General features: G+C 41.3%; 2 protein-coding genes and 5 long non-coding RNA genes across 40 annotated transcripts; 5 read left to right on the top strand and 2 right to left on the bottom strand.

The window, feature by feature from the left end:
• Positions 1 to 209,371: 209,371 nt before the first annotated feature.
• Positions 209,372 to 524,784, bottom strand: RUNX2 (RUNX family transcription factor 2). Of its 7 annotated transcripts, XM_070586104.1 has the most exons (9): positions 524,602 to 524,784; positions 524,278 to 524,401; positions 434,784 to 435,145; positions 425,956 to 426,112; positions 420,059 to 420,163; positions 367,799 to 367,972; positions 348,767 to 348,928; positions 319,405 to 319,470; positions 313,538 to 317,821 (listed from the first exon to the last, which is right to left on the bottom strand). In XM_070586104.1, exons 1-9 carry the CDS (start codon positions 524,737 to 524,739, stop codon positions 317,343 to 317,345), a joined length of 1,767 nt encoding a protein of 588 aa, XP_070442205.1. In that variant the 5' UTR covers positions 524,740 to 524,784; the 3' UTR covers positions 313,538 to 317,342. The 7 variants fall into 7 exon arrangements, with proteins under 7 accessions (XP_070442204.1, XP_070442207.1, XP_070442205.1 ...); XM_070586103.1 differs by lacking the exons at positions 313,538 to 317,821; positions 319,405 to 319,470 and adding an exon at positions 209,372 to 210,640; XM_070586105.1 differs by lacking the exon at positions 319,405 to 319,470.
• Positions 421,155 to 424,630, top strand: LOC139077511 (uncharacterized). Its single transcript, XR_011530107.1, has 3 exons — positions 421,155 to 422,230; positions 423,213 to 423,456; positions 423,934 to 424,630. It is a non-coding gene; the product is annotated as an uncharacterized lncRNA (long non-coding RNA).
• On the top strand, positions 472,824 to 938,570 carry SUPT3H (SPT3 homolog, SAGA and STAGA complex component). Of its 27 annotated transcripts, none has more exons than XM_070586115.1 (14): positions 472,854 to 473,157; positions 486,324 to 486,424; positions 491,939 to 492,004; positions 708,803 to 708,887; positions 783,930 to 784,016; positions 787,315 to 787,405; positions 796,425 to 796,564; positions 833,459 to 833,534; positions 838,914 to 839,026; positions 839,808 to 839,915; positions 843,739 to 843,897; positions 854,161 to 854,271; positions 927,936 to 928,021; positions 937,051 to 937,419. In XM_070586115.1, exons 2-13 carry the CDS (start codon positions 486,324 to 486,326, stop codon positions 927,975 to 927,977), a joined length of 1,179 nt encoding a protein of 392 aa, XP_070442216.1. In that variant the 5' UTR covers positions 472,854 to 473,157; the 3' UTR covers positions 927,978 to 928,021; positions 937,051 to 937,419. The 27 variants fall into 27 exon arrangements, with proteins under 27 accessions (XP_070442222.1, XP_070442221.1, XP_070442220.1 ...); XM_070586114.1 differs by lacking the exon at positions 937,051 to 937,419 and adding an exon at positions 929,842 to 931,323; XM_070586113.1 differs by lacking the exon at positions 937,051 to 937,419 and adding an exon at positions 928,676 to 929,296.
• Positions 938,571 to 997,764: 59,194 nt separating this feature from the next.
• On the top strand, positions 997,765 to 1,000,134 carry LOC139077176 (uncharacterized). Its single transcript, XR_011529503.1, has 2 exons — positions 997,765 to 998,438; positions 999,225 to 1,000,134. It is a non-coding gene; the product is annotated as an uncharacterized lncRNA (long non-coding RNA).
• A 69,192-nt stretch (positions 1,000,135 to 1,069,326) lies between these two features.
• Positions 1,069,327 to 1,071,515, bottom strand: LOC139077348 (uncharacterized). Its single transcript, XR_011529777.1, has 2 exons — positions 1,071,332 to 1,071,515; positions 1,069,327 to 1,069,936 (listed from the first exon to the last, which is right to left on the bottom strand). It is a non-coding gene; the product is annotated as an uncharacterized lncRNA (long non-coding RNA).
• A 1,310-nt stretch (positions 1,071,516 to 1,072,825) lies between these two features.
• On the top strand, positions 1,072,826 to 1,080,297 carry LOC139077211 (uncharacterized). The gene is made up of 3 exons (XR_011529530.1): positions 1,072,826 to 1,072,935; positions 1,076,510 to 1,076,573; positions 1,080,162 to 1,080,297. It is a non-coding gene; the product is annotated as an uncharacterized lncRNA (long non-coding RNA).
• Positions 1,080,298 to 1,103,554: 23,257 nt separating this feature from the next.
• On the top strand, positions 1,103,555 to 1,106,411 carry LOC103561831 (uncharacterized). Of its 2 annotated transcripts, XR_011529776.1 has the most exons (5): positions 1,103,555 to 1,103,866; positions 1,104,380 to 1,104,467; positions 1,104,761 to 1,104,798; positions 1,105,349 to 1,105,465; positions 1,105,759 to 1,105,888. It is a non-coding gene; the product is annotated as an uncharacterized lncRNA (long non-coding RNA). The 2 variants fall into 2 exon arrangements; XR_011529775.1 differs by lacking the exon at positions 1,104,761 to 1,104,798 and having other exon boundaries at positions 1,103,564 to 1,103,866; positions 1,105,759 to 1,106,411.
• Positions 1,106,412 to 1,116,212: the final 9,801 nt, after the last annotated feature.

Raw genomic sequence — 1,116,212 nt, 5'->3', positions numbered from 1 at the left:
GACACCTGACTCAGATGGGGAAGGCAGCCTGTTGCTCAGAGCACATGTAGGAGACGCTGTTGATGGTCATCTCTCCATTCCAACCACCCCCATCTTCCTCTGGCTGAGTTCTGATTGGGTCGGGACTCTCTGCCTCCCCACTCCTCCCTACTCTCCACCCTCTCACTCCCTCCCTTCCATCACTCTCTCCTCACCTTCCACTCCCTCCCCACCCTCACATGACTCACAGGAAAGTGGTTCCAACCCCAGTTACAGGGGGGAATCACAAATGGCTGTGCCCATCCTCCCAGCTACGGTAGGTGACAGACTGCTCTTGACCAGGTTTCACCCGGTATTATGAGGGGAGATTTATTCAGGAACTTCTAATAGAGATCCTCTTGTTCTTAAGAAAGTGACTCAAGTCAGTGCCTCTGGTGCTGCCTCTGGATATGGGTTTGAGGCCTGGCAGTGCTGCCACCCTCTGGAGCCCATGAGGCTCAAGCCCCAGGGCAAAGGCAGTACATTGCAAAATTCCACGAGAATGCAGAGGCTGGCTCCTTGATGGGACACCGACCTACTGAGTCAGCAAACCCTGAAAATGGTTTGAACTCTGCCTTCCCTGTTCTGTAGTACATCCTATATTGTTTGAGGGAGTCTTTTTGTTTGTTTATTATTATGAGCGGCCAAAGGTATCTTAAGTGGTGTATTAGCCAAGTTGGTTGCTGGTTTTTTTTTAAAGATTTTATTTTTCCTTTTTCCTCCCAAAGCCCCCCCAGTGCATAGGTGTGTATTTTTAGTTGTGGGTCCTTCCAGTTGTGGCACGTGGGACGCCGCCTCAGCATGGCTTGGTGAGCGGTGCCATGTCTGCGCCCAGGATTCGAACCAGCAAAACCCTGGGCCACCGAAGCGGATCATGTGAACTTAATCACTTGGCCACGGGGCTGGGGCTGGCCCCCGATGCTTCCTGTTTTTAATAGCCAGTTAGAGCATCAGATTGCTCAGCTGGGAGATGTTCCGTGTTTCCATTATTTGAAAGTCGAGGGGCTGCTGTACAGGCTGGCCCAGGGCTGGGGAGACGGAGACTTCATCTGTCTGCATCTTGGTTTCCTTAATTGTGCTATGATGAAACCAAGGGGTGTAACAGTGGCAACGCCTGTGTCTGGCATTGAGGAGAACTGAGTCCCGTTCCAGAGAAGCTTCCTAAAAGTGGACTTGGAAATGAGAACATCTCACTGTACACAAAGGTGTTGTGAGCTGTGTCTCTTTTATTTTACCTCTTGTAGCTTAGTTCCCCAGAGTCCCCAGTAAGTTTTGGCTTGTAGGGAACTGCCTGGGGTATCGGACTGGAGAGGCAGGAAGCTCAGGATCGAAAACAAGGAGAACAGAATTCTAATCCTAGGTCCATCACTAAGTGACTATGTGAACTTGAGCAAGGCCCCTTTCTGGGCCTCCGTTTCCTCAAGGGGGTTACTAAGGCCCCTTGTCTTGAGATGATGAGATCCCTGATGAAGAGTAGTGATTGATAATAAAGGGTTATTTCAAGTCGAATGACATTTCAACCAATCAGAACCTTCAATCTATTGGACGGTCTCACTGGGGTCCTCTTTAAGAGAAAGAAGCTGATCACCAAAAAAATATATAGATATTAGGAATTGGGGGGGGGGGCTTCTTTTAAAGTAAATTTCAAGCTATCTTGGAATCAATTCACATCCATGTTAGTCTCTCACCTTTCCAGTCTACATTCAATGAATCTACATCTATATGCAATGAAAATGACCCTGGGGTCCTGAAATTTGGTTCATTAAGCTACAGTTATTTATATAGAAGGTAAAGCAGACTCAAATGTTGGAAAGATTTTCAAGAACAGGTATGGAAATCAAAAAAAGTTTGAGTTTAACCTCTTTTACCTAGACTATCTCAACATCCCAAACCTCCTTATCTCCACATTTACGTAGGACTTGGAGTCTATCTAGACCACACAAGACCACTAATACAAATATCATAATGGAGATGAGCATAGAGTCAAGCACTGGTCCACCTGTGGAGCAAGTCTTGGTTGCAGGCCATTTGTATCCACCTGGAATTGTCCCTGTGTGTTAGTCATTCCTCACCACCCTTTTTCTGATTAAAAACTAAGCTCCTTTAAGGGATAGAGTGTAAGTTATCCAATTTTTGTGCCATGCCTCCCCTTGTCTAGCACTCAGTCAATATTAGATGCTCACAAATATTTATTAGCAGTTGCCTGGAGAGGTCACGAGACAGTAGTCTCTACTTCTGGGCTCACCTGGGATCTCATTCTCCATTTCCCTGGAGTCCCTGACACTGGCTGCACCGTAATTCTGGAGTGATAAGAGAGAGTCGAGGGAAGAAACGGGTGTCTGTGTTAATTAAATATGCTTCCAAATATGCTTCTGAAGAATGGATCCTTCTAAAACAGGCTGTGCAGCATCTATCTGTCTGTCTGAAAAGATGAAAAGCTGCCTAATGCTTATGGGATCATGTGGTTGTGACTAGGTAATTATTTAGACAGTTCCTCAAGTTGGCCGCAAAAATTCTGCCTAGGTTGTTGGTTATTTTTAGAAATAGATTAGAAGCTTCGAGGTGAGGGTGACTCTGGGTACTGTAGTCCTGGATTTATCTGGCTAAATATGGGTTTAAAAATGCATCTTTTTTTCCAAATATATGCTCATTAGAGAAAATGTAGAAAATACAGATAAGCAAAAAAGAAGAGATTAGAGAACACCTGTAATCCTTCCACCCAGTGATAACCACTTTTAATTTGTAAATAATCATCTGCCTAGACTTTTTCTAGTGAAATAGAAATATGATAGTTTTTTAATAAAAGGAGAGCTATTATTGAGAACTGAAATTAACAGACTTTCCTGTCCCTATGATAAACAATTATGGGCAAAGAATATTTTCCTCTTTCTGTGCCAAACAATACTGGGACTAGACAAACATAACTTGCTGCTTGCTCCAGAAAATACTTGCTGACTTATCAAGACCAATAGCTTGCTCAGCAATATTTACTTAAGACCTCACCTTGCTGCGCCCACCAATCCAAAGCTACCATGTCATGAACTGCCCAATCCCAGCCAATTCCCTACCTGGTAAGACCTGCCTTATAATCTCTCAGCTCTGGCCCTAAAACCCTGTAAATATTCTCTCCCAACATCCTCTTCTGCTATACAACTGAGCCTCTGTCAGGGAGGTGTTCTTCTTTATTGAAATAAATCTAATAAACTTAGTTTTTCTATATCAACAAGTATTTCTAGTAGTTTTCTTCTTTTTGCTAATTGTCAGCTATCACTCTATGTACTGTTTTTAATGTTTCTTTTTTTACTCATATAGCATGAACATCTTCCATGTCCTTTTTCATCTATAACATCATTCTTATGTATCATAATCCATTTAGCCAGTTCTCTATTATTTGGTCTTTAGGGTGTTTCTAGTTTTTTACTCTTACAATCAATGCTGTAATGAAGTTCCAATGAGCTAGATTCTTCGTTATCTCTATCTCCCCCTTAGAATAAATCTATTCTGGAAGTGAAATCACTAAATTAAAAGGCATGGAAATTGTAAGGTTCCTGCTAGGTATTGCTAAATTTGCCTACAGATTGGTCCAAGTTACTTTCTTACCAGAAGAGTATGAGTGCTTATTTTCTTCCATTATTGCCAGTAACGGGTTGTATCATTTTTCAATTCTTCTCAATTTGATAAGTGAAATATACCTGACGGCTATCTATTTATCCACTTGTTGAGGATCTCTCCTAAGTGCACAGTTCCGTTTCTTTACTGTCTTTTGATTTTCTCCGTCATAGAGGGAAATGTGCTAGCTTCTGCCTCTGCAATTTAACTACTACAAATCCACGAAGCTGCCATATCATGGAATGAGTTGAGTATAAACTGGTTCTTATGGCAGTTATTGTTCTGTTTGGACTTCTTGGTTTATTTTTAAGTAGAAGAAAAAAATGTAGAATTCCTTCTTTAAATAAAACATGAGACAATTAAAAAAGAAAAAATTCCTGGGCCTGGCCTGGGGGCATAATGGTTAAGTTCACGTGCTCCATTTCGGTGGCCTGGGGTTCTCAGCTTCAGATCCCAGGTGTGGGCCTACACCCCACTCATCAAGCCATGCTGTGGCGGCATCCCACAAATAAAACAGAGGACGATTGGCACGGATGTTAGCTCAGGGCCAATCTTCCTCACAAAAAGACAAAAGAAAAAAATTCCTTATTTTAGGCCATATAAGGATTGCTATCCTACATCAAACCCAGTGTACCCCCTGCCAGTATAGTCTCAGGGGTATCAGGAACATATTAGGAGAAGGTGTGTGTAGTGTGTGGCTGGGGAGGGGCAGGACGTCTTCTCTGACATAGCTCTGGAAACATTAGTATTGGACTTATGAAGAGCTATTTTCTACCAGAAATTTTCACCAGAAACTCTCACAATTCATTAAGCTTTTGGCCTTCAGAGTAAGATCAGGCCTGTCCTTAGGGAAGATGAGTGTGGATAAAGTGAAGGGAGAGAAAAATGGCAAGGTGGCAGGCCCTGCACTGGGATTTGTGAAAGGGCGATAGGAAAGTGAAGAAGGAGAACCTGAAAGCCAAATCTGTATTTCCAGGGTAATGGTCTCCAAAGTGCTGTGGCCTCTAAAATAAGACCCAAGACAGGCAGATCTCCAGTCTTAAATCCTAGATTATTAATGGGGAAAGGAGACTTCATATTCACCTGGAACCAAAGGACCTCTGAACAACGGGAGTCTTCAGTCTTTCCCTTTTCCCCTATCCCATTCTCAGGCTCACACAACTCCTCGACCGTCATCTCTTATCGCAGTGTCAGTGATTCTCAGCAGAATTCTCAAAAACCTAAACCAAGATGGCACAACCTATCTGGGCCTTAATTTATCAAGATGCCACATCACCTGAAAATAAAAACTAGGGGAAAGGTGTTGAATGGGAAAGAGCATGAGACTAACTGAACCACTATGTAATAAAGACCACAACAGGCCCAAGTTCAACATACAAAAGAGACATGGAGCCCAAAAGCTATCATGTGGTTATTCAATTCTGGAAAAGGGAACTATATGAGGGTATTGAGGGGGCTAATGAAAGGAGCAGTTAAAATGTAAATTGCCCACTAGAGACTATTTTAAAATGCTTTCTTGCAGTACCTTGCAAGGAGCTCCAAAGTCAATAATAAAAGACCCAATAAATGCATCAAGGCAGAAAGCCAACTAGATAGTCAGCGGGACCACTTGACCCAGAGCTACACTGGGAGATGAAATGGAGAGAACACAGAGAGGCAGTTCTTTTTCTTTTTAACCCTGTAAAAATGAAGAAAGCCAACATGGACATCCTCACTTCCTCTTCTGAAAGACACCGTCATAAATATGCACTCAAACACAAATAGGCCTAATGGACTGAGGGCAACAGATGGCAGCAGAAAGCATCTCGAGGGGGAAGCCTCTGGATAAAATTCATGTTAAAAGATGAGACTAAGTTTCCATAAGAGGAGCTGTAAAATGCCCCAAATAGGCAAGAACCCAGCCCTCATTGCACTCACAGAACATTGATTCTCTGCGTTACTGGGCCAAGTCCACCGTGGCCAAACAGACCAGCCAAATGCTGGGCTTCCTCTGGTACAGCCATGGCCATGATACACAAAGCCTTGCACTTTTCCAGTGCAAAACCAGGGTGTGGTCACTTTCTGCAGTTCTGATGGCCATATCCCAAGGAATATTAATGGTGGTAACAGCCACCGCATTGAGTGCCTACCCTTGTGTCCTCAGGTGCTAAATAGTATGTATTTGCATTATCTGAAATTCTTACAACATTCCCATACACATGGGGAATCTGAGGCCCACAGCAGTTTAAGCAAGTTGCTCATGGTCAGAAGCCAGTAGCAGCTAGGATTTCAACCCAAAAGACTAACATCAAGTCTTAGAGGTGAGAAAGACAGACTGAAACAAAAAATAGTCTTCCTCAATCTGAAAGGCAGAGCCATAATATGATCAAACCCAAAGTAATGAGAAGTCTTGTGAGTTGACCACCAGGTAGAAGGGTGAACCACGTAACACACTGTATGGGAAACCGTGAAATAGCTAGAGTTAAAAATACAAATTGCTTAACGCTGTATCTTGGAGGCTGTTCTGTATGAGGACATAAACAGCATCCTCAGCTGTTTGCTTAAGAGGTCCACAGTCTTCATTGTATGGCTGTGCCTTTATTTATTGATTTATTTATAAACATTTTTAATTGAAAAAAACCCATGCACACAGTAAAAGAAAAATCGCATGGCTCAAAAGTCATTACAGTGAAAAGTAGGTGACCTTCCCATTGCAAACACTCTCTCCTTCCCAGAGGCCACCACTGTTAACAATTTCTCGTATTCCAGAAATTTTCCATGTGTACATACACACCCACACGTACATCCCATTGCACATGCATGTTCTTTTTTAATAAGAATACAGGATGTGTGGGTATATATACATGCATCATAGTTATTTTATCAAAAATGGGAGCGTGATGTTTTTTATGTTGCATTTTTTTACTTACATCTTGAAGAACTTTCCATAACAGTAGGTGTTTTACATACTTGGTAAAATCTTTATAGTGTTTCACTATTTGAATATAACTTAATTCACTTAACCAGCCTACGTTTAATAGACATTTAGGGCATTTCCAGTCCTTTGCTGTTGGAATAATGCTGCTTAACATCCCTGTAGGTATCTTTCAATGTGTGAGAAAATATTTGTAGGATAAGTTCCTGGTGGTATGATTATCAAATCCTGGGGATGTGTATTTAATTAATTCATTTTATTTTTTATTTTAAATAGGAAATACATTTGCATGGTTCAAAAATGAAAATATTATAACAAAATAAATATGGGAAAGTCTCACCTCTCTCCCTGTCCCTCATCATTATACTTCCTTCACCATCTGTAAGTAAAAACTTCATTAGTTTCTTGTGAACCTTTCCAGATTGTTCTTTGTTCAGATGCAAGAAAATGCAAATATTCTTATCTCCTTCTTTCTCACCCCAAAAGTACATATTATATATATTGTTCTGCATCATATGTTTTTTACCTAATGTATCCTAATGTATCACAGATCTTTCCATATAAATACATAGGGCTCATGCCCATTTTTTTTTATAGCTGTGTACTACTTTTTTACAGTTATAGATATTCCATAACTCAATTAGTCCCCTTTCGATGGACACTAAAGTTATTACCAAATTTTTGCTGTTGCAAACTGCTGTAATTAATAAATGTGTACATAGTTCATTTCACACTCATGTGAACAGATGCAGGAAAATGCATATAGCCTGCTACCATTTGTGTAAAAAATTAAGGGAAAATAGACTTATGTATCTGTGTTGGCTGACAAATTTGTAATAATTCCTTGGAAGGATAAACAAAAGACTAACAATAATGTGCTTTGCTGGGGAGGCTGGGGACTGAATGGGAGGGAACAAGATAGGAAGGAGGTTTTTCTCTGTACACCTTTGTGTGTTTTATTATTTGAATCATGTGGCTATGCTACAGCGCTATATACCTATTTTGAAAGTTATGGAATATGTGTCAAAATCTATTTATGACAGGTTCAGATGAACTCATAGGGATAATTTTTTTTTAAATAGGCTGTTCAGGGCATCTTTAGGCTCTTGAAGCAAAGTTATAAATGGCCATGATGCTTCTCTTCCAAATTCATCCATTGGTGCTCTCCTTGACTTGTAGCACAACCTTCAGCATCAATTTCCATGAATTTTCTTCCCCAGGTGGTAAATGTAAAATTTCTTGCATTATCCCCTTTTCCTGAAACTCTAGGAACATTAGAAATACCAGTTAACAGACCCTTCCTACAAATTCAGTTAAGAAATGTCTGTGATAGAAAACGCGCTCTATCATATATAGATCAAACGTCAGGCGAAGAGACACCATGAGGCTGTGGGGAATCCCTGGGCAGCCTGGGTTTGCAAAGCCCTGTTCTCAGGTCCATGTGTGAAATGAAACCACACACTGCTCTGTGCTTCAAGCCCCATGATTCATTCCCCAGGGGTGAATCCTCTGAAGCTGCTCTCACTTCAGTCCTCTTCTCTCAACCACTACTTATGCGAACACCCAACAGTCTCCCACCGCTTGGACTTTCTGGAGATCTTAGGACCGCACAGTGTATTCTGGTGCTGCCTTGTTAGTGTTTCCTTAACCAGGCACCCTCTTCAACCAGTCTTACTAGGATCAGCAGGAGGCTTGGGGTAATTCAGTCCATTACGATTCATTGATCATGGGGCGGCCCTGGGGCCAAGTGGTTAAGTTCGCCTGCTTTGCTTTGGTGGCCCAGGGTTTCACTGGTTCAGATCCTAGGCAGACATGGCACCACTCATCTGGCCATCCTGAGGTGGCATCTCACATAGCACAACAGAGGCACTTACAACTAGAATCTACAACTATCACTGGGGGAGCTTTGGGGAGAGGAAGAAGAAAAAAAAAAAAGATTGGCAATATATGTTAGCTCAGGTGCCAATCTAAAAAATTAAACAAAATTTTTAAGATTCATTGATCATTCTTCTCTCTCCTCCCAATCCATTTTTCCCTCTCTCTCTTCTAAGAGAGCTTCCTGTGACAATTAGGTCCCCGTGGCTTTCCTTCTCCTTCTATATTTGCATTATAGTTTTATTACATGTCAGTTGATTATACACTATATTACATTATACCAGGTTATTTCTTTTTAGAATTAGAACATTAAAAAGCCATTGCCTCTTTTAGAGGGTGAACCCAAAGCTGAAGTGACAATAGATCCAAGACTCCACACATTATTGGTATTCATAGGATAAATCACGTGAATAGTAAATTTGTTTTTTCACACATTTGTGTGTTATGGGTTGAATTATGTCCCCCTAAAAGATATGTTGGAGTCTTAATCCCTGGTACTTCTGAATGTGACCATGTTTGGAGATAGAGTCTTTGAAAATGTAACCAGGTTGAGATCAGGTCACACTCAATTAGGGTGGGCTCTAATCCAATGTGCCTGGCGTCCTCATAAGAAGCTGAAAATTTGAACACAGAGAGACACAGAGGGAACGTGGTCATGTGAAGACAGAGACTGAGACTAGAGTTACATTCCCACAAGGCAAGGAACACCTGGAGCCACGAGAGGCTGGATGAGACAAGGAAGGATTCTCCCCTGAAGGCTCTGGAAAGCATACCCCTTACCAACACTTTGGTTGTGGGCTTCCGGCCTCCAGAACTGTGAGAGAACAGATTTCTGTTGTTGTAAGTCGCTGATTGTGGTCCTTCGTTACAGAAGCCCTAGGAAACTAATACACCATGTAGTCATTCATTTCTAAAAATGTCCTGCATGCGACCCTTCCTAGATCTGTTTCCACATATTCCTAGCCAAAATGCAATGTCACTCCAACATCTTCAGAGAGGCCGTCCACTGCATCAAAGGTGGGATTTCAGCATCCCATGCCCTGAAGTCTGAGAGCAAGTGGCCTGTTTTTGCCCCCTCCTGGGCATCCTTGAGAGCCTCTGCACGGAACGGGACAGGTGATGTCCCGCCCAGGAAGGAGTGCGCAGGAAAGCAGAGGTCTGGCTCCACGTCATTCCTCTGCACATCATCCCACATCCAAAAGGCTCCCCAACTGTCTTGTCCTGGCTCCAGGCATTTGGAAAACATGTCTTCCTTTGCTTCCCTCCACCTCATCGTGCAAGGAGCCAGCCACCAGCTTTGTCCACTCGAAAAGCCTTCATGCTCTGCAGTGACGAGAAAAGGGCAGAAAAGGCCGATTTTCAAAGCCATTTGCCTGAAGAGCCCCTGGAGGACTTATTTGGCAGGTTCTTCCTTCAGATTTCCTTTCAGGGGATCACAGATTTGGCAGGGAGGCACTTGGCTACTCCTCAAAGAACACAAATCAAAACGCCCTGTTCTCTGCCCCGTAATTATGTTATCCCGTTACTCCTCGAGCTAGTGATAAAAGGAAATCTACTGAGTGGGTGCTCGACAGGTGGCCTAAAGAGGTTTAAATTGCCACTTGAAGCTGGGCTGATGAAAGGGGTCTGTGCAGGTGTGACTTAGGCAGACAAGGACAGGACACACTTATTCAGCGTGGGGCCACTCAGAGCACACCCAATGGTGGAGGGTTAGGTGAGTGTCTTCCCTGTGGTTCACCTTCGGTTACTGACCCAGATGCCTGGTCAGTGTCAGGACTGTGGGTTTCCCCTGGGAGAGGTGGTAAGGATTCTGCTTCCTCTTGCCTCGTGGGACTGGCCGAGACCACAGACCAACCCATTTCAGGACCTACTCTGAGGAGACCCAGAGGTCTCTCTTACAGAAGTGTTAGAACGTTAATGGGCTCTGCTCATTTGGGATTTAATCTCTCAGATCCTATTCTAGCCAATTGGTCCCACTCTTTAGCATCCATCTACAGTTATGTTCCCCTGCTTTCATCCCTTGGGGATTTTCTGAAGAAGTTCCCGTGCCACATTGGTTACTTTAGCCGGGGAGCTCTGCTTCCTCATTAAGTTCATATTTTTATTATATTTTCAGAATTTTCGCAGCCTCCCATTCCTCTTGGGCCATCTCACACTTGAAGCATCTTGACATGGCACCATATTTACTTTTCTCTGAACTTCTTCAATATCTTACTAAAGCCTCTACAGGCATCCCCAAGGGCACACTGTCCCCTTAGCTTTAGGAGCTCTTGGAGGACAGGGACACTTTCTCCCTGGGTTTCCATGACTTTCATTTCATCAACCATCCTTTTGCTTGAAACTAGATTCAGAGGATGTCCAGAGAGTTCCGCATCCCCTCATCTTTTCCTGTCAGATTTGTATCCACAACAGAGAAGTGTCTTCCACACGCCTCCACTTTGGGGGACTGACTATTCCCCACCCTTTCAATCACATCTGTTTCTTTGAGGAAACAAATGATGTTCTGTTGACATCATGGGCACAATATGACTAAAATATTTAGAGAAGGGTAATCCTTGAGTCAGGTAACGGGCAGGGGTGAAGTGGGGATGCTCTCAATTCGATTTCTCGATGGAATTGTTTTTGTTTCCTTACTCTTACTGAAAATGTTGGGATTTTTAAAATTTATTTCAGGAGAAACACTGCATTTTTCATGTACTTTTGGTAGTTTATCACATTTTGGGCAGTTACAAATCATTATTTACCTCTGGAGAGAGGAAAGACTAAGGAGTACATGATCCCCAAAATGCCCCCTCTGCCAAAAATTGTGGTTGCCATAGGTCAGCCTTAAATCTCATTCCTCATACACAAGGCCATCTTCTCTTTCTATCGGGCATTGGGATCCATATATATTAGAAAAAGTAGTCTAACTGCTATAACCAATAATCACCAACAATCAGTGACAAGATTGACTTCTCACTTGAGTCACAGCCCAGCCCAGCCCACTTGAGTGACTGACTCCTCAGCGGTCTCAATGATATTGCATTCCCCTTTGCCAGAGACTCAATTTCTCAGGCTTCCCTGTGCTGGGGTGGCCATGTGACCCGGTCAACGAGACAGAAGGTGAGTCTTTGGGGCTGCCTAGGAGAATGGTCTCCCATGGTAAAAGGAAAGCATTTTTCTCCTGCCTCCTTCCAGGTCCTGCTGGGGATCTGGTGTCGGCATGTAAGACTTCCTTGCTAGATAATTTCAATTCTAGACCGTCTCCTGCCTCCAATCTCTCTTCTCCCACTCCTGCTTTTACACTGTAGTCAGTTGTCTCATAAAAACACCAGTCTGATCATATCACTTCTTTCGGTAAAGAAGCCAGGCTTCCCTTCCCCATAGGATACTTCCGAATGCCTTCACTGAAGGATCAAGTGTATCATCCATGAGAAATACACTGGTTCTGTGGCAGCCATGTATTGACATGGGCCAAGAAGCACGTGGATGAAAAGCCAACATGCTGAGGACTAGCCAAACAGAGGGACGCAGGGAGCCTAGGCTGCTGGAGCGTCACTGAGCTCCTGAGCCAGTTCTAGACCCTCTCCTTACGGACCTCCAGACGCCTTCTTATGGGAGATAATTAAGTCTCCTCTTTTTGTTGTTGTTGGTGTTATCTGCTGAGTTAGACCCTTCATGGTCTGGTCCCAACCTAACTAGTCGGCCTCAGTTTCCTCCCTTCATCACGATGCATCTTGCCCTCCAGCCAGTACAAGTTACTTAAACATTCTCGTGCCTTTTCCTCTTTATCTATGCTCCTTTTCCTGCCTACAATGCTCTCCTTCTGCTTCTGTTCCAGGCACATAGATATTCATACCCCTCCTTCTAGATCCGGTTCTGACGGGTTCCTCCTCCATGAAGCCTTCACTGCCTTCCTCCAGGAGTGCTCGGTGTCCTTTGGTGCACTTTGGTCCTCCACAGTGACAAGCCAAGTACACATTCTACCCTGACTATTTGTTAACATTCCATCTTCTCCCTGATTAGGAGCCACTTGAGGTCAGGGCAGTGTTTTCCTTATTTCTGAGTTCCCGGGACAGTACACTATATTTATTACACTACATGCTATTGTTAAATTGTAGTATATTTATTGAACTCTATTCATTAAGTACACTATAAGTACTTAATCAATGTTTCTTGATCACTCACTTGGTAAAGACTTTCTTCTCGGCGATGACGCCCCTTGCCAGGAGCCCATCCCATGGTAACCATAGCTCGAATCTCTCCTCTTAGGCTTTCTTCTCCCCACGTGTTCCAGCTCCATGTTGTCTCATGAATTCCTGGAATGTTAGAGTTGGAAGAGACTTTAGAGTTTTCCTAAGGTTTATTACAGCAATAGCTATTGAGTGAAATAAAGGATTCCAGAAACAAATATACTTGGGAAGCATTGAGTTAAACAAAATTTAAACAAGTCCTTCACTGCAGAACTTCTCAGAGCCCATAATATGCTAATATGTGCTGGAAATTTCTGAGAAAGGAATATGGTGACACTTCTCAGTGCCTCCTCTGACCCCCACTGTGGAAGCCTTTTCTCTCAAAGCATTCCCTTGGACTCAGCTCTGTAGAACACACTGTGGGAGACTCTCACCCAGGACAAGCCCCTCAGTCTACAGGTGAGAATTCACTTCCTTGGGTCAGAGAGCCGAGCCATCAGTGAGGCTGCCTGCCTCCTGGCTCAGAGTCTCTCCATCTCCCTCTGGCTCCATCTTGATTTTCTGCACCACTTTCTGGCCACACCACTAATTTAGCACTTTGCTTGGTTGGTCATGTATGCACTTATGTCTAGAACTAAATTATAACTTTCTGAAAGTGAGGGGCCATTTCAACCCTTTCTAACCTCCTTCTCACTCTGCATAGAGCCAGCCCTGAGGTCAATATACTCTTACTGAAGAGTGAATGGTGAGTGAAGGAGTGAGAGAGGTAAAAGTTTATCGCAGTGTTCTGAGAAGTGGTCACATATCTTTTTGGGGACTAGGATAGATGCATCATTATTCTATGTGCCACTAAAAACGGAAATGCTTTCCGTGACCTCACCACAATACTTTCTCATCATCAGTTATAAGCAATATCCTAATTTCAGGGGCATTGAAACAAAAACAAATGTGTACCTTAAAATTAATGAAATACAGCAATGACACTTAAAGTAAAATAGTTCTAAGGTTAACCTTATTCCGCTAGAAACTCATTTCAAAATTGCCAAAGGACTCAGTGGGAGAGGAGGGGGCAAGGAGTGGGCAGGGGGGAAAGGCCTGGAGTCACAGGGGTAAAGAAGAGCAGCTAAGAGAATTCTGCCAAGGGCCAAAGTTCTGAGTGCCTTGAGGTTTTCGAGGGCGGTGGCCATTGCTGTTGGGTGGGCTCCAGCTGAAACCCAACAGGCAGGGCACACAAATGGCATCAATTAATCTGAGATTGGTAATGACATGTTTGTTTTGGATTGAAGGAATGCCATTGTGGCTTCAATGCAGTGGTTGGGTTGTTGTGGATGGAGGGTGGGGAAATTTGTGTCCTGGACACGGTCATGCCATGGCTGTTGGGAGCCATCCAAAAGGGTTCCAGGGTGGTTTTGGTAGCTGGGAGCTTCTTAGGTAGTTGGGAGTCTCTGGATAAAAGCATTTTCTCAAAGAACCTCCAAGAAAAGCAGCAGTGGTGCATTCTGCACCTGTGACCAGAGGCTAACTCTCACCTGCCGATGGCCATGAGGCATTTCCAAGGGGCCTGCGTGGTTGGTTGGCAGGAATGGCAATGCTCTCGAGTTGATCGGCACTTCTTCACATTTTTTTTTTTTTTTGGAAGGCTTCATTCTCTGACTCTGTAAACACTGGGGCCAGGGGAAGTCATTTCCCCACTGTCAGAATACGGTCCAAATTCACAAGTTTGACATTTCAAACCAGTCCCATGCCCTTGGTGGTCAGGTTGGTTTTCCTTTGGCCAAACACAACCTTCTGCAGTTGGAGAGGGCAGGCTGGGGTGGAAGGGCACTCACTGGGCTTATTCAAAAGGGCACCAAAGTCTTCTGGAAGAGAAAATAGCTCTTTCCAGAGAGATTTTCATGATTAAGTGCAAATGAATCTGAAACACATGGATCAAATTTCCCTGAAATTACACACAGTTTTAAAAATTAAGGGGGAAAGAGAATGGTTTTTCTGGTAACCCCAAAACATCTGAAGAAGAAACACACACTCTCGTGCACACAAAAAGAAACCCAACGATGGTGTCTGAGGCCTCCTATAAATGCAAGATCCAGCTGAGCTTGTCCTTCCTTGGTGAGTATGACTGAGGTCTCTCCTCTCATCAGAAAACGGGAGAATCTGCAGCTGGGAGCCGTTCTCAGCTGAGATGCACTGCAATTTTGAAGAGGGAGGCAGGGCAGCTGGGGAAAAAGCCCATTTTCTGTCGGTTAAGCCTCTCCATTAGTTACCTTTACCTTTATGAATGCTGTTAAGATTTGGGCTTTAACATACATAACTTTAAATCAGTAATATCCTTCATGGTTCTATGATTTGTTGGCTCCATATGTAACCTCTTGGCCCATTAAATTGGCTCCAACTCAAATCCTGTGGTTCCCTTACTTTCAGCTTTCCTTTTGCTGGGACGGGGCATGGAGTGGAGGAGGGCGCAGGCAGAAGAAATGAGAGGAAGGTAGAGAAAGGAGAAAAAGCGGAATGCTTTCTACTGAAATTTCTAAATGTGGAACTCATTGTCTGTCCTGGCTTTGAGGCAGAATGAAAAACTAAGAGTTTAAATATTTGTTGAAGTCTGGATTTCTCCCTGCACCCGTCCCCCCACCCCTTCTTGTAAAATTAAAGCTGAAGCTAGCAGTTCACATCTAGCTCTTGAAATGTCACCAGCAACACTGCTATTATTCTGATTTTCTGGGCTACGCCCGTCGGTTCCCTGCTGCAGCTCAATTAAGCTAACTCCGCTTCTCGCGGATCTGGCCTGACAGCTGCATTGAATTTGGGTTCATTGGGTGATTTATCGGGCCTGCTGATGTACAGCCGCATGATTTAGGAGTGCAAAAAATCCTGGAATGCACCAAAAAGCAATATAGGCATTATTATTAATAATAATAATAAAGATAAATGTCAGCCCCAGGTGACTCTGGTGGCCCTTGCCACTCCATTTAACATTTTAACGGTGGCATGTGGCCCCTGCGTGGCACTTGGTTCTGTCTGGTGCCTTCAAGGAGGCTAAGAAAAGGTTATTTGTCAAATGCTGGGTTGGAGTTCGAGGGGGTATTTTTAAAGCTCTAGGTCAGACCAGCCCAGCTGCATTCCTGTCCCTGTCATTGAAGGAGCTGAACTTTGTCACATTATTAAGCTGTCAGCAACGCCAGGGCGTTGTTTAGATTTCTGGTGGGAACTCCTCACACATGCTCCAGGGCTCCATGGGGATTTTATCAACACCATTGTAAAACATGCACAAATGAACTGTGCTGGAATTGCCCTGGGAAGCCCAAGCTCCCTCGGCCTCATCAGGCAGGAATGGAAATACCAGAGGCGGGCTCTTGTGCCACCCACACGCACCCTCCCCAGTGCCCTCTGCACACACCCACGGCGCGGCAGGTCCTTTTGCTCTGCCGTGTCACTTCCCCCTCAGTGTTGGTGGCTGAGAATCCTGCGTTGGCCCCATCCAGACTGGACGCTGAGAAGCTCTGAGTTCAGATTCAGGCAGAGCTGATGTGGCCCTAAGGGCCTGTGGTTGAAGTCCAAGTTCAGTCCTTCAGCCTCCTCGTTTATCCCTTTCCCCCCACAGTCCAGTTCCTCCCTTACCTCTGAGAGCCAAACGTTCTCGTATTGTTAGTCTTCCAGGCTGGGAGCTGGGAAACTCTGGATACAAATTAGAGAAGTTGAACTGTCAAGAATTATGGGGTGCACTGTCTCCGTAAGGAAGGGCGGTGTTCAAAGGGCACTGGCATCAAGAACCGGGCTTCAGATTTTAGCTCTTAGCAACAAGACTCCAGGGAAGGGATTCAGGGCTGGGGGTTTCCAGCAGCCCTCACATCACACCACTGCATGCAGCCCACACTTCATGCCACGTGGAGCTGCCTCCAAACAGTGTGTGGGGAGGGGGGCGGGGGCAGACTTGAGTGGTAATGGGACACCGACAATGTGTCCAGGACCCCTCAGGTCTTTGAAAATATAGGTAGGAAAGCTGCCATCCCACCACAGCCAGCCCCACCGCTGGAAGGAAAGAGGTGAGCCCCAGGACAGCCTGGAACCCTGGACCTGTCCAAATATCAAGCTGGCCTTGAGCAGTGTGAAAAAAACTCTGTCCCCCACTGGCTCTGTGACCTCGGGCCACGACCATCTGTACAGCGCATAGAACGGCAGCATGTGCCTTGTAGGCTGACATGAGGACCAGGCAGGATAACACAAATAATGCTGAGTCTACTCCTGAAGGTGGTAGGCAGCTCTGCCACTCTCTTCTCTAAAGAAAGCAGAATCGGAGCCTGGGTACTCCTCGGCACTCCGGGCTCTTTCTGCTCTGACCTGTGGCTGCTCCGGGTTCTGGGCCTGGCTGTGCCACTAACCAGCTGTGTGAACTTGGGAGATGCACTCCACCCCCTGGCCAGTAAGGAAGGTGCGCTAATGACTCAGGTCTCCTCTAACTTCTGTGAGTCTTTCTCAACTTGCGTGATCAAAAACAGAGCAAAGGAGTCAGAGCCACTGTTCAGAATCCAGGGGCTGGACAGGGCTGAAGCAATGTAGGCAGTGACACTTAACCCAATTGAGCGACCCACACCTAAGTAAAAACACATGGCTGCTTCCCCTCTCCGTTCCAGGGCACTCCACATGTGGGTGGTCCCCACAGGGAAGTGGAAAATATCGTGTACCTGCTAAGAGGATTTTTTCCATATAAGAAGAGCCCCAGATCTTTCTCCAGACCTCCCACTGCCAACAATTTGGTCCATCACCCTGCAAAGAACTCCTTAGGGATGGGAAACTTCTCCTAACAAAGCCCCTGTTACCGCCATGGGGAGCTGGCTAGCAACCTCATTAAATCGGGTCCATCCAGGTCTTCAGATGGATGCTGTGGGCACAGCAGGTGGAAGCCACAGGCCTCTCCCAAGACACATAAGGCATTACAATTTCTCCTCCTTCAGAGTTTATGGGGGTATATATTTTTAATAACAATCACAGATGCTATCATTTCTGTTAACAAGCACAGCCAGCGGAAAGGCAAGTTGTCACCCTTGGGCACAAGACACCGGGATACTGGCACAGGACACTGACATGTCATGGCTCAGAGTCAGGATTTAGATTGAGGGAACCAGAACCCAGTTCTGCCATCATGTAGCCCTCAGCAATCCACTTCCAGTCACTGCACTGCCTCCTCCATTCAGAAGGGGAAGAATGGCGATTGAACCTCTTCTCCCTACTCCTCAAAGGGCTCTGGGGATTAAGAACAAGTGGAAATGGGATTTTAACAAGGCCAATCTCCAAGAAGATTAAATAAGACAGCATGCCTAAAGTTCTTGATACAGAGGCAGGCATGCTGTAAGAGCTCATAATTATTTGCTATTATCATCATTGTCGATCTGTCTACCTTCTAGATGAGTTAGTGCTAGATGCTGAGCTGGATGCCATGAAAATATTTCATTTAATCCTCACAACTTGAAGGGGACAATATTATTTTGCGCATTTTACAGATGAGCAAACTGAGGCTCAAGAGGATGGTTTCTCTCAGGTCCTCTAGTCGGGGCAGAGATTCATACCCAGGATCTCTAACTCCAAAGCTGGTGATCTTTCGTTTCTAACTAAATGAAATCATGTGCGTGGAAGCACAATCCTGTCAATAACTCTTATTAATATTATTTCACTAAAGACCCTGGCTTCCTGTATAATCTCTATCAATTAGGATTTGTTTGGCTGCATGCAACTGGACACTCAGCTATCAGTGGTCCGGATGATAAAGGCATTACCTTATCTTACATATAAACGCAAGAATGGAGGAAAGTGGTTCTAGGTCCAGTAGCTCTGTGAAGTTAGAACGCTGAGGAGTTCCATGGATTCTATAAGAATAGAATTCTAGCAGTTCTATGGAATCATTTTCATGATTCTCTAGTCTTCCCCTCATTGCTGCAAGATGGCTGCCAAAGGCCCAAACATCACGTCTTCACACCACAGCATCCCAAGGAGGAAGGAAGGGAGGAGTCAGAAAAGTTTTTTCTCATGCATCTCCCTTTTTTAATTATAGACAAAAATCTTTTCCAGTGGGCCCTAGCAGAGTTCTACTTATGTTTTATTGGCTGAATTGAGTCACTGGTTAAGGGGAAGACAGTGGCTATAATTAAAGCAGAACAATCATATGCATCCCCGGGGATTGCAAGAAGAAAATTGGAGTTCTGGTTAGTAAGGGGGAAGGGGAAATGCTGTTGGGGAGTTAACAATTCCTCTACACGGTATTCAAGCCCCGGCTCCTGTCCCCACCTCATAGCCCACTCTCCCTCTGCAGCCCCACCTTTCATTGCTCTCCCATTGGACCTTGCTCTGGGCAGCCAGTCTCCTCATTACCTGACCCATAAGCCACCCTCAGGCCTACTTCCCTGGTTCGTCTCTTGGGGTTGCCTCTGTTTACAATATCTTTCTCTCATGTCTTTTGCCACTGATATTCCATAATAAAGGACAGTCGTAACTCGTACTCATGCCCAATAAGTGCAGTCTGCACCAGTATTGCTTTTTGGTAAACTTGGGAACACTTACAATTTGAAAGAGAGTTGGTCTAGCATGGTAGTTAAAACAGGGAGCCACCCTGTCAATATTTGAATCCTGCCTATACTATCTACTAGTATAGTGGTAAACCTGTGTGACCTTGGACAAGTCACTTGGTCTTTCTGGGCCTCAGTTTCCTCATCTGTAAAATGAAATTAGGAATGGCACCTACTTCATGGGATTGTTCTAAGGGCTAAAGGGGTTCATGCAGAACAGCTTCGGAGCAGTGTCTGACAATGGGAAATGCCACTGGTGTACTCTCCCTTTATTACTAAACTATCCCTTTCATTACTTAAATCCTAGATCATAGGACTGAAGGAAAATATCTAAATCAGTCAATTCATATGGAAGTTATGAATATTGAGATGTAGAGAGTTGAAAAACTGACTTTTTCAGAGTCACAAGGGCAATTACATACTGTTGTTAATGATATATGGACATTTTGATGTCAAAGATCCTCTTTGGGAAACTTTGAAAAATGTTTCTGAGCTTTCAGATCAGGGTTTCTCAAAATCTGGGACTTCATTACCACCATCAGAGTCCCCTGGGAGCTTGCTAAAAATTATAATTCCTGGACCCCATTTCAGATTCCGTGAAACAAGCTCTCAATGAGTAAGGCTCAAATCTGCTATTTGAACAAACTTCCCAGATGATTTATGGACGAAAGATTGATTCCCACTGCTGGAGGGGTTGGCATCTCTTTCTGCCATATGGTTCACATGGACAAGCCCTAGGACGGGGAGAAGCACATCTCTAAGGACCAAGGCAGAACTCCATGGAGACATAAAAGTAGTCTTAGGAAGGCACAGGATAAGGATCTCTTGGGTCTGGTTCTGTCATTGTCGGTCAGAACCATATAGGATTTTAGAGACTGAGAAGTTTGGCCAATGCTATGAATTTTCATGAAGGAGTCACGTTGCAGAAGGAGACAAGATGGGAAGAAGCAACTCTCCAAGGCCTGGCCTATCCCTCAGCTCTCAATCTTTGGAATTTTTCCCAGTGATAATTCCTTTTAAAATGTCACTGGCGGGGCGCAGCCCTGTGGCCAAGTGGTTAAGTTTGTGCGCTCCACTTCAGCGGCCCAGGGCTTCACCGGTTCTAATCCTGGGCTGGGACATGGCACCGCTCATCAAGCCATGCTGAGGCGGCATCCCACATGCCACAACTAGAAGGACCTACAACTAAAAATACACAACTATGTACCGGGGGGCTTTGGGGAGAAAAAGGAAAAATAAAATCTTTAAAAAAATATGTCATTGGGAAAGTCTGACAACTTGGAAAATGGGATAAGAGACCCCTGCATTAGTTTTCTATTGCTACATAACAGGTCACCACAAACTTAGCAGCTTAAAACAACACACATTGATTATCTCACAGCTCCTGTGGGTCAGAAGTCTGGGCACAGTCTAGCTGGAGCCTCTGCCACAGGATCTCTCACAAGGCTGCAATCAAGATGTCATCTGGGGCTGAGGTCTAATCTAAAGTTATGACTGGGGAAGAATCTGCTTCCAGGCTTACACGGTTGTTGGCAGCATTCAGCTCCTTACAAGTTGTTGGGTTGAGAAGGTACTTTCTTTTTGGCTATTACATGGAAGCTGCTCTCAGTTCCTGGCCATATGGGCCTCTTCAACGTGGCGACTCACTTCATCAAAGCTAGAAGGAAGTGACAAAAGTGCTTTTGTAACCTAATAATAGAAGTGTAACTTGACCACATAACCAAACCAACATTGCCATATTCTAATGGCTAGAAGCAAGAGAAGCTACTCAAGAGAAGGGGATTACACAAGGCCATGAATACCAGGACATGGGGATCAATGGGAACCTCCATATTGAAAATGTTCTCTCTCAACCAAAGTGGTTGAAACCATTGAAGAGAACTGTGGAAGATGTAAATACATTACGTGGGCAGGATTATATTAATCCATATACATCACCTCTTGAATTATTTTATTATATTAGCTAGTCACCTCATATTTATTCCTGAAATACTATTGATGATTGACTAGAGGTAGGTGTTTCCAGGAATACTAGATGTATAAAACAGGGGACTGCCCTCAAGAGGATTTTAGTCCAAAAGGAGAGACAAATTATTGTAATATCTGCTGTTAAATTCCTATTGCCAAAGTCCTCACTCTGAAGCTACCTCTGGGAGGGAGAGCACAGGATCTCCTAAAGGCTCCTATTAAATGCAAAACTAGTATCCCAGGAGAGAGAATGCAAGTGATGCATTATATTTCAGCAGGATTTGGCTGAGAGTCACAGAACAGGTGTAAGTAGAAACACAAACTCAGACATGGTAGCAGGCTGGTGGGGGCAATGCTGTCCAGCTCTTGGTGAGCTGTAGAAGGACCACTCCATGACAGAGAGGGAGCTGTGGCAGAAAGTGCTGGAAGGGCATAGGCAGGCAGTACCAAATGGACATTCTTCACCAATACTTCTGTCAGGGGTGGATTTAGGTTTCGGCCAACAAAAAGTTAGCAAAGAAAGGTGCTTGGTAAAATAACAACTCCTTTAGCCAACATCCTCACCTCCAAACAATATTAATGCAAGAGGAAGTATAAAAGGAGGGTCATTAATTGATTTTATGCATCCAACAAGTAGTTATTAAATGTTTTCTATGTGAAAAGCTTTGGATCTGTCTTTGCTTCTGTGCAACTTGTGGGACCACAAGCAAGATAACTCCACGCCCCCCTTGTAATACATGGGGAGAATCATTCTACAGCTCACACGGGAACCCTGCCAAGCAGGATAAAATATGGCCTCAATCCTCCTTTCATGGAGCACTCTGAGAGAGAACAATGAGAGAAGCCAGGCTGACATTTATAAAGCGGGAGCCTCAAGTGAGAAGTGCTTCTTGGAAAGAGAGAGGCCGAGAGGTTTGGAAACAGCGTTTGATAACAATGCTGAAGAGACTGCTTCTTTGGGGGATTTAAACACGTTCCCTGAACTCTCATTGGTGTGGGAAATGCTAGGATGCAGAGATGAACAAACCAGCCATACTTGCCTCCCAGGGACAGGACTCCAGGCTCACTGTGGGCCAGGGAGGTGGGAGCAACGGGTCTCTAGTTGAGGCTCCTGAGCAGAGTCAACTGCTTTATGATCTCAAAAATCACAGTTGGAGCAAGAGAGGAGAGGATGTTTGCCCTGAGCCACCTAATTCTTCTTCTATTTTAAGTAGCTAAATTTCTTTAGTAACACTACAAGGCATCTATCCCATATCCAATCATTTTTTAACTTGGTCTACATCGGTCCCTCAAACTCATGAGAGCTCATGGAAACCCCTCATGGGCATAAAGAGTGCCCAACCAGTGTCTTTGCTCTACACCAGCCTCCCAAGCTTGGGGCCATTCTCTTTGGTTTTCAAGGGCTCTTGAAATTCAGCTCACACTGTGGAGCCAGCATGGTGGAAATGCTTAAAGATGGACAGCTGTACCTCTGGCATTCAGAGCTTCTTGAGAATTGCATCTAGAATGGACATTAATCCCAAGTGCTCTGGAGGGGAAAATTTGAAACCTCAGCAGAGTTTAGAAACCTTGAGACTCTCATTACAATACAAAAATCGGGACCCAAGGAGGTGAGAAAGTGTTTTTCTATTAGCGGCAGAACAAGGTGTCTCTCTTGGGACGAATACCACCATCTTATGGAGATGCTGAGTGACGAAAATGTGTGGGGGTGGGCGGAGAGACACAATCTTACTTGGTGTGCGTGTGTGGGGGGGTCTCTTCCTGAGACTGTGCTCATGATTTTCCTTTATTTTTTAGTTTCTCTCTTGGCTTTAATATTTGTGATCTTTACACTGTCAGAGAACAAAGACATTTATAACGCATGTCACAATTTACTGTGCTGAGTTTATGTGATATTATGATTTGTTTTCTTTCACATTTCTAACATTCAGCTCCCTCACCCCAATAGTTTTCCTTCTGGAACATGAGGACACCACATTAAAAATTGTCAGAGTGGCATGCTACAATACATGGGTACTGGGAGGGAGAATGGAGGGTAAGATGAAAAGATGATATACACCCACTTCAAGTCCGCCATGCTACCTTGAAGCTATACTTATGACCTGGAGCAAATCTACCAGATTTGTAGAAAAGTTACTAGAAAATGAGGAATCTCTGAATTTTAGAATAACAAGCAACTTGGAGATCCTCTGCTACAATCCATTCATCTCAGAAACCTAGAAAGGGTAGGTAAGTTGCCCATGTGACAAGAAACAGGGAGCAAAATTAAGATACAATACCAGGGGTGTCCAGCTCCCAAGCCTGGATTTCTTCCCCATGCTGGGCCGCCCCTGGGAAGCTCAGACATTGATGCCATTGAGAGATCCAAACATCAAACACATTTCTTCTCAGGCCTTTCGAAAAGACCACTTTCTCCAGTGGGTAGTATGTCCCAGCTCCTGTTGTGTCTCTTCTCTGGTGTCCACCCCATAGGCCCAGCCATCTCCTGGGCCCCAGTAGACAAGAAGATGCTTGTCCAGTTGAATTGAATCCTTTGGCGGTGGAGTACCCATCCCTCGCTCTGTAGTAGCTTTCCCTATGGTAATCCTATGACAACTTCTTATAACACAAAGAAGTTATACTTCTTATACACAAACAGAAACTAACAATAGTTAACAATAAGAATCTCAACTGAAGGAAATGTGGATATTTAAAAAGCAAAGAGTATATTTTAGTTCGAAGAGCCGAGCTGATCTGGAAATAATCTGGTTTCGATATGCCTCTAGTGTAACCCTTCGAACATAAGACCCTTGCAGGACTCACTATCTCTAATTTCTTTTGTTGCAATTTTCCAATAAAACCTGGCAGTGGCCCAAGTTCTCAGAGGACTAATAAGGCTAAGAATGTCCCTGATTTTCCTTTAAAATGAGAAATCATTTCAACGTGAAGAGTCCAGCCACAACTGGCACAATCCCCACGGGTCTCTGGATTTCAGGAAAGGGACCGGGGCCTCTCTCTGGCCATCCCAACAGCCTCCCAGACTCATAATTATTTAGTCAGCAGCCCAGAATTGTGGCCTACTTAGTTTTCTCTAAAAGCACTTAAGGACAGTTTAATGAAAGGAAAGAGCAGCAAAGAAAGGGGAAAAATGCTTTTTTTAGGAACAGAACAAAATATCATGTTTTCTGCTCTCTCTCTCTCCTTTTTCCCTTTTTGCAATATTTCTCCTCAGAGAAAATTATAGTCTTTAAAGCCAGCAATGTGCTCTGTATGTTTTGCTTATTACAGTGGTTAAAACGAGAACCATGGGTGATGCAGTATCATTATAACATTCTTGCTACCCCTGATATATTTGTGCAAACATAGTTGTGGGCAATGCACACACAACGATGAGCCCCTGTTGTCTGGAGAAGTTTCCCCTTGTCTTTGTTTACTTGCACGGCCTCTTGCCTTTCTCTGGAATCCAGATTTTGTATTCCTTTTTACAGTTTCTGCCTCTTCAAACTCCATTTTTCTCTGACTTCTTTTCCACCTCCCTTAAGCAGCACTGAAGTGTTTCCATGCCAAACAATTTGCAAAAGAAATGGTTCAAGTTAGAAATGGAATAAAATGGAGGCTGTAATCACAGCGTAGGGTTTCTCGTCCTTACCACTTCATTCGCTTTGGTTTGTATCTGTGTCTTTCTCTATTTTCTGTTCCTGTCCGTAGGATCCCAGCAAGAGGCCCCCTTTTCCTATACAGGGGGCCCAAGAGCCAAAAAATAAAATAACAAAATCACAATAATATTCAATGACCATGCTGTATAGCACTGAACCAAAAGCTGTTGGTACACAAAGGAATGACACCCTTTTCCATTCCATCCTCTGCTCTAAAAATGCTTACAGTGCACATAAAAGAAAGACGTGAGCCATTAATAAGCCAGATGGGTAAAGGCCACAGGAGTTCAGAGGAGTAAGGGCCCTCTGAGGGCTAGAGAAATCTGGGAAGGCTCCATGGAGGAGGTAGGCCCTGAAGGGTGGATGGAGCCCCAGAAAAGCAGTGAAAAGTGAGGAGAACTTTCCAGACAGAAGAAGCAGTAAACTATAAAGGTAGGTCAGGCAAGTGACTGTTGTTCCGTGGGTCAGTTGGACACTGGGATGCCCGTTGGAGTCTCCATAAGGGAATCTTCTAAGTAGACATAACTTACATTCTGTACCGACTAATTTGCCCACTTTGTTGGCTTCTGGGACTAATAATGCAAATTTTGTGAGTTTGAGCCCTCTTCTTAAAATTTTGTTTCTACTTAGTCATTGAATTCTAGCTATTTGGGGACACAAATGCTGGGATTCTGACAAAAGTTCTGGACTCTCTCAGAAAAATTAACATAAACATGAAATTATGCTTGTAATTTCAGGGTCCCCTGAAGCCTGAAGCCTTCGCTAACTGTCCCCGAGGCAGAGATTGATTTCTATTCACCTTAGTAGCCCAATGCCCAGACCGGAGCAGTTGGCGAGTGAAGGCTCAGTGAATGATATAAGAATGAATTCTGTGTCTCCCTCACTTTTTGGGCCCCAGAGACTTCCATCAATCTGCTCTTCTCGGGCCACAGACTCAAGTTACCTGCTGACCTTGGTACTCTCAGAGACTTGCTCGTTATGGTTTCTGCCCCTACCCTGGTATCTGAGAACTTGTTCTTTTCTTGAACCACCCTTCTCATTGTTATTTGCCCATCTTGCAACTTATCTCCTGAGGGCTGGGCCCTGTCTGCCATCTAAGACGACAGTCAATCAGTTAAAGAGCTCCGTGTCAACGTGCTGAAGGAAGAGAAGTGGACAAGTCTCTCATTCCTCTCCTCTCTGTCCCGGGTTAACCCCACGCATCTCATGGTTGCTTTCTGGAGACAACGCCTCAGTCTTGTTTTCTGATCCCAAAGTATCTGCAATGAGGGGAATCGAAGCCTAGTGGAATGGGATGTGTGTCCTGGGACAGTTGGAGGAGAAGAGGCTTTGTGGCAGGAGGAAGCTGGCAGCACCCCTCTGGTCATACTCCATGTTAAGAAAGATTATCCAAATTTGGAAATAACACAAAAGATTACTGAGCTCCCTCTCGGAGTCACACTAGAGCCCTGTCTCGCAAGCCTTCCTGAGAGCCATCTGATTCTGTCCTGGGGATATAGCCTTTTTGACTTACTATTTAATATTAAGAGCCCAGACTTTGTAAAGTTAGATGTTAATTTATAGGAGATTGATAGATTGCATATAATTTTATCTGGTAGAAATGCTAGCAATGTCTGCCTAACAGAAAAGATGACTTCGAATGTTACGGTTTTATTGTCCTGTAAGATATTAACTAATCTTGTACATGTAAAGTTTCTATCTTTTTTCAGCATTCTTCTTCTATTGACTATACTGCTGTCTCTTCTATTCTCTTTTAAATTAGTTTTAGCATCTTGCGGATTTCTTGATTGAGCTCAATAAATCCTCGACTCGTGTTCACTCTACAGTTGTATGGGAATTATGATTTTAATTTTTAATTTTTCAACACCCCGAGCGCTGTAGAGTGGCACTCCTCAGACTCTAGCACACACACGAATCACCTGGGGGTCTAGTTAAAATGCAGAGCCTGAGTCGGTCGTTCTGGAGCGGGGCACTTCTCACACCTCCACGTGTTGTCAGCCATGCTGGTCCACGGCCAGCCCTTCAGTGAGTCTGTAGGATGCCAACAGGATTCGAAAGCCTGAATGAATCTGTGAATTCATGTCTCCTTCCTGTCCCCTGCTCCCCTGTCGGCACAGCGGGACCAACCCAAGACACAGTCCTCACTACCAAAGAACTGGGATGGTGGGGAGTTTCTGGGAACTTTTTTGGGAGGTTTAAGAGTGTGTAGAGGGGTGTGGGTAGGAGGGTGGGACAACATAAAGGAAATGAAGTGATTCATGCTCAGCAGTGATTGCCTGAGCAGTAAATACTGTCAGAGAAACCCAATCTCCCCACTGCAAAGGGGAGCATCCAACTCAGAGCGCTGCTCTCCAAGCAACACAGCCTCCACCCTCTCCTGACGGGACCCACCCGGGCTCTTCCCCAAGGAGCTCTCCAGGGCTGTCAAGTGCATGGGCAGTTCTCAGACTTTGTGTTTTCTATGGCAGTTGAGCTGTTTGCACCTCCTTTGGGAAGAGGAGAGGTGGGTCCCTTTTGTTTTCAGTGGGCACGTTTCAACACTTTGGTGGCCTGACTCTGCTGCTCCGCACGCTTTTTTATATCATGGTGCACCAGTATTTTTAATCCTTCACATTTCTTGGAAACACACAGATCTCAGTGACTCCAAGAAACACACAATTGGTTTAATTCACTCCTGCTCAGGGGCCTCTACCAAAATGAAGAGGCGTGTGTTCCCAGGGAGAATGGGAAGCTTTGGTTCTGGCTCTCAAAGTGATGCTCATGGACTGGGTTGCACTGAGATGAGAAGGAAAGAGAGAGAAGGAGGGAGGAAGGGAGGCAGAGAGAGAGGAAGGAAGGAAGGAAGGAAGGAGGGAAGGAAGGAAGACAGGGAGGGAATTGTTCACAAAGCTAGATTGATTCCATGAAAGAGCTGTCCTACGCTGCGAGTATGTTCCATCTTTTTGGAGGTGATATTAAAAGTCTTCACTGAAAGGGTATTGGTAGTAGATGACAGGTTTTTTTGTTGTTTCGTTTTTGTTTTCTATGTCTTCATTGAGTAAAATAAAAAGTTGGCAATCCCATGTTATTCTTCCAATGTGAGGGAAATTGTTCTGCTCTGGAAAGACACACACCCAAGAACCACTCACCCTGGACTCTCAGGCTACAGACGAGCTGCCTTGAGTAACTGGTCCTCTCTTCCACCTGTCTGGAAAACCAGCCCGCAACTCCTGGGGCTGGCAGTGTGGGAGCAGGTAACCTTCCAGACATAGGGGAGCCCCTCTCCCCATCTCATCACCAGTCTGCTTAGAGGGAGGAAACAGTTGACAAAACAGATAACAGAGCATCTCTACAGTGGTTTAATAAGAAGTTTGGAGACTGGGAAGGAGTTAGAGTTTGAAGACCTGGGGGAGAGTCTTGGTTCTTCCATGGAAAAACTGTGTGAACTTTTACAAGTGGTGTAATCTTTTTGAAGCTGAAAAAACTTTCAGAGTTGCCAAGAGAATAAAATCAGTAACACATATGAAGAGCCCTATAAAAGGTAATACAAAAGAGCTGTGAAAATATAATCTATTGTTACAAGAGCCCTCCCTCCTACCAAATTTCCACATACAAACGAAACACTGTTGGGTTGATAGCTAAGATTTCTCGCTCACTTGTGCCCACTTTTGGTGTGAGGACAGTTAAATGGTCTCAGAGACAAGCAATCTGATTTTCAATTATTTTTCAGATTTTATTGATCTGGGGTCTCTCAGGGCATCGAGAGCTATCCAAGTAAGTCAAATGTGTATTCAAGGGGAATAAACACTGTTTACAGAAACTGAGATAGAGAAAAGATATCTAACCTAACTAGGTAAGTCACAGCTTATCAAGGGCTCTGACATAATAATCTCATTTAATTCTAAAAGAAATCGAGTATTACTCTTCCCAATCATACATGAAAAACAGGGATTCTAGAGGTAAAATTACTACCCAAATTCACACCATCAGAGTGGTAAGGACAGGATGCTAACCTGGATCAGGCTGACGCAGAAGCCCTCTCTTTGTCCACACTCACCCACACTATTGGAGAACCAACACTGACCCCTGACTCCCTCGCCATGGGGGAACTTCTTTGGACAGTGTCCCAAGGCTCAGACTATCCCAACTTTACCACCTACCAAAAGTGCAACTTTGGACCCGCCCCTTCTGATAGATCCTATTATAAAACACAAAATAAAATACTTTGCAACTGTAAAAATTATAATCACTAACTTTTTCTAATGAACTAACTCATCCTTAGCCAAGATTTGCTCTTTTTTTTGCTGTCATTGAAATATAAATTTAATGTTATTTATTTTTCTTGGAAGGGCTGGTAAATGGAACTGCTCTTACTTGAAGGGTTAAATAAAATATTTTTGTACAATTTATGTGGAGCATTAGCTAACTCCCTGCACTAATATTGGACATTATCCCTTCAATGTACATTAGACGTAGCATATGCATCTGTTACTGATGCTAAGCATCTAATTGGGGGAGTGGAAATATAATATAATAAAGAGAATGTATATATGAGGGAAACTGAACTCAAAAATGCTTTAAATTACATCATGATGCCTTCTACTTTATTTAATCAAGTCCTTTCTTATAACTCAGTTAAAATGAGAAGGAAGAGAAGAGAGAGAGAGAAAGTAATGCTAAAATTTATTCCTAATTTTAACTCTGAAGTATACAATAATCACAGTGATTTGGTGAAATAGTTTGAAGTTTCCAAAGCAGAAAAGAATAGTTCTGTGTCTTTCCTGTAAGGCCTCTCTTCAAGAAGATAAAGACAGAAACTTTACCTTAATCATTCTAATATTCCAACCCAGGAAAATTAAGATGTTGGTAATTTTAAAATATCTGCTATAGAAATAGACACGGACCAACCGTGGTGGGTCTGGATGACAAGGGTCAGTGCCAGAAGGTTTACTGGTATTCTCAAAAACTCATAGATAAAAACAAATTCCACTGACCAGTTATTTCAGTTACGTCCAATGAGGTGACTCATGTTAGACTCAAGCACCACATGTCTGCTTCTGCATGTTAGACTTAAAGTGGTAGGAGGAAGCAGAAAATAAAATCTGTGTACCTAAAAAGTCCTAGATCTTGTTCATCTCATAAGCCAGCTCTCTTTCTTCCTTCATATCCATCCTGACCCAAAGTCACCAAAAGATGGTGGACACCAGAAATGACTCTGCCTCACATGGCAGTGGCAGAAGCCATACTCCTTCCTTGAGGGCATCCCTGTCCTCAATACAGGGAACTTCCAGCTCACAGGAGATCTCCCAGAACTGGGGTCAGCAAACGGCCCGTGTTTTTTGAAATGAAGTTATATTGGAATGTAGCCATGCTGTTTGTCTCTGTGTTGTCCAGGGCTGCTCTTGCACTACAAAGGCAGAGTTATGAGTAGTGCCATTGAGACCACATGGCCCACGAAGGGTAAAATATTTACTATCTGGTCCTTTCCAGAAAAGTTTGCCAACCCTTATACTAAAAAAAGCGCCCGCTAAGGAGCACCACGATCGGTATTTTATAAACTCCAAAACCCTGATTCTCAACCCTTCTACAACCCCAGCACACCTGAGGGAAGAAACATATTCCCATCGGTTATAGCGTCTTACTCCTGTAGTAGAGATGCTCCCAGGACACACATACAGAACAAAAGGATTTTCCACGAAGCTAGTGAAATTTAAGCTCCAGGGTCGCTCACTTGCACAAGGCCTTGGGAGCAGCCCCAGGGATGTGTTCACATGGTTATATGTTTTTATAATATTTGAAAAAATAAGAAATAGAGACCACTGTGTCTTTCCGTTCCAGCTTTCCCTCCACAATCTTCTCCATGTCTTGGGTGGTGCTAGAAGGAATATAGGAATTTTGTGGATCCAATTAAACAGAAGTTGAGTTGGGGAGCTGGGGATCCATCTAGTTTGGGTTTAATGGGGCATAGATAGAGACAGAGAGAAGCTACCTCATAGCCACTTCTCTTTATGGTGAAGTTATTGCCAACCCTCCCAGGATAGGAATGACTAGCAGGAATAATCCTATTGCACACAGCACTGATCCATTGGTGTAGTGACACAAAAGTGCAGGTTTAGTTGTCCTAGCTCTGTATGAACATGTCCTATGGCACCCATCATTGTGTGGTTGTGAGAGAATATGTGTTGAAATGCGAAGCTGGAAGCTAGTCTATGGGACATTCTACCCAGCCTTATGGTTCATCTATGAAAAGAAACTTGATTGATTTTCCCAAACCTGACTACAGTCTTAAAATGTTGAATGACACTATTAATTACAAGTTGTGACGCTGAAAAAAGTTATCTATCAATAATAAGACATTTTTTCAACCAACCACACTAAAGAAAGTTCAAATTATCTATTTCTTTCTGTAGAAAATATTACAACATTGCAATTATACAGAGATCATCAAAGAGTAGGCAGCCTACATATGTAGGAAAACAAGTATTATAGAGCATATCAAACCATTAATTAATAAAAATAACATGTTTTCTGGATTTTGTGATGTGTGTGGTCAGCTTTTTAAAATTAGTAATGTCTCGTGATTTTATCTTCATTCTAAAAGCATTGTATATCCTTTTTCACAAACAGGGCCCCCCAAATCAGCTTTAGGCCCGCAAAACCTGGCATACTCACATGCTTACACAAACTGGTATTTTATTAAAACACAAATTTTCTTTCTTTTCTTTTTTTTTAATGCTGGTCATCATAACCCCCTACACTGATACTATGGCCTAGTAATGAGTTAGGATTCCCAGTTGAAAAACATTTCCTTAGAAGTCTATAAAAATGAATTCTTATAAGTGAATCCATAACTAAATGGATTGTGTCTTCTTCCAAGCTACATTGCTACGATGGTCCAGATGGGATGGAAGGAGCATAAATTTTAGAGCTCATTTGACCTGGATCTGAATCCTGACCTCACCTTTTTGGCCCCGAACATAATTTTTAACTTGCCTGAGCCTCAGTTTCTTTATCCCTCAAACCGTGGGAATGGTGTCAATTTTGCAGGTTGTGAGGCTGAAATGAAGAAACCTGTGCTCAAGGTAGAGTTCAGAACCTGGCACGCAGCAGGCCTTCCGTGCTGGCGCTTCCTTCACTTCACCATCTGCGTCTCTCTGGGAGCCCCCAGCGGCTCCCGAGCAGAGAACACAGCTGGCAAAGAGACACTCAGAGGAAAGCCTCTATAATTAATGTCATATTCACTCAATTTCAGGTCTAGACAATATTTTTCTAAAACAATTGCTTCCAAGGGCCAGTAATAAAAACAGAACAATGTCAGTCATCAGAACTCGGAAAGGGGAGGGTAAATACTGCCTGACGGGTCCATTCTAACTTTGATCCGAAACTCTGCATTCCTCAGGGAGACTTGTAGTAAATGATTTCCACACTTCTCCATGGCTGTGGGTCCTTGCTGTGCATGGCCCTGTGTCTGAGAAACAAAAGACAGGAATGCGGGGAGAAGACGACTTTAAGACAGCCCTTTATAGGGTCTAGAAGGCACAGTGACTGCGGCGGCAGATATTAATTGCCCTCCAGAGATGATTGTCCTGGATATAGTGTGAGATGGGTACTCTGAAAGCTATGGGCAGCCCAAATATCTGACCTGCTGTGTTTCCCCCACCATCATTCCAGGGGTCTGAAATCCCACCCATCTGCTCCCTGAGGCAGCTGCCTATTGCCCTGGGGCAGCAGAGGATGACGTAGAAGGGAATTGCAATTTTCCCTGGTGTTGGGTCTATTGAAGGGGGTCTCTACTCTTCCTCATTCCATCTCTGCTCTCCCCACATCCTCATTCTTCCAAAACAGGAACAGGGACAATGGAAGTCACCGGCCAGAGCCCCCAAAGTATCTCAACCCTGAGACGGTGCCCTTTTGGTGGAATTCCATGCAAATGGCACCTCCCATAAATGGGTAAAGTTGTAGTCCAAGCACTGGCAATTTAAATCCATCCAGAGAGGTTTTTTCACATTTCCCTCCATGGAGAGAGAGACTGAGACTAGAAACAGAGAGAAGCAGAGAGGCAAACGAGAGCAAAAAGAAAGAGATGCAGAGTGAGGAAGCTGGAGAGAAAGGCTGAGTGGTCTTTGTTACAGTCTGAGGGAATAAACCTAAGGTTCTTTAGTAAATAGAATTCAGCAAAGGAGCAGGCAGATGTTCCCACGAACCCAGGGCACAGACCACCCAGCGCTCAGACTCCTTCGCCAGATCCTGGCATTTTGTAACCCGAAGGAACTTTCTCAGTCCGCAGGGGCCCTGGGAGTCATTCACATCTGCCCCACCACCTTAGATTCCCATACTTGAAGGAGGACGAGCCTTTGTGATCCGAAGGGAACATCCGCATTGCCCTCCCCCTCCCTCACCCCACCCAGGTTCCGTAGCTAGTGATCTTTAGGACAATGCTTCTCACAGCGAGAAGCAGCAGCCCAACCCAAAGTGGCATGCCCCCTCTTGGGCACACTCACCAGGCACCCAGCAACCCACTTTAAAGTTCCCCACCATCCTCCACAAACAGGTCCTCCTCCTTCAGTTTCTCAAGTCAATCAAAAACTGTCTTCTCTTGTGAGTATTCTCAGCTAACTACAAAGGGGACGCGGATTTAACTAAATCTTACTCACATGTGAGTGACTGACCATCTTCCTCAATACTTTCCGGAGTATTTACATTGTAAAAAAGCAACTTACGATAAAAACAAACAAATGAAAAACTACACTGAGTCTCTCATTGGTAGGGTTACAGGTAAGGTGGCAAAGGGGAGGGAGGGATTTCAGAAAGGGTGGGAGCCTTCATGGAAGGCTGAGCTCGTCTCCCAGTGCTCCTTACTCCTTAAGTCACATCATGAAGGCAACTGCTTACTCCTAGGGCTAAAGCTGCTTCAGCATGCAGCACGTGGCACCTCTCCTCGGCTCAGAAACCTGACACACCTGTTTCTGCCATAGCCCCTCACAGGAGAGCCAGGGGATGTGAGGCGGCAGTTCTCAAAGTGTGACCCCAGGCCAGCAACATGGGCATTACCTGGGAGCTCATGAGAAATGCAAAATCTTGGGCCCCTCCTCAGACCTAATGAATCAGAAATACAGGGGGTGGGGCCAGAAATCTCTGGGTCAACAAGGCCTCCAGGGAATGCTGATGGACCACGAGACTGAGAAACACCTACACAGAGCCTGGTGAAGCGGGAGCCTCACCCTTCCTCCAGCTAGTTGAAACCTTGAACAACTCAGTTAACTTCTGTGAATGTCAGTTTCCCCAAACATAAAGTAGTATGACGGGATTTGATCAGTGTCCTGTAGAAAAGTGGCTTTATCAGATGCTCCGTAAAAAAATTACTTTTTAGCCAGATTATTCTGTGAAATCCCTTCTTGGAAATCTGTAATACATATTAGCCTATTAAAGACTCCAAATGTCCAGCCACGAACAAAGAAGCCCATTTAACTGTGTTTAACTCTGTGCTTGGGAAACACGTTTGAGCACGGATGCTCTTTCTCAGTCACGTCCATCAACGTCTGGACCGCGAGGGTGTAGGGATCACCAGGGTCTCTTCCAGCTGTGATATCCTGCAGACCCACGTCGTGCTGTTCCAGAGAGGCTGCTCCCTCTGCTCCCGCCCCACGTGTCTGCTGCAGCATAAGTGAAATCAGCTCCACGTGTCTGCTGCAGCATAAGTGAAATCAGCTCCAATGAGTAGACGCTCCGCTCCCATTTATCTACGTTCCGATTTACGTGCATTCACTGATTTTGTTAGTGCCTTGTACAATCTTACCCTTCTCTGCCGCCTAGAGAAAAAGCATAAGGTGGAGAGGGGCATTAAACAGCTTTCAGGGCAAGAGGTGAGGCGTGTGCGGACCAGCAGAAGAGGCGAGGAAGACGTCCTGGGAGGAGGCCTGGGGTGGTGGAGAGTGAAGCTCTGCAGAGAACAGCAGGACCGAGAGCAGGGTTAAGTCAACAACAGTCCCCAGGCATCTGCAAGACTGCCAGTGTCAGGCCCCAGTTTCTCGTTTCTTAGCCCCCACCTCTCAGAGGGCAGAGAAGATGAGTTACGTGCATGGAACAGCCTGATCTCTGAAAGCAGGTGATGCCACTAATAATAATTACTAATAGTCATTAGAATGTTCTGCGATTTACAGAGGATTTCTACATATATTCTTCCTTAATCTTGGCAAGAAAAAAGCTGTGAAATAGAAATTACTTTTATCCCCATTTTGCAGATAAGAAAACAGAGACTAGGTGGGGAAGTTTTTCCCGAAGTCTAATAGCCTGTAACAAGGAATAACTGGGTTGGGTACTGGGGCTCTTCCACCAGCCCAAGTGACAGTGGTCTCCAAGGGCAGATAGTCTGCTCTTCTAAATCAGTTTCCAGCCAAAAGCCCTTACTGGTTTGTGCAATGTTGAACTAACTTCAAGCCGGCCCACTGCAGCCCTGACGTCAGTACGTTTCTAGTAGAGTAATGGTTAAGAACATGGCTCTAGAATCTGCTACCTGGGAGTGAACCCCAGCTCCTCACACTAGTTGTGTGATTTGGGGTTTTGTGGGACTAATTGTGTGAAGTTTTCAGCACAGTGCCTGGCATAGAGAGTGCTCCCTGAGTGTTTACTGCACATCTGCCACCTTGTGAAGACAAATCTCAGCTGAGTTCTGGCACCAAGACAGATCAGAGTAAGCAGTAGAGGGGTGAAAAGTCACTGACTGTGCCAAGAGCAAGGAGACTGGTCATGCAAAGGACACCGGACTCGAGACTCATGACCGCTTGTGGCAGACACTATTGGTTGCCTATGTCAGAGCCACTCACCCCGACTTCTCGATAAAGGGAACTCCAGCTTTGTTAAGGTATCTACCTCTTCCCCACAGTCATGCTCTTTAGCGGAGTGTTCTGGTTGGCCTCAGCTCTTAAAGGCCACTCCATTCCCCCTGTCAGTGACTGGTGGAAGTCAAGACGTGTAACACAATTCTGACCACCGGAATGTGAGATGAGGTCCTCTAGGGGCCTGGGGAAAATTTTCCTTGATTTTCAAAAGAGGCATAAGGAAGAATGGGCTCTCCTTCCCCTGGACGTGGCCATATCCGGGCACATGGTTCTGGGCCTGCTGCTGCAGACGTCTTGCTATCATCCTTTGGGACACACTTGAGCATAAAGCCAACTCTCTGAGGATGGCAGAGCAGAAGGATGGAAAGAACCTGGGTCTCTAATGATGTCATTGAGCCACCAAATTAACCAATCCTAAGACGCCCTATCTTTGAAACTGTCATGTGAAATAGTAAATGTATTCTCTGCTTAAGGCCATGGGGTCAGGGTACTGTGCTGCTTGCTGCTGAAAGCACCGTAATATACCTGGTGATATATCACTGTAAAGTGCCATTTTACGTGTATATGGAACTATTATTTGTATGGAATGCTCAAACTGTCTACTTAAGCAGGAGAATATTAATAAATTATCAAGAAAAGCCAGAGTGGGTTGTAGTACTCAGGTGACAAGGCATAGGTTAGTGACACAGAATAGAAGCTAGGCACCAAACTGAGCCTGAGGATCACAGTTTATTGCCCTTTAATGACGCTCAGAAGTCTGCCTCCCTGACGCCCATTTTCTTTGCTTTATGGTCAACAAATGATGGGTGTCCTAAGGAAATAACATGTAATAAAGGCACAAATTCTGCCACTTTTCCAAATCCACGTGTGCTCTCCTTTGACATCCAGATTTCCAAAGCTCACATCTATTGTGGATCAGAGCACAGGCAAACCAACTGCACGAAATAACCTGGAAGTCACAAGTCCATTACTTCCTTTTTTTTTTAAGTGAAATGGAGAGATGCTGGCTGCACCAAGTGTTCCGTTTTCTAAATAGAATGCTTTATTTGGCCAGGCCAGATATGACCTCATGACAGAGATTCAATTGCATCTGAAAGGAAGAGAAATTAAAATACAAGTAGTAAAATTGCATAATTTTACTAAACTGAGCATATGACAGGATTTTTTTTCTTCTAATAGCTGTTCCTTCTTACTATTCTCTCTGGTTTGGTGGCAAATGTCTTCCAATTTTTTATAATAGTGGGATTGTGTTTGTTTTAAATTTTGGATTGGGAAGGCAGGCAACTGTTCCTGGTAAAGAAACTGGTAAAGTCACAGAGACAATGTTTTGATCAGACTTGTGGCTCTCAGTAATGCCAAAGCCCACATTCATCCCTGACAGATAGTACATGCTCAAAAAACATGTTTTAAAGAACCAGAGCACAATATTCTGTTTATTCCAAGCAGCAGACTCTGAGTGTCATCTAAAGGTGGCAGTTTAATATCATATGAACAGGTTTGAGATGTAAATTGCAAGAAATTACTGAAATCAATGTCTTAGTCATCGGAAAACCTATACTTTTTCAAAACATATGACAATGATAATTGATATCCATCATGAGCCACTGGGCTTCACAGCCTCAGCACCTTAAAGGGAAGCATTATTATTAAAAGCATGGACTTTGGAGTCTACCCAACTGGGATTCTGTCCCCAACTCCTCCACTCAGTAGTTGCATGGCCACAGGTGAGAAACTCAACCTCTACACCATAGCTTCTTTATTGGCCAAATGGACGATGAGAATAGTGCCTGCTTTGTAACGTGGTTGCAAGGATTGACCCAAGTAATGTATGAAAAGTACTTGTCAAGGTGTCTGGCATATTAGTCCTTGTCAGAATCACCCAAAATATAATACATGGCTGAATGAATGAATGAGTAAGCTATACAGCTGATCGCTTTCAAATCCAATCTATGATATATAGCCTTGTTCTATATGACCAATTCATGGATATACACATGGGAACTCCACTAACTAGATTCTTTGATTAACCAGGGTGTGCTTCTATTATTATGCTTACCTTATTGTGTCACCATTATTTGTTTGCAGATTTCTCTATAGCTTGACAGTAAAGGTCAAGCAGGCACAAGTAATAGTCATTCTTTTTATTTCTAATATACAGCTCAGTGTTTGACACATAATAAGCCCTTAATAAACGTTTGGAAAACAAATGAGTGAGTGAGTGAATAAAAAATTTTGCCTTGGGCCAGACCTGTTTTCTGTAAAATATTAACTGATTGACAGGGAATGCATTGGTAGTTACGAAGACAAATCAGGATGAAGCCACTACAGAGAGCCCTCTCTGAAGGCTAAAAACTATAGGCTCCCATTGCTGGCTCTGCTGCCAGATGAAAACCACATCATGTGGCAATTTACATTGTGTTCTTCTAACATCAAGAGATTCAAGACAGCCTGGCTCCTGCCATCTTATGAACAATTCTGCCCCAACACACTGGCTACTGTTCTCTCTATTGAATTGCAACTTCTTTTTCCTTGGGTATCCATAAACAGCTGCAGAGTCAAATTAGTACTGTTTACTGTCAAATTAAGATGGAAAACGATCCTTTCTGTTCTTTGTTTACAGCGCCTGTACTTCTTGTCCCAAACCTCCAGAGTAACTAAATGCGAACGGACGGCTTCTGACGGTGGATGCTGTCCCAGATCAAACAGAAGTCAGATTTTGTTTGTCTTCTAAAATAAACTATCTTTTCAGGTTCATGGGCTCAGAATAACAGCTATCATATTTCGCCAGCTGTTTTTTATTCCTTTGCTAATTTTACAGCTTGGTCTTTTAGAAGGAGGGCGCTGTCTTTGTTCCATTCCTATGGTGCTGGTTCAGTGCCAGGGGAACAGAATATTCACAGGAGTTTAGGAAGCCAAGAGAGAGGGGAGAGTGTGTTTGTGATTTGGATGCATGGATAATAGTGTTCTGAAAACTCATCATGAAATAAATAGTGTTTATCGTCAAAACCTAAATACTGTAGCAATCTCTAAATAATAGAGGTTTTAAAATCCTGGTCTCATTACTTAACATCTTATTTTGCCTCCAGGCTCTTTGCCATTTGCATATTTGATAGGCAGCCCTTCTATATATACCTCTAAGTTCTTTTCTTAAAATGTTGAACAAGATCAGTAGCATGCCACTGAGAAAAGACGGACACCACTCTGATTGATTCCACCATTTTGGGGCCATGTTTTAAAACCAGCCAAATGCATTGTCTTGCTTATACTCTTCTATCTTGTTCCTCAGCCTGTTCTTAAGAATCTTGCAAGTTGCCTCACTGAAATCCAGACATGCTACTTCTGTTGCATTTCCTAGATGAGTCAAGCAACCCTCACAACAAAGGGAATCATTCTGGGCTCACAGAAAGAGTCCAGAGAACCTGTGCTGGCTCCTGGTGATGACAATTTCTTTTATGCTGGCGAACCAATTTCTCAGTAGCTTGATCTAGAATCTCACCCAAGAACCCCATCTTGTTGATTGTTCTACAGTTACTAGAACCTATCTTCTTACCCTTTTTGAAAATAGGACCAATAATTTGCAAAATTCATTTACCACCCATTTCACAAAGAGTAATTTCATACATACTACGTAATTTAATCTTCACGATGATTTTATAAGGAAAGCACTCTATCACCACTTTATAAATAAACTGTCACACAGAGAGGTTGAGTTCTGGAGCAAGAGGTGAAACCTGTTTGCCATCCCTCGTCCGGACTCTTCTGCCATCACACCCTGCCTTCCTTTCCCTGGAATTCAAGGTCTTGGACCTGGCTTCCACGTCATCGCTAATGTGACCCTACGCTTTCATTTCAAATTTCTACTCTTCTTGCATCTGAAGCTCCAGTCAGACTGGGTCACTCCCTGAGCCTACCTGTCTCTGTAATCCTGCCACCATGATTATGCCTCTCTCCAGTCTTCGTCACATAGCCAGGCTCCAGTTAAAATATCACAGCTTCCACAAACCCGTCTCACATGAACACACATACAGACACACTCAGAGCTGTTACAATGGCTAGACTGTCATTTGACAGTGACTAGAAAGAGCACCCTCCTGGGAGGGCCTTGGGCTTTGAAGTCTTCAAAGCCAATGGGCTCAAGACTCCAGCTGAGGAAAGAACTTAGAGGACCCCGGGGCCAGGTGCAGACTATCCTGCAATATGGGCCGAGCAGACACAAGGCTTCGAACACCTTGCGCCACCTTCCTCCTCTCATGGGTGCTACACCTGGGGTGCAATTCCTTCCACCTTACTTAGTGCATCAGGAACAGGAGAAAACACCGAATTCACATGGTTCCTGGCAAAGTGACAGTCCTCTCCTGCCAGAATCAAGTGGGGAACTGCAGCTGCGACCTTTGCTGTTAACACAGTATGCTGGTAGTTTCCTTAATCCGTGAGAAGCTGGAGCTTCTTGTCCAATCTACCATTCATTCCATCATTCCTTCAATAAGAAAATGGGAACCACCTATCATTGAAAAACACTGAAGAGGACAAGACATGGATAAAAAATTGTCCTTAAGCTCAAGCGTTTATAATTTGGTTTGGAAGATAACCTCAAAGATACAAAACAAAACTGTTGTACACAAGGGTCTGAATCAAGCATAAAAAACAAAGCACAACACCCTCAAAGTTCAGAAGGAGGGGAGACCTTCCCCCTGGTTTTAGAGACAACTGGAAATTAAGGAATAGGAAGGATTTTAGGAGTAAAGACAAATGTGTGAAGGCGGAAGTTGCAAGATGAGTTCAGACGATGGCAAGCGGGTGTAGGCTATAGCGCATATTCCACGCAAATAATGGGAACCTGTCAGGGTAAGAATAAAGACATCTATGAGCACTGGGCTAATGAACTTCTACCCTTTGTTTTCTTCTGGATGGGTGATGGAGAGCCATTGAAGGTTTTTGAGCAGAGGAGTGACATGATGAACACAATGTTTAGGAAGGTTAATCTGGTCATTCTACGTGAAATGAAAGAAGTGCACATGCCGTATGCTCTAATTTCATCACAGTTGGAAATCCTTCTGAATATTCTGTGTATCTTCTCACTTCTTATTCATCACAAATTATAAGGAAGCTTGGAATGGAGTCCAAACATCTTTTTTTTCTTGCTGTTTTCTTTATTTCTTTTTAAGAACAATATATCTGTGCTAGTTCTAGTAATGAAAAAAATGGCTATGGTTGAGTCAGACAAGCTCCTCAAAATTGGAAGGAACTCAGGGCAGGCCCCATGGCCAAGTGGTTAAGTTTTCATGCTCTGCTTCTGCAGCCCAGGGTTTCACTGGTTCAGATCCTGGGTGTGGACATGGCACCGCTCATCAAGCGACGCTGAGGAGGTGGCCCACATAGCCCAACCAGAAGAACCTACAACAAGAATTTACAACTACATACTGCGGTGCTTTGGGAAGTAGAAGAAAAAAAGAGAGAGAAGATTGGCAACAGATGTTAGCTCAGGTGCCAATCTTTAAAAAAAAAGTTCCTAAAAAAAAAAATTGGGAGGCACTTCAAGCTGAGGACCTGGATCTGGTGTAGCACAAAGTTCATCATCGTCATCATCCTCATCATCATCATCATCATTATCACTGCTAACAACTATTGATCACTCACTCTCCACGAGGTACTTGCTATGGATTCATTTATTCCTTATAATACTACAATACTAGAGAAAAGTGTCTGACTTTTACCGTGATCAACCCAACATTTTGATTCTAGAGTCTCTTTGGTGTATGCAGAGTCCAGGCCCAGAATGGAATTTCCAACCTACATCTTGGGAACCAACTCAGGGCTCATGCTGGGTATAATCTGGAATTTTGGTTTGGTTCGGTCTTTGGAGCTGATCAATATCCAAATCTGGATTTCTTTCTTTCATTCTTCCAGTACTTCTTGAGCATCTGCTATGTGCCCAGCACTTTGGTGAACAAGACAGACATATTTCCTGCCATCATGGATGATTTTTGCTTGGAATGCCTGAAGGTAGAAACCTTCACCACCACCCCCACCCCCACTCATGGTAACAAGGAAACCAGGGTCCTTGGCTGAGATGCTAATTGTTCTGGGACCTTGGCCAAGCCTCTAAACCTCCCTGAGCCTCAGTTTCCTTGTGGTTAGAAAGACAGAATTCACCTGGAGAATCTCAGCTCTTCATCAGAGAATGTGAAGTCATGCTGCAATCAGATGCCTTCGTCTCCTCATCTCAGCCTTTCTGCTCTCCAGGGCTGAATGGTTTAGGCTTCAGTGGAGCGAGCCTGCCCCACTGCCAGCCCCTTCGCACTGAAGTTAATTGGAGTTATTCTCATCCAGGCACAACCACGTCCCACGAGGGGCTGATAGGTCCAGGCTGGCTATTTGCTCAGTGTCACCCTGAATCTAAACTTGTTCCATTTTAACTCGACATTGTTTCTCTGTTTACTTTACCTAATAAGCGAATCATTTACCTCATAAAAAACTCATTTTGGAGATGAAGTGGGATTCAGGAGCGGGTGATGCTGGTCGTTATTCCTGACCTCCTCCATTAGCAGAAGTATACTTGATGAGAGGTGAGGTCATTCCCCGAGACGGAGGCTAGACACAGGGGGATAAACAAAATTGCTATTCTCCTCTCATTGGAAGACATATGACAGAGGAGTCATGCTGTGTTCTTCAGAAAAGAGAACCCAGGAACCCAACTCCAGTCTCATTAAGCAGACACCACAAAGTCTCTTTGAATGTAGGACTCTGTTGACCTGGAGTGTGCTGTTAAATTGGAGACAGGATTAAGTAAGGCAGTTACAAATCACAAAGCATTTGAGCCATCATTCATTTTCACTGTCCTCTTCTCCAAATGAGTACGCAACTTCCTTTGTTCAATGACATTTGGTATCTGCCAACCCCAAACCATTTTGATTTTTCCTATTCATCTGTGGTTTTAGCCATGCATCAGAGGCCTATCTTTTTCCTTTTTTTCCTCATATAAAAATATTTATGAAAGAACCAAGAAGTTGATGGAAAGACTGGAACTCTGTCACTAGGAAGCAGTGGGAAAAAGTATGAAGAAGGCAAAGAAGTTAACACCTTGGGCCAGCTATTGTTTGTCTTGAGTCTCAGTCTCCTCCTTCAGAAAATGGGAGTGAGAGCTGCTTCTAGAGAGCTGGGAGACTTCAATACGATGCTTTGTTTAAAACACGTAGCTCTCTTTCCTTCATGTGTTTATTCGTTCATTCCACAACTAGCAAGTGCCTACTCTGTTTACACAGGGACCACTTTCAACCCCCTCAAAAATATGAGAGCGCAGACCTAACTACTAATCCTGTTAAAACACACACAAGAATTTGTTGCAGAAACTCAGTGTTTAATAGTCACTTGATCTGAGTAATCCCTTTCTCTTTATCTCCCCCCACGTCCCTGCCCTCAGACCAAACTTCAATGTGGAGAAAAATGTTCTTCTCTCAATGGCCCCAACTCTACTCCCTTCTCTATAAATCTTTTCTTGAATCCAGGAAATCAGACTGGGAAAAAGTGTCTGGAGAAAAGACACACGAGAAAGAATGGATGACTTTTGATTGATTTGGTTCCCAGTAATCGAAGGGTAACTTCATTTTATCCCACAAACATCTAGTCAGGGCCTATTAGATACACTGTGTGGTGTGGTAGCTCAGAAAGAGCTGGGTTCTAGTCCCCTCTCCACCACTAACTGGCTCGCCAACACAGCCGCCTCCATTGCCTCTCTGGGCCTCCTCCTCTATTAAGGGAGGCTGGCAAAGACGGTCACTAACGACCCTTCCAGCACTAACATTTTATGACGCCGATGAGCGCAGGAAAAGAAACCAAAAACTAGCTCCTGCAAAAAGGGAACAGCTTTGCCATTTCTGTTCTTTATTTGACCACAGTTCCTTAAATTATTTAGAACATATTTCCATGTTGAGGTCTAATTACAGAATTTTCTTTTTTTGCTGTTGTTGTTGCCGTTTTAATCCAACTTGTGTTGTTCGTTTCCTGGGGTGGAAACTTTCGGCGCTGAGTGCATTTTTATGAGCGCCTTTAAAAGAGAGATTTAGATGCAGTCTCTCTGCCTTGGTATGGAGTTCCCTGAAATTTACAGGGAAAAAAAATATCTAGTCACTTTGAATCTAGGTCAAACCAAATTTTAATATCCAAAGAATTTAATCAGAAGTCTGGAGTCTACATTACTGTTTTAAGATACCAGATTTGGCAAGCGTTCTGTTTCGTTACGAAGGACCCTACCCATCTCAAGGCTAATGCAGTACATATTAGCATTCAAGACCTCAGGAAATCTCATTTTGCTTTAAATTTAACTCTATATGTCCTAGCGTTTGTTAGATAAAGGAGTCTCTGCTGCCGATGGAGTCTCGTAGGTCCTCTCGGATTCAGTTCTCCAGTTTAGAGTGATTCAAGAGTTATCAAACAAATGGTTCAACACGTTCCAAAAGTAAATATGATAACGTCTCATCATTTCAGACCTCACCAATTTAGAATTTATGCACCTCAAGGGTACATGGCAAATCTAAACAAATTTGTATTGTAGATGACATTTAAGGAATTTTTAACATTCTTAGGCAGACATTAAGTGCATTAAAAAATCTTTCGCGTTAAAACAAAGATGCCAAATACAAATGACCCTAAGTCGATCTCCAAACGTGACACGGTAGCCCCTCATCTGTGATACCGTTTATAATATAAATTATTTTTTATATATTCTACAATTCTAGCAATTTTCCCTTTGGATGTACTGGTGCCACAACTTAATAGAAATTAATAGTATTGCTGCTGTCTAAGATCCCATGTTGGAAAATGTGACGTGTTGGATCGCAGTGTGAGATTTGCTCCGTCTGACTCATCCCAGGGTGATGATGAAAGCATTTGTGGTGGCAAGAATATTTGAGGTGAGTTTGGATAGACGCAGAAGGAAAGCATGTCCTCCAAGAATTGACCCAATCATCCGATTATGAGGACCATCAGGCCCAGAGAGGCCAACTGATTTGCCCGAGGTTCCTGAGTTCAGCAGGAAGTGGAGCAACACTTAGAAAGCGTGGCTCTCGATTCTTGGGGCAGACTTTTCCACTACCCCGTCTTTACTTTATGAAAGGAGCAGCCCTCACTCCAGGGCCACCTTGCTCTTCCATAAATGCTCTTATGCTGGCCCAGTGCCTTAACATCAAGCGGCCACAGAATCACTTGTTTAAGGGACTTTGAGAGCCTGCCTACAAAATTGTTCAACTTCCCCCCAAAACCATGTACTTAGCCTGTAGGATTTGTTTTTGTTCCAAGGCTTCTGACTCAGTGGTGGCCCCATATAGACACAATTATTGGGCGGAGATGGGGGAACGTGGGAGTTTACATTTATATATATGTTCTGCCTCATTATTTAGCCTGACCCTTCTGCCCGGATCCACTTCTTGCTCACTGGTAAACCAAGGGTAAGCGGGTGTTTTAAGGAAAATGTCCTGGGAGATCACCAAAGCAACCCGAATTTTCTTCCAGTTGAGCTGAGGCCACAGGCCACAGTAACCTGATTCCTGAAATGTTCACCACTGATCTTGGCAGCTGTTTTTTTTTTCTGGTTTGCGATTTTCAATAAGATCCCAAACAACCAAAGGAAAAAAAAAAGAACAAGCCGAGAGAGAAAAATCCCTAACCTTCCAAAACCAGCCATTTATCACAGTCATTCACACAATGACCTCAAGGGAGGTCACTGCTACTTAAGACCTGGCGACAGTGCTGTGGTGAGCACCAAACGGCGTTTTTGGCCTAACAAACCAATTAGCCAATGACCATATCCACTTCCTTGCTCCTTCCTGAATTTCTTAAACATGTGTTTCTTGGAATCCACCTCTTTTGCCACATAGACCCAAGTGACAAATCATCATCCCCAGAGAGCCAATGCTCTACAGCAAACCACCAGCATATGTTGCAATTGCCAGAGGGCAGGAGGGAGCGATAAGCCAGACTACCAAATTAGGAAAAAAAAAAAAAAAGAAAAAAAAAAACAACTGTTTGTCCTGGCTAAGTAATATATTCCAAAGTGCAGAGATGGCACTTATTTGTAAAATGTTCTAAGATCTGTTACAGTTAAGAGGAAGGTTGGGAGAGGGAGGGTGTCATCAGGGCAGGCCGGCCGGCTCCCAGGGAAGCAGGAGCTTGATGAAGTTTCCGCAGTCCCCACCATGGTCCTCAGCCTGGCGGGTCCAGCAGTTAGATTTTACCTACTCGCGTGCAGAGATGAAAGATCAGTTTCTTACAGACAGGTGTTTGACAGCCAAACACATAGGGGCTGATGTCTAAACCAGAGGCTAATCTATTAAGGAACAGTGAGGCTGACCCTCTCCTGGAGCTGGCATGCTCTCTCCTCTCCCATCCCTGTCTGGAATGCTGTTCCCAAGACACCTAGGAAACCATCTTAAGAAGCTGAAGGTGGCAAGCCAGAGAGCATGGACTCAACAAAAGCGGCAAGGTGCCCTTGGAGGACCTTTCAACGCAGCCAAAGTGTCCCTCTTCCCTTACTGGGCCTGGTTGACCCCCGCACATTTCTGCCTTTCTACAATTCCAAGCTGCCTGCTTCCCTTGTGTTCTCACTCTTTCCTGAAGCTCCTGGAACCTGTAAGTGGCTGAGCCAGTACTGGAAGGCCCTCACGTCTCTCTCCAAAGCCCATGTACTCGGTACTTCACGGATGTCCTTGGTATCTTCCGATATTCTGGATTTCCTCCCTTCCTTGGGTCATTTATTTCTTAACTGAGAAAGTGAAGGGTACGGCTCTTGCTAACCATGGCAGAAACAAGAGGGAGAAGCGAGGAGGAAGGAGCGTCCCTGCACACTGGGAAATAACAAGACTCTGACCAACCGCAACGGTTGAGAGGACAGAGAATCCTGAGAACCAGCTTTTTTATCAGTTAAAATAACAAAAAAAAAATGACAACAACAACAAAAGTCTGCCTTTGAGATGCTAGTCTTCCTAAAACGCTGTTGTTGGTTTCCTACCTTAGTCACTAAAGCCTAATAAACTTAACTGAGCCTTTTTTAGATTATTGAATGTACAATGACTGTAGAACATTATAGAGATAGCGGCAGTCAGTATAAAAGGTTGTACCGAAATGTGAGGGGTTTTCCCTGTCCCTTTTCCCCAACGTGAACCTGTTTTCTTGTGATTTCTCCTTAAAGCTGAGCTGAAGTAAGAGAAAGTCTAGTTCTGTGAAGACTATAAGTAGTTCAGCTCTGTTTAATTAGAATTTCCCAAGCACAGTGATTTATAGAGCGGTGATAATTTATAGCTCTGGGGACGGTGGAGATCGTATCATCCACCTGCCTCATTTTATGAATGAGGAAATAAGGCCGAGAGAGAAGTGGCTTGCCTAAGGACGCGCCATCAATTCATAGCAGATGAAGCTAATGCAACTAGATTTTAAGGAAAAAAAATTCAAAGTTATGTTACAAATAACAAATTTTACTGCAAATTATGTGACAAATGTGAATTTTTATTTAGAATGAGAAATCACAAGATATTATGAAAGTTGAAAGAAAGCCATCCAATATCACAAACATCACAAAATCCAAACAAATAACTACAATATTTTTATTGATTAACCCTCTGAGACACCTCTATACTAGTGGAGTTTTTCCTATACTTTTGTCTGCATATTCTTTTTGATGCATCATTCTTTAGGTAACGATTTTTAAGTACTATCTTCTATCTTTTGGGGAGAAGGCAATTCAAGCTTTCTTCTAGCATGGGCGATCGAAATTTGTTTTCTGGTATTCTCGGGGAATGGTTTTGATTAGGCATTGATGAGATGACTAAATCTTCCACCTACAGTTTTAGACACCTGATGATGGGGCGAACTTTCCACACTGAGCACAGCTTCTGGCTCCACACATTCATATCTTGCTTCTCCTCCACTATTCTCACAATGCCAGTGCCAGGTGCCTCAGGACACACAGTCAAAATGAGAGATGACTTTGACCCTGTGCCTTTATGCCGTGATGTGGGGTGAGTCCACCCAGGGGGTCTGAAGAATATTCCTGCCATTTCTACACCAAGAGAGTTTGCAATGGCCTAACCACAGGGGGTAAAGGATGACAAACCACGCTGATAGACCCCAAGAAACCTGAACTTACGTATCCGCAACTCAGTTGCCCTTTATCCAGATCCTCCAAATGCCCTCGGCCACTCCAATGTCACCTGACAGGAAGGGAGGTGTTGGCGGGAAGGTGGGGGAAAAAAGACCTCGGTCTTAACCGACTGCATTAAAACAGCTTACTTTTGGAAATTTTACGATGACGTATGAGCCCGAGGGCCCCTCCCGTGCAAATGGAGGAGAGAGGTCCTGCAACTTAAGCCTCATCAGCTTCTTAGTAAATCCAGGCGTTAAATCTAGAAATGCCAGACCTGTTGATAAAGCTCAATACACCCCCACTCCCGCAGCAGGCAGACTCACCTAATGTCTGGATTGAGGAGCTGATCTTCTTAGGTCTGTAGCTAGGGGATGGTTGGGGGCAGTGTCCCAGATAATCCTTAAAAGGAACCCATATGTGGCTGGGTTTGTCTGATGAGTGGGGAGCAGGGGGCGGAACTAAGACCAGCAGACATCTCTCTTCATGGGCTGATGAGCATCGTGAGGAAGGAGAGTAAGGAGCAGCCTGGGGTGTAGTGTGGGAAGCAAGGGGGGAGAAGGGGGACGGCACAGAGTCACACGCACACACACGCCCCCCCACACGCACACCAGCTGATTCCAAAGGAGGGTCTGAGCACTCACTGTGGAGACAGGGGCTGCAGTGTGAGGCTGGAGGAGAGGATTTCTAAAGCACCTGATGGGTCATCGGGCACTCGTGTCATCACCTGGCCAAGCCCCAGGTGACTGAAGTGTGTGACACAGAGCGGGGTGGTAGCCCTTTCACATCTGAACAGAACACAGAATGGCTTGCCACCTTGAGGGCTGGCCCCTCGCAGAGGAGACGGCCCTGAACATGGACAACCATCTTCTCTCGTGGGTGCGGGCATCAGGGGCAGAGGAGGAGACACCACCAGGAGGGCCTCGAGTGGGAGATGAGGAAGCAGAGGACACCACATGTTAACCACCACTGGCGCTTGTGACATATTCTCCCTGGACCCCCAAAATGGCCAGGCGGCGCTCTGCAGAGGACTGAGGCCTGTGTGAGCCAGGGTAAAACCTAGTGAGGAATGTGCTGTTGCCATCAAGGCCTGGGGAGATGCGAGTTCTATTTCTTGTACGTTAGCGTCCCAGCCTGGTTTCTAAGAAGCCCATTGAAGCCATATTCTTGATCTGATTTTGAAGGTTGAGGAAGGATGGGGACACCCTCCCCAGGCCCATCAGTTAGGGGCGAGAGGGTCAGATTAGAATGAGAGTCTACTTATTCATTTATTCCTTCATTCACTAAACATTTATGGTGCTTCTACTGTGTGCCAGGCATGGTTGTGGGGTAAAATAGAGAGTTCTAGCCAATAGACTGAGTAAGCAATTGCTCCATCCCATGGGAGCTGGTGTGCATACCAAGACAAGGACGCAACACCAGGTTCTGGACTCTGCAGCCAAACTGACCTGGGTTTGAACACATAGTCACCTTTTCCCAGCTGTGAGAATTTAAGCCAGCTACTTAATCTCCCTGAGCCTCCGATGGTGTGGTCCTCACCTGTAAAATGGGAGTAATGCTTGCATCCAGCGTCAGCGTGAGGATTAAAATGTATAATCCACAGACGTGTTTAGCCCTGTTCCTGGTGCACAGGAAAGGCTTGGTGAGTGTGAGCTATTCACGGCCTGTTCATATAATTATTCTCTTGTTGTCCCCACTTGGGAGTTGTGCTGAGCCAGACCAGCGCACATGTGGCTGCAGGAAAGAAAGCACAGCCGTCCGCAGGCAGCTGCAGGAGCCAGTGCTGTGGCCTCAGTGACACCAGAGCATGCCGACAGCAGCTGTGGGACGTGGCAGCCTGCTCCTCCACAGTAGAGCAGGGAACTGACAGGTGCCACGAGGGAGATAGACACACAAGCACACAGATGACACCTGCTGGAGACTCACAGGAAACCTGGAGGCGGGGGCATGTGAAGGATGGCTGGGGTGCCCGTAGCCACAGGTGGGGCCAGACCTGGAGAAGTGAGCTTTGCTGAATTGTTTCTCCCTCCAGGCTGGAGGCTGGGGAGCTGTGGGCTCCAGCAGAAGTGCCCTCCTCTAATTCGGTTTGGTAAGGAGGTAGCACTGACTGGGTCCTGAAGGATGAATAGGAGTTTTCCAGGTAGGACACCAGTTTCAGGAGCCGCTGCAGTCGTGTATGGGAAGAGGAAGAAGCAAAAGAGATGAAGTTGGAAAGCTAAGTTGGCGCCAAATTGTGAAGCACCTCCCATGCCAAACTCTACTCAATTTTGTGGGTTTAGGGAGCCCAGGGGAGGTTTATAGGCAAGAAGTAAGAAGCAGATAGAACATGCAGGTGTGCATTTTATTACAGGGTCCCTGTGGCCGTGTGGAAAGTAGACTGGGCAGGTGCGAGGGCGTGCAGGCAGCAATCTGAATGGGTCAAAGGGAACTACCCTCTCTCCCGAGAGCTGCCCAGGGGGCGCATAGGAGGCAGCTTTTTCCTCTCTGCAGGTTTTCTTTTTCTTTTTAAAGATTGGCACCTGAGCTAACATCTGTTGCCAACCTTTTTGTTTGTTTGTTTTTCCTGCTTTTCCTCCCCAAATCCCCCCAGTACGTAGTTGTATATTCTAGCTGTGGGTCCTTCTAGTTGAGGTGTGTGGGATGCTGCCTCAACGTGGCCTGACGAGCGATGCCATGTCCGCACCCAGGATCTGAACCGGTGAAACCCTGGGCCACAGAAGCAGAGTGCACGAACTTAACCACTCGGCCATGGGACCGGCCCCTCTCTGCAGGTTTTCTGACCAGTCTTTCTCCAAGGCTGGCGTGTGCTAACAACTCATCACTGTCAGCCTCTGGCAGGGAGCTTCCATTTCCTCTGATTCTGCATCCTAAGGACACATGAGGCACCAGCTTGGCATCTAGACTTTCTAGAAGTCCAACAAGGCCATTCCTGAAACACCTATGTTTTCGAGAATAAAGGAGCATTCGAACTAAATAAGATGAAAGAACACTGTATTCTGAGGCCATCTTTCAAGTATCTTAGATATCAGACTAAGCTAGATGCGAGCACCTGGGATCCAAGCTATGTTTTTATGCACAGAATGATCTAAGACATGAAGAGATGATCCGAGAACATTAAGAAAGTCGCTTACGCTCAGGTCGATTCTCGCTACCAGAATGATTGTCTCTTAGACGAGAAACAAGAAAAAACTATGACCTGTGCTCTGCGCCTCATAATTTTTATGCGGCCACAGCATTAGAATGACATGAGAAGGGGGTGGGGGAAGACGGATGCCTTCTGTTGGAAGCTCAGCTCTTGGGTCTCCCCTCATCCATGAGCCCCCCACCCAGCAGTCTTAGTCCTCAGCCTTCCCATCTCCTCACTTCCCCAGACCACACTGTGCTCCTTCTTGCTTCTCCACCTTGCCTTACACCTTCAGCCACATCCAAACTACCCTCCTTCCACATCCTCCTCTTCCCATCCACCCCTCCAGGTCCAGAGCACGCTCCACATCTCTCCCTGGTCACCTGTAATCAGCCAGTCCTCACAAAAACAATAGCAGTAAGGACAGTCACCATGCTGAGCCCCCACCAGCCAGACACTGCGAGCACTTTACTGAGCGGTGCCTCATTCTACAAAGAGTCAGGAGCAGCTGCCACCTGCCAGGAGGACCAGCGGCAGCAAGGATGCAGCAGAGCACAGGACAGACTGGGGTCCCTGCCCTCCTGGGTCCCTATAGTCCTTCACATCAGCACAGGGACCTGGGAGGAGGCTGTCCTGTCCATTCGAGATGAGATACCTGAGGCTCAGCCGGCTAGAGCATCTTCTCCAAGGCTGTCCAACTGGCCAGTAGGGGAGAAAGCTCTAGACACTGGGCAGCGTGATGCATGCTCTCCAGCCCTGTGACCCATGGGTCACCTCCAACAGCGTTTGCAGTGGCACTGTGTCAGATCCTCAGTGCCTACAATGTTTGCATATTGTTCAGTGTGTGTTGGACTGAGCTCCTTAACTGAGGTCACTCAAGGCACGAGCCCAATCATCTGTGTCATCATTTCCCACAGCACCTGGTGCCATGCTGAACCCAAACTACTTGGGGAGTGAGGCAAGGCAGGCCCTATCCGGCTCCTGAGCTCCCATCTCACTTTTCACCCATAAATTTGGCAGCAGAAGGAGAGCCTGCAGGGCTCCTGGACACTGAAACGCGTCCAGGCTGCCCTCCTGGTCTCCAGTCCCCACCGTCTTCCAATCCTCCCACAGGCTTTCAAACGATGCGGGGGGCCTAGCTAATCCACTGCTATCAAGAATCTTCTACATGTGCTACTGAATGGTGCCATGTATTCCAAAGATACTGTGGCATTTTAACTCCCAAGTAAACACTGTATCACGAGTAAGTCATATAGTACCCGTCCCGTGCCAGACATTGTTCTAAAGAAGGGATTCTCCGTCAGATGGCACTGGGGTCACCTGGGCACCTGTCAGGAATGCAGACTGAAGGGATGCTCCAGGCTGGGCCCAGCCACCTGTGTTTGAACATGCCCTCCAGCGGGGTCTGAGGCCCCAAAGTTAAGAACCTCTGTCCTGAGGACTTTTCATGTAGAAACTAATTCACTCAATTCCCATTCCAACCCTCTGAGGTAGGTTCTATTGTTAATCCCACTTTGGCACTGGGGAATGGAGGAACAGAGAGGTTAGGTAACCTGCTCAAAGTCACACAGCCATTGAGGGTGGAGCCAGGATTCAAACTTGGGTAGATGTTCTTCCAATCCTTCACTGGGAGAAAACGCTGACCTCAGGGACTTTGGGTAGCTCGTGGTGGAATCTGCCTTATCCCTAGAAAAATGTCTAGAGACAAGAGGCTGGTGGGCACAGGACAGGACTATAGGACTTTGGTGGGCTAGGGCTATGCCCGTTTTCCTGGAGGGCGTGTGAACCTGTGAACTGTCGCTGGCCCAAAGGCAGTGAAGAACAATTTGCCCAAGTGTGTTTGAAAGTGGTGCTGGAGAAAAAAACAAAGCTGTTTAAAAACCATTGTCTGCCAGGCCCTGATTGTTCCATAATGTGCTTTGCTCAGGGCCTGACACAGTAATTTTCCAGCCTACACTTACATAAGCCCCGTGGTGAGGAGCTCAGTAGAGTGCTGCCACAGCCCCTGGCCAGGGCAGGGTGGCGTCCATGCTGGACCAGGGGCCTAATTTGTCACATAACTATGGGATCAATTTATCTAACGGGAAATGACTGAGAGGACAGAAAGAGCATCCAGGAGCAGCCATCCCCCCCAGCTCTTGTGCCAGCTGAGACTGTCCATCTGGGGTCCTGGGAGAGAGCTGTGGATGGCCACCGTGAAACGGTAGCACATTCCTGTGGCTAATACCATGCAATTTTCTTCCAAAGTATGCTTAAAGATTTTACCAGCTTTGGGGATTAGGGTAGGAGAGGGGAAGAGACAGGGAAATAAATAGACAGAAATACAGAATAAAGATGTGAAACTGGCTACCATAAATTAAGCAAAGCTGGTATAAATATCCTTCATCTTTCTTCTGTGCTGGTCCATCTTGTGGCCTCTAAGGGATGCAGATAAACATTGCCCAAGAACCACACTGTGTCTGATGCTTTCCATGTATCACTTGGTTCACTGCTCCCCGCCGCCTACCAGGCGATATGATTGTACCCACTTTGCAGAAGGTTTAAGAGCCAAAACTGGGTTTCAAACTTCCTTCTGTTTACCGCCAAGCCAACACTTTCTGCTACAATTATCTCAACGAGTCTTGATTCTTTTGCCTTCAAAACAAGTCCCCAGATATAACAATAATTGGTACTTAAAAATAAATTATTAAATGCTCCTTTCATTCTTCCCCTCTTTCCCGTAACTTGCTGCTGTACGTTTTTCTCTGTTCTCACCTCATGAACACACGAACTTATCAAGTTAGTCCAGGTGAGAATATTCATCTATCAGGACATGAAATGGCACTGTTGTTACGATGCAAGCGCAGGTTCTCCAACCCCACCAAAAACCCACGAATAGTATCTCCTCCCCCGAAACACAAAGTCTCCTGGTTGTTCATCGAAGGAATATTTATTCATTTCAAAATTTTCATATTAAATGCTGAAGTTCAAATTGTAGATGGGGCCTACTTTACCTCCCCTCCCTCCCGAATCCCACGGAAATAACAGTCAATAAATGCAAAAGAACAAATTCGTAACAAACACCAAAGGGTCCCAGCAGCAATCCAGAAAATTTCACAAATGCCTGGAACACAAAGATGGGATCATATCGATGGATAAAGCTGAGCGGAAAGTTGACGCCCAAAAAACACACACAGGAGGAGAACTGGCCTGGAGGTAGAGGGCCATTCCCAGCAAAGCCCTGGAGAGACCCCCAGATCAGAGCCCCAGCTATAAAGAATGGGAGGGGGCGGCTGTCAGGTCATTAATTAAAGGCCTTTCCGAGTTTTACAGCCCCAACGCGCCTCCACAGGGCAACTGGCTGCAACAGCATTTGCCTGGGTAAAAAAAAAAAAAAAAAAAAAGAGAATCCATGTAGCCTTGGCTTCTGGAACATTCTCCCCCGAGGGCCCCAGTTAAGTGATGCAGATTTGGTCCTACTACTTGGTTCCGCAGCATATAATACTTTCACAATCACAATACTTTACACTCTGTGCATTGCCTTTCAGTTTCTTAAATCAACCTACAGACAAAACTTAGAACACCTAGACTGTGAATCTTATAAACCTTGAAAAGATAAAGTAACTGCTGGAAGTCAGAGAAGGGAGGGGGGAGGGTGGAGAGAGGAGGGCGCGCAGGTGAGCTCTTGTCTCCTGTTACAGTTGTCCAGGCAACAAGTGGGAAGTAAGCACCTACGCCGTGTCTGGACTGTTCTGGGTCCTGGGAGGCATCGAGGAACCAAAGGGACACACATCCTCACCTCTGTGTCACTTCTATTTGAGTGACAAGTCAATGCATACCGCCTAAAAGTTAATGAATCACGAAAGAGGGCTTAGGTGTATTATTTAGAACTATGAAAGTGACCACAAGAGTGATTGAAGATAACCTTATTATGTGCAAAGATCCGTGGAAGAGGAGGGCGAGTGCAAATGTGCTGAAGTCCCTGTCGTCGCCCGGCGGGAATGGACGCAGGTTTAATTGGACAAACTCAAGAAACAGATGGAGACAGGAGGATCTGTTTGTGGTGGGAATTCCCAGAACAAGAAACTGACGTGGTTAGGGAGTAACATCCGGGGCACCGACCACGGCAGGAGGCAGAAGGAGAGAGACTGCCTCTCCACTAGCCATGGATGCTTATTGGGGATCAGCGGGGGAGATGTTTTTGTTATATAAATGTTTGCATACAAATAAAGATTGTATTATAGATAAATAAAATGATAAGAAGCAACTTCACAAACCCCAGGAGAGATGCAAAGTGGATATCCTCCTTCCTGTTTTCTAGGTGAAGAAGCAGAAGCCAGCCCTTGGTCCCCTACTTGTGGTTAGAAACCAGGTCTGCTACTCCCGGCTCCCGATTCCCCCCGCTTCCCTGGGCCGTCTCGTTTCGGATGGAGACTGACAAGGGTTGGAATCCTTTACTCCCTGCAGCAACTCTGGGCAGCGCACTGTTCACGTTTGAAAACAGGGAGAGTCTGACCAGCACCCCGTGGGCTGGTGCACAGCAGGCCTTCAGAAAACGTCAGCTTCCTTCCTTTCTATTTCTTTTCTAACTTGTCCCACATTCGGAGTATTAATACTGTTTATCAACCATGTTGTCTTCTTATCATTTGATGTGATTTATCACTAATTCGGACTAAATGAGTCTGGCAGTTCATTCTAATGTGCAGCCTCGGCTGATATCAAAGGGCTTAGGGAAGGAGACAACGTCAAGTTTAAAACATGTGGCAGGAAGATATGACTCCACAGACACGTCCAACCAATGCTCCAAGTGGATGAGTTGATGGGAGGATGGTGTGAGGGGTACGGGGAAGACTTTTCCCTTGATCCCCCGAGATGTCCCTTTCTCACTTACCATGCTGAGATGTCACCCTCAGGACACTCCTCGGGACCCTGAAGAACTTTGGATTTCTCTGGTCCCCTGTGAAAGTGTTCCTGCCACAATCACCTGGAAGGGGTGGCTGTCCAGCTGGGAGTACAGTCTCCTGGGGCTAGACGGCTGGGGAGGGGCCTGGGAAGGGATGGAGAAGAAAGACGGAGGGAAGCAGAGAAACACTGAAGGGGGAGGCACCGAGGACAATTCCGCCAGCCCCCCAGGTTTCTTCTGCCTGTTATACCCAGGGAGAAGCAGCACCTCCTCCCGAAGGACGCTGGATGGTAACACACAAGAGCGCACAGGATTAAGTACCAACTCTGTGCTAGGGAGGCTTTGGGCTAATGCTTCACAGGTGTCAGCTCATTTAATCCTCAGCAACACCATGAGGGTGTCAGCATTATTATTCCCATTTTACAGATGGAGAAACTGAGGCACAGAGAGGCTAAGTGTCATACCCAACTCACACAGCTGTGTGAGAGCCAGGAGCTGAGCCTGGGCAGCTCGACTCCAATGCCACGCTCTGCACCATCACTCTAGAAACACGGTCCCCACCCTGGATGCGCACACATGCATCCTGGGAGGGCCGTCAGGTAACTCTTGCTTCAAGAACTGTTAGTTGCCAACTCTGCCTTTTCAAGCCAGTGAAACGATGAGAACCTGTTGCTGTGTGAGAGTGCTTATCTGATGCCAACATAGTAAATGTATCCTCTGTCACCCCAGAGGACAGAACTAGAACTGAAGGGTGGGACTTACAGGAGGCACACTGTACCTCAAAATAAGCAGTATAATGAAAAAAATGGGTGGCTGCGGTAGGTAATGAGCTCCCTGTCAGTGGAGGTGTTACAGGTTGGGCAGCTGCAGGCCAAGGCTGGGCTGATGTTCTACGCCCTAAGGACAATGTTGGAAGAGACGAGAATCAAAGCCCCTCCCAACCCTGGCAGTCAATTCAAACACGCTTCTCCAGATCTGCCCCGGGGAAGCAGTGTGCTGAACCAGCAGGAGATGCGTGATGAAGAAGACTCGCCCCAGCCTCTCACGAGTTTACAGTGTGATTCTCAGGTTTTCTAATAGCATCTTCATAGCGTTTCTGGGAGGAATTTAATAAAGACCAGTGAGGATCCATTCCTTTCATCTCCTGGGGGTAAGTCCGTTCTGACCTGCCCAGTCATCCTTTCTGTTCTCTGTCTGCTTCCGGAGAGCGCTATGAGGATTCAGGCTTACTTTTAAAAAAAAAACAAAACACATGTATAATATGTTCTATGTCTTTGCCTCCGCAGAGGAAATGCTCTGTGTTACTGTAAATAATAATTTGTAGGTCAGTGAAGGTTGTTAAATGTTCCTGACGCTTTTTCTCACTTCCCTCCAGACTCTCGTAATTACTACTGCTCTGAACCCAGCGGGCAGAGATGCATATTTCTCTGTCCAGGAAATGATGGTGGCGTGGTACCCACTTCCCACTTTGGGTGGAAGCCTGTATGTCTGCGTGTCAAGCCCGTCCTGAACCCATAACAGAGCCGTTCACGTCCCTGCATGGAAGTAGCCACATGGGAACTCGGCAAGTTGTTGCCCAAAAGACCTAAGGCTGCAGGTCATAGTACCTGGGTTCTAAAGCAAAGTCTACCACAGTCTGCGTGACCTCTCACCCAACCTCTTGGGGTTCTGTTTCTTCATCTGGAAAGCCAAGATCACAATCCAGTCATGCGTTGCCTAACATTCTGAGAAATGTGTTGTTAGGCAGTTTCACCGTGGGAATGTCATAGAGTGTATTATATAAACCTAGATGGTGTAGCCTGCTACACACCCGGGCTATGTGGTACTTATCTTATGGGACCACCATTGTATATGCGGTCCGTCATTGACCAAAACGTAATTGTGCAGTGCATGACTGACTTACCCTGACTAATACACATTGCTTTGAGAAGTCATGCTTCTACTCAATACTTTATTCTAAATATTTATGGATCATCGCTAAAGGCCAGGCACTCTTGTAGTCTCTGGAGAGAGAAGGATGCAGTTATAAACAAAACAGGTAAAAGTCACTCTCTCCCTGGAGCTCGACTGGGGAAAGCAGAAAACACGTGAATAAGCCAAACATGCAGAATCTCTATTGGAGATTGGCACTTTGGCAAAAAGTAAAGCAGGAAGGGGAACAGAGTGCTGAGGAGTGATCAGGGAGGGCACCTCTAAGAGAGCACTGTTGGGACTTAGGCCCAAAGGAGGTAAGGAAGGGAGCCCGGAGAACACTTAGGGGAAAAGCATCCCAGGTGGCATGGCCGGAACAGCAAATGCAAAGGCCCTGAGGCAAGGTTGAGACAGCACATTCACAGACCAGCAAGGCTGGAGCAGAGCAAGGACCAGCGCAGTAACTCTGAGATCCCACTGCAGTGAGACCAGACAGGGTGGGGCCCTGTAAGCCTCTGACTTCGACTACCAGTGATGAGAGCTCATGGAGGGTTTTCAGCAGAGGAGTGACACAGTCTGACTTGGGTTTTAAAAGACTCTTTCCAGCTGCTGTGTTTAGAAAAAAAGAATCAAGTGAAATAATATTTCCCGTGGTATTTTGAAAAGCACAAAGTGCAACGCGAAAATGAAGTACAGGAGAAAAGTCAGCCCTCCAGACCCCAGGGAGCAAGTTGTTCTGGAAACCTGGCATGGCGCATTAAGTATGACTACACATTCACTGCCACTTTCCCCCTGGAGAGGGGGAGTTCATTTCCCCTCCCCTCAAATCTGGTTGGTCCTGGGACAACTTATCAAATGGGATACAGCGGGAGTGACGGGGGCCAGGTCCAAGCCCAGCCTTTCAAAGGACCTGAGAGCAGGAGGGAACCCAGGCTCCACCTCCTGGGCCAGCGTTCTCGCAGCGCTTGTTCAAGCACAGCTCTCTTGTGATCCCTAAGTCCCCAGTGAGGCCAGCAAGCCCTAGAAACACCTTCCGAGGAGAGACGGTAAAGCACAATGGCAAATGCCTTGCTCAGCTCCACCACCTATGAGCCATAGGATATGCGGCAAGTTGCTCAGGCCTTCTGAGCCTAATTTATTCAGGATGATAAGTTCCACTATCCAGGACTGCTGTGAAAAATAAATAAGATAACACATGTTGAGTACGTAGCAGTGTATCTGGCACCCGGTTAATTATCATCATTCTTTTGCGGTGCCCTATACCAGGCTTAACCCTAACACAGAGTGTGAGGCCCCCCGTGTGGTCTGATTAAAGCCTTTCTTGCTTCCTGTAACTGTACCTTCTTGATCCGAATGTTCCACCTCTACACCCTCCCCTCTGGGCATGAGATCACAAAGCGAGGAGACTGTCCAGGGAGAGCGTCTCAGATGTGTCCAGCTTGTGGGCGGGGCTGTTGAGGGAGCCCGGCTTTGCCTATTCCTGTTTATGGGACCCTCTGCTGGGCAAGGGCTCCCCCGGAGATGGGGAAGTCTAGGCGTTTGCCAGAAAGCGAATGTCTGAAGAAGGGAGGCAACCCTAGAAGCCAGAGATGAGATGCAAACCCCTCCTGTCCTGTGCCCTCCCCCCAGCAGTTCCCCGAGGACTGTGAGGCCCCCAATACTTGTTTTGAAGAGAATTTCAGTCAGTTCTCAGAGGAAAGAGGGGGAAAAAAAAATAAGGCCAGTAAATCAATAACAGATTTTTCTTCCCATCAGTTGGTTTAAAGTATTGAGCCAATGTCAACCAATCTAGAATTTCTAAGTTGTAAATAAAAAATTGAATGGTAAGATTTTTATCTGAGCCCCTTCATGAAAGCCACTATTCAGAGTGCTGGTTTATCACACTCCTCACGTAGTCTGAGCTAAGGTATGGGGGCAACACCTCACGCCAGGCCAGGAAATTCAGTGGAAAGTTTGCATTTCTACCTGGCTCGGGCTACGGTGCTTGCATATGGCACTCCTACTGGGTCTTCTTGTTTCTCCTCCAACTCATTTCCCTCGACAGATTTCTTGCACCCTAATGCATCAATCTGACCATACAGAAACAGTCAGACCAAGGAAGGACACTACGGGACATTGAACAACCTCGTTGTTCAGGATTAAACAGTCAAGGTGCCTAGCCCCATACTAGATACTGTGGAGAATGCCATAACAACAACAATAATAGTAATGGCGGTCGCTATTTATTGAGCATCTACTAATGCCAGGCACTGAGCTAGCCACTTTTCCTATATCATTTCTGATTCTTCCAAAAAATTGACAAGTGCTTATCCTATCTCTGTTTTATACACAAATAAACTGACTTAAAGAAGTTAGGTAAGTTGCTCAAAGTTGCAAAACTTGTGAGAATAAAGAACTATACGATCATTTCCTTGTTCCCAAAGAGTTTTAAGAAACACCGTCTCTAATCAGGAATGTTCTCTTGCTTCTAGCCGTATGTTGACAGTCATTCATCCAATAAATATGTTTAAAGTGCTGACTGTGTATATCTGCAAGTACAACATGGACGACAGAGAGAAAATATGTAGAACAATTATTTATTCAACTTCGGGGAACACAGTGGAAGTCAGAGAAAGAGGACAGTGTGGGTCAGAGAAGCTGGGGAAAGTTTCACGGAGAGAGTGAGACCTGAGTTGGGTCTTGAAAGACCAAAAAAAGTTATTCAAAGTCCTTTCCTAGTCAGGGGACCAGGACAGGCAAAGGCACTGAGGCACGAATAAGCATGCCGGGAGGTAGCAGGTGGAAGGAAGTGGAAATGTGCCATGTGGAAGAATGAGACTGTTCCCACCGCCTACAGGGATGGGGCCGGGGGTGGCATTTGTCCAGGAATTTAATTAGATTGTTGCAAACGATAATTCCGGTGCTTCAAATCTCTTATTCTCAGAAGGTTTGAGAGTACTTTTAAAAGTCAAAGATGAATGGAAAAAAAAAAACCCCAAACAACTAACATTACTCTGCATTAATACTTAAATCACTAATACGATGATGAGAGCAGCAGGCTACCAAATGATGTGGTGGCGAGGACAGTGTTTCTGCTCCTCTTTGTGGGTTGAAACTGGAATTTCTCTGAGAATTAATCTTCGTTCTCAGAAGGTTCAACTGTGTGTGTCTATCTGTTCCAACAATACTCCAGAAAACTGGAAAATTAAGCAAGTATAACTGCCGCTTTTCTTGATGTGGAAAGCTCCACAGGGACCAGACTGATTGTGCCCACGTCCCCAGTGGATTAGTCTGAAGGTGCTGGGATGTCAAAGACTATCACGGAATGCCCTACTGTCCTGCTTTCCCCCCAACAACCTCCCAGGTGGGTGGATTATTCCAGACTGAATACATTTATTTAGGGGAAAACTCATGTAGGGTGAGGGATGGATCCCATGGGGAGAGAAACTCCTGCAGGTGGAGTGGCGCTTCTCAAAATGTAGACACTTCACAATGAAAGTGAAAAGAAGGAGGTGCTCTTGCAAAGAGGCAGCGACCCGTGAACAGAGACAGACGGGGCGAGATTCGGAACAGGGAACGCTTTCAAGGGGACCGTCCCGGGATGGTTTAACTTCTTGGATACGGTTGCACTGGGGAAAACGGATAATTAGGTACAGTTCTAAATTGTCGTCTTTTGTGGCAGAGCCTGTTAGCTGTCCTCCTTGTGCTGCCCTGCCATTGTACAAAGTCATTTCTGGGACGGAAGTGCTCCATCAGAGGCCTCATTTCCCAGCTCCCTTTGCACCCAAGTAGAGCCATGCAGAACGTCATGTGACGTCTTCCAGGGCCCACCCACTGCCCTAGGCGTGGAAAGATCTTATTCCTTCAAATCCTCCCCGGCTTCGTTATCAGGAATCTATTGCTAAGAATATTTCAATCATCAGGATAATAATGACACACTACAATTAAACACTTACACTTTAGAGTGTTTGTCTACATGGATGACCTCATTTGACATCAACAAGAACCCTACGATGTGACTATGGCACTGACTATTGTCCCCATGTTAGAAATGAGGAAACTAAGATTCACATCTTATCAAAACCTAAGTTGTAGGGCCATAACTGAACTGACACGCAGCTGAACAGACGCTCTGTCAGAGGGAGTTGGTGGGTCAACCCCAGCGAAATTGCTTCCTTTTGCTTCTCACCACTGCTACTCTCATGGTATCCAGCTTCATTACCTTCAGAGCAATGACACAATTCTCCCATTTTCACACTCAAATAAGCAAGACCAAGGAGACGTCTCTGATGCCTCTGGTTTTACTTTGAACCTCAAATCAAAATGATAACTGGGGGGCTGGTCCTGTCACCTAGTGGTTAAGTTTGGTGTACTCCACTTCAGCCGCCTGGGTTTGGTTCCTGGGCGTGGACCTACACCACACGTCAGTGGCCATGCTGTGGCAGCAAGCCACATACAAAATAGAGGAAGATTGGCACAGATGTTAGCTCAGGGTGAATCTTCCTCAGCAAAAAAAAAAAAAAAAAAAAAGCACAACTGGAAATGTAGAGACCAGTTTAAACTGAAGTCAAAATGTTATGGCAGTTGGCTAAATCTCTGAATACAGGAGTCTTTGCTCATGTTAGTTGTCCAGCTCTAGAAAATGGGGCCATGAAGCACCATCTCTTACCAATTATCCAGGAATATTACATTGCCTCTAGCCCATACATTACATTCATTCAGTCAGTCAATAAATATGTACTAACAACATTTCTCAAACTTTTTTTCATTATGAGTCTCCTGAGGAGACTTTTAGACATTTTTTGCCCAATCTCCTCATGAAAACTTAATGCCACAGATAGATTGTATATCTATTTATATACTGTGGCCCTTTGAAGGGCTCTAAACCATTTGTAGGATTTTTTTCATGCCCCTCCACCCAGACCATTTTCACCACTTGGGGCACTGTCACCTCCACTGAGAACATGGTTTAGAGCGCTTACTATGTGCGAAAGATATAAAAGTGAGGAAAACAGACTTATTTCCTGCCCGCAAGAGCTTACAGTCCAGCATGAAACAGGCTCTGTCTCGCATCAACAACCCCAGTAAAGGAGAGAAACCAGAGGCCCTGTGTCAATTTCTGTCGAAACCACCAAAGGCGATTTTAAGACCCTTCCCAATCCAGGAGTTTAGTAGCATTAGATCAGGTTTCAGTTCTGAGCCATCATCGGTGGGGGCTCTACAACCAAAAAAATTGCAAAGACCTGTGGTCTATGTGGAAATATGGTTAGGAGGAATTCACCGCACATTCATGGCACAAGGAATAATTTTTGCTAAAAAAAAAAAAAAAAGAACTGTTTATAATGAAACACAAGACAGAATGGAACAAATTCCTCCAAAAAATAAAAAACCTTTTTTTCAATCACTTCCATTGAAAAATCATTCAGTAGGATTTCAATAGTCGACCCTACTCAAGATAATGTTTCACCTTCCTTAACAAGGGAAAGAATTCGAAGCTGAAAAGCCAACTGCGACTTCATTACTTTAATGGAAATCCCCTTGAATTCTGTGATCTACTCAATCATAGGCTCACAGGTTGAGTCACAAAAAGGTAACAAATGCTCAGAAAGGGACTGAATGTGAAAGTCATTCCATTTCCCTTTAGCACCTTCAAGCGTGTTATTTTAAATGCTTCTGGTGGGGGTGGGGGGAAAATTAAACACGTGCTATGCTCCTTCATTCAGCAAATATTTATTAAGTGCTGCTATGTGCCAGGCACCATGTTAGGTGTTTAAAATAAGAAGTCCATTCGGGAAAGAAGTGGTCCTTCTCTAGCATCTGTGGCGTGCCTGGTCTTGTACTTTATACGTGGGAAGTTCGAAATGCATTATTGGAAAATTATTTGTTTTGCCTCCATTGCTTCCGGTTCCTGTTTGAGCATATTTGCGCTTTCCTTCCTCCTTTCCCTCATTACCATCTGTTTCCTGACTCCCTTTCTCTCCTGACCCACTAAAGTATAGTGCCTGCTATACATTTCTTGGTAAAACGCATAGTAGCATTCACTTGCAGCTAAAGCAGAACTTATCTCAAGAGTCACTGCTTTCAGGAAGGATGACCTAGAACGGTCAAATGAAAGACCCTAAATCCCCTAAGAAAGCAAATGCAGGCCTCAGCAAATAGGTTGGGACGCTGCTGAAATCAGGAGCAAGGCTGAAATCAAACCCTGGAGAACGGTACCTTCCCCGGCCTTGTGAAGAAGGCACACGCCCTTGACCCCCAGTGGAAAATGAGACAAGATTTCTCCAGGATTTAACCTAAAGGCTAAGAAATTTGGAACAAATTGAGAAGTCTTCTGGTCAAACACTTCTCCCCACTGCTCAGCCTCCCAGGCCCGTCCAAGACACTTTTTACTTCATGTGTTCCAATTTGTGGATATTTCTTTTAAAAAAGTGGAAATTCCGTTAAATGAAAATGTCTTTTTAAAGATGTCCATACACTGGAAACTCCAGGTGTCTCTGTAAAGTTTACTTGTTTTATTTCCCTGAAGACATCGATATTGAGCTGTCTAAGTTACATCCACAATAGCATGTTCCCTTTTCCTTCTTATGAAAGAAGTAGTCCTACATTGTAGTTAAAGTGGGGCATTTTTCCTCAATGTCTTTTTTTCAGGCGCCAAACCAAAAATGCTTCCTGGGAAGGTAAACGCTCCCATTTAACTTTTACTCTCTATCAATTAGCAGAGTGTTTGGCACCTGAATGAATGAATGAATGAATGAACATCTCCTATGGAGGCTTCTTCTGCAATTTTTCTCTTGCACAAACCATTTTCCCTTCCTTATTCCCAAAACTACACTAGTTGCTATCACAAGAAGACAGACTACTTCAAGATTAAGAGACCCTATGGCCGTGCCTAAACGCCAACCACACCATTTGTACTGTGACCAAATGGCACCCTCACTGCCCTTGTCGTGTACCCCAGGAAGATGCTGCCCACGATGGTGGTGTAGGACCCTATGACACCCTATAAAGAACTTTCTACTCTGCCTCTCCCATCCGGCCCCACGAGAGCACTCTGAAGTCTCAGTTAAGAGAAGTTGAGTTAGTCATTCAGACCACAATCACTAAACTATTTTTTGTTTCATTTTGCAATAATAAAAATATATTCACAAGGAGTTGCAAAAATGTACAGAGAGGTCCCACATACCCTTCACTGAATTTCTCCAGTTCGCCAAACCAGTTTGCAGTTTGGCGGAATAACTTCTATCAGGTATGTTTATGTGAGGGAATGGGACAGAGGGTGACCAGCTGTCCTGGTTTGCCCACAACCCAGCGGGTTCCCAGATGATGGGATTTTCAGTTTTAAAGCCAGGACAATCCCAGGCAAACTGGGATGAGTTGGTCACCCTAAAAATATCCATAAAAAACTGCCCAGCAGGCAAAATTGGGGGGAATATATCCCACTGCTCTTTTTTACCTCTTCTAGAGCTGGTTATCCACACCCCTGCTCCGCTCTCTGGCTATTTCATTTTTCCTGCTTGCAGGCTCTCACCTCGTCCTAACTGGATCTATCTTTCCTCCCAGACCTGTGTTTTAGAATTAGCCCCTCAGATATTTTTGAGTCTCCCTGTGGCTATCAAAATTTGTATTTTCTCAGTTCACACTGCTGGTCTCACCAAGATATTGGGAGAAAAGCCTTTCACCCTAGGGCAGTGAAAAGAGCCCTGGACTGGGAGGTGGGGCAAGAGTTCTAATCCCTCTCCTGCCACAAGTTGGCTGAGTGACTTTGTGCAAATCGTTTTCCAGCTCTGGACTCCTTACGCCGAAAATAAGGGAATTGGTCTAAAACAGGCTTTCTCACCCTACTGACACTAATGACGTTTGGGGCCAATAGTTCCTTGCTGTGGGGGCAGTCCTGTGCACTTTAGCAGCATGCCTGGCCTCTACCTTCTAGATGCCAGGAGCATCCCTGAGCTATGACAACCAAACATGTCTCCAGACATTAGCAAATATCCCCTGGGGAGTAAAATCACCCCTGGGTGAGGACTGGTCTAGAATATTTTCAAGTCACTTCCAGTTCTGAAAGCATTTGATATAAATTAATCCCCAGTGGGTAACAGTTTCCCCTCAACCTCCCAAGAATATTTGCATTTTCAAAGTATTACCTACTTGGAAAAAAGTCTAGAAGCATCCTCACCGAAATATTAAAAGCAGCTCCCTCTATGCTGTGGCTGTGGAGGTTTAAGCTTTCTTTCTTTTTTCATCCTCCTCCTCTTCTTTTTCTTATTCTTCTTCTTTTTACTTTGTTTAATATCTATATGTATTACTATCCAGATGTATCTCATTTATTACCTGAGTTATTTAAAAAAAAAAAACTAGATGTTTTCCAATCCAAATGAAATCGGTTGGTAGATTTCCAAGCTAAGAGAGCACCAGGGAGCATGATTTAAACAGGAGAGATCACAGTAAAACAGAATCGCACTGTCACATCGTTTTGAGCTATTAGAACTTTTCATACAGTTGTATTTACTTAGAAATTGGTATCACGTATTTATCCAAATCAGATTTTTCTGGCAAACAAAGAAGATTTTCAAAATACTTTTCACACCAAAAGCAGCCCTCCAGTTCAGGCTTCCTCAGCTGGAAAGAAGGGAACCTCGTCAACTCTCACCTCCCAGGAGCACAGTCAGCCAAAACCCGTCAGCCTCCGACACCCGGCCTGCCTGGCTGAGGGAGAGGACGGATTTCTTGTAAAAACCTAAAACACTTCCAAAAGAGTTTGGATTATCCACTTCATAGAAATATGCTAAAATTTGATTGAATCTCATGAAATTTTTTTTTTTTTTTTGTGGAAGATTAGCCCTGAGCTGACATCTCCTGCCAATCCTCCTCTTTTTGCTGAGGAAGACTGGCCCTGAGCTAACATCCGTGCCCATCTTCGTCTACTTTATATGTGGGACGCCTACCACAGCATGGCTTGTCAAGCAGTGCCATGTCCACACCCAGGATCCAAAACAGCGAACGCTGGGCCGCTGAAGTGGAACATGCAAACTTAATCGCTGCACCAACGGGCCGGCCACCGTGTGAAATTATTGATAGCTGACTATTTCTGACCTACGAAAACTACAATTTCATCCAGTTTTCTCTTAATAATATTCAGTAGCTGTCAAAGAGGTGAAGAATCACACCCATCAGCACTGGTCCTCCCGCCAGGAGCCTTGGCATAGGAAGCAGGTGGAAAGGCAGAGAGAAGGGGGTGGCATTGAGGCTTGCAGGGAGAAGAGTCAGGAACCTCAGCCCGTAAATGAGTGGTAGGGGACCACTGTGGATGATGGCGACGCCATAACTGACTTCATCCATGATGTCACCAAGAGGAAAAGGCCGAGAATAGTGGCTCTGCCCTGTGCTGTGTGTAAGCTCCTGGAGGGCAGGAACCATCTGCTGTTACACACATCTGTCTGTCTCACTCTGTGCCTCTCACGCTGCGCTACACACAGCAACAGCCCAGTCGTCCCTGCTGACTGGGTATGTGAGTCAGAACATCTAAGCCATATTCTAGGATGAAATGAGTCAGTGTGACCATTCATTCATGGACCCCTTCATCCAAAATGTATTTATTACATACTATCCTCAAAGATGAATGGTAGACAATGGGGATGGTTCGACAATTCTGTCCCAGCTCTCAAGATATTTCTAGCCTATGCAAATTGGGCCTAAAGAAGTGGTTTCAACACTAGAATCCAAGCGCAATGTGGTTCCGTGTGAATGACTTTATCATTGAAATAAGTGAAGCGGGGGAGTCCCCTCGAAGCTACGGTCATGACCCCAGTCTCTCTGACAAATGACAGTCCCCAGTTAAAGTGAAGGAACACGTCTGCTCGGAAGAAAAAAGTCTATTTACTTCACTAGTGACTAAATCTTCTCATGCTCAGCAACTCATTTTTGAATTCTCAAAAGTCATGAATTTGCCTCTATTGTCAAAAATACCCTTTAGCAGCAAATGCTCCAAAAATACTCCAATCCACCAAAGTGCGATTGAAGCGTGAGGGGACTAATTCTAAATCTTTTGGATTATTTTGGGGGCACTTTTCCCGTTTTATAGTGTTTATGGTTTTTGAGCAGAACTGACGTGGATCCAGCCTTCCCGTTGATGGGAAGCCCATTAGATTCATTCCGAATGGTTAGAGCTACTAGTTCTGATTTGAGGTCAATAGAATAATAAATCGTTATTCAAGGGGAAGCTGTCTTTCCATTTTCTATAAGAATCTCGGGGCCGGCTCTGTGGCCGAGAGGTTAAGTTCGCGCGCTCCGCTGCGGCAGCCCAGGGTTGGGATCCTGGATGCGGACATGGCACCGCTCGTCAGGCCATGTTGAGGCGGCGTCCCACATCCCACAACTAGAAGGACCTGCAACTAAGATACACAACTGTGTATGGGGGGGGAAGGGGGGGGTTGGGGAGATAAGGCAGGAAAAAAAAAAGACTCTCAACAACATTCTCAAAGTCCGAAAACCTTGTACGTTTTGGTCGTTTTCCTGTTTTTCCCTGACACTTGCCTTACTAACAGTTTCTTCCAATATTGCTTTGACCGGCGTTAACCGTCGGTGAAATAAATAACTGTCAGAAATTGGGCAGGATCATACATAGGAGGCACAACCACGTATCAGCAGCGTGTGGGCCTGCTCCCTGGGACTCACCGACTCTCTTGGTTACCATGATGGAAAAACTTGTAACTTCAGCTTTGTTCCATTATCTCTTCCCAAGAGAAACTGGCCTATCATATCTTGCTTTTCTAACCTCTTCTTTAGGCAACCAAGATCTCCAGAGAAAAAGAAGACCGCTGGAGGACAGAAGGAATTTCAGTCCAGGGAAAAGTCAACAGGAGTTGGCGGTCCTGAGTTCACATCCCACCCTTCTGCCTCCTGTGGTAGCTAGAGCCAGTCACACAACCTGTAGAGGCTGAATGAGATAACCCTGACATTGCTTCAAGTTCTCATTCTCTGTAAGTCTATGGCCACTCATGAAAAAATTATGCCTCTTTTCTTCCGCCCGCTCCTTCCCTTCCTTCTAATATTTCTCTGCTCTCTCTGTCTCTTTCTCTCTCCTCCTCCTCTCTCCCTTTCCCTCTGTTTCTCTTTCTCACTCTCCTTCGCTCGCCCTCTCTCTTTCTCCCTCTCTCCCTCTTTCTCTTTCTCTCCTTTCCATACAGCTTGCTAAAGGCTGGCAAATACTTCCCAGCAGCCAAATAGAAGTCATTACCAGAAGCACCGCAGCTAAACAGAGGGAAATGTTTAGGTAAGCATTATAATGGGCATGGAAATAAAGAGACCACAATTCAAAGCATAAGTCATCGTAGATGAGAATGCACATGTTTGGGGCTCGGTTTATGAGAAACGAACGGGATGATGCTGTGCTGGCGAATCCCCGGGCTTGTGTTTTCTTAATGCCAGGAGTGATTTATTTTCTGGTAAACAGTTTTGCTCAAGTAGGGCATCCAATTACTACAAACCTTGTTTGGTATAAAAACTAACTGCATAGAAAAATATTGCCTTAGCAAGGTTTAACTGCTTGTTAATCCAAACATGTGGCAGGGCCCGAATTCCAGCGCTCAAAATATCCTCCTGATTCTCAGCAGCATCCAAACGTCCAGAGGAGATCACAATCATCACTCTCAATGAGGCGTGACTCAGGGGTAGCGTATGGAAAGAGGACATTTCCAGAAAAACCATGGTATGGAAACCAAGCCCGCTGGGGAAGGCAAGGCCTGCCTTAGGTAGACGTTCTGCTCAGCTCCTTTGAAGTCCGAGGTTGGGCTGCTTTGGGAAGATGAAAAAAAGTTTTTTTAAATCCTTCTTTCCACACACATCTCTTCACATACGGCTCTGTTCGCTGGGATGTTTCATCACCTTCAGAAATATATTTAAAACAGACACAAGTAAGAGTATCGTTTTATAAGTAAAGCAAAGCTCGAGGCTTTTATTTTTTCTAACCAAAAAAATTTAATTGCCTCCTTCAAATTCTCTGGGTTTGCCTCTCAGCATCCATGAGACTTAATTGTCATACTTTAAATATTTTTTGTAAGTAAAACAAGCTTGAAAGAACTCAAGAGAGAAAGAAAAATGAAAAGGAGAAAGAGAGGGAGAAAGAAATCTGGTCATCAAGAAACATTAGCTTCTACGTCTGAAAAAGGTTTTAAAAAGAGAAAGAGAGGAGATAAGTTTAATGTCCGAATCTTCCCCTTTCCCACATGTCTGCCGCGGGGTTTCCCGCCGTGCGAATAGTTCTCAGTTGCCTCTGTGAGGTGTCCGGTGACCGTGTATTCGGCCGCACGTCCTGGAGGATTTGTTTAAAATACTTTTCCTATTTCAAGGTGGCAGTCGGCAGTCAGAAAGATCCTAAACGACTTTGGAGCCATTTGAGTTGAAAGGAACGTGAAGTGTCAGCTTACCCCAGCACACAGGCAAGCCGCTTTGCCGCAAGGCAGCAGGCTCCTGGCTCGGGCGCTGGGTTCCCTGCCACGGGCTGGCGATGCGCTCAACTCAGAGAGTCATGGCGCACCAGGGGGACTTGGCCACAGAAATCCCTGCTCCGCCGACCCTCCCCAGCTAGCAGGCCGATAACTGAACCACTCCACCCTGTTGATTCACGCAGATCACGTTAATTTAAGAATTCCAAAGATGGGCATTTCATAATCTTCCTGGGTCGTTCATTCTGATGTCTCACAACCCTTCCACCAGGACCTGCTTCTTCATCTCTAGTCTCTAATCTCCCCTGATGCAATTCCAGCGTCTCCATTTTTTTCTGTCTTCACTAGAAATGAAAAACAGCTGGACATCATCTTCTGCATAATAACCTTCCATAAACTGGGAGACCATTATTAAATCAACTGGGTCCTGGTCTTCTCCAGGTTCAATGACGCCAGTGCCTTCAGCCTTCTCTCAGACTTGCTGGTTTCTCTTTTTATGTGCTTGACTGTCTGTGTCACTCAAATTGTTGAGGCCCGTAATAGAAATTTTATGAGGATTTGACTAATACTAACTAATGTGTGTGTGTGTGTGCGTGTGTTTGTGTGCGCGTGTGTGCGTACAGAGAGGTTTAGCTCATAGTCCCAAGTTAATTTTTTACACTATTTATTGTGAAATATGTGAAAAAGAGTTTATGTAACATACATGCACAGTGTACAAAACAAAAAATGAGAACTCACGCACCCATCACAAGTTACTTTTTCAATGAACACTGACCTTGTGTTTAATTTTGCTTAATTTGAGAGGAGGCAGAGCATAATTTCCCACTGATTACATTTTAAATTACACTTATGTTTACACCCCACTGACTACATTTTAAACCAATGATGCAAGTTGAACTCTTACACACATTTGTTATAGCCTCTTTCAAAGCTGACAATATTTAGCCTCAGAAGTTTTATAAGATGACCCATTCTAAAAAGGCTGAACCCAAAGCAGAAAGTCTTCAAATGGAGAGCGTTTTCAATGAGCCAAGTTTACTAACAGTCTAGTTCTCTATTATTGAAATATTCATGTCGGAGCGAAAATGCAATGTTTTCATCAGGAAATGTCAGGAAACAGGCCATTGAGTCATGTTTCTATCAGATGATATTTGATGGTACCGTTTCCGTCATCCTAACCGATCATCGAGAATCCGACGTGCGGAGCGTTCGAGTTAAAGATTGAAGCCCTGTAGATTTATTATCATGAATTTTCTACTTCTGATCAGTCAAAGAGATGCTGCTTCATGAAAACATTTGAGATTAAGCAACCTTAACAAAGCACTATCATTTTGTATATTTTAGGGGAAAAATGTGTCAACAAGGTATCCTTTATCATTGATCCTCGGCTCTTCATTTATAGTCAACCTGAATTTCTGCTTGAGTCAAAAGCCCAGAAGCTTCCTGAACATGAAGCCACAGCTTTCAGATCAGCCGACACGAAAGCATGTGCAAATGCTTGTTCTCAAGAGGCAGCTCTGATGGCCTGTCATCCACAGGTGGCCAGTGCCTTCATCACAGAAGCAGCCTCAGTTTTCCTTCTCAACTCTACTCCTTTCAGAACTCTCCGGGGCTAACTTTTCATGTCGTAGAAAAGAATCAGCAGAACAAGCTGTGCTCCCACCACTCTCATATCTATCTTTCCTCAGACACACTGAGCTCTTTCTTGTTTTTATGTTTTGCTTTGGTTTTTCGTTTCCCTCTGCTGCCAACTGATTCACTCCTGTGGCTGGGACCACACCTAACCTGTTTGTGTTTACAGGTCCTCCTCTCGTGACTTGATTAAGGCTTGTGGCTTGGTGACAAACTTACTTTTGTCTCTTTCAAGATTCCGGATCCAAAATTTGAAACTGTTTTTGGACACAGACCTCAGCTGGCTTCATCACACATTCACAAGAAGCTGTGCAGAGGTTGCTTCCTGTGTCCAGGCCCTTTCTCCAATACCAGCCCTTTCCCTTGGCTTCAGGCAAAATGTTTTTAAACCATCTCCACGCTCCCTGAGAATTTATAAAGACTATTCGCTTCCATTTTTTTTTTCCTAGCTAATGCCCACATTTTATTTCAGTTCCTCTTGCTAAACTTGAGAAACATGTAGGATTTTTTTTTTCTCTTTAGTAGCAACTTCACCCTGTGCACTTCTTGTAAGGATTTCTCTCTACCTGTCAGAACCAAGGCCAGACTATTTCCCATCCTTACAGCTGTTCCAGGCTCCAGAACGAGGCTAGACCCACCTGGCAGGCTCTGTGCAGGATCCAAGGTAGGGACGAGCTGGGCCTACCTGTCTTGGAAAAGAGAAGGGTCATGCAACTGACACCATTCTGGAACTTCGGGCTGGCCTTGTAAGAGGGAAAGGGAGAAAAAGAGAAAAAATAACAGAGCAAACTGATCTTAGCACTACCCGTGGAGTCATTAATGTGGTTTCTAGCAAACTGCTCATAAAATTCATGGCAGCAGCTAATTGCTACCATGTTCTTCCTCATATACTCTCATATTAAATTTGAAAGAAAGAAAGAAAAGCCCTTTCAAAGCCATATTAATCCATGCACAGCAGTGGAATGCGTGATCTAAAGTGAGCCTCTCGCGTCACCACAGCTATGTGGGCTGGCTGTCAAATGGTGGGTTTCATGTCACTCACAGTACAATGAACAATGCCTGTGCCCGCCACTGGCTTTGCCTTGGCCCAGTTCCCCTGAACCCCAACAGCACTAATCAGCACGGAGTGCAGTGTGAGTGCACACATGTGAGCGACGGCACATGTGCATGAGAGTGCATATCAGCCTCCAAGCCGTCTCCAGGGAATTCAAGCTCAATCTTGGCGTGTGTCTTTTCTGCCTCCAGCTTCCCCACATACATTTGCTTGAAAGTTTTCAGCAGAAGAGTGGTGGCCAGTGGCCAAACTCTGGCTGCCGCCTTACCCTCATGAAGTTGTTTCACTACACATGCCATGCGATGTGCTAAGAAGACCAGCCTTGCCTCAGAGCAGCTCTTGCAAGGATTTAAAGAACCACAAACTCAACAAACCTATCACACTTTCCAAAATTCTCACTGGTAGAAGGCTCCTATTGGCATTAATTATTCCAAGCACTCATCTGGACTGGGCTGCCCCTCAGCTCGTCTGCGCTGGTGTGGCTTTGTCAGTTGCTTAGGGTCAGCTTCCAGCTTAATTGGTCATGACATCCATTCTGATTGGGTGTGGCATCCATCCAAATGGTTTTGGCCTCCTTTCTGATTGTTCAAGCCAGTGTCAAACAGATTGTTACATATTGTAAATGCATTAAATGCAATAAATCTCCCCAAGAAACCAATACGTTCAAACAATATATCAGAATAACTGGGTGACAACTAGCCAAAGGCATGGCTGTGTCTACAATGAGCGGTTCGTCTGAGAATTTCTTGCTGCTGTGTGAGAATATGACCCTCTCCCAAGTATACCAGAGATGTCACTGCAAAATTGCTACAGATTAATGCTTCTTTTCTCAATCCTGCCACAGGGCTGAGCAGGTAAGCTAAAGAGGGTTGATGTCAGTCCCCCTGGTGGGGAAAGACTGAGCCTGCGCCATTTTATTGCTGACTACTTTATCTCTCCCTCCTGCCCCACCCTCATCTCCCGTAGGACCTGAACACTTTTCCTTGCCACAGACCCATTCTGGCCCCCAGCCAGCCCTAACTAAGCCAGGCAGTAAATTAGAAGCCCCATCCCAATCAATGGGCATGTTTGAAATTAGTTTAAAATTAACCGTATAAGCTGATGGCTCACAGGAGCAAGGTGAGCATTCTGTGTCCACCAAGCGTCTAGCCTTAGCCTCATCCTCTCAGTCTTTGGTCCTCAATATCTCATTATTTCCACGGAGATAGATTCCTTGCTCTGAACCACAGCCCACTGGCCAGAGTTTCTACCCTAACATAATATTAGTGATACCCTCTCACCTCTAGAAGTGGCTCAAGCTTTCTCCTCCTCTCCAGGTGGCTTCTTCAATCCCCTCGTCCTTGTGCTGCTTCCAAGAGGAAGAGTTTTAAAATCAGGGAGCCTTGGGACAGAGTTAGAGCTCAGTCCTGGGCAGTGAAGCTGTGGATGGGAGAAGATGAAATGGGCATGAAGGTGGCGAGTGTTCTCTTTCTCTTGGGTTCTTCATTTTATTCACATCCTCACTAACAGAGTAGTGAGTAAAACCAGAGATAGGCCTGGGGAGGAAGCCAAAGAGACCTGACGAGTTCTCGGATTAGAGGAGAAAAATGGGGTTCTTACAGTTCACACTTGACCCAGTCCAGTCCTCAGGGATAACACCAGATAAGGATATGGGGCTGAAGTCTGAGTCAGAAATAAAGCATGAGGGGCAGCCCCGGGGCCGAGTGGTTGAGTATGCATACTCCACTTTGGTAGCCCAGGGTTTCGCTGGTTTGGATCCTGGGCACAGACATGGCACCACTCATCAAGCCATGCTGAGGTGGCATCCCACATAGTACAACCAGAGGCACTCACAACTAGAATATACAACTATGTACTGGGGGCGCTTTGGGGAGAAGAACAAGAAGAAGAAAAAAGATCGGCAACAGATGTTAGTTCAGGTACCAATCTTTAAAAAAAAATAAAAATAAAAAATAAAGCATGTTCCTTTTGCCTCTTTTCTTGGGAGCTTGCAGCAATAATCAGTAGCTAGTGGAGTATTAGAAGTTCATAATCTTGGACAAATTCATTTCCATGAGCACATCTTTCTAGTCAGGCCTCTTTCCTTAGGTTTAGGAGCCCATTCACCATCCTTTTCCCCATTGGCTGGGCTTGTGCTTCTAACAGACAAACATTCCTGGGTGCATAGGGCACCCATCCTCCAGACAAAGAATATTGCCTCTGCCCAAATACTTGCTGCTGAGCTCCATCGTATGCAACCCAAATTCAGGCATTGACATTGTGATACACACTCAGCCATCCTCCTTGAGGGCCAGTCCTAGAGTCACCTTCACAACAAGAGAAGTGCTTGGTTTGTGTCCAAGAGCGGAATTATTATCCCTGAACGCTGCTGCATATCTGTGACCATGTCAGAGGAAAGTAGCAAAAACGAAAAAGTTATTATGCAAATTAAATTCCCAGTGGACTGGGGTCCAAGCAATAGTGTTTATGAAAATCTGTTGAGAGACTTGCTGTCTTCCCCAAAGATTTTAGGTTGTCTGCTATCCATAAAGAAGGGTCCTCATAAATAATATAACTCAAGTGATCCAAGATCTACAGTCTTCGTGTGTTTTCTGTTTAATATTCACATAAAATCACTCAAGTCTTCATCCTCTGTAACTGGGGAATCCAGTGTCTTTCCAGTATTTCTTAGGATTTCTATAAGGTGTTTACAATCTTCTGGAGCTTGCCTATACCCATCAGCCCTAAACTTTTGTTCCTGGTTTTTCCCTACTCATCTCTAATTTCAGTCTGTGCTCTTCTCACCCACACCATTGCCCCTAAGTACAGATCAGCCTCTTTTTATCCTCCAAGGCAAACCCAACACTTGCCTTGGTGGAACAGACATTGAAGGTTTGGGGATAACACGGCGGGATTACAACAGAGGACAAGAAAAACTTAAAATTGGGTATCAGATACTAACGTTAATAAAGTTGATGGTCTAAGCCCTTCATGAAGAACCTCTACTGGCTGTCTCTCTCCTTGGGCCTTGATGCCAGCCATGTGGCTCCAGATCTTTCACAAATCAGAGTTCCTCTCTCATCACATTTCTTCCCCAAGCCTCTGACTACCACTACTTCGTTTTACCCAATGGTGAACACTTAGGCTTACTCACAGGACTGACATTTTCATAAAAATTTTGCAAAGCCATCTTAGGACTCTCTTTGACTCAAATGCATCCATATAGATAAAACATGATGCCTAATCAAATGCTCACTAAAGTTTTTTCTTAAAAAAAGAGCAGCTCCCTATTTAATAGGTCTGCCTTCCTTCTTGGAGGTGGCATGACTGTAACTTTGAAAAGCGGCACCTTTCTTTTCTTGATTCCACTGTGATAGGTTAATCCTAGGGTTTATCCCAATCGCTGTGGAGGGCTTTTAGTGGTCTTAGTTTTCATAAGCCTTTCCAGGTGGAGTTTAAAGTTGTCCTTGTATCTGGAGGAGAGAAGGGAGACCTCACTTACAAACCAAGATAGACTTATTTTTGATGCATAAATGAAGAGAAGTGAAGACGATACCATGGTCCATGTTCTCCTAGGTATTCTCAAGTCTTAGTGGGATGGGTCTTAAAACTGGAATTCAAAAGAAGAGGACTATTTTTTAGAAAGGGAGCCTGCATAACACAAGTCAAGGAGATAGCTACGTTAAAATTCACAAACCTATTATTGAAAGATTGCTGGAGAACACATGAGGGAGGGGACAAGGACAGGAAGAAAGATGTGCTGTGGTGGGAGAAGGCTATGGTCAGCTGGAGAGCATGGATGATGCCACCCAGATGCAGATGATGGGAGATGCCAAGAGCAGAGTGCCTGGCAAATGCTAGAATTCAAAGACATTATTCCATGACCTAGCAGGTCAGGCAGGGACCATGTCTCACGGGGGCTGGGTCAGATCTTAAAAAGGAGCAGGAGGCAGTTATTACTGTGATAGAAAATTATCTATTGATCTCAAGCGAGAGAAAGAAGGGAAATACGTCAAGTAGGCCAGTGGTTTATTTGGGGTTTTATTTATTTTTAGCCCATGGTGCTGATTCCTCTACCCGTTTCTAATAACAGGGGACCTGGTGTAACTTTAAAGAAAATTAAAAGTTGATCTGACTTGAACTAATTTTTGAGAACTTCATTATGCATTTGAAGCCGAAGAATCACAGAGGAGACAGAGAGTGTAATGTCCCAAGTCTGTTACAAATGTGTGCATTCTGACTAAGACTAATACAGATCTCAAGAAATCCCCTCTCTTAACTCAGTATGACACAGTCTTCTTGTGGTTACAAAATAACAAAATAACATTAGAACCACCCACATCAGTGGGTGGAAGCAAGAGGTGCAGGGTGGGGGGATGTTAGCAGAAGGCATGGGATCAACTTGGAGATATTTGGGTATCCTTGTCAGTGCCAGGGGCTTGTTAAGCTCCACTTTCGTACCAGTTGGCTTGATACTTGGGCTCTTTTCCTATTTGCAGATGAATCCTAAACCATACAGATCCCACCTTTGACTAAGAGAATGACGCAAAGGATCTAAGACACCAAGAGGATGACCCTACTCAATAAATATGGAAAGCAAGCCAGCTGATATGTCACTCAATGCAGAAAGGCAGGAGGCTAAAGCACAGCCAGTTCCTGGAGGCTCTCTGATTCCACAGCTGGAATGCTTAAGTGGGAAGTCCCAAGCACCCCTTCATTCAACAAAAGTCAAGTGACATCTCCATCTGGTTTTAAAAAAAAAGGTAATGCAATTGAAATAAACCAGTATTCTTACACAGAAAGCTTTCAGAAGAGTATTTAAGAAATAGGGACAAAAGATGAACATTTAATCCAACATGAATATGACATGAAGATACAAGTTTGTTTTAACTGGAAGAAGAGTGTCAAGAAGGTCAATGTCCTGAGAGAGTGACCAGCCATTCTGGTTTGCCTGGGACTAATGAGTTCCCAGAACATGGAACTTTCAGTGCTAAAACTGGGAGAGTTCTAAATAAATCGGAACAGTTGGTCATCCTAGTCCACAATGAGGCTAGTGACAATGCAAGAGTCAAAAGAGATTCTGTGCGTGTGCGTGTGCGTGTGTGTGTAGCAGGCTTGGACTGACTACACAGTAGAGAGACGTCTAGGGGCTGATTTCAATGCTGTATATTTGAAGGATGATATCATGAAAACAGAGCTCTCCGACTCCTGCTTTGCTTTTGTTCTGTCTGGAAAGAAGAATGATCTTTGGGGCAAGAAGAATAAAATCAAAACTGGTTAAGGGTCTACCAGAGCCCAAGATGGATGTAGAGCTAATAGGGGTTGATCCAGCTGCTCAAAATGAAATCAAGAGTGCGAGCCCAGGAACTTTCAACCTGAGAGAAAGGGCAGTAGAATCGACCAAACCCTTGCAGACAGTATTCAAGGAAGTGTTCCCAACCTCGAGTGCTTGTTGTCCTGCTGGGAAGCTTGTTGAAGGTGCAGGTCCCAGGGTCCCACGTTCAGAAAGCCTCATTTGATAGGTTACAACGGTGGGGGTCAGCATTTTCAAGAAACACTCCAAGTTATTCTCTTAAAGATAGATCTTCAATGGTCCACCCTTTGAGAAACACTCTTTTAAAGAATGTTGCTGAACAACGAGTTGATGAGCAAATAATTGGTTAACATCAACAATTGGTGAAAGAACAAATAAACAAACAAAAAGATTAGAGATTAAAAAAGAATAAATACATATATATGGATGTCTCTGTGTGTGTGTGTGCACATATACAGATTTTAATTTTCAAATAAGAAATTTCTAAGATGGATTTCACAAAATATGGCCTAATGAACCGCTTGCCAGTTCTGTCCGATGCAGGGTGATACCCCTCAGGGAGGACAATGCAGCTCATGATGACAGAGGCCAAGTTTGGTCCTCTGATGTCCTGACTCCCTATCAACCTTTGGGCTCAGCACTATTCTGAACCATCTATTTGGAGTCATTGCCTCTACCAAAAGAATGATCTTTAAGGTAAAGATCTAACACACGCTGGCAAAGCGAAGTGTAATAAATATCATTTGGGTGTATTTTTGTCATCAGTGGGCTAGACAGTTCCAGGCACTCAAATCAGAGTCCTGGAAACCACACCACTAAAAACGCCTCGGCTAGAACCTCCCTGCCACCCAGACAGCTTGTGTTCTAATAATGGCATTTCCTTCCTATCTGGTTGCTAATTCTCCGACATGCAAACAAAGAAGAAATGAGAAAAAAAGCAATGGCCTGCCAACTAGCTCTGCAGAAAAAATACCTCCCAGATTAAGATTTTTATCTCTTCTTAAGTTTGGTTTCTGAAATAATAATGAACATGTGCATAGCGCTTTATTCCTTAACAAAGCCTTTTCTTGTATATTATTACCTCATGTCATCCTCCCACCAGCCCTGTGAAGTAGGTGGGACAAATGGTGTGATGACACCTGGGCCCTACAGGCTGGGAAGGGGCAGAGCTCAAATAGTCATAGCAGGGACTTGAATGCAGTCTCCTGATTGCAAATCTGAAACCACAGCCCTCAAACCAGACAATCATCTCCTAAATCCTTTGTGGAAAACAGGGCAGTGCAAATTACTTAATGCGCTAATTCCTCCATTGAAGAAATGGCTCAGACAGTTGTGGCTGCTCTCCTGATCACCGTTATATTTGTGTTTACTTTTTCTTAAAATTAACTTCATTAGGATCCTGAGTGGCAGGCAGATGCCAACATGGATCTGTAGGGAATTACAGTTCTGGGCTGGAGGGAAGTTCCGTCTTGGACGTCTTGCAAGACCCATCAAGGAACCTGATGGAAATTGAGCCTGTCATTAATGAGACAGGGCAATTTGGCACAGAGAAAACAATCTCCTAAAACGACTGTGTCAGCAACCTCGTGGCACTTCCCGCTGAAACAGAGCAGGGACGAGTGCCCAGAGGGCAGGTGCCACGTGGTGAAACATTTATATGCTCCGCGGTGCCTTGCATGGTGTCACAGGCAAATGGGTGCTAGGAATGTCTATGGAATGAACAATTCAGGATGGCTACATGTTTTGTGAGATAAAAAGAGGTGCAGAGAACAGAGTCGAATAATAAATTAGAGTCTAAGGTCTTCATCTCAGCTCGAGCCTTGTCATGAGAGCGCTTTACTTTTCTTTCTCGTGGATGAAGCACTGTAATGAAAAAGAGGACATGCTAAGCATCTTATTTCTCAATAACCTATACAAAATCCACCAGAGGAAAGTAGGCAACAAAGCAATTAAACCAAAGTAGGTTAACAACAGAGGGAACGCAGTCCAAATTCAAAACTGAGAATCCTAGCTAGGAGAAAAAGCAGTTCAGATCACTTCTCTTTGTAAAATGATCCTCTTGGCTCACATGAGGTTGACTGGATGCTTAAGGGTTAAATGCATTACCAGCTGGCAAATGACCTTCTTGAGAGAGAAAGGGGAAGCAAGAGAGGCCAAGTCTTCAGAAGTAACTTGTTTAATAAAAATAATCTCCCCCTCGCATTTCTGACACCACCGGGCAGTCACACCATCCTGCCTCGGGTCACCAGACGCGGCTCCGTGAAGTCAGAGGAAATTATAGAAATCCATCATGGCTGAGTTTTCTGAACTGGTTATTACTCGCTGCTTTTTATCTTCCAAACAGTCCCTAAATTTAATTGCTTCGTTGTAATGGATTAACCTCTGAGGTCCACAGTAGCATTTATATTGTGTTCAAAGGAAAGTTGCAAGTTCTGAGCCTGTTTTTTGGAGCATGTTTTATCAGACCAAAGCGTCCCTTCTCAGTTCTGGGTAACTCCAGAGAACACTTGTCGGTGAAGGTCACAGGGTGTCCAGACAAAGAGAAACACAAGGAGACTCTCATTTGATCAGAAGGAATCAACGCATGCCCTCCAAGCTGATTTCAAGAAGAAAGAGGAGTGGGCAATGACCATGGGGATCATCGCTCTGCAAATAGACATTAAAAGTATGGGTCTTAGAGGAGGGACAGACATGGGTCTTACTCTCCTGCCTCATTTATCGCTCTATCTCTTCTTATAAGGAAAACAATAAAGGGTGAGAGTAGTAGGCAGGTGTCTGAGCAATGTGGAACACTACCAAGGCCTTAGGTTGAGTTCTGGCTCTGACACTACCTGCAGAAACCAGCTTGGGGACAATCGTGGTAGTCCAGGAGAAAGGATGACTCCCTGGGCCAGGGGTATGGAGAGAAGCTGACGGATCTGAGAAATATTTTTGAGATATAATTGAGAATACTTGGTGATATTTGTATGTGGAAGATGGGGTAGGAGTTGAGGGTAACTCCCAGGTTTCTGACATGGGAACTTGAGTGGATAGTAACATCCTTTACTGAGATGGAAAAGACCAGAAAAGAACCAAATTTGGAGGAGAAGCCTAAGAGTTCCTTTCTGGACATGATAATTTTGGGATGCTTGAGAGGTGCCTAAACCAAGAGTCAAGTAGGTACTTAGCGGTGGGGTTGGATTGCAGGAGAGAGGTCTGAGTATTTCCAGGTCTGCAGTAGGTACCTTGAGATTGAGAGTTGTCAGCATAAACGGTATTTAACATCATGAGAATGGAGGAAGTTGTCTAGGGAAGGGATATACAGTGAGAAGAGGACCAGGATAAAGGTTTGAGACACTCCAGCATTTAGAGGTAGTATGAAAGATCTTAGTCCAACAAAAGAGATGAGCAGGAATGGCCAGAGAGAATAACGGATCAGAAATCCTAGGAAAAGGCCAAGAGAAGAGAGTTTTGAGAAGCCAAGAGTGATCAATTATGTCAAACACTGCAGAGATGATCAGGAAAGAAGTGTCCCTTGGATTTTGCACTGCTGAGGCCATTTCTGGCTTAAGCAAGAGCAGGTCTGAGCTAGTGGTGGGCAAATACAGACTCAGGTTGACTCATGAGAAATACAGGCAGACTTTGTAAGCAATGCTTTCACGAAGCTTGGCTGTGATGGTAACCAGGACAGGGTGGAAGCTAGTGAAGGAGATGGTGTCAAAAGAGGGTTTTAGTTTCCTTTTGTTTGGGGAACCATTTGCACAAGTGGGAAGCTAACAGAATGATCCAGACAGAGGGAAAAGTTGAAAATATAGGAGAGAAATGAGGTGATCAGAAGAGTGATGTCCCTGAGGCCCTGGGGAATGTTGGGTCTAGAGCATAATGCAAGCCACATATGTGATTTTAAATTTCCTAGTAACCACAGTAGCAAAAGTAAAAAAGAAAGAAGTAAAATTAATTTCAATAATATATTTCATTGTACACAACATATTCAAAATATTATGATTTCAACATGCAATGGATAGAAGAAATTATTAGGGAACTATTTTACATTCCTTTTTCATACTAAGTTTGTTACACTTACAGCACATTTCAATTCAGACTAGATGTATTCCAAGTTCTCAATAGCCACTTGTGGCTGGTGGCTACCATGTTAGATAGCCCAGGCCTAGAAGATAAGTAGAGGGATTGGCCTTTGATGAAAAACACTTTCTCCACTGAAAGATAGAAAGGAATAAGAGCACAGGTTCAGGAGTGTTTGAACATTTGGAGGTGAATAGATGAGGGAGAATGGGAGGAATATTAAGACCATTTAGTATAACCACCAATACATTACTTAATCTTTCCATCAATATATCTCTTCTCTCTTGAAATTTCCTTTGACTTCCATACTGCTTTGGGAAGTCACTGAGCTTCCAGAGTCATGGAAGGTAGGTAATTTTGACACTGGAAAGCCTCCCATAATATCTGAAACAAATACCTTTTTAAGCAAAGTAAGGACTCGTTTACACGTTCTCTTCTCATCCATTTGGAGAGACAAGGCCTCATTCTGTAGTAAAAAAGTTCCATGTTGTGGGGGATCAGAATTTTCTACCCCAAAATGTGTGTCTTTGGCTTGATTATTTTTAAGAACGAAGACTCAGAAAGAAGCTTTGACCTTCCCTCTCTAGCTGCCTAAAAGAATTTAAGATAGAAGGCCAGTTCCAGGAAGGAGCTATCACCATAGATAACTTTAGGTGTGGTACACAGGAAAACAGGAAGGCACCTAGCAAGGCCCATTTTTCATCAAAGTTCTCTCTTGTCCCACTGTCTGTAGATGGCCCAGCAAAGATTTGTTTACCAAACATTTGCTTTTCTGCTGTCTTCGTGTGAATTGCCTTCCACCCCTTTGAAGTCCCATACCACTATCCACAACATCCTCCTTTGTCTTTAACTAAAGATGGTATTTAAGGTGGTGGCTTCAGCCATTTTGGTGAGTTTCTCAGTTTTCCTGGGTTTCTCCCATGTATACGTGTTATTAAATTTTGTTTGATTTTTCTCCTCTTAGTCTGTCTCATGTCAATTTAATTGTTAGACAAGACAGAAGAACCTAAAGTCTAGAGGAATAGTTCTTCCCCCCTTACAGCGTCCTAAACCCAGTCCTGCCACTGACCCTTCATCCTGCTGGGCAGTTCATAGGGATGGTCTGAGCAACAAGCATAAGAAAGAAAAAGAAACACTATAAAATACCTAAATGTCCACAAGCACATCAATAATATTAATAACAACAACAATGACAACAAAACACGTAGGATCAACCACATCCTCCCAGTGTTGGCAGCTGATGACCCCTCAAACCTATTTTTCACTCGTATAGGGATCAGTGAAACCCCAAGTGTGACTCTGCCTGAGTCTTTTCCTCCTTTCCCTTCAAACCCACGTGGACTTTGAGGTAAATCTAATCCACATGTTTCTGATTCATTTACACTTAACTCATCTACATGTTGTTTTCTAACAGCTATTTGATGGCCAAGAACTTCTTAAAGCTCCTTTCTTAGAAATAGGATGTTGTGGTTTGCCAAGAGGAAAAAAAGCTGAGCCCCAAAAGGTTTGAATTCAACTTGAAACTAAGAAATCGTGAAGTTGGACCAAATTTGGCCCGATGCTTTCTCATTATTCCTAATAACCTTTCTCTCCCAGGTAATTTTTCAACTCTTGGTTCAGTGATGCACAGAGTGAAAATGCTTGGGCTAGGCAGCGTTGCTGGTCTAGGATCACATTTGAGACAGCTAAACTAGAAAATGGGATGCATTGGGAAAGGATGCTTTTCTGTCAATTTCATTTTCCCTCTCTTGAAATTCCCTTTACCTCCATGGTTTACAATAAGCCTCTTGTCAGCTAAAGGGCCGCTCCTCTACTCCCCGCAGGGCTCTTTCCGTGCTCACGAACTGCTCCCCCTAGGGTGGGGCTATTCATGATCCTTGGAACCACCACTTCTTTCTTCATTTCCCCTTCTCAATGAAAGCTCTGTTTCAAAGGGTTCAGGAAAACAAAACTCCCAGAGCATGAAGAATTTCATGGCCCTGCAAAGAAACAGAAGATACGTTAGATCAGATGTTAGGCTGATAAACTCACCAACTCCCTTTAACTTAAGACTTTAATTAAAATGACCCTTGTAATGGGGATTAAAAATAAACACTCATTCATGGTTTTGCTCTGGAATCCCATAAAACCTACATGAATACACTACTTCTGGTTTAATGTAACTTCCTAAGACCCCCTGCCCAGATGGATTTTATTCCTGCCGTTTGGAATTAAGACAAATCCTGAGCAGCCCTCGCAGGCATGGAGACTCTGATCTTCCTCCATGTTTGTTTCTCTTTCGGCAGCTTCCAGACACGGGCCATTGGATGCGCGGTACACTACAAGATGAGTTTATGCATTCTCTCCGGTGAAGGAGCAAACTGTGTAGTCTGGCAGAGGTAACTAGGACACAATAAATGTCAAAAAATATATGTGTTGAATTAATCTACATCAACAAAACTCAGGAGTCTATGGACCTAGTGGAATAAAGAAGAAGAACCATATTCGTAGTTTGCAAAGCAAAAGAAGAAATTGAAGCGGTAAGGAGTGGAACGGAATGAGGAGAAATGCAGAGAGAAGGTACCTAGTAAAGTCATTTTGTATAACCAACCATTGGCTCATTTCCCAGTGAACAATGAATGACCATTTCTAGAAAGTTTTACCAAGGTGACAATGGACACGACAGGATAACCCAGGCTTTGTGAAATATACCAACAGAGGACTATTTTATTATTATCCTTCTGGAACAATGGGAGAAGATCACACTTTGGCGTGTACAAGTGGAATTTTTCTCCAGATGATCTGATACTTTCACCAGAAAGAAGTTAAGATAATGGAAAAAAACAAGGCACAATCTTTGGACTGGGAAAAAGGGCTTTCCTACTTTTTCTCAGAGGTCCAGTGCTCACTGGATCCAGACTTTAAGACGTAGATTCTCTGGATCCATTCCAGTAGTGGGAATCAGCTGTCCCTGGGAAAGAGGAAGGAGGAAGCAGCAACAGCGATGGAGAGAGGTGGCCCATCCCTGTGCAGCCAGGATGCAGGGCACAGCCGTGATGCCCTACAGGCTGAACAAGGTACGCCTGGGGCTCCAGGATCACTAGTAAAGACCAAGAGCAAGCTTTCACGTCCCTGTGAATTTGAGGTGAGCAGTGAGTGCCCCATCCTGAGGCTGCAGTGGGGTCATCAACAGCAGACACCCAGATGAGACAGCAGAGAGGCAATCTCAGAGTATTCACTCTGAGCCAGATGCAAGATGAGATGATGGAACTTCAGCCTTTGTTCAGAGCACAGCCTCCTGGAAGACTCTCAGAAACGTCTGAGGGACATTTTGGAGGTGACTTCTGTCCAGCAAGTGTACATGTTCTTAACTGTTCATGTTCTGAAGTGTTCATGTTCTAAGAATTTGGACGTTTCAAAAGTGGTACTCATTTCTTTAGAAAGCCTGAGAACATATATAGGTGACACAAATAGTGCCTTCCCGAAGAGGCCCCAGCTGACTGCTTAGTTACCTTGCGGGTGTCTTACGCTTTAGAAGGATTCCGCTACATTTAAAACCACCTCTCTGCCTTCTTCTGCCATGACACAGAATCTTTTCCTAAAGTAAAAGGTTGATTTGTATTTTAAAAAATGCGAAAAAGGCAAAGCTTGTGTAATTCAAGTTATACTCCTGGGTATCTCCAGATTCTCCAGCCTGATGGGGTGATCCTTCGCCGAATTAAGCAACCATCTGAGATCCTATTCCACGTTCAAGAGGAATGCAGCTCCCTCCCCTGGGGTCTGCCTCTAGGACGCACCCCAGGTGCCCCCTCCTGCTCTGGCCAGCCCCTGACGGTCTATTTCTTGTTCACTCTTCATGGTGGGCAGTTTAGCTCTTCAATCTCATCCCTTACTCTTTGGGGATAGATACTCTCCCAACAGCCCCTTCAACGACGCTCTGAAACGTCAGCCGCTGCTCAGTAACCGATGGACTACAACAAAATGAAAAGCTTCTGCACAGCAAAAGAAACAACCAACAAAATGAAAAGACAACCTATAAAATGGGAAAAAATATTTGCAAATCATATATCTTATAAGGAGTTAATATCCAAGATATATAAAGAACTCACACAACTCAATAGCAGAAAAACAACCAATCTGATTAAAAAATAGGCAGAGGAACTGTATAGACATTTTTCCAAAGAAGACATACAGACGGCCAACAGGTACATGAAAAGATGCTCTACACCACCAATCTTCAGGGGAACGCAAATCAAAACCACAATGAGATACCACCCCACGCCTGTTAGAAGGGTGTGAGATAACAAGTGTGGGCAAGGATGTGGAGGAAAGGGAACACTTGTGCACTGTTGGTGGGAGTGTAAATTGGTGCAGCCACTACGGAAAACAGTATGGAGGTTCCTCAAAAAATCAAAAATAGAACCCATGTGATCCAGCAATTCTGCTTCTGGGTTTGTATTTGAAGGAAACAAAATCACTATGTTGAAGAGATATCTACACTCCCATGTTCATTGCAGCATTATTTACAGTAGCCAAGACACAGAAACAAGCTAAATGTCCATCAATGGATGAATACATATACATCACATAATGGAGTACTAATCAGCCATAAAAAAGAAGGAAATCTTTCCATTTGTGACAACATGGATGGGCCTTGAGGACATTATGCTGAGTGAAACAAGTCAGACAAAGACAAGTACTGTATCATCTCACTTATATGTGGAATCTAAAAAACAAACAAACAAAACCCCACCAAACTCACAGAAAAACAGGTCAGATTTGTGGTGACCAGAGGCAGGAGGTAGGAGGTGCAGAAATTGGATAAAAGCGGTCAAAAGGTACAAATGTCCAGTTTTAAGATAAATAAGTCCTCGGAATGTAATGTACAATAATATGACTATAGTTAACACTGCTGTATGGTATATTTGAAAAATTGCTATTCGAGTAGATCCTAAAAGTTCTTGCCACAAGGAAAAAACTTTTTTTTTCTGTTTTTTTTTTTTTTTGTATCTATATGAGCTGATGGATGTTAACTAAACTTATTGTGGTAAACATTTCAGGATATATGTAAGTCAAGTCATTCTGCTGTACACTTGAAACTTCTCCAGTGCTGCATGTTACTTATATCTCAATAAAACTGAAAGAAAAATAAATGAAAGCCGACAGTTACAAAATTTTAAGCAAACGTATTTTTATGTGAGGTAAAAATTTTTGTTTTTCACTAATACTGATAAATGTAGATTGGAGAAATAAAGTTAAAATTAGTGATAAAAGAATGGGGGAAATATCAGTTGTTTAAATGGGGCAAAAGTTTGAATCTAAATCTATCAATAAACTCATGAAATTTTATACATTTATGTATTCCTCATGGTCATACTATTTGCATAATCAGAGCATTATGTTAAACCTCGTCTCTGTAAAAAAAAAATATGTATATATATTTATGCATCCACACACACATACATATACACACACCCCTGTACTGAGATTAATGCCTCATTTATCTGACATTATTGTTAGTACATTTCCCAGATAAATAAAGCTCACCCGTTTAAAGTTACATATTTTAATTGAGATCACAAAACTTTCTAAAAGAAAATATACATTATTCTAACTTCTTAAACAGAAAATTCTCAACATAATGTAAATGATAAACAATGAGTCCCGATGGTTCTAATTATGCGCATCAGTCATTTTCTGGGCTCTCAGATTCTGCTGAGGATCTTTCAGCAATCACCAGGCGATTTATTATTATTAACTGGCATTCTAAACAGCTGAGGCTGTGCGACCGCCCCCGCCTCCCCCCAACAACACCTTACAGCTGGTGGCAACTTTTGCCCCCAGAATAAAACCTGAGATTTGGTGTCTGAAGACAATAGGTATTCTGCCTGGAAAGGATCCAGGTGTGGGCTGAGTCTGAGACCATATTAAAATAAATCATTCTGTAACTCTAGCCTTCGTTCCCATTAGATTTTTAGGGAAACGAAAAGGCAACCTCACCCAGGAGTCTAACACACCGAGGGGCAATATCCCCAAAGGGAAGCCCTCTTTATTTTGCCTCTCGTGGGTTCTTCAGCCTGCTCCACGCTCATCCCACGTGGAAGCGGGCACCCTGCCCACGTACACAGCACTCTGTGTCCTGTTGATGTGAGAGGCCTCTCAGGCAACAGCCCCGGACAAAAGCAGGGGCCCTGCATCCAAGGATCATCCAACGCTGAGGACAAGCCGATTCCGTAAAAGAGAAGAATCAGGTGAATAAAGAGATCAGTCTTAATTCAGAGAACAGAAGGAACATTTTTAAAAAATATAATTAGTATTTGCAGAGCTTTAAGAAAATGCATTCAGAAATCAAGAACAGGCTGCTGCCAAAAAAGAGACATTCAAGGAATGAGAAAGAGTTTCTGGAAATTAAAAAATAATTTTCAAAATAAAACTGTCAGGGCCTGCCTGGTGGTATAGTGGTTGGGTTCCCACGCTCTGGTTGGGAGGCCAGGGTCGTGGATTTGGATCCCCAACCGGAACTATGTACCACTCATCAAATCATGCTGAGGCAGCGTCCCACAGGCAAAGTGGAGGGAGACCTGCACAGATGTTAGCTCAACAACGATCTTCCTCAAGCAAAAGAAAGGAATATTGACAACTGATGTTAGCTCAGGGCCAGTCTTCCTCACCAAAAAAATGAATAAATAAAAATAAATAAAAAAATAAAACTGTCATATCAATAATAGAACAAAGTAGGCTAAAGACCAAGATGGTGTCTGGAATCTATTACTGAGGAAACTTCCTGTAACATAAAGCAACAAGTCAAAGAGATGGAAAATGTGATAGGAAAGTTAAGAGACACAGAAGAAAAATCTACCAAATCCAGTATCCGTCCAATAAGAGTTTTAAAAGGAGGAACAGAGACAAGGGAGAGGAGAGAACCATCAAAGAAAGGAGGGAAAATCCTTTCCTGAACTGAGGAATAAGAATCTTCAGATTCTAAGGGGCCCATAAAGTCTCAGAAGAATGCCTAAAAAGATCCCACTTAGGGCTGGGAGAGATTTCAGAATTTTAAAAAATAAAGAGAAAAGCTTAAAAGCTTCTGAGACAAAAAGTAATTTTTTACGAAGGAATTTGAATCAGACTACTTCTTGCTTATAGTAGATGCCAGAAGTCAGTCAAACAGTGCAAATACACACCATTGGCGACAAGTAGGGACCCAGAAGATGCACCTGTGTGGCCTGTAAGTAACCTGGGGGCAAACACCGCTGGTTTCTTGCCTAATATTTCTATTACCTTCTTCTTTACTAACAGAATCTCAGTTTCTTGGGGGGGAGACATCAATGTACCCAGCTGAAATTATTCGCGTCGCTAGACTCCCTTGAACCTAAGAATGGCACAGACCCAGTTCTGGCTAATGAGGGTAAGCAGAAGTTGATAAATAGAACTTTCTGGATAGCTTTTTCAAAGGAACAAACTCAACAGCCTGACTTTTTCATCCATTTGTCCCTTTGCTCTTCCCCCTGCCTGCTTCTCAGAATGCAGACTTGCTACGTGGAGGCTTACAACCATCTTGTGACCGAAAGGACCAAAGTCAACATAAGGATGCTAAGAGAGAAGGGTGGAAAGAGCCTGGATCCCTGAGGAAAAATCAAGGCATAAAAGTTAAAGGAAATGTGGGGAAATTTTAAAAAATAACTTTAGAGAAGAAAGGGCCATTCTAAGTGTGACACAAAATGCAGAAGCCATAAAAAGAAAGATTAATAAATTTGACAAATTGAAATTTAAAAATTTCTGCATAGGAAAAATAACCCCGCAAAAGTCAAATAATTAAAGACAAACTGTGAAAAACAAACATAACTGTAACTCATATCATAAGAAGCTAATATCCTCAATATATAACGAAATCTCTGCAAATTGCTATAGAAAAAAGAAAGACGATTCAAATGGAAAAAATAGGCTAAAATAGGAAGAGTTCACAGGGAAAAGATACAATCACCATTACATGTAAGGGTGTTCAATTCATAATAAGATTAATGCAAACTAAAACTACAGTGAAATTATATATGTTCTTGTACGAGCTTGTATATTAATAAAATATTCTGGACAGATACATAGGAAAATTGCCCCTGGAGAGAGAAATCAACTGAGAAAATGATAGATGAAACATTTTTCACCATATAACTCCTTTTTTAAACTAAACATTGTATTTTGAGATAATTGTCGGTTCAAAGGCAGTTGTAAGAAATAACACAGAGAGATCCCTTGTACCCTTTACCCGGTTTCCTCCAGTAGCAACAATTTGCAAAACGATGGGACAATATCACAACTAGAATATTGGCATTGATAGAGTCAAGACACAGAACAGTCTCATCACCACAGGATTCCTCATGTTGAGCTCTTATAGCCACATCCACTTCCCTCTCACCCTCAATGGCTCCTCAACCCTTAGCAATCACTGATGGACATTTCAAGAATGTTACACAAATGGAATCATACAGTATATAGCCTTTTCTAATTGGCTTTTTTCACCCAGCAAAATTCTCTGGAGATTCATCCAGGTTGTTGCATGTATCACTAGTTTGCTGCTTTTATTGCTGAATAAGTTCCATGGTATAGGTACATATCACAATTTATTCCCTCATTGAACGATATAGGGTTGTTTCCAGTTTGGGGCTATTTTGAATAAAGCTGCTATAAACATTCATGTAAAGGTTTTTGTGTGAATATAAGTTTTTCTTTCTGTGGGATAAATGCTCAAGAGGGTCATTGATGGGTGGTATAGTAGTTGCATGCTTAGTTTTTAAAGAAATTGCCAAACTTGTGTCTGCACCATTTTACATTCCCACCCGCAACGTGAGAGTGATCTGGTTTCTCCACATCCTCTCTAGCATTCGGTGGTGTCACTATTTTTTCTTTACCATTCTGGTATGTGTCTAGTAATAGCTCATTGTGGTTTTACTTTGCATTTTCCTAATAGCTAATGCTTGTTCAACAACTCTTCATGTGCTTATTTGCCATTTTTATATCCTCACTGGTCAAATGTCTCTTCATCGTTTTTGCACGTTTTAACTGGATTTTTTTTTTTTGAGTTTGGAGAGTTATTTCTATAGTCCAGATACCAGGCCTATGTCACATATGTAGTTTGCAAATATTTTCCCTGTCTGTAGCTTTTCTTTTTATCCTCTTAACAGGGTCTTTTGCTGAGCAAATGTTTTGAATTTTAATGAAGTCCGATTTATCATTTTTCCTTTGACGAATCACGCCTTTGGTGTCAAGGCTAAGAGCTCTCTGCCTACCCCTAGATCCTGAGCTTTACTTCTATGTTTTTCTCTAAAAGTTTTGTAATTGTAAGTTTTATGTTAAGTCCATTACCCATTTGAGATATTTTTTGTGTAAAATGTGAGGTTTAGGTCAAGGTTCTTTTTTTTGGAGGAGCTAAGGATGTGCAATTGTTCCAGCACCATTTGTTAAACAGGCTACCATTCCTCTGTCAAGTTGTTTTTGTACGTTTGTGAAAAATCAGTTGGGCATATTTGTGTGGGTCTATTTCTGGATTCCCTATTATCTTCCATGAGTGTATGTGTCCATCACTCCACTAATACTACACAGTCTAGATTACTACAGCCATAAAATAAAGTCTTTAAATCAGATAGACCGATTGTTCTCTGTTTATTTTTCAAAAGTGTTTAGCTGTTCTAATTTCTTTGCCCTTCCACATAAATTTTGTACTTGATCTTAGCCAAAAGACCAAGAAGTAATTTCATATAAATTTTAGAATAATCTTGTCTATATCTACAAAAAAACCTTGCTAGGATTTTGATAGAGATTGAGTGAAGCCTGCATATCAATTTGGGAAGAATCTACATGTTTGCTATGTTGTCTTCTAATATATGAACATGTATTTCTCCATTTATTTAGATCATCTTTTTTTTTTTTCTGCTTTATCTCCCCAACCCCCCCGTACACAGTTGTATATCTTAGTTGCAGGTCCTCCTAGTTGTGGGATGTGGGACACCGCCTCAACGTGGCCTGACGAGCAGTGCCATGTCTGCGTCCAGGATCTGAACCCTGGGCTGCTGCAGCAGAGCGCGCGAACTTAACCACTCGGCCACAGAGCCAGCCCCGTAGATCATCTTTGATTTCTTTAATTAGTATCTTGTAGTTTTCAGCATACAAGTCCTGAACATATTTTGTTAGCTTTACATCTAAGTATTTCCTTTAGTTTGAGTTACTTCAATGGTATTATATTTTTTTATTTTGGTGTTCATGTACTCATTGCTAATATATAGGAATACACATGGTGTTTGTATGCTTGTCTTGTATCCTGCAACCTTGCTGGAATCATGTATTAGTTCTAAGAGGTGGTTTTTTTTTTTAAGATTCCTTAGGATTTTCTACATAAATAATTATGTCATCTGCAAATAAGGACAGTTTTATTACTTCCCTTCCAATCCACATGCCTTTAATTTCATATTCTTGCCTCATTGCACCGGCTAGCACTTCCAGCACCATGTTGAATAAGAGTGGTAAGAATGGATGTTCTTGCCTTGTTCTCAATCTTAGGGGGAAAATATTCAGTCTTTCACCATTAAGTATAATGTCAACTCTAGAGTTTTTGAAGATGGTCTTTATTAATTTGAAGAAGTTCCCTCTATTCCTATTTTACTGAGCATTTTTATAATGAATGGGTGTTGTAGTCCAAATGCTTTTTCTGGATCAACTGATATGATCATGTGATTTTTTTTCTTTAGCCTGTTATTATGGTGAATTACATTAATTAATTTCTAAATATTGAAACAGCTTTGCATCCCTGGAAGGTACAAATGACAGGGATTATTAATGCAAATTGGTTGTGGCATCTTTGAGCCTCACCCAAACCATCCTTTCTCTGGACTCCACCACACATCCTCACCTGCTGGAGATGTTGCCAAGGCCGGCTGCAGTGGACATTGGCCGAGGCAAAGATCAGCAGGCCATGATTCTGGCAAGAACCACAGGGCGCCAGCACGCCAAAAAAGAGAGTACTGTGGACACATCAGGCTGAGCGGAGGAGGAGAGAGGAGATGTGTCCACTGTGCCAAGCTTGCTGCCTACAGGGCCCAGTGAGGTCCCAGCCTTTAGTTGGTCAACAATTCCTACTTGAGAACAATGCTGCTGATTAATTCTGACTAACTTTGCCCATAAGCACGCAAAGCATGAAGGGAGAATGCATCCAGCTATTGTTGGAATGTAGTGCTCATACAGAGAAACTCACATCACCTTATTTTGCCTTGCTATGTTCTAAGAATTCATTTTACATTTTTATTTGTGTGGAATAAATTGTCCTCAAAAAAATCCCAGACTGTGTCATATTAATCAAGTGCTAAATCATAAAAATACCCATGGACCTCAAACATTGCTCATAGGCTAGCGGAACACATCACAATGCACTTCTAGCTCAAAGTCTGGATAAACATTTAAGCTGCCGGGAAAAAACAGGCAAGATTTGGTGTGCAGGAGATCTCTCTCTGTGCCTAAGACCCCCAGGGAAGTCAGAAAACAGAGGCAAATCTCCATTTAGAAGCAGAGGCCATCTATAAATCTAATTCTCTCACATGAGTCAGCTAGAGAGGAATTTATATATGTCTAATCAAAGTGGAAAAACATTGTCTAGTATTTTAGATTGAAAGGACTTTGTTTTCTATTTTTCTTCCCTAGATCAGTGTTTTTCAAACTTTTCTGTTTATATCTCCCCCTAAGGAGCCTTTTTAGACATTTCTTTCCTAACTGACCCCTACCCCCATGAAATCTGGATACAGACATATTGTATATCTGTTTATATTGATGGGTATGGTTGAGCTTTGGAGGCCATAAACTGTAGTAATACCTAATTCCTCCCTTAACAAAGTTTTGCCCCCTTGGGAGCAATATTACCCCTGTTAAGTATGCATGTCAAAGACAAATGGGTGTTTTAAATTCTTCGCAAAAGGAAAAGAAAGGAAGAAAGCTTGCTCCCATGTCTTATCCTCAGAATTGCAATGACAATTGTTCTCCTTTATCTGGGTGCAACTATTGGTATACTTCAGTTTAGAATCAAGCAAAAAGAAATTTCTTACAATCAAGGAAATGTCAGGGAAGTCAGTTTCAAGAAGTCTTAAAAGGCCTAGAAAGTCATAATCAGGCAGCTACATTCTCCTCGTCTCCAGTCTCTTCTGGGAACATGAGTTGCCTGCAGAGTAGGTTCTAGGTGGAGGTTCTCACCTGTTCCTGCCCAGCACTGAATGTCTCTTGCACAAATCCAGATGCCTAAATCCCTCCACACAACCCCCCAAAGTTCCTTCACCATTATGATAAGGAAGACGAGAAAGAGAGGGTGAGTTGTATGGCACCATTTGTTACAATCTTTGATGGCTGGACTCAGATGCCATTTTTAAGTGAACCAGCTTAATTTAAGACGTTGCATAAAACTTGGTGTTATGTCTTGGGGTCAGAGTCCAACAGATTTTTCCTACGTGAACCATGACCTACTTATCAAGGGTGGTAACTGCAATGTATTGGTAAAGTTGGGTATCTGCCTGACCCACATTAGAGGCTTCTTTGATTCATTTCCATTGGACTTGGGCAGCCATAACCATGATGTCATGTAGCAAGGAAACTGGCAGCTGAGCATGCTGGGGCACCAAGGTTTGCCAGGGAAGACAGCTGCTGAACTTGAGGGAGCCTCTAGCATGCTCTCCACAAATTGGTTTAATGAGGAGTCTCAACTCGTTTCAGGATAAACATGAGACAGTTTCCTTTATTGAGTATCTGCTACCAACTGGGATCTGCTGACCTGCCCTTTTCCCCTGGGTGAGGCACTCTTAACCATAGCTAAGCTGAGACACACATTTCCCATCTCCTTTATTATCATAGCAGTCTCATGTCCATGCTGCAAGAGTCAGTGCCTTCAATTTTAAATCTCCAATTCCATATCCAAGGGGAGGCTCTTCTCTTTCCACCTTCCCCAGCTCAGGGTAGGCCATACTGGGGGAATGGAGAGTGAGACACAGTCTGCTCACACGCTGCCTCCTTTCTCTTCTCCACTCTTGTCTTGGGACGGAGAGCAGAGGGATAGAAAGTATGTATCTTCTAATGTGGCTGTTCACAGTGAGCTTTCAGATTTTTTTCAGGCTTCACCTTGGTTGGTCATAATTGCTGACTTGGCTTATTATCTATCAACTCAAAATGGTCAGGTGGTGGTTCCTACAGCCTTGCTGATAAGCGACTCAATTTAGAGACACTCCCCTAGGCATAGGTGGTCTCTTGGGAGACTAGGCCACCTCTTTCAGTTGTCCTCCAGCCAATGTATTCACCCACTTGCCCTGATGTTCCAAAACTGCCTTGGTCTCTGGCAAGACTATGGTCTCAAATCCCAATTACCCCTCCCAACCCCGAACCTGGGGTGCATGACATGCACAGGGTCTATTTCCCATACTCTCAGGAACTATAGAGGAGCAGTCCTTGTCCCCTCCCCTGGCGGCACACTGCACCATCTCTCCCCAGGGTTCTTTCTGCTTCCCTGGTCAAGATGGTATGGGTTCTCAAGCCTGGTGACTTGATGTCACAATCAGGGAATAAAACGTTCAACTTTTTCTACTTGCTGGATTCACTCTCAAGGGGTCTAAGTGAAAACTTATGAATGATTCTCTTGAGATCTCCATCCTTTGATTTCAGAGGCCAGAAGCCTTCTGGGAAGGGGAACAGAGGATGGTTTGAGGGGTTCATGGCACTCCCTCAAGTAGTCTCATTCCACTCCAAGTTACCCTCTGAGATCTACTGGGAGAAGGGATGGAGAGTAGTAGAAGCCATGCTTCTTGGTAAGCCCAGTGGAGGAGTCTGACCCATTAATGACAAGAAGACAGGACCCCACCCCCTAACCCCCATTGCATGGCTCCTTTCTAAGACTCTTGTTTCTTTTCCCCCATAATGATAGTTTGCAAATATTGCTTTGGGATGTTATGGTAACAGCTCTGGCGACCACTCCACCTGATCTCAACTACACTGCTCAGTTCCATCTGGCTTGACCTCTGGGTCTCAGTGCAAATTTTCAAAAGGGGAATCTGATTGATTCTGCTTTGGATAGATGTTCAGTCAGAGAATAAAAGGCAAGAAGATACCCAAAGACAGGAGTGAGGCTATCACCGGGAAAGAACCGAGAACGACCTCTGAACGTCATCTCTGAGGGATTCCAGATAGGTGGTACCTCACGCTGCCTGTGAAAGCCCACCAACTCCCAGCTCCCCTCCCTCTCAGGGATTCCCAGCTCCCTTCCCAGTCTAGGCTTTGCTCAGCATCTGCAGCCATTTCCATATACCTGTCAGAAGCCATCTCCAAGAACAACATCTTTGGAACCAGCAGAGGCACCACGTGAAGCTGGGTTGACCACCTTGCCCCTCTTCCCTCCAATAATCAGAGTGTCACTCTTCTTACAGCTCTGTTAATATAGCCATAGGCCTGTAGCTCTGTTCTAAAAGACATCTCTGACTCCAGAGGTAATAAAAAAAATAATAACTATCGATTCTATGCGAGAAAATTTTTCTTCTTTATTTTAGAGGTGAGACCATTATTCTCTTATTCATTATGTTGTTTTAAAACGGGTTTATATTTGATGATTTTCTACAAAAATAAGGTATGATTTGTATAACTAGGGAAATGGAAAAGATATATAAAGAAAAAATTATATCACCTACTCCCCATCTCTCCTTTTACATTTTGAAGTTACATTTTTAAATTTCTTTAAATTGTCATAGATACTGTATTTTGCTGCTGATTCCTGTACTTATGAACATTCATATTGCTCTATCTTTTTTTCCTCTTAAGACTATATTATTTTAATTAAAATGTTGGCTGAGTGACGTCCATTTCTGTGGGAGGAAAGCCCGCCCCTTCCCCATTCCCCAGCTCTTGTTCTGTGGGAGAAGCTCGAATGCCGGGTATTTCCCCTCTCTGGGTGGCTGCTGCCTGAATCAAAGACATAAAGCCTCAGAGTATTTAACTTGGCTTCAGAGAGTCTCCTTGCCAACTCAGACTTAATGAGGACAGGAAAATTACTACAGAGGTGTTCTTGACGGCCTGCAGGGTGAGGCATATTCGCATCGGTCAGTGACAACAGTGTATACCCCACTATGAGTCGCTGCCAACCTCAGGATCCCATCATTTCCCTGAGGCCTAGTTGCCTCAAAAACCCAATAAACAGTCCAGTTGTTTATTGGATAGGGGTTCTGTCTCTCACCCACCATTCACCATTGCCCTGGGTGGCCTGACCACCTTGCTTTCAGGTTGGGAAAATGGCAAAATCAGGGCCATGTTTATGCAACGCACTGAATTGTCACCTGTAAGAACTAAAAACAGAGAGAGAGAATGAGCCTCAAGAAGTCAGTTAGTCTGGGCGTGAAAACATGAATGCATCTGTATTATAAAGAAAATAGAGGGGTTACAGGTTTGGTTTTGTTTTTAAGATTTCTGAATGTTTTGTGATGATTTAAGCCCATATAATACCATTTTTTAGACCACGGGTTGGCAAACTCTGGCCTGTGGGCCAAATCTGGCCAGCCATCTGTTTTTGTAAATAAAGTTTTATTGGAACACAGCCACGCCCACTTGTTTACATATTGTCTATGGCTGCTTTTGTGCTACGAGGCAGAGCTGAATAATTGTAACAGAGACCATATGTGACCCACAAAGCCTAAAATATTTACCATCTGGCCCTTTACAGAAAAAGTTTGCCAATGCCTGTTTTGGACCAACATTGACACACAGTTCCATCTTCCTCACTAATTTAACAGGAGGATGATTATATATCAACGCAAAATGAGAACACATGAACCTCCCTCGTAGCTTATAAACCTGCCACATTTTTTGCACCTACAAGCGTTTCCTAGAGTGGTGGTGAAGAGCAGAGAGTTTGAATCCTGCCTCCATGCTCTCCAGCTGTGTAACTTTGGGCCGGTCCCTTAACCTCTCGAGCCTCAGCTTTCTCATCGACATCTGGGCATTGTGATGGTGCCTCAGTCACAAGGCTGCAATGAGGATTCAGTGAATAAGTACATGTAAAGAGAGAAGGACAGTGCCTGGCCATCAAGCAGACTCAGGGAACACTGGCTGCTAAGTGGTTGCTTTTCATTGCATAGCCATTTGCCTATACCTAACATCCCATGAACCACACATTTATCAGAAAAGGGGAAAGAAGGAGAACACAGAATAGAGGGTAGCAACCCATTTGCAATTTAGCAGGATCTAAGTACCTCCCTCTAATTTGTCTTCCCTAAAAATCATTCACAACAATCCATGAAGTGGATTTATTAGAACATGGCCATGTACATAGTGTGGCTCCTTGTAAAATCCAGACCAACAGTCGAAGAGAATGACAACACTTCATTGCGCTGGGACCTGCTCAGTTCACTCTTTCTGGATCCAGTTATTATAACTCGCTCTCATGCTTCAGTGAGCTAATTGTTTCTTGGGTAGAATTACCCGGCCAGGCTCAGCACCCAGCTCTTTTCAAAGCGCTTAATAAATTAGTGGCTCTCCACATGTACTTACCCAAGTGCCGCAAAATCAGACACACAGGAGTGGGACGACCTGGGTTTGAAAACAGGAAAGCTAATCAGGTCATTGCTCAAAGCCAGTCCAAGAAGCACCGGAGTAATTTGCCCCAAGCACCCAGTGCTGCGTTGCCCCTTGACAGAACTGCCGAATCAATTAGTCTAATTAAATGAGGTGGAAAATTACTCCCGCAAATAAGTTGCCGTGAATGGCAAGTCTTAATTTGGCCTAAGGGACAGCAAACAACTCTCCCCTGTGTCTTGCCAGAGTCTATGAATGGGGAATAATTGGCAATTTATGTGTGTGTGTGTTTTAAGGCCATGGTACAAATATGTTTTCATTGACAAGCAGCTGAGGCTTTCCCTGGGATAAAGAAAGGGTTCTAATTAAGGGATACTATAATTGTGTGTGTTGGCTGAAATGCCGCGTGTGCACCGTGGCTGCAAATTTGGGGACCTGGGACCCACCCCACTTCTAGAAGTGGGGGCTCGGACCGAGATGGAGCCCTGGGAGTGGCACCCAACAACAGCCCAGTCAGCCTCTGCTTCCCTCACGGGGGCTGCTTCCTTCACGGGGGCTGCTTCCTTCACGGGGGCTGCTCCCCGGCTTGCTAAACCATGCAGAGGGGTCTGAGGACGCCATTGCAAGCAACCTAGAAAGACCAGCTGTGAAGTTAAAAATTCAAAAGGGCACCTTCATTCCATGGAATCCACTGCAGGCCTTAAGAATGATGTTGAAGAAGTATATTTCTGAGTATAGGAAGGTGATTGAAATTACTTGATAAGAAAACAACAGTTTCCTGATGGTCTATGTCAGCACGGAATGTAGCTGCCTTGCTCTTCCACAAGCCAGCATCCAGCCTCTGGCACCGTCCTCGCCCTCCGACTGCCCCCAGCCCCAGCCCCAACTGTAGGGAGGACTCGGAGACCCCTGCATGGCTGAGGAGGCCACGGGTCTCTGGGATCCTCAGAAAGGGACATCTACAAACCCAGCAAAGCTTTCTCTCACCCATGGTGGCCTCCTCAGGCAGTGTGACTTTGATAAGTTCTTTTTGCCGAAGAGTCTCTTTGGGATGTCTTTCTCAAAGACCTCATCCCCAACAGGGATAAGGGCTCCAAAGAAAGCAGGCTGTGGGGAGGAAGAAAATCGCTGCTATACTTGGGTAATTTAAAGATGAAAGTATTTAAATAATCACAGGACGTGAACTTCTCCCGACACCCTTTTCCTAGGTGCCGGGTGGGACCCAGAGCAAGGTGGTTCCGAGCCCAAGGGGCAGTGCAGATGAGCAAGGTCGACACGGGATTCTCCACTTGCATTCCTCTCCCCGTTTTCCTGGCCCCTCCCTTAAGCCCCTACTCTTGCCAACGTTTCCTTGTGAGCCCAGCTCATCTCCACTGTGGGCTCCTGGAACCCCGGGCAGGGTCTTACACTCTCCTTGCATCTGGTGGGGGACAGATGAATGATGAGCTAATGACCCTGAATGGAGGACAATCAATAGACCTAAAGGGTCCTGGAGAAGAAGGTATTTGAGGTGGGAGGGGCTCAACAAACACCATCTTTTAATTGACTGAGGACTACGGTTGCATGCCCTGCAGACACCAGGAAAGTTAGTAGCAGTCCCTCTGTGCCATGACAGGGCTCAGTTTTGAGGTATTAAGTTTAAGAAGCAATACAGCTTGGAGTGAAGAGCACTGGCTCTGAAACCAGCCAGAGAGATGGAGGGAGGGAGGACGGAAGTGTGAAAGAGGGAATGGGGAAAGAGTGCCGACACTAACTCGGTACCTGCCACCTGCTGGGCCTTTCACAGACATTATCTCATTTAAACCTCCCCAAAACCTACGGAATTCATCATCCAAAGAAGGGCATTTTAAAGAGAGCCTTCTTGATAAAGCTCAAAAGTCATACAATTAAATGTTCCATTTGATGGAACCCTCAGCCCGTCTCCAACCCCCACTCCCATCTCTGAGCGTATTCCATCCTCAAACCCCCTCTTATCCCTAAGATGAGGCTCAGGGTTGGGTGGGAGACAAGAAGGCATCTGCTATTTGATAATTTTTTAAAGCTAACATTTTGATGATGTTTTTTTAGCGTCGTAAAATTTAGTGTGAATGCCAAAATGTCTACTGTGGTTACAAAAATGCCAAGTCAAATTGCCATGTTACCCACTATTATTCCCATTTTACAGATGAAGGTGTAGAGACACTAAATAACCGGCCCACATTTACCGAGCTAGATAGTGATGGATGCACGGCTCCAAAGCCACACATGTTGGTTGGTTGGAGTGCTTGCTCTTCACTCCATGCACTGCCTCACATTCCTCAGGACTTGAGGTTGAGCGGCACAGCCCAGAGGTCATCCGTTGACCCATCTCTCTACCCCACACCAGGACTCAGATCGCCTTTGAGTGTTCGGGCTCATGAATCAGTTTGAACAAGTTCCTTAAGACCTCATGCCTTAATTTCCCTGTTAATGTCCCAGTAGTTTATTGTGCGGAATTAGTCTGAGGAATGTCTGGAGAACAAGGGGATCTTGTGAAATGAAAAAAATGAAGCCAGAAAAGATACTAGAAGAAAAAGCTTCTTTACTGACAGCTGCCATTTTTCTCAAACCCACATGGATTTCAAGTAGGCCACATGTTGCCTTTTTTAGCATCACACGAGGATCAGGCAAATGGATCCACGGTACCAATTTCTATTTTCAATTTCCTTTTAAATTATGTAAATAATGTAGGCATGGTCAGTTGTTTAGGGGATGGGAGTAAGTCTTGAGACTGGGCCCACAAGAAGATGCAGAGAGGCGAGTCTCTGAGAAGAGCTGAGCCAGACTTTGGGGATATGCTCGGGCTGCAAAGTTTTCACTCGGGCTTATGGGCCCTGATTATTTTCATTTCTTTTCATTGGGGAAGTTTTCGTTTGAAACCTGAAACACACAAAGATACAGATCCTTCCATCCAGACTCAGGAAGAGGGCCACAATGAACCAGAATTGACTCTCCCCGTTCAACATTTTAGAAATGGGAAGGGGGAGGGTGCAGCAAGGAATTTATTTTATTTTATCAAAGGACAACAAGCTTCCACAGTTAGTCACAGCCCCATGTGATAAGCACACAAGTGACTGGATAGAATGGATGGGCATCTCATTGCCCGAGCCCTGAGGTTACTCATGGACCAAAGGATTCTACCGCTGTCTCTCCCTCTTCAAGTCTGACAAGCATTGGTTGTCCCTCATTTCTTAGTGTCAGTCAAGATTTTTTTCAACTTGAAACGTGTACCTGAATTTGAAAACGGATGGGTTTTCTGTAAAGAAATAATATTTGCCACCTTTTAAAGAGGTCCATTGTGTCCCCGGCTAAGACACAGTAGCCAGAGGTCTGGATGGAGATGCGTGGAAATGGGCTGGCTGAAAGTCCTCTCTCTGGACCCAGAGCATCTCGACTGTGACACAGGCTGTGAGCCTTGGCCACCATGGATTCAGAGACACTTCTACCAAAGAATCAGGAAGAACACGTAATTCTCATCCTGCCTGGTGATCAGCAAGACAGACAGAGAGAGGCAAAACAAAAAAGCATGAAAGACACAAGAAATATTTTCAAGCCAGAAAACTACCCCATTCCCGACTAAAGACAGCAAGGATTCAACAGCCGTACGTACACCTTCACCACACTGCAGAGTAAGTCAAGCCCCCCCCAAATTGTGCCCCAAAAGGACGGTGCTGCTCTGGGGAGCAGCCCTCCCAGCAGCCTCCACACAAGGCTGTGGGAGCTGTTGTTCCCTCATCCCAGGAACCCAGCGGCGGCCCCAAGGGTTGAGGAGTTTCCCCAAATAGCATTCTGGGGTCCTTTTTTAACCTGTGTATCTCTGCTAAATCTGCAAGGCTCTGTGGGGTTGGGTTGGAGCCAGTATGGAATTAAGTGGAATTGTAGAAGTTTTCCGAATAAGCAGTTCCCTACTATTAGCAACTTCACACCTCCAGCTAAGGCTCCACTTTCCCCCTCTCTTTCTTCGCCAAGAAGGATATATAATAATTCTGCTGTGTGAGATAAATAGCGTGTGTGTGTAGCAGGCCGCATATGTATATGCACATCTACACGTAAGAACTGCACGGTCTTGTCCTTTTCTTTACCGTACTGCAGAGTTGGCCGAGCCCCAAAGAAAACACGCATTGTGGATACTTATACCAGTGTTTTCAGCATGCATGCATGCGTGTAGGTCTGTGTGTGTATATAAATATATATAAATATGTATCTTTTTTCTTCTTACTGATTCTCTTCCAAAGATTTCACCAAATCTGATGACCACTCTTCTCCGTTCCTATTCAAACCAGGTTTTCTGTTCTGTCTGCTTCAAGCATCACAAAACAAAGGTTAATTTTTTCTAACAGCCTCGGTCACAGGACCTCGAGCTGCCGTTTCCAGCTTTCCTTGCTGGCCTTGACCTCTCTGGGACGTCTCCCACCAGAATTCCCCAGGAACACGCCATCCTCCAGGATGCCTGGCCAGGCATCTCAAGTGTTCCTTCTGGGTTATGTTATAAATTTTGGCTGAGACATTAACACATGTCAGCATGTTACTTTCAGTGACATGTTTGTCTTTTCTTTGTTAGCTTTGGTTCAAGGCCGTGAATCCATTTGGAGAAGCAGTGTTTCCAAGCCTCAGCAAAAGTCGTCTCACGTGCTTCACGGGCTTTGGGTCTCTCCACGCCTGCCTCCTCCTTCCATCACTCTCCCGCCCCCCTTATTTTTCTTAGAAACCCAAGTGAAAAGGATATTTCGTGATCAAAGTGAATTCAACCGGCAGGGCATGAATGAACACAAACCAGTGAGCTCGCTGTGACCTCTATCCTTGGTTGGGTCTTGATGAGATCCATCCCCGGGACCCACATTTGCTGCCTCTGGGGGGATCGCAGCCATCTCTCCCCATCTCCATCTGCGTTCTGCAATTCTCCTTTCATCCGTTCAATGACAGCAGCGGTCGACGCTCATGTTTTAACTCTGCTTTGTCGAGTCTCTCCTCTCCTTCTTCGTTATTCAAAATATCTTTGATCTGCTTGAAGTGGGACTCTGGGGTACCTGCAGCATCTGTCCAGGAGCTCTGAGAGCTCCAAAGCCATCTCCCTTGACCCCAGGGGGGCTGCTTTTCTGCTCACTTCCTTTTGCCCTTGAGAGAGAAATTTCCCTTGGCTGTGCTTTCATTACCTGTTGTAGAAAAGGAGACACACAGCAGCCCAGCTCAAAGATGTGGCTTATCCAAAGTGACCTTAAAGTGAAGATGCATTATGCCTTCCCCGGGGCCAGCTGAAGGGGGCCAGCAGGAAGCCACTCTACAAGTAGCAAAAGAAACATGGTTTTATTGCCGCTTTCTTAAAAAACTTTTTTCTCAGGTTTTGAACAAACAGTATTAATATATAGCTTGTATACACATCTTAATCATCAACCTTAGATCTAAATCAGCTTTGGTTGTCTTAGAAACCCAGTCAGAAAGGAGAAAGGATTACCACCATTAGCATATCCTGAAGAATCAGTCACAGACGCTGAAGAAATCTGCAGGAGGAGACGGCACGCAGCTGGCATATAAACCAGAAGTCAGGCAGCTGGGATTCTAACCCCAGAACTGCTTCTGTGTGACCGTGGGCAAGCTATTTAATGACTTTAGGCTTCAGTTTCCTCATCTGTAAGAGGGGAGGGGGTGGACTTCAACCTCTAAATTCCTCTGGGTCCCAAATATGTTCTGATCAAGCCAGCAATATTAGAATGAGCACGTATTCTCCCAAGGAAACTACTTTGAAGGAAAAATATATTTATTTGGATATACAAGTTCTGGTATTTGTTAAAAAAAAAATTTCATTGCTTTATAGTCACACCTCGTATATTCCAGCTTCTGTTAGAAGCCTTTTATGACTCTGTCATTCATAAATTTGTCCAAACTCTTTTTTAATCCATTTACATTTCCTGTCTGTACTGCCTCTCAGGGTAATGAGTTCCATAACTTTATTACGTGCTAGGAGAAGTATTATTTCCTTGTTTGCCCTAAACTTACCTCAAGCTTCCAAACTGCCTGCTTGCCCTATATTTCAGAATTTGATGAACAAGTCCAGCCATAGTCTTTGCTTTATAAACTGGAGTTGAAATCATTTTAGGCTGCCATATAAAGCAGTGGCCCATCCCACATGGTTCCCTTAATCATTATAGGTATTTTGACAATAAATGTGGGTGCTGATGGAGCAAGGAAGTCCTAGCTCCAAATGACTTAGCGTCACAAGAGCCTGGAGGTCTAATGTATAGGCTTTAGGGTCAGACAAACCAAGGCTCTGATCCCAGCTCTGCCGCTTGCTGTATTGTCTCTCTGAGTTTTATTTCTTCATCTGGAAAATAGAAAATGGTACCTACTTTAGAAGTTCTTCTAAGAGTTGACTAGTATAATTTTTATAATGTGCCTAACACAGGACCAGGTCTATTGTAAATATCTCCCCCAATATAGAAGTGGTTAGGTGATAGTTAATGAACGCCACGAGACTAGACAGACTTTAATGTACAAGGTCTTCTAGAATCATTGCTCATATCATGAGCAGGGCCCAGATAAGCGATTGACAGAGAACAATCTAAGCTTCAATGCATGTGATGATGGAAAGGGATGGGTGGGGAGTGATGTTCTGGACACTAGCAAGTGAGTAGAGTTTAAGGTGAGATCTTTGGCAACAAATCGATGGGAAATGTGATCTCAGCTGGAAATAAAGAGGCACCTGATCATGAACAGTAAATATTTACAAGGTGGGAGGTAGAAGAGATTTTAAACCAAAAGAAGGAAGGGGAAGCCAATGTGCTTTTCCCAAGGCAATGGCCTGAGTCTCAGGGGGTGGAAATTCAATTTCTTGCTCTTACTAACAAACTGTGTGACCTTGAGCAAGTCAAAGCTATCTCTAGCTCTACGTTTCTTTGCACATAGATTGGAATTGGTCTAATTCACTGACTTATAAACCATGCTCCTTGGAACCTGTATTAGGGAGGAGAGGAAAGAGGTAGGGATATGAGTCATTCCTAATTCAATTCAAGTAGTTATACTTGTAAGGTTCTAAGATTGGATCATAAAGGAAAATTGCACACAGCCAAAATTTACTCTTTAAAAACCCTTAAATCACTCAAATGTACCCTGCGAAAAGTTCAAAGGAACCAAAACTAAGTGAAGAAAAGCAGATCCATCTCTCCCATCTCACATTACTCTGGGGTATGCCATCACTGAGCCACGTGGCAGGATGAGTCTCTCTCTCTCTCTCTCACACACACACAAATATATACAGTTAATAAATATATGAACTAATGGTACTACAATGAGCTTCCATTTAAGATTTAAAACGTAGTTTGTAAAAATGCTTCCCCAGCTATAAAGAAAAATAATTGACACCACTAGATTAGATGCTGAGGTAACTTCTACTCTAACAAAATGGGATTCCAACAAGAAGAATGTCAACCTTGGATTCAAGAGTCTTATTAGAGGGATTTGGAGGGAATCCATTCTCATAAGGGGAAATTGGGACAATTTACTTGCACACCTAATCAGACAACCAACAGGTGTGGGAAGTGGATGGAAAATAAGCCAAAATATGTAAGCGTTTCTGCATGAATGCTGGAACCCAACAACAACAACAACAAAAAACACTTGGCATCCAGTGGATCCATAACTCAACTGGTGTCCCCACAAGCAACTGGTTATGAGAAAGGAATGCAGAAGACTCTACAGGCTGTTCCCTGAAGACATCATCCCAGTGTGTAGCCAGGGCCAAAAAGACCAATAAAATTCTAGGCACATCATCAGCATGATTGCTTTTTTAAAAATATATAGATAGTTTATGCAACTCCTGAATAAAAGCATGGCGTAACCCAACTAGAGTAATTTGTGTTATTCTCATTCTCTTACTTTGGAAAGCCATAATGAGCCAGGTGAGGCAACTCAGAAAAGAAAGAAAGAAATTAAAGCAGAAGAAGCAAGAGGAAGAGAGTGGAGGAGAGAGAAATGAAGGACAGACTGAGGTATTTCAAAGAGGAGGATTGAAATAATTAAAGTGATAGGAGATTCTTCGACAGGGAACACTTGGAAGGGATGTTACCAATATCTGCAAAATATCTGCAAAATAACAAAGGAGAAGACAAGGTGGCCATGGTCTGTCCCTGATGGCTCCCTTTCTTCCTCCCACTCATAGGAGCTTAGAGAAAGTAGTACAGGGACTAACAAAAAGCATACTCTATCCAATAAAGCAACATGTATTTAAAGGATATCTCACAGGTATAGTGTTCACATTGATCCACGGGAAATGCTTGGAGCTTTTTATTAGCAGAATCTGACAGATATTGTAAATAATTCAAGAAAGATTAGAAAAAATTATAGATAAATTTGAGATCTTGATTTAGGGAGAATGCGGCTTTTTATACATCTTTGACCAAAGAACAGTCAGTTTCTTAAAGGGAAAGTTGTCCTCTTCAACCAGAAGCATGATTCTGGAGAACATGGTGCACGTGCCTTCACATTTCCCCTTTAGTTTGCTGGGACCTGGAGCCAAGGACCGGGTCTTGTACTCCTTTATGTCCATCTAGTGCTCCAGTCTAGCACATTGCCTTCTACAGATTCAGCAGTTGTTAATGTTTGCTGAAACAAACTTAATTGCATCAATTCATTGCAAGAGTTGGTAAATACGGTCTCTCTACAAGCCTTCTTGGTACTTTCAATGTTCCCTTTGGATCCATAAGATCAGCCCCTAATAATCATTATATTTCTTGTCGCCTGGAAAACATTTTCCTGTTTTTTTTTTAACTTTTTCGAAAGATCCAACCTATCTGATTTCCCAGGCTTTCCATCTAATAAGCCTTTTATGAAAGTGTGCAATTTGAATGGCAAGAGAACAAATTCAGCCTTAGCCTATTGTGATACTAGGAAATAACACCAATCAATTTCAATACAAATCCCAGGGTTAGTGCATCCAAATGAAACGGCAGTGAACTGACAGTTTTCTTCAGGCCTGTTGGTGCTGAGCCTACACAGGAAAAGGAGTATCCCTGAGCGATTGGGATTTGTTATCATCCTCTTTGAGGAGCAACCAACTAGGATGCAGGAGATGGCAACTCCAAGTCCAATTCTATCATGAAAGCACCTGTGGCCTCAGGTGAATGAGCAGCTTCTCTGGACCTCAGTTTCTTCATCTGTAAAATGCAGAGGTTGCTGACTAAGGTCGTAACACCCAAATCCCAGAATTCTATCCTCTTAAATCTATGGGTTAACAAAAATTTCTGATTCCAGAAAATGAGATTTGATTTCTATATTTGGGATGATAGATTCTCTAACTTACTCTCACTTAATTATTACTCCATATAAGATATTCGGAAGCCCAGAAAAGACAGTGTGTGGGAGGAGGTGGTAAGGAGGGTTGAATAAGGCAAGAGTTTAATAATAAACCCCTCATAAACCCCCGTGATTCTAGACAAAAACTGATTTCCTGTGTGATGTGACCATACTTCATATCCCATTTCCATGTTCATATGTATCAATGAGACAGCCCTCCAAGAGGAAATAGTCCTTCTGGGAATCTTCTTAAGGCCCATGCTCTATTCCACTATTGGACGAAATGCTCCTGGAGAGCAGAGGCCTTAGGCCACAGTTCTGAAATGTTTCAAGAGGCAGAAAAGCAGAGTCCTATGTGAAAAGAATGGGGCTAAGAGAGCTGTAAAAAGAAACGGGCTGTGGAGAAACTCTAGAAGTCTTGCCGGAAAAGTCAGAGAGGTGTGCTCATTCTACACAGCTGCCAGCCCACAGCAAGAGAGAAGCCTGTCCCGGAAAATTCTACAATCCTTTCAGAATTCCAGTTCTTTACCAGCACACAGAACTGAAATCAGTGAATGATATGCCATACAGGGCCATACCAATGGGCCAAAGCAAAGAAAATGAGAACAAGAAAGGGCATGCTCTTTAAAGCCTCGTGGACCAGAATGGCTAGTGCTTGGCTCACAATAAATGCTATACGAGTGTTTGTAAATAAAGAAAATAAAAATAAATGCCCTTGTTGTTCAAAACCCATGTGAAATATGAGCCTGCCCCAGACATCTTGAAATGTTTTCGGCGTTGTTATCGACAAGACTTTTTCGTGCACATAAACAATAGGCCTGAGCTGTGACTGTTGTAACAAGAATGGATCGTGAAAGGTTTTGTTCACTTGCAGCCAACTTCACATGAATTGAAGGCATGCTTTGCCCTGTGGCAAAAGACGATATAACAAAGTAGAATGTGTGGCCTCTGCCCACAAGAAGATCACAATCCAAAGGTCAATTATTCACGTGCCTGAAGTTAAATATGTACCCAAGAGATACCATCAGACAATGTAAGAAATACCAAACGACTGATAGAGACAGGATGTGCAATAAGCAAGGAAAGTATGGAGGAGAAAGTCAGGGAAGGTTTCACAGAGAAGGGCTTTGAATTGTGAGTATGAGAGGCACAGTGGAGAGGAAAGGAGACATGTCCAAAAAGCTGGAAGAGTGAGTATAGGCACCAACGTTGGAGGAGAGTGAGCAATTCAAGCAGGCTAGCATGGCAAATCACCATTTGGCAGCAGTAAGAAATGACGTTGCAATGACTGGCTAGGGCAGTTGGCCAGGCTAAGCAACATGGACTTTACCCTATGAGTAGCAGAGAATCCTTAAAGATGAACTATAAGATAGGCTCTTAGTCATCCAAAATTCCCTAAGTGAGTCTAAGATATTGATCATTTCTGTCAGTGGTAGTGCTTGCTTCTAGTAGCTAGGGAAACACCATTCAGAGGTGCCCTCATCCCATGAGGTTTTAAGAGATCTTTTTCCTAAGTTACAGGTACCCTTGCAACCTGGAAGAAGATCCTAGAATTAGAAGAAATCTAAAAAGTTACCAAACTCTATTTCTCAATCAATGCAGAAATTTTTTCTACAAGACCCTCAAGAGCAATGTATTCCCCGGCTGGCACAGCTCACTGCATGTAGGAGGAACTCAAGAAGGCCGAGTGAGTGAACAAACGAATCCAAACATTTCTTGGTCATTTGGATCTCATCTTCAGGGTTGGGCAGCATTTACTCCTTAGAAAGTTCTTTCTTACTTTGAGTTAAGTTTGTCTCCCTATTTCTACCACCCATCGGTTCTAGTTCTGTCATCCAAAAAAATAACAAATCTACTCGTTCTTCCATGTCACTGTTTTTTTGGAGACATTTATTGGGTCCCCATAACATCTTCAGTTCCTTCACAGAGCTCAAAGGAACTAGCCCACTATTGTGAATAATGCTGGATTCCCTTGTCTCTCTTTTAATTCACTAAGAAAGATGAGTTGCATAAAGGGTTGCATTATAGATTCTGGGGGGGAGGGGAGTGTCTCCCAGACACTAGACTCATGAGTCCCTGAACTTTCGCATATTCGCCATGTTTCCCTGGAGTGTGTGCTCTGTCCCTGCTGCAGCCACGGCCACGTGCCACTTTCCAACGAGCCTAATCCGTTCTCCCCACAAGCCCCTAAACTCCCATTCTGTCGGGTCTATGGGACCCGTCATCCTCCCGCTGCTTCCACTTCCATCAGGTGGCATTTCCCCAGGGAGGAGATTTCGCAACATTCTGCTGGCAGCCTTTGCCATCAGCCTCTCTGTCTGTTCTAAATCTCAGCCATTACCATTTAAGCCCACTTCCTCCAGCTCGGTCCCCAGCGCCTCAAGCAAGCAAAAGCAGCTGGTTCCTCATCCTCCACACCATAATCCTTCAAATCCTCGAAAGCCTTCATTAAATCACAATTTCACCAATGTCACCACACCCCTAAGCTTCGGGGAATGCTCAGCTACAAACCAATCCTTCACCTTCTAAGGCAGAGGATCATGATCAGCATTTCTAAAAGACAAAACAGAAAATGTCTGAGCTCATCTCACTTAATAAACATAAATATTGTTTCTGGAACTTTTTTATATACAGTAATAGTTTTTTAAGTTATATACATATATGTCCTATATCTATATACATAAATATTCTTCATGCACTGAAATGAAATGTTAAGTGTCTTTGTTATTGTGGGTTTTTGTCAAAAGAGTTTGATAAACACAGTTTTCCACCAGCCCAGAGCTCTGGCTGTCCCTAACTAATGTCTGAGCCTACTAGGGTTTGCAACAGAAAGAGGGGTTCTGAAGGTGGACACAGTATCTGTCTTATTCACCACAGCATCCTGGTCAGTATCTGTATAAAGTAGATGTCTAATAAATATTTGCTGAATGAATGAAAACCACTCACTGGCTGGGTGACCTCCGGGTCTTAGTCCCTCTATCTACAAAATGAGTTTTCAGCACTTCTTGATGAACTCTGATCCTCTCAAACCCTACCCTAAGAATCCATGACCAGCTCCAGGTCCTGGAAGATGCTTTTGCAATGGCGAAGATGGGCTCTGGTAACTCCTCTCTTCCCCCAAGCTCATGCTGTACAAATAACCACCTCTGGGTAGGAAGTGTGAGGATAAGCTGGTGCTGAAAATGAGCTAAGAAAAAAAATAAAGTAAATCCTGCCCAGTGTATGTCAGGCTGTGGTTTGTTCTAGATTAATGAAAGCCCCACATGGCATAATTGTGTTTACAGTGAGCTTATAGGAGTTTTCCCTCAAGGTAGGGAAAGGGGATTGGGTTAAACAAATTATTTAGCTTTTCCTGACCCGAACTGGCAACAGTGATGGGGAGCCGTAGCTGAGGAATGGCCTTCCCAGTTTCAGCCCAGATTATACTCACCTTGAGTTCCTTTGCAACCAGATGCTGGTCTTCCAGCAGGGAGGCAGAAGGCAATTCCTAGGCACGATCCAAGCAGGTCTAAAGCCCTAAATTGCTTCCTGTGGGCAAACTGTACCTTGTTCAATTGTGTAGAAGCGACTTCCAGCTACAAGACAGCAAGCAGCTGGTATTACAGAAATTAAAGGTTCTGCTTGCAAGTAGCAAATTTGATGGCCCAGAACCAGAATCCTGTTATCTTTATTGCTATCATCCAGCTCTTCTTCCTGAAACAGAAACAATTCATGGAGCTACGTGCAGCCCACATTTACAGGAGGGTAATACCCTGCAGTTCTGTTAAACAGAAAACAGAAATCCTATCTGCTGAATCTACACAGCACCAAAAATCTAGTTTGAGTTAACATTTTACTGAATGGATTCAATGAACGACATGTTGCGCTGGCATATTTGACTTTGGTCTAAAAGCAAATTAATTTTAACTACAGCTTGGGGAGTGTGGATATAATTTTGCTTAGTTTTTATGGCTGATGTTTTTTAAGTCAATCCATAGCCATTGCCAGTTTCCCTTTAGTCTCTGAAGATATTTTTAGGTATGAGACTGTACTAACAGGATGTATGTAATTTATTGGCAGAAATTTTCTGTCAACCCGTCAGTCATTTTTGATTCCAAATTACATGCGTCCAACCCAGGTCTGGGATGCATTCATATTAAATGATTGCGCATCGTTTATTTCAGAAATGATAGGTTGGAGAAAATGTGCTTTGCACATGAGAAATGAAATCCCACAGCACATCAGGTTTCCTGTTTCCTTGAGATCCTCATTTTTCCATTTAGCCTCTATTTTAACTTTTCCTCCCTCTTTCTTAAAGGGCTTGAGAGGATCCAAAAACACACTAGGAAAGGTCCAGCCACCCACTCCTCCGTGCCGGGTTGAGTAAGACCACACTCCTGAAGGGTAGGAAGGAAGTAATCACAAGCCAACTGACATTTTGTATCACCCTTGGGAGTTCAGCAAGGTAATGAGAGGAGGTGTGATGACCCACATTTTGCAGGCTCACCTGGATTAGGTGCCTTGGCCAAGGCCACACAGGAAGGAAAAGGGGAGCCAGAAGACAAACGTGCTCTCACGACCCTGTACTCTTCCTAGTATGGTTCCCACTGTTTGTGAGCCCACTCATGGGTCCTATTGCCCAGCACTGCACCTGCACCAATATACCAAATTCCATACCCGTCAGGGCTCAGTCGAAGAAGCACAGCCTCTCTGGGTGCTGTAGAGGATGGGATCTGTTCTGTGTGCAGGGCTCACAGTCATGGAAGCGGGTTACGCAGCTTCTCTATGTCTTTTGCCTGCCATGAGGGTGGGCTGTTGGGAGGTGAAGAAGGAGATGCAGTGAGAGAGGTCAAAACAAGCAGGACCAGCGTACAGCTCTCACCATCTCCAGTCTTGATGGCGTGGGGCCCTTCCCCGTGGAGCTGGAGAAGCTGAAGAAGGAGGTATTCGGGCCTGGAAGCCACCCTGGGCCAGTGAAGCCAGCCAGCAGAATGGCCCCAAGAGTGCCTGCTCAAACTTTGGTAAACAAAGCTGGCAGGAAAACAATTATACAGATTTGACTTTGTCACAATTCTTAGATACAGCCATATACCACATAATGACATTTTGGTCAACGATGGACCACATCTATGACTGTGGTCCCATTAGATTAGTATCATAGCCTAGATGTGTAGCAGGCGACACCATCCAGGTTTGTGTAAGTCACCTATGATGTTCACACAACGACGAAATCGCCTAACGACACAATTCTCAGAACATACCCTACTGTTAAGCAACACATGACTGATTCTTGTTACTATTTAGATATTTATTTACTTAAGTTTTTAGTAGAGGTATAATGTACATATTGTGAATCTTATGTGTAACTGTGATTGGTCCCAACAGATGCATACATCCACGTAACACACACCCTATCAAGATACGGCATTCTTCCATTACGCCAGAAAGTTCTCTCTCAGTCAACACCCTTCCCCTGACCACCACCAGAAGTAGCCACTGTTCTGATTTCTTTGGCAATAGATTTGCTTTGCCTGTATTAGAGCTCTGAATAAATGGAATCATACGGTATTTGCCCTTTTGTGACATGGATCCTTTTACTTTACGTATTATTTGCAAGATTGTCCATGTTGTTACATGTATCAGTAGAGCATCCCTTTTTATTGCTGAGTAGTATTTCATTATATGAATATCGTGTAATTTACCCGTTCACCTGCTAGTGGACATTGGCTTGTTTTCACTTTGAAGCTGTTATGAAAATTTTTGTACCAGCCATTTGGTTGGGAGGCCATGTGAGTTCACTTGGGTGTGTACTTAAGAGTGAAATTACTAAGTCATAGGCCAGTGGGATGTTTAAGTTTATTAGAAATTGTTAAAATATTTTTAAAGCAAGATGTTACAGGCTGAATTGCAGCCCTCCAAAATTCATGTGTTGAAGTCTTAACCTCCAGTACAGAATGTGATTATGTTTGGAGATAGAGTCTTAAAGAAGTAATTAAGTTAAAATGAGGTCATTAGAATGGGTCCTAATCCAATACAATTGATGTCTTTATAAGAAGAGATGATTAGAGGCCAGCCCCTGGGGCCTAGTGGTTAAGTTCAATGCACTCTGCGTCAGCAGCCCAGGTTCGGTTCCTGGGCATGGACCTACACTGCTCTATTATTGGCCACATTGTGCTGGCAGCCCACATACTAAAAAATAGAGGAAGATTGGGACAGATACTAGCTCAAGGTGAATCTTCCTCAGCAAAAAAAAAAAAAAAAAAGAGGAGATTAAGATACACACAGAGGGAAGATCACGTGAAGACACAAGAAGACGACCATCTGTAAGCCAAGGACAGAGGCCTCAGAAGAAACCAATCCTGCCAACACCTTGATCTTAGGCTTCTAGCCTCTAGAATTGTGAGAAAATAAATATCTATTGTTTAAGCTACACAGTCTGCGGTACTTATAAGTATAGCCCTAGCAGACTAAAACATTTTTATACTCCCAACAGCAATGTGTATGAGTTCTAGTTGCTCCACATCCTCACCAACACTTACTGTCGACAGAATGTGTATTTTTAGCCCTTCTAGTGGTGGAATAATGCACATCATTGTGATTTGCATTTGCATTTCTCTAACGACTAGCGATGTTCAGCACTATTTTGTATGTTCATTGGCCATTCATTTATCTTCTTTTGAGAAGTGTCTATTCAAGTTTTGTCTTTTTACTATTGAGTTGTAGAAGTACTTTACATATTCTGAACACAAGTCCTATCATAAATAATGGAATACAAACATTTTCTCCCGATCTAAGTCTTGCCTATTCATTTCCTTAACAGTAGTTTTTGAAGAGTAGACATTTTTAATTTTTTTTTTTTAAAGATTTCATTTTTTCCTTTTTCTCCCCAAAGCCCCCTGGTACATAGTTGTATATTCTTTGTTGTGGGTCCTTCTAGTTGTGGTATGTGGGACGCTGCCTCAGGGTGGTTTGATGAGCAGTGCCATGTCGGCGCCCGGGATTCGAACCAACGAAACACTGGGCCGCCTGTAGCGGAGTGCGTGAACTTAACCACTCAGCCACGGGGCCAGCCCCAAGACATTTTTAATTTTAATAAACTCTGATATATCATCTTTTTATAATTGTTGTTATATATGCACTCTCTAAGAAATCTTTGCCTATTCCAAGGTCAATAAGACCTTCTAAAAACTTAATAGTTTTAACTTTCATGTTCGTATCTATGATCCATTTCAAATGAATTTATGTGTATGGTATGAGGTGTGGAATAAGGTTCATTTTTTCCCATATATTTTCCAGCATAATTTGTTGAAAAAGCAATTTTTGCCCTTGGATTTCTTTGGCAACTTTGTGAAAAATCAATCAATCATCTACACATGAGGTTTACTTCTGGAGTTTATTCCATTTCATTGAATTACAAGAACAGAGAAAGCCAGTCAGATGGGTTGACACGCCAGGACAATGCTCTCTCTCCAAGGCCCTCCATCTCAGTGAAGGTCACCAACACTCATCCAGTTGCACCAGCTAGTGAAAGGCATCATTATTGCTCACCTATAGGAACATCTACCTGCCCAGGGGCAACCTGCATCCTCACTGGCCTCTTTCCAAACCATTTTCTACACAAACATCTGATTCTGTTACCACTTAAAACCCCTCAGTGACTTCCCATTTTTCTTAAGATAGATCCAGAATTCTTTCCCAAGGCTTGTAACAAGACGCCTCGTGGTCTCCGTGATTTGCACAGTGGACTCCTTCAGTCCCTTGCCTTCGCCTGCCATCAGGATTTTTCATACTGTTCCCTCTATGGCTTCTCTTCCTTCCCCAGACAGCTCCTACTCCCCCTGTAGCTCAGGCATCCCTTCTTCAGAGAACCCTCCTTTCACCTCTGTAATTAGATCACTCCCTCTCGCACAGGCTCCTGAAGCACCTCTCCTTTATAGCGTTCATCACAGTGGAGAGTTTCATTTTATATTTTTTGTTATTTGACTAACTTCTCTCTTCCTCACTGTCCTCTACACACCATGAGGACGAGGATTGTGTCTGGATTTTGCTCACCAACATCCCAGTACCTAGCTCAGTGCCTGACATGTAGAAGTTGTTCGATAAATATTTGTTGGGTGAAAGAATGAAAAGCAAAAAATCTAAGAAAGAGGGAGAACATGAACTTGCCTCATTTTCTCTTAGACCCCAATCCCCTCACTCCTTGCCACCACCACCATGTGCAATCCACCCTCAAAATGTGGATTCTGCCTAAGTCTGATCACTTCTCCCCATCACAGGCCACCAGCCTGGGCCAAGCCACCATCAGTCTCAATTGGACCCCTGTAAGAGCTTCCCTACTGGCTTTCCTTGTACCCTGTCCTAGTCCATTCAGGCTGTTGTAACAAAATGCCAAAGATTAAATGGTTTATAAACAACAGAAATTTATTTCTCACCATTCTGGAAGCTGGAAGTCCAAGATCAGGATGCCAGCATGATCAGGTTTCAGTTAAGGTCCTTTTCTAGGTTGCAGAGGCCCAGCTTTTTGCTTTATCATCACATGGTGGAAGAGACTAGGGAGCTTTCTATAGCTGCTTTCATAAGGGCACGAATCTCATTCATGAGGGTGGAGCCAAAGGCCCCACCTCCTAAAACCATCACCTGAGGGATTACGTTTCAACCTATGAATTTGGGGAGGCCTCAAACGTTCAGACCATAGCCTACCCTAAGTTCATTTCACAACAGACAGTGTGAACCTTTGAAAATAGACAGCCCACTTGACACCATCCAGTGGGTCGTCACAACAATGAGGGAACGTTCAAACTTTTAGTTAGGCATCTAAGTTGCTTGCTACCATTTCCAACTCATCGTCTGCTACTGTGGCCTTCAGTCATCCTGCTTCAGCCACCCTGGACATTTTTCCATTTTCTCAACGTGCCAAACCCACTCCTGACTCAGGGACTTGGCTGTTGATACACTTTGCCTAGAACTCACTTCCCCCACGTTGCTGTCTCCTCTTTCAGGCCTCAGCTCAATGTCACCTCCTCAGAGAGGGCTTCTCTTACCATCCTAGTGAAAACATCCCCATCCCACCCTCATCCATTTCCATCACCTGGTAATGTTTTTTACTTCATAGGAACTTTGACTTTCTAACATATTACATCTGTTTTGTCTTATCTTCCAAGGTAGATTGTAAGCCCCACACAGAAGACACAGAATCGTTCAACACTCTATATTTAGAGCCCAGAAAGGAGCACATAGAAGGTGCTTCATAGTTATTTATTGACTAGATAACTGAAAAAAGAATGAGCATCCAGGCATAGCCAGTCATACAGCAGTTGCTCAACAAATAATGTTACTATATTTCTAAAGATATGTAATTATTAAAACCATAGTAAAGTGATCTTCAGGTGATTACACTTCTCAGTTGAAGACACTTGAAATTGGAATTTAAAAAACAAGTTAAATTATGAGTATGTTAAAAACATTTTCAGGCATTAATTAGATTTCTCAAGTTAAGCTATGGTTTTCCTTTCCATTCTTTATTAAAGTTTCTAAACTGGTTTTTTATTGGAATCTAAACCCTGAAATTTTTCTGCAAAACAAAAGCTAAGTGGTTGAAAGTCTCCGAATGAAATAATTTAAAGTAACGCCTGTGAGTTTGGTACTTCCTGTGTGCCCAGGGTCTGATGGCCTCTGCACGCCTGATGCCTGCTCCTGGGATGTCTTGCTGCTCTGCAGCTCCTACCCCTGAATTTCTGTGCGTATTCCTTTGTGGCTAAAATACTCACCTGATTTAATTGGACTAAAAAGATCCTCCTGTTTAACAGAACTCCTTCACTGAGTGTCTATACATTGCAATCAATCATAAAAACGTGAAAAGAACAGGTCTTCTGTTTGGTAAACTTTTTTCACTCAGTTGCATCGTGTGAAAATCTTCTCATGTCGGTTGACAAAGATCTGAGTAATTTTAAATGGCTGCATACTATTCCATCGAGCGCTTACACATAAAATCTGGCCAGTCTTCTATGATTTGACTTTTAAGTTTCAGGGCATTGCTGTTCTCTCCATTTTACTGGGTTTTTTTTTTTTTTCCTTCCGTTTTTGATTGAAATCTCCAACTGGATTTTGATTAGAAGACAAAACCTGTAAGTTTTCCCTTGGAAAAACAGAAAATTTGAAAAGCAAAAGACAGAATGAATTGATTCAAAGTAGTATTGGGGCATTTTATAGGTTCGTGGTGTCTATAATATACTGAACAGAGAAAGGGCTTCGGAAATGTGTGAAAAGAAAGCTGATGTCACAGGGAGCTGATGTCACACAGCCTGTGTCCTGTCCAGTGTACGAATGGAGGTGAGCTGTGCCCGTCCATACTGCTGGCTTTGGCAGAAGACTGCGCTTTTAAGAGCCCCATCTTAAAACTCAAGATACTAGTTATCCCTAACGAGGATAATTGGGTCTCTCTCAAATCATAGGTTTGAGAAATCCCTTACTAAAGTGTGTTTTCCCTGAAATTAATTTTATTTTTAACTTTCTTTTACAGCTGGCGCTCATGCGGCTCTGGGTACTGAACTCAGGTAAGCGTGCCTCACAGGGCATTGCTCATGTTTCTCTCAGCTTGCTTTTCCCCAGTTGTTACTAAGCCTTTGAACGGAATGGCTTTTAATGGCTCAGAGTGTTCGCTTAACCACATCAACTATACCAGATCAATGGAATTTCCAGGAGTTTAGTCATTTGGGCGGGAGGATGGCAGGCAGAGGTCTGTGGTCTATAAGAAAGACAGAATGAAGACCGAGGGGCTCCTGGGGCGTCAGGACAAGTCCCCACACTGCTCTGAGCCTATTGAAAGGGTGGGGGTCGGTGCTCTCCAGTATCTCCCTAAATTCTGAGATTTTGTGCCCAGATGTCTGTGGGAGAATTCAGACGTCTTTCCTGAAGGACTTAATCACTTATTAAGTTAATTTGGAAATTCTCACTTTCGTCGGACACAATGTTTTAAAAAAAAGTCACACCTTTATGACTTCTTCGAAACCCCTGCGCCATGAGTTCATTTTCCTGGGACTTCCAGCGCTCGTGAGGAGGATGTTCTCAGCATGGGGGCTTTATGAATCAGCATAGCCTGGCTGTCATTTTAATAACTCAATTGAGTTTAACAGCGAGTGCTTAATTCAACACACTGACTGAGATTCACCAGTCCAGGGCACCGAGACTAAGGAGGCTGTGGGAGATAACGGAACTGAATGAGCTTCTGTCTTGATTCATTTAGATGACTAGCTGAATTCATCTCCCTTGCCCGAGTTCCCTTGCCTCTCTAGATTGTCTCTCTCTTCTCACTCCCGGTTGCCTTGGCACATGCGTGCATATGTGATGTGTGCTAGGCCTAAGGAAGAGCTTAGCTCATTGAAGACCCAGCAGGACATCAGACAAGGAAGTGAAGGTCAGACTACAGAGAATTAACCTAAAGATCTTTTCAAAATGTTGCTCACTATTTCTATAGCAAAAGAGCAATTTTAATGCAAAAAAATTAATAATGAGATGGAGGATCTGTGACATCTCTTGTGTCATAAAAATTTAGGAAAAGGAATCTTCAAAGATGGGAGAGACCTGCATGATTGAAGCGGTCGTACTGACATTTTACGTAAGAGAAGCCTATTGGAAGACAGATCCCAGAGCCTAGGGTATGAGGTTTGCTGGAATTGTTCCTAGATATCAGCTAAACCCTGAGGCCTGCAAGGCCTTGTTGGGCAGTGAAGGGGGCGTAAGGTGATAATGCGGTAATGGGTTTGCAATTTTCCTGTCTTGACTTAACCTGATTTCACACTTAGAACAATGCTGATTTCACACAAAGTGTTGAATAGGAACTTGGGAAAGAGGCAGAGAGATATAATTTAGGGCTGATGTCCCGTAGTAAGATTGGTCCTAGGTTCTAACTTTTAGAGGACACCTCCTGAGGAATCGTCATAAATAGCCATAGGGAAAAAACACTCAAATCTAATGCTTTGTCTGCGTCCCCAGAGTTTTGTAAAAAGATATTGAAAGCAATGACATCGGTACTCAATCCATGCAACTCAATTTAGAAAAATGTCGTCCTGGGAGAATCTGCTCTTTTTCTTAAATCTCCATTGGTCATGTGGCCCTAGAGAACAATCATCTGTCACCCGGGCAGAAGCCGATTCCCACAATCTCTCGCTGCGATCCAGTTTTGTGAAGAATGTAAATTCTATGCGGAGCTTAATTGCTTCCATCAATGTTTTTGTGAAAGAAGCAAAAACAAGAGAAAATATAACCTGGGAATATTGCCCATGAATATCTTATAACCTGCATTTTGTTTTACCAGTAGGATTTTTTAGCCTTTAATTACATAGAGTTTATATTGTTTATACACATTTCAATAAATTTTCCATATGGATAATATCCTCTTTGCTTCTAGTACTTTTTTCTTAGTGGGAGATATCCTTTACGTTACTACATACTTCACATATTTACATAATTACATACTTTGGAACTTTAGGCACTGAGCTTGCAACATTATGATGCTATAAAATGACACTTAGAATAGAAAATTAAAGAGAGGTTGTAAAAAATTTAATGAGAGTGGATGTTATTTTGTTAAATGCCTAGGATTTAAGAGTAAAAACATTTGAAAACTAAGTTTAGCTTGCAGCTTCCCAGCAGCCTAGGCAAAAAAGGAAACATGATATTTGCTAACGAGACAAAGTCTTTCCCTGGTGTTAAAATATACCCATAATATTACACAGAGCTCTCTGGAAATACGAGACCTTGAAAATACAATGGATGTCCTCAGCTTGAGCTTCACAGCAGACACAAAATGTGTCTTCAATATGGCCATAAAATAAATATAAGGGCACATTATCCATCAAGATGGACAGGAAACTTGACCACTAGCTTTGCTCTGATGGTGTGGGCTTGTAATAAACGAGGTCCTAGCATGATGCTGGGCAAACAGCTCTTCCCATGGCAGTTGCCAGGGCAACAGCAATAACAAAAACAGTAAAGGTAAGATTTCCCCAGAGAAAGATGAAGGTACCAGAACCAGACCCTGATACAGAGATGAGTCGTGAGCTAAGTAAAGATGACTAATAGGCTTACATGGTCAGTGATATGGGTTTCTCTCTACTACCAAGACGCAAATTTGCAAATCTCAAGGTATTTGTGCCTGAAGGCAGAGAGAAGAGGGTAGTGCAACCACCCAACCCAGGTGGTCAGATGATCACTTGGCGAAATAACTGAACTTGGTTAAAGCTTTATGATTGTGAATCATAATTTTCAACACAGGGAAAACAAGCCCCTCCCTGCAAGGCAGGTTTTATCACAAAATTCAGCTCACTCTTCTAAACTACTTACTCTTTCTAACTACTAACTAAAAACTATTTTCTCATCTACTGCCTGTCTTTGTCCCATTTGTGACACATACTCCCAATAACCGTTACCCCCAAAACTCCTGAATAGTTACTAAATATGGATTGTCCCTGAGGTATCATTTATCTAATCTACCCATCTCTGTCTTTTAATTAGTATGTATAGACCACTTATATTTAATGTAATTATTAATACGGTTGGATTTAGAGCTACCATTTTATTATTTTCTATTTGTCTCTGTTTTTTTCTCTTTTTCCTGCTTTCTTTTGGATTATTTGAATAATTTGTCTATTCGCTTTTTGGCTATATTTCATTGTATTGTTTTAGTGGTCATTCTAGGTATTACGCAGCTGACTTTCATTGACTAAATAAAGTTAATATTTTGCTTAAAGTGAGATATAAAAGACTTCAAGTAAAATTTAGAAGGCTTACCACCACATATGTCCCTTTACACATCCCATTTTTGTTATAAATGACATATATATTGCATCTGCATACATTGAAACTCCACCAATGTTATCATTTTTTTCAACAGCCATACATATTTTGGGGAATATAGGAGAAAAATAGGCTACAGTACTCACCTGTATATCTACCATTTCCATTGCTCTTCCTTCATTCCTAAAATACAAAGTCTTCCTCTGATATTTTCTTCTTCTTGAAGAAATTTCTTTAGCATATCTTTTAGAATAGATTTGCTGGCAAAAATTCTCCTAGTTTTCTATCACCTGAGAATGTATTCTTCAGGAATATGTTTTTTTAATATAGAATTCTGCATTGATAATTCTTTTCTTTCAGCACTTTGAAGATATCATTCCACTGTCTTTTGGCCTCCTGTTAGTTCTGATGATAAATTTACTGTCATTCACATTTTTATTTTCCTATATGTAATGTTGTGTTTTTCTCTAGAAACCTTAGAGATTTTTTCCGCTTATTTTCAGTTTTTGGCAACTAATTAGATATATTTGGGTTAGGTTTTCTTTGGGTATACGTTGTTTGGGGTTTGCAGAGATTCTCGAATCTATATATTTGTGTTTTCACCAAATTATGAAAGTATTCAGAATTTGTTTCCTCAAATTTTTCATACCAATCTCTATGGTATCATTTCAAAACTTCATTGATATAAATGTTAAACATTTTCATATTGTCCTAGAGGTCCCTGAGATTCTTTTCATTTTTTCAATCTTTTTTCTCTGTTCTTCAGATTGGATAATTTCTAGTAATTTACACTCAAGTTCACTCACTCTTTTCTCTGTCATCCCTATTTAGCTGTTGAGCCCATTCAATGAAATTTTACTTTGGCTATTGTACTTTGAAAATGTCTATTGTTTTAGTTTCTGTTTCCGGTTGATAATATCTCTCTTTCCATTCATTTCAAAATGTTTACCTTTATCCCAAGGAACATAGCTTTAATAGTTGCTTTAATGTCTTTGCCTGATAATTCCAACATCTAGATCACCTTTAGTTTGGCATCTGTGAACTGTCCTTTCCCTTGAAATTGGTCCCATTTTTGTGTGGGTTTTTTTGGTATGTCAACTAATTTTCCATCTCATCTTGGAAATTTGAATATTGTGTTATGATACTCTGGGTCATGTTAAAATACTCTGGAAATGTTTCATATTCTGATTACTATACAATCAACCAGTTTAGGCTGACACCACTAGTACTGCCTTGCTTCTTGTGAGCGTTGGTTCCTAAGGCACTTCAGTGTTCTAGCCTTTGTTCTGCTTTGGTTTGTACCACTCAGAAGCTAATCTGGTACTTGAGCAGTTTATATCTCAGTTGATTTATTGAAGACTTTGCTATGCTTCTTTGGCTCTGACTTACACATGCATAGCTGAGGGGTGAGCCCAGGACTTTTGTTCATTGGGGATTTTCTCTTCCAGCATTCTCCTCTCAAGCATTTCCTTCATATCTTCTACTTCCTGGTGACTCCTCTCCCAAGTTCTTCTGTCACCAGATATGGGTTTCTCTCAGAAGCTTTAGACTCCTGTACTGTTATGTATTTCTGCATGACTGAGGCTGCCTCAGGGGAAAGTACAAAAGAAAAGAGAAAAAAATGGATTTCTTCCACATGTTTTGGATCACAGGAGCCCATTTTCCCATTTTTTATGAACAAAGATACGCCTTTTTCTCTTGAGATTTTAGGTGCCCCATCCATCAGCACAGTGGTAGTGCAGTTCCACAGCAGAGGCCAACCTTGGGGTAGGGCCGGGAGAAAGAGAAGCCAATAAAAGAAAGAAAGAACTAGGGATTCCCCCAAACTCTTATGCTCACTAAGGTCCCTTTTCCTGGTCCTCTGGAAAGAAAGAGTTGTTGTCAGAGATTTTGCTGTTATTGTCCACTGAGCAGTTCCTCATGACTCAGGTCACTCTCACTCTCAAATCAGGGCCATGAGATTGGTGGAAGGCAGGGTCTTCAAGCTTTATCTCTTTGTCCAATATGCCTACTATTTTATTCTCTTTCCCTTAGCTTTACTGAGATATAATTGACATACAACAGTGTATAAATTTAAGACATACGATGTGATGATTTGATATACATATATATTGCAAAATGTTTACCACAATAAAGTTAGTTAATACATCCATCACTTCACATACAGTTATATGCATAACGACATATGCATAACGACATACATAACAACATAACATTACATAACGACACTTCAGTCGATGACACATTGCATATACAATTCTGGTCCCATAAGATTAGTACCATATAGCCTAAGTGTTTAGTAGGCTATATATACCATCTAGGTTCGTGTAAGTAGACTCTATGGTGTTCACCCAATGAAATCACCTAACACTGCATTTCTAAGAACACACCCCTGCCATTAAGCAATGCATGACTGTTATCTCTTTTTTCTTTGATGTTGTGAGAACTTTTAAGATCTATTCTTAACAACTTTCAAATATACAATACAGTATTGTTAACTATAGTTACCCTCCTGTACCTTAGATCCCCAGAACTTATTCTTAAAACTGGAAGTTTATGTCCTTTGACCATCTTCCCCCACTTCCCCCACTCCCTGCCCCTAGTAACCACCAACCTATACTCTGTTTCTATGCCTTTGATTTTTTTAGATATCACATGTAAGTGATATCATACAGTATTTGTCTTCTTCAGTCTGACTTATTTTGCTTAGCATAATGCCCTCAAGGTTTGTCGCAAACAGAAGGATTTTCTACTTTCTTTAGCTGAAAAATATTCTGCTGTATAGATACACTACATTTTTTTAATCCATTCACCCATTGATAGATACATAGGTTGCTTCGTGTCGTGACCATTGTAAATAATTCTGCAATGAACATGGGGTTGCAGATATCTCTTCAACATAGTGATTTTACTTCCTTTGGGTGTATACCCCAAAGGGAAATTGCTGGATCGTATGGTAGTTCTATTTTGAATTTTTTGAGGAACCTCCATACTGTTTTCCACAATGGTTGTACCCACTTACAGCCCTACCGACAGTGCACATCCTCACCAACACTTGTTATCTCTTGTCTTTTTGATAATAGCTATTCCAACAGGTGTGACGTGACATCCCATTGTGGTTTTGATGTGCATTTCCCTGATGATTAGTGATGTTGAGCCCCTTTCCATGTACCTGTTGGCCTTTTGTATATCTTTTTTGGAAAAATGTCTACTCAGGTCCTTTGACCATTTTTTAATCAGACTGTTTGGGTTTTTGCTACTCAGTTGTTTGAGTTCCTTATATATTTTGGATATTAACCTCTTATCAGATGTATGATTTGCAAATATTTGTTCTCATCCTCAGGTTGCCTTTTCATTTTGTTGGTGATTTCTTTTGCTGTGCAGAAACTTTTTAGTTTGATGTAGCCCCACTTGTTTATTTTTGCTTTTCTTGCTTGTGCTTTTGGTATCATGTCCAAAAAATCATTACCAAGACCAATGACAAAGAGCCTTTTCCCTATGTTTTCTTCTAGGAGTTTTGTGGTTTCAAGTCTTACATTTACGTCTTTAATCCATTTTGAGTTAATTTTTGTGGGTGGTGTAAGTCATCTAGTTTCATTCTTTTGCATGTGGCTGTCCAGTTTTCCAAACACTATTTATTGAAAAGATTATCCTTCCCGCATTTTATACTCTCGGCTCCTTTGTTGTAAATTAATTGACCATATATGTGTAGGTTTATTTCAAGGCTCTCTACTCTGTTCCATTGATCTATGTTTCTGCTTTTATGTCAATACCATATTGTTTCATTTAATATAGCTTGAATAACCAAATTATTTGGCTATTCAGGTTCTTTGGTGGTTCCATACAAATTTTTGGATAGTTTTTTCTATTTCTGTAAAAAAATTCATTGGAATTTTGATAGGGATCTCACTGAATCTGTAGATAGCTTTGGGTAGTATGGACATTTTAACTCTATTAATTTTTCCAGTCCTTGAATGTGGAATATCTTTTCACTTCTTTGTACCTTCTTCAGTTTCCTTCATCAGTGTCTTATAGTTTTCAGTGTACAGATGTTTCGCGTCCTCAGTTAAGTTTATTTTGAAGTATTTTATTACTTTTTATGCTATGTGAATGGAATTGTTTTTGGTTTTTTTTTCTTTTTTAGATGTTTTGTTATGTGTATTGAAATGCAACAGATTTTTGTATGTTGATTTTGTATCCTGCAACTTTACTGAATTCATTGATTAGTTCCAACAGTTTTTTGATGGCGTCTTTAGGGTATTCTGTATATAATATCATGTCATCTGCAAATACAGTTTTACTTTTCCATTCCGATTCGGATGCCTTTTATTTCTTTTTCCTTCCTAATTGCTCGGGCTAGGACTTCCAGGAGTGTGTTGAGTGAAAGTGGCAAGAGTGGGCATCTTTGTTTTGTTCCTGATCATAGAGGAAAATCTTTCAGCTTTCTGCCATTGAGCATGATGTTAGCTGTGAGCTTGTCATATATGGCCTTTATTATGTTAAGGTACGTTCCATCTATACTCACTTTTTGAGTTTTTATCATGAACAGATGTTGAACTTTGTCAAATGTTCTTTCTGCATCTATTGAGATGATCATGAGTTTTAGCCCTTACTTTGTTAATGTCGTTTATCACATTGTTTGGTTTGTGTCTTGTCTGTGAATAGTTACTAGTTGGTCTTCTTGTGAAGGGGACTGAAGTCAGAAACATCCCATGTTGCCATCTTGATGACCCCTGCTATTGTTTTCTTTTCAGAGTCCCCAGGAAGTCACATTTTGTATTTTGTTCAGAGTTTGTCTTTGTCTTTAATGGGAAGGATGTGCTATGGTAGGCTTACTCTATCTTGGTCAGCAGTAGAAGTCCTATGGGAAATTTTTAAATATGAAAGACATTGAACTATTTGGATTTCCTAGTTCTTCCTATATCTGTTTGGGTGATTGTATCTTGCATGTATCTGTTTAATTTTAATCATCAAATTTATTGACATAAAGATGTTCATAATATTTCTTTATTATCCTTTTAGTGTCTTGGAATCTACAGTAATAAATTCCTTTTCATATCTGTTAGTAATTTATGATTTTTCTCCTTTTATCTTGATCAGTCTAAATCTAAGTGTTTAATAATTTTGATGACACTTTCAAGAACCGGTATTTAGTTTAGTATTTTTGATATTCTATATGAGTGTCCAATTACCTATTTCACTGATTTTTGTTCTTTATTATTTCTTTCATTTCACTTATTTTGGATTAAAATTACTCTTTCTCCAGCTTCTTAAGGTGAAAGTTTAGATCAGTGATTTCACCCCTCCTTCTTTTCTCAGATAAGCATTTAAAGGTACAAATTCTCTCTAAGCATTACTTGGCTACATCTCACAAATTTTGATGATGTGTTTTCATAATAATACAGGTCAAAATATTTTCTCATTCCTCTTGTAATTTTTTCTGTCATCTATAGATTACCCTATGGATCAATTTCCAAGTATTTGGGGAATTTTCTAGACATGTTTTTATAATTTATTTCTAATTTAATTCCACAGTGGTCAGAATACATACTCTGTATGATGTCAGTCCTTTTATATTTATTGAAACCTGTTTTGTGGCCTGGAATAGGATCAAGTTTAATTAAAATTTCAGTTATTTCAAAAGAGTTTGTACTCTGCAGCTGTTGGGTGGGGTATTCCACAAATGTCAATGAGATCAAGTTAACTGATGATGTTAATAAAATCTTCTGTGCTTTAACTAAGTTTTTAAATTACTGAAAGAGAGTATCAAAGTCTCCAGTTATAATTGTGGAATTGCCTTTTACTTTCTTAGTTCTGTAAGTTTTTTGCCTTATATATTCTGAAGTCTTGTTATTATGTTCACATATATTTTAAATTATTATGTTTTCTTTATTAATTAATCCTGTTATCATTTTTAAATGTCCCTGTTTGCCTCTGGAAACACTCCTTATCCTGACTCTATGTTGTCTGATATTAATATAGTCATGCTAACTTTTTGATGGTTAGTGTGTACCTGGTATATCTTTTTACATCCTTTTACTCTTTACTGTTCACATACTTTTAACCTGTGTATGTTTTACATTTAGCATCAGTTTTTCTTTTTTGTTTCTTTTTTTTTTTTAAAGATTGGCACCTGAGCTAACAACTGTTGCCAATCTTTTTTTTCTTTTTCTGCTTTATCTCCCCAAATCCCCCCTGGTACGTAGTTGTATATCTTAGTTGCAGGTCCTTCTAGTTGTGGCACATGGGACGCCGCCTCAGTGTGGCCTGATGAGCAGTGCCATGTCCGCACCCAGGATCCGAACCAGCAAAACCCTGGGCCACTGCAGCGGAGCGCGTGGACTTAACCGATCGGCCACGGGGCCGGCCCCGCGTCAGTTTTTCATGAACAGCATATATTTGGGTCTTTTCAATTCAATCTGATAAATTCTACCTTTTTATTGAAGGCTTTAGTCAATTTACATTTAGTGTAACCACTGATTTGGTGGGATTTAAGTCTATCATCTTTTCTTTTTATTTGTCCTATCTGCTCCTTATCCTTTTCTCTTTTCCTGCTTTCTTTTAGATTGAGTATATTTTAGTATTTCCTATTATCTTATCAGTTGGCTGTTTATACCACTTTGTTTTTTGTTTTGTTTTCTAAGATTTATAATATGTAACTTTAGCTTATCACAGTCTACCAAAAAATATCTTATCATTTCACACATTATGTAAGAGACTGACAAAATTACGCTTCCATTTTCTCACCTCCTCTACTTTGTATTATTGTTGCCCTATATTTTACTCCTACATACGTCATCATCTCAAAACACATTATTATGCTTTTTGCCTTGACGATCTACTAGCTCTTAAGGAAATCGGGGGTGGGGGTAGTCTTTTACATTTATCCTATATTTAGCATTTCCAGATCTTTTTATTCTTTCTTATAGATCTGTGAGTCTATCTAGTATCATTTTCCTTCTGACTGCAGATTACCTTTCCTTCTAGTGATAGTCTGGGGATGACAAATTCTCTGAGCTTTTGTTTATGTAAAATGTCATTTCTTTAATCTTAATCTTTGAAAGTTATTTTTGTAGGATACAAAATTCTTGGCTGCATTTTTTTCTTTCAGCATTCTAAAGATGCTTTTCTCTCATGTTCTGGATTGTGTTTTTTCTAACGAGAGCTCAGCAGACAAATTTATCATTGTTCCCTTGTTTGTAGGGTGTCTTTTTTCTTTCATGATTTTTCTCTTTATCTTTGGTTTTCAGCATTTTGATTACAATACACCGAGGTTTGTGTTTATCCTGCGCCAGGTTCGTTGAGTTTTTGCATCTATAGAATTATATTTTTATCATTTTTTTTAAACTCAGTCTTTAATTCTTCAAATATTTTTCTCTCCCATTCTTTCTGTCTTTTCTTTCTGGGATTCCAATTACACATATGTTAAAGATTATTGTCCCACAGATTGCTGATGCTCTGTTCTCTTTTTGTTTGTCTCTTTTGTGTGTGTGCTCATTTTAGATTGTTTATTTTCCTATCTTCAGGCTCATTGGTCTTTTATTCTGCAGTGCTCAATCTTTTATTAAGCCCATGTATTGAATTTATCATTTCTAATATTATATTTTTAACTCCAGAATTTCCATGTGGTTCCTCTTTTATATGCAATTTCCATTCTCTGTTGATATTTACTATCTATTTTCTCATTATTTTCATATTTTCCTTTAACTCTTTGACCATATTTAAAATAGGAGTTTTAAAATTCTTGTCTGTCAGTTTCAACTTCTTTGTCATCTAGGCTTATTTATATTGACTAATTTTTCTCCTAGTTATGGATCACACCTGCTGAATGCCTACCAGAGGAGCAAGAAAGGAAAAGAAGGGAACAAAGTTCTCTCAGAGAGGAACTTAATGTCTAGTGGAAACAAGAAGACCACAGAGGTGTAAAAAGCTTCCAAAGGCAAACCTTTCCCCTCTTCATATTATTGCCAGTGATTAGCCCTTATGAGAAGCTGAATGCATAATGGGATCAGCAAAACGAAGGTCTTCCATATATCCTCAGTGTTAACATAAGCACTGCCAGCTACTCTTTTGACTTAAAACATATTCATGGAGAGAAACCGAGAGGAGTATCATTTTCGAAAGTGGGACAAACAAGAGGTAGCCTAGAATCCTAAATCTTGTTCCTCAAAACCTGGAGAATTTACCTGAAAGGTAGATTCTACTTATCCTGTTGGTCAGTTGGTCAGCTTTATTTGTTGAGTGTCCACTACAGGAAGTGCATGATTTGGTTCTTGAAAAGTCACACAGACAAATGAGATTCAGAAACAACTTAACATCTGATGTTTCCATCAATAGGAAATCGTGAGCATCATTTCTCATATAGAACCACACACTCTCAGAGTAGGAAGTAACTAACCTCTGAGTTGACAAAGGAGAATCTTAAGACATGAGGCATTGTCCCATGTGTTGCCATTTAAATATGACTGGTCTCCAACAGGCAATGTATCAGGCACATAAAAACCAGTTTGGATGGACACAGCTGTTCTATCCTTAACTGTTCCAATTTCAAATTGTCCCCTGGGACCAGTGCTTGATCACTCTTGACTTGTTGCTGCTTCTTGATCACCACATGGTGCTGTACTCAAACTCTTAACAGCTGCCTTTGGCTCTTTGATTTCTGTACTTACCTTGGGAGAAGAAATAGCTCTGGCTTCATAGATCTCCCACCCAGACCAGCACAATTCTCTGTCTCTCCCTACTTTCACCAGGGTTCATGCACTGAGAAGGGATTTGCCCAAGGCTAACCAGTGAGTTAATGGTAAAGATGCATCCAGAATCAGGGCAAGTCTTTCTCCAGACACTTAGTCCTTCCCTCCTCCAAGACTGAAGCACTTTAGCACACAAAAATTATCAACTTCTCCTACTGTTTTGGAGAGAAAGAAAGGTGTCTCTAGTTCACTAGTGTTTTGAAACATCATGAGTTTTCAAGGTACAAATCACTACATTTTTATTTACTTACAGCCTAGAACATACAGGGGAAAGACAAACAGCATAAAATAACTCAAGAAAATGAAACATTTAACCTCACACTCTATCAGCCCCATCACCATCATAGCCACCACGACCACTGTCAACAACAGCAACCAATTAGATGATAAAGCTTTTTTAAGAATCATATCTGCTCTCCGGCATCTTACAATTTTACCTGAAAGAGTAAGTATTTTTTTTTAAATCCATAAATAATCTAATCATAAATTATTTTCAAGAGTCATTCAATTCTCTACATTTTTAAGCTCTTGTTAAAAGCATTAAAATTCTAATTCTCTTAGAATGAATTTGGAACATCTAAGGTTGCATTTTGTTAAGATGAACACACCATATTATTTTGGTCAATTTTGTCTACCAGGGAAGAAGGAAAGCAGTCAAACCACTGATTTAGAATTGTGTAGATACCGCCCAAAAAGGAAAGCAATCAAACCGATTATTTAAGGTTGCGTGGATACTCCCAAAAGTATAATTGGCAAAATTGTCTACTTTGAACGATTACATAAATGAAGGCTTATTAAGAAAGTCTTCAGAAAAAAAAAAAAAAAGTCTTCCTTTGTATCCCTCTCCTTCCTTGTACCAGAGGTCTGGTTAATAAGAATCTCAGATGAGAAGAGAAATATCTATTAAAAAATTGAATTCCTGTCTACACAAGGCCAAAACATCTAGTAAGTCTGGTTAAAAAAATGTCAACCCAGATGTTTGGCACTGCATACACAAAACATCCAGATGACTGGCTGAACTTGTGAATAAACTGCTGAAATGGACCAGATGTTCTGGCTTCTTGGGGCTTCAGGGCTCAGGGGTCCTTGGGAGCATCAGGAGAAAGTAAATGTCCCTCCTGGACCTTCACCACCTGCATGCCTTCCCTAGAAACTGCAGCGGCTGTGTAACCCGGTGGGGCTTAAATTAAAAACGTCAACGATCGCCTTAGAAAAATCAAGTGAAAAGGACAAGAAGGATGTATTTATCTGAAATCCATGTTTTGGGAAGTCACTGAGTCACATCTATCTTGAGGCATTGTGGTTGCATTTCTAAATATTCTCCCCCTCGAGACTTTCTCTTTCAACCCAACTTCTGAGCTACCCTTTCCCAGCCCAGGACCAGTGGTTTTTTACAGGCAACAGTTAAAGCTGAAATCTAGAACTTTCTCTTTCCCCCATCACTTTGCCCCTTCCATGCTCCCTTCTTCGTATTTCCTTTTATAGCTTTCCTTTCCTACGGTGAGCAAAGTGGGAAAGGGAGAATAAGAATCATGCCAGGGATTCTTCTGGTACAGCCCAAGCAATGGATAGCTTTGGCAGAAAGGCCCAATGCCAGAACTGACAGGGCAAACAGGGGAAACGGCGGGCACAGGAAGGAACAGGGCTGCCGCGGAGAGGAGGAGCCCCGTGGAGCTGCCAGCCAGCCGAGGCTCAGAGCAGCGGCGGGAGGACAGGCACTGACAGGGTGGGACAGAGCCACAGAACCTGGAGTCCCCTCCAGCGGATCTGCCTAAAATGGTGCCTTGCAGGAAACTAAGGGCAGCAGGAAGCGAAGAGTTTCAAAACACACCATGTGATTGCTAAGTTCCCAACAGTATTTAGACAACAGCTTTGGCTTCTGTCAGAAAGTTCTGATGTGCCTTTAATCCGTTATATAATTTTTGTTTTCAGAGAGGGGTTTGTTTTGTTTCTTTTTAAAAACGTCATTTCAAGGTTTTCTTGGTGTCGGTCCTTTCTGAAGCCTTCCCTGGGACCCTTTTTGCTGCTCTGTAAAAGAAAAAGAAAAGCCGTCACAGCTTTCTTGTTCCCTCCAGAGAGACTTATTAAAACGGTCTTCCAACTGCCACTGGAGGAGTAGTTACGGCCTCTCTCATCAGGATATAATTAATGCAACAAATGAAGTGATGTGGGAAAGAAAATAGGAGTGATGCCCAGCGTCCCATGAAGTTGGCCCTACCCTCCGCTGGCCTGAAGGAAATCAGAACAGCAAACTTGAAACTTGAAAGAACGTCAGCTCCACTCCTACCACCACCCCAGGACACCCAGGACACACCCCGATTTTGCTAATACCAAGAGATGGCAGAGACAGACAGGAAAATTTAAATACAAAAAAAAAAGAGTATTACTTTCCTCTCTTTGGATTAAAAAAAAAAAAAGATCCCTTCTCCCATTTCTAACCACCCCCAGCCCCTCCTCGCCATCCCCTCCCCTTGCCCCCTCCTCTCTCAGGGATTGGCTTTATTTAAAAAACTATATTTCTGCCCAGGCATTCAAAAATGCTGAGTGCCTCAAGCAAAGTAGTAGAATAAGCATGTTTCTTACTGCTTCTTGGCAACTCTGCAGCCCAAGACCTGCTTCCAATTAGAGATCATGTGGCTTCAGTTTAGTATTATCATGAAAATGAAATTACCACTTTAGAAAAGTCAAGTTATTTTGGAAGTGAAAACTGTAGGTCAGAGCCCACCAAAATTCCAAAAAATTTGCTCAAGAAACTTCTTGTCAAAGGGTCAAAGTGGCCTGGCTGATCAACATCCTGGGGTTGTGATGTGCGCCACTCCTCTGGCAGCCCGCCCCAGGCCCTGTCGTGAAGGTCAGGCTCTGCGTCCTCCCTCAGGAATATGCATCCTCTGATGGCAGAGCCAAGCTCTCGTTCTGCGTGCAGAGAAATGGCCCGGGCTTCTCTGGTCCTCTGACGTGCTCGGGCTCGCTGACCTCAACCACTCACCTGGCTGGAGCAAAGTCCGCTTCAGCTGGCTCCTCCTCTAGGAAGACTTCGCTCTTCCCTCCCCAGCGAGATTGCAAATTCCTGACAGCAAGGACCGTGTCTTTACTTTTCCGTAGCTTCATAAATTCTTAGAACAGGAAGGAAGCTAGTCCAATCGCTTCATTTTAAAGATAAGGCCTGTTAACTTGTTCCTGGCGGACACGCTATGAGGACTGAGTCCTCTGGCCACATCCAGGTCAGCCCCGAATCCACAGAGTGCCCCCACACCAGCATGCCCTTCCAAAGTGCTGTTGACCAGACCCGGGAAACCTGGTGGACCATCACAGTGCGTAAAGCCCTGGAGAGTCAGAAGGACTGGGTTCATCCTGGGGCCTTCGTTGTTGAGCTCTGTGACTTGAGACAAATTGCTTTATCTATCTGAGCCTTCATTTATTCGTCCATAAAGCTGGGAAAATATAAATTTCTACCTCGTGGTTTGCTTAGGATTAAATATGATAATACGTGTAAAGTATTTAGTCCATATGCACATAGTCAGTAAGCACCAAGCAAATGGATGTTGTTTTGTTATCATTATTATTTGGCATGTTTGATGGCCTCCAAACAGAGGCTTTCTTTTATAGAAAGCTCCACAGCTTGTCATATGAAAACATGGGTTTCTTTGAAGGAAATGGCCTGTATCCATTTTCTGGAACCATCTTTGTTATTACAAAATTCCAGGAACTGGAATAAAATAAAAAGAGTGTGGGAGAGGGGGTAAGTGGGTTCTTCACAAGGCAGCTTGGACCAACCAGCCAGCAGATCAACAATTTACTGAACACAGTTTGTGTGTCAGGCACTCTGTGTGGTGCAAGGAAATTCAGGAAATGTTAAACACGGGCTCAGTCTTCAAATGTTTGCAATCTAGTTGGAGACGTAAAATGCATGGGAAGGAAACCAAATTCCAGCTGTTTGTAGTGTGTCTCACAGGGTCCACCGATGGCAAGTACGACCAAAGTTCAGAAGAAACAGTGATGGCTTCCAGGTGGTGTGGGCAGGGAGAATGTCAGAGAAGGTGCAACTCAAGGTAGATTTTGAAGGACTGGGAAGACTCAGCTAGGTGGAGATGAGGAAGCAGTGCTCCTCATGCTAAGGGAAGAGTCTATGCGAGGGCTCAGACATAGGAATTTCAAGGTGTGTTGAAAGGCAGGGAGACCAGACAGGCTAAAGTTAAAAGTACACCTATAGGCTCAGGGAACATAAATTAGAAAAGTTTCTTGGAAATGGACGATGAAGAGCCTTGAATACTTTGCTTATTACAGGGCCTCAGTATGGTTGTTCAGAGTATCGTGCGCCTTAGCATTGTGCAGTGTACAACCTAAACAACTGTACCTAGCAGCTTGGCTATCTTTTAGGACTCCATCCTACAGGTAACCATGAGGCACTGAAGTTTTTGAGTAAGATATCAGGATTTGACTTTTATATACGTTGTTGAGGACAATGCACCCAACTTGGAAGAGTTTTAGAAATGGACAGCAAGTCCATGAAACAACTGACCAACAGTTTGGATGTGAAGAACAGAAGCTGTGGTGCTTTAAAGCTCTGACTCTTTGCGTTCACAATCTTAGCTCCTTTCAAGTCCAAATTAACAGATTTTCTGAGCTGACTAGGGGGAAAAAAATCTCAGAATAAAACATATCACCGTTGTCTAACCTTTATCGTGGGCTGGTCTAAAATTCTCCTAATCTAATAGCACAATGTCTGAGGGAGTTTAGGGGAAGCAGGCAGCCTATGGGGCCAAGGGAGGGGATGAAGGAGCAGGTGGAAGCGAGGATCCAGTCGAGGTTACTGCATTTTCCCTTTTACCGTCTTTGGGAACAATTGTTCTGTGACCTATGTCAAAAATAGAGACAAATCCACAGTTGTGCCAAGAAAAACTCCCCTGGATGTAGCACAGCGGCATCTAACATGCGGCGGGGGGCTAAGAGGGAGGGTATCACGAAAGAAAACAGCCGTGTGTGGTCCTCCTCACAGACGTGGGCTGTTGGTGGTGGGTTTGGGTATCACAGTTTGCTTCCAGTGCCATTCAGCCCTGAGCCTTTAACCCCGCTGCCTCTGGCAGACAACCTCAGGCACCCTGAGGCTCCCAGGCACCCCCAGCTCTGGGTTCCACGTGTCATGGCTCCAGAGAAGACTGAAACTCGAAGAGGACGAAATTTTCTGCAAGCTCGCAAGGTGTGGAGCAGATGCTAGTGGGGGGTGGGGGTGGGAGGGTGCCAAAGGGATGGAAACAGATGCCTGAGAGTTTCTGCCATCAACACCTACTTGGAGATTCGAGTTTGAGCCGTCGTTTGCAAATGCCTGTGTAAAACAATCCTTCTCCCATGACCTCAACGGAACATGCCTTGGCCGGTGGGACCAGGCGAACTGAGGAGAAGAGCAGCTTGCCCAGATCTTCACGGAAAACTGAAAAGATCCCAGCACGGGCCCCACTGTTCCAAGGCAAGAGGATTGGGTAGAGGTCAGGAGTCCCATAGCCACACAGAAAGAGCCTCTTCACACCCCCTGCTGTTGGCCACAGGAGAGAGGAGGAAGGGAGGGAGAGAGCAAGGATGGAGGATGGCTCTTCCACAACTCTTCCTGGGCTGCTAGAAAGCACCAGGGACTGGGGATGCCCCGTCCCCCTCCATCCGCCACACTCAGACACACCCCAGAAGGGTCATCAGTCTCCTCAGGAGACAGCAGGCCCAGGCAAACGTCCCTGATCACAGCTTTCCGCCCTCCAGCCACCCCGGGCCTGGGCAGACCCCTAATGGATGGGCCCCAGTGCCCCAGGATGCCCAGCCTCGAAACCAGATGCAAAAGAAAATGCCTGGGAACTGCTGACAGGCAGACCCGTGTCTGTGGACTACACACACGGGGGAAACGTACAGACACAGACGTGGCAGCTCCCAGAGCGGGTCGCGGTGGCAGCCTGTCGTGGGGACCAGCAGCGGTTCCCCAGTTTTCTCCACATCTTGTAAGGGCTGCTGGGTCATTTCAGCCAGAACCTGCAGAGTGCTGCACACTCAGGGTACGGTCAGTTCAGAGTGAGGGAGGCGTGTCACCAGGCTCCTGCCGATGGTCACCGCTGCTCGACGTGACATCCGGACGTCCCCATCGTCCTCTCTCCTTGCCTCCTCCGGTCCGCTGTCTTTTTCTTACACACATAGGACATGTGTGTGTTCGTACGTATATACATGTATAATATAAGCTATAACACAACACAACGTGTACAATATGATGTATCCTTGCGTACCAGCACAGAGGTCCAGACCCTTGAGACTGCCTTTCTGGCAATGCTCTGTCTTCCCAGCCCAGCGCTTTGATCAGCAATCAGAGACCCCTGCCCCTCCACCAGGTGTATTTCTTGACAGTGTCCCACACGTTCTTTGTGGGTCGATTCTTTTACTCAGGTCACAAAACCAGAAGCTTCCATGACTGTCACGTGTACAGTCAATCATCGACAGGCTTCCCAGGTTGGGAAAACAGTTGGCCCCAGATCACGACTTGCATCCAGCAGAGGCCGGCTCACGGGTGGTGACGGTGGAAGGGTCTGCTCTGAGTTCCACGGCCCATCTGCCTCCCTCTCTTGACTCCTCCTCCCCTCCTCACCTCTCCTGTCTGCCCACAGGGTTTTAAGAATGAGCTGTTCCTCCCCACAGAATTAGCTGCAGGTGGGTCTCTAGATGGGTGTCAGCAGGAGCAGACCCCACCCTGGTGAGTCGCCGATGCCCGACTCTCCTGGTCTTTTGTATCATTAGACATTTAGAGATAAAGTTCTGATAAAAGGCCTCAAATATCATTCTGAATTTGTGGATCACCCAAGTTGTCACCACACCTCTGAGTCACCTCCTCCTCCTCCTATTGCCACTACATCTCCTGGTGGGCTTGCCTTGGCCAAATTCCCTCAGGAGTTTCCGTGTTTTTTCACTCATCAGCAAAGGCGTGTTGAACGTGCACCACGAGCCAGGCACTGTTCATTCTAGGCCCTGGGAATAAGGCCGTGAGCAAGGCTGCCAAAGTCTCTGCCCTCATGAATCTTACATTCAAATGGAGGAGAAAGGAAATGAACACTTCATAACACCACAGGGGGTGATAAATGCAAACGATAACACTAGAACCGGCTAAGAGGATTGAGAGTGGACTGGTTAAGGCGCTTGGGGAGCACCGTAGCTGGTGAGGGGCTGGTCAGCAAGGCCTCTCTGAAGGCGAGAGCCTTGCAGAGATGGAAGCACAACGAGAGAGCGCGCCTGAGGACATTGCTCACCTGTTCAAAAAAAACAACTCTCGATTCTCCATGGCGATGGAAGGTGGGAATCCAAATTACACTCCCTTACGTTACTGCAGGACTTAATCATTTATCGTGTGCTTTACACTTGCTGTTTCGTTCGCTTTCACAAGAGTTCTTTGAGGTGTTAGTCACAGTTTAAAGATGCTAAAATGGAGGCCCAGAGAGGGGAAGGGAAGTTCACAAGGCCATTCAAACAAAATTCACGGGCAGGTCTGGATTAGAACCCAGTTCTAATTCCCAGCCAAATGCTTCCTAGGAGAATAGATCTTGTTGGATAATCCTAATATCAGACGTATTTTGCTTAAGACTTCAATCAAAATTACATGCCTCTGAACTTAAAATAAGTCTAGTCAGATATACAGCACCGGCCATGTGCAGCCCTGATTCACTTCTAGCTTGACCTGGAACACATCCACGTGGTTACGAATGGGCAAATGAGTCACTGAATTACCGTAGGTATCCCACTCTTGGATAAATAGGAGCTGACTACGTTTAATTGGAAACTCAACAAAAACGAGATTAAGAACAGAGAGCACACATTATGCCTACTCCATCTGCTGGAACTACTATACATACATGCACATTCGCTCACTGGTTCATGTTAATAAGCAGATTTCTTCTGGATTTTTGACACACAGGTCCCAACTTTCCCTATATATGAATGGACAGTAAGGTGGAAAATCGCCAGGCCTGTGTGACTTTGGACAAATCTTTTTCCCTCTATGGCCTCAGTTTCCTCTTTTGTAAAATAAGCACTTTGAATTAGATGGTCACTACATTTCTTTCCCCTTCTGGCATCTTACAATTCTGTACAAACATGCATTTTTGAACAATAAATATAGATTTGGTTAAGGATCTTAAGTAAGCCCTTTTTTCCAACAAAAATTGGAAAAAATTCCCAACTTTTCCCACCAAAGATGCTCTTTCCAGCTAAAAATCTTCCTGGGCTTCCCTGAGGTGAGGTACAGGGTGTGCTCATTTTTTTCTGAGTCACTGTCAGTTGCTGACTAAGAAATGGAGGCAGGGTAAAGACCTAGGGGATGAGTATGGCAATAAAAGGAAAGAAGAGGAAAGGGCCAGAAAACAAGAAAAGGAGAAGGAAGAAAGAGAAGGTGAAGAAGAAGGAAAAGAAGTGGTGGGTGGTAGGTGCTGGAGTGGTGGGGGCAGGGACAGGAAATGTCCTAGAAAAGTATTTCCAGAGCTTTGTGATCTGTTTCTTGTGTATGGCATACGGGCTTCATTAATAAGGAAGAGTGTGAGCGCGCGTGTCCTGAAACATCTATTAATCACGCTGGTGACGAGCAGATGAAATCGTTGATTCCTGAAACTTCCTCTGAAATCAACTGGAGAGACCGCGTACGTGATGTTTCCTCAAACTGGCACCAGCGTATTCATCCTTCATGGGCTGGTGTCCAGGACTCTTTCGTCTTATGCTTACCCTCGCTCTGGGATGCACCCCCAATTCTCTTTCCTTATCCAACATCATTGCTGGTTTTCTCCTGGAAGAGGAAGATTTTCGTCATCTCCCTAGCCAGCCTCAGCCAAGGAAAGATTTTACCCCTCAAACCTCCACATGTGCTTTGAATGTTTTACTCCACTTTCTTCTTTCTTGTTCTTTTTTCACTGAGGTCCTTCCATTTACATCACCTTTACCTACACGTAGAGCGTCCCGTGTCTTACAGAAACAACGTTCAAACAGGGTGTGTGTACTCCTACAGGGCCCAAGGAATTCCCAGGGGGTACACAGGCATGACTAACTTAAGAGAATCATTTTCCAGATCCTCGACATCTGTAAATACTCTTAGAACCAGCACCTCCGATCCGCCATGTCTGTTCTTCACTTCCCCTTTCACAGTCACTGTTTTCCTACCTGACAAAATATGGCTTATTTCTTGCCCGTCCAAGTGTTACCTTGGAGCATTACCTTGGTGAGTCAAAATCTCTCGGCTGCCAAACAAGAGGACAATTCAATAATGAGGTGTTCCAAAAGGAACTCTTTGACAGCAAAACAATAGGACTTTAGTAAAAATTATTGAAGGAGCAGAACCTTGTTTCTTCCAGGAAACCAATTAATGGCAGAGCTCTACGCCTTTAACTGTGCGACTATCTACCTATCTACGAACTAGAAATGAATAGATGCCATAGGAACATATCCACAAGTGTATTTGAATTGAAATTTTGTCAGATTTTTTTCTAGCAAAAAACAAGGCTGATCTGACTGATTCATTTGAACATGTGAACCACCTTTGCCAAGGGGGCTTATAGGACTGGAAATTTTCACAAACTGAATGAGCTTGAAGGTTTTGACAAAAATACATATATATGTAAAGCACATACACAATATGCCAGAAATTATACAATTTGCAATTATTAAACTTATGATTAAAAATTTTAGATGTTGTGATAGATTGTATTTTTGTTTTCAATTATTCGCTGCCTCATTCTTATAAGAGGAATGTATTTGAGTCAGGCTTGGCCAGGTGACCTGCTCTGTCTCATGGAATGTGAGCAGAAGTGATAGATGCTATAGCTGGACAGAAGCTTTCAAGCACACCCTGTGGTTCTGAGAGCTCTCTTTTCCCTCTGTGACAAGAATGGCATGTCCAAAGCACAGTTGCTACTTCAGCCTGGATCCTGGAAGGAAGAAGGCATATGGAACAGAGCCATAAACATCCTGCAGCCAGAGTCTCAAGTAAGCAGGAAATAAAACTGCTCTTATAAGCCACTAAGATTTGGGGTACATTTGTTATAGCAGCATAATCTAATAAAAACCTACTAGTATAGATATCAACTAAAAAATATCTGAAAGGGTAAATACATTTTCAAAATGTTTTGAATAAGAGAAGGTTGCAGACCTCCATTCTCCAGGTTTACTTATCAAATGTTATATCTGAGCACTGGAGATAGAAAAATGAAGAACACATATTCTCAATCTCAAAGAATTACAGTCTAATGCAGCTGAGGTATACAAGCAAGGTACCCCATTTCCTGAGGAGCATGACCATAGACATGAGTCCAGAGAAGAGAGGTGTCACAGAAAAGGGAATGATTGAATTTCTCTAAGGTAGAAGACATTCGAGAAGAATTGCTGGAGGAGATGAAATAGGGGAGGACATTTTAGTCAGATACAAATGCATATGTAAATTCCTAGAGACGTAAAAGGAGGCGGTAAGTTTACAGAAGTAGAAACATCTGGTATTGCTGGAGTCTGCTTTTCAGAAGCAGTGGAGGGAGATACAGCCTGTGGCAGACAGAGCCTAGACCTCCACCTCCAAGGTTCAAACCCTTACATAGTCCTCTCCCTTTGGGAATAGAAATGTCCCATGACTTGCTTCTAACCCATAACATACGGCAAAAGTGACAGCAGCGACTCTATTCCTTTACTTAAGACTCCTAGTGGGACTTGCCCTTGAGTCTCTCCTTCCCTTGTTCCTATGAGAAAGTAAGTTGCCAGCAAGTAAGCAGAAGCCCACTTGTCAAGAAACTGCAGGAGGCCTCAAGGAGCCAAAGGGGGACTCAGTCCTGCAACCACAAGGGAAAAAAATCTGCTAACAATCAGAGTGAGCTTAGAGATCAATTCCTCCACAATTGGGCCTCATGATGAGACCAGAGCCACAGCTGAGAGCTTTACTGCAGCTTGGCTGAGACTTTGAAGCAGAGAACCAAGCTAAGTCATACCCAGACTCTTGACACACAGAAACCGTGAGCTAATAAACACGAGTCGTTTCGAGTTGCTAAGTTCACGGTAATTTGTTACACAGCAGTAGAAAATTGAAACCCAGCTAGAGATGCAGGAAGGGTCTGTTCTAAGGAGCTCAGATGTTATTATGCAGCCAAGGAGGAGCCTGTAAGGAGGGAAATGACACAGAGGTAAGTTTTAGGACACTCACTCTGACAACACGATGGGAGAAGACTTCAAGGGACCATGTTAGAAGCTCTCAGCTTCCACAAAGCCAGGCACGCAAATGAGCGTGTGACCTCAGATCAAAATATCAAGAAATATCAAGAAATGTGTGTATTGAACAACTTCAGGATGCTGTATTAGTGAAGAGGAATATAGCAACGGTCACAAGGCATGGTCCCCGCCCCTGAGAAACTTTATGTCAGGTTAGGAAGCGTGATGGATATGCAGGCAGAGGTTTGTTTGTTTGTTTTACTTTGTCTTATTAACTAACAATAATCAACAAGTGGCTAATACTTGAGAGGAGGGATGGATCAAGGTCTCTTCCCACAGCAGTGGTCAGGGAGGGTTCCCGTGAGAAGTGATTCTGAGGGTCATCTTGAAGGATGAGCAGGATTTGGATGAGCAAGGGTAGTATTTAATGGCCTGCAGACAACTTCTTGTTTAGAGAGAATACATGTTTTGGAGAGAAGGCCTAGGGCTGAGATTTTTGGAAAGGACTGTACGGGAAAAAATCTAGGTAAGCAGGAGAACTTTGTCCTTTCCCCTTGTTGTTTGCCTATAGTGTCGACTACAGTTTGTAATTTGATGAAGGGCCACTCTTCGTGCAAGGCTTCATGGAAGACGTGCGGCATGAGCTGATCCTAAAGGAGGGCAGGACTTAGATAAGTACTGAGGAAGAAAGAGAACTTGCTTATGGGGAGGAGGGGATTGCCAGAGGTGTGGCAATGGAGTGGGGGTTCAAGGGTCATAGAGAAGCCCCATCTGTTAGAGGGAAGAGTTGGAGAATGTCAGGAAATAGGGGATGAGAAAGATGAGAAAGTTGGTTGGGGCCAAATCCTTGCCTCAAAAACATTCAGATCAATCAATATCCTTTTTTTTTTTTTTTTAAGATTGACACCTGGGCTAACAACTGTTGCCAATCTTTTTTTTTTTTCTGCTTTATTTCCCAAACCACCCCCCCCACCCCCCCGCCCCAGTACATAGTTGTATATCTTAGTTGCAAGTCCTTCTAGTTGTGGGATGTGGGACGCTGCCTCAACGTGGCCTAACGAGCGGTGCCATGTCCGCGCCCAGGATCCGAACCCTGAGCTACCACAGTGGAGCGCACGAACTTAACCACTCGGCCACGGAGCCGGCCCCAGTCGATATCGTTTTGAGCCCATATGTTCCTAGCCCATCCGTGATCTCATCATTCCTCATTTATCACCTTTTAACAGCTTTCTGTTATCCTTGGGGTAAAATCAATACTCCCTCCCATCACCTACAAGGCACCACCTCATCTGGCCTCTACCTATCTCTCTGGCCTCAACTCATACCCCCAAAACCCCAAGCCCTGTTGGCTCATTTCCTCAGAACACCCAACTTCTTCTGTCCTCAGGTCCTTTACCCAGCCAGGGCTGGTGGGTGGAGGAGAGTGATGGCACGCACGTTCTAGGTGAGACCTCCCTGAACTCTCTTTCCCTCCCTTTGGGGCCCATCTTTGTTGTAAGCTCTCTTGGCACCTGCTTGCTTCACAATACTTATCACTCAGTGAGGAGCTGGTGAGTCTCTGTGACTCTCAATAGAGTATAGGTGACCTGGTCTGTGTTGTTCACCACCACATTCCCCAGGCCCAGGGTCATGCCTGCAACAGAGCTGGCACACAATAAATATTGGTCCAGTGAGGGGGCAGATTCATGGACCCACCCTCTGCTGGAGTTTCACTCAGCACAGACGACAAGGACTGAAGCTTGAACGTGATGCCCTCCCACTCACCCTGTCCCAGGATCTGTATCCAGAGCATGAGATGAAGCCGTGTCCCACGGCTTTCTAGTCATTCACCCAGGACAGAACAGCAACCAGACACAAGTCCACACCACTAACTCACAGCGAGTGAGACACTTTTACAGCCATCCCTCAAAACAAGGAAAGGAAAAAGGAATAAGGTCTGGCGTGGCATCGCGGCACTGCGTATCCCCATGGCTGCATAATGCTTTTACTGGCAATCCTCACAACAAACCTATGGGTTGCCTTTTGTTTAAATCACCATCGATAGATAAGAAGCCAAGAGATTTTGATAAGCCTAGCGTCACATGGCAAAGGAACACTGGAACTAAAGGTTCAAGATCAAAACCACAGGATAGTCCACGTATTTATTGAACAGGCATTGTTCAAATGTGAGCTCTTTGGTTTCATCTGGTGACTTCATTCCAATTGTATGTAGACTGAGAGAAACCCCAGGCTGGCAGGGGACTTATTAGTCAGGATGCAAGAGGATTTAGGACTTGCTGGGGTTGATGCCAAACTCAACCCTAAGGACAGACAGTGAGTTAAGAGGAAATGAATGCCTGTGAAGGGTGACCTTTTTGAGAGAGGGAGAGGAGGGGAGGAGAGGGTGGAGGACCCCAGCTGGGACGCCGGGAGCCCCCGGAGGCCTCCCTGCAGGGAGAGGTGGGTCGGTGTTTGACACTTTCAGAAACTCAGAAAGGTGATTTAAAAATGGGGCCAGTAGACTGAGTCTGAATCTTGACTTTAGTGCATCCTGTCTCCATGACCTCAGGAAAGTGTCTTAATCTGGTTAACCAGAACCTAGCTCCTGAGATTTTTATACAAATTAAATGAGGCAATTCATATAAAACAAGGGTGGCAGACTAGCCTGTGGGCCAGATTGAGTACACTGCCTGTTTTTATAAATAAAGTTTTATTGGAACACAGCCACACCCGTTTGTTTACTTATTGTCTACGGCTATTTTCACACTACAATGGCGGAGCCGAATAACTGCCACAGAGAGCGTATGGCCTGCAAAGCTGTGAATATTTGCTCTCTGGCCCTTTACAGAAAGAGCTTTGCTGACCCCTGATATAAAGCATTTATTACTCCTTTAGTGTACTCGTTTAGTACGAAATGTGCACGCATTTAGTAAAATACATTTAGGACACAGCCTGGCACAGTATAAATGCTCAATAAATACTAACTCTGAGTATGTAAACCCTCCTGTCAGATGAAGGTTCAGAACTGCTTGGCTCAGTAGTAGGAAAGAAATGGGGTTCAAAACGAAGGTTAGGTGCCAAACTAGAGCTGTAAGGAAACCTGACCCCAGATGAATGTGTCCCCAGGACACAGGAAGTTCAAGTCAAGGAAATCTGTGTGTCAAATCCAGGGTCGTGAGTTGAGGTGGATATAGAACCAATGTTGACTGCAGTCAAGAATGGAAAGCTAAAGACAGTTACTTTCCTCATTTTTGTGAGAAAATCTAGGAGGAGAGGTCTGGAGAGAAAAGCTTTCCAGAAAGGATGCCCTTGACCTTCGGGTGATGGTTGTGACAAGTTACCCAAAAGTGATAAAAACCAGCTAGCAAATCTTTTTGTTGTTGCTGTTGGGTTTTTTGGTGAGGAAGATTGGCCCTAAGATAACTTCTGGTGCCAATTTTCCTCTTTTTGTTTAAGGAAAATTGTCCCTGAGCTAACATCTGTGCCAATCTTCCTCTTTTTTGTATGTGGGATGTCGCCACAGCATGGCCTGATGAGCGGTGTGTAGGTCCATGCCCGGGATCCAAACCTGCAAACCCTGGGCCACGAAAGCAGAGTGCGCAAACTTAACCATCACGCCACTGGGCTGGCCCTGCACATCTTCATTTTAATTAAGGCTGAGGACTGTCTACTCATTGCAGTCCATGATTTACATTTTAGGAAAGTAGATTTAAAACTTTCCATTTAATTTGTGTTCTGTAACCCAGCAAATACCATCTAGAATGTAAATAATGAGAATCAGGTCAGTGATACTTCTGTATAGTCAAATAACAATTTGGGTGTGTCTGAGGGGTGGTAGTTATCTTATAACAGAGGCTTTTGAGCAAGCATGCAGTTTTAACATGAAGTAGCAAAAATAATCTTGTTACTAGAATTTTTTCATCTTATTTTTTTTGCTCACTCAGGGGCGTCTAACACAGGGATGGCAGATAGTGGGCCTCTGTCTATGGTAGACAGCACTAACTGATCACAGTACATTTTCCCACTGACCTCAGACTGCTTCAGAATTCTCTGCAATGCCATGCTCTAGGAATCTGCTAGGTGGCATGCAAGATGAAATAAGATTGCCACCTCTAGATGCATGGCGCATGGTAGGTGCTTATTACATTTCTATGAATGATGAATAAATATGCGAATTAATGAAAGGACGAACAGGTAGGTGATTCAATAAGGGACCTTTCTAAATACAGCAAGCCGCTTTGTTTGTTCATATCTTCGATCACAAGAGAAACCAAGTAAGGGTGGGGTTGAAGCAGATTGTGGGTTTTCACTGGAGAAAAACAACTTCAGCACCTCCTTGGAGCCTTGAAATGATGGTGACAACCACATCTCTAAAGAACCAAATATGGAAGGAAATGGCTCTGGAACCGACTTCTTGCAATTATCCAGAAGCGTGGGTCACTACAGCAAAGCCTCATTCATTTGTTCACCGTGTAAATCTTCGTTTCATCAGTCAGGACCCCAGCAGGATATAGGTATTGGAGGAAACAGGTAACCTCAAATGAAGTCATTTTATGAGTTTAACGCAGAGACTGTTGCAAGGGCCAGTGCGGTGCCCTGGGACTAGAAGGAGGGGGCCGTTATCGTCCCTGGGCCCGACAGGAGCTGCAGCTACGGTTGAGGGACCCAGTCAGCCTGTAGGCTGATGTACCCTGGTGCCCACATAGGCTGTATCCAAAGGGAGGCTGGAGAGCCAGGGAAGCTGTGTCAGGCAGGTTTCTCCAGAGAAACAGAACCACGTGGATATATAGAGACATATATGAGGAGATTTATTCTAGGAATTGGCTCATGCGGTTACAGAGTTCAAGAAGTCCCATAATCTGCCATCTGTAAGCTGGAGAGTCAGGAAAGCCGGGGGTATAAGGCCGAAGAACTGGGGGCTGCTGGTGTCAATCCTGGAGTCCACAGGCCTGAGAACCAGGAGCTCCGATGTCTGGGGGCAAGAAGAGATGGATGTCCCAGCTCGCTCGAGAAGAGAAAGAGAATTCACCCTTTCTTGGCCTTTTTTTTCCATTAGGGCCCCCAATGGATGGGATGATGACTGCCCACATTGGAGAAGGTGCATCTCTACTCAGTCTGCTGAACCAAATGCTAATCTCTTCCGGAAGGACTCTCAGGGACACCCCCGGAGCAATGTTTCACCAGCTATCTGGGCATCCCTTGGCCCAGTCAAGTTGACACACAAATTTAACCCTCACAGAGCCCGTTGACACGGTTCATATAAGCCGGCTCCAGGGCACAGAGCAAGGTGGAGAAGTGTACAGAGTACATCTGGAGGGGCACGCAGATACCCAACTTGAAGCTGGGCAGCACGTTGGTGAGACCTTATTCTAGACGTTAGCAACTCAACAGTGAGCAAAACAGACAAGGTCCTTGCTCACAGGAAGCTGACAGTCTAATTGTGGGAAGAGAAGCATTGAACTAATGAATATGTTAAAATAAGATGATTTCGCATATTTTTGAAAACCCGAACCTGGTGATATTTTCCCAATACTGTTTGTATTTCTTTTACCTAAGTCGAAAGATGAGCCATCCCCAGCGGATAATACAAATGCAAGAGAAAGCACTCTGCCTAATTGGCTGTTTATTCTTAAAAAAGAAAGGAGGCACAATTTTCCTATCTTCTCTTTTTATCACGTCCTCACTTCCAGAGTTATTCTCTCTTTGATAGTTTGAGAAAACAGATTTTTGGTTTTGGAATGGATGCCTTGTTTAATCCTGGTTTCTGCAATCTTGGTAAATCAAGGAGAAAGATATGTCCAGTGGGCAACACAAGAATGTTTTATTTGCGTAAGAAAAAGAAAATAGATATATTTTTTTCTGAGTTGCAAGAATAGAGTCTTGACCATACTTTGGTGTTTAACATCCGTTCATCTCAAGAAACTTTTTATTTCCAATCTGTTCTGGATTCTGTCCAAAGAGAACTATGACATTTCTCTTCTCCAATAATATTTTAAAGCTGTTTACCCTGCAGGATCTTTCTGAAAGATTGTAAAAGGAGACAGGCTTTGGCCAGAGGTTTTGAAACTTTTCTTGGGGGAATCTACGACAGGGGTTGGCAAGTGGGAAAGGGGAGAGATCCTTTTTTTTATTCTGGAGGGTTTTTTACCAAGATACCAAGTTCTGATCCCAAAATGGACCAGCCTTGCCTGAAGTTACGAACGTGGAGAAGGGCTGGCTGAACCTCAGAAAAACTTGCAAACAAATTCACAGTATGATGGGTTCACGATATGAAATTAAGTCCTCAGCAATCACAAATCTCACAACACATTCCAGAACAATGAAAAGAGAGAGAGAGAAAGAAAGACCCTGAAACCAGCTGAGCCAGTATTTAAAGCCTTTTTAATTTAACAGAACCCATTTTTTATGGTGTCCAGGATATGTTTCTGGCTTTTTAAGCTGTCACATGATCTCTTGTCCAGATGTGCGGGTGTATATCTGGGATTGGACCAGCCAAAAACCACAGCGCTTTCCTTCGGCTTGTAGCTTGTTACTGTAACTCAAGCATTCTCGTCTCAGCTACAGAAGCACCACATTAATATGTGGTGTAACAACAACAAGACAGGACAGGATAAAGTTAACCAAAACGTTCACACGGATCTGGAGAAGAGGAGAGGCAGGGGTGAGGTGGGAGGAGAAGGGGAGCCAGCTCAGATAGGTTTATTTGTCAGCTCCTCACAACACTGAAAGCGAAACCTCCAAGTGTGGGGTGGTCTGAAAACTTCCCTTTTTCTCACCTACCGTGAACAGCTTTTACCCGCGGACAAGACTTCCTGGAGCTTTCTTCAGGAAATTAGCAAATGCCTCTGTTTGGAACGTCAGGTTGCGGGAACCCACAGCAAGGCCAGAAAGTGCCTCAGGAACCGCAGGGTACAGGGTTTCTCCTTCAAAGAAATTTCTGGAAGCCCAGCCTTCACCACAGAAGGGGCAGGAACAGGGCGCCAGGGAGCAACCACCTGCCTGGTGCATCTTGGCCGGTAACCTGTGGGGGACTAACCTGTCAAGTTGCTCAGACAGCTTCTGGCAATCCGTTGAATTCGTTAGTCTTGTTTTTTTCGTGTGTGAAGTGGGGACAGTAACTGAAGCTGCCCTGAGGAGGTGTTTCAGGACTCGATGGAATCACCATGAAAGAACTCAGCATGGTGCCTGTCACATAGTGAGGGCTTGGGTTCATTCTTGAGTCCAGAAATATCGATGGAGCACCGACTGCACACCTTCTGAGCTAGAGGCTTGGGGACATCTGCAAACAAAACAAAGATCCTGGCCACCAGGACCTTACCTGTGAGCAGGGGACATAAGCATACTAGATAAGCCAATGAAAGCAAGCGTGCGAAGGTGACACTGGCTATGGCAAAAAGGGCCATGTCAGCCTGCAGGGTGGGGAGAGAGAGTCAGGCACAGTTTAATAAGGTGATACGGGCAGGCCCTGTGGAGAAGGCAACTAAAATTAATGAAATAGAATAAATGTTATTTACAATCTTAATTCTCGAAGGATGTCAATCCACCTGGCTGGCTCTTCCCCCAGATTTCTAGCCCGAATGGCTGAGAACAAGCAGCTTTGTCAGAATGAGTGTGAACAGCCGGAGAGTGTGGGGTGTCTCAAAGACCCCTCATCTAAGATCCTGCCTCCGGTCACCTGGGCCCACCACAGTGGCCCCCCAGGCCGAGAGCGCGGCCTGTGACTGCTCATGGCGTTGGAGTGGGGACTTGCCTGGCTCCCGTGCGCCTGTGGGCTTTCTCTCATCCGTACCGCTGAGGGTTAAGACCTGTAGGGCCCCGCGTCCCCTTTTACACTGTTGACTCTCTGCTAAAGGGGCATGAAAGGTAAGAGCTAAAGATTTATTAAGGGGAGGCTTTCTACCCTTTTTTGCCCTAACTCCCACCCTCACCGTGCCACACAACAGTTGCCAGAAGGGAATTCTAGGCCGGGCCTCCCCCAGCCTCTTCCGCTTTCAGGACACTTCCCTTTCTTCCTCGGAGCGTCAATCCTTTCAAAGCCCTGTGCTCTACTCGGTTTGACTTCAGCTCGAGTGGTGAGAGCGAAGATTTATTTCCACCACTTTCTGTGCAGAGTGTTTCACAGAAGACGTATTGTTCCGAGCAAGATTTTCACCGAGGCGGTGGAAGAGACGAGAACTCTCCCCCCCAAGAAAGAATGTCACATTTCTTCGAAATCATTGACTTTGACAAAGAAATAAGGAAAAACCTACAATCATTTCAGTTCAGTCGCATGCAGATATCTATATTTTATGTATAAATATATGTGGTGTGTGACATAAGACACATTAAATCATATAATCTCAGGGTCAGGAGGGCATGTATAGTGGAATTCCTTCTCTCACCGTAATGCACTCTGAGTTACGCCTGCGTTAAGTGTGACATGGGTTACAGCCAAGGAGAAACATCTGTACATCTGCAATCCAGTAGGTCGACTGAAATTCTGCAGATGGCACCCGACAAAGCCAGGAGCTTAATCCACAGACTAAATTATGATAATTAAGTGACTTTAAAAACACTTTTATTCAGTTTGGTGAGTTTCGAGGCAAAGAAGTTAATAAAAGGACTTTTATTGAGTTTTAGCAGTGGTTCTGAGTTCTGGCTACACGTTAGAATCACTCGACGTGGTGTTTTTAATGCATACCTATAGAGAATCTATTCACAAAGTATCCAGCATTCGCTATGCTAGGTTTATTTTTACAACAGTAAGAAATATTCTGCTTATAAAATAAGGAAAACTTGTGGCAAGAATTTTCCTGTATAATTTCCCCCGATAACGTCTAAAATATAACTCACTCTTCTCTCTGCCCCGTAGTCACACTCTGATATTTTTAACCAGCCTTTGCAAAGAGCCTTTTAGTTCTCCTTGATGCAATTGTGTGGTGTAGTTGAAAGAATTGTGGTCTAGGAATCAACAAACATGGTCTTCCCCTGCTTAGACACCACCTAGCGATGGGACTATAGTGGAGCTGTTTACCTTCCTGGCCTCAGTTTGCTGTTAAATAAAATGGAAAGATTGTCCTAGGCGGTCTTGAAAATCCTTTCCTTTAGAAACGAATGATTGAAGTTATGGAAGGAGTCAGAGAGACGGGAGCATGGATCCCAGCTCAGCCACTTCCTAAACAGTTGAGCTTGGGCTTGTCTCTTGTTTCAGAACAGCCATCGGTAAACAAGTAATGAGATCATGAATTGAGATGACATACGTGACAGCATCTTTGCAAAACAGACACGATTAAATACTCACTTCCATTCCACTTGGCTCCCTTCCTCCCCTCAGGTCCCTGCTCTTTGCCCTTGAGTTGACAGAGGACTCAAGTAAAGTACAAAGTGGTTAAGAAACCCACCCAATGACAAAGGAATTTCTCCTTGGCACATTTTTCTGTCGGGTAAAATTATTCTTTCCTACCCATGTCGCTCAAAGGAGACAGAGTTGCTATGCTATCAGAAGGCCTCCTACGTTCACTTCACTTACTGGAGTTGATGACCCCCTTTGCAACCCCAATGGTAGGCATTTGTGGCTATGAGGGAGACATTTTGGAGGCATCCCTTGCCCTTTGAACAGCTGTCTTTGGATAAGTCTTATGTCCCAGACTTTTCATGAGAGGGAAGAGACAAGAGATGGCAGGAGGGAAGACAGACATTTGCTTGCCATCCCTGAAAGCCCTTCCAATCGCCCAGGTGTCCTGGGAATCTGCCCACCCTCTGTAGAGGGCTTTCTGCCCTGAATGGAATGATCTTTCTGATGAGCCCAACATGTCAAACCCAGGGGTAGACGAGCCAAGCATAGCTCCTCGTCGCTTTTAGCCGACTTAAAATTATAGAAAATAACTTCGGTGCGTCGATGGGTTTGTGAGCCTGGCAATTGGAAAAACATCTAAATCTGACTTGTTCCCTGAATGAATATGATTTGGGGGTGTGGGGGTGGATAGGAGAAGAGAAAAATGAACTGGAGCTGTGTGAAATTCAACAGTTTCAGTTCACAGGGCTTTGCGTTAACTTATTTCAGTTTCAGTTCATGCAGGTTTCCCTCCTTTGGAGAGAAGCTTTGACTTTCAGGTTGAAAGAAGCTAGACGGAGCTAAAACCACATTATTTGACGTACTCTCAGGTTGAGTGGAGGAGAAGAAAGAGGCGGAAAGGTTGCCCGGCCTCATTCCAATTTCTCCTACAAAAACGTGCCCCCGGTTCACCTCCAGAGCTCTTTGATTCCTGGTCACCTTTTCTCCCAGCTAGAGTCAAGTTGAATCGTGAACCCAAACTCTCATATATTTAGCTTATTCTGGAGGCCCACTCTCTGAGCCCAGGCCCAACCTGGGAGAGCAGAGCCAGTCTGTGAGGGAGGGGCCAGGTCTATCTTGAAAGGCCCATCAGCCCCCAAATGTCACCCTGTTGACCTTTCTGAAACCCCCCTTGGGGCCAGGGATAGTGATCAGCAGAGAATCTGGATCTGAACCCCACCTCTGCAACTTACTATCTCTCTGATCATAGGTGGGTTAATCACCAAACTCTTGATACAAACATTAATGATTTTTTAAAAATTCCTAACATTTGTCTTATTAGCCCAAGTCACATTGTTTCTCCAAGGTTGGTTAATCAGTCAACACTTTTTGTAGAGACCCATTCACCTATTACTAGCTCTGTTGCCTAAAAGTGCTAAGTGGAAGTTAGTAAAAATGCCAAGTTGGAGAAGTTAGTAATGGAGTAGTTAAGAAACATTTAGGAGAATGGAAAACTGTTAGGCCCTTGAGTGGGATGATGACGGGCAGAGCAAGAAGCAGCTGGGTTTAGGGGAGCCCCGGAGGAAGCAGAAGGTTTATGAAGCTGGAGGATGTTGAGACCAGCCCCTCTTATGCCACGATTTGGCCACAGACAGGAGATACCCTCATCCAAATGTGCTCAGCTCCTTGGAAAAACAAAGGGCCCCTCCCCAGAGGCCATGACTGCAGCAGTCTCTCTCAGTTCCACCCTTTGTCTGACTGAGGCCATCTTTCACTCCCAATTATACCCTGTCCCCTCTGAGGTCTCTGCCTGAGGAAATGGGTCACAAGGTGGCCAATATCCCTGCACCATGTTACACGGCATTACCAAATAGAAAGAATGAGGGAAAGAGGGAGACGTGGAGAGAAAGAGAGAGCGAGAATCCTCCATCTAGGGAGAGTATCTGCTTCCAAGGTCGCTTTGACTTCCAGAAATTGCTTAGCATGAAGCCAGACAACGTTCCTGCTGCAGGTGGAACTCCCTTAGATGCTGGTCGCTTGTTGGAACGAGAAGGAGAGATGGGATCCAGAACCAGAGGAAGCCCTCTAACGAATGCAGAGGCCCCGATCCATGAGAATGTGATCTCCCGGACATTTTAAGTAACCAGCAAGTCTACATTGCCTGGTGCGATGAAGAGCCTTAGAGAGATCTTCTCAGCGATGGTTTTCTCTCTAGAAGAAGAGCAGCTAAAATTTTCAAGTTCTGACCCGGGCTCAGTATGGAGTCCAGCTGATCTTTGATGACGTAAGTCATGTGAGCTGATCCCACAAACCACACACAATGCGCAGATCTTCCAAGCTCATCTCAGACTACTACAACCCGAGGGCTAAGCCACCAAGGCGTGCACCCCCCACCACGGGGAGGGACAATCTTTACCCCACTGCAATGGCCTGTCGGACCAGGACTCAGAGAGGAAATGGATTGGAGAGAAGAAGGTGAGGCGTGGATCCCAAACTCTTAGCTTGGACCCAAAGACTCTGCCTTACCAAAGCCAAGGTTGCCGGGCTGCCTCTCCCCAAATTCCCTGAACTCCCTGTAGCAGTGATTACGGACTGTCCCCCAAAACCTATTCTCTCCTTCTTCCACAGCACTTAGAGCCATGATTTTTGTGGGGCAGTTGGCTGCGGGATGAAAGACCACACTTCCCAGCCTTCCTTGCACTTGTGTGACCACGTAACTCAGCCCTGGCTGGTGGGGTTAGAGTGTGATCCCAGAGGTGCCACTGCAACCTGTGCAACTCTAGGAGAGTGGTTTAACCTCTCTGTGCCTCAACTGCCTCATCTGTAAAATGGGGATGTAATAAGAAGAGTAGTGAAGGTTGAATGATTCTCTGACCTTTTGCTCATGTACTGATACATTCGCTTCCAAATCTCTCCACTTACACTCGGCACCTTCCTTGAGGATGGGTCTGTGCTTGGGTCGAAGGAGCATTGAAGCCTGTCTCCCTTTGCCTGTTCTTCCTTTCATTCGTGGAGGTCTGGTGTCCACACCTGCTGCGATGGCCCAAAACCGCAAAGGAAAAGGATGTCATAACAGGTACATTGTTTCCTCAGCCCCGGGCCAGAATCTCAGGCTGCGAGCTCAGCCAGTGCAGAGAATTTCCACCTCTGAACAAGGAGGGGAAGAATCCGCTGAACCCCAGAGGCAAAGTGGGAAGGAGGGATCCAATCCCAACTGCTCAGGCTCGGCTCTTGCCGTGTAAATGCTCCCTGGCTGCACACAGACCCCCAGGGGCCGCGCTGGTGTATGCATTTACCCTGGGATGAAGCAGATGAATTGGCTCAATTCACTAACACTTGTTTAATTTGGAGCCTTGAGCGCCCAACTGCCAAGTGAAATGGCTGCCTCAGAAAGTGCCTGTGGATTGTACAGGAACATTGCATGCATTTTAAGCAGAGATTTCCTCTGTGTGTTTATTTCCAATAGCACAAGTGCCAAAGGGTGTAAGTTTGCTGCGTCTCCTCTGTGTTTGTTGGGACAAGATGACCAGCCGCCCGAAGACATTGAATGGTGGGCTACAAGGAGTGAACAGGAAATCAGTGGGGCTCCTCTGCTCCCCATTGTTCAACAAGTAGGGAGAAGTGGGGCTAGTTTTATGCAAGGAGGAGAGGTTGGAAAATCCAAAGTGCAGAGTGCCTGCTAAGGGTATATTTTAGCTGAGCCATCATTGGAAAGCCTGTTTGAATATTGCGTTGCAGGTTAGAATTCTTTCATATACATGCTGTCAGTCACGAGAGAGCAGGAAGGCTACTGGCCTTGTCATCTGCTTACATCCTAGAGCATGTGTAACGTGACGCTATGCTCAGGTTGTGTGCACAGCCTGACACTGGCAGGAGCCTCCACCTTACTTAACCGATTCCACGTCCCAGGTGAGTGATCTTGGTTACTTAACCACTCTGTGTGTCTCTTTCCTCTTGTCCTTATTTATGAGGTTGTGAGGATTAAATGAGTTAGTGCGTGTAAAGGACACATAGTGAGCACTCGATAAATACTAGTGATGATGATGATGGTGATGATGGTGATGATGCTAAGGATGGTGGTGATTATGGTGAGGATGCTTCTCTCTCCACGTTTTTGGTGCAATAACAATAAGAATAGATTCCAGTCACTTGAGGTCCATGCCATGACGCCACCCTGATGGGCACTTCATATACATTATGTCCAATCTTTGACAACCTCTTTATTATAATTGGGAAAATTGAGGCTCAGTTTGGTGAAGAAACTGGCCTAAGTTTGCAGCCCTAGTAAAAGGCAGAGATGTGGATCTGTCAACCTTCAACCAGGCCTTTTCCTCCACACCACACGGCCCACATCTCCGCTTCACCTCCTGGGCACTTTAGTCATTTTAAATACCTTCTAGAAAAGGTGGTGTACAATATAAATAAATGAACATACAAACAGATCTTTTCAAAGCTTAGTTCTTGACTGTTTTTCTTTCCTCTCTGTGTTTGGTTTCATTTCTGTCTTTACTTCCATACCACCTCCCACCAGCCTATGTTTCCAAGTTTCCTGTTTACAATGTCCCGCGTGAGGAAAGGGTTTTGTGAAATTTAGAAGTTTTTTTCTGAAGACCCCAGGCTATTTCAACACTAGTTTGGAAATCCTGGATTCAGCGGCCAAGTTATTGATTGGAAATGACAAAGTTCCATGACTCATTCAGTGGCCCTGTGGGTATCGAGCACAAGGAATGTGCCAGAAACCGTCCTACATGTAGGAACAAAGCCCATGCACTCACAGACCTGCCTCGGCAGAATGATACATGCAGCTCCAACACACAAAAGAGACATCACTCTATCTTCCCTTCTTCACTAAAGCTGCTTTCTTTATAAGGAAAGCCGTCCATTTAAAAGCATTCCTGTTTTCAGCCCAGTCTGGAGTCCAGAATGTCAGAATCCAGCCCCAGTTGGGAGAGACAAGGAGTTGGAAGACCCAGATTCAAGTTTGGGGTCTACTTCCTCTTCTGTAAGCTTGAGGAAGGATAGCCCCTCCTACCTTCGGGGTGTTCCTTTTCAAGAAAGATGGTGCCCAATCTCTCCATCGCAATGGCTTATTTGCCCGATACTTTTCACCATCAGATAAGTTTTGTGTCAGCATCTCATTTAATCCTTCTGAGTCTGGCCACCCAGTTCTTATGGAGCATGGAAACCCTGGATCTCTCTGGAACACAACGAACCCGTAGCCGACCACCATGCCCTGAAGATTCAGTGACCCCAGCCTATTGTGCAGCTCAGGGCAGAGAATTCTGAGACAGGATCACCACCACCAGCAAGAGCGCTGATTGAGGAGTGGCGGCCGAGGCCATGAGAGGGGACTGGCTGGTCCCACACAAGGTACCACATGCCTCCCAGTCCCTCTGGCTTGCGCACAGTTGCTGCTTTGCTTGTTGATAGAAATAAATTAGCCAGAGCTGTTTAACCCAAGTGGTGTTTGTGTGCAGTTTCTCTTGGTTTGCTCATCAACATCCTGAACGTGATCCTTGTTTTGGCCTTTGGTGTAGTTCCTCAAAATAAAACATTGGTCTTCCAAAAACCACTGAAGGTCAGGCTGCTGCCTCACTTGGTCCCGCTCCTGGATGGGGTAGTTCAACTTAGTCTCTGGTGTACACACCTTAGAGTGCTGAATTCAAATCTTACCTCTTCACTCACCAGCTGTGTGACCTTGGGAAAGTTACTTGACTTGCCTGTGCCTTGGTTTTTTTCACCTCTAAAACGGGGATGATAATATTTGGGGTTGTTTTAAAGATCCAATCAAATAATGTATGTAAAGAACTGAGGACAGCAAGAACTTAAAAATTGGCCAAAAATACACATAAATAAAAACCACAGTAGCTAATCTTATCAAGCAGAGTCAGGAAGCAGAAGGGAGGGGGCTCAGAAGCAACAGCAGCCTCCAACACACCTTGAGCACCGGCCCTGCGTAAAAACACATGGTAATCCAGCCTTGTTTCAAGTGCCCTGTTACCTGGCACGTGATTGTTTCTCTGCCTGCCTCACCGGGCAGCATGTCCCTCCCAGATGACCCATGTCTGGGCGGCAGGAGGTAAGATGATGCCTCAGCAAGTGGGCGTGGCAACTAAGAGAGAGCAAAGTTGTTAAAAACCCTAATTATCAGACTGCTTCTCTGTCCTTCTGGCCTGCTCTAGGACATGAAACCCCTCAGGCTTTTAAAAGGACAGGCCAGACACCAGCTCTTTTGTGAGGCTCTGAGGCAGGCCCACCTGCCTCCCCGTTAAGAAGGAAGTGTCACTACCATGCAGGTGTCCAGACAGCCTCCCTCTGGTGCATAAGGGCTCCTCCCTCGCCACCAGCAGGAATAAGGCCTAATGCACGCCTGCAGGCTTCTGCCTCTGACTCACCTCTTATTGTCACCTCAACTCCCATCCAGTCACACTCCTAGTGGGAACCTTTCTTGCACCTGAAATTTCCTCCTTTTCCCTTAATCTCAGGGATTAAGACTGATGGCCCCTAACAGGCATCACTTCTTGGCCAAATCTTGTTCCAACCCAGGGCATTGCTCTCCCCCTTCCCACACCCCTCCCCTTTTCTCACCTCACCCTCCAGGCCCCACCCCTGGACACTTCCTGAAGGGTGAGGAGGTTGAAGACAGGCCTCTGAGTTGGAAGTCGCCTCACCCAAACCGAAGCCATATGGTTACAGGGGACCTTAGATACAGCCACAATGGACAATAGTGGAAGGCAGTGACAGAGGGGCACAAACGGATGGAGCTGACATTGCAGAAAGGACAGAGGCGGTCTGGGGAAGGTCTCATGGCGGAGGGGCCATGTGAGCTCGGTCAGACAGGTTGGATTTTCACAGGCTTAACTGGATGTAGAAGGAGATGCCCCACTGAGAAAACTTGAACCAACTGTTTAACCTGAAAAAGGACTGGGGGATGCCGCACTAGCCTGGTAACGGTGATACAGACCCAGAGCTTCTGTCACGGTGTGCGACAGCTCCCCAGGCTACCTGGAATCTTGGAAAACACATGGGTTTTGAAGCCAGATAGGCATGGGTTCTCGTCCTGCCTCTGCCTTCCTGAGCTACGACACCTGGAGCAAGTCATTTAACCACCCCAAGCCTCAGCCTCCTTCCCTGTAAAATGGGACTGTCACCATCTATCTCAACAGGGTTGATGGGAGGATTAAGTGGCAAAACCTGTGTAAATCACGGAGCCCTGAGCTACATAAATGATTCTCCAATGCCCTCAGGATCAAGTGTGAACCCCTCACTCTCCACCAGGCCTGAGAGCCTTAATACAAACATAACCATTATTGTCATTTAATTTTACATTCAGAACTTGATTTTTGAAAATTATTTTCAAAATCCACATCACAAGATATAAAGTTCAACAAAACCTTGGCTGGTAGGGATGCTAATAAAAATAGGCCCAGGGCTGACCATAGCAGGGTCAGAATGAGGTCAGCACGAATCGCCATGCTTATCAGTAGAGGGCGAGGGTATTTAAGGCTACAAACCCTGGGCTCAGGGTCTCCTCAAGGTCCAGGCCACCCTGGGACAGGAGGAGGCATATAAAGGGAGTAGGGGGGCTGGAGTGGGGGAGAGCAGCAGGTTCTAGAAGCTGAATGCTTTCTGCCAGCCCCTTCGCAATAGGGTTACATGCTGGAGTCTAAGTGACCATCAGTATTCCAGGACACTCCAGAGTCTTCACGGAAGTTCTCAAGCCGTCAGCCAAGCTAAAACACTCTCAAACATTTGCAGCGGGCGGGGAATGTTGCCATCTTTGCTTCCAGATTACACGCTACAAATTTCAGGACCGGTCTTCCACCTGCCTTCTATCTGTCCTCCCACTTGAGCCAAGCATGCAGAGGATTCTGGGTGGCTTCTGCATCCCTCACACCAAGTTCTAGCCTTCTGAAGAACCAAGTGCCAGCCACCACAGCTTCCACTGGCTGGACTGCTAAGGGACATCCTTGTCTTGCTTAGGACGCGATTGAGAAGCTGCAGAGACTGAGAAGCGGTCAGGCCCCAGCTCTCCCTTGCCCTGCCCAGAGCATCTGTCCCCTGTCACATCTGCTTTCTGACTGACTACAGGCCCATTTTTGCAAGGGTAGGTTAAGGCTGAGCCAAGACAAAGGCAGGAAGAAGCTAAATTGCTTGCGGATCCCACGTGGGCTGCCAGCACACTCTGATCCTGGCGATGCCTGGACCCTAGTTGGGCATCCATGATGCTGGCACCAGAACTCAGCTGGCCTCCAACGAAATTAGGCCCCAGGAAAATCTGAGCTTCCGCCTCTTTGGAGCTATGTTGACTCTCTGTACACCTGTCCTATTCACCTTTGTGCCTCCTGAGGAGCATATGAAAATGTGGAAGAGGTGCCCCAGGCCAGCGTGGGGAGGAGCCCAGAAAATCGGTGCCAAATGCATATAAGATGCTATGCTCACAAAGCCAAGTGTGGGAATATTGGGTGGCCCAGGTAGGTTGTAGCCTTGAACCATGGACACATCCTCCACCTGCCTGAAATCTGAGCCAGCTGTGCTAATAATGCCTGTGTGTAGACAGGAAGGAAGCCAAGTGAGAGTGTGGATGGCTCGAGGAAACTTGTCCCCGCTACTACAGAAAGAACGCCACCCAGGCCTGGGGGTGGAGATAGACTTGCATCATCTTTAAATGCAGAAAGACTTCACTTCTCAGTAGCTCCATCACTATGGGTACCAAACACCGTCTCTGTCCACTCAAGTAGTGGCCAGGATGGTAAATGATCACTCAGAGTTGGAGAAACCGTTTGGGCAGGAGTTCTGATCCCAGACCTGAAGGCCACATAGGGATTTCCCAGAGTACAAGGCTCTGTGCCCGAGAGCTCCCACTCCAGCCTCTCCCCTCTGGTCCTGAGGCTTCTGAGATGGCAGCCCGACAGCAGTTTCTAAGGCAGAACTGATTTGGGAGAAGAACCTTCTGCCTCCAGACTGTTTGGGCCCAGGTTTCCACCCGTCAGGTCGTTGCGCTGACCGACTGGGAGAAGTAAGTGCTCCCAGGATCAGCTGGCTAAGGCTTAGGCTGAGCCTTGGATGGTCTAGGTGGAGAAAGACCTTTCCTTTTCAAATCCAATTGAATGATGTTTTGTACTGTTACCGCTCTAACTATTTTTATAACACACAATGCACATGGACCAAGATTCACGTTGACCACAAACAAGAATCTCGTAGAAGACAGTGAGGTACGACCCCCCCCCCCAACTTGGTACCTACTTAAAGGACCCCAAGTGCCCCTTTAGACCCCACATCCGAAAACCTCTCTTGTCACCATCCAAGGAATTGCCATCTTCAGAGTTTCATTCCTTTGGGTTTAGATAGTGTCCCCTGTCAAAATACAAAATTCCTGGGCGGGATAACACACTGAGTATCAGTCTCCAGCATCTTAGGACTCATTTATCATGCTTTCATCACCCTCGCCCGACCGTCACAGCAGCCCCCTCCCTGGCTGCCCTGCCGCCGTTCTCTGCTCCCTCGCATTCGTCTTCTCCTCTTCTGCCAGCAGTTGCTTTCGTAAAGAAACCACATCAGTCCTTGTCGCTTCCTTGCCTGAAAACCTTTGTTAACTGCCCTTTTCCTACAGAACTTGAACTCCTTAGGATTCAAGGCCTCTAGTGCTTGGGCCCCTGCCTGGAGATGGCAGCCCTTGGCCTCCCTCCCCCACACCCCGAGCATTTCCCAAAAGAACCAGGCCCTTCCACATCTCTCTTTCCTACGCTGTACCACTGGGCTTCCTCCAACTCTTCGCCTGAAGAACCCTACCCCACCCTTCGAAATCCACCTGAAGTTTTATATCTCCATCGTGCTGGCTTTTCAGGTCCCACCTCACTCCCTCCATACACACTCTGTCCTGCCTTTCTCTTCATCTCAAAGACTCGTTATGGAGACGTCTACAAAGACACTCAGCACGCAGCCCCATGCATATGATAAATATTATATTCCTTCATATATATGCGAATACAACGAGTATAGTAATATTCCTTTCCCCCTTTCAATGGTGAGCTTTCATGGGCCAGAACTGTGTCTCATTCATCTGTATGCCCCAAGTCCCACTTGATGCATAGCCTTTCTTCAACAGATATGTGTTCTCTTCCGCCCCTGACGTCAGCTGGGAGATTTTTGTACGGGAAAAGGGAGTGGTGGGCGGAGGGAGGCGGGTGGTCTGAGGACAACAGGCAGCCACTGGCAACCTGGACGAAGGAGAAGAATCGTAAAAGGCAAGGACCCAGGACAGGCATCGGCCCCCGAGTCATGTTCTCCAGGCCAGCCCGAGCTCGGCAAAGAGTGCTAGCCACTTACAGCATTCCAACTCTCTCCTCCAGAGCTTATATCATTTTATCTTGATCTCAAAGTTATTTATAAGTATGTTTAAATTTCCCAATGTGTGTATTTTTATCTTTTTGTTATTATTTTCTAGCTTAATTGCATTATAGTCAGAAAATATGGTCTATGTGCTTCAGATTTTTTGAAATTTGGCAACTTTTCTTTAATGTTTTATATATGGTCAATTTCTACAAACATCTACATAGCAAAGAATATGTCAGCCCCAACTTGGGGTGCAGGGCTCCCTGTATGTCCACCAATAGATCTTCTTCGGTGAGCTGTTGAATCCTCTGCGGCTGTTTTAACTCGTGTGTGCTTGAGCTGGCAGCTTTTCCCACCGCGATAGTAGGAGTCACAGTCTCTCCCTCGAGCCCACTCATCCTCTACAAACTTATCTGCTCTCATTTGCTTCAAAGAATCATCAGCTCCGGGGAAGAGAGGGTTTGCAAACCACAAAGCTCCACATGCAGGTTAATTATTGTTGCTGAAAATTTTCACAACACCTATCATCATCCTGAGAAGAATAAAAGCATTTTCAGTAGCTCTCACAGGTCTGCTTCTCACCTTCATCCTCATTTCCCTCTGGTGCTGAGCACCTACTGTGTGCAGCTCTTTTCATTTCCCTCCTGGATTTCCCCTCAGATGCCCATGAGGAGGTGTCATTAGTCACAGAGGGAAGAGCCTTGCTCAGATCCCAAGTTAATAAAGCAGCGGAGCCTGGAGTGGAGCCCAGGCTGGCTTGCCTCCAAAACCTATGCTTTTATTATGTTTTGTTGCACTGCTTAAATTGTTTTTCTAATGATGAAATATTTCATATATATACATAATAATATACATAACATTATGCAGAAGGTATAAAGAATAACAAAACAAAAATCCATGTCCCCACCACACAGCCTGAAACATGGTATGTTCTGAATTCTTTGAAGCCACCTGTGCGCCAACGCAGTTCCCATTCCCTCCACTCCTTCTGCAGGGTAACCACTCTCCTGAATGAATTTTACGGCTATATTTTCACTTCGTTTTTTTTCTCAATAGTTTTACTGTGCATGTCTATACATACATATGTGTAATGATGTATTATTGAGTTGTGTATAATTCTGAACTTTATTTAAATGAATTCAGACTACACATATTCTTCCTCAACCTGGGAGATTCATCTGTACAGATATGACTAGAGGAACCCATTTCATCTTCACTGCTGTATAGTATTCCACTGTATGAATATATCACCATTTATTTATTTCTTCTACTATTAGTGGACAAATAGTTTGTCTCTCCTTTTTGCTATAAGAATGATGCTGTAAATCTACTTATCTTTTGGTGTACACATGCCAGAGTTTCTCTAGAGTGTAAATACTAGGAGTGTGTCTTATAGTCAGCTTGGGTTGCTATAAGAAAATACCATAGTCTGGGTGGCTTAAAAAGCAGAAGTTTATTTCTTATGGTTCTGGAGGCTAAAAGTCCGAAAGCAAGGTGCCAGCATGGTTGTATCTGGTGAGAACTCTCTTTCTGGCTCATAGGCAGCCAGCTTCTCACTGTGTCTTCACATGGAGGAGAGAGAGAGACAGCAAGCTCTGTCAGAAGGGCACTAACCCCACTATGAGGGTCCTACCCTCATGGCCTCCTGTAAACCTAATTGTCTCTCCAAGGCCCCATCTCCAAACCATTGCACTGTGGATTAGGGCTTCGACCAACGATTTCGGGAGCGGGAGCACAATTCAGTTCATAGCAGAATGGAATTGCTGGGCCATAGTTTACTCATATCTTCAACTTTACTAGATATTGCCAAACTGTTGTTTAAAGAAATCAATTCAAAATTCATGCTCCTGACCAGCTTCCTAACTCAGCCATCTGCCTCCCTCAGTCTGCCTGCCATTAACATCCTACAGTCAGATTCCAAATTTTTTCTCTCCAAGAGTTTAAGAATCTTTTATGTGTCATGACCCGTTTCTCTTCCCTGCCCCCTCCCCGGGCCAGCCTGCCTCGTTCGTTCCCCCCGCACCTTCCCGGTGACGACACTGGCGGACACACACCCACACCCCACCTGTGCTCCAGGAATCTGGAGCGATTCCAGAGGCGGAGCACAAAGGAGTATTTGTGTCTCAAAGGCACCTGAAGAAATCGTGCTCCCTCCCCCCTACAGGGAACCCCTGAGAATGAGCCAAACAGTTACAGAATTGGTGGGCACCGAAGATCTTAGGGGTGGAAGATGTCCGAAGAGTCGTCATCTAGTCCCCCTTAACACAGAAGGAAATGAAGGCTCAGAGGGGGAAGAGTTTTCCTCAAGGTCACCCAGCCAGTGAGGGGCAGCTGTGCTGGACCCTGAGTCCTGTGTTGTAAGTAGAAGCTCCTATCCAGGCGGTCTGTAAAGATGGTGGTGATATTATCCTATCTCTGGGCTTTGGATGCAAGCAGCTAGTCTCATCGTAGTCTGAAGAAAAACATCAAAATTGTCCAAGGGGCCAGCCTGGTGGCACAGCTGTTAAGTTCGCAGGTTCCATGTCGGCGGCCCAGGATTTGCCGGTTCAGATCCCAGGTGCAGACATACACACGGCTTGTCAAGCCATGCTGTGGCAGGCGTCCCACACATAAAGTAGAGAAAGATGGGCACGGATGTTAGCTCAGGGCCAGTCTTCCTTAGCAAAAAGAGGAGGGTTGGCAGCAGATGTTAGCTCAGGGCTAATCTTTCTTCCTCAAAAATAAATAAGAATCACCTGTTGGGGGAATTTTTTGTTGCAGGTTAATTTCACGTCCAGCCGAAGCCAACAATTATCAGTATATTATAGCAAGAGGTTTGTCTGTAGCATATGACAATTAGTAGCTTGTTACCTACTTTTTCTTCATTCATTCAGTATTTATTGAGCAGCTGCTATGTGCCATGTTCTAGGCACTGGGCACATACCATAGGAAAAAAATAGGAAAATCCCTGTCTTCTTGGAGCTTACTTTCTAGTGGGTAATGACAGACAATAAACAAACAAAAACACAAAAAAACAACAAACACATTGAAACATGGGTGTGTGTGGGTCTGTGTGTGTCAGGTGGCAGCCAGCACTGTGAAGAGCAAAGCCGGGTAGGAGGGAGGATGGAGAATGACAGCCAGCAGTGGGCGCTGGTTTTAATAACGGTGTTGAGGGGTGGCCTTGGGGCCAGGCGGTGTTTGAGTTTAGAGCAGAGGCTGAATGGTGAGAGACGAGGCCGTGTGGTTATCAGGAGGAGTACTCCAGGCTGGGGACACAGCCTGCTTGGCATTCAGAGAAAGTGGGGGAGACCCATGAGCCTGGAGAGGGGTGAGCCAAGCAGAAGGAGACGAAGTCAGAGAGATGACAGGACCAGATCACACCGGGCCTTACGGGCCATGGCGAAACCTTTGTGGGATGAGCAACTCTGTTAGTTTCCCATTGCTGCTTTAACAAATCGCTGTAAACAAACAACCTTAGTGGCTTCAAACAACACAAATTTATTATATTGCAGTTCTGGAGGTCAGAAGTCCAACATGGGCCTCACTGGGCAGAAACCAGGGTGTCAGCGGGGCTGGGTTCCCTTCTGCAGGCTCCAGGGGACAACACTTTCCTCACCTTTTCTAGCTTCCAGAGGCTCACCTCATTCTCCGGCTCGTGGCACCCTTTCTCCACCTTCAAAGCCAGCAACAGGGGGTCAGCTCCTTCTCCCAGGACATCTCCCTTCCGTCCTCACAAATCTCCATCTTGCCCTCAGCGCGGCAAGGTTCTCCACTCTTAGGGACTGGAGTGATTGGGTTGGGCCCATCTGGATAATCCAGGGTACTTTCCTCACGTCAAGGCCTGTACCCTTAACCACATCTGCAAAGTCCCTTTTCCACATGAGCTAACACGTTCACAGGCTCCAGGCATTAGGCCACAGACATCTTGTGGGCCATTATTAGTCAGCCAACCACCAAAACCACTGGAGGGTTCTGCGTAGAAGAGTGTCCTGCTTTCTAAAGGGCTGCTGGGCGGGGAACAGACCCTGGGAGGCAAAGGTGGAGACAGGGAGGCCAGTGAGGGAGTCATTGCCATTCCCCGGGGTGGGGAGGGGAAGGAGAGGTGGACAGGGGCAGTGGCAGTTATGAGAGGTGGTCTGACTGCAGGTGTATTTTAAAGGTAGAGCCAATCGGATTTCCTGACAGTCTAGACGTAGAGGGCAACAGGAAGAGAAGGGTCGGGGTGATTCCAAGGATTTTGTTCAGAGCATCAGAGAACGGAGTTGCTGTTGGACGGGAAGACTCTGGGAGAAAGTAGGGATGGCGAGGGATGAAATCAAGTCAAACTTCCAGCAACAAAAGTTAAGCTACACATCTGCTCTGGCTCCCAGCTTTCAGGATCTTATATTTCAGCTGGGAAATCAAGACACACGAGATAACACAGCTGATGACTTACTGATACATCAGAACTTATTCCTACAAATGAGCACTACTATCCCCAAAGCTGTCATCTCTGGAAGCCATAGACATTTATTCCAAGGCTGCTGCCCAAATATTCTTGGAATTCCTTTCTAGAAACTGGATTGATATAGGGACCGTACGAGAAAATCGTCATTGTCATTTCTCCTTTAGAAGGTCAGTTTAACATTTTCTTTATTCATTGGACCTGACTCGACTTCTAAAAAATGGAAACCATTTTTCCCAGGATCGCCATCTGCCACCACTGAGGATATTCAAATTGCCAGCTGTGGCGGTGTCACTGGAAAAGCCAGCAACTATCTCCAGGGAGGACGAAATTCCTTGTATACCCCAGTACTCCCTTCATGGAAGGGAGAGCCACCTCCTTCCTGGAGCTCCACTTATTATGCCGTTAATATTGGGGAGTTGGGGGGGTGGTCTTCTCAACAGTTCAGCACTCATCTGGATGTCTAGATTCAGGTATCATATGGTTTAAAAATTGTGTTACTTTATGATGGTAGATCATTCATAAATTTCACAAGAGACATTTTTCTCTGCTTTCAATACCAGGCATATTTCTGTTTCTCCTAAGCTACTGGATTGCTCAGATCCTGTGGTCCCAGTGAACATGTCATATTTCTTGCTTCATTCTAGGAGCTAGAAAATCCTCTGGACCCAGTTTGCTCAACTGTAAAATGTGAGTGCTAATCGCATCTTCTTAGGGTAGTTTGGAGGAGGAAGTCAGGTATTTCATAGAAAGCATTTCACACATGGCCTAAGAAACTCTTGAGAAATCTTGGCCGAGATTGTTAACCTCGACCCACGTGCGTGATCCCATTTCCTAGATCGCTGCTCATCTTTTGTTTTACCCCCGGAAGAACCTACTGCTTTCAGGCTCCAACTGATTTTATTGCTTTCTTCTGATTCTTGTCTGGTTTTCCTAAAATTCCCCTTGAGTAACTTGGCTGCCCAGTTGGTCGTGGGGAGGGGATGAGCAAGCAATGGTCTTCTCCTCCCCTCTCTTCCCTGCTCTCCTCTGACTGCCGGCCATCTCAGAGACAGCATCCTATAAATTATCAGCCTCCCGGATTTCCTTCATGACTGACACACAGATGTCAGCTGTTGCCTGAGCTTTACCTGCATAAAACAACACAAAGATTTTACAGGCTCCAGGTGGTAAACTTTGTCTTTGCTGGTACCTAGATGTACCTAGATGCTAAGGGAGAGAGGAGAGATTGCTCTCTGTGTAAAACTGGGGGTGTTCATCCCTTTCAACTAAACCAATGCCCAAGTTTTCCATTAACCTGAGAAATATCCACATGCTCATTCCAAGAGGGCTTTTCTTCTCCCGCAGGGAGCTTTAGGGACCTTTTAACAGAGGGCTCCTGGAGTCCGTGGCTCACACTTCACGTCTGATTCACTAGTGCTCAGTTGTTTGGAATTTTAGCCCAATAAGGGAGACAGTTTCGACCAGAATATCTTTGAGACGCACCCAGCCCTTGAAGTGACTGAATAATTGTCCTTCTGCTCTGTTTGGCCATGGGTTCGAGTGGGCCCTAAGGGCAGCCAGAGGTCCCATTAATTCCCCCCTCTCCTGCCCTTTTCTCCTCCTCCCCCGATCCCACTCTTTCCTTAAAGAGGAGTCATGACCCATAGTTGATGAGGTCATTGTCCACATTAGATGAGAAAATAGATTTAAAAGTGTCTCGCTCTATGCCTGGCACATAATAGGCATTTTATCAATGTCGGGTTAATTGTTGTTTCCATCCCCCTGTTTGCCCACCAAAACCATAAAGTTCAGACCCCAACAGACCATATGCCAACACTCAACTGGCTAGGAAGGTCCCCATCCTCCGGAGCCTTCTCCAGCCCACTTTCAACGTCGCAGTCTCAGAACAGCTGCCGATGGACCAGCCATGCCTGTCTTTCTTTCCGAGGCTCCTGGACTTTGTAGAAACTTCCAACCGCTTGATTTGACAAATGACTTTCTGAGTGGAAGGGGGTTTTACATTTAATACATATCATAAGAGACATCAGAGCTATGCTCAGGAGATCAAATAGTTTCTTCAGCTAAGAATGTAAGCATGATCCCCATTAATATCTTTCCAACAAAGGCCCTGGGCTCCCCACCCCGCCACTCTATGATCTCAGTTTATTAATGCTGCAGTCCCCTCCCTCTGGTTAAGCTGCGCTCACCGCAGGCTCTCATTCCAGTCTGATGTATACCCTCAATCGAACACACCTCCTTGGCAAGCATTTAATGTAAAAAAGAAAAAAAAATCCTCCATCATCATAAATCGTAAAATCAAACAACTGAACACCATCTCCTGGGAAATAAAATCTGAAAAGTTAAGAAGGAAAAAGAGAGGGCTCTGATTATTTTAATCCTATGCCAGATGCTCAAGCACTCTCCCCAAACAAAACCCAAATTAAACATGAGCCCCATTCAAAGGGATGATGACTGTGCAAGCGTGTAAGACAATGTTTGGCAAATAGTAGCTGCTCAGTTAATGTTTATTTAAAAATAAATAAGTGCATAGAAACAAGCAGCCCTGTGGCTCATGCTCAGCCAAGCCCCAGCCTGAATGGACAAGGTGAGTTCTGGTTACTAATGTTCCCGCACCGACCCAGGGGGCTGCGATTTTCAAAACCACCTTCATGCTCATTAGCTGGTTTGACTAATGCCGCATATCGAAGCTTGCACCTGGCCTGGAGCGATTATACCTCTCTGAGGTCCCTCAAAGAAGGGTTGAATGCAGACACCCCACACAGACACACACAAACACTGAGAAAATCCTGTTCTCACAAGATTTTGCAACCATCTAAAGATTTTGGCATCTCTGTCAACACTACTAAAATCGCTGAGATTGGGAGCGCTGATTCTTTATCAAAACTGGAGAAGATAAAACTTCTTCTTTATCACCACCACCAGCAAAACAAGTGTCAGAAGGATACTCACATTGTAGGATGGATCCTTTGGCCCCAGAGAAGGTCAAAAGGGCAAATGTACCAGCCAAAAAAGCTCCCTCTCATTTAGCCAATCCAATCGTGAAATCAATGGCAAAGTCGTATAATTCTTAGGCGTCAGTTTACGCATCTATAAAATGTGAACAGAGAGGTTGGCTCCATCTACCTGCCAGCATTCTTGGGAGAATAAAATTAGACAGTGTGAGAAAGATTTTTGAAAAATAGAAACTTGTGCACACAAACCAACAGCAATAGGTGAAGGATGGATGACTGAGAACCAAGGAGAGATGGTTCTTGGTGTTGAGCTAAAGAGGGCGTTCCTTGCCAACATGGTATTAGGTGACAGGAGTAAGAAAGATCAGGCTGTCACAGGTTGTGTGCTCTCCTTAAAAGGCTCTGTCATATTAACTAAGTTCAGACCCTTGGCTGTCCTGGGTGTGAATCCCAGAGCTGCCATCTGCCAGCCAAGTAACCTCGAGCTGATCCCTCGGCCTCTGGGGCCCTTTGCCTCCTTACACACAGGGCGAACTAACATCTCGTCCCTCATAGAGAACCACGGTAGGAATCCACTGAGGGGTGGAGGCCAGGCGCACAGAGGGGCTGCACATCTGTTAGCTCGACCTCAAAGTGTGTCCTTCAAAGAAACCATTCCACTCTCAGAGCCCCTCAGAGGGGAGAAGGGGCTTCCTGACAGCTTCCTGTGTAAATTTGTCTCAAGTTCTGCCTCATTGCTCTGGGTTTCCTCCCACCACCCTCTCTGTGGCACTTTCATGAGCCTTGGAGAGTCTCGTGCTGCGAAGCAAATGGCCCTTTGCCTCATGGCCTGTCCCCTGCAGTGGAGGCAGTGCCCAGAGGGGAGGGAGGACGGCCTGACATGGTAGCTGGTGGCAGCCCTGGACAGACAGCTCTGGCATCTCCCAGCGGCCCCACACAGGGCCCCACACAGAAGGGGGCAGCAGGCAAAACGCTCCTGCATGGTTTTCCCGTCTGCATTTCAGCACCGTCCCGCAACCTGCCTGCCCCTCCAGCCACATGCTCCCGTCACAGCTCCCTAGACTCAGAACTCCCAGATCCAGGTGGGGCTCAGAGATCATGTCATCTGGATCCTAACCTGGGTCCGTGAGCCCCCTAAATGTCCTAGCAGGCAACAATGAGGTACTAGAGACATTCTCAATATTTTAAAACGCCTTTCATCAAACATCTGCCTCGTCTGAGACTGGACGGGCTCACGGTGCCTCAGGTCTCCTTGGGATGGAATTCTATCAATTTAGCATGATCACTCTGGTTAGCTGGTGCTGTGAAAATTCTGCTTGGTAATTTGTAATTTAAAAGTGGCAGCAATTATTGTTTAGTGAATGCTGTTTGTAGCATAGACAAACTTTTTTTCCAAACAAGGAGTCCATTGGGGAAAAAAAATAATGAAAGGGCTCTTCCGCGGCAAAAAAGCCAAAAATCACCAATCTCTCCCATTTTACAGGGGAAGAAATAGAGTTCCAGGAGTTAGGTCTCTGCCTAACCTGAGCAGCTTCTCTGGGGCAGAAGCGAGATTGCAAATTACAGCCTCGGCATTCTGCTCCCAGTGCTGTCTGTACAAGCCGCTCAGCCACACCCTGGGTCCCATCCTCTCCACTCAGCCCAGCTAATGACCAGGTGACACCTAATAAAGAAACTGGATCTTGTTGGCCAAGTGATACACATATGTCAACAGGTCCTTCTAGAACACTGCTATCCATTCATTAAGATCCATGTGGATATTCAATTTTAAATTAATTAAAATTAAATAAAATTTAAAATTCAGTTTCTTAGCCATGCTAGCCACATTTCAAGTGCTAAGTCATCACATGTGTCCGTACTGGACAGTGCAGATAAAGACATTTCCATCATTGCAAAAAGTCCTACTGGGCAGCGCTGGCCTAGAAGCAGTGACTCTAATATGAAAGAGTCTGGACCCTATGGTTGGGCAGGGCATGGAGGCACTTTGCACGTCACCCAGGCCCTGCCTGGACTGGTCTGTGGGTCACTGAGGACCTGGGGACCCTGAGAGAGAAACAGCCTGAAGGACCATCTCCCTCCTAGACTGGCCCTGTGGTTTCCATGACCAGAACCCTTCCTCCATTTGCAACCACCCTGAATGTTTAAGAGTCACTCTGTCACAGGAGAAAGAGCACTGCAGCAGGAGTCAGTAGAAGGGAGTTTCGGCCCCAGTGTTGATTTTACTAGCTGTGTGTCTTCAGCAAGTAGCTCGCCCTCTCTGGTCTTCAATTCCCCACTAGAGAAACAACCCTGTCTTCTGAAGTCCTATAATTCCACGCTGCCCCATCATCATTTCCTTCATCTCTCATGGGGATGTGTTTTATCGTTCTTGGGTGTGAGTACATTTAGAGAATTTTTCATCCGGATCAAGGGAGTAGAGGGGAGGCCGGAGGATCTCGCCTTGGCCAACACCAAAATATGTTTTAACATACAGAAAAACCTCTGAAGAGATTCTAAGGCAGCGGAGGGCCTTTGCGGCACTGTTTTCCACGCAAGAATCCAGTAGAGGGGGGTATTGCATAGAGGCGAGTTCCTAAAAGGCTTTGCCGTAAGCTCTTCGTTGCAAGTGGCCAAGCTGGAAGGGCGGGCAGTGTGTCTTTTTCATCCTTGCAGGACCCCAGATCTGTTCTCCATACCCCGAGACTTGATGAGTCGCCACCAGAAGCCTCTGTCCAGGCCCAGGGAAGCCCCTGTGCTCTTTCTGTGCATTGAGCCCTGATGAATTTTCCCTTCCCGTTTCCAAATTATAAAAGTGAAGCTATTTTCTCAGGTGCCTTATTTAGCAGCTGTCAAAAGTTGGAACCTGGCAAGATCAACAACTTTTTAACAGCTCAAAATTCACTCACGTCCCAGATGGGTTTTCCCCTTCTCTGCCCTCTCTCCCCTTCCTCAGAGCAGACTCAGGGGCCAGCACGGTTGCCTGAGACCCTGGCACTGTGCCTCCTCTGAGGAAGAAGACTTCTAAGGAAAGAAAATTCCATTCCCCATTCACTTTTTCCTAACTGCCTCATTTTCCTTCTCACCTCAACAAGGGGACTTAAATCCTCCTCCCCAGATGAAGATTGGTCGGCAGCCACCATCCACAATCTCTCACCATCTTCTGAGAATGAAGCTCACCGGTCTCAGCAGACAACCGAGAGCAAAGGGTTCGTGGGAATTTCCTCCTCCTGTGATTTCTCCCTTCAGTTCTTCAGAGGTAAAGATGAGAGTAAGAGATGTCAGTCGAGAAGGCCCCTGGCTGTGAGTGCCCACGGTGGGGGTGGAGGGGGCCAGCGAGGCACGCATCCTTTCCAACTTCACCGTGAGAGTTCCACCTAAGGGCTCTTTTCCTTGTAAATGTCTCATTTAAGGCTTAAGGTTTAAGAAGGTACCTGGATCCAGCCTCACCAGCATCGCCATGCCTGGGGCTTTCCAGCACTGTGAGGACGGGGAGCAGGGGTGCTGAAGACAGCGACCTCTGGCAGTGACACCTCTGTTTAAACCAAATGCACCTGTCCTGGTGTGTGAAGCTGCATATGGCAGTTCAGCCGCTGTCTTAAAGCAATCAGAGAGAACATGTGTTGCAGGGCCTGCCCCATGGCCTAGAGGTTAAGTTCAGCGCACTCCGCTTTGGCGGCCCCCGGTTCTGATCTCAGGTGTGGACCTACACCACGTGTCAGCAGCCATGCAGTGGCAGCGACCCACAAACAAAATAGAGGAAGTTTGGCACAGGGCTCAGGGCGAATCCTCTTCAGCAAAAAAAAAAAAAAAAAAAAACCGAGAGAAAACATATGTCGTAGGTGGAGGGAGATTACATTCCCCGAGTTTGGTCTCTAAGCTGAATAGAAAAAGGAACAAAAAAATGGGGAAATTCTCCAGCAAAATAAGGTATATTTGCTGGTCCATCTGAGTGGGAATTCTCAAAATATTTTCTAAAGCTCTGAACTGTTCAGAGAACACAGTCATTTATATACAGAAATAAATGCCCCATGTTCATTAGGAGAGCCTGTGTGCATAAGGGGAGGAAGTGTCAGGGCTTTGGGGCCAGATGTTGTTGCAAACCCCAGCCGCATGACCTTCTGCTTGGATAAGCTTGGAGAAGTCACCTCCACCCTGAACCTCCTGGACCACCTGAGCCTCCATTTTCTCATCTGCAGAATACAGTGGGACCTACTTTATAGACTTATTATTGCAAGGAATCCATGAAATAATCTGTGTGAAAGCATGCACCACCATGTCTGGCATGTAGTAAGCACGCACCAGTTGTTAGCTCCTATCATTACTTTGTTAATAAAATAATACCTAATGTTCTTCTGAGTTAGAGATAGAGACGAGAAAACCCTCTCCTCCCACAAGCTATGGTAATTTCTTTAGGATTAACATTCTGATGCCTGTGCGACTTAAGACTGACCCACAAAGAAATGTCATGGGGGATTTTGATAGATGTTCCCTAAAATTTGCTTCCCATTCTACCCACTAGCCCTTGTGTCTTTGTTCTACAAGTGAAGCCATGTGGTCAGTATAAATGGCAGAGAATTAATCAACCAAAAAAACAAATATTTCTGGATCCAAGGGCAATAAAGCCCTCTGAAAACACCCCACCCTCCTCACGTAAATCAAAATCAGACACAAAAAGATCGGGTCTGTCCTCATTCTAGCCCTCACTATAATATAAAGACTCTACATTTCATGCTATGGGATACTTTGGACCCCACTTAGAGCACTGCAGTGGAGTTTGGCTTACGTGGGGCATTGTGCCAACAGCCCTGCATTGGGCGGGGCATGGCCCCAATGGTGTTAAGTGACGTGGACTGCAATTCTCATCCTTGTCCCTGAGCCACGCTCAAGGTGGTGTTGGCCAAGCAACCCCACAGCAGCATAATTCTCGTGGGTTCTGGCCCCGGCCTGGCAGCCCCTGCAAATAAGAGTTACAGTATGATGCAAAAAGAACCTTGAGTCCACACAAACCAAAAGATAAATAAATAAGTAAAGGAAGGAAGAAAGAGCATCGTTTCCAAGTTTGAAGAGCTCAAGATTGGTTAGAAATTCCCTACGACACTTGTCCATGTGATTAATCACATGTTGCCACCCATAATTGAAAAGAGGGTGGGCTGGTTTATTCATTGATCACACAAACTTTTATGAGGCACCTACTATGTGCCAGGCCCCATGCCAGACCCTGGAGGATCAAGAATGAACCGGACACAGGCCTCACCTTCAGAGACCTCACAGGGGTGTGTGGGGGGAGACGGACGATTCAGGGTGACTAGTGCCAGGTGAGGTAAGCTCGGGGCGCTGTGGGGCCCACGGGAGGGCGATATGCCTCAGACTGTCAGCAATGAACAGTTCTGCCAGAACCAGGAGGCTGAGGTCCTGAGATGGCAGAGTCAGCGGGACTTGCTCCCGGGGACGTGCAAGAGGAGGCAGGCTCAGGTAAGAGCGTCTGAGGCCAGCAAAGATCAGAGGGGTCAGGTGCAAGGTCTCCAAGGTGGGAGCCCCTGAAGGAGTGTGGCAGCCAGTGGCGGGGGAGCCTAATTTCAGAGCCTTCGTTCTCCCTCCACGCCCATGATCTCCCTGAGTGATAGTTGCACCCGGATTCACAAGGCGCAAGGTGGGAGCACAGTTAGCACTGAATTTGAGGGAACGGCATTTAGATGCTTATTCTGGAACCAAGAAAGCCCTGCAGGCATCCTGCCAAGTTCACCTACTCGACCCTCACACACGGAACTGGGGCCACGTGCGGGTTCAGAAGCTCGCTAACACAGCCCATGGCCAGCTTGCTTTGATAATTGTATCTGACCTCCCTTCTGGAGAGTCAGGAAACCTTTCTTCTCACGGCCCCTGTCACAGTGGGAGCCAACGGCCTCTTACTTGGCATGTGTCATGAATAGAGCCTACTATTACATATTAGCTTAACAAGAACGACTTTAAAGGAAAACCTCGTCGGATAATAGAAAGTGTAAAATGCCCCAGACGTTGCCCTTAACCCCTCTCGCTAAGTCAGCAGCTACGAATGTAACTGCTGGTTGTGAGCTGGTGGAGCTGGGCTACGTGCAGACCCAAAGCCAGCTCAGCCCCACACTTAGGTAGGATTTGAGAGGCGCCAAGAAACCTGCCCTCGGTGGCAGAATTCCAATAAGTTATTCATATTTTGAGTGAAGGTAGTGAGAGTTTGGGGTTTTGTTTGTTTGTTCTACTTTTTTTTTTTTAAGCAGTGGAAAACTTCTTTCAAGTGAAATCTTGCAGAGTACCCCATATAAATCGTAACAGCAAATTCTAAAATAGTGTTTACTGTGTGCCAGATGTTTTAACTCATTTAGTCCAACAATTACCCTATAAAGATAGATACAGTGTGCTGTTATTGTTAATATTTTGCAGATGACAAAACTGAGGCCCAGAGAGGTTAAATGCCCTGCCCAGCATCACACAGCTGATAGGTGGTGGAGCTGGGTTGAAACCTGGGTGGTCTGGCTCCAGAACCCACCCTTTACTGACCCCATTGTGTGGCCCCAATGGAGGAGGCATATAAAAATAACATGGCCCTGGTTTCCAGACTCCATGGTGACCCTCAGGCACACCCACGGAAGCTTAGGACTCCGTGAAACACAGTCCTAAAGCCACAAGACTGAGATGTTATCTACCAAGGGTCTCTTTAAGATAACACCTCCTCCTGGAAGGAGTAACTAATTAGTGCATTAGTAGGAATTGCTTTTCAACAACCAGGTTCTTAAGAGAATGGTACTGAGAACAGATAAGTGGTGACTGGGCAGATCCCAGCTGCGGGGCAGGGACGCTGGCCGGCAGAAGTGGGAGAAGGACGGCTGGGCTCCAGAGTCTGCAGAGCATGTGGGGAGGGTGATGGGAGGGATCGTGCCTCCAGGACAACAAGCTCCCTGCCTTGCAGAAGAGCTGGACATGAGGCCAACGGCAAGGTGCTTGTGAGGCGCATTTGAATGGGCCTCGGGCCAGGCTATTTTCTGGGTGCTGAGCCCTCAGCAGGGGGAACCTCCCTGGCAGAAGCATAGCGTGACTAGCATAATGAGGGTGGGTGAGAAGGACAGTCTGACGTGAGAGCGTCAGGGCTCCCCATGAAGTGACATTCAGAGTTTTCAGTTTCTACTTGATAGCAATTTTCACAACTGCAGAACAAATAGAACCATGACTCATATTTCACCATTTGCCTGGCAAATTTACTGTATTATCATGATTCCGACAATTGCATGCGCTTTTCAGGGGTGATGGGTTAGACTACCTGGCACAAGGGGCGTGTTGTAATGGGGATGGCGGAACACATGGTGCCCGCACCTCGTGTCTTATGTTCAATACCAGAAACCAATGACTTCTGTGGGTTATGAGTCGCAGGGCACCAGGGAGCACATTTTGAGTTTTGATGTACCCGTGTGTATATTTTCTGGCTTTTAATCATCTCTGAGCCACATCTTCGTCCTCCGTAACTTCACGAGATGAATTACTGGAGGTTCATCATTGAAAAGAAAAGGTTTTGAAATTTGAATGTTTAAATGTTAGGAGTTTGAGTAAGACCTTTCAGGATAATGCAATTTAAGAGCTGATGATACACACAATTAAATCTTGATGCATTAAAGGAACAATTAAAATACCTAGTGAAAGTGAAAACCAGAGTTTTGCCATTTGGTTTCTAACTGAGGAATCGAGTCAGAATGTGTATAATCGCTTGTGGAAGAAGTGGACACGGGGCCCATCTCGTCAGTGACAGATCATACCTGACATCATGTCAGCAATGTAAGAGATAATCAATTATTGTTTGTTGAATGAATGAATGATAAACGCATGTATGCAAACATTCAAGCCAACCGTCCATACAAGTTGAAATAGAGGGCCCGATCTTACCATACTTAGGGACCATTTCTCCTCTTAAAATTTTGATGGTATTTGCTCCATTTTAAACATGCGTTTGTTAATCTTAGAAATGAGTTTCTACAAAAAGAGAAAGTACTTTAACCTTCCCATGGTTTTATCGCACGTTGGGCCAGCACCGTCGCTCTAATTCCTTCACATTGTCCGTATTTTCAATTCTCAGAGCTCCGGGGGGCTGTTAGGCCCGAGCTAAAGGTCATGGGCTCCCGTATCTCACGCCATCACGTTTTTCACTCTCTCTCAGGTGCTTTTGTGGAATAGAAACTTGATTTCAAGCGACGAGTTCTCATTAGAAGATGATTCATTCGGATAGTCTGAAACCAGCCTTTGCGGAGGTCCCTGCCCGTACAGGTGTTGGGGCAGACCCTGAATCGTTGTTATTTCGCTTAATCCTCCCAAGTGTCATTTTGCCCATTTCAAGAGATGAGGAACTGTGGTTAGAGAGCCTTGCTCAAGCCACAGAGACAGGAAGGGGCAGACTTGGGATCCCAAGTCAGGCTGAGTCCAACGCCTGTGATGTTTACGCCGAGGGCTAACGGCATTAATTTGGATGGGGATGGACAGAAGTAAACACCTTAACAGGCCCGAAAGCCAAACAAGGGATGCCAGCCAGGAGGGCTCTTAGGCTAGTGGGAGGGGGTGATATTTTGGGGGACCCTCCTGTTGCGTCTCAATTCTCACTGTGTAGCAATTTGACCAGCCAGGTGCCGCAGGGACTGCCCAGCAGGTCATGAGCCCACTCTGGTCGCCCTCCAGGCCACCCTCCACACCCAGCCAGAGTGACTGAATGCAAGTCTGATGAGGTCACTCCCTTGTTGAAAGCCTTTTAGCACTGCCCATTGCGCTCAGAATAAAGGCCCCAAGCCCCACGTGCTGGAAAGTCCCACTTGACGGCCCTGCCCACCCTTCTGCCTGGGCTCTCTGCTCTCTGGGCACAGGGCAGTCACCTTCTCCTTCCTGCCACAGGGCCTTTGCATGTGTCCCTTTCCCTGAGGGCCCTTTCCCACCTTACTCTCCGCCAGGTCGCCTTCTTCCCCCTTTTTCCTGTCTCCGCTTAAATGTTCCTTCCTCAGAGAAGCCCCTGGCAATGACCAGGGGAGGCCCTCTGCAGCGCATTCCAGAGTCCCCTGCACTCATCTTTCATTTCACTTATCACTGTTAGAAGCGGATCGTTATTGGCATACATGTGTATTGAATGTCATCTCACATCCCACCCAGAGGAGGAGATTTGGATAAAACGACGCCTGTGAGGCAGGAACCCATCAGTCTTGCTCATGACTCTATCCCCAGCCTCTGCCTTAGCACCTGACACAGTGGAGATGCTCAGCACAAGCTAAGGCTTTCCATAAGGCAATTCATCATGAAATCAGAAACTCGCTGATTTAGTTTCAGGCCTGAGGCCTAGGAATCCGCAATCACATTTGCTCTCTGATTTCCCCGAGTTTTATCAGAGCCTCTGTGTGAGGAGCAAGCGTGCAGCACACGTGTTACAGGAAACCGTTTACCCCTCTGTGATCCCCACCACACTCAATAAGCTCAATAGTAGCAACAGCGAACATTTATTAAGTGCTATGTTCTCACCAGTGTGTGAAGAGATTTTCATACACCCTAAGTCTACACGGCGTGATCCCCTTTAACGTAGGTCAGATCCTGTCCCTCTCTGTTCACCTCAAGGAGCCCCATCTCACTTACAGTAAAAGCCCCAATTCTAGGCAGGGCCTGTAAGGCAGGGAGGACTGGCTCCTCTCTGACCTTCTCGCCTGCCACTCTCGCTTGGCTCCAGCCACTACGGCCTCCTTGCAGCTCTGAGAACACACCTGGCATGCAGCCTTCGGGCCTGGGTGCCTGCTGTTCCCTCCACCTGGACCCCACTTCCCCCAGACAGACAGACACAGCTCTGGTTCTCTTAAGTGCTGCCTTCTCTGATCACTCTTCTGCCTCCCTCCGCCCCTCTCTTGCTGCGTTTTTCTCCATCACGTACCAACATCTCATGTGCAGTTACTGCTATGCTGATCGATTTATTTCTCGCCTGCCTCACCCCACTGGAATGAAAGCACCACGAGAGTAGAATTTTTGCCTGTTTTGTCCCCCACTGTGCCCCACGGCCTGGCACATACAAGGAACCCAACAAATGGTCCCTCCGCGCGTGAATGCTCTCATTTTGTCCTTATGTTAATCCCAAGGGATGCATGCGCCACCCTGACACCTTCCTTACCACCTGTTTCTGCCAAGGCTACCACCGCCCCAGCACCCCTCTGTCAGGTGGGAAAGAGAGGGAGCCAGGAAAGTCAGCCTCTGGACATTCTGGGTTCACATCACAGTTCCCAACGCCTGATCTGAAACAGGGCCCCCCTTTTGATTACCCTCTTCTTTAGTCCAGGCTACAGTGGGTTTCCTTATGTATCAGTCACTCCTTTGCGGGTTGTTTTAGCGGCCGCCGCCATTTGGGGAGGATGGAGGCCCGAGGTGAGCGGGGAGGGTGGCCGTGGCTGAGCTCAGGGTTAGAAAGCCACCCCCAACGGCCACGTTAGCGTCTTTCTGCTGAACTGTTTTGCTGCTCGTTTATTTTCTAATCTCAAATATAGATTTTGTTACCTTTCAAAATATGGGGCATTGAAGAAAAGCAATATTTTGAAATGGGCTCATGGCTAGAATGGAGAGAGGTTCCTTCATACCTCCTGGTTGCAACTCCCAGGAGTAAAAGGGGTGCAGCCTGGTCCCAGATAGAAAACGTAGCATTTTTTTAAACCAGGCAAGGGTTGTGTTTCTGCACCTAGGACAGGTTCTGGGCCCTTGGGTAGGAGTGAACTTGGTCATTTTTCATTTCAGATGCCATTTCCCTGAATTCTTGCCCCCGACCCGTAACTGCTCAGCGTTGCTCTCAGTTGCTCCAAAGATGTTGCTCATGTTCAAGGCCTTACAGTTATCTCACAATAAATACCCAAAACGTGCCTCCTCCTTGCCCCCCACTTCCAGCCTGGCGTCTGCTTTTCCCTCCTGTCCACTAGCCTCACAGCTGCGCTGTTTTCAAAATTGCCCCCTGTACTTAGGACAACCAATTTCTCCTGCTCCATCTAACCACTCTGCTTTCAAAACCCTGCCTTTCTTTAAATCCCTCTTCACTCATCAGTGAGCCTTCTGCTGCAGTCTCCCAAGGGGGCCCCTCCCTCCCGACACCCTGCCCGGAGAATCTGCAAAGGAAGGAGTGATAGTAGAACTGAAATTAAATGTTGGTTTCGGCTAACCGGAGCAAGGCACACTTTCACCAGATGTTTCACATCTTGCCTCCCGAGGTGGATGAGGATCTCAAACACCAAGGGCGAGGACCTTTAGCCCCCTACACTCACAGCCTAGACTGTCAGAGTCAGCCCCTGCTCCTGAACAGAGCATGGACTTGCCTACCCTCTCTGATCAGAGGAACTGTCAGGGCTCTGTGTCCCCATTAATTCATTAATGCAGTCCCTCGGTGATGCAGCAAATAGTGATTGAGAGGTTTATTGCTTTGACTGCTGAAGGTTTTACAATCTTCAAGAATGCCCTATTGCATTGCCAATATTTTTGCTAGGCATTATATGTTACTGAATGGAATTCAATTTGATAAAATTCAGTTCCTTTATTTGAACTCCCACGGTTTTCTCATTGTGGTAAAAGAACATTGGACTAGGGTGAAGGAGACGGGGAGAGGAATCCTGTCCATGCTACTGACTGGAAGATTAGCCATAGGAAGGTCACATGACCCCTGCAAGCCTCAGTCTCCCTTCTCCATCAAATGGGTGTTGATACCAACTGCCATACCTACATCACGGGAGGTACTGTATCTTATTAATCTCAGCAGCCTCAGCAATCGACACAATGTCTGGCATATGGTAGCCTTTCCAAAAGCATTGATGGAATGAAAAGATTATAGTTAAACTGAGAAGGTAGTGACAATGGACCTTTTTGTTGAATCAAGCATTACAGAGATGAAAGCTTCATCTCTACTTAACAAAATTCTGTGCATTTTTCAAGGCCTAATTCAAATGCAGTTTTATTCGTGAAGTGTTCCATCCCCCCCCAAGTCCAAAATAGACGAGAGTCAAAGAGGTTAGGTGGCATCTGGGACACTAGGCCATACCTAGGAGATATAGCCCACTGGAGCAGAGCTCTTGGGAGTTTCCATGAGAGAAGACTCAGTGCAGGGACTGGAGTCTGGAAACCGAGGTCCTGCCAGGAAGGAAGGAAAAACGAAGGACCCAGAGCAAAAAAGGACTCCGAGCTGTGGTGAGCAGGAATGGAGCAGGTAGGACATCAGAGAACAAAGCTGGGAGTTTTTGTGGAGCAAGTCGAGATGGTATCATGGGGCAAGTGGACAAGGACAGACTCACACTCAGAGTGTCTGAAATGTTCCCATGTAGCTGACTCACGCTGGACAGAGACCTTTTCTCAAGTCCCATAGTGCTTTGCACCTCTCAGAGCACTGCCCACACTGCCGGTCTTTGTGGTTCTTTGAGGAAATGCAAACCTCCCCTCCCCTACCAAAATACAAACTCTGTGAAGGCAAGTCCGGGTCTTACTCACCTCTGTACCCCCGTCCCAGCCCACACCTAATGACTCGCCCAGTGTCTTGTATATAATCATATAATAAATAATTGTTTGATGGATTAATGAAAACATTGTACTCATTGGTTTCAAATATGGCCAAATAAAACATGGTTCAAAATACTATCGAATCTTTCAAACTAGTTTACTCATCTAGTTTTTTCTCCCGGGTGTTGAATTTTCTCCCTGATTCTTCAGCATTTTACATCATGCTTAGTCTTCTTCTACAACAAAAATCACGGCTAACTTGACTGTGTGTTTCATACCAAATAAAGTAAAAATGGCTACCCTTTACTGAGAATTGTGGCAAAATGGCAAGCTGTTGATCAGAAACATTTGGCACCCCTTCCAGAGTGTAGAGTTATCGCTAAGAGGTGGCTGGTAAGCAGGGACTACTTTTCCCAGCTCTCCTGGAGCCCAGGTGAGCCCACGTGACTAGTTTTCATCAAAGCGATGTGAAGAAAAGTGGATGAGCCTCCCCTCTGAGGCCAGGGCTCTTAAGAAGTAGATAGAGCTACTCCACTCTGTCTTTCCCCTTTCCCTCCTGGAAGCAGAGGACTTTGATGTTCTAGGGGGTGGGGGAGTCACCAGGTGGAAGCTTGAATCCCTGAATGACCACGTGGCCGAAAGCCTCCTGCTTTCCCCATTTAGATGGGCAAGGGGATATCACAGTACGGAAGCCTGGATCCCTGAGTCAACACGTGGAGGAAAGTCTCCCGCTTTCCCCGTTCAATCTATCAGATGAGCAAGAAATAAATTTTAATTATACTAAACCATTGGAATTTGGCATTTAGCTCTCCAACAGCTAGTGTTACCTTAACTAATACAAGTATTACGCCAGGTGCTTCACACGAATCGTTTCACTGGATGCTTGTAATATCCCCACATGGTAGGTATTGTCACTATCCCTCTTTTTATTTTCCAAAGGAGTAAACGAAGACACAGAGGGGTTAAGTTACTTAGACATAGCGTCACAGCTAATTAAGTGTTGGAGCTGGAATTTGGCCCAGATTTACCTGGTTCCAAATGCTCTGTTCCTCCACCTCTTCCACTGCGTCATCCCGTCTCCCACCCATCAGTGATCTTGGATGCTGTCTCTGACATCATTTTTAAATTAGGGGTTTCTGCCCTGATTCTGACCTACACTTTTTAAAAGCAGTTGAGATGTATGTCTCCCCTTTCCTCCACAAGACTCGTTCTGTCACCTGGAAGAATTCTGTGTCCCAAGCCCAGAAGCGCTCTACAAACACCTTAATTTCTTCCTCACCTGTTTTGACACAATTTTTTTGTTGTTGCTACCAAAATGGAATTCTTTCTCTAAGGAAATATTTAAGCTTATTACTGCTTGGGCTTCTGTTTTTTCGCCAGTTCTGAAGAATAAAAAGAGTTCATTATGGGTTTTGAATCAGGGACAGGAAAGAGAAAGGGGAAAAAAGAGAAATTCTATGGATTCTTCAAATCCCACCTGGTCCTTGCTTGCTCCAGAAAGCTCTCTCAAAGCCTTTGTACTAATTCTCAGGCACTTTGTTGATAAAATTTACGCCACCCACGGATATGTCTGTGTTAGTTCTGGTTTCTTTTTCACCTTCTGACTGAGGCATAGAAAAGTTCAAATGACTTAGCCAGAGTCATATAGTATCAAGGGACAGAACTGGAAAGCAAATTATAGCAGCATGAAAAGGAAGAGAAAGAAAGGTCAGTATAAACTCATCTGCAAAAAAGGAGCTTATAAAATGACAGGGGTTTCTGTTTTTTGACCTTTTACATATAAAATGACAGTTATCCAACTTAGAAAGAACAAAAAAAAGAGTGGGCAACCCAGAATTTTTTTTTGAATAATTGAAACTAGCTCCTCTAGCTACTTAGTAACCTTTCTAAAATATATATACTTGTTGCCCTTTTAAAGTATATTAACTATCCTTGATGACTCAAGATAAATATCAATTATTGAATTGCATTGTTAACTGTTGGATGCCTTCAGAGAATATTGAAGAAAACGAGGCTGCTGGTCAAATGCCCTCAAAGTGGTGGTTATTACTGGTTCAGTACACAGAGATGTGGGTCTCTTTTGTTCAGTAACGTAGTTCAAGCACTACACCAGTGCCTGGCATGTAATAGTTGCTCAATAAACATTTGCGTCATGATTGAATAAGTGGATAAGTGTTTTGCTTTCGAATCCTTCCATCTCCCCTTTTTATACCAGGTCATTTGTTGCCATCATTCCCTTTGCCCTTAATTTGCTATTTGTAATCTGCCATGGGTTGGAAAACTTTAAAAAAAATATTATACAGATAAAAGATATTGTCATATAACTCAACAGAACTTTAAGAACTTTCTGCAATGATGAAAATTTCTCTGTGCACCGTCTACTTATCTCTGTGGAGCACTTGAAGTGTGGCTAGTTCCACTAAGGAACTGAATTTTAAATTTTATCAAATTGTAATTGATTTAAATTAAATTAAAATGGTCCTGTGTGGCTAGCAGCAATGTACTGGACAGTACAGGTTTTAAACAAGGTGCTAAGTAAGAGTCCGGAAGACTTTTCTGACGGGGGACAGATATTGTGAAAACTCAGGAACCTTATTTTTTTTTTAAGTTGACTTCTGCCCTGTTCTGAATGAATAACGAAGCCAGTCAAAGGCTCTTCAGTAGACCTAGACACAGGAGCGGAGCTGGACGGCGATTGGCTCAAGGAGGACCGCTCAGCCTTAGGGACGATATTAAGAAGGGCAAAGGTGGCTGACGGTGGAGAAGCTGAAAAGCTCTGTCAGGGATGCTCCCGAGGCCAGGCAAGCCTGGAGACCAAAGCTGGTCTTTTCAGGGAGAAACACAGCGTGGTCTGAGCCCTTCCATCCTGGTCACTCACGGCCAGGAGCAAGGCTGGCAGACCCTCCTGAGACACCAGGACCAGCTCAGCAAAGAGTCCCCTCAGGCGTAGAGCACACACCTGCCACCACCCTGGGCAAGGATGGCACGTTGATGTGGGGTTTGGGGTCTTTTTTTTTCTAATCCCCAGACTTGCTCACAATTTTTTCCAACACAGGGCTTCAAGCAACCAGAATTGGCATAAAAATGTTTCTCTGTGCCTAGCCTAGCAGGCAAGGATCACTCTAATTTAGCGGGGAAGCTTCAGGGTCTACTATCTGACTAGGTGTGGGGCTCTTCTGGGGCGTCTGTGTCCTGCAGGGGTGACTTGCCGGCCTTCTGAGTAGGTGAGTAGGACGGAGGTGGCTCTGCTCGCTGGAGGGAGTCCACCCTTGGTGTCTTTGTCCGAGGTAGTCCCTGGAGCTGGCACAACCCCAGCAATTTAGACACCAAGGATCCCACACCAAATTCAAGGTCCACAGTGTCCAGAATGGCCTCTGCCTATCTCTATGCAGGGAGAGACAGCCTCACTGCGGGACACTGATACATACGGACCTCTTTCCTGGTCAAGGACAACATTGCTTCTATGTGACCTGCAGGCACACGCCACTGACCACACCCCTAATCCCAGTGAAAGGGACAGGCTTGGCCCCAACCACCCACACTGTGGCACCAGGTCCTATTTCATAACCAAATCTATGCAATTCTTTTGTTTTTAAAATATAGATATACCTATATCTATGCATAGATATAGAGCCATGTGTGTATGTAATATGATATAAAAGCAATAACTGATCGTTAAAGAAAATGTGAAAAATATACAAACAAAGCATCCAAAGACCCTCATCCAAAGACAACCTCAGTGAACATTTTGTTGTATTTCATACCTGCCATTTCTTTATGCACAGAGAGATTTTCCCCTCTTAACCTAGTTGTAAGCATTTCATAACCAGTATCTCGCTTGTTGTCATATCATGAACCTTTCTTATATAACCATACAGATTTAGGAACTTCATTTGGGATGTCAACTTCATTTGGGATGTCAACAGTGTTGAGTTGAGAGGAATGCCGTATTCACTGAATGGTTCCCCTCTTGAAAGGCATTTGCTGTCTAACATTGCTCTTTCCTCAATTATGATAGCAAATCACTCTCTGTGCAAAGGCTTGCCCGCCCCACCCACCCCACACACACACACACACACACCAGTTTGGGTAAACTGTCCTTAGAATAAAAGCATAGAAGAGGAATTTCTGAGTCCAGGGTCATGAAGATGGGAAGCCAAGCTTCAGGGTGGACCAGCAGAGCCGAGTGTATGGGACATTAATCTTGACCTTTTGGGTGTTCCAGCTCCCAGACACAAGACCTGGGCATTTATTTAGAACCCAGATTCCTAGGACCCACCCCAGACTTGCTGAATCAGAATCTCCTGGGTGGAGCCTGAGCATCTGGATTTCTAACAGTCACTAGGTAACTGCTTGATAACCACACTTCTGAACAACAGAACTTCCGGGCGGGAGCACATTTTGGGGAACGCCTTCCTAAGTTTTCTGTTTATCCGTTGCTATTAAAACTACAGACAACAGGCCTATTCCTATCCCCAGCACTTGGCAGGGGGCAAAACTCATAACAATCAGTTCATTTCGTAGTTCCATCTGAACTATCCACTTAAAAAAAAATGTTTTTAATCATCCCACATAAAGATATGGAAATTGAGATCCCACTGATCAAAAACCCCTCCTTTACCTTACACGCTCTTTGAAAGTTAGCCCTTCCCTGTGCGGATTTTTGTTCTTTTTCTCAATATTTCCCTTGCTGAGCCTGTCTACAATTTCCTCTGCCAGGATGCTGGAGTCATTTTCTCTTTACTGGAGGATGGGGAGAGCATCTCATCAATTCTAATTATAAACCTCAAGGACTCAGCTGGAGTCTCAGCAATATAACGTTACACTTCCGCCAAAGGAAAAGTGTTTGGAACCACTGAAGGGGTTCTCCACGGAGGAAAAGTGAGCCTGGCTCAAACCCAGGACGTGCAAGAACACGCACAACCGCCCCCGTCTCCCGGAACCCAAGAATGCTCCCCGGTTTTCCTTTATCAGGGAACAAGGAGTTCACACAAAGCAGAACTGAGAAATAAAGACAGAGATAGATACCAAGTCAAAAGCAGAGACCAATTTTGGAGCACACAGGACTTCCGGCTAGACTGAGTGTGATCCCAGAGGCCGCCACCCAATGGGGTTGGAGGGAAGCATCTTGCCTCCCACATCTTGGCCCCGGGTCAAAACCTCTTTCTCAAAGGAGGCGCTGAAAAGGCGTCTGAGTATTAATTTGTCTGTTGTGAGAGGTTTTAGTGCTGCTATAAATCGCCCCAGATCACAAACCGGGCCTCCATGGAGGTGTCCCTAAGCTGCTTGAACTTGGCGAGACCTGAAAAGAAGAAACTTCCACCGACGTCAGGAGGAGGGGGAGCCAGAGGACGGGCCATTTTTAATCACCTGAAGTGGTTAAGAGGCAATGGCTGTGGTCCCACAAAATCACTCGACCTGGCACAGGTGGTGTCCTGGTAGCTGAGAGATTTTTAAGGAAACGTTTCTCAAAAGTAGGTTGTGTTGAGACCCAGAGTCTGTAGTTCAAGGTTAAAGGGCCCGAATCGGGGAAGGACAATATTCAGTTGTCTGTAAGAGGCTTCCTTTTAATATGAGACAAGCAGTCAGCTGAATCCAGAGGAGAAAGGTATAAAGTTGAGAGGATGGCCAGCACAACTGGTGACCTGGCCAGGTCATGGATCTAACTTCAAAGTAAGAAAGTTCCCTGGAGTTTGAAGTTGCTTCACCCACGTCTCCAACAATACTCAGGCTGGTGCACGGCCTGCTACAATGAACCCAGTGTCCAATCTATGCATCCTCCCAGATGAAGAGAAAACAGCCCATGGTGGAGCAGCCAGGAGCAGGTTCCTGTGATACAGCTCATTTTCTAACTTTGTGTCATTAAGATGCCCGTTCTCTGCAGAGTACATGAAAAAGGCAGGGAGGAGTCTGCTGCTCAATGGCCAAAGATTCCTACAGTAGTCCAGGATTCTGTGATGTTCCTGCCCCTTTCCCCACTAAGAGTTTCCGAGACTGGTGGTCAAAGGACCTCTTTGACTGAGACCCTCTCCCAGAGCACCAAGCCTGGCTCCATCATGAGCCCCAAACATCACACTTTCAGTCAGGGTTGAGCAACCCTGAGATAAACTCTGTGCTCCCAGGGTGAAAAGGCCATGGTTTCTTGGCCCTTCTTTTGGAATGAATCACAGAAGGAGGACTGTGCATTTTTTCTTTGTGCCTACAAGCCAGTGACTCAATTCTGGCAGCCGTGTTCTTGTAAGATGACCCTTGCCGGGCCCCATGAGCAAAAGAGATAGTCGAGTGCACTAATTTTGCGAGCTGACTACGGCCACACCTCCCTTCAGAGTGACCTTTATAGATTATATTATTGTTCCCAAATAGTCATGCTCCCCTCCCCACTCCACCAAAGCTGCAGCCAAGTGATATAATATAAACAAGTACCATAAGTGAGACATGCGAGAAATAAATGTTAATTGTTTCAAACAATTGAGTTATTGGGAGTGTCTCTTACTGCAGCAAAAGCTGCTTAGCACGGCCCTGTTCCTTAAAACGCACAGGAATGTAGGACATTCTTGCCTCCAGCATACTTCTTTTAAACACCTACTATGTGCAAGGCATCCTTCAGGGATAAAGGTCCAAACCTTACAAATACAGAATCTGACCACACCCCACCGTTCAGCCTTATCCCTTCTGCCATGGAAACAAATCATGTCACTCTTCTACTCAGACCCTTAGTGGTCCTCCAGCCAACTCACAGTTAAAGCCCAAGTCCTTCGCAATGGCCTGGGGGCCCCAGGGCGTCTGGCTCTTGTGTCCTCCATGACCGCATTTTCTACCCCCCATCACCCATTCCCCAGGTCACCCTGGCCTCCTCGCTCTTCCTTAAATATGCCAAGTGTGTTTCCCCTTAGAGCCTTCGTATTTACTCTTCTTTCTTCCTTGACTGCTGTTCCCCAAGATGCCACAGCGCTCACTCCCTCACCTCCTTTAAGCCTTTTCTCAAATTTCACCTCCTCAGTGAAGCCTGCCCTGACCACCCAGTTCAAATTGCACCCCTCGCCCATTGCTCCTCCGGCATCTCTTCCCCCCGTAATTCTCTCCGTTGCGCTTATCACCAGTCCACGTGGTAAATAATCTGCATGGGCAGTTCTCAGAGCATGGGGCGCAAACCCTAAAGGCCTCCAAGACACCTTCAAACTCTTTTCCTAAGAAGACTAAGATGTTATTTGCCCTTTTCACTGTCTTGACATTTGCACAGATGGTACCAAGGTGATGCTGACTAAAACTGCTGGCACCTTTGCATGAATCAAGTCAGTGGCACCAAAATGTACTATTGATCATTGCATCCCTCACTGACACTCATAAGAAAAAAGGTGCTCGTTTCACTTAAGAATGTCCCTGAGAAACTAAGTTATTAATTTTTTTTAATCTTGATCCTTGAGTACATGTCTTTTTAATATTCTAAGAAATATACACAAAGCCCGTCTGTCACCTGCCAAAGTATGAGAGTCGTCTCAAGGAAGAGGGCTTGTGTGATTGTTGGAGTTGCGAGCTCAACCAGCTGCTTTTCTCATGGAAGATATTTTCTCTTAACAGAATGGCTGACAAACCAATTATGGTCATTCAGACCTGGGTATTTGACAGACATTTTCTAGAAAATGACTGATGGTGTTTGCTGCCAACAACAAAATAGAGGCTTTCAAGGAAAGATTAAAATTTTTGAAAACTTGTATCTGCCCCTTCCCAACGCTTAAAGAGTTTTCCGATGAGATTGATGACGATGCTAACAAATGTGATTTCAGTGTTGGATAATGAAAGATGTTAACATTTGGAAGAGCTGCATAACTTGGTGAACCGATGCTTTCCAGAAGGTCGATTCACGCTGCGTGGGTAAAAAGACACACTCAAAGTGCGGGATGGACCAAAGGATGGTAATGAAACAGCGTCAGAGTCGTCTTGGCAACTAACCTTTAAGAAACTACTACTTGCTGAGTTCTGGGTAGTATCAAAGACGAATATGCAGAATTAAAAGGCTATTAAATTACTCCCTCCTTTTCCAACTACATATCTGTGTGAGGCCAGATTTTCTTCATCTACTTCAGCCAAAACAACATATCAGCCCAGATTGAATGCAGAAGTCGACACAAGGATCCAGCCGTCTTCTCTTTCAAAATAAAGAGCTCTGCAAAAATGTGAAAAATGCCACTCTTTAAATTTTTGTTTGGGAAAATATAGTAATTTTTCACAATATATGTTACTTACACTAGAACATATTGAATATATTGTTATTTTTAAATTTATTTTTTTTCTGCTTTATCTCCCCAGCACCGCCCCCCCCCCCACCCCGTACACAGTTGTATGTCTTAGTTGCATGTCCTTCTAGTTGTGGGATGTGGGACGCCACCTCAACGTGGCCTGACGAGCGGTACCATATCCGTGCCCAGGATCCGAACCCTGGGCCGCCGCAGCGGAGCACACGAACTTAACCACTCGGCCACGGAGCCGGCCCCTAAATGTTTATATGTAAATATTTTTAATTTCTCAGTTTTAATTTCTAGTATTATAAGTATCAATAGCTATAACCTACATAAACAAAAGCTCTTTGAGGTTCTCAATAATTTTTAACAATGTGAAGGGGTTCTAAGACCAAAACGTTTGAGAACTGCTGCCATGTATAACTTGTTGGTTATTTTTCGTCTTCCTCTTTTAGAATGCTAACGACAATAAGGCAGGGGTTGTTTCTGTCTTGTTCACTGCAGCATCCTCAGGGTTCAGAAGAATAACTGGCTATAGCAGGCACTCAGGAAAGATCTGTTGAATGAATGAATGCCCCCAACCACACCGTCTGCTCATCCAGCCTGTCGGCTCACTCTCCCATGAACATCCCTCAGGCACAGCACACAAAGCTGAGCTAGGGCCCCACGTCCATCCAACATCCATCCATCCATCCATCCATCTGCTCTGACGTACTTTCCAGCTTCCTGCCCTCTCCATACCAAATCATCCTCATCCATTCTGAATTCCCCCTGCATTGACCTGTTCCACTCATCCTGGCCCTTAGGGCCACCACTCTCCTTCTTTGTGTACATTTCCTTTTCTTCCCACCAGACTTCAAGATCCCAGAGTGCTTTGGGTCATCATCTTTAGTCTCTTCCTCAGCTCCAACCACAGTGCCTAGCACTGAATAAATGCTTTGTAAAGGAATGAATGCTTTTTAAATAAGTGAATGATATGCAAAATGAACATCCATTCACATGAATGGCATACATACACACATTCAGAAGAATTGTTTCCAGCAGCCTATCAAAACCTTTCTCCAATGACAACCTGCATCCCACACATTTCTCTACCAAAAGCTAAGCTCTTTACTCGCTCCCGAAGGTTCTCTAGCCAACCCTCATTGGCCAGCGCACAGGCTTCTGCCTTGTGGCCGCAGGTCCAGGAGCTCAGCGCAGGCATTGTTCCCTTGCCTTGGTGACAACAGTAGCATTTCTTGAGCATCTACTATGTGTCAGTCAGCACGATCATATATATAATCCCCAGACCTCCCAGTAACATAATAGGGAAGATCCATAAGGAACTAGAGGCCATATCTAATTAATTTGTTGTGTCTCCAGCCCCTGGCACAGTGCCTGGCACATGGTATGTACTCAGTCAATGTTTAGAGAATAAAATGTATGAATGAATGAATTCTACAAGATGAGTGTTCATATTCCATTTTACAGAGGAGCAAACTGAGCCTCACAGAGGTGAGCCAGCCCATCCCTCACATTACTACCCTTCCACATAGTCAGGGCCACTGAGGGTGTACACCTGGGTTTGGCCCCACAAGCCTCTCCTCCCAGTTGGACAAACTCAGTTTTCAGCTCATAGACCCTCCTGGTCTTGGTTCATTCCTCTCTTCATTCAGCAACAATCTCTCAGTTGCAGACACCTGAGACAGGGCACCTCGGCCGTTCCACCCCCGCCAACCTCAGCAGAACAAGCAGGCACGTTTTCCACATGCTGTAAACATCTTACATTAAACTTCTTGATTTCAGCTGGTTGGTCTAGACCAGGGACTAACACCACCAGGGCAGGTGGCAACCCAGAGGGCAGCGCATCCAGGCGGAAGGAAGCCGCGCTGCCTGCGATGAGCGTGCAGCTAAGGGGACTTCCTTCAGTCCCCCTCCTCTACTGTCACTGGGGGAAGAAGAGTGAAGGAGGTCGGCCAAAGGCAGGCTGAGCTACACACTCAGACTGCAGCCAGCCTCCCCACCCTGTGGCTACCGTTTTTGCTGGAAGGTAGTAGACTTGTGGCCTGGGGAAGTCTACAGTGGCTGACGCTTTGCTTCCTGAGTGCTTCCAAGAGGTGCCCTGAACCGGAGCAAAGGGAGCTGGGAAGGAGCTAGGAAGACCCAGGTCTGCTTCTTTGCCCAAAGCCCTTGCCCGATGGCCTGGCCACAACCATCCTTTGCTCTTTTATTGCCACTTACAGCACAGGGAGCAAGCGGCACCTCGTGCAAGATAACCATGTGCCGGAGAAGGAGCGCCGGGGCCCCAGGCAGGATTGGAAGGCCCTGGCCATGGGCATTCTCGAGCTCTCGGTGGGCAAGGGACAGCACCTACATGGCAATGGGAGAAGAGATGGCAAGAGGGACGGGCCCTTCCCTGGAGCCTCCTCATAGAACAGAATGGCTGTGCTGCCTTCACGAAAAAAAAAACTTTTTTAAATGATACATTTCAAAAGTAGAAAATTTGCATAATACATAAAAGCACTAAGAAGAAAATTAAAATTACCTGTGACCCCACCCATTACCTAGAAATGACTATTGTGGATATTTTGTACAAGTCCTCCAGCCTTTCTTCTGCACGCATCTCCACTTTGTTACATATTCATCTCATAGAGTTCACAGTGTTTTGGAGACAGATTTTCCACCAAACACTACATGGTAAACATTTTCTTCATCACAGTAAATAAGATTTTGTTGTTTTAAAAGCACACACAGTATTCTGTCATCATCTGGAATTTATTGAAGCATTAATTGTTTTTAACTATGCCCTCTTATTGAACTTTTTCACCATACTAAACACTGTGCCGAAGATCTTGAACATAAATTGCGCACTTCAATTATTTCCTTTAGGAGGGTGACTAAAAACGGAATTATGCACACAAGTCAAAATGCACACAAGTTTTTTAAAAAAGTTAAGCAGCCTTATTAAGGTATAATTGACATACAATAAATTGCACATATTTAAAGTGCCTGACTTCATAATTTTTGACATATGTGTACGTCCGTGAAACAATGTCATGATCAACATAATGACTATATCCATCACCCTCAGAAGTTTCTCTGTGCCCCTTTAGAATTCCTCTCTCTCCCAGCTCTCCCCCTCCCTAGCAACCGCTGCTCTGCTTTCTGTTACTATAGATTAGTTAGCATTTTCTGGGGTTATACACAAATGGAATCATATCGTATGTACTCTTTTTCCGCTGGCTTCTTTTACTTAGCCTAATTATTTTGGGATTCACTCACATCGTTGCACCTATCAATAGCTCATTCCTTTTTATTACTGAGTGGTATTCCACGGTATGGATGGAAATGTGCACACATTTCTCACGTTCTTGATGCATCCTGCCAATTGCCTGGGGGTGCTTCTTGAGGCTCTTTATCCTAAAAGCATGGTGACCTGGCATGGACCACCCCCAAAAAGCTGGGATTGAAATTCCCCTCATTCCCTGTGGACAATTCTGCCTCGCGAACTGCACAGCCTCCAACGTGGATTACCAGGAAAAACTGCAAGTGACCGAGAAGAGACAGAGGAGAAGAGGAGCCGGTGAGGGCAGCAGTGGGGTCATTGGAGCCCTGATGGATGGGATGGTTCATGCCTCAGCCCTCCAAGCCCCAAAGGAGCCTGCCTCCCTGACGCTCTGCTGCTGGCAAAGGAGCCTGCACAAAGTCAGCTTTCAGTCACCGGAACGGGCGTGAAGGAGCAGGGGCCTGGGACAATGTGGTGCTCAGACCACAGAGACAAGCGTGTGTGAGGTTCATCTGCTCTCCTTGCATCCATACGTGAACCCCGTATTGATACAGACATATGCAACTATAAAATACCAAAAGAAAAGCTGCATTTGCTTTGTTACTAGACCGTAAAACCACTTGAGGGTAGAATCTGTAGCCGACTCATCTTCCTACCCAGCCTCTCACGCTGGTAAATTCTCAATACACTTTTCTTGAAAGCTGTCGACTACATTTTCTTTGAAATAGCTCAGCTCCTGCCGGGCACCATGGAGACAGAAATCAGGTGACCACAGGGAAGATTGGCTGGGGGCTGGGGCCTGCTACAATCGGGGAGCGATACGTCGTTCCGAGGAAGAGGAACATGAGAGCAGAGGTGATAGTTAAGTTTACATGTCACACACGAAGATGTTTATAACAAACTCAGGAGGAATACTCGTGACAGTTAGTCTTCATTTCTGTAGCTGGTCACCTGGTCATCGCTGGATTAATAACTACCTTCTCCCACTACCCCTTCTCTATTGCTTTGCCCTCAGCAAGCGCATCAGCTGCTCGTGGTTCTTCACATGGTGACCAAACCTTCACTCCTGAAGGGTCTGGGCCATTACGAGTCCTGCCAGAATTGGGTTGTTGTTTTCCAGTGACCTTCGTCACAGGGCACGGTCACACTAAGAGACACCCTAAGGGCTCTCCTGTTTTCCACGCATACTCTTCCTCCCGTCCACTGTGGAGGCCCGGTCCAGTCAGGACCAACCACCTCAGCAACACTGTAATTCCCTTCTTTGCCTGTTGACTCAGAGGAATGAGGAGCATACAGTGGCCAGGAGGTGGTCTTAACTCAATGGATCACGATTGTGTCTCCTGGGGGAAGCATTCCTCCCTCTGGAAGGAAGACCTCTAGGCCAGAAGAGCAGAAAGTCACAGGCACAGGGAGCAAAAATGTTGCTAGCGAGTCACTAGGAGTGTAGCCTTCCCCCACTCCCCTCCCACACCTCCTCTGCTTTCTTCAACATGCAGCCCTGTGTGTTCTCTTTAAAGCCACTTCCAAACTCCCCAGCTGGAGCCACTCATTCTCTTGAGCCGCCCCCACCCCTCAACCTTGTTTTCCATTGTATCTAAACTATTTGTTTATTCATTCAATAAGTTTATTGGAGGCTACTGTGTGCCAAGTACCCTGGTCCTTCCCCTCATGGAGTCCAGAGTCTAGTGAGGCAAAGACGCTGAAGACAACTGTCAGTGCATGTGGTAGGAGCAATGATGGAGATGTGGAAGGGAGACCACGGGCCCACTGAGGAAAGGCGCCTGTCTCTCACAGAGCGGTCAGGGAAGTAACAAAGGCTTTCTGGAGGCGTTGGGCCCTAAAATGAACCTTGAAGAATGAATAGGAGATGCCGGAGTTACAAAGGAGGCAGGGAGCAGGGAGCAAAGGCAGAGAGAAAGTGGGGCCGGGGAGAGATGTGCAGAAGGGAGAGTCAAAACGCCTACCCACCAGGAGGACTGGAGGTCAGCCAGAACAAAATGGCTCAGTCTGGGGGTCAGGAGAATCTACTGAAGGGCAAAACTGGGGAGGCAGGTACAAGGTAAGGTACCAAGGACTTTGTGTTTCATGTTAAGTGGGCAAAATGGAGCCACTTGAAAGTTTGAGTGACTTAGATGTGTGTTTTAGGTGAATCACTTCCTCTACAATGTGGGAGGGTGATTCAGGAGGATGAGACCAGATCAGATAGACTCGTTACGAGGGAACTGCAATGATCAACAAAAGAGGTATGAAAGACTTTAAGTAGGGGAGTGTTGGGTGGAATGCAGAAGAAGAGATGAGTATGATGAATATTTTGAAGGTAATATTGGTAAAACTTGGCGTTTGATTGCAATGGACAGGGTAAAGGGGGAGGAAGAGTCAACTGAGACTCCTGCGTTTCCAAAGTGACTCCCATGTGAATGGTATGTCACTGTCAACTAGGACAGACCTAACTTATTCACCTCTCCATCCTCAGAGACCAATAGAGTTTCTAAGATATGGCCAGTGTTTCATAATATTTCTGAAGGAATGAATGAACGAGTCAGTCAAGAATAGGGCCACAGCCTGGCCTCAATGCCCATCTCCAAGGAGACAGCTACACAGAGTGCAAAGTGAACGGTGCCCTGGAGCTGGGCAGCTGGAGGCCCCGCAGGGAAACCCTTGGTTTGAGGATGGTCCCCTGTCTCAGTAGCCTGAGCTTCACAGGGGAGAGTGGTCAATGAGGACTCACCCATGGCAAGCAATGAAGGATGCCAAATCAGCACCAGCAGAGGTGACTTGGATCCTTGTCACATCTAGGCTATTGACAGTTCGTAAGTCTATGGAAGAAGAATTCCAGGAGCTTGACCCAGTGAGAGAGAAAAGATCTGGAGACTTTAGTCAGCAAAAGAGACTGAACATGGGCAAAATCAACGTTTACAAAGTCATGACGAAGATGCCTGAACAAGGAGATTCCAGATCTCTTCGCAGTATAAAGAGGTTACTGGAGGGCAATTAAATGGAAACTCTACTTCCTATAAAAGGGACCACAATAGAATTGTGATCTCCTTCTGTTGAGAGGAGGTAAGATCAAAGACTAGAATAGATTTTAACTACTGTTAAACTGATTATGGCTGATAAAGTTACTAGAAGTTACTTGGGTATTTGGGACACATGCCTTGTACAGGATGGTATAATTGAGCATTTTACCCTCCACCCTTGTCCTTTTATGTCTTTGTTGAGCACTCCTCTGTGGGTTTTAGAGATCCCCACCGGGAGCCTTCCTAGCTGAGTGTCTTTGAACAAATTTTTCCCCACTGTAGAAGAGACACGGTAATACCAACCTTGGAGGACTGTTGTAGGGTTGAATGAAATAATCACTTAGTATGTGCTCAATAAGTGTCAAATTTTATTCTCAGAGGCAGAACCCTGTCATTATCTTAGAAGAACTCAAACTTCCTGAGTTTCCCTGCAAAAAAAAAACACATGACCACATTTTGTAAGAATTAAGTGAGATAATAGAGAGTGATGAAGTGTTTTGTCCACTGTGAAGAATTCTCTAAAAAATAAAATGATTGTTGTCGTGTGGGGGTGAGGAAGGAAAATCAGGCCCCCAATTCTCCCGGAGATATTGAGGATTTTCTGCCAGAGCCTGCAACTTTTTGTCTTGAATTTGAAGCCTGTGCTTCAGACTGAAGATCTGCACTCTGGACTGTTCAAGAGCCGGGGTCCGGACGCCCCACCAGGACCACCCAGGAGTCTACGAGCCACAGGACGCCTGCAGCTTGTTGACTTAAGAATGAGAGCCGGTGGAATGTCCTACACCTGTCTCTGCTGGCTACCTAGCCTTTCAGTCCCTCAAGGTGTTTAATTTAATCCACAGAACTCTGTACAATGGGACCCTCACTCCCTCTGAGGTTATTGCTTGCTTTTATAACATCAAGCTAGGAAGTTATAAAATTGCAGAGTGTGGGAAAAATACCAGGGGCCGAACCTTGGTTTGATCACCTACCAGCTGTGTGGTCTTGAAGAAATCATTTCACATCTCTAAGGCTCAGTTTCCTGGCCTATAAAATGGGGCTTATTAGCCCTGCTTATCTCTCAAGGTTATTATGAGGATCAAGGAAATATTTTGTGCAGTATAAACAAATCTGTAAAATAAAGATACAAACTTATTCCTATCATTTCTGCTTATTAGCTGGCTTAGGCTACACTATACTCCAAGAACACAAGAAAGAGTCACTTGTGTTCCACATAAAGTCAAATACGGGTTGAGTGGCTCTTGTGGGCAGCTCTCCTCCACACAGTGATGCAGGGATCCAGGCTCCCTGCATCTTGAGATGCCAATATCTCAACATCTGTCTTCCAGGTCCCTGTGGCAGAGGAAGAGAGGGACGGTGATTCACCCAGGATGTTATTAAAGGGTTAACCAATGACTGGCAGTGGTTGTACATCACTTCTGCCCACGTCCCATTGACAGAACCCGATCATGTGGCCCCAACCTAAATATAAGTGAAGGTGGGAAACCTAGGGGACCCCGTGGACTAATTGGCGAATACCACTGTCTTTGCCACACCTGCACTAAGGACAAAGAATTCGCACGTTTAGGAAATGCAGGACAAAGTACAATGACCTTAGAATCAGACAAACCTGGATTCAAATCCAAGCTTTGCTGTTTACCGGCTGTACGAGCAGTTTGCTTAACTTTTCAGAACGCCACTTTCTTCATCTTTGAAATGGGAACATCAATAGAACCTATCTTTTAGTTTTGTTGTAAGAATATATGAGGGCATGAACGTAAAGTGCTTTTTATCTGACTCATAATAGATACTTAACAACTGGTGACTGTTTATTTTATTTTACTTAACTTTATTGTGCATGTGTGAGGAAGATTGGCCCTGAGCTAACATCTGTTGCGAATCTTCCTCTATTTCGAACGTGGGATGCTGCCACAGCGTGGCTTTTAGGTCCATGCCTGGGATCCAAACCCGCAAACCCCAGGCCACAGAAGCAGAGCATGGGAACTCCACCACCACACCACCAGGTTGGCCTCTGTTTATTTTTATTCTAATCTCTGAACCTTGAAACTGCTGCTCCACTCCTGTGAGTATTTGCGGCAACTTGAGAAGGAAAAAATCTTAAGCGTCTATTGCACTCACCAACTTCCACCCTAGAAACACTTTATTGCTAATAAAACCTGATCAAAATGATTCTTCAGAAAGAAGCAATCATCTGGGGGTTATTCATTTATCGAATAAGTACCTTGCACTGTGTTCCAGGTGCCAAGCACTAGGGCTCCCACTATTCCATAGAGTTCCATAGCGCAAATTAGAAAAAAGCACTTCCTCCCAGTGCATCACAATCCCATGGGCCCACTGCCTGATGAGTGTGGATTTTATTCACTCCTCAGCCAGACACCCTTGTGTAGTGACCAACCTGCACAACTGTACCCAGCAACCCTGCCAGTGATACACAAAAAATAACATCTAGTCCTACTCTTGAGGAAGTCACTAAGCAGCTGTGGGAAGACAGATTCACAACCAATTGACTCTACTCCACGGTGCAGCAGAGAGGAGGGAGCAAATAATTTTGTGGACACAAAAGGCAACAAGTTGCCCTTTCTTCCTTCTCTCTCTTCCTGTAGATGAGCCTGTCTTGGACTGCAGTGATTTTCGGTCTTTGATGGTCCATGCAGAGTTAAAAGGATCCAGCGCCTTTGATTATCCTGCATGGAGGCCAGTCACAGCCCAGGATACGTAAGCCCAAGCACTCTAGTTTGACCTAATGGAGAAGGACGTCTGTCTTTCCTCAGGAAGCCCCAGGAACCTGTTTTCAAGTCTCTCCCCAGCTCTTTTACTAACGGTTGTTTTACTTTGAAGAACTCACTTAACCTCCCCATGCCTCAGTTTCCCCTAGCAGAGGATGGACTTGGATAATAATCACGAGTATATTAAAGAGAATCAAGTAAGAAGTGATGAACTTTGAAAATTATTAACAAATATAAATGCATAGAGGTTATGATGTGTATAATTGGTGAGCCTTTGTAGTAATTAGCAATCCTATTTTCTGTGAGATATCTTAGAACAGACCTTTACTGGTTTGTTCTTAGGACTTTCTTCAAACAAAGACAAAGTGGATGCCAGACTGTGATATTAAGAATTACCATAACCTACAAGTGAGAGAAGCCGGTAAATAATGTCGAAGTCTTTATTTTGTCCTGTAACTAGAAGTCCATAAGAAGGCCTTCTAGTCCTGGTACAGTGGCCATACTATCAGAGACCCAAGCTCTGGCTGTCTTTCCTCTCAGCCATCCTTAGCTTATGCTGTCACCTCGGGGTCATGATACCCTCCAGCGTTGCATTCTCACTTCGGCCAGGAAGAATGAGAAGGGCAAAGGGAATCCCCACCCCCTGCTTCAAGGAGCTCCACTCAATACTTCATTTGCTTCTCATTGGCCAAACGAGTGTCACATGACAACTCCTTTCTGCAAGGGAAGCTGGGAAATGTAGGTTTTTAGCTGGACACATGGTTCTGTTAGGAAGGAAGAAGGGAAGAATGGACACTGGGTAGACACCTGATAGTACAGACCAGATGGTGTGTGTGACCAGTTGATTGAAACAAAGAATAAAGGAGAGATGAGGAAGGATACGGGGTAACTCCCCATATGCTTCATCTACACTCACAATAACGCCGCCTTACCATCAAGAAGCCTCAGCGACATGCAACAATGAACATCTGGGGTCAGCTGGGCTCAGCTAAGCGTCTCTGCTAATCTTGGCCGGGCTCACTCACGTGCCTGGGGCTTGGCTGGCTGTTGGCTGATGTAGATTGGCCTCGGTTGGGACAACTGGGATGACTCGGCTCTGTTCCTCAGTGTCTCCTCCTCCAACGGGCTAGCGTGAGCATGTTGTCATGGCAACGATAGATGCACAAGAGAGCAAGAGGAAACCCAGGAGTCCTCAAGATCTAGGATTAGAACCGACGCACATCACTTCCACTTTATCCTGTTGGTCAAAACAAATGCATGACTCAGCCCAGACACAGCCTTGGAGGGCAATACAAGGTTACAGGGCAACGGGCATGGATTCAGGACAGGAGAAGAATGAGGGTCAGTTTAACAGTCTTCGCCATGCCCTCTTTGGGCCCTCAGACCCAGGGGCTAAAAGAGGCATTCAACGGCTAAAAAGGATTCTCCGGGCACAGGACTCATCACATCACCCTCGCTCATGGGTCTGCTGATGGAAGCAGCACCATCCCATTATTTCTTACATCTTTTGGGCGTTGAATGTTTTCTCAGAACTGGAGGGATAACGTTAGAATTTTTCAAAGGTGGAAGAGCGAGGATGCTAAAGGCTGCGTCGGCGTGGGGAGGAGGAACACGAATCCTTCAGCCGCACAAATGGCGCTTGACCTGAACTCGGCTATTCACCTCAACTTGGAACTAACGTAAAACTAAACCTGTTTCAAAGCCGCCTTCTCTGCACAGTGCCGCTATTGTGCGGTGGGTGGTACAGATTTTGCTAACCCTACAAAATCCATTTCCCTGGACACATCCTGCAAGGTTTCTGTAACCACTGGTGGTAAAACACCAAAATGGAGCTCATTCGTCAAATAACGCCGTCGTTCAGCCCCATTCCTCCCAGAGGCACATACTGGAAGAGAGAATTGTTCCTCTGGGCTCTTGGGCTTGTCTGTTCGTGGCCTTGTAAGTCACAGCAAGGAGAGAGGAAAGCTTGGGAGAAAATGAAAGTGTTCGAAGGAAACAGCTAACTGTACAGAAATGGTGCGTTAAGAGCAGCTTCAGAAGAACGAGGATGCAGTCGCCGTAAGGCTCGTGCTAGGGTGAAGGGGAATGCAAGAGGCCTGAATTCTACTTAGGTAAGTGAACATCCCTTCCTGGGCCTCAGTTTCCCCCAAATGAGCAGGTGGAATGGGGTGGGGCTGAGCTCCCTTCAAGCCCTTGGAGTCTGAATTTGGGGAAAAGCCAAAGGTCACCACCTCAAGGAATTTGTATGGGGCCATATGTATGTCCTCCCCAAAGGGGCGAAGGTGGCAGGCAATCTCGGCATTGGGACGACTGGGGCACGGTGAGGGCTCCCAGCCCAGGAGAGCAGGCCCCTAACACTGCACCCTTAGGAGGGGGCGGAGGAGTGTGCATGGTGTGTCCCCAAAATGGGGCTGTCAAAGAGACAGGGACAGGGTGCCGTGAGAGTGTGTTTTGGAGAAGGGGGATTCAGAACACAAGCTTTGCTTTAGAACTCGAGAGGAACTGAGACACAGAACGCTCTCCGCGTGGGTGCGGGCAGCATTCACAGCAGGCAGCCTGAGCTCCCAGATGCAGAGAGGGCGACCACATCCAACAGGATAGCAAGTTGGCATTTTTGAACCTAAATTGCCGCTCTAAGAGGAGAATGGATTGTTATATTTAGTAATGCAACGTAGGAGCTCAGAGCCCTTACATTAATTGGATCCAAACATCCACTCACTGACCAAACAAGAGATGATCACTCACTGTGTGCCAGTCACACGTGGGACATCTTCTTCCCTTCCTGTCTCTACACCCTGGATGACAAACACTGCCACCTCTCAACCACAGGTGGAGACCCAGCCCAGGAGACATGACAGAGCTGTGGATCAGTCCTGACCGGAAACACAACAGGACAGGTTCTTGTTTCCCCAGCCTAGCTTCTAGACCCAATTTCCTGCCCTGAAACGCTGTCGATGGCCAGGCCAAGGAGCAAAAATAAAAGCCTTTTAAAATTAGCGTACAAGGCTTATGGAGCTGGAGGGAGGAGGGGGTGAAAGGAAGAATCTTGGAAGAACTCCAGCTACTTGAGTCCAGCTTTTTCTTTCCAGGTCGGAGATCTGGGACACATTGATTCACAATTTTATAGTTCTTATTCAGCCTTGATTTATGGGTTGACCAATCTGGGCCTAATCAGTTGGAGAAGGATTGGGTTTTCTGTCCAATAATGTTATATTTATGAGCCCATGAAGTGCACCGTGGCTGCAGCCTTGCCTGGAGTCGATAGAAGAGAACTTCTAAGATCTCGAAGAGGGGAGTTCACAGACCATTTTCTGCTCGCAGATCGTGCTTAAAGCTCCACCGTACATTAAGGGCTTCTGGTGTCATCTTGCATTTAACCTCCAGACTGCCTGCCTATAAATCTTGAACAACTGTGAACGGCTCTGACAGTTTTGAATGTTCCTGGTTTCGTCTGCCTGTCGCCTTTTTTTCCCCTTTTTCTTTCTCGACGGTGGAAGTCACCAGCCCCAGGCCAGAGCTTCAGAGGCCGCTGGGTCCTCACTGGATGACGCTCCGCAGCTGCGGAAGCCGGGGAAGCGTTCGAATGCGTGCTCGGAGGAGCCCGGCCAGGGCCAGGCAGCACCAAGCGGGTCATCGCTCGCTTCCAGCCCGATTTGTGGTTATTCTGGTTCAGTAACTATAAAGAAATGAGCAGCCTGGGCAGACCGGAACTAGTGTGAAGTCTGCCCTGGTGGGAAGGAAACAGAGGCACGTACATGGCAAGCGTCTTTAGTTTTTCTTTGATGGGAAAGACATTTTCCTTGTCACTCTTGGCGGTTGTCTGTTCTCAGACCCATCTCCGGTCAGCCCTGGCTGACTCATTTGCAGGGTACCTGCGGGCACCAGTGTCCTGCCTCCCAGCCCCATGATAGGTGCCAGTAGCAAATGTCCACTGCCAGCCTTGACCCCCTAATTTGCCTTTGGAAGTCTCCTGAGAAGGAGTTCAATGCACCATTTACCCTGAGAAGAGAAAACTCTAGCAACAGCAAGATACCACTTACAAGCCACAAGCACCTGATGGATGAAGGAAGAAAGCTGCAAATTCTAGATTTCAGAGTCCAAGCCCCATAAAAGTGGCAGATCTACGTACACAGAGGGCGTTTTCAGTGTCCTGGGAAGACCGTTTACCATCATTGGATGAATAATCGAATGGGTCTTCCGGACCAGGGATCGGCAAACTCTTCCTGCAAAGGGTCAAGCAGTAAACATTTTTGGCTTTGTGGGTCACATACAGTCTCTATCACGTATTCTTCTTTTGCACAATGATTTAAAAACAGAAAAATCGTTCTTAGTTCCCAGGCTGAACAAGAACAGGTTACAGGCCATACTTTGCAGACCTCTGGTTTAGAAAATTGAAAAATGCCATTGCCATTTAAAATTTTCAGTCTATCCTCTGTGTGTGTGCTGAGTGTGTGTGTCCACTCTCAGGAGCCAAGGCTGTGTTGGAGGGGGCGGACTGACAGCTCCAGGCAGTCCCATCCCACCAGCAGAAGGACTCACTCAAGGGGAGCCAGGAAGTGCTACAACTGAAAGAAGCTGAGACTCAGGAGACGCGCTTCCATCCCAGCTCCACGCTCTATCTGCACCCTGAGCGAGTCAAGACCTTTGTAACCCTTCCCACACGATCTGCACGGTGAAGGGCATCGGGCCAGAGGCTGCCCAAGCTCCCCTCCAAAGGGGATAGTCCACGTAGCCATCGCAAACACTTTTTGGAACAAAGTGGGATGTAAGAGAAAGGAACGGATAAAATCTGTTAGATCCGTTCGCTTCGGCTCAAAGCACAGCCAAGTTTGAGGCGACTTGAGGTGACCACTCCCCACTCGAAAACCCCGCTTCGGAAGCAGAGTGGCTGGGCGCAAGCCCTGCTCCGGGAGACCCGGGAGGAATGCTGGGCCTGGGAGCGCTGGCCATCCCTGCCATGCTCACCATGGAAACGAGCTATGCGGCCCGCGCACCACGCCAAGAATCCGGGCAGCTGAACGAGCCATGCCATTGTGGGCAGACACCGAGGCACCCAGAAAACAAGCAAAGGCGAGGCCTGGAAGAGCTGAGGAGGCAGGTCGGCATGACCTTCCCTCCCAAGCCAGCGCCGGACTGGCCGACCAACAGGTCTTCATCTCCATCCAGGCAGCCCCAGCAGCCCTCGGGAAGCAAGAACTGGAGCCCAGCACTGCAGCCTGGACCTCAGGGACTGGGGTGCCTCAACGTGTACTGGGCACCAGCTCCGATGGTGCTGGGCAGACTGGGGATGGGGTGAACAGGATACAGGGCCTGCTCCGTGAGGGATGGCTGGGCCAGAGAGCTAGTGCCCTCCAGACAGCACGTGGACGATGGAAGCGGTACTTGCTGCCTTTTAGGGGAAGAAGCTGGAGCCACAGCCTTGGAAGATGCTCCTGATGGCCTCCCATCAGAGGCTTTGCACATTTGCTTTGTGGAAACAGTTTGAGCCCACTGGGTACCTGGCCAGACTCTTCCATGGAAGCCAAGTTTAGAATCAGCCTGCATGCTGCTCGCTGTTTTATAGGAAGCTTAGCAAATGCCCCTGGGACTTAGGATTCTAATCCCAGTGCCACAGAGACCTGCAGAAATCCTTGCATTTTCTTGTTCTCTAAGCAGAGTTGGTTAAGTCAGGTGGCCTGAGGAGGCAAGGAGTGAGGGAAACAAAATACAATTATGGCCAAGTCACGTTGTATGTGTAACGTGGTTAATGACATTGACCTTAAAGGACCTGGAAGTTATTGGCACTTCGGAACCGCCAAGTTGGCACGACCGTCCTGGCCTCTCTCCGCACCCGCTCTTTCCTATACCTTGTCTTGTCTTCCAGCATCTCCTTACGTCCTAATGCCCAACATGCACAACAGCACTGATGCTGTGGGCAGGGGTGGGGGGGAGTCCCCTATTTTCTGGTTTATTGTTCCAGTTCCCTGGCATTTTCTTATTTTTCAGAAATCTGTTACTTCCAGAGAGGAACTCTGCCACCACCCTGGGGGAGAATCACTGGGCACAGGCTCAGCTGTCCCGGGTCTTTGACCAGCTTCTGAAAGGAAGAAGTCCAACGTCAGAGGCAGCATCCGGTGGGCCTCGGAGGCAGATGGATCCAGGCTCCGTCAGTTATCAGCTGTGTGGCACGACCTCCTGTGCCTCGATTTCCTGATCAATGAAATGGGCATTAGAGGACGTAGCTCCCACCCTCACTTAAGGGGTCACCGTGAGAGATAAATGAGATCCCATATATGGAGCACAGAGCACAGGGCCAGACACCTGACAGGAGCTGGATAAATGGTAGCGCAACATCCTTTAGACAGAGGAGCAGGGGCAGGTCCCAGGGCTGGTTTCCAGCTTCCCAGAGTGACAACACCCTCCAGTTACCTTACTCTTCTCCAGGCCTTAACGGCCCACCAAGAAGGCCCAGAAACCCAGCCCGTCTACACTCAGCAGCAAAGCCACCTCTTGAGGACAGTCTCCCAGGGCCACAACTCTCAACCGTTGAATGGCATCAGCTAAGAGAGCCAGGATGCCTATGTTCATCTGTGCTTAGGTCCAAAGGGTCCTGCTCTCCTCTGCCGGCATGGGCACTGAGCATGTCAGTCTCCACAGGGCCTGCTCTTCAGTACTCCCATGGCTGAACAAGCTGCCTCTCTGACAGACAGCCACTTTCTTTAGATAGACCATTGCTTTGACCCAAGTTACTGCTGGCACTGGTCATTTGCCTATTTTCTGTCAATTGCATTCCCAGACTAGTTTGCTCTGTTCTGTGTCACAGTGGCTGGGACCCCACAAACTGCATTTCCCACACTCCCTCCAACCAGCTTCCAGCTGGGTTCTGGGAAAGGGAGGCACTGATGGAGCTGGAAAGTGGAAAGAGGAAAAAACAACTCTCTCCCTTCCTCCCTCTGGTGGGGTCTCAGGCAGTAGTGACAGCCCTGGTGATATCTGAGGGTGACAGTGGCAGTGGCTGCAGTGGCAGGGGCTGTGGCCTGGCAGTGTCGCTCCTGCTGAAACAGCTCAGCTCTACAGCCAGGACTTTGGCAACACACTGGTCCTGGGTCCCCCTGGCCACCCCAGCCCAGGGCTAGCAACACTTCCCTGCCGTTCCTTGTCTTCAGGTACCCTTCCCTTCCCCTCCATCCTTCGTCCAGCCCTTCCGACCTGCTTCTTTCCAATTCCCCAATGAGATCCCGTCTGAGTGAAAAACCTAACGGCTTGTTTCCTGACCAGACTCCAGACTAACGCGCCGTTTGAGCAACCATCCACGATTCAGCTCTTCAGAGTGGCTTTGCACATCTCTGTCCCGGCCACTGTGCACTGATTTTAAAGTTCATCCTTCAGAAGGCAGCCTTGTTTTATTCCAGGTCTTTGAATGGAACCGCCCCACCTTCCTCCTATCATTCACTCACTTCCCTTTCTTGAACTTTGATCAAGTCACAGCAGCGACCTAAAACAAGAAGTAGGAGCGAATGCCCTTTGACCCAGCAATCACCCCTCTAGGACTTTACCTAACAAACAACATAAATCCAGAAGAGCAAAAACATGCATACCCTAGACAGAGTCATCACAGCACCACTCATCACCGTGGAAAGCTGGAAGCGTAAATAGAAGATGGGTTAAGTAAATTTTGCTTCATATGTAACATCTATTTTTTTAAGTGGAAAGATTTCCATCTATTATCAAGTTCAAAAACAAAACAGGCTCCAGAAGAGCAGGCCTAGTGCGATCACAGGCAAGCAGAATTGCACACACACGGGTGCGTTTGTACAGACCCAGATGTTTCAAATAGCAGTTGCCAAAATACTGACAGTGCTGATCTCTTGGGGGTGGAATCTGGGGTGGGTTTTATACTCTTCTTTGTTCTCCTCTGCATTGTCTGCATTGTTACAATTGATGTGACCCTTTCACAAAACACCATTTTATTTGTTTAATAAGGCAGGATGCCGTGATAACAGCAGTGGACAAAAGAGGCAAAAATTCCTTCCCTCATGAAGGTGATATTCTAACGACAGAAAATAAAGTAAGACATATAGGGTGTGGGGTGGTGGTTAGTGTCAGGCAAAAAACCAGGAAAGGAGAATAAGAAATGTCTCTGGGGAGTCGAGGGTTGGGGTTACGGAGGATGAAGGTGTTTGAGCAAAGACCTGAAGGAGGTAAGGGAGCGAGCCATGAAATGTGTCTGGGAGAAGAGTGGTCCAGTTCGAATGGCCAGTGCAAAGGCCCTGAGGGGGGAATACACCCAGTACATGGGAGAAGCAGCAAGGAGGATTGTGTGACTGGAATGGAGGAGAGTGATAAGAGATGCAGTCAGGTGGATAATAGGAAACCAGATTATGTAAAACTTTGGCTCTTACTCTGAGTGAGATGGAAGCCACTGGAAAGTCTTGTGCAGAGTAACACAACCAGAAATATTTTTAAAAGACCGCTCTGGCTGCTCTGTGAGAATAGGGAAGGAGCAGCGAGGCCAGTTAGGAGGCGGCTGCGGTAACTCAGGTGAGAGAGGACGGTGGCTTGGGCTAGGTGGTAGCACTGGAGGTGGTGAGAAGTGGTTGGCTAACGGAACTCTTTAGAAAGTCAAACCAACATGATTTGCTGTTGGATTGGATGTGGGTACGAAAGATAGAGAAGAGCCAAAGATTCCTTCAAAGTTAGAGTGAGAGGTCCTTAAATCACGACCACACCCAGTGTGGAATCTCTTCTGCTGCAGCATCAGCAGTTCCCCATCTGGTCTCCGCTTGAATGCCTTCAGAAACAGGCCCCTCACTACCTCACAAAGAGGAGCTGCTGTAACTGCTGGTAAATTCCTCCTTGGCTTAAGCCCTCTCAGCCTCAGGTCTGATGCCAACTTCCAACTTGCCTCCTTGAACCGTCGTGAGCTTGTCTTATGCTGGGCCAACGCTAAAGACAGCAGAAGCCTTGGGAAAAGCAGGTATTGGGACAGTCGTGTCATTCAGAGAAGTTTCAATCTAGAAGCTACAAAACTAGATTTCCTTTTTGGTGCCCAGTCCCTTCAAACTGATATTTTGTTTGAACTCAATTCCACCCTCACCCCGACACTCAAATTTCCCCCAGCGGTACCTTCTGTGAGGTGAAGGCCAGCCCTGCTCCTCTCATGCCCCTGCAGCCCCCTCCCCCGAAGCCCCAGACTAGGCCCAGTTTCTGAGCCCCCCACCCCCACGCCAGGACGGGAGCTCAGACTTCCCTCTGCTCCTCTAGCTGGAACGAGTATTATATCAGCTCCTTCCTCTGATCCCCTGAGTCTGAACCTCATTTGTATATATTTACACTGGGATTCTGACCAAAGCACTCGGCCACTGTGTCTGAATTTAGGACTTCTATGCCAGTCTCCCCTTGTTTTTGAAAGATTTCAGTTTCTTGGTTGTTGTTTTTAATCTAATGCAAAAGGAGTCAGTTAAAATTAGAACAAAAGTCTGTCCGAATGAGCAAATGAGTCAAAACCCGAGGCTGCCAGTTGCTGCAGCTGAATCCACTTTAGCTATTTCTTCAGCTAAAGAGCAGAACAAAGACGGTCACTTTGAGCCATGGATTCTCTTCCTGGAAAAAAAGAAGGGGGTCGGGTTTAGTCCCTCAGAGACGGCAGGGCAGCTCAGACCTGCGCGTGAGACCCTCCCTCCCCCGGGTGCCTCCTGACGCAGGCCCAGGAGGAGGAAGTAACAATACCCCGTAACCGCAAAAGGGTATCTGGACAGCATTTTCTGAGCGCACAGTCCCCATCACGGCCTCATCGGATCCTCGCAGGCCCTGGCAGGGCATCATCCCCGTTTGACACAGATTGGGAGAGTGAGGCTCAGAGGGGTTCAATAACCCTCCCATAGTCAAACTCCAAGGAGGCTGGTCTCCATGTGACTGCCATTCTCCCCACCCCCTTCAGAATGTTTGCACGCCAGAAGCTGATAATCCCTCTCTGTGAGACACTAGTCTGGGAGCCCTGGGGGGAGGGCCCTTATTCTGTTCATCTTCATGTCCTCTTGGGCACCAGCATTGTAGACACTCAATTAGCGTTGGATGAATTAGTTTGAACTCCACTGAAGCTTCTTTAGAAGTGGGTGGCCAGACCTAATTCACCTTGGCTTTAAAAATAAAAGTCCCCACAAGCTGCATTGAAAGTTTTGGCAAGAGGGTGAGGAATCCAGGCCACTGTCGTGCAAAGACAAGCAGCAGCTCCTGGGGCGCAGTGGCAACCGGAATCCAAAGCAGACAACCCCCTGGCACCCCTCAGTTACCACTCAGAGTGTGTCTTGGGCCAGTAGCATCAGCATCCCCCACAGCGGATTAGAAGTGCAGAGTCTCAGGTCCCACCCCCAGAGCCACTGAAGCAGAATCTGCATCTTAGCAAGCTCTCCAGGTGGTTCCTGCACACCGAGTGAGAGAGGCAGTGGGGGTGCCAGAAACTGCAGAGACCAGGCAGCCACCAGCCCCGGCGCACCAGCTGGGAGCCCAGCAAACGCTCAGGGGTGGGATTCTACTCTGGGCAATGTGGTTTCCGACCCTTGGTTTGTTTCTGGAAAAAGAACAGCACATTTGCTTCCGGCAAGTGAGCACACTTTGTTAAAATTCTAGTTCAGATCAGAGGTGGGAAGAGCTCTACCTCATTATGGGAGGTCAGGTCCTGGAGGCCAGGGACTATTCTAGACTTCTGGTCCATCTGGGTCTCAGCCAGGGGACATTGGCAAAGTCTGGAGACATGTTTGGTTGTCAGGATTAGGGAGGGTGGTTTCCTGGCACCTGTTGAGTGGAGGTCAGGGTCGCTGGCCTCCTCCATATTGCCTAGTCACTCTGTGACTCGATTTCTGCTCCAATCCAGAGAAAAGGTGTGCATTTACCAAGCTGAGGGAGATCTGGGAGTTTTAGTGAGGAATCCTGAGAACCTTTAGAAGCTTTTTCTTTGGAAGCATGAGAAAAGTTGAAATATGACTCAAGGAGTAAAGGAGAGCTGGGACAAGTAACAAGAAGAGAAGGAGGGGGAGCCCACGCACAGGAAGAAATGTGGCATAGAGGGGCCGACACCCAGGAAGTACATATGAAAATTTTGTTTATTTCACAAAATACTTTCTTATTCATAAGAAAGACTTAAATACCCCCCTCTTCTCCAAATAAGTCAGATTTTTTTCACTGCTCTATTTTCCAAACTTGTTGAAGTGTGGTCGTAATAAGGAAAAAACAAATTTATTTTCCCAAAAATATCTTTTGAAAGAAACATGTAAAAGTCACCAGATACAAGATACACCATCAACAACTCGCGAGAGGAAAGCCGGCGCTGCCCTTGAACTTTTGCTTTCCTAAGATGCTTTGCACTCTCCTTCCCTCCACATCACTCGGAAGTCGCTGACGTGGCATGGGAGAGGGTGGTTTTCTGGGCATCTTTCCCAGGGCCCCACCACCGTCTCAGAGCACTTTTTCTGCCAGGAGCTCAAAGCCTTTTCCAAAACAAGAGAAGGCCATTTGAAGGGCCAGGAGAGCCCAGAGGAGTGGGGCAGGTGGGAGAGACTGAGAAAGCCTCGCAAGGGAGAGAGCGTGAGACTCCCCATCATTTCAGACTGAAATGCTGGGGGAGGTCCATTCTGCTAAGTGGCTCGAGCAGAGTCGTCCAGAGTCGTCCCCTCTTCTGCTGGGTTTGCTTGGCTCCTGGGTGATGAACAGGCAGGGATGCCTGGCGCCCTGGGGCCCCCTTTACTGAGCATGGCTCGGATGCACGGTCCACGGGCAGCTCCATTAGTTGGCGTCTGGGGCATCGGGCGGGGGCTGGGGCTGAGGCCCCAGGGACGAGGCCAGTTTGGTGAGGGCCCTCGCTATGGTGTCCAGATGGCCGTTCATCGTCCGCAACTCCACCAGGATGTCCCCAACATTGGCTTCCAAGCTGGAAGAGGCGGGCCGGGCGCTGGGCAGCGGGGAGGTACCCGGGTCCTCGTCCCTGCCCGCTGCGCCCGGGCGCGGGGCGCGGCCCCTCTCGGGACCCTGGGTGGGGGCCAGCCGCTCCTGTTCATCCCCTCGGACGCCAGGTGGGGTGGCCGAGGGACAGCCGGGCAGCCAGTCGACCAGGCGCGGACCAGCGTCCGGAGAGGAGGCGACAACAGAGTAGAGGCCTGTGCGCCGGGGCGCGCTGGAGCCAGGGGGCGCAGCGGCTGCGGGGAGCGGGGTCAGCGCCGAGGGGCCAGGGGACAAGGCCTGGGGCTCGCAGGAGGACGAGGGAGACGATGGCAGGGCGGTGGTGGAGGGGCCTGGCTCCTCCGAGGAGAGGAACAAGGTGGTGGAAGACTGGGAGTCCAAGGTACTGGGCTCTGAATCTGTCAAGGAAGAAACAAGAAATGTCACTTAGGCATCTATTGAGTGTCAACTGTATGCTCTGCTACGTGATTCGGACTAAAGGAACTGAATGAGAAGGTGGAAATGCATTTCCTACGCCCAGACTGGCAATCGAGTAAGGAAGCAGGTCATATGAGCAGTTAATGAACCAAGGACAAAGTGGGAGGGGGTGGTGCCCACGCAGGAATTCAGAGGCAGGGAGGGTGGGCCTGGAGGGTGAGGGTCTGTGCTGAGGTCTGGGGAGGGGACACTCCTGGAAAGGTGTTCAGAGGCGTAGGAGCTCCAGACGAGGCCAAGGTTGCAGCCTCCTTGGGGGCAATCTTGCCAGGGACAGTAGGTGAGGACTGTGAAAGGAGGGACCTCCCCGCTATTCTCAGAAGCAGAAGTGTGTTCAACAGATGCCCCTCCGCTGCCCTGGCAAAGCCAAGCTCTCAGCCCAGAGTTGGAAGAGTCTGAGGCCAGGAGCCAGAAGACCTTTGCGCTGTCTCGCTTGCTCTGCCAGAAAATGCCGTGGAACCTTGGGCCGGTCCCATTCCCCCTTGGGGACTTGGTTTCATCTCCCCATCTGTAGGAGAAGGTTGGGCCCAGGGACGCTCCCCACCCCAGGACCCTTCCAGGACTCATCATTCTGCCTTCAAAGGGCTTCAACTTGAAGCATTGATCTGAGTTCACGGTGGGCCGCCCTCTAAGACCTGGAAGCATCTTACAAACCTACCTGTGTTAGTTCTCTCCTAATCCTTTGAGCCTCTGGGTAGAAAGGAGCGGCCGCACCTTGTGACTGGGTATGCTAACAAGGGTTATTGACCTCAGATCAAAGGATCCACATCAATGTGCGGGACCTTAACTCAGTTGTCTCAGCCACCCTGCTCATCGCCTTTGGGGAGATGGTCCCGGCTCATCCTGGACGCAGTTCCGAGTCTTACTACAGCCCAGCCTCCGAGGCCTCCTCCCCATTCCAGCTAGAGTGTCTGCTCCTGGCTCTCTGCACGGCCTGTTTGGGTGCCCACCTTTATGCCCTGCCCTGCAGGGATGCGGAGCATTTCAAAGGCAGAGCTTGCTGGATTACCTCAGTTTATAGTGGGGGGGAGTGGCGTGATGAAAAAGCCCGTGAGCAAACACACCACCAGCTGCATGTGAACAGGTGTGCTCTTGCCACCCGTCATGGGTGAGCGGTTCCTTCATCTGCGTCTGGCTGACGCTCAGAGGAGCCCTGATCACCTGGCGAGAGCTGTTCCCTCGGCCTTCAGCGCCCAGCACCTTCTCACGGGGCCCACGGGCCCCAGATGTTCCGCCAGCCACGTCGTGTGGTTGGGAATTACGTCTGCCTGGAACGAGGAGACAACTGTTCCGCGGGGGAGAACACTTAAGGGGAAGCCCCCAGGGTGCCTGAAAGCTTCTCTGATGGAAATTTCCTGGGTGCTTTCTGCTGTCAGCTTGCACAGAACTACCTCTCCTCCCCCAGAAATGAATTTCCTCAGGTTTCCATGAAGATCCCTAAACCAAGAGTCGGGAACACTTCTAAGTGCGTAACTCCTGTGAGTTGAAAACGATCAAAGGGAAACTCTCCAAACCGTTTGCTCTGGTTTTACGTGAGAAAGATGTTAATGAACTTCACACATCCAACTCTTGTAGTGGACAAGAGGCCTATATATTAAATCAAATAGAGACTGACATGTAAGATTCGATGGGCGAGCACACAGATGTTCCAGGTCAGCGCTTCTCAAATGTTAATGTGCATGGCATTCCCCTGGGACATGGCTCCAAGGGGGGTTGTGATTCAGTGGGTCAGGAGTGGGGCCCAGACCTGGCATTTCTAGCCAGCTCCTGGGTGATGTGGAAGCTGCTGGTCTGGGGGGCATGCTTTGCATAGCAAAGGTGTAGACCAAATAGACAAGCTTGGTGATAAAGCACAGGACTCATAGAAACTGGAGTAACCAGGTGTCGAGATGCAACCTGCGAGCCTATGGCGATAGTAACAGTGCTGCTCACGACCATTCTGGGCTGCCAGGGGAATAAGGGAGGTGGCCCCACCTGCTGTTAGCTTAATAGTCTCCAGCAAAGCCTTGAAGCGAAGAGCCCCAGCTGGAGGGGGTGGGGGGCAAAGATTTCTTCTAGAGGAAAGCCCTTCACTGTTGTTTCAGCTAAAACTTCAAAAGACATCAGGTTGTCAGGACTCAGCCCCACCTGGCTGAATTAAAGAACAGAAGCACCTTTGTAACAAGTCCGTCCCTTCCCAGAACTTCCCCCTGGCTGTTGGTTCCAGCCCCACTTAGCTAAAAGCTGAGCTAAGCGATATGTAGGTCTCTCCCGTCGGAGCAACTGAGCATTTTATCCCTGATTTGGGACATAAGCTTTTGAATCAATGACTTGGTTTTATGCAGCTTCAGTGATCACTGCAAAATAATATCAGGGTCTTGCTGATACAAACAAGAGGATGCAAGTTAAAATAATAATGGATTATGAATTGCAGTAATCATGAACAATGAACTGCTATTTTTCACCTGTAAAATTTTCATGGTGTTCTCATGCTAGCGCTCGCTGCTGACAAGATCGCCAGGAGAGAGTCATTCGAATCCACGGTCTGCAGTAGAGCTGACCGGCACATCCTCTCCGGAAAGCAATTTAGAAACATGTGCTCTGGTGTCTCGTGAGAAAAGGAAATGCCAAATCGTGTCCCATGGATGAGTTCAACTTCTTTTAGGAAAGTGTGTAAAAAAAAGATGGGGAGAAAATGCATGAAGATGTTAGGCATGTGATGGAATGATGCTTTCCCGAATTTTCAAGGATTTCTGCAGTGACCGTGCATGGATATACTGTTCCTAGTCACTGACCTTTAGCAGGAAGTGGCTGCTCCCTACCAAGCCCGTGGGTCAAGATCTCCTGACCACTTTCCATTCAATCTTAATCCTGAGTCAGGCTGAATCATTTCTTGGCTGGCAGCTGGGCACCTTGAAAGGCCAAGCTTTCTGATCTTTGTTACACCCACTTGGCACTCCCTGTCACCACCACGTACACCCACCAGCCTGGGGCTTTGGCTTTCTCTGGCGGATGCATGTGGAAGAGCTGAAGTGTGCGGCTGGCTATGGGGACCTGTGATTCATTTGAAATAAGCCCTTCAGAGCATCTCCCTAAAACCTGTTTCTTTTCCCCTTCTCAGTAAATGACCTTCCATTTGTTCAGCCAAACACCCAAGATTAATCCTGGATGCCTCTCTTTCCCTCACCCCCCACATCCAATCTGCCAGCAACGGTTGTGGGCTCCACCTTCAAACTATATCAAGCATCCGACTGCTTCTCACTGTCTCCAGGCAGCAGCCCAGCTCTTGGTGGCTGAGCTGAGACCAGAAAACAGGTCTCCTGAGTTCCAGGTCAGGGTTTTCTCTGCCACCCCGAAAGCCTGCTCGATCTGAATGAATCATTTAGAACTCTCCCCAGCCCTCCTGGCCACCCGCCACCATTTGCCCATGGAAACTGTTCGCTGAGTCCTAGCATCTTTTTTTATGTATACTAGATAATAGCTAAATGTATTCATTAATTCATGCAACAAATATTTACTGAGCACCTAGTAAGCCCATCAGAATGCTGCAAGGTTTGCAAAGCCAGACCTAAACCCTGACCTCACTGTGGTCAACGAGAAAATAATGAAATAATTGCATAAACAAATGTGGGATTGCAACAGTGATGTGCTCTACATGCTGTAAGCATCTAAAATAGGAGGGTTTGACCTAATCAACGAAGATTCCCTGAGGAAGTGCTGCTTGAGCAGAGTTCTGAAGGGTGAGTAGTTACGTAGGAAGAGAGGGGAGACTGCTGAAGCAAGAGCAAGGGCTTGTGGCTGGAGGGAGTGTCACAAAGCTGTGGGACTCCTAAAGAAAGCCAGCATGACAGGAGTGGAGAGGGCTAGGGGAGGGAAGCTCAAGAGGAGAATGGGGCCAGGAGATGTAATGTATGATATACATACACTGCCAGTGTCACCCAATCCTCATTCTCTTCTTCCTCCCAATTTTAGCTGGTCCATGAACACTTAGAATAAAGATTACATTTTCCGGCCTCTCTTCCAACTAGCTGTAGCCATGTAACTAAATTCTGGACAGAAAGATGCCAGTAAAAGAGCTGTGTGCAATTCCTCCTTCCTGTGTCTGGGATTTAGTTGCAATGGCTGGTGCTCAAGCAGCCCTATTGGACCATGAAGTGGAAACCATATGCTAAGGAGGACAGAGCAGAGAACTGGGTCCCTGATAATTCTGACGAACTGCTGTACCAATCCTGGGTGGTTCAACTGCAGACTTTTTAAAGTCTTATCCATTCAGACCCCTGTCAAACCAAATCCTGATATACATGGCCTTGTTGAACTTAAGGAATTTTGCTATTATCCTAAGAGCAGTGGAAAACTTTGAAAAAGTTTTAAGCTTGAGGGTGTGTGTTATACGATCAATTTTGTATTTTGAAAAGCTCACCTGGCTGTGTTGGGCAGGGAGTAGACAGAGTGGGAGCAGGGAGGCCAGGTAAGAGTTTGCAGTTGCAGGTGAGAAATTACAGAATGACAGTGGCTCTTTTTTTTTTTTTTTTTTTTTGGTGAGGAAGATTCACCCTGAGCTAACATCTGTTGCCAATCCTCCTCTTTTTTTCGCTTAAGGAAGATTAGCCCTGAGCTAACATCCATGCCATTCTTCCTCCACTTTGTATGTGGGATGCCTCCACAGCATGGCTGATGAGTGGAGCAGGTCTGTACCAGGGATCTGAACCCACAAACCCCAGGCTGCCAAAGCGGAGTACATGGAATTTTAACCACTCAGCCACGGGGCCAGCCCCAACCATGGCTTTTTATAGTGTGGTAGCTCTGGAGTGGCAGAGGAGTAGACAGATTCTAGACACAGCTGGGACATGGGAATGTTATATCGTCAGGGATGTGGGGTGTGGGGAAAGGAGGCATCAGAGAAATGAGGGCCCTACCGGCTGCCGCTTCAATGCAAGTTTCCAGAAACACGGGCACTTTCCCTTTCTTGTTCTCTAGAGTCTGGGTGGCCCCTTCCCAGCGCACACCTGGCCCTCCAGCATAGCTCAGCTGGGACACACCTCACCAGGGGCGGCCCTCAGGACCATTTTCCCAGGAGCCCGGAGGGAGGAGACACTGGGCAGCCTCGGGGGCCCAGAAAGCAGAAGGCTGCGGGATGAGGATGAAACCTGTCTGCGGGAGAAGCACCATCTCTCAGGGCTGCGGCTGGGCGCTCGCTCTGACGATGGTGCAGACTCGGCTGGGTTGCAGCCTGTTCCTTTCAGAATACCGGGCCCGCAAGAGGGAGGGTGAGTGTCTGATGAACTCAAGCCGATAATATTCACTTCTTTTATTTTCCAGGAACGTCATGAGACCCACAGGGCAATCTTCTGGTTTTAAGACCTGGTGAGTCAAGTCTACACATACCTCTGACTCAGTCTGCTCCTGAGTTCCCACCAGGCATCTCCCAGGAACGCAGCTCGGCAGGAGAGCTGGGGCTGGACAACCCTGGGGAGGGCGTGGGAGGGGCTGGCTGCAGGGGAGACCGGCGGATTGCTGGCTTGACCCTGACCACGCTCGCAATGCGAGCCAACACTCCGTGAGCGCTCACTGTCTCCAAACCACACGCCACGCTATCACTTCTAATCTTCGAGGAAAACGATAAAGTGGACTCTTAATCCCATTTGACGGTTGAGGAAACTGAGGCTCTGCTCTGTGATGTCCCCTGCTCATGGTCACAGGGCCTGGATGTGAATCGAGGCAGCTGATGCCACGGGCTGTTCCACGTGGAGGAGGGAGTGCGCTTTACAGAGTTTCAGCAGGCCCGAGAGGCAGGCCGGGAAGGAAGGCCGAGGCTCTGGGAGGGTCGGCACACTCTAAGCCAGTGACTTGCCACTTCGACTTATATTAAAATCTCCTGGGGAGCTTTGCAAACACTGCTCATGGCCCCAACCAATTAAATCAGCATCTTTGAGGACGCTGCCCTATGATTTAAAACGCCCCAGGTTATTCTAACACTAATATCCCAACAATGACTCTCTACCCGTCTGCAAATGCAGAAACTGAGGCTCGCAGAATTTGCATGGTTTGGACAAAGCCCACAGCTGGCAAGAGCCACGTCCTGCCTGGTCTGTGGCCCACTGCCATGCCAGTGCTTGGTCAGGTTGATTCCCTTCTCTGCCACATCTGGGCCTCTTCTATTCTGAAAGTGTGTGAACTTTTTTAATGTAAATTTCTTTTGCCGTTTGCACCTTTTTTGTTCAAGTTGAAGTGCTGCTTAGGCCGGCTGCGTGCGGAGGGTGGAATGGCAGCCTATAGCCAGAGTGGGACGGGCTGGCCCAAGGGCCACCGACAGCATGGCCTTGGCTGTCTTTCCCCAGGCTCTGCTACAGCCACAGACCAGGCCCTCTGCAGACATGCCCAGCAGCCCTGGCCAGGATGCGCCCTTTGACTCCCAGGAAAAACACTGCCCATCGCTGTAGTCCCCAGCCTCTGAGGATCAGAAGGCTCAGCCCAGGGGGAACCCTTGGTCTCCTTTTCCAGCAGCATTAGTGACTTCCCAAGGAGTGACATGGGAAAAGTCACCACCCTTTACTTCTGTGTGAATTATCCAGGCTCTAACTTCCTAGCGGCTGAGAGTTGAGCTATGAGAAAGGAGTGTCCACCATCCATGGAGCTAATTAAGCAAAGCAGCAGGGAAGGGAGAAGGGCAGCCACAGAGACGGACTCAAGAAGCCAAAAGGTGCTCCTGCCCAGGGAGGACCTTTCAAGTGGGGGAGAAAAGGAAGGGAGAGCAGACATCTGTACAACCGTGTTCACAGCAGCGTCATTCACAACAGCCAAAAGGTGGAAGCAGCCCAAGTGTCTGGGGAGGAATGGATGGATACACAAAATATATACGTATATTGGCCTTAAAAGGAAAAAAGCCTGAAAAAGGAAGGAAGTTTTGACACACGCTACGTGGACGAACCTTGAAGACATTATACTAAGTGAAATAAGCCAGTCACAAAAGCCAATACACAAAATATTGTATGGTTCCCCCTGTGTGAGGTTCCTGGGGAAGTGAAATTCACAGAGACGGAAGGAAGAGGGGGGTTGCCCGGGGCTGGGGTGGGGGGCAGCGGGGAGTTACTGTTTAATGAGTACAGCGTCCTGGTTGGGGAGGAGGGGGATGTCCTGGAGATGGACGATGGTGACAATCACCCAACAGTGTGAGGACACTTAATGCCACAGAACTGGACACCTAACAGTGGGTAAAATGTCAGTGTTACGTGATGAACATTTTACCACCATAAATGCGGGTGGGGGAAGGTACGACACCTCAATTCAGAACTTTATCCGAACGTTTGAGAGAAGGTCGACATATGACATTTCTGGGACTGTTTGTAAGATAGGAAGAAGGAAGAACTGATAAACGGCTGTTGAGAAGCCTGCAGATCCGATGTGGGTTAACATGCCCAGGAGGCCCCTAAGGATGAGGATCGCCCACCCAGGCCTGGACCTAAACATCACCCCGTGTCATCAGAGATGTCTCCTCGTTCAGTCACGAGGGGGAAAAACTCTCAGAGAGCTTTGCTGAGGCTGTGTGGACACAGACTGGAAGAAAGTAAAGAGCCTGACACTTTTAGACCCATTCTCCTTTCAGAAGCACACTGATTTCAACCCTCCAAGCATTTCACAGCCCAGCTAGCTCCTCAGAGTCACACCTTCTCACCAGCTCCACTAGCCACAGAAAAAAGGTGGAAATTGTTTCAGTTCAAGAGCCCCATGGTCCTCAGCCAGGCTACTAGCCGCCCCAGCCCTTCCTCATTTGCTCTGTTCCAACTATTCCCTCAAGGTACTAGGCACATTCCCACCTCAGGGCCTTTGCACTTGCTGTTTGTTCTCCCTGGAATGCTCCTCCTTTGGATATCTGCATGGCTCCCTCCCTCACCTCCTTCAGCCTTTGCTCCAAGTCACCTTCTCAAGAGGCCTTTTCTGCACACGCTAGTTGGAAGGGCAACCCCCACCCCACCACATCAGCTTTCTGACTCCCATGCCCTGTGCAGCAGATGCTGTCGCTGTCCCACTCATATCACCAGAGCACTCCAGGTGGGGGGAATTATATGTGCAAATGCATGACGCTTGGGAGATTGTGGCCTGAAAGACAGCTGGAAATAGCTGGAGGGTGGGGTGCAGGGCGCTGGAAGCCTTGCATGAAGTGGCTTAAAAGGTAGCGAGGACAGACGGCTGAGGAGCTTGTCTGCTGAGCTAAGGAATTTGAACTTTAGCAGGCAATGGGGAGCCACCGAAGGGTTTAAGTAGGAGAGTGATAGAATTGATTTGCACTTTTAAAGGATTACTCTGGCAGCCAGCCCTGTGGAGGCCGAACTGGAGGGGTTGAGGCTGGAGGCAAGAAGACCAAATGTAAAAGTAACATCTTGGACATTGAAGGAGCTAAAATGATATTAGAGAAGAAAGCGACACAAGAGTGGAGCCCAGCCAACCAGTATGAGAAGCGATTTTTTTTTCTAGGAATAGATTGAATTTCAACAAAAAGAAACTTTCCTGCCACCCTGGGTGGACAATGCTGTGAATGTTGGCTCCTGCCCTCCTTCGAGTTGGCCACCCTGGGTCTTTCGTGCATCATCATTCAATAAAAGCAAGCGTGGGTTTTACAGGATTGTTTGTTGAGCCTCAAGCCAAGCTTTTCCACTCACTCAGGCAGGGCTGCTCTGCCAATTTCTAAATGGACTGTTTTCTACATATAGGGTGTGAAGGATATCTCTATGTGTGTCTCTGAGCAGGAGACATGTGTGACTATATATAATATCTTTATGTGAATTTTTGAAGAGATGTTTATCCAACCTGTATATGCCTTGGCACGGATATTTTTGTAGTATGGAGAAAGGGAGACGGGGGAGGAAAAAGACATTCCCACACCGTAACCGACTTTGGCTCGTGGAGGAAAATTCGAATAGGTTGTGTTCCTGAGCCGTGCCTCCAGGGTTGAGCAGTTCCCAAGTCAACCCATTTAATCCTTCCTCCTGGAGGGTCACTCACCTTTGAACTCCATCTTTTAAAACTGTTATTAAAATAGTAATAATAAGACCCTGCTGAAGGCCAGGCCCCCCCGCCCTGTCCCCCAAGAGAGAGCTCACCAAGGGGGCATCTCCCTTATAAAAAGCGGGCTGCTGATGCACTTGATGGAAAGAGCTGGCTTGTAAAATACAGCATTTTGGCTTTCACAAGGCCAGGAAGCCCGCAGCAGAGCCAGCCGGGTAGTCTGAGCGAACCCAAGCATATTAGAACCCGGGGTCACAGGGAGCTGGGGCGCCACCAGGAATGCATGCAGGGAGGAGGGACAGTCTGGCGGGTGGCTGGGGGAACAAGTGGAGCCCTGTGCTGCCAGCTCGCCCCACGTGAGCCAACAGGCGGAGCGGGAGGTGGCCAGGACAGCTGTGCCCACCCCACAAGGCTGGCTTAGGCCCCCTTCGCACGACAAGGCTCCAGGACCTCTGGGGTGTGGCAGGTGGACACATGCAAGTCTACTTACCAGCTCAGCTGGGGCAGCACTCAGAGACGAAGACTCCCGGGCCTGTTCGCCATGCCCCCTTGCCAAGCCATCCACCCACATTGAGGAAGGAAGCAGTGGGCCACCCTACCCAGAGAGCAGGAGCGGCCATGGCCCATTTCCCACGGCAGTAAGCAGCCAGGTTCTAGACAATGGTGTTCCCTAGTCAGGGGCAGAGCAGAGGAAAGGACCCAGGACCCTCCGTCGTCGTAGGGACCGAAGCAGCAAAGCCCAGCTCCAGACATGCCTGATAAACATATTCAGCGGATGACCCTGTCTGTCAGCCTTCCAGGCAGCCTGGGCACAGACCCTGGCTCTGAACAACCGAGGCCTCTGGTGTCCGTCGCCACTATTACCACAACCCACCCTGCGCTTAGAAGCAAACGATCCCGAGAGACGGCAGGGCCATGTTAGGTCCCCCAATTGCCCATCCGGGCACTTTCAGCATCCAGTCCTTTCTCTGAAGAACTCCTCGGAGATTAGACCTCCCAGCCTTGCCACTGTGTCTGTCCTGTGGAAGTGTTTCCTAATTTGGGTCCCAGCTCTCCCTTTTCTTCATTTCATGCCATTCCTCCTAATGATAACCCTTTGTGCCAGCCTCAATTATATATGAAGCTCGAAGGAGCAACCCCAACTCTAAATCTGGCTCCATCCATTGGAAGGGGAGGTCTTGGGCATCTTGCTTGGCCCAGAAGGAAGGATGCTGCTCCCCAAGGGGAAGCAAAGCCAAGGAGGGGGAAGGAAAGATCTTTTAGCAAAATAAGAGTCTAGAATGAAGAAACAGACCAGCGCTGGCTGCCCCGGGTCACCGGGGCTCGAGGCCGATTCTGCATCTTCAGCCAGGCCTGTTAGGAATCTGCCCTGCCACAGGCATGCAGAAGCAACAGAAGTGCTTTGATTTTTCCTTTTTTAAAACCGTCCTCCAGCCTGACCCTACCTATGTTCTCACAACATAGGGTCAACAGAGGGTGAAATGAGAGCATTCGCTGGGAATTTCCTGACTTCTGTGAATTTTTCTCAAGATCTGGCCATGAGTCAATGTGATGCACTGTGACCCAGGGTATGACTCGCAGTGGTACCCCTCCCTTCTGGAACACCATGAAAAGCATCTCCCTGCTGAGCAACTGAGGATGAAAATCTACAAGGCCCCCACCGCCCCAACTTTCCCTCCATATGGTCCCCAAATTAGGGGAGATAAGGGAACCACACCACATTTAATCAGGATAGTAACATTCTCCAGACGTACAGAAAGATCTTTATTTATGCTCTTCACCTCCCATCAGAATTAAGCCCTCTTGTATAATTTTTGTCGATCTTTGTATTTGGGGTATTTAGAGAATGGAAGGGGGGGATGAGAAGAGGAATGGAGAAGAGACAAAAGAGGGTAGCTTAGATGGACAATGTCCTGACAAGATCTGGGAACCCAGCACATCGCCTGGAAGTAAACTGGATTAGGTAGGTGGGTAGAATTATCGGTTCAATTTTATCGATGTTGACAACCAATCTGAAACAGTCAAACAAAGCAGATTAATTACAGTTTTGTGTGTGAACGGTCTGACTACCAGGACTGGATGTCACTTGCCAGTGGACACCAGCTACGACCAGTCTCAGCTAGTGATGGTTTGTGATTACCCCAAGAGTTTGGGGGGAAGCGCTTGGATCAATGACATCCTTCGAAAGATCCTGGAATTAAAACAAAGGGAGCGTTAAAACGAGACTGGCGGCCGTCTGTGGAGCCTGGCGTCACACGGGGGTGTTGGGAACACATGTGGAAGCATTCTGCAAACTGTCAGATACGCTGCAAACAGCAAGGGGTTGTCGGTATCACCATGATTAGGGACACGTATCACTGTGGGGCCAAAGAAGATGAAAGCCTTTTCTAATGATAGCTTAGAATTTCTAATGCCCTCCTGAGTTTAGGAACAAATATCTTTAGCCCTCTCATTCAAATGCAGAAAATGAAGGGCAGACACCAGGTGAGGTGCATAGGCATTGATGACAATGAGACCTGGTACCCTCAAGTCAGCACCCCTCTGCCCACTTAGCCCCCTTCTCTTCATTCTAGCCCGAGACCCTGAGGAAGAGCCCAGCATCCTCCGCTGTTGAAAGCCTAACTTGGGAAGGAAAATCCCAATTGGAGGCAAAGCTCCCATCGCTGTTACACCTTCTGCTGTCCCGAGGAAAACGTCAGAGAAATATTTCCTGGGGCTCTTTCAACCAGGATGAGGAAGGTAATTCCTCCCCCATCTCCCTTTCTTCCCCTTCCCCCGAACTGCCTCCCTTCTCGTCATCTCACCACCATCGAAGACGACTCTTCACTTTTCTTCTCCTTCTGGAAAAAAACTGTTTTTCTAAATTCCTGCCTTTTCACTTACTTATGAAGGCAAGAGAATAAAATGAGGCCACTGGGTAAAAAGGAATCAAATCTCAGCTGTGCTTTTTAAATTTTTGTTATTAAATTTTTATTCTATGTATTTATTATTTCTATTATAATTTTTAAATATATATATATTTTAAAACTAACAGAACCTTTCCTTTTCCTAGCTGACCATCTCCCGACTTTGCTGTTCGCTTGTGGAGACGCGGCAGGCCCGCAGGAGGGACGGGGGGCCGTTGGAACCCGGGGTTTCTCTGAGCCCCGGGCAGGCCTCTCTTTCTGGCAGGCTCGGGAAATACTTTCAAACTCTCCGAGCTGTAGTTCACCTATATATAAAACGAGCAAAACAACACTCCTCCTTCCCACAGGCATGTGAGGAGGTTTAATTATCGCAAATTTGTGAAGTGTGTTAAGGCCCTTGGATTAAAGAAGTTACACGAGAAAAAAAATATTATTGCAGAGTGGAATTCTGCTTAGTTGTCATGTTTGCTGTGACTGCCCTCCGCGGTGTCTTACATTACTTGGAACAAGTACCGTGAGCTATGAGGTCTTGAGAAAGCCTTTAAGTAATTTCCTGGCCTGCTTTTCTTTACCTTTTAAAAAAGTCTTCTTCCACTTCTGCCTTTTCGCTTCTTAATGCAGCCAAAAGCTTTTCCCTCCTAATGCGTCGTGTCAGAACGGGAGCCAGCTGGCTGGAGATGGACCCTTTCCACCTTGATATTTTCTCTTCGTCTCTCCTGCCTGCCACTCCTTTGCTCCCCGCCTGCATCTCGTGTTTTTAAGATGTCATACATTTTAATAACTTAAAATAAATTTGACTCTGAGCCCTGGGCTGTAAAATTTGCTTCTGCCTCTCGGATCGGTGGCTGAAACAAGGTACTGAGTCCCCTCACTGAAACGGAGGCTGGTTCCGCCTCGGGGTCTAGGTCACTGCCATGGTGACAGAGCAGAGCCCTGCCACCCAGGGAGGCGGTTCCCCACTCAGGGCTTCCGGGCATCAGCCGCACACTTGGAATGTGGGAAAACACCAGGCAGCTGCTGGGGTGGCCGGCAGGCAGCGGCCAAGAAGGCCCCTTGCCCTGGCCACAGCTGTGTCCGTCAACAGGTGCGGCCTGGCGCCTGGGCATGCCGCATGTGTCACATCTTCCTCAGGGCACACAGAAACACATCCAGATCAGGGACACACTCGTGGACTCTCTCCCACTCCCCCTGCCAGTCCCGAGGCCACAGAGACAGAGGACAGTCCCCAGGTGACAAAAAGGACCCTGAGCCACTTTTCCTCCACTTTCCACCCTCAGCGTGGGGCTAACTGGACAAACTAGGGTGGCCCCTCAGTGCAGGGCAGGCGGGCTCTCCAGAGGAGGACGTGGCTGACCCTGCACTGGCCGGCTCTGCGTGCAGGGCCCCGGACAGCCGCTGCCACCCCCCCATGGTCCTCATCCAGGAATTCTGTCAGGGCCCAATCTCTCTGCTCCCCCCAAAGTGGAAGAGCAAGTGAGGGAGAGGGAAAGTGGGGCTGAGCCTGGGGACAGACAGCAGCAGGCGCCTTCCTCCTGCCCCGGCCCCCTCTGCCACTGCGTCCTGCCTTACTGCTTCACCTGCACCTCCCCAGCCTCAGCAACACTGGCTCCTCCCTCCGCTCCTGCTGGTCTCCATTCCCACTCAGCCGCCCTGGCTTCGCCCCTCCAGCATCCTGCTCTCCTCTTGCGGACAGTGAGTCATCTTGGGGTGTGTCTGTGTGCATGTTGCCTCCTCAACAAGACGAGTGTCGGGACCGTGTCTCATACAGTTACACAGCAGCCCCCAACAGGTTTCAGTCTTCTCTGCAGAAATGGAAACCAAACCAGAAAACACCACATGTTAAACCCTGCGTGTGTCCATGATGAAATCTCACTCAATCCCTTGTGCTTTGGGGAAAACCTTTGTCACTTGTCTCTCTCACCTGTATTTCATTCCTTACTTTATTTTACCACGTTTTACTTTACGTTTCCCACGGGCTGTTAGATGGAGCTCCGTGACAATTCAGTTCCACGATCAAGTAAAGCGGGTACATTCTGAGCGGACAAAGTTAAATGGTTTCCTTGCTGTGGGACTTCTGAGAACTGTAACACGATAAAGGGCACAGCAATCATCCGGGATGCAGAATTCTGAGTTTTCCAAATCTACTTAACCTCGAACCCCCTTTTGGAGGAATATTTTGAGGGACTGACATCCCTTTGGCCCGTGCTGCCGTAGGCGTCAGCTCCTCTCTTGAATTTTGCACAGCACCCAGCACTCGTGGACAGGCCGACGCTTAATAAAGTCCAACGCCTCTGCCTTCCTTCAAGCCAGAATTAGCCTCGTCTTCCAGAACCTTGGACTGTCCCAAGCAGAAGAAGCCCTTTGGCAAATGAGCCACTTGCTCAAGTCCGCTCCCGTGTGTGTTTCAGCCTGGGATAATAAGGGGGTATTCAAGGCTGTTCTTTCCACAACAAGGCCTTCATAAAAAGCCACACACCTCAGTGGTCCTCCGCCAGCAGTACCAGCATCAGGGCAACCAAGGCATCAAAGCCAAAAAAAGTACAGATGCAGCACTGGGCTCCAATGACTCTTAATTACAACTCTTACCCCTGCTGCCGGCCTTCTTGCACCTGGTCTAACTTCTTTGGAGCCCCTCATTGGTAACTCTCACCTCTTGGCTCCCTGGGGCTCACTTTGGTGGCCCAGGTGACAAGGATCTGGGACCTGTGCCCCTGTCCTGGAAGCCTCCGAACTGCTCTATGGACCTGGTCCATGGGCCAGTTTTGTTTTCTTCAAATCAGGGGGAAGAGAGAAGAGGTCTTCTAGCTTCCCGGGAATGTTGGCAATGTTGGGTGGGGGGAGGCGAGGAGCAGGGGACACTGTCAGGGCCAAGCCAAGGAGAGGGCCAGGGAGTCTAGAGACGCCAGGCAGGTTCCCACAGGGCACCACCAGCAGGCGAGCTTTGAGAAACAGAGCCCGCTTGGAAAAGGACCTTGACACCCACTGCCGTCCACAGCAGCATCGCTGGTGGCAGAGTGTTTACTCCCGTCATTTCATCCTCATTTCCCCCTGACATCATCCCTACAAAGAGGGGCAGGATTCTTCAAGAATCAGGCACATGATATGGCTCTGGACAACCATCCGAGTTTCTAAGAATCACAACGAGTGTCTGCAGGCCAACTCAGGTTTCTCTCCACAGTGAGAGTACTGGTGGGGTGGTGAAGAAAGTACAGCTCAGGGGCCACCGACCCCCTGTGTGACGCAGCAGTCCCTCTGCAGCGGAACCTGTGTGTTCGCCTGTTACAGGAGCATGGTGGTTCCCTCCTGGGTTGTCTCACAGGCGGCCTCTGAGATTCATGGCGGGGAGGAGGAGCTGAGAGAACTAAGGACCAGTCTCTCCTTTTCCCCAAAGCTTTCCATTCCTGCTGCCCAGCATCTCTTCCCCGTGCAGATCAAATTCAGACTCCCTCTCTGCTAACACACGAGGGGGCAGGAGACCCAAAGTTCCCGCCTGATTAGATTCCAATTACAGTCACATGGTGAGAGTTCTCTGAACTGCCTCACCCGGGACAAAGTGTATCACAGAAAAGAGAGCCTCCCACCTCCTTCACGCACCGCTTACCGCCTCTAACTATGCCTGAGCTCTCATCACCTCTGCAAGCCCTTTCCTGGAAAGCTCTCAGAGACCATGGCGGAGCAGATGTTACTATGACCCTGTCGAGATTTAACCCAAGGCGACCATACCTCCGTCTTCCTAATCAGTCCATACGGAGTGAGAGGGTAGGACCACGGAGGAGAAGGCAGGGATGGGGAGAGAAGCGGACGGCTTCATTCCTGCCCCTTGCCCACTCCCCCAAGCCAAGTGCCAGGCCACTGCTTCCCATCACAGACACTCAGAAGCCAGTTCCCAGCATTTGCCCAGCGTAAGTCAAATGGTAGCCCAAATTAGGAGATGCCTTTCCCCAGACAGAAGAGCCTTCCAGAGCACCAGCGCGTTGACAAACGGCTCGAGATGAGCACTTCCTGCGACTGTGCTGGGCCCCTTATTCTCCTGATTGTAACTCACAAAGCTGTCATCAGCCCAGTCTCAGACTTTAGGATGTGTAAAGTCCCAGCCCTTACACCCCCTCTGTCTGCAGGGACCTGACTGTGGTCCTTGTTCCTCCTCCTTGTACTCTGAAGTCCCAGCACAGGGGAGGCCCCAGAAGAACCCGAACGTGGAATGCGTGGGAGTCAGGACACACTATTCAAGGACAAGCAAGAGGCGGGCATATGGAAAAGGGACAGAGACAGGGTGGGGAGAGGAGAGAAAGAAGAGAAGAGGGAAAAAAAGAAAGGAAAAGAGAAGAAGAGAGGAAGGGGAGGAACATGAGGCCAGGAAACCTTCAAAACTGAACTTTCTCTTCCCAAACAGAGGGATGTGACGGGGGAGGCATGCCACAAAAAGGAGCTCATACAAGTAAATATCCATCTAGTTATTTTAGGACTCGGCGGAGAATGGATGCTGGTGGTCTCCCCCTTCTTCCTGGTGGGTCGGCGTTCATCCCAGGGAGGAAAACTGGGCCATCACATGTCTGGCCCTGCGGCCCGCCAGGGCAGCCAGCGTCGAACCGCAGTGGGCGGCCACACGGGCGGCGGCTGGGGCCACACCTTGAGGCGGTCGGTGCGTATGTGTGAGCAGCACTTTGATATCTGGCCACGAAAGGGCCCGTTCTCAAAGCCCCCATTCATGGACCCTACACACAGGAGCAGCAAACAGAAAAAAATTGTTTCCCTGTCGGTCTAGAAAGGTGGGTTCCTGTTTATTAATCGAAGACCACATAAAGAATGCATGGTCACAAATGTTCTTTCTGAGGAGCACAGAAGTTCGTGGCTGGATGTAAAAAAAAAATTCTGTCCGGTGATGACCTGGGACAAAAAGCTGCCCCTGCAGCCCCTGCCCCTGCGTTAGCGTTAGAAAGAAACTCCTACAGAAGGCCGGGGGCCCGTTTTCAGCAGGCCGCCCTCATTTAGGGCGCTGCTGCTTTCCACAGGGCGTGCTGCACACAGGCCTCCTGCTGGTGGCCCTGGGATGCGGGGTCAGCATCCCCCGCCACAGCTCCCCCTTCTTCCTGCTAGCGCCACCCCCCCTCCCCTTTTTTCTTCCTTTGAGTTTGGAACAGCGAGAAACACCCAAGGGGGTTTTTTAAAAGGTCACTGGCAATTAGCTCCCTGTGGAAACGGGGGAAAGTGGAAAGGAGGCCCTTGAAGGAGCTTCAGAGAAACTCATGCATCAGGCAGCGAGGGCTCGGCCGGGGAGGGTGCCGCTCTCCATCCGAGCCAGGGGCTGCGCTTCCCACCCACAGCAGGGACCCACCGTGGAAAGGGAATTAAGGAGCAAACTCAAGATAAGATGGAGACTCCGGCTCTCCTTTGAAGCTTTAATTAAAGCAAACCCGATCAGCGTTACACTGCGCATGCCGCAGACTGCCCAAATGGCGGAGATAATGGTTAACAGCGAGCCATGTTATTCCAGAGTCGAGGGCGAAGAGGAAGCTGGGCCAGGCTTCCAGCGCGGTAGAGAAAAATCTGAACTGTGATAATTCAATACAAATCATGCCTGGGGGCAAGAAAATTCTTGGTCTCCCCAGATAAGGGGGAAAGAGACCAGCAAGAGAAATGGATTCAGGGCTGTCTCCTTTTAATTTATTTCTCTGGCAGATCCTCACTGGTTTCTGGGTACCGGGATCAGACAGGCCTGTCACCAGATCACAAAGTCGTGTGCACTATGTGCAGAGTGCATCCCATCCAGCTCCCGGACCACCAGCACGTTTTATGATTTCTTTACACTACAATATTTGGCAGTGCTGAAATCACCCAATAAAATCAACCTGGAGCTTCATCGGCAGTTCGGAGGCCTCTCCAAGTGTTTGCTGGAGCCCTGCCCAAAGGAACCGCTGCTCGTCTTATTCTAAGATCACACGAAAGTGTGTTCTCCTCCCCCTGCCTGCCCACCACCATCTGTGAGTGAAGGGAGGGTCTCCGTTGGGGGTGTGTGCTTGTCACTCCTGCTGTTGACGTGGTTGCTGTTTTCTGTGCACACGGCCTCAGTTGCGGTCAATATGAACTGCCTGTGGGTGACAGCCAGGTCCCCTGAGCAGACTACGGGCTGGGGGGGGGGGGGGGCAGATTCCTGACCTTCCGCAGACGAAGTGAGTCCAGGCCAGCCACCAAGACAGAGGCCACGCCTGCCACTTTGGGCAGCCACGAGGCAACCTAGTGGTTTGAGTCACCAGACCTTCCTCTCCAGCCCTTCCACCTCAGGCCCTTCCTGCCTGGAGGAGGAGGCCAGTGCCAGTCCAGGCAGATGAGCCACAGGAGCACAGGGGACAGAGGCATGTCTGGGAAGGGGCAGAAGCCGAGGCTCAGAGGGGTCTGCCTGAGGAGGGGTCGTGCAGGGTGAGCCGGGGAAGGGAAGCCAAGCAGGAGGCAGCCGTGGCCATCATTCCGCAAGCTACACAGGGACACCAGGCAGGCAGGCGCCACCATCAGCAAGGCCACTGTTCGTTTCTGGCCATGGAATAAGAGTTCACCCCATGTTAAGATGTTGACGCGTGCCTGCATCATCTTTCTCTTTGAAGTTAAAGGTTCTTGGAAAATACAATGTAGGTTCCACTCCAAGCCATCCTGGCTTTACTTAGAGCAGGTAGTACAAGTTCCCCTCTCCACGGATGAGAAAACAGAGCTACGGAGAGAAAGAAGTGAATCAGGAGGAATCCAGGCGGGATTCCTCAGACGGGACCTAAAGCTCGACAGTCCCGCACTGCCCAGTGTCTACAAGAAGGGGTCCTGGACACCTTTCAGGAGGCCAGGAGGAGCATGCACTTGCTTGCTCAGCACCTGTCCCCAAACCCTCCATGCCAGGGCTTGGGGACCTGAACCATGGAACTCAAGCAGTTTCCTCCACAAGCCACAAACAAGCTTCCAACCATGCCATGAAGGGTGGAGTCCTGGACAGCGGCTAAAGCACCATGCGTTCCATCCTTACACCCCCCAACCCCCACCCCCACCCCCACCCCCATTCTCACCCCCACCCCCGGCCGCACCAGCAGGCTCCATCAGACCCCTCTCCCAAGTACCCCTCTGCATGAATGGCAGGTAGCCCTGGGCCCCAGGGAATGAAAACATGAAAATCAGCCCTGCTCATCATCAGACAAGACAACCCAAAAAGACTCAGATGAGGCCTCAGGGCAAAGCCAACAAAAATCAGTGTTTCTCCCAAGGCCACGTCATGCTACAGAGTGACTAAGAACCCTCGCTCCGTTCCGCAGCTGGCCTGCCCGTGACTTCCCCAGCCCTGCTGCTTCCTCCTGCCTTAGAGATTGCTGACACACCCGGTTACCACCAGTCCTCACTTTGTGTTGCCGTGCAATTCAGAGGAGATTCCTGTTCCCCGGTCCCTCCTTCCAGTCGTTCAGTATGAGCCCAAATCTTATAAAAAGCCCCTCCCCACCCCTTCCTCCCGAGATGCCCATGGCTCTTTGGGGTATTTTCTCCCTTGCTGTAGCAAATTAATAAGCCTGACTTTATTTGACATGTCAATTGGTGGTTGTCAGCTGTTGGAAATAGGAATGTGGGGTGAAGTGGCTGAGGCCACGCCTTGCCTCTGACCACAGGGGCCTCTGCAAGCCCAGCTTCCACAGGGGTGACACAGAGGTTCTGCTGAGACATCCACCTTGTAATCAACGACTAGTTTTCCGGAGAGGGATCACAGGCCCCAACCATGGGATAAATGACACACGTCCTATCTCTTCTTCCCATTTCTCCTGGAGGCCACATCTCCAGTAGGCGGCCAGGGTCCCATGGGAGAAAAGAGGCGAGGGACACCCTGAGCTCTGAAATGCAGCTGCTGTCTTTGTCTTGTTGCTATTTTTGTTTCCTGTTGAAAATCACTTTATTTCTGTTTTCTGATTAATAAACAGGGAAAAAAATTCAAACTCTAGAAAAATGTAAGAAAGAAACTAAAACTAACCTGACATCCACTAACCTGTTCATCGCCATTAAGATTTTGGTGACCCATCTCTATATAGCTCTGTGTGTGAACACACGTAACACTTTCGACATAAATGGGAGGTCGTGCATCCTGGTGTTTTTATATAGCGTACACCTTTTTCTCGTTTACAGTCTTTTATTCTTGTCTCCCACCACCCCCTCTGCAGTGCTCCCCCTGCAGGGGATCGACACGACCTTGTGCGCCTCCTTCCACAGTGGTCCCCACTCTGCTTTCTGCACACAGTAGCGGAGCGTGACACAAGCTCTGCTTCTGTGGAGGCCTGGATTCTGACGGTGGATCCTGGGGCGAGACAGAGATGGAGATCCACGTGTGCAATTAAGGAACCTCTGACTAGAAGTCAGAAGACCTGAACCCATAGATGCTGCATGTGGTGCTAGAATTTTAAAGGTTGTCGGAGCCAGTTGCTGGGCCATAACCGAGTTCTGTTCAGAATATACTGGGAGGAGAAGCAGTGCAGCCCCAGAGCCTTTTCCTCCTCCCAAACTAAGCTAGATAAGGTGAAGGGGGCTCTGTGTGGATTTCGACATACCCCGGTATTTCCAGTTGGTTCTTTGTGTGTGTCAGTGATTCGGGCAGGCTGGTACCAAAGCAGGTCCTTTCCAGCCTTCTTGCTGGCTCCACTCCCCAAACACAAACCTCTCCCCAGTTGGAAAAAACTCCTCAGCCTTCCAGAGCAGAATTCCTCTCTGCGCCCACAGAGCAGCTTCTTCCTTTCTCTCTTTCTGTCATCCTATTATTTAAGATCTTCATTCTCTTGCCCTTCATCTGAATGGATTCTCCAAGTTCTGCACTAGCTCTTCATGCCTGTGCATACATTCATGCCACTTGTTCACTGTCTTGCATGACATCTTCAAGACACCAAATATGATCAATGCCCACTTCATAATGTGCTGCACTCTACAGCATGTGATAAAGATGAATGCATTGTCCTTTTTTTTTTTTTTTGATGAGGAAGATTGGCCCTGAGTTAGCATCTATTGCCAATCTTCCTTTTCTTGCTTGAGGAAGATTGGCCCTGAGCTAACGTCTGTGCCTATCTTCCTCTATTTTGTACGGAGGATGCCACCACAAGCATGATTTGATGGGAGGTGTGTAGGTCCACACCCAGGATCTGAACCCACAAACCCCAGGCCACCAAAGCAGAGCATGTGAACTTAACCACTATGCCACCGGGGTGGCCCTAAGATGGATGTCATTTCAATCAAATCTATCTTTTGAAAATTCATACGTACACTAAAGATGAAGTAGATGGTAATTATTTGTTTATAAAACAATCCATCACATAAGAAAAGAATACCCTATTTGGGGTTACAAAAATGTGATTGGTCCCGAACATTTCAGCATATTTATTGCATTAAAGAGAGGGGGGCAGGCACATCTGGGTCCCTGTCTGTGTGGGCGTGTTTCTGCATCGTAAGCCAGAGCCTCTGGTCTCTGGCCTTTTAAATCAGGACCAGGTTGCCTGCCACATACCTCCCTCACGCCTGTCACTCACCAGGAGCCGCCCCTACCAGGCCAGAGCTCTGTTGTGCAAACAGGTGCTGCGGAGTTCACCCAAAAGATTTTTTGAAAAACCCAAAAACAAAAACTTTCCATTCAGAGCAGGCAAGCTTTACTTTTTTAAAGTAAGTGTTACTTAGTAGAAGGCCTTGTAAATCTCATAAAACCCTGGAACAGCTGCTAAACGGTGTCAGTTTTACACGTTCTCCAGCGCCGGGTACATGACTCTTGTTTCCACTGGCGTAACTCAAGGATGCTGGTGCGTCTCCGGGCAGCCTGCCCATCCTGATTTCCATGGGATGGTCCCAAGCCAGCAGGTCTGTCTCTACCTTCCACCAGCCCAGCAACAGACAACAGACGACCTCAGAGCCCAGATCCAAGAGGCAGGGGAGGTGGTGGGGAGAGTGGAGTCAGCCAAGGACGTCACTCCTGCTGTGACCGGCATGCACTGCATGCTGGGAGCCGGGGGGAGGGGCGCAGACTAGGGTGCTGCGTGTGATGGGCAGACTGCCTTTTTTGGGTACCTTTAAAATACCATGAGAAACTGGTTTTAATATTCAGTCATTTATCCTAGATGTTAAACACACTGCCTTTTGCCTGGGTTGGGTGCCAGGAGCAGGGAAGAATTACTCAAAAACATTTAATATCAACATTTCCAAAGTTGCCTGGAAATGAAGTCAGAGTCCCATCGGCAGATGCTATTTTCTATACCTGTTTTCATGTCCTGGCAAGAAAGGCCCCTGAAGCCTCCACTGTGAGATTCTGACTCTGCTCTCAGAAGACGTCCTTCTTCCCAGTCGGCCTGCCTTCCCACCGTGTGCCTCTCAACCCTGGCTTAGCCACAGGAAAACATCAGACAACCTAGATTTGGGGACCCCAAGCAAACACCTCAGAAAGCAAACCTTCCCTTTTTGCAAACCCTCACACGCTGGCACGTCCCTTTGGGATGCACTGCATTCAGGGCTCAGGATTGTCCCACTCTCCAAAACCCAGTGGACACAGGCCAGTGAGAGCACCCAGCAAGGAGCTGAGAACCCCTGGCCGAAGGGAGACTGACTGTGTGGCCATGGGCAAGTTCCTCACTTGGGCCTCCATGTCTTCATCTGAGAAATTGCTCTGTCTTTCTCACAAGATCCATGTGAGAATCAAATGACAATACACATTAACGTGGTTTGTAAGACATTTCGCAATGTTACTTACAGTTACGCATATGTAGTTTCTGTCTAGTTTGCCTTTTCTATAGCCTTCATTTAAAAACCCAGTTCTGGCTAATGAAATTAACAGAAAAGTCTGCTGAAAGATTTCTGGGAAAGAAATTTTGCTGCTAATGAAAGACATTTGTATTAGAGAGAGAAGTCGCTGGTATACCCCCTCTTCCCTATGCTTCCTGTCTCTGAAAGTGGAGCTGCAGCAGCCACTCTGTAATCATGAGGCTACAAGCTCAGGAATGAAAAGTCCCTATGTTGAAAAGGGCAGGGAGGAGGCATAGAAAGGGCCTGGATCCTTGACATCGCTGAACCAATGCCAGCAATTGCCTGCTTTTGGACTTCTTGTTATGGGAAAAAAATAAACCCTGTTTATGTTAGCCATTGTTGATTAAGTTTCTGTTACTTGCAGCAGAATGCATTCTAACAGATTTAGTCCCTCTGTTATCTGTTTTCATAGGACCTTGTATTTTCCTCTGAAGAGCTTATCACAATTGTAATTACATAATGAATTATTTAATTATTACAGTAATTATTTGTTTAATGTCTCTATCCCCAACTTGATTTTAAATTCTATGAGGGTAGGAACCACAGCGGTCGGGTTCATCATTGTCTCTCCAGCTCCCAGCTCCCAGCATATAGCAGATGCCCAGTAAGTATTGGTTGGGTAAACGAATAGCCCTTGTGCTGAATGGACGCTGGACACTTCGCTTCTTATTCCCAGTAGCACTAATGTGGTGAGCGCTCAAATTAGTGTTTAGGTTCTGGCAACAGGGAGTGGCCTCTTCACCATTTTGCTTCCAAAGCTAACCTGAGTCAGAGTTTTCATGCCAATCAAGCCACCTCTTTCATGGAGAACAACGCCCAACACTGACTCCTTGAAGGACCCTCAGTAGATACTCAGTGAACAGAATTGGCAGCCTCTGAGATTTTTTTCCAATAAGATGAATGCATTCTGCTTTCTAAAGGCAATTTGAACCCTCTCTTTGGAACGTCAGGCCTCATCCACAGCTTTGAGAGCAGGACACCTCAATAAGTAATATCCCCCAGACGGTTTCCTGATTTTGCTTCCAGAAGAACGAAGAAAATTTTCTCAGCGAAAAACCTTCTTCCTTTTCTTGTCTCTCTCTGGACTGTGTGTTACCACTTCTAGTCTCAGCTGGAACTAGTAACCCAAAAGCAGCCCCAGAAAAGAGAAGGAAAAAGAATGAAATCACACCACCCACAAGGAATCAGGGGTTTACAAAATACATAGTTGGCCCGTGGTTGGCTGCGAACACAGTGTGGAGGGAGGTCTCACCCTCCGTCGCTTGTCCCTGGTCCTCCGGGTGCGAGGGGTGTGTATTACCTTCCCCTTCTGTCAAATGCCAACACGCAAACTCCTGGAAAGGGTCCATTGGCAATTCGAAGACAGGATCTCCCGCGTCGGGCAGGAGGATCCTGAGTTTCAGCTTCCTGTCTCCATTCACAGCGTACCTTCCAAATGGAGGGAGACTGCCTCCCTTGGGGCCGTAAAGCATCACAGTCAAGAACCAGGATTCCAGACCTGGGAACTCTGCCACTTCCTGGTTATATAATCTTGGCATTTTATCAAATCTCCATAAAACTCACTCTCTGCATTACTAAAATTGGGAAATAAACGAGATAACCCAGGTAAAGCACAAGCTTGCCACACAGTAAGGCTCAAAAGACTTCAGATATTTTTATCCAGGCTCAACCAGAGTCACACTGATTAAACCATGTTCCAGGAGTTGTTAAATAGCCTCTGAGACTTTTCCTCCTGACTGGCCAGTTCCCCCAACCCTCTTTTGTCCTGCCTGTGTAGCCTCTCCTAGCTCTCTCTCTCTAAATGAGCTACTCCAATTTCAGAGATGCCTCTTCCTGCATTTAGATGGTGGAGCCCAGCGCTGGGCCATCTCAGCTCCAACCTCGGTGACCCTGAATTTTGCTCTCCGGTTCTCGGTCAGACAAGTTACCTCCTCTCGGCCTGTTTTCATTGTCTGAAAATTAGGGATCATAATTTCTGTTTTGCAGAACGGTTATAAGATTGAAAAATTAAATAACACTTGTAAATTGCCAGGCACACACTGGGCAGTTAAATCATACTTAATATTGCTATTATTGTCCAAGATACAATTTAGCACATGCCTAAGTTAACCCAAACAAACAAACAAACCAGAAGCAAGGGCAAAAAAATGTTTTTCTTTTCTTAAGGCTGAGATGCAACCTGGCAATCAGCTGGGGCCTGGAAAGGGAGCTGGCCAGCCACCCAAGGTGCTGTTGCTGCCTGGGAAGACCCCCCTTTGAAGTCAAAGCTCCCCTGGGCAGGGTCCAGCGATGCCTGACACATTACTGGCACCACCATGCAAATCAAGAAGAATGTGGGGTTGCAAATACATATACAGATTTGGATTAAAAATGAAGTCCCCTGATGGACCCACCAAGCTTATATTTCAGAAGGATTTCTCTCTCTCTTTCTGTCCCTCCATGTTTCTCTCTCCCGCTCTCTCTCTTTCTCTCTGGCAATATTCTGGACTTTTGAAAATAGAGGTTTATTATGGAAATGCTGACAGACCCTTAAATAGAGTGCTGTATTTGCAACACTGTAATTATGCCTCCATTGAAAAGCTCCAAAGAAAACATGATTTGCCTGTGCAAATAAATCATGTATGGCTTTAAAGGCTCAGATTTAAATCATTCGAACCATAAAGAATCGTCGTCTTCCATGTATAAATGGATTACAAATAATAATGACTTAAAAAAAACTAGGCCTATACCAGGGAAATGTAGACAGACTCTTATGGCATTCTTGAAATTGGACCCACATCTCCCTACAGTCCTACTGCATAAGTCGGCAGCAGATTAGCTTTATTACAGTGTTGATTTGATTGCCCTAGAAATGGCCCCTGGGTAAATAAAAGATCCGTATCTTCTCCCATTCACGCCTAGCACAGGACTCAGCTCTCTCTCTCTCTCTCTCTCCTTCTCCATTTTCTTCCACCCCACCCATCCCGCCTCTAACATATTTGCTCTGTGGCATTCCTCAGCCAGGTTAGACCCTGCAAATGGCCTCAAGGTGACACAGTGGCTCAGATGTGTCCAGTGACTACAGACATGCTCTCGCTCCCCACAGAAAATGACTTGTGCACTTTTCCATGCTCTCAACAGACTCATTGCAGACGTGAGGCCACCAGTCCTTCAGAACTGCACCTTGCCAGGCACCATGTGTGTGACATACAACGTGCGTATGCAGCCTCGGCGAAATTTGCTCCAGACTTCACGGCCACTGCACCAACGCACGGGATAAAGGGCCATTATGTGAATCTGCAGCGGCTCCCCGCAGTAATCAGAGAAGCCAGAACACGGTATTGGAGGACGGGCTTTTTTTTCCATCCAGATTGCGGTTTGCTTATTTTCAAACAGTTATTGATACTTCCAAATGGCAGTCACTAAATGACAGGTTTCATTTAGATGATTATCAAAAATGAAACTAGCAGAGTTGAGGCTATAATTCTTTTTCTTAATAGCAAAGGAAAATCTGCATTATAGCTGTATAGACCTACATGTGGTTATAAATATTTATTTGTACCTACAAAAACTAAAAGTGTTATAGGATGTTAGCTTTTTCAAAAACATAAATATATCTAGATTTTTTTCACAGATGTAATTTTCACACGGGGGTAAGTTCACTCTTACGAGGTCTTTCAAATTACAAATGAGAGGTTAAATTACGTTCCTTCTGATTTTCTTATCAAGTCTATTTTATTACATCCTAATTCTTTGAATATTGGGTAACCTAAATTTAGTTACCTAAATCTACATATGACCCCTATGGACCCAGGGTCCTGTACCCCGTCTTAGTTCAGTACTGTATTAAAAGCGGTCCAACAGAAAACATAAATATAATTGAATCAATTTAACTCTTAAAGCAATCCAACAGAAAGCATAAATATAATTGAAATCAATTTAAATCTTTTTTCTTCCTTTTAGAAAATGCCAAATTGGGTAGGAGAGGAGAGGAGACACATATTTAACACAATAAAACAACTTTAAACCCCTTGTTATGGACAGAATTGTGTCCCCCTCAAATCCATATGTTGAAGCTGTGCCCCCCAGTGTGACTGCATTTGGAGATGGGACCTTTAAGAGGTGATTAAGGTTAAATGATGTCTTGGGGGTGGGCCCTAATCCCATATGACAGGTGTCCTTATAAGAAGGGGACGAGACTCCAGGGCTGCATGAACACAGAGAAAAGGCCAGGTGAGGACACAGCAAGAAGATGTCCCTCTGCCAGCCAAGGAGGGAGACCTCAGGAGAAACCAAACCTGCCAGCACCTTGATCTTGGCCTTCAAGCTTCCAGAACTGTGAGAAAATAAATTTCAGTTGTTTAAACCACCCAGTCTGTGGCGTTTGTTATGGCGGCCCTAGCAAACGAACACGGCTCTCTTTAGGTATCTTTCATGCTTCCTCCCTCTCTTACACCTATCAGTGGCTCTCCCCCAAAATCTATTTACTCCTTCTCCCCCTATGGCCCTCAAACTCTCCCAAATGCTCTCTTGCTGCCCCCCTCTATGGCTCAGCTCTTTATTATGTGTATCCATGGGGCCCCCCTGGCTACTTCAGCCATTTGTCTTCCTCTTTTCTCATCTCCAATATTGGAGACTCCCCAAAGTTAAAAGCCTTCCTCCGAGAGGTAGATGGGGAGAGAGGCTGTGAGTATTATCACAATCTGTTGTCCTTGTTACATACTTCAAGATCATAACGTAGAAGCAACTGGAACAAGAAAGAAAGAGATGAAGGTCAAAAAGACAGAAATGCAAACAGCAGCACTGCCCATATGACATCAAAAGTTTAGTAGAAAAGGCCAATTATTTCTTGTCATTAAAGAAAAAGAATCCAAACATTTGACTAATGTGTTTGCCATGCTGACAAAATTGACCGAAAGCTTTGACATCCTGTCCATCTGGCTGGTGAGGAGTGTGAGGGTGGACTGGTTGGAACAGTGCATTCCAGGCTCATCACAGGCTCTTCCCCAGGTGGAGGCAGAGCGAAGTGAACCTCACTTGGCCATCCCTAACAGAAAGGGGAGAGAAGGAGGGAAACCGGAAATGCTTGATGGAACAAGGACAATTTTAAAAGCACCAATAGAAAGTCTGATTTTTGTTTCGGAATGAGCTTGTTTACAATTGGCAACCAAAATATTTAGAAATGTAATGGGGAGGAAAGGTCACCACCAACTCCAAACGAATTCTAGATTAGTCAGCAAAGTGCCTGCAAGTCTGGATGCCAGCATCTGTGTGCAATTATGACAGTATTTACAACACACCCTTCACCTTCGAAGCCCTTTCCCCAGCGTGAACTAATGGATCCTCACGACACCCTTGTTGGGGAGGTGTGGTTCTATCTGTTTTAGAGAGAGGGGATGGGGTGGCCCAAAGAGGGCGCCCCCTTGCCCAGGCCTGGGAGCTCGGCCTCCTGGAGACACCAATCCCTGGCAGACCCTGGTCTGCTAGAGCTTGCCCAGCTCTCCAAGGACGTCAGATTTCCCGGCTTCCCCAGGGTGCAGGACCCATCTAGAGAGGAGGCCACCAGCTTTTGGCTGCCACTCCCCAAGAATTGAGAGACACATTTCCCCTCTCTCAGGGGTGATGAATGCTCATTTCTGCATCCAAACGGGGATCTCTCCTCCAACCACTAGTTTTCAGAGTCTTCTTACAACATGTGCTGGCTTTCTCCAGTGTTGATTTAGCTAAGCTGTAACTGGGATTCCCAGAATTCCCTCCCCTCTGTGCATCTAGGTTAGGGTTGGTCACAAGAGAACTTGGAGTGGGATCTGGGAGGTGGACATGAAGCAGCCTCCATTGCTCTGGGAAAGTGGTGAGGGCTCCGCGCACCTCTGTGGCTTGCACCCGCTGCCGCTGGTCCACGGCCCACCTTGGTGAGGACAGCAGAGCTGGGTCTGCAGCTCTTACAGTCCATGTGGGATCTCCTCCATCAGCTCCTCTGAGCCCTGAGCCAGGCACGCATGCAGTTCCGTGGAAAATGGCACCTGCTTCTGCAGGTCATCTGTACTGTTAAGGTTAGTGATGAGTGACACACACAAGTTCCTGTCTATCTTCATGAACTTATTGAAGGTGTGTTCCAATTTGTTCTTAGCTCTTCCCTGTTATACAGCCAAGCTTTTCTTCCCAGTTTCTGGCCCTGTCAAACTGCAGTAACTTCAGGCCCACCACCAGACCAGAAGCAACAGCCTTCCATAGACTTCTTCACCAGCTCCCACAAATGTATATGGTCTAATCCCTATAGAAAATCCCTTATTTACCGTATCACTCATAGTGGTTTGGTTTCCTTGCTCAAACCTTAACTGACACAGAGAATTTGACTGCTTATGTGATCACAGAACCTCCAAACAAAATGGGGCCCCAATCAGAAGTCTCGTCCCCTGGAAGTCTACAAGGCTTGTAAGATGGTGTCCACAACCTGGATGGGCCTCCCAGTTTCCCCCACGTCTCTCTTATAGATCTGCTCGGCCTCATTGCCTGTGAACCAGAACCCAGACGATGTGTGAATCTGAACTGTAATTCAAGAGCACACTTCCAGTCCTCCCCTCCCTCCCAATCACTCTCATCCTACTGGCGTGGGTAAATGAAGGAACAAAGACTGGGCAACACAGTGCACCGGCCTGTGCTCTTACAGGTCAAGTGTTTATTTAATGAGGAGCCACCTGAAAGGTGCTCCGCCCGTGTAAATTTCAGTTTCAAGTGTGAGGCTGGTTTAGAGGTGCAGTGGCTTCACTAAGCAGTCTACGTATTTTCCAAGAGGGGCCAAATGTGAAAGAAAGAGAAAAATGGTTCAGTACAACCCTCCCAAGGGGCCACCATTTAGCGAAGGTGAGCACAGCCATAATCCCTCAAATCTACACCATAAGGAATGTTGGGGAGGCTATGGATCGATGGATGCTGTACTGGCCATTTGCCTGTATCCTCAGATCCAGTGCCCCCTCCCCACCCCATTTCTTGTTCTTCTCTGTATTCAAAGGGAATGGCCCTGGGAAACTACCAAGTCTCGCTTGTCCACTGCTTCCTGCTTGGTTCGACTAATGAGAAGCACAGGCAGCAGACTGGAGGATGGGCTGGAGAGAGGAGCCAGGTGTTCACCTTCACTCCACCCTGTATTTGGGGCTGAGTCTTCCACATCCAGCGCAACACCAGTTGGACTTCCCCTAGAACCGGATGCCAACAGGTAGCCCAGGCTCTTGGGCTCAAGCAATGCCTCTCTTCCTCCAGCCCGAAGAGGAGGAGTGGCTTTTTGCAATTGCTAATCTTGGGGTTCTCTTGCCTTTCGTGGCTGCTCTTGCAACTCTTCTAAAAACCTTTGTAACTGATTTCTCATATTAAATTTCTTCTATTAAATTACTGCACATGGGTTTTGTTTTTTCTTGAGATACACTGGCTGATACAGATGCTTTCAACCCTGGGGATTAGAATTTGCCAAAACTGACTTCCTTCCAAGATTTCTCAGCTCCCTGGGCTAGCATCATTTTTTTTTTAATTACTTGTAGACAACAATACTTAAAGTGTTGCAGAAGAGGAGAATTGAATGGGAGCTCTGCATCCAGCCTTTGTGGGGGGGGGGGGGGAGAGTGGAAAATTGATTCAACTCTTGCTACTAGCCCAGTAACAGCAGACAAGTACTAGAGGAGTTTCTCAAGAGATAGCAATGGATTTCTACTCATAGTAACCGGTTTCCACACCACGTTACCCAAATTTCACATCTTTCGTATATTCAGAAACATACATCAAGCATCTGCTAGGACCTGGAGATATAAGATGGACAAAAATGCTAATGACCTCAAGGAACTTCCAGTCTACTGGTCAAGTGTGAATATGTGTAGGCTTATTCTAGGATTAGCCCTTGCCATTAGAATAAAGGGAAGTTAACTGGCCCCACTGGACTGAATCTATGGTACTGGCTTAGAATGACTTTCTCCCAGCAAACCAGTCAGATAAATTCATCATAGATTAAAATCTTTGAAGTCACTTGGATAGTGGTGTTCATAAACATAAGGCCGTGCTTTTCAAGTTCATCTTCACAGTGATATCTATTGTTAGGGCCATTCAGATAGGAAGGGCAGTGACAGGCCCGCCCAGGGAGGAGAGCATATTCTCCTTCTCAAAGTGCAGAGCCCAGTCTGCTCCAGGGTTGGGCATTCCAGTCATTCATTTCACTGCCCTGTGTGCTCTGACCATGAATCAGTCTAATCTACTAAACCTCCAAGGGTTGCCTTGTCCTACATGTTCCAAAGATCTCCTTATCTTCCTTCTTCCTCTTTCTCCAAGCCAGGAATGGTGCCTGCTACTCTTCAAGTCCCTTCAGCTTATACCTCCACCTCTTCCTTCTTAATCAGTTGTGTGTCTTTCCTCAGCGCCTAGTAGGTTCTGCCAAATAGGAGGCCTTCAATAATGTTTGCTTGTTAAATGAATGATTGCCTGGATTCATGGACGATTAGTCTGCAGTGGGAAGCGACCAGTGACGTGTCAACTAGGAATTGTCTACAAAGCACTGGTTTAGAAACCTTGTTTTAAATGCAGTGGTACATCCACCCACGATCATCGTTGGAGCTATCAGCCAGAAGTAAGACTTACAAGGAATGACACTGAAACCCCATCCCTGGGCACAGACCAGGACCAGGGTGTGCAAAGGCAGGCTGACTGCTGTGACCAGACCTGCAAAACGAGTTTCGTCCTAAGATTCAGCCAAAATCAAGATTTCTAAGGAAATGTTTGAAGCATTCATTTCCCAGAGTCCCCCCCACGAAGTTGGCTCAGTGTGGGTCCAATATTTTAAAATCTTCCACTGGCATTTCTAGTGCAGAAAATGTGGATCACAACAGACTACAGGCAGACGGCTCCTTCATTTCCCCTTGCCAAAGTGGCCTGCAAACCCCACACCCACGGACAAAGCCCTCTACAGAGCATAAGTCAGAGACCGCAGGAAGGTGTCTGTTAATAGCTGTAAGACTCTCCCTTTTTCCAGACCTCAAACCTTGGTCTCTAGCTCATTAAAGATAGAAGGTAGACTCCCCTGGGGCCCAGACTTGTGCTCAGCCTACTAGAAATAATCAGGAAGCCAGAGGTGACTCAGCTCCTGCTTTAGACGCAGGACGACTTTTCTACCAGCCAGCGCTGTTGTTTTGAGGTACCAAACCATCTGGGTTCCTCACCCTGCTTGCCCTGACCTCCAAGACGTGTTTGCCCTGTCCTGCCATGACTAATCCACTGGCTGGGCCTCAGGCTTGCCCTTGGCCTCACAGAGCATCAAGCTCATCACTCCTGGCCTGCACACTCCTAGTCTCAATTCCTGCTCCATCTCTGCATGGCCAGTCCTGACAGGAGCCACCCACACCCCAACCTGTGAGTGGCTCTCCCCCAGGAGGAAAAAACAAAGCAAAACATAAATCAATAAAAACTGTGGCTAAAGATTGGATAGCAGATTTGCAGAGACTTGGGCGCCATGCTGAATTAACACGGAATGCCTTGTGCCCTGAGATGAAATCACAACGCCCAAAGACGAGCCAAAGGATGGCCTCCAACCGTCCCCCTACCTTGCTGAGACAGGGTGGCAAAGGCTTGCCCTCTCTCTGCCTTCTAGGCAGGAAGTCTTATATGGCTCTTGCATTCCATCCAAAAGACAAAAGAGGGGGTGGATTTCTCTGAACCCTCGCCAGGTCGCATTGAGGTGGGTGTTGGGTCTTTTGAAACCGTCAGAATGAGTATGCTTCTGATTATGGGGTTCCCAAGACTCTGAGCCAGCTTTTTTTTTTTTAAGCACATACATTTTCTTTCTGGACCACAGCCATGTTGCTCTGGCTATGTTAATCCCCCCAGTAGTCACAGTGCTTCCCAGGGCATCCAGGGAGTTGCTTGTTTTAGGGAAATCCTGTTAGTTTGAACTCTGTTCAAGAATGTGCCCAGTGTGTTTCAACCCAGGAGCCAAGTGAATTTCGCCTGGAGAGTTAAAAGTGGTTGGATAGTTGGGGGCCAAGGCAGAGATGATAGTATGTAAATCTGAGGGGTCAGTTAGCTCAGCCCGGCAGTGTTCTGACCTACGGTCTTGGAGAGGAACTTGCTACTGGAAGACCCTCAGGATGAGCCAATTAACGAAAGGGCCCGTTACTACTGACCTGGTGTGGGCTGCCGTGCAGACATTCCTCTCCCGCCAGGTTCTCTGGGCCGCTCTGAGTCTGAGAGCCCCAGGAATTCTCAAGGCAATGTCTTTGCCAACAGGGAAATATGTTGCCCTTTCTAGACTTTTACCTCTTATTTTCCCGACCCACCAAAACTGGCCTGTCCTGTGTCTCTCCGTTGATAACGGAAGATGCTCATCATTCCCTGTTAATGTGTTTTCCAGGGTTACCCTTAAAAGTATCTGGAATTGGCCATTCCTATACGATGGGAATTGAAAAGCACCACTTATTTGCCTCCCTCATCCAAGACCTCTCCACCTCTGAGTCCAGGCCACTTGACGTGCGGTTCACATGATGTATATTTTGGTGATAAGCAGATTGAAGAGGTAGTATAAAATGTAGTGGCAGAACAGTGCCACGGAGAATCAGGAACTTCTATCCCCCTCCTGGCTCTGCCATTTTCTAGTTATGTGATCCCAGGCAGTCACTTCACCTCTCTGGGGGTTCCTTGCGCCAGTAGTCTATAAAGTCCTGGGGAATAATGGCAATTTACTGGTTCAATCAAGTTACGCAGCCCTGAGGACTGCCTGTAGGGGGCGCTCTCTAAATAGTTGATGAACAGATGTGTTCCTTTCATACACCAGCCTGAAGGAGAGTTAAGACCTCTGATCACTAATACTTATACGTTCATTGGATTCTTTCCCAATATTGAATTTTGTTTAGTGGGGGGAGGGAGAGGGAGAAAATAAGAGAAAGAGAGAGAGGGACAGAGAGAAAATGAGTGAGAACATAAATCATGCCACCAAGAAAAAAGAAAGAAGCAGAAAGGGAAAGCGAAGACAGAGGTGCTGAGGAGAAAATGAGCCTCCTTCACAGTTTGCTCAACCTTTCTCAGAACCCAGTGAAAATGTACCACAGGGCCTGGGGCCCAGGAGTTCATCAAGCTGATAGAGAATGCTCTGAATTTGAATCCAGACTCTACTTCTCCTTTTAGAAAAGTTATTTAGCCTTTCTATGCCTTGATTTCCTCCTCTATAGATGGAGGTTAACATTACTACCTACCTCAACAAGTTGTTTTGAGGACTAAAAGCACTAACACATGTTAAGCCTTCCTGGCTGAAGACTCACGATAGTCGGCTGGCGTTTGAATTAGGGAGGAACATGGTGACCTGCCTCCAGGCAGGCGTCCAGGGGAGGAAGGATTCTCTAAATAGGAGGACAAGGGCAGTGAGGGTTGCAAGGCCTCTTACATCACACCACATAAAACAGGAAAATGAGCTCTGCTCAACGAACTACGTTAAGGACATGCACGAGACCTATTTATAAACCCCACGTAATCCACAGGCACCGAGTCACCAGCGCTCTGAGTGCATCCCCCGCCAAATGTGGGGTCAGACTCATCATAGCGTGCGACTCGCCTCTGTAGGCGAGATGTGATCCCTACGCTGCATTCTGAAATGTCATGGTTCTCCACCAATGAGTTATTTTCAGCTAAGAATGAACGGCTAGACCAAAGCCCTTCACAAGTTAAACGGCCATCTAGAGACAAGGTCAGCTGAGGCCTGGGGATACCACTCTGCTCAGAGGGAATGAGGATGGACGAGTAGGGGTGTCTTCTTCTCAAGCTACGACTTGGGATTTTTATCACCAAAGATGAGGATGTGGACTCAGCTACAGCAGCTCACTGAGCGACTAGGGCAAAAAGAAGTTTGAGTGTGAAAGAAAAATGATCGAACCAAGGTTTTTCTGAAATATTCTGTAGAGATCTTGTCTAAAACACTAATTAAATACAATCCCAGGTCCTCACAAGGGCTTCAGTGTCCTACGTGATGGAGCCCCTTCTCTGACCTCCTCTCCCACCACTCTTGTCCTGGCTCCCACACAGTCGCCACCAACCTCACTCACTCCTGTTTAACTGGCTCTACCCTGTTTTTGGATAATTCCCATCAGATATCCACAGGGCTTGCTCCCTCGCTTCACTTAGGTCTCTGCCCGGACATCACCTTATCTGCAAACCCTCCCTGACCATGTAATTTACAACAGCACCCCAACCATCTTTTCTCCTTATTTTTCTCCATAGCACTTAGCACCATCTTACATATTGATATGAGAGTGGGGACTTTTAAAAATCTTCTTATACTCATTGTGGTATATACATACAGTGCCTGGTACACAGTAGGCACTCAAAAACTATTTCTTGAATGAATGTATGAGTGAATTTGTTGAGAAGGTGAATGAATGAATGGAGATGCAGTAGGTGGCAGAACCACTAAGTGGCTTTTAGAGAAAGCTGCATGTTCATCATCCTACACATTTTTTTGGAGGGTTTTTTTTGTTTGTTTTTGCTGAGGAAGATTTGCCCTGAGCTAACATCTGTGCCAATCTTCCTCTGTTTCTTAGTATGTGGGCTGGCAGCACAGCATGGCCACTAACAGAGCAGTGTAGGTTTTCGCCCAGGAACTGAACCTGGGCTGCCGAAGCAGAGAGCACTGAACTTAATCAGTAGGCCACTGGGGCTGGCCCCTACACATTTTTTTATGAAAGACAGAATAAAACAGAAGATTTGGCCATGGCTATAATCCATTTGTATTCTTATTTAGTCCTAAAAACCTGAACTCCTCTTTCAGCTCATTGTTGTGTGCAGCAGAGCCCAGGATCAAGATGAGGAGAGTGACAGCCAGTCCTCATTCACTCACTTCCAGGCCCTTGATCTGGGACAAGACAGATGATGACTCTGAATCCGAATCTCCTCCTTTGTAAAGTAAAGCTGGAGATAACAGATAACACCTTCTTCAGAGGGTGGTGGGTGGCGAGAATTAAGGGAGATGCTGTGTGCCAGAGTGCTTGGAATTGTAAAGTGCAGCGTAATGGGGGTGCTGGGTGCTGATGTTATACTGTAAAACGTTGAAGGCAGCCTCCTTTCGAAAATTTGATATTCATTGAATTGGAGAGGCTACAGTCAGGACTATCTCTAGAAGAGTGTTTGTTAAAACTATGGGTCTTCACTCATTAGTGGGTCATGAAATCAACTTGAAAGATTAAAATAAAGTTTTTCATGCAATAAATGAGTACAGAAGAGAAAATAGAGTATTTTAGAAAACGTTTATTTTCATTTTGTGGATATGTTTGTCGTGTCATGACATAAACTAAATTTTTCCATGTAGATCATGGTTAAAAAGATTGAAAATTACTGATTTGGAAGAAAATATTATACTCCTGATTTTGGGTAATCAAGGCCTGAATTGAAGTGGACGCTATGAAAGAAAAAACAGCAACAATAATAACTATTATTGTTATCTCATGTAATCCTCACAATAACCCTATGGGGTAGGTTCTCTGTGATCCTGATTTTTCAGAGACTGAACAACAGGTCTTAAGCCACACAGCAAATAGGTGGGAGAGCCTGGTTCCAACCCAATTTACGTTCTTGATTTCTCTGTCTACTCCAGATCCTACAGCCCTATCACTAAGCTGTCTGCCTCATCTCCAAGGGGTGTTAGGGAGGTGGAAAGCCAAGGAAATGAGGAGTCAGCATTGACATGAAGGCTTCAGTCCTGAGTGGCTGAGAGAATACTTGTACAAAAGTCCAAAATGGGCACTTTCGCAGAGTGAATTAGTTTGGACAAGGGAGTGGGAAAAACCTGAATCTGAAGTGACGGGAGGACACCAAAGTGTCCAATTTTCAAGTCAAAAGAGAACTTCAAGCCCCTGGTAGAGATCACCGGGATCTGGGTTTGCACATCTTGGGGTCAGAGCCAGCGCCTGTCCTTCCCAGGCAAAGGAGCACTTCTTAGACCCTGGAGGGGCTGGCTGGCTCATGATCACTGCCCTCACCTCATCAGGGTGCCAACCTCCTGTTGACACACCTGGATTGTGAGGGGTCATCAGCCCTTGCCTGTGGGGACATCTCCTCACCTCCTCTAAATTGTAGGCCTCCACTCCGAGGTCCTAGACCCTGCTACAGAGTCATCTCCTGTTCTGCAGCTTCAGCCTCTGAGGGTCTCTCAAACCTCCTCCGACTCCACCCGCCGTCAGGTTGAGAAGCACTCACTGAACCTCTCACTTGCCTCCATGACCAGCTTCTCTGCATATCTCACCCAGCTTTCTCTTGCTACCATGGGAGCCTCGTCCTTTCAGAAGATGTGGGCACGAGACAGGCCATAGGCTTCTGGAAAAGTGCTGATCAAGGGCAACCGAAGGTTGAGGATCTAAACTGAATGTCAACCTCATGCCAAAAGCAAAAATGAAGGCTACTATGTCAAATAAGGAGTCAACAACATGTAACAAACACATTTTAAAAATTGAAAACGCTAGTATGAAGCAACGTAAGCTGTTGAGTGACTCCTCTCCCTCGTCAGTCCAGGTGGCCCTCAAAGGTGAGGCACATGGCTAATGGTTAAGGCTGTGGGAACTGGAGTCAGAAAAATAAATAACAACAACAAAATATATAAATGGCTGAGCTGTTAGCCTAGGCCATCCCTTAACTTTTACAATTAGTCTGTGTGGGAGGCTGAAGAATGGTCCCCCCTAAAGACATCCATGTCCTAGTTCCCAGAACCTGTGACAATTACCTTATATGGCAAAAAATGACTTTACAGATGTTAAAGATTCTTGAGATGGGGAGATTATCCCAGATTATCTGAGTGGGTCCTTTATAATCTCGTGTCCTTATAAAGAGAGAGGCTAAGAGAGATCTGACACACACAGAAGAGGAGAAGGCAATGTGACCACAGAGGCAGAGGTTGGAGTGATGTGGTAAAGCCAAGGAATGTTGGCAGCCACCGGAAGCGAGAAGAGGTCAGGAAGACGTCCTCCCCAGAGGCTCCAGAGAGAGCGGGGCCCTGCTGACATCTTGACTTTGGTCCAGCAGTACTGATTTCAGACTTCTGGCCTCCAGAACTGTAAGCGAATACATTCCTGTTGTTTAAGCCACTAAGTTTGTGATAATTCATCACAGCAGCCGTAGGAAACTAACACGGTCTGGAACACGAGACGTGCAAATGCCTAGCACAATAAATGGTACATAATAGACTCTCAATAAATGTTTGTTTCTTGCTTGCGTGCCTTTCTCCATCCCTTTCTGCCTTCATGCGCCTTCTATTTTCTTATCCTCCTTTTAAAAACCATCCAGTCTACAGGGCATAGGAAAAGGAGCACAGGCTTTGGAGTCTGAGTTCAAATTCCACCACTACTCATTAGCTGAGCTTAGGCTAGTCGTGTAAGCTCCCTCGGTTTTTGCATCTGCAAAATGGGGATGATGCCACTTACTATGTAGAGCTCCTGTGAAAAGCAAAGGAGATACCATACGTCAATCTTTATACAGTCTATTTGCTTGGGATGCCCATTTATCTTGCGGATTCAACCTCCTATAATTGGGGAAAACAGAAAATGACAGAAAGGTAGTAACAGCAAAAATAACTATTTAACTCATGCTGGTAATTCAGCAGATATTTTTCTCTATGGACATTTGCCACAGGGAGCAGATGAGATGAAGGATATGAATCCACTCTTCCTTCTGCTCAGGTGTTTCTGCTGAGTGTGTGTTCTGAGTGCATGTCCAACATTAAAGACATATTTTTTATAGAGCATGGTCCCTAAACACAAGCCCACTTCTTCATCTGGTGCCCAACCCAAAACAGCAATGTGATCCACGATAGAGGGAAAATCACCCAAATGCATGCCAGTTTCCAATGTGGAGCCTTTCTATGGGATTTTTTAGCAACAATTTTAAGTATGTGTGGCATACACCGTATAGCTGACTTGGGAATGTGGACCCAGGTAAGGTGCGACTCCGCTGTACTGAGTCATAATCCCCCCACACACGGATGCACTTGGCTTGCCAGCCCTTTCCTTTCATTCCACCCCTGAACCAACCCTCACCAAGCTCCCATAGGAAACAAAGCCTACTGGCTTTCCGGTGTTTTGGCACCACCGTAGTTCTGGAACAATTATCCTGCTTGCTTCTTGTCTTCATACATAATTTTAATGCAAAGTAGCAAAGAAGCCATCAAGGGGCATAAAGATTCCCTAAAGTTTGGGAAATGGATAAAGCACTAAAAATTCATGAGATTCATCAAATACCAAGTTACCGCTCCCTGCCCTCAGCAATTCCCTCAAGAAAGACATACATATTTATAGAACACAGGTCTTCCTACAGCATCTCCCACTTCAAAGTTATTTTTTAAATTGCAGCAGAACTTATTGCTAAACAGCCATGTCTGCCTTCCATAGCTTTCTTGGGAGTTTATAAAACAGATAAGCAGCTCAATTGGAGTCATAACATAGCAAAAACCTAGTCATACCACTGAAAAAGAGAAAACCTTAAATTTATCCTACTCGCCTTAAAATGGGAGTCTCTCAGGGATAAAAAATAAAGTCTCTGGCTTCTTGAAATATCTCCCTGTATTTAATTTCACTGCAAACCACGCTTCTGGCCCCACTGTGCCTGCAGCCTCCTCATTACCTCCAGCAATTTACATCGCATCTTTTTTGAACTCTGAATTCCCGGACAGAGTTGAGTGCGGTGCAGCAAATTAGTGAATCATAAAAATTAGAGCTGGAAAAGGCCTCTGGGGTCATAGGGTTATCCTCTGCCAATTCTAGATGGTTCTCTGTGGTTTATTCCTGAGTGCTTTGTTCAAACTGGTTTTAAGTCAACAGTACATCCCACAGGGAGGGGAGAAAAGAGCAACAACAACAGAAATGTCTCTTGCTCATCCATTTCCCTAGCCAGCCCAACCCAGGAGAGGGTAGCCGGGGGCCACCGGGCAAGGAGGCATGAATCATGGGATATGAGGGCTGGAAGGGACTTCAGAGGGCATCAAGTGCAACATCAAATTTCACAAATCAGGAAAATGAAGTTCAGGGAGTTTAGTGCACAAGCCCACAAGGATTACATGAGACCCGGGACAAGGAAAGCAAGCCCTGGCACTTCAAAGGGACTCCACAAATATTGGTTCCACGTCCTTCACCAGATCGTCTTCTGCCTTGTATTCATGTTGTAGGCACACATTAAACTGTGGCTTATGAACTCCTTGAGGGTGGAGCCTCTAGTTTATTTATCTTTGTATCTCCCACAGTGCCTGCATCGGTCCTTGTACATACAAGATGGCTCAGAGAGGACAGGTCATGTTAAATCAAGTTATTACAAAAATGGTCTTTCTTCATTACACAAATCTCACAAGCTTGTATCCGTGTGTGCCCCTGCCCCATCTTCCAGACCTGGGAACAATGAGTGCACGTTACAAGAAGGTGGGTTTGGGGTTAACGTAAGCGGAGTTTTCTATGCACTACCCCTGAAATGAACCGGGCTGCCATGGGAGGTGTGCTAGAAAAAGCTGGGGACTGGGCAGAGACATAAAGGAGGGGACTCAGGCATCCGATTTAGGTTTAGAGTATTGACCTCTGGAGTCCCATCCCACCGTCAAGCTTTTAGACTCTATGATATAAAAGAGCTTTATTTCTAAATGCACATAAGGTTTCAACTAGTTCAATCCCTTAAAAGTCAAAGCCCTCTCGAGACAGATCCCCATAGACTTCACCCTTATAAATCAAAGACATCAAAATACGGCTCCAGCCGTAGGTATGGGGAAGAGTTGTCCCCAAAGTTTTCTCCCAAGTGCACCCCTTGATCTAGCTTAGAGACTTCAAAAGTTATCCTCTAATACACTTTTTAAAACCTCATTTAACAAAGTCTAAAGTGGAATTAGTTCTGTGAGTTAGTTTGGCAGAGAGATGAAATCACATCAAATCCTTATTCATTATAGACATCCCATATGTCATCTGCAAGGATGAATGGGGGCTCTCATGTGGAGGAAGGGGACCTCAGCAGAAACACTCCAGGGTTTACAGAGACCTGTCTGCTGCCTTCCTGTTTCACCTCCTTTTAATTGATTCATCCCCAAACGCTGGGCAGCCGGGGAGACTTGTCCATTCCAGCTGAAATCCTTTCATGCTTAATACCTCTCTTCCACACTTCGCACCACCTAGTGATGCCTAAGTGGCCTTTGAAGACATTTTAAAATTCTTGTGTTGGTTTTAAAATTAACTCATTTAAAACTGGGAGTGTCATTGTAGAAAGAGGATAAAGGCAGATAAGCAAAAGAAAAACTCCCACCTCCTGGGGAGAATGGCTATGAATATCTAGTTGTGAGCTGTGGAGCCTCCTTTCTCCCTCTGGCCCCTAGAGCAATGGGGAAGGGGGTAGTTAGCGAATAACTTGATTACCAAGGCTCCACTGAGAGGCAGCTGGAACTTCTGGGTCTTAATCTCACCACTGAACACTCAGGGGTGAGTGGCGAAAACTTTAAAGAAATGAGACAGGCTGTTTCAAACAAAAACATCCTCCCGGCTCTTGGGAGTTGGGGAGGGGGAAGGGCAGGATGGCCTTTTGTCCTAAATTATTCAGATTTCCAATCAATATAATCATAGCTACCATTTATTGAGCATTTGCAATGTGCCAGGCACCCTTCATCTCCTTAAGCCGACATCTTCTAGAGCCTTCCCAGGGGTGTGCTGGTAAAGTTTTAACCATTGGCAAATTTGGGGGGAAAGCGTGGACTTGAGCAATCGCCATTTTCTGTGGAGTAAATACTCCTACCAATTTCAGGCTATGGAAAGAGATGCTGAGGAGCAGAGCATCATATGGTGCTTCTGCCATTCAGATGTAATAGGCATAGCAACCTCAAGAACACGGGGAGCAGTGAAATGTAATAACATAATTAGGAAGTGGTGATTTTTTTGTGTATTTATTACTTACGTTTTTAATATAATTTATTCAATAGAAAGTTTATATAGCTTACTTTTTATTAATTACCGAGTTTAACAACTGGCTCGCACAATTCCTGAAAAGTAATCAGCTGGTTCTCTTGAGCCAGCACGAGCTAACTCCTGTGCACCACAGAGACTTCCTTACCACCTCCCCTCCACCTTGCCGTGTAAAGAGAACCGACTCGTGAGCTTTTGTATGACATGGATCTAGGTCTCGTTTTTATATCTTCCATCTTCAAGATAATCTCCTCCTCCTCTGATCTTGGCTTCTAGCAACAAGAGAGGTCGGAGTGGAGAACGGAAGTTAGTCTCCAGAGGGAAGGGCTTTCCATCGAATAAAGATTTGAAGAAAGAGAGAGCAGTAAAGCAAGAAATGTAAGGTCTGTTCAAAAGCCATGCTGTCCAACATGGTAGCCACTAGCCACATGCGGCTACTGAGCACTTGAAATGTGGGTAGTTAGAATTGAGATGTGCCATCATTGTAAAATACACACCAGATTTTGAAGACTTTGTTCAAAAAAATATAAAATATCTCATCGACAATTTCGTGTTGATTAGATGTTGGATGACAATATTTTATATATGTTGAGTTAAAATATATTTTAAAATTAATTTCTCCTGCTTCTTTTTACTTTTTAAAATACATGTACTAGAAAAATCTTAAATTATATATGTGGCTTACATCCTCTTTCTATTGGACACCACCGCTCTAGAGAGTTACCAAGAATCAAGGATAACCTTTGCTGGAGATGGTATTTTGGATGATTTGGTCCCGAGGTTCTCAAACTGCAGGCACAGTCTCTGAAACCTGCTGGCTTGGTGGGAAGGCTGATTCCCTTAGAGTCTTTCAGGATCTCAGGCTGACCCTGACTCATTTAGTGCTGACTGTGAAGTGCAGTGTGAACATGAGCCAGCATGCACTAGTGCGGCACCAATGGCACGCTGCTGCGCCTTCACACCATCTGACCTCCTACTGCATTACTGTCCCCCAGCCCAGCAACATCCAATTGGGTCTAACGAGAAAGCCCGGAAGACAGCTGGAGTCAAGTTACATCCCTGAGCCATTATTAAGTGCTTGCCATGTGCCAGCCCCGAGCCTGGGCTATGACAGAGTGGGGCTCAGGAGTACGAAAGAAATAGACCCACAAATACGTGGCCAATTGATTTCTGACACAGGTGCAAAGACATTCCAGGGAGAAAGGAAATTCTTTTCAACAAATGTTGCTGGAATAATTAGATATTCATATGCCCCAGAGTGAACCTTAATCCATACTTCACACTACCTACAAAAATTAACTCAAAATGGATCATAGACCTAATACCTAAAACTTCTGAAGAAAATGTGGTGGGAAAATATTTCTAACCTTGGATTAGGCACAGATTTTTTAAATACGACACCAAAAGTACACCTATAAACAAAAGAAAAATTATAAAGTGGACTTTATGAAGATTAAGAACTTCTGCTCTTCAAAAGACACCATTAAGAAAATGGAAAAGACAAGCCATAGACTGGGAGAAAAGATTTGCGAATCATATATCTGATAAAAGACTTATATCTAGACTCTATAAAGAACTCTCAAAATTCAATAGTAACGAAGCACACAACCAAGTACAAGGACAGGCAAACGACTCGAACAGACACTTCAGCAGAGAGGATATACAGATGAAAAGGCGCTCAACATCATTAGTTATCAGGAAAATGCAAATTTAAACCACAACGAGATACCACTAACCACCACATACCTATTAGAATCTAAATAATACCTATTAGAATTTCTAAAATAAAAGGACTGACCATAACTAGCGTTGGCAAGAATATGGAACAACCAGAACTCTCATACAATGCTGACGGGAAGGTAAAATGATACGACCCCTTTGGAAAACAGTTTCGCACTTTCTTAAAAAGTTAAACATATACCTACTTAATAACCCATCCCACACCTAGGCATTTACCCAAGAAAAATGAAAGTCTATGTCTGTACAAAGACTTGTACACAAATGTTTACTGTAGCTTTATCTGTAACAGCCAAAAACTGAAAACAACCTAAATGTTCATCAATAGATGAATGAATAAACAGACGTCTAATATACATGCAATGGAATACTACTCAGCGTTAAAAAGGAATTAACTAGACATATGCACGCAACCGCTTGGTTGGATCTCTGAATAAATACACTGAATGAAAGAAACCAGACAAAAAATGAGAGTACATATTGTATTATTCCATTTATATAAAATTCTAGAAAAATGCAAACTAATCTATAGTGACAGAAGGCAGATCAGGGGGTACTTGGGGATGAGGAGGAGGGGAGGGCAGGAGGAAGGAAAGACAAAGGGCACAAGGAAACTTTTTTGGGGAGATGGATATGTTCATGAGCTTGACTGTGCTGATGGTTTCACGGATGTATCCATATGTTAAAACTTATCAAATGGTACACATTAAATATGTGGTTTATTGTCAATCATACCTAAAAAGAAGGAGGAGGAGGAGGAGGAGGAGGAAGATGTAAGACATGGTCCCTGCCCTTGGGGAGCTTGCAGTAGAAATTGTATAATCAAGATTCACAGGCTTTCCCTGTAAACCAATGAACGGACGGTGGCTCTAGAGTTTATACAGCACGGGGGCTTAAGGACGACATTAACGGATGAAAATTGTGCGATGTTTCTAGTAACCTATACTGAAGCAGAGTTTGTATAGAAAGTGGCTGGGTTTTTGATTGTTTATTGGGGTGCTTTGTGGATGCTTATGGAGATTATGAGAGCAAGGCTGAGGTCCCTCGTGCCACCCCATTAGGCTCTGCTGCTGCAGTTAACTCTCTGCTAAGCATCCTAACAAGTAAACAAGACGGATTCCCTTTAGCATCTGGGCTCACATGTCCCAACCCCAGGGCCCGCCCCCAGCAGCCTTCCCCCTCTCTCTAGCACCTTCTCCTACCCCATCCTGTCTGCATTCCCTTCCTGCTGCCTTGTCCAAGGGTCCGGTGAGGAGCTCTTGCTGAGGGATTAGCGCCTGGAGGGTGCTTGTGTTATTTCTCTCAATAGGACCTACGCTTTCATAGATCTGCAGAATAAAAGGATTCATCCTTAGAGGGGGTTTTTAGACTCTACCGAGGATTGAGGGACCTTCCCGCCACATTGGCCTACAGTCACCGATCACCCTCTGCAGTGACACGTCAAGGGACCCTTCCGCCCCCGTTACTGGTCTGCTGGTAGAGGGAAGCAGAGCTCATCTCCGACCCCCCTTCACATCAAGCACTCAGGGAGGAGCAGGGGGTGGGGAAGCCCAGAGCCTTGCTGCCTGTTGGAAACCCCATGGCTCTGGCTGCCCCTGCAGTTCCACCTGCGATGGTGAACTCCAGGCTGAGACGTGGGGAACAAACCCCACGTCCTACGAAGGACACACCCTACTGAGACTCTGCCTGCCAAAGAGGGGCTTGGAATCTCTCTGGAACGGAATCCTTTTTCCCTCTAGGTAGCAATGATGGGGCCAGGGCAGCCCTAGATGGAGCTAGAGGATGAGCTGGGCCCTTGACTCAGAGCCCCTGCATTTTGAGGTGGCACAGGCAAGCCCTGCAGGCCAGCCCCTCTGGAGGCTGACTCACCCAGGGCCGGCTGAGCCCAAGTCAGAAGCCAGTTTGAGACACAGAACAGCAATGTGGTTTCTAGAGGTGTTTTAACTGTGCTTTAATTCTTTAGAAAACTGAGCATGGGATCAGGAAATCTCAGCCTGGAACAGTAGAAGTAGGCTAGCCCAGCCACCTCTCTGACTCATTCATCTCTGCTCCTCCATCCCTGAGAGGTAGCCATCTCGTCTTCACTGAACGCTTCCAGTGACAGGGTTTTATTTTAAAACAAGCTCTAATTGTTAGAAAGTTCTTCCTTATATGTGCAGCTGTGAAGAAGAATGAGGAAGTTCTCTTTGTACCAGTGTGGAAAAATCTCCAAGATATACTATCAAGTCGAAAAACAAACAAACTGAACAATGCTGCCCAGTGTACTAACGTTGAGATTTTTAAAAATGAGAAGAATAAGAATTGATCTTCATATCTGCTTATCTGTGCATTAAGAAACTCTGAAAGAATACACGAGAAACTTTAAAAAATAATAGTTACTTATGGGGGAAAGGGAAAAACGAAGCAGAGAATAACGACAGTAATGAGAGCCGACACAGGTGTGAAATTTACTGCGTCCCAGGAACTATTCCAAGTCCTTCGCATGTATGAACTCATTTAATCCTCACAACAACCCTACATCAGGATCCCCCTTTTTCAGATGAGGAAGCTGAGGCTCAGAGAGGTTAAGTAACTTGCCTACCATCACACAGTATGCAGCAGGGCCAAGATACAAACCCAGGAGGCATGGCTGCAGAGACTGCGCTCTTAAAGACGGTGACAAACTGTCCCAACCAGAGTCTAAGGAGGGGAGGTAGGCTTTCGCTTGTATTTGTGTGCGTTTTTATACTTTTTGTTAGTTAGTTTGGTTGGTTGGTTGGTTGGTTGCTTGGTTATTTATTTATTTATTTACTTATTTATTTACTTGGTTGAGTAGTTGGTTGGTGGGCTGGTTAGTTTTGGAGCCATGTAAATATATTATATACTAAATAAAGTTTTCTCTGGTTGCTATGAAGAGGCGATGTTAGAACCTGGGGAGCCAGTTTGAAAAAAAGAAAGAAAAAGAAATGAAAGTTCTTCTTTAAGCCAAGCCAAAAACCTGCTTTCCTGAAGCTATTTTGCCTCTTTGTCCTAGGTTGGTTCTCTGGGCAATGAGGTCCTGCTACATGGACTCCTTCCCAGGAACGGAGAAGAACATTCTGGATTCTTTCCGCTGATCCCTAGATGTCCTGGGCTTCCGTACCCTTCCCCATGCTGGTTAGTCTTCCCCAAATACATGCCATGATATCATGGGCCTCTTAAGGGTGAGGCCCCAACAGAACTCGGTTCTCCAGCACTGGCCTAGCCAATTGATTATCGCCTCCCTAGTTCTGAGAACTGTATTTCGACTAATACAGCCTACATTTACATATGTTTTTTTGGAATCCTCATTTCTCTGTTGCAATTAATTAAAACATCCAACATTGATTCCCATGTGCTTCTGCTTATTCAGCTCTTCCCTGTTCCTGACTGGTACAGTCGTTTTCTGAGCCCACGTCTGAGATGTTAAATCTCTAGCCATTAAACTTTATCTTGTTAGTTTGTTTGACTCATTGGTCCTGCCTGCATCAGTTGGATCCTGGCTCAGTTTCCCAAAAGAGTCAAGACCCTTCCCAACCTCATGTAAGACGAGTTTCCGTTTGGCAGATAAGGAAACTTACTCCGAAAGACTTGCTTAAGATCTAACAAACTGTTGGTGCCGGAGGGAGAAATGAATCAGGGGCCCTTGACCTCCACTCAATGCCCATTCCAGGAAGTCCTGGTGTCACAGCCCGGTGCCCCTGGATGAACTCCATCCTGCAGGCATTACGTAGGCCCCAGACTGCCTCCCCAGCGTCCAGCTTCACAGCTTTCACTGGGAATCGGGAGAGTGCCCTAAGGTAGTCCCATGATTGAGAGCTGCATCTGAGAAGAGAAGGCCGTCATGTGCATGGCACATGTTCAAAGTTGGCTGGTGATTATAGCGGCTTAAAGCATCATGTTCTAGATTAGCTGCTTGGGGTTTTCTGAAGCTCGTGCCGAAATCAGGGATGCCGTGGGGATGACATCTTCCTTATCTGTGAAGTGATGTGATGTGGAGTTATTCAACAAGCAATCCCCAGAGACCACAAACCAAGGAAGAGATCCAGGAATTCCACTCTCCACCGCCCACCCGCCTGCCAGATGTGCAGGTTGAAGTGCGTTTCTACGCTCCGCATGTCTTCTCTCCAAGAGACGAAATCAGGCAGCTACTTCAAAGATGAGTCAAAAAGGGCAGGGGGGAGGGGTGCTACCTAATCCTTATGCTGATAGTATGTCTGATTTGGCAAAGTGGATGGAAAAAGTGAAAGCAGGGAAATTCCCCGGGATAAATTAATCTGTGGTCAGGAAGACCCTAGAAAACATGGCAGGGGAGACAGAAACCATGACTGGGCTGGGCCAAGCGCTCCAGCACCACCATCCACGGGAAAAGTCAGGAAAGCACAAGGAGCAAGGAGTGGACCCTCAAGAACTGAAAGTGCCTTTGAGATGAGGTGACGCCAATCAGACGTGAAGGCCAGCCTTCTGTCAAGGTCATGGCAGGTTTGTCCAGTGGGACACACTCCTACATCTAGAATTAAGCCTCAGGTGCCCTCAGGAACTTTGGCTTTACTGGGTGCAGTGGAACTTATAATGAAAGCTTACTAACCTAGACTCCAAGATTGTGCTCTCCAATCCTGACCCTGCCTTACCGGAGGGGCTTTTGACGATTATGTAGCCCTCCTGTTCCTCTCTTTCTCCATTTGGATGGTGACTGTTGGGAGGGTAAGAGGCAGTATAAGAGAGATGATTAATAATCTCCACCCTGCCTGAGTAGCTGATGTCCTATAAATGCAGAGATGATAACATCAGGAAATTCTTCAGAATTACTTCAAGAATGACAACGAATAAATAGGAAACTTGGTTACTGCTACTATAATGAAATTCATAAAACTGCCTATGGGAGTATGTTTTCTGAACTCCTGAAACACAGTTTTTTTCTCAACTATGTAACCGTCTTCACCTTGTCAAAACACTTAACAGAAAGTCCCCAGGAAGCCATCATGGGAAATTAAATCCCTGGAAAAAATAGAAAAGCCTCTAAAATATGCCCTTCTGACCCCAAACCAGGAGCAGGTTAACGAGGGAAGACATCTCAGGCATGTTCAGTTGCGAACTGGGTGCAGCTGGCACCCCGTAACAGATAAAACTGGTTCCAAGAATGAGTCATCCTGATTATACCCTTGGGACATCATTCATAAATATCATCTGTCCCCAAAGACTTCCAAAACACAGGAGTCATGGCAAAACACACACATATATACATGTAAGCAAGGTTTCTAACAATCAGGGCATTGTTCACAGCAGAACAACCAGGCACACCCTCCATCTAAGATAAAAGGAAAATGCAGAAAGCAATCAAAGGAAATCTATGTTGCCTAACCTGAAAAACAACAGTTGGATTAGAACATCGTCTGCGACCCACTTTCTGGGAGCGTTTCAGCCAACAGAAAACTTTTCTGGGCCAGCCTTCCCCTAAATAAGGAAGTGTTCCCTGCCACCTGTCCCCACGTCCCCTTTTGTGGCTGTCCACCAATCAGCCTAATCAAGGAGCCCAACACCTGGTTAATTAAACTTTCTTCTTTGCTTTCACATGGGTTCTCAGAAAAATAGCTCTCACTTTTTAAATATGGAATAAAACTTTAGAAGTGTTCATTTCAGCATTTCAGCATTTCAGGCCCCTGCAAGCTCCTGGAGAAGGGGGGAGGGGAAGGGAGGGGTTCCGGATAATCTTCTCCCAACTCCTCAGGGAAAAGTCTGCAGTTCCTAACTTCGAGGGATTCCCTCCCACCTTCCCCTTCATTCCTGCACAGAACAGGAAGTCTCGAAAGGCCCAGCCCCATGCAATGGCCACTTGGTCCCACTGTGGCATCTTACCCAAAACAAAACTCCCCCAAGGATGCCTTTCTACAGGAAGACTTGGGAGGAGTCAACAGTCCACACAGTGCAAGGCCAGGTGGAGAGTAGTGCGGTAGCAGTTGAGAGGTTTCAGACTGTCCCCAACCCCTTGGTGTCCTTGGTAGGGTTCAGGAGCCTTCTGCGTGCACACCATAGAGAGATGTACATAGAACTCTGCCCCCACAGCCCTTCCCCACTGCTCCTCTCTCCACTGTAGTTCGGGAGTTAGGAACTAATTAGAACCCTACCCCCTCACACGAAAACCAAAATGTGGCCATGACCCTTACACCCACACTCTGTTAGAGCACCAGTCTTAAAAGAGAAATGATGCCCTACACACCCACCCTTTAGAGAGCATTAGACAAACTTCCCATTGGACACACATCTTCAAATTTTGTCCACCCAAAAGTTGTCACCCCAACTGGAAAAAATTCCAGCACTGAGTCTGCATGTTCAAAATACGCAAAAGAGAGAGGAGGAGAGAGGAAGAAAAAGAAGGAGAAGGAGATGGAGGGAGAGAGAGAGAGGGAGGGAGGGAGATTCTCATAGACCCCCAGGGCCGGAAGACACCTCCTTAGAATAAGCCAGGCCAACCCACTAATTCTTTTTCTTCTAATTCTTCAATGGTTATAGATCTATTCGTTTTTGTATTTATTGAGTCAATTTTAGCAATATACTTTAATAGGAAATTGTCCATTTAAATTTTTTAATTTATGGCATAAAATCATTCAAGATAGTCCTATATTTATAGTCGTGTTCTTGTTTTCATGGTTTGTTCATGCCTTCTATTCTTTCTTGCTTAATTTTGCCGCAGATTTGTCCTTCCAAAGGACCAGCTTTAACCTTGTCCATCTGCTCTTGAATCGTTGTTTCTATTTCTTTAATCCCTGCTCATACTATTATTTTCCCTTCCTTCCACTTTCTTTACCTTTACTCTTGGACTTCTCCTAAATTCCTAAGTTAGACGCTTAGCTCATTGATGTAAAGATTCTTTTCTTGTCTAGTTGTCGTGCTGACTGTCACCCGGATGAGTGCATGGCCACAGCCGGCCTCCCTCGGACCAGCTTCACATACAAGAAGGCCAGGCATAGACCTGTCTCTTCTGAGGGGTCCTCATGGTAATCCAAGGGCTGGTCTCTCATTTTTTAAATGACAGCATTGAGGCCAGAGAGAAAAGAGAGTTTGATAAAGATCAACAGCAAATTCGTGGCAGAGCGCAACCTAGACCCTAGGTCCTGTCTCTCTTTTCCATGCTGTCTTAATTAGAAAAGCAAGTGGCAAATGTTTAAGCATTAACTCTGCCTCCATAGTATTATAGTATCTTTGGTTCTCTAGTTTCTTCAAGTATCAACTGGAAATATGATCCTTCTTTTGACCATCCCAGATCCCAATCTTTGGAAGAAAAGAGCTGCCCATATTTACGTTGTGTGTGTATGTGTGTGTAGTATTCTTGGGGATCATCATTAAAGACTGTCCTTGGTCATGATGGAGTCTGATTGAGTCAAGATGTCTTGGTTTGCCTGATCTATGATCTCAGTATTTATCACCCAAAACGAGTCCAAAGGTGAGTTTCTCACTGATAAGTGACTTTTACTTCTTCAAATCATGTCAGTGGATACAGTATGTTTCCATAGGATTTGATGGAGGAGAGAATTTTGCTAGGGTTTTGATACTTTGTCAGGAAGGACCAGAGCAAATGGACTTCCATTTATTTGGGGCCAACTCAATGCCAATACTTTCAGAGGCATTTCCCATAGTATATATCTTTATGGAAAGATTTTTAGTTATCACTTTAATTTATTTGCCTGTTACAGATCTATTCAGATTTTCTACTTCTTCTTGAGTTGGTTTTGGTATTGTTTCTTTCTAAGAATTTACCCATTTCATTGTAGTTGTCTAATTTATTGGTATAACATTGTTCATAGTATCCTCCTTAATCCTTTTACTTTCTGTAGGGTCATTATAAATTTTGGTAATTTGTGTCTTCTGTCCCTTAATTCCTTGGTCATTAGCTACAGGTTTGTCAATGTTATTGACCTTTCAAAGAACCAACTTTTTGTTTCATTAAATTTCTCTATCGTTTTTCTGTTTTCTATTTTATTCATTTCCACTCTAATCTTTATTATTTCCTTCCCTCTGCTTGTTTCAAGTTTAGTTTACTCTTCATTTTCTAGTCTCTTAAGGTAAAAGCTAAGGTTATTTATTTGAGATCTTTCTTCTTTTCAGATGTAGATGCTTGTAGCTATAAATGTCCCTCTAGAAGCACTTATGGAATGGTGCAGTAAGGACTTCTGAAACTCAATGCCTCCATAAAAGCAACACGGACACTGGCAAAAATGTCAAAATCTTTTTTTTCCAGAACTCCTAACAATCCAAGGAACATTTATGACTTTTAAGTTCAGCTTTTCCATTTCTGCAAGAAAGATACTTGGAATTTTGGTAGAGATTGCATTGACTCTGTAGATTAATTTGGGGAATATTCCATCTTAACAATATTAAGTTTTCCATTCCATGAACCCGGGATCTCTTTCCATTTATTTGAGTCTTCCTAAATTTCCTTCAACAATGTTTTGTAATTTTCAGTATATAAGTCTTGCATTTCCTTGGTGAAATTTATTCCTAAGTACTTCCTTCTTCTTCTTCTTCTTCTTTTTTTCTTTTTTTGCTGAGGAAGATTAGCCCTGAGCTAACATCTGTGCCAACTTTCCTCTGTTTTGCATATAGGTTGCTGCCACAGCATGGCCGCCAAGCAGTGGTGTAGGTCTGCACCCAGCGACTGAACCTGGGCCACCGAAGCAGAGCACGCTGAACTTAACCACTAGGCCATGAGGCTGGCCCCAGTGCTTTCTACTTTTTGATTCTATTGTAAAGGGAATTATTTTCTTAACTTCATTTTGGATTGTTCACAGATAGTATACAGAAATACAATTGATTTTTGTATACTGATACTATATCCTGCAACCTTGCTGGACTACTTTATTAGCTCTGAAAGGTTTTCCTGTGGATTCTTTAGGATTTCCTATATACAGGAGCATGTCATCTGCAAATAGTGACAGTTTTATTTCTTCCTTTCCAAACTAGTTGTCTTTCATTTCTTTTTCTTGCCTAATTGTCCTGGCTAAAACTTCCAGTGCAATACTGAATAGGAGTGGTGAGAACTGACATCTTTGTCTTGGTCCTGACTTTAGGGGTAAAGCTTTCAGTCTGTCACCATTAAGTTTTATTTTAGCTCTGAGTTTTCCATAGATGCCCTTATCACTGGCGGGAATGTAAAATGCTGAAGCTGCTTTGGAAAACTATTTGACAGTTCCTCAAAAAGTTAAATATAGAGTTACTATTCTATTCTTAGATTCTACTCTTAGATGTATACCCCCAAATAATTGACAACACATGTCCACACCAAAACCTGTACATGAATGTTCATAGCAGCATTATTCATAATAGCCAAAAAGTAGAAACATCCCAAATGTCCATGAATGGATAATAAACAAAATGTGGTATATCCATACAATGCATTATTCAGCCATAAAAAGGAATGAAATACTGATGCATGCTACATGACAAATCTTAGAAACATGCAAAGTGAAAGAAGGCAGACACAAAAGGCCACGTATAATATGATTTCATTTGCATGAAATGTCCAAAATAGATAGTCCATAGAGACTTAAAATTACATTACTAATTAAAATTACTAATGTAAAAATTACATTAGTGTTTGCAAGGGAGAGGGCAAAGGGGACAATATGGGGCGACTGGTCATGGGGATGAGGCTTCTCTCTAGAATGAAGAAACGTTCTGAAATTAGTGGTGAGAGTTGCAAAACTCTGTGAATACACTAAAAGCAACCGAATTGTGCATTTTAAAAAGGTAAATTTTGTGGTATGTGAAGTATAGCTCAATAAAGCTGTTATTCAAACAAATTTCCTTCTAAGCACTTGTACCGCATCATATAAATTTTGATGATGTGTTTCTGTTTTCATTCAGTTACAAATATTTTCTAATTTCTCTTGTGATTTCTTGTTTGACTTACAGGTTACTCAGACATGTGTTGCTTAATTTCCAAATATTTGGAGGTGACCCATATTTATTTCTGTTAATTTCTAGTGTAACTACATTGTGCTCAGAGAAATACTTTGTATTATTTAAATGCTTTTAAATTTATTGACATTTTGCTTTATGACCTAGCATGTTTGGTACTCTCTCCTTAGGTGTGCATAAGTTTATAACTTTTATATCTTCCTGGTAAATTGACCCAGTTATCGTTATGAAATATCCCTCCATGTCTCTAATAATATTTCTTGTCTTAAAGTCTATTTTGTCTGACATTAATATAGCTCTCTTATGGTTACTGTTTCTATGGCATAGCTTTTTCCATCCTTTATTTTTAACCTATTTGTGTCTTTGAATCTAAGATGCATCTCCTGTATATAGCACACGATTGGATCTTGTTTTTTATCCAATCTGAAAATTTCTGCCTTTTTTTTTTTTAAAGGTTGACACCTGAGCTAAACTGTTGCCAATCTTCTTTTTTTGTTTCTTTCCTCTTCTTCTCCCCAAAGCCCTCCAGTACACTGTTATATATTCTAGTTGTGAGTGCCTCTGGTTGTAGCATATGGGATGCCCCCTCAGCATGGCCTGATGAGCAGTGCCATGTCTGCGCCCAGGAGCCGAACCGGCAAAACCCTGGGCCACCGAAGCGGAACATGCAAACTTAACCACTAAGCCACAGGGCCAGCCGCAATCTCTGCCTTTTGATTGGAGTGTTTAATCCATTAACTTTTAATACAATTATTGATATGCTTGGATTTATGTCTGCCATGTTCTTTTTGTTTTCTATATGTCTCATGTTCTTTTTAATTTTCTCTCTTTCTCCTTTACTACTTTCCTTTGTGTCAAACAGCTATTTTCTAGTGTGCCATTTTAATTCCTTTGCTGGATTTTTAAATTATTTTCTTAGTGGTTACTCTAGGAATTATAGTTTATATCTTAATTTATCACAATCCACTTTGGATTAATACTGACTTAATTCCAGTACAATATTGAACATTTATTCCAATAAAACTCCATTATATCTCCCCTCCTTTTTGCTATTCTTGTCATATATGTTATGTCTTTATATGTTATGGGCCCCAAAATAGAGTCTTATAAATATTATTTTATGTAATCATCTTTTAAATCTGATAAGAGAAGAAAAGTGAAATATATATAATACAGTATTTTATATTTACCTACTTAGTTACCTTTTCCAATGTTCTTTATTTCTTCATGTGGATTTAAGTTACTCTCTGGTGTCATTTCCTTTCAGCCCAAAGGATTTCCTTTAACATCTCTTGTAAGGCAGGTCTGCTAGCAATGAACACTCTCAGTATTTGTTTACCTGGGGAGGTGTTTAACTCAACTTCACTTTCGAAGGTCAGTTTTCTTGGATATAGTATTCTTGGTTAACTTTTTTTCTTTCGATGCTTTAAATATGTCATTCATTGTCTTCTGACTTTCAATGTTTCTGATGGAAATTCAACTTTAATCATTGTTTTTCCTGTGTACATGATGCATTGTTTTCTCTTGCTGCTTTCAAATTTTTCTTTTTGTCTTTCAACAGTTGTACTATGATGTATCCAGGTGTAAGTCTTTTTTCTTATACTACTTGAGTCTGTTGAGCATCTTGGACATTTGAATTAATGTTTTCATCAAATTTCTGGATTTTACAACCATTATTTCTTTAAAGTTTTGTTTGTTTGGGGGTTTTTGTGAGGAAGATTGGCCCTGAGCTAACATCTGTGCCAATCTTCCTCTATATTATGTGGGATGCTGCCACAGCATGGCTTGACGAGCAGCGCTAGGTCTGCGCCTGGGTGCTGAACCAGCGAACCGCGGGCCATCAAAGTGGAGCATGTGAACTTAACCACTATGCCACCTCGCTGGTCCCCTTTAAATGCTTTTTATGCCTCTTCTCTCTTGCTTCTTCTGGGACTCACATTATACATATGTTGGTATTCTTAATGATGTCCCACAGATCTCTGAGGCCTGTTCATTTTTTGTCACACTGTATCCTTTCTATACTTCAGATTGGTTTATTTATGTTGACCTATCTTCAAGTTCACTGATTCTTTCTACTGCTATATGGAATACACTTTTGAGGGACTCCAGTGAACTCCTTCTTTCATTTATTGTAATTTTCAACTCTAGAATTTCAATTTAGTTCTTTTATGTAATTTGTATCTTTATTGATATTCTCTATTTGATTGTCATCTTCATACTTTCCTTCAATTCTTTAAACATGGTTTCTTTCAGTTCTTTGAACATCTTAATAATATTTACTTCTAAGTCTTTGCTAAGTCCAAAACCTGAGTTTCCTCAAAGACAGCTTATTTTGGCTGCTTTAATTATTTTTCTGTGCAGGTGTCATACTTTCCTGCTTCTTTGCATGTCTTGCAATTTATTTTTTGCAAACTGAACATTTCATTTAATATATTATAGCAACTCTGTATTCTGATTTCCTTTCCCCAAGGGTTATTGTTGCTGCTTTGTTCGCTGGCTTGCTTGCTTACCTACTTGGTAAGTGACTTCCTTGGACTAATTCTATAAAGTCTGTCTCCCTGCTGTATGTAGCCACTGATGTATCTGCTCAGGTGTTTGAGGGGGGTTTTTTCTCCTTTTTTTTAAAGTCTGGCTTCTTACACCTCAAGTTCAGCCAAAGATGTATGGATAGTTGGTCACTCCTGAGTATGCGCACAGCTTTGCAGATCTCCAAGATGCTATAAATGTACACTATGGTTGTCTCACTCCTTGAAATTCCCTGTTCATTTTTGGCAAGGCTTGCTGTCTGTTGCTTGCCCCATTCAGGATTGCAACCTCAGGATGGCTGAAGTGTTGGCCTTCCCTGTTCATAGGGTTTTTCTGCACTCCACTCCAAAACAATTCAGCTTCCTCCAGCAGCAAACTTGCCGATTTTCATGGCTTGCCCTTCCTGGTATAACTGCTGTGCTGATGGAACTGGGGTGGGCTTGGGAGCAGTCCCAGGTTAAAACACCATAGATTCCCTTTGTTATTAACCAGGGTCAGCAGTCTGTGTCGAATAAATACTTCTCAGTATGCTGTATCTCTTTAGTTGATTTTTCAGAGTCCTAAAATGGTTGTTTTTAATCATTTTTCTTCCAGTTTTATTTTGTATTTGGGGAAAGTGTTTGACAGGTTTCTCATTCCACCATCCGAAAGTTCCATACAATATCTTGTTTAACAGTCACAATACTGTGAGGTAATTTTATCATTATTTCCAGTTTATTGATGGGGAAAGTGGGTTGTGGAGAAGTTAAATAAGTTGCTGAAAGTCATGACTCATATTTCCCAAAGGTAGTGCAGCGTTTTGAGGGCTCAACGCCTGGATCTGAGTCTTTCCTGATTCCTTGAAGACACTCTTTCTAGAGATGCCATCTTGAAGAATCTTGTACATCTTGACACATAAGGTTAGGAATTAACACTATTGTCTTGATAGTTCAGGTGAGGTCATCTATTTTGGCCATGATGTAGATACAAATCATTTTTATCATGTACAACTCATGTTCCAGGTGCCAAGCAAAGTGCTACCATATTTCAAATTTAAGCCTTGTAACAATTTCGGGAGGGAGGGAGGCCTTGTCACACTCATTCTGAAGATGTAGAAGGTGAGGCTCAGAAACATCTCAGTTTCTAAGTGGTAGAGGTAGGATTCAAACACAGACTTCAGACTCTAAGGCCTAGTGTTGAACATAGTTCAATGTTCCCCTTCATTTGGGATGTCATCCAGCTAGAATAAAGTGGAGAAGGTGGAAAGAGCCCTGAGAAAATTGATAAGAATAATGAAAGATTTAGAAATATAAATACAGACAAAACTTTAATATTTGGGATTATTTGGTCTAGGAAGAAGCTAAAATATTTAATATATATTGCTATTGATATATATTGATAGGAAGTTATGTCGATGTTTGCTGGTAAGCACTAGACGATTATTTTCACTGAAGGAAAAAAGCAAAAGAAAACAATAGGACGTGCATTTCTATTTCATCAGGAAAATCTTCCTTCTTTCAAGGGTTCATGAGATGTTAAAGTTTGTTGCCCAAAAGGTTATCTCATTCTGCAGTAACTAATGGTTTTTCAAGTCTCCTTATAGTAGACAGCTTAGGCAAAGGCGAGGGGTGACTTCCTGAGACTCTTTCTGACCTGCCTGCACTTTCCAAATTACAATGACCGGCTCCCCATCCAACCTCTGCACTGCTGAGCTCTATATACTGTTCATTTCTGGTGTTTCCACATCTCTCTCTGGTTCATGGAACTAATTAAATCAAGGTTCTTGAATGATACATCCCTCCAGGCAGGGCCAGATCCTTATTTAGAAGAAATAGGCCACTGCCACGTGAGTTCTTACACGGAGGTGTGTGAAAGCCCCACTTGTTCCAGCACGTCTGCCTGACCAACTGCCGTGAAAATCCCCCACTTGGTTGAATATTTTCAGGTAAGGCATAGTCTCCAGAATATGACTGACAAAACATAGGCATCACGTTGGGCACATCTCTTTAAATAGATGCGCATATCAGATTGGCTAACCAACCCCTTTGGAAAAAGGAATGATTCTGAGAAAATAACAACTCAGATCAGGGGAAATTCAATTTGTGGACAAAAAGACAGAGAGGTTGAGATTTTGCCCTGGTGCAGAAGTGAGTCAATGGGGACCGAGAAAGGCAAAGCTGGTGAGAGAGGAGGGCTGGTTCTCATTCGGAGAGCACTCGTGTAGGCCAGCGGCATGACACATTTGTCCTTCACAGTTGTCCTTCAGCCCAGCGTTGACTCAGATCATCCAAAGTGTATTCCTTGGGGCTAAGAGTCTGAAGTGGGGACCTAAATCCTGTGCAACCTTGACTGCACCTCCACCAGCCAGCTGGAACCACGAGCATATGTTTTTACATTCACTTTTATATTAACTTCATTTTGCTAGAGATTTCATTAAAACCCACTTCCAGTGTTGATATGTGCAACATGAAATCCTCCAGATGAATTGGTTCTGTAGATGGTGACAACACTCTCGCCACACTCCATGGATCAAATTGCCCTTTATCCACTTGACTTGGCCGGAATGTAAAGGCGAATGCTGTGAAATCAATAGCTACAGAGTGCTGGTTTTTTGCGTTTTTTTTTTCCCCTGTGTAGACCCCAAAGGAGACTGACACGCAGATTAGACAAATTGCTTTTCATAAGCCTAAGGACTGCAGCATGATGTATCCAGAGTATTAATCAAAGGCTGGGACCGAGTAAAATGTGAATTAAATTTCTTAATGGAGAGAGACATGAACTTTCTATCCTTAGATCTCTGGCTGTGGATGTCTCTAAGGCAATGAAAAATTCAGCTACCCAGTTTATAATATTCTGAAAGATATATCACCAAAGTGACACAACTTATTGTGGTTACATTTTCTGTTTAGAGAACTTAGTTTCCGATGTGGTCAGAAGGTGCTCAGAGGCTGCTGGCAGAGAATTTGAGGGTAGCTCGTGAAACCCAAGGTCCTATATGTTTGGGGTCATTTAAAGATTCCTCTCCACCAGTGTCTGGGGGCCTGTCCTGAGTCTCAACCAGACTCCAGGGTCTTAACAGTTTTTATTTAGTCCTTGGAGTTACAATGAAGTGCAATCTTTTACTTTCTATGCCAGCAAAGCCAAGATGAGCCTAAAAGAAATTAGAGTGAAAGCAAATGATATTTCATACTAAAATTGCCAATAAGCCTGCAGTATGGCCTTTCTCAAAGGTCAAACTCATACCATCTGAAAAGTCCCTGCTATGACACTGGTGAAGTTAGGGATAAATGGCGAAAAAAAATCAGTCAAAGTGTTTGTGAAACAAAGAGACTCTTTTATTGCTCCCCACAAAGATACTTTGGGTACTGTGGCAGTGCCAAGTCAATGAGGTACAACTGTCTCCCTCGGGAGGAGGGGACACGGCGACAATGGGGATGATTCCGCCCCATCTGGGACTGTCTCAGGCTCCCTGAGCATGGATGGGGCTATGAACACTGGTGGAAGTTTTATAGGGCACGGTGTTTGTGTGTGGACAACTTTCTTCCACAAGGTTAAAGCCTTTTATGGGCCTTATCTGACATCCCCACAACCTTCTGGGAGACGGAGGAAGGGGAGGGGAAGCCAGCAGTACGGAGTGGAACACCAACCAGAAACCCACAGAGCCTGTTTTAGGACGTACTGGTGACCCGCTCAAGAGAAAGCAAAGTGGTGGGAAAAGAATCAGGGGCGTTCAGCTTTCCCCAGGAGGTAGGGGCTGCAAGACTCCGTGCCTCCCCCAGCAGACGCCCCGCGCCCCCCACACACAGTCTGAGCCTCCCTGTGACTTTGTTTTCCTCACTTCTAAAACGGAGATTGCAGTGTATACGTTGCACAATTTTGATGGCTATTCAAGGAGATGACCTAAGCAAAAAACACTGACCTATAATAAAAGGCAATTCTCCCCAAACCCTCCCCTTTGCCCTCCTCGCCGCCCTGTCCATCCAGAAAATGGGCCAGTCACAGACAGAGGCAGAAACATGAGGCAGCCAGATTGGCAGTGGGAGGAGCCAGGCTTCTAACAACCCCTCAAGCTGATTATATACATAGACTATATATTTGGGGCTATATGTTAGCTGTCTGCGTTAAAGCACCATGCTAACATCTAGTTCGCCTTTTGTCAGGCTGTCGAGAGCGCACTGAATCACGAGCTGACCCGTCAGCCGCCGCCTCCGTGCGCATCTGCTTCTCCTTGCCTCCGACTGCGTCCTCGGTCCTCGGGAGGGGGCGGCCTCCCCCCAGCCCCCAGCCGGGAGACCCGGCGAGATGATGGGCATCTGCGCAGTAAATCTTGAAGATCTATCCCCGCTCGAGCGCAGGGTGCTGGAGCACGCCAGGTTACAAGATGCGTAATTAGAGCTCATTCGGCTGACAGATTAATGGGGGTGTAGCAGAGGCCAGATAGCAGTAAATTAGGCAGCTAAACGCAGCGATCGCTAGCGTCACATCAGCTCTAAATCGTGCATCTTTTGCAGTGTTGGCCGCTTCTTACAGCTTCTTAAAAGTGGAGCTGTTTCATGAGGTGTTTTCTTTTTAAGGTACCTCAGCATAAATACTTTTGCGGGCGTCTGGACTACTGGTATTCGCCACTCCATTGCCCCAGCTACTTCAGAATCACCCACTTAATGCACACGCTATATCCTTATGGCCTGTTGTTGGAGGAACAGCCAAAGGTATATCTAACAACAACTCCTTAATAGGATTTAGAAATACTCTAACCAGCTTTAAAAAAAAAACCTAACAAGCTCATGATTTTTGTACGTATGTTCTGATTACCTGATTCTCTTAAAGTAAAATTTGGGATGAAGGAAATTAATTCCCAGAATGTTCTGATGGCTAAAACACGTCAACCTGAGTGGCACTCGAGTTCTCATTCTGGATAGGACTGCTCTCCAAGATCGTGCAATGTCAGACAAATTCATTCCCAAGTGCAGGCAGCACTATCTTCTTTCCCAGGGTCTCCTTGTTCCTTTCAACTTTTTTTGCCTCTTTTTAGATTTCTGCAGTTTTGAGAGCATTTTCCTAATCCCAGGGCTCCTTTCTGTCTATTAATGAGTTTCCTTCTTGCCTATGTCTCCAAACTTTCTCTAACCCAGGGGTCTTCAGTGATTTTGTGTGTGTACCCCCAAAAGAATTTTTTTAACTACATTTTTAAGATGACATCTGAATATCATCCTCCCGCATTTAGATGAAGGACGGACCATCTAGCAATTTGTGTACTCTACTTGTGCTTTAGGGGCATTCCATCAAAACCTTGCTGCAACAGATTTAGGTTATTCTATTTATGGGAAATATCTGCCGTCTGACCTAAATGACAAAGCAGTTCTCATTGCCAATCCCATTAGCCAAATCAGACTCACCTTCTCACAGAGAAGTTCTAACTTCATTTTTCAATTGAAATAAGTGTGTTCATATGTGTCCCCATGGCAACTAATTCATTTCTGAAGTGTCCTTCTAATAGGGAGATGGATGAGTGGGTAGATGGATAGTTATGGCAGATACATACATGCATACAGACATACATGGAGACTTGGCATGAGTTTGTCATGGGATAAATACAGCTCTGTCCCCTTCAGTACTTCTCCCCGAAGCTCTCTTTGCTTTGTTCTCCTGTGCCTCTCCCTTGGGAGAAAGGCCTTCTCAAATTACCCCATAATTTGGAGCCACAGAGGATATTTACACCCTGGGGAAATGCTCTGTAGAGATTGGGATGGGTGAGAAGAAGCCTCTTATTTAAAAAGTGTGAGAGGACAATTGTAAAGGGATGATGGGAAAGGAAAACCAGAGGTGTGTCCTCAGGCTGGTGAATTTTAGGAAAGAATGCAGTGGAAGTTAAGGAGCTGAAAAGCAATGCCATTAAAACCAGCTGACCTGTATGACTCCTGGAAAAGCTACAGGTACCCCCAGAAGGTCTCGTACCACAGTGTGAAAATGGCGGTTCTTGATGAAACACACAAGATGGGGGTCATTCTGGAGCAGGCATCGAGAAGCACCTGTTGTACCACCATGGCCGTCACAAGCAAGAAGTGTCGCCTCTTCACACACTCACTGATTCATTCAACAAACATCTCCTTTATGTGAGGCACAGTGTTTTGTATGCTCCCTTGGCATACTGTCCCAGGGATCATCTTGAATGGTGATTGTCAACGAAACATGGAGACTACCATCAGCCCTCATTCGTGATGACTTCGTATCATAACAAAACCAGGGTGTATGGAGACAGCAACTGGTTACTTGGTTAGAAAAATCTGCCTATGGTATTTCTAGACACTTGAGCCACCTAGATTCCAGATCCCAAATAAAATAAAATAAAAGAGGCGGGGGGGGGGCCTGAGGGAAGAGGTCATATCCTAAACTCATTGTTACATTGCTGGGAAGTGTGAGTGATGAAAATGGCCAGAAAATATGATCCTTCGGTGAATTGGGATCTCACTCATGTTTAATTGGGTCTCCTGTGAGACATTTAAATCTATGGGCAGCTATCAAGGGCGAGAATTCCACTCCAGTGGCCCTCAAATGATTTCACCTTCACTTTCATTTTAGTGGTGGAGGAAAGCCAGGACGTTTGCTAAAATATTTGAGCTGTGGGTGTGTGTTTTGAGGCCTCTGTGTGTGTGGTGGTCGCCACGGAGGAAATGCGTGTTCGATGATCTCTTTCAGCATGTCGCTTACCAAAACCCAGGGCGGCCACCCTGGAGGGCCGGTCACCTTGTACATGCCCCAGATTTCTCAGTGTCCCAGAACAGTTTTTTCAAGAACTACGACTTAGAAACAACCATATTCAAATTTTCTTCAAGTTTGTACAAACCTCCTTGAGGCCGAAATCGAGGTGCTTCTAAATAAACAGAACTAGTTTGCAGACTGCCCCATAGCCTCTTCGCCCGGCCCCCTTCAGAATAAACAAAATGGTGAAATGTTGTGGGTTTTTTTTTTTTCTTTTAGATTCTGCCTCATCATCACAGGCTTGGGGAGTGGAGGCAGCAGATGGAAGTCTTAGTCTCAGCTCTGTGGAAGGACCAAGAAAGCTCTGGAAAGGGGCTATGGCTCTCCACCCTAAGCTTCCTTGCTGTGTGATCCTGCATAAGTTACTTAACCACCCTCTGCCTCGGTTTCCTCATCTGTAGAATGAGGAGCCTCTCGGTGGATTGTAGGGCAAGGCACAGAAGTGCTTAGCCTGGTACCCAGCACATACCCTAAGTTCAATCATCTTTGCTACTACTGGTGCTGGCATTGGGCAAGTTAGTCACTTTGTTTCTCTAGGCCTCCATTTTATTTTCCTCTGCCAATATGAAAAACAAAAAAGCACGTTTTATTGTTTTAAAGTGCTGGTTTTACTAAAGGCAAACATATCAAAGACAGGTTTCTCCCTCCACTAAAGTGCAAATTGCTTGAGGTCTAGGACCAGCATCTTGTTTTTCTATCCCACCCCAAGATCCCCCGGCCCCCTCCATTGCCCAACAGTACCGTATCCATGGTAGGCATCAATAAATGTTTATCGAGTTGAATTATCTCTAAGTTTAACTTTATGATAAGGGTGTAAATGAGTGCAGCCGTTTTGTGGGGGTGTTAAAGTGAGACTGGGAGACTCTGAGAGAGAGTAGGTGTGTTTATTTGTGATGTAGAGACGGACGGGGGATGACTGCACACGGGTATAAACATTTCTGTAATTACTGAGCCTGCTTTAACTGACCCAAAGACTCCACAGTAACGTAAATCTCCATCTGGCAGATAGAGATGCCGTTGTTAAAATTTTTTTTCTAAATAATAATAAAGAGGCACATGTTAGCTCTCAAATGAATCAGATTTTGACATCGATTTCCAAAGATAAGTTGGCGTGGGGAGAAAATGAGTGGCGTTTTTCCATCTTTGCCCTCTTCTTGCCTTTGTTTATCAAAAATATCACCTAGAAGAAAGCTTTTGTCAGTTCAGAAAACAATGAAAATCACCCCCTGCTTGTCCAGGGGCCCCCATCTCCCCTGTGAATAATACCAAGTGCACGTGAAGACCTCGAGACGAGCCTGAGTGTCTAATACTCTCCCTCAGAAACCTGAAATTAAAAACAAATCTAAATGGTGGCTCCTAATTTATCTTATTTTTATTTTTAAATAAAGGAAAGGAAAAAAAAAAAACCACCAAGTGTTTTACCTGGCATGACTCACCTCACGAACATTCTAGGGGGAAAACCCACCTCGCTTTTACCTTTAGGAAATTCCCTTTTCATGGGAATGAAGATCCTGGCTCCCACGGTCTCAGATCTGGGGACCGAGGCGGGGGAAGTGGTCTGTCTTTCTGCCCCGGATCTCCAAGCCCCAGGGCAAGCCAAGGCTTTCTCTCTAACCAGATCATATTTTTCGATCTGAACGATTTTATGATGGGGGCTTAAGCAACTTCCTACATTCCCGTTGTTGCTCTTAATTTCTTCTACTTGGAGTGAAACCCCTACAGGGAAGCTGCAAAAGAAAATAAAACGAAGAAAGAAGGAAGAAAATGTTTCTCTTCTCTTTCCTCCCTAAACCCCCCCTCATAAACATCCCACCCCACGTCACAAAATGTATGGCGAGCGTTAAGCCTTGGCAGTATTTTGACACGGGGCGCCGTCCCTTTCTCCTTTCCTATTCCTTTGAGGTTCATCTTGCAGCTCAGGGCTCTGTTCCCCTGCCAACTTGGTGGGAGTGTTTAGTGACTGGAAGGCTGTGGCCTGCTCTCCCCAGAACTTCACACTTCATTTTTCCACATCCCTGGGAGCAGCAGCAAATATTTCACCAGCCTGGTTTGCCGGCTACTGCCATAAATCAGACTTAGGCCTCAAAAAAATATCCAGGCCTGTCAAGGCATTAGGCTTTTATTTTCTGACTCGATCCAGTGGTAAATGAGAGCTTGTATTTTCCTTTAAAACTGTAAAGGGATTTTTAAGGATTGTCGCTGGCCGGTTGCCAGCTACGAAAGATACAATACAGAGTGTAACTGGTTAGGAGAGATTTGAAAAAGTCTTAAGTATGAAAAATGGCTTTTCTTAAAGGTTTTTCAATGAAATGAGAAACGGGGCTTAAATTTCCTAAAGGTTTTTTTTTTTTTTTCTTGAAAGACCTGAACTATTCATGAGAAAAGCATTAAGAAATGGAAGAGTCGCGCTCTTGGAGAAATCTGAGTGATGTTTGCTAGGCGTGCTTTCTGCCGTTTGCGCCCCTTGCTTCCTCTCTCTTTCTCTGTGTACACAGATACTCCGGCCGGTTCATTAGTCAGTTCCTGCCATCATTACTGACGATATGACAGCAAGAACAAACAGAGTGGACAGTTTTATGTGCTGTATATTAATTGCTTCATAATTTAGCCCTGCAAACCAGGACAGTGATGCAAGTCCACTTGGAAAACCCCCTGCTTAAAACTCTAAGCAAGTTTGCAAGGTGCAAATAATGCCTGTGAGAACACTTCTTAATGTCTCCCCTGGTTGAGTAATCAAATCTCAGACTCCAAATGCTGACGGCCTTCTTGCAGATGGAAGAGCGAGGGAGCTAAAGGAGGCAGGTTTTGCCCCAAAACACCACATCCAGGAAATCTGGAAAAAGTTGCAAGGAACCAGGCTGAGTTCAGGCCCTCAGTGTAGAAAAACAACCCGCTTAGATTTTGTGATGTGTCACGTTTCATTGAGAGACACATTTAATTTCAGGAAAACATAATGAAATGAGAATAAAGGTAATCTTTCCTCTGCCTGGTCCAGGTCGCTGCACATACTTGCAGCCTAGGGTGGCGAGGAGGTCGTCGGAAGGCAGGGAAGGGATAACTAAGGAGGGAGTGATGCTCTATTGTGAAGCTTTCAAAGTAGCATTTAAATCAGGATGAAACTGATCAAGAGGGTAACAAGGCCACGTACACAATGGGATCTGATTTTATCACCAGGAGAGCTGGGGATGAGGTGGGTGGGACTAATGGGAACACAGCTGCAATGGCCCCAGGAAGTGGAAAGGATAGGTGTGTACAAGGAGCATCATAATAAGAACAGTGTGGGAAGAGGTCCCCGGGGCTGACTTTGCCAGGATGCCACAGACTACCCACCCTGCTTGGGTAGTGTTTTATTACACCTCTCCCACCCAACCTCAAGTCGGTTAGTTGCATTAAATCTTGGGTGTTCCCACAGTGGGGCATTGTTTTCCTGGGTGTTGCTTTTTCCTCGTGAGGGAGTGCAGAAGAATCTGAAAACAGATTTTCTGGCCGAAAGCAATTTGAGCAATATTTCAAATCTCCATGCAATCCCAGAATGGATCCACTTCTAAAGAGCCTTCCAACTGATCTGGTTTCACGACTTCCAACCCTTCAGTGGCGCGTGGAGCCAAGCTGTCAGTGGCTGAAGCCTCTGCAGCCACATCCCCCACCTCCTGCTCCCCCTCAGTGATCCGGAACAACCTTCCATTAGTTCTTCCAGTTTGCTAAGCTTTCTTTCGCCTCTGGTCTTTCTCCGTCTGAAAACTGTGAAAATTATACGGAATTCAGACTTCAATGTCCATCAATAAAGTTTTATTGGGACACAGACATGTTCATTTGCTTACAGACGGTATTGTCCATGGCTGCTTTCGCAGGTTAACAGCACAGTTGAGTAGTTATGACAGACATCGTGTGCCTCACAGATATCCGGCTCTTTACAGAAAAAGCTGGCTGCCCTCTGCACTGTGCCCCTTCATCAAGACACACACCCACACTGCGTCCGGCTGGCCTCTCCTCTCCCTTCGCGTCTTCCTGCAGACTAACCCTCAGCCGAGTTGTTCCGTCTCGTACACCCTGCCCTTCTTGCACAGCGAATATTTGGTATATTCAATTCATTTCAAAGTGCTTTTTTCACTCAAACTACAAAATGGCAAAACTTAGATGAAAAAACGAAAAAGCCATCAAGCGATTATAAAAAAAATGGAAAGCTGGAATAATTTTCTCAAAATGTTCGTATTCGTTACCCATAAGCAGTGACATTATGGATGAGTTTAATATACTTCTGATTTTCTGCATTTCCTAATTTTGATATTATACATTTTTTAAATTTTCTTTATAATGCACATGTTTTAAATTTTCTATAATGTACATTCTGTAATGTATGCATGTTATTTTTAGCGAGACTTTTACAAAACTATGTATTGAGCGTCTTTTACACCCAAGGCACTGAGTTAAGCACCATGACGAATATAAAGATGTACAAGAAAGAACCCCTGCCCTCAAGGAAATCTAAAATCTGATAGTTTGAAAAAGACACATGCATGATGGTGAGAATATGCTGACTTTGCCCACTATGGCTGAATATTCAAGAGAGCAAATATCATTTGCTGAAGAAATATGTTGGGTGCTATTGGATAATGTGTCTGTGTCTATGTGTGTGATCCCTTATTTCACTTCCTCTCCTCGAGGGCATCCACTTATTTACTATAAGTCCTTGAGTTTGTCTATTTCCTTTTTAAAAATGGAGTGTACATGTTTTAGTTTATATTAAAGATATCTTGGTATAATACCACTCTTTAATTTTTACATTCTTTAAGAGTTATTAAAATTTCCCGAAAGCTTTTGGGCGATCTTCTGTTGGGCCAATCCTCAGATCTATTGTGGGTTAGCTACTACCGTGAATGGGATCTCATTTTCCGTCATCTTTTCCAGTTGGTTATTGCTGGTAGATAACGAATCTTGAATAAAGCAACCCTGCCGGGGAAGGGAAAGAGTAAATAAAACAGTAGAGGAGCCTCTCAGACAGACCCCTGTGCCACAAACTGTGGAGTCTGAGTCTGCACCTGAGTTCAAAAGCCTGGGGTGACAGGGCTGGCCCCGTGGCCGAGTGGTTAAGTTCGCATGCTCCACTGCGGCGGCCCAGGGTTCAGATCCTGGGCACGGATATGGCACCGCTCGTCAGGCCACGTTGAGGTGGCGTCCTATATCCCACAACTAGAAGGACATGCAACTAAGATATACAACTGTGTACGGGGCGGGTTGGGGAGATAAAGCAGAAAAAAAGAAAAAGATTGGCATCAGTTGTTAGCCCAGGTGCCAATCCTTAAAAAAAAAAAAGATTGGCAACAGTTGTTAGCCCAGGTGCCAATCTTTAAGAAAAAAAAAAAGCCTGGGGTGGGGAGGGCAGGGGAGCATCTCTGTCTGTGTCACTGATCCGCGTGTCTCATGCTCTTTGTTACTGAGACTCCTGCAGGCCTGCTCTTTCCTGACCCCATGCCACTGCCATACTACACCAGCAAGCCCAGGTAACCCAAGCTTTCCCTAAATGTCTCCTGCAGAGTCTCACTGAGGCTCTAAACCCATAATCTCGACTATAAATCTGCCGGCAAGGAGCAGCGCTGTCAGTGTCTTCTTTGTCTATGAGTTGCGTTTGTACCCTCCAAGCTATCGTGGCCTCCAGTATTCAACAGGTCGTAGTGAGTAGAGCTCACAATTCTAGGGCCCACCTACTCGTTCAATAACATCTGGAGAAATCTGGAATGATCTGAGCACCAGAGGTTTCAGGTCATGGCTGGTCCCTCTTAGCACCACCACCACCTGGGCTAAACCATGTCATTGGTGTCATGACTCCCTACTTCTCCCAAGGGCTGCTGAGCAGGCGATTTTGGGAGGAGTGAAATGAGCTGGACAACAGGACAACTTTGTCCACATCCATGAGACGTTGGGAATACGCTTTTGAGAGGCTTGTCAAAAGACTCTAGGTAATCAAACCATCCTTAGCTAGGGTTTATGCAGGAATAAGCAGTACTCACTCTTACTATGGCTGGGCCCCACTTCTCCCCAGTGACTTGCCCTCTATGGACAGTTAGTCATCCCAATTCTTTCAATAACTAGACCAGTGGCTGTCAATCACCGGGGAGCTTTTAACACATACCAGTACCTAGGCACCACCCCAGAGAAACTGAATCAGGATTTCCCTGTCTGCTATGCCAAGAGCATCATGTTCAGTCTCTGAGACCAAGTAAGACACTTCTGACCATCGGGGAGAGGTGGAGGAGTCGGGTGGAGAGTTTCTCCTCTGACCCCACCTCTCTCTAACCACATCTGAGTTAAAACCACAAAGTCAAGTAAACAGGCGAGTGAGCATTGATGCAGTGACTGGAAGGAAGGGGGAGTGGTGCCGGGGGAGGATGGATGAGGAAGAGAGGCCATGTTTTCTTGACAGTCTTCTTCAAGTTGAGAACTCAGGCTCCACAGGGGAAGGGATCTTCGGATGCCAGCGAGGAGGACCGAGCCCCTCTGAGTCCAGGCTCGAGAGGGCTGAGGCCCAGCTACCTCCAGGCGTTGCTTCCCTTTCCTCGCTGCAGCCTCGGGCTGCCCTCCCAGTCCCCCCACCCGGTTCACACTCACTTCATCATCCCTGCTGCTGCTGCCTGTGCTTCTTGGGTGTTCCCCGGGCTTTGGCTGCCGTATGAAGGAACTAATTTCCTAAAATGCCGCAGCCTCAGCAGGCCGTTTTGGGAATGGGCAGCAGGGTGGGCCATGTGGCTCAGGAGGATGTGTATCCAATGAGCATGGGTGCTGAATACTCATTTAGGGGGCACTTAGGCTAGGACAGTCTGCTCACCAGGAGTGTTTCTAAGAAAGGAGGAAATTGGCACCCCAAGGGCCTGTCTGACACTTTCACCAAAGTTACAAAGAAACAGAAATAATTTTGCTTCCATCTCCGTTTTCCTCTTAACAGTCCCCTTTGCTTCCTCTGCACAATAATAAATACCTTCTATTGAACCCTAGTTAGTACTAAATGCATTGTGCTAAGTGCTTTTCATGTGCTCCCTTCTGTAATGTTCTGTTCAGAGATGAAGACATGGGGGCCTAGGGAAATTAGGCAGCTTGCCTCAAATCACAAGGCCAGTAGCTGGCAGAAGACAATTTGGACTCGGGCCTGTCTGAGAGCAAAGCCAGAGACTGCAACCACCACACCATGCAGAGAGCTTTGTAGCTAGAGACCTGGGTTGTCAGGAAAGTTCGAGTGAGTAAAGATGGGTGCCAAGGGCCTGACCATCATCCACTCAATTCACCAGGACACAGAGCCACTTGGGCAACTCTGGTGGGCTCAGTGTAAGCTAGAGTTGGGAGCACTCCCAGGCTTCAGAGTCAAATGGTTACTTTGTCCAATCTTCAATGTCCTCATCTGGAAAACGGGATGATAGTACCCCTACTTCATAGGGTTGTTGAGGAAATAGAGTAAGATAACACAGCGGAAACATTTACTACAGGGTCAGGCACAGCATAAGGGCTCCATAACGTAGCCATTTTATTATTAATAGTATTATTATTAGAAATATAACTACCAAACATTTACTCACTCATTCAGTAAGTATTTACAGAGGGCCCTGTGCCAGTCAGGAGGTACATGGGTGAACCAAAGAAAGAACACTGCTATCAATTGGCCGGTTCATTCTCTCCCCATTCGGAAAGTCCACTACGGAAAGCAAGTCGCCAGTGGAAGGCTGCCTGCAAGTTGTGGAATCATCCGAGAATAATGGTAAGTGTCTTCAAGTTGTGACCGCTTGAAGTGGCCACTTCCCTTCAAGCATCTTTGAATACTGGAATCAGGGCTCAGGACAGCCTATCCCAAGGATGGGAGAATTGGGGAGAGAGAAGACCAAGCCTTATTGAGCACTTTCTATGTGTCAGGCGCAATGCCCCTTGCTTTCACTCAGGGCAACGTCTCCCAGTGGGTAGGATGCCTATAACTCATGATGCAGGAAATGCTTTAAGGCAGCACTAGAGATGCTCTCAGGCGTCATGAAGTCGTAGCTTTAAATAACGCTGACTCACCATGCAAGAGAAGAAATAATCCTGTGGTGACAAACTTCAGCTCTAGAGACAGATGACTTTAGCTCGAATCGTGTCTGTACCCCTACCCAGCTGTGTACTTTGAGCGAGGATTTATTCTCTCTCTGCCTTAGTGTCTTCAGCTGGAAATAATAAGAGCACCTGTCTCCTATACTGTGCAGATGTTGGTGGGAATGTGTGTAATGAGGGACTCAACAGGTTTTACCCACTACTGTTACCCTCTGTCCATCTTCTTTATGACACCAAGGAGAAAGTCTCAGTTGGGTGTGCTGGTAAATCTAACACTTGCTCATCTGCCCTTTAACAAAAAGAGAGCAAGCCTCAGGCCCAGATAATGCCACAGATGAAAGTACCTTACTAGGAATTAAGAACACTGCTTGTTTTCATTGCGGGGGAGGTGTATGTGTGTGTGTCTGTGTCTCTGTGGGTGTGTGTGAGTAACTTCTAATTCATTTCTGATTCTAACAGAAAGCTTTCTTTTCAAAGAAACATATTTCAATAAAAAAGAAATCAACAAATGCAAATATTGAGGAAGTAATAGGACAGGTAGCAGGCAGACATGGCAAACGTCTTGACTGTGGCATTCGAATGACTGAAGTTTGGAAAACAATGGCAGGGCAGCCCCCATGTCATGGCTTCCAGACTCCAGTGAGAGCTTAAGGGCAGTAGAGCCAAACTCTGAACCTGGTTCTACCTCCCTCTCACACCCCTGCCCCTCCCCAGTACGTGCTATCAATAGAAATACGTCGTCGCTTTCCAGCCACCAATTTTTCAGACTCCAAAGAGACTGCTGCACCTCAGCCATCCCCTTCTTCTGGCAGATCATGCAGCATCACTGTAATTTCACTCCCTGGCATCACATCCCAGGCTTAGGGATATGGCCCAGTCACCTTGGCAGGATCAAGATGTTTTACAAGGTCTTCTTAGAAACACAACGGCACACTGTCTCTAGGTGTGGCCCACTTTTGCACATGGCTAACCTCATTCACAGGGTATCAGTTCCAACTACTTCCTTCCTTAGATGGCAATTGTGGCACCTTGCTGTATCTCCTCATGTTCCAACCACACATCCGAGACAGATGAGCATCTCATGAAGCGGGAGAGGCTAAAGCCACATGAAGGATTCTGTTTCTATTGTGGCTCTGATTTCTGTTTCTCACATTAGAGACCGGGTGACTCTAGGCAGACATGGTTGGATAAACAGTATTTTTTAGCACAGCTGCGGTGGTGGGTCTTAGAAGTTAGTGAAATAGGGAACCCAGGGGATACAGGCTGGGAAGAGATGAGAATCATGGAATTTGAGATATAAAAGTTCCCTGGAACTACACAGGCCCCGTTATTCTGCTTCACACATGAGGGGAATGAGGCTGGCAGGTTACTTGACCTGCCCAAGGTCACGTGCATCCCAATCAGAACACGACCACTTCCCTTTGGGCTGCTGAACCCAACTTGACCCTGGGCCTCATTAAAAATTCCTGCCATGTCTTCTTTCTTCGATGGATAATTTAAAATAGAAATAATAATAAATATAACACCTCGTTGTATATGTGTAGCACCTTTCTTCCAATAAATGGTGTTCTTTCAGCTTGCCCACCCAGGCTGCACAGAGCGGAAGTGTTTCCACTGTGGACTCTGACATTGGTTACTGACTGGAGCCTAGCTCCTGGCCCACACACACACACACCCCTATCAAATGCATAGCGCAGGGGACAGGGCTCAACTCCTACAGGGAGACGTGTTATAGCTACTTCAGGGTGGTGTTAATATGGTGGAGGAATATGTTTAGACAGCTAAAATTTTAACTATTTTTAAATTTGACTGTTTTTCTTTTAACCATCTAAGTCTTTGACTCTCCATGGAATAGCAGGCCCTTTCGTGTTTTGAATAGTAGTTATTGTTGTACTAGTAAGAGGTCGTAACAGTAGAATGGTAGCAGCGGTAGTAGTAATTACCGTCATTTACTAAACTTCTACATGGAACGCACATATCCAGTATCTTATTTAATCCTCACAAAAATCTTAATGATATAGATATTATTCCACCTTCCCGATGAAACAAACTAAAGCTCAGAGAAGTAATCTGCCCAATGCAAAAAGTGTTGTCTTTTTGACAATAGGATGGACTAGATTTTCAGAGAATTCCTAAGGGCGCCAGGTAAAATAGGAAAACAGTTTTCTTAATGTGTGAGGGATTTGGCTAGAAAGTGAAGTAATTCCTTGGGCCTCAGAAATGACCAGAAAGCCCCAATCCAGAAGAGCCATGAAGTACTGGAGTCAGCGTCTCCCACACATGAGGGACAAACCTAGAGCCCAAGATGAGTAGAAGGTCAGAGCAGAGACCCACAAAGCCAAGAACGCTGAAGGGCAACGCTCTCAGTGGATGAACTGAAAACACACCCCACGGAGCAGGAAGACGGGGTGCGCGCCAGCCTGGCCTCAGCTCTGAGGGGAGCAGAAAAAGAAAACACTTCCCCTCCCTATTCTAACTTCAGACCTGGACTTTTATGAGTTTGGGGTCTGAACATACAGAACCATTGCGGCTGAAAGAAACCTCTGAAAACTTATTAAATTGGTTCCAAGTTGGTGATCTGCTTAGGCACCTGGCAGAAGCAAATTCCAATCTTCTCTGGAAGAAAATACTTTTAAATGAGGCCTCAAAGAATTCCCACATGTTAAATTACAAGGAAAATAAACTCTTTTTTTTTTTAAATCACTACACACACAAGGAAATAAGCCACCCTGAGTGAGAGTGATCAGAAACAATAAATTCTAGAATCAGATCTTCAGAGACCACAGATACTAGAACTAATCAAACATATAATATAAAATTAGTATGTTTAGTATATTGAAAAAATAGGAGGAGATTAAAAGTATAGCAAAGAAAAAAGGGGTTATCATAGCTAGCCAGATTTGAAAAAGAACCAAATAGGAATTCTAGAAATGAAAAATATAATAAATGAAGTTGGAATTTCAATAAATAGGTGAAATGAGCAAATAGATGAACTGGAATACAGAAGAGATTACACAGACTCTAGCAGTATGGGGGGGAAAAGCAATGGGAAATGTGAAAACGTATAAGAAACCTGGAGAATAGGATGAGAATATTCTACAGAAACAATAAAGAGAATGGAAAGAAGCAATATTAAAAGAGATAATGGCTGAGAATTCTCCAGAATTAATGAAAGACACCCATGCATGGATTAAGAAAGCCCAGAGAATCTCAAGCAGGATAAATAAATAGAAATCCGTTCCTAGACATATCAAAGCAAAACTGCAGAACACCAAAAACAAAGAGAAGATCTTAAAAGCAATTAGAGAGAACAAGCAGATTATCTGGAAAACAATGACAAGCTGACAGCTGAATTCTCAAGAACAGCAAGGAAAATTAGATGCGTTAATATCAACCAAATAGTATCAAATAACTAACAATCTAGAATTCTAAAAAAGGAGACCTATATTTCAAAAAAGGGAAGGAGGGGCAAAGAAACCATTTCAAAGCATCACAGACTGAGAGAATTTACCACCAGAACACTCTCATTGTAGGAACTTCTAAAGAATATGCATTTTAGAATGAAGGAAATGATTCCAGAAGGTAGGTCTAAAATGTAAGCAGATTAGTGAGCAAAGATAAAGGTAAACATGTGCTTAAATCTAGACAAACATTGATAGCATAAAACATCAATAATGTCTAATTTATAGATTTTTAAAAATCAAGAAAGAATCAAAATCCTGGATAACTTCATATAAAATTTGGAGGTGTGTAATTAGAATCCAAGTGTTCTTTGCTTCTTTTATTGTTCAGAAAGAGCTTAAATATATTGATTAACTTTCAATTCTATTATGTTAAATATACATATTAAAATTTCTAGGGTGACCACTAAAATAACTGGAATAAAGGAGAAAAAGTTGAATTGGGGATAGAGAGAAAGGAGCCAATCAATTCAAAACAAGGAAGCAAAGGAGAAAAAAAGAAAAACAGAGAAAAAGCAGGATAAATAATACTAGAAAGTACAAGACAAGATGGTAGAAATGAATCCAAATAGGTCAGTTATTACAAATAATGTAAATGAGCTAAGTGCTCCAGTTAAAAGACAAAGACTATGAGACGAGAGCCTGACTTGGAAGGAGCAGCTGGTCCAAGTTGAAAAAGAGTAGAAATATGTTTCAGAAGGTAACCCAAGAGCATACTACACAGGGCTTCAAAAGCTCAGCTGGAGCATTTGACTTTGAGTCAACAGGTTGTGCTAATGGGAAGCATGGGGCAAGAGACTCTTGTTTTTCAGTGTAAGACTTCTGTTATTATTTGAATGAATTTTTGTTTAGCATATGCATGAATTATATTGATAAACATTTTAAAGTTAAAAAAGGAGAAAAGAAAGAATCTCAAAATAAAGAACAATCCTCTGGCTTGAAGAGAGAGATAAGATATTTTCCTCTACACACTTTTATATTATTTGAATTTGGGATGGTAAGTGTTATTTTTGTGATTAAAAAAAACCCTCAAAAATAGGCAAAGAGGTGCTTAGAATTTTGAATTAGGAGGAACTTGAGAATGGAATTATTTGGGGAGTAGACTGCAAGATGGATTGAGAAATCAGGAGTCAAAGACTAGAGTCAGAGAAATAAGTTGGAACAGCTAAAATGATTGTCTGGACTAGTGTGATGAATGTGAGATGGAAGGAAAGGATAAATCTAAAAGGAAGGAAGGAAGTGATAGAATTTGTTGACTGTTCTCATTCCTGCAGGTCAAAGGAAGTAAGAGCAATTGAGTTCTTAAAGATGAAGGAAGAGGCAAAAATTACTTAATGAATGATGGTGCTAACAATGCTTATTCTAGTCTGTTCCTGCAGGAGGGGGTCACTTCCAGCCTGAGCCTGCTGCCGGGAGTCTCCACTTGGAGAGCAAAAGACTCACATATTGGACATTCTGTAGGGTTACAGAATAGGGACCCCCTCCTTGAAATCTTTGCCTGAAGTAATTTGGCACAGCAGAGGATGAAGCACTCCTGGGGCCTTCAGAGCCTCCAAACCACAAGCCAATTTGACTAGAATGAAAAAACAAAACCTCATTTGTGTACTCTCCAAAGACCTTCTCTAATCCCACAACACTGGAGGTTCTGAGATGACCTTGGAATTTCAGATCAATAGCTGGAAGGAAGAGGGCAGTACTCAACCACGCCGTGGGCCCTCGCGTGGGGTTGATAGGTGCACTCGGTGCCCCAGACCAGGCTCCTCCTGGAGCCACATTATCCAGGGGTTAGAAATGAGATCCCCAAAATGCAAGGAACCACTTAGCGAAAATAGAGGCACCCTTATCACCATTTTTGGTGCCTCGAGAATGGTATCCAGACTGGCCATTTCCCAGGCCGTCTAGAACTCCGCTTGTGTGACCTGAGCAAGCCACTTGGCCTCTCTGGGCCCTAGTTTCCTCATCTGTAAAGTGAGAATGGCAATAACGGACTTCCAAGGGTCTATTACTAGGGTTGAATGGGACGATGATAAAGGAATTACTTGGCTCAGTCCCTGGCCAATGGATTAACTTAATACTTACTTTTTAATATTTTTTTTTAAAGAGAAGACAAAGAGAGCCCTTCTATTTCTGAAGAAGTGCTAGTGGAAATGTAAAGGAAAGAAGAGATGGGGGAGCTAGAGGGAAGGCAGAATCGACAAGAGTGAATACCACGGATGAAAGAGATGGAATCTTCACAAATTCCAAAAGTATATGCCGACGCTATTATGGAAATTCCCAGTGATCAAAGTAAAGACGTCAGGAGGGAAAGTCTTGTCTCTGCAATGAGATCGTAAGATCTTTCAGGCAAAAAACTGTGCTTCCTGCCCACAGCATTGAGTACAGGTCAAAAATTATTTCAGTTCTAAAAAACTAAAAGCATTTGTTGAATAAATAATGAATAAGTGAAAGAATGAATGAACTTGAAAGCGAAAGGGGGAGGGAAGGAGGACAAAGCATAATGCAAGGCAGGTGCCCTCTCCTAAGGCGGGGACAGCAGCTTTGGCATGCCACGAGGGTGCCACTGTGGCAGCCCTCGCCAACATTTTCTCTATTCCAAAACAACATGGGATTCTGAACCTTGAAGCCATTAGTAGATTATTAACCAGAATCCTTTCCAAGCAGCGAACGTTGTCCTTGAGCTTCATCCTCTGCTCCCTCACAGCATTTCCTGCAGTCTGAGCCCTGAGAAATGACCCAAGGGCTCCTGGTGTGCTCAAAGGTATGTGGCCTTCATGGGCTTTGGGACACCTGGTTACAGATACAGAGACGCTGCTAGCCTGGAGCTCTTGCGCCCACACTGCTCCACCTCGCTTCCACCACAAAGCCCGTCTGCTCCAGGCGCAGTAACGGACTCCCACCCGGGCTCTCATCCCTGGTAAGTCAAGTGGTTTTCCTTGTACGTGGAGTCAGGACGTGGAAAGAGTTATCTATTTTCCCTGAAGACAGTTTGTTCTTTTGATAAACTTCCGTTTTATTTTACTAATGCCAATCGTGAACCGTGTTTTCTCATGATTAAGCTTCTTTTCCCCCTCTTTAGACTTCAGTTATAAATAGGAGCTTCTTTGTTCGGTCTCCTCTGGGCAATAATTGGAAACAGAAACTGAGGGAGACACCTCACGTCTTTCTGTGCCTCTTGGTTGTTTCTCCACAAATAGGCAGTCGCACAAACAAACAGGCTGCTTTGTTTGTTTTCTCTGAAGTCACAATTTCTTCCACTAAATGTTTACGCATTCCAGCATCTCGAGAACTTCAGGACGAAGACTGATGCTATTTTAATATTCGTTTGAACATGTGTGCTTAATGCGCGTGGTTAATTGGAGTAATTAATAGTCTTTTCATTCCAAGGCCGTTGCAGAAATTAAAACAGGGCTGTTATTTCTTTTAATGGACTAACCCAAGAATTTTTATTTTGAATGTGAGTCAGGACTGACAGACATCAAGTTGTGTCTGCAACAGAGGCGGCAGAGACAGGATTCTGAGGATCTGGGGGTCTTCGGGGAGATTTTCCAGCCTCATTTAGTCCCTCCAGGTTTCCATCTGTCAGTAGTTACGATGCCCGGGGTGATATAACTTAACACCCAAACCAGGACAATTCAGGGAATGAAATGGGGCCTCATTACTGATTTCATCAGGACGACAGTCCTAAACAAAGACTATACCAGGCAAATCAGGAGTATGGTCACCTCGCCTCACGGATGTACAGCTTTTTACAAGGGACATTCACTATTTGATCCCAGCTGCTCCTCACCCTAACCATGATGGAGGAGGCCTTCCCGTTTTAACAGATGAGGCACCTGAGGCTGCAAAGCTAAGCAACTTGCCCCAGGCCCCCCGGGCAGCGGATGAAACCATGCTCAACCCCAGCTCTTCTCCAGAGCCATCATCTTTGTCCACCCACTGACCCACATTCCTTTTGGTCAGCCAGGAATGGCCACGGTGGGGGAGTGGTAGCATGTGAGCATGTGTGGCGAACCAGAAGGTGGATGGGAACTGAAGGCTGGCAGAGGGAAGAGCTGCATTAAGGAGCAGGCAGGATGTCCTGGCCAGGAAGACTCGCGGGCAGCGGACTGGGCTTCTGAAAGAGGCTGACCTTCTCTAGGGGCCTCAAAGATGGCTGCTCTGGTGTTCTGGCCCAGCTTCCTGCCCCTTAGGCATGAACGTGGCACCAATTCTCTCATTTCTACCTGTCACTTCTCTCCACCTCCCATCTCTCCTGCTCCCCTCTTCTTTCCTGCTTGGTGAAGGCAAACGTCCTCTGCTCTGTTTAACTAATTCCCTCTGAAATCGGCATCTCTATCTTTACAATTTGGCGACCCTGTGAAGTTCCCTTTGTACACTCCCCTGTTCCTATATTCCCATTATTCAGGTATCATCACTCAATAACCATTAGACAGCAGTAATGCTTTTCATATGGAAAGAATTGGCTTTTTATTGATGGCAAATGTTGTGATGAACTTTCATGCCCACTTGGAGCCAGAGGAGCTTTTCATTGGGTGAACCGCACTAAGATGTGGTTCCAAGAAATGTCTTTGGAGTGTGGACTGAGATGTACTTTTGGGAACAGGTCTAGTGGCCGGGGATGGGGAGGGGGGCTTTTCCCTTTATCAAAATCTCATCAATCAAAGTGTATAATAGCAACATTATTAATAGCCCTATAGTTGCATTGCACTTGGTATTTTTCCAAGCACTTCCCTGGAATCCTAAAATGAAGGCAAGGCAGATATTGTTATTTCCGTGTTACAAGTTAAGCAACATTGTAACAAGACTGACCGGCCCCTGGAGCAAGGAGTCAGTTGATAAGCGGGTAAGTGTCCCATGAGAAGAATACTTTTAGCAGGCGTGAAAAGCCGTCTTTGGGTGTCACAGGTGCTCTCTGAAGATCGAGAGTCCTTCAGGCTAAACTCTTCTCAAGGTCCCCTTTGCCCAGACCACATAAAAGAGCATGGCCACCACATCCAGGCATGGTGCTCATCTCAATGCACCTGGCATGCAATTAAGTGTCCTGACACCTAACCCAGATGCAGTGGGAAACCAGGGATTATTTAGCAACATACGCCATTGGCATAGGGTGTGGCAGACGGAATGTGAACGCCATATATTGACTGTCCCGGACAGAGCCATTCTCCATCGGATCTACCAGGAGAATGGCAGACAGTGGGTGATGGAGGCGGTGAGGATAGTGCATCAGGTCCACATTAGCTATTTGGCTAGTTTGGACCCCAGTTCACCCCCCGCACTCCTCGGAAGCCAGCCTTGGCAGTGGCCTCGGTAAAATAAGAGAAGTTGAGGACGAGACAGGAACTTGAAAATTATCTGGGGCTGCCACCATCACCATTTAATGAATATGGAAGCTTAAGCCTCAAGACTGAAGAGACTTGCCCTAGTTGGCAAGGTCAGCCAAGGGAGAGCAGTGCTAAGGACCCAGGACCCTACGCAAGCATGCAGCTCTCTTCACTTAGCCTCCTGATCGAACCAGGGGGTTTTTGAACTCACCCTACCTGACTCTTCCTCTTCCTTCTCAACCCATTGGCTCTCCCTTATTATTTGTCTGCAGCTGGTACTCAGGGACTCACGAGTCTATCTAAGTTTAAAAGAGGCTATTTTTCTACACCGTTGGTTTCTCCGTGCCCCCTCCCACCCTCATGTCCATGTCCTTCATTATGAGGGAGCAAAGCCCTCTGAGCAGCAGGTTGTGCAAGGAGCACTGGGAGGTGGTGTGAATCAGTGGGATGTTGTAACTCCACGGGAAGGCGTGTGCTCAGTGTCCAGCTGGCACACCCCGAAGGGCACACTATGAGATGTGTCCTGACAACTTGGCTTCAGTTTGTCCTGGTCCCAGACACACTAGATTCCCCAGGAATGCAGTGGGAGGAAAGGTGCTTTTGTTTCTAGGCCACCTGCATCCATTATTTGAAGATGTCCCTCAGCAGGTCCACGGCATATTGTAATGCTCAGACTCTTTGGGGCTCAGAGCTTTTGTCATTTCAGACCGAGCCCTCTTCCTGGCTCGCGTTTCAAGGGATGTTTTCCTGCTTACCCTTTTTGGCTTTCTCTAGTTCTTCATCTGCTCTTTCTGTTTTACTTGGCTTATGACATGTCATATTTCATTCTAAGCCAGCATGTTGCTGCTCCTACATCAATTCAGTTTCAGTCACAGAATATTGAAGAGAGGGCCGAGACCACAATTAGCTTCTATAGACTCTAAGATTGTAGGAAATTCCATCCAATGGATCTACAGCCAACTGCCCACGCTAGATGCAGGGTTCTTAATTTATATTTTGCTTGGCAGACAAAGCAACTTACAGGGACTTTTCCTCCTCAACTGCCCCTCAGAAATCAGTCATCCAGTGCTACTACCACCATCGTTTGGTTAACGAGGAAGCCAAAGCCACCAGCCGGAGCAGTGGTGACTGATAAGGCCCTGATTTCATGGCTGTTATGGTCCCTCAGCTGCTGGACTTGCGGTGCTGTTCCATCTCGTCCTCTGTCCTTCAGCATCTGTCATGCGGGGTCTTCCTCCATCCACCTTCTCCAGTCTGGCTCCTCTCAGGTTGTCCTGATGAAGATCGCTTGAGGGTTTCTTCCTTGAACACCCATAGCCATTGCTCTTTACATTGGAGGTATCGAGAATTAAGTACCTATTCTGAACCAGACACTGTGCTAGGCACTTTGTATGTATTTTCCCACATTGTATACCTTATGCACATTATCTCTCGTAATCTTCACCATGATCTTACACGGGAGATAAGAGAACCGAGCTCAAAGAGCTCACGATTGCCCAAGGTCAATGAAAGATTCAAATCATATCCACCTAATTTCAAAGCCTGTGCACGATCCACTATTCCACCAAGTCTTCTCAGGGAAATGATTTCTGTAAGGGGCGCTTACCAAGCACAAGAACTTTTACCACAAGCCAGGTTTTCTCCTTTACCTTTGTATTTAGCCAATTCTTTTTCATCATGCTGCTGAAGCTTATAATCAGGGCTCTCCCTTCAGGAACGCAGACTCAGTGACCATTTATAATGGTGACCAGCACACACATTTCAAAGAACAGACACGGCTCATGGTGGAATTACGAAACCTGAAAGAACAAGGCCTCCAATTTCGGCAACAGAGCCCCAGAGCACAAGCTGTTCCCAAGTGTAGCCTAGAAAACGCGTTTGTAGTTTCTTCTTGCACTCAGTCATTATGAAGGGGCTCCCGGATCTCCAGAGACCCCCCCCAAAGAAGCAGATCCCAGGCACTGTGCGGAGACAGAAAGAAAAGGTGCCCTGGAGCCGGCTCCACCAGCTTGTGAGAGCCCACTGTGCGCATCACTTCTCTCAACTTCGGTTTTAGTGACGTCATGTTGGGAGCTGGAACTTGGCCATGGTGGGAGTATTTACCCCACAAAAGTCGGCAAACTACAAAGAGGGCTTTTATTTTCTTTTTTTTGGCCAGCATGTGCAAGAACGGGTATCATAATGAGAAAGAGCAGAGCAGCCACTTTACCTAGTAGGCTGTGACCGGCTCCCACAAGTCCCACTGCTCAAGACCCCTTTGCCATGTTGCTCCCCCACCCACCAGGGCTACCTCCCCAGCCTGGGCCACCTCTCAGGACCAGACCACAGAGGCAAGGGCTCTCCCATGTGGCTACCACACCCACCCAGGACCCTATGTGTTGACCAGGCTTTCCCTCCTGCCCTGCCCTCAGAGGTGGTAGCCAGCATCCCTTACCCCATGAGGAAAACGCCACTTGGAAGCACTGGCATGCTTGGTAAGGACACAGGAGGACCAGGGTCCCATGCTGAGGAGGACAGCATCTAAGTCTGAAGCTCTCTTACTCTCTAGATGCCTGGTTGTGAGGAGGGAACCTACAGGCACTGTGGGAAAGTGAGGAAGAACTTTGCAGAGGCAGGAAGCTGGCTTGAAACTCAAACTACAAAGTGCTTGGGTTCGGGGATTTCACTTTTTTCCCTCCCCGTTCTGGGACAGAACAGCTCTAACTTGAGAAGGTCCAGGCCAGGTGTGCGCCTCCCCATCTTAGTGTGGGCCCTCCCTGAACTGGACCCCAATCTCCTCTCACTCAGTGCCGCATTCCAGGTGAAGGATCCGAAGGGAAGGATGGCAGGGGGAAGTCAGAAAGAAAGCAGGAGGAAGAAGAGAACAGGGGAAGGGAAAGCCAGAAGCAGAGGAAGAGAAGGGAAATAGCACCTCTGCTTTGGAAACCAGAATGCGGAAGGACCCACGGGCGGGGCCCACCAGGAGAGGACGAGGGCAGAGGCGACTCTCACCTCGAAGGCTTCCTCAGCTCGGATCCATTCTGTGCTCAGCAGCTGGATGAACCATGAAAACACTGCTTTCATTGGGTCACTGTCAAAACTTTCAGTGGCTTCCTGTGGCCGCAAATCCCTAGCTTTGCACCTGAAGTCACCCTCATCTGGCTGCAATCTCCCTTCTCAAACCCATCTCCTTTTTCTCCCCTGAGCTTGCCCCAGAAGAGTCCTCTTACATCGGTATTCAAGCGTTTGCTCCCACCGAGCTGTCTGCAGAGATCTATTCTAAAGCCGAGGAGATGAAGAGGCCAGGCAGCTACTGCAATAATATTCCCAAGAATATTACTGGGACACTTTGAGAAATTTAATATATTACTATTTAGTATTATTTACTATATTTTTATATAGTACTATCTTATTTTAATATTTAAATAATCACAGATAATATTATTTTATCAAAGTCTCCTGGGTGTGATCATTGTATTTTGGACATACGTGATGAAGTACGTAGGTGTGAAGTGTCATGATAACTGCAACCGACTTTAAAACGGTTGAGAAGAAGATACAGAGAGGGGAGTCATTGCGGTGAAATGTTAACTGGGGAATAATCTGGGTGAAGAGTATTTGCTGTAAAATTCTTTTGACTCTTCTGAAGATCTAGAAAATGTCAAAATAAAAGTTGGGTTAAAAATAAAATAAGAGGCGCTGGCCTGGTGGCGCAGTGGTTAAGGTCACACATTTGGCTTTGGCGGCCTGGGGTTCACTGGTTTGGATCCTGAGTGTGGACACACACACCACTTATCAAGCCACGCTGTGGCAGCATCCCACATATAAAGCAAAGGAAGATGGGCACAGATGTTAGCTCAGGGCCAGTCTTCCTCAGCAAAAAGAGGAGGATTGGCAGCAGATGCTAGCTCAGGGCTAATCTTCCTCAAAAATAATAAAATAAAATAATAAATAAGCTTAATGTCACTCATGCCCTTCATCCACCACCACCAACAGCTCCCCGGTCACCTCAGGATAAAATCCAAAGTCCTTCCCAGCCTGCTGCTGGTGGTCCAGGAACTGGTGGTGCTGGCTCAAAATTCTCCCACCTCTCCCCAGCTCTCTCACTACATCCCAAGTGCAGGAGCCTCCCCCATTGTTCCTAGAGCCAAGCATGGGCGTCATAACTCGGGAAACAGACAATAAACACATAATCAGATAAAGAATATAAGATCAGTTTGTGTTAGTATAAGAAGAAAAACAAAGCATGGGCCTGCCTCAGGGCCTTTGCACTTATGGCTCCTGTTGTTTGCAACAGTTTCCCCTGGGGTTAGAGCTCACTCACTTACTTTATTCAGGTTCCCATTCAAGTATGACCTCTTCGGAAAGATCTTTGTTAACAACTCTATCTAAAGCAGCATCCCCACCTTCTCCATTACTCTCTGTCAGCTTTCCTTGTTTCTTGTTTATGCAAAGCACCTATCACAACTTGACATTATGTTATTTATTTTCTTATAGGTCTACTGTTTGTCTGCCTTTGTTCTTATCTCCAGTGTCTAGAACAGTGTATGGTACATATTTTATATTACATAAATAAACGAGTGAATCAATTAATTGCTCTCTATATATTACTTTGACACATATCATGCCTGACCAGGTATTGTTGGTTACCTTTTCATGTGTATGTATCTTCCATCATACCTCGTTCTGGAAAGTTCCTTCTTTTTTTTTTATAATTGATTCTTTTTCATCTACCACTTGTGTAAGTGAAAGTAAACATAAGCATTCTCATTATAAACTAACTTGAAAAGGTAATTTTCCAATTACTAAATTCGCGGCAGTGTAAACTGTGTTCTTATGATAAAATAACGATAAAAGCTGCCGACTACTTTGGAAAGAAAACAAAGGTATTTGTCAGCAGCAAGACCTAACAAACATCCGATGGCGTAAGCCAGAAAAATTAACAAGCCCAGTTCCCCCCCAAGAACACTGGTAAGTTACTTTAGATTTAGTAACTTTGCCTAAGGATATTTTCAGGCGTCACATGCACAAATTCTCCCTGTGAAAGTGCACAGTAAGAGAACCTGTCTTGAAATCCTGGCTCTACTATTTGCTGTTTATAGAACCCTGGCCAAGTTGCTTAACCTCTCTGACCCTTTGCTACTAAACCTGTAACATCATTACCTACCACACTTTGCAAGGCTATCGCGTTAAATAAGATCGAGTTTGCGAATGCAGTTTGCAAACTGTAAGGGACTGTAAAAACACAGTCTATTCTTTTACTTCTGAGAAAAATTTGGAGAAAATAAACACCTCAAGTACCATTAAAACTATTAATAAAATAGCAATAGTACCAGTTACAAAAATGTGACTCTTCCTATACTTACTCTCTACAACAGCACTGTCCGATAGAACTTTCCACAATAATGCAGATACCCTACACGCACGCCATCTAGTACAGTAGCCATTCGCCATGTGGGGGCTATTGGGCGCTTGAAATGTGGCTAGTGTGACTGGGGAATTGCATTTTACATTTACTTAATTTGATTAATTTTATTTCATTGTATTGCAAAGTCAACAGTCGTATGGGGCTGGAGGCTACCGTACTGGACAGCATGGCTCGCAGGCATCACTTTTCCAAAAATGGTTTGCAGAAAACTCCTTCTTGGCCCTCACCGTGAAGGGATTAGGTTTTGCGAGCATTCAAGAAGCCTGGTGATGGAAATCTTGTGGTTCAGAGTAAAAGGAAAAGGGTGGGCTGGAGAGAAGACTGGAAGCCAAAGAGAAGCCAGGATGGCCTCCTTGCCCTGTGGCCATGCTGATTTTGACAAAGCAAACAGGACCTGTCCCTTTGGGATCCAGCATCCCATCTTCTTCGCTGTCTGACCACAGAAATGATGTTTAACCTCTCTGAGCCTCAGTCTTTTAACTATAAAATAGGAAACATAATGCCTACTCCACAGGATTATTGTGAGCATTAAATGAAACAGGCTAATGACACCCAAGTGCCTAACACAGTGGCCCCCACAGGAACAAGCTCTGAACTCTTTAATTCTCCCCCTCGCTCCAGGAGCACGAGGAGATGCGGGGAAGCACGGGGATTCACGTTGCTTGCCCCAGACACCAGGCTGCTGGGCTGCCGGGCCGGGAGCGGGGCATCCCTCTGGCTGCGCACAGCCTCCGCCCTCCGCGCCGGCCTCCTGAACGCCCTGGCCTCGCCCAGCGCTCTGCTCTGAAGACCTCTGAGGGCTTCAAAGACTCCTCTCTGGATTCAGTACCAACGACGTTCCTTCTGGGTGTGTACACAGGTGGGCGGCAGGCCCGAGGGCGGGGCGCCACCGCCTGCCTCTCCCAGCGAGGCACTGCCATCTCCTCTGCTGTCCGGGAAAACGGGCCGAGTGTAGCTCGGCCCCACGCGGGCTCCCGGGGGCAGGCCTGCGGGGCCGCTGGGCGGTCCCACCCCAGCTAGAAAGCAGGGGGTGGGGTCCCACTGCTCAGGCGTGGCCAACGGAAATTGTAAGCAAACTACTTAAAAACCATCCTTTCCCCCAGGATGACCCAGGATAGTCCCACTTTTAATTATTCTGTCTCCATAAACCTTCAACACGCCCCAGAGATAAAATGTGCAAATGGCATCTCTTAGATGGCCTCTCTCCCCGGAAGCAGCCCCACAGTCCTCTGTTAGGCGGTGGGCTCTCCTGCTCAGAAAGCGCCATTGCAAGACGTCCGATAATCTGGATGCAGATTCTCTGATGCTCCTCCCTTGAGAGGTGGGGTCCCCTCTCTTTGAGTCTAGGTGGGCTTGTGACTGCTTCCACCAACACAGTATGGCGTAAGTGACACCATGTGACTACAGAGGCTATGTCATTAAAGGCCATGCAGCTCCACCAGGTAGGTTGGGACGCTTGTTCTCGGAGCCCCAGCAGCCGTGGGAAAAGTCTAACCAACCTGAGGCCGTGACACGGAGCCCCTCCAGGAGGCAGTCCCAGCTAAGACCACCCTTCATCTGGCCCAACCCAGGCACGTGACAGGTGAGTGAGGACGTCCCCAGCTGTTTGAGTCTTCCCAGCTGAGGCCACAAACGTTTACAGTAGAGAAGAGCCACTCCTGCTGCTCCTGTTCAAATTCCCGATGCACAGAATCTACGAGCATAATAAAATGTTGTTCTTTTGCACCGATAAGTTTGGAGGTGATTTGTTGTTCTGTAATAGATAAAGGGGCCCCAGGACGTTGTTTCCATGAGACCCAGGCCTCCTGATGCCCAGCTCATCTGGGAAACAATTCCATAGACTGAAATGCCCTGACGCTGCTGGACTTGTGCAGTTCCCCCTGCTCCTTGTTGATAATCAGGGGCAAAGTCGGACAGGCATGACAGTTGTCTGGAGTGGAACTGGGTGGGGAGGGGACACAGGCAGGAAGGACACATTTTATTTTTTTCACTTTCTTATAATTCTGAACTCTGATCTCTAGAATAATTTTTTCAAATAAAAAAATTGACAGAAGAGCAAGGACTTACTAACGTGATTTCAGTGGATGGCTTTATTCTCAGATTCTCACACTGAAATTTGCTGGCGTGTTAGGTGTTTTGTTTTAAGGTTTTGCCAGCATTTTCTCTTCGGGTTACCCCATGTTCTTCAGGGTCATATGGAGCACTCAATCCAAGAACAGAAACAAAAAGTGACCGTCATGCAGAGCGGCTGTGATGGAAAATTCTTTACATCCTCAGAGGGACTTAGACGTCTGTGGAACAGAAGAAAGAACCGTGGGGCCAAGAGGAGGAAACAGATACACCAACACGTCGCTTAAACTTGGACAATTCATTTTAACATCTCCAGGCCTCAGTTGGGTCATTCACAAATTGGATTCAGTGATTTCTAAGGTCCCTTTTCTAACATTTTGGAAAAAAAGTTGTTAATGTTTATTAAGCATCTACTCACGGCAAGCACCATGCCAGGCCCTCTAGATAGATTATTCTATTTACTCCTCAAAAGAAAAGAATCCTAAGAACCACCGTCCGTCTTTTACAGATGAGGAAACCAAGGCCCAGTGAGATGGAGGTTTCAGTAGCTGGGAGGTGGAGGGTGGAATTCCAGAATCAACAAGGCCACCCCCAGGGAACACTCCCTCCCTCTCTGCCCCCACAGTGTTTCCCACACCTTGTGCCCAGAGGCTTCCAGAGAGTCTGGTTCTTCAGTCTCTAATCCATCCTTAGCAGGGAGGGTCCTGAGTACATTCCTTTGTACTGTCATCAGCTACTTAAAGTGGCAAGAAACAATAGCCTCTTTCTCCGCTTTCCTGGAAGGGTGGCTCTTGGACCCTGCTGAGTCTCTGAGTGACAACCAGCACAGCCCTTCCAGCCTGCCTGCCCCCAGGTGCCCTGGGCAAGTCTGGAGGAAGGCTGCCACCCAGCCCTTCCCTGCAGATCGGCAAACTGTGACGTGAGCTTCTATTTTCTCCTTAACAAAGCCCCTCAACTCTTGGTTATTTGACATATGCTCAGTCTGTCACAGGACTCCAGGAAGCATACGAAAAACTAGGGCCTCATCTTTTCCTGACAAACATGACCTTTTCCATGGCCAGGATGCCTCTTATCCTTGTGTTTTGATGAAGAGGGGTCTGCCTATGCAGGGGTGCTTCGTGCCCAAAATCTCTTCTCCCACCCCTGATACTGATGCCTGACTCTTGAAATAATCACCAAATGTCGACTAAGTCCCACGGCAGTCGGCCCTGAGGGAGCGTTAAGAACTGCGAGGTCTTCAGGGAGCGACTGCAGAGTGGTTAAGATCATAGGTTTCAAAGACAGACAGGTTGGGATTCAATTACATGCGGTCATTTAAAGATAACTATAGATCCTTTGCCTTTCCTTCTTGTAAGAGCTGGGGGTCTGTTTCCCGTCCCCTTGACTCTGGGCTGACCCCTGAGACTGGCTTTGACCAACAGAACACAGTGGGAGTAACCCTGCCCACCTCCTCTTCTAAGGTAGACCTTGAAAGATGTGCATCTTCTGCCTTTGTGCCTCTTAGCACCTTGTGCTGTGGAAGAATCCTGACCACCCTGGGGCCACCGTGCCTTGAGGAAGCCCAAGCTAGCCCTGCAGAACCGCCCTGCTGAGCCCTGCCTGCATTCCTGACCCACAGAATCATACGCGATAAAATAGCTGTTGTTGTAAACCGCTAAAATGTGGGGTGGTGTAAGTAGCAATAGATAGCTGAAACAGAGTGGAAGAGGATTGGAGTACAAAACTCAATAACAGATGGCATAGGGTGTCACTGAGAATTGGGTCAGAATGGCAAGGAAGTCTTCCTGGAGGAGGGGGACCTGAAGCTTTGCAGGAAAGGATGGAGTTGGATGAGCAGAAGGGCAGGGTGTGCGGGACGGAAATTCTACAAGATCCAGCTACTCCGCAGGACCCTGGGGGGGTTGCCCTGATGCCATAAGGACTTGTCAGTTATTTCTACTGCAGCCACCTGACCGCAGAGAGCAAAGCCTTAACTCTGGGGCATCAGCCTGAGTTTGGCCCCCAGTAAACTCCTACAAGTAGAAGATTTCCCCAAAGTCCTGTATTCTCTCTACAACTACTGTGGATTTTGCATTGCATTCCATAATTTATTCATCTACATTTTGATATAAAAAATGATTGAAATTACTTACCAGTTAAATTACTTAACTTCACCCTACTCCAACCCCTCCAAGGAAAATAGACACTCCAGGAAGAGAGGTCACAGTGAGACCTGGGACTCTGTGTAGCCCCAGAACACACGTGTACCCTGAGCGGGGTGTCAGCCTCATCCTCCCTCTGAGGTCAAAGACTTGGGATTTTTCTTGCAGGATCGAGTCATACATCTGCAGCCGTCAAATCTGCCTTCTGGGCTCCCCACTCTTGTCTCATGCTCAGCTTGAAGTTATCCCTAGATTCACAAGGGACCTGACTCAGGAGAGACTCTGCCAACTCCCTCCCGATGTGGATTAAAACCTGGTCACTTGACAATCTAGTTGTATCTCTGGCCCGCGCTCCAGGTCGGCCTCACATACAAGCCGCGTTTGAAAAGCAACCTGAGGCGATTCCCAGCTCCTGCGACAGCCACGAACGCTCCCCAAACTGCTTTTTTTCCTAGACAGACAATTCACACACACACACACACATCTATAGCCTGTGTAGATACGTTGACACTTGGAAGCAAAATAGAGGAAAGCTTTTATTATTGTTTGCCATTTGAAAATGATTATCGGGCAGGATGATGCGTATTGAAGAGACAGCTGGTGGTTAGCATCCCAGCGAGCGCTCCCTTCCTAGACCTGGGGGAGCCCACACCACCTCCCGGCTTCTCGAGTGGGGACTGCCTGGTGCCAGACTTGGATGCCTCCCAACACAAATTAAAGGAATAAAATGCCTCCTAGATGGGAGGCAGGACGTGGGAGAGTGAGAATGCTGAGAATTTTAAAGGGATCATCACCTCAGCAGGGGACCGAAAATCAGCCTCAGAAAGAGCAGCCACCCCAACAGATGGGCCCTTCCAGTTTAGAGAGTCTTCGGTTCTGGGTTACTGTGGGATTCCAGACGCTGTCTCTCCTGGGCCCCACTCCCACCCCTGGCCCAGGGCCTGGGCGCCTCCCCACAAGATGGGCTCTCTCCTCCCAGTCCTACCCGGAAATGGAGCGGAGCTTTAGATAAAATTGCGAGGCCCTAAAACGACACTCTGTGGGGGACCAAGCTAACCAACATGAATCCGGAGATGGGAATAGGGAGCAGCAGCTTAATGGGTACAAGGTTTCCATTTGGGGTGATCAAAAGGTAGTGGTTGTACAACATTGAGAGGATCCCAAATGCCACTGAACTGTTCACTTCAAAATTTTGAATTTTATATTACGTGAATTTCACTTCCATTTAAAAGAAAAAAAGACTCTCCCAAGAAAGAGTGAACCCTTCTAGAATCCTATCGACTGGCCTATGTTTGACTCTGGACCTCGGCCTCTGCACTTGCTAGCGGGAGGTTGTAGGGGGATAAGCTGTCCCAATATTCTACAGTTGTTCCAGTTCCTAGCAGGACAAGGACTTCACACGGTCCGAGGACAGCGAGAAAATAAGATCAGCGAGCTGCCCAGTAGGCTGAAATTAACTGACCCTTCACGATCTGGATTTGGCAAGTGACTGGAACGTCTCTTATGTTCCTCCTCTGTGAGCTCAAACATGTCTTATGAGACTCCTGAGAGGAACCCATAAAAATGATTATGTCTCAGGCCAAATCTGGGGAGCTGTATATTTCGATCCTGTAACTTCATTTCTGTCTCTGCCACCAGCTAGCAGTCTCCAGTAAGCCCCTACATCAGGCAATGCAGCATTTTTCTTCATAGATGATTGCAATCTTCAACAGCACTTGCCAATTCAAAATAAAGAAAAGAGAGGGTGCTGTGAGCATGTACCCTACACATTTAAAAAGAAAATGAAAGAGGTCCCATCTTGTACTTCAACAAGTTGATTTGATACTGAGAAAATCATCCTTTTGCCAAAGGGTATTTTTACTTTGTGTGTCTGTATAAATACTCTTTTTTCTTTAATAGAAAGCACATCACTAGTGTCTAAAACCAAACATGGTTTTGATTGAACCAGACTTACATTTATATCTGAAGCTCATTTGCTAACAATAGAACTGGCTTTCCCATTTGCCAACGTCAATGTTGACCTGTTTTCACCTAAATTTTATAGATGTCAGAAAAAGAAACTGTTCACTGCTCAGTGGCATACCCTGGCCTTTTTCAGCCACACTTCTTGCATTTTTGCAGCTCCTTTAAATTCCCCTTGTCACAAAAACTAACAATAAGGTCAAGTATTTCAGTAAGAAATATTGAATTATTATCCAACTTTGTCAAGCAGCCAAGAGCCCACGAAGGCTAACCACGAACTGTGGAAGAGAGCGGCTTAACCTCAGGTCTCACGGCCCTGCCTCCACTGCTCAGGGAAGGGTTTTTGGCACTGGGGGCACCGGGAGGGCTGGGGAGGAAGGGGGGAGGCGGGCGGGCGGAATGGAACTGGACGGCTCACAATCACGTCCAAGCTCCCGTCCCTCAGGAGTGTCTCGTTGCACTCGCTCGCTGCTGCAAAGAGCCAGCTTTGATTTTTCTTGGAGAGGCCTCCAGGCACCCTAACATCTCAGCCATGCCAGCACCACGAGGCTGCCGAGCTCCCCTGATCCCCTGGCCATATCCCTGTCCATCAAGGCTAATTTCTATGACAACATAAACTTCACTGTGTAGCCAATAAACTCAAACCCGATGGAACCTGATGTGGCCAGGAAGGAGAATGACAAACTGGCAAGATGTCAGGGCTGGAAATAGAACTCGTTTCACCAGCCAGTGGTTTGGGAGGGGTAGAGATGGATTTATGTGTGGGTGTGCATGTGTTTTATTTGTTCTAATAACTCTAATAAAGATTCCATTAATCAATAAACTAGCTCTCACAGAGACGGAAATAAATGCAAGACCTCGAAAGCCAGCTTCAGGTCGAACCAGAAGCCTCCTTCATTCTCACTCTAACCCAGAGTGGCTAAGGGCATGGATCCTCTGTTACTTCAAGGGATCTGGGCAGGGTGCTCAGGCAAGAAAGATTCACTTTCTGCTGGGCAGGGAAGAGTAGCCTGTGAGAAGGTAGCAGCCCCAGGATGGGATGGAGGGATGTCAAAAAAGCATCCCAAGAAAGCCTCCTGCCCTTTGAGCAAGGCATGCGGCTTGTAGCAGTTCCAGAAAAACTCCCTTGAAATGCAAATACACTGACTGCTCAAAGGTGAGGGTCAAGACAGTTTCCCTTTATAAAAGAGGAGGTCCACAGTACAAGATTAGCTGGTGTAGGCTTGGGAAGAGAGGCAGAGGCCATGTGAGGTCCCTTATGGGCATGGCAGGCCTCCAAGGAGAGGTCTGGGAGGTGTCGGTAAAGAAGACCCCAAGAACCTGCCTTAAAGTTTTACTTAGGATCAGTCACGGGCATAGCTCTCATTACGTTCTTTGAATATGTGATCATCCAAAGCATAAACTTATCCCAACCATTTATACTTGTCACCCTCCCCTACTGAATGCTGAAGGGTCCTATGTGCCAAATTATCCCTCACCATCTCGTCAAGACTCGGGTCCACTTAGTGGTAGGCACTGAGCAAGCAATCGGATAAAGTATACCTACAGTCTGTACTGAAAATTTGATATTTTATGCTGTCATCTCTCAACATGTTTTATATGGATGCTCTCTTTTGATAAACATTCAGATCTCACATTTTTTTCTTCGTTATATATTTTGGTTTTTTGCGGTTTTTTGGGGTTTTTTTCTTTTTTTTGAGGAAGATTGGCCCTGAGCTAACATCTGTGCCCTTCGTCCTCTATTTTATATGTGGGACACCTGCCCCAGCATGGCTTGATGAGCGGTACACAGGTCCACACCTGGGATCCAAACCGGTGAACCCACGGCCACTGAAGCGGAGCGGGCTAACTTAACCACTACGCCACCGACTGGCCTCCATGTTATATATTTTGATAACACAGATATCTGTTTTGGTTTTTAGTTATTCTAATATTGAATATGGTTTTCTGAAGTATGACTCGCATTGCACACAGATGTTGATGCTGCTCTAACCCCACCACTCGAACCGCTTTGAGAATCCCTCCAGCTCATCTTATCAATGGCAGTGTGATTTGGCATGCTACAGCGCTACACAGAGCCTGGGGGCGCTATCTCGCTCTCTTTTTTTCTGGAGCTCTCTATGTGGGATCTCCATAGTGGGGGGATTTTTCTACTTCTGAGAACTGCACTGCAGGGTGGATGTGGGGCTGGCGTCTAGCTTAGCTGCAGACCCAGAATGGCAAGGAATTACTCATCTTTCCGGATCCAGCTCAAATGTCATCTTCCTGCCTTGGCCAAGGAGTTGCTGCCTCCTTGGGGCTCCTCTCCCCTGGGCTCACCTGTCTGCTATGGCACGGCTGCACTGTATTGTCACTTGCAAGTTTATTTCTCTGTCTCTCCGAGCAGGTGGTGAGCTTCTTGGACGGAGGGGTATGTCTCCTTCATTTTCATTCCCATCAATTCTAGTAAGCGTTCAATCAGTATTTATTGAATGAATAAAAATGCAGCCCCTCCCTTAAGATCAGATGAGAGTTGGGGATTTTGAAGCGAAGCAAATGACAGCTATTCTCTCAAGTAACGCACGGGGTGAAGCTACAAATTCTTCCTCCTTTCAGCCCTCCACCTCCTTCCGCCCTGCAGATGGCTTAGCACTGGTGTCTGATAATCACCTGACACAATCAATAATGTTGTGCCTATCATTAAACAGGGGTCAGACGAGTAACTAGGTTGTAAGTCTTGTCTAATAGCATTATACCCAACACCTGTGTGTTCCATCATTGCCCCACGAACATAGTTTTCCTCTTGCATCTTTTAAATTGAAGAGATACTGATAATAGGTAACTCGGACAGTGAGCAGATCAAAGACAAAAGTGAGATGAAAAGCCTATCTTTTTTCAAGATTAGCTGTCAGTTTTCATTTGTTTAGGTGGGTAGGATATCATGTAAACAAGTCAAGAGTGTGGCCTCATCTCTACAGCCAGAGTATGAAACAGCAAATAGAAAGACCTTTGACCACAACAAGGCCGTGGCATCTACCCTGGGCACTGAGGGCAAGGGGGCCCCTTGTCCCCTAAGAGACAATCAACTTGAAGTATGTTGCCCATGAAGAGGTCATCTGTGTCCAGGAAGGGATGGTATTGATGCTCTTGGACTGAATTTCTCACTCACTAAGTCAGGCCTGGGATGTAACTTTATCTGTTTTTTATGAAGTAATACATAGCAGGTCTTTTTCAATAAGTTAGCTGGAGCATGGTATGGAGTCAGCATGTTGGAAATTAATTCACATGAGTATGAGAAATTTTTAAAAGAATCAGTTTGCCTAAATTTATAGCAAATAGAAATAGGTTCATAAAGACTAGAAAAGTATATAAGTGTAAGGTCTTAATGAAAAGATAATGCAGAAGATGCTACTATTATAAAGGAAAGAAATGTCTCCTCCGGTGAATGAGTATGGGAACTGCTTGGAAATAGATGTCCACCCCCGGACGTCTATCTACCTACATCCAGATGTCTCTCTACACTTCCCCTCATCTCCCTACAGGGTGGTCCTGCACATGTGATGTGACCTGTCTGGGGTTCCACTTCCTCATCCTCTACAAAATGGGCATTTTTGCCAATTCTGTGAGAAATAATGGACCTCATTCTCTCTCTTAGTGTTGGGCAAACTCTAGCTGCACCTCTTAAAACGCCCCCTAATTTCTCCACTCTAAAAGCCACTCCAAATCTATAGGCGAGAGTTACTGCATGGTCCCTTAACGTACCATCTGGCAGGTAATATATTATTGTCCACTTTTAGGGAGAAGGTCAAGAGGGGTTAAGTGCCTCGTTCAAGGTCACACGTTTAGTTAGTGGGGGTTAAGGATCTGGAAGCCAGCTTTCTGCCACTTTCTGTTTCCCCCTTTCAATACACCACTCAACCCCTTAATGCAGAGGTGGCTGCATGGCAGCTACAAGAGGGAGGAGAAAATGGAAAAGCAGCTCTTCCTCCTTCGATTGTACGAAAATCACCCACTTTTTAAACACCAAGCCCCCCATGAATTGTGGTGGAAATGAAAGGCTTGTAGGACTAAATATAGGTGCCAAGTGCCTTACAAATACTTGGGTATTTTAGGAAACGAGAAATGGGAAATGAAATTGGCTATAAGCAGAAATCAAAACTATCTAAATTCTCTCTAGAAACTAATTGCTGACTTTTTAATGTCTGTTTTTGGCAATCTGAAGCATTCGTGAATTTGCTTAAGCAGAGAACGGCCTGACAAGCATCTCTTACTGGTATGGATTAAGTTGAACAGAGACGCTTTCCAATGTCCTTTTTACTGGTGCCAAGCCTTCCAGCCAGTTGCCCTGCCTACAGTAGGTGTTCGATAAATATTTGCAGAAAGATGAAAGAAAAGAAGGCAGAGAGGGTGAGACAGAGAGAGGTCATTTCTGTTCTCTAAGATTTCAGTAAAATGGGATATTAATTCCATATAAAGTGGATCTAACGAAATAGCCTGTAAAATGCTTGAAGATAGTTGGAGAGAAGCCTACCTATTCAGTGAAAGAGATTTAAAGGATCCAGGGCAGGGAACACTGCTGCCCTGTTCCCTGCTCCCTCCAGGCCTGCGCACAGGTGCACACAGCCTTGCACACACAGGTGCTCCGTTTCAGGCTGCAGCCAGGTTTCCTCAGGCCTTGGGCCCCTCAGCTCAGCCCTCTCCACTGCATAGCACTGCCTCTCAGTGATGTCAGTTTAGGAACGGGGGACCTGGTGCTGCCCCTTCGTCAGGTGGCGAGGAGGACCCCAGGGCCACTGCTGGAAAGGTAAGAGTTGAGGTTGACAGGAATTTCTTGGCTTAGGTCTTTCTCTTGTCAGATGAGGCCAATGCTTCCAAATTAAGTCCAGATTAAGTTTTCCAGTAGCAACATTTACATGAGATTCAACACATCTAAACGGAAACCTTGGAAGAGATTACAGATTGGGAATTGAGGTTGGGGTAGGGTCAACATTTCTGTTCTGAAGGCATCAACGCGTTTTATATTTATGGTTTATGTAATGGGACGTCTCTGAGTTCCTTCAGGGAAGGAGCCTATGGTAAACCAATTGCCAAACTTAGCCATGATATTCAGTAGAAAAATAGTTTATAAAACACATAGAAAAGTATTACTTTCAAAGAGCAACATTTTAAAAAATGTTAAAATAGTATTTAAAAAAAATTGTTCCACTTGGGGCTCCCAGTCTGTGACTCAAACTAATTGAAAATTTTATTTATGGTTTTTAAAATAATCATCTTAATTACTGTGAGTAATAATAACAGGTACCATCTATTTTTTATCTATTATGTGCTGGACACTTTGCTAAGTACTTTCATGTCTCATTAACTCATTTACTTTTCATACCCTCCATTAAGTAGATGATAAAGGAGATTGTGTCTAAACTGTTAGCTTAGGAACATAGTCTTTGGAATCAGGCAGATCTAGGCTTGTTAATAGCGGTGTAACCTTGGGCAAGTTTGAACCTCACTTTCCCCATCAGTAAAATGGGGATGAAAACAGTACTAACCTCTTCATAGATTGCTGGGAAGATTGAGATAAGGGCTGCAAAATATTAAGCAAAGTGCCAGGCAAATAGTCAAGTGTGCCATAAAAGTTAAATATTGTTTATTATTATTATTAGATCATGCTACAGGTACCAAATATGGCTTTTTCCCAAAAGGAAATTAAAACAATGGCCTTCAGGGCCATCCTAAGAGGGGAAGGAGGAAAACTATCTTTGGTCCCCATTCCTTTCTCCCCAGGATGTTCACATTGGTGAGATCAGGGCCAAGTGGGCTTCCAGGACAGCTCAGGAGGAAGAAAAAAGGGAGAAATGGGTAGCTGGCATGTCCTTGGTGCATTGCAGGGTAGGGAGTGGCACTTGGGGAAAGGTGGTAGGAGGGGTTAGGAGGAACAGTAACAAAGGGGACTATTGCCAGTGGGAGCCTGTCTACCGATCCTGACACCCATCCTTCTCCCACTCACTCCCCTGCAGGCCTTGGGAGCAAAGCCCAAGGGAGATCCCTCCCACAGGGCACCCCTGCTCTCTGGGAAGCGACGTTTGGGGCATTCCGAGGCGGCCTGAGCCAGTGGCACCGGGCAGTGCGGCTGCTTTGGTCGGCCTGGGCCCGCAGGGCCCCACAGCGGCTCCAGAAGCTCCCTGGGAAAGAAGAAAGCAGCATCTTGCGTGTGTGGCATATCCTAAAACAAAATAATCACTGAGAGATTTGATGGACTCTGACAGGGGGAAAAAGGGAGCGAAAAAGATGGAACAAAGATGCCATTTTAAAATTATTGGCTCACGTTCAGAATTTCACTATTTTCTATGGCAAGGAGCAAGTAAAAAAAATTCCTCCTGTTGATGAATATTTTTCTACAGTCATCGAAGGCCAAAGGGCTCAGGGCTTCCGACTTCCCCTCTTGGGGAACCTGTGAGCCAGCGTTCTGGATAACTTACGAAAGGACTGGATGGAAGGCAGGAGGCTCAAAGGCCCCCAGCTAGCGGCTCGGATGAGGGACGGGCGCAGGAGGACACGCTGTGTTTTCAGTTCGGATTCTGTGATCTTTCTGCCAAACAGGGGTTTACAAAGCAAAAACCTCCAGAGAATTCTCATACTTTCTGGCTTATTCTCCTGGTGTTCATCTTAACAGGAATCAGCTGTTTGCCTTCTCACTTATACAGCGTGTTGCCGAGGAGAATTTAGCATCTGGTCTGGCTATTATCGAAAACAAGAACATCCTGCTCTGTTGGGAGAACCACTGTAATAAAAGGACAGAGATCATTTGCATTCTGGATTCCAGGGTTGTGTCTCGGTTCAATATCTGCTCTCCCTCCTCCCCCGATGGCTTTCATTTTAAAATTTCCTGATGCATCCATCACTCTCACCGTGGTCTCCTTTTTTCTGAAACAGAGGGGCAGAGTGGACTTTTTCCCTTCGCTGGGAGGCAGGAACCACTGCCGTTTTTCAAACACTGACCCTCTCCTGCAGTGTGATAAAGTTGAACTACCAGAGGAATTTTTTTTTTTTTTTTACAACTGCGGAAATGAAAAAGTAAACAAGACTGGGACTACATTGGTATTTAGGCTCCAGCTTTTTGTTGTTGTTTTCATCTTTTTCTTTTTTTAAGCATTGGGCTAGGAGCCTGAAGGAACCATATAATATGAAAAACCCTGAGAGGTTTTATTAGCCAATAAAAAAACCTTAGTTCCTATTAACCACTTAACCCCTTGCTAAAGTTCCGCACTTCTTCCTTCTTGGAGCCTTCTCTCCCTCTCATGCCCACGAGGAATGAAAGCTGGTCCTTCCGTCTCTCCCTGCACAATTGCAGTTCACAGTCCGTGTTCCAGAAGTTGCGGTTGAGAATTGTATTCAATAATAATCTCTGTGTTTCTCATCTGTGAAACCACTAATAGGAAGATTTTGATAAGGAGTCAAATCTTCTATGCCCCGAAATCCACACACAAAATGACTTTTTAAGCACACTGCTAAAAGGGAGAAAGGTCACTATGATTTTCACGATTTAAATATTAAATGACTGTTAGAGAAGACAGAACCAGACTAAGGCATTACTGGAATATGTAATGATTGCCACAGAAGTCTCCTCTCCTTTGGGGGCAGAAAAATAAAGAGAAACTCACAGAGAAACAGAAAGTGAAACTGGTCAGAGCTGTGTCACTGTCCGAGATGGATGGAGTTATAAAAAATAAATGACCTAATTTAGGAAGGAAACGACGTCCAAGGAGACTTATATCATAAAACCGTTGTATTAATACTCCCACAATTATGCATGACCTGTGGTTTTGTTGTTTGCTTTTTGCTGTTTTTAAAGAATAAATTTGCACATTCGCATCAATCCATCATCCAGTTGTGTTTTGGGAGTTCCTGGTACTCCCATCTCTCAAAAAACATCCTTAAGTTCTGCCACCATATACTGTATCTCCTAAACCCACTTTCTCTCACTTTCATTTTCCACATCCGGGCTAACTCTGGTACTTATGGTTCTGCAGGAGAAATGTCCTAAGGCCTAAGGAGCACAAGGCCACAGGAGACCTGGTTGCAATTTGGTGTTCTGGCCTCATTTAATGCTGCAGAGACAAGACTAGTTCTTTTTTCTTTTCTTTCTTTCTTCTTCTCCCCAAACTCCCCAGCACATAGTTGTATATTCTAGTCGTAGGTCCTTCTGGTTCTGCTATGTGGGACGCCGCCTCAGCACGGCCTGATGAGTAGTGCTAGGTCTGTGCCCAGGATCCAAACCAGCAAAACCCTGGGCCACCAAAGTGGAGCGCATGAACTTAACCACTCGGCCACAGGACCGGCCCCAAGACTAGTTCTTGAGGGGATTGTGTGCTTGTGTGGAAGAACTTTTGCTTGTCTTCCCCCCTACCTTTTTTTTTTTTTTTTATCATTTTGCTACATGGTCTTGATGTCTTTATAAGAATGACAGGTGGGGGGAAATTCTTCCCCTTCTGCGGGCTATAGAGTGGGACAGAATGACATGGGACAAAAAGATAGCAATCAATAAGTGAGCTACGTTTGCAAGGCTAAAACATAAAGCAGGTTTTCCAGAAAACCCCACTAAGTTGCCAGACATCACTGCAACAAGATAATAAGAAAACAAATTAAAATAAGTTTTAGTCAAAGTTAAGTGGGTTTCCAGAAACTCGATCCTTCTGGTTTCCAACTGGTTGAGCATGTCTGAACAGCAGGACGGGTTGAGTCACAGAAAGCTTTTGAATAAAAGCTTTACAAAAATTCATTATAACCCCTTCTTAAAGGTCAGCTTCACCGTGCTCCTGACATCTCAGGAGCATCCAGTGTCCCTTGTCCCCTCTAAATAACCAATTTGAAGAAGAGTAATTGCTTCTTCAAGACCTGTGGGAGGAAGGCGGTGCTTTTTTGCAGAATCTGCAGGAATTACAAACATCTGAGGCAAACAAGTGCCGTGTCAAGAAACCCTTATGTGTGTGGCGAGCTCCATCTCTCCCCGAATGGCTGCTCAGGCAGCTCTTTCCATCTCGCCAACCTGCCCCCTCCCTGTCTCCCTTCAGGCATGCATGCGCACATCACTCACACACACACACACACACACACACACACACACACACACTCTCTCTCTCTCTCTCTCTCTCTCTCTCTCTCTAGTATATTACCCTTTGCATCTGCAGTGGATTCTTTTCTTTGCTAAATTTTGATTCATAATTTTTTTAAAAACTTCATGTCCAACGCCTCCTGATTAAATAGCTACTGTGCTGGGAAGCCCCTGGGAAGCTACAAAGAGGCTTGTTGGAGTGCACAAGAATGGCGGCCAGGAGGGGAGAGATCCCCTTGCCTTTGCTCAGAGCTCATCATTTACATATGGAGCATCAGCTCTCCATGTATTGGTTCCTCCCTGGCCTTACTTAAGCACGTTCTCCAGGTGCGAGGAGAGAGCCACAGGAGGGAGAGCAGAGGTGGGTGGAGAGGAATTGGAGAAACCCGGAGTCCCTAGGCCTAGTGTGCAGGCCGGCTGTCTCACCCCCTGCACGTTCTCTACACCGACCCCAGACAGCTCAGGCCTTGCAGACTCTCACAGAAAAGCATCCTTCCAGGCCCTTAGGAACTGACTCGAGGAGCAAATGCGCGAGTTTGCCTGGGATCTCACAGGTGAGCTGGCCCACACTCACTAAAACCGTGACAATCAGTTTAAGTGTCCCCAGAAAACTTAACGATGATAGGGTGGCAGTTTTATCATAAACCCCCTACCTTTCTGATGCCCCTAAACTGTTGTTTCCTAGGACTGGTCTCTAAAATGATTTTAAATAATCGGGACAGAGAGCCCAGTGGACTGGACTGCCTGCTGTTAACCTGACAATCTAGGTGGGGTTGTCTGCTTACATGGGACAAGAACCTCCAGTTCTGCCGCAGATCTGGGCTGTGTCACTATTGTTAACCACCCGTTTCCAGAGGGAATGAAAAATCAACTGGTGAAGATCTGTAGGCCCTGCTCTGTCCGTCTGTGAACGAGGGCTTCCTCCACCTCCTCCCTCGCCTTTGCAGGCTGTTCTCAAATCCCATAAATATAAACATGTGGCTCTTCAACCGCATCTGTAGATAATAACTTCAGGGGGCTTCCTGTTTACATGGCAATACCCATTTCCCAGCCAAATAAACTCTGCGACAGAGAGCTGAGGTGTTTATTGGGCCAGTCTCGGCTGGGATTGAGTTAACAGGAAACACCCACTCTCGAAGAAATGTCTGAGGATTAAATATTTGGGGGGCAGGGGGCACAAAGGGTCAAAAACACTGGAGAAATTGCTTTCTTCTTCCACCCGTCTTTTCCAGTGAGAAACAGAAGCAGCCATGATAAATATGGTCAAGCAGGCCAGGCCCAGGAGAGCCCCACGGCCGCGCTGAGGCAGGGAGGAGGGAAGCAGGGCCTCCCTCACAACACGTCCACACCTCGGGGGGCCATTGGGTGAAGGGATGGGAAAGGTTGATGGACATCCAGCCCTGGGAGGCCCCTCAGTCTTCTGCCGGCCTACCCTGTTTTAACGAGCAATGAATTCTCACACCAGCCCTGTCAATAAAGCCTGACCTAAGAATTTAGAGAGAGCCGTTAGCCCAGTGGTTCTCCATTGGGGCGATTGTGCCCTCCTGGGGACATTTGGCAATGTCTGGAAACAGTTTTCATTGTCACAACTGGGCAGGTGCTACCAGCATCTAGAGGGTAGAAGCCACGGATGCCGCTCAACGTCCTACAATGCACAGGACAGCCCTCCCTACACACACACCAAAGTATTATCCAGCCTGAAATGTCAACAGTGCCAAGGTCTCGCCCAGTGCCTTTCCATAAACCAAGAAACTGAAACCCAGAGGTGTGAAGTGATTTGCCCTAAACCATGCTGCTGCAGAAAGCTGGAGAGGACAGGAAAGCCACTGTGCCCACCTCCTATGGGATGCCTTTTCAAGTCACACAGATGTTTAATTTAAAAGGATAAATATACATCCTCAAAGAGTCACAAACAAGTTTCCTGGCCTACGTTCACCCAAGTGCTCTTAGAATGTCTACGGGTCTTAGAAATTAGCTGTTTCCAGGATTTCTCAGAAAACAGTGTCCAAGGGGTAAGAAGGAGCAGATCCACCTAAAGGAGGCCTCTAACTCTTCGCGTGACGTGGCCCACTGGCGAGCGGCTGAGCTTCTCTGCACCACGGTTTCCTGGTCCCTCTTTTAGAACTGTGGTAAGCCAAGACGTACAGAAAGTGCAGGACCTAAAGAAAGCAACCACTCTACCCCAGGCCCTCAACCTTATCGCAGGGGAGGGACTTGCCAAAAATAAACAATGGCCCAGAAAAAAAATCTCCAAACCATGCTTATGCTCGCTAGCAGAATTTTTCTGAGACTAGAGAGCTCCAGACCAAAGTCTGTTTTTACTCATCCTTGGGCTTTGGTTGACTTTCTTTTTAAGAACCCAAAAGAGATGCGGGAAGGAAGACAGATGACCCCCTATGCCTGGGCCGCCTGAGAGCTTGTGGCTACAGCCAGGGGTTCACTTGCCCGGCTGCGTTCACGTGCCCAGAGATTAGAATCACAGAACCACTGAAGCTGCTGTCCTTACACCCTGACTAGTGCCATTGCTGGAATAAGGGGCTTCACCCAAGGATGGAGGGGGGCACACCTTCTTTCAGACACAGGCTGACAAGGAAGTGGGTTCATGGCTAGATTCTTCGCCCACCCCTCTTAGGAGCAGGACAAAACAAGACCCAGCGCTTACCAAGACTGTTTTTCCTCTCACCAGTAATATAGGCTCTCTGTTCTCATCCAGCCCTGGCAAGTCCTACGGCCAATAACAGGCCAGGTGTAGGCAAGAGGAGGTGTCAGAGTAGAGAAGAAGCCGCGGACGAGAAAAGACCCAATGTACACACATAACAAAACCAAAAAAGCCATTTTATTGAAAATTAAATTCAAACTTCAAATTAATATTACAATCATGAGAAAAATGCCAAATAATTCAATTTACAGTTGCAACATACAATACAAATAGTCCCTTTGAAGTTAAGAGTAAACTCATCCACAATCATGACCTGTGGCACAAAGCAGAATTTGTACAATATGTGCATGGAAAGCAAATCTTGGGGAACAGCAATTGGAAAAAAATAAAAACGAAAAGCTTGTATTTACACAAAATGCTACAAATATTTTTGTTCCACAGAAATCTAAGAATGGTAAAGCATATCCAGAAAAATGGAATTTTATTCAGAATACCTAAGAAATTACTGTAAGTTATGGTTTTGGCTGATATATTTCAAAGTACTGCGTTAAAAAGCAAACAGTTATTTGTAAACATGAAGTAAACAAACATCTAAAAAGTTCTCACAGAAAATATTTTTTTAAAGGCATTATCTTTTTAAGAACAACAAATTCAAGGTTTGGAAGTGTCATCTTTTATTGATCTTATTTATTAATGTTCTTTCAAATATCATAGATTTGATTACTGTTTTTGCTAATGCTTTGTGTTTCCATGTCCTCACCTAGACTTTGAGTCAGTCCCCGTCGTGGGGATGGAGGGAACTCTAAGCCAGCACACACATCTCCCCTCTGAATTTGCAATGGATGGTCCCTAATGGGGTGGATCTTTTAAAAGGCTCTGGTGGGGTAAGACAGACTAAAGGACAAACAAGAGCTACTCTGTCGAGTCTCTCAGTTCCAGGCTGGATGTCATTCCACTAATCGAAAACCAAAGCTTCGGTACCTGTTCTGGAACTCTGACATAGGTTAGAATGCGTGGGACAGCCGAAACAGACAGAAAAGTGGCTGTGCTGCTCACACTCTCAACTCCAGCAACACTAATGCTCCCTAAAGACCGTGCTATTTTGACCTGAAATAGAGTGCATGGTTCCACAGTAGCAGTAAGGCTTTGCTTGGGTCTTGAAATCACAAATCATACACATGGCCCAGTGCAAATTAAGGGTTCAGTTAAGGAAAAAAAAAAAAAAAAAAAAGATAAAAGAAAAATTTAACCTCCAGGCCAAAAAAGGGCAGCATTTGATCTAGGAAATGTAAATTACCCCATCGAGTGGTTGGAATGAGGGTGGAAGGAAGAAGTACTTGAATTCTTCCCAAGAAAAAAAACTTTTAAAGTGTTTCTGGGTTGCTGCCTGCAGCCACGATAATAACATTTCAACACAAAAGCATCCCTAATGTCACTTAGTATGCGTACTGTAAACTTAAAAAAGCCCTTTAACATTAAAAAATAATGTACAAATATAGTACCTTTTTTATTAAATAGGGTACAGCTGGCACTGGCGGTAACATTTTTATGTCAATCAATTAAAATCGAAATGTGTAACCAGACACTGGCTTTTTTAAGTGCTGCTGAAACAAACACACATAGTTTACACTTACAAATAAATGGACAGTGGTGTGCTTCAAGCTACCACATGCAAACAATAAATAGTATCAGTTACTACTTCCATCTTACTTCAGTAACAGAAAAGTGGCTTATTCATCTAAGCATACTTGGTATACGACCTTTAGAAGGCAAAGTGTTTTGTTTTGTTTTCCCCTCAATTTTTATTAGGAGGAGTCAGGATGAATTCCCAGAGGCTCCCAGGCGAGAAGTACAGGTCCAACTGCCCGGCCCCACGGGCTGTCCTGCCATGCTTGGCAGCCTAGGAAGTCGGGATGGGGAATGACTAGAGAGCATGGGGCCTCTGGGGGCTGGAGGCCCATCTCTGCAAAGTTCTGCTTAGCGGGGCTGGGAATTCAAATGAAGGGGCCCTGACGTTGGGGGGGTGGGGCTGGGTGGGCAGGCATATGTCTGGCGGTGTCACTGAATGATCCTGGCTTGGATTAAGGAGTCACACTTGAGAATTTGCCCCACGGCCGCCAGGAGTGGTCAAAGTGCAGGAGGGGTTTTAACTCAAATCCAGACGTGGTAGGAGCAGCCCAATTCCACACAGCCAGCCTTCCCTTTCCCCTACCTTGGGAGAATCTGAATGTCAAAGGTCGTCCAGGGGTCCCCATGGACTGTCTGTTCTCTCAGATCAGCTCTCTGTGGAACTCCCCTGCTACTTCAGATGACCTTGCTCTCATAAGACAATGACTTAATTCTGCTCCTTTAAATGCAAATTCTGTGGAGAGCTGCCGGTGGGGCCTTGGGTGAGGCAGATGTGGGTTCCCCCGATTGACTGACTGACTGACTGTTTGCTAAGGCGGGTTGGTTAAGAATCCCGGGTGCAATTTGGCTTTCCTGTATCATGGGAATCATGATTGATGCCTTAGCCACGTGCATCTTCACTATGAAGCCTGGCGATTTAGAGTTTTGCTTTAACTAGGAAACCACAGAACTTTCTTCTGCAGTTCAATGATTCACTTGTGCTTGTCTTTTTTAATATGACAAGAGTCATTGCTATTCGAAAGAAATTAAGAAACCACATCACTCCAGCATTAAATGCTGATAAAGGGCAACAGAAGCGATAAAGGGCTAAGAGTTGTTTTTAAATCCCTAATTATTGCTTAAAAGGCAAAGCTTAGAGGCAATCAAAGATCTGAAAGAACTAAACATAACATTTCCTTCATACATCACAAAAACAAGCTACATCTAAAATATTTGGAGATGGAAGTATTTTTAAAAATCACATTGTGCCTGGATGAACTGAAATTGCTTAGCAATATTTCAGATATGGCTCTAGCCCACTGAAGAAATTTGTTATTTAATAAAGAGCACTTTTAGAGACCGAAGTCAACATATCAATACACTAAGAAATGTTTCAAGGGTCCAAATGTCATTAAATAATTATAAATATATCTTTAAAGTTATATGACCATTCACGTTAGCAAGTTACCTCAGATTTTACACATATTCATAATTTAAAAAAAAAAAGAAAACAAATAACACACAGCCAAACGCAAACACTATCTATACCATTATGGCTATAATAAGATATTGCCATTTTCAGTTTTGCATAAAAGGAGAGGGGGGTTGGTTTGTGGGATGGGTTTTCTTTTTGGTTAAGTGGGAAAAGGAAAACAAAAAGTACAAAAAAAGTAAAATAAAATAATCTAACCTGATCAGTATTTTTGAAGTCACTTTCTCAAAGTAGAAAAAAAAAAAAAAAAAAACCAAAAAGCTGAACCAAACAGTTCAAATGAGTACTCGCGTAGGTCTGAAAGCCAAGTTTGGAACAGCGATCTGAATGGAGCGAACTGAATGGAGCGCCCCATCACGGAAGCATCCACTCCGCCTCTTCTCCCTTCGCGCGCACCTCGACCCGCTTGGGAAGCGGGTCTGCGCATGCGCTGGTCCAGACGCAGCGCAACCGGGAGGGCGCGTGGGTTCAAAGCACAGGGAGGATGGGGCTCCCTCCTCCTCCTGCTGAACCTGGAGTCCGCCTCTCTGAATTGGCATATGAGCAGGTTGTTTATGACAACAGACCAAACAACAAAAGCAACAAAAATACCTTTTCTCCTTTGTTTGTAAAAGTACATTTTAAATAGAAAACCGTCTGAAACCTGGTTATGACTGTCTATCTTGGGCCTTTTGCTTCTCAAAATCTCCCCTCCTATGATTGCAAGATCATGACTGACTGAGTGAATGAAAAATCTTCTAAAAAATAGGCACTTTGTAGATAGCTAATCGATATACATATATATGCACTCTCTCTATATATGTATATGTTGATACACTTGGGACGTGGCTCCCAGATACCGCTGGGCCATTGCTGAGGAATTTCAATACGGTCGCCAAACAGATTCATCCATTCTGCCACTAGAATTCAAAACAGTTGGGGAACTGCTGTGGCTTCCATCAGCGTCAACACCATCATTCTGGTTAGGCAAATTTGGATTTAATAGCGTGCTGCCATTCGAGGTGGTGGTGCATGGCGGCAGCATTCTGGAAGGAGACCGGTCTCCCCCCGGCACCATGGGGAACTGATAGGATCCTGACGAAGTGCCATAGTAGAGATATGGAGTGCTGCTGGTCTGGAAGGGTCCACTCTGGCTTTGGGAAGAGCCGGGGTAGGGTGGTGGCAGGTAGGTGTGGTAGTGAGTGGTGGCGGACATACCGAGGGACATGCCTGAGGTGACTGGCGGGGTGTAAGTAAAGGTGGCTGGATAGTGCATTCGTGGGTTGGAGAAGCGGCTCTCAGTGAGGGATGAAATGCTTGGGAACTGCCTGGGGTCTGAAAAAGGGCCCAGTTCTGAAGCACCTAAAAATTACAACAGAAGATGGGGGGAAAAATCTGTAAATATCAATTAAAATAATGATAGAATTTTTACAAGAAAGAAGAAAACTTTAGCTTCCCAAAAAGGAACAGCAAGCCACAAACAGACCTTCAAATGCACCGGTCACTACACAGTCTTTTTTTTTTTTTCTCACTTAACACTCTTCGCAGCATTTATCCTCATGTTCTTCACCCGCAGAGAATCCCAGAGGGCTTTGAAAACCCCAGTTGTGCTAGGTCGTCTGTGTAAGCCAACCCAACACTCTGATCATATTGATTCACTCACCAGACTTCAAGACTGAGTCCTCATTGACCTTTTTCTCTTTTTGTTTCTCGTTGCTCCTCAGATATTTGAAAGTGACATTTTTACTAGGTTGGACAAGGTCCTTTTCCTCAACCCAATATGAAGATGTTCCAGAAGGATCAGATTTGTTATTGGCACTCTTGGCAGGTCCCTTAATCAATGAAGGAACTTCAAAAAGATATCCTAACACGTTCCTATCATTTCTTTTCAACTCTTAAAATAATTTACAATCTTGTTTTATTCTTCATCTTACTAACAGATTTTCAAAAGAATCAAGCCAGATTGAAATCAAAACCAGATTTCAACGTATTCTGGAACTACCTTACTTATCTGGGGGCGTAGAGGGAGGGTCTAGCCCTTAGAAATTCTCCTGAGGGTCATAAACTAAATAAGTAGGTTTTGGACGTAGTGGGGAAAGGCTTGGTACCCAGGAATCACTGCATTCCACCTCTTGATGGGAGACGTGGGACCTGATGGAGGCCAGGTGCCGACAGTAGCTTTGGGGACAGGCTCACTGCTCAGGGAGATCCAAGAGGAGGGCACCTCACCATGTATTTACTGGGCCCTGTCCCACATCCTACAGAATTAGCTTCAGGCCAATTTGAACGGGTAACCTGGATGCAAAGGTGGTTTTCCCCTAAAATGGAAAGTCCTTTAACTTCTAAAGCTTACAGTATACATCCTTCACAGATATTTCTGGTGCTCAACTTATGAAACCACGGTTATAAACCACTTCATGTGGAAATTAGTTTTCTGAAATGCCTAAAAACCTATAGTTGTCATCTTTAAAGACTGGGTTATGCTTTTCTAAAACTGACAGAATTGTGACAAGCCCTTTTATAACACCAGTGTTAAGATTTGGAGCGCATCTAAAATCTTTCAATTCTTTGGATCTCGTATCTTTGCTTTTCCTATAGATTTCACCTAGAAGGGAAAGCACTTAGTGATTCTTGAAGGCCTCAGGGAGTGGGTACTTGTCCAGCCCCATTTTTATTTAGCCCTTGTTCTTGGATACTACATTATCTATTAAAGGAATAATCCTAATACTTTTCTTTAAAGGGGCTGATGGAGAGTTGTTCATTTTTCTTAAAATGCACACTGCCTGTGATTTTCATAAAATGCTAGGCCCAAGTGCCACGATGTGCATTTGTAATAAAAGTGACGATTTCAAAGCAATGCAGAGTTAACAGAAGTTTTCCTCGAAAATGGGACAGTACCAATCAGACAGCCCCGCCCAGCCCAGCCCAGCAATTAAAAGTCTCACCTGCCTGGCTCTTCTTACTGAGAGTGGAAGGCCAGAGGCAGAAGTCAGAGGTGGCAGTGTCATCATCTGTAAAATGAGGGGGATGAGCTCTAAGTTCCCTTCCAGCGCTAACGTTCTGTCACCGTGAATTCCAAGACAGAGGAGAAGCAACAGCTCAGGGGAGGGGGAGGCAGAGAAGTTCCCAGCCCTCGTTAGTGCTTTTCCCGGATCCACAGGCCCATAAGCAGAGGGTGAAAAGCCAGTGAGCAGCTTCTAAGACCAGAAGCAAACACTTTCAAGATGACAAACCAAAACTCACACAGGCTGGGCAGTTACTCTCAGCTTTTTATAAATTCTGCCATCCTCAACTGGCCTCTACCTAACCCTTCCCAAAGACGAAACTCTGACAAGCTCCAGTTTAAAAATGTACAAGAAGCGATGACAACAGAATCGCACATGGGGGCAGATGAGCGGTAAGGTGCCCCTGCCGCACGCTTCTGCACTGCCTCACACGATGCAGGCACTACAGGGGGGCCACAGATGTTCCTCGCCCGCCTTTTCACTGTAGGGCAGCTGGGTGAACTGGAGTTGGCAGAGCTAATAGTTATAGGCAGGCCCCTTCTGGAAGCATTAAGTTCAATGCTCAGACCACGTGAGAGAAACCAGAATAACGTGAGCAATTTCAAACGGAAAGAAGTCACACTTAAAACATCCATGTGTGCCCCCCACAGAAGCACAGAGCTCACACAGACAGGCCTGTCAATGTACAAAATGCTTCTCGGGGGTATTTGTACTTACGATATACCATAGTCATAATTAAAATTCCATGTGGTTTCCCTTATTTTGATGCAGAAGCCTCATTAAAACCCTTTCTGTGGGGCCCTGCCAGTAAACTCCAATATGGTTTTGAAGGTATCCCTCCACCGCCCCAACTTCTCTATATTACCTGATACATTTTGCTGACGTTTTTATTATCTATCACGTGCCAGGATCACTGTACCTTTCTGGTTTATAGATCCCAGCTAATGCGAACTGACATTCATTTTTCAATTAATGAGCTCTGGTTGTGGTTTATAGAAAACAATGCAGTGAATTTCCGCTGGGTTTACACAATTTTGACCAATCACTTCTAGTCATTTGAGACTGTACTGTCTTGAGGATTAACTCCTTCGGGGCAGAGAGTTAATGTGGACTTTAAAGCGATTATACAGTAATTTTTATAACTTGCAAAAACCAGAATTTTCTGGAATTTGCTTCGCTATTTTTGTGTTACCAAGAAATGTTTCTGAAACATACAGCAACATGTTCTCTATGAAGAAATATTAACAACTTGCGACAGTATCACATGAGATCTCCTAGATAATAATCTATGATGGGGAGAGAGAAGGAATCCTAAACTTAAAAAAAAAAAACCCAAACATATACCCCTTCCTAATCTTCAATTTATTGACAATAATTGTTACAGAAGCAAATGATACAACTAAGTTTTCTTTCATTGAATGGGGTTGTATCTGAACTTCTAATCTCTGTTTTGTACATGAACTCAGGTTACCTTTTAGACTGCCTTCTTGGGTCATATTGACATTGTGTTCTAAATGATTCATACCTGTGCCACCAGCCACATTGCAAACTTAAAAAATATACTTACAGACTTAAAAAAATAGACCTAGATATTCTATCAACTAAAGGAAATGTACTATCTACTTATTAAAAGGGTCAAGATGAAAACCTGGCAAGTTCTAGAAGTTCCATTCCCCCAATCTGATTTTATAAACGTAAAACCAAGGCTCAGTAACTGCCCGGTGATGTGCCCTGAGTCTCGGAGCCCCCAGAGCCTGTTTACAACTCCTGACTGCAACCTCCTCATTAGAGAAAGCCAGCGCTGCCCGGGGGTCCTTGAAACCCCGATGAACACGGTGCATCCTCCGGATGGGCTGGCTGTACTCAACTTGGAGTCGGGGCGACACTATACAGTAAACATGAATGCGATATAGGGTAGAATGCAACACTTGGGTGAATGTTTAAACAAACAAATAAAAACTGACTTCAACAAAAGTTTGCACTTGCGACTAGGTTTGGGCTATGTCTCAGATGCCCTAAGGCACCCACTGACCCTCCTCTGCCGGCTGGGGTACTCCGATGGAAAAATCCAAACCCCTCATTTACTGCTTAGATAATCCTGATCTAACCCGCTGACAGACAGGGAAGCTGAGGTCCAGAGGAGGGGAGCCACTCATTCTACAACACCATGCAGCGTGAGAGAGGCTGAGCCACAACCAGACCCCTCTTACTTCTGACCTCTTTGCCATCTTAGTCACCCTTCAGGAATCTGATATATCTGCACAAATACATAAATATCTGCTGCACTAAAAGTCATAAATTTGCCTAAAAACACTTAAGTAGGCTCTTCTGGTGTCTATGTGTTGCCCCAATGAGGGTTACTGTCTTTGGGACATTATTAACAACTCTTTTAGGTCATGTTTTTGATCTAATCTGCTAAATAGTGAGCAATTAGTGCAGTTGCTCATGGCATAATGTGAATGAGACCAAGGTCAAGGGTTTGATTCCCTTAGGACCTGCTGGTTTCCTACAGATCCAGCTCATTCCGGAGCCCTGTCTGCACCCCTGGCCACAGTCAGAGTGCTTGCAGACCAATGTAGCTGTCATAAAGAGAGCTCCAAGACCCGGGCTCATTAAAACAGCAGCAGCAGCAGCAGCTGTTCACAACCTAATATACATGAGGAAGAATACATTAATAAAATGCCCATGAAGCTCAAATAAAATCAATGTTAAAAGGTAAAAAAAAAAAAAACTTGCTCCTCCCCGCAAGGTCTATGAGGAAAAAGGAAATAGCCCCTCTTTACCAACTAGGTTTCTTGGGTCTTCAGAGGGAGTGGAAAGTGTGGTAGAAAGGAGTGAAACCACGATCAGAGAGAATGAAAGAGAACCTCTGACCTTCAGTTCTCGCAGCCTGTGACCTGCCACTCGGCATCTTTCATGCACTGCTTTCGACTGCTAGTGACCTTGGGGCACCTGGCGCGCCGGACTCCTAACTGAAGAGCGAGCTGTTGAGGACAAAGAGCTGTCTGATCCTTGCTTGCCTCCCCTTCAGGGCTTAGTAACAAGAGCACTTGACATTTCTAGGCCTTTCCCTGCTACTTTAACATCCATTTTCTCATTTCGTAGACCCTCAGTAGATAATGGTTGGTTGAAAATGGACAAGGAGATCTCTAGAATGAAAGGAAATGGGAGTTTGAAAAGAATATCAGACTGCGTACTTGCCATGTGGGGCTGTCAGCTCGGAAACATGGTACCCGTGTATCGTCCCCTCTAAGCCATGGTATTTATACATCCCAGCTGAGAAGGAGGCGGGGCAGAGAAAAGGAACAGGGGTCGTGAATCCAGGTGAACACAACTGGCATATTCAGAGTCCTTTGTCCTACTTTTTAAACGCAAGGGCATAAGGGTAGAGAATGAAAAGCCATCATACTTCTCGGCAATGAGGCGTTAACTTCAAAGCTGCACTGGGGCCTTTTAAATGGCAGGAGTTATTGCTTCAACAAATTTCAAATAAAGCCTGAATACTTTTCTATGAACCCCCTCACAGCATGCTTTCTATTGGAACACAAAATGCACGGGATCTCCAGTGAGCTGCCCTCCTCTAAGAATCTTCTTCCCCTTCTACCACACTTTGGCTGCCCCCTCCCCCCGTTCTATTATATCATTTCCTATTTCACTCCTGTTCCAATAGTATTTATTTTCAATATCACTCTTTTGGGCCCTTAGTTACTACTTTACAGAATTATTAGCTGTTTCTCAGCCTGTTCTCTCCAACTGTAAAGTAAGCTTTGGATGGTAAAGGTCATGATTTATTTTCCTCTCATATCCTTCAGGACCTTCTACATTGTAAGAGCTTAAATTATTTTTAAATGTAGGTGTATGGATGGATGGATAAGTGACTGAATAATTAGTCAAGAGGGATCAGGAACTCTGTACAAGCAAAAAGAGGAAGACTGGCAACAGATGTTAGCTCAGGGCCAATCTTCCTCACCAAAAACAAACAAAAAAAGATATAATAAATGTTAGGCAATGCTGACATCAAACCTAAAATGTAATTCAAATACCATCCTATACCTATAAAACCTCGTAAAACTCTCTTGAAAGAGTGTTCAAAACTCTTCCCCAAGCATCATGACATCACTTGACCTCACATTTGAGACAGGGGCCCACATACGGCAGTTGCCACCAGTGAGCAGATGCCTGTTTTGCCACCAGTGTTGTTCCCAGTATCCTTAGAGCCAATAGCTGTGTGTAAGACTACACTGGGAGCCACGGAGAGAAGACGTGAAAGAGAAAGGGGACGAGGCCAGAAATGGATGGCCTGCGGAAAGGTTCGTTAGCACACTTGTCTCCCTCAGGATCCCAGGGTAACTGCTGCCACGAAGGTCGTGTTATTCAATTGGAGTTGGGGGTAAAGGTAACAGGGTGTAAAACTCACAACCTGTCTGAATCTCTAGACTAGTATACAGAGCCAGTATGTCAGTCATCAAGAATCGCAAATGACCTTTCTAGAGAAGAATCGAGGGGCCAGCCCCGTGGACGAGTGGTTAAGTTTGCATGCTCCACTTTGGCAGCCTGGGGTTCACCAGTTTGGATCCTGGGCATGGACCTACACACCGCTCATCAAGCCATGTTGTGGTGGCATCCCACATAGAAGAAGTAGAGTGACTTACAACTAGGATCTACAACTATGTACTGGGGTTTTGGGGAGGAAAAAAAGAGGATGATTGGCAACAGATGCTAGCTCAGGGCCAATCTTCCTCACCAAAAGGTATACTTTAAAAAAAAAGAATTAGAAGCCTGGAGACACAGTGGACCTGAGTGACATCACGAGATTATAACGTGGTCCTTCTGTCCCAGCTCAGTGTTCTGCTCTGCCTCTGCTGCCCTGACAGACGCCGCCAGCGGGAACACGTGGAGCATCTGCCTTGAGTCCCCTTCGATCTGCGTTCCACGATACACACACAAAAGGGGAAAATCTTCCACTTACACACCACCTTTTCAGGCCACGTAAGTGGCAGAGCCTTAAAACCAGAGGGTGTCACCCCCTATCCAAGCATAGGTCAGCCACCTTTCACAAGCGCGACTGAGCCACTCGACAACCAAGGGGTGAAAATAAGGAGGACGCTGTTGGCATATTCAGGGTCCACTGGTCTCCCGTTCCAAGGTCACGCCCCACTACTCCTCAGGGTCTGAAGCCTCCTCTTCCTGGTAGGACATATGGGGATCCGCACCTCATGCTCTCCCCAGTCTCACGGCCACCTCTCTTCTCTCTGCCAGACCAAGGGTAGCAAGCTCACCCCTACACAAGGACTTCCCAGGGAGACAGATTCTTATCATTTTTGCTTTACCAGAGACATCTTGAACTTTTATGTGTATAAATTCTACCACTCCATGCATTTTAAAGTATTATCATTGGTTTTAGATAACTATTTCCATTTTCCAACTAAATAGAAAGCAAATTAAGAATGAGAACCACGTGATCCTTCTTTTAGCTCCTACCCAGGACACAGTACGGTGCTGAGAAAAGATGGGTGCTTCAAAAAACGCGCTCAACGGATGAAGCACAAGCATAGTCTCAAGCAGGTAACACGACAGAAGCAGAAATGCTGTGCAAACATTAACCAAAAATCAATTTTAGACTACACACAGAATACTATTTTGTATTTTCCACATTGAAGTTTTAAAGGATTTTACATCGATTTTTCTTAATTTCCCTGAATTTGTCCCCTTACATTAAAATGATCAAGGATCTATCAGTACATTACTTTTACTTTTAATTTCATTAGATAACAATTGGAAAAATATACCCTATATGGGAGAAAAGCAATAGATCATGCTGATGGAGAAGAAACTGGTAAAATGGGAATCTGAAATCAATTTTTTTAAGATAATGAAAGGTCAGACTAGCAAACTCCATAGTTTTGCAAAAGAGAGGAAAAGAGCCTCAACTATCCAGTATAAATATTTATTTTCCGTGTTGTAATGAATTGTACTTTTCCACTGCAGGCTCACAAATTCTGGAAGACCAGCTGATCCTAAGGCTAAGAAAGTATGCTATGCTGAAGGAAAGAGAGAGAGGAAAAAAACAATCTGGTAATTTTCAGCAACTTCAACCATTCCTTAAAACCACTCAAATTTGGAGGATATTGTCGGAATAATGTATTTCCTCTTTCTGAAGGAAAAGGAGGCAGGCGGCAGAAGATGGGCCAGCGTATATGTATGCACACAGGGCGGGAGAGTAAGAGAGAAGGAAGGAACCAAAAGGTTGGGGGGCGGGGGGACAGGAAAAACGAGAGATCTTCTTGCTAGGCCTTGATTAAGAACTTTTTAAAGGCTCGGAAGAGTGGATAGTCTTTGAAACCAGATCCGCTGCAGGAAGGAGGCCAGCACCCAGGACACCGTGTCTTTCTGAAGGGGCCACCCACGGTGCCGTGGCGGTCATATGACTGCTCTGTCACATCCTGAAGCCATTTCCAGCCCATGCACACGTCTGTGCTCCCATTTAGAGAGGATGGGATATATTGGGAACACACATATGGAAACACTTTCAGAGAATCAGTTTCCATGAAATTCATAATGAGCCAAGTGGCTTCAGATGTGGTTGCGTTCCTCCGATTAGCCAGAAAAAAAAAAGGAAAAAAGGAGGAAAAAAGGGACAAATCCACCCTTTCAGACCTTATTTCAGTTTCAGAGAAATTAAAAACCACTAATGACTTATGGCTACCAAAACATGGAGCCACAATTAAGAGAGAAGGAACTAGGAAAAAGAAGGAAAGAGGTTTAAAAGCAATAGTCTTTCCCTCCTAAAAATAACAGCTTCAATATCAGTAATCTTATCTTAAATCAGGGGGAGGCTTTCCTGTGATGGTATCTGCCTAGAGCGGCCTAATTAACTTTCTGGCGTCCTGGCAGAATGTACTGCGCATGTGCAGATGGAGGGGGCGGAAGATGCGGGCCGGGGGCGGGGGAAGCAGAGACTAGAAGACCAGCTCTTATTTGATAACATATGTGGCCAATTAAGATTATTTTAAAAATTGCAACTAAATGATAAATTGTTCCTAAGTAAATCTTTCCAAAAAGCCTGAATGCAGAGGGGACAGCCTGGTATTTTCCTGTGGTCTGTGCGAGTGGTACCTCAGACTATATTAAAAGCAGAAATTTATGAACTGGTTGAGATGTTATATATTAGACACCAAAGCCTAGCTGATAGGAGGGCATGAAATACAAGAAGGGGACAAATGGGGGGAGGGTTTGTAAAGAGGGACATTTAACTGATATTAATAAGCTAAAACATTATTTTTATATTAAAATAGAAATGCATATTATGGAGTAAAATTCACATGGATTTGAAGATAAAAAAAGAGACTTGAAAATGCTCTGCTTGTGGGAGTTGCGGTTGTTTGGGGTTATGTCAACAGATTGTGGGGAGCAGGGGCAGTGAAGGAGCCTGGTTCCCTCTGCCCTTTAGGGTACTTCAGTGGAAAGACCTGAGGAGCGTCTCTTTCAAGCCTGGTAGCAAGCCTAACCCCTTGATTAGGGACGCTCTGACTCGAGGTTGCTTGATGATGGGCCGGGAACCAGCACTGGCTATTGCTTAACAGAGTAGTCTTTGCTTTGCTCCAACCATAGGAATCCTACAAGTGACTTAACATTCACAGCATCCCGTGGTGTTATGAGTTTTGCTAAGAGGAAAGAGTGGCTAACCAAACAACTGAGACGCCAGGGCTCCCATCGGCAGAGCATCTTGACTGGAGCACTTCTACTTACTTTGTGGCATTAAATCTCACCACAGCCCTGGGAGGTAGACAATGTTACTGATCCCACATGAGGGATGACAAACTGAAGCTCAGAGAAGTGAAGTGATTTCCTCAAGGCTACAGACCAGTAAAGGCTGGCCCAGGACCAGGCCCCAGATCTGTGGGGCTCAGCTGTCCGTGGTGCAGGGGTTCAGTGTCATTTTCATGGGAATTCTAACAATTGGCCATGCCTACCTGGAGGGCAAGGATGAAAAAGGTTCTGATTGGTTTTCAAGGACAGTCCGAGGGATGGGGATGGGATGTGGAATGAGGAGGCTGATGTGTGCCACTTATTTGCCATGCTTGACTCAGCCCCAGAATTCTTGTATTGTCTTGACCACTGATGTTCTGAGTGATCTTAGGCAAATCATGTCTTATATTGCTCAGGCTGTCTCTTTGAGTAAGACTCTTGTAAGTGAGAACTGGCAAAAACACACAGCAAATAACAAACATCTCCATCTCAAAGAGGCACGCCTCTTACTGGTCCTGGTTGAATTATTAGAGCCAGAGAAGAAAGAAACTGAAGAGATTGGGTCCAAGCTAGAAGAGACATGAGCTGAGAATCAGAATCCTGAAATTCCCGATTAACTCCACACACCCAGCTCCGGGTCCCACCAAACTCTTCTGTGAAAAGCCATGCCTGTCACAGCAGGAAGAGGGGGCTCCCACAGCAGATAATCACCACAGAGACCTCATTCCACCACCCCCGAATGCACATGCTGTGTCCTCGCAGATAGATAGAGCTTCAGTTCTCTGCTTGTTAAAGCAGGACTAGATCTGCTCCTCTCAGTCTAGCCTACCAGTCTCAGAGTCTCGCCATAACTGAGTCCAGCGCTGATCCAGAGAGGTGCAGGGAAAGGAGGAGCCGGCCCCAGGCAGCTGCTGCCTCCCAGGCAGTATCACTCAAAACCTGACAAGCTTGGAGCCCAGTTTTTTCAAATATAATTCCCCTCAAAAAGTTTAGCGCCTTGCTGGGGTCCGACAGCCCTGAGGCCATGCTGGACCTTAACACACGTGACTCAAACCGCCCAATGCCCCAAGACCCAGAACTTGAACCGGATCAGCAAAGTGCTCTTCAGTCTGTCCCGGTCAGCTGCACGAGGCACAGGCACCCCAGGCTTAGCACAATCCATGTGAATCTAGCATCAGAGCCACAGGCGTCAGCCTCCTACTAGGACCTTCCTTATCTTTGCCCGCTCTCCCCTACAATCAGGTGTATCCACTTACCTGCTCCCCCAGGCGGGCTTGGGCTGATCATGCCCAGGGATTGGTTTCTTTCCCAAAAGGAAAATACAAGAAGTTTCCTGGTTATAATAGAAAGTTGCCTTAGAATCAAGATCCACTTTGGTTTGTGTGTTGTATCTTCTGCCCAGATGGCTTATTTGGGTTCCTGAAACCTTGTCTTGTCCACCTTTCTGGTTCCTCAGGGTTTCCTTGTTCACAACTGCCTAGCTGTTCTGTGACTGCATGTCACTCTTTTTACTCAGGTAGGAGTACATTTCCAGATCTCTGTATTAGGCATACAACAGACGTTGGCTAGAATTCCGTCTTGTCTCGACTTACCTTCCAGCCTGTCTCTCACTTACTCTGCTCCTCATGAACCCTACAATCCAGTCAAACGGGCCTCTCTTCCATTTTCTGTACTACCCTCCACGTTCCCACCTTCATGCCTTGGTTGACATTAGTCCCTTAGTATCCCTGCTCCCACCCATCTCAGTCCCTGGAAATTCCAAGCAACCTTTAAAACCTACCTCACAACCCCCCTCTGCTTCAAAGATTCTTCTCATCTTCTTGGTTAGCCCATAGTCCCCTCTCCTTCCTCTGCACTCACTCGCTTCTTCATGTGCCTCTTACGGGCGTGTGCGTGCGCAGGAGCTACAAATCAACTTATCACTTCTACCAGCCTGTGCATTCCTTGAGAACGGGAACTCTGTCCCATCTTTAAATGCATTGTATGTAGCTCCTCTCAGAGGGACCTAGAGAAAGTATTTAAATGTGGGTACAAGGAAAAAGTGATGGTGGTACCAGGTTTGACCTAAACCCCTGTCTCTAACTGCAGTTTCTCTGTGTCTTCTGTCTCTGCTGTCCATCTTCAGCCAGCTGCTTTTCCTGACCTACTGTACCTGGCTTTACCTGCACCTAAAGGACTCGAGTCAGTTCCACATTCACAGCTCTGCTCTGCCCACCAGGGCTGTGTCTCTTGTTCTAACCTGCTCTGTGCTTTGCTCCCTTATCCTAAGAACAAAAACTTTTTCTGCCTTTTTCAGTCCCAAGCAAATTATCCCGTCCCACATCAACAGTGACCCTCAAAAATAATAATTAAATAAAAAAAAGTCTCAAATTGAAACATTGCTTTTTAAAGTCATCACTGTTCTTACATACATCTGGTTTTACCTGCACAAAAAGGCTATGAGGTAGACATGGCAGGTGCCAACTGACCACAAAGCTTAGTCAAAGAAAGGATGCACCGTCTCCAGGACACACCCAATCAGTGGCAGAGACGAAAGGAAATTGTTGGGTTTCCTAGTCCGTGTCCCTTTTCCCCACTAGAGTTGTCTCATTAGCATCGCCTACTTTTCATCCTAGTAGAAGTCCTCATAGAGGAAAGGATGATATTTCTTTAACAACAGGGGACACTTCAACTGAATTTTTTTAAAAAGTGAGGACTGGCATGCCTTCTCACATTGGATGTCTAGATCCAATAGCATCAGAAAGCAAACTACTGCCTTTCACTGAACTGAAAAACCAACTCACTAAAAAGAATTTCTTCTTTGTTGCGAGGATTTAGCCTGAAACCATACGCAGAGTCTTCGTACCGTCCTGAGACAAGCCTCCTGCTGAGGCTTCCGGACCCACCCAAGTGCTGCCGTAACTCGCTCCTCTGACAGTCCCAGAGTTTCTCCACTCAAGCCCGGCACACGGAATTAACTCAAAACTGCTGGGGGAAAAGCGTCCCTTTTAGAGTTTGATCTGGCATCAGTTTCAAAGAGCTGTTTGTATATTTTAGAATATGTAGAATTTTCCTTTGATTGAAACCCTTCTTTTAACAATGGACAAGAGATGATTTCTCTTCTGAGTGATTGAAACAAAAACAAACACATCTTGGTTACATAGAGCCTTGTTCTCAAAGTGGTTTTTTTGAGAGAAATCATACCCTACAGATTGTTAAGCATTTGGCAAAACCCTTCAAACAGCCAAAGCCAAATAGTGAAATTTTCCTTGTTGTGGGAGATAAACAAATACTAGAGCAAATTGGAAAAAAAAGAGGACCTCCTTTCACTTTCTCGTGCTCGATAACACGCCCCTCTCGATAAGCACACCCACCACGTCAGAGGGTTTCACCCCCAGTGTTTACTCCTGGTGCTATAGCAATAAACTCGCCACAAATGGACATTTTCAACATTTGTGGCTGCTCCCAGACTTCTTGTCCTTCTTTGGGACATGAAGCCCTCTGTCTCCAGAGTGTAAACAGACACACCTAATTATGTATTAAGGTGTCTGAGAGGAGCTACTTGTTTTGATGACCAAAAAAAAAAAAAGAAAGAAAAGAAAAAGAGGGCCTGGTCTGCTCAGTGTGCCGTCGGACCAACACGCACAGACAGACCGGCAGGAGCTCCTCAAACAGTGGAAGTTCTCCGCTTGCCATGGACAAAAACCAAAGCCCTGTTTTTCCCAGCCTGAGAATACTGTCCACTGAGTCCACGGCAGATGTGGACCGAAACAGCTGATGAGATGAGAGTGGTCAAGAGAGATGGTGACGTCACAGGTCCAGGACAAAGTCTATTCGGTCTTTTCATAAGGATTTAATTTTAGGATGAAGAGAGGAGAGGAGCAAAGGAGGAGGAGATAACTCAGAGTTAGCATTCTTTTTAGATTACAACGGCCGTGTACGGCAATAACAAGAAAAATGTCAGTGGCCTATTAGAAATGTAGCAGGAGAAAACGATTCTGGAGCGTTGGACTAGCAGTCAGGGGCGTGGGTTCTGGTCACAGCAGTGCCCCTAATGAGCAGGCTGATCGTGGTGGAGTCCCTTCCCCTCCGGGACCCACACATAGCCTTGTTGGTGAAATGACAGAATTTGACAAAAGCATCCTCATGGGTTTCCACCTCTACAATTCTGCTTCTGCCACATAATAGACAACCTTGAGAATTCCAAAAAGACCTCTAAATATTCTACTAGGACTGCTGTTCCTCTAAAGAAAGGAGCCCATTCATTAGAAAACAGTATAACGGTTTCTTCACATGAGCTATATCCACTGTGCAAAAAATACCCAGGTTTTCTTTCCAGATACAAAATGTCAATTAGAAAATTTAGTATATTTTTCCACAAAATAAAAAAAAAAAACACATAATTGTTAACAACAGTTTGCAAGAGGCCAAAAGAAAATGGGAACATTATTAGCTTTTTAAGAAAGTTTTTCATCATTAAATTTAGCACTAAACAGGGTTAAAATTAGCTTTAGGCTCACACCTTCAATGAGAGATATGTGAGCTATTTCTCTTTCTTCTTTGTTCTAGATTCTTCAAGAAAATTCTTTGATCCGAACTATCTGAAGTTAAAATAAACATGTTATATCAACCTTTCCAACTCTTGCAGGATGAGATATATTGTTGTGCATGACTTAAGTTGAAGTTTCCTTGCCCCACATATAAAAATATATACTTTGAGGTTTTAAGATTTCATGAATAAGTACATATTTCCACTGTTATTTCTGGTAGGAAGTTGGTGAATTTTGCTTTATTTTGGGTACTCTGATCCGCATCAAGTGTGAACACTGGCTACTTACTAAGGGTTGCTGGTGTCATGTCCCCCAAGGGGAGCCTGGAAAGACCAGTGGGATAAAAATCCCTCTCAGGATGATGCCCAACCAGTTTTTGTAGCAAAGTCTGGTTCTGATGTAGAGGCTCCCATGACAAAGCATAGTGGGGAAAGCACATTTGGAGCCAAAAGACTTGGGTTGAGTCTTTACTCCTCCACTCTTTCACTGTGTGACCTGGGTCAAGTCTCTGCATGTCTCTGAGCCCTAACTTCCTACTGGCAATTCAGGGACTATAGTAACATCCATGGTCCAATGAGCCGTTCTGGCGATTAAATGAGATAATGCCTATGAAAGTGTTTTCTAGATATTTAAAACACTACCTAAATATTATCATTAATATCAAGTTTTGCCATGCACTTATTTTTACTATCACCTTTGGACTTAGTTACTATAATTCTTCCCATTTTCCTCTGCACCTAATTTGTCTTAGGTTCTAACATGGTGTTATTTATCTGTAAGCTTTAAGTAGTTTCTGCCACCAGAAGAGCCACTGTTATAGATGACCCGAGTGTCCTGGGTCTCTTCTGTGTCCTCCCTCTCTGGAGTTCCTGAGTCAGAGCAGTAGAAGAGTTCCAGCTTCCCCCCACGGATGCCTCGTCCTTCCTGGTGGGTCTTCAGGTCTTCTTCACGTGTTCTGTGGCACCTGCCCCAGTCTGCACCTGTCGTGGCTGATCAGCCTTCAGGCCAGCATCCTCTGAGACAGCAGCTTGTCCGCATGTCATCTAACACACTGGGCGTGGACGTCTTCACTTCCAGCGTGAGGCTGCGGCGAATCCACAGCCCTAACTCGCAGATTGCATTTGCACAAATCTCTTTATTCCTCCCCCGTTTCCCTCACTGCTAACCTGTGGATCTGTTATACTTGTTAAAGCTTACTTGCCACACTTTTAGGTATTTGAAGAGTTTTACCTCAATGTGAATGGCTCCAATTTGCCTTCTACATAACCTAAAGTGGTACTGCTTATTTGATTCTCATAAACTTTTAGAAAGTATTTTTAATGTCTTACCTGGAGGTTCGGTTATTTACAGTTTGAAATTCTACCTTTTTATTAAAATGTTGGCAGGAAGACCCTTGGGCGGGGCTCACTTTGGTGAAATAGTTTTTCTTTTTTAGGCACCCGGGACCATGGCAAGGAGAGTGGAAGATGCAAGGGAACCATCTACAGGGACCTGGGGCGTAAGCTATGGCTTTGCAAGTCCGAAGCTGACACTTCAAATACGAGCTTGAAAAGTCTGCACGTGGCCAAAATGTAACCTCGTCTCCAGTCTTCTGGTTCCAAGGTCCTTTAATACAGGCCTAGTTATCTATGGCCTTACCCACTTTGGGGTGTGATTTTCAATATTATACTGCAGTGTTGTGGGGAAAAAGAAAGGTACCAACGCCTAAGACTAGGGAGGAGCATGAGTTTGATCAAGGCCACCCCCTCATCTGAAGAGGAAGCAATCAGTTATCCCCATCTGTGCCATCAGTATTCAGACATCCTGGCTCCGAGGGAGAAAATAGCCCTCTTTTTAGTAGAGCACACTATCTCTAAATTTTATTCCTTTTAAAAGTAACTGGTTTTTCCAGGGGCTTGTGTTCTGTTGTTTCTCAGTCTAGTTTTGCATCCTCCTTACATTGAATCTTTTGGCTCCTATTCTCCTTTACTGCTCTATTCCAAATGACAAAGCCAGAGAGAAAGGTTAAAAACCAGGTTTGGCAACCAAAGAAACAGCCAACCCACTAGCCAGAGCGCAAATCTGTAAAGTTTTCAGAGTTCTTGAAATTATTCTAGATTTCCCATCCTCTGAAATGCGGACACCCTTTGAATTGTATCTTATTTTGAGTCCTTTGAGTTTCCAAAACTCAAAGTAAATCCATCAAATAAATTTTAAGCAGACTAGGTCACTGAGAAACATGCTCCCGAGACCCTGATCTCACTGCTCTCCTTCCTCCCTTATAAAGAACTAACAAACGTCTGTAACGGTCTTCAGCACGCACACCTGTGCACCTTGGGATTCCAGGAAGAGGAGGAAGCTCGTGTCCACCCACAGCAGGACTTTTGTTACTTTTCAAACAGGAAATGTAAGAAGAACTGCTCATATCTTCATAAGATCTTGAAGCCAGTTTCTAGAGCCCAAACTGAAGGTTGGGGGGAGGAAAGAGTCTCTTTTTAAGGCAGGGTTAAAGGACCTGAGAAGGGAGTGACAGCTGACGGCAACAGCTACGCTGACAGTCTCAGCTATTTAAAGCTTCCTCCTTTACCTTAGTTTGTGCTTATGAGAGTCTGCTTAGAACAAGGGCCTCATCCCTCATCAACTCAAGTTCTTTCCAGTTTAATATCTGCCCCAGTTTCTCATCCTCCGGGAAGACGCTGTCCTGGGTGTTGACCCCACTCACAGGGAGGAGGAGCGCTGGTGTCTCACCGGCATCACTTTTCTCAAACGCAGGATGTTAGCCTGCAAACCTGATGGAACCAACCACTACCCCCTCACCCAGGAGTCTCTTCACTTCAGGGCTGCTGCCACATCTGGTAGATCAGGTAATGAGCACCCGCACAGCCAGCCTGGTCACACCAATGTGTGGTTTTCATTTCATTCCATCTTAAAAGCAGTAAAATGAATTAGTGTGTATAAAGACTGTGAAAGATATAACAACACACTATCTATATTTTAAGAGGTGAGAAGAACATATCATGCTGGTCAGACCCCCAAATTCATCTCATCATTGCCCTTCACTGCACTGAAATCTGGGTTTGCACAGTGCCCAGGAAGGGGAGCTACCGGAAATAATCAGACTAAGGTATCAGTGAAAACAATCAAACCACATATTTCAGCTCTCAAAATGGACTTCTAGCCTGAATTTTCCAGGTTGCTGGTTCTGTATTCACCTAATAAATCAAGCAATTCCTGAACTACCACTTCACGACAGGGTGTGTGAACAATGTCTAAACATTAACTAAAATCTTATAAGATGCAATATTACTCCTTTCAAAGTAAACTAACAATTTGGGGAAAGCATTACTAAAATATTTTGATGATAAAGGCAAAATACCCTCTCCAACTCAGAGAGTGTCTCCGTCCCCCCCACTTCCAGGCAAGCACAGCCACCACCCTCCCACCAAGGTGACTGCCACAGCCCCCAGCACACTCTTGCTTCTTCCCTCATCCCATTACAGCCCCTTACAGTTCTCCCCCAAACAGCCAGAGCGACCTTTTGAAAACAGAAATCTGCTGACATCATGACCCTGCTTAAAATCTGCCAGTGGCTTGTCACTGCCCGTCCCAGCAAATTCAACTTCTCCTCCTGACCAGGAGAGGCCCTGCATGGCCCGGAGCAGCCCAGATCTCTGACGTCATCTCACCACACACACTCCCCAGCTGCCAGCGTTCTTCTTCCCACCCACGGGCCCCTGCGCCAGCTTCCCTCCTGCCTGGAATGATCTCCACGGGCTAACTCCTCCTTGTCACTGAGGTCGCAGCTTAAACGTTTCTTCCTCATCACGTCACCCTATGTTACTTTTCTCATAGTACATATCCCTAGATAATATTGTCTTATTTTCATTTGCCTACCCTTCCCCTGTAACAGCTGACATTAACAAGTGCCGGGCATTATTCTAAGGGTTTTACATACATTAACCATCCTTCAGTCCTCATAACAACCTTTTGAAGCCCCTTTTACAGAGGAAGAAATTGGTAACATCCCAAGATCACAAGCTAGTGAGTAAAGAAGCCTTGATTTAAACCCAGGAGTCTGGATCCAAAGACTGAGTGTTTAATCACTACGTCATAAGCCAGAAGAAAAAGCTCCCTGTATTCACTGTCTTACTCATCACTGCATCTCCAGTGGCTAGAACAGTGTCAATAAATGAGTAAACTTAATGTTGGTAATAATTTATATGAATAAAGATTTTTATCATGTGGTCATAAAACACTATGATAGCAATGTTTCACTAAAAGGAACTTGGTTATAATTCTAATCATATTTTCTCTAAATATATCTAAGTTCTTGAATACAGAAAGTCTGTTTTTCTGATCCCATTTATTCTATTATTAACAGAATTCACCTGTTCTTTTGTTTCAGTAACCTGTAGCTTCTAAGATTCTCATTCCTCCAGTGAGATAAATTACACTTCATTATAACCATTCTCAGGTAAAGAGGGAGTAGCACAGATAAGTTAAATAAAACCATGTGGTATATAAAATATCAATAAAATAAGCTCCTTTTATATATATAAAGTAAGTTCCTAATTTTAAATTAAAGCTGGGGTTTCAAAATCTGTCTGCAGCCTCTGACACACATTCACGTATATGAGGCTTCAGCTTGAACAGAAGTGCAGCTGTGGGCAAGTGTTAGGGTCTGAATGTGTGTATAGTTCTTTGGCATTAATTAACCTCATCTTAGGCTGCTTCTCACGAGAATTAACTGAAGCACAAAACAAAGCTTTCCTCGACACCTGTAGTAGTGACTCCTGTTTATTTAGTTCATAAATCAAACCCTATACTAGCTTTTACTCCTATTACGGGCGGCAGTATTTAGTTTTCTGATGTGCTGATTACTAAATCTTTCTGTGAGAAATCTACTTTTCAGGCCTTATTTTAGAATCACGGACATTCAAAGCTTTACGATGTACCTTGGAGAGTATCTAGCCCGACTAACTCCTTTCACACACAAGGAAACGAAGAGCCACAGACAGTAAGTGACCTGCTTCAGAACTCAGAGGCGTATCCAAAATTAGACGACAGGCTGCTCCGTTCCCCATCAAGCGCTGTTTCCACGCACCGCAATGACGCTATGAGGGTTCAATCACTGTGCCACGTGCCCGGCCTTAGAAGAAAAGGTTTTCTGATATCTCAAATCAATTCAGCACTGTTTTATTGAGCAGCTGCTATTTTATCAGTGTTGGGTTCCAGCCTCCTTTGGGATGCATGCCCCACTTTAAATGCTTCACTCATTTCCTGCATTAAAGAGGTTATCGGAGGTTTTACTAACCCTTCACAGGGACAGTAATGCAACTATATCAATAATCACTTTGAAGGTCAATGGTCAAAATGCACCAATTCAGACAGAGATTGGTAGAGTGGATCAAAAAACAAGACTGTATGGGGGACCAGCCCAGTGGCACAGCGGTTAAGTTCGCACATTCCACTTCAGCAGCCTGGGGGTCGTCGGTTTGGATCCCGGGTGTGGACCTATGCACCGCTTATCAGGCCATGCTGTGGCAGGTGTCCCACATAAAATAGAGGAAGATGGGCATGGATGTTAGCTCAGGGCCAGTCTTCCTCAGCAAAAAGAGGAGGATTGGCAGCAGATGTTAGCTCAGGGCTAATCTTCCTCAAAAAAAAAAAAAAAGACTGTACAAGAAACTCATTTTACATATAAAGACACAAGGAGATTATGTGGAACAATGAAAAATCTCATTGCTGATGGGAATGCAAAATGGTGCAGCCACTTTGGGAGACAGTTTGGCAGTTTCTTACAAAACTAAACATACTCTTACCATGTGATCTAGCAATTGCATTTCTTGGCATTTACCCAAAGGAGTTGAAAACTTATGTCCACACACATGTTTATAGATTATAAGGTCCTCACATACCCATGGAGTGGTATAGTGTTACTGACAGTGGACTTGGAGTAGTTGTACGTGTGTACTGCAAACTCTAGGGCAGTCACTAAAAAGCAAAGGTCAAAAAAAAGAAGTATAACTGATATGCCAAGAAAGGAGAGAAAGGGGAATCACATAAAACCTTACATTAAAACCAAAAAGGCAGAAAAAGAGTGGAAGACAAAAATAGGATAAAGAACAAGGACAATAAATAGAAAACAATAACAACTATTATTGGAAGATATTAATCCAACTATATCAATAATCAGTTTGAATGTCAATGGTCTAAATGCACCAACTGGAAGACAGATTGTCAAAACCTAAGACCCAACTGACGCTTCAAAGTGCGGTGCCTGTGACACCTACCAACTTCTAAGGTGGGAACACAGCTCCAGCTTTCTCTGTTGACTGCCCGGGGGGCAAATTCTTCCTTTATGGAGCCTTTTAGGCCAACTCTCCACTGCGCCTTTAAGCAACACTGAGAATGTACTGTTTTCCTAAGGTGTAGTTTGGGAGCTTACAGGTTTGTTTTTTAATGGTGAGTACCACAACAACATTATCAGATGTTTTCCTCTCTTCCAAGCCTATTTTTGTTTCCTTTGTAGTTTTTATTTAGAAAAGGTTCTTCTTAATTACGTATGGATTTATTGTGACCACATCAATGGGTTGACTATTGATTTATTGTGAATCACTGTTCTTCTTGGCACGAGGTGGAGTCTTTAGAACCATCATTATATTTGTTATGATTATTCCGTTCACTATAGCATTATTACTAATTACAGCAGGGAGCTGGAACAGAGACCATCTTGGTTGGAGAGGGAGCATGAACTTTGGATTCAGAAACCTGGTCTTATCCCAGTCTACCACGTTTGGCTGCGTTTCTAAATTGGTCACTCAAGGCCCAAGTCTCTCTGGAAAAGATATGACACCTTTCTGTTTAAAAAAAATCCTTTGAGATATTCAGGACAATGTTGCCTGACCAGCAATTTATTTTAATTTATGCGACTTTCATGGATTTGAGATTCACAAATTTCTTGAGTCACATTAAAATAATTTAGACAGTACAGTCAAATGGGATCCTAGATTTGCCTGAGACGGAGTCACTTAAATTCTGACCCAGTTTAATAATATATGCCTTCCTATTGGTTTTTCAAGAAAACAAAGGAGTCTAAAAATGACTTTGAACTATGTGAAATAAAATGCTGTCCAAAAATGACTTTGAACAATTGAAATTAAAGTGCTGTCATTTGCATTTTACTGTATAAGCTTTTAATTATAAAAAGACTCTTTACTTGTTCAGTTACCTCTTTCATGTATATTTTTCTAAATTTCCCCTTATAACTAGCTCTACATATTAACAAACCTAAAAACTAACTTAAAATAATCATGTAGTTTTTCTTTCCCTTTTCTACCAGCAGTGATCAATTAGCATTTCCTGAGAAATCAATGCTCAACCAAGTAACAAAATAATACTGAGACATGGGAGTTTCAATGGTCCTATTTTTCCTGAAAAAAGTAGAACCTTGGCTGATATTTATTAACATCCCAAACAATCAAGAATATTTACATGTATATTCATTCTGAAGGTAATAGGTGAATACAGGCATAGGTACTTGTATATGTTCTAGCACAGAGCTAACAGTGTTGCTTCACTTTAAAAGAGACAGTGGAAAATTCTGTAATATAATCACATGCTGGGACTGTATTTGTATATATGGAATACGAAGTGAAGGTAAATGGCAACTGTCATTAGTTGCCTCCACGGCCCCACTTCTGGATCTATTAGCTGATTCCTAACAATGGTCACAGCATAAGCAACCCTGAAGCAGGCAGCACTGGCTACTGGGTCCCTTTCTGCTGCGTGCAAGTACTTCCCATGAGCATCTACACGCAGAGCATGAACCTAGGAGCGACAGGAAGAGCGCACAGGATCAGCAGGCCGGAGCTTTCAATCCAGCTGGATAAAGAGAAGATTTTATATGTTCTTGCCATATCTTAAGAAACGTTATGAAACCACTCATGTCAACAAGTGTAATTTTTTTTCAGTTGAAAATGTAATTGTTGAAGCAATTCAGAGTAAAAGTATAATCTGAGCAGAAGAAAACTGATTTTTTTTTTTCCTAAAGGAGAAGGTTTTAAACTGATTATGCCTAGGGGCAAGAGAAATCTCCTTTCACTAGAATCCTGAGCATTTTTGGCATATTCTGGCATCTGCACAGGCTGGTATCATAGTGTAACCATGTCATACTGGCCTTATGTCATCTCCTAAACGGGACTGAAAGCTTCCTGAAGGCAGAGATGAGGTCTTCTATTTCATTTTTATTCATCGTCTGCTTAAGCACATTTTAAGTATATACCACGAATTTGTTGAGCCGACTTGAAATGACTGAGATGAATTAAAGAAAAACATCCCAGGTAGGAAGGAAGGCAACGGGCTACAAATTTATTGGGTGACATTATAAAAATCCAAAAAGTACTTGACAGGCAGAAACTAGTACCTGAATTAAAGAAGACAAAAGCTAACAGGAGTAACTGTGAAATATCATTCTTGGATCTAAAAAACAACTGTAAAAGTAAAAAGATGGGAGAATGCAGCTTGACACGGTTATCAAAGGACTAAGGCCACAGCCTGCACTAACAGAGGTCAAGAAGGAAGGAGTTTGCTTCTGGGTTCCAGGCACTAAGAAGGACACCGACAAACTCTAGTGTGCCCAGAGACCACTGACCAGGATGATGAGGTGACTTGAAACCCTATCACACAGCAAGGGTTTCAAAAGAGCAGGGGGTGAGGGAATACAGGAAAAATTCAGCCTAAAGAAGATAAGACTTTGTGAGAAATGATAGTTGTCCAAAGCAGATGTTTTGCTTTGTTTAAGAGGAATAGTTTTGCCTCAGTTTACAGCTTAGCTAATATAATTTCCATCATTTTCTTAGAAAAGACTTTGACACTTTATTACATGACAGCTATAATTAATGTCAGACTCTAAATTAGAAGTCAAAAATTCTATTTGATCATTTGGTTTCAAGTTGGACCTAAAGTATGTCTTGGCATTATTACTAACTGTTAGCAGCAAGTTCTGGAAACAGATGCAGTCTTGATATGTGTTCTAAATATGAAACACATTGCAAAAAGACTTGGAGATAAAAATATATACTGCTTATGCACACTCTCACTGTGCTATTTCCTGTCCTTATCAGCAATAAAAGTTTCTCTTGTTTTGCCCTTACTTTCTTGTTCCAGGTGAACAAAATTTTCTTTCTTATTTTTCCATGTCTTCTTCCCTTTTTTCTTCTACATGCCTATCTTCCTCTTTTTTTTTTCCTATCTTCTTTCTCACTAACATCTGGTTATTAAACATTTACTGAGCAACTACTATGTGCTGAAAACTGTGCCAGGTTATAAGGATTTAAGACTATGTGAGACTCAGTCACTGTCCTTGAGAAGCTTACGTCCTATAAAAGGGGAAAGGCATGTAATCAAATTACTATACCAATGGGAGATACGTACACATCAGAGATGTGTCCAAAGCACACAGATGACAAACGGATGAGTGCAGATGAAAGAGTGACTCACTTTGAGGGAAGTGACGGTCGGGAAAGGGAGGCCTGAGCAGGATCCACAGGGCCCTGCCCAGCTGACACAGAGAGGAGGGCTGGCATGGAAGTGTGAAACAGCATAGCACACTTAAGGAATGCCAGGCGTTCGTAAGAAGAAAGGCGCATCCTTTACCTACAAGAGTTGACCGTTTAGGGAGACAGCCAAGTAGCCACATAAACGGACTGTTAGTTTTAGCTGGATCTGTTCTGTACTTGAATTGATGTGAATGACTACTTAAAGGTAAATGTTTAGGGCTTTGTCTTTGGGTAAAACTAAAGAAAAATATTTTAATTAAAAAATGGACCAAAAATATGGAAAACCATAATCTGGACCATTTGCTGACAGTTGCTGTGACAGAGGAAGTGTTTCCCCAGGAAGGAATGCATGAAATGCTTTCTATAAAGAAATACCACTGACAAAGTGAGAGACAAAAGGAAATGGGATGGTGGTATTCCTAGGTGCGAGGAGGGCAGTCTTGAGGTTTTTACAAATGTAGTAACATCCTGACAATGGAATATTATTCAGTGGTGAAAAGAAATGAGCATTCAAGCCATGAAAAGAGACAGAGGAACCCTAAATGCACATTGCTAAGTGAAAGAATCCAGGCCAAAAAGGCCACATACTGTGTGATTCCAATTATATGACATTCTGGAAAGGGCAAAAACAGAGAGACAGGAAAAAGATCAGACCAAGGGGCAGGTGAGGAGTGCTAAACAGGTGGCGCACGGGGCATTTTTAGGGCAAGGCAACTATTCTGTCTGACTCTCTAATGGCAGATACATGGCATCATGCTTTTGGCAAAATCCACAGAATGCACAACACTGAGAGGAAACCCTAATGTAAGTATGAACTTTAGTTAATAATCACGTATCAAAATGGACTCATCCGTTCTAACAAACGTACCACACAAATGCAAGATGTTAATAAGAGAAAGTGGCAGGTTGGGGCGGGGAGAGGGGGATTGGATGTAGTGATATAGGAACTCTGTACTTTACGTTCAGTTTTTCTGTAAATCTAAAACTGCTTTAAACCATAAAATATTAATTTAAAAGCAAATATATATAATAGTATGTTCCTACTTTTTTGAAGCTAATGACACGACTTGGTTTTTCCACTGGCACTTATCAGGTAAGGCAAGCTTTCTTTACTAAAAGTCCTCAGAACCACCAATTCCTGTACAGACATCAACCTACTCCTTGCAGAACCTCTGAGACTTGTGGATGGGCAATTGGGAGTAACTTGCTCACATGGGACCACTGAGGCAGTGGATCGGTAGATTGATACATCTGAGACCAGTGCAAAGAATCTTCAGTGACAATGAAACTAAAACTCAGGTTTCCTCAGTTAAATTGCCTCCACCCTCTTCTCAGGTCTCAGTGAACCACTGAAAGCCACTGTATCATTAGAAAATTTGCATTAATACATTCATTGAGTGCAGGTCAAGCTCCCAAGTTTTCTTCTATGAAAAGAAAGGGATTGTAGCAAATCTTTCAATAAAATTTATAACCGTGTCTTTGCCTTCCCTGCATAAGCATGATTCCTTTCATTACTAAATCTTCTCTCCACGTGTGTGTGGTTGTACACGTATCAAAAATAAATCCTCACAAAAACAACTGTTAAGAGCCATGTACAAAATCAGGGTCAAACCATGTACGCAGGTTTCATTCTGAGCTTTGGTACCTCCGTCTGGCTACAAATAGCTGTGACTAGTCATAAAACCATTTTTAGTCAACTTCGTGAGCCGGGCCAACTAGATCTAGTAGGAATGGAAACCACCTCCTGGGTCCTCAGGATGAGGAACTCAAAAGTTACAGTAAACTGAGGTCCAGGTATGCCCTGAACCTGGGCCCACAGCAGCAAGATGAAAACATCACCTGCTCGTGTTGGAAGATAGCTCATGTTTAGAGAAAGCAACATGAATTTCAACTTACAGACTGCAAAAATAACCCAACCAATCCCAGTCGATAGGATAGAGAAGAATATTGAACATTTAATTGGTAACACAGGGACTGCCTTTGTTTAGGGTCCATTAAATTTAATAACTTCCCCCTCTGTGGCTTTAAACAGAGAACGTCTTCTAAATAAGAGTGGCTCCTATTAAACTTAATCACTTGCCCGTGGCTGCTGTGGCAGAGGTGTGGCTAGCAAACAGGTGGCTCTTAATCAAGGAATGTTTCTGTAGTAAAAAGTAGATGTTCTAGTGTTCTGTTGCATTTGCTTTAACTTTCTGGTTTATTAGTATTAATTGCTGGCGTTTTCCTTTTAACTTCTCTTAAGGCGTCATTCCCTCCTGTGAGTTACGAACGGCCCTGCTGAAATAAATGCCCATATATACTTGGCACATCACCGAAGCTGCTGGTTTCCAAACTTGACTCAGAGCACTAGGACTAGACAGAAATTCGGTTGTAAGTTCATTTAAAAATGAACTGCACCAAACACTGCTGGGTTTGAAACGACATGAAACGATTCCCCCGATGGACCTTGAGTGATCAAATGGAACTTTTCCACCGGCAATTTCCAGATTTTGTGATGGTAATAAAATAATTTTTAGTAACTTTATTTATTAGACTAATGCCTAGTCTGCTGACCTTGGAAATATTATAGTTTAACAACTAGAGTCATAAAAAAGGAGACATCTTTAATAGTCCTGTGAAGTTGATTAAGTGGAATTTTTTGATATTTAAATATTTGGAAAGAAGAAATTTAAGAGTATTTGCTTAAACAGAAAAAAAAAAATAACCTTCAAAAAGATTACAGTTCTTAACTCTTGTCTCATGTAAAACAAAATGCTACGAATGCAGGGAAAAATCATGGACAGAACCTGTACCGGCCTCTCGCAGAGCAACTGAGGCAGACAAGCTGTACGACCCTTCCCTTGGCTCTCTGACGCGTGGATTCTGGGTCTCTAAGAGACCTCTAGAAAGCATCAGGGAGGCCCATGGGCACTATGGCCAAGACCACACAAAAAGGCCTGTGTAAATCTCTTCCTCCTCACCTGTGCCCAAGAGTGGTAGGGACTTCGGTTAATCTCAGCTACTTCACGCAGATGGATGGGACGGGGACCCTACAAAAACATTAACCTATGCGGGGTCCCCGTTAGGAGGCTAACAATAGCTCATGCTCTGACCCACAAGTCAAAGACTCAGACTCAATAAACGGTTGAGCTTCTTTTCATAGTAGTGATAATCACATTAAAGACTTTTTGAAAGTCAGTAATTACTTATTTACGTAGTATTTTGTAATGACCTCCAAAAAAGTAATTATATTCTTTGTGTCAAGCCTCCCAAGTGCTCTGAACATCAGAAATGTCATGAGTGATAACGCCGTTACAATGCTAAAGACATGCAATGCTGTGGGTTGTTTTCAGGCTCATCGGTCCTCGCTTACCACATCTTGCTCTTCAATAGAATCAGTGAGAAGTAACTTTGGCTACCTCTGTTCAGTGAATATTCTTTTAGAGCCAAATTAGATGAAATGAGATAATGCATAAAAATCACTCGGGGTGGAGGGTGTTACTTAAATACAGATGATTATGTGATGAGGCCACACTTGTCACAGTAAGTATGATGGGGGAGGGCACCAAGCCCTCCAGGGCCTCCCCTGCACTGTCCCATCTCTAGACTGGCTTCTGATAAGTTGTGCTTAATTTTTTAATTCAGCTGAATAGGACCTCAACTCATTACAATAACGTAGACCCTATTAGTCAATTACACGACAATAACTCATTGTTCAGTGTAAACCTGTAACTGCTACTGTTCTTGTTACAATATTTAAGGCTAGTCAGGGTTAAGGAAATATTTCCTGAATCTTTGTATTGCACCTATGAACTTGAAGACATCTGGTTTTCTATCTGTCTTTGCAGTAAAGTAGAGATTATGGGTAACATACCTTTATCATCCTATTTTATTTACACTTTGCTTCCATAAAGGATTTGAGAGAGACTACAGGAACTATAAAAGATAATATCATTGTCATTATTGTAACTCATTAGGTTCTAGCACGTGTAGCCACACTTGAAAAATTACTCAGAAGAAAGGATACCAAAAAAGGACGTTGTAAAACTGGATTCTCTGAAGGTCTTTAAATAGATTAAATCAGGGTCTTTCTTTGGAATGGTCATTTAGGATGAAACAGAATTTCGTTAGAAGTAGTTCTTTCTGAAAGCTTTCTGGCTGCTTTTATTCCTACGATCCCTTCAAAAAGAACATTATTGTGTCAGGTTATATGTAAATGTAACTTAACGTTTTCTATTTTCTGATACTATAATTGAACGTTATTTTCTCTTAGTGCTTTACTGACTTTTTGCGAATGGCTCCCAATTGCTTTTAGCTCTATAAATACTCATTATAAATCTATAGGATAATAACAATAACAATGGTAAACATTTATTGAGTACTTGTATGTGCTAGGTGCTGTTAAGTGCTTTATGAATTTCATGTGGGTATTAACTCATTTACATATTTCAAGGGTTTTTTTTTTTTAATTTTAAATACCCTCTGCTGATTCATTTTAAAAAGCAAATACTCCCCTTTAAAAGTTTAGATTTTTATCTACTTGATTCATTTAAGCTAGGGCTTACCTGCAAATTACATATAGATATACAATTTATGCTCAACAATTTTAGCTTCACAATATCAGCTACAATCTGTTTAGCACATACTGTGTGTCAGGCCTGTCCTGAGCACTTTACATGAAGCATCTTATTTAATCGTCACAGTAACCCTAAGACATAAATTCTATATCCCTATTTTACAAATAATAAAATTAAGTTTCAGAGAGCTAAGAAACTTGCCTGATACATGTATGAGCTGGGATTCAAACCTGGGTCTGAACCTCCAATCCTAGTGTCTAAGTGAGGGATTTCATTCTTTGTCACTCGAGATCATATGAGAATATTTTGTGTATCCCTTTACATAGGGAGATGAGAAGTGATTTCTCTACACAAAAACATGAACAACTCTGGAAAGCATCTCAAAAAGTGAACACACAACTGCTTGGAGATGGAGATGGAAGTTAATATTTTAGCTGCCCTTGTTACAGAGAAATAGCATCTCGGACCTTAGGGCCAGCTTTAGATATTCAGGACAGAAACTATGCAACTTGGCACCTCGGAAGCCATGAGACAGGCTCCTCTCCAAGGAGGTTCCTAGGACCAGTCCCCAGGGAAGTGAAATGGTGCTCCCTCCAGAGGACGTGGTCCCCAAGTCCACTAGACAGCGCTCTGGTGGCACAGCCCTACACCCAAGAGTAAGGTCAGGTCAATCAGCCTTCCTCCAGTCCCCTGACAGACCACATCCAGTTCTTTCTCGCTCTTTCCCTACTGCTGACAGGAGGGATTTTCTGTTCTCTTTGCTTTAATGTTTATACAGAACCTCCCAGCCTGGCACCATGTTACTCCGCCAGGAGCAACTCATAGAATGTTTGGGGCGGGAAGAAAAAACTGGACCCGACTCAGTTTTAAACCAGTTTAAAGCAGAGGCTCGTTTCTACCTTTGGCCTCAGCTCAACATATGGCTGGATAATTAACCAGTTTCTGCTCCTGCTGCCTCCTCTGTGAAATGGGAACAGTTGTATAGATTAGTTTGCAGAAACGTTTTAAGTAATTATCAGTAAACTGGCTCAAAATAATCTGGCTGTTCTATATGACACATGTCAATGACAGACAATAATGACGACCCATTGATGCAGCATTTTCAGTGTTATTTTCAATGGTTTTCCCATTGAGTTCATACGCGACTACACCTCAGTGAGAAAACGCTGTAACAAGCGTCTCTACAGCTAATCACTCTCTGAGGTTTTCTCCTCCAGGTACTGCCAGAGGACAAATAGCAAAATCTGCTTCAGCCACAGAGGGTTGGACAGGTGGAAGGCCTAGAGGACCCTAAACAGAAGCAAGTTTGCACAAATCTGTGCTGGCAAAGTGTCATTTTGGCCCTATGTGAAAGAGACGGACTCAGTGTAATATACAGCAGGAATGACCAGAACTAACTCAACACCATCCAACACTGAGCTGGGATCCCACATCAGCCTCACTATCCCCGTGTGCCTCACTCATCCTTTCCCGTGTCTTTAATGGACGTTTGCCTAAAGGAGGTAGTCATTCCAGCTGAGGGAAATGATAACTAAAATTCTACACTCTGCACAATCTCCCAATAAATACCATGTGACTCGTGAAGATGACAAGGGCAGTCAGAATGGAAGGCGGTGACATGGTTTTCCACAGAGTATCGCCATTCTCCCTCCACCCCTCTTCTTTCCCTACTCACCCCTACGGGAGTCCGTCTGCTGCAGAAAATGTGAAGGCACTAGGACCAGAGAGCCCTTGCCTGCTATTTGCTTGAGAAACAAAGCCTTCCCTCCTCCCAAGTTGAAAGAAATAAAGGAGTCTGAACTAATCAAAACCTGCAAGCCGGCTGGTGGAGCTTCAGCCTGTCAGTGATGCAACTCAGCGGAGTGAGTAACGGCTTCGAGCTTTGCAGAAAATGAGAGAGGGAGAGAAACAGAGACAGAAACACAAAGAGAAAGAAAGAAAGGCATTAACCTGGCCAGGAGTCAAACAGGTGCACGGGGCCCGAACGCTGAGAAGAGTGTCTGACAAACACAGGATCCAGCTGTGTGTGTCTCTGTGGGTCTACTTCTTTATTTATGGGGCGCGATGTGGAGTCTGTATGTCCAGGGTATACTGAGAGGTTTTTTTTTATTCACAGGACTCACATGGTTGGCCAAGAGCCTTTAACTTTTTTCTGCTTGTCAGTTTGAAGTCTTGGTGGACACTTCCTGGCTCTCTATGAATTCTCCACGAAAGAGAGAAGCAGCCAGGGTGTTTGCCACATGCAGTTCCACCATGAGCCACAGGTTTTTTGGTGACTTTGGAGCCGTGGCTCTGGGAGCACTGGGGCTGCCCTGACGAGAGCGACAGCAGTAAGCCACAGGACTCATGGGAAGGCTGCCTCCGCCATGAGCTGGCCGCCCAGAGGCCACATATCACCTTGTAGACCCTTCCAGGCCCCACTGCACTTCTAATGACTAGTTTCTGATGAGAATCTTTAGCGTGCAGGTGCTGTCTCCTGGAGCTGGCTAGCGTGCACTCCTGGGATTGAAGAGCCTTTAGAAATGGAGGGCTGTGCCCTCAATCTGTAATTTGGTTTACAGGCAGATGTTAGGAAAGGAAAGGAATGCAAGCAGAGAAAGGCCTGGCATAAGACCCTCAGGAGAAGGCCCTAGTTATGAGACAGTGCCCACCAAATGGGAGACAATTCAGCAGGACTAAAACTGGGGGGCATTAAATATCGTCTTAAGAAAACTGGGCCATCTCTGGTGGATTTTCAGTCTCTTGACTCAAAGTGTTCAAGTCTTTGATAACCCTGACCTCAGAAGACCCGGTTTGCCCCTTGTCACATTGCCCCCATGGCTCTAATAGAGAGTTCCTGTGGGTGTAGACACAACAGCCTTGGCCCATCCTGCAACCCCAACCCCACCCCTGCACGAGAGTGGGTTTCCAGTTAAAGTGCGGTCTTTACCTGAAATGCGCCTGGGCACGTCGGTGATGGCAGGAAGCCCCGTGCCCCGTGTGGAAGACAGCGGGGTCGTAGAGTGAATGGACGGGGACGTCATCTGGCTCAGGTAGGAGGGGTAAGACTGGTCATACGACCACGGCGGGGGAGACTGTGCCTGCCTGGGGTCTGGGAAAAAGAAGAAAAGTCTTTAGCATACCAGCCACTGTGGCCTTAGAACACGCAACCCAAAACTTAGAAAGGATAAAGCAGAAAAAAAAATGAGACCATATAAGGACTATTTTTTTCCTGCAACCCCACCCTTTCAGGCCCTGCATAGCACAAAGCTTTCTAGACTTCAAGTCTCGATGAAAGCAACAAAATGGATCATGCATAAGGACTATTTATCTCTCTCTCATATAAATATTTCTATTTGGAAAGTGTAACAGTCATTTAGAAAATGGTCTGCTTCGATTATCTTTACAAAGTTGAATTCTATTTTATTTATTTTCTGTATTTCCTAATATTACTCCGATGAACATATGTTGCTTTTTTTCCCCCTAAAGTTAGACCTTTTTTTGAACAATTAACTTGGTTAAAGAACAGGCAGACTGTGTCTTTTACTGCTGCAGATCCAGCTACTATCTTTCAGACATGCTTTTTGGTGTTTAAAGTACATGATTCCATGCACAGTTCATTTTCTTTCCAGGCAAGGCAACGGGATGGCACTTTCTAGCATGGGGGTTAGGAGGGTCAGGGTAGAGATGGGAACAGAGGGGGCAGCAGGTAAGAAGAACAGAAAAGAGGGGAGCGGGTTATATTATTTTCATGCTAAAGCTACGCCAGAAAATCACCTTTAAGAAAAAGACACAGCTTAATTTCAAAGTCAGCTACCATTAGGAACGGAAAAGCTTCCTCACCATCCAGTTTCAATGTTAAACATATGAGTTTCTGACATAAGAAAATGACCCAAAACAGGAGAACAGGGAAATGTCTTTAATCCTATTGAGAGCTGCCGAAAAGATGTCACATGTTTGGAATGTGACCTAGTGTCACCTATAGTCACTGTAATAATAAAAATAATGGGCAGCCAACTTGTTAGAGCTAACTGCTGGGCACTGACGATATCTTTGATGTGTCTCTGTGGCGTTTCTCTGAAGAAGAAACTCCAGGCCAAGAAGATTTATCCAAAGAGCTTCAGTCTACAGAAGCAAAGTAAAGTTGCTATATGTTTCCAGGGCAAAGAAGTGTGTATTTCAAACTGTTTCATTCTTATTTGAGGGCTAATCAAATAGAAACATAAGCAAATTTCTCTTAACATGGTTTGTTTTTTTTGCTAATATTAAGATTTTTTTTGTTAATTGTTGAAATTCTAAGATACCAAGCCATTCACAAGATGGCTTTGAATAAGAGAATATCCAGGGATTTTGGAACGTGGGGAATTGGGTTCAAGTTCTGGAACTTCTGCTTTCCAGCTGTGTGATCTTGGGTTACTCGGCAAATCTGAGGCTCAAGTTCCCCAACCCTACGGAAAAGGAGGTGGGGGAGTCACACCTCTGAAGCACAGGGATGTGAGAACTATACGAGAAAACTGTGAAGACAGGGCTAGCATAGGAGGCACTAAGCATTGCTTCTTGTCTTTTTCACAAAAAACTCGGTGACACAGGGATCGTTCCACGGTTAAAACACATGTCAACTGGAGTTAATACATTTGAAATAGTTTAAAATTATTCCCACATCACCGATCAGCCTCTGAAAATGAAAAGCTTAATTTTCAAAAATTATTCCTACACTGGAGCAGTCAACTCAGGTTTATTTCTAAACATAAAAATGAGTATAACAAGACAAGGGTGTTTCTGAGATGATTCCTCTTTTATGGCCTCTGAGTTTTTCTGTACAGTCAAAGCCGTTTAGTTTCAGCTATTTCTTGTTTATGTGTTCAATTCAGAAACAATGTATTTAAAGACTGTCTAAATAGGACATACTTTTCTTCAGTCAAAATAATTAAATACATCTGGATATTTATCTGATGTTTACTATATCAACAGATATATAGAAAAAATTCATTCAATTCAACTTTAAGGAACGTTTACCTGAGTTTGCAATTTGAATAAAAGCATAGTACTGTAAATGGTTAACAGAAACCGTTCCTTCAGAAATCTAAAGGATACTTGATCATCAAAGTAACGAACTTTTGTGCTTTAAAATGTTCAAGGCTGAGGCTGTATAGATTGGCAGCATTTCAAATCTGAGTGAGTGGTCCTTGTTATATATCTGATACTGACATACTTCCTTGCTTTAACCATTAATGTAATTCACTATTCAGAGAAATGGTAAATGATCTTCAGATGGAAAAAGACGCATTCCTTACAGCCCCAGAAAGCAACCTCATAAAGGCCTTCTCTCAAGCAACATTTTCAACAGACAAAAAGGACAAGAACCACGCAGCTAAATGAGTTGGGCACACAGGACTCAAATTTGGATTTGAGTCAATCTAACTTGACCAGGTGACTTCCTGAGCAAGTAGCTTAACCTGTATGTCTCTTCGGCTACTGTCACGTGTTGTTGCCAGCAGTATTGGGCTCCCTCCCTGAAAGCAGGAAAAAATACAAAGAAATATAAAGAATGACTAAAATTATTAAAGTTTAAACATCACAGAGGAATTAGGGAACTTAACTTCGATATAAGATACGGCCTTTCAGTTCTCCTTGTGCAGAGAGGCAGCCCAGTACAGCTGGAAGCAAGCAGGCTTTCTAACAAGAGGATCTGAGTTGGAGTCCCAGCTCTGCTGTTTACAAGCTGTGTGACCTCAGCTGTGGTAGCTAACTCTTGAACCTTAGTTTCCTCATCTGGAAAATGAGGCAGCATACACAGTCAAGTGACTACAGCAAAGTAGTCGTGTGTACTGACTGGCTGGGCAGACAAGCCCAGGCTTGAATCACAGCTCCCCACTGCACTTAAACTTTTGGGGCCTCAACAGCTCATCTGTAAAATGGGAATAATGATATTTATTAGGGTTGTTGTGAGCATTACATGAACTAGGCCTTATCTGATAAGCTATCTGGTACTCCTGGCACATATTAACTATATAATAAATAGAAGTGATTATTGCTATCCGTAAAGTGAGTATAATAATAGGCACTATAATTTTTATTTACAAAATTAGATGAGATAACATAAGTAAAACATTTTAATAACTGTAAAGTACTATATTAAAACTATCATGATTCTCTTTAGGAGCTCACACGGTAAGGCTCCACTGTGTGACATGGAGTGTGTTCCTTAATGTTGCTGAGTTTTAATTTCCTCATCTGTAAAACGGGTATGATAATACTATCTCAGAGAGTTGTTGTAAGAATTAAATAATAAACAGTGAACGGCAAGTCAACATTATTATTGAAAAAAATTAAACCTCTGACTCTAAATTTCCAGGTGGCTGGGTTGCCCAGTGTTATTCTTGAAGATTTCCAAGAGCGGACTCAGCACAATTCCATGCATATAAAGCGTGGCACGCAGTAGGTACACCATAAACAGTTCTGAGTGACCCTCCCAGGGTGGCTTGAGTGAGTAGTGGAGATTTACAATGAAATAGTAATTAGTCATTCTCTAACTTCCCCTTAGGCTATAAAAGAAGTTCTATCAGCGGGGTTTTAGCTTTTACATAAACTTCCTGGACGCCAGAATATATACTAGAACAGTCTATTAAAGGATAGTTTTGCTTTTTAGTAGAGGTCCTTCCTGAAGATATCCACGATTAGCAAAACTGACTTCTCACTATCCCCAAACAAGTGAGCAGATCTCTCTTTGTTTTCGTCTCTCAGAGGACGGGCTGCAGTCCAGCCGATCTCTTTCAAGGTCACCTTCCTAAGAGTCTATGATAATGAAACACAAGAACTGCCATATGGGGTTCCCTAGATCTGGTATGAGTAATTTTAAAAGGGGAATGCAATCTTAAAAGAAAAAGTAATGGTCTCCAAACACCCCAGGCCTTCTGTACTACCCTGCGAATGAGCCATCACCACCACTAGCTCCACTGCCGGCCTGTGTGACCTTAGACAAATCATAAACCTACTGAAGCTTCAGGTTTCCTAATCTGTATAACGGGAATAAGTATGAAGACCACCCTCCTAAAGTTGTTATGAAGATTCAATGAGCTAATGGAGTAAAGAGCTGAGCACATGGAAAGAACCAATAAACGTTCACCACTGTTAAAACCGCTACCTTGACTGAACCTCCATTGTGCATTCATGTTTCCAGCCTATAAGCTGTTATCCTAGCAAAGGACAATTTTTAGAAAGCTTCCTATAGTTCTGAAGTCCACTATTTGGAGAATCCATCTGTGTCGCTCGTGTCAACACCCCTCACAATCATTTAACCTTAATCACGGCTCCTTCTTAGTCTTGGTTTCTCCCAGATCAAGAAACCCTAATATGTTTACTATATTTTCTAATACTGTACACTTTAACTTTTTTCAAACTTTTAGTGGAAAAACATGGCTATAAAATATCTTGACTTCCTAAATGCCCAATCACCAGAAAATATAATCCTATCATAAATAGATGATTACAGCCTATTTGCTTTGTTGTGGACAGTTATTAATGCTTACAACAAAGAAAAGTCATCTTAACCTGATCTCAAAAAGGGTTTCTGAACTCAACTTCCTGAAGAAACCTGAGACTTCTGAGATTCAGTCTCAGCCTAGATGAGTCAGAGCAGGTGACAGATGGTTTTCGGGCAGCGCCAGTCAATCCTCTGGTTACCAATAGGGAAGAGTGCAGGACCTAACTCTGAGACAACCCTACTAATTAATTAGCCATTAACAAACAAGAAACTGTCTTAACCTCAGGTCCCACAGAACTGGTATAATCCATTCCCTCATTCCACCCCATTTAGAGTGATACTGAGTGGTGTGTCTGTTTGAGTCTACAGAAACATGGAGGGAAGTGCGTGTCCTACCACGCCAACATAATAAGAATATCCTTGATTTTGTGTCTCGGAGGGTAGAGGTGCCAATCACAGCCTTGATATTATATCCTGGGTGACCTGTAATTAACTATAAGCGCCCACAAGTTTTCAGAGGCTAACTGAACTCTATTTCACGAAATATTCAAAAGAAATGAAAACTGCTGTTGAACTTTAAACATTTTTATGGTGTTTTAAAAACTATAATTCATTATTTTTTTCATGGTAATCTTCAGAAACAGTATCAATATTATCGTTACTACTGTATTATAGAAATTCAAAGTATTGGCATATATTTTCTATAGATATGACAATTTCAAAACAAACCCTTTGGTGTTGGGTTTTTATGTGCACATACTCTTTAGTACTTGGGAAATGTGAAATCCTAAATATCACAAGAGCATTTAAATAGGACTCCACCCCTATTTCTCCCCAAGCTTCTCTCCTATCACCTAAAAAAGGAGGTTTTAAAGGGAAGTTGCAATCAAATTTGAGCTGTGATACAAACTTGAGAGAGAAAATCAGGTCTTTCCTGTCTAATGGGCCTGCTGCACTCACAGGCAGAATGTGACTGATCACAATGACTAAACGGGAGCGAAGAGAAAGCAGCAGAGGACTGTGGGCAGAGCAGAGCTCCTGGAGACCCTGGAGACGAAACCAACGAGCAGCGGTGCCCAGTCCTAAGCGAGAAAGCACGCTGTGGACTAGCGCCAGGCCCACACGGTCAGGCTATTTGTTGGACCCCTCAGACCTACAACTGCACACTTCTAGAAGGAATCGTGGTTTCCTCTGTGAGAACAGACCAAATCTGGCTGCTAAGAGTTCAGGTGAAATAAAAAGGAACTAGTCATTTGACTTAAGGAATCCCTTTAGCATTGTTCCAACTGAGGCAAAGTCTGTCACAGACACAGCTACTACCAACACTGCGTGGTGTCACTCCACACAGCCTGTATTTTAAAAAAGACGCTGGGAGCCCAGAGGCCTGCATACACTTTGCAGTTTCTCTCTCAACTCACTAAGTCAAGGGCAAGGCTCTTATTTAGCTGTCTCTTCCTCATCTACAAAGTGCAAATGGTCATTACTGCCATCTTAACAGGGCTTTTGAGGAGGAAAAAGGAGTTTCTACATGCTGTTCTGGTGAATCAGCAAATTATCCATTTTTATTGTGATAAACAGCTTCTGTATGCCTCTGTGGCAGTGTGATGGTCTGAGGGATAGACAAGAAACAAAAGACGTTTCTTGCCTTGAAAAAGCTTACACAAGCAGTTGGGAAAGTAAGACTAACAGACATAAAAACAACAATTAATTCAAAAATGTCCAAAGCATGTACTTGTGCTTTTGAAAAAGTTCTGACGATAGAAATGAACCATGGAGCACCAACACCAGAGTGGAATTTATTCAGTTCTCCTTCCAGGGTGGTTTCCCCAGCTTAGACTACCTGGAGATTGGCTGGGTCTGCTTTCCATTCTATAAACCCCCCAAACATAAAAGTGCAGAAGGCATAACACCCAGGGGATGTTCCAAAATGCTAACTGGGGGCGGGGTGGTGCACATGTCTCAGGCAAAAACAGAGACAACCATTTATTTAAACCTGCGGACGGAGGAAAGCCAGCTCTCTTCTTTGAGTTAGACCACAGCTTCTGAAGTTCAATAACTGGTACGGGGGAAAAGGAAGGAGCGGCCATGTGTTTCCTAAAATGATATGTAAGGAGTCATGGGCTCTAAGAGTATCCATACTTTCAAACGACTGAAAAGCTAAATTTCATGCCTGCATAAGTGAACTCTAAACACTTGGGGTCATAATAAGAGAGGAAGGAGGAGGCAGATGGTTAGAAAAAAGGCACCCTAGGAAAATGGACTGACTCTAGGAAAACATGTAGAATAATGAATAAGTTTGAGCCCAGGGTGGGGTTGGGGGTGAGGCGAGCAAAATGGGCAGAGAGCTTTATAAAAGGCCAGTGAAAGGTATGCGTGAAACTCAGTGGTTGCTATTAGCAGACCTCCTTTCGTAAACACTTTGGTTAAACATGTGTGGGTGTGAAGAAGGGCCTGCTTTCCTAAGAATCCCTCACAAGGCACACCGTGGACGTGGTGCAGCACTTCACACAGAGATGGGAGGAAACACAAGCTTCTTCCTGTTTGTGCTGCCAGCAGGCTGCTGTGTAAGGTGACCCAACAACCGCCGAGTCTGCTGAAGCTCCGCGTGACTACAGCGGGCACCTGTCGTGTTTGGGGACTAGGGTACAGTAGAGAGCCCCACATTCCCACCCTGATCCTCCATCCATCCTCTCCCTAATCAGTACTCAGATCAGGTTGTGTAAACCTCAGATATTTCTTGAGAAAACTGGGGTATTTAAAATGAACTGTATATAAAGTCTAGGTTAAGATTATGCCTCTCCATTGCTACCAGGGTCAGATAAAGTCAACAATCTTAACAGAGAGAGGCAGATTTACAGTTTCCTATCCTAAACTATTTCTGTCATATTACTGCCATTCAGAACACAAATATACTCAAATCCATACATACATTTATTCCCATTTCAAAACAATTTACACAAAATACCAAATGTTAAGTTCTATGTCTTCCCTAATAAACCTTTTAGCTAGACTGGATTTTTCGAATGAGCTTTCCCACTCATTTCTGGTTCTCTTGACTAATAGGACACACGGTCTTAAAACAGCCTCCTCCAACTGCAGGAAGAGCCCTGGAGCAGAGGCTCTGGCACTAGCCATGCAGTCAGGTGCCAATAATTTACCTTCTCTGAGTCTCACTGTTTTCACCTACGAGATGAGAATGGATGGATTCTCTCTAAGATGTTTTTCCAGCTATGAAATGCTATGATTCTAACTACTGAGAAAAGTGAGCTCCCTACCCTCAGTCCTTTCTGGAGACAGCAGTTGCAACAGAAATTACTGAAGCCACGTTGAGCTGGTCTGGGGTGGCTGTGAAAGGTGGCTGACAGGGGATGACACTCAGGGCACCGCCCATCACAGAGCATTTTGGCTCATGTCAACAGAGAAAACACCAACAACAGGATTTTTGACTCTGCCTCTTGTCCCCACTGGGGACTTTCTCAAACTGACCAAGGTAGCTACCAGAATCACTTGGCAGAAGACCAGCCCAACTGATTCACAGAGCTTTAGACTGAAATTTGAGAAATAAGCAGCAAACTATTTGGATAAAACCGGATGCTACATAGGGTGCACCAGTCATGACAACAAGTTATATTACAATACAAACAGTGGAAGAAGAGGAACTTAGTAAATCTTAGGAGAGAATAGAAGGGAAGAGAATGAGAAATGATACTTATAACCTAAGATGTCACACCCCGTAACAAAATGTGAAAAGAAAAACCAGGAAAGAAGTTGAACTGTGAAGATAAGGTAATGAGAAGTACCTTTTAAGTATCACCAACTTCTGGCTGGATGGGACTCATGACTGTCTTACAGAAAATGAGGGGATTTTCTTACTTAAAAGAAAAACCTAATAGAAGAAACCTAACAGAAGAAACAAGAGACTATATCACATGTCACACCTAGCCTTGGCGTATCCTGGACTGCAACGGTAAGGCCAGCAGAGGGAAGGGAATAAGCTACAAACAGGCAGGACCAGAACCTGAGATATAACTGAGTGTGGTGCTGGCCTTACTTAGTTCAAAGCATGGTACTGAAGCGGGTGTAGCAAATTCAGGTTCAAACCAGGCTGATATTAACATGCAAGGGGTGAGATATGGCAGTTGGGGTGTTATAAAAGGTCCCCAGGCATGGTGATTCCTATCGTCAGATGAATGATGGTATCCATGGTTCTAAAAATTGTCTTCTGCTCATTTATCAATCATTCATCATGCATTTTGAATAGATGCATGTATCTATTCAAAAAACATGTATTGAGTGCCTACTCTGGGACTGCGCTAGGCACCAGGGATCTTGATGGTGAATAAAGCAGGCCTAATGCCTGGCCTCAGAGAGTTTACGGTTTGGTAGGGGAGACTGACATTAACCAACTAGTCATGCACCTGTGGTAAGTGCTAAAAAGGAGCTATCTCTGGCACCATAAGAATGTACAGTGGGGGATGCCAACCATGCCCGGGGGTCAGGGAAGGCTTCTCCAATGATGTGATGATTAAGCCCTGAGCTGAATGGCAAGCAGAAGCCCAGTGGATAAGCAGGTGGGGTCGAGAGGGTTCTGGGCCAAGTGAACAGCGTGTGCCTAGTTCCTGGGATGGAGGCAGTGTGGTGTTTTTGAGGAGCCGAGAAAGCCAGTGTGATTGGATTACTGACGAAAGGCTCAAAATAGTTGAAGATGAGACTGGAGAACAGGCAGGGAGGAGCCAGGCCGTGCAGAACCTGCTGGGCCAGGCTAGAGGTTTTGGTCTTTATCTTAAGTGTGGTGGAGGTCACTGAGGTGTTTTTAAGTAAGGGGTGACATAATCAGATCTGCATTTTTAAAATCTCCCTCCGCCAGCATCAGAATAGAAACAGGCAGAAGTCCACTTGAGGGTATTATGCTGAGTGAAATAAGTCAGAGGGAGAAAGTCAAATACCGTATGATCTCACTCATAAGTAGAAGATAAAAACAACGACAAACAAACATAGAGCAATGGAGAATGGATTGGTGGTTACCATGGGGGAAGCGGGGGGAGGGCAAAGGGGGTGATTAGGCTCACATGAGACGGGATGGACTATAATTAGTTTTTGGGTGGTGAACATGATGTAATCGACACAGAATTCGAAATATATTATGATGTACATCCAAAAGCTATATAATGTTATAATCCAATGTTACTGCAATTAAAAAATAAATAAAGTTGATAAAAAAAAACTCTCAAATCATTTTCGACCTTAAAAAAAAAACAAAACAAAAAAGAATAGAAACAGGCAGAAGTTCAGTTGAGGACTCGGCACCCAGGGAACGGTGTGCAGGGAGGCAGCAGCTGCAACAGACACGAGGGCAGCGTCCAGGAGGTGCACTCAGGAGAGCAGGAAGCAGTCTGAGGCACTCAGCTGCCTCTGCGCATCATCTGATGGTGGGACGAGCCCGGGTCAGGGCGCTTGGGCTGGAGCTGTGATTCTGGCCGCCTCCACCTCAGACATTCTGGTTCGGGGGAACAGCCTGGGCGTCTGTATTTTTCACGAGCTCCCCAGGTGCTGCTAATAGACGCCAAAGCTTGAGAACAATGGGCATAATTTTTACTGATGACAGAAAGGAAAATAACCCAATGCTATTTTGATTTAGTCTTCCCTATCAAGAAGAATGGTCTTCAAATAGAATGAGCAGAGCAAACTAGCTTAAGAGGAAATTGAGGCCCAAGAGAGGTAAGTAGACAAGGGAGAGCAACTTGGGGTTTGAATGAATCCAAGTTTCTGCTCCCAGATGAATTCTATCCCACAATAGCGCAAGAATCTGTGGAGACTAGCAGGCAAAGGGCTTCTATTTGGCACAGCAGGGTCTACCAAGTTCTTCCTTATAGTCAGTAAACTATGCCCCCTGGAACTCCACTCACTACTAATCTTAGCCTCACTCCCTGGATTACTCTTCCACGTGACAGTTACTAAATTATTTGAAGATTATGCTTTTAAAAGTTTACTACACGATGTACAGTAGTTTTACAATCTCTCACCCATTTACCTTATTCTGATAATGGCATTGCTATTGGTAAAATCTAAATTTCAACTAAATTTTTGGAGCCATTGTTGGTGTTGACTTGCTTGCAGTCCACTAAAAACAGACAAGTCACTTTCAATAGCCTGTGTACAATGAACTTTCCACACTTGATCTCCACTTTGACTACTGGAACGCAGAACAGGTTTATCAAAAATGTTTTTCCTAGAATTACTAGAGCAATAGATTAGAAGAAAGCTCATCTGTCTAGTGTGTAGCTAGACCTCAGCAAGAGAGATGCCTTATCTCTAATGTGATTTATAGTGAATTAAAAGGCCTACCAGAAAGGGGTCATTGATATGGATCATGGTCAGCTTTGAGAGAGGGACACAGGGGCACATTCAAGGACATATTCAAGGGCATTATAACCCTAGTTACCTCCAGCATCTTCATCAAAGTCTTGAAGACCTACAAGCAACCTTTCTAAGCTTCAAGACGAGACAAGAAGTTGGGAGGAATAGCTAAGACACTGGATGAAGCATCAACTATAAAATAACCGTACAAAATGGAAAGAGGAGGTAAAAGTGACACAATGAAACGGAATAAGAAGAAAAGTATAGTGCCGCATTTGGTCAACTCCAAGACAAGACGGGAAAAGTCCGCCCTAAGAGCAGAGTTTTTCATGGACTGCAAGCCATAGTGTGATGGGATGACATGAAGTTAACACTGTCTTGGGCTGTATTAACGGAGTACTCGTAGACCCCTACCACACTAGTTAGACATAGCTATAGCATTGTGTTTTCTTGACTCAGTGTCAGACTGGAGCACTGGGGAAGGCAGAACAAGGTATGGGACGTCCATCTGTCATATGAGGAATGGTTGAAGAAAGAGGCAAGAGCTCCCATCTACCCCCAACCTTTCCATAGGACACTCCTACTTCCCCCTGGGCTGAAACCTGGATTTCCCCAGATCTTTCCTCCTAACCTTTTCATGTGGCTGCTGCTCATTCTCCAAGGCCACAAGATGAGCCAACTCCTCTTCAGAAGTTCTTCCATTTTTACCATAACCTACCAACCTCCAGAACATTCCCACCCATTGGCAACTGGCTGAACATCTTCTTTGTCTCCCTGACTTGTACTGAGTCCTACTGAGTCCTAGGAGAAATCGTCATTCCCACTGATGGTCCACCACACCAGGGCCCACTCCTATTCACCAACTGCAACTACTGCAGGAGATTCTCACAGACTTGGGCTAATGGCTCTTCCAATGATCTCTGTCCTTAGCTGGGTCCTCAATGATGCTCAACCAGTCATTTTCTTTCCCCCTCATTCACCTTGGCGACAGCTCCAAACATTTACTATTCTTCTTAATCCTTTCCCCTACACCCTCATGCCCTCACCACCTGAAACCACCTTGTCAGATGCTGCCCTCCTGGGACACTGATTTCTAATTTCAGCTCTGAGAGTTTCAGAAATCTCTTGGTGCTTAAGTTCTCTTATTCACTAAAAAAGATTCACAATACTGACTCTTCTGTGAAATCTGTCTTTTAAAGATAGTTAAACCAACTGTTCTTAAATAGTTGAAAAGCAAGTCTTCATCAAAATAAACAAAGCCCTGGAAAGAATCTGATGGTCTTAACTGGGAGTAGTGCCATACAATTTTATTCCTGGAATACTTCTGCATACATTAGAATGAAAATACTTTTTAAACTGATAATATCTACAATACATTGTTGTTGCTATTAATACTACATAGAGCATATACACCAACTCTCTGTTTGAGGCCCTGGGCGTCCATCCATGATTAAACATCAAATACACCACCAGAGCATCCTCTAGACAAACTGCACGCCCTCCTCGCCCCTCTCCTGGGCCAGCCCTGCAGGTTGAATATTTCATTCAGAGTTAGACTCCTATTCTGATCATTTTGCCCACAGTCCATTGCAAAAGGTAAAGAAGGGTGAGAAAGGTCCTTAGGCAACTAGTAAAGAGGAAAGATATGTATACGTGTGTGTACACATATACATACATACACGTATGTAAAGCTGAAACTAAACATAAAACTAAAAAGTGAAAGATGACGCATTGGAAAAGAACAAGAGAAAGAAACCAAGACTTGCTGTGGGCAGAGACCCAAGGACAGGCCAGACATGGAACAGTCTTGGGGAAGGATGAAGTGAGGCGGGATGCAGGACATGGGCACTTCTTATCACAATTAGACATTAACTATGCATCTTCTAATCCAGATAGGAGGTAATTACAAAGACAAGTTTTTGGAACACAAGACATTAATTTTTCTTGGAATGTATTCCCTCTCCATTTTTCCAAAAGCATAACAAATCCAGAGCATCTTCAGTTAATAAGGGAATTCCAACCGACAGAAGTACAGAGACCTTTATTTAAGAAGCTAATCTATGGATGCTGCTAACAGGTCAAGCAACAACATGACATGTTGACTGCCAGCCCTTTACAGGGCCATAAAGAGCTTTATTCTTCAAAGTCAGCCCAGGCTGGACCTGAACTCTGTTCTTCCTCATAAGGTGGCTGCCAGAGATGAACAGAGATGAAACTGTGTTTACACACAGGATTTATACCATTTTTTCATAAAGATTGTAAGAAGCAACCTCCTCTAAAGAGATTTCCTGCTCACATACGTGCATGGCAACAGCAAACTTACCTGGCTACCCTGCCCCAAAGATCTCAGAGGAAAAAGACAGGAAAAGACTTTCCAGTAACTTCAGAAATTAAAACATAGCATCTCCAAAGTGAAAGAACATACTTCCAACAAGCTGTCTTTGAGTGTGGTGACGCCAGCTCCTTAAGACACAAGACGCCTAGAGGTGAGCAGGACCACTGTGGTCAGAAAGCATGAGACCTCACTCAACTCCCACTCTCCACAGCCTCCAGTTCTCACCGAGTCCTTCTTTCTGCTCACTCACAGTCACTGAGCCTCTCACAGGTTCGCTCTCCCTCACACTCACGGCCACCACCACCTCACTCCATGCCCACTTCACCTCCCAGCTTGGTTCACAATAAAGAGTCGTGTGGTCGCTCAGCGCTTGAACAGAAGAGTAATTTGAGACACACACTACTCGGCCATGCTTTCCTATTTTGGAAAGGATTACGCTAGTAAATGTTTCAGTGCGAGCACAGTGGACTCAGGCCTCAGACAGCAAACATATACACAGCCCAAGCCCAAGCGGCCTAACTGGCAGAGATCCTCTTAATGCATAAAAGAGCAATGCCCGCCAAGAGAACACAGAATCAGGCTGAGGTTGCATGGAAAACACTTCAGTCAATGTAACTGCTGATGGGATCATGATCATTCCACATGATGTCGGGCAAGGTGTTTTTCAAGATAGTCCTAAAAATGTTACCTTGAATATATGCTCATATGACTGTAATTTAATCACCAAAAACAATTACATCAAGTTTTAAAGTATAATTCAGATACTCCTAATGCATCCCTTTTATAAAAATATCATCTCTGAGGATCCTAAATAATATCCAAAGGAGAGGAGAAAAAGAAATTAGTCCCTTAAGACACATGTCACTTAGATTGTCAGCAACATGCCCAACTTGATGGAAACAAGGGTGATTGCCTATAAGAATCTGGAACTCACAGTCGACTATAATAGCTGAAGAGGCCTTCAGCAAGTCATTTCTCAAAGAATCAAGTTCTTCCACCTGTAAAATATGTACTTTTCAGGATTGCTTTAAGGCTTTAAAAAGAACTTTATATAAAACCGGTTCATGAATGGTAAAGAGTTGCATAAATGAAAGCTGTTAGGCACTGAAATGGGAGGAAACTGAGCCATGATAAAATATATTTCAGCCTCCCAAGGGCACGTGGTAGTTAAGAGCATAGGACCCTGGAGCAACACAGATCTGGCTTTAATTCCTGTATTTACCACTTACTAGTTCTAAGTGGGACCTTGGGAAAGTTATTTAGCCTCTCTGACCCTCAGTGTTCATAATAATGTCACCTATCTCATAGAGCTGTTGTGAGAGGTGTGGGGGTTAACATCAACAGAACGATGCCTGGCACCCGATATGCATTCATAAATGGTAGCTAATAGCAACTCAAGCACATAGGTACTAGAAAAATCCCCTAGGGCTAGGATAATAACGGGTCACACTTCCTGAAAAAGTCATCACCAAACCAAAGTGACCAAGCACTAGGCATTATATAAGACAATGGTGACACAAAGATAAATAAAACAAGGCCCTAGACTTTGAAAGTTTAAAGTCTGATGGAGGAAACAGACAGGTAAATAAATAACTGTCACCATGTGGAACAGGGGTATAGGAGCCTTAGACTCAGCTTGGGTAGACTGGAAGAGGTGCCAGCATTTGATCCAAGTTTTGATGGAACAAGAAAAATGCTACAGTCCTTAACCTCCTCCTGGGCTACTGCAGTAGCTTCCTGAAGGAGGACCTACTTCTACCACCGGCCCCTTACGATCCATTCTTCACACAGGATCTAAAGGGATTTTTTAAAAACATGTAAATTAGATAATGTCATTCTCTTGCTTCACACCCTTCAAGAGCACCCCACTGCAATTAGAACAAAACCCAAGCTCCTCACCAGGGCCTTGAAGACTCTCCTCTGAGTTTAAAACAGTGATTATTTTGAGCAGTATCTCCTCACATAATATTCCTTACTCCACGGCTATCGCCACATTCTGAATCACAAGAAGCAGACATTTGTGACAGACTAGGTGTTTCCTAGCACCAGATGTCTGAAAGATAAAAAAAGACGCAGAGGAAGAAACTTCCTCAGGAAGCCGTGGGGAGGCCCTGGGCCCTCAGGCAGAACATCAGCCATTAAAGACTGCGATAGAGTGACACCATCAGACCAGCACTGCCAAGAAGGCAGCCCATCGCATGGCCAGGAACTTTAGTCCCAGGAACTGCCAGAGACACTGAAGGACACCAGCATGAAACACTTAACGCTTATGACTTCCTCAATCAGCGATTTCTAATTTCATTCTGCCCCTCTGGGAGTTTGATGGGCCTTTTATGTTGGCAAGTGGCAGCACTAGCAGTGAACACACAACCGTGATCGTTATCTACAGTTTTGGGGTAAGAGCTTGAGACATCAAGAGAGCCAAGCCGATGAGAGTTAACTGGGCCCTTTCTGTAACAAACATCTTTATCCAAAGGATTACATGAACTAAAATGCAAATATGCCATATTGCAAAGAAGTTATAAAATCCATTATAGGTAAGGCTCATAGAAAGAATTTAAATTTAATCATGCAGTTACATAGATCCTAAACTGGAATGACATCAAATAGTTTAACTATGAAAGTGATACACTGAAATGTGATATCTCCCGTTCTTGCTCATCACCAGGGAACAATGGGACCCTGGGATAGGAAATTAGAAAGAACAGTTAATGCTAACAAGGCAGGATATTCCAACCTTTCTTGCACTGATTTCTTCTCATCTAAACTTTCATTCATTCAACATTTAATGAGACGCTACCACTGTGCTGGGCACAAAAGAAAATACATCCCTCAAAGAATTCACAAGCTAGCAGGGGAGAAAAAAGCAAACACACCAGAGCTATAAAATAAGGCAACCCCAACTAAAGCCTAGAATATGGACAGGCAGCCTCCACATGCAGGTTCCAGGACTCTTTCCTGAAGAAAATAACAGTGACCTTGAAGGATGAGTGGATCTTGACAGCAGACAGAGACCACCATCAATAGACTGGGCTGAGTAAGGGAGTACAAAGAGGAGAACGTGTACTCAAGGAACAACCTTAGAGTCTGGGGCACAGGACGTGGCCGTGCGAGGGCTGCGGAGAGCCACTATCCTCTTCATTAGACTTTCACTCAAGGACAGAACTTCTCTTCCGTGCCCCATACTACCAAAGACCCCATTCTCGACATGTGGTAGGCTCTAAATCATACTTATTAAATAAGTAAGAAAATTAATCCAGAGAGAAAAAGATGAAATCTACTCAATTCACTTTGAAGTTGCTGCTGCCATGTGGATTCTGGGGTTTTCCTTATAATTTGGGTCACAGCAGAACTCGGTACATCTTTGGTTATAGGCAGATACTTGTATTATCTCACTAATAATATGGAAGCATTTAAAGAAAGTGCACATGGCCAAGAGTAGGTAGCAGTGGCATGTATCTGTGTGTGAATCTGCAAATTTGGGAAGTTTGAGAAAGCTGTTGGGCCTAATACCTTGTGCGTGTTAAGAAAAATGAGAAGGCTGATCTGTAGATCCATTCTACCAGTGCTATAATCCCAAAATGCAGAGCTAATGCTCTGTAATATAATCCCAGAAAGCTATCAGTACCTAAAAATAAACTTGTTTTTTATTTTCATTTTTAGAAATATATCCAGTGAATATTTAAATATTTTTAAATGATCATGATGGAATTGCAGCACGGTATTATGTAAGAAAAAGCAGACTGCCTTGAGCCAGAGAACTAATTCCACTCTGCCACTGACTTGCTGTAAAACTGCAGACAAGAAGCTTAACCTTCCTGAGCCTCCCAACAGGGAGGAAGGATGAGAGGCTGGCAACCAGAGAGGAGCCAAGGCCGTGGAGGTGGCCACGCTCCTGTCTGCTCAGATGCTTTTCTGGCCTCGCCGTGCCCCACGCCTCCTCAGAGCCTTGCTCTACACTCACATCTGGGGGCGGAGCTGCTAACATGCAGATCCTCTTCACAACTTTTCCCAGCCTTTGGTTCATGAGATCTAAGGTACCTTCAGATTCTAAAACGTCTTCTGGGTCTATTTTATGATGTCATCTTTAGGTTTGAGGACAAAGCCTTGGGAAAAGCATCTTCTTAAGTGAATCAAGCAACGCAAAGGTTCCAAAGGCCATTTTAAAAGCAGTAGTCATTAGCAGAACACAATGAGCTAACAGTTAAGGATTAGAATATAGAAAATCAAACATTTAAAGAACCCAGAGGTTGCCAAATAATAGAACGTATATTTTTCTTATATATATTTTATGAGCCATCATAAGCCCCTTACAAATCACATATAAACACTTTTATATATGTATACATATACAGCTACACACACACGCACACAGTTTAACGATTACTATAAGGAAAAAAGGACAGCTGTTACGAACCTTAGTCAATGATCTAAAGTCTGCTCCTTTAAATGCAGTAGCAACTATAGCTATAAGCTTCAAATGCATGAGTTAGTGTGAATTTCACCTTTGCATTTTTATCAAGGACACACGTCTAGTGAACACATTAACCTTTTGATTCCTACACATCAATGTGTAGAGATTTATCTAGACTAACACGTGCTATTCATCACAGAGCTCTAAGGGTCTCCCTGATGCAGAGATCTAGTTCTCTTCACTGTTTACATATTTTATTTTTATAATTCTACATTATTTTTAAAATACATACTCAGGCATACCCATATATTGAGACTAATATGCATATTATGCACAGAAACCTACCCTAAGTAAATATCCAAGAAGGTATATACATAATATGGGCAGGAGAGTAGGAGAGGCAGGTCAGTTAGTTTATAAACAATTATGTTTATAAACCATTAAGGACACTCAAAACCTCACCACTATAGACAAAAACCTAACCATGAGAAAAGATCCAGCTTGAGAGTTTACTGTACATTTTGTTTTGAGTGATTTTTCCTCTATTCTAGTCTACTTCTTCTGCCAACAATAGCAACTAGATGACACGGAGAGCTCCTCTCAGCTCTCGATACTTGTGATCTGCAAATTAAGGATCTGTGATGATGAACACACTCTCTTGTCACCATGACCTAAAAGCGATCAGACTAGTCCTAAAATAAGATCTGGTTTTGCACAAGTGGGGCAGAAAAAAAGACGAGCTGGGAGTCTTAATGCACCAAATGTGAATGATTAGTCTATAATGCAATACTGATGTTAATTTCAAGAAGAAAGGTAAAGTAAGCAGCTCACTAGAATATATAAAGAGAAATATCGCATGAGGAACTGGAGCTAAATGTGAATCAGAAGTGAATTCTGTCTGCCCGATGAGCGGCTTGTTGACCTTGCCTTATAACCACCAATCAAGACTTCCTGTCAGCCCTGGGTAATTTTCAAGCAAACTTAATGAAACAGTTATATATGTAAGAAATTTAAGCCCAAATCTGAGAGGGTAACACTAATTTTCTAATAGTGAGGGTGCGAGGTTATCCCCTGCCCCACCTGGACACAATACAGAAACTTACAACAGACATTCTCCCAGAGAGCAGAGTCATCACCATTCCATCAGTGTGCAGACTGACATTGCTCCAGAGCACAGCATCAGTAGAAACTTCCCCCAAATTTTACCCCAAAGTTATCGAATATTGGAATTTGTTTTTTATTAAAAAAAAGGTCAGCTTCTTCAAGTCTTGATTCTTTCATAATAAGCCGTTTCACAGCTGCAGGAGTTTTGAAGTGAACACATCTCATCTGGTAGCCCCTCACCCCCAGCCTACCAGAGTCTGTGCAAGTGAAACCTATGAGTCTGTCTTACCTGTAATCTGACTCTGTCCTTGTGGATTAAAAGGACTTGGTGCAGAGTTCAGGGAGGGCCGTGGGTTCTGAGGCGGGACACCTACTCTCATACTGGGATGAGGAATGCGCCCTAAATCACTGAGGCGGTCAGAGAACAAACTAGGTTTAGAGTCATCAAGCTTCTGTCTGTGCCCTGGAAACAGCAAATCATAAAATAAAAGCATATTAATTAGCTGAACAATTGACCATGCTAAATAGATATGTGAACATACATACTGGGGGTTTAAGCCAAGGAATTATCAATACTGGTATTTATCATGAAGCGTCCATATCATGCCTTCTATTTCAAACTGCTTCATAAGCATCATCTGGTGGCAAGCATCCTAGTTCTGTCCTATAAGTGGAGAGCTGAGGGTCCCAGAGGGCGACTCGGAGTCAAGCATCTGCAAGGAGGCCCGGATGCTGGAGCTCAAGAGGAACTCTCTGGGTGCCTCCGCCAGCCTCTCGGTGAGGATGGGAGAGGTGACTGTGTGCGGGGCTGTGTTTGCTTGTTTCATGAAGGAGAAACCTCCCCTGAAAGAGAGTCCATGCAGGCGTCGCAGATTGTCCCAAAGCTGGGGCAGAAACAGACACAAACACATCTGTCAAAGGGAAATTTCCATCCTGACCGTAGTGACTTTTTTCTTTTTTATGTTACAACTATACCCTACTGAGACCCTTTGCTGGAAAAAGGAAAACTCAAACCTAGAACCCCTTTAAGAAGAAAAAACAAAAATACAAGCAAGGAAACTCAAATTCTCAAGAGGAATCTACATATTTTGTGATATGCCAAAGCCTGAGAGCATACAATAAACTCTGCTAAATCAGAGGGAATGCTTTTTTTATTTTAAATCTAGTACTGTGGTTTTGTAAAAGAAACTGAAAAATACCCTTTGGGTTACCATGCGAATGTGAGAATCCATTATTTAAAAAAACAAAAAACAAAAATGTTGTCTCTCTTCTAGTTTATTCAAGTCCAAATCCAAGGAAATTCTAGATATTAAAGAAATACGTAAATTAAAATATAACCAAGGTACTAAGACTTTTTAAAAACCATCAAATCATTCTTAGCAAAGAGTAGAGCATTGTCCTGGTGCAAGTATAAGAGAAAAACATCTGAATCTTGGTGCGACACTGGGTAAGTATAAATCTGTAGAGTGGTGCAATAGTGAGCTAGTACAATGACGCCTAATACATAAATAGAAATATACTGTGGATTCTTTCTGCCATACTCTGTACCAGTGAAGCCTCGGTAGACGGCCCCAACATTTTAGTAAAATCTTAAGTAACTCAAGCTGATTCAAAGAAAAGCCATTACGATGATGACTGAAACAAGAATTTGCCCTTTGAAAAAAATTAAGGAAATTAAGACTACATCCATAAAAGAAAAAAATCTTGAAGGAGGATGAAGAGCCTTAAGAATGGGACGGTATATCCTGGGAGTGGCCAGAACACCTCACCTTCCACTTAGCACAGGAGAAGAGGAAAATCAGGATAGGGTTAAGTTGAACATTAGAATTTCCCAACTATAAGCTGTCTTCATAAGACAGATTCCTTATTTTATTTCCCCCAAAATGTATTTTCCTGTCTCCTTTTTCATTGCCTACCCAGCCCAAAGAAAACAGACAGGAAGCCAAGGCTTGGTAATATGAGTGTAGCTGTCTCCACAGCCAAACATGTTCCAACCAGGCCCATTAACTGAAATGCACCCACCACCCTATTTCCTGCCTGTGTAAGTTTGGGCATCTGCTGTAACAGAGGCACCAAGACTAGGAGAAAAATGATTAGGGAAACTCATCGTTTGTTGATGGCTGTCTTCCCATCAACTTTTTATCCAGATTAGAAATAGACTTTAGAACTCTAAAGGACCTGTAGAGATTACCCAAAACAGCTCATAGACCCTGGCAAGTAAGGTGTTCACAGATGAAGTGACAAGGGCCAGCAGAGGTCAAACAACTAGCCCGCGGTACTTGGATACCGCCTAGCTCGGCCTGGTCTGGGATACAGATCCAGTCCCAACTGCCTAAGCATTGCACTCATCATGTGGCATCACCAAGGCTGCCATGCTAGCTTTCTCTTCCCTTCCTCTCCCAGCTGCAATGGAACACTGAAAATAGCCAGATCGACAGAGTGAGACACCTCAGAAGTAAGCCCTGGGAGGTGCCAAGGCTGGTTTTCAGTGCAAGCAGAAGCAGCAGCAAGGATTCAATTACGAAGTTAATAGCTCACCCGTTACCCTAAACAAACTTGCATCAACACATCTTGCTGTGTCTAACTAGTCTCACCATCAGGGAATTATATGGTACTTGTCACAGTTAGATCCATGGATTCTGTTCCTCAAACACATACCAAAAGAAAAAGTATTGGTATGGTGTTGACACAGCTGTAAACATTAACAAGAAAGCTTATGGAATTGTCCCTGGAAGTTATTTTTTTTAATAGGCCATATTTTTGGAATGGCAGATTCCCTGAGGGTTAAGGGGAGGCTACATGATCTTGCATGGTTCCTTTAAACACTGGGACTTTATGTGGGCCATGGGTCACAGGAAAATTTAATAAGCTTTGCCTCTGTTTTCTACAGCCCTTTCATTAGGTTTTCATGGAGACTGTATGAGATGTAAGCTCAGTGTACAGATGTGTGAGCACACTAATTTTCTCTTAGCCCAGAGGTTCAGGGGAGTACTAGGAGGTTGTAGGCAGGAATAAAGGACGTGGAGTAGCACTGATAAGTGTGAAAAATTTAAGAGCAGGTGAAATTTTAAAAGCCTCGATGACCTTTTGGAAATGATCTTCAAAGATGAGCTACCAAGTACCCACAGACACCCTGGAGCCATTCAGGGACCATCTATCTGACGCTGCATGTATACAAAACACACAAGCGTTTTTCCTTGTCGACGTCTTCCCCTTCACAGCCACCACCACAACCACAACAAAATTCTTACTGTGCAAGGAAGAGCAAACGCTGAAGAGGTTCTCTGTCTTTCAATCATGACAAATACCCGCTACCGCTAAACCACATCAGGGTAACACTTGAAAGATGGGCAGAAAGAAGATGTACTTAAATCCTCAGCACCCAGGCAATCCCTTCAGAAGTCAAGAACACAAAAGACAGGGTGCAATGACTTAAATCAAGGACAGGGTACTCTACCATGGCACAGGGAGAAGTAAACCTCGTCCACGGGGCCAAAGATATTCTAAACAGGAGGAAGGAATAAAGAATGGAAGACTCTTGTGTTTAAGAATATAGACAAGCTCGGTCCTGGATCCTCTTCTGTAACTGCACTTTCTCCCCTGAGCAGTGGCTCTTCCACCCTAGCTGGATAAGAAAATCCTCCAAGCAGGGGCTGGCCCAGTGGCACAGTGGTTAAGTTCGTGTACTCCACTTCAGCAGCCCAGGGTTCACGAGTTCAGATCCCAGATGGCAAATCTACACACTGCTTATCAAGCCATGCTGTGGTGGTGTCTCACATACGAAATAGAGGAAGATTGGCACAGATGTTAGATCAGCGACAATCTTCCTCAAGAAAAAAGAGGAATATTGGCAATAGATGTTGGCTCAGGGCCAATAATCCTCATCCAAAAAAAAGGAAAGAAAATCCCCTAAGGAGCTTTAGAAAAGTATGGATGTCCAGGCCCCACACTGGCTCAATTAAATTGGAATCTCTGGGAGTGGGTTCTGGGGAAAGTTATTTGTTTGAAAGCTCACCACGTGAACCAATGTGCAGCCGAGCTAGAGAACCACTGCCCATGATGATGTCACGGTCCCCTCCACTCAGTCCCTCCCATCCCTGGCCGAGCCCTGACCTCTGTCCTGAGTTCCAGGTTTGTGGTCCCACTGCCCCCCTGACTCTCCCCTGGGATGTCTCAAAGGTATCTTAAACACATATATTTAAGACAGAATTCCTGATTCTTCTCTCCAAAGAACTCTACTCCTCCCTAAGAGTCCCCCCATCTCCTTATACGGCACCAGCCACCAAATCGCTTAAGCCAAAAACCTGGACATTTTCCTTGATTTCCCCTTATCTCCCACTCTCCACATTCAATCCATTCCTGAGTCTTGTCATTTCCATCTTGAAAGTCTATCTCAGATCCATTCAGTTCTCTCACTTCCATCGGCACAACCCTAGTCCAGGACGCCATCATCTCTCTCTGGGCTTCGGACATCGCCTCCTTTTCATTTCCCATCCCAGGACCTTTCCATCTTCCTGAAATGCTCCCCCCCGATTCTTTGTATAGCCTGCTCCTTCTCATCCCTTAGACCTCAGGGCGAACACCACCTCCTACGAGGAGGTAGAGGTCCTGCCTGCCCACTACACCCAGGGTAGGCTCCCTCCTTCTCAAGCACACCATCTGTTAATTCCTTTACGGCTGTTACTACAGTCTGTAATTATCTTGTGTATTTATTTATCTCCCCTGCAAAACGGTGAGTCCCATGAGAATGAGTGTTCTGTCTCATTTACAGCTGTTTTCCCACAACCTAGTTCAGTGCCTGCCATATAGTAGGTGCTCAATAAATATGTGTGCGATAAATGGATGAATGAATATTCTCCTCTTTTAGGTAACTGTCTTGGTTGAGTGAAAACTTTCTGGCCCAAAATATCATATCACAACACTATACCCAAAAAACTCTTCTTTTCTTATCTGGCAGTCTAGTGAATCCGAATCCAGTGGGCACAGCCTTTCTTTAGACACCAGCCTTTACTGGTGCTTCCTAAGAAATTTCCCTGAAGGACAGGGAAATTAAGTGGAAGCTTGCTTTCTTGCTTTCTGAAAAAGCCCCACTTGCTCTCACTACAGTCCTTAAGCATTGCTGCAAGTCATTGAGAATCAAAGAGCTGAGAAGGACAACAGAAATCATTTAGACTCTACATTTTAGAGCAATGTCCTTCTTTTATGGATGAGGACCATGAGTCCGCGAGAGGGGAAGTGACTTGCCCAAAGTCACACAGTCAGTGGCAGGACTAGGACCCAGGTTTTCTGATTGCTGGTCCAGGGCTCTTTCCCTTCTCATTGCCAACCAGCTTATTCTAGATTATAACAGTACAGCAGCAGTCATTCAGGGGAGATCATGGTCAGAAGTGAATTTAAAATGGGGGAAAAAAAGTAGTTTTCATAACAAATTTCTTTCAGAAAGTTGAGTGTGTTTGGCTGAATATGACTTTTGTTGCAATAAATTCAGGGGCACAAGAATACAGCATGATTAAAAGGTCACAGCATTCACACATCCTCAGAGCAAAGACGTATGAGGAACTGTTAAGTCACTAAGCAAGAGTCCAGCTAACTGTCCCATTCTCCCCCACCCAGCTCTTTTGGTCCAAGGGCAACGAACCCACAATGAAAGTTGGTCAGACTGCCATTAGAACTTCTGCTTAAAAAATCATGCATCTGAAACTGGTACTTGAAGACTCTGAGACTGTGGTATGTGGCCCGTGACAATAAACTTGCCTCTGTGACATGACTCATCTCGCCCACTTTTATAAAAGTTGATTGAGAACCACCTAACAACTCTGGAGAGGTATTGGGCCCCTGGCCAGAAGCTCACACTCCATGCGCTATATTCGCAACATGATGCACTGCTCCAGTTAGAGCGCTCCTCCCCAAGAATGCCCCAAGACACCTACAGAAGAGCGCACCTTTCAAAAACAAGGCACCTTTCACAAAGAGGGCACCGTGTCACGGCCAGTCCAGCCCAACGTGGCACAGCAGGGTCATTTTGCTGACCATTAGCAAATGATGTCTGGCAGCTCATCTTTTTACCACTGCATTTTAAATCGGTTTTAAACACTGACTTCTTTTACTACATATCTCCTTGTATCTTGGGTATTATGAACACACAATCTTTAAATAAAATAAACTTAAGAGGCAGATAGAGCGTCAATCAGGAATCAGTCCTACGTCCATATTCAGGTCAGTTAGTCCAGCTAGTGTGTGCTGGGCATTTACCACATGCAAGTCTCAACAGGCATTGTAAGGAGGCGAGCAGACAAAACGTACACCATAACATAATGCCCTTGCCTCAAGCAGTCCACAGCCTAGTAGGGAAGAAAGGCAAGCAATTAAACATAACTGACAAAGACTGTGGCGAGGGCAGTCACTAAAATGCTGTGGTTTGGGGAGCAGTGGAGGAATCATAAATATGGACTACTTCAAAATATTAAGGAAGTGGTGCTTTTCGTGATTATGTAAGAATAGGCCTTTATTTTTTAGAAGGGCTCACTGACATATTTAGGGATTAAGCGTCATGATGTCTGGTATTTGCTTGAAAATATTTTAGCAAAATAACATGAGGCAAAAATGGCAAAATGTTATTAATCATAAAATAAGCTGATGGGGTTCTATTAAATATAATCTCTTTTAATGTATGCTTGAAATTTTTCATATTAAAAAAACTTCTTTAAAAAATTAAGTGCTATAGGAAGAATAGGAGAGCCACTGATGTCGACTAGAAGGAAAGAGGAAACCCTCGCTGAGAGATCATTGGGTCCTCGGAGGAGAAGCGGGATGGTGATAAGCAGAGAAGGAAGGAAGGAGGGAAGCTGGCTGGAGGACAACTGACAGAAACACGACAATAAATATCTTGTGAGACAAGACGGTGCGAAACATGTATGTGATACTAATCTAAACAGAGGCACACTATTCTTCAAATCACTTGATACCTCTAGTTTTACAATCACACACTAATTCTTTTAAATTGTGCAATATATATGGGAATCTGCCCTTTTAAGACAGATCTTTTTATCCCCTGGCAATAAAACGATACTCTGGAGGCCCGAGCGCCTCCTCTGCGGTGCCCTCAGTCTTCCCTGGAGGAGAAGGGTGACCGGGGAGACATTAGCCAATTCTGCTGTCAGCAAGTGTGTGACAGAATGAGATCTGGTCCAATACTCCAGGGCTCAAGCCACAGGGTAGGACTATTTAAGAATGCTGTGACAACGATCCTTGTTGTGAAAAGGAAAAGAGGAGGGGGCTTGCGTCGGAACTACCAACTTTCAGAATAAACTGGTTATACAGCAACAGGGCTGCTGGTCCACAGCAGTTCTGGGGGAGAAAAAAACGATGCCTTCAGTTCTAACCTCTCTACCCTGATGGTGGTACACGAAGGAGGGTCTGTAGGGAGGGGTTAGGGAACGGGCTGACTAACTTTAAAGACATAATTCAATTCCAAATGAAATTACTTGGAATTCCACTACTAAGGATGGGCCTTAGTACATCTCAGAGAGCTCAGTTCAGATGGTTTCCAGCAAGAGCAATATAACAGGGAAGATTACACAGACTCAAGTGAGTTCTGAGGGAAGCCATGCAAAGTTTGGCTCCAAATACTTTATAACTGAGGCTCTGGATTAAAAACCTTGATTTTCTGCATTCCTACATACGTGTGAAAACGGAAATACTATTGAGAAAAATGAAACTCTTCTCTGTTTACATTAGGATGACTACATTTCACTGGTGGTTTGTGAAACTCTAAAAATCAAAGACCTATATTCTTGTAGCGCTTGTAATGTTTAGTTAGGCCTTCGCCTCTCGCTGGCACACCCCCTCCCCCAACCAACACAAACAATCCCAACCAGCTTCTCCTCCAATTTCCTTATTTCTATTAATAACTCCATTTTCTAGTCTCCCAGGCTCAAAATCCAGTATAGGTATATCTTTGCCACCTCTCTTTCCTAGGACCCATCATCCAGTCAAGCCCATTCCCATAGTTTCTACAAGGATGGGCTTCTGCTTTGCATTCCCACAGAACCACTCCTAACCTCCCAGTGGGGACTAATACCCCAAAGGAGCAGCCTGGCGTGTTGGAAAGGGCACCGCACAGTTGGATGACCAGAGGAAGGGATGGAATGGAACTTTCTGGGCCTACCAGAAATGAAGGCTTAGTTTCCATAATTTCTAAAGTCCGTTCAGTCCCTAAATCCTGACATTAATGTTACTCACCTGGTCAAAACCACTCAACTGTCTTATACCGTCTATTGAATTAAACAGAAGCCCCAGAAAATACGTTCTCAGTGTACCCTGTCACTCTCACTTCCGATGGCTCCAACTGTACTGCTCCAAGCCTGTGCTCTACTCACAGTGGACCCGCCACAGTTCCTCAAGGAACCCCTGCGCCTTTGCCTAAACCGTCTCCCCCACCTGGAACACCCTCTCCCCATCATCTCCGTTTGGCCAAATCCCTTCCCAATCTCAACTTGGTCATCAGATTGTTCTGGTCTTTTCTGTCTCTAGGGCCTCGGTGATCCTTCTGGTTTCTATCTCAGCAAGCTGAGAGCAGCTACAACTGTTTTTTGTCCACCACATGTGGTTATACTTAAGTGTAGTAGGCATTCAGTAAGCATTAACTGACTACGAATTGATGTGAAATATGTATACAAAATTTCAAACCCTATTATCTTAGATTCTCCTGGACTTGACTGTGAACTCCTTAAGGATGGGTGTCATGTCTCATGTCTAGCACCTAATTTGCAGCCTAGGTACAGAGAAAGCACACAACACATGTTTGTGGAATTAATAAATACAAACACCGATAAATTTAGAATTCTCTCTCCTTTTGTCCAGTAAAAGACAGAGAGGAGGGAGAAAAAAAAGAAAAAAAGGCTGGTTATTGGGAAACATTTCCCACAGTAAAACTGATGAGTCTATAATCTTTGCTGGGAAAGGCTGCTGAGTCATCTTTTTTCCTAAGAGTGTGCTGTCTGGTTCAGGTCAAAAACTATTTCTGGACTAGAATAATGAAATGGACTAAAAAGCTGTCTTCATGTTTAAGGCCTCTAGCCCCTCTGAGCCACTGGAAATTCACAGCCGTGCAGCATGACGTGTGCGCAGGCCCCAGAGCTCACCCAGGACGGCCCGGGAGAGGAGACGGCCCGAGAGCAGTGTTAGTGTGTGGCTTCAGAGAGAGGACCACAGATCATAAACAAACCTCCTTCCAGGAGATTCTTCTCTGATGGCATTTCAAAAATGAACTAACACAGCTTCTCTCTAAGGGCCCTTCTTAATATATAAACCAATTTCTAAAGGAAAAAAAATCATAATCACTACCACATATCTTCCAGGGCCCCCTTTCAGCCCTTAAACAGAGTCAGGCACGCAGAATTCAGTTTATCAAGGAGGAAGAAAGGAAGAACAATTTCACCCAAGAGAGGTCTGAAGCCTTCCAGTCTCTTGGGTAAAAACATAATTATGGGAAGAAAAACATAATCTACTCAAGAGACATAATTACATAGTTAAGCCATAGACTCCATAGAAATATTCTAGGAACTCCAGTTCATAGAAAAAAAAAATGTTAAAAGCTGATTTTGCTTTCTTTTAATAATAAAAGGCTCCGGTTTCGATCAGTGAGTAAAAAGTTCACTCTCCCAAACTCATATGTAGTCATTTTTTAAATACAATTAGTCATATGACAGAGATCACTCAAGGACAGCCTCTTTCAAAATGCAGGCTTCTAAATGTTAAAGAAGTCAAGATCTTCCAACTAATATAGAAATGAAAGAATTGTGAAATATTATTTTGCATATATATAAATACAAGTTCCTTTATGACTTTTAGATTTTAGGCTGTGGCCAGTCGTGACAATCAGGGAATAAAGTATTCAGAAGAAAGGACGGGGCCGTCAGGCTGTGCTCGTATGGGTCACACATCGGGAGTAACTGCTAATAAACATATGCTTAGAGTATAATCCTTTTCCTTGAAATAATGGACTCAAAAAACCTGAGACATCTAAAGGAAAAGGAACACACGGGAGGTAAGAAGAAAAAAAAAGGATTAAAAAAAATTTAAAGAAAGGCCAGATGAAAGCATAATGGAAATACACGAGAGGAGATGTAATGCTTTTTGCAGGCAGGCGAACAAAGAGTAAACAGAACCTGGCTGTGTTCACTGCAGCCCCCTTCCACGTCCTGACATCGCTAATCTGCTCTGCCCCTGTACCTCCAAATTCGCTGGCGCTGTCCTTGTAGGTCCAATCCTGCTATCCTTGACTTTGTCTGCCTGCTGTTTCCAAGGGACGCTTCCTGCCCTCCATTCTCACTCAAAGTAAAATTATATGAATTAGAATTTTTCAGAGCTGGAAGAGAATACGGATTTCACCAGACCCTCTTTTTCATTTGAGGAAAGTAACCGATGCCCTGAAAAACACCGTGACTTGTTTGAAATCACGGAAGTAGGCAGTGTCACTGGAAGCCAGTCCCCTGACCTGCCTCAGTCCTCTTTTTCACATACCAGGCTGCCATACAAGGAAAAAAGGGGGGAAAAAAAGTTGAGGAAGAGAGACCTGGAAAGAACAGAATAAGAAAAAGCAGGGAAACCTAATTCACAGAGTTTACTGCATTATACCCAGTCATTCGCACTCCGTTTTATCACAACACATCTTCTTCTCCTACTAATTACAACCCAACATCCACGACCATCCTGGGCCATGAGACTCTGCATCTCTCCCTTCAGTTTCTGGGAAATGAACAAAAGATCTCTTTCTCTATGCCTATACTTTACTCGCAAAACTTAGCAAAACTTGAGTGTTTTAGTTCTGAAAACACTTCCTTTGCCTTCTTTTACCATCATATATTCACACACACCACAATTTGGGATTATTAGCAGTTATAGAGACCCCACTGAGAGATGTAAAGATTTTTTTTAATGGTAACATTTTAAGCAGTGGAAATGGTAGTTTCCATAGTTGAACAAAAAGCATCACTGTTTATTTGCCAATAATCCAGCTAAACATGGATGGCATTATTCTTCAAAGAGCCCAGTGACAACTAGCCTACAGATTGTCACGCAATTCCTGGATCCTGGCTGAATGTCCTTCACTTGCCATCTTCTCAGTTTCTCTTTCATTATTATCGTTTTGTGCACATGTTATGTCACCATGTGTGTGTTTTAAGCAAAGAAAAAAAACTACCTAGAAGTAATTGAAAAGTGCAAAGGGCTCCTCTTCTGACATGCGCCGCTCCAGCAGCAGAGCCTCATTTTCAATTTTCCCATTTCTGCAGCAGGAAGAAAATGTTAAAAAGTAATAACCAGGGGAAAAGGCAGCCAGCTCCTGCAGCCTGGTCTTGCTGTGCTGAATGGCAGTGAAGATCACAGAGGAAGAAAAAAGAAAAAGACAGGAAAAAAAAGGGGGGAAATTTCTTGCTTGAACTGGACCTACTCCAGCTGGCAAGAGGAGGTGGTTTTCTTAACGCTTGCAAAACCTGCTTACTTTTTTAAAGGAATGAAGAAGAAGGAGATGTAAACACAGCCATTAAAACAGATTTAAGGTACTTAGTTTTAATCTAGTCTAAGGCCTCTCCAATTGTCTGCCGCTCTGCAATTCTCTGCTTGCTAGACATTAATACGGCGCATGTCAGTGTCTTCTAAGCAGCGAATGCTGTCAGCTGAGCTCTGTGGTTAGCCTCTCAGGTCAGGCATGGAAGGAACAGCAGCTTAAGCAATAATGGATGGATGTCTGTTATGTGCTGTGGCTGTCAAAAGTCTGTTTTACTACATTAAAGGACTATTGTGTTTATATCTACACAACAGGCCTTAAACAGATTGTTTAAACATGACTAAACAGGAGATGTCTTTGAAATAACCCCCCTAATAAAGTTCAGATGGGTAAGGAACTGAAAAACACCGTCACCAATATATTTCAAAAAAAAAAAAAAAAGATCATTTCTCTCTAAGCTGCAAGGGTAACACAATATAAACAAAAAAATAAAACAGTTTACAAGTTAAACTCAAAGGATTCCCTCATAGACCAGCACCCTTTTCTGATGGAATAGCCTTGACCCACCTCTCCATCCACCCTTCCTTAATGCTGTTGCACAATTTACTGTGGTCCTGATAGACAGATAATTGCTTTATTCAGCCGTGTGTAATAAAGGGAGTCTATTGTGTTAATCCCGGTGTTCTTATCTCCTATGAACTCTGAAGAAGGAACTGAAAACCCGACCTCTTCATTCCAAAACTACTGGAGTTTACTCACAATCAGATCCGCTAAAGTGTTCCTACATTCCACTCTGTCACCAAAGGTGCCAAGTACTTTGAGTAGGATCAAGTTATTGTCATATAAAAGGGAATCTAAAGTAGTGTTAAATGGAGTTAAAAGACAGCAAGTTTTACCCTTTTTTTCAAGGCACAGCAGATTACAAAGGTGCATTCTTTTCAAACCAAAGGAAGTGGGTTGGCGCTCACTTTTCAGAGTTCATCGTCACCCACTACCTCAACTAAAGAACACAATCGAGACACCAGCTCAACACTTTTTTTTAATATTCAAAAAAACCTTCAGGTCAGTGAAATTAAAACTTTTTCTTTTTCAAAAGCAAGTGTACAGTTTTAAGGATTTTTGTCGGCTGACTTCATGTTGAATTATTTAATCAGTAAAGACAGTTTGGTGAAATCTTTTCTTTCATCCACACGAACTGTATAAAGTATTGGCTTTTCCACATACACATGTATATAGTTATAAATTTATATGATCTCTGTTACACACATACATGCACATAAACAGAGAGGCAGAGCCCAGTCGAAGGAACGGTGACACTAGGCATAGGAGTTCCACATCTCTCTCCAGGTCATCGGGGAGGCTGCCTTCTCAAGGCCCAACATGCTTTATCCTCTCTTTACATCATGACACCACAACCCTTCCGACAAGTGAACACCTCTCCTTGCAATATGGAATTCTTATCCATCAGCCTAATTAAATGCCTTTGTCTTATTTCAAAATGGCACACGCTTAAAAATCTATGAAGCTCAATCGGGAAAGAAGTAACGCAGTCTGGAAAGGTGGAGTAACCAACGAAAGAACATCATCATTTAATTCTTCCTCTTCTGGGTGCCATCCCTTTCATGAACCTTTCACTGAGAACGTTGGCAGAAACGACATCCCTTCCCCTCTAAGGATAGCTTCTTCCCAAGAGTTAACCGGCCTAATGGCTCAACAAATCTAACCCTTGAGACTCAACAGTAAAACTCTGTCCGATAGACACAATGATCGCCCAACACGTAGTAAGAAAGATAACGCATGCCTAAAAGTCAGGAGATGTGGGTTCTGCCACTAATGGTAAGTTGTGAACTTCTCAGGTACAGAATTTTCTCATTTGTAAACTAAGAGACAACCTAACTTCCAAGTCTGAGAATCAGTGATGTGATGGGTGCCTGTCCTGTCATTATGGGTCTCACACACACACACACACACAACTAGTGAAATTAATGGAACAGCTAAAAGACCAGGCCACTGTCTGACTAAAAAGGAGAATCCCGTATCTAAATCTGGGCCTGACTACACAAGGAGGAGAAAAGCTGGAGTTTGTCCCCAGCTTTGCCAGTAATTTTGTGCAGAGCTGTCGGCAAATGACCTGTCATTGTTGTGACTCCACTCTCTTCTATGACTCACCTTCCTCACCTGTCAAACGAGGATCAAAGTGTCTGCAGCTCAGGGGTGTCAGCAGGAGGAAACGTAATGGAAGTAAAAACATCCTACACAGGTCAAACCACTAGGCACATGTAATATTCATTATCAATTAAAATTTCCTAGGCACTTATTGTGTATCACGAACTGCGCTAACCTAGGGGGCTCACAGGATGCTTGGGGAGGCATCATATAAACAAATAATTACAGCAATGTGACAGCATAATCAAGGTGTGAAGAGGCAAAAGGGAACCAAAGAATAAATGCTTCACTTCCAAGAGAGCCAGGAAGGGCTCACAGGGATGGCATTTGAGTAAACTTAAAGGATGAGTGGAATTCAGTTAAACGAATGCAGAAGAAAAAGACATTCCAAGCAGAAGGAACTGCAGGTACAAAGACACAGATATTGAAAAAGTGTAGAGGGAAGTGATCTGGCGTGGCTGCAGCTCAGCCGCAGGGGTGTAGGAGGGAGGCAGTTGGGCAGGTCAGATGCTGAAGGGCCTCGTCCACTGTGTCACAAAGTCTGAACTTCATCCTGTACATAACAGGGGACCACTGAGGAATCTTAAGCAAGGGTGTGCCATGAGCTGATGTACAGCTGAGGAGGGCCACTTTACTTACAGGGGAAAACAGATGAAGAAGGGAGTGCAGTTAGAGGCATGAAACCAGTTAGGGAATTATTTTCATATTATAGGCCAGCAGAAAAACACTGAGAGTGTGAACTAAGCTAAAGCTGTGCTAACAGGAATGAGGGAATGCATCTGAGACACACAACAGAGATACAGACGTAGTACAGTAGAGTAATTAGATGTAGGAAGCAAGGCAGAGAGAAAGAATCTCAGGTCTCTGGTTTGGTCAAGTGGGTGAACTGTGGGGCACTCAAACCTGGTAAAACTAGAACGGGTTTATGTTTGAGTAGAGAAGTTTGGTTGAAGAGGAGATGAGGAATCCCAGATGTGTGTGGGACATCAGTTTGAAGTACCCATGAGACATATTCAGGTAGAGATGCCCAGGAAGCAAACTAGAAAAATGAGTTTGAAATTCAGAACGGGATGGAGATGCATTTTCAGTAGTCACAGGACCTTGAAGCCATTGGTGTAAATGACATGGCCACTTGGGGAATGGGGATAGAATGAGTATAGGGAAGTATCAAAAAAGGAACCTTAGAAGCACAAACATCTAAGTGGTAGGCAAGGAAGAGGAGGTAGTAAAAGATGTAGCAAGGAGGAGGAGGAGCCAGTGTTGTCATGGAGACCAAGAAATCGGCAGCTCTCCTCTTGGAGGAGGCAAGCCAGGAACCCCTGCTTTCCCGCTGCCTCGGACCCAAGGGAGCCTGGCAGGAAAGCAGCCTCTCCTTCTGCTCTGGGGCCAAGGGCACAAAGTTAATTCGGCCACAAAAGTAAAAAAGGTAACTCTCCCCCACTCATTCTGTACCCATTCCCCAGGTGAACTCATTGACACCAATGGCTTCAAGTGCCTGTGACTATGAAAAATGTATCTCCAGCCTCTCTTGAACTTCACACTCACATTCCTAGTTGCTCCTGGGCATCTTTCTTATAAGGATACCTACAATGGTGATTATAAGTGTGTGCAGTGTCTTTGAGTTCAAGCTTGGTCTCATTGTTTTGAAGGAATGGGGAAAGTACCTGGCCTACAAGCCCTCCCAACCACCTGGCAATCAGCCCTTTCCGGGCCAAGTCACAAGTCAGACTGTGGCTCAGTACCTGTCGCTTGCACAGGTCAGAGAGCAAGCAAAATTTGTCCTGATCTAAATATTCCATTGGGAATGCCAAGACTTGAGTCAAAGATAAGGAAGAAGAAAAGAAAACATGAAGTGGCAGCAAAAATCTCTAAAACTAACCCATCTTCCCCAGCATATCTTCTGAGAAAAGTTTTTTCCAGAATCCCATAGAGCAGTATATGTGACCACTTCTTATCCTGCCATTTGCACTCCAGTAAGCTTAAGAGAAATATGGAAACAAAACAAAATAAACTCCACCCCTCTTCTCCACCCTCCCCCTTCCTGCAGGCTCACTCCCATTGTCCAGCAGAAAGTAACAAACCCTGAAGAATGTATATGGGGAGGGAAGAAAAGAATTCATCTGTTATGGATGGAGATGTGGCAGGGATCCAATGCAAACAGCACGAGGAATATCATTTATAGAACTGCAAACCTACCTAATAAACACACATAAAAAGACTTTGAAAAGAAAGTCTGAGCCACCGAGCTGGCCCCAAGATTTGTAGACTTTTTCCTTTTCCCTATATGAGAACTGAATTCCAGAGGTTGCTAAATTCTAGAGCAATTTAGAATTTCCCTGGAAAAAAAACCATGGTTCTCGCCTCTAGTGATTTTTGCAATGGGCTTATTTTCTATTGATTCAAAAGCAGGCCCTAAGCTGGTCGATAGTTTTATGTGCCAGTTCACAGTATAAATTTTTATTCCTTAATAGTAATCTGAAAACAAACTTCAATATGTATTTTTAAAGTTAATGCAATTACATGATGTACTCTGTTCAACTGAATCACATTCAACATTCAACTGAATATCTACAGTGTGCAAAACACTATCACACAGGTAGCGGGGCAGCCCAGCAGAGGAGATCAACAATTAAGAACTACAAAACGACAGAACTGTTAAAGGCCTGGAGAAGGCAGCATTTGAAGGCAGCCCTGAATGTTGAATAGGCCCCAGATGAACAGAGAAACGAGCAGAGGACAGCTGAGGCCGAGAGAACCCCTGCCCCAAAGCACTGGGCCAGACGGTAACTTCCGTCCACAGGTCCGCAAAGGGAGCCACGGTCAAGACGGAGGGGTTCTGGGGGTGCGGAGGTTAATCACAAAAAGAAAAGAGATTTAGTGTTAGTCTTCTGAAAGTCAGCATCTATCTCCCTAGAATTTAACATTAAAGAATTTCTGCCAATAAGTTTAACTACTGAAATTCAAGATTCCGCTCACACGCCTCCACTTTGATAAATCCTTCCATCCGCCCTCAAACGGAAGTATAACTGCTTCTGAACTCGACCGTCCCTTCAGCTGCCGCTTTCTTACGGCCGTTCTCATTCTGTATTACTTTTCGTCATGCTCACAGTCATTTATATCCATGCTTTCTCCCCTTATTAGACCGAGCTTCTCTCCGGGCCACACGTATGACTAAGACATCTCCGAATTCCCACAACCCTTTTTAAAGCACATGTGGTAGGCACTCAGTAGGTGCTGTTGAATAAAGAAGAATGACTCCAGAACGTGGGTCAGCGACTGGCAGAATCTATATACTGGCAACCACTCTATCTGGTAAAAACACGGTTCTCACTACAAAAACACCTAAGGTAACAGAAAAGCCTTCTAACCACCAGTCATGGGTATCTTGCCTTCTTCCTCTAGGAAATGAAACGAAAAGCGGGACTTCCTATCTATTCAGTACTCACTAGGAGCCTGACACAAGGAGACATTTTAACTTCCTTGTATTACCAATGGCCTGACTAAGCTCCACAGATTCTGATAATATTCCAGGCTGATTAACAGAAAAGAACAAATATCAACTTTTGCTTATATTCCTTCTACAGCAAAGACTAAACAGGAAGACTGTCCCCCCCAAGAAAAGATGAAATGCACAATGATTCATCAGAATGTACTCGTTGTATTGTGCACTTAAACACACACATATGTATACATAAAAAGACTGAGTATTATTTACTATATTCACCAACTCAGTTCTCCCCCAAATATTCCCTAGCCATTATACGAACCACTCTTACTCACCTTACCTCTCACTCCAATGTCACTATCTCTGGGGCACACCAGTACTGTGACAAGTAGTTCAGAGGAAAATTTTATAGCCACTGATGCTGGGCAACGGAAGAAAACAGCAAAGCCACGTGAATCTGCATCAAGGGTTTCAGCAGAGAGAATGTAACTATCCTGACCTTGAGATGTGTTCTCAGTGTTCACAAATCACATGTTTCACTGGATTAAGGGAAATTTTTCTTTTCTTTTTTTGTGGGGGGAGAAAGATTGGCCCTGAGCTAACATCTGTTGCCAATCCTCCTCTTTTTCCTTGAGGAAGATTGTCGCTGAGCTAACTAACATCTCTGCCAATCTTCCTCTACTTCATGTGGGATGCCACCACAGTGTGGCCTGATGAACAGTGTGTAGGTCCTCGCCTGGGATCCAACCTGCAAACCCCAGGCCACCGAAGAGGAGCGCACGAACTTAACCACGATGCCACCAGGCCTGCCCCCTTTTTCTTTTCTTTTAAGAACAAAATGCCTTGGACCAGATAATAATTCAAGACACATATACCTGAGTCGGCTGTGCTGCTGCAGCTCAGCTGGCCTGTTCCCAAGGACCTGCTGACCATGGGGGCATTTGTGAAAAAGGCAAGAAAACATCTGACTTGCAGAACTATGCTGGAGGAAGCAAACCTGACATTCATTCTCAGACATATGTGACTCCTTTCAGGAACTCCTGACTCAAAATTTCAGAGGGAAGTGGCCCTGTAATAACATCTCTTCTGAGAATAGTGCCATATGGTTTTAACAGAGGTTTATTTCCTGAACCCAAAGAGGGCTGCTGATTCTCAATCCAACAAAAATAATTATGCAGACAATTTCACTCTATTACTTTCAGTGAAACCCATTCTGTGTGGTCCACACATGCCTGCTGACACCTTCAAAGAGACATTAAGCCATTTTTATGTACCATACCCTTAATGGGTGGAATGCAAGGTAAATTTCCTTGAAGATTAGCACCTGTCGTCATGCATAAGGCACCCCCACTTTGACTACCACATGGTAATTCTCTGAGTGGGTCAAAAAAGAGGAGAGACATGAACAGAACTTCCAAGCTGAGTAATACTAATTATCAGTCAGATATTAGGGCAAATACACACACACACACACACACACACACACACACACACCCCAAGAACCAGAAATACTGCATCTCCCAAAGTCAACAGCACTGCTGGGAAATTACTTCAGATACAATTGGCAGGTAGCAGGACAGGGGGAGGGTAGAGCTGGGGGGGTAATGCGAAACCACTCCCTTGTGTAAATTTTAGCAACACTCAACTACTAACCTTAAAATAATCAAGAGAATAGGAAAATAAAATCCCTTCAGTGCAAAAGCTGAACAACACAAATGCTATAAAAATAAAGATTTAAACCAAAGAATACAACCATTAAATAGTGCTTTCAAAGAAGACCACCCTTTAAGCCTAAGAATATTCCCTTAAGAACAGAATACGCTGACGCACGCCAGGTTGCCCCTGAATCTGAATTTCATTATAGTAGTTGGCTTTGAAATGAACTAGTTCTCCCTTGCAGACTATTAAAGATCACTGAGTTTGAAAAAGAAGCCACGAAAACTATTTTTTATTTTGCCAGCGTACTTGGCGCACTGCAGAAAGATCCTCTTTTCCGCCCGTAAGATCTTCGCCTTCCAATACCTACCCTCCTCTCTTTGAATCAGTAGAGAAATAAGCTAAAAAAAAAAAGGAAAGTTTCTCTAGATGTCCACAGGAATTTCACAAAATCGAACGAAAATCACAAATATTCTTTAAGCGAGAGGGAGAGACCGTAAGGAAAGCAGTGTCCAGGCGCACAAGGTCAGAGCAGGAGCCAGATACAAGCCAGCACAGTCTTCACCACAAGGCAGGCCCAAGGCTGCTCCAGATCTGTTTTCTTTAGACTGCCTCAAAGTCTTGCCAAGAAACAGACGGATGCTGCTGAAAGAATATCTTCCACAGCTGGGCATCTGGGTTCTATGACAGACAGCCCTGCTCCTGTGTGTGTGGCCTGCAGAACGTATCGAAAGCTTGGGAGAGAGTACTTGGCAGAACAGTGGAAAACCTAAGGATGTTCTTTTTTGGGGAGAGGAGAACAAAATTCCAACATCACACACATCTGATTGAAACTGTGCCTCTGCTGCTGACACCCCAGACTGAAATTTTGTTTCTCACTCTTGCTGTTCCTGAAGTCTACTGAATAACAGGACAGAGAAACCTCTCTGCTCACTTTCATTTCCAGTAATGCTTTTACATCTCGTTTTTGCACCAGCCAACACTAAGGCATTTTTGTTGCTGACAATCCAGGGGAATGTTTAAACAAAAAACAAACTGAAAATCTTGAAATTTCTTCAAAGCAGAAACAACTAGAAACTGCCTACCCGTGCAGGAGAATGATGTTGCCAAACAGGTTTTGGTTGAATTTTCTTAAATTAAAAAAAAAAAATTCTACTTATCATTATCAGATTTATTTTCTTAAAACACCAGCAGTAGGAAAGTTTTACTTTGATAGTATACTGACTAAGAGAAGAAAACAAGAATAGAGCTCTATTAAATGAAGAAAACCAGACTCTCCTGTGTGTCCTTCAAAGTAAAAAGTCAGAGCTGGATAAAGAAAAGGAAGGTAAAGCCTGGAAATTAACCGTTAACGGAGACGTCTAGCTTCCGATCTCAATGGAATAAGAGGGCACCATCTTCTTGCTCTTCCATTCCATTTAAATAGCTCTGAAGATGCCTGGGGTGGGGGCTAGAGGTACTACTTGAGATCCACAGAGAAAACAACATGCACAAGACATAGTCCCTGCTTTTTTAAAATTTAAAAATAGAACAATTCTCTGATTTATATCTATAAACATCACCCAAATAGCAGCGTTTTTTACAAAAGCCATACATACTCCTTACAGTCTGGAATTCCTTTGATCTGAATCTGCTTTTTGATGTAACAAATGCGGTGAAGCCAGTGAGTGAGAATCACTCCACTAAATTTAAAAGTTGAGGCACCTTCACTGAGAAGAATGGGACGACATATAATCTACACCCCCATTCCCAACTCCCCCGCGTTCCCCCTTATTAAGATGGCTCCTGGTTGGGTTTCTACTTTCCTTGGCTCTAACTGGCAAAACTGAACTCCTGTACCATTTTAATGACCACGTTACTATTATTTACGTAAGTTTTTGTTAAATCTCAAATTTGGGGACTTGAATCCACAAAGCCTACAAAAATCTCCCTGGGACAGGGTGGTGGAGGGAGGAAATTAAAAGGAATCCATTTAATTTCTGTGGAAACTTTCTGTCTTCTTAAAAGCCACAGAACCTGCAGGAGTCTTGAGCTAACAAATGTGAGAACTACAGAGTTTGGGGCATGTCTTCAAAGAGGTGTATTACAAAGGGAACAGGCCTGGAAGGGAGAAATTTTAATGCCTAATCTCGGTGCTACAGAAGGTACAGTGTCTGAGCCCCAAAGGAAGCTCCTAGTAACCAGGAGAAGTATTCTGGGTACCAAAGAAGGATAATCTGATCAAAGGACAACTGCAGATGCAGAAGGAGTCAGGACGCTTTTCCTGAGTATCAGGTCCACAACGATCTTGTCCTAGAAATCTGTGGTACTCTTGTCTGTATCTCTCATCTCACATTTACCATATACTTCTTTTCTTTGTATTTCCTCTGGCAAGTATTTCTAAGCTTCCCAGCTCTACATAAGACCCTTGGAAGCAGAGCTTTATACTCTATACTCCATTATGTCTCCCCAACTACAAGAGGAGCTGGTTTTTAATTGACTGATTTGTCCAAAGTCTGGGTTTTGTTCTAAGCTGGTGTCTGGGAGAGGCTCAAAGCATCTGAGGCAAGAGATGGAAAGAGAGTAATGAAAATTAATCATGTCATTTGGCCCTATCATTTTCTTGGATCACTTTACGTGGTTCTCTACATTCAAAGACGAAACTTCCTACTTCAAAAAAAATAGGTAAACAAAGAGCTGTTAAGTTTCTCATCATCCTAAAGAGTAACAATACTTTTCCTGATTAGCACCTATGGCTCGACTAATTATTTAATACACGCAAACACAACCATCACAACCACACATTACCCGAGCGCTGACAGAAAAAATAATATCTACTTTTCCAGTGGCAGTGGTGGTGTGCAGTAGCTTAAATGTGTTTTTCATTGTCGAAGGGGTCTGATTTCTTTCATACGGATATTGTTAGGAGGGTGAGGGCTGGTGATGGAGTTAAGATGACAGAAAATAAAGCCATGGCAGGAAAGCCCGCACGAATGCTTCATGCTCCTCTAGTTAGAGATGGAAAGTGGGTGGGGTGAGCACTGGCTGTCCGAGCTCATGTCATCGGAGAGGGATGCTCGAAAATGGAGCATAAGAAGTAAAAGTTGAGAGCATTCAGTTCTTGGAAATCTTGCTTACTCTTTAGACTGTATGTGTTCGAAGCAGACCTTGAGGGAATTACCCATAGTGGTTTTGAGGTTTTTGAATAAAGAGGGAAAACAGGGAAATTGCACGGGCGTCCTGATTGACTTCAAAAGTTGATTTTATCTGTACATTTCAGAATTGAATGAAAAAGAGGCACTTTAGCCACATTTATCCACATTTTCTCTACAACGTTTGAATGCTGTTTTAATTTTGCTCCAAACTCTTGCTATAGATAATGTTCTGTTCTTGAATAACAATTCTAACAACACATATTCACAAATATGTAGACAGCCCAAATCAATAGACCTATAGGCTTTTTATGTTTTTATGATATTAATTTGTACCCTAAGAAGTTTATGACATGAAGATAAAATGTAAATACCAAAAAGTTAGGTTTTAAATGCTAAAATCAGAACCAAACCTTCTTTTTGTTTTTCTCTACAAGTATTCTTTAAAAACTATCCATTCGCTTACCCAATAAACACTCATCGGGTATGTACCAGGTGCAAGGCACTTTGCTAGAAACACCAGGGAATACAACCTCCCATAGTATATGGTCTAGATCCTCAAGAATCTTACAAGCTGGTAGGTAAGAGAATATCTATGTATAAATAACTAACACAAAGCAATATGTTTTAAGAATTGTAAAATGTCGCAGCCAGAGTGTTACAAGATTTTAAACTGCCAGACATCCCTCCTGAAGGAAGGCTGAAAGGAGCACGCACCATTTGAGGTAGAGAGGCAGGTAAGGTTTCAAAAGATGGAAATGAAAGAAGCGTATTCAAAGCAAAAGGCCCAACATGAAGAGAGACGCAACTGGGGAATGGCATGGCGTGTTCAGGGAACGGTGAGAACGGCCTGGCTGGAGCAGCGGTTCCCACAGAGACAGCACCAACGGCTGGGGGCGTTTCAGAAACTTGTGGAGGTGATCTTGATGGTCACGGGACTGGAGGTGCACGACCACACTTTGGCGGGCAGCGGCTGCAGATGCTAGTTGTCCCGCAAAGCATGGGACAGTCCTACGGCCCTCACAACTTTTGGGAGACCCCTCGGGCATTCCATTGGGTGAAGAAATCTGGTTATAATTACCCGAGCCTAGAACCTAACTCTACTTAAATATGAACATAAAGTATTTTTTTTACACATTGGATTTTCTCAGACTAAAACTACCTAGAAATCAAGGGAAGTGCATATTTTGTTTTGTCAGGAATTTTACCAAGAGTTGTTGAACATTTCAGAAAGTCTTCACCAACCGTAACATCATTCTTGGTGTCTGAGCCACTAAGACACACCTGCACCAATCTCAATTTGTAGTTGTCACATTCGAGATGATTCTACACATGTTCAAGCAGCTGGCTAGTTCATTACATTTTCTAGCACATTCTGCTCCAAGTATTTAGATACTAAAATATATAAATATAGTTTTGTTTTAAATTTAGTTCCTTCGTCTTTCCTTTACACTACAAGCATGGCATTATATTGATCTTTTGGACATTTTACGTGGATAGGTACAGAAAATCTGTGATTTCATTTTAGGATGGTAAAGGGAGATTATTGAGTATTTGTTATAAAAATAGGGTATTGGCCCTAATACGTTTCAGAGATCCCAGACTAGAATGTGTGTAGGAAAGTCACTGGAGATGGAAAGATAACATGGGGTCGAGTGATCGTGGGCATGGACAGCCACCTGAGAAGCGTGTCATTGATTGGGTAACATCTAGGTCACCAGCAGGGGTTCCCCAGTGTGAAGCTCTCATGTTGATATGATCAAAGCTGAGCCTTAGGAAGACTGAGCTGCAGCACTGTGTACGGAGAACTTTAAGAGGAAAACACTGGTGACGAGAAGAATAGTCAGTAATCCTGGCTCGTCACTACTGTTCTCTACATTAAGGCAAGGAAAGGACAGTTTTTACAGAGATATACTATTTAAAGATCAAAGATCAAAAGGACTCTGTAACTCTAGTTTGAAGGATAAGGGAGATGGGGAAATTGAAGATGATGGTTAGGATGAAAGATAAAGATTTGGGAGTTGTTCCTAAGATCAAGGTGATTACTCATATGATCGTGCCTTAAACGGGCAAGCAAGGAAACAGAGAGAGGAAAGGCAAGTTCAGAACTTGTGGTGAAGTCCACTTGTAGGTGGAGGTGGGAGTTTAAAAAACAAAGCAAAAGAGAAAAGAGGATCAGTCAGACAGGCAGGAGGAAATCGGAATATAAGCAGAAGCCAAGGAAGGAGGCAGAGGAGGGAATCGACAGTTACATGCTGCAGACCGAGGCTGATGACTGACAGAGAGGCTGCCAGAGGGCGGCTTCTGCTCTTCTAGCAACCTTCCAGTCAGCAGCCTCCGCGAAGCCGGGCAGCGGAAGCCAGGCAGCAGCAGGCTAGGAGTGAGTGGGCGTGAGGAAGTGGAGGCGACAAGTCTAAGCGACTCTTTCAAGAAGTTTGGTGGTTAGAAAGAAGAGAAATAAGATAATGGCTCAAAGGAGTACTACAGAAAAGGGATGTTTCAGGACAGTAAATCTGACCAAATAAACAACAAAATGTTCAGGAACTGTTTTTCAATTTCCTTATCTGTCAAATAAAGGAACTGAGCTCCAGTGGCCTTTGTTACAACTCTAAGATTCCATGATGAGCTGCTCGGATATTATACTGGTTAAGAAATAAAGCATCCTAACAAAAATCCATTGCATGGAAACAGGATTTTCTCTCTCTATGAGATTTGAAGAGGGAAAAAGATAAACTGCCCACTCTTAGTAGGCTCCTTCTGTAAACTACAAAGCATTATAATACTTGAAAGACTCGCCACGCCCGCCTGTAAAGGCTGCCCTGCATGAGGACCTGAGAGACCACCACACAATCACTGGGAGAGATGCGTGGCAGACTGGCAAGGGCTCAGGCCCAGACATGGATGTGGCATTCCAATCCTGGCTTAGCAACCTACCGGGTTTGAGGACGTGCGCATATTACTTTACTTCTCCAAGCCTTTTTCCTTCACATTTCAGTCAAGATCATACCAGCACCTACATCATAGGGTTGTCATGAATGTTATACAGTATAAGGTATTATTATTGGTATTCTTCGTACCTCCAGATTAGAGTTACTGCTGCAATTTAATAGGTACGGAACTGAGGCATGGAATGATGATATGGCTTTCCTAAGTTGCTATAGACACAGAACGGAAGGCAAGTTTCTAAGCTAACAATATAGTGACCATATCAACTAGAGGCCAGGCTGCTTCTTTATTAACCGAGTAGTTAGTACCAGCTCAGATCAACTAAATATTGACATTCATTATACAAGATAAGCGTGGTACTAAAATTAGAGTCCTGTAAGAATTAGACTCTTGTGAGCAGTAAGATCTATCTGCTGCTGAATACATCATGCAAAACCTCAAAATGTCATACAATTAATCATAAAAGACTAATATTTCAGAAAAATGGATTAAAAGTGGTCATGTTTCTATTCCGCTGCCCTGTTCTGGTCTCACCTTACCCGACAGCCAAGCACAGGGCATGGGGAGAGAAGGGCCTCTAGGATCTGGTGCCAGAGAGGAACCCAACTGGCTAGCACCAGGCCCACTGGAAGGTGTCACAGACATTTGGTCAGTGCTTTTTTCTCAGGGCTGAGAATCACAATGTTTCTGAAAGATCCCCTGGGATCACAATAGGAACTTGGAGTTTTCAGAGTATCTATGTCTTGGCCAAGAACTGGCTTGGCCAAGGCTTACAAATATGTCACAACACAGGTGAGCTTATTTCAGAGACATGCTGCTCTCCCCAGAGCCACTGGGTGAATTATAAGGAACTACAGTAGAGACAAAAGAAAGAGTCACAAATAAATTCTAAAATATTTCCCCCAGTTTATAAACATTTATCTTATATGGCACAAACGACGGCAAATCTTGTATACTCAAGCACCAATGACTCCCCTTAGGGTTCTCTTGCGTCTGAAAGCAGTGATGCAGCCATGTTACAGACAAATGTCCCAGATACTTAAGAACGTTGCCATGGGCCCACTATGCAAGGAAATACATTGTGATTCACACCCACCACAGGCTTTGTCCAGACAACTTAAAAAACCATAAATCCAACTAAGACAGTTAAGTGCCTAAAGCTAACAACAACTTCTGATGTAACCAGTGATATGAGGATATTCATTAGGGTAAAATGAGAAAAGTGAATGAACAGGCTATATATCTGCTCAATCATATACAGATTCTGAAGGAGGAAATTCCTCCATTTCCTGTAAGAAAGTGAGTTCTGGATAATGCTGTGGCACTGGTCTCAGCTGGTTTTTCCAGCTCTGTAGAGAGCAAAGTAAAGGGCACAGTAATCTGGTTTGAGGCAGCTCATGCCACCCAAGGGCCGCTGCTGATACAGCTTTAGAATGCTGACTCTTCTCAAAATGAAATAAAGGATTTGTATTTCATTTTACATTGTTCTCATGTCATCATCCTAGTCCACTAAAGGGAAGAAAACACGTTCATGTTTAGGGTTCTTCTTGGGTGTAGCAACCACTTAACAGTTTCATTTACTCATTCTCAAACTTGACTAGTAACTACTACCTGACAGGTACTGAGCTGGGCACTTGTACATTAGGGTGAAAAGATGAAGTCCCTGATAGAGATCCTATAAACGTTCATTTGGGAGCCCAACTATCTCTGTTGTTGCAAACATTTTTCTAATTTTGAACACAATCCAAAATGAGTCCAATTCATTGTCTAGTTGGTCTTATCCAATAAATATTATAATATCTGACAAAGATAAAAACATTCCCATTAATTTGTTTATTTGCAAAATAAAGGGACAATCTGAATGAAAATATTCCACTATATTGTCTCAAAGCAGTATGATCCAGCTAAAGAAGAATAACAAACTGACCAACACAATTCTTCCCAGGGAAAACTAAACTGAAGGAAAAAAGGAACAAAAATAAGAGGTGGGAGAATTAATGTTTTTTAAAAAAGCATTTAAATAAATGTGAGCATCACTATATAATTTCTTTGGTTTATTACTACGAATGACACTTCCAGGGAAGGAATCTATCAGTTTTAACACTACTGGAAAGACAAAAGGAAAAAACATACAGCAAATAAAATAAAGATAAATGTGGGAAAGATTTTTTTCTCCCCAGCTAGAAAGGAAATCTCTCCATCCTTTTGGAATAAGAGAACTTAAAATGCCTTCACGTCAGCCTATTTAGCACAGAGCCCACCTTCTAGCGTGACTTTACTATTTTATGTCGTAGTCAATTCACTCACTCTTTAAGCTGCCTGAAGATGATATAAATGCTTCTTTGTACAGAGCTTTCCTCTTGGTTCTGCATGGAAAGACTTTATTTCTATTGGAGAGCAACGGTATGCATTCATTTTATTTCCATTAGAAAGTATCAGCATGTATTTTATTTCCTGTTCTCAGAAGACCAGAAAGAAAGGCAAAGAAGTGACCCAAGAAATAACCTATTTGGGAAAGACTCCTTCCCTTGAAAAGACATCGATCAATATTCGGTGGAAAGAGCAATCAGCTACAGCACACTCCCGTTTCAGCGCAGATACACGAATAGCGGCTTCTCGGCGAAGCTGCCTGTGCCAATGCGTGTATCCTCCACGCAGGTCCAGATGGAGATGACTTCAGCCTCGGGTCCTGGCCAGCCAGTACAAGTCTGAGCCGAAACAAGTCACTTGTTTCTTTTCTCACACGAACACAGAGAGACGAGATTACACCATGGCTCATAAAAAGTATGCTAATTGGTGATGCTTTCCAGACATCTATGCCAAAATTAACTCGTAGCTGATGCCTACTTGCTTACGTTTCATTCATTCAAATCATTTGCCCTGAAAGGGAAATGTTTACTTTTGTACCCATTTTGGTTTCAACCTCCAAAACCATTGCTAGAAATTAATCTTAACCACTGAACATCTGCTTTAAAACCCAAACCCAAGTCCATCATTTTAATGAACATCAATTACAAATATACCGTTTTTAACATTGTATTGTGAATAGTGGCATATCGTCACCACACAAACCATTAAAACCAGAGCCCTAGTCCCGATGAATTACTCAAAACTACAGTTCACAAATTAGTGAGCACTTACCATCTCACACTTCAAGTTAGTTTTCAGCCAGTTCGAGAGCTCACTTATTCATGTATCTGTCTATTCTCACCTAAACCTCCAGCTGCACTGTTACGTGGCCTACATATACACCTAAGACCTCTGAGAACACCAACATCAAGGGAAAATGAGGGCAGACCTGCCACACCCCACTGGGTCAGCTTAATGCTGAACCAATGACGGTGGACCAGCACCACAATCTGCCTAGTCCCTTGGTAAAAATCAAACCAGCACTTTTCACAGAATAGGAAACAGAAAATGGGTTACTCCACTGAGATAAAGAACTCTGCAGTGCACTTCATTGATTCTAAATGCTTTCATGTATCTAAACCAATTCCCTTAAGACAGACTGTCAGAAATGGAATCTTTTTTCCTTTATTTTTAGTCAATGTTTCTCTGTGTGTTTTGTTTTATCCATCTTCATTAATATCTTCTATTTTATTGTTTACTTGCATGAGTGTCACATGAACTGCCGGGGGGCTTGAATTTGACAGTATTCTTTCACAGTTGGACAAGCCATTCTGGTCACGAGTTCTAACCACAGCTATGCCAGGAACATTTTTAAGGCGAGCAATGTGTATTGACAAATGACATTTTTTAAAAAAATTGCAGCAACAGATTAATACTGCTAATTCATTTAACAAATATTATAAATTCACTTGGCAAATTATGTGATGGGCACAGAAGAAGATACAAAATCCAGGAAGATATATCCTTCACAAAACAAAAGGAAAAAAGAAAAGAAAAAAGAAATGTAAGCCCAGTTCTGTCACAGCTTGGCTTCCTCCCACACATTTCCTGCCATTAAGGGAGTTGTAGTCCGTGCTAAGAACAGAGCTCGGAGGAGTGCCCAGCGGAGAGCCAAGCACAGTAACGGCACATAGTAGGTACTCAATCAACACTTGTTGACTGACTGACCTAGGACTCGTTTCATGAAAGTGTCCCCTTGACACACTCCCTTCTTTTTGTACTTTCCTTTTCCATGATGTTAACACTCAATTTAAAGGCACACAAACTCCCTAAACATAAGGTGTGATTCTCATCACACTTGGGTTGTGGAAGTACCTTTCCAGCTGGCTTCCTTGCCTCCAATGCTTCTTTCCTCTTTGTTTCTTGTCTATGCTTCCTCCAGCTTCCCCCACCAAACTAAAATATCTCAGTTGCATCACCACACCAGAGGTCTTCTGCAGACACGGGTAGAATCTGCTCAAATCCCTGCAATTCCATATGATACAGAAATCCAAAGCCTTCCACTTCTAACTACCCTGCTGGGGAACCCAAAGGGCCATCCTACTGCCAGCCCCACCAACCCAGACTCTTCCAGTCCAGCATCATTAGCCCAATTCTACCTATCCAGCCCGATTTTCCTCCTCTCCCCAACATTCACCCTCTGATCCAATCTGGCCTTTCTCTTTACCTCTTCTTCACATTCCATGGTCCTTCCCTTCCCTGGGCCTTTAATGGAAGTCTTCAGTTCATCCAATCATTCATATCCATTTTCTTCAGGACTCAGCTTCCTCCAGCAATTATGTCTTTCTGTCAGAATCTCTATTACACACTAAAGATGATAAGACTTTTACATTTACGTTGCAGTTTGCAAATGAGAGACTCTTATTGTGTGTTATCCCTTACACTCACCATTATAGGTAGATTTTATTATTCCCATTTTTATGTTGAAGATGCCAAGTCCCTGAGAGACAAGGTGGTTTGTCACGGACACTCATTCATGAAGGGTCAGCACTGGGTTCCAGTTTTGTAACTCAGAGTCTAAATGGTCCTCCCATTATGCCATATGCCCTTCCGGTTTCTTCTCCACTTCTCTAGTCCCCTTACAGAGAAGACTCTGAAACTGTGTTCACTTTCTAAATTCCTTTTCTTCACCTCCTGTCCTCCATTTTCTCTTAAACTTTAACCAGATGATCTTTTTAAACCCATCCTTGCACTGACATTTCTTCTGCCAAGACCACCAATGGCTTCCACATTGCCAAACCCAGTGGCAGTCCTAGGTTAGGACAACTTGACACAGTTGGTGACATTACGCTTGAACGCTGAGTCCTTTGCTTCCGGGATACCACCTTCTTTGGGGCCTCTCCTACTCACTGATGCACCTGCTATTTCCCTCACTGCTTCCTCCCCCTAATTCTGAATTTCAAATGCTGGTAATTTCCCCAAGGTTTTGTCCTTGGCCCTCTGCTCTATCTAAAATTATTTCTTCCAGTCCCGTGTCTTTAAATATCACTCCAGACTCTTGGTCTAGATCCTACATGATCTGGGCCTTTCAGCACCGCTCTCTGCCCTCAACTACCTCTCTGGCTCCATAATTGACCACTGTCCCATTCACTCCCTCTGCTACAGCCACACTGGCCACCTTGCTACTCCTTAAACATGCCCAAGAGCTTAGCCTCCACGCCTTTGCTCTTGACGTCCTGCTGCTGGGATCCTTCCCCAAACACGTATGGGGACTCACTCCCTAACTTAATTCAGGTCTCTGCTCAAATATCACCCCATCAGCAAGGCCTGCCTGACCTACATAAAAGAGCATCTGCCACCCCTCCATGATCTCTATCCCCTTACCACGCTTCATTTTTCTTTCCAGCACTTGTCACTGCCTGCATAGCTGCATATCCTGTATTTATTTGTTTACTTATCATCTGCCTCTTCCAACAGAATGCAAGCTCCATGAGGGAAAGAATTTGTATGTTTTGTTACAGGCAGTATCCCTAAGACCTAGAAGAATGTCCAGCATATGGTAGGACTTAATAAGTACTTGTTGAAGGAATGAACATATGATAGCATCACACAATTGAATAAGTAAGTACCGTTAATTGTTTAGTAATTATAGTGCTATCTCCTGGACCATATTTTTCATTCCTTCAGGGCAGAACTTTGTGCCTTATAGTCCAAATTTGTATGTAGTTGGCATAGTTGTGGGCACACAGTAGGTGCTCAATAAAGACTGTGGCTGCCTGATTTATCCGAGCAATACAGAGAAAAGCAGGATCAGAATTTTAAGGATAATTATTTTTAGGTAGTTCTATATGTGAGGATTTTTACAAAGAAAATTAACTTACCTAGTCCCTGCTTTGCGGGAATATAGTTTTATGACATCGAAAATGGAAAATCATCATGTGTGTGGACATAAAAAGGCATACAAATAAATAAAAACATGTCAAGCCCTTACATCAAGAACCCAAGCTGAAATAAATTCAACTAAAAGAAAGAAGAATAAGGGTTGATGGTCAAGAGGGAATATGAGATTTTAACTCACAAAATGTAGATAGAAATAAGAACTAAATAATATTCCATACAAATAGTGAGAGAGGGGTCAATCAGGAGAGAGGAAGGAAGAAGGTAAGTGGTTCAAAGCTATGGGTTACCGTCAGGCTTTAGAAACAAAGATACAGGGACACACCTCTGTTGACAAGTTTGTTCTGAGAGGATGGAATATGGATCTCGAGGTTTTGCATCAGTAGCACCCACATCTCAAATCAAAAACATAAATAAAATTGCAGCAGCTCTGGAATTTCAGGGTGTTGGGAGGTTCTGTAATATTTTCAGATCATTCTTAAAATCAGTCTCCCTCTCCTGCCACAGATTATTACCAACAAGTTTTATTTATAAAATGCATATGTGAAACTTGACAGGTTTGTTGAGCTAACTGGAAGATTATGTTAGCAGTCTATTATTCATGTATTTTTAATGGAGTTTTTTATACCAGAGAGGAAAAACAATCAAAAATTATTTTTTGTTAATTTATTTACATGGCAAAAAGATTAGAAACTGAAGAAAGTCACACTTTATTTGCCAGTTAACACATTGTGGCAGTGAATAAATGTGCAATTTATTTAAGTTATCATAGTGGGTTCCTCAGTAAGCCAGTATTTCCTTCTGATTTTTCAATGGTACAAAAGTGAAATATGAACTTTAGGTAATTTCATCAAGACTTGACGATGCTTAACCAATGCTCTGCGTTGCCTATGAGCACTGTTATGTTTTTAATTTCCTAGCCCAGAACACATCATTGCATTTGTTAGCTCCCGTAGAATCAGAGCATCTCCACTTGTCCTAGTCTATGCCTGTGAGCCTCCTTGTCTTATGAACGGGGGGAAATGCACCTTGGAATCACCTCTGCAAACTTTTCACAGAGCCTTTGACCACAAAGGTTGACTGAGCCTCTAATTTTTCCCCTCAGTCGGAGACCTTCGTCAGCCACGTCGCCATTGCCCTTGCTTACTTCTTCTGCCTTGTTCTGTGGGGCAGACTCCCCACAGAGGTGCTGTCTGTTTTTCTCTACTTCACTGAGCGTCCCCGTTAGCAGAAGCCAGACACTAGAAAGGCTGCTTTCATTTTCACAAGCTTTGAATAAAAGATAATAATAATTCAAATTACATTTCCAGGCAGACTAACTTGATTAAAACAAACCATTTGCCAAAGAGGATGCTTCTTTATTTCCCAGATATCCTTAAGTACTGAAGATCTTTTAGATTTCAGGATTTCCTAAGAATCCTGAATCTACATTCTATCCTCTTTCCTGTTTCTAGAACTCCAGAAATAGGAAAAGCCACTGTCTGAAATTGGATCTTGCTTCCACTTGCCCTTCACCAGACACCCGATCTCCTGTGGAGATGCACCAGGAGAGAACAACTGGTCTACCCGCTGACTTGGCTGTCCCTCATCCACAGTCTTTTTCTGTTGGGAGAAGGGAAGCGCTATCTTTCCCTTCCATGCCTGGGAACAAGTGAGCAGCTAAACTGGAGAGATCATCTTTTTACATACATATATTTTTTCTCCATTAATTGATTGAAATTGTTTTTTTTCTTCACTTGTACTTGATTCCTACTTGCTTTTGAAAAAAAAAAAGCATACAAAAATTGGTTAACTTTGCTAGTTAGAATAACCTGAAATTATCTTGGCTGTCGTAATATTTTCTGCACTTTGCTTTAAATCCTCAGCTGGAACCTCTTCTCTTCTTTTTTAATATTTTTTTAAGATTGGCCCTGAGCTAACAGCTGTTGGCAATCTTCTCTCTTTTCCTTTTTCTTCGCCCCAAAGCCCCTCAGTACATAGTTGTCTATTTTCAGTTGTGGGTCCTTCTAGTTGTGTCATGTGGGACACCGCCTCAGCGCACCTTGATGAGCGGTGCTAGGTCCACGCTCAGGATCCAAACCGGAGAAACCCTGGGCCACCCAAGCAGAGTGCGCAAACTCAACCACTCAGCCATGGGGCCGGCCCCACCTTTTCTCTTCTTGAATCTGGTTTGAGTCATATTAAACCATTTTTAAATCTGAAATATTCAATAGAGATGTGTGACCCTGAGCGAGTCCCTTAACTTCTCAAGGTTTCTTCCTCCCTTGTAAAACGACATCTCCTCCGCCTATTTCACAGGGTTATCGTGAGGTCAAAAGAGCTAACATAAACTTTGTAAACCACAAAAATATAGAATAGAATATTTTCTCAAAGGCGGGTCTGAGAACCCTAAGCTGAGGCACACAGGACCACTCCAAGGGAGGACATGTGAAGGTGGAGGCTCAAAGAGGGTTGAAGAAGAGACCCTGAAAGCACGACGGGGCACCCAGCACAGCGCATTCTCCGTCACTTAGCACACCACACACCACACGAGCAGCTGTAAAGCAGAACAAAGCTGAAGGGGAAAAAGAAACAAGAAGAAAAGGAAAGAAGAGAATGTACAATAATCTAAGTTACATTCTGAGGCAGGCAACGGTATTGGGAAGTAAATAATCCCGTGGGCTATAATATTTTTAAAGAAATTAGATTGGGAAATTTTATACCAATTTTTATAAACTAATTTTCAAAGTGTTTATCTTTACCAAACAGAAGATTTACCACTTTGAGATTAAGAATCAGGGTGTAGCCCAATTCCTTCTAATAATTAAAAAATAAAATCAGCTTAGAAGATAGGAGCAAAAACGTATAAGAAGTAGGCATGAATGTAGATGCATACACACAAATATGCACTTAGGAAAAATATTAAAAGGAAATACATCAAGACATTAACTTGGGTTTATCTTTGGTGTTGAGTTTCAAGTGACTTTTACTTTCTTCTTTACGTTGTCTGAATTTTCTGAAATTTTTACAACAAATGTTTTTCCTATGTAGTAATTAAATTAAAACGTTACTGTGAGTGAACAAACTGTGGTACATCCAGACAATGGAATATTATTCAGTATTTAAAAGAATGAGCCATCAAGCCATGAAAAGACATGGAGGAAGCTTAAATGCATATTACTACGTGAAAGAAGCCAACCTGAGAAGGCTACACACTGTAGGATTCCAACTCTATGACATTCTGGAAAAGGTAAAACTGTGGAGACAGTACAGAGGTCAGGGGTTTCCAGAGCTTGGAGTGGGGGATGAATAAGGAGAGCACAGAAGATTCTCAGAGCAGTGAAACTACTCGGTATGATACTATGATGACGGACATACGTCATTACACGTTTGTCCAAACCCAAAGAATGTACAACACCAGGAGTGAACCCTAATGTAAAATAAGAACTTTCGGGGACCAGCACGGTGGCATAGTGGTTAAGTTCATGCACTCCACTTTGGTGGCCCGGGGTCCACGGGTTTGGATCCTGGGCGCAGACCTACACAATGTTCATCAAGCCATGTTGTGGTGGCATCCCACATACAAAATAGAGGAAGACTGGCACAGATATTAGCTCAGGGCCAACCTTCCTCACCAAAAAATAAAAAAATTAAGGACTTGGGGTGATTATGATGTATTAATCAATGCAGGTTCATCAAGTGTAACAACCACTCTGGTGGGGGAGTTTGATGATGGGGAGGCTGTGCATATGTGGGGGCAGGAGGTATAAGAGAAAGCTCTATACCTTCATCCCAATTTTGCTGTGAACCTAAAACTGCTCTAAAAAACTAATCTTAAAAATAAATGTTATTTAAAATTCAAGCAGAAAAACAAGGGGCAGCACTGAACATCATATACGCTTTTAATACTAGTCCCACAAACGTTGCATTTTCACCAAAAAGTATATTTCCCACATACTCTAAACTACCAAAAATAAAAGTACTGCTACTTCCTCCAGTGGCAGAGCACTTATCCACGGTGGCATTAAAGACTAAGGAAACAAAAAATCCTGTAGAGTAGGCTAGAATAGTCATTTCTTGTGACTAATAATAATTCCAGGTTCTCTAAGAAGAAGAGAGTCCAAAGTGGCCCTGCTGATTGTCACGAGACTCTCTTCACCCTGGTCCCTCACCCTGAACGTGTAGGTCACACTTCACACTGAACGAAGGACAGAGAAAAGGACTACTATTGATATTTCAGACTCTAAGTTAGTCAGATTTGTCTTAACCTCTGATATAAAGTTCTATAAAGTTTTCCCCCAAAATTACTCACACATACTCAAAGCCTGTGTTCTCAAGCAGCAGAAAAAGTACCGGCCCGAAGTCAGAAAGCAGAGCTGACTCTCCGTGAAGGACGTGCGGCAGCTAACACAAGCCTCAGTTTCCTCATGTGTAAAAGAGAAGTTCATGGATATAAAGCATCCAGCACACAGCCTCAAGAACTAATGAACATCAGCTTTTATCCCCCACCCCACCAACGCACGGGCACTTTAAATTGGATTGCTTTTGTTACACTCCATTTAGCTTTGGAACTCTTTCTTCGAATCAAAAGGTACTTGGAAGCCCATTTTGTCAGGCAGAGAAGTGCTCGCCTGCTCCGCTGGAAGGGGGTGATGTGGAGAGCAAGGAAGCTTAAGGATGCTGGCAAGGAAGTAGGTCTAGTGATTGACAAAGAGGTGGAGAGAATGGACTGACTGACGTGACAAACTGAGATAAAGTGAGAGATTGCGGGACTGAGTTCTCAAGGAGGGCGGACAGCAGGTGTGGTGGGCACAGCGGACTGAACACAGTAAGGAGATGTGGTTGTGGCCAGAGACTGGACATCTGAAAATAAAGTATGATGTACCAGTCATAAACTTTCACAAGTTATTAAAATAAAGGCTAGGGACCCTGCTCATTTTCCCTACAAATGAAGCCTTTTATGTCCTGATGTGTTCAAAATAATACTGGGCACAACCCTTGGCTTTATTCTCGATTTTGCCGTGGCTCTTTCAAGTTAGAGTCTCAAAGTTATTTCACCAGCACCTAGCATTCACAGGCTCTGACACAGAGCAGGCTTGCTATAAATGTTTGCCCAATTCATGTAGACATAAAGGATGGAGATGTTAAAGATATGTTATTAAAGCTGATTTTTCTTCCTAAGGTTAATTTATTTTAATCACCAAAGCCACCATCGAGAACAAAAGGGCCTAAGTATCAACACTAGATTTTCACCGAATTGCTACAGGTACTTCGTAGGTGTGTAGAGGTCTTGCAATTTAAGATCCTAACGTAAAAAAATCATATTTTTTTAAGCAGTCATTTTACATAACTTACAAACCATAAGTCTTCCAATAGCCTGGCTAAATGTGGGAGAGACCAGTGCGACTATGTTTTCCTGATGTGAAAACTATCAAAATCTATTCCAAGAACTGGCCAGATAGTCCCAGAGACAGAACCAGGAATACAACACAGCTATGATTCGGCTTCAGGAGCTCTCAGTAAGGAGCAAAAAATTTTAAAAAATGGTTTTCTTCCAGGGGCTGGCCCCGTGGCCGAGTGGTTAAGTTCGTGCGCTCCGCTGCAGGCGGCCCAGTGTTTCGTTGGTTCGAATCCTGGGCGCGGACATGACACTGCTCATCAAACCACGCTGAGGCAGCGCCCCACATGCCACAACTAGAAGGACCCACAACGAAGAATATACAACTATGTACTGGGGGGCTTTGGGGAGAAAAAGGAAAAAATAAAATCTTTAAAAAAAAAAATTCACTCTAAAGATTAAATAAAATTTGTAAAAAAAAAAAAAAAATGGTTTTCTTCCAATAGACTTTTTGGTGCAATTTATTCCAATTTTGAAACGAATAAAAGGAAACATTTATAAATTAGCCAGAAACGCCACCTATTCCTTCAAACACAAGGGTCTCTCCTTTCCCCACAAAAGTTTTTATTGACAGCTATATTTGACTCATCCTGTTGAGTTCCTAGCATAGAGACACACAGCAAAAGTGGTACTAACCAGAGGCATCTATCTAGATCGTCAGATTTCCTTCCTCTGGTCAGCCTGTGCCACAAATCTCATGCTGCAAAAGCTACATTTCATCCTTCAGTGTCAGATTTTCTCCAATTCAGTTGCAAATTGTTATTTACTTATATTTCAGTTCTCCTAAAAAAAGAGAGTGAAGAAGTGGCGACTGCACACCACATAAGGGCTTCTCCTGAGCTGTCACTGATGACAGAGGGCTGACCCTCAGTACCAATGGATGTCCAGTGCTGTTACATCTCATAAAGTTCTTCATATTAACCAACTTCTATTCGTGTGCCGCCACTGGGCTAGTATGTGACAAATTAACTGGAATCAAACTGCATCCTCAGCACAGCCCCTAGACAGCCTGCACGGAACCCCAGGGAAAAGGCTCCTCTCCTTCTTGGATTATTCCAGCTACTCGGCTCTATGAAGAAATGCTGCCGTCAGGTCTCACGATATATAGAACCAATATATCATATATTAAAAAGGGGCAAAAATACGCTCTGTAAATAATAAAATGGGCATCTAGCCTACATTTTGGTCCATTTATGCTTTCCTAATTCCAGAATCCAAAAATTCCTGCATCCCTGACCTCAACCAATTTCCTTGCTATGTCTGACTGGTGCCACCAACGTAGAGTTCTAAAAATACTCAAGGAGAGGGGCCAGCCTGGTGACGTAGTGGTTAAGTTCGCACACTCTGCTTCGGCGGCCCAGGGTTCGCTGGTTCGAATCCCAGGTGCAGACATGCATACAGCTCATCAAGCCATGCTGTGGCAGGCGCCCCACATATAAAAGAGAGGAAGATGGGCACAGACGTTAGCTCAGGGCCAATCTTACTCAGCAAAAAGAGGAGGATAGGCAACTGATGTTAGCTCAGAGCCAATCTTCCTCACACACACACACACACAAAAATCCCCAAAGAGAGTCCGTGTGGGAATCCCCTGAGAAGTGATCAAGTGCAGCACCTGCCACTGACACGCTATCCAAATCATCCAGTTTTGCTTCCTTTGAATCTTAGGACCTTTATAAAGACCTCTGTCCTTCTCCATTATGCCTGTGTCCATGCCTATGTCACAGCCAGGTGTCCAACCTTCTCTAAAGCCCTGATCACTGACAGCACTCACTCTGTCTCCTTCACAGCTTCTCTAAAGGAGAGGGAGGCTGGCTCACCAGTCTCAACTGAAATCCTCAAGGAAGAGAGCAGCTCAGGGAAGAACAGCTTTTGTGGGTGCACCAAAGGGTCTTCCATTACTCCCGATAAGTCAGTATGTGGTCAATTTCACAGCTTATTCCTCAGGGAAACAAAGCCAGCCTCAGGTCGCAGCATTTCAAAGGTATTATAGAAAATAAGGAACAAATGCCCTTCCACTGTCCACATATGTGTAACGAAGAGACTTTTCCTGTAACAAAGTATTCAGAAAAAGGCTCCTTTTCATAAGAGGAGAAAACCACACCTCTTGTCGGTTGGTTTTCCTTCCCAGAGTCAATTTCTTGGCCTCAAGAGCAGAGAAAAAGGGCCACTGATCCCCTTTAGGTCACCCTTTCCTATGGAAAGGGCAGTGATAGTTTTCGAGAATCCTTGGAAGGGGTTTTGAAAATAAATTATCGGGGCAGGAGAGGGGAAGACCCAAATGTAGAAATCATGAAAATAACTAAATAAAGGTCCAAAGTGCCAAGGCCACTATGAAAACATCACAGACAAGGAAGAAAGGAGGCCAGTGAGAGGAAGTGGGTTGTGACTTCTGACCCAACTGTGGGCTGCGGGCGGCTCTCGGAGGGTGATGATGCTCTGGAAAGGTAACGTGGAGCGGCCCAAGGGTCTGAATACGCTTAATGAACCAAGGAACCCGAGTTATTTTTGGAGGAAAGAAAAATATGTTTTCTGAGTATTTTTCCTTCCCCTAGCTTAGCACCACACCCACTTAGCCTTCTTCCCGGTCGTGTCACCTGTTTCAAAGTCTGTTTCTTCAGTCTCTGATTATTTTCTTCCTTCGGAGAAAATTACAACCACTTAGTTCAAAACGCGGGACTCATCTGCGAACATTACACGTGTGCGCGTCCTTTGTGTTTCACCGTTTCATGGGCGAGCTGGCACGAGGGCTTGAAGTCAGCCACCTGCAGGTGTACTAATTTAGCCTTACAAAAGTTGCTCCGACAGGTGGTTAATAAGCAATAGAGTGGATGCAAGAATACATTTAAAAATAAAGACTCTGACACTTGGCTTCCCTGAGAAAGGTTAACCCAGGAATGGCATAATCAGCCAGCCTTCTCCGATCTCCTCTGCTCGACTTCTTGGCTGCTCTGCCAGCTTTTAAATGCATGAAGCTTTGTGTTTTCAGAAAGAAATCCTGCCTATTTCCTCTCTCCTTCCTTCTCTGTGCCGACAAATTCCTTGAGCGTGAGTTTTGGATTGCATCTCTCAAGCTCCAGGTTCCATGAACTTTGGTGTCACCTGGAAATGTTTTTAATTTCTCCCAGGAGGGAGGGAACAGAGAAAAACGAATCAACTTCATAAAACCCTACCTTTTGTATCTGGCATATTCAAGGCAAATAAACCTGGGTTTTTCTAACTTATTGTTCCAGTATCACCCTCACGCAGCCCCCAATTCTTAACGCATCTATTCTGATTATCAATAACCATTTTTTGACCATGTGGCAGATCTGTTCCTCTTTTTGGTCATATTTTTCTCAATTAAAGATTCTAATGGCCATTGAAGCAAGACAAATTACCCTCATCATTTATGTCTACAAACCTCTGTGACTCTGAGCTTCAGAATTATAATGGGAAACAGAAATCATGCCTTTGATTTTAAAAGCAGAAAGGTGGTGCTTTGTTGCACTTCATAAACACACAGAGAATTGTTAAGATGGAAGGGATTTGAACGAAAAGCCCTCCAGTCAAATCCTCAGCCTTCACTAACCCGTTCTGTTTAACAATTCTTATAGTCAAGAAGTTCTTCTTTAAATCTAACCTAAATCTGTCATGCTTCAGTTAAAACCTAACCTTTCTCTGTACCAGAAACAAAACAGCTGGTCACCATACCCAGCTTAATAACTCCTCATAATTTTGAAGTCTGTTATTAAGTCATTTTTCAGTCTCCTCTTCTTGAAGCTAAATAATCCCAACTCTTTCAACCTATCCTTATAGGTTCAATTTTACAATCCTTTAATCATCATCAATGCTTTCTGCTAAACATTCTTAAGTTTTCCATGTTGCTCTTATGTTTTGAAACCCAGCTCACCTTTGGAATTGCTTCTCATTGTCCATGGAAGCCCAAGACTTTAGTGTATTACACACAATCCAGAGAATCCACTCAAATAGGTAACCCGCTGCTTTGTTGGGGGTCATCTGTAGTACGAACCTGGCTCCTTCTCTAAGAAAAGCATGCTCCTCGGGACCCAGTGTTCTTCCTGAGCGCCGGCCTGGGAGGAGTCATTCCCCTCCACCTACTCCCACTCAGTCTTCCTCACCAGAGCTCATCAAGGTCTTTCTCAATCCACTTTCCCTAAATTAGCCTGTTATAAAATGAGTATCTAGCTAATCTGATCGGACCCACTTATTAAAACCAAGTTGTTAACCAAAACTGTCTTAAAATGTGTTATCCTCAGCAGATAACATCTATGAAGGGCCTGTCCTCCAGGCCTCGACTCAAAGAAGAACCTCAGACACGTTGGTGAGAATCACAGAAGAGAGGTTTGGGGCCGGTGGGGATGCACATGGAGAGTCCTTCTGTGCTCCTCAACTTATGCCACACCAGGCTTGGGGAGGATTATAAAACAGGCAACTTTGGGGTGTGTGATTCTAGTCAACTCTTTCTGCACCCTCGTCCTAACCATTTAGGCATTCCCAATGCCCCGTCTTCTATCAAAATCAGCTGTTAGATTCTGACACTGATGAGGTGCAGGGCTTTGCACACTGTGTGCCCTGAAGCCTCTTCCCCATTCCTCCCAGAGCTGGCTTCAGGTCTCTGCTCTAACGTTATCGCCTCAAAGAGGCCCTCCCTGCTCACTCTAGACTAGGTTCCCATTTGACCCCAGTGTCCCATTATTCTGTATCACTTAATCAGCTCCCTTTATAGCACTTATCACAATTTGCAATTAGACGCAATTATAGATAAATATTCGTTTACTCGTTTCTCGTCTGTCTTCCCCACAGAATGTAGGCTCCTCAAAGGCGGGGATCGTGTCTGCTTTGCTTTGTGTGTTTGGCACCTGGCTAACTGTACGCGCTCAAAAATAATTTTTGAGTGAATAAATGTCCCCACTGCCAGAAACATTTACATTTTAAAGCATACCTCTAGTTGTCATAAAAAAGACTCCATCAGCTATCATAAAGGGGGACGGTGTTTTTAGTAGTGGGACAGGGCCGTGGGAGAAAGGGGTCCTTCTCAGATCCATCTTCCCTTAACCATCCAGACAAGGCCAGCTCTCCCCATCACAGAGACAGCTGCTGCCTCTTCCAAGACATTAACTGGAAACTGTCGTCAGGGCCCTGGTCTTGGTCCTGCTCCTTAAAGCAATTCATCTCATTTCCAGTTATTCTCTCTCCTTCCAGCTTCAACACAGTCATGCCACTTGTAGCAACCCACCACTGTCCTGAGGGTATTCCCTCACCACCATCACCTGCCCAAAAGTACCAGCGTTATCAGGAAAACATTCAGGGGATGACACATCAAAACATTAGGAGTGGTAATCTTTGGAGACGAGATTGACATTTTTCATTTTCTTCTTTTGATTCATTTTTATTCTCCGATTTTTCTACCATGTACTTGTCTATGTCTTCTACTTACGTAATTTTTTTTAAAGTTAACTTTTTATTCAAGTGCTAACTTTTTTTCACTGGTATTCAAAGTGAGATTCTACTGAGGGTTAACTTAGCCTATTTTCATCTCACAAAATTGAGTGTTCTCAGCTTTGTTAAACTTTCATCTTAATGAATTCAAGACTCAGTCAACAAACACACACATATATATATGCCTTCTGTGTGGGAGGCCTTATACCTTGGGACTTATTTACTACAGCAAACCTACTGCCTCGTTGGCTTGCTTCTTAGGAAACGCTACTCCATAAAATCAACCAAGAATACCCTGGGCCCGACACCAGAAGCTTCTACAATTTTAATGACAAAGCAGCAGGGAGTCTTAAAAGTGAATAACTGAACAGGAAGAGACCTGGGCTCCTTGCCCACGTCCATAAATCATCTGCTGACTTGCAGAGTGACACAGAGCAAATGAGTTTTCAAATGCCCATGCCTCAGTTTACCTACCTGTAAAATGCATAATGTATCCCTCAAAGGGATGTAAAGAGAATTAGTGAGGTAATGTCTAAGTGTTTGGAACTCCTTGGCAGAAAGGCGCTACATAATTACTATTTGGTATTTAAGTTGCCCTTCGTGTGTGCCAAGTACTTTATGATCATTCCTCAGGAGTTACTCCCAGCTACTCTGAAGTTGTCTTCATGTCTATTTCCATTTAAAAGATGAAGACGCTGAACTGGAGAGAAGTTTGGTGATTTGCTCAGGCTCGCGAAGGAGGTGCTCTCAGAAGAGGGATTTGCAAGCCCTCAATTCCCTAAACCTTCACTGAGCCCACATCATAACACAGACAAGCTACAGATGAAGTCCCTCCTCTGAAACAGCCCTCATGGAACAAAAAACACCGTAACCTGGTTTTCTGTGCGATAGAGTGAATGGTGAGGAGGTGAAACAGAAACCAAAGCTCTTGAATTAGTAAGCAGACCTCACCCTCACCCCTGTTTTTCACACATCTCCATTTCTCCTCACTGCTGGTCTAACAGCCTGTGTTTCGGTACCTTCATAATCAACCTGAAGGGCCCGTATTTTCCTACTAAGGATTTCCAGGCCCGACCCTAAGGAGGCAGAGAGCCCAGGTTAAATTATCCTGAGCACTGCCCAGCCAAAACACACACTAGCACTTTCACCAAGCGGTGTCTCGTGAAAACTAGTGCCCCGAAGGTAAAGAATGAGAAGATGCGTGTCGCACGCAGACGGTAGACATGCATCCAGGGTTAACGCAAAGGCAGGAAGCACCAGCGCACTGCAGTGCCAGCTGACCTCTTCCCCACCAGCCCCTTCCCGCACCAGCACGCTGCAGTGCCAGCTGACCTCTTCCCCACCAGCCTCTTCCCGCACCAGCGCGCTGCAGTGCCAGCTGAGCTCTTCCCCACCAGCCCCTTCCCGCAAGACTCCAACGAGAGCCGTGCAGAGCCAGCACTGGACTCACCCCATCCACTTGGCCTGGCGACAGTTCAAACCCGGATCATGGTCTCCTGGCTCTCTTAAATCACGCTCCTCCAGTCTGTGCATCTATTTTCTTCCCTCTACTTCATTCAACAATTCATTTACCATATAAAAGAAGCATCTTTTGGTCCTGAGTCCTGTACTCTCATTAAAATGACGGATAATGTGTAGACACTAATATCTAAGAAATGCTGCTCCAGCTGTTCAATGAGCAACAGCCAGGAGACCTTTGAGGATCAGATGTAATGATGGCATTCTTTCACAGAAATTTGGATAGAAAGTTCCAAAGCACCATAGGCCCTGCCTGCCCAAGGCAAAATGGTGAAGTGGGGGATTTCATTTCCTCTCCCTGCACGCCCCTTTCCCTGGCTTCTCCCCCTCTGCAGGAACATTCCTTCCCACCTCCTCTCTACCCACTGGCCCGAGACTCTTCAGAGCTCCCCATGGTGAAAGGCGCTTAGACCCATTTCCCCTCATCCATCTTCCAGGAAAACATATCTGTCCTGTATGTCATTCTCTTAAATGCGACTCCAACTAACCCGACAATAACGGCCTGACAGTCCTAGCGCAGAGGAAGGACTCGTCGCGTGCTCTCTGGCGCTCAGAGTAGACAGACTTTCTGCAGCGTGCCTCTCGGATCGTGTCACGTTGGCGGCCAGTGTACACAACTGCTGACACTTTTAGGAACAAAAACGGAGAGTTTTCCGCTAAGGGGTTCTCACTGAAGGAGGTACCAAAGGATCTACATCAAGAAAAACGAAACTGGACTCAGAAGGAAGAGCTGAGGCGCGAGAAGGAGCGGTGAGCAAATAAATCGATAAACACATAGGTAAACATAAAACAAACAGTTTAAACACTGATAACGACTAATCCAGGGAGTATAAAACAAAGATAAGAATATCAGACAACCACATTATAAGAGAGGGGGCGACTGCCGCCTAAAGTAAGCTAAAGTTCTTATCTTAAAGTATTATAAAGTTCTTATAAAATTCTAATAAGACAAACATACACGTTAGATATACACGTTAAAACGGTAAGGATAACTACTAAGAGAGTAAAGAAATTAAATGAAAATTTCCAAACCAAGAGAGGAGGGAAGCTAGCACATATCTAGAACAAAATGGAATAAGAAATATTCTGTAAGAGGGAAATAGTCGCAAAAGGGGGAAATATGAAAACCAAAAACTTGCTCTTTCAAATTATAGAACCCTGCACTCTTCACAGTACCCCAGACCTGATGATCATCGGGAGGCCGCACTGCAATGGCTGAGCCGCAGCCAAACTGCAAGGCTCGAAGTGGGCAGTGACGGCCTTCAAGGCCTCGGGGCCCTGCCGGCAGCTGCCTCGCTGTTTACTTTCTAGGACCCAGGACTTCATTGATCATTCTCCCTTTATCTGTCCAAAACTGTGCCCAATAAAGGATTCTAGATCATTTATTTTTATGTTAATAGGAATTTAAGTCTGAGTTACCTTTTCCAGAGGTGTTTGGATTGAAGCCTTAATCCTGAATTTTAGTGAAGTGCTTTTGTCTACCAGCAAATAGATTTTAGCCCCCAGTGCACAGTAGCAGAGAAATCAAGAGAGGAACAGCGAGCCCTTCTTTTGCTACTTAAGCACCACAGCCCAAATACAGTCTCCTACTTGAACTGCCGCATATGCCCTTGAATTAATACTGTAAGTCTACGTGGCTTTTATGCATCCACTGAACTTCCAAAAGTTACTTGAAAAACATGAGCAATTATTTTCCACACCCAGCTAAATGAAAACTTTTAAGATTCTAGGTGAAGACCAAAGACGCGCTTTAGGTGACATCATAAACATATCCCATAAATATGCTAGGTAGGGACAAGTACGGATCTGAAGAGCAACACACTGAATCTTTTTTCTCTGTTATTTTTAAGTACATCCTATTCTCCTCTGGTCCAGCCATCCCTGAAGAAAGTACCACAGTACAAACAAAATAGCAGTTCAGTGATCTATCAGGAATTCTCTCTCTTGGGAAGGAAAATTCATTTTTTTATAAAACCGAAAAACAAATCTCTTTCTCAAGTCCCTGACTGTTTAAAGAATGAGTGATTTCTGACTCCACCAAGACACAAACTACTGACACATTTGGATCGAGTATATGTGTGTTTTTAGAATACATATCACTTGAAAACCTGCCATGCTATATTTAGTTGGAAGTAAATATATCAACTGGAACATATGCATGTGGAAAACGCGCTCTTATTGTGAAAGCCACAGCTCCTTGTTAACACAAGTCCGATACAATGAGAAAGCACATTCAGAACGGGGAAGGCAGGGGAGACTGCGAAGGAGGGACACGAGCATGTTTTAACGGCTGTGATAATTTGCCGTGAAAGGATGTTAAGGCCATAGCTCCTTGCTGCAGCATGCCATGTGCTGCTGAATTAAATTACTGCCATGCAGTCTGCTAGCGAAGGAATGTGTAAACAGGCCATATATCCTTGCATCAGTTCCACAGAATGTTGCACAACACAAAATGCCTCTCGATGTGTCATTTCCTTCTTGGCCATCTTCCCAGCTCCTGACAGGCAGTCAACAAAAAAAAAAACGTACTGAAAGAGATTTAAAACTGCTCTTCTCAAGAGCACATTCCACCAGCCACCAGACACAACCTCCACCAGCACTTCTGACTCCCCACCTCTTCCATCCTCCTCAAAGAAAAGAGAAAAACGGAAGTTTTTTTAACTGTTACTATTCTCTTAAGTCAAAGATTTTCAACAATGTCTTATATGCTACTGACCAAATGATTAATATTTATGACAACCGAACTGCTGCTTGTATTTGCTGACTTGTAAAGAGCAAAACATGGCATTTACACATAACCTCTATTCCTTGAGCGCTTCAGAGATGGTTGAGAACCAGGGGGAAGCATGAGAGTCAAAGGCTTTTCTCCTAATGCTTTGCACTAAGGACTAAAATTCAGGCATGTGGCACCAGGAGTATGGTACAAGGCCTGTCAAGGTTTTCTCAAATTGTCTTCGTAGACAGCAAGCATGTGAACGCAAGAACTGTGTCCAGAGGTATCAAATAACCTTTAAACATTCTTCTCCTAACCCTCCATGCAACACATTTCACATGTCTCCCACCTTCTTTCACACATGATCAACCTCTGAATAAGCACCCACCACTGATAAACAAGCAAAGGTCGTGGGCCAGCCTTCACAGAAAGCCTACTCCTTCACCCAACTGGGATGAAGAGGAGGGGAAGACAAATGAGAGCTGCCACGGACATCACCTGGAATGAGGAAGAGAAAATGCCCAGCCCTCCATTCTCTCCCCCCTTCCCGGGCTGGAAAACCATCTCAGAACTCGGTGGAACAGCACAAGAGGAACATGAGACGAGGCCCTGTCCAGACCACCCGGTTTGGCTTAAGCCTGCCACCTAAAGTTTGTTCAGGTAAAACTTCTGCAGCTGGAAGCACCTCAAGAATACGGACTAATCAAATGTCCTCTGGAGAATTAAAAACTTGTTGACGAATTGGGCACAGGTGAGGACGAGCAAACGGGAAGAAAACAGTTTGGCTGCAGGACCTGAGCCTAAGAAGCCGAGGGACCCAGGTGCTACGGGGTCCTAGCAGCCCAGACATTTCCTGCCCTTCCAGAGCCTCTCCCTCACCTGAGTGGCAGGCCCTACTGACGTCACCAACGGAGCCCGAGAGGGGCCGCCGCATGAGCTCTAAGCCTGCAGGAAGGAGCTGGACCACCGGGAAAGAGGGCAGAGCTTCCCCCTTCTCCCGTGAGGTCAGGACAGGTAGCTGGTCCCCGTGAACAGCAGTGTCCCAGTGGTAAGGATACAGAGGATGGCTCTGGTCCCTCCTTGAGAGTAACTAGGACTTGCTTCCCTGGGGCACAACACACAAAAACTCTTAGAAACCCACTCATGCGTGTTCGCTGTCAGGTCTGCAGGTGTGCTGGCAAGCGAGCATCTTCAAAGCTGGGTGATATAAAGTATAAAACCAGGCTTGTCCATTTGACGATTTATAAGGTACTTCTGCTACAGATGTGCCAAGTAGCCAGGCAAGGCTAACAACCTCTTTCTGTTCAAACATCTAATTTCTTCTCTCATACAAGTATTGATCTGTGTCAGCTTCATACTGACCTGCTGATGCCAAGCGCCACAAGGCAGCACCCGCTCTTAATTCATCTGATAATTACCAAATTTGTTCAATTCGGAATGAAGCTACAATAAGTGAAACTTGGAGTCACCTTGTAGAACTTTAAATGTCCCCCAGATTAAAAAATCAAGAGACCTTCAGAAGATGACACTCAAAAAAATTATTTCTCCTGTTGCAACGATGACATTTACCATCCAAGCCCTTCTGAAAGCTGAAGGTATTGGTGGTCCAAAGAACCACTGCCCCCATCATTCACATCTTTGTGGGGTTTCTTCCCCTTGAATCCAGGCTGTACCTGTATCTTGCTTTAACCAACAAAATGTGGAGGAAGTTAACTCTATGCCAGTTCTGAGCCTTAAGAAGTGTTAAGAAGGCCTGAAAGCTCCCACTTTTGCACATTAGGGAGGCCTGAGCTGCCATGTAAGAAGCCAGACTCTGCTGGAGAGACCTAATTGGAGAGGCCATGTGGACAAGGAGAGAGGCTCTAGAACTACATGGCGAGAGAGAAAAGCTCCACTGCCCCATCATTCCAGCCGAGCCCAAATGTCCAGTCATCTGGCCAAGGCACCAGACATATGAATGGAGCCATCAGGGATGTCCTATAGCACCAGCCCCCATCTTACTGCAGCCACATGAAAGACCCCAAGCAAGACCACAGAAAACCCACCCAGATGAAGCCCAGTCGACACACGGAATTGTGAGTAATATTAAACTGGTTGCTGTTTCAAACCATTATGTTTTGGGATGGTTTGTTATTTAGCAATAGAAAACAGAAAAGGCGGCAAGAGGATTAAAAGGATTCAGACCATGTGAGGTGATTTCCTTTTTCCATCCTCTGGACAGCCAAAAATACCTTTTTCATCCATCCTCCTCCCTAACTCAGAACCACTACAATAGAATATGATGTTGCTAACCAAGTTTTCACCTTCCTGTAGAAACTCTTCAAATGAGACTGCAGCTGGAACCAAGTACATAAATGGAACAAAGGATCCTAATAGAAACGGAGATTTAAAAGAGTTAGGTATCCAAATGCATTACAGTTGCTGCTGCTACTCCACCGACTTCTGCTGGCACACACACGGCAGTCGTTCTTCAAAGCTAACTTGCCAATAGAATGTCAAAACGCCTTGCCTAAACACAAGACTGACAAATTTGGGATCTTAAGTATGATGTCATGTCTTTAAATGATAAGCTGGCAAAGAAAATAAATGGCATTTTGTAAAGATGTGCACCGTTTTCATGTTTACGCTACTTAAGATGAAGGTTCTAATAAGTCCTCGGCTACGTTCCTTTAAAGGGAAGTTTTATAACTGAGATGAGTCACAACTGCAAAAGATCAAAGTTAAAAAACATCAATGATGCCATGGGGTACTTTTTAATCTTGTAATGAGTGATGATCATGTGCTCTTATGAAGTTAGTCCAACTGCCAACGCCAGATGTGTATATTAAGAAAAGAAGTTGTTTGTGAAGTGACAGCACCGGTTCAGCTGCCAGAGACAGAAAACATAGAAGGACGAACTCTTTCTGATTTCTGAGTGAAAAGCAAGTTTGGGGAGATGTGTTGATAAGCAGGGCCTCTGAAAAGGACTAAAGTGCCATAGCATACTCTCCTGGACTTTGCTGCAAACAAACTGTGTTTATCATCAATTCTGCACAGCTGTCCCCAGGGAGCATGAATACCTACTCAAGGCACAATTTATAACCCTTATTAGTGTCATTTGCTAATGAGCAGAAATTAGTAAAGCCATCAGCAAGGAAAAAAAATAACACACTAGAGAACGGAATCGAGATGATATCTATTTCCTGGAAACCTACTATAAGCAAAACGCTACAGCAAATTCTGACACTGGAGGAAACTGACGTAATAAGAGCTAATGCTTAATGAGCACTTACTACATGACAGTAACTGTGCCGTGCATTTTACATACGTTACATCATTTAACATCTTTGCAGCAACTGATGAGGAAGATACTATTATTATTATTCTCACTTTAACAGATGAGGAAACCGAGGCAAAGAGAAGTTCAGTAACTTGCCTACCATCACACAACTAGTAAATGGTGGAGCTGGGATTTCAATCCAGACAGTCTGACACCTAAGCCCACAGCCTTAATCACGATGCTATGCTGAATAAAAGACTCAACCAGTTAACCCAGAACTCGTCCTTGTTCAAACAGCTGATCTACCAGAAGTAGCCTTTCCAATATACTCTCTGATGTTTAGAAGAATGAGTGAAATTCTATTAACAGGAATCAATAGTCCAAAATCCTCAACTCCATCAAATCATTACAGTGATAAACAGATGTATACTATTTCCAGGACAACCACTATTTAAAGAATTATAATTTTGTGAGAGAGAGGGCTAAAAGAATTGCATTAATTGTTTTTTTCCTCCCCTCAAGAAAGTCTTTTTCTAAAGCCCTCTCTGTTAACGGTTGACAAAATAAGCCACTTGGAAATCTAGAGCAAGGGTTGGCAAACTATGACTTGTGTGCCAAGTCTAACCCACCAAAAACCCAGGGTTTTTGTAAATAAAGTTTTACTGAAACACAGCTGCAACCACTGATTTATGTATTGGCTAAGGCTGTTTTTGAGCTACAATGGCAGAGGTGAGTACTTGTGACAGAGATCACATGGCCCATAGAGTTGAAATTATCAACTCTCTGGCACTTCACAGAAAAAGCTTGCCAACCCACGTTCTAGAGGATTCTCCATTTAACAATATCTCTACAGCAATCAATCAAAATCCTATTATGCTCACACAATTGAAGAAAACAAAATCCTGGGCACTATCCACACATAGGGGTCTCAAAATTAAAGAATAATATTGAGAAGAGTGCTATTCTACAAATACTCAATGCCCAGGATGGCCAAGAGCAGGGCAGAAGGAAATAATCCAGTGCAGACAGTCCAGGTTATATCCAGACACTGAGTTTGGTTAAGTTACTTCATGATGTCAGAGAAATGACATCACGTTTTCACAGATATTTTTGGTTCACAAGAAATGTCACTCAGGCTGATCTAGGGCAGTGGTCTGCCACTTGAGATCTCTATCTGCTTCCCCCTCCCACCCGCAGCATCCTCAGCAGCACCCAAAGCCTGAACTCAGGTCACACACATACCGTCTCCCCCCTTTCCCCCTAACTCTCATTGCTTTCAAAGCCCTTCTCTGCTTTTAGGGCAGTGTGCCTATCAACTAATTGATTCTGCCAACAACCCCTTGGGAATCAGATAATGCTACCCTCCCTTGAAAGAGCGGTGACTTTCCCAAAGCTACCTCAGCTTTCGTCACATCTTTCAGAATGGGGCAGCACCCATCCTTTCCTGCTTCCTCTCCCAACCATCAACTTTTGAGCATCAACTCTTGAGTGGATGGACACATACACACACTTAGACACACAGACATGCACATACACGATCATGGTGTTTCCAAGAACTGAGAAAAGCAGCTGAGATCAGCAGGAAACATCTTTAAAAGATACTTATTAGTAGTGCTAAATGTTAAAAGACTACGATCCTGCCTTTTCAGTAACTCAAGGGTTAATTAGATAAAATGTTAGAAGGTGTCTTCCGTCACAAGGCATCATCTCTGATTGATGGTAGTCCAGAAAAGTCAGACAAAGCCCCGAACCAGGCAAGACAGCCCTGTTCTGTTCTGTTCATCTGCACTGCCTAACCACTGGCCCTTATGACCAGGGACTTGGGACAACCTGAGACACGTGCATGGCAACCACCTAATGGGACATTCTCAAACTGAACAGACAGGGACAGCACTGACCCAACACCGTGAACCTAGAAGAACACCATATATGTGAAAGGAGGAGAAAAGAAAAACCTCAAAGACTGGCTTCAGAGACAGGAAACCTCCCTAGTTCAGGCAAGCAATCAGCCTTTGTGAAAAGAGACAGCCACAAGAGGAACGGAAGGCACAGTGTGTTCCCACTGCTAAAAGACATGCTACTGGCGGAGAGGCAAAACTTTACCAGCCCTTTTCTCTCAGTTTTAAGGGAAGAAAAGACATGCCACTCTCACTGTCTAGGCAGGTGTATCGTTACATAACAAATATTTCTGCCAGCTGTACCTCCACCACAAACCAAATTAAACTCTCTAAACACAATGGCTGGGACTCCAATGTATTCACTCATCAAAGGCAGAGTTCTATGTGATGTTTCCACGGGCACAGAACTTTTAATGTTGTATATATCAAATAATCTTTAATCTCTAGATATGTTTAAATTGCTAAATACAATTTAAACTGCTTTAAATACATTTAAATTGCTATGCCAAGTTTGTTCAAATCAGTTTTGGGGGAGAAAGCAAACCTGTTTCAACTTAGATTTAGGAGGAAAATGCATATTATCCCAAATGGATTATGTGCACTACCTAAAAACTGATGCTGGTCAAACCTTCTGGATGTCCAGACAGACAAATAAACCAAGGTGGATTTAAACCCTGTTTGACTCTATCTGTTGAAAGAAACTACCTATAACAATTACTCGAGCATGACCAAACAACAGTGTTGTAACAATCAAGCAAGTTATCATTTGCAAATAAATTCTTTGTAATTAAGCAGTGTGCTCTTTATAAAGGGAACTGAGTGGGCGAGTTAAAAAGTTAAAACACATTCTTAGACCATGGGAAACGTACGCAAATGCTTTTTGACTAAGCTCTAGATTTTTCAGTTTACTGTTTTCTTCCTCAGCTCTCATGGGTCTGTTCTGCCCTGTCTATTGTGTACAGTGGATGAGCAGAATTTCTCAGCAAACAGTTACAATGACTGAATAATCATGCACTCGTTTCCCAAAGTTATGTAGGCCTTAGCAGTTTTGTGGCAAAGGTTAAAAGTGTAATTTGACTTTCTACTAACTGTGAAGTTCTACTAAATGTCGCTCATAAAAACAGGCAGATAGCAAACTTTGCAAAGAAGCTGTTTACATGAAAACAGGCTACCTTATCTGGGATACATTCCTCAGAGGGTCTCCACAAACTCTATTACCGTTTCCAATAGGAAGGCAAGTACTTACTTCTGGGTTCCCGGGGTCCATCCACTGTAACTTTAATAGCTCTGTGATAGGTGGCTACTTGGGGAGGATTTGTGAAGACAGTTATGGTCAAGGTGAAACTCTTGCCTGCAGATGTAAAAGGGGAAAATCCACAGTGAATATAAAAAGATAGTACTCATGATAATACAGCAGCATCGACGTCCAAATTGCGTTTAAGCATCTACGAGGAGGTGATGAAACAAAGCCAAGAGTCAGGACCCCTTATTCTAAATGAGAAACCCTCTGACGGCCACTTTGGGAAGTTACTAAACTCCCTGAGTGTTAAGATCATCATCTTCATTGCAGTGCTACACAAGCCTCCAATTCAAAAAAAAAAAAAAGCTGCTCAGTAGCAACAGTTGTAAGAAAAACAAAAATTCTGGTCCACTTGAGGAGGGTTCTCGTCCTTTCAGTTTTCTCCAACATCAGGAACACGTCCAAGCGCAGACAATTTTAGAAGTCTTTATTTAGGATTAGGTCATGACCCCATGAGAGAACAATAGTAAATCACTGTTGATTATGTTATTTATTTCACATGGCTTTAGCATTTCATTTCTTAACTGCACTACAATAAGAAGATGAAAGAGGAAGGTTCTTATGGGAATCATTTTAACAGGAGCCAGTGTCTCCTTTCCTGGCCTTAATGTGCCTGTGGTATGATGATTTCATCATTACTGGAACAAAGTTTTTCTCCTCCCTGCTCACCCCCCTTCCCTAACATACATCCTTGCTGTTAAACCTCGAAATAGCTCCCTGACAGTGACTTATTTTTTCCTAAATGTACATGACATCTCCCAATATAAATATGAATTTTTGCTTTTCACAGAAGGTGTGTTTCACCAAAATATTACATCTGATCTTTCAAATTAATGAGCTAAAGGTAATGAATAAAGGCGGGGGCGGGGGGGGGCTGGGAGAAGTCTGGTAGCAGATCAGGACGTCTGCTTGCTCCAGAAGACACCAGACGCTGTTACACAGGCTCACTGACAGTTGTAATCAGTTAGATTTGCAACGGTTAGTCATGTCAGATAGTCAGCACTGCAAACTGTTACAAGACAGGAAAAGGTGGGTGTGAAACAGTGACTCAATAAAACATTCAGCAATCTCAGGCCAGAGCATTCATTTAGCCTGCTCCTGTAACAGACCTTTAAAAAGCTCATTTTGTTTTCCTTTGTTTTTTGGTCAGAGACTGCCTTTCCCTTTACTGAAAGCTGAGGATATTAAATCAAAACACAAATCTTAAACAATATGTAGCGATGCAAAGTTTAATGCAATCTTTTCAAAGCTTAATATGGAACAGGTTATATACAAGGCTTAATGTAGAACAGGTCTTTGGCTGTCAAGTCTAGTGAATGGGTTTTCTTTTCAACTCAGACCATGTAAGTTCCTAAAATATGTTTAAGACACACATCATTTGTTACTCAGTATATATAGCTTTAAGTCTCTTTGGCTATGCTTATCCATGGCCAAGAGAAAAAAAAGGACAGTAAAGACAGGAAGGGGAGTGGGGCAGAGAAAGATGAATACTGATTAGAAACCTATTAAGTGCCAGCCGTTTGTACACATTATCTCATTTAATCCTACCCAGTTAGGTTTATCACTCCCATTTTACAAATGAGGAAATTGAAACCCAGAGAGGTTTAGTAACTTAACCACACAACTAATAAAAGGAAAAAAATCAGGATCTGAACTCAGTCAGGTATTCCAGACCCCAAAATTAATGCCCTTCTTTTTAACTTTGTCAGAGAACATTTAAAAAAATTAATAGGTAATTTATTTCAACACGTGTCCCAATCAGCTTTATAAGACTAAGAAACAGTAAATATAAATCTACTAACATAGTATCTGGGCCAGGATGACAAAAGCATCTATTCTTAAAGTGTCATTGATAAATCATATCTAATCCATTACATATTTAATGTTACATGGTTTTAAGTAATTTCATTGTCTGGTTAGGAAGCAGAGGACTTATTAGAAACATTAAGACTAACCAGAAAGATAAGGCAACCAGGAGTCTAAACTAGTTACAGAAAACTGAAAGTCTATAGAAATGGAGACTAGAAAGTTGAATAGGAAGCCACTAGATCCAGATCAGGACCTCAAAACAATGGAAAGATCTGAAGGAGTGAACGGGCTGAATCGCTAGACTGAAAGGTAATTTACATTAAACCATAAAGAGATGCCATTCTGGGCTGGATCAACGGTCCGGGAGCCAGGACTCCAAGGGCAGCGCGTGGACGGCAGCTGTCATCCAAGGCGCTAATCATAATACACGAAGGATGGAAATACCTCAGTGGTCCTTAATGACCTTAAATAACCTGGCAGAGATACTACCCATGAATTTATCTAAACTGCTTCTGAGAATATTTCTATTTTGAGACTTTTACACCTTACTTACGATATTAGAAGTCACCAATGCTTCTCCCCAATTAAGAGCAGCACCTCGTGTAGGAACGAAAGCCAAATGTAAAACTTACCTTATAAGCCTAAAGCATCTAAATACTCAAAGTGCAACCAGTTTTCTATAAAGGCTTCTTTTAAAAAGAGGTGGGTTTTGGGGGGAGGAAGCAAGTATTTAAGTATGAGTACAGTCTTCCAAAGTCAAACCCTAAGGATCAAGATGTACTTTAACAATGAAAACAAAAATCAAGGAGGTTCCTTCCACTTCTTACTGACCCTTCACAAGGAACAGGAAAATAATGTTCAAGAAACTTCCAGAAACTACCACCCAACTAGGTAATTGGTTCTTCATCTTATAAATAAGTATACATTTCCTAAGTCAAATATTTATGTGAATATTCATGATTTCCTTACATTAAAAAAAAACTTTTCCAAATCTCCTTGTTTATCACTTTCCGTAAGTGGTAAAAACGCAAGCTCCTACTTAAAAATGCAGGGTCTTACTTGGGGAGCAGGCACTCGTTAGACAACTAAGGGTGTCATCCTTGGCTTCATCCAGGACCTAGTTCTACAATCCGTCCTCAAGTCGTATATTTTCTGAGATAAACATAGGAACTGTCATTGAAAGACAATTCCAACTCAGCCTGAGGGAGTGTCAGGAATAGTCAGGAGGGGTAAGACTGTGAGCGGGGGTTGTATCCTAAACTGATAAAGTACCATGCTCTGTACACTGCAGGTGCTTAAAAACGCTTGTAAATTCAAAGCAGCAAGCTTGACGTCAAGAATGAGGAAGCACGGGAAGAAAACCTAAGGACCAAAGTCATTTTAAATACTTCTGTTTAAAATATAAAGGAGAAAAAGGGAAAAGACAATTAAAAAACATAAGCCACTCCTAACTTAATGCCAGTTTCACTGATGCCCTACTTTTACTCTAAAGCACTTCCAAAAGTCACAGTTGTCAGATGACCCATCATGCCAAAGTAAGTAGATTCCTTGCTAAATCTAAAACTGTTTCAATTTCTGAGAGTTTACATTTCTACCAGTGAAAAGAAAAGATGTAACATTTGAGGAACTTCGTGTTTTTTTAATTGTTTAATGCTACTGAAAATAGAAAATTGAAATAGCTGGGGGAAAAAACACAATGGCAGCAGCATGTTGATCCGAACTTAATAATTTAAGAGAAACGTAGAAGTGTGAAAATCAAAGAGGAAGCTGGAAAGAGTCTGTTAGAAAGCAGGTGAGGCACACAGGCAGGTTAAAGGGTTTCCTGCCACTGAAAAACTGATCCTTTTTTTTTTTTCCCAAAGAGTGATATCTATATCTCTTATTAATGTTCTCTGTCCTTTCTTCCTCTCCATTTCAGTTTGCTATTAATGTTTCCTTTCATATAATGTTAATGTAGTGCTATAAAAACCTATTATTAGTGATAAATCAATTTTTCTTTCTCTCTCCACCAGCTCCCCCCACCCCCAATCTAAGTCTCGAAGACAAGTCTGGACCAATTTCTCCATCCCGCCTCTGGCAGCAGACTGTAGCATTTCAGATCCTCCACCAAGTCCCGGCTGCTTCAAAGGAAAAATCCTACTTTCTTCAGTTAAGATCATAAGAAATATAGGGGGAGGGGGTCAGCTCTGTTTGGACATAATTACACTTCATCAAAAGAAGCTTTCTTCATCTTCCATGCGTGAAAAGTCTGCAAGCAGTTAAGTCTGTCTTTTTTTTTTTAAATATAAAAATTGCTATTTGGGAAACCAGCCAAAACTCAGAAAGCCAATATAGTAAAACAGTGCACACCCTTTGTTGCTCTTTGAAGTTTCTTAAATAAATATGTTGAGGGTTTACAAAGTACACTATCACTCTGCCATAGTTTCTACTCAAATTGATCAGAGAAAAATTATGCAGCATCTATATAATACAAAAGCAAGATGAATGAAAACCCTAGCTTCAATCTGTAAAGTATAGCACCCCATCTTTTAAATACTAAAAGTCATTACTCTAATTAAAAACAAAGTAATATTACATAAGAAGAAAGATACAATTCGGAGCATACAGGTAAATCATCACGTTCAAATTTTTTTCTTGATTCTCACTAGAAAAAAGAGACACTTTAATTGTGCTGCGTACCTGCACCAGTAACTGAGAAAAAAAAAAAAAGAATGAATATACACACATACATACTTCACACTTAATCAGTCAATGGTGAGGTAGGATGTGTCTTTTTTTCTCTTGATGAAAGTAAACTAAACCTGATGCAGAGATAACCCCTTTAGTTTTGATTCTACCAGAGGCTCTGAGCCTCATTTTATTTCAAACAACCGTTCAGTGACAGTATCTCATTAGCATGCAACATTTTTTTTTAAGTTAAAAAGTACAACTTCTTGGCCCTGTTCCTAGAAAGTAAACTAAAACGACTCATCGGAAACAGCCTTGCTTGAATTTCCCTTATCAAGTTTTTACAATGGTAATAATTTGACATCTGATCCAAACTAAGGAACAATTACTGGACATGGTTTAAAAATTGATGCTTCTCATTTCCTAGTTCAAACCTGAGTTGAATTAATTCCATAGGTCTTTATAATTTATTTCACCTCAGTCCTAAAGTGGTCTATTTTCTCTCTTCTTATCAAAATACTTAAAATGGAAATATTAGATGCAATAAATAAATAAATAAGCACAATACTTTTAATGAATGACTATTAAGTCTCTCCATAGAATAAGTAAATAAAAGCCAAAATATTGGTTTCCTTAGAGACTTCTTTTTAAAACATTAACCCCATTTAGGAAACAACTACAAAAACCCTAGAAGTGATTAGTTTCTATTTTATGATCTTTTTAAGGATTTCTAATATTTGAATATGGATTCAGATGGTGGAAACCCTTAAATAATGTGGAAATATTTACAGTCCTGGTCATTCATCTGCCTAGGCAACTCTATATAGTTATTCTAACATAAGTAACACACTATTCACTTATTCAAATGAAAAGCCTTCTGTAAAAAATCTATGACTTTTAAATAGATTCTCATTATAAGAGCAAATTAAATCACATGGAGGTAACATGTGATAAGTGAAGAGCATAATGCCAGCTGTCCTTGCTACACCTTAGAGCAAAACTGATATTATCAGGAAATGTATTCCTTTTTCTTTCCCCTTTGCCACCCAATCTACTCAGTTATTTGGCTGCTCATAACTCAGAACCTGAACCTCCACTATTCTCTCCACCTTATATGCTCACACCAGTGAAATTAGAAACTGGTTCTTCTGAGAACATTGTTTGAATTTTCAATATCATAAAACAAATGAAAAAGGCCTGAGTACTCAGAAAAACACTCAACTTCATCTGGACACATTTAAATAAAACCTCCAGTAATTCTGTTCAGTAGAAGCTGCTGATTTATACATGGACCAGGCTACATTTCATCAGCGGAGTCCAATGTGTTCATTTCATTATCAATACTGCATTAAAAATCAGAGACCTACCTCGTCCACTCCGGCCCACAAATCTCAGATCGTTGAACCTTGCCACTTGGTTTTTCATAACAGCAGAGGCATTTCGGAGCTCAGCAGAATAATTTTCATCGTTACCCGCCATGACAGTAACCACAGTCCCATCTGGTACCTCTCCGAGGGCTACCACCTACATAGAACAGGAAACACAGCAGCAATAATGGCACATCAGCAAAGCTTAAAAACCAAGAATATATTCTCATTGTAAATGGTGTGTCTTATCAGAACTTCGTGCTCTGGTCCAGTAATGGCAGACAGGAACAAGGCATCAGCACATGGGTGAGGATGCCACTTCAAACAGACCAATGTTGCAGGGTCCACCCATTTCAAAGGCAGGCAAAAGTTTCCTTCATTTGTTGTTGGATTCCTCACAGAATACATGTACATTTTTATTAAATCCCCATGTTAGGTTGTCCGAGAGAATTACGCCACAGAAAGAAGGCTGATGCCCCATCTGCAGATTGCATCGTACGTATGAAGGCACCGCCTGTCTGCAACCCGGAGTGCCCTGAGGTGTGGTCTCATCCAGATCACAGGCTAAAAAAAGAAAGTCTGGTCAGCTCTATGGGAGAACACGTTTAGGTGAAAATTTAGAGGTCCTGACTATATGGAAGCCTAAAGATGGTGTGGTATCCAGAGCTACATTTCCATCTCCTTACTTTTGGCTAGACATTCAGCTTTTAACCACACTGCGAAGAATTAGTGAATGCCCACTCTGCAGTGAGACCCGTGGGACATAGGAAGCCATCAAGAAGCTCAAACTTCAGGTGCAGAATAAAGATATGTAACAGCCCGACAAACTATCACTGACAAATGAGTGGTAGAGACAGAAAAGACACCAAACTCCTATTCTGTCTTGTCCCGTCTGCCATTTTGGAAGGACATGTTTGCCTCCTTAATCTGCAACACTTAACCTGCGGCAGATCAACTCAGTCAAGTAAGGATCCAGAATAATCAGTCTTTGAGGCTAATAAACATTTTGACTGCTGCAAGGCTAGGGATCATACTTTTAACCAGAGTCAGCTAACTTGCAAGCGGGGGCCTCTGATTAACGTGCAGCCTGGTAAGGGACTGTTGGTGCGGACCCTTCACGGTCATATGTAAAACACACCACTGTTAATCCATTCCCAAGACACTGCTCCATGATAATATCCTTTCTCTCAACTCACTTCCAGGATCCTGTATTCAGATGATTTCCATCTCTCCCTCCTTCAGCTTCCAGAGAGATGCCCTTTTGGTGACTAAGCAGTGGCTCCAGCTAGAGCAGCCCACTACTCTCTGGCAATAGCACCCATGTGTGCTTGCCTGTCTGGCAAACATCCCACTGAACCTTCCTCCACTCCTAGTGCTGCTCCCGCCTTTGTCAAGATTGCCCCATAAGGCAAACCCAAGCATTTGGTTCTATGCTCCCAGTACAATTTGCACATACTCTCATAAAAGCAGATTTCTTTTAGGGTGATAAAACATACACTAGACCTACACTTTAGGGCTGAATTTTCCCACCCATGAACCCTAGCCCAACGTTCCTCCACTATACTCTCTGTTCCAGCCAGGAAAACAACCAACCCAACAAAAAACTTGCCAGTATTTTTTTCATCCTTACTTTTCTCTTAGGCTGTTTCTCAATTCCATTCCTTCTTTAGCACTTTGTATTCAGTCTAAAATCCTAAAGATTTCCTTAAATTATAGAAGCCACTTCCACAGCATCCCACAGTACTCAAATGATCCTCCTTTCAATGTACATGTATTTATGATCTATCTACTGTTTTTGACACACTAGCCCAAAGCTACGAGACTCACTCCTTGGAGTCCAGATTATATTAGACTGGAAACGACATGAGGCAAGGGCCTCACCTGTCTTGTTCACTACCATATGCTCAGCTCCCAAAAGAGTGTCTGGCACACGCTAAGTGTTTGATAAATATTTTTGAAATAGGTAAATGAAGGAGCTCCGTAAAGAGCACCACTTCCCACAGCCAATGGTCTGTGAGGCTACCAGCTAAAACCCTAACAGAGAGAACCAGTTAAAGGTTAAGTCAGCATCCCGCGATAGCAGCCAGGAGCCTCTGTTCCAAAACTAGTTTTCTGACAGCTTTTTCTATCCCGGAGGAGAGGCAATCAGGCCGAATATCCTTTACCAGGGGCATATGGCTACTCTCCTCAATCTGAGAAGTCTCCCAGGTCACGGGTAATTTCCTTGAGAACATGACTTCCTCCCTGCATACTGAATCTAGTACCTCGAGTGGCTACAAAATATAGGCAATGCTGTCCTCTGGATGGAGGCAACGTGCTTTTCAATTTTTCGAATTCACACTGCCAAAAATGTGAACGTTTGAAAATACTGAAATAATTGACTATGTTTGCCAGTATTCATCCGAATGTTTGACATTTTTTACACTTAGCATATTGCGTTTTAACACCTGCTGTGTGGCTTTCTATGTCAAGGTAAATATGGAACCAGTAAGCGTGTTAATGAAGGCAGAAAAGTTGTAGTGTTTAGAAGAGAATGAATGCACCAAAAATCAAGAACCCCCCGGCCCTTTTGCCCACCTCTGTTACATATCTGCTAAGCTCTCCCACAAGTAACTTCATCTCCAGGAACCACAGTTTTCCAACAGAAATTGGAAATAATTTTTTGAAAGTCTGTAAAATGTAGAAGATACTATCTAAGTATAGAGCGTAATTATAATGATGTACTTTTTGTAAGACGAGGAGGCTAACTTCTGTTCCAAATCCGCTGTGTGCTAAACATAGGCTTTTACTTAGAAGCATCCTTAAAGGGTTCAACTGAATATGCAATTCTTCACTTCATGTCCTGAGATGTTTTTTGGTGTTGTTGAGAGAGAAAGGATGACTGCTGATGGGTTTCACTCCAGCCTGGCTAAATTTCAGAAAAAAGTAAAGAAATCTGCCCCAATATAAAGATTTTCAAGAGCTCTGGGACATTATTATTTTACTGCATATTTTTAATATAATGGATTTTTTTTTTTTTAGTTAGAAGAAAAGGAAAATTGATTCAATATGGGAAAATACGAAAGCAAAGATCCCTAAGAGTGAAATACATAAATCTATTTTTCTTTGCTTAAGCAGCATAATAATGGCCATATTAAATACTGGTATGTTTTACGGATTATATTTAATAACAAAACAAATAGGTAATCACAAATTGTGTGAGTCTTCTGTGAGGTTCTGAGCTGGGCCTGAAAAAATCATGCTAACTAACACGATGTAGTGACAACTTTTCCTGTTATGGCTGAACTCTATTTTAATCGCTAAATACATTGGTTTTTTTCTGCTACCAAATCAGATTCCTAATGTTTTACTGAGGAACAAAAGAGGGGAGGGAGTACCGTATTTGACTTTATATCAATCAGAAGTGTAATTATATGTTTGAGGGTTTTTTTTTAAAAAAAAGCAGATCTCTGAAGCTAAAGTTTCCCTTGGAGATTCTCAACTGTGTTTATCTAAAAGAAAACCAAAAGAATCAAGAAATTTTTACACATTTCATCTGTACCAAACCCAAGCAATGGAAAACATTTCAAGGGGTAGAGAGCAGTGAAAACTCGCTCTTTAACCATTTAGGACTAAGCACGCAGGAAAACTTGTTTCCATACTACCCGATATAAAAGTTCCATTCTCCAAAGAACAATTTGTGATGAAACCTTAACAATGACGTTTCTAGGTGTATGTAAAATAGAAAATTTGCAAACTCAAGAAACTTCATGAGAAAGAGGGAAGTCATTTTGCATCTTGATATTTCAGAACAGAGAAAGAAGTTCCTTTATTTAGTGCACCTCACGATAACTAGTATGTAAATCACATGATACGTAGCTTTTTCAAAATGAAGTAAAAGGATATTTAACTCTAGAAACACTATTGAAATTTTGTATGAGACTCCGTAGGATTAAATCTGTGAATTACTCTGAAAGAGGGGAATGGAGAATTAACTCAGACCCTTAAAATGGTTTCTGTGGTCTTATTATACGGAAATTAAAATTGCCTATGACATTTCCATGGACAGAAGTCTAGTCTTAACTAATCAATTACTCTCACAGACCAATATCATTTGGCACATTGGGCTTGCTGCAAAATTGATATATAATTATTTTTCAAGATAGAATCTGACCAAATCTTCCTTTGGAATAGAAAGAGAGGTAAGGAAGTAATTGCAAAAAGGAAAAGTTTTATGCCTATGGTAATTATTTAAAGATAACTTTAAATAAACTATCAAAAATTCCACAAATATTACAGCTAATTTTTAGAATTTAACCTAGAATTTAGGAAAACCCAATTGAATTGTAGAGAAAAAAAGTAAATACAATATAAAATATCACTTTATAATTTTTAAAATATATGTCAAAGAGAAATTTGATGGGAATTATTTTAAGCCAGGAATTTAGGTGCCATGCATCAAGCTGGGTTAGATCATCTAACAGTGGATATTTGGGAATTTTGAAAGAAAACAAACAGCAATGCCAAAGGGGAGAAAATAATAAAAGACATCTTACCATGCCTGTTTTCAAATAGAAGTTTTTAAAAATTTTTTTAAATATTTATTTTCCATCTAAAATTGTCTAGGTTACCTTACTAACAAATCTTATATATTCAATCCTAAAATTTTTAACTTTAAATAATTTTTACTGCATTTAAAGACATAACATAAAAATGTGTCTGCATTCACACAACCTGAAATCTATTACGATCTACGTAATTTGCATAACAATTCATAGTGGCCTAAATAACATTTTAACAAGTTTAATAATCTGTTTTCCTTTGTGTAGGTATAACTACACTCAAAAAGACACAGAGAAAATCCGACCCTTAAATATGTAAGGAAACTACAACCCACTAGTGTCAAGTATTTATTAGTTGCATACTTGTTTTTGAAGAGAAAAATGTCCAATGATGTTGAAAAAATTATTTTCAAAAAGGAATTGCTCCATCATTTTGAAACCCTACTTATGACAAATACTGAAAGGTATCATTAAACATACAGAATTAACTATGAGAAATAGATTATATATCTAAAAATGTGTTTTCTTTCTTTAACATTGCCAGAAAAACATATGATACTGGTAAATATGTAGTCCAGTGTTCTCTAACTTGAACCAGCACAACAGCCTTGCACTACTTTTAGTTTTAAAATATACATCTGGACTTAAAATTTCTGCATAGTGTTTCAGCATGGAGCTATTTAAAGCAACTGAGTTATGACCCCTGAACACAAGGCTTCGTGGTGGAAAGGCTGACAGACCCCTAACTGTAAGGGTGCTACTGGATGCACGGTTGACATGCTCCTCCACTATTTCTACCTGACCATTAACTATGGAGCTTAATTTGCAAACTGCTTTTTTGTCACTAGAATTATCTAGGACAGAAAAGGCCTAGGATCCTCGAATAGTATCCTTTAACTATTTTAAGCTTTCAGTGAGATACACCTGAAAGAAATGTTAAAAATATTTATTTCCATTTCCTTGACACCTGGGAGGACTGAACATTTCAAAACTGCAGAACTTTGTTAAAAATATAATGCTAATAAACAACTTTATCTATTTTAAAGTGCACTTGTTTTTACATTTTTATATGGTGAGTATAAACGAGTTAAGTACTCGTATAACCTCAAAACAAGATCAGATCTTTACTAATACATTACTTACATCTTAATACGACAGGGTGTCAACAAAATTTTGAAGCACTATTTTAAATTAACATATCAAAACACAATCTATTGAATTCATTTCTGATTCTCCACAGTGCCGAGCTCAGTGTCATAGACGTAAAATATGGGCTCAATAAATATTGTATTGAATACCAGACTATCCAAGAATTGAGTTCTCTGAGTGTGTTTTTCAATATATTTACCTATCTGCTATTTTCCAACAATACTATAATTTACATTGCACATAGCTCTAACTATGACAGCCAAATTGCTGTCATCACTTTTAAAACTGAGACCTCTTCATATTTTTTCTTCATGGCAGATGTATTTGATTATGTTGCAAAAGTGAAGAAAGTCTACTGCTCTCAGGCTTTTATCTTGAAAGTAAGGTAAAGAGGGGCTGATTTTACTAACGTTCAGATGAAAATAAAAACTGTTGTCAAAATCCGTATCTTCAAAATATCTACACCTCTTTCTCAGGAGAGACAAAGCTTCTATACTGAGTGGCTCTCAGCTATCATCGGCTATTTGAATTTTGTTAAACACAAGCATGCAGGGGCGAAAACACTGAGGCTCAAGTTTTAAGTTAACTCAATTTATTTTTCAATTAAAATATACAATTTTATATGTCCATGTGTTATCTATGGTTTTGTTTACTGTTTCAAAGTCAAATTACTCTGTAATTAACAAGTGTGACCAACAGCAAAGAAAGCAATTTGTTTTCAAAATCATTTTTAAAAGGTGGTAGTGAGAAAACCTAAAGACAACCAAAACATCTGAGAAACGCTCAAACTAAATTGCATTCTATCATTATGCCAAAAACATCCTTTCCATCCAAAATACTAATGCTCAACACCAGTTCAGCGGCATAAACCTAAGAGTTATACCTAAAATATGTTTACCAGAACACACGGAATGTAACCTATCAAACATCTAAACGGTATCTTTAAAAATGTAGGCACCTAGCCTTTTATTTTCACATATCCTGACCTGTGGCACTGCACAGACAAAACATCTACTTATTTGTATTATTTGCTGTTCTCATTCAGGTTTTTTGTTTGTGTTTTGAGGGGGCTTTTTGCGGGGGCGGGTTGGCGGAAACAAATTTCTGACATATGGCTAATTAGAAACTTCTAGGCCCATGGACGATGCACACTGTAAAAGTCATCTCTTGTATGGAAATTCAAATTTCTACAACGCACATACATTTTGAGTTTTTCCTATTTCAAGGAAGAAAACATAACCTACAAAACGGGTGGCTCACAAAAAGAGAAATGGGACGGTTAAACACACACACACATTTCTTAAGCCAACTGCAAAATGAAACTTGCCCCAGAAGGCAACATCCCCTTTCCATAACAATTCATCCTGATTTCTCCTCTGATATAAGACCTAGCGAGATAACCAGCTCTAATTGACTTGGACTCCTCTTTCCACCCCACCCACACACGGAATCTGAATCGGTGCGTGGGGGCCAGGGGGCCGATCAACAACTGGGAACTGCCAGTGGCCCGTGGGAGTTTGGCCCCAGGGTCCAGAAGGCAGGAACTGGCACAATTCCTCCCTCATTTTCCCCCTCCCCCAAGGCCTTGCTTACCCTGCTCTCCATAGACCCCAGAACCCCGGGGACCCAGGCCCACCTTCCCGAGTTCCGAGGCCAGACAGGGCCGGAAGCGCCTTTCGGAGCGCGCTCTGCTCCCTGTCTGGCTCACCGCCCCCTCCATCCCCGGCGTCCAGGCCAGCGAGGGAGGACAGCCCCGGAACCCGTTTCCCCATCAACCCACCGCGCGCTCGGCCCTGGGGGCTCCGCGTCTCCCCCTGGCGAGGGCTGCCCGGGGAAATCCGCATCGCATTTCGGAGACCCATCGGGCTCCGGCGAGAGGCTCGGGACCTTCCACCCTCAACCTGCCGCGCCGCTGCCTGCGATCCCGCTGCCGACACCCGCCCTCGAACTAACGGGCCGAGTGGGCGGAGGAGGCCGCGGGGCGCGCGGAGGGCGCTCTCACATCCCGGGGGTCACTCGCTCCGCGCCCAGGCTCCTGGCCCGAGCCTCCCACTACCCTTCAGAAGCAGGAGGGACGCCTGGGGTTTCAGTCCTCTAAAAGTCATCCTAAGACCAATCTGCACATTTCACCTCAGTTTCCAAGGCGGGCGAACTGAAGGCATTTCACAGGTTTCCTCATCCCTCCCGGGCGGGGCGCGGCGGGGAGCTGGGTCCGCGCTGGACCAGGCGGCCCGAGCCCCCGCCCCCTCCACTGGCCCGCGCCTCCCCGCGCTCGAGGGTCCGGCGCCCGGGACTCCGGGGCTCCCCCGCCTCGGGGCGCGTGCCGACCCCGGCGGCCCCGCCTTCCTCCGGTAACTGGAACTGGCGCGGGGCTGCAAGCCGCGCAAACGCCCCCGTCCTGTCTCCCCCTCATACTCCCCGAGTCCCCAGGTTCGCCCGGGACCCTCTTGGACACCGGTAACGCGGCCCACGCGCTGCAGCCGGCACCCGGCGCCCCGCCCCGGGCGCGAACGCCTGGCGCCGGCACCCCGCAAACACTGGCCCCCGAGCCCGGTCGGGCCGCTGAGGCTGAAGCGGGCCAGAGAAGGGGGCGTTGAGACGGGTGGTGGGGCTTTCGGCTGGGAGGGAGGAGGGTGGGAGCGCGCAGAATCCTGGCGGGGCGGCGCGGGCAGCCTGCGGTGCGGGGTCGCCGGGATGCCCGGAGAGAGGGGATGTCCCGGAGTCCGGGGGAGAATGCCGGGGATCCTCGCCCCTGGGGGGGTGGGGGCGGGGTGGAGTAAGTTGGGGTGGCGGCTCAAATAGTGGGCATCTGGGGGCTCTTGGGGGGAGGGGAGACGGCTCAGAGGAGTGGGTTAGAACGTTGGCCGGGAGGCTGGACGGGTGATGAACGGATAAAGGGGACAAGGGCTGCGGTGGTGGCTGCGGGTACAGGTGGGAGAGGGAAACATCTCTCTCCCAGGCTCACTGCGCCCTGAGCCCGCCGGGTGATCTCGAGAAAGAGGGCCAGCTGGGGGTCCCTCGGGTCAGAACCACCAAAGTAAGAGGCCGTCCGGGCCCCGGCGCCCGCGGGCAGGGAGACGCCGGCAGGCAGGTCCCGCGGCGCCCAGCCGGGGGCGGGGGGCGGCCGCAGCTGCTTACCTTGAAGGCCACGGGCAGGGTCTTGTTGCAGCGCCAGTGCGAGGGCAGCACGGAGCACAGGAAGTTGGGGCTGTCGGTGCGGACGAGCTCGGCCGGGTGGTCAGCGATGATCTCCACCATGGTGCGGTTGTCGTGCGGCGGCCGCAACCGGGGCACTGCGGCAGCCGCTGCCGCCGCCGCCGCCGCCGCCGCTGCCGCCGCCGCCTCTTGCTGCTGCTGTTGCTGCTGCTGCTGCTGTTGCTGCTGCTGTTGTTGCTGCTGCTGCTGCTGTTGTTGCGCAGCCACCACCGGGCTCACGTCGCTCATCTTGCCGGGCTGCAGGCTGCTGGAGGGGGGGCTGAAGCGCCGGCTGGTGCTCGGATCTACGGGAATACGCATCACAACAGCCACAAGTTAGCGAAGTGGCCGGGGGAGGGGGAGGAGGGTGGAAATGAGGGGCGAGGAGGAGGAAATTGGGGGGGGTGGAGGCGAGACGGGGGAAAGGGGATGGAGGTGATGGGGCTGAGGAGGTGAGAAATCAAGTTCGACGAAGCCGACTGCCGGGCGGAGTCTGACGGGGCCCAGCGGTGGCGGTGCGGTGCAGTTGGGTTGGCGGGTGGGGTGACCCGGGAGGCGCTGATCCTGCCGGAGCCTTTGGAACACCCGGGCTGGCAGCTGCGAACCGGCGCGGGGATGTATCTGGCCCGGAGAGGCGGGAGGCTTCAGTTTGCAGCTTGGAGTGGGGTCCCTTGGGGCACCACGTCCTGGGTGCGCTGGCGCCCCCTCTGAGTTCGAGTCCGGCGGCCGAGCGGAGTGAGTTCAGCAGTCCAGCCCCGGGGTCTGCATAGCCGCGCGCCGCCCGCCACCGCCGCGCCGCGCGCAGCTACCCAGCTGCAGGCGTCCGCGCCGCCGCCCGCCCGCGCCGCTGCCGCTGCCGCCGCCTCCTCCGCGGCGGCCGCCGCTCCCCCCGCGCCGGCTGCACACTCAGATTCCTGCCGCGGCGGCTGCCAACCCGGCTCCCGGGCTCGGCTCCTTCCTTTCCCTTCTCCTCTTCTTGCCCTCTCACCGCCACCTCCTTGCATCCACTCCCTCCTGTACTTGCAAAGCTCCCCTGACCCTCGCGCTTCGAGGTGCCAGGAGGTAAGTCGCGGGCAGCGGATCTCGGGGCAACGGATCTCGAGCCTGCGAATCGCAGCCGCTGCCGCCGCCCGCCGGCCGCGAGAAGGAGCCCCCCGGACGCCGCGCGCAGCTTCCGAAGCCGAGAGAGGCGGCCCGGGTGTAGGGGGAATCTCGCCTGGTCGCGTCCTCTTGCTCGTTCCCCCTCCCCCCCAGGACAAGGAACCCCCTCTCGGGCGGACGAGGTTGAAGCTGAGACGCTAGAGAGCCGCCGGCTGATCTGACTGTCGTTATTTTTCGTTGTAACTTCAGGAGAGGAGGAAGGAAAATTCTTGAGCGTCTGTGCTGACTTCTCAGCACTCTTCACCCTTCCCCCACCCCACCCCCACCCCTGCCGGAGCGGCTCCTGGGGAAAAAAAGATTTTTCAGGGTTTGGGTGCTTTTCTGTCTTAAATGACACAAAAAAATTGGGGTGGAGGGGACACTTGTCAAAATAGTTTTTAGAAACTCAAGTGAGTGGCTGGACACTTTTTTCTTCTATATTCAAACTTGTCGTTCCTAGAGAACAAGGATGAGTTTTCTTAATGACTGGAAAACTGTCAGCTTGGTGATTAAAATAAGTTGCAAAAACCTTGCTGGGGAAAAACCCCAGCAGTCTTCCATGAATTTGAATCTTTTATTAAGTCCATTCTGCATCTAAAACTAAGTCTAATGTCTTGACTTTCTTCCCCACCACTCCTGGGGGGGAGGGGGATTAAAAATACAAAATAAAATATTCAAAATGCTTCAAATGGGCTATTTATTTATGTATTTATTTCCCAATGTGGGTTAAAAAAGCGACTTTGGATCCCCCCAAAAAGTTGTGGTCGAAAGGATGAAGGAGCGCGGAAAAAAAGCGGCAGTTTTACCTAAAATGTGGTTTTTGGAGGCTGGGATTTCTAATGATTAGGTTTTTGTGGTTTATATAGACACGACTCTGGCTAAGGCGATCATTACGCTGATGAGAGTCAGAAGCACGTGGGTGTCTCCGACCAGCCTCAAACTCTGAGCCTTCAAAACAAATAAAACAATGTGCGGCGCCCGCAGAAGCCGGGAAATCCGCTTGAGGGTATTGCACCCCTAAGAAGGGGGCACAGGGCCGTTTCCACTCCATGTTGTGTACTGCTAAGTTCCTTGCTTACTGTCAAACTCCTTTAAACCTCCCAAAGCTTGAAAACGTGTTTGCAAAAAGAATCATCAGCTGCCAAAGTTTCAAAGGTTCCTAATAGGGTAGCTGACACAGTAATGTGATTTTATAAAATAAATGAAAAATTATAATGCCTCCCCCTAGGTGTATTAAGGAAGAAAGATAGTTGAGTCATCACTTATCGGCCCCTCATCTTATTTAAAACAATTGACGTACCCATTAATCGGTGTTTTTATTGCTTAGCGCGAACGCCTCTCTCGCCCTGGTAGCGACCTGCCACGACCCTCCCTCGGTTTTTAAAGCTCTGCTTCCACCGGCTGAGCCGGCGCTCGGGGGTCTGCGCCTTTGCGGGGGCCTGGAAGAGCTTCGAGACGTGCGGGGGCGGGGAGGGGGGGACGCAAAAGAGAAGACCTGATTCCTGTCACCGACTGGAGCCCATCTGAAGCGCAAGATGAACTTGGGGGGCTGCAGTTGCATGAGTTGGAGACCTGGATTGCCCTCTAAAGAGATGCGCCGGCGACTGAGGGGCTTCCAACAGCGGGAGCGGAGGTGGGGGACGAGGGCTAGGCGCGAGTAAGGATGGGGTTCAGGGGACACCGCTCTGTCCTTCCTCTTTGGGGCCTTATTTTTACCTTCCTTTTCTCTACTCACAGTTCCACTCCTCCCTCGTCCGTCTTTCCCTTTCCCACTTTTCTCTCCACTTTCTCGCCTCTCCCAAAAATCCCCCCACAGCCGCGAGCCTCCTCGCCGCGTCCCTCGCGCCTCCTCTGCTTTCCCACGGCCGCCTGCCACCCTCGGTGACGCATTCTGCATCACCCGCTGTGACACCCCCTCCTCAACCTGCTCCTCGCCCCCAGCCTACTGGCCTCCGAGCCCTGGCGCCGCCGGGGTACAGAAGCCCCTTATCCCGACGAACTTGGTGCGCCCGGAGGAACCAAGCTGTCTCCTGCGCGTGCGAGGTTTAATTATCTTTTCGGTCACAGGGGAGAGCTCTAACCCCGGGCACCGCCGCGCCGCCTGAACGCACAGGGGTCGAGTCTTCCCGAGCTGCACGCAGCCGCCCCGCCAAGGGAAGCCAGGCTTGCCCCTCCAAAAAACAAAGACGCCTCAACTGTACCCATTACTCTCCTAGCTTTTACACACCCGCTTCCAGGCACTCGGACACACACTCTCGCACATCCACACCCTGACACTCGTAAATACGCATACACAACTCACACTCACATCTTTTATTTATTTATTTATTTATTTGCCTTTTAGCAAGGCAGTTTTATTTTGGGCGCGTTGTACCACTGTCCGACAAAGATCTCTGACTTGTTTTGTTTTGGTTTTAAATGTGTGGGGGCTGCAAAGGAGGGGAGAAGTTACAGGAAGTGGATTATTTCTGTGGTCAAAGGGAGAGAGAAATTCAGTTCCTACCATCGTAGGTGATATGCCGCCTGCTCTAGGGTTGTCCTTTTCCTCCCAGGAAGTCCGCAGAACAGGGAACTTCCAGAAAATTTGAAGACGCTAAGTAACAGGCAAGATTGCAAATATGGGCGACCAGACAGGCTTTTTTGAATAAATTCTCGGGCAGTTTGAATTTAAGTAATCATCTTGGGGAATTTCCTCTTTCTTTCTCCATCGCTGTTTTGTCCTTTCTTTGTTTTACTTGGTGGATGGCGAAATATGCAGGCCTCAACGGTTGGGTACCTCGACTAGGGATTTTAAGGGCGATTTAATCAATGGTGACTTATTTATTTTAATTAATGATATCCGGTAATTCAACTTTATAGCCTTCCTTGGGCATCCTCCCTCCATTTCACATTTCAGTGGAGCTAATATAAGCAGCTCTTGGAAGTTACTAGTCTTGGATCCCTTAAAATATCCTACAGTTATTTATAATGTGGAAATGAAATTTTCCACTGAATACCCTAACAACGTTTCAGGTATCTGGCACAGCGAATTTTCAGTCTCCTTTCAAAAATATCCTCTTGCTGAACATTCACACTTTCAACTGGAACTGACTGAGCCTGGAACTGATGATGTCTTGGCTCAGAGTATTGTACTTAAAGGAAAAAAACATTTTTACAGACCCCTAAACTGGACCTCTCCTGGTAATAGTAGGCACATAGGAAAACCATGAAATTTTACATATGTGTATTTTGTGCTACAGTTTGCATGATCTCATTCTTGGGTTTAAATTTTCTTCTACCTCAAAATGTTCAGAACAAATCACCACTAGATTCCTCTTCAGAAGCATTCATCTTTTCTATTGCATATTATGGCATAAAAAGCAGCATACTTTTTTCTGAAAAGGTGGCTACTTCAGGAGATACAAGCATGATTTTCCCCACCATCTCCTTTAGCATTTAATATAACTGTTTTGTAACGACACCTGCCAATTCTGACTTTCCAGACAAAGAAAATGAGATGTGAAGTGGTTAAGTTGTTTATCTAATCAAAGAACTGAATCCCCAAAACTGGGAACAGAACTCATGCTTCTTTCATTCAGGTTTCTTCTTTTAACCCCTATCCACTATTTTATATACACTTTTTCTTAATGAAAAGTGAAACACAGCCCCTAGGCCCGATCTGGCGTGATGCCTATTTTTGTATAACCCATAAGTTAAGAATGGTTTTTGCATTTTTAAATAGTTTGAAAAAATTAAAAGAAGAGTAATATTTATAACACATGAAAATGATATGAAATTCAAATTTCAGTGTCCACAAATAAAGATTTATTGGAACACAGCTATTTTCGTTTAATTATGTATTGTCTGGAGCTGCCTTCACCTAAAACAGCAGAATTGTGTGGTTGTGACAAAGATTATAAAATAAATATAAATATAAAATGTGTATAAAAACATTTAATATCTGGTTTTTTACAGAAAAAGTTTGTCAATCCCTGCCCTAAAGTGAATAGAATACAGGCCCCTGGTGGAATGGGACAGCAGAAAGGAGTAGATACTAAAGGAGATATTGACATGGAGTGTGTATAAGGTCCAGATTAGTCGTTTAAAAGTGAAAAATGCTTCATTTAACTTATTCTTTTCTGTATAAAATGTTAGTTAATTAGACAAATATTTTTCACTTAATAATTTTGGATGTGCGGAAACAAAGAGAAAAGAATGGGTTCATGCTTTTTCATGAGCTCCTTAAGAACCATTGTGTTACACATCTCTATATGCCAGCATCTTCCAGTGTCCTTCATAGTGGGAGCACATTAACTGCATAGATGAGAAAAGAGTAAAGAAATTTTCCTGTAGCCTGAACATGAAAAAAATAGGTAAGGCTTCAATAGGTTTATTTTATCTATTTTACAGATGCTTACACAAGAAACATAAACGAGCTTCCCAAGAATTTTCTGGTATACAATATTTTCGCAAGTCCTATACTGTATATACTTTTAAGATAGTTAGCTTAATACCTTAAGTGATCTCAAAGCTTTCTGACATATTTTTTCTATTTTAATTTTTTATACACTTAAATACTGTATGATTTGTTTTAAGTTCACTGAATTTTTCTCTTTGTCAATGGACTTATAATGATTTGCATGGCTGTAACAAGAGATGAAATGTTTGCAGTGGAGGGCTTAGCATCATAAACCTTGCCATGTCGTTCCAGTTAGCATTCACATGGACATTTTCAGGCATTTATAAGAGAGGAGACATCGTCAAGAAAAGGCTGACACTCGCTATGTGACCTTTCAGAAGCACACTTTTGGGATGCCTGTATCATTGCTCTTCAGGAATGTCATTGACTAAAGTGATATGTATTGTGTTTGACCAAAATACCAACTTACTAAATGACACCCTATTCACCTGAAGAGACCAGTGTAATTTCTAAAAAGAGCTAATTTATTAACCAGGAGTCAGAGAAATAAAACTGATTTTCCCGAATCAGCCATTTGGTATTTTGGTGTTGGTAATTGTCCCAGGGCAGTAGCAGAATTCTTTGAGAAATAGTGGAATATTATATGTAAAGTTTACAGAGGTCTGTGATGAAACATCTAAGAACACCCTAAAATTAAATGTTTCCTGTAGTAATTTAACCCTTCTTTATTGATATGCTCACATATTATCTTCAAGGCACCAAGGAAGGTTGCTATCCAATTCTAATCCCACTGCCCAGGGTTCCAAAGCTTCACTTTAGACTTTGGGATGGTGGCCTGAACCATTGTCCCCTCTCCACACCCTGCCATCAGGGTGAGAAATGTAAATCATAATATTCTCAGTCCATCTAACAAGGTACAAAAATCAGCATTTGCTCAGTGTGAGATATATGCAAAAACTAGAGAGGTAGGAAAAATAGAAGAGAAAAAAAATAGGATACCAAGAGAGCAACTTGGTTCTATTAGCTGCAATCCTAGGGGATGCCAGTTCTAGGGCACCATCCTAAGTGGTTTTTTTGCTCCTCTGATGTCATACTCAGAAACTCTTCCTCCAGTGTTTTTCCCCAGACTTTCCTGAACTAGACTTTTCCCAGAGAAAGCACTTTCTTCTTCCCATTGAACCATGATCAAGTTCTATAAGCAAGGATTCTTTTATCTTCTTTGACTTCAAATGATTCCCCTGAATTATCTTTTTGTTGGGCGGGCTTTGTTCCTCAATCACATTCCTACAAGTCACTATTTTTCTTCCAAATCATTTTTCCTCCCTAGGTCTGCCACTTATCAACTTATTGCCTCTGGCATCCAGATTCATGCTTTTTACCTGCTCTGTGAAAATGGATCTGGGCCCTTTAAATATTTCTCCTTCCCAGGTGGCATTGATGTTTTGTCAGTAGAGGGCATTAGAGAGACATTACAGGGGGAAAGGGTTTTGCTTCCTGATCCCCTTGTGTTCACACAGCGGGGTTTCTACAGCACAGCACATGTACCTTGTCCTTCTGGCTCCTGCAGTGCACACACATGCAGCTTCCCCAGGGCCCAGCTGCTGCAGCAAGGGTGGTTTCTCCAGTGCCAGGCTCCCACAGTGTGCAGCCCTCAGCAGCACCCAGCAGCTTCCCCCAGCACCCTCCACCCTTGGCTGTTTTGTAGCAGTGTGCCTCTGGCAAGACACCTACTCGTGAACAGCTTTCCCAAGCACCCTAGAGGACAGATCCAGCAAGTTCCACCAGGGCAACTTGTCTGCCATCCAGAGAGCCAAGGCCATACTCTCCCACCAAGGTCTGGATCTCAGTCCAGGGGGAGGAAGGAGGAAGACTCTCCCTTGGTTGCTCTACTTCAGTCCTGAGCGTAGTGGAAGCTCTCATTCCTGTAGTCCTTAGGGTTCTCTTTACTTCTTCCTAGCCAACTCTTTGTTACTTCAATCCCTTGTTATAGTCAACAATTCTTTATACTAAACTTCCCTTGTTGGAATTATGATGTGATCTCTCTTTCCTCATTATTCCCAGACTGATAGGCTAGAGTTTCAAACTTCTGGCCCCCAAGAGTTCTTATTCACAGTGGTTTCCATTTTGGGTCATTATAAGATAAGCATTTCCATCATTGTATCATCTATTAAATGATTTATCACTACCTGATAGGTCTGATAAGCATATCCTTAGAAGGCGTATATTCTTAAGAGGAGAAGGTATGGACAGAGATTAGAGGTAAAATTGGTCAATATTTCCCCCACAGAGTCCTCTTGACATCTTCCGTGAAATCCTTTAGTCCACACTTCAGTTAAAATATACATAAATAAAGCCACATGCAAAAATTCCAGAGCTGGTCCACGGCTAGATATGATAAAAAGCCAGGGCCAGGGAAGGTGCATAGATATCCTGCAGGGTCAGGGGAGCAAAATGCTACCACCCAGGAAAAGAGGGGAGCAGGATTAGATGATGCTGCCTTATTGTGCTTGAAGTCAGAGACTAGACAGTGCTATGGCTCTACTGTAAAATAAATCAGAAAAACACTGGATTAAACAAAATAGACCTAGCACTGCCCATTTTCTCCCAGCCTTTAATATGCTATATGCATCTTGAGTCTCCATGAGAAGAACCTAGAATACACCATTTCCCAAAGTTATTTAATTATTGCTTGTCAGTGGATTTAAAGGTCTTTGAAGTATTTTTAGAAAATGCTGGCTAAACCAAAGTGGAAAAAAAATTTGTCAGAACGTTAAAGGGACCATCCTGTCTAGAAGGGAGTATTGTAATGTAGTAGGGAAGTAAAGTTGGCTAGGCTGCTTATATCTAGGTCTCAGAGGGCCTTGGTACCATGATTCCTAACTTGTATACATTTACAAGAGGGAGAATGTCCAGAAGCCATACTGTTCGTCCTTGTCCCACTGTTGCAGCCCATTACCCTGCTTGGTCTGAACAGGAGAGTTGAATGGAAGCTTCTCTGGGCAGGGCCAGCAGTAGAGTGACGCAGAAGAGCCCTAGAAGTGCAGAGTGGATCCCATCTTTATTTAAAGCTTTGATCCTGGGGCCAACCCAGCGGTGTAGCGGTTAAGTTCATGCGCTCCACTTCAGCGGCCTGGGGTTACCGGCCGGGATTAATCCATGTTGTGGCGGCATCCCACATACAAAATAGAGGAAAACTGGCATGGATGTTAGCTCAGGGACAATCTTCCTCACCAAAAAAAAAGTAAATAATAATAATAAAGCTTTGATATTTTGTTCATCATGGATCTTTTGGTATTAAATTTGATTTTTAAGAATATTGCATTAAAATATTATCTTGAGTAATAGGCTTCTTAGAGCCTCCTCAAATTTTCCACCCAAGGTGAGCGCCTCAATTCGTCTCGTCCTAATCCTGGCCCAGACCTGGCTCTGTGGGTACATACACAGAACTTACAGAAGGATTCCTGACCTCTCAGCTTGGTCACCATCTTTCCTTTTTTTAAATATATTACTAAATGTAAATACAAATTGCAATAATTCCATATTCTCCCACAAAAGAACAAATCTTAAAACTTTCAGTACGTGACTGAGGTCCCGAGAGCAGATAGTACAGGAGAGTTTGACATTTGATACTATGTATGGGAAGTGTGTGTTTGTGTGTGTGTACCTGGCTATCACTCTTTGGCAAAAAGGAAATACAGATCATCTACTTCTTACTATGCAGTTTTAAAAAGGCAAAGATGTGCCTTCTTTGTTGTTTAACTCTTTTTTAGAAGAACTATCTTCAATTTTATTTAAATAAAATATTTTGCAAACACAATACACTTAGGGCCTGTTATCTTTCATTTTTATAAGTGTATCTTTGGTGTGAAATTAACTAAATTCTTTTAATAGATTAAATGGAATCCATTATCAAATCTTTACAGAAGTTTTGTAAGAGACGATCCCTACCGGTGCTACTGTGAAAGTAAATTTTCACTAGAGTGGAAAAAAAAAGTGAGACATTAAAAAAAAAAAGAAAAGCTTACTTGGCCAGTGTTCTTTCCCCTGTCAATACAGCTCTTTCTCTGTTCATTCACATCTTTGCCCCGGGAATATGTTTATTTCTATTTCCTAAGCAAAACCTCTGACTTTCTATAGTTTTCGACGACCGAGTTTGAGGCTTAACCATGACATGTTGATTCTTAGGCGTTCTGTAATAGGGATTTCTCACATGCCTTAAGATTAAACTCCTTACTTCATTCTTCCTGGCAAGTCTTAATTAGGATTTTAACCTTAACATTTAGGCCAGATTTATATGTACATGGCTAATCAACAAATCTAAAATTCTGTTGGGTGACACTATTCTCATTATTTTCCAGTAAGAAAGAAACTGATGAAATGTTCCAGATCTTCATCTGATTTACTTAGTTTAAAGCTTACTCTTCTCCAAGATTGCTGAAAATGTGGGTTGCATCTAGTAGTTTCATTGAGTATAGTCTTTTTTCTGTTTTTAACTTGCTTCACTGCTGTTTATCCTTATTGAAGGGTATTATTATAGTGGAAACATGAAAACTAGTTGAGGTGTTACAATTTATTATATATTGTCCCTCGAGATTTAATAATGGCTTCTCTAAGGCTGACAGTATTGGTTCATGCAAAAATAAATACCTTTTTTCAAAAGCATCTGTGATAAAATGAATTGTGAAAACCATATTAATGAGGTGAGAAGTATAATGCATAAGAGCCATAACTAGTCTTACAGTCAGCCTTGAAAATTGAAAGTCTTTGCATTTTCAACTTTCTTTTGCTAGCATTTACAAACTCAACTATAAAAAAATCCCTCTAGGCAGAGATCTAGCAAAAATGTTTCTATTCAAAGCTTTCTGTGGAATATTTCTTACAGTCAGTGTTAAAAACTACAAAACTGGAAGAATAGTTGGAAAACTGCTTTGTACTTGTCACTGAAAAAAGAGGGGAGGCATATCTAAATAAAGCCTAAGCAATCCATCAGTAATTTTTATTAGATATGTATAAAAAATAGTTTCAATTCATTCACTCCACCCTTGAAATTATTGTATTATGTGAAAAAATCTATGTGGCCTTGATAATTTTAAGACATTTTGCTCCATTTTCTGAACTTCTCAGTTGGAGAGCATGCAATTTGGAGCCCTTGAGAGAAAAAAACTTTGAGAAGCTTTGTATTGGGGTAGAGACTTGGTCTCTTCCCTTTGAACTCCCTTCCAGGAGCAGAGCAACAGGACCGCATGTGAACTATCTTTCTTCTCGGCACATCTTAGAAGAGAGGGTAGAGCTGTAAATTGGGGAGTACTTTGGGACATCTTTTTAACTAACTCGCTATAAAACTTTGAACAAGGGCTCCAGACCAACATGTCCCCTGGCCTCACAGTATTTCCATCTGAAGATTCATCCCATAAATGCCTCAAGGTCAATATGTCCAATATAACCAGCTCATTGTTTCAAGCAGAAAGGGAGATAAGGGACAACATATATGTTCCCAAGGCCTACAATAGACAGTCCTCATTTTTTGTCCGTCTTGGTTAATGGATTGTGAGTACCACTGTACATAGGATTGTGAGTTCCATAATGGTAGGGACTATGTTTTTCTGGTTCACAAATAATCTGGAACCACACCACTGACAAAGTGCAAGGAATACTATTTCTACTATATTCCATGTGTACACAATGTGAATAGTGTCCCCTGGTGTAACATGGTAGCCCTAGATAGCCCCCATAAAGTCTGACATAAAGTATGTGATCAATATATATTAGTTGATTAAATGAATGAATATTCCGCCTTAAGTAGAAACTTAGGTATCGTGATAAACTAACCTTCTCCATCATTTTCCACTTCGAGTCTATCACCTAATTCTATTAATGCTACTTCCTGCATATCATTCGTATCTATTTTCTTTTCATCTCCACTACCACTGCCTTAGTTCAGGCCTCTATCATCTTCAACCTCAACTGCAACAGACTCCTAATTTGTTGACCTGCCACCATTCATACCCATCTCAATCTCAATCCATCCTCCACATTGCCATTGGTGTTCTCTTTTTAGAATATAATTTCAATCATGTCATTGCATTGCTTAAAACTCTCCAGTAGTTTCATCTCATCTATCATACAGGATAAACCCTTCATGATCTGGCCTTCTTAAGTTATCATCACAGAGCCACAAGTACAGAGTTTAAAAGGTGAAACCCAAATTTGAAAACAAACAGAGCTTATGAAAAATCCCAGCCTGCACATCTCCTAATATCCCTTGCCCAAAACTCAGCCACATTTTTCTCTCTCCCTCATCAGTGCGATTGCAATTTGCATTTACTTCCATTATTGCACTCATCATCTGAATTGTCTGTTCACATAAATGTCTCCTAAATACAGTGTAAGTCCCTTGACGGCAGGGATTGGTTTTATTCATCTTTTATCCTCAGCACTTAACACAATCTAGAACACAATAAATGCCTATAAATATTTTTTGAAGTTAGTCAATGAACAAATAAACCTATTTAAAATTCTGTTTAGACTTGAATTTTCTGTCTTTTCAAATAGGAACTTTTCATGTTATTAAATTCTATAGTTCTTTCTGAAATTATCGAATATTGATGAGGATGTGGAGCAACAGGAACTTCCTCACATTTTATTGAGAATATGAGTTGGGGAAAAAGACTTGGGGATAACAGTTTGGCGTTATCTATTAAAGCTGAAGCTGCATATGCTCTGTGACTTAGCAATTCCACACCCAAGTATCTACCCCAGTTATGAAACACATAGAAAATGACAATATTTTGTACGTTATACTGGAGTAAAGAAATGAGAGGCTTGTGTTTGGAGGCGGGGGAGTGCAGCCCCATCCACCTCAGCCCACGCTGTGTTCGGAGTGCTCAGGGATCAATATCTCAGCCCTTGTGCTTTGGTGGTGGTCTTCAAACCCCGTGTAATGTGGTTTGCTGTATTATTTAAGAATATTCATTCTGCTCTAGAAAATCAAAGAAACAAATAGGGAGGATACATGAAACTAAATATAGAATCTAGTAGCTTGTGAGATGTGTTAGACATAAAAGTAGAGCGTATATGTGCTTAACATCAGTTGGAAGGGATAGAAGGACCAAAAGCATCAAATATTCATGATACAGTAAATATATAGAAGGCACTCAATATTCTGAAGGTCTTAAATTGGCATCTCATTGAGGACATCCATTCTGGCTCGTGTGTCCTCTGCCCAATAAACTCTGTAGCTGCCCGTCAATCTAAATGGCAAGCTACAACTGTAGCCAGGTGTACCATAAGCAAGTATGTATTGGTTCTAGGCACCTTCCTTCTGCAGAGCACTCTTGCACAAATCTCAACTCCAGCTTGTAACTACACCATCAAGGGAAAGTTGATGCCATCAGAGAAGGAGATGAGCTATATGAACTTTGCATAATTCCAAGTCTAGGTAGCGTAATCCTTCCTTCCTGCTTGCACCCTATCCTAAGGGTATTAATCTGTACCGTCTCTATCCCCTTGCTTCTCCCTCTGTTTTCAATTAATTCAATAAATTGCCTGATTCGAGAATCTTAAGGTGGTCTGTAAGCCTTTTGTTCAGTGACAAATAGCTTGCCCTCGTGTTCTTAGAGGCTACCTTTGCCTCAAGATAATTCCCCACAAAATACTGGGTTATGTGTACCCCTAGAGGATATGAAAGCTTTCCAGGAGCACAGATAGTTTTAAGAATTAATTTCTAAATCTTCAAAGTCGTACATACTCCTTCCTAAAAGTGATCTGCCTGGGACCTTACCTGTGCTTCCCATTTTCTTTCTTTTCCCTTTTCCCACTTTGCAAAAGAAAGAATACCTCCTGGCCATCTTCCTTTCCTATTGTGCATTGCCCCGGGCCATAGAAAAATCTCCAGGCTGCCACACAGAACCTCCATGAATCAAGACACCAAAGTACCACTTCACTCAACGCCTTTAGAGATGCATTTCAAAAAAACTATAACTTTCATGTTTAATAATTATTTATAAAAAATGGTAATGTATTTATGTTGTCTTCATCAATTATATACTATGGCAATACTAATATTGTAATAACTCAGACCAGAAGAAGTATTTTAACAGAAACTATGGATCTGGGATCCTTCACAATTTCTCGTTTTAATTTAGGTACCTATTTTTGCTGCTGAGAAAGTCTAGCATGATTAATTGAAGACTTTAAAGCACAAAAATATAATACATTAAGCTACTTTCTGTGGGAGAAGTGGGATAAAAAGAAACAATATAAAACTTTTGACTGATGCGGATCTTGTTCATATATTTTTTAAATGGGTGAGTGTGGCCTCACATCACTATGGTATCTGGCTTGCACTAAATATATCTGAAAGAGTGACATATAGGTTTTATTTTTAAATGTCAATAATTACACTGGAAATGGCATCTTTGGCAACTATTTAAACGTTTAACAAAAAATGTTAGATGTTTTATCAGTCAAGTCCAATGAAGAAAGCAGACGCATTTCTAGGTATTGTTTTTTGGCCAAGGGAATTTAATTAAGATATTTGCAGACTATGGAAGAGCTGAGACGTCAACAAGGGATGTGAAGCAGTCCAGAGGTCAGCAATAGCTGTAGTTGGCTCCCAACCCAGGACTGTAGGAACAGCAGGAGTAGGTTTTCTTACCAGAACTCAGAAAGTAGGGCCACTCAGGAGCCAGAAGCATGGAAGGGACCACACTGAGGCTCTGGAAACTACAGGGGGAAGAATCATTTAGTGTAATGTAGAGTCACAGAAGCAAGACAGCAAATGCTGGAGACACCACCTGAGGCTGAGTGAGAAAGAGAGAGATTCTCTGATTTGCCCCTCCATCTGTCCTCTAATCTTCCACTAATGCCTCCACTGGCTGACCTTTCCTGGGAGCCAGTTGGTAAAGGAGCCTGGAAAAGTAATTCCCTGAAATACACAGCAGAATGAGTAAGGGAAGACAGACAAGTGACCAGAATAGATATGAACCTAAAACTGGGTAAGCAGTATGGAAAAGAATGATCCCTACCTCACATTGTACTCAAAAGTAACTCAAAATGAATCAAAAGACTAAATGTAAAATTATAAATCTCTTAGAAGAAAATGTAGGTATACTTGTCTGTGACTGCAGATTACAGTGGTTTCTTAAATATGACACCTAAAAGACAAACAGCTAAAGAAAAACAATAAATTGGACTTCATCAAAATTAAAATCTTTTGTGCTTCAAAGAACACTATTAAGAAAATGAAAAAACAACTCATAAAATGGGAGCAAGTATTTGCAAATCATATATCTGATAAGAGTCTAGAATCCAGAATATACAAAGAACTCTTATAACTCAACAACAACAACAACAAAAAAGGCAAACAACCCAATTTAAAAATAGGCAAAAGATCTGAACAGACATTTCTCCCAAGAAGAAATGCAGATAGCCAATAAGCAGATAAAAAGACACTCAACGTCTTTTGTCCTTAGAGAAATGCACATCAAAACCACAATGAGATACTACTTCATCCACACTAGGATGGTTGTAATAAAAAAGCCAGACAATTACAAGTGTTGGAGAAAACATGGAGAGATTGGAACATTGCTGGTGGGAATGTAAAATGGTGTACCCACTATGGAAAACAGTTTGGCATTCTCTTTGAAAGTTAAATGTAAAATTACCATAAAACACAGCAATTATACCCAAGAGAAAAGAAAACATATTTTCACAAAAAAACGTGTACGCAGATATTTATAGTAGCATTGTTCATAACAGCTAAAATGTGGAAATCACTCCAATGTCTATTGACTGGTGAATGGATAAATAAATGTGGTATACCCATTCAATGGAATATTATTCGGTCATAAAAAGGAATGAAGTACTGATACATGCTACAACATGGATGAACATTAGAAAACATTATGTTAAGCGAAAGAAGCTAGACACTAAAGATCATAGATTGTATGCTTCCACTTATATGAAATGTCCAAAATGCAGACAGAAAGTAGATTAGTGGTTGCCAAGGGTTGGTGGGAAGGAGTAAACGGGAGTGACTGCTCACAAGTATGGGATTTCTTTATAGGATGATGAAAATGTTCTGGAATTAAATAGTGGTGATGGTTGTACAACCTTGTGAATACACTAAAAAAATTCCTCTGAATTGTACATTTTAAAAGCGTGAATTTTACGGTATGAGAATTATCTCTCAATTTTTAAGAATTAAATTAAATTTAAAAAGATGAATGAGTGGGCCTACTGTTTTTCAGAACTCTACTGGGGGAAAGGAGCTATAGTACTCCATCTGGGAAATTATTCCCTAGAGAAACATGTGCATATGTGCTCCAGGAGAATGTATGAATATTTATAGCAGCACTGGAGACATCAACAGTAAAAGGATAAATATATTGTGGAATGTTTATGCCATGGAATGCTATCAGCAATAATGAATGGACAACAGCTACACACAATGTCACAGATGAATCTCAGGAACCTAGTATTGAACTAAAACAACAAATTGCTTGAGCATAAAGACACGTAGGAGAATGATCATAGCAATCCTTTTCATAATAACCAGAAAGGAAACTGCTCAACCAACATCAATAGTAGAATGGATAAATAAATTGTGATATATCAACACAATGCAATACTAAGAGCGGTGAGAAGGAATAAAGTCCATCTATGAGTAACAATAAGGATGAATCTCATAAAAATAAGATTGAATGAAAAGCCAGAAGGGAAAGAGTGCATTTTTGTATGATTCTCTTTACATAAAATTCAAAAACAGACAAAACTAATCTACAAAGTCAGAAGTCAGGATAGTGGTTACCCCAGGCAGAAAAGAGGGTAGTGACCGTAAGGTGGCCAATGGGGGGCTTCTGGGATGCTGATAATGCTCTGTTTCTGTCTCAGTGCAGGTTAATGGATATATTCACTTGTGTAAATTCATCAAGCGGCACACTTATGATGTGTACACTTTTCTGTATGTATATGTATCAATTATAAAAAACAACCAGTGACATATAACACCATTTACATAAAATTCAGTAACACACAAAATTAAGTAACATATTGGAGAAACTAATATTTGGTAAAATTATAAAGAAAATCAAGGGAACGATAAATCCCAAATTCAAGCTTGTGGTTACCTCTAAAGTGGATCTGAGACTAGATTGAGTTTTCACAGGTATCAATAATGTTTTATTTCATAGGCGTGGTTGTAGGTATACAACTATTCGTTGCATTGCTATTCTTTACCTTCAACAATATTTTATAAATATTCTTTTGATACTGTTCAGTATTTAATAAACTATTAAATTAAATAAAATTTTTAAAACTCTCTATATATAGACCTATAGAGTCTCCATAAGACTCTGAATACCAAGTCTATAACTTAAAGCACATGTATTTCCCAGTGTTGGGTTGGGCTGGAGATGGGTTTGGAAAGTCTACACCATTATTTTTAGTATCTTTAAGTACTATTAATTATTCTATTGGTTAAGTCAGGATATTAGGGAAGTAAAAGTTTTTAGTTAAATCCTATGTGAACCAGTTAACAAAGAAAAATCAGTCAATCTATTAGTCGATTTCTAAGTATAAACAGTTACCCATTCAGAAGAATTGCATCCCCAAATTTTGTTTGCAAAAGGATTTTGGGGAGTTGGGAATACTTTTTCACACAAAATAATATTATAAATATTGGTCATATTCCCATCTGACTTGGGAAAGCCTATTTAACTTGCAATATAACTAAATATAATACTACAAGTCTTACATTCTTTCATTGATTCTATGGAAAATGAAGCCAAACTTCTACCTGAGAAGTCAGGATGCCAGAAGATACCAGCCACTACTTTAGCCCCAGCCTCTAGTCAGTGACCCTTCTACTGTAATATCTAGAGAAAGAGATTTCCACCCCACGGTCAAGATCCCTTATCACAGGCGTAGGTGAAAAGGAATCCACTGAGGCAGCAGAGGATGCGTACTCCTCTGTACAGCAGAAGAGTTGCGGGAAATAACATTGCATAAGCTGAATATGGTCATATTCTGGACTTCTTTGAAAGCTCCCCAGGGCAGTTAAGAATTTATTAGATAGGTAGAGGGATGATTTAATGAAAATTAAGCCATCAGTTATTAAATCTTTACCATGTACCAAGGATTTTTCTAAGTAGTTTACATGCATAAACTCATATACTCCTCACAACAACTTTATGAAGCAGGTAATTTAATATCCTAGTTTTCAGATGAAGAAACTGAGAGGCGGAGTAGTGTTTCACCAAATGTCACACAACAGGTAAATGGTAAAGCCAGATGTGAAGTCAGGCTACTGATCTGTAGGATCTGCCAATTTCTATGGTGTAAATATTCCCGTCACAGTTGACCTTAAGTGACCAACATGATGTCACCAAACACTAGGTTGGAAAGAGATACGCACAGTTGGCTCTAGCAAACTGATACAAGCCAGCTCTATTGTAAAACTGAACAAGGATTTATCAGTGCTCATAGTATACAAGAAGTAGTACGCTAAAGCAAAAAATTGTTCAAGCTCCAGTTCTTGCCCTGATGGTAGTGATAGTAGAGTTGGAGAGATAATATTTACAGTGGTGAAATATTGAACAGAACATATATATGTAATGTTATAAGGGGAATGATAGTTCATATTTAATTGCCAAATAAATGTTATGGATATTAGTTTAGAGGTGAAGAAAATAGCAGTGGCTTCTATGGACAAGAAGGTTTTTATGGAGAATTGATGTTATTAAATCATTGCAGAATTTGCATGGGTGGAAAGGAACGCATTCTAAACAGGGGTAAGAACATGAACAAAAAGTGCTACTTAAATGAGTTAGTGTTCTTTGAAATCAGTTCATTTCACTAAATCAGACGGCAAAGAGAAATGGTAGAACCTCTCTCAGAGGAAATTTTTCCTGCGACCTGGATCAGTTTCAACATTGATCTCCCAAGAGGCAGGAGGATGAACCAGATAACCGTGTGAAACCTTTTAATATGTATATCCTGTTTATCAATAACAAATTTCTTGAGTTGGACATGTGTATCGGGCCTCAATGTGAGGCTTTTAATATACACGTCCTGTTTCTCAATAAGAAAATTCTGGGTTGGATGTGTATATTGGGCTTCAGGGTGAGGCCTTTAATATGGATATCCTGTTTACCAATGAAATCTTTTCCAAGTTTGCTAGTTTTTATAGTTACAACTAACTAGCCTTCCTGATCGTATGTCTCTATCACTGCCTTTCCAGAAAGACATTCATGAAGAGAGCATTGAAATCTTTCAAAATTTAACGTTCTGGTTCTGGAACGCTGAGAACCTTCCTCTGGCTAAAATATGAATTTCACATCCTTTATTTGTTAAACTGTGAGTAATCAATCAGGTTAGTCTGTTATGTTGATGTATGTTATGTACTATGTTGTTAACAGACATCCTGAGAGTTGTAAATTCTGTTCAATCGCATGGATATTTTAAAGAATGAATTAATAAATGTCAATAGACAATAACACCTTCAAAAAGAATGAATGAGGTAGTAGAGGGAGAGGAGCAGAACTTGATTTCCACACGGGCTTTTCTCTAACCAGGGAGGAGGAGAAATACCACTGAAAGGCACAGGGGAGGGAGGAATGGAGACGCAGGGATTGGGGATGGAGACATCTTAGAGTGGGAGAGAGTTTCAGGAAGGTGGGTTCTTTGCACTGGGCCTTTGCACGTTCCTCCAGGATATCCTTATGATTTACTCCCTCGTCCTTGCAAATGTCACTTTCTTAGTTAAGTCTTCCCAGACGGTGTATGTGAAATAGCAATTCTCCCCCAGTGCCCCAAGTGATTTCCTTACGTCTCTTCCCCTGCTTTAGTTTTCTCCATTTCTCCAACAGTTCACCATTTGGTATATATCCACCTGTTTATTTGCTTACAATCTGTCTTCCCTCTTCCCTCAACTCACACATATATTAGACCGTCAGCTCCACAAGAGCTTCTCTGTTTTATTTACTGCTGAATCCCTAGCACCCGGACCAGTGCCTTACACATAGTAGGCACTCAATAAATACTAGTTTGAGTACAAATAAATGAAGAAGGGGTGATCAAATGCAGCAGAGATATTCTAGTTCCTTGAATAAACTGCATCTCCAACTTTGGTCAGCTAGATTACACACACCTCTCTTGATTATCAGGAAAATCAGAATGATTAAGTATGGAAGAAGACAGGTTAAACCCACTGCCAACTGCTGAAGAAAAAGAAAAGAAATCCTTAAATGCTATTTTTGTGTTAATAATACACTTAATGCAATGAACTTGGATCCTTACTTAAGGTTGTTGTGATAACATCCTTGTAAGTGTTTTATAATCCTAAGAAAAATGTCATGTGAGTTTGGGCTACTTTTTAAAACAGCATAGGTCTGCCAAAATGTTTTGCAAACATTGTGGTAAAAGTATTTAAAAAAAATAATCTACATTTATGGCTGTCCAGAAAAGGACTGTTAGATATTTCAGGATAGATTGTTATATCCAAGATTTAAAAAAAATACTTCATATAGTTGATTACCTTTTGGCATTTTATAAGAAGCTCCATGGAAATTCCTAAAATATTCACTGAGAAATATATAAAGTATTAATATTTATTTAACCAATTTTGGTGAAACCACTTCAGGGCTCTTTAAAATCTTTTGTATTCTTCTGTTTAAATGTTGGTTTCAAATGACTCAGTCTGGAAGACATCCTGATACTGACTGACCTTTCATAATTCAGCTTGTGGTATATGATTTTTGCAACTCCAAGCTCGCTATGAGGCAATTTACAAAACTTGATGGTTTCTAAGGGAATAATTGTTTTTAAATTCCCAAGTATATTAGCTTCAGCTAAGGAGGAAGCCAAGTTAAAAAAAAGATAAGGGATGCTTAAATTGTTTTCAAGAAAGTGAATGGTAAAGAAACTCTTAAATGGGTAAAGAAAATTTGTGGAGAGAAAGATGATGTAGTATTATATACTCTATACTATATTTTATATATAATATGTACCATATAGTATATACTCTATTATACTCTATGAGCACAATTAACCAAGACCCCTCTTGCATTATCTAATTTATTTCTCGGTGTAACAGAATGTTGAGCAAGACATTTCTTGCGGCTCTAGATGTAACTACTAGAACCCAAGGCACTAGGACCCAAAGCTGAAGACGAAGAGAAGTTGAGTATCCACATTACTACTGTTTGGAACGACAAGGATGCATGAATTTTGTTTGTGCCAAATGGGCCCTGCAGAAAGTAGCAGTACTGGAACCATCTGGGCAGTACTCATTTAAGAGGGCTGCCAGTGGGGTTGCAACTGGGAGCGAGAGAAGGGAGGCTGTTGGAAGAGGGTGAGCTTCCACATTAGGAAAATGTACTGGTTTTTGAATGCCTGTTGCTTATTGGCCAGAAAGGCAGGGATCCCCAATAGTCAGTTGCATAAACAAGTTTTGGTCTCTTTTCCTTATCGAGTTCTTAAATTAATGGTTATAGTTTTTAAAAGCCCACATTATCCAATTTAATTCTCATGACAATCCTGTGTGAGGTAGCCATTTTTGAAAATCATACCACTTTTTCAGATTAGGAAACTTGGAAATGGACTCAGAGAAGTTACACAGCAAGTCCAAGGGCACACAGTGAGAGAGTCAGGACTTAAACCAATTTTTTTCGGCTCCATAGGCCTTCGTGTATGTATTCAGTATCTCTTATGGACAAGGCACTGTTAAATGCATTAAAGACTATATAAGTACGTGTAAGATGGTTTTTGCTCTTAAAGAATTCTTAAGGAGGTCTCTGTTTAGGAGAAGATCTTAAACAGTTGGGTAAGAAGAGAATAAAGTTCTGATTAGTAGGCGATAATGCAACAAAGCAAGCTAAACTGCTCATTAGAAATGATCAGAAATTTTGGCAGGGTTTCCCCACTGTAGGGAAAATCCAGAATTGAAGAGAGAGAATAGAATGGATGGTTGAAAGACTTGCCAGAGAGGACGAAGGAATTTTTGTTATTGTTGCCATTATGGGTTTTTTTGGTGAGGAAGATTTGCTATGACCTAACATCTGTTCTCAATCTTCCTCTTTCTTTGCCCGAGGAAGATTGTCCCTGAGCTAACATCTGTGCCAGTCTTCCTCTATTTCATATGTGGGTTGCCACCACAGCATGGCTTGATGAGTGGTGTATGTCTGCACCTGGGATCTGAACCCACAAACGTGGGCCACTGAAGTGGAGCACATTGGACTTAACCACTATGCCACGGGGCTGGACCCATTTTTGTTGTTTTTGATTTTGTTTCTCCCAATATTTTACTATAAAAAATTTCAAACAAACAGCAAAGCTGAAAGAATTTTTACAGCAAACACCCGTTTACTTACCACCTCGATTCTACATTATTTTATTACACTTGCTTTATCACACATCTGTACATCTATCATCCCTCTCTCTCTCCAGCAATTCATCTTTCTAAAAATAAATGAATTTCAAAGTAAATTGCAGGCATTAATATGGCTACAGGTATTTTAAAAACAGGGATGTATTGGATTCAATTTCAAGTTGTTCATGTCGCTGCACTGTTATTCTTCATTTCTCCTTACCTTCAATAAAGCTTACTACAACAAAGAGGCCTTGTGAGAATGGTGTTTTTAAATAATAGAAATCAAGGAAGGTGGCTGAGTTCCAAGTGTAAATAGACGCAGAAATTGAATTAAGGAATATACAAGACAGAGCGAGAAGCCAAATTGAGTGGAATCGAGATGTCAAAACTGCAGGTGACCACAGAGTATAAACTCCCAGGAATTCGGAGAAGTCTTGGGGAGAGCATCAGATTTTGCAAAAGGTGGGAGTAGGGATTTGAACCCATTTTATCTAGATCCTCTAAGGGCCAGGCGAACATCAGTTGACAAGTAGATTACCCCTTCCTCGGTTACCATTTACTGGATCTAGGGGTGTTCTATCCTGGAGGCAACACCTGTGATAGGAAGGAGACGGCAAGGAAGATAGGCAAGAAAACCTTGACTTGTGCCCCAAGTCCCAGCCACTGCCAATGTGGTGGCTTCTTCCCACCTCCCTCCACATCTCCATCATTTTCCTTCATTCCTTGCTTCCTTCCTCTTTCCCTGTCTCTCTCTGTCTCTCTCTCTCTCTCTCCTTCCCTCTCTACTTCTCGAACTTCTTCCTTTCCTTCTTTGGAGGGAGAAAGAAAGAGAGAGGGGGAGACAGAGAGGAGAAAGAAAGGAGAAATAGGAAGAAGAGAAAGGGAAAAGGAGAAAAGGAGGTCACTTCAGGATCTGAGCACTTTTCTCTGCTTCTAGTGCTGATCTTGATCTATTTCTGCTCCTACTTTAGATTATTTATTATCACAGATAAAGATAAAGAAGGGAGGAAATGAACTGTGGAGGAGAGGTAGTGGAAAAATGGGAGAGTGGAGGAGGAAAAACTCCTATGAGGTATATCACTAATTTTCCTAAACATCACATCAGTCCAAATCTCTAAGCACCAAATTCAGTGCCTGAAACTCAATCTCACGGGCACAGGTCGTTCAGCAATTTTTTTTACCACTAATCAGAAATTTCTTTACAGTTTGCTTTTGTAGACAAAAGCTTCAAGCATCTCTTCTGCAAGAGGAGACAGCCCAGGAGAGCCACAAAAACACTGGATTAAATCCAGGCTCTTTATTTATTTGTTGCATGACTTGAGAAGATTACATAATCATCTTGAGTATCAACTACCCTGTGTCTAAAATGGGCCAATAATACCCACTTTCCTGGGTAGTTGTGAGGAGTGGCTATAAGGTGCAGCAGAGCGCATGCCACATAGCAAGCACTCAGTCAAGGACAGAATCATGTTAAAGGAGAAAAGCCCTAAGTTGAAACTCCAGGCGACAAACTTGTGTGCAGGTTACAGGAGTTCTTTTGCGGGACTGCCTCACTTCAAAATAAACATTTAGGGTGAGATAGAAAAAAGTATTTTATGTAAAGCCTGGGGATGATGATAGAATGTGGTAAAGTAATACTAGAGATTGATAAAGATACCGTATTTTATCTAGCTGTCTATCTCTTTAAAACCTTGCTCTTCACATATTATCTTTTGAATATTTGTAATGTTGTTATGTGTATTGGTTTCAGAAGAAAGTATACACCTGTAAACATATTTCGGGGGAAATTGAGGGAAAAAAGTAGCTAACCTACCTCTCTGTTAATCCAGCCTATAGCTTAAGTCTGGCTGTTAGATTCCAACAACCACAGTGATAATAGCTAATGTTTACTGAGCACTTATTGTGCCCAGGCACTGTGCTAAGAGCTTCACATGGATAGCCTCATCTACTCCTCTCTACAACTCTAGGCCAAGAAGGCAGCCCAACGGGACTCCTGAGAAAGTTCCAAGCAGGAAAATAACTTCACATGGTCTGGATTTCCACACCTGAGTGCAAGCCATTTATTAACTGTCCACTGAACCCACAAAATGTTTTCGGCACAATGCTAGGTTGAATGTTAGATGCAGGGAATACTAAGATAAGATAGGATCCCTGCCTTTGAGGACTTCAGCAGGTCAATATTGATATTCTGTTGTGTTGTTCTTATTTAATGTGATAAGTTTGAAGATTAATTAGTTGTTGATTAATTAGTTGATTAATTAATAAGTTGAAGATTAATTAATTGTACTACAACTATATTTAATGTATATGTTCAATTCTTGAATAAAAAATTAAATTGAATCTAAATAATATATGTGTAATTCTTTAATTTTAGTTCCTTAGAATTTTATGTGACTAGCAAAAGATTTGAACACACATTTCACCAAACAGGGTATACAAATGGCTAATATGCCATTGTTGAAATAGTAAGAAGTATCACAAGTCTGGCATCACAGGTCGTTAATAAATGCAAATTAAAGCCACTATGAGATACCATTTCATACCCACTAGGATAGCTATATCCAGACAGACAATAGCAAATGTTGGCAAGGGTGTGGGGAAACAAGAACCCTCAAACACTGCTGGTAGGAAGGTTACAGGATGCAGCATTTTGGAAAAACAGTTTGACTATTTCTTAAAGTTAAACAAATTTACCATGTGACCCAGAATTCTACTCCTAGCTTTATCCCAAGAGAAATGAAAACACACATCTACAAAAAAAATTGTATACAAGTGTGTATAAGTATTAATCATAGCAGAGCTATTCATAATAGCCAAAAAGTGGAAATGATCCAAATGTCCACCAACTGGGAATCAATTAAAAAAATATGGTATATCCATTCAGTGGATATTGTTATTTAGCAATAAAAAGGAGTGAAATGCTGATATGTGCTACAAGACAGATGAACCTCGAAAACATCATACTAAATGAAAGAAGCCAGACGCAAATGGCCACATACAATATGACTCTATTTATATGAAATGTTCAGAATAAGCAAATCTATAGAGACAGAAAGTAGATTAGTGGTTGTCTAGGGCTGGGACAGGGGGCGGGGATTAACTGTAACTGGGCATAAAGGATTTTATTGAGGTGATGAAAAAGTTCCCAAACTGGATTATGGTGATAGTTGCACAACTTGGCATACTTACTAAAACCATTGAATTAGAGAATAAAATAAGTGAACTTCATGATAGGTAAATTATACCTCAATAAAGTTTTAAAAAATCCCAGGTAATTATGTGACTAAAAATCTCAGATATTTTACTTATTAATATATAATCTATTTCTGTTTTATAAAATATTTATTTTAACAAGTGCATTCTATAATACCTATTAGGGGAGTTTTCCATACTAAAACTTTACAACTGCCTATCTCTAGATCATACTTATTCAGGATTAAACTCTGTCTTAATTTTAAAGCAACTACTCAATTAAGAAATCTTTTCATAAAGCAAAGAATCTTTTTGTAATTAACATAGTGATTTAAAATGTTTTGGGTTAAACAGTGCCTGACTCCTTTGAAATGCTTACTTTTATAGGATGTAGTAGAAAGTAAAGTGATTGAAATTGCCTCCTCTTTCATTGAATTTTTGTGACACTTCTTTCTTTTCCCAAAGTGCTTTCTCGTATAGTCTTATTTTATCTTCCTAGTAAGCATATGATTTAAGAAGAATGGATATTACCCTCATTTTACAGGTGAGTAAATATGAGCTCAGATGGATTGGGTGATTCAGCTAAAATAACCTGGCACCTAGGGGGTTTAACAACCAGATCTGAGCACAAAACAGTGGGTCACTCTACCACTGAATACCAGAGTGGCTTCAAATTATAGATAGCAGGATTTTAATATTCATAGATCATTTCTATGTATGCAATTGGAGTGGACCTCTAGTTTCTAGTCTGACATAAAAAGAGTTTGGAAATCATCACTCTCACCCTCACAAAAAAGAAAAATGCTGAACAAACTGAAAATCATCCATTCCTCTTAGATCTATCAGAGAATTGAGGTAACAAGGCAAAACACTGCCCCAAGCACAGGAGAGACAGATGAATACAGACAATCACAGCTTACCAGGAACAGAAACTATGACTGGAACCTGGTGGAACACTTAAAAAGGGTAACTCACTAGTTGCTGGAGACTAAACTTGCAAACTAACTTGAGAGATTAAAAAATATCTCAAGGGGGTCCAGCCTTAGGAGAACTTCCCTACATTCCTGAATTTTACCACCAGAAGCCCCACTAGGTTCTCAGGGTAAAGATCAGAGAAAAATATCCTGGAACTTCCTGCAGGGGGGTGGGGGAAAGTGGCCATTCTGGAACATGCCCAGAGTACTCTGATCTCTTAACCCTGCTCTGTCTTTGTGTGCCCTCAAGAGTAACTATTTTACCAGCGCCTAACTGATCTGCAGGAAGGGAAATGTTCAGTTCAGCCCCTCTAGCCTTACACATGGGAGAAGAGAAATACCCAACTCCCTCCGGCCTTCAGATCCAACTTAACAGAAGGTAGCGGGGAGTGGGGAGGAAAAGATGAGAACTACTTGTGAATGTCACAGCCCAGGGATACATGCTCAATAGAAAACTGAAACCTAATCATAGGATTATAGCACACTTCCTCTGCCCCATACTTTACCACCATGTCAATCAGGATCTTGTATAATAACAAGGATTCCACCTAAAAGACCTGCAAGCCTCAGACTCTACTTAAGAAGGAGTCTCTAGGAGAGACAAAAATAAGGTCACTAGAGGAAATTTAGTCTTGGACACTACGGCTACAGCAACAGTAAACACAGCTGAACTCCTAGCCAGATAAACATAACACCTCACACTGAAGGACTGCCTACCTCAGTTTCTTTTACCCAAGAAACCATGTCCAACTTTTGGCAAAAAATTACAAGGAATGCTAAAAGGTAAAAAATACAGTCTGAAAAGACAAATCAAGCATCAGAACCAGACATGTGGCAGAGTTTTTGGAATTATCAGACTGGGAATTTAAAATAACTATGATTAATATGTTAAGGGGTCTAATGGAAAATTGGACTACTATACAAGAACAGGTGGATAATGTAAGTGGAGAGACGGAAATGTGAAGAATCAAAAAGAAATGCTAGAAATAAAAAACGCTGTAACAGAACTGAAAAATGCCTTTGATGGGCTCATGAGTAAAAATGACACAGACAAAGAAAGAATCACTGAGCTTGAAGATAAGTTAATAGACACTTCCAAAACTGAAAAGCAAAGAGAAAAAACAATGAAAAAATCAGGACAGAATATACAAGAACTGTGGGACAATTAGAAAAAAGTGTAACATTATTGTAATGGGAACACCAGAAGGAGAAAGAGTGAAAGGAACAAAAGAAATATTTAACGTACTAATTGCTGAGAATTTTCCAAAATTAATGACAGACACCAAATCACACACTAGGAAGCTCAGAGAACACCAAGTAGAATAAATACCAAAGGAGTTTACACCTAGGCATATTGTGTTCAAACTGCAGAAATCAAATAGAGATTGGAGCATGCATCCAAAGTGTAAAGGGTTTTGCTTTGTTTTTTTCAAATCAATATTACAATTTCTTGGTTTGCCTTCTTTCTCTTCTGACTCCCCCACCTAAAATCTCTCCTGTTGGGAAATATGGCAAAATTGTCACAGGGGGCTGTATAGCCTAATTATTTCCCCTTTTTATGAGGAAACTGTACTTTAATATAAATAGCAAAAAATAATTTGTTCTATTAGCTTTATCTCCCCAAATGGACTACAAATTTCTTGAAGGCAGAGATTGTGTATTATATAATTCTGAATTTCCTCGAGCGTCTAGTACTGTTTATACTGTACAAGTAAATGAAACGCAAGTTGTTTTAACTGATTGGAAGCATGTGTAAAAGCCTAACTGTACTGGAACCTGGCGGCTGCGTGTTGCTGAAAACTATGCCACCGGTATTTCAAATACCAGCGGGAGCACGCATGGTGGACAGTTTTCAGCAGAGCTTCCAGACTAAGACAGACTAGGAAGAAGGACCTGGCCACCCGCTTCCATAAAAATTGGCCATGAAAACCCTACGTATAGCAGCAAAGCCTTGTCTGATACAGCGCCAGAAGGTGAGATGATGGCGCAAAAAGATGGGGCAGGGTTCCACTCTGCTGTATGCAGGGTCGCTAGGAGGCAGAATCCACTCAGCAGCACTCACAACAAAAAATGTTGGAACCTGCAGCTTAGGACCACAACCTGGTGAAGAGAGAAGCCACCAATCAAATGGATTAAATAGTTTTGAAGTGTTATTTAAATATTTAAAAAGTAAAACTACTCCCATCTATGATCCCATAGGATGCTGTGTATATAATATAAGACTTGCAATGATCTGTTTACAAATCCATTTCTTCTGTTAGACTGTAAGCTCCTCTAGGACAGGGATCACATCTCTGTTCCTCTTTTAATTGTGAGAGGCACTTAATTCATACTTGATAAATAAAAAGTTGAGAGATACCTGATCAGAGGAAGAGAGTCTAAAGTTATTCTATAGTAATAAAGGTATGCATTTAAAAGGAATGCCTAAATGATCTATTTCAGAGCAATTTTGAAAGAGTTTTCTCCAGAAGAAATGTGCTCTCTTGCCCCACGAATCTAACCTTCTTAGGGAGCCTGGATTCCCACTCATCGCCCTTCCACCAGGTGACCTTCATCGCTCTATTTCCATTGTTTCCTTCTCTTTTTTCCTTCATCTAGTGTCCTCTTGATGGAGGGGAAACCCAACAGCAAAACAACCAAATCTCTCCCCACTTACCCAACTACCCTTTCCACTTTCTGTCTTGTTTCCTCCCTTCTTTTAACTGCTGAACTTCTCAAAATCACAACTGTTCAATATATTCACATTCACAACCACCCCACACCAACAAGATGAATTATGTTAACGTTAAAGAATTTCTGACTGAACTCAGAAGTTATTTCTCAGCTTCTCATCCACTTGAAGTTCCCCGTGTTCTAAGATCTTTTCATAAAGCAAATGATCCTTTTATGAAGTGCGTAAGCACATGCTAATTTATCTGTTTCCTGTAGTTGTTCAGAAGAAAGGCAGGTTTCCAGGTTGAGGTGCTGCCAAGGAGGGCTGTCTGAGCCTCTCACAGTAGAGTTGGAGTTTGGGGTTTGGCTCCCCAACCCCCAGCAGGCGACATTATCTCTGTTCCAGAACTGACTCACTCTAACTCATGAGAGATGTAGCATAAAAACCAAAACCCTGAGTCATTGATTGGCAATGAGGAAATATAACTGTTGGGTGAAATGAAACTTCCTATTAGCCTGATCATCATACTAATTGGGAGACTTCACGGAAGCCAAAATATCTAAAGATTGCTGGTCACAGCAGATTCAGGGGAAGGGGAGTTAGCTTCCTAATCTGAATTCTTGAATTATATTAAGAATCTGATAGCCTGAGCCATTTCTCTTTTCCCACTCATCTCCACCGTATAGGAATGTGCTATGCCAATTTGTTTTAATTCTGCTTTTTCTATGCTTTGTGGCTAACTAACCTCTTTTCTCATTTACACACTATTCTAATCAGGTTATAATTAAGGCTTGTTGGCTTGGACCTATATCCCTTCTGTGATCCATCATTAGTGTATGGTACAAATTAACTTTCAGAAGCTAGTATTATCTGTAAATAATTGGAATTTCTCACTGTCATCTGCTATGTGGACCTATGGATATTAAATATGGATTTCCACATATTATGTCATATTTCTTAAAGCAAGGCATACCTGAATAAATCAGCCTAATCACCCATCTACCTATTTGCCTATAAAATAAGTCTTTAAGATCCTTTGAGACAATGACTGTTGGCTTTCCATAGTTTAGGGTATTTAAAAGAACATCCCCCAGATCTTGAAAGTAGTTCCAAGTTAGGTTCCAAATATTTGAGCAAAGGCAACATTGTTGGAACAATGGTAGTAGAAAATGACTGTATGGGGCTGCCCCATGGCCGAGTGGTTAAGTTCGCTTGCTCTGCTTCTGTAGCCCAGGGTTTGCTGGTTTGGATCCCAGATGCAGACCTAGTATCGCTCATCAAGCCATGCTGAGGTGGCGTCCCACATAACAGAATCAGAAGGACCTACAACCAGAACAGACAACTATGTACAGAGGAGCTGTGGGGAGAAGAAGAAGAAGAAAAAAGAAGATTGGCAACAGATGTTAGCTTAGGTGCCAATCTTTAGAAAATGACTGTACTATTGGTATGTAATATAAAAATCAGTCACAGACATGTGTCCAATTATAGAGAAACTATTGAACTAAGCATGACTGGCTAACTTCAAGTTTCATTAATATTCATGTACTATTTGTTCACTTATTTTGTAATCTATTAGCATTTGTTGAAAGATAAGCAGTTGCAAGGGCCAAAAGTTTAAGAAAAATTTATGAGAATAATTTAAAATTGAGAAAATTCAATTCATAAACCTTCTCCCCATGAATTGAGAAACGACGACTATTATTTAGTTAAAATGGATGATACTAGCGTAAGAGCATAATTTGAGAACTGCTACTATACAGCGAGTTACTGAATACTTTCAATGCAGTGAACAACAATCTTATTATTTCTCTATTATAAATGTAGAAATTGAGTAGAGAGGCAAAAATGCTTTATAGTATTTGCTTTGTAAAACTTGGAAGATAAGATTCTCTTTGTTTAGAATTTTTAATCTTGTATGACACACATTTCCAGAGGGAAACTAGTAGCGTTTTTAAAATTCTTAAGCATATTGTTCTGGATAAATATATTTTACTATAATATGGAAAATGTAACTAGCAAATGACTAGAATGTGGTAGAGTAGTATAGTTTGCTTGCTAGTTGGGGGAAGTCACAAGTTCTGTGGAAGTTGTTCTCAAGCATCAGTGAACCTCAAAGTCACATGCAGGGTTATTAAAGCAGATTGTTGAGCTCCGCCCCTTGAGTTTCTGATTCTGTTGGTGGGGTGGGGCCTAAATTTGCATTTCGAACAAGATGTAGGTGCCGCAGCCATACTCTGAGGACCACTGCTCTATACTCTGCAAATCTTCAATTTAATAAGTCCTTGGTTATCTCTCTCTCATTCCCAACAGTGGCTCAACAAAACTTTAGCAATTTATACCTGTTTTACACCATCATCTCCACTTTTTCAGAATCCCCACTTTCCTACCTTACAAGGAAAGTTGGGGTCATTGGGTATGAAGTGCCTCAAGTTCTTATTCCTTTCTTCCAGTCTATCCCTTTTCTATTTTAAGGCTCATCCCACTTCCTGGACTCTTGATCAAAAACCTTCACATCTCTTCCAGGATCTAATGCCATCTTTCCATCCTTGAGATTTTGTCATTGGCCCTCTTCTATCTCAAGTGTTCAATCTTTCCCTCTTTACCAGCTTCTTCTCCAATGCTTATAAACAAGTTCAAGTCCTTGATCTTGAAAATATCTCCTTTGACCCTGGATGTTTCTCTAGCTACTCGCTTTCTTCTTCACAGGCCAAGTTCTCGGAAAGAACAACACACTTGATTTCTCAACTTCTTATCAAGTCACTATAATCAAGTTTCTAATCCTACCACTCTATTGAAGCTGCTTTGCCAAAGGTCGTTTTGAACTAGCTAACTCCAATTAACTCAAATTCTCATTTTAGTACTGTTAATCTCTCTCTTTGAAACTCTCTGATCTCCTGGTTTCTATGACACCACCACCTTTCCAGTGCTCTTTGTAGGCCCTTCCTCTCCCTCTCCTATTGAATGTGGGTGTTTAGAATCCAATCTTTGACTCACCCCTTTGTTCTGTGTATGCTCTCTTGGGCATTTCACTGACTCCCTTGGCTTCAGATGGCCCCCATGCAGATACTTGTGAGAACACTTTTAGGCCAAATCTAAGAACAGGGCTAAATTCCACATCTAAGTAATGTGTGTGAAATGCTATATGCTGTATGCTGCTGCTTCCCAAATCTAAATGTCCAGGGACTCTCTTGGATTCCTGACTTTATTCTAGCTTCTATTTCCACCATTCTGTCTGAATAGCCCACTTAACTACTGGTTATAGCCACCTGAAATTTTGAATGGTCACCTTAAACTCAACAGGTCTAACCTGCCACTCAGTAAGTTGAGAAGCCTTGGAATCATCCTTGGGTTCCATCTTTGCCTTACTCTTATCTTCATATCTTACCAGTAACTAAGTCCTTTAAGTTATACTTCCTTAGTATTTCTCTTACTTGTCACCTTTTATCATTTCCTAATCTCTTGACATAGCTCTAGCCCATATCATCTCTTTCCTGAACTGGTAGCTCCTTCCAATTTTTCACCCTTCCACCTTTCACCTTTCTTGCATGTTACTGTCAACTTACTAATAGACAAATTTAATTGTGTCATTACATTAAAAAACCCCATATTTCCAAGGCTCCCCAGGTTTTATTAGATAAAGTCCAAATTCCCTAACATGATGCACAAGACTTTCTTTATCTGGCCCGTACCAAGTTTCTGGCTTCCTTTCTTACTCCTTATGATCTCATCATGCTAGACTCCTTCCAGTTCCCTCTAACATACTGTGGCTTTGCTCATGCTGCTCTCTCTGCCTAGATTATCCCTCCTCGTTTACTATTACTCACTGTTCAAGACTGTTCAATACCGTAATGGCATCTTCTCAATAGTAATAATAATAAACGTCTATTATATGCTTATTATGTGCCAGGCACTTTACATACAGTCTCATGTAATCCTCACAACAAGACTTTGAAGTTTATATCATCCTCATTTTCTGAGGCAACTGAGAGTCAGAGAGGTTGCCTTCCTTGACAAGTTTTTCTGCCCAGTGAACACTTACTGCCCTCAAATGACTACTCCCTACTTTGTATCAGTGCTATAATCTGCACATACAGAAAGGAAATAATTTATACTACAGCTGGTGGTTTTGAAGGAAATGATCTCCAAATTGTTTAAGAAAATATATTAATAAACTGCTTTGAAGGCCAGTAAGTCTTCAAAGACTGGGGCTGCTGGAGTCTAAGAAAAGAAAAAAGGTAACCAAAATACTTAGCATTATAAATAAATAGGAATTTGTAGGTGGGGAAGACAGAGAAGGACAGAATAGAAAGAAGACAAGGGGGCATCGTAGAGAAACACGGCATGTGGCAGGACGGCTTTTAAGAATAGAATAGGCATTTACTTGTAAGCTGTGTTTCTTTGATGTAAACTCCCTTTCTTCATCTCAAAACTTTGGTGAAATCTGCTGTCCCCGCACAGAGCTTTGTGAAAATGCTTTTGGGTGAAATCTAGGAACAAGGCTAAGTTCCACATCTGAGTAGATGTTTGTGGAATGAGGACAATTGGCAGATCGTCCATGAACTTCACGAATTTAGCGTACGCAGAAGTTCAGAGCAAGAGGGGGCGATGAGAACATTAGCTCCCCCAAAATATGAAGAAATCTTGGGTTGGGCATTGGGCTTGCAGACGAGGTGGCATGGAGGCTCAGGCCAATCCTAACCTAGAGCTTAGGAGTCAGGCAGATCTCAGCTAACATCTGGGTTACATTTTATCATAGCACCTTTGCTCTTGTTTATATACCTTTGGCCCTCCTAAATTTATCAGTAAGGAGTCTTTTGGAGGGCATAAACTATGTTATCTATCATTGTGTCCAAGGCCTAATGACTGGTGTACTTACTGGGTCCTCAATAAATGTTTGTTAAAAGAGTATTTGTCATATCGACATATTTATTGAATTCAGAAAAAGTAAAACCCTAATACTTGAGATAGGATTTTGTGTTTAATTTATTCCCATGTCTAATGCATCTAAAATATAAACATCATAAAAAGTACTCAACGCTAATTAAAAACTGGAAGACAATAGTAACTATAACTATAATTGAACATTTTCAACGTGTCAGGAACTTTTCATTTAAATCTTGATAACAACCCTACCACATAGGTATTCTTATACCTATTGTATAGTGCAATATTTACACTTATTTTCTGAGAGGTTGAATAATTTGCGCAGGGTGTTATGGCTTATAAGTGGCAGCAGAGCCCATATTTTTTTTAACTATAACTGACTGAGTTAATGAGGTTGTTTTTAATATATTCTGGAAAGAGAAAATACAGCTTATACTGCATCTATAAAAGGCCAAAAAAAAAAAAGGAAGTAACTTGGTCAAATCTGTTGGTATAGTTCCTCCATCACTATTTAACCATTGACCTTAGTCAAAACAGGTTTATTGCACCCAGCTTTAGAGTGTGAACCAGGAATTGCATTAGCCATACTGTGGCTTATTACATTCATGGCACTGATTAATTTTTGGCCCTGTTTCCATGTGAAATAGAAAAATAAATGTATATGTGTAATAGAAAATGGAGGCAGTTGTTCAAATAATTCACTGAAATAGATCCAGTTTTACATCTAAATAGTTCAATGAAAATACTTTGGGGAACTGGATGTTTCTGTCTATTTGTCTCGACTGAATTCTCCACTTACTGTTAGGTATTGATAAACCAAAAAAAGAAGTTATTTATTTAAAACAAAATTTTTTTTTAACAAGGGAACATTTAACTTTCCTCACCCTTTCCTAAAACAAAAGTAAAACATTCCCTGACATATGTTAGACAGGTCTAGGTGGGCCTCTATTATGTGAGAGGGATTAGAAATTAATTAAAGTGTTATAAAAAGTTACAAACTTTCCTTCATTTCCATAAAAACTTACTTATGGCAAAAACATTAAAGATAATACAAATACTGTACTTAATTACTTATTTATACCTAACATTGAATTCTTCGTCTCTTACACCCACCCAACATACTCTATCTCCAGTCTTTCCCATCTCAGTTAACGGCAAATTCATTTTTCCAGTTTCTCAGAACACTTTAGAGTCATCCTTGATTCTTCTCCTTCTCTAGGACTCCAAATCCAATCTGTCAGTAAATTGTATTTATTTTCAAAATATATCCAGAATCCAACCATGTCTTATGGCGTCTACTGTAATAACTCTAGTACAAGCTACCATCATCTCTTGCCTGGTTTACTGCAATAAGACCTGCTACTCTACAGACCATTTTCAACTTGGCAGCCAGAGTAATCACTTTAAAGCCTAAATCACATCATGCCAATCCTCTGCTAACAGTGTTCCAGTCCCAGGCATACAGGCCTTCCACCATTTGGTCTCCTGGTACCTCTGTGAATCACATTACACTATTTTCTTTCTGGGTCACTCTGCTTCAGCTAAAATGGCCTCCTGGCCATTCTTGCAACTTACCAGGTCTGTTCCCACTTCAGGGCCTTGGCATAGGTTGCTCTGTCTGGAATGCTGTTCCTTTTTTCTTTTTTTCTCCCTAACGCCCCAGGGCATGGCTGTATATCCTAGTTGTAAGTCCTTCTAGTTCTTCTATGTGAGCCGCTGCCATAGCATGGCCACTGACAGACAAACACTGTGGTTTCACGACTGGGAAACGAACCCGGCCGCCAAAGTGGTGAGACAGCCGAACTTTAACCACTAGACCATCAGGGCTGGCTCTGGAATGCTCTTTCTTTAGATATCTGCAGTTCTCTCTTTCACCTTCTGCAAGTCATAATTCAAATGCCACTTTTCTCAGTGAGGCCCATGCTGCTTGCCTGATTTAGACATTACCATTCTCCCATTCCTCCTGAGCTTTGTCTCATTCCATATCCCTTCCCTGTTGTATAACAATATGCAGTTCTATACAGTTTATTTCCATGGGTACTACACAGATGCTAGAAATCTAAGGCAAATATAGCAAAGGATAAAATAACTGACAAATAGGAAAAGAAAAAGCCTCCACAAGTATCCTAGTAAACGAGTCAAGGATCACAAGAGAGTAAGAATTTGCAGGTCACCTGAAGTGAACTGGCCCCATAGCATCCCCATGAGAGGAACCCACTTTATCACAGAGATGGTTCCATATTAGGTACGGCTTCTGCTAGTCTCATGAGAATTAGGGCTTCTTTTATTACCTAATCTAGTCATCTTTAAAAGATGCCACAGAGCACTTTTACTTAGATATGTGTACTTTCTCTTTGCACTGGTGGGTCTATATGAAGTTATTATCCCAGAGGAATTTGAACGTCTACAGCAACAATGCTTCGTTTTCCTTTAACGGCTTTTTTCGAGGGATGGAGACATTTTTGTGGTGTGATGAATTCATTTGGTCTCCTGATATGTTTTCTCCACATGCTTTGGAAATCTTGTATTTTTCAGAGAGGTGGTAGTCATCAATGTCTTAATTGCAGCAACAGCTTCATTGTTTTAGCTTTATCATAATTAAGATATCCTGGTAGTGTTGATAGTTTAGGATATTTGATATTAATCTAATGGAAAATATTTTTGAGCCTTTGTGTACAGCAGTGCCCTCGAACTACAAACAAAATCATAGCTAAATCAAACTTTTTACAAATGAATTTTAATAGATTACAGGAGGTAGGAACACTAGGATAACTGACGTGACTTCAAAGCTAAGATCTCTGCCAACAGCACAATTCACAATTTCCTAAGAGTGAATTTTTGAGCTCTCTCTACCAGAGTCTTGTTTAACTCAGTTTCCTTTCTCCATAGCTCACTTTCATTAACTCCCGTTGTGTGTGATTATATGTAAGCTAGACACCAGTAGCCTGAGAGTAAGATCTGGGCTCTATTCGGAAACACTAGGTCAAATCTGGCCTCCATGTGATGCAGGTAAAACGCCTATGCAAGAACCACTACGGCAACATTAATTGAACATAATTTTAATTGAAATGATCTGCTTCAGGTTATCTTTCATTAGATCTAATATTAATTTTTCTCTGAATTTTCTTGGTAATGTACTTGAAAGCGCTTCTCAACCATTGTATAAACCAGTCTTCCTTTGTAAGAAATTAGGCCAATTGTCTCTCATTGTCACTCTCCCTTCCACTCTACACTTTGCCCAGCATTGAACTGGGCCCTGATTTACACATTATGGTGAAACTTTACCTCCTAAATATATTTAACCTTTTGGAACTTTAAGTATTTGGCAAATACTGAAGTGTAGGGGAGATTACAGAGAACTAAACACAAAATTAACAGAAGATTCAACTGCAATCCACAGAGGAAATAACCAAATAAGTTGCTATTTTAAACAATGTAAGCAAAAAGGAGGAAGGAACGGATTATTTCAGAACACAAATATTCATAGACAAGAAAATAACCGAAGCAGTAATGCTTAGAAAGACGTGATGAAAGTTAGTAGTTGAATCTCTATATTTTATAATATTTGACGTCTTAGGAGCGGACATAAGCATGGATAAGCCAGGTTTCTTCCCTAAGCAGCTGAAAACAACATTAAAAATATAAACAAGACTTCACATAATATAAAGAGTGAAAGCAACCGAAATCATTGTCGTACGACTGTATTACGTAAGAACTACATGTGTAACACTCAAATGTCAGAGGACAGGATGCACAGTTCAACAGTGGGAGTGCAAGATTTCCAAAAGAGGAACAGGCCAACATCCTAAGGAAAAATATCAGATCACTCATAAAAGGCTTTGAGATAGAAAAAGGTTTCAATAATAAAAACGTGGTCTTTAAACGCCTGAGCTTGGTAAAATGAGTCGGGGTCGGGAGGAAATTGCGGACCATAGCCTCCCACCGCCTCCAACGACTGTGCAGGGGCAGCGTGGGGAGGGATGGGGTGCGAGAGCCTGCGGAAGGGCTGGTGCTTCTGGATCCCGGGAGGGGCTCCATGTCCACACCACGACCCTCGGTGCTTTGGGGGAGCGGGTCTTTCTGATTTCTCCGTTTCCCTTCACCATTCTAAAAGCACAATCCGGCCAAGACCTCGGTTCACCCCAATTCCTGGCCCAATTCCAAGGGCCGGTCTCTGCCCTGAAGTTGAAAACAAGCTTCCTGCGTCGGCCACCGAATCCCTCGAAAATCCTAGCCCTCTCAGCTCCACTTCTAAGGAAGCCTGGCCCTCGCACACCTCCGGGCCTCAGCTCATCCCTTCTCTCCCAGTAGCCGCCGCCGCCGCCGCCGGGAAAGCGGCCGCCCGCGAGCCGCACGACGCCCCGCCCCCCGCGAGCGTGGCGGAAGTGGCTCGCTCGGGAAAGGAGCCCGCGCGCCACCTGGCCGAGCGCGCATGCGCCAGCGCCAGCGCCGCCAGTGGCGGGGGCGTCGGTAGCGCTCCCTCCTCCGTCTCCGCAGCCCCCGCCCCACCGAGAGTCGGGCTCACGCCATCTTGCGCCCCCCTCCGCCCCAGTGCAGCCACCTTCTCCGTGTCGACACTCTGAGCCCCCCACCCCGCCCCTTTCCAAGCGTGTCCCGGGCCGCAGCAGCAGAAACCGCACCATCTCCACCCCCACAGTCTCCACGCGGGACGCGCCGCCGTGCCTACAAGTGTTCTTAAAGCAGAGGTTGTAGGGGGCGCGGAGGGCGGCGCGGGGCAGCGGGGAGAGGGCTGGGGACGGGGAAGGACGCCGCGCGGCGAGCCCCGTGTCGCCGGCCCCGCCCTGGCCCCCGCCGGGGGCGGCCGCGGGGGAGTCCTTGGCGGTGGCGCTCGAGGGCTGAAGGAGGCCGGTCGCGTGAGGCGCTGGCCCGGCGCGGCGCCCGGGTCCCCGCGGAGGGTGGCCTCGGCCGCTGACTCCTCCCCGCCGGCGGGTGGGCGTGGGGCGCGCGGAGCCGGCCGGCGGGCAGGGCCGGCGTGGCCGGGGGTGTGAGGGAGCGCCTGCCGCGCGTCATCTGGGGACTGCTTTGGGGGAAGAGTCCTTAAAGCGGGAAATTGTCGCCTTATGGGCAGCGTGGAAGAAGAGTTAGGTAGCATTAGTACAAGTGCAGCGTCCAGAATAAGGGCAGAATGGGCTCCGTTCTCTCTGGGGGAGCCCACCTCTGTGACCCCTGGGGAAATTATTTAGCCCGTCTTCTTTGGCTGGATGTTCTGGTCTGTAAAATGGGGATAATAATAGCCTAGCTCACAGTGTGAGGATCATGTGAGGATGGACACGTTAAATGACTACAACAGCGCCAGCCACTGATCAGTTACTTAACTGATTAATTTCAGTTCTCCATGTTTTAAGAAATTCAGAATGACTGTGACTTTTTTTTAAAATTAAAAATCAAGACTCTTGGTTTGACAAGCGAGAGTGGATTTATAGGGGCGGTGGAATGTAATATCTGACACTCCCAGACGATCCCGGACATCTGTTGTGACTGTACGCGTGGATAAACGAGCGTAACTCCATGAGGCTGATAGAAACTTTCAGCCGTTTCTTTCGGAAGCAATGAGTATATATTTATCTGGGAGGAGAGGACCTAGGGTCTTAGTATGTGTGAGGGGCGGAACTTTGGAAGTGGAATTAGGTTAGATCTGCAAAGATTTACTCGAAGACCAAATTGAGGACAGAACAGGTGGCATTTCTGATGGATGTCCCGGAGAGGCTGGGTTTGACTGAATGTGAGGAACGATTTCTTGACAGTTAGTACTTTGAAAATATAGAATGCACTTCACTGTGCTATTGCAAGTTTCTTGTCTCTGGGAATATTCAAGCAAACATCTAGAGCCGTCTAGGTCTAGAGCAGCACTGTCCAATAGAACCTTCTGCCATGATGGAAATATTCTTTAGTCTGTGCTGTCCCAATATGGTCTCCCCTAGACACACGTGGCTCTTGAGCGTTTGAAATGTGAATAGTGCACTGAGGAACTTAATTTTTAATTTTATTTTAATTAATTTAAGTATAAATAGCCACATGTGGCTAGTGGCTGCCTTACTGGACAGCATAGGTCTAGAGCTTTGAGACTGGACTGTGAGGCCCCTTCCGGTTCTTGATTTGGTTGAGTTTTAAGTCAGAGAAGCCAACTATTGGAACATTTATTGCCTTAGGGAATTGTAATTATATTCAAATAATGCCTCTCATTCAAATACTATAGTTCAAAGCATGGGTCTGTTAGTACTTATTTACAGCTTGACAAATTAAAGCAAAGCATTCTTTTGACCCCTAGGTTGTACAGCTAATGCCAGATTCATTTGGAGAGCCATAACAATAGTAACAGGAGTTTCCTTTAATCATTATTGTGCTGTATTGTGACCAGGGGTTTCTGCTATCTTTTATCACTTTGGGTAGTTTTCAGTGAAAACTTTTCAACTCTTTTATTCCTGAAACTTTTTCTATTTTTTTTTTTGACTTTTGGCATAATAAAACAATTTGATCAACTATCATAATAACCTTTGAACATCAGGACCTTTTAGAAGTAGTTTTGTGGTTTTAAAGAGATAAATCTGAAATTTCGTGATATTTCGCACGATTACTTTCTTTGAAATATGTAGGTGTTTTTTTCTTTTTCAAGCAAATGTTTATAAAGTTAAGCTTGAAAATAAAACTTAAAAACCTTTATTTATAGGTAGTACCCTTAACTCTGGCCTGATGTCTGCAAAATGGTGTCCTTAGTCTCAAGGCTGAAGATAATTGTTAGATCTAGAACAGAAACTTAAAGCTTGTGAATTAAGTATATGCAGAGAATAGCCCATACTGTACAAATCGAAGTGAGTTGCTGTTATGTAGGGTAACTGTATACCCCACTTTTTCTGGGACCATCATGTTTTTAGAGCCTGTTTGTCCCGGCATGGTTATTAATAGAGCCCCTTTCGCTATCACAAATGTCCCAGTTGGGACCACATAATAATAGGGTTATCCTACTTTTAGGGTTGCTGAAATTTGTAATATGTAATTTTAGTAGGATTAACTATATTGTGGGTTCGGAAATGTACTTGCTTTAAAGTAGTGACAAAGTTGTTGCTTATGTGTTTAAATAATAGTTGAGATATCTGGAATGAGGCCAGCAGGTGACCTGTCCATTTAAGCCACTGGTAATTCAGAAATTTTCCTCTTCTCCTTATAATCGGATAGAAATCTTGGGCAGCTTGATTTTTGGTTCTCTCTCAAAAAATGATCTTTTGGTATAGGAGGCTGCAAAGAAAGCCTGTGTCAGTCACATCAGAATATTGACTATTTTTGAAAAAGACTTTGTTGAAAATAACATCTGTTTTATTTTATGGAGAGATTGAATAGTGAAGTCAGTCAGAGATCTGCTTATTATGTGTTAGAATGTTAAAGAAGGATTTTGCATATAGTTCACCAAAATAGTAGAGAAAAATAATTCAGCCAAATGCATTATTGTATTAATTTGAGTTTATCCTGTAATGGATAAAATATTTTATTGAGAGTCAAACACACTTGGTTCGAGTCCTCACTTTGCTAAGGGTTGAATGAGGTAACCCATGTGACGTGTTGGGTGCAGAGTTGGGTACATCGAAGCACATAGAAGTACTCAATGAATATTAGCTTCTCTAGCCTGAAGGTTTTTGAATAACAGGTCTGGAAGAGATATTAATGTTCTGAGAGGCACTGTGCATAGATGCAAAGAGCGCTTAAAACTAATTCCAAATCCCTAGGTTTAGCCCTTTTCTGCCATATTCTCTCCTTGTGATTTCCGTTAAGGTATTTAACTTTTCTGAGCCTCAGCTTCCCCATGAGTAAAATGGAATTAGTACCTAACCTCATCCCACCTCCTCTCAGGATTGTTGGAGGCTTCAGATGAGAATTATATCGATTGTTGTCTTGTTTTACAAACATTGTTTAATTGTTTTTGTCTCAACTTGTCTACCTGCTACTTCCAGTAAAGACTAACCCTAAACCTGCAAAAATTGTTGTGTATTTTAATATGTGAAACAGCATAAATAAAGTATAATAGGCACCGTTACCCAAGATTGGTCCCTTTGACAAATAATACTGTGAGTCACAGTAGTGGTGCTTTATTGATCTGGTTACAGTATATTCTGTACACAAAACAACTCCATGCCACTGCTAAGGGAGACCCAGCATTTCCGTGGGCGCTCGAAGTGCTCCTTCCATTGTGTTAAGTGCTGTATCTCATTATTTATCCAAACATGTCAATCCCACTTAACAGGTATGCTGATGAGATTTTTACTTTCTGGAACAGATCTGTCAATTTTGCTTTATACCACTGCATTTGATAATATCTGGCTGATAGTTAATGGATAGTGAAGGTTAAATGAGGTAATGAATGTGAAAATAGCACGCTATCTGGCATATGGTATGTAGCAGTTGCTGAAAAAATGCTGTGTTCATTGAATTCATAGGGCAGTAAATTGAAATAATTTCTGTGAGGGCATTTTATAAATTGTAAAATACTATGCAAATATAAATATTTTAAAATCCTGAAGTGTACTTTTGCTGTTTTAAATGCTGTAGAGGTTTTATGACTGAATCCTGTATCTTTCGCTTTACTCATATTATTTATTTTTGAATCTTTAAAAGACTGCTCCTAATCGTAACATTCTTTCTCTGAGAATATACGTGTTTCGTGATACATTTTCAAGAAGCTGTCCTTTTGCTTGGATCTTCTCCCTCCTCCTTCCCCGCCTCCTCCTCCTCACGGATGGAGTGCTTTCCATGTATCAGGCACTGTCCTAAGTGCTGTATTTACTTAGCCTCATGTAACCTACGAGGCGGGTGTTTGTAATCTCCATTTTAAAGATCAGGGAACTGAGACAGGGAGGTGATGTGACTTGCCCAAGGTCACATGGGGTTAGAGTCTGTGTTTGACCTCCAGACTCCAGCTCTTTACTGCTAACCTGTGAGTTGGCATAGGCAGATATTTCACACCAAAGTTCACTATGACAGACACATCTGGAGGTCTTGTGAGTTAATTACGGTCAGCTTTTATTTTATGTTCCTTGTGGGTTAGTAGAAAAACTCAACTGGGAGTCAGGGGACCTCAGTTTTAGTCCCACCTGTATCACTAAATAGTGATGTGTCCTTGGGCAGTTCAAGAAACCCCTCTGGACTTCAGTTTCCTCACCTGAAAAATGAGGGATTTGGATGAAATTAGTGATTTGTAAACTGTGCTTCTGAACCTCTGATGTCTTTGATCCCACTCCCACCGATTTGCGTAGTTATACTTTTGTCTGTTGTAGTTGTTTATCCATTTGCCTAAGATTTACTTTTAAGCAAAGAATTCCTGAACTTAACTTTTATTTATTTACTTCTAAAGATTGACACCTGAGCTAACATGTGTTGCCAATCTTCTTATTTTTTATTATTATTGTTTTTTCTTCTTTTGCCCAAAGCCCCTCGGTATATAGTTGTATATTCTAGTTGTGAGTGCCTCTGGTTATTTTCTGTGTGGGACGCCGCCTCAGCGTGGCCTGATGAGCGGTGCCATGTCCATGCCCAGGATCTGAACTGGTGAAACCCTGGGTCCCTGAAGTGGAGTGTGTGAACTTAACCACTCGGCCATGGGGCTGGCCCCAAACTTAACTTTTAAGGTCATCAGTCTCTAAGATAACTTAATGACAAGCGTCCTGACTACTACATGTACAGCTTCTCAGTAATTCCATGGTATTTTTGTCTGTTAAAGGTGGTAGGCATCTTTTACAAATGAAAAAACTAAGGTACTAAAATGGGAGAAGATCGGTGAATTTTTGTTAAAATATGTATGTAGATTGACTGAATATTTCAGGTTATCAGCTAGTTAGGATCAAAGCCTGTTGTTTGTTAGATTTGTGACCTTCACCTAGTATTTTTACTCTTAGCTTCCTCATTGGTGGGGGGGAAATGCTTGCCTTGTAGGGTGATTGTCAAAAAATGTGAGTGAATATGGGTGAAAAACCCTTGATAAACTCCCAGATGCTTATAGAGATTCACGTAGTTTTTACATGCTTACAGTAAATTTCCCATTCCTTTTTCTTTTTGTCACATGAACTATGTTTTTAACCAAATCAGATATTTTATTGAATTGCTTATATTTAATATGGAGTTCTCATAAGGTTTAATATTTCTAAAATGTGGATCTAGACTAGAGGAGGATCTGGATGTTTAAGAAATCTGCTCCTTTTTTGACATCCTTGTCAAATACACTTACCTCTTACTGTTAGAAGTATAATTGATTCCAAAACTTTGCACATATCTGAAAAGTTAACCATTAAGTCACTCAATTATGTAATATTTTATGTGAAAACACAGTGCTTCAGCATTGGAAAAGTAAGCTTGTCATTTTGTCAGGGTTTGGATGTTAAGTATTTTATTTTAGGATGATCTGGCTGGCACATTTGCACTGCTCTTTAAGGACCATTTTTGCAAAGAATAAAATTTTTCTTTGAAACTCAGTTTCCGTAGGAGAGAGTACTGGATATGAGAGCACATGGAATAGAAACCTACGTTAACATGAGACTAAAGAAGAAAAATGTAACAATAGAACTTTGTGTGTTTCTGAGCAGTCTGTCACTGGGCTCCTATGTAGGTTAAAAAAAAAATTGATCATGTAGCCAACTAGGATATGTAAATACACGGTTTATATCTGCCTAATTGGGAATTTTCACAGTTGCCAGGTGTTTTGATATTTCTTTCAATTCAGATACGTTTTTTGAGTGCCCCCTATGCCTTAGTCCCTGTCTTCTTTATGACATCCATCTGAGACAGGTAGAAATTGTTCTTGACAGATGGAGAAACTGAACTTGACAGATTAGGTGATCCTTATTACCCAGTTCTATTCTATTGATTAATTATCCTTCTTAACAAAAACCCCATGGCCATGACTTTTATTTCAGTTTCCTGCCTTACAACATCTGTCACAAAGCTTCTGCAGGATTTCATCTCCACTCCAGTGTCGAATAGTTGTTTCAAACTTAACATGGCGCGAATGAACTCCTGTTTCTTTTCCTTTCCAGTCTCCTTGATCTCAATAAATGGTGCCACTGTTCAACCAGTTGCTCAGGCCCCAAGCTTCAGAGTCATCCTTGACTGCTCTTCTCTCACATCCCGTGTTTAATCCATCAGCAAGTCAGCTCTGCCTTCAAAGTACGTTCCGGAAATCTGACTTCTCCCACCATCTCCACTTGTTACACTGATTCAGGCCCCTGTCATCTTTTGTTTATACAACTTCAGTAACTTTCTAACTGGTCTCCTTGTGCCTTTGCTTCCTTACAGTATACAGTATATGGTATATAGTGTATTCTCACAGCCAGAGTTATCTTCTTAAAACCTAAAACATTTCGGGTCACCTCCCTTTTCACAATTCTCTAATAGCTTCACTTTATACTTACTAAAATTTAACCTCCTATGGCTGACAGAGCTTTGTGTCATCTGGCCTCTTGCTGACTCTCACATCTTATTTTCTACTCCTTATCCCCTTTGTTCTCCTCACTCTAGCCACACTGGCCTCAGGATGTTGATACTTCACTGTTCTTTTTACCTGAAGTTCTCCAGAGCCCCCTCCTGGGCTTTGTTCAGATCTGTATTAAGTGTCATCTCCTGGTTGAAATCAGCTTGTTTAATTCGTCTTCAGAGTATCTGTGCCTCTTTCACATTGTACTTATGTGCTTGTCTCCTGCATTGGAATGTGTTTCTTTTTGTCTAGCCTGGTCACTGCTACACCCCAGCTCTTACCGCAGCGTTTGGCGTGTAGTAGGTCCCTGATAAATAGTTATGAACGAGCAAACCAAAGCACAGGTGGTGCATTGGCTTTAAATACGAGGGTGCCTTTGTTGGAAGAGGAGGGAGTCCAGACGATGCAGTGGCTTTGGTAGAGGAGAGTGGAGGGAATTGCTAAATAAAAGCCTTCTATTTCTCTGTGAAGTAGGAGGTGCAGTCATCTGCCAATAGTTGGGGGAGAGATTATAGGGCAGAGGTTTATTAATAAACTAAAATAATTACTACGCACTAAAATGTTTAATGTTAAACCCAAAGTATTAGTAAACTAAAACAATTAGATGTCAGAGAAAGGAGGCTTGCTGATGGGTGAGTGTCTGGGAAGGCTTTGGAGATACTGAGCTCAGGTCGGGCTCTTGTAGACCACTGGTTTGGATAGGCGGAGAGGAAACAAAAGGTGTTGTGAGTGGAGACGACTGCAGGGTCAAGGTTCAGAAGAACCCTGCGTGGTTAGGGAGACACAGAATGGTTGATTTGATTGCTGCATGGAGGGAGGCTGGGGAGGTCCCGTGGGACTGATGTTAGACGAATTTTGTCGTCTGGGCAAAGGAGAGCCATTGGAGGCTTCTGAGAAGACGAGTAACACGTCTTTAGAAGGAGTACTCTGGAGGTAATATGCAGAATTAATTAGAAAGCTGGGAGATGGGTTTAAAAGATCCTGTAGTAAGGGTATTGATTAAGGTGAGATTGGGAAGGAGGGGATTGATTTAGAATTGATTTTTAAAAAGAGAAAATGCCAGGACCAGAGTGTCTGGATACAGGCAGGGAAGGGACTGGGGAATCAAAAATGCCTTGGAGTTTTTGACTTCGTGTGACTGAAGAGTAGTGTTGCTCTTATAGAACTGGGAATGGTGGACAGGGAAGCAGGTGTGGTGGGAAAATATACCAGGGAATAGTATATATATTGTAGGGAAGAGTTTTTGTGTCTATGAATACGAAGTCTTTGGTAATTGTTTTAAAATGGTGGTTCTCTTGTCATTCTGATCATTAGGCATTCCTTATGAATATTTATAGCTTCTTATCCATAGTAATTAGAATCAAACTGATTTTGGTTAGGAAGTACTTACTCTTGTTCCAGTAGTTTTAAGAAAAATAGTTGCTCAATGAATGGTGACACAAAATGTTTCCTTAGATCATGTATTGCCCTTTATGGTGCTTCATAATTTTCAAAGTACTTTCACTTCTGCACCTACGTCATTTAACAGTAATCCAGCGAGATAGGAGTAATTAATTTGGATTTGCTATTCATTTATCTGGTTTTTTTTAAAACTGCGGTTAAATATGATTTATTTTCAGATTGTAACAAGTGTTAAATCTCAGTACAGTTTCTCATAATAATTGAATGGGTCTGATGTTTCCCCTCTTATTGCGTAGTATCTGGTGCATTCTCTCTAAAGTCATTCCATTGGTCATATCTGTTAACTTCAGCAGGCTGTGAGCTCCTCAACGGCAGGGCTGACGCTTTCTTATCTTTGTATTCTTTCTTATACCATTCGCCCTGCATTTGCTGAGCATCCGCCCCGAAGGGCAGTATCTTAGGTATCAAAGTTATAGATAAAGCAGTGCCCTGTCCTTAGGCAGTTAGCAGCTTGAAGATGAGGAAGTGGTACACTGCAGTGTGGGAAGTGCCATGGTAGATGTGTTATTTCAGGTTCTGAACTCATCTGATATATGGTAAGTGAATACAAATGATATTTTAGTTAGGAAAATACAATTAGCAGTTTCAGAAAAATTGCTGTTGATTTCAAAACAGTTATAAATTATATGTGAATCATCTGTTCTTTGGATTATTCATGTTACTTCAGTTTTAGCAGATAGTTGAATGGACAGTTGAGTTTTATACCTTTCAAAATCCGCTGGAAATGGGGCATATATAAATTTATTGGAATTACCGTTGTGTTATCCCAAACACTAGGTATAGATGTTTTAAAATTTTGTACATTGTATTTTTTATTTTTTGCATTCTCAGTGATTGAATGATCATTTTGTATTATTTTTCATAGCAGGAGAAATTTAGATCATGATGTAACTTGAGTTTTTAAATTTTTTTTACAACAAAACTAAAAGGCAGTGTATAATGGTGTTGGCTTAACCATAATTGCTTCCTGCCTTTGGAGTTCTATGAAAATGAAAATGTTCAGATTTTAGCAGTTTTCTATTTATACTATGTGGGATGTTCAGGTTATGAATGATTGGAATTGAGACTCTCTAGATGCTCAGAATTTGTACATAGGTCTGCTTGAGTTAACTTTTCTCAGCAGTGATGTAATAGAAGGTATAGGAAAAGATTCTACCATTTTTTAATAAATAGGTAGATGGATTTCACAATCCAAATTTTGATTTTTTTTGAGGGTGTTGTAACTAGTAATAAAGTTTTCAACTCTTTGAGGTATTTTAAGCTAAAGATGTTTCATGGTATTTTTTCTTTGGTCATTTAGTCACCAAAAATATGAGCTATAAGTAGAAACCCAGTAACAATAAGTAAAAACCCAGTAACATGTTGCTGACACTTTTGTTTAATTCACATTTGTGATGTACAACTGTATTACAGTTAAATTTTTTGTTGTTGCAGTATTTTCTAAGGAAAGGGGTATGTCCTTAAATTCTGTTGTTTTAAATTGAAAGAAGTTAATTTTTCTGCTCTGGAACAGGATTTTTACAGGTGTGACATAGTATTGGCTATTGGCTTGATGATCAGATTTAAATGTAAGTATTAATCAGAGATGAACTTACTCCTCGGGTTCACATTAAGCTGTGGCATGTTGAAATAATCTAGGTCTCCATCTGCACATCTGAATTCATTTTGTAAAATATGGCAAACAGCTGCATTTCACTTGAAAGCTAAAACAACTGCAGGACATTAACCCATTGAGAAGATTACAGTAGGTTTTCAGTTCCATGTTAACTGTATTTATTAGAGAAAATTGACTTGAGTGCTTCTGCTTTTAACCAACATTTTTTTTTAAATGTCTGGCAGAAAGGAAATAAAGCATTGGAATGATAGGACTTTGATGTGTAAAGAAGTTAATGTCTAAAGAAGTTAATTATCTAAATCATCAAACAAAATTTGGTTACGGGAAATAATTATTTTAAAGATTCTAATGAGCTATCAGCTCATCATGTCAAGAAAAATGTTATTCACCTGCTTGATTTAAAAATTAAATAACTTGACTGTGAAAGGATGATCGTGGTTATAATGAACTAGGATTGGGACCTTTTACCTCTTACCAATAAATACTCTTGATGTGAAACATTTGCAGTCGGAGGACAACCGAAGAAAGCTGTGGTTTTAGTATGAACTGACTTTCTGAAATGTCTCCTCTTCCCAGAGCATTAAAGTGGGGAGACTGGATTTCAGTATGAAGAAGGGGCAGGTTGCGCCAGCATTGTCTCAGGACATTTGGCTGCAGGATAATCCCATAGAATGGCCTGTCTTCAAGTCTGACATGAGTCAATTTAAATCATAACTGTTTTTGGAGGCTGGGGTTAATACCTAACCTTAGAGATCAGCATTTTCTCCAGGATATCATATCTCTGTCATTCTTCTGTTGGGATAACAAGGGAACCATTTTCTAAGGTCCTTGAGAAAGCCAGGTTCTTCTTTTATCACTTTGTCCTCATTCTGCAGGACTGTTCCTGGAAGTCGGTTTCCTGTTTATTTTGCCCTAATCCTGGACTGGTGATGTGATTATTTTCTTTAACCTAAGTTCCAAATGGTGGTGCTGCTTTTCCTATATTATTTGTAGAGAAACATACTTATTCCAAAAGTCTTTGTGAAAAAAAGAGGACGAATTTAGGCTTCAAAAAAGTGATGGTCGGGGCCAGCCTGGTGGCACAGTGGTTAGGTTTGCACATTCCGCTTTGGCAGCCTGGGGCTCGCTGGTTTGGATCCTGGGTGCAGACATGGCACCGCTTGGCAAGCCATGCTGTGGCAGGCATCCCACATATAAAGTAGAGGAAGATGGGCACAGATGTTCGCTCAGGGCCAGTCTTCCTCAGCAAAAAAAAAAAAAAAAAAAAAAAAGCGGAAGATTGGCAGCAGATGTTAGCTCAGAGCTAATCTTCCTCAAAACAAACAAACAAACAAAAAAGTGATGGTCTTTTATAGCATTAGCTTCTTAATGTGTTTTAGAATTTTGGTTTTCAGGCTCAATTTGAGTGAGACTTTTTCCCTTCTCTTTCTCTGCTCTTGTATTTTCTTTCTAGTGGTTTTGGCCTGGCCCTTTAGGCCCTCAGACTAGACCAGGGCTTATGTTGGCAGATAGTTGGTCTTGCCACAGAAGGATACTGGGATATTCTAGATCCAGCCAGTCAGCCAGCGTGCTGCTTGTCTTCAATCTCTGTCCTCTGCCTTCTCAAAAACTTCATATATGGCCTATCTCAGGCAGTGGTTTGTAGTAGTTTTTTTTTTTTCAGCCTTCTTTCATGGGGCCCAGCCTTCCACCTCAGCCCTTGGTGAATGACTCTGGTTCAGGTTTCCTTTATCAGTTTTAGCCACCATTACCCACAGGAGTGGTCAGATTAGAGGATGCATTAAGAAGATAAATTGGGCAGCGATGTGGGTAACAAGAAGGGGGGGATGTAAGAACGTAAACAAAGTAGAATTTATTTGGCTTCTTGCAAATTACAGAGTGCAGGAGGAGTCCAGGGTAATGACTGAGGTTTTGAGCTAAGGTGACTAGTAGCAGTAGAGATGTCAGTAGTAAAACGGCACTAACTTTATAAGGAAACTACTTAATATTTGTTGAACTGTATTGAGGTCTTGTAGAGAAAATATGCAAGTTTCTTAAACTTGTGATTGTGAAGTAAGGGTAATCTAAATTTTTCGTAGAAGCTTTTAACAGATTAAGAAAGGGAGAATTCTTAAGGTCTTTTTGTTTATAATAGCTAACATGGTGTGTTTACTGTATGCTCAGAACTGTTCTAGATGCTCTGTACATATTAGTTCATTTCACGCTCACCACAACCCTGAGAGGATGGGGTTATCATTCGCATTTTACCGATGAGGAAACTGAAGCACAGATAGGTTACCTAACTTGCTCAAAGTCCTGGTGAAGTAGCAGAGTTGAGATTCAAACCAAGGCAGTCTGACTCCTGACACCTCCTAATTAATTTACTCTAACTTCTCAGTACTGCTTTATTTTATCATATGTTCTAAATTTGTTAATTCTTCTTTAGAATCTGCAAAGTATTTTTATGTTAAGGAACATTATGGTATTGTAAAGTTTATATAAACATAAAATAGTAGCTAACATTTATTGGACACTTACTGTGTAATAGTTGAGGCTTTTTGTCTACTTTCACTATTTTATTTTAATGTTATTTTCACTAATTCTTGTTGATGGGGCTGCCACATGCGTTAAATAAAATGACGTTAGGATTGGCGTCTAGTTTTCCCATAATGCATCAGCTTAATTTTACTGGGAAAAAGTCACATTTTAAATTGATGAGTTACTTAGCCATAAGATTATAAAATATCACAATGCTTACTTCTTTTCTACTAATTGGCTTGATTTGTATTATTTGTATTTTAGGCTTTGGTTCAAATGAGAATTAGATTATGCTGTGGTTTTCTAATTTTGTATCTTACAGCTGTGCAACTCTTTCTTTAAATGAAATCTTACTTGAAACTCTACTATATAAAATAGAAAAAGTATTGTTGTTCTGGTGTTCTGGACAGAACTGGAGGTGGGTGTAAGCTTGGGGGCCACTGGGAGCTCCCTGAGATATTTCCAGTGAACCTTAGGGCTCCCTGGAACACATTTTGAACACCACTAAGCTCTATTAAAATACTTTAATGAGTATTTTTCTTCTGTTACTTCTTACACAATGTGTACTGAAGTAGTTATCACTCCAGTGAGTAATTTTTTCATAACATATTTGATTAAGCAGTTTTTTTCCACCTTACTATTTCATTTTAATAAAGAACATTAGGTACGAACAAATCAGATTTACATAAAACAAATCAGAAATTTAAAATTTTCTACACTTTTTGAAGTAATTTATAATTGTTTCTGTTTTCCATGCATTTATTTGTAGTTAAGTACATTTCTTTTTGTTTCTCTTTTTTATTTAGATGAATAATACTGCAGCCAGCCCAATGTCTGCTGCCGCTTCAAGTTCTGGAAGAAGTGTTGGGAAGTCTATAAGCTTTGCATCAGAATTACAGATTATGATGTAAGTATGTCTCTGCATCTCATTTATTACTGTTTTATGTTTTCATATTCATAAAAGATAATAGAAATAACAAAATTTATAAAACAACTTGGAAATTTGTGCTTAATCAAATAAATATGAAATAATCTGATAACATTTTAAAGAACCATATGTGGAAAGAGCAAAATTGGTTAAAAATGCTACAGTGGTACTGTATTTGAAAAATAAGTATTGGTTCATCTTTATTAAAGAATGAACAATTATATAAACATTTTTGCTCTAATTATTATCTGACCAAATCTGTGTTATGGATTCTTACTATTTTAGTTTTAGATTTGGAAAATTTTGCAATTCCTTATGTTCTTGGATAATTGAAATGTTTTCACAGAGAAGTTCTCAAATGTCATGATAATTCTATGACCCTTATTTAAATAAATTTTGTTTGATAATATTTGAAATCACTGTATTTGAGAACGTTGAGGAAAAACTTAGAACATTTAAAAAATCATCCGCACTCATTATGATTTTCCTAAAGCTCTTTTCAGCTTGACTTCTGGCTTCTTGCATTGAGTGAGACTGCATATCTTGATCTGATGGGAGGTAGCCTGTTTATTAGAAATGTTTGCTGGCACATTTTTCTTTGTTATTGGTTCAGGAGACAGTTGTCTGCATAATGGTGACAACACCATAGAGCTCTTGTTTCCCTATGGATACATTATTCTTGATATACTTGGCAATTTTAAAAGATTGTTTCTGGGGCTGGCCCATGTCTTAGTGGTTAAGTTTGGCATGCTCTGCTTTAGTGGCCCAGGTTTGCTGATTCACATCCTGGGTGTGGACCTACACCACTCGTCAGACATGCTGTGGCTGCAACCCACATATGAAATAGAGGAAGACTGGCACAGATGTTAGCTCAGGGCAAATCTTCCTCAGGGAAAAAAAAAGAAAAGTTTCTGTTGAAGGTTTAAGTGTCTTCCTCTTGTGGGTGTATGTTGATAGCCTTCACAGTGGATTACTCCACTGTATGATGATTATTGTTCAAAGGAAAAATTTGAGCATATATCTGATAGTTGCTTGGTGAACATCCTTTAACAACAACACTGAAAGCGTTTATGTCATAGGCTTTTAAGCTTTTAGGTCTCAGGATCCCTTTATACTTTTAATTATTGAAGACCTTAAACGGCATTTGTTTATGTGGGTTGTATCTATTAATATTTATTGTTTAGAGTTTAAAACTGAGAAATAAAAAACTTATTAATCCATTTGGAAAATAATAAACCTATTATATGTTAGCATAAATAATATATGCCCTATAGAAATAATTGTCTTAAAACCCGGAATTGGTAACATGTTTTGTTAGATAAGATGAGAATAAATTAAATGTATTAATTTAGGAGTTGTGTGAGGTAAGCTTATATTTTAAATTATGGAAAATTTTAAGGCTTTATGCTTCTATAAACTTTTGTATATTAGTTTTTTAATTGTTCACTAGCTTTATATTAAGAATCTTTTGTGTTGTATTATGTTAATTATGTTTAAAAATATTAAATGTGTTTTAGAAAGTTTATAGTAAAGTGAGGAAATTCATTTTCCTTTAGAGCTGGTTCATCGATGTACCTTGTATTTTTAAAAACTTTTAATTTTGAAAATTTCAAACTCATAAAATTATAGAGACTAGTGTAATGAACCCCAGGCATCCATCATCTGGCTTTAACAATAATTGTGTTTTGCCAGTTATTTAACCTTTCTCCTTATTCTCCAGTGTTTTTTTTGTGAAATATTTTAAAGCAAATCCCAGACATCCTATTTCAAATTTGGTAGTATTTATTAAGACAGTGTATTTGTCGGTAGGTATGACACACAGACTGGCTGCCTGTTTCTGAAAATAAGCTTTTATTGGACCACAGCCACACTCATCATTTATCTATTATCTATTGCTGGTTTCATGCTATGTGGCAGAATTGAGTATTTGTGACAGAGACCATATGGCCTGTAAAGCTGAAAATGCATACTATATGGCCCTTTACAGAAAAAGTTTGATGATCTCTGATCTGTAGAAACAGCTTTCTAGAAGAAGAAAGCTGTATTTCCTTTTGTCATTTATACTTTGGAGAGGTTCTACTTAGTGCATTTGATAGACTGCAGGCCACTTAAGAAAACTGGGAAAAAAATAAAAGCTAAGTTCAGCACTTTCTTATTAAATACTTTTGCAAAAGTCTTCCCAACTAATGTGCTTAAGTTGGATTCAGAATGCAAAAGTTATTGTTGGCTACAGCTTTGGAAGAAATGTACATTTTTCTTCTATTTTAGACCTCAGAGAGAGACCTAATAGTTACATTCATCATTTATAGTCTGAAGATATTTTTTTCCCCTTATGAATTGCTTTATAGAACAAGAACATAGGGCCCAAATTGGGGGAATCCTTTTTAATTTAGCAATATTTTCTATCGATATAAGGTTTTTAGGTTTTTGATTATGTAAAATTAGAATCAATATACATTTGATCCTTGCTTATATGATTTCGAATGAGAAAGTACACACTTAACTCTTTGTGTTTATTTTGCGTTATAGGAATTTCATTCTGTGAATCCCTACTTTTTTTTGAGGGCAGGTTCACAGTTCTTCTAAGCCTATTTGTATTGTACTGCTCTTTTTTAATCCTCTACTGCTACTCTTTCTCCCCACCCATTCATCACTAAGAAGGTGGTTTTCTCTTGGCTCCCTGCTCTCTAAATAAGCAACAATACCGTAGTGTCGTTTCCAGGGAATGGTTTCATTGAAAGGTATCTAGCTGTCAAGCTCAGAGGAAGTTGTCATGATCTGCTCTAAATGTAGAACTGGCAGCCACTCTGGTCTACTATTGGAGCCTTGACAGAATTGACCATGTTTTAAGTTTGGGTGGTAAACAGTACCAGTGAAGCATTCTTTAGGAAGTGCTTCTACATGTTTTAAACTGAAGGATTAGCTGCCAAACAGTTACCAGTGGACTGGGGACGACTGCAGCTTTCCCTTACCTAGTGCATGTAACTGAGCACATGTGCCATATGCTCTTATCACACCTCTTTGAATAACGTGCTGGAAGGGTCCAGAGGCTTTTGACTTTTAAGTTATTGAACTCAGGTAGCCTGTAAATTAGAAAGTGAGATCTTTTTAATCCACATTGCAGACATTTTAACGAACTTCTTGAGAATTTTAATTAATTTCAGTGCACTTCAAGGGGTCTTCATTGGGCTCTCTCTTCCATATTTTACTCATTTATGTATTTTTTGCCATGTCATATTGTGCTCTTTTCAGGTTTACTCACATTTTCTAAGAATTATTCCAAATGAAAATTTCATCCTTATTTAAAATTCACAGATTGAATTTTTTTTTTTTGGGTGAGGAAGATTGGCCCTGAGCTAACATCTGTTGCCAGTCTTCTATTTTTTGTATATGGGTTGCTGCCACAGCATGGCTTGATGAGAGGTGCATAGGTCTGTGCCTGGGATCCGAACCTGTGAACTCCGTGCCACCAAAGCACAGTGTGTGATCTTAACCACTATGCCACCAGGCTGGCCCTGGAGAAAGTTTTTTAAAATTAGTTTCTTTGTGTACAATAAAATTAACTCCTTTAATGCAAGTTTTGCATTTTTTAAAATTTATATTTATTGAGCTCTTATATGGCAGGACCTAAATGCCTTCAAGATAGCCTAGCAGTAGAGAAGGGTTATGGAGACAAATAATTGTCATGTAATAGGATATGATAAATTCCATGGTAGTAAAAGAGGGAGTGGTGGTGAACTTCTGAGGGTGAGCTTCCTAACTTAAGGTCTGTACTTCTGACTGCTGCCTGGAATATCCATGAAGTATTGAACATGTCAAACTTAGTATGTCCAAAACTGAATTAATATCTCAGTAAGATTTGCTTCTTCTCTTGGGACTTTTTGGGATAAATAGCAGCAACCATTTATCCATTGCTGCACTAGACTAGGGTGTAGTTGTGTGTGTGAAATGGTGATGTTTGGCTGTTATTTAGCATTATGAAGTTAGGAGCTGTGGAAGAACATGTTCCCAGTTTTATCTTCACCTTAATCTGACTTTAAAGAGACCTAAGATGTAAATATATGAATTAGTAATAGATGTTTATTAAACTGACATAGGATTCCTTCAAATATTGTTTCCGTAGTGCATTTAAGTTTTTCAGGAAACTGGAGGAAATCGAAATTCTTAAAGGTAAAGAGTGCTAACGTTAATATATTACAACTTCAGAGATGCTCTAATAATCCCAGTGATGATGGCGAATGCTTGTGGAGAGGTCCTGAGTACCAGGCACTCCCCTGATTGCTTCCATAGACTGTTTCATTTAATGCTCCTATAACCCTATAAGATAGATACTCTTAGTCCCTTTTTATAGATGAAGAAATTGAGACACAAAGGTTAGTAACTCACCAAAAATTGCCGTTATAGTAAGTTTCAAAACCTGGATTTAAGCCAGGAACTGTAACTCCAGAGTCCATGCTCTGGACAAATTATGCTAAACTATGTTTCAGTCAATCAAACTTAGGTCGATTTATAAAATTTAGTTTACAAAGGAGCTTTCGCCAGGTTATGTGTGACAGGTGTGCTATAATGAAGTAATAATGTGAAAGCTGAATAATTGTTCAGTTAATTACTGTTATTAGTAATGAGGTCTAATTTTTATCAGAAGTATTGGATTAAGTTGTTATTTTCATATTATTGTAGCATTTATTTCAATTTCCTATTGCTAACCACCAAATCTTTTTAAGCAAGGCTGTATCAGTAACCAGGAGAAAGTATAATTTTTTGTAGAAATACATAGTCCTTATTGGATGCTCATATTTGTGATATTTCATAATTTTGGATATCAACCTGGCCACTTTGCTATTGAATATTTAAATATCATACTTTTATATTTTATCACTATTAATATTTGATTTTAATTCCTAGTATTTAAATCACACTAAAATATGTGGATAAATTTATCCATGTACTTTTTGTGACATGTATCTATTTGGAATATTTTAAGATATATACTGGTTATAAATTTAACAATCGTGAGGAAGACTTTCAAATGATAATATAAAATTGGTCACAGTCTTTGGGGAAAGTGAGAGAAACGTGTAACAGCTGATTGAGAACATGAAAGCACTGTGTAACTGAAAGTTGGTCATACATGTTTTCCTTTCAGAAAGGAAATAAGGAAGTGTTTAAGTTGCCAGATCCAACTGAATTAGATGCCTGCATTGAAAAAAATGTGTCATTTTATAAATGTGGCAAAATACAATTTTGAATTTGTACTTAAATAGCTGTATTAATTCTCTCATGAAAAGAAAATAACTAGGCCTTTCCTTTTAGGATATTATGTATATAATTACCAGAAGGAAAAAACATTTTGCTCCAGCTTAGAAATGAATTCTTAAAATTCAGGGAGATGGAGTCATTTTCGTAGTTCTGTGATGAAAATTCGTAGTTATGTGGGGAAGAATAGGTAAAAGTTCATGGATCTGTCATTCTAAAATTGCAGTATACTTGCAGATTATCACACTGGAGATTGGAAATAGCTGTCCTGAATGAATTTCATGCAGAAGCAGGACCTAACTGATAAACAGTTCACTTATCTTCAGTGTTAATATTCAGCCGTTCCTCTGTGTTCCTGAGTGCTTCCCCAGACCCCGCTGAGGGCATTCTGAGCGTGTGGTTCATGTACAGTATTAACTTTCTAGAATCTGAAGGCCTCTGAATTCTCAAATACATCTTTCAGATAAGGGATTGTGGACTTGTGTCTACCTCATAGGGTTTTATGGAGATTAAATGAGATACTAAATCAAAGCACCTAATAAGCACTGTCCTGTTAGTTGTGATTGTCATCTTTTTGAAAAATAATCATCAATATATTGAGTTATAAAAATGTTTCAAGTGCAAGGGGAAGTGTTTGCAGTTTTATGGAAAGAAGTTTTATTATTATAGAGAAGAAAATGGCTTGCCTACTTTATAGCATGCCGTCCAGTACAACTTTGTGCGGTGAGGGAAGTTTCTGCTTCTGCGCTCTTCAGTAGGGCAGCCACTAACCGCACGTGCCTCCTGAGTGCGTTCAGTGAGCTAGCCACTGAGCAACTGAATTTTAAATTTTATTTTAATTAAATTTAAATAACCACATGTAGCAAGTAGGTGCCGTATGGGACAACACAGAATAACTATGGAAAATATAAAATATACATAGAATGTTTCTTTTCTGGGTTGCTTTTATTATATTTTTATTGAAATTGGGAAAAGTACATTTTATGTGTTATGTGATTTGTTGATTTTATGTTTACTTTTAACATTGTCATTTATTTTCTTTTTACTTCTTTCTCTGTCTTTTTGGATTGGCATTGTCCCGGAATTCTTTAAAGATTTGGGGGTGTTAATTTTTGGTTACTTTGGCAGGTCAGATTTGATTGGGAAGTTTACTGTTACATTCATGTTGTATTTTGTGGAAAGTCTGGATAATACTGAAGTGTGTTAGTTTCTTAAAAACGTTCTTTTGTGAATTGACATAATATATTTATACTTAGTCTTTCTGAAAATTTTGTGACTGTAGCTCTGAATGTATTGTGTTGCACTTGATTGTCATGCCATTGTGTGTAACTGAATATGTAATATTGTGAGTTTTTGGTGCTCATTTTCATGTAGCTAAATTTGCGTAATTTCTGGCAGCTCTGAAGTTAGCATATGTTATGTAGTATTTTGTCAATTCATTATTTTTATTTTTAATATGCTGAGATTTTGAAAACTTGTCATTTTTAAATGTACCAAGTTCAAAATTAATTTTTAAAAAACGTACTGGATAAAAATGGATTCTTCAATACTGAAAATATATCAGAAAGTGGTGAGTAATTTTGGGTAGGAAATGAAAATTTGGTATCTATGATTATGTGTTGATTGCCTTCTTACAATAAATTCTGTTGATATAGAATGTAAACAACTCCTGAAATTAAAAAGGTAAAATTTTATAAAAGAAAATTAGATTCTTAATATAGAGGAATGAATCTTTTTCATTTTGACTGTTTGTTTAGTTTAAGGATCCATGACCATTTTTACGTTGCCCAAGGCACAGTTGTAAATCTCTCTAGATATGAGACTGATAGGCAGTTTTACATTACATCCAGAAACATGGGAATTGACTTATTTTGTGACGTGTTTAATATGTTAGCATATATGTTAATGCGTGTGCCACCTTTTGCAAATATATATTTTTTGACATCTCTGCATAAACGTTTTTTTAATCTTAAGTAAAACACCATATGCCTTTTTAAAAAATCCTGTGGTCATTAGGTTTTTGAACTGGCATACGTGTTTTCCTAGGACAGAATAAATAGATTTCACAAACCACTTTTCTAGGGAAGAGTAGTAAGAACTAATCCTTAATCTGTTATGTTTGACAACTTGCTTCCTCCTTCACTTTTTGTAGGTTTCTCTGTCTAGAAAGAACCATGTTAGGACCAGTTTTTGTCGTGGCTGGTAGAGTGTTACTAGCCTTTTGTGACATTCTCCCTATTCCTGTTTAGGTTGATTATGGTATTTATTAGGAATAACAATATACTAGTAATATGTTTCTGCCAATTATGGATTAAATTAAACTTTTTGAGCTGGCCTGGAAATCAATTAATACTTATTTCTACAACAAAAATAACATTCTTTTTATGTAGAGTTACTTCCAAACAGTCAGAGTTGGAGTACAACCCATTTCTAAGTCAAACACTGATTGCTTTTTTCAGTCTGCCTCTTCCAGCCCAGCATTTGGGTTGAACAGTGTGCTTTGTATATCTCTAATACTTCAGAAGGATGTGAACAGAGATAATGTTTGTTTTTAATATACAATAAAACTTCACTTATCTGGAATTCATAATAAAATATAAGTATTTTAAAGGCTAAATTAATATAAAGAGCAATAATACCACATATAAGAGAGTGTTTAAGGTAGCATGATATAGTGGAAATGATTGCAAATTTGGAGCCAGATGATCTTAGTTCACTTTTGTATTGGTGGATTTTATATGTTAAAAACAAAATACCCTGCTCCTCCACCCCTGCCAAAACGTAAATCATGGAAATGTTATGGGTAGGGGAATTGTCATTAACATTTTATTCAAAATGATATGTCTTTTATATTTCCTTATAGAAGCAGTTCATGTTATTTTCTGAAAGGAAAAACGGAAAATACTGAAAGATCGTAAAGAACACTTTAAACTGACTGAGTTAAAACACTGTTAATGCTTTGGTGTTTATCTTTCCAATGCATATAAAAAATAAATACCAAATCCCATATTATAACTGCTATTGTATAACTTGGGTTTTTAGTTATTGTATACTATCATAAGCCCTTTCCACGTTGATAAATATGTGGCATTTATTTTTATAGTGGTGGTAGTTTGTATTCCATTATGATGTTTTTAAGCAGTCTTGTTAAATACATTAGGTTGTTTCTAATTCTTCAGTGTTACATATAGGATTGTGATGAACTTCCTTTATATTTAGCTATAGATCTATTTCTCCACCTCTCCTTCTCCTCTTCTCCCCTCCTTCCATCCTTCCGCTTGTCTCTATATATATCTTTGAGCATGTGCCTGGATATTTCATTAGAACTAATTCCTTTAAGGTTTTTGATGATATTCCATGAAGGCTTTAATGAGTTATAATCCCACCAATAGTATATGTATGACTTGCCAATATTGAGTAATGTGGCGCATATATATATATAATATATTATTTATATATAAATACTTTTATTTATATATATCTTAAATATATAATCGCAATAGAATTGATTGTTAGTTTTTAATTAGTAATATATTTACACATTTAAAAATAGAGTTTTACAAAATGTTCTCCTTCCCTGTTAGCTGGTGTCTTTCCTTTGAGTAACAAGTTATGTTCTTCCTTGTACATTCTTCCAGAGTTTCTTTATCCACATATATACACATATGAATATATTCTTATATTTTCCTTTTTACAAATGGAGTACTATGCTGTAGACATTCTTTTGTACTTTAAAAAAATTAAAGAAAATGCATCTGGAGATGTGTGCATAGCAGCATCCACAGGCACAAGGGAGAGAGTGTGTATGTCTGTGTGTCTTTCTAGCATTTTGTAGTTAAGTTACTGTTTGGTGAACTCTGGAGCCTAAATAAACACAAAGGGGCCTTTTATTATTCAAGGAAACTGAGGCAACTTGTAAATGAGTTACTGAAGTCAGAAGAGGTAATAAGATGTTCAAGCAGATATGCAAAAAGAAGAAAATAAATGTTATTTGTAATCCCTTATATACTTTGTGGGGTGTGTGTATATGTCTGACTTAATTTTTTTAAGTTCTTAGTAAGTTTTAGCCATTGCTCTGCTTTTTTTGATACCCTGCCCTTTTTTCCCCCATTTAATTTACTGTGAACAATTTTCTATATTATGAGACAATTATTTCATTGTATGGATGTCTATTGTTATTAATCCCCTGATATTCAACCATTTGGTTATTTCTAGTTTTTCTACTCTTGTTAATAAAAGTGATGTAATGAAATCTTGATACCTGTTACCTTATATTAAAGTCTTAGAAGAAGAATTTTGAGTCTAAAAGCTTTTTGATAGTACCTTCCTAATTTTTCCTCCAGGAAAGTTCGACTGATTTACATTTCTTTCAGCAGTTATGAGAGCACCCCTCTCCATCTCTCTCTGACATTTAACAGTAGAAACATTGTGCTGTTTTACAGCTTTTCTTTGACTACTGAGTTTGAAAATGTTTTGGCCATTTATATTTCTTCATTTGTGGATGTATGTTCATATTCTTAGCACAATTTTACTGAGTTCTTATTTTTTCCTATAGATTACTAAGAGATTTTGTACTAAAGGCATTGACCCTTTGTTGATTGTATTTGTTGATCCTTAATCTCCCCCCTGTCTTTTGGTTTCCCTAGGGCATGTTTATAGTGATTGCTTTTTAATATGCAAGTTTTCTTTTTCTTTTTTTTTTTGGAGGAAGATTAGCCCCGAGCTAACATCTGCCGCCAAGCCTCCTGTTTCTGCTGAGGAAGATTGGCCTTGAGCTAACATCTGTGCCCATCTTCCTCTGTTTTATATGTAGGACGCCTGCCACAACATGGCTTGCTAAGTAGGGTGTAAGTCTCTGCCCAGAATCTGAACTGGCGAACCCTGGGTGGTGGAAGCAGAGTGTGCAAACTTAACTGCTACGCCACTGGGCCAGCCCCGAGTTTTCATTTTTAATGTAGTCACATTAGTCTTACTCTTCTTCATCGCTTCTGCCTATGATGGAAAGTCCTACCCTCAACTTCTGTACATATTGTCATGTACTTCTTATATTTCAAGCTTTTAGTTTCTACAGTTTCATATTTAATCCATTATTTTGTTGCATGGTTTCAGGGAGGGTTCTAAGTTAAAACAGTTTTGTTTTAAATTGGTTTGCCAGTGGTCTCACCACCACAAATTATATAAGCCCTCCTTTTTCCCTCAGAATTGAAATGCTACCTTTATCAGATAATAAATTATTTTTGAGTTTTCTGCTTTGTTACCCTGAATTGCCTATTCCTTTGCCAGTACTGCATTACTTTAGTTATTATAGCTTCTTAATATGTTTTAATATTTGGTATTATAGTTCAAGGTCATCCGCATAACTTTTCTTTTTAAAATATTTCTTGTCTCTTTTCCTATTTTTATTCTTCCAGATGAATTTTTAGGGATCATTTTATCAAGTTCCAAAACAAATTCTGAGTGCAAATTTTGAGCAGTTTCATTTTTCTTTTCTTTTTATGCTTTTTTGCTGTATACTCAGATTTCAGACTTTGGTCTGTGCAATTCATTTTACTTTTAAAGTTGATTAATGAAATAATTTTACATTTAGAGAAAGTTTTCTTGAATCAACACTGGATGGAAACTGACTAATGAGTGAGCTGGTCAACTAGAGTGTGATTAGAGACTCTGGAGAGCATCTCAGGTCTCTTTAATATTTGTTTCTCTTGCTTCAATGTAGAATTGTGCTGTGCCTGCAGTATGTAAAAATCAGCCAAACTATCCCTTCCATTTTAAATCTTGCAGATGTCTTATTTTTGAATGGTGAGCGTGATTGGAAATGAAAGACTAGTTTAATTTTTTTATAGATATGTAAAACAGTATTCTGACTAATGGAATTATATACAAGGGTGTCTATGCAGTATAAATCATAGAGAATAAATATATTCTTCATTTTATAAATACATGAGCTAATCTGAGTGATCAAATGGATCTTATTTTGACCATTTTAATGAAAATATTTCTACAGTAGATTATGCACATTTATGGCTATATATAGACAGGTTACCAGGTACAATTTAATCTTTTTTTTAAACTGAAATTTCATTGTAAATATCAGGTGTTGCAATCCACTTGTACTATAGTGATGCCCTTAGGGCACCTTAGAGGCACGAAGTGTACTCTACTCCTGTGGTAAATAGTCCTACTTTGCTATATTGTTTGAATTTATTTTTTTTTGCAGTGTTTTTATGTTTCTCTCTCCTTGCAGCTGCTAATTTTGTTACTCTCCTTGTGCCATGCTCTGGCAATGTTTCACCCCCTGCCCCTGCTTGGTGGATGCTGTCTACCATAGACTAGTAATCAAATTTACTAGATTCGTACCTAAAATAAGAGTTCACGAGCTAGGAAAGCCTGACACACTTTCTCTTCTGAGAAAAATGATTTGATCTTTGGTGCATAAACTTAATATGAGTTTTGAGAGTTGAGTTTACTTACTTCTTAGCTCTTGTTTTTGGCTGCATTTTAAATAGCTGAAATTTTCAGGTAGCAGGTCAAAGTTTATTTTTAAGTCTTTTGTTTGTGACTGAATATTTTCTCAATGAAACAGTGTTAGGAATTTTAGTTAGGTTACTGTGTTAGTTCAATGTACACAAATTTTTTTTTACCCGTAAAAAATGTCTGAAGTAAAACTTTCAGCTATGCCTAATTATCATTCTTACCATTTTGAAGAAGTAGGCAAAGCCAATGACTAGAGTTGACAAGGATGGCAGGTGGGCAAGCTTTAGGAGAACGGTGAAGGTGTGTAATGGCAACAATGGAGTTAGGAGAGAGAGCTGAGTAGGAATATGCTTAGCGTAGCCTAAGTTGTCAAGGTCTCAACTGAGCTTGGTCAGCGTTTATAAGGGCTCTGACAGCAAGGCTGTAGAATTTTCGATAGCAGTGCTCAGCTGCCGGGCACAGGACTGGGAAAGGAAGACGCTTGGATTGATGTCGGGATTTGAAGGGCTGATGTAGCGGAAGAATACTGAAATCTGAAGTGTTAGAGGTTCTGATCACTGAGCCTCGGCTGGTGGGGAGGGATAGGATAGAAAGTATGAAGGAGTTGATCAATTTGTAGAAAAACAGGAGAAGCAGAAGGATTTGGAGATTTCAATGAAGTTTATAGTCAAGTAAAATAGAAGGAGTAATTAAGAGAGCTGGAGGAATAGAACACGCAACAGAAAATAGAAGTATCAGCTTGGACATCTTATCCTCCAGGGACACTTCCCTGGCCCATCCAGTCCAGCCACCTGCCTCTCTGTGGCCTCCGCACCTTGCACTACACTCTCATGAAAGTCCTTATTTTGTGTTATCACAGGGGTCTATTTTCTTGTCTAGCCCTGTTCTCCACTGTAAGCTTCACGAGTACAGATTGCTTTAATTTTCCTGTTTTACAGTACCTGGCACCTGTTAGGTGCTTCGTAATTGTTGAATTTAATAGAATGAATAGGAAGTTGTGTTCATAGTAGGAGGACAGTTTCCATGGGAGTTGTTAAAGTTGAGAAAAGGTCAGAAGTTTTCAAAATAAAAGAGGTAGGAAATAGGGGCATGGACAATCTATCTTCTGTGTTATATCAGTGTTAGAAATTCAAATTACTGCTTTATTTTGATCATTCTGTGATTTTTTAAGGTTTTCAGCATTTTTATATCATGTATCAGGTATTTATTTTGCTTCCTTATTAATTTTAAAACTGAAGTTTTACATTCCCCTTATTTTCCTGCTACATTAACTTTAGTTTCTTCTTCATCTTAGATGCATGGAAATCATTTTTAGGTGTAACATTCTGTATGTAGAGTGTCTCTGATTTACTTGAAACCTCTGTTCCTTCCTTAGGAAATTGTAATATATATGTAGTGTCTGGTTTGTAGAAGGAAGGCTGGTCTGGTGGAGTCACACAAATATGAGTGGATCCCATTAATTCTCTTTTTTTATGTTACTGTGAGATCTTTATTATTTATAAAATTTTAGTAACAGTACCCATCTCTCAGGTGTCTTGTTTGGATTGAATCAGATTCTGTAAGTAAATCATTTATGTAAGAGATAGGTAGGTCTTCAGTGTAAATCGCTCTATAAACATCTATACGTTTTTAACTGGTTTCAGTTTATAAGTTTATAGATAAAACTGAAACTCAGCATGTTTTTGTAGGACTGCCTGCCTGCCTTCATTCAGAAACAAAGGATTTTGGGTAGTATCAATTACTTAGACTGAATGGAAAATCTGTGAGTCTTGAGAAGTTGTTTGGGGCAATGTTTTTATTTACTCCTGAAGAAACTGAAGAGCAGAGGGATGAGGAGGGTTGTCCTGGGATGTGTAGTGGGTTAGTTTTGGGTTCAGGACTATATACCTACTCTTCTGAATATCAGCCCAGTTCACTTTCCAGAGCCTCTGTGCTATAAATTAGTGTTAATTCGACTATTTCTCCCTTATTCCTCATTTTTTAAACTACCAGCACTGACTCAGTTCTGCTTTACTTTTATATTTGAGGTGATACTACAATATTGACCTCACTTCAAAGTGATGAGTGAGGTATCTACTTGAAGTGTTTATTTTAATTCAGAGCATCACTTCTTCATGTGCCTTAATTTCTGTGATCATCTATTATCATTGCTGAAAGCATAAAGACTTCATTCATTTAGACACTACTGGAAATGTCCACATTTCCTGATTAGAACCTGACACTCAGCTGACAAAAAGAGCTTATCCTTAGAGTTTTTTGTTGCTTTCATGTGTTTCGTAAGTTTCCTTTAAAAGACACAGTGACCTAATTACAACCACATTTCAGCAACCAGACGTTATTTTTACAAATTCTTGTTTGGTTTGAAGTTAGTTTTTTTCCATCTCATTTCAGCTCCCCACGTTTAGTCTAAAGTAGCGCCACCCAGCAGCGTAGCCAGTGTGTGAACTGTTTGTCACTGGTCTTTTACGAGGTAGCTTGAGGCAGATTATAAACCAATCCCCTGCTTCCTTCATTGAGGTAGTTTTCCTGTGATAACAGGTGAATTGCACGGTGTGCATGGTGATGCAGTCGATTCGCATCCTGTTCCTTATCTCCCTGTGGACTTGCAGTCAACGGTTTGTAGACTGTCACCTGTTGGCAGACTGTGTTTGGTCTAAAGTATTATCGTATGCTAATGCTTTTCATTTATTCATTCAGCAAATGCCTGTTGAGTACCTACTGTGTGCTAGGCACTCTTTGAGGCTCTGGGGATATAGCAGCGAATAAAACAAAAAAACTCCCGAATCTCATGGAGCTTACATTCTAGTTCTATTAGAAATACCACTATTATTTCTCATTTCTCAACAGTTCTGTTGTTTTTATAGTAAACTGTATTTTTGCAGTTTGTGATCTTGTGCGCTTGAACCTTTAATATAATTGTGTGTATCTTTGCATAGAGTGGTAACACTACTTTTAAAAAAATTTAAAATTTTAAAAATTTAATCTACTTAATTTTTTAGTTGATTTTCCTGAGCTTTCTAAGTAGAGAATTGTATTATCCACAAATAATGGTTGTTTCTCTTTTAAATCAGAACTTGCAGAAGATTAATAACTATGAGTGAGGATCACAGACCTCTATTCCTTATTGTAATGGAAATGCTTTTCGTATCCATTAGTAAGTATGATGTTGGCTTTGGTTTAAAATAGTTCAAATCGCTTTGAGAAAGTAGTTTTATATTCTTGGATTTAAAAAAGAAAATGAAAGGGATTTGAATTTTATCAAATGCCAAAAAAGATAATCTTGAAATGATTGTATGCTTTTTTCACGTTTGACCTACTGATTTGTTACACTGTTAGCACATTTCCTATCATTAAGCCATGTTTACAGTTTTGTTATGGCAGTTTATTATCATTTTGTTAATGAATTATATTTCTAAAATAGAGATTAATCTAGAACCCACTTGAACCTTTTACTTAATTGTGTATATCTTTACAGAGAGTGGTAAAACTACTTTTAATTACATTTTTGGCCCACATCGTTTTCTTTCTCCTGTGACTTATAAAACTTTTGAAAACAGTAGTTGTATTTTTGAGTCACCTTCCAGTTCTACTTGAAATTAGTGTTTCTGAAACAATGTCTTTTTATTTAGAAGGAGAGGTAGAAGGAGTTAATTTCTAATAAAAGAGAACAGTGACAACATGAAATGATTGTGTAGCACATGTGTTTAGAACAATATTGAATGCTTAAGAAGCAATCCATTGGTCTTTGGTTGCCTGTCTTATATTATTGACAGATGTCCTATTTGTCAGACTTTAGAGTATTTTAGAGGTTTACTGCAATATTAGAATTTTGATGATGAAATATAAAGACTGGCAAATTGGTGAAAACCAATGAAACAACCTATTACTTATAAAGAATAAATCCTCTAATGTGATTGTTCTCAAAGTTTAGTGTGCATTAAAATTACCTTAGAATCTTGCTAAACCGTAAGACTCCTGGGTCTCACCACCAGGCTTTCTGATTCAATAAATCTAGAGTGAGCCCCATACTTTGCATTTCTAGAAAATTCCCAAGTGATACTGATAGTCTAGGGACCACAGTTTGAGAGCCAGTGCACTAATGTTATCTAGCACTGTTCCCCTGATTTAGCAGTGAACAGCTGATTTAATCACAGTTGTAGCAAATAGTGATCAAAAGAAAACTCAGTAGGTAAACTGAAAGCCAAGAAAGAAACTTAACGTTTTTCTTATTCCTTATGTTTTGTGTACTCTTTAATGGAAGGTTGAGGGACAAATGTAGAGAATTACTATGATTCTATCATTGTGACTTTAAATATGTAGAGGTAGACCGAAATACTAGTAATGTTCTTTTTTTCCCCTAGTGCATTTGTCCCCAGAAATACTAAATTCAAATTTAGATACCTCATTTGTATTACAGTCAATAACTTGTAATCAGGATCACGCTGATTATATAGAGATAAAATTTTATGGTATCAGTGGAAAGATTATAAACATCTTTATTCATAAACTCATTCATTCATAATTTACTAAGTGCATATAGTATGCTATGTGCTGTGGGTACATTTGCATAAATAAATAATTATAAATTGTCATAAGGGCTGTGAAGGAAAGTGTACAGGGTACTATGAAATAGTGGAATGCGGGAACTTAATTGAGGGAAAGCCTCTCTAAGGAAGTTGATTTAAGCTGAAACATGAAGGATAGGTAGGAGTTTTGGTTACACAAAGAGTTATAGGAAGAGGGAATATTACTACCATCACTAAATAGGCATTGTGCTCTAATATCTTTCCATATGTTATTTCATTTAATAGCCCTGTTAGTTGGATATTATTATTCACAGATTTTAGATGAAGAAATTGAAGATTAAAGAAATTAAATAACTCTTCCAAATTTACCCATCTGTTAAGTGGTAGGGGTGGGATTTCATCAAATCTTTCTGACTCCACAGCCAGACTTTTAACTGCTATGTTACATTAGGGAGATTTGAATATATTTTCTTAATTATTAAAGAACATAAGTTACCTTCCTATTTTACCTTTTCTCATTTTTACACCAGGGTCCTGCTTTCTGTTTGTATAAATTAGATGTAAGTAGGTCATTTAGGGAGATACACACATACATATGCAAATATATAGTTGCATGCATGCATATTTATTTGTATGTAACTTTAAAATAACCTTTTCTGATTGTAAAAGTAACACCTTTGAGAGATATTGGAATCTTTAGAAGAACAAAAGAAGGAAGTAATCTCATCATTCAGAGATAACCATATTGACATTTTGTTTCATTATTTCAGTATTTAGGGATTTATTATTTTTTAAAAACTCTAATCATACTGTATACAAAAGTATTTACTGATAGACACATAGTGTTCAAATAAAACATACATCTGTTTTTGGGATACTAATAAATTTTTGATAGTTTCGTTACATAATATATTGACTTTAGCCTTCAAATAGGTAATGAGAAGGAAGAGACGACATTTTTCATGAAGTCAAATGAAAAGCATTCTGTTATAGTCATCTTTAGGAGTCAAAATTTGGCAAATCATTGCTTAACCTTGTTGCTCTGATTGAGTGAAGTTTTTATAAGAGATATTTATAATCTAATTTCTGTTCTGTTTTTCTCATTTTTAAGGACTATAAATAACTTTAAAGAATAAGACCTAATCTTGACTTGTAGTTTACCATTACTTCAAGACATATTGTTCTAATAGGGTCACTAATTTTTTTGTGCTATTACTTTTCATTTACTGATTTTCATCCAGTGCATGAAGTTTGTTTTATGAATACAGAAAAATAAACCACTTGGATTTCAGCCCTCTATTTAAAGGACAGTCCCAGAGGATTTTCTTTCATTTGAATTTTTCATCTCTACCATGTACATACTCCTTTGCTTTTCTAGACAGACCCCAAGGATACCAGAAGAGTTTAAAAATATGTGGAATGTAAGCTTCTCTGCATTTTATGTTTATTAACCAATTTTAAAAAATATTAAAGGTCAGATTTTGTTTTTATCAAACTTAATGTCTTGACTTTAATGATATATGCCTATTCCTTTTGGGTTCATTATGTGTCATGGTGATTTGTGTTGAGGTATTTCTTTTGTGCACATCTACCCCCAAAAGATTTTAAATACAATTGCAGAACTTTACATTTGTAACTTGAGAAACAAGGGAACACACATTTTAAAAAGAAAATCAGAACACCGTTTATAACAGTCCTACATAAATCAGTGAAATAAAGTTCATTTTAAAAAGCACAATAATTGTTCACTATAGTTTAATTTACTATAACTCTTATTTCTAAGCTGTTGAATATAAGCTGAGTTTAGATATTAACCAGATATCGTATTATTCACAAATAAACCTTAAAACGATGTGTCTAAATAATTCTTTTGTCTTAGTTTCTTTCTTTGGTAGTAAATTTTTACTGAAAATGACTCCAGTTTTTAAATATATAAAGAACTATCTTTTTTCTTTTCCAGCCATAAAAATTATTTTTAAAGTATTTTCCCTTTTTTCTTATAGACTATTTCTTTAGCATGTCTTTTTTCTGTACCTGTTATCAAATCCCTTTACTAAGTCTTTTTATTTTTTGTTTAGATAATTGTTGTTCATTCGTTCATCTGTCCATCCACTCATTCATTCAATAAATTTTTATTGAATTCCTATATATGTCAGACATTTGGCTAGATGATGTGGAAAGAAAGGGGAAGAGAGAAGGAATAGAAATTCTTTTGTACCTGTGCTATCAATGCTATGAAGTATGACTTTTATGTGTCTTATCTCTTATATCACGTGTTCATCACATGAGAGACATTTTACCATTTCCGTCTTATGTGAGAATTTAGGTTTAGAGACATTAAGGATTTGCATAGAGAATACAGTTTATAAGCAACAGAGCTATGTTTTGATCCTAGGAATATCTGATTTTATACAATGTTACCTCCCTACATGGGAGACGGATAAATAAACTAGTATGTATACTTGTCTTCATAGAGTGTGTAGTGTAGTGTACTGTACATTGTTAAGATGTCTGGAGGACTGCTCAGGAGAGAGTGTGAGGTTCTAGCTGTCTTCTTAACCCTTCTTCCTTGCAACCAGAGAGGCTACTTTAAAAATCCATTTTGGCGCCGGCCCCGTGGTCGAGTGGTTAAGTTTGCCCATTCCGCTGTGGCGGCCCAGGGTTTCGCTGGTTAGGATCCTGGGCGCGGACATGGCACCCCTCATTAGGCCATGCTGAGGCAGTGACCCAAGTGCCGCAACTAGAAGGACCCACAACTAAAGTATACAACTATGTACTGGGGGGATTTGGGGAGAAAAAGCAGAAAGAAAAAAAAAATCCATTTTATTTATTGGGCTTTTTTACAGCATTTTATATGAAAAATGGATTTTGTGGTTAAAAAAAAGGCTTCAGAGTCACTGGTCTAGAAGAATGATATATGTTTACATATATAAATAGAGAGTCTCATACACAGACAGAAACGGAGACAGAGTGGTAGGAGATGAAAATGAGAGAATGATAGAGATAAATATGTGGAAAGAGTTACAGATCTACTACTTTGGGAATCAGGTGGGTAAGAGAATTTTCAATTTGGGGGTTGTAAGCTAGTGAAAAATAATGCTATTTGAGCTCTGTCTTCAAGGATAGGTAATATTTGACACTGTAGAAATTTAGGGGGAGGGTGGCAGAAAGGTTAGGTAGGGAACACTGCAAGTAAGAGCAACAGCTTGATCAGAGACGTGGAGGCAAGGATGAGGCATATGGCCAAATAGTTTAAAGTGTTTAGAGAGAAACTTGATTGCAGGAAATACAGACCAAACTGTTGATTGGTATCAGAATGTGGCAAGCTTTGAATGCCAGACTAAGGAGTTTAGTCTTTTCCATAGGTAGGGGACACCTTTAAAAGGTGTTTGAGAAGACAAATGTATGGTGTGTGTTGATACTGATTAAGAAGGATTAATTAATTGTGAGGAACATGTAAGGCTGTGGGAAGACCTATTATACAAGTCCAGGTGAGAGGTAACGGCACAGGAATGAAGAATAGGAAACACATGTAAGTGATAATGCCATGGCTAGATTGTTAGATATTGGGGACTGATGGAATTAGTGAATTAGTTACTAAAGAGGAATGGGAAGCTGACAGTGCCCAGTGGCAAGTTTGAGTGTTGAGTTTTATCATTTGTGTCTTAGCTGATTCCAGAAGATTTGAGGAGTTTATCATAATTTTTATAATAGAATAGGATAGAAAAACAGGAAATCAAGATGACGCTTAAAAGGAGTAGAGATTCAAAATTAATCAAGGAGGTAAAAATGCACAGGGATGCATATAATAAAGTCCCTCTCTGGTTGCTGAGATGGAGCAAAAGTTTTACTGTCAAGCTTTAGCAAATAGGTAAGCTTAGCATTGTATACTATACGATCTCAAAAGAAACAAGATTGACAGTCCATGAAGAACACATAGTAGTTGTTAGGAGTATAACATGTTTTGGTGCTGAGGCTTGAGAGAATTTTCTTCCATGGAAGCCCGTGGGTACACTTTATCGTGTAGTCATCAGTATCCTTAACTCTGTCTCTACCGTTACAATGCAGTTAAATATAAGCTCGAGTAGTCAGTTGAATCTTATAACATTTTTACCTTCAAGCTAAGGGAATGTCTGATCTCAAGATTAGTGGTTTCAGTTTGTGCTTACTGGAACCATAGGAGTGTCATCACGGACCTCCACGTGTCTGGTCCCTCATTACCACTTTAATCAGAGCAGCTCTGCCTTTATTTGTCTTCTAGATTATGTTTGCGTTTTAAAACTTGGTGTTTGAAGAGACAGTTTCATAGCTTATATATATTTTTAGACCTTAAAATTTCTATTTTCATGAAGAATTACAAGGTAAATAATGTTAGAAAGATAACAGATGTATATAATTTATAAACAGATATACATCATAGGAACAAATGGTAATCACTACATGTATATTTTACATTATAAAAAAGATGAGACCCGTTGAGCTAGAGGAATGCATAGACAGAATAACTTTGAAGTAAATGTTACTTCACAAGGGTTAGCCTTCAATACTACTTGGTTTAGTCTCTGGTAAACAACTGGCCAACCCATATCCTGCATTGCCATTTAAAGGCACAAGTTATTCTTTTAGTCAAGTGACTAGAAATTTGACCTTGTTTTTTTTTATAGTACTATATTATAATAACTTATATTTATATGCTTGAGATTTTTATTACTAGTTTGACATCTTTTGTCTCATTTAATTCTCAAGACTTCCATATGAGGCAGGGCAGGTCAGTGGCTAGTTCTCCTGTTTCACAGATGATGAAGCTAAGGCACAAAGAGGTGAAGTTATTTTTCCTAAAGCCATGCAGGAAAGGAAAAGGGCTCTAGGATGAAGTTCTTCCATTTATCTGCCTTTTTCATTACCTTTTCTACTTCTTAATCACTGCCCTGCTAGTGCTTTCCTAAAATGTGGATCTAGGACTGCAGAAACAAAGACCCAAAGTAAAAGATAGATGTCAAGGATTTAGTAGAATTGAGCATGGTTAAATGAAAGTCAGGAAGAAGAAATTGAATTTTGAATGAAAATATAAACCCTCAGGCATGGAATGGTAAAAAGCTTTCTTCTTGTCCACAAATTCCTATTGTTTATTAGTGGCTCCCTGAAGACCTGAGTTGAGAAGGATTGTGATTATACAGGGTCTCAGTGGGAAAAAATGCCTTGTACCATGATGTCTGCTGTGGGTGGCCTTATGCTGACCAGGAAATACTGTTGGAAGTAATCTTCTATCCAGAATATAATAAATATGGCAGAAACATAGAATTTGGAAAAGCCTTAGAGCGTGTTACGTAGTTCAGACCTGGCAAGTGATGAAACTGAGGCCCAGAAAAACTAAGTGTTTCAGCTTCTCATGTCATGATAACATGATAACTCTGTAACTAGATCTGAGTTCTCCCGACTTGCAGCTTAGAGCTTTAAAACTCATACTATACTAGAAAAAATTGGGATGAGGTGAGAAGCTTGGAGAAAACCAGAAAATTAAATAATGTAAAGACATCAAGAGAAATAATTTATTAAGAACATATCCTGTGACTAGAATTATTCTTTCTTTGACTTTCTGATTTCCTGGCTATCATACTTTTTAATTTTAATTTTGTTTCCTTTGTAGGGCTACCTATTAGATATTAGGGTGCTTTGAGCAAGTAGATACTGGTCATGAGGAACATTTTAATACGCAGCTCCTTTTGTTAACATACATCAGTTTTCTAGATTTTGATTCAGTTAGATTGAGTGGAGACCTCTAAACTCACAGGAATAGAGCCTGCTTTACAGAGTAGTGTATCGCCACTACTAAACCACCCTGCTTATGAATACTCCCTTGTACTTCAGAGAGTTAAAAATTCTCTACTTTCCACTTGGTTTATTCTCTCCCTTGTCTTAGCTCTGGGTCTTGGCTTATCACTTTCTTTATTTCTTAAGTGACGTTCCTTTCTCCATCCACTAAGTGTATTCCTCTTTCATCTTAAAGACCTTTCACATTCAGGTCTTTTCCTCTAAGCCTTCCCAGCCAAGAGAAAACGTGCTGGTTCGTACACAACTTTCTTACCCGAAAAGGTTGATCTGCTTTTCTCCGTTCTTAATTTTTAATGGATTTTAAATTTGTGGTAAGCGTATCTTTCTCTGGGCTCTTAATCATTATTGATGTGCCTATCATAAGGCAATTAAGTTCTTAATTGTTTATGTGACTATTCTAGGTGATATTCAAAGGGAAATCTACAGATATGGGCTCTCCACTGGAAGTTTGGAATCGAATGCAGTGCTCAAATGAACAAGAATGAAAACAAAGTTCAGAGAGGAGAATGAAAAGAACAAAGCAGTGCATGAATGGGTGGAGAGCCAGAATCAGTATGTAGGTAAGGGGAAATTTAGGTTGAGAAAATGAGGGAATTCCCCACTGTATAAGAAATAAAAGAAAGTTGAATGTTCTCCTTAATGCAGTCTAAGCAATTCCTTCAGAGGAGATAAATGTGGAGGAGCTCTGTCATAGTCTTAGTGAACTGCTGAGTCTAGCACATGTTCTTTCCCTTTGTCCTGTCTACTTCATACTACCTTTTATTCCTCTAATTTAGGAAACTTGAATTACTATTTTGCCTGACAGGTTTTCATATATACAGTTGTCTTCTATATTTCCTGTTTTGTTGTGTCAGTAGTCATGGAAGGGAAAAAAGACAAGAATAGGCACCTGTGATTGTAAAATACCTAAGAGTAAACAATTAGTATAAAATATCGAAGAGAGAAATTAGTTGCAAAATGAAAGTCTGCAGACCTGTTAGCTTGAGGCCTCTGCTGGCTAAGATTCTAGAATGGGTTATTAAAGACATGATTTGTGAGCCACCTTAACGGTGAGTGCTAGAAGCCAAATGATTTTCCTCAGCAGTGGCCATGCCTCCCATCTCCATGCTGTGTCAGGGCTCCTAGATCGCTGGCTCAGGAGCATGGGACAGATACAGTGTTTCTACACTTCAGTAAGGCATTTGACAAGTTTGTGGTAAGCCTCCATTGACAACATGCATAAGTATAGACTGATAGCTAGTTAATAGAGTTGTGCAGCTTAATAATTTACAAAATGTCTCAAATTACTGAAGACATTGATTTAAAAGAGAGTTATGTGCCACAGGATCCTCTTTTTCAGTCATAGTGGATAAATTGAGGGGTGAACTCTCTTCAGGTTTGGAAAGTCTTTTGGAAGTGGAAGTAGATTAGACTTTCTGTCAATTTCTTTTTTTCTTTTTGTTTTTTTTTTGAGGAAGATTAGCCCTGAGCTAACATCTGCCGCCAATCCTCCTCTTTTTGCTGAGGAAGACTGGCCCTGAACTAACATTCATGCTCATCTTCCTCTGTTGTATATGTGAGATGCCTACCACAGCATGGTTTGCCAAGTGGTGCCATGTCCGCACCCGGGATCCGAACTGGCGAACCCTGGGCCGCTGAAGCGGAACGTGCACACTTAACTGTTGCACCACCGGGCCGGCCCCTCAATTTCTTAAAAGTCTTTCAGAATGACGAATTAGGAGTAAACTACCAGGTGCTCTTCACACAGCATCAGAAAGAACTCCGGAGCAGAGATGGAGTAGACAGCTTCAGGGAGCTGGTAATATATAGACAAGTTGGGCACTCCTTAATTGAATGTTGTTTTGAAGAGGGCTTCTCAAACTTTGTTTTTCCTGGGGATCTTGTGAAAATGCAGATTCTGATTCAGAAAGTCTGGGGTGGGGCCTGAGGTTCTGCATTTTTATACAAGTTTTCGGGTGATGCTGATGCTGCTGGTCTGTGGACCACACTGTGAGTAGTCAAATTTAGACTCTTAAGAGGATTTAAGGCTTGGAAAGTTGGTTCTGTGTAATAACTGCAATGACTTTTTCTAATTGGATATAGGCACTTTACATGTGTTATCTTATTTAATTTTCACAGAAAATTTTCAAAGTAGATGGTGATGTTTTTATGGATGAAGAAATTGAGAGTGCTTAAGTAGCTTGCTCAAGGTTTTATAGAAATTGGTATAACTGTGATTTAAACTTAAATGACACCAAAACCCTCGCTAGGTCTATCATGTTTCCATCAGATTCTGTGGTTTTCGTGAAACTGATTTTCCCACATAAAATTAGTTTTTCTAATTGTAGGAATTTGCTCTATTTCTTACAACTTGAGCATGTGGGGAGAAAACCCAACATTGTTCCCAGTACCAGATTTGTTGTATGGGTTCAGGAGAAATAAGCTTTTTAAACGTTAAAGCATACTGTCAAGTAAATTTTTAAATTTGTAATATATATTAATTTTTTTAGTTGAAAACTATTGGCAAGTATAAAAAACCAGTCTTCCATAATTCTGTTATCTAAACAAAATGATCGTTATTATTTTGAGTTCCTCATATGCATGCACACCGCTATATAATTAAAAAAAGTGAGATTGTGTTATATATAATTAGTATCCTATTTTTTCCCACTAAGCACAACTTTAATACTGGCAAAGACAAAATCCTTTCTACTTTACTCTTTCCTATTTTTCTCTTAATTGTTGGCAACATCGCCATTCTCTCCTAGGCTGCAATTCATATTCCTTATTCTTAGCCCTTCCCAATAACTGCTGCCAAATTCTTCTGCTAGTTTCTTTGTAATATCTCTTTAACTTGCCCACATTTTTCACATCCAGGCTTGATTTTTTTCCTACTAGATTAATGACTACTAAATCACCATGTCATTCTTAAATTTATTCTCTGCTTCATTGGTAGACTATTCTGGTTGCACACAAAACCCTTTCTTTCTTTTATCATATCTTTGTAGTGACTTCTGATGAAATAAATGTGAACAATTGTGGATTTTAAACTAAAGTCAATGAATTATCTTACCCTATCAGCTTTTATTTCTAATCAAATCTTTTTTTAACTTTTTGCCTCCATTGCTAGATAGGGTGCCAGTTTACACGGTTACTTTTCTAAAATGTTGTATCTATGATTTTATACTTGCGTATGTATTTATTTAATTTTAAGAAATGATTCTACCTTATTAAGGCTTTTTAAAGTTGGTTTCATCATTGAAGCATTACATATCAAATTAAATATGGATGCCGAATGATTGGAGAAGTCTTTTGACATTTCTAGATGCTCAAACAGCCTTCTCTTCTCAGTTGTTTATTCTTTGGTAAGATGTCTCACCTACCTGCCATCTCCTATAGCTTCTGGTGAGGGCATCTTCTCTCAGTGGATCCGTATAGACTGAGAAATATAATCTCACAGCTTTATTCCTACCCTCTGCCAGAAAAAAAGCAGCTGGAGCTCTTTTGTGGCTTCTCTAAGAATTTTTGTTTTGAATAATAATGGAGAAATGGTTATGGATGAAATTGAGATGAACAGTACATGTTAAAGATTTGCTTCCTAGAATCATGTACATAATCTCTTTGGTAGGCAAAGAAAAATGTACCCTTATCAGTGGATCTTTGGGAACATCAAATATTTAAGTGAATAAGAATTAAGGAAATTCTGATTAGAAATTAAGACTTAGAAGTTAAGGTTGTCTTGTCACTTAGTATAAGTGTGGGCATATAGGCATTTTTAGGTAGGACAATGAGACCATGGTAAAGGGAGTATTATGGATAATTATAGGAACTAGGATTTGACTACAGATCCGACTGACACCAAAAACCCATGATTGAAACCATTATTGTTTTAATTTTATAAATGAGTATCACAAATTCCCTGTGTTCAATTTAAGAATTTAATTTTTTAACTCCTAAAATAGTATTTTCATAGCACATGAAGTATATACTGTGTGGTATGGACATTGAATAAGATTATTGATTGTAATAATTGGTTAAGAATTATTTAATTCTTTGGAACTTTCATTTTCTGATCAATTCTGACCGAAATCTTATCTTTGGTACACTCTTAAGTTTTATTTTTTCTTAATTTCTTTGGTTCTCACTGATCAGTATTACTTAAACATATACTTGGGTAGAATTTGGAGACTCAAAGATTATCTCTCTTTTTGTATTTTGTCAGTTTAATAACTTCAAATTATATTTCTGAGAACTAATACCTTTATAGATGAAGTTGGGGATTAGAAAGTAACTGCATTAAGGTTGTATATAACACTATAAGGTAATAATTAAGAGTGAAGAAGGTTTCGGTTTGAATCCCAGCTCTTCAACTGTGTGGCCTTGGGCAGGTTTTATTACCTCATTTTTAGTTTCCTCGTCTGTAAATAATTATAATACCCAACTCATATAAGGGGGTTATGAGAATTAAAGGAAATAATATTTCTAAGTGGTGTAGCACAGTGCCTGGCATGGTAAGGAGCCAACAAAGAGAAGCTAACCTAGAACCAAAGTCCAGTTTCAATTAAGGTGTACTCTAAAGATCATGGAGGTATGCTAGGCACATAGATTGTCTTAAAATATGTTAATGTGGGCTTAATTAAATGAATTTAAAGTTTAAAATATTGTTTTTAGAATAGATTGATTGTATGGTTAGAATAGCTATTTGAACTGAAAAGAGAAAGGAAAATATTAATTTTGGGGGGCTGTGTTCATCTTATTGAATTGTCTATGCTTCTGTTTTTCTTATTAATATTACTTGTTGGACGCATCACCATTAGCTAACTAACATCTCTACTTGAAGAAAGGGAAGGGAAGTAACAAACTGAAATTTTAATGTTTTATTTCTTATAAATAAGTTTTACAAATGTTTAGGGGGAGACGGTTTGGAAATTTTTATATTTTTATATATATCTTGTCTTTAGCTTATTTCTTGGTGTATTAAAAGTTTGCTATATTGGCTCTCAAACTTAGCTAATTTACCTGCAGAGTTTTGTTTGAAAAAATTCTCAAAGCCCTCCCTCTCTTCTCCCCACCCTCCCCAAGACCTGCTCCTCAGGGGGTTCTGTTGATCAGTGGGTGTGGGTTCCACTGGGCTGTAGCACGTCATGTGTAACCCTGGGAACCCTTTAATGGGACAGACTCAATCCTTCTTTTAAATTCTTATGGTAAAGTAATAAGGCCACTTAGTTTACTTTGAATGATATTTATGGCAAATATAAGTCATCTTTAAAGAAAATTTGTTGACTGTGCTATCTCAGAAACTCCACCTACTCATTGGAATATCAAATGATCAACTTTTAAATGTGTATTTACATTTAAGTTTGAGTGGTTCTTTTTTTAATCTTTAGAAAAATATAAATAAGATAGGCTGTTAAACATATAAATTTTCTTATTCTTATCATACTTCTATGTTTTATGATACTTTGCTTAGAATGTGTCTCATGAAAGGGTTTACATGAGTGTGTGTCCAGAGCAGGACCGGGGCCTCCGGTGAGGCAAGCAGAGTGCCTAGGGCAGGACATTTAAGGAGGAGCTCTCTTGTGGGGTTGTGCTCTGAGGATAAATGCTGTGCCCTGGCCGCCTGCATGCCTCACTCTAGCCCCAGCCCTGCTCCAGAGAAGTAGGCTGCATGTAAATTATTTTAATTTTAGTTTAGCATAATCTCATGCATGCTTGGATGTTTTATAAAAAATTCTTGACAAGATGAAAATAATGTATCCAAACCCAAATTTATATTACCCAGGAAAAAAAAGTTAACTGTTTGAAAAAGATAGCGTTATGATTTTATTCTTGCGTGTTCAGTAATTGTCAGAGCTTCAGAAATTCCAGTTCAGTAGAATCTCGTCTCACACTGAAATACGCTTGGTCGTTTTATCTCCTGGCAGCTACCTGAAATCATTAGTGCTCTACCCTGAGTTTCTTAATTTGATATATAGTACATTCAGCTTTTAAACTTATAGATGATCATTGAAGTAATAACTAGTGACTCCAGGTTTACTACATTTTTATTAACGATTTTAGAATTCTTTGAATTTGCCTATGATTTTTCTTTTTTTTTGAGTGCTACATCTGGAAATGCTCAAAAGTTGTTTGCCTTTTTAAGGGAATAGTTTGCAGTGAAAGTATAACTTCTTTAGAGGTGAGGTTCAAGTTAACGAATGATGAACCATAATGTGAGGAAGCATAATATTGTGAATTATTATTTGGCAAACATAACTAATGCAGGCATTAGCTGCTGAAGCCATTAGTAAAGTACCACTTGCAGAAAGCTAGAGAGATATGCCGCACAGAACTTTCTCTGTAAACTCTCAGAATGTAAACTAGTGGACAACTTTGTCTTTTCAATAAGGACTAAATTCTTTAAGTTTGATATGTTTGTAGGTTCCGTGATTAATGTGTGACTAAAGGACTAATGTATGAAAGGAGTATTTAGAATCCGTTGAAATTTGTAGGTGTGACATCATTGTCAACTTAGGCATTTTATTTCTGAAAGTCAGAATTTATTTAAATGCACTTTTTTTCCAAAATAAATTTTTATTTCTGCTTACAGTGGTGCCAAAGTAAGTTTTCCTAAATAGAATTATTTAATATGAAAGTCTGTTGATAGTGTTTCAAGTAAGCAAAAATAAACTCGTAACAACCAAGGGTGGAGAAGTATCTAGATTTGTTTTTAGCTTTCTTTTTCATGGTTTCTCAGAAGTGTGTATCATATTATAAATACATTCAAAATGTTTTGCTCTGAGGATATGTAGCATTCCTATAAAGGTTAAATCAATAAAAATGATTTGGACACATTCCTAAGCATAGCTAGAACAGGTAGCCCGTTGTTTCAGGTACCCTCGAGTTTCTGGAGCAGATCATTATGGCGTAGCAAAAGAACTTACTAAAAGTTGCTTTCTATGTGTAGATGCATCAGCTTAAAAAAAGTAAGATTTTCTGGCCTTCTAGAAATGAATATTTTTAAAGTAGCCCTCTGTATATTGATTTCATAATGTGTTTTAAACTCAGTTAAAGTTTTGAAGCTTTTTTTTTTCTTTTTTCCGAATGCTGAAGATACACCATAATTGATAAGGAAGAGGTACGTACAGGAAAAATGCAATGGGCGAGCCTTTCCAGCCAGTTTAGAATAAATAGTAGTCTTATGATTAAAGAAAGTATCACACATTATAATTGCAAAATTAGGAATTAGATGTGATTCTTTTATGTCTTGCCAGTTTAGAAGAAAATTCTGTAGTGACTGGAATGTTATCTGTTCGTTTGAGCAGTTCAAAAGACAAACTTTAATTTGAGTATTTATTTAAAAAACATATGTATTTCTACTATGTTCAGGGTTGGCTGCTTAGTATGGTATTGTTGCTAGGTGGAGTTTTATGCATTTGTTTGCTGTTTTCTTGTTCTTTTCGTATGTTTGAGTATGTAAGTTTTAAGTTTATCTGTAAGTTTTCAGATCACACTGTTCCCACAGTTACTTTTCAAAAAATGTATTTCTGTCAGCTTGTAATAATAAGATGATTTTTCTTAAAGCTTCCTTTAAAACAGCATTGAGGGTATTCGATGTTTTTGGATCATGGAAATGCAGTGAATTCACCATGTATTTGGCTGAATAAGGTTTAAATCAAGCTGGAAAACTTGAGTTACACATATGTATTATGGAAAATCTCTTCCTATCATTTTGTACGTGTACTATATAATTACTCTGTAAATAAATACTTTATCAAAAGTATTTTGTTACATTATTTGTTGGAGCACATGATTTTATTTCATAGTAAAGAAAATGGTTTGAACATGTCTCAGTAAAAATTTTTTACATGTATAAACATACATAGAGTGGTTTAATCATTTAACAATTAAATAATTTAGCAATTTAAGCCAAATATTTTGCTCTCAAAAAATATTTCTGTGTTTTGATATATTGTGATTTATCATTATATTTTTAAAAATAAGAATATTTATAAAAATAAAAACAAGCCTAATAATCAGCATATGGCTCAGTTTTTTCTGAATACTCGTGAATGATAGTTTAAAACTAATCTCCTTGTGTGTTTTCTCAGGTCCCATTCGTGTGCTGAAATATTCTACAATATGCTTATGCGTATTATAAGGGAAATATATTGTTAAATCTTTATTACTAAATCAAGAAATATGTTCTTTCCACAATACCGATTTTTCCTATCTAGCTTAGATAACATTTTTTAAATGAGGTGGATACTAATAGTAAAAATTTTTGAAAATGTGAAATTTTCCTCCTAAAATACAGAGAGAGAGAACATATGTGTGTTTAGTTTAACAACTGGGGGAATGTAAAGAATTCTCTGTGAACAGTGGAGTTTTAATAATAGGAAAAAGAGGAGTTTCTATGATGGAGAGAAGGTTGGATTAATGATCAAAGGTTTGAATTACATTGACTTTTATATTTATATTGCTTTACAAATGTACTCTAGTACATTGTCTTTCTAAGTAGCATCTGCTTTATGGATCGTCTTAAATATTTTCATTTTTGTATTGAACTCTGTATTCCTAAGAACAGTAGCAGTTTTCTCTGCATTTTGTCAAAAGCTGAATTACCTGAAAGCTTTACAGATTTCATCAGAGATAAAAATTAATCTTACTAGATTACCTTTTGTAACCAAGTATCTTGCCTAGTGTTAGGATGCTGCTGTCTTGATGGAAATTTTCATGTAGATATCTCCTTATAACATCTTAATATTTTTGAATTGGGTCTCGAGATCCTTAGTATGAAATGCTGTATACTTTTACAATTATCTTTTCTGTGAAAAACACAGTGATTGATACACTGTAGATTATTAGCTTCAAGAAGTTTTCTTTCTGTGGTCTATAAGAGTGCAGATTTCTGTAATCTGATACGTTTACATGAGATAAAATGAGAATTCACTTTTCTTCACAAAATAAATTTTCTTTGGGTTGTATTTACAAAAAAAATCTTATAATAAAATTATTATTGCTTAAATGAAATCTGCACCCTGTATCTTTTTGATGCTCATGTGTCGGTTTTCTGGGGTCAAGTTACACTAATGCCAGTGGGTTTAACCCAGTGGGTTAGAATATTATTTGTAAAATATAGCTCTTTATTATCGTTTCTTTTCAGCTTCATGGTGAATTCACTTTGTTTAGATTCATTTAAGTAATTTTTAATCATTTGGTAGAAATAATCTTTTCACTTAAAGATTATCCCAGAAATTTGAAGTTTAAATTGGAAAGTTAAGTAGAGAAATTTAAAAATAAAATTAATTATAATTATTTCTATTGAAACAAAATAACCAAATTAAAAATCAAAAGCCTAATTGGAATTGTTTACTCAGGTTGCATGGGCAATGAGTAAATATATAGAAGAAATACCTGTTTAGCTCCAAGGCAGAGTTGTTCTTTGAGATAATGTCCATAAATAGGTATCTGTTAGCAGATTAATTACATTCGTATTTGCCCTTGTGAACTGTAATAATTTAACTGATAACAGTTTTTAATCATTTAAGTTTATGACTGGAAAATAACATCCTTGGGTTTTACAAGTATAGTTTTTGATTATTTTTATCTTGAATTTCCCAATAGATGCCTGATCTCTGTTATTGGTTTTACAGGTTGACATTTCTCTGTTAGTGTACATGCAAAAAGTAATTGATTACCTTTCACAAATGAACCCCAAGCAATACCTCAGTTAAATGATTTACAATTGTTGTTTTTCCTAGTTCTCAATCATTGTCCCAAGTTGTATAGTCACTTGTATATGCATTCATATGCACGTGCAAATGCATATGCTATGTATTAAAATTTTGAGCCTGGGCTGATAGTTGAAAGAAATTTAAGTTGTATTTATGTGCCCGATACTTTGTTTCAGTATAAAGCTATGTTCTTGACTATATAAAGTTTTGTGGAATACCACAACATCATCATTCTAATTTTTCCAAAGAAAGACTGTGCATATATATGTTTTTAAACCTTGTTGATGATTGTTATTGTGATTTGGCTAGCATTTTTCCTTTTTTTGCTCCCCCCCACCTGCTTTTACTGAACCACAAAATGGATTTAGTTATAAGATATCTGTATAAGGGATATGTAAACAATGGTTTGGCACACTCATGGTTCATATAATTTTAGAGGAACCTATAAATGTATATGTAAATTTTTGAAATTTTAACTTAGTCTTTTATGTAAATATATTTTTATAGTTGATAGTGTAGTGATTTTACACCATTGATGTAAAAAACAAAAGCAGTTTAACTGAAAAGTAAAATAAAATTAATTTATTTGATTTTTGTGGTAAAAATTATTTGCCTTGCACAAGATGTTTAGATATACCTTGTTAGGAATGTCACATCAAAATGTAACTCTTATGTATAATTTCTTAAGAGATGGTAATAGACATAGTACAGATAACAGAGTCTTTAAACTAGTTGCCACAATAATCCTAAATACATGTCTGAGAATAATGTTAACTTGGTAAATTTTCTGACGTCAATATAATAATTTAAAAATATCTTAAACATTATTAAAAATTGCGTTTACTTAATATGTCTATATAGTGCAGAATTCCTTGTTTTGTCAGCAATTGATTTAAGAAATGAAAATCATTTAATCAAGATAAACTAACATTTCTCCTCTTTTTATTAGAGGCAGAATCATGCTTGTTAGGATTTTTGGTCCTGGACTATATATTGGATGTGGGATTTATGTGTATTAAGAAGAACATAGGGTATTTATAGGAAATGTATGAATAACGAATTTTTTTTCATGGCAAGTATTAAATGCTTATGTGGCAACTGGCCTTTAAAGGACTCTTTTAATTCTACAGCTTTATCTTGTTTGGGAATTGTTTTATATATCATGGTAAATGATGAGGTTTTTTATATTAATTGAAGAAAGCATATTTATGAAAAAAATATGCTTTAGAGTTGACATCCTGTTCAAAAATAATAATAAACACCTGAAATGCTTGATTAGTGTTGCTTACGTCCATCCAACACTGTTCCAAACCTTGAATCCTATGTTCTTAATAAGGGAAGGAAATTTTAATTAATAGGGGAAGGAAGGTTTAAAGGGAAGGAAATACCTAAGAATTGAACATATGATGAAGGTACTGTATACAATGTAATGAAAGAGCATTTAGTCTCAATTGCTCTACAGGTCTTTAAAATGTTATTTGGGAATGTATGGCCTCTTTTATATGTGTTTGCTGTTGAATGGACAAAAGCTTGTGGTCAGCAGTGGTTAAAATTGTAAGGAAACTCCCTTTGAATAGAATTCCTCCATTATTTTTTGAATTGTAACATATTAATCCAAATACATATCCACTGAATTCCATAATCTTTGAAATGTCAATAGATTGTATTAAGGTATATATTTTCATTATGTGAGACTTCCTTTTCTAAAGATTTGTTTTAAAATATTAAACATTTCAGATTTCATGAAGAATTTCCATATACTTTAGACACCTTAGAATATTTTACTCTTTAGGAATTACTAAGTATTAGAGTTTATTGTAATCCTTATTATAAGAGTTTAATGACAGGGTATTGGGATTTTTTGGGTAGAATTTTATCTTCAGCCGAATTCATTGCTACAGGAGGAAAAAAAACCAGTGCGTTAAGGTAACCTAGCGGGAAGTCTCTGCCTAAATTAGCGTTGGTTTTGCTAGCACCCGTTTAATAGTAAGTCTTGCTTGGTAAATGACTAGAAATATAGTTATGCTTTGTCACATTTACAATTGTATGATTTGCAGGAAGAACTTTTTCACATTGAAGGTATTTGTCTATTTGACCATATGTGTAATACTTTTAAAGAGACACTGTAGAGGTAGCCTGTTCCATGTGAACTTTTAATGTAAAAATATCCCTAAAGACTTTTGTTAGGTAACAGCATTTGCAATCGGAATGCTGTTGAGGAGTTTTTGCATGACCTCACTATTGACTTAGAGTTGTCACATTTGAGTATCCTGGAACAAGGGTTAGAAGAGCGTGGAAGGTTGCTATTTGTGTGCTTTGGAGAGGAATTTGAGATGTTACCCTGTTTTGCCATCAGTTTTCAAATATGCACGAGTGCATCATTAATCATAGGAAATGCAAAAATAAATAATCGAGTCCCATTGGATTTTTTTATATGAATACTTACCTTTTCCCTTTTTTGTATATACAGTTGAGGTATTTAGGTAACCCCTAACATTTAGTTTCAACAAAGAAGTACAGTATAAAAATATTACCACAGTTTTCATGTGAGCAGCTCTTGAGAGGAAAAAAAAAAGCCCTCTAGATGAATATTTGTTGAAAAAAAAAGTTGTGATACAGAATGTCTTAACTCACCCCCAATACAGTACTTGAGGACCACCAGTGTATAAAATTGAAAGCACATGAGTTTTGAAGCACTAGAAAAGGTTTGTAATTGATTAGTGCTGCTTGAAAGTTTTGAAGTACAGTGAGTTTTGATTTGTGAATGGTTCTATTCAATAAAGATTAATTCTGTGTGTTTGATAAAATCTTAGTGCCTTCAATGAGTTAGCTTTTTCGCCCCTCTGCAGTTTATTTAACCATCAAATATTTCAGTGTTCTTTTAACAAACTGGAACATTTCTATCTTACTGAATTTAACTTCACTGTGACTGATTTAAACAAGTCAAACTATCAGTGATTAGTTTTAAGGGTGTAATTGAATACATTAATTTTTGTTCTTTCAAAATAAAATATATCATAGTGTAATCATCTATATTTCATGCCTTTTGATTTAGAGAGTATCAGGAAGTTCATGCAAACAAAATATTTTTATGCAATTTCTTTTAAATCTTTTACATTTTAAAATATTTTTAAAATTTCAGTGAAATCTTTAACAATTTTTCATGTAAAATTAGGATTATTATAATTTAAAATAATTTATAATACGAGTCTTTGAGAATTGCATTGACATTTTTAACTTTTAGTATATGTTGCAGTGATCTTCTCTGTAGGTTCTTGACTTTTTGAATTGTCTCCCTGGATTTTAGAATTTAACTCTTTTATTTTAGAAGCAAGTTATGACACTTTGTCACTATTAAATCTTGAAACTATAAAATTGTTATTGACATGGACCACAACTGTTATTTTGGAAATGTGTTCACATATCGTGTTCAGTCAGTCACTGTGGTCAGTTACAAAGGTTTTATGTAGAAATTTAATCAGTCAGCTGATATATTTTCATAAATAAGTTCTTAATTGTAGGATACTCCATGAGTCACAACTATCATTTTCAGCAGTCTTTATTTATGATAAACAACAGATTTTGAGTAGTGCAGAGTGAAAATTCTTGTTGAATTCAAGATAAATGGTATGCTGTGAGAACAAGGACACTAAAACACACACACTCTCTCTCCCTCTCTCTCTCTTTCTCTCTCTCACACACACACACACACACACACACTCTCACACACACACACACATTTCACTCATTATATTTGAGGTGAGGCAATTGGTTAGCGTCTGTTTTGTCCTTCACCTAGGAAAAGCCTAAACTTTAAAAAACTATTTTACAAAATTGGAACATGTCCTTCTGACGTTTGATTAGATTGTTTTGATAATCATTATTATAAGAATCTAAAGCCTGAAGTGAGGTTTTCGACTTTATTTAGAATGGGGAAGTGTTTACAGTGCGATGATAACCTGCACATAATGTCCACTGCCCACCTGTAATTAGTTTGGTGTGGTGGGTTTATCTTAAATTCTCTGTCCAGGCTCTGAAGTACTGTTTGGGGACGGGAGAGGGTCAATTTCACTTTTCAGAAGAGGAAGAATTAGTTATGATGTCTAAAAATCTGTGACATGTGATAGAAGATGATCTTTATCCATTTAGTTCACTGTTATGCCTTGTTTAAAAACTTGGTTAAGTTTTGGAAATTTTGCTGTAGAAATAGTAAGGATGTCGCAGAAATATAAGATATATTTCTCGTATGATAGAATAAGGAGCATTTTAACATATTTTTTGTGACAATATTAATAACTTTACTTCTAATGCTGAGTTAGTCCTTGAAACTTGTGTTGTTCCAGATCTGGTTAGAAAAATGTATTTTTTAAAAAATAGAGTAACATTGTGAAAGAGTAACTTAACTGCTTGTGATGTCTGTTTCAAGTTATTCCTCTATATAACAATAGTTTTAACCATTTTTTTCTCTTCTTGGATAGGAACAGCAAAAGTTCCCGTGTATAAGCTATAATTATAATATGGGCTGTAATGCAGTCTAGTTGTATATATGTTCTGCCTCCTTAACGCAGACATTTTTAGAGTAATGCTTATTATGTACCATTAAATTTTTAAAAAATAATCTGTGATTATTATATTGTATGTATTATAACTGAGGCGTCCCTCTTACACATATTGAGAGAGTCACTGCGGTAATTTTACTTTTTTTTGCGTAAAATGCAAAGTACATTTCCTCACCCTTTTAAGAGAAACCTTTTTTTCTTCTTCAGGTTTAATTATTTCTCTTTGACCTGAACTAAGACTGATCCTCTGGTAGCCAGTTAAAATGTGTGAAGTAGGAGGAGTAAAGGAAACTCCAATCGTTAGTTGTAAGTTATAAAGCAAAGTTAATATAGGTATACACAGCAAAAGGATTTATTTTAAAGGATAAAAGAAAACTTTATAAACTTGCCTTGTAGTTGGAACATGTTGGACATCATAAAGAAAATCTTGTAAGTGTTTAGATGTTTTACTGTAATACCGTGTCAGCTGATGAATGTTGAAGTAGTTTACTTTTGTGTATCAGCACTAACTTGAAATTATATATTAGGGGACTGTATTATGCCTGTTTTCTTTTAAAGTCCAGCATGTTTTAATAGGTATGACTCTTTTAAATCATGCAGGGTATCCTCACGGAGTTTTATTTTTCATGAGACTAAATGGTATTCATTTTGGTAGGTCCAAGAATATGATTAAAAGAATTCTAGACATTTCAATGGCTATGTGTTTATAGCGAGTTCTACATGTGGATAATAGTGTGTAGATGTAAAATTAGAATTATATATAAAAATGCAATTGCATGCAAGCTTTTAAAGACTTCTGTGAACTTTTTAATATCCTGGATATCCTGGGCAACTATAAAAGATCTTTTAAAAATGGCCATTACACACTTATCATAATTTTATTTCGGTCGAAAATATGCACCAATTATATAAAGTTGTTTAGAAAGAAACGCAAATATCTTATGATGCAGTTTAAAATTATAAAAAGAGTTTTAGTTGAGCTGGTTAAAATGTTAACTGTACTGTAGGTTTATTTCTCTGTTTTACATGGTAGAGCATAATGCGAGATAATTCTGTGGTCTGCTGTTTTGTAAAATTGCTTTCTTTTTGAAGTTTTCTCAAATATTGGGAGCTGCCGGAGTGAATACTTCATAATACTTCGATTAATTTAGTGTCTAATTTTATTTCAGTGAGGGTTAATGAGGATATTAAACTTTCCTTTACTGTTTTAATTACCTCATTTCTATAACTCTAGAAAACATTTTGACTAATAGGAGATAACTTAATTTTTTCTATTCAAGTCATTACTCTGAGGAGTAAATAAGGTACAGATGCCAAATGCAAATATGTACAGCAGTTTCATTTTTCAACTTTTAGTTCAACAAAATAGCATTATTACTATGATCTTTAATATAATGTTATCCAGAAAAGCTAGCAGTTTATCCAAGAAACATACCTTTATGTTTAACAGGTTCATCTCTTATAGGATTTTAAAATATGATAACACTTACCCCAAAAGAAGTTTTGCTGACATGGTGTCACTGTGCTGAAGAGGCTGTTTGATGCCATAGTCCCTCCTTTTTTTTTCAGATAGAACTTGTACCCTCTGTTGTAAATTCTGCTTGCAGCCTTAAACTGAAAATACAAACCATACCCAAACCTTGTTTTAGTTTTACAGTATGCCTGGAGTACATAGACTTTATATTTATTTTTTTCTGTCAAGAAATTATGTAGCTGGTAACATGTGAAAAGCAAGGAAACAAAACAAAAAGCGAATGAGCAAATATTTGAAGGACCTGCTATTACTGCATAGACTGTGGTTAGAGAGCACTCACTGACTCTGTTGGTCTCGGTGGCTGGTAGTGACCTGCGGAGATTAACCATTTAAAAACCAGAGACTTCTTGCTGTCCTCCTGGAGAAAGTTTGCACCGCACTTGTGGTTCTGTGGTTGTTTGTGAGGCGAATGAAGCATTCACACAATCCAAAAAAGCAAAAGCTTTAAAACTCCTTTTTTTTGCAAGCACTATTACTGGAGAGACAGAATCATGTGGTTTGTGACCTCACAGTACTCAAAGTAAAGTGGGACTGCCTACCACTGTGGCTTTTCCCTCCTTGCTCTTGCGCGCTCTCTCTTTCTTTCTCTCTCTCTCTGACAAAAGGCTTGTGGTAAGGCCCTTCCTGGCATCCAGAAGGATATAGCTTTTTAATTTTTGTGACTCATGAGGATTTGGATAGAATACAAATGCTGAAGGAGCCCAAACTCCTGTAAGGTTAAGCATTTGTAGAGCAGAACTCTGCAGTTAAGGGCTTTCCTTTCTGTCCTCCCACTCCCACTTTTTTTTTTTTTTTGGTGCCTCCTCCTCTTATTTAGTTCATTATTGTCTCTGTGGAAAAGTGAGCAAAATTGGCGCAAGAGGCTATGTGAAATTCTGAACAACAGTGATGATTTACAATAATTTACATCTTTGGATTGTATCACATTCTGGGGTCTGCTTCATATTTGCTGGGTGATTGGAGTCCTTCTGTTTTTCTTTTTCTTGTCTTCTTAAACTTGTGAATCTGTAACTCATTGTAAAAAAGTTTACCTTTCTTAAGGTCTGGTTGCAAACTGCTTGCTGGGCTTGACTGTAATTGGCTGTCATGAAAGTGTTAGTCTGGGGTTTCCTTTACAAATATTAAATCATGTCTGTCTAGTTTATGTATAATCAGTATTAGATGCCGGCTCCTACAATAAAGATTAAATGTAATTAGTATCTTTTATATTATGTATACCTTTATCTCATGACCAGTTTGAGGATCTTATAAAAATGAATGTTAAGAATTGTAACATAGTTTATTGAATGAACCTTAGTTTTCTTTATGCTTGTAATTTTGTTTTTCAAGGAAATGTATTTATTTTGTATAAGTCTTGAAGTAGTTTATTTGGATATTAACTTTAACAGAGCCCTTGATAGAGAATCTTATACATATATAAAGTAAAATTCTTATATTGTAACTTAGATTGTTCACGATAAGATTTTATAAGCTCAGAATAGAGTGGGTTAACAGAAGTTGTGTTTTTTGTTTATAATGGAAGCTTTGAAATAAATTACAAAATGCTGTGTGTAGTAAGGAATAATGCACACAGACAGAGTATGTTAGTCATCTCGATTTGCTAATTCTGATTCAGAAGAAAATTGGAAACATCTTTGGGAAACTGTCTCCTTTTTTGCCCCTTTGGACATGTATGTATAGAACTCATTTTCTTATTAGGATGATTATATATCATAGGCACAGAATTTTGTATTTATGAATAGAGCTTCCTGTTTTCATCAGTTGGGAGCGAGGAGGTATTTTTCAACAAAAATTATAAAGCTGAACAGACCAATTTTCTAGGCATTTTTTTGCCATTTATCCACGCCACTCTGAATTTGCATGTTAGACTTCTTCCTAGTGTGATAGTAATGAGGAGTGGCGTGAAGTAACTGACTGGGAGGGTGGGCGGAGACAGGGAATTACAAAACATTATTTAGGGTGTATAATGGGGTAAGGGCTGGGGAAACACTCAAGAGGATGTTAGAACCAAGATATCCCTGTGTATGATCTTCCTAGGACAGCTCATTATCTGCTTTTGGTTTATGTTAGATAAAGATGAATGTGTAAACGTTTTCATACGTTACTTTACGAAGAATTGATTTGCCCAAAATATACTAGGAGGACATGGGAATGACTTTAATCCTTTATTATTTAAATGTCCAGAACCTTTCTGGACATTTTAGTGATAAAAACCCAGGAATACATTTTAGTGTTTTATTTTAAATATAGATTTATCATGCCTCATTGTGTGTGTATACAGATTTTACGATGAAAAGTAAGAGTTTTCATTTAACATGCAATTTATTCATGCAAAAGAGAGAAAAGTTATTCAGTTATTCTCTCTCATAAATAAGATATTCTAGTATGGTCTACACCTCTAATTAATATCTATAGTAAGTTAAAGGAGGGCTTTGTCTGTATAATTTGTGGAATTCCCAAACATAGTTCCATATGCACATGCAATAGCAGCAGAATCAGGCAACTGGAAAAGTTTAGGTATCTGCTGTAGTATGGTACGTAAATGCTTTTCTTCTTTTAGAATGAGTTTTTAGTTTCTGTATAAGAATTCTCTGATATCTTACAGCCCCATCTTACAACTTTTTGCTAAATATTGTCTCCCTTAAAATTTTTTTTGTTAGGCGTACTTCGGCCTTCCAAATTGACTTTATATGTATTTGCATAATTTTTAACATCTGTGTGCCTCTTAACTGCTTGTTCTCTTCTTGCAGGTAACCCTTCTGCACATAACTTCTGAGTCAGGATGATCATTCTTATTGCATAAGAGTTTAATAGATGTTGTTGAATATGCCCTTTCTGTTCTCTGTGAGGGCCTATCAAATTCTGGCAGGAGAAAGATAGTGAAATCATGTGCTTTAAAGTTTGTATATTCATTATCCACATTTTTTTTTCTATATTAGAAATATATTCTCTTTGGAGCAACTATTACTTTGTGATAAAAATTTAAAAGCGGCAGTGATAGCTGGTACGCCTTTGATAATTGACAGTTTGCTTCATTAGAAATAACTGATTACATGTGAAGAAGAGAGACTGACTCAGAAAAGTCACTGCAAATAAAGCTCTTGATTATGGATTTATACTATGCTTAAAATCAGAAATGGAAACCACAAGGTTTTTTTTTTTTGTTTTTCGAAGACCCTCAAAACTTCATCCATTTTGGGCATATGTTATTATTTGCTATTGTGGAAATAACTAACAAGTTTAGGTCAACCATATAAATTACCTTTAATGTCACAGAAGTGAAATAGAGCTTTGAACTTGAAATCACTTTTAAAAAATAAAGAAGTTAGTTATCTTTCTCCTCTATTATTTTCTATTTCCTAAATTTGTCAGTGTTGGTTGAACTTTTTATATTGTCTACTGTTAGATGATATAACAGTATAATAGTGTTTTAAATGCTATATATATCTTCATTGTTACTTTTTGAGTTCATCTTTATTTTCTGAACTAATAATCCTATTTTAATACAGTAGTTTTATTTTATCAATATCAATATTGTTCTTGTTTCTATGTGGTTTTTTTGGGTTGTTTTAAACTTCTATTTGCTGCCTTTCTATTTTTCTTTTAATTGAAAACAATAGGAGCAAATGGTTTGAAGGAATTTTATAAGTTGTGGAAATCCTGATTTGGCTGAAAGTGTTGTCACTGATTATGAGGTTTTAGCAGGGAACTTTATTTATTGTTTTAACTTGGTATGTGACAATTTATTTTTTCAACAGTTTCCTTTTGGATTTGACGTAAAGCTGTTGAAGCTTACATAGCATTTATTGGTCCTTATATTGATGATTTGAAAATTTTTTATATTAGTAAAATATGTATAGTTTTACTAATATTTTAAATTATGATTATGAGAGACTAATTCCACTTCCTTATTTTAATGAGATATATGTTCATGTACACAACTGCATGCACATGTGTGTGGTTGTGTGTATATACAGGATATTATTTTGTGGTACTTTTTGTAATGAGAGTATTTTTTCTGTTTTCTTTTTTTTCCTTCTCAGTTTGTTTTAATTAAATTACGTAAAAACCCAAAGCACCACTATGTCCATGATTGAATAACTTCATTTGGTTAGTATTAGCAGCTATCTGTCTATATGTGAGATTACGTGGAAATTGGATGCCAAAAGAGAAAATGCTCTCCCTCTCTCTCCCCGCCTCTCTCTTTCCTCTTCCCTTCTTCCCTCCCCCCTCTCCCCCCAGGCTTTTTTGGTTTCTCTTTCTCTGTTTTGACATTTCTATAGAGTCTCAAAGTACATTCTTAAGGTTCTAGGAGGGGATATTGACAGTAATCCTCACTACTGAATACCTGGCAGATTTGAAGCTCCTAACGTTCAAGGCAAATTATTGCTCTATCCTGATAGAGTACATCTCATTTGTTAGATGGTCTTGGCATCTGATTACAGAGATTTTCTTTCTTTTAACAGTTTTTAATTCCTTCCTCCGTGTTTTTACTTTAACACTTATTTCACATGACATTAACACTTTAATTAGAAAGATTACATTGTTTTTTCTCTTTGACTGTTCTTCGAAATGCAGAGTGATCCATACTTGTTTAATGTAGCTGTGTAAATAATTCATGTTTCTTGTAATTACGAGAACAATTCGTCTTCTAATGCTGTCATTTTTCTAAGAAGAAAAAAAAGGCGAGAACTTGCAGAAAATATGGGAAACATGCTCATATGACAGCTGAGGATGTGGCTAGGCTAACGCAGGAAACTGCTACCCACAATGCAATGTTACATATACTACCACTTAATAAAATTTATATCAAACATGCTACTGACAAAACCAAAGAAAAATAATATCCCAGCTATACTAGTTAACGTACTAAATATATCTGGGGAAAAGTGAAACTAATCTTTTTGGAAGCTTTGTACTTAGAGAATGTAGTAAATGAGACTGTGGGACACCATAGTACGTTAGAGCTCTGTGGGAATCGTGCCTATGCTGAGGGACTTGGTTGTAGATGAAACTGTCTTATAATGAGAACCTTTTGGATATTAACTTTCCTGGAAAAGGCATAAAAAGACACCCCCTTTCTTTTTCAATTGAATTGTTGCAGTATTAAATCGGGTTAGAGGACGTTGTCATCTAATAGGAAAAATAAGTTAAATTATAAGATATTCATCATGATTACTTAAACTTTTTACCCAGGGAGGTATATTTCTTTACATTTTGTTTTAAGTTGTCTTTTATTGGCGAGTTTGAGGTGGCTCTTGAATTGTCCACTGAGGCATATTTCTTTTCAAAGTAATTGTGTTTTTGCTCTTTCTTTTTATTTGTGCTAACCTACCTATAGCTTACTTGATCAGTCCATATGCTTTGCTGTAGGTAGGTTCGTCTAAAGCAAAAATGTAAACTGCTTTTATAATGTGCTTGAAAAAGATATTAAGGTATCTTCTAAAAATATCAGGTTTCAATATATTTAGAGTTTCTGTTTATAAATCTTAATCTTCTGTGCTCTTAGCTGTCAGACTTTAGCAGTTTTGATGAATTTAGTATCCTGGTAATTTAGATGAATTTTGAGGTTTTTATAAGGGATATTCTTTTAAGATTTAAATAAGGGAACATAATAGAGTTTTTGAATTGATAAGTAATGTATAGAAATTTTATCAGAGGAAGAATAGAAAAGACTATTAAGTTAGTGCTACTTATGAAAGATCCCCTCTTAGTATTCCAGTATATAAATTGTCACTGTTTCAGACCTGGCATGGTATATGTCGTCTCATTGTTTAAACGTTAATATATTGTCTTTCTGTCTATATTGCTATTAAGGATGATTTGCTTAATTGTTTGAAGTATTCTCCTTTAGAGACCGCTTATCAATAACAGCTGTAGCACTGTGGCTTTTCTCCATGGACTCGTGGTGGTCTTTGGAACAACGTTCTTCAGCTTTGACAGGTGAGACAGAGGCTCTCCAGTGCCACTGCTTTTGGATGAATCTAGCTGTGGTTGGAGAAAGTGCATCTTGCCAAAATATATGGGTGAGACCACACACAGCCTTTAAAATAGTTATTGTAGGCTTATTTTTAGGGATACATGTCTTGACAGTTCTTTTATTTGCATGCCAGTTTCATTGCTGTGTATAGATGTTTCATTGGTTTCAGTAAAGGCGAGTGCAGATTTAGGGCTGTAATTGGTAAGCCTTGTGTGTAACTTACACTGGAAAATACTGAGTGCAGCCATAATTAACAATATAGAAAAGATATTGAAAATGAATCACTAGAATACTGATCTTTTTGTTGTTATAAATTTGACAGTATTCCCATTGGAAATCTCAATTTCTTAGTTTAGTAGTCAAAAATTGCTCCAATTTGACATTAAAATTAAATAAATTAGGAGAGAATGTTAAAATATTCATATACTTTACTTACTTTAGTAGTAAGAAAAATTTGTGGTTCTTGTACATATTTTTATAATATTGATATAATAAAGCATTGTTCAAAATGTAAATTTTACACTTTAGTAAAAGTTTGAAAGCATTGAAACAAATTGCCAAAGAAGTTAATTTCTTACTACAGGAGCACGATATGCAGGCTCTCCAGTCTTTTTATGGGATGATTAAAACTTATTCAACTTAGTGAACTACGAAATTGAATAAACGTTTAAAAAATGTATGTTTAGTCTTCTAAAACTGTTTTTTTAATGACCAGTAAAGTGCACAACTTCTATAATACGTTGTTTCTTTTTATAAAATGATACATTTGAGTAATTATTCATGATTTCTAAGTTAGGAGTGATAACAATATTAAAGCCCAACTTCTTGAGCCCTGGCTGGTAGTTAGTCACAAGACTTTTCACTTAATGATCAACGAATGTTTGTTGGGTATTTATTTGTGAAACGTTATAACCAGCTAAGATAAGATTACAGTTTCATTCTAGATATTTTCATAGGGAGAGCAGACTCTACCGAGGTAATCGGAAATTCAGTTTCCTCCCCTCTATTATCACAGTACCCTTCCATTGCTGAATGGTTCTGGCAGAAAAGTACTTGGGGACATTGTTTTTCTACAGCTTTTCCAGAGAACAAGTTTATGAAAAGACGAGGGAACATAGGAGAAACAAAAAGATTATTTAAAGAAAAATTTGGCACTTCCCTCTTAGAAATTGGTCATGTATGTGAACCTTGATTGGATACTATTTTTTTTAAAAAGCTCCATAAATCATTTTTAGGATATTTGAGGAAACTCGAATATGAACTGGATATCGATACTCTGGAATAAGTTAAGTGTGATAATGCTATTGCACATATATAGGAAAATATCCTTATTCTTAAAAGAGGTGCATGAGGAATTATTTTCATGAGGTCACTACCGTACTTAAACAAATTACATATGTGGCAAAATGTTAACAATGGGTGAATCCAGGCAAAAGGTATACAGGCATTCATTTTAATATTTTTCATCTAAAACAGTGAATTCTGAAAGGTGAAGCATTTTATAGAAAAGATGTATAGGGATTTGATTTCAAATTGAAATCAAGTAGATAGTTGGGGAAAATTCATCTATTTGTATAAAATAATCAGTTTTAAAAAATAAGTGAATATATTGGGCTATACATAGCAATTTTAGATTTTAGTTTAGTTTTATTTTTTATGTTTAAATTCTAGTCACAGTACAACACAGCTAATTTTCACAAACTTATGCATGGCAAGTTGAAAATGGTAAAATATTTTTGAAAATACCAACTTTAAAAATTTTGTGTTTCTATTATAGTAACTCAAGTTTAGACCAATAAGCTAGAGATTTTTAGAGGATCAAAACAAGCATCTGTTATTAGTGTCATTTGTTTTTTCTTGACTGACTGCTTCTAAAATATTTAAAAGTACCTTAAAAAGTTCATACACATTAAATAAATACTACTGACTTGTGTTACTGCTACTAAATTGTTTATACTATTAAGTTGTACTCTTTCAAGAAGTATTCTAATGAGCAGAAGCCTATATCTCTATATAACAAATGATTAATTCTGAATTGTGTTGTACTAGTTGATACCCTACCAGAGGGCCATACATTTTTTCTGCAGAGGGCCAGATAGTAAATATTTTTGGCTTTGTGAGCCATAAGGTCTCTGTCCACTACTCGTCTCTGCCATTGTAATCTGAAAGCAGACAATAAGTAAATGAATGGGCATGGCTGAGTTCCAGTAAAACTTTATTTACATAAACGGGAAGCTGGCCTGCTATAGTTTTCCCATTCCTGCTACCATAATTTATACATAGAAATTTTTGGCCCAATGGATATCCTCTTTTGTAGAACAGGCAAGAATAGTTTGAAATAATGATCAAATTTTTAATTTACATATCGTAATGGAATTCTTTCTTAATGTACTTACAAAACTTGAGAGTTTTTTCTTTTTAATTTATTGTTATGTGAAAGATTACATCTGTGGTACTTATAACTGTCGAATTGAGTAGTGCAGTTTCATCTCAATCATTTAGTTATTATTTATTGTAAATATTTTATAAGCTACCCTAAAATCTTTTTAGGGATAAGATTGGAATACAAATAAATAATCTTGATTATAGTCTATCACCAAATTATCATAAATCTCAGTATTTATCAAGTTGTTCATTATTATTAAGAAGAAAGATGCTAAGATACCTATGCCTTTTATCCACACAAATGTTTTCTTTTTCAGAATTCACTGAGTTTAATGCCCAAGCATAAAATATTTGACAGAAGTCTTCTTAGTGATTGTGATGAGCTTTTTTCCCTCTTTTTCATTTATATTTGAGTTTAAGTCTGAGTAGAAAAAGGAATTAATTGTTTTTGGTATTACATAATCTCCAGAACATTCATTACACCCTCCATTGGACATAATATCACAGTAGAATAGTTTCCTGAGGATTCACCTACATTAGATAGACTGTGACTATTATTTATTGGGTGATGATGATGATGATTATTGCAACAACTGAGCAGGAAAAATAACCAGTTTTTTTATTGCTAAAGGGCAAATGAACCCATATTCTGATCTGAATTTGAGACTTTTAGTGTATTAATACTTAAAGTTTTAAGTATATGAGCTATACGTAAATGAGATGGCTTTAAGCAAAAATTTACAGTTCATATTGTTGAACACCTTATTTTATCCATGATCATTTTAAGTAATTCCAGTTATTACACATAGCTAAAGATCAGACAGTTGAAAAATTCTTATTATATAAATCTCATGTAATTTTGTCACAAAAGAGCAGTCCTCCTATCTTCCTTCCCTGCAACCTCCTGTCATTGCCTGTTTGCCCTCATTTATGATAAAGTTCCAACATGATTGTTTTTACACCTCTCCCCCTTCTCCAATATTTAATTATAAAACAGACACTTAAATCATTGTAAGTAATAAGAAGAATAGCCTGTCTGGGAAGGAAACACGCAAAAATACTAATATACAGAAACTCAAAAAGCATCATCCATGTCATTTAATGTAGGTTCAGACTGCCCTATCTGCCTTAATAGATTTTAAAACATACCGTGTTTATCAGTTGAATGAAAGTTGACAGGAGGAACATTTTATTAAACATACTTTGTTTAAAAAGGTAAGTAGATAAGGAGAACAGATTAGTGGTTACAGAGGAGAGGAGGGGTAAAGGGGCACGCGTGTATGGTGACGGATAAAACTAGACCATTGGTGGTGGACACAATGCAGTCTATATGGGAACTGAAATGGAATAATGTACACCTGAAATGTATACAATACTATAAGCCAATAGGACCTTGATAAAAAAAAATAAGGAAATATTTAATATTTGTGTAGGGGAGATTTTTGTCCAAAATTAACAAAAAGCGTTTTGGCATTTAAAGTTATAATGTTCATTTAATAGGGAAATTAACCTTTGAGGAATAAAACTTGGCCTAAAAATTAATGGTTAAATACAAATTTATTTATTATATTTTGCTATCTCTTTGTACTATTTTAAATCTCTGGGACTCTTGTCCTTTTTAGCTATCCAATCCATTTTTAACCTAAAGATTACATATTTCTGAAAGAACTTACAGTTTATTCAGTATAATCGATGTACACGGCAGCATTGCTGTGTAGTTATTTACTGGTTGAAATCTTCATAAAGTTTAATACGGAAAATGTCCAAAAGAAGTGTTTTTTAAAAATTAATAGGCTTTATTTTTTTAGAGCAGTTTTAATTTTACAGAAAAATTGAGCAGAAAGTACAGAGAGTTCCCATATACCCACCTCCCCAGCTCTCAGTTTCACCTATTACTAACATCTTGCATTGGTGCCCTACATTTGTTAGAATTGATGACCCAATATTGATACATTATTGTTAACTAAAGTTAATGGTTTACATTAAGAGATCATTCTTTATGTTGTGCAGTTCGGTAGGTTTTATCAAATGCATGGTGTTATGTATCCACTGTTATAGTATCATACGGAATAGTTTTTTCTAAAAGTCCCCATTAAATTTTGGTTAAATACACAGAACATAAAATTTAGTATCTTAACCATTGTAACACTGGTCTTTTTACTCTCTGTGTAGTATAGTCGGGCATCAGTTAACAATGGGGTTACATTCTGGGAAATGTCTCCTTAGGCGATTGTGCCGTTGTATGAAAATGATAGAGTGTACTTAAACAAATCTAGATGGTAGAGCCTACTATATACCTATGCTAGTGGTACTAAACTTATGGGACCATAGTTGTATGTGTGGTCCATTTTTGACTAAAATGTTATGTGGCGCATTGTCCTTTTCAGAATGTCGTATAGTTGGAATCATACAAAATGTAGCCTTTTCAGACTGGATTCTTTCACTTAGCGGTATTCACTTAAGGTTCCTCCATGCCTTTTTTGTGGCTTAATAGCTGATTTCTTTTTACTGCTGAATAATATTTCATTGTATGGATGTACCACAGTTTCTTTATCCATTCACCTTTTAAAGGATGTCTTGGTTGCTTCCAGTTTCTGACAGTTATGAATAAAGCTGCTATAAATATGAGTGCAGGTTTTTGTGTGGACATAAGTTTTCAACTCATTTGGGTAAATACCTACGGGCACACTTGCTAGGTTGTTTGGTAAGACTACATTTAACTTGGTGAGAAACTGCCAAACTGTTGTCCAAAGTGGTGGTATCATTTTGCATTCACATCAGTAATAAATGCAAGCTCCTGTTGCTCCACACTGTTGTCAGCATTTGCTATTCTCAGTGGTTTGGATGTTAGCCATTCTGATAGGTGTGTACTGGTACCTGGCTGTTGTTTTAATTTCAATTCCTCAATGACAAATGATGTTGAGCATCTTTTCACATGTGTCTGTTCAGATCTTTTGCCCTACTTTTAATTAAACTTTTATTTTTGTTCAGTTTTAAGAGGTCTTTGTACATACCACGTTTTATTTATAGATTCATTTGTTGAGGGACACTTGGGTTGTTTTTACCTTTTGGCTTTTGTGAATAAGGCTGCAGTTGAACATTGGTGTACAAATATCTGTTTGAGTCCCTGTTTTCAATTCTTTTGAGTGTATACCTAGGAATGGAATTGCTGGGTCATGTAGTAATTCTGTTTAGCTTTAAGGAGCCGCCAAACCAGATATATGTTTTGCAAATATTTTCTCCCAATCTGTGGCTTGTATTTTCGTTCTCTAACAGTATTTTGCCCAGCATGTTTTCTATTTTAATGAAGTCCAAATTATCAATTTTTTCTCTCATGAATCATCCAAGGTCATCTAGATTTCCTCCTGTGGTCTCTTCTGGGAATTTCATAGTTTTGAATTTTACGTTTAGGTCCATGATTCATTTTGAGTTTAATTTTGTGAAAGATGTAAGGCCACTGTCTAGATTCATTTCTTTTATATTTGAATGTTCAGTTATTCCAGTACCATTTGGTGAAAAGACTGTTCACTGGATTGCTTTGCTCCTTTGACAAAGATCAGTTGACTGTATGTGTGGGTCTGTTTCTGGGTGCTCTATTCTGTTCCATTAATTTAGATGTCTATTCTTTTGATAGTACCACACTCTCTTGATTATTGTAGCTTTAATATGTTATAGTAATATAATATATCTTTGTTGATATTCACAAAGTAACATGCTTCGATTTTCATTGGGATTGCATTGAATCTGTAGATCCAGTTGGAAAAAACTGGCATCTTAACAATATTGAGTCTTTCGTCAGTGAACACAGAATATCTTTCCATTTATCTAGATCTTCTTTGGTTTCTTTCATCAGAGTTTTGTAGCTTACCTCATATAGATCTTCTACATATTTTGTTAGATTAATACTTAAGTATTTATTGTTTTGTGCCAATGTAAATGGTTACTTTTTAAAAAATTTTCAAAGTCCAATGATTGATTACTGCAATATAGGAAAATAATTGACTTTTGTCTATTAACCTTATATCCTACAACCTTTATTAACCACCAGTTATTTCCAGGAGTTTTTTGTTGATTCTTTGTGATTTTCTCTATAGACAATCATGTCATCTGTGAACAAAGACAGTTTTATTTCTTCTTTTCCAGTCTTTATACCTTTTATTTTCTTTCCTTGGCTTATTGCATTAACCAGAACTTCCATATGGTGTTGAATAGGAGTGACGAAAGGGAATATCCCTGCCTTTTTACTGATCTTAGGAGGAAAACATCTAGTTTCTCACCATTAAGTGTGACGTGAGCTGTAGTTTTTTTGCAAATGTTCTTTATCAAGTTGAGGAAGTTCCCCTCTATTTCTAGTTTGCTGAGAATTTTTATCATGAATGAGTGTTGGATTTTGTCAAATGCTTTTTCTTTATCTATTGATAGGAGCATATAGTCTTTCTTCTTTAGTCTGTTGATGTGATAAATTATATCAGTTGATTTTCAAATGTTGAACCAGCCTTGCATACCTGGAATAAATCCCACTTGGTTGTATATAATTCTTTTTAGATATTATTGAATTTGATTTGCTAATATTTTGTGGAAGGTTTTTTTCATCTGTGTTCATGAAGATACTGTTTTGTGTTTTTCCTTACTTATGTCTTTATCTGCTTTGGGTAATGTTGGCTTCGTATAGAATGAGTGAGGAAGTGTTCTCTCCGGATCATAGAGAATTGTAGAGAATTTCTTCCTTAAATGTTTTAGAATTTACCTATGAAACCATCATGGCCTGGTGCTTTCTGTTTTGGAAGATTATTAATTATTCTATTGTAAAAATATGTTTAGGCCTATTCAGATTATCTATTTCTCCTTGTGTGAGTTTTAGTAGCTCGTGTCTTTCAAGGAATTGGTTCAATTGATCTAAGTTACCAAATTTGTTGGCATAGAGTTATTCTTAGTATTCCTTTATTATCCTTTAAATGTCCATGTGATAAGTAATGATATCCTCTCTCTCATTTCTCATTTTAGTGATTTGTGTCATCTTTTTTTCTTAACCTGGCTAGAGGTTTGTAAATATTACTTTTTTCAAAGAACCAGCTTTTGGGTTCATCAGTTTTTTTCTGTTGACTTCTTGTTTTCAATTTCTTTGATTTCGGCTCTAAGTTTTATTATTTCTTCTGCCTACTTTGGGTTTAATTTGTCCTCTTCCTATTTTCCTAAGGTAGAAGCTTAGATTATTAATTTTAAATCTTTATTTTTTTCTAATATTTTCAGATTATGCTGTAAATTTCTCTCTAAGCACTCTTTTTCTACATCCACAAATTTTGATGGCTTGTATTTTCCTTTTCATTTATTTTGAAATATTTTTAAACTTCTCTTGGGACTTTTTCTTTGACCCATATGTTTACTGATACAATTGGATTAATATCTGCCGTATTTGTAATTGTTGTCTATCATTACCCTTGTTCTTTTTTTTCCTCTCTTTTTATGCCTCTCCCGATGTTCATTGAGCATATTATATACTTTCATTTCCTTTCCTCTCTTAACATATCAATTATACTTCTCTTTCTTTCTTTTTATAAAAACTTTTTTGGTGGTTATTCTGTAGTTCAGAATATGCTCTTAAAACTAATCCAAGTCCACTTTGAAATATTGGCTTCATGGGTAGTGCCAAGTGCCCTATAAAAATGTGCTCCTTCTTTTATAGCATTGCTATCATTCATTTCACTTATCTATAAGCTATAATCACTGAACACATCATTGTGATTATTATTTTGAACAAACTGTTTCTGTTAGATCAGTTAAGAATAAATTAAGTAAAAAGATTCTTGTACCTTTATTCCTTGTCTAATGCTCTTCCTTTCTTTATATAAGTCTGTGTTTCTCCCATATCATTTTCTTGTCTTTAAGAATTTCTTTTAACATTTTTTACCGGGCAGGTTTACTGGTAATGAATTCCCTCAGGTGTATTTTTTGTGTGAGAAGGTCTTTATTTCTCATTCACTTTTGAAAAATAATTTTGCTGGACACAATTCTAAGTTGGTGTTTTTTTACTTTCAACACTTTAATTATTTCGTTCATCTCTCTTCTTGTTTGAGTTCTTATCCTTGACCTCTATAAGTAAGGTATATTTTTTTTTTCTTTTTCTGGCTTTTTTCAGGATTTTCTATTTGTATTTGATTTTCTACAGTTTGAATATGATATACCTAGGTGTTGATATTTTGGTATTTATCCTTTTTCTTGTTCTCTCAGCTTCCTGGATTGTGGTTTGGTGTCTGTCGTTAATTTCTGAAAATTCCCAGCCATTATGACTTCAAATATTTCTTTTTTCCTTTTCCTCCTTCTTCTTTTGGTAATACCATTACATGTATGTCACTTTTTGGGTAATTTTCCAACAGTTCTTGAATATTTGTTTCTGTCTTTTTCATTCATTTTTGTTTTTACCTTTCAGTTTTGGAAGTTTGTTGACATATCTTTCATCTACCATGTTCAATCTACTAATAAGCCCATTAAAAGCATTCTTCATTTCTTTTACAGTGGTTTGATTTTTATTTAAGCATTTCCTTTTGATTTTTCTTAGTGTTTCTATCTCTTTGCTTACATTACTCATTCTCACAAGTCCACTTGTTCCATTAGATCCCTTTGCTTACTAGTCATAGTTATTATATTCCAGTCTAATAATTTCAAAATCTCTGAGTATGGTTCTGATGGTTACTTTATCTCTTCAGATTGGTGTTTTGCCTATTTAGCATGCCTTTTAATTTTTTGTTGAAAATCAGGTGTGATGTATCTGGTAAATGAAACTGAGGTAGAGAGCCCTTCAGTCTGAGGTTTTTATTTTTATCTAAGTAGGAGGTAGGTTGTGTTTACTGTTGCTCTAGCCATTGTGTCAGAGACTAAATTTACTTCTAGTGTCCTTGTTTTGCTTCTCCTGTTGTCTTTGTGTTTTCCTTGAAACTCCTTCCTAAGTAGAGTATGAGGCTTGTGGGTTATTATACAAGAAGCTGATTGTTGTGGCAGTATGAGTAGGAGAAGTGGAAGTGTTCTATAATCCTATGATTAGTTTTTATTCTTTTAATGAGCCTTTGTCCCTGACTCTGACCTTCGTAAGTGCTTCTTTTCTTCTCCTCTCCACTCACATTGGGTTAGATAGGAAGGCTAGAAGGGCAGAGGTTGAGTGTTTCTCTTTCCCCATATGGAAGGCCAGAGGAGGCTAGAGTTGGGTATTTCCCTTCTCCGATGCCAAAGACTAATGTGTGCTAGAGTTCATTGCTTCCTTTTCTCCAGGGCAGTTAGTCTTAGGTGTAATGCAGCTTGGTTAGACTCTGGTAACTAGTTTCCCTTAAGAGGTAGCTTTTGTTCAGCAGAACAGAGTACTCTGGGGACTTTTGGAAATGGTTACTTTCTCTCTTCCCCTACTGGAGGCTATTTTTCTCTGATAGTCACCATGAAAACCTGATGGGGCTTTGAAAGGTTAAAAACAGGAATGTGTGCCTCCCCCCGGACCCCAGACTGGGCTGCCTTGAGTTTCTATTTCTCTTGCTAGTCTGAGCTCAGTCTCCAGCACTTAGTGAATTACTCTTTAAGTATTCCTACCAGATTCCAGCCATGGGTTCTGCTTCTGGTAAGCTGTTATTCTTTCTATTCATTTGTCTCCTCCAGTGTTTACCACACTGGTTTGCCCTGTGACTGCAGATCTCTGATGGATCTAAGAAGAGTGCTTGATTTTCAGTTTGTTTAGCTTTTTTCTTGTATTGAGGAAGGGAGTCACGCCTTCCAACCTTTTTACATGTCAGACTGGAAATGGGAAGTCAGAATCTTTTTTTGCAACAATTTTATATATAGCAATGTCTTAAAGCAGAATTTAACTGTTGAACATTATTCATTCATTTGTTCATTCTGTATGCATTTACAAAACACTAGATATATATTAGGCTCTATGTTAGTGCTGGGACTACAGAGTTGAATAAGGCATTTTTCACAAGTCAAATGAATTTATATTGAAGGAACTATTTGGAGCAAGCAAATAAATCGATGAATATACTTCTATGTGTTAAATACTACATAGAAGTATAACATGATATTAGGTAGTAGTAGAAAGGGTAATTTCAGTCTCACTGAGAGGTTTGACAAAAGTTATTCAGAATTGGTGAAAGTTAGCTGAATTTGAAGAACTGATAAGAGTTGATGCAACATGTATACATAGGAAAGGCAAGAGGAGTGAAATCCAGAGAGAAGGAATGGTATGGTCTAAGACCACACAAAACAACATGCAGCATTTTGTGAATTGCAGTCAGTTTTAACGTGCTGGGGGAAAGGCTGGGTGGGAAGTGGCTGGAGAAGAGTCAGGAAAGGTAGATAGAGGTTAATTAGGAAGGACCTTTCTGATTTTTTTAAGCTACTAAGTAGGTTGAACTTTATGTTCAAAACTAAGGGGAACTGTTACTGGACTTTTAAGGAAGGAAGTGGCATGATGTACGTGTAGAATGATCTGCCTGATAGCAAAGTGGAGGATATATTATTAGAGGGTACCAGGATGATGTTTTAGTTGAAAGAGGGCCTGAATGAATTGAAATTGTGGAAAGAAAGGGAACTCTGAAAACTGCTGATGGAAGTTGATAGTTTTATGTGACATGCACTTCTATTTATGAAAAACTAATTGACAGAGTGGACATTTTGTTAAGCATTGTTAGAACAGATTCATCTAACTGAATTTAGGTGAATGTATTTGTGAAAAGGTTTTTGTTACTTAAGAAATTCAAAACATGACATTGTATACATTTTCTCTCATAGCACTGAATCATGAAATGAGGTAGATAGTGCATGGAAACAGTATAACAGTTATATTGGAACTAGTACGAAAACATCATATTTTGTGGTTTTTAAAGTTCTTTATAAATGCAGGTGGTAAGATAAAATGAATTGTTATGTTTCAGTATTATGAAAGCTGTTGGTTTGTATTTATAGTTAAAAGCTGATATTTGTTATTTCAAATAATGGAGGTAGCCTAGTATTTGAGGGCTGGAAATATCTGTGAGCCACCATTAGCCAAGTTATTTTTCAGACTTTATACTTAAAGATAAACAGTGCTTCCAGATTTCTTGGACTTTCCTTGAAAAGCAAACAAACAAGCAAATGCAAAGATTTGAAGAAAAAGCCCACTCACTGGTAATTTCTGTTGAAACATGTTGTTTGGAGTCTAAAGAAGATGAGGCCATGGATTTAATAGAGATGGCATCAGTGTTGCCTTTGCATTCCACGTTTTGATTGGCTTTGTGTAATCAACACTTTCCAGGAATAAAAATTTCAACCCATTCTTTTCTTCTGCTGTTTGTATTCTTTTATGGCTCAAGTGAGTTTTAGTGGTAAATATAAACTGGTGACAATTTTGTATTATTGTTTGCCTTAAAAAAATAAGAAAACTAGGTGTGATGGCATTGTTTGTTCACTTTCTAAGATCTTTTTGGCATTCTTACCTATTAAAATGGCTTTGTTGATATGCTAAAGAACTGAAAAAAAAAAATCTTTGAAGCCACTCTAATCTATTTGTGTTTTTTGTTCATTTTGAATGTTGTTTCTTTCCTCGCCCCATATTCCCAATTACCTTCTTCCTTCTTGGCCTTTCTTATTAGGAATTTTTTTTTTTTTAAACTCTGAGGTCTACTGGTATAGCTTTGAAATAGCTTCTGCTAATAATCTGTTTAATTTTAGGAAAATGGTACTAGCCTTTTAGAGCAATGGAATACATGCAATAGTACATGATATCATTAATGCCAAACATAATGATAAAATGGTAGAAAACTTCACTGTAAGTTTAGTTTTTTTGGATTTAATTACATTGAAATGTGTCTGTTTTTCAGCATAATTATTATTAATTAGGTAACTTATCTTTCCTTTCAATTATTTAAAATAAAATTCCTCACTATGTTAATTGTTTTTCAAAATTAGAGCTCTTTAATTTGGATGGGTGGGTAGAAAGAAGTTACTTTTATCTGTAACATTTCCCTTTAGAAAGCAGTGTTAAATGTCTTTTGATCTATTCTAAGTGAAACGTAATTATTAGATGTTAGTATTTATACATTTAAATGGATAAAAGTATATGTTATTTTTCCATTTACGTAGCACCCAGTTCATGTCAGTGACTCTAGTCTGTCACTGATGCTGACCTGTGGTGTATGGGTGGTCAGTTCCCATGTAGCAAGAAAGTTAAGCAGCCTTTCTACAATATATAGTCAAATCCACTTGAATGAAGGGTATTCAGAATACAAAGTTAAAAAATCATCTGTACTTTTGGTTTCTTTTTAGTTATATTAAAACAAAGTACAGTTTAACTGAACAAACTTTTATCAACTTTCTAGTAGATGCCATATATCAGTAAGATAAAGATGGGTAAACCCAACTGATCTCTGCTATCAAGTACACGATAATTTAAAAAGCAGACTTCCTTGCAAACATAATGCAGGATCATAGCTATGAACAGCATTTTGAGGGAGACAATTATTAAGAGCAATTACTTCTGCCAGATGTTGTGATATGAACTGGGAGTTTGCTAGGGACAAGAACTGATGGCAAAGCCCATTTCATGCAGAGCCGAAGGGACGATCTCCTCACCCTCCATGCAGCAAAACAAAACAAAACATCCAACCAATGAAACAAAAACTCAAAACCCAAAACAAGAAGAAAAACATAAAGACCAAAAAAATGAATTCATCGTTATGTATTTTTTCGTTTTATTTTTGGTTTCTTTTAGTGAAGAAGATTGGCCCTGAGCTAACATCTGTGCCAGTCTTCCTCTATTTTGTATATGGGACACTGCCACAGCATGGTTTGACAAGCAGTGTGTAGGTCCATGCCTGGTACCTGAACCTGTGAAACCTGGGCTGCCAAAGCAGAATGTGTGAACTTAATCAGTATACCACTGGGCCAGCCCCCATCATTATGTTTTAATAGGTTGAAATTAGGTACAGTTGGAATGGAAAAGAGCATGAGTTACAAGGTGAAGAGAGTAAGTTTCAAGTTCTAGTTATGCTTGCTGTGTGATCCTAGATAAGTCACTCAATTTTGAAGTAGATGCTGTTGGTAGTCCACCCAGTTTCTTTTTACCTGGATGAGGTATCTACCTATCCCTCACCTGTAGACTTGGTGACTGATAGCTCTCAGCTGTAACCACCTCCACATGATTGCTGGGAGCTGCCTTGACCAGAGATGCTTGAGACATGCTCCACACTTCCCCAGAAGATGGGTGGATGACCTGTAGCCAGTGACTGACTTTTATGGGCTGTGAGGGTTTGGCCGTGTCTCAAGACAAGACAACTTCCTGGTGCCATTTAGACTCCAGAGTTCACACCCTGGGATCAGGTTGAGGCTGGACTTAAGCTGCACCCATAGCTTTGTTGCTTTATTCACTTTGGAATTTTTTACATAAGAGCACTCCCTCAATCACTTGCAAAGAATTCTCATCTTAGATTTTGCTTCTCAGGAATTAGACCTAAGACATTCCCTCCCCCATTTAAAATTGTGATCATAATATAAAGTTACATAATATGAAGTTTACCATTTTAACTATTTTAAAGTGTATAGTTCAGTGGCATTAAGTACATTCACAATGTTGTGCACCTATCTAGTTCCAGAACTTTTTCAAGCCAAAGGCAACCCCATACTCATTAGGCTGTTGTTTCCTATTACTCCCTTCTTCTTGCCCCCCCTCCCCAAAACAGCCACTGGCAACACCTAGGAATAGAATTACTGGGTTATATTGTAATTTGGTGTTTAACTTATTGAGGAATTGCCGGTTGCTTTCCAAAGAGGCTGCATCATTTCACATTTCCACTAGCAATATATGAGGGATCGGATTCCTCGCCAACACTTATTTTCCGTTGCATTTTTTTTTCTTATGACCAACCTAGTAAGTGTGGACACTTCTCTTTAAAATTGAATTTGCTCTCATCCTAAGATTGTTGTGAGGATTAAATAACTTGGCAGACAAAATATTTGACGTACTACAAAGCACCATACAGATGCCTTTACTTTTTGTGTTGTGATGTGGAGTTTGAACTGAAATTGGATTTAAATAATAGGTCTTTTCTTAGTTTTGGTAAGACTTGCATAGGAAGAGAATCATAAAACTTAATTGTGATAGATCGTGGGGCAGGCTTTTGGTATTAAGCTTTTGGTTATCCCTTTTTACATTTAAAAGATGTTATTCTTCATACAATTTTAGTGTAAGCAAAGATGGTTGGGGATCTATTTCACTTTCAGTGCCTGTTTATTGGCAAAAGGGCCACTTGCACCAAAAATTGCCATTTTTATGCTTTGTTGTAAGCCGTGTTTATATCCTAATTTAGAAAAATGGCAAAATGTTGGACAATATAGAGAACATGAAAACACTCATGATTCTTTTTCCTAGAGATAAAAATTTTAAGTCAGTTCTTTTCACATGTATTTGAGACATATGTAATTGTGCGCATGTACATGATTTTGTTATTTAATTTTTTTAGTTAGCATTATGATTTATCTCTTCTAAATATATAAAAAATCTCTATAACATCATTTTTAGTGACTGTATAGTATTACTCTTTGTGGGTATTATAGCATTTTCATATGGTTGAACTTTTATTTCTCTAATTTTTTTAGTGTGTGTGTGTGTGTGTATGTATTTGACGCCTTCTTTTTATTTGGGATCTTTAATTATTTTAAGATTTCTTTTGTTTCAGAGGCCACCTAATTTAGAGCCTGTTATGACTTTTGGTTTTAAAGAGTCATCAGTTTAATATCATTGCCTCATATAATTCTATAAAACATTTTTATTTATTTTGATGCTTTTTAAACTTTGTACTTCTGTGGTTTTATGACCTTTCTGCCAGGGATAATCAAAAGCCACAAGATTAAAATGGCCCAAGTTTTTGAAGCATCGTTTTTAGTCTCTTGTAAGTAAGTAATTTTTAAAATATAATTACAAACATGGATATATTATGAGATCAAGGTAAAATTAACAGGAAATTTAAAGACAAGATTGGACATTTTGAAAACATTTGATAAATTTTAGTACTTTGGTGGAGAGGTTTGAGAAGTATTGGTGTAGTTTGCAATATGTAATATTTTCAAATTTTACCACTCAGTTAATAAAATAATGATTATGTTGGTAACGTTCAGTCATTCATTTTTCTCGTTTGAGCAGACAGTGTATGTTAGGGACTTTTGAGTTATTTGTTAGATAACATTTTAATAAATCTTTACATATGTTACACACATCTTGTATCTTAATAATATTAGATAAATTCTGGTAGGAAGTGGGCCCCATACTTTATATGATGAAAGCATGGCCATAATCATATTAACCTGGAAACTTTTTAAAGCAAATATAACTATTAGCTATTCTCAGCCATACAAAGATAAAATTGTAGGAAAACAGTGTGCAGCATATCTAACTCTGAATAATGTATTATTTTAGTACACAAAATTAATTTTTAAGAGATTTTAAAAGTTGTAAGATACACAAATAACTAAGTGTTGTAACTTGCCACAAATAATTAGAATAAGTCAAGGTTGGGAAGCTGCAATGTATTTTTTTGGAAATAAAAAGTTGATTTAAATTTATTAATGTTCACTTTTAAAAATTGTGGTTACATATATAAACATAAAATTTTCCATTTTAACCATTTTTAAGTGTGCAGTTCATTGGTGTTAAGTACATTCACATTGTTGTCTAACCATCACTACCATTCATCTCCAGAAATTTTTCATCTTCACAAATTGAAACTCAGCACCCATTAAACGATAACTCCTCCTTCCCTCCCCATAGCCACCAACATTCTAATTTTTCCTCTCTATGAATTTGACTGTTCATACTTCATTTAAGTATAAGCATGTGTTATTCGTCCTTTTTTGACTGGCCTTATTTCACTTAGCATACTGTCAAAATTCATCCATGTTGTAGTGGGTTTCAGAATTTTTTCTTCCTTTTTAAGGCTGAATTCCATTGGATGTATAAACCACACTTTGTCCATTCGTCCTTTCTAAAGTGAATTAGGAAAGGTGCCCTTTCTGAGCAAATTAATTAAAAAGACTCCCTCTCTAGGCTAAAAACCTTTGATTATACAGACTAGTGAGAAGATGGCACCTTTGGATTAAAAGAAAATCCACTCCCTTCTTCTGGTGTACTTTGCCTCACACCAGGGCACACAACTGGGTAGTTGGGCCTTTGTCCCACAGCCAGGTGCTTTTCTAGGGTGTATAAATCGTCTAACCATGCTTGATAGTCCTACTTGTTTGTATATTTCTTTTGGTTAAAACCATGTGCCTTGGAATCATTGTATCCTTTATTACTTATTTTTCTTTGCATTCATTCATCATACTGATTAAGTATTCTGAATATACAGTACGTGATAGTAATTGTGCTTAGTGCTGGAGATAGGAAATGGATAAAGGACATTAGAGTGTGTTAGGTGGTAAATGAATGAGCAAAACAACGTTAGTTATAAAGATGACAGAGGAGGAGTACCTGACTTAGCCTGAGGGGATAGCAGTGGGCTGAATATGATGCTTAAACCAAATCATAAGATAACAATTATAGCTAACACTTAAAACTGTGTCTTGCAGGGCTCATACTCTTTTAAGGCTTTGTATACATTAACTCATTTACATCTCAGCGAGCTTATAGGTTTGCTACCGTTATTATCACAGTTAACAGATAAAGAAACTGAGGCACAGAGAGATAAGGACTTTGCCAAGATGATACACGATTTAGTCCAATTTGTAGTAACGATTCAAATTCAGGCAGTTTTGTCCCCCAAATCGATGTTCTTAACCATTTTGCTCCATCGTATCTCAAGACTGCTAGAGTAGAGGGTTGGGATAGGGGAGAGGGTTGTGATACAAGTGGTGGTAGTTGTGGCGACACTAAGGAAGGTCAGTCTGGGAATCCAAAGAGGTGGAACATCGGTTGCAATATTGTAGAGGCTTGAGATCATGGCTCTTCTGAGGGAACTGCAGGTACTTGGCTGGTATGTGTGAAAGATTGGTGGGCCATGAGACTAGGAAGTAGGTGGATTTAGATAATCTAAGACTTTGTATACCGTGCTTAAATTATCCAGAATTCCTCCACCGCTTTGGGGATGAGAGTCTATATATCAGTTCCCTTTCTCTACTTTGAAGTCAAAATGATTCCCCATGTCTTTCTTCGTTTTACATCTGTCTGAATGGAACGAGTAAAGGAGGGGTGGGGAATGTAGTAGAAGATGAGATGAGATCAAAGACATGTTAGGGGCTTCATCATGTAGGGCTTTTTAATAATATAAGTGGTAATAAACTTGAACAGAACTCCACAAGAATTTTAATGTGTCATTTTTTTTCATTGTACTTAGGATCTGAAAGTTTTAAATTTTCTGAATTATTTGATATTTTTTCAGAAAGATTGTTCAAATATTCATCTGTTTTTCTTTTGCAATAAGTTAATTGTTAAAAATTTACATCATACTTTCTGTATCAACTAAATGATTTTTGTATTGCTTAAAGGTCAAAATAAGCACTTCTTGTGTTTATTGTCTTATTCATGAATGATTTGCAATTCTCCTAAATATGTCTGCTTGTTGTCCAAGAATGCCACAATCAAGTGTTTTTTAACTGATTGTTCTGTCATTCTTTATAATCATCTTTATTGAACTAGTCACAGACTTATCATTGTGCTCTCCTCAATGTAATTCTTGCTCATAAATTGTAGTGCTTTGAAGAAATCATTCAGTTCTTTTGAAATGACATTTAAAATGAAATCAACTTTTAGTTGTTAGAAAAAGTAACAGCTGTGACTTTGTAAGCTACTGTTAGTGGCTTTGGAAGCTAGTTGGTTAGCTAGTTGTCATAATGAGGTCATTTTCCAAAAGAAGATGAAGTCATTTGCCATCTTGTTTTAGTCATAGTGGGCTTTTTCTTTGACCAAATATTTTCAAATTACACATTCCCACCCACTTATTTTCATAGTTGCTAATACTTTCATGGAATAAGATAATGATGGGAGTTTTGAAAGGCAACAGTTTATACTTAACATGGTCAGTATGTGATTTGTGTTTTATACTATAGTTAGAAAAAGACCTGTATAGACTTAAAATATTATTAATTTATATTTCCTAATGGGAGAGCCAAGTACTTTGTGGTATTTCATGTGTTCTCACAAGAATTGTGTTCTCCTGAGTGCCTGTCGGCTGTGGATCTAATCAGAGCCATGTAATCTCCACCTGCTTAAAGTCCTGTTACTTCACCATATTTACTGTGTGTTCTCTTCTGGTCTCTGGCCCTCCAGATCCACTTGTGGTGGAAAATTTTTGTGTACTAGAGATAAGGAGTAACTATTCCAGTCATTCTCCTCTAATTTTACTGGTGCCTGAATGATCTTTTCCTTGGGTTGTGGCCCATTTAAACCTGTACGTTTATTTTAGCCTGAGGATTCCAAACATATCAGAAGGGCTAGTTCTAGATATTTAATGACTATTTGATCCAAGTGTCCTTTTCTTTGCAAAGGAAAAATAATTAGTAGTGTTATAAAATAATATAAAAATTGATATATAATTTAGAAAAACACTTCTAATAGTGAAAACTGTTTCTATGAGGTATTAGAATTTATCCTTTTTTTAAAGATTGGCACCTGAGCTAACATCTGTTGCCAGTCTTCTTTTTTTTGTTGCTTCTCCCCAAAGACCCGTAGTACATATTTGTCTATTCTAATTGTACGTCCTTCTGGCTCTGCTATGTGGGCTGCTGCTTCATCGTGGCCTGATGAGCGGTGCTAGGTCAGCGTCTAGGATCTGAACCGGCAAAACCCTGGGCCGCTGAAGCTGAGCTGGTGAACTTAACCATTTGGCCACGGGACTGGCCCCTAAAATTTATCTTTAAAACAATAATTAATTTGAGATCAGTGGGATAAAATGGGAAGGAGGGTCTTTGGTTCTGCAGTCATTTCAGGTCAAGCTTTCTTCTTCTGTGCATGCTCTGGCTGTGTGACTTTGCAGATTTTCTGAAAGGCAATTCTTAGTCACTGTTGATAAGAGATGGGGTCAGTTGAACTGGTCCTAGATTGCTTGTGGTTATGAGGTGGCACTGTACTCCCCAACTTGATCTATAGATTCAATGCAGTCGCTATCAGAATTCTACCTGCTTTTTCATAGAAATGGACAGGCTGACTCTAAAATTCTTATGTAAATGCCAGAATCTGGCATGGAAATGACTCGTATTCTGGGTTATATGGGGCCCAGAATAGCCAAGACAATCTTGGCAAGAACAGATTTGGAGGTCTCATGTTTATTGGTTTTAAAACTTACTGCAAAGCTACAGTAATCAAGATAGGGTGGTACTGGCATAAGGACAGACATTTAGGTCAATGGAAGAATTGAGAGTCCAGAAACAAGCCCTCAAATTTATGGTTAATTGATTATTGACAAGAGTTCTGAAACAATTCAAGAGGGAAAGAATAGCCTTTTTAAGAAACAATGCTGAGACAATATGCAAAAGGAAGAGTTGAGAACCCTTACACCATACATAAAAATTAACTCAGAAATGTACTATAGATCTAAATATAAGAGTCCAAACTATAAAATTCCTAGAAATCAATATAGGAATAAAGCTTCTTGACCTTGAGTTAGGTGAAACATTCTTAGATGTGACACCAAAAAGCACAAGTGACCAAAAAAATTAGATATTATCAAAATTAAGACATTTTATCCTCAATGGACACCATCAAAAGAGGGAAACTACAACCTGCACATGGGGGAGAAAATTTTTGCAAATCATATTTCTGATAAAATACTTGTATCTAGAATGTATAAAGAGTTCTTACAAGTCAACAATAAAGCGACACCCGGTTAAAAAATGGGCTAAGGATCTGAATAAGACGGTTCTCCAAAGAAGATTTACAAATGGCCAATCCACATGAAAAGATGCTGAGGATTATCAGACATCAGGGAAGTGCCAAATCAAAACCACAGTGATACACTACTTCATACCCACTAGAATGTCAATGACCAAAAAGACAGATAACAAAATTGATAATTTGGAGAGATTGGAACTCTTTTACATTGTTGATGGAAATGTAAAATGGTGCAGTTTCTTTGGAAAATGTTTTTGTACTTCTTTGAAAGGTTAAACAGTTTTACCATATGATTCATCAATATCACTCCTAGTGAAGGGGAATTAAGAGAAATGGAGGTATTTGTCCACGTAAAAATTTATATGTGAATGTTGATAGCAGCATTGTTCCTAATAGTAAAAAAGTGGAAAGATCCAAAGTGTCCGTAAGCTGATAAATTGATAGATAAATGTGGATTATTCATACAATAGAATATTACTTGGCAATAAAAACAACAAGTTTCCAATATGTGCTAAAACATGGATGAACCTTGAAAACAAGCTACGTGAAAGAAGCAAATCAAAAAAGACCATGTATTGTATGATTAATTATGTGAAACATCTAGAATAGGCAAGTCAGTAGAAACAAAATACATTGGTGGTTGCCTAGGGCTGTGGGCAACAGGCAGATAGGGTTGGGATGGAGAAATAACTATTAATGGGTATGGGGTTTATTTTTGGGTTAATGAAAATGTTCTAAATTTAGATTGTGGCTGTGGTTACACAGCTCTATAAATGTATTAAAAGTCATTGAATAGTACAGTAAATGTGAATTGTGTGGTGTGTGAATTATATCTCTATAAATTTTTTTAAATGATCATTAACCTTTGCCCTTTAAACATCTGTCTCATATGGAAGACAAATGTGTAAAGCAAACATATTTCTAATGTGATGAGTGCAATAAATTGAAGATATTACTAAGCTTGAAGGTTGACTAGTTGTCTACCCGAGAGCCCTGGGAACAGATTCTCTGCAGACAGGATTGTCTTTGCTAAGCATGCAAGTGTGGGGGGATGATACTTTCAGAAATTGAAAAATAGTTCTGTTTAAGTAGAAATACAGTATGAGCATAATACTCAGCCCTTGGTAGACTCTCAAGTTGTAGCTGTCATGATAATTATAATGGGACACGATACTAGTAACTTTAATAATTAAAATGGCATAGTCTGAGGAACTCGTCATTCCTGTACATTAGTGTTTTCTGAAATATGCTCTGAGTAAGGCTTCCCTTCAGATTCTTCTTGATAAAAAGGTGATAAAGTTAATAATAAGTTTGAGGAAAGTGGTATTTTTGGTGCTTAATAGTGTGTGTACTAGGTTAAAAGCTCTGAGTAGTCCTATAGTAAAGAAACTTAATTTTTTTTTTTTTTTTTTTGAGAGCTAAGGGTCCTTTTTTCCGTTCTTTTTTTGGTGAGGAACATTGGCTCTGAGCTAACATCTGTTGCCAGTCTTCTTCTTCTTTTTGTTTTCATCCCTAAAGCCTCAGTACGTAGTTGTATACCCTAGTTGTAAGTCATTCTAATTCTTCTATGTGGGATGTCACCACAGCGTGCTTGATGAGTGGTGTGTAGGTCCGCGCCCAGGATCTGAACTGGTGAACCCTGGGCCGCCAAAGTAGAGCACACGAACTTAATCACTTGGCCACAGGGCTGGCCCCCAAACTGTTAAATTTTAACTCTAGGTTTCCCAAACTTAGTTTATCCAACATTCTTTTGTTTTCACTACACTTACTAACCTGCTTTGCAATTTGTCTTCCCTGAAACACATTTCAGTAAATGTGGCTCTAATTTATCTTTTGTTGTTTTTAATTTTTTTTCTCCCCGAAGCCCCAGTACACAGTTGTATATCCTAGTTGTAAGTTCTTCTTCTTCTGCATGGGATGCCCCCTCAGCATGGCTTGATGAGTGGCGTGTAGGTCCATGCTTAGGATCCGAACTGGTGAACCCTGGGCTGCTGAAGCAGAGTATGTGAGCTTAACCACTATGCCACTGGCCGGCCCCTCTAATTTATCTTTTTACCAGCTAATTTGAAGGTAGTATAAAATTCCCAGGCTTTACTTATTTGGATCCTTAGTAACTTTACAAGAACAATACCTTCAGTTGTGATAGTCAACTTTTCTCTTTCAAAAAGCCCTGCATGACACTGTGCTTTTGAAGAAAGGAAAAAAGTATTTTCCTGAAGGAACTCTTGTGCTTTGTTTTATTAGGTAAGACAATGGGAGCCATATAACCAATAGGCTTTTCTTTTAACATTGGTTAGCATGAAGTTCAAAACAAAGATCTGTGTTCAACTAATCAACCCAGCCTAGGTCATCTGAAATAATTTTCTTTCTGAAACTAGCACAACTGTCTTCTTAGTTATCTAGTTTCTTAGTTTTACTGAATAGCTTTGGTTTTTGTCTTATCTCTGCCTTTCTCTTAGTTTACTTTAAATCCTTTTTTGAAAGTGGGTGAGCTATACATTTATATAATTGCTTAGAATGAGAAAAAGATTCATGTCAGTTAACTTATATAAGAATCTTTTGTGGTTATGTTTGGGAGATTGTATTTAAATGACCTCCAATTTACCTTAATTATTCATTTAAAAATATTCCGAGGAATTTCTATTGTACTTTTACATTGTATGAGGTATTTTTTTTCTTTACCCTGTTAGGCGGATTTACATAGCATGTGTTTAGATGCTAACCAATGGAAAAAATATCCTTTATCATTAAAATTTGATTGTATATTGATATTTTTGGATGATTTACAATGGTTAATTGCAGTATTCCTCATGGTCTTCTGATTTTTATTTCTAAAAGTGTTAATTGGAGTTATAAAATATAAATTATTTGGGTCTCTGAGTCTTTGTCATTTGTCACAACAGCAGCATTATGACTGCATATAATTATGAGAGATAGTCAAAGGAAAAGTCTTTTTTTCAGTGGTGTGTTTACTGGAATGCTTTATTTCTGTTTGGATGTTAGTTTGGAAATCAAGGTGTTTGATTCTATGGAAAGAGAATTATTTTTATCTTGTTGGTGTTTTAACATTGATGCCAAAGAGAACAATCTGCCTATAACTCATTTTGCCATTGCAACAATGTCCCAAAACCCAGTGACAACAATTATTTATTACCTATTTGTGTATTATTTGGCTAGGCTTACTCTGCTTCTCATTGCAGATGTGTGGGTAGGCTGGGGTGGCTCTACGCCACTTGACTTTCCTCTTTATTTTATGGGACTCTTTAGGGAATGTTCATTTTGGTGATGGCAGAGTCTCAAAAGGACCTCTTAAGACCTTGGTGTGTAACTGGCACATTTTACCACTTCTGCCAATTTATCATTGGCCAAAGAAATTTCATGTGGCCAATGTGAAATCAAGAGGCAGAGAAGTACACCACCCGCAGTGAAGCCATGGCAATGCTATGGATGAAGACATGGAACCCGTTTTGTAATCTACCACAATTTGAGAGTTCACAGGAGATAGATAGGGGGTACTGCACAGTGACATAAGTGATTGAATATTAACTAAATTCTCCTAATCATCATCCCCTAATATCTCAGTTTTTTCAGTTGAATATATATCGATTAACTGCTCTGACATAGAACAAATTAATGTTAGGATTGTTTAAAGCTTAAAATGAAAACATTGCACTTGTACACATGTGCATATATATATTTATGTATGAATGTGGTAGAGAATTAAAGAAAATATTTTGTTTTCACTCTGTGTACATAAAGGAATAGATTGAAGAAATTGGATATTTTAGGTTATCATTAATTCCGTACTAACAGCATGAATTTTAGGTCTTAAAAATGTATATTCTCTCGACTTATTTTATAAATTAGAATCTGAGATATTTGTGACATAGCCTTTTCATTATTACTGATGTGTTTAAATATGTCAACAATTTTAGTAAAGAAGGCTTTCTGTAATGGCTACCTCTGTTAGTATTTGAAAATATGTTTTTCATCTTATGCTTTCAAGTTGCTATACATGCCTGAATATAGTGTCTGAATATAAGGCAAATTCCCTGGATGAGAAGATTGAAAAGAGTTTTTACCTACTTGAGAGTGAAAACTGTTAGGGATTTGGATGTCACAAAATGTCTGTGCACAATATTAGTTTCATTATACGTATTTAATATTATATAAATAATATTGTTAGAAATAAATTTTCCCATTTAAATTTCATGAATCTTCTCCAGTTGTTCACATGCACCTGACTTTAGTGTCTTTATCAGTGTTAGAGCTATTTTTAAGATATCAAACACAGTTTTCCAGGGTATATGATCTTTATTCATGCTTGATTGAGGTACAGTGTAATTTAATGAAATAATTAGAAATTTTTACCAAGCCCTAAGTACCTGTTCATTATTTATGATATCTACATGATAAACTTTGACCTATTTCTTTTTTAATTAAAAAAAATTTTTTTACAGAAACATCTAATATTTCGAATTGTAAAGTAATTCTCCCAGGAATAATGACTAAACCTGTATTGAATTTCCTCGTTGCTTCTTTCTCTTTATTTTTTAAATCTTGATTTTGTCATGTGACCTTTATAAGCTTCCAGAACTAGTATTGTGTGAAGTTTATTCAGGCTAGTGTATGTTTCCCAAATTCTACTTTTTGATTCAAGGTAAAATATCTTGGTAGAGTGGCCGGTGTGCCCTGTAACATGAAAACCTTTGTTAGGATTCTAATATGAGGCAACTTTGTTTTTCTGAATGATGATTTTGTGAAAAAAGGAAGTTTGATTTATGTTTGGGCAAAAGGCACACCTAAGTTCATTTTTGATCACCTAAGATAAATTTAAAATATTTCCATCTTCTCAAATATGCATCATTTTTGTTCCTTTGGTGTGGTCTTATCTTTAACGACTTTCAAGAGATTAGTTGATCAAACATAATAGTTGTTGCATGCATAATGTATTTAGAACTTCCACTAAAAGAAACGGTATAATTTCCATTGAATTTCTGCAGGGACCACATGAATTTTATGTGATTTGTCATGGCCATATGACACCATTTATACTTTTTCTGAAGAATTATTTCCAAAGACAAGGTAAAAACCCTAATTTTGTGTGCCTTGTATATTTAAGGAGTTTTCAAAAGTACTAGACTTTAACCTTAATATGTTTAAATATATTATCAATGTTGCTCAATATGCAGTTTTTTCTTGCTTACCTGAGAGTTGTGGTTGATAAGAAGGCTTATATCCTAAGAGGTATAAAGATTAAAAAAATTATAGAAAATATTTTAAGACCTAGTCCTATTAAAGTCATGCTAGATGTTACTACAGTTAGCCACAGCAATTGTTAATTGATTATATTTGACAGGACAAAGTTCAGTTTAAACATTCTCCATTCGTGAACAATTACAAAAAAACAAAAGTAACAGAATATGTTAGGTTATTTTTGTGACATTGTAAAATAGAATTGAAAGGTGATACAAATGAAACAGACATAAGGTCTTATATAAGAAAATCCTTTATTTAAATTAATCATGATTTAGTATGGTTTTATTAAAACTAAGTGGCATTTAAAATAAAATGATAATGTTAGAGGTTCTGTTGTGGAGCTCTTTCGTATTGTATGTATTTAATTCACTTCAAAAAATATTACGTTAATCAGAAGAATATAAATTCTCTTGAGGAAATGTACTGGTCTTCAAATAATTATATATATGTCAAGGAAAGCTTTAATTATAGCTGACGTCTTGTCTGCCAAACACTTAATAGGGGATATTTCTATTCAAATTAATCTAATTAAGATGAATTTTTTTCTTTTAATAGATACATTTATTCTATTTACATTTATTGTTCTGATATGTTTGGTCTTTTCTCAGTTAAAAATAGTTTTCCTTCTATCTTTTTTTACTGGTTCCTGCTCTTTCTAAATTTTTCCCTCCCTTTCTTTTTTTTTTCTTTTTAATTTTGCCTGAAGAACTTTTCTTGCAGGGTAGGTCTGCTGGTGATGAATTCCCTTAGTTTCTGTTTGTCTAAGAAAGTTTTTATTTCTTCTTTACTTTTGAAGGATGATTTCTCTGGATGTAGAATCCTAGGTTAGTGGATTTTTTTTTTCAACTCTTTAAATATTTCACTTCATTCTCTTCGTGCATGGTTTCTGAGAAAATGGTAATTCTTTTTTTTTTGAGAAAGATTAGCCCTGAGCTAACTACTGCCAGTCCTCCTCTTTTTGCTGAGGAAGACTGGCCCTGGGCTAACATCCATGCCCATCTTCCTCTGCTTTATATGTGGGATGCCTACCACAGCATGGCATGCCAAGTGGTGCCATGTCCGCACCTCGGATCCGAACCGGTGAATCCTGGGCTGCTGAGAAGTGGAATGTGCGAACTTAACAGCTGCGCCACCGGGCCGGCCCTGAAAATGGTAATTCTTATACAGATAAGGTATTTTTTCCCCTCTTTTTTCAGGATTTTATTGTTTTTTTGTTTGCTTTTGCTTTTTTTTTTTTGATTTATGCTTTTTAGTTTCAATATGATATGCCTGGGGGGGGTGTATGTGTGTGTGTGTATGTATGTGTTTTATTCTTCTTGGCATCCACTGAGTTTCCTGGATCTGTAGCTTCTTGTTTGTCATTAGATTTGTAATGTTTTGGCCATTATTGCTTCAAATATTTCTCAACTTCGTTCTCTCTTCTCCCTCTGGTGTTCCACTTATGTGCCTGTTCGACCTGTTGATGTATTTCACATTTCTCAGATACGCTGTTCTTTTTTTATTTTTATGATCTTTTTCCCTTTGCCTATCAGTTTGGGAAGTTTCTGTAGAACAATCTTCAAGTTCACTGATTTTTTTGTAGTTCTGTTCAATCTACTTATGAACCCATTACAGGATTCTTCATTTCCTTGACAGTGATTTCAATTTCCTTTTTTATCATTTCACTTTGGTTCTTAGAATTTCCAGCTCTGCTTACATTACTCATCTGTTCTTTCAAATTGTCTACTTTTTCGATGAGTTCTTAACATATTAGTCAGTTATTTTTAATTCCCTCTCTGATAATTCCAAAATCCACGTTATATGCATGTTTGTTTCTGATGATTGCTTTGTTTCTTCTGTTTGTTTTTTCCTTTTGGCATGCCTTGTAATTTTTTGTTGACAGCCGGACTTGTCTTATTTGGTAATAGTTACTGAGATAAATGGATCTTTAATAGAAGGATTTGTGTCAGTATGGTTGAGAGTGGACCTTTGTTTAACGTTTGTTTTATCAATGGATGCCAGACACTTCAGATTTCTCTACTGTCCTTATTTTTGTCTCATCTTGAATTTGGCCTTCACTAAGTACTATTCCTGAGAGTAAGTCTGTTTCTTGGAGCTCTTTAAGCTGTAATCTGTTGCTGTGATAGTGGTTATTGAATCTGTCTTCCTTTTTAGTTTAAGCATTAATAGCCATAGATTTCTGTCTGAGCACTACTTTTGCTCCATCCCATAAGTTTTGGTATTGAGTTTTCATTTTTGTTCATCTTGAAGTATTTTCTAATTTTTCTTGTAGTTTCTTCTGTAAGCATTTGGCTTTTTGGGAGTGTGTTGATTAATTTCAACATATTTGTGAATTTTCCAAATTTCTATCTTTTATTGATTTCTAATTTTATTTCATTGTGGTTGGAGAAGATACTTTGTATAATGTCAGTTGTTTGAAATTTATTTAAACTCATTTAGTGTCCTAGAATGTTGTCTATTTTGGGGAATGTTCTATGTGATCTTGAGGAGAAAGGACATTCTTTTGTTGTTGGTTCGATTGTTCTATAGCTATCTGTTAGGTCTAGTTGGTTTGTAACGTTGTTAAAGTCTTATATTTTCTTCTTTCTAGATCTAACCATTATTGTAAGAGGAATATTGAAGTCTCCAATTGTGACTTTTGAATTGTTTATTTTTCCCTTTAATACTACCAGTTTTTCCTTCATGTATTTACATGCTCTGTTTTTAGGTGCATATGTGTTTATAGTTGTTATCTCTTCTTAGTAAATTGACTCTTTGGTCAATAGAAAATGACATTCTTTGTCTTTAGTAACAAATTTTTTCTGATATTAGTTTAGCCCCTCTGGCTACCTTTGGCTTAGTTTGAGATTTTCTTAAATGCCTCGAACTGAAAAATCTCCTAAGACTTTGCCAAGGTTCTGTGTTTATGTTGTGGTATGTCTTCATTACTCAGATAGGCAAGTTACAACTCAACCCTATCCTTCACTTCCTGCTTATATAGACCTTCAAGTTCAGCCAGAGGTGCGAGCTTTAGGCCTTCTTAGGGTTTTCTGAGCATGGGAAGAGTCCTACACATTTGTGTGATTTTTTAGGTTACCAGAAATGTGTCAGAGCTTTCAAAGCCCCTGTGGACATCTCATTCCTCAAGTTTTCTTTCAATCTTTTTGGTTAGTTTATGGTTTGTTCCAAAGGTTGTCCATCTCAGTGTTTATGTTGAATCACTTGATTGTAAAATATGTTTTCTACAAATACTCCAGTCTTCTGCTGGGAGAAACTTTTGTACTATCTGAGTTTTGAGTCATGTGACATAAAGATAAGCTTTTCAAGTGAGGTCTTCAAGAATACCACTGAAGAGTCAGTTAGTTACTGGTCTTGGGAATGAGCTTTGGAATGAGCTTAAACTTTATTCTGCTGCTTCCGTTACTGGGAATGACAGCTGTTGTTTTCCAAAGCTACCTCTGAGTTTAGGAGCAGGAGATGGTATTAGGATAAGTTAAAACACCATAAAGATCCCTATTCTTACTGAGATACAGCCAATTTTCTTGCATAGATGCTCCTCTGTTGCTGGAGTATCTAGTTAATTTCCAGAATTCTGAAAAAATTGACTATGATGGTTTTTTACCAATGTTTCATTGTTTTTAGAGAGGGTCAGAATTTCAAAGAGACTGTGTTTGCCATTTTCACTGATATCACTCCCGTTTGCTAATATACATTTTTTTAAAGGAATATATGTTCATCAAGGATATGGGTTTGTAATTTTTGTTTCTAATGCTGTCGTTTTTCTTTGGTATCAAGGTAACTCTGACCTCAGATAATGAGTTCTGAAGTATTTTTTCCTCTATATTCTGAGTTTGTGAAGTAATGTTATTTTTGTAAATGTGTACTAGTCACGTTGGTTATTTTTTATTTTTTATTCTTCTGTGTGTTTGTTAATTTACTTTCTAATGGGTACGTCCATTATTGAGAATTGTTGAATTAAAATCTCCTACTATTGTTGTTGAGTTGTATTTTTCTCCTCTTAATGGTCTCATCTGTTTTATCTCATCTGTTTTGATATACACATTTATATCTTTGTTATATATTGACCCTTTCATCGAAATAAAATGTCGCTGTTTGTTTCTAATAATACTTCTTCTCTCGAAGTCTAATTTGTTTGATACTTTAGCTCTCTTGTTACTTCTGTTTGTATGATATATCTAATTCCATCCTCTTACTTTCAGAGTTTTGTATCTTTGAATCTGAGGTTTGTCTTTTGTATACAGAATATTCTTGAATCTTGTTTATTTTTCTAGTTCGATGTTTCCTACCTTTTGGATGGGTTATTTACTGCATTTACATTTAATATGATTATTTATAATAGTGAGTTTACACATACAATTTTTTTGTTTCTGCTTGTCTCGTGTCTTTTTTATTCCTTACGTTCCCATTTATTGCCCTGTTTTGTGTTAAACAGATAATTTTATTGTTTCATTTTGAATCTTCTCTTGATTTTTACTATGTTTTTAATAGTTATTTTCTTAGTGGTCATTCTAGGAATTTCAGTATGCATCTTAACTCATCACAATGTACTTCAGAATAATATTTATTCAGTTCTAATAAATATAGAAACTTTTTCTTTAATCTTTTTCTCCACCATCCTTTTGTTCTATTATTGTTAGATATATTACATCTATTTGTTGTAAACCCAACAATATTTTGTTATAATTATTGCATATTCATTCTTATATCTTTTATGGAAGTTAAGAGAAGTGTTGGGATAAAAGTTTTTGTAGAGTCTTTTATATTTACCCATATTTTTACCGTATCTTGCACTTTTCATTTTTTTATGTCTTTTTTTTTTTGTTTCACATCTGCTCCATTTAGATGCAACTGCTTCCTTCAGTATTTCTTTTAAGATTGATCTACTAGCCATGAATTTTCTATGTCTTTATATTAACTTCACTTTTTAAGCATAGTTTTGCTGGATATAGAATTCTTGATTGACAGTTTTAATTTTCTTTGAGTGCTTTTAATATGTTATCTAGCTGCCTTCTTGCCTTTGTTGTTTTTGATAAGTCAGCTTTTAATGTTTTTGGTGCTCCTACGTATGTGGAAAGTAACTTTTCTCTTAATGATTTTAAGATTTTCTCATTATCATTGGCTTTTAACAGTTTGACCATGATGTCCCTATGTGTACATGTCTTTGTATTTATCTTACTTTGCAGTCATTGATGTCCTTGGGTTCATCTGTTTCCTAAAGGAGTTTCAGCCATTCCTTCAAATATCTATTCTTCTCTTTTTTTCTCTTCTTTTTTTTTAATGAAAAATTTTTTTTTCGAGAGGAAGGTTGGCCCTGAGCTAACTTCCATTGCCAATCTTCCTCTTTTTGAGAGGAGGATTGTCCCTGAGCTAACATCTGTGCTAGTCTTCTTCTGTTTTGTCTGTTTGTGGGATGCCACCACAGCATGGCTTGATGGGTGGTGTATAGGTCCGTGCCCAGGATCTGAACCTGCAAACCCTGGGCTCCTGAAGCAGAATGTGCAAACTTAAATCACTACACCACAAGGCCAGTCCCTCTCTTCTCTTTTTTGAGACTCTTAATCACATGCATTTTTGTACATTTGATTTTGTCCTACACATCTGTGGGGCTGTGTTCATTTTTCTTTTTTCTCTTGGTTCTTCAGAATGAGTAATCTTCATTTTTACTACCTTCAATTTCACTAGTTCTTTATTCTGCTATCTCAAATCTGCTATTGAGTGCCTTTAGTGAATTTTTAATTTTAGTTATTTTGCTTTTAAATTCAAGTATTTCCATTTACCCTTTTTTATAATGTCCATCTTTTTGTTGAGCTTCTGCCTTCATTGAATTATTGTTATCAGACTTTTCTTTAATTCTTTAAATATGGTTTATTTTAGTTCCTTGAAGATATTTATAATTGCTGCTTTGATGTCTTTTCTGCTAAATCTAATATCTGGCATGCTGAGAGACTTTCTATTGACTGCTCTTTTTTTTTTTTGTATTGGTCATTCTTTCTCATTCTTTGCACGTCTAGTGCTTGATTTTTGAATACTGAACTTTTTAGAGTATGTACTGTAACAAGTCTGCATTTTCATGTTTTCCCCATAGGAAATGTTGAATTGTTTGTGAAGTGTATTTCCCTCAAAATATGGGAATTCTTGTATCTCTTCTCATTTTTTTTTCTTATTTTTATGTAAAAGCCTAAAGATCATCTCTTTACCTGCATTGGTTTTTTTTCCCCTGCTTTTTCTCCCCAAATTCCCCAAGTACATAGTTGTATATTTTAGTTGTGGCGTGTGGGCCATCACCTCAATGTGGCCTAACAGGCGGTGCCATGTCTGTGCCCAGGATCCAAACTGGCGAAACCCTGGGCCATAGAAGTGGAGCGTGCGAACTTAACCACTCAGCCCTGGGGCTGGCCCCATACCTACATTGTTTATTGTGGAGTCAAGTTTGGTTTAAGGTCATGCTGAAACATTTTGAGGTAGTAAGACTTCTGCTCATTGCTGATGGATCTCTTTGTAGGTGGAGAGTATTTCCTGTTCTGGCTGTTTTTAAGTCTGCTTTGTTTTTTTACTTCTTTGGTCGTATCTTGTGTCTCTGCTGTGCGTGTACACCTCTGGTCAACCTAGGATATGTGAGAGCTTGTCAGCCCCTATTTGGCTGTCTTACCTCCTAGAACTTTCTCTTAAACCTCTTGCTAGTTTCTCTGTTTTAAACACAGTCACAACCTGAAGTGTGCTGAGTTTCTGGTCATTCTTGTTCTAGTGCCACTAAGATCTCCACTTTACCTGGCAGTGCTCCAAGTTACAGGAACTCACTTTAGCAACAGCAGAAAAGCTGGTGGTTTTCCCAACTCCTTTTGCCCTGCTTGAACTTCTACAGTGACAGGGCTTTGGTGGATGGAAGCATATCTGTGTAAAATATCACAGCCTCATGATGTTTTTCCATTGAAGTTCTGTATTTTTCACAAATATATGCTTCTCGGTTTGTTCTGTTCTTTTGTTTGATTTCCACAGTGCTGAAATGGTTGTTTTTGACAGTTTTGTCTAGTTTGTAAGAGGATTTGTGGACTTCTTAACTCTCATTCCTGACATGAATTTCTGGTATCATTGTTTCTTCTCCTTTTTTTTATATACCTCTTAACTCTTCTGTCAGTTTTTATCCTTGTTCTTGCTATATTCTCTTTTGTGGATAGCAACCATGCTTTAAATGTTCTGAATGTTTAAATGTTTTAAAACTCAAGTGGGGTGATGGATGTTTTCGCTGAAAGCTCTCAGTATCTTCTTGTCTCACTCTGAATACAAGGCAAAAAGACTTACAGTGTCCATTGAGGCCTTCCGTGATCTTTCTCCTGTTCCCTTTCTGATCTTTTCTCCCCTCATTCAGCTGCTCTTCCTACTGTAGTTTTCTTGCAGTTCCTCTAAAATACCCAGTATGTTCCTATTCCAGTCCCCTTGTGCTTGCTTTTTGCTCTGTCTGGAAGTTTGCTTTTCCTTTATGTTCACATAGCCCACATCCTCAGTGCTTTACCCTCTGCTGAAATGTTACCTTTTTAGTGAACCCGTCCCTCACCACCTTATAAAATCACAGATTCCTAACCAACATTTTCCTTCACATGCACCAAATATCACTACCTATTTTTTCTCCATAGCACTTTATACCATCTAAAATATTATATATTGACTTATCTATTCATTGCTTGTCTACTCAACTATAATATAAGCTTCAATACTGTAGAGATTTTATTTTGTTCTCTGTATCTCCAGTGTCAAAACTGTGTTTTCTGCAAGATAGGTAATCATTAAATATTTCTTGAGTGAATGAATGAGCACAAGGTATCTGCATTATGACTTTTCATTCCAGGTGGAAATACTTGGAAGGACAATTTATAAGACATTGCCCTTTTATAGTTTACATATGGATTTAGTGAGAGAATTGTAATGTGGTATGTAGAACAGTAGAGGTACATGCAAAATGTTATGTTTTCAAGGATGAATGTGGCTAACTTTGCTGGCAGAAGTCTGTGTTTCACTCAGGAAGAGACCTTTAAGTGAGGCAAAGGAGGAGGAGAAACCTGCTGGGAGATAAAGGGGGGTGAGGAAGGAATTGTGAAAGTGCCTGTGTCCAAGAAATGTTGGTTTTATTGTGGGCATCATTGAGTGGGATGTGGAAGAGTGTAAGAAGATATAGATGGATAAGGAGATGGAGGTCATGTCATTCAGGATGGTGGATACCATATTGAGGAGCTTAGACTTCAGTGCCAACACGGCTCTTAAGCAGGTGACTGACTGAATTTTATGTTTTTGGAAGAAAATTATTTGGACAGATGGAGGTTGGGTCAGATTAGGGATAACTGCAGGATAATGCGTTTTAGAAGACTTCTGGACTAGTTGAAATGAGAGATGATGTCATTTTAATCTATTATTGGCAGTGTGGATGAAAAAGAGAGGAAGGATTTTGCATGTATAATTGAGATAGAACTCATAGGATCTGGAAGTTAAAGAGAAGGATGGGTAAAAGATTTAGTTATTTATTCAATAAAATACACACACTGTGTATTTTAGGTGCTAGGAATATGCAACTGAAGGAAACCTCCATCCCTGCCCTCACAGAGCTTATAGCCTAGAAGGAGAGACAGAATAATTAAAATACAGTAGTCCCCTCTTATTGGTAGGGGATATGTTCCAAGATCCCCAGTGGATGCCTGAAACCGCAGACAGTGCCAAACTCTATATATACTATGATTTTTTCCTATGCGTACATACCTGTGATAAAGTTTAACGCAAATGAGGCACAATGAGAGATTAATAATAAAATAGAACAATTATAACAATGTACTGTAATGAAAGTTACTGTAGATCTTAGCAACCTCAGCATGTGATTTTTTTTTTCTTATGAAGTCAAGAACTTTTACCTTTTCACTTAAAGGAAGCACTTGATGGCTTCTCTCAGGCATATCTGAATTGGCAGCATCACTACTCTTGGGTTTGGGGCCATTATTAATTAAAATAAGGGTTACTTGAACACAGACACTGCTATACACACAAAACCAAGAAGGCTACTAAGTGACTAACGGGCGGTGTATACAGCGTGGATATGCTGGACAAAGGGATGATGTATGTCCTGGGTGGAATGGAGCAGGATGGCATGAGATTTCATCGTGCTACTCAGAATGGTGCCCAACTTAAAACTTATGAATTATTTCTGGAATTTTCCGTTTAATGTTTTCAGACCGTGGTTGACTGAAGGTAACTGAAACCATGGAAAGTGAAACCATGGATAAGGGGGGGACTACCATATGCAAATAATTGTACAATATATTGGGTTTTAATAAGTATAATGAAGAAAAACAGAACAGTAGATAAAAATATTTTGTGGAAGGGTTTTTTAGTTGTAATAGGATAGTCGTGGAAGGCCTCACTGAGGAGGGGACGTTTGAATGGAGGCCTGAAGGAAGAGTGGGAATGAACCTTGTGGAGGTTGAGATTTAATAATCACAGAGTAAGAAAATAAGTAGAAAGAGAGCCTAATGTGATAATAGCTCTATCATGGTGGAATGAAATCTGTTTGGGAAGGTTCTCCAACTGTTAGGGTAAGAGACATTTTCTACCCAAGACAGTCAAGTGCTGATGTGTTGAGAGAAGAAAAGTAGGGAACATCCTTGAAGGTCTCAGAACTTGTGCCTTTGAAGATGGGATTAGTTGTAGTGCCATTAACTGTGACAGGAAATCCGCATGGAGATGAGTTTGTGGGAAGAGTTTACTCAGTTATCTTGTGCTTGAGTTTGAAAGCCTGTATATGGCTTTTGCTGCTTAGTTTGACAGTTTTCACCTCTCCTTTTTTCTAAGTTCACGTTTTTCTTGATGACGGTGGTTTTATTTCTTTGAGATGTGGAACATCCGGCTTCTTTACTCTTTCTGGCAGTTTCCAGTGCAGTGGTTTGCACATTCAAAAGAGTGAATGAATGCTTTAGTTACTCATGCTAAGTAGAAATTCCTTATTAGGGCTTTTTATTTTGCAGTGAATATGCATATATTAAGATATCTGGAATCCACCTTGATGTTGTGAAAGACTTTGAACTTTGTGCTCCCGGTGGAACAGATTGTCACCTGTTTTCCCACTTTGCTATCTTTATTCATTTCACTAGGGAGAATAGGGAGAGTTGGAAGATGGGAATAAAGTTGGTTATCTTCTTTAATCTGGAGTGTGGGAGAGGAGGAACTCCAGAGACATCATTCTGGAGAATTATATTTGCACAATCCTTTACAGTTTGTAAACTGTTTATGTACATGTCTAACTTGATTGTTCATTTGAACCTTATCAAAACCTCAGAAGACACACACATTTGATGGTAATAAATACATTTTATATAAAATTGAAGTTCAAAAAACGTTAGTAATTCATCCAATGTGTTTCTGCTGTTAAGTAAGAACCCCTGAATCCACACTCTGGTCTTTTGTTTTTCATGTTTAGAAGAGAGCATATAGTGGTTCAGAATCAATCTCAAAAGCAAGAATGGAAAGAAGTAAGTAAAGTGTGCTGGAAAGTAGTCTTCCCTCTGGTTACTTTTCAGAGAAGAGTGTTTTATTTTAAGAAATTTTTTTATTAAAAAAATTGTACTTCGGGGCTGGCCTGGTTGTGCAGCAATTAAGTTTGTGTGCTCCATTTCCGCTGCCCCGGGTTCGCTGGTTCGGATCCCAGACATGGACCTAGGCACCGCTGCTCAGGCCATGCTGTGGCAGGCGTGCCACATATAAAGTAGAGAAAATGGGCACGGATGTTAGCTCAGGGCCAATCTTCCTCAGCAAAAAGAGGAGGATCAGCAGCAGATGTTAGTTCAGGGGTCATCTTCCTCAAAAAAAAAAAAAAATTGTATTTCTTTAGGGACAGGAAAGGATCAGAGATACAAAGATAAATACTGCATGGATCAACGTACTGCCCTTGTTGCCTCTGAGCTCTGGTCTAGTTTAGGAAACAGATTTATAAACATATTGTTATACTATGGTGTGAGTAATGATTTAGTTGAGATATAACAATACCTTATATTTGTATAAGCTATTTTTTATTACATCTTGCAGAGTATGTTAATACAGTTGTTCCTACATACCCCCTGTGGCTTCATCTTCTGCTATTCCCCAAGATGTATTCTTTGCTCCAGCTATCAAAATTATTTTGCTCTTTTAAAAGTTAAGCACTTCTTTACTGTCACAAATTTATTGGGTCATCATCTCTTACCAAATGCCTTCCCATACTCTTAATTCTTCGGCTCTGCTGTACCACTTATAATATTGTCCTTCAAGTATAAGTGTTGTCTCTGCCCTATTGTATTGTAAGGATTTTGAGGCTTGAGAAGGTGTCCTTTTTGATTTTTCATCCCCACTGCCTAGTTCATTGCTTAGCAAGTGGTAGTTTCTTAAGTTTGTTGAATGAATTGTATCATTTAACTGTAGCTTTACTACATTCCTCTGAGATTGATATGATCGTCCCTGTTTTATAGATAAGCACACAACTCTGGTGTGGAGTTACTTATTCAAAGCCTCACAGTTGGTAAGCGTCAGAGCCTGGATGCCACGTGTGTTCATGTGCTCTAGCTGAGATGGTCCACTGTAGAAGGATATCCGGCTCTGTGGAGGTGACAGGGAGGATGTCCCTGCCTGGCTCTGCTGCTTTTGTCTACCCTTTGAGTGCCTTAAACTTACTGAAGAGAGTAATGGAGAAAGTAAAAATGTCTCGGTATCGTTACAAGTTTGCAGTAGTTAGACTGAATGTTTTTCCGCTTGATATTTAGACATTTCCAAGCCCCTAATTTAGACTTAATAATGTCTTAATAATTTGAGCTTAATAATTAAATTTTAGTTGTCAAACAAAACATCACTGTAGTGGGAAACCTTTCCAGTAAAAGGATCAGTGCAATGATTTTGAAGAAACTATTTAGCCTCATTTATTACTCTTATGTCGTTTAATGAGAAGGTAATTCCTTTTTCCTTCCTCAGCATAGGCTTAATTTTCTTGACAAAGTTAGCAAATGAAAGAAAAAAAGTTGGCTGGTGAACTTTTCTCCCATTTTTCTTCATCACAACAATTAAAAAATGTTTATAAAAACTGGCTCATTTAGTGATGTAGCTAATAAATTCATCTGTTTGGATGAGGAAGTTATTGCAAAGGATTGGGCTAGGACTGTGACACAGCTGGGTCAGGTCTTGGCACTAATTCTCATCTTGGTGACTTCCAGTGTAGCTCAGTTAAGACTTACATGCATCCCTTACTGAGAGAGCAGACACCAATTGTGATGTTTTATTTGACTATCTAGTCAGCTTGGTAAGAAATTCTTTTATTGTTCAGATGATCTGTATAGGTCATCTATGTGAAGATTTTCAGCAGTTTTTTGTTTTTTATAAAGTAGGAGGATTCTATGAATATCTTTGTACCACTGCTCCCCAAGAAAATGGTAAAAGCTATTAAATATTCTTATGCAGTTAATATTAATTCAGTATTTTATTGGTTCAGTTAGAATATGGGGATAAAAGATAATGATCTGCATTATGAAAAAGACCTAAATATTAGTAAAAACATTGACTTATCATTAAGCATACTTGTAGGTTTTAAAATGACATATTATGATTGCCATTTAATCAACAATGCTACTAGAAAGCTGTCACTTAGCTTGATGTTTTTCTAAATATGTTAACATTTTTTTAAGGCACACTGATTTCTGATAGGAATAAATTGAACGTGCAGTGACCGTGGCAGGTTTGGCCATGGTTTTTTAGGTAAACCACAACTAATTCATAAAGTGCTGTGGACCCTTTAATACCTACCAAAAGTGGGCAGGCTGTCAGTTTGGAAGATTCCATCTAAAACATGTTCCTTCACTTGGCCCTTGAAAAACCCTTCCACAGTACCCTGCATAGAGTTTAGTTTATTTACTGAGAAGAAGGAAGGGTTGAGTCAACTCACAGGAGATAAATCTGTGTTGGTGTTACAGCCACACACCATCTCCCTCTTTTAGTCTATTTTACTAGTTAAAATGTAAATTTTACTAATGAAGCCAAGAGGCCTCATTCAGAGATATTTTAGACTTCTTTTTGATGAAGAAAAACAGTACTTTTGTTAGGAATGACAAATTAGTTTAGTCACTGAATAACTAAGTTCAGAACTTTTAGAAGGAGATTAAGTTCTTTATTTAACATGTATTAAGACATGAGAAAAGTAACTGTCCAATGTTAATTTATTATTTAGTAATATTTTTAAAGGTTAATTTACAATGTTAAATTGTACTATCCAGTGTTACCTTTCACTAGATTAACTGATATAAATGAACCTCTTATTTCCAACATCAGTTTTGAATGTCAACATTATGCTGCTTTAATGTTGGGGATCAGTGTAGACAACATCCAGGTTCTAAGCAAGGCCTAGATGAGGCACCAGAGTTACTAGTTTTTACATGGCTTGATTAAAAAAGAGGAGGCTCTTATGTACTGAAATTTTCTCTTTTAAATGGGCACATTTCCCAGCATAAATATGATACTTCTATACTAATCAGGATGGAGTCTTATCCTGCAATGGGACTTACATTTTGGGCTTTTCACCACATCATTGCTGTTTTCTATGTGGTCAAAAATAGATATAGAGTAAACTAACCCCAAAAGTCAATTACAGGGTTTTATAGTGATGTACTGTGAAAAATTTGGTCGTGTTTTTCATTATACAGAATGTTCTTTCCAAAGACATAAACAGAAAAAGCACATATGTTTGATTTTAAAAATAACTCTGCTTAGCTCTTTAAAATGCTGGAGACGTTTTGGGTACTTTTAAATGATCAGCATTATAATTATATGATAAACCCTGTATCTAAAGGCATGCCTGGTTTGTAATTATTTGTTCAATTGCTCCCTTCAACCTTAAAAAATTTTTTTTATGAGGGATCAACATAGATACTTTGAAAGTATTTCTGATGCACATTTGAATGATCTGGTAAACTCTTCTATTTTCTTATCTCTTCCCGAGAAGCAAATGCTAATATGTATTATATCACTTTTGGAGCATGCGTGCTAATTTGCAAGTAATAGATTATAGAAAGTATGGAAAATGAAAACCATTTGTCCATTTTGAAGTAGTACTATGCTTAAAATATGATTTGTGAAATCTAATTGCTAGTAAAATTGCTACAGTAATATGAAATAATACTTACAATTATTTTAAATTAAACTTTGCATTCTTAAGGAAAGCTTATCTAAGCCTCACAAAACTGTAAAGTGAATGAAAAATTTTGTTATAATGATATATTATTGGAAGAGACACTTTGAAACCGAATAATGATATATTATTGGAAGAGACACTTTGAAACCGAATAATTTAAAATGCTATTTTTTATTAATGATTTTTTGTCATTTTCCAACTTTTAAGCTGTAGTTAATTTATATTTTGGCTGTTGGAGATGTGCGAATAAATGTTCTTTATTTAATGTTTTGCTCCTGTATTCAAGGCTTAATTTTCCACAGCCATATTTCAGTCTAATGCAAGTTTTGGTTTCTTTGCTTTATTGAAATGGTTGCTTTCTTTGTTGTCTAAGTCTTTTACTGACTGGCTGACATTATAGTTATCCATTTACTCGTATTTATACAAATAACACTAGCATAACTAGTAACTGAATGGTAACTCTTTTTAAACTTGGTAACTTCTCTTATTTTTGAGAAGTATAAACAAGAAAATCATAAATTTTTTTTTTCCATATACACCTGTTGCAGACAATTTTTATTTGACTGATTAAGAGCCATTCTTACCTTCTTTCTTTCTGGAAGAGCCTTGAGTTTGCACAGAAATCGTGAATAATCTAAGCCAGTTATTCATATCAGTAATTGATTTAGGAAGAGTCATGTGACCCAAAGCTAGTCTATGAGATAGAATTCTGAATGGCTTCTGGTAAGTATCCCTCACTGTTAAAATACATTACCTGGAAAAGTCTGCTTCTCTTCCACTGAATGAGATGCATGGACTGCTGCAGCATTATAGTGTAAGATTCTGGGCTCTGGAGCCAGGCTTCCCGTGTTAGAATCCCAGCTTTTCCTTTGCTAGCTTTGTGACTGGGCAGTTTGTTTAATCTCTCTGTACCTCAGGTTTTTTTCTTTTAGAAATAGGGCTGATATACACACGGAACATTAGTCGTTAGAGAAAAATCATTAACATCATTAGTAATTAGGGAAATGCAAATCAAAACTATAGTGAGATACCACTTCACACTAGGATAGCTAGAATGAAAAAGTCAGATAACAACTAGTGTTGGTGAGGATGTTGAGAAATCAGAACCCTCATAAACTGCTGGTAGGAATGTAAAACAGTCCACTTGCTTTGGAAAACAGTAAGATAGTTCCTCAAAATGATTAAACATAGGGTTAACCATGTGACCCAGCAATTCTATCCCTAGGTATATATACCTAAGAGAACAGAAAACATACGTCAACACAGATGCTTACACACGAATGTTTATAGCAGCATTATTCATAAGAGCCAAAAGGTGGAAACAACTTGAATGTCCATCAGTGGATGAATATGTAAACAAAATACAATATATCAGTACAGCAGAATATTATTTGGCCACGAAAATGAATGAAGTACTGATACATGGTACAACATGGATGAATCTTGAAAACATTATGGTAAGTGAAAGAAGCCAGTCACAAAGACCACATACTATATTATTCCACTAATATATGACAATCTAGAATAGGGAAGTTTAGAGAGACAGAAAATAGATAAGTGATTGCTTAGAGTTGTGGGCGGCAGTAGGACAGGGGATGGGGAGTGATAACTAAAGGTTACTGGATTTCTTTTTCAGGTGATAAAACGTTCTAAAATTGACTGTAATGATGGTTGCACATATCTGTGAATATGCTATTTATATTATTATTTATTTAAACCATTGAATTTTACACTTTAAATGAGTGAATTATATGGAATGTGAGTTATGTTTCAATAAACCTGTTAAAAAATGGGGCTAATAATAGTAGCTACCTTGTAGGCTGTTGTAGGAATTAAGTTAATGAGCGTAAAGTTCTTAGAACAGTGCTTGGCTCTTAGCAAGCGCTCAAATGATGATAAGTATGCTAAAAATTAATTATAGCCCTGCCAGGAGCTAGTCAGGAAACAGACAATATGCAGAAGAAGCCAGGTCCTGGACTTGGAAAGGACTTAGACTGCCTTGTTTTGGGACTATTTACTTGATAGAATAGGCCCTGTGATTCCAGTCTGTTTCTTGCCACTGAAGGCATCTTACTGATGGAATACTTTTCCCCTGTGATCTTTCTTACTCTTTCTCAGTGCATGTAAGCTATGAACTTCTCTTAACTTTTATACTTAGAGGCTTTAACCCCGTTGACCTTTGCATATGCTAATAATGTCTATATGTTTATTTTTAGTTTGTGTGTCATTACTAGATTAAAATTTCTTTGAGGATATGGGCCATGTTTTAAATTTTAATGTGCTTTATATTGCTTAGCACAGGACTGTGCTTGTTAATAGTAGGTGGTTAATCATTCAATAAGAGAGAAGGAAGTGACTTTTAGGTTTTGTTGGCATAATCTAAAATTTGCTTATTTTTTGAGTCTCATTTCCTTTGCTTCTGTTTTATGCTTGTCAGCGCTTCATGACTGAAGTCTTTCTTTGCGAGTTGAATACAACTTGAGTTCCTATTTCAATTCTGATTAAAGTAGAAAAATGTTTAAGATGCTCGTGGCCACCTGCTGCAGATCTTCACCTCAGCTGCCAGAGTAGCCCTTGTTGTTGTTTCCTGCTTATAAATTTAGTACATGCTCATTTAAAGAAAAGATGCAGATGGAAAATAAGTTTTAAAGTACAAAACGGTTTTTTTTTCAGTGCTTACGCTTAATTTTGGTTGTGAGTTGGAGATGGCATGGGGGCGGATGGAGAAGTGGAGTAACTAAAATTTAAAAATTGACTGCTTATGTAGGCTGTTTTCTGGGAGTGCATTTCATACTGCCCAGTAGTGCTTGATCACTAGGAAATCAGTAAATTATCCTTGAGTATAAAATATGTTTGTGCCATCTAGATCTCCATTCTTGCTTCAAACAGACTAATTCTTTGTGAATTATCTGTTATTTCTTACTCATTTTAAAACATAGAGATATTTGTATTTATTGAGTTACAAGAACTCTATATATTAAGGGAGGGTCTTTAAACATTTGTTTTTTGTTGCAAAATTTTTTTGTTATTTGAAATAATAAATTTACATGTTTATAGTATTTACTATTTTCATTCAGAAGTTTTAAAACCTACCTAAGTCACACATAAGTCTTATTTGTGGTTTTCTAGCTTTGGTATCATGATTGGTAAATACTTTTGGTAGGATTAGTATTAAGACACCCTGTTATAGCTGATATCAATAGCTCTTTGAAGATGGTAGGCTCACATGTTGGCATTTTTGGTCTGCTTTAATCCTTATTAGACCTAGAACTCAGTTCTCCCAGGAATAATCCATAGGATTTAGAATGTTTTCTTTCTTGGCTTGTTTCCCTGTGTTTTGATACATTATCCTGATTTTCTTCTCTTCTTAACAACCCCAACCCTACTAGCTAATGTCCATTTAGCACTAAATAAGACTGGCATATAATAGGACTGTAGAAAATATTTTTGAATGAATGAATAAGCTTCATAAACTGGTGTAGGCGTCACCTCTTCTGGTGTACCTTTTCTTACGGCACCCCTTTCTTTTTTGGGTGCCTGTTTGTGTTATACCTTAGAACTTTTAATCCTTTCTAATTTACATGTTTAGGTGTCTCTGCCATTTCCAGGTGTGAAATTCTTCTTGAGAGAACTTTTAAGCACCAGAACAGTATTTGTCATATGGTAGGAAATGAGTAAATGCTGAACTGAACAAATTAAGCAAAAGGACAGCATGGAGATAAATGGCAAATGTCTTTTTTTCCTTGAATCTGTGTTGTTTCATTATTTTGGTAGAAACATTAGGGGCTTCATAGCATCAGAAATGTATTCAAGTGAAAGTATAAAATTTCATTTTAAAATTGTGTATAAATCAGAAATAGACCAACATCTACTGTAGAATTCAATAAGGAGCTTCCTCTCCTTATTAACTGTGATATTGGGCAAATTACTTAACCTTTCTCAGCATGATTTCCTGTCTCTAAAATGGAACTAATGTCTTGTTGATGAAGATTGAAGGAGATGTGTATAGTACAATATGTGGCACATGGTTGAGAATCAATAAATATTTACATGTTGTTGTAATCCATTCTCCTTTTAATTTGGGACATAGAGCTAAATTTGAGCATACGTCTTCATCTTCCAGTCAGCTGGATTTTTTTCCTCATTTCTACTCCCTACTGCCCTTATGCGATCTTTTCTTTATTTAAATATGGTTTATTGATATATAACATTTGAGATAATGGCCTCATTATGTTCTCCTCTGGATGATCTTTATTATCTTGAGGACCTGTTCTTTCACTCTTAAGAACAGTTAATATCTAAACCTTTGGAGACCATATAGACTAGTGAAAGAAACTGAAATTTATCATCAGGGTAATTCATTCCATTAATCTGGCTTTTCTCAATGGTAAAATGAAGCTAGAACTGGCTTTATTTTACCAGTTCTAGCTTCATTTTACCAGTATGTGAGATATGTGAAAGTACTTTGATCGTAGAGAAGTAATTTTTATAAATATCAGATAGTGATATTTTATTGAAGCATATCATTTTCTACTTGAAAAGATCATCTTTTCTATCACATCTATCTTTTCATTTTAATTTCCCAATTTTAGTTTACTCTTTCTTAAAAGAGGATTTTTTAGGACTTGAAAATTCTGTCACTATGTTGTACTCTGATTGAAACTGACAGGCATGAGTTTCTTTATGTGAACTGTGCATGGGGATGACCCACAGCAAATTTTTAATCTCACTCTGGCTTTCTGCTGACATTAAGCACTTTTCTTGGCAGCTTTCCTTTGTAGTAAGTTAGAACACACTTAAAGAAGAGACTAATTTCAGCATTGGTTTTAGAAAAATGTAATTTAGATGTTAACTGTTGTTGAAAGATAAGTGTGAATTCTAAAGCCAAGTGTAATGAATGGAATACATACACATACATTTCAGATTACTTGTGTATACATTTCATATCACTTGGTAATAGATTTTGGGTTGCAAATCATTTTCTCTTAAAATTCTGAAGCCTTTCTCTCACTTATTTTCTAGCTATCATTGTTACTATTGACAAGTCCCATGCAATTCTGATCTATGAGCCTTTACATGTTACCTTTTTATTCCCCCTTACTCTTGACACTTTTAGGATCTTTTCTTTATCTGTTGTGTTCTGATATTTTATGATATTGTGTATGATTTGGGTCTTTTTTCATCCACTTTGCTGGGTACTTTTATCTTACAGTTCTTGGAAATTTTCTTGAATTATTTCTTTGATAATTTCTTTTTCTCTCTGTCTCTCTTTCCCTCTCCCTCTGTCTTTCCCTCCCCCCCCCTTTGTATCTCTCTCCTTCCTTCCTTTCGTCCATTCATTTGTCCATCCATCCATCTGTTTGTCTCTTTTTCTCTTTCTCTCTTGAATTGCTTTTATTCAGCTGTTGGACCTCTTGAACTGGTCCTTCAATTTCCTTACCTTTTCTATCCTTTACCATTTTGGTCTACTTCCTAGGAGATTATCCTTAACTTTATCTTCCAAACTTTTCATTTAATTTTTAATTTTTCTAGTCATAATTTTAATTTCCAAGAGTTCTTTTTTTGTCCTCTGAATGTTACTTTTACATATTTATTCTTTTAAAAAGCCCTCCTGTGTCTTTTCATGGATCTAATGTTTTGTCTCCACAAGAATATTTATGATTATGTGAAGCTTTCTCTTATTCGCTTTATTTTCTCTTTGACATTTGATTTCCTTTTTGTTCTCGTTGTTCTGCTTACCATCTTTTATGTTAGAGGCTTTTCTTATCATCTGGGATCTTTAGCTGTCCATTTATATTTAAGACAGAGCCACAGAAATGTATGTGACATGGACCTTTATTGTAGTATGATCAGATGTTGGTCTGGCCAATTTCATGGGCATCCCTCAATGATATCATTAACTGTAGATTTCTGTTCTCTTAGACTGAACATTTCTCCAAAGAGAGACATTTTAGTCTTCTGCCTAGGGTTTATAAGCCTGACTGTGGTATTTTTGGTAGCTGAGCAGAAGAGCAAGCTTGGGTTGGGGCTGGGTAGAGATGTATCTGTTATAGTTTAGTATGTAGACTTTTCCTTAATCTTCCTCTTTTCAGAATGATGTGTCAGACACCCTTCACCCCTGCCATGCTTGGTGTTCACAAGCACAGAATTTCTCTGGTAGTCTCCCCAGAGATGAAACCTTCATTCTTTTGCAAGAGTGGTGAGAGAATAGTGGTGTGACTTGAATGAGGTTGGAAAAGGGATCTGGGGTTCTAATTGCTCCCTGTGGAAACTACAGTGTGTTCTGGTTTTCAGTCCCACCATGCATTCCTGCCTTCAGGTCCCAAACTTTGTCACAGTTCTGTAGCACCCAGCTGCTTGATTTTTGTTGACTTACTACCTCTGGGCTGAGGACTTCACTTTGTCTCCTTTCTAGCTTCCGAAGCATTATTAACATTCTTGTCTGCTGTCACCTCCTTTCCCTTTTCCTTTGTCCATTTTGTATTGCTTTAGTATTTTTACTAAAGTAAAAGACTAATATTTTTACCTCTTTAGTGTTCAGGACAGAGCAGAGGTAAATGTCATATTTAAGTAGACATACCATTTCCTTCTTACGATGGAGCATGTGATGTTTGCATATAGTTTTATCTCCATGATAGTGAAAACTGAAATAGAGAGGAACTAAAAGCAAAATAAAAGGGGGCCAGCCCAGTGGCACAGCGGTTAAATTTGCACATTCCTCTTCAGCAGCCAGGGGTTGACCGGTTCGGATCCTGAGAGTGACCTCCGTACCGCTTGTCAAGCCATGCTGTGGCAGGCGTCCCACATATAAAACGGCAGAAGGTGGGAATGGATGTTAGCTCAGGGCCAGTCTTCCTCAGCAAAAAGAGGAGGATTGGCAGCAGATGTTAGCTCAGGGCTAATCTTCCTCAAAAAAAACCAAACAAACAAAAATAAAAAGAACAATAAGCAAAGATAAGTATCTCTAAAGAATGAGTTAGTAAACTCAGGGAATGAGGAAAGAATATTTGAATGTGTCAACAAACCAGTTATTTAGATAAAATATCCCTACAATTGGGAGTGAATAGTACTATTGTTCAACTGCTTTCTTGTTGCCAAAGAATATTAGAAAGGATGTTGTATGATTTCTAAGTGGTGAATACTTAGGAGTGGAATTGCCAGATCATACGGTAAGTTTATGCTTAGTTTTGTTAGAAACTGCCAAATTGTTTTCCAAAGTGGTTGTCCTCTAGTTTACATTCCCGTGAGTAGTGTGTGAGAGTTCTGGTTCTTCTGCATCTTTATTGGTACTTGATTGGCATTGCCAGGGTTTTCTTGGTTTGTTGTTGTTTTTTTAGCATTCTGATAGGCATGAAGTAGTATCTCATTGTGATTTTGCATTTCCCTAATCCTTAATGACAATGACGTTGAGTATCTTTTCATGTGCTTATTTGTCATCCATAAATGTTATGTCTGTTCAAACTTTTTCTTGCTTGTTTACTGGATTATTAGTTTTCTTCTTTTTAAGTTTTGAGGGCTTATTATATATTCTAGATACTAGTCCTTCTGAAGTCTTTTGCCTGATATGTGATCTGAAAGTATTTTCTCTGAGTCTGTAGCTTGTCTTTTCGTTTTATCAACAGCATCTTTTGCAGAGTGAGAGTTTTAAATTTTGATGAAGTCCAATTTATCAGTTTTTTCCTTTTGTGTATCATGCCTTTGGTATATGTAAGAACTCTGCCTATCTGAAGGTCACAAAGATTTTCTCCTGTTTTGTTCTAAGAGTTTGATAGTTTTCTTGTTTTACATTTAAGTCTTTTGAGTTAGTTTTATATAAGTTGTGAAAAAACTATCGGTTAAGATATAATGGGTTAAGATATCCTTTTTTTTTGCTTATGGATATCCAGTTGTTCTACTGTTTGTTGACAAGTCTGTCATTTCTCCATCGAATTGCCTTTGCATCCTTGTGAACAATCAATTGACCATACTTGTGTGGGTCTATTTCTGGACCCTTTTTTCTGTTCCATTGATCTTTGAGTCTAGCCTTTTTCTCCTATCATACTGTTGTGATTACTGTAGCTTTATAATAAGTCCGAAACTCTTTTAAGCTGAGTTCTGCAACTTTATTCTTTGACAAAATTGTGTTGGCTCTTCTTGTTTTCTTACATTCCTGTATGAAATTTAGAATTGACTTGTCTGTGTCTGTGAAAAGTCCTGCTGAGGTTTTTCTTTTCTTTCTTTCTTTTTGATGAGCAAGATTGGCCCTGAGCTAACATCTGTGCCAGTCTTCCTCCATGTTTTGTATGTGAAATGCCTGTATAGCATGGCTGACAAGTGGAGTAGATCCGCACTCAGGATCCAAACCTGCAAACCCCAGGGGCCGAAATGGAGCGCTTGGAACTTTAACCGCTTGGAACTTTAACCATTCAGCCACGAGGCCGGCCTTGCTGCTGAGAAGTTGATTGAGTTTGCCTTAAATCTGTAGATATATTTGGGGAGAACTGACATCTTAACAATACGGAGTCTTCCAATCAATGGACATGGTCTCTTCATTTTTTGGATTTTTTAGTTCTTTTTTTACTTCTTTCATCAGAATTTTATAGTTCTCAGTGTACTGATTTTCCCCATACTTTGTTAGGTTTATTCTTTTATTTTTTAGTGGAGATATTATAGATGATACTGTTTAAAGAGTTTGAGTTTCCAATTGCTCAATGCTAGTGTAAAGAAATCTGATTGATAGTTGTGTGGTGACCTTGTATCCTGTGACTTTGCTAAACTCACATATTAGTTCTAGGAGCTTTTTTATAGATACCTTGGGATTTTCTCTGTAGATAGTTATTTGCAAATAGAGAATTTATTTCATCTTTTCAATTGTATGCCTGTCCCTTCCCCCCCTCCCCCTCCCCTTTAGTCTTATTGCATTGGCTAGGATTTCATGTACAGAGTTGAATATAAGTGATGAGACGAGACATATTGCCTTGTTTCCAGTTTTATGTGGAAAGCTTTATCTTTCACCGTGAAGCCTGATGTCAGTTAGAGGTTTTTTGTAGATGTGCTTCATTTCATTGTGGAATTCTTTTTCCATTTCTAGCTTGCTGAGGGTTTTTATCATGAAACAGTATTGAATTTTATAGCATTCTTTTTCTTTATCAGTTAATAGTGACCATGTGACGTTTTTTCTTTAGTTGTTAATATGGTGGATTATAGTCATTGATATTTAAATGTTGAACTAGCCTTGCATTCCTGGGATAAATCACACTTTGTTGTGATGTACTATTCTTTTTATTGCTGGATTCAATTTGCTAATGTTTTGTTGAGGATGTTTCATCTGTGTTCATGAGGGATAGTGATCTGTAATTTTTTTGGTACTGTCCTTTTCTGCTTTTGTTATCAGGGTAGTGCTGGCCCCGTAAATGAATTGGGAAGTGTTTCTTCTTTTCTGTTAATTGGGAGAAATTGTGTAGATTTGGTGTTATGTCTTCCTTCATGTTGGGTAGAGGTCCCAGTGAAACCATATGAGCTTGGAAGTTTTTTTTATTTGCAAGATTTTAAAGTACACATGTTATTTCTTTAATAGCTATATATCCCAAGGTTTCAACGACCACTTACGCGTTCAGTGATCTGCTAGGCTCACAGCAGTCAGCATATAGTTGTACTATAAGCTGTAATATATTACAGAGCAGCAAGGGAGAATGACTTAAGGAGAGTCTGGAGGCATTCAGGCTCAAATTTCCAAAGTTCCTCCTATTGAGAGCAATGGGCACAAAGAACATACTCTTCCAGCAGTGAATTAGAGTAATGCCATTGCAATGTTTCTACCCAAGGAAGCCTACTTAAGACTTAAAGTCCAGAGTTTTTATTGAAGGCTGGTCATGTAGGCATACTGTGTGCCTGCATGGCTAGCCACAACTACCCAATTTCCAGACTCCAAGAAGGAAAGCAGATAGTTACAAATTACAGTATTTGTACAAACAATCTATGCAAGCTGCACAGCAGGGTCAGTATCCTAAACAGGCAAAACAACCTTGCTATATGGGAAGCATCCTGAAAGCAAAGTTCTGATATGCTACCCAAACGCCAGCTCCTTCTCATCATAGCATCATCAGGCCACTATGTTAGCTCTTTTCCTACACTATGTAGCGCTATTCCAGTTGTCTTTTTCTATTAAGTGAATTTGGTAGTTTGTATGTTTTAAGCAATGGTCCGCTTCTTCTAATTTGTCCAAGTTATGTTCATAGATTTGTTTGTACTGTTCCTTTATTATCCTTTAAGCATCTGTGGGTTCTATTGTGATAGTTCTTCATGAGGTTCTTGTTTGAACTGACTGGAGCATTATTAATTTCATTGTTCTTTTCAAAGAAATAGTTTCCAATTTCATTGATTTTTCTCTATTACTTTTCTATGTTCAATTTCATTTATTTCTGCTCTTTGTTCTATCTTTAATTCTGCTTGCTTTTGGTTTACTTCTTGTTTCATATGATGGAATGCTTAGATTATCAGTTTAAGACCTTTTTTTCTAATATATGCATTTAATGCTATAGATTTCCCTCTGAGTGCTGTTTTAAGTCTGTCCTACAGATTTTGGTTTGTTGTATTTACATTTTCATTTAGATAAAAATATCTTTTAATTTCCTTAAGACATCCTCTTTGACCCATGGATTGTTTAGAAGTTTGTTTTGTAATTTCTGACTTGGGAAGATTTTCCATTTATCTTTCTTTTACTGATTTGTAGTTTACTTATGGTCGGAGAACATACTTTGTAAGATTTCAGTTCTTTTATTTCTGTTGAGATATGTTTTATTATGTTGAACATGGTCTGTATGGGTGAATTTCCATGTGCACTTGAAAAAAATATATGTTATTGTTGAATGTAGTGTTCTATAAATGTCTTTTAGGTCAAGTTTTTTGGTGGTGTTCAGGTCATAGATATCCTGCCAATTTTCTGTCGCTTTTTTCTATTAATTACTTGAGAAAAGTTTGCTAAATTGTCGATCTCTAAATGTGAAATTGTCTATTTCTTCTGTAAGTTCAGTCACCATTTGCTTTATGTGTTTTGGATGCTCTCTTGTTAGGTGCATACACATTTAGGATAGTTGTGTCTTCGTGATGAAGTATTGTTCTTTTCTCTTGTTTTTTGTATTTTTCTTGTATTTTTTCTTGTTTTGAAGTCTACTTTGTATGATACTAATTTAAACACTCCTCGCTTTTGATTAGTGTTTGCATCTTATATCTTTATTTCATCCCTGTATATCACTTTACTTAAGATGAGTTAAGCCTTTTTTTGATGCCTCTATCTACTTAAATGACTTAGGAAGAAACTTGTCTTTTGTACCCATAAATGAAGTAAAAAGATGTTTTGGGATTAACCAGGAATTGTGGTTGTTACTGGATTCTTAGTTTAGGCTGTGGTTGTAGTTGGATGGCACCAGTGGACCACAGTGCTCAGGAAGGTAATAAAAAGAATCAGAAAACTCCTTCTGGGAGCAGTTACCAGGCTGTCTATCCTGAGGCTTGTTTACAGCCTCTGGGTAAAACCCCTTTTAGCACGTTCCATCCCTAGGGTCCCTGATCACAATAGGCACTGTCATTTCTCAGGTTGAGGACTCTTTTGATCACTGACAATTTGAACTGCAGGCAGAGGGATAGCAGCACTGTGGATAATATCTAGATATTGTGGAGATATGGTTTTTGCTGGTAAATAAAGGTTGATGAAACCCATGACATTTGCTTTTTCTCTTGGTGCTCTGTAATTTCTTTTGCATTACCATGAAAATAATTACAATAGATCCACTTCAGAGCCTTTGTTTGCCTTTATATCTGTTCTCTTCCATCTGTACTCCTATACATTCTGTACATTTTGTGGAATTAATATTTCTGGGAGCATACACACAAACGTTTTACAAGATCCTTTAATACCCATGTGAGCTGGTCCTAGTTACCTTTCAGATCTGTCACCTGCCTGTCTCACCGGTGCGCCTGCCATTCTAGCCACACAGTCTTTCTTACTGTTTCTTAAACAATCACATTCCTACCCCAGACCATCTAAAACATTCTCCCCTCCCCTCACAAGTCTTTATTCTCATGCTCTTTTATTTTTCTTCACAGCAGTTATCATTATATGGAATGATATTTAGTGACAAATATTTTTTGCCCTTTTGTTCATCTTATATCTTCACAGGATGTAAGCTTCCTGAGAGTAGGCCCTTTCTATGTATGTCTTTGTATGTAATCCCTAGTGCTTAGAACAGTACTTAACACATAGGAGAAGTTCATTAAATATTTATTGAATGATTGAGTGACTAGCTGAATGAAACAATAAAACGAGTCCTCTACATTCCTTTCCTAGATAGTGCAGTCTTGGAAATTTGGAAGTCTTTAGTCATTGTCTGTTTAAATAATCATAGACATATAGAATTGGTGGGGACATTTGAGATCATCACATTTCGTTCCTTTCTTTTAAATTAAAGAGAACGAATAGAGACAGAGTTCAGAGAAGAACCCACATCTTATAACTGTTTGTTCTTTCCAGTATAACACATTTCCTTCCTGAACCGTGTGGTGGTGGTGGTGGTGGTGGTGGTGAAGGCTGAGATCCCAGTACAGTGTTTTGGTTTCATAGGAAATAATAGCATCACATTTTCCTATTATAAATCCATATTACTTTTTATTTTTACATCCTGGTAGGAGTTAAAATAAATATTATTTCTTTATTCTTAAGAGTATATGCTTTTCATAATTTGGAGAAAATCACCCCTGCAACTGGTAATTTTAACTTACCTGCCAAGTTATACTCTATTTCCTATTCTCATCTTAAATATATATAAGGAGAAGATTTATTTAGATTAATATTTTCACGTCAATCTGTCACTTTAAAACATTGCCCTTTGCTTGTGAATGAAATAGTTGTCTTTTGAGAAATTTTTTGAAATTTTTCAAACAGAAAAGTTCACATTTTTGCCGAATGTTACATCTTGAAGATCTGTTTTACCCTATCTGAGTTGTCATACATCATGATCAAAAGAAGTCATAGTGCGAGTACCTATATGGGCCTCCCATATAGGAAGGTGCTTTGGAGCCATTGTGCTACACAGATGGACAGTTGATGAGAAGCATAGATCTTGTCATGACCTGTATTCTTGCGTGAACCTTATCCTTATTGTTTTCTGAAAGGTCAATCTTTCTTCTCTGGCCTTGACGTCACAATGAAATACTTTATGCTATAGTAAAGTCCGTTATAATGAGGTTCCAGGGTAGGTCACGTTATAGTTTAGATTAATATAAAAACTGTTCATTAGTTTGAAAGTTAATTATAGTTTCCTACTTGTGAATGCTTATGTTTCACAAGTTCACTTGTATCAATCACAGACCTAAATGTAAGAGCTAAAACATAGGGGAAAACAATCATAAAACTCTTAGAAGAAAACATAATGTCTTCATGACATTAAATTTGGCAATGATTTCTTGAATATAACACCAGAAGCACAGGCAACAAAAGAAAATGTAGATAAATTGGACTTCATCAAAATTAAAAATTTTTGTGCATAGGGGACTATCGAGAGAGTGAAAAGGCAATCTTTAAAATGTAAGAAAATATTTCCGAGTCATATATATGATAAGGAGTTAATATCCAGAATATATCAAGAATTCTTACAACTCAACAACAAAGAAACAAACTGCCCAGTTAAAAAATGGGCAAAGGACTTGAATAGACAGTTCTCCCAAGAAGATATACAGATGGCCAATAAGAATATGAAAAGATGCTCAGCATCACTAATCATTAGAGAAATGCAATCAAAACCACAATGAGATACCACTTCACACCCATTAGGATGGCTATTATCAAAAAAGCAGAAAATAACAAGCGTTGAGGAGGTTGTGGAGAAATTGGAATGCTTGTTCATTACCGGTAGGAATGTAAAATGGTGCAGTTGCTGTGGAAAATGGTGTGGTGGTTCCTCAAATATTAAAAATAAATTATCGTTTCTAAGGCGTTACTCCTTTCCCCTAATATCATTTGGATAGTATCTTCAAACTTGTTTCTCAGTATTGCTACTTGAGTCTTCCAGGTTTCAGAAGAGAATTTATTCTGGAGTTTGGTACTTTTGGTAAAAAGGAAGACTATTTATGTGGACTATGTGATATAGTGTGTCCTTTACCAATAATTTAAACTTTTCAGATATTACAATTTTTCATAAGTACTTGAGGAGGAGGTTTTAGCTGTTTAGTTTAAAATGTAGCCATACTAAAATTTCTATATTGACTCAGAAATATCTGTTGGACCTATATGTATATCATTTTTCCCCTTTAATAGTAATTTAAAACATTGTATTGATAATTTTATATAAAGCCTTTAATGAGCTCTGTTATAGGTTTTCTTCCTATGGTTAATTTTAATTTCTTAATTCCCCTTCTCTCTTTCTAATCTAAGGTAATTTCTATATCATTTTTTAAAATCTGAAAAAAACTTCCAAGGGAGGTATTTTCATGTTGAGGTAGTTAGGGCAGAATTTTGCAAGATGTCTGGTTTATTTGGCTGTTATATTTTAACAAGGGCTTTGTATCATATTGAACTATTTCTAGGGGCTTTAAGAACATGAGACTATTCAGTTTTATACAAATCTATTGTAGCCTAGAGGAGTCTCCAGTCAGTGGAGATCTCCTTGGAAAATTTGTCATTTAAATGAAGAAAGTTATAAATTGGATATAAAGGTAGTAACTTGATAGTCAGCTATAATTTGTTTACACTTTCAAAGTCTTCAAGTATAATAATTTTAAGTTGTTATGCTCTGGGGATAGTGATTAAATTAGGTAAATAAACAAAAATATATAGTATTTCCAGGAAATTTTTTTTTAAAAACTTCAATAATTGTTTAACTTGAAAATAAGTATTCAGCCCAGTAAAAATTAGAAACTTGAAGTCTTATACCTGCTTTTATTCAAGAACGTTGATGTGGCTTAGCAAAGGATTAAAGAATTTTAAGTAATTGAACAAGACATCATTATTTACTCAGTAATGTATTTTGTCCAAGAGTTCAATATACATGGGTAATATTTTAAGGGAAAATGTTTGGAGTTTTTGTAGCTTTAGAAAGAGAGCACTTGTTATAACATCATGGCTGATTTAGAATTTGGTCCATATGTAGTGAATATCTTTCAACGGCTGCTTAGCCATTTTTTTGAATAAGAAGAATTTGAGATTGTGTTCATTTAATTTTCTGTTTTAGTAATGTGTCTGAGTATCACAATAAAGGCTAGCTATTTTGAATGTATTTTATGGTGTCAGCCATGCTGTTCTAGAAGATTTACTGGAAGGTAAAACATTGTCCTTTAGGGTGGCTGGCTGTTGGAGTAGTGTAGTGGTGAAGAATGTGGGCTTAGGGTCAATCTAGGATTTGGATGGGCAGTCAGCCACTTAGCAGTTGTGTATTCTTGGAATAGTTGAGGTATTTGGTCCTCAGTTTCCTCCTATTCAAAATGTGGCTGTTAATTTTATCAACAGTAGAGGCTGTTTGGGAAGATTAAATGGCATAATATATAAAAAGTAGTTAGAACACCATGTGTATCTAGAACATAGTACCCAGTACGTGTCAAATATTGTTATTTTTGATTTGGTATTTTGGTGTAGCAGAATGCACAGCTCATATTTGTGTCTCATTCTATGTACTGCATGCTAAGGAGGCACTATTGCCTCTCAGGGTGAAAAATCCAGACAAATCAGAAGATTGCTCTTTCCCTGTGAGCTAATTGATAGTTCTCCTAGGAGAGATGACGAGTTCAAAGGCTTGTAGCCCCTGCTGTGATACACACAGAGTCCCAAAAAGTCCATTAAAATAATAGTTACTTCAGTGAAAATGAGTATTGTGATAATAATAAATGAAAATAATAATAAGTAAAAACATAAAAACTGAAACGAGTAATATTTAAAATAACTTATTCTTTTTAAAATTCACAACTGTTATATAATAGGAGGCCATAATTTTGGTTTTACATATATTTTTTTAATGTTAGTATTCATCCTAGCACATTTTAGAGTGTTTGTTATTTCATTGATTCAAATAAAATGCTTTTGGGCAGCATTATTTCTTCTCCTCACAATGTCATAAGTGTAGTAATCCTGTTGGTAAATTGACCATAAAGAATTTATTTTTGGAAGATGCATTAGTCAGGGTTCTCCAGAGAAATGGAACCAGTAGGGTGTGTGTTTGTGAGTGTGTGTGTGTGTGTGAGTGTACACACACACACGCGCGCACATATATATACGAAGAGATTTATTATAAGGAATCGGCTTGTGATTATGGAGCCTGGCAAGTAAGACTGGAAGCTGCTCTAAAACCAGGAACAGCTCTATTCCGTTTGAAGGCTGTCAGGCAGGAGGAGCCCATGTTCCAGGTGAAGGCCATCCAGTGGCGAATGCTCTGTTACGTGCAGCAGGGTCAGCCTTTTGTTCCATTGAGGCCTTCACCTGATTGCATGTAGCTCACCCACATTATGGAGGGCAGTCTGCTTTTTTCACTCTACTGATTTGAATGGTAATCTCGTCCAACACCACCCTCACAGAAACACGTAGAATAGTGTTTAAATATCTGGGCACCCGCTGACAGAGTCAAGTTGACACATAAAATTAACCGTCATGGAAGGTAAGCTGAAAATAATAAAAGCAAACTCTTTTGACTGACCTACTTGTTTCACTTGAGGACCAGCTGAAAGAGGATTTAGTTGTAGAGGTTGCTCTTTTGTATGTGCTGTTGCCATCACATTGCTGTTACTGTGTGTTTTCAAATTGTCAAAGACTGATGTACTTTGAGTGTAGATATTTAGTTTTGGCTTTAGTTTTTCTTGCTCATTTGTCTTATTTTGAGAAAACAGTGATATATGAAAGATTTTTTTATTTTGACTTTTTGGAATGTATTCCTGACTCCCACCAACTCCCCACTATCCCATCTGAAATTGTTGCTTTGTTACCCTAAAGTGCTATATAACTTCAGTGTGTTTTTTTATCTGTCTGGGCAGACAAAATATTAAATTAAGGAATAGTTACTGTTGAGTTGTTTGGTGAAGTAGTCAGTACCCATGTTTTTCCCCTACTGTTATTTCCCACCTTTGTCTCTCATTGTTCATAGCGTAAAGCTGACAGGTGGCTCTGGATATCCTCTCTCTGGAATATAGGACATCCTATTGTGATCTGGGAATGCAACAGATGTTTGGTCCATCTTCCCCTTACCTGTTACATAATTTTCAAATCTGAAACATAAAATGGCAAATGAGACCCAAGTATAAATATTCTTTTTCTTGGGAAGCTTGGAACCAGTCTAAAACAGCAGAACAACCTAATAGTTGAAATTGCATGAACTTTTTTTTTATGAGCAGTACCTTGTTTTACAATAACCATTTACTTTTAAGGCTGAGATCTAGAATTGAGTTAAAGAAATTAAGCACAGGTGTGAAGTGATAAGCCCACAAACTTCTTAGGGTTAAGGATTTCATCAAATTTAATTAACATATTACAAGTACTGAATTCCTGAGAGGATAGAGAATTTTTTTCATTGGATATCTAATACAGATAATTTTTCATAACTATTTTAATTCTAGAAATTCTTCTGTTGTAAAGACATCATTGTAGGTTCCTTCAATCACTGAATTCCCTTTTAAATGTAATTACAGTATGAACCTATTTTTATGATGCAAGAGCTTTGGCCTCTGGGAATAACTATATAGATAGAGAATGTTGAACTGTCCTTGGTCCCTGGATTTCTCCTTTTTTTTTTTTTTTTAAAGATTGGAGCCTGAGCTAACATCTGTTGCCAAACTTCTTTCTTTTCCTCTTTCTTCTTCTCCCCAACCCCCTACCCCCACCCTAGTACATAGTTGTATATTCCAGTTGTAGGTCCTTCTGGTTGTGCTAGATTGCTCAACTTTTAATGGAAATTTTCTTTCACTCTTTCCTTTTCGGTTAATTAAATAGGCTTGATAGTAGTGTAAGTGGAGAGTATTCTCAGGATTCTTTAATTTTATAAATTTAAAGATAAAACATTTTGCAAGTTTAATAAGCTTGTTTTACCAGCACATTCAGTCATTATGCAGATTTAAAGTTTTCTTATTTTTTTCTGTATTTGAGTAAACAAGTTTTATGAAATAGAGTCATAGTGTACACCCAATGGTGGCAGAAAACTATTTAAAACAATTTAGCTGCCTTATAATAGGGGTATTTTTCTGAAACAAAATTTATGGTTTCCTGGATTTGATGTAGCTGTTGTGAAATTGTAGAAATAATATGTAGGGGGCCGGCTCCTGGCCGAGTGGTTAAGTTCGCGGGCTCTGCTGCGGTGGCCCAGGGTTCGGATCCTGGGCACGGACATGGTACCGCTCGGCAGGCCACGTTGAGGTGGCGTCCCACATCCCACAACTAGAAGGACCTGCAACTAAGATATACAACTATGTACAGGGGGTTGGGAAGATAAAGCAGAAAAAAAGAAAAAGAAAAAGAAGATTGGCAACAGTTGTTAGCTCAGGTGCCAATCTTTAAAAAAATAATAAAAAGAAATAACGTGTAGGATTCTTGAGAGGATAAAATTAGTATACGTAAGGGACACCGTGCTTGGTACATTGTGAGCGCTCAATAAATCTAGTACTTACTCTCACATATTTGAAGATCACATTGGTGTGTTGAGTCTTGTGAGGATAACAGTGTTTGGGTTAATTTTTTCTCCTTAATGATTTAAAAGCTCCGTTCCCAATTTTGCTGAATAACTTGCCTCATGCTGTTGAGTTGTTATGTAGAATAAGGAATATTTTAGCTTCACTGATAAACCACCATGACTATGTGGAAAGAGGCAGAGGGAAGGCTGTATGTCTGTGTGTCTTTCAGGAATGTGTCTGACCTGTGGATGTGGTGAAGTTTTCATATGTATGTAAAAGTGTGATGAGGATGAAATGTACTAAAATTGTATCTTTAATTCTAAAACCATTTCTGTGAAAAAGTGGATTTTTATTATGCATTCTTTTTTGTTCTTTAAAGATTTTACTTTTCCTTTTTCTCCCAAAGGCCCCCGGTACATAGTTGTGTATTTTTAGTTGTGGGTCCTTCTAGTTGTGGAATGTGGGATGCCGCCTCAGCGTGGCTTGACAAGCAGTGTCATGTCTGCACCCAGGATTTGAACCAGCGAAACCCTGGGCCGTCAAAGCAGAGCACTCGAACTTAACCACTTGGCCATGGGGCCAGCCCCTTATTATGCATTCTTAATGAAAGAACTGAGACAAACTTTCAAGATATTTTCAGGGCTGGAAGAAAACATACTAGCTAATCACCTATTTAGTATGAGGAAGAAGCAGATAAAGGAAGAAAGAGAGTGGTAAATTCCAGCCAGCTAATCTCTCTCCATATGTGAAATGGATAGTAACAATTCTTTTTTTTTTTGAGTAAGATGAGCCCTGAGCTAGCATCTGCTGCCAATCCTCCTCTTTTTGCTGAGGAAGGCTGGCCCTGAGCTAACATCCGTGCCTGTCTTCCTCCACTTTATATGTGGCACGCCTGCCACAGCATGGCTTGCCAAGTGGTGCCATGTCTGTACCCGGGATCCGAACCGGGGAACCCCAGGCTACCGAAGCTAATGTGCACAATTAACCACTGCACTACCGGGCCGACCCCTGGAAAGTAACGTTTTCTAAATTTGAATTTTAATAAATGCTAAGAAATTTAGTAGAGATCACAGCTGGGATCAATAATGACAGTATGAAAGAATACCTCTCTGTATGCTTTGGTATTGGACCTGAACTTTGAAAATTAAGGCATATAAGAAATTCCATAAAATGTAGATTAAATGGGGTAGCTGTTTTTGCCTAAATGTTTTTCTGGCCATGTTAGTAAAGAACATAAAAATCCCTTCTCAAAGTCTAAAGTATTAAAAAATGTTTAATAATAAACTAAATGGGTGGGAGGTGTATATGTTCAAAAAGATACATAATTAGAAGTAATCTTTTGCTATTTCCCCATTCAAAATTTATTATAATGTTAAATAAGAAATTCTGTTGCCTTTATTAACACTTTATAAAATCTGATTGATATAGTTTAACTGTTGTATCCCTATTTGTTTGTCAAATGATAACATGTAGAGATATGACTTTTTTTAGATTAATTGATGCTAAGATGCTATATAGTGTGAAACATCAGTACAGTTTTTTTTTAATAGTAAACTCTGTATGTGGGTGGTGGCAGAACCACACAGGGAGAGACATTCTTCCAGCATGTCATAGTTTGTTCTGCTGAAACCATGAAGTACTGTAGATCCTTTGATAATCCTATTGAGAGAATTTCATGCTACTTAGGGGACTACTTACATATGGGTAACGACAACATCTTTAAGTAGACTATACAATGGAAGCAGGAAAGCTCCAGAAGTAGTACATAGAGTAAGAATGATGTTGATTCATTTTAAGATGACGTATTTACATTTTATGTGACTATATATTATGTTTGACTTTGAATCCAATAAATGGATTCTAACTGAAAAGATACTACCTTTGATTCTTCATGGAACTTGGTTCAAAAAATTTGTTTTTGGTAGATTATCAGTTATATATTTTAAATTTAATACATATATTGTATATTTCAACTCAGATATTTAGGCATATTTTATTATGATTTGTTCATGTAATTTAATCTTGATAAATATTTCTATTATATTTATAGGATTGTAACTTATAACATTAAATTAAAATTATAGTAATGGTTTTCATTAAGAAATTGAAAATAAACTTGGAATTTTTAGCTTCATAGTAAGTAATTACATGGAATTCTAAATTTGATTTTATTAATATATTTGTGTGATAATTATAGTAAATGCATTCTTAAAGTTAAATTTAAAATATTTGTTCATTTTAGACTCAACTTATTCAAAATTTGCTGGAATTTGATACAGCATACAATTTAGTTTTGTTTTAAGAGAGTGAGTAAATTGAAGAGATATGATAGTAAATTAAGAAAAAGTTTATTATTAATAATTTATTTAATGTGAATTATAGGAGCTTTATAGGGTACGGTTTATCTAATCAAGAAAAAAATTAAGCACTTTAAATAATTGATGTTCTGGTTCTGTGATTCTGATATTCTTTTTTCTGTTGACATAACATTGGTTTGTAACGTTTTATAAATTTCAGGTGTACATCATTATATTTCAATTTCTGTGTAGACTACATCATGTTCACCACCCAAAGACTAGTTACCATCTGTCACCATACACATGTGCCCTGACTGTGATATTCTGATTGGAATTGCTACTCATATATGAATTTAGTGAAACATACCATTAGGCTTTTATAATAGTATATTGTATCATTTCTGTTTTTGTTTTTAAGTTGAACTTTTTATTTTGAGATAATTGCAGATTCAAATGCAGTTGTAAAAAATTACATGTAGAGATGCTATGTACACTTTGCCGAGTTTCTCCCAGTGGCCACATTTTGCGAAGTTGTAGTACAGTAGTCACCCTTAACCATGGTTTTACTTTCCATGGTTTTAGTTCCCCGTGGTCAACCATGGGTCAAAAATATTAAATGGAGGGGCCTGCTCAGTGCTGTAGTGATTAAGTTCATGCACTCTGCTTTAGTGGCCCAGGGTTCGTGGGTTCAGATCTTGGGTGCGAACCTACATACTGCTTATCAAGCCAGGCTATGGTGGTGTCCCACATACAAAATAGAAGAAGATTGGCACAGATGTTAACTCAGGGACAGTCAAGTAAACAGAGGAAAATTGGCACAGATGTTAGCTCAGGGCCAATCTTCCTCACCAAAGAAAAAAATAATTAAATGGAAAATTCCAGAAATAAACAATTCATAAGTTTTAAATTGTGTACCATTCTGAGCAGCATGATGAAATATTGCATTGTCCCTCTGCCTCCTGCCTAGGACGTGAATCCTCACTTTGTCCAGTGTATCCACACTGTGTGTGCTACATGCTGGTCACTTAGTAGCCATATGGGTTGTTAGATTGACTATTGTGGTACCACAGTGCTTGTGTTCAAGTAACCCTTATTTAACTTAATAATGTCCCCACAGTGCAATAGTAGTGACACTGACTATTCAGATATGCCAAAGAGAAGTCATTGAGTACTTCCTTTAAATGAAAAGGTGAAACTTCTTGGCTTAATAAGGAAAGAAAAATATCGTATACTGAAGTTGCTAAGATCTGTGGTAACTTTTATTACAGTATATTATTATAATTGTTCTATTTTATTATTAATTATTGTTGTTAGTCTCTTACTGTGCCTAATTTATAAAGTAACTTTATCATACATATGTATGTATTGGAAAAAACATAGTATGTATAAGGGTTTGGTGCTGTCTGTGGTTTCAGGCATTCCCTGGGAATCTTGGAACTTACTGCCCTCAGATAAGGGGGGACTGCTGTACATTAAAAAGTGTAGTACATTATCACAACCTGGATATTGACATTCATAAAATCCACTGATCTTATTCAGATTTTTACAGTTTACTTCTACTCGTTTGTGTGCACGTGTGTGTATTTTTTTTCTTTTTTTGAGGAAGATTAGCCCTGAGCTAACATCCACTGTCAATCCTCCTTTTTTTTTGCTGAAGAAGACTGACCCTGACCTAACGTCCGTGCCCATCTTTCTCTAGTTTATATGTGGGCTGCCTGCCATAGCATAGCTTGATAAGTGACATGTAGGTCCGTGCCTGGAATCCGAGCTGGTGAACCCCAGGCCACCGAAGTGGAGCCTGTGAACTTAACCGCTACACCGCTGAGCCGACCGCCATGTGTGCCTATTTTTATTGCATGTGGTTCACTTGTGTATACATTTTCATTACGTATAGTTCCATGTATTTATTACTACAATCAAGATCAAAACAGTTTCATTGCCAGATGATTCCTTATGTTGCCTTTTTATAACCTTCTCCCAAGTCTGTTACCCTCACCCTTATCTCCTGGCAACTACAAATCTGTTCTTTATTTCTTTGATTTTGCCATTTTTAAGAATGTTAAGTGGGTTTCTACAGTATGTAGTCTTTTGGTATTGACTTTTTCATGCAGCCTAATTCGTTGGAGATTCATTCAAGTTGTTGCATGTGTCAGTAATTCATAGCTCCTTATTGCTCAGTACTATTTCATGGTGTGGCTGTATCACAGTTTGTTTAATACTCACCCATTGAAGGATATCTGAGTTTTTTACAGTTTTTGGCTATTATGAATAAAGCTTCTGTGAACATTTGTATGCAGGATTTTCTGTGTACATTAGTTTTAATTTCTTTGGAATAAATGCCCAAGAGCATAATTGCTAGGTCTTGTGGTAATTCCATATTTAGTTTTGTAAGAAACTGCTAAACCATTTTCCCGAGTAGCTACTATTTTACATTACCTCCAGCAATGTATGAGTGACCTATCTTTTCTATTCCCTTGCCAGCCTTTGGTACTGCCCCTCTTCTATTTTAGCCATTCTGATAAGGGTGTGGTGATAATGTTGGGGTTTACATTTGTGTTTCCCTAATGACTGATGTGTTGAACATCTTTTTATGTGCTGATTTGCCATACACGTCTTCTTCTGTGAAGTGTCCGTTCATGCCTTTTGATATTTCCTACTTGTATTGTTTTTTTACCATTGAGCTTTGAGAGTTCTTTATAGATGTACCTACTAGTCCGTTGTCAGATATGTGGTTCACAAATATTTTTCTCTCAATTTTTTGTAGCTTATCTATTCATCCTCTCAACAGGGTCTTTAACAGAGCAAAAGATTTAATTTTCATGAGGTCCAGTTTATCAATATTTCCTTTTGTGAATTGTGCTTTTGTTGTCAAGCCTAGCCCTAGATCCGAAAGATTTTTTCCTAAAATGTTTGTTTTATGTTTAGTTTTGTGATCCATTTTGAGTTAACTTTTGTATAAGGCATGAGGTTTAGATTGAGACAGGTTTTTTTTTTTGCCTATCATGTCTAAATGCTCCGTCACCGTTTGTTGAAAAGGCTATATACTTTCTCCATTGTATTGAATTGCATTTGTAACTCTCAAAAATCAGTTTACGCTTATATCTGGGTTCTCTATTCCATTCCATTGATATATGTGTCTTTCTGTTTACCAGTACCACACTCCGTTGATTACCATAGCTATATATAGTCCTTAATATCATGTAGAGTCTTCCCATAATTTTATTCTTTCTTAAGCTTGTTTTATTTATTCTAGAGCTGCAATATAGAATAAGATTCCCTATGTCTACAAGTGACCTTGCTTTGATTTTGATAGGTATTGCATTAAACCTATAGATCAGTTTTGGGATAGTTGACATCTTTATTATGTTGAGTCTTTCAGTGAGTGAACACAATATGTCTCTCCATTTATTTAGGTCTTCCTTGGTTTCATTCCTAACATGTTATACTTTTCAGTATATAGTTCCTGTTCATGTTTTGTTAAGTTTATATCTAAGTATTTAATTTTGTTTCTAGTGATTATAATTTGAAGTATTTTAATTTCTATGTTCGCATGTTCATTTTTAGCAGTTAGAAATGGCGTATTTTTGTGTGTTGATCTTGTATCCTCTAACCTCAGTGAACTCATTTATTAGTTGTAGATGGTTTTCTTGTAGATTTCTTGGGGTTTTCTGTGTAGGAAATATTGTTATCTCCAAATAGCAATGCTTATTTTTTCCTTTCCAGTCTGTATGCCTTTTGTTTCTTTTTCTTGCCTTATTGCAGTAGCTGGAGCTTCCAGTAGTATACTGAATGAGAGTGACGAGAGTGGACCTCTTTGCCTTGTTCTCAAACTTAGGGAGAAAGAATTTGGTCTTCTACCATTAGGTACAGTGTTAGCTCTCAGGTTTTTGTAGACACTCTATCATGTTGGTGAAGTTTCCCCCTATTCCTAACTTGCTGAGAGTTTTTAATCATGAAATGATGTTGAATTTTGTCTGATGTTTTTTCTGCCTCAATTGATATGATCGTATTGTTTCTTCTTTGGCCTGTTAATATGATGGATTACATTGATTTTTTTGAATGTTGAACCATGTATACCTGGAATAAATCCCACTTGATCATGGTGTATAATTGTTTATATACATAGTTGGGTTTGATTTAATAATATTTTGTTGAGTCTTTTTTTTTTTACGTCTACATTTGTGAGAGGATGATCTGTACAGTCATATATCACTTAACGATGGGGATATATTCTGAGAAATCTATTGTTAGATGATTTTGTCATTGTGCGAACATCAGAAAGTGTACTTACACAAACCTAGATGTTATAGCCTACTACACACCTAGGCTATGGGTTATACCTATTGCCCATAGGCTACAAACCTGTACGGCAGGTTACTGTACTGAATACTGTAGGCACTTGTAACACAATGGTAAGTATTTGTGTATCTAAATAGTAGGAAAGGTACAGTTAAAATACAGTATAAAAGATAAAAATTTGTACACCCATATAGGGCTCTTACCATGAATGGAGCTGGCAGGACTGGGAGTCGCTCTGGGTGAGTGAGTGGTGACTGAGTGTGGAGGCCTAGGACACTACTGTAGACTCTGTAAATATTATACACTTCGGCTACACTAAATTTATGAAAAAATATATTTCTTCAATAATAATCTTAGCTTACTGTAACTTTATTTTATAAAACTTTTTTAACTTTTTGAGTCTTTTGTGATAACACTTAGCTTAAAACCCAAACACATTGTACAGCTGTACAAAAATATTTTTGTTTATATTCTTATTCTACAAGCTTTTTTCTATTTTTAAAATTTTTAATTTGTTTTACTGTTTAAACTTTTTTGTTACAAATGAAGACAGACATGCACGCACATTATCCTAGTTCTTCACAGGGTTGGGTTCATCAGTACCACTGTCTTCCATCTCTACATCTTGCCTCACTGGAAGGTCTTCAGGGGCAACAACATGCATGAAGCTGTCATCTCCTGTGATAACAATGCCTTGTTCTGGAATACCTTCTGAAGGACCTGCCTGAGGCTCTTATTGAGGAGGTGTCAGTCTTTTCAGAAATATTTCCATGGTGGTTTTCTTGGTTTGTTTCTTTTTTTCGTCATAAATTTGCTTGTAAGCAGATAATATGCCGTGAACATCTCTCTGTTAATGAAAACCTTTCAGTGTTGGAGGTCCATATTTTCAAACCTTTTAAGGAGCTTGATGAGGTCTGCAAGAGCTTCTGCTAAATGCTTCACTGTCACTTTTCTTGTAGGTTCTTCTTTTATTTCTGCAGTTTTATTTTTTCTTGCCGTGACATTACAATGGCTATGATGTCAGTAGGAATTTTTCAGCTCTGTTATTTTATGAGACCACCTTCATATATGTGGTCCATTGTTGACCAAGAATTCTTATAAGGCACATGATTATAGTTATCTTTTTTTGTATTATTTTTGATTTTAGTATCAGGATAATATGAGTCTTATAAAAAGAATCATGCCCTCCTCTTCTTTTTTGCTTGAATAGATTGAAAATTGATGTTACTTCTTTTTCATGTGTGTTCTTGCACTCTTTACTGAAACCAGTTAGGCCTTTTTTTGGGTGTGGGGTAGGCAGCTTTTAAATTATGAATTCAATTTTTTTAACTGTTATAAGAGAATTCCTGTTATCTATTTTATCTTGGCTATGTTTTGGTAGTATTTGGTGTTTAAGGAATTGGTCCTCTTTAAAAAAGATTGTCAAATTTGTAAGCATAAAGTTGATTGTAGTATTCCCTTATTATACTTTTAATGGCTGCATGGTCTATAGTGATGCCCTTATTTTCATTCTAGTTGTTTGTGATTTGTCTTTTATCAGTTTGGTCAGTCTTCCTAGAGGTTTATCAATTTTATGCATTTTTTCCCCCTATCAACCAGCTCTTTTTTCTACTGATTTTTCTCTATTTTCTTATTTTCAATTTTATGTCTTATCTTTATTATTTCCTTCCTTTTGCCTGCTTTGGGTTTATTTCCTCTTCTTTTTTCTAATTTTTTGAGGTAAGAACTTAGGTCATTCATTTGAGACCATTCTTTTTTTTTTTTTTTTTTTTTTTAAGTAATGTAAGCATGTGATGCTATCAGTTTCTTTCTCTACACTGCTTTATCTGCATCAAACATATTTTGGTGTGTTGTATTTTTATTTGTTTGTTTTATGTATTTTAAAATTTTCTTTGTGACTTCCTCTTTCACCCATGGATTATTTTGAAGTGTCCTGTTTAACTTCCAAGTATTAAAAGATTTTTTCATTTTTCTTGCTGTCATTGAATGTTAGTTTGATTCTATTATGGTTAGTTGACCTGATCTGTAGGATTTTAGTTCTTTTAAATATGTTGAGATTTGTTTTATGGCCTAGGGTATGATCTGTCTTAGTAACTGTTCCATAGACACTGTTGTTGGGTGGAGTATTCTATCTGTTTCAATTTGACCCTTTTGCTTGTGTTGTTCAGATTTTTTGTATCCTTGATAATTTTCTTAGGAATACTTTTTTTTTTTAGTGGAGAGGACTGGCTCTGAGCTAACATCTGTTGCCAGTCTTCCTCTTTTTGTTTGAGGAAGATTGTCTGTGAGCTAACATCTATGCCAATCTTCCTCTGTTTTGTATGTGGGACCCTGCCTTAGCATGGCTTAGTGAGCAGTGCATAGGTCTGCGCCCAGGATCCAAACCCATGAGTCTTGGGCTGCTGAAGTGTAGCATATGAACTTAACCACTATGTCACCAGGTCAACCCGAGGAATACTTTTATCATTTGCTGAGAAGGGGTTGTTGAATCCCCAATTAAAATTGTGGATTTGTCTGTTCCTCTTTCTAGCTCCATCTGTTTTTTCTTTATGTATTTTGAGACTTTGTGTGTGTGTGTGAACATTTGTAGGAGTGTTATGTCTTCCTATTGGATTGATCCTTTTATCATTATGTAGTATCTTTCTTTGTCTCAAGTAATTTTCTTTGCTCTAAATCTGCTTTATCTGATATTAATATAGCTGCTTTTGCCTTTTATGGATTAATGTTTATATGGTATATCTTTTTCACACTTTTGCTTTCAAAGAATTACTTTCATGTGTTTTTATTCACTCTGCCAGAATGTGCTATTTTAATTGATGAATTTTAACCATTTGCCTTTGTTAATTATTAATGTGCTGTTGCAGATTTCTCATTTTAATTTTTGTTTTGTGCTATTTTCCTCTTTCTCATTTCTCTCTTTCTCTTTTCCTGCCTTCCTATGGGTACTTGAACATTTTTTAGGATTCTATCTTGATTTCTTAATAATGTTTTTGAGCATATTTTGTGTAGTTTTCTTAGGGATTTCTCTGAGTATTAACAGTATACATATGTTCGCTATCTTAATCTATCAGCATTTTTTCACTCCAGGTGATGTGTAGAGCCTTATTTTTATTAGTCCCTTTACCTTCCTCCCTTTTAAATATCATTATCTGTAGTATCAGATGGTGTTATAGGTTGTGTTCTAATTATCAAATATGATTTATGAAAGTTGAGAGTGATAGGCTATTGTATGTACCCATATTTCTATTTTTTCTGTTTCTTCCTTATTTGTGCTTCGAGATTCCTCCTTTTTCATTTCTTTTATTTTTGATGAACTTTCTTTAGCTAGTCTTCTAGGACGAATGCGTTCATTCATTGTTTTTAAATGTGAAATTAAGTTTTTAAAGTAAATGTAAAAGTATTATATACTAAAGACATATGTTTTAGTGGTATGAGGAACATTAAAACATTTTCTTATACAAATGAGATATTTTTTGCTTTGTGAGAAGAAACAAAAATATTTTTGGACTGTAATAAAATGCTGTAAGAACATGTCTGATTACAGTGTCCTAGCTTTGGAATAATGGCAATAAGAATCCATAAACTGTTTTGCTGTACTTTTTTTTTAATCTTAAGGGAAGATCAGATGTTGTAATTAATCTGATATTAGTATATATATTTGTGCTGATTTCTATACTAATAGTCTCTTAATAATAATATAAACATTTTATACTTAATCTACAACATTCTCCACCAATTCATATTATAAGTGAAGGAGAGTAATGTTCTTGAGTTGAGTAGTCAAAAAATAGTTTGAATTTTAATAAAGGTCTTTCTTGTTTTGGGGTTTCTTAGACTAACCGGAGCTCTGTTACTTTGACAGTATTACCTATATAAGGTGATGGCGCTTACTTTATGAATAGCTACATACGAATTTTGTTCCTTGAAGTAAGTCGGGATTGTCTAAGTTGTTGATATTCACCTTTTCTGTGAAAGTATTTGACTTAAGTTTTGTGAACAGATACTATTGACTCCCCTATTGCTCTCAGAAATGTGTTTTTTCTGCATATTCCCAAATATCTAGAATGGAATAATATTTAGTCTTTATTTTAAAGTCTTGTAAATGATCCAGATTTTAAACGCTTATGTACTTTTAGTATTTTAAGTGAATAAATTAGTCATTAGACAAAAGTTTCTGTATTTCTTTCAGATAATGCTTTTACTAGCTTTTACTGTCATCAATTTTTGAATGCTGTCATCAAATCACTTTCCCATCTGGCATAATTTATACTTTTTCTTCATTTTTATATCATTTTTCCTGTTGTTTTCACTCCTCTGTAACTACCTGGATTGGGAATGTGTGTGGTCAGATATTTAAATTTTTTTTTGTAAGGTGTTGTAGAAAACTCATTTCTTCCTTCTGAGCTGTTATATACTTGGGTGGTCACTGAATCGTTTGATACTCTAGCTGTGAGCTCTGCTCGCTCATTTATACATTGCTTTATTGTTTAAAATCTCTTCCTGCAGTTAATTGCTTTCAGTCTATTGAATTTTTTTTTTCTTAAGTTTTACAATCAAAAGTCTTTTGGATGCTATTGTATTGGCATGGTTATTTATATTATTCACTTGGTTGTTTACCCATGAGTGGTAAATTATGTAGATTTAAATGAATTTTAGAAACTTTGAAATAAATCTTCTTCTGTACCAACTTTCAGAGTTCTCCATAGTATTTTGATTTCCACGTGAGAATTTGAGATCTTTAGGTTAAAATGATAGGGATTTTGTACCAAAGGGTAATGTCTTATTTCAGAATTTGGAGTAATTTTTGTATGACTTATTAGACTAAAAATAGTTTTAGATTATTTGCTAAAAGGAAGATTATTTGCTAAAAGGATTCAGGATGATTTTTTTCTTTTAAGCTTTTCTGTATTACATGCATATTTAATATGAGTTCAGAATTAACTTTCTAATCAGAAAGATGAATAAAACTTTTTATTTTGAAAATAAAGACATAGAACCTTTTTAAACCTTGTAATGTGTTGTAGACATCTTTCTATGTCAGTACATCCAGGTCTCTTTTGTTATTTTCTATCTGCCTAGTTTTATTTTTTTTTTCTAGGCAGTCTCTATTGGTAGACATTGGGATTGTTTCCAGCTTTTAAATATTTAGCCAACACTTAATGGACTTCCTTGTTCTTGATAATTTGTTCAATTTATTGTCATAGGATATATACCTAGAAGCGAGATGACTCTTTCAACAGAATTGATCATTTAAAGTTGTGATAAATATTACCAAGTTGTTTTGTGAATATACTGGTTTATACTCTTATTAAAACAGTGACTATGAATATTTGTTTCTTCAGCAGCTTTTGCCAACACTGGTATTTATCTATATTTTCATTCCCAATGTAGAATGGTAGCTTATTTAACTTATTTAACTTACATTTCTCTTAGTGAACTTGAACATTTTTTTAAAGGTTTTGGCCGTTTGTTTTATTGTTTTGTAAATTCCAACAGTTCATTTCTCTTTTAGGGTATAGAGCTTTTTCATATAAAATTTAAATGGCTTTTTATATGTTACAGATCTTAACCCATTTTGTAATATATGTTTGTTGTACTCTTCATCAATCAGTTTGCTTTAGATTTAGTTGAGCACAAGAATGCTTGTGTTCAGGGGCCCTGTTGTTGGAAAAATGATACTCTAACTCTCTAGACATGTTAAGTGTGGTGAAATGCTCAGACTCAGTGAACCATAGAGGAACTGAGTCAGACTGCAGCAATAGTAGATTCCTTTCTCTCTTCAGGGCATATGCTGATTGAGTTGTGTGGCCAGCAGAATTGTTTTGTCTTTCTGACTTTCTTATTTTGCAATTTAGGGGCAAATGGCACTTGTATGGGTAAACTAGTATATATATTTTTTTCATTCTTTTTTTGGTTGATTTTTTTATTCTGATAAAATACACATAGCATAAATTTATCTTAATCATTTTTAAGTGTTCCGTTCAATGGTATTATAGTCATGCATCGATTAGTGATGGGGATACCTTCTGAGAAATGTGTGATTAGGTGATTTTGTTGTTGCACGACTGGAAGTTGCCCTGGGTGAGTTGGTGAGTGAATGTGAAGTCCTAAGACATTACTGTATGCTACCGTAGACTTTATAAACACTATACACTTAGGCTACACTAAATTTATGAAAAATATTTTTTATTCAATAACTAACTTTAGCTTACTGTAACTTTTATAAACTTTTTGACTTTTTTTAACCTTTTTAGTATTTTGTAGTAACACTTAGCTAAAACACAAACACATTATATGGTTGTACAAAGATATTTTCTTTCTTTATATCCTTATTCTGTAAGCTTTTTCTAATTTTAAAATTTTTAATATTTTTTTTACTTTAAAAACTTTTGTGTTAAAAACTAACACACACACACACATTAGCCTAGTTCTACACAGGATCAGGTTCATCAGTATCACTGTCTTCCGTCTCCACATCTTGTCCTGCTGGAAGACCTTCAGGGGCAACAACATGCATGGAGCTGTCGTCTCCTGTGATAACAATGTCTTTTTCTGTAATACCTCCAGAAGGACTTGAAGGTTTATTTACACCAGCATCACCACAAACATGTGAGTAAGGGTTGCGCTACAATGTTATGACAGCTATGCCGTCACTAGACAATAGGAATTTTTCAGCTCCATTATAGTCTTATGAGACCACTGTCATATATGAAGTGTGTCATTGATTGAAACATCGTTATGTGGTGCATGACTGTAAATACATTCATAGTATTTTATAGGTATCACCAACATCCCTTTCATAACTCTCTTTGTCTTGTAAAACTGAAACTCTGTACTTATTAAACAATAATTCCCGATTCCCCTTCCTTCCAGCACATGGCAACCACCATTCTATTTTGTGTCTGTATGGTTTTGACTTCCCTAAGTCCTTCATATAAGTGGAGCCATGCAGTATTTCATATAGTCATGCAGTATGTATTCTTTTTGTGACTGGCTTATTCCACTTAGTTAATGGCCTCAAAGTTCATTCGTATTGTAGCTTTGTCAGAATTTCCCTCCTTTTTAAGGCTGAGTAATATTTCATTGTATGTGTATTTCATATTTTGCTTATCCATTCATCTTTAGATGGACACTTGGGTTGCTTCTGTGTTTTATTTATTATGAATAATGCAGCTATCTCTTTGAGACCCTGCTTTCAATCCTTTTGAATATATACCCAGAAGTGGAATTGCTGGATCATATAATTCTGTTTTTAATTTTCTGAGGAACCATTATACTGGTTTCCGTAGCACTGTACCACAGACAGCTTTAGAATCTGTAAGAGGCAACTTGAGCTTCTAGAAGGAATGCAGTTGATACCTTGATTTTAGCCCAGTGAAACCCATCTCAAACTTCTGACCTCTAGAACTATTAGATAATACTTTTGTGTTGTTTTAAGCCTCTCAGTTTTTGGTAATTTTTTCAGCAGCAATAGGAAACCAATGCAGTTATTAAACCAATATCAGCAATCACCTACCTCTGGACTTTTCATTACGTGAAAACAAACCAACGAAAACCCTTACGTATTTAAGTCTCTGTTGTTGGGTCTCTGTTATAAACAGCCATTACAATTCCTAGCAGATAAGAGGAAGTTCCCTCTTTATTCCTCTCTAGAACCATTGATAATAGATCAAAATTATCTGTTTGTAGACAGTTTTATTTAACTCAGCTGTAAAATTGTCTAGGCCTGTTGAGAGAGAGAGAGTGTATGTGTGTGTGTGTGTGTGTGTGTGTGTGTGTGTTTATGTGTTCGTGGAAGAGTGAGGGTTGTTTTTTAAACTACAGATTGAGTTTCTTTAATAGCCATGCGTCTATTTATGTTTACTATTTCTTTTTGATTTGTTTTAAGTTACAGTTTTCTAGGAGACTATCCATTTCATCTTGTTTTAAAATTTATCTCAATAAAGGTATTTATAGGATTTTCTCTGTGTGTGGTTAGGTTCCCCTTTTCATTACTAATATTTGTGTCTTTCTTTTCATTGATCAGTCTTATGTAAACTATTTTAAAAGAAATAGCTTGTAGGTTTTGTAATACTACTTTTTTCTATTTCATTGTTTTTTGCCCTTATACTTTTTTTTTTGCCTTTCTTAGAACTCGCACTCTACCTCTGCAACATTTCGAGTTAAACACCTAACACGTTATATTTCGTCTTCTAAAGTATGTTTTTTTCCCCTATAACTTTAGCTGTGTCCCACATGTTTTGGTGTGGTTCTGACGCCAGTTCTGATGTGTGTTTTTTTCCAAACCACTAAGCCGGATCCCACAGGTTAAGGGGCTCAGTCCTGCAATATTGACTCCCTCCCTTACTTCACCCACCAGTTGCAAATCCAGGTTATTACTCATGCTTCTCACTGACCACCTATAGATGGTTCCAATGATCCCCTCCTTGGGTTTGATTAATTTGATACAGCGCCTCACAAAACTCAGAGAAACGTTTTACTTACTACATTACCAGTATATTATAAAAGGATATAACTCAGAAATAACCAGATGCATATGGCAAGGTGTGTGGGAAGAGGCGCAAGCTTCCATGTTCTCTGAATGCACCACTTTCCCTGAGTCTCCATGTGTTCACCAACTCCGAAACTCTCTGAACCTAGTTTTCTTGTTTTTTTTTTTTTATGGAGGCTTCATCGCATAGGTATGATTCATAACCTAATTAGACATTGGTGATTGAACTCAATCTCCAGGCCCTCTTCCCTCCCCAGAGAAGATGGGGGGACAGGTGGGTGGGACTGAAAGTTCTTGCCCTCTAATCAACTGGTTAGTTCCCCTGGCAACCAGCCCCCATCCTTAGTGTTACCTAGGGCCTTTCCCAAAGTTACCTCCTTAAGATAACAGAGACACCTTTATTGCTCTAATCACTTAGAAAATTCCAAATTTTAAGAGATCTGTACTAGGAACTGGGATGAAGATCAAACACATATTTCTTGTTATAAATCACAATATCACATTTAGTGTATCAGCTTTCATAGTCATCCAATTCTAAATATTTTCTAATATCTACTATGATTTCTTCTTTGAGACATTTATTTGGGATTGTGTTTTTTAAATTTCCCAACACTTAAGAGTTTGGGTTACATTTTTATTTGTTTCACGTTTATTTGCACTTTAATTGGAGAATGAGGTTGATACATTATCCACTTACTCATATCTGTAACCTTGTCAAATTACCTGACTTCCCTGAACTTTACTTTCACCACTTATAAAATAGGATAATAATTATTCCCTTTTGGGTCTTAAAGTCTTGTGAGGTTATAATGCCTATGTATAGTTGAGTAACATATAAATAGATATGTTTTTCTTCTCCGTATATGTAACTTTGTTCCTCTTTTTATTTCTAATATTGTGTGTTTAATGCTTTTTGGTATTACGATTATAAAGGGAGTAATATATGAGAAGCAAGCACTTCATTCTGATTTTTTTTTCTTTGCAGGGGAAGAGTTGCCCTAAGTTTCCAACCTTCCTCCTTTTTTCTTCCTTTGTCTCCTACAAAGCCCCAGTACACAGTTGTGTACAGTTGTAAGTTCTTCAGGTTCTTCTATGTGAGCCGCTGCTGCAATATGGCTACTCACAGATGAGTGGTGTGTTTCCCTGCCCGGGAACCAAACCTGGGTCGCCAAAGTGGAGTGCACCGAACTTTAACTGCTAGGCCATCAGGGCTGGCCCTTCATTCTGATTTTTATTTATCAAATATTAATTAAAATCTTCCTGTGTTCTGGGGAGTGAAACTTGGTCCTTCCTTTAAGAAGCTCTTCATTAAGTAGGGAAGATGTGCTAAAAATGATGGTGTGAGATGACAGAAGAATTTTATCAGCTTTGCTCTGCAGACAATGTAAGAGAGGGTTTTCTAGAAGGAGGGGAATGCATATATATGGGCATCAAGGTACAAGAGAGAATGACTAATTGTTTGATAGGGGCTGGATTATAAGGTACAGGGATAAAGAAGACTGGTACAGTAAACGGGCCAAATGTGGATGGCTTCATAGAGTTTGGACTTCATTTGTTGGTCAGAGCTTCCCAGTCAGTATATCCTGCCACCCTGGAATATGTAAATGAGTAACATTGGTGCCAGCATACTGATCACTTCAGCTGTTAATAAAGTAAACAGGGAGACCATAAAGATTGGGAAGCACGGCTGTAAATGATAAGGAGTTTTGAAAGATTTTTACTTAGATGGATGGAATGCTTGAGATCTGAGTTTCCAGAATGATTGCTTTGGCAGCTACAAATGGGTTTTGAGGCTGGGAGACCAATTACTATTCTGTCTCCAAAAGTCCAGGTAAGACATGCCAAGGGCTTCTACTAAGTTGGCATCACTTGGATTGAATAAAAGTACAAAAGTTTGAAACATACTGCTGAAGTAGAATTCATGGGACTTGGTCAGTAGGTGTGAGCTCAGAGGTTTAGAATGAGTTTTGGGCTTGGGAGGTGGTGATGCTTTTAGTCAAACAAGGAATATAAAAGTAGTTGCAGGGGCTGGCCCCATGGCTGAGTGGTTAAGTTTGTGCGCTCTGCTTCCGTGGCCCAGGGTTTCACCAGTTCGAATCCTGGGCGTGGACCTATCACCACTCATCAAGCCATGCTGAGGTGGCATCCCAAGTGCCACAACTAGAAACCACCCGCAACTAAAGTATACAACTATGTACTGGGGGGCTTTGAGGAAAAGAAGGAAAAATAAAATCTTAAAAAAAGTAGTTGCAGATATAGGGGGTGAATTGGTGTCTTCTGGTTGAGGCAAGTGAAATTTGATATATCTTGGGACTTCTAAAATTGATAATCCCTTAGTCAGTCAAAATATCGGTCAAGAAGATTTTGGGACTGATGATAAATGTTTTAGAATCATCAACTTAATGGGTAGCAGTTGAAGACATGGCCCTGGATGGTTTTCTCAGGGAGAATACGTAGAGGGAGAGAAGAAAGCTGAATAGAGACTCCAAAGTTACCAATATTTAAGGATCATGTGGAGAAAGAGAAGTCAACAGAGTAACAAATGGAATTACTAGAGGGTAGGAAATAATACCGGAAGAGAGGTTCCCAAAACCTTAGGAAGAAAGAATTTCAAAGTGAAAGTTGTCAAGACTAGCAAATAAGATAAAAGGTGGTAAGTACCCTTGTGTTTGGGGAAAAGGAGGTTATTTGTGGCTTTGAACAAAGTAATTTCAGTGGAGTGATGGGAGCACAAGCTAGAGTGGACTGAGGTATGTCAGCCTAACAGAAGTGTCTGTGAGTTCTGGGGCAAGAGTTCACTCTGTAGCCCACTCCCATCTGTACTCAGTCCCAGTCATGAGGAACCTTGCTTGTATGGATATGGATACTCCAGCAGATGTGTTAAAACTCCACCCACCCCGTATCTCCCTTTGGCTATCCCTGAGAGTTAAAGGTGCATAAACTGGCAGTGTAGTCAGTACTCAGGAACATGGACCTGGGGAAGAAGTTTGCGTAGGTTCTCAACCTGGACTTTGGGCATTTGATCAGGGAATTCGAGGGTCCTGGGATGTGGAGCAAAGTCTAGAGGAGAATGCAGGCTTTGGTTAAGGAAGTCCCCTTGGCTCTGGTGGACTTCTACCTGAGTAGGATGGGCATGGCCAGAAGAGAGCAGAGTGGACTCTTTAAAACAAATGGTCCCAAAGGAGGTTCCCTGGTTGCCTAGGTTTAAAGGGTGGTATTAGGGATGTGAAGAACTGGGCAGAAATTTGAGATAGCAAATGGATACTTTGTGGATCTAAACATTTTGTTCTTCACCTTGTTTTAGCTACTAATTCCCCTGGTTCTACTTTTAATCTGATTATTTTCAGTACCAGCAACCATTTTGTTATCTCGCTTTCAAGACTCCTACTCTTTTTGATCACCACTGTTTCTCTTTACAGCACACCTCTCTACTCTGTCAACTCCAACAAATTCATTGATTTGACCACTTTTTTATTCTCTTGCCATTCTTGAATTCTGACCTCCCTCTTTTACCCATTTATGGTCTATAGTTTGTCATTGTAATCATCACAATGCAAATATCCTCAACTCTTTAGCTTCTTTCTCTTTCCTCAATTTTTTTAATCCTCTCTCCTTCCTTCCTTGGATTAAATTCAGCTTTCTGCCTACTCTCTGCTTGTTGCATAGGCACAAGTTAATGTTTCTGAAGAAAACATACGATAGTGACTTTTCTAATTTAAGTAACGACCACTAACCTCAACTTGCCCTTCTTGGCAAACTTTCACTCTCCTAGTGCATTTACTCTTCCATTAATTTAGACAAATCATTTCATACATTCTCCTTTCTCCTTAAACCCTCAGCATCTTCTCCCTTATCGTAACTCTCACTTGCTGACTTTGCTCCTTACTTCATTGAGAAGATATAACTTTTCATTAGAAAATTTACATAATTTCCCATCACCAAATATACATACCCATCTGTATGTCTGCCAACTTCCTGACTGTTACTATGGATGAACTATCTGTACTCCTATCTAAGACCAACCCCTCCACAAAAGCATTTGATTCTGTTTCCTCTCACCTCCTCAAGGCCATTACACTAGAATTTCTTTGTGTTTTCTGTTTCTCTTGGATCAACAGCATACAGAATTGCATAAATTTCTCCCATCTTGAACAACAAACAGCAGCAACAACCACAACATCTTGATCCTACATCATTTTCCTTTTACTATCCTACTGCTCTGCTCCCTTTTTAGCAGAACTTCTCAAAAGAGTTATCTGTTCTGTCTCTAGTTGTCTTCCCATTCTCTCCTGCATTCACTTCATTCAGATTTTTCTTCCATCACTCCACAAAACTGCTCTTTCAGGGTCAGCCATAACTTCTATATTGCTGAATCCAGTGGTCATTTTTCACTGTTCATCTTCCTTGACTTATCAGTATCATTTGACACGGTTGGTCACCTTCCTTCTTGAAAGACTTTGTTCACTTGCCTTCCAGAACCTCACTCTTCTGATTTTTCTTTTACCTCATTAGTTACTTCTACTCATCTCTTGGATATTGGTTGCTTCTCATCTCCTGGATCACTAAACAGTGGAGTGTACCCTTTCCTACCTTATTTTTCTCCAAAGACTTTATCACTATCTGACACTCTGAGTTTATTCATTCATTCGTTTATTCATTCATATATTATGTTTCCCCTAGTAAAATGTATTCTTCATGAAGGTGGATATTTTAGTCAGTTTTGTTTAGTGCTGTATCTCTGGCATATGGTAGGTGCTCAATAAATATTTGTTAGATGAATGAGTCTTAACATTCTGCACAAGTAGACAGGTAGTTAAAAATTAGCATAGTGGAGAACCAAAATTTTTTTCAGTAAGTCTTGTTACCTGTATTCAAACTCCAGCAGTCTGAGTCTAGAGTCCTGGCTCCTAATCTTTACACTGTAAGGCCTCCTGTGAAGATAATTGGTATGGAGCTGGGCTATAAGAAAAACGGGTGAGCTGAGCTTGACTAGTAGTCTAATTCCTGGCCTACCATTAACTTAGTTGTATAACCTTGAACAAATTGCTTACTTTTTTGAGTTTCATTACCTCATCTAAAAATGTGGATTATAGGCTACATGTTATCTAAGTTCTTTCATAACCTCAGTAATTTTATATTGTGTAATTGTGGCATTTTATGCCAACACTTAATGGACCTAGAAGTACAGAGAATGCATGAGACATAAAGATTGTTCCTGTAGTTTAAACTCGTCAAACTGGGAACATGGAGCACTATGCTACCGAGTCTGATGTGCCGCGGTAACTTGGGCCGTGCAGCTTTGGGTCTCTTCTTTAGGTAGACAGAGACAAGAGGTGGAGAGCATCCTGCCTGAGTGATTATGGCATACTGTTGAGAAAGCTGATCAGGAAGAAGGGGGTCTGATAGGTTGAATAAGTGGTTTGGGCAGGTTGTAGAAGATTTTAAAAGGCAGAGATGGCCATTTGGTTTTGTTATGATATTAAATTGTAAACCACCAAAGATTTTTGTTATGGATAAAATGAAAGTACTGGATGAGAAAGAGGATTCCAATATGGGTGTTTTTAAGGAAAGGCACATTGGAATTAAGTAAGCGATGTACGAAGCTGCTGCAGTAATTCCAGGAACAAAAAGGATCTGACTCTTTTAACCTGGCAGCAGAGGAAATGGAGAAAAGTGGATGAAAGTGAGAAGGGAAGAGTACCAGCATCTGGTGATTGATTAGATGTGGAGGAATCAAGGAATTAGAGAATTAAGATGATTCTTGGTTTTAGCCAGGGTTATTAGGGTGTTTTTTTATCAGTAGGTTAGGAGTAACAGCAGGAGGAAGGGGTCTTCTATGAATGAATGGTCTGAAGGTCAGGATTTGGGAATTATTCAGCATAGAGATTTTCAAACTTTTTTTTTTTAATGAAATGTTATATGAATATTCAATATGTAAAAAACCATAATAGTGTAGCTGATTTGGTTGGAGCAGGGACAGAGGTGTGTGGTAGATGAGACCAACATCTTGCTGGCTGGTCCTTCTCTTGCTCTCTGAGGGACCTTGTTCAATCTGCGGGCTCTGATGAGTATAGTCAGAAATCACTGAAGTAGATTATCTGTAAGTGCTCTCCTGGATTGAATATTTGGCCACATGAGTCTCTCTTATATCCTGTGAATCTTCCGGGTGGCAGCATCTTCCTGTGTCTTCTTGGCTTAGCAGTTAGCAAATATTTACTGTTTCAGACTCTTGTCTAGGCTCTGGGGAGTACAAAAAAGATACAGTCTCTCTCCAGTGTAACTTCACAGTTCATTATAGAAAGCCTCCATTTTAAAAGATAGTAAAAACATCATCAAGTAATTGTAAGTATAATCCATAAAGTGCTGTGATAAAAAAATATCAGTTGATCTGAGATTGTAAGAAGACATGGCCTAGTCTGAGGCAGTCGAAGAGAGAGATGGTTAAGGAGGACTTCCTTAGGAAGGTTGCTGTTGAGCTTGCCTGGAGATGAAGAGAGAGACAGCAGGTTGTATCTGAGGAACTGAGAAAAGTCCTTCATGGCTAGGGCAGAAGCCTCCGCAGGAGCCTAGGGGGGTGCAGGGTAAAGCTGGAAATAAAGATAAGGGCCAAATCAATACATGTCATGGTAAAGATGTAAGGTTTATTCTGAGAGCATTGGTAATCCACTAAAAGATTTTTAGTGAGTGGGTAACATGACCTGATTTACATTTCAGACAGACCAACCTGGCAGAGAGTTGGTTTCAGGTGAGGGTGAGGTGGAGATGGGGGCACCGGGGAGCAGGGAGACTGCCTAGGAGCACAGAGGCAGTTGAGGTGAGAGCTGGTTAGCCTGAACGGTGCGTGGTGTTACTGGGAGACCGAGATGAAAGCTGATTCCAGGTATGTTTGGGAGGTACAGTTAACAGGAATTGGTGATTGTTTAGCTACCGGGTATGAGGATGAGAGGGTAACTTTAATGACGCCTCAGATTTTGATCTGAATGGTTGGATAAATACTAATACCATTTATTGACTTCATGGCCTGCACCTCCTTTTTTTAGTTGTTTTTATGTTGCGTTCGCATGCCATTTTTATTCCTTCTGTCCCCTCAATGCCTCTATTCATCACTGTCTCCTCCATGCCTTCATGTTCTCTCCACGCTCTTAGAATGACTGCTTCTTCCTGTGTTTTAATTCAAATTGAAACATTCCTCCAAACCATGGGCAAAACTTCTTTCTTGGAGTCTACCATCAATAATCTCATCCTTGATTATGTTATCTTTATAGTTTATTGATAGTTGTGGATAGTCTGTACCTTACTGTTTTGTATTTGATGTGGCTTTATAGTTGTTCTCTAGCTATTTTTATATGCACATACATACATTTAAAGGATGCTCCCAATTTATTTTGAAATTTCCTTCTATATTATGAATGTTTGCACCTGAAAATCAGAGTAAAATGTACAGGTACCTCCTATGTTATATTAATTTGTTCTTCGGGACATTAAATAGAATTTTATATTTTTTATAAATGTTGCATTTATATTGTTGAGAACCATTAATTGCCTGTTCTAAGTTAATACTCTAAATTGAATAGCAAAGATATTTTAAAATAGGGATTTTAATGGGAGGAGTGGTGATAGTGTACAAGATTTTTTGAAGTTAGCTATTAAGAAAGGCTTATGGATAAAATTATTTAGGCAGTCTTTCTAAACCGGACAGTTTACTGCTTCATACAAAAGATCCTTGGTTAAAACCAGTCTGATTAAGTTTCCATTAACTTTGTAAATGCTTTTGAATTTATTATTAGATAAATAGTAGTCTTAAATTTTTCTTATTGTAGATTTTGCTTTTTAAATGTGTTTCATCAAGAAACACATAAGGCCTTTACTGTTTTTCTTTCTGCTCTTTTTTCTCTCTTTATCCTTTCTCTTATAATTATTTTGTTTTTAATACACCCTACATCTGAAACTTCTTTTAACTCATTTCATAGTTATCTGAAATGTTATAATTTTGTAGAAGTTCCAAGGAGACTATCGTCATTAATTCAGAGATTCTTATGATATGTCATATTTTAATTGTGCATGTTTATTTTTAATTTACAATTAATAAGTAGGTCAAAAGAAAAGTGAAATATTGAAAACTAATAGTATTCATTTTGATGTCTGATTTCGAAAACTTTGACTCTTTATTTTGGAAGACATATTCAAAGTGAAATTAAAAATGAATCCACATTAATCTTAAAGTGACAAAATACATAATCTGTCACATGTATGAAGCTGCATGAAGGTCAGTTATAAACCAGTGAAGTTTCAGAAACTTTGAAAGTAACTGATGTAAAATGTTGATTAGGTATGTGTTACTATACTATTTTTTAACATGTTAACATAATTTGAAAATTTGAACTGTATTTTATGAGCTTAACTAGTTGTAAATTAAAGTAAAACAAAATAAAACTACAATATTTTAAAAACTAAGCATAAGGCAGTTTGGTAAAGTTTAAGAACATGAATGTTTTAGTTGGACCAGATGTGAAAGACATATTATTTTAAAGGAAAATGAGGTCCACAGCTATCTGTTTGGAAATGTCTTTCAATTACAGTGGCGTCCATGAATGTTGGATTTGAATGAAGATTTGGCTAGAACTTTTCTACATCCTATTCTGTATTTCCTTTTGAATAAGAAATAGCATGTGTGAAATCCATTTACTATAATCTATTCCATACTGCGTAATAAAAATTCTGTGAAGAATGATTATGCACACTATGAAATTATCCCGATTATATGTTCTTTTCACTTTCAGCTAGCTAGTATTTTAAAGTTTGTATAAATGTTACAGGGTGTGTTGATACATTAATTTATTTTTCAAAATGTGAATTGGAAATAACTTACTCTCATTATAGATAATCACATTCCATTGGTGGTGTAACTTCCTATATTTAACCACACATGAAACATTATTCACTGAAAAAGAAATAAGACACTTATCTGAGTGAACAACAACACAAGCGATTAGAAATGAATTCTTGCGTTTTAAGTTGGGAAGTTGCTGAACAAGATTATTTTTATTTCCTAATTCTTATATTAAGCTCTAGAATGGGCTTTAAGTTTTTTAAAATGCAGGATAATTGAACAAGTTAAAAAGAATAATGGTTAGTTCACATTAAAAGTAAAATATAATGACATTATTTATTTAAACTTAAATATTAAAATTTCAGTAAATAAAATGCAGTTTAATATGTATTTAGTTATTATCTAAGTGACTAATCAGAAAATTTTTTTATGTTGATTTTAATAAGTTCAGTTCTGTCAAAATCCTCATATTGTTCCCATAAGGAAGTAGTATACATGTGCTTATGTGTATATGTGCACGTATGACTCTTTAATTCAAATCAAGAGTATTCAGACTTTCTAATAGGTAAACGTTGACTTGATTTTGTTCCTTTGAATGTAGAACATAACAAACAAGATATAGAATGACCATTTATTATAAGTACAGTGATTTTATATAAGGCTTCAGATTATGTACGCTCATTTAATAATCTTTTACATATTTGATCCAGGCATTATTTTGGTGAATGTAACATTTTTTTCAAATTTTAAAAAGTCATATTTTACTATGATGCTTATAAGGGTAGATCTCAAGAGCATGGACTTTGGAGCCAAAATATCTGCCCCTTAATAACTGTGACTTCTGCTAAGTTGCTTAACCCCTCTGAGCATCATTTTCATCATCAGTAAAGTGGAAGAGTATTTTGACCATTAAGTTCAAAAATATAAAATGCTTAGCAAGAGTACCTTGCATGTAAGAAGTTCTAATAGCATATAACGTATGTGAGATTATTACACTATCTGCACTTAAACAAATATGTGATTTTAGAATCTTGAAAGTTTGTTAATTTTAAAAAAATATGTCAGAATGGGATCTGCTTTAACTATGTTACTGGACATTTTGAGTGTGGGTTTATTTTTTATTAATGCGTTAATTCATACTTGTTTTCATTTAACATTCGGCAATTTAACCGTCATTTAATGTTGATAACTTCTTAGAACTAGACAATAAAAATATACATGGCAATTACATGGACAGTATTTCGTACAATAATGCAATTAGAGAACAAAGTTCTAGGTTCTTATTATGTGGAGGCTCATGGCCTTTGATCAAACATGGCACTCACTGTGTTCACATGTTAGGGGTTTGTTAAATATTTGCTGCATTGAATAGAAAATGTGACATGTCTTATTACATAAAGGTTACATAAATGTATAGATGTTGTTAATTAATTTTTAAAATTATGAATGCTTTATTTCCTCATTATTTTGCTTTCCATTTTTTTCTTGTGTTCCACGGAGAAATGGTTCTTAGAGTCCATGAGTTGGTGATGGGGGCTATAACATTTGACTGAGAGCTCCCCTTGCAGATGTCTATATGGATTGAAGTTAGATTATGGTATTTAAGATACAAGCCTACTGACTTTGCCTGGAACAGAAAAATTCTTGTCAGTTAAGCCACAGGCTCACATAAATAAGGCTCTGGTTTTAAAGAAACATAATGTTTAACTGATCTTTGAAAAATCTTGAGTTCAAAGTCATGCATTGCAAAAAAGGAAAACATTTCTGAATTATGAATGCTTTTTGTACTGCAGAGAGATAAAAGATATTCCTTTTAGGGTTAAAGATAGAAAAAACACCCACAGCGAAACGGAAAATGTGTTATAGGTTTAACCGTGGTTTCTAGTAATGTGAAAAATTATGCTACTGTGAAACTACTGAAGAATCATTATCTGACTATTAAATTACTTACAAATGTCAATCTTCAGTGTTTGGTAGTGTTTGTTGCCTGACCATAATGCAGGAAAAATAGTCTATTGGATTACCAAGTATTTTTGCTGTATACCTTACTCCAAAACAAGTGAGTTTTTTCACTATAAGAAGCCCAGGAAATGATTTTCATGTGGTTAAGGAATAAATGTGCAAAAAATGATTTTTTCATAAAATTATTTAAGGTGCTGCTGAACTCAGAAGATTCATGCTTTAATTGGTAATTCCTCAGATGACCAGAGTAGAACTCAGGTTACGTACGTTATTTGTATGTAGTTTAAGTTCGTAATGGTGTGATAAAATAGTTTAAAATTCGGCTGACTTTTTCTTTTCCTGGCAGAGAAAGGTAGACAACTCTATGTTAGAGGTATTCATTAGCTGTGTAAATAATTTGGTGCAACATAACATAAAAAATAGTTTTTTAAAATAGGTATGTCTTATTATCTCTGGGTTAATAAATTTTGAAATATCAAGTTGTATGCATTTCTAATTTTAAGGAGACTCTATTCCTAAAGATGACAATAGTCTTTATAAAGCACTAGTGGAAGGTGTTATTATTTCTTAAGATTTTAAAATGTTATAAAATGACTCAAATGTTTGTAAAGGAAGTAACTGTACAGGAAATAAAGTATTATAATCGATCTGTTTGTACCTGTTCTCTTACATTTTTCTATACCCTTAATCACATGATTTAGTTCCATGTTATTTAGAGCTTAAAATAACAGATATGATTAGAAGTTAATGTGTCTACTCAGAAAGAATAGGTAACTGTTTCAATAACTGAGACATTAGTGTTCCAAATGTTGTAATTTCAGGTAGTGTGACTTAGAGTAACTCAAGGACTGTGTATATAGAATTAAAAAGTAATAGCTCTTTATGTAGTCAAAAGCATTCATGTCAACTATTAGAATTAACTTAGGATCAAACTAATTTTCTTCAAAATTTAAGTTATTTCACAATTTAAAAATGGAAGTTCTTATAAGTATGACACTGTTATTATGGATGACACATTGATTCAGTCTACGTGGCTATTCCCAAGTTCTGAAACTTGATTTGTTTTCACAAGTGAAACTTTTAGCAAATTATTGTAATATATTGGAGACTGATTCTTTTTTCTATCTCTATTTTCTTATGGTTAATTAAAAAAAAAAACTATTTTAACCAAAAGCTATTATAAAGTGTTAGGAGGAAACTTTCTACTTTTGAATTGCAAGGTTTGTATGTTCCACAAGCTGCTAGTGTTTAATTCTTAACTTCTTTTCATCTCAGAACTTTATGATTTTAGTAAGTGAGGTAGACATTTATACTTTTATTCTTTTTTATATTATTGCTGAATACAAAATGACACTCAATTTTTATAAAAATGATCCTATTTCAAATCAGAAAACTGCATCACTAGAGTATATATTCCTATTTCGAAAAGTTCTAAGAATATTATTTTGCTTCTAGCTTTCATATTGATTAGACCATCTCTTTTTAAGGAAAATGTGATTAAGTATGATTTTAAAGTTATAATGGGCAGTTCAAAGAAGCTAACCTTTCATATGATGTCTTAGGAGACAAGAAAAAGATAAATTGAGAACTTTGAGAGAATTTTAGATAATGTCTAGAAATGTAATGCAGTAATATCAAATTTATTTAAACAGCATTCAAAATAGGAAAAAATTGTCTGAATACTTTTATAAGTTCACAGTGTAATAAGTGGTAACTGTAGATGAGGAAAATATATCTTTATGTTTCTTAATTTGTGTTGTAATTTGAGTGTTTTTTTGAGATTTTGTTTAGCAGTTAGTATTACTTTCCAGTTTGTAAATTCAAAGAAAAGCAATTATAAAATTTTCATCCAATCCAATAAGCATATGTTTAGTGAATCTTTGAAAATATGCATTAGTTAAGCATGCTTGGTGAAAAAGCATATAAAGAGGAACCACCACGAAAAGCAGGAGCTATTTAAAAATTCCTTGCTAGTTTTATTTTCCTTTCAAATCATTTAAGTAATTAGAAGATAGTATGCACTAATTGTTCATCAACTTTTGAATCCTTCATTTAAAAAATCTCATTAAAAGCAACAATGATCTGAAATGACCAAATGCCATTTTTTCCATTTATTTAATCATTTATTCACTCTGTTAATTCATCAACTTTTTAATTGATTACAGCAAAAGGTTAACAAATAATCTTTCTGTATTCCTAGCACTGCTACTTAAAAACCAGTTTAAATATGTAGCAGTAGGAATTTTAATACTGTAATGAGAAAAAGGGTATTGAAGAATTATTCCTAGTGACGAAACTTTTTTTCCATTGTTAAGTTTAACAGTAAATGTTTATTTCAGCCTTTTGTCCCAGGATGTTTTCCTTTTCTTTCTCCTCCTCAGAAGCTAAGGCTGTATTTTAGATAAACCCTATCAGGGAAGAGACGCTAAATCCGTGTTGTTTCTTTTTACGTATTTTGTAAAACAGGATTTTTTCTCTTTTGATTTGTAGCATCACAGTAAATCAATCTTCTCTATGTTTCCCTGAATCACTTTCATATTCTCATCTTTTAGTAGTAGTTTTCACAATATTTTTATGGAACCAAATGCCTCATAATTGTAACACACACATAATCTTTTGAGAAGTTATGAAAATACAATTCTTGTGCTTAATGATATCCAGAAAGCATAATATTCTGAAAAAAGAAATTCCCTTTAGTCAATTTAAAATTAAACACTCTAATGCAAAAGGATATCTAAGGTGAAAGATGTTTGTGTAATGCTAAACATAACCAAAGAAACTGTGGTTTTAGCAAAGGTACTATTGCTCTATTTTATCAAGTGCCAGAAGTTGCATAATGAAAGTCTTTCAGTTAGTGAAAATATAAGTAAAAAAACATAAAAATGCCACCCAGCTGGTAGAGATCTTCCTAATTTTTACCTGATTGTATTTCTGAAGAAATATGGCAGGGCTGTCATAAATTTTCAACATGAACTGCATTTTTGTTGCCAATTTCCATATCCTTTAAAAAGTGCTGAAGCGTGCATTTGCTATTTATGTTTGCAGTAGACTGAGTACACTTTTACTATTTGTGGTTTTAGAAATTGGAAACAACCAAACAGTGGTGCTATGGTCTAAAAAAATAAATTTTAAACAGCTGCAGGACAGTATTTTTAGAATGGTAGGAGTCCTTCTAAAGCAATATAATTGTCCCCCACCCCCTTTAAGGATAGAATATGGTTACATACATAAAGTCAGGTTTCCATTGTCTTTTATCTAAGATGGATTAAATAAATGAAACTAAAAGTGTGCTTTTGATAGTTGTGAAACATGCTTTTAGCATCCTAGAGTCAACTCTTTTTGCTAATCTGCAAATGCTTGTTAATGTATACTAGGAACTTGCCTTAATCATTTTATAGACGTTGAATCCTCACAAAGACCCTTCCTTGGATAAGAACTGTCATTATCCCTATCTTACAAATGAGGAAACTGAGCCTTAAAGAGAAGGTAAGTAACTTGCCCAGGATCACAAAGTTTGTAAAGGGTAGACCTGAGCTTCCAGCACGTTCTCTCTAACGCCAGGCCCACTAATCCAGGTTGTTTTCAACCTTGTGTTTTGTGTAGATCCCATTAAAAGGGGAAAAGAAATCCTTGTAAACCTCAATTTTAAAACATTTCTATGCTAACATTACTGAAATATGTACCAACATAAAAATCTAGATAGCACCTTATTACTGTGTTTAAATCTAATGAAACTATAAAATCCAAACAAATTTAGAAATTTAAAAACCAGTAACAATCAGATTAATGATCTTAATTTAATGTGACAGACTTTTCACTCCTGAAAATAAATCCCTTCTTTGGCGTAACTATTGTGGTATAAGAGTCTGTTACATCTTTTCAGTGGTTTGCAATACTTTTTCACAAGTAAAATTGATAGTATTCACAGGGCCATGAAATGTAAAAGCGCAAGGTTGCTCCTGACAGGAGATAACGGTCCAGGGGGATCCTGGATGCCCCTGCCCCAGCCAGCCACTCCAAAGGCTGTGGGGATTGAAATCTGTGCACCTGTTCCCAGTGGGTGGCTTTCATTTCAAGGGACATGGGTTGGAAAGCTCTGATCACTACTATCTTTTTCGTTGTGATAACTCAATTTTCTGTGACTTTTCTTTATTCTAGTTATTATGAAGTCTATGTATACTGTATCCTGGCATTATTTGGCCGTTATTTATATATTAATTAAGTTAGCATCACTCCGTGTTCCCTCCTCCCCAACTTCCCATTATCCTGCCACTAATTCAAGAGGCTTTGGCTGCCAATTCATTGTTCTTTATTGACACAAAAATTTAATCATGCAAGAAATGTTACTGAAAACATGCAAATTCCCAAGATTTGGTCCACAGTCTTCAATTAAAAGACAGTACTCTGCTATTTACAGGTCTTTTCACAGTAGTTTAAACCTTTTATTGTGTGTATTTTATGGCTTGGTGTCCTGGCAACATACATTTGCTAAATGAGTAGTCAGTCTCTTTTGAAGTAAAAATTGTTACTCAGTGTGAGATTAAGTACTACTAGGCAGGATGAGATTTGGTTTAAATTAGGTTGATTTAGACCACTGTCATAAAATCATCACAGCAGATTCGGTGTAACTTTCTATTGCAACTGCATTCTTCTTGTTACATAAACCATAGTATATTTTCTCTAGAACCACATATGTATGCATAGTTTTGATTGTGTGCATATGTGTATATTTAACTAAAATGTTTGCTGCATGTACTTATAAAGGCATTAGAAAGTAAACCAATTTCATTTTAACAATTTAGTTATAGAGGATTGAATGACAATATTACTCTGCTCTTTTTGATGGAAAACAGTTACCACCAACACAGTGAGCACTTGGATGATATTCTTTAAACGTATGACTTTTGAATTTTATTTTAAAGAAACAATTGGTTTAGTAAAACAAGTAAATTTTTGTGTATGGATGAATAAATAATAGAGATATTTTCCCCCCAGCACCACTGACAAGACTTTTAAATACCATTCAGAGTATTGATTTTTTTTTTTTTCTGTCTGCAAGGCTATAAAGCATGATTCTCCTGGGGAGAAGGGATACATGTGTAGTGTGCAAAATACAGTTAACATCAGAAGTGATTTGTTTATTTGGAAGATGGAAAAATGTCTATATTAATATTTATAACACAAACTACAAAATGTATAGTTTGACAGAATCTTTTTGGTTGTCAAGGCATGTCAGTTGTGAAACACTGACACAGGCTATCTAAAAACCTAGAAATGATCAGCAAGAATTTATCTTTAATTTCTAATGTATGAATGAACTGGAAAAGGAAGGTAAAGACCCTGATGCATAATGTGATATTTTGAATTTCTAATGTGAAACAAATAACATGATCTGTTCCATGTCTACTTAAACAAAGACACATTTTACATATATAGATAAAATAATTAAAATTTCAAAAGCCATATGTTAGCTTATAGAACTAAAGTTAATTTTCTTTGATGTTTGTCAAAGTCTTTTAGCCTGTGTAAGGGCTCACTGTCTCTAAGAATTCTGTATAATAATGTTTGAATTGAATTCCTAATATAGGTTATGACCTCCTGATAGAACTTTTCTATGAAAGCTAATAGGAATACGTTATCTTGTTCAATTTTGTTGAACAAACAAGTATTTAATGAACTCTTATTCTTTGTTAGGCCATGGAAATATAAAAATGAATTTGATAGTGTCTTAATATTTAATTTGATATTATAGATCTTTTCATGATGCAATCTTGAAGTATTGAAATATTTTTGCTTCTTAATGAAAACAGTCCTTTTTAAAATTTGGAACTGCATTTTAAAACATCATATTTTATTTAGGATGTCAAATTTTTCTGATCATGGCCTGTTTACAAACAATACTTTTATATTAGGGACCATTGTACATATATTTATACATAAATGTTCGTAGGTGTTTTTGATGTGTATATGAGTTGGTATCAAAAGTTTCTAAGAGCAACACTTATTCCTATCTACACATACATATATTTTGATATTTCATTTTTTAAAAATTGATGGTCATAGTCCCCTAATGAATCATAACCTTCAGAGTTTGGAAAACACTGTCAAAGAATGTTCTTTGGAACCCTATCAGTATTGTTTCTGTGTTTGTCCTGGTTTCTACAGTCAGTACCCTCATAATCTAGAAAATTTGGGTTGGTCACAACACCTCTTTATATGGTTTAAAGAGTGAAAGAGTGGGATGCGTTTTCTTAAGATTTTACATTGCTCGTATCTGCTTATATCCTAGAATACTAGAAGTCAGAGGTTTTTTTCCTTTGGCCTTAGACCTTGTGGAATCTTATATTTCTGACTTACCGCCTGTGTTGCAGCTAAAATTTCTACAGTAGAGATCTGAGTGTGGTGTGATGAGTCCTAATCAACAAGTTGTGAAGTTCATTGTACTCTTTATTCTCAGGACTAACCACTTTGCTCTGATTAGCGAATATTAAGTCAGAAAATTACTGATTGAGTTTTGCTTTCTTGTCTGGTTAAACCTTATAAAATGTGCAAGTTTTTTCTTTCCTGACACCTAAGATTAATAACACTTATTTAAATAGTTTATTAGTTTATTAATAAGCTATCAAAATGAGAAACAAAAAATCCTTATTAGGATGTCTTATTTGAGATATAAATATACCCCCTTTAAGAAAATAAAATTAAAGCTCAAATAAATTTAAACTTATCCTTTGAAGTAACCAAAGTTCACATCATCTCAACTCTTTATTCTCATTTCAGAGCTCATAATTCTTAGATTTATTCAGATTTTTGCTTTTCAATCAATTTTGTTTTAATAAATTGTTATGTAAATGGGAGGTGGTTTTTTATTGTTTGGTGGTATTTTTGTCCTAAACCCTGATTTTTTTTCACAAAGTCAGTATCAGGACCAGGAACTATAATGCCAGAATCAGAACCTTGACTTTTCCTTTTGAAGACTAGGGAATCTAAATTGACTAAATTGACTAAGAGTTCAAATGATTGCCTGCAAAAGACGTTATAAATACACTGGGAATAGAAATTTCTAAGAAATCCAAGTTGAAGGGAGTACTGGATTAAGAGATAGGAGAACTTATTTCTGTCATGGCTTTCACAGGAACTAATTTTGCCCTCTTAGACGGGGCAGTCTCTCTGACATCAGTTCACTTAGTAAAATAAGTGAATGTCCGGTGACTACAATAAAATATGTCAAAGACTGGTGGCAGGTGTAAAATTTGATGACATCAATTAAGACACTAGGAATATTAGTATTTTTTGGTCTCATGAACTGAATTGTTTTAAGCCATGGACACTGGGAGTCCTGCGATAATATCCTCTCTTCTTCTGCTAAAGTAGATGACATAAACATTTTAAAATTGGTCTTATTGTGGAATTTGTGATTCAATAAAAACAGTATTTTCATAAAATTTTAATGTAGATAACTTCTTTCTCTCTTGAAATGCCTACTTTTATTTTGTGTTATTTTAAAATTTATAATCTTTATTTATTTATTTATTTTTTTTTAAAGATTCCACCCTTCTCCTTTTTCTCCCCAAAGCCCCCCGGTACATAGCTGTATATTTCGTTGTGGGTCCTTCTAGTTGTGGCATGTGGGACGCCGCCTCAGCGTGGTCTGATGAGCAGTGCCATGTCCGCGCCCAGGACCCGAACCAACGAAACACTGGGCCGCCTGCAGCAGAGCGCGCGAACCCAACCACTCGGCCACGGGGCCAGCCCCAATATAATCTTTATTTTTTAAGAGCAGTTTTAGGTTTAAAGAAAAATTGAGTTGAAAGTACAGATACCCGTTCTACCACTTTGCCCCCCCCCCATTTCAATTACAATCAATAAGCCAGTCTTGATACATTATTATTAGCTAAAGTCCTTAATTTACATTGAGGGTTCTCTCTTCGTGCTGTTCATTCTGTGGGTTTGGACAAATGTATCTACATCATAGTATACGGAGTAGTTACACTGTCGTGAAAGTTTTCTGTGCCCCACCTATTCATCCCTTCTCTCCCTGTGAACCCCTGGTAACAACTGATCTTTTTTCTGCTTCCATAGTTTTACCTTTTCCAAAATGCCATATAGTTGGAATTATTCAGTGTGTAGCCTTTTCAGCTTGGCTTCTTTTACTTAACAATGTACATTTAAGGTTTTTCCATGTCTTTTTGTGGCTTGATAGTGCCCTTCTTTTCATTGTTGAGTAATATTCCATTGTCTGGATGTGCCGCAGTTTGTTTCTCCAGTCACTTATTGAAGGACACCTTGATTGCTTTGACGTTTTGGCAATTATGAATAAAGCTTCTATAAACATTTGTGTGCAGGTTTTTGCGTGGATATACGTATTCAATTCCTTTGTTAAATACCAAGAAATATCGTTTCTACATCATATGGTAGGAGTATGTTTAGTTTTGTGAGAAACTGTCAAATTGTCTTCTAAAGTGGCTGTACCATTTTGCATTCCCACCAGCAGTAAATGAGAGTTCTCATTGCTCTGGATCCTCACCAGCATTTGTTGTCACTGTTCCAAAGTTCGGCCATTCTAACAGGTGTATCGTGGTATCTTATTGTTGCTTTAATTGGCAGTTTTCTGGTGATGTGATATGGAGCATCTTTTCATATGCTTATTTGCCATCTGAATGTCTTCTTTGGTGAAGTGTCTGTTCAGATCTTTTTGCCTCTTTTTCAGTTGAGTTTGTTTTCTTGTTGAGTTTTAAGCATTCTTTGCATATTTTGTTTACCACTTATATTTTATTTACCAGTCCTATTATCAGATATGTGTTTTGCAAAAATTTTCTCCCAGCCTGTGACTGGTTGCTTGTCTCTTCATTGTCTTAAAACATTTATTTTGAAAACCTTCCCTCGTAGACTATCCAGATTTTTCAGATCTCTATTTTCGTTCTCACCTAAAGGATCTACTCTTCATTTATTGAGAATGACCCAAGAAAGTCTTCTGCTACTTAATTAAATAGTGAAGTAGTTTTGCACAAAATTTCAGCACAAAGAATTGGTCTCTTTACAGAGTTTAAGTATGTAAAAACATTCATAAAAGTTTAGTATCAGTATTGTTTTGCTTTTGGAAGCTTTGCATTGAGCCCACTGATTTCTATGGCAAGTTTGAACTCGTCATCCATCTTAGTTTGCACTTCTAATGGCATTTCTCAATCTATGTCCCATGAAATTTGAATATTTTTCAAAATATACATATATTTTTTATGTATTAAGTTTTTATACCTAGTCACATGTTTTGGGAATGATTTCATATTTTATTTCATCACTTGGACATTTGCAATGCATATGAAAGCTTTAAAAATCAAGTTTTTATAGTAAAGAAACTTGTTTTATTTGTTTAATGCAATAGTTCCGGAAGTCTTTGATGATGGAACCTTTTCTTTTGGAACATTTATGACGACTTTCACAATGCCATTGTGCAGAACAGTAGCAAGGAAAATGATGCACCGAAGCTCATGCTCTGGGAAATTCTCTTGGCCTAGTGCCAAAGGGAAGATAAAATGTTAAAATGTATACTTTTTACTATTAGTATAAAGGAATTTTCCTGTGATATTTTTACAAAAACTATTTCCATCCTATACTTATTAAAAGTGGCCAATTGTGTTACATATAGCTTGTGACATGAAGGAACATAGGTTACTACTTAATGGCTTTCCAATCAAAATAAAACTATTTCCCTATTCTTGTGTAAAAAAGGATCTCAAACTCAAGGGTTTTGATTTGTCTCACAAATTCTTCTGGAGAGTGTTGTTTTCTTTGGTGGTGAGGACTTCCTCTTTGATTTCATAAGATTTGACCAGTGAAAATGTCTTTGGGTGGTCCTTTAGCCTGGGAGATTGATAGAAAAATCTTAGTTTACCTTTTCTGATAAATAGCCACTGCAGTTCTCTTATTCAAACCCATCATACGGTTTCCTCTGTGGATCTGGCCAAAGGAGTAGGATCAGCACATGAACTTTCCTGAGGCTTGGCTTTTTAAAAGGGGACCATGTTTCTCTGAAATCTTGGATTGATGAGAACCTTAACGTTTTTCGTTAGTTGAACTGAAGTGAACCTGAAATATGTTCATGTTAAAAATTATAGTTTTCATTTTAGAGACTGATGTTTCAAAGATTTTGTTTCTGATTTAAGTCTCTGAGCCTTTAATGCCAAGTTATGATTTATGAACATGGAAAGGAGAAAAAAAGGATCTTACTTTTGGCTTTTAATTATTTCTTAAAGTGTTTTATGTTTTTTAAATTTACAGATTAAATTTCTACACAGTGTTCTTTGAATTTCCTCATATGATTATTCTCTTTCTTTGAATATACATTTATTTTTTGCTCATAAAGTTTTTCAGTATATACAATATGTACTTAATTATTCTAATTTATAAGAGACAGGTAAGGATGGGTTGTAACTGATTTGCTTTCGAAAATTGTTATTTCTTAAAATTAAAAAAAGTAGGAAATAGAGAAAACTTTATTTCAACCTAACTCTTTTATAACAAAGAGTGGGTACTAAAATTACTATGTAAGAGCTCTATTATAGTAATTATTTACAGGATTTGATTTTTCCTTCTTAGTGTTTTTAACATACAGAATTTGCTTTTACCTAATATAGTTTCATTTGTTTGGGAAATAGGACAAATTAAGTGATCTCTGACCATTTCTTTTTTAAAAAGTTCTTTCTGAGAACGTGCCAACGATACTAGCCACTTTAAAGAGGATTTATTGTAAACAATTTTTTCCACCCATATAACAGAATTAAAAGACTGCTATGAGGTGAATTCACATTACTTGTAAAAATGAATAAGATGATTTAATGGTGGTGAGCACTGAGGTATATAGTGTGCTACAGTGGAAAAAGATATGAACCAGAATGCAAGAAAGGTGGGTTTGAGATCCTCACATAATCTAGCCTACTCCCCCAAAGGACCTTGGCTCTTACTGCTTCCTTCTGTGAAACTCTCTTCTTAGCCCACCCCTCCCAATATTTGTGTTTTGCCCAGATGTCTGCTAATATTACCCCTTCTGAGATTATTACCCTTATCTGAGATTATTACCTTTATTTAAAATAACACTCGGCATCCTTTGTTCTCTTCTTTACTCTGTTTTATTTTACTTCATTGCACTTATTCCTGTCATGAGATAAAATGTTTATTTATTTTTCACCTTTTTTGTTTGCTTTGTTAGAATATAAGCTTAGAGTACAGGGACATTGCTTTGTTATTTGTTTTATCTCTAAGGGTGTGGAAGATTTTCTAGCCCGTAAATAAATCTTGAAGGATTGAATTAATGAGTTTTGGTAAATCATGTAACTTGTTAGGCTGAAGTTTCCATATCTCTAAAATATGTGATCAGGTTCCTATGTTTCCTTCTGTTTCATGTGTGAAATCTTTTGTTCTTCTCTGTTCGCTAATTGATTGTGTTGTTTTTAAGGCACTAAGAAATGTTCTATTTTTCTGTGGTTATATTTGCATATCTTTTGCTCTAATACTTGTAACCTACTCTGATGTGTTTTAGTCATCCTCTTGTTCTCTTTGGCATCCAGTATGCAACCTTGCATATTGTGTGCATATTTTGTATCTTTTGTATCTCATTATCTGACAAGATTAAGAAATTAAATATTCTAGTTAACAAAGACTTATCATGCATTGAATATCTAATATTCAAGGAATTACATCACAATAAGGTACGTTTGATGTTAATCTTTAAACACACACATACACACGCACACACACACCCGCTCACATATACTCATATAGGTCTTTTTCTTAAGAAAGCATTTAGAATGCCTGCTTTCCTTCAGAGTCTTTGGTATAGAACTTCAAAAATGTTTTCTGGGTGATTGTTGAATGAGTAGAGCAAGGGTTCAAATCTTGTTTCTTTTCTTTTTTAAAGATTGGCACTGAACTAACATCTGTTGCCAATCTTCTTCTTCTTCTCCCCAGTACATGGATGTATATTCTAGTTGTAGGTCCTTCTAGTTTGACTGTGTGGGATGCTACCACAGCATGGCCTGATGAGTGGTGCTACATCTGCACCCAGGATCCGAACTGGCGAACACCAGGCTGCCGAAGCGGAGTGAATGAACTTAACCACTTGGCCACAGGGCTATCCTCCTAGTTTCTTATTAGTTATATGAATATGAACCAGTGGCTTTCTCTTCTTGGGCTTTAGTTTCCTCATCTATAAATTGGAGAAATACCTTCCTCCTCATCATTGTATTGACAGTTATTAAATATTTCCATGTGTGCAGATACTTTAAGTATTTTATATTATTTAATTTTCATAATAATCGTATGAGGTATGGGGGTATTACATTTTACCATTTTACAGATGAAGAAATTGACATATTTAAGAGGTTAAATACCTTGCAAGGTCACAGAGCTAGTAAGTGATTGAACCGGATTGGAACCAAGATGATTTAACATTTCCATCATAGGCTTCTTATATTAATGTAGAGAAGATAATATTTTGCAAATATTGAGTTCTCACGATTGGAACATATTAGGTTCTCAAAACATGTTGGTGCCCTTCCTTCTCTTTGTTTTGCAGAGATTTTGTGTTTGAATAACATTTATATGCCTTATTTTCCCCTTGCCTTCTTGGTAGGAAATCAGTTGACTATGTAGCTTTCCTGTTACCCAGTGCAAATTATCTAAAGAATAGATATGTTCTGTTATACTACTGTTTACAAAATATTTCTATAAGTGTTATGTAGATCTGAAAATTATGGGAGTGGGGAATGGGTTTTATATAAATGTTACATTTTCTTTTACTTACCTAGGGGGATAAAGCTTGATGTGGCTGAAAGCACAGAATTCTTATACAGGAGATCTGGATTTTTTTTTTTTCTAGCTTTCTCATAATTGGCTGGTAACTTTGAAAGTTACAACTACTGGATTTTAATTTTATTACTTATAAAATAGTAGGGTAGAAGTACGTAATTTCTAACATTTTTGGATTCTATCCTGCTCCCTACGGTTTTATCTTTCATATCACTACCCTTTTCATTTACTGTATACAGGAAGCTTGCCAAAGGAAATCAGTAAGTACATCTTCTATAGGAAAGTATGTTAATTATTCTTTCTGTTATTTTCTTTTGAAATGTATTTAATTGGCAGTAGTGTAGTTTTACAGAATATCATTGTTCACATGTGAATTGCTGTTTGTTTATGAATAAAAGCTGAATGTTCTAGTCTTAAGATAAAAACTCAACCTGGGAAGTGGTAATGTTGGCGTTGGAAGCCTGAGGAGGAGATTTCCTAAAAATCTCAGATGATCAGACAGCTGCAAGATGAGTGCCTAGCTACGCTAATGTCACCTCTCCCGTTTTCCTTCTGGGTCTTTTTGTACACCAAGGCTTCTCAGTTGTGTTTGAGGAGGTGAGAAGAGAGTTTGCAAGGAGCAAATACCTTTACATTTCTGCCTGGATCTGTGTGAATTTTGGTTCACTTTAAGTTGTCTAACATTTTAGTCTCATACTGTTTTGTAATTCCCTATTTCTGAGACTGCTATTTACCACAGATTTAAATATTCCATTTGAGAAGAAAGGTCAGGAGAGTGACTGCAAAGATGGTGACATAGGAGGCTACTGAAATCCCTCCTTCCCATGGACACACTGAATGTACAGCTACACACAGAGCAATTCCCTCAGGAAAAAATCTAGAAACCAGCTGAGCGACTATTACACCTTGGGTGAGTGAGAAAATACCCATATTGAAATATATGCAGTCATCTAAATGCTGACCGCGATCATCCCCAGAGAACAGGGAAGCAGGTGGACTCCTTCCCTGCCCTCTGCTTCTAGCCCACTCCAAGTCATCAGTATCTTTCTGGAAGGAGCTTATAAATATGTCTGGCACCCCAGCTTTTGCCGCTGCTGCCAGAGGAACAGGCCTCCGGATCACCTCAATCTGATTATCAATGAGGCATGTGTTCAAGAGTCCCCAAAACTGTAGCAAACAAAGAAGTTCTTAACAGGTTCAGGAATTTCACCCCCATCTCACCCCCGCCACTGCCACCTCATGGCTATATACCCAGGCTTAGTGCAGAGAGAGCAGGTAAAAATTCCCTCCTCCCAGTTTCCCTCTCAAAGGGACCTAACTACATACTTTCTCAGCTGTCATCTCAGGGTCCACCTTCGAGCCAGCCTGCATTTAGGTGCTGACTATGATTTTCCCCTTTGGGATGCCAACAGGTCTTGGCATATCTTCAGGTACTGTTATACAATAAGAACAAAGAAGGCAGCTTGGACAATCACACGGGTTTGCGAGTCAACCAAGAATTTGGGCCTGGCTGATAGACAAGGTACATTTACTACATAGGACTACGCTGTGAATACTGAGAGAGGTGGCTGTTTTCTTTCGTGCACAGGGATCAACACAAAGAGGCAAGGAAAATGAAGAAACAGGGGGAATATGTTTGAAACAAAAGAACAAGATAAGACTCCAGAAATAGTTCTCTTTTTTTTGGTGAGAAAGATTAAGCTAACAGCTGTCACCAATCTTCCTTTCTTTTTGCTTGAGGAAGATTAGCCCTGAGCTAACATCTGTGCCAGTCCTCCTCCACTTTGCTTGTGGGTCACCACCCCAGCAAGGCTGACACGTAGTGTTGGTCTGTGCCCGGGATCCAAACCTACAAACCAGGCTGCTGAAGTGGAGTTGCTGAACTCAACCACTATGCCAGGGGAACGGCCTCCAGATATAATTCTTAATGAAGATAAGTGACTTACCTGATAGAGTTCAAAATAATGCTCATAAAAATGCCCACCGAGGTTAGGAGAGTGACGCATGGACAAAGTGATAATTTCAACAGAGAGATAGAAAATACTAAAAAGTACCAAACAGAAATTATAGAACTGAAGAATATAATAACGTAGCTGAAAAATTCAGTAGGTGGATTCAATAGCAGAATAGATCAAGCAGAAGAAAGGATCAGTGAACTTGGAGCCAGAGCAGTGGAATTCATCCAATCAGAGGAAGAAAAAGAAAAAAAGAATGAAAAAGAGTGAAGATAGCTTAAGTGTCTTATGGAACTCCGTGAATCAGACCAATATTAGCATTACAAGGGTCCCAGAAAGAAAAGAATGAGAGAAAGGGGTAGAAAGTGTATTCTTAGAAATAATGGCTGAAACTCTGCCTAACCTGGTGAAAGCAGCAGACATTCAGATCCTGGAAGCATAAAGAATACCAGAAAAGGTAAAACTAAAGGACCCACTCCAAGACACAGCATAATTAAATTGTCAAAAGTTAAAGACAAGGAGAGAATCTTATAAGGAGGAAGAGAAAAACAACTTGTTATGAACAAAGGAACCTGCATAAGACCATCAGCATATTTTTCAGCAGGAGCTTTGCAGGCCAGAAGGGAGTGGTAAAGTATACTCAGAGTGTGGAAAGAAAAAAACTGGCAAGCAAAAATACTCTACCTAGCAAAGTTGTCCTTCAGTTTTTTCATACAAAAGTTTTTCCATTGGACTCTGGGAGTCCAGAGACTTGGGTTCTAATTTCTGATTGATTTGTGCTTGTGACTGGGCAGATGGCTTAGCCTGCTTGAGACTCAGGTTTCACATTTGGCTAGAATGGAGAGCACCATAGTGTTTTCAGCCCCACACATAGGATTTTGTGAAATACCGGATGTCCTTGCTTCTAAGATACGTGTTTTAACTTTCTGAAAATAGTGTGCTTCTTAAATTGATAAGTATATTTAAAGTGATAGCCTTTTCTTTTTTTTGTAAGTAGTTTTTATTAAACAATGGTTTTTGTAATCAGTAATGACTCAGATTTAAGGAGAAATGGCAGTTATCTGTTTTAGGGGTGTATATTTAAAAGTAGTATTTAACAATCTCAGATTAAAATTTGGTGAGATTTTCACATTTTGCATACACTTAAATCTTTTCTATAATGTTTATAAATGTTATTTAAAAACAAAATAGAGAACACAATGGTAATACAATTCAGACACTCCTTTTTTTTAAAAAAAAATTTAACTATTAACAAAATATAAACTTGAAACATGTATTTTATTGAACTGTATTATCCCAGAATTATGACTAAGGAATTTATGTGGTAGAAAAAAATGCTATAAATAGACTTGATAGTAAACTTTGAATCTAATTTTGGCTTTGCCACCAACTCGTTTTGTTATGTTGGCCAAGTTGCTTAATTTTCTGTTAATTTTTTTGATGAGAATTAAATTATCTGCCTTTCAATTCCAAGACCCAAATGTTGTTATAAAGCTCTTCAAAGATCATGTATTTTCAAGACTTTTAAAGTTTGTAAAGCCTTATATAAATTCAGGATTTTAGCTCTGTTTGTAATTTTTTTTCCTTAAAAAAATGCTTTAAGTTTTCTGTGTTTTTTCTTTTCTTAGTGAAAAATGAAATAAGAAGAAGAATACTGCCCTACCTGGAATAACACTGAGTTTCCTTTTTCATGAATATCTTTTAAGGAAGCTAATGAAAAACATAATGAAACATTGTAGGTTAAGATCTTGTTACAGTTTTAAAACTGATAGATTGGATTTTTTAAATTAAACTTTTAATTTTGAGATAACAGTAGGTTCATATGCATTTTTAAGAAATAATACTGAGAGATCCTTGGTACCGCCTTTAACCATTTTGCCCCAATTTAACATCTTGCGAAACTGTAGTTCAATATCACAATCAGTATATTGACATTAATGCATCAAGGTCCAGAACAATTTGTCTACCACAAAGACCTCTCCATTTGCTGTTTTCTAGGCACACCCACTGTGCTGCCCCCTCCCCACTAGTCTCTCCTCCATTTCTGCAGTTTTGTCAACTCAAGAATTTTATATAAATGGAAGCATACAAAAGGGACCTTTTGGGATAGGGTTTTTTTCACTCACTGTAATTTCCTGGAGTTGTTGCATGTGTCAGTAGTTTGTTCCTTTTTATTACGTAGTAGCATTTTATTCTACCACAGTTAATTTAATCATTCATCAGTTGAAAAACATCTGGGTGGTTTCTGGTTTTTGGCTATTATATATAAAGTGCTATGAACATTTGTGTACAGATTTTTGTATATGAACGTAAGTTTTCATTTCTCTGAGATAAATGCCTAAGAGTGCAATTGCTGGGTCATATAATTGTATGATTAGTTTTATAAGATACTGTTTTCCAGAGTGGCTGTACCATTCTACAGTCCAGTCAGCAATGTATGAGTGACCCATCCGTTGGTGAGTGATCCATCCATTGATGAGTGATCCATACATTGATGAGTGACCCATCCATTGATGAGTGACCCATACATTGATGAGTGACCCGGTTTCTTCGCATTGTTGCCTACGTTTGGTGCTGTCTTTGTTTTTTTGTTTTAGGCATTCAGATAGGTGTATAATGTATCTCTTTGTGTCTTTCATTTGCATTTCACTAATGACTAATGATGTAGAACGTTTTTTCATGTGGTTATTTCCATGTATTTCCTCTTTAGTGAAATGCTTGTTCACGTCTTTTCCCCATTTATAATTAGATTATTTGTTGTTTTGCTGTTGAATTTTTGAGCTCTTTATAGATACTCCTCCTTTGTTAGATATGTGTTTCACAAATATTTTTCTCACAGTTCTGCAGCTTGCCCTTTTATCCTCTTAATATGGTCTTTTGCAGAGAAAAGTTTTTAATTTTGAATGAGGTCCAGTTTATCAATTTTTTCCTTTTATGGAGTGTACTTTTGGTGTGAAGTTTAAGAACTCTTTGACTAACCCTAGATTCTGAAGATTTTCTCCTATATTTATTTTTCTAAAAGTTTTATAGTTTTACATTTTATGTAATGCTCTATGACCCATTTTGAGTTAATTTTTGTATAAGTGTTGAAGTTTAATTTGAAGATATTTATTTATTTATTTGCCAACAGATCCTCACTTGCTTCAGCATTGTTTGTTGAAAAGGCTATCCTTCCTCTGGATTGTATTTCCAACTTTGTCAAAAATCAGTTGGGCATATTTTTGTGTGTATGCTTCCGGGTTTATAGTCTCTTCCATTTATCTGTGTGTGTATTTCTCTGCCAATACCATACTGTTTTGATTAGTGTAGTAGGCCTTAAGATCAGATTAATTTTTTTCCACTATATTATTTTTTAATATTGTTTATTCTAGGGCCTGTGCCTTTGTATATAATTTTAAGAATTGACTTGTATGTCTACAAATAACGTTGCTGGGATTTTGATAGAAATTGCCGAACCTATAAATCAGTTTGGGGAGAATTGATGTCTCTGCTGTGTTGAGTCTTGTAATCTGTGAAAATGGTGTGTTTCTCCATTTCATTTAAGTATTCTTTAATTTCTTTCATCAACATTTTTTAATCTTCAGTCTATAGATCCTGTAGCTGTTTTGTTATCTTTATACTTAAGTGGTGTATTTTCTTTGTGTGATTGTAAGTAGTATTTTGTTTTAATTTTGGTTTCCACATGTTCCTTGTTGGCATATAAAAATTTAATTGTTGTGTATCAGTCTTATATCTGAACTGACTGAACAGTTCTAGGAGTTTTTCTGTAGATTTGTTGAGACCTTCTACTTAAAGAGTCATGTCATCTGCAAATGGGGATACTTTTATTTCTTCCTTTCGTGTTTGTATTCCATTTATTTCTTTTTATTGTCAATGCACTGGGCAGAACTTTCAGTACTATGTTGAATAAGAGGGGTGAAAGCAGACATCCTTGCCTTGTTCTTGGTCTTAGGAGGAAAGCATTTGCTGGGATTTTTATCATGAAATGATGTTGGGTTATGTCAAATGCTTTTTCTACATCAATTTACATGTCACATGATTTCCTTAGTCTCTTGATATAGAGTATTACACTGATTGGTTCACAAATATTGAATCAGCCTTGCATACCTGGAATAAATTCCAGTGATCATTGTGTATAATTCTTTTTATATATTGCTGGATTTGATTTACTAATATTTTGTTGAGAATTTTCACATCTAAATTCATGAGAGATATTGGCCTGTAGTTTCTTTCTTCTTCTTTTTTTTTTTTGTACTGTGTTTGGTTTTGTTGTGCTTTAGTCTCCTTGTGCTATACTTTGTTTTGGTATTGGAGTAATACTGGTCATAAAATCAGTTGGCAAGTTTTTCCTCCTCTTTAATTTTCTGGAACAGATTGTGTAAAGGTGACATTAATTTGCTTTAAATATTTGGTAGAATTCTGTGAAACCATCTGGCCCTGAAGATTTCCTCTGTCTTCTCTACTCCAGTGCTGTGTCCGTCTAAGTCAGTTTGTTTGGGTTATTATATTTTTCAATTCTTTAATTTCTAATTGATTAGTTATTCATTTGTTTTAAAAGAATTTTAATGGCTTGTGGAAGCATGTGTGATGGCTGCTTTAAAATCCTTGTCAAACAATTCTAACATCTGATTCATCTTGGTTTTGACATTTATTGGTTGTTTTTTCTTATTCATGTTGTGCTTTCCTGCTTCTTGGTATAACAGTGATTTTTCATTATATCCTAGATGTGATATTATGAGACTCTGGATCCTATTTAATCTTTTTTTTCTTTTTTCTTTTTAATCAGCTAGGACCCTGTTTGAAGTGTAACATGAGGGCTGGGTGAATGTGTTTGTTCAGGTTCCCACTAGGTCCCCCTGCCTCCCACAGTAAGTCAGGACCGCTGCAGCAAAAGCAGCACACTGACCCCCACTGCCTTGTGGCAGATGGGTAGATTGCATGCTTACCTAACCCTCTTGGGGATTTGGGTTGGCGTATCAGTTCCCTTCTGAGCCTGCTGCCACCAGGGGAGGGAGGGAAGGGTAAAGTGCCAACTAGCTCTGCGTCCTGCCACCTCCTTTGGCTTCATTAATGCAGATTAAGGTCAGGCCTTTGCTTCACCTTGGGCCCTGCTGACACCAGGGGAGTGAGGAATAGGAGTGGCGGCTAGCCCTACTTGGCACTGCTGAGTAGGTATGGAGATTCAGGCCTCAGTGATGCTAAGGGAAGGAGGAAAGTGGAGCAGGGACTAATATCCTTGGCTTGTACTGGCTTGGTCAGTCTCATTGATTTTGTGTATGTGGGGGGGGGGGGTCAGTCTCACTGATACCTTGTTCAGCTTCTTCCTGGGCCCCACTGACAACAGGATTGTCTTCTTAATAAATGTCATTGCTGCTGGGGAGGGGTGGAGGCTCTGCTTTTTGCTCCACCCTGCAGATGCTACTTCAGTGGGGGAATTCTAGCCTCTGAGAAGAATGAGCAACAGAGGGGAAGATCACCTCCCATCTCTGCCCACTGACAACATCCCTGCAGGGAAGTTGGAGCACCCCCTGGTTCTTCCTGGTGGAGGGTGGAAGATCAGCCTGCCAGACTGCCTGATTCTCTACTAGTGGGTGAATCAGGCTGTCTGCTTCTGTGTGTGCAGAGATGGGATGGGGTGGGGATTTGGGGGTGGAAATTTGACTCTCATTTAGTCTGCTGAAAGGAGAGAGTGCAGTTTTTCCATTGGTGATTGGCTGGAGTAGGGTGAGTATTGCCAAAAATGTTTTCTGTTGTTGGTCCACCCTTTTCCTGCTTCTTGGCTGGGAAGGAGCAGCCTTTTCTTGGAGCTTGTTTCCTTCTCTACCTTTTGGTGGTTTCGCAAGGAGTCTTCTCTGGCCCCCTGCCTGGGATATATGAGAGGCAATAGGAACCCAGGGCCCTCACTGCTGTGTTAGTCCTCAAGCTGTGAGGTCCTAGGCAGCTAGCCTTCTTTTTCCCCGTTTCAGAAACTCCCTGTGCTTCTTTGTTGTGTTATATATAGGATATTTTAGTTGTGAGAGGAAGGACCTGGGAGATATGGGGCTTTCCATTTTGACAGAACCTAACGTCCCTTGAAATCTTGTTTTTGTTAATATGGAAGCACTTAAAATTAAATATTCTTATTATAGTGGAGTAGTATTTAGTAAAAATTTTTTCTGTGAAGATTTGCATTGATTTCTACATTAGATTGTGATTCATTATTAGCATTTTGTTTTCTAGAATCATAGAATTATTTTCTTATACAATGAGGAAACTCTCTGACCTTTTTTATTATGGTAAAATATAAATAACAAAAAATTTTGCATTTTAACTATTTTTAAGTGTACAATTTGGTGGAATTCATTATATTCACAGTGTTGTGCAACCATTGCCATTACCTATTTTTCAAAGCTTTTTTGTTAATTAATAGACTTTTTTTGAACTGTTTTAGGTTTACAGAAAAATGAGTGGAAAGTACAGAAAGTTCCCATGTTACTTTTTCCTTCCCCCCTGTACCCTATTATTAGCATCGTGCATTAGTGTGATGCCTTTGTTATAACTGATGAGCCACATACATTCTATGGGTTTTGACAAATGTATAATAACATCTGTCCACCATTACAGTGTCATACAGAGTAGTTTCACTCTCCTAAAAATCCCGTGTGTTCCACTCTTCATCCTTCCTCCCTCCCTCCCCCCAAACTCCTCCAACCACTATCTTTTTACTGTGCCTAATTTAATATCATAAAACGTCCATTTTTTAAAAAGTTTATCAAAATTCAGTTTCAGAACATTAAGTAGGTGAAATACAGTGCAAAAACCATTTTTATAAATGTTTAATTTACATAGAACCTGTTACTACAAGCTATTCATATATTCTTTTAGAGTGTTTTGCAAAGGTGCTAGTTTGATTTATAACTCATAAAAGTGGAAGCCAATTTAAACTGCATTATGCACTGTTATGGCAATTGATGTTCATATCTGCTCAGTTTTCCACTATTCACCTCACTTTTTATGCCCCATGATTCTTAGACTGCCTCATGGTCTATGTTGTCTTAGGTTTGGATCATATATTATAGATTAACAAGAAAGGGGTCAGACTCTTTGAGATAATGTACGTAAATACCCTTATTTTATAAAGAAGGAACCAAACTCCAGAGATATAAAAGGTTAATTTCTTACTTTATTTGTTTATACGAAAGCAAAACTTAACATGTATTAAACTCTTACTTTGTGGCTATGATATGTCTTCATACATTTTGTATTTTGACAAACCCGAGGACTCGAGAAATGGATAATCTTGCCCATGATCTCTCAGGACCTTCATGGCAGAACCCAGATTGCAGCTGGTCTCTCAGCCACTGTCCAGTACTGCAGTCAGGAAAGACTGCACGCTGAAGCTCCTCTTCCTGGCTGCGCTCTTTGATGTTGAAGCCCAGTTGCTGAAGTGATCTAGAATGAAGGATCAGAATCTAGTGGACCCACTTTATCCCTGAATACAAGCATTATCCTGTCAGATCCCCAGCTTAACCATTGAGTCATAATATGATACAAGTGTTCTATGCTCTAGTCAACTGTGTGGGCATGGGAGGCACAAAGGCAGAAGGCGGTAGAGTGAGTAGAGCAGCAAAGTAGATAGTGACAGTCAGTGTGATTAGTGCTGTGATAGAAGTATTTTTGGGTATACAAGATGAGACATCGGGGATGTCTTACCCCCAAAAAGAGACAGCTAAGCTGAATTTTGCTATTGGCTTCATTAAAGGGTGTTAATGTCTCTGAAGCATCTATCTTTAGGCCTTTTAAAAACTATTTGTAACCCTTTCTGACTCTCTGCTGACAACAATCCTCCCCAACCTACAAGATTTCAAGCCCCACTGAGAAAGTACAGTTACAGTTGTTGGTTTAGAACCGTTAAAAAGAATCAAACTTCTGTATCTACTTAGTGAGAGATGTTTGTGATAGTGACATTTAATGAAAAATAGCTTGTTTTGTGCTGGTAAGAGCTCAGCCTTGGAATTAGGTAGAACTGATTTGATTGAATCTGGGTTCTGCAGTTATGTGACCACGGATAAAGGAGATAGCCTCTGTAAAACAAGGACACTACTGTTTTGCGGATTAAATGAGATTATGCTTATAAAAAGCTCTTAGCACAGTGCCTGGTATATACTGATAATGTGTTAGCTGCTTTTATTAATAAATGAACCTTACCTTAACCGAGTTTATAACTGTAAAAATACAATGTTAGTACATGTTACTTTGGTGCTAAATTTGTGCTTAAAATAGTTGGGAAAATGTTCTATTTAAGTTTATGTAGACTTATAATAATATTTCCAGTAGGAACCATAAATTTAAACACATGCCAAGAAATGAGAATTAAGAGCAGTCCTATTTTGGTAAATAGATAATAAACAGTGTTTTTCTAAGAAGACCACAAAGAATTTACCCCTAGAGTTCTCCAGTGGCATCAGGATGTTCAGCGTTTGACTGTTTATGCAGGCCCTCTCCAGTGCTCGGAAATCCGTATGCTGTGTGTACATCTTTGTTTAGTCACCTCTTACGACCAAGGAACTTTTGATACAGAAAGTTCTTGTTGCATTAATTTTAGATTGCCTCTTTTATCAGTATTGAAGGATTGCCAGTACAATTGCTCAACTAGTAAATTTTTTTTGTGTCTTCAGACTTCTTTTTTCTTTTTTGAAACATATTGGGTCCATTGTTCATCATAAGAAAGTTGTGATCCCTGATTTCAGGGAGTTTAGGAAGAATGGTACAAATATATGCAGGGTAAATTAAGGATAGTATTTTACACGTAATGAAAATAAGAAAAATAAATGACTATATGCTATTGGAATCCCATGCCATCACTATTGAAAAACCTAGTGGAATTTTGTGAATGCCCTACCGGGAGGGATGATTTCAGAGAGTTGTCGCATTTTATGGTAGCTGGGTGATGAGCTTACGTTAGATTGTGATCTTACTTTTATCAGTCTTGAAGTGACTCACTGTCCAGGCTGGGGGCACTGGTTTGAAAGGTCCTCTTCAGTTATAAGCCATAAAAATGCCATGGTGGTTTGGGGTTTCGATTAAAAATAGAGTGTGCTGATTTCTGTGTAGGTGTGCTTACCATATTTATTTACATTTATTCAATGTTGGTATTGCTTTTATTTCTAGCAAATATTTCTTAAATGTATTTTTGTCTGGTTTGTGTTATAAAACAGAAAAAGCAAAACTAAAGGTGTAAATTCATACACATTTTATCACTTGTTAAATAAAACATTCATTGAACAAATAACATCAGAGAAGTTGCCTCTTTCTGTACTTTTTTCCTGTTAAATTAGAGCCCTGAGATTAATTAAAACTTGTTGCAGTTTTCATCATCTTAAAGCTGATGCTTAAAACTAATATAGCTACAAAAAAATGAATACTTCTTAGAATTTAAACAGTTGTTATACACATGAACTGTTCTGCTGGAGATCTCATTACTCAGGATTCATAATCACTCTATTCAGATGTGACAGGAGTGGGCTTATTTGGGTATCTTTGAGATTTGAAGCAAATCTGTAAGAGCCTATTTATTGATGGTCTTCATTGGCCAGAGACAGAGGCTTTTATAGATTTGCTTGGAAATAGAAATTAAAAAACACCAGCAGCTAACATGTATATAATACTTTATTATTTGTAGAGCCTTGTATGTACAGGATGTCCTTGATTCTGTTAGCAGTTTGATGAAGGAGTGTTCTTATCTTAAAGAGCTTAATTGACATGCCCATGATCATAACACCTAGTAAGTGCAGGATGTTAGACTTTAGCTTCCATGTTCTTTTCTACATTCTCCAAGGAAATGTCTTTATTTTAAAATTAGTCTTAATCAATATTGTACTCACAGTATCTTCGGATTATTTTATCTGATTTTCCATTGCATTTTAGAAAAAAAATTAACAGAAGTTAAGCCAGCATTCTTATTTTAATAGTTGGAAATGACAACTATAGAGGTGCTGGGGAAATGTTAGGCTCTATGGAAATGAAAGTAATTGTAGGATCCAAGTTAAGTACAAGAAAATTATATTCACATTCTGAACGCAAAACCACATGAGAACTCCAGATTCAGAGTTTTAAATGAAAATAAAATAAAAACAAGAAGAAAACTAACCAAATCACCAGTTTTCCTTGTTGTGATGTTGTACTAATACACCTTTTAAAGGTAGTGATGATGTATTAATACACCTTTTAAAGGTTATGATAAACTGCACAGACGTGCTCTAGTTCCTTTAGACAGAATTTCCCTGAACTCATGTCACCTACAAGGGATTTGTGGAGTTAGTCAACCGTTAACGAACATCGACCTTTCATTTGGCTGGAGAGGGCAGAAAGGTTCTTCTGCAGAAGATAGCAAATGCTGTATGTATGGAGACTGAGGAAAATTGCATATGCTATGATTTTGTTTTAATCAGAAAAAATTTAATAAAATATAAAGTATTCCCTAAAGTCCTCCATTGCCATTAATTCAGCAAGGCTCACGTTTGCCCCCAGTGCGGGTCTGCTTCTACGGAGTTGTTCAAAAATGATTTTGTTGTTCTTCCATCAATCCCAGGAACAGTAACTACGTGTCTGTGGCTAATACAGGTATTGCCAGAATGCCCTTTAAAAAGGTAAATTTCCTACCTGGAAGTCTGCCAAGAGTTGTTTTCCAAATCGTAGCCTTTCCTGAATCAAAGGAGGCAGCTGTTGACTTCCTGTGTGGACGCAGAGGAGTGGGGAGTATCAGGGCAAGCTGCGGCTCGGCTTTCCCATCCCACCTCCTGGGCTTGTGCCCGCAGCGTCTATTTTGAGTCGCCAGACTCAAAGTAAATAATTTTACTTACCATCTTCTTTATATACTGGCTTAAAACTTTACTTTGTAAATTAAAAATAAATTATGTTGCAAGCAGTTTATCTTTCTTAACTGATTTTTGTCACTTTTTGTATACTTTGCAGTTCTTGAAATACTAGGATGAGTCTTATTTATGGTAAAAGAAGTAAAGAGAATTTAAATGTATTATTGTTCTGACCAGAAAATATTAAGACTACATGTCACAGAAAGAGTCTGTTAGGGTTAGAAAGAACCTTAGATCACTGAGACCTCTCATCAGGGAGCTGTAGCAGAATAATCTGAAGAACTTGCCACAGATTTCCTCAGATCATTTGATTGGATAGTTTTGAGGTAGCCCCTGTGCATGGTGCATTTTTATAAAGCTTCTGAGGAGATGATTTTGATTAGTATTCATGGTGAAGAACTACTTAAATTATCATCCAGCTGTTTCAAGTGAGCCCCAAAGACGTGAGCTGGTTTGCCCAGAGACTGCTGATGGCTGAGCCCAGACCAGATTCTGGTCTCCTACCTCAAGTCCCATGGCTTTTTCCCGCTTTACCAAAGTCATCTCCTAATTTGCATGTTTACACTCATACTGGAAAACCTCTCTTTTTTTTTCTCACTTGTTTCAAACTTCTGAGATTGTAGTCCTGTGAAATGCTTAGAGACTCTACCTCCAACATTAAATTGTAAGTAACTGCAAGATAGGGACTGAACATAGTCATGTCTTTTAACCTCTGAGAAATGTTTTACACAGTTCGTTTAATGTAAAAACTCAGTAAGTGCTTATTAAAGGAGTAATTCTGATTTGGAATAATGTAGCATCTGGTGCCACACACACTTGGTTCATGGCCAGTGTTCAACAATATTTCTTGAATAAAAATCAGTCTTTAGGTAATCTTTTTATAATTTTAGATGTAAATTCCACTTTCCACATAATCTCTGCATAATTTAGAACAATTTTTTATAATTTAGAATGATTTTTATAATTTAGAATGATTTTTATTTTCCCAGAATAATTGTTTTGTTTTGCTTTTTGTGTAACAGTAGCATAGTTGTTGCTTCTGAAAGTAAAATCACATTTGAGTAGTAAAAAGAGTAATGCACTTAATATTAGACCAAATTACATCACTATCTAGGGTTTAATTTTCCTCCATCTGTAAATGAATGAAGTAGGCTAGATCTCTGCTCAAAAATTATGTGACTATATCCTATTGGCTCTGTTTCTTTATATACATATAAAGATATATATCCTATTGTCTCTGTTTCTCTGGAGAACCCTGACTAATACAATCTCTCTATATTTCTTTTTTATAAAATGTTTAATATAAATGGTAATGCTAAGCACTTTGAATAAATAAAACAGGAGGTAGGGGACTAGAGAGTGATCACAAGTCCCATTTCAAATAGAGTAGCGAGAAGGCCTTTCTGAACAGATAATGTTAAAACAGAGTCCTGAAGAAAGTAAGGGAGTGAGACGTGTGGATACCTTAGGGGCAGAGGGAAGCGTCTGTTTATAACAGCTTTGTTAATATTAAGACAAAACTGGAGATAATCCAAATGTTCATCAGCTAGTAAATGGATAAACAAGTTATGGTACATGTATACAGTGGAATACTGGCCAGCAATAAATAGGAACAAATTATTGATACACGCAACAACATGGATATGTCTCAAAAGCATTACACTACGTGAATAAAATCAGCCATAAAAGAATACGCACTGTATGATTCCATTATTATAACATTCTAAAAAGGCAAAACTGTAGAAACAAGGAACAGATCAGTGGTCCACAGAGATGGAGGGGAGGATTGTCTATAAAGGGCACAAAGAAACTTTTGGGAATGGTGGAAATGTTCTCTATCTTTATTGTGGTATTTACATATCTGTATTTGTCAGCACTCAAACTATGCATTCAAAAGGGGGAATTTTACTGTATGGAAATTATACCTCACTAAATCTGGCTTAAAAGAATTCTTTGTACATGACATACTATGAAGTAAACCTGATGCCCACTGAAGATATACCATTTCTATCTTGTGACCTTTCTATCTTTGAGGATAGAATTACCTCCATTCCAGTTTGAAAAGCATGGAGGCAAGAAAATTCTCACAATAGTCAATTATGCTAATTATGATAGTTAATTTATGAACAATTTCAGCTGTGAAGAAGTGCTTTTTAGCGCTTCATAAATTGTGGAAGTCCTAGAAAGCAATAGTTTTTTGAGGAACACAAGTAAACAATGCTCTAATTACAAAATAAAACCAAAAGATATTGTTAATATTACGATCCAGGGATACAGTTTCCTTTGATATGAGAAGTGAACTTTAACTGCCAGTGTCACAATTAAAACCAGAGTCAAGCCATTGCCATGTTTCATCAAAATTTCAGTAAATATTTCTCTCAGTGTTCCTATCGTCTTCTAAATTTTCCTTATTCCAGCCAAAAAGGAAAAAAATCAGCCAAAATCACCAGTCTCTTCCTTCCTAGGACTTCTAATTGAATGCCAGAATCCCAAAAGTAATAAATGTTGTCTAACTGAAAGATGCAAATGATCAAGACTTTAAAAATGTAAAGCAGCTAATTTAGCACATGAGCAAAGACAGAGATCAGGAAAAGATAATCCACCAAGCCCCCCACCTTTATTAGCCACACTCTCAGAACTTACCCTTAAGAAGTGTCTTAACATAACTGCAGCCCAGTCACTCCAACACAGTTAAGGATTCTAGAAGCTTTACAGGAAAGACAAGTTGCTTAGTTATCATTTAGTAAGCTCTCAGAACAGTGGAGCCAGATGTAAATTTCCACGAGAAATTCCGAAAGAGCATGAGACTTTGGTACACCTGCAATACAGATCTTTTTGTTGCCGTCACTTCTTTTCCTCTTCATTCTTGCCAAAGCATTAGGTTAGGTGGATAAAACTAATGACCTTGACAGGCTTTATAGTGCCTACAACTCCTATCCATTCAAAGCATTTAACCTATTTGGAGAATCCTGGCCAGGAACAGTCGTAAACTACATGGGTGTATCTTTTCAGAGATCCTAATATATGACTGGTAACTCAAATTTAAGGCTGTTTTTAACTATTTGGTTACCCTATTGGGTATATATGTAGGAGTGGAATTGTTTGGTCGTGTAGTGTGTATTTAACTGTATTAAAAAACTGCCAATGTACTTCTCAAAGTGGTTGTACAGCTTACTTCCACATCAGCAGTGCGTGAGAGTTTAGTTACTTCACCTCTTTGCCAGTGCTTGGTATCATGTCCTTTAAATTTTAGCCATTCTAGGGGCTGTGTAATAGTATGTAAGTGTGGTTTTAGTTTGCATTTCCCTAATGACTAATGATGTTGTGCATTGTTTCATGTGTTTATTGGCCATTTGAATATCTTCTTTGGTAAAGTATCTGTTCAAATCCTTGGCAGTTTTTATTGTTGGTTTTTTTGGCCTTTATTATTGAGTTGTCAGATTTCTTTATGTTCTCCAGGTACAGGGCTTCATCAGGTAGTGTTTTACAAATGTTTTCCCTCAGTGTGTGACTTGTTTCTTTTCCTTCTGGTATTCCAATTTTATGTATGTTAGATCATTTAATATCATCTCACTGCTCTTGGATCTTCTGTTTTCCTTCTTTCAATTTGTTTCCCTTTGTGTTTAAATTTGGATAATTTCTATTCACCTGTCTTCAAGTTTACTGATTCTTTCCTTACTTGTGTCCTTAACTGCTGATAAGCACAACTAAGGAATTAATCTCTGACATTCTATTTTTTATTTCTAGCTGCCCCATTTGATTTTTTGTGTAGGTTCCCTCTCTCTGCTGCAATCCCCCATCTGTTCATGCATGTTGTGCCCTTTTCCACTAGAACCTTTAACATATTAATGATAGTTATTTTAAAGTTCATATATAATATTTCCCATATCTGGGTCATCTCTGAACCTGGATTTGTTGACCATGCTATCTTTTGACAGTTGGTTCTATTTTAGTTGCTTTTATTGTGTGTTTCATAATTGTGATTGAGTGCTGTATATTGCTTATGAAGGAACAGTATGTATTTTCCTACATAGTCCTTGCTCCTGGTAACGGGCACACCACCTCTTCTGTTAAGCACGGGTGGTTGAGTCAATCAGCAGTTGAGCTGGGTTTGGATTTTGTTGTTGCTACAGTAACCTTTAGTGCCCCAGGCCTTAATGTCCTCCAGTGGGGGCTGATGTTCCTTTGTGCTCAGTGTGGAGTCTTAGCGCTGGTGCGTTTTTCTTAGTGTTCCTGCTCTTTCAGGATGGTTTTCTGCAGTTCTTGTATGCCTGCACTGTAGAGAGAGTCTCTCTCCATGCTCTTGCTTTTCCCCCCAGCAGTAGACTCCTGTTTCTTGTTACTGAGTCTGGGGCTTGTGGTCGGGACAGGATGGAAGTTTCTCAATTCTTCTTGTTCAACCTTAATCTTAAGTGGGCCTTGGGAATGTGGCCTTCTCTGTGTACCAGCCTACCCTCTTCTGCAGTCAGACTGCAGACTTCTGCTAAAATCTGGGCCCAAGAGGGTTTCCTGCCTCTCCCCTAGTAGCTTAAGCTTTTGTTTAGTATGAGATAATGGTCTGGGGAGGTGGGTGGGGTTTTGTATATGTGCAGCTGAGCCCGTGCTCACCCTTTAAAATTCATTAGAATTTTACCTGTTTTCTTCTTATCCGTTTTTACGGTGGCCACCTCTTTCTCCAATGCCCCATCATCGGTGAAACAGTTTGTGCGTCCGGTCTCTCCTGAGAGGTTTTCATTTCTCTCTGGAATTCGTTTACTTGGTGCCTCAGCTCTCTGGTGGGCTCAAGAAAAGTTATGATTTTATAGATTATCTGGAATTTTCTCATTGCTACTGTTGGAGCAACATTCTCTTCTGGCTCTCTACAGTCTAAAGCAGAAGCAGAACTCCCCAAGAATTATTATGTATTGGGAAGAGTTTTTATGATAAAGTATGAATCCGCAAAGGAATAAGCTGTTTATGGCAGACTGCTTTGTGGCACACTCCTCAACTGTCTGGCATATGTGTTCCCCTCCACTGACATTGCGGGAACTTTTCTAGAAAATTCAAGAAGTACTGAATCTTAGGCCAAGCAAAAAACAAAGGCAGAAAAACCCACCTTAAAACATTGGTGAGTCATCAGTGAGATAGACAGTTGTAGGTCAGCTGCTCATTCCCAAACCCCTTCCGTGTCTACCTCTTTAGAGAGGTGGCTGGAACAGGTAAGTACACTTGATTCTTGTTATCGGAGAAGTCAGGTTCTATAAAGTTGCCAGAACACAGAACCGTTGCTCCTGGGGGAAATATGTACACACATACACACGCACACACACATCCCCTCCTCACACAGACTATAATCTTAAATCCTAGAAATAACTCATCTTAGTAGATCTATTTTCTTTATTTTACAAAAGAGAAAACAAGGTTCAGAGTGTTAACTCACTTGCCTGAGGCTGCCCCACCAACAGGTCCCAGAGTTGGAGATTCATGGAGATTCATAACTCCATTCAGCTGGCCCTTCAGTAAGGGCTTCTTGGACTACCGTGCTCTGCGCTACAGTCTCCATCCTCTGGTCAGCTCTGTGTGAGAGCCGAAACGAGAAGGCAGTGTCACCTTCTTAGACTTCATCTAGGAATTCATGAATTGGCAACTAAAATTGTTGCTGCTCTGCACATGTCAGTGAAAACATGGCAAATACCGATTTGGGGATTACAAGTTTTAGTGAGTAGATGAATTTGCAAATACAAAATTCATGAATTAGGAGGATCAACTGTATTTACTTTTCTAATCTCCCTGAGAGTTAGAGGTGGATATATAACTGAGTTCTAGCTAGTGAGAAGTAAGTAAAAGTCTGCGGTAGGGCTTTTGCTCTTTCTGATAAAAGTGACGAAGTGACTGGTGCTGCGTCACCCTTTTCTTTCTTATTTGAGTGTTGATATGAGTTGGAAAGTGTGGCAGTAGTCCTCTGACAAGTAGGTGATGCTAGTTGAGGATGAAAAGCAGAACTGAAATGTGGAAAGATCGTGTTCCCCCATAGTGCCTGATGAGCAGCTAAACCTATCTTAACAATCTTCCACCTGTAGTCATTTTAAGTGAGAAAAATAATCCCATGCATATTTAAGCCACTCTTGGTTAACCTTTCTATTACTTGGAACAGAGTTCATTCTTAATTGACATAGCCAGTAATTCAGTTTTTATGTAGGTTTTTTTTGAAACATGGAAACAACATACTAATGGTGGTTGATTATGCTCACCACTTTATGTATGTGATATTTATATGCTGTATTAGAGAAAAGGTTTTTTAAATTTGCTATAAGGAAGATTGGCCCCAAGTTAACATCTGTTGCAAATCTTCCTCTTTTTGCTTAAGGAATATTAGTCCTGAGCTAATATCCATGCCAATCTTCCTTTATTTTTCTATGTGGATCGCTGCAACAGCATGGCTGACAAGTGGTGTAGGTCCACGCCTGGGATCCAAACCTGCAAACCCAGGCTGCCAAAGTGGAACGTGCTGAATTTGACCACTACACCACAGGGCTAGACCCCCCAAATGTATGTTTAGAAATTCAGTTTGTGGGGATCTCACTGACAGTTTGTTTCAGAGAAGGGAGAATGCAGTAGGAGTTTGGACTCTGGAGAGATTTCTCTGGTGTCTGTACTCAGAGACTTCTGTTCTAGAACAGTATTTCCCTGCATAGAAGTTAGGTCTTCTGAGGTGGGTGGAGTCAACCCAAAACTTATAATGTGGCTTTGAACTAGTGTTCCTTCTTCTGTGGCACGAGTCATTTTCATAGCCAGGTCCAGGTAATGCTTCCTTCTGGACACCATAATTTATCAGTTAAACGTTGCCCTATTTCAGTGAGGGGAAAATTTGTGGACCGGTTAAAGGATTTTCTAGAAAGAGCTTCTTATCAAGACCTAGAATAGAGCATTTGAGTATCTGGATTTTTCCTTGTATAACAAAAGTGTTATGTCTCCTACAAATTACACTTCCTTTTTTTCTGTGAGTAGTTTTACTGTGTTCATTAGTTTTTTTCCTTTGTATTTGCTTTAATTTCTTATTCTACTCTTCTCATTTAGACATACAAATTTTGCAGATTTTTTTTTTGTTTCAATTCAGTATTCATTTCAGGCAGTTAGGAAACTCACCATAATTCACTTACATATAAAAAATGTTTTTACCAGCTAAAACAATATTTTTAGTTTCAGATTTTGCTATGCTTGCAGAATCTATGTGTGTTGTGCTCATTCATTTTTATGGAAAATCTTTACATCTCTAGACTTTAGACATAGTACTTATGTTTTCGGTCATCTAATTTTAGACTAATTTTCAAGAAAACATTTGGTCATGCATTTAAAATGTTTTCTCTTCTGCTCCGAAGCCATACTGTTGTGCTACTCCTCTGAATACTTGCCATAGATCTATCTTTTTATAAAGTCCCTTTTAACATTCCAGAAAGTTTTAACTGCCTTGTTTGGAGACCTACCTCATGCTAACAATTTTTCAAAATAAACAATACAGTGAGTTTATATCTTAATTGACAAGAACATAAATGAATCACATCTCAGCCTGCCAAAGGGCTGTGTAAGAGAAACACATTGGTATCCTTGTCAATGATCTTGGTTTAACCATTTGAGAAGTACATGCCATGCCTTATAACAGGCTTTATGGTACCTACATTTCAAATGATATTTTAGTGTTCTATTTTATTTCTCTGATGAATACAACATAAATTAATCATTTGGACCCATTTCTTAGATTATTTTATAACCTAGAACAAATTTTGGGAATGTTGGACCTTCTTGTTATTTGTGTGTGTGTGTATGTGTGTGTGTGGTTTCTTGTTTCTACTTTCAAGAAAAAAACTCAGACTAATTGTTTTTTGAAAAATTCCTGACATAACTGAACTGAAATGTATTAATATTTTACATTTCTGAAACAGAAAATAAAATAATTCAAGAGCAAGACAAACCAGCCAACAAAAAGGCTAACTAAATATGGATCTCCTGGTTAATAGCTAAACAAAGAAAAGAATTAAAATACTTTAAAAGTTACAAATTTATGAATGAGTTGTAGAGAGAAACTAAAAACTTATAGTCTGTTTGAAATACAGAATCACTTACTGTTCAGAAACTATGTAGATGAATTGCAGGATATGAGTGAATCTGTACCTTCTATCTAGTCTCCATGACACCTGTCTCTGAAGAAAGTTTTATGTTAAGATATTGAGTGAGGCTAATGTTGGTAACCTGTCTGTCAGCCTTTCCCTGGGATGACAGTTTGGTCTGCACCTCAGATATCTGATGGATCTTACTGATTTTGGAGCCTCAGATGCCCCGTTAGGAATATGTTAATTAAGTAATCTGGAATATGACTTCATGAGCAGTAATCTGAGCAGGTGCATTCGAACATGCTCAAGAATCTTTCACTTCTGGAAAGGTGGATTCAGTATCACTGAATCCAGTATTGCTGTGTTATAGGAAAATGGGCCTGTTGCATTGCTATCAAGTGGAGCTTGATCAAATCTGGCATAAGTCATATTTGATGGCATACTGTCCTTGAATAGTAGAGGCTTGGACCACCTGCAAAGATGACTGGAGAACTGGACAGCTTGGTCATGCCCTTCAGTGGGGATGGGAGGGTAGGGATGTGGAGGCAGGAATCTAACACAATCGCACAGATTTTTTGACATACTCCATTGTGGATTGTGCGATAGAGATGGACACTCAGTCGAATTGAGAGGCATATTCCTTACCACTGGGATTTGAGCCCCTTTTCTCTCTCTTATTTCTTTCATCTTGCAACCACTTTTCCCAGTGAGAGAGCCCCACTGAGTAGCAGGGACCATGTGCCTCAGGTGACTGGTAGTGGTGGGTTGTCTGTTGTTGTTGTTTTCCCATTATCTGTATTCTTGATGCCAGGAGCATCCCTCAGTGTGTTTATATCAGGATATGACTCTGGCTCTGCACCTTTGTAACATAAAACAGGTGAGTCAGTACAGTGAGAAATAGGAATATTTCTGGAAGTCACTCCTAAACCATAACTACTAACAATAACCATACAAGGAAGTGACTGTTCACCATAAATAGATCACACTAACCCCAAACTAAATGTATCCCCAACTGGTCCTCCCCTTAGCAGGATTCCAAAACGGCCCTCAGTCGCTCCAAAGTCACCAACAAGAGGGAACTGTGAGGGAGGGAAGTCAGTGTGGAAGGAGATAGCTGACTGTAGTGAAAATGCTTTTTGTAACTTTTTTATTTTTGATAAAACCATATGACCATGTATCTTAGACCTCTTCAGGGCCATGGAAAGAGTCGATACAACCAAGACCTAAGGCTTACCTTCATTATACTTTCATGGTAAATCCACTTGTGTGTGTTTCTTAAGTGTGTTTGTAAGATAAACGTAAAAATTATTACAGGATCAAGAAAACAATACAAATAGACAAAACAGTATGAGTTTATCACTATTGTATTGTGAAAGGTAAGAGCTGGTTTCCACTAGTTGCATATATATAGTTTGCAGAATAAGCTATGTTTAAAAGCTCTGAGTTGATTTGTAGTTTAAATCAAGTGTTTATTTTATGTGTAATCTTCAACTCAGCCTTATGTTGGGTTCTGTGGGGATTATGAATACAGTGCTTATCTTTAGGGAGTTTAAAAGTCTTATTGGGATAATATACTCAGGTGGAATAATTTAAGAGTATTTTACGGTATTAGGATAATTCCATCTAATAACTGCGTATGTCTTGTGTGTGAGAATCATGCTGTCCTCCCAACAGTTCTCTGAGCGACCCTGAGAGAAGTTGTTTTGTAGCTGCAGAAACAGCATCAGCAAGTAAATCTTGGAGCTAGCACCAGAATCCTTGTCATTTGCCTGTTCATCTTTTTCTCCTTAAATTTTTTAAAAAATCTTTCCCCTCTGTCGTAAATAATAAAACACTTCTTATGATAGTATGTTTCATAAAGTGTAAGTATACTGTATTAGTTTCCTAGGGCTGCTGGCAACAAAGTACTACAAATTGGGTGACTTAAAACAAAATGAATTTATTGTCTGACAGTTCTGGAGGCTGGAAGTTCTAAGTCAGGGTGTCCTCAGGCTGGTTCCTTCTGGAGGCTCTGAGGGAGAATCTGTTCCCTGCTTCTCTCCCAGCTTCTGGTGATTGCTGGCCATCATTGGGATTGGTGAGTTTTAGATGGATCACAGCATCTCTGCCTCCACTTCACACGGTGTTCTCCCTATGTCCTTGTGTCTTCACATGCTCATCTTTTTATTAGGACACTAGTCATATTGAATTAGGGCCCACTCTATGGCAGTATGAGCTCTTGTTAATTAATTACATCTACAATGACCGCTTTTCCAAAAACGGTCACGTTCTGAGGCAGTGGCAAGGTTAGGGCTTCAACATTTCTTTTTCGAGGGCGACACAATTCAACCCATAACATAAACCTAGGGAGATTATATTTTTGGACAGATCTCATTTTCCTCTTTGAAATTCTGTCAATAGATAATTAAAGAAAATAATTCTGAATTTGTACACAGAAGCCACATTACTTTAAGTGAACTGTTTAACCTCTTGCAATAAAGAATAGACGACTCTGTCCTGCTAACTTATAGTGTGCCTTTGCGAATCAAGTGAGATACTTTAAAACGTGCCCCTACTTGTTTTTATTTTGTTTTTTCCATTGAGACATTAAGTGCCTTTCATTTTCTTGAGGCTTTAACTGTTGATTTGTAGTTATGGAGGAGCTGATTCCTACATAAAGCCCTTTTTAAAGTGCTCCATAGAGGTTAGGATTAAAGTCATTAATGAGGATCATTTGAGTGGTATTATGACTTGAATGGTTTTTGAAAGAATTTTAGGTAAAAGTTATGGAAACCACCTTAGGTACACAAATGTATATACACTATATAGAGTAATCAAAAAAGGTTATTTGAAGGATTCCTTATTCAGTAATCATTTGATAAAGAAAGAAGAATGTAGAGGTTAAAAAATGAAGATTATAGATTAAGGTTTGGGACAAACTTACTGTGTTAGGGTGTGAAATGGTAAAATAATTAAATAGTCTTCAATAGTTATAATTTCAGATACTTAATTTTTAGAATGCTGATCATGATCTAAAACAGTGATTCTTATGCTTGATGGAATATTAGAATTACCTAAAAAGCTTTTAAAAAAATACTGATGCCTGGACCCCTATCCAAACCAATTCAATCAGAATCTCCTAGGGGTAGAGTTCTGACTTTGGTATGTTTTCAGACCTGTGTGCAATTCTGTTGTGCAGCTGGGGTTGAGAATGACGGATCTGGAGGGATCATTATATTAATGAATGATCATTAATCTGGAATTGATACATTATAAGTGAGATGTTATATCAATTTATTTTTGGAAACTGATTTTTAATTACCACCTTTAAAAATATGACATTTTAAAATACAAAAATTGATATACCTTTTTCTTAGGCATTTATTGATTGTTAAGCCTCTTTAATTATTGGACACTACTGAAACTCCTTTCTGAAAACAGTATTATATATAAATTAATAGAATTGAACAATAATCCTATGAAGTTGAAAGAAGGAAAAAATGTTTTACCATTGTTTATAACAGAAAAAAAATCACATTTTTTCCAGATAATTGCATTTTCATTGAAAATTATTGGAAGTGGCATTCCTTTTACTTATTAATGTTCTGTGATCACATCAGCAGAGATGAAGTATAAGTGATGGTGTCTGTTGAATTCTTTACAAGTACATCTTGGCTTTAACGAGGTTATCAGAATCCCACATTCTTTTTCACTAGTACCTTAAAAATTATGGTGTTAAAATGTCATAGGATTACTTCTTAAATTTTTTTAATAAAAAATATTACAAATTATCCTTTCAAATTAGTTAACCCAAAAATCTTTCTGGTCACAGGTGGAAAAAAAGTACTTCATTATTCCAAAATATATATAGTTTAAGAGAAGGCTGAGGTACTTTTTTATGGTACGTATTTTTTCCTTACACTTGTTTGTAACTACCGTCACAGAATTAGAGCATTAAAAAATACTTGTTTCTTGTCGTGCTCAGAAAATTGTTAATATTTTCTTTGGATTGGTAGATGAATATGGCAAAGCTGGCATCGATTTAAACATTTTTGGAAGCAAAGATCCCAGAAACTTTGAAATCACATTTAATGATGTGAATAGCAGAACAAAGAAAAGAAAGGAAAGGGAGCTAGCATTTTGAAATTTATACCATTCATTGAGCCTATGTCTTTAAATGTGCTAGCAGAGGTTATCCGAAGAAGTGTTTGCATTGAACTTTTGACCGTTCTAGAACTCAGGAAGGATGCAACAGTTTTGTTAGTTAAAAAACACTATACAAATGTTGAGGATGTCTGCATGACATTAGGAGATTGAAGTCATTTTGTCATCCTGTGATAAGACCAAGACCAGGTGGCTCTATTCTGTGGCTTAGGATGTGGGTTTCTTTGGTTCTGCTAGTGTGAGACACTGAGGAAACAAGTTACATATGCAAAATGAGCTGGTTTTGAAGCTCTGTGTAGCTTGGTAGTGTGATTATTGGCCATTTTGTGACAAGCTGTTTTCTGTTTTTTCTACCTAGAGTGCAGATGGGTCATGCTGAGGAATTACAAATATATAGTTTACTATAAGATGGAAGTACTGGGTTTGGCTTTATTCTTATTGTTTGGATGTCAGGTGAATTATTTACTGTAATGTATATTCTAAAAATGAAAATTGCCCATTTGTGGGTAGAGTGGCCCATGATGTGTGTATATAAGGGAACTTTTACTGATATTCATTCATGAGAATGCCTCATTCTAGGCTCTAGTTAGCTCCATTGCCTTAAACCGTGGTGTTTTTTCCTCAACACAGTGACCTTGGAATCTCAGTCTTGCCCTTTAGTGTCTTTTTTTTCTTACTTTGCTTTTATTCATTAAAAAACAACATTCTCAATTACTTGTTTATAATGCAAAATCTACTTACTATTTATGAGAAAATTCGTGGTCCAACCTATATATGTTAATAGGAAGCTAAAAGGAACCCTTAATCAAGATTCTAATCAGTCCAGTAAGTTTCTTTGTTTAGTTTTACTTGTTTCACAGTAATTTTAGTGTGCTATCCTTTTCAGACCTACCTTCCTTCTTTCTAAGATAATCAGATAGTAAGATAATCTAAGATAAGATAATCAGAGTCACACTCTCCAAACTGCAGATCAAAAACTACCTTCTCTACAGAATTCATGTATTCACTGTCCATACATCAGGCACTTTCGCATGTTAGGTTTCTTAAACCTGATGACAGTCTTGTAAGCTTTCTTCTTTAATTTTTCATTGTTTAGTCATTCCTTCATTGAACAGACTTTCACCAAGCATCATCCTCCAATCTTTTTTTATATAATAGCTTCACATATACTGTAAAATGAATTTCCACAATTTTTCTAAGTAATCACATACTTAAGATGAAATTTTACCGGGGCTGGCCCCGTGGCCGAGTGGTTAAGTTCGCGTGCTCCGCTGCAGGCAGCCCAGTGTTTCGTTGGTTCGAATCCTGGGCGCGGACATGGCACTGCTCATCAGACCACGCTGAGGCAGCGTCCCACATGCCACAACTAGAAGAACCCACAATGAAGAATACACAACTATGTACCGGGGGGGCTTTGGGGAGAAAAAGGAAAAAATAAAATCTTTAAAAAAAAAAAAAAGATGAAATTTTACCTGTAGTGAAAAGGTCATCTTTACAGTACTCATAACTTTGGGCATCAGTTGTCTCTTTGCAAATGGCTAGGTGGAATGTGCCTAAATGCAGAAAAAAAGTACCTAAGAATCATTTTTACTGTTAGCCCATTATGATCCCTGTGAAGGCAGAGACCGTGTTGGTAGCTGTGTTTCTAGCACTTCCAGAATCTTTGCTCTATATAGTAGGTGTGCAGTAAATAATCTTTGAATGAATGAATGATGGAGGTATCAAGCTACCTGTGATTGAACCAATAGGCAAAACAAAAGGTATTAACCTTTAGGATTTTTCTTTATATGAAGTTAGTTTTCAGTTAGGAAAGGAACTGCTTCCTCAGGTTAGACTCCGTATCTCTCATGGTTTTGAATAGATTGCGATTCTTTCTGTTTTACTAGGTGTCTTTACATGGCTTGCATCATAGAAAGACTGAGATTGTCAACAATATTATTCTTAAGTAAATATAGCTATTCCAGTCATTGTAAACATTGATGATTAAGAATTTTAAAAATACTTTGAGACTTTTGCTTTTAGACACACTATTGAGTTACTAAATAGATGTCCTTTAGCATATTTTGAACCTAATTACACTGAAAAACACTTACAGCACATGCCTCAACTTTTAAGCCATTTGAAAGCCTTTACGTTAAGAATAAATTGAGGGGCCAGCCCAGTGGTGTAGTGGTTAAGTTCGTGTGCTCTGCTTCGCTGGCCCAGGATTCGCCGGTTCTGATCCTGGGTGTGGACCTACACATCGCTCGTCAAGCCATCCTGTGGCAGCATCCCACACCTAGGATATACAACTATTTACTGGCCCTTTGGGGAGAAGAAAAGAGGAAGGTTGGCAGCAGATGTTAGCTCAGGGCCAATCTTTCTTGCCCACCCCCCAAAAAAAGACATTCATATTAAAAAAAAAATAAATAAATTGAGATATTTCTAAAGCCACATGTGCCAAAAAATGTTAAGTGAAAATATTAGACATGTGTCCAAAAATAGATCTTGGCTAGAGCAAAATGATTTTCTTAACAATGATCACATTTGTGATTATTTGAAACAACTTTTTTCTTTTTAAATACCTTATAGCTCAATTAAATTTGAGTGAATTCTTGAAAAAGATATTAGCTATAGTCTGTAATCCTTTGCCTTTTTCTTTCAGTTACCCATACATAGGTACATAGTACTCACCCTAATTTGACTTTTAAGTATACTTTTGCACTCCACTTTGTGTTTGGGCAGAGAGGCATATCATATAGAGATCTCACATATAATAAAATATGACGAGCAAAACTGGCTGTAAGGTTAATTGATTTGGTATCATTACCTTTACAGTATCCCCCCCCTTATCCACTGGGAATATCTTGGGAGACGCCCAGTGGAAGCCTGAAACCACAGAGAGTACCAAACCCTGTAAATACTATGTTTTTTCCTATGCATACATACCTATGCTAAATTTATAAATTAGGCACAGTAAGAGATTAACAACAATAATTAATGATAAAATAGAGCAATTATAACAACATACTTTTATAAAAGTTACCATAGATCTTAGTAGTCTCAGCATATGATTGTTTTTCTTTTCTTAGGAAGTCTGGGACTTTCACCTTTTCACTTAAAGGAAACACTTGATGGCTTCTCTTTAGCATAACCGAATTGCCAGCATAACCACTTGTGCTTTGGGGCCATTATTAAGTAAAATAAGGGTTACTTGAACACAGACACTGTGAAACCACGACAGTGGGATCTGACAACCCAGATGGCGGATGTGCTGGACCAAGAGATGATTCACATTCTGGGTGGGCGGGAGCAGGATGGCATGAGTTCTCATCACACTGCTTAGAACTGGCATGCTGTTTAAAACTTAGCAATTCTTTGTTTCTGGAGTTTTCCATTTAATATTTTTGCACTGCGTGGTTTACTGCAGGTAACAGAGATCCCAGAAAGTGAAACCTCAGATAAGGGGGACTACTGCATTTAAAACTAATTTCTTAGAAGCTGAAGAGGATGACACATTAGGTATCATGTTCAAACATATTAAAGATAAAGTGATCAATTTTACAAACCAAATGTCAGGATGTATCTGACAAGTACAAATCTCTTGGAGAAAGTGGGATAATGTTGTCACTGGAATGTATTGTCATGGTAAATTTGGCTCTAGCAGTGTAACATAAAAACTCACATTTCTGTAAATAAGGAACCAAAAATTACTTCTCAGCCCAGAAAATAGTTTTGTTTAAGAAATGGATTTGTTTTGTAAACTGCACACAATGCCATTAGGCAATTGATTATATTAAATTTCATCTTCACTATTAAGTAACTAAAGACAGTTAACTCCTGAAGTCATATTTGAACCTCCATTTCCATGTCTTTCTGTAAACCAGCACTTTGACTGGAAGAGGCATTTTACCCTTTGGAGTTGCCTGGAGATACTCGCTGTAAATGGGATGGATATTGAATCCTAGGCAAATAGACAGTCAAAATTTCAGAGTCCTCTTCTTTCTAGACCCACCTTTCCCTTCTCCTCCATGCCGTTTAAGTTTTACATGTTGGGATTTCATTTAAGATTTCATTTAAGGACAAGATTCCAGCTACTTAAAAAACAAATAGAAGAAGAATAGTTTTAAATCACTGGGCTAGATAATCTTTAAAGTCTCTTCTATTCCCCCCTTCTTCACTATTTCCTCAAAATAAAAAGTCTGTTATTCTGAGATGATTCTAAATATGAGATGAAATCAAATTGAATTTTTCTAGAAATTTAAGTTATATGACAGATATACTCATCCATATTCTGTCAACAAAGAACAAATGAATTATATAAAGGATTTTTATGTTTATAAGTAATTGTGTGAGTACATTTTGTTTGGTGGAGGGTGATTCATGGAAATACATGGTTAGACAGGGTGGGGTTATAGAAAAATCCCCATCTCATATTAGTAAGAAAAAAACTGAACCTAATGGAGTGAGTGAACTTTTAAAACCTATTTTAATTCTGTAACTATGGGCTTGGCAACTGAAACAATATGGCACTTTGTCAGTGCGCAGCAATAGCTTTTGGCCTGTCTTTGGTAACACAAATATGCACAGTCATTTTCCATTTAATATTTAATAATGTATTATAGTTCCTATTCAGGTTTAGTCATCAGCTTCTTTTCATTTTTTCATTATTCATTTACTTTATTAGTGAAAGTTGTTTAATGAACATGAGAAATGTAGTCTATCTGTTGTCCCTATTAAATGACTAATTGCTATTCTCCCTATTAAGAGCTAATTTATTCAACAAATTTTATTGTATGCCTGCTGTGTCTGAGGCATGGTTCTAGCTGCTGGGGTTACACTAGTGAACGAGATGAGGTTTCTGTCTTCACAAAGCTTACATTCTAATGGCAAAGGTAGACAGCAAATAAATAGATACATGATATGTCTGATAATGGTAAGTCCTGGGAAAAAAATAAAGTAGGATGAGGGGATAGAATATGATGGCAGCTGCTATTTTCAATATGGTGGCCAAGAAAGACCAATCTGGAAGGTGATATTTGAGCAGAAATCTGAATGAAGTTATGCTAATATCTGGGGAAAGCAGTTCCCATCTGAGGGAATAGCGAATGTCAAAGCCTTTAGGTGGAAACATATTTGGTGTGTTCAAGGAATAGCATGAAGGCTATTTGGTAGGGGTAGAAGGAATATGATGTATGAGGGCAAAGAAGCCAGCCCTTGTAGGCCATGTCAGGAGTTGTGATTTATTTAAATATATATATTTTTAATTGGAGGACTTTGATTAGGGGAGAGCCATGATTAGATTTAAAAGGCTTACTCTAGCTGCTGTGTGGAGGAAAGATGTTAGGTGGGACAAAGGTGTGAGCAGAGAAACCAGATACAAGGCTGTTGGAATAGCACAAGCTAGAGATGATGGGAGCTTGGATTAGGGCAGTAGCAGTTGGAGATGTGAAAAGTGGTCGAATTCTAGAAATATTTTGAAAGTAGCTGGCAAGATTTGCTAATAGATCAGACGTGGAACATAAGAAAAAGAGAAGTCAGAGTTGATTCTAAGGGGTTTGGGCTGAAGAATTGGGTGAATGAATATATGTAGACACAGTAGTTCATGTAAAAGAGAACTAGAAGTTTAAGATGTCCCAAAACACATTGTGTGCTGACAGTTTGGAATGAGTGCATAAATAAAGGTGCAAGACCCTATCACTTAAGAGCATTGGCCTTGAAATGAGCAAGCCTGGATATCACTTCACTACTTAGAGTTAGTTCTGCTATAATGCAACTTGTTTGTTGCTAAAAAATCACCATGCTATGCAAAATTACACAGTGAAAACCACAGGACTTAGGGAAAATGAGATTATGGCACAATACTCAAAAACTTGTCAGTGATGTATTAAAAAAAAGATCATAAATGTTAAATGGTTGACAAATAAATACTGTAATACATTTGGCCCTTTATATTGCAAAATATATTATTCCCCTGTGGAAGTGGGTGTGGAAGGGATTGCAAGATTGTGAGTTTTTGTGGAGTGATGGAATGAGGCTTACTGAAATCTGAAGGAAAGTCGTAACACCAGATGTAAATGGATGGGAGTCACACCTCACATGGTGCACGGAGGTGACCTGAGTTAGCTGTAGGTGTTTGAGGTGTGTGCTTTTCGTGTATTCCTACATGGCTTGGTTCAGCTGTGTGCAGTTTTCTGCATTCACCTTATGTTTCTCGTGGGTGTAATCACTCATAAGCAAATACAGAATCTGAGTTATACTCACGTTCCCTAATATATCAATTGCATTGTAATAAATTTACATTTTCAAAATAAGTGTTAAAGCAAAAGTAACTGTGCCAACTAGTGACCTTTGGCACATTCCTTAACCTCACGGAGCCTTGATTTCCTCACATGTAAAATAGGGATAATAGTATTGACCTTACAGGGTTTTGGGGAGGATTAAGTGAATATGTGCCTGCAAGTTTAGAATAGAATATGGTATATATTTGTTAAAAATGAAGCACTTTCCTGTAACCCTCATTTAAAAATTGCCCCATGTGGAGAAATTAAAAATGTAAAAATATATTTTTGTGATTTTTATTTCTCTAATTAGGCATAGATGTATAGATTTAGCTTTTTATAGATGATTTAAGTCTATGCCTGTAATTCAGTTGCTACCAGCAATAATACCTTGCTTTATCATGGGACTACATGGTAGAAAGTTAGCATGTAATTATTGCCTAATTTTCTCTATAATGATAAATTTTTTTGTTATAAAATAGTGTAATTATTTAATTGCTAGCTAGTGGACACTATTTCTTTCATCTTTTCTCTTTCCCTTACTTCCACTGTTTCCGTTGAGGCCTTAATCTTTCATCTTTGGTATTCCCACAGTGGAACTGAATTGCTGTCTTGTGCCCTTCTCCCTGTCCCTGGTAAGAAGGTGTGCCTTCTTCCTCCACTGCCCCAGTTCATTCGTCCTCCATCCTGCTGCCAAGGTGCCAGGGCAGCCAGACCATCTTCCTGCCTGAGAATTACCCCCTAGCCTCCCAGCCAGCTCCTCCCATGGCCTCCCATGCTTCAGCCGTCCTGGATGATCTGATTCTTGCCTGTGTTGCTGGAGATGTCTGGAGTGTATCTGTCCGTTCCAGTCCCATCCACCCTTTATAGATATCCCTCCTACAACAACAATTACACTGTATGATAATTCTTTTCCAGTCTATGGCCTTATGGAAGTCTAAGCCCTTTGTGTTAGGAGATTTTTGTATTTCTTGTTATCCCTTGGGTCTAGCACATTCTAGATGGTCAATAAATATTAGGAAACTAAATTAAGCAAAGAAGGAATGAACATTGAGCCAGATGTAGATCGAGATTTTTAAAAAATTGAACACCTGGGTTCAATGTTAATGAATTATTTTCACTTCAGCTTTTATCATTCGTTGTTTAGCTTAAGTCACATTTCTTTATTTCTACAACCAGGACGAAGTATTTAAGTATTTTGGCAGTATAATGTGGTTAAGAACAGTCCCTGGAGCCAGCCTGTCCTGATTAGGTTCCTGGTTCAGCTGCTTACCAGCTTGGTGACCTCAGGCAGTTTACCAAACTTTTCAGTGCTTTAGTTTCTTGATCTGCAAAATGAGAATAATAATAGCATTAGGTATCCTGGCATATAATAATAATTGTTAAATGGAAAAGAACTTGCTTTATAAATTTAGAAAAATGTTAATTTGTATTTTTATTGCTGATTACTTATATTTTTGTGTTATTTCCCTGAATAATATGTCTTTAAATCATTCAATTTTACCGTTGATCTTTAATTTATCATAGTAATATAATAATAATAGAGGACTTTACTTGAAGGATTGGATATGGATTTAAAAACAGTCGGATTGAGAAAAAGGAAAGATTTCTCAAGCACTGTGTTTAAATGCTGTAGGTAGTGAGGAATTTTTTTTTCTTCTAAAATTTCATAAGATGATAACAGTGGCACAAAATATGTCAATCACTAGGAGGTTGGGTGTTACTCTCTGACACTAGAGTTGAACTTAAAATTAGTGTTGCAGTAAAAATACAATTGATAGTCGTTTTACTTATCTTTTTCCGGCTTTATGGAGATATATTTTAAGTAGTGTGAAAGTCACTATTGCAAGTATTCAATTCAGTGATTTTTTTAGTAAATTTTAGAGTTGTGAAACCATCACTACAATCCAGTTTTAAACATTTCTCATCATCCCTACAATTATTTTCATCTTATTTGCATTCTTATACCCAGCCTCATTGATCTTTCTATATCTGTAAATTTGCCTTTTCTTAATATTTCGTATAATGGAATCATACGTATATGGCAGTTTCCAGCTGGCCGCTTTCATATGGCATAATGTTTTTGAGGTTCATTTACATTGTAGCATGGATGGGTATTTCCTTCATTTTTATTGCTAAACAATATCCATTGGGTGGACATACTCCATTTTGTTTATCCATTTACTAGTTGATGCACATTGGGATTATGTTCACTCTTTGGGTTTTATGAGCAATGCTGATATAAACATTTGCATACAAGTCTTTGAGTGAAAATATATTTTCTAGTCTCTTGGATGATTCCTAGGATGGGAATGACTGGCTTATATGATAAGTTTATGTTTAACTTAAGAAAATTCCAAACTGTTTTCTGAAGTGGCTGTATCGTTTTACATTCGCAGTAGCAATGTATGAGGATTCCAATTTTTCTGCATCTTCACTAATACTTGTTATTGCCTGTCTTTTTGATTATAGCCATCCTAGTAGTTGTAAAGTGGTATCTAATTGTGGGTTTGATTTGCATATCCTTAATGATTAATGATATTGAACATCACTTCAGTATCTTATTGTCCATTTTTATATCTTCTTTGGAGAAATATCTATTCAAATCCTGTGCCCATTTTTTAATTGGATTGTTTATCTTCTTCTTATTGTTTATTAAGAGTTCTTTATATATTCTGAGTACAAGTCCATCAGATGTGTGATTTGCAAGTATTTTCTAGCTGTGGCTCGTCTTTTCATTTCCTTAATGTTGTCTTTTGAAATGCGAAAGTTTTCCACTTTAATTAAGTCCACTTTATCAATTTTGTCTTTATCGTTGGTGCCATAGAGTTGGGTGTTTAATACATTCACATTTAACGTAAGTATAGTTATGGTGGAATTCAGCCCTGATATTTTGCTATTTGTTTTCTGTCTCATGTCTTTTTTTGTTGTTCCGTGACTCCTTTGTTATCTGCCTTTCCGTTAAATTAAATAGTTTTTAGTTTACCATTTTAATTCCTCTGTTCATTTTTTGACTGTTTTAAAAAATATTTTTTGTGGTGATTCTAGGAATTTCAGTATGCATCTTTACTTATTACAGTTTGCTTCACAATAATACTCCCCTAATTCTGATAAAATACAGAAACTTTGTTCTAATATATATCCTTTTTTCCTTCCTTTGTTCTCTTGTCATACAGGTTACATTGCCATATGATGTAAGCTTAGTACACAGTTATAATGGTTGCTTTTTTTTACAATCTTATGTCTTTTAAAGAAGTTAAGCAAATAAATGAGAAAAAATATATTTATAGGATCTTTTATGTTTACCCATATATATACTATTTTTAGCACTCTTTTGCTAGATTTGAGTTAGTCTCATGTCACTTTTTATCCTTTTTTGTATTAAATAAAATTAATTATATTATAATTAATATTTATATATTATATTAATATAATTTTATTATCAATAATATAGAAATATATTGATTACAAGTAAATACAAATATATTTTATTGATATATAATTGACATATAACAGTCTGTAGTTTTAGGGTCATCAATGTGTTGATTTGATACATTTCTCTATTGGAATATGATTGCCATTTTAGCATTAGCTATCACCTCACAGAATATTATTTCTTTTTTGTGATGAGAACAAGTAAGATCTAGTTTCTTAGTAATTTTGAAGTCTATAATGCAGTATTGTTGCGTATAATCACTGTGCTGTGCATTTGCTGTCTAGGACCTATCTACTGGTTGTAATTTTGTGCCCTTAAAGAACATCTCCCCAGTTCCCCTACTCCCAAGCCCCTGGTAACCATCATTCTACTCTGTTTTTACAAGTTCAACTTTTTTGGATTCCACATATCAATGATATTATACAGTATTTGTCTTTCTGTGTTTGACTTGGCTCATGTAGCATAATGCTCTCTAGAGCATCCTTGTTGTTGCAAATAGCAGGATTTCCTTCTTTCTCATGGCTGAATAATATTCCATTGTATGTATGTACCACGTCTTCTTTATTCTAATTTAATCCGTTGATGGACACTTAGTTTGTTTCCATGTCTTGGCTATTATGAATAATGATGCAGTAAACGTGGGAGTGCAGTTATCTCTTCCAGATCCTGTTTTCATTTCCTTTGGATATATTCCCATAAGTGGGGTTGCTGTTTATTATGGTATTTCTATTTTTAATTTTTGGAGGAACCTCCATACTGTTTCCTCTAGTGGCTGCATCAGTTTACATTTCCACCAACAGTGTGCTAGACAGGTTCCCTTTTCTCCACACCCTCACCAACATGTGTAATCTCTTGTCTTCTTGATGATAGCCGTTCTAACAGGTGTGAGATGATATCTCATTGTGGTTTTGATTTGTATTTCCTTTATGATTACTGATTTTTAGCATCTTTTTACATACCTTTTGGCTATTTGGATCTCTTTGGAAAAATGTCTGTTCAGTTCCTCTGCCTGTGTTTTAATCAGATTGCTTATTTTTTTGTTATTCAATTGTATGAGTTCTTTATATATTTTGTATACTAACCCCTTATCTGATATATAGTTTGCAAATATTTTCTCTCAATCCATAGGTTGCCTTTTCATTTTGTTGATTGTTTCTTTTGTTTTGCAGAGGCTTTTGAGTTTGATGTAGTCCCACTTGTTGATCATGTCACTTCCCTTTCAAACTGAAAGACTTACCTTAGGATTTCTTATATGTCAGGTCTACTAGCAACACATTCCGCCAGTCTTTGTTTACCTGGGGATGTCTTTATGAAAAATGATTTTGCCTGATGTAGAATTCTTGGGTAATTTTTTTTCTTTTAGCTTTGAACGTGACATTCCATTGCTTCTTGCCTTCATTGTTTTGTTTTTTTATGAGAAGTCAGCTGTTAATGTGAATCCCTCATATGGAATGAGTAATTTTTCTTCTGGTGCTTTAAGATTTTCTCTGTGTCTTTGGCATGTAACATGTCTAGCTGTGAATCTCTGAGTGTATTCTCTTTGGAGTTTGTTGAGATTGGATGTGTTGATTAATGCTTTTCATCAAATTTGGTTTTCAGCCATTCTATCTTTAAATATTTTTGTCTTCTTTTTCCCTTACTTCTTCTGGGACTGTTTACACTTCTGTTGGTGTACCTGATGTTCTCTGAGGTTCTGTTAATTTCTTTTTCAATCATTTTTTTCATTGTTTTTCAGAATGGATATTTTCTATAGATTTAAGTTCAGGTTCACTAAATCTTTCTTCTGACAGTCCAGATCTGCTGTTGAAACCCTCTAGTGAGTTATTCATTCTAGTTATTGTACTTTTCAATTCCAGAATTTTATTTGTTTTTAAATAATATTTCTTTATGATAGTCCATTCAGTAAATCTTTGTCATACATTGTTTAGTTCTTTAAACATGGTGAAACATGCTCAGTTCTTTGAATGTATTTATAATAGGTGCTTTGAAGTCTTTATCTGTTAAATCCAACATAAAAGGACATTTAGAGGTGGTTTCAAATGACTCCTTTTTGCCTGAGTCAGTAGGTTATGCTTTCTTGTTTCTTTGTATGTCTCATAATTTCTTTATTTAGAATACTGGATGTTTTAGATAATATTTTATAGTAATTCTAGATTCTGATTTTTTCTTACCTGTGGGCTATTGTTACTGTTCTGTTTGTGTGTTGGTAATTATTTAGACTAAATATATCACCCAAACTGTGTGGCCACTGATGCCTCTGTTTAGTGTTTTTTTTAAACTGTCTTTATGTGTCAGCCTGGTTTCCTAGGTGTTTCTTCTGTTTCTGCTTAGCTTCGTCTCCAGTCAGTTATTGCTCAGAGATTGTGCTCAAATAGTTTGAGCCAGTTCCTCACTTTGGTTATGGATCTGTGTGTGGTTTGGGGGGGTGCATTCAGTGTTTAGGCTGTTTTTAAGTTTTTCCTGTCTCTTGTTTTCTGCTGGGCTCTCTTGCATCTCTTCTGTGTGTTAGCTCAGGTTCTGTTTTCTAAGGATGTGTGAGTGGCTTGCAACCAATCCAGTCTCTGCTGTGCATATATTAACCTCAGTCACTGCAGGATATTTTGCAGTCTCATCTAACGCCATGTGGCTGTCTCACCTCCCAGAATTACCTATTAAATTACCTGCTTGCCTGCCAGTCTATTGCTTGCCTGAAGAAGACCCAATACTTCAAACCAGTGGAGGCAGTGGCCCTCCCTTTTCATGTGCCACTAAGATCACCATTTTAACTGACAACACTTTAAATCAAGTGAGCCCCTCTTCGACAGCAGGAGCAAAACTTCTGGCTCTGACATCCTGTCTTTCCCTAAAGAGCTGCAACGTATACAGAGCTGGGAGCTTGTCAGAAGCCCCAGGAAAAATCACCACAGACTCATGCTGTTCTTGCTCAAAGTTCAGTGGTTTTTATGAATAACTGTTTCTCAGTGAGTTGTAAGCCTATGGTGAATTTTCTGAGTGCTGAAATGGTTGTTTTTGACAGTTTTGTTAAGCTTTATAGTTTTGTGGAATGGCAGAGGACTTGTTCCTTCCCATCATGCAGGAGTGAATCTGCATTAACATTGTAACTAAGTATGTAGTGTAGTTTATTTTCAGACCTAAAATGATTCAGATATCCCAGATAATCAGAAATTCAGGCTGTGGTTATCCTCTCCCCCTCTCTGAATATTCTATATTTGAAAGAAAAATTCCACTGGGGAAGAAAAGGACTCCATTAATTCACATTTCAAACCTTTTTGAGGTTAGGACTGCAAGAGACTAAATATCTGGGTTGAAGATCTGAACAAGTGGTATGGAGTATTAGAAGAAGAAAAGAACTTTGTGTCAAATCACTCATTCCTGAAGGTTAGGACTTTGACACTGCCTCTTCAGTCTGAGCGTGTCCTGACCAATCTGAGCAATTAAGTAGAACTGGCTGAAAGTAAGCAGGTGAAGATTATAACTGTTAATTGTGTTTGTGTTTGCTCTTAAGAGATTACTCTCCTCCCTCATCCCATCATTATCCATGTGATACAGTATTTGTACTGGTTAAGAGCTCCTCAGGGTGTGGAGTCAGACAAACCTGGATTCAAACACTTACCACCTTATGGCCTTGTATAAATCACGTGACCTCTGTAAATCTCAGTTTTCTTTTTTTGTAAAGAGATGATAATACCATCTTCATATTTTCTGTGAAGATTAATTACATCATTTCTATTATTGTTATAGTTCTGTTAATCTGTAGACCAACACTTCCCTAGGCAACCAGTGTTGAATCGTTTTGCAAAGTAAAGAAAATTTCTCTAAGAAAAGCATTGCTTTCTAAATTTACTTTCATGAATTTAGCTGGATTGTTTTACAGTCCATCTGGAAATTTATTTTTATGAATTCAGATGGGTCATTTTCCATTGAGTTGTTCTAAAACATAGTGCACTTGTATATTTGGATTTGTTTTTCCCCATGAACAATCACCAATAAAAAATAATGAAAAGCTAATCTGCCACGTTTTTTGTATAATTGTTACTAAAAGTTTCAATTAAAATCTAACACTCTACTTCGGATAATTTAATATGTAAAATGCATCAGTCTCAGGAATGGTCTAGTGGTCAAAGAAAAGTATAAGAAAACAAAAAAGACGCTTCTTTTTCTATTCTGTCCTGTCATTTTGGCTTGCTTTGGACTAGGCTATCAGATATTAGGGAAAACATTTAAAGTAGATGAAAGCCATGACTTTTTCTGCTCTTGTTAGTGGTGCAGTAGATTCAGACATAGAGACGTTTGAAGTCATCTTTTGCAGCAATTTTGAATGGGAAAATAAAATTGGAAAAGGTCTTACTATTATCTGTCAGCCCATTTGTGTATCAGAGTTAATGGGAGGTTTCCAAACAGTCTGCAGAGGCAAAACTTCCTACCTCTCCGTTTGGACTGCTTCCATGGACTACAGAGATCCCGTTTTAGAGGAGATTTGGAATTGCTGGTACTTGGGACAGGAAAATAAATCCAACATTGTTCCAACCAGCCTGAAACGTTTGGTCACTATAATTGCGATGAGAAAAATACTTAACTACAGCTGTAATTTACCTGTTCTTCTTTATTTCACATTGCTTCTTGGGAATAATATTTATTCTGTATACTTAGCTAGATTACAATAAAAGTAAAAGAGTAATGAACAGTATTCAATTCTGTTCTTTGCTCATATTTTTAACCTGACATTTAGATCTCCCAGCAATCTGAAGATATTTTTATATATGATGGAATCTTGGGGGTTAACTTTTTCTCCCCCAAATTGCTAGTCAGTTTATGAGTACCACTAATCGAATAATCCATTCTTTCCTCATTGACTTGAGAATACATGTATTATTCTTATATGTAAATGGTGATGTTACCATGCTCTATTTTGTTTCATTTATTTATTCATTCACTCAGCAAATAGATCTTGAGTTACTACTGCATATCAGGTGATATGTTACAAAGTCAGAATACCTTAGTAGTTGAGACAGCCATTAAATAAATGCTTTATACATGATATAAAATTGCTGCTGTTATAAATGTCACAGAAGAGAGGTGCTTAATGCTATAACTTACTACAAAACACTTATCTTTTCCTGAATATTATACTGTTTTAAGTATAATGTATTTTGATAAGATAATATCCTCTTCATTGTTCTATATCAGTTTCTTAGCTAGTTTTATGTATTTCCTTTTTCAGATTAGTTTTAAAATTTATATTAGTTCCTGTTGAAATTATATCAAATTTATGGATTAACTATGTGATAGTCAACATCTTTATAATAAGGAGTCTTTATATCCATAAGTATGATATGCTTTTCATTTCTTGTATTTTTCTGTATACATATATTTAAAATAAATATTTTTATTGTGGTAAAGTACATATAACATAAAACTTACCATCTTAACTATTTTTAAGTGTACAGTTGAGTGATATTAAATACATTCATATTATTGTGCTACCATCACCACCATCTATATGTAACTTTTTTATCTCGTAAAACTGAAACTCTGTAGCCATTGAACAGTAAGTCTCTATTCTCTCCTCCCTCCAGCCCCTGGGAACTGCCTTTATACTTTCTGTCTTTATGATTTTGACTAAGTTCCTCGTATAAGTAGAATCATACAGTTATCTTTTTGTGACGGGCTTATTTCATTAGCATAATGTCCTCAAAGTTCGTCCATGGTGTAGCATATTGTAGAATTTTCTGCCTTTTTAAAGCTGAAAAATATTTTGTTGTATGTATATACTACATTTTGCTTATCCATTCATTCGTAGGTGTACAGTTGGGTTGGTTCCACATTTTATCAATTGTAAATAATGCTGCTGTGAACGTGGTTGTGCAAATATCTCCTTGAGACCCTCTTTTCAGTTCTTTTGGGTCATTTTTAGAAGAACGGGTAGAAGTCATTCACACCTGATTCCTACAACATCCTTTGCCATCCTCCGTCCTTCCTCTTGTCCCCCAATTGTAGGCTGGATGTCAACACTCAGGGTATTCTCAGAAACTACCTTTTGACGTTGGTGAGTCTCTGCCTGAACTGCTGCATCAAGCAGATATCCTGTGCTTCCCACTCCCATCTCCAACTGTAACTTGAAGAAGACCAAGTTAGATTCTGGGACTGTTTGTAACAGCATCTAGCATTAATTCCCTGACCTGTCTTCTTCCAGGTTTTTCTGTGACCATTGTTTATTTTCTTTCTGATGTTAAGGAACTTTGCTGCAAGCACTCTTTTTTCATCTCCATCATAGAGAGAAGTCTGTTTTATTGTTGGGAAGCCATTGAATTCTGTAATATTTTCTTTGTGTCTCTATAGCCATCTGGAGATAAACTATTTGGTCATTTTGTAATCTGTATAGTATAGGCTATACAGAGACTTAATATTGGCTCAAATTTTCCTTTCCAATCTACTTTTCCTATGTGTAAGCACCAAAATGTGTTTTCAGAGGAATGTTTTAGGAAATGAGTCAACATATATGTCAGCTATGCCAAGTATTTTAGGTAGGAAGTAAATTGATTTTAAATCTTCTATAAAACAATTTTTGGGAAATAAGCTTTTTTTTGGTAAAAATATTGTTTCTTTATTCATAACTGTTTATCCTGAAACAGTGCATGCTTCATTATAATGATAGCAGTTTATGTACGTAGAGACTTCAGTAGGTTACGTAGCAGTTTGACCTTTATGTGAGTCCTGTAAGGTAGGCAGGACAGGTGGTTGGTTTATTTTTTAATGAGAAATTAGGGCTTAGAAAAATATTTTTTTTTTTTATTTATTAATGGAATACACCTGGAAACAGTAATTGAAAGACTGATATTTTCCTTTTGGGGCTCTCATTAGACAAATTATCTTGGTCAAGTCACTTTTTATGGCTTTGTGAAGTTAGCATTTGTTAAGTGAAGCACAGGGTTGCAGAACTTGAGCTGCAGTTCTACGGCCGACTACAAGAGAAGTTGAAATAGAGAAGGTTATCACTTACAGGTCTTGGAGGCAGTACACAGCACACCTCGAGGGCCCACATGGGGAGGTAAATGGAGAATACAGAGGGAGAGAGAGAGAGGCAGGACCTGGGGTAAATGTCTTTATTAGGGTCCATGGGTGGAGTGTTTTGAGGTTCCCAGGCTATGATCAGATTGGTCAATTCAAACCAAAAGAGTGGAGTTTTGGCAAGCCCCACGGGGTCTTACCTAAGGGGCACGTAAGGCAGACAGGTGTTGGGAGGCAGGGGAGACTGCTGATCACAAGGGCTGTTGGGGAAGTGATGTCAGGAACTTAGATTTGCTTGTGACACTGCAGGGTGCCGTCTAGGCATGTGCTTGCATGAGAGGCTAGTGTCAGTTGGAGGTCGCTGCAGGCCGCCTGACCAAACAACACTGGTGCCTAGTCAGCAATACCATAGAGTAGCTTAGTTAAGCTCTCAATATCACTTTTTCTTTTCTGAGCTTTGATGACTTCATCTGAAAAATAAAAACACAGTATATAACCTCTCCCTCTCATAAAAATGATTGGAAAAATCACCTGAAGTGATTGAAGGTGTTTTATAAGTGTTATACTTTCTAACAAATGAAATATATTACTGACAAATAAAATCTAGAATCAATAGAAAGACAAAGCAAATAAAATACTTAAGAAACCGTGGCAATAATACCTGTTGATTACCTCATGGAGGATCATAATAAGCAGAAACGCCATCACACTATGTGCTTAAGAAATAAAATTTTACTTTTTGGTGCAATTGAAATTTAATCATTAAAAAACTGCTTTATCTTCAAAAATTTTTGTGTTCAACTAATTCTTGGGACCAGTGGGCGGTAGTGATTTTAGTACCCTATTGATTTGTTCTAGTTTTATTTTGAGTCGAATGTGTAGGTGGTTTCTTACCTTCATGGATAACTTTAAAAAAAACACAAAGCCTCTGAAATCTAACAGAACTCTTTTTGGTTTTGGCTTATATGTAACAATTCGACTTTAATGGCTTCTTTTACCAGAACTGATGTGTAGGATATTAATATGTGTGTTTTTATTTTGACCATGTTATTAGAAACCATATATACTTGAGGTGGCAGTGGTTACATATAAGCTTGAAAATACATTGTTATTCTGATTTATGGATAAGATATGTTATTAGAAAAAGAATAGATTCCTATTTTATTGTGGACTTTATGCCATGAATCAGGCAGAACATTGAGGGAGAGAAAACAGAATTTTTCTTTTTTTTCTTCAGTTCACTGTATCTGGAAAGATGAGACATTAATTTTAAGTCATAATATTTTAGAACATAATGCAACTTTTATTGTTAGGTTAGCCCAACATCCTTCATTCACAGATGAGGAAACTGAGCTCCTCACAGGGAGAGTGACCTGGTCAGCATCATGGAGCTGAGGACGACAGCATTGAGAAGATAACTCAGAATCTTGCTTCTTAGTCCACTGCTCTTTCTTGGAACTTACAGCTTTTTTTTAAACTTTTTTTTTCTCATGTAATGTGTATTCCCACTAGTGAGGCTCTTTCAAGTTGAAAGGATGAAAGAAACCCTCAGATTACCTCAGATGATGTGGGTTTGCAGTAAAAATGCAGTAGGAAGTATAGACACAAAGACCCAGCATCCTGGCAGCTACAGAGCTAGGCTTTAAAAAGGACAGAACAAACTTGTACACAAATATTTGTAATGGCATTATTTATAATACCCAAAATGTGGGGAAAAAACCCAAATGTACATCAGCTGAATTTTATTATAAATAAAATCTGGTATATTCATACAAAGGAATGTTATTTTACCATAAAAAGAAATGGCTTACTGATAACATGCTACAATGTGGATGAACCTTGAAAATGTTATGCTAAGTGAAAGAAATCATACACAAAAGGCTACATATTGTATAATTCCATTATGAAATGTCCATAGTAGGCAAATCTATAGAAACAGGAAGTGAATAGTGGTAGCCTGGTACAGGGTGAAAGTTAGGCTACTAAATCACCACCACCCACTGGTCACAAGAATTACCTTAACACCAAAATTTCAGAAGATAAAGTGGGTTTTTAATGATTACACTAAATTTTGATTGCAGTAAAACAAAGGACAGAAGTGGGGAATGACTCTTTTTTTGCTTGAGGAAGATTGTCCATGAGCTAACATCTGTGCTAGTCTTCCTCTATTTTGTATGTGGGATGCCACCACAGCATGGCTGCTGATGAGCAGTGTGTAGGTCTGTGCCTGGGATCCGACCCACAAAGCCTGGGCCACTGAAGCAGAGTGTGCAGACTTAACCGCTACACCACTGGACCAGCCCCCAGAAGTGGGGAATGACCCTTGATGGCTAAGGGTTTTTTTTGGGGGGGACTAATGAAAGTGTTTTCAAATAGATTCTGTGATGGTTTTGCAACTCTGTGAATATACTAAAAGCCACTTAACTTTTCACTTTAAATGGGTGAATCTTATGGTAATATTATTTATATCTCAATAAAGCTGTTATAAATAGTCTTTGGAATACTCTGATAACCTAGTTGTTTTGTGGTATGTACGTTACTCATTACTCCATTGTGACTTGACTCCTTTCTGCTTGTTTCTCCTTGTTTTTTTCCTAATTCCTCTGCATCCTTTCTAGGTTTATCCATTCAGAATTCCTCCGAAAGAGGCGATCTGATTGACTGATTTGTTAATTGGATCAGTAGTAGACATCTTTTCTTTCTGGCATATGATACTGATTTTTCATGATTGATTTTCATGCTAGAGAATTTCTTTGTAAATAAATTTATTAAAGTAGAAATGTATATTGGCTTAGAGAAAGTAATAAATAACAGCCTAACTAGAACAAAAACCCAACACAACTTGTGAAGGTGTAGTCAGTTGGCTGACATTTCATCCACACCAGTCTAGGACATGGTAAACTTTCAATAAGTGATTCTTAGTATTACAATTCTCCTTAATTTAAAGGTGAAATTATTGCTTGAACATCTACACAAAAAAAACACAAATTTGAAATGCAAGGTTACATAACTAGGAAGTTACTGACTAGGACTGGATTCCAGATCTTCATTTTCCCATACTCGGCCTTTTTTATTATTGAGCACCAGTGTTCAGATTGTTCCACTAAAACAACTTTATCCACCAAAAAGTCTATTTAAAACATACATCATCAGTAGCAAGTAAATATGTTGTCTTTTGCATAGCAGTGTTCATAGCATTGCTGAGAGAATGATTTGAAGGGCTTTGTCTAGTCCTTAAGCAGAGGATTTCCCCCCCCAGGTTTTATGGAGATATATTTGACATATAGCACTGTGTAAGTTTAAGGTGTACAATGTAATGATTTGACTTATATTTATTGAGAAATGATTTCCACAATAAGTTTAGTTAACATCCATCATCTCATATAGATACACAAAAAAAGAGAAAGCATGTTTTTATTCTTGCGATGAGAACTCTTAGGATTTGTTAACTACAGTCATCGTGTTGTGTATTACATCTCTAATACTTGTTTATCTTATAACTGGAAGTTTGTACCTTTTGACCACCTTCATCCAATTCCCCTTCACCCCACCCTCCTCCTCTGCTAATCCCAAATCTGATCTCTTTTTTTGTTGAGTTTGGTTTTTGATTTTAGGTTCAACAAATAAGTTAATTTATACAGTGTTTGTCTTTCTCTGACTTATTTCACTTAACATTACATCCTCGAAGTCCATCTATGTTGTCTCAAATGGCAGGATTTCATTCTTTTTTTAATGAAAATATTCCACTTTGTGTGTGTGTGTATATATATATACACATATGGTATATATATGTGTATCACAAATTCTTTACCCATTCATTCATTGATGGGCACTTAGGTTGTTTCTCTGTCTTGGCTACTGTAAATAATGCTGCTGCTATGAACACAGGAGTGCAGATATCTCTTTGACATAACTTTCTTGTTTCCTTTGGATATATTCCCAGAAGTGGATTGCTGGATCATATGGTAGTTCTATTTTTAATTGTTTTTATAAGATTTTATTTTTTTCCTTTTCTCCCCAAAGCCCCCCGGTACATAGTTGTATATTCTTCGTTGTGGGTCCTTCTAGTTGTGGCATGTGGGACGCTGCCTCAGCGTGGTCTGATGAGCAGTGCCATGTCCGCGCTCAGGATTTGAACCAACGAAACACTGGGCCGCCTGCAGTGGCACGCGCGAACTTAACCACTCAGCCACGGGGCCAGCCCCCTATTTTTAATTTTTTGAGGAACAATACTGTTTTCGATAGTAGCTATACCAATTTACAATCCCACCAACAGTGTACAAGGGTTCCCTTTTCTCTGCATCCTCACAGGCGTTTATTATCTTTTGCCTTTTCGATGATAGCCATTCTAACAAGCATGAGGTGTTATCTTGTTGTGGTTTTGATTTGCATTTCCCTAATGGTTAGTGCTGTTGAGCACCTTTTCATGTACCTCTTGGCCATTCATGTATCTTCTTTGGTAAAATGTCTATTCAGGTCTTTCACCCATTTCTTAATGGGGGTATTTGTTTTTTTGCTATTGAATTGTATGAGTTCTTTATATATTTTAGCCCCTTATCCAAGTATTTATTCCAGACATTATTTCCCATTTCGTAGGTTGTCTTTTTGTTTTGTTGATCATTTCTTTTGCTGCGCAGAAGATTTTTAGTTTGGTGTAGTCCCCTTTGTTTATTTTTGATTTTGTTGCTTTTATTTTAGGTGTCATACCCAAAAAATGATTACCAAGACTCATGTCAAGGAGCTGTTTCCTTGTAGGAGTTTTATGGTTTCCAGTCTTCATTTTAGTCTTTAATTCATTTCGAGTTAATTTTTGTGAGTGGTGTAAGATAGGGGGCAAGTTTCATTCTTTTACATGTGACTATCCAATTTTTCCAGTACCATTTATTGAGAGACTGTCTTTTTCTCCACTGAATTTTCTTGACTTCTTTGTCGAATATTCGTTGACTGTAAATGCATGGTTTTTTTCCTGAGCTCTCAATTTTGTTCCATTGCTTTATGTGTCTGTTTTTATCTGAGTACCATACTGTTTTGATTACTATAGCTTTGTGATATAGTTTGAAATCAAGAAGTGTGATACATCCAGCTTTGTTATTCTTTCTTGAATTGCTTTGGCTGGTTAGGTCTTTTGTGATTCCATATAAACTTTAGGATTGCTTTCTCTACTTCTCAAAAAATAACATTGGAATCTTTAGATGGCTTTGAGTAGTATGGACATTATAAAAATAGTAATTCTTTCAATCCATGAAGCCAGGATACGTTTCCATTTATTGTTTTGTCTGCAATTTCTTTCATTAGTGTCTTGTGGTTTTCAGTGTAGAGAGCTTTCACTGCCTTGGTTAAATTTATTCCTAAGTATTATATTGTTTTTGATGCTATTGTAACTGGAATGGTTTTCTTTATTTCTTTTTCAGATAATTTGTTGTTATCGTATGGAAATACTACTTGTTTTTGTATGTTAATTTAGTATCTTGCAACTTTACTGAATTTGATATAACAGTTTTTTGGTGGAGTCTTCAGGATATTCTATATATAAAATCGTGTCCTCTGCAAATAGAGACAATTTTACTTCTTTTCTGATTTTGATGCCTTTTATTTCTTTTTTGCCTGATTTCTGTGGCTAGGACTTCCAGTACTATGTTGAATAGAAGTAGTGAGAGTGGGCACCCTTGTCTTGTTCTTGATCTCAGAGGAAAATCTTTCAACTTTTATCATTGTGTATGACGTTAGTTGTGGGCTTGTCATTTATGGCCTTTATTATATTGAAGTATGTTCTTTCTATACCTAATTTGTTAGGGTTTTTTTTAGCATGAATGGATGTTGAATTTTGTCAAATGCTTTTTCTGCATCTATTGAGATGATCATGTGATTCTTTTCTTTCGTCCTGTTAATGTGGTGTAGCACATTGATTGATTAATCCAGGGATAAATCTCACGTGATCATGGTGAATGAGCCTTTTAAAGTGGGGCTGAATTCAGTTTGCTGCTATTTTATTGAGAATCTTTGCATCTCTATTCATCAGGGATACTGGCTTATAGTTTTCCTTTCTTGTAGTATTCTTTTCTAGCTTTGGTATCAGGGTAATACTGGCCCAGTAAAATGAGTTTGGGCATGTTCCCTCATCTTTCAATTTTTTGAAGAGTTTGAGAAGAATTCACATTAATTCTCCTTTAAATGTTTGGTAAAATTTACCAGTGAACCATCTGGTCCTGGGCTTTTCTTCATTGGGAGATTTTTGATTACTGTTTAGTCTCCTTACTGGTAATTTGTCCCTTCAGATTTTCTGTTTCTTCCTGATTCAGTCTTGGTAGGTTGTATCTTTCTAAGAAGTTTTCCATTTCTTCTAGGTTGTCCAGTCTGTTTTTGTGTAGTTGTTCATAGTAGCTTGTTAGGATCCTTTGTATTTCGGGGGTGTTAGTTGTGATGTCTCCTTTTCCATTTATAATTTTGTTGATTTGAATCCTCTCTTTTTTCCTTGCTTAGTTCAGCTCAAGTTTATCAATTTTGTTTATCTTTTCAAAGTACCATGTCTTAGTTTTGTTAATCTCTTTTATTGTTTTTCTGTTCTGTATTCATTTATTTCAAGCAGAGGATAATTTAAGTTGCCCTTGTTAATGTTTTTTGCTCTGTAAAAATGATAATGCAACTTACATATGCTTGTGTAGGAAATGTTCACCTTTTTAAAAATCTTTTGCTTACTAGAGAAGTCAATGAAATGATGAATTGATAAATTTGTTTTAAATATGTAGTGAAATGTGGCAAAGAATCTTTTAGTAGAAAGCAACAATCTTTTAATTCTAGAGACTGAACTTTTGTGAATGATTATATTTTCTAAGTTTGTCATAGCTCATGAGATATTTTTGTAACTTCTTCCTTAAGAAAGCTCATTTGATTTTTCTTAAACTTAGAAACCCTAGTCACAATGATTGGGCAAACTAGTATGGCTATATTAATATCAGACAAAGTAGACTTCAGGTCTACTGAAGAAACATGTCCAGAGATAGAGGAAGTACAATGACAGAAGGATCAGTTCATCAAAAAAGACAATAATCTTAAATATGTATACCTAATAAGAGAGCTTCAAAATACATGAAGCAAAACTGATAAAACAGAAGGAAGAAATAAAAAATTTGCATAATGTTAATAAACACAACATATCTGGATTTGTAAGATGACTCTAAATAGTGCCCCCAGGGAAATTTATAACTCTATATGCTTACATTAGAAAAGAGAAGAAAAAGGATAAAAATAAGTATTCTAAGCCTCCATCTTAAGAAGATGGAAAAAGAAGTGCAAATTGAATCCAAAGTAAGTAGAAAAAGGAAATAATATAAGAGTAGAAATCAGTGAAATAGAAAATAGAGAAAAATCAATGAATATAAAAGCCGGTTCTTTGAAAACATCAAAAAATTGATAACCCCCTAGCTAGATCAAGAAAAACAGAAGACCACAAATTACCAGCATCAGGAATGAAAGAGAAATCACTATAGATCCCACTATCATTAAAAGGATAATAAAGGAATACTGATAACTTAAATAGATGACAAATTCTCTAAAAATAGAAATTACCAAATGTGAGACAAGAAGAAATAGAGGGGCTGGCCTAGTGGCACAGCAGTTAAGTTCACACTTCAGCTTTGGCGGCCTCGGGTTCGCCGGTTCGGATCCCGGGTGCGGACATGGCACCACTTGGCAAGCCATGCTGTGGCAGGTGTCCCACATATAAAGTAGACGAAGATGGGCATGGATGTTAGCTCAGGGCCAGTCTTCCTCAGCAAAAAGAGGAGGATTGGCAGCAGATGTTAGCTCAGGGCTAATCTTCCTCAAAAAAAAAAAAACAAAAAAAAGAAATAGAAAAATCTCAGTAATCCTATATCAAGTAAAGATGTTGAATTACTAATTAAAAACCCTCCCACCAAGTAAACTCCAGCCCTGATAGCTTTGTTTTGTGAAACCAGCGTTATCTTTATACCCAAACCAAAATATTGCAGGAAAACTACAAATTGCTATCTTTCATGTACGTAAGATGCAAAAATTCTCAGGTAAATAGCAGCAAATCTAATTTAACAGTATATATAAAGAATAATACATAAAGACTAGGAAGATTTTATCCCAGCAATGCATATTTGTTTCAACACTCAAAAAAAATCCATCAGTATGTTTCTCTAGAAATAACAGAATAAGGGGTAAAAACCATAGTCATCTTAATAGCTATAGAAAAAGCCTTTATAAAATTCAATATTTATTCATATTAAAAACTTTCAGGATAGTATAAATGGAAATATTCTTAAACTGATTAATATTACCTATGAAAACCTACATATACTGTCATTATTAATGGAAAGACTGAACATTTTCTGTATAAGATGAAGAACTAGGCGCAGCGTTTGCTCTTACTGCTTCTATCTGGTATAACAGTGGAAGTCCTAGACTCTATAGGAGGGCAAGCTGAAGAGATAAGAAATATTCCAGTTGAAAAGGAAGAAGTAAAATTGTCTTTATTCAGAAATTATGCAATCTTGTATATAGAAAATACTAAAGAATGATTATAATAATAATTTTACTGGACCTAATAAAAGAATTTATCAAGGTAACAGAATACAAACTTAATAAACATAAATTAATGTACTTCTCTAAGCAGTGACGAATTAGTAAATGAAATTTATTATTCACAATAACCAAGACATTGAAGCAACATAAATGTTCATCAATAGATGAATGGATAATGAAAATGTAGTATATACATACAATGATATATTATTCAGACTTAAAAATGAAGGAAATCGTGCCGTTTCTAACATGGATGTACCTGGAGGACATTGTGCTAAGTGAAATAAGCCAGACACAGAAGGACAAATGCTACGTGATACCACTTATGCCAGGAATTTAAAATAGTCACATTGTTAGAAACAGAGTAGAATGGTGGTTGCATGGGACTGGGAGGGAAGGAAAAAACAGGGAGGTATTAATCAAAGGGTACAAAATTTCAGTTATGCGATATAGATAATTTCCAGAGAACTACTATGCAGCCTAATGCCTCTAGTTAAAGATACTGATTGTATACTTAAAATTTTGCTAAGAGGATAGATGTCACATTGTGTTCTTATCACACACACAAAAATAATGAAGAGGGAAGGAGGAAACTTTCGGAGGTAATGGATGTTTATGGCATAGATTATGGTAATAGTTTCACAGATATGGATATGTACTTATCTCCAAATTCATCAAGTTGTGTCCATTAAATATGTCTAGCTTTTTGTATATCAATCATACCTCAATAAAATGGTTTTAAAAACAAAATGAAATTTAAAATTAAACCATTTATTTATTGTAAGAGTTAAAAAGCATACAATAGGAATAAATTTAAAATATAACACCTGTCTACAGTGAAAATTACAAAATATTTCTGAGAGGAAAAATATCAAAGTAAATAGAGACATATACCACTTTAATTTATTGTCAGTTTTCTCCAAATTGATTTATAGTTGAATGTAATCCCAATCAAAATCACAACAGGCTTTTTAAAAAGTAGTAATTTACATGCTTGTTCTAAAATTTATGTGAGGAGAGAAAATGGAGCAGTTTTTTAGAAAAATAAAATTGGAGCCTTTACACTATCTGATTTCAAAGCTTTTTAAAAAGTAAAATGCTGGTGCCAGCCCCGTGGCGCAGCAGTTAAGTTCACACGTTCTGCTTCTCAGCGGCCCGAGGTTCACCGGTTCGGATCCCGGGTGTGGACATGGCACCGTTTGGCAAAAGCCATGCTGTGGTAGGCGTCCCACATATAAAGCAGAGGAAGATGGGCATGAATGTTAGCTCAGGACCAGTCTTCCTTAGCAAAAAGAGGAGGATTGGCAGTAGTTAGCTCAGGGCTAATCTTCCTCAAAAAAAAAATAAATAAATAAAAAGTAAAATGCTATAATACTCAAGACTGTGTTAGTGGCAGAAGGATAGACATCAATGGAACAGAACAGAGAGTCCAGAAATAGATGCACATAGATGGCTAATTGATTTTCTACAAAAATACTAGGGTAATTTAATGACGAAAGGATACCCTTTTAACAAATTGTGCTAGATTTGCTGAAAATTCATGTTGAAAATGAATAGAGAGGCCAAAGACTGGGAGAAAATATTTGTATACCTATGTCTGATGAAGGAATTGTATCCCGAATATCTGTGTAACTCTTAGACTTCAGTAATAAAAAGTTAAGCAAACCAATAAAAAATTGGCAAAAGACTTGATATTTTACAATTGAAGTTATATGAAATGCCATTTACCTCATCAAAACTACTGAACACCATTAGTCTTCAGGAAAATATCAAACTATGGTGAGATAGTATTGTACACAGCCAGCAGCAGCTTTCTGTTCTTGAGACTCTTCTCTCTCTCATTCTCCCTGTATTGCTATGGCTTTCTTCTCTTTTGCTGTTTTCTCTATCTTCCACTGTCCTTTTTTCTGTCTTGCCGTGTTTGATTGCTTGGGCTTCTGTTGCTCTACTGCTTGAGCTTATTGCTTTTCCTCTTGTGTTTCCTTTCTTCTGCCTATCCTACCTCCTGTTGACTTTGTCAGTTTTCCAAGAGAATGGATATAATTGGGTCATACTCTTTTGTAGAGCAAAGCTTATTATGTTGGTCCAACTTATTATCTTCTGGCTTATCAGTAAATATATGCTTTTAGGTTATGTATTCATCCCGATTAGGTATGATCTGAGTATTGAGATTATCAGGATAAGGTAAAGTGCCTGTTTCATTCATTGCTTTGTGCCCAATGCCTAGACCAATACTTGTCATAATAAAGTGTTCAGTAAATATTTGTTGAATGAATGAGCTTCCTCTGAGAATGAAGTTGAATGTGGCTCCACTCTAAGGGGGCGTGATATGTCATGTTCAGTATATGCCCCTTACAAAATGATACTTTCCGGGAACTAGGCAATTTCTTATTCTTTCTGAAGATCTACAATAGCCTAATACTTAAGAGCACCAACCCTGGAACCTGAGTCAGCCTGAATCAGAATAGACAATTTTACTATGTTTGTGACCTTGAGCAAATTACTTAATCTCTTAGTGTTTCACTTTCCTTACCTGTAAATGAGATAACAGTATCAACCTCACAGTATTATTGTGGGGAGTAAATAATTGAATGATAGAAAGTGCCTAGGAAGAGTACTTGGCACATGGTACAGGTGTACCTCGTTTTATTGCGTGTCACTTTATTGTGCTTTGCAGATATTGCGGTTTTTACAAATTGAAGGTTTGTGGCAACCCTGCGTCGAGCAAGTCTATCAGCACCACTTTTCCAACAGCATTTGCTTACTTTGTGTCTCTGTGTCACATTTGGTAGTTCTCATAATAGTTCAGTCTTTTTCATTATTATTATATTTGTTGTGGTGATCTGTGATAAGTGATCCTTGATGTTACTACTGTAATTGTTTTGGGACACCACAAACTGTGCCCACATAAGACGGCAAACTTAATTGACAAATGTATAGGTTCTGACTGCTCCACCAACCATGCATTCCCCCATCTCTTTCGGGACTCATTCCCTGAGGCACAATGATATTGAAATTAGGCCAATTAGTAACCCTATAATGGCCTCTGTGTGTTTAAGTGAAAGGAAGAGTCTTACATCTTTCACTTTAAGTCAAAAGCTAGAAATGATTAAGCTTACTGAGGAGGGCATGTCAAAAACCAAAGTAGGCAAAAAGCCAGGCCTCTTGTGCCAAACATTTAGCCAAGTTGTGAATGCAGAGGAAAGGTTTTTGAAGGAAATTAAAAGTGCTACTCCAGTGAACACATGAATGATTAAGAAAGTGAAACAGTCTTATTGCTGATATGGAGAAAGTTTTAGTGGTCTGGAGGGAACATCAAACCAGCCACAACATTCCCTTAAGCCCAGGCCTAATCCAGAGCAAGGCCCTAACTCTCCTCAGTTCTATGAAGGCTGAGGGAAGTGAGGAAGCTGCAGAAGAAAAGCTTGAAGTGAGCAGATGTTGGTTCATGAGGTTGAAGGAAAGAAGCCATCTCCATAACATGAAAGTGCAGGGTGAAGCAGCAAGTGCTGAGGTAGAAGCTGCAGCAAGTTCTCCAGGAGACCTAGCTGAGATAATTAATGAGGGCGGCTATACTAACCAACAGATTTTCAGTGTAGACAAAACAGCCTTATATTGGAAGAAGATGCCGTCTAGGACTTTCATAGCTAGAGAGGAGAAGCCGATGCCTGGCTTCAAAACTTCAAAGGATAGGCTGACTCTCTTGTTAAATGCAGCTAAGGCAGCTGATGACTTTAAGTTGAAGCCAGTGCTCATTTACCATTCCAAACACCCAGAATTTTGCTAAATTTCCTCTGCCTGTGCTCTATAAATGGAACAACAGAGCCTGTATGACAGCACATCTATTTACAACATTGAATAACCCTGCTGTTGAGACCTACTCTTCAGAAAAAAGATTCCTTTCAAAATATTACTGCTCGTTGACAATGCACCTGGTCACCTAAGAACTCTGATGGAGACTTAGAGTGATATTAATGTTGTTTTCACGTCTGCTAACACAACATCCATTCTGCAGCCTATGAAGCAAGGAGTAATTTTTACTTTCGTTTCTTATTGTTTAAGAAATACGTGTGATAAGGCCATAGCTCCCATAGTTAGTGATTCCTTTTATGGATCTGGGTAAAGTCAATTGAAAACCTTCTGGAAAGGACTCACCATTCTTAATGCCATTAAGAACATTTGTGATTCATGACAAGAGGTCAAAATATCAACATTAACAGGAGTTTGGAAGAAGTTGGTTCCGACCCTCATGGATGACTTTGAGGGGTTCAAGATGCCAGTGGAGGAAAGAACTGCAGATATGGAGGAAAGAGTGAGAGAACTAGCATTAGAAGGGGAGCCTGAAGACGTGACTGACTGCTGCACTCTCACGATAAAACTTCAGTGGATGAGGAGTTGCTTCTTATGGATGAGCAAAGGAAGTGGTTTCTTGAAATGAAATCTACTCCTGATGAAGAGGCTGTGAAGATTGTTGAAGTGACAACAGAGGATTTAGAATATGACATCAAATTAGTTGATAAAGTAGCCAGCAGGATTTGAGAGGATTGACTCCAATTTTGAAAGAAGTTATACTGTGGGTAAAATGCTATCAAACAGGATCGTATGCTAAAGAGAAATCGTTAGTGAAAGGAAGAGTCATTCTCTGCATCAGACTTCATTGCCACAGCCACCCCAACCTTCACCACCCTGATCAGTCGGCAGCCATCAACGTCGAGGCAGGACCCTCCCCCAGCAAAATGGCTCTGATTTACTGAAGACTCAGATGATGATTAACATTTTTTAGCAATGAAGTATTTTTTAATTAAGGTATGTACATTGTTTTTTTAGTCATAATGCTTTTGCACACTTGATAGACTATATATAGTGTAAGCATAACTTTTATATGTACTAGGAAACCAAAAAATACGTGTGACTCATTTTATTGTGGAGGTCTGGAACTGAACCCGCAATGTCTCTGATGTATGGCTGTATGGCGGGAGGGTTCATAGTTATTATTATTATTATTATTATTATTATTATTATTATTATTGGTTTTGGTTGGGAAACATCATTATTCAAGTCAGGTACTGAAAGGAAGTCAGAATCTTCAGAGCCCTTAATCTCTTTTATCAATGTAAAGTTTTTTAGGCAAGACTTTTCCCTTTTTTCCTCCTCCACTCCTCTTTTTTAAAGAAGGAACTAAATTACAGAGGTATTTAAACATTAGAAATCACTTTGGAATCTTACAAAAACCCTTTGAAATCAGTAGAGAAAAAATATACAATAAAGCTTTGCTCCATGTCTGTTTCATCTTCGTTTCCCTTTGTGGTAACTACTGTGTATTTTCTATTCTAAATTCCAGGCCCCTCCCTTAGAGGACAGGCATGCTCAGTGCCCCTAACCCTCACATCTCTGATGCTGTCATTCATATCTTTTTTGGGGAACCTTTAATTATCAGTCCCAGAACATCCTATAAATCTTCATTAGGAAATTCCTTCTGAACTTTTGCTGAAAAGTAGTTACTGTGCACTGTGTGTATAGCAGCTGTTTGCCTAAGTTAAAAAAAAAGTTGACCGTTTTAATTTGCTTTAAAAATATCCACTGGCACTGGTTCTCATTACAGATGTGTGGTTGTAACATTTCATTTTTAAAATGTGTATCCATCTTTTTTCAGTTCTAAAGGAGTCCAAAGAAACCATCTAAAACCTTAAAAATAACCACTAAACCTACAGTGTTTTTGGTTTTTAAAAATTCTCAAGGGAGGACATTTTTTATCTTGGACTTAAGCTTCATACAGGGTGGCCCATTTAAAAGAGGCCCTGTACACAGCCACATTATTAAATGGGAACTGTTTTAAATGGGCCACCCTGTAAATCAGAGTTTTTTTTCCAATGGATATTTACTTCTTTGCACACTTGTGAGTTTAGTGCAAGTTTTCAGTTACTGTGCTTGATAAGCAGCCTTGAAATTTAAATTTGGGCACCTAGGTGACATTGAAATGTACAAATCTGAGTTCAGAGACATAAAGAAACATGTAAATTCATTTTTGGGGGGATCATATTTGGATCTCTGAAAATTTGGCCAACATTCTATGCGAATCTCCTTTTCAAAACATTTTTTTAAATGGATGAAATACAAATAAACTGAAAATGGAAACTTTACCATAAACAGTAATTCAGCTTTGGACCTTTTTTTTACTGGAAATCTTTAAAAACAGAGAAGATGTCCACTTTTTTGGAATAGGTTAGGGTTAATAGTTATTAATATTTTTAATCCAAAATTTCCAAAAATGCTGTTCTTTTCATTTACCAAAAAATAAGTCTGTTCTAGAAATGAGACAAATAATATTTTGTTTATGTGTCTGATTCAGGTTTTGCTCAAGCCCACCCCCAAAATTTGCAGAGCAAAGAGCAACAATTTAAATGAAGACCCATGTACCGTATATCATCATAAATATCCCTGAATCACAAATCAGAACAGGAGGAGAAGCAAGAAAATGAATCTTTGGCACTATTTGAAATGGTACTTTGTAATGCAAGAATCTTTTACATTCATGCTGTCTGAGAGGAAGATTTGCGAACTGAGCATTTCTAGCACTTAATCTTCCCAGCTCCCCAGAGCAGTGTGCATTTCCCATGTCAGTAGTAACATGCCCCCACAAACTTTCATGGCATTTTGATGCAGTAGCCTTTCGTTTTGAGAAATACGGAATTTTTCCCTAAGTCCTGAATGGGGTCAGTCACGAGAATGGATGGTTTGGGTCATGTGCCGCTGATGAGTATTGGTGTTTTCGTGTTTGTGACATTCGGACTCAGGGTAGAGTTCTCTCTTACCACATCTTGAGGTGATATTGTTAAACCTAAGTGTAAGTTGTAGAAGAAGAAGTTGTAGAAATCTCAACTTCTACTTTAAATGTAACTGGAATCTGTGTCTCCAAATTTGTACCTAGTATGCTCTACTAATTTACTACCAAAGAGGTCTTTTAATACATTTCCCAAACTCTAAGTAGTTTTTGCCCAAAGAAGTTTTTCTTATCTTAGTACATTATAGGTTATTATAATCTTGGGACTATGGTTAATGGCTTGGATTAGAACCTACCACCTTGTTTTAATTCTATACATTATAGAAAATAGTACATTGGGAAAAAAGATTAGAAAAGATTCCAGATAAAGTGTTTGTATAAATTGGAAGCCTGAGAAGGAAAAACAAAATAAGGAGTTGTAACAGCTAAATATGGCCTAGATCAATCAGCTTCCTCTGGATGAATGTAAAGAAACTCAAATTAAGGGTAAATTCTTTAACTTTCCTAGAAAACTCACCTTTTCAGAGATGTTCTGTCAAACATAGAATGAAGGTAAATGATATTTTATAATTTGAGTCCTTAATACTCTTAAAATATCCTACGTTGTGTAAATCAAAGTTAAAGAAATGATTGACGTATACTCTTAAAAATAACCATAAAAGGCGATCTAACAACTCTGTGGTAGCCTCGATGTTACTGACTGACTTTATTTTTACTGAGTGGCCTCAATCCAAAATAATACCCCAATTATTCTTTTTTTTTCCTGAAGAAGTGAGGCTGTGCTCACATTTAAACCATTAACAGAGCATTTAATGAAAATGTTAAGGCATGACTACTGTAAGAAAGAACTCTTGGGTAAGGTAGCTATGCTTTTATTTGCTCTAAGAAAAATATGATTTCTTTTATTTTTCAACGTGAAGCTCCATTTTGAAAAAGAAAAAATTGACATGGATCCACATGAATTTCCTGGTTGCTTATATTACCTCCATTTGGAAAGAAGGTGGGCTTAGTGGTCGTGATTTGGATTGCTCAGAAGCATACTAGGCTTAACGTGCAGAGACACACCATGTGGACGTTGAGGGCACCAGGGTCCCTGATTGCAGCAATCCGATTAATTACTCAGCTGCTTCATTTAGGAAGCTTTCACCCGACACCAAGATGCAACAAGATATGACTCTGTCTTTCCTTCTGCCTGTTAGCTGTCTACCTTAACCAAAGAACATCTGGTTTGAAGTATTGAGGAAGAATGATAAGGAATGACTTTTCAGTAGCCATATCATGGAAAGAAAGTCAATTTAATTTTAACATGACAGTTTTAGTGCATGGTTCGTTTTATTTCAGACTTAATATTTTTTTGTTCCAGAGAACACAGAAACTTATTGTTTCACAGTTCTGGAGGCTCAAAGTCCAAAATCATGGTGTCAGCAGAGCCGCGCTCCCTCAGAAGGCTCCAGGGGAAATCCTTCCTCATCTCTTCTGGCTTCTGGTGTTTGCAGGCAGTCTTTGATGTTCCTTGGTTTTTAGATGCATCACTCTAGTCACATTGCTGTCTTCTCCCTGTGTGTCTTCACATGGTCTTCCCCGTGTGTATCTGTCTCTGTGTCCAAGCTTCTTCTTTTTATAAGGACACCAATCCTGTTGAATTAGGGCCCGTGCTAATGACCTTGTTTTAACTTCCTTACCTCTGTAAAGACCCTATTTCCAAACAAAGTCATATTCTGAGGTCCTGGGGGTTAGGGTTTCCACATATCTTTTTTGATAACGCATGACAGTTTGTTTTTTTGTTATTTTAAATGTGAATATATGATATTTCAAAAATTGGTAAGCTGTACAGTACAGCTGTACTAAACAATAGCATGATGCTTAATCTCTTGTTTACTATGTTTTGAAAAACTAGTGGGTTTTTTCCCAAAGTGGAACAACTTTGTTGCATATACTAACTAGATAGTAACTGCAATAAATGAATTTTCGTCATCCTTAGATCAACTCAAGTCCTGATTCAGGTATTTTTTTACTCAAGTCTTTCTTGATTATTCTAACATATATTTACCCCTCTCCTCTCTGAACACCAGTAGCAATTATGGTCAGTACCTACTAGAGTCACTCTAAATTTGTGTATTATTTGGTGATAGGGTTTGATTAGACCAGGAGTTGGCAGACTATTACCTGAGGGCCAAATCTTGACAGCTGCCTGTTTTTGTACATCACATGTAACTAAGAATGGTGTTTGCATTTTTAAATGGATGGAAAAAAATCGAAAGAGTCATAATATTTTGTGACGTAACAATTATATGAAATTCAGATTTTAATGACCATTAATAACAACATTTTGCTGGAACATAGCCACGCTTATTCATTCATTTATGGATTGTCAGTGGCTGCTTTGGCACTACAAGAGCAGTTGCGTAATTGGAACAGAGAATTTATGGTCCAAAAAGGTGAAAATATTTACTGTCTGACCTTTTATAGAAAAAGTTTGCTAACCCTGGATTATACTAATAGTTTATTCCCAACCTGTTAGGTTACCTCACATATTAAAAAAAAGTAGATAATCAATGCAATTTTATATTTGGCTAAAAGGGACAGTTGTGCTCAGTTATTTGTGTGTTCATTTACCAATGTGCTTTGTCTGAGTTTTAGAGGTCACAAGGACTCAATGGTGCTCCTGTTTGTGTTCCTCAGCCTTTAGGAGAGGGCTTTCCTCTCGGTTGATGTTCAGTAACTATTGTTAAATGGAATTAAATTCATATGTAAAATAAGGTGTGTGTGTGTAGGGGGTGGACATTAATGACCTCTGTTAACTAATAGCATACCCATGATATTTAGCCGATATAAAGACATTTACCCCAGGTCCTCCAACAAATTAATGATAAAGCTGAAAATAGAGCCTATATAGACTCTAAATTTGCACCTTTCATCTTCAATATACAATCCTAAATGAAAGAATTCAGCAAGTTGCAGATGATGATTTTTCTTGTTAATTGGGTCTGAGAGTTTAGTATTCAATGAGATTTAAACTTAGAAAATACACATGAAGTGCCTTCCTTGTTTAATTTGAAAATATCTCCTTCTGGTGTGACTCCTCGTCAACAATACTTCCAATTTGTTTCCTTTTCACAAAAATTAGAAACAAAACTATTTTATGTGCGTAAGAGTTACCCTCTCTTCTCTCTTTGCTGTTTGAATTGTCTGTGTGATTTAGCTCTAAAGCTTAACTTTGTTTTCAAGACATTAGGGTAAGGCTAATTACCAAAATAAAATTAATGATTGTGGATTTAGTACTCTTTCAAAGTCCATTATTTTGTTTTCTTAGCAAATAGATTAAAAAAGAGGTATTTTAAATATCAATATGTTATAAATTTTTAAAAATGTAAATATTTTTATAAATATAAATTTCTTATTCCAGAGGTGCTGCCAAATTGTTCTTAAATTAAGTTTTTTAGAGAGAAGGTGTATAAGGACTTTAAAGTGTATGTGATTTTAAGAAAATTGAGGTGGTTATACTGAACTGAACCAAGGTTTTTCTGTTATGCATATTCTTATAACATGTACTAAAAGTGCTGCACACGATTTTGGTTTTCTGCTTCCTCACCAATCCCCACCTTGCCCCTGCCTCATGTCTGGAATGGATTTTTGTAGGCGGCTGCATTTTAACAGCGTAATAAAGATGACACCTATGTGAAAATATAGTAAGGGTAAACAGATTAATTTGGCATTTTCTTTTTTAAAGTTAAACCTTATTTATATAGAAAGTAGTATTTCCTCACTCTGGCACTATTTTCCTCTTTCATTTCTTAAAAATGAAATCTCCCTTTAAGTTTCTTGACTTAGAGTTTTAAGAACACGCCTATAAATAAAAACAAGCTCTCTGAATTTAATGAATTGAATAGTACAGTATGAACAATTTAATTTGAAATGTTAAATATTACTCTGAGTTATCCAGCTGTGAAAGATACCTTGTGACAATCACCTAAAGGTGATTTTGTAGCTGTTTGAATCTTTGGAGTGAAGGAAGAGGAGAGGGAGAGCTCCCTGAAGCTGAGAGAACTCAGACTGTGTATCTGATATTCTAGTACTTTATCAATACTAAAGGAAACAAATTGTTACACTTGTTTAAATCTCGGAAACCTGTAGGTCCCCGGGCATAGAGCATGACATTGTGCCTTTTTTCCTTCAGCGTTGTGTAACGTTTCTGTCTGTGAAAGCTAGGCAGGGATTCGCCAGGGGGGACTGAGGTATGAAATTTGTCCACAATAAAAGAAGCTTTAATTCCTTCTTCTCTAGGAACCTGAGGTTATGGAAATTATAGATTCTGGATTTTGGAGTTAGATGGGGAAGTCAGATTTTTCTGGACTGAGATTTTTCTCTGTTTATCAAGCTCTCTGTGTAGGTTGTATGAAGGGTATTGTGGTCTTTAAGCTGCAAAAAAACTTCACTTTGAATGTAATAATAGTTACATACCTAGTTAACCTGTTCCCAAGTATCAATTTTCATCTCTGTGTAATTTCTGTATTATAATACATCTAGCATGAGGAAACTAACACTATGCTTATTGTTTTAGTATTTCTGCACTAAAGCATAATTTTACCAAGTTTTAGCCTTGGGAAATTTTTATATTAATTAGTAGAGTGCTTTCTAAACTTTGTTCCAGAACCTCAGTGATTTATGCATATGCATGTGTGATTTATGCATAAAAGTGCCATGGATTTTCCCAGTTATGCAGTTTTAATATTCACAATTTTTGAGACTTAAAAGATGAATTTCGTATGTAAACTCAACCATTTGAGTAAATAGAAAGGAAGCCATTTATTTGCATTTGACTTCGAAGATTTTCTTCACCCTTCTAGTAGATTTCTTTTTCTTACTATTGATATAAAAAGCATTTGATGTTCCACTTCTCCAGATTTTTCCCCTTAATCTTGTAAACTGAACAATTGTAGCCTTGATACGTTGATTTGCTTTTCTGCGTGTTCTATGCTTAATTGTCAAAAAGTCATTTGTAATTTCAAGTGCTGTCCAATGCCTTACTGCAATCACCCTGGTTGGATACGTACTTATATGGTCTTCACTTTTTTATTTTATTTTTTATTGTGGTGGAAGTTGAAATAAATTACATTGGAGGTCCCTTCAGTTTCTATGAAAGACAGTAATATAGAGTAGTCAGGGGTTTGATTTTTAGGGTTGGTGAGAGATGGAATCCCATTTCTGCCACTCATTGAATACGTGACTTTGGGTAACGTAGTGAACCTCTTCAAGCCCAGAAATGGAAATAACAATGGTACCTACTTCATAGGGATCTTTTTTACCATTTTAAATCAGTTAAGTAGTATCTATCTAGCAAGTAGTAAATCAGTATGTATTATAAATATCATCTGTTGACTGTCATTTTCCTCATCACTATACTGATTCTAAATCTTATGTATTTTCAGATTCATTGTTTTTTTTTCTTTTTTATATCTGCCGCTGTTAAAAATACATATCATTCAGGCTGGCCCCATGGCAAAGTGGTTAAGTTCTTGTGCTCTGCTTTGGCGGCCCAAGGTTTCGCCGATTCAGATCCTGGGTGCAGACCTAGCACCACTCCTCAGGCCATGCTGAGGTGGTGTCCCACACAGCAGAGCCAGAAGGACATACAACTAGAATATACAACTATGTACTGGAGGGTTTTGGGGAAAAGAAGAAGAAAAAAAAGAAGGTTGGTAACAGATGTTAGCTCTGGTGCCAATCTTTAAGGAAAAAAAAGATGCCAGCCCATTAAAAAAAAAATTTTAATTTTTACCTGTCTCCAAAAGCATACCAACTGTAGTGAAATTTTGAACATTATTTTCCTTATGCTGTTGTTTCATTCTGTAAACATTTATTGAGCTCCCACTGTGCTGTTTTATTTCATAAAGATGAATAAATCAGGTCTGTACCTTCACCCGATTAGTACTAATGCAGTATTCTTATGCTATAATTATGCACGTGCAGATTTCCAAGGGTATAATTAGTTCCTCTTGGGATAAATGTTAGAGATGACTTCATGGAAGGGGAAACATTTGATCAAGACCTTAAAAGACATAGTGGTATTAAGTGATGAAAGGGGGTGGCAGATCGGGGGAGTACAAACCCTTCTAGGTTGAGGCAAAGGTGCAGAAGCAGTGAGGTATGGGAAATGCGTATGGGATTTTAGGAGAAAAGGAAAAGTGGGGACCCTTTTCCTTTTACGTCTTTGAGGTTCTGCGTATTACCTCTGCGTATGACAATGTTAAGATTTCCAGGAATTCACCCTTTGATTCTCTGTCCTGGTGTCTTCTACTGTAGAATCTAATGCCACCCTCTGTTGTCAGCCAAAGTACTACAATTATTGGCTCTTTCCTGTGAACACTATATTGACAAGTCACATGAACTGTGGGTATTTTTTCTCATCTAACAGGGAGCTACCTGTATGCCTTAAGGTTTTCATCTGCTCTGCCAGTATTTAGTGTGTGCCCACTGAAATTGCACACCATGGGGAGGACGCCTTGGAATCCCAGATCCCAGTGAAATCAGATAGAATGTGAATCCCATCTAAATAGCTGCCGTTCTCCATCACCTTATGTTTTTCCATAAGAATGTTTTCCTCTTCACCACAACTCTCCTTTTGATTCTTGCCTGTCTCCCTCTCACCCTTTCTCCCTCCTTCTTTCTTCCCTTCCTTCCCTCCCGCTCTCCCTCTCTCCCTCCTCCTTTCTACAAACTTATATTTCATTCCCACATGCAACTGGCATTTTGTTAGGTATTGAGAATACAAATTTAGATAAGACATGCTCTCTCCTCTAAAATCTAGGGAAGAAGAGATAAGTCAGTCACTATAAAGGTATGATGTAATATATGCTATGGTAAGTGCTATGGGAGCATTTAGGAGGGTGGATCTGTTATTTATTGCCATAATAGTGCTGCATAACAAAAAGCCATAAAACCTCAGGAGTAAAACCCCAGCATTTGTGTTTATGTGTCTACGATAGTGGATTAGGCAGCTTCACCAATCTTCACTGGGTTCTGCTGTCTGAATGTCAGCTAACTGTCAGCTGATTCAGCAGATTTAGGATGCCTCAACTGGGAGAACTGAGATGACTCACCCTGTTTCCTGTGTCTTTAGTCTTCCAGCAGATTAGCTTGGGCACACTTTCATGGCAATGGCAGACTCCAAGAGCACAAGCTGAAATGCTTAAGTGCGCCTTAGCCTCTGCTTGCTAACATCGTATGAGCCAAAGCATATAACACGATTGAGCTCAGAGTTATAGTGTAAAGGTACTTAAAGTCACTTGACAAAAGGAATGAATATAGTGTGTGGTAAGACTTAGGGCTATCAATGCAGTATACCACAGAGGAGGATCTAAAGTGAACTGGGGATTAGGGAAAATTTCCCGAGGCTGGTACCTGTTGAACTAAATTTTGAAGGAATTAGTTGAATGAAAGAAGGCACAACAGCATGTTTGTCAGAGAGTTCATCACATAGAAAGGCCAGAAGATATGAAACTCATTGTGTGATTTGCTGTCTACAGGTAGTTTGATATGTCAAGCAGGAACAAAGGATTCATGGCTGGAAACAAGGCCAGAACCAAAGACAGCAGCCAGATTTCAGAGACTTTTATCTAATAAACAAAGGAGTTTGAAAGTTGTAGGCTTCTGTGATAGTTCTAAGCCTAGGTGTTAACTACTATTTTATGATATTAATTATTACTACTGTTTTTATTTGCTATCACAGAGCTAGACCTGATGAAGATACTTAATAATATAAAGGCTGGTGGGTGGTAGGTACATAGATGTATGTTTTTATTCATATTTTTAGTACATTTAAAAGACTGTACATGTTATTCATTGCAAGCTACTAGAAGTACATACTAAACTTTTCATGGTATAATTTAGAGATTAACATATGAATTTCAGTGATAGTGTACATCTATAAAAAATTCTTATTTACACGTGCCAAAATTTTAAAGTTGTAGAGTATAATCTAAAGTAAAACCAAAAGATCATTGCTCATATCTATGTGTTTATTCTCGGTAGAATTGTTATATATAATTAAGTCTTAACATCGTTCTCATGTTATCACTTTTTTATCCATATTCTTGAGAACAGAGTTGAAATGCATTTCTTCTGGACATATTAAATTCCATTTGGATTTAAGGAAAATTGTGGAGACTAGAGATAAACTTTTTTGTAATTTTCTCAGAAGTGACTGATCATTGTTTAGTTTACATATTCTAGGAAGACAGTTGTCTTGTGTACTTCCTGATGGAAACTGAAGCCCTTTGTGAAGGACCAAATGGAATGTATTATGTACTACAACTGGAATATATTATGTATATTCCTGTTGGCAGTCACGAATATTTATTTGCACAATTAATTTCTGAGTTGCTTAATTGGTAATATAACAACTTTGTACAGTTTTCTATATTTTTAAATTAACACATTTATTTAGTCGGTATTATATTATATGAAACTAAAACTATTGTTTTGGGTGACAGTTAAATCCTGGAAATATAAATACATTAGGAGAGCGATTATTTACAACAGTGGTGTTAATTGCTACCAGGTGGTTTTTCTAGAATACTATTTAAGAAAAGGTAATTAAGTTATAATTTTGGCATGAGTTTGCTTCATTTAAAAAATGATGGGGGAGGGGAGATTCTGATCATTATGCCTTGGTGAACTTGACATCAATCTCAACAAAAGTTCTGGAATCTGTAATTGGTAGGAACCTACATGAGTTCACGGTTCATATCAGAGTAAAATCATTTTCTTTTCTGATAGGGTAAATTACAAAATTTCAGCAAGACGTTCTTATGAATGAGATGGAGAATTATAGTCCAGACAAAGGCAGCTTGATAGTTGGTTCAACTCTTCCTAGCCCTCAGTGTTGATTAGTGCATCTGTTGTCTCAAGGATATCTCTTAGAGCTCTTTTATATTTGGCTTGTGACTTCTTCAACGCTCAGATTAGAGGTTTTCATTCCTTTTGTTTATTTAAAAGTTTTGGAACCTTTTTCTTCAAATGAAATCTTGGGCAGGACATTACTATGTAAACCAAATAAATAAATTCTGAACTTCTCTGATTTAAATGAGCATTGGAAGTGGTGATGGTTGGAAAAGTCTGTTCAGGGATGTGCCGTTTAAGTAGAGACCTAAATGATCAGAAGTGGGGAACTTTAACTTGAAGAAGACTAGAGAGGCAGGCATGGTTTCTTCAGATGGGTCGGTGGCTGCCTTAGGCTGGGACGGGTGGGGGTTAACTGTCAATGAGCATGAGACGACAGAAATGTTCTGAAGCTGGATTGTGGTGATGGTGATTACAACTCTGTAGTTTACTAAAAACCATTGAATTGTACACTTTAAACATGGTGGATTTTATGTTAATAAATGATATCTAAATAAAATTGTTTTAAAGTGATATTATTTATCTGGAAAAAATTTTTGAGCAAGCTTTCTTCATAGTTTTAAAGACCTGTCAAGTAAAAGATAGATTTGATATTTCATCTAGTTTTCAGTGGCAAAACTAAGCCCAGTTTGTGGAAGTTAACAAATAGAATTTCACTTACTGTAATACTGTAAGGAGTATCTCTCCAAGATGGGAGAGACAGACATAGTGATACTGAGTTATGGGGTCTTCAAGAGGTTTAAATGACATAATTCATCTGAGTATGCCAAGCACATGTAAAGCACTCAATAAATGCTTGCTGTTCAAAGAAAAGTAGAAAGTAACAAGTATATATGTATGTATGTGTGTAATGTGTGTTTTATGTATGTATATAAATGTGTATGTATAATTTTGAGAGAAAGTAAATGTGCCAAAATGTTAACAAGTGCCGATTCTGGTTGAAGGATATATGGGTGTTTATTGTACTGTTATTTAAATCTTTCTATTGATTTGAAATCTTTCCAAATAGAAAGTTCGGAAGGAAAATAGAGGGGTAGTCAGGCTGAGAGGGTTGTGAGATCAGACTTTCTCCAACACTGTGTGAAAGCATAATGGACACCATCATTCAGTATCTGGAAGAGAGAAAACTGGAGATAGAGAAAAACTATAGAGGAAAAGTATGTGCTGGCTCAGCACAATGTCTCAACAGGGAAAACTGCTAATCTTATGTGGAGTTTTCGGGAAGCATGGAGTTGAGGGATTGTTGTTCTGGAAGTTGGCCTCATCTACAGAAGAGAGTTACTCAGATGAAGACTGTTGTGGATTGGTTGGCACTTGGAGGCAGGTTTATTGGAATGAGTCTCTTCCTGAATGACTTGAGAAGTTGGGGGCTGCCATTGTTAGGTGATCCACTGACAAGCTTTAATATTGGTTCTGGTGGGCTGCTTACCATGGCGGCAGAAAAATCCTTAATTTGTGGGAGCTTGAAACATTCTCAGCTGGTATAAAGTTCAGTGCCTGACATGATAAAGACTCACCATAAGTATTTGTTGGATGAGTAAGGAATAAAAAAAAGAAAAGCAATTGTCTGCTATCACCACCACTAGCATCTCATTGTTTAAAACTGAAGAACTTTGAAGTTCTAATGTCTTAGCCTGCAGCTTATTTGGAATCCTATCACTGGAGTTCTTAGGTCATGTTGGAGTCCTTTGTGCTTATGTCAGTGTTGCCTACATTGATTTTCAATGCTATATAACTAAGTGGCTTAGAAAAATGATTCCATACACAGTAAATACATTGAAACTCATAAGTTTCTTTATTGCAGAACTTCTCAGAGTGTCTAATATGGTAACATGCGTTGCAAATCTAGAGAAGAATAAAATATATGGCATTTCCTAAACTCATCTAACTACAGAATACTTTTTTGTGGAGATCAGTTTGGGAGGTGCTGGTACAGTATGCCGCATTTGTCTGTTTTGCTAATTTTCCATGTATGCGTATAGTGTAAAATTCTGTCTCTAAGTGACTGTCTCACAGCATGTAATTTTGAAGCTTACTATTGCTAACGCCATGGGCAAATCTCTTAACTTCCTTAATCTCTGATTCCCAATCCATGAAATGTGCTTGAAAATTTGGGTGAAATTTGTGATTATAGTGTGTCTATATCCAATGTTATAGAAAGTTAATTTTTGACTGCTAAATTTTAGCACTAATAAGATAGTTAAATCCTTGTATTATTAAATGTTTGGAAGGCCTCTGGGACTAAAATAACTTTTTGAAGTTATTATGTATCTATCTAAAAGCCTTAAAAATTACTTTATTATACAAAGTAATTGAACCAGCCTCTCTTTATATTATTTTGTTAATCTTAATTTTGATAAATGAGCATTTAAGATTAATTTCGCTAATTTGTTACAGTTTTCACTTATTTAACATGGTACTGCAGAAAAAGAGTTCTGGATGAAATAAAAGGCGTAGGTTTTGCCTTTAACTGGATCTGTGACCCTGAGATGGTTATTTCACCTCTCTGACCTTTATTTTCTGTCTTTTCAAAATAGGATGAATGGGCTAAATAATCTTTTAAGTCCTTTTCTGACCTACATTCAGTGATTGGTATACTTCTCATTCATTATCTTCCCTGTTCCTCGAATAAAGAATGCTTATAATCATTTGCTTTATGCTGCTAGTCATTAGAGTTTGAATATGGGGGTATTTGCTTCTTAGGAGTTTAGGATATATGAGAAAAATTGCCCTAGGAATTGTTGGAAGAAATTCATATGGCTAACTTCTTCAGATGCACATTTTCATGCCTTGTGCCCTGATAATTCTGGATGAGCTTTCCTAGATGAGTCTTTGGTTTTTACACAGTTTTCTGGCCATTTCTTTCACACACCAAAAATTAAATACTCATTTTAACATTTCATATTGCCTCCCATCCCCTATCTTGCACTTCCCATTTTCTGATTCTGTTCTATGTTTTTTTCCCTAAGTCATCTTTTAAAGATATAAATCATTTAGTAATTTATATGTATAGTTAGTTCCTTTCCTCATTGGAATGCAGACTCCACTCATTTTTTTATCTGTTTTGTTCACTGATGTATCCTAAGCAACTAGAACAGTGCCTGACACAGAATAGGCACTCAGTAAATATTTGTTGTTTGAGTAATTAATACCTATAGGTAATTTAAGTGTTTACTTTTTCAAAGTTTTACTGTTGTCTTAACTTTCATTTTACTTTAAACAAATATATTTATTAATCTGTATTTTTTCACATCGATATTATAAATTTTACATCATAAATGATAATTTTGTAATCTTGTTTTCTTTATATCTTCAGATATTTATACTTGTTTCATGGAGTGTCATAAAATTCTAAAAATATTCTTAAAGTTCATTTAAATTATATCTGAGTATATACTGTAGTAAAGAAGGTGGGGAAATGGACGTTAAAAAATTGAGCAAGCAATAGGAAAAATGATCACTGCTATAAAAGCTGTCGTCGTGGTATTTATTTGATATTTTAATTTAGTTATCACTTTTGCTTTCTCAGAGCCATTGTTAATTGAGTTTATTTCTTCCTTTGAAAAACAGGTAGATAAAATCATTAAGAGTTATGAAGGTTAGAGGTATTGAAAATTGAAGAGTAAGGACAATTTGCATGTGTTTATGACTGTCTGATTGCCTTAAATGACTGCTCATGGTCAAACTTCTGCACTTTTTTTTTCCTTTTTGGACAGTGGGTAAATCAGTCTCAACAAATATTGGGTAAGAATGACATAAACAGTATGATGTCTGTGTTTGCATGTGCTGTCTAGTGCCAGGTTAGCTGACGAGAGTATGTGTTAGGCTCTAGCCTGCTATTCACTCTAATTTCAGTTAGGAGAAATTCCTGGGTATTATAGTAATACCTAGCCTATAAAAGTATAATCAAATAAGTGGTTTGAAGAGAAAAAGGAAACTTTCTTTTGGGGACAGAAAGTCACCCAGGGCCTTCCTACACCAAGCAGTAGTCACACAGTGTCCATTCCAAAGTAATGTCAATTACCTGAGGTAGAAAAACGTCCAAAAATCCAGAAGTAATAAAAAAAAAAAGTAACTAGCTCCCAAGACCGCAGCAATTACTTAACCACAGCATCCAGAGTAATTTAACCACATTAGAGTTTGTAGCCAGTGCTAAGTACTGAAAGCAACTCAGCATCCAAGAAGACGCACACGGCAGTAAAGAAACGTCCCTTTGTCCTTCCTTTTATGTTTGGTTCCTGGATGCTTCATGAGCACCTCTACCTTTCGGCCTCCATCTAGGACCAGCCCAGCAGGCGCTCTGTCACACATTCTCACCAGACTTACCCACTGGGCTGCTTTTTCACAATCTCCTTTTATCCCCTCCAACTTTATTGACGTATAATTGACAAGTAAAATGGTGAGATGTTTAGCGTGTACAATGTGATGACTTGATACACGTATACGTTATGAAAGAATCTCTTTAATTAAAGAGATTCCTTTAATTTAATTTAATTCCTTTAATTTAATTTAATTCCTTTAATTAAAACTTATTCAGTCCTTGCACTCTGTTCTTAAACAGGGCTTAAAAATTTGAAAACAAGTATTTTAGGCTCAAAAGTGAGCCGTGTTAAATATATACTGAGAAAGAATAATATAAAATCCTGTGATAATATCTCCAAGTGCAAACACCACTTTAGCCTTTTGGTTTTTTTAAAAATTTCTTTAAAGGGCAGTGGAATGTTTCTTGGAAACTATTTCCACGTATAGGACCAGGAGTAAATTGTAGCCTTATTGCCCTTCCTCCAATTGTTTTTATTCATTTATTTCATTCTGTTACTCATTTTAAAAAAAACTTATTTCTTTTTTCCCAATTTCATGATTGTTACCAAATTTACTCAATTAGTAAGATTTCATTTTCTTGCAAGATTTTTCTTATAAAAGTGATTTTCTGAAAATATAATTATAATTCTTGAAGACAGCAGTTTTTAAGATTTAAGGATTATAGCTGCTTTCATAGGCCAAAATCAAGTATCTGAAAAGGCGTCTTTAAGATCATCTAATCCAGTCCTCTCCTTTCATTGTTGAGGAACTGAGGTGCCCAGAAAAGTTGCTTTCCCCAGCTTAGAGTACTGCTCAGTGGCAGAGTGTAAACCAGAATCTGGTCCTCTAACTTCCAGTCTAATTTCTTTTTGTCACAATGGTCTTCTCCTTCTTTGTAGCTGATGGCCAGGATGTAGTGGGACTTTTAGCTGTATTATTGCAATCTTGGCTGCATACTGGCCATATAAACTTTATCTGCTTTTCTGGGCTCACGTCTCTGGCCCCTCATTCAGCTGGGTGCTGTGTCTTCTCTTCAGTGGAGGCAGTGACTGCTCTGAGGTTCAGCTGAGTAGCTGCTCCTCATGCACTATCTTGAACTTCATCCTCAACTTCACAGCATGGAAAAGCATGATCTCCAAAGGAAGGGATAAATGCCCCATGTAATATTTGTTTCTCTATTTTGGGACCCTAGAACTCAAATAATAAGGGTGATTGTTTGAAAATAAATATAGAAGTTTTATTCGTTATTCATTTATTCCCTTATAAGAAGAAACTGTTTTCTGGTTTGTCCTTTTTTAGTAAAAAGTATGTCATGACTTTTTAGTATTAATTAAGCTGATTTATTTAGTAGAGAATAATTTGAAAAATCCCTTAGCCCCAAGCAAACTGGCCACGTTGGTAACAATATATATTTTAATCAGAGAAAAATAATTTTCTCATGTCAGTAAATGATACTTATTTTTAAAATACCATTTGTTGTATTTTTACGTCTGTTGAAATTTCTCTTTTGTGTTTGTTTTATACTGTGCTTTTGTACTAATACATATATTTGTATAACTTTAAAAGAGATAAATACATACATATTGTATGTGCTTGCTCAAAAAGTTTGTTTTTCTTACTGTTAAAGCCTTTAAAAGAATTTAGGGTTGATTGCCTTTCACAGTTAGGGACAAGTGGATGTAAGGAGCGTGATTCTATGGATACATCATCGTCATATATATATATATATATATATACACACACACACACACACATATATATATGTATATATATATTTACATAGGATCTGGAGGTTAGCAAAAGATTTTGGTAAATGAATATGCTTTAGAAGTTACAGAGACATTAAAGTTCATCACAGTGCTTTGGAAGCACCTTGGCATAAATTACTAACCAAAGATGTCAAATAGGGCCTCAACGTAGAGTAACATAACAAATGTCCATCACCTTCCTTCCTTCCATTTTTTAAAAAAAAACTGATGTTAGAAACTACTGAAGTAGGGTTTTGTTGTTTTTTGAGAACACATAGTGACTACGGTAATGTTCAGTGTATATTTTTAAAAATTTGTTTTCTGTGTTTCGGAAATATCTCTGTAACTAGTTCTTTTTTTCTATTTTATTCTGCACTTTCTCTTAAATTTTTTACTTTAATAGATGTCTATTTAAAGGATATCCCCCAGTTTTAGACTGTGTTGAGCATACACCTAACACATAAAAATACTGAAAGGTTGGGGGCCGGCCCCGTGGCTGAGTGGTTAAGTTCATGCGCTCCGCTTCGGTGGCCCAGGGTTTTGCTGGTTCGGATCCTGGGCGCAGACATGGCACCCCTCATCAAGCCATGCTGAGGGGGCGTCCCGCATGCCACAGCTAGAAGGACACACAACTAAAATATACAACTATGTGCCAGGGGGCTTTGGGGAGAAAAAGGGAAAAATAGAATCTTTAAAAAAAAGTACTGAAAGGCAGGCTTAGTTGTGAGTTCTGCAGGCTTTTTGGAACAGTATCCCATGGTTTTGTTGAGCATACATCCTCCTGTATCTATGTGTACAGAACAAGGTGTGTAACTTCGCCTCATGAATAGTCTTGCCTATTTCATGTTTTGTCACGCACTTGACAAGGGAATTGCAGAGTTAGCTGCCCTGGTGCTCACTGAGACATTTGATCCTGAGACTGAGTAAAACTAAACTTGTTTGGGTAAGAAGGGAGGATATAAGTGACTCTGCCACGACCACTATAAAGTGGAGTCCAGCAGGGTTGCTCCGGACTTACTGCTTGTTGTGACCATAGTTATGAAAGTTACAGTCCTTCCTAAAACGGAGGCTCCAGTGTTATAGCAACGAAGCTACTGCGGGAGACCAGGGGAGGGACAGACTTTTCAGGAAAGTTTCCTGAAAGACCTTTAGGGGAGGCTGGTCTGGCAGTGCTGGTGTGGTTGCAGGCATCTAAGCAGTAGGTGAAAGAATTGAGTATGAGACTCTGCTGGTTGGGATTAGACCAGGGACAAGTCACTCAAGGCATCAGTGAGTGGTAAGGTAGGTCTTTAACAGAAAAAAGAAAATCAAAATATTTGTGTAAATATCAATCACTTTGGTTTTGTCTTTAAGTGACTTAAAAATATTATATACATTGCAAAGCAAAAAGTGACTGTGGCTAGGTATAGTGGTTTTCATTTCGATTTTCCAAAAACCACCAGGGCAGTGTCTTGCTTTCTGTGGGAAAAAAAGTGACAGAAGTACTGCGAGAAAAACTGTGGCATTAAAGCTGAAGTAGTAACAACCCTGAAAATTAAAATAACATACTCATCTAATTTCACCCCTAGTTATATGTCTTTCGCGGGTTTTAGACACTTTACATGTTTATGCTAAGGAAGACTGTTTTTAGTAGGAAAGTTATAACTTTCTCATAAAAGCTTGAGGTAAAACTTGATACCTATATGTACATTTTATTAATATAAGAAGTACTTTTAAAATACTCTTTTCACTAGAGATGTGAATTGAATCCATTGTTTTATCTTTGAGTCAATTAGTTCACTTTGCTAACTTTGTACTTTTTCTATAGGGAGATTTCAGGTAACTTGAGATAATGGAAGGGAAACTGTTATGGCAATCCAAAGAATTAAGTACTGAATATATCAGTAAACATAACAAGATTTTTGCCATTGTGGAGTTTACTCTCTAATGTGGGCTTTTTATTCTCTTTCGGTTCTGTTGGTTTATTTGTGTGTCTTTGCACCAATAACACACCATCTCAGTTACTACAGTTTTATAATAAGTCTTACAGGAAATATCCTCCCACCTTGTACCTCAAAAGTGTCTTGACTATTCTTGGCTCTTGCTTCTTTCATGTCAAGTTTAGAACCAATTTATATTTCTTTTTAATTGCATTTTCTGCCTTTGTGTGTCTTTTTCCTCCAGGTTTATTAAGATATAATTGACATATAATATTGTGTAAGTTTAAGGAGTACAACATGTTGATTTGATACATTTATTTATTGCAAAATGATTACCAGTATAGCTTTAGGTAACACCTGTATCATGTCACATAATTACTATTTCTTTTTTCTGGTGAAAACATTTAAGCTTTACTCTTAGCAGCTTTCAAGTGTACCATACAGTATTATTAAGTATGATCACCATGCTGTACATTACATCCCCGGGGCTTGTTCATCTTATAAGTTGAAGTTTCTACCCTTTAAGGAGCAACATTTCCACACCCCCAGCCCTGGTAGCCACCACCCTGCTGTCTGTTTCTATGAGTTCGCTCTGTCTTTGTGTTGATGATGATAGTTGTAGATTGATCTTACAGTTGAAAAACTTGCTAACATCTTTAATTAATGCAAATAATTTATATCCCAATTATTTTTGGTTTTCTGTGTAGGTGCTCAGATTATATGTGAATAAAAACAGATTAGTTTTTTCTTTTCCAATACTTGTATGGTTTAACTTTTTCTTGCCTTAGTGTTCTTACTGTAATCTTGGGTATTCTATTGACTAGCAGTGGTGATAGTGGGAATCCTTACACTGGTCTGAATTTCAAAAGGTGTCAATGCTTCTGACTATGTTGTTTCCTATAAGGTTTTTAGTAGATTCCCTTTATCAGATTAAAGAAAATCCCTTTTAATCGTAGTTTGCCAAAATCTTTGTCATGAATGGTTGTTGAGTGATTTTCCTATATCTGTTGAGATGATCATATAGTTTTTCTCTTTTCATATTTTAAGTAGTTAATTATATTAATAGATGTATGTTCTGTTCTTGCTTTCCTGGGTGTATTAGTCAGGATTCTCCAGGGAAACAGAATCAATAGGATGAATGTGTGTGTATATGCAAGAGATTCACTGTAAGAAATTGGCTCACACAATTATGGAAGCTGAGAAGTACTAAGATCTGCACTTGGTAAACTGAGGGCCTAGGTGTGCCAATGGTGTGGTTCCAGTCCAAGTCCAAATACCTGAGGAGCAGGAGAGGCTAGTGATGTGGGTTCTAGTTGAATCCAAAGGCCTGAGATCCAGGAGAGCCAGTGGTGTAAGTTCCATTCCCAGTATGAAAGCCTGAGAATTCCAGGGTTCCAGTCCAAGGTGGTGACATAGGAAACTTCTGAACTTACCTCCTTCTGCGGGCACCCCAGATCTACAGCTATTCATGGAAAAATTCCCTCTAAATGGAATCCAGAAACTAGCTGAGTGACTTCTACACATCGGTCAGATGACAAAACAAACAACTTTGATGTAGGTAGAAAAGGCTGAGACACACTCTCTCCATAAACCCCACCCGGCACAGTGACATAGAATAAGGAAGGAACTCCCAACTCCCAGCTTCTCTCTGAGGAGCAAGGGGTTTGGACTCCATATCCGGTGCCCCAACTTTTAAGACTTCCACCTGAGAGACAGGCTCCCTAAGCATCTGGCTCTCACAGTCACTGGAGATTCATCCACTAGACCCACAAGACTATAGCAAAGAAAGTTCTTAACAGGTTTGCAAGGACTCGCCCTGGCTGTCTCCCCAGGGCTCAGTTCAGAGGTAGCAGACAGAAATGCATATCTCCCAGTCTTTCCCTGAAAGATGTCTATTTGTATATCTTAAAAGCTGTAGCCTGCAGCCAAACATATAGGGTCAACTAACATTTGACAAAGGAACCGAGAATACTCAATGGAGAAAGACAGTCTCTTCAATGAATGATTCTGGGGGCTGGCCTGGTGACACAGTGGTTAAGTTCGCACACTCTGCTTTGGCAGCCTGGGGTTCACGGGTTTGGATCCCGGTGTGGACCTATACACCACTCATCAAGCCATGCTGTAGCGGCATCCCACATACAAAATAGAGGAAGACTGGCACAGGTGTTAGCTCAGGGCTAATCTTTCTCAAGCCAAAAGAGGAAGATTGGCAACATATATTAGCTCAGGTGCCAGTCTTTAAAAAAAAGGGACGTAATTATTAAATCAAAAACATAAAGCATGGCAGGGAAGAGAGTAAAAATACAGTATGAAAGGCCAAGGAGCCATTGTGCTGATGGTGTAAGTCCCAGTCCAAGTTTAAAGGCAGTAGAAGACTGCTGTACCAATTTGATGATGGGCAGAGAGGGTGAATTCTTCCTTACGCTGCCTTTTGTTTTATTCAGGTCTTCAACAGATTAGATGAGGCCCACCCACTCAGGAGAAGGCAATCTTCCTTACTCAATCTGCCAATTCAGGTGTTAATCTCATTCAGAAATACCTTCCCCGACATACCCAAATTAATGCCCAACCAAATATTTGGGCACCCCATGACCCAGTCAAGTTGGGACATAAAATTAACCATCACCCCATGTCAACGTGCCTCCCATATACATCTCCTTAAACTATATTTAATCTCCAAATAAAGACAATAACAAGGTCATAATTCTGCCTAACGTATACAGTTATCCAACATGCATCTGAAAATGCACTAATCTCTTCCCCAGAAAATGAGGTTTAGTCCTTGGGTGATGTTCATACTTCTTGATATCCCTAACTTAAATACTGTTATGTAAAATGAATAATACTTAGTTAAATATTATATAAATCCTATACATCTTATGTTGTATGATAAGGGAACAAGAGAGGGAAGGAAATCACGGTATTTGTGTAACACTCACCCATCCCCTCCCCCCACGAACATACTTGTAACAGAATAAGGAGAAAGTACTCATGACAATTGCAATCCTTGTTTTTGTAACTGGTTATGTGGTCATGGCTGCTGTTAATAACTACCTTTTTCTACTACCCATTCTGTATTCCCTTTGCCTTCAGCAAGCATCTCAACTGGTTGTGGTTCTTTCCCTGGTTCTTCACCAAACCTTCATTCCTGAAGTATCTGGGTCATTAGTAGTGCTTCTTCAATTGGGTTATTGTAGTTTTCTGTTGACCTTAATCACACGGCATGGTCATACTAAGAGATGCCTTAAGGGATCTCCTATTTTCCAGACATACTCTTCCTTGTCTACACTGTGGAGTACCAGTCCAGTTCCCACTTGGTAGTCAGGACCAATCCCTCCAGCCTACACAGTAACTTCCTCTTTGCTTGTTGATTCAGAAGCATGAGGAATCCAAATTGACTAAGCAGCCAGTGTTAAGTTCCATTTCAGTGGAATAGTTGTTGTGTTAATGGAATAAATGTGAAAGCATTCATCCCTCTTGGTTTAAGACCTCAAGACCAGCAGATCATAAGATCTTGGGAACAGGAAGCAAAAGTTTTGCAAGTGAGTCTTTAGGGGTAATAATGACTTGTGCCACTCCCATTCCACCCTTTGATTCGTGGACCCATGAATCTTATCTGTGGGGGAAACAGCACTGTGTACTGGATGCTGATTCATAGGATATGAAGTGTTCTGGAGAACTTTGCCTCACTCTACAAGATATTGTCACCTAGCTGGCACAATTGAGTCTTCAAAAGGCTGTTCCACCATTCTATCAAACCAGCTGCTTCATGATGGTGGGGAACACGTTAAGACCAGTGAATTCCATGAGCCACGGGCCCAGTGAATCACTTCTGTTTTTGTAAAGTGAGTTTCTTGATCAGAAACACTGCTGTGTGGAATGCCGTGACAGAAAGTAGACAGACATTCTGTAAGTCCACAGATGGTAGGTTTGGCAGAAGCATTGCATGCAGGGACAGCAAATCCATATCTAGAGTAAGGCTTCCAGTAAGAACAATACACTTCTGCTTCCATGATGGTAATTGTCTAATGTAATCAACCTGTTGCCAAAGCTGGCTGATCACCCTGGGGAATGGTGCCATATCAGGGACTCATTGTTGATCTCTGCTGCTGATAGGTAGGCACTCAGCCATGTCCATAACAATGATGGCCTCGTGAGTGGCAGTCCATGTTGTTGAGCCCTGCATATCCTCCATCCCTCCCACCATGGCCACTTTGTTCATGAACCCATTGGGCGATGATAGTGTAATCGGGGGAAAAAAGCTGATGGTATCCATTTGATTAAAATCCTCCTTTGCTAAGGTCACCCGTGAGCATTCACATGGGACACAGATATCTTCATGCTTTTTGCCCTTCAGACAGATATGTCCACCTACCTCTCCCCCAGATTCCTTTCTCAATTTTCAAATCATGTTCTTTCTATGTCCCTTGTCATTCAACCAACCATTGGCTATAGCCTGAGAATCAGTATCTAATTGCACACCTGATCATTTCTCCTTTCAAATAAAGTGAACAACTAGGTGCACTGCTAAAAGTCCAGTCCACTGGGAGGATTTTCCTTCACCACTGTCCTTAAGGGATATTCCAGAAGGGGACTATAGTAATGCAGCTATTCACTTTTGGGTGGTACCTGCCTATCACGCAGAACCATATGTAAACCAGGCTTGACTCTTCTCTTCTGTTAATTGATCATAGGGAGCTCCCCATGAGGCCGCAGGTGCAGGGTAGGAGAGAGAGTGAATTCCCTTTTACTCCACCTTTTGTTCTCTTTTGTCTTATTTATGTTTTTTCTGTTTATGTACATGAGTAAAATTTATCTGTAAATTTCCTTTGTTTTACAGTCCTTTTCTAGTTTTGATACCAAGGTTATACTAGCCTAAATAAATGAGTTGAGTGTCTCTCTTTTTCTCTTCCCTGTAGTAGTTGTGTAAAATTAGAATAACCTGTTCTTTGCATGTTTGGTAGAATATTACAGATGAGGTAAGGTTATTTTGTTTACTGCTGATTCAATTCCTTTAAAATTTATAGAACTATTCAGGGTTTTTGTTTCTTCTTGGGTCAGTTTTGGGCATTTATATTTTTCAAGAAATTTACCCATTTCACCACAGTATCAATATTTTTGGCATAATATTATCATGATATTCTCTTATTAGTCATGTTGCATTATGGGTAATTTCCTCAGATCTCCTGTCCTGAATGCTAATTATCTTTTTAACTGAATTTAGTCTGCTCCTAAATTAGTTTTATTCATCCATTTTTATTATTGTGGTAAAATACACATAATGTAAAATTTACCATTTTAACTGTTCTTAAGTGAACAATTCTCTGGCATTAACAGTGCCAGTGGTATTAACAGTGGCATTAATTGTACATTCACAGTGTTGTGCAACCCTCATAACTATCCATATTCCTGAAGTTTTCATCATCCCAGTCAGAAACTCTCTACACAGTAAGCAAAAACTCTTCGATGCCCCGGTGTCCTCTATTTTCCTTTCTGTCTCTCTGAATTTATCCATTCCGGATACCTCATGTAGGTGGCTTCATACAATATTGTCCTTTGTGTCTGGCTTATTTTACTTAGCATGGTATTTTTAAAGTTCATTCGTGTAGTAGCATGTATCAGAACTTCTTTCCTTTTTTATGACTGAATGATATTTCTTTATATATATATACACACACACACACACACCACATTTGTTTATCTGTTCTTCTGTTGATGGACACTTCAGTTGTTTCTACCTTTTGGCAATTGTGGATAATGCATCTGTGAACAAGTCTGGTGTACAAGTCTGTTTGAATCCCTGTTTTCAGTTATTTTCAGTATATACCTAGGAGTGCAGTTGCTGGTTCATGTACTAATTCCATGTTTAACATTTTCAGGAACCACTCAATTGTTTTCCACAGTGGCTGCACTATTTTGCATTCCACCCAGCAAAGTACAACATTTCCAGTTTCTCCACATCCTAGCCACTACTTACCATTTTCCATTTTGTTGGTAATAGCCATTCTTGTGGGTGCAAAGTGATATCTCCATGTGGTTTTGATTTGCATTTCCCTAGTGACTAATGATACTGAACATCTTTTTATTTCCTATTGGCCATTTGTATATCATCATTGGAGAAATATCTATTCAAGTCTATTGCCCATTTTTCAGTTGGGTTGTTAGTTTCTTGTTGTGTTACAGGAGTTCTTTATATATTCTGGTTATTTATCTGATATGATTTTCAAATTTTTTTTTCCATTTTATGAGTTGTCTTTTTCACTCTTGTTTACTAGTGTCCTTTGATGTATAAAAGGTTTTAATTTTGATGAAGTCCAATTTATTTATTTTCTTTTTCTGCCTGCACTTTTAGTGTCATACTTAAGAAAGTATTGACAAATCAAAGGTCGTGAAGATTTCCCTCTCTGTTTTATTATAAGAATTTTATAGGTTTAGCTCTTCAATTTAGGCCTTTGATCTGTTTTGAATTTATTTTTATATATGATGCAAGGTAGGAGTCCAGCTTCATTCTTTTGCATGTGGATAGCTTGTTTTTCCCTGCATCAATTGTTGAAAAGACTGTGCTTTCCAAATTGGGTGTTCTTTCTATCCTTATCAAAAATCAGTTGACCATATATATATATATATATATAGGGGTTTATTTCTAGGCTTTCTATTCTATTCCATTTGTCTATTTGTCTATCTTCATGCCGGTACCATGTGTTTTTCTTCCCCACTTGTAGCCTTGGGTGAGATAGGCAGAGTGCCTTCTGTGGAACAGGTGTTTTGCTAGTTCACACTCTGCAAGTGTCACCATCTTAGTGTTAGTTTTTCAACTTCATATTAGGTTCCTTGAACTGACCTCCCTTGCTTGTGGTCACAGCATTCTTTCATATACTTTGAATACTATGCTAGTTGAAATCCAGGCTATAGCCTGCTATGAATAAGTAGATGCCTTCAGAATAAATTTTGATCCAGCACTCTCTTATCTTGTAGAACTGTATTTACTCATCTTGTCTGACTTCTGTTTTTCTTCTCTACTGCTAGTTAAAGCATGCTTTAAATATGTTTTTAATATATTGTTGTGCATTTTCAAATGTTCTTTACCAGGAAAGGATTCTCTGCACATCTGGTTCACCATATGAAAATTGAGAAGACTTTTAGAATCAGTTTTGTAATCCATTCTTGATAATATGCTTGTATATAATTAGAAATTATAACTTGCGGCATTTACCTAAATTTTTCCTAGCAACTTTCGTTTTAGTTACATTACATGTTTTTATAATTTTCTGTAAGGCTATTATTATGTTACTGTGTTGGCAATTTGGATGTGGTAACATCGTTTTTTGGTTGCCAATATTATGAAGCGGTTGTTAATATGTTGCATTTTGAAACAGTAAATGCCCTTAAAAATGAGTACAAATCAAGAAATAGCATAGATAACACTTCACTTTTCTTTGGAAGTTGCAACTTATATAGGAGAGATGTCCATAGAAAATTGTCCATTCTCTCTGTTATTTGAGAGAACAATTTGTAGTTTATTAAGTAGATTATTTTAATAAGTATCTTTGACTTTTTCCGTTTCTTAGCTTTACAGTCTTTAATATTGTTGTGTTTGATTTTTTCTTTTGCAGGTTTTCTTTAGGTGATGCTAGGAGGCCTCTTCATGAGACAGCAGTTTTGATAGAAGATGTGGTACACACTCAGTTAATCAATCTGGTAAGAGCATATGTGTTATTTGGTACCTTTCCTCTGCATTCTGCTTATATTGGGATTGCAACTCAACACTTTTTTTTAAAGATTATATGTACATTTAGAATTTTTTTTGTCAGCCTTATTGAGGTATAATTTACATATAACAAAATTTCACCAGTTTAAGTGCATAATTCATTGAGGTTTGACAACTGAATATTGTCATGTGCCTACCCACACAGTTATGATATAGAACATTTCTATCATCCAAAAAAGTTCCCTTGTGTCCCTTTATAATCACTTCTTTCAGCCACCCCCTAACCTCTGGCAACATCGATCTATTTTCTATCACCATATCAGTATAGCTTTTCCAGAACTCTTTTAAAACTTTTTTATTTTGGGGGCCAGCCCGGTGGCAGTGGTTAAGTGCTAACGTTCCGCATATAAAAAGTAGAGGAAGATGGGCATGTATGTTAGCTCGGGGCTAGTCTTCCTCAGCAAAAAGAGGAGGATTGGCAGCGGATGTTAGCTCGGGGCTAATCTTCCTCAAAAAGAAAAAGAAGTTTTTTATTTTGAATTTTTGACTTAGAGAAGAGTTGCACAAATAGTACAGAGAATTCCCAGATACCCTTCAGCTTCCTCTGTTAACATCTTACGTAATCATAGTACAATGATCAAAACCAGGAAATAACATTGGTACAATACTATTAATAAAATTAGCAACCTTCTTTGAATTTTATCAGTTTTCCCATTAATGTCCCTTTTCTGTTTCAGGAGCCAGTCCAGGATAACGCGTTGTAGTTAGTCATCATGTCTTTATAGTCCTCTCCTATCTATGACAGTTCCTCAGTCTTTGCTTGCCTTCCTGACCTTGTCATTTTTGAAAAGTACTAGATGGTTATTTTGTAGAATGCCCTTCTTTTTCAGTTGGTTTGATGTTTTCTTATGTTTAGAATGTGGCTATACGTTTTTGGCCAGAATACCACAGAAGGAATGGATCCTTCTTTGTGTATCATATCAACAGGTTCAGGTTCTTGATGTCTTATTTGTGGTCATAACCCTAACTTGATTAAGGTGATATATGCTGAGTTTTTCCAGTGTAATGAAGTTACTGGGTTTTTTTCATTTTATTGTTAGCAAATATCTTAGGGGAGATATATTGTGACTGTGCACATATTCTCTTTCTTTAAGAATCTTTGCCTGTTAATTTTAACATTCATCAGCGGATCTTGTCTGAGACAGTTATTACTGTGCTATTTGCCTAATAGTGGTTTTCTATTTCCTTCTTTTGTTTTATGTTTTTTTAATTGCAATTCTTCTGAAAGGAATAGCTGTCTTTTACCACCAATTACTTATGCAGTTTTTAATTTATATACATATTGACTAATATGTATTTAAATTTTATTCTTAGGATCATTATGTAGTAATATTATTTATTTTTATTGCTCAAGTAGTTCCAACGTTGGCCGTTAGGAACTCTTTCATGTCCTTTCCCCATCTTTATGTCAGGTTCTTGGTCTTATATTCCACATATATTAGTGGAATATCAGTCCTTTGTGGTATATGACACAAATATATTTTTCCAGTGTGTCAGTTATCTTTTGACTTTGTTTTTGTGGCCTTTTTTGAGCATGTGAGTATTTTTATTTTAACATAGTCAAGTGCAGCCATCTTTTGTTGCCTTTGGATTTTGACTCATAGTTAGACTTTCCTTATACCTAGTTTAAAGAGTAATTCATCCAAGTGGCCTTCTAAGTACTTGTATGGTTTCATTTTTTAACATTTAGATCTCTAGTCGATTTGTAGTTTTCCTTATTATTGTGTGAGATATGGATCTAATTTTATTTTTTCCAAATGATTATCCAGTTACACCATCACCATTTATTAAAAAGTCCATATTTTCCCTAATGATTTGAGATGCCTCCTTTGTCATATACTAACTTAGCATATGTATTGAGATCTATTTCTGATTTGATATTCTATACCAATGTTTTATTTGTCTATGCATGTACTAGTTTGACAGTTTTAAGTATATAGGGTTTGTGGTATATTTTAAACATTGTTACTGCTAGACTCCCCTTGTAATTTTTCTTTCTTAGTGTATTCCTATTCTTGTATGTTTATTTTTCTGTAAGAGTGTTATTATTAGATTTTATAGTTCTGTAAAATAGCTTGTTGGTATTTGTATTGAAATTGCATGAATTTATAAATTAGTTTAGAACTACATCTTAAGAATGTTGAATCAGTCTAAGAATAGGGGTTATCTTTACATTTTTTCAAGACTATTTTTATATCTTTCATGAGTGTTTTAACATTTTTCTTCTATAGGCTTTACATATTTCTTGTTAGATTTATTCCTATTTAATCTTCTACATTGTTATTGCAAATGGGCTTTCTCTATAGTAATGAAAACATCTGACATTTACTGAAATACATAAATCTACAGATTCAAGAAGCTGAGAAAACTCCAAACAAGTTAAACCCAAAGAAATGAATGTTCAGACTGCTGAATACTAAAGATATAAAATAAATCTTGAAAGCACCTAGATTTATTACCATAAGGGAGCAATGATTTGAAAGACAGGAGAATTTTCATTAGAAAACATGGAGACCGGAAGGAAATGACACAGCATTTTGAAGTACTGGATATAGAATTCTCAGTTGGCAGTTATTTTTCTCTGACTCCGTGTTCACATGGCCTTCTTTCCTTTGTTTCTGTGTTTGTATGTGTCCTCCCTTCTTACAAAAGCATCAGATATTTACTAGTTAGTGCTATTGCTATCATATGTATTAACTCTATACGTGCTGTTATCTACACTTCACAGTGTTGTAGCTTTTCCTCTAGAGAACCATATGTCTTTTAAAAAAATAAAGTAAGTTTGTGTCATCTTTCACATTCACCCACATATTTACCATTTTTCATGCTCATCATTCTTTCTTAGAGATCTGAGTTGGCATTTCAATCATTTCCTTCAACCTGAAGACCTCTAACGTTTTTGGTAGCACAGATGTGCCAGTGATGAATTCTCTTAAGTTTCTTTGATCTGAACATATCTCTTTGTCACCTTTGTTCTTGAGATTTATCTTTTTTATATGTGGAATTCTAGTTATAGTCTTTTCCTTTTAGCTGTCCGAGTGTCCCACTCCGGTACTTTCCAGCATACTTTAGTTTCTGATGACAGGTAAGCTGCTGCTATCTTGTTACCCTGTATATAACATGTTGTCTTTCTCTGGCTAATTTCAAGATTGTTCTCTCTGTCAATGGGCCTCAGCAGTTTGATGTGTCTAGGACTCATTTTCTTCATGATTGTCTCGCTTGCAAGTTTGTTGATCTTGTTGCATCCGTAGACTGTTTTTCCACCAATTTGCAGAAGTTTTCAGCCATTATTTTTTCCCATGTCTTTCATTCTAGGATTTCAATTATATGTGTGTTGGACTATTTGTTTTGTTTCACAGATCTCTGAGGGCCTCTAAATTTTCTTCAAACTTTTTCCCCTTCTGGTTTTTTGTTGTTTTGTTTGGCTTTGGTAGTTTCTATTGATTTATCTTTAAGTTCACTGATTCTTCTGTTAATCTTTACTCTGCTATTTAGTCAATGTAGTATATTTTTCATTTTATTCTTAATATTTTCTATTATACTACTTGAAAATGTATCTTATTGGGTTGTAATACTGCTTTTTGAATTATGGATACACATTTTTATATTGTTCTTCCACTTTAAATATAGAAATTGAAACTTCTATATTTTTATCTATATCTGTATCTATATCTATATCTTGCTGATGACCGTTACAATGTATAAACAGGAAATAGCTTATGTCTTTACTGTTAATGAAAGAGCCTCTTATTACAAAGTATGCTCACCCCTCCTTCCTCATGTAATATTTTGATAATAGTTTTGATTTCTCTTTGTGAGATTGACCCTGTCCAGACGTCACTAAGTGTAAAGTTGAATGAGAGACCTTGCTAGAGGAAGGCTTTGCTATTTTTTCTTTTTGCCATATCAAGGCATGTATCAGAGTGAGTTCTTCAGATGAAAGAAAGAGCAATTCAGAAATGTTTTGAAAAGTTTGTTTCTTTTTACCATTGAATGTAAAATAATGTAGCCATTATGATTTGTGTGTGTGTGTGTGTGTGTTTTATGCTCTGTTTTGTATTTCTCTATCCATTTACCTAAGAACACTTTTTTCCTTTAATTTTTCTCCATGTTTATTGAAATATTATTGACATATAACATTGTGTACATATAACAATGAGATGATTTATATTTGTTATAAGTATGTTATAATATATGCTATTGTGAAATGATTACCACAATAAGGTTAGTTAACGCAACCATTACCTCTCATAGTCAATGTTTTTGTGTGTGTGTTATGAAAACATTTAGTATCTACAGTTTTAGCAACTTTCAAGTGTACAGTACAGTATTGTTAACTATATTCACCATGCTGTACATTACATCATTAGAACTGATTCATCGTATAATTAGAAGTTTACACCCTTTGACCACATTCTCTCATTTCTCCCACCCCTCAGCCTCTGGCAACCACCAGTCTACTCTCTGTTTCTGTGAGTTCACTTTTTTTTAGATCTACAAGTAATGAGATGATACACTGTATGTCTTTCTCTGTCTGACTTACTTCATTTAGCACGATGCTCTCAAAGTTTATCTATGTTGTTGCAACTGGCAGGAATCATTCCTTTTTGTGGCTGCATAATATTCCATTATTTATATATACCACATTTTCTTTTTCCATTCATCCGTGATCGATACTTAGGTTGTTTCTATGCCTTGGCTATTGTAAGTAAAGCTTCAGTGTACCTGGTTGTATAGATAATGCTTCAAGATACCAATTTCATTTCTTTTGGATATGATTGATGGATCATATGGTATTTCTACTTTTAATTTTTTTGAGAACCCTCCATACTGTTTTCTGTAGTGACTGTATCAATTTACATTCCTACCAAAGGTGTGCAAGGGTTCTCTTTTCTCCATATCCTTGCTGAAATCTGTTAGCGCTTTTTTTTTTTTTCCTGGTGAGGAAGATTGGCCCTGAGCTAACTTCTGTTGCCAATCTTCCCATTTTTGCTTGAGAAACATTGACCCTGAGCTAATATCTGTGCCAGTCTTCCTCTACTTTTTATGTGGGACACCGTTAAGTCACAGCATGGCTTAATGAGCAGCGTGTAGATCTGCACCTGGGATCTGAACCTGCAACTCCTGAACCAATGAAGCAGAGATTGTGAACTTAACCGCTACGCCACTGGGCCAGCCCCTCATGTATTTTTTATAATAGCCATTCTAACAGATGTGAGGTGATGTCTCTTTGTGATTTTGATTTGCATTTCTCTGATGATACATGATGTTGAGCATCTTTCCATGTATTTCTTGGCCATTTGTGTATCTTTGTTGGAAAACTGTTTGAGTCCTTTTCCATTTTGTTCAGTTTACCAACACTTTCATGTTTATCTTTTGTTAAATCTCAGTGAGGAAAACAGAGAGGAAATTATTATTTCCAATTTGAATGGCCAAGTATAGAGAGACAACTTGGCCAGAGTCACAAGCTTATTAAGTGCTGGGGTTAGAACCAGAATTGAGGCCTCCTGACTCTCTTTCTGTGCAGTTTTGGGGGGTGGGGGTTATTTTAAGTTTTTGCTGTAGAGTTTTATGATACTCCTGTGTATTTTGGATATTAACCCCTTATCAGATATGGTTCACAAATATTTTCTTCCATTCCACAGCTCTTTTTGTGTGTGCCTGGTAAGCATACCCAGATTCATACTGCTTTTGTGTTTAGGGTAGGAGGTACTGTTGGAAAATAAAAACTATGACGCTCACTGCCAGATTCTTGTATTTTGAGTTCTGATTTCCTTCTCAAGTCCACCTGCTACCATTTACTGTTCAGAATCCTCAGATGGTTGCTGCATGCGTTCTCTCCGGGGTTTTCATTGCTTTCAATGGGAGGAGCAGTGTGGAGTGTGCTTACTCCATCTTAACCCCTTAGATATTTGATTTTAATCGTTTTTCTAAACATTGTTGGATCACCTGAGTCAATGAATCCAATTTGTTTTCATTAAAAAAAAATCTTTTTAATTGAGATATACTTGGCGTATAACATGATATAGGTTTCAGGAGTTCAACATAATGATTTGATATTTGTATCAAAGTGATTCAATATTAGTGCATCAGAATAATAGTACATTTTTATCATAGCATATTTGTTCCATAATGTTACGTAGGAATTGCTATTTCTAATATTGATAGAAAGTAAAAGTACATTCCTTCCAAGTAGGGATTCATTTGCAACAAAGTGAAGTAGTTTATTAATTCCAGATTTAAGCTTCTCAATTAAACAGAACTTGCTTGTTTGGTTACCTTTGATGGTAGTCTCCTGATATTCTTAAAGCTTATTCATCTGGTTCTCTTAGTTTTAACCTGTGTGTCAGATAAGTCTTTTGATAGTTTTTGAAACTATTTTTATTTATTGTTTGTAACATCCGTGTTGTGTTATGGTGTCGCTTGGTGATATCTGGTTGCAGCTCAGACGTGCACAGGGCTGCTATAGAGATGAGGCTGCTATGGAGATGAGGCTGCTATAGAGATGAGGCTGTTATGGAGATGAGGCTGTTACAGAGTTGAGGCTGCTACAGAGATGAGGCTGCTACAGAAATGAGGCTGCTGTAGAGACGAGGCTCCTACAGAGATGAGGCTGCTACAGAGATGAGGCTGCTACAAAGATGAGGCTGCTATAGAGATGAGGCTGTTACGGAGATGAGGCTGTTACAGAGTTGAGGCTGCCACAGAGATGAGGCTGCTACAGAGATGAGGCTGCCACAGAGATGAGGCTGCTACAGAGACGAGGCTGCTACAGAGATGAGGCTGCTACAGAGACGAGGCTGCTACAGAGATGAGGCTGCTATAGAGATGAGGCTGTTATAGAGATGAGGCTGTTATAGAGATGAGGCTGTAGTCTTGCTGTTCAGAAAGCTGAGGAGTTCCCAATGCTGAAATGTCTTTTCAGATCCACTAGACATAGTATCTTAAAATATTCTCCATATATTTACTGTAATTGGTTTGTTCCAGTATGTGGGAATCCCGATGTGACTAAATCTTTAGCCACACAATCTAAAATGATAGCTAGGTGGTTCTCAAGTGTCCTTTGCACATGGACGTTCCATTTTTAACAATGCCCTGAAGACAAAAGTGTAAATGAGGCCATCATTTAATTCCTAGAGTGCCATGTACTGTTTCAAACTATTTCCTACTTTAATAGATCATTGAGTATTCTTTGTTTCATGTATTCATTTTATTTATTCATTCATTCAGTAAACCTTTATTGAGTGACACTGACATAACTCTGGTTACAGTGGTATAAAGGTGAATAAGAAATTATCTCTGCCCTTGAGGAATTTACAATTTTCTCATGGATATAGACACATAGAAATTAATTTTAAAACATTATGATAACCGGTGGTGCTAGTATACACAGAGAGAGATGGGAATTTTGATAAGACATATCCAGGCTGGAGCTCTTCATGTATGTGTATATACATGTCTATATAAAAACGTAAGTTAAATCTTTCATAGGAGTCAACATATATTTATTGTACTGACTTGAGGAAAGTCAGCATCAGAATAGAGGTTGTAAACTATTGACCTGGGTGTAGATGTAGCAAAGAAATATGTTTTATTTCACTTCCACTAAATTTTTAAAGATATGAATTTAGTTGCCAACATTTAAAAATTAGGTCACTTTTACATAAAGATTTAGAATTTCTGGCTTCTCTTGAAACATTGAAATTGGGATCTCTGGCAACCTAGACCTGAATTTGGCTTGGAAATCTCAGCTCAGTAGCTGCTTCTACCTGTAGACGATACACGCTGGTTTTTACCAGGCTGGCTCCATTTACTTAAGGAGGAAAATATTCAGTATTGATGGAGTCATGCAGCATATGGTTACCGTATTTCCCATATTCCTTCCCAATTTCAATTTTTCAAGAAAACAGACTTCCTAATTTTGGAAGAAAGTGATAGTATTTTTAAAGAGATTTTACTTTCCCTCAAAAGCTGTGGAAACGGTTATGTACGTCACAGAAATTCATAGACAAAGATAATAAAGATGATGTTTCCTATGTAATTTACTTTTTCCCCCCCTGTAACTTGTCTCTGTTAATGGAAGAGTGATCAATTGAAGGTAATACAAAGTTTGTGGAAGCATTTGGATTCTTGCTATGGCCTATTTAGAACAGAGGAGAGAGATTCCACCATCCCAGTCTCCGTTGTGCTGTGTCTGCTGTCAAAAAGCACCTTTCACTACTGGTGCAGTGAGCTAGGTCTCCAGCAGCTAGCATGTTCTTCTTCCCCCACCTGAAGGCGGTATCTTAATCTAAACTGAAAGGGACAGAAAATGTGGCAGTTCAATACTAGTATCCCTTGGTTCTTCTTAACATCTCCTCTAAGCTCTTTCATGTGAAAGAATGGGCACACAGCTGATGTCTCCGGAGGCCGCACAGCAATCCTCAGTTACACGAATCCTCTTCAGTCATCATGAGGCCTATAAAAATCTGGTTTCTCCTTAGTCAGCGTTGGTTGTCAAGTTGACTAAGAATTTGCAGAACATATGAAGGAGTCCTTGTCCATACAATTCCAAGGGACTCTTTTTCAGGAGGGTTTGGGTGGGGCTGAAGAGTCTGTATTTTTAATAAGCACTCAAGATCTTTGTAATCCAAGTAGTCCAAGGACTAAATCTGAGAAACACTAGTTTAGACTGGTCATTTGTAACCAGCTCTGGGCAACAAAATTCCCAAAGTATGATCTGAACTTCCAGGTGGACAAGATGAGACGATTGCTTGAAACTGTTAAGTGACAGTACAAACTTTGACTCTAGCTTAATAAATCCCTTGTTAGCTTTACACCCTAATACTTCTGAATGTTTATTTTCTCACAGACTTCCTTAAGATGCCATTAAATTGTTTTAATAATGCCATCATTACTCAAAGTGTGCGTGTGTATATTTACCATTTTGGTCGGTCTTGATTGTTAAAGTCAATAAAATCATTCAGAAACAAGTCAGATGCATAGAGCGGTTGATTATACTTGTGTTATATCATCTCTCCCAAGGCATCTAGCAGTAGTTCTCTACTTAAATTTCATATCAGAGCCAGGGCCATCTGCCAGGCTTTAAAAAAAAAAAAAAACCCCTAAAAACACAAGTACCAGACCCTACTCCATATCTGCTCAGTCAAAATTCTCGGGTGAGTATCTCTAAAAAAAGCATCCCGCTGCCTCTGAGGAGGAGCTCTGGGTATGAGCCACTGTATTTTAAAGTGTTTGTGTATGAGTTGGCCTCCTTCACTGAGCTTCTCAAAGATGTGTGTTCCTAGGCATATGCCTCTTACTGCTTAAAAATGATTGTGGGAATCAAATGGAGGAATATAGAGTTTGTATTAAAAAACAGATTGGAATAGTTTATGTGAATAACTGATAGATAATTACATAATGCCATTTTGTTCATTTTAGAGATGTAGAGAAATAATAGAGGGAAATTATAGATATAAACACAATTTTAATTATCAAATTTATACTTATATAATAATTTGGCAATCAGAAGAATTATTCATTTAATCCAAAATTTAATCTCTGGACCAAATATCCACCTCAAAATATCGACGCCCACTCTCAAGAGCCCATTGCTTGTTTCAGTCAGCAGTTTTTAAAATCTGTCTTCCATCTGTTTATATTTTCATCATTTCACTCTGTATAAGGTAGCAAGTTCCACAAGGTTGACACCTGATGTATATTGTACTACTCCTTTTGTCATAAAGCATTTTTTTTCCGATGTCATTTTGCATGCTGTCCTTGGCGACTCAGAATTTTATTTTCCCCTTCTCCTGTGGACTATCCCTGGCCCTTCTCTCTTGACATACAGAGATCAGAACCGAACACAGTGCCTCAAAGCAGGGAGGCTGTGCTCTCAGCAAGGCTTATGTGGTGTACTTTGATTCTTCTTTTAAATGCCTTTCTTGTTCAATCAGTCAACACAGATGTTTGTTGAACTGCGCTAATGATGATGGACATTTTTTGGATCTTTTTGGCAGCAGTTACGTACTGTTTCATTTGGGGAATATTATAGTAGGACTGGCAATACACTAAATCTGGCAATTTTTCCTTAAGTCTTTTCTTTTGTCTCCAGTTTCTTGGACCTATTATTCTCATTTGAGACCTTTGCCCTCTCATCCTACCCCTGATTCTAACTCAGCTCTTCAGCCAGGCCTACCCTCCATTCTGTGACTCCACCTAACGCAACTCTATTCCAGTGCCTGGGTTGTGACTGGCTTAGGCTGTAGTTAACTGTTCTTCACTGGAGTTGTTCATGAAGATTATAAAATATGTTGTCATAAAAATATATAGTTTAAAAGCTTTTATTTTATTCAAGAACAAGTTAGAATATAAAAATCAAAGGATTTTAAAGTTAAATTACGCTTCAGAAATTAAGTTAGATAAGTTTGAACGAAATGAAATTGCCTCTTCTATATATCACAAATGGTTGAATATTGGCGATTTTATGTGATTCAGTGCAGTACAGATTAGAGACTGTCACTAGAGAGAGTCTTCAAAGGTTTTAATGTCCTTATTTTGTAAGATGACAATGCTAATATTTACTTTCTGCAGTGGTTATAGGGGATCATAAAAATTAGATATAAAATGTATATAAAGGACTTAGTGAAGTTCCTGGGACATAGTTTTCTTTCTCTAAATTATAGTAGTGCTAGTAGTAAATGGTTACTATTATAATTAATCCTGATAACAGGGCTATTTAATGACATGATTTAGATTAGAAATGGAATGAAGAATCCATTGAAATGCTCTTTCAAATTTACCAGGGAAATGCAAACCTTTTCATATCCTAAGCTTCCATCTCCCCAACTCTCCGGGTTGAGCTACATCCCCTATTTGAAGTAGGTAGAGATTTGTGCCAATTGGAAATTGTGTAATTGAGTTGCTGTTATTATGCTGTCAATAATAATATCCTTCCAAGTTCAAAAACTATCATGATTTCTGGTAGTTATATAGCTGCTTTCATATTTTTATTCATTCAAAGTTAAATATCAGAAGAATCTCTTTATTTTACGCATAGAATATAATTATCTACTATTCCATTTCAAAATCATATTGGATTTTCACTGTATTACTATTTACTGTATTAATCTACCCAGGAAACTAGTAAGCTATTCAATCTTTTGTAACATGTTTTCACATCAGAACCAATGTTTCAGGGTTATTCTGATAATCTTAATTATGAAAATTAATAACAAATTTAGATGTGTGAAGTGCTGCTTTTCATTTCCCATCTGGATTGGCGTGCACTGAGTTGTCCATTCCCACCACCCTCTTCTTACTTCTAATGCTTTTTAATTTGCTACTTAATCTCCATAGTAGAAGGACCTCATGCAAGGCACTGTTCAATCTTCGTCACTACTTCTGTGAGGCTGTCACTTTTGCCACCTCAGTAATGGTTTATGAGTATGTTTTAAAATAATAATAAAGTTTCCTGTGCGGAACTTCAATTATAAGGGTTATCAAAATAGCACAAACTAATATAATTTGTGATTGCGTAAAATAAAGGAAGTAGAGGTACCATGGGGACCTAATGAATCACAGAATGGAAACAGTCTTCTAGCTAACTAAACATTCAGACTTTGTTCTAAGTCAAACCATGTATATGTAACTCAGCAAACCGGAACACACTCTGTGTTTACATGAATTGGATAAAGGAGTTCACAAATACTATCTGGGAAAAACATTCTTGGCTTATTTTGTCTGTTCCTACTGTGGAGTAAATGAAGTACCACATATTTAGCATAAACAGACTGAAAACACACCTGCTTTGTGGAAAACAAACACACATGCACATGTACACATACATGTACACATACAGAGTGGTTCAAAATATAGAACATTGTATGTCACTGAAAAGTGATTACTTTTCTTCGTTTTTACTTATAACTTTATTTTCTTATGAATGTACTGTCAAAAATTTACTAGTTGTTTTGGACAGCTCTTGTTTCTGTTTGATTGCTCTTAATAATTTCTATTTAATTAGTTTATTTTTTCTCATATATTATCACCTCATGCCTCAAGAAATACTGTTGTATCTCCTCTTTTTAAAACATGGTAAGTTTGTATTGCACTTGACAGAAATTTAGTTTTTAATCTGTGACACAAGATGGGCATATTCTAAGTAGAATGCCTCTTTAGCTACATTTCCCTGCCAATTGCCCTGGTTAGTTTGCTACTGGCATAACCTAGAGGACCCACGGGGGAGGAATTTCCAGCCCTTTCCCAAATCTTAGCACGTCTGTTTTTTTCCTGCTGTGATATATACCACTGCTAGTCAATTCTTCAACTCTTCAAGGTAAGAGGACCTCAGGGTATAAAGTGTTTGCAGTTGTAGTACGTTATAAGTAATGTCTCATGGTACTTGATTTTCTTAGCACAGGTACAACACAGTATCTTCCTGCCTTTCCATGTGTGTCAAGGCTTTTTCTTTAGGGTTCTTCATTTTTTCCTGCTTGTCTGCTAGGATCCTGTCATTTAACTTAGGGTAAGCTCTGCTAGCTACTGTACGTGGATCCTATGCTAAGCTTGGATTTCTGACCTGTGCTGAAAGTTTCAGTTCTGGCTGAAACTTCTTAGAAATGCCTAATGCATAGTTTCCAAGAATTTCAGATTTACCAGAGAGATGCAGACCTTTCATAAAATTCTCATGCTTCAGATTGAGTTGTGTCACTTAACTAAAATAGAAATTTGTACCAACTGGAAATTGTGTGACTGAATTGATATTATAATGCTGTCAGTAATATCCTTTTGGTAATATCCATTTTGAGTAAAGTTCAAAAACTATCATGATTTCTCATGGTGGTGTAGCTACTTTCATTTCTCTATTCACTCGAAGTTAAATATCAGAAAAGTCCCATTGTTTTATGCACATAATATAATTATCTACCATTCCGTTTAAAAATCATATTGGGTTTTCATTATGAATCTATTAAGCAACTAGTAAGCCATTCAGTCTGTTGAATTATGTTTTCATGGGTGCATCAATTTTCAGAGTTATGTTAGTAATCTTTATGAAAATTAGCCAAGAATAAACTTATCTGTGTAAAGACTGATTGTCTAATCTCTCATCTGGATTAGCAGGTGTGGGTCTTCCCTTCCTCCTTTCTCTGTGTTCTTACTTCTAATGCCTTTAATTTGGCGAATGTCTCCTAAGGACTCTATTCTCGTTCATCAGATTTTGTGCTCTCTTCTGCATGTGAACCAAGAGATTGTTTCAAACTCGCGTGCTCCAGTGCCTTTTCCAGGACCTCGGGAAGTCGTTTATTCATTCATAATTCTCTCTCTTCTTTCCTCACTGTTGCTGTTACTCTTGATTAGTGTGGAGATTATGCAGAAAAGAAAAAAAATAAAACTTAGGAAATATCTACTATGTGCCAGACAGTCTACTAAAGATTTTATATATATTATTTTATTGGACATATATAAGAGATTTTCCAGGTTTAAAAAAATAACTATTAGGGGCTGGCCCCGTGGCCGAGTGGTTAAGTCTGTGCGCTCCGCTGCAGGCGGCCCAGTGTTTCGTTGGTTCGAATCCTGGGCACGGACATGGCACTGCTCATCAAACCACGCTGAAGCAGCGTCCCACATGCTACAACTAGAAGGACCCACAACGAAGAATATACAACTATGTACTTGGGGGCTTTGGGGAGAAAAAGGAAAAAAAATAAAATCTTTAAAAAAAAAAAGTTCTACAGAAATGAGAAAAAAAAATAACTATTATTTCTACATAGCTTTTTAACTTACAGATTTTAACCTAGGTGGACATTGCCTTATTTGTTATATAGGAATAATTAGAAGCCTTTATTTCTCAGATCCTGGTATTATATATTATTACACACTTGAAGAATATATAATAATTCTTTTTTAAAATGTGTTTTTTATCCCTCAGATACCTACATCCATCCTGATGTTTTATTAGGGATATTATATTGCTGCATTGTGATAGGGAGCAATTTGTTTATGCTGATAATTTCAAATGTTTCTCATTTTACTACATCTCGAATTTATAAATTACATTTTTATTTTTCTAAGAATGTATTAATTATCCTTAGATACTTCTTTAGAGTAAGTTCTTCTGAAATTCTGACTGATGTGTATAATTCAAAAGGTATTTATATTTGAAGCACTCATAAAATTGACTTCAGGGCTGGCCCGGTGGTGCAGCAGCAAAGTTTGCACGTTCTGCTTCGGCAGCCCAGGGTTCACTGGTTTGGATCCCGGGTGTGGACATGGCACTGCTTGGCACGCCATGCTGTGGTAGGCATCCCACACATAAAGTAGAGGAAGGTGGGCACAGATGTTAGCTCAGGACCAGTCTTCCTCAGCAAAAAGAGGAGGATTGGCAGCAGATGTTAGCTCAGGGCCAATCTTCCTCAAAAAAGGAAAAAAAATTGACTTCAAATTTTTAAAGTGAATGGAAAGAGAAATAAGTTCCATTAATGAATGTATCAATTAGAAAAGGCTTAAGAAAACACCTAAAGAATGTTTTGAGACCAATTTTGGAAATGATGTTTTATTATCAGTAAAATATTACTGACTTTGTACTTCTAATCCAGCTAAGACCCTTGACAGTAAGCAGTAAAAGGCAATAGATACTATAGAAATCACACTTATTACTCGGAGTATGTTTATTCTAAAAGTTCATTTCTGTTCTCCTTTTTTGGGGTGGAGTAGAAGCAGCAGACGGGTGACAACCAAGGCAGTTAGTTACATGGCAGGCACTGAGAAGCAGCAAGAAGTTGTTAGAGTGTCAGAGCCAAGAGAAAGTAATTGCTAAAAAACAAATACATGAAATTATAGGTATCCAGTTGGTCTAGGAGTACAGTTTATAAAGTATGTTCCAGAAGGTGTATATTGTAATATCTAAAGTCTCCTAATAAAGTTCTTTGGTTGCAGAGACCATCACCCTTATTTTTAATAAAGTATGATCATTGATATTCAGAATGAAAGCTTGAAACAATTAGAAAATGTCGATATGTTCAGGATACTCTTTAGAGAGTGAAAATAGTGTGTGATATACTTAGAACGGTGTCTCTCAGTAATAAAATTTAATCTTTTTTTAATCTGGAAGTTTAGTTATATATAATATAGCATATATGTCTTAAAAGACCAAAATATTTCTTTTCCAAAACTTGGTGTAAAGATTACTTGATTTAGCAAATGTCCTTAAGAAAATAAAAGTATTTTATTTTTAAACTTTCAATCTATGCGCACTTTGACAGAATGGCATCTCTTGTAACAAACGTTTTACTTAATATTTACAATAAATCTAGAGAGTTAGGTTATATTATCTTCATTGTGTAGGCTTGGAACCTGAAGACCAGAAAGATTAAGTAACTTGCCCAGGGTCACACAGCTTATAAATAGATGTAGAATTCAAGTAATTTCTTCTTTAGGGAGTGTGCGGAGTCTTGAGGATGAAAAATGCTGATTGTCTTATGGATGCCTATCTGATTGAGTTTACTGTGTATCTCTAAGGTCTCTTCTAATTTTGAGTGTTCTGTGCTTCTCGTCAGTGAAGAGTATTATTTTCAGAATAGGATTTAGATTTTGCTAAGGGTCTGTGGAGAATAGTGAACCAAAAGAAGTGGTTGGACCAGAGAAGCCCCAGGAAAGGTCAGAAGAATCTTCTCTTCGTGTGGAAAATACACATTCAAGTTCAAGTCTCTGATAAAGATTTACCGTACTTTAAGTTTGTAAAGAGAAAAAGTAACGTTCTTCAATGTGCGCGATGGTCTTAGCCCCCAGAACGTCTTAGCTCGCTGGGTAATTCTGTAACATTCAAGCAGGCGTCATTTGATAGACCTCTGGACAAAGGTAATAAAATGTATAAGAAAGAAGAGATTTAAAAATACTTGAAAAAGACATTTAAAATATAGTGAACTTTTCTAGAAATCTACTCTGTTGCTGCGTGTGTTGGGAATAGGCTTCAAGAGGACAAGTTCTACTGAAGCTTTTTTCCTTGAGGGCTGAAGTTGTTCCCTGAAGTCTCCCCTTGAAGACTGTTTTGTTAAGAAGATTACTAGACTTCCAATAAGATTTGATGATAATATAAGAAGTAAAATGCCTAATAGTTTTCCTGACAGATTTCTTATGGTCCGCTTAATAAAAAGAGTAATAATTTTTTCAGTTTCTTCTTTTATTAACTTTTACTCCCATCATAAAAGTCTCAGCTTGATTCTGTTCAATCGTGTTGTCTATGGCAGGTTTAAAAACATCAAATATTGTTTTTTTTTTTCTAAACGTGTCAGCATTTGATTTCGTTGATAAGAATAAGTTGCTTTGGGTGCCTTATGTTAACTAGGAGCTCATATTTTTAATTATTTTCCTGTTTAAATGTATTAACTCTTTTCTAAATAATTTGGTATTTTCTGTCATGTTGGATATAAAATAAAGCCACTGCATTTTCATGTAAATCAGAGATCAGCTGGTGATATGTAGTTAATATTTTCAAATGTCTCTCTTGTGGAAATGAAAATTCTGGAATTCAGGGGTTTTTTTCCCCACATATCTAATTTATTTGTTCTCTTTTTATGCTGGTCGGGAAATGAGAGTTCCTTGTAAGCAAGAAGGAAGTTATTTATTCTTTATGTCAGTATTAAAGACCAAATGACTACTCTCCCAAAGATGGCTTGATAATTAATAAATTATCCTTTTATTTACACTTGAGTTTCAAAACCAGTTGTTTCTAACTAGCTCTTTATGCTTGGATAATGAGCCACCTAGTAACCGCTAATAACTAAATCTATGCTTGGATTGCATAATGGATTTGAATGATGTCAGAAGGAGAATACCTGTTTTTTAATGTCAGATAAATTGTGCAGTATTTGCATATTATGCCAAGAAAACAAAATTTAGGTTGGTTTATATGAAATCACCTCTGATTAAGCCATGTAGATTTCTAGTTGGAGTATACACAGTGTTTCTTAAATACATGGAGAAGGGGAGGAAAAAGAAGCTTGGGACTAGATTCTCCAGGTCATTGAAGTTCAAACTGAGGATTTTATATGTGATTCTCTGGATTGCTGAGGGCGTTGAAAATTTTGGAAAGTGGATAGAATAACATGGCTACTTTCTATCGGCTACTCAAAATGCCGCTTCTAGAGAGATCTGTTAGAGGAAGGATATTGAAGTATTTAGGCAAGAGTTATTGCCAGCTCTAAGTTGGATGATGATAGCTTCTGAACTATATTTACTGTCTGTAAACAGTAGTCCGTTATGGGTATAAATTGAAATCTGTGTCAGTAAAAATAAACATTCAAAATGATCTAACAATCAAATCCACCATGACAGCTCTCAGTGTTTATCTGAGAGAAAAAACTGGTAGAAGTACTGAGTTGTTAGTACATTTACATGTATCAGTTGGGCATATTTTCACTTACTAATCATTGTTCTAAATGTGACTGTCCTGCTTACTTTTGCAAAACCCACAGGAGCTTGTGAACCACCAGTTGGGAAATGCTGGTAAAGTGGAAGGTTTTTGGAGACAAACATCCCTGAGTTTGAACCTTGGCTTCAAGATTATGCAACCTTGAGCATATTTCTTAATCTCTCTGCGTCTTAGTTTACTCATCTGTAGGAATTTACCTACCTTGTTATACAAGATGATGTATTGTAGATGACCTAGCACTGAGGTACACTATGTCAATGGAAACATAATTAACGGCAGCCAAAAGTTTTAATCATAGATCTATGTATATTGAGTAACACAATGTCAAGGCACTACAGAGCCGGAAAGAAGGTTTGAGGAGTCATATGCTGTATGTATTTATGAGGCCCCTTCAGCCTTTGAATATCACACTATATACAGTTCTATCTCTGTTTCTCCTGCTTTTACTTCTCATTCCTGATATGCTTAGATATCTTAAAATGCTTAGACATCGCTTTAGATAATTGATGATGTATGAATGTTCCTTCCTTGTCTGTTCCTGTCTGACTTTATGTACCTGAGAAGAAACCTGCAGACACAGAACAGTCTAAATTGCCTTTGTTAATTCATTTCAGTCCTGAGGCTTGGAAAGCTTTTCCATAAACTTCACGCTTTCTCATGTTATGACTCTAATTTGAATAGAACTTAACTATGAGTGAAAATAGAGCACAGTGTTGACTAAAAGCATGTATTTTCCTCTAGGAAGCCCTCGGATGCTCTCCTAAATGATTTTTTGAGTCCCAACATTTTGTTGTTTTTTTTTTTAAGATTTTATTTTTCCTTTTCCTCCCCCAGAGCCCCCTGGTACATAGTTGTATATTTTTAGATGTGGGTCCTTCTAGTTGTGGCATGTGGGATGCCACCCCAGAATGGCCCGATGAGTGGTACCATGTCCGTGCCCAGGATCCAAACCAGTGAAACCCTGGGCCGCTGAAGCAGAGTGCAGGAACTCAACTACTCAGCCACGGGACTGGCCCCCCAATGTTTTATATTTTAGTGATGACTGCTATGTTTAGTTTTGTTCCTTTCCCATAAATGAATGACTTTCAGAATATTGAATGAAACAGTTTCCCAACATGCTTGAAAAACAAATAGAAAGATTTAATAGATAGTGATGTGGAGTTTGAGCGATGGAACAGAGAAATGGATAAATGTAGGTGAGAGAGAGTTCAAGCCTCCAAAACGAACTCTGTGCTGAAACGAGTGTACGTTTATTCAATTATTACTATGGGGCCAAAATTAGGCATTTACTATGAATATATTTTGTAAAATATGAAGCACTGTTTTAATGTTAACTTTTCCTTTTATTATTTTTGATAATCTTTTTAAAACTTCTTTTAAAAGTTTGTGTCTGAAATATTGGTATAGTTAATAGAAGCTATGTTTAGTATTAGTATTAGCATTCATATGTGAGAAAGAACCTCTAGGTACCAGACTTTTGAGAGAATCAACCACCCTTTCCAAGTTCATGTGTTCTTTTTTGGGTGAATTGGTCCTTTAAGCATTTTAACGTGTAATACCTTGACATTTACATAGGAAACTCTGTTGGGGGAAAATTTAAAATTCAGTACCCTTTATTAATCAGCCAGCATTATTATTTTGAAAAAAATTCTTTTCCACCGACTAAAATCATGCAACATAGTACTTCCAGCCTTATACCTGTGTTTAACACTATCCTTCAAAATATGTACTCTCAAAAGTAGAATTATTTGCTGTGCTTTATATAGCTGAAGTTACAAAACACTGTAACTTCTAATAATCAGCTTAATCTGGTTTTTAACTTTTGATGGTTTTGGAACAGGAATTTTTGTTTGAAAGAAAGATTGGCTTGTTAACTGAATTATGCAATTATAAGTAAATGTGGTCACAGCTGCTTTTGATTTCTTTGTTATACACCTGATTGGAAACAAGTTTTTAAAAATATTTTTCCATTTCTTACACTGACACCTAGTGTTCACTATTCCTGATATCTTAAATATTGAATTTTACTTATTAATAGCTATGAATCTAGAATTACATTAAATTTTTTTTAGCAGTGCACCTGTTCGCAGATCGGTAACCCCTATTTTCAACACCAGTGAGAGACAGTTTTTCTAGTTATGTGACACCATCATGAATCAATTGCTTGAAGCTGATTTGGACACCACAAAACTCAAATCAGACAGAATTGCAGAGGGAGTTTTTAAAACCCCAGTGCTTCGTTATGTACACAATTCCTTTAAGTCACAAGTCCAAGGAGATGATTTTGTTTGTGTGCGCTTGGTTCCTGGCTGGTAGAGACAACAAATCCTGCTTGGTCACGGAAGCACTGAAGGTGTGCTGTTGCTGGTCGGCCAGGAGTGAAGCAAGATTGGGTGTTTCTCATCTTTGAAATGGGTGACCTTGCGAACGTGACATGTTTACTGTTTCCTGTGAATTCCTAGGGATGCTTTAAATGCTCCCATCTTTCTAGTAATAAAGTTTAAAGATCTAGATTAGTATCAGATTATCCTTAATTAAGTGAAAATGTATATATAAATTGGATAAAACTTATTTATGGGTAAGCAGTTGTTAAACCAGAAATCTAAGTAGCCCGTGTATATAATGAAATTTATTCATTTCATTTTTTGTATCTTTCATTAAAGTGGGGAATGATATTATTAAATGTAAGATGAAAATTTTTAACTAAGATTGAATGTTTAATTTCTTTAAGTATTTACAAAATCAGTTTTAAAGACTAAATTTCAAGTCATTTCTAATAGAATTTGCTGGAAACTTCAGAACATTTGAATATAGTATCCAAACAAATGTATCTTTCAATGGAATATGATTTTCTCGGATCTAAAAACCAAACATTTTAAATATAGGAGATAACCATAATTGAATTAGATTTTTTTTAATAGTAGTTATGATGGTTTTAGTTAATCTAAGATCTCTGAAAGAAGAACTCCAGCTCTTAAGATGTTGTTTTATAATTCATGTAATATCTTTTCCCAAGATGAGCAAAAAATTTTATTCTTTCTTTGATCCATTCAATAAGTATTTATTTATCATGTACTATTCATATACATTATTTTGGATGCAGGAGATAAGTGTCTAATAAGGTCTTCGTTCATGCTATTTTGGTTAAGAGAAAAGATAATATTAGAGAAATGTAGAAAAAAATTAGAAAAGAATTTTGATGACCATTTCTTAATTTTTGATAACTTCTAGTATGTTTCTCACATGATCCTATTTTGGGTTGAATTTCACTATATTTCTGAATTGATGTTTTCAGGATTATCAAGTTCACCCAAGAAGGAACCAAGTTCTTAGAAAAGAGGTGCCCAGTTTCTTTAATTGTACCCCTAGCGCGTGTGACGTGAAAGGTCTGACAGATGTTTGTCAGATATCACAAAAATGAATAATAAAGGCAACGCTTGTGGAGTGCGTAGTTTTTCCTTGGCTAAAATGGGTTGAAGCTTGTAATTCTGAATGTCAACATATATTTATGTTAAATAAAAATTGGAGCACTAGTAAGTAATGAACATAATACTGTAATTCTGTGTGTATAGATACTTCCGAATATTTAATCATATATGTAAGACTTCCTGTTGTAAGGCAAGACAGAGGAAAATTTCAAATCATATTTTTTCCCTGGTACCTAATGAAAATACATGTATGTTGCATTTTTTTAATTTACAAGTTCATTGGCTTCCATTTTATTCAAATTACTTATTTCATTTAGAAGCCCAGATAAAATTAAAGAAAGGCATCACGTTTGTATGTAATTGAGTGAAAGTTCACCTGGGTTTTCTCCCCCTTCTGTTCTAGATACAAAACTTGGCTGAAACTGCTGAGGTAGGCAGTTGTTTTAGAACAGTTTCTCGTTTAATGTTCTCTCAGGCCCAAGAGTAAAATATTCTGCAGCTACTGCAATTTTATATTGCTACTCTTAAGGTAGAACCCTAATAAAAATAGCATATAATTATGTGGATTCTGATATCATATAAGTAAAACCTTGTCCTCAATTATACTGTATATACAACAGGAGAGTTAGATTGGGTGGGATTGTTAGCCACACAGCGGCTCCATCATTCATTCTTTCATCAAAGGTTTATTGATAAATATGCGAATCGTTGTCTTAGGCATTGGGGATGTAATGGTACGTAAAGTTTCTGTCTTTGTGGGGCTTAGGTTTTGGTGTTCAAGAAAGATAGTAAATAAATGAATAAATAATATCACATAATCTTAACTGCTATGAAGAAAATAATGCAGGATAAGGAAAGTGAGAGGTAAAGTTAGATTACTTCAGAGGAGATGATATTTGAGCCAAAAAACTAAATAATGGGAAGTAGAATACCATGCATGGATCTAGGGGACGAACATTCCAGACTGAGGGAATGGGAAGTGTAAACATGCTGAGACTGGAACATGCTCCAGAAACTGAGAAATATCAGTGTGTTTGGAGTGGAGTGAGTAAGATGGTAGGAGATGAAGTGTGAAAGGTGGACGGGGCCAGGCTATGTAGGCATTTCTCTCTGTGTGTCCCTTTCATTCTGTTTGATGTTATATACAGGACAGGGGTTTTAAAAAGGTTGGATTTACATTGATAGATAAATCATGTTAAGGATTTGAATTTTGTTCCAAATCGGATAGGAAACCACTGAAGTTTTTAAATAGGAGAGTGATTTGTGCTCTGATTTAAGGGTTTTTTTAAGTTTATCTTTTTAGAATTTGTGAAGCAAAAGCACGTCAGTTTTAAAAGTATCTCTGCCCAAGTGAAGTAAACTCACTAATTCTTTTTTTCACCATTCCAACAGTTTCTAAGTGTACAGTACAGTATTTCCAACCACATGTACATGGTTGTGCAACAGATCCCCGAACGCCCCGCACGACTTAAGGTTTTAAAAGCTCGGTCTGCTATTTGTGTGTCTAGGCTGTAGGAGTTTCAGACTCTAACTAGGGATTCTAGCTGAGAGGCTTCTGCAGTGGTTTGTGGTAGCTGGCATTGCTATGGCGGTGATGGTGAGAAGTGGTCCAGTCTGGCTTTATTTTGAAGGTGGCACTGACAGGACTTGCTAGCTGAGTGGCTATTAGATGTGAAGGTATGGAAGAAATCAAGGAAGACCTCTAGAATTTGTATCTGAGCAGCTCGATGAGCAGTGGTTTGTAGCAGAAATTTAGCATTTGATGTTAATCATGTTAAAGTTGAGAAGCCTGTCACATCTAAGTGGAGGAGTCGAGCAGGCAGTTTAATATTTGACTTGAATTCTTGAGAGAGGTTTGTGCTAAAGATAAAAACGTTGGAGTCATTGGCATATAAATGGGATTTAAAATCATAAGATAGGATGAGATCACTTAAGAAGAGAAGAGAGAAGACAGGAGAGTGGCCCCTGGAGGTACTCCACCTTCACAGGTTGGAGGAGGAAGACACAGAAGAGGAGATGGGTGACACCAGGTGTGTGTGGTGTCCTGGTAGCCACATGAAGAGGGTGTTTCAAATCCTGTTGAGAGGTTGACTAAACTGAGGACAGAGAGTTGATTGTTGCATTTGGTAAGATTTGGCAAGAGTAGTTTCAGTTCAGTGGTGAGGACAAAAAGTCTTTTTAGAATTGATGGCAAAGCGACTTGGAGATGGCAAAGTGAAGGCAGAAATAATAGTCAATCTTTGAAGGCATTTTTGCTCTACAAGTACTGTGAACACATGTCCTGGATTGCTTAGGAAGTCCTGGTTTATACCCATCACCCCAACATAAGTATTATCAGCACTCCTTTACTGTCTGAGTAAACTCAGAGATCTGAGATCTGAGAGGATGTGCTACCATGGGAGGATTTTATTGAACCGGATAACTGTTATTCTAATGTGTCTAGTAACATAATTGCTATGGTATAGACTTTAAATTCTGGGAATATGAAGAATTCTAAAAGAACAAAGCAACCGTGCCCCAGTTAAGATACTTTTTTTGTATATTTCCCATTTCTGAACGTGACTTACACATGTACTGTTTCAAATGTGTATTTTAACTACAATTTTCCTAGGTAAACCACAAATTAATGAAGATTATACTTATTTTGCCTTTGTTTAGAAAACAAACCTCCTTCTAGAAACTACCTGCCTTCTAGATAACCACTTTTATGACTTTTTTGTTATTTACTTTTCAATTTGAAATAATTATAGAATCACAAAATGTTGCAAAAATAGTGCAGAGAATTCCTCTGAACCCTCACCCAGCTTCTCCTCATGGTAACATCTTACACAACTACAGTACATTGCCAAAACTAGGAAATTGACATTAGTACAATACTAGTAACTAGGATTCCTCCAGTTTTTACGAGTGTGCATTTAGTTCCATGAGATTTTATCACACGTGGAGATTTGTATAACCACTGCCACAGTCAAGTTACGGAAATTTTCCATCAGCACAAAGAAACTCCCTCATGCTCCTTTTATATTTGTACAGCTCCCTCTAACCCTCTTCCCTGTACCCTAGTAACCACTGGTCTGTTCTTCATCTCTGTAATTTTTGAAATTGAATTATGTAGCGTGTAACCTTGTGAGGTTGCCTTATTAAATTTAGCATAAAGATCTTGAGATCCATCCAAGTTGTTTCAGGTAGCAACAGTGTGTTCTTCTTTATATCTTAGTAATATTCCTTTTTATGGATGTACCACAGTTTTATTTATTTATTCACCTGTTGAAGGACATTTGAATTTTTTGCATACAGGTTTTTCTGGATGTAGATTTTCATTTCCCTAGGATAAATACCATGGATTTGTGATTGGTGGTTTGTATGGGAAGTGCATTTTAAATTCAGCAGTTAGAATCCTCCTGAAAAAATTTAGAAGAAACTGCCAAACTGTTTCCCAGAGTGGCTGTACCACTTTGCATTCTCATTAGCAGTATATGAAAGATCCAGTTTCTGCATATCCTGACCAGCATTTGATATTGTCAGTATTTTTTATTTTAGTCATTCTTATCAGTGTGGTAGTATCTCTGTTGTTTTCACTTGCACTTCCCAAATAGCTAATGATGTGAAACATATTTTTGTCCCTTGTTTACCATAGGTATATCCTCTTTGATGAAGTGCTCAAGTCTTTTGCCTGTTTTTAGTTGGAATGTTTGTTTTCTTACTACTGAGTTTATGGGATTCTTTATTTGTTCTGGATACAAGTTCTTTGTTGGATATGCGATATGCAGATATTTTATCCCAGTCAGTGTCTTGATCCTTTTGTTCTCTGAGCAGAATATAATGACTTGTAAAGCTATAAATGTAGTTTTGCTTGTGTTTACACTTTATATAAATGAAAACTTACAGTGCATATTCTTCTGAGTCTGACTTCTTTTATTCAACATCATGTTTGTGAGATTCATCATGTTATGTGTAACAATAGTTTATTCTCATACTAGATAGCATTCTGTTGTGTAAATTTGCCACAATTTATGTATGCATTTGGGGCCGGCCCCGTGGCACAGAGGTCAAGTGTGCACGTTCCACTTCAGCGGCCCGGGGTTCGCCGGTTTGGATCCTGGGTGCGGACGTGGCAGCACTTGGCAAGCCATGCTGTGGTAGGTGTCCCACCTATAAAGTAGAGGAAGATGGGCACGGATGTTAGCTCAGGGACAGTCTTCCTCAGCAAAAAGAGGAGGATTGGTGGCAGATGTTAGCTCAGGGCTAATCTTCCCTATAAAAACAAATAAATATTTATCCATTTTACTTTTGATAGACATTTGGATTACTCCAATTTAGAGCTATTATTAATAATGCTCCTATGAATATTCTTGAGCAAATATCTTGATGAACATATGCACACACTTTTGTTGGGTATACTTAGGGGCAGAATTTCTGTGTCATATAGTATGCAAAAGTTCAACTTTAGTAAATATTGACAAATAGTTTTCCAGAGTGGTTTTGTCAGTTTACACTGCTGTCAACAGTGTATGAGACTTCTGTTTACTCCTCATACTTGCCATCACTTGGTGCTGCCTTTCCTTTTTTATTTCATTTGTTCTGGTGGGTGTGTATATTGCAATATGGGGGTTTTTTTGTTGTAAAATATAAATAACATAAAATTTACCATCTTAACCATTTTTAAGTGCACAAGTCAGTGTACTAATATTTAACTCTCCATTAGCATTATTTAATATATTGGATTTGCTTTTCTAATACTTTTTTAACATAAGGTAGGTTATTCCTCAAAATGGTTAAGCTATTATTTTGTTTTATAATTTAGACATTCTCAAAAAACAAAATCTGATTTTAAGCCATTCATTTGACTCAACTGTATTGAAATATGAATATCTTTTGTTCGACATTAAGGATACAATGATAGCTAAAAACCTTCTCAGAGTTCACATCCCACAATAGAATCCAATTTGTATTGTGATCATTATAATAGTGTATAAAATATGTAATAGAAAGACATTTAAGCTGTAAAGTGGGCCTTATAATTAGTTATCATTGTATTAGACTAAATCTATTAGGAAAAGTATTCTTTTGGAACCTTCACATTCAATGTTTAGTAAAAAAGAAAAGTGATAGCTGTAGCGAGACAGCGTAGTTTGTTTCACTTATTGTAAAAGCCATTGAGATATTAATTCTTTACATGTAAATACTGCTGAACAAATTGTTAGGGAATATTATATCAAGGATTTTGTTTAAATTAATTTAACTTAGAATCTGCTTAAATGAAATAAATCTTTAAGAGTATGCGACTTGAACTGCAGTACTAAATATAATATCTAGGACAGCTTGAGATGTTGGTTATTTTAAGAATCTAATTCTGCTGTTAAACAGATGATTTCACTGTAATTAAAAATTTTTAATGCAAATATAAAATTAAAGTTATGCCTTCCTGTGTATATTGGAAATAATGGCTTCAGAGGCAATTGGAAGTGTTATCATCTGCGTTGTGCTCAGACCTGAACTCTGATTTGCCAAAATAACGACTCTGTCATTTAGGTAACTGATAATTCTTTATAGGAAAGGGACTTGTTATATCAGCTATGGGAATGAATGAAACAGAAATGCTCACGTCTTTCACAAACATGTACTCTTGTTCGTATGTAGAACACTATAATTTTCTTTATAAAGCATATCTAACTCCTCCAGCATTAACATTGAAGGGTGGATTTCAAAGATCCAGAGTTACAGCTCTTGACTTATCCATCGAGCCTCTTCAACTAGAGACTTTCTTTCTTTTGTCAACCTTGGAGGATTTAGACTTGATATTACAGTGTGAGGGGCAGTTTACCTTACACATGTGTTATAAATACTTCCCTGTCCTTGTACTGAACAAGATCATAGATCCTTTCTATCTATAATAGTCTGTGACTTGGTTTCTTTTCTCATGAACTCAGGTAAGTGAAGTAGAAAACATCCATTTCCTGCCTTAGAGATAATGATAAGCTTTTTACTAAATGTCCTTTATTTCCACTTAAAGTCTGTGTCAGAGTAGATTTACACTTTATAAAATCTTGATTGAAGTGTAAAAGAGAGGGAAAAATGCCAGAAATTAATATCTGAATGGCAGAACTTAATATCTCTCTATATCTGTCATGTGTAAAATACTCAATTTATGCTTTCCCCTTTCTTCAGTATCAATACAGTATTATTTCTGAAAATATTTCTTAAAGTTGCTGCTCAGTTTATATATGAAATTTCATAACAATTCTCATTCTCCAGAAATCCAAAATGGCAGTCAACTCAAAAATCATTTGTACTTAATTTTGGAATACTGTTTTAGACATCTGTGTCAATATGAATGCATCTGATATTTTCTTCCCTTTTTCCTGAAAAAAAAAATTACGAAAGCATAGTAATAGGGACTGACACAGGAAAAGCTAAAATGCTGTTTAGTTCTGCACCACTGGTTCATAACTTCATCCAGCCAAAGTCAGTAATTTGGTCTTTTTCTACAATTGCATGAGCTAGAACTTAAAAAATATAAGTTATGGCAAAACAGAGTCGTATTGAAAACTTGAAGTCAAAACATTTGAAATTTATTTAGTATATATTAGCCAATCAAGTTTTGAACTTAAAGGTTTAGTCATTTTTCTCTCTCATTGAGATTGTCATACAGTGAGTGATCTGTATGTCTTCTCGACTCCTCTGGCACCATCTTCATTTTGCTTTTTACACATGCTCATTGTAATATATGTAAAACTGAGGAAGAAAGTCAAGTTGTTTGAATTCGAACTGATAGCCATTCTGAGATAATATTTATCAACATTTTGATGACCATCCTTTTGCATTTCTCCATATCTACATGTATGGACATAAAAATGTATAATTTTAAAGAAATAAACTATATGTATAGCTGTGGCCACTTTTTTTTTTTGCTTACTCCCATCCCTTCCTACCAAGTACCTACTGTTAGCAACCTGTTATATAGCTTTCCATACCTTTCTCTCTAAATATATAGAGAAAAGTTAAACTATAATAGCAGTCTTTTCTCATTGTTTTACACAACTGAGATCCTTTTACTTAAATTATATATAGTTTTCTGCGTCTTATTTTCATACTTAATATCATGTTAATCCCTCCTTTTTTTTTTCATTGTTTCATAACATTCCAGGGTATGGAATTACCAGGTTTTGTTCAACTATTGAACTTGATGGACATTCACTTCTATTCTAATGTTTTGCTGCTTCAGACAAATAGTGCTGCAGCAGGTATCCTTGTAGTAACACCTTTCCTTTGTGCCAGATGCCCAGGTGGAATTGCTGAACAAAAGTATGTGTTAGCAGATGTTACTAGATATCTCTATAAAAATACTCTTAACCCTTTTATTTGCACCAGTATTGTTTGCCATTAGGAGTTGTGACCACCCTGTAATTTTGCATGTCTGATGATTTATAGTGATGCCTCACCACTACATTGATTTGCGTTTTCCTGACTATTGGTGCAGCGCAAGAACTTTCCACACATCTTCAGCCACTTTATTCATTGCTCTCTGAATAGCCTATATAGCCATATGTAGCTCCCATCCATTCTTCTATTAGATGTTTTTTGTATTTTGTTATTCCTTGGAATTATTATGGTTCATTTGGAAATGGCTTTCCCATCTCTCTATTTAGAATGGTATTTGCTATGGTTCTCATTAATCAGCCTATTATATTTAAGTAGTTTGCTATTATTTTGATATAGCAAATTATATATAGATATATAATTTGTTATAGCAAAATTTGATAGAGCAATTATTTGAATTTGATCAAATTCTATTTCATTATCTATACATATGGTTCTTTTTTTCCTCTAATCTTTTTATGTTTCAGATTGGTAGATTTTCTGAAATTTTAGTGAAAATTTTGAAATTTTAAAAGTTGATGAAATTTTCTTGCATTCTTAGAACTATTGATCATAGTAGATAATTCTTTCGATATATTGCCAGATTCTATTTGTTAATATTTTACTTACTATTTTAATAATTTTTTCTTAGTTACTGTCTTCATCAGATATTAATTTTTAAGGTTATCCTGATTTCACAAAATGAGCCATCATATCTTTGAGTCTGGGATAGTTTAATTAAAGTTGGAATCATCTGTTTTTTAATGGTTAGATTGAAATAATATGTAAATGTTTTCTTGACACTAGAGTCTTTTAAAATCATTGGTCTTTACTAAAGTCTCAGGCTCTTCTAAGGTAGTTGGTCTGGTGATGATTTTTACTTCTAAGGTTAAATTTTATAATTTGCTTTTCTTAGGAAAACTTTTGTTTTTCTTTAGGTTTTCAGATTTGTTGCAGTGGCAGCAATTAATAGTTGCTTAACCCTGCATCCATTCTCAGTTTCTTCCCTATTAACAGAACTCCTGTTTTTGACACAGTGTTGCCCAAAACAGAAGACCATTTTCCAGCCACCCTTGCGGTCAGATATTATGATGTGACAAGTCTTCGAGATTTAGGGGAAGCCTGCTTAAAAGGAGCTACCTTTACTCCTCCTTTTGGTTTAAAACTCCCAAGTGGTGGCTGGAGCTCCGGCAGCCAGCCCGTTTTAAAAATGACTTGAGGATGAAAGCCATGCGCCGGGATGGTGGAGCAGAGTGTGACTTGTAGATGACACTGTAGAGCTGTCATAGCAGCGCTAGACTACCTACTTTGGGACCTTTTTTTTTTATAAAAGAAAAGCTTCCATTTTGTTTAAAATGCTGTTATTTTGTGTTATTCTTTGATATGCAGTTCAACTTAGTCCTGACTAATACAGTAGCCAAAGATTTGTGTTTAGTGCAAGACTACTCTTTGCTACCCAGATCTATTCAGTTCCTGAGCTCAGATAATGACAGTTAAGACAGGATGTTCTGATAGCTCAGCATACCGCTCTGTCAGAATCTGCTTGTTTCTGAGTTTCTGATCGTGAGAACTTTATCGGAAAGTTTATCCTAATTGATTTTGTTTCTACATTTGAATTATGAAAGTTTAAGTAAGTAATTGTTTTCTTTTCTTCCATACCTGTGGAATAGTCATTTCTTATATTGCCTATGCTTATTCTCTTTCTTTTATTCCTTAATTACTCTCCACGGGAGTTCATCAATTTTAGTGGTCTTTTAAAAGAATCAGCACTTGGATTGATGTATTAGTTCTATATTGTTTTTTCTGTGTTCTCTGTGATAAATTTCTTCTTTTATCCTTGTTTCTCGTTCTGGTTTATTGTATTGTTCTTTGTTCCCTCATTTCTCAAGATTAGAGCTAGGTTTACTCATGTTTTGTCTTTTACCAGTAAGTAACTAGATTTATGGCTATTAATTTTCTCATAATTACAGTTTTAACTGTGACCCATAGCTCCCTGTTTTCATTTGCTATCCATGTAATTTTCAGTAAGAGGTTTGATTTCTTCTTTGCTCCATGGAGAGTGTGCCAAGTATTTGAGTGCTTTTACACCCATTTTTCATTTCTAATTTTGTAGCAATATGAACAGAGAATATAGCTTTTACATTTTGTATATTTAACAGTTCAAATTGTGTGCATGTATGTATAGCCAAATACATGGTCACTTCTCCTTTCTGTTTTGTAGACATAAGAAAAAATTAAGACTCTTTATTCAAGGGATGTAAGAATGGATGGAGATATGTGTGTGTGCACTTATGTACACATACAAACATAAAATACACACATATGCTTATAATTTCAATTTATCTATATCTTTATTTACTTTATTCTAATAGATTTGGCCAGTTCTGAGAGAGATGTATTGAAAACTACCACTTCACTAAGCTCTTGAATTTCTAAGATTTTATATTATATAGTTAGCTTCTGTCTTATTTGAATATACAGGTTTGCATCTGTTATATCTTCATAAATTATTTCTGTTATTACATAACCTGTATTTCCTATATTAATATTGTTATCTTTTTTATTCATATTTTCTGGTATTTCTTCATTCATCTCTTAGTTTTAGGAATACTTCTTTTAAATAAGATGTATATTTATTTTTAAAGCAAATCTGACAGTCTGTTTTTTAATGAGAAGTTTCAGCTATTGCAAATTTTGTTTAACCTATTTTTTCTTACATTATATTTTTTCTTACAATATTAATTTTATGTTTTCTTTTTCCTTATTCGTTAATTTTATCATGTTACCATTCATGTGTTTTTTTCTCCTTGTTAAATTTTGAGTTTTCCTATACTTTTACATTCACCAATAGTTACTTTTCCTTTCTTGGCACTAACCGTCAAATGTATTTTTCTGCCAACAGTCTTATAGGGGTTTTTAATGTAGTGTACCAGTTTATTTGGAATGCACTGGGTGTGCTGGATCGGGATGTCTGTTTATTTCCCCAGAGTAGGGAAGTTTTCAACTATTATTTCTTCAAATAAGGTTCTGCCCCTTCGTCTCTCATTCTTCCTTCTGGAACCCCTATAATGCAAATATTGGTCTGACTGGTGGTGTCTCGTAAGTCCCTTAAGCTATCTTCACTCTTTTTCATTCTTTTTTTCTTTTTGCCCCTCTGATTGAATTAATTCCACTGCCCTGTCTTCAAGTTCTATGATCCTTTCTTCTACTTCATTTAGTCTAATGTTGAACCTTTCTGTTGAATTTTTCAGTTCAATCATTGTATTCTTCAGCTCTATGATTTCTGTCTTGTACTTTTCTTATATTTTCTATTTCTTTGTTAAAATTCTCACTTTGTTCATTCATTGTTCTCCTGACCTCAGTGAGAAATTTATGACCATTAGTTTGAACTCTTTATCAGGTTAATCATCTATCCTGTTTCGTTAAGGTTTGTTTCTGGAATTTTATCTTTTTCTTTTGTTTGGAACATACTTCTTTGCTTCTTGATTTTTCTTCACTCTCTGTGTTGATTTCTGCACATTAGATAAAAGAGCCATCTCTCCCAGTCTTGATGGAGCAGTCTTGTGTAGGAGATGAACCTTATCATTTAGCCTGGCCCTAGCTGTTGGTTGTTTCTCAAACCTTTGTGATTTTCTAAGCTGCTTTCTTTGTTACTGTCTCCCAGTAGTTGAGTGTGTGCGAAGACCTAGTTCAATGTAGGTATTTTCTTATTCACCCATTGTGTAGAAGTCACTCATCTAGTTTCTAGATTTCTTTTAGAGGGAATTACTCCATGTGTAGCTGTAGATTCTTGTGTCCATGGGAGGAATTGAGTTCAGGAGCCTCCTGTGATGCCATCTTGGATGAAACTCCTTGTATGTCTTCTTTGGTGAGGTTTAAGTCTTTGGCCCATTTTTTAATCAGGGTGTTTGTTTTCTTGTTATTGAATTTTAAGAGCTTTTTGTATACTTTGAATAACAATCCTTTATCTGATATGCCTTTTGCAAATATTTTCTCCCAGTCTGTGGCTTGTCTTTTCATTTTCTTGACAGTGTCTTTCAAAGAGCAGAAATTTTTAATTTCAATGAATGGCAGTTTTTTAGTTATTTCTTTCATGGATTGTGCCTTTGGTATTGCATCTAAAAAGTCGTTCCCAAACCAAAGGTTATCTAGATTTTCTCCTATGTTATCTCCAAGGAATTTTAGAATTTTACATCTTACATTTAGGTCTGTGATCCATTTTGAGTAAATTTTTGTCAAGAGTGTAGGGTCTGTGTATAAATTCACTTTCTTGCATAAGAATATCCAGTTTCAGCATCATTTGTTGAAAAGCCTATATTTTTTCTGTTTTATTGCCTGTGTTCCTTTGTCAAATATATTTGGAAATATAGTTGAATATATTTTTGTAAGTCTGTTCTTTGGCTCTCTGTTCTGTTCCATTGATCTGTTTGTCTCTTCTTTTGCTAATACTACACTGTCTTGATTACTGAAGCTGTATGATAAGTCGTGAAATCAGATAGTGTCAGTCCTGTGGCATTGTTCTTCTCCTTCAATATTATATTGGCTTATTCTGGTTCTTTTCTCATATAATCTTTAGAATCAGGTTGATATCCACAAAATAACTTGCTGGGATTTTGATTGAGATTGTATTGAATTTATAAATCAATTTGAAAGAACTGACATCTTGACAATATTGAGTCTTCCTATCCATAGACATGGAATATCTCTCCATTTATTTAATTCTTCTTTGATTTTGTTCATCAAAGTTTTTCTCATATAGATCTTTTGTGTATTTTGTTAGATTTATACCTAAGTATTTCATTTGGGGGGAGGGCTGATAATGTAAATGGCAGTGTGTTTTTAATTTCAAAATACTTATTCATTATTGGTCTATAGGAAAGCAATTTTGTTTATATATTGACTTTGTATCTTGAAACCTTGCTATAATCACTTTTTAGTTTTGGGGGACTTTTTGTGGATTCTTTAGGATTTTCTACATAGATGATCATTTCATCAGTGAATAATAACTGTTTTTATTTATTTCTTCCTGGTTTGTATCCCTTTTATTTCTTCTTCTTTATTGTGTTAGAAAGGACTTCCAGTACTATGTTGAAAAGCAATGGTGAGAGGGAACATCCATGCCTTGTTCCTGATCTTAGTGGGAAAGCTTCTAATTACTCACCATTAAGTATTATGCTAGGTGTAGGATTTTTGTAGATATTCTTTATCAAGTTGAAGAAGCTCCTTCTTTTCCTAGTTTCCTGAGAGTTGTTTTTTTTTAAATCATGAATGGGTGTTGAAATTTTGCCAAATGCTTTTCCTGCATCCATTGATATGATCATGTGATTTTTCTTCTTTAGTCTGTTGATGCGATGAGTTACATTAATTGATTTTGAATGTTGAACAGTCTTGATACCTGGGACTAGTTCCACCGGTCATGGCCTGTAATTCTTTTCATACGTTGTTGGATTCAGTTTGTATTTTTTTGAGGAGGAGTGGATTTTGCATCTATGTTCATGAGAAATATTGGTCTGTAATTTTATTTACTTGTAATAATCTTTGTCTTTTTTTTTTAAAAAAGGATTTTATTTTTCCTTTTTCTCCCCAAAGCCCTTTAGTACATAGTTGTATATTTTTAGTTGTGGGTCTTTCTAGTTGTAGCATGTGGGATGCTGCCTCAGCATGGCCTGATGAGTGGTGCCATGTCCATGCCCAGGATCCGAACTGTCAAAAACCTGGGCTGCCAAACCACTCGGCCACGGGGCTGGCCCCTGTCTGGTTTTATACTAAGGTAATGCTGGCCTCCTTGAATGAAGTAGAAAGTATTCCCTTTGCTTGTATCTTCTATGAGAAATTGTACAGAGATTGTGTTGGTATAATTTTTCCTAAAATGTTTGGTAGAGTTCACCAGTGAACTCATTTGGTCTGGTCTTTTCTGTTTGAGAAGATTATTAATTATTGATTCCATTTCTTTAATACATGTAAGTCCTACTCAGAGTTTCTATTTGTGTGTGTGTGTGTGTGTTTTGGCAGATTGAATCTTTCAAGGAATTGGTCTGTTTCATCTTTGTTATCAAATTTGTGGGCATTGACTTGTTCTTAGTTGTTCCTATATTATCCTTTTAATGTCCATGGGATCTGTAGTGATATTCTCTCTTTCATTTCTGATATTTGTAATTTCCATCCTCTTTTTTTAAATTATCCTGGTTAGAATCTGTAGTATTCTTGGCAGTATGTTTCTTCTATTTCAAGAATCTTTAATAGTCTTCTCATCAATGTCTATTTAGATTTAATCATATTTAATCAATTCTAGCAAAGTTCATTTTTTGCCCCTATTTTCTCCTCTTCTACTTCAATTCAGATGTCTCTGTTCTAATTAATCTGTTACTTGGCTAGAGTTTATTCCTGAATTTATCACTTAGATAGGGTAATGTGGGAAATATATTTGCATCTTTTGCATATTATAAATATTTTCCATTACTCTGTGGAAGAATAAAATAGATTTGTGGTTTTGAAAATGAATCTATATCTATCACCATATACTATATGTCTAAATATTTAAAAGTTATTAATCAATCTAATTGTTACATGAAATATGTTCCATCCTCTACCTTGACAAATATCTTTTGAACAACCTGGACTGCCAGGCTCAAAATTAGAATCTGACTTTACAGAGTTTCACATTGGAAAGTTGTGGCAGCCTCCACTTCATCCCCCTTTTCTACTTGACCCCTAGCTCCATGGCGAAGAGACTCACATACATGTGTGTGGATACCCCAGCCCTCACATCCAGCGTCAAGCTTAGGGGTACATGCACTCATAGAATGGTCCGACCTTAAGAAGATATCCCCTGTGAAAAACCCACTCATATCCTGGAAGTAGAAGATTTGAAACTGAGCAGGAAATTGTAAGGTTCTAGGGTATGGACATAGGCTCTGAGTAGACCTGCCTCCCTGTCCCCATGGACTCTCCCCTCCAGGGAATTCCTCTGAACTCTGCCGGTGAAAATCCTGATTCTCTTTTCTCTTGATAAATCTCTGATGTTCCTCTGTCGATGACCCAGTTGACTGCCCCGGGGCTCCCTGACGCTGCTTTCTCTTTGAGTTTGGAACCTCCCAGGAGTTGCTCCTACTTTTTGGACAGTCCTCTCTTTCTTATGTTTTGGATTTTGATTTTTCTCAACCAATCATCCATTCATCTAATTCTGTTGAATTTCTATCTTTTAGGAATTCCTCAAAGTTTTGGCCCACTAATTCAATTCTTTATTTTCCAATTGTTTTTGATGTATTATTTTTTCCCCAAAATACACATTTTTTTAATTTATGAAATTTTAGGCAAAAAGAAAAGTTGAAGCATGAGTATTTTTTATCTATATTTGTCTTTGTGTTCATTTCATTCTTCTACTGATAATATGACATTTGATTACATAAGTGAAAAAAGGTTTTTTTTTTTTAGTTAATTTGTTTTTAGCGTTCCCCCATACCACCATTGCACTTGGCCCTGCAGAAATGCAGGAGTTTATTCTTTTATTCTATGAACATTTCTTCCATATCTACTATAAGCAGAATCATGCACTAGATACTGTATAGGATGACTTCTACCTTGCCAGACAGATTACAGATTCTGAAATGAATATAGTACTAAGGAAGATGTAATGTTGTGTGAGATGTTACAGTGACTCAGTGAGGGAGAATGAGTTCTTCCTTTAAGAATCAGGGAAAACCTCATGAAGGAAACAATTTTTATTCTGGACTAGGAAATAGTGATGTCCAGTCTCATACAGATTGGAAATAATTATGGAGTTATATAGTAAAAGGTATAGGTAGGAGAACAGTTCGAGAAAAACAAGTAGTTCATTTTCAAGGGAATGTCGCATACATGGAGGAACAAAGGGAAATAAAAATTTAAAACTACCAGACCATATTTAATAGAAATGGAGAGCCTTTTAAGGTTTTGAGCTTATCTTTCAGTTGCTGTTTTTAGATCATAACCTAATATCAGTACATAGAATAGTTTGGGGCAGAGAGACTACTGCTCGGGGCCCTCCTAGCAGACTGAGCATCTGGACTGTCAGGGCTTGACAATAGGTTGGATGGCTACAGGACGCGGAATGGAAGGGGAGCAGACCTTTCATTCCGAGCTGATTATTTTCCTCAGTAGGCTGCAACTTAATCATCTTGACAGGATAAAAGAACTAATAATAAAAAGTATTGATTTAAATTTTTAAAATGTTTGGCAATGTATGCTAAATATAACCTTATTTCACTCTATTAGTGAAAAAGCATTTTGATGCTAAAGAGTCTTTGACTTTGCTGGTCAGTGTAAGTTGAAAAGAGCCTATTTGTTTCATAGAAAACATCAGAATCTCTGCCCAAGTTGTTTTTGCCTTTGTACAGTATATTCTTTATGATATCAGACATAGTAACAGGAAGAACATCTCCATCTGGTAATCATTACCTGTAGCTTGTATGTGTCTTCTGGAAGTTAACTTTTAATGTTAAACAAAGGAAGCTGATCAAAACCAGCTGTAAAACCTTTGCATAGTTCATATTTTATACAGTCAGCATTAGGTTACCATTCACGTGACTGCACGTCTGAAGTTTAAAAAAAAATAAGGTAAATCTTTTCCTTTTATTAAAATTAATGTAATCCTGATTTTATAGTTAACACAACTTTAATTGTTTCCCTGTTTGGCAGGAAAATTTAATGCAATTGGCATCACTATGTATGTATTTTACACACCTTGGAGAAATAATGGCTCATTTACTGACTATATATGCCACAATTAATATATTTTGGATGCAGTCAAAATAAAAACAGTAAGTTGAAATATAATTTTCTAATTTAAAATTATGGGTTTAATAAATGTAGAAACTTGCCAGCTAAACACATAACAGACCATTAACTATATTATGTGAACTAATTATATAGATATTGAAAATTACTCTAGTTATACCCCCTTTAACACATGGCATTTATTATAATCCTAGGTACATGCAAACATAGTAATTTTAGATCATTATTATTTATGATAAGAAATGACTCAGAGAATTTTAAATCAAGAAGACTTTTTTTTCCTTCCCTTAATTGAATTTAGAAGAATGATGAAATTTGGAAGAATCAGAACATTTTAGGCAGTGTTTTATGTACTGCTGGTACATTGTGTGTGTTAAATAATAATAGTTTCTTCTGCCTGGAGCTGGAGTTGTAATACAAATATCAATTTTGAAATCACAAAGAAGCACATGAGTTTATAACAGCACATACTTTTGAAAGATCTGTAACAACAGTATGGAGGATTTGCTAGCGTGAGATAGAATTTCATAACTAGAAAATGCACCAGATAACGTCGTGACGCAGGCATAACAATCTGGGCAGAAGACAGTAAGCATTTCGCTCCCAAAGAAATATTTTGAAACTCAATGGTTGTTTTGCAAGTGATTAACAATGTTTTGTTGGAAATGTTCTAGTCTGGAGAAGCCTCAGTATTGCTCACAAATACCGTGTAGGCGGCAAAGCCAAGGACAGTTCTGACCGTCCAAGTGTAGCAGCAATATCAAGTGTGACCATATCTGGTATCAGTGTGCACTGTGGTAAGGTGCTTTGCTCAGGCCTTGGTTAATATCAAGCTTTAGGGAGGTATTCTAAAATGGGCAAGCACATAAATGTGGAGTAATTGATAGCAAACATTAATAATTTTTAAAATATTGTAATTGTTTTCATTTCTGCAAGTAGTGGCATACTCTATTTTTAAAAGATATGGGATCTTAATTATATGCTGAAAAGGCACTGAACCATATTATCATCTGAGAATTGACAAGTATCATTGCTTAGGAGGGAGATTTAGAGAATGCTTTACTTCAGTCATACCATTTGTATGGGAACATTTAAGTCAATTTAAGATACATTCATTTTTAACAACAATTGAGAGCACCTAGCACATGCTGCAAACTCAGTATATTTCTGTTTATTAAATTATTTATTGTACAAAGAAGGCTTGGTTAGTTAACTGTAACACTTTTTCTTAAAGATATAAAAATAAAAGCATATTTGAAATATATGTAAATATACATATTTGTAAATATAAAATTAGCACAAAAAATGCACAGATTTTAGTTGCTCAATTCCGGGAGCTTTGACAGTTCTACACTCCAGTGCAATCACCAGCCCAAACAAGAAATAACATTTCCATTACTTTGGAAAATTCTTCTTTCCGGTCACAACCTCCTCACTGCCCCTGGGTGCTTTCTGTCACCATAGATTAGCTCCTGTCCTCGGCTTTCATATAAATGAAATCATAGAGAGTGTACTCTTTTATGTCTAGCTTCCTTGGATTTCTTAGTCTTTTCGTATTGTATGTTCTAGTGGGTATGCGGTATTACCTCACTGTGATTTTTACTTCTATTTCCTTAATGACAAATGATATTTAACACTTTTGTGTGTGTGTGTGTGTGTGTGTGTGCTTACTGGCCATTTATTCATCTCACTTTGTTATGTGTCTATTCAGTTTTTTTACCTGTTCTTATTGAGTTATTTATAATTTCCATGTTTTGTCCAGCAAATCTTTGTGTACCCAAGGTCATGAAGATTCTTTCAGGTTTTCTTCTGATATTTTTATTTTTATGGATTTTATGCTTAAATCTGTGATCCACATTGAATGAATTTTTATGTATGGAATGTGATATGTATTAGAGCTTATTTTTTCCATCCAGTTGTTTCTGCAACATTTGTTACCCATGTTGCAGCAACATTTTTGGGATTGAATAAAGGACCATGTGAGTTGTTTTTTTTTTAATTTGAGTTCATAATAGTTTACATCATTGTGAAGTTTCAGTTGTACATTATCTCTTGACTGTCACCACATAGGTGCTCCCCTTCATGCCTTGTGCCCACCGCTATCCCCCTTCCCATGGTAACCACTGAACTGTTTTCTTTGTCCATGTGCTTGTTTATATTCCACATATGAGTGAAACCATCTGGTGATTGTCTTTCTCAGGCTGGCTTACTTTGCTAAGCATAATTCCCTCCAGGTCTTTTCCATGTTGTTGCAAATAGGATGAATTTGTCTTTTTTCTGGCTGAATAGTATTCCATTGTATATATATACCACAGCTTTTTTATCCAATCATCAATCAGTGGGCACTTGGATAGTGTCCACGTCTTGGCTCTTGTGAATAGTGCTGCAATGAACATAGGTACATATGTTACTTTGGGTTGTTGCTTCCAAGTTGTTTGGGTAGTTACCCAGTAGTGGGATAGCTGGGTCATATGGTATTTCTGTTTTTAGTTTTTTGAGGAATCTCCATACTGTTTTCCACAGTGGCTGCACCAGTTTGCATTCCCACCAGCAGTGTATGAGGATTCCCTTTTCTCCACACCCTCTCCAACATGTGTTATTTTTAGTCTTAGTGATTATAGCCATTTTAACAGGCATAAGGGGATATCTTAGTGTAGTTTTGATTTGCATTTCCCTGGTGATTGGTGATGTTGAACATCTTTTCATGTGTTTATTGGTCATCTGTATATCTTCTTTGGAAAAATGTCTATTTTTTAATCGGGTTGTTTGGTTTTTTTGTTGTTGAGTTGTCTGAGTTCCTTATATATTATGGAGCTTAAGCCCTTATCAGATATATGATTTGCAAATATTTTCTCCCAATTGGTGGGTTGTCTTTTTGGTTTGATCCTAGTTTCTTTTGCCTTGGAGAAGTTCTTTAGTCTGATGAAGTTCCACTTGTTTATGTTTTCTTTTGTTTCCCTTGTCTGAGAAGACATGGTATTCAAAAAAGAACCTTTTAAGTTTGATGTCAAAGAGTATACTACCTATATTATCTTCCAGAAGTTTTATGGTTTCAGGACTTATCTTCAAGTCTTTGATGCATTTTGAGTTTATTTTTCTGTATGGCGTGAGATAATGGAAGGACCACGTGAGTTTGAAATTATTTGTACAGTTCTTCAACATATCTCTTCCCTTAGCTCCTTTGAATTTACTTGTAGTTTGTCTATTAGTGAATCCACTAAACTATACCTGCTACAGCATTTCAACAAGTTGGTGTCACCATGCATTCCAGTTTTCTGTTCTCTTGCATAGGGTACACTCATAGACCAATTACTTCTGTTTGTCAGTATGGAATGACCTTTGGTGAATTTGACCTTTGGTGAACTTCTATCTTAGACATCTCCCCACAATCTCACTTTGTCTGTTTCTCCTCCTCTTCTCAAAGCTAAATGTAAAGACGTGAACCACAGTACCTCACAAAACAGACTATAAGATCTTAAATATTTTCTGAAACTATTTCGCAGAGTTTTTAGAACATGATGCCACTAACATGTTATGGATATGGTAGTGTAATGTAATGGTTGAGGCCCAACGGCTTTCTATGTAAGATTTATAGGGTTCTGTATTCATTTTAGGAACACATTTTGTTGACTCCCATCAGTGAAGTTATTAAAAGGTTGATTTTTAGTTTTTCAAATTAAATAATCTATTTTGTTGAGGAGTCTATTTTCACCCTAGACTGACTTATAAACTAGAAGGCCTATTTATTGACTGATTGATTGATTGATTGAGGAAGATTGGCCCTGAGCTAACATCTGTTGCCAATCTTCCTCTTTTTCCTTGAGGAAGATTGTCGCTGAACTAACATCTGTGCCAATCTGCCTCTATTTTGTATGTGGGATGCCGCCACAGAGTGGCTTGACAAGCGGTGCTAGGTCCATGCCTGGGATGTGAACCTGTGAACCCCCTGGCCACTGAAGCAGAGTGCATGAACTTAACCACTATGCTACTGGGGCAGCCCCCCGCCATTTATTAATTTGAGCTTTATATGGGTGATTTTTATCTTCATTAGGCATTTTTTATATTTTCCAAGCTTTCCATGATAAACATGTATTGCTTTTATAACTAGGAAAGAAAGAGTAGCCAATAACAATATCTGAGAGTGGAATATGTTCTCTAAACTTTTGACAATGCCTAATTAACAGGACATATTTAGATATCAGGGTATTTTAGTTGATGAATTTTGAAGTTAATATAAATAGGAGATGGAGAAAATTGAGCTTCCAGAATGCTTTCAGTTGATGTGTTTAATTATACTGTTTGGCTTGTATAGATCTGTATATTAAAGTAATACTGCTGTGGAATACCCACATGTCTTGTCTGTGGACGGTGAAGACTGTCTGCCGACGTATTAGCTAAAATGTTGTTTACAAGTATAGCTAAGGGATGAAAAACAGACCATAGGAGAAAAAGTAATTCCTTTCAAATTTGCACTTGGGCTGAAATAAACAGTAATAGAGAAATGACAAAGGAGCTAATGATACCGTTGTTTCATGCACCCCAAAATGATTTTTTAAGCTTTTTAACTTTCTAATGTTTGAACGCATAGTGACACAGCTGTTATTGCCTGAGTCCCTCTGGTAAGACAGAGAGAGGGTCAGTATCCAAGTTTGAAAAGTGCTTGTCCATGTCTGGGATTAAACCCTGGGAACTGATTGTGGAGCAGCTTTGGTAACACAGAGAAACACGAGTACCAATGACTCTGCGTCAGAGAGGTTCAGAGGAGTCAAAATGCTGAGTCCGTGCTTCCCAAACTATTTGAAGTAAAGGTCCAGTTTTGGTTTTCATTATTTTGTTTTTTTACCTTACCACATTTATAAAATTTTTAAAAAGTCATAGCAATATCAAAATATTATAAAAGTTTCTAAAACTCTCATTTTCTGTTCTTATCTTATTGTAAACTGATAATAGTTTATGGTCTGGCACTGGTCATTGCACACATTTTGAGTGGCACTGATAAGAAAGCATTGTATCAGTTTAATTGGCAGTATACTGTGTTTTTTTTAGTGCTAAAATAATGGTGATCTTACATTTGATGGTATTAGATTGCTTAATTTCTCTAAAAGCAGAGTTTCTGGAATCAGACTGCCTGGTTAACTTTGGGGCGAGTCCCATGTCCTTTCTAAGCCTCAGTCATCTCAGTGAAAATGGGGATAATATTAGTGCCTACTTCATAGCATTGTTGTGATGATTAAGAAAACTCATGGAAGTTGCTTGGCAGGACATAGTAGGAGTGTCATATAAATTAAAACATATTGGGCTGGCCCTGTGGCCTAGTGGTTAAGTTCAGCATGCTCCACTTTGGCGGCCCGGGTTCAGTTCCCAGGCACAGACCTACCACTCATCGGCAGCCATGCTGTGGCCCTGACCCACATGCAAACAAATAAAGGAAGATTGGCACAGATGTTGGCTCAGAATGAATCTTGCTCAAGCAAAAAGAGGAAGATTGGCAACAGATGTTAGCTCAGGGTAAATCCTCCTCAATTAAAAAAAAAATTAAAACATATTGTCATTCTCACTCAGACTTTTTATCCTAGGAACTCAATGATAGGCCACTGTAGAGAGATAATTAGCATACCAAATCTGGTTGGAGAAGGTCACAGGAGATTACCTCTCCTTATAGACCTGGCTGTCAAGGACCAATAAACTCAAGTTTAATTCAGGGAATACCAATTGCCTGTGCATTTTCTCTTGCTAGCTCTGGGCATCTGGAATGCCTCTCAGATTGAAGGAAGGTGGTCTGTATGGGGTGAAGTAGGTGTTTAGTAAGCAATTGATACAACGTCAAGGTCTGCCTTCCCAGGGAAAGGGCTCTGATAAAAGTTAACATGGGTCATGAGGACTGTTTGGAGACTGATGTGCAAGACAGGACTCTAGTCCCCAAAGAAAACTAGAGTGCAAGCTAATAACAGGACGTTTACCCAGTCAGAAAGTATGGTGTGCATGACAGAATTCTGGGAAAGCTGTGTCTTAGTTGACACTCATTCACAAGTACATTCATATATTCTTATATATTCATGTAAGAACTTACTGTGCACATTGGATATCAGGTGAACATCTAGATTCTCTTTTGCCCTTTCTGGCTGCTAACTCATTCTCATTGGCTCTCTGCCTAGAAAAGACTGAGTTTGCAGGTTAATGATCTTTAATGGAAATAGTGGAGAAAGCAAAGACAGGGAAATAATGAAGAGTTATTTGATTAGGTAGGTTCCTCACCTGTGACTTTTGCAGCTTTTAAAAAATATCTCTGACAAATAATTTTAAAATTTAGATTAGATCTTAATGTTGGCCTAGGGAATCCTTGATTCACTGTCCTATGGGATGCATAAAAATTGGGGTTTCTCAGATGTCTTTGTTGTTCCTATCTCTCATGGCTTTATTGTTCCTCTCTCTCAATAAATTTGAAATTCTTACCCAACAGGAACCTGCCTGAAATGCAGATATGTATATTTCTCCCACTTTATCCATTGTTATTTATTTTACATTTTCCAAAGAGTAAGTAGAAACAAAATACTGAGAAACTTCTTTTTCGTTCTAGGGTTTATTACTTACTATCATATTTCTTTTAAGTATAGTGAACATACAGATTATAGGAGGAATAAAGGGCCGGGGAAGACTTACAAGGAGTAGGAAATTTGTTTTGGGGCTCAGATGTTTGTTCCTTATACATCTGCCTTATTTCCTGTGATTTCATTGGTGGTTTTGAACTCAGTGATATGGGCTGCTTGCTGTACACTGACAGTTGCTTCCATGTCATCACTCTAGTTTGTAAAAAACATTGCTTCCATTTTGAGATGAAAGGATTTCATTTTCCCAGCTGTTGTCCATGCATGCAGCCCCTCAGCAGACACTTATATCTCTGAACACTGAATAAGAATAGATTTGGTTCTATAGTTTACACACTGGCTTTGGGGTGGTCTGAAAAGATCAGAAATCTACCTTTTGATATGAAAGCTCTATAAATTCTCATAAATTTCCGTGTGTTTTAACTCCAGTCTGCATAGTGAATGTTCTTTGGATAACATGAGTTTATTGGATAGCAGTGGTCTTTTCCCCCTTAATTTCCAGATTATACGAAGTAAATAATGATATGCCAATTATTAGATTCATAGCCAGTGAAAATGAGCAGATTTTCTTCTGTGCTTTGGGAAGCTTCAGAGCAGGCTCTGTTAGAAGTCCTTTTGGGGAATGACCATGATGTATTCATACATGACATTGATCTCTGGCTCCGCCACATATGACCACTTTGTTGCATACCTTTGCTGAAGTGAGCAGAGCCATTTTCCTCTCCCAGCAGTTACAAATGCTGCTACCAGTTGTTAGTGTAGTCTCCTCTCTAGGCATGTTTAAACCGGTGGAATGGGTCAATGTGTTTTTCCTTCATGTCAGAGAAGTTACCTAAGAACTGCAGGGGAAAAGGTAGCTCAGTATTACCATTCAAATATTTTTCAAAAAATAAAACCAATTCAGTGACTTTAAAAAAAAAAGCGTTCTTTACAAAATATAATTTTGTTAAACTGTGGATTTTTTGGTGATTTCCTCCCACTCTGCTTATATATCTCAAATTCTTTTGGTATAGTGCTGAAGCAGTTAATCTTTAAAACTCTTAACAGAAACTTTCTAGGAAATATGGAGGCAACTATGCGTATACTGTTTCCTTTTATTAGTTTACATATACTTATATGAATCCTGCTTACATTTTTTCCCTCCACAACTTTCTGAACCAAGCCAAATAGGCTGCGTCAATTTATAGGGGCCTATGAATCTAGGCAGCATTAGGACCATAGAGCCATCCTTTTTCCTCACTCGCTTCCTATAGCTATAAAATTAGTCCATGTGGTGACATCTGGATTTCAATACTAGTTCCTCCTGTCTCCTCCCCTTCTAACACATACTGTTAATGCCTGAACACAGCTCGTGTCTCGTCACCCCCCGCTCCAAGTCCTGGAGTGGTGTTAAACCTTCTGCGTTGGTTCTCAGAGTACCTTTTGTTGGTGTCGTCGCTGTGGTATTCGCAAGTTGCTACCTTGTTTTACTACCTTTATTCTTTTTTTGGTTAGAGGATCCATATTTCTCTTTATCCCCTAGCTTCTAATTCAGAGTTTTATATTCACATATTTTATGTTGACCCTCTGCTGTGCTCTAGGCTGTAAAGTACGTTGGGGAATCACAGGTGAAAGCTATGAAATGTACTGCTGAGAAGCTTGAACTGCTTTGATGCTCCTTTTACTGCTGGTTGGTTATAATGTTTTCTCGTATCTTATACTGCTGAGGAATTTGTCTAAGAATTAGAATTTTATAATACTCACAATCTTGCTCTGATTTATGCTTTTAAAAATAGAATTTATTACAGTATAGATTTATAATTTTTATGATGTTGATTTTTTGCAATGTTGCCTGTGTTACTTTACTTTGTAAGTAATTTGTAAGTTACTTTGTAACATATAGGTTTAACTTTTCACAAAAGTGCTGTAACAACTTAGAGTTTATCATGGGTTGGAGCAAATGATTAGCTTAAAAGAGGCATCTGTATCCTTTACTATGTCAGACTCCTGTGTAATGGTAGGTAAGGTGTATATTCATATAAAAATTTGCTTACTTTGTGTTTGGAAGTAAATTGATTCTGGGTACTGTCCAAATTGTTTAAGAAAATTTGGATATGGAGTACCACTTTCATTTTAACAATGTGTAGATGTTCATACAACACACTATCACCCAGTTGAATCCCCTTCAATTTGAATTTGGGTCCTTGCCAAAAAAAACTCTTCTTGGATAAAAAGCTGACTGTATCACAATTGATTTTGGAAAGTAACTGAATTTAACAACTCAGAACAGTGGGCGACTTTCTCAAAGAGAACATGGCTAGAATTCTTTTAAACATGAATATCACTTAAAATGTTAGTCTAATGTTGATTTAAATGCTCATATATAACGGATGTTTAAAAGTATTATATACATATTGCTAATCTTTAAATAACAAAATTATGGATCTATATTGTAATAAATTGTAATTTTAAAAGCATAAACCATCCCTAATTTCTGAATAGGGTGTGTTCCAATGCAATATACCAAAAACTGATCGCATGCCACGTAAGAAGCGCTGTGCTAAATGCTGAAGGAAAGCAAAGATGAACAAAATACAGATCCTGCCCTCCTGTTGTTTTCTGTCTCATTTCTGTGACACATCATAAATATAAGTGTCATAAAAAAAAACAAGATGCTTAGATATTCAACCAATGGAGTGTTCAGATCGACTTAAAAGATCAAAAACAGCTTTATAAAGCACTTGGAATTTTTGGGTGACTCTTGACGGGTAAATAATATTTCAAGTGGAAAGATAGATACGTGGAGAGGGCAGGCATAGGCATTCAAGGCCGAGAGGAACAGATAAGTGTGAACATGTTCATTTGGGCAACTTCAGAACTAGTAAATAGTGCAGAATGAGTTTGCCTAGAGCTAAGAATGATGGGGGGAGAAAGGGTCATGAAACTGGAGAGGTAACTGAAGGCATACAATATAGAGCAATGTTTCTCAATGATGGTTATGCCCTCCTTCTAGTGAGAAGGGTTAGAACCTTAAAAGAAGAGAAACTAAGTGTAAATGTACATGTAAGTTTCAAAAAGCCCCACAGATACTTCTCATACGGCCTTTCAGGGGGATATGCTCCCTAAAATCGAACATCACTATATAGAACATAATTTAACAGTGTGTGCCAGACACTGTACTAAGCACTTTGCATCCATTATTCTAAGTACAATTCATAGATTAGAATTCGTAATTCTGATCACAAGCTTGTGCGTAGCGTGTTCCCTAGAATACGGAAGACTTTCAGTAAATATTTGTTGAGTGAGTAAAGGAATTAAAAAAGTAAATGTAAATGTTGTTACTGCTATTCCAGTTTTCCAGATGAGGTAAGTGAGGTTGGAAACATTAAGTGTAAGAGATCAAATGCTAAACTGCTAAAAATGTGCGTAATCTTCAAAAATGGTGGGCTGAGATGAGGGTCGGTTTTATGTCTGGAGGCTCTTTTCTCATTTGGATTAGTTTCTTTTCATCTAATTATTCATCTTGCTTCCAGACTTGTTTTTTCCTCCTTCCAATAACAAAGAGTTTAAAACTGAATCCCGTTCCTATCAAAATAATCCACTAATTCACATTAAATTTAAAAAATAAACACCCCATCATTTTTTAACATTTGTTCACATTTCTAAAATGATATTTTTAACTTAGATAACCAATTTAGATTACTTTCTAATTGGCATTATTTCCTTTACGTAACTAAAATTAAGTGAACATTGTCAGGCTTTTCAGGCAATATTCAAGTGAAATATTTCTAGGTAAAAACTATCATAATGACATTTAAATTCTGCCTAGAACTGCCTCTGCAGTCAGTTTAGTTAAACAGTTCTTTTTTCTAGATTTTTCTTTTTTCTTGTTTTTGATCCTACTGATTAACAAAGTCACGTTTTTTTTTTCCCACTCTGGCTTTCCCAGCGGTTTGGAAGTCTTTCACAAATCATCTTGTAGAGGGGTTAACTTTCTCTGTTCACAGACACCCAATAATTAAACTTTGTATTCTAGACCCCGCTCAATCTTTGGTTATCACTTGTCTAGACCTTCTTTTATTATTCTCAAATAAGAGATAGATGACTACTGAAAACACAAATGAATTATACTGAGCAGCAAAATAAATACTGTCATGCCTCCATCCTCTCATCGCCCCCCGCCCCCCCATAGAATTTTAAAGCTTAAAGTTTTGTCATTTCATTTTGCAAGGTTTGTTTTTTGTGGCATCACAGTACCTTTTACAGGTCAATTTTATTTTTTTAAGAAAAACTTGATTTTTCGAAATGAACATTCCTAAAAACTTGACTGTATTTAATTTAATGTAGTTTTAGATATGCTTGGAGAGTGGGTAAAAGATTAATAAAACATGTCTTCAGGTTATTCAATATGATACAAAAGTCTGATTGATCTCTAGGAAGAATTGATCAAAGGTTGAGTGTAGTAAGAAGGATTTTAAATAGAAAATGCTTGTCAAAAGAAATTTTGGGGGTTTTTTCCTCCTGATTTAGAATGCTAAGTAGCATTTCCCAGGCATTCCCATTCATTCATTCATTCATTCATTCATTTATTTATTTATTTATTTATTTTTTTTTTTTTGAGGAAGATTAGCCCTGAGCTAACTACTGCCAGTCCTCCTCTTTTTTGCTGAGGAAGCCTGGCCCTGAGCTAACATCGTGCCCATCTTCCTCTACTTTATACGTGGGACACCTACCACAGCATGGCGTGCCAAGGGTGCCGTGTCCGCACCCGGGATCCCTACCGGCGAACCCCAGGCAGCTGAGAAGCGGAACATGCTCACTTAACCGCTGCGCCACCGGGCCAGCCGCCAGGCATTCCCTTTTAATTATTTAAATTATGAGCCTTTTTTTAGGGTTAATTTTTGTGTTTCCCTAAGATGTCTCTCTTACGTTAATACATTCTTTGGATTTTAGAAAAGGGGTAGTATTTAATTTATTTTAGAGCTTTATAAAATACTTCCAAATACATCATTCAGTTCTATGTTTATAATTACTTACGTACTGCTGGTATATCTTTGTCTACTAAGTGCAACATCTGAACCCCCTTGAGATACTTTCTGTTGACAGCTCTTTTTCCTGTGTGCGTGCCACACTTTCCTCTTAATAGTTAGCCAGTGAGTGATTAGTTTCCTTTAAACACTGTGAGCCAATAGGCTTCCAGCTTTGCCGAGAGATCTGGGTGTGTAGTAATGCACACATTAAAAGGTCAGACAGTTTGCAAAGTCTATCTTTGCTTTCACTTCCTCACTGTCAGCTCTAGATGCACAGAACCTCGTAGCATACTATGGATGAGTAAATAACTGGGGTCCTTTCTGGGTGTGTTCAGTGTGCGGGTAACCCTGTGCATTTGTAAGCCTTACAGATCCCCAGGAATTGTTGCTGCTTTTCAAAATCTGCCACGACTCTTTTGTTCTGTCGATCTCCGTTTTACATTTCAGGTTGCTTTTTGCTTGCCACGTTTGCACCCGTCAACAGCTCTTGGTGCCCGTATTCCTGATGATTTGCCACCAGTTGCTGTTGTTTTGACACTGCCCTGGGAAGGAGGCTCTTCCACAGAGCTCCAAGTCAGGTGTCCTCCTCGAGCAGCAGCCCGCCTCCTGCTATACCGTTCCTTGGGATTGGCGGGCAGGGGGAAGAGAGCGAGTTGATGGTTGCAGCTCCAATTATATGCCACATCCACTGTTGCTTTTACCACCATTCAGTCATTTTTCTTGGCTAAGTGCTTTTCAGTTGTATGCCTTTGGTTATTTTCCAGAGTTTAGAAATGTTTGTTCTCAGTAATTTTGCCAGTTCTTCTTTTTTTTATTTTGGGGAGATTGTGTCCTGGTTCTCACTCGATCATTCCTCAAGTCCTGTTGCTTGTTTTTAGTATTAGGAAATATTTAAGTCCCTTAGAATGACATTGAAAAAGAATTTTGTGGAACTTTTTATCCCCCTAGTTTCACTTTGTCTTATAAAGGCTAATTTAAAAAAATTTATTAGGTAAAATAAATAGCAAGTACGTTAATTTGCAGTACAAATTCTTGTCAAAAATTACAATCAAAGATAGATGTGGGAGAGTAGCAGGTTCTTCATGAAATTTTTTTAGAGAGGTTCTCATCAAGAATATCATTATAATCTATGGAAAAATAACTGATAGAATTAATTATTGTATGCTGGTTATAGGAGAATTGCCCAGAAATATTTCCGAGTGCCTTCCCAAGAAATGTATAAAGGGGTAACAAACTACATCAGAAATTAACCTCTGCTCTGAATATATTTGCAGTTTCCCTCAAAGAATGAAATATTGATCTCTGAAATATTAAATAATGCACACCTAAATTTTTGAGATTCTAAGCTGTGTACCTATCTTTTGGTATCCAAGTGTAATATAAGAAAGGTTGATTATTTTAATATCAATAACAACAATAATTGCTATTCATTTACTTATTCACCCATTCATTCACCAACTGTTGAGAACCTACCATATGCCAAACACTGTTGCAGGTGCTTGGGATATTTCATTGCAGACAAAACAAATAAAAGTTCTCATCTTCATGGAGCTTACCTTCTAGGGGAACAACTGATCATTTTTTGAGTGCTTACTACGTGCCAGTGTTTTAGACATTTTGCATGTATTAATTTATTTGAGCTTCAGCATAATCCTTAGATAGACACTATCCCATTTTATAGATGAAGAAACTGAAGGAAAGATATATTAAGTAATTTGTTCAAGGTCGCACATACAGTTTGGGGAATGGTAGAACTGAGATTTAAACCATCCAGGCAGACTGTCTTCAGCATCTGTGTTTTTAACTACTAATCCGTATTGTCACTCATGCAAATTCAAATCATCGAGTAAACTCAGAAGCACATAGAATCCAGTCAGGTGACTTAAATGAGTGTTGCAACAGAGGAGTGTTGAAACATTGACTAGTAGTGTTTGTGGCAAACATTGCTGTTCAGCTGCAATGAATTGTTGTGGTGTAGACGTAGACCCACACCACCTGTCTGTTGGTTGTCGTACTGTGGAGGATGCGTGTTGCTGTGATGCTGAACGCTATGCCACCGGTATTTCAAACACCAGCAGGGTCACCCATGGTGGACAGGTTTTAGCAGTTTCCAAACTAAGACAGACTAGGAAGAAGGACCTGGCCACTGACTTCTGAAAAAATTTGCCATGAAAACCCTGTGAATAGCAGCAGAGCATTGTCTGGTGGAGTGTCAGAAGGTGAGAGGATGGCACAAAAAGACCGGGCAGGGTTCCTCTGTGCTGCACACAGGGTTGGTAGGAGTGAGAATCCACTCCATGGCACTAACAACAAGGACTTAGTATTATCTTTTTTTTTTTCAAGAGAAGTTGGAAGTCTTCATTTTTATATGAAATCTGATTTTTAAATGTTGCAGGATAACTAAAAATTTCAAAAACTCTATACAAGCCAAATAAAACATATTCAGAGGCTGGATTTGACTCAAGGTCTGCTATTTTGCATACCTTACTCACATTTGTAATACTATCATTAGTATGATGGGTCTAAGCCTGTGTCCTTAGCCTTAGACTAAGGAACACTTCAGATAGGCATCTGAAACTGAACTCTTTGGCTTATCCCTCAAATTCCTGTTTGCCTGCAAATGTTTTATTTCTTATGTGGCGATACTGCCTTCTAGCCAGTACCAAAGCAAAAACCATAAAGTTACCCTTGAATTCTTAATTTCTCTCCCTCCTTCTCCTCACTTTCTCTCTGCCCCTGCCTCACACACACACATACACCTTTTTCTTGCCTTCTGCCCTGCTTATGCTTTATTCTGCCTAGAATACTCTTTTCCTCTTTCATACTCTTTCCCCACCCCTCCTTTTCTGGTCCGTCTTGCCCATTACAGTATGACCTCCCTGAGGGTGAAGACCACATTTTAGTCATCGCTGCATTCCCAGGCTCTGGTGTAGTGTCCAGTATGCTGGAGATCCTCTCAGGCATTTGGGGTAAGGTATAGTCTATGGGTTTGTTTCTCCTGACAGTAGGACTAAGGTAATGTCTGTTAGTAATAATGGGGCATTTTCTAAGAGCTGTATTTAGGTAGAGGTTTTGTTTTGCTATTGCTTTAAATTTGGTTAAATAAGAGTGTCTGCATCAAAAGTGTTTAATTATATCGACAATCATCATCTACTGAAATGCAATCTGTACAAAATTCTGCCATTTGTATGATTGGATCTTTTGCAAAGCTATTGAAAGGTATTCTTGCCGTACTTTGGAAATTATATTCAGCACATTCCTAGAGAAGCTTTCAGTGAAACTTGGTATGCGTATCTGTTTAACATCTTTCTTAGCTTGTATCACCTCTGATAAACAAAAATCTCATGCCCTTCTTTAATATTATTTTAAATTTTAGAATGAATTAAATATGGCAAAAACAATTCACAGCCTTTTTTAATAGGCTTTTTCAAACTCATAATTCCCTAATGGCATAATTCTCTCACCCTGTTAATTATCCCATTTCAGAAAATATGTTTTAAATCTTCCGACTCATCTCAAAAAAGCTTGTTGTTCACCATCCTATTGTAACTAAAAATATCATTCTATCAGGCAACACCACCAAATACCCAGGTGGTTCGATCTGATTTCTCAAAAGATCTTATTGTCTGGTTCATTGTACTTCTGGTCATCATCCTCCTGTGATAATTCTTGGTCATTTCTGTAGCTACATAGATGATCCTTCCAGTGCCCTGGTCTTTCACTTTCTTCATTACCTCTTCTCCAGTGATGCTGTCCTCCAGCTTGCTTCCACCATTAATTCCCATGGTCATACCTGAGACCTTGCTGTTAACAATAGCTGCAACCCCTCCACAACTCCAACTTTTAAAGTATTCTACTCTGCAGTCACCACCTCCCCTTATCCCTCACTTAATTTTAGATTTCACGATCAGTAATTGTAATCATTCCCTTGCAAATGTGCTTGGTTACCTTGGCCTTTTCCCCTTTGTCTTGTTCACTGGCAAAACCCAATGCTGATTAAAGTCTGCTTTCCACCAGCTTTCAGCCTGCACTCTTGCAGCTAAATATCACTGGACAAAACTGTACACCTGTGCTGATTGGTCTCACATTACATTCATGACCAGCAACTTCAGATGAGTTTTTACTGGTGCTCTGTGAGATATATATATATAAAATATAATACATATGTAATATAAAATATAATATATATAATGTATAAAGTATAATATGTATAGACATATATATATATATATATATATATGTATTTCCCCCTATTTCATTCACTGTCCCAATCTCCTGGATAAGGTATTATACTTTTTTTTTCCTTTTAATCTCTAACAACTTCTTTCCCATTCTCATTCTCAGCTTACAGCATTCTTCCTGCTTCTCTGAGAAAGGTGAAGTAAATAGATCATGCTTTCACCCTCTTCTTCCACATCTGCTCTTCCTCCTACCTATATACGCACATGCATGCCTACCCTCCTGTTACAGTGGCTTGACTGTCCATTCTCCAGTCTAAAGCCAACCTCACCACTTGTTCTTTAAATTCCATCCCCGCTCACCCACACAAGGACACCAGCACTTCTGTCTTCTGCATCATCACTTGCCCACTCTCTACTGAATTATTCTTATCGGTATAAAAACATGCTCTTGTTTCTCCTCTCTGAAAACTCCCCCTTTTCTTTTTGACCTCCTTTCTCTAGCTGCTTTTCTTACTGCAAAACTCAAAAGAGTTGTTTATGTGGGCCATCTCCATTTCCTGCTTCCTCATTCTCTTTTTCTAACAGTCTAATTCTTGCTCTTTTAGTTCATATTTTCTTCTTGTTTCTTTCATAGTAAGAACCTGCTTACCAAAAACCTCAGTATATTTACTTATTTATTCAGTCCTCTAATACATAAAACATGGTTGCAGGATTGCTATACCAGTACCTCTACCAAAATAAACCCACTTAGTAAAGTTCAAGACTGAGCACTTTCCCCTTAAGAATGAAACCAAGTCATGCTCCTTTCACCATGTGTCCTGATCATGTTGTGTTGGACGCCCTAGCCATTGCAGTAAGATAAGATAAAAAATAAAAGGCATAGCAAATGAAAAGAAAAACATAAAACTGTCTTTATTTGCAGACAATATAATTATATACATAGAAATTCCTATAGAATTTGGTTTAAAAGTTTCTAGAATTAATAAGTGGATTTAGCAAGGAAAAGGACACAGTGTCAATCTACAAAAATCAATTGTATTTTTACATAGTAGCAATGAAATTAGAATTTTGAAAACAACTTTTAAAATAGCATTAAAAACATAAAATACCTATGGATAAATTTACCAAAAATATGTGTAAGGCCTGTATGTCAAAAACTACAAAGTATTGATTCAGTAAGCTGAATTAAAGTAGACCTAAATATATCAAAAGAGATCCTTTGTTTGTGGATTGGAAGGATCAATATTGTTGACCATCATTTCCCCCAAATTGAGCTATAGATTCATCGCAACCCCAATTAAAAGTCCAGCGGGCTATTTTAGAGACATTGACAAGCTCATTCTAAAATGTATATGAAAATGCAGACTGTGATATTGGGATAAGGATAGACATATAGATCATTGGAACACAATAAGAATTGCAGATAGAGAGCCACATATAAATTCAGTTGGGTTTCAGCAAGTTGACAGGGTAAGTAATTTGATGTGGAAAGGATAGTGTTTTTAACAAATGGTGCTGAAACAACTGGATATCCATGTAGAAAAATAATGACTCTCAACCCGTTTTTCATACCTTATATGAACATTAACATAAAAGCTAAAATTATAAAAATTCTAGAAAAGAATATAGGGAAAAATCTTTATAACCTGAGGATAGACAGGAATTTCATAGGTAGAATACAAAAAGCAAGAAATGTAAAAGAAAAATCGATAAATTGAACTTCACCAACATTAAAAACTTCTACTGTTTGAAGGATAATGTTAAGAAAATAGAAAGGCAAATTACAGACAGAAAATACTTGTAATATATATATATATCTGACAAAGGATTTATATTTAGAATGTATAAGGTACTCATCAATCAGTGATAATGTGACAAACAATCCAATCTAAAATGGATAAAATTGTAAAGACACTTCGAAAAAGAGGCTGGTGGTGATTCTGTCTTCATCTTACTTGACCTTTCAGTAACATTTGGTACAGTTATACATTCTCTCTTAGGTGAAACATTTTCATTTGGCTTCTGGGCCTCTCTACATTCTCTTATCTTCCTCAGCCTCCCTTGCTGGCAGTTAATCTCAATCTGGAGTCCCCCTGATGTCAGTCACTAGCACTGTTTTGCCTTTTCCCTACTCTCACTTGGGTGCTCTTTTCCAGGATCTGGCTTTAAATACTAAATATATGCTGATGAGTTCAAAATTTCTATCTCTAGCCCAGACCTCTTAACTGGTCTAGAGATTTGTGTGTCCAGCTTCCAGTAGCCTTTGTAACTAGTCTCTCTGCTTCTGTGTTCTCCCTAGAGTTTAATCTTAACAGAGCAGCCAGAAGGATCGTTTTAGATGTTACGTCAGATGATGTCGCTCCTCTGCCCAAAGGTCTCCAGTGTTTTCTTGTCTCACTCAGTGTGACAGCCGGACTCCTCACAGTCACCTGTCAGGCCTTGCAAGATCTAGTCTCCCACCACATTTCCAACCTCACCCCTATCACTTTAACTCTTACTCTGTGCGTTCCTGCCTCATGGGCCTCCTTGCTCTTCCATGAACGAGCCCAGGGAGTTTTGCCTCTGGGCCTTTGTACTTGCCACCCCCTTTGCATAGAACATTCTTTCCCACCGTCCCTGCCTGTCTTGCTCCCTCACTTCCTACAGATCACCTTCTCAATGGACTCTTCCCCGACCACTCTGTTAAAAGTGTCAGTTATTCCTCTTCCTTCCCTCTGGCACTTCTTATGATCACATGCCGTACTTCTGTCTTTTCCTTATTTATTTATCTCCTTCCCCTAACCAGAATATAGTTCTAAGGTGATAAAGATGATTTGAGACTGTTTTCCTTTCCTTTGTCTTCCCACTGCTGTATCCTCAGCTCCTCAAATATGTCCTAACACATAGCCAGTGACCAATAAATATTTGGGTTCTTACTGCAAAGTATCAAGACTGCTGTCTTCTGTGGCTTGTAAACTGAGAAGGCAGTTGCACACGGCTCTCAGGGATGATAGCGTTATAGACATAAGAATATAACCACCTAGACGGTGGTTTGTTTTGTTTTGGTTTAAATACTGGCATTAGGTATGTCTGATAAAATTCATTTATTTAGAGAAAAAATATTAAAGAAGAAAAATAGCAAGTTCTATTTTTCCAGAATTACTCATGGTTCCACTGTTAAAAAAAAAAGAAATAAAAAAGCTAAAAACTCTGTTTACATGCACATATTCTGTACACACATACGTACTTACACTACATCCCATAAACAAGGTAGTTTGGGTTTATGACAGTATTTTAGAAGAATTTAGAGGTATTAATACTTTGATATTTTTGGCTTACAAAGGCGGTGTGTTCCCCCAACAAAAAAAATTGAATTCCTGAATTGCTGAGGAGGAAGCAGTTTCATTTCTCATAACAGTGGTTCTCAAAGTGTGGTCCCCACAGACCGCTGATGGGCTCCCAGGAGTCTCTGGGTGGTCTGCCAGCTGGTTTCTTCTATGGTTTCTAATATGACAGTGTCTGTAGTCTGTTTTATGGCATGGATTAATAATTTACTTAATGACATTTCTAAAGTATTTTCTCAGATGCCATTCTTCCCATGACTAACGATGAGGTTACTTCTCAGTGGCGAGTGGGTGTAGGTGGAGTTGGTGGTCCACTCATTCCTTTTTCCTCTCATGAAGTAATCCGTAATGTGAAATTGAGAACTGCTACCTTAGAGATATCAACTGTTCATATGATTATTAAAACTTTGAGAAGTCCTTCACTGGCAGTTTGAAACACTAAAATATGTTTTTTTTTTAACTTTAAAATGACTCTCCAGTTGGCCAAAGTGTGGTGACTGTTTTCCTACTGGAAGAGATCATGTCCAAGAACCTAAGACCTAAAATATTACTTTCAGTTGACAGCATAGGATCACTTGGCCTGAAACCCAACAAGCCTGGATTTATTCCTGACTCCATCACCTGGTAACTATGAGACCTCAGATCAAGTTATTTTCCAATATTTAACATCGGTAAAATATTGAAGTATTCATTATACCATATTTATGTTCCTAGAACAGTGTCCAACACATTTATTCATTCAATAAAAATGTTTTGACTGTCTACTCTCATGCTAGGTGCTGGGGATACGTAATAGGATAAGATGTAACTCCCGACCTGAAGGCATTTTGCGGATAAGTGGTAGAGATAGGAAAGGAGAGCCACCCTTCTGGTTCAGTGCCCTCGTTTGTTCCATAGTGCTCTGGGCATTCCGAGAACAGGGGATTAGGGAAGGTTTCCTGGAGGATATGAAGTTTGAGCCAAGTTTCAAAGATTGAGTGGAGTTAGCTAAACAAAATTGGGAAGATTATTCCAGCCTGATGGAACCGTAGGTTCACAGACATACCAGCAGGACTTGTGTGGAGAGCTTTTGGTCTGGTAGCAGAGAACAATGCCTAGGAGGATGGGTAGGAGATGAAGATGGAGATTTGTTTTGGACAGGGACTTAAGAGATCAATAAATGGATACTGCCACTGCCACTGCCACTGTTTTACTATTAGTGTTATCATTTTAGGTGGCTGTACAAATGAATGGGAATTATAGCAGCTCCACTTAAATGAAATAATTTAGCTCACTTTGTTGAAAATATAAGTAGAGGAAAAAATGTCTTTTTCTTGACTCACATACCTGAAATTAATAAATTCCTTTTTGAAGTTGCATATTTCTGAGTTTCTCATTTTTTAGAGAGGCAGTGAGTGGTTCTTGAAAGCCTGTCCACTTTGGAAGACCGATTTGTTTGTAGCTTCAATACATGAAGTTAATTTTCTTCAGTGAGTAAAAACTCAATTTTTCAATGTCCAGTGTGTCCCAACAATGACAGATTTGAATTAGTGAAAGCTGAATGAATGTGATTTTATCAAATAGTAGTTATGCATAGCTATAATCAAGTCATATTTATTTATGAATTTTCTTATTTTGGTTCAGCCTTGGAGATGTGAGTATGGTCTCCCACACTGGGATAGGCTCCTTAAAGGCAGGCTGGGACTCCTTGCTTTCATTTTCCCATTCTCTTTTATTTGTAACTCTAAATAGCATCTAACCGAGTGTTCTGCACAGAGAAGAAACCAAATGTTCAGAATCTTGTCAGAAAGGGACTTTTAATTTACATGTAAGTCTGATTATTGCTCCCTGTGGGAATTTTGCCTGAGAAGGAGAAGAGCTATGTTAAAAGAACTAACAACATGAAAACTACTAATTTCTCTTTGTGTGTGTGTGTCGTTTCTCTCATTTTCATGAATGGAGAATAGAAGGAAATTGATTAGAAATTAATTAAGTTAAAGATTTTGCATTCTCTTTATAATCTGCCTTGGTTTTTGTTGTTTGTTTTTAGACGTACAGCTCCCAGAAGAGTGTGCTTTTTAGGGGATAATCCTAATTAACCAATGAGACAGAAAAGGTCCTTTTTACATGGGCTGAATACCACACAGTTTTAAATGTTTAGAAAAGGAGGACGATGCCATTTTGTAAAATCCTTTTTTGAGCAAAATGTTAGAAAGGGATAATTCTTCAGTTAAAATAATTATATGGCTATAGTTTCTCCTAATAATACCATCTACGAAGTGCCTGCTCTGTCTAGGCGGATGGCAAGCACCCTCACCATGTGTGAGCACTTCGCATGCATTTACCACTGTAAGGTGGAATTAGATTACGTGGATTTTTAAGTAAGTTTGACTTTTTAAAAAGTCTTTTAATTCAAATTTTGTATTCTCTACCATAATGTATCTGTGTGTATTTCAGTGCAGAAATAATGTTGTAATTGCTTACTATCTAATGCAGTCAGCTCCTCTAGAAGACGCGCTGCACGTTTCTTCTTCGCTTTCTCTCACCTACGGCACGGGCCTGCATCTTTGTACCCTTCTAGGAGAAGCCCATGATCATCTTACAGTGACCCTAAGGAGAAGTAATTCTTATTAGCTCATATTTTAAATGAGGAAACAGGGGCCCAGAAAGACAAGTGTACTGAGTCTTGAAAATATACGGGTATCTTTATAATGTCCCATTGGCATGAGACAATTTTACCTGGTTTCAGGACTTGTGGCTAGTGAGGATTTAGATGTTTAGATTTAAAAAAAAGGTGTGGGATAAGAATAAGGGCATGTTTTTTCTGTATTTCCCGTGTTCTCGGAAATTTTCATTTCATAAGCAGTTTTTTTGATTTAGGAAGTTTGCTATTTACTATTCATTAATTTTGGAGGTTTATAAAGAAATGCATCAGAGTTAAACTTTGAACTTACTGACTTGTAAATTAATGAAATAGTGCAAATCTATTAAAAGCTTATCTGTTATTGATCATATAAGGAACTATAAACTAAAGAAGTAGATATCCTGGAAACCTGAGTTAAGCTTTACATATGGATGACACTTTTCTTTAAAACAATTAATTTTTAAAATCGACATTTACTAGTACTTTGCATAAGTGTTTTCTTACTTTTGATGAGTACACAAGGGATTAGTTAAAAGGGAAATTGTTGAAGATAGTATGCACATGTTGGTTTATAGTTTTATAATGTTTTATAATATCTTGTGGAGCCATATCTTAGAAAGTTCTAAAATGTCCTACAGTAAATCAGTATACCCCGTGCATTACTTCATCCCCATTGATAGTATTTCCCATTTTACCACTTTTATCCTTGAATAAACTTGATGAAATATCAAGAAGTTCTTTTGAGTCTACCTCCAAAACATATCTCCCATTCATCTACTACTTCCCATTTCCAGTGCCATCAAGACCTACCCATTTCTCCTTTAGAGTACCGCAGTAGTAACCTCACTCTCTTCTTGCCTCCACTTTTGCTCTATTTCCATCCATTCTCCTTACAGCAGCAAGAGTTCTGAAAGTGCAGTCACACCTTGCCATTTTCCTATTTAGGTCTCTGTTTACCAAGAACAGTCTGGTTTAAGCCATTTATCCAGGTGATATTAATAATATCCTCATTCACACTCAAAAAAGAGTACTAATTTTGAGAAATAATGTGGCCAACCAACTTAAAGCTCCTGAGTGGTTTCCATTGCACCTAGAATCAGTTCAAACTTCTTACAGTAGCCAATGCTGTCCTCCATGAGTTGACTACTACCCTTTTCTCTGTCCTCATTTATTCATTCTTATTTTTCTTTAACTCGCAATTTCCTCTTCAAGACGAGTTTGGTATCTGAGGGTCTTTACACGTGTTCTTCCTTCTACCTGGTGTACTGCTCTCCACCACTCCCTTCCCACTAGTGAGTGCCCTTTGAATGGCTAGAGCCATGTAATCCTTGAGGTCTGAAGTCTCAGCTAAAATGTCACCCAGTAAGAGAGGCATTCCTTGACCGGCTTGCCTAATATCAATGCCTTTCCTGTCATAGGCTCTATTTCAGCAAGCGAGTTTTTTCTTTATATCATTGATTTTTCCTGGTAAAGTTTTTCATTTATTGATTTATTTCTTCCCTATCATCATGGAAGCTCCTTGAAGGGAGGGACCATGGCTGTTTTTTTCGATGATACCCTTGCTCCTAGTACAGTGCATAGTGTATAGTAGGCACTCAATAAATATTTATTATTTGTTGAATAAATGAATGGAGACAAATTGAAAGCCAAAGCTTGCTTCAGTCTTGCTTCTATAGGACAAGAATCAACATAGCCACCTGCTCTCTCTTGAGATTTTTTTGCTAAAATCAATACTAACTCGCTTTTGAAATAGAAGAAATAATTTGCACATCAAGAGCTTGATGCTGCATTTTTTGACCACACATATAAAGGAGGGAAAAATCTCTCAAGAGAGGAGAGGGAGAATAATTAATTTAACTGTAACAAGCTCAAAGCTTGTGGTTCATTGTGGGTTTGTATTCTGGGTTTCCTTATCACTGTCAATATATTTAATTAATTGTACATCTTAAAGTTGTGGGGCTTCTCTCTCATTCAGTAGGATTATTGGTAATCGATATCATCTAGTTCATTATTTGGGAGCACATGAGACTCTAGTGCAAATACAATATTTAGTGTGTTGTTCAAGTGTGTGAATTTCTATTTGAAAAAGGTGTTTTGTTTTTTTGAAAGGTGTTTGTTTTTGAAAGGTGTTTTGTTTGTTTGAAAAAGGTATTTGTTTTATAAATACTGCAAACAAAATCAGTATTTGTAAGGGTAAAAGCATTAGGAGAAGATAGGACTTTGCAGGTATATACTTTGCAAGTAAATGTAAAGTTCTGAATGCTGTTTTAGTAAGATAGTTTATAAAGTCGTATCAAAACTTCTGAACAGCTAATATGACTAATCATGTCTTTTTCCAAACTGTTCTTTATCTGCATGTACATGTAAGGATTGCATATTTAAACTCAAGTTTATGTTGACTTTTGAATGCTGCTTTTTTGTTTTGTTTTACAGCATAGCATTTTTTTCTGACACAACATAGTTTTCATAGTTTCCCCATGATACTGTAGACCAGGGGCCAGCAAATGATGGCCTGTGGGCCAAATCTGGCCCTTTGCCTATATTTATAAACAGAGTTTCATTGGAATGCAGCCATGCTCATTCGTTTATGTATTGTCTTAGGGCTATTTTCATGCTACAGTGGCACAGTTGAGTAGATGCAACAGAGAGTGTATGGCCTGCAAAGCTGAAAATGCTTACTATTTAGCCCTTTACACAAAAAGTTTGCTGACCTCTGTTGCAGACCATATGAAGGCAGTGACTGTGTCTGATCTGTTCATCACTGTTCATCTTCTTAGGGCCCTGCTGGAGTCAGACCAATTCCAAAATTCTGTTGCTGGTTAAAAAAGCTGAAAGCCTTTATTCTTATTTCCATAACCGTTGTACTAAATTTGGAATATCTTGTAAATTTTATTCAAGTATGGCAAAGATAAATCCTACTTGTCTAATAAAATTTTCTTAGTTATGCATGTCAGAGTTTTTTTTTTAAGTAAACAAATTTAATTAAATTTACTTAAACTGATGGAAACAAATTTCAGAGCAAAAACTAAATTCTTTACTATTATAGAAATACTCATAAATCAGTCCTAGCAAGTAGTTCTTATTTCTTCCTTCAATTTTGACATTTGCTGTTTTATTATTGATTTTTGTTTAAAGTCTTTCACACCTTACTAAAGTAGATTTGAAATGTTTAGACAATGCCCATCCACATATTAAAACACTTTTCTTCCCAGAGGAAATATAGTAATTTATTCTTCTAGGGGTGTTGTGACTTAAATGCATCTTTTTCTTCCTGTTTCTTGATCCAATGTAATTAAATAATAGATTTTATTTCATAACTTTTCAGAAGGAATAAAGAGGAAATTATGTTCAGCAGACTTGTTTATTTTTTTCCATGCCCTTCTAAAGTTTAAATGGGATCCTTTCTCTTTGCTCTAAAGGGAAGTGAAATAGCCCTTTCAAATCAGTGTTCTTGGGAAACGAATGTTAATTTAAAAATACACTTTAAAGAACGGAAACAGTTTTTCCCTGGAAATATCTGATGCTTAAATCTAAGTTAGATGCTACTCTGAAAATAATGCTAAGATTCTTCATAACTATTCAGTCACTTAAAAATCAGTGCCATAAAAATGTACATACACAGTGAAGTGTAATTTGTCTAGTTGTCAACTTAGTCCTTATCGAATAAAGTTTATACCAAAAGAACTGTTTAAACCTTTAGAAGTCATACCTTCTCTTCAAATTGTTTTTGTATGCCTTGTCTGCTATATTCACATATCTTGTTTATGTTGAGAAGTAGTTTTCTCTTAACATTATAAAAAAGAATTGCAGATTTAGAGTGGAGAAGCCCTGATGCCTCAGACAAAATAGCACCAGGGGATGCTTTCATATTTGCATAGAACGTGATAGCTATTTGTGTATATTTTAAACCCAAAAGTGAACTCACGTTCACTTGCCTGAATAATACTTGGCCAACCAATATTATTCAGTGTTTTGGGTACAATGAAGTAGAAATTGTTAAATTTCTACTGTTTTTATCCTGGCGAAATATTCATTTCTGATTATTATGAAAAGTGATTTAAGAAATGAATCTCCTAACACAGATCAGCTCCCCTAATCATTGGGTATTTCATTTTCATTGACAGTTCCCATACCCATCTATATATGAGCTATTGATGGGTATTATATGTACACCTCTTCCATTTTACAACCTGTCATAGGTGTTTTTTAATGCTAGGAAAACCTGTATAAAGAAGAAAGCATTTAAATTTTGGGGAGGCCTTGAAAAGTTAATTTGAGTACCCTTCAGAAAAGCTAGCCAGCAGTTTCTGTATCAAGTCCAGGAAGCCAAATTTTAGACCTTTCACATTACAGTCATGTGCTGCATAATAGCGTTTCGGTCAATGACGGGCCACATATGAGACGATGGTCCCATAAGATTAGTGCCATATAGCCTAGGGTGTAGTAGGCTGTACCATCTAGGTTTGTGTCAGTGTACCCTCTAACGTTCGTTCACCGACAAAGTTGCCCAATGATGCATTTCTCAGAACATATCCCCAGTCATCAAGTGTCTCAAGACTGTGTATAAGTTATGGTGCTTATCTCATAGTTCTTTGATTTTCAGCATAAACTTTAATTCTTTGATTTTTCAGCATAAATTTGTTTAACTTATGTAAAGTAAAATTTTTATAGTAATTACGGTATCTGCCGCCATTCATTTCACATCTTAGCTGAAAAATAAGCGCAGTGTGTAAACTGCATGAGATGAGGAACCATGTTTTGACTTTCTTCTTGCTGTTGTTCATTTGCTTTCTTTGCTTTGCTTCTGATTCGCATAGTTTCCAGTTCAGAGCCCAGAGATTGGCCTGTAGTAGGTGCTCAGTAAATATATATTGAACAAACCAGGGACCAGTGTTCAATTAAAAATAATAGATTTGTAACCTCCATGCTTGCTTTTTCATTTTAGCCTCACCTACAAGACTATAGTTTGAAGATTTGCCCTTCTATGACCTCTCTCTTAGTAATATCACTGCCCCGAAAATCCACAGAAAGAAAGAAAAAACTAGTATTTGTTGGGCAGACACTATGTTTTAAGGCATTATCTTTTCTATGTTTTATCCTTGTTTTGCCCTCACTTATTCTTTTTAACATACCTTCAAGGTAACTGCTGTTATTCCTAGGTTTGCTTGTTTGTTTGTTTTGGTGAGTTAGTACAATCTCCGCTATGTTTAGCTCTTGGCCGCCTTCCTATGGAGCCAGCACTAGGACCCAGCAGTCCTCAGCCCTCCTCCCTGTGCCTGTTCCCCTGCACCAGTCGTGCAACTTCTTGTCTTATGTGGCTTTTGCCAAATTGTTTAACTACCGTTTCACTTCATTCTAACACACACTAATGGAGAGGCTGCATTCTGGAAGGAAAGCCGTCTTCTTGTAAAGAGATCTTTACAAAATAGAGCAGTAAATGAGAAGCTGGATGAAGTCCAACAAAGTCCCCAGGAAAGCACAATGGAAAGGGGTGATTAGGTCTGTGTTTGAGTTAGAGGAGACCTCAGAGAGGCTCTGACACCTCACTTGCATTTTTAAAGGCAATAGGGTTTTGTCTTCTCTGTGCTGCTTGCTTTCTCAGAATGTGACTGTGTGAATGTTGTTGGATGGTTGTACCATTTTATCCTGATGTGAGTGAATCTCTTAGGAATTTCCTGGTTTTGATTTTAGTAACAAATCTAAAACATTTTCCCTGCTTACCAAATTATCAGTAGACTCTTTTTTCCTTTTCTTATAGAGATTGTTATTTCACCTTACTCCTAATCAAGAATGAGTCATCCCTAAGCAGTGCAGTATCTTATGCTTTTATAGAGCTTCATAGTTCTCCAGGTGCCTGTACTGCATTATTTCATTTGATCTTCACAATGACCTGTGAGTGTAACAAGATCTATACTATATCACTTTCTTGAGCCTTTTTTTAATAATCTTTTTAATTCTTTAGTGGAATATGGGACTGACATTTGAGCCTAGGAAAACCTGACTTTTCATTTAGTTTTACATACACTATAACCTAATTTGATAAATACTATATACAACATTTATTGGTTTTCCTATGCAATCAATGTTTGGATACAAATTTGAATAAGGGCTACTTTCTCTGACAGACAGGGGGAAGTATATACAAATTATCTCTATTCATCATATAATAAAAGCATAGAGCAGGTTGGAAATGGATAGAGACCAATCTCTTTTACACGTTAGTAATTGCATTGCCTTAATCCCATATGCAACTATCTTTGGCTTTCAAATGTATCTGGAACTGTTGGATAGGAGACTGGAATAATTAACTGTATCACCTGCTGGTTTGTGTACCGTGGTAAACATTATGGTAAAATAAGTCATTAATGCTGAATAATAATTCAACCTCATACTTCCTTCTACATTCATGCAGTTAATTGGATTTGTTGCTATTTCCACAAATATAACTATGTGGATTTCCCTTTCAAAGTTCCCTCCCATCTGCATCTCATGAAACTGCACTATTTCTTCTTGTGATTATTCTTTTTTATTTCTTCTCTCATTGATGCAAGTGCTTAATTATGGAGTCAAAAGTAAACTACACCTAGGGTTAAATACTAAAATCAGAAAGTAAAAGCCAAAAGGAGCTTTGGAGCTCATTTGGTGTCCACCTCTCTTTAGTTCCCACTTGAAGAACCTGAGGACGAGAAAGATCACCTATTCTATTAAAAACTTGAGCTCCAAAATGTGTGTACACTAAGGCATGCATTATCTCACGGTGAGATGATTCTATGTGAGAAATTATTAAGGAAGCTATTAGTTCTGTATTAAAAGAAGCCCATCTGGTTTTTCTGTTTAAGTTTAGGGTTACTTTCTTAAAGCTTGTAAGAAAGAGATTCTAGTGATATACACACATGTACATACATACCTGTATACGTGTGTGTGTGTGTGTGTGTAATTCTCCATGCAAATTATTTACATCCTAAATTTGTTTATTGTAAAGTAAGTCATCAGTACTAAGTAATGGTCCAATAATAACCTTTAATCTTTGTGAATACCAGAAGTTATAAACTTTTTTATGATGACCCTGAAACTTAATTTATCATTTCTGAATAAAGGTAGATAGCATTTATTCAAAGTTTACTATGTGCTGTGTGTCATTATCTCACTTAAACTTCAAAGCATAGACATTTAAAAAAATTTTATGAGATGAAAAAAGTCAAGATGGTTTTAGAAACCTTTTAAAATAATGATTTTTTTAAAGCTTCTTGATTAAACTACTTTTGAAATCAATTTGTATGGTGCTGTGTGTGGAGATAATCTGCTGAGTTAGTCTGACCATAAGATGGAGGTAATAATCGAAATGCTCTGGAATGTTCTGCAGGATACACGGTACTGACAGGAAACCGTACCTTCACTGAGTTGCATAGCAGGCCCTTGCCTTCCTTCTGTGTGGATTAGGTTCTGAGACCCAGCGTCAGAAGCTGGAATTCTCAAATTCTATGCTTGGCACTTTCTCCGTATATTTTCTCAGCAAAAAGGCAAACTTATAAAAATACTTTTGCCAAAACAAGGGTGATAATAACAGAGATAAAATTAGCAATTTTTCTCATTCTTCATGATTATTCTTTAGCAATACTTGATTCTTTCCATTTAGTAATTTTTTCAGTCATTACATTTGTCTATGTGTTATCTGTGTAATTCAGTGCTTTTGACACCCTGATCTAACCGTGAAGATTTAGGACAAGACCTAATGTTTATTCCTAAACATTTTAGGCGAAATGAAATCAAGTCATCATGTGAAAAATTAGGCAAAGTTCCAAAGAAAAGTAATTAACTCAGTTTTTACCTGTTGAATTCTTGTCCTTTGAAGAAGTGAGTAATGGCTACAACTCTTTCAGCGGATGACTTTTTGGAAGTGTGAACAGAAAGGAATTTCGCTGGAGGCACAAGGGCGCCCAAGGAATGAGCGGGGGAAAGAGGCGCTGTTAAATGTAGACAAGGAAAGTACAAACTTTGTAGGCTAGCCCAAATTTTTATGCTACTAAAATTTTAAGAAATGCACATGAAGTGTACATGCTTAGATTTTAAGCTGTTTTGTTTCTCATTATTGAGTAACCGAAAGATAACTGTATATAATATTGAACAAATTCAAGATCTGCTGCCGTCTTTCAACAATTTTAGTTATATTTTAGTGTAAATAGTTAAATAATATTTTAGTTTCAATAGTTAAATAGTAAATACTTAAATTTTAAATAGTATTAACTATTGTTAGTTAATGGTTAATAAACTATAATCTAGTTTATTACTTTAATTTCAACTTTAAAAAATTTCCAAAATATCTTTTTGCTTACTTTCAAAATTTGATGTGTTTAGAGTTGAAAGCTGCTTATGAATAACTTATATGCAAAATAATTTAAAGCAAAACTTTCAAATGGTGTTTCTTCTCCTAATTTCACATTTAAATAAGAGTAACCAAAGAATTAGTTCCTTGGCAAGGTTGCTGTTCTCATACAACAAATACAGTCATTGTTTATTGGACATTTTTTAAGCTTTGCAGGCTTATATTGATTGTGGTTTGGTAATTCTTTAAAATATTTATATAAATAAAAATAAATTCTTTGAGCCATGAGATACTGATAACTATAGCCTTATCATATTTTTTAAAACTTGACTTAACTGTGTTTGACTTACTATTCTAAAAAGAAGAGTTAAAATGAAATTCTAAAAAGTTAGGCACATCTTTTATCAATTTATATACTTGTTTATGTTTCAAATGTCTCAGTCAGTGAAAGACCAGTCACTAACAAAGAATGAGGAGATCATATGATGGGAAAATACTACGTCAACTATCTTACGTTTATAGTATTCTGAATGTTAACTGTATTTAGTTACAAATTCATTTCCTTTCAAACACTTGCTTAGTTTTCAATCTTTAAGCTGTGTCTGCATGAAGCAACTGGCTTGGATGTTTTGATCGAAACCTTTTTTTTGGCAACCATTTATTTGCCAGCAATGAAAATGTTTTGAAAGGCGAATAAATGTTTTTGTGGGTAGACTCTTCTATGCAACGTAAGGCTTGATCTAGTGATCCTACCTTCCTGTATTCTGAATAAGAAATTAATCTTGGAGAGCAAGACGAATGGCTTGATGCTAAGCATTTATTATTTAGTGCCAGTTTTGTGTACCTGGACATCTCTCATAGGTTTGTTGTCAGAGTTAAATGAGATAATATATAGAAAGCATGAAGCATAGGATTGTACATTCAATAAATGTTAGCATAAAAAGAGTGTCAGCTTTTGTTTAAACATGGGTGGTACCTGTGCCAATCTCCAGACATTCTCAAAACCCCACTAAATGACAGCAAAATAATTTTAAAAAGCATAAACCTAAGAGACAGAGAAACTGGGAGAGGATTAAGTAGCACATGAGAGATGTCAAAAAATTATGGAAGCCTAAAAGTGGATAGAAATGCTAAAGATTTCACAGACTTGAGAAAAATTAAACCTTAGAACTTGGAAAAGATCAAGAGTGACAGTATCTCTGAAGAAAGAAATCTTTGGTGGATGAAAAGCAGGAGGATTGGTAGAAAGTAAAGGAGCAATTTTATCCCAATACCCTATCCAAACCATATAGGCAGTCAACTACCCCTTTGCCAGTCTGGCAAAATAGTATAGATTTACTCTCTGAAGAGGTTGAATTAAAAAAATCTGGTATAAGAGATGCCAGGCACAAAGACCACCAAAATTCAATTAATAGACATTCTAGAAAGAACCCAGAAAACAGAAGGAAATAAGTTTTCAGAGTAATTCAAGCAAATTTCCCATACATGAAGGACAAGAATTTATAAGTTACTCTGTGAGTACCAGGAAAATATATGAAGACCCTCACTAAGTCACAGCAACAGGAAATTTCTGAATTTCAAGTGGAAAGAGAACAATAGTAAAAGTTTCTCAGAGGGGAAAAAATGTTATATAAACACTTAGGAATGAAAAACAACTGACTTTTCTACGGCAACATTTTTAAGCTAGAAGACAATAGAACATGCCTTTAAATTTCTGAGGGAGAATGATTTTTAACTTCAGATTCTTTACCCAGCCAGATTATCAATTTAATATGAGAGTGGCATAAATAAATTTTCAGACATGCAGGATCTTAAAAACTTTATTTCCCATGTACCTTTTCTCAGGACACTATCAGTGGTGTTTTCAGCTGCAGCCCACCACTGTGGGAGGGGAGAAAGATATTGCAGTTTGAGTTCATTCTAGTTAACTGCCTGCTTAAAATATATATATATATATATATATGAGTGTGTGTGTGTGTATCTCAATATTCTTCAGAGGAACATACAGAATCCAGAGTCCTTACAATGTATCATTTACAATATCTCAGATAAAATCCCAGATTCTTTAAAATATGGAGTAACAGGAAAACACGACCCATACCCAAGAGAAAATACAAAATGGGGACTGACTCCAAGATGACCAAGATGTTGAAATTAGTAGACTGGGATTTTTAAAGCAGCTTTATAACTATGATCAAGAATGATAAAGGAAATTTCCAGACAGTGTGCTATACCAAAATAAGGAAGTAGATTAAGAAAGAGCAAGAAGTGGGATCAAGAAAACGAGAATCCAAAATGGAATTGTTGAAGAAAGTCTGGAGGGCTCCAGATAAGTCATCTCAAGAGGGAAAACAAAAACCAAAACAATGAAACTGAAAGAAATTCTTATACGTTTCAAGTCTTTCAGAGAGTTTTGAATGAAATATTGTTAGGTTCACAAAAAATGAAGCAAAAAAAACAAACCGAGAAAATTATTAGCCACAAGAAAAATTTTTTTAATTATAAAAAAAAATTTGATCATACTGGCCAAGCTGTAATAGTGTTTACAGAGTCATAATAATATAAACACTGGGTATTAATTAACAAAAGGTTATATTTTGTAAAAAGATCAATAGAGGAGGAAAGAGATGGTTAAATATGAGGCATCTGAGAACACTAAATCTTCATCTTCCCTAGTAAGAAGTCCTTAACAGTGTTTAAAGCTGGAAAATAAAGAAAACAAGTGTTATAAACATGTTTCGAATATGGAGGTAAACGATAGAAGAACAAGCTAAAAGAGTAGAAAGCAGTTGCCTCTAGAAGCAGAATTACGCATTGGAAAGAAGTGTGGCAAGATATTCCTGTCTATCCCTATAAAACTTATAGTATTATTTGACTTTTAATGTATACATTGTAACATTAGAATTAAAATTGAATATTGGAATTAAATTAGAATTAAATATTTGTAACACGCATAGCACAGTGGCTGGTACAAATTAGGTACTCAATAAGTGGTAGCTATTATTACTACTAAGGTTATTAACTCTTCTACTAGTGATTAAAATTATTGGTTACTCATTTCTGACAGAAGAGAAACCTATAAACCTACAAATCTAGAGAAGTTATTTGATATTTTTAAGATTATACAGTTTACTTAGTGGTAGAGCTAGAACTGGATTCCAGATTTCCTAACTCCAAGTTCCTTCAGTCACAACATGGAGGATTCAGGGAGAATTATCTATGGATAATTATCTATTTGAGGCTATCTATGGCTGACAAGTATTCCTTACAAGCAGAACTGTCCTTTCATAGTGTTGCCTAGAATCTGGCCTGTTAAATGATCCATGATAGACCAATGAATAGAAAGACAAATAAATCTTAGCCCAGATTGTCACCTGGGCTAAGATTTTGCCTCTTCATGACATAGCTTTCAACAACTCTTGCCTTTTACTATTTACTTATTTACTATTTACCCTCAAAAAGGAAAGATCCAGCAGTTTAGCTAGAACCCAGAGGAAAGAGGTATAACAGAAGTGTGGTTAAAATGGAATACTTTCAGGATTTTAATGATTGTGAAATCGTCAAATTAATTTTGCTGTACTTTTAAAACCTTTTGTAACTTTAGAGAAATCTTTCTGCTGAATTTACGTGGGCTCCAGCCAAATGCAAGGGTTATTGACTTCGTCTAGCCCAATTCATTTATATTATAAATGGGAAACTGAAACTTGTTGAGGGGAAATGGATTGCCAACATTTAACATACATTTATAACCTGCCTGTTGGGGAAAGGTGGTCCTGGACTAGAGGTATTATTCAAAAGGAACTTGGGAGGTAAGAGTGTTAGGTAACTGGTTGAGGAAAATAAAGAAGAAACTTGTTGACAAGTATACTTAAAGATATTGTAAACTGAGTATATAAGTTCCATGCCTAGGATAGATAAACACTACTCTGTGAAGGTAATCATAGGTCTTCTTTCTTGGAGAAAATTATTTTGAAGCCTATACTTTAAAGAAGAAAGTACTGCATCCCATAAAGAATCAAGAATTTCTCATAATTTGAGTATAGTAGTGTATTAGTCAGGGTTCTCCGGAAAAACAGAACCAATAGGATGTGTGTGTGTGTATACATAGATTACTTAATTGATTGATTATGAGGAATTGGCTCATATGATTATGGAGACTGAGAAGTCCTAAATTCTGTAGCTGGCAAGTTGGAAACCCTGGGGAGGCAAAGTCTAGTTCCAGTCCAAGTCCAAAGACCTGAGAATCGGGAGGTGCTTCAGTCCAAGTCAGAAGACTGGAAAAGATGCCTGCCCCAGTTCAAGGCACTGAGCCTTTTTGTACTTTTCAGGTTTTCAGCTGACTGACTGAAGCTCACCCATATTAGGAAGGGCCATCCGCTTTCCTCCTGTACCATTTCAAATGTTAATCTCATCCAGAAATGCCCTCACAGTCACACGTGGAATAATGTTTGACCAAATGTCTGGGCACCCCGTAGCCCAGTCAAGATGACACATAAAATTAACTAACTGTCACAAGTACACAAAGGCGTAAAGATAGAACTGAAATTATTGGAGCTTAAATGTAGAGTAATATGAGAGAAAAACAAGAAATATAATGAGAATGAGGATATAGGGAAAAATCTGAGTCAGTCAGGCTTCAAAGACCACATTGAAGTTGGATAATGAGTTGTCATAGATCCTGGAACAAGAACTGTGGACATTATATTTAAGGAAGATCATTTTAGCACTTAAATCTAGGATGCATCACAATTTGGAGGCGTTGAAATTTAAAAACCAATAAGCGAAAAGCCCCAAAGGCCTGGATTAGGATGAATAGTGTGGAAATAGAGAACAAATTCCAGACCCTGAGCAGATTAAAACAAACAAGAAAATCAACAGAAGTTGGTGAAAATACAATAGAGTGAGGAAAAAAAATGAGTTTGAATGTTAGTGTTGTTGATAGCAATGAGAAGTTGAGAAGAAATTTATTTGTGGGATCAGAGATGAGGCATTTAAGATGAGGCATCAAAGATGAAGCTTAAAGTGTACCTTTTAATGCTCAACCTCCAAATAAAGTATCATAAAATATTTAAAATACAAGCAAGAGTTTTGATATGCTAGGGGAAATTTTTGTCCTTTAAAGAGTTCTTACAAGTTTAATATTATTTTTCGTTTACTTTGAAGAATAGAAATAATGTCAGAAAGAACAAATAAAGAGTTACTATTAATAGTAAAAGAGTTACTATTGTGGTAGAATAATAATGTCTTTTAGCAAAATATTTCCCTAAGTTGCAAACAAATCTCCGTAAGGTTACTATTACCATACTTTTATCCATATAGTTAAGAAAATTACTTTTGTATACTTGTTCAACTAGTGTTTAGTCTTAAAATATTCCTCTGCTCTGCCATTTCTTGCATATTTTATAACACAATTAAATGTATACTACTTTGATTGTAATGAAAAAGTTTGAAAAATGTACCGTTTTTCGTATTATTTAAATTGCTGCCAGAAATACTTACTTTGCTACAGTGAATATTTAGTAGAACTTCCATTTATTGTCAAGGATTAAGAAATTGAGGAATTTCTTAAGGTATTAGGAATATTTTGTGATTTTTGATGTCCTGGTTCTAGTATTGCTTTCACATTAAATTTACCAGTCCTGAGCTCAGCATCCTGTGAAACTGGACTGCCAAGCTGCTAGCCTGTTTTTTAAGCTCATGGTGTTAAAGAAGAATTTCTGTACTCTTTCTGGTAGGCATAGGCACAAATTTCTAGAAGTAAGCCAGTAGGTAATGCAAACATTAATGTGATTGCTGTAATTAGCTAATAAGATTGGTCTCCTCCCTTGGTAGAGAGGAGGAGGTCATAGTTTGAAAGAGGTGGTTTTGGAGCACGGAACACATCAGGGCCAGATCGGCTTGGTGGGGTAACACAATGAGCTTTCAGTCCCAAGGATTCACGTCATGGGAGTCCAAGGCATGCTGGAGAGTGCTAGCAGTGCTAGTGCCGGTATGGGTCCTAGGTTAAGTGAGGGAGATGAGTAAATCCGGTAGATGAAAACGAAAGATGAAGTTTTCCTGCTGGTTATGACAACATAACCATGACAGAAATTCTAGATCCCTACAATAGTTATGTACTGGTTTTGAAATAGTTTTAAAATATCTAAATCTTCCGTGTTTATTTTCCATTTTCTTTCTTTTCCAAGTTAATGTATTTATAAACTGATATTTTGGAGAGTGATATAAATACAGATTATTTAGACGTAATGTGGATAAACAATTGATGAATTGGGAAAACTATTTAAGGACATTTATTTATCCTGATCCATTCTTAACATGAGTAAAATTACTTATATGTGTATAGTACTTTATAGTTTTCAAATCATCTCCATCCTCCATTTAAGAAAATATAAAGTTATTTGACATTGCTGCCTTGTGGTTCTCTCTCTGTGTCCAGACAAACGGATATAGAGCCCATATTCTTCCTCACACTGATTGCATGTATTTTAGACTATGATAGAAATGTTTTTATTTGAAAAAACACATATACACATATTTCTGTGACACTTCCATTTTTTAGAAAAATATGTTCAAATTTTTCCTGCTGAAAACTGTTAGTTTCTTTCTGGGTAGATATGTCATCTTTTTAAGAACCTTTTCCCCAAGATTTCTTTTCAAATGGTTCACAGTTAAATTTAAATTTCTATATTTAGGTAGAATTATGTTTATATACCAACCACCAGTATCCAGGAAATCCAGTGGTAAGGCTGACACATAGGGAGTTTATAGTCTATTTTGTAGTCTGTGTATTTAGACAAGGTTTGAAGCTTACTTACCAAAATCGCTTAAACATTCAAGCAGAATTTCTTTAGTACAAATGCACTATTTGATTTCTTATAATTGTTAAGATAACAGTGTGTCACTTTTTAAAGATTGATTCTCAGGAATATGTATTAGATTTAGTCCTTTCAAAGAAGAATGCATTCATGAACTGCTTTTATATGTAAATATTTTTGTAATGTTGGATAAAGTTGGTTTGGTGCAATCACCATGGTTTGATCAAATTTGGAAGAAGTTACGGGCACATTTTTGTAGTGTTTTCTCCAGCATCTTTATTTTTTTCAGCTGGACTTATTTTATGTTTCTTCCAACTAATCAAAATAAGAGACTGATTTTGCTTGTGCCAAAAAATAGAGCTATCATTTTTCACATTCTTCTATTTTCCAGGTCATTTTCAAGTAAGATTGTGTTTCTAGGACTTCTGAATTCCAGAAAGCTCTCAACTTTGTAGATATAAGTGCCCAGATGAACATTTCAGGGGGAATCTAACTTTTCATGCAGCATGTTTTGTGTTGTGCATTCCAGACACAGTTAACTTTTTGTGTGCATGCGATTAGTGTGGAAAGAAATTAATGCAGTCCAGTATTATGATTTATGGACTGAATCCTTTGCCCACTAAAGACTTGCCAAAACTAAAACTATTTTTTTTCCTTTGGATATTAGAAACAGCTACTGTTTTTGTTGATCTTTTAAAGTTCTGAATGGGCCTATTTCAAATCATACCAGCATGGGAGCTCAGATTAATAATATGCTTATTCAACTAGTGATACTGAGTGAAACCATTGCTCACATGGATATGAGGATAAAATTTCATAAAATTATTTTCAGGTGCATTAGTGCATTTCTAGAAGCTGCACATGATTTTTCTTTTGCATGAAAGAAATCAAGGATTTCTGTTTATTGTATCAGTTACAGGTGGGCTTATAAGTTAATTTAATTGCATTTTTTATACTTTAAAACATAAGACATTTTGCTTTTAAAAGCAGTAGTGTGATTGCTGGATTATTCCCAAAGGTTTTTAACTCTTAGTGTATCTATCTCTCTTGAGACATCATGACTGTGGTACATTTAATTTAGATATTGAAAAAAATTCCTAAATTTCCTTTGTTGTTAGTTACAGCAAGCTGCTGAAGTTTCTCGGCTTCGGGGAGCAAGGGTAATCTCTGATGAAGATCTTCTGTTTTTGATGCGCAAAGATAAGGTAATATAAAACAGTTTTCTTGTATTAAAATGCCATGCTTGATGCTTAATTACACTTATATAAGGAAATCATGTATTCTTGTTACATAGCTTTCAAATTGGAATTGTAACTATTGAACTAAGTCTTAGTCTTCATAGTTGGCACAACAAAATGGTTTCCTACAAGAGAATTGATATTTATTTTTACATGGGCAAAAGTGCTTATGTAAAACTGCTAACAACTAATTCTCACTTATCTTTACATACCTATGTAGACATTTTCATTGCTATATAATATTCAGTGTATGTTGACTCTGCTTTGTTATGATAAGTGGGATATAACTGAATGGCATATTTACTTCTAATTTTATACAGGATTACAGGCTTTCATGGAGTAATTTTTTTAACTTGAAATACAAGGTTTATTCTGTGACCCTGGTTTATAGGAAAAAACAAATCAATCAAGATGACTATTCCAATAGCATAAATATATACCATAATGTCTGGGGTTTTTTTTATAATTAAAGATCTACCTTTCTTACTCTTTGAACTCAGGTATTAAAATATTTCAGCTGGTATTTACATGTCTAATTTTGTCATAACGATCTTTAATGAGTAGCTAGTTGAAAATAATATTTTACATGTTTTTAATAAAAGTTTCATTTGCAGGTTACATATAAAAAACGAACTGTGAGTAACCACGGTGTGTTATAGTAGATGCCATCCGAAGTGAACAAGCAGTGCTTAGTTCCCAGTGTGCCCTCCTCACTTCTCCATTGTTTCTCCCTGCCCTTTTCATACACTTAACTATTGCTTTTCCACCATTTTTGTATGCTTGTAGCTCTGACTTTCGTCAGAAGGCAGTCTCCTCTGACCTTTTGAATAACCTTGTAATATCCTTTCTGCTGTCCAGTTACTTCATATCTGTAAAACCTTTCATTCTGATTGACTGAAGGTTGACTAAACTTGGACCAAGTATTTTCTCTTCCTATGCAGTGAGATTCAGAGTTTTACAAACTGTACCTTGACCAGTCTACTGTAAATTTTATAAATTTTTAGTTCATTAACTCTTAGATAGTATGAGGAATATAATGGAAGAGAAAGGAAGTGTCTTCACTATCAAGAAGCTGTAATCGAGTTTAGGAAATCTGTAAGATTTAGTTAAAGAAGCATTTTAAGACTCAAAGAATTTTAAGGCTGTGTAATTTGGTGGAGAGACTGTAGGATTTGTTGAAGTGGAGGTTTCTGCCTAGGGTGAGACATACAGTCATATGTAGAATGGACCAAATGCAAAGGAACTAACCAGGATGCTGTTAGTGTAATCAAGGCAAAATATGATTAGTATGATGGCTCTGGAAGTGGAGAAGAAGGAAAAATTCAGAAAGATAGTGAAGAGTAAGAGTATGCGGGATTTGGTGATTTCATGATAGTTGGAGGACTACAGAGAAACAGGCAGTCTACAGAGTGGTGCTGTGAGGAAGAAGCCTCAGGGTGCTGTTGGCAGAAATGAGGATCCTGAGCCAAGATTCTCTCTTCAGGCAGGTGGAGAAGGGTAGAGTCAGCATTAGCACTTTACTGAATCTGTCCGGTCATTTTTTTTTTCACTAAAAGCTAAAGTGGTGAGCATAAAAAGCAGTCCACACTGACACTTTTTCCTGCCTTTTGGAGAAGTCAAAATTTCAAATCATATTGAAACTTCAGGAACATACACTAATTGACAATGACTTTCTGTTGTCCAGAGGGACTCTCAACTAGAATCTTTTTAGCAACCGAGAGCATAGCTGTAATATGATAGTTCCAATGTTCTCATCTTTCTCCTCAAAATAATAATTTTATTTATATGCTGACATACTCCAAACAGTATTTGAAGTAGATTCCATAGGTGTAATAGAAGACAAAGTAAAATTTAAAGTACCGAATGGAATCAGAGCAAAGAGAAAAGAAGGGTAGCGAAAGATCTGCATACAGGCGTATGTTTTTTCTCTTAATAATTTCACTTTATATTCAACCAGTATTTTTTGACCGCCTACCATGTTTTACATATTGCACTAGGCAGCTTCACGCATTCTTTCATTTATTCCTCCCAATAGTCCTGTAAGGTTGTTACTTTTCCTTTCATTGTAGATAAAGAAACTGAGATTCAAAGGTTCTATGTTCTACTTCTGGGGCCCTGTTAAGCGCTAGTTGTAAGACGGTTTTTAACCTCATTTTCTCTACACATAAAAAGGAGATAATTATATTTGTCTGCATCGCAGGTCTATTATGAATATCAAATGATGCACATGTAAAAGAACTTCATGAAATACAATATATTTCATCTACTATTAGGAATCTTCAATCCGAAAGCCAAGAACCAGTAATAATACATTCTAAGTGTAAGCACACAACAAATTAAAAAGTATCATCAGTGACTTTTATTTATTTATTTTTTTTGAGGAAGATCAACCCTGAGCTAATATCTGCCAATCCTCCTCTTTTTGCTGAGGAAGACTAGCCCTGAGCTAACATCCGTGCCCATCGTCCTCTACTTTATATGTGGGACATCTGCCACAGCATGGCTTGATGAGCTATGCCATGGTCCTCACCCAGGATCCGAACCGGCGGACCCCAGGCCGCCAAAGCAGAACGTGTGCACTTAACCACTGTGCCACCGGGCTTGCCCCCGTCAGTGACTTCTAAAGTTAAGCAGTATTGTGGTCTTCTAATAAACCTAAAGAAAGCCATCATTAAGATCCAACTATCATTCATCAGCTTTGAGTTTCATAAAAGTATGTTCTTCAGATTACAGAATGTTTTCTAGAAATATAAAATATAAACCAACTCATTTAAATAAAAGATTTTCAGAGAATAAAAAACAATAAAAAGGAGAGTGCTTAACTTTTTAGAGCAGTTGTTACAAACTCCTCATCTAGATGTTTATAAATCATTTTTAAAAATAAAATTTGGTCTTGAGTGTTTACAAAATTCTATAGTCAATATAGTTAGCTTAGGATAGAAAATTTGATATTTATCACAATTTGCAGAAAAAATTTAAAACTTTTTATAAGATTAAAAACGTGGGGGCTGGCCCTGTGATTTGGAGCATCTGGGTACTTGCAAATGAAACATGCTTTTAAAAGTGTTTGTGTTTTATCTTTTATGTTTAATTTAATGACTACATTAAAAATTAAAATTTTAGAGTATTATTCTGAGACTTGCTGTATTTTCCCCAATGATCCTGGAATACAAGTTTATTAAATTTGGTTATCGTTGTAGTCTTTAATCAGTAAAGTGAATGTATGTATGAGGTTTCTTATTTACTTATTTCATATTTTTAATAGAAAAAACTTAGAAGACTGCTAAAATACATGTTTTTCCGAGACTACAAATCAAAGATTGTCAAAGGCATAGACGAGGATGATCTCCTGGAAGGTAACCTAAACAAAACACCAAACTGAAAACAATATGACACATGTATGCTGGATGACACATTTATGCAATGTTTATGTAGACATTCCCATCAGAGTAAAATATATGTACTTCCATTAAATTACATAGTTTAGAAATTATCCAAATATTTATTAGTTGGCAAGTTAACCTTGTGATTTTTTATGTATGTGACTTCATAGTAATCTGGAATTTCAGTTCTTTCTTTTGGTAATATGTCCTGCTTTACATCAGAATATCATGAAACTAAGAAAACTGTGTTGATTTAAAACATAATTGATTTTAGCAACTGTAGTTTTTCTGTCGTGGATGTAGGGAGCCAGAACTGTTATAAAATATCTTTGAAATGGACACATGGGTTTTTATTAATTTATTATTGGAAGTATGTGATATGTTTTCTGATGGAAAGTCACCTCATTGTGATGTGTTATTTCTGTGCTGTTTGAAATCTAACAAAAAGCCTAACAGAGTAGAAAAGTTTCCTTTTCTCATTTTCCAACTCAATTCCCCATTTTAGAATATTGAGAAAAAATATTATTGTTGTAAAATTAAATGATGCTAAGCAGAAAATAATTACTAAATAATACTTATTGAATCAAAATAAATATGATATATTTTTAGAAATAACTCATTCATTTTCTATTGAATACAGTCATTGTATAGTGGTGTTCATTGCTAATATATGCATTGATAAATAAAGTAGGTAAACAAACTCTACTGGATTAAGGACAGTTCCAGAAAACTCCCCAAACCAACTGAAGAGTTAATGAACTTCGAAAGAAAAAGAGTTATTTGCATTTACCATCAACAAATCAGCAAGTCTAATAACATGCAAAAAAAATTTTTGATCAAATGTTTTACTTGGTGTTGCCTATTTAATATTCCTCCAGTTCTCATAGGATTTAATTCCTGGAAAATAGTTCTCCAGGTGAATTTAAATCCTTCCTTTTATCTAATGCATAAAGAATATAAACTTGGAGCAAAACAGATCTGAATTCCAATGAATCTCAGTTCTCTGCTTTTTATCTCTGTGACCTTGAGGGTCAATTTTCTCATTTATAAGTCAGAAATTATACCACTTACCATGTAGAGTTCTTATGAGCGTTCAACATAATGTATGAAAAGCACCTGATACATTCCTGCCACTGAATAATGATAGCTGTTAATACCATGCTTTGAACACTGAAAAGCTCAGAGTAGTGAGACTAGTATTGAATTGTACTAATACCATCATACCATCATCAGTTTAATGCCCTCTCCTCCTTATTTATTTCAAATATCTCCTCTTTATCCTCATTTAAATTTTCTAATTTTGTGTGTCTTATAAAGTTTTAAAATATTTGATCTAATTTATAAGATAAAATACTCAGGTAAAATACATCTAATACTGAGGTGAGACTTCTAGAATGGCCATGTGAGGAGTGTAGTAGACTCTTTCCCCAGTGTAACACATGTAACTGGTGAAAATTTTTAAAAAATGATCATTTAAAGTCTCTGGAATTTGTCCTAAGATCATAGAGCAAATGTAGAAACATATAATCAAGAAAATCTACTAAATCTCATTAAGAACAGTGAGAGTCTATTGCATTTGAGCCATGACCTGCTCCTCTCTTCCCTTCCCATGCCCAATAACACTGGGCACTTGCTTCTCCAGCTCCCAGTCTAGGGCAACAGTTTCACCCCAGGAGGAACAAGAGGTCAGCATTTCTCATCTCTGGCTCCGTATTGCAGAAACTCTGTTCTACTCAGGTACAACTGAAAGTACTGGAGCTTCCATTCATCTTCTATTCATAGGGAAGCTCTACCCTAGATGTGGCAGACTGAGAATACTGGGCCCTGATTACCCTACTCTAGCTTACTCATAGGGAGTAAAGCTCCACACCAGAAGGGACAAGATTAGAAGATAAGTGGCTACCATCCCTGCCCAGCTCCCCACTCTCAGATCTAGGAGAGTCTCTCCAGGAGAAGCTGATTGCTGTTCCCACCTGCAGCTCCAGTACAGTGATGCAAAGGTTCAGTCCAGACAGAGATGCAGGGCTTAATCACGGAGAACTGTGCAGCTCTCTCTCTCTGGAGACTGATTATTTGGAATAGACCATGTGGAAGTGCATACCTAAGGGTGTTGTAAAAAACAATGGAGATCCTGGTGGTGAGCAGTTAAGAGGAAGCTGGTAGCTCTGTAATACTAATAACAACAAGCAAAACAGTGCATAGGCTAAAAGTTTAACAGAAGAAACAAAGGAAAGAGAAGACTAAGAAGAGTCTTCCTGGCGTCAGAGCAAAACGTAAAGGCTGGTAATAACTTGACTCTGCAGAAGAGCCCAACATTATTTAGATTAGTCTGTGGAGCAGTGCATGCCCAAGAGTATTATTAAAAATGATGGAGCAATCAGTCAGCAATTAGTGGAAGCTAACAGCCATGTGTGATACCAAGAGTCAGACCAGCTCAAAACTTAATGGAGAGATCAGGATAAATTACAGCCAAAGAGAATCTTAGTAAAACCACAGTCATCCCTGGTGATTAAGAAGACTGCATGCTCAAGTCTGTGCCCTCTGAGGAGCAACATCTGAGGCTGCACACTGCAAAGGAAAGAAACGTTATTGAACTAATCCAGCCAAGTCACTAACCAAATAAACAACCAAATAAGCAATGACAACAAGCCCTGCAAAGGGGAAAGAATTATTATCTAGAGTTCCTACAGTATATTATCTAAAATGTCCATTTTCCACAGCAACAGCTAAATACTAGACATGCAAAGAAACAGTTATTTGTGATCCATAAAAAGGGGGAAGGAAAAAAGCATACAACACAAATGCCTTTGAGGAGGCCCAGATGTTGGACTTAGGAGACTAAAACTTCAAAATACCTTTTAAATATGTTAAAAGAACTAAAAGAAACCATGTTTAAAGAACAAAAGGAAGGTATGATTACAATGTCTAACAAAATGGAGAATATCAATAAAGAGATAGAAATTATAAAAAAGAAACAATTTCTAGAATTGAAAGGTATAATTACAGATAAAAAAATTCAGTAAGGGGGCCCAAAAGTAGCTTTGAACTGCCAGAAGAAAGAATCAGTGAACTTGAAGACAGATTGCTAAGGATTATGCAGTCTAAAGAACAAAGAAAAGAAAGAATGAAGAAAAATTAACAGAACTTCAGAGAAATATGAGACACCATTAAGTGAGCCAACATACACATAATGGGAATACCAGAAGGAAAGGAAAGAGTAAAAGGAGTAGAAAAAATATTCAAAGAAATAGTGACTGAAAACTTCCCAATTTTGATGAAAATTATTAATCTACACATCCAAGCAGCTCAACAAGTTGCAAGTAGGATAAACACATAGAGAGCCACATTCAGACATTTTACAGTCACCGGCCACATAATGATGTTTGGTCAGCAACCAATCATGTATATGATGGTGGTCCCATAAGATTATAATGGAGTTGAAAAATTCTTATCACCTAGTGACATCATAACTATTATAACCTCGTAACACAACTCCTTACTCACACATTTGTGGTGATGCTGGTGTAAACTTACTGTGCTGCCAGTCATATCAAAGTATAGCACATATAATTATGTACGTTACATAATACTTGATAAGATAATAAACAACTATGTTACTGGTTTATGTATTTATTATACTATGCTTTTTACTGTTATTTTAGAGTATATTCTTTCTACTTAAAAAAAATGTTTACCGTAAAACAGTATGCCCTGTTACACCAGCAGCAGCCTCATACATCTCTTGTTTATCATGTCTCTCAATTGCATCATTTTCTGTTGTTCTTGATTTAAACTTTTGTTGTTTTGTTCATCATGGCCCCTAAGCATACAAAATCCGCTGCTAATGTTGCCAGGTAAGAGGCCACATTGCATGATTGACCTGCAAACAAAATTAAAGTGATTAAGGACTATGAAGTTGGAAAATGAGTGATAGTTGTTGCTTACCAGTCAGGCATGTCCCATTCCAGCACAGCTACAATCTTGAAGAACAAGAACAAAGTGACAGAAGCTGTTAAAGGATCTGCTTCTTTGAAGGCAATGACACTAACAAAATTTTGAGAAGGGCCCATTATAATCAGACTTGGAGGAACTTTTAATGATGTGGATTGAAGATCAGACACAGAAGCATATCCCTCTCAGTGCCATGATGATCATGGCCAAAGCAAAGATGTTGTGATGTTGGAAGAAAAGCCTGGACCCAACTATGATGTTGAATTTATTGCTAGCTGTGGGTGGTTTAAACAATTCAAGAATCGTTATTCATTACATAGTATGAAACTGAGTGGTGGTCTGTGACCAAGTCAGTACCAGGTTTCAAGGCTTTTAAGGACAAGATGGCAGTCTTGCTTGGAGGCAATGCTGTAGGCTACCAATGGAAACCCTTTGTGATCTGGTACAGTAAGAACCCCAGGGCCTTCAAGCATATCAGTAAGCACTCACTGCCAGTGTACTACAGAAGCAATAAGAAGTCATGGATGACCTAGCTCCTCTTCTAAGATGCCCTCCTGAATTGCTCTACCGGCGAAATGGAGAACTACTGTTTGGAGACTAATGTACCTTTCAAGGTTTTGCTTGATAATGCTCCCGGACATCTTCCTTTTATTAATAATATTCCTCCCTATATCAAAGCAGTGTTTTCACTCCAAACACCACTTTTTTGATCCAACCAATGGATCAAGGAGTTCTAGCAGCTTTTAAGGCCAACTACCTGAGGAGAACCTTTGCCCAGGCTATTGCTGCAACTGAGGAAGACACTGAGAAGATACTGATGCAATTCTGGAAGGATTATAACATCTGTGACCATCAGGAACATTGCTTGGGGTGATGTCACCAAGGAGTGTATGATTGGCATCTGGAAGAACACATCCTAGAGATTCAACCATGACTTCAAAGGATTTGCCGAGGATGAAGAGGTTGCAAAAATCAACAAGACTGTGCTTGATGGCAAACAACTTTAATTTGGGTGTGGGTGAGGATGACACTGAGGAGCTCCTAGAAGTGATTCTTGAGGAGTTGACTAGTGGGGAGTTGGTGGAATTGGAACAGGAATGCATAGCTGAAGAGGAGGCAAGAGAAAAGAAAACCACAAGAGAAGAAAAAGAACCCCTAAGAAAATTCACAGTGAAAGGGTTTAGCAGAACTTTTGTACTTTTGTAAACTTCAGCAAATTCCTCAAAAAGTTGGAAAACATGGACCCTAACACTGAAAGATTTTCATTAATAGAGAGGAATGTTCATGGTGCATTATCTGCTTACAAGCAAATCTTGACGAAAAAAGAAACAAACCACCATAGACTTACTTCTGGAAAGAGTGACACCTCTTCAAGAAGAGTCTCAGGCAGGTCCTTCAAGAGGTATTCCAGAAGAAGACATTGTTATCATAGGAGATGACAGCTTGTGTGTGTTACTGCCCCTGAAGACCTTCCAGTGGGGCAAGACATGGAGGTGGAAGACAGTGATATTGATGATCCTGACCCTGTCTAGGCCTAGGCTGATATGTGTGTTTGTGTCTTTAACAAAAAAGTTTAAAAAGTTAAAAAAAAATTTAAAAATAAAAGCTTATAGAATAAAGGTATAAAGAAAGAATTTTTTGTACAGCTGTACAATGTATTTGTATTTTAAGCTAAGTTATTACAAAAGAATCAGAAAGTTAAAAAAATTAAAGTTTATAAAGTAAAAAAGTTACAGTAAGCTAAAGTTAATTTATTATTGAAGAAAGAAAATATTTTTTATAAATTTAGCACAGACTAAGTATACAGTGTTTACAAAGTCTACGGTACTGTGCAGTAATATCCTAGGCCTCCAAGGCCTCCACATTCACTCCACTCCCTCACTGACTCACCCAGAGCAACTTCCAGTCCTGCCAGCTCCAGTTGTGGTAAGTACGCTTTATAGGTCTACTGTTTTTTTAATAGTTTATATCATATTTTTACTGTACCTTTTCTGTGTTTAGATACACAAATATTTACCATTGTGTTATAATTACCTACAGTATTCAGTACAGTACATGCTGTTCTGCTTTGTAGCCTAGGAGTAGTAGGCTATAACATATAGCCTAGATGTGCAGTAGGCTGTACCATCTAGGTTTATGTAAATACACTCTATGATGTTCGCACAATGAGAAAATTGCCTAGCGATGTATTTCTCAGAACGTATCCCCATCCTTAAGCGACATATGACTAGTAAAAATGTTGAAAGGCAAAGACAAAATCATGAGATCTGTAAGAGAAAAGCACCTCATCACACCCAGTGGAACCCCAACAACATTAACAGCTTACTTGTCATCAGCCGTATAGCTCAGAGAGCAGTGAGATGACATATTCAAAGAGCTGAAAGAAAATGCTTGTCAACCAAGAAACATATCCAGCAAAACTAACTTTCAGAAGTGAAGGCAAAATAAAGATATTCCCAAATAAACAAAAACTGGGGGAATTTCTTGCTAGCAGACCAATAGAAAAGATACTCAAGGAAATTCCTCAGGCTGAAAGCAAGTTGCACCAGACAGTAATTTGAATCCACACCCACACAAAAAAACAGGTAAAGGTAATTATGTAGATAAATATAAGAAACAATATAATTGCATATTTTCCTTTCCTCTCTTAACTGATTTAAAAAGCAATTGTATACAACAGTATATATAATTGTAATGTTAGGTCTCTAACACATAGATACATACTTAACAACACAATTGAGGTGGGTGGTAACAAAGCTATATTGGAGTAAAGAGTAACACAAGATGGTAGTTCACATTACAAAAAGAAATGAAAAGAAACAGAAATGATAAATAAGATGGTTAATATAACCAATTCTATAAATATTTACTTTCTCTCCTATAAAGACACAAACTACTGAAACTGAATTAAGAAGAAAGTTTGAGTAGACCTATACTAAGTAAACAGTTTGAATTAGTAGAACTTTTCGAAAAGAAAAACCCAGGCCCAGGTGACTTCACTGATGAATTTTACCAAATATTTGAAGAAGAATTAATACCAGTTCTTTCCCAACTCATTCTGCAAGGCCAGTGTTACCCTGATAGGAAAATCAAACAAACACATCACAGGGAAAGAAAACTACAGACTAGTATCTTTTTGAATATAGATGTAAAAATTTTCAACAGAGTACTAGTAAACCACACCCAGGAACATCTAAAAAGGATCATACTCCCTGACTAAATGGGCTTTATCCCAGGAGTGGAAGACTGACTTAAACTTAGAAAACAATTTGTTATAATACATCGTGTTAATAGAATAAAGGACAAAAGCTACATGATCATCTCCATAAATGTAGAAAAATATTTTGAAAAAAATCCAAAGTCTTTCTTGAGAGGAACTCTCAACAAATTAGGAAGAGAGGGGAAGTTTCTTAATCTGATACAGGTCATTGTTAAGAACTGAATGTTTGTGTCCCCATGCAATTCTTCTGTTGAAGCCTCATCCCCAGTGTGATGGTATTTTGAGATGGAGCCTTTGGAAATTAATTACTCACGAGGAAGGAGCCTTCCTGGATGGGATTAGTACCCCTCTAAGAAGAGGCACAAGTGAGCTTGCTCTCCATGCCTGCTGTCTGCCATGTGAGGATACAGTAAGAAGATAGCCATCTCCAAACCAGGAAGCAGGCTCTCACCAGACACCGAATCTGCCAGCACCTGATCTTGGACTTCTCAACCTCCAGAACTATGAGAAACAAATTTTTTTTAATAAATAAATAAATATTTTTATTTTTTAATCCATCCAGTCTGTGGTATATTTATTATAGAAGCCAAACTGACCAAGACAGACATCTTTGGAAAACCCACAGCTAACATCACACTTAATGGTGAAAGATTGTATACTTTCATCCTAAGATATTTGGGTTGTCTTTATTTTGTATATGAACATATAATTCATCACATTAAAAATTAAGCTAGGGACCAGCCCTGGTGGCCTAGTTCAGTGTGCTCTGCTTCAGCGGCTCAGGGTCAGTTTCTGGGCACAGACCTACACTACTGATAGTGGCCATGCTGTGGTGGCTGCTCACATACAAAAAGAGGAAGATTGGCAACGGATGTTAGCTCAGGTGAATCTTCCTCACCAAAAAACAAAAAACAAATAATCTAGTTCTTCCTTAATCACTAATTCACACTGGTAGTGATATGCCTTAAACTGATTTAATTGCCTATTATAATATTACATTCCTTCCTGACTTTTTGCAGTAATTTTCTCAGTTATGTTTTACTTTTAAATAATATGATAGTTTTGTTTCTTGAGAGAAAAGGAGTAAGATCTCATCCCTTTAATTTTCAAATATATTGCCTCAGTAATGTATATAATATTCTCTTGTTTTAATTGCATGTCTCAATCCTGATGTTATTTATTTATGTCTTTGTTTTTATTTCTTTTCTTTTTTTTTCTTTTTTCTCTTTTTTTCTTTTTTCTTTTTTTTTTCTTTTTGAGGAAGATTAGCCCTGGGCTAACTGCTGCCTCTTCTTTTTGCTGAGGGAGGCTGGCCCTGAGCTAACATCCATGCCCATCTTCCTCTACTTTATATGTGGGACGCCTACCACAGCATGGCTTGCCAAGTGGTGCCATGTCCGTACCTGGAATCCAAACCGGTGAACCCTGGACCGCCGAAGCAGAACATGTGCACTTAACTGCTGTGCCACCAGGCCGGCCCCTTATTCATTTTCCTAATTAGGCTTGCCATAGCAGGATTCTTTTTCCAAATCTGAGGGCCATTCCTTTTTTTCGTAAGGAATTTCCATCAATTCATTCACACTTATTGTGGTAATTGATATTTTGGTTTTATTCTCTCAGTCTTATTTGTAACAAGAATAAATGATTTAATTCTGCATGACTTACACTTTTGTTTTGGATACAAGGATTCTCCTTTTCAAGATTATTTTGAGAGAATTCCAATTCTGAATTTCATGTGCAGTATTTAATTCATGTAATGATTGGTGTGAATGTGAACTGATTAAGCACGTTTCTTTTTTTCCTTGTCTTATCTTCATGAAGACAAATTGAGTGGCAGCAGTAATACAAACAAAAGACAAAAAACTGCTCAAGACTTTCTCAACTCTATTGACCAAACTGGAGAACTCTTGGCAATGTTTGAAGATGACGAAATTGATGAAGTTAAACAAGAAAGAATGGAGGTATAGTACATCCTTCCCCTTTCATAGTAAGAGAATAACCATTACAATGCCAGTGCTATTTGATGCTATCCTTATGTTCTTTAAATGTTGTCTGAAATTCCCAAATCAATGTCTTCATGTCTGAAGGCAGCATTGTTCAGTGGAGTAGTCCTGGAGAAGGTGTCAAACTCTGCCTTCAGCATTGACTTTGGGAGATGATTTCAGTTTTCTGTTTCACTGTTTCCTCCTTTGAATATGAGTAGACTTCCCTACACTTCCTTCTGGATCATACTTTTACCGATACTATTTTATTCTGTAAAAGCTAATTTATAATTTGATATTTACTTATTTTTTGCTGCAAATCATTCAGTTGTCTTTGTGGGCAAAGGTAGTTCTTACTGCTTTTGTTTTGGCATAGAGCGTGAAGAGCCGTTTCCAGGCTGTAGTTGCAGGCTATGGTTGCACTCCCTAGCTAAGGTGGTATCCAGGCAATTACATGCTTTATATCACTGTAACACAAGGTTAGTGACAAGTGTTTGGATTCCCTGGATATGTTTTAACAGTGAATAAGAAAATTGTATGCCTTCTATTTACCTTAGCTATCTATTCATAAAAGTGTTTCCTTAAAACCTTCTGGAAAAATAAAAGTAGTGATTGATTTCATTTAAGTGCCTTCCAAAATACAAGGCATTATTCTTATCATGTATCATCTTATTACTGTACTTTACATGTAAAAAATTCATTTTCTTATTCTCTCTAAATTGGGCAAGAGAGATAATTCCAGAACTCTAAAAGATCGTGCTAAGTGCCTACTTTATCATAGTCTCTATGCATGCTAAAAATATAATTATTTTATGTTAAATTTTGGAGGAAGTCCAATAGACATACATGCTTTATAAACTTTAAACAACCTTCTTTAAAGAATTAGTATGCTTAGATCATGAACTATGATCTAAAGGCAGTGTTCTTCTTAGGTATCAATTACCTTAGAAATGTGTGGTTATCTTGGCTTGGGGCAACTGCAAATGGTTTTAGTTCAACTTCGCCTTGGGCCAGAAACATGCTAAGTTGTCCAAAGCAGATGATAAACATATATTTCTGATGTCATTATGGCCTAAGCAGGATATGATTGTTTAGTGGCATGGTTTCACTTATGATGCATTACACAGAGAGCAAATATTGTTTATGCTTTATTTTTAAAACATTTTTATATGATACAAATGGGCATTAAGAAAGATTCATTAAGGAGGGACTCTACATAAAACATTAGTAAAATTGAACAAGTAGCTTTTCAGTTTTGATGGGAAAATCCCTGTCCACCAAGCCCATTGCCCAGAAGGGCATTCTGCAATCAAGGAGAAGAGAAGAAACGGAGTATGTTGTACCACTAAGCTTGTAATAGCAGGCTCCTGTAGACGTGGAAAAATGATGAGTCAGGAAGGTACGCATTAAAGTCAGTGAGATATCTGGAAATGCGGGGTGGAATGCGTTTGGGAACTTATGTTATCTATATACCTCTTCCCTGTAGTTATTTATCACATAGTGGTAACCAGGATAATAAAATATCAATAATTGATAAAAAATAGTCACAATGAAAGTCAACTTCATCTATACAATAAAATAATAACTTGCAGTTTCTGTAAGCTTTATAACATAACTAAACTCTCTAACCAAGATAACAAAGAGTAGTTTTGATATTCTACTCGTCCAAATAATAGAGTTTAACTGAATAAAAATTGCTGAACTTGTAGACATAACTGTAGACAGTAGAAAGTGGAACCGTTAAGAGCATAGGCCTTGCCTGCTTCTAATTTGACAGGTTATAGTTTCAAGCGTAAACCACAACTGTGGCGGTCCATATGAAACCACTTTGGACCCACAGACTGCAATCTCTTGCTTTTAAAGTGCAGTAGAATAATCAGTCCTGGCATCACTTGGTGATTTAATTTTCCTCTAAGCATCACTTACGGCTGCAGGAACTGTTTACTGCCTTCTCTCCTAGAATGTATGAAAATGCTCTAGACCTACCAACAAAGCTTATTATTGTTTTTCTTTCTTTCTTTCTTTTTTCATTTAAATGTAATGTAGAAGAGAAAAGTTTTTATAGACATAAAAACTAACTTGGGACCCTAGCTTTTTCTCAAAACATTAAGGTAGCATACAAAAAACTGAGTTCTTTCCTGTTGTTTTCAGCTGATTTCTATGTGTGCCTGGCTTTGTGTCTCACTCATAATTTACTTCATTACTGTTAAGTATTATATGACTTGAAATATAAAAAATGTCTGAATTTTTACATCCATTTCTACTTGCTAGTCCATCATCGTTAACTAACTCTTGCCCTATTTTTCTCTAGCGCCAAAGTTTTAACACTTGCGTGTATGTATAGTAGAGATCTATAATCCATGATCTCTGAAGAGCCTTCTAAATTATCAAATAATGTTCATAATTGCCTTAATGTATTTAAGGGACTGTGAAAGGGAAGCAGGGAAATGGTAAGCATAATACCACCTAAAAATACTCACAACTCTCCTCCAACCACCCCTCACCCCCACTTACCTCTACCCCAGAATGACACTGGTGTGTTTTACTGTTGATCCTATTTCTTACCTTCTAACTTTTTGAGATCTAATCAACTAAATGTGGCTGAGTCAACCAAAGGCCAGGAAAGGGTCACCAAAAGCTGCAAATAGCTTTGGGTTTTCTTAACACAGGAACTGTGGTCTCTCACAAAGGAGCCTTGCCTAAGACCCAGCTGCTCCACTGTGGAGGGACCTGAGTAGCTTGAGTTTATCATTGATCAGGTAAAATATCTGGTCTAATAAGCCACTAGATTTGTGAAGGGGATGTAACCAATGAATGCTTAAAAAATTGGGTAAATTCTACCTTCTGACTAATCGTCAAATTGATGAAAGTAAACAAGAGAACAAAGATTAGAGCTCACCAGAGAGAGCAGCCTTTCAACAGATTGGGGTGCTGGACATCCCCAGTGACTGTTTATTTTGTGCTTTTAGGTCAGAGGCCCAATTCTGGAATCTAGAGAGAAAGCAGAATGGAATACATAAAATTTAAAGCAGCTTAAAGGCTTTTTAATTGGCTTTAAATTGAATAAGATCCCAGGTGGCCATTTGAATTTAACCTGAAGTGACTGGCTATAGACTTTAAAACACAAAGTTTCTCATAAAGGAATGATCAGAGAAATCAGATATACCATTCAGTTACGCCCCAGGTATAGTGAGGTTATGATCCCCAGGGGTTTTGAGTCCCAGTATTACAGTTTTTAGAGCTAAGTAGACTGGAAAACTCATTGAATAAGCCAGAGAGGTGGTGGCTGTAGAAGTTGTCCATGTTCTGTTTTTGAAGGGTTCTTTCTACTGTTCCCCTCTTCTAGCTATCGTGATTTTTTTTTAATTATAAAGGAAAGTAAAATAGAATGCCTTTAATTAAACTAAGAGTTCGAAAGTAATATCTTAGATAAGATTTATCATAAAAGAAAAAAGGTTAATCCCAGTAAGATAAATGTTTACAGATACCAAAAAAATTTGAAAAGATTGAGTTTAAAAAAGAAACCCAGAAAAACATTTAAAATTTAAATATAATGGGGTTAAGAAATACAGAATTTATATACTAGAAAGATATTGTTTATATACATATATACATACATGATATGTACAAATATGCATGACATTTACGTACATACATATACTATACCCATATGTGTGTTCATCCTGTATCTATAAGAATAGAAATATAATTTTACTAGATATTTGTAAATGTGAAGTTAAAAGAGCAATCAGAAATGATCAAACAAGCTCAAATGTTAATGGTAGCAATATTAGTTCGGAGAGAAGAGAATTCAAGGGGGAAAGCTTAGAAAAGGAACAAAGCCAGTAGTTTTATATTATTGAAAGATGCTCCCTATAGTGAAAATAGTAAATAGAAGATGTTAATCATCAAATTCCAGAGAATTCAAACATACCAAGCAAAAGCTTCCAGTAGTTCAGAGAGAGGTCAAGAGAAGTGCATTTGTTGTGGAGACTGAAACACACGATTCTCAGTATTTAACAGATTGACTTGGGGGAAAAAATTTTACTAATAAAAATTTAAGTTTATCTAATAGATGCAAATAAAACACTTCATAAATGAGTAGCCATTTTACAGTGTCATCCAGGTGGCTCTGGGATTGCGTGGTGCCCCCTCAGGAAGTGAGGAGAGGCTCGCTGTGTGCCAGCCTCCCTTCTCCCCACACCTGCTTCCATCAGAAAAACTTCCATTTCACATGATGGATCTATCATCAATAAAGAGAGAATTTCACTATTTTTTAAAGTCAAAATGATTACAAAAAACCACTATTCAACTGCCCATAAAGAGTCTTTCTCTCTCACACACACAGTCAACAAAATCCAAAATGCACAAATTTATAGAGCATATTACCTTACCCATGAAAAAAAGGAAACCTGAAAATAATAACAGAGATTAAACAAACGAAACCCTAACCAATCGAAAATTAAAAGTGGAAAAAAAACAAATAAACCGTAGAAACAACTAATGGACCAACAAGAAATAAAGTAGAAATTCCTACCACAGACTTTTTAGATAAAGCAATGAGAATAGTCCATATAAAATTTAATAAACATGGACAAATCTTTATTTAAAACAGAGGCAATTTTTTAGCTTTTATTGTTCATTATTAAATTGGGAAAAATGAAAATAAACATGCAACTGAAATTAAAACTTTTACATCAAAATAAACAGATTATAGGAAAAATGAAAATTAAAGCATAAAGTTAGAAAACAAATAATTGAATTTATCAATTTAAGAAATTCTTTGCGAAAATAAGAACAAAATGGTGGAATGAATCTATGACAAGTCTAAATAAGAAAAACAAAAAGAAAAAGATAGCTGCTAAAAATTAGCAATAAGTAAGGATATAGCCATAGACTGGAGAAATCAATTTTTGTATGATTCTGTTCTAATGTATTTGTAAATCTTGATGGAATGGGTATTTTTCTAAGAAAATATAAATGATTAGTTTTACTCAACGAGAAGTAGAAAACCTGGATAGATAAATAACCTTGGAAGAAATGCTAAATGTTCTTAAAGAATTACATACTCAAAAGTCTCTGAATCCAAACCAGTTTATGGGAAAGCTCTTTTAAACATTCATAAAACAGTTAATTATCATCCTCTATGAACTACCTATAAAGCATATAAAAAAGGAAAACTCGTTGAATTTTACAAAGTATATTCTTGCTTATTGAGTATAAATACAAGAATCTTACCATATTAGCAATTTTAATTTGGCATTATATGTAATGAGGAATGTACCATGACCAAATGGGATTTTTTCATGAGTTCAGGTATGCTTCAGTATTAGAAAATATATTACTATTGTACACCAAATAACTAAGTCAGAGAGGAATACTCATATGATTGTTTTAGTAGATGATAAAAAAAAATCAACAAAATTCACTCCTATTCTTTTCAGAAATTCTCAATAAACTAGAAATAGTAAAGTACTTACATATCATGATAAAGAGTATCTACTCAAATGAACAGACATCATTATAGTGTTAAAAATATTAACAGAGTTCCATTAAATTCCAGAATGCCCACAGTTGTCACTCCTTTGCCAGACTTCAGGAAGCACTAGCCAGTGAAGTAAAAGCCATAGCTATTAGCATGAGAGAAAAATTATCATTGTGTGCAGACAGTGTAATTTTTATTAGGTAATCCTTGAGAATCAATCTAAAAACCATCAAGAACCAATTAAAATCTTCATTAAATCATATAGATTCTTAAAAATCAGTAATTTCTCCCATATTTCAGTAAAAGTAAATAAAAATAAGGTACACTGTGGAGGGCGGGAGAGGACTGGTCTGTTTTCAAATAAATTTGTGAAATCCTAAATTAAAAAATTTAAGACAGACCTTTTCGGAGGCTTTTGTATGCACATATATATTGTGAATTTTTCAAGAGAGGAAATAGAATCTATTAATATTTTCTGAAAGGATGGATACTCAGAGCCCAATTTGGGGAAAAAAAATCACAAAGGAAGTCTGTTAAATATGCTCACATAAAAATTATATAACTTCTGTATGTCAAAGAAAAAGACGAAATTAAATGGCAGACTAGTGTAGAAATATGACAAAATATTAATATCAATTATTTATATACCTCATTTATTCAATAAGAAAATAACATTCCAGTAGAAAAATTGACAAAGGATATGAATAGACAAATCACAGAAGAAGAAATAAAAATAACTAATAAATATACAAAATATCTGCTTACATATGATAAACCAGTGTCATTTTTGCTTACAATATGGTCAAGAGTAAGGTGAGATTGGGTACACATTAACTGTTGGTGGAAGTGAAGGTTGGTTAAAACCAGAAACAATTTTAAAATATCAGATGCATTAAAAACATTCATGTAATTCCTCATAAACCCTCATTTGGTAATTTATCTAAGATATAATCAGAAATTTTGATCGTATGTGCATTCATATATACAAGGCTATTCATCACAATATCATTGATAATAGTGAAAATGGGACAAGAGAACCCTATTTACCCAGTGAGCCGAATGATAAGGGAATGTATATATTCCCACACACAAAGCAATCAAGACTGGATGGAAATATAACAACATGCTAACTAACGGTGGCTGTCATCAGATGATGAGATTACAAGGGAATTGAATATGTAAATTTATGCTGTTTTGATTTTACATATTTATCATTTATGTTGTTTCTCTTAATCCTCAGTTGATTTCCTTTATTCTTCAGTTCCTCTTTTTTTTTTAATTCTTTTTTTCCGCCAGAAGCATTTAGTTTATATGTGGTGCTACAGGATATGCTTTATGAGGCAAAGTAAATAGGCTCGCATTATATAATTGAGGAATAGGAGGAGAATGTAATCTGCACAGTGTCATGCAGACTCTATTCAGAGCTGTAATAATGATGTAAGAAGTTTAAAATACTTAACATTTTTGTGTGATGCTTTTGATTGCATTGAACCAAAAGACCATTTCAAATTGAGTTAAACAATTAGGGAAATGTACTGGTTCAGGTGAACAAAGTCCAGAGGTAGATTTGGCCTCAAGCAAAGTTTGTTATTGAAGTTCACAAGGTGTCATTGGATTTGTATCTCACTTTTCCTATAATTCTATTTTTCCTACCCTTTTCTGGTTTTGTTGGCCTAATCTTTAGACTGACTAACCTCATAGGAGCACTAATGCTATAGAAGTTCCAGGTCCTGACACAGAGAATGCCTTTGCCCCAAGATTTACTCTGAAAATACTTAGGTCACAGTATTTCCTGAGACCCCTACCACCCACAGTAGCTAGAAGGATGATGAGCTCTGATTGGCTTAGCCTAGGTCATGCTCCATCCCCAAGCTGAGGGTGCGGTCAGCCTCTCACAAAAGCATGGATTCCTGGAGCTTTAGGAAGAAGGGAGATACTGGAAAGGTAGCCACAAAGGTCCTTAAGTGTAAAGAGCCTCTACATTGTGACAGTAAGAACTAATGGAGTGGTGGGTTATAACCTTGACTCTTGACACAGTATGGTAGATGGAGTGGAAATCATTTTCTTTGGATTCAAGCAAATCATCCAACCATTCTTTAATTCATTCAGGATTTATTTGTTAAGATTCTTTAGTAGGTCAGTCACTGTGCTAGATCTTGATGTTATATCTATAAAAAAGACAAAATACGGTTTATGCCCTCGCAGTACTATGGTAATAACTGGTAAAAGATAATTAAGTACTCTGATAAGGGGAATACGGGCTTAATAAATGGTTGGTATTATTATTATTATTACCATATTAGGTCTTGGATTTTGAACCAGTAGATTACTGGTTATGTAATGGAGCCATGTATTTTCTATTTCACTTGCTGTTTTATTTGAAATTTAGTTTCAACTGAGGTAAAGCACATTACTTCCTTAAGATATTTTTATAACTACTGTCAGACAGGGCCATAGAATTAGCTTCAGTGTGGTTTGCTAAAGAGGGTACAAAATAAAATAGAATAGAACTAGGGCACATTTTAAAACATGAAACAGTGTAATATGTCAGGGTTAGTTCCTGAAAAAGGTTTATCGGGAAAACACATTACTTTGTCTGTTTATTCTTTTCAAGGTAATTTTGTTCAGATAATTTAAAAATACTCTATTAAATCCTTCTTCAGGGAATATTAGTAGAAATACCTTCAGAAAAACCTTTGGTAATTCTAGCTACACAGAACAGCAATAATGTAATTTAGTATATGTTTTTCTGGCCTAGAAACTGCAGGACAGGGAGTATTCCATGACCTTAGGAGAACTCAGAGGTAGGTGTGGTGTGTACTCTGAACCTGATTTCCATTGGTGACTCTAGAGACTCTATCAGATTACTGTGTATCCACACCGGTAGCTGTCTTCTGATTATATAATTGTAAAGATTTGTATATTCGTTGCCATAAAGGCTTGTGTAAACTTGGGAAAGGTGTCTTCTGGAGAAGACATTTTTCAATGAATGACATGAGAAGTAAGTTACACATCTTATACAAATAGAGCATTACCTAAGTCTTTTTTTTTTTTTAGAGTGGCACCTGAGCTAACATCTGTTGCCAATCTTTTTTTTTTCTTCTTCTTCTTCTCACCAAAGCCCCTCAGTACATAATTGTATATTCCAGTTGTGCGTCCCTCTGGTTGTGCTATGTGGGACGCCACCTCAGCGTGGCCTGATGAGCAGTGCTGTGTCCGCTCTCAGGATCCAAACTGGGGAAACCCCAGGCTGCCGAAGTGGAGGGCGAACTTAACCACTTGGCCACGGGGCCAGCCCCTGTTGTTGTTGTTTTTAAATTTTCTCTAATGTTACAGGGTGTTTAATCTCTTGGGCTATTGCTTTGCTATAGAAAAATTTTAGAGCAAGTTAGTCAAATAACTACTATCTTTACGATAAAAATTTTGGTATCACTCCCATTTTGTCTTCTACCCTCAGACTTACTTAGAATTTTTTACAATTGGTCTCTGGGTGAAATTTAAAAGATTTCTTCTCCCTGCCCCTTTTCCTAGACTCCTGGGAGGCAAAATACATGGTGACAGCATTGAAACAATACTCATAGTCATCAGATTTTCCCTAATCCAAATCAGGACTTAGGATTTGATGTCCACAAATATCTTTTGTTATGAGGACAGAATATTTTAAATCAGCACTTGGTAGTAAAATACAGGAACAATGATTGCCATTCACTTCCACCTTCCCCACATCTAGGAGTTTCAACCTCAGTAAAGCAGAGAACAGTTTCTCGGGGTAAAGCTACGCACCAGCACTGCCAACTCAACGCTCATGTCCGCCAGTGATGATGTGTGCGCAGGCCTCACTGGGCTGCTGTGCTGAGTCTGGCATAAATGGACATTTGACTAACACATCTGATTCTACTGTTCAATTAAGTTTTTTATAGAATCAATCAATATTTTCTTTCTCAGATAATTTCAATTTGTTCTTTTTAAAATGAAAACCTTCTCTTTTAAAAGATACATCTCAAGGGTTTTCTTAGAGATCAGTCCACCAACTTGTTTATAAAACACCTTGGCAGAGAAGAGTTTTAAAATATCATCGAATTTAAGAACACCACAAGATTTACCACTAATTTACATTTAATGTTTATAGTTCTCAAATTGTGGTTGTTGTAATAACCAAAATATTTTTGCCCTGAATATTTTGTGGATTATATTTCCCTATTCTTTCTCCTTCACCCACATTCTCCACAGTAGGTGGGCAGATTGTTGTTACATAGTCTGGCTTTTATTTATCTTTATTGGTTTAATTTCAACAAGTGAGTACTTCTAAATATGAAAATAAATGTATTCTGTGGCAAGATTTTTGTCTTTTCAATGCTATAGTTTATTTAGTGGAATTAGCAGATCATTGCTTGTCTGGTATAGATCATTTGCCTCTGTTCCTTTATTTGCATCCACGCTGAGGAGCTGCCTTTAGTTCAATACATATTGTTGCCACCACTTTATGGTAGATCCTGCTGATCAAGCTGTTTAATGCAGTTAGACTTATTTCTAGATTATTGTGTTCCTCATTTAGAAATAAGAATTCTGAATTAAACTCTAAATATTTAGTGATCAGTGTAATCCATTGCATTTGGATGTCTGTTGGGAACTATCCTTTTCATAAGCATCAGTTCAAAAGGCAGACGAGATCCTGCCAGACTTCTGCTTTGCATGACTGTCCATTTTCTGCAGAAGAGTCTTAACTCCTTATCATGGTCTTAATACATCTTTTATAATCTGGCCCCAACTGGCCTTTTCATCTTCATCTCTCACCATTCCTGCTCCCCATCTTTTCTCATATTGCTCCGAAAACATGTGTGTGTACAGATACACACACAGACACACACTCACACACAACTTAAGGAACCCCCTTGGACTTGTAGTTCCCTGAATAGATATTCACTTTTCTTCCTTTCCCCTGATCCTTCTCCATCTGGCAGCGTCTCAGTTCAGATATTTTAGTACATGATAGATTATCCATGGTTGTTTTTCCTTAGTTTAACTTATTAAATAAGCTCCTTGAGAGCATAGACTTGATGTATTTACTTTTATATCTTCTGTACCTAGCACAGTGCCTCAAACATTATAAACTTTAAGTAAATATTTGTCCAAGTAAGACAAATAAAATAGGTGTAATTTTATAGCTGATATATTGAATATTATTAATCTATCCTTTGGATGATTTGAATTTTTTTTCTGTTTTGCTTAAAGAATGCTGTATCAAGGTATATAAAATCAGTTATTTCTTCTGACACAGGATTGCAAAAAGGATATCATAATTAGTTATGTTCCCTTATGAACCTTTTGTGTCAGGAGTTCTTCAACAAATCTTTTACAGGTGCTTCCCAGTTGCTAATGGTTTTCATTGTTTGCATAATTCCAGTTCAAATTATAGAGGTGGCTTTTCCACACTTCCAGCTATAGAAGTTCTCCTAACTATACTGCTTCAGTATTGGCTTGTAATGTCCCAGATGTGTCTATAGGCTGATGCTGAGCGTCAGTTCTAGTTTCAATTAGCAGATTTTCTTTCAAATGGACCAATACTGTCTGTGACTATTGGTTCGTTCTATCTAGTTGACAATTCAGAACATTTGGCAATAAATGTTACGTACTTTTTCTCATGTATTTGCTATTATATGGATTTATAATTTAGCATCTTCAAAGAATAACATATTTACTCACTTTTCTAATCCACTAAACACCTCTTCTGGACAATTCTTTTGGTTATTGGCTGATTTATACTTAGAAAATAGTTTGAATTTGCAGGTGCCTTAAGTTACTGTTCAATTTTTGTGGCACGGAAATTTTGCATCTCAGCTCTTTCTGCTTCATAGACTAGAAAACTGTTGTTTCACTCAGTCCTTCTAACACTAAGGAGCAGTCTACCAACAGGCCACCAGATTCACCGAAGTTACTTTTGCATTTATCTGCTTGATGTACTATATTGATAGACTGTGGGGTTGAATTAACATTCAAAAGCATATTAGATTCATCATTAATTATTATCATCACTCCTGTGGCTCTTATCTTTAGTTACAGAGGGCAGCATTTTGCCATACTACAACAATTCATATCATAGCCATGTAATAAACTTTTTTAAGTGTGATGTTTAATTTTTAAAGTAACTAAGTAATAAGTATTAACAATTTGGACATTTTATCTTTTTCTTTTAAAATATTTATTAAATCTTAATTTTAAATGCCTTTACTTTTAAAACTGCTTGAAGAGAGTTTATTTATTTCCTGTGGTTGTTCTGTGCCTCGAGTAGAAGACAGCCATTAATAACGGGTTCATTGAACTGCTCTCAATGTGGGGAAGCTGTAAGTACAGAAGTGACCACCTTTGGGAAAACACACTATACAAAAGTCCACAATCACTGTGGTAATTGTTTTTATTTTGAAAAAATACCTTATTGTAGATAAGCTCTACCAGAGCTTTTAAATAATCAGAATTTATTTACCAAAATTCAGTGCATACACAAATATCTCCAAAAAGCTACTGTATTCCTTTAGTGTATCTGTAGTGATTATCCAAGTGAGGGAGAGACTGAAAAGGGGAGAGGAGGAGAGGGAAGGAGTGAAGAGGGAGAAGAGAGGAGGAAAAAGGAAAGGAAGGAAAGAAGAAAAGAAAGAAGAATTGAAACCTTTTTTCTTAGAGAGTATCTCTGTTTAAAGTTCCTATTATTCATCTGGGTTTAGTGGAGAGGATATTTGAATCTTGGAAGACTTGTTCCTTGTGGCCATACAATGACTTCATTACCATCAATAGAATAAAATAAAATAGCCTAAAAAGACAGTTATCACTCTCCATTAAGAAAAAATGCTTCCGGGGCTGGCCTGGTGGCACAGCAGTTAAGTGCGCATGTTCCGCTTCAGCAGCCTGGGGTTTGCCGGTTAGGATCCCGGGTGCGGACATGGCACCACTTGTCAAGCCATGCTGTGGTAGGCGTCCCACATATAAAGTAGAGTAAGATGGGCATGGATGTTAGCTCAGGGCCAGTCTTCCTCAGCAAAAGAGGAGGATTGGCAGCAGTTAGCTCAGGGCTACTCTTCCTCAAAACAAACAAACAAACAAACAAACAAAAATAAAGAAAAATGTTTCAGTGGGGCTGACCCCATGGCTGAGTGGTTAAAGTTCCATGTGGTCTTCTTCAGTTCCGTGTGGTCTTCTTCTGCGGCCTGGTTTTGCAGGTTCAGATCCGGGTGAAGACCTACTCCACTCATCAGCCATGCTGTGGAGGCATCCCACATGCGAAATAGAGGAAGATTGGCATGGATGTTAGCTCAGGGCTAATCTTCCTCAAGCAAAGAAAAAAAACGAAGATTGGTTGGTAACTCAGGGTGAATCTTCCTCACCAAAAAGAAAAAAAAGCTTCAAGTGAAATTTTTGGGACTATTTCCTATCATCTTAAGCAGTTCTTATTGATGACCTATCATATAGTTTTAAAGTAGAAAACATAGTACATTATTTGTATAATTAAATATTGCTTAAACTTTTCCTATGAATCGTAGAGACTCATCACGAGGGTTTAATTTTTAATTTATTGTAACCAAACAGTATTGAGTTATCATGGTAGCCTGGATGTTATTTCTCTGGGCTATCGGTCATCTCAAACTCATCAACTCTTCTAAAAAATTCTTCTACTAGTGTCTGATGACATTATTTTAAATCATTCCATCCATGCGTGTGGAACTTGGACACTTTCGTATAATGACGATAGGCTAGCTGATTATATATGGGAGTTATTCAAAGAATTATGGATTCTGAGGCAAGAGACAGCTATAAGAAAATGCATAAATCATTTGTAATAAATTTTAATAATATTGAATCTCATCTCCCAGCCCCCCTCCCAAAAACCAAACCAAAGCTGGGGGGAAAAATCACATTTTATTTAAGATATAAAATATATTTTGTTTAAATTGTACTAAGATTGTTCAATGTTTACTTGGGTGTGGAGGAATAGACTTATCTCATATATTTGTGGGAACGTAAGTTGATATAGCTTTCTGGAGAGAAGTATGGCAATATCTATCAAATACATTTAAAAGGAAAAACCTACGTGTCCTTTGATCCAGAAATTGCATTTCTAGGTACTATCCTAAGGAAATAATTGGACAAAGACTTTTTTAAAAAAATCAAATGTGTTTATTGTTTTTTTTAATAGCAAATTTTGTTCAAGAATGGAAACATTAAAGTTGTAAAGTTTCTTAGTATAGCTTTTGATATAGCCCATAGATTTTAAAAATATGTACTACTTCAGGGTCGGCCCTGTGGCGTAGTGGTTAAGTTCATGCACTCTGCTTCAGTGGCCCATGGTTCACGAGTTCAGATCCCAGGTGAGGACCTACACACCACTCATCAGGTGGTGCGGTGGCAGCGTCTCACATACAAAATAGAGGAAGATTGGCACAGATGGTAGCTCAAGGTGAATCTTTCTCACAAAAAAAAAAAGGAAGAAGAGGAAGAGACACCAGAGTGCTCTCTCTGCCATGTAAGGACACAATGAGAAGGCAGCTAGCTGTCTGCAAGCCAGGAAGAGAGCCCTCACCAGAACCTGATGCTGCTAGTGCCTGATCTTGAACTTACAGCCTCCAGAACTGTGAGAAATAAATTTCTGTTGTTGAAGCCACCTTGTCTATGGTATTTTGTAATTATGGCTCGAGCAGACTAAGACAAAAGGAATATCTGTCCTACCCAGTCCTTCTCTGTGCACTCACTCTACTCTGTTTTGTTCATAGCACTTACCATCTTCAATCTTTTCCGTTTGTTTCTTGTCTGTCTTCCCCCACTGAAATGTGAGCTCCAGGAGGGCAAGAGCTTTGTCTGTTTCATTCACTACAAGATCTCCAGCCCAGAACAGTGTATAGCTGTAGTGGGTGCTCAATAAATATATGTTACATCAACGAACACATTAATAATAATGAAAATATTTCCAAACACCTGTAAATCATAGGTGTTTCATCATGGAAAGCACTTATTTTCGTACTACTTTTTACCTTTAAAGGGATACATAAATTGTGTTTTTTAAAAAATATCTGTTAGTAGCATTCAATGACTATCACAGAGAAGTTCAGCCGATATATAACACTTGTCTTTTAAGTAGAAAAATCATTCGTTTGTCTTGATGTTCTGTAACCCCTTTAATTACTTTGCTTGGAGATAACCTGTGAACCTCTGGGTAGTGTAAAAGATTCTTATGTTCATTCTACACCTCAATTCAAAGTATTGGAAAGATTCTACTACTGGTGATCTTTTTAAAAAATTGACACAGTGAAGACATCCTCCTTTACCAGGTAAGGTGAAAGAAATTGCAGTATCCTCAAACTGAACAAACACATGACTGCGCCACAGTCAGCCCGTCCATATGCAACACTACTCTCCTTCAGGATGTTTTACTTACCACATGCAGTTAGCACACTTAGGGACAGATTGAGGGTGGCAATGTCACTCCACGTAAAATGTATTTAACTTTTGAAAAATAAGTATGAATAGGTGTTTGACTATTTCTTTAACATCCCAATAGATCATTTTGGACACCCTAAATTTTTTTTCCTACTTAATCAAATAGAAACCAAGAGGTATGTTAAAAGTAAGTCTTTAACTGCTGTGAGATTTCTGTAAATATCTGCTTTAATGCCCAGCCATTTTTGCTGTATGTGGTCCAGTTCTCCTGCATTAGGAGGGAGAAGTTCAAGAGTTTTTCTTCATTGCTGATGGACCCTTCATAGTAGAAACTCTCTCTCTTGCTCCAGTTAATCTCTAGGCTTGTTATAGCTTTGCGTGTCTTTACTTTTAATCTTTCTGAGCCACTTGGTTTGGGTGGAACTGTTGTTAACAGCAAATGTAGTAGAGTTTTCTGTTTTCCCCAAATCTTGTTTTTTTCTGTAATTTCTTTCAATTGATGAAAGTACCCTACGTACTTTTTTTGGCATAGCAGATATGTTTTATCTTACTTTATTCTTCTATTTTTTATTTTTCCCTGCTCTTTTTCTTTAATTATCCTTTATTTGTAATTTTAGAGTCTACCTGCATTTAAATCTTTTAGTGGTTATTTTTAAATTGTGAGGAAACTAAATGTATGTGTCTTCAATTTATCAACTTTGAAAATGAATTAGTGTTTTTTTCATTTGATAAATATGCTTCGAGCACCCATTGGGTGCCAGCTACTGTACTAGATCCTGGATACATGGAGTAGTGTTCATAATAGAGTTCTTTCCTTGACAGAATTTGTAATATACCAGAGAAATAGGCATGGTAATGATAATAGCACAGTCCTATGTAGGACTTCCTACATTCCAGACACTGTTCTAAACCCTAACATACATATCAGCTCCTGTCACAGTCCAACCCAGAAGTGGGTTCTATTACTCTCCCTGCTTTGCAGAGGAGGACCTGACGCACAGAGGGTAGGTGGCTTGCCCAGGGCACAGGCACAAGATGAAAGTGCTGGGAAGGAAGCTCGTGGGTCGTGCACTATCTGGAAGAGGAAAGTAGAGGGTAAGTTTCATATTTCTTAAATTCTGGCCTTTATCTGGCAGAAATTCCTTGAGTTTTATTATCTCGGGATAGCTAGCCTCCCTAATTTCAAGGCTGATAAAGATATTTTGTTTTATTCTTGCTTTTCCTTGGCCATTTCAGGTAATTTCTGAACAGAGCCACACATTTTAAAAGATAATGGATTTATCATATTTGTTTTATAAATGTGAAACCTCATTATCTTAAATCCACAATTTTCAAAGTCTTAGTTGATAAGAAATGAGTGTATCTTCTTTCAGAATTTTTAAAAACACATGAAGGGCCAAGGACACTCAGTTATTCACATACTGATGTGAACTAAATTTCTTAGCTCTTAATCATTAGGTGAAAGGGACTTTCTTTAAAGAATTTTGGTCAGCAAGGAGTAGAAGTAAAGTAGTTTTGAACCTTAGAGTAGAGAACATTAAGTGATTTGCTATATTATGTGCTTATGGGAAAGAGAAAATTTGAGACAGAGATGCTAGGAAGATGAGATTTTGGAAACAAAGTGAGAATATGTCAAACACCAACTTTGTGTTTTCAGAACTTTGCTAATACTGGTCTATGTGGAAAGAGAACAGAATTCTCTTAATTGTGCCCCTCTGATCCCTGCGTAAACTGAGTGTCTGTGGGTTAAAGAGGGTTTAGAGATTGCTTGGGAGCCTAACCACCGTTTAAGACAGTGTTTCTATGAGAAGATGCATTCTGAATTTAAAACAAACTTTTGGGATATAATATGTATATAATAAGTAGGGGGCTTCTGTATTTTAGTTTTAAACATGAATTTTTCTGTGTTCACAAATTTTCAATGAGACAGAGCTGCTTGTCATCTCTAGAAGCTCTTTTATCAAGTTTGTTTTCTCTGGAAACAGAAAACTACTCATATTAGAGACCAGTACTGAATAAAAATTTGGCCCCTCTGCCTGATTTCTTGACAGATCATTTAGGAAGATCGTATTTCCTACTGAGTAGAGGACTCCATGACTGCATTTAGGCCTCTATATAATTTATGTCCAAGCTACTGACGGTGTCCTGATGGTAAATTAAAGATGTATATTAATTCAATGTTCTGTTAAATAGAAATGTTGGTTACATATAAGAAAGAGGTCAGTTTTTTCGGGATGAAACCAAATTGTCATGGGAGTTATACTTCAATAGGAGTTACCACAGTTCTTTCTGTGATTGCTGTACAGACTGAACAGAGATCATGGATTCATGGAGAGCCTACGGATGACAGATAAGCTAAATTTATAAATTCACTTGTAATCCATTTGAAAGTTGTTTAGAAAAATAGTTAACAACATATAGAAAAATTTCTCATGCTGTAAGGAGGTGTACCTTCTAAGCAGCCCAAGGATGGAAATACAGCTGGGCCTCAGGAGCTACAACTCAGAAGCCAATGAAACCAATTTTTTATCCTCTCTTTCTGATCTCCGCTTTTCTCTTTATATAGGCTTAATTTTTCTCTACCTGTAGAACTGCATTTTTTACTTGATAGATAACTTGCTGCCATCAGGTGCCCCTAAATTAGCTTCATCACCCAGAGAGAGGCAACTCTCTGGATTTCCAATTTCGAATCTCAGAAAATGGCTTCTGACTGACCCAGCTTGTGTCAGTGTCCAGGCCTGGACCTGGTGGTGTGGCGGAAAGGCAGAGCCATGCTGTACCACTCTGCTGAGGAGACTTGTAGGGTAACCTTGCAGCGATGAGGCAGCAAGAGTGGGCAGACAGTGCACTAGCTGCTTACTACACCAGACCATCCATCCATCCATCACATCATTTATTAAAGCATGCCTACATATATTCTAGATTTGATTTTGAGACTGTCATTGTTTTACTTCAGAAATGATTTTCATAACCTAAATTTAATTTCCTTTTAAGAGCTACAGAAGATACTATACAGCTATCTTAGACTTAAAGGAAGATGGCTAATGAAAGAGTAAATATAAAAATTGCACTAAAGTTCACAGAATGACACAGAAAGTAAAATATGCCTCAGTCAAGCTTGTTCTCTTAAAAACTATCCTCACTAAAACTGTAAAACATTTCAACAAAAACATTGCTTTAAATATGTTATTTTAAATACTCTATTGCTTAAGCAAATATTTAAATACTATATTAGTTTCTCTGCATACTTGACTTGAATTTAATTCTACCTGTCTGCCAAATATCTTGAAACTCCAAATCCATTTTCATTTGCCAGGTTAAATGTTTATTTTGTTTTCCCACATAATCTGCTCTTTACAGTGCCACAAGCATCCCAAATCTGATTTCTTTTTAAGAGGGCCGTGGTCAAGTTTTTTCTTTCTTCAGTTAGCAGTATAGGATGTGCTTCTCTTAAGGAATATGTAAAGGTATGTTCACATTACCTACCTGGGAAGGTGCCTGCTACCTTTGTTAGCTGTTGGAAAATAGGCATTAACCTTCTTAAAGGAAGTTTAAAACATGTCCACTAAATTTACCTATGTTTTTGAAGCTTTCCTATTATTTTCTATTATAATCACAATACCAAAGACTTTTCTTGTGCTGTAGAATGTCTAGTTTTACCTAACAAGCGACTCTGTATAGACTAGTCAATGAAAACGTGTTAGGCTAGTGATTTACAGATAACTCTCATCATTGGATTATGAGGTTTCCCTTTTCTTCTACTCATCTATGTATGTGACTCAGACATCCATTTTTAACTTTTGTTCTTATTTTCAAAGACTATTTATATGCCTTTGAATATTAGTCTCTTAGATATGCTTCTCTAAAAATAACTACTTAATAGCTTTCAATGCATATTTTATTTATATTTTAAAAATAGGTTTAATATTCGTCACCATATGAATTGCATAGTGGTTTTTGCAAAGTTCGCTAGTGCATCCTCTTAGGTTTCTTGTATGGGACCTAATTCACTGCAGTAAGGAGCATCTTGAGGAGGAGCTGTTTGAATCCATAGTGGTAGTGATCTTCCTGTCCTTAACTTCCCTGACAAAAAGTACCTGGAATTCGTTTTTCTTTCTCCGCCTATTATGAAAGTGCAGATTCTGATGAACGCCCCTGTCTCTCTTCCATTATCAGTGTCACAAGGCCTCCTGATTTCCTAAACCCAGTGCCCTTCTGTGTGAGAGGCAGGAGACAGAGAAAAACTTGATGCAATAGATTCAATAGCTCTATCATTGTTACAGGTGAAGTGGTCCACACACACTTTTACAGTTTTAAAATATCTGGCTGTTCCCCAGAAGTTAGGAACCTGACGACTTGTCCCGGTGATATTTCTTCTATCTAAGAATCATTGCAAATAGACTGAGACTGTTTTCCAGTGTGGACTTGAACAGGTTGTCTGAGCTCTTGAATCTCAGGACCCATGGCTCTGAAATATTTCTAGAGATTTCAGGACTTCCCTAAGATACAGGATACCCACAGGACCACAGAATGTCAGAGCTGTATTAAAGAAGAGAGAACTCAGTCACAGTGGGATGAAGCAACTTAACCTGGAGACTCCCATCTGTATTAGAGGCAAAACCAAGACTTTAAGTGCAGGTCTTCTGATTTCCAGGTCAGCATTCTCCTCACTAGTCATTCCAGTCTTTCTCTGATGGTGTAGAAGGTCTCTCAATATTATATAAGAGTATTTCAGAGCTTTAGATTATGATTAAAACTCAGTTGTTGTTGTTCAGCACTGTTAATTTAAAATATATGGAGATTGAGTTGGAATGTCTTCACCCTATAACGTACCTGTCCTTCCTTTTCAAGTATGTCTTGAGTGCTATCTTTCTTGGTTTTTGTTGATATCTTTCTTATTAAAATGAAACAGTGTGTAAATGTAGAACCTCTTGAGAACTATGCAAGGTTCACATTTTTTGCAATTTTAAGTTTTTTTATTAAAAAGTGGAGTATTTTTCAGATATTATATTGTAGCCTGCCTCTTCATTAAAATCCACCCTGCATTTATTTATGTCATGCTCCGAAGATCCGTGTTACTTTCAAGTTCATTGTTCTCAGGATCGCTTCTGCCATCGCCACCCCCAGTCTGCTTCGATTATCTTTTTTGTCTCTGATGAAATTTGAGATTGATGGCTTTTCATTGGCTATATCTAGGATTCCAGTAAAGGGTTAGAATAAAACAGGTCAAAAGCAACATCCTCATCCCGCCCCAGGCAGCGTTTATACAAAATGCATAGATGAAAATGGCAAGGCATTTAAGCATCCATTGGAGTGACTCGTCTGTCGAGCCTCTTTTCATATCGCTCACCTTTGTTGAGTTGCTGTTTATCCTAACCCTGACATATGAATAAATTAAATGCGACCAAATCTGTTTCTTCCTAGACTAGAGTGTCTCAATCTTCTTGGAGTTAGGATACTATTGGTTATTTCTTTGACTTAATGTTGTCCTCTCCTTATCCCCTGAAAGCACTCCATGAAGTTAAAAAATATGTAAAATAAATTGCATTTTTAAGAAAAGTTGGTAAGTGACATGATGGGAGAGAATCCTCACTTAAGTTCATTCGAGGCTCCTGTGACTGCTAAAACTCAGGTGTGGAAATCAGTATGCTAGATCACACAAATCTAGTGATTTTTATATCTCAATCATATACCAACATGATAGAGACAGCTACTTGCTACTCAGTATCCATTCTCTCCTTCCTTTGTAACAAAACTTTTATTGATAGCTGGTTATATTGCCATCCAGACAGAATACCACATTCTTCTTCTTACCTTGCAACTAGGTTTGATTGTATGACTGACTTGTGGCCAATGAAATATAAGCATAAATATTCTGTTGGACTTCCTGTTAGTTTTCTTAAAATAGAAGGATTACCCCCTTTTCCTTACCTTCCTTTGCAGATGTGATATCTGGAGTTTTAGAAGCCATTCTGAATCATGAAGACAAAGCCACAGCCTGCACAACATTATATGTCAATTATATCTTCATAAAGCAGGGGCTGGAGGGTGCAGGGAATAAATAAATAAGTAACTCTTAAAAATTGGGAAAAAAATAGCTACAGCTTAGAAATGTCAGAGCAGATGCTGGAGGAGACAGATCCTCGTGACTTCAGCAAGTGGTCATGTCAAGCCTGAACTGCTTGTCTCCAGAATTCATTTATATGAGGAAAAATAAACTTCTTTCTTGCCTAAGCAACTTTAATTTGGGATCAGATTGTATGCAGCCAAAAATATTTTAACTAGTAAAACCTGTGAATGAGCCCTCTAGATTGATAAAATTGTGAATATACTTCTAGAAACTAAGTAGTGCCCTAGGGTAGACCTGTTCTGATATGAAAACTGTTTTAGTTAGCAGTCATAAATGGAAGGCATTTGATGGTTCAATCTATGTGGCAATGATTGGATTCTGTTTTGCCTGATGCTAGTGGAAATTCAGGTTCTCTCATACAATCTCTTTCTAGTCTGTGCCAGTGAAATGAACTCATAAATTGTGAAACAAACTTTTCTTTTTGCCACATCATGAGAGCAGATAATTCTTAGCTATCGTGTGAACTCGTCACTCTTTATGTGTCAAGGAAGCTGTAGAGATAGCGCACCCTAACCTCGAGCACAAGCTTCTGCATCTCTCACTGTCAGTTCCAAATCTCCACTTGGGACAAGGCTAAGGCCTTTTACATAAGACATTTATTTTTTTCCCCCTTGTTAATTCTTTCCCAGCTAATTGACAAAGTAAGTCTGTTTTTTATATTGAATGAATATTTTGTCATGCAGCTATGATTTTCAAAGAACTATCATACCCACAGGACAAGTGTTAATGTGTTTCAGCCCAGGTCTCATATTAATTTAGAGTTTTGTTTATCAAAACTTATCAACATCAGAAGATTGAAGAAATCATTCAGCATTTATTAGTATGTTTCCTGTCTCTTAAATTCCAGAGGAAAATAGGGGAAAGGATTTGATTTTAGATTTTGTGTTTGTTTGTTAATCAAAATATCCATCCTGCTACTTAAGAAATTAAAATACTGTGCTATAGAAAATAAGTACCATCTGGGCTGTATGTTTTTCTACCTCCTCTAAAGAACACTATGCAAAGGAGGGTATGCAAAGTAACAGGGCATGCTTCATTTAACTATTCTTATGGGATACCTGATGTGGTATAGTAGAAATATTGCTTAAAAGTTGTGTATAAATCAAATTGTAGTTTATTTTATCATATTGTAAGTATGCCAAGAAAACACCAATATAGAAGAATTCTAAGAAGATTCCTTTGTGCTATGAAGAATCTTAATTTATTATTTTGGCAAGGTCATATTTTTCATTGTGTGCATTTTCATCATTTATTTCAATGTTGCCTATGTGTTGGTTTTTTAATTCAACTGCAACATTTGGTCAATCTGGTTATGAAACCTATTGCCCCAGTGGTCATCAGAATTATTAGACTCCTCTGATGGCTAACTAAACTCTACTCTCCCCTCTAGGTCCCTCACCCTGTTCCTACCCTCTGCAGCCTTCTTCTTGCTTCTTACTCTGAAAGAGGATGACTGTTCCAGACAGATAAGACAGATGAGTGGTCACAATGTCACAATAGTGTGCTCCCACTTCAAACCTACAAACTAACACACACACACAGATACTTCATACATATTCTCAAAGTCTTTAGCCAATGTATTTGTTCCCTTGGCATCATTTTACTAATCAAGGATGTCAGTCATCACAAAAGATTATAAAGTCTTTGTTATAGAATGACAAAATTTATTTTGTCTGTTACCAAACTTTTTGCCCTGTGCCTGTCTTCTTTCTGATGTTCTCTTTAGATTGCATGATATTAGGACCAGGACATCAGCTTTGGGGTCAGACACACCTAGGTGTTCAAATCCCAGTTCCATCCCTTGTCTTGTCCATGGTATCCTTGCTACCCTAAACAAGTTACTTAATGTTTCTGAATCTCAGATTCCTCAACTGGACCCGCACCTAGATCTGTCGGGAAGGATTTGTGATAACATATGTAATGCACCTAGCTTAATACCCAGCACATGTGTGTGTAAGAAATAGTAGCTGTCTTTGAAAAAATCTTCTTTATAAAAATGTACATATGGCTAAATTCCTATAGATATGCATACAATTGGAATTTAGTTTAGATACGTGTTCCTTTCATAGTGACTACAATCAGAACCAGTCAAAGAATTTGCAGCATGTTTGACATATCAAGTTACTGGAATATCTATCTAACACTGACTGCCATCCCCCAGTAAAATGACTCAGTATCTTCAAAAGGCACTCTGCAAAATAATTCTCTAAAATTTCTTACAGAATCTTGTATTTTGTTAAATATCTTATTTCTCTTAGAATGCATTTCTAAATCTTATCAAAACTGCACATAGCTCAAGTTTTGGGGTTTTCATTTCTATAAAACTAAACCAGTTTTTTCTTTTAGTGCACCACTAAAGAGAATTTCAGGTAGAATTTTTTAGATTATTAAAAGTTTTATAGGTCTCTAGAGTTGTAACGTATAGTTGTAATGTCCAGTTGAACTATTTGGGTAATTTTACTTGGGTAAAATTTGCTTTGGTAATTCTATCTATATTCAGATAGAAAATTTTATGTTTGAGTAAGGAGTTTTCTTATGAGTCAGTAGTATAGTGGAAGGAGCACTGGTTTTGGAGTAGGAATCTTAAATCTTTCCAGCAATATATCTTACCTTGATGAAAAGCCGCAGAGATTCTCATCCAAGTAGTAAAAACACCTGCCCCTGCTTGGCATCTGAGATCTGAAGGGATAAGTAGTATGTGGAGTGGTGAGGCTGGGTGAAGAGTACACAGGAATTCTCTGTACTGTTTTTGCAAATTTTCTGTTAATTAAAGTTATTTCAAAATAAGTTTTTTTTAGGGGCTGGCCCCGTGGCCGAGTGGTTAAGTTTGCACGCTCCACTGCAGGCGGCCCAGTGTTTCGTTGGTTCGAATCCTGGGCGCGGACATGGCACTGCTCATCAAACCACGCTGAGGCAGCGTCCCACATGCCACAACTAGAAGGACCCACAACGAGGAATATACAACTATGTACTGGGGGGCTTTGGGGAGAAAAAGGAAAAAATAAAATCTTAAAAAAAAATGCTTTTTTCAAAAACCACAGAGAGTCAGTGAGCTTCACTTGTTCATCTGTATAATGGAGATGATGATAATAGCTGACCTTCCCACCTCACACAGTTGTTGACAGGATCAGAAAGTAGGGCAATATACATAAAACAAACATGCTGCTCTGCTCTGCTCTGATTCCCCCCCTTGACTTCACCCGCTTTACCACCTCTGATCTTCCTTTCTTCTTGCTGCCAAAGTTGTCCTTTGCTTTTTGAAAGTTTTTGTGGTTATTTGTTTAAGGTGGAATACTGCCTCACATCACCAAGTTACTAAGACTGTCCTCCTTTCTTCATCTTCCTTTGTAATCCCCTCCACACCCTTTGTGGCGTGACTTCTTTAGGCTTCTTACTTAAGAGCGAGGCCTAATGGCCACTGACATTTAATCAAATAACTGTTATAACACATTTACTCATGAGTAAAGGCTGATTAAAAATTTGGGCACTGACATCTGAGGATGGGAATTTCATCATCAAAAATCTTAACAGAAACCATTTTGTTAAATAACTATAATTATAGGTTTTGCAGTTATAGTTTCAGGGGATTTTGCTATTCTGCATTCTTTGAGCCCCAAGGGGCTGTCTTAGTATTCAGGCTACTTGAAACACTGAATCTGCCAAGTACAGTCGGGGCTGCTTCAGGAGATAAGTCCCTGCAGGACGACTTCTACCAAAGATTTTGAACTCATAATTATTTTAAAGATGATTTCTGTTTTTGTTTATTTTTAAATTAGGTAGACTTTTTAAAGATGAGAATCGAAAATAGACATCAATTTTCTGAACGTATAGACATTTCTGCTTTTTTCTGGTAATTAGGAATTTTCATTTATTACATTTGAAACAGAAGCAATGTTGATAGCTGTGATTGCTGTTGAATTCTCATCATGATCGTATTTGGTCAAGTATATTTTCTTCAGTGATTGAATCTTGACGTACTCAGGAAATCATGTTCTTTTGTTTTATGTTGACTCGTGCCCTCAGCTAGATCAGCCTCTGTGGCAGGTTTCTATTGATGAACTTGCTCATTTCTGACTCATGCAAACAACTCAGCCAATTATGAGAAAAGACACTTCAGCTTTAAAATGATGAAGAGCATTCTCTTTAAAGGAATAAACAATATGATTTGGTTTGTTTTGTTTCTAATCTTAACTCAGATGGTGTCCAGTTGTAAAAGCCTATTTTTCCTCTATAATATATATTCCCCTAAGAATTTTTCCCAGAGTGGTGATTTCATTTCTTCACTAGTGTGTAATGTAATAGACTTCATTATTTATCTTTTCATAGTTTCATCTTTCTCTTTGAATTTTTAAAGCATGTGTGATTCAGATTTACTGTTAAACATATTTTTTGTTATCCCCATTTATTTCAAAATTTGTTTACAGCAGTATTTTCTTCCACTGAAAATCCCTAGATGAATAATTAACCTTCGTACTGGGATACCTTCTTAGTTTACTATATGAAGAGGTTTTTTTTTAATATTTTATAAAGTGAGAGATTGAAACTATCAACATAAATTATGAACAGTGAAGACTATAAACTGATCTTTCTAACCCTCATTGAGCCAGTTCTCTCTGCTACTCCTAAACGTTTCTGTCAGCAGTAGTGTAGCTTTCAGACAGGGAGGAGGACCCTGACGGGAGGGTAAATGTGGCGTGTTTGTTCTGGTGCGTGTTTTAGGAGCGCTCTGGTCTGGGCCCCACAGATGACCTTGTCGTTTTTGCAGCAGACCATGATGTCAGAACCAAGGAAGGATTTAATACAAATGACACAACGTGATTGCATTTTAAAAGCTCACTGACTATTGTCTGGGGATTAGTTGTTCCTTCCGTATTGTGGTTGTCCTGTGACTCTCAGGTTTGAAATGGCCTCTGTTTTGAAACCAGATAGAGAAACACAGTGCTTGTTCCTTACAGGGCAGGCCACACAAGATAGCACAGTGGTTTTCAAATTCTGTCCTTCAATTCTTTTCTTTTTTTTTTTAAAGATTTGCACCTGAACTAAAACTGTTGCCAATCTTCTTTTTTTTCCCTTTCTTCTTCTCCCCAAATCCCCCCAGTACATAGCTGTATACCCTAGCTGTGGGTCCTTCTAGTTGTGTCATGTGGGATGCCACCCCAGTGTGGCCTGACGAGCGGTGCCATGTACACGTCCAGGATCTGAACCGGCGAAACCCCAGGCTGCCGAATGGGAGTGTGCGAACTTAACCACTTGGCCACGGGGCCGGCCCCTGTCCTTCAATTTTTGATGTTTCATTGAGAAATACTTGCAGAGGAGAAGGCAAATGGAGGGCTCTAAGTCTCCTTCCCTCACCTCTATCAAAGCATCTCAGCCTTTAGCAGTTTCATTTGTGAGAGTTCATGGTAAAAAAGAGCATAGACTTTGGAGTAAGACAGACCTGGTTTCAGATTGCAGCACACCTTACTTGCTTAGCAACCTTAGACAAGTTACCTAACATATCTGAGCCATCACTTCTTCATTTTAAAAATAGGAATCATGGGGCCGGCCCCGTGGTGTAGTGGTTAGCTTCAGTGTACTCTGCTTCAGTGGCCCACGTTCACAGGTTCAGATCCCGGGCATGGACCTACACCACTGTCAAGCCATGCTGTGGCAGTGACCCACATCCAAATTGAGGAGGATTGGCACAGATGTTAGCTCAAAGCTAATCTTCCTCAGCAAAAAAAAAAAAGAAAAGAAAGTAGGAATCATATCTGCCAATTGAGGTTATTGGAAGAATTAAAAGAGATAATGTAAAGGACCAGGCATGGCACCTAACACAAAGTAGAGACTCAACCAACATTAGTCCCCTTCCCCTTAGACTAGTGGTTCTCAGTTGGGTATGATTTTGCCCCAGAGGGGACGTCTGGCAATGTTTAGAGACATTTTTGGTTTTCACAACCCAGGGAGTGGTGGGCAGATGCTGTTGGCATCTAGTGCGTAGAGGTTAGGGATGCTGCTGAACATCCTTCAGTGCATAGGACAGTCTCCACAACAAAGGATTATTCAGCCCCAAATGTCAGTAGTGCCAAGATTGAGAAACCCTGCCTTAGAGGTATTAACTTTTCTATATAGAGAATGTAGAAAAAATATATACCTTCCCCCAGTGTTTATGAAACTTACTATGTGTCAAGCTTTGAGGATTTAGCAGTGAATAAAATAGACATAGTCTCTGACGTCAGGGAGCTGACATTCTAGTTGGGGAGAAGTAGACAGTAAGCAAATAAATATATAATGAATTGTGGCAGATGGTAGTAAGAGGTATGAAGAAAAATGAAGCAGGGTAACAGATAGAGAGTGACCTGGGGGAGCTGCTGTTTTGTATAAAGTGTCATAAACAGCATCTCTGATAAGGGGCCCTAAAGGAAGTGAGAAAGCAAGCCAGAGAGCGATGTGGGGTTAAGATATTCTGGACAGAGGTGTAGCACATGCAGAGGCCCTGGGGTGGGAATGTGTTTCACATTTTCAAGAAACGTTAGGATAGGCCAGTGTGGCTGGAGTGGAGTTGGTGAAAAGGAGAGGGCTAGGAGATGGGATCAGAAAGGTAATAGGAAGCCAGATTATGTAAGGCTTTATAGGCCATTCTGAGGATTTCGGCTTTTATTCTGTGTGTGATGAGAAACTATGAAAGTTTTGTCATAAATGACATCCGATTTTCCTCTTTCAAAAGACCACTCTGGCTGTTGTGCTGCACACAGACTGGCAGGAGTGGGAGGAGGAAGGAGGAAGGGTGGGAGAAGGAAGCCCCATGAGGAGACTGTTGCAGGAGTCCAGGGGGGAGAGGATGATGGTGGGCTGCACCAGAGCAGCAGCAGTGAAGGTGGGAGGTGATAGAAAGTGTTTTTTCCAGATATATTTTAACGGTAGAGCTGATGCAACTTGCTTGAAGGGAATTAATTGATGAATTAATCTAAGGTAAAAGTTTTATTTTCACATGTAAACAAAAATCCTTATCAAAAAAACTCAGTTGTATCACGTAGGAGCAACAAAGGGGATTCCGAACAGGGCCCTCCCGTGTTCCTTCCAGAGTCCATCTATCCGTGAAGAGGCGGGTGAGAGCCCTGCCGTGCTGGCAGGCTTCCCCTTTACGGGGTTTTCCTTTAAAGGGGCCAGACTTCCCACTATGTGAGTGAAGCCAGCCTCTGTTCCGTATGCATGCTGGACTGCTTGACAATTTGATCTTGGCTAAATCAGAATGGAAAGGTCTACAGCTCTAACTCAGCGTTAAAGAGAAAGTATGAACTAAATTTTGTGCAGTAGTGGCTCTGTACACATAGTTTCTAGGCAGTGTTGTAAAGTTTTACCCTAAATGACTGAAATATTTAACAGTATATCTTCATATATTTGCTGGACTTTAAAGCCATGTGGGCTCATCTGGATAGTATGTAAACCTATGAGAATTTTTAGGAATATTATGAAGAATACCTAAAGAACTTACACAAATTAACGTAATATGGTCACTTTTGGATATACAGCCAAATAAAAACCACAGAAAAGGGTTACAGCATCCTCAGTTAGGCAAATAAAGAAGAGATCAATCTTCTATTGCTTTAAAGAACTAGTTTAGGCAGAAACTCACATAGTTTTTTATATTACTTGCCAACTTAGTTATTACAGAGCATGTTTACAGTTTTAGGAAAACATTAGTAAAAAATAGTACTAACACTACATGAGAATTTACAACTAAACATGGAATCAGGTTGTATGGTACTAAGTTATTGGGGGAAAAAAAGATACTTTTCTTAGAGAGCACACATTTTATCCCAGTACAGGAAATAGTTTATTGTGTATCATTTTCCCCACTACTAGCTTAATAAATTCAGATTTAAACATTTTAAATGGGGTCCAGCCCAGGTGCATAGTGGTTAGGTTCATGCACTCTGCTTCAGTCGCCCAGGGTTGGCAGGTTCAGATCCCCAGCACCGACCTAGCACTGCTTGTCAAGGCACACTGTGGTGGTGTCCCACATAAAATACAGAATGATTGGCACAAATGTTAGCTCAGCGACAGTCTTCCTCAAGCAAAAAGAGAAAGACTAGCAACAGATGTTAGCTCAGGACCAATCTTCCTCACACACACAAAATTTAAATGGACATTAAGCCAATTTTAAATGTATTATTTTGATTTTAATAACAATTATGTTTTCCTTATATAACCAATTCATATTCATTCTTGATAGTTTAAAATACATAAGAAAGAAAACCTTGGTTAATATATTTAGGATATAGATATTAATATACCCATAGGGTATAGACCAAAAAAACCCTCACTATTTTGAAACAACTCTATTATGAATTAATACAAAAATACCTTTTTGTGTTTTTCTCAATCACTGGTGCTTTGTATTTGCTGAGAATTACTTATTTTTAGCACAAAATTCCTTTTACATCACTTGAACATTCTCCTAGAGTCGACAGCTATTTCTTTAGGAAACTTCATATGATTACTATAATACATTCTTAATACCTTGGACACATAAAATTGGTGTATTATAAAGGTCACTCTGGGGGAACAAATTAGCACCAATGGAAACCTTTATTTTTTAGGCTGTGAAATAGAAAATATACTGTATTTTTATTCAATTATGTAATTCGGAGAAAATTCTGGGTCAAACTTAAGTGACCTTTTGACTTCAAGATTGCATCAATTAGGGTACTGAGCTGACTCCATAAATATTCCAGGAACATTCTCCCCAACCCCCCTCCCTCTCCCCCCCCCAGTCTCTCTCTCTCCCCTCAACTGGTTCTCTTGCTGAGATCATGTACCCAAGCCTATGCTGTTTCTCTGTGATTTTTTACCTCTCGAGTAATTACTTTGATTATTTTTGTGTGCTTGAATGTTTATTTAATGATCTCCTCTAAGTCAAGCAATAACTCAAAAGGAAAGACTTCTTCACTTTTAAAAATCTTTTTTTTTTCTGATTTTACTTAAGAAAAAATTAAAACATTACTGAAATGTGTGACTGCAAAAGGGAAAGTTCCCTATAATGTTACCCCCAGAGATAAATACTTTAAAAAGTATAATATATACGCTTCCAGAGATTTACACATGCTCACATGTATGTGTATGTTTAAATATAAATGGGATCAAGGTTCACACATTCTAGTTGGCAATTTGTTTTTTTCAGATGATAAAACATACTCGAAGCTGTAATCTTTGATGAGACAAAAGTAGCACCCATAGAAAAGTGCAGGGGCATAGTACTGTCTAGAAGAATGAATATGTTTCAGAAGAGAGAAATCAGTGTGACCTGGGGTCTTCAGGGAAAGCTTCCTGGAGGAGGTGCTACCATGTGCATGGGGGGAGGGATAGCCAGCACAGTAATGAGTGAAGGGCAGAGGACAACAAAACATGGTAGATGTGACAAAGGGCGACCTGACTAAAGCAAAGAATATGTTAGATTTTAGTGAGAACAATATCTGCCTTCATAGACTGGGCCGGATGATAGCTGCATTTGGAAGCCAGGCATTTGAGCTTGAATTTGACGCAGTAATCAACTGAGAGCCATTTGTTGAAGTTTATGAGGCAGAGGAAGGAAAGTGGTGTGGGGACGGAGGAGGTCTTGCTATGTGCCAGGGCCTTTTCTCCATATTTTTATTTAAAGTGGTTCTACCAGATGGGTCGGGAGAGTTAAAATATTTGGAAGGAACCAGCCAGGAACCTATTGGAGTCCTCCAAGCCCCCAGTGATGAGCTTTGCAGGGGGCGTAAAGGCAGGGAAAATCCACCAGATGTTTTGAAGAAGGCTCGCTTGACGTTTGCGGAGCAGAATCTATTAAGTTACAAACTGACCCAGCAAGCAGAAGGAGTGCTCGCCTGGCCACCAGGTGCCTCTGCAACAATCCAGGTAAACCCTTTAAAAGCTTCCTGGACCTCAGCTTTCTCATCTACAGTTGGGGATATAGTTTCTAAGTTTCTTCAGCGTTCTGTGGTGTTTCCTGATCTGTTAGTATTCTTCTGCACATGGACCCCAACATACGTGAACAGGCAGAAACATTCCGTAATTCGCATGTTGTCATGTTGCTGGATGCTGCCGCCAACCACTCCATTTGAAGTTTTCAGGCTCAGCAACCAATTCCTGTCTAACATGAAGTAGCTGGTAGATTACCATGGGCATTTGGCCTTTACCTTGTAGAAAGGACTTTGCATTTCAATTGTAAGACTTTTAAGAGTAATCAAAATAAGATTTTTTTAAAAATCTGAGGTGGAAGTAAGAGCAAATAAACTTTTGCCTTGGTTTAAAAGTTATGTTCTGTGAGTCTGTGTTGCTAAAGAAAGATAAATGTCATGTGTCTTGAGAAGCTGCCAAGAGATATGCCAGTACATAGCTTTTGTAACCTTTACAAATGCTTCAGTGAAAGCATGCAGAGAATTTAAATGAAACTACGTGCTGTATGAGCAATCCAGCCTCAGACCTCAAGCTGGTGTAGGCAGGGGCGCAAGGGCTGATTGTCATTGCTGAAAGCATTTTTCAAAAGCACAAGCCATTGCACATTAATTGAAATTAAAACTGTTCACTGAAAATTTAAATTAACAAATATACACTGAGAGTCTGTTGTGTTTAAAGAAAAAAACTGAACAAACAAATTATACTAGTTATTGCGTCTGTAGGGATATTCGCTTCCCTGTTTTCATTTAGGTGGGACCTAGAAAATGAGTTCATCTGCCATGGAATTCTGCCTTCTGATTTTGTTTTACAATAACCAGAAAAAGCTGTAACTTCTTGGTAGTGAGATGAGTGATTATTAGCATAACTATACTCTTCTACCTTTTTAAAAAGTTATTCCAATTAAATTTCAAAATATTGTTGGGTGTGTGGGAAATTTTAGGAGTAATTCGTTCAAAGGTAGTTTTTCCATATATTCCCCTATGTGGTAATACTGTGCTATGTTGTAACAGTAGTAAGGTTTAATTTCAGAAAAGCCTCTGAGTATGTAACATGTTTTTATGTGTGTTCAAGAGCACTGTTGATACCTAAAGAAACCAAGGAGTGGGCAGAATGGACAGATTAAGCAGAAAACAAGCTGGACTTGCAGGTACAAGAGCCTGACTAATCCAGAGCTGACCTTAGGTTGATGCGGAGTCTGAGATCAGGAGAGTACTGTGTAATTTGAGAACATTCAGTGTGGACAGAAGCTGTAATTAACCAGCTAGGATAACTCAGTGATGTACCTCAGAGTAGGTCATTTAGGACCCAAGTTTTACTTCTAGCTTTGCCTATTTATTAACTATATGCTTTAAAATTGTTTTTAACTTCTCTAAATCTCAGTGTCCTCACCTGCAAAATGAAGCTATTAAAACTGTTGATCCGTAAGGTTGTTTTGCTGCTCTGTGTAAAGAGTAGGCATTGTTATTCTGATCATGCTGTTTTACTAGGTTTATGATTCCCCCCGCCCCCACCCTGGTGTCTTTTCCCAGCGATTTCTTACACTACCAGGAATAGAAAAGGATTGCCAACGTGCACTTTAGTGAGGATTGGAATGGGTGATCTGAACAGAGGCAGAAGGGAAAGTGGAATTAGGACAATACAGAAAGTAAGAGCCAAACTTATTTGATAGTTGGCCAATGTCTTGATTTATGAATCTCTGCCTTAAAAAACTGCCTACCCTCTCTGGAATTTGTACAATTTGATTACGCATATTTCTAAATAGGTTCTTGGACCCAGTTCCAACATCTCAGGGGGGGTAGGCTTCACCACACTGACAAGCAATTCTTGGTCACCAGCAGGGTTTCCAAGAATTCATCTCAGTTCAACTCAGTTCTGACACTATCTGCCTGGAGATAGTATCAGATTCCACAGGTTAAGAGTTCAGTCCTACAAGGCTGCCCCTGATTGGGGATGCCAGTTGCAAGCCCAGGTTGGTACCTGTGCTTCTGACCCACAGGCTACAGATGGGAGGTTCCACGACCTGCCTCCTCCTTGGACTTCAGATACAAGTTGCAGGTCCAGGTTGTTACCTGTACTTCTGACCAACCGGCTCTAAATCAAGAGGTTTCCAAGACCTCTTCCTCAGCTTTGATGAACTTGCTAAAGCAGCTCACAGAACTCAGAGAAACATTTTGGTTACCAGATCACCGACTTATTATAAAAGATTATAACTCAGAAACAGCTAGGCAGAAAAGATGCATAAGGCAAGGTATGGGGAAAGAGCTTGGAGCTTCCAAGCTCTCTCCCATGCCAGTCTCCCAGCACCTCCATGTGTTCATCAACCCAGAAGCTCTTCGAACCTTCTCTTTTTGCGTTTTTATGGAGGCTGCATTAGGTAATCATGGTTGAGTAAACCGTTGGTGATTGGTGATTGAACTCAATCTGCAGCCGCTCTCTCCTCCCTGGAAGTCAGGGGGTGGGCCTGAAAGGTCAACCCTCTAATCACAGGGTTGCCTCCACTGGTGACCAGCCCCCATCCTTTGGTGCTTTCCAAAAGTCACCTCATTAACGTAGCAAAAGACGTCTTTATCACTCTCCAAACTTAGAAAATTCCTAGGGTTTTGGGAGCCAGAAATGAGGATGAAGACCAAATATATATTTTTTATTATACATCGCTATATAACAATTACAGTTCCTGATTTTAGATCAGCCAACAGGGAATTATATGCATTTCTTTTGCCTCAGTCCCTTTCTTTTGGTTATTTGAAACAATTGCTGGGGAAGAGAGAGAAGTAAACAAAAATTCGCATAGTGAGCATATCTGAGTCATCCTCAGCATCATCAAATCCCAGGTGGTGTCTCTGATTTCATCTTGAGCTCACTTGACTGTGCTGTGAATAGCATGTGTGCACTGTGTCATATAATATTCAGGGACATTAGTATTAGTATGAGTGCTTCCCAACATTTTTCATGTCATGGAACACATAGAAAATGAAAATATTTTTATGCCACACCAAGGTAAATGGACAAGGCAACTTGTAGCCAGATACCAGCCTAGAGATTCTGCTGCCTCAGCCTTGTGTGACATCCAGAAGGTAGAGGGGAAACACTATCTCTACACGCCTGTGATGTGTTTGCAGCACACCCATGCACTATTAGGTCCACCACAGTTCCTACACTCTGCACTAGGTTATCCCCGGGTTGTGCCTTCTGTGCTGACCAAGGGCCTCACTAAATTCGTTTTCTCATGAACAGTTTGGGCAGGTTAATTATAGTGGCTCCATGATACATTGTAGAGAGACAGTGTATAGAGTTGAGAGGATTCCAAAGAAAAATACTGGAGTAAAAACCTACTATAGGTTAGAGACGACTTTTTGTAATGAAAATAGGCTTGTTAGGAATTGGGAGTCCTGGGCTTCAGTTCTAACTTGGTCACCTTTTGGTAAATCACTTCTCTCTGAACCTCAATTTCCTTATCTTTAAAATGAGAGGGGTTGAACACTATAAGCTTTAAGCTACCCTCTAGCTCTCATATGCTGTGGTTTTGTACTGCCTCTAAGTCTTTGCTGTTAAGTTGGCTGCTTTGCGCTGTTTGCTGTGTGCTGGACACTTTGTAAATAGTTTCCTATGCACACCGCAGGGTCAGCTTCATGGGTCTCCTGAGATCAAAGGTTGCTGTTTGGATGCTAGAGGTATTGAAATCAAACTAAGATGCTCAATGAAGAAAAGAGAATAGACACTGCAGAGAGTGTCCGAAAGGAATGAAGCTAGCTGGACTAATCTACAGCCCTTCAATATCTTTCGCATGCAATCAGATGATAGGCTTTGCAGTTCAAAATCTTCCAAGTAGCTAAACGCCTCACTTAATTAAAGCTGGCAACTCTGGCAACCGTAACCTCTTAGGGTAAGTTTTCCTAACTTTCATTTCCAGGAATACTTATTGCGGATGTGTCAACTATCTAAGCATACATACAGAAGCCAAATCTTGATTGTCCGACTTGGTAGAAGAAAAGTTAGTGTTAAGAATCCTTTGAGAAACTTTCTTTTTCCGTGGTTGTCTGTGTCCTTTCTGTCTAGCACGTGTTGGGTGGATGAGACTGCCTAGCTAGAGAGTAGCAGAGAAGACCTGGAGGGGTGCACAGATGATCAAGGCCTGGCTTCAGGATGGTGATAGTCATTCACCCTGATCATAGACTAAAATGGTGACATTTGTTCATTCTACCAGTGTTTGTTGCTTATTTACCATATGTCAGATATGTTCTAGGAGCTAGAAATTCAAACCGGAGAGGTTCCTGCTATATATAGTCAGACACAGACAGACAGACAGATATACAGACAGACAGACAGACATAATACATACATTAATGATACAATGTTATCAGTCTTAGAGCTTTTTCTAATAAACACATTAGTAACAGATTTGTTGTGTACAAAACACACAAAGTCTCCCTTGCTTCCTGTTTTTCATTAGCAAACACTTATTGAGTCATGTGTCAGATACATTAAAAAGGACAAAACTAAATTGTGCATTCAGATATCAAAAAATATTTCTAAGTACGTAAACATTCAGCCAATAATAGACCCTTAGGGAAACGTGATGTTTCCTTAACATGAGGGTACGTATGCACATATATATGTAGACATATATACATATACATGCATGTGTGTGTGTGTGTGTGTGTGTGTGTGTGTGTGTGTGTGTAATATTTACTTGTCTATGTTCAAAAAGGATACTTGAACCTAGAGGGTAAATAGACAAGAGAAGTCTAGGTTTGTGTCACTGCATATGTGTGTTTGTGAGTATGTGGGAGGGCGGAGATTAGGAAGGAAAGGAGGGAGAGAGGGGAGGAAACAAAGAAGGGCAAAAAGAATCAGTGGTCTTAGAAGAAGCCACAGGAGTTAGTAAATTTTACGTTAACTCCCACCACCCCATCTATCTTTTCTGTATTAAGCTGCAGCCAGTACACTGTTATTCACTCCAAAAACTGATTTATCATTGGAATTAAGTTGACCACTTACCCAAATCAAACAAAATGAAAAAAGAATAATTTCAGTTTGAAAAAATATAAAAACATCTACAGACATTGGAAGTGGTACTTATGTACTCCAACAACTATGATAAAGAAAACTTGCTGAAAGTCCTTCCAAAGCAGAAAAAAATTTTATATCTCAGGGAATTTTTTCCTTTACTGGCCAGAAACTCATTCCAAGAAGTACTAGCCTGTCTCATTTCAAAATGCTTCCCTTGCCGAGGAAGCGGAAGCGGTCATATTCTTTCCCACCAAACTATGGGTGAGTTATAATTATCCTACCTCTTGTGGGACAATGAAGCGGCAACATCTGCTATACTGAATCCAAAAACCCACGGAGGAAACTATACCACACTGTGAATCATACCTGGACTCAGATTAAAGGATTTGTATTGTGTTTACCTTTTTCTTTATTTTCTTTGCAATTTGAAATATGGATTTGTTAGCTCTGGCTCCATGTTCTGAGAGGAAATATATGGGTTCCATTTGTTGACTCCTATTTTAACATTGAAAAATCCCAGCTTTAAGGCAGATGGGCAGTAATAGTCAATAACAGTTTTTCTGTTTATCATCATCGCCTCACAGTTTTCTTTTTCTTTGAAAGGGGGTACAGTTAAGAAAATTTAGAAGTGCACAATCTAAGAAGTGAAGCCATTTCTTTTTTCTTTCACTATAGTGACCATAACAGAGGAGTAGAAAATGGTATTTTAAACTTTATTTCCAAAAGAAAAAAACTTCAAAACTACTACTTATAATTTCATGTATTTTGGTATTTATGTTGGTACTAAACTGTTTACCTAGAATAAGGAAAGGAAAATGGAATTCCAATTCTAAGTTTTAGCTGTGAAATGTATATTATAGTCTGCTAATTTTAAAAAAAAATTTGTTTTTATCATTGTTAGAGAGCAGAAAGACAAACTCGAATTATGGATTCAGCTCAATATGCAGAATTCTGTGAAAGTCGGCAATTAAGTTTCTGTAAGTATGTGTTTAACTTTGCTTCATTATATGTTTAAGAGATTATGTGTTACAGATATACTCAAGTATGACACAATCTATGTGAATATGATGAGAAAATTTGACCAATTTGAGGAGAAATTGGTGAATTTAATGTATGCATACTTGTAACTGTTACAGAAACAGCCTCTGCATTGTCGGGGAGCCTAGAAAAGATTTTACCCCACTCTACTGTTTTGCAGTTAATAGTATTAAGAGATTTTAAAGGGTGCTAGTAATACATAGACAGCCAGTTAATTATTCACGTTACTTTTAGTCAGAAAAATTCCATTTTTCTTAGTATTCCCATTTTACTTTCTTTCCCAGTTTCTTAGTCATGTTTACGCTATTGCTAATTATACTTGACCCATAATGGACTCTAGCAGTGGTCATGACATTTCAAAGCCCCTAATATTAATGAATACCAAATCTCCATTTATTTATGCATACTCATATTACCACAAAGGAACATATCAATAGTCTCTTCCATTTTTGTCTGTAACCTGCTATGGCATGCATTCAGCGTTAGCCAAATTCATTAGTCCAAGCTCTTGGAATACTAATAACCTAGTGGTGAAATTAGTACTGTCCCATCGCTGCCCACAGGCTTACTAAAAGTACATTAAGGCTCATGATAAATGGTGGGCTAGATTTGTAGGGAAACGTCTTTACAGCAACAGTTCAGTGATGACTAAGACTCTGGGGGTAAAGGTCAAAGAGTAAGTGGGATGAAAAGTCCGGTTCAAACTCTGACCAAGTAGCACATGACCCTGGTCTGAGGGATTATAGACACAATGGTGTCTTTAAAGGAAAAGCTATTATGTGGTCACAATAACAACGTAGTTGATTTGGAAAAAGGAAACGAGAGCTTCATTTATAGATCATAAAGTGCAAATAAATGACACATTTCAAATAGTGCCCCATGTAAATGTCAGTAAAATATAGGAAAACATGTTTGGGAGATTTTTTCCCTAACTAAATATACTTTGCAGTCTGACTAACAATTTGGCATCATACATCTGTGAAGCATTAAGTAAATGACACTTCAGATCATGGCAATTTCAGCAAATGAGAGGTTTTTGTATTGTAATTTTTAGGTTTAAAAATGGCATTCAAGTCTTTTATAAGTATAAATCTCCAGTTTATAAAGTAACACTTAGTGCTATTGAACTATTTTTTAAAATCATATTTTAAATTTAATTCACTTAAAGGAAAAGAAGTACTATTTCACACTAAACCATAAAGTCATTGAACTGTCCTATCGCACCTTTTGTTTGAAAGCCAGATTTTTATTGGCTCAGTTTTTTGTTTGTAACTCAAAAATAAACTGTATTAGATTAAAAATTAATACTTTCCCTTTCTGTATAAAATAACTGTAGTATAAACACTATATTCTTAATTTTTTATTTTCTTTAAAGAAGAAGGATTTGGGCACTTAAAAATATTTCTTTATATGGTACCCATAGGTGCTTCATTATGAAACCTTAGTGGGAGAATCTGTTTTATAGGCCAAAATGTTGTGGCTGGGAATGCTTAATCCAAGTGGTTCAGCAAATTCAGAACTGATTTCCCATCCTGGTCAGAGTGTTAGGCTCTTTTCATTCCTCTCCTGATAAATTACCAGGATATAGGGGTTGTGATCCAGCCATATGTGTCATCTTCAGTATTTGACCATAGCATTCACTAATTGGGACTACTGGTACATTTTAAAATAACAAGTCTATAACTTTATAGGCTGAGGCTAAGTTGTAGAATCAGAACACTGATCAAATTCACCAATCTTTTTTTTGGGGGGGGGCGCCGCGGTGGGAGATTAGCCCTGAGCTAACTGCTGCCAATCCTCCTCTTTTTTCTGAGGAAGACTGGTCCTGAGCTAACATCTGTGCCCATCTTCCTCCACTTTATACTTGGGACATCTACCACAGCATGGGGTGCCAAGTGGTGCCATGTCTGCACCTGGGATCCGAACCAGTGAACCCCGGGCCGCCGAAGCAGAACGTGCACACTTAACCACTATACCACCAGGCCGGCCCCACCAATCTTTTGTTTTTATATTTATATAAGTCCAGATAGTCATTTCCCTTAAAGTCTTTTAAAATCTAATGTTAATATCAATGTTAATATCAATTCACAAAGCTTTAATTTAGTTTTAGTTTGGTACATCTTTCTCTTATCCTTTCCTGTCAACCTTTTGTTTTGTATGTGGATTTTGTAAACAAATATCTAGATTTTCTTTTTAGTTAATTTGAGAGTCTCTTTGTATTTTAATTGATGAATTTAATTTATATGTATTTAATTGCTTAGACATTTGGGTTTATACACACCGCCTTATTTTGTGTTTTAAATTTAATGTGCTTTTTTATTTGCTTTTCCTCCTCCTCTTCTGTGTTCTGTCGGATTGGTTGGGTTTTCTTCATCCCATTTTTCCTCTACCAGTTTGTGGATTATATATTCTATTTCTTTTATTTTAGTTGCTATCTCTAATTTTTTTAATACGCATCCCTGACTCAAAGTTTTTTAACTTGATAAGTATCTAAACATTCCTTCTCAGCCTAATTTTGTTTTTCCCAAGGCTCTGTAAGGGCTTAAAGCACTCATTTTTGTCTTAAAAATGGCTTTATTTTGCCTTTGTACTTAAATGATAGTTTAGTTGGGTAGGAAATTGTAAGCTTATTTGTTACAAAAAGAAATTTGTTAAAGCATGATTCTGTGGTCTTTTAGCCTCTTTGTTGGTAAGATTTCTGCTGTCTGCTTGTTCTGTATTTTCCCTATGGGAGAAACTAAGAGAATGAAGATATTGCCTCCAAGGCCTCTGGTATATGGGGAAATGAGCAGGCTGGCAATCAGTAACTGCCCAATAAATGTGTATAGAAGGAAATAAAGAAGGAACCTCTGCTATAAAAGGTTCCAGGCAAACCCATACCCTTTGAGGAAAGCTATTTTCAGTTAACCCAAAGAAAAGTGATTTTGAAGAGACTGAAGTTGCAGAAGAATTTCTTCAGACTGGAATAAGCATAACAGAGGGCCCTGAGGGAAGGATCAGGAATGGAAAGACTGGTGAAAAAGGATGAGGCAGAAATGATGAAATAGTCTGCAGTGAGAGAATGCAATTTTGAGATAAACTTGAATTTTGCTAGTGATCATTGATGAGAAAGACTAAAAAGAAGTGTGTAAGAATTAACTAACCTTAAATTTCCATATGAAATTATTATGTCAAGTTATTTTAATTCCAGCACAGACTGAAAACCCAAATAGTGTCAGCTGATAATCCAGGAACTTTTGACGTTTGTTCAGGATTCTATTTACATCATTGATTAGTTTCCAAGATTACCCTTTCTCCTGACCTATTGAGAAGAGGAGTGAAGGGGAAGGAACTCATTCATTGATGCCCGCTCACCTCTTGATAGAAACAAACGATCATGACTAAGGGTACCTGTGCCTCTTTTGCTGGAACCAGCAATACCCTGGAAGGGTCCATCTCTGAAGCAATCCTTCTTCAGGTGACAAGGAGGGAATTAGCTCAGAGAATCTTCACCTGCTGCTGGAATAGCAGTAACCTAAGTGGTTTCATGGGACCTCTATGCGTCTTCTTGATATATAGAAAAGTTGGGGCCTTACCCGTTTATTAGAGAAATATATTTCATTCATTTGTTCCTTCAATCATTCATTTCTTCTAGAAATATTTATTGTGAGTCTGCTAATGCTAGGCACTCTTCTAGGGCTGGAGACACAAGGGTGGATGCACATGGTCCTTGTCCCTGCATTCTCAGTGCTTAAAGTCTAGTTGAGGAAGCTACTAATTCTGTGCTGAGGTAGACAGATCTGATGGAAGGCTAAGAACTATCCTTTCCCTCACTTTTCAAATAAATTGTTTAGAGCATGGTCACAAAATATCTGTTTCTGTGTTCCTAACAATCTGTCAAAGGGAGACATGAATAAGGTACATTTTATTGATCTTGCCAAATTGCTGCCTGTTAACTTCAACTTCAGACGTATTCCACAGATGTTAAACAAGTGTTTGTGAGCTATTGCAGCTTACTAGTTAGATGGAATGTTGCCTGTCAGAGAGTATTTGGAAGATTGGTTACTTTAGGGTGATAGCTTTAAGGAGGATTATCATAATTCTGCCACAGTTGACAGCTTTGGATATGTGCTTCGATAGCAGGACTTAATGTCTTCTATGATTTATTTAAAAGAAAACTCTTCTGTATGTGGAATCTATGAAGACTGTATCTATAAGGATCAAAACATCATGCTTTGAGTTACCGTGAAGTGTTTTATGGACCTGTGGGACCAGATTAATCAAAAGAATAATCAGTGGATTTTTTTAAAAAGATTATGATGTTATACATATGATAAAATCTTCACTATCAGTCTTTTTCCTCTGGGTTACTAGTTAAATTAGTAATATCTAATGAAGACCCAATGTCAGGTTAGACTCTGCTTAGCACTGGCAGTTTAGAGATAGAACAGAAGGTCCCACATGTGCTTGGTACTGTTAGGCATGCACAGAGATGTGACACATGGTGTTTGCCCACAAAGAACTTATAATATGGTTTAAGAAATTATAAGCATACATGAAAGGATATCTGCTGATGTAAGTGTTCAATAAATGACGAGAGTGGGGAAGTATCCCTCTGGGCTGCCTGGGCAGGATTCATATGAGTGAAGAAGAGTGATGGGAGGGCATTCCATGGAGGGAAAGGAGCAAGGGCGAACATGGAGAGGATCCTCCTCCAGGCCAGGTGACATTTTAATAGGGAAAAATATAAAGGCAGGTTGGAATCAGAATGGATGGTTTTGAGAGTCAGGCTTAAGAATCTGAACATCTCTGTAATAAGGAAAATGTAACCACAGGCTTAGATCAGGCCAGATAGCAGTTTATTCTATTTAATTCTAAACTCGTGACTTTGAGCCTATTCTAGTAATAGGCATGTTTTGAAAGATATTAAAAATACAACTTCTCTGTGTTCCTTTTTTCATCACAGGTTCTTTGTTGCAGGATTTTCTTTCTACAAGAATAAATTAAAGTTACATGAAGCAACTCTTCTGAGTGTTGTTGTAACATAAGCTATGGCCAGTGGTAACTTACTCTCACGCAGTATGAGAAATGCTAAACGTTAGTGGTTTCGTTTACTGTGTCATGTAGCATAGATACAAAATAAAGGGCCCAAGTGGATAAGGGATTTCTTGGGGCTAGAATCTCTGGACACTAGTAAAACTTGGAAAATGTTGCATTTTATATGCATTAATTTTCATATGCTATTTTCAAGAGAGATATTTTTCATTTTGTGATAGTAACATGCAGTATTAAAACACTTCGAAAAATAAAATTTCTGTACTTGTTTCTTTAATGGCTAGACAAGAAAGCTTCCAAGTTTCGAGACTGGTTGGACTGCAGCAGCATGGAGATAAAACCCAGTGTTGTGGCTATGGAAATTTTAGCATATTTAGCGTATGAAACTGTGGCACAGGTAAGGATTCTAAGCTGTCATCGCAGGCCACACATGGCTGCTTTCTCCCGTCCCTGTCCATGATGAATTCTTCCACCTGCTGCTCTGCTGCAACTGAAAACAGCCATGAGTTTTCTCCTATGACAATCTTATTTTCTGAAATTTAGTTCGTTTATGTTTCTTTGCATCCTCAGTTCTGATGGGTATTAGGGTAAAAATGACTGTTTCTTGCAACTTTATCCTAACCAGAAATGGAATCCCTGCATACTTTTTCTCAACATTGAATTCTAAGTACACATCTGCCTTGTTTAGAGATTATTTTTGGACTTTGAAAAATACCTTTCTAGATATGTACAATCTGCTGAGGGCTTGCCAACATCTGACTTTGAAATCATTGCCCTCTAACAGTTCCTCAAAGCATGGTCCTTAGACCACAAGCATTAGCATCTCCCTGGTTCTTGTTTGAATTGTAAATTCCTAGGCTACACCCCAGAGCAGACCTACTGAATTAGAATCTTGGGGCTTGGAGCCCAGAAATCTGTATTTTAAAGTGCTTCCCTAGTGATTATGAAATAAAGTTTGAGAACTACTCCCCTAGAAGCTCAGAGTATATCATATCTATTCATTGGTAGGTCCATTTACCAGTCATTGAAAGCATATGCCCGTGTCCACAATACAGATTTTTGGGCAAACAGTATTATCAATAACATTTGAAATGTATTGCTCTTAGTTTTGCCACTTTGGTGACATTGATGATTATCTCCAGCTATGTGACTTGATTTTCATTGCTCTGATCTCTCAGTTAGTGGATCTGGCTCTTCTTGTGAGGCAGGACATGGTAACCAAGGCAGGAGACCCCTTCAGCCATGCCATTTCTGCAACCTTCATTCAGTACCACAACTCTGCTGAGGTAAGTATCAAAATATCTCTTTGACACATCTGTGGACTTTTTCTCATGTCTGGTATTTACATTAGTAGTTCTCTGAAAAAGATTATGTAGGAGTTTATAGCCCTCAAAGAATCTTAGTGCATTCAACATTCAGATATTTATGAGCACCTACTCTGTGCCGAGCACTAACAATCCACTGAATACAGTGATTTTTTTCACCTTTTCTTTCCTTTATTTAACTTTCCTCACTCTTCGGTGAAAGAGGAATAATTGCAGAGCATGTCTCATTCCCATGGGAGATGAACAACTGGTTTAGGTAATTGAATAACATTGAGAAGTTACTTACTTCTTTGTGCCTCAAAGCTGAGAGGTTTATTATTATTCATATGGTAATAATTCCTGACATTTATTGATAATTTTACATTCCAGTTATTGATCCATCTCTAAACATGACTTCAAGAAGCATGGCTCCATCTCTCCTTCGTGTTTAGATTGGCCCTATCCTGTGAAGATCACATCCCTTCTGATCCAGTTTATGTTGCTGAGATCCCCACCTGTGGGGACTACAAAGTCTTCTTGCCAACTTTAAGGCTTTGTGTAATAACTGTATACCACTTGTGGTATAAAAATTATTCTTTTTAAGCAGCATGTGCCTAAAAACCAGAAATGTAGTATCATCTATTGAATGAATTTGCTAATACTTGACCTTTTGTACTAATATAAACAGCAGTTTCCTATAATTCAATCCAGTAACCATAGAGAAGGCAGCAAGGAGGTTAGGTTAACATCTACATGTGTAACTGTAAAGTGAGCTTTGGATCAACTTGAGTGAAATATGTAACCTAAAAATGGCTAAGTCCCTTTGAGAATCTGACAAAAACTATAAACCCTTTCTCCATAAGCATATTTGCAAATTTTGCTTACAATTTCAAGTGTATTCAGAGACCCTCTGAAACCATTCTATGGATCTAAGGGATCTGTGAACTCTATGGACCCCAAGTTTAAGTATTTCTGCTATAGGACACTTAGAAAATATATAAAAGTATATGCCCATATAGCATCTTGTTACAAGCCAAAAGTCTGACATCTTTTTATGCCCCTTGGAGAATCAAATTGGCTTGCAATCCAAGTAGAAATTAAAATGTTTGTGCCTGTTAAAAATTCATTTTTTTCTTGGAAAAGGTCATACATCATTATCAGTCAACATACTTTAAAAGTCCCTAAAGCTTACCCAGTTGATTAAACACTATTTGTTTTCTTTATGTTACAAACCCAAATTATGATGTCAAAGAACACCCTTTAAAATGTCTTTGATACATGTTCACTTTATGAATATGTGTATAAGTATGCTTTTCATTAACATCAGACAAATTTGATGTAACATTTCTAATTGAAGAAATTTACAGTGAACATAACAAGCCTAGTTTTCCCTTAACATTCAAGGGATTGCTTGCATGGCTAGGAACACTCTTTATTTCCCCCCCTTCTTGGTTCTCCAGGGTGGCCAAGCTGCCCTGGGCAACTGCTCAGCAACCACAGCCGCTGTTCCCAGCTACCCGGCAGTTAAGAAAAATGGCCTATGTGTGCTGGATTTCCAGGGCTCTCTGGGAGGTGGGAGCATGAGTGTCGGAAAGCATCCTGACTAAATATGTTAGTACAAGCCTCAAGCTTTTCCCTGGCCTGACAGACACCCCTCCTCCTATGTGACTGGTGGTCAAAGTGAACGTTCAGAGGGACTAGAAGTCTTCCTGCCCTTTGTTACCTGACAAAACACGAAGAGAATGGCCATTCTAAAGTAGTAATCTTACTCATCAACATTTCAAATCAGTGACCACATCAAGGGCCTGCTTTCAGGGCTTCACCAACTTGGGTACAAAGGGGGACTCTGAAGACTCATATCATCTGTATTCAGGGAGATAAAGCATTCTGTAAAACAAACATTCTGTAAAACAAGGACATAAATGAACAAGGAAACAGTTCAAGATAGTGGCATAGACAGAAGGTGCAGAGATAAAGAAAAAACCTAATTACAGTCAGACAAGACTCAGAGAAGAAGCTGGGTGTTGAAGGAAAGATAGGACGACTTTGATGAGATCATAAAAATGGGGAGAGGGGCCGGCCTGGTGACGCAGCGGTTAAGTACGTACATTCCACTGCTAGGCGGCCCGGGGTTTGCCGGTTCGGATCCCGGGTGCAGACATGGCACCACTTGGCACACCATGCTGTGGTAGGTGTCCCACATATAAAGTGGAGGAAGATGGGCACGGATGTTAGCTCAGGGCCAGGCTTCCTCAGCAAAAAACAGAGGAGGACTGGCAGTAGTTAGCTCAGGGCTAATCTTCCTCAAAAAAAAAAAAATGGGGAGAATACTCCAGGCCTCAGAGGCAGCATAAGTATAATTGTACAAGCTAAAAACAAAAACAACTCTGATTAAAATATTCAGGGAAAGGGTTCACTGAGGAGGGGTAATAAGTGAGATTAGAAAGTTAAGGCCTTAGACTCTTAGTTATTAAGGAAGAGTTGAAGGTTTCTTGGCTAAAGGGTGATGAATTCAAAAGGGTGTTAAGATCCAAATAGAGGTGCCACGTGCAGTGGAATTGGAATTGGAAACTCAAGGCATGGAGTTAAGACACAGTACATTCTGTTTTACTAATTATCATTCTTGAGCACTAATCATATGAGCTGGTTAAGCTTGAGTTTCTCATGTTAGATCAGCAAGTTTAATATTAATTCAAGTTAATTTTCTAGATCTTTTTTCTAACATGTGATTTATTCTCAGGAAGCAATGATCCCTAAGAGTTATCTTATTTTTCCTGAGAACATCTCGTGCCAGATTCGCTTTATTCCTACTTATTTGATAATATTTCTAGGCAAGCAGATCAAAGAAATACTCTTGAAACCAACAGCTGAATTTCAGCAAAACATCTTAGAAAGTTTAGCATGATATTTTAAATACATTATAGAGAATTGTAGGTCAGTAGGTAATATAGTTAGTGCGGCTGATAGGATGAAGAAAATATAAATTAATAATACCATATCTGAAAAACATTTAGAGACTTAATGGCCTGTAAATTTCTTAGGAGCCAATAATGTGATGTTACTGGTAAACTAAGAACTTTTTTAGTTTTGTTTAGTTTTTTGCACCATCCTATAGGGTAGACATTGACACAGTGGAAGATGTCTAAAGGGGAGTAATTGGGGTGAAGGAACCTGGAAACATGTCTCATAATAACTGGTTGAAAGAACTGAGGTGTTTGACCCATAGAAGAGAAGAGGCTGTGAAATATAACAGTCTTCAAATACTTGAATTGCTTCCGCATGGAAGAGAGAACAGACTCGTAGTCATAGCCAAAGAAACCAGATAGATATGAGAGATGTTATAAAGGAAAGAAGGAACTAGATGTCGGAGGAGCTAGAGGTATCTACACTGACCCTAAGATATTGAATTTGAGTTACTGGGAGAAGGCTGGTCACCACTGATACAAATAATGTCTAGAAGGCATCCCATGTGGGGGGAAGTTTAGAGGTTCCTTTTGAAACACGTTAAGTGTGAAGTGCTAACAAAACTTCCAAGTAGAAATGTCTGTATCTGACAAAATCAGCAGGAATTTTGGAAGCTGTATCTGAGGAATCCTGATTTTATCTAAATGATCAGATTAAAAATTGACATGTTTAGGCCCTTAGGGACAAGATGGAGTCATCATTTCTGTGGACTGGAGAAAAATAAATTGTGTTTTTATGTTTGTAAGCTTCAAATAGTATTAAATTCATGAGATATTAAGCAAAATCGAATGTTGGTAGAAGTCCTGGTCACTTGATTTCAAAACCACATCTCTTTGGGCAGGGGTCTTGCATGAAGTCCTACCCAGACTCCCCTGAGAACACACCTCCTCCTACACCAACAGCTCCATCATCTGGATCACAGCACTCAGGGAAAACCACATCAGGATCCCTAGGGAATGGACAAGACTCAGCTAAAACCAAGCAAAAGAAAAGAAAAAAGGTCAGTTGATAATTTCTTATTCTTATTTTTCTTTTCTTTGTTTTTTTTGGTGCAGAGTGGAAAAGGTCTTATTCAGTTCTTTTCAGAGATATGGGAAATATGCTGTGTTTTTCTCATTATTCAAATTTTTAAAAGCAGCCAATTTACACTTAACAATACTTAATGACTTCTACTCTTTGTTTTTTGCTGGGGAAGATTCACCCTGAGCTAACATCTATTGCCAGTCTTCCTCTTTTTATATGTGAGCCACCACCAGAGCATGGCAACTGAGAGACAAGTGATGTAGGTCCACACCTGGGAACCAAACCTGGACTGCCGACCTGGGGCCCACCGAATTTAACCACTAGGCCACCAGGGCTGGCCCATACTCAAACTTTTTTAACAGACTTTCTTTCTGGCTCAAGCAAGATACTGATTTTTTTCTAAATTTTACTATAAAACTTTTCAAACATACAAAAGAGTTAAAAGGATTATACACTGAACACCATATATCTGTCATCTAGGTTCAGCAATTAACATTTTACTATATTAACTCTATATTTATTACATTAATGTTTACTGTATCTATGCATCTAATTGTTCCTTTAAGCATCCATCAATTTGTCTTATTTTTTTTTGATACATTACAAAGTAAGCTGTAAACATCAGTATACTTCATGCCTAAACACTTCATTATGTATAATTTGTTTATGGATCTGCTAATTTTAAGGTAAAATTTATACACAGTGAACCATTGAATTCTTAAGTATATCCTTTGGTGAATTTTGACAAATGTATAAACCTGTCACATTCTAAATCCCTCTCAAGATATAAAACATTACCATCAGTTCAGAAAGTTCCTTCCATACCTCTTCTCTGTCAATCCCTACCATCATCCTCAGAAAAGCAACCAGTGTTCCAATTTTTTCATCGTAGATTAGTTTTTTCTGTTCTAGAACTTCATATAAAGAAAACATAGTATGTTCACTCTTTTTGTATGAAATTTCTTTCATTCTGGATATTTTTGAAATTTATGTTTTTCAATATAAGTACAATTTATTCTTCTTTATTGCTGAGTAATGGTCCATTGTTTGAATATATCAGTTTATGTATTCTCATTTTGGTGGACACCTAGACTGTTTCCAGTTTTTGAGGTATTATGAATAAACCCATTATGAGCATTTTTGTGCAAGTCTTTATAGAGAAAGGCTTTCATTTCTCTTAGGTAAATAGCTGGAATGAAATTATGGGTCACAGAATAGGTGTTTGTTTTTTGAAGATACTGCAAAACTTTTTCTCCCAAAATGGTGGTATCTTTATACTTCCACCAGCAAAAGTGCGAGTTCCAGTTGCACCATGTGTTCGTCAACATGCTTGTCATTTTTACTTATAACCATTCTTAATGGATAACTCATGATAGATTGAATTAGGATTTCCTTGATGACTAATGATCTTGAGCGTTTTTTCATGTGCTGATTGGCCATTCATGTATCTTCCTCAGGGAAGAGTCTCTTCAAATCCTTCACCCGATTTTTTGAGAGAGGGTTGTCTTTTATTACTAATTGGGAGGAGTTCTTTTTATATCCTTTGTAACAATCCTTTGTCAAATGAATGTTTTTCACATATTTTTGCTCAGTTTGTGGCTTACCTATTCACTGTCTTAATGGTGTATGTTGACGAGCAGAAGTTTTGAACTTCTGATGAAGTCTGATTTATCCAGTTTCTTCTTTTATTAAGTTTATTGCTTTCTGTGTCCTGGCTAAGAAAGCTTTGGCTACTCCCAAGTCATGATAATATTCTCATGTGTTTTCTTCTGGAAACTTCATAGCTTTAGCTTTTATGTTAGTTCTATTAATCAATTCATATTAACTTTTGTGTATCGTGTGAGTTGAGGCCAATTTCATTTTTTTACCTATAGTTATCTAGTTATTGCAGAACCATTTGTTGAAGACTCTTTTCTCCCATTGGATTGTTTTGGCAGCTTTGTTGAAAATCAAATGACCATGTATCTATGTCGAGTTACTTCTGGGATTTCAGTTTTGATTCATTGACTTACTTGTCAGTTCTTTTGTCACTATCACCTGTCTTGATTACTGTAGATTTATAGTAGGTCTTAAAGTCAGGTAGTGTAAGTCCTCATATTTCATTTTTCAAGCTTAATATGTCCTTTGCATGTCTATGTAAATTTTAGAATCAACTTGTTAGTTTCTACCCTCAAAAAAAAACAGAAAGAAGGAGAAAGAAAAAAAAGGAAAGCCCAGTGGGATTTTGAAAGAGATTGGACTGAATACTTACATCAATATGGGGATATAAATGTCTTAACAACGCCAAGTCTTATAATCCATGAACATGGCATATCTCCATTTATTCATTTTTATGAAATCTCTCTCTTTATCATTGGCAATACTATTCATCCTGAACTATTTTATCTGGTTAATATAGCCATTTCAGCCTTCTTGTGCCAACTGTTTACATGATACATGTTTTTCTATTCATTTCCTTTCAATATATTTGTATCTTTAATATTTAAAGTACACCTCTCATAGACAACAAGTAGTTGGATCTTGCTTCCTTTTCCTTTCTTTCTGTGTTTATCTTTTAATTGTAGTCTTTAATTCTGTGATATTTAATGTATTTATTGACGTAGTTGGATATAGGTCAACTATATTGCTATTTGTTTTCTGCTTGTTCTGTTTTTCTCTGGGTTTTTTTCCTGTCTTCTTTTGGGTTAATTGTATGCTCTTTTAGAAATCTATTTTAATTTATTTACTTGTTTCTTAGTGATATCTCTTTGCATCATTTTTTCAGTAGTTGTGCTAAGGATTACAATATACATCCTTAAATTTTCAGTGTACTTGGAGTTATTATTGTACTACTTTACTCACATCAAATATAAGACACTTATTTTGTGGAGGTCCATCTACTTCACTCCTGTCCTTTATGCTATAGTTGTCATACTTCTTATATCTACATATATAATAAATCATAATACCATTTTTGCCTTAAATAATCAAATGTATTTCAGTGAAACTAGGGGGAAAACTAGACTTTAATACCATTTCCACTGTTCTTCATTTCTTTTTCTTGTCGTTGTTGAGAAAGATTAGCCCTGAGCTCACTACTGCCAATCCTCCTCTTTTTGCTGAGGAAGACTGGCCCTAAGCTAACATCCTTTCCCATCTTCCTCTACGTTACACATGGGATGCCTACCACAGCATGGCTTTTTGCCAAGCAGTGCCATGTCCACACCTGGGGTCCAAACTGGCGAACCCCAGGCTGCTGAGAAGCGGAACGTGTGAACTTAACCGCTGCGCCACCAGGCCGGCCCCCTTCATTTCTTTTTGATGATCAGAATTTCCTTCAGGTATCATTTTCCTTTTTGGTTCAACTAAACTTTATTTAGCATTTCTTATAGTGCAGGTTGGCTGGTGATGGTTTCCCTTAGTTTTCATATTTCTGAAAATTACTTTTCCTTCACTCCTGGAAGATATTTTCACTGGATATAGAATTGTCAATTGGCAGTTTTATTTTCAGTACTTTAGTGATATCATTCCGCTGTTTTCTGGCATTCACTGTTTTTAATCTTATGTCAGTAGATTTTGTACCGTTGTTTCCTTGTCTGTAACGTATTGTTTTTTCTCTGGATGCTTTCAGGATTATAAATGTGTTTTTGGTTTTCAGCAGTTTGACCATGAGATCCATAGTCATAGTTTTCTTTGTATTTATCCTGCTTAGGGTTCACTGAGCTTCTTGAATATTGGTTTATATCTTTAACCAACTTGGGGGCATTTCCAGCAATTCTTTCTTCAGATATTTTTTCTGCTTCATTCTCTCTCTCCTCCACCTCTGAGACTCCAAGTGCATATTTGTTAGTTACTTTGATATTGTTCCACAGGTACCTGAGGCTCTGTTTAATTTCTCTGTACAACTTTTCTTTCGGTTCTTTCGGTTGGATAAATTCTATTGATCTTTTTTTATGTTCCAGACTCTTCTTTTGTCAGCTCCAATCTGCTGTTACACTACTCCAGTTTTATTTCTGATATTTTATTTTATGGTTTTATAATTTTCATTTGATTTCTTTTTATAGTTTCTATTTATCTACTGGGTTTTTTTTGTCATTTTTATTACAAGTTTGTTTCCCTTTATTTCCTTGAGCATAGTTATAACAGCTACTTTAAAATACCTCTTTGATAAATTAAACATCTGGATGATTTTAGTTTCCATTGAATGTGTCACACTTTCTTGTGTTGTTGTGTGTCTAGAAATTTTGAATTATATACTGGGCATTGTGAATAATATGTTGTACATGATGGTGGTGGTGGTGTGTGTGTATATATGTTAAGCAGGCAATTTACTTTTCTAGACTCAACTCTGAACTTCAAAATCAAGCTCTTTTTCAGGGGCAGTAGCTGGAATCTCTCTTCACTTCATTTAGCTTTTGCTGGGTCTCTTGGATTTGATACCACACAGGAGTAGTTTAAGGTTTAGTCAAAGATTTGGCTAAAGTTTATACAATGAATTTGGGGCTTCCCTTCTTTGACTCTGTCTTTTTGGGGATTTCCTTCCTCACTTTACACCTACTCTGGTTGCCTTGAGCTCTGGCCTGTAGTTCTTCAAGCCTCTAAGTTTGTGCACCCCCTATACTGACTGGAGCCTGCCCTTAAGCTAAAACAGTAAAAAACAGGAAACAACCCACTGCCATTCCTTTCTTCTAAATACAGACACTCCCCCTTCCACTTTCTGCCTGGTTTTGATCAATCTCTATTGCTTTCAGGTACTTTGTTTAATAATTTGTCCAAAGTTGATACTTTTAGTTACAGCTTGGTTGGTACAATAGCAACCATTTGCCATTACAAGTAGTAGAACCATGCCAAGATATAATTTTACAATTGATAGTAAGCCGACTTGAATTTCAGCCTCATATCTGGTTTCCCCTTTCATTTACAAAATGACAGAGCTCACTCCTTATTTTTTAAGGGAAAATCTAAACTATAAGGAAGTTCTGTATTGTAAAGTAGTTTTAAAGAATTTCAGCTATAGTGCTCTCCAACTCATTCAGTAACTAAAATGAGGGTAATAAAATGTTACCTGAAGACCTCTTCAGTGGACTTGCTTTACAAAGTATATAAGAAGTAATTAACCTGGTAATTATGCATACATAAAATAATTCTTTACAAATCTTTGCAAATTCTTAAAGTTTTTTTCTCTTAAATATTTAAACATTTCTCTCCTAATCTTGTTGAAAGCTATTAAATTAGAGTTATTTTCCAGCAGAGTTTTCCTGAGTAAAATAAGTATTAGCCCAGTCTAAGTCTGAATTCTCCTAAATTCAAAATTACTGACATCAGAATTAATAATGTCTCACTTTAGAGCTATTAATTACTTCTCTATTTATTCATCCACATCTTTACATTCAGTTTCTTGCTATATTTTGATTTCTGCTCACTGCAAACATAAGCTATAGTGGTAATATGGTACAATTCATTCTACATAAAATAATAAAGCCTCTATTATATGCCAGCTGTGTGTACTAGGAGCCAGGAGATTCAGTGTATAGCCATATCCTGATACCATCATTGTAATCTTTGGCACGTCCTTTATCTTCACTCACTCATCTATAAAATAAGGTAGGAGTTGGGAAAGTTTAGAATAGGTGATATCTTTTGTTCCTTCCAGATTTAATAATATATGAATCCTTGAATTCAGTGATTCTCTCCTGTCTTCTCCTTAAATACCTTTTCTAGTTTTAATTTCCTCAGTTAAAGCTTTCCCTAGTTATATAGAACTACAGTTTTAACAATTAACATCTTAATTAAACTTTGAAATGAGAACATTAACTAGATTATATGCTGTAACCATTGGCCAAAGAATGACCCACCTTCTTCTGAAAAGAAAGCTTCTATAAGATGAAGGTCTGAGAGAGAGAAGACACTTGCCTGGCCAGTCGGATTATGTCAACCTTTGTGGTCAGTAAGTGGCAGAAGTACTAGTAATAGTAGTACTAACCTTTCATTTTCTCTAGTCTGAGATATTTACTCCTCTGTAAGACTTAGTATTTCAAGTTTAACAAGAGATCTAATCCACCATTATGTGTGTGGAACGAAGAAGAGGCAATTATCTGAGATTCCAGGTCCTTGGCAATGGGAACACTGATACAGGAAAGGACACTTTTACCTTGACAAGAACTTTTAAATTGGGAAGAAAAGAGTTAGGACCTACAGACCTTTGTAAGAGATCCAGGGGCAACAGACATTTCAATATGACTTCCTTGTGCCACAGTTGACAGTGCAAACTGCTGAGAGATTTTATTCACTGCAAGCCAGCAAGGACAAGCAGAGGGACGATATTCAAATCTAGGAAGTATAGAACTCCATATGATACTTCAGCTTCCAGTACCCAGCATCAGTTTTTGGATGAAGTGACATGAATAAAGATGAAATGGAAGAATACAAGAATGGAATATGAATGCAACCAAGAGGAAGAGGAACTGACATATGAAGAAATGTACCAAGCTTTTACTTTAGTAAGCCTTTACTTTACTTAAGGAAATAAAGTTTAGTCCTACAGAGCTTTTGACACTCTATAGACGAGAGGACTCAGTATGTTGTCAAATATATGTAATTCGTTTTGAAAATTTAAAGAATATCGTAAAATGTAGGCACAATCAGAATAGGAAAGATGAATTGATACATAACTCTAATACCCTTCATATGTGTTTACAGCAGATGTAAGACTTTTTAATATTACGTAACAAACATATAAATTTAATGCTAATTCTTCTGATACAATTTTGAAGAATATTATTAAAATGTTAGAGTCACTGCTAAATTAAAAATTCTAAACTTGAGGGGCCGGCCCAGTGGCTGAGGGGTTAAGTTCATGAGCTCCACTTCGGCGGCCCAGGGTTTCGCCAGTTCGGATCCTGGGCGCAGACATGGCACCGCTCATCAAGCCATGCTGAGGTGGCATCCCACATGCCACAACTAGAAGGACCCACAACTAAAATACACAACTGTGTACCCAGGGGGTTGGGGGAGAAAAAGGAAAAATAAAATCTTTAAAAAAATTCTAAACTCGGTATGAATTTTGAATTTGCACAGATTACAAATACCTTGGTGAGGGACTGGATATTGCCACAAATGTGAAGCTGTTTGTTGAGGTGGAAACAATACTGGGAATACAACATTTTAGATTTAAAAGTTCCCCTCCAGAGAACTCAGTGGGCAAATCAGGGAAGTATAGAAGTGCACACGGTAACTTTATGCTAATGTTTAAGTTGCTTATTTATAGCAGATAAACCTGAAATTGGCAAAATGGAAAATCTAATGACATTCTTCATAAAATTGAATATTTTTCTTTTTATATAAGTTAACTTCATCTTTTTGGCAAAGATAACATGATTCACCCAGGCTGGCGTCCTTGTCTCCGTATCTTACAAATAGCAGTCACAGGTAGTTTCTAACTTAGGCTTCCTGCTTCAGTGTTCTCAAATACTATTTGATTGCCATGCCAGAGATGCTGAGTGATTTTGACCGAAACGTTCTATACCAAAACCAAATTTATTTGGGAAAGTAGAGGAAGAGTAGAATTTCTATTGACCATGGAGAAAAGAAATGGAAAATAAATCCAATTTGCAGGGGGAAAGGAGATGCCATAGAAGAATACACAGGCAGGGCTTTCCACCCTATTTAGTATGCAGGATATTTACCCTCTTGATGTCTCTTTTTTTGTATTTCCGCCTGAGTTTCCACTGGAAAACTTACTTTAGATTCCAAATTCAGCTAAATATTTGCATTCATGTCCACAAATGGGTGGAATGCGTCAACTTACTCCACAAGCATCTGTTATACCTTGCAAGTTAATGTCTATATTAGTCATATTCATATTTTGGAGCTGAACGGACTCACAGAAGAGGCTTTACACTTATCTGATACCTGATAATTGCATTTATTCTAACATATTCCAACTGAAAAAAAGTATTTGGAATGAGAATTGAGAAAGCATCAAAAGAAGAAAATCCTGTGCACCTTTGTATAGTGCCAAAGTGAGGGGTTAAGATAACTTAATCCGTGTTACTATGGGCATAGCAGATATGTTATTTAGGGTATTGTTGGAATTAAATTGAGAAAGATACCCTAGAGTAAATTCCTATTCAGCTTATTTCAAATCTTGTTAAAATAGTAAAAATAATCAAGATCTGTTTTGCTTTATATTAAAGTCTTTTTTTTTACTTTTGAGGAAGATTAGCCCTGAGCTAACTACTGCCAGTCCTCCTCTGTTTTCCTGAGGAAGCCTGGCCCTGAGCTAACATCCGTGCCCATCTTCCTCTACTTCATTTGTGGGACGCCTACCACAGCATGGCGTGCCAAGCAGTGCCATGTCCACACCCAGCATCCGAAGTGGCAAACCCCTCGCCACCGAGAAGCAGAATGTGTGCACTTAACCACTGCGCCACTGGGCTGGCCCCTATATTTAAGTCTTTTTTTTAGGTTCAACTTGGATAATTAGCAGTGCTCTCATTTTGTTGGAATTTTTAAATTATTTTACTAATTTCTAATAGCAAAAGCATGCACAAGATACAAAAAGTATATTTTGAAAGTGCAGAAAAATACGCAATGAAAAATGTCTTCTCTACCTCCTGTCCTCCAGCTACCCATTTATCCTCCAAGAGATAAGCACTGTTACTGGTTTTGGGTGTACCCTTGCAGAAATATTCAATGCTTCAATGAGTGTAAATGTATAGCCTTCTTTTTTTTTAACAATTGGTACCATAGTGCCACCAAATTGGACACCCTGCATTTTTTCTCACAATATAGCTTAGAGAGAGCTCCATAGGAGTATGTCTGGAACTGCCTCATTCTTTTCAGTGGTTGTTAAGGTTTCTGTTTTGTTGAGTGGATGTATCATAATTTATTTCAGTGTTCCCTCATTGATGAACATTTAGTTTATCAATTCAAATAGTGCTGCAGTGAATATCCATATATATATTATGTGTGTAATATATCTGTAGGATAAGTTCTTAGAGGTGAAGTTGCTGAGTCAAAAACGGTTTACTTTTTCATTTTGATAAGATTTTGCTGAATCACTATCCATAGAGGTTGTACTAGTTATACCCCACAAGGAAGTATGAGAGTGGTAATTGTAGGAAGTATTAGAAAAACAATTATCATAATTATGTGACTGAATGACCTAGAATGACTTCTAGTCATAGTAATACACAAGCCACTGTTTCTTTCTCTTAACTCTTAACTCTTGGTGCCCTGACATCTGGTATCCACTGCACTTTAAAACAAATTAGCTTATCATTTCAGAACATGGAGGTTCCATTTTTAACTCTTAATTTAAATAATAACCTAATACTATTAGTAGCTAACGTGTCTGGCACTAAGTGGTTTAGGTATATCAACTCATTTAATTTTTACAACACTCCTATAAAGCAAATGTAATTATTATCCCAATTTGACAGATGAGGACACTGAAGTGCAGAGACAGTAGCTAACTTGACAGAGCTGGTGACTGCTTGGGCTGAGATCTGGACCCAGGCAGTTGGGAAGCCAGAGCCTGCAACTGAGCCGCGAAACTCTAACCCCTCTATTGAGCATTTTCATTTTTTTAAAAAAATCACGTTACACACATTTCTTGAGTTGATATTCATACTCTCATTGCAAATAATCTTTGTCTTTCTTCTGTCTTTTTGTACTTCAAAACCCGCCTTTTACAGAAGAGACAGATTAAAATAGGAAGTTTTTGTTTTATTTTGTTTCTGCCCTGAGGGCACCTCGAAAATTAGGAACCAAGTTGAAATGATCTTTTATGACAGTCCCCAGTACTATAAATAAATATATAGCAATTTTACATTTTTCATTTTAAAATTGATGACTCTCAAGTTATTTCAGAAATATACCCAACAAGCTCCCAAGAAACATTTATAATAATAAATATTTAAATGTTTTTTAAAAGAACAGCTTCCTGTGGTTCTTTCAACTAGCCGCCATGACACTTTTCATCTGCACGCAAGTGGCTGTATTCTCCTGTACCTTGATGGGCAGACCTGGGTGAAATATTGTGGGCATGAAGCTTGCGTTTGGTAGATCTGCTAGGAATGGGCCGTGTGCAGGAGCCTTGGATTTGTTACTGGATTTTTTAGTTGCAGTATATGGCACAGTGATGTGCATCCTAAGGGGAAAACGTCCAGTTTATGAAAGTTTATTTTCATATTTTATACACTGCAGTTCTGTTGTGTGTTTTTGATTTAGTAACAATTTATGTGTTTTTCTGTCGCAGAGCCCTGCGGCCTGTGGTGTTGAGGCCCACAGCGATGCCATCCAGCCCTGCCACATCAGAGAGGCCGTTCGACGCTACGGCCACAAGATTGGCCCCCTTTCCCCGTTCACAGTACGTAATAACAGAGTTATAAAAAGTTATATTTATAATCTGAAAGAATTTTGATTTTCAAGTGGTCAAATGAAGAAGCAATGGAATTGTTGAAAGCAATTTGTGGTGACTGTAATTTTGTTGTATAAAAGTGGCATAATTCTCTTGGGAAATAAAAGTTAGTCATTTTTGTCTCTTTTTGGAAGGACAATTTTTTTCTACAAAATATTATTTTCTTTCAATTACAAATTATGCTTTTTTGTTGGGGCTTATGTTTTCTATTTTTCAAAGCTTAGGTTTATAAAACTTTTTTGTCAAATTACATGTATCCAAATATTGCCAGAAGCACTTTATATTTTAAAATTGGTTAGATTGGCAATACCACTTCTATCAGATGTCCTGCTCCTAAACATACTTTGAGTTGGAAGAAGAAGAAATGATTTCTTTACTGGCTTTGAAGTAGGCTGAAACGCAGACAGTCTTTCACATCTTCAAATGGTTTTAAAGCTTATAATCAGGGTTTGTTTTTTTTTTTAATGGAGAATTAAAGACTTTATATTTCAACAGCCTAAAGAAAGTGTGTGTGTGTGTATGTGTGTGTTAATTAAATGCTCATTTTGTGGCCTTTTAAAAAAAAAATCTTTATTCATGTTAATAGAACTTTCTCCAAGTCCTTTTCTGTTTGTAAGGAATTGGTTTGATTTTCAGAAAGTGAGGTTTGATTTATATGACTGAGGAACAGTAGAATTTACCTTTTTTTTTTTAATATGCCCTTCTGCTTTAACATATTAAAGCAGAATATATATGTACAACATTATAAATACATGCATAAGTATAACATGGTATGTGTTTTTTTCCTAAGAGTGGATTTTACTGTTATCTGTTGATAGAATTCATGATTCCCTCTAAATTACATCATCTGCTTTTTTCCTGAGCTTCAGTTAAAGGGAGTGCTTTCTTCTCTTTCTTTGTTCTCAATACTTATTGTTAATTGTACTGATTCTTAGTGTGACAGCAAGAACGTGTCAGAAGCTTTTTATATGTGTCTCCAGGAGCTTTTTGTAATGGCGATGATTCTTTTCACTTTTGTTTAATATTTAAAATTTGTCTTATGTATTGTAAGAACATGATTTAATACTACTGATTAAATCAATATCCTTTTGCATGAATGCTTTTAGATTATTACAGTTGAAAGAAACAATGAAATCAAGTTTCTCTTGGTTTTTTTTTTTTCCTACGTGATAGCTGAGACTATTTTAAGTGATAAGCCAAAAGGAAGATGAGATCTAGAAAAATATGAGATGACTGGAAGAATTTAAAAACCAACTGGAATTGAAAGAACCAACTTATAACAAAGGATTAAAATATCAAATCTATAGATAAGAGCCAAATAATGACTAATAGATTGAGCAGTAGAATGGAGAGAGAAGAAAAAGGAGGCAGTGTTGACAATAATCTAGATGTAATTAAAGAGTAGCAAGGGGAAACAGGATTTTTGAGAAATAACCTAAAATGGTAACTAAAAGTAATAGATAACATTACATAAAGGAAAATGTATGTAATGGAAGGGGAAAATCTCCCAATCATGAAGTCTGTGATATTTCTTCATGAAGAAGTGATGACAGTGGTGGCTGCTTCATTCTTCAAGTTTTTATTTTTAAACAGACCAGATGGATCACTTAAGAACCGTCTTGGTTGATGACGTGTGTGTGTGTGTGTGTGTGTGTGTGTTCGTATTCAGCCAGCCCTGGTGGTCTAGTGGTTAAGGTTCAGAGCTCTCACTGCCACAGTCAAGGTTCTCTTCCCAGCCAGGGAACCACGCCACCCGTCTGTCATTGTCATACTGTGGCAGCCACATGTTGCTGTGATACTGAAAGCTATGCCACTGGTATTTCAAATACCAGCAGGGTCACTCATGGTGGACAGGTTTCAGCAGAGCTTCCAGACTAAGACGGACTAGGAGGAAGGCCCTGGTCACCCACTTCTGAAAAAATTGGCCATGAAAACCCTGTGAATAGCAGCAGAGCATTGTCTCATATGGTGGAGGAAGATGAGAGGATGGCGCAAAAAGACAGAGCAGGCTTCCACTCTGCTGTACACAGCATCGCTAGGAGTCAGAATCAACTCCACAGCACTAACAACAGTATATGTGTTCATTCCGCCATGGGTAACTTGGCACTCAATTGTTTGTGTACTGTTGCTTTTCTAATCTAAGATTGTAGTATATAGTCAGAAAATATACTTGAAACTAAGTTCAGATATAGTTTAAGCTAATTTTTATCTAATCAACATGCAATCAATATGCTTTTTAAAACTAATGTTGCAATTTTTAAATGCTTACTTTAAATGGATCTGGAAAATACAACAAATAAGCCATGACCTCGAAGGTTCACTTAGCCGCTACCAAAGCAGACAGGCGAAATCAACAGCAGATGGTAAAGAACCTCCACCACAGAGGGCACCGAGTGTTCATCACTCCTCAGAAAGGACCCACCTTGAAAGATTTGTTCCATTTCCTAGAGCTATAAGAATCTGCCCAGCCTACAGGACTGACTATGCCTACTCCATTTTATATCATGAGTAATGTGATCAGGGAGACACATTTTCATGGTATCTATTACATTATATAAATCTGCTTTTTAAAGTTAAAAATTCTCTTTAAAGTGGGATAGATTTGCAGGCTGTATATGCTGACAGTGGGCCATCCCACCCTGGTCCCACATGCCTCCAGCTGCTGAAAGGAGATGCTCCTGACGTTGGGTGATGCTGATGTTCAGTTCCCTGATGACCACTCCCTGAGATGGTATTTTATGCTGCAATGGGGACACTTTGCTACCTAAGCTTTCAGCTGCAGCTGCTAAGAAGATAAGGAGGAGTATGCACTGCCCTGTAGTAACCATAGACTGAGACCTAAAGTTTCATTCCAAATGGCTGAGCTAACTAGCATCCAACATAAAATTCCCTTTGTGAACTAAAATGCCCGTGAACAAATTTATGAAATACACAGATGTTGTCTTTGCAGCATGTCATTCTGAATCCTGGGTGCTTGCGTGATGTCTGTATAAATGTGATATCTAATTTAGAGTATTCATAACTTGACTCATCTAGCCAATTCCTAGTAATTTGAAATAAATTTGGAGAACTAAAATGACAGCCAGTAGTTACACGGAAACTTAATTCCAACATCAGTCAATAACCCAATAAAAGTCTGCCTTTAGTGAAGCATCATTCTGTCTTCTACTAGGATTTCTGAAATAATTTTATACAAAATCACAACATGATCAATTTCAGGAATATAAGTTATTGGAAAAAAGTTTCAGAAACTGATGAGTATATCAAAGTTGGTGCTAATTTTTTTAAATAAATTAATACTAGCTGCATTTTCCTGTTTTTAAAGTTTCTTCATTTTACTGATGATGAAAGTAGTGCTAGTATGTTAAGAAAATTAAGAAAATATAGAAAAGTAAAGGATAAAATAAAATTTACATTAAGAAGGGCATCTGGGGGTCAGCCCAGTAGCATAGTGATTAAGTTTTTGTGCTCCTCTTCCAAAGCCCAGGGTTCACAGGTTCTGTTCCCGGTTGTGGATCTGCACACCACTCATCAGCCATGCTACGGTGGCATCCCACATACAAAATAGGGGAAGACTGGCTCAGATGTTAGCTCAGCGACTATCTTCCTCACCAAAAAAAGCAAAAAAGAAAAGAAAGAAAGGCATCTGGGCCCCCAAAAAAGGTATAGCAAAACCTTTAAATGAACTTCCCTGTCAGAAAATTAATTAGTATTTAATTGTTCAAAGAATATTTTCTTCTCACAGCCTAAAAAGTCAAATGCTTCTGGTTTTTAAAAAAATTTTAAATTTTAAATTTACTTGTGCAAGTTTAGAAGTAAAAAGCATTTTAAAATTTTGTGAATGAAATGGATTTTATAGTTAGAGCATTTTGATTTTTCTCTCAGAGAAGATACCCCAAAGAGTAGCCCAGTGTACTGGCTGGCTGTCCTCTAGAAGTTGGTCGGACGTCTCATTTATCTGGATCCTTGCTGTTTACAGGACGTGGGCGGTGCCCATGCTTACCTGTCCCAGAGCTCATTCACAGCCCTCAGGGACGTGCTGTAAACGGCTGATCCACACCAGCTCTATAATTTGAAAGCCAGAGAAAGGAAACTGTTTGTCGAGTGAGATGACATAATCCCATGTGCAGTGCCTGAATCTATTTTAATTTCTCCTGAGTGATATTCACAGTAGAAAGATATGTTAACCCCTTGTGTTTGCATCTTGTCAGGTGGCTTTCTATTGAGTGAGACGATAAAATTGTTCATTTAAGCATGGTCATTAACCTGAACAATCCTGTGCATCCTTAGAAGTATGTCACTTTAGCATCCACTCAGCTGTCTAAAATCCTGAGACAGAATCAGAGCATTTTAAAGCTGGCTAAGACTTGAGAAAGCCAGGTTGTCTCAGTCCCAGAGAAGCTTTGCGGTGTACCCAAAGGCACCTCGTAAGTGAATGACAGGGCTGATGCTGGAGTCCAGTCTCCTGACCCTCAGTTTACTGCTCTTCCACGACGGCCAGTTACTTTGATGTGTATAAGCCTATTAGGGGTGCTAGCAATGCTCTCATGTCATTGCTTCTTCAGGAATGTTTGCAGTAGACACAGTGCGATAGAAAATAGGAAATTTTCTTTAAGAATTCCTCACTTTAAACTTTTAAAACCAAAAATGGCATAGCAGATTGCTTTGACTATTTTCATCTAGAATTTCACATTCATGAATAATTCTGATGTCATGAGCACATTAGATTTGTCTGCATTCTGTGTGTTCAACCTGGAAAATTAAGTGTCTCAAAACATTAGACAAAAGTGTAAATGCCAAGTAGAAATTGGATAGGAGTCCTTAAATCTTTGTGTTTTGACTGGAAGTAAAAATTTTCTCAATAAACTTTTTGCAAGTACTAAATCTATCATTATAGATAGGAGCCAGGTATCTTTTGTTTTTTCTTCTTCTTTTTTTGGTGAGGAAGATTGGTCCTGAGCTAACATCTGTGTCCATCTTTCTCTCTTCTGTATGTGAGTCACCACCACAGCATGGCTTGATGAGTGGTGTAGGTCTGTGCCTGGGATCCAAACCCACAAACCCCAGGCCACTGAAGCAGAGTGCACCGAACTTAACCACTGTGCCACCAGACCAGCTCCCCAAGTACCTTTTTATAGTTGTGGGCCACTGATTCTCAGGAAAAAAAATCAACATGTGGCATATTTATCAATAATAACGTAGAAGTTAAATGTTCTCTAGAAAAAATGTGAAACTTGTAATTTAGTTGTTTTTAATTTTAAAATAAGGTGGAGGAGGATTTCAATTACAAAATTTATTAGATCAAGTTATATGAAATTGCATTTTCTTTAGGTCAAAAACAGTTGAATATCAGAAATTTTATATGGTTCAACTAATATAGTGTTCAAGTTAGGATTAGTTAGGGAGAGAATGTTTGAAATGTGGAAATGAAGTTTGAAGAATTTAGGAGAGGAAATCATTAGAATCTGAGACAAGTGTTAGTTGGTCAAATAATAACATAATATTTTTTAAAAACCTTTTCATCTGCATTATGTTAATTATCCTCACAACACAGCAAGATGAGTGCTATCCCCACTTTGTAGATAAGAAGACTGAGATTCAGAGAAAAATTAGGTAACTAGCTGAAGGTTACATAGTAGCACAGTGTTCCATCTATGGACAGGAGCTAACTCCTCCCTGGTTCACTGGGACCGTGAGCTTCAATGAGGTCTCACCAAGCCTGCTCATTAATCTTCCTCTTTGAAGACTGGCCTCTGCTCTTAACTCTTTGACTGGCCTTAGCCTGAGAATACGAGAGAGCATTTCCTAAACTGTGCTGAGTAGAAGACAAGTTTCCCAGGAGATATTAAAAGATGTCCCACAAGGAAGGGGTTTCTTTACCAAATATTTCATCTCATTCAGTAAGGACAGTGAAGATGTTTTAAAATCAAAGTCAAGGGTGACAATTGTAATATTATATTCACCAGTGTATCTACTTTATCTCCATACTTTGTTTTATTTACACTACATTGAGAAGTTTAGATTCACAAATACAGCGGTTGTTAATAATGTTCTACCCAGGCCTACAATGGTCTTGGCTCAAAAGAGGAATAGTAAGAATTTTTTGCTTAAAAGTTGTTTCACTAACAGTTATCTAACAAGTGCTCACATTTTCAAACTAGTCATGTTTAGACAAATCAGTATATGAATTTCTAATCCAGTGTAAATCTTCATAGTTTTCTGGAAAATATTTTTTAAAGTATCTTAAAACATTATAAGCTTCTTGAAGATGTCATAAAGAAAATCTCAGTCACCTGCAGACCCTTCTCTGACAAATATTTGCTTAAAGTTTCAGGGTCAAATTATTTACTTTGCCTGCTGAATCTAAATTGGGTGGAATTCACTACTGAGACTTTTTCTGCTGTTGTAAGCACAGCGTCGTAATTCAGCATTGCCAAATAGAACTGGCACCGTCGTGTTGTATTGTAAAACTCTTAGTGTTCTCTTTAATCATCAGGCAGAATGGAGAAGGGAAGAGAGATCTTATCTCATTTGAACTTTCTGCAGTGATATCTTAAATTGGGCAGCCAGTGAATTTGTTTATAAGGAATTATCCACTTTCATCTTGCAGAATTCTGGTATTATTAACAACTGGTTTGTTTTCACAGTAAACAGGGACTATTCAAATACATTTTGCTTTTTTCTGCCTTCATTTATTTTTTTAAATTTTTTGGTGAGGAAGTTTGGCCCTGAGCTAACTGTTGCCAATCTTCCTCTTTTTACTTGAGGAAGATTGTCACTAAGCTAACATCTGTGCCAATCTTCCTCTATTTTTTGTATGTGGGATGCCACCACAGCATGGCTTGATGAACAGTGTGCAAACTCTCTCCAAACCCCTGGGCCGCCAAAGCAGAGTGCTCAGACTCAACCACTACACCACTGAGCCAGCCCCTCTGCCTTCACTTTTAATCAGCAGTAAAGACCTCACATTTCATGAGGTGATATATTCACCTACACAGTTTTATGTAATGTGTTATTTGAACTGCTTCAAATATCAAAAAGCAAAACTAACAAGCCAAAATTCCAAGACGTAACTTCCTAATCAACAAAACATTTACAAGGAATTCAAATATAAAACATGAGATGATGGAACCTTTATTTTGAGTAGCACAAAAATTGTAAATGGATATTCAAGTCAAAAATCTATGAGTCCTCTTGGAAATCCTGCAAAGAGTCCTAGACTTTTCAGGAACATAGTTTGAAAAGGAGAAAATCAGTGTTCTCCAGTGGAGAGACGGGTGTGAGTAAAGTGGAAATGAGAGTTCGTAGCCCTGCTCAGCCCTGTGGATCTTCTGCAAGTTTGCATCCTTCAGAGTCTTTTTATATTTGAAGTAGTTCAAGAAGTTAATGAATCTCTATTCTTGTAAAGGCAGGCTGTGTCTTGGAGAATAGAGGAATGCTTTGAACATGACTGCAAGGACGGAGGAGTAATTGACAACAAAGAGGAAGTTTTTGAGCAGAAGGTTCTAAAAGGACCACATCTTAAGATTTCAAAGTGTTATAGTTTCTAAGTTTTTGCAGTCTTCTGAGGGAATGGAGATAGAGTAGAAAAATATTTCCAGTGACTGCCAAAAGGAAATTATTTTTTCTTTAAAAAAGAAAATCACAGGATTTGTTTAACTCATAAATTCATGAAAGCAACAGAAGGATTAGTTGGGAGGAACTAAACTAAGTCGGGATATTTCTAAACTTAAAAATTGTGCTCTAAAAATGACAAGAAATTTCTTCTAAGCCTATGAATAAACAAGAAGATTGTAAATATTGAGTTAGACCTATAACTCAGACAGTATATTAAATTGCTCGTGTTTACCTGGCACAAATACTATTTAAATTTTTAAATTAATATTATATGTCTAAACTAGGTGAATATTAGAAAAGAACACATTAGTTTTATTAAAATAGATTCTTTATTTACCATTGCCAGAAACGTTTAACGTTCATAAGTGTGTTTTGTTTAAGTAAAACATTTGTGTACTATTTTATTGATAGTGTGACAGAAATCCCCTCCAGACAACCATGATGAGAGCCTCTTGAACTGGAGATGATTTACTTTTTGATGATTTCTTAAATAGTGTTATATACTTTAGTCACACAAATACAATCATTGAACTGGCACTTAATTTACTGATGTAGTTGCAGAGTTAATCCTACAACATAATAAGTGGATTGTTTTAAGTGGAAAAGTTACACCTTCCAAAAATGAAACTGATACCTTGTTCTTATTGTGCCCAACATATATTTAAGGCTATAGCCAAGGTAGGAAAAATATGCAGGAAAAAATAATTAGGTCTTGTTTTCCTGGCTGGTGTTTTAATTATGATTTGGTTTAAACCAAATCCCTGAGGCTGTGTATGCACAGATCAGATATTCCCCACATACCGCCTCTGTGTGACCCCGAGCTGTGAGAAGAGAAAATCCACAGCCTAGATGTCAGTCAGATGTTCGCTCCTGCCCTGGCACCCAGACGGGCGCTCCCTCCGATTGGAGTGCACTTGCAGTTCTGGGCATGTACCCAAAATTCAGAGTAGGCTGTCCAGATCTGGGAATATTTTGGCTGATTAGTTGGCAGAGGTCATGAAGGCAGAGCCCATGTCAGGCTCCAAATTTGCCCAGGTGCATTCAAGGTGACAGCTGGGCAGCTGTGCCCCTGGTGGAGATGCCGGGGAGGGAGTATTCGATTGACTCTCTGGCTCCCAAAGTTCACAGCCTGACCTACAGGTTCCTGTCAATTCCAATTCAAACACTTGTGCAGATTTTACAGTTTCCCATAAAGAAGGTAGAGACTCCATTTCTGGCTCTGATTTAATTCTACATTCCTCATCTAACCTAAAACACCCACTCCCATATTCTAGACTGATTAGGTAAGAGCCTAATAAGTAAATAAGTTCTAGTTGACAGGCGTTCCTCATCCAAGCAAGCTTTTGGGGGTTTAAAAAAGAGAGAAGAAGAGAGGAGAAGAGAAAGAAAAGTAGCCTGGGCCCTCCCCTGTCCTTTTCTCTGAAGCAACCGTCTGCGGAAGACAGAATTAGGGGTTGATCCTCATGCAGATAAACTAACTTCACTTCAGTTTTTGGTGGCAAGCGATATCTTTCACACGCATAGCCGACCCACAGATGGTTAAAATAAGACATGAATAAGGAGGCAGGACAAGACTGTGCTGCTGCGAATCAGTCTGTCACCCAGCTCTGCGGGGAAGCAGTTCGCAGCACACGCCTTCCTGATGAGATGAATGCACACTTCACAGACGAAGGACAACACTTGCTTTCTGAGTTTGGACTCGGTACTAACAGTCCATCGGCAGAATCCATATTTGTACAGTTGAACTACACGTGATTTAGAAGTGGAAGGACCAGTGTGAACGTCCCCTCATGTCCTCAGATCCTTACAGCTCTGATGTCTCCATTTATTAGTTCAATAAACATTTGCCAAACATTGTGTTAGAAATATGTGGCAATGGGGGTGTGGTGTATGAAGGTGAGTAACTGGACTTTCCGATACAGCAAAGATGTGCCTATAAGCAGTGCCGTGTGATTGGTGTTATCGCTGAAGGGTGGACAGAGCACCTCGGGTGCAGAGAAGGGGCACAGTCTGCCTGAGGGAGTCCAGGAAGCCTTGAACCATCGTGAACACTTGAACTGAGTTTATGAGACAGAGGCGAGGGGAATGAGTAAGAATTTTGAAAAGATAGTTCAGCCAGAAAGAAGAGCAGGAATAAAATGGAAAAACAAAGATAGCTATATGAAAGCCAGGTGGCTGCTCTGGCCAAGGTGGGGAGCTGAGTGTGGAGGATGTTAAGGGGGGGCGGAAGTGTCGCAGGTAGGTGAGGACGTTTGAGAAGGACTCTGACTTTCAAGCCACTGTACCTAGACCTTCTGATGGAGGCCAGCAGTTACCTAACTGCTCTGCAGAAACCCCAAATGGTTTTACAGGTATTCTGCAGATCATGAAGTGTTTTCTCTAAATAAAACAGATAAATTTTTATCTCTGATATGTATTGGGTTCTCCCTAAGATTTTGCTTGAAAAATTTCTTTTTGAGCAACTGATACAGTCACCAAGGAGCTAATTTAGAGTTTTTGAGCAGGGGGTTGATATGAACAGATGTGTGTTGTAGAAAAATAACTCAGGTGGTGGTGTCGAGGAGGCCTGGAGATAGGGGTTGTAATAGGCAGAGGGGCATCATAGGTGGCTCCTGCAGTATCGCAGGCAAGCGGCCAGAAAAGCCTCTGCTGAGGCACTGACATTGAGAACAGAGGCGACAGAAGGGATTGCAGAGATATTTGCCATGAAGAATAAGTAGCACAAGAGCCTATGAATGTAAGAAGAGTAAAATGTAACAAGTTTATAATTGGGTCAGTGCATCAAGCAGACAATTAAAAATAGTCTCAAGAATAAATTCAGTACTCAGATGCTTACAAGGAATTTGCATGAAGTTTAAGAGCCAACAAGAAAACTAATTTCAAGGGGATTTCCTGGGGAGGGAGGCGGGGAGGGTGCTCAATACAGAGATCACCTGAACTTAAAAAAAATTTAAAAGACATTCTAGCTTTCTGTTTGAACTTCTGTGAGTGTTTATGTATATGACCAGAAAGTCCCACATATTATTATGCTGTTTTGATGAACAAATTGACTTTCTAAGCCATTAATGAATTTGGTCATGCATTCCTAAAGGATGACTATAATCTAACCAGATTTCGAACTTTTTTTCGTCATTAAAGCCATGCCTGCAGTAGCTTTGTGCTAGTGTAAGTTCCAGAGCATCATTGTTCTGAACTTTGATTAGCAGCTTTCATCTGTGTGTGAACCCATTGTCTCCACCACCACACCTGCCCCCCACAAACTATGAGGAAAATAATGGGAGCAACATTGACTCAGACATTAGATTTTAGAGGACTGATGGAAGGATGAGTTGTTACACCTTTTCCTCAGCTTAAAGGAAATCCAGTCTTTCTAGTCTTCCTGATGGTGGTGATGCTCCTCAGTGGAGACACGCGCTGCGCAGTTCCTCGTCACCCACAGAATCACTCCACCTCAGCAGGCGCTTCCACGCCGTAAGAAGCCCCGTCTCAGTTTCAGACTCTTTGCCCTTCCCTGCTAAGAGTCCCTCTTTTAGATTTATGAAAGAAAACATTTCTTTCTGTGAAAGGTTTTTGTACACCCGCATCTGGAAGTGTTTATTTCAGTGGCATGTAAGCTATCTGTGGATTTAGTTAGCACCAGACCCCCTTTTGTGTACTCCTGCCTTAAAAATTTTATAAATGATCTTATTGAATTTGTGCCAGTGTGCACATGGTTTGGCTGATTGCTGCATATATCCTTTACCTGCCAGTCACCTTTGATTTATGTTCCTTCTGCTAAGCTTTTACCTTCCAGAAGTGGTGCCACTGAACTATCCTCTAAATCATCTTATTGGTTAAATTACTCCAAGATGAGTTGGTATGTTTTTGGTTGCCTACAGACAGATGAATTTATATTTTTCTGCCCTTACCCACTTCTAGTAAAGCCAATTATAGAGAAGGACTGGACGTGTTATGTCATCGGTCTCTTCATTCTCCGTGAATACCGCCTGAAACACTGGGCCGAGTCAAGACAGAAGTGACAGAGAAGTGTTCTCTGGCATCCACTTCGGTTACAAGACCTTCTTTGGCAAATAAGTCTGTGCCTTGAACTGGATCTGATATGGGGACTTTTCATTTCTCAGAAAAGGGGAAATAAAGTCTCTCAAGCAAAATAAGTAAACTTCATCAGAAAGATAGAGACTTTATGGGCTTTACATAGCTTTACTAACTTGTGAGTTTTATAATGTTTCCTGGAGAAAAGCAGGTGGCTTGGCAGTTATTTAAAATGTTGGCTATTTGTGGTAGTGGTTTCGAGGGGTTTCGTATTTCTAAAGAGAGATCCTAAAGAGCTAATTCTGAAGAGTGTTTAACAAATGATACGTCATTTTAAACTAATTTTCTAGGAGTCCACTGGTCATTGAGCATGCCATTTAACTTGATGTTGTAGGTTCCCAGCTGTCACCACTGGGGGTGACCTTAATACTTAAAGTGAATTTGCTAATGAGGGAGCCAATATTGTGCTGATAGAGCATGGCATTACTGATATAATTTTTAAAGTGGGTTTTAGATACTCAAATATCTCACTTAAGCTTTGCAAAGAATTGCTCTTTTTCTGTTCTATGTGATGGTAGAGGGGTATTTTTAAATTTCGTGATTGTACTTCAAAAGATGTGGAAGCATTTAAAATACTTGGATTACCCAGATCTTGGTATCATAGTTCACAAACTATTGTAAGCAAAGTGTAGAACTTCTAGGCTGCTTGGCTGTGGTCCCACCAAGCCTGGAGGCATTTATTCCAAAAGACTCAGGAGATTTCATTCATACTCCTGAAAATTTATGTGAACTCCCTGTGTTCTCCCAAGGTGAAGGTGTCTCAGGGCATGTCAGTCATCTTCACATTGTTTAGTCAGTCCTGGTACTGACATGCTTTTCAAAGAAGCATCGCATGCAGGACTGTTGTTAGAAAATCAGCACGAGAGATGTGAGCACTGTGCTTCCATTAAGATGTCACTTTTATTAAATCTTTTAAGTATATATAATTTACATATGTGGAGCATATATATGTATGTGTGTCTGTATACAGACATATACATATTTATAGTCTTATTTAAAGGGATTGTCTTAATTCACCCCCAAATTTTACTGTTTCATGTAAGTCACCATTTAACATTCTATTGTCTTTAGTGGTTTTTCAAGGGTTTTGAGTCAGATGACTCGCCTGAGCCTCAGTTGTATCATTTGTAAAAATTAGCAGTTTTTAGTAAGTATTAGTACTAACACTTGAAAGCTTCTGGCACAGTGCCTAAAGTATAGAACATGCTCAAAAAAATGCAAACAGAATGGTTTCTTTTAAAATTGTCATCATCTAATAGAATTCAAAAGTAAAGATGATAAGGCTAGTTTGCCAACTGCTAAGAATTGTAACGAGAGGCACAGCCTGACAAATGAGTGTGGGGTGGAGACCCACACCTACTGACTGGCTTTCTTTGTAGCCTTCAGAAAATTCCCTAAGGTTTTTGTGTCCGTTTCACATGCATAAAATGAGTAATAATGTGTTCTTCATAGTTTCAGAGTATCTTGAGATCCACAAATGCTGGACTCCTTTCCTGCCGCAAATTTCTGTCCTTGTGTGGGCAAACAGGGCCATGCTGAGGACCATTTTACTTCCGGTGGTGGTGGCATTATGACCACATATGGGAAGTGAGGCTTAGATGCAGAAAGACTATGGTAAAAAATGAAAAGCTACAGAAACTGTGGGTTGCAAAAAGTGACTGCCAAAACCTTTTCCAGGAATGAGAGCTAAGAGAAGTTGAAAGCTTTAGATTGAAAGGAAGGAATGAAAGATGTAGTGCTTTTCAAACTGGCTTAAATTATAAGTTTCCAATTTGAGAATCCAGGAAGGACCCTTACCCAAAAAGGTTCCTACTCCTGCTTTCACTGTTTCCTAAACATCTACTGGGGGGGAGAGTCATTGTCCTCTCTTAAAATATATTTTGTACACATTTGAAAATTTAATGTTTCAAACCTCTAGGTGAGAGGACCCACAATTCAACAAAACTATTTGATGGTGATGCTTTAAGTTGGTGAGTAGTATGATCTTTGATCCATTCTCTTAGTCCATTTCAGCAAAATCTTACTAAGTTATTTAAGACAAATTAGAATTTATACTATTTCCAAAAATCTCCTAAGAATTTAATTTGAAATCTCTATTCCCAGGTTATTCCAGCATCCGATAGTTATACACTTTTCTTCCAACCTAAATTGAAAATTTTTCTTTATTTCTCCTCAGTGTAAAGAAAACTACTGTAATGTTATATGAACACTCTCTGGGGGCCTTCCTAATTTTGGTAGCAGTATTTCTCTCCTGTTTGCTTGGGAGATTTTGTCACTGTCTCCACTTTAATCTCAAGACAGCTTCTGAGTGGCCGTACTTCTTTTAGAGGTCAGGGTCTAGAGAAAGAATCCTCTTCAGACTTGGACAGATCTGGACTCAGGAGTTCCTGGTGATGCAGAGCGTGGTAGGAGGAGTCCAGATCCCATCTCTTTCTCACTCCCTTAACGTTCTCTGAACTGTATTCTCCTTTTGAATCAAGCCCTAAACTTTGACCCACTTCTTCCAGGATACTTTGTATTTCCTGGTCTGATCCAAACCTGATGAGGACCTATCCTCAGGTGGACCAGGGGACCATGTTTTAATCATCTTGGTATCTCCCTCAACAAAATATAATGCTTTTTGCTTATTTGGAGCTCAACATAAAAGGTAGATGAATGGGTAGACAGATGGACAGAATGATGGTCTGAAGTGAGAACAGCCTTCCAATGGACAAAGTCCAATTTTAAACTCCCTGATCAGTTTTAGGCCTCTGAATTTGGTACGCCCTATATAAATGGATACTCCACTACCTAAGATTAAACAGTTTATAGATAACCACAAGGCAGCAAAAGGAATGATGTGGTTGCTTCGTTGTTGCTATCCAGCATTAATTATTGATCTCTCTGGAATCTAAGGAAAAATAATACCCAAGTCACCTCATGAGTAATATCTGTTCTAAAATGAATATGTTCTGTGGGTAGTTATGCACCAAGCATGTTGAAGCATCCTTAGCATACTGGGAGAAGTAGGAAGCGCAGCTCCTGGCATCATGCTGGAACCATAATTGGATCTAACATAGACCCGTTTCACTGACTGACCTTTGCACGCAGCACCCTGGTCAGCACTGAGGAGCAGAGCTCCACACACTCAACCAATAAGGAGGAACTTTGCTCTCAATTGTAAGGCCCCAAGGCCTATCTTTTAAGGTCACTCTTCAATCATTTTGCAGAGTGGTATTTAGAAATTAGATAATATATAAAACATCCAATCCTCGCGGTTATTATTTTATCACAGAAACCAATCTTGTTTACATAATTGCTCTTGATGGCAAGGGTTTTTTGTTTTTTTTTTTAATTAATGTTATGATAGATTACAACCTTGTGAGATTTCAGTTGTACGTTATTGTTAGTCATGTTGTGGGTACACCACTTCCCCCTTTGTGCCCTCCCCCCAGCCCCCTTTTCCCTGGTAACCACCGACGGCAAGGGTTTATTTTATATCCAGGAGAGCAGTATCCAACTACTGGGCTCTGGAAGTAGCCTCGTTATAGAAGATTATTCTTTGTAATGGTACTTGATGAAGTCAGATTGTACGTCTGTGGCTATTAAATGAGCTATTAAACTGAAAACACTTTATGAGAACTAAAGGTGATAGCTAATAAACAGTTGTTATGAAATTGACAACAATTGTAAATGTGAAGCTGTACTACACTGTGGTAGAGGAGCACTGAATCATCACTCTCCATTCAGGAAGATCTTGTCTGAAAAATTTTAGACACCAGAAATAAAACTTAGAAAACAAGATTTGAAGAACCCAAAATAACAGAATTATTTGGATATTACAGCATGTCTATTTGTTAGATGATTATGTATTCTCATAGACACAACCTAATTTTTCTGATAAACGTACTTTTGTTAGTGAGATGCTCCTATACAGTTTCGGCTACATTTTTATGATACATTTTTATGCATGACCATCAATTAGGAAAAGAGTCTAGACACCTTGTTGTCAAATTTGGAAAAACTGTTTTCTTCTTGGATAACAACCTCATATGCTGCCATGAAATATGTCAGGTTCCCACGGAGACTGTAGTTGTCTGCATTCTTAGTGAGGAGCTTTTCTCTAGCCCCATTAAGAAATAAATTCCCAACATATAATAATTTGTCCTATATGGATAAATAAAATCACTGGACAGCTGCAACTTGAAGTTGGGATTCACATGTTTCCTCGCTGTAAGAGAACTCATCTTTCTTTTTATGCCAAAGAAAAGCAAACATCCACAGGGATGCTGCAGAGCTGCCTTCCTGGGGAAGAACAGAAGAATTCTCAGGATTGTAACAAAGGAAAAATAATGCAAAGGAATGTCTCCTGATGTACACTGTCAGGTGAAAGGATGATAATTCTGATCCATAGGCAGGTAGAGATGAGACTTGGGAAGGAAGAGAGAAGAAATCACCTCTCCCATGTATAATCAGGAAACCCAATTCCCTCAAACCTGTATCTTTTTCTGGGAGGGTATGTTTGGTTGGCTCCTTCTCACTGGCCAGGGAAATCAGGACCTCTGATGGGCAAGGAAGAATAAAGGCCATGAGTAATTCACATATTTTGTTAGGAAGAAGTCACGTTCCAATCGCTCAATCAGCAGTAGTTCTCAATTCCTGATAGGTAGGTAGTGCCACGTTAGACACTGGAGAAGACAGGAAGGGAAAAGTGAACATCTGCTGAGTCCCATCTCCTAGCACGGTAACTGGCACACCGAGAGCCAGTATTCGTTTCCTTCTCTGTTAACTACCCGCACCAACACCTGGGGACAGGAAGGGAGCTTGAAGTTTAATTGTGGGGAGGGCAACAGTAACTCACTCTGTAGACACATGTTCAACTTTATTTCATTGATTGCAGGTGCTTTAGGAATTGAGAGGCAAAGGGGAACACCACAGCTGGAGTAATGGAGAATCTCTACCAGTGATTTTTGTGGGGTGGCAGTACTCTCCTAGTCCCAGGTGGGAAGGACTCCTGCCGCAGGCCCCCACTGTGTGGGGTACTGCCTGTCACAAACACTGCTTAGGCCCCACTTCTCCACGCTGAGCTCTTAATCAAAAGGCAAGCACTGATAAATGGGTAAAGAAACTGTAGTGTACACATACGGTGGACTTTTATTCGAGCATATAAAGGACTGAAGTTCTGATATGTGCTACAACATGGATGAACCTGGAAAACATTATGCGAAGCAAAATAGGCCAAAGACAAAAGGACAAATATTGTATGGTTTCGCTTATGTGAAATATCCAGAATAGACAAATTCATAGAGACAGAAAGTAGATTAGAAGTTTCCAGAGATGGAAGAGAGGAGGAATTATTGCTTAATGGGTACAGAGTTTTTGTTTGGAGTGATGAAAAATTTTTGGAAATAGATAGTGGTGATAGTTGCACGATATTGTGAATGTAATTAATACCACTGAATTGTATACTTAAAAATGGTTAAAATGACAAATTTTATGTGATATATATTTTACACTCCTCCCACCCCCAAAATGGCAACTGCTGCCAAATGCCATGAAGGTCTGCGTGGTGCTGCCACCTGAGTCTTAGGTGGGCATTGCTTAGAGGAGTGAGGGGAGGGTCTGAGCTACACAAGACGTTGAATAACAGAAAAGGCACATTAACTCATCAAATCTTTCTCTTCATGTTCTAACTCAAAGTTCCAAATATACTCACAAATTAACACAGTATCCACAACAGTTGCACATGGTTGCTAAAAAAGAGTAATGACTCACATTATTCTTAAATTTGTATATATGTAGGTCTGGATGTAAAGTGCATGTAGCATAATATTCATTTTTTCTATTGGCAACTAGATGGGCATTAAACATTAGAATTGCAAATGCATCTATTTTTTAATAAAAATATTTAATAATTCCATTAAATTTTCAAAAAATTAAAATAAATTTTAGCTTTATTTAAATAATTTAAAAGCATCTCAGGGGCAAGACCATCATAATGGCGTTAACACAGCTGGCAAAAGAAAAAGGTATACATGCCAGAATTTTGGAAAAAAATTCCAGAAGTAGTTTTTGTGCTTTGAGCAATGCATAGTCTTTTGAATTTGTTACTACAAGTTGTGGTCACAGCTCTGCCACTGATGATGACATTGTTTGGAGCAATTTAAAGATTACTTATGATATTTTCTGGATCTTCCCAAAGAAAGAGCATCTTGATGAAAGAGATATCAAATTTGACCTTGCAAACACTGACAAACACATGGTAGGAATGCTGACTAAAAACAGTTAAAGCAATTAGATTTAATTTTGAGAAGATACAAGATGCACTAAAAGGAGTTAGAACAACAGAAATTTCTCAAATAAAGAATAAACCAAGGTCTTTGGAGGAAAATGAAATCAATTCTAAATTGTGCTATCCACAGTTTCTTGAGGTGAACTATTGCTTGTTATGAATAGCGTCAGCAAAAGCTTGCCAAAAAAAGTATATCTAAGTTTGGCTATTTCACTTATAAAAGAAGTTAACTTTTTTTTTAACTTAAGAGAGAATAGTTTTTCTAAATCAAAGGAAAATTTGAACAAGGAAATGAAAACATTTGCCTAATTATGAAGATGTTTCACAAACAAATAATCTTGAAACTACTTTCTATAGAGGATATTTTCTGATCATTGTAGATCAAGGTGTATTATTCTAAGAAAACCACTTCGATGAATCGCTTATCATTTATTTGTTTTGTTATTTCTGGAAAAGTTACTTAAATTCTATGGGATGAGTGAAAGGATATGCGTTGTTTGAAAAAGTTTCGATTTTGCTATTTAATTTTAAATTAGAAAATGAGAACAGTATTTATTAATTTTGAAATATAAACTGAAAGAAGTAAACAGTTCTCTCCGGCTGCAGTGGAGCAACTTGAGGAGAAGCTATCAGACTGGGAAGGGAGGAGTGGCTGAAAGGAGAGAAGCTAATGCGAGAGGGTGGGGCGCAGGGGAGGTGGGGCTGCAGTGAGGCCTGGTCAGGCCCAGGCTTCAGGGTCTGGGGATGGGGGCTGAGAGGCTCTCCAGACAGGCAGAGAGATGAGCATAATCATAGGCAGGCAGAGGGTAGTGAGGGAGAAGGCCCAACTGGAGCAAAGCAGATGAGCGCAGGAGTGGCGGGGCCTGTGGGCTGCACCAGAAATCCCAGCGGCAGTTTTCTTCTTCCTGTCCAACACTTTAAGCCCTTTGGTATGTACTGCCCAGATGCTTTCGAAAAGGGCTGTGCCAGTTTACTCTCCCACCAGCAACTTGTAAGAGTTCAAATTCCACTGTATGCGTGCTGGTATTATTCTAAGTTTTAAACTTCATTAAAAGTTTAATAATTTGATAGTCTGCCAGCATTTCTGAAATGTACCATTGCAATAAAACTAAAACCATTCCTGTTTTTAAAGTGTTTCTTGGGGACTCACAGTGCTCTCTGCCTTTGGTATGGTGGGAAGAGCTCTGGGCCCAGTGTCAGAGCCCTTGCCTCCCAGCGGTTAGGATGAGTCCACAAGCCTCTCTCCATCTGTAATGTGAGTCGTAATGTATGTCCTGCTTAGTCCCAAAGTAATTAAGAAGCTCAGAGGAGGTGGTAAAAGTGAACATCCATAATAGCAAAATTCTAGATAAATGTAAAGCTGAAGATAATTGGTATATAGTATATTAGTGTAGCATATGCTAAGACTTAACCTGAATGCCTGCTTCATAGGATTGTGTGAGACTTAAATACAGATATATCACTTTTGACTCTAATTTTTAAAAATCGAAATTTGAGGTGACAGGGTGAACTAAGTAGGCAATCTTAAAGTTCATATAGAAAATAAAATATATAAGAATAGCCAGGAAAATTCTCAGTATATAGCAGTATAATCAGGGGAGGGAGTATTAATTAGCCAGGCCAAATATTAAAACATATTACAAAGCTATAGTAATTCAAAGTTTGATGTTGGTATATAAATAAATTAATTGAGCAGCCTCGAAAGACCAGAAACATACTCACATGTGGATGGTGAATTTAACATAGGATAAAGATAAAAAAAAATCTCCAAAATATATTGGTAACCAAAACAAAAGAAAAACTCAGATATAGAGCAACAGAAAGGTACATTGTGTTATTATCTATATTAAGAGGAGTAATTGAGGAGAATATCTGTATATACATAAATATATATATGCTAGTGTATGCATAGAATTATCTGGAAGGACTCGTATGAAACTGGCAAAAGTGGTTGTCGGTGAATGAGTTCAGAGATGACAGGAAGGCCTACTGTTATTATGCTTTGCTATAGTTTGTGGAGTTTTTAAACCAATTTCAAGTTTTACCTCTTTTTAAATAGTTTAAAGAAAATATTAGCTCAGAGTAAGGCAGAGCCAGTGGGAAGTTCTACAAACCAAACATCTCGGTGATTTTTTTAGCTTTCCCTCGGGTATGTTAGTGTCCTGGTATCTAAAATACCAGTTGTATAAACCTACCTTTCTGCAGTTCTTTGCATATCGTGGGCACGGCATTGGCTCATAGTAAAGACTTTCTGGAGTGTGAAGGTAACTTTCCTGTACTACGGAATGGGTCTAATTTAGGAAGCAGGATTGCATAGTTGGCAGTCTTCGTAAATACCTTCTCCATAGTACCAGTGTGAAATATCAAACTTTTGGCAGCCAGGCAAGTTCCATGAATTCATGTGTAGCGTTTCTTTTCTGTTTAGAATTGAGATCCAATGCCCAGTGCCTAGCTTTTGAAAATTATCTTTCTGAAAATCTTGCTACATTTTTGCCCTGGTTGACGTGAAGCCCTTTGGGCACATGGAGAGTCATTAAATTTCTTCCTTTGGAAAGTCACTGCAGTAGATTTCAGCAGAGATGTGTTTCTTGCTGCTGTTCAAATTCTGCTTGTTGGTTTGGTCCTCCACAGTGCTCACTGCACCACAGGCAGAGCCACTGCATCAAAAAGTAAACTAAGCAAGTTTTATCTTTAACACTGGAAAACATGTAGATAAACATATATTACCAATAATTTTATCAAATCAGGAATTTTTGTAAGCCTGTTGAAGTCAGCATCTCGCAAAACAGACAGCCATGTTGCAAATATGATCATCTTGAAAAATATCGCCTCCCCAAAAAATAATATCTATAACAACCACATATAAACCGGAATATAATGATTTAACTGCTGGCCTTTTGGCTAACTGTGATCATTAATAATAGTATAGTCTGCAATAACTGGTGGAGTGATGGTGGTTTATGAATTACAAGAGAATCACAGTAAGCTGTTGCATGCTCTCAAGGTTGGCAGCAGTATTCATTATCTCTTGTATTGTATCTATTATATCTGTAACAAATAACTCCAGAAGTTAGTGTCTTAAAACAACAGTAATCATTTATTATCTCGTGATCTCTGTGGGCCTGGAATTTGGGAGCAGCATAGTTGGGCAGTTCTGGCTTGTAGTTTCCCATGAAGTTGCAGCCAGATGTCAGCCAGGTGTTCACTGAGACTGGCCGATCCACTTCCAAGATGGTTCATTTACGTAGATAACAGATTAGTGGTGGCCGTTGGCTGGGGACCTCAGTTCTCCATGAGACTGCTTAAGTGTTCTCATTGCATGGCAGCCAGCTTATTCCAGGGCAAGCAATCCCAGAAAGCAAGGTGGGAACCATAGTGCCTTCTGCGACCTAGCCCCAAAGATCGCATATGTTTATTTGACCAACCCTAATTCAATGTGGGAGGGGAACCACACAAGGGCATGAGTACCAGGAGGCAAGAATTATTGAGGACTGTCTTGGAAGCTGGCTACAGAGCAGCTCAAGCAGGATATAGTCTTTAGGAAAAGAGCAATTTGGGCTCACTAAAAAAACACAATGTAAAGTCAGGAGCTTCGTCTCTTCTCCGTAAGTACAAATGCTGAAGATTAGGCTATATTATATCCAATAACTGGTGATTTTAAAGGAGGAAATTTCTATTGAATAAAGGACCACAGCCAAGAACTGTTGAAAGTAGTTCAGTTTTTTTCCCCCCAGTAAATCTTAAGTGAACATTTTTCTAATGTTAGATTTCTGTAGGATGACTAATGGACTGTAGGGTAATTCAGCCATTGTTTTTAAAATCTGTTTTGGCAAATAAACCTGAGATTCTGCTGAAAGAGTTGAGGTTAACTCCTACTCTTTCAAAAAGTACTAAGCGGCCTGTGTGTGTCCTCTCTGTAAAGAGAAAGCCTCCATTCTCGACGTCTAGCCCAAACCTCACGCTAACTATCTGCCTGGCCTTCAGTTTATCCTCTTTAGTACGACCTTGGGCTGAGTCAACACAACTGGGATTTGGAATCTTGACTCCAGAAAGTCTGCATTTTTTAAACCTCAGGCTCAGCCATTCTCTGATTTTAAAATTAATAGCATAACATTTTAAGTTGTATACTCAAAGGTAGATTTAGCATTAAATGAGATAATGTGCATAAGATGCTTTAGCACACTGCCCTAACGAGAATCAGGATTCAATAAATCACATCATACCACGTCATCATTATCACTATCATGCAGTTGACCTTGACCTTCTCTCCAGCTGTGCTATCCACTGATTTTGAGGTATCCTGAGTTTTCTAACTTTCCCGTGTTTCTACCCTAGAGGAATTTTATACAGGTAAGTGAAAGAATATATGAAAATTACTTAGGGAAAAGCAAAATAGGAAAGAGGTGCTTTTAAAAGGCAACTAGAGTAAGACCTAGAACAGGTTCAGTGTCTTCAGTGAACCAGCTTTTTTGTGAGCCTTAGATTCCTCACTTTCACAGTTAGCGTTTAAGACTAGACCTTTAAGATCCTTTCCATCACTAATCATCTTTGTTGATTTTGTGTTGGATCTCACAACACCCCTTTGGAGTAAGTGTTATCTTTGGGCAAGTTACTTAACCTCTCTGTGACTCAGTTCCCTAAGGTAGAAAATGTGACTAATAATAGTGCCTTCTCATGGGCTTGTGAAGGATTAAATGAGTTAAAATATGTAAAATGCATAAAGCCTGGAATATAGTAAGCACTCTGTAAGTGTTAGCGATGATGATGATTATGGTGATGATTTTGCAGATGAGGTTTATGAGAGAGAGTCATGAAAGTTAACTATGAGAGTTAATCATTTTTCCTGAGGACACATAGTCGTAGAGCTGCAGCTTGAATTCAGGTCTTCTAGTAAACCACATTATTTGCACATGTATCTTTCAAACCTTGTTAAATATCTATTTTTGAAATATATCACTGAGTTTCACAGCATCTAAACAGCTAGACCCCCAGTCATGCTCTGCCAAGGTTGTTTCACAGAAAAAGGTGAGGAATAAGAAGATGGGATGTTTGTCACAGGATTCTGAATGTCCATGGGACATATGGCAATGCCTCCTTCAAAGCTAAGAAGTCCCGCCAGGACATCACCACCTGGGAAGGTGGGAAGGAATTCTTCTTAGTTCCTAGGGACTCTTTGTGGCGTCTCAGTTCTGCTGACACTGCCTGTAAAGTAATCACTCATTTTACCTGACCTTAGCTGTGTCTCCGCATTTCCTAGTTGTTTGGATAAAGAGAATGAAGTTCATTTTACACTCTACAGCCTATTAAAGCAGTAAATAAGGGTTTGGTCTTAAAATAAATTCTTTGTTCTGCAGTTTTTCCATCAATGGTCATTCTGCTTTGGGTGAATGCACAAAAAGTAAAATCTCATTGTCCTCAATGCAGTTAATGCATCGGGATGGACCATGGCCCCAGATAAAGCAAATGTCGTTTTAGCCGTTTTAAAAGATAGGTGAAAGTAGAAAGTAATTTGATTAGTCTTACTGCTCTTATTGTTTGTTTTCAAGTATAAACAAAGCATTGTTTCTCAGAGGCTGCCTTTTTCACAACAAAATACCTTTGAAGATCTCTATAATTCCAAACAGTACTGCCTTTACTCAAAATATTTTTGAAATTACTCTTTTAATTATCTTCAGAGCTCATAACACATTCTTTTGAAAAGACTCAGTGCTGACAAATCAATCACATTATTTTATTACCACACCATATAGTTGTAGATTCACACTGCTACTGACACAAATAGAAAAAAATGTGGAATAGTCTTGTGGCTCAATTCAGTGGCTGTGTATAGGAAAACTAATTTGATGCAGAAAACTAAAGAAACGTTTAAGAAAAATTTTTAAGTATTGCCTGGTAGTAATAGATTATTACCATGTCTGCATGTCATTGGTACATTTCCATTGTATCAACTTCATTAAGAGTGTTTATCTTCATACACTCTAAGTTTACTTAGTGGAAAAGTTAAATAAAAAGTTCTATAAGAACTTTTTTTTAACAGAATAATGTTCAATTATTATATTCAATTTTTATATTTTATATTATTTTTAAATGTTATAAAAATGTATTATTTTATTTCCCTATAAAACACGCAAGCTTATTAGCCTGGTTTTCTTGGTCTATTTATGAGAAAGTTTTATCAAAATGGATATTTTAAATGTTATAAAGATGTAATACTGTACTAAATTAGACTATAAATGATTAATTTGGAAAACAAATAAATTTTTATTATTTTTCTAGAATGCCTTTATATACAGGTGTCAGGGTGGAAGATATTTCCTCTACCTGCTCTGGGTTCTTCTGGCCAGAAAATGAATTAAATTCACATGAGACAGAATAACAGGAGAAAATTAAACAAAGCTTTATAACAGGTATACATGGGAGAGGGTCAGGCAACCTGAGCAACTCTCCAAAATGGCCAAAGCCACCACCTTAAATATCTTCAGCTAAAGACAAAGGAGGATGTTGGGGGTGGGGGGAGTCAGTTAGGGGAGATTACCAGACAAGTACAGTAAACAAGGGTCAGGTTATTATGCAGATTTAAGTCCTTGCCTTCCACATTGATAAGAGTTTCTAGAGATAAGGTCATCCCCACTTCCTGGTATAGAGAGGGAGACACCTTTACGGATGGAGATTTCCTTTACAATGTAAATGTCTCTTAACAAAGTGTAAGTAAATTCTACTTCTCAGGGTTTCTTTCCTGTCTGCAGTTTTTAAAAGTAACCAGCCCAAAATATTCCTCATGCCAAAGAGACATATCTTGGGGTGGCCAATTCCAGTCCCCCACACAGGAAACTATCAGGAGGTGAGATGTCTTCTATGTACATATATGCTATCTTTGGGCACACAGGCCTCTGCTCTACGTGAATAATTGAGTCAACCTCTGTTCAAATTTATGTTGGTTTTTGTGTTTGTACTTCTCCTTTTGCATACTTATACACATTTTTTATTTGTTCAGAAGATTTCTCTTTAGTTTTTATCCTGTATGGGTAAATTGATTTTGATAAAACTAAGAGGAAAAAGAAAAGTACAGAGTCAGAAAAATGGAGCTGAATTCTGGAAAGACATTTCAGTAGAAGGAAAGAAACTAGATTTTTGGCTGCTAACACTTGGCTCAAGGGGTTTGATTTAATGAAGCTGCGTGGTGTGGTGAAAAGAGCAGAAGTCAAGAGGTTTGGGCTTAGAAACCACTAATCTCTGAAGGACCTCAGACAAATCACTTGACCTCTGTGAGCTTTTGTTTCTTCATCTGTAATTTGAGAGTTTTGAGGGACATGGTTGCTAAAACCCCTTCCAGCTATAACATTTCGTCATTCTAATTCTGAATATACTGATTCAGATCTTCTTTTCCTGCTGTGTCATTTGCATGCAGACTCCCTAAATATCCACAAACGTTTAACTTCCAGATTCTGTATTAGTCAGCTCAAGCTGCCATAACAGAATACTGTAGCCTGGACGGCTTCAACAGCAGGCCTTCATTTCCCACAGTTCTGGACACAGGGAAATCCGAAATCAAAGCACTGGCCAATTTGATTCCTAGTGAGAACTCTCTCCCCGGCTTCTCAAATGGCCACTTTCATGCTCTCTCCTCACGTGGTCTTTCTTCAGGGGGAGAACATGGAGAAAGACATTTCTCTCTTCCTCTTATAAAGCCACCCATCCTTTCAGATTAGGACCCCATCCTTATGACCTCATTTAACCTTAGTTACCTCCTAAAAGCTCTATCCCCAAACACAGTCACCCTGGGCACTAGGGCTTCGACATAGAAATTTAGGGGGACACAATTTAATCCATAGCAGTTCCCCGAGATGTTTCACTCTAGGCCCTCTCTCCATTCCCACTGGTTTGTACTCACTGTCCTCCTTTTTAGGTTAAAAAGAAAAAACCTGAAAGTTCATGAGCTTCCAAAATCAATCAGAGAAATGATAAGTATACTGTTAACAAATGTGTAAAAGCAATAAATGTGAAAATGTCATTTTGATGAGACTTTTCCCCAACGTTTTATTATGGAAACCTTGTAACATAAAACACAGCTTACAGAAGAGTTGATAAAAGTTTACAGTGAATACTCCACAGTTAATATTTTACTCTTCTTGTTTTGTCACAAATCTCTCCATCTTCCATTCATTCCATCAACCATCGTTTTTTTCTTTTGATGCATTTTAAAGTAAGTTGTAGACATTAGTATTTAGCATGCATATTACCAACTAAAGTAAATTTATTTTCTTTTAAAATAAAATTTTCATACAATGAAATGCACCAATCTTAAGTATTCCATTCAGATGAAAGTATTTTAGATCACCATTTTAAATCTTGCTGTGTTCTATATACATGATAATTGAAAGAGTTCTGTTGTGAGAAAAGGGACACTGTTCCATTAGTAGAAGCTATTTATAACTTAGGCTAGTTGTTAAAGGCACCGTTATTTAAATCACTGAAAAAGACAGCTGGGAAGTGGAAAAATGAAGAGAAATGTCCAAATTCCTAAAAAAGAAAACACAAAGGCAAATTTGACAGGTGATTAAGAGAAGATGGGTTATAGGCATTTGAGTACTTTGTGCATATATATATATATATATATATATATATATATATATACATAATTTGCTTTCTACTTTTGCTTTGCTTTGTAAATGTGAGGGCAGAGACATGGAAAAAAGATGTTGTTTTTCTTCTCTACTCTCATCCCTAGAAATTCTTTCTCAGCTAACAGAGAGAATCTCACATGGCTCCTGATACACAGTTGTTACCTTGTTAAAGACTGATAGATGAGTGAGTGAGTAAATGAGTGAAAAATATGAACGGTTATCATTAGCATCCAGAGGGTCCTTTCTAGAGACTCCTTAACTCGTGGTCGTGACATAATTATGACATATCCTCTAATGGATCGTGCACTGCACTCTCCAAAAGTGTTAGAGCAAGGGATTCCAGGCAGGTTAGAAAAGGGCTTTCTCGTTCCTAGGTATGCATGTGTGGTTTAGATTTCTTTGCATTTATATATATAATACAACATGGTTATGTAATATAGCTTTATATTATGTATATATTTGCATTTATATATACAGGCACACTGACGTTGTCTGAGCATGTTAGGAGTATTTGTCAACCTGCCTCTTTTGCTAGTCCCTGAATTAGTTACAGATTTCTCAAAACAGTTGTAATTTAAAGTCTCTCTAAATCCACCGGAGTCTTAGTTGCTCCTAGTGGTCTATGTCTCAGCTCTTTGTTCACTGCTCAGAGTTTGCCACTGTCCTAATGAGTCATCCCAGCATTTAGCAGCATCCGTGGCTGTTTTTCTCCAAAGTCACTTGAAATGAACTGAGCACTGGAAGGAGCTGTTTGTGCAGGCGACAGTAAAAGGCGGTTTTTTTGGTATTGCCAAAGTCCTTGGGGTGTGATATGCTATTTGTCTTTCCAAGCAGGCACTCTTGAAGGAAAAAAAAAAAAGACAAACCAACATATTCTCATTGTTGAGAATTGCTTACTTTTGATGTTTGGACAAGAGCTGGCACTGCTAGGGACGGTCTGCCTTTTTAAGCACTGCTCACACCATCCACAAGGACACCTAGTCTCATCAGCACTCCCATCCTACTGTGGCTGGGCTCACACCGTGCCAATAGGTAGTAGAAACATCAGTGAGATTTGGCCCTTTTATTCAGAGCAATCCAGAATGACAGAGAGGCGCTGCCATCTGAGGCAGTGTAGGTTCCAAGGAAGTCAGCGTCACAGAGGCTCAGCCTGGAGGGTCAAGGATCGCAGCACTCTCTCTGCAGTTGTGGGCCTCAGCCAAGAAGTAGCATTGAGAATCTCTGACTAGGTGACAAGGAATCCATCCTATTGGGCAAACAGGAAATGCAGGAAGGCATTGCTGTGGTGAATTACAAGAACTCAGGCAGCTCTGAGGAGCTCTAAAGAAGGGATAGAGGCAGGAGTCAGTAGGTACGGGAACACCCGTGGGCAGAAATGGCCCCTGAAATAATCACAGTCACTGAGCCAAGCCCGTGGAATGACAGAGAGGACAGGGCAGGGCCTAGCAGAGAAAGCCACCTGCTCACAGATGATTTGCTTGTCACCCTGCAAGCCAGAAGCATTGTGAGATGCAGCCTCATCTAGACAAGCAGGTGGTGACATCATCCTTAAAAGGCTGAAATGGATGGTTCCATGCTTAGAGTTTTTTCTTTAGAAAGCATAATTATTGGGGCAAGAAAAACTGTTTTGAACTTGGTTTTTAAATTTTACTTTACATTTTCCTGGGGTTTAGTTATATTTGCTTCCAGCACGGTCCAAATACCTACTTCAAAGCAAACATTCTAACAAGAACTTGTTAAAAGGAAGGGAAACCAGCTCCTGTGGCTTTTTGTACACCAGCTATGGCACTCACAGAACCACGTTTGTGAGTTGAGTGTAAATGAATCCGAAACCTACAAATTAGATTTCCCTTGAAATACACATGGGTTTAAAACCTTAACGGGAAAAGAACTTGGCAAATCAAATCTGACCATATTCAGTAAAACCTCACTAATTTGCACTAATGACCAGGAGACCCATTGAGAATTAGTGAATTTTTGTGAGTATGTTAGCATGAGAACAAATACCAAAACAGGGGTGAGGGGATGAGGGGGTATGGAGGGAGAGTGGGAGGGGGAAAATCAAAGTTCCAGCATCAAACAAACATACTTTCTGGTACAATGAAGAATGTGCTTGAACGGTTACTGGAATGAAACTCAATAGCTTAATGAGTGCCTTGCTGTGGTGCGCCTGCCCGCTGGGGAGGCAGCCATGTCATACAGCCTGCCTAAGCCAGCAGCTCATGTGCACTTAGGTAAAGAGGTCTTTGCTTTATTGAAAGTTGGGGGGTTGTGGTTTTTGCAGGGGTGTGAACCAATGAGATTCTGCCATGTGTCATATGCGTTTGTTATGGCCTTGCATATGCAGGCTGTGATTGTAAACCAGCACTAGAGATGAGATTGCTTATTACCTCTTAAAAAACAACCAAGAACTTGCTAGAAAAGATGGAGCAAGGGAGGTTGGAATTCTGACTAACTGAGTCTTCCTTAGATGTTAGAGAATCATATTCATAGTAGAAGATACTTAATTTAGGTTGTTCTGAATTGAAGATTGACTATTTAGTAGCCCTTGATTGTGACATGAACTTCATTAATAATAAAAGTTTCATCTTCCTTTATAAGCAAGTATCAAAAAAATTCTCTGAAGATTTAGTTATCTCTGGCCCAAATTGCAGTAATTATAATGACTGTTTTTAATGCATTTCATTTGAGAAATAGGATACTTTTTTTCCAATTGTTACTATTTTAACAATTGTAGTTAAAGTATAACGATATTTTCTTTCACTTTCCTCTCCATAATATCTGAGAATATATGTAGGGTTTGGATATTTTTTGTAACTGAGGAGTATCTCTTAACTAAATGCGCTGTTCCTCTAACTTAAGAACAGCCCCTGGTAATGATTTGTACTTATACTGACTTCAGTTGCTCCTTCCTACTTGCCGTCCTGCGAGCTGACATTTTGCCAGCTGAAGAATAATTTAGAACTTCCACTCACGCAGCCATTGAAGGCTGTGGGGAATAATAAATATGTGTAGCCAGAGCTTTCTCCAGGACATAAGTCGAGCAAATGGTTTCAGCTCTTGTGGTGTTGCTCCTGGACCAGAAAGGGAGTTGTCACCGCAGCTGGAACAGAAAAAGACTGAACCTCGTTTGACTTAGACTGGAGCCTTCCGCTTTCATCATTTTTAATCTTTTCTTTCTTACCAACTCCCCAATTAAACAATAAAATGCAATCCATGCAGACCTTTTGTGCCATCTCTCCTTCAAGTCACGGGGTGGAGAAGTAAGGAAATGTGAGGGGTTGGTTTGTTCATTAGCATCCCCGTAGAAACTATACCAGAACTATTTACTCTTCCCGAGCCCCAGTTTTGCCCCCATGACTGTCAGGCAGGCAATCTGCTTGCTGTAAAGAAAAAAATCCAAGGCCAATGTAGGCTTTCTAAATTATTTTCTTCTTCATCTCAAAATTTCTGTAGTTTAATTCCTTTTCTCTCTTGGACCTGTTCTGAGGAAGTACTCGTTGCCTTGTGGAGCAGGATACCCGAACTCCCCTTTCTCACCGCAAGCACTCTCTGCTCTCTTCCTTCTCTCTGTATATGGACAGATTCAGGTCTCCCTCGTCTTGAGTCCTGTCCTGCACAGTTCCGTTTACTGTTGTGATTATTGCCGTTTTACAACAGAACCCCTTAGAAGGTTGGAGAACATTCTGCTTCCTATGCATGATGGGCTCCAAGTCTTTACTCTAATGCCCTACGTGATCCTTGCCCCTGACAGCATCTCCTAACTCCTCTCCCACTCTTCACCCTCTTGCTCATTCTGCTGCAGCCACACTGGCCTCTCTCCTGTGTCTCAGATACTCCACTTAGGCTCTTACCTCAGGGCCTTTCCACTGGCTATTCTACCTAGATTCTCTTGTGTTCTATATCTGCGTGGCTTACTCCCTCTTTTCCTCTAGATCTCTCTGATCAAATGTTACCTTAGCTGACAGGCCTTCCCTGAACCCTTTCATGTAACAGTAACTCCATCCCCTCCTCAGGGTCCCCATTGACTTTTCCCAGCTTACCTTTTTCCCATAGCACTGGTCAGCTATACCGTGCTGTATGTTTAGTTGTGATTTGTTGTATATTTCTCCCACCATAATGTGTTGTGTGAGGGCATGGATTTTGCCTGTTTTGCTCACAGATGCATTCCCAGCACCTAGAAGAGTGGCTGGTGAGTAGTGGGTACTCGATAAATAATTAATGAATCATGGATAAAAGATACCGTATGGACACATAGAAATATTCTACAAGTATATACTGACCCTTTCTCTGGTTAACTTTGGTATTTTGTTTTCTGCTTTTAGTTAACGGTTTTTCAGTTTTTTTCTTCAAGGGAAGTTTTTAAAAAGTTTTTAAACCGAGTGTTACTCTCTAGCTAAACCTTTCTCTTGCTTCGTAACAAACAGATATCATATCATACAGTCAAATCTTTGTTGAGACTCATTTCTTAATTTAGCTTAGAATTAAGATTTTCATAATAAGAGAGTAAGCCTTCAAAGAGATAAGCCATGCATCATCAAGGTCTTTCTCAGAGTTGTTTTTTGAAGAAGAAGAAGATTAGCCCTGAGCTGACTACTGCCAATCCTCCCCTTTTTGCTGAGGAAGACTGGCCCCAAGCTAACATCCATGCCCATCTCCCTCTACTTTATACATGGGACACCTACCACAGCATGACTTTTGCTAAGCGGTGCCATGTCCGCAACCGGGATCCGAACCGGCTAACTCCGGGCCGATGAGAAGCGGAACGTGCGCACTTAACCGCTGCGCCACCGGGCCGGCCCCAGAGTCTTTGAAATTAAATTTTTTGATCAAGTTCAAGGTTTTCTTTTTTCTTTTTTTTTTTTTCGCTCTTTCAATAACTCTTTATTGAATTTGAGGCACTAATATTTTAATAAATATAAAAGAGAAAGGCCTTGCCCATAAGACATTTACAGCCCAGTTGAAAGAGACAGTATAGAATTATATAATTTCATTGTAATGTTTAATTACTCTGATCATTCTTCACAGGATGAAATGGGAACAAGTGGAGGGTAGTTCACCTACTTCTGGGATTCAGAGAAGGCTTCTTAGAGGAGAGATTGCCTGAGCTGCATTTTGAAGGATAAGAAGAGTTTAGCCAAGCAAAGGGGAGGACCTGCAGAGGGAACATGAGCAAATGTAGCATTCCACGGAGGTGTGAAAAGCATTGCATGGTCAGGAAGTCACCAACAATTTGAAATGATTAAAGCATGAAGTACATGCTGGGGATGACTGGAGTTGAAAAGAAAAGGAGAGGTGGGGGCTCAGGCATGGCGAATGCGTTATTTAGGAGCTTGGATTTAATCCTCGGTGGGGTATCGATGAAGGGTCTCTAAGCTGGGAAGTGAACATCAGGCTTAGAAGGAATATTGTCGTACCTTAAACTTTCTGGTAACTTTGAAACTTTTACCCCGTAACTTGTTCTTCAAACAAAATCTTACGTATTAGCCTAATATCAAAATCAGATCAAAGCAGATCTGCCCAGTTGAATTTGGGGTGGAAAACAGAAGTTCCTAGCTTGGCCTCCCCCTCACTCTTCTCCTACCCCCTTTTGTCACCTCCCGAGACACCTTCGTAGAAGCCCCACGGCTTTTCAGAGCACACATTTAAAAAATAACCCTTTCAGTTTATAGACTAGAAAACCGTGACTCAGAAAGTTAGAGTATCTCAGTGAAGTAGTAGCAGAGCCCAGAATAGGGCTAGGTCTCTTGATTCCCAAGTTGGTGCTTTTTTCAGTATAACATACTATCATTGGAAAAAATTTGTTCTTTCATACAACAGAAATTCCTCACTCCTATTATGCAGTTGCAATATATGAGATAAAGAAAAAAATTGTCCAAATGAGAGTCAATTTTCTACATTTAATACATGCTTATTAATCTTTATGCAGGATTATTTTTTTTTTAACGTATTAGATTCTTTTAGAATTGGATCCTAGTTCATAGTTCCTTTTGCCTTGTCATGCTGAGAGGGTACCAGATTATCGCTCAACTTGGATTTTTCAGAATTAAATACAGGGAATTTTCTGTTCAGGCCTCTTGTTAATGGAGCCCCTTCCCATTAAGTCTTGCTAGTGCCTGGGTTTACTGACCTTGTCTAAATAGTATGTCATGGCTGAAGCCTGTTATAATGGCAAAAGCAGTGGAATAAGAGTCAGGAGACCTGATTCTACTCCCAGTCCAGCCATTAGCTGGCTGAATAACATTTGGAAAAGTCACTCAAGCTCAACTGTACAATGAGAAGGCTGAACTAAATTACCTCAAAGGCCCATTCCAGCTCCTACAGTCTGCGATTCTAATTACAGCATATGTTGTGTTTTATCTTTGAGAGTGCTGACATTTTATAGGCTGCCATAAGCTCTCATTTTTGGTGGTCCTAATGACTCAGGATAGTCGGGTACATGAAGCAGTTGATTGTGACTATCACAAAAGAGAAGTGGGCGTTTACTCATCAGGGCAAAGGATATATGCTATTGAAATGTGTTAATTTATTTGCAGCCATATTCCCAATCTGGGTATTGAAGGACTTCTCTGAAATTCTGCAAGTACATTCCCCATGACCTTATCAGTGGCCAGCTCAGATTTGGACAGCCTTCTTAGCAGATAGGATGGTATTGATGAAGAGCTCTGCTTATCTCAGTGAAAATCATAGTATATAAATTTGAAGGACTCTCAGAATTATAGAAGTCCTTCAGAGTCCTTTTCTGAAGTCCCCATTCTGTGTTTGATTCCCCAATCTCATTTTTCTGCAGAAGCCCTTCCTCAATGTGCTGTTTAAAGTCCTTCACATTAAGCCCTATTACTTTAAGAGTAAGTGTGATATAACAAACAATGACATTATTATATTGTAAGGACAAGAAATAGGGGGTGAGTTATAAAGCAGAACATTTTTATTTACACAGCAGTGTTTTAATAACCAGTAAAATTTTGGAAGAGAACTAGAAAAATAGTTAAAAGATAAATGGACTTATGTTTCAATGTTATGATTTTTCACATACACTAAAGTTCATTTTTACTTTTTTTTAAATCCTTGAATTTCGGACAGGACCCTGGGAGAGTTGTTGGCATCCTTTGGTCAACACATTTGTCAGGGTATTTTCTTTTTTCAATGTCCTTCTATGGTTCTATTAAGCAATAACCTCATTAGCAACACATTCTGAGTGGTATAGTATGATAGCTTTACTACAAAGGGGTTCTGTATTTCAGTTGCCAGGATATAACACTCTTATGACAGGGGAGAAAAAGAAAACTTGCTGTGAAGGGGAAGCTTAGACATTATTTACTCTAAATATTGGAGCTTTCCATTTGAAAGTTTACAGAGGCTGAAGAATTGTTGAATTTGGAGATTTCGAAATAAAAATCTCCAGCGAACTCTAAAAATGTTTCCACCTTGAAAACAAGTCCTATTCCCTCCTGTGAGCATTTGCCTTACATAGCTTTGGATTAGCCTATAAGTTATTTTCATCACAAATACCTTTCACTAAGAGACACAGTATCACCCTCTTCTGCAGTGAAGCAAATAAAACATTCTGGTTCAGGCCAGGCAGTTTGAGAACAGACTGTCAGTTGTGTTGAGTTAGGTGGATTTTTTTACCTCTTTATATCAAGTCTATTTTTTAGGCTACATCAGGTTAGAGCATGTGGACTCTGAAAAGCCCAATCCAAATTAACCCTGGCAATATTCCACAAGTGCTGGGAACTGGCAAATTTAAATCATTTTCAACTCCAAATTCTTTTTTTCTTTTACCTCTGGCTTTATGTCATCATATATGAGTTAAAACTATGGAAAAATATGTTATTACTGATTTAACCTCTTTTGGGGCCTTTGAGTTGGTCTACATAGGCAGAATGTATTACAACCAATGTCATTGTTCAGAGAAGGGTTATATATGGCAAAGAAATTATTACATCTCAGACAACCATAGCAACAGGCTCTGTTGACACAGTTAAAAAGAATTCTTTACTTTCTCTAGTCTCTGTTCATGGACTTGTCACTCTCTAGCATGACAATATGTAGGAATGTGGTGTTTTAGCCAGCTGTGGGTGAATGGGGTAAGACAGGGATGAAGACTAAGCTCGGTGAACTCAATGAGAGATTGAACCATATGAAACTGCCATATTTGTAAGTCAAAACCAATTGAATGTCAACAGTTTCATATGGTTCGACCTAATAATTATTTTGATCTGTTATCAATTAGCGGTTACCCTTCAGTTTACCTTTGTTCCCAGCATATATATTCACCTAGATTGACAAGACATTTCCAAAACAAGGAAACTCAAGAAAATCCAGAAGGTTCTCTGTGCCTCAGTTTCTTCATCTATAAAATGGGAATGAGAATGGTACCTGCCTTGTAGAGTTATTGTGAAGATTACAGTGCTTGGCACACAAGAAGCACTCAAGAAGTATATCCATTATTAGCATTGTCATCATTATCAGCATCTTACCAATTTGTTCAAAAAATGTTTATTGGCATCTGACTACATGGCAGGCTAAGTTTTGGTGCTGGAAACAAATTCTGAACAGGCTGTGTCCCCTACCCTAAGGAGCTTATAAGCAAGTATATGGACACTTATAATGTAGTGTAGTAAGTCCTACTGTAGGGTCAGCCAGTGCTGTGGACACACATAGGTGAAGCCTAACTTTGTCTTAACCATCAAGAAAGGCTTCTTGGAGGAAGTTTCATCTAAACTGAAACCTAAAGGACTAACCAAGCAAAAAGAACCAGAAAGGTGAGTCTCATCAGCGTGAGCATGAAGTATCGAGACCTGAGGAAGAGAGGGCATGATGCGTTCTGAGACTTGCAAGTACTTAAGGGTGGCAGGAGCGGGGGACAAAGAGCGTGCTCACTGCCTCCCTCCTGCTCTGCACTTGTTACCCCATAGGTCAGCAGGTTTCATCCATTGCCACTAAAGCGGAACTGTATATGATTTCTACCAATATGATCACGAGCTTACTGCCAGTTGCCAGTTCGGGTAGCTTGTGAGTTGTTTACCAAGGGATTCTAAGCTATGATGTTTGTGTCCTGTACAGAAGTGGCTATTCTACAAAGGTATTTTTATATAGCAGAGGTCCTAGGTGGGAAATAGGGACTAAAGAAATCTGACCTTTGGAATAAAAAAAGAACTTTTAAAGAAAATCTGTTCATAATGCCACATAACAATAGCAATAATAATATGATTGTACAAGTTAGATTACCTATTTATCTGAATAATCAAAGAGTACGTTTTTTAAAAATAAAGCCGGTTAACATTGAGCTAAATATGGACATTAAAAATCAACCTGACTTATCTGGATTTTTTTTCTCTAGAGCAGAGTAAACCAGTGAACGCAAAAGATTACAGCTGTCAGCTCCCTTCTAGTGAGGCTCCTTCCCGGAACAGAACATCCCTGTCCTTCAGCAAACCCATATCTGTCCTTCAGCAAACGCCTATGTGTTCAGAGGATATGTCTTTCTTTCTGCTTTTGTCCTCTTACTAAGGGAGCACTTGCGTGCCCATTATGGGGCTCTATGTTTGATAAGGATATTATAAGTGATCCTTATATTTCTATTCTGTTTTCAGAATATCTGCAAAAAAGATTAAAAAGGTAAACAGTGTAGATGGACGATAAAAATGAAAAAGATAATTTACCAATTAATATTCCATTGATAATCTGAATATTTAATAAAGGGATATTTCTTTGAATCTAAAAAGAATGCTTACCGTTCAGCCTAAATGTTTTGGGTTAGTTTATGATATAGAAAATTGATTGAATTGAAATGTATATCTTTCTCCCATATAATAACCTACCTAATTCTATATCATAAATGCTAAAGTCCCCATGATTTCTTTATTACAGATTTTATTTTCATTTATGAGTTCCATGTTAAACTGTTAAATCAATGGAATCATCACCTTAGCCTTAAATTAGCATAGCACACCATTAGGGAAAGCAATGCTGTACATTTAATTGCTGTTTTTAAAAGTTATGTCATGTTGTCATGCCCTACATTTGTGCTCATATGTTACCATGTTTAATTTACAAGGAGTTTGTTTAATTTACAACAAGCTTCTACGCTGCTTCCTGCTGTCCATTAGCTCCCTCAAAGCCCAACTATTTGGTAATAGCTGTGGCTATTGCTATGTGAATATTTGAAATATAGTGAAACTAAAGTGATATAGGATAGGAGGACACATGTTAGAGAACTGGAAACAATAGAAAAACAGTGCAGCATGAAATGTCAAACCACATTTTAGGGCACTTTTACTATATTTCCATAAATGCATGAGGGAATTATATTGCAAATACTTGAAACTGTTTGTTTTCATTTTTGGCCTGATTTTCTAGCGTTGAAGAAACCATGTCTAATGATCTTGAGTATTCTTAAAGAGAAAGAAATTATATTTTACATAATGGTTTGCATGTGTGAGTTCCCTCTGGTAGAAGCACTATGATTAGTGTGTCGTCTCTCTGAGAAGACGCTATCTGTCTTAAAGATGCAATGGCCACATTTGACTGCCGGAGCTGAGTGCAGAACATTGATTTTGTTAAAAAGATAAACACCATCTCTTTTCACTTATTCATTCCCTCTCCTTCCTGCTTCTTTGGCTCGAGCAGAAGAAGCACAGGACAGCTGAGTACAAACAGTTTTCTTCCTTCCTCATTCAGCAAACCATGGAGAAAGATCTTGGCTTCTTGACATTAATAACTTTGCTTCAACTCTACTTGGAACTATTTGGGCAGCTTTTCAAAAATGAAAAAGGTACAATAAAAGAGGACTGAGCTTCCTGTTTTACTCATAAAGTAGCAGATTCAGCAAAGACTTGCTCTCCCCTAGGAATGACTGTATTCTTCCCTGGAGACCCGAGGTTGTAGAATATTATTTCCTTGCACAGTCTCCATTGAAACTATTAAGGGACAGTCAGCTTGAGGAGACATAGTGGCAGACAGCATGAAGCTTTTCAGTCTTGTTTTTAGATGAGAGTAATGGTGGTGTGAATGCTTGGCTGCCTTTTAGACAGTGAAAACTATCCCTGATCAGAGGAAAGGGGAAAAACCTAAAGGCTGTCCTTGAACCAAAATAGAAAAAAAAAGAAAAATGCAAACGCATGTATAATGGGTGTGTATAATGTATGAATGTATCTGATACCTATCTGCATTATACAAACTGCTTACAAAATCATGCATGCACTGTCTCTGTCATAGTAGCCTTTGCTGTGTGTCAACTTTTTATTCCCTGCAATATTTGAGGAACTGGAATTGACCAAGGGTCAAATACAGCACATTTCAGGTCAATACCTGTGGCTACACAGTAGGAGTAGTGGAAAGATATGAAGAAACCATTCTACAAATAAAGATGACAGTTTCATTAGGAGAGCAAATAAGAAAAACTGTGCCTTCTGATTCTGTTTTGCATTAGTTTGCATTCATTTCCGAGTACACCAGAGGCAAGATGTCTGCTACTCCTTATCTGTTGCAGCGTGGGCCATAAAGCCTGGGAAATGAAAAACTGCTGCCTCAGCAGAAGCATCTGCCAATCAAAACTGGCCAGCCCAAGATGGGGCTCAAGCCCATCAGTTCCTCCCTTCTTCACAGCAGAGACCCGGGCAAAGTTAAGTCTGCAGTGTTATATGACTCTCTCTAGAAAGTGCGACATGGTTGTGTACAATTCCATGTGATGGAAAGAGCCTAAACTTTGAAATCAGAAAACATGAGTTCCTCATTTGGCTCTGACTGTTCTTTGATAACCCAAGAACTGCAAGTCGCAGAACTGAATGGAAAGAATAAACTCTCTGGTTGTTTTTATTCTAACGTGTACCTCATCATGAACACATTTTGTGCTTCCTCCTTTTCATTTTTATCTTTTGGATAAGGAAATACTATGTTTTATCTCTGAGAATTTTCTTGAAACTTGAGCCATAGAGCTAATCCTGTTTCATAAGCTAGACCTTCAGGTATTGGAAGACAGCTATCATGTTTCCAGATTCTGTTAGAAAATCTTTAGAAGAGAAAAGAATTATTTAAAGGGTAAATAAGTTTCTTTTTATCTTTTATATGAATAATATTTTAAAATCACATTTTAGATATATTTAAAATGCTTGCATTTTTGCTGTAGTGTTTTTGGTCATGAGCAGGAGCTGGAACATAGCACAGGGAGAGGCCAACAGAAGCTCACTGGGGATCTGGGTCTACAAGAGGCATCAAGAAAAGAAAGGAGGACTCCGGCTGGGGGAGGTAGCACATGGGACGAGGAGAGGAACCTCCACAGAAGGAGACCGTTCAGTGACATTGACCCTACAAGCTGTCTCACTACAGAACCAAGTTCAGCAGAAGAGCAGGATGACTCCTAGTATCTACTATTCAGTATTAGTTTTTCCTAATTGACTGGTTGCTTCTCAAAGTAGATGGGAAAGGATCACTCTGACTGCGTGAAGAGATGTCCTATAGGCCATAAGGGAAGCAGGGAGACCAGCTAGCAGGTTATTATGAGAGTCTGTAGAGAGATGCTGGTGCGGTGTATTTTGCTTTGGGAAAGTTGATTTCAGCCGGTTCTTTTTTGCCTGTTATCACCATTCCTGCATACACTTTTATTCCCCTGTTTTGGGGCCACATCTTCTTTTTACCTTTGTAATTTGCATTATGTGCGTTTCCAAGCATTGAGCACAGTATAACTATTTGTGTGTTTAAATGACTACGTGCCATCCAAGTGATGTCTGTGTCTTGTTCATTCTTCTATCTCCAGTACACAGCCCAAGGTTAGGTATAGAATAAGCGGTCAGCATATATTTACCACATGCGTGCATTTACTGAGTACATGGGAGATGATGATGACTTTAGAGCTTCCCCTGGGTATCAGTGATTCCAAGGCCAGTATGATAAAGACCTTCAGAACATGGGCTCTGGAGCAACCACCTGGGCTCACATCATGACTCCACCACTTAGTAGATGTGTGTGACCTTGGGCAAGTTATATAGCCATCCTAATAGCACCCGCCTGATAGAGTTGTTGTAAGGATTAAATGTGTTAATACAAGTAAAGTGCTTAGAAGAGTGCCTGGCACAGAGTAAACACAGTATGTTAGCCTTCATAATTACCCTAAAGAAACAAAAGCTTATTTTTCTTTAATCTCCAGAAGAGAGAGCCATTAAGTAAAATACTTTGTACAACTGCCAGGACATTATTTAGAAATGTTGAAGATATCAATTTAAACCTTTCAATTTAGAATTGTTTGGGACCAGGTGATGGAATGGAACCTCCTAAAGATGAAGTGTGAAACTAAACTGTTGAGTAGTGAGACAAATGCTTTAATAAGACACTTTCCTCTGCCCTCACTTGAGGTCAGAGCACAAAGACAAATATGTAAGAAGTGGGGTTCATTTTATGCAAATTAACCAACAGTTTTCTGGGAGAACAAGACTATTTGTGTGCTGATAGTCTTTTTGTTTAATAAAACGCTAAAAGATAAAAGACAATAGAGAATTTACCATAGCTGTTCTTCCAAAAAAATAGTCTGTTCTCTACATTAGATGAATGAGTAAGTATAGCATAAACTTTTTTAATGTTTTCATTCTCTTCTAATGTTCATGAATGCTGTTTCTTGGAAGAGGGGTAGGAAAAGGAAGCAGAGGCATGGGAAAAGAGGGGGTTTCTTCTCCATTCAGTTTTTCAAAAGATTAAATCCTTCAATAACCTTACAATCAGAAGAAGTTAAGTAAAAAAGTAAAATTGCAGCCTTGCTGAAATTTGACCTCTAAAGCCATTTTAAGGTGGCTTTATTATAAGTTCGCAGCTCCATGGCATAGCTTTCAGTATCACTGATGAAGCTGAGCAAGGTCTGAGCACGTCACAGCCAAGCATAGTGCATGATTAGGGGAAAAATAGAAGAGTGGAATTAGTTGAAAGGTGAAAGAAAGCAAAATGGAAAAGGTAGCTATAATGGGGAGTTTGTCTAGTGTCACCAATAATTACTTTTCCTCAGGTGCTCATTTTCCTAATTCTGGCTTAAGTACCTTTAAATAGTTGATTCTGAGCCTCTTCCTTCCTCACTAGAATACAATAAAAATTAGAAGTGAAAGTCTTTTAAGTTTCCCCAGGCTAGAAAATAGAAGATATGGTATCATTACCATGAATTGGTCTTCAGATGTCTGAGGATGATGGATTTTCCATTTCCTTTGGCACCCAAGTTTATAGGAAATGCCTTTGGGGCCCCTCTTCTTTAAACAAGGAGTCAGTCTTCATCCCTTTGGCAGCTTAAGTTCCTGGAAAAGGCCTGACAAGTCAAAATGGTGTGAGTCAATTTTGAATTTTCCCATAGAAACAGTATTCAGTAGGAGTTTATATTCTTGACCAAGGGCTTGATGCCCAGCTTTTTATAGAAATAACTCCAGACACCAAGATTTCATCAACTACGTCAATTAAAGAAGGTACTCTAGTTTCATAACTTAAGACTTTTATGTATTTTTACTATAAGGTCATAGTAAACCATATGACATCTTCTTAATAATTTTTTTTCTATCACATTTTTATTTTAAGGAACTAGAAGGTAACAATATGTTTATGTTAGTATGGAAATTTAAAGGGCTGTTTGGGGAACATTTGGACAGGTTTCTTCAAGGAGATGTAGGGCTACTCTGATGACTCTTTGATAAAGAAGTCAAGCTTTTTCTCATTGCCAATTCCACTGTAGCCAACACAAGTTTTAGAGAGTGAGGATTTTGGTAGATGAGTTGAGGTTGGATTCATTTCCTCATAATTGCCTTATAAGTCTGTCTGTGCTGCCAGCCGTAACTGTGGTAGATACTAACACAAGCGTGCTCCTTCCTCTGAGTCACATCTGTGTCCCTCCAAGACTGCCTGTTTACCAGGGAAAGAGAATCTCTTGTATCCCCATGTTCTACTCATCCCAACCAGTTTGTAAAACTCTTTTTGTTCCTTAGATATTGGTGTGACTTTATTCTACTCTTGTATTTTGGTAAATTTTATGTACAAATACTTTTTAAAAAATTTAAAAACCTCATGAAAAGGTATTATTCGAAATTATTGGACCTGTTCCAACAGGAAAGCTAAAAGCTATTCCTTTCCTATGGTCTCTGCACATGGAAAAATCCTCAAGTCCATTCCATCCCATGAAACAAACTCAGTGTTGATGCACACCAGCTGTCAGTGGTCACAGACTCGGCATTAGATCTTGAGCTCCCAAAAAAGAGAAGACTTAGTCTATGGGTGAGATTCCTACCCTAGCAGATCTTGAATGTAATCTGAATCTGCATATCTAGATGAATCAGTAACTTATTATGAATCTCAGTGTGACTATGCAAGAGGTAACTGAAAACCACCGTAAGTGGTAGCTTCACAGTATCTATATGTGTTTTGTACACACACACAAATACAGATACATTTAGATAAACAGAATTTTGTAAAATCAATAACAAAATAAGCCCAGCTTCCCGAGACTCTGACTGACAAAGAGCAAAATAATTGAGAAAAGAGAGTTTGGCATTTCAGTCATAAATTACCAAAACTCATTTCTATCTGAGAATGTTTGTGTCTTGCTAGCCACAGAGAACAGCTGGAGTGAGTGGATCATTGTATTTCGATTGCTTCTGCGGCGCTGGTCCTGAGGGGCAGGCTTGATGATCTAATAGGTCCTTTCCATCCCTAATATCTGTAATTTTGGCTATTCTGTGGCAGCTTCTTATTGCTTAAAATAAGCCATCTTAATTCAAAAACATACATCTGGATTTGACCTGCCTAATATATGTCAAGAAGTGTGTGTCCCTTCAAAGTCTCACGAGGGACTCTCTGAGAGACAAGGGAAACTGAAAGGAAGCAAGAAAAAAAGAGCAGAGCTAAGTGGGGAGACTGTGAGTCAAACAGTTTTCTGTTTAAGTTTTTATTTTTCAATAATGAGATTGTCCTTTAGGCCTCTTTAAATCTTTTTTGTTTTGTTAAAATCTAATCTGAACATTAGTACATTCTTACTTTGGTAATTTTTTAAAAATTGTTGATTCTGGTAATTTTTAAAAATTGCTTTAAAAAGTTGTCCTACCATTAACGAGCATTTTGTTTCTCAGATTTTGGTCATCATCTCTGACCAATTCTTGGCCTCATATCCACTTTGCAAGTTCGTAGTCTTAAATGTCTGAAGAGGAAGTGGTGTCTGTGCATTGCTCTGAATGTCAGCCAGTGGTGGTCCTCAGGCCAGGTGTGTTGGGAGCATTATTACAAATGCATAATAACTGTCTTCTCCTCAGCTAAATACATCACCAACACTATGAATTAGCTTTTATGAATGTATGAATACGCAACCTCTATAGTTATAGCTGCAGGTCATACATCTGGTTGATCTGCTGGAATAGCTCTCCTTTATTGTTCCTACACAGTGATTTTCGTTTAACATGTAAGTCTTATGAGCTGTTGTCAGTGAAGATTTTCTCCTGCACATATTTAGTTACTTCCTGAGATTATTCTTCCAGACAGGAAGAACAGAGGGCCATGTTTGTGTGTCTTATTGTCCATCAGTCTGCCTCCGTCTTCTTCCAAGACTAATTTAGCCTGAATGCTGAATTACTTTTTCTGACCCTTTCTTCAGGTCCTTGCGATTATAGGTAGCTCAAACCAGGATAAAAATTGGAATTCATTTGCAGTTCTTATCCCTACGGCTATCCTCTACAGAAGGAGCATATACGTTGCCACAAATAAGTAGGATTTTGTACATTTATTCATTCAACATTTGGTGACCACATACTGTGTTCCAGGCACCTCATTAAATTACATTAAAGTGATTCTATATATGGTAGCCACTGCTTCAGCTATAACTCAGCTTCTAATATCACATTTGAATTGGAATTAGTCACAAAGTAACAAGAAAGTCATCTCTCACTCACTTCTGCTCTCCTTCGAAGGAAGGTCAGGTGGAATGAAATAGTGGAAAGTGATGAGGATTTTTAGGCTGCTTAATTTTAAAACTACAGATGAGAAGCAGGCTCCAAGGAGTGGAATTTGCTTGCCCTTTTGTTGGGAAACATTTACATTTCTAAGGGAAACCTCTATCTGTAAAGATGCCTCCCTCTCTGTGCAAGGAAGAAGAGGGATGGCCTTATCTCTAGAAACTCTTAATGCCAAAGGCAGGAACTTAAGTTGGTTACTGTCTGGCAACCTCATGTAACTGACCACCCCCGCCCCACCCCCCCCCAAATCCTCCTTTGCCTTTAGCTGAGGATAAAATTCAAGCGGTGACTTCTGCCGTTTACTCAATCCGGTTTGATTCTTATCTAAAATTTGTGGGACCGCCAAATGGCTGGACCCTATGGGCACTGACACCATTTTAACTTTTTTACATATTCTTTGTCTTGTAAAGAGATAACTCACATACCTATGCCTTACATTTAGCCTTACTCTCCACCCAACTTTGCAGCAGAAGCGGCAGCAGCAACATTCCGGCAGCATCTCTGCCTGCCCATGGGTCCTGTCCCCATGCCAGCAGCATCTCTGACTGCCCGTGGGCCCTGTCCCCATGCCGAAGCTCTGACTGCCCATGGGTCCTGTCCCCATGCTATTCCATGCTATTCTCTAAATAAAAGAGCACTACTGCCAGATCTTAAGAGTCTAAGAAATCTTTCTTTCGACTCCTCGGCTCACCGACCCTGCATCAGAAAGTGTGCTGGGTTGGGTGTTAGATGTCCTGGGTCCTAGTCCTGCCTCTGTTGCTGCACTCTGAGATTTAGACAAGTCATTTACCCTCCCTGCACCACAGTTTTCCCATGTAAAATGAGCATAGTAATCCCACTTGCTTTCCAGAATTATGGTGAGGCTCACATGCGATAATGCTTGCAGAAGTACCTTGTCAACCATAAACTACTGTGCAAGCATGCATATCACATGTATTGTTGTTGGGGCCAGCTGAAACTAAATGATGATGCTGAATCAAGGAGGTGTCTCAAGAGCAAGCAGTTTGGACTTCTTGGATACCATCGGTCCCTAATAGAAAAGGTTCACTTAAAGCTAGCTGATAGGAACACCCTGATTAGAAAAGGCCGGTTGCAGAGATCCACACAACAAATGTACACAGAATATAATTGTAATATTTTTCTTATCACAAGGGTTGAAAGCATTAATTAAAAGGAATTAGAAGGAATTAAAACACAGAAAAAACCTAAAAGACAAACAAGGGTTTGAGTTTTTTTTCCCTTATTAATGCTTCTCCATCCTGACTGAACATTGGAATTGATGCCTGGCCCCCACTTCCAGAAGTTAATTGGTCTTGGGGTCCCTTCTGGGCCTCAGGATATTTTAAGATTCTCAGGTGGTTCTAATGTACAGCCAGCCAGTGTTGAGAAGAATCACTATACTAGAGAGATCAAAAAAAGACCTCCACAATCTAGTTATCAAAATAGAATTTGTGGACACAGAGGTAACTTTCAACAGTAGAAGAATATATGTGTCTAACGAATGAAGACAAAATTAGTGAGACCCTTAGTTAGGCCTCCCACAATAGTCAAATGGTAGCTTAGGCTGACATCTTACAAGGTGAAAAGTAAGAGTAGAAGAAAAGACGGAGGGAGTTACACAGATCTTCCCATAATTGTTAAAGTTTCCATTGGAAAATGAGTTTCCAACCAGTAATATGATAGCTATAGAGTGAGTCAAGTGGCAGTAGGTATACATAAACATGAGTATTAAGTGTTATTTTCACAATTCTTGTCCCCTATAGTAAATATTTATGTAACGGCTAATCTGAGTTGTTATAACTAATCATGGTTGGTTCCTTTTTAACGTGCAGACACTTTGATTATGACCAGACTTGTAGTCTCAGGTCATTTACAGAAATGCCAAAAAGCAAAAAAAACTTTCCACAAGAAAGACGGTGGCATTTTATGTTTAGTAAAATAACTGTATCAGCAATTGGAAAAGTATATAGTAGTAAGCACAGTCCCAAAATAAAATGCAAGCAACAAAGTATTAGCCTTTCATTGTGGTGCTCTGGGTCCAATTCCCAGAGCATTGTCCTGATTTATGCCCACGGGTTCAATCTGATCCTAATGTCAGTTACCAAGAAAAAGTCACATTTATGTGTTTTCAAGTTCTGTTTTTAAACACAGAAAAAGCCAAGAAAGTCAAAGAAACTGTAATGCTAAAAACTCCATTCCTGGTGTGGAAAGTTATTCTTTACTCTTCAAAAAATATTTTCAATTGGGAAAAGACAAAAATGTTCAGGAAGGTCAGGCCTCCCATGTTCTCTCCAAAGGCCCTTCTCAGTTTCCCTGCAATACACACGTCTGTCTCTGTCTTACCTCCTTTTCCTCGCTTTTTCCCTACTAAAAGCTCTCTTTGTTTCTTTTGTTGTCTGCTCCACACCAGTTACTGAAGGGCTCTGAAGTTCCTCCCCAAGGCTTCCTGGTGTCCCTGCCACTCCTGAGCCTCTTGTCTCTGTCTCTGGTTAGCATGTTGGGATATTTAGAAGTATCAGAGATCAGTGAACCCAACCGCTTGTGTCCTGAACTAGGCTTTTGCATTAAGTTGAGAAAAAGTTCATGATTGTCAAGTCTAAAGTTATAGTGCAGAAAGGGAGCAAAGTTAGAAAGCAGAGCGATAAAGGCATTAAGGGTCAGAGAGGTTCCCAAAACCATTTTCAAAGCCTGCTCCTTCATATACCCTTATCAAAGGACAGCTCTCCTGTATTAATTTATTATTCTCCAGAATTAGATTTCAGGTGCTTCACAGAGAAATACCATTTCAAAGCTTCTTACTGATTGCTAATCACATCCAGTGATAGCTTGTGAATGGATGGCTGAGATCTACTACATTCTGAGTCCCTGGAGATGTTTTATGCCTCAGGTGTCTGTTTTCCTCCCACCTGGTACCTAGCCCAGAGCCAAGTACACTGAAGGCATTCAATAAATGTTTGCCAAATTGAATTGATTTTATAAATATATACACTTTTTGCCTTGGTTTTAACAAAATAACTCTAGCCATATAATTTTTCTATTCAACTAGACCTTTCTAATGAAAACACAGTATGCTAACATGTAGAAAACCAACAACTTGGCAACTTACTAAGTGTTGTTTTTCATTTCCTAGCACTAAGTCCAAATATTCTTCCTGCCTGTGATGTACAAATCCTGACCATCACCAGAAAGGCATAATTGTTTTTTTGTTTTGTTTTACTGAAGTATAATTTACATACAATAAAATTCACTCTTTTAAAGTATGTAGTTTGATGTATCTTGACAAATGTATATAGTCATATAACTACCATCACAATTAAGATATAGAGCATTTACATTGCTGCAAAAAATGTCTTCATGCTCCTTTATAATCAATCTTCTTCCCCCTTCCCAAGCCCTGTCAACCACTCATCTGTTCCCTGACCCTATGGTTTTGCCTTTTCTAGAATGTCGTATAAATGGAGTCATACAAATATACCCCTTTGAGTCTGACTTCTTTCATTTAGCATAATGTATTTGAAATTTATCCATGTTGTTACATGTATCAATAGTCCCTTCTTTATCTGTGGTAATAGACATTTTGGGTCTTTTCCAGTTTTGGGGAGTTATGAATAAAGTTTACATTAAAATATGTACACATTGACATATAAATCTTTATGGGGGCATATTTTCATTTCTCTTGAGTTTGTAATTTGAAGAAGTCCAATTTGTCAATTTTTTTCTTTCTATATAAGTCTGTTAGCATTGCTTATCATAAGGTCACAAAGATTGTCTCCTGTTTGTTCGTCTAGAAGTTGATTTCTAATGTTTGAGTCTGTGATTCATTTCTAGTTAATATTTGTATATGGTGTGAGGTAAGAGTGAAGGTTCTTTGTTTGTGTTTTTGCATAGGAGTGTTGTTTCAACTTCATCTGTTGAAAAGACTGTCCTTTCACCCATTGAATTGTCTTGGCACCTTTACTGAAAATAAATGCACCGCACCCTGTGAGCCCATTTTGGGGCTCTCGCATCCATTCCATTGATCTGCGTCTGTATCTGTATGCCATTACCTCACTGACTTGATTACTTTAGCTTTATACTAAGTTTTGAAATTAGGTAGTGTACATCCTCCAACTTGATTTGTTTTTAAAGCCAAAAAAGACTGTTCAGGGTCCTTTACATTTTCATTTAGAATCACCTTGTCACTTTCTACAGAAAAGCCTGGGGGATTTGGAAAGGAACGGCACTGAATCTGAAGATAAGTTTGCAGAGAATATCTTAAGAATGTTGCCTTCTTATCTATGAACACAGTATATGTCTCCATTTATTTAGATCTTCTTAAGTTTTCTCATCAACATTTGGTAGTTTTTATTCTACTGGTCTTGCAGTTTTATTCTACTGGTATTTTGTTAAAATTTTCCCTAAGGAGATCATGTTTTTTCATGCTTTTGTAATTTCTTAATTTTAGTTTCTACTTATTCATTGCTAGGATATATAAATAAAATTAATTTTTATGTTGACATCATATTCTGAAACCTTGCTAAACTCATTAATTGTACTAACTATTTTGTAGATTCTTTGTTTTTTTTTATGTAGATAGTTGTGTTGTCTGTGAATAGAGCCAACTTAATTCAACATTTCCTGTCTGTATGCCTTATATTTCAGTTTTCCTGACTTGTTTCACTGGTATTGATGGTAAATAGGAATAACGACAGTTGGACATCTTGCTTTATTTCTGATCTTATAGAGAAAGTGTTCAGACTTTCACAACTAAGATCGATATTAGCCATGGAGTTTTCCATAGATGTCCTTTATCAGATTGGGGAGCACCATTGTTTTTAGTCCTTTTCTGTATATGTGTATATGCCTCATTGTGGAATTTCTAATGCTTTTTCATGTATATCATTAGGGTGCTAATATAATAATACAACATATAATAATTTTTGCCACCAAGAAGATCCTTTGCTAGCACACCAAAGTCCATCTGTCCTGAAATTAGACTTTTGTTTTTTTAATATTTCTAGCAATATTGAATACTTTCTTATTTGATCCACCTTGTCATCTAGGTGGCCACACTGTGCCCAGGTAACAATTCCCTTCCACATAACAAGACATTCCTTTTCAAAAGTCAGTGGACTTGAGTCTTTTTCATGGAGCAATGTGTCTTTGTTCCCACCAAAAGCAAGTGGCATCATCGAACATTTGATATGACTCATTCTGATGTGTGCATTTATTCATCATCACTACCATGGCCTCTTGCTGCTGCTGTGTGGTAATGTGAGAAATGTCCCCTCCTGTCTTACAGGAGACTGGATAAACAGGCCTGTCACCACACAGTGGTCATATTCCCCTTGTGTCAAAGCACAGACCATCAAACTGCTCTTACCTCACTGGCATTTAAAAAAAATAATTTTTCTTATCTTTATGTATCATCTAACTACTTGTGTATGTATATATATTTTTTAATTATATATATGAAAGCATGAATAGCCTTTGGATGGTTTATGGCTGGTAATGTCTCTCTCACTCTTTCCATTCATTTCCTTATATTGAAATATTCCCAAGGCAATTGGGCAGCACTGCCCAGCCTCATGATCTCATGTCCTGACAGGTTTGTTATTAAACTGATACCAGTTACCTATTTTTATAGAAGCTGCAGAACTTTCACATTTATTTCTAGACTTAAGCTACTTTAGTTAAGACTCTAGCTGTCCATGGCCTAGCATTCTCAGCAGTTCCTACAACCCCCAGTGTCTCTTGTTGAAAGAGTTCATATTCGTTGCTGTGAGTCAATGAGCTCTCTGTAAGACCTCAACATTCAAGAAGTGGCAGGTCGTACGTAATGTGTGATTTACTTTGAGATCCTCATAAAAGTAGTATTTATATGCTGCTGTATCTAAGTCGAGACTGCAAACAAGTGCCCGAAACACACAGCATCTCTTCTCACCAGATGACTTCACAGTGGTGGTGACATCAGTGTGCGATCCTCTTGGCATGTAGATGTTTGCCTGCTGTGTGACACTGGTTGCTCTAAAGGACTTTGTGAGGGAAATATATCCCTAAAATCTAACCTCTGAGGAAAGATATTTTAACTGCTCGAATTGTATTTAGAGATTAAAAAATAAAACTGAAAAATCGGTTGGGAAATGGTTTATTTATTATTTGCAGATTCGTGGTGTTAGAGAATTTACACTCAGCCCTTGCCAGTGAGTGTTAGAATAGACCTCTGAAAATCAATCAGTTTTCCCTTTTTGATTTGAAACTATGGCTCTGTCCCTCACATAGGACTGAGCAGGGCTTGTGACCATTATTCTTGAAAAGATTGTCTGTGATAGCTTTATGTGTGCATGCACGTGCACACACACAGATGTGTACACCTATACATCTAAGTAACTTTCTCCCTCTCCCTGCCCCCTGACCCAAAGCAAGACTCCTAGTAACAAGAACCATGACTGTTTCAGTGGCTCTTCAGAGCCTGCTGTGTGCCTTTCACACAGGATATACGCAAGAAAATGCTGGAAAGAAGATAGGACGTTCTCAATGTTACCATTGTCTTTCCAAGGTTCTCCTTTTCAGTGTGATTTCCAGTTGTGCGTCATACTCTGATGTTACCATTCATCGTCCGTGTGCACTTGAGTGTCTCCATGACGCCCTCTCTTACTTCATTCAGGCCTCCCAATGTCTCCTTATCAAAGAGGCATGACCCCCCCCATCTCTCTCTGTCCCCTCACCCTGCCTTGTTTTCATAGCACGTATCAGCCCTGTCATATTGTGTATTTCTTTGTTGACTCTCACTCCACTAGAAAGTCAGATTTAATGTATTCATAACGCATCCCCAGCACTTGAACTAGTGCATGGCACATCATAAGTACTTAGTGTCTACTTGTGAATAAATGCATAAAGAAATGAAAGCCAGCAGACCACTTTCAAACCTGTGAACTTGGGTTCCCCAAGAGCTTTATAGTTAGAATAGGACAGCCCCAGACCCAAAGGCGCATTAAGCCTTGTCTGTAGAGAGGATAACTGATAAATCTCGGTATGTTTTCAACTGTGTGTAGATACTGTTGTGATTCGTAAAAGTCATTTAGACACATCATTGAAGGATTTTGATCCTTACATATTTTCTCAAGTCAGTTGCTACTAGAAGCAAAACTCTCTTGTGAGAGTTTTAAAATTTTTTTATATTTCCTCATACACAAATCTTTTTCACCATAATATGTATTTTAATATTCCCTTATACATTATAAAATGGGAATTACTGATCCTAGGGTTTAGTAGGCCAAAAATAAAGTAACTTGATCTTAGTTACTTAGCTTAGTCTTTAAGCAAAAGGACTGTGGTGTGATGGCCATTATCAAGAACTTAGCTTTTAAAATATCTCTGACTTCTTCTTAAAGGCCAATACCTGATATTCTCTTTTCTGATACTTTCACACAGTGTTTGAAATGAAAATGCCACAATCTTAAGAATATCACTTTAAGATTTTTCCCTTCTAGACTTAGCATTTAGGAAAAGCCTTACTTAAAAGTATGCTTTAGGGCCCATCTTTGTATCAAGTAACCATGGCACCCTGTACCTGCTGTAAAAGCCAAAAAAGAGAAAATTTCCTGACCGCGTGGAAGCAAAACTGATCTCATTTGACCCTCTCAGCCCAGAAAATTAGTGATCATACCATGGCAAAAGCAGCTGTTTCTACTTCCTAGACTGATTTAGGTTTCTGAGGGCTTCAACCGTGACCTTAGTTTCCGGACTACAGTCCTGCACTGCGTAACGACATTTTGGTCAACTACAGACCACATGGACAATGGTGGTCCCATAAAATTATAATGGAGCTGAAAAATTCCCATCACCTACTGATGTCGTAAACATCACAACATCATAGCACAACATATTACTCATGTGTTTGTGGTGATGCTGGTGTAAACAAATCTACCGTCAGCATATAAAATGTTGGCACATACGATTATCTACAGTACATAATACTTGATAATAAACAACTACATTACTGGTTTATGTATTTAGTATACTTTTTATTGTTATTTTATAGTGTACTCTTTCTACTTATTAAACATAAGCTTACTGTAAAACAGCATGCCGTGTTACACCAGCAGCAGCCTCGTACATTTTGTGTTCACTGCGTCTCTTGATTGCATCATTTTATGTTGTGCTTGATTTACTCTCGTGTTGTTTTGTTCATCATGGCCCCCAAGCATACAAAATCTACTGCTAATGTTGCCAGTAAGAAGCCATGTTGAGTGATTGACCTGAAAATGAAATTAAAAGTAATTTAGGACCACGAAGGTGGAAAATCAGTGATGGTTATTGCTCGCCAGTCAGGCATGTCCCATTCCACCACAGCTACAATCTTGAAGAACAAGAACAAAGTGACGGAAACTGTTAAAGGGAAGGCAACAAGACTAACAAAAATTCGAGAGGAGCCTATATCAGACATGGAGAAACTTCTAGTGACCTGGATTCAAGACTAGACACAGAAATGTATTCCCCTCAGCACAGTGACAATCACAGCCAAAACAAAAAGTTTGTTTTCAATGTTGAAAGAAAGGCTGAGGCCTGACTCTGATGTTGGATTTACTGCTGGCTGGGGGTAGTTTAAGCGACTCAAGAATTATTAGTCATTATGTGTTGTGAAAGCCCGTGGTGAGTCTGCAAGGACTGGTGTGAAGGCAACTGAATTTTTGAAAGAATTTTTGAAAACTCTAGATAAACCAATTGCGGAGGAAAATTACTTGCCAGAGCAAATATTCAATATGGATTCTGAAGCCTCTCTATTCTGGAAATGATGTCTGAAAGGACTTTCATCCAGAAGGAGGCCAAGTCAGTACCAGGTTTCAAGGCTTTTAAGGACAAGATAACAGTCTTGCTTGGGGGCAATGTTTCAGGCTACCAATTGAAACCCTTTATGATCTGGCACAGTGAGAACCCCAGGGCCTTCAAGCATATCAGTAAGCACACACTGCCAGTGTAAACCTGATTACATGTGTAAAGACCTCATTTTCTACTAAGGTCACCATCACTGCTGCTGGGAGTTAGGACTTCAACATATCTTTTCTGAGGACACAATTTACTGATAACACCATCCAATTACTGTTATATCAGGATGGTATAATAAATAAATTTTGTTAAAAAAAGAAAAAAGAAACTCAACATGGCACATTAAAGTGAGAGACAAACAATTTTACCACCATTATATCTCCATTATTAATAAATATGTTCAACATTTTTGAAAAATATAATTACAGCCTAACTCTCAAACCCTGAAGTAATGGAATACGTTTCCCTCACCTTCTCATTTATAGTAGAGCTTAGTCTTTGATATCTTCGTATCTTACCTTTCTGCACCCAGCAGGGAGCTCTCAGGTGGCCTAGTGATCTGAGACTCCAGACTGGAGATTTTAGAAACTTGTCACTCAGCCTACTCAAGGCAACAGCTCCCTCAAGTTCCCTCTGTCTTCAAATGCCAGGATCCTGCCGTTCCCTGCCACAGCCTACCCAAATGACTCGCCCATGCGCTGGGGCAAGGCCAATGATTCCCAGCTATTTTAAGGAAGAGGAATTCATTTCACATAAATATATTTTATGGATACCTGCCCCTCCCCCCATGATAGCAGTGTGCCATCCTTTATTTAAGAAAAGCTACTTTGTGTTTTGTTTTATTAATCACATGTATATTTGAAAATAATTAATATATGTTTGAGAAATAAAAATTCTCAATTTGAAATAAATTATTTTGCAAATATAAGTGTTCTTATATATTGGGGTTTTTTTACATGAGGATTATCCAAACTTGAATAATCTTTACTCATTTACCAAATATTTATTGAGCATCTAAATGTAAGGCTTTATGGGAACTATAATGGCTAAAATAGAGTTTAAAAGATAGACGTTATTAATTAATATAATGAATTATACTAACATTTACAAATAGAAATGTGTGTTATTAGAGAATTATAATCAAAGTGCTTCCAAGTTGAGAATATGCCTTTCAATGAACATATATTTGTTAAAAGTTAATATTTTCCAAGCATGTGACTTGACTAAATGTTGTTATAATTATAACTGGATTAAAAATACATATTGAATACAAACACCTCCACTGATACAGGGCTTTGTGTTTTACTAAATACTTTCATGTACATTATCATAGGCAAAACTCCTAAATCTCTCTTCTCCAAAGTTAGATTATAGCATTATGTTTTAAGGTATTACAACCTTACTTGACTTTGTTTCATTAAAAGTTGGACTCTTTAATATCACCATATAGTTATGTTTACACGAAGAATTGGAAAGAAGGCATAGAGTCTCCATATGTTCATTTCAGCCTGGGTGGTTAAATGGCTTATAACAGTCAATGCATGAAAATGGCCTAGATTGAATAAATTAGTAAAATCACAAAAGGAAACCACTGTAGGAAATAGTTTTACACATGTAATTGCTGAAATCCTCTAGTGAATGTGTCAATCTGTACTAACTAAATAAATTTGTTTATAGACATGTTCTGTATTAGCTTCCACTCTTTCACAGCCCTTTGCCAAACAAAATCCCACTAGAAGTAGGATGTTCACACCCGAGTAGGAGTTTCTTGGATAAATATTTTTACTATATGGAGACCAAAACCACTTCTACAAATTTCAGACTTTGATTGAAATACTATATTTCTTTAGCTCTTTTCCTCCCATCTTTTCTCCTGGCAGCAACTCATGCATTAGCTTACCTCCTCTCACCTCCTATGGCTGTGGTCAACAAGAGGCTGGCTGCATGCACAGGGGGCCAGTGGCCCCTGAGAGTGATGGAACAACCTACTCAATTGCTGCCACCACCACATGGACTAGACAGGCAGAGAAAGGTTCATTTGCAAAGTAGCTTTCCTTCCCCTCCCCTAAAACCTAGTTGAGATTATTCCTTGAATTAATTTCAGTGTAGAGATTATACATCCTGAGGCTGTACTTTATAGAATGCCCACTTATACTTCATTTGAGTGCTACATGAATAGAATACATAAAAGTAGAATTCATTTAGCCCTTTCTCATGGTAAGAGTTATTGAAATATAACAGCCACATTCTTTCATAAGGATGACTCTCATCTGAACTTTTGCCAACCAGTTTGGAATGAAAATCTCAACTGACTTCTTAATTCTTTAGTCTAGAATTGATGCTGACATAGGCCTTCTAAAAATCGGCTTTTTAAATTTGGCTGGGGACTAATAAATGTTTTAAAAGAGAGTATTTTTAATGGTAGTAACTTTTGTTAAAAGTGAAATGAAGAACACTTCTTCTTAATGTGCTAAACCTAAACCTTCTCACAGTTTTTAAGAGACAATATGACCAGTAAACAGTAGACTTGAACAATGATGTGATGGGGTGATCTAGGCCAGTGCAGTGTCCTAGTTACTGTGACCCAAATAGCCCACCTTTTAGGGTTAATTAGAATAATATCTAATGAAATGAGCACTGACACTGCTATATAAATAATACGTCTGACTTGGGATGGTTCCATATCCCAGGAGATTTAGTCACTTAGTATGATAGCTCTATTCAAATTAATCTTTCACACTGGGGAACACACTGGTTATTTATGATATTTTGGAGGTAAGTTTTCAAAATGGCTAAGGCAGATTTTAAATGTCTGTGGCAAATTCCATTAACACAACTCTGTTATAGAAATGTAGGTGTATAATATGTACAAGGTACAAGAGTTATGTTCGTAGTGCCTCAAGAACACCTAATTAGGTAAGGAGACACAAAGGCATGGAGGAGGCGTGCCTGTCATTGTCAGTACACAGCAGTTCAGTTTTGAGTAAATGCCAAAAGAGAATATTCCAATTTTTTAATACTTTTTTTTTTTAGAAAAGTTTTAGGTTTACAGCAAAATTGAGTGGAAGCTACAGATATTTTCTAGATACCCCTTGCTCCATACATGCATAGCTTCTCTCATTATCCACATTCCCCACCAGAAGGGAACATTTGTTACATTTGATGAACCTACAGTGACACATCATTATCACCGAAAGTCCACAGTTTACCTTAGGGTTCACTGAGTGTTGAACTTTCTAGGAGTTTAGACAGATGTGTAATGAGATGTAACTCCCACTATAGTGTCATGCAGAGTAGTTTCACTGCCCTAAAAATCCTCCGTGTTCTGCTTATTCATCCCTCCCTCACCCCATCACCTCTGAACCACTGATCTTTTACTGTCTCTGTAGTTTTGCCTTTTCCAGAATGTCATATACTTGGAATCCTACAGTGTGTAGCCTTTTCAGATTGCCTTGTTTCACTCAGTAGTATGCATTTAAGTTTCCTCTATGTCTTTTCATGGCTTAATAACTCATTTTTTTTTTAGCACTGAATAATAATCCATTATTTGAATGTACCACAGTTTATCCCTTCACCTACTGAAGGACATCTTGGTTGGTCCAATTTTTGGCAAGTAGGTATAAAGCTGCTATAGCCAAGTGCAGATTTTGTGTGGAAATAAGTTTTCAACTCCTTTAGGTAAATGCCAACTAGTGCAATTGCTAGATAATATGGTAAAAGTGTGTTTAGTTTCATGAGAGTTTCATGTCAAGTTTTTGAGCTTAAGTTTTTCATCACATTCTTTTATTATGTTTTTAATGTCCATGGGACCTGTAGTGATGTCTCCTCTTTCATTTCTGATATTAGTAATTTGAGTCCTCTTCCTTTTTTTCTTAGCCTGGCTAGAGGCTTATCAATTTTACTGATCTTTTCAAAGAACCAGCTTTTGGTTTTGTTGATTTTTTTCCCTATTTGATTTCCTGTTTTCAATTTCTTTGATTTCTGCTCTAATTTTTCTTATTTCTATTCTTCTGCTTACTTTGTATTTAATTAGCTCTTTTTTTCTAGTTTCCTAATGTGGAAGCTTAGATGAATGATTTTAGATCTTTCTTATTTTCTAGTATATGCATTCAGTGCTATAAATTTCCCTCCAAACATTACTTTTGCTGCATCCCACAAATTTTGATAGACTGTTTTCATAGTTTACTTAGTTCAAATAGTTTTTAATTTTTCTTGAGATTTCTTTGACCCATGTGTTACTTAGAAATATATTGTTTAATTTACAAGTATTTTGGAATTTTCCAGCTGTCTTTCCATTATTGCTTTCTACTTTAGTTCCATGGTGATCTGAGAGCAGACATTGTATGATTTCTATTCTTTTAAATTTGTTAGAGTGTGTTTTCTGGCCCCAAATGTGGTCTATCTTGGTGAATGTTCCATATAACCTTGAGAGGAATATGTAATGTGCTGTTGTTGGATGAAGTAGTCCATAGATAGCCATTATGTCCAGTTGATTGATAGTGTTGAGTTCCACTATGTCCTTACTGATTTTCTTCTTGCTGGATCTGTCCATTTCTGATAGAGGAGTATTGAAGTCTCCAACTATGGTGGTGGACTCATCTATTTCTCCTTGTAATTCTGACAGTTTTTGCCTTACGTATTTTGGTGCTCTGTTGTTAAACATATATCTGTTAAGAATTGTTATATCTAGGGATGGCACAGTGGTTAAGTTCGCACATTCCGTTTCGGCAGCCCGGGGTTTGCCAGTTCAGATCCCGGGTGCGGACATGGCACCGCTTGGCAAGCCATGCTGTGGGAGGCATCCCACATATAATGTATAGGAAGGTGGGCACAGATGTTAGCTCAGGGCCAGTCTTCCTCAGCAGAAGGAGGAGGATTGACAGCGGATGTTAGCTCAGGGCTAATCTTCCTCAAAAAAATAAATAAACAAATAAAAGAATTGTCATATCTTCTTGGAAAACTGACCCTTGATCATTATGTAAGGGCCCTCTTTATCCTTGATAACTTTCTTATTATAAAGTCTGCTCTTTCTAAAATTAATATAGCTATTCCTACTTTAATTTTGATTACTGTTATATTAATCATGGAATATTGTTCTCCATGTGTTTACTTTTAATCTATATGTGTCTTTATATTTAAAGTGGGTTGTTATAAATAACATGTAGTTGGGTCTTATTTTTTGATCCACTCTGATAGTCTCTGTCTTTTGATTGGTGTATTCAGACCATTGTCATTCAAAGTGATTATTGTTATATTTGGATTAATATCTATTGTATTTGTTAACTGTTTTCTATTTGTTGCCCTTGTTCTTTGTTCCCATTATTGTCCTCTACTCTTTCTCTACCTTTTGTGATGTTAATTGAGCCTTTTATATGATTCCATCTGCTATCCTTTCTTAGCGTATCAGTTATAGTCTTTTTTACTTTTTTTAGTTGGTGCCCTAGAGTTTGCAGTATACATTTATGGCTAATCAAAGTCCACATTCTAATAACACTTTACCACTTCACGGATCATGTGAGTAACTTATAAGAACAAAATAATCCTAATTCCTACCTCCTGTCCCTTGTATCATTGCTGTCATTCATTTCACTTATACATAGTATACATAAGCATGTGTATAATCAAATATGTTGTTGCTATTATTTTGAAAAAATTGTCATCTATTAGATCAAGAATTAAGATCAATTAAGAATTATTAGATCAATTAAGTAAGTTTTTATTTTACCTTCACTTCTTTCTTCTCTAATGCTCTTCCTTTCTTTATGTAGATCCAAGCTTCTGACCTATTATAATTTTCCTTCTCTCTGAAGAACTTCTTTTAACATTTCCTCAAGACAGGGCTGCTAGAGAAAAATTCCCTCAATTTTTGTTTTTCTGAGAAAGTGATTATTTCTTCTTCACTTTCAAAGGATTATATCACAAGGTACAGAATTCTGAGTTGGTGGGTTTTTTCTCTCAACATTTTAAAACTTTCTCTCTACTCTCCTCTTGCTTACGTGGTTTCTGAGGAGAAGTCAGATGTAATTCTTATCTTTGCTCCTCTGTAGGTTAAGGTGTTTTTTCCTCTGGCATCTTTCAGATTTTATCTTTGATTTTCTGTAGTTTGAATATGATATTCCTAGGTGTATTTTGGGTTTTTATGGGTTTAGGGTTTGGGGTTTTTTTTGCATTTATCCTGTTTGGTGTTCTCTGAGCCTCCTGGAGCTCTGGTTTGGTGACTGGCATTAATTTGGCGAAATTCTCAGTCGTTATTTTTTCAAATATTTCTTCTGTTCTTTCTTCTCTTTCTGATATTCTCATTATGCATATGTTACGCTATTTGTAGCTGTCCCCACAGTTCTTAGATATTCTGTTCTGTCTTTTCCAATCATTGTACTCTTTGCTTTTCAGTTTTGGAGGTCTCTAGTGAGATCCTTAAGCTCAGGTTCTTTCTTCAGCCAAATCCAGTCTACTAATAAGCCCATCAAAGGTATTCTTCATTTCTGTTGCAGTGCTTTTATGTCTAGCATTTCTTTTTGATTTTTTCTTAGAATTTCCATCTCTTTGTTTACGTTGCCCATCTCTTCCTGCATGCTCTCTACTTTATCCATTAGAGCCCTTAGCATCTTAATCATAGTTGTTTTAAATTCTTCATCTGTTAATTCAAACATGCCTCTTGTAAGTGGGTCTGGTTCTGATGCTTGCTCTGTCTCTTCAAACTGTATTTTTCCTTTTAGTATGCCTTGTAATTTTGTCTTGCTAGCCAGACATGATGCACTAGGTAAAGGAACTGCTAAAAATAGCCCTTTATTAATGTGGTGGTAAGATGTGGGGGGAGGGGAAGCATTCTATACTGTTGTGATTAGGTCTCAGTCTTTTCGTGAGCCTGTGCCTCTGGACCGTAAACTTTATAAGGGCTTCTTAGTCCCCAACTCTCCACCCACCTCCCTGTTAGGTGGAACAGACTGGCTATAATGGGCTGCAATTAGGTATTTCCCTTTTCCCTGGTCACTTAAGCTCTGATAAAACTCCAGCCGGTTAAGTAGTTTCTCCTGGGGTCAGACTTTGTTAAGAAGAACAGAATGCTTTGGGCGTATTTCAAAATGTTTTTCCCCTCCGCCTCCCCAAAGTATGAGGAGATTTTTTATGATGTTCACTGTGAGAACCTGATAGAGCTCCAAGAGGTGACACTCACACAAGTGTGGGCCCCCATCCCTCTCCCCCATTACTGAGTCCCCCTGGAGTTTTATCTCCCAGATTTGTCCATACTGAGCTTCTAGCAATTTGTCGCTTACAGTTCAGGTTTCCCTACCACACTGGTTCCTGCAGAGATTTTCTCTTATAGATTTGTGCTCCAGTAAGTTGCAATTCCCTATGTTCGCCTGTCTGTCTCTCTGATGTTAAGGGCAGTGGTTTGCCTTGTGACCTCACTTCTCTTTTAGATCTCTTTTGATTTTTCAGTTTGTTCAGCTTTTTAATTATTGTTAAGATAGAACAGCAACTTACAAGCTTGTTATATGCCAGACAGGAAACCGGAAGTCCGCTGATTATTCCAATTTAATATAAAGAGTTTATATCAGGCCCTAAAGTAGTGATTCAAAAGAATTGGTTGAATAGTTATATAACATGAGCATTTCTTACCTGAATTTTGGTAAACCCTTCAGTGGTAGCTAGTGTGGGTTGGTATCTTAGATTTAATATTTAATGTGACAAACATAGCCTATATCTGGCATTTGCACTCTGTGTTGTTGAATAAAAAATAAACGGCAGTAGGTTCGTGCAGAAAGATACCTTCTCAGGTGGCTACCATATGTGACTGATATTATTATCTTCTGTGTCCTGCTTGTTCTGTGTCATAATTTTTAGTATATATTGTCTTCAAAGAATTCTTAAAAACCTTAATTATAATTTATTTACTATCCTAAATTGGTGGCTTGACCTTTGGTAAACAGCTGTTGCTATCCATGTTCTTATTTCTTGTGTTGTGTTTTTTGATGTAGCAAAGGCCATTGAGTCAGTATTTTCTTTTTCTTTTTATCTTGTATCATTGTTGAAGACTGAAAATACGATTGAGTTACATTGCCACACAACCAAGATTTTAAAAGAAAATTATTTTATGTTTACTGTAAACTCACTATTCTAATTTTCAATAACAGAATATTTGAACTTAAGATGCTTAGATTCAACAAAACAATTTAACGGTGTTGTTTTAGATGACTTGGATTCTCTTCTTCTGGCAAACAAGACAGTTGGCTTTATTGATGTAAAAGTTTTTACTTCTGGCACGTAACAGTGAGGAGAAGCTCAGAAATGCTCCCAGTGGGGACTGAGAACTAATACCAAAGTAACCATTTGCTTTGCAGCATTGCTTGTGGTTGAGTTATTAAAGCACTAATTTATTTTTCTTAATAATGACTGCTGATGGTTATCTTGTGAAGTGATGAGTATGTGGTCTAAGCCTAATTTTTAGGAGCTGAGACTCCAGCCCCTGCTCTCATGGTGAACACAGGTTAGCCTTTCTCATTGTTGTCCAGAGAAAACTAAGTGCTTTCTAGTCCAATGCACCCATTCACTGATGATTGTTGATTGAATCCCTACTTATTTGCCATGCTTTGGGTTGTGCCCTGGACCTGCAGAGATAAGTAAATTATCAAGTTACCTGCCTTCTGGAGACTGTGGGTCAAGGCAGAGAAATGAGAATTAACTCTTATTAGACCTGAGCCCCGCAAGATGGATATTTCACTTACTAACACTTGCCAATTTGGCACTGTTTACGGATATATGAGTTTGCAGCTTAGAATAGTTTTAGACATGTGTGTTTTGATTATTTATAGTATAAGGTGGCTGAAGAAAAGCTTAGTAGTATTGGTGTTAAATTGTTATTAATCATAGGTGTATTTAGGTGCATATATCATAGAAAGAATAATTTATACATAAAAATGGTACACTTTTAGTCTTATACAAAATTGCCAAAAATAACATTCACAAAAAATCTTTTTTTCGAAGGTACAATGTTATTTGTATCAACCACTTAATTATTTTGCTCAACAGCAAAAGAAATAATACATCTCTCATATAATTTGATTGAGATGACTTGGACAATTAGAAATGGTAAATTTTTTTTCTTTTTTTTTTTTTTTTGGAGGAAGATTAGCCCTGAGCTAACATCCACTGCCAATCCTCCTCTTCTTGCTGAGAAAGACTGGCCCTGACCTAACATCCATGCTCATCTTCCTCTACTTTATATGTGGGATGCCTACCACAGCATGGCATGCCAAGCAGTGCCATGTCCGCACCCGGGATCCGAACTGGCAAACCCCCGGCCGCCAAAGTGGAACATGCGAACTTAACCGCTATGCCACTGGCCCAGCCCCAGAAATGGTAATTTTTAATAACTAAATTTTAATTTAGAGATTTTTGTATTCAGAATGCCAAAGTAACCTGGCAATAAAAAGAATACGACACAGATTTAGAGAAAAACATTCATAAAATGTCAACTTCCGCAAGATTTATAGACTCCCAGTTACTTGGAATAGAATGAGAGTTAATGGTATGTCTTTTTTCCCATTCTGCCAGCCAGAGAAGACCTCTTATTTAAAGGGCAGGGCTCCCTCCACTGTTCTTAAATCAGGGCTCTGCTGTCTGACAAACTGCCCTCCATGATCTTCACAGGATATTTTTAACATTGGGAAGTATACAAAAAAGGAAAATGTTTAATGAAGAGCTCTGCATATTACGGTCCTGTACATCATATGGTTCAATTTAGATTCTCTGAAATATCAGAGTTGGAATGAAATTATCAAAAGGGGGAAAGTCACATGGCATTGGTACAAACAAGATGTGCCTATTTGTATTTATGTTTGCTAATGAAATTCAGCCATGATTCCCACTTTGATTTTAAGAGTCTTAGACCACCATTCAGTTTTATTCGTTGTAATTAAATCTCTTGCCCACACGCAGACACAAGGGCAACAAGAAAAGAGGCCATATTTTATCTTTTAAAAAGCTATTACATAGCTTTGATATGAAGCTCCAGAGCTTCAAAGATTTGTAGTATTAAAGCAAAACAATATGTCTCTCAGGGCACAGTCACCTCCTTAGGCAAATACATGAGCTGGGAGAGGGCTTGAACTCTGAACCCAGCGACCCCACAGAGGACAGGGCTGAATGTGGGCATATGGGAGCAGCAGAATTTGAGACAGCATGGTGTAGTCTCCACTGCTGCTGCCGAAAGAGTGGTAGCGAAAGGCCAGATCACTGTGAACCTTAGGAGTGAGGTAGGGAGAGAGGAGGGCTAATTTAGCTGTCTTGTGAAACCCATTTATATGTGAAGATGTACCTGCCTTCCCAACCCCAGCTCAACTGAGTATTCCAATAAATCAAATGCTTGGGTTAACCTAATCAGTAAGGACTGGTGAAAGCCTGTTGCTTTCAGTTTACTCCACTCCACCACCTCCCTACGTTTTCCTCCCCAAAGCCAAGCCAGTGACTGTGGACGTCTGCCCCCTGTGCCCTCTTGCTCCCTGTGGAGTGGAGAGAAGCATTTGGGAAACCACCAGGGCGGCTCCTGAAGCCCACAAATCATCCAAAGTGCAGAGTCTACCCTACACTTAGTTAATTGGGAGTTAACAGTAGTTTGGGAGAGGGTGAATGTATGCTCCAAATCTTTTTATTGTCCTCTTTCTACTGGATTTAACCCAAATTGGCCAACTCCAAACAGATGCAAGTAGGCCACATTATTTGCTTAGCCCTAAATCAGACACTGAGCACAGCCTTAGTAAGACTTCAGTGGGAACGTATGGTGTGTCATACCCTTGAAGCTCCTAAAGATTCGTGCTTTTGCCACAGAACCTTTCAGCCAGGTTTATCCTAATTATTTTGATACTTCATCCATTTATCAAAATTATTATTTTGGGCACTCAGGAAAATTAGGTAATTCTCCAAAGAAGAAGCTAATCGTATAGCAGAAGAGCCAGCAGCAGAACTGAAAGCTCGTAGTGGCCTGCCTTGTTCTGACTGTCAGCTGTGCTGTTGTGGACATTGCTAAACCCCGCTTTCCCCCAGTCCCTTCACTTTTGTTCTGCTCCCAAGGGCTCTTAATCCGGAGAAACAATTTCTTTCCCTGTTCCCCATTAAGGTCAGAGAATCTAAACACGTAGCCTTGGGCAGAATGAGAACCATCCATAAAGAGCCCTAGACTGAGTCAGGAGTCCTGGACTCTCCCCGCGTGACCATGGGTGGGTCACTCTCTCTGGGCATTAGTTTTTTTCATCTATTAAGTCATGAATTGAACTAGAGGAGTTCACAAAGACACTTTCCACTTCCAAAATTCTGTTGTTCCTTGATTCTAGATGGAAGCAAAGATTTTGTCCAGCTTGCTTTGTAGGCTTAGTTTCCAGGTTCCTCTTTCACTATGGAGTTAAATGTGGTGTAGCAGTCTGAAGGACTGTGCTCCTACATCTGGGAAGGAAAACCAGTGACCAGTCTACAGATGGCCTGCCAGTGAGAAATGTGGTATAGGTAACCCATCTGCTCTCTGGGTAAAAGACGGTCTGAAAACCTTGATTTCTGTTTCTTGTGTGTTAAATTAAATGCCGATATTAGGATTTCCTTTATGAAAATTTGTTTACAGTATAATCATGGTAGATTCTGAAGGGGTTCCATTTATTGATCAAACCGTTTTTAGGTCCTGTTGATGGTATACACGTCCCCTGTACCAGCATTCTAGGCCCTCATTATGGATGCAAGTCACCGGCATTGCTTTTAAAATATTCCAAAACCTAAATTCCACTCAGACTAATTGACTTTGAAGAAGCGGAGCCAGAGTATCTGTTCTGTTATTTTTTAAAGCTCCTCAAATCACGCACAGCGTATTTACTACATACGATTTTTAAAATTAGGCTAGAAAATAAGCGCTAGTTGAGAATGCCTCCAAGCTGAAGACGGTTTCGATTCGAGTCCTGTCCCTGCACTCTGTGAAGGATCGTGCAGCCTCATCTAGTTTACATTTGAAGTGAAATTTTAATTTACCTTTTAAGTGATGTTTAGCAAGAACTGAGCTTGTTAGGACAAGCAGAATATGTATGTCTGTAGTAATCTGGGTGGAATAAATTACGCCGGATTTCAGAGTTTTTTGTTTTCTTTTGTTTAATGTAAGACAGTGTGGATATTGAAAAGAATACAGGCCCTGGGTATTGAGTCCTAAATCAACTGCTTGCTAGACGTGTCACTTTAAATAGGAGAGTAAGACGACCTTTCTCACTAGTTGTGGTAAGGCTGAATTGGACATGGACTTGAAAGTACTTCATAAACCATAAAACTGTGTAGCATTTTTTAATCTTTGCCCCACTCTGCTTTAAGAAATATATACATCTCATGCCCTTCTAAATGTTATTTGAATTTAAATGTTATGAGTAAAAAGGAGAAAGCAAAGAAAAAGGCTGCCTTGTACTCTCCCTCCTTCCCACCGGTGAGAACGACCTCTCAGTGCATTTTCCTCGTGGTAGTTCAGCCGTTAGCGTTAAATGGGAAGCTTCGTGACTGAAGGGACTGTGATGCAAGCACATAGCGGTTCACACCGTTAGAACTCAGTACAGATTTGCTAAAATAAAATGATGCAGACAATAGAACCAAGATCTCCTGTCTTAGGCCTTGGAGAAATGAAGCATTTGTGAATTTGGGACCTGCTACAGTGAAATTCTTTTTCTTCCCTAACTGGAGATTGAGTTCAGTCACCAATGGTGAATGATTTAATTAATAATGTCTATGTAGTGAAATCTCCATAAAACCCCAAAGGATGGAGTTCAGAGAGTGTCCAGGTTGGTGAACATGTGGAGATTCTGGTGAGAGGCGTGCTCAGAGAGAGAGCATGGGAGCCCTGTGCCCTTTCCCAGTACCTTGCCCTGTGCTTCTCTTCCATCTGGCTGTTCATATCCTGTTAATAAACCAGTAATCTGTTAAGTAAAATGCTTCTCCGAGTTCTGCTTTGGTATTGGGGCAATGCTGGCCTCAAAATGAGTTTGGAAGTGTTCTCTCCTCTTCAGTTTTTTGGAAGAGTTTAAGAATTGGTATTAATTCTTCTTTAAATGTTTGATGGAATTCACCAGTGAAGCCATCTTTTATTTGTTGGAAGGTTTTTTGTTTGTTTGTTTTTGGGACGAAGATTGTCGCTGAGCTAACTGCTGTGCCAGCCTTCCTCTATTTTATGTGGGATGCTGCCGCAGCATGGTTTGGTGAGCGGTGCTAGGTTGGCGCCCAGGATCCAAACGTGTGAACCCTGTGCTGCTGAAGCAGAGCTCATGAACTTAACCACTATGCCACCAGGCCAGCCCCGGCTGGAAGATTTTTGATCACTGATTCAATCTCCTTGCTCATTATTGGTCTGTTCAGATTCTCTATTACTTCATGATTTAGTCTTGGTAAGTTATATGTTTCTAGGAATTTATCCATGTCTTCTGAGTAATCTAATTTGTTGGCATGTAATTGTTCATAGTAGTCTCTTAGGATCCTTCGTATTTCTGTGGTATCCATTGTAAGGTCTCTTCTTTCATCTATAATTTTATTTATTTAAATCATCTCTCTTTTTTTCTAAGTCTAGCTAAAGGTTTGTCAATTTTGTTTATCTTTTCAGAAAACCAACTCAGTTTCATTGACCTTTTCTATCGTCTTTGTAGTCTCAATTTCATTTATTTCTGCTCTAATTTTTATTATTTCCTTGCTTCTGCTAACTTTGGGCTTTGTTTGTTCTTTTTTTTCTAGTTCCTTGAGGTGTAAGCTTAGGTTCTTTATTTGAAATCTTTCTTTTTTCTTAATGTAAGCATTTATCCCTATAAACTTCCCTCTTAGAACTGCTTTTGCTGCATCCCATAAGTTTTGGTATGTTGTGTTTCCTTTTTTGTTTGTCTCAAGGCATCTTTTTATACCCCTTTTGATTTTTCTTTGACCCACTGGTTCATAATTATGTTTAATTTTTACGTACTTGTGAATTTTCCAGCTTTCCTCCCATTATTGATTTCTAGTTTCATACCATTATGTTCAGAAAAAATACTTGATAAGATTTTTTTTTTTTTTAAGATTTTATTTTTTCCTTTTTCTCCTCAAAGCCCCCCGGTACATAGTTGTGTATTCTTCGCTGTGGGTTCTTCTAGTTGTGGCATGTGGGACGCTGCCTCAGCGTGGTCTGACGAGCAGTGCCATGTCCGCGCCCAGGATTCGAACCAGCGAAACACTGGGCCACCTGCAGCGGAGCGCGCGAACTTAACCACTCGGCCACGGGGCCAGCCCCCTTGATAAGATTTTAATCTTCTTAAATTTGTTAAGCCTTGTTTTGTGACCTAACGTATGATCTGTCCTGGAGAACATTCTGTGTGCACTTGAGAAGAATGTGTATTCTGCTGCTCTTGGATGGAATGTTCTGTACATGTCTCTTAGGTCCTTTTGGTCTAAAGTGTTGGTCAAGTCCGTTATGTCCTTATTGATAATTTTGTCTGGATGACCTATCCATTGTTGAAAGTGGAGTATTGAAGTCCCCTATTATTGTACTGATGTCTAGTTTTGCCTTCAGATCTGTTAATAATTGTTTAATATAATTAGGTGCTCCAATATTGGGTGCATATATACTTACAATTGTTATAGCCTCTTGATGAATTGACCCTTCAATCATTATACAATGACCTTCTTTATCTCTTGTTACAGCTTTTGACTTAAAGTCTATTTTTTCTGAAATAATTATAACTACCTCTTTCCCCTTTGGTTTTCCATTTGCATGGAATATCTTTTTTCATCCCATCTCTTTCAGCCTCTGAGTTTCTTTCAAGCTTAAGTGAATCTCTTGTAGGTAGCATATTGTTAGGTCTTGTCTTTTTTTTTTCCCCCATTGAGGCACTCTGTGTCTTTTAATTGGAAAATTTAAACTACTTACATTGAGAGTAATTATTGATAGATACAGACTTATTATTGCCATTTTGTTAACATATTTTCTGATTGTTCCTTTCTTCCTTTCTTGCTGTCTTTCTTTGAGAATTGCTGATTTCTTTGTAGTGTTATGTGTTGATTCTTTTCTTTTTATCATTTGTGTATCTATTATAGGTTTTTGCCTTGTGATTACCATTAGGCTTTTATGATACATCTTATAACAATCCATTTTAAACTGATAACAACATCAATTGCATAAAAAAGTTCTACACGTTTACTTGTCCCCCCACACACTTTATGTTGTTGTCACAGTTTTCATCTTTTTGTATGGTGTATCCATTAACAAAACGTTGTAGCCATAGTTATTTTTAATACTTTTGTCTTTCAACCCATATGCTAGAGTACAAAATGATTTACATACTACTATTGCAGTATTAGAGTATTTTGAATTTGTTTATATATTTACCTTTATCAGAGAATTTTATACTTTTATATGTTTTCATGTTACTAATTAATTAGTATCCTTTTATTTCATCTTGAAGAACTCCCTTTATCATTTCTTCTAAGGTAGTTCAAGTAGTGATAAATTCCCTCAGGTTTTGTTTGTCTGGGAAAGTCTTTCTCTCTACCCAGTATCTCTACTACTTTCCTGGGTAAAATATTCGTGATTGGCAGTTTTTTCTTTGAAAACTTTTGAATATATCATCCCACTCTCTCCTAGCCTGCAAGGATTCTTCTGAGATCTCTGCCGATGGCCTTATCAGGATCCACTTTTATGTGATGACTCCTTTTAAACTCTTGTTGCTTTCAAAATTCTTTGTCTTTGATGTTTAAGAGTTTGATGATTATACAGCTCAGTGAAGATCTCTTTCAGTTGAATCTGTTTGGGGATCTTTGAGCTTCATGTATCTGGATGGCTATATCTCTCCCCAGATTTAAGAAGTTTCAAGCCATTATTTCTTTAAATAAGTTTTCTGACCTTTTCTTTCTCTTCTTCTAGGACTCCCATAAAGCAAACATTGTTTCACTGAATGGTGTCCCTGATTCACATAGGCTTCATTCACTCTTGTCATTCTTATTTCTTTTTCTCCTCTTAATAGATACTATCAAGAGATCTGTCTTCAAGTTTGCAGATTCTTTCTTCTGCTTCATTGAGCCTGTTTTGAAGCTCTCTGTTGCATTTTTCATTTGTTGTATCCTTCAGCTCCAAAATTTGTTTGTTTCTTTTTATGATTTCTGTCTCTTTGTTTAACTTCTCATTTTGTTCATGTATTGTTTTCCTGAGTTCATTGAGTTGTACATCTGTGTTGTCCTGAATCTCATTGCACCTCCTTAAAATAATTATTTTGAGTTCTTTTTCAGGTAACTCACATATCTCCATTTCTTTGGGGTTACCTACTGGAAAACTATTGAAATCCTTTGGTGGTGTCGTGTTTCCTTGCCTTTTCTTGTTTCTAGTGGCCTTGCATTGATGTCTGTGCATTTGAGCAAGCAGTCATCTCTTCTGTCGTTTCCAGACTGACTTTGCTGGGGAAAGACTTTCACCTGAAGTTGACTGTGAGGCCTCTGGCTGGGCAGGGTGCAGCATCTCTATTCTGGGGAAAGCACAGCGGCAGAGTCTCTGTGAAGAACCTCTCCATCAGCTGAGGTTAACATTGGCAAAGACTAAGGGGGGTCTTCGGTGGCCAAGACTGCAGAGGTCCTGAAAGTGACAGTGGTATCTAGGGCTATTGGAGTCTTTGGTGGCAGAGGCTGCTGGGGTGTTCCTTTTCTGCTTTTTTTTTTTTTTTTTTTTTTTTTTGCCTGTAGGAGGAAGTTCTAGCCAAGGGGATTGCTCTTGGCACAAGATCTGGTGCACTGGCACTCAGAGTAGCAATGAAGCCAGGTTTCTGAGATTGGGCACATGTGGAACTACCATGGCACCTGGGTCCTGGGGCACAAGTGTGCTTGCTGTGACAATAGTGCCACTGTCTGAGGTGCAGGCATGTACACATCTCCTGAGGAACTGGAGTCTCGGTCTCTGGGGCTTGCCATAGTAACTTCGGCACCAGGGTGGGGAGGTGCAGCAGTGGCATGGGCCATGGGATGACAGAGTCCAACAGTGACTTGGGCCTAGGGTACCGGGTGCAGGAACAATGTGTCCTGCGGACATTGGGAGAAAGTCCTGATCTGGCTCCAGGGAGTATGGTACAGAGCATCAGCAGCTCAGCCTCACTTAACGTCAGATCTAAGCCATGACTCAGGACCCAAGGGGTGGGGCACAGAGCTGCCGCAGTGCAGCCCTAGTGATGGCAAGTCAGTGCCATGACTTAGAACCCAGGGGTGGGACAGAGAGCAGCAGCAGCACAGCCCAGTGATGGCAGGTCAAAGCCTCAGCTTAGGACCCAGGCGGCAGTCACAGAATAGCAGCAGCACAGCCCTGGTGCTAGTGGCTCAAAGCCACAACTTAGAACCCCAGAGGTAGGACACAGAGCAGCAGCAACTCTGGTCCCATATATAGCAAGTCACTGTGATATCCCCCTCCCAGAGAGTAGGGCACAGCATCAGCTGGGGCTCCCGGGGCAGGTGTTACTGCAGCGACAGCTCCAGCCCTGGTGAGGAGATGTAGCAGTAGGACTCCAGGCAGCTCTGTTAGCTGGGTTCATTGTTGGTGCAGGCTAAGGTGGCCCTCAGTAGCAAAGATTACAAATGTCCACAGCAGTGATGAGGCTTCCAGGGGTTCTCTGCTCTCCTTTTCCCATGGAGTGAAATCCCTCCAAGGGGGGCCCTCTTTGCACTGGGCTGCCCTGGACTGGGGGAGGATGCAAGGCAGGGAAAATGCTTCCTACACTTTGCATGTGGCCATGCTTGGTTTTTGAGCTCCGCAGTGTTTCTGCTGCTTCTTTGTTGTAGCTCAGAGCTTTCCCAGAGCTGTTTTTGTCTGTTTGTAGTTGTTTACTTGTTGGTTTTTGTGGAAGAGATGAGCTTTGGGACCTCCTAGCCTGCCATCCTACTGATGTCAGTCCCTACAATGAAATTTTTGTGTTACTTTATTTAAAGTTTGAGAAAGCAGAAAAAATCAGGAAAGGTAATAGTGAGAATAAAATATAAGTCTGCACTGTGGGGAGGGGTGGTTTTATCTACGGTTAAAGCTTCATTATTTAGGCTATTGACACAAACAGCACAATCATATTCAACTTGAAACTATAGGATATGTTTTGTAGCATATTTATCTTCTTTTGAGTAAGATAAATATTAATCTTTTGCTTGCAAATACTAATTTGTATTCCTTAAAATGTGCAGTTTCTGATGACCTATAAAAAAGCATAAGTAAACCAGTTTGGGATTTAAATGTATTCTCTAGCTTGTCCATTGTCCATAAGCAAATAAGAAAAAAAAAGTCGTATTTTAAAAGGACACACTTAGGAGTTCATTTCCCCACCAATGCCCAGTGCAGTAGGTAGAATCTGTGTCTGCTTATTTAGGTAGACTGAGATTCTGGTAACAGGTTGTAATTTGGAGCTGAATGAATAAAAGAATGTCATAAATTGAGAGCTTGGTTGACCCTCAAAAAAAAAAAAGCCCAGGATCTACAATTGGTCCTTAAAAAAAAAACTAAATATCGTCTTTGCTGGTAACTTTGAGGGATGCTACAATATCTGAGCTTTTCAACAAATTCACACAGGAGCAACTAGTAGTTGAGAACAGAGCTTTATGAAATCCGCAATAAAGCTTAAGTGGTGTATAGCCTGTAGGAACTGGTTTGTTGGGGAAGTCTGATTGTGTTATTGATTAATCTGTACTTTTCAGTAGTTGGGGGAGGTCCTGACTGTTTCTGCTCAAGGTCGGGTTTGACTAAGAGTGTCTGTGAAGATACAGAACTAGGAATCCTTCATTGGATCTGACAGTGGAGAGAAGTGGGATACAAAGTGTTTCGTGAGAATGTGGCCTCTGGAAGGCCCTCGCACCAAGCGATGTTTAAATTTAGTTTCAGCATTCACAACACAAATAGAGAGAAATTCACAGTTCACACAAAGATGAGTTGTCTTCATCCGTCTTCCTTTAAAGTTGCTTACTCTGGAAAAGATGCCAAATTTGAGACATTCCCATAATTGCCCTACACAGACAGTATATATCCTTTGTACATCAAAAGGAAGAAGCAGCGGCTCAGGGCAGAGGACCCTAGGGGATTGATTTGCTGAAGTTGCTCTTCACTAATTACACATGCTTGCTTGTTATTTTTTTATTTTAGAATTATAAGAACTTATTCCAGAAATCTGTCAGCTCTAAACTTAAGTTTTCTCATTAAACTTGATTACTTGAGAATCTATGTTATTAAATAAATGTTTAATCTTTTAGTTGTTTGCAAACAATAGTGCTAAATCATCTGTGATCTTTGAAAAGTGACCTTTTCAGTATGAAAGAGAACCGTTTCATATTGCCCATCCTGGAAAGATTTAACTTGGTCATTTCTCAGGTGGGCTCAGCCAAGGCTCAGCCTTCTCCTGAGCCAAAACTTCTTTTTCAAGCAAGGCTCACTTCAGTCACTTACCTTAAGAGGAGTCCAGCTTTGCTCCCAGGTCCATTTATCTCCATGTAAACCATCTCTACGCTTTAAATATTATGTTATGTTAAAGGTTGTGTCTGTGGTTGTGAAATTTAAAATATCAAGGTCAAGAAGCTGAAAGTATTACTTTGGCCTAAGCCTCTCTAAGGCAGCCGTGGTGGTAGGGGCTGTTTCGAGGCCTGAGGCTCCCCCGCCTGTGGTTGTGGGAAGACACTCTCTCCATTCCTGCAGGTTATTTGTGGCTCTCTGAGGAGCTCATTTAACACTGTTCTCCAGTGTACAATCTGAGGAGGTAGAGTTGGAATTTTCTAGTCCTTGTTAGAATGTTTGCTTCAATCCAGAAGTGTCCTACGGCTCAAAAAGTTCGATGGTCAGGAACACGCTCACAGAGAGCCCTGAGGAATGAAACTTGGAATGTGCTACTGTTTTCTCATCATTGATATGCTGATCTGGAGCGAACCGCAGAGCAGCACTAGCGCCCGATGAAATTTCAGCCCGCGCTCAAAGCCTGACAACCATAGTAAATCCTGTGTAAGCAGGGGCTTTGGAGGGAAGATTTTGAAGTTAATTGAATTTTCTGATTAACAGAAAGTTATCCATAAAACCTTTTTTGTTTCACCTCATCTTGGTGGAAGTGTTTCTAACAAGCTTGGATCCTCTTTCTTTTTTTTCAGTATAATTAAAAATGTAGTTTAATCGTTTAGAATTAAATACTTCAGCACCTCCATAGCATTATCTCAATCATAAAAGCTTATTCTGTATTTACTATAATATGACTGTTGAAGGTAAATTTGTTGGACTGAAAGTGTACAGACTCCAGAACAGCCTCAGAGTTATTAGCTTAAAGGAAAAAATACCTGATATGAGATTTTTTCATCTTTTTCCATTTTTCCGAAAACAGATTGCAGAAAAATTCCATCTAATTGAGGGTTATGAATTCTCTGAATGTGACTGTTCCTAGTTGAAATAAAGAAAAATATGGTGGTGAAAAAGGGAATTTATTCCTAAGTCCTGGATTTTAGTTCCTTACTCTGAGTCTGAGACTCAGGAGAAGTCACAGAGGCCCTGTATGGCCCAGCTCTTCCAACTCTGAAGTGCAGAATATATCTCTTGGGATAGAAAGTCATGCAGTTTTACTTTCTTTTCTGGAATATATAACATTATTGCAATTAATATCCATTTTCGTTTATGGGAATATTTTATCCCATCATGAATGTCCATATATACATCTATATGTACGTGTATGTATATAAAATTATGCAAGATTCAAGTTTTCTATTATGTCTATAATGTCCAGAACTCCTTAGGGATGACCGTATTTTAGGAGGTAGGAAAGGCCTCTATTAGTGTCTGTTCCCATAGCTTTTCACTGAGACTATAAATTAGGCCTGGGAAGACTATAACGAGTCAGTAATTTATAGACTATTAATATACTTAGTTAGAAGTGATTCTTGAGCATGTCCAATAGAGAACACATGTTTATAAAGGACAGACAGATTCAACACAACGTCTTTGGCCTAACCAAGCCCAATCAATTAACAAAATGGGATGTCTTATTTTGCATATCTCCCACTCCCCCAAGACAGAATCACTAACCACTTGTTAACCACACTGACTTTTTACGAGACAGAGTGGTTGCTATAGCTTTGCCACCAGAAATGTTCAGATTAAGCACCCTGTTAGACTGTAGCCAGCAGAGTCTACATAACAGGAAGAACGCTCTGCTTGCTTTTTTGCCTCCTTTCCTGGTTTGACTTGATGTGATAATTCATTGCAGATTTCTTTCTCTTTGACAGAGTGCCTACCGCAGGAATGGGATGGCTTTTCTAGCCTGCTGACGGGACTGTGACTGCAGCAACAGGAAAGCCAATGTTATATTAAGGTGATTTCTTTTCCCTCCTTGGACAAAATAAAATACAAGTTTACCTTCTCCATATCCTTGGGAGTGGGTTGGTTTGTTGTGACTATCAACTGGCTGACTCCAGCTCTTTTCCAGCCCCCTCAACGCTTAGTCTTGTTTACTAGATGGGCCATTTAACTAATTAATGGCAGGATGTTTGGGATAGTGTGTAGGTGGACAAGAATGCAGATCACACAATTTTGAAATTTTAATTTGGAATGGATTTACTGCCCTCAGCTCACATATCTTAAAAGCAGTGTCTTTTTTTTTCAGTGTTTAGTCTATGTTTTATTTGATGTGTTTTATAATCCAGGTTTGAGACAAAGGAAACAAAATTAAAAGGACAGTCAGTTTTCCCTTGCACCATCCCACCAACTTTACTTTCCAACATCCATTGCCTGTCTCTACATGCATTTTAGAGACAAATATCCACTTTATAAACTCACACTAATCAAAGACCTAATTGACCTGATGAACTGTCTGTTCCCATCTTCTCTTCCCTTCACCCCACTTACAGGATATGTGTCATTTTCATTCGCTCTTCCTGACTTCCTGTGTATCTGCCTGTCATGTGTGTTTTCCTCACATGGATCCTCTTCCCCCATCTTCATTTCTCTCTTTTCCCTGTGCCTCCAGTCCCCAGGCCCACCCTCACGCACACACCAAACCCGTTTAGAAGCAAAGTAATCAGAATGAGTCAAAGAAGGGGAGCCGAGCGGTCTGCTTCTTCCCATCCGAGCACCAGCACACGGCGCCCGGGCGTGCGGAGGGGCTTCCCTGCTGGTGGCAGCTGAGCTACCTTCTGGCATCTATGCTTTCTGAGTAAATGAGGAACTGTAACTCTTGGAAACAAACCAAAATATAGCAGATGTAATTATGCAGTTCCTGATTAAACTTAAATTGAAAAAAGGAAGTTATTTCTTTAATTCTGTAGGAGTTCTATGTAATTTTACTTTTATCACGGTTTGTACGCTCACTGAATCAGCCTTTGTAAAGAATTAATAAAAACAGAAATGAGAAGTATGAAAGATTTTCCTCTTGTGACCAAAGCATTGTGAGGCTCACTTAATATGATTGTGCCATATTATTCACATTTGTTAACTATCATTTACCTGTTCTATGTTAGTCCTTCTGGAAAAAATCTTCATGTCAAGAACAAAAAAACGCAGATATATAATATCAAAAAATTGCCAGAAGGTTTTGATGTTCCATCTGTGCTTGTTGAAATGTATGATTAAACTTTTCTTTTTATCATCATTCTTATTTTTCTTGGCGTCCCTAATCATGGAAAATTATAAGCTTGCAGTAAACATCCTAACTTTTAAAACGACAGCATTTATTGTATTTTGTTTCGATCTGCCGGTCTTATAGATGTATAAAATTTTCAGAGGCTAATTTTTCACATCAAAATTCCTTCTCTCCCACATTATACATTTTAAAGTATGCACAAGGCAGAAAATATAGGGTTTGGGCTTTTTCCCTTCATTTTCTTCTACCTGATCTCCTTATAGTCCCAGAGAAGGAAGACTCAACGTACATTTCTCTCAGAAATATGACAGGTCTGTGTTTTTGTTGGTCTGGCGTATGTTTGTCTATCTTGAACAGTCTGACAGGTAATTATTTATAAAATCTGGTTTTGCCCAGTAAGTCCATATAATAACCTCTCACTTTTCATCATAAGCCAGTGAGCTGAATTTAGAATAAAACAAGGTCATTTATGTCTGTCCCAAACCAGCCTAGATGTCCCCATAATTGCTCAATATTAATATTTTTAATTCTTTTTTTTTCTTTTCTACACTTAGGTTCTTTCTCTGACTCTTTCCGCAATACTAAAATGGAAGTGAAATAAAATTTCCTTAAGCAGTGAGTATAGAAAAAGAAGAAAATTTATAGAAGGAAAGTTTCAGAAAATGTCACTTCAATAAATTGTTCTCTCAGGTTAAAATGTTATGTAGAATCATCAGATGTTAAGAGCAGAACATGGTCTTAAAGATTGTTGAAAACAACCACTCGTTTTACAGATGAAAACACTTGGCCTAGAGAGGAAAACTGACTTTCCCAAGCTCACTCAGTAGTGGCGGTGACAGACCAGAGACCAGATCCATGGTCCCTAGTTCTCAATCTAGTTAGAATTATGTAATGTAATGCAGTCTAATTATACTGCGTCATACTGGATTTGCATAAGCTATTACAAACACAGGTCAGGGTTGTATGACATGTTTATCTTACACAATTGCCTAAATTTATTTTTAAAAGGTACTAATTATGGACACATCTTAAAGCATAAGTGTTATATTAGACTCTTCTTCAAAGGGACTGTGGTATTAATTAAATAATGTGTTATACATCAATTATGCATCAATTTAAAAAAGAGGCCTGCAAGCAAGGGAGAAGGGAATTAAGGTACTTTGAGCACCTACTTTGTGTCAGGAACCTTATCTCTGGTATTTCATTTATCTTCGCAATGACTTCATGAGGTAGATGCAATAAAACAAAACAAAAACAAACACATCAGGCTCAACTCTAAATCAAATGTGAATACACAAAATAGTTTTATTTTTGTAGCCTTGTGTTTTGGAGATCAAATTTGAAAATAAGTAAATAAAACCAGCAAATAAATAGCATCTTTTATGGGCAATTGACATTGCCTCATGGATCTGAGGGTAAAGGAAATAGAAGTATTTCTCCCTTCACCTAAATTTGGAAATGCGACTTTTCTGAACATGCCATTTTGAGGCTGTGTCATTAACCTTCCTGCCTTCACGTATTGCAGTAGTTGAGATTCAAAAATAATGTTCCAATTTTAGAACCAAGAGTTTTTATTTAAAAAGAAGCACAAATACTTTTTTAAATAGTGTATAAAATTCCTGTATCTAGGGAGAATTCTTTATTTATTACTGTTTGTTCTTCGTTTCTATAAAATCATAAACAATCCACGTTTAAAGCTTTTACCACGTAGAAGACAAATAAACACAACTGGTGATTCTTGGTCAGAAAGAAAACAAGTTTACTTGTCTAGAAATTGTAAAGTTTAATTTCATAAAAAATGTTTTATATCGTTCCCAAATCAGGTATTTCTTTTCAGTACATATAAGCCCTTGTGTAAAACTGAATCACTACAGAGAAAGGATTCCCTCGTCTGCCCTCCTGGGATTCAGATAGAACCTTCCCAGGTTGCATTTAAAATTCTGCCATCAACCATGTATACATCTTGTAAAGTATTTTACAGTTTCCTGTATGCTCTGGCTCAGCATTTCATAGTACATAAACACTTCTGCAAATAATAGAAGCGCATCGAGTTGAATATGTCATGTGGCCCCACGTAAAGCTGATTCTCCAGCAATTTATTTTCTTATTTTTATCTTCTTCTTTGAAATCCAAGATGAACTTTCTGAGCTCTCATTGTACAGTTGGAGGGGGTGGTGCGCGCAGGGGCCTCTAGCAGTTTCAGTGGAGTTGTGTTCATTAAAGCAGGGGCTTTCTGCAGAGGGCATCAAGCCAAGCTTCAACAACAAAACCATGCCTTCAGGAATTGGATGTAAATGTGATGTTAAATAAGGGCCAGATGCCTTTACAAACTCAAATATTAAAAAGTCATATCTCTTAAAGTAAGTCTCGAACGTTGTGAGTAGGATAGTGATACCATAGCACTTTAAAAAAGAAAGAAACAGAGAAAGAGACTTGCATTTGTTTTCTGGAAGAAAATATCAAATATTCAAGCTGTCGTAAGTCATGAGAATTTTGGCAATTGAAGCATATTTTAAAACAGTCAATTCCTGCAAAGTCACAAGAAAGCCACATACAATATTTCATTGTCGACAACCACTATAATTCTGTACAGAGCATTATATTCCTGTTCCTTTTTCTATTCATCGCCACCCAATATTTCCTACTCCCGTTTTTTTCAAAGGAAAATAAAAATATAGAAAAAGACATAGGAAAAATCAAGAATCAAGATGATTACTTATATAATTTTACTTATACCAGGTAACAGTTTACTTGTTATCAAAAATGATGATATATTGTATCAGCCTTTTAATAATAAGTTTGACAGAATAATTATAGCACGTCATGTGCTACCTTGCGTGCTCAGCACTTTGTGCAGGTTAGCTCACTGGACACTCACAACCCCACTATGAGATGTGCGCTCTTGTTCTCCCTGCTGCCCGCAGGCAGTGGAAATGGGCAGAGGCTGAGTGCCTTGTGCAGAGGTACCAGGAAGGAGCTGGCCTTTGTACCCAGCACCTTGACCCGGAAGCTCCTGCTCTGAACCCCTGTTACGCACATGGACTGTACTAAAGATTTCTGATAACATAGTACAGGGAATTGCTGCCCTGGACCCAGAAGCACTTCTCAGTACCAAAAAACTTAATTATAAGAAAATTTCATTTTAACTTAACATTCCTTCTCTAAGGCCAAGTATTATGTATATAATAGAATATCATTATAATATATAATAGAATATGATTATATAAAATGACGCCAAGTCCTCTGTAAGTCTTAAATCTTAAGATTAATACATATGATCAATGCACATGCTAAGAATCTCTATACAAATTATGAGAAGACCTTCCTCAAAGATCTGTGCGTACAAAGCCTCTCCTTTGTGAAGACCAGATTTCTCCAGAAGGCTCTAATTACACAGGCTGCTATTTGATGCTTTCACAAAAAGCATTATCTCATGTTATAAAATAATCCCTATCTTTTTGACGTGGTTTGCAGTGGCAGGTCCAGAAGTACATGTGGCAGTTCCTTGAAACTTTATACAAATGCCCCTTTTAGGTGTTTGCTCATTAATTATGGTATCGTCATTGTTTCTCTTATCCCAGATGTTTGTGTGTGAGCTTGGGAGGAGTGATGGACAGAGATAAAGAACAAAGTGGGAAGAAAGTTGCTGAGCACAATTTGAATTAGAAATGATGATTTTCCTCTCGCATCAGGAATTTGCAGCTTCTTTAATTCAACCCTAGGTCTGTTCTGCCTCAGGACAAGTCACTTCCTGGTTTATGTCCTTTAAGATCCCAACTAGCAGTGCACCAGCCTGTGGTACTGCCTAACTGCAGCATTTTTTTCTGAATAGCATTGATTTACCTCTTTCAACCACTTTACCTGGAGAAGTTAGTTCATTAGCCAGTTCACTGGCCACTTCTCGTCTCTCCTCCCTGACCTGTTTGTGCCAGTCAGCCAAGCGTCCCGAAGCAGCAGTAAGCACTGCAGCTGGTGGGTTAGCGTGCCACACTTCCATAGGTTTGGCCCATGAGGAGACGGTGAGCCCAGATGGGTTTAGGCAGTTTATTACTTACACAGCAGCATAAGTAAGATCAGCATAGTATCAACTTTCCACGTTCCTAATCCCCCAGGAAGATACCAAACCAGAGGGGCCAGATGACAGACGACATGAGTGGTTGGTCACTGCATCGTGGAGGCACCAACTCTAAACTGTGACCAAGCAGTTCTCTAGTTTGCATCCATGCCCAGAAGGAGAGTGAGGTAGAAAGTCCCATGCCTCACTAGAACCAGGGAGACAGATGAGGAACTACCTTGTGGCCGCTCCTCCCGAGAAAGGCTATCTTGCCATGTCTCTGGGATGGCCATGGTGGAATGGGGCCTATGCAGAGACCTGCAAGGTCACCAGGGTGCCTTTCCCTACAGTACCTAGAGTGTTGTGTTTCTGTTGACAGTATGAAAGTCAGTCAGCCTCTTGCCCAGGTTTTCACAGTGGCCTCCTTCCTTAGCTCTTTCCCGTAAAGACTCCTCCTTGCTTCCTGCGCAGTACCTTCTGCTTCCTCTGAAACCTTTACTCCCCTGTTGGTCCCTGTACTTCCTATTTTGTGTCGCTACTCATCTCTCCATGTCTTTGTAACTGACACCAGATAAAGAATCTCTTGAGGACAAGTCTTGAATTTATACCTCTTTGTAATCACCACATGTACATATTAGATATTCGATAAACATTTGTTGATTGGTCGAGAGAAAAGGAATCATTCATTTAAACCTGAGCACAGAGTCCTTTTGGGGTTAAGTCTTCGTCAAATCTCTTACTGATGCTTGTTTTACTTATTTGGCTGCAAATCTCGTGAACAGTAGATGATCATAGCCTTTTTCTGAAAGACAAGTACAGTGTCTCAGAGAAACCAACTCAAAACATGCCGTGCATCCGGTTTCTTGTGGCCTGTATGAGTAGGTCGCTGTGACTGCAGTCTTGTTTGAAGGGGTTAATGACCTCAGAAAGAGAGGCAACCTCAATCACATTTGTACTACTACAGACCTAAGAACCTCAGTGTCCCGCCTGAACCTGTACAAACTTGAAAAAGAGTCATAGACCTACTCGCTATTTTTTTATGTAGTACCATCTTTGAAAATCTGCCAGTTCTCCCACTAGTTTACTGTAAAGACAACGCACCATTTTAGGATGAAATTTCCCTAAAGGTCATGGAAATAACATGTCCACTGAACTTAAAGCAAATATGAAAATCTATTCAGACAGAAAATAATCAGGTTTTGTGAACTGGAAGCAACAGTTTATCACTCAAGAGTAGCTTGCAATTAAAATGTCTGTTTTTTTAATCTCTGTTCATTCATTCATTCGCAAAAAAATTTTTTTAGCACCTATGAAAGCCAAGCAGTCAACATGGAATCTACAATTCCCAGTGAGTCAACGGACTGTGGGGGACTGTGGAATTCTGGAAGGGGCTCAGGAGGCCACCTGGATGATATTACCTGTAGGTTAAATAAACATGTTCTGCCCAGATAGGTGCCGCCCTGTTTTAAAGATATACATATGTGTCGTTGGGACTTATAAAATAGAAATTCCTTTAATAGTGATACTAAAATCCTGGTGGCTTTTTGACATTACTTATTTTTTCATTGAAGAGGTAGCAAAAGTACCAGTTATAGAATGCATGGGTCACTGAATTTGTTTACATTGAAAAGTGATTCTCAAGCTCAAAAAAAAGATAACCTGTTCCTTTCTGTGCTTCTGCTGTAACTGTGTCGTCTCCTCAGCTCTTCTGTGGTGAGTAGATTGTGCCGGTTTGGAGCTTCTTTAACTTAGATTTAAGGGTATTTTTTTCCTTTGACATAAAGTATCACCTGAACTTGTTTCATATGTCTTATTTCGAGAAAAATTTATGATCTTTTTAACATTAGGAAGTTTTGCTTTTCCTGACATTTTATTACTTTGAGTTTTTGAAACATTTCAATCCCAGACAATAAATATTATGTGATTATTGTTTTCATATGGATAGACTATTTCCTCCTGTTTTTTCTAACCCCCTTCCCAGCTAATAATACTCAAAAATTTATTAATAGTAGACTGTGCCATTTGGCTTTTCCAGAATCACATGTAATGAAAATTGAAAGAGGGGCAGGTTTGAGAGAGGAGGGGTGGTAGTAGTTTTGTGGTTTTCTTTCCGTTGAATTTCCAATGTTTCTTGTTCAGTTGAATGAAGATTATATTTATTCTGTAAATCATTTTTATAAACTGTCATAACCAGTTATCATATTAAATGGTATCTTTTTATGTCATTATTGAAGCTAAATGAGTCTCAGCAAAGTACATGGGTGTTTGCTGAGTTCCTCATGAGCGCTCAGTGTTTATAAGCACCCACCTTTAAAAGCTGTCCTCCTGGCTCCCTCGCCTTCAAGTCCGTTCTCAAATATCGCTTTCTCAATTAAGGCCTTCTCTCACCACCCTTTAACCACTGACACACAGACCTCGGCCCTGGCTCACCATATGCCCCTTCCCTGCATTCCTTTTTTCACTCTAACACTCACATACCATTTCATAGACTTACTTATTTTGTTTATTATCTCCTCCCTCTAGAATGTAGACTGTCTGAGATTAAAGATTGTGGTCTGTTTTGTCTGCTGTGGTATCCCCAGCCCTTAGAGCAGAGCCTGACACATAGTGCACATGGGTCGGTATTCTACTCAATGAATGAACAAATGACCAGTCCTTAATTCTGCAGATCCTTGCAACACTCTGCTCATGCCATTGTACTCTGGTTCTTCTCCAGCCTTTGACTGTTCCTCTCACTCCTTCCTGGCTTGTCATCTTACTCCATGCCTCGACCGTAAGCTTCCCTTGACTTTCCAAAGTCCTCCGAACTTATTCAGCTTTGTTCCCCAATATAAATCTTTTTTTAAATGTTTTTACATTTTAGTACTTCCTAAATCACAAAATTCAACAGAATAAGAAATTTAGGTGGTTGGCCCGGTGGCATAGCAGTTCAGTTCATGTGCTCCACTTCAGCAGCCTGAGGTTTGCCAGTTCGGATCCCGGGTGCAGACCTATGCACTGCTTATCAAGCCTTGCTGTGGCAGGTATCCCACATATAAGGTAGAGGAAGATGGGTACAGATGTTAGCTCAGGGCCCATCTTCCTCAGCAAAAAGAGGAGGATTGGCAAGGGATGTTACCTCAGGGCTAGTCTTCAAAAAAAAAAAAAAGGAAAGAAATTTGGGCACCACAAGCAAGAGTTAGTTATGATATAGTTAGGTTTTCATTAATATTGTATCAAACTTTTTGATGTATCTATTTTATATATGTGACTTCATGTGAAGTACTTAAGTAGTGAAATATTCAGTTCTGTTTCAGTGACTTCTGAATTCAATTCAAAAAGTCCATTCAATTCAATGACTTCTGACAAATAAACACAGTTACATAACCACCACCACAATGAAAATACTTGAATGCCAAAAAGTTTTCTCATGTTCCTTTGTAATTGATCCCCCACCCATCCCTAACTCCTGGCAAGCACTGGTCTGATTTCTGTCTCTATAGTTTTATCTTTTCCAGAATAGCATATAAAATGGAATAATTCTATATGAATTTGGATGTTAAGTTTTTTGTGTCTGACTTCTCTCATTTAGCATAATGTTTTTGAGATTCACCCATGTTGTTGTGTGTATTAGTAGTTTCTTTTTATTGCTGAGTAATATTCCATTATGTGGATGCATCATAATTTGTTTATCAATTCTCTATTGAATGGACATTTCAATTGTTTCCAGGTTCTGGCCATTAAGAATAAAGCTGCTATGAACATGGATGGACAAAGCTCTGTGTGGACTTCTGTGTTTATTTGTATTTGGTAAACACCAAGGAGTGGGATTACTGGGTCGTAAGCAAGTGAATATTTAATTTTATAAGAAACAACTGAAGTATTTTCTGAAGTGGCTGTACCATTTGGCATTCCCACCAGAAATATGAGATTTCTAGTTGCTCCATATCTTTGCCAGTATTTGATATGATCCATTCTGTTGTTTATTTGTGCTGTTTTGTTTTAATTTTAGCCATCCTAATAGGTGGATAGTGGTATCTGACCATGGTTTTACTTTGTGTTTCTCTGGTGACTAATGATATAAAGTATTTTTCATGTGCTCATTTGTCATCTGTATCTTTTCTTTGTTGAAGTGTTTGTTCAAATCTTTTGTCTATTTCCAAAAATTGGTTGGTTGTCTTCTTAATACAATATAAGAGCTCTTTATATGTTCTAGATACAGAAATGTGTTTTTCACATATTTTCTCTGAGTCTGGGTCTTGACTTTTCTTTAAGTCAAGAAGTTGGAAGAGCTGAAATTTTTAATTTTGAAGGAGTCCAATTTTTAATCTTTTATGGCTCCTATTTTTTGTGTCTTTTCTTAGAAATCTTGATGTAACCCAAGTTCACCTCCAATGTTTCTTCTTGACATTTTAAATGTTAACTTTTACTTTTAGGTCTTTGATTCATTTTGAGTTTATTTTTGAATATAATATAAATATACACAAAAGTATATTTTTGAGGTTCCCTTTTTTTTTCCCCTGCATGTGAATGTCCGACTGTTCCAACACCAATTGTTGAGAAGACAATCCCTTCTTCGTTGGATTACCTTGACATCTTTGTCTAAAATCAATTGACCATGCATATGTGATCCTATTTTGTTCCATTGATCTGTATGTTAATCTTTATGCCAGAACCTCACTGTCTTAATTACTAAGTCATGAAATTGGGTCTTATGAATCCTTCAGCTTTTCTTTTTCAAAAATCACTTTTTTTATTCTAGGTTCTTTGCTTCTAGGTTCTTTTCTAGATTTTGCCCTGTTTCTACAAAACGCTTACCAGAATTTTGACTGGAATTGCTTTGAATCTGCAGCTCAATTTGGAGAGAATTGATACCTATCTGTATTTAGCCTTCTAATCAATGAACGTGATAGCGTTCTTTATTTACTTAGGTCTTTTCTAATTTCCCTCATTAATTTTTATAGTTTTCAGAATATACATCTAGTACATATTTTGTTAGATTTATCCATGGATACTTCACATTTGATGCTATAAGAAAGATTTAAAATTTTTTTAAATTTCCAGTTTGTTGCTAATATGTAGAAATAAAATCAATTTTTGTATATGAACCTTTTATCCTGCAACTTTGCTGATCTCGCTTATTAGCTGTAATAGCTTGTTGTTTGGTTTGCTTTGCATATTCTTTGGAATTTTTTACATAGACATTCATGTTATTTGTAAATAAAGACAGTTTTGTTTCTTTCTTTCTAATCTGTATTCTTCTCATTTCTTCTTCTTGCCTTATTTCAGTAACTAGGATCTCCAGTACACTGTTGAACAGGAGTGATGAGAACAGGCATCCTTGTCTTTTTCTCAATTTTGTGGGGAAAACATTCAGTCTTTAACCATTAAATATGATGTTAGCCACTTTGGATAAAACTTCGGCAGTTTCCTTACTTTGTTGCTGATTTTAGGGATAAAGTATTCAGTCTTTCACCGTTAAATTAGCTGTATGATGTTCTTAGATGCTCTTTATTACATTGACAGAAGTTCCTTTCTAGTAGTTGGCTTAGTTTTTATAATGAATGGATGTTGAATTTTATCAAATGGTTTTTCTGCATCCTTGGAGATGATCATATAGTTTTTCTTTTTTTGGTGGTGCATTACGTTGATTGATTTTTTGAATGTCAAACCAACTTTCCATTACTGGAATAAATGCCACTTGGTCATAATGTATTAATCTCACTATATTTTGCTGGACTTCATTTACTAATATTTTTGTTAAGTATTTTTACATCTGTATTCATGAAAATATTGATTATTGATCTGGAATTTTCTTGTAATGTCTTTTTTCTAGTTTTTAGATCAGATGATACTGGCCTTATAAAATGAGTAGGGAATTACTCTTTCCTTTTTTATTTTCTGAAAGAGTTTCTGTAGAATGAGTATTGTTTCTTTCTTTTAAGTACAGTAGAACTCACTGGTGAGGCTATCAGGGACTGGGGTTTTCTTTGTAGGAAAGTCTTTAGCTATGAGTAACCTTAGATACAAGGCTATTTGGGTTATCTGTTTCTTCTTGAGAGAACTTTGGTAGCTTACATCTTTCAAGGTATTTGTCCTTCATCTAACTTAACAAATTAATTTGCATAAAGTTTGTAAAATTTCCTTATTTTCATAGCTGTAGGATCTGTGATAATGCTTCTATTTTTAATTCCTGATTGGCAATTTGTTTCTTCTTGCTTTTTCTCTCAGTCTGAATAGAGTTTATCAGTGTACTGATTTTTCAAAGAATCAGCCTTTGGTTTTGTTTATTTTTCTTTATTTTTCCCCTGTTTTCAGTGTCAATCTGCTTTTATCCTTATTATTTCCTTCTTTCTGCTTGCTTCGGGTTTAATTCACTCTTCTTTCTCTTTGACTTGAGATCTTTCCTTTCTGTCAGCATTTTCATGCTGTCTGCTTCCCTCTAAGCACTGCTTTAGGTATATCTGAAAACCTTTGATGTGTGTTGTATTTTCATTTTTATTCAATTCAGAATATTTTCTCATTTCCTTTCTGATTTTCTCTTTGACCCATGGCTTATTTAGAAATGTGTTGATTAGTTTCCAAATATTTGGGAATATTCTAGATATCTTCCTGTTATTAAATTTTAGTTTAATTTTATAATAGAGAACATACTTGGTATGATGACAGTTCTTTTAGGTTTGTTAAGGTTTGTTTTATGGCCCAGAATATGTGCATGTGCACTGAAATGTGTATTCTGCAGTTGTTGAGTGTAGTGTTGTATAAATGTCAATTAGGTCAAGATGGTTGATAGTGTTTTTCAGTTCTTCTATATACCTACTGATTTTCTACTTTTTAAAAATGAATTACTGAGAGAGGAGTGTTGAAGTTGTCAACTTAAATTACAGCTTTTTGTATTTCTCTTTTAAGTTTTCTTAGTTTTTGCTTGGTGTATTTTGAAGTTCTGTTCTTAGTTCCATACACACTTTGGAATTACTTGTCATCTTGATTCATTATTCCTTTAGCATTATATAATGTCCCTCTTTATCCCTGAGAATATTGCATGTTCTGAAAAGCAGACACATTATCTTCTGATGTCTGATACTGGTCTGATGTTAATAGAGCCACTTTACCTTCTTTTGATTAGTGTTTGCATGGTATATAGATTTAACATCCTTTTACTTTTAACGTATCTGTTTCTTTATATTTAGAATGTCTTTCTCATTGACAGCGTATAATTGGATCTTGGTTTTTCACCCAGTTTTACAATCTCTGCCTTTTTGTTGAGGTGTTTAGACTATTTGCTTTTAATGTAATTATTGATATTTAAATCTACATTCTCGTCCTCATTATAGCTTTTTAACATACTAATTTGTATTCCTTGGTTTTAACTTATTTTTATCTTTTAAACACTTTAACTTGTTCTTTATAATTGTTTTTAACTAATTACCTACAAAAATATGCATTTATTGCAAACAAAAACCTAGAAGACTCAGAAAAGCACAAAGAATACAGTACAATCCACAGTCCTTTAACATTAAGACTAAACATTATTGACATTTTAATACCCATACACAAAAAAAATACATTCATACTTCTTTGTAGTCTATTGTTACACTCTCCCATGCCATTTTTTTTTACCATTGAGTATTTTATAGTACAGCTAATTCATTATTAATTATATCCTATTATTGGATATTTTGATATTCTCAAAGTTTTGCCATTACGCAATGTACATTATTTTCTGTACATATCAGATTATTTTCTTTGTCTTTTGGCTTCTGTCATTTGGTTGTCAGCTTTTTTCTTGCCCCCTGTGAAAGTAATATGTCTGCTTTTTTCTGGCTACTTTTGAGATTTTTTTCTTTTATTTTCTGGGAGTGGTAGTATGACATGCCTACATGTAGTTTTCTTTGTATTTATCTTTCTTGGAGTTTGTAGAACTTCTTGAATCTGTGGCTTGATATCTTTCATCAATTTTTTAACATTCTCAGCCACTTTTCTTCTAGGACTTTCATTATGTGTATGTCAGACTTTTCACCATGTACAGCATATCTCCTCCATTCTCTTCTGTATTTCTCATCTCCTTTTCTCTTTGCTTCAATCTGGATGTTCTCAACTGACCCATCTTTATTAATCTTCTCTTTTGCTGCATCTAAAATTCTACTAAACCCATCTATTGAATTCACAATTTCAGTTTTTTGTTTTTATTTTTCAGTTATACAGTCATCATTTGATTCTTTTTTAAAAAACAATCTAGTTCAAGTCTCTTTCTGATTCCCCCAGTGTCCGGGTTGCTTATGGATCTGTTTCTGTTGTCTGGGTTTTTTCCTCTTGGTTTTCAGTCTTTTGGTTCTGTATCCTGCTATGCCTCAGAGTATTTTATTGAATGCCAGACATTGTATATGAAAAAAACTGTAAAAGCTCAGGATCATAATTTCTTCCAGAGAGCATTTAATTTTCTGACAGGTAGCTTGAGGGGATAGTCAAATTAAGGTTATTATATTTCTGCTTTGCTCTTATTCCTAAAAGTATCCCCACTATCTTAGCTCCCAAAAGAACTCAGCCTCCCAACACCTTGATTTTAGTCCATGAGACCCTTACCAGACTTCTACCCTATAGAACTGTAAGATAATATATTTGTGGTGTTTTAACTACTAAATTTGTGGTGATTTGCAACAGCAGCGTAGAAAACTATTACACAGATGTTTTGTATTTTGTCCAGATTTTATAATTGTTCTCAGGTTAAGAATTAGTCTCTCACAGTTTGTTCTATCAGTCAGAGTTCAGTCACAGTATCAGAACCACTGTGCATCATGGGATAAATATTTTATTATACGAATCAGATCTTACATAGTTGTGAGAGGAGCTGGGAAAATGAAAGCCTAGGAAGAAAGTTGGGGGATCAGAGAAAGTCACCAGCCCATCAATTTGAGAAGCAAAGCACAACCACCTGCCAAAGTGGCTGCAGAGCCGTGGCTCGTAGGAAGGTCTGCAGGAAGCCATGCTTCTGTGTAACGGCCGCCTTGTGGTCCCGCCAAGCGTCCCGTAGCAAGCCTGGAGCCGCTGTTGGGAAAGTGAGGAGGAAAGTGAGGGCGAGCTAGAATGCCACCCCTTCTGTGTCTGCCTGTCACTGCCTCTAACCACAGTGAACTTCATGCATTAATAGCTACATCACTTCCATCTTCCAAATCTTGCATAATTTTCTCTTTTGGCCACTTGTGACTCAGAACCATGTGGGGAAGGGGATTCAGGAAAAGTAGTTTCAGTTTCACCAAGTTGACAGAGTACCAACAACCACAGTCTGCCCTTTGTCAACTTGGCACCCATTCACACCTCTTTTAACTGTATTAAAAAATCCTCCAAATGAAGACAGTAGCAAATGCTTCCACCTAACATGATGCATGCTAACCTTGTCCTCCAAAAAGGATATAAATACCTATCCGGTCTTTCTCCCAAAAACCCATAGCTTCAGTCACATCATGAGAAAAGCATCGAACAAATCTTAGCTGAGGGACATTCTACAAATACTTGACCAGCACTCCTCCGTACCACCAAGGTCATCAAAAACAAGGAAAGTCTGAGAAACTGTCATAGCCAAGAGGAGCCTTAGGAGACATGATAAAAATGTATTGTGGTATTCTAGATGTGATCCTGGAACAGAAAAAGGATATTAGGTAAAAACTAAGGAAATCTGAATAAAGTATGGGCTTCAGTGAGTAATAATTTATTCCTTATTGTGACAAATATACCATACTAATGTAAAATATTAATAATAGGAGAAATTGGGTGTCGGGTATATAGGGCCTTTGTATTTTCTTCACAATTGTTCTAGAAACAAAAAGTAAAGTTTATTTTTTTAAAAAAGGTATAAAGTCCCATATGATGCATCCATTTTTGGGGTGATGTTTTTTGTTCTTTTCTCTGAGTTATATTCCCCCTTTGATATCCTGTAACTTAAAAACTGAAATAGTGGCTGGCCCAGTGGCCAAGTGGTTAAGTTCACCCGCTCTGCTTCACTGGCTCAAGGTTTCGCCGGTTTGGATCCTGGGCACGGACATGGCACCGCTCATCAGACCCTGTTGAGGCGGCATCCCACATGCCACAACTAGAAGGACCCACAACTAAAATATTCAACTATATATTGAGGGGATTTGGGGAGAAAAAGCAGGGAAAAAAAAAAAAGAAGAAGAAGATGGGCAACAGTTGTTAGCTCAGGTGCCAATCTTTAAAAAAGAAAACTGAGATATATGGCTAACCACTGTTAATACCTCTTATGTTAGATAATAGGAGAATGGAGGAGGAGAAAAAATTGTTTAAAAAATTGTTTAATAACTAAACAGATATGCTGTATGCATATTAAAATAAAGAAGAAATATTCCTAACCACAACTGTCATCGTGTCTGTAACTAGCTAATATTACCACAGTCATAGCTAGTATCTATAACTTCCTCCCCCCTCTAGCCAGGCCATATTCCCTTAGCCCTCAGTAGACACCTCAGCTGGTGTGGTTCCTTACCTGGTGGGGTGACCCTGCCTATTTCTATTTCAGTTACCTTTTGCTGTATAGCAAGCGACCCCAAAAGAACACTGAGTTCTTTTTCTCAGGGTTCTGGGGTATGGGATTCAGTGGACCTTGACTGGGTAGTTCTTTGCTCCACATGGTGTCATCTGGTAGTTACTCAGCTGGCAGCCTAGCTGGACCAGGCCATTGATTGGGAGATTTGGAGCCTCAGGCCTCCACATGATCTCCCCTTTTGCTTTTGACAAGCTTTGGCTTCCTCACAGCATGGTAGTTTCAGAGAAGTTGGACTTAAAAGGCCACTGGCTTCTAAAAGAGTCTTAACAGAAACTGCCAGTCCTCTTAGGGTGTGGCTGGCTTAGAAGTCCCACAACATCACTTCTGCTATATTTTGCACTCAGTTAGTCACAAGGCCAGTCCTGATTAAAGTAGAGGGGAAATAGACTCTACCTCTTGATAAGAGGAACAGCAAAGAATTTGTGTCCATTTGTAACCCACTAAACTAGTTGTGGAAATCTCTATTTCCTTTAAGGTAAATCCCTAGAATTGGAATTGCTGCATCGAAGGTATTTCTTTTTAAAAAACTTGACACATATCCAAATGGCCCTCCATTCAGGTTTTGCAAGTTTGCATTCTCATCAGCAGTGTTTGCAAATCATTTCTCTGTGCCTTCACCAACAGTAGATATCATCACCCTTTTTTAATCTTTTCTACTTTACAGAAGGGGGAAGTCTGACCATTGCATTTATTTCATTTTTGAATGCCATTGAGGCTGAGCATTTTTTGTGTGTTTATTGGCCGTGAGTAGGTGTTCTTTTCTGAACTACCTAATGTCGTACTTTGCCCCTTCTTCTCTACTGCTATTCCTGGTTTGAGTGTTGATGTTGGTCTGAAATCTGGGTTATTAAAGTTTAATTGACCTTAGACAACCCTACGAGGTTTTTAAATATTATGAATTACTCTCACCCAAAGTAATCTATCTTTATTTCTATTCATTTGTTCTTTATTTCCCTAGATCATGTCACCTCTTTGAGTCCTTTCTTTTCTCAGTTGAGGGTATTGACACCAAAAGAGGAAAGCTGGTGTCCAGAGATTCTGAAGATTGGGGGAGTCTACTCAGTTTGGACCCATAGGACCAGTCTTTTGGCTTCAGTAGTCAAAATTACACTAACAATGCATTTAGCTCCTTCACCACAAGGTGTTTGTCCTCCTTGGGTCTGGCACTAAGAAATTCCGTCTGTCCATAACTCCTGCCTCATGAGTGATTTGGATACTGAATTCTCCCTGCCCCTAACAGGCAATATGGCATTTGATAAATTGCTTTAACTCTGGGGCCTTGGATTCCCCATCTATTAAGTGAGAGTGTTGAACTTCTGCTCAATGACTCTAAGGCACACTTCCTACTCTTGAAGTCTGTTATTTAAGAGGGGCATTCCTAGAGTATGGATTAGGGAAAACCAGCATAAGTGGAAGTCAGACCTTTAAGAAATTTATTTCCGCCTACAGTGTCTATTTTTGAAGGAAACTTAATCAAAGCTTTTTAAAAATAGTTTTTAATTATAGGTTTGAAACTTTGTGTTATTTGTAATACCTTTTTAGAAGCATGAAAATAGCATTTCTCTCTGTACCAACTTTGTGCTTTTCCATTTGGTAAACACTGATTTTATTTCTCCCTGTGCCTGTAGGAGTAACCCGAGCTAACTCAGCACTTCCTGTTTACCTCTTGGTCGTCCATATCGTAGAGGGCAACAGCCCTGCTCTCAAAATAAGCTTCCTTGGTTTAATTCTGCATTTTCTGGTCAGGCAACCAGCCTGTCAATACTTGAACAATGAAACAATTTGGCTCCTGAAGCCTTGTTGTGACAATCCCCCTTCAAATTGTAGGTGGAAAGGAAAGTCACTTAATGTAATAGTAGGGGATATAATAGTAGGATTTGTATTTAAATAGGGGCATCCAACAGTACCATTCATTGGAGAATATCAAAGCATTTTCGACCCTTAAACTTAGAATGTGTGGTGTGGAGGAACAGAAAGACAGTAAATAACCTAATTTCCTCTGGAGCTTCTCAGTGCTCTAAATATCTATTTTTTAAGGAAGAAAATTGAGTTTTATGTGTATTGAGTGACTAAAGTGTAAGCTTAGAAATATTTTATGTTTCCATCATAGTTTATTCTGCTTAGCATAAATCATCAGAGCCAAACAGGACTTACCATTTACTGGAGCTTTTTCAGTTGTATTAAACTTTTCAGTTGTATTACGCTCATGTCAGACACACCTTCGTACAAGTCCCTCCAGGTCAATAGTTTAGAAACTCTGCCTCTTCCCTCCCGTTCTCCACTCAACACTTATGGAAATATATGCTAATTGGAAGAGAAGCAGCCTACCCAACTTTAACAGGGTTAGCCCACTCTTAACACAAGATTAATGAGAAAGAAGTTTAGGGAAAAAATAACATTTCTCAAACAGCAAGAGTGTAGATGCCAAGTAAAAGCCAACAACCCTCCTGGATCCATCAAATCCCAAGCTTTGCTTTCCCTTGACTTCAGCTAAAGGAAAGAGGAAATCCTGTCCATGCAGCCTTGCTCTGGCCATTGTTGCCACCTCAGGCTCAGTGTAGCTGGCTCTCGCACCTTCCCTGAGGACCCTGCTCAGCAGTCACCACATGCCAAACAAGACCACAGATCAAGGTTTAGAACCGGGGGCCAGCCCGGTGGTGCTGCAGTCAAGTTTGCATGTTCTGCTTCTCAGCGGCCCACGGTTTGCCGGTTCGCATCCCGGGTGCGGACATGGCACCACTTGGCAAGCCACGCTGTGGTAGGTGTCCCACATATAAAGTAGAGGAAGATGGACACCGATGTAAGCTCAGGGCCAGTCTTCCTCAGCAAAAAGAGGAAGATTGGCAGTAGTTAGCTCAGGGCTAATCTTCCTCAAAAAAAAAAACAGGGTTTAGAACCAGACTCTGCACGTTGCTCACTGAAGTGGCATGTGAGAAGGCACGATGAGGCACAGACGCCCTGCAGGTAGTAACTGTGTTCATTACTGGCCTCTGTAGGGGTGTGATTTATATCCATAAAAGAGGGCATTTGAGACAATGGATATTTAAAGTTGCAGATGTTGGCAAGAAGTTATGTTTGTGAAATATTCTACATTGTTGAAGTGGGATTGAACCATGAGTTAGCAGACATGAAGAGCAAGCAGAGGCGTAGAGAACAGGATTTGCTTGGAGAAAAGCCTACAGATCTTATCGATGTGCTGAGATGGTGATGGGCATACTCTGTGACACATCTGTATTATTGGGGATGGGAAGCTGATTTCCTCTTAGATTTCCGCTTCTTTCACCATCCAAAGGCAGCCTTCCCCTCTGGCTCATGCTCAGCTCTTTCTAAGCACCCTAAATTCCTCCAGTACTGACCCATGCCACTGAAAAGAGATTTTACACCTTTAAAAAGTGACGTTCTTTCACACCCAGTACCCAGATCTTAGTTTCTAAATCTTCTTCACTGATATTCCGTCTCCTTGGAGAAATGGCTGATTCCAGGGACTCAGGGGAAGATGCCTGGAAAAATGAGCCTGGAGCATCGTAATTCACCAGAAAATAAGGAATCGCTCAAAAAGGGGAACTTGAAGAGGCTCCCACTGGCCAAATCTGGGACGATTTAAAAATCCAAATAAATAATGATAGTAATAGGTTATCAACCGTGGAATAAAGCAAACATTCTTGCGTCCGTCAATATAAATAAGTAAATAAATAGAGGAGAAAGTAACAGCTCTTCTTGACCCTAGAATGCCAACTAATAACTACGGACTGAGTCATGGCATTAAAAAATCATCAACAGAAGAGAGAGACTGATAAGGAGTGGATATTTACATAGTCTCAAATTATCTCCCCGCAAATAACTTATTAATTACAAAGGAAAGCCAGTAACAAAAAAACCTGGTACTCTTTCATTCATTGTAAATATTGTTAATTAAAATGTATTTTCATTGTTTTGGTTCACTAATGGTTAAGCTCGTCTTTTGCTTAAATTTTTTCTTTCTTCAGGCAATGCCATTAAATAAGAAACGCAGACAGAAATTCATTTATAACAGTTCAAAGAATATCGCCAATGATGACAGGTCCTTTGATAAAATATTCTTTGGGTAAATGCCTAATTCAGCTCTTTTTGTTGAGACTCAATCCAGAAATTATTCTTCTCTCCGGAAGCCGGAACAAGCTGACCCTGCCACACGGCGGAGCCGTACAGGAGCAGAGCTCTGAGCCTTAGACCACAGGGAGCCCCAGAGCTACAGTGCCGTGTGTGCAAAGAGGTGGCTGTTCCAGGCTGGCACCGGACTCCATCTGTCCCTTCCCCAATGAGGATTCTGGCCGCCTTTATTTCCCGTTTTGTTGTTTCTATAGGACCAGAAACGCTGTTTTCAGTTACTGTGATGGTTAGGTGTCTGAGGCAGGCAGGATGCCAGTATCCAGAAAGGGCAGCCAGGGTGAACAGGACGCCTAGATAATGCTGGCTCAGCTGGGCCCCCGGCCACCTCGTCATGCAATGAACTGCACGAGTGTTCCAGGGAGACAGGACAGGCACCTCGAAGATTGCATTCAGACGTTAAAATACACACCCACAGAACAGCCATCCCAGACCTCTAATCTTGCTTTATGACCAAACTATAATTACATTACAGCAATTACTCGAATATTACATTTTTATTACTGTTATGTCATTATGTCTACTAGGAAAAAAATACGCTCACTTTAACCAATAAAATTCTTAATGACTCATTTAAGCTGTGTCTACATGAAACCCCTGACTTAAACAGTTTGGTCAAAATAATTTCTAGGGCCTGGGGGAAGAAGAGGGTTAATCTCCATCTATATGATTGCCCGAAAAGCAGGAAAACTTCCATTTGTAGATGGGCTTTTGGAGATTAAAAACTTCTAGCCAAGGCTCACCAGCAAGTTCTGATGGTTACATCTAAGAGCTGTCTTTATAAGACATCAGTTCTTTATCATCTATTGATCAGTTCCAACTGCTGACAAAGTCGAGCTGAGACTTAGGAAACATCCGTGTCTCCATACTCTGCGTGCAGGGGAGCGCGCCTCGTCTACTTCCGGAATGTCGAGTGGGCCCAACAGTGAAAAGAGTCTTCAGAGGCCACCTTGGCCAGTGTTTCAGCCCCTTCTCTGGAAGCCAGGCCTTTATTTGGAACTCACTAAGGACACCCCCCAAATAAAGTTACTGATGTGTGGTACTTGCATTTTTTAATCAATATGTTTTACTTCATTACCTCTCTAGGTAGGGTCTCATTCTCTGTGGGCCGGTATCCTGCTGAAAAATGCCAGGCTATCAGACTTAGTACATCCTCTCTGCAGGGGGACCCCTGACCGAACTACTTCCCAACTTAACCCAAACCCTGTCCCTTTCCCCAGCAGTGCAGGCCCAGACAAGCACAGGATGCTGCCCGTCTCAGAAATAATTCTATCCTTTGAGAGTTAGAAATCAGGCCCTTGAATTTTGGGAATTCACCATATGAGCTGACTGAGTCAAAATATCCAGATTTAACTACTTTGGGATTTTTTTTCACACACACGTTTTACCCCCAAATATTCTATGCGTTGAACAAACACTTTCCTACAAGGAAATGAAGTGGCTAACAGGTTTTGCTTCCCCTCCGTTAACCAAGCCCAAGGTTTGTTTTTCGCTTCATTTTTTAGAAAGGTCTTTTTGGCAAGTATATGTCCTCTCTATTACTATGTAGAATTCAGTGCCTAATTCTAAAGTTATGTGCATCTGCTGGACATATACGCGGTTAAACGTTCACGACTGCCTACAAATGTGAAAAGTATTACCAGGGCTATTTTTAACATTGTTTTGGCAAGGCTGTCGCTGTGGAAAAAAAGTTCCTATAGAATCTTAATGAGAAAACTGAATGATTCTTTGAAATGTGGTTGTGATTCCCTGACTTATTTAGTGGTGATGTCACTGGTGCTGAGAAGCAAGAAACAGTAGAATTACTCACTTGCCAGCTCGCTCTAGAGAAGCACCAGAAGGGAAACAAAACTCATCCTGAATGCGGTCTGTGCTGAACTGCGCCTCCCCCCGCAGCTCTGAGGGTCACATGCGTCCCTGCACAGGACATGTCTCACACACTTGGTTTGTCATCTCTGTGAGCCTACATCATGGTGCGGGGGGAGGGTGCAGTGTTTGCATGTGTTTTTTATAGAACTTGATCTGCCCACTGGCCTTTTTTCTGTTCGTTACCCACATTTGTCTTACAGAAAATAACCACTTTGCTCCAGCTGTTGGAGAAAGACAGGGGTTTCCTCCAGCTCACCTGGGTCCCCTCAGTCGCTTAATTAGCAAGTGGCAAAAAGTTCAAAGAAGTCTGGCAGGACAGGAGAATGTGTCTTATGAAGGACCCCTTTCCTCATGCCCTCGAACTCTCCCCACCCCCCAACTCTCTTCAGACCTCCGTGCCATCGATTTTGAACCCCACTTGTCCTGTCCTTAGTGGGCACAGGCCCTGCTGGAACAAGATGTCAGGCCATTTGGTTCTGGGCAGCCGATGGGTCTGGGCGGGCGTGTACAGACCGTGCGCTGCACGAAGGCACCAAGCCAGGGGGGCACACGTGGGACTAACTTCCAACTTGTTCTCTACTTGCCAAACCTTGTGTCCTGACACAGGAGCTATGTCAGCCAACACAGGATCCACTCAGAGGGACCATTGTTTCTGATTTCTCTACCTGGAGGAGCACTATTTTGTAATTCTTCTGCCCTGAGTGGACACATTTTTGTGGCTTGTACAAAGTCGCTGTGTATGCTTACAGCAGCCCTGGGACTGGCCCTGGAGGAATCAGCACATGGCATACTGAAGGGGCAGAGTTCTGCAGCTGAAATGTTGGCTGGATCAGCCCTGAATATACATGGTGTCTTTGCTTCTATGGAAAAGTGCTACAGAATAAGTTATTTCATCCTACACAGCAAGTCTGGAAGCTTTCAAAGTTCCAGCATCAGCCGCAGCTTCAGGAGGAGTCATGTTCGTTTAGCCTGAAGCCTGCAGAACTAGTACTACAGAGAGAACTGTGTTCCATTCAAATTAAGGGGCTATTTGGTTCTGCATTTGGGGGAAATGGAATGTGAGTGGTGGCCCAGCTGTTCTCTTTAAAGCTACCATCATATCATGGGATCACTGGAGTTTCGAGCAGGAAGAAGGCTTGAACCCTATAAGATCCAGTCCCACTTTCCAAGATGGGCCCAGGAACTTGAGGCACTGGCCTTCCCTGTCCCCAAAGGTGGTAGATATCTTCTTAGCAACAGGAGCCTGCTTCTCCCTGCACATCCATTCTTCCCCCGTCCTGATGCTCTAGATCTTTTGGGGAGAGGATTTTGATTCTTGGGCATGGACCCACTGGTGCTCCACTTCCTTCTGCAAGTCCTTTGGGAAAGGCCTCGCTGCCATTAATGACCCAGTGATGTCCACCAGTCACACAGAATGATGTGATGGCTCAAATCCTTTTCAGTGGCCATCCGTGATTGCCATAGGCTTCCAAAAGAACTCAGAGTCATCAGCCTATAGTGTTGGCTACCCCAGTCCCAACCAAGCCTGGCATGACATCCATTCTCACCAGTGCTAGAGGACTCTTGTGTTTCATCCTCGGCTTCCTGGGGGTCCTTTCCAGACCACTGAGATGATGCAAGAACCCATCCCATCAAACGCCCCCCTCCCCAGGACACCCTTGTTCCTGCTCTTGACCCTCTGACTGAGATCCAGCTTCTGCTTTGTGGGGAAGGTCCCTTGGAGCCAACCTCCTGACTAATGCCTCTGCAGAGCCTCCTGCTAGGCCCCACTCAGTAGCTCAGGCTTGGTCACAGATCCCCAGCCCAGAGCCCGGTTTACCACAGCCACTTGGACAGTGATTGGACTAGTGCACATCTTCCATGGAGACAGCCCTGACTCCCACTAGTCATACTGACTCCAGCCCCATGCATTTGTCCGTTTCTTCCTTCTGCCCATCATCCCCCACTGAAGTCACAGATGCCTCGCAGCAGAGGCTACACTGCAGATCCCACATGGTGTTTGAACTCACTGGGAAGTCTCTTTGTCTTTGCAAGAAGGATGTTAATTTGGTAAATCTGTAAATCAAGAATAGGGATTCTGACTTCGAACTGTTATATTTACAATGCCACATATTAGTTTAACAGATTCCACAGAAAGAATTCACTTGTTAAAATAGTGTTTTTATAAACCTCACATAAACATTGGCTTTCCTTTCAGAGACTGCCTCCTCTAAAGTAATATTACATTATTCTTACAATATTGTAAACCCACCTAAGACCTGACCAAGACACTATTTCATGTGTCATTCCATCCTCCTACCCAAGAGTGTGGCCCAGAGAGGAGCCCCTCAGGGCTGGCCTTCATACTGCTTCTCTCTGTGACCAATTTGCGTGGGGTGCTGCCATTGCCTGAGATATTGACCTTGGCCTTCATCAAAGCAGAGTTCATCACTAGTTCTGATTAATTTTTGTTATAATCTCTACCAGCTCTGTATCAGTTAGCTATTGCCACATAACAAAACACTCCAAAACTCACTAGTTTAAACCAATAGGCGTTTATTATTGCTGGTGAGTTTGGAAGTCTTTTGGTCTCAGCCAGCTTACTTGGCTAGCGTCTCATTGGTAGGCAGCTCTGCTATTCTTGGCTGGACACTGGGGGGTCAGATGGCTGTGTCTGGTTTAGCATGGCCGTGGCTAAGACAGCTGGGCTCTTCGCCATGTGGTCTCACCCTCTGGCCCGAGGCTCTTCACACAGAAGTGGTAGGATTCCAGAGAGTGAGGAAGCACACCAGGCTTCTTGAGCCCCAGGCACAGAACTCAGACAGTGTCATTTCTGCCACATTCTATGGGCCAATATAAATCACAAAGCCTGCCCAGGTTCAAGGGGTTGGAAAATGGGCTCTGTCTCTTTATGAGAGGAACTGCAAAGTGACATGGCAAAGGGTGTGGACAGGGAAGGGTGACAAAGTGTGGATATTTTTGCAATCAGTCCACCAGGTCTCCGTCAGTAGCTTTTATTTTCCTCATTCTAAATCTAAGTGACTCACTAAATGTCTTTGTAATTTTAAAGCTTTCTCTTGCATTATTTTACATAATATGCTCAACCCTTGTGCTTTCCAGCTAAGGAAACTAGAGACTGTAAGAGGTTAAATTGCTTGCCAAGAGCTAGTAAGTGACAGCATAGGACTAGAATCCAGGTCTTCTGATAGCAAGTTCAGAGCCGTTTCCAATATTCCACTCAGATGATCCCCTTTGGCCTAAAGGCATGCATTTAAGAATAGTTTCCTCCAAAGGAAGGAGCAATTTTTGGCCATTTGTGGTCCCTTCCACCCCACCTCACCAGCTCCCAACCCCCCTTTTCCCCCTCCCCACCTATGGTCATGACAGCATCTCCAGATTACATGGTGGTGCTTTTTGGGATCACTACTGGGGCCAAGCTTGGCTCAGATGAAAAGGAGCTGATCCTGCTGTTATGGAAAGTCGTGGATCTGGCCAACAGGAAGGTGGGACAGTGGGAAGTAGTAGTCGCACTGGATCAGCTGGGGCTGACGGAGATTGTAAAGAAGAGGCTAAGACTGATGCCGGAACCCATCCCCGGCAGCTGGACCAAGCCCTCTGACGGTCTAATCAGTCACTGAGCAGTGAACTGAATATCGGGGTAAGAACCTCTGCATCGATGGGCAGCTTCACGTCAGGCAAATCCTGCTTCCTGAGGCTTCCAAGAAGAACGTATTATTACCTGAATGCTTCTCTTCCTTTTCTGATCTTCAAAAGAAGCTCAAGATATATTGCCCTCGTTCACCTGATATTGATAAACTGCATATTGAAGCAATGACAGAGTCAGGGTGGGGCTTACTGATCCAGATGGAGCCTGACCCCGTGCTCTGGTTTCCGTGTCTCCTAAGCAGAGTGTTGGAACCCCCTGAGCCAAATAATCCCAGCAAGATGCTGTACTCTGCACCCCCTCAGACACACCATCCAGACTGATCCCAGGACCCTTGCTCACTTTGCTGCTCTTGCTTCTTGTGAAATCCTGGTCTACCGGCTGGCCCCACCTTCACACTTGTGTCTGTTTCCACTGTCACACTTCAGTCTCTGGCTACGTATCCCAATCTCAGACCTGTTGGTTGCAGCTTGAATCTGTCTACGCCTTCTCCTGAAGTCTTCTTGATGTCTCAGACTTGTTGGTTTTTCCCAGGACTATAACCCTCACCCAGTTTTTATGGACCCAGCTGGTGACCTCACGCACTCAGCTGTGCTGCCAACCATTTAAATGCAGCCACAGTCTTGGAGTTTTAATAAGAAACTTGACCTGGAGCTCCTGGTTCTGTAGCAGCTTGGTGGCAGCTCAGTACCTGCTAAAGTGTTGCTTCCCCCCTGTTCCCCCAGAAGGATTGTAAACGGTTGGGTTCTGAGAGCTGGAGGGGGGGGTGCTGTTGCACACAGGCTCCGGGGCCCGCAGAGGACTGGCTTTCTCAAGCCAGCCTCCTTTTTCTCTCTCCCTGGCTTCTGTTTGTTCTGACATCTCTTTCCCTAAGGGCTGTATGCTCAAGGCTAGCAGCGACACAACAAGGGAGGCCAGGTCTGGGGTGAAGAGAGGAGGTGGTGAGGCGCCCAGAAGTTGCCCCGGACACTGTTCTTCACCTCACATGGACACTCCCCGGCTGCCCAGCTCCACGCCGAAGACTTGAAGAGGGGGCCACGGACAGCCTGAGGCTGGCTCAGAAATTCCCCCCTTGCACTTCTTTTGCCAAAAGCAGATCTTGGGTAGCAGAACTTTATCTTTCAGGAGTCTCCTCAAGAAATCAAGCCTGAACGATGACACTTGGCAAGTCAGAATAGAAGACTGAGCTGCTAGCTCACTGCTCCCAGATCGTGTGCGATGGTGCAGACAGGGCGAGGCAGTGAGAACTGCTGGTTTATTTGAAGTTTCTTTGGGGGTTATAAAAAACAAACAAACAAAAACACACACACAAAGCTTGACACTCAATAAATAAACCATTTGCAGTAACCTAAGCCGAAGCGTTCCTGGGAGCTTCTGAGGCCCTTCTGTGTGTCGCTGCTCTCCAATTAGCCGCGAACGCCCGCGGATTGTGCTAACGCAGCACGGAGCCCCCGTGCCAAACACCTTCTCAGGTTTTCTCCCCTCTGCATTTTGCTAATCCCTGGATGAAACATAATCGCAGAGAAATGTTCGAGGTTGAACACAACAGGGAGGAACTCAGCGCTGGCTCCCACCCAGTGGAAATAACATGCCACTGGACTCGACGAGGCAGGAATAAGGATGTGAAACACATCCACTGTCTCGAGCCCTCCCTAGCAACAGCCTGTTGCTCTCCGCAGAAGCCCCAATTTCCTCAAGTTGTTCACTCTGCTGCAAGGTTTCAGCACCTGAGATCTGTTTTATAAGAGAGAAATAGGCAGGGAAGTCAGCGAGCGAAATTTCCAATCAGGAAAAGAATGGAAAGAGAATTAAGTCATTTATTCCCCTCTAGGGCAAAATAAAACTAACACAAGTATTTATATATAATAAATGTATAATTATATGTAATAATTAAACTCCAGCAACTTGCAGCCATAATTCTCTTTCACTGTCTCTCCAACCAGAGGAAAACGTTTCTCCCTATTGTGGTTTCAAGAAAAGCTTTCTGAATTAGAAGTTCCAGGTGTCACTGACTCCTGTCATCTGTGTTCTGATGATGACAGAAGAAAGGAAGTCAGAGAAAGGGACAGAATTTTATTAGCGAAAAGAGAAAGAAAAAGCTGTCTAAAAGTACTTAAAATATTATTACTTATTATAATAAGGTACACATTATCTAAAATATACACACGTATATATTTATTTATAACTCATTTAATCCTCACAATAGCCCTATGAGATTGATACTGTTGTTATTATTTTATAGAGGCAAATCTGGGGTGCAGAGAGGTTCACGGCCACCCAGTTTGAACCGCGGAGTGAGTTGGAGCTCCCCAGGTGGCTCTAGACAGGAAAGGGGCTCAGAGCAGTCGGGGAGGCAAAGGTGGGGGTTAAAAACAGCAGCAATCTCTCTCCTGTCAGATGGCTCCAAGGCAAATGAATGACAGAACCTGGCCAAAGCTCTAGACCTTTTCCTGAGAGCCTCAGGAAGGGTTCAGCGGTGATCTTGCATCTCTGTCCAGTTAGAGTCGAGAAAACAGAGGGCTCGCCATGTGGGTTTGCCTGAGGGCTTGTCATAAATGTGTGCTGGAACCAAACCTGGAACGGGTTTCCCCACTCCTGTTGATCCAGCTCCCATGAAATCAGCTGTGATGGAACCAGGAGGAGCATTAGCATCTTTACCTGGTCCTGGGATGGAAAAGGTCAAATGGCAGCCTTTGCTACTGCACCTCCCAGAATGGATCCATGCGGCCTCTTGTTGACTTGCTCTGGACTTCTTCCCTTTCCTCTGAAACCAGCAACTGCTCTCTGGGCCCTGAGGCCATGAAGCCGAATATGGGCACTGGCCGCTGTGGCTGTTACCGTGTCTGCAAACTTGGCGATCCCTCCATCTTCCTGCAGATCATCCAAGGCCCTCTGACACAGCCTCTCTCCTTTCATCCCTCGAGTCCTCAATATGCCAAGCCCGTGCCCCACGGCAGCAGCACACGGAGGATGCAGCTTCTGCAGTGTCTGCTCAGTCCAGTAAAGTGCCGTCCTACTCAGTGTAGGTTCACTATTAACTGTGTGATTTTCTCCCCCATGGCCTAATACAGTTTGCTCAACTTCCCTGGACGTGGAGGCAACACTGAGTTCTGGTTCTGGTCCTGGTCAGCTGTCTGCTCTTGGGCATGTCACTTGACCTCTTTGACCTTGGGTTTCCTCATGCACAGAATGGAGGTGGTCATTCCTACCACCAGGCTTTGAGGTAGTGCCAGAGGTGCAGCCGGCACAGAGCACGCGGTCAGGGAGTGGGCTCCGCTGTTACACTGCCGTCAGTGCTCATCAGCATATCTCTAACTCTCTTGTTTATTCTGAAGATTTTTTTCCTACCACAGTAAGTAATCACCAAAAGCCAAATGTTCCATCCACTCCCTGTTTTTCGGTTGTTTTTTGTTTTACATCTGATGATGTCTTCCAAAAAAGTGTTTTGCCTGTCTCCTGGGTTAGTGTATTCTTTGAAAGCCTTTGGCAAAGGAGAGCACACTTGTCCTAAAATGCTACCAGCAAAGAGAGTGGAGGGAGGCACGATAATACCACCTCTATCTAGAGAGGCTTTTCCAGACAGAAAGGGCTTGCTCGTCTGCTGCCTCAGTTCCTCCCACAGCAATCCTGAGAAGGGATCAGAGCCAAGACCGTCAGCCCATTTTACAAATCAGGGAACTGAGGTCCACAGAGATTGTGTGGCTTGCCGGGGACACAACAGCCAATAAGTGAAGCCAGATCTCTACAGCAGGCCTCCAACTCCACATCAGTGCTCCCTCCACCCCAAGGAACCTCTTCTGGGAGAAGGTCTTTTTCTTGTTGCAAATCCAAGAGGGCAGGGTTTTGGCCATGACCTATGGTATGGGAGTAGGGCATAGCTACTTTATAGCTTCCTTTTCCAAGAACACAAAGAGTTAGGGCCTCTGTGTCTATACTCAGCAGTGAAATTCATCCACATCTGGAATAACTGCAAATCCAGCATCTTATCCCTCAGCCCAACCTCACTCAAGTCTATACTTGTTAGTGTACGTGCAGGCTTGCATGAGGAATGATCCTGTTTGAGCCCTAATCTCCTCATCTGTTAAATGGGGATGACAAGGCCTACTTCCCACTGTTGGGAGGACATATTCCTATACCTCAGCAATTTCTACATTGTGGGCAACTTCTGTAGGTGTATTATGTGCCAAGAATTATTCCAGATACTGGGGATAAGAGAGAAGGGGACCTTCCTCTTATGGAGCTTGCCTGCTAACGGGGAAGATCAATATAAACAAACAAACTAGAAATGAATAAGGTAAGTTCCCAATAGTAATAACTATTATGAGGAGATGTGATTGAGCTTATAAATGAATGTTAAAAAATTATTCAAACGGGGCTGGCCCAGTGGCCAAGTGGTTAAGTTCATGCACTCTGCTTTGGCAGCCCGGGGTTTCACTGGTTCGGATCCTGGGCGCAGACATGGCACCACTCATCAGGCCATGCTGAGGCAGCGTCCCACATGCCACAACCAGAGGCGCTCACAACTAGAATATACAACTATGTGCTGGGGGGCTTAAAAAAAATTATTCAAACAGAAAGAAATAATCTTAATGGTTTATGAAGTTGGTGATACATCCACACAGAGAAAAGAATTACTTCAGGTCATTCTTTAAACATAGTATTTTGATTATGCATCCCTAGTAAGATATGTTCCTGGGACAAAAAGAACCACAAAGAAATCTTAAACTTCATTTAGTAGCCTTCTTATCATTTTTAATTCACATTAGGAAATTAATATGAGTTCATAATTCTTTTCTTTATTCTTAAAAAAATTCTTAAAATTCTTAAAAAATAACATTTTCTTTCTCTATCCATTGAAAAGGCTTAGAAGCTGACAACACAATAGCAATAAGCTCCTAGTTTGATGGTTGCTAAATGTGATTCCCTATCAAAAGGAACCAAAGATTCACGAGGAAATGGTTGATTCCAGGTCTAGGAGAAAAGATATCCAAGATGAGCCTTGGATATCTTGTGCAACAGAGCAAGGAAACTTTGAAAGACTAATTTTAATGAGTCTACTCAATAGGACATAGGAGAGTCTATTTGAAGGGGCTGCTGTTGGCCTAAGGATAATTTGAACATCAAAAAGATGAAAATACATCTATATGTATATATATGAGCTCAAAACAATTCTAAAACAAAAATTCACATGTTACATTTTGCAGGCTACTGAGCCACCAACTCATTATTCTGAAAATTCCTTTTAAAAATTGGGAAGAATTAAGCATTTATCCCATCTTTGCTGTATTAACTGTGTTTTGGAGTAACCAAATTGTTATTGGGTGAAAGTTTTTCTTTGTGGAAGAATTTCAGGTAATAAATAGAAGAAAGGCTTATAAAAGTATAAAATCACCAATTTGCATCTCTTAATGAAATAATGTATCCAACAACAATCATCGAAGGTTGCCAAAAATCATTGGGTGAAATGTTGATAGGGAACTCTGCAATGGAAGAGACAGACTGGCACCACCTGAACCCCTAGTCAATCTTAGCATCACTAAAGGTGGGACAGCTGAACATTGTGTGTTCCATAATGCAATGTACTCCTTCAAAGCATCGCCAAACAAACTTAAATCTGATCCTAACTGAGCCTGGAGCTCTAACTACCAGTATACAGGAAATCCAGGGGACAGAGGAAAAAATCAAACAATACCATGAGGGAGCAGTCAGCCAAAATCAGGACAAATAACCTGACTTCTCCACCAAATCAGTGGCATTAAAATGGGGGATGGAGGGTGGGGAACAACCTAAATGTCCATCAATGGGTGAATGGATAAAGAAACTATGGTGTATATATATACAATGGGATATTATTAAGCCATAAAAAAGGAATGAAATCTTGCCATTTAAGACAACATGCATGGACCTTGAGGGCATTATGCTAAGTTAAATAAGTCTGACAGAGAAAGACAAATACCATATGATCTCTCTTATATGTAGAATCTAAAAATAAACTAATTAATTAAAACCAAGCTCATAGGTGCAGAGAACAGATTGGTAGTTACCAGAGGTGAGGGAGGCAGAGGGGAGAAATGGGTGAACTGCTTTTATCTCTTTTTGTTGTTGTTGTTTAAATAAATTGAATAAAAAAAAAAAACAGAAAAACAAAGAAAAAATGAAAAGAGGTGAATCAAACATCCATGGATTATGGGACAACTTGAAAAGGCATAGCATGCACATAATTGGAATACAAGAAGGAGAATAAAGAGAGAACAGACCAGAAATATGTTTGAAGTAATAATGTCCAAAACTTTTGAAAAATTAATGATGACACAAAAGCACAGATCCAGGAAGTTTAGAGAATACAGAGTAGGATAAACACCAAGAAATCTACACCTAGGTATATCTTGTGTATTATTAGTCAAGAGTCTCCAGAGAAACAAAATCAATGGGATATGTAGAGAGACACAAAAGAGGAGATTTATTATGGGAATTGGCTCACATGATTATGGGTGAACCCCCACCTATAGTTATAATTATATAAACATAAGAATAAAAAGGTAGGGGGTGGTGGGTAGGGTAGTTTTCAAAGAATAAAAAAGACTTGTGAGATAATAACAAGTGCAACGTGTAATTCTTGCATGGATTTGAACCAACCAACTATAACAAGTCAGGAAACTAAAATCAGGAAACTGAATATGGACTGGCTATTACTGATCTTAAAGAATTAATTTTAAATTTTGAAGGCATGATAATGTCATGGGGATATACCTTAATAGTTAGAGATGCACACTGAATTATTTAGGGTGAAATTAAATGATATCCCTGTGTGATCGGCAGAATAATGGCCCCCAAAGATGTCTACATTCTATTCTCTGGAACCTGTGAATATGTTACTCTACGTGGCAAAAGAGACTTTGCAGCTGTGATTAAATTAAGGCTCTGCTGAAGGAGGGATACCCTGGATTATCCAGGTGAGCCCAGTCTAATCACATAAGTGATGGAGGAAGGAGGCCAGGACCCAAAGAATGTGAGCAGCTTCTAGAAGCTGGAAAAGGCAAGGAAACAGATTTTCCCCTGGAGCCTCCCGAAGAAACCAGCGCTGCCGACCCCTGGAAAATAATTTATGTTGTTTTAAGTCACAAGGTTTTGGTAATTTGTTACAGTGATAATAGAAAACTAATACATATGGGATCTGTTTTAAAATGTCTTAGAAAAAAAAAGATGTAGAGAATAGATAAAAGATTGAAAATTATCAAAAACTGTTGAATCTACTGTCTACTTTGAGATTCATTATACTTTCTGTCTACTTTTATGTTTGAAAATTTCCACAATAAAAGGGTTTTTAGAAAGGACTAGGGGGTAGGAGGTGGGCAAGGGGAGAAAGAGAGGGTTTGGATAACAGGATGGAAGGGTGGTTTTGTGGTACAGCATGAGCCTGGAGGTCTCAGACCAGAGACCAAGAGTGACACATTACGTGGGTTAGAGAGGTGGCTCCTCGTCACCAATGTGATGCTGAATGCTGTCTCTGTGAACTGAACGAGAAGTAAAGTACTCTCTCTGGAAAAAAAATAATAAGTCATTCATTTACTGAACATTTCTTGAGCATCTGCTGTGGCATCGATCACTAGATGTAGCCCTCATGCTCTCAGAGCTTGGACCTCTGCAAGAGAAACAGAAACAGAAACCAGAAAGATCGCAGAATCCAAGCCCCATTCATTGAAACCACACACTCCTTTGGCAGTGGAAGTAACTGTGAGGTCTGACTTGTCTCTGAGAGTGAGAATAATTTGTGTCCAGCCAGCACCTGCCACACCCTACCCCCATGAAAAGGATTTGTACGGTCACCAGCCTCATTGGCACACATTCCGGCCAACTGAGCTCCCTCGACCCTTCACGCTGTCTCAGGTGGGAAAAAATCAACATCCTTTCAAACTGGCTTGAGGAAAAGGGGGTTTGGTCTGAGGAGTCAGGGCAGTACGTAGGGCAGATCTGACAAGGGACTGCCCCTGGGTAGCTCTAGGAAACCAGCAACTTCTCTCTCTGCCACTTCTGCCAACCAGCATCCTTGCCGTTACATGGTGGGATAACATCTTGAACAATTTGCTTTCCTTGGACCTGATGCTATTCAGTCAGCAGCATCCATTGTCTCAGGGAGTATGGGGGCTGTTAATTTAAAAGGAAAGGAAACAGACAGAAACCATCAATGCCCATTTTTGGAAATAAGAGTTCTGACATTAACAACAAAAACGTTAGTCTTGAAAGTCAGGGCTTTTGATTGGCAAGAGACAAGCTATTCTGAGAGCAAAGGAGTCTGTTGGACTATAAAAACCAAATTATAGAAACACAAAAGGGAAACCCTTAGAGTTCTTATGCCATAAGCCATAAATTGATGGCCTAGATGAGCAAGAGAGGAAAGAGACCACCAGATCCCAGAGATTAACTGTTCTGCTGGGCTGGGGAATGGATGGCACAAACAAAAGGGACGTGACAAAGGAGTTGGCCGGGTCCAGGGTGAGAGGATAGAAGTTGACTCATTACCTAGAGACTGTGCATGGCCTGGTGATTGTTCCGGCATGGGTAATGCCCCAAGACGCTGTTCGGCCCCATCCTGATTATGTCTACTGTAATGGCACAGGACACACATAAGCTCCCCAAACAGATGTGACCACAGAAGGGGTATATTCTGGAAGTAAAGGCCCCTGGCACCGTCCTTTACATGGGACTGAATGGCCTAGGAATTTTCCCTAAGCAAGGACAGTGATAAAACACATACTCCTTTACTTACATTATACTTAGACTTATACTCTCATACTTAGCACAAAAACAGCCGCTCCAGACCCAGAGGCACCAATCAATCAACTGGGGTCACTGCATCTCAAGTCCTCAGTGCCGGGAGGCTCAGCTTGGGTAAAGAGTCTACTCTTGCCTCTCATCTGTGGCCCAGGGGCTGGAGTCAGGTGGCCTGTGGCCTCCTCCCTAGGGGTTATGGGGACATGTGCTCTCATTTCTCCCCACTCCAAAACCCGTTCTTCTCCAAGTCTTCCCGCATCTGGTGGAGGTCCTCAGTGGCCCCACACTGCCAAATCCAGATGTCATTTCTCTCTCCTTTCTTTCAGAGCCTCTCAGCAGCTTGTGGCACAGTTGACTGCTCTCTCCTTTTTCCTACTCTCTTCTCTTAACATCAATGACACCATCCTTGCATGGTTTTCCCTTGACCTCAGTCACTATTCCTTCTCAGTCTCCTTTGCTGGCTTTTCCTCTTCTGATCACACATTTAATGTTGAGACGCCCAAAGCTTGGTCCTAGAGCTTCCCTTCCCACAGTCTCTCCCCAGAAAATCACATCTAGTCTTATGGCTTTGAATACCATCTCTTTGCCAGGGACTCCCACATTTATATCCCTGCCATGACTTCTCCAATGAGCATCAAACGGATAGATCCAACTGCCTACATGGCATCTTCATTTGGAAATCTAATTCCAACTCCACATGGCCAAAAGATAACTCTTTACCAAGAGTTATCAAGTTAATGCCAGAAACTTGCTCTTCCCAATTTCAGTAAATGGCCCCAACATACACCCAGGTGCTCAAACTCAAAATGTAAGGAGTCATTCTTGATCATCCTCTTTCCCCCCAAGCCCCATTTCCAATACATAGAGCCAAAATATATCCCTTATTCATCCACTTCTCTCCCCCTCCACAGCAATAGCCTTAATCCAAGCTCCCCTTCAAACTGAGCTCCTGGAATCTTCTCTCTAACTTCCCGCTGCCACATCGAGCTCCCTGCAGAGACAGCATGGCCGGCTCCCTCCTGTCGTTCATTTCTCAGCTCAGTGTCACATCCTCAGAGAATCCCTCTCTGACTTCAGGTAGGTGCCTTCCACTGACCCACTCAATCTCTGCCGCGTCACACTATTTTACTTTCTCTATATCATTCAACATTATCTCGTTAATCTACTTGATTATTTTGTCTCTGTTTATCAGAATATAAATTCTATGAGAGCAGGGACCTTGTGTCCCCAACACCTAGCACAGTACCAGGCATTCAATAAATACTAATTGGATGAATGAACCCACAAACTTCTATGTAGCTGGGGTCAGTCTTACTATTCCTAAAGAAAGTGGTTTACGAGTAGAAGACAGGAGTGGGCAGAGCCCAGGTGGATCCTTAGTCCAGGCTGGGTGTCTATGGAAGAAAAACTGGATTTGAAGATCTGGGCGAGATGACAACAATACCAGTGCCTTCCATCCTATAGCACTTTCCCAGGTACTATCTTACTTGGCTGCCACACACCCCCTCCTAAGGGACAGTGAGTGTAATCCTTCATTTTTTTCCCCAATGAGGGGATCAGGAGGGGTGAATTGATTTCCCAAGGTCACACAGCCTGTTAATAGGACTTGGGTCTGGAGCCCAGATGGTCAGTCTCCTAGTTCAGTGCTCCTGCATGACCACGTACTACACGCTGTCCTACCCTTGGGCCTCTGGGAGAGCTGAGCAGTAAACTGCCTGAGTGGTGAGAACTCTGGCCTCCACAATCTGGGCGGCAACCCGGTTTGAGGACCCAGGCAGGCTTAGGAAGGGGCTGGCCCGGCCTCCTGGCCGCCGGAGGCCCTCTGTCCCAGTTTCTCTTTCCTTGGTCCCATTGCACATCTGCTCGGCATCTCATTGCATAATTACCCAAGCTTCCTATCACAACTTGAGCCACAAAAGGCACTTTAGATGATCGGATCCAAACTTCTCCTTCTACAAATGATGCAACTGAACCCCCAAGAGGGGTGTGACCTGCCAAAAGTCACACGGGGAATTTGTGGCGGAGCTGTGGTACCGTCAGGTGCCCTACATACAGAAAAGTACAATGAATAACATACGCACGGCCCGGCTCTGTGAAGTTTTTACATTTTGTAAAAATTGGCTACAGTTTTTGTTTTTAAATAAAACATTATAACACATTGAAGGTCCCTGGGTACCCTCCCCAACTCCATTTCTCTCTCCCCCTCCCCAGAGGTTACCACCATCCAGAATTTGGTGTTTACCGTTCCCCGGTGTTTGTATACTTATACGACCTACGTATATACCCATCCACAGTACCTGGAATCATTTTGTATATTTTTAAACTTGATAGAAACAGCATTATACTGTACAAGTCCTTCGGCAACTTGCCTTTGTGTTCTTGAGACAACTGAGACGATGAACGCAGGCTGGCTCATTCATTTAACTCCTCAGACAACATAATTTATTTTTCACTGATGGACATTTAAGCTCTTTCTGTTTTTCCACTGTTACAAATCACGTCCCCATAAGCATTTTGGGGACACGATTTTTCCGTTTTCCTATTCATGGACTCCTCTCTCCCAGCACGTTGCTCGCTCGGCTGGTGCGGCGGTATCTCCCGGACACGCGGCCCAGAGTTTCTGTAGAGGAATCGCTGGGCTGCGGGACAGGCCCGGCTTCAGCTTTACTAGATTTTGCCAATTTGCTCTCCAAAAGTGGTTGTACCAATTTACACTCCCCCCGAGATCAGTAATCTTTCCATCGTGCCAAGCTGCTGCCTGATTCTGCTTTCAATTCTTTCTAATTTATGAAAGGAAAATATAAAAGAGGTGCTATTACCTTATTAAAAACTCCAGCTTCCTCTCCCTGCAGAAAGGAGAGGAGAAAAGGAGGGCAATTGCATATTGGATTAGGGCCTGGCATGCATTCATCAACTTTATAGTAGCGCCGGCGTGGAATTCGGGTCTCCTGAGGGGGGAGCGTGGGGCCACTGGAAACAAGAGCCACTTTCAGCGCGGCCTTCTCCAGGAACGCAGATATAATTGACTCTAAGGTACAAAAACGTTTGCACTTACAGCCTCCCTGGTTCCAATCAGGACATGAAGGGAATGTGCCAAGACGCCAGAGAATAAGCCAGTCCTCACAAACTCTCCAGCCAAGCTCTGCAAACTCTGGAAGGCGGAATCGAGACTGGTAATGAACTTGGGCACTCAGGCCAGGTCAGCTCTGAGCTCTTTTGAACGGTGACTGGCAGCCCCCGTCCCTGCTGGGAAGGGCCCTCACTTCTCCCCCCGGCCAGGCCACCCTGAGTCCCTGCACCAACCACACAGATCCTCATCGTGTGTCTGCCCGCCACCGGGGGCCCTCTTCCCCTGGGGCTTTATGGAGAGAAAGGTATTGGCCTCAAAGACCTGTGGGATTCCCAGGTCCTCTAGTCTCCCCGGAATCCTTCTCCTCCCCCGTCTAGACTCATTTCTCCCTCAGCCTCTGTGGCACCGTGCTCATCACTGTGTCTCAGTGCTTAGTTCTTAGTTGGCCTGCCTTGATCCAGACTCATGAGTGGATCTGTTGTCCCCAAAGCCTGTGATCCCCACCCAGGTGCCCTGCCCCATCTGCACCCACTGGTTTGCTCTGGGAGGAAAAAAGAAAAGGAAAGACAAAAATCACCAAACAGCAGTGGATCAGGCCCTTCCTCGTACTCCCTCTCTTCCTTTCCATGGTGTGCTGCCACTCTCATGGCTCCACGTCATGGTTATTTGCTGTGGTTTTTGTAGCAAATAAAGAACGATAGTTGAGTTTTCTCAGTGATCTTCCCTACTAGGCTGTGCATCCCTGAGAGCAGGGCCCACGCTGGGGGCAAGTGTTCAGTGGGGCCTGAATGGCACACAGTAGGTGTGCACCAAACTGAGCGGCATTGAAATTTCAGTTTCAGTTTCAGATCCGGCCCAGTTCCTCGTGTCTAATTAGCTCCAGGTATCTCTCTATTGGTGAGAAGAGAACGAACGGAAGAACGAGCTCATTCAAGTTTGGGGTAGAAGGAGAAAGTCAGAGCCCGCGATGCCCTGAGCACAGGCTGAAGACGAGAGAATGCCTGTGGGGAGGAAGAGAGAGACCCGTTTTAATTGGAAAGCTTTTCTTATGATTCCTTTTCTTCTTCTTGTTTTTAAGTTTCAGTCTTGGATCCTAGAAATTACAGGCTCCTACAGCATCGCCTCTGCGGTCGGAAAAAATGCTCATTTCACTTTTAAAACAAACAATGGAAAGTTCCTTTTAAAAGGAAAAATCTTATTAGCCCAAGTCCAAGGAAATCACCCGAGAGTTTCAGTCAGATCTGCAGGGATTGCCCACGGGGCAGAGGGGGCCCGGGAGGCAGGCCTGAGGGAGGGTCTGTCTGACCTCCCCCCGTCAAGGGCTCCCCTTCTCCGGAGAAGCACCACCCACCCTCCCCGCGGGCCAAGCACGCAGAAGACCTCACAGAGAACAAACGCAGGAGGAAACCGCGCAGACATGAAAGGGAGGAGAATATCCTTTACCCAAATAAACAGCCAGAGGAAGATGCAGAGGGAAGCGAATCCCATCAGACAAAGCCACAAATTAAGATCACAGGACACTGGGCTTGGGAGTCGCGCTCTGTCTGTAAAACATCTTCCAGGAAAGCTGCCCTTGGGCAACCCTGTCATCTTGCTGGTCCCTCTGCTCATGCTAGGCCAAGAGTGGCCCTGCCACCGGCATCTGGAGGTGGTGCTGAGTCATCAGTGGCATTGGGAAATTGGAGGGAGTCTGAGTGGGGTGGGGTGGGGGTGAGAGGCAACAGTTTAGGGTCAGTGATGGGTAAGGGGGACCGTGGAGAGGAGAGGATGTAGCCTTGCCAAAGTCCCGGGCGGCACCAGGCGAGAGAAACGAAGCGTGTGCCTGAGCTCCCTCTCTGTCCCTGACAGAGCCCTCTCCGCCACGAGCCAGGCCTCAGCCCTCCAGACGCATGGGTGGCTACGCCCCGGAGCTGTTCAGGCTGCTCTTCCCTCTGCCCATCACACCCTCCGGCCAGGCCTCACAGTCAGGATACTGTGTGGCAAGTCTCACAGGCAGACGGACTCCTCTGAGATGCCTTGCCTCGTATGTGGAAACAGTGTGAAGGCATACTGATGCCACCTGAAGGCTCACCTGGTCTTGCTTAAATGTCCCAAAGCTAGGACATGAGGAGACAGGGGATGCTGGAGAGAGAGAAACTGGTATGGCCACACTGCAAAGCAATATGGAAGTATTTAAAGGAAGCCAGGGGTGTGTTTGGTAAGGAGATATGCCAAGAAGGTTCCGTGGCATTGCTTTGGTGATGGAGAGTGAAGGGGACCCCTGAATGTTTGTCCTGAGGGGAATGATAAGGAAAATGAGGCGGATGCGGCTTGTGGACTCCATGCAGATACTGTGCGTCAGGCCTGGGGGGGCAGCTAAAGAGCCGTTAGAGGGACATTCCCGCTTCCTATGCTGACGTCAGAAAATAAGAATGCATCAAAATTAGCCAAATAGCACCCACTTTAAGAAGTTAGAAAAAGAATATAATAAACCCAAAGAAAGCAGAAGGAAGGAAGTAGTAAAACTCACAGCAGAAATTGATAAAGCAGATAATAGAGTCAGCAAAGTCAAAAGTAGGTTCTTTGAGAAGACAAACCTCTTGCAAGTTTAATCAAGAGAAAAAAAGAAGGAGCTGGCCCAGTGGCATAGCGATTAAGTTCGCACGTTCTGCTTTGGTGGCCCAGGGTTTGCCAGTTCGGATCCCAGGTACGGATCTACACATCGCTTATCAAGACACGCTATGGCAGCATCCCATATATAAAGTAGAGGAAGATGGGCACGGATGTTAGCTCAGGGCTAATCTTCCTCAAAAAAAAAATAAATAAATAAAAATAAAGTAGAAAAATAAAAAAAGAAAAAACACTAAAGCACACAATTTTAGGAATGAAAAATGGAACATACCTACATATACTGTAGAGATTAAACAGATAAGATATTATCAACAACTTTGTGTTAGTATATTTAAAAATTTAGATAAAATCAAATAAATTCTTAGAAAAATACAACCTCCCGAAACTGACTCAAGCAGAAATAATCAATCTGCGTAATCCTGTAACTATTAAAAAAATTGAATCTAGTTTAAAACCATTTTAAAAAGAAAACATCAGTCCAGGAGGCTTTCGAGTGAGTTCTATGAGTCAATTAAACAATTGATAATTCCAACATAAATCAAGGAATAGAATAAGAGAAATCTATTCCCCTCTGCAATTTATTGAAGAGGCTAAAAGGACACCAAAGTCAGATAGGATTGAACAAGAAAGGAAAATTACAGGACAGTCTTACTCCTGAACGTAGAGGCATAGATCCCAAATAAAAGATTAGTAATTACGGCCAGAAATATATTTCAAAACGTAATACATCCTGACCAAGTTAGAAGCTATTAATTATATAATTATACTAACAAAATAAAGGAGAAAAACTCTTATGATCATCTCAATGCTTTTTAAAACCATGATTTCCTTAGAAAGCATTAGGTAAAATTCAAAAATTCATAATGAGAAAGCAATAGCTCTTTGCAAACTAGGCATAGTAGAACTCTTCTTAACCCTGACAAAGAACATCTACAAAGAAGCTGCAGAAGTCCCAGGTGCCCTTTGAAATCCCGGAAGCTCTCCCTTTAAGATCAGAAAAACACGGGGGTGTCCACTCTCGCTCCTCCTAGCCAACACCGTCCCAGCCATCTCATGAAGCAAGAGAAAGAAATGAAATGGCAGGGCTGGAAAAAGCCAAAAATTATTATTTGCAAGTGATTTGCTTTTCCATCTAGAAAACCCAAAGTAACCTAGAGATAAATTATTATAATTAATAAAATAGATTTTTAAGATGATACATGTCAATTTCTTTTCTATACACTAGCAATAGTCAGTTAGACAATGTAATAAAAACACCATTTACAATAGCAACAAAAATATAAAATATCCAGAAATAAATCTGCCAAAGATTTTCAAGTCCTCCATTAATAAAGTTATAGACGTGTATTAAGAGACAAAAAATCTAATTAAATTAAGGGTATATGCACTTAGACAGGGAGATTCTACCTCCTAAAGATATCAATTTGCTCCCAAGTTGGGGTACAGAGTCAGTGCAGTTCCAAGCAAAATCTCACTGGATGTGCATACACAGTGATGGTGGAGGGGGAGGAGATGGGGAGGGGAGCACTGAACAAGCTGATTCTCAAATTTACACGGAAGAACAAAGGGTCAAAAACAATCTGAAGGTGAGGAGACTTGTCCTACCAAATACCAAAACTTATAATAAAGCTGTAAAAATTAAGATAGTGTGGTATTGGCACAAGAAGAGAGAAAGAGACCAGTGGAAGAGAATGATGATGAAGCCAGGACAAACCCAGAACAAGACAGGCACTGCAGGATGGACCATCAACATATCTAAGATGATTTGTTATCTACGTGGGACAAAAGTAAAATTGGATCCTTACCTCACAGCCTACCTAGAAATAAAAATTTTAAAAATTCCATGTGGATTAAAAACCTGTGAATGGCAAACGTTTATATCCTTTAGAATACAGTGGGGGAGGCTATCTCTATGATCTCAGAGTAGAGAAAACAGTTTTTTTAAGTATGCTTTTTTTGGGGGGTGAAGAAGATTGGCCCTGAGCTAACATCTGTTGCCAATGTTCCTCTTTTTTCTTTCTTTTTTTCTCCCCAAAGCCCCACTACATAGTTGTATATCCTAGTTGTAGGTCATTCTGGTTTTTCTAGGTGCAATGCCACCACAGCACGGCTTGTGAGCAGTGTGTGGGTCTGCACCCAGGATCTGAATTGGCAAACCACAGACTGCTGAAGCAGAGCACATAAACTTAAGCACTCGGCCATGCGGTTGGCCCCAGAAAAGAAATTTTTTAACAAGACATGCAAGTGCAAACTACAAAGTATAAGATTGACAAAGTTGACTACACTGAAATTAAGATGCCATAGAGAGTTGATATTACCCAACAGTGAGAAGCAATGAACTAAATGCACATACACGGATATTTCTCAAAGCATAGTGCTGAGTGGAAAAACATGGAACAGAGCAAAAATTATAGTGTATTTCCATTTGTATGAATTAAAAACATATATACAGAAAACATTACATATTTTACAAGGATACAAACAAATTTAAGTATATCCATCAAACACATTAGAGAGAGTACCTATTGGAAATAAATGAGAATGTGAGTCAGAGAGAAGGGGGAAATGAAGGACACAGAAGGAGAGGGGGTCTCACTCAGCTGGGGGAGACGGCGGACTGTGAGCAAGGGCGTGCGATTACCCCTCTTCTGCTCCTGAAGTCTGCCAGAGAAAACAAAACAAAGAAACAAAAGCTGCCGACGTTACCTCAGCCAGGAATCCCTGAACTTGACATTCAAGGCTGTTTCATTCTTGTTCTGATATCCATGATAACTTCACGAAATGTCCCCAAATCCCCTTATAAAGTGAACACATCTTGAACAAGCACCACTTTATAATTATTAGGTGTTTTAGGCTGAGTTTCCCGGAAGCAGAAGCTGAGACAAGGCTTCTACGCGCACACGTTTTATTGGGGGAGTGGAGAAGGCCAGGTAGGACTGGAGAAGACGCTAGGCAAAGAAATGGGTTCAGCTGGAGTCTAGCCTCAGTCTGATCCCACAGGGAGCCTGGAGTATGAGTAATACCAAAAGGTTATGCCTCTTACAGGCAAAGAGACTAGCCATTTGTACCCCAGCATCAGTCAGGGCTACTGCAAGTCACTCCCAGGGCAGGTGTAACCTCCCAGGCATTTCCAGGCAAGGTGACTCCTAGTTGAGGGGCATCTTTGAAGCTGGCTACCACAGTCTTCCCTCTGGCCCCAAAATTCACATCCCTTCCACCTGCAAAACACACCCTCTCCCAAGGTTCCCAAAAGTCTCATCCCATTACAGCCTCAGCTCGAAGTCCAGGATCTCATCTAAATCAGGTCCAGGTGCAAAGGAAGCTGCTCGAGTATACTTCCTTAGGTAGGCTCCTTGATACCTTTCCATTTAAAGACCTCTAAATGAGACAGACAAGGTATCCCTCCCAGCATATGATGTTGGAACATGGGTAGGATAACTGCTGTTGGCATTCCTGTTCAGAAAAGGGGAAAATGGGAGTCAAAGGCAAAGGGAGTACAAAAAGAGGGAGTGCAAATGGGATTCTGAAATGCAGTGGAGAAAATGTTGGAAGTTCCTTGATAAAGATTCAATCCTATTTCTGCCAGGAAGTAATTCTGCATGGCTCTTAAATCTACCTCCTGGGCTCTTAGTTACCCTCTGGGGCTCTTGGTTTCATCCTCTGAGTCATCCTTTACTTTTTCTCTCGGTCTGCTTCCTGCTGGTAGAATTTTGCAAGTCCAAACCTCTATTTATTTTGTATTATCTCTGTCCCTTTCAGTCCAATCTAGAGATCTTTTTGTGAATATAATTATCTTTAAGAATTTGTGGTTTTCCTATGAATGTTATTGGGGTTTTCTCTGTTAGACAAAAGCCACACACACAGATCTCTTAGGGGTGAGCCTTTCTCTACCTGGCCTTCCACTGAAATGGCTAAGCTTACCCATAAGCTTCTTAGAAACCCTGTTGTTTGAGAGGATCTGTGAAACATATGCTTAAACACTTTAGAGCACCTTGTGTCTTGCTGAATGGTATTATAGGCACCCCCTTCCACCTTCTGAGGTCTTAACAAAGGGTTTTACAGCAACATCCTCAGCTTTATTTTTGGATCATGCTTTCCCAGCAATTCCCTTGATTTGATCTTTAGTTGAAAGATATTTCTTAATTTATCATCATTTGGCATCTAGAGTTGCTAGGAATCTTCTAAATCAGCAAGTCTTGGTTTCTTTTTGTTTAGTGGTCTTTCCTTTAGCTTATCTCTTTCCTGTTGCCTTTTAGTTCAAGCAGTAAGAACCGAGGACACTTTTAGCACTTGGGCTGGAAATATCCTTAGTTAGCTTACCCAGTTGATTATGTGCATTTTCCATTTCCCTATGACTACAGGTCACACTGTTGCTAAACTTTCTGCTACTGTGTATCATTACCCAGTTTCTTTTTTTCTTTTTCTCTTTTTTTTAAAAAAAAGATTTTATTTTTCCTTTTTCTCCCCAAATCCCCCTGGTACATAGTTGTGTATTTTTAGTTGTGGGTCCTTCTAGTTGTGACATGTGGGACACCACCTCAGCATGGCTTGATGAGTGGTGCCATGTCCGGGCTCAGGCTTTGAGCCAGCAAAACCCTGGACCGCCGAAGCAGAGTGCAAGAACTTAACCACTCGACCGTGGAGCCGGCCCCACATTACCCAGTTTCTGAGAACGTGCTCCTTGTTTCCCTTTAAGCCCACTCCAGCAGCCTGCTCAACATCCAGGCTCTTCAAGGCACTTTAGCCCTCATGTACACTCTCTCCCATGTCCTTCTGGCTTCTGCTCACTTACTAGTTCCAAAGCCACTCCCAGATTTGTAGGTATTTGTTATGGCAGCCCCCTCTTCCAGATACTAAAACTCTATCTCAGTTATTGATTGCTGTGCTACAAATGATCCCCAAACACGTAATATCACACAGCTTCTGTGGTTTGGGAATTCAGGAGCAGTTTAGCTGAGAGGTGCTGGCTCAGGGCCTCTCGTGCAGTCAGTGTCAAGATATCAGCAGAGGTTGAAGTCATTAGAAGGCTTGCCTGAGACTGAAGGACCTGTTTCCAAGATGATTCACTCACATAGGGTCTTGGCAGGAGGCCTGTGCTTCTCACCAGATGGCCCTCTTCACAGGCTGCTTAAGTGTCGTCGCAATACGGCAGCTGGCCTCCCCCAGAGCAAGTGATACGAGAGAGTGTCACTTTATGTTTTAACAAGGATCATTCTGGCTGCAGTGTGGAGAGCAGACTGCAGGGAGCCAAGGATGGGAAAGGGGAAGTGAGGAAGCTAGTAAAGAAATTCAAGCAAGAGATGATGGTGGCTTGGACCAGCAAGGAAGCAGTGGAGATGGAGAGAAGTGCTCAAATCGTGCATATATTTTGACATTTTGCAGACAGAGCAGATAAGATTTGCTAATAGATTGGATAAGCAGTCTGAGAGAAGGGTCAAGAAGAGCAACAAGCTTTTGATCTAAGCAAACTGACGGAATGAAAACGCTGCTACCTGAGATGGACGCCCTCCGTATGATTCAGGAATCTTGATTATCCATGTTATAAGTGAACAAAGTGAGCTTTTTGGTGTTTAAATAATTTGCCAAAGGCCTCCCAGATAGATAGTAAGTGATGTAGCTGGTTCTTAACTACTGTCCACTATTGTCCACTGAGCCAGGAATATCGTTGTATGGAATCACTTGTCAACATCCTTCACTGGAAGCAACTGGCAGATGCCTTGTTGCCTCCGGATGGCAGGCTCGGCAGTGGAGCAGGGGCACAGAGGAAGATGACCCCTACGTGAACGTGCCGGGGGCACGGTGCTCACTGCCTGTGCCCCTGCTCTCCTGGGACCCCAGCCACGGTCTGATGCTAGATATGAGTCACATCGATGTGACAGCTTCCGTAGGAGCAGTGAACCCTCCAGAGAGCAGGCAAAGGTCAGGGGGACCTGTCCCGAGAGGGCCACCAGGCTGCCTGCTTTCCAGCTGGAGGATGGTAGCCCCACCTTGGAATTCACCCCCAGGGCCAGCTCTGTAGTGCAAACCCACTACTGGCTTTTCCCTAGAAGATGCCAAGGGCAGGAGCCTGAAACACTCAGCCAGGGCCCTGGGACGGTCATTTCTGCAGCTGTCCACATCTGGACGCCCAGGGGAGGCACAGCTAAGCGTTTTCTACAGTCTTGATTCCTTTGCAGACAACTTGGCTTTTCTCTTTCTTCTCTAACTCAGTTTCCACCCTCACCTCCTAAGCTGCGTTCCAGTTCCCGAGGAGGAGGAGGAAAACTCCGAGTGGCTGCCCTGGGGAGGAAGGCATCCTGTTTCCAAACTGGTCCCCATTTGCCCTGTCCTTGCATGAGAATCCCTTTACAGTTTTGAGGATGAAAAGGTTTTCCTTTTTCTCCTTCTTTTCCTTCTCCATAGGAGGGTATGTAATGGATGTTTTATATACCTGGCAAAATTTATGGATAAGCCCCAGAGGAAACAGTGAATTTGTTTCATCTTGTATTAAAGAAAAAAAACCCTCTAAGGTGGGAAAGAGAGAACATTTCAGTGGTTTCACTTGAGGCCTAATTAGGGAGAGTTTCCTTGGGGGGACCTGGAGTGGGGCGACCCGGAGTCTCCTGCTGACTGGGATGAGGTTTGGGTGTCACCACCTTTTCATTTCAAATAGGAAACACAGGGACCCAAAGGGAGATTCGAAGTGGGGACCACGGGTCCACGGGACACTGGGACACGAGAAGCCTGAGGGACGGTGTCCAGTCTCACTGGGATGGAAGAAATGCAAGTTAAAACAAGTCCCTGTTTTTCACCTCTCAAATCAGAGGGTGTTTTAAAGTTATAAATCCAGCATTGGCGAGGATGAAGTTGCCAATTGTTCCCATGGCAGGCAGGAAGATAAATTCTTGATAGGCAGTTTGTATCAAAATCTTTAAAACACGTCCACCCTTTGAACCCACAATTGCCCAGCTACAGGTGTGCGTAAGGATGTGGCCCTGGATGTGCACAGGGCTTTGGCTGAAAGAGTGCTTGCAGCAGCTTTGCTTATTTGAGAAAAAAGTTGGAAACAGTTACAGGAAATTGGTTAATAAATCACGCCTTCAAATACTGACATGAAAACTTGTATGATAGAAGAATATTTACTGGTAGAGAAAAATAGGCATCTTGTATTGTCAAATGAGAATGAAGATATGATCAAGGGAGATATACAAAATAGACTGATGGTCGTAGATCGATAGATGATAGATGATAGATAGACATATCTCCAACAACATCCTTGCAAAATAACTAACAACTCCATCTCGATATTCACAGAACCCGGGTAACCTAGCTCACCCTCTCAGAGCCTCCACTTCCCCATCCATGAAGTGGGATAAAAGGCACTTCTCATGCCCAGCGGTCAGGAGGGTGCCCCCCAGGAGGTTTCAGGCTGAGGTTTTTGTCAGTCCTGGGTCAGGAGAGCGCATCTCCTCAGTTCCTCTTTTGATTCTGCACTGCCTGGGCAGTCCCTTCCATGCAGCATTAATTCAGGTGGTGCAGAACTGTTCCCACGGGAGCACCCCTGGGCAGGTGCCATGCCTGGCACCGCAGAGGTAGAGAGACCGTAAGTGCCCGCCTGAACTGGAAGGTCCCCACTGTGTCAGGACCACCACATGCCTTCACCCCAGTGGGCTCACCTGCCTGGAATGCCACTCTGCTTCATCTCCTCTTCTCACTGCCCTGATCCTCCTCAGCCTTCCAGGCCCAGCTCAAGCCTCACCACCTTCGAGAAGTCTCCTTGAGTTCCACAGCCTCTTCCTTCTACTGTATCCTTCCAACCCTGCTGAGCTGGCTGAGCATGAACCCACCCACACCTTAGAATATTCTTCAACTCCGCAGCCTCCATCCCAATAAATAAACCTAGCTCCAGGCTTACTACACGTGTGCCCTGCAACAGTTGCCTGACCTCTCTGGGCCTCCTTGTCTCATAATTGTAAAATGGGGATCATCACACTGCCTTGCCAGCTGTTGGGGCTTTAGAAATAAAACCCGGAAAACAGGCACGACTCAATAGCAGTCACACCGTAAACAGTAGCTATTATGATTCAAAGCCAAACGCCTCTTTTCTTGTGTAATTCACCCTCCCTGTCTATAGAAGGGTGAGCAGGTGTGAATGGAGGACTGAGGAGCTCAGCCGTGTGAGTACAGTGCATGATCTTTGGCACATGGACATCTGGGAGGTTCGAGGATTTTCCGCTTCCTTCCTGGTTCTCTGCTGAGAGTAGTCGAGGGGTTTCCCAATTTGCTGCGTGATTTGACCATTTCATGCAGGTTTCTGTTCCCCTTTGGAAAGTGTGTTTCACATCCAATGCCCTGAATTTGAATAAAACTCTCCAGTACTTTCCAGGTTTTGAAAAAACCGCTCTATGACAGAATTTCCCACCTTGGATGAGTCAGCTGAGGAAGTGGCATCGGCAGGACCACCTGTATTTCAGGCACAAATGAGGATCCAGCATGTGTCTCCCGATGGACTCACCAAGGAGACCACAGATGGACAAACAACCATCTGAGCCATGGGCCAGGGCGGCCAGAGGACCACTCCAGGAAGAAGCAGTCACAGGTGGCTTCCAACGACAGGACCTGAGTGACACAGGAACGTAGGCTTGAGCTATGAGAGTGTGCTGTGAGGGTCACTTGGAGGCCTGATAATCTCCCAAGCTGGGTTTTGTTGTGTCCAAAATCCCCCCAGGAGAGCTTAATTCCACTGGGTTCCTCTCCCTCTCTTAACATGCATGTACTCTGGGTTGGGGAGTCATTCAGCCAACTGCTTACTTGCACTAAGGTGTTGCTGAGAAAGACCAACAACTCAACTGAAAAATGGCAGAAGGGTATGAACAGTGAGTTCACAGAGAGAGAAAAGGAAGGGCCCCTAACATAGAAGGAAATGGTCACTCTCACTCATAATAAGAGAAATGCACATTAAAACTCCATTGAGGGGGCCGGCCCCGTGGCCGAGTGGTTAAGTTCGTGCGCTCCACTCCAGCAGCCCAGGGTTTCGCCAGTTCGGATCCTGGGCGTGGACATGGCACCGCTCATCGAACCATGTTGAGGCGGCATCCCACATGCCACAGCTAGAAGGACCCACAACTAAAAAATACATAACTCTGTACCCAGGGCCTTTGGGGAGAAAAAGGAAAAATAAAATCTTTTAAAAAAACTCCATTGAGATACCATTTCTCACCCATCAGGATGGCAAAAATGCAAACGTTTGACAACACACCTTGAGGTGTGCCAGCTATTAAGTTATTGACTCTCAGCTCCAAACTCACCCTTCTCTCTTCTGCTTTGTGATGCTGGAGCTGGGGCTCTGCAAACCAGGCTCTACTGTGCCCGTTGCTCCCTCTTAAGCTCTGCCATTAGGAGGTGCTGGAATGAGACTACAAAGTTGGAGGAGGGAGAAGGGACTCCTGCCTTCCTAGCTGGCATCCTGTCTGCTTCCGGCGTGTGTACTCTTCCTGAGGAGATCACCCTGGCCCTTGACTGGTAGAATTGGTCAAGTTGGTGAAAGCACAAAATGGTACAACCCTTATGGAGAGCAATTTAACAATATCCAACTGAATTACAAATTCAGTTACCATTTGGCCCAGTAACCAACCACTCTTCATTCTAAATGGCATGTGTTCCAGATTATCTATTGCAGTATTGTTGAAATAGCAAAAAGTGTCCATTGATAGGGGACTGGCTACATAAACTGGGATATTCCCATGATGGAGGCTCTGCAGCAGTAGAAAAGAATGAGAAGAGCCTATATTGTTAAGTAAAAAACCATAGTGCATAATGAGGAATATAGCATCTGCTTTTACACAACAAACAGGTTAAGATTAGAAAAGGTATTTGAATTTGCTTACCACTGCATATCGAAACTGTGGGAGGGTACACGAGAAAATAGTAAGAGCAGGTGCCTAGGTGGTTGGAGTGGGGGTGCTAGGAGACAATTTCCTGCACATCTTCTGGGCAGAGGCCCCACAGCATTTGTTATAGATTATCTTTTCAAGGATGTTTGTGTAGAAACAGCCTTAGGAGATAAAGATAGTGTCTCCCTCCAGAGCAGAGCACAAGTTTGTTTGCTATCCGGTAAAATTAAGATAATATCTCCCTCCAGGGCAAAGATGGGGCAGGTTTGTTCTCAGCCGAATATAAAAGCTGAGGGGTTCCTGAGCTCGGGATTCCTCAGCTGTGAGGCAAACCCACTGTGTGCGGAGCATCCACTTGGGCTGCTCCATGCGGCCCCCGTGGAACTTGCGGGGCACAGGAAACCGACGTGAATATCAAGCTCAGGCTGCCTGCTGTGCTACGAGTAATGAAGTCCTTTGTCTCTTACCTAGTTGTTGCCTGTCCTCTGCGGGTACCCCCCAGAAAGTGACAGGCTTACTTGTTAGCTTGCAAGTGGGGTAAAATCTTAGACCCTTCAAAGCTGTCGATGGGGAAGAGGGGAATGAGATAGATGGGGTGGAGTAGGATGAGACTTCTTATCATGTACCTTTTCATATTATTATATTTCAAACCACATGGTTGTATTACCTGTCAATCATAAATAACATTTAATTTGAAATAAAAATGTTACTCTTGTATGTGAGTCACAAAACTTTAGAATTATGACCCTGGGCTCTTACAGAGGAAGAAACCAAGCTCTAAGGGACATGAAATGACACCCCCAGCTAGTTACTGGCTGATCTTGAATGAACTCAGACTTCCTGACCTCCGGTCCAGTGTTCTTTCCAGTACACAGCCTGGATCAGGGGAGACCTTGAGATGTAATGAGATAAGGATGATAAAAACAGAGATGAAGACCATGATTTTGACTTCATACTTTAGCCTAGAACCAGCTCTGCCTGAAATTATCCCACCAGGCCCCCAAGGAGCTCTCAACATTTTGTTCTTGCTGTAACATCTACTGCAGAAAGTACTCTTATAGTAAATTGCCTCAAACCATACTCAGAAGCAAACAAAACATTTAAAAATGCATACTGATATGCTAGTCCAACCTAAAAGACTTGCCCATCCTTTTATAAGAAACTGCAGAGAGAAGACAGATTCAAGGCTTCCTGGAACTGCCCAAAATTCTTAATAAATCAGTGGCAGCATGAAATGGAAAAGAGAAATGTGGGATATAGGGGTTTGGATGGTGGGAGCTCCTGTAGGAAAATGTGCAGAGGTCAAAAATGAGGTCCATTTGTTCAAGAATCATATTCCAGCCCTTCAAAGGCAGGGTGGCTCTAGAATGTGCCTAATAAAGGTTTGTCAAATGAGTAAGAGAGAGAAGTAAGAAGTGAGAGAAGTATTGCTATCATGCAGGTAAATTTCTAGAATCAATAATATCAGGCTTGCTAATACCTAAGGCCAGAGAAGGACAACACCATTGTCCCTACTGCTGTGGAGCTTGACATGGTATGGAGAAAGGGCACGGGATGGGCCCTGAGAAGGTACCTCTTCAATCAGACCAGCTTTACCTGATTCCATCCATCCACCCATCCACCCGCCCACCCACCCATCCATCCATGTATCCATCTATGAATCCATCCGTCCATCCACCCATCCATTATCCATCTATCCATCCTCTAACCAATCCCTGTCTTCTAGGAGCTTTGAGTTTGGGTGGAGGAAGATGTGCAGACATTAGAATACAGTCAGAAAAGTGCTGAAGAGTACTAATATCTAACACAGATATGTCTGAGGTAGAAGAGTAATGGAAAATGTTGCTTGTCTATTGCACTGTCTGTCCTGCTCACCAAACAGTGAGCTCCTTAAAGGCAGTGAACTTCACTAACTTCTGCATCCTCGGGGCTCAGGATGGCACATGGTAAGTCAACATTTGTTGAACAAAAGAATGAGCATGGGTATCAGAGAGTATCAGTCAGCATGAATTAGATTATGCTGCGATAACCAAGAAAACCGAAATCTCAGTGGCTTAGAACAAACAACAAAAGGCTGATTTCTTGTTCACGAAACATGTCCTTCGATTGGCCAGGAACTCTAAATTGTTATCACCTCAGACTCGAGCTAATGGAGCAGCCATCATCTGGAACAGTGCTTGTCATCACGGCAGAGGGAGAGATGAAGAATAGCAAATGGTACACTGCCCAGAAGTACCACCACGTCATCTCTATTCATGTTTCATTGATCAAAGCAAGTCACCAGGCTGCGCTGCAAGGAGGAAGAAAACAATCTGCCCGTGTGCTGGGGAGCTCGGGACGTATTTGCTGTTGAAGAGTGTTCATATCCACCAAAGTGTGCCCTTCTGCTCATGAAATGTTTGACTCACTTTCTTCATCCCATGGAAAAGTAAGTCCCCTCCTCCCAGAAGCAGGCAATGGGAAGGTCCCCTGCACACCTCTGGCTGAGGGCTGGCATCTCTGGGTGATGCACAATCGTCTCCCCACCAGGTCTATCTGTGGCTTTTCCTGATCTGGACACCCATGACGAGTTATCTGCCCCACACCCCCAAGGTACAAGGGGGCACAGGGGCAGAATGGCACTCCAGTCCTGGACCGGAAACAAAGGGAGACTTGAGTAGACACCGAAGTCCCACCTTGAGGATACCTATCCTCCAAAGGGATTGTTTCCTGTTTTCATTCTCTGGGAGAAGCTGCCGTTGTCCATTGCTCTCTGTGACCTCTGGATCAGCCCTCTGGACCATTCTGGAATGGTCAGAAGTGAGCTTTAGAGACTATGGCCCCCTTGGGACTGAGTGGCTTTCTCAGAGCCTCCGCTATCTGGTACGGCGGTGGTCACCACGCAGAGGGAAAGCTGAGGCATGGAAAGTCACACCTAAGGCTTCCACCTAGAACTGATGTGTGCCTCTTCGGTTCACATTTTTTGGCCAGAGCATGTCACAGGTAACGAAACGTCATCCTGTCCTGTGCCTGGAAGGAGAACTGGAAATCCCGGGTGAGTGACATTTGTGTTGAGAGAGTTTCATCTGGCTCTGGAGGTCAGGCCCGCCCTCCAAAAAAATGGCATTTGGTTGATTCAGAGAAGGTACAGAGAAAGGCAGCTCTGACCAAGAGGAAGTGGGAGAAGAGAGAAGGAAGCCTGAACATGGGACCCGTTCCCTGAGGCCACAAGACAAAGCTGAGAACTGTGAGCCCCAGGGAGTGAGGCCCAGGACTGCATGCCCCCGGCCCCGAGTCCAGTATGAAAGGTTCTGCTGTGCAAGGCTGTGGGGTTGAGCCTGGAAAATAAAAGGAAGGCCATCTCCTCCCTGGGGAAGTGTGAACCGAGTTCTCCCAGCTGAGGGACTCATGAAGGACACACAGCATTTCTTAGGTGAGACAGTGGAGGCCCATGAGTCAGGAAGCTATGGATGTTCAGAATGTCCCTAACCTCTTGAGAGTGATGTCACCACCTCTCCCAGCCATGTTCCCCCTCACCTGTCCCTGGCACTGGAAGTCACAGGGGGACCTGAAGGGACCTGGATGGCAATTCTTCTGGGCCTACTGCCTGTGAGCTAACTGGAAATAAATGGAATTCACACAAGTTCCCAGTTACAGATTGTTCTTAAAGAAATCAAATACTGTCTGAAGGAATGTGGTTTATTCCTTCTGAAGACAGAAAATGGCCTGACACAGGCTATTGGCAAGGGGGCTGCTTAGCGCTGCCACCTGTGCAACAGTGAAGAAGGAGGGAATTAGCACATCAGCTGGTTACACAGAGACGACTTGTCTAAAGTACTTAGAAGCCATTTGTTCTCTTAAGTGGGTTAAGCATTCCCCCTTCTTTTTTTCTCGCATCTTTCTGCAGTCAGTACAACAGGCAAGCTCCAGCCTGGTCCCTGGTCCCAATTACCCAGACGGTGGGTCTCCCCTTGCTGGGGCCACCCTGCTAATAAGCATCATTGTCTCTAGGCTGGCTTTTACACCTTGCCCAGAACTGTCTTAAATTGTGGACTGCTTCTGTAATCAGTAGCAAACACAGATGTCTGAGGCTCCTGGTCAGGATTTTTGGAAAATGTAAAGCATCCATAGTGTCCATGTGGAGGAAACCCTTCCTGTCGGGGAAGATGGCAGAGAGTGGAAGGGTATCTGGAATGAGGAGGCATCATTTGCAGGTGAAGGTGCTGAGGAAGGAGGCTGGGGTCCCCAGGGACACATTTTCACAGCTTAAGATCCTTCTCTAAGCCCTGGGTTCAAGGAGCTATGCTCCCAAAGGCCCCAGGAAAAGCCTTCTTGTGGGAACATGGACTTGCAGCAACCCACCATGTCTGAGCCGAATGAAGCGGTTTACACGAAGACTATTGCAGGAGTTGAGAGATTAACGTATGCTTTGTTTGTCCCTCTCTGCTGTGAGTAGGAAGTCTCTGTGTCCCTGCCCCTCTGGGGAGGCTCGTGGTGCAGGCTGGGGGTAAAGGCTGCTAGAGGACAAGCCATCTTCTGGGCCTTTGCCTTCCAGAAGCCAGAGCAGCTTAAGGGGAGTCACACAGTGGGAGAGAGGCCAAGAAGAGCGGGGGACCCCAAACAGAGGAGCCTGGGGAGTCCCCTAGTCAGCAGGACCTGCAGCTGCCCCAGGGAGGTGACAGGACCTCCCAGAGAAATGGCCACCTGGTGCACCTGGGTGACGTGAGGTGGGACAAGGGTGACCTACCACCCCAGTTTGCCTAGAACTGAAGGGGTCCCTGGGACAAAAGACTCTCAATGCTAAAACTGGGGAAGTCTGGGACAAACCAGGACAAGCTGGTCACCCTAGGTGGGTGGAGGTCCCAGCTGACCCCAGTGTGACAGCCTCCTGCTCTGAGCCATGACCACAAGGAGCTGAAGGTGAACCCGCCCCTGCTTTCTGTCCCATAAACTCCCTGCTTCTTGTGCCACCCCAGGACAGGGGCCCCTCGAGTGGCAGTGGGGGTCAGGGTCAGACTTATTTGATCTAAAGCAAATGACGGGGTTTGATGTTTCTTCTATGCCAAGAGCTGTCTGCTCATCTCTTCCCGCCTCTATGTCAAGCTTTCCTCCCCTCTCTCCTGCCCCTACGTTAGACCAAATGAGATCTCCTCCTGGCTTAGTGGCCTCCAGGGTGACCAAGGATAGACCTGAGCATACGGCTTCCCTCTTAGCCCCAAGCCTGGAACCTGGATTCTTGGTTTAAGAGGCACCGCCCTCCAGCCTGGTGTGCCATCCCCAGGGGCGAGGGGAAGCCCCGCACAGCAGAGAGGGGAGGGGGACTCCGGTCTCTCAGAAGCTGGCTGCATCCCCCTCCGAGGGGCCCTCCTCACAGACACTGGGACAGGAGGGAATTCCTTGGCAGCTCTCGCTCGCTCAGATAACCAGCCGGTCGGAGAGCGTGCCAGCACGCAGAACAGAAAGGAGCAGAAATCGCTTCAGTGTGTGCTTGCTTGTTTTCCGAGGCTTGATCTGGCTCTCACAGGCTGCAGTGGGGGCACTGAGCTGTCAGAAGGCGTTAAGGCCCCGGCCGGCATCCCCACGATCTGGGGAAGCTGCCCACCCAGCTGTCCCTTGCAGAAATCGCCAGAACCCCACTGTCTGGCCAAGGCCAGGTGAGGGACACCATGATGGCGCTCAGCCCCCTGGAGTGCCAGCTGGGACAATGACTGTGACTGTGTCGTACGAGGGAGCCCTTTGAAAACAAAACCCCACAAATGCCTTTGAATCTCCCCCAAGACTTGCAAGGTGGCATAACCCTGGTGTCACTGAGGCCACCTGCCCCTTAAGAGGCAGACCTGATAGGCTCGAAGCCCTTCCCTGGCACGTCCACCGCCTGCCGAGCCTGCTGGGCCTTCTCGGAGGCTCACATGCCTCCTGCCTCCTCGGCTCTGCTTCCGGCTTCTGCTGAACTGTCCGTCTCTCTGGATCTCGTTGCTCCTCCTCTGCTGCCGCCCCAGCACTGAACAGAAGTGGGATGACCCTCTTCCCTGACCCCCAACCCTCTGTGTACAATCAGGCATGGGAATTTGGGTATAGAGATTTTTCTGGAGATTCAGGGGCAACAGCAAGAAGCATGCATCTCACTCCAAGCTGCAGAGAAAAGAAACTTGGATTTTTTTAAGAAGTCCCCAGGCTATTTCCTCCCCTCAGGTTCAGGTCCACGTTGCTCCAGCCCTCTCTCCCCTAATCCCCCTGCCTTTCCCCCACCGCCAACTCCCGGTCCCTTCTTATGCAGACTGGAATGGTTCCTTATTCCTCCTCTTCATTCAGCCTCCCCTGAGGGCCCCCTCCCACCCCAAAGTGTCCTGTCTGTGCATTTTCCTAAACCAAGGTTGTTCCTTTCCTAAGTGAAACTGATGCAGGTGGTGAAATAGTACTTTTCTTCCTCTGAAAGTACCATTCTTTAGGGATGAGGACATTTGGGCTCAGACAGGCTAAGTAACTTAGTCAAGGTCACACAGCGGCTAAGAATTAGAGGTGGGATCGCGCCGAGATCTGTCTTCAGACAAAGTTGCATTTCCTCCTGGGCTGACCCCAGGCTTGGCTGAGGCCATGGCCTGCAGGAGAGGTCTGAAGCAGGAGGAGCGGGCGGTCTGAGAAGGGGTCTGCGTGATCCACACAGGAAGCAAGGGTGCCACTGCCCAGCGGTTGTTCCAGAAGCCGTAGTGCCTGGAGTCCTGAGAGAGCCTGTGGTAGGTGGCTGGGCCAAGACCACCAGGCCAGGGTGTGGGGTGAGGGGCTGCCACAGAAGCCAGGGCCTTGGCCCCCAAGCAACAAGACTCAAGGTAGAAGGAGACAGGAAGGCCAAAGGCAGACAGGCCTGGGAGGGTTAGGAGGAACCCTTAGCTCTAAAACAAAGCTGCCAATCTCTGGGGGTGGAGCCCTGACAAAGCCTTCACAGCCTCATTGCTAATCCACACAGCCAGCCTGCTGGCAGTTACCTCCCAGATAACTGATAGGGAGACGGGTTCACAATGGTTGAGTGACTTGCTCAGAGCCCCAGGCTAGCAAAGAGCCGGTCAGGACCCAAATCAGGCATCTCTGCCCCCAGGTTCTGTGACTCTCTCTTCTCACGGAGCCAAACAGAGGTGAGAGCCAAACAGAGGTGAGCGGCCTTGGGCTGAGTCCTGGGCCCCTGCCGGGACAGGTGGGGCCCAAGTCGTGCCTTGGCTGCCAATTCCCAGGCTGGGGTAGGCATCTGCTGCTGACCAGTGTCCAGGGTCTGCCAGAGTGTTGGCTCGGGGGAAATATTCAGCTGCTAAAAGTTGCTGGTGAATTGGGTCTGCCCCTTCCCGCCTCAGGGACGCTGCCCTGCTCTGGAATCTTCTCCCCTCAGATTTCAACGTGGCTGGTCCCATCTCATCTTTGGGACTCAATCCAGATGGCTCCTCCTCTGAGAGGCTTCCCGGACCTCCCCATCCAGAGAAGTCCCCAGACCCTCTCTGCCTCCTCACCTTGCCGTGTTTTCTTCAAGGCACTTGCCCTAAATTTCTCCATCCGTGTATTCGTTTATTATTTATGGTGGCCCCCTCCCCCAGCACGAGAGAATGGGCTTGTCTGTCCTGTTCTCCCTGAACCCCAGTGCCCGGATCCGTGCTTGCACACAGCAGGCGCTCAGCAAACATTTGGTGAAGGACTGAGTCAAGGGGATGGCCTCTGAGCACCGGCAAAGGCCATCTTTGTCCATCCCAACATCCCTCTGTCTGCAGCCGCACCCACCTCAATGGCCCCATCTCTGCCTCATTTCCCCATGAAAAATTGCTGTGGGAGAAGTCACATCTCAACCAGATGGCACCGGAACCGACCCTGCAGCCCTCCCCGATGGCCTCCACGCTGGCTGACCAGGCAATGACCGTGCCCCTGTGAACCCTTCCTGCCCACGCTGCCTGGCGATGCCTCCTGGTCCTGCCACCTCCTCTGCTTGCCCACCTCAGGGCTGCAGGGAAACAAAAGTAGCCCAGCTCGAGGACGAGGCCCACACCCAACCCTGGACCCCGGGCTCCCGGTCCCGTGTGCGCCCGCTGGCCATCGCTGGGCCATCGCTGGGCCTCGGTCATATTCCTCTCCTATCAGAGAGTCAGCCAATCGCTCCCTCTAACTGCCCTGCAGGGAGTCCGAGGGATCCATGAAATATGAAGCATCGGAAGCATCTTGTGTGCTTCTCCGATGAAAAGCATCACCATGGGAGAGAGAGACTCATGGCCATACAGCTCACCCGTGCAGGTCGAATTGCTTTGTCCGGGAGATTTTTATGTGGGTGTGAGGTTTAGAGTTTGAAGAAAAAACACAGCTCGTTGCAGGGAGCTATTATGGGATTTTCTCTGTAGAAGTAGACAGTCTCTGCGCAGCCTTTTGAAAGCTCAGGCAAATCCTCAGGAAAACCTGAGGCCAGAGCGTGCCAAGGAGATGCTTATCGCTCGCTCCCCACACCCGCGTCGGTCGTCCCGGGAGCTTCCCCGGCTGGCTTCTCGGCAGGCCCAGCCACCACCCTGCCCGCGGGGACCAGCCGCGCATGGCCCAGTTATGAATCAGGCTTGTCTTCCCGCTCTGATGCGGGAAAATGGGATGATGAATTCATTTCCATCACCACACTGCCCATAAGTCACGGCTTGAAGGGGCTTTTTTTTTTTCTTTTGGAGTTTCCAATGACAAAGATTTCATTATCCGAAGCAATAATTTTTAACCAGAGCAATGCAAGATTTCACTCTACCTGAATTAGGCCCATATGTGAGAGGGAAGCCCGGAGAACGTCAGTGTCTGGAGGGGCGGGGGCGGGGGTGGGGGCGGGGGTGGGGGCGGGGGAGGGGGAGGGCTGGTCGCCTCCTGTGTTTTCGCCCCCTCCCCGTTCTTTCCCGGCTGCGCCCCGGCTGCTCCCCGGCTGCGGGTGTTCATTTTCTTTGTTCTCAGTCCTCTTGAGCCCACCCATCTCCTGTGCTCTGCACCCGCTGGGATCCTCTCCCCCAGTGGGTAACCCCTCGACCGAGTGACAGCAGCCATGCCTGGGGTGACATTCTCTGTCCCTTCTGGCTGCTGGTCCTCCCCTCCCCTGCTCCAAACCCCTTTCCCACAACATGGGAGCTGAAGAAGAGCAGAGTTGCCTGTCTTAACCCTTCTCCCCACGACAGGAATCCTCAGCATTATTTTCAAATGGAGCCAAAGGACTTTCCTTCTAAATGGAAAAGCAATTCCAAAACCACTGTGAGGGAGATCCCCAGGGTGGGGCGCTCATCCTAACCCTCTGGATGGGCCACTCCTGCCAGGCCCCTTCTGCCTCCTTGTTCATTTTCACGCTGAGGCCTTCTCCCTCCAAACCCGAAGCCTCAAGTCACGGGAGGCCTAAGTAGGAATCTAAGGAGGGAGAGAGGGGCCCTTTACAGCAGCTCAGGAGCCAGGACAGCGCCCCTGCTCGCAGCCCTCTGTCTGGGTTTCCTCTGGGAGCTGGCGTGGCCTGGGAAGACTGGGAGCTCTGCCAAGCAGGGCTTACCCTGGGGTAGGATTGGGGTCCTCTCGCATCCCCCACTGTCCACATCCAGACCCCACGCAGCCTCTCTCCTCCCCCTTCTTTGCCATCACAGCCCTGCTGGCAAATGCGTTCCTGCTAAACATGCTGCCTCCTTCAGTCTAGGGACAGGCAGTCGAACTGAACTGCCCATTTGACGAGCCCAAGGTGAAACCTCGGTGTCCGATTTGAGGAGCCACATGCAGCAGGTCTGCGTTTAAACAGCAACTATTATTTACTGAATGCTGACCAAGCGCAAAAGATGAAATAAATACATGAGACACAGTTGACTTTCTCAAAGAGCAAATGCAAAGCCAATATTGGATTTTTTTTTTTAAGGATTTTATTTTTTTCCTTTTTCTCCCCAAAGCCCTCCGGTACATAGTTGTATATTCTTCGTTGTGGGTCCTTCTAGTTGTGGCATGTGGGACGCTGCCTCAGCGTGGTTTGATGAGCAGTGCCATGTCCGCACCCAGGATTCGAACCAACGAAACACTGGGCCGCCTTCAGTGGAGCGTGCGAACTTAACCACTCGGCCACGGGGCCAGCCCCCAGATATTGGATATTTTGAGCTTCAGTTTCATCTGACGGAGCTACATCCTTGCCTGGGCAGAGTAAACCCCAAGGACGAAGCCCAGACAGTTACTCCAGGAGTTCAGGGGAGGTGGGTGTCACTGGAGGCTGGAGTGGAGGGCCTTTACAGAAGATGTGGTGCTGGGTAAATGGAGAGCAGAGGAAGGGCCTGCTAGGGGCCCTGCACGGCCAGGGATGTGGAGGTAGCAATGATCCTCGAGGGGCCAGGAGAGTGACAAGTAGAGGAGCAGCGTGTCCTCAGGAGGAATGGAAGTGATGTTAGGGAGTTGTGAGGCCCAGCAATTGAGCTTAGACGCCCAAGCTGAAGATCTGGGCCTCACGGTAGTCCCCAGTCAGCCACAAAGGATGTGCCCTGAGGCCTTCTCTCTCCCCCTAATTCTCAGCCACCACTATTGCCTACAGTTAACTCAAAATGCAGTTACAATGTGCCTGGGGACAAGGAGAGAAGAGGAGAGAAGCTGGGAGGGGCGGAGCCTGCCCTGGGCCGGCCGCTGCACTCACTGGTGAAGAGCAGCCCTTGGGGCCCCCACCCTTGACCCCATTACAGGCCAATCCCAAATTCCTGCCTTGACAGTGTCACCAACAACCTCATGTCATGAATCTGAAGTTCTGGGTGAGCATTTGGAGGTTTGAATGACATATGTGCACACCAGGGTGCTGCGAGATTTGTAGGCAGAGGAAAAAGTTTTCATTTTTAAAAAATTTTTTAATCAAAAAAAATTTTTAAGGTAAAATTCACATAACACAAAATTAACCATTTTAAAGTGTACAACTCTGTGGCATTTAGTACATTCACAATGTTGTGCGTCTATTACTTCTGTCTAGTTCCAAAGCATTTTCACCCCCCGGAAGGAAACCCTGGACCCATGAAGCTGTCTGTGCCTCTTCCCCTCCCCCAGCCCCTGGCAACCGCTGAGCTGCTTTCTGTCTCTATGGATTTACCTGTTCTGAACATTTCACATAAATGGAGTCATGCAATACGTGGTCTTTAGTGTCTGGCTTCTTTCACTTAGCATGATGTTTTCGAGGTTCATCCGTGCTGTAGCATGTATCAGAACTTCATTCCTTTTTATAGCGGGATAATATCCTGTTGTCTGTATAGACCACGTTTTGTTTATCCATTTATCTGTTGATGGACATCTTTTTCCACATGTGACTATTGTGAACAATGCTGCTGAGAACACGTGTGTAGCAGTATCTGTCTGAGTCCCCATTGTCAATTCTTATACACCCCGGAGTGGAATTGCTGTGTCATGCAATAATTCCATGTCTAAGTTTTGAGGAACTGCCGGGCTGTTCTCCAGCGGGGCCGTCATTTACATTCCCACCAGTGGACAGGTTCTGAGAATCCTCAGACAGACAGCAAGTGGTAGGGGATTCATGTGGGGGTTTTGTGTGATGTGGGGGAGGCCAAGATGGGGCTCCTACCTGGTGCTCCTGGGGCACCAAAGCTCCCAGCACCCAGAACAGTCAAGGCTCAGAGTCTGAGGTGTGAAGGAATGGGGAGGGAGGCAGGACTAGAAAAGCGGTCATGATAAAGGTTCTGGGACACAGTTTTGAGCCACCCTGAAACTCCAGGCCAGGCGCCCGAGCCTGGGCGGGCTTCCCACTCGGGCTCCTCCTGCGGGCAGCAGACTGGGGAGCCGGACGCCTCTGCAGATCCCATTACTGGAGACCAGGCTGCAACATGAAATGAAGAAAATGTAAAACATGAGGGAACATGCTGTAAATCACTTATTGGCAGCCCGCTGGCCTCCCGGCCACACCCGCTCTGAGCGCCATGCTGCAGCCGCTCAGGATTTCCTCACGGCCTGGACCAGGCTTTCTCCTCGGGCGCCAAATCCTGACCTGAGAACTGAAAGCCTGTGAGGAAAACACCTCAGGCCTGACTCATCCTGCCCTCCAGCCGCCGGAGCATCCCCGACTCCCCTGCTGGCGCCGGCCGCCAGCCCCCCCCCCCCCCCCCCCCCCCCCGCCTTGAGAAACCCCTGCCCTCCTCGCCCGCGCTTCCCCAGTTTGTGAAATGACGTGCCTTGGTTGACTAACCTCCAAACTGTCCAGCATGTTCCAGATGCATCTTTGATTCACAGAATTTCCCGCAGTCCTGGCTCTCCTCACTTGGTCCCAGGGGGAGAATTGGGAAACAGAAAAGAAATGACCGGTTCAGGCAGACCCTAGGGGCAGAACGTGTGGGGCCAGTGTTTGCAGCGAGGCCCCTGTTGTTCTGGGCTGGGCCAGGTGGGGAACAGGGACACCTGGGAATGTGGATTCCAGGCACAACTGGCATTCCCTCAAATGTGCAATGATCCTTGGAAGCAACGCCCAGATTAAAACTCAGATAAGAAGGAGAGAAAATGATGGGCTGTCGGTCTGCGTTCTAAAAGGACTCCCCTGGAGATGCCTTTAAATGGCTTCTTTCCAGTGGATTGTGCTCCATACACTTGTGCTGTGTCGCATGTATTGTCTGAAGTGGAGGTTAACACATATAGCTTTGCTTCAACTGGGTAGACTTTCTCAGTCCCTGTTGGAAGCTGTCCCCTTTAGTTCAGTGTGGCTTGGCCACCAAAGCAAGCCCTGAGCGGGAGTGAGGGGCAGGAAGAGAGAGAGCATGGGAGCTGGGGGCCGAGAGGCCCTGTGGAGAGTAGCTGAGCTCTGGCTAGCAGGAAGGCCAGTGACGGAGGCGTTAAGAAACCCTGGTGCCCTCCAGCAGGCCCTTCTCATCTCCGGGGCTCAGTTTCCTCCTCTCTACAGTGAGGACATCAGACCAGGTGATCTCTGAGTCTCTCCAGCTTCGCTGTTCTAGGCTGTGGGTCTTCATGGAGCAGCTGCATATTCATGAACCTCTGGGCAGGCCAGTCCCAGCTAGAGCCAAGAAGATGCACAGGCAAGTCCCCCTCCTATCTCCTAAAAAGGAATGATGGTGTTGTGGTCCACACACAGCTGCAGACCACTCAATTCGCCATCTCATCTCTCCTCTTTGTTCCAAGAGGAACCATGCAAGTGCTTCCCTTTTAAGTGCAAGAGGAATCAAATGTCCTGCCTCTGAGCATCATTTAGCAAAGCAGGGATTCAGAGGTGTCAAAAAGACCATTGTTACGAGGAAGCAAAAGGTCAATGTACCCATCATCCCGTCCCAGTTTACTGAATACATCAGCTATAGCAGCTGTGCAGTGAGGGAAATGTCAGGGAATCGGCTGTCCATCCTCACTGGGCAGCGAGTTTACCTGTGAGGCTTCTTCAGTCTTACTGCACACAGCAGTCTTGTCTCCCCAGATTTCCACTTCTTAATCAGAGTCCTTTCATTATAAGTCCATAGTGCTGGGCACATGGTAGATGCTTAATAAATGTGTATGGATTTGTTTCCAAGAGCTGTCCGAACAGGGAGACCAGTTGCAGTTACCTGTGGCTACAGAACAAACCACCCACACCTTAGTGGCTTAAAACAACAATTTATTCTTTCTCATGAATCTGTGGGCTGGCTGGGCTCAGCTGGGTGGTTTGGCTGGGCTCACTCAGCAGCTGCACTCACCTGGGAGCTGGGTTGGGGCTGGAATGTCCAGAGCTTCTCTCCCACAGCCTTGCATCATTCAGTGGTCCAGCCTGGACTTCCTTACAGCATGGGGGCTGGGCTCCAAGAGGGACCATTCAGAGAAGACAAGCCCAATGTGCAAGCACTTATCAAGCCTCTGCTTGCACCACACTTGCTAATGTCTCACTGGCCAAAGCAAGCCACATGGCCAACCCCAGAGTCAATGTGGGAGGGACCACACAAGAGTGTGAATTCTGGGAGATGTGGTCCATTGGAGGCCACCAATGCAATAACCTACCACAGCTGGTGAATCCTGCCTGGTGGGGCAGAGCCGTGATACCCTGAGCCATCCTCCATTCTCCCAGGGAGTAGGAAGACAGGTTTCTCAGTGGACAGAGACATGTCCTACAGGAGGTGAAGATGACGAGTCACCCACTCTCGAGGTAGGGGGAAGGTTCCTTGAGTCTCATCATGGTCATGCTTGAATCTAGCAAAAAAGCATGCTGGGATTTCTTTTCAGACCCTGGAGGATAAGTGGGGCCCATCACTGGCATGCATGCATTCAATCTTTAATTCATTCATTCATGCACTGAACACAGTGCCCGAGCACTACCATTAGGGAGCACTCAGGGGATCCAGGTGCATCAAGGCAACCCCTGCGACCAAGAGCAGCACGTGCATGTCCTCCCACATCCTTGTGGGCCATGGGAATTACCTTTTTCTCACTGGGGAGCAATAGTGTCATGCAGTGGTTGAGAGCATGGACCCTGCTGGCGGATGGCCTGACTTCAAGTCCAGCTCTGCCACACACCAGCTCTGTGAGCTGGGCAACCTGCCTAACGTTCCTGGGCCATGGTTCCCTCGCCTGAATTCCGTTGACGGTTCAATGCCTTGATCCCTGTAAAGTACTCAGAATAGCCCCTGACATGAAATAAGCACCAAGTGAGCATTTGCTAATATTATTAATAATGAATGCTTACAGAAAGGACTTCTTTTCAAATTACAAAAATAATATATACATGATGTAAAAAGAAACAAACCAACTTTGCAATAACTGAAAAAGAGAAAACTCAGCCCCACGATCCCACCATCCAAAGAGAAGCCTGCTAACCGCACGGCACGGGCACTGAAATATGCACACACGTCCCTTCTCTTCTTCACAACAGCCGGTCTCAGGCTATTCACGCTGTTCGTCGCCTGTCAATTAAAACTGAACAGTATGTCAAAAACGGTGGCCGTAAATATTATTCTACAATTTGATCTTACTGGCTGCACTGTTTGACCAATCCCTTATTGTGAGACATTTATATGATTGGTGATTTTTCACAAATATATAAATAATGCTGTGATGCAGTTCTCATATATGTCCCTCATTAAAACCTCAGAATAAATTCCTAGAAGAGGAAACGCTGGTTTCGGAGGGCATGCCTCGCTTTAGGGTTGATTGAGTCAGATATTGTTGGACTGGCTGGCATGTCCTCCCATGTCCTTGTCAGAGATGGGGATCGCCTTCCTCTCACTGGAGAGCAACAGTGTCAGCCTCAAGAGTCCTGATACCCTGAGCAGGGACATCCTGCTGCAGCATGGCCTCCCCTCAACAGCAAGCAAGGCTGGAGCCACCTTCAGAGCCCCAGGAGACTGTGCCTGCCTGTTACTACGAATGCGACCCTGGTTTCCACGCGACCCTCCAGCACCCTCTCTACACACCGGATTTCCCTGGCTTCAGTATCTACTCTCCAGCGGGCGAGCCCAAATCCACATGCCCTGCTCTGGTGCTCATCTCCAGCCTGGACCTCTGTCTCGGCCCGGCTGCCCCCAAGGTCCTTATGTTCACTCGGCCTAAACCAGCCTCCCTGCCTTTCCCATAAGCTGCTCCTGCAAGCTGTCTGAGCAGGTGCCCGGGCTTCAGAGGCCAGGCAGCCTGGGTTTGACTCCTGGCTCCGCCACTTTCCAGCCAGGTGACTGTGGGCAAGTGATGTAGCTTTTCTCAGCTGCAGAATAGGGACTGTCATCCCCGCCTCGCAGGGCTATGAGGATTCAGTGCGGTGACTTCAGATCCTGGAACAGAAGAAATGCTTAATAAATGGTAACAAGAGCAATGTTTATTACTACTTTTATTGTTACTATCTAGTGCTCCCATTGGAAACCTCCTCGTCCTTCTCCCTCCTCCCAGGGTCTCTGCTCTTCCACAAACCCAGGAAGGAAAGCTCAGAAATGGCCCCTGAAGCCTTCCCCGCTGCCTGGCTCGACGCACACACAAGCTCTAGTGAGCTGGGTGACCCAGCAGATCACTTCCTCCACTTCCGCTCTCTGGACCCTGCTTCATCTGTAAAGTCATCTCCAAGGGCCCTGCAGCAGCAGGAAAATGCCACGAGTCCCATTCCATCGCTGCTTCCCTGCCCCAGGGCACCGGGAGCCTGGCCGCCTCACTCTGGCAGGCAGATTCTGAGCGGGAGAGGAGTGAGATGACAGGCGCAGAGATAACTCCTCTCTTTATCTCCTAAACCATCAAACCCTCCCCGGGATTTCTGGACTACTGTCCCTCGGCTGGCTCGGAAATTTATTAGCTCTACCAATATTTTCTTTTGTAGTTCTGTAAAGCAAGCTCAAACTCGGCGAGTGCTGCCTATGCAAAGACCTTAAACCACATGTTTATTTTCCTAAGCTATAAAAAGTTTATAGGGGGAGCTGGACTCCTTGTCCAACACCACGCTCAGAATCGCTACTGCATTCTACAGGAAGACAGAGGGCTCTGTGTCAGCCCAGGGGGACGGGCGGGAAGTAGCTGGAGTAAGGCTGTCCAGCCCCCAGTGGATAGGGCACAGGGCATGGGACAGGACAAGGGAGTTGCAAACTCATGGGGTAGCGGGGGCGGTGGGGAGGAAGGGTGGGGAGAGGATGGAGTGTGGTAGCACGGTCAGCACGCAGAAGGCGTGGAATATCCATCCCACGGTTCTGCTCTTCCTGTCTCTCCTGTCGAGGTAGCTTTGGGGGCACTGAGTCAGCAGAAACACTGGGGCTGGCCCTGGCTGAAGCCACCTTCTGACACAGCCCCTTTATCCTAGAACACAGAGTCATAGCAGCTTGACTCTGGAATAAACCACCAAGAGTAGACACCTTCGCTTAGTTGCTCTCTAGTTTCGTACTGACCTCAGCTCATCTATTTACTCATTTCCAACTAGCCCAGTGCTTCATGAGAATCAGAGGCCCACAGTGTCACACAGAACTCAGGCACCAGGACACATTCTGAGACATGGTGTGCTTATCCAACAGTGTGGCATTTCTGGGACCCCTGATGGACGAGCCTTTGGAGTCGAGTATTTCTACCTGGAGTGCAGATCCGGGTTTTCCCAATGAGCTGGTGTCCAGAGCTTTAAGTGGACATCTTAAGTGGCACTTGAACGCTGCATCTACAACGCCTCCTGCCAAGACCCATAAAGCTGTCTGAGTCTGGGTCCTCCAGGCCATCTCCTGCTCTGCCCCATCCTGGGACTCACAGGGGTCACGTCACAGCAGGAGGAAAGCAGGCGGAGGTGTGTGAGGCCCTCAGTCCTCACTCCAACTGCACGGGTTTGAGCACTGGATGGAGACAGGTTGGATGACCTTCAAGGTGTTTTCCAACTCTGAAATCCTGTGATTCTCAAGAAAAGAAGGAAACTGCCACTTGCTCAGAGCTGGGATTGTCAACCTCCCCAAGTGCAATGCCTCTTCTCTAGTGCAAATATTTCTCAATGGTCCTTTACTATCCCCAAATAAGGAAAAGATATTACGAACCTACACACAAAATTATTTTTTTCTACACACAAAATTTTAAAAGGTCAACACCTTAACTCTAATAAAAAGAAAGTGATTTGTGATAATTAATGTGTATTGCCATATGCATGCCCAGGCACAGCGACTCTGGAAGCCCCGATGAAGCACGTCTGCACCTGTGGATGGACCCCCCTCCGCATGCCAGCTACACCACAATGCAGATGGAGGCGGGTGTGTCATACTGGGATTCCCAATGAGCTGGTTTTCCAGCATTTCCATCGGGACAAATTTTAACTAAATCATCAACATTGTTGAAGTGCAATCTTAATTTACATACAGGTTGAATTCCTGGGAAAATTCAATGTACTCTAAAACCAGGCAAAAATAATTGTATTGAGTTCTGGCGTAAGATGAAAAAAGTAGGCTTTTCACCTCCAGGAATGACTGTCCAAGCTGGACCTCTGACAGGTGTGCAGGCCACGGGACAATTCATTTGGTAGGACAGTGTCAGGAATGGCAGAGTGTCAGGCATCCTTCTGCCCACCTACTAAATGCCAGTTGTGGCTCCTCCCACCCCCCCACCCTGCCTCCCCCTCGGGTGGTAACACCCTGTTCAAAATGGCTGAACTGGAGTCTCCTCTCTGCCTGGGGCTTCAGGAGGCAGGAGGTGGGGACACTGGGTATTATCACAGGGTTAAGGACCTGCAGGATTGGCCAGGACATCACTCTGGTTTGCTGGAGCAGACACCCGGGCACCTGTGTGGGGCCACCGAGGACTTCCTCTGACAACACCCAGGCCCCCCAGTTTCTTCTCTCACGTGGTCCTCAGCCTCTACCCCAGCCCCAACATCTCAGGTCTCATTTAGCTTTAGATCCGTTTATAAACCAGGCAGGTGGCAACACTGAGGGACCAGGAGTGGCCTTCTCTCGTGTGGGATGCTTTCAGAAGAGCCTGGACATGCTCACTTTTGGACCAGACATTGTCTAGGGATGCTTTTTGTAGTGGTTCTTTCACCCCCACCCCCCAATCTAACCACAGAGGCTCTTATCATCAGGAACCTGAACAGGAAAAAAGATCCTGTGACCTGGGCGAGTTGCTTAACTTTTCTGTGCCTCAGTTTCCTCATCAGTAATGCGAATAATATTATAAAGATAATATTAACCTGATAAGGTCACTGTGAGAATTAAATGAGAGAATATTGATGAATGGGCTTTTCAAACCTGAAGACACAAACTCAGGGCGTCACTCCTCTTTCATTTTTCAGTATTAATAACACTAGTTCACTCAGCCTATCTGAGAAACATCCAAACAGATGCTGACCACAGCCCATCCTTTGGCCTCAGAGAAGAGGAGGCTAAAGAGCCTGGGCCTGCACGGTGTGGACTGGCCTGCTGCATGCTCCCCCTGCACAGGGGCTGGCAGGCAGGGGACGTGCCCAACCTGTGGGCACCTGGGGGGCTGCCAACAGAAGGCCCAGGGCAGTCAATGAGCCAACTGTGGGGGAATTGTCTGTTCTGGAGCACAAGCGTCTCCCCAAGGTGACATGGTGGCAATAGCAACCAAACACCAAACAATGACAATGGCTTTTATACAGCTTTGCAGGCTGCAAAGACTTTGAGTGTATTTCCTCTTGCAATTCTCAGTGCAACGCTCCCAGGAAGGCAGGCAGATCTAACATCAGAGCCATTTTACTGGGTAAGAAACTGAGGAGTTGAACGATTTATGACCCCCCAGGGAGGGTGTCACAGGCCTTGCCTCCCAGTCCAGTGCTCTCTCCGCCCTGGAGCACAAGGCTCCACCTGCGGGAATCACAGACTATCGCCATGACTGAGGGCCGCCGCTGACAGCAAGAGGGGAAGCCCAGTGGGTGCTGCCAACGCCCAGACAGCTATCCCCAGTTGCTCAGGTCACTTCGTCTTCGCCGAGAGCAGGGCCAGGCATATGGCGTCACTCCGGGGCGCAGTTACGGGAGGAGCCGGCCCCAACCCCAGAGGAGATGTCCAGCGCTGAGCAGGTGACGGGAAAGAGCAAGCAGCAGACTGAGGAGGTCAGCTGGGACGGAGAAGGCGGGGCTGAGAGCCCTGAGGGGACAAAGACGGGGGACGGTCCCGCAGGCAGCCACCTGCTCAGGAGCGCCGAGCCGGCTGCCCAGAGAGCTCCGAGCGTGCAACACCCTTGTGCCGCCTGCGTGCCTCGTGCGTGACTGTGCGTGCCCCGTGCATGATTGTGCGTGCCTCGCGCGCGCCTCGTGGCCGGTGGCTGAGTGCCGTCTAGCCATGGGTGGGGCGCAGCGGCCCCGCTGACTGACAGGGCTGCCTGATGTCCGGCCGTCCGTCCTCGCGTCCGGCCCCCAGGCGGGGTCGCAGGCCTCTCCGCTGCCCTCGGCTTCCTCGCCGCTCCGACCGGCGGCGGGTTTGCGCAGAGGCCGCCGGAGAGACTGGGAGCCGCGGGCAGCCGGAGCGGGAGCGGGCCGTCCTCGGCCGGGCGGGTGGAGGGGTGGGAAGGAGACTGGCCCCCGGGCGCGAGACCCCTAGGAGGGGAGCCACGGACAGCAGGGACCTGGTGTTCCTGTTTGGAACCCCGGCTGCACTGCCCCCTTCCAGGGCCCACGGGGTTTGTATACCTGGCAGGGTGGGTGCTGCTCTCTGATTGACAGCAGGTGACGCTCAGGCCCTGGGTGGCTCTGCACGGCGCCCACAGCCACAGATGAGAGCTGGCAGGGTGCAGCTTTGCACCCAGGTCTACGCCCTGCGAAGACGTGCGTCGCAGCCCCACTCCGCGGCCTCCTGATCTTAAAGGGCCCTGAGGTCTTTGTCCTACGCAGTGCTCGCGGGCATGCGCAGGGTGGGCGCGGTCTCTGGGTCAGCACATCTCAGATTTTCGAGGGACATGTCTGTCCCTAACACGGGGGAGGAGACTGTGAACCCTGAAGTTCTGGAGGCCTATCCAAAAACCGTCCTCGCACAAAAAATGCATTTAACATCTCATGTTGTATCCCCAAAATTCCTCCGTAGTTTGCTTTCTACTCCCTAACACATCCATATCTCCTTTCATATAAAAATGTCTGGAAGATGTAACGCTTGAGTACTGTTGACCTTGCGGAGGTGATCCCTGTTGATCCAGGAAGCCGTGCTGGGTCCTCCCCAGTGATTTTGATAGTAGCCATCCTAATGGGTATGAGGTATGTGATAGAATTTTGCATGTACTTCTTTTTTACGACCTTAAAGAGCAAGCTTTAGTAGTAGGTCTGATGACAAAGGGAATAATGAAGCAGAGATGAGAGTAAATAACATTTCCTGATGTGCACAACTGTAACAGGAAAGTATCTGTGATTTCTGCTGCTGATAAAGACAGCGCATAACAGGAATGCTAAAGGGTGGGGGGTGGGAGAAATGGGTGAAGGGGGTCAAAAGGTGCAAACTTCCACTTATGAAATAAAGAAGTCCTGGGGATGTCGTGTGCGGCATGCTATCGTTAATAATACTTATTGTATACTTGTATATTTGAAAGTTGCTGAAAGAGCAAATCTTAAAAGTTCTCATCAGAAGAAAAAAATTTTTCTAACTATGTATGGTGATGGATGTTAACTAGACTTATTGTGGCGATCATTTCGCTATATGTACAAATATCAAATTACTATATTGTACACTTGAAACTAATATACTGTTGAATGTTAGTTAGATCTCAACAACAAAAAATGAGAATGCTAAATTTCAGTTTGAGGTGAGTAAAAATAAAAAAGTACTTTTCTTCTCATCCAAATTCATGGATCTCTTGAAATCTTAACCCGAGGTTAAGAAAATCTGTGGTAGAGAGACATCCCTGGGGGAGATCCTGGGAACCTGACAGGTGGAAGCTACAGGAAAAGGTCTGACAGATTTGTGGGCCCACCTTCCAAGCATCCTGGTGACATGGCAGAGTGACCCAGTGGCTAAATGTTCTCCCCTTTACCCTGTGTCCGTCCTAGGTCGTTGGATGAACTCAAGCCATGGTGAGAGTCACTGAACAAGATTTGCAAACCCTCTGTGTTCGCGCAGTCCGTGCTCTGCTGTCCCTCACTGCCCATCCCCACTTCTCAGTCTTGACCTCCCAGTGCTCCCGAGAACGTCACCCTCTGGGTCACATGGTCCCTTCTGGGAACCCCTCGCTGCAGAGCTGGTGAGGGGTTGCTCTGTCCGGAGGGCAACTGTCGGTCCCACTCCACTGTGAGAAACGAGGCTGAGATCAGGAAGGGCCTTTCAAAGCCCCAGAAGTCAACCACACAGCCCTCTCAGCCACATCTTGAAGCATTTTTACTATCAAGAAGTATCTGCATGCAAATTTCAGAATCTGTCTGCCAGTTCTTTTTGCAAAGAGTGTTGGAACCGTGGCATGAAAGGAAATCCAGAGAGACAGGGTAATGGGTGTGGACGATTGCTAATGGGACCCTCAAGTCCCTGGGCTGTCAGCCCTGTCTCCCTTAAGTACACGTTTGGAGTTCAAGTTCATCGAGATGGAGGTGTGTTCTGATTTGTTGATTTTGGGGTGGGAAAAAAAGGGAAAGAACAGAACAAAACCAAATCTCTCATCTCTTGGAGACTTTGTTGAAAAAAAAATCAGTATTTTAACCATTCATATATTCAATGAGGGCAAGAGCTCATTTTCAAACACTAGATTGTGGAAATGTTATGAACAATTTTCCTCATATGCTAAAAATTATTTCTTTGTGTTCTGCTGCTACACACAATATGTGTTTGGAAAGAAAGGGTGACACTGCTTGTGAACAGGAGGATATTTCTTTACAACTTCTGTTACTGGTTTTTGTTTTTCAGCAGTGTTTTCCTCCTCAAGATGGAATCTGTCAAGGTACAAAATTAAACTGAAAACTGTGATAGTAATACACCCGGGATGTCTGACTTTATAGTTTGGGAGTCAAAATAGAACCCCCCCCCCCCCCCCGTGGTGTCGTCTCAAAGGGCAGTGCTTGAGGCTCCAGTTATGTTGAATCTCTCTCGAGTCCCTCCCTCCCTTCACCTCCCCTTGCCGACATGTCAAGGAAATCCCAGTGTGTCAGTCTGGCTGTTGTCACTGGAACCTAGCTATGTAGGGAATTAGAGAGTCGCTCTGCCTGCGGCTACTGCCTTAGTACAGGAAGCACTGTGGCCGGCCGTTAATGAAGGGTCTTGAGCTCTGATCGCGGCCACTCCAGTTTTATTTCAGGAGGCTACGGTGCTCTCACATCCCTGGATTATAGTCTGGGCTTTAGGTTCATCCTGCCTAGTGTCCACGACTTGAAATCTCTGGGAAGAGAGACTGAGGTTTCATCCCAGTTTGTCCCAGAAGGCGCCTGAGTTCCTTATGCAAATTTGCTCCCATCTTCCCAGTAAGTTGCAAGTCAGTCATAGGCAAGCTGCCAGAGTAATCAGTTTGCTACAGATGGCGTGTCAGTTATCTTTTGCTACATACAAGCTACCCCATCACTTAGTGACTTAAAATAAGAGCCATTTATTGCTCATGATTCTACAGTCTGGGGCTGTACTGAGGCTGAGTAAATCAAGAAGGCATCACTCACAGGCCTGGCCCTTCAGCTGCTGTGGCTGGAACAGCCCAGGGCTGGTGGAACCTTTCTCTGTGGAGGGTAGTCTGACTTACGTGGGGTAGCTCAGCATTTGAGGAGAGCAGAAGCTGCCAGCCCTCTTAAAGCCTGGGCTCGCAAGTTCCAGACTGTCACTTCCCCAAGGTCAGGTTCAGGGGAGGAGGAACAGACCCTCCCTCTCAACTCCCATAAGGGATGGAAAGGATTGTTACTGGTTGTAGACAACCTACCCCAGTTACAATAAGTCCTGCCCCTGGACAATTTCCGGAAATGACAAATGCACTCCAAACCTGCAGGTTCCATGACAGCACGAGAGAGGGCATCGAGGGCTGCTCCCAGGGGTTACTGAGGGCAGGACACAGCGGCAATTGTGGGGCAAGGTGGGGGCGGGAGAGGAACCCCACTCCGGGAGTCGCTCATGCCCGTCCCACAAGCCAGCTCAGGGACTGGCTTTAGAAAGCCTCAGGAAACTAGAACTGCTGACGAGCAAGTCCCTCCAAGGCCGTGCAGACCATTTCACGCAGTGTGAAGCACCGTCAGCGTGGTCAGTAGTTAATGGCAACACGAGTTTGGTTAGTAGGAGATTCAACCTGATCAAAGGCAGGAGTGGGCCGTAGGGCCCCCGACTCTTGCGGTAAGATGGGGACCACCGGCAAGCAGATTGTGTGGCAAACTGTTTTTTGGCAAATCAGTCTGTTATCTGCAGAGCACTTATAGTTTACCATGTACTTTCTCCTTACTTAGTTAATGTGGCCGATTTAAATCCATCTCAAAAGCTGATAGCTCCGGCTCTAAGTTCATGATATTTTCGTTTACCCACAGCCACTATTTCTCTTAATCAAGACAAGCAGAGGAGGCTTCAGCTGCAATTTGGACTCGTCTGGGTGTGTCTGGGGAGCTCATGGGCAGGGTCACTAGAAGCATATGGATCCAAAGGAACGAGGAACACCTGGAAGAACACAGCCCGAGAGACAAGGCAGCCACGTGGGATCAACTTGACCCAGTTATAAAAAACTCCTATTGGGGTCAGAGGGAGGCAAGTTTGATCTTGAAATCCGTGACTCTGATTTGTCACCTCTGAAACGCACATGGATTCGTTTCTGGGGCCTAAGAAGATAGAAGCTGAGGGCAAACAGAAGATGTTTTGCTAACAAAATCTGGAAGCAGTACAGCAGGGGGAGCCTTCCACAGTCCCAATCAAGGGGGGGCCCTTCCCACAGACCATGTGCTGTATCTGTGGGGACAACTCCAAGAAACGCTCAGGGGGCGGAGATCCTTCCTGAGCAAACGGGCGAACGTGGGTTCTTACTGTTAATGGGCCTACCTCTGTGCTTGCAGCCTGGGGAAACTGGGATCCCCGGGGAAAGCTATGCAGATAAAATCACAGCGCATTCGTTCAGTAATTGTTGTCTGTGATGTGGGCATAAATCTGTTCGGTTTTTGAGATACACAAAAGGAAAGTGAAAAAACACACTGTTCACTTGAATGACGGCTCCCCATGGACTTACCAGGGAACTAAAGGATCGCATTAAGACATGCATCTACCCTCCTGAAGACAAAGAAATTCTGGAAGTTAGAGTGGGACACCAGACGTCAGGAGTCCCACTGGTATTTCTTGTGCCCTCGTGTGCTGTCAGGTGACTTGGAAATTCACTTAACTTCTGTGGTTCAAAGTATTTGGAAAATATACTCCAACATTTTCTACAAATTCAGTGGTTCTCAAATAGTGTGAGGCAGGAAGTTAAAATTCATGAATGGACGTGAATTTAGAGCAAGTATCTGCCCAACTTCCAGGTTAAGACCTGGTTCTGCTGCAGGCTTTTCCAAGTGCATGTGGGTTTTTTGGGTGAAAGTCTTATGCTGCTTTTCAAGGAAAGCTGTCTTCACCATGGTCCTGCGGCACGAGGCACATGGTTCTGAGAGCTCTAAGACTGACATGTTTCAAGATACTCACAAGCCACTCTTTTCAAGTAACTTTTTGACGCAGAGCCACCGGCCCAGCAACTTGCAGGAGTTGCAGATGCGCTGACCTCTGGGGCGTTGCTGTTCTCCTTTCTTGTGCGCATCCTGGTGAGCAAGAGACACAGAATCAAAACCCCACGGTTAGGCTTTGAGCCGAGCCAGAGTGCACCCCAGATCAGCCCAGGCTGCTGTCTTCTACTAGAAGCCAAACCAGACCCAAAAGCTAGATTTCAAAGTTTGCCACTAACCAAACCAAAGATTTTCCAAAAGCCCAGCAAACCTAGTGTGAAAAAATAACGACCTCTATCAATTTTTAAAAATGGAAATGAAAACCTGAACTGGAACAAAAACGAAGCATAGAAGTGCTCTCCAAATGGGACAGTTATTGTGCTTGGTTCAAGTGTCTAGTAAATCTAAGGTCACAGTCCGTATTAGCTGTAGAATTCAACCAGAGGAAGCCTGTCTCTTAGAATAACAGCTATTTCCCGGGCACTTATGTGACTTCATGCTTTTATTCGTTCGATCCTCCCAATACCTATTCGGCTGGTTCCATTCTGGTCCCATCTTACGGAGGAGGAAACCAGGGCACGGGGAGGTGGGGAACGCCCCCTTGACTCGCTGAGCCGCTGGCACTGGGATCTGACAGCTCACTGTACCTCCCCTTGTGCCAGAGGCGGACTGTGAAACTGTCCAGGTGGGACCATCATGGAGCGAGAGGCTCCTTAGCGGAAACCTTGGCACTCAGGAAGCTTTCATCATATGTGGAATATGAAATGATATTTTTATTACCCAGTCATTGATGTGGGTTTTTAAATTAGGCGGCTCAGGAAATGGCACCTTATAATTTTGTAGCACATGTTTAAACAGATTTGGCACCTTGGAAGACCCCTAAGCTCCTAGGAGCAGGCCACAAGCTCTGCTCTGGAGCTCCTGGGCATCTCCAGGGTGTGCTGCTGCGCCTCTGCTCTGTCCTGCTCCTCTGCCTGCTGTCTCTGGCTGCCCATTGCCTCCCCCCACCCGACCTCTAAGGAGGCTTAAGGAGGACTGTCATTTGATTATCCTTGCGTTTGACTTGGGCAGTGCCATTCAGAACTTCCCCAGCTCCTTCCAGCAGCCTATGAGTCCTACCTGGGCCCACGGAACGCCTCCCAGGGGACAGCTCAGGGGAGATGCCTAAACCCTTTGGCCGAGTGGAGCCTCTGATAGCACATATCCCTGAGGAACTCAAAGCATGTCCCCACCTCTGTTGACTCCAAGGCCATATCCCTGGGTGATCGGTAATAGCCATGCTTTATTCCCCTTGGAGAAGGAGAGAGGATTCCTTGGTGAGGCAGGTGGATGAGGATGAGCAGACCTGTTCCTGGGCATACACAAGCCCAGGACCTCCAGAAATACATGGGTGAGGATGCTGAGGGCCTGCATTCATACTAGCAGGGACTCGGAACCATGGGAAATTGGGTATTAGTGTTGGTGGGGCTTTATTTTCACCCTGTATTTGTAAGTGTGGACTAAACTCTTGTAACAAGTAGACCCAACTGTACTGTCTCAAGACAACGCAGGTTTATTTCTTGCTTGCATAAGTAGTTCTGGACAGCTGTTCAGAAAGGCAGGGTGATTCTCTTCCATGTCTTTCAGGGACCCAGGCTCCTTGCGTCGTGTGGCTCCATCATCCCTTAGGGCCTTGTGCATCCAGCTGATGGATGGAGAAAACTATGGTAGATCATACGTGGGAGACTTTAGGACCAGGCCTGGAAGTGGGACACCTCATGTCCTGTCGCATTCCATTGGCTAAAACTCAACCATGTGACACATTTCCCAGCAAGAGAAGCTGTGAAATGGATCTAGCTGTGTGCCCAGGAAGAAAGGAAGAAAGGATTTTGCTAAGCAGCTGTCACACACCTACAGATTGGTAGACCTGCAACCCTTTGGAAGTTACTTTATAAAGAATCTAAGAGAAAGCAAAAGGACATCAAGAGAGAGATTTAAAAATGATTACTGACAATAGCAAACTAAATAATTGTAAGATTACAGGTTAAAATTATTAGCCCAACTTAAAGAATCCATCTGTTCCATGCTGAGAAAGTCATCCTAAATCTTTCATGCCAAAACTGGCAATCACTGCTTCATGCGTAATAATTGACTATTAAAGTAAATTCCCATTCATAGGGGGAAGATAAACTGAATCTTGGGTAGATCGTCCCTTTAGTAATGATATTCTCAGTGACTGGGTAATAACCTAAAAGATGCTTAGGTTAAGTGGGAAAAGCGGGACAGAAAGTTGTATACTCGGTATGATGTATAACACTAAAAAACAAATGAAAACCCCAAAAAAACCTGCACAGAGAAAAGGCAGGAATAAATATATCAAAACAGTAGCACTAGTTGTCTTTGGGTAGGGGAACTCCACCCTAGCATGCGTTGTTCTGTAACGGAGGTAGGTTGCAGAAGAGAGAGTCAAATGCCCTAAGAGGCCCCGCCCTTGTCTGTCCTAAAGCAGAGCTTTCTTGCACGTTCTCTTTCTCCCCTTCATGCTCCAGAGGGTTGATCTGGATTAGACATCACCGTCCTGTCTCCCTCGGAGCAGTAGAATGTTCATGCTTACCAATTCACTTCCCACTGACCCAGCAGAAGCCCCAGCGTCCTCACCTTCTGCTGTCAGGAAACAGGAGAGAGGCCCTCGCTCACGGGACCACGTGGCAGGGTTTCCTGGGCTGGGCAGGTCCAGGTTACACTTGGTGTTTTCATCATGAGGATCTGTTCATGAGCCCCGACTCTGCTCCTGTCAGCCCCCTTCACCAGCGTGGCGCTTGTCAGCATCAGCTGTTAGTTTAATGTATGTGCTATGTGTTAATGCTGTGTGTTCATGTATCTGTGCACACATGCAAACATACATCCTTTTGTTAACAGGTGTCAAAGACTGAAGAGGAATTAAGATCTGCAACCAGAAAACTTTTCTGTTTTCTGTTCTAATCAATAGCTGACTTACACTAAGGTCTGGGGGCTTTGGATCATGTTATTATCTATGAACAAATAGGAGGAGATGTTTAAGCTGAGACTTGAAGGAAGGAGGAAGGAACCAGTGATGTGTGTCTGTGAAGGGCTTGAGATGGGTGCGGGTGTCTGGGAAGGGGCGGTATAACTGGATCCCAGAGAAAATGGGGTGGAGTGCAGAGGGGAAAATGAGAGGGCGTTGAGGGAAGCAGAGGTTGGATCAAGCAAGGTCTTAAAGGTCACTGTGAGAAGTTAGGCTTTAATTCTAACTACAATGTGAAGCCACTAAGCAGTTTTATGCAGAGAAGTGCATAAAATGCATCATCATCTGAACTATGTTTTGAGAAGAAAAGCAGTCCCTGGGGCAGCTGTGTGGAGCGTGGACTGGCAGAAAGACAGGAAGAACGGTGAGTGGAGACAGTGGAGGCCATCTTGGAGGTGATTGAGGCTGTCCAAGCAGAAGATGCTGGTGACCTGAAAAGGACAGTGGTGGGCTATAGATTCAAGAATATTTTGGGCTTGGGAGTTACACTTCCAGGGCTTGCTGACGGACTGGATCTGAGGAAGGAGCAAGAGGGGCTGATCGAGGAAGAATCTGAGACGCTCAGCTTGAGTAGATGCCGCTGTCCCGGCCGGGATAAGAATATCAAGATGGTAACAGAAACAGAGAGTCCCATTTTAGATGTGTCAAGTGTGAACTGATAATTTATGCTTTTGATTTTCTAGAAAGAACCACAGTTGAACCTGTGATCGAGTATCTAAAATTTTCAGTAGAAACTTAAATTCAGGACGGACTCTGAGTGATCTCAGTCACTTTTCATTTTGGGATCAGTTTCAAGATATCATATCCCAAACTGGAAAGCAGGCTCCTCCTTTGAACAATGAAGACAGCTGCATGGCAGTGGGAGTCAGACTCAAGTCAGTTTTGGAGAGACTAAAACCGTAGGGCACACTGGAGGACCAACGGGCCAGCAACTTTCTTGAGAATTCTGCAAAGCCACCCTGCAGATGAGTGACCAGCCCTGCCATGTGTGTAGGAAGGGCGAGGACGGGCCCGGGGGCCGTAGCTAGGACCAGTCATCGTCTCCAACTCTGTTCCCATTTTAGAGCTCAGCAAAACCCCAAATGCATTTGGGCCCCAGACTCCCTTTCTTCTGCGTGGAAGTCCCTACATATTTCAGGGAAATCTGTAACCGATTTGTGAGCAAGCTGCCTACCCTGAAGCAACTTTGTCACAAAATAGAGTATTTTCGCATTCTTGTTGAAACCACTGATGTGTCCGCCCCCAGCACACTCCCACCCCACCAATCAGGGCTTCTTTCCGCACATGTAACTGTCGCAGAATGGATGCCAAACCCAGCAACTGGTTATCTCCAAAATAATTTCCATCTTCCGTGGGGCCGTGTGCTCCAGGGGAGTAGTTAGAAGGTATACTGTAAATTAGAACAGCTTATTTTCAGAAGCCACGTTTTAGAAACTTGATAGCAGCTCTGTGCTCTTGATAACTGTGCTTCTTGGAGGGCTGCACGCACGTCTCTGTTGATGCTGGACTGGATGCTTCCAGATTAGCTGGTTGGATCAGTCAAGTGGCTCAAGCCTCTTTTCTTGTATTTTGGGCTCTTGCAAACCCATATTGCTCCCCCCGACCCCTTCCCTCTGGGTTGAAATTCTGTGTATTTCAGATAAACTTTATCCATCTGTTTCTGATTCATTTACCCCAACTCATCATGATATTTGTTTTGCAAGAGATATTCAACAGCTAAAAAGCTATTTTCAAGTTCTTCGCAGAGAAAAACATGTCTTCTCATGTACAAAGAGAATATCTGATCTGATAAAAGTATCAGTCCTTAAAATGTAGTCAATCGAGAAGCCAAGATGGTGCAAATAGAGGTTCAGAATCTGGCTACTTGTGTAACCTCCATTTTTGCTAAATGCCCATTGAGGAATGAGGAGCGGACCCACTCCTGTGGCCTTCCAGGCTTCATTCCTGGGATGCAGGTCGAGGAGGGGCAAGGAGACAGAAGACGCTTCCCGAGTCCTGACCCCGGAGTCACATGCTTGAAGGAAGCGGACAGCAGCAGAGGTGCCGAGGGTGACAACACAGGATGAGGGGACTCCTAGCAGACGGGACAGCAATGCCAGCTGAGGGCAATCCACGGAGACCCCGAGCCCGACCCCACGGCAACAAAGAAGACGTGAGATGGTTGCTCTAAGTAGGAGGAACACCGTGCCTCATTTCAGGAAGCCTTCGAGGCTGCTTATAATAGCTCGTCCAGACTCCAAGTACCGGCAGTGCATTGGAAGGGCAAAGTCCTCCTGCAATAGGAGAGGACCTCTGCCCGGCTCAGTGGCCCCCAAGAGCATGGCAATGAGCAAATTGAGAAGGATGACCCCCAGGAAAAAGGAGGTGCACAGCCCCCTGGTGGGCCAGCACAGGAGCCCAGCCGCCCTGAAGGGAGAGCATGCAGGCCTGGGCACAGGCTCGCGCGGCTCAGTATGTTCATGTTGGTAACCGGGTTTTTGTGGCCATCTGCACCTCCCACCAATGGCCCCGACCTTCTGCTGCCCCTCTGCATCTGGCTGCGGCCACAGCCAAGAAGACAAGGGTCCAGCTCCCGTCACCACCAGCGTGTCTGGCGGGCCGGGGCTGAGGCTTGGGGAAACACCGAAGCAGGGGCAGAGGCGGGCGCCATCTGGGAACAATTAGAGGCTGACTTTTATCCTGAGGCCTCTATAAACCATCCATCAGGGAGGCAAGGAGAAAAAACACAACCTTCTTTCCCTTTTTATTTATTTATTCTCTGCTTTGTTTATAGTGACAGTGGTCAGTTTCCCTGAAAGGAAATCACTGAAAATTACAGGGTGTTTGGTCAGACTTTTTAAAAATTAATTTCCTCTATTTTTGCACGAATTTGATTTGCTCTCATTCCCTTCCACTAACTCATGCTTAGTGAAAAATCTCTTTTGATTTGTTCTTAATGTGGAAAATGTTGGCAGTTCCACATGGCAATTGGAAAAAATCCGAGGAGCACAAACCAGGTAGAGCTTTCCGCTGGCTTCCCAGAGCAAGGAGACAGCGTCTCCGAAGGGGAGGCCGTGGACAGAGCCCCTCCCCTGGCCTTTGCCCTGGCCCCCGGGAAGCCACCCTCTCAGCTCACCCCTCAGTCCGCTAGTCAAACCCGTGGCTCCAAAGCTTGCTCTGTTTCTCCCCCCTCTCACAGTCCCCTTCTCTTCTTCTTTCTAGTCAAATTATCTTTCCAAAAGAGTACCCCTTCTTAAAGGCCCACTTCTCCTGCAAGGTGTCTGCTGCTGTCCCCAGACTGGAGATTCACTCTTCTGGAATGAGCTCAAGATGCTGCCTCCTGAGCTGGGACGGCTTCTACAGGCGGAAAATAGAAGGTCTTCAGGATTCAAAAGAGGTCCCCCATCTTCCTTCATCACAAAAGAAAAACCCCCGGACCGGGGACATCGAAAGACATGGGGGCCTCCGAGGCAAGTGCCCGCTGGGGTAAGAACTCCTGAGGGACATTCAGAAAACCAATTCTGGATGACCTTAGACAGGTCACTACCTCCCAAAGCTTTAGTTTCCTTAAGAAACTTCATCCTTCGTGCTGCTACTACTGTCCTTTCTGTGTTTGGAGGCTGTCACGTGCCAACTCGGTGCAGAGCTGTGCGCTCACATTGCCTTACTTCACCCTCATAACGACCCCAAGGGGTAGGTGTTTTTTTACAGATAAGGAAACTGAGGGTCTTGGAGATTAAATGGTTTTTTGAGAATTAAAACCTGAGGCTCAAACCCAGATTCTAAAGCAGGTGCTCATAACCACCATTGTTACCTTCTGCCCACAACCCAATAATAAGAGCTAATGGTTCTCGAGCATGTACACCATTCTACGTGTCTTCCGTGGTGAAAGTCCTTTAGCCTCACAAAGCCCTTTGAGATAGACTACCAGGAAGGGGTGGACCAGGACTTGAATGTGGGCAGCGAGCCCAGATTATGCACACCAACCACCGCGCCGGGCGGTGAGGCGTGGATGGAAAATGTTTCACTTGGGTTGTTATTTGAAAAACAAGGATGGTCCACCCTGAGCAGCACCAAGGGGCCCAGAGGCCAATTCTGGAAGTACCAAAGGGCCTTGTCAAAGGCTTTTCTTCAGAGGGCAATTCAAACAAGATACTGGCATGACCCTGGTTCTCAGCTCGCTCCTGGAAGCTCCATCCTTGGCGCTCACGCCTCAGAGCAAGTCTGAGCAGCGCCTTCATGACTGCTTTGCTCATTGCCTCAAGCTTCCTCTTTGGCAATAGTTGAGCTCCTGTGGAAATGAGCTGTGGGCCCCTGTGGGCTGAAGGAGATCCACAGAGGTGCTTCCAGGCCCTGGGAGCTGCTCCCTCCGCAGGCAGGCATCCTGTTCCAGGACTCCAGCCAAACGGATGGCCTCACCGCCGGCCTGGCTGCTGCTGGTCACAGGGGCTACCACCTGCCCACTAAATTTTAAGTCTCATCTGGACATCACCCTCCTCCTGTCACTCAGCATTCTAGTCTGGTCTGAGCACTTCTCTCCAGTTTTTCTGGCCATTTCATTGTGGTGGCTCAGTTCACCCTCATTCCCAAGGCCAGGCATGGTTTGGTCAGTTACAGGGACATGACACAGACACCCCAGTAAAATCTGGGACCTCGAACAAGACTCCTGCCTGGGCTGAGACAATGCTGGACTGCGGGGGTCACTGCCCTATCTGTGGGAGCTGGAGTCTGCTTGACCTCAGTGAGAGAGACATTTGGGCACAGGTAGCCCAGGTGTGCAGTGCTCGTCCCTGTGGAGGAGGGAGGCACACAGGCTTTAGCTACACAGTGCCGGGTGATCCACATGCTGTGTGGCCTCGAGCTAGTTACTGAGCCTCTCTAGGCCTCAGTGTCCTCACCTGTAACATGGGGCTAATAAGAACTACCTTCTGTTTAACCAACACTTAGATTGTGATTGCTTTGTGCCAGGCACCATTCTGTCTGCTGTCCATGCAGTCACTCGTTTAGCCTCATATCAACACTGTGAGGTGGGAGCTATTGCTGTCCCCATTTACAGCTGAGAACACTGAGGCCAGAGAGGTTCAGTTACTTGACCAAATATGCCTAGCATGAGGATGGCTCACAGATGCTCAGCAAATGGTAGTTCTTGCCCTGTAAAGATGTTGTCCGGACACAGCAAGACTTGGCAGGGCAGGGGCAGACCTTGTTCCCAGAACTAAGCAGGAGGCAGAGATGAGCCCAAAGTTCTGGGACCAGAGAAGGGCCTGGAAAGAGCAAGGCAGGGCCAGAGCTGGGATGCAGATGGGCAGGGAGTGTGGGAGACACAGCCCCAGCCCAGGGGACAGACAGGGGCTAGAGCTGAGCTGGCAGCCGGGGCCCAGGGGAGGAGGGCTGCAGACCTTGGAGCAGGCCAGGATGAGGGCCACATGCTATGTGACTCTTTCCAGTTGCTAGGTGACACCAAACACAGGTTGAGTTAGCAAATCTGCAGCAAGGGAAAATGTCCATTTCCTCCTTGTTTCTCCTATTTACTTAGGACTAAAAGAGGAAAGTTTTATTTTCAAAATGTACCGCTAGCCCTCCACACAGATGCAGCTGGAAACTTTTCTCTTTCTTTCTCTTCTCCTCTTTTGGAGACAAGTGGTGAGGAGTCCTTGGTTTTCCTGTTATACGTTTTATTTCTATCCTTTAAATAGCTACCCTAACCATGCAAATGACCCATACTGACCTAACAGGGTCTGAGGTTAATCAGCATCCATTCCCTCCATCCTAACAAAACGAGGTCCATCAAAGGCCTCACCTCTGATCACCACCCTCATCTTCTGTTACTGTTTTCTAGTATGTTTTTGTTTTTAACTCCTTCTACTTCAAATCCATTATTATTACTATTTTAAAAATCAATAATAATTTAGAATTAGTCAAGATTTACCAGTTTCTTTGCTCACTATTTTTTTCTTGCATCTCCTTCTTTCCCTAAGGACTAAATTTCGTGTTTCCTGGGGTTTGTCCTTTAGATCTTTGAGTGAGGGTCTGTGAGCTGTACATTCTCTTAGTCTCTGCATTACTGGAAGAATCTGTATTTTACTTCCTTGAATGATAGGTTATCTACACATGAAATTTTAGGTGGAGCTATTTCCCTTCACAGGCTTAGGATATTATTGCATGTTTTCTGGGCTCTGTTGTTGCTGATGAGAAGTCTACCATCAGTCTGTTATTCCTTTAAAGATAATATACCTTTCCTTTATAGTTGCTTTTGTTATATTTTCTTTGTCTTTGGTGTTCTGAGCGGTGGATTCATTTTTATCTAGCTTGCTTGGAACTCCAAACATGTATGTCTTTAATAAATTCCAGAAATACGTTAGCAATTATCTCCAAATATTTTTCCCCGTTCTCTGAGTTGACTTTCTCTGCAGCTGCTATTACATGTATGGCATCTATCTTCCATGACTCTTCACCTCTTTTTCATATTTTCATCTCCTTCTATATCTGTGCTTCAATCTGAGTAATTTCCTCAACCCTATTTTCCAGTTCATCAATTCTCTCTTCAGCTATATCTAATCTGCTGTTTAACCTGTCCATTGAGGTTTTTTGATTTTTTTTTGTTTATTTTTTGATGACTGTATCTTTTTATTTCTTCAAGTTACATTTGGATCAACACCGAAAGTAATTTTTTCTTCGTGACTGTTATATTTTTGATATATTGCTAGCAGATGATGATAGATGATGATGGTTGTGCAGAATTCAGAGAGTTTGATATTCTTGAGTTTAAGAGGTTAGTTCATTGACTTTCGTACTTCTAGTGGCATGGCCTTAGAGTTTCAAATAAAATTTGCCTGTGCTGGACTCACTGCCCATAACCACACCTTTCTAGTGTGCCTCCCCATACTACAGAGTCTGGGAGACTAAAAACCATGCTTCCCAGACTCTTTCAGCCAGAGTTCTGGATGACAGCTAAGTTCTGCCAGCTGGGTGCAGAAATGAGACAGAAGCCTACTTCCAGATGCTTTTGGCTATTTTCTGCTGGTAAAGAAGGTCATGAAGCTACAGGATCCAATGCCATTTACGTGGTTTGGGAAAGGCAGTTGAAGCACTGTGCCAACTAAACACAGTTTTTCAGTGTCCAGTCACCAGCTTCTTGAGTGTTTAGGAGCAGTATTGGTGGTGGTGACAGCTTCCTGCTCTGGTTTCCTGATTTCCGCTTCAGTTACTGAGGTGGTTCCTGATCTCTTGATCTCCACCTGATCTCCTGCCTTCCCCACCTTCCTGATAGAAAGGTCATTTCTACAGTGTTCTGGGAGTCTTTTCTAGTGGTCCAGCTTAGAACTTGTCCTCCCTACCTTCCAATGATTTCATAAGCAACTACTTCATGGTATCAAATCCCATTCCACTTGAAATACAGAGTGGCTTTGTTTTTCTGCACTGAACCCTGCCTACCATATTATAATGTCAAAAATAGGTCTCTTTACAAACATAGTTAAGCCCCAACATCTTTTGGTATACAGCAATGGAAGGAGTAGGTGCTCTGGAGCTATATCTGGAGCCACATCTGGGTTGAGTCTTTCTCCTCTGCTTTCTGGCTTTGTGGCCTGCAGAAAGGAACTCATCCTCTCTGAGCTTTGGTGTTCTTTCTTCTGTGAAGTGGGGTTACAATATCTCATTCACAGGGTTCTTAGAAAATGAAATGAATTAGTGTATGGATTGTTCCTTGCACAGAAAAGGAACTTAACAAGATTTAGAAAGAATGTTGAGATAATATTTCCCCAGGGCATAGTTTTAAGATGAATAAAACTTTATAGATACAAATTTCCATCAATCCTAACCTAATATTTCTCATTTTTTTCTTTTCTTTCTTTTCCTTTTTTAACAGTCTTTAAAGTGAGGTCTTCTAATTCTTTCTCCATTTACCTGCGTGGTATTAAAACCTCTCAAAATGACCAACTCTTGTTATAAATATTTATGCTTAGCAAAGCACTGTTTTCCAACTACCAACTCTCACACTACCTTCACCCCAGTTCTCTAAGACATGATGGAAACAGGCAAGATGCTGGAGACGTAGTTAATCATAGCTAGAGTCTCTCAGATCACATGTGCCAAATCCCATGAGACTCACCAAACTCTCCTTAGGAGAATAAATCACTCCAAATTTGCTTTGTGTAATTTCAAAATAAATGCCAGGCATGGAGCTTTCTTTTATACACAATGAATTTCTCTTCCTCTCTTTCCTTTACATGGACCAGAAGTATAGAGCATCACACTCAGTGTACAGCGCCTGTCACCCATCAGTCTGCAGGGTCGAGCCCTGTTCCATTGATTCTCCATTTCCTGCCTCAATTCTCTCTCCTCTCCTTATGGGCAACCACTCTAATGTGCTTCATGTGTATCCTTGAACTTGTATACATACTTCCAAATCCTTAGTATGGTATTTAAGTGTGCGAATATTTACTTTGTATAAATGATACTGTCCTGCGAACCTCATTCTGTTTCTTAGTCACCCCCCCAACACACTAAACACTGTTCTCAAGATATATCCGTGTTACACCATGCTTCCCTGCTACACAGTACTCCGTAGTGTGCGTTCACCCCATTTTACTTCTCCACCTCCCCCTTCCACAAACAGTCTGTGGTGAATATGCTCGTGCAGTTCTCTTACGGACCTGGAGGATGAATTCATTGGGCTACACATTGCAGGCGTGGGACTGCTGAGACATGAGGCGTAAGCACACCTCATTGACTGTTGCCAGGTTGCCTTTCAGCATAAGTGCCCCTGTCCACACTTCCACCAGTAGTACACAAATTCCTGTTTCCCCAGATCCATGCCCCCTCGGCATTATCCAGCTTTTCAATTTTGACATCCCAGTATGTGTAAAGTGATAAATTAATTGTTGATTCCATGTGCATTTCTCTGAGTTCCAGTGAGTCTGAGCATCTCTCCACATGCTGCTTTGACCATTTGGGTCTCCCTTTTCTGCAGATCGCCCCATCACATCCTTTGCCCATGTTTTCTATTTGAGTTTCCTTTAATATATATTAAAGTTTGGTAAAGCAAATCTCTCCTTTTTGCTCATCTTTTGTTGATGTAATTATTTGTGGACTTTTTATTTCCATAAAAATTTTAGGATAAATGTATTGAGTTTCTCAAAAAATGCAATGGATTTTTATATTAGGATTGTTTTGGATTTGCAGATCATTTAGGGGAGATATTTCAGCCTTACAATGTTATGCCATCCCATCTAAGTGTATGGAGTATTTTTGCCAGTTATTCAGATGTCTTTTGGTATCCCTTACAAGAACTTTAACTTTCTTCCATGGCATATTCTTTAAATTAAGTCCTAGATACTTCAGTTTTTCTGTTAATAACAATAATTTTGTTTTCCATTATATTTTTAATTGTTTGTTTCCAGTCTATAAAAAGTGCTATTAGTTGATTTTTTTGCAAGTTAAAATCTTATATCTAGCAGCCTTGCCAAACCTCCTTATCAGTTCTATGAGTTTGTTGATTCCTTTGGGGGGTTTTCTTATTTGCCGGTAAGGACAGCTATTTCTTTCCTGCTAATCTTTATACCTTTTCTTATTGTCTTGCTCCATTGTGGATTTTTTGGGGGTTGGGGGTTTACTTATAGTTTTTGCCAGGACTAACACTTCGCTAAATTGAAGCAGTGGTAGTGAGATCCCTGTTTTCTTCCAATATTAAAAGGGATCTCTAAAGTTTCTCTATTAAATATGATGTTTACTGTAGCTTTTTGATACATATGACCTTTATCAGGTTGAGGAAGTACTTAACTGTTTCTAGTTTGCAAAGAGATTGTCTCACTGCTTTCAGTTGGCTGTAACAAAGTGCCATGGACTGGGCGGCTTGTAAACAACAGAAATTAATTCCTCACAGTTTTGGAGAGCGGAAGTCCGCGATGCGGATGCCAGCAGGGTCGGGTTTGGGGAAGGCCTTCTTCTGGACGGCAGCCTGCTGATGCGCACTTTGTCCTCATGCGGTGGAAGGGCTGCCTCTGGAGCCTTCCTTAGAAAGGCACCAATCCCACTGACGAGGGCCGAGCCCTAGGACCTGGTCACCTCCCAAAGGTCCCACCTCCTAACACCGTCCCCTTGGGGGCTAGGATTTCAGCATATGAGTTTGGAAGGGACACAAACATTCAGTCTCTAGAAGCAATTTTGTTTTCTGATCACATGTGAGTGTTGACATTTGGAAAGTGCTTCTTTGCATCTAGATTGAGGGGATAATGTGATTCCTTTTCTCCTTAATCCATGAATGTGAGGAATTATATTGACGGATTTTCTGGTTTTGAACTATCCTTTTCTTCATGGGATATTGGGATAATGTGTTGTTGCTTTTTAAAATAAGATGTTGAATGCGGTGGGCTAATGTTTTATTTGAAATTTTAAAAATTTACCCTCCTTGCCAAACATGTTCTTTGAGAATCTGTACTGGAAATAGAGTTTCAAGCCACAAAACTGTACATCATGTTTCTTGCTCAACTTTAAGAAATCATAGATAAGGATCTGGCAGAGAATTAAGAATAGTAAAGAGCATCAGTGTTACAGTAAAACAAAGACATTTACTTTATTAATTGGACTTATTGCTCTCTTTGGGAGAGAAAAGCTGCTGTAGTCTGAATGCTTATGACCCCAACCCCGCCCCAATTCATATGTTGAAATTGTAATCCCCACGGTGATGGTATTAGCGGGTGGGGCCTTTGAGAGGTGATTAGGTCATGAAGGTGGAGCCCTTATGAATGGGATTAGTGCCCTGATAAGTGAGGCCCAAGAATGCTCTTGCCCCGTCTGCCATGTGAGGTTATAGCGAAAAGATAGCCGTCTGCGAGCCAAGAAGTGGAGCCTCACCAGACACTGAACCTGCAGGTGCCTTGGTCTTGGACCTCCCAGCCTCCAGAATGTGAGAAATAAATTGTTGTTTATAAGCAACCTAGTCTATAGTATTTTTGTCATAGCAGCCCGAATGGAGTAAGACAAAGTTAATGAGAGACAAGAGCTAAGGAGAGAAAAATCTCTGAAGTCACCAAATTTTCTTTTTTTCCAATTATGACTTTAAATAATCAGTCTCATGATTTTCTATCAAACTGTCATTTCTTTTCATTCAGTGCTTCATTTTTTTATCTTCCTCAAAGATCTAGCAAGATTGCCAAGAAGTTCCAACCTTTCCCACATGTGCTAGAAGACAGGCTCCTGGTGAGGCAGAGGGATAAACTCTTCAACCCCAACACCCCCAGGAGCCTGGGCGGTCTCCACCTGCCCTGGCCTGCATGGCTCCTCAGACCTATGGAATCGTCTGTGGTCCCAGGTCGGTGGAAGAGGATGGAGCGGGCAGAGCAGGACCTTGTCTGTTCCTTTCTCACCATAGCAACGCTTTTCCCTGGAGGTGGGAAGCCCTCTCTGGCCATTGCTGGCTTCTCCGTGCAGAGCGTCCTCGGGGTCAGCGGTGGAGAGATGCAAACTGCTCCCTCTGAGAGGCCAGGGACGATGAACAGTAGGTGAGCACATGATCCTGCACATCCACGCTATTCTGAAGAAAACGCAGGACTGTAATTCAAAGGTCTTATTTTCATTGGTATGTAAATGAGAGCTTCAAAATCTCTTGGTGGAAAATAGATGTTTTTCTCCTGAGTTTCTCTGATCTCCGCATGTCGCCAGCTTTCCCAGGACTAGGTCCCACTGACCCTGCCGAGTCCACCTCTCAGAAATGACAGAAGGTGCTTCAGAAGCTGGAGTGGGTCACTGCGTGAAAATCGGCTTCCATTGCCTCTACTCCCAGGTGGAGAATTTGCAGACTCTCCCTCAGTGAAAGGAGCTGCGTATTGTTACACTAGTGACGGGTCCACCCAGCACTGTCCAGGGGCCACTCAGTAAGTGTCAGGCGCTGTGCTGACAGTGTTGAGTCAGGATCTCATTTAATTAATTGTCCAACCTGATAGGCAGGGCTTGTGATCCCCATTTCATAGATGGTGCAACTACAGCTCAGCAAGGTTAAATAACTCACCCAAGGTCACACTGCTGTGTGGGTGGGGGTGGGTGCTGGCTGCTGGATTTAACCTGGCCTTAAGCCTGTTTTGCTGCCTCCCCTAAGCTTTTAAGCAACATGATGGAGTTGTGCTGACATCTCAGAAGAGAGAGCACCAGAAAGGAAGTCCAGGAACCGGGAGTCTCGTCCCACCTCTGCCCCCGCTTGGCTATGGGACTCTGAACTATGGTTTCTTCCTCTATCCAGTAAGCAGGCTGAGTAGATGACTTTTAAAGGCCCTTCCAGCCATGCTTTTAGGGCCAAGAAAACATCACACGCTATTTCACACTAAATTCTACCAAATTCCTCACGCCCAGAACGAAGTGTCCCACATGGAAGAGCCCCCAGTTAACAGCTTTGCGGGTCTGGGGTGTGGACGAGCGACTTCACCGGGCAAACAAGCCAAAACCATCCCCACAGGCAAAGACCACCAACGCGCTCTCCAAAACTGTGTTCTGAGTGGCTGGCCATGATGGAAATCTGCAATTAGCTGTTTTAATCCCTAAAATAGCTTCGCTACTGTTGTATACAGTCACGTAGGAAAAGAAAAAACCAGGGGCCACCACAGTCAGGTCAGAGGGGAGCTGGAGATTCAGGGCTCCGAGCGCCAACCTTCTGTTTGAGTTGTGTGTGGTTGCAGATAATGCTCTGATTTCCAGCGAGCTGACAGCTGGGATGAACGGCTGCTTAGCCGGATTCGATATGCCTCAGCCACAGACTTGGGGCCATAGACAACTGCTCATTTGAAATGCATGCCACTGGCACCCGCCTGAAAGAATAAAGGGCAGCCTCAAACAGACAACACATTCTTGGAAGCAAACCTTATGGTTTCTACACAGAAAGAAAGGTTTATAACCGCCTGGGGTTCCTTTCCACTGAATATTCTTTGTCAAAGTGTGTTTAGAACAACTTGTAACTTTAGCACTTTACTGTAATTGCAGCTTGTCATTTAGGACCCAGTGTATGCGGGGAACCCAGGAGGCAGGGAGGAGGGGCCCCAAGAGCTACTGAATTCTTGTGTTGAATCCACTCTGTGTTCCCTCGGACCCTGGGGCACCTCCCAACCTTTCCCATCAGGACCCCGGTGTGGCCAAGAAGCCCTACTGCCTCCCCGCTGGTGGTCAGGACGGCACGGCATCAGTTTCACCACCAGCTAGAGTTGCTGCCCAAAGGATGTCTCCTCGTTGATGCACACGGCCGCCTGCTCTGCCACCGTTCTAGCTGTGGGTCTTAGCAGCACAAGGCCGCTCGAGGAGTCTCTGGGAGCCATGTCAGCGCAGCTGCAGTATCCAGAGTGCCCGCATGGGAGGATCGTGGGAGAGGTCAAAAGAACTTCTTTGAGAATTTTTATGTGCATTTAAATGTAATCACAAAATATCGTGGTCTGAGCACACACTGTTGGCCTAGGATTGCGAGCAACACCTCTTTAGCGCTCCCTCCCGGAAGGACTAACTTTCCTCTCTGCCGGTCTCTCAGGGAAGCACTGTGGCCTGAGATACATGTGTAAAATGGAGGTGCACCGCGGTCGCGACCGCAAGGGGGGCAGGGAATCTGTCCTTCACAAGCCAGGTAGCAGAGCTGAGAACACATACTGAGGCACTTCAGTCATCCTTCTATACCCGGAAACTTTTTTCGAAAGTTGGAACCTACTCAAACACTAACGATAAACTGTGAACCCTAAATCTTCCTCTTCTCTCCTCTCCAAATGGCAGATTTTTGCAAGTCTTCTAATAGGCCTTCCTGCTTCCCTTCTCACCACAGTGGTCAAAAGCCTGGCTGGGAGTCCCTAACTCAGTGTACACAGTCCCTAACTCAGCACATGGAGTATGGAGAATCTAACTCGAGTTTGAATCCAACAGTCTCTCTGAGCCTCTGTTTCCGCATGGGTTAGTTGGGAATGAGATGAGGATCCCCTCACAGGATTGTTACAGGATGAGAGAGAGGTGTGTGTGCAGCAGTAGCACAGGACCCGACTCGTACTGCAGGCTGAGTGAATCTGGACATCATTATTATCATCAGTAATCCATCCTCCACCCAGTGATCAGCTTTGACTTTGCTTGAACCCCTCTTTGCTCGGTTTCCTGGTTTAGTTTCCCCCGTGGAGGCGTCATTCTGCCCTGTAGTGTAATTGTCTGGGTACTTGTCTTATTCCCTTTCTTAGAGTCATAAGCTCCTCGATGGCAGGAGTTGGGTGTAATTCATCTGGGCATTCTGTGCGGTGCCTCTCACTCAGAATGTGCTAATTATATGTCAGCCTCTGCTCTGAGACCCTCCAAGGGGCCCCAGAGCCCTCTGATTGAGGTCCAGGCTCCCATCTTGAAGTCTGAGGGTCCTCAATTAGAGCCCCAACTGTGTCTTGAATTCCTACTGCCTTACACATTTGCTCATGCTGTTGATGCTTAGAACCCCCTTCTCACCTCCACCTCTTGAACTCTCCTTCATCCTTCAAAGCCTGGCTTAAATCACACATTCTCAGTGACATATCCCAGAAGACAACAGTCAGATGGGCTTCTTCCTGCCTCTCACCTCCTATAAAATTTGACTTTAGTCTAGGGGTCAGCAAATTTTTTCTGTAAAGGGCCAGATAGTAAATATCTTTGGCTTTGTGGGCCATACAGTCTTTGTCATAATTACACAACTCTGCAGAAGCAGCCATAAATAATACATAAATAAACTGGCATGGCTGTGTTTCAATAAAACTTTATAAAAACAGGTGGCGGGCCAGATTTGGCCTGCAGGCTGTAGTCTGCCAGCCTCTGCTTTTGTCTTTTATGGTATTCGTCACAGGCTGCCTTTATATTATAGTTATTTGAAGTCAAATCTCCTCTCAACTTTTAGAATAAAAATTCCTTGAGGGCAAGGGCAGTATTTTTCTCTTGCCATCACTCATATCAGGCACATAGAAATTGCTTATTAGATGTTTGAAGAAAGACCAGAAGAATGAGGGAGGTGAGAGAGCTTGGGGTGAGGCTGGGAGAGAGAACCCAGAGAAGGACACACATAGGGGATACAGAGAGAGAGTCAGAAAGACAAAGAGATGCAGAGACAGAAGCAAAGGCAGAAAGACTGGACGAAAAACAAGCAAGAGAGCCCACAGCAGACTCTTCTCTGTGCAGAGGTGTAGAGATTAAGAACCAAGTGTTCTGGACTAGATTGTGCTCCTCCAAAATTCCCAGGTTGAAGTCGTAATTCCCAGGGCCTCAGAATGTGACTGTATTTGGAGATGGGGCCTTTAAAGAAGTGATTAAGTGAAAATGAGGCTGTTAGGGTGGCCCTAATCCAATGTGACTGGTGTGATTATAAGAAGAGGAAATTTGGATGCACGAAGAAACACCGGGGATGCACACGCACAGAAAGATGGCCACGTGCAGACAGAGGGAAAAGGTGGTCATCTGCAAGCCAAGGAGAGAGGCCTCAGGAGGAGCCACACCTGCCAACACCCTGATCTTGGGCTTCCGGTCTCCAGAATTGTGAGAATAAAAATTCCTGTTGTTTAAGCCCCCCAGTCTGGGGTATTTTGCTACGGCAGCTGTAGCAAACCACACAGGGAAAGGCCAAGGAGGAAAACGGAGAAGGAAGGCCCAGTAAATGTTAACGGTTTCAAACACTTTGCCTGTTATTTCTCAACAGCTACAGCTTTCTGAAGACATTAGGGTTTTATTCTGTTGGGAGGTGAGGGTAGGGGGAGTGCAGAATGGATTCAGTTTCCAAGTCCTGGGTTTCAAGTTTTCGCTCCAAGCTTGCGTTTCTAGTACTGTCAAATCCCGGTGATTCTGACGGGCACTGTCTCGGCCAGTTGCCCCACAGTTTTCCAGAAACATTTCTTGTATGTCCACTCCAACTTAATCTCCTGAATACCTGCCATTTCTCATGGACTTTTGAAGGGTTTTGTTTGCTTTGTCGAGTCTAAGGAAAGCATTCGATTTTTCTCCCGTTGTAAAAACTCCAGTTGGAAGAAATAATTTTATTTTCCCCTCTAGGTTTATTTTGTTTAGCTAAAGCCATTAGAAATAGCTTCAGTTTTACGTTTTTCTTGTCTGCTTGCAAAGTGTGTTGACACGGTGGTTGAATTTCAGTGGTTTGGATTGTTTTAAATGACTTCTGTGTTTTTGTTCCCGATTCCTCAAATACTGGTTGCTATCTAGGTGACCAGGTGAATGAGTTAATTAGTAATAAGTATTTTCGCTAAGTATAGGTTTAAATCGGTATACTGAGGTTGAAAACCAATGTTTCCATAGATACAAGACATCTCATATACCAAGAGACCCAGCGGCCAATATTTCTTCTCTGTAGCAATTGACCCTGAGACCTCACAAAGGCAAATCTTTGGGGCACGTGCTGTGGCCCCCAACCCTGGAGAGCCAAAACCACCTGTGAGGGTCTGAGTCGCACTTCCCTGGATCCTGTCTTCTGGCAAATGGTGCAGTAGGATGTTTCCACTTGACTAGTATAATTTTGAGGTGCTCGTACAGATTTCTGGACATCGTTACATTTTCTTAGCAATCCTCTGGAGTTAATGCTGTTTTTGTCATCATCATCTCCATTATACGGATAAAGAAACAGAGGATCACAGAGGCTGTCAAAAGCTGCCATGTATGTCAATTCTCTTTTGTGACTATGCCTTGCCAATCAAGAGTTTGCTGGTAGAGTCACTGGGGCAGGACCTGCATTCTTTCACTCCTTGATGTCCCCTCTTGGTACCTCATGATGTTAGGAACAGCATTATGCGTTATCGCTTTCAATAGTACTTGCAATTTAACAAGATGTTTACAAAATCCCCAGCTGAGGGGTTTCAGGGATCAGTGACAAAAAGGCAGTGTGGGAGAAACTCTTTTGACCTCAGACTTTCCTAAAGGTTCTCTTGAAATCACACGACAACGTGGCAGCTGGTCCTAGCCCTGCACACAAACCTGTTCCTTTGTCAGACAAACATGCCCTGAGGTGCACTCACTTCCCTAATAAAACTCTGAGGTGGACGGCGAGGGGGAGTTCCCCAGGGGAAGGCCCTCCTCCCAAAACAGAGCTCTCCACGCCAGACCAGGAAAGCCTTGCTCCGTGCTGCTGGGGGGAGGCATGGCGCTCGGCTGCTGAGGAGGGTTGCCTCCTGTGGTCTGTGTGCGGGCAATAGCAGTTAGGACCGAGCCCCAAGAGGTAGGTAAGTTTTGAGCAGCGAGAATCAAGACTGGGAGAGGTATTGCCTCCCTACCCACCAAGAGAGTCTCCCTCTTTTGCCAGTTTTGGGGTATCTGGAGCTCCATTTTCTTGAAGAAACCAAGCATTTATACACACACATCAAATCACGAGAACAGCCTCTGACTGCTTGCCATGAAAAGAGACTTCTGCCTGAAGCCTTCATTCTGAGTTGGCACTGTTCCCTTATCAACTTGGAAAGCTGCCCTCTCCTGACAGGGTCCCTCCAGCGACAGAGCTCCAGTCCTCTGGCTGCATCACAGCGCCCGCCCCGGCCGCCTTCACACCTGCAGCTCCCTGATTTAATGAGGGCTGTCAGGGATTAGCAAGTCATGAACTCGCTTGCATCCGCCAGGCTCTCATGAATGAGGCATTTTGTTCAGCCGCCTCTCGCTTCGTGTTTCTTGGAGCCAACACACAGGGAAAAGGCAGTAAGTGAGCAGCTATTTTGGGCCAGGGTCTAATATTTGAATACTGCATGATGAAATAGTGGGCCTATCAAGTCTGTTTTTCTTGGTAGCTTTCTTTTCTCTCCCTCTTCCTCCCACCTCATCTCGCCCCCCGCCCACCCTCAGCCTGGCCTCCTAAACCTTGTGGTGCCCTTGCCGGTGGGCTGGTAACCCCACAACCGGTGAGTCACAGCTCAGGAACCGAAACGGAAAATTGCTCCCGCTGCTAATCCCCCGATGAATGGTCACCGGAAGCTGGACCTGGGAAGGACGGGCTGTTGGCCAACCTCTGAGCTTCCTGAGCTGGGCAGATTTAGAGTCCGACCCACACTGAATCCTTCTTGATCCAAGTTAATTTTCTGAGGGAAATCCGAGGAGGAAAAGCCTTCTAATTTAGTGGTGTTTTGAGGCTTAAAAAACATTGGTCAATAGCAGAAGGAAATAGTAGTGTGGACAGTCAACTGCTTTCTGTTGATGCATTTTGATCACCAGAAGTTAGAAATTTTCACCGTGAGGCCCTCCTCCAGGGCGAAGGCTGAGAGCACGAGTGGGCCAGCCTTCGGCCTTCAAGTGGGATTCCCTTTATTACAACCATAATAACTGCCGTTGTTAACAACAATTATAAGGAATTACTCTTTGCCTGTTTTCTAGCCATCACCCCAGAGAAACCCAAAGCCCGCAGCTGCCATTGGAGAAGAGAACACTGTGATCACTTTCATCATCCTTTTTCGCCCTCCTTACAGCCGGCCTGAAAAGGCCTTGCATGGCCTGTACAGTCCACAGGATTCCTTCTCATATATTCTAGGCAGAAGAAAAATCCTACCTTGGTTTAAAATTTTTGTCCAGCATTAACATTATTTATCTATCCACACTAAGAGGAAGTGTTTCCTTTTCAAAATAGACCAGCATTTGGAACCTCTGGAAGATTTCTGTGGACGGAAAGACACGTGGAAGATGGAAAACAAAGGCGGACTGCCCGGAGGGTCATGGGTGAGGGGCTGGGAAGAGGAGGAAAGACCGTTATGGAGTTGGTGACCATTAAAATGGGGTTGGAGCAAGACAGCTTCGAACAAAGTAGCTGTTTGTGGCTGTAAAGAATGATTCTGGTCTGGGTGCACCACAAACCATGGGAGCATTCGACTTAGAGGCCCTTCGAAGGATTAAAACACAAACCCTGGACTTGAGTGTCGTCCTCAGACAGGCAGAGGCTGTAGTCTGGGACGCACAGCACATCATGTCTGATCCTCGGACAGCCCGAGGGACCAGCCTCCTCACTCTCCAGCGTGGGCCCTGCCACTCGACTCTGCCCTTGGGGCCGGGGTGTTGGGGTGAGGATGAGCGCGGCCGTGCGCAGCTGCACACTGTGGCTTAGACTTTGTGATTGCTGTGGACAGAGTGAGTTCACTGTGGTGTCCTGTAACCAAGATTGGTCGGCAATTCCGGAAATCTGAGGGTAAAAATAGCTGCAGGGCCGCCAACCCCTGGCTGGTGCCAGCCCGGTGGAGAGGAATGGCGAGCTGGAAAGTGCTGACTTTCGTGATCTTTTCTTCCTTCCGGTGGTGGGAGGTTCTCAGAATAAGAAGATCCGGGCTTTGGATTCCCCCAGGGTTTCTCGGTGCTTCCCAGGCCTGCTGAGTCAGTGCATTGGGGCCTGGGTGAGCTTTCAAGAAGGGCTGTTGGTTTCTGAGAGGGAGGGGTGAGGAGCGAGCCAACTTAGGCTCAGCATCAGGGGAGGTAACCGCCGAGGGCGCCCACTGGCTGTTGTCGACCTCCCATGGCTCCAACATCCTGTCAGAGAGGGTTCATGGCTTCCCAACCATCTTCCAAAGTAGACCCCTCAGGCCCAAAGCCTCTTCTTGTTCCACTGTTCTTGTCTTTTGTCAATTCTTCCTCTGAAGATTGCCATTTCTTTCTTTCTTTGTTTCTTTCTTTCTTTCTTTTTTTTTTTTTTTGGTGAGGAAGATTGGCCCTGAACTAAGATCTGTTGCCAATCTTCCTCTTTTTGCTTGAGGAAGATTGTCCCTGAGCTAACATCTGTGTCATTCTTCCTCTGTTTTGTATGTGGGATGCTGCCACAGCATGGCTTGATGAGGGGTGTGTAAGTCCGTGCCTGGGATCCAAATCTGCAAACCCTGGGCTGCAGAAGCAGAATTCACAAACTTAACCACTGCATCACTGGCCCGGCCCCCGATCATTGCCGTTTCTTGACTAACATCTTCAGCCCAGGTTCTTCCTCTCCTGTCTCTCCAAGAAATCTGGTTAACTGACAAGTCTATGGTCCAGCTCCATCCCTTTGGTACCATCCCATGTGCTCTCAGTTTCATCTTAACCCTGAATCCCTCTGTACCCTATTCTCTACATTTTTCTGGTAAATGTTCATTGCAAAGACGCTCTGGGAACCCCGTCAGAGATGGAAAACGTAAACTTTCTACACCTGGTCCACAGAGAAGCTGGACTAACTTGGATGAGAGGAACGTGCATTTGAACTACGTGTACATCTAAATTGTAGAATGTCTCCAAAAGGGGGGAAGTCTTCTTAGTGTGAAGCTCAAATAATAGTTTCAACCAGGCTTTACCAAAGTTGAGGTGGTATCAGCCCTTTGACATCCTGCTTTAATAACTTTATGAGAATAATTCTAATTACTAAGATACTCTTTCAAATTAAAAGTATTTCTGAAGTGAGTGGGTTTCGAAAATACCGGGTTGAGTCTTAAGTTTTCCTGGACCTTGCCAAACCCAGTTCACTCCTCTCATCACTGTGCTCATGCAGAACTTGATCTTTTAAATTAAATTTTTCAAATTTGTGTTTGTGAGTGTGTGTGAGCACTTAGATGCTTGCTTCTGGGCTGGTCTGCAAGCTCCCTTCGAAATGGAAAGGTTTATTCACTTCTGTATCTCCAGCGCCCTGATGAACTGGTTATTGAATTAGATAGGATTACACGGACTTAAGATTCTTCTGGGAAATCCTGTTTACATTATTAATTTGCTTGGCAAGTTTTCTCTTTCTAGATAGCAATAAGACGTCATTCACTGCCAGCCCCTGTCCAAATTTAAAGTTTCGCCTTAGTGAGCCTCCATTACCTTTCCTGTCTGTGTTAAATTAGGTCTTTACTTCTTTCCCTGGTGTTCCCGGGAGATCTCCAGCCTGCAGCCTGGCCCCACTGCCTGGAGGGTGATGCCCATGTGGCAAGAATCAAGTGTTTGGCTTGTTGTATCCACCCAAACCCATCAGCCTCATCCTCAGCACTCAACCCAAGTCAGCGGCTTGGTCTCAGAGGGCAAGGTGAGGTTGGAGGCCCATCTGGTGCCCATGGTGGGATCATATTCTGCGGGCTTTGGCACCAGACCCAACTGAGTTACTCTCACTGAGACTCAGTCTCCTTTTTTGCAAAGTGAAGAAAATAATGCCTTACTTGTAAGAACGCTGAAAGAATTGGTAGTAAGTTTGCAAAATGGTTATTGCAGTGGTTGGTAGCTGTTGACCGGAGGAAAATCTTTTAAAGATCCCTCACCATGGTTGAGTCACACCATCTGTACCAAGGACAGCACTTTGAGTGTCAGAGTCAGAGGCCAAGGAGATGCTGAAGAATTCAGAGGTCAGGTCTGTTTGCGGCAGGGAGTCTTGGCCCAAGAAGGAGGCGGCAAAGGATAGGAGTGGTGAGTATGAATTGAACCCTCGCTCTGAACCGAGCCTACACTGAACAATTTGTGTGGAACATTTAATCCCCACAACTCCCATTGATTTCAGCTTTATTGAGGTATAATTGACAAATAAAATTGTAAAATATTTAAAGTGTACATCATGATGCTTTGATATATGTATACATGTGAGAGGATTGCTCCCATCTGGTTTATTAACACATCCATTACTTCACATATGCACATATGTGTGTGTGCGTGTGTGTAAGAATGTTTAAGTTCTTCTTTCTTAACAAATTTCCAGTCTACGGTGTAGTGTTATCAACCGTAGTCACCAGGTTTTACATTAGGTCCTCAGACTTACTCACCTTATGGCTGAAAGTTCGTACCTTTTCACCAACCTCTCCCTATTTCCCCCACTCCCAGCCCCTGGCAACCACTATTCCACTCTCTGTTTCTATGAGTTTGACTTTTTTTTTAGATTCCACATACAAATGATACCATGCAGTATTTGTCTTTCTCTCTCTGGCTTATTTCACTCAGCAGAATGTCCTCAAGTTCCATCCATGTGGTTGCAAATGGCAGGACTCACAACTCCCACTTTACAGATTAAAAAACTAAAGCTCAGAGAAACTAAGTAACAGGTCCCAGATCACCCAGCAAGCTGAAGTCAAGTCAGCTCCAGATAAGAGCTGGGCATTGCTCCCAGGGTAGGCTCCTAAAACTTTCAGCCTCACTGACTCAGTGGGGCCCCTGGGCCTCCTGAGGTCGCCCCTTCCCTGGGCCCTGCAGCCAGGATCCAGCCCGGGGGGCAGGCTTGCAGGTAAAGGAAAGAACGAGACCTCGGAGATGGTGACAGGTGAACAGAACCACACTTCTGACGAGGAGACAAAAGCCTACAGAGTTGAATGGAAAGCCTCGTCCCTTCATGTGACTGTTTGGGGCAGAGCTGGGACCATCCCAGTCCTTCCACGTGGGGATCAACTGAACAGGAGGGACCAGCCTACTTCCCCAGATCCTCAGCATCCTCTTCCTGACTCATGCTTAACAAGCTCTCGGGGTGGGGGCAGGAAGAGGAAAACTGACAAAACCAGTGATAGAAAAACCCCCAGATTGGAACATTTAGCTTCTTTCAGGACCGACTATAAACCACACCTCTGCCTGCCAAGCCCTAATCGTCATCCTCATGGCACAGTCCCTTCTTAGTCACTGTCTGCCCCTCCAGAGGGGCTTGTAAGACAATTACAAGAATCCAGCAATAATCTCTCCTTATTGACGTCTTTCAGTTTTTATTTCCCGGGTTTTCCAGAATTTGCTCTCATTAAACATCCAATCTCCAAACCAGCTGAACAGGCTTTTCGAAGTCTCCCTCTGCCTGGTTCTATTACTCGGATCAAAGTCCCATTGCAGTCCCGGGGTTTGTCTCAGCTTCAGAAGGATCAAAGGGAGAGAGACTAGGTCCTTGGAAGTGCACGGCCATGAGGAGCTGTGAGCCAGCTACCAGCTCCACGGCATTTTATGTTGGAGTTGCAGATGGAAGGCCCAGGCCAAGAAGGGGGTGCTTGCTGGGCAGAGGGGCCCTACACCCAGGAGGCATCTCCCAGTGACGGCTGAACCCTGAGGGGGAAAGCCAAGTCTGGTGTGAGAGTCACAGTTCGGATGATTGGCGAAACATCCAGAATGGAAGTTAGAGCATACCTTCCAGCAGGGGCCTTGTTTAAATTCTCAACCCCAGCCCCCTCTATCTAGCCCTCACAGCACACATGGATACATATGCACATGCATGGATACACACACGTGCACACACACACTCACTCTGCGTGAAGAGGGAAGACGCAAATTCTTGGTCAGAGGCTCGATCTGGGATGACAAGGACTTAAAGACAGTGCTTCTTTGAAAGGCTGCTCCTGCCCTTCTGAGGTCAGAACTCGGTGGGGACTGAGGGGAAGTGGTCAGACCTACGGGTTATGGAGAGACCATGAGACCCCCTTGGCGTCTTTCCTCAACATCCCTGAGAACCACTCCCTCTTCTGTTGGTGTTTCGCCACATTGGTTCCTTCTGCACATGCCCTTGAAAGGTTGGATCCTGAGGGAGAGGTTCCAATCTTCCCTCTTGGGTTTCACACTCCACATCCCAACCTTGACCTTTTATAGTCTTAGCAAAATACACCTTCTGCAAAAAGTGAGTGTAATTCAGGAGTAAATCCCAGACTGGTGTAGGTGTCAGATTGTAGGCTAAATAAGCTGCTGGAACAGAGACCCCAATCTGACTGAAAGATATTTCTCTTTCACATGACAGTCTGGAGGGAGTGGCCAACAGGCAAGCTGCACTTCACACAGTCACTCAGCACCCAGGCTCCTTCCACCTTGTTGCTCTGCCGTCCTTTAGAGAGTCGTTCTCATCCTCATGGCCAGAGCTGAGTCACCACCTTGTCAGCGTCCTTGCTCACAGACAGAAAGAAAGGCAGAGCAGAAATGGAGGGCAATGTATTTTCAAGGAAGCAAGTGATGTGGAGGTTACATACCTCGGTTCTGCTCATGTTTCACCAGTGAGAAGTTAGTTACATAGCCATGTCCACCTGCTAGGGAGGCTGAGGAATGTGGTTTCTAGCAAGGTGAATGTCGGCTCCTGCAGGAATTAAGGTTTTTGTATGGAAATATAAATGTGGGCTCATCATTTGCAGTACTATACAATGAGAATTCGTTCTTTGAATGATGACTCTGAGACACTCCTAGATCCCTATCTATCTATCTATCATCATCTATCTTCACTGAGAATATGGTGGAAAGCTTGGTAGGAAGATAGACTCAAGGTTAAAACATCAAGTAAACTGATCATTTGTTCATTCATTCAACAAACATTTATCAAGTTCTTATTCTGAGTCAGTGCTGGGCATTGAGATATACAGATGTGGAAGGCGTGTTCAATGACTCTGAATAACCATATCTGTGGTTTCTAAACTGGCCAATCCACCCTAAGGCCCAGAGAACTTGTTTTTAAATTGACCTCAAATGATGCTTCTTAGCCATCTCTGTTTAATTGAAGGGTATCCTAAGATTGCAAGCTAATTAAAAACAATTACCATTTGCAGCTGCTTATCTTCTTAATGACCTGCAACAGCAACAACAAATGCAGAAATAAATTGACTGCTGATGTTAATATGATTATAACTGTCACCCCTATTCCTGAATTTTCAATTTTGAGGTCCATCTAAACAACATCACTGTACTCATTTATTGGCTCTATAATAAGCCAATGTTATAAAATTGGACTTTGAAAACACTGCTTTTGGCAATTGCTTTTCCTTTTGACAAAACTGCAGAGAAGATTTGAAGATCAGTGGAATTAAGTTTCTATAGATTCTTCCAACGCAGAGACTCTGTGGCTCCCTGGTTCTCCGTGACATCTTGCAGGCTTGGGATATGATGTGGAACCACTGAGAGGCAAAACAGGACATAGAGGTCCAAAAGAGGGGCTTAGCTTGGCAGTTTGTCGAGAGTCCCAATGGAGAAAAGTTGGGCGTGGGAGCGGGTGAATCAGAAGGTACCCCTCACTGCCTCTTTGGTGCAGAAGCACACTGTGTAGGAGTCAGAAGTCTGACAGGGCTTGGAAAACCCCAGGGCCAGGGATCCATGTCTCCTGCAGCTGCCAGATTTATCATTGAAGGAAAATGATTTTCCTCTCAAATATGTGCATGCAACTCCACAGCTGCCTTGCACGTGGGCTGTAGCAATGGCCTGGGCAGCCCCCCACTCTTCCCCAGGCACCCCAGGGTGACTGCCAAGAGAGTCTGGCCTAAAGCAGCCAACTAGTGCATTGTCAACAGATCATCATTCTCCAAAGAATCTAGAGCTGCGGTGGGTTTTTTGCATTTCAAAATGATTAGTGTCTGTTCACAGCCATCACCCTTCAAATCCTGGAGGGATGTGACACGTTATCTAGAACAGCCTCTGGGTTTGCAGAGTGGGCAAGGAGATGCCCAACATCACACAGCGAGTTAGTAGTTACGTCCAGATTTAAACCCTAGATTCCAACCTCCAGTCTGTTGTTCTTTCCAACATGACAGCAATCTCGGTTAGCACAAATGTGCGTGTGGTTTAACAAGCAATAACAATAACAGTGACTGGCCCAATTGCCAGAGCTCCATTAACCCTCCATATCATTCTAATCATGACTATATGAGGCCCTTGTCCTGCCAACAGCCTTACAGAGTAGATGGGGCAAGGATGAGCCACACGACTTCAGAGCAGGCAGGGTTGGACGTTGAGAGCATAAAAGCCTGAACATCAGCACACATGTGGTCCATGACATATCCATGATTTGAACCAGATCTCCTGGCCCCGTCCCCCACTCCACTGTTTGGCTTCCCTGCTGGCAAGGTGCCACTGCCTCCTCAGGTCTTGGTTTGCCAGTTTGCTAACAAGAGAGAGGAAAGAAAAATCAAGATGAAACAGTGACAGTGTCTCCAAGATCTGCAGCCATAGGCTTGTAACTGGGGCTGAAAGGTGCAGCGACATCCCCCAGCACAAGGCGCATGGAGGGTACCCATGTCCCAGCTCATCACTGGCAACATCTGGAGGTTCTCGCCCCGTCTTTGTGGAGAGCTCACCGTGTGCGAGGTGCTACCGGGCACAAAGCAAGCCCTCTACCTTGGAGGAAAGAGAAAGAACTGAGAAAGAAGAGTTAGAGTAGTTGCCTACTGTGCTAAGCACCCTTGAGTATTATCTCATTTAATTCTCACATGTGCATTCTAAGGCACATCTAACGGCCCCCCTTTTATGAAACCTGAGGCTCAGGAAGGTTAAGCAACTGCTGAAGTCATGCAACTAGTAAGTGGCCAAACTGGAATTTGGACCTACGTCTGTCTGAATTCATGAGCTTTCCAGGTTTAGCACTGGGGTCTGGTATATAGTAGGTGCTCAATAAACGCGTTGAGTAAATGAATGGGCAGAGCGAGATTAGACCCGGCAGAGGAGAGAAACATGAGTTAGTGGTCCATGGTGCAGTGGATGGAATTTGTGGTCGTCACTAAGATGGTGGCTTCGACTGCGGACAAGGATGCTGAGGTCCTAGGGAAGGACCCGGGGGTCACTTAGCACAGCCACCAAGAGGACAGCCAGCCTTGCTGGCTGGGGACGACACAGCTGGAGAAGGCTATCTTTCTCTGCTCCAGGCCTGTCCTCTACGCCCACGGGGCGAGGCACCCATGATCATTTCCATGGTCATCACCAAGGAGTGGAGGTGGCTGCCTGCCTTGTCCACCCCCCACCCTCACCTGAGAGAAAGGAGTCAGGGCACGCTCAGCAGTCACGCCCAGGAGCCCACTGCTCTCCCCGCCCTGCTCGGACAGCCCACGCCTGTCTTTCCAGAGATGACGTAAGAAGTTAGCAGCCTGAAAAGAGGATCCCAAGCGGCCCTGGCCCACCTTCACGGAGGCCTGACGCTCAGGGCTGAGTGCCGACAGCAGGCTTAGCCGAGACACATCTCCAAACCACGGGCTTCAGCCGCCGTGGCGTGAACTGTCTCTGAGCCTCCTCTGGGGGCAGCCACGGCCTGACACTGTGGTTCCTAAATGGCTGACAGATTCTTCTGTGTGCTCTGGAGAGTCACAGGAGGATTATAACCGTCTGCCCCATCCTGTTACCCCTGCAGCTGCCTCTGCCTCTGCAGAATCCCTTTCCACTGTGTAAGGATGTCATCATCACAGCCACATTAAAAAAATCTGGAAGTGACATTTACAAAACTGGAGCGTGACTGATGTGTGTGTGAAAGTATGTGTGTGTGTGACTCTAAGCCATGAATATGTCAAATATATCCCTCTTGCCCACCAGGTGGGTTTTCCAGGGATGGGAGAAAGGGCTGAAGCAATGAATGAAATCTCCTGAGGGTCCTGTCCACTTCTTGGTCCTGGCCGTGGTGAACTTCTTCGTTCTCGAAACCCTCTGTCCCCGATTGCCCAGCATGAAGGGAATCCAAGAGATCCAAGAGGGACCGTCAGGAAAGGCGCATGTGGTGACCAGCCTTGCAGGCGTGCCACGGCCAGGAGGCCAGCACAGCTGGGTCTGGCTGGCAGCAGCTGGCTCTCCCTCCCCTCCTGTCCTGAGTGTCCCAGAATGCCAGCCCCTCCTCCCCTTGTGTCTTCTCCCCAGCTCAGCCCTGCTGCGCTCCATGAGGGTCCAGAGCGTCCATGCGTTGGAAGGCCTCTGTCACTCAGGAGCTTCGTTAGACCTGACAGTCCAGCTGAGCCTCGTGCCATCCCAGCAGACGAGCCTGAGGGTGTGCATGGTCTCCACGGAGGCTTGTGGGAATCCGTGTCCACGCTGGTCTCATTCCAGGATTGCGGGGTTCCCCCGTGAGTCTGGTGGGGCCACCAACAAGAGCTCCGAAGCTGGAGGGAGACTCTTGGCTGAAGAGAGCAGGCCGCATCCCCACGACTGGGTGACACCCTCCCTCTGCCTGAGCACAACCCCCCTCACGGGAGCCAGCGCCCTCCCAGATTTGCAGCCTGTGATCCTCGGGAGCAGTGAGGTGGCGAAGCGGATTATCACTGATTTCGGAGCAGTTTTCTTTCCCAGAGACGTCAGGAGCGGGCTCTGAGCGCGCTCCCCAGGTCCTCTCTCTGCCATCGCCTAACAGCGCTGTCCTCACAGCTGTGCCCAGCCCCCTGGGTTAGCAGTCAGGGGTCTGTCTCCGCTCCCAACAAAGACATGGGATCCATTTCTATCTGCTCGGGCCTGTTCTCCGGAATGGCAAAAGCCTGGAAAAAATCACAGATCCTATTCCCTTGACTATTTTCTACGTTTTATGAAAAACTGTGGCTGTGATTCAACCCCAAACAATGACCAAAAGAAATCAAAGTATTGCTTTGTTAAAAAATAAATAAATAAAGTCTGGATTGTGTTATTTTAAGTTCTCCCTTACTTAAATTGGCTTCTACCATCTATTGTTCATTTTTCATATTAGGGGCCCCCTCTGTTATGGTAGATGGCATGGCCACTGTTAAACATATACAACCACTCATTATATATTGTAAATTAAAATCCTGACTTTTATACATTCCACATCTCCATTATTGAAGGGGTCATACAAAATTATTTATTGGAATGTCATATTTAATTAATCGGCCTAACTTTATTAATTTTGTTCGCCTTCAACCCCAAATATCATTTAGTCATACTCAGGATTCAATAAACTGAAAGAACGTAAATGTTCATTATATTTTTCATTTTTTTGTTGTCAAACAATAAAGATTTTTCTTTCTTTAAAAAAAATCGAATAGTTTTTCTTTTTTCTTGGAGTAGATGCTTTTTCAGGTGGGGCCTCAGCAGGAAGCAGATGGCTCACTCAAATTGGGTCAAATCCTCACTCAAATTTGAGGAGAGTTTGGTCACGGGACTCTTAGAAAGGAAGGGGGCCAGGGACAGTGTGCCCAGGCCTGAGGGGAGTGAACCGTCACCAAGGTGTGGAGAGAGGTCTGTGTGGAAGGGCAGCCGCAGGCCTTCGGTTAGGATCAGTCAGGCAGTAGCCCCCAGCAGGGAGGCAGCCTGGCCACAATCCCTTTGACCTCAGTCTTTCCTTTCTTCCATCTCTTGCTGAGCCTCCAATTTGCCAAACCCAATTGGCAGGCTGAGCCCAGGGGAGCCCTTTGATGGGGTCATTCGGTCGGCCTTGAGGGACCGAGGGCAGAACAGAGCAGACCTGCAGAGGCAGACAGATGTGTCATATTTCTTTGTCTCCATCACGCCTCTGCTTCTCGTTCATAGGGTCCTGTATTTAGTTTTATATGCCATCCCCAAATTAACCATCACAGAAACTTTTTTTTCTTATACAGCTCAAGGAAGAATTGGTATTTTCGTCAGGATATTGTTTATTAAGGCCAAATCTCAGAAAAAATTATTTTCAAAATGTTCAACCATTGTTCTTCATAACTTCTGTTAAAACAAATATCAGACTAATATCCAAACCTCGACACAATCTCCAATCTGCTTTTGTAGCTCTTACACTGCAGGCTGCCCCTTGAGGTGTCCATATTCTTCCGGATTTTATTATTTAAATTCTAAGCTCTTCAAATGTATTATTTAATTGCTAATAAGGTTTTACTTGGAAAATGGTGGTAAATATAAAGTTTATGGAAGAAAGATTTGAAGTGATTTACTTTATTTACGTCTTCCGTCGCAGCCTCCAAGATAACTGAACACAGTGACTTAGACTATACCAAATTAAAACATCTGGAAAATTTCCTAAAATTTTGGTTGAAATCTCAGATATTCTCCATCGCATTATACTGATACTCTGTATAAAATTCAATGAGATTTTCATGTAAATATAGCTCAGTGAAAAATTCTTTTCTCAAGCATTGATGGTAAACAGATGTACTATTTCAAATGTTATCACTTCCAGTTCCATAAGATGAACAAAATCCATTAAACTATCCTCAAAGTCTTAAATTTTACATATAAGTAAATTATTAACTACGCTTCAGTGTGAAATAGATGAAGTTTGTTAATAATTGTTGACATTTTATTGCCTTGATGTATGAGTTTACTAAAAAGCAATTTTCATGTTTTGGTAGATAAATGTTTTATAACAAACAGGACCATAAATCTAGACCATAATATGTCCATATTGAGATTATTGTTTTTTTGAAATTTATTAAATATTTCATATCTGAAAATACTCAGTTTTTTAAACTAACCATTTGATATGGTTACAAAGTCTAACACTACTTTCTAAATGTTATTTATTTCTTCATTGACAGTCATTGATAAACCTTTTTTTCAGAAATTTTGATGATTTCAAATGCTATTTTATATAAAATTAACTCATGATAATCTTTTATTCACTGATGATTGCAAACTTTATTTGGACCACGAGCTTTACAGGAACAAGATTGCCATTCTGATCACTTATTTAAGTGTTCAACACTTTCAACTTTTAATCATATAATTATTGAGCACTGTTTGCATCCCACATTTCCGTTACTAGCAAAATAAGCCAGTCATGTTTTTGCTGTAACAATCAAATTGTAAATTGTTTGTCATTCCAGAAATACAATTTATTTGGTTTATTTTGGACCAATACTTCTAGAGTATCACAAGACATTCTGTTTGGGTTTGTTGCCTGGCGTTGGGAGATGTTCGAGGTTACAGCTGATGATTAATATCATAGCTTCTTGGTTTTCCTGCAAAGTCAGAAGATGAACATTTATGATATTTTAAAAGGAACGTTAAGAAACTTATCTCAACTTTGATATTTCTTCATTCTGAGCGTTCTGGATTTTGATTGTTTTTAAGTGAGCACGTATCATTAGTGGAACCAGCAAGATGGTCAGACTGATTAAAAGAAAATTGGAATAAGAAACTATTTATACTGACGGAAAGAAAGAATGTTTCAATACGATGGCTAATTTAGATACATAATTGGTTAATATCCCACAGAGCAATAACACTGTAACCTTTGCAGTTATCCTTCTACCAGATAAAAATAGTCGTATCTCCTCTGAACAAAATTCATTGACATTGCTATTGGACAAAGTTATTTGCATCACTGTCAGTTTTCTACAAGTTAATACCTGTCTTTATGAATCTATAAAATATCCTAGATTGGGCACCTGCCCCGTGGCCTAGTGGTTACATTTGCGCGCTCTGCTTCGGCGGCCCAAGGTGTCGCCGGTTTGAATCCTGGGCGCGGACATGGCACTGTTCATCAGACCATGCTGAGGCGGTGTCCCACATGCCACAACTAGAAGGACCCACAACTAAAAATATGCAACTATGTACCAGGGGACTTTGGGAGAAAAAGGAAAAATAAAATCTTTAAAATATCCTAGATCAATAGTCAGTCGTCTTTTTCCTGTTGTCATGCTCTATATTCTTTTTCTGTAATAAATCTTAGCTGTGCCTATAACCTGCTAATAGGTTTTTCGAGTTCTTCTAGCAAATTAGCAAACTTGAAGATGGTCTTGATGCCCTGAAAGAACTCTTTTAAGGAACTTCAGAACTTTCAAGAGTAAGAAAGTAGTTTGTAGTTTGCTATGTTAAAAATAATCAAAAGCTTGAAATAATTAGGACAAATCACAGGAAGTCATTCTGAAATATGGAATCTCTGCTGTCCAGGTAAAGAAAAATCTCTTATCACTGCTTGCTAAGAGCAGATTGAGTAATTTGTCACTTTAGTAAAGAGAAAACAAAATTCTGACTTTTGCATTAATATAATATTTGGTAGTAAATGCTTAACAAGTTTCTTTTTAAAAAAAAATCTTATGAATAAACCCATAAAACCTTAGCCAGCTCTGGCAAAATTTTACATTTTCATTGCCTTTTTTGAGACTCATTATTTGTAGGTATTATAATTCATGGCAAATAAAATTCTGTTTTCACAAAGCTTCTACTGCTTCCTATGTTCATAGAGGTTTTACCCCTCACCATCCTCTTTCACATTCTGGAACAACCAAACTCTTTATTTTAGGACAAAATTCCTTTTTTTCCCTTAATAAGCCAAAACACCACCCACTACCTTGCAAAAACAGACATACTTCTCTGTCACCATTGCTCCTGGTATGGTCTCAATCACCCATGTTAATTATAACTTTTTCCAAAGTAGGCCAGTCTGTTCCGTGGTGAGACATGGAAGGTTTTTTTTTTCTTTTTGGTCTATTTGTGTGAATTTGTGACCCTGGTTTACGTACAACAGGTTATTGTGATTGTTAGGTAGGCTATAGAGATGAAAGAGACAAGTTACCTTTCAGAGATGAGTTTGATTAAGAGATTCTAGATAAATCCCATACATGCTTTAATGCTGGGAGGTTTGTCTAAGATGTTTATACCCTGTGGATGCAGACATGCCTGGACATATTTGGGAGCTGTTAAAGCAGCTGGAAAGTGCTGCATTCGCATGAGAGGCCAAGGAGCCTCTGGAAGGAATTCTCCATACAGATGTTTGCACCCAGTTTCCTGTCTCACACGTCTGAAGAAATGTGGTTCAGGATGACAGTGATCCCCAATGGGGCGAGGTAGAGGGACACCTCTACTGAATTAGTTAGGGCTGCTCTGAGCTAAAAGTATCAGAAACCGTGATTAAACAGTGGTCAACATAAACGCAGGAGAACTTTTTCCTTTATCAAGCAAGAAGTCCAGAAGAGGCAGTTCCTATTATAAGTTCAGGGGTTCAAGGATTCCAAAGCTGAGGTCTCTGCAATTTCCTTGGCCTTTCCCTCATGGTCACAATATGGCTGCTGAACTTCTAGCCCCTAGGTCCAAATTCTAGCCAGGAAGTTGAAAATAGAAATAAGGACCAAATGGGGGCAATACTGGTATAAGAAAAGCAAAAAGTTTCCCCCAAATCCCCAGTAGACTTTGGCTATGGCTTATCAGTCAGAATGATAACATTTGGACATTTTAGCCAGGCAAATGGCTGTAACACTATGGCAGGTGACTCACAGGGGAAAAACCAGAGGTGGCTGCGGAACCCCACAGCTGCCAAGACTAACGTGTCTGCCCACCACTGTTGGAGGAAAAACACGGCCTGTGTTTCCCTTCTGCCTTCCAGTTCTCAAGTGAGTGGCTTTCACTGGGGAATCTAAACCAGAAGCCAGCTGGCAATGGATTCTGGGAAATGTAGTTCCCAGTCTTCCAGCCCCTGCATTATAAGGTTGATGGGGGCCTGAATGGTGGTGAGTACCAACAGTCAATCTGGCACAGTAGGCAACTAGCAGTGTTTACTACACCCAGGCAGAGTGGAGGCATCAGAATCTGTGTGTGTGTGTGTGTGTGGACTGGTGGGAAATCCCCTCAGGTGCTCCTGAGCTCCTAAGGGAAGAGAGGTAGAAATGCATGTGCCTGATGCAAGGACAATGGGTTATCTCCAGAGGGGCAGGGAAATCCTTAAAATAATTTGAATGTGTGCAACTCAGAGCATCCTCTCCTCTTGCAAGCTCCTTTACCCAAAGTTCTCCAGTATGAGTGACCTGGACCCATGCCGGAGTTCCAAAGAAAGGAGGTTGGGAGAGAAAAATGAGTGTGTCACAGGGTCAAGGCTGATCACCTTGGGGCTGTCAAGGCGGTAAAGGGCGTTTTGCTCACTTTAGGCCATCAGCACTCAGAACAGAGACGGGGCTGAGAGTGTGTTGGAAGCTATAGCAATCTGGCAGCTACTGGCCAATGTCAGCAGGAGAAGAGGTCTTAGCGAAACAGCCACTGAGTCACCACGGTCTCTGTCTGGAGAAGTGGCCTTGGAGCCAGAGACCCACATGGCCGAGACACAAGAAGATGTCTCAGAGTGGCAGATGACTGTGACTGAGGAGCTGGGGGGTGGATCGGGGGCAGGTTTGTTGCAGTTCTGAGCTACAGAAATACTGTTTTATTGGTATTACTGCGGCCTTCCTGGCCCCTCCCCAAAGATAAGGATCAAACCTCAGCATCCAACAGCCTGACCATATGAAACTCATTACACGAACAGCGATGAGCTGCTGCTGGCAGAAAACTGGATCCTGTAGACCGGAGGGACGCGAGTGTCAAGGGGGCAATTCTGCCTCTTCCCTCCTGGTGCGGCCTGCGAGCAGCTGAGATTCACTGTTGCTCTCTCTGTTTTGAAAATATGAACACATTTAAAGGGGATTTGAGAAATGCTGGGTTGGTGGTTGCAGGGATTTCCGCAGAAGGGTTCCAAGGAGCCAAAAGCATCACGGGCCTCTGTCCTTTCCCTCAGAACGTTGGAATGGTCGCGACATGAGCTGCCATTGACCTCAGCGGCTGGGGAAGTTTGCAGAGCATAAGTAGCTCTTTTCAGGTAATATGGAGTAAGTAAGACCCGTGGCTTTGGAGCCAAACCCTAAAGTGGATGTGAACTCGTCAGAGGAGCCAAAGTGGAGGTTTTTAGAACAAGGGTGATGTCACAACTGACTGGAGTTCACCTCAGTTCCATGGTCATCCGGTCACAGTTCTGAGTTATGGCTGGAGCACAGCCTTGGCCGGCTGGGAGCCAGAGAGGGAGTGGGAGGGAGGGAGGGGCAGGCAGAGTGGGGAAGGAGCAACGAGAAAGCTAAGGAGGGGTAGGAAGTGACACACAGGAGCCTGAGCAGAACCTGGCATTGGCGTCCTGGCTTCCCTCCCTGGAGCAGCTGTTGAGGAGCTCAGAGGGGTGACAGCTGTCCCGCAGAGAGGGAGGCCCAGGTCCACAAGGAGGGAAGGCTGTGGGTGGGGGGTCCCTGACTTCTGGCTGAGGAGCTCCCGGCGGTCACCTCCCCAGGGTGGACAGAGCTGGCAGTTACCACCAAAGATGTTGCCACAGAGTTTGTGAGGAAAGGACCTACCTCTGCTGACGCCTCCCCTTTCCCTTCTGGGGAAACTAGGGGTGTTGGGTCCCCCTATGCCTCTTCCTGGAAAGTCTGGGGGCCTCAAACAGATCCAGGTCTGCAGGCCCCGACCGCCTCTCCCAAGTCAAGATGTTGGCTGATTCATAGCTGAGCTGAAGCATAAAAGATAAAAGGAGAAGGGATCCCTTCAATGCCACGTGCCCAGGGGGGTGTGTGGGGTGGGGGTGGGGTTGGGGGCCCCCAGTTGGAGGAAGGAGCCAGAGCTCGGTGGGACCCCCACCCTCAGTCCCCATGAGCCCCTCAGCTGGTGGGATCTGGATTCCACTTGAGAAAATTTGGAGTTGTCCAGAGTTGACCTTCAACAAACCACAGGGTGACCCAGCGACCACAGGGCTGGGACCGGAGAGCAGGGACAAGTTGGGTCAGAGGATTCTGCACAGACTCAAAAGGGCGGCTGTCACAGTGGGGACCATCATGGAGGAGTCAGGCGGGGCAGGAGTGAGGACTCTGAGCTCTTGGGTACTGGGGAGGCCAAGCGCGCGGGAGAGCGAACAATGGGACCCGACTGAAGACATCACTGCAGGCAGAGGGCAGGAGTCGGGGACGCTTCCAGAAAACCTCACCATCCATGTGAAAATAAACACTGATCCTGACAGCTGGATACACCACAACTGGTCTCTCCATTCAACAAATAGTAAGCACCTGCTGTGTGCAGAGCCTGATCTAGATGTTGGGGAACAACAGCGAGCAAAACAGACCAAGTCCAAGAATAAACAGTGCAGCATCCTGTGGTGGTGAAGAAACGGACCCCTGCTGCCCTGTTGGTCGGGGCCAGAGTCACCGCCACAGTGTGCCCTGCTGCATGCAACTCACGCGCATGCTCAGATTTTGCTGGCACACCTGCCCCTGACGTGGTTTTTTGGTCCTTGTTTTGGAGATGAGAAAAGCGAGGCTCAGAGAGAGAGAGATCCGAATAACACGGCCGGTCCCTGGAGGGCTGGGAGCCCGTGCTGGACCTTAGTTTAACAATTCCAGGCCCCGTGTCCTCTCTCACTTGGACAAGGAGGTAAAGAACAGGCTCGCATCACGCCTCCTCTTTCTTCCTGCCTCCTCTCTAGAACTCACTGTTACACCTTTACCATAACTGACGAGGCATTTGGGCCATGTCTCCAAGAGCCCCGTCTCATGTTAGCCTTTTTTTAGGAGTTACAAATAATAATGATATCGAGTTGCACTCTCTGACCTTGAGGAGCTTCTACTCTATTGGCAAGTCTGATTGCACGCCTGTAAATGAACCTGAGGCTGGTTACAAAGCAACCAACCCCCCCAGATGGAAAATGAAAAGCACATCTCCTAAGGGACACCGAATAATACGGTATTGAGGTAGAGTTTGGACAATCAGGGAAGGCTTCCTGGGGGAGGTGGGTTTTAAAGGGAATTTTAGAGGATACAATATACCCAATTGTTGGAGATGTGAGAAGCCTGCATTCTGAGAAGGTGTGAGCTAGTCACAAAAGAAGGAAGGATCTGAGGAGCAGGGGAAGAAGACGGGCATCAAGTAGGGGAGGAATTTGATTTGCTTTAGTTGAGCAGATGGTTTTCAGAAGACAGTAACCAGAGATGTGGTTGGAGAGACTGTGCAGTTGCCCTTGGATGAGAGCCGCGAGTGCTGGCGAGACCTGGAGAGAGCCCTGTGGGTTAAAGACCCTCCTCTGACGGGCTGTTGCCATCTTCATGTCCATCAGCATTAAACGCTGGCTCACTCATCTCATCAGACCTCAGCGCTCTCAGCCCCACAGCCCCAGCTGTGCACCTGACAGGGGAGAATTTGTACCTTGTCTGCACAAGCCTGCAGAACCCTGTGAAGAAATTATTTTAAATAGTGACTGCGGGCACCTGGTCTTTTCACATGCTCAGAAGTCACCCTTCTGCCCAGTGGCATGCTGGCAAAAGTTCCTGGCTTTCCAGGGAATGGAGCCCTGTTCTGTAGGGGTTGCCAATTTCTGCAGTGTAAATACTCCCCCTGTGGCTTATTTCAAGCCACCTGTGTGAAGCCACTGAAAGGGGAGCTGGAACGAGATGCCCACAGTAGGCTGGGACCAGCCGGCTGTACCACATCACTGCCCATGCCTTCCCCTTTGCCTGGCTGACTCCCACCCCTCGTCCAGCTCAGGTCTGTCCCCACCACTGGCCCACCCCCACCACCACCCAGACCGGGTCAGAGGCTCCTGAGCCCACAGCAACTCTGCAATTGTCCTGCATGGCATCTCTCACGAAGCATGATGATACGTTTATTTGTGTGATTGTGTTCTTGTCTGCTGCCCACTAGATTATAAGCCTCAGGAAGACAGGGCTGTGTGTGTCTGTTCCAAAGGATGGTGTCAACGTGTAGCTGTTAAATGAAGGAACAAATGAGTCAAGGAATCACAAGCATTCTTTCTATATTTAACAGGTCACTTTGACCCCCACCTCTGGGACTGCCGACCCACTGAGTGACATTGTTAGACTCTCAGGGGGGCCACACAGAGATGTGGGCAGAGAGAGATCATGGAAACAGGAATGGGAGAGGTAAAGGGGATGAGTGTGGCTGGGGAGGACAGGTAGGAAAGAGAACGCTGGCCTTCCTTGGCAAATGAGCAGAGCTTATCAAATCTTGGCTCTGAACTTCTTTACATTGGAACAAAGGAGCCCAAGGGAACTCTAAGCTGTGTAGGTAGCAATCACTCTTGATTGTTTTGGCCTGACAGGAGATCTGAAGCTGCCTCTATCTGAAACAGAAGCTGTGTATCACACCCTTCTATCTGGTTTGAATGCTAGCATATGAGGATGTGATATCTGGAGCTGTGGCTGCCATCCCGTGACAATGTGGAGACCCAGGGCAGTCAGGCTGAGATAGCAGAGTGGGATGCTGGAAAAAGCCTGGGTCTCGATGACATCATGACATCACTGAGCCACTACACCCTGGGACCACCTTTCTGGGCTCCCTGTACTGTCAGATAAATGTCTTTATAGGTCAAGCTTTTCAAAATTTGGGTGTCCTGTAACGTACAGCCAGGACCATTCCTAACGGACACATCCCATTAAGTGGAATCAAATGCCTCCCTCACATAGGAGAGCCTTCTTCAGGATGCCTGCTCTGCACCCTAGGGCCTCTCTGCATAGGCAGGGACTGGCGTTGGATGGAGCTGTCAGCTCTGGGTAGCAGAACGGAGGAAGGAGGAGAAACAAGGGGTGGAGATCAGAGGGGGTTGGACACCGGGCAGCTCCACCAGCTCACAGGAGGCTGTAGGCATCTGTCTTGGCCCTTCTCTCCGAAACAGTGACTCGTGGAGTGAGGACCGGGGTGCTTGGCCCAGTGAGGCAGTGGACAGGAGACAAGAGAGGGGAGCAGGGATCTCGGCATCAGGCCCTGGCGGGTGAGCCCCTGTCTCTTGCAGGCACGATATGGTGTCTGGCCCCCAGTTTAGAAGTGGCACACAGGGGTGGAGGGGGCAGCTCAGCTCCAGTAAGATGAAGCCAGGGAGAGGTGTCTGTGGAAAGGGTGGCTGGAGCCCCTGACGGCCACGTGGAACAGAGTATGAATCACCTAGAGACCCCGTTGAGTCCAGAGGGGATTGGGGACGCTCCCTCAGCTCTCTGGGGTGGGGTCCACATACCCTTTTCTGTTGTGCCCCTCCTCACACTGTGTCCCCGGGGTTACTTGTTTGTCTCCACTGCTCGACTGGGAGTCAGCCGCTCGGGAGCAGAGCCATGCTCACAGTTACTGCATGGATGAAGGAACACGATTTTGTCACTATTATTGGGGGACCAGTACACTCCTGGACTGATGTGACTTGTGATGGTGACCGTGGCATCTACTCAGCCGTGTTGTATACCAGGAATAGTGCACTGTAGACACCAGTGCCTGCGTCTGTGTACATATTTGTGCGTATGTGTGCAGAAGTGTATGTGTATTTGCATGTTGGTGTGTGCACGTGTGTGCATACGTGCATGTGCATGTGTGTGCAGGGAGGGAACGATGCTGTAATCAGTTACCATCTTTTCTCCATCCTTTGTCTTCTTTTAGGCCATCCATGGAATTCCAGCTGCAGGTCAACAAATACTATCAAAAGAACTAAAAAAAGAAAGTAATGCTTGCCACTGGTTACATAAAAACACACTGATACTTTATATTTTCCAGTGGTGGAGTCATTTGTGTTAACCTGTGTGTGGGTGAGTCAATGTATTTCTGCCACTTAGACTATTTGAGGTGCAAATACCAATTTATTTGAGCAAAGGCATGCTGACAAAAGGAAGCCACAGGTTATGGCATGTGACCCCACCAGTCTGGACTATGGCTCTCAGCAGGGCAGGCCCTGGGGCCAGCTGTGGAGCAGGTGGGGCTTTATTTAGATGGAAGGCAGAGAGAAGGGAAGCGTGGAAAGACCTCCACGGCTTCTGCCTTTGACGGTGGCAGAGGCCCAGCAGTAAGGAACGCGGGAGGCTGGAAGGAGCTAAGAGAGGCTCCAGGTGACATTCAGCGAGGAACTGGATTCTGCCAACCACCCAAATGATCTTGGAGGGGAACTTCCCCCAGGACATCCAGATGAGAGGCTAGACCGGTGGACACCTTGCCTTTGGCCTTGTGAGAACCCAGGCTGAGCCACGCCGTGCTGGACTTCCAACCTATAGGACTGGAGGTAACACGTGGAGTTGCTTCAAGCCAGAGTCTGACTTGTTACAGCAGCAAAGGGAACTGATACATCCTCCTCCTGGATTCGCAGGGCCCTGGATGGCAGCCCAGGTCCTGGCTGCTTCCTTATCCTCTCCTCCTTGGGAGAAAATACTACCTGCTCTCCATTCTCTGCTTCTTGGTCTGGGACCCCGGGACCAGGAAACTACCTCCTGCTGATCTCCAGACATCAGTGACGCGGCTGTCTTCGGCTGAGGCTTTGAAGGGGATTGAATCGGAGACTGCCAGGCATTGACAGGAGTCGAGGATGACGGTGCAAGCTGAGCCAACAGGGCTGACTCCTGACCCAACTCTGCCACCGCTTACAGATCTCACATCGGACGTCACTTGTGAGGGATCCAGTCACCGGAAATCGCCTGCAGGCTGAGTGAGGAGCCCTTTCGGGCTGACTCAGCCAGGGTCTTATGGGATTTGAACCCGAGGCTCCAGGGCGTCTAGGACTGGGACAGGAAACCACAAAACCAGCATCCCCACCGCAGCCGGCCAGGGCCCACCTGCCAGTAAACGCCTCCTTCTGCTAAATGGTGATGGCTTTTGTTTCCTGGAAGTCGTCTCATCAAAGCCTCTAAGCACCACCTCTCTTCCTCCTCCGGGGAGACCACCAACCTTAAGGGCGGAGAGCTACCCGGCCTGTGCTGGTGAGCCTCCCCAACTCTGCAGGCTCGTAGGCACAGCCGCTCACTTTTCATCAAAGTCACCGATGAAGATGCTCAACAGGACAAAGGGCCACTGTGTCAGAGTGTTGGGTTCCGGCGCTCTGGGATGTGGTTCTCCTCTAGCAAGTGGGCTCCGGGGTAATGCACCCAGACACTGCACCCCTTTGAATACAGTTGTTCAACCGGTTACTCTTCTGCCCAGCCATATCAGCTGTGGGCAGGGGTCTCAGTCTCATCCAGAGACACAATTCCTGTTGTCTTTTACTGATGCGCTCATCCTGGAACCCTGACGAGGAAGGCAACGTGGATGGACTGACATAATCGCTCCTACTGGATCCGACTCCTCTCCAGGAGACACTCACCAGAGAGAAAGGGTAGTGCAGTGGTTAGGGCCCAGCTTGGGGAGCTGGGCCGCCTCGGTGTGAATCCCGGCTGTGCCATCCGCTGGCCACATGGCACTCACTGGCAAGTGGTTTAACTGCTCTCCGTCTCAGTGGCCTCATCTGTGGAGCAGAAGCAATCATGGTGCCCTTTTCATAAGGGGGTTCCGAAGATAGAAGCAGCATGTGAAGTTCAGGTGTTAGCTATTTTTATTATTACCGGCTTCTCTAGGTATTGGCAAAGCCCTCACCTTAAAAACCCATTCTAGAATCCCGGCCTCAGGGGCTCGAGTTCCCAGTTGTTATCTTCTTTGGCTGAATATTATGAGAGGGTCATGTCTTCCTGCGGGCGGCAGTCGTTGGACTCAGGGGCTGTAGTGAAACCGGCAAGACAGTGGCCATTGATGATGAAGTAGCTAGCAACTAAAGTTTTTTTCCTTTTTGCAATTACTGACTATAGCTTTTAGCTGTTTAACTCACCCATTGTTAACTGTGCTGTTTAGGCAATAAGCTTCTGACTCCCACTGGCTTCCTATACATAATATCTCCCTGGAGCCTGGGTCACCATGGCAATGGGTGTGTGAGCTGTTTTTCGGGAATTAGAATCCCTTTGTCCACCCCAGGCCAGTAGAGACCACCAACCACCCACTGGGCCCGCACAGATGTCCAATAGGCGACCTTTTGACATCAAGATGCTAGAAATTCCACCCTCAGATCATGCTAACACCTCCTTTTGTGAGCAGGGGTCCTATGAAGAGGAATGAAGTCTGACTATGCTTGTGGAGATCATCAATCGCCTCACCTCTCCTCACTTCCAATCACCTATCTCCACATTACAGACCACCTTGTCCCTATCCCATAAATATCCCTGAGTCCTTATTTTTGGGGAAGTGAACCTGAGGCTCATGCCCTCGTTTCCTCATGTGGCTGCCTTGTGAGTAAACCTTCTCTCTGCTGTGATCTCGTCATCTCGGTGTTTGGCTTTCCGGGCGGCGGCAAAAACGAACCTGGCGTGGTGACAGTAGTAGTTATTTGAAACATTAAAAATGCACCATTTCTCCAGACTGGGAACAGTGACAGGGACACATCTAGACAGCAGGCAGACGTTTTCAGACCTGGGCAGAGAGAGGGTGATGGTTTCAATGTCCTAGAATACAAACTCCATGCAGGGGCAATCCTGCCCTTTTTATTCTCCCCGGTGTCCACACACTGCCTAGCACAAACTTGGTGCTCATTCACATTTTCTGAATGAATGAATGAACCGAGAAATAGCACACAATAAAAGGCAAGTGTTTGGAATCTTTCATGGGAAAGCCCGCATCTTACTGTCATTCTTTCTGAGAGCCTGAATTGGTTGGGAAAGCTTGTCTCTGACCTGTTGGAGCTTCTTTTGTTCAGAGGTGCCAGCCCATTCTGGAAATAGCATCCTCTGGGTTGCCCAGCATCCGGCAGCTCCCTCCCCACCGAGCCCAGCTTGGGTCTGCGTCTCCACAGCCGAGCCTTGGAGAGAGAGGTGCTCAGGGGTCCAGCTGTCCTCCAGGAGAAGGTGGCCTGTCTGCCTGGGTCCAGGGCAGCGGCCTGTCATCAACCCTTGTGGTGGAGAAGGGGCAGTTGATCTGGGTGGGACCTTTGCCCTCAGAGGCGCCAACTCCACCCTGGCTAATTTCAGTGGGGCTTAACTGCATTTGGAAGCCAGGAGATGTGGGTGACTGATGGCTCCAATGTGAAGGGTGGGGAGGGAATTTGCATATGGGTAGGGTGCGCCTCTGTGGGCTGGATTAAGGCGTTGAGAAGGCTAATAACAGGCTTTCCAACAGGTAAACTCCTGAGGCCCATTCAATTCACCCAGACTTCTGGTGCCTGGACTGACTCATCTTTCCAGTGCCCCCGGCAGGTCTCCATAAAGGCGCCTTCCTTTGGGGAATTCGAACCCCGGGTTTGCTGTCACCTGCGGGCGAGGACCGCTGCTCTGTTTTGAGGCTTCCAGCACAGCTCATGACAAGGGCATGGCCCTGACCTCGTTGCCAGCATAGCATCTTTCTTAGCATGGCTGTTGGGCTGGGGTGCTGCCCCCGAGCCTCGTTCTCCCCCTACACTGTCTGCTTGCCCTTTCTAGCTCAGCTCTTGCAGCTGCTGAGAAAACTCTAAGTGTCCACACGCGTGGAAACACAGGAGCCCCATAAAAACTGTCACAGATTTTGTTGGGAATTCTGGAGCAAACATGAGCTTCCGTCCAGGTTCCTCCTCTCGGAAAAAAACTCACCAGCCTCCATCGAGTCCTTCCTCTCTCCAGCCCAGCACTTGTTAACTCTGGAATCTGTCCCTCCTTTCTGTTTCTCCTGCCAGCCTCATCCAAGCCATGACTATTTCTCTCCCATCACAGCTTCATCGGGGTCTCCCTGCTTCCACACTTGCCCCTATGATCACATAGGGGCACTGTGTGAATACATACACAGCAGCCAGAGGATATTTTTAAAATGCAAATCTGATCATGTTACTCTCCTTTAAAAAATCCTCCAATGGCTCCTCATTGCTTCAAGAATAAAAATCCAACTCTTTAACCCAGCCAATAAGGTCCTGCATAGTTTGGCCCTTGCTCCAGCCCTCCCTTCATAAAAATCTCCTCATACTCCTTGCTTTGCCCTCATCACACAAATACGAGTTTTCAGTTATGTAATGGTGGGATGGTTTGAGCAGAGAGCAGTTAGAGCACTTTGTGTGTCAGTTGTGCACTGCACAATTCCAGGGTGCGGGGGGTCATTTACATAGATCAGGATGTATCTGGATACCTGGAAATTGTGTAGTGCACAACCTGTACAACCATACACAGCAGTCCATTGTGTTAGCAGCTCCTGGCATAGTACCTGGCACTTGGTAGGTGCTCAGTAAATATTGGTTGGGTGAATATATGTTGATCCAACTTTAACAGAGAGGATAATGTGAGCATCCTGTAAATCTTAGTGAACTCCAGATATAATCAAAAACTCCTAGAATGTTCAAAATGTAATAAAGAGAGATTCTTCAAATACAGATATTTTGTTGGCATTTGATCACAATAGCAATAACGTTTATCCCTAATCTTTTACTCCCGACGCAGTCCTAGGCTGAGCGCATGATTTATTGTACTTGACCCTCACAACAAGGCCAAGAAGCAAGCCCAGTGATTATTTCCTTTTCACAAATGAGGACACCATTCCTCAGAGGAGCAAAGCCACACAGCTCCTAAGCGGCAGCCCTGGAAGCAGGGCCGTCTGACTCCGAAGCTCGTCTCATCCGCTGAAGCCGGACACCACATCCAGGCTCAGGACTGTTCGTTTCTTTCTTCCCAGAATCTTGCTTGGTACTTTGAAAGCAGACAAGAGGGTTTTCTAAACCTCGTGCCCACTAGTCCTGAGCGTGTCACCTGCAGCTCCCTCTCCCAGGATGCCCCGGGGCAGCGGAGGAGGTGATCAGCGGCCTCTCCAAGAGCCCTGATTGACCGACTGCCAGAGAGACGAGGAAGAGTCTCGTCCACCTTGTGCTTTGTGTTTTGGCCTCTGGCTCAGATGCAACCCAAAGGGCTGCTTCCTCCCAGCAGGGGGCAGCGGTGGGGTGGGCGGGGCCAGACAGAGCCCCTCCGGAGCTCAGGGGTTTGAAACTCTCGTGTCCTCATTATCACCACCCCCATCAGTTGCCCGTAGTGTGCAGGCATCATGCAGCCTCTTTGCACACATTACTCCTCTGGAAGGCAGGTAGAAGTATGCTCATTTTACAGGTCAGAAGACTGAGGCTCATGGAGATTAAGTGAGTCTTTAAAGCTCTTTAACTGAGAGTGGCAGACCTGGGTCCAAATCACGTCTGCCAGGACCTAAAGGCCATCCTCTTACTAGGATGCCCCACGGCCCAGATTGTATCTAAGACCAAAGACCTGTTCCCCTGGGGAGATGGATGAGGTGAGGCTCTCCAGCACCCCCCATAGCCGGGCCCCAATGCATGGCTAGGGGAATGAACCCCTCTCCCGCATCCATGACCCAGGCAGCACAGGCTCAGCCTCCTCCGCGCAGTGATTTGCTCAGGGAGGAGAAGGAACCCAGGCCTAAGCCAATCAGCGCTCACCTTCTCCTGGCCTTAGTGATTGGCTCAGGCTGGCCCAATCAGAGTGAAGTGTAGAACCGTGGGGTGGGGGTGGGGGGAGAGGGGTGGGAGGGCTCTCACTTGTACATGGTGTGATATGTGGCTGCGAGCCCTGGAACTGCTGCTGCTGCTGGCAACAGATTACTACCTGGGAAATCAAGCTGCAGTGAGGCCAAGCCACCAGCCAAAAAGGGCAGAGCTGAGAGGCTCACCCAGAAATGGAGACATAGCCCTGATCAAGCCACTCCTGAAGGTGGAAGCACTCCTGGACCTTCAGTTGCATTTCCTAATGTGTTATTCGTGACAGTGTATTTATGTTAGGTTTCCAAATGTATTATTTCCTTACTGTTCAAGTCATTTTTGAGCTGGGTTTTCTATTAATTGCGGTAGAAATGATCACACTCAGACTCTCTAAGAAGTTGGCCTGGGTTTGTGTTTTCCAAATCCAGTTGCTTCTAACAGAAGACTGCAGATGGGGTAAGATGGGGCTGGATGGAGGGCTCAAGGTGTAGGGAAGCAGAGGGAGCAGGCTGGGGGCAGGGGAGGAGCGAGGGAGGGGAGGAGTCAGGATGAGGGAGAGGAGGGTCCGAGGAGTAAAAGGGGAGGCGAGTAGAGGAGGAGCCACGCCTGCCGGGCCGATGGCCCCCCTTCGCCCCTCGGGGGCTCTGGCTCCAGTGGGAACCCGGGAGTGAGCGCGCTAGGCCTCTTGACGTCAACCTGAGCTTTCCACGTTTTCAGTTCCTTGTCGCTTAATTAAAGGAAGCAAGCCCTGGGTTTCAAGATCCTTGTTCAGAAAACTAAACGTAAGCGTCCACCTGCTTCGAGGAGTGGGAAAATGTTGCCATTACAGCGCGCCCACGCCGCTTGCCGCAGCCTTTTGTCCGGGGAGCCCCGGGAAGAGCTTGGGTGAGACCCCAGCCGAGGGAGGAGGCCCCGCTACGAGACTCCGTTTATGAAAATCTGCAGTTACAAAGCGAGCTGAGGGGACAGTGTGATTACAAAAGCCTTTTTCCTGTGACAGGAGGTCCTAGAGTCGTCTAAATAGTGAGCTGTCCAAGTGTCTTTAAGATAAAGGAATCTGGTCCCCGTTTTAGAGACTCCGTCGCTGTTGGCAAGCAGGGCTTCCGCGGGGGGACAGCCTAAGACGGCCTCTGCCCGTCCTCGGTCGGCATCCTGCGTCTAATCCTGCCGAAAGTTGTGGAGCTGAGGACCCTCAGACCCCCTGCTGGTCCTCCTCTCTCTAAAAGACACACTTGCCTTGTTGTTTGCCAGAAGTATCCGGAAAGTTTTAGGTATGAAGTGGTGGGCAAATTAAAACTCTTGTCCAAGTCTAGCTGTGTGGCCTGAGTTCTGTTTCTTCACCTCTCTGAGCTTCAGTTTATTCCTCTTTAGGGGGGTTTAATTACATCCCAAGGCGGTTGTCATATTAAATAAGAAAAACGCACATCAAAGGACAATTCCTGAACACCGTAGATGCTGAATAAATCGTTAGAAGGAAAGAGCACATCTGTGCAGTGAAACAGAAGGATGGCGTGCCCAGGGAGCTTGGTTGGTTCAAGTTGCAGACAAGAGTCCACTTTAGCTGGTTTACAGGTGAAGGGATTTATTAGGGAGTATTGGGGAGTTTGTAAAATTTCTTGGAAAGCCAAGGAATCAAGCCAGGAACAGTACAGACTGAAGGAACCCCCCACCACACCACAGGACAATTTCAGCGGAAATTCCACACCTATGCTGTTGGGGACAGTCAGGATGGTTCCAGAAGAAAAAAATACCTCCTCCGGGGGATCTGACATTCCCACACCCAGCCACCACCACACATTGCTCACTGGCACCTTCCACACCTCACATGTGACTGCCACATGGTATAACCGGGACCATCGGCAAAACTCTGGCTGCAAGAGGCGCTTGAATTCGAGAAGGCTGGTTGGGGCAGAGGTTTGCTGAGCCGGCCTGCAGGGTCAGCATCCAGGTCCTGATGTAGGCCCTGCACTGTCCCCACCAGTGGTCTATGGCCAGTTGCTACAGCATCGGTCTCTGCCATGCTCCTCAATCCGCTCCAAAGGCCTCCCAGATGCCAGCCCACCCTCCGCCCTCAGCCCGGCCTCCCACCTCTTCTCTACAGGACTCCTCTCCTCCAGGCAGCCCAGCCTACTGGTTTCTGCCTCCTGAGATCATGTGGGACATAGGGGGACAGTGGGCGCTGTGCACACAGGCACACATAGCCTCGATTTCCAGTCCCAACTCTGTGATTTGTCTGCTAGCTGTGCGCCCAGGACACACGATTTCCTCTGGGCTTTCAATTCCTCATCCACAGTCGGGTGATCACCATCACACCTGCCCTTCCTGGGAGACTCCAAAGAAGGGTGAGGTGGGAAACGCGCTCAGTAGATCGGAGAGTGTCCGCCTCATCGCTCAGAGCTCTCCCGTCCTCTTAGGCTCGGCTCCACGCCGGCCTCGCGCTCCAACCCGCCTGGCTCTCAATTCTTTTGGAATTGCTCCCAGGGCCTGCTCAGCATTCTTGGAAATGTCCTTCAAAGGTTGCTAGTTCTCGTCATTTGAGAGTTGATCTGATATTTAGGAGCAATTGAAAGCCATTTGAGGCCAATCCTGGGGAATTAGGTGAGTAATCAAACTGGGTAATAGAATTTTTCGGTCAATAACGAGGTGGGGCGGAGTGGTTTATTTTTCTTCCATGGAGCCCACACAGATGGACTCTGAAGGCGATTCCAGAAGAGATGCCACAAGGTACTTGAGCAATGGCAACGTCCCTGGAACAGGATGGAGCTTTGCAGTGGAATGTCTTTGGAGTCCTAGTCTGTTTGCTGAAAAAACATAGTCATTATTTTATAATCACATCTTGCATAAACATCAGCTTTTCTCTCCTGGCTCTGAAACTGGCATATATAAACAGTGTTCCCTCAATTTATTTTGAGCAAATGACCATACTCAACAAATAAGAACCTATAAAAATGGAATATATGTATGGAGAATTTTAGTGTTGTAATTAAATCAGACTTACAGTGAAGTGAATCTGATACATATTTAATCATTTACAGAGTCGTTGCTATGCAGCTTGGTAATAAGGCATGAATGTTCTTTACTTCATTTCGGCACAACAGCTTCAAGCATCTTGGCCATCAGCTGGGATGGAGAGAGCGGGAGGCATGAGGAGGGTTTGGACCCCCCAGCCCTCTCCCGGACACCTCCTCCCCGGCAGGTCTGATCTTGGCACAGGAGGCTGCCCGGCATTAAGCTGAGACACACCGCCGGTGCCGAGCCTCTGGGCCGGGCCTCTGAGGACAGTGGGCTGTGGATGCTGCCAGTTCTGTCTTCTGGAAGAAGAAAAATGAGTCAGAGCTTGCAAAGATGCTTCTGAGGCCTCAGGATGCAGGCGGCTCCTGCCCTCTAGGCTGAAGATGCAGGGCTGACCCGGGTGTGCGACCTTGGGCTGCGTATTAACCTCAGCGCATCACAGCAGCCTCCGTGATTCAATCGCAGGGTCTGTGGGTCATCGATGTCTAACTCTCGGTGCACAGTAGGTGTTCCATAATATAAGTCTGTGGGCCCCTCCCTTCTCTCTCCCCAGGGAAGCTGAGAGGCCACAGAAGCAAAGTCAGGGGCCTGGGATGGGGAGGCAGGTCCAGGACGTTGTTTCTCTATCTGTCAGCAGCAGCTGCACAGGCCTTCGGGGAGGTCTGCTGAGGTGTCCTCTATGGAGCTCTTCCAGCCTGAGACCTTCCTCCTTCCCCTCCTTCTGTTATCACAGTGTCTCCTAATGCCAGCGTTAAGGGAAGAGGTGTTCTTTTTGGGGGTGAGGGGGGTGGGGAAGGGCTCTCTTAAGAAACATTTATGGAATGTGGACTACTTCTGAAATTCCCAGGGGCTAAGTGGTGCCTGGGGACAGGGGCCAGGCTCAGTGGGGCAGGGAGCAGGGCATGGGACAGTGGGCCCAGATGGGCTGGGTCGTTGAGGTCCAGGAGGGAGACTAGGGAGAAGGCACTAGAAGCAAAAGAGGGTTGTCTGCAGTTTCTAGAAGCTAAGCGATTATTCTTTAACCTTCTGATGGCTGGCCTAGTGCTACTCACGCTGAAGGGGTCCCCTCGGTTTGGGGAGCTGGCTGAGGGCAGACTCGGGATGAATCAGAGGTGTGTAGAGAGGAGCTGAGGGTCCAACCAGACCGGCCCCAGTGAGGCGTCCTGTCGGGCTGGCCACCCAGGTTCTGGGCGAAGCCAGCCACATAGCCTGTAACTTGGCCGGATTTTATTCAAGGTGGGCGGTCTTGTCCTGGGGGTGCAAGGAGGGAGGAGAAAGGTGCTCGAGTTGTGCTGCTTGTTAATGGGAAAGAGCCTTTCTCTGGAGACGGATAGAAAGAGGAAGAGGGAAACAGCAACAGGTCTGAACAGTTGGAGAAAATGAGCTCGTCGGGCCCCCAGCCCTCCCTGCTTGCCCTGCTGGAGCATTTTACAGGCCTAAAGACGGCCGTGACTCATTCATTAATTTGAAGAGAAAACGGGAAGAAAACAACAGAATAGTCCAGACATGAGCATTCTTCTAATGCCTTCCATTCCCCAAACACACATTTTAAACCAGATTCCTTTGGCTTCCCAGAATGTCTTAATTTTATGCTTTCATGAGTCATTAGAGAGAAGAATTCTGAACCCTATAGAAGGGGCAGCCGTCAGCACAGTTATTGATACAGAACTGGGGCAGGGAGCATGCATGGGAGAGTACCAGGCGGGGACGCCGAGCTCTGCCAGCCCACCCCCGTCCTATAGGCGAGGGGCCCAAGATGCCAGACTCAGAAGACTTGCCCTGCTCTTGCCTTTGTCCCCCTAACTCCTCCTCTGTCTTCCCCTCCCTTGCCCTCCCTTTCTCTTCCCTCCCTCGTACTCTTTCTTGCCACTTCTTCTCTCTCTCTGGGTTGCCCTTAAGGGACGGGTCACCTTGGGTCACTGGACACAGCCCCTTCCCTTGTCCTACAAAGCTCTGGTTCCCAAAATCCCACCGGTGCCAAGCAGACCGGCCTCTGCTGAGGCTCCTTCGCAATGCAGAACAGATTTACCTGGCTTTGTGCATGGCTTAACCAATTATTTTCAAAAGAAACAGCCAACTTGGAACACTATGAGAAGGAACTTTTCTTGGTGCCTTTGCTTTTTCCTTTTTTTCCACCAACTTCTTCTCCTACCATCCCTAGCCCCCTCCGGACCTCTCCTCCCCCAAATGCTTGCCTTGGCTTTGGGGAGAGGTTTTCGACATCTGACACCTCTTGAAAGTGTAGTTTGGCAAACGAGAATTGAAATCCACTCCAGCGGGCCAGGCCTGCACTGGAGGCTGCATAAAAACACCTGGGCACCTCCTCGCACCCGACGAAAACCAGGCCTCCTGTCTACAAAAACAACGGCCCGGTCCTTCCAGCGGTCCCTGCCCTGCTGCGGGCTCAGCTGCCCCTGCTCCTTGGAAACTGAAATGAATTGAAAAGCCTGGTCCTAAAAACAGGTGGTAGAAGTGGGTGGGAGGAGGCCTGGGCAGGCTCGGGGCATCTTGCAGGAGTTGATGGGGCCCTGTTGAGGCTGGACCTCTGGGCTCATTGCCTACCCCTCTCCGTCGTCCTCACCCCATCACCTCCTACAGCCTCCCCCACCCCTGCCCTGGACCCTGCCATGCAATCATACTCAAAGGCTTGCAGATGTTCAAACTGATTTAAGACATTTCTGGAAATGACAGGGGAAACTGTCAAGGTGTCTTTGGCAGGCCTCACCCAGGAGCCCCCCTCGCCCCCAACCGCTGGGAGAGCTGTTACAGTTGGTCCACCTCCTTCTCCCTGGGAACCAAAAGTATTTTCCAAGGCCTGGATGTGGGCTGGTGTCAATTGCCCCATATAAAACAGCAAACACCCTGTCTAAGGAAAACAGTTTTTAAGGTGCAGCAGAACACATCATAATAAAGAAAACTGTGGATGGCAAGCCTCGGTGGGCAGATGGAGAAATGTGCTAGAAGTGTGAACTGTTAAACCAACAGAATGGTTAGCACGTCGTAGCGCTGGTCCGAGAGGGAACACCCGCTCACAGACACACAGACCCACACACGGAGCCAGTTCCCATCACGCTCCTGTGTGCACACGCACACACAAATGTACCCTGACGGTGGCAACAAAGGAATTTTGCGTCATACGATCTATACTTTTATTGGACACATTATATACATCCTATTTAAAATTTTTTTTTCCCTCTAGGTATAAATTATTAGGGAAAAAAAAGAAAGTGAATTCCAGTTTCTCTTTTAAATTGTGTTCTCAGAGAAGAGTCATGTGGCCGAGAATCATTTCCAAGACCCGCAGCCCTGTTAAGAGGGCAGCGCTGGTCCTGCAGAGGGCCCTGCGCTGGGGCCCGGGAGCCGGGGTCCTGTCTTAGCCTCCCACAAGCCAGCTGGGTGGCCTTCACAGGTCCCTTCTGTCTGGGCCTCAGTTTCCTGCTCTCCTGTAAAGTGAAATTGTAAAGCTTTTTCAGTGTCAGTTGATGGTTTAGAACCATAAAATGCAAGCTTCAGTTCCTTTGCAGCTTATCCTCTGCGGCCCACTGCCTCTGCTGACTAGGCTCGAAGCAGTTTCATCGGGGCCAGGCTGTGAGCATTTCTCTAGGGAGGTCTGTCCTTGCTGCTCTGGGATGGAAGGAAAGGAGGGTGGCTGGGCAGCCTCTGGGGACTGCCGCCTGCGGGGGGCCACCCTGGGCTAACTCGGCAGAGCCCCTCAGCGTGCCCTGGGTCACTGGGTGGGCACAGATCCCAGATGGGGATGGTCTCAGAGCCAGACTCATCATCTGGACAATTTCAAGGCAGGACCCTCTAGGCTGTACCTGGGATTTCTCATTTATCTAACGCAAGTATCTCCACATCCAAGGAGGGAAAAAAAAGGAAAATCTGTGAGCTCAGTCCCTCTCTGGCTAAGCGCTTAACTTTTCTTTGGCTCCAGACGCATGTTCCAAATACGAGGGTTTACATATAGACATATCTATTTGCAGATAATTTGTCTGAGCCCTTATTATCCTGTAATTGGGTTAAATACTGCTGTGTAGGCAGCAGCATACCAAAGCCATTGCCGAATCCTTGCGAGGCATCAGAGCTGCCCCCTCCCCTGGCCCCTTCTGCGGGCCTATTGGAAGAAAAAGGTAGAAACATAAATTAACGCAAGGAGAACATATTTCTTTCTTGGAACGAGCTATTTAAAGAACAAGCCAGATGGTGCAAATAGACATTTTCCTCTTGCTCTCTGCGTTTTAAAAGATTCTGTGTGTGTGAGGGAGAGAGAACTAGAGAGCAAGAGAGCGAGAAAGAGAGAGAGGCTGAAGCAGACCATTCTTCTCTTCCCATGGAGACCACCACGCTTTTCAATGACAGCCACTTGGTTGGAGGGTGTGATGGTGGGTTTCGCCGGGCAAGCCCCTTGCCCATGACAGCAGGTCCTGGGTCTGTGCCCTCCACAAAGGCCACCCACACTGTCCTGCTCTCCCAAAGGCTCTCCCCCTTTCCATGAGTCTCCAGGTCAGATACCAGCCTTCTAGGGGACCAGTTCACTGCCCTGGTGACCCCCCGGGAATGGTGGGGCTCCTCTGAGAGCCCGTGTTCCCAGTGGCTGGAATACAGCTTTTACAGTCCCCGCTTACCACGGGAACACCAGCTTCGTGAGTTACCCGGTCCTCCCTTGACAGTGCACTCTTTGATATTTTCATTGTTTTATGGAAATCTTTCTAAAACATATTGTGCTTTCCTGCCTTTAAAAAATTGCATATTGTGGGGGCTGGCCCCGTGGCCGAGTGGTTAAGTTCGCGCGCTCCGCTGCAGGCGGCCCAGTGTTTCGTCGGTTCGAATCCTGGGCGCGGACATGGCACTGCTCGTCAGACCACGCTGAGGCAGCGTCCCACATGCCACAACTAGAGGAACCCACAACGAAGAATACACAACTATGTACCGGGGGGCTTTGGGGAGAAAAAGGAAAAAATAAAAAAATCTTTAAAAAAAAAAAATTGCATATTGTGTTGAGCATCGTTTAACTTGAAGACTTAAAATGAAGGATGACCCTGGTGGCTGGAACGAGCTTAGATTTGGGAGTCAGAGCTGGGTTCAGATCCAGACGGTATCACTTACTATCTATGACCTTGACAGTTCCAGGAGTCTGTCTCCTCATAAAGAGAGATGATTTTGACCTTCTAGGGGTGTGGGGAGGATTAAATAGATAATCCTGTCATCCCCTTTTCCCCTCCTCTTTGTCTCCACTGACTTCATGCACGCCCTCCCTTGCTTACCTGGGTTACTGCCAACCACTAAGTAAACCTCTGTTTTTGCCTCCCCTCCCATCCCCTCCCCTCCCTTCTACTCCCCTCCCTTCTCCTCTCCCTGGTGCTTTTGACCAGAATAACCTTTCCAAAATGTAAGTCACAGTCTCTCTCCTGCTTAAAATCTTCAGAATTGCCTATGGCTCTGAGGACTCGTTCTGACCACGTGGGTTGCGCGCAGAGCATCCAGGCCCAGCCCCTGCCTCCCTCATCCCGCCCCTCCCTCCCGTGTGCTGCACTCCAGGCCACGCTCCTTGCAGATCAGAACAGCCAGGTCCTTTTGTCTCCCTTCTACTTGGCTCCTCCTCTTCAAAGCTCCCCCTGGAAGCTTTCCCAGACCGCATTAGGTCCACCTGCACTAGACACCTTCATTCATGGAGGTCATCTCATCTCACTAAAATCCTGCCCACGTGAACCTGTCCAGGGCCGGGCTGTCTTTTCCCTCTGTGCTCCCCAGCACCCAGGACAGCAGTGATAAACAGGCAGCCCTCAATCATTTATGCTCCATCTTCTTTCCTTTCTTGCCCTTCTGCCTTTAAGGCAGTGTCCTGAGGACTGATGATGGCGGTGGTAGGGATGGGCCTGGGCTACTTGAGCAAGGCTATTTATTTCCACCCTTAATAGGCCCAGACCATGGGGGTTTTAAGCAGTCCTTCTGTTTGTTTTCTGCTGTCGGTTCTCACCTCTTGCTGCTCACTGTGTGTCTTACTTTAAGCACAATTATTGGGCAAGGGCCTTGCCTGTCTTAAAAATTAAATTGCAGGGCCCTGAGCTGTTTTCCTTGCCACACAGCAGTCTTGTTCCCTCCTCTTGTCTCTGTGGCTTTGTCCCCAACAGTTGGGGTGGCAGGAATCTGGCTTTTGGACCAGTGTGTGGGGCACGCCGTGTGGGGTGTGTGTGAACTGCCTCGTGTGGATCCAGGGAATGTGGATGGACAGCATGCCAACTGCAGAAACCAGAACTTCCGGATTGCTTCAAGGGCTAATTTGATTAAGAATAACTTTAATTCCTGGAACCTGCTTTGAGAGCTTGCATCTGTGTAAATGTCAAGTTTCTTAGTGTCAAATGCAAAACCACAAAAGGAGAGATTTTGCTTGAGCTGGAGGATGACCAGCTCTCTTGGGAGAAGGATGCATAGGGAGGCCAGCTGGGGCCACCAGGAGAGTCCATGCCCTCGAGAAGTGCCTCTCCTGTGACAGTAGGGCACACAGCGGTCCCCACAGGCATGCCCTGTCTGTGAGGCAGCGACCCAGGTAAAGGCAGGGGGTACACCCACTGAGGAATGTGCCCGTGTGTGACAGAGGCCCAGGCCCAGGATCCACCTTGAGAAAATGTGGGGAGATTGAACCACCAAGTTACAGGAAATTCGGAGTTCAGAGGGACGTGTTGAACTGCACCAAGAGGTGAGAGGAGCGCAGTCCAGAGCAGGGGACCTCTGCAGGGCCTCCACAAACTCTGGTTTCCTCAACAAAGAACTTGCCAGAAAAAGAGGAGAGGTGGAACCTCTAGGGCCAGGTTTCTCAATTTCAACACTCCTGACATTGGGGCCAGATCATTCTTCGTCATGGGGGCCATCCTGAGCATTGGAGGATGTTCAGTGGCATCCCTGGCCTCTAGATGCCAATAGCACCTCCCACAGTTGCAACAACCAAAAATATCTCCAGACGTTGCCTAGTGTCCTTAGGAGCAAAATTGCCCTAGTTACGGACGACCGCTATACGCTAAAAGAGGCTTAAGGAACTTATTGACCAGTCACAACACACGGATGTTTGAATACTGAATAAAACCTAAAAATTTAACTGTTTAAAAATAAAAAAGAAACACTCAGGAGACAATCACAGAACTGTATATTTGATGTTATTAAGGAATTATTGTTAATTTTTAGATGTATAACAGCGTTACAAGTACCTCTTAAAAATGCCTTATCTTTTAGCGATACATATTGAAACATACGAATGAAATGATATGACCTCTGGGCTTTGCTTCAAAACAATCCAGAGTAGGGGACAGATTGTGAAACAAAGATGGAACACAATTGCTCACGAGTTAAAGATAATTGATGTCTGATGGGGTCAGGGATCATTATAGTCTTCTCTCTCCTGTTGTGTGTGTTTGAAAGTTTTCACATAAAAATATGCAAAAGAAAGAAAAATAATAAAAGAAGGGAAATAGTAGCTAGGATTCTGAAGCTGGAGATATGTTTTTCTCCTCAAAGAACGATGGCCACCTTCTCCCCAGCTTTTCCAAACCTGCCCTTTAAATGGTACCCTAAAAGCATGAAGCTGTGCAAAGAAAAGTCACATTCGGCTGAGTCCTTGCTCCGTGAGAGCTTTCACAGTCGATGGAATCTGCATGAGCTGTCTTGCCCAAGCAGTTGCTTCCATATTGAGTTCTGGCAGTACGAAGTAGGCACCCCACCAACGGGATTTGCCTGAGGCATACATGAATGAGTGAAGTTGTGAATGGCCAGAGTTCAAGGTAGTCTGCTGGGCTGTGGGAGAGACGTGGTAAAAAATACGTCATGGTCCCTGCTCTTGAGAAGTTCCCTGTCTACCGGGGCTGGAGATGTTTAAACAGCTGATGTGAGAATAATTCAGAATGAAGTCAACGCTAAGTAGACTCTAAGCGATGTGACAGGGCATGGCCAATTTTGAGGAATGAAGAGGGCAAAGTCCCAGCTGAAATCTTGGAGACCGATTTCAGAAAGAGCAGCACAAATTCTTATGACATCCAGTGGCTTTTTTCAACTCTTCCAGTTGTGAAGTCATAAAAGCCACCATACTCCAACCAATTCACGGGGGGGACTTGGCTGGCGACAGAGGGGAAAGTCTGTTTACATTAAAAAGAAAAAAAATCAGTTCAACTACTGCAAGAAAACCGAAAATCAGAAAAAGCTGTCGATGGCTTAATATGCTCTTTAGCGGCTTCAGAAGATCTGAGTCATGCCTTTTCCTAATATGTCGTCCCGTGTCAAAATCCACCACCTCAAAGGGAAGCGGAAGACGGTCTTATGGAGACCGTGCTCAAGACAGCCGCATGTGAATGGTGCCAATGTGTTAGCTCATCGCCCGGAGCGCAAAGTCCTTTTAGGAAATTGATTTTCCTTGGATAAAGTCACTTCCCCTCTCGGCACCTCAGTCTCTTCCACTGTAAGATGAAGCAGTTGGAGGAGATCAAGCATGGCAAATTTGTGGCACACTTGCTTCTCCTTGACGCTTGGTGCCCACAGCAGACATTTCTAATTGATCTCAGCACCCTTTGCCGCTGAGCCCAGCCACGCTGTGTATACTCAATAGAGGAGTCCAGCACCCACTCATCAGAGGGAACTGACGCTTACATCAAACCTACTTATCATCTCTGGCCTTCAATTTCCTGGAATTCTGAGTCAAAAAGGCCTGATCAAGAATACATCATCGGAGAAAACCCAAGCGCACAGTTACTTTGCCCCATTGTTATCAACAGCAAAAAAGGTTATGGAGACCCTGTGGCTTGCTGAGTGTTGTGATGGGAGCTGAGATGCCTGCAGAAGGCGTGGCCCTCTCCCACAACTTAAGGGGCTTGTGATTTGGCTAGGGAGAGAGGAATGATAGAGGAAAGACAGAGGACAGTGCAACACCAATGCCCAGGCTGCAGGAGGTGGAGGCGGAGGTGGAGGTAACGTGGAGGGAGGGGGCAGTTGGAACAGGTTTCCCAGGAAATGGAGACTTGAGTTGAACCCTCAAAGGACGAGCAGAGTAGATAAAACAGCAAAAAGAGCCAAGGTCCCCCAGAAATTGAGCCTCTGCTCTGGGCACTCCCTCTGCTCTCGGGAGTCATAAACGAGGTCCTTCTCCTTCTCGACCCTATTTTCTTTGCACAGAGCTCCATTCCTAACCTGTTTCCCCAGTAATGTAGTGGCCGCAGGGATGTTAGGTGGTGAGGTCATCCTAGCAGTGTCCACAATGGGAGAGAAAAATCAAGCTTGAGAAATCTACATTCGAGGCATCGTTTCTCCCCACAAAGGGAGTACCTGGAAGAAGTTTACTGGTGGGGGAGCATTTTATCCACTTCCCCACATAGACTGTGCTTAGCACAGAGGATGGAAATGAGAGGAGGGGCGAGTCCCCTGTCGTTGACTGCATAAACACGGGAGGTAAGAAGTCTGGGTGCCTGCAGGCTGCCTTTCTGTTACCTGGATCTTTTGTCTGTTTCCAAAGAGGCTGCCCCAAACCTTCATTCCTGAAATAGGACTGGCCGAGGCAGAATCTGCTGATGGAAAAGTCTGCTTTAGCTGTGTGGATAATGGGACAGGCAGTGTATCAGGAAAAGGCACAATTCAATAAGTGTAAATGGAAATATATTTTGATCTGTTATTGATTTCTAAAGAGGAGTAATTTGAAATGCACCTCAACCAAACTGTAAAGGGATGTATCGGAGGTCTCCTTCCATGTTTCTCTCCTAAGTTTGGCCTTAGGTCAATTGGACAACAGACGTAGGGCGTGTCCACTCACCTCAGTGGCCAGGTTTGGGGGCAAGCTGGAGCTGACCAAGTCCCAGGACTGTGAGCCCTGGGCAAGCCTGGATTCATATCAAACTGCCTCAAGCGCCCCTAGACCACCAATTATCCAATCAGTCAGACCTTCTCCCCACTGTGTGCCCGGTTCTCTGTCCCTTTGCATGACACAGATTACATGGGAAGGGATGGTCAAGGGGCCTTGAGGTGTGCTCCTATGGGCAGGGGAAGCTTCTGTCTGTTTGGAGTCCAAAATGGGAGGTGGAGGACAGGTGACTCTGAACCTGGGAAGCTGGTTTGGGCTTTCCTGACTCCGTGACCCTTTACCCATAAATGTCCTCAGTTTATTTAGGGAGAGACCACTCAGAGGAGCCGGGCTTCTCTGCTTTCCCTCCACATGTCTTAAATCATAGTATGTCTGAACCGCTGAAAACCTCAGGGACCATTTGGTCCAACCCCCTCACCCAACATCCTATTCCTTCTGTTTTGATGCTTTTCATCTGTTATCGTCTGAGAAATTCACTCAACAGGTTTTTTGGGCTTGAATGATATAGCTTGAAAGCTGGAAACTACCCAAAAGTCCATCAACAGTCAAATGGATATATAAATTGTGGTACAGTCACACAATGGAATACTACACAGGAATGAAAATGGACAAGCTACAACCACATATAACGATGTGAAAAGAGGTAAAAGTAATCCATGACACAGAAGTCAGGAAAGTGGTCCCCTCTGGGGAGTAGGGCTGGGAGGTAGGATGAGCAGCTTCTAGGGGTTGGTGATGTTTTGTTTTCTTGATTCAGGCGGTGGTTACTAGGGTGTGGTCTGTTTATGAAAATTTGTCAAGCTGTATGGTTAGGACCTGTGTCCTGTATGCATATGATACATCAATAAAAGGTTTTTAAAATCTGTATCTTACATAAAAAGTTAGTGTATGATTCCATTTGTATGAAATATCCGGAATAGGCAAATTCAAAGAGACAGAAAGCAGACTGGAAGTTGCCAGGGGGTGGTCGGGGAGGGGGAGTGCTTGTCTGGGTAGGAGGTCTCCTTTTGGGGTGATGACAATGTCTTGGAACTGGACAGAGGTGGTGGTTGCATGACATTGTGAATGTACTAAATACTGCTGAGTTTTTCACTTTAAAATGGTTAATGGTTAATTTTATGCTATGTGAATTTTACATAAAAGTCTCTAGGATGGGCCATCCTCTAAAAGCCATCTTTGTTGCTGTAATTCCTGCAGCTTGACACCTTTGCCCTCCCTCCTGGCTCTTGCTGTGGTCACAGACAGCTGAGTTCGAGGGGGATCCAGTCTGAGCTCCAGGGGACCAAGGTTCCGGGATGATGCCCAGTCAGCTATGACAGTGAATGGGCTCACAAGACTTAAAGAGTCTATGATACCTTCTGGGGGTCCTTGGGTGACAAAGCCTGGGCCTGCTGCGTGCCAAGTGTCGTCCCACTGCCATGGCAATGCCACAACAGAGCTGAAGACTTCCCAGGCCTTCAACCGCGTCCTCGCCCCTGTCCTAGGCAGAGCTGGGTCTGGTGAGTTTCCCTTCAGCCTGATGTGGAAACTGACATACGCAGCAGTGTGTGAGCCCGGGCTGGAGAGCCATGGCCCCTCACACTGTTATCCCTTTCTTAGCAATAATGTTTAGGTTCGGGAAAGAGTTCCAAGATATATATAATTCCTCATGCTGAGTAAGGGCTCCAGCCCTGACTCTGCTGCTGCTCCGGCTACTGCGCTCTCCAGGAATGTTATTACACCAGCCGTTGGCCCAGCGCTATGGATGGGTGTCTCTCAATGTCCTCATTATGTGCTTCGTATTTTTCAGGTCATGTAATTCAGCTGTAAAAATTTGCCCCTGGCTGCACCTGGCATAGGAGTGGTACAGAGGGGTGTGTTTATTATTTTTTTTAAGGTGCTGTTAAAAATAAATTTAATAGGAGAAAGAGAGAGGAAGAGAGAGAGCAAGAGACTGAAACTATATTTAATTTGAACTATGGAGGAGAAGACATGAACACAAGGTCTGAGATCCTAGTGATTTGGGCGTGTGTGTGTGTGTGAGTGTGTGCATGTATGTCAGTGGGCGTGGGCAAATGTACGTTTCTCCTGAGTAACTCAAAGCCAGCTTTGTTTATTAAACCAAGATTTTCCAGATCATTAGGTTGTGATGTGGCTTAGTTTATACTGTGCCATATCCCGTTTTAAACATACACAGGTACCTAAGTAAAAACCAACTGAGCTACTTCAATTAGTAAGAGCATAGGCAGCAATTAACTTTACATGAACATTTTCATGAGTTTTTTCTTCCCCTTCCTTCCCTGGGCCGTGTAATTAATGAGTGAATGAACTCAGTCTCTGTCTATGAGACTAGAAGATCTTGGCTCTGGACTCCACAGCATAAAGATGGAGAAGAACACATGTTGACAGCTTCGGTGGCGAGGGGCCTGTCCTTGCTGGCACTTCATGGGTAGAAGGGAGCTCTCTCCTTCCCAGCAGCCCGCAGCCCTGGGAAGATAAGATGTACCATGGGTGACCTTATCATCTAAACCAAACCCCAGAACATTTAGCCCGACAAAGGACTTCTGTCCCACTTCTGGCTGAGAGAAGCTGTTTGGGAAATGCCATACTGAATATTGGGCTTTCTAGATTATTTTCAATGATTTATGAGGAAAAACTGAAACTGATGTGTCTGACATAGACAGGTCATGGAAGGACCGAGACAGTCCCAGTAACGAGGAGGCAGGGGCAGCGAGGGGGTGACAGTGACACACCAAGTTATTCCTTCCTCCGCTTGAGCTAGGTTGCTAAGGCTTTTGGCTTGTCTATGTCCCCTGACCCCAGATGTCCATGTTTTCACTCAAACATTGTGCCAACTGAAATCAAGAATCGAGTCTCCGTGGACAACAGGGGAGGGGACAGGGCCATAGACAGAAGGGCCTAGCTTCCGAGGGGCAGCCCCCATGTCAGAGAGTCCTCTCCTTCCCTCTGTTGACTGCTATTAGAAGCTTGGGGTCTAAGAGGGCTCCTCTGATGTAACCACATTCATCTGCTGGCATCACCCAGGTGCCACCAAGGGCCACCCAGAGTGGAGGAGGGGCTGGGGGGGGGGTCCTTCCTTCTTCTAAGACGTAAGAGGGCCTCCTAGATAAATGGAAGGAGCCCTTCCAACCACCCACCTCCCATGTTGTGTCCCTGTCGCCTGCCTGGCGGTACCCTGGGCCTTGTGCCCACAACCCCTGCCCGGTCACTCTGCCTTGGACACCAGGAGCTCGGCCACGGTGGCTTAATGTTGAGATAGGGTGCCCTCATGTAGTCTCTCACCAAAATGCCACCCACCAGAGCCGGGACACCTCTCCTATCCCACTCTGACGGTTTGTGGACACTGTTTCCCCTCCGAAATGAGCCCATCCTCAAACTCCCTATTTGGCCTTCCTCGGGCGCCACCTGGTGTCCAAAAGGTTCACTGCCGGCGGGTTCCAGCCTCACGGAAAAGGGTGCCCGAGGCTTTGCTTTTGTCTCTGTTTTTCCTGCTCCTCTTTTAGGCTGGGAAAGGCTGTGTGGTGAACGGTGGGGTCTATCTCCATCCATCACAGCAGCTGAGCGGGCACAGCTAACTTCTCTGCTCTATAGGACATGCTGCGCTCCGGCTGGCTTTCACACGTCACAAGGAGCTCAGAGACGTTCAGTCAGCATTTTGTTTTCTTTTTAATATACATAGACAGAGAGGAGATTTGGGGATAACGGATTGGGTAGGAGTCAGGCCGGTTTCTATCTTATCTCAGCCATTTACTAACTGTGTGATCAGGGTAAGTTACTTTAATGTCTCTGAACCTCAGTTTCTTTATCTGTGGAATGGGAGAACAATACCCACCTCAGAGGGTTATGTGAGATTTAAGATGAAAGAAATCCTGCCGAGTTCTTGATAACTGAGGATGTTTAGTAAATGTTAGCGCCTGCCTCTCTCAGCAGACATAAGGAGATGTGGATGACATAGGTAATCACTGAACTTTAGTGACACAACGAAAGTTATATTTGTTTTTCTTGGTGTGTGGGGATGGGCGGAGCAATTAGGAGTAGGGGGAGCTTCTTCCTTCTTGCTTTCCTCTCGACCCCTCCAGAGCCTTCACGGCCAGGAAGAGGAGTCTCGACCATCCACCATCCTGTGCAACATCCCTGGTCACAGCTCCATGGAAGAGATTCACGGCACCCTCCGCCCCAACTTCACACGAAACTGGTTAACAGGTAATAAGGGAAGTCACTGTTGACTAAGCTTTGTTTGGAAAAGTTCCCCAGAGCCCAGGGCACCCAGCACAGGTCAGCTTTCACCCCATGATGCTCATCACCATTTACTGAGCCCTATCGGGGGGTGGGGGGCTCAGTCAGGAATTTTGTAAATATTGCCTCATTTGCTCATATAACAACCATTCGAGGTCAGTATTACTGTCCCCATTACATAGATGAGGAAACTGAGGCTCAAGACAGTCAAATCACTTGCCTAAGTTCACGCATCTAGGAAGCAGTGAGTTCCACCCAGTATGAGGTCCAGTTTGTCCCTTCCTGCTGCTCCCAACCGCCCCTGAGAGCTGAGCTGGCCTCCTAGTGGTCTCCTTCTGGAGCGACAGCCTGTCCCCAAACCGACCAGGAGCAGCTTTCTCTACCAGCCTCTCCCCCCGCATAAATGAAGTCCCAGTTCCTGCCCATGGGTCGCTGGTTGGGCTCTGGGTAGTTCCCGGCATGTGGCTATATTAAGAATGTGAACCGTAACGTTAACACTTAAAAAAATCCAAAAAAGAAAGGAAGAAAGAAAGAAATACCCCTAAAGAGTCTAATGTCAGGTCCAGCCAAGGGTCATAAATCAACGTCGGTAAATTTATAAACAGTTCATAAATGTAAGTGCTTTTTACAGGGCTGTTTGTTATTGTGTCGGCGGAGATGAGGGCAGGGCTGGGAGAGGAGCGTTCCATCCATCTGTCTTCCAGGGGGAGCCTCACAGATGGCTCCACCAGCTCCAGCAGCAGAAGGAGCAAGGAAGGGACCAGTGCAGCCTAAATACTGACATCCAGACAGTTGTGGCACGACGCAACCTTGCGGGAGGGTAAGAGGACCAGTCTGGGTGAAGCGAGCTGAGCCTGAACTTGAACTGTGCTTTCGAGGACACTGACAGCAACAACAACATCACAACTATGAACTTCTCTCCAGGTTCTCTTTTTGACTTTTCTAAGTCTTCTGCTCTTGGGAGTTCCAGTGTGTGCTGGACTGAGGTGAGGAGCCAAAAGGGAATACCAGAAAGCAGAGAACCCAGTTCTTCACACGTAGCTCCCCCTGCACACTCTGATGGCACCCAAACCCCACCTCACCTTCCTTCGGCCAGTTCGCAGACCCCAAACCGAGAAACCAGAGTTTAAAGACAGGCTTTGCTGTCACGCGCCCTCTCCAACTGCAGGTTGGTGGCTCTGGCTAGAGAGCCTGAGTTTTGTAAATGAAAGGGGAGAATGGCTGATCCCATCCTGTCACTGTGTTGAGGGGCAGGAGTGCTGGGGCCCTGGAAACTCATAGAGCAGGTCTTGAAAAGAGCTTCTCAGCTTTTCCATCTCCCCGTCAAGACCAGGAAAGACACAGGATCCCCTCCATTACCAGTATCTTTCTCTCCACCTAGATGCGCCTTGACTTGTGCACGTGCCACTTCCCCATCAGCCCCAACCAAGAGACCTCATGCAAATGAGCTCTTGCCAATGAGTCCCTGGGGTCAGGGCGTGTGGCTGCCTCCCTCTTCTCCCCAGAAGCTCTAGCATCTGCAGCCCAGTGCTGGCCCAGCCCAGATACCTGTGGTATGTCTCTCTCAATGCCTGCTGGCCAGGTAGCCAGTTGGTAAGGGTGGAGTGTGTGTGGATGTTGACCTCAAGCCTCAGCCACCCTCTCCCAATCTCTGGTCCCCTGAGCGAAGTCATTGATGATCAGCTCAGAACATCAGTGAGGACCGGGAGGAGCAGTCAAAGCTGGGCCACCTAGTGACTTCACTGTTACACTTTATGAACTCAAGACTCGTGAACCTCTCTGTAATGGCACATAATGAACGTAGATGCACATATCTGGTGCCTTCCAGAAGCTTCTCCCACCCCGATTCTGAGGCACATGCATTTCTAAGTGTGAGTGGTTCTCATTCTGACTCAAAGCAGCTCTTCTTTTAGTGAAATTTTTTAAAAATGCATTTGCCCATTTATTTTAAAGTTGTTCCATTATTTTATCATCTCATCCCCCAATTTCAGGAAGCCTCTGGTCACTGCACACTCTTCGAGAGGCTGCTGGGTCTGACGGAACCGCCTTGCGCAAATAGAACTGCCCGTGAAAAATCCCTTAACCAGCTGCACCTTTCCAGGCCAGCACTAAATAGGGATTTCATTTATTTGAAAAGTATGTATTAAATATGTCAGGTATAGGAAGTTAAATGTAATGGGCCCAATTCCACACTCGGTTCCATATGCGTAAACCCCACTGATGGAGAACAGAGTGCGGCTGGAGCAGCAACAACGAGGTCCCCTGGTCTGCGGGAGGAAATTGCGCTCCTGATGGATCTTAGCTGACATTCTAATGGACATCAAATCAAGACCGTTAAAACCGGAAGGGGCCCTGAAGTTCCTGGTTGGGTTGTTTCAGTTTTTTGAAGCTTTAGGAGTCTTCACATTCTTGCTTTATTTCTTGGTTTTATTTTCTAACTCCCAGTAGACGTTTGCCATTTCTCCTCAGAACTTTCGTTTCGGTTCAACAGTACTTGAGTGGAGTTTTCCGAGAGGGGTGGCTGGTGCCTGTGTCCAAGAAACAAGCAAACATTTCAGAGCCCAAGTTTGGGGAGCAGCCCGAAGGCCCCTAGCTACTACGACTACATGTAAGCCTGCTACTCAAAGTGTGGTCCTTGGACCAGCAGCATCAGCATCCCCTGGGAACTTGTTAGAGATGCAGTCTCAGGCCCCACCCCAGACCTACTGAATCTGCATCTTAACACCATCCCAGGTGATTCCTGTGTGTGTCACAATTTGAGAAGCCCCAGATTAGGGAACAGAAACTGGATGTGATCCTCCTTCTTTGACACGAATTTATCGCCAGGCATTCTCTTAAGAACTGCAGGAATCCGGTTCAGATGTTTGTGATGACTCTGTGGTGATAGCTCACTAGCCCAGTGGCTCTCTTCCCCGGCTGTGCATTAGAATCACTGAGGGGACTTTTTGAAAATGCGAATATGTGGGACAAACCCAAGAGATTGTGATTCAACTGGTGCCTGGGAAGGGCTTGGACGTTTGAATTTACTTAGAGTTCCCAGGAGATTCTGCTGTGCAGCCAGGGCTGGGAGGTCCTGGGATGAAATACCCCCTTGAAGTTAGACTTCTTTAGGAGGGCGAGTGATGTAGTTTTCTGATTCACCCTCTGTGTATCACATGCCAGGCCCATGGATGGTACAGAAGTGGATAGCACCAGTGCAATTCAGTTGAGGAAAAAGTGAGATGCATAGTAAGAGCTGCCACATAGCGTGGTTTTGAGAAGTGGCAAGGGGGTGAGTCCACGGTGGGACTGAGACGTGTCGTTAAGAATGAAAAGTAAGTTGCCAACAACAGCCCCAATGAAAAAGTGTGTGTGTTGTGTATGTGTGTGCCTATACAACGATTGTGTGCAAATGGTGAAAGTGGTACCTCCTCTCTAAGTGGCTAAAGAATGGATGCTGGTGCTCGATTACCTGGGCTCCAATCCCAGGTCTACCACCGATGACCTACCCTGGCCAACGTCCTTAATCTCTATGTGCCCCAGTCTCCCTCTCTTTAAAATGAGACTAGCAGGGGCGGGCCCCGTGGCTGAGTGGTTAAGTTCACGCGCTCCGTTCTGGCGGCCTAGGGTATCTCTGGTTCGGGTCATGGGTGCGAATGTGGCACTGCTCATGGCATCCCACATAGCATAACCAGAGGAACTCACAACTAGAATATACAACTATGTACCAGGGGGCTTTGGGGAGAAGAAGAGGAAGAAAAAAAGAAGATTGGCAACAAACGTTAGCTTAGGTGCCAATGTTTAAAAAAAAAAAAAAAAACGAGAGACTAGCAGCGCCTACCTCAATGGATTGTTATGAAGATTAAGTTCACTCGCTCAGTAGAGATAAAGCATTTCTGGCAAAGCCAGGCCCCTGGTGAGCAGTTCCCAGGGGTGAGCCTTACCTGACATGCTCAGCTCTGAGGAGAGCCTGGGAGGCAGGGATCCTGGGCAAAAGGGAGACTCCGGTTTTGTTCTGTAAACTTCTGTTTGTTTAAATCCTGTATAATGAGATTGTCCCTGTATATTAATTGTATCATAAAGAACACAAAAGAAAGAGATGTTCTGGTTTAGCCCACCTGATCTTTTCAAATAAATTTTGATTTTGGAATAATTTTAGATTTACCAAAAGAGTTGCAAAATAGTACAGAGTGTTCCCTCATGCCTCTCTCCCGGTTTCGGTTTCCCCTCATGTTATCATCTTACATTTCCGTGGTACAATTGTCAAAACTAAGAAACATCGGTACATTACTATTAGCTCCACTCCAGAGTTCGTTTCGATTTCACCAGATTTTTTTTTACCAATGTCCTTTTTCTGTTCCAGGATCCCACCCAGGACACCACAATGCATTTAGTCATCATGTCTCCTCAGCCCCTCTTGGCTGTGACAGTTGCTCAGTCTGGCTTTGTTTTCATGACCTTCAACACTTTTGAAGAGTCCTGGCTGAGTGTTTTGGACAATGCCCCTTAATTTGGGTTTGTCTGATATTTTCTCATGACTAGACTGGGGCTCTGGGTTTGGGAGAAAACCACAGTGGTGAAGTGCCTTCTCATTGCATCATGCCAGGGGGCACACACTGTCAACATGACCTATGGCTGGTGACGTCGACCTTCACCACCTGGCCAAAGTGGTGTTTGCCAGGTTTTACCACCGTAAAGTGACCCCCTCCCCCTTTCCACACCCTGTTCTCTGGAGGTGAGTCGCTGTGTGTGACCCCATGTGCTCCAAGGCAGCAGAGATGAAGCTTGTTCTCCTGGAGGATGGAGGATCTACGTAGTATTTGGAGTTCTGTAGGGAAATTTGTCTCTTCTCTCCCATTTATTTATTCATTCAATCACTTATTTATACAAGTATGGACTCACAGATATTTATTTTAGACTTTGGCTTATAATCCAATAGTGTATTATTTATTTTATTGCTCGAACACTCACTTCATCAGTGGAGAGGCCCCGGATTAGGGGGGTGGGGGCTGATTTGTGGCTCAGGGGCTTCAACAGGGACAGGCGATATGAGTTATAGATATGGCTTGGGGTCTTTGGTTTTGGTTGGTCTCTGGGAAAGCCATGGCCAGGGGGAAGCAGAAACAGCAGAGGCTGTGTGATTTGTGGCAAGGCTGCTGCCTGTGTGGAGGGCGGGGGTGGAAGGGTGAAGCTTCAAGGGTGAAGGATGTAGACAAGGGGATCTAGATGTGCGATTTCAAGGCACTTCTCATCTGTAAAATCCTGGGGAAACCAAGGCCATGATGTGGTTGAGAAAGTGACGCTGTGGAGACCCAGGACTTTCTCAAGGATCAAAGAACAAAGACTCTCAGAGCTGTAGGCTTTGTGTTGTTTCTGGGGAAGGACACGGGCATGTTGAAATCCCCATGTGGGAGGTAAGGAACAAAATGTGGTGTGAAAAACATGTCATCACAGGCTCTGACGTTAATGGGAGGTGTACCAGCCTTGCTACTGTTAGTCAACTTGTACAGGGACTCCCAAAATGTACCCAACAGTCTCCACTTCAAGGGTGAGTCTTATCTTCTGTCCCATAACGAATCCACAGGGGTTTGGGGAGTCCTCTTTTCTCCTTCTGTGGCTTCATGGTGACTTTGACCTTTTGCTCCCTCCCCTAGAGTCCCACCTCTTCCTTCTCTTGGCCTCCCATGTGGGGTCTCAGGCCCTCTCTGCTCATTCTGGCCCCACTGGTCTGAGGGCAGGGGAGGAGAGAGGATGACAGGAAGCAGGCCTTGGATGCTGTGAGCAGACCTCCCATGAGAGCCTGGTCTTTCACAGCCAAGCTGACCTCTCTCAGCACAGCTCCTGGGGGCATAAGGTTCTGGGGCTCCTCTCTGGCTGGAGTCACATCTCCCAGCCTCCTTTATATTTCTCCAGGAAGCAGGGCACAAGGGGAGGGAGGAGCATCTGTCCTTTCATAAATGCTTGTTAGACGTCCTATGGGAAGAATGGAAGACTCTCTGCTGTTTTCACAAATTAAGAGAGAGAAAGGACAGCTCTACAAAATCTTCTTGGCTGGTGGACATGTGCCTAGATAGACTCCATCTACAGGGTCAAATGAAGTAACATAGGTAAAATAATTATCATTCTTCATTGGAGCTGTTCTGAGTATCCTTTGGTGGCAGGAGGATAAGTCATGGGATTTTAATATTTATCAGAAGGTGAAATGGGTTACAAACCAAGTGTAGAAGCTCAGGCCTAGTCCAACCCATGGGTTTGGCCAGGTGAGGGGACAGGCCTGGTATGGAGGGAGTCACGGCCCAGGTCACACCCAAGTCTTCTTGAGGTGTCTTTTCAGCTAACCAGAAGCTGTAGGCTTCTCCAAGAGTTCTTTCCATGTGGTCCAGCTGGTCAAGGCAAGAATAACTCACATTGGAAGAAGAGGTGAGTCAAAGGGAACAACCTCCAGGAGGAGGGAGAGCAGACGGCCTGACCACAGGCAGGCCCCCTGGGTCAGCTTCCGACTCCCACACGCGATGGGAGAGCCTTCCTGGAAGCCGGAACCCTCTGGCCAGGAAAATTTTTTTTGAATACCAAAATGAACCATATGTGGATCCTGGGACTCAGACCATCAAAGAGGAAGAGGAGGAGGGATGCAAAAGGCCCGGAAGAGGCTGTGATGCAAATGCACTGTCCACAGATCAGCTTCTAGAAGCCCTCAGTTCCATGGTGACATGGAAATGGGAGGACACTCTTGAGTATGGGAGGGGGCCTTAGCTTGACTCAGCCAGCTGTGGCTCCCTCTCCCGGCCAGTGTCCTGCAGGACAGGACCCAGCCTGGCTGCCTTTGGTGGAAGGGGCTTCCTCTGCCCAGCAAACTTATAGCAAGAAGGAGCAGGGAGAGCCTTGGGTTTCTGTGAAGGCAGGAGAAACTGAAGGCTGTCCTCTCCAGCAGGCCACCATGAGCAGGCCCACAGGCAATACTTGTGGCTGATTCTGTTTCCAGCATGAGGTAGCGAGAGGGCTGCACGGGACATGAGAGACACAATCCCTGCCTTCGAGGAGCTGACCATCTTTTTGAAGAGACAAATCTGGTCTGGGAAGTAGCAGAGTCTTGGGGTCCTATAGCATGGATGGGAGCCTCAGCTAGGCCATTTATGGGCATGCATTAGCATCTGCGTAGGTGGTGTCATTATTATCTTCCTCACATTACAGATTAAGAAACAGACCAAGAGAGGTGCAAAGGATGTGTCAGGAGAATAGCTGAGGGTCTTGGAGATTGGTGGGAAAGGAGGGATGGAAAGAGGACAGAGACAACCCCACTACTAACTTTCTGAATGGACTCTAGAGGACCAGCTCTCCATTGACACAAATCTGGTTGTCATGTGAAAGATGCCTTCTGCACAGAAAGCAGCCATGGCTCCCTTGAGACATAGCCCAACAGTCCCTCTAGGCTTAGGATGGATGTCCTGGCCTTCATGCCCACCTCTACTTTTCCGGCCATCCACCCCCTAAGGACACCTCCAGTCAGTGCCTAGGTGGGAGACCTGCTTGCCCGGGAGTGTGCAGTCTCAGAACTGTCATTCCTCAGGAAGTTGCCCTGAGGCTGAATTCGTCTTGGAACCAGCAGCTTCGGCAGCAGGCCTGGAGCAGGGGCCCTGCTGTGTCACCTTCCTTCTCTCATGTCCCAGGGAGGAGAACCAGGTCATGTTCAGGGTCTGCAGCTCCTGCCCAGCTTGTCATCCATCCTCTCCTGACCCTAGGAAGCCTGGCTTGGAAGACCCAGGGCAACTCAAGGACAGGCCCACGGCTCCCACACTCAGCACAGAGAAGAGAATGACCTTTAAGATCCCTCTAGTGTCTTTGAATCAGGAACATGCAGGAAGCCCTGGAGGCCCCAGGAGGAGCCAGGAGCAGCAGGCTTTGGCAGCAATGTCTCCATAAATACTTCTCAGGGCACCAATCTTGGAACCCACAAAAGCCCTAAAGAGAGGCACATGGGACAATCTATCACTGAGAGATTGAAGAGGAACCATTTCTCATGTTTCTGCCCAACTCTGTCTTTTTCTCTTTCATTCTTAACTTTTTGGCTCTGGTCCTGGTAAAAGTTTGGGTAGAATTCTCTAAAAAACGTAACCACATCAATGATAATTGCTACTACTTATTGAACACCTGCCTATACGAACCAACTCCTGGGCTAAGTGCTTTACAGGCATTATTTCCAATCCTTATAAGAACCACGCAAAGTAGATGATATTCCCATTTTATAGATGTGGAAATTGAGGCCAAAAGAAGGTAAATAACTTGCTCGAGCTCACACAGTAAGTTGGTAGCTAAGCAGGAATATGAACCTATGTCTATCTGACCTCAAATTCTTAATTTTTTCACTAAACCACACTGCCAATTTCAACCAAATCCTAAGGGACAGATATTTCAATTCAGGACCTCCCCACCCTTTTTGCATTATGGTTCAATGGGAAGCCTAACCTTTGTGTGGCACAGGGCGGCCAAGAAATGAAGCTGCTCGTTGAGGTGGCGACATCCCTGGGGGCTCTGTCTGCCCCACACCTGGCTCAGCCATGAGAGACGAGTAGACCAAGATCTTTGCACTCCCGTGATCCATCCCCAGAACCGCTCTCTGGAAATTCTGTCTTAAATTATTGATCAAAGCTTGGTTTCCAACTTTGGCTAGACATCAGGATCACCTGGGGAGCTTTATAAAATGCCTATGCCTGGTCCTTACATACTCGCTGGGAATGGGGCCTGACTGTAAGTATTTTTGAGGAAGCGCTGGCTCCCTGCTCTTCTTGCTGATCCCTCAGCCCCACTACACTCTCTACTCCCGCCCTTGTCCACAGCCTCCTGTTCCCATCCCCCTCACATACACATACACTGCATGCCCTACAAGAGCAAAGACTGCGTCTGTTTTGTTCACCCCTGGACTCCATGACCAGCAGAGTGTCTGGCATGTAGTAGGTACACAAAGGAATTTTTTTGAATGAATAAATGTTGACTATCTTGGAAAGATTTCAGGCTAAGGCTCTTACATTTTCCTAATTGAATGACAACATTTTACATAGCACAGTGGTTCACGTCACATAGCGGACTAATATTTGTTAAATTAACCTTTCTTTCTTCTCATTTAGAATTTGAAACATCAGTTTGTACTTTAACACAGAGGTCTCCACGCTGATTATTCTTTATAATTATGTGAGTATCTAATTATGCCGCCCCAGACTCACTGTTTCCTTCAATTCAGAAAAATGTGCTTTTCCTCTCTTCAGGCTCTTGAGAAAGTATTTTGTTGAAACCAAATAAAATAGAAGGGTGCCTTCAGCCTGGTGAGAGTCACAACATTGATCATTTACTTAGGGGAGCACACTGAGAGGAACCAGAGGAAGGGGAAATGTAAATTGCAGCACATGAGAAAGAGGGGGAACGAGAGGCGTACCATCCCCATGTCCATTGCTCAGCTCTGGGTCTTGGATAAGACAGAAGGGAAAAACCCCAGACGATGGGCTCCCAGCTGGGACAGTCCATCAGCTATTGATGAAGGGTCAGCTGTCTCCGATGCCAGCAGCCTAACTTAATTAAATCCTGATGAGGCTCTCGGGAGGAAGAAGCTCTGTAGGCTGCAGAGTTTGGGAATGCTTCTCAGAAGAGGTCGGATTTAAGCTGAGATTTCTGCTTCCAGCAGTGTGGTAGACTAGGTGTCCAGGCCAGCTCTCCTGCTTAAAACAGCTAAAAATGCAGGGAAAAATATTTTTTAATATCTTTAAATGCCTCTGTGAGTTAGCAAGAAAGTATGGAATACTCTGGCCGAAAAGATAAATGGAGGCAGAACTCAGAAAGCGAGAAGAGCACTGAAGCTGGCATTTGCCTTGAAGGAATTTTCTGGATCTAGTGAACTTGAGAATTGATATGTTTGGAGCCTTATGAGGTTTTGTGGGCCGGAGACTAAACCCAGGTCTGCCCAAGGTGGACAGTCAACTAGGAGACGTCCCTTAACATTAGAACCTCCCAGAGCCGTACTCTCTGTGTAAGGAGCGACTAGAAATACACCCAACCTCTTCCCCAGATTTGGGGAGCAGTTAATAGCCACAAAGAAAATTGCTTATCTTGAATCTTGGCACTGGAGCAAGGCAGGGAAAGATGTCTCCTGAGAACTACAAGCCAGGCTTCTGTATATTTGTAGCCTGAATTTATTCTGCATGGATGACCTGGAAAAAACAGGCAGAAAATTTAGATTAAGGAGACCCCAGACTGGATGACTAATAGGCGCCCAAAGGAGCCAACAAAAATCTTCTGGGAAAGAATTCATCTTTTCCCTCAGCCTCAAAGAATTTCCAGCAATTTCTAAGGAAGATGAGAAGCTCACAGTTAAAAATCACCACAGATATAAGGAAGGAAGGCACCAAGAGCAAGAGCCTGCAGAAGTGACAGACAGCAGAGGCAGCCTCAGAGACGGCTGGTTCGGGAATTATCAAACAGAATATAACTGTTTTTCGATAAATGGAAAAGAATCTTTAAAACATGACTAAAGGAGAAGCAGATTTGTTAAAGAATAAAACAGAACTTCTAGAAAATGAAAGTCTGGAAATAAAATAAAATAGAAATTACAGACAATGAATACATTTAACAGCAGATCATACACCACACAAAGAGAGACTTTGTGATCTGGAGGGCAGAACTGGAGAAATTACCCACCATGCAGCCCAGAGAGACCACGAGATAAAGAAAATGTGCAAGAGATGGAAAGCCATAGAGGATGGAGTGAAAGGTCCTAGATATATCTAAGCAGAGTTTCAAAAGGTAAGGAAAGAGGAAATGGCACAGAGGCGATTTGAAGACACAATAGCTGAGAATGTCCCAGAACTCATGACTGACACCATGCCACAGATTCAGAATTGGAGCTGAGTTGTGAAGCTGGAGAGGGTGGAATCTGGATGCTCAGAGACGAGGTGTGTGAGAAGCGGCACAACCTCAGAGTATGCTGATGGGACCACCGCCCTGGGAGCCAGCCTCCTGTGACTGACAGAAGGTTCAGAGCCTTGAAGGGGCTTCGAGGAGAATCTGAAGCACAGAGTTCACCCTCCTTCCTGGTGGAGAATCAATGGGATGGAATAGCAAGACCAACATGGTACTTCTGTTTCGTCGTTTGGGGGCAATATCCTTCCAAGAAAGGGAGAGAAGAGATAGCATGTACCCGTTGTATGGATTAGGGAACTGAAGCACAAGGAACAGAGTTTTAAAAAGAAATGAAGTGGCAGCCCCGGGATCAGAGCGCTTTCTCTTGATCCCTGGGCAGGCACCTCTGGGTGACTAACACAGACCCCTGGTTCACTGTGTGCTTGGCACGTCAGCCTCAGTGATGGATGGAGCCACTGGCATCATTGTCAGCCCTGATGAGACTTTCAAAGGGAAAAGCAAACCACAAAAGAACGTTGTGCAACAGTCTCTCCTGGGCCCTTCCGCACAAAAAAGTCCTCATTATCCATGACTGTCTATACCTGATGACTTAGACCCGTCCAAGGCAGTGTTGTGACATCTATGTGAGTCATGTGCACATGAGTAAATCCAGGCATAACAACTGTCACTGGGAATTGAAAATGAGTCTGACACATATCATTCTACGTGCAACGTGGTGGAATAGCAGACAAGCTCAGCAGTGCTGAGCCGTGTGGGTGTGTCTGGTTCTTACCCCAACCCCATCTCGACCTTCTCCTCTGTCATTCCAAGATGATTCCATCTGGAGAGCAGGAGACAGTGTTGGCAGTGGTCATGTTCTCCAGCTCACAGGAACTCCAATTCCAGGCCTGGGACTGTCGCAAGTGACTTAACATCTCCGAGCCCCACTTTTCTCAACCGTACAATGGGCTCTGTACTACCTCCTGGAATTAAATGCGACTACATATGTTTTGGCACCTTTATCAATAGATGGTAAATGTTATTATCAGATTATTTCTGGCATTCCCATATTATGATTGACTTAAACAGCCAAAGGATTCTATTTGCCTATAATTAAGCATGGTTGTTTTTGACTTAAGGTTTTGAAGGAGGACTTAGAAAATTATCGTAAAATTTCAAAATGAAATAGCAAGAATTTTAAAAGAAAGAGTAAAAATGTCTAAGAGGAAAGAGTAAGAGAATTAGAGGTTTCACTTTTTTTAGATTCATACTTAGTGATTCTCAGCTGGGACAGCCTAACCTTTTTCTGGGTCTCGAAGACATACTTCCCATTTTGCCACATTCTGGATTTTCCTACTCCACTGTGCAAACTTTGGCTCTGGCGATTGAGAGTGGAGGTGATGGGACCCTGGCACAAAGAGGTGATGTTTATAGGTGTGCGTATTAGAGAATCAACAGTGTGGTTAGACAGATGGCTGGACCTGGAGTGTGTCTGAATGTAATGGATGGGACCCCAGTGCCACAGCCGTGATTACTGACAATTCAAAAGGGTGCCATAGACCAAATAGTGTTGGGAAATTCCAGTTTACATGTTTGAAGAGCAGACACAGTGGGTGGTCCAAAGGGATCCAGCAAGAACATGACAGTAGGAAAAGAAGGAAAGGAAAAATTAGATTCAATAAAAGGGAAAAAAATTCCAAATGGTGAGTCCGTTCTGTTTGGCTGCAGTAGAACTCCTCTGGGGAACACGGTGGAACTTGAGTCATTTAAACCTTGGCTGGGAAAAGTCGTGGAGGATGTACAATAGACAGAGCTGGAGTTTGGATTAGTCTGGTGGTGGGAGCAGGAGACCCATAGGTGATTTTAATCTGCGTTGTTCTCATTCACCAGATGTGCCCCCTGCTGTCCATCTGCTGAGGGGCTGACCCGCGCCAAGGTGATGGGCCGTGCCTGGACACGTGTGAATGGATGTGTGTGTAAAGGGACGTGTTTTCCAAGTCATCATTGCCTCGTTTCCTCAGACTGACTGGGATGTTTGGAAAGTTAGCATGTTCCTTCTCATAATAAATTTCACATTTCTTGCAGAGAGTTTGTTTTACGGAAAAAAAAAAAATAGAAGCAAGGGAAGGATATTCCATCTGAGTTTGCAGGAAATAATCTTTTTAATTAGAAGGCTGTAACACATTTCAGATTTTCCAGTGGTGCTTAAGTTCACTGCCGTCCATGCATGTGTGTTTTTTGTAAAAGCACACCACTATTAATTATTTGTTTTTCCTAGAAAGTACTAGGGGAGGTGTGATTTCTGTGGAATTAGACCATTTTGTGTGATCCATGTGATCAATACTTGGTTAAATGGCATGTTCTGTGGGATTTGGTTTGTAAAGTTATTTGAAGCCAGGCACCATCACTACAAACAGTATAAACCAAGATTTTACATTGGGTATCATCCATATCTAGCACAATGCTGGGTAAACAGAGAGCGCTCAATGATTGCATGTTGACTAATTGGTTTGGTAAGTTGCCCAAATTAATAATTCTTCCAGGGTCTCTGCAGGGAGCAAACCAATGAGTAATTAAATCCAAGAAACTTTTTCAAAACCAGGTTGGTTTTCATTTCAGAAACACACAGGAATCCAAGATGAGGGAGCAAACAAACTAGACTTTACATTAAGAGACCCGGGTTTGAACGCCGGCCTTCTCGGGACTCGTGAAAGGACCTAAGCAATATCCCCCCAGCCTACCCCACCTCGGTTTCTGAATCTTTGAGATCGGGCAGTTCTCTCTGGTGCTTTCTGCCCAGTTCCCCAGAATGGTGCAAAGGCCTTAACCCCGTCCAGCAACATCCAGGGCCCAGCGGCCCAGTGTCATCCTGCCTGCAGCTGCCCGGGAGTCAATGATGGGGACAACTGCTGCTATTTTGAGGAAAGACGAAATGAGATTATTCTCACAAGCTAGTAGACAGGTTATCCAGGGAGTTTTGTCAACACAGCAGAGCAAAGAGAAATCAAGAACAAGGGCACCTGGATTCTGGTTCTAGTTCTGTTTTTGACCTCACTTGCTCTGTGATCTTTGCCAAATCTTTCAACATGTGCCTGGACCACATGTTATACAAACATATAGGGGCATTACCAAAGTTACTCCTAGCAGTCATGCCTTAAGGGTATGTCTGTGTGTCTGCTTGTTTGTTTGCTTCGCTACCCTCAGGGACCTTGTTCCCCAAAGGATTTAAGACAGCTTAAAAATGAAGTAACACCCTGAAGAAAACCCCCCAAACCAGACCCCCTTCTCTGGCTCTCTCTCAATTTTTTTTTTTTTTTTTGGACATCCTCATCAACATTTATTTACTTTTTTAAAAGAAATATCTTAGTGAGGTCACTGTGGCTTATAAGATTGTGTGAATTTCAGGTGTACATCATTATATTTCAGCTTCTGTATGAACTGCATTGTGTTCACCACCAATAGCCTAGTTTGTATCTGTCACCATACAAAGGTGCCCCTTTACCCCTTTCACCCTCCCCTCAATGCGTTCTCAGTTCCTTTCTGGCTGTGAGATGCTGCAAACAACACAAAAAGAAGAAAAGATAGGCTCACTGCCTTCAGGTGTTCCCACCCAGTGAGGAGGCAGGCTCAACCACTGCAAATACCAGAAGACCACAGGCAATTTAATGTTAGATGGGATGGGGCATTTAAAGACAGGCACACCCATAGGATCTACGGCCCGAGACAGGGTAGTAGAAAAGACGTTTCTTCAGCTGCTCTGGGAGGATGGTGCTATGGACCCAATGTTTGTGTCCTCCCCAAATTCTTATGTTGAAGCCAAATCCCCAATGAGATGATGTTAGGAGAGCATGAGGGAGGGGCCAGGGTAGGAAAGAATGTGAAGACAGGACATCCCACCCCAACCGGTGCAGAAAACGAGCTGAGTGGCTGAGGACACAGCTGAGGGGAGCCAGGCTGATGAGCCCCGAGCCCTGCATCTTGAGATCCCTGTCGCCTGGCTGTCTGCGCCCCTTCCTCCTGGCTCGCGCCAGTCCTGCTCAGCCGTTTGGAAGCCACTGTTTTTCCCAGAGCTGGCGTTTCACAGTTGGCAAGGAGCACCCTGCCTTCTCTCAACAGCCGTCCGTCTTCTTGTCTTCCCCTTTCCAACAGGGTGAATACATTTCTCTTCTGCACTGCATGCCAACATACCTCGAATTTGCTGGCACCAGGCACTTTTCATGTGTTGGTTTTGGAACCCTTTAGCAGTTTGTCGGATCTCTCTTCCATCTGGGCTAGAAACATGCCAACCAGGATTTCTCTGGATTTTTTTCTTAACCCTGGGCTGCAACCCAAGGGAGTGTGCATGCAGACCCCCTGGGTCTCAAACTCCATTACCACCTCACACCGGCCTCCCCCTCGACCTCTCGCTGGGCAGCATGGCAGTCAGTCCCTAGGTGACTCCCAACTTGTGGTGACCCCTCAAACTTAGCGCTCAGAGGCTAGGTTATTACAAAGGGACATTTGAGCTTCCACTGGAAATTGGTAATATATATTCTTGGCAGCAGGAAGGACAGGCTGTGAAAATTCTTTCAGTGTTGGACTTCTTTTAAGGAGCGGAGTTTGGTTTTAGCATACTCACAGGCAGCGGAAGTTGGCTGTGAAATGGGAAAACCAGGCTAGAGTTGGAGACGTGTGAGGGTGGCAGGTGGAACCCATAGCCATGTGTCCGGAGAACATTGGTGCCTGCCACCTGGTAGGTGCTCAATAATTATCTGCCGCCTAGAGGACTGCATAAAATGTAGAAGCAAGCAACACGTGATAACGTTTTGACTTCACTTGTCAACCCTAGAGTCCCTTAATCTTCGGGGCCATATTACCCCTCCTCTCTCCTCTTCTGCAACAGCTGGAATTCCTGCCCCCGATATCTCCCACCAGGCTCCTGCCCAGCTTGCTCTCAGGTTCTCTGGCCTCCAGACCCAGGCCTCTCCAGTCCACTCTGCCTACCACAGCCACAGTTTATTTTCTAAAAACAAACTTGCTAAATGTGGGATCCTGGATTGGACCCTGGAAGAGAAAAAGGACATTAGTAGAAAAATTGGGGAAATCCGAATACCATCTGAAGTCTAGTTCATAGAAACATATCAATGTTAATCTTGTGGTGTTGACAAATGTACCATGTGTACGTAAGATGTAACGATAGAGGAAACTGGGTGGAGGATATACTGAATTCTCTGTACTATCTTTGCAACTTTTCTCTGAATCTAAAATTATTCTTACAACAAAGAGTTATTTAAAAGAAAAAAAAAGCAAATCTGGCCATATCCCTCTCCTGCTTAAAACTAGGCTGACCAATCATGCCGGTCTGCCCAGGATGGAGGGGTTTCCCGGGAGGCAGGACTTCCACTGTTAAAACCAAGACAGGCCCTGGGGTAATTTGGACAGTCGGTCACCCTAAACCCTCAAATGGCTCCCCATCAGGTACAGATGAGGTCCACACTCCTTGGGCTGGCTTAACAAGGCCTTCGGTGGCCTGCGCCCCACCTGTGCCACTAGCCGCAGAGCACACTGTGATTCGCACCCTGCCTGCCACGCTGGACTCTGCTGTGTGCACTCCCCACAGCGCCCAGAGGCCCCTCCACCTGTGCCTTCGCTCGTGCTATTTCGTCAGCCCGGAGGGCCTCCTCATCCCCCTGGACAACACACATAGTGCTCCTACATCGGGTCCAGCTCCTGAAAAAGACCTTTCTCTACCCAAAGGAGTTGAAAACTTACGTCCACACAAAAACCTGCACACGGATGTTTATGGCAGCTTTACTCATAACTGCCAAAACTTGGAAGCAACCAAGATGTCCTCCAGTGAATGGATAAATAAGCGGTGGGACATCCAGACAATGGAATATTATTCACCACTAGAAAGAAATGAGCTCTCAAGCCATGAAAAGACATGGAGGAAACTTAAATACATATTACCAAGTGAAAGAAGCCCATCTGAAAAGGCTACACACTGTATTATTCTCACCATATGACATTCTGGAAAAGGCAGAACTATGGGGGCAGTAAAAAATCAGTAATTGTTGACGGTTGGGGGAGGGGAGGGATGACTAGGCAGAGCATAGAGGATTTTGAGGGCAGTGAAACTATTCTGTGATATTACAATGGAGGACGCATGTCATTATACATTTGTCAAAACCTGTAGAATGTCCAACCCCAAGAGTGAGCCCTATTGTAGAATCTGGGCTTTGGGTGATTATCTGTGTTAACACAGGTCCATCGAATGTAAACAATGTCCCACTCCGGTGCAGGATGTTGACAATGGGGAAGCTGTGCATGCGTGGACAGGTGACATACACAGAAAATCTCTGTACCTTCCCCTCAATTTCTCTGTGAGCCAAAACTGCTCTAGAAAATAAAGTCTATTTTTAAAAAAAGAACAAAAAGTCTTTCTCAACACATCTGTCTGCTTCCTGCGGTAGAATCGCCCTCCCTCGCCCGGTTCCTCCGCCCCCACACCCATCTGTGGAGCCCCTGTACAATGTTTTCAACCTCCTGGTGTCCGTGCCTGTTTGCTCCTGCTCCACCAGGAGTCAGAGGGCAGGGACCACGTCACGTTCATTCCTACACCCCCAGAGCCCAGAGCACTTTTTGATTCCTTGTGATGTAACATGTTTGTTGCAATGAGTCAGTGTTATTGATTATCTACCATGTGTCAAAGGCCCCTCTCCTCCCTCCTGAATGTTTGTGTTCTCCATCTCTGGTGCTTTATTCCAAGTTAAAAGAAATTTTCTCCTGCTCTGATGTCCTAGGTAGTTATTGCCATATTCCCTTGTCACAATGCAGGGGGACGCCCCTATACAGATAGCTCATTTGTGACTCCCTGCCCTTTGGCCTGTGTTCATCGGCAGCCCTGTTGGGTACGGCTCACCCTGTCCTCCCTGGGTTCTGGGCCGTGGTCCTGATCTCCCAGTTCACTCCCCGTCTGCCTCTGCCTCACGCTCTGAGCTGTCTTCCCATCTATGGCCTCCCCTTACCGTTGAGCTTGGGCAAGAGTTCCTCATGCTGGCCTTTCCCTTCTCTCCTTGACCACGGCTCACAGTCTTCCTCAGCCTTCTGCTGCCCCGGGGTCAACATCCTCCCCATGCAAGACTGATCTGCTTACCATGGCCCCATAAGCAGGCTCCTCTGGGAGCAGGACCCAGGAGCTCGGCCCCCAGGCTGCTGTCACCAAGGACTCCACTGGCTCCTACCTTAGCAAAGCAGGCCCATTTCCAGGTGGTTTCCTCCTCAACATCTCCACAGGATTGGACAGTGTGGGCCGCTCTCCTGGCCTACTTCTGTGACAAGGGCCACCGTGGAGCAGTAGGTGAGAGGGACTTCTGTGACTTTTACCAAGGAGTATCTTCGGTGCTGGCGCTCTGCTCTGGGACAGAACAAGGACCACTTCCATCTCACAAGGCAACCCAGCTCTATGGACAGACAGTAAACCTAGAAAAAAGTCCCAGCCTGCCCCAGAAATTCTCGTTCATTATTAGTTTGACTTCTCAGAAGGCATCAATATTCAATGTGTACATACCCTTGAACACTTGCACCCAGCAATTCCAATTCTGGTATTCTACTCTGTCGAAATACTCACATGTATACCTCAAGATGGATGTACCAGGATATTCTTGTATAGTAAAATGGTGGGAATAATCTACATGTCCATCAATAAGGAAATAGTTATATAAATCGAGGTAAATTCATGCAATGGAATACTGGGCAGCCATTAAACAATGAGGTGGATCTACACGTATTAACAGGAAGAGATCTCCAACACATAATCCACATCAGGGGCCAGCAAACTAAGTCCCATAAGTCAACCAACTCCCCTGCCTGTGTTTGTACTGTCCACAGGCTAAGAATGGTTTTTACAGTTTTAAATGGTTGAAATAAAATCAAAAGGAGAGTGATATTTTGTGATACATGAAAATTATATGAAATTCAAATTTCCGGATCCATAAATAAAGTTTTATTGGAACGCAGCAATGCCCATTCATTGACATACTGTTTATGGCTGATTTCCCAGATACAACGGGAGAGTTGAGTAGATGTGACAGAGACTATAATGTTCCCAAAGCCAAAAATATTATCTGGCTTTTTTTTTTTAAAGCTTTTATTCTTTTCCTTTTTCTCCCCAAAGCCCCCCGGTACATAGTTGTATATTTTTCGTTGTGGGTCCTTCTAGTTGTGGCATGTGGGATGCTGCCTCAGCGTGGTTTGATGAGTAGTGCCATGTCTGCCCCCAGGATTCGAACCAACGAAACACTGGGCCGCCTGCAGTGGAGTGCGCGAACTTAACCACTTGGCCATGGGGCCAGCCCCTAGTATCTGGCCTTTTAAGGTTTGCTGACCTTAATCCAAGTAGTAAAAGGCAAATCATATATATTACATACATAAATCACATACATATATACACTGTTCCTTTCATGGAGTACTCTCATAAAAATTGTATACATATATGCTCACACATACACATATATATGTATTCAGGTGTAAATTAATAAAAAAAAAGACGTGGAGGATACACCCTATACTGTTAACAACCGTTCCCTATGAGAGAAGAGCAGGATTGGAGAAACAAGGATGGATAAAGGGAGGTGATACGTTTTATTACTTCAACTATGTTTCTTTCATTTTATACTGAATATATGTATATGTACATATACAGTGGATTCTTGTGATTTGCAGTAGTTATGTTCTGTGTAGTTGCCATGAACACTGAGATAGAGAACCTGACCCATGGTTTCTGGAGAACACAAGGCTAGATTCCTGTGAGCCTCTGGGCACAACATTTTCATCAACCAGTCAACATATGACCTTGTTTTCTGTGTGTTTCTGTCTAAAGAACCTTACTTAGTGTAGATCACCGATCCGTTGACATTGAACTCACAGCCGACAGCTCTGTAACTCACACCTGAACGAAGCTCATCTAGCACACGTGTATTTTTTCTGTAAGACACGTCACAGCCTTCTTTGGCTTAAGAACACTAGACAGCTTTTCAACACTACGCTTGGGGGCCATTTGAAACAACAAAATCACCAACAAAAAACACAAAAATGCAAAAAACGTGGCACTAAATAGATGGGGAAGAGGACAGTGCTTACAGTGTGAGAGCTGAAACCAGCGTCACCTCGTTTGACCTCAGCTGTGAGTGTGCCCATTGGGCGACTCAGATTTTTTTGCCACTCTGCCCACGTCTACAAATGGCTACAAAAGCACCATGTGTATTGATTTGTGGGTTACAAACAAATTTTAGTGAGTAGACAAATTCATACATACGGAATTGGTGAATAATGAGGATTGAATGTGTATATACACTCACATTGTTTTTGTCCTTAAACAGTCAATAAAAAATACATTTGATGTTTGCCCTTGACCACAGAGCCGTCCCCGAAGTCTATCTTTCAGGCTGCATGCAGAGGGTCTTGAACCATGCTTCTGATGGGTAGATGTTCATTTTTATATAAGTGAGCCAACCTCCTGCCAGGACCCGGACTAGGGCAGAAACGCACAAAGCAGAGAACATGTGAAGACTTCCTCACGGCTGTTTCCTATTGGTGAAGGGTTGACTTCTTGGGTATCTATGAACAGATGCTCCCTGGGGACTGGCAAAGCCACATGGCCATCTTCGAGGCATGAGAATGCTGGCAACACACAGTCAGGCCAGCCAGTGGCGTGTGGCGAAGAGTTTGCCTCTTCTCACCCTGCCTTCCATTTCTTCATTCACTCATTTATTCGTACCATTCATCTATTCACCCCATTCATTCACGCAGTCAACGTCTCCATGCTCTCCTTGCATTCACTCCACAAACCTTTGTCCAGGGCAGAGCTGAAAGGCACAGCATCTTGTTCTGTTTTGCTCTTGCCTCCCTTGGCACCCCAGCCTTCAGGACCAATTTGGAGTGATAACTACTGTTTGATCAGCATGGGAACAAATTCCTCAGTGGACACCCTGGTTGGCCATCTCACAAGCATCCCCTGGCAATGAAGGGAGTAGTGCAAACGAGATCCTGGATGGGGATGTTGTGAGCCCCCAACTCTCCCACTCCAGCTTCCTTACCTCCTCCCAGAGCTGCCACTCCAGTGGGACCACCGCAGCCAGGCATGGCTCCATGGGAAGGATGCTGAAGAGCGCAGGGGAGAAAGGGGCCTGGTGAGTGCTGGAGAAAGGGTGCGCGATTCAAGCAGTATTGCTTCCAGGTGGAAAAGCCACTTTAAACTCTTCTCCTAAAATGAAAAATTGTAAATTCAGTGCCACATATGGCACTAAATTTTAGATATATTCTTCTGTTGTCTAACGGGCTTTCCATCTTTGGTTCGTCTTTCCACTGACCTTGTTAGAGTCCTGTGAGTAGAACTGTGTCCTCCTGCCTCACCAGAAGAGCCAAAAGGGACAGAACCAGTCAACAGGTGCAAGTCAGCATGGAGTTGAAGGCACTAAAACAGCAAGGAGAGACATGTGCAGGCCTACAGCAAAGGAACCCTCAGCCTGGCCTGAAGATATGGAAGGAGTGCTCAGACCACCAGGGTTAGGGATGTGAGGTCCAGTCCTCAGAGAGCGCTGGACACCAGCCCCCAAGCTGGGGCTCCTGCAAAGCTCTGTTGCCATCTTGTGGTGAGCAGAGGTGGGCCTCGGAGCTGTCACTGGCTTCTCCAGGCTCTTGTCAAGTAACAAGCTCCCGGGGGCTTACACGTGTTCCTGGAAAGGCAGCCCTTCCCTAGGGCTTTGGCTACCCGACACCTCCACTGGAGACGGGGCCCTGGACCAGGCTCCACCGGAGACCAGCCGGACGGCTGGAGAAGACTCCTCTCTGGGCCCCAGTCCCTCCTCTGTAAACTCCCGATGGTCCTGCCATCACAAGCCCCTAAGGTTCCTTCCAGTTCTCACATGCTGTTTATGTAGCCGCGTCTTGTCCAAGGCACCATGAGGGACCAGAAAGCTATAGGAGCTGCTTTTCCCCTCAAAGCACTTGGATTATGTCGGGGTTGCTGAGAGACTGCTCTTGGTAAGGAGGGAAGAGGAAAACGTCTTCTTCGTGCCTGCCCTCCACGCCCAAAGGTGGAACACCTTCTCTCCATGTGCGGTGGCCAGAGGGTCAGAGCAGATAAGATCTGGGGGAGGACATGGAGGGAGTGTGTGCATGTGCATGCATGTGTGTGTGCGTGTTTCAGCATCTGTTCCCATCTGAGAAGAGACAAGACCTGGAGGAAGAGGGAGGGGTACAGAGGAGCTCCTGGCCTGCTGGCATCTGGGGAAACGGAAATGCTGGCCTTTCTTGCATGAAAATCAAGGCAGGGCCTGGGGAAATGCTCCATTCCACTTCCCAGGGGCTGCCCTCAGGACTGGAAGCTGCAGCCTTCGTGGCCATTATCTCAGCTTCAGGTAAGACTTGCATTGCCTGTGACAGCAGTGACAGAGTGCTGTACTGCAGGCCGTGGAAGACCACGTGTGTCCTTCCGGCCCCCAGCAGACGGCTCCTCGCTCCCTCTGTCCACTCTAGAACACCCAGCCTTGCTCCTTCCCACTCCACTCTAGAACGCCCCTCTTTGCTCCGTCTGATTCCACTCTAGAATACCCCCCTCACTCCCTCCGTCTCCATTCTAGAACCCACCCACCCCCACTGTCTCCACTCTAGAATAACCCTCTTTGCTCCCTCTGTCTCCAGCACTGCTCTGTGCTGGGACCTAGCTGGCAGGTTCCACCTCGGTCCTGGTCCACACCAACTCAGGCTCACAGCCAGGCCTTATCTCCGAGATGTCCCTGCCCAGCTGCGCCAGAGCTCATGGAGAGAAGTGGGCTCCTACTCGTGAGCCCAGTGCTGCTGTGATTTAGATCCAGGAGGCCCAGCCCCTAATATGTTAAGTGGGGCAGTGATTGACAGAAAAGTTCGTTTTTCTTACTTTGAGCAGGAAATGTTGCTGACCAGCCAGGGTTGGGGCAGAATGGGGAGCCAAGGAGAGAGTACTGGGGGGCTGGAGTACTAGTACTCCACTACCCAATCTGGGTAGTCTGGCAGGTCTCTAGGAGCACTGGAATTAATACATGAAACTTCTATACCCTTGGCAAAGGATGGTAAATCAGTATTAGTGTGTCCATTTTACAGGGGAGAAAGCTGAGGTTTGAAGTTCATGTGTGAAGTTCACGGCTTCAGTAGTAATATAGTTTATATACATGGATATCATACTTTACATCATATATATGTATATATACACGCTGTTTACCTCGATTTCACAGTTTCACTTTTCCTTCATCTTTCTTGATCCCCAGTGGCTCTGTGAGAAAGGCCAGACAGACAGTCTCAGCCCACGGCAGAGTCTGCCAGAACACGGCTCCTGCGTTTCTGGCTGGGACACTGCTGGTTGCTTAACTGTTTTCCTTCCCAACTCACCCTCCCCCTGCCTTCCTTACAGAGTCCAATTAAGGCCACTGCCCCACCTCCTGTCATGCCTGTGTCTCTGAGGAATCTGATCCCAGTAGTTAGGGTGACTCAAATCTGCTTGCTTGTGTTGGGTTCAGAACCCTGGATTAGGCCAATCAGCCTAGGATGTCAGCTGACTGGCTGCTATTAATCCAGTTGGTGGCTTAATTTGACCAGTTCAGACCGAAGGGGAAAAGGTTTCCTATCTTTCCCTGGGACATGACTGAAGAAGCAAATGCCAGAGCTGCTGTTGGTAGCCATCTTGCAGCCATGATGGAAGTCATCCTAAGGAAAATAATTTGAAGAGGTCAGAGCAGGCAGGATTACAGGAAACAGAGTTAGCACCCTGATCATACCCTACCTGAAGCCCTGACTCTGGACTACTTGTTAGATCATATAGCAAACTTCTTATTGTTTAAGTCAGTTTGTATTGACTTTTCCTTGTATCCAAAAGCATCCTAATGGGCATGTCTGGACAGACACATTTTCTTCCACTTCTGCTGTTAGACTTCTCCTTGCCTTCCTCTGGCCCCTGTCAGAGCCAAGTCAGCACACATCGAAAGGGCCAGGGCAGACTAAATGCGTCTTCTGGACACCACAAATGTCTTTGTGGTATCTTAAGACTTTAAAAACTGTACAGGGAGCTGTGGCCTCGCTCAGTCCTGCTTCCCATTAGGATAAACACATCCCTGAATGTAGCGACCCATGCGCGGCTCCAGAAATAGCCTGCCCACCAGAGAAAATGCACTTTATTTGACAGGCTTCCACAGCCATATCATTATCATATAATCTCTTTTATCCACCCTTTTCCCCTGCCTGGAACTCAAATTGCATCTTTAAAACGCTGAAATTGCAGCTTGGTGATCTTCAGTGAGGCCATACTTGACACTGAGCTGGGAAATCAATGTCAAAGGCCCAACTTCAGAGAAGTCTGGGTGAGGGGTCGGAGGGACGTTTTCCATCCAATTATTTTTCTGTAAAGAAAGAAGGGTTGAAAACACTTGACAAGAGATTAAACTTCAATATCCAAAAGTCCAGCTTCCAACTTCCGAATCAATGACGTCAACCCCACAGACCTCGCCGGAGCACCTGTGTGTGACTTTCCACCCTTGTTCCTCAGTGGTGACTCTTAATTCCGGCCCCCTTCTCACAGGGCCTGCACAGCCCTGCATGGGTGTAGACGCTGCAGGGGTGCAGGAGAAATCAGGCAAGATGCAAAGAGGCAGCCCCAGGAATGAATAATGATGGCATCTAAAATCGCTGGCTAGTAAGGGAGAGCGTGAGAACTATTCCCGTGGCGGCTGCTCAGGGCGGTCAGACAGTACCGGAGTAACACTAAGGAAGGTCTCTGGAGGAAAGAGGGAGTGTGCACACAGGAGCGTGGAGAGCTGAAGACGTCTGGGCTAGCTATTTTGGAGATGGGCGAACTCTGTTTACCCAGGACTGGCTCTGGACACAACAGAGGGGTCAGCGGGAGTTTGTCTCCCATGCCCAGCCGCCCACCTCTGGCCACAGTGCCCCTCCTGGTGAAGCTTTCACTCTTTCCTCTTCCCCTTACTGCAAACCTGGACGTGAGTGACAGACTCCAGCTCCAAGGGTTGAAGGGCAGGCCAGGGAAGCACCAGGGTGTCGGAGGCTGGGGGCTTTCTAAAAGGGAATAAAGCCTTCCTCCCACCAAGTCCATTTCCAACCGCACACTGGAAGGCTTGGTGGAGCCCCTACTCCCTTGAGCACCCCTCCTGGACCAGCCGCCATGCTTACACGATCTCGTCACAGCCCCGTAAGAACTGCATATGGCGAAGGTCCCGGTTTACAGATGAGAAAACTGAGGCTAAGACAGGGCAAGGAGCTTTCCCAGGATCACCCCGCTAGTAAAGTGGCCACTGGGATTCACGTCTGGGTCTTTCTGCTGCTCAAGGCCTGGCTTGTTCCGCTATCTGCCCTGCTTGCCTGCTGAAGGAGGTGGGCTCTGACCTTCCTTAATGCCTTTTAAACTGCCCTGGGGAAGCAATCACAACTCCCCTTGTGGAGCCCACAGTATGCAGGATTGGGCAGGGGCTGGTAGTTACAGCCCTAAACATCAACCTTTTCTCTGCCTGCAAGTTGCTTCCCATCAATGCTGGGCAGCATTGGCTATGGCAAGAGAAACAGCTATTTGGAACTTTCTGGAAGCCCACGAAGTCCTCAAGTCCACAAGGGCTTGTTGGAGCACTACAGATGTCCACACTTGGTCTCCTGTCATTCTTTCTCTTCTAGGGTGTCCACTACCACTTTCTCATGCCTTCTGTCAGATCCAGCATGTTCCTCTTCATCTCTGCAGAGCGCTCCTTGTCCTTTTCTTCCTGGGATCCTCCCCCTCCCGAGACACACACACACACACACACACACATGCATGCACACACATGCATGCACACACATACACATGCATGCACTCACACAGACAAACAACAATCTGTTCCTCTTGAGACCAAAATATATGAGCTTATATAATCATATTTTCTTCTAGAGTTCTGGAGTATTACAAAAAAGATCATTATACACTTTGGGTTGAGGAAAATTTCAGTCGTCAAAATGGAGTAACAGAGAAGCAGAGCAGATCTGTCTCTAATGAGGACAGTTGGGGAGAGGCGGCTGCTCTGCGGGCACACGTGTCCCGGGCGGCTCCAGGCGCCTGAGCGTGTGCCGAGAGATCGAGAAGCACCACAGCCCCTCGTCCGGTCAGAATCGGGCAGCAGAAAGTCTGCATTTAATTGCAAATGTTGTAAAAATAATCACACAGAAGACCAAGCTAGGCTTGAAACTATGCGCCCTTGACTCCGTGCCTGAGTGGGGGACATCTTTCTACTGAAATGCTTATAAAGCTGTAAACTATAAGTCAAAATTTCTGCAAGAACACGTCTTCTCTCGTTAGGATGATTTTACTTCTGAGGGTGTTCCCAGGCTTTTCTGGGAAAAGATGATGGCGGGGGGCGGACCTGGGGACTTGTTGGGTGAAGGAGCGGGACAGGAAGGCCGCCTTAGACCTGTCTTAAAGACGTCTTTGTTTTTAATTATCCGTGTCTTGGGCTACAGCGAAATCAGCCTCTCTTTAGAGCTGCAACTCAGATAAAATGCTCTGCGTTGCGGCCTCTCTCTACCTCCCAGACGGCGGCCTTTCCCCATTTGAAGCTTATTTATTGCTTCTCAACCACCTTCCATGCCGATAAATGATTCTCCACGCTCAGCGAGGAAAACAGCCCAGCGGGATCTTATTTTATTTCCCCGAGTGCAGCTTGTCTTCCCACCTCCATCCGGGGAGAATTTTGGGCTCCACAGTCTGCCCACTCTCTCCCCTCCGAAGCAGCTCTGTGTCCTCAGCCAGGGAAAGGCCCCCAGAGGCCACTGTCACAGGGCTGCCTCCCGGCCTGCACGACGAGACTTTCAAAAGAGGGAAAAAACAAGCTTCTAGAAGCTTGCAAAGAAGGAGCTCAGTCTGAAATGCTTCCCTTCCAGCTCCTCCACCCCCCAGAACATCCAGGAGGTGGGCACCCCTGCTGGACTCCAACAGGCAGATTTAGCCTAAGTGGTTTGATGTGAACCCCCACCCCCGGCTCCCCGCCCAGGTCCAAAATAAATTCACACCTCCTCATTTCTGTCCTATTAATCAGTCAGTCTGAGGAAAAACAAGCCAGCCGAGCTCAGCCAGTTGGAAAAGCCACAGAATACATGTTTTCAGATATTTTTAAATTAATTTTATTTCCTGCTCATATTTTAAATTTTGCTTCCATTACCAGAGGCAACGGTGCTGTACCTCTTGTAAGGAAAACTGCAAATTCTATGGTCAGAATCCCCGGCCCCACTCCCCCCCCCCACAAAACTACAGGCTTTATTTGCAGACTCAGCAAGCCCTACCTCCCAGGCTGTGACGGAAGGGGAGGGTGGACCCCAACCCCTTTGGTTCTTATTTGCAGCTCCAGCCCCCTCCCTTGCTGGGCCTTAACTCTCACTTCCGGCCCAGTTTAGCCAGTGCCTAAGGGACCCTGAAACCTGCCCCCACTCACCCTGGCCCTGGGGGAGGTGGCCAGGTGACAGCCTGGCTCCTCAGCCGCCCCATTTCTCTGCTCTCCTCCTCTTTGCTCTTCCTCCTTCCAGGCCTGTCCCTCTGATCTGCCTCCTCCTTCCGCTCCTGAGCCTCTTTAAAAAAACAAAAGCCTAAAGAGCAGTCAAAATCTTGATAGAAATTTTTAAACCCTCTCTGGAAATATAGACCATAATAATAGCAAACACTCACTAGAGATTTCTGAGCACCAGGCGCTGTCCTAAGCACCTCACATGCGTTAACTCATTTACTGCTCACAACAAGCCTGTGAGCTGGATACTATTGCCATCCCGTGCGCGGTCGACTGAGGCACAGAGAGGGTAGCGCTGGCCTGATGTCACCCAGCCAGGATGTGGGAGGGCTGAGATTCCAACTCAAGCAGCTCCTAACAATGGCATTATTCCAACCTCTCTAATGAGAAATTTTTGCTAATGGGAGAAAAGCAGATTTTCTTACTGTTACTAGTACAGTCACACTGCCATTATAAAAGAGGTCAATTATTTGATCATCGCAACCACTCAGACCTCAGTCAAGAACTGAAAATGTAAGCAAAGGGGGCCTTTGAGAGACTAGAGAACAGGTCACAAAATTCAAATCCAGAGGCTCGGGAGGAAAGCCCCTCAGGCCTTCCCACAAGATCACAAGACAGATTAAGTCTGACTTTACATACGGTTCTAACAGGCTCGGTGGGTGGTTTCCCAGCCACAGCCTATTAGAAACGACAAATTAGAAGTTAGTACCAACTTTCAGGGGGAGGCAAGTTAAACCGGAGCATCGTGCCCAGCCCTATTTGTAGCCATATTAATAAAGGTTTGGATAACTTTGAAATTAACGTAGGGAAATGCTTATATTATAACTAAAAATATGCAGGATTCGAAATGCTATCTACAGTATGACTTCAACATGTCAAACAAGCAAACTAAACTCAAACCTGAAGAAAGAGAGAAATTAGGAATATACCAAAATGAAGTTTTCTCTGGATGCCATGGGTGGTTTTTTCCCTTTCTTTCTACTTTTTTGTTGTTTTTTTCTTTCTTCAAACTTTCTGTAATGAGTGTATAGCCGTATTATAATGAAAAACTCCCAATAAACTTTTAAAAAGAGAAATAAGGAAAGAGGAAGGGGGAGAGGAAGAAAAAGGAGGTCAGTGAGGGAGGAGAGAAGCCCACCCCTGTCAGGTGCGGGCCATGCAACCAGTGCAGAGGGAGAGGAAGAGAAACTGATCAACTCGCATCCAAGAATTCCAACTGCCCGACAGTCTGGGGACCACTTCCTCAAGGGGCAAATTGCTCTGCAAAAATCGCTCGCCTTGACTAGCTCATGATATAATCAACTGGCAATTAGAACAATAATTCCTATTAACTGAGTGCTCACCCCCGTCCAGGCGAGCGCTCTACTTGCTCCATCACTGGCCTTCCAATGGGCCACGTGAGGAAGGTGTGCTTTTCACCCCCTGACTTGCCCCTGCAAACCTGAGGCGCAACCATTGATATTCGTTAGGGTGAAGCTTTGATTCTGTTCCTGACATTCAGCTAAAAAGGCCGAGAAGGAAAAAGCCAAAAGTAGACATATTTCTATTTAGAATATCTAAAATGAACGAGAGCATTTTATTACAAAAGGGTGAGTCTCAGGGACGAGAAACATTTACCCAGCACACCTTGCAGTGGTGGGTAGCGAATACTGAGGAACTTCTTCAGCCCCCACGCCTGGCCTGGCGGGATGGCCTAGGAAGGCCCTGGCTCTCCCCGCTGGAGAACTGGCCCTGCCTTCTAGCGCCTGGGGTGGTGCCTTGCCCTCTGCAGGGATTAGGCCTAACACTGTTGCAAACCAGGCTTCAGGCAAAGGGAGCACTCATCGCGGGTTCTACTGAAAGGAAAGAAGGAGGGAGGGAGGGAAGGAGGAGGGGAGGGAGGAAGTTTCTGTGACCCGTGGGCCCACAATTCTATCACACCACCCCAGTGACTGAGGGAGCCTCAGGTATGACATCCAGGCCTCTGTTAAAACAGAAGTGGCATCCAGGAAGGCTGCTTATTTTACACATAAGGACATGGAGACCCAGAGAGGGAAATTGATTTATCCGGGGTCACATTGCAAGTTTGTGCCCGAGAATGAACAAGAAATCACTCTCCTAACTTCTTGCTACGTCAGACTTGTTTTGACAGTGGGGACCTAAAGCTGCAAATGAGGCCCAAGGATATCTTCAAGCTTCTTGCTGCCTCCGTGCAGGAGAGAACACGCTTGTGCTCAAAGCAGTCACTGAAAAGTCTCCGTGAAGTGGGTTCCCAGGCCACGTCCCGCTGCCCTTTCCGTCTGAGATGCCTTGAGATAAGGATCTTGCAAACAACCACCGTGAAAACCCAAACCAGAACGAGCCTCAACCCCGGCCTAACCCTAACCTGCACCCAACCCAAATACCGATCTTTTCACTGAACCACAAAAGGAACAAAAGTCTTTCAGAAAAATTCCTAGTGAAGCATTATAAACCAGAACCAAGTGGATAGGCTTTCCACGCAGCTGAAGCAGAAAAGAACCTGGCACATCAGAATGTTCTCTGACCCCAGGAAGTTTCAGCTCTTGGCCATTAGGGTGGTGTAGAGATGGAAGAGAGGGAGCGAGAGGTGGAAAGAAAACTCTGGCCTGGCAGAGAGAAAATGGAAGTTAGGTCAACTTCCCCCAGATCTGCACTTCTCCGCTTAAAGCCCTACTGGGGCATCTGAGACTCCTGTTTATGGGGTGGGACAGAAAACGGAGCTGTGTCCTACCCAGCCTCAATGACAGTGACCCCTTCTGGGTCAGAGACCCCAGAGAGTCCCCCATAACAGAGGTGAAGGCTGAAGAAAGGCAGACTGTCAGTGTCTTGTGCGTTTTGTGTCAATGGTTGAATGTACTTTGGGTTATGGAGGTGGTATTGAGTTAGGAAGACCATACGTGAAGAACACAATGTGAACTATGTCTGGCTTCCTCTCAGAGGGGCAGCATTTCAGGAATCTACCAACTAGTTACATTCAGGTGAAGACAAATGCTGGCAGATTGACACATGTGCTCTTGTGTAAAGTGCTGGAGACTGTACCTTGGGAAGGCCAACAAAAATTTGAAGTCAAACTTTCACTCCTCTTTCTTCTCCCAACTCAAACATCCTTACCTCCGCTGAACTCACTTGATTATGTCATACACCCCCATGGTAGAAACAATTTCCCTCCTCTGAATTCTCACATAAGTATAGCTGTACTCCTCCTATGAGACTGAATCATTTCTACTTCTGATCACAGTTATGGATGCCTATGAGCAACCTGGGGAAAGGTCTCCTGTCTTACCTTTCACCAAAGAGGAACCACAGCCCTCTGATCACACGCAAATCTGTGCAGACAGTCCATGCATTTGTGCTGTTTGAAGAAGAGTGTCCACAGCTTTGACCAGATCCTCAGAGGGATGCAGTTCCCAAACAGTAAAGAACCACAGCTCTGGAACTGTTGTGAGGGCAAACCAAACAAGGTGGAATCTGTGGGAGAGCGTGGCCTTCTACCTGGGGGATGTCTCATGTTGAGGTCCGGGAATTTGGCAGACAGGCCATGCTCCCACTCCTCCCCCTTCTCCACACCTCCCTCAACAGCAATGACGTTAATAACCACACCATTTTTCCAGGGCCTACTAGGCTCCAGGCTGTGCTCTAGTGTTTGTGACATTACGAAGGAAGAAACCAAGGTTCCAAGAAAAAGACGTCACTGAGGTGACAGAGCCAGTAAGTGCAGGGCTGGGTTCTGAAGCCAGGCCTTTCTTTGGAGTCCTTGCAGCTCTTCCTCTGAGGTGGCTTATAGGACACATGGAAATAGGACTCCAAGTAATGTCCCTGGCATGGCAAGGACTTCTAATTAGGAACTCCCTAAGTCCCAGCTATATAAAGTGTGTGTGTATGTGTGTGTGTGTGTGTGTGTGTGTGCGTATAACAAGAGATGGAAGGATGGATGGATGGATGGATAGAGGGGGAAAGAAAGGAACTCATTTTTAGCTTCTTCCAGAAGTGTATCATTCAAATTCATAGGTGTGGTACAGACTGAATCAACTTGCTACATCTTGATTTGGAGAATGATAAATTCAAACAAGAAGACTATGTTATCTGTTATGGGTGGAATTATGCTGCCCTCCCCTCAAAAATTTATACGTGAAGTCCTAATCCTTAGTGCCTCAGAATGGGACTTTATTTGGAAATAGGGTTCCCGCGGATGTTATTATTTAAGATGAGATCATAGGAGGCCAGGGTGGCCTCTACTCCAATATGACTGGTGTCCTTATAAAAAGGGGAACTTTGGATGCAGACACACACACACGCGGAGAACAGCATGTGCAGACGAAGGCAGAGCTCTGCAAGCCAGGAAACACCAAAGATGGCCAGCAAACCACCAGAAGCTAGGAGAGAGGCCTGGAACAGATCTGCCCTCACAGCCCGCAGAACGAGCCAACCCTGCCAACGCCTTGATCCAGCCTCTAGAACAATGAGACAATAAATCTCTGTGGCCAAAACTACCCAGTTTGTGTCGCTTTGTTACAGCAGCCCCAGGAAGCTAATACCCTCTCTTTCTCCAAAAAAAGAGTGAAAGTGTAAAATGATGCGTATGAGCTAAACTCTCATTCTGCCTCACGTGCCAAATTCTAATCTTTTCCTCCTTTATTCCCCCCACAAATCAAGACAAACAAGTCAGGCAGTAGCAACATGGCAGGAGCGAGGGAAAACTATTCTGAACCGATTGAATTTTGACCAGCACCATGGCTTGATTTTCATCAAACTTCTCTTAAATTGTGTAAACCTCTTCTCAATTCAAACCACTGTTCTCCAGAGGTTTACGTTGCTTATTTACTGGTTTACTTTCAATGAATAACCAATCAAGGGGCCAGCCCAGTGGCACAGCAGTTAAGTGCGCACGTTCTGCTTTGGCGGCCTGGGATTCACTGGTTCGGATCCCGGGTGTGGACATGGCACTTCTTGGCACGCCATGATGTGGTAGGGCATCCCACATATAAAGTAGAGGAAGATGGGCACGGATGTTAGCTCAGGGCCAGTCTTCCTTAGCAAAAAAGAGGAGGATTGGCAGTGGATGTTAGCCCAGGGCTAATCTTCCTCAAAAAAATAAAATAAAAAAATAACCAATCAAATCAGAAAGCCAAGGCTCTGGAAATCTTGTTGGAGCCGCACCTTCTCCCAGTTTCTAGCTTTCCGACTGAGCAACCCTCAAGCCTTAATTGTGACTCGTGACATGCTGGACCCTGGGCAAGTTTTGATAGAGAGGAAAGAAAGAGACCCGAGGAGAGCCCCTGGCCACAAGGGGTCTACAGTCCAGCTGAGGAGCCAAGACTGTAGAGTGATGCACAGTATAAGGCTCAAGTACTGGTAACAGACACTAATGTGAGAGAAGTCAGGGCAAGAGCCAAACGAAAGATACAACCACTCGAACAATGAGTTTAGAAAACAGAGGAAGAAGTTTGGGGAAATCAAGAAGATGAGAACGGATAAATTAAAATGTTCAGTAGCTTGAAATTCAGGCTTTGCCCAAGACAGGGGGAACTTGAAACTCAAGTTTCCAGATCACGTCTAAATTTAGAGCTGGAGCTTTAAGTGGGTTTGAAACCTGGCCAAATTGCCTATCTTTCAGGTTCGATTCTCTTGATATATTTGAAGTTACAAACACAGCCTGTCTAAACAGAGGAACCAAAAGTCAGAGGAAGTCAGCTGGGTTGGGTCCCTTAATTATCGTTAATGCCCCTGAGTCCGGAAAGAACAAGTCCTGCCCCCACTGTAGGTGAAAGACCGGGCTGCCTTGCTTCAGATGGGTTTTCCATTCTGCTGTCACTCCCCAGCTTGGGGGTTACCGAGCTGGGCACTGGTCTACGTTCAGGAGGGCTGCTGTGGGGCCCGCACCATAACCTGCCCAGGCCTGCCCCCTTGGGGCTTAGCCCAGGACCTAAATCACGTACAGGTGCAAAGCAGCCCACCCCAAAGGGTGGAGCCACAGCCTAGGTCAACACAGAGCCAGAAACCGAAGTTCCCAAAGGCAACAATCGCCATATATTATCTTCGCTGACAACCGTCAATTTACCCACAAAATGCTTACACCTTCAGCAGTTAAAAGTCAAATCTGGCCATTGAGAACATGCTCTTCAAAAGGTTCTGCTACCTCTGACATTCTAATTCTCAGTCCTGGTGAGACGGATGGTGAGATTGTCCTGTCCTTGAGGAGCCCCCAGGCAAGCCAGCTAAACTGAAGTGCTGGCATAGGGGAGAAGGCTGTGACTCCAGCACTGGCTGGAGGGAGACTGCTGAGCGATTTCGGAGGGTGAATGGGCCTGTGTGCGATGAGTGAAATCTTCCACCAGACCCTCCTGACCCTCAGAAGTGATGTCTCTCTGCAATATGAGACCTGGGCAGGGCCCTCCAGAAGACCCTCCTAGGCTGGGCTGGAGATCAGCAGTGCCTCTCCCACTCCAGCATCCCGCGGGGAACAGACCAAGCATTCAAGGGAAGTAAAACAGAGACTCTGGAAGATCAGACGTGATGGAGCATATGGATTATGAACTTGGAAATGGACTGAAGGCCCATGAGCCATTCCTGCTGGTGTGTTGCAGGCTGCTTCCCGAGGGAGCCGCAAGCTTAGGGTGCAGTCAGGTTCACACCTTGATTTTGTCAGTCCACTCAGGGGCACACGGGTCCTAGGGAGCCAGGTCATAATCGCTAACTCACAGGAGGGCTAAAAGGGCTAATGCCAGTGTGCCCTTTACATGGCAGGGTACCTGGTGTGGTCATCTCTCCCCAGGAAATCAAACCCCAACCTCTGAGTGAGCAGAGCATAGAGAAAAGTAAATTGGTGGCCTCTACTCTTTGGATCCCGATTTCCTCGCCTGTAAAATAAAGGGGTCAGATTTGATGGCTTCGAGAATCTTTCTATCCCCAAATTCCTATTCTAAGAAAGTTAGTGCTTCTCTCTAGAACCAGGTACCTGTTCATTGGGTGGCACAGCTGCCTTGACAGCTCCTCAAGTGTTCTCTGTGAAGAGGGAGATCCATATAAAATTAAGGGGCAGGTTTAAGGACTGGGCCGACTTTGACAGGGAACCTTCAGGAAGGGCTCCATTTCCATCACCACTGTTGCCTTCAGTCACAGTCTCCTGGGTCTGACTTCTCCAAGCCTGGATGACAGCTTTTCTTGTCCCCTTTAGAAAGCATAACAGTCTCACTTCAATTGTTAGAAAATCCAGTACAATCTAAATCAAAACTTCAATCTCTCATCAGTTGAAACTTCTGTCTTCCCTCCTCTCTGCTTTGGGGTCTCAGCAGAAACTCAACAGGACGGCGCCATTTAGCACCCTCTTACGTATGCAGAAAGCATGACTGGTTCAGTGCTGTGTTTTGTCACTTTTCACCAAGTTATGTGTGGTATTAAACAACCCCAAATTTCAGTGGTTTAAAGTGACAAGGTTTACTTCTCATTCACATTTTATGTACCTGCAGGTGTGGCTCTGCTCCACATGTCTTTATTCCAGGGCCCACGCTGAAGGAGCAGCCTCCATCTGGAACATGCCATTCTTGTGGCAGAGGGAAAGTCACAATGGCATTTATTTATTTATTTATTTATTTTGGTGAGGAAGATTGGCCCTGAGCTAACATCTGTTGCCAATCTCCGTCCTTTTGCTTGAAGAAGGTAGTCGCTGAATGAATATCTGTGCCAATCTTCCTCTCTTTTGTATATGGAACGCCGCCACAGGATGGTTTGATGAGCAGCGTGTGGGTCCGTGCCTGGGATCTGAACCTGCGAACCCCGGGCTGCTGCAGCAGAGCACACGAACTTAACCACTATGCCACCAGGCAGGCCCTGTCACAATGGCATTTAAAACTTCCAATCAGATATGGTGTACACCACTTCCTAATCATATTCCATTGGCCAAAGAAAGTCACGTGGCAATGCCCAACCACAGTGGAGCCAGAAGATACACTCCTCCCAAAGGGGGCACAATGAACCCACAGCAACAGGAAGAGATGTACAGTCCTCTTATAGGCAAGCTGCAAATAACTGGGAACAATAAGATCATCTACCACAAGAAATCTTTAATAATTTCCAAAAAATTCTTTTCATTTGAGTCTGTTTAATTAATGTGAGATCAATTACAGTTTATCTTACAATAACCATATTTTAGATTTTATCTTCCTTCAAGATTCTAATGTTGTCCCAAACCTCAGCTTACATCTGATGGTAGGCTGTTCTCAAGATGGACAGCTGCATATATTTTATTCTAGTTTCTATTTCCAAAAGATACATTTTCTCATGTTGTCCCCAAATTCTTGGACCTAAGGCCCCTCAACTCTAACTGACATTAGTTTAGGAAAGAGAAGGTGAGGAGAAAGGGACCAAAGGTCAGTGTCCTACTCTCTGCCTGGTTGCTGAGTGAGTGAATGAGCAAATTAATGGGCTATGGCAACTACTGACTGTGTCCCTGGAGGGCCCGATGATCAGAAGTGTCAGGCTTTGACTTCAGCAGGAAGAAATGGTGGTCAGTGTTTGAACAAACTTCCTGGTTTGAAGGAGTTTGGGGGCTGTGGCAGACAGACTCTTAAGGAGGCCTACATGATTTTGCCTCCTGGTGTTCACATCCTTGTGTGATCCCCACCCCTTGAATGTGGGTCCTGTGACTTGCTTCTAACCAGTAGAACCTGACAAATGTGACAGTGATTGTGTGTACGTGATGACATGATTATATCACATGAGATTGTAACACTTGCCTTGCTGGCATCTCTCACTCTCTTGCTGGCTTTGAAGAAGCAAGCTGCCATGTTGTGGCTGCCTTTGTTGGAAGGTGATGTGGCAAGGAACTGAGGACGGCCTCTAGGAGCTGAGGATGGACTCCAGCTGACAGCCAGCAAGACACAGAAGCCTTCCATCCTAAAGCTGTAAGGAACGGAATCCTGCTAACAAAAGTGATCCTTCCCCAGACGAGCCTCAGATGAGGTGGAGCCCCGACCGACACCTTGATTGCAGCCTTGTGAGACCCTACGCAGAGGACCCAGTCTGTGCCCAGACTCCTGACCCACAGAAACTGAGGTAAGAGATCTGTTTTTTAAGCCACTGTGTGTATGGTGATTTGTTATGCAGTAACAGAAAACTGATACAGGCCTGTGAGTGCCACAAGATCCTCCCCACAGAGCTGTGAGGAAGATATTACCCACATTGTACACCAGAACGTGGAGCTCATGGGCAGAATGACTTGCCCAAAGCCACACAACTATCCGGTGTCAAAGCCACGATGAGAATCCACCCTTCCTGCCTTCTTCCTCGATAAATTTAAGAAACTGGAAGGAGCTGCCTGCCTGGGGTGGTGTTAGCCCATTTCTCTGCTAAGCATTCTGGCATTCTCTAACCAAGGACTGGCCACCCAGCCAGCAAGGAACCTTAGCTGTAGTGTCACCATCCCCCAAGGACAGGTTAATTGTCTGTCAGGGCTAAACAGTCAGCAGCTAAGGAGTTTTGCTCTGCCACAAGCTTCTTAATCACCCCAACATGTAAAGCATATATCGCTCAGGATGACCCAGTAACTTCATTTGACCTCCCTTCTAGAAAACTGTGAGATGCTGTTGGTATCATAAAGGCTTATGGGAGCATCCTACAAAGAGAAAAGGCTCATGGCACAGAGCAAAGAGCCCAGGTAACGAGAATGTTTGTACTTCTTGGAGCAGCTACGGACTGTGGGGGCAGAAGTGAGCTTACATGACCCCCTAAGCAGGAGGGGCTCCCAGCTTTCAAGCAGGAGAGCCCCTTTTGAATGTAGAAGTGGTTCATGGCAGTTCTGGTTTTTACATCTGTGGTAGAGAAAATTCCTAAAGACGAAAAGCTACTAAAAATTCAGTAACATTTTCCAACTGATTTGTGCTTGGCTCCTACGACAGGACCCACATCTGTCATGTACATATGTGAAATATCAATATTTCTCTCTTCTAGATCAAGACATTGGCTTGCTCACGAAGTGGACTCACTTGGTGAGTCCTGGCACTGCTTTGTAACTTTCCTCAATTTGAAGTTTGGTTGAAACAATGAAATTTCTACCTTAAATCTGGCCACACATCCAGCTTGGTTTAGAAATTAAATTTTGGTGCCATGGTGTTCAAAAACAGAGCATCACTTTACAATGGGAAGCCCAGCAGAAGCTCAGAAATGCCCAAATGGTGCAGAAGAGGTGAGAGATCTCACTGCAGAGATAAGAGGGAAAGTCATAATTTCATTTCCAAAAGCCACAAGAGAAATTCTTTCTATCATACACAAATAAGGAACTAACAGTAAAAAATAACACCAAATCTATTGTTCATGCTCATCAGTTGGGAAGCAGTAGCGGATAGAAATTCAGGTCAGGAGATGGACCATAGTTTGAATACCAGCTCAGCCACGTATTAGCTCTCTGACCTTGGCAGGTCTCTTCAATTCTCTGAGCTTCAATTCTCTCAAATTGAGATGTGTTTGTTTTATATTGCTTCATAACCAATTACCACTGACAGCAACCTAAACCCATTCCTTATCTCACCGTTTCTATAGGTAGAATCCAGGTGAGGTCCTCTGCTCAGGGATTCGCAAGGCTGAAGTCAAGGTGTTGGCCAGTCTGCGTTCTCATCTGGACGCTCGGGGGAAGAATGTGCTTCCAACTTCATTCAGGTGCTGGCAGAATTCAGCTCCCAGCAGCTGTGTGATTCAGGTCCCCGTTTTCTTGCTGGCTGTTGGATGGGACTGCTTTTGGCTCCTAGAGGGTGCTCCCAGCTCCTCACCATGTGGCCACCTCCACTGGCCGTTCGCAACATGGCAGTTCACTCTTTAAGGCCAGCAAGAGAATCTCTTTCCCTGTCAGCTGAAATGAAGTCTTATATAACCTAATCATGACATTAACAAACCCCCACCTTTGTCTTATTATGTAACCTCATCACAGGAATGGCACTCTATCATATTCACAGGTCCTGTCCACTCTCAAGAGGAAGGAATTACATAGGATGTGTATACCAGCGGGCAGAACTCTGGGGGGCCATCTTAGAATTCTGCCTACCACGGGGCTGTGGGATTAAATAAGATACTGTGTGTAAAACGCTTAGCTCAGTGCCTGGCCCAGAGAAAGACGCAATAAGTGGTAGTCATAGTCACCACCATCAATACGCATAGTAGACAAAATAATGGCCCCCCAAAGATGTCCTTGGAATCTGTCAATATGTTATGCTACGTGGCAAAGAAAATGAAGGCTGCAGACGGAATCAAGCTGGCTAATCAGCTGACCTTAAAATCGGGAAATCATCCTGGATTTGCTCCTTATGGAACCACAAGGGTCCTTCAAAGTGGAAGAGTGAGGCAGAAGAAGAGTCAGAACCAGAGAGATGGCAGCATGAAAAGACTTGGCCCAACGTTGCTGGCTTTGAAAATGGAAGAAGAGGACCACGAGCCAAGGAATGTGGGCGGCAAGGAATGTGGCCAAGCTGGAAGGGGAGAGGAATAGATTTTCCCCTGGAGCCTCCAGGAAAGAACGCAAGCCTGCTGTCACCTTGAGTGTAGCCCGGCGAGACCTGTTTCAGACTTTGGACGTCCAGAACTGTAAGATAATAAATGTGTGTTGTTTTAAGCCACTGCATTTGTAGTAATTTGTTCCAGCATCCATAGGAAACTAATACAATGTTATGTGTTTTATCAGGGCTACAGAAAAAGATTAAAATGACAGAGTTCAGGGTGCATATTGATTCATTGGCCATTTATAAAAGCCGGTTGAGAAACTGTGAAGTGGAGAATCTGAAATGGAGTAGGTGACAGTCTTCCTATGGCCACTTTGCTCGGTCTGGGTGTATGTGGTGTGAGGCCTATGGAGGACGAAGACAGAGCAGAGCACTTCCAAAGGAGACTGACATGAACGGAGGAGAAACTAGAGCTGAAAAGACAGTGGTGATGTGCGGATTGGATGGGGTTGTTGGGAAATAGTTGATGAACTGTCTTTGGAAGAGAACTTAGAAAAGTTGTGCACAGTCCCGAGGGGAGATGTACTGGGCGGAAGCTACCGGAACTCAGCGCTCAGCTCAGTATGAGTAATTGCTTTCTGGAAGTGATGATTGTATCAGTTAGGAACAACAGATCAGAACTAACAGTGGCTTAAGCAAGAGAGAAGTGTCTTTTCTGTCATGGTAAATGCCTTCTGGAGGTGAGAAGTCCAGGACTGGTTTGAAGGTACCATGATGTTAGGGATCCAGGCTCCTTGATGCGCCTTCTCCCCTAGGTTGATGCCCTCACCCACACGGTCCAAGACTGAGAAACATCACATCCATATTCCCAGAAGCAGGAAGGCGGAAGGGCACGGCCTTTAAGTTCACATCCCAGAAGTTGCGTCCATCACTTTTGCTCTCATCTCAATGACAAGAACATGGGCATATGGCCTCCTGGCTGCATAGGAAACTCATTGTGGGTGGCCATGCAACTTGGCAAAAAGTTGGAGGTTTCTATCACCATGGAAAAGGAGGGAAAAATTGATTTGGGGGTTGGGGGGGGCGAGACCAACAAGCTCTGCATAGTGATGGCTGGGTTATTTTGGAGGTAGGATTTTGCTCTCTGTGCTGGACCCTCCCTGTTTTGACACTCCAATAGCACCCTGATTCCCCTTTTCAGAAAGAACCTCTCTCCCGTGGAAGTCTGAAGGGACTGTCAGTGGAGGTGCTGCTCTCCCATAGCCAAGAGCTCCAGCATTCATTCTAACTCCAGCCTCAGGGAGAGACTGATTCCTCTTACTCCTCGAACTGCCTAGTACCTGCCATTTTTCAGACCAGTTCTCAAACCTTTCCTTGTCTGTCCAAACATTTCCCTTCTGCTTTGATCAATTAGAGGGGATTTCTTTTGCTTGCAACCTATCACTCCTCACAGATACACTCTCCCCGGAGTCTTGCAGCAGAAGCTTGCAACATCTTGGCAGAACTGGAAGCAATCCTGTTGTAGGGCAGTGCATGTTTTACTATTGCACTGGACAGTCAGAAAGCAAAACACCCACCAAATGAAATGATTTTGCAAAGATTTACATTGCCATCACTAAGTCACTCAGAGATAAGCAATCCAGAGCTGGCACAAGACACACTGATCCCATTAAGCAGAGGTTGGCAAACTTTTTCTGAAAAGGTCAGACCATAAATAGTTTAGGCTTTGCAGGCTGCACAGTCTCAGTCACAACTACTCCACTCTGCCATTGTAATGTGAAAGCAGCCTCAGATAATACATAAAGGAATGGACATGGCTGTGTTTCAATAAAGCTTTATTGACAAAAACAGATAGCAGTCTGGGTTTGACATATGAGTCCTACTTTGCTGACTCTGCTGTTAAGGACCCAATTTCTTCTCTCTCTTCCTGCTCTGCTTTAGCATGTGGCTTTTGTCATCATGCTTGTCCCATCATCGTCATAGGTGGCTACTCCACCTCTAGCATCATCTCATTTTAAAGAGTCTTGCTAGACCCCATCCAATGACTTCTATCTACAGCTCTTTGGCCCAAACAATATCACATGACCACCTCTATTAGCCAAAAAACCAATCGGGATATGGTAGTTTTTAGAAGGATACTTTGCCACCTTGAATAAACCAGGGTTCGTCAAGGAAAGAAGGTAGGGAGGGAAGGAGGGAGGGGGAAGGAGGAGGAGAGATGGAGGGCGGGACACAGATCGGATAAAGAGCAGGCCGTGCGCAGTGTCTACCACAGACCAGGACTTCATCTTGTTCACTCTGGGGTCCCCACATCCCGCGCAGTGCTGGCCACACGGTGAGGAGGAGGAAGAGGACAGTAACCACTGTTGAGCCAGGTGCTGGGCTAATCAATTTCCATTCCTTTGTGTGTTTAACCCTAAGAACAGCCCTGCGGCATAGGTGACATTCTTCTTCCAGGTTTACAAGCTGTGGAGATTGAAGTTAAGCATCTTGCCCAAGGTCACGGTCAGGAAGGGGCACAGCTGGGATTCAAGCCTGCCTCTGTCTGACTTTGAGCCAGTGCTCAAAGCTGCTGGGACATGTTTATGGAAAGACTGAGGCTGAACCAGATGACCTTGACGTTGACGGCCCCTCCACCCTGATAGGCTGTGATAGCTACAGTTGCTTAAGCAAACTGAAACAGAGCCGCTGTGGCTTCCACCTCGTGCCCAGGACCAGGCTCCAATTACTGTCCTTTTCAATTTCTCTCTCCCCAGTTATGCTGACCATATTTTCTGAAACAAAAATCAGGACACATTCGCCTGGCACTGGCCTGACATGTGTTCTCCCAACACAGCAGGCTGTTTGAAATCAAGACTTTCTTGGAAATTCTAGGACACAGAGTCACTGACACAGGGTCCCTCTGAATCAGAGACACAGGCCTCACCCAGCCAAGACACAAGGATCAGGGCCACCGCCTCTGCCTCTTGTGTTCATTTAGGACTGGGAAGATGGAGGCGGCTGTGGACATTTTGGAAATTATGGAACCTGTAGATTTTTCTGCAAAGGACTGGCAATTGGATGTCTCCTGGAAAATTTGGGTCTATGGACAACAACTCTAGAGTAGGAGACCCAGCTTCACTGAGGCAAAGATGCTCAGAGAGCAGAAGATAAGCGTATCATAAGACCTCATGGTTCTTGCTGAAGAGCCAGGCAGGAAACCCACAGAAGTGAGTTCAGACGAGAGCTAGCCAGATGGAGGCTGATTTGGACTCGCTCAGTTTGTTGCCCCAAGATTAGGAGTGAGGAGGGAGCATAGCCGCTTCTGTTTCTCTGCCAGCATCGTCCACACCTTCAGAGACAACCCATCTCCTGCCCAGCATGTCTCCAGGCACCTCCATGTTGCTTCAAGGCAGCCCAGCCTCCTCCTGGACACAACGCCCCTCTCCCAAGAAGCCCCTCCCCATTATCTCAGCTGCCCTCTTCACCAAACAGAGGGACATCTACTCTTCGACCTACACCTATTTTATAGCTGAGGACACAGTGTCACTAGAGATTGAGTGACATCCACTGCAGCCCAGAGGATGGGCTGAGAAATAAGGCCAAGGCCCCTCACCCCCATTCATGGGACTGCTGGTCTCCCTAACCCACCCCAAATGCAGACCCAGAGGCTGATGAGAAGGCTTTGTGACCAGGACAGATGTATCAGGGACTGATGGGAGGGCGATGTGAGGATTGACAGGGGTGAGCAAAGAGAGGACAGTCCAGGTTCGTCCCTCCCCAGGTCCTCCTCTCCCCGTGTGCCAACCATAGATACTTGCAGAGACTCCCCAAAGGACCACGATGCCTCAGGGTTTCCACCCATGCTGTTCCCTTACCCAGAACATTCTCCCCCAGAAAACAGGACCCTTGAGGAAGGGAGGCCATGTTGGGGGATCCAAAAAGCACCACTTCCCATCTGTAAATTGGGAGAGGATAGTCATCCTCATAGAGCTGCCAGGAGGATGTGATGAGAAGATATAATCAGAGAACCTGGAACCACACCAGGCACACAGGAGCCAAGGGGCAGAAACACAGAAAAGTTGAAGGCTTCTGGGTCCCTGGACCATGACAAAAGGAAAGGGACAGCCCAGGGAGAGAGGATTGGGACTCCATGGCAAACTGTGTCAACGTCACAAGTTTTACTAGGGCAAGGAAGGACAGGGTTTATTTCTAGCCTTGATAGAAATTCTATCTGTAGACAGAGGCAGTAGACCAACCAGGGACTCTGGAGCCTGCCTGCCTGGTTCAAATCCCAGCTCTGCCACACACGAGCAAGATATCGAACCTCCCTGCACTCTACAGAGCCACTTTGTACATCAGTTTCCTCATCTGTGAAATGGGCCAAGGGAATTAACAGATCGTGGTGTGTAAATTGCTGAAGAGGACTCCTGATACTGGGTAAGCACCGGGTTAGTGCTTACTATCATTGCTCAGACCGATATTAACAGTCACCATTTCTTGATCACTGATGACGCGGCTGGCATAGAACCAGGTACATACATTAGCTTCGATCCTTACACAGCCCACATGCAACTGCTGAAGAGAACAAAGCTCAAAGCGGTGGGAGGACTTGCCCAGGGCCATCCAGGTAGAAAATGGCTGAGCTGGAACTGGATCCCTAATTATCTGCCTCAAGAGCAGAAGCCAGGGCACAAGACCTTATGATCACTTTTGGGAGGCAGGTTTTGGGGAACCGAAATCCTGCTGTCTGAGTTTATCTATTTTCACCATCTGTTTCTTGCCTCCCAGCCGGTAAATTTATACAGAGCAAATAGAAACAACTCCCAGAGTGCTTTGGGCATTAAAGCAATAAATTTTGTGAAAGCTGATTGAAACATCAGAATTGGTTCCCAGATTCTCCTTCTTACCCCTCCACATCGCTGCCTCCCTGGGGCTCCCTGAGAGCCGCTGCTCACGGCTAGGGAGAGGCGCTCTGGCATCCCAGACACACCTCTCCATCGGCACAGCCTGGGCTGCCATGGAGCACCTTTGTTCTGTCCAAGGGGGCACCCCGGGTCTCCTCTGCCTGCTCCCTGCCCCGGTCCACCCCACACTATGAATTCTGCGACTCATCTTGGGCAGAAGGCCGGGGACGTGGGACCACTTTATCAAATACCAATGCCTGAAGAACCTCCCGTTATTCATGCCCTCAAGACCTCTCCTGGGACCAGATATGCTCATATCTCTTTCCCCTCTTCCTTCTTTCCCCTCCTCCCACCCCCAGCAACACACTTCTCCTTCTAAACTGATTACTGATCCTTGCCTGTCCCAAGGTTAACCCTCTGCAACCAACCCTCAGAAGGCCTGGTGTGAGGCCGAGTCTGGGGACCTACACTCCGTGACCTCTGCCCTCTTGCCTGCCCTTGGCCCTGCTGGAGAGGTCCAAGGTGGGGACATTTTAGTCAAGTGACGGTGGCCTTTAGTGAAGGCCTTGAAGAGAATGATACAGCCATACCCCACTCCCTTCCTGCTCTCAGCCACCCCTTCTCCTGACCGGAGGCCTGGCCCTCATTACAACTCCCAGGATTGTGACCTGCCCCCTAGCAGAAGCCCCATAGCCTGGGTTATTCTCTATACCAGAGTCAGCACCTCTGCAGAGAACCCAGCAAATGGTGTCATAAAACCACAGGCTGTGAGAGCCACCCAACATGGAACTGGACCTTTGGGAGGTTCTGACCTCCCGTCACCACAAGGTCTACAGGTCCAGGAGAGGAGAAACCAGAGGTTCCAACCCCAGCCCACACATGAGAACCCCACCCATGCCAGGTCCCACCGCCGAGATGCTGACACCAGACACCCATGAGGGGCTCAGGCACACCAGTCACCTTAATGTCTCCCCAGCCATAGTTGAGAACCATTGGGTCAGACCATCTTCATGAAGGTCTTTGAGGGGCTCATGTTGGGGTTGATGGTTAAATCTGGCTCAGTACAACCCGCATGTATTGGAGAACTGTTGTGTTGCATAAACTTGTGCTGAGGCCCGTGAAGATGAACGAGGCATGATCGTTGTCCTCGGGGTACTGGCAGGCTCCTACTGAGAGTGAACAGCTGGAATAAGACAATGACCCCTCATGCCCTGCCAAACCCAAGACCCAGGGCCCTGCGATGTACAACTCTAGGGGGCAGCCTTCACTCTGCAGACCTTAGCGATGTCTCCAGAGGGTGCCACCAACATGGAATGGATGCATGAGATGCCCCCAGCCACGCCATCTGGAGCTACTACAGGAACCTAAATAGCAAATGAAAGCAGAGTGTCGGTCTTTGGACATGTGTGGATTCCAGTACACTACTCCCTAATGTGGCGCATCTTTATCTCACTTCACTCATTCCGAAAACATGAGCCGCTTATTTTTTCTAACTGGATTGTGGCTCCCTGGCAGCATTTTCATACTGAGGATAAACAGATAATCTATTGTCCAAGCCAGGGTGCTTCTGAAATTAAAACAGGGAGCCAATAAGAATTACATCAAAAACAGATATAAGCCAGGACCGCCCCAGGAAACAGGAAACATGTCCCCCTATTTATATTCCTGCTATATCCCCCTCAGTGGCTAGCACAGAACTCGGCACATAAGAAACATTGAGAATATCAAATATTTCATTGCTTGATCGATTTACATCCCTCTTATCAACGGAACCAAGTACAGGAACTATCTTCATTTGAGAGTGTCCTACTTCGCAGCATCAAAGAAGAAATAGCCTCCTTGGGCTCTCTGAACTGAATTAATTTCCCTGGTAGACAGAGCAAAGCCAGGTTGTAGGTTCCTTCATTGCCCAGGCAGCATAACAAAAGGGCCCCAAGAGGTGTCCAAGCAGCAAAGTCGTGAGCCCGCCGTCCAATGCCGAGCCTTGCTAGAGGATGGTTAGGCCTTCTTCCTGATGTTTGGGTCGAACTGGAGGAGGTGGGAGCAGGATTTTCACTTCCTTTGAAGAACACAGAGGAATAATAGGAGAGCACTGGCAGGATCATAAATGAATTATTAGTTCCATGAACTTTATACCAACGCACGGCCCTGAAACCACAGTCAGTCAACCAAGACAAGGAAGTCAGCGAAATAAGGGCTCATTGCCTCTTTGCACTTGTCACTACAATTTCTGTAGGTGCCAGGTCCCCAGGCTGCTCCTCCCACTAGAAACTTCCTCCCCTGGACACAGATATTTTCCTGTACCTGCCTCCATATCAAAAGGCACCTGTCCTGTGTTACACGCCCTTTACCGTGGATCCTTCCCCTCCAGAAAGCACAAGGCTGCTCAGGTATTGCTGCCTGCTAATGGGGAAAGCAGGCTGCTCCTCTCCGGTTAGCTATTTCTTTTAACGGGAGCCTTCTTGACCTCAACGCATGTCTCGTAGGAGGAGAATTTCTATTTCAGGCCAAAGGGTAGTTGGACATCTTAGAGCTCTTCAAAATTACATCCTGCATAAGTGGACACTTCTCAGCTGACCCACAAAACAGGAAGGACTGAGGCCAAACCCATTGGTAGCTGAAAAGTGGTGCTCTGGGGCAACGGGTTGTGTTCTTTGGGGTTTTTTTGTGACTTGCTCAGAGCCTAATCTCTTGAAAATAGATCCGCTCTCATCCTTGTGGCTCACGTCTGTGTGATCGGTCCTGACACAGAGCCCGTCTGAAATGACAGACATCCGTGCAGAGCAACGCCAGAGGACCAGCCCCGACCAGGAACCTGGAGGGTTTCTTTGGGGGTCAGGTGGATGCACTTGCCCATTGGCAGGTACACGCTCCCTGGCAAGTCTAAAAGAGACGGGGGGAGGAAAAGAACTGAAAAGGCCAAGCGTCTCCAAAAGCTGAAGGGTTGAAAGGCAAGGCTGAGGGCTCACTTGTCTTTTTTGTTGGCTCTCTTCACAGCTGTTTTTATTTTGCCAGATGTAGTGGAATTAAAATGCTGATTAGAATTAGAGTCTCCGTTTGAGGCTTCAAACAGTTCTCTCTCTCTAATTAGGGGCCTGTGTCTCATCAGCTACTCAGCAAGGAGCACATGGTTACCACTTGTGGGGACTGTACCTCACCCACTGCAGAAGCGTCCAGGGACTCCGCCTCTCTGCCCGAAGGTGATGCTTCCAGGGCCCAGACAATAACTGCCCTCCTGTATCCCCCAAGAACCCCAGTTCCCTGAACCATTGAAGATCATCCTGTCGCCCCTGGTGCAAGTCACTCTCAGCCCAACTTTCAGCACCTCCTTGTTCCCGCTCCAGTGCCCTTCTTTCAGAGGCCCGGGACCTTCCTGGACGCTGCCCCCTCCCTCAGAGCTCTCAGGGGGAAGGAACATTTGTGGAGCATCCAGAGGTCCCAGGTACTCCACTAAGCACCTAGCACTCGCCATCTCCTTTCATATCCATGGCCCAAATGCAGAGAGAGAGGTAAATTTCTGGTCACCCGGTTAGTCCTTGTCAGAGAGAAAATTTGAAATAATCTCTGTAGTCCTTGCTCATCTTAAGTCACTTCTTTCCTACTCTCCCCCGCTCAAAATTTAGCTGTCAACCTTTCTAAACCCTTTGAGTCCAGCTCTCTGATAACCAAAAAGCCAGTAAACTACTATGTTCTCAACTGTTCGTAGTTGATAATGGTGTTAAATGGTTTAAATGCCTGCCCCTTTCTGTCTTTGTCTGGGATCGCTGACTTTCCATTCTGGATACCCACGTGGTGTCTCTCTCCCCACCTCCAACGCCCCCTCCCTTGTCTCTCTTTCTATCTGTTGGTGGCAGACTCCCTCTCCCCCCAAATCCCAACTCAACGCCATGTGGGGGAGAGGCAAGTGAGCTTCGGTTCAGAGGGAGATGAGTGGAGACCAAGCCCGGCCCTTAGTTATTGCTGTCATTATGAACAGCTGAAACTTACTTGTGGCTTTGGAAACGTTTCCATCTCCCAAAGGCCTTCCATCTGTAAATAAGTGTCTGTGAGCTATGGGCCCTGGGTGTCCTCAGAGTTATTGCAAAGAGTGTGTGAATCCATATGTGTGTCAGGCAGTGTCAGTATAGTGCACAAGTGGATACAAATAGAGAATACAACATACTATTTCTCAAATGTATATAGCTTAATAAAGTACAAATTTGTTTAAAAGCACTTTGTACTTTCCAAGTATAGCTACTATCATATACTCATCTCTGAAATGTTTTAAGCTTAAAAGAGGTCTTCCTACTAAAAAAGGTTGGGTGTCGTGGATTAAAATATTACACACAGCTCCCATCCCAATCTCAGCATCCTCAGATTATAGACATTCAGTTCATTCAACAGCTGTTTGCTGGGTGCCCACCATATTCCAGACACTTCTCTAGGCACTGGGATTATATCCATGAACAAAATAGACAAAAACCTTTGCCCTTCTGGAGGAGACAGCTTGGTAGGAGGAGACAGAAAATAATAAATAGACAAAGTACATTGTATGCTAGGTAAAAAGTGCTGTAAAAATAAAATAGGGCAGGATGAGGGGAATTGGAGGTTTCGGGTGGCGGGACTGTAATTTTAAATATGGAGGTCAGGGTGGACGGCACTGAGATGTGGCTTAGGGCAAGGGAACAATCTATTATGGGCTTTCTAGCAACATTCTCAAGCCAAAGACTTCACTATGGGTAGGCAGTTCTGGATTTCAAAAGGGTAATGGGGGAGATGTTAAGGGACCTAAGGGGCTTTTAGCCCCCCACAAAGATGCTTCACAGCCTACCTATAACAGAAAACCTCAGTTTCCCACCTTCCTACTGGGAAAAGCGCAGTTTTTCCCTCCTATGAGTTTCTTCCCTGTATGTCTCCTTTCCTTTTATGCAGAACACTTTACTTCTGGTCCCCAAATGTGTGGAGGTTTCTCCCCACACCAACAAGCAATTCTTAGATACCAGCTGGGTGTCCAAGAAATCAACTCAATTCTGACACTATCCACCCAGAGATAGCATCAGATCCTGCAGGCTAAGGGTTCAGTCTCATAAGACTACCCCTTCCCCCACT

The sequence above is a fragment of the Equus przewalskii genome, chromosome 19 (genome assembly GCF_037783145.1).
Source record: "Equus przewalskii isolate Varuska chromosome 19, EquPr2, whole genome shotgun sequence".
NCBI lineage: Eukaryota > Metazoa > Chordata > Mammalia > Perissodactyla > Equidae > Equus > Equus przewalskii.
This window is presented reverse-complemented; position numbering and strand designations above follow the sequence as displayed.

What these genes read in the sequence shown, in the direction of transcription:
- SUPT3H (XM_070586115.1), top strand. Translation starts at nt 486,324, where the DNA reads ATGAATAATACTGCAGCCAGCCCAATGTCTGCTGCCGCTTCAAGTTCT. An exon ending in TTTTGATGCGCAAAGATAAG is followed by an intron (nt 784,017 to 787,314) that starts GTAATATAAAAC and finishes TATTTTTAATAG; the next exon opens with AAAAAACTTAGAAGACTGCT. An exon ending in AGCAAAAGAAAAGAAAAAAG is followed by an intron (nt 843,898 to 854,160) that starts GTCAGTTGATAA and finishes TTTCTGTCGCAG; the next exon opens with AGCCCTGCGGCCTGTGGTGT.
- RUNX2 (XM_070586103.1), bottom strand. Translation starts at nt 524,739, where the DNA reads ATGCTTCATTCGCCTCACAAACAACCACAGAACCACAAGTGCGGTGCA. An exon ending in CACCGAGACCAACAGAGTCA is followed by an intron (nt 524,402 to 524,601) that starts GTGAGTGCTCTC and finishes TTGTATTTTCAG; the next exon opens with TTTAAGGCTGCAAGCAGAAT. An exon ending in TGGACCCCGGGAACCCAGAA is followed by an intron (nt 367,973 to 420,058) that starts GTAAGTACTTGC and finishes TGCTGTTTCCAG; the next exon opens with GGCACAGACAGAAGCTTGAT.